General features: G+C 42.8%; 5 protein-coding genes and 2 non-coding genes across 14 annotated transcripts; 5 read left to right on the top strand and 2 right to left on the bottom strand.

Annotated features, from left to right (window-relative positions):
• The first annotated feature begins 76,492 nt into the window (after positions 1-76,492).
• LOC126424631 (serine, glycine, tyrosine and glutamine-rich protein-like) lies at positions 76,493-110,388 on the top strand. Its single transcript, XM_050087365.1, has 3 exons — positions 76,493-76,525; positions 103,122-103,173; positions 109,860-110,388. The coding sequence occupies exons 1-3, from the start codon at positions 76,493-76,495 to the stop codon at positions 110,222-110,224; spliced, it is 450 nt and encodes a 149-aa protein (XP_049943322.1). The 3' UTR covers positions 110,225-110,388.
• A 75,983-nt stretch (positions 110,389-186,371) lies between these two features.
• LOC126425077 (gamma-interferon-inducible lysosomal thiol reductase-like) lies at positions 186,372-548,512 on the top strand. 3 transcript variants are annotated; one of them, XM_050087989.1, is made up of 6 exons: positions 186,372-186,529; positions 197,778-197,927; positions 209,001-209,171; positions 221,394-221,540; positions 228,798-228,857; positions 231,457-231,599. In XM_050087989.1, exons 1-6 carry the CDS (start codon positions 186,470-186,472, stop codon positions 231,481-231,483), a joined length of 615 nt encoding a protein of 204 aa, XP_049943946.1. In that variant the 5' UTR covers positions 186,372-186,469; the 3' UTR covers positions 231,484-231,599. The 3 variants fall into 3 exon arrangements, with proteins under 3 accessions (XP_049943946.1, XP_049943947.1, XP_049943945.1); XM_050087990.1 differs by lacking the exons at positions 197,778-197,927; positions 209,001-209,171; positions 221,394-221,540; positions 228,798-228,857; positions 231,457-231,599 and adding exons at positions 514,731-514,880; positions 525,932-526,102; positions 538,326-538,472; positions 545,731-545,790; positions 548,370-548,512 and having other exon boundaries at positions 186,375-186,529; XM_050087988.1 differs by lacking the exons at positions 186,372-186,529; positions 197,778-197,927; positions 209,001-209,171; ... (1 more) ...; positions 228,798-228,857; positions 231,457-231,599 and adding exons at positions 503,321-503,477; positions 514,731-514,880; positions 525,932-526,102; ... (1 more) ...; positions 545,731-545,790; positions 548,370-548,512.
• LOC126425076 (uncharacterized) lies at positions 260,889-308,646 on the top strand. Of its 2 annotated transcripts, XR_007576260.1 has the most exons (4): positions 260,889-261,038; positions 261,119-261,496; positions 307,209-307,331; positions 307,424-308,646. XR_007576260.1 is itself a non-coding variant. In XM_050087987.1 (2 exons), the coding sequence occupies exons 1-2, from the start codon at positions 307,102-307,104 to the stop codon at positions 307,884-307,886; spliced, it is 693 nt and encodes a 230-aa protein (XP_049943944.1). In that variant the 5' UTR covers positions 306,651-307,101; the 3' UTR covers positions 307,887-308,646. The 2 variants fall into 2 exon arrangements, 1 of the variants encoding a protein (XP_049943944.1); XM_050087987.1 differs by lacking the exons at positions 260,889-261,038; positions 261,119-261,496 and having other exon boundaries at positions 306,651-307,331.
• Positions 548,513-574,782: 26,270 nt separating the features above from the next.
• Positions 574,783-1,134,241, bottom strand: LOC126425074 (organic solute transporter alpha-like protein). Of its 3 annotated transcripts, none has more exons than XR_007576259.1 (8): positions 1,134,084-1,134,241; positions 1,023,931-1,024,086; positions 1,005,574-1,005,725; positions 988,580-988,821; positions 972,308-972,404; positions 967,169-967,415; positions 942,506-943,707; positions 574,783-574,949 (listed from the first exon to the last, which is right to left on the bottom strand). XR_007576259.1 is itself a non-coding variant. In XM_050087986.1 (7 exons), the coding sequence occupies exons 2-7, from the start codon at positions 1,024,022-1,024,024 to the stop codon at positions 943,523-943,525; spliced, it is 1,017 nt and encodes a 338-aa protein (XP_049943943.1). In that variant the 5' UTR covers positions 1,024,025-1,024,086; positions 1,134,084-1,134,241; the 3' UTR covers positions 942,267-943,522. The 3 variants fall into 3 exon arrangements, 1 of the variants encoding a protein (XP_049943943.1); XR_007576258.1 differs by lacking the exon at positions 574,783-574,949 and adding an exon at positions 843,045-844,077; XM_050087986.1 differs by lacking the exon at positions 574,783-574,949 and having other exon boundaries at positions 942,267-943,707.
• Positions 795,422-920,473, top strand: LOC126425078 (gamma-interferon-inducible lysosomal thiol reductase-like). Of its 3 annotated transcripts, none has more exons than XM_050087993.1 (6): positions 795,422-795,596; positions 887,064-887,213; positions 895,621-895,791; positions 910,545-910,691; positions 917,748-917,807; positions 920,331-920,473. In XM_050087993.1, exons 1-6 carry the CDS (start codon positions 795,537-795,539, stop codon positions 920,355-920,357), a joined length of 615 nt encoding a protein of 204 aa, XP_049943950.1. In that variant the 5' UTR covers positions 795,422-795,536; the 3' UTR covers positions 920,358-920,473. The 3 variants fall into 3 exon arrangements, with proteins under 3 accessions (XP_049943950.1, XP_049943948.1, XP_049943949.1); XM_050087991.1 differs by lacking the exons at positions 887,064-887,213; positions 895,621-895,791; positions 910,545-910,691; positions 917,748-917,807; positions 920,331-920,473 and adding exons at positions 802,132-802,281; positions 808,344-808,514; positions 812,863-813,009; positions 820,202-820,261; positions 822,866-823,012 and having other exon boundaries at positions 795,441-795,596; XM_050087992.1 differs by lacking the exon at positions 795,422-795,596 and adding an exon at positions 875,341-875,493.
• Positions 849,006-849,080, bottom strand: Trnas-uga (transfer RNA serine (anticodon UGA)). The gene has a single exon. It is a non-coding gene; the product is annotated as a tRNA-Ser (tRNA).
• On the top strand, positions 1,124,397-1,124,470 carry Trnai-uau (transfer RNA isoleucine (anticodon UAU)). Its single transcript has one exon. It is a non-coding gene; the product is annotated as a tRNA-Ile (tRNA).
• Positions 1,134,242-1,153,433: the final 19,192 nt, after the last annotated feature.

Genomic DNA, 1,153,433 nt, shown 5'->3' with positions numbered 1-1,153,433 from the left:
AATAATTTAAACAGTGATAGTATAAGTAATTCTGAACAAAAAATGTTATATGAACATAGGTCCGCAAATGCTCCAGTTACACGATAAATCAGTCTAATCTAAAAGCTGTAAAGCTGTAAAGTTAACTAAATACCTAGGTATAACAATTACGAACAACTTAAATTGGTAGGAATTCATAGAAAATGTTGTGGGGAAGGCTAACCAAAGACTGAGTTTTATTGGCAGAACACTTTAGAAAATGTAACAGATTTACTAAGGAGACTGTCTACACTACGCTTGTCCGTCCTCTTTTAGAATAGTGCTGCGCAGTGTGGGGTCCTACCGGATAGGACTGACGGAGTACACCGAAAAAGTTCAAAGAAAGGCGGTTCGTTTTGTATTATCGCGAAATATGGGAGAGAGTGTCACAGAAATGATACAGGATTTGGGCTGGAAATCATTAAAAGATAGGCGTTTTACGTCGCGACGTAATCTTCTCACAAAATTCCAGTCACCGACTTTCTCCTCTGAAAGCGAAAATATTTTGTTGACACCGACCTACATAGGGAGGAACGACCACCACGATAAAATAGGGAAATCAGAGCTCGCACGGAAGCTATACGAGATTGGAATAATAGAGAATTGTGAATATGGTTCGATGAACCCTCTGCCAGGCACTTGAATGTGATTTGCAGTGTATCCATGTAGATGTAGATGCTTCCTTAGGGAGGTATGGGTATTGAAAGGAACTTTAATTTTGCAAAACTTATGTGCACAACGTGAACGTGTACGTAACACAACTGGACCTTAACGTGATTTTCTTGGAAACAATGCACGGTACATGCCATGTTTACGCTATGCAACCTACCACGTATTATGGTCATGTGACGTACGTAGTTCAATCACCCGTTGTTTGCGGAGTTGTGCCGCGTAAGCCGCGTTGTGTAGTGTACCGGCGACGCTTCGGTTAGCTATGTAGTGTATGGTGTTAACTGTGTTCGTACAAGCACTGCTAACAATGCCACACGTCTACAGTAAAGAGGAATACGCAGGTATGGTGTATGTTTATGGCTTCTGCGACGGTAGTGCTACTGCTGCAGGAGAAGAATACCACAGGCGCTTTCCGACTCGACGATACCTGGGGTTTGGTTTTTTGGGGAAGGAGACCAGACAGCGAGGTCATCGCTCTCATCCGATTAGGGAAGGAAGTCGGCCGTGCCCTTTGAAAGGAACCATTCCGGCATTTGCCTGGAGCGATTTAGGGAAATCACAGAAAACCTAAATGAGGATGGTCGGTCGCGGGATTGAACCGTCGTTCTCCCGAATGCGAGTCCAGTGTCTAAACACTGCGCCACCTCCCTCGGTCGACGATTACCTGATCCTGGGTATTTATCAAAGTGTTTCTCACTTTGAGTGCAACAGGCTCTCTTCCAAGAAGACATTTTTCGTCTGAGCGTGCACGTCAACAAACTTTGCAAGAACAGGAAAAAATTATCGCAAGTGTTGAGCGAAGTCCCGGTACGAGCACACGAAGAATATTCCTGCGTATGAATGCCGCACAGACATGTGCATGGGAAACATAACATGCGGGAAACCTGTATCGATTTCACATACAGAGTGTCTAAAATCTCCACGTTGGCGACAATACTCAACGACTTCAGTTCTGCCATTGGGTAATTGAGTATAGTCGTTTGCTTCCATACATGCTGTTCACTGACGAAGCCCAGTTTTTACGACATGGAATAAACAACACACGCAATAATCATCAATGGTCACGGGAAAATACACACGCTTCAGTGGATAGCAATTTCCAAGTTCTTTTTGGCATAAATTTTTGGAGTGGCATGATCGATAACCTTTTGATAGGTCCGGAAAATTCATTTGTGGAACTATTGGAAGACGTTCCTTTAGCCAAGCGAACTGGAATGTACTTTCAGCATGACGGTGCCCCTCCACATGTCACCTTACGTTTGAGGGACCATCTCAATCGCACCTACCCTAATCGCTGGATTGGCCGTGGCTGTGCTATTAACTGGCCTCCAAGATCACATGACCTTACCACTTTAGGTTTCTGTTTATGGGACTGGATGAACTCAGAGGTGCACAAAGTGAAGGCAAATACACGAGATGAACTGCTCCGTCGCATCATGGACGCTGCTGGATTGATTGGGAACCAACCACAGGCAACTGAACAGGCAACACAACATGTTATCGCTAGAACTCAAAAGTGCATTGACGTTCATGGTGGGATATTCGAACCTGTTCTGTGCACTGTACAACATCTGTACGATAAGTGTTACACACTTTTGTAAAAGACGTGGTACGACTTTTTCAACTGAATACATGTAACATGCATCTTGTAACGCATTATGTACTAAATGCTAAGTAAATAAACATTACGTAAAAATGTGTGACTTAACTGTACTTCTTTGTAACATTGTTTTCAAGAAAAGCCGGCCGGAGTGGCCGTGCGGTTCTAGGCGCTACAGTCTGGAGCCGCGTGACCGCTACGGTCGCAGGTTCGAATCCTGCCTCGGGCATGGATGTGTGTGATGTCCTTAGGTTAGTTAGGTTTAAGTAGTTCTACGTTCTAGGGGACTGATGACCACAGCAGTTAAGTCCCATAGTGCTCAGAGCCATTTGAACCATTTTTCAAGAAAATCACGTTATAGTCCAGTTGTACTGCGTATGCGCTTACGTTGTGCACATCAGTTTTGCAGAATTAAAGTTCTTTTCAGTACCCATACCTATCTAACGAAGCATTTGCGATCCTACGTTCAAATAACAGTTTTTGTTCAGAATTACTTATAACAACACTGTTTTAAATATTGACCTCTCCTCCCCAAACATCCTGTATAGTCGTTGTCGACGGCAGCGCCGTATTCTGGCTGTTTACATATCTCCGTATTTGAATACGCATGCCTATACCAGTTTCTTTGACGTTTTATTATATTTATACATAGACACATCAAAAAAAGTTTTGCATTACCTCGGTTCAGAAAGTTCAGAAACCTGTATAGAAAATTGGAACAGAGATCAACATAAACATGCTCTCCGCCCTTTTTATTGCTCATGAAAACCACACATTTCATGTTGTACCACCATACAGCGAGACCTTCAGAGGTCGTGGTCCAGACTGCTGTACACACCGGTACCTCTAATACCCAGTAGCACGTCCTCTTGCATCGATGCATGCCTGTATTTGTCGTGGCATACTATCCACAAGTTCATCAAGGCACTGTTGGTCCAGATTGTCCCACTCCTCAACGGCGATTCGGCGTAGGTCCCTCAGAGTGGTCGGTGGGTCACGTTGTCCATTAATGAGACTCCTCCGACCAGGCAACATGTTTCCAGTCACCAACACACCAATTTCGGTGTTGACGGCCCAGGCGAGGCGTAAAACTTTGTGTCGTGCAGTCATCAAGGGTACACGAGTGGGCCTACGGCTCTGAAAGCCCATATCGATGATGTTCCGTTGAGTGGATCACACGCTGACACTTGCTGATGGCCCTTCAAAATTGCAGCAATTTGCGGAAGCGTTGCACTTCTGTCACGTTGAAAGATTCTCTTCAGTTGTCGTTGGTCCCATTCTTGCAGGATCTTTTTCCGGCCGCAGTGATGTCGGAGATTTGATGTTTTACCGGCCTCCTGATATTCACGGCACGGTCGTGAAATGATGGTATGGAAAAATTCCCTCTTCATCACTACCTCGGAAATGCTGTGTCCCATCGCTCGTGTGCTGGCTATAAGACCACGTTCAAGCTCACTTAAATCTTGATAAACTGCCGTTGTAGCAACGGTAACCCATCGAACAACTGCGCCAGACACTTGTTGTCTTATATAGGCGCTGCCGACCTGTTTAGATATCTCTGTATGTGAACACGCATACCTATACCAGTTTCTCTTGCGCTTCAGTGTATTTATTCACCAAGAGGCATTCTATCCTATAGAACACATTGCCTAAAAACGGGATGGAATTAATTTAATTATTCTCTTGTTTACTGTATGTGGATCTGTTACATTGTAGAGCTGAACATTATTTTGGCTGTTTCAAAAACTTAAAATACTCTGCTGGCCATTGAAATTGCTACACCACGAAGATGACGTACTACAGACGCGAAATTTAACCGACAGGAAGAAGATGCTGTGATATGCAAGTGATTAGCTTTTCAGAGCATTCACACAATATTGCCGCCGGTGGCGACAGCTACAACGTGCTGACATGAGGAAATTTTCCAACCGATTTCTCATACACAAACGGCAGTTGATCGGCGTTGCCTGATGAAACGTTGTTGTGATGCCTCGTGTAAGGAGGAGAAATTAGTACAATCACGTTTCCCACTTTGATAAAGGTCGGATTGTAGCCTATCGCGATTGCGTTTTATCGTATCGCCACATTGCTGCTCGCGTTGGTCGAAACCCAATGACTGTTAGCAGAATATGGAATCGGTGGGTTAAGGAGGGTGATACGGAACGCCGTGCTTCATCCCAACGGCCTCGTATCACTAGCAGTCGAGATGACAGGTATCTTATCCGCATGGCTGTAACGGATCGTGCAGCCACGTCTCGATGCTTGAGTCTACAAATGGGGACATTTGCAAGACAACAACCATCTGCTCGAACAGTTCGACCACGTGTTCAGCAACATGGACTATCAGTTCGGTGACCATGGCTGCGGTTACCTTTGACGCTGCGTCACAGACAGGAGCGCCTGCGATGGTGTACTCAACGACGAACCTGGGTCCACGAATGGCAAAACGTCATTTTTTCGGATGAATCCAGGTTCTGTTTACAGCATCATGATGGTCGCATCCATGTTTGGCGACATCGCGGTGGACGGACTGAAAGGTGGCTACACTGAGTCACAGCACCAGAGATTGCGCTAAAGATCATTATTCTGCCGCATCCACTGGTGCAGTAGTAGTTGAGAGGATGTCGAGGGCAGTTGTTGTTCTGTTGGGCGAGAGAGTAGATGCTGTTCGGTTGGTGTTGTATAGATGAAAGAAGTTGCAATTAGAAGAGTGTATTTGAGGAGATGGGCTTTTGATTTATGATGCTGGTGTAATGGAAAATTTTCGTCAATATATAATGAGGTAAAAAGGTATAACAGTTTTCTTTAATGACAATGCCTCTTGCTCACAGGTACAGTCAACAAGGCATCTGGCTCGTGTTCATTATTAGACTTGTAATTCTGGTTTCTATGTGCAATTATAGTATTTCTGGTTGTTCAATTAGTTCGTTGTAAATGGTGTTTAAAATATTTTGTAGTATTGAGAAAGAACCGAGCCAGATACATGTACGTTGAGTTACACTACCACACACAGAACAGTTACACTTGTACTTTGATGTTTCGTAGCTTTTATAGTGGCAGGGAACTTAATTAATCAATTGTGTTAATGCACATTCCTTGTCATTCTTTATTTTTATTTTATGCAGTCAGATTGCGAGCTAATACTAGTCAGGGCCAACCGGTTACGAGACTTCGTAACCGGTCACACAGCTACTAAAATTATTGCATTTATTCATTAATATTCTTGTAATTAAGCCCCCATGCAGCACATTGGAAGCGTGTATTCGTCATCGCCATACTGGCGTATCACCTGGCGTGATGCTATGGGGTGCCATTGGTTACACGTCTCGGTCACCTCTTGTTCGCATTGACTGCACTTTGAACAGTGGACGTTACATTTCACATGTATTACGACCCGTGGCTGTACCCTTCATTCGATCCCTGCGAAACCCTACATTTCAGCAGGATAATGCACGACTGCACGTTGCAGGTCCTGTACGGGCCTTTCTGGATACAGAAAATGTTCGACGGCTGCCCTGGCCAGCACATTCTCCAGATCTGTCACCAACTGAAAACGTCTGGTCAATGGTGGCCGAGCAACTGGCTCGTCACAATACGCCCGTCACAACCCTTGATGAAACTGCATGGGCAGATGTACCTGTACACGCCATCCAAGCTCTGTTTAACTCAAGGCCCAGGCGTATCAAGACCGTTATTACTGCCAGACATGGTTGTTCTGGGTACTGATTTCTCAGGATCTATGCACCCAAATTGCGTGAAAATGTAATCACATGTCAGTTCTAGTATAACACAGGGTGTTACAAAAAGGTACGGCCAAACTTTCAGGAAACATTCCTCACACACAAAGAAAGAAAATATGTTATGTGGACATGTATCCGCAAACGCTTACTTTCCATGCTAGAGTTCATTTTATTACTTCTCTTCAAATGACATTAATCATGGAAAGGAAACACACAGCAACAGAACGTACCAACGTGACTTCAAACACTTTGTTACAGGAAATGTTGAAAATGTCCTCCGTTAGCGAGGATACATGCATCCACCCTCCGTCGCATGGAATCCCTGATGCGCTAATGCAGCCCTGGAGAATGGCGTATTGTATCACAGCCGTCCACAATACGAGCACGAAGAGTCTCTACATTTGGTACCGGGGTTGCATAGACAAGAGATTTCAAATGCCCAAATGAATGAAAGTCAAGAGTGTTGAGGTCAGGAGAGCGTGGAGGCCATGGAATTGGTCCGCCTCTACCAATCCATCGGTCACCGAATCTGTTGTTGAGAAGCGTACGAACACTTCGACTGAAACGTGCAGGAGCTCCATCGTGCATGAACCACATGTTGTGTCGTACTTGTAAAGGCACATGTTCTAGCAGCACAGGTAGAGTATCCCGTATGAAATCATGATAACGTGCTCCATTGAGCGTAGGTGGAAGAACATGGGGTCCAATCAAGACATCACCAACAATGCCTGACCAAACGTTTACAGAAAATCTGTGTTGATGACGTGATTGCACAACTGCGTGCGGATTCTCGTCAGCCGTCACATGTTGATTGTGAAAATTTACAATTTGATCACGTTGGAATGAAGCCCCATCCGTAAAGAGAACATTTGCATGGAAATGAGGATTGACAGAATGTTGGATGAACCATTCGCAGAAGTGTACCCGTGGAGGCCAATCAGCTGCTGATAGTGCCTGCACACGCTGTACATGGTACGGAAACAACTGGTTCTCCCGTAGCACTCTCCATACAGTGACGTGGTCAACGTTACCTTGTACAGCAGCAACTTCTCTGACGCTGACATTAGGGTTATCGTCAACTGCACGAAGAATTGCCTCGTCCATTGCAGGTGTCCTCGTCGTTCTAGGTCTTTCCCAGTCGCGAGTCATAGGCTGGAATATTCCGTGCTCCCTAAGACGCCGATCAATTGCTTCGAACGTCTTCCTGTCGGGACACATTCGTTCTGGACATCCGTCTCGATACATACGTACCGCGCCCCGGCTATTGCCCCGTGCTAATCCATACATCAAATGGGCATCTGCCAACTCCGCATTTGTAAACATTGAACTGACTGCAAGACCACGTTCGTGATGAACACTAACCTGTTGGTGCTACGTACTGATGTGCTTGATGCTAGTACTGTAGAGCAATGAGTCGCATGTCAACACACGCACCGAAGTCAACATTACCTTTCTTCAATTGGGCCAACTGGCGGTGTATCGAGGAAGTACGTTACATACTGACGAAACTAAAATGAGCTCTAACATGGAAATCAAGCGTTTCCGGACACATGTCCACATAACATATTTTCTTTATTTGTGTGAGGAATGTTGCCTGAAAGTTTGGCCGTACCTTTTTGTAACAGCCTGTATATTTGTCCAATGGATACCCGTTTATCATCTGCATTTGTTTTTGGTGTAGCAGTTTTAAGGGCAGTAGTGTATGTATGTTTTGGAAATAAAATGTATTAAGTCCGTAGCCGCGTTATGACGTGGCCGCACCTCGTACTCTGGCTTACTGGGTAAATTCCATCACTGCAGATATGCCTGCCTTTTCGTGCGAAAGGTGACGCTGACAAGGACGTTCTGCGGACCTTTCCAGCGGCGTTATTGATATTTAAAACGGATACGTCAACAGCAGACTCCGCTGCCGCGCGCCATTTAAGACGCGGGCAAGGCGACCCGGTGAGCTCGCTGCCGCCGCGGTGTCCTGTTCGCCGCCGCCTTTGTTCTGGGAACACGCCCGCCAAGCGGGGCAGGCGAGTGTGGCCGCCGGCGGGCGGTTTCCCACGTCTGCCGGAAAAGGTCGGCGCCGGAGCTCCTAGCCGCCGACTTCTCACTCCTGATAATGCGTCCTCCGGCGCCGAAACGCCTGACAGCGGTGGTGTAGCACTTCTCTGCATGCCTCGCAGCCGTGATTCAGCTTCCACTGTGGGAGAAATGAGATTAGCTTAATTTTATCCACTGTTTTCCAGTGTTTCGTCCGCGGTTGTTTAACTTTCGTAAAATGAAGAACATCTACATCACATCTACATCTACATTTATACTCCGCAAGCCACCCAACGGTGCGTGGCGGAGGGCACGTTACGTGCCACTGTCATTACCTCCATTTCCTGTTCCAGTCGCGTATGGTTCGCGGGAAGAACGACTGTCTGAAAGCCTCCGTGCGCGCTCTAATCTAATTTTACATTCGTGTTCTCCTCGGGAGGTATAAGTAGGGGGAAGCAATATATTCGATACCTCATCCAGAAACGCACCCTCTCGAAACCTGGCGAGCAAGCTACACCGCGATGCAGAGCGCCTCTCTTGCAGAGTCTGCCACTTGAGTTTATTAAACATCTCCGTAACGCTATCACGGTTACCAAACCGCCTTCAGTCACAAGTTGCGTTTATTTACTGCACTGTGCATTTCGAGCTCTGATTGTTGCCAGCATCATATTTCCGATTTCAGAGCTAGATCAGAAATGTAAGGACTATGGTATGAAGATTAGCATCTCCAAAACGAAAGTAATGTCAGTGGGAAAGAAATATAAACGGATTGAGTGCCAAATAGCAGGAACAAAGTTAGAACAGGTGGACGGTTTCGAGTACTTTGGATGCATATTCTCACAGGATGGCAACATTGTGAAAGAACTGGAAGCGAGGTGTAGCAAAGCTAATGCAGTGAGCGCTCAGCTACGATCTACTCTCTTCTGCAAGAAGGAAGTCAGTACCGAGACTAAGTTATCTGTGCACCGTTCAATCTTTCGACCAACTTTGTTGTATGAGAGCGAAAGCTGGATGGATTCAGGTTACTTTATCAACAAGGTTGAGGTTACGGATATGAAAGTAGCTAGGATGATTGCAGGTACTAGTAGATGGGAACAATGGCAGGAGGGTGTCCACAATGAGGAAATCCAAGAAAAACTGGGAATGAACTCTATAGATGTAGCAGTCAGGGCGAACAGGCTTAGATGGTGGGGTCATGTTACACGCATGGGAGAAGCAAGGTTGCCCAAGCGACTCATGGGTTCAGCAGTAGAGGGTAGGAGGAGTCGGGGCAGACCAAGGAGAAGGTACCTGGATTCGGTTAAGAATGATTTGGAAGTAATAGGTTTAACATCAGAGGAGGCACCAATGTTAACACTGAATAGGGGATCATGAAGGAATTTTATAAGGGGCTATGCTCCAGACTGAACGTTGAAAGGCATAATCAGTCAAGTTTCCTAGCTGACATTTTCATCAACCACATAGAGAATAAATTCTTCAAAGGAGAAATGCATAGTGCAGTAAATAAACGCAACTTGTGACTGAAGGCGGTTTGTTCGTCATTTTACGGAAATGAGATTAGAGCACACAGACAAACCACCGAAGCAAGCGTGTAGAGACAACTAGAACTCGGTACTGCAATCGGAAGCATTATCGTCCAATTTCCTTACTCAAGTCTTTTTCCAAAATACCGTCAACCGGGATGACTTTATGCCGCGAGGGTGACTTTGTGGCACCCTGAACATTTTTTCGGGCAAACGCGTCATAGCTGTTCGGAATGTCCCCATCAGAGCTAAAGTGCCTGCTGAATAGTGTTGCTGTCTGCGGATGTACGAGGGTGGTTTAAAAAGTTCTCGAAATCACCAACGAGTTGTTCACGTGATATTCATTGCACTGTTGCCTGCATAGAGGTAAAAATAAGAGTTGTCATTACGTCACAAACTTGAAGCCAACCCAAGTGAAGATCCGCCATGTTAGCTACCCCAAAACATTCGCTTCTGGTGGTTTGGTTCCGTGTAGTTGTGAAGTGTTTTGATTAAAAAAAGCCGGCTTGCGTCGATTACGGGTGTACTAATCGTTCTGATTGTAGTCTAAAGTTTAAACAAATCACATTTCATTCGTAAGTGGACTTTTTAAAGCGCTATTTCCTTATATATACTTGAAATTCTGATGCACTGTAAAGTTTTACAGTATGGTTTTATTTCTGTGATTTGACTTCAGATTTCCTATCAGTCCAACACGAAGAGCTCCCTGGAGGTGAGCAATACACTTTGTTTTCAGCTTTCGGTTATTCCCAAGTAACTGAAAAGTCCTGGCAAGAAATATCCTGGAAATGGGGATGTTGTGTACGTAGTTCCGCGTAGTCAGCGCGTACACAACTTTCCCACTAGAGCGCGCCCCGCTAAGCACAACAGCGCAGGCGCAGCGCTCGTCCGTCTCCGCACTACGAGATCGCGCTGCTTTAGAGATGGACCAAATTCTGCTTCCGCCGATCCACGTATTAATATGTAACGTAGCCAATGAGATCGCTGCTAACGTAGAACCTTTTCTACTCGCGGATCACACTCGCGCAGTGATACCTGAACGCACGAGGCATTATAACGAGTGTACAGACATCCGATTACTCAGTCTGCATTTGTCTGCACCAGTCTGTGCATTTGTCTGCACCAGTCTGTACCAGTCTGCATTAGTCTGCACCAGTCTACAGTCAAGTTTCAGTCTGCGCCTAATAAGATTACCATATTCCTGTACATAGCCATGAAGATAAATGTATAGACACTTTGTCAAGTATCAGAGATGTGAGAAAAAGATTAACGTACCCAGACCAAAGGAACTTCAGATTGTCAATTTTGGTCACCGTCAATCTGCTACTCTAAGCGTGCAAGTGACATTTCTACTGTCTGACCTAACGGCAGAAGATAAACACGCCACGATAAGACCACGAGACATATTGCTGACACTCGCCTACTTCGTTAGAGTGACAAGTCAAATAATCTGATGGTGTGTGTAGCCAAGGTCTTACAGTACGCACACCACAGGGGACTAATGTTTTAAAATGCGATAATTTAATATAAAAGTAATGTAATTACATGTAGTTCGTTAAATCTTCAGTAAAATGTGTGGAACACCTGTTACAGTGGTTAAATTATAAGTACTTAAGGGGTCACATATTCGTTAAAGCAAAGTTCCCTATCTGAGTCCAGGCTTTGTAGATCATAACATTAATGACTGTGTTGTTATGTTATCCTGTAATTTGCTGTTATTTGCCACACTGAATGTCACTTGGTAGGTGCAATTTAAAAACAGAGCAGATGTGTAAACTACAGTGGGACTGACAATCTTAAATTCCGTTCTTTTCCTTCGTAATTTAACGAATCTTTACTTTGTTGACATGACAGCTGCCTTGTTTATATCATCCCTGCATACATCTATGGGACACCGAAGGAAATAAGGTAAGTTTCTTGCAAACTTGAACATCTAAAATTTGCATTTGACTTGAAAATGCAACGAATACAAATCGGTGCCTCTAAACTATCAATCATTGCTTTTGGAGTTCTGGCTTTATCAATTATCGACACAAACACAATGAAAGTGAACAGAAATGGATTAAGAAAGCACGCTTTTCATAGCACATACTTCTTATCTCGGTTATTCGAAGTGTATAAACAAAAAGGAATTACAGTTCTGAGGCCAGAAGCGTCATATTTTGGTGTCGTATTACTGTATCGAATACGCACTTAAGACCAGAAAAACGTTTGAAGTTGCGTTCCTTATGCTGTGTTGTTCACTAAGTGTAACATTTACTATATAAAATAAATATCGCGTGCACAATACAGAAATAACGAACAAGAAACAATTGTAAACACTCGTCTGCTAATGTTTTTCGGGATCCAAGATGGCGGCAGGCCCCGCCCACTGGCTTCAAAACAACGTACAGCGTAAGCCTGTAGCGCCACCTCCCCTTATTCTACCTCCATGGTTGCCTGTAAACCCGTGCCACGTCAGTGCTCTTGGAAGAGAGCTGTGGCGGCGACTTAGCTCTGTTGTTGCTACCGCGTAGTCATTTGCGAAGATGAAAAAAACAATCGTCATTCGAGCAGTGATTAAGTACTTCGTAAAGAAAGGTATGAAAGCAAGGGACATTCGTGCCGATTTCCAGAATACACTGCAGTACTCTGCAACTGTTGCCAAGTGGGCAAATGAATTTAAATTTGGTCGGGAGAGCTTAGATGATGATCCGCGCAGTGGACGGCCATGAAATCTCCAGAAATCACTGCAAAAGTGCACAAAATGGTCGTGGAGGATCGCCGATTGAAAGTGTATGAAATTGCTCACGCTTTCCAGATGTCATCCGAAAGGATACATCACATTTTAACTGAAGAATTAGGAATGAAAAAATTATCTGCCACATGGGTGCCGAAAATCTTGACGCTCGATCAAAAACGCACAAGAGAATGTTTGGCCAGTTTTAGGAGAAACGAACAAGATTTTTTGCACCGGTTTGTGACCACACATGAAACTTGGATGCACTACTATACCTCAGAGACAAAATAAGTCAAATCAGTGGAAACTTGCTGATTCCCCGCCCCCAAAGGAAGCAAAGACAATTCCTTTGGCGGGAACAGTCATGGTATCAGTGTTCTGGGATGCGAAAGGGATTGTGTTTGTAGATTACCTTCCCATTGGACAAACAATTACTGGAGAATATACTATGCTAACCTCCTGTACAGATTGCAACAAAAGATACGTGAAAAAAGTCATCTTCCATCGAGACAACACGCGCTCTCTCACATGTGTGGTCGTCATGGCAAAATTACACGAACTAAGGTACGAATTGTTGCCACACCCGCCTTATTCAGCTGATACGGCTCTGTCACTCTCCATCTCTTACCAAAAGTGAAAATTTTTCTTGGTGGGTGAAGATTCACTTCAAATGAAGAATTGATAGCTGGAGTTGACAACTATTTTGCAGGCCTGGAGGAAACTCATTTTCGAGGTGGGATCAACGCACTGGAACATTGTTGCAAGGAGGCTACATTGAAAAATAAAAAAAGTTACAGTGATGTAAGTACTTTTTTTCTATTCCATTGCGAGAACTTTTGAAACCACCCTCGTATTCATTCTTTACGTCCTACTTGAGACGTGGAAGAGCTTTATAGCGGGCCTGTACGAGGACGATGTTCTTGAGAGCAATATTATGGGAATGGAAGAGGATGTAGATGAAGATGAAATGGCAGATATGATACAGCACGAAGAACTTGACAGAACACTGAAAGACCTAAGTCGAAACAAGGCCCCAGAGTAGACAATATTTCATTAAAACAGCTGATAGCCTTGGGAGAGCCAGCCATGACAAAAATCTTCCATCTGGTCAGCAAGACGTATGAGGAGCGAAATAACCTCAGACTTCAAGAAAGTAGGTATTGACAGGTGTGAAAATTACCGATCTATCAGTTTAGTAAGTCACGGATGCAAAATACTAACACGAATTCTTCACAGACGAATGGAAAAACATAGAAGCAGACCTCAGGGAAGACCAGTTTGGATTCCGTAGAAATGTTGGAACACGTAAGGCAATACTGACCCTACGACTTATCTTAGAAGATAGCTTAACGAAAGACAAAAATTCGTTTCTAGCATTAGTAGACTCAAAGAAAGCGTTTGACAGTGTTGACAGGATTAAACTCTTTCAAATTCTGAAGGTGGCCGGTATAAAATATAGGGAGCGAGAGGCGATTTACAATTTTTACAGAAAGCAGATGGCAGTCATAAGAGTCGAGGGGTATGAAAGGGAAGCAGTGGCTAGAAAGGGAGTGAGATAGGGTTGTAGCCTCTCCCCCATGTTATTCAATCTGTTTATTGAGCAAGCAGTAAAGGAAACAAAAGAAAAATTTGCAGTAGGAATTAAAACCAATGGAGAAGAAATAAAAACTTTGAAGTTTTCTGATTCCATTATACTTCTGTCAGAGACAGCAGAGGACCTGAGCAGCTGAAAGGAATGGAAAGTGTCCTGAAATGAGGATATAAGAAGAACAACAAAAGCAAAACGAGGATAATGGAATATAGTCGAGTTAAATCAGGTGATGCTAAAGGAATTAGATTAGGAAAAGAGCCACTTAAAGTTTTAGATGAGTTTTGCTATTTGGGGAGCAAAATAACTGATGATGGTTGAAGTAGAGAGGGTATAAAATGTAGACTGGCAATGGCAAGGAAAGCGTTTCTGAAGAAGAGAAATTTGCTAACATGGAGTTTACATTTAAGTGTCAGGAAGTTGTAAAACCTATTTTTGACCTATTTTCTATCTGTATCGATATTTCTTTGTCAATTTTTAGTATTGTTTATATATAATGTTGTATCAGTCATGGAAATTCTTTGACTGTGACCACGTCTTTCAGTTATGTGAATTTTTGAATGATGTTTAAATTAGGCTTGTGCATTTAAATAACTACTAAAATCATTGTTATGTAATGCACCGGGTGATCAAAAAGTCGGAATAAATTTGAAAACTTAATAAACCACGGAATAATGTAGATAGAGAGATAAAAATTGACACACATGCTTGGAATGATATGGGGTTTTATTAGAACCAAAGAAAAACGAAGTTCATAAAATGTTCGACAGATGGCGCTGAACAGCAAAACGTCAGTGACTGCGCATGACAATCGTGTATAAAAGGAGCTTTAATGAGAGAGAGAATCAGATGCGCCAGCAGTCGCAGCATGTTGACGTTACCTGAAAAGGCGCTTTTAGTGAAGCTGTATTATCAGAATGTGGAATGTGGTAGTTCAGCGTTAGGATCCTATCGCCATAGGAAGGGGAATCGAACGGGGAAAGATCCGTTGACAAATGCGTCTATGACGAGAATGATTTCGAAGTTCGAAGCCACAGGTTATTTAGACGATAGACCCCGTAGTGGCCGACCGAGCACAAGGCGTAATGCTGCTGAGACAGTTCAGGAAGAAATGGAGACTGTAGCGGGTTCGTTTATGCACGGGGAAGTCAGCGGTCGTGCAGTCGCACGTCCCACCTGCATTCCATACACTACTGTTTGGTTAGCACTGAGGCGTACCCTTCGATGCTATCCGTACAAAATCCATCGGCATCATGAATTGTTACCTGGCGATTTAGAGAAGCGGATGGCATTTGCGGTGTGACCATTTCAAAAGATGGTGGAAGATGACGATTGTGGACCGACGAAGCTCATTTCACGCACCGAGGGTCTGTCAACGCCCACAACTGCAGAATTTGGGCTACCGAAAATCCTAGAACTGTCGTGGAAACTCCATTGCACGACGAGAAAGTCACGGTATGGGTTGGATTTACCACACCTACCGTTATCGGGCCTTTTTTCTTCGAGGAAATGCGTGATTGTGGTTTTGTAACTGCTACCGTGACGGGTGAGAGGTACGCCGATATGTTACAGAATCGCATCAACCCAAGCCTGGCTGATAAACACCTGCTGGAACATAAGATGTTTATGCAGGATGGCGCTCCACCCCATATTGCTAGACACATGAAAGATCTCTTGCGCGCGTCGTTTGGTGATGATTGTGTGTTCAGCCGCCACTTTCGTCATGCTTGGCCTCCCAGGTCCCCAGACCTCAGTCCGTGCGTTTATTGGCTTTGGGGTTACCTAAAGTCGCAAGTGCATCGTTATCGACCGACGTCTCTAGGGATGCTGAAAGACAACATCTGACGCCAATGCCTCACCGTAACTCCAGACATGCTTTACAGTGCTGTTCACAACATTATTCCTCGAGTACAGCTACTGTTGAGGAATGATGGTTGACATATTGAGAATTTCCTGTAAAGAACATCATCTTTTCTTTGTCTTACTTTGTTATGCTAATTATTGCTAGTCTGATCAGATGAAGCACCATCTGTCGGACATTTTTTGAACTTTTGTGTGTTTTTGGTTCTAATAAAACCCCATGTCATTCCAAGCATGTGTGTCAATTTGTACCTCTCTATCTACATTATTCCGTGATTTATTCAGTTTTCAAGTTTATACTGAATTTTTGATCACCCGGTACTATAAATGACTTGGTCCATAATTAGGGAATCTAGGGTTGAATGTAAACGATGTAGGGAAGGCCCACAGCTACGGAAGTAGCCTGGCGGAGTGGAAATGGTGTTTTTGACGCGCAAGTGGCAACTCGTCCTTTGTGACGAGGAATGAGTCTCGGGTGAGCAGTGCTGTGGTTAACACCTCGGGACTTTTGAAGCCAGAAGAGCTTAAGGGCAGCATTTATGGGCCTCGGATGCTGCATTTGGTGGTACCATTATTACAGTATGGTTTTTGGCCCTACAAAAATATTATTTCGACTCCGTGAGGAACAGTAATAGGGCAAGGCCAACAGTTCTACCATGACTACATTGCCGCCAGGTTAACAGTCACTGCAAATCGCCCCACCAGTGTCACCAGCCTTCCACTAAATTGTTTTGTATTTGGCACTCTGTAAATGGATCAGGTATTTGTGATATTTACTTGATTTTAATAGTAATCGCGGTGTTACTGAAAGCTCTATCTTACACCCATGATTATCCCAAGTCACAAACCTGGACAGGATTCCTATGATAGTGAATTCCGAGTGTCCTGAGTTGTTATAAGAAAGTGGATGAACTTGAATTTAATGTTGCGTTGTCATTTTCATAGCCAATTATAATTCTGAGTAGGTCAAAAGACTGCTTATGAAAGCACATTTGTTATTTAAAGAGTTATCGTCTGTGGTGCTTTACTTAACTAATAATTAATGATAAGAATACCTAACTCTTGTCATACAAACTGGTATAGTTTTGTTAATGAGCACGGTTCTTAAAACCATGAAAGTTTAAGGGTCCTCATTGTAAGGTAACAGGGGATAATACGGAGCTCTTTCAAGTACTTCATAATTTAAATTTAAAGCGCAGCAGCAGAGATAATATGCTGGGGAAAATAGACCGGAAAATACTTGTTTTGTGTTTTGATGGGCCTTGTAGTTCCGTTGCATAGTGTTTTGGTTTTCTTTTAATTGCAACGAATTACAAAAGTGTGGTGTTAAATGTGTAAAATTATATAATGTATTTACATTTAAGTATTTAAATCTTATAAAAAAAATTGTAAATGAATTGTGGCCATGTTTAGGGATTATTTTGACTAATGTAGTGTCACAGACCCGACTCAGGACTGTGGATATGAGCGGGAAAATCGGGGTTTTTGGTCGTTGTCCGTTGGGGTGGGAAGTTGGGAGCGGCAAAGTGCCGCGAGTGCAAACATGGACGCCAGTGTATGTGAAGGAACAACGTGAAAGTGTGTAGGTGCGGGACAAACAGTGTATGAATTGCACCGATTATTATTTGTAGAGATCGGATTTATTTGTGAACATAAAAATGCATGGCCACAAAGTCAAACTGTTTATTTTGAATAAATAAGTTTCAATCTGAACGTGTATACTTCAATTCACTGCTGTTCAAAACCTATCCAATATATGACTCAATTGTAGGGGCGCAAATGCAACAGTTTACTATCAACCCCCTTTGCAGGTGAGCCACATGAAAAATAGGTAGTGAACGAGCCCGAGTTCAATTGCATCATGTAGCAGCCTAGTTATTTAATGAAGCAATGCAAAGGCTCCTTCAGAGCCAGTGTAGTTAGATCTGCATTCTATTAAGTTGCTTGAAACCGAGATTAAGAAAGAACTATTTACTGTGATCTATTCGAATGCAAGTTGATTAATGCACAGGCATAGAGACCCTGTATTAGGCAATGAAGTTATAGATTATGGTCATTAGTAGATGCCTGATTTAAATGCAGAATAATTCTGAGCTTTTCCCTGTTCAGTATTGCTACTGGTTTCATTTGTGTCGGTATTTGCTTTTATAAACTGTTGCTCCTAGTTCATTGAAGGTACATGTTTTTGAGAGGCATATACTGCTGTTTACTATCTCATTGACCATTTGCTTCTCCTTACTAGTTAGCAGCACATTTATCTGCAAGGTTAGGTTACTGTGTAATAGTCTGAACAGGTATAAGAAAAAAGTTTAGTGTGTCTGTGTGCGTGTGTGTGTGTGTGTGTGTGTGTGTGTGTGTGTGTGAAGAAAGGTTAGGTTAGCCTTAACACTGACTTCTGATTTATCATTTTGCTTGACACTTCTTCTTTTTCTTTCACTTACGCCACAGTCACGCAGCGATCGCAGGGTCAGCGCGGTTAGAACGGATTTGGCAAGTTTAGTTTTAAACGTGGCTGGATGCCATTCCTGCCACCACCTCGTACCCCTAGGGATGAAACCAGTGTACCCCAGCCGTCTGCATTTAGCGTAAATCGTGAAATAGTGTGAACGTGTTTCAGATGTCTGCGGCACGTGTAACTGAGGCGGAACGTGGGGTCCAGCCCGGTATTCACGTAGTAGGATGTGGAAAACCGCCTAAAAACCACATCCAGGCTGGTCGGCACGCCGGCCGTCGTCGTTAATCCGCCGGGTGGATTCGATCCGGGGCTGGCGCGTTAGCGCTCTCAGTTACCCTTGCGGGTATTTTTCTTTTATTTTTTTATTTTTTTTTTATTTTTCTCTTGACACAAGAACGCCTAATTAGGCTGACGACCTGTTTTAACAAGTAATATTACAACTTGCTTTTGTGGTGGAAGAACGCCAGTTCCTGGCCCACCGTTTACTGTTGGTTATACTCTGCTGGAGTATTTCGCAAACGAATCCCAGTGACTGCTCTGTTTCTATTAGGTTATCTCACGATCACATCTCAAAAATTCCTAGCACAGGTATAACGTTAGCATCGATTGCCGTTCAAGGTGATCGGTAGTAGCATTACAAAGTCCTTTGCGAAAGTATCTGTGTGGAGTGTAGCCACGTATTGAAGCGAAATATGGACGATAAACAGTTTAGATAAAAAGAGAATAGAAGCTTCCGAAATGTGGTGCTACAGAACACTGCTTAAAATTAGATGTGTAGATCACGTAACTAATGAGGAGGTAATGAACAGAATTGGGAAGAAGAGGAATTTGTGGCACAATTTGACTAGAAGAAGGGAGTGGCTGGTAGGACACGTTCTGAGGCAATGTAGTATTGGAGGGAAGTGTGTAGGGTAAAAATCGTTGAGGCAGACCAAGAGATGAATACTCTAAGCAGATTCAGAAGGATGTAGGCTGCAGGAGGTACTGGGAGATGAAGAAGCTTGCACAGGATAGAGTAGCACGCTGAGCTGCACCGACCAGTCTTTGAGAACTGAAGATCAGAACAACAACTCTTGAGACTGCCCCGCGAAACTGTCTGCAGCAGACTGAGTATATTCCGGTGCGAGGTTGGTTCTCGGAAACTTTCTGTTGTGCCGCACCAAAGCAAACTCTGTTTAACACACAGTTTCGCTACATTATTCATTAGTCTGATGCCATAATATGAATGTTCTCTCACTGATGGCTGTGGCACATTAGCGAGAGATGTCAAAACCTGAAAGGTGCAGTGGTTACTTTGTGCCACGTATTCATTAAGGATTTTCAGTGAGATAATGCGACTCATTAATAATTCTAAATTTCTGCAGACGATAATGCTTCAGATTACGCCAATATAAATATAAATGCAAAAAAATTCTCACGTTCTCGTCCTACGTCAGCTAGAATTATGATTTGTTGGAGAACGCGCTTGAAGAAATTCGTGAGGAGCAAGCAACTACACTCCTGACCATTAAAATTGCTACATCACGAAGATGACGTGCTACAGACACGAAATTTAACCGACAGGAGGAAGACGCAACGATATGGAAATCATTAGTTTTTCAGAGCATTCACACAATGTTGGCACCGGTGGCAACACCTACAACGTGCTGACCGATTTCTCATACACAAACAGCAGTTGACCGGCGAAGCCGGGTGAAACGTTGTTGTGGTGCCTCGTGTAAGGAGGAGAACTGAGTACCATCACGTTTCCGACTTTGATAAAGGTCAGATTGTAGGCTATCGCGATTGCGGTTTATCGTATCGCGACATTGACTGTTAGCAAATTATGGAATCGGTGGGTTCAGGAGGGTAATACGGAACGTCGTGCAGGATCCCAACGGCCTCGTATTACTAGCAGTCGAGATGACAGGCATCTTATCCGCATGGCTGTAACGGATCGTGCAGCCGCGTCTCGATCCCCGAGTCAACAGATGGGGATGTTTGCAAGACAACAACCATCTGCATGAACAGTTCGACGTTGTTTGCACCAGCATGGACTATCAGCTCGGAGACCGTTGCTGCGGTTACCCTTGACGCTGCATCACAGACAGGAGCGCCTGCGATGGTGTACTCGACAACGAACCTGGCTGCACGTGTGGCAAAACGTCATTTTTTCGAGTGGATCCAGGTTCTGTTTACAGGATCATGATGGTCGCATCCGTGTTTGGCGACATCGCTGTGAACGCACATTGGAAGCGTGTATTCGTCATGCCATCGCCATACTGGCGCATCACCTGGCGTGATGGTATGGCGTTCCATTGGTTACACGTCTCGGTCACCTCTTGTTCGCATTGATGGTACTTTGAACAGTGGACGTTACATTCCAGATGTGTTACAGCCCGTGGCTCTACCCTTCATTCGATCCCTGCGAAACCCTACATTTCAGCAGGATAAGGCACGACCGCATGTTGCAGGTCCTGTACGGGCCTTTCTGGATACAGAAAATGTTCGACTGCTGCACTGGCCAGCACATTCTCCAGATCTCTCAAGAATTCAAAACGTCTGGTCAATGGTGGCCGAGCAACTGGCTCGTCACAATACGCCAGTCACTACTCTTGATGAACTGTGGTATCGTGCTGAAGCTGCATGGGCAGCTGTACCTGTACACGCCATCCAAGCTCTGTTTAACTCAATGCCCTGGCGTATCAAGGCCGTTATTACGGCCAGAGGTGGTTGTTCTGGGTACTGATTTCTCAGGATCTATGCACCCAAATTGCGTGAAAATGTAATCACATGTCAGTTCTGGTATAATATATTTGTCCAATGAATACATGTTTATCATCTGCATTTCTTCTCGGTGTAGCAATTTTAATGGCCAGTAGTGTACGTTATTTACCGAAATATCCTCACGAGAAAATTGCACGGATATTATCAAGCCCCAAACTGTAGTTAGTAAAGAAAAAGAGTATGTGTTTTCTGCACATGCTGTGACAGTACGTGATCAGTTTCCCATTTTTATTGCTCGATTTGCGGTCCACTGTAAAAGCGTATGTGGTTGCAGAGTGTCATGAGTATTTTGTATTCCTGAATTTAAAAAAAAATAGGGCTAGTGTGTTTGTAAAACACCGTTAAATTTGTAATACATCCAATACTCAAGAAAATATGACTATTTTCGAGCATGTACGTTCATTTTCAAAACATTACCTTGTACGTGATTGGTGTAAGGCCACTCATTGTTGAGCATTGAAAAACCCAAGAACAAGAAAGTGGCACAGAGTCACCCCGTCCTACGGGATAACTTTGTGGCAAGTTTCTGACAATGTAAATGCCGTGTGGCTGAGGGCCCCCCGTCGGGTAGACCGTCCGCCTGGTGCAGGTCTTTCGAGTCGACGCCACTTCGGTGATTAGCGTGTCGATGGGGATGAAATGATGATGATGATGATGATAATGACAACACAACACCCAGTCCCTGAGCGGAGAAAACTTCGACCCAATTGGGAATCGATCCTGGGCCGTTAGGTATGACATTCCGTCGCACTGACCACTCAGCTACCAGGGGCGGACAGTTACTGACAGTGTTTTTTTTGGGAGACAGGTGTACTAACGAAATAAGTAATAAGTTTATTGGATGAGGCATGTGTTCAACTTAGATACACCTTCAAAATTTAGCACAAAAAAAATCCAGAATAAAGTTGTTTTTTTGTAATCAAACCTTCAAAAGTGCCACAAAATCACCCTGGTTTATGGTATTCGAAAGAGAAATGCACTCAAGAGTAGTCTCAGATTCATGCAGAAACAAGCCGGCCGGTGTGGCCGAACGGTTCTAGACGCTTCAGTCTGGAACCGCGAGACCGCTACGGTCGCAGGTTCGGACCTGCCTCGGGCATGGATGTGTGTGATGTCCTTAGGTTAGTTAGGATTAAGTAGTTCTAAGTTCCAGGGGACTGATGACCTCAGATGTTGAGTCCCAAAGTGCTCAGAGCCATTTGAACCAAGCAGAAACAGTTTACTTGGCGCATCACAGTTGGAATTTCGGAAGGTTTTCTCGACTGAAAATGCTGTTTATACATTCACTGACCAAATATTACACGCCTTAAATAACAAAATATCGCCATATGGAATTTGTTTGTCGCCTGTAGAGTAATTCCTTCTGTAGATCATGTTTGTCTTTAGAAACACAAGTTTTATCGAATTGATGGCTTTACAAACAACTGATATGAGTCTTACATAACAAACAGAATGCAATAAAGTTATTGAAAAATATAAAAAACATGCACATAATGTCATAAATCACTAATCCAGACAAAAGAATTATTAAGGCTATATGGAATGTAGTGGAACGAGAGAAAAGGCAAACAACCACAGAACAAGATAAAATCACTATTGAACTGAATGTAAGGGCTATAAGTGATGAGTCACAGGTAGCAAATATATTCAATAATAATTTCTTAAATATAGCAAAACGCATAGGGACGAACAGTTCAACAGAAAATTCACAATGCTATGTCAGAAAAGTCAGTCTTACAAAATTCAGTCTATGAATATATTACCAGCTTCTCCCTCTGAAATCACGAAAATTATGTACTCTCTCAATAATAAATGCTCATCTGGGTTTGATGATGTTTCCAATAGAGAAGATTTGTTCCCTGTCTTATCTGAAATGTGTAATGCATCACTAATTCAAGGCATTTTTTCAGAGATAATAAAATATGTCACTGTCACACCCCTCTTTAAGAAAGGTGATAAGAGAGATGTCATTAACTGCCGACCTGTTTCACCGCTGACATGATTTTCCAAAAAATTTGAGAAGGTGACATATTCTATAACAGCATCTCACATTGCCAACAAATCACAGTCCGAGTTTGAAAATAGTTCTTCCAGTGAGAATCCCATTTACATGTCCACTCAAAAATACTACAAGAGCATTATATAATAAAATAGCGCCGACTGGTACTTTCTGAGACCTATCTAAGGCATTTTATTGTGTCAGTTATAGTACTGTCGTAGATAAACTGAAGTTTTATTGTTTTGTTGTGATAGCCAACCTGTAGATAATGTCATATCTTGCAAAGAAAGCCGAAACTTATGCTTAGTAATTCAATCCATATAGCATTGGGACGTTATTCTGCCTGGGAAGAAATCATGTAAGAGGTTCTCCAAGACTCAATATGAGGTCTACTATTGTTCCTCGTACATGTTAACAGCCTTCCATCTAATATACAACAAGCAGAATTAGTTATTTTTGTTGATGACACTAGTATTGTAGTCAGTCCAAGAAGACATATAGAAATAGAAGAAATGCTAAACAGTATTTTGAAAGGTAGCATTGACTGGTTTTCTGAGAATGGTCTCTCCCTCAGTTTTAAAAAGACACGACATATTCAGTTATGCACATCTAGGGATACTACACGAATTATGAGTGTAACACGTGGTGAAGAAATAGTAAATAGGATGGAAACTTCATAATTCTTAAGTGCACATACTGATGAAAATTTAAACTAAAAAAGGCACATGTTGAAACTACTAAAACAATTTAGTTCAACCACATGTCCACTTAGAATCATGGCAAATCTTAGACAAATCTGTAGGTTGATATATTCTGCATATTTTCATTCAATAAAGTCATATGGAGAAATGTTCTAGGTTAACCCATATTCGTTGCTCATAAACTGTAATCTGTGGTGCTCACCCACGATCATCTTGTAGATGGCTGATTAAGGATTTGGCCACACTGACTACTGATTCACAGTACATTTATTCCCTCATGGAGTTTGTTGTAGATACTACACTTAAAATGGAACAATGATGTATGTAATTACAACAGCAGAAGGAAACATGACATTCATTACTCCCATTTAAGGTCGTCTTTAGCACAAAAAGAGGTGCACAAAGCTCCAACTAAAATGTTTGGCAACTTATCCAGTGATATAAAATCTCTACAGACAACAAAGTATAATTTGAAAAGAAATTGAAAAATGTTTCCCTTTGACTACTCCTGTTCCATAAAAGAATTTCTTTTACTGTAACGTGTGAAGGTGGTGGATATGAATTAGTAACTAACATATGTATATTAGAAATTGAAATGAAATAAATTAAAACAAACTTATAAATGTTTCACATGCATCCATATTTACAAATTAATTTACTATATGAATGTAAAATAACTAGTTCCTTGTCAGTGCGATTTATTATGCGAAACGGTCCATGGAACATAAAACTAATTAACTAATAAGTTACGCTGAATAATTCCAAAAAATATTTGGATGGGAGAACATTTTAGTGACTGTGGGAGAAATCACGAAAGGATTCCCACAGGGCTGAATTGTGGTTCCACTCCCATGCATTATATTTGTGGATGAGCTTCGACTTTTTGCGAATTATACTAGTGTTATAATAAATCCACTTAGGGACAAAGTAATAGAATAAATTGTTAATGATGTTTTCCATATAATTACTAAGTAGTTCTCTCCCTTACTTTTGAGAAAAACACTACATTCAATTCTTTACAGGTAAAGGGATATCAACAATTTAAATAGCAGATGAACGGGGTAGAATGTCCAAATTTAGGGGTGTATGAATTGATGAAAGGTACATGTGGAAAAAACCTGACCTACTCAAACAGTTAAGTTTAGCTGCTTTTGTCCATATAATTGCTTGTCTTGGAAACAAGCAAATCAACCTCCTAGCATATTTTGCATATTTCCTCTGAATAATATCTTATGGAATAATTTTCTGGGCTAACTCATCAGACAGAAAGTACTGAGTGCACAGAAACGACCAGTAGGGACAACAGGTGGTGTTCACCCGCAGTCATCTTGTACGTACGTCTTTAAGGATATATATTCCCTAATCAGATTCGTCCTGCATAACCCATCACAGTTTCATAAGAATTGCGAAGTGCATACCTAGAATACTAGGGGAATAAGTTGCCTTTACTGCACGTGAAAGACGGTGGTGCCTTCCGGCACGTCACTCCCATGGTAACACCTGTCAGGCACTTCACCTTTCATTTTGTGTCGTTGATTATCATACAATTTCATTCGCCTCTGGTATATCTAAATTTCCCCTGATTGATATTAATCTGATTGACTGTTAGGGTTAGGGTAAACAGCTGATTTATCTCACAGTACTTGCATGACTTGAGTAGCAGTAGTAGAATTAAACTCTGCTATATAGACAGATTTTTGGACGCTGGAGGTGACCATTGGTTTAGGGGCAACTTTAGAACTTTCCCCAAGCAGCAAGCGAGTTTAATTTTGTAGCCACCGAAACTGGCCGTGGGCCCTGCAGGGTGCTGGTTTATGGGCCGCCATAGTGAATATCATGGTCACAACACAAGGTCAAAAGAGGACTTTCATAGTAGCCAGTCAAATCTTACCCTTATACAGAATGGAGTAAATTATGCAGGTGTCATCAAAAGCCTTGCTCCTGCTTGTTCCTGAAACACCAGAGTTCAAGAGCAAACTGAAGGAATACCTAATACAAAAGTCATTCTATTCAATTAGTGAATTTTTTAGTGCATAGCAGGAAGTTTTTATTATACAACTAACTGAGTTCAATGTATGCATAAAGGTAAACTATTTATATTGTTGTTCAAATACTTTGATGTCATTAATTTGAATGTGTACACATAAGTTCTAATCCTGATGTATTTAATGTGTTTTTATTTCTTCTAGTGTTCCATGTTGTTACTATGTGTCTTGTCATGAATTAACCATGTTGTGTGCTGCTGTATTGTTAACACTGTAAAAATACTGACTCTTTCCACATCCTTGCAACTCCATTGCTATCAGGATCAATGGAACTCGCAATAAAATAAATAAATAAATAAATATTTATAAATGACATTGGAAGAGAAGTTACACATTTAGATTGAAGCAGAAACATGGAGTAAATAACAGTATTTGACAGTGTGGTGATAATGCAATGTAAAAAGTAAAGGGTTGAACAGTAAATAAATATAAACAGAGTAAACATGGAAAAAGTAGAACAGCATGCCTGCATAACAGTTTGTACAGTGTATTAATAAACAAAATCAATAAAATAAAATAAAATTACTACTTGGTAAGGTTACTTCAGGATGTATAAAACATGGAGAATGATACATAAACCAATTAAAAGAAGAAAGAATTATCAATGTAACAACATAATATATAAGGAACTTATGCAATATCAATGAGATAAACAGAAATGAATAAATGCAGGAAACTAGAGGAGTGTGAGGGAACATACAACAAATGTCATCTTTGAGAGTGTTTTGGTAATGCATTTTAAAAAGTAAAAAGCTGAACAGTATACAAATATAAATGGAGCAAACAGCAAAAACACTGAATATGCTCTAATGAAAGACACCACTGCAAAATATTTAGTTGCCAATGCACTAAAGAAGGAAACCAGATTTGAGTGTACATCCCACAGGCTATTGATTTTTCACTCCCTCAAGATCTTAAAACAGAAGTTACATCAACAAGATATCATTGTCACAAAATCTGATACAGAATAAACTGCAGTAATCTCTGTCTGCGTTATACCCTGTCTTCCACCTTTAAGCTCTCAGCTTTCCAAAACTCATCCAATGCAGTCCCCAACAATCAGTCTTTCCTTCTGACCCCATATGGTAAGCCTCCCCTGATCTACAGGTCTGGGTGACTTTCCCAAAATCTCCCCCTTTTTCTATACCTCGCGAGTCCTTTTCCTTCACCCCTCTTTCTTGTTCCGCTAGCGGCCAAGCAAGAGGGTGGGAACGCCACGGCTGAATACAAAATGACACTTCTTTAGAAACTGGCGGCGCTGTGCATACTGGCGCTGGACTAATCGCTTTATTAGCAAGTGGACGTGATGTGGGAGTCTGGTCTCCTTATTCCGTGTGCGGGTCCAGGTAAAGCGGCATCGGATGGGCGCCCGGCTAATGTGGTTGTTACAAGAACAGCGTACCTTGTGAGATGGGACGACAAATTTCTCCGGATGTCATGTTTCTTAGATGCCGCCACGCCCCACCAAAACTACGCCCACTAAATCGTTTTATGGACGAGACATAGGTATCTTCCCTCATCTTGTGAATTACGCTAGGGGGGTTTGGCTGCAGGACCTCCAGGCGTTGTGTGCTGTTTTTTCGGAGAACAGAATGTGTATTGCACTGCAGTGACTGGTTAAGGAAGACCGGGTCTCCTAGCTAGAAAACATGATTGGCTCGGTAACCACAGCTGGGCCATGATAGGTTGAGGACATCAGGGGGAACGGCTGTTTTTCGGAAGGTTTTGCGCAAAGTGGAGAGGCACGGACTTGCTTCTCGACTGTTGTGGAGTACAGTTGCTAGAGCTCGTCCTTGTCTATGGAGAGAGCAGTTATTTGTAACGACGTCCTGACAGTCAGGTGAAACTTCATATTTTCGCGGATGTGAGACTATCTACGGCGGACATGGGGGTCACCTCCCGCAGTACGAGGTTTCACCAGCGTCCGCACACAGACGACAGCATCTCATCTTTCACCAGCTATATTGGTAACATTGCGTAGCTTAGGAAAATTCAGAAGCTTATCAATCACTTTCACGACCATCTTTTTTCGTAGCAGCCTTGTATGTGCAGTAGTCGCTTCCAGTGTCCATTGCATGCTTAATTACAGTTTGATGTGAGAGGCCAATCAGTGGAACGATACAGTAGAGGGTGCTTGGCTACAATGGCATTTTTCCACTCACAGTAACCTGTCTCATCTACACATAAATTCCAGTTAGGTTCCCCAAGTCTCTGCCAACCAACCTGAGTTCGTGTTAATAAAATGTTATACACTTGAAGTTTCTGTTTACATGTTTGTTCTCTCTTGATCTCGATATTAGTTGATAAATCTCTTTGTGTACCGTAGGTCCTTGTTATCAATTTTTGAATGACACCCATTCTCATTCCCTACGATGTCAATTATTTTGTTGTGGGTTTGAAGGAATTAAATTAATTTTATGTCAAGTTAGCCAACTCAGGGGTGATGCACACTGGGGCTGTTGATAGACATGGCACGTCTTGGATGTGGTGGTTTCGACTTTTTAGTTGTTTGACAGACAGAGAACTGCCACCACCATAGGCTAGCTTGCACACATTACTAAAGTTGTCAGTGGTTAAGATAGATCAATACGCATCAACAAACATTTTTGATCAGTGGCCCAATAACACTAAATGGCTGCGAAGTAGTAAAACAAATTTTAAATGCAACATGAAACCATTTCTTGTCGACAAATCTTTTTATTCCATACACGAAATTTTATTTAAAATCTTGTTTACAGTGGTGTTGCATGTATAGGACTATGAAATAATATGTCCATTAATGTTAAATATATGCTAGTGTACCAACTAGGGACTTACACTAAAAGTAATCTTGTATACGTTTCCTCTAAAGTAATGCATTTCAAATCATTTCAATCAAAATATCATTCAAATGATATGTGTAACAGTTAACTAACTAACTAACTTTCCAATGCTCAAGACCTTGGTTGTTATCTCTTACGACGCAGGGACCACCCACACACTGATGTGAGTGACACCCAGCTCATCCTCGATACTCTAAGCTAGAAAATATAAACAAGCTTCCTTCAAGAAAATTACACAAACCGTGCTGTGGCATGGAAAATGCATAATCCCTAGGTTGCAAACATATTGTGTTTGCTCACATACAATTCATGATCGTACAGTTTTAACTAACAGTCACATCTCTAACGACCTTAATCTCTATGGGATGTTGCCTCTTTGGAAACAGTCAAGATGCGATAACGAAACTTGCTGATGGCGTCACACGTCCTGTACACACACACACACACACACACACACACACACACACACACACACACACATACACACAAAGAAAACAGCGAAGGAATTATCCGAATGGAAGGGGAATCCGTAGACGTGATGTTCATTACAGACAAACAAATAATTACGATTTCAGAAAAACTGGATCATTTATTCAAGAGAACAAGGTTGATAAATTGAGCTAGTCAGTAACTCGTTGGTCCACCACTGGCTCTTATGAATGCAGTTATACAGCTTGGTATTCATTGGATGTCCCACTGAACGATATCATGTCAGGTTCACTCTAATTGGCGTGTTAGATCGTCAAAATCCCGAGCCTAGAGGGACCTGCCCATAATACTGAAAACGTTCTCAATTGAGGAGAAATCCAGTGAACTTGTTGGCCAAGATAGGGTTTGACAAGGATGAAGACAAGCGTTAGATACAATGGCCGTGTGTGGGTGGGCATATTGTAGCTGAAATTTAAGCCCAGGATCGCTTGCCATGAAGAGATAATGGAGTGTAGAATATCGTCGACCTTCCGCTGTGCCGTTGGGGTGACCCACATGACAACCAAACGGTTGATGCTATGAGACGTCCTAGTGGTCAGGCAGTATGGGCAGGCCACAGTGATGGTGGTATCCTACCACTGTGCAGGTCATCTCCAGACTCGTCTTCGGCCTGGAATCTCAATCCTAGGATAGAATCAGTGATGAGTCCAGCTTATAAAAAAGTCCCGATGACCAGCGAAAACTTGTCTGTAGATGCAGTGTGGTATCAACCTGACTATCGTTACCCGCCATACAGCCCAACAACCAGGAGTGATAGTCTGGGGTGCCATTCATTTCATAGCAGGATTCCTTTGGTGATCATCCGAGGCACCGTTACAGCGTAACAATACGTCGACGATAATCTACGCCCAGTTTTGTTGCCTTTCACGTCATGCCGTCCTGGGCGTACATTTCAGGAAGATATGCTCGCGTTTCTACCGCTTATTTTAGTGCTTGCCAAACACTTCCTTGCCCAGCAAGGTCGCCCGATATCTCCCCAGTCGAGAACGTTTGGACAGTTATGGGCAAGCTCAGGATTTTGACTGTATAACACGCCAATTGAACAAAATCTGGCACGATATCGCTCAGGAGGACATCCAATTAATACCTAGCCGAATAACTGATTTCATAAAGGTCAGTGGCGAACCAACGCGTTATTGATTTGCTCAACGCATCAAGCTCGTTCTCTTGAATAAATGGTCCAGGTTTTTTGAAATTGTAATCGACTGATTTGCATCCCATTCGTATAAGCCCTCTCTCTCTCTCTCTCTCTCTCTCTCTCTTTCTCTCTCTCTCTCTCTCTCTCTCTCTCTCTCTTACAATGCATCCACCCTTCAATTGGAGGCATTTTTCTAAATGATGGATGACTTGCACGAGACCCTGGTTAAAAAAAGTCTGAATTTTGATGGTTCAGGACACTCAGGTACTTCTGTTGTATCACTTTGAAGTATTTCAGCCTTAACTTCACACTTAATATAATCGTCATATGCTTCGATAACCTTCATTTCATTTTCTTCCTTGCTATCATTTTCAGACAATCGTCCGAAAAACCTGACCCTTCGGCATCAGAGCCACAAAACAGCTTTCCATCAACAGTAATTTCATCTGCACTGCTTATAATGTCATGTTTACTAACGTCTTCCTCTACATCTTATTCACCTATTATTAATTGTGCACACATCTTTTGCTTGGCATATTCTACCTTCCTTTCCTCTTTATTCATCATAACCTCCCCCACATCTACATCTTTTACCTCATATACATCAGTAACAGTACAAATATTCTCCTTTTCACTCGCCTTCTCTGGCTCTCTTTTGTTCTTTAATGATGTCTTTTCGCACGATTCCGATGTTGAGTTATCCTTATCATATGACTTGTTAACTTTATTTTCAGTTCTACATCCGTCTTTTAGTGTGTAGGAAGTGTAATCTATGAGCAAATTATATGTTTTGTCTTTGTCATATGATCTCCTTGGTTACCTTTGAAATTAAATAATTTTATTAAAATAATTTTGTGTAGAACTGCCAATTTATGCTAATGTTCTGTTTTATTTAAAATGTTTGTTTGTTGTTATGTAAACTGCTGACCTTCACTTAGGATTTTTAGTTATTATGTATGGAAAAGGTAGTGTGGTTCCCCTCGGGAACGGAAGTTAGTAGCGCGCGCAAGTTGTGGTTGGCCTAGGTATAACAGGCGGAACAAGAGTCAGTCGGGGACGAGCTATCAAACTGTCAATTGCTCATGTAAAGGCTGCTTACTGTGCTGGTGGCGAGAGAGGTTTTCCTGGCGCTTTCCAATGCCTCGGATGGATGGATAAAGAACTGGAGCTATTCTGAAATTGGTATGTATCATCGCCACCAAGAAATGACAGAGTCCAGCAATTCGACCTACCAACATGCAATCGCCACCACATTGCGCAATCACTGTAACGGAACGCTATAATAATGTTCAGTGAAGGATCAGCTTATTGGATATGTTAGTGTGTTTATGTGCAACAAACATTTTTTACTGCTATTAATAAAGAGCAGCTTTAAAGTTAATAATTTAAATACAAAAGTAACTTTTTAAGGATTTTTTTAAAGAGTCAGCTGGAAAAGGTTCTCATAGCTGTTTGTTTAAATATTTGTACATATGTGGATGCAAACTGAATTTTTTTAACATTTCATTAATTACTGAACTTTGTAAAATGTACTGTGATCATCAGTATGCTTGTGTGTCTATGAATATTCACTTTCTTTGAAAATATTGAAAGACAAATTTGTGTTTTGTTATGTTAAAATGTTCTGTGCTGTTGTGTATATGTATTTTTATTTTATTTTATTTGATGCCTATACCTATTCTACTAATATGAAGATTACTTCGTGTACTTTTTGTCTTTTATTTGAACTGTATATGTATGAAATGAACATGCTTAAAGATGTCTTGTGTAATGATGAAAATTAGTTTCCTTAAACCAGTGTGAAAATGAAAATTACTGTAAATGTCTTAATTTTGAAAATGTTTTGGAAGAAATGTATGAAATTTATTATTGTATATACTGTAATATGTGTTGTTTTGTTTTTTTTCTCCCCAACTGAAGTTGGGTGGTATAATTTTTTTTGTAGCCAACACCACTTAGATGTTATGGATGTTTCCTTGAAGTATCCCGGATGGGAAACCTCAACGAAACATGGGGCATGTATAACACCATAGCTCTACTGCTCTACTGATTTATTTTGCCCTTTATTTTATTTAATGTTACATCGTTGAGCTTCTGTAAATGTGTGTGATTGAATCGATAACACAAAATTGTATACTCTTTTCTTTGTAAAAAAACTGTGATGTCTTTTAGAGTGTGGGAAATGTAATCTCTGTAATATGTACAATATGAGCAAAGGATATGTTTTGCCTTTCTTACATAATCTCTTTTGTTATCTTTGAGAGTGAATAATTTTGTTTGAATAATTTTTTGTAGAAATACCAATACGTGCAAATGTTCTGTTTTAATTAATATGTTTGGCTGTTGTTATGTAAACTGCTGACCTTCACTTAGGGTTGTTAGTTATTCTGTATGTAAGAGGTAGTGTGGTTCTCCTCGGGAACGGAACTTAGTAGCGCGCGCAAATTGTGGTCGGCTTAGGTGGAAAAGGTGGAACAAGAGTCAGTCGGGGACGAGCTACCAAACTGTGAACTGCCCATGTAAAAGTTGTATATTGTGCTGGTTCCAAGAGAGGCTTTTACTGACGTTTACCAGTGCCTCGGATAGATGGACAAAGAGCTGGAATTACTCTGAAATTGGTATCTATCATCGCCACCAAGAAATGACAGAGTCCAGCAATTCCACCTACCAACATGCAGTTGCCACTACATTGCGCAATCACTGTAACGGAACACTATAATAATGTACAGTGAAGGATCAGCTTATTGGATGTGTTAGTGTGCTCAAATATAAGGTAATTTATAACTGTAAGCAATGGTGTGTCTTGTTATCTGTTATATTTATTCAAATAGTTTGTTCTGCTCTGTGAACTCTAATCTTACTGTGAACATATGCAGGTGTCAGAGTTCATTGCACTCACGTGTAGTAAAGAATAGGTTGTGTTTGTCCGTTAAAGTTACTCATACTCAATTTCTTGAACAAGAATGTCAATCATTCGCTTGCCTAATTAGGCTGGCGACCGTTTTCCTTGTTCTTTGAACAGTGTAGATATGTAAAATATTGTTTGTACTGTTCAAATATTTACGTAATTCTGACTTTCATTTGCGATAAGCCACCTCCGTTAGGTACAACACGGCCAACATAACAAAATTCCTCTCACAGGGTAACACTGCTCTGTTGCTTTATACCATAGTTTTATTTCACGACCTGCCTCCAACTTTAACGTTATGGTATAGCAGTAGCAGACAAAGTGTTATACGTGGCTTTTCCGTGACAGGACCATTTGTTCTGTTGGGGCATCGTACGCAATAAACCAAATTTGGTATTTGATTGTATAAGCTACATAAACGTATTGCAGTGTTATATGTGGCGACCATGACAGGACTACTTTGTTCTGTTGGGGCATAGTACTTAATAAGCCAAACTTGGTAACTGGTTGCATAAGCTACATAAATGCGGTTGCAGTGTTATAGGTGCATGTCGAAAATAAACTTGTACACTTGTAACTATGGAAATCTCTGTCAAGCAATGGCTACGACATCGAAGGAAAGAGAGCAAAATCAGTGGCTTCAAGATTGGGGAGAGAGGAGGAAGTGAGGCGAAATCTGATAGCTCAGAAAATCAGCATGTGTGACTGGGTCCTGAGCAGATTGAGCTAGCAGCAAAAGCACACCCCTTCGGCTGTTTCGTGCGACGCCACGTAACGTCGTCAGGGGAATTCGGTGCTGTGCTCCTGTGACAGCTGACTCCTTGCTCCTTTCTATCGTGGCGACAGTACTAGGCCCAGCACTAATCAACGGCGATCCCTGGCTCAGAGAAGTCGTGTGGGTTGGGGCGCGGTACATGTTCGCAGTTGCCTTGCTTCGGCAGGCTTGAATGAGTGTGAGTAATGGACCCCGACGAGAGACAACATTAGTCATGTTCGAAATGTCGTGCAACCTGCCGAAAACTGATTCGTGAGTGATTTTCCCTTTGTACTCCATATTCCTAGAGTATGACACGTCGGTCTTCGAACGCCAGTGCCTCCATTTCTCTCGCTGTCATCGTTACTTCACACACAGATTGTCTGCCACTACGCTTGCTGTATTTTAGACGTACAGGTGGTTAAAAAAAACCGATAGAGACACCAAAAACAAAACACGTTAACATGCCTAGTACGGTGTAGGAAATCCGTTGTCATTCGAAATAGCTTTCATTCGTCTCGGAATGGGAAATTACAGGCCTTGTATGGTTTTTAAGAGAATCTTATACCACTCTTCCAGCAAAATATTAACTGAGATGGAGGTGGATAGCGATACTTTTATCGATCTCAGACACGTCCATCATTGCTGAAATAAATATTTTCCCTAAAAAAATCTTTTTTTGACATTTGTCTTCTGACTGGTCTGTTGCCTGCCATGAAATGCTTTCCCGTGCTAACCTCTTCATGTCAGTAGCAATTGCAGTCTACGTCCTCAATCACATCTTAGATATATCGGACGATCAAAAAGTTTGTAAAAAATTTGGAAACTTAATAAACCACGGAATAATGTAGATAGAGAGGTAAAAATTGACACACATGCTTGCAATGACATGGGATTTTATTAGAAGCAAAAAAAAAAAAAAAAAGAAACAAAGTTCACAAAATGTCCGACAGATGGCGCGTCGGTTGGTGATGATCGTGTGCTCAGCCGCCACTTTCGTCATGCTTGGCCTCCGAAGTCCCCAGACCTCAGTCCGTGCGATTATTGGCTTTGGGGTTACCTAAAGTCGCAAGTGTATCGTTATCGACCGACATCTCTAGGGATGCTGAAAGACAACATCTGACGCCAATGCCCCACCATAGCTCCGGACATGCCCTACAGTGCTGTTCACAACATTATTCCTCGACTACAGCTATTGTTGAGGAATGATGGTGGACATATTGAGCATTTCCTGTAAAGAACATCATCTTTGCTTTGTCTTACGTCGTTATGCTAATTATTGCTATTCTGATCAGATGAAACGGCATCTGTCGGACAGTTTTTGAACTTTTGTATTTTTGTGGTTCTAATAAAACCTCATGTCATTCCAAGCATGTGTGTCAATTCGTACCTCTCTATCTACATTATTCCGTGATGTATTCAGTTTTCAAATTTATACTGACTTTTTGATCACCCGGTATTTCAAGCTCTGAAATCCCCTACGCTCTATAGCTCCCTCACGTACCATGGAAGTTATTCTTTGACGCCTTAATGCATGTATCTTGTTGTTTCTTCTAATCAGTGTTCTCCCCATGATCGTCTCCTCAAAGATTTTGAGGAAATCATCCTCATTTCGTATGACGTTACCTAATTTTCAGCATCCTCCTATGACACCAAATCTCAAACGCATCCAATCTTTTCCAGTTTTCCTGCAACCTATGGTGCACTTGCAAACTAAGCTGTGATCCAAACTTCATTCACCCGGGACTACCCTTTTTGCCTCTGTTGGTCTGCTTGTCATGTTCTCCTTTCTCCGTCCGTCAAGGCTTATTTCGCTTACAAGGTAGCAGAATTCCTTTAGTTCCTCTTCTTCGTTGTGCCCGATTGTGATGTTAAGTTCCTCGCTATTCTCGTTTCTGCTGCTCTTTACTACTTTCGTTTTTCTTCCTTTCACTGCCGCTCCATATTCCTTGCTCAGTAGACTGTTCATTCCACTCAACAGATCCTGTAATTCTTCTTTAATTTCGCTGACGATGGCAATCTCATCTTATCATTGATATCCTTTCACCCTGAATTTTAATCTTACTCCTCTTTCATTTCCGTCGTTGTCTCTTCGGTATGCACGGTAGTCACAAACCGTCTGTAAGGGTCGTGAGGGTGTTTTACAGCGTAGGTTGCACTGAGAAATAACTACTAAGAAAAACAGTCGATAAGATGTCCCAGGCGGTTGTGCACGCAGATTCAAACGGCTAGCCAGACTTCTTCGTTTGTTGTTGTTGTTGTGGTCTTCAGTCCTGAGACTGATTTGATGCAGCTCTCCATGCTACTCTATCCTGTGCAAGATTCTTCATCTCCCAGTACCTACTGCAACCTACATCCTTCTGAATCTGCTTCGTGTATTCATCTCTTGGCCTCCCTCTACGATTTTTACCCTCCACGCTGCCCTCCAATACTAAATTGGTGATCCCTTGATGCCTCAGAACATGTCCTACCAACCGATCCCTTCTTCTAGTCAAGATGTGCCACAAACTTCCCTTCTCCCCAATCCTATTCAATACTTCCTCATTAGTTATGTGATCTACCCATCTAATCTTCAGCATTCTTCTGTAGCACCACATTTTGAAAGCTTCTATTCTCTTCTTGTCCAAACTATTTATCGTCCATGTTTCACTTCCATACATGGCTACACTCCATACAAATACTTTCAGAAAAGACTTCCTGACACTTGAATCTATACTCGATGTTAACAAATTTTTCTTCTTCAGAAACGCTTTCCTTGCCATTGCCAGTCTATATTTTATATTCTCTCTACTTCGACCATCATCAGTTATTTTGCTCCCCAAATAGCAAAACTCCTTTACTACTTTAAGTGTCTCATTTCCTAATCTAATTCCCTCAGCATCACCCGACTTAATTCTACCACATTCCATTATCCTCGTTTTGCTTTTGTTGATGTTTATCTTACATACTCCTCTCAAGACACTGTCCATTCCATTCAACTGCTCTTCCAAGTCCTTTGCTGTCTCTAACATAATTACAATGTCATCGGCGAACCTCAAAGTTTTTATTTCTTCTCCATGGATTTTAATACCTACTCCGAATTTTTCTTTTGTTTCCTTTACTGCTTGCTCAATATACAGATTGAATAACATCGGGGAGAGGCTACAACCCTGTCTTACTCCCTTCCCAACCACTGCTTCCCTTTCATGCCCCTCGTCTCTTATAACTGCTATCTGGTTTCTGTACAAAATGTAAATAGCCTTTCGCTCCCTGTATTTTACCCCTGCCACCTTTAGAATTTGAAAGAGAGTATTCCAGTCAACATTGTCAAAAGCTTTCTCTAAGTCTGCAAATGCTAGAAACGTAGGTTTGCCTTTTCTTAATCTTTCTTCTAAGATGAGTCGTAAGGTCAGTATTGCCTCACGTGTTCCAGTAGTTCTACGAAATCCAAACTGATCTTCCCCGAGGTCGGCTTCTCCTAGTTTTTCCATTCGTCTGTAAAGAATTCGTGTTAGTATTATGCAGCTGTGACTTATTAAACTGATAGTTCGGTAATTTTCACATCTGTCAACACCTGCTTTCTTTGGGATTGGAATTATTATATTCTTCTTGAAGTCTGAGGGTATTTCGCCTGTTTCATACATCTTCCTCACCAGATGGTAGAGTTTTGTCAGGACTGGCTCTCCCAAGGCCGTCAGTAGTTCCAATGGAATGTTGTCTACTCCGGGGGCCTTGTTTCGACTCAGGTCTTTCAGTGCTCTGTCAAACTCTTCATGCAGTATCGTATCTCCCATTTCATCTTCATCTACATCCTCTTCCATTTCCATAATATTGTCCTCAAGTACATCGCCCTTGTATAGATCCTCTATATACTCCTTCCACCTTTCTGCTTTCCCTTCTTTGCTTAGAACTGGGTTTCCATCTGAGCTCTTGATGTTCATACAAGTGGTTCTCTTGTCTCCAAAGGTCTCTTTAATTTTCCTGTAGGCGGTATCTATCTTACCCCTAGTGAGATAAGCCTCGACATCCTTACATTTGTCCTCTAGCCATCCCTGCTTAGCCATTTTGGACTTCTGTCGATCTCATTTTTGAGACGTTTGTATTCCTTTTTGCCTGCTTCATTTATTGCATTTTTATATTTTCTCCTTTCATCAATTAAATTCAATATCTCTTCTGTTACCCAAGGATTTCTACTAGCCCTCGTCTTTTTACCTACTTGGTCCTCTGCTGCCTCCACTACTTCATCCCTCAAAGCTACCCATTCTTCTTCTACTGTATTTCTTTCCCCCATTCCTGTCAATTGTTCCCTTATGCTCTCCCTGAAACTCTGTACAACCTCTGGTTCTTTCAGTTTATCCAGGTCCCATCTCCTTAAATTCCCACCTTTTTGCAGTTTCTTCAGTTTTAATCTACAGGTCATAACCAATAGATTGTGGTCAGAGTCCACATCTGCCCCTGAAAATGTCTTACAATTTAAAACCTGGTTCCTAAATCTCTGTCTTACCATTATATAATCTATCTGATACCTTTTAGTATCTCCAGGATTCTTCCATGTATACAACCTTCTTTCATGATTCTTAAACCAAGTGTTAGTTATGATTAAGTTGTGCTCTGTGCAGAATTCTACCAGGCGGCTTCCTCTTTCATTTCTTAGCCCCAATCCATATCCACCTACTACGTTTCCTTCTCTTCCTTTTCCTACACTCGCATTCCAGTCACCCATGACTATTAAATTTTCGTCTCCCTTCACTATCTGAATAATTTCTTTTATTTCATCATACATTTCTTCAATTTCTTCGTCATCTGCAGAGCTAGTTGGCACATAAACTTGTACTACTGTAGTAGGTGTGGGCTTCGTATCTATCTTGGCCACAATAATGCGTTCACTATGCTGTTTGTAGTAGCTTACCCGCAGTCCTATTTTCCTATTCATTATTAAACCTACTCCTGAATTACCCCTATTTGATTTTGTGTTTATAACCCTGTAGTCACCTGACCAGAAGTCTTGTTCCTCATGCCACCGAACTTCACTAATTCCCACTATATCTAACTTTAACCTATCCATTTCCCTTTTTAAATTTTCTAACCAACCTGCCCGATTAAGGGATCTGACATTCCACGCTCCGATCCGTAGAACGCCAGTTTTCTTTCTCCTGATAACGACATCCTCTTGAGTAGTCCCCGCCCGGAGATCCGAATGGGGGACTATTTTACCTCCGGAATATTTTACCCAAGAGGACGCCATCATCATTTAATCATACAGTAAAGCTGCATGCCCTCGGGAAAAATTATGGCCGTAGTTTCCCCTTGCTTTCAGCCGTTCGCAGTACCAGCACAGCAAGGCCGTTTTGGTTATTGTTACAAGGCCAGATCAGTCAATTATCCAGACTGTTGCCCTTGCAACTACTGTAAAGGCTGCTGCCCCTCTTCAGGAACCATATGTTTGTCTGGCCTCTCAACAGATACCCCTCCGTTGTGGTTGTACCTACGGTACGGCTATCTGTATCGCTGAGGCACGCAAGCCTCCCCACCAACGGCAAGGTCCATGGTTCATGGGGGGACTTTTTCGTTTACTTTCTAAAACCGGGCAAAAAAGCGACACAGAAATTGGACGTGGGATGCAACCCGAACCAAAGGCCGGGCAGCCTCGTGCGCTGTCGTCTAAACTATGAGAACAATTGACGCTAATTGTATATAGCGCGCCACTTGACTTCTGCGCGCTGCGGCCTGATTCGCTAACTTCATTTCTAATTAACTCGAAACGGCGCAACGTATCGAATATTTTTCCTAACAATTATTTATCGGAGTAACCTACCCAGGAACACCCTTACAAGACTCTTTCTCACCACCCTGTATAGATAGAACAGTAGCTTTAAGATTACATCCTTTCTAATCTGAACACACCGTTCTTGGTCTCCCGTGCTTGTTTTTCCGTCTTGATTCTTGTAGATGTTGCCCATTATCAGTTTTTTTTTCTAAATCTTACAAGCATTTTCCACAGCATTTATAACTTCTTGTATCATTTCACATCATCGAACGCATTTTCTTGGCCGACTAACCCTATGAATGTGTCTTGACTTTTCTTAACTCTCGCATCCATTATCAGGGGCACCATGACAATTGCCTCTGTGGTGCCTCTACCTTTCCGAAAGCTGAACTAATCTAATAGATCTTTAATTTTGATTTTCATTCTTCTGTATATACTTACATATAAAAGAAAATTTTGTGACTGTCTGACTGACTCACCACCGCCCAACACAAAACGCTAATGAAATTTTTGACAAGGTGTTGATTTTATTCTTTAGGCGTGGTTTAAGAAATGATTTTTCGAAATTAGATCCCCAAATTTTGAAATAGAGGAAGAAACCGTTTTTGAAAATATTTTACTATTAAAGCAATTTTTAAGCTAGAGCTACGAAAATTGATGTTTGGTCCCTCCGACACAAATAAAGAAATACATGGAACTTCCTGGCAGATTAAAATTGTATGCCAGACCGAGACTCGAATTCGAAATCTTTGCCTTATGCAGGCTACGATCCGAGCTATCCAATTACGCCTCACGCCCCGTCGTCACAGCTTTAATACCGCCAGCATCCCGTCTCCTACTTTTTAAACTTCAGAGAAGATCTGCTGCAGACATTGCGAAACTAGCACTGCTGGAAGAAAGGGCATTGCGGAGACATGGCTCAGCCACAGCCTGGCGGATGTCTACAGAATGAAATTTTCACTCTGCAACGGAGTGTGCGCTGATATGAAACTTCCTGGCAGATTAAAACTATGTGCCCTACCGAGACTCGGACTCTGGATGTTTGCCTTTTGCGGTAGAGCATTTGCCCGAGTCGTGGTCCGGCACACAGTTTTAATCTGCCAGGAAGTTTCATATCAGCGCACACTCCGTTGCAGAGTGAAAATTTCATTCTGGAAAGAAACACATGTTTCAGCATTTCTGGAAATTTGAGCCCTATTACGGTGAAACTATGGGAGAAAGTATTTTTTAAATAAATCATTATTAAAGAACTACTAAAGAATTTTTAAAGCTCCACCTATGAAAAATGGTATTTGACTTCTCGCTTACAAATAAAAAAATTATGTTTCACTGGTTTTGGAAATTCAGCCCCTAAGGGGGTAAAATGAGGTGAACATTTTCGTGGAAATACTTACAGAAACATCACCTCAACAACTCAAAAGACAGGATTAACGAAAATCTACGAATCCAGCCACCAGAATCGCTTCCTGGTCAGAAGTACAGGGTGGTTATGATTAAAGTTAAACTTTCAGACCGCTGTTGAAATAACACCACTGGTCAGAATGACGTCTACTTGCAACGGAATATTATCGGAGAAGGGGGAAAACGTATGGCAGAAGAAAAATAGTTACAAAATATAGCAATAGATGGCACTGTAAGCATGATAATGTAATTCTGGTCGACCACAAATGACAAGTGAATCATACAACAATGCCTAAGGCGTACGTTTGACGTTAAACAAACTGTACTACTAAGTGTGCATGGGTGTACAGGTGTGATACTGTTAGTTAGATGACCCCTTCCACCACGGCAAGGTCATATCACATTGGATGGCAAACATCGATTTTTAATTGTCCTGAGGCCAAAAACCGCGTAAAAAGGATCAACCACATCGGTTTTTAACTGTTCTGAGGCCAGAAACCCCATAAAAAGCATCACTCAAAATCAAATCGGATTATTAATTTCCATGTGACTGGTGGAGAACATGTTTTCTACAACAAGTTGAAATCGAGAAACAGCATGTTCCACTACTGATCGAAGTGCTTCCGGGGTTTCGTTCAGAATGTGTTGTGCAGTGCGCGCCTTCAATGTAGCTAAGTTTGCAATCGGAACACCGAACACAACGTCTTTCAGATAGCCCCACAGCCACAAGTCACACGGATTAAGATCAGGTGATCGGGACGGCCAGGCTGTAGGGAAATGGCGGCTGATAATTCTAGCATTTCCGATATGGCGCTTCAGCAGCTGCAATGTGGAGAGGTGCGCCATCTTGCATAGAAATGATGCCATCCACACATCCACTGTGTTGAAGAGCTGGAATGACGTGGATGCGCAAAATACACTCCTGGAAATTGAAATAAGAACACCGTGAATTCATTGTCCCAGGAAGGGGAAACTTTATTGACACATTCCTGGGGTCAGATACATCACTTGATCACACTGACGGAACCACAGGCACATAGACACAGGCAACAGAGCATGCACAATGTCGGCACTAGTACAGTGTATATCCACCTTTCGCAGCAATGCAGGCTGCTATTCTCCCATGGAGACGATCGTAGAGATGCTGGATGTAGTCCTGTGGAACGGCTTGCCATGACATTTCCACCTGGCGCCTCAGTTGGACCAGCGTTCGTGCTGGACGTGCAGACCGCGTGAGACGACGCTTCATCCAGTCCCAAACATGCTCAATGGGGGACAGATCCGGAGATCTTGCTGGCCAGGGTAGTTGACTTACACCTTCTAGAGCACGTTGGGTGGCACGGGATACATGCGGACGTGCATTGTCCTGTTGGAACAGCAAGTTCCCTTGCCGGTCTAGGAATGGTAGAACGATGGGTTCGATGACGGTTTGGATGTACCGTGCACTATTCAGTGTCCCCTCGACGATCACCAGTGGTGTACGACCAGTGTAGGAGATCGCTCCCCACACCATGATGCCGGGTGTTGGCCCTGTGTGCCTCGGTCGTATGCAGTCCTGATTGTGGCGCTCACCTGCACGGCGCCAAACACGCATACGACCATCATTGGCACCAAGGCAGAAGCGACTCTCATCGCTGAAGACGACACGTCTCCATTCGTCCCTCCATTCACGCCTGTCGCGACACCACTGGAGGCGGGCTGCACGATGTTGGGGCGTGAGCGGAAGACGGCCTAACGGTGTGCGGGACCATAGCCCAGCTTCATGGAGACGGTTGCGAATGGTCCTCGCCGATACCCCAGGAGCAACAGTGTCCCTAATTTGCTGGGAAGTGGCGGTGCGGTCCCCTACGGCACTGCGTAGGATCCTACGGTCTTGGCGTGCATCCGTGCGTCGCTGCGGTCCGGTCCCAGGTCGACGGGCACGTGCACCTTCCGCCGACCACTGGCGACAACATCGATGTACTGTGGAGACCTCACGCCCCACGTGTTGAGCAATTCGGCGGTACGTCCACCCGGCCTCCCGCATGCCCACTATACGCCCTCGCTCAAAGTCCGTCAACTGCACATACGGTTCACGTCCACGCTGTCGCGGCATGCTACCAGTGTTAAAGACTGCGATGGAGCTCCGTATGCCACGGCAAACTGGCTGACACTGACGGCGGCGGTGCACAAATGCTGCGCAGCTAGCGCCATTCGACGGCCAACACCGCGGTTCCTGGCGTGTCCGCTGTGCCGTGCGTGTGATCATTGCTTGTACAGCCCTCTCGCAGTGTCCGGAGCAAGTATGGTGGGTCTGACACACCGGTGTCAATGTGTTCTTTTTTCCATTTCCAGGAGTGTACACTCAGAGCGCTTACCAGTGACGGTACAGCTAACAGGACTGCAAGCACCTGTCTCTTCGAAAAAATATGGCCCTGTGATAAACGATGCCGCAAACCCGCACCGCACAGTGACCTTTTCAGGGTGAAGGTTCTGGTTGATTTGAGTTTGGATTTTGCGTTGCCCATATCGACAATTCTCTGTATTGACATACCCTGTCAGATGGAAGTGGGCTTCCTCTGTCCACGAATTCTTCCAAGGTCAATCATTGTCCACCTCCATGCGAGCAAGAAATTCTAAAGTAAAGGCCGCTTGCTGGCATATCAACAGGAAGCAACTCGTACACATGGGTAATTTTGAATGGATATCAAAGAAGGAAGTTTCGTAGGATTTTAAGCACCGTGCTCACGGATATGCCCAATTTTCGGGCAGTTCTCCATGCATTAGACGTTTGCACACCACCACTCGTCTCTTCCTGCACTGCTGTAGCCACTGCTTCCACTGACGTCGAATCAATTCGTTTCCTCCCTCTACCAGGTTGCACAGCAAACGAACCCATCTTTTCGAATTTCCGGATCATTTTCTCCAGACCCTCGGCTGTCATCGGACCGACGCCTTTTTTCAAACCCTTCAGTCTCCGGAACATCTGCAGAACGAATTGAACACAGTCGTCATTCTTGTAATACAGCTTCACAAGCAGAGCACTATCCTGCATTGAGACAGTCATGGCGAACGTCGCAGACGGGAAAGGAGGAAAAGCCTTTCACCCGGTGTGTTTATACCAACTAAATAGGGTCGTGGGTGTGACAGGTATTCTCATTTACGTATTCTGACAGATACAGCGCCATCTATTGATAGATTTTCACCCTTTTTGTTGTTCTTCTGCCACGCATTTCCCTCCTTCTCCGATAATATTCCGTAGCAAAAAAATGGCTCTGAGCACTTCTGAGGTCATCAGTCCCCTAGAACTTAGAACTACTTAAACCTAACTAACCTAAGGACATCATACACACCCATGCCCGAGGTAGGATTCGAACCTGCGTCCGTAGCGGTCGCGCGGCTCCAGACTGTAGCGCCTAGAACCGCTCGGCCACCCCGGCCGGCTATTCTGTTGCAATTTGACGTCATTCTGACCAGTGGTGTTATTTCTACACCGTTTAGAAAGCTTAATTTCAATTATAATCACCCTGTACATTCAGAAAACACTGTGCTTCTATGACCTTAATTAGCGTACAAAGTTTAGAAGACCTTACAATGTGCGAACAACATAGAAATTCGATTAAAGAAAAACACACAATACAATGTACATACTGACAGTTTAAGTGAGTGAAGCAGCGAGTGCTAAGCTAGTTCCGAACGACATACTTGCCAGCAACTTGGACGCAAACCATTTTACCCTAATTGTATTATTTCACGCTCTTATCTGCCCTTGAAATATGTGGTGTCACCGCCAGACACCACATTTGCTAGGTGGTAGCCTTTAAATCGGCCGCGGTCCGGTAGTATACGTCGGACCCGCGTGTCGCCACTATCAGTGATTGCAGACCGAGCGCCGCCACACGGCAGGTCTAGTCTAGAGAGACTCCCTAGCACTCGCCCCAGTTGTACAGCAGACTTTGCTAGCGATGGCTCACTGTCTACATACGCTCTCACTTGCCGAGACGACAGTTTAGCATAGCCTTCAGCTACGTCATTTGCTACGACCTAGCAAGGCGCCATATTCAGTTACTATTCTGAACAGATAATATTGTGAATCATGTAGCGTCAAGAGCGACGTTCATCATTAATGGATTAAAGTAAAGTATCAAACTACTTACGTCCGCTTTCTGAATTTTAATTCCTTGTCATGTTCCAGACCTCAAGTCAGTATAGTCCTTCCCTCCTCACGCCAGCCTGCGTGAGCTAAAACGCATGCATTTCGGCCTCCTCTCGTAACACGGTGTTGGCTCTTCTGCCAACACAGCAGAATATCTTCGGTATTGCCTGAGTTACATTTCTTCCGAAAGTCTGACGTATGTCTCCGTAGTCATTAATTCGCCAAACCAAATGGAATAGTTGCTACTTTCCCGCAATAATTTTGAGAAATTACAATGCAGTGTTACGACTGCCTCGATAGCTGCCGGCACATTAGCTTAGCATGTTCGACCAGAGTGTTAGCTGCCCTCTGTAATAAATTAACTGAGTTAATGGATCAACGATGAAGTTGAACAAGCGTTAGGGGATGTCCACCCCGAACAAATACAACGACCAATACAACAAATACAGCGAACAATAACGAAATAAATTGAGATAAAAAAAGGTAGCCGGCGTGGCTAAGGCACACGTGTGTAGTAGCACTCGTCTCGGAGATAGGCCGGTTCGATCCCTGGTTATAGGTGAAGTTTTCACAGACGTCAAGAGTCGGTGAAGTGGTGATGTTGAGTTGTTGACCACCAGTCTTTCCGCAAACGTCGTGAATTCGGTGGCGAGTGCCAATGTTGGTAGTGATCCTTACGTCATACGGGGACTTTAAGCTCGGCAGCCCCTTTGGCGCTATTCGAGAGAAACGGGCTGTGTGCCGGCGCTCCTCCATCCCTTCATCCATGTTGTTGTTATTGTTGTTGTGGTCTTCAATCCTGAGACTGGTTTGATGCAGCTCTCCATGCTACTCTATCCTGTGCAAGCTTCTTCATCTCACAGTACCTACTGCACCCTACATCCTTCTGAATCTGCATAGTGTATTCATCTCTTTGTCTCCCTCTACGATTTTTACCCTCCACGCTGCCCTCCAATACTAAATTGGTGATCCCCCGATGTCTCAGAACATGTCCTACCAACCGATCCCTTCTTCTAGTCAAGTTGTGCCACAAGTTCCTCCTCTCCCCAATTCTATTCAATACCTCCTCATTAGTTATGTGATCTACCCATCTAATCTTCAGCATTCTTCTGTAGCACCACATTTCGAAAGCTTTTATTCTCTTCTTGTCTAAGCTATTTATCGTCCACGTTTCACTTCCATACATGGCTACACTCCATACAAATACTTTCAGAAACGACTTCCTGACAGTTAAATCTATACTCGATGTTAACAAATTTTTCTTCTTCAGAAACGCTTTCCTTGCCATTGCCAGTCTACATTTTATATCCTCTCTACTTCGACCAGTTATTTTGCTCCCCAAATAGCAAAACTCCTTTACTACTTTAAGTGTCTCATTTCCTAATCTAATTCCCTCAGCATCACCCGACTTAATTCGACTACATTGCATTATTCTCGTTTTGCTTTTGTTGATGTTCATCTTATATCCTCCTTTCAAGACGCTGTCCATTCCGTTCAACTGCTCTTCCAAGTCCTTTGCTGTCTCTGACAGAATTACAATGTCATCGGCGAACCTCAAAGTTTTTATTTCTTCTCCATGGATTTTAATACCTACTCCGAATTTTTCTTTTGTTTTCTTTACTGCTTGCTCAATATACAGATTGAATAATATCGGGGAGAGGCTACAACCCTGTCTCACTCCCTTCCCAATCACCGCTTCCCTTTCATACCCCTCGACTCTTATAACTGCCATCTGCTTTCTGTACAAATTGTAAATAGCCTTTCGCTCCCTGTATTTTACCCCTGACACTTTCAGAATTTGAAAGAGAATATTCCAATCAACATTGTCGAAAGCTTTCTCTAAGTCTACAAATGCTATAAACGTAGGTTTACCTTTCCTTAATCTTTGTTCTAAGATAAGGCGTAAGGTCAGTATTGCCTCACGTGTTCCAACATTTCTACGGAATCCAAACTGATCTTCCCCGAAGTCGGCTTCTATCAGTTTTTCCATTTGTCTGTAAAGAATTCGCGTTAGTATTTTGCAGCTGTGACTTATTAAACTGATAGTTCGGTAATTTTCACATCTGTCAACTCCTGCTTTCTTTGGGATTGGAATTATTATATTCTTCGTGAAGTAAGAGGGTATTTCGCCTGTCTCATACATCTTGCTCACCAGATGGTAAAGTTTTGTCAGGACTGGCTCTCCCAAGGCTGTCAGTAGTTCTAATGGAATGTTGTCTACTCCGGGGGCCTTGTTGCGACTCAGGTCTTTCAGTGCTCTGTCAAACTCTTCACGCAGTGCCATATCTCCCATTTCATCTTCATCTACATCCTCTTTCGTTTCCATAATATTGTCCTCATGTACATGGCCCTTGTATAACAACATTACACTGTAAAAGCACTCCTCTAGGTCATCCACACGAATACGGTGCACACCTGATACGTCATAACAGGTCGGGCGGAAGCATCAGTACACCACCTCCACTTGGAGCTTGCCATGTGTGACGGTGCAGAATTCCTGCATCTGCTCATTCCCTAACTATGCGACTACTTTGGCTTTTTGAATGGAGTGTTAACCTACACCGTCTCCTTACTGTTAGCGGCAACAGAATTTCCGCCGTGCTGCTAGTTCCACGGAAGTAACAGTAAGGCAGTTTGGGAATGTACATGTACGTGCAAAATGGCAAGAAATATTTTTTGTTGCTGAATCACGCAATGTCAAATGACAGGTGTGTCGGCCGGCCACTCTGTGCAACGCGCGGTCTACTTCCTGTTGCGTTACAGTCGGCGAAAGAACTGGTACTCAGTAGGTGAACACGTGTAACAACTGCCATAAACATCACAGCAACGGCGACAGCTTTTCAGAGTAGATAAAACATGGCAAGAGTGAAAAATATTACTAAGCAGTGTAACGTGAAACTAATTGCTATTACATGTCTGTTAGGAAATCGTACAAATGCCGGGACAGATACTATCGGACAATCTGGTTTTTTATATAAGTGCTGTAATGTGCAGAAAGGAATAAGAACATTAGTAGTAGCTACGTTGAGAAATGTAACGCTAAGGCGCGGTTCTAGGCGCTAGAGTCTGGAGCCGCGCGAACGCTACGGTCGCAGGTTCGCATCCTGCCTCGGGCATGGATGTGCGTGATGTCCTTAGGTTAGTTAGGTTTAAGTAGTTCTCAGTTATAGGGGACTGATGACCTTACAAGTTAAGTCCCATAGTGCTCAGAGCCATTTGAACCACTTTTTGTGTTTGTAAGCGGTCGAATGAGTGTAGGAGTGTGGATGTGGTTCCGGTGAAGTCAGCAGCTCAGACGTGGCTGACAGCAGCATAAAAAATGTGCGGGCTGAGACTCCGGTGCCTCTCTATATAACCATTTACTAACGTTTCGTGCCCTCCTATGAGACACGTCTTCACAGATAAAACCGGCTGACAGGCTTTTATGGTTCAAATGCCTCTGAGCACTATGGGACTTAAGATCTGAGGCCATCAGTCCCCTAGAACTTAGAATTACTTAAACCCAACTAACCTAAGGACATCACACACATACATGCCCGAGGCAGGATTCGAATCCGCTACCGTAGCGGTCGCGCGATTCGAGACTGAAGCGCCTAGAACCGATCGGTCACATCGGCCGGCACGCTTTTATGAAACCAGCGTAAGGCGACAGGTCGGATGATCGCAAGCAAGACGGAGTCGAAGACTTTTTAGACCATCGCCCCTAGCCAGTCAGCCCTGCCATAAAATTTTAATATATTTCCTTATCCCATTTACAAGTGATACATTCTTGTATCTGTGCTGCAGTCTTTTTCTGAAATTACAGTAATTATCCTGGAAAAGTAAGTTTTTCCCAAACTTTAAAAACTCTTCCAAAGCACACCCTCATTCTGGAAACATCCCCCACGCTGTGGCTAAGCCATGCCTCCGCAATATCTTTTCTTTCAGGAGTGCTAGTTGTGCAAGGTTCGCAGGAGAGCTTCTGTAAAGTTTGGAAGGTAGGAGACGAGGTACTGGCAGAAGTGAAGCTGTGAGGACGGGGCGTGAGTCGTGCTTGGGTAGCTAAGTTGGTAGAGCACTTGCCCGCAAAAGGCAAAGGTCCCGAGTTCGAGTCCCGGTCCGGCACATAGTTATAATCTGCCAGGAAGTTTCACATCCTCACCTACCTGGAAATAAATATTCTATTCACATTCAAAAATTCTGCAGCCGAGAAAATCTTGAGTATTTGACATCGCAGAATTATTGAATTTGAATAGAATATTTGCTCCCAGGTAGACGAGGATACTCAAATTCAGAAATTCTGTAGTCGAGAAGATCTTGATAATACATTATTTGATAGTCCATGACTTACATTTTACTCTAATACATGCCATTCATCAGTAGATAAAATCATATTAAGAAGAATTAGTGTCAAAATCGGGTTACAACTTAAGAACGCGTTGAATTAGAAGACATTGACAACCAACAGAAATTTCTGTCTTTAAAGTCAGTGCCGCCATTAGACTGTTTTCTATTTGCAGTGTTGCATTTACACGATCATGATTTCGGCTTTACAATGCCATTATCAAGTGTTTTAATGTTATACAGTATCTAAGCAGTAGGCATTTACCAGAAATATTGACCCTTACACAATGTGTCTAATAGTCTATTTTAAATACGACAGTATGCCATCTTTGGCATCGTATAACATTAAAAAACTTGATAATGGCATTGTAAAGCCGAAATCATGATCGTGTAAATGTAACACTGCAAATAAAAAACAGTCTAATGGCGGTACTGACTTTAAAGAAATATATTATGACTTTGGCCCCAAATTATGAAAAAAACAAGAAATATCTGTGTTTGAGCCAGAGAAAATTGTTAAGACCTTAAATTCAGATCATTTGCAAATATCACGTGTTTCATGTTAAAAACACCTTCTTTGAAGAGACAGTTATGTGACGGGGTATCTAGCAGAATACTGAAGTATTGTTCTATGTACACTCCTGGAAATGGAAAAAAGAACACATTGACACCGGTGTGTCAGACCCACCATACTTGCTCCGGACACTGCGAGAGGGCTGTACAAGCAATGATCACACGCACGGCACAGCGGACACACCAGGAACCGCGGTGTTGGCCGTCGAATGGCGCTAGCTGCGCAGCATTTGTGCACCGCCGCCGTTAGTGTCAGCCAGTTTGCCGTGGCATACGGAGCTCCATCGCAGTCTTTAACACTGGTAGCATGCCGCGACAGCGTGGACGTGAACCGTATGTGCAGTTGACGGACTTTGAGCGAGGGCGTATAGTGGGCATGCGGGAGGCCGGGTGGACGTACCGCCGAATTGCTCACCACGTGGGGCGTGAGGTCTCCACAGTACATCGATGTTGTCGCCAGTGGTCGGCGGAAGGTGCACGTGCCCGTCGACCTGGGACCGGACCGCAGCGACGCACGGATGCACGCCAAGACCGTAGGATCCTACGCAGTGCCGTAGGGGACCGCACCGCCACTTCCCAGCAAATTAGGGACACTGTTGCTCCTGGGGTATCGGCGAGGACCATTCGCAACCGTCTCCATGAAGCTGGGCTACGGTCCCGCACACCGTTAGGCCGTCTTCCGCTCACGCCCCAACATCGTGCAGCCCGCCTCCAGTGGTGTCGCGACAGGCGTGAATGGAGGGACGAATGGAGACGTGTCGTCTTCAGCGATGAGAGTCGCTTCTGCCTTGGTGCCAATGATGGTCGTATGCGTGTTTGGCGCCGTGCAGGTGAGCGCCACAATCAGGACTGCATACGACCGAGGCACACAGGGCCAACACCCGGCATCATGGTGTGGGGAGCGATCTCCTACACAGGCCGTACACCACTGGTGATCGTCGAGGTGACACTGAATAGTGCACGGTACATCCAAACCGTCATCGAACCCATCGTTCTACCATTCCTAGACCGGCAAGGGAACTTGCTGTTCCAACAGGACAATGCACGTCCGCATGTATTTCGTGCCACCCAACGTGCTCTAGAAGGTGTAAGTCAACTACCCTGGCCAGCAAGATCTCCGGATCTGTCCCCCATTGAGCATGTTTGGGACTGGATGAAGCGTCGTCTCACGCGGTCTGCACGTCCACTGAGGCGCCAGGTGGAAATGGCATGGCAAGCCGCTCCACAAGACTACATCCAGCATCTCTACGATCGTCTCCATGGGAGAATAGCAGCCTGCATTGCTGCGAAAGGTGGATATACACTGTACTAGTGCCGACATTGTGCATGCTCTGTTGCCTGTGTCTATGTGCCTGTGGTTCTGTCAGTGCGATCATGTGATGTATCTGACCCCAGGAATGTGTCAATAAAGTTTCCCCTTCCTGGGACAATGAATTCACGGTGTTCTTATTTCAATTTCCAGGAGTGTATGTTAGCGCAGTACTTAGCTATATCTGTAACTTTTCCTTTAGGAGTGCTCGGTTTCCTGACCGATTAAAGTACTCGGTAGTGAAGCCACTTTATAAAAAGGGAGGCCGGCCGAAGTGGCCGTGCGGTTAAAGGCCCTGCAGTCTGGAACCGCAAGACCGCTACGGTCGCAGGTTCGAATCTTGCCTCGGGCATGGATGTTTGTGTTGTCCTTAGGTTAGTTAGGTTTAACTAGTTCTAAGTTCTAGGGGACTAATGACCTCAGCAGTTGAGTCCCATAGTGCTCAGAACCATTTGAACCATTTATAAAAAAGGGAGACAGGGGTAATGTTGACAATTATAGACCTATTTCTATACCATCGGTGTTTGCTAACGTTTTCGAGAAGGTTGTATATACAAGGTTACTGGAGCATTTAAATTCACACAAATTGCTGTCAAACGTACAGTTTGGTTTTAGAAATGGTTTAACAACTGAAAATGCTATATTCTCTTTTCTCTGTGAGGTTTTGGACGGGTTAAATAAAAGGTTCCGAACGCTAGATGTTTTCTTTGATTTACCTAAGGCTTTTGACTGTGTTGACCACAAAATATTACTGCAGAAGGTGGACCATTATGGAGTAAGGGGAGTAGCTTACCATTGGTTCGCCTCTTACTTTAAGAACAGAAAGCAGAAGGTAATTCTCCACAATATTGAGAGTGGCAGTGATGTTCAGTCCCAATGGGACACTGTTAAGTTGTTAAGGGTCGGTTCTGGGGCCGCTGCTGTTTCTTATTTATATAAATGATATGCCTTCTAGTATTACAGGTGATTCAAAAATATTTCTGTTTGCTGATGACACCAGCTTGGTAGTGAAGGATCTTGTGTGTATTACTGAAACATTATCAAATAATGTAGTTCATAAAATAAGTTCATGGCTTGTGGAAAATAATTTGATGCTAAATCACAGAAAGACTCAGTTTTTACAGTTTCTAACTCACAATTCAACAAGAACCGAAATTTCGATCAGACAGAATGGGCATATTATGAGCGAGACTGAACCGTTCAAGTTCCTAGGCGTTCGGATTGATAGTAAGCTGTTGTGGAGAGCCCATGTTGAGGATCTTGTTCAGAAACTAAATGCTGCTTTATTTACCATAAGGATAGCATCTGAAATAAGTGACAGTTCAACACGAAAAGTAGTCTACTTCGCATATTTTCATACGCTTATGTCATATGGTATTATTTTTTGGGGTAATTCTTCTGATTCAAAAAGGGTATTTTTGGCTCAAAAATGGGCTGTTCGAGCTATGTGTGGTGTAAGTTCGAGAGCCTCTTGTCGACCCCCATTCAATAGTCTAGGAATTCTGACATTGCCCTCACAGTATATATTTTCTTTAATGTCGTTTGTTGTTAGCAATATTAGCTTATTCCCAAGAGTTAGCAGCTTTCGCTCAGTTAATACTAGGCAGAAATCAAATCTGCATGTGGAATGCACTTCATTGACTCTTGTGCTTAAAGGAGTGCACTATTCTGCTGCACCCATTTTCAATAAGCTACCACAAGAACTAAAAAATCTTAGCAGTAGCCCAAACACTTTTAAGTCTAAACTGAAGAATTTCCTCATGGCTCACACCTCCTATTCTGTCGAGGAGCTCCTGGAAGAGCTGAAAAATTAAGCAAATTCCAGTGTTAAATTGTTGATTTTCTTTATTTAAACTTACGAATTGTCGCCTGAATACGTTTCTTATATTTCATTTTATCTTTTTCTACTATCGTTTTATAATTTGAAGTTTTGACTCGTTCCATGACCATGGAGACTTCTCCTTAATTGGGTCCCACGGAACAATAAATAAATAAAAAATAAACAGTTCAAATGTAGAAGTGGTGCAATCGAGAAAATCTTGTCAGTATAGTATACTTGGTTCAAATGGCTCTGAGCACTATGGGACTAAACTCCTGAGATCATCAGTCCCCTAGAACTTAGAACTACTTAAACCTAACTAACGTAAGGACATCACACACATCCCTGCGCGAGGCAGGATTCGAACCTGCGACCGTAGCGGTCGCGCTGATCCAGACTGTAGCGCCTAGAACCGCACGGCCACACCGGCCAGCTCAGTATAGTATACACTGATCATCCAGAACATTATGACCACCTCCCTGCTATCGATATAGGCCTGTCCAGGCGGTAGCAGCGTCACCTGGCGAGGAATGGCTGCTGGTCAGACTCACGCACGGTGAGTGTAGTATCAGTCAGCGTGCTGCCCGTGTGTAGGATGGGGAAAGCGCGATCTATCTGTCCCACAGCAGATTGTGATAGCCTGGAGACTCGGCACGGGCGTCTTGGAAACTGCGCGACTTGTCGGATGTTCGAGGAGTGCTGTGGTGAGTGTCTTCAACGAGTGATGAAGCCAAGGTGAAACCGTGTCCAGACGTCGAGGGAGTGGGCGGCTATCCCTCACTGCAGATGTCGGACGTCGTAGGCTGGGCAGACTGGTAAAACGGGACAGGCGGCGAACTGTGGTGGAACTAACACCGGACTTTAATTCTGGGCAGGGTACCAGTGTGACTGAACACACACTGCACCGAACACTCCTAACGATGGGCCTCCGCAGCCGACGACCCATGCGTGTGCCAATGTAAACACCACGACATTGACAGCTGCGACTGAAATAGCCACGTGACCTTCCGCATAGGACGTTGGCGCAGTGGCAGAGCGTTGCTCGGTCTGATGAAACCCGACAGATTCTTCACCGTGGGGTTGGGAGGGCGCGAATCTGCGGGAACACCTCCTTGACATCTTGAAAGGGCTCTGCTGGATTCCTTTCACGTTAATTTCTTAAATCTGTTGTCATTTATGGCATACATTCCACTTCTAAATTTACTGTGGTGTTTCTGACTCTGTCTGGGAGGAGACAAGCAGTGGAACGTGTTACTTTTACACATAATCAAGAACGATCTGTCACACTACTAAACTTTAAAACACAGCTTATATGTAATTCATGTCACACAGTCTCATACGGAACCTACACCCGCTTTCTTTTATATACTTTATATGATAAGATACTGTCATCCCCCTTCCCTTCCGTGTGAAAGAATGAATGAGCAAATATATTCCTAGTTGCATGCTTGATGGTAGCAGACAAGCCTGTCTGCTAGAGAACAGTAGGACCAACATCGGAACAGGTAGGTACGCTTTCTAAAAGCAGAGAGGTTTCTATTCTTAGTATGGTCCTGTCCATCCCTTGTCATGTTGGTATAGGAAGCTGCCTCTCTGGTCACTTCCGTTTGTGTCTGTGAAGCACACTCGGTAGGGGCCCACGCCAGTCTGTCCGCGGCGAGCGTGTGAAGTGGTAAGATCTCCAGCTAATCGCGTCTCTGCTAAGTTCGTAGGACAATGGATTTCTTAAGTTCAGCCTAACTGAAAATTTGCTTCAAATGGTTCAAATGGCTCTGAGAACTATGGGACTTAACATCTGTGGTCATCAGTCCCCTAGAATGTAGAACTACTTAAACCTAACTAACCTAAGGACATCACACACATCCACGCCCAAGGCAGGATTCGAACCTGCAACCGTAGCGGTCACGCAGTTCCAGACTGAAGCGCCTAGAACTGCATGGCCACACCGGCTGGCAACTGAAAATTTAATCAGCTTTATTTCAGGCTTGGATCTAAAATATCTTATGTTATCTTAAATTGCAACGCAGTGTAATTCGAGTGTGAAGTTCAGAATAGCTTCCAGTAGTTGCTTTGTCACTACTTTGTGAGTAAAGTGGAACCATGTGTGGATGATCCGTAACTCTAACTAAGATCATCAATCGTAAATCCGAATGTGCGTGAGATTATAACGTCTCGTCTTGACAATATTTTTCAATATAGCAACTTTTCTTTATGTTCAACTCACGTGGGGTGTACATTGTGAGACCAGTACCACGTGCTTATGCAATTGGTTGATCCACCAGGTTAATAGTAAGACGATAGTAACCAGTTCGAGTTTTTTCTTTTGTAAATTGCGTTTCGATGTAATTTATTTTAATTATCGAAGTGATTGCGGAGTTACACTCTTTTTGTAGCCCTCAGCTATTCTTTTCGGGAAGATTTCACAGAGAGTTAGTATGAATTTAGTATACCAGTGTGTGGTAATTTCATGATGGACAGGATTGCGTTACGAACGTAACTTCTTTGGGTGAAATTTGAATCGGTTGGTTGTGGTTAATTTCCTCTTGCATATGTTTCAACATTCTTCGTGTGTTATTTTATGAATTCAGTGTTGTATGCAGTGTCCCAATCTTGGCTCCATAGTTGATGAGTTCCGTAAGATCACAAACTCACATTTTCACAATCCTAAATAAGGCACCAGTTTAGTTATGAATCAAGTTTAATATGCTGAAATTTTAACGGAACAATGATCAATGTAAAAATAAACGTCCAAATATAAACTTATTTATATATATGTATATCACCGGTTGTCATAAGACGACTATTAAAAGATTATAATTAATGTTAGTCTGGTTGGGAATTTGGTAAGCTAGACTGGATATCTGGTGAAACAGTTGCTCAGTAATGCAAGGTTAACTTCCCCAGATAGCTCACAGCTTTTATGCAGCTTTCATTGTCTTGAATATCAGCACCGCTTTCAGAACAACTTACTGCATCAACATTACAATCTGCGCGACGGAGGCAAGCTGACGGCTGCTCCATTCTACTCTGAGGCATATAAGTAAGCAGACAGAATACAGCGCTGCGGCAGACAACGCCTACATAAGATAACAAGCGTCTGCAGCAGTTGTTACATTCGTTACTACTGCTACAATGGCAGGTTATCAAGATTTAAGTAAGTTTTAACGTGGTGTTGGCGTACAAGCTATCATCTCACGAGAGTACCGTGAAGATCATGAATCCGGTATAGTATCAAATCTCCGACATCGCTGCAGATGGAGATGCTGCAAGAACGGGGCCAACGACAATTGAAGAGAATCGTTCACCGTGGCAAAAGTGCAACCTTTCCGCAAATTGCTGCAGAATTCAATGCTGGGCCATCAACAAGTGTCAGCGTGCGAACCATTCAACGAAACAGCATCGATATGGACTTTCGGAGCCGAAGGCCCACTCCTGTACCCTTGATGACTGCACTACACAAGCCTTATACCTCCCTTGCGTTTGTCAACTCCGACACTGGGCCGTTGATGACCGGAAACATGTTGCCTGGTAGGACGAGTGTTGTTTCAAATTGTATTGAACAGATGGACGTGTACGGGTATGGAGACAGCCTCATGAATCCATGGACCCTTCATGTCAGCAGGGGACTGTTCAAGCTGGTGGAGGCTCTGTAATGGTGTGGGACGTGTGAAGTTGGAGTGATACGAGACCCCTGATACGTCTAGATACGACTCTGACAGGCCGGTATTACACTATCAAATTTCTTTGTCAAAGATTTGATCAAAGATGTGATTAAATATTCCGTCAAATATGTTTGACAAAGATCTTTGGCATAGCGTTAGAAGGGGTATTACACTGTCATCATATTTTTCGTCAAAGTTCAAGATGGCTGACAACAAAAACTTGTTATTAACCGCAGCAGTTGCATGTACCACAATTGCACTGTGTGCATATGTGGAAGAGAATCGGGGAAAAAAATGGAAACATACCTGGGTGAAGCCGTGGGTTTTACGACGACACGATGAAAGCATTCAACAAAACTTGTTACGTGAGATTATAGTGGAGGGCGTCAAGTCGTACATCAATTACTTAAGAATGGATGAGCATACATTTCTGTATGTGCTCGGTGAAGTGTATCCTCATACCACAAAGCACAATATTCACTTAAGATCTGCTACATCTGCAGAAGACAGGCTCACTGAAACACTCCGATTCCTTGTTACAGGAGAGAGTTAGGTTAGGTTAGGTTAGGTTAGATCAGGTCCTTAATCTACTTTTGTATTCAGAGTGCCTCAGGTTGTAAAGCGCCTCATCAGCTTAATTCATCTCTATTAATTTTGTAGTTGTCGGCACACACCAATTGGGTTCACCGACAATGTTTATAAAAACACTACAGACGACAGAATGCTGCAGCGATACTAGCGCTCCATGTGGTAACAGGTCACATTGCAGTGAACAGGAGACAAAAGACTTCTTTGATCAAATCTACAGTGAGGCCCTAGATTTGATGAAATATTGGACGACATTTCACAAAGTTCCCTATTACACCATCAAATATCTTTGACAAAGATATTGGACAAAGATATTTGACAAAGAAATTTGATAGTGTAATGCCGGCCTAAGCATCCTGTCTCACCACCTGCATCCATTCATGTCCATTGTGCATTCCGACGGAATTCGGAATTCCAGCAGGACAATGCGACAGCCCACACGTGCAGAATTTCTACAGAGTGGCTCCAGTAACACTCTTCTGAGTTTAAACACTTGTGCTGGTCAGCAAACTCTCCAGACATGAACATTATTGAGTTTGTATGGAATGCATTGCAATGAGCTTTTCAGAAGAGATCTCCACCCCTTCGTATTTATGGGCAGCCCTGCAGGATTCATGGTGTCAATTCCCTCAAGCACTAGTTCAGACATTAGTGTAGTCCATGCCACGTCGTGTTGTGGCACTTGTGCGTGCTCGCGGGAACCCTACAATAATAGCTCTAATGCTGTACGGATTTATTTTGCCTTTTGTTTTGGTTTAATGTTATAACATTGAGTTTCTATAAATGTTGTTGGATTGAATCCATACCATGGGAGTGTTTATTGTTTTCTCTGTTAAAAACTGTGATGTCTTTTAGATGAAGGAAGTGTAATCTATGAGCAAATTATATGTTTTGTCTTTGTCATATAATCTATTTGGTTATCTTTGAAATTAAATAATTTTATTAAAATAATTTTGTGTAGAACTGCCAATATATGCAAATGTTCTATTATATTTAAAATGTTTGTTTGTTGTTATGTAAACTGCTGACCTTCATTTAGGGTTCTTAGTTCTTTACTATATAAAAGGTGTTGTGGTTCCCCTCGGGAGCAGAACTGTGTAGCGTGCGCAAATTGTGGTTGGCCTAGGTAGAAAACGTGGAACCAAGAGTCAGTCAGGGATGAGCTACCAAACTGTCAATTGCTCATGTAAAGGCTGCTTACTGTGCTGGTGCCGAGAGAGGTTTTACTGGCGCTTTCCAATGCCTCGGATGGATGGATAAAGAACTGGAGCTATTCAGGAATTGATGTCTATCATCGCCACCAAGAAATGACAGAGTCCGGAAATTCTACCTGCAAATCCACCTACCAACATGCAGTTGCCACCACATTGCAAAATCACTGTAACGGAACACTATAATAATGTACAGTGAAGGATCAGCTTATTGGATGTGTTAGTGCTCTCAGATATAAGGCAATTTATAACTGAATTTATGTACCTACCTTGACTTTTTTCCTTATCATAATACCTCTCAGGTTTCTCTCCATTTGAACTAAAGTGAGAGCCGTTACTGAAAGAACATTAAAGCCCAGTGTTTTGCTAATTAATGCCTCTTGAACATAGTAAAAAGAAAGTTAAAGTTAATGTGACAAGAGCAAGAGAGTGAGTTAAAGTTAATGATGCTTGCTGAAAATAATTTTCCTGTTAAAACTACTTATTAATATGTTGTTGCCAACTTCAAAATTAAAAGTTCGTAAGACTGAGGCTCATAAAGTTTTGCTTAGTAAATGATCATATTGCTGCCTGTTGTAAATCGCAGAAGGTGAGTCAGTATCTTAAAAATATATTAATTTTGTGTCTCACTGTAGTAAAGGTGCAAAACTGAAATTGTGGATAGTTATATACTCATGCTTGCTAAGCACTTGTTTCTTTTGTGTATTAAAAGTGCATATTAATAGTGTAATAGGATCCACAGGTTATCCTTTATGCTCTTGATAAATAACCTATGAAAACAGTAATTTCCTTATTCAAAAGACAGTGAGAAGTAACTTGATAGTGAATCCCATTTTACTTTTGTTCTAATTAGAAAAGTATTTAGCTGAGAGAGGCTTAACCTGCAACCATTTCATAATTTTGCAGTGAACTACATTTACAATTTTATGTCATATAGGAAAATGTTCCCCCCCATGAACCATGGACCTTGCCGTTGGTGGGGAGGCTTGCGTGCCTCAGCGATACAGATAGCCGTACCGTAGGTACAACCACAACGGAGGGGTATCTGTTGAGAGGCCAGACAAACGTGTGGTTCCTGAAGAGGGGCAGCAGCCTTTTCAGTAGTTGCAAGGGCAACAGTCTGGATGATTGACTGATCTGGCCTTGTAACAATAACCAAAACGGCCTTGCTGTGCTGGTACTGCGAACGGCTGAAAGCAAGGGGAAACTACGGCCGTAATTTTTCCCGAGGGCATGCAGCTTTACTGTATGATTAAATGATGATGGCGTCCTCTTGGGTAAAATATTCCGGAGGTAAAATAGTCCCCCATTCGGATCTCCGGGCGGGGACTACTCAAGAGGATGTCGTTATCAGGAGAAAGAAAACTGGCGTTCTATGGATCGGAGCGTGGAATGTCAGATCCCTTAATCGGGCAGGTAGGTTAGAAAATTTAAAAAGGGAAATGGATAGGTTAAAGTTAGATATCGTGGGAATTAGTGAAGTTCGGTGGCAGGAGGAACAAGACTTTTGGTCAGGTGACTACAGGGTTATAAACACAAAGTCAAATAGGGGTAATGCAGGAGTAGGTTTAATAATGAATAGGAAAATAGGAATGCGGGTAAGCTACTACAAACAGCATAGTGAACGCATTATTGTGGCCAAGATAGATACGAAGCCCACACCTACTACAGTAGTACAAGTTTATATGCCAACTAGCTCTGCAGATGACGAAGAAATTGAAGAAATGTATGATGAAATAAAAGAAATTATTCAGATAGTGAAGGGAGACGAAAATTTAATAGTCATGGGTGACTGGAATTCGAGTGTAGGAAAAGGGAGAGAAGGAAACGTAGTAGGTGAATATGGATTGGGGCTAAGAAATGAAAGAGGAAGCCGCCTGATAGAATTTTGCACAGAGCACAACTTAATCATAGCTAACACTTGGTTTAAGAATCATGATAGAAGGTTGTATACATGGAAGAACCCTGGAGATACTAAAAGGTATCAGATAGATTATATAATGGTAAGACAGATATTTAGGAACCAGGTTTTAAATTGTAAGACATTTCCAGGGGCAGATGTGGACTCTGACCACAATCTATTGGTTATGACCTGTAGATTAAAACTGAAGAAACTGCAAAAAGGTGGGAATTTAAGGAGATGGGACCTGGATAAACTGAAAGAACCAGAGGTTGTACAGAGTTTCAGGGAGAGCATAAGGGAACAATTGAGAGGAATGGGGGAAAGAAATACAGTAGAAGAAGAATGGGTAGCTCTGAGGGATGAAGTAGTGAAGGCAGCAGACGATCAAGTAGGTAAAAAGAAGAGGGTTAGTAGAAATCCTTGGGTAACAGAAGAAATATTGAATTTAATTGATGAAAGGAGAAAATATAAAAATGCAGTAAATGAAGCAGGCAAAAAGGAATACAAACGTCTCAAAAATGAGATCGACAGGAAGTGCAAAATGGCTAAGCAGGGATGGCTAGAGGACAAATGTAAGGATGTAGAGACTTATCTCACTAGGGGTAAGATAGATACTGCCTACAGGAAAATTAAAGAGACCTTTGGAGATAAGAGAACCACATGTATGAACATCAAGAGCTCAGATGGAAACCCAGTTCTAAGCAAAGAAGGGAAAGCAGAAAGGTGGAAGGAGTATATAGAGGGTCTATACAAGGGCGATGCCCTTGAGGACAATATTATGGAAATGGAAGAGGATGTAGATGAAGATGAAATGGGAGATACGATACTGCGTGAATAGTTTGACAGAGCACTGAAGGACCTGAGTCGAAACAAGGCCCCCGGAGTAGACAAAATTCCATTGGAACTACTGACGGCCTTGGGAGAGCCAGTCCTGACAAAACTCTACCATCTGGTGAGCAAGATGTACGAAACAGGCGAAATACCCTCAGACTTCAAGAAGAATATAATAATTCCAATCCCAAAGAAAGCAGGTGTTGACAGATGTGAAAATTACCGAACCATCAGTTTAATAAGCCACAGCTGCAAAGTACTAACACGAATTCTTTACAGACGAATGGAAAAACTAGTAGAAGCCGAGCTCGGGGAAGATCTGTTTGGATTCCGTAGAAATACTGGAACACGTGAGGCAATACTGACCTTACGACTTATCTTAGAAGAAAGATTAAGGAAAGGCAAACCTACGTTTCTAGCATTTATAGACTTACAGAAAGCTTTTGACAATGTTGACTGGAATACTCTCTTTCAAATTCTAAAGGTGGCAGGGGTAAAATACAGGGAGCGAAAGGCTATTTACAACTTGTACAGAAACCAGATGGCAGGTATAAGAGTTGAGGGACATGAAAGGGAAGCAGTGGTTGGGAGGGGAGTAAGGCAGGGTTGTAGCCTCTCCCCAATGTTATTCAATCTCTATATTGAGCAAGCAGTAAAGGAAACAAAAGAAAAATTTGGAGTAGGTATTAAAATCCATGGAGAAGAAATAAAAACTTTGAGGTTCGCCGATGACATTGTAATTCTGTCAGAGACAGCAAAGGACTTGGAAGAGCAGTTGAACGGAATGGATGGTGTCTTGAAGGGAGGATATAAGATGAACATCAACAAAAGCAAAACGAGCATAATGGAATGTAGTCGAGTTAAGTCGGGTGATGCTGAGGGTATTAGATTAGGAAATGAGACACTTAAAGTAGTAAAGGAGTTTTGCTATTTGGGGAGCAAAATAACTGATGATGGACGAAGTAGAGAGGATATAAAATGTAGACTGGCAATGGCAAGGAAAGCGTTTCTGAAGAAGGGAAATTTGTTAACATCGAGTATAGATTTAAGTGTCAGGAAGTTATTTCTGAAAGTATTTGTATGGAGTGTAGCCATGTATGGAAGTGAAACATGGACGGTAAATAGTTTGGACAAGAAGAGAATAGAAGCTTTTGAAATGTGGTGCTACAGAAGAATGCTGAAGATTAGATGGGTAGATCACATAACTAATGAGGAAGTATTGAATAGGATTGGGGAGAAGAGAAGTTTGTGGCACAACTTGACCAGAAGACGGGATCGGTTGGTAGGACATGTTCTAAGGCATCAAGGGATCACCAATTTAGTATTGGAGGGCAGCGTGGAGGGTAAAAATCATAGGGGGAGACCAAGAGATGAATACACTAAGCAGATTCAGAAGGATGTAGGTTGCAGTAGGTACTGGGAGATGAAGAAGCTTGCACAGGATAGAGTAGCATGGAGAGCTGCATCAAACCAGTCTCAGGACTGAAGACCACAACAACAACAACAGGAAAATGTTTGAAAAGTAATACTGAACCTATGTCCAATTTATGATTCTACAGTGAATATTAATAGTAATATTATTGAGGCCATTCAGTTTGAACAAGCCCTGCAACTAACTGTGTGTAGCCAGCCGCGGTATCCAAGCGGTTCTAGGCGCTTTAGTACGGAACCGCGCGCCTGCTACGGTCGCAGGTTCGAGTCCTGCCTCGGGCATGGATGTGTGTGATGTCTTTAGATTAGTTAGGTTTAAGTAGTTCTACGTTCTAGCGGACTGATGACCTCCCATAATAGTGTCTATTGTTATCTGTTATATTTACGCAAATAGGTTGTTCTGCTCTGTCAGCTTCCAATCTTACCGTGAACATATGCAGGTGTCAGAGTTCATTGCACTCGCATGCGGCAAAACATAGGTTGTGTTTGTCCGTTAAAGATACACATACTTATTTTCTTGAACAAGAATGTGAACCACTCTAATTAGGCTGGCGACCGTTTTCCTTATTCTTTGAACAGTGTAGATAGGTAAAATATTGTTTGTTACTGTTTAAATATTTACGTAATTCTGACTTTCACTTCCGATAAACCATCTCCGTTAGGTACAACACGGTCAACATAACAAAATTCTACATCTACATCTACATCTACATTGATACTCCGCAAGCCACCCAACGGTGTGTGGCGGAGGGCGCTTTACGTGCCGCTATCATTACCTCCCTTTTCTGTTCCAGTCGCGTATGGTTCGCGGGAAGAACGACTGTCTGAAAGCCTCCGTGCGCGCTCTAATCTCTCTAATTTTACATTCGTGATCTCCTCGGGAGGTATAAGTAGGGGGAAATATTCGATACCTCATCCAGAAACGCACCCTCTCGAAACCTGGCGAGCAAGCTACACCGCGATGCAGAGCGCCTCTCTTGCAGAGTCTGCCACTTGAGTTTATTAAACATCTCCGTAACGCTATCACGGTTACCAAATAACCCTGTGACGAAACGCGCCGCTCTTCTTTGGATCTTTTCTATCTCCTCCGTCAGACCGATCTGGTACGGATCCCACATTGATGAGCAATACTCAAGTATAGGTCGAACGAGAGTTTTGTAAGCCACCTCCTTTGTTGATGGACTACATTTTATAAGCACTCTCCCAATGAATCTCAACCTGGTACCCGCCTTACCAACAATTAATTTTATATGATCATTCCACTTCAAATCGTTCCGCACGCATACTCCCAGATATTTTACAGAAGTTACTGCTACCAGTGTTTGTTCCGCTATCATATAATCATACAATAAAGGATCCTTCTTTCTATGTAATAAAGGATCCTTCTTTCTATGTAGAAAGAAGTTCTCAGAGGGTAACACTGCTCTGTTGCTTTATACCATAATTGCTTTAACAAGATAGTTTTATATCACGACCTGCCTCCAACTTTAAGGTTATGGTATAGCAGAAGCGGACGGTAGTGTTATACATGGCTTGTCCGTGACAGGACTAATTGTTCTGTTGGGGCATAGTACGTAATAAACCAAATTTGGTATTTGATGTAGTAGATTTACCAGTTTCTCTGGCCCTTCAGTGTATATCTCCATCTATGAGGGCCAGTGGATTGAAAACTGAACACCCGCCACAAGATGATCATGGTATGACTCCATTCAAAACTAACCACCCCACGCGTTGGGACTTTCACCCCACTGCGAGACGAGACGATCAGTTCCTCTTTCGTAGAACGCGGTCGGCCGCTGACGGATCAACAACCGCTACCACTCTTGTAGTCGCTCGTCCAGCTGAAATCGGCGTACATTCATGTCTTTCTTCAGATCTTCAGATGAAAAAATCACACGGTGAAGGATCCTGGCGCTGCAGAGGATACTGCGGTGTTTCTCAACCAAATCACTAAAGTCTAGCTTTCGTCTGGTTCACAGCGTGGGGGCTGGCGTTATGGCGCAACAGGATGATTCCGTCCGACAGTATTCGGCAGCCCGAGGGCAAACGGCAAAGCCAACGACGGAAACATCCCACATGTCCCCCCATCAACGAAATCCAAAGATGTTCACTCAAGTTCCCATACGGTCATGATGACCTTCTCTGACCTCAGGTACCATCTGCTCGTCGAGTTCCTCGAGCGTGGAACCACAAGCAGTGCGCAATGCTTTGAAGACACTTTGCAGAAACTGCGACGCGCCATAAGGTCAAAACATCCAGGAATGTTATCGGGCGGAATCATCCAGTAGCACGGTAGTGTCCGCCCAACACTGCCAATTGGACGAAGGCTACACTTCAGCGATTTGGTTGGCAGGCACTGCAACATCAATCGTACAGCCCGGATCTTTCCTCGGTGTGATTTTCACGTCTTTAGCGACCTGAAGAAAGACACGAGTGGACGCCGGTTTCAGTGTTACGAGGAAGCGCAAGAGCGGCTGAAACAGGAACCTGTAGTTTTTTCTCCCAGTGGGATAAGTGTCTTAACGGGTGTCGTGATTACTTTTGAATGGGTTGTGGCCCCTTTGAGTCTCGTGTCCGGTATCCATTTGGCTTCTCCATATACATGTGTATTCTGCACGTTACCTTTCGGCGGGTGGCGGAGGGTACTTTGCTAACCAGTGTCGTTCCACGTGCCACGTAAGGCTACAGCGGAATATCGAACATACAGGGTGGTGCATTGATGGTGAGCGGGCCAAATATCTTACGAAATAAGCACCAAACTAAGAAACTGCTAAGAACAAACTCGTCTAGCTGGAAGGGGGAAACCAGATGGCGCAATGGTTGGCCCACTACATGGCGCTGCCGTAGGTCAAACGGATATCAACTGCATTTTTTAAAATATGAACCCCCATTTTTTATTAAATATTCGTTTAGTACGTAAAGAAATATGAATGTTTTAGTTGGACCACTTTTTTCTCTATGTCATAGATGACGCTGTAATAGTCACAAGCGTATAAGTACGTGGTATCACGTAACATTCCCCCAGTGCGGGCGGTATTTGCTTCGTGATACATTACCCGTGTTAAAATGGACCGTTTACCAGTTGCGGAAAAGGTCGATATCGTTTGATGTATGGCTATTGTGATCAAAATGCCCAACAGGCGTGTGCTATGTATGCTGCTCGGTATCCTGGGCGACATCATCCAAGCGTCCGGACCGTTAGCCGGATAGTTACGTTATTTAAGGGAACAGGAAGTGTTCAGCCACAGGTGAAACGTCAACCACGACCTGCAACAAATGATTATGCCCAAGTAGGTGTTTTAGCTGCTGTCGCGGCTAATCCACACATCAGGAGCAGACAAATTGTGCGAGAATCGGGAATCCCAAAAACATCGATTCCACCCGTACCGTATTTCTATGCCCCAGGAATTGCATGGTTACGACTTTGAACGTCGTGTACAGTTCTGCCACTGGGCACAAGACAAATTACGGGACGATGACAGGTTTTTTGCACGCGTTCTATTCAGCGACGAAGCGTCATTCACCAACAGCGGTAATGTAAACCGGCATAATATGCACTATTTGGCAACGGAAAATCCACGATGGCTACGACAAGTGGAACATCGGCGACCTTGACGGGTTAATGTATGGTGTGGCATTATGGGAGGAAGGATAATTTGTCCCTATTTTATCGATGGTAATCTAAATGGTGCAGTGTATGCTGATTTCCTGCGTGATGTTCTACCGATGTTACTTCAAGATGTTTCACTGCATGACAGAATGGCGATGTACTTCGAACATGCTGGATGTCCGGCACATAGCTCACGTGCGGTTGAAGTGTTATTGAATAGCATATTTCATGACAGGTGGATTGGTCGTCGAAGCACCATACCATGGCCCGCACGTTCACCGGATCTGACGTCCCCGGATTTCTTTCTGTGAGGAAAGCTGAAGCATATTTGCTGTCGTGATCCACCGACAACGCCTGACAACATGCGTCAGCGCATTGTCAATGCATGTGCGAACATTACGGAAGGCGAACTACTCGTTGTTGAGCGGAATGTCGTTACACGTATTGCCAAATGCATTGAGGTTGACGCACATCATTTTGAGCATTTATTGCATTAATGTGGTATTTACAGGTAATCACGCTGTAACAGCATGCGTTCTCAGAAATGGTAAGTTCACGAAGGTACATGTATCACATTTGAACAACCGAAATAAAATGTTCAAACGTACCTACGTTCTGTATGTTAATTTAAAAACCCTACCTGTTACCAACTGTTCGTCTAAAATTGTGAGCCATATATTTGTGACTATTACAGCGCCATCTACCACAAAGCGAAAAAAGTGATCCAGCTGAAACATTCATATTTCTTTACTTACTGCACGAATATGTAATAACAATGGGGATTCCTATTTTTAAAAAAAAGCAGTTGATATCCGTTTGACCTATGGCAGCGCCATCTAGCGAGCCAACCATAGCGCCATCTGGTTTCTCCCTTCAAGCTAGACAAGTTTCGTTCTTTCTAGTATTTTCGTTTGTTTGACCTGGTCACGATCAATGGACCACCCTGTATACAAAGATGGGTAGCACATGTTATCATAAGTTTCTTTGACCCACGGGAGAGTGTCAGAGAGATGTTGAAGAGACTGGACTGGCAGTGGTTTGAAGATGGATGCTATGCCGCAAAAGTCTAATTATAAGTTTCGAGAGTAAGTGTTAACAAGCGATGTGTATATTACAGCTTTCTGCGTATCGAAAAAAAGGTTTAGATAGATTACAAGGCGCACAGACTCGTTCATCACAATTTCCGTGCTTCATAAGCGAGTGGAGGTGAGGAAGCACTAATACAGCTATAAAGGGAACCACCCCCAGTACCCAGCATATAAAGGTGGATGTAGGACTATGGATGGAACCAATGCTCTCGAGGTAGCATATTTGACTAATAATGAAAACACGGTGGGTCCAAGGTTCGAAGTCGACATGTGCTTCAGTTCTGAATGAAAATCATCAGCAATGGCTGCCGAAAACTTCCGGCAGGAGAAGTCACCCTCGGTCTGCCAACGGCCTTGTTGCCCCAAGAGGTGGAAGATTCGGCTATGATCAACGCCATGGGGAAGCAGAAGCTAATGGAACCCACTCAATTAAAGACACATAAGGTGTATCCACCGGCAGATAAATGCGAAAACTATCGCACAGTCGCTTAACAGCTGATGCATCCAAGGTGATGACAAGAATGATATGCAGCAGGATAGAAAAGAAAATAGAGGATATGTTACGTGACGACCACTTTGGCTTTCGGAAAGGCAAAGGCGTCAGAGAGGCATTTCTCACGCTGTTCATAATGGAAGCAAGGCTGAAGAAAAATTAAGACACTCTCATAGTGTTCATAGACCAATCAAAAGCGTTCGATAGTGTAAAATGGTGAAATATTTTCGAAATTCTGACAAGAAAAGGTATAGGGAAATACGGGTGACACACAATATGTACAAGAACCAATAGAACTGGAAGATTAGGAAAGAAGTGCTCGGAGTAATAAGGGTGTATGACAGGAATGTAATCTTTCCCCCCTAATGTTCAGTATATACATCGAAGATTCAAGTGTGGCGTTAAATTCCGGGGTGAAATGATATAAATGATGAGATTCGCTGATGAAATTGCTATCTTCTGTGAATATGGAAATGAATTACGACATCTGTTGAACGGAATGAACAGTCTAATGGAGTATATGGACTGAAAGCAAACGGCAAAAACATAGGGGTAATGAGATATAGTAAAACTGAGAACAGCGAGAAACTTAACACCAAAATTGGTGGTCACGAAATTGAAAAAGATAATGTATCCCGCTACCTTGGAACCAAAATTACCCATTGCGGACGAAGCAAGAAGGACATAAAAAGAAGTCTAGCGAGGGCAAAGAGAGGATTCCTCGCCAAGAGAAGTCTACTAGTATCCAGGAAAGGCCATGATTTTAGGAACAAATTTCTGACAATGTACCTTTGGAACACAGCATTGTATAGCAGTGAATGGTGCACTGTAGGAAAACAGAAACTAAAGAGAATCGAAGCGTTGTGGTACTACTGAAAAATGTTGAAAATTACACTACTGGCCATTAAAATTGCTACACCAAGAAGAAATCCAGATGATAAACGGGTATTCATTGGACAAATATATTATACTAGAACTAACATGTGATTACATTTTCACGCAATTTGGGTGCACAGATCCTGAGAAATCAGTACCCAGAACAACCACCTCTGGCCGTAATAACGGCCTTGATAAGCCTGGGCATTGAGTCAAACATAGCTTGGATGGCGTGTACAGGTACAGCTGCCCATGCAGCTTCAACACCATACCACAGTTCACCAAGAGAAGTGACTGGCGTATTGTGACGAGCCAGTTGCTCGTCCGCCATTGACCAGACGTTTTCAATTGGTGAGAGATCTGGAGAATGTGCTGGCCAGGCCAGCAGTCGAACATTTTCTGTATCCAGAAAGGCCCGCACAGGACCTACAACATGCGGTCGTGCATTATCCTGCTGAAATGTAGGGTTTCGCAGGGATCGAATGAAGGGTAGAACCACGGGTCGTAACACATCTGAAATACAACGTCCACTGTTCAAAGTGCCGCCAATGTGAACAAGAGGTGACCGAGACGTGTAACCAATGGCACCCCACACCATCACGCCGGGTGATACGCCAGTTTGGAGATGACGAATACACGCTTCCAATGTGCGTTCACCACGATGTCGCCAAACATGGATGCGACCAACATGATGCTGTAAACAGAACCTGGATTCATCCGAAAAAATGACGTTGTGCCATTCGTGCACCCAGGTTCGTCGCTGAGTACACCATCACAGTCGCTCCTGTCTGTGATGCAGCGTCAAGGGTAACCGCAGCCATGGTCTCCGAGCTGATAGTCCATGCTGCTGCAAACGTCATCGAACTGTTCGTGCAGATGGTTGTTGTTTTGCAAACGTGCCCATCTGTTGACTCAGGGATCGAGACGTGGCTGCACGATCCGTTACAGCCATACGGGTAAGATGCCTGTCATCTCGACTGCTAGTGATGCGAGGCCGTTGGGATCCAGCACGGCGTTCCGTATTACCTTCCTGAACCCACCGATTCCATATTCTGATAACAGTCATTGGTTCTCGACCAGTGCGAGCAGCAATATTGCGATACGATAAACCGCAATCGCGACAGGCTACAATCCGACCTTTATCAAAGTCGGAAACGTGATAGTACGCATTTCTCGTCCTTACACGAGGCATCACCACAACGTTTCACCAGGCAACGCCGGTCAACTGCTGTTTTTGTATGAGAAATCGGTTGGAAACTTTCCTCATGTCAGCACGTTGTAGGTGTCGCCACCGGCGGCAACCTTGTGTGAATGCTCTGAAAAGTTAATCATTTGTATATCACAGCATCTTTTTCATGTCGGTTAAATTTCGCGTCTGTAGCACGTCATCTTCATGGTGTAGCAATTTTAATGGCCAGTAGTGTATGTGGACTGAGAAGATAAGGAACCGTGAATTTCACCGCAGAATCGGTGAAGAGAGGAACATATGGACATATGAAATAAACTCACACGAAGAAGGGACATTATAATAATCAACATGGTAAGACACCTGCCAGCCGGCGTGGCCGAGCGGTTCTAAGAGCTACAGTCTGGAACCATGCGACCGCTATTGTTGCAGGTTCGAATCCTGCCTCAGGCATGGATGGGTTCTTTGGTTAGTTAAGTTTAAGCAGTTCTAAGTTCTCGGGGACTGATGACCTCAGCAGTTGTCCCATAGTGCTCAGAGCCATTTGAACCATTTGAACCAGCTAAGACACCAGAAAATAACTTCCTTGTTACTAGAAGGATCAGTACAGGGTAAAAATTCTGTAGGAAGACAGAGAATGGAGTACATTCCGCAAATAACTGAGGAGGCAAAGTGCAAGTGCTAATCCGAGAGGAAGAGGTTACCGAAGGACAGAAATTCGTGGTGAGCCGAATCTAACCCATCAGCAAACTGATGACTCAAAATAAAAAAGGACGAAGCGCATCAAAAAAAAATGGGCTGTGATTTAAAAGAGAGGCCGCCAAGTGGGAGGTGACCCTGTGAAAAATACTGAATATCGAACGAAAGGGCTCTACGAATAGGGAACCTAGAAAACCTGAAAACGGACGTGCTGAGTCTCAATCTCTCGGGGTCACAGAAGTGAGATGGAAAGAAGGTAAGGATTTCCAGTTGGATGAATGTACGGACATATCAACATCAGCGGAACATGGTATAACGGGAGGAGGATGGATAGGAAGTTAGGGCAGAGAATGAGCTCCTGTGAACAGTTCGGTGATAGCGCTGTTCGCTTCTATTCTATTCTAGGAGGGTTACAGAAGACGGGTAAGTGAGCAGACGTGCCCTCAGTGCGTCTGTCTCAATGTTCAAGCATGGAAGAGAGGTATTTGAATATTTGTACTAATTCTTTTATTTTCAGCTTCGGATTGTGCACGGAAATGAATGTTCTCGTTTAATTTCGGAAATTTGACCCCCTGTGTTAATGTATCTGGTCCCCAGTTTTCCCGTTATACTCCTCACATAGTGGATGTCCCATGTAAAATATTGGGTGACTTTGGTGGTATACATTTGGCCAACGCAATTCTGTCTTGCACGTAGAAATGTGCGTGCAGATTAGTATATAATGTACCCGAGCTATAAGTTGTAAAAATTGTAATATCTGTAAACTGGAGCAATTGCTGCAATCGCTGTAAAATCGAGTGATAATGTTTAAAATAAATAGGTAATCAATTGTCATCAATCCTTAACATACCTTAAAAAAATCACATAGGAGTCCAGTTAAAGGAATTCATTTAAAAGTAAAAGATAGAATGCAGGGACCCACACATCAGCGTGTGAGCCCTCCAGCCCCTTGCCTAGTATCGTACTGAAAGGACACGCTCTCTACGTAACGCTCTCAAGCTCCCCTCCCGTTATGCGTTGCGCAATTTTCATTCAGGGCTTGACGACATCAACTTTCATCTGGCGTCCCTAGGCAAGGAGGTTAGACGGTAATCTTTCAGTTTGACAAAGAAGGAATTACAAAAATGTTCGGGGAAAGATATGAATACAGCAATATAACTCAGTTAGGAATGAAAGTAACAGGAAGAGCAAGGCAGCCAAGGTGAAATGTCTAAAGGAAGATGTCCAAAAAGTCCTTTTCTACCTCTTCGATGATTTACTATTAAATGCTTTTGCTCTCTTGTTCTTTTTATTCCTCAACAGACAATTATTTCTTACTTCATTTTTGTACTTTTAATTTTTGTTACATTTTTAATCGTATCTCATATGCATTTTAACTATTTTATTCTACGCATATTTAGTTTTATGACTGATAACGACTCGGTTTATATTTGTATATTTTGATCTGATGTTTTATAACCTGTTACATTTCGGCTGGTTTTACGTCTGATTGACGCTTCTACGGCTATCTACCGACCGATGCTGCTAATTTCTACCTAGTATTTCGCTTTATACTTGATAGTACGTATATTTCTATCGTCTGTCATCATGACACTGCTAATTTCCATATCATATATAGCTTATACCTCACATTATGTGGGGATCTTCCGCCCATGACGGTTACCTCACAACATACCTCAGCGTTTTTATGCACATCAACTGTTTTTCATGCCTGCGTGCTGGCACACAACGTAGAGGCGAGTTGCTGCCGTATAATTAACATCTCTTTCCCCCAGAGGTGCATGGTGCATATCGAAACCTTTTCGAAATCTCCGTGGAAACAAACGCGTCACATAGCTCTAACTTTGCTGTGATTATTCCCTACGAATTATCTTCAAATACCCATAGAGGGCAATCAGCGTGTTTGGACTCGGCTGCAATTGGTTATTTTCCTGCACGCACTTAAATGTATTTTGACAAGTTTGTTTATACAGCAGATATTTACACTACTGGCCATTAAAATTGCTACACCAAGAAGAAATGCAGATGATAGACGGGTATTCATTGGACAAATATATTATACTAGAACTGACATGTGATTATATTTTCACGCAATTTGGGCACATAGAAATCAGTACCCAGAACACCCACCTCTGGCCGTAATAACGGCCTTGATACGCCTGGGAATTGAGTCAAACAGAGTTTGGATGGCGTGTACACGTACAGCTGCCTATGCAGCTTCAACACGATACCACAGTTCATCAAGGGTAGTGACTGGCGTATTGTGACGTGCCAGTTGCTCGGCCACCATTGACCAGGCGTTTTCAATTGGTGGGAGATCTGGAGAATGTGCTGGCCAGGCCAGCAGTCGAACATTTTCGGTATCCAGAAAGGCCCGCACAGGACCTGCAACATGCGGTCGTGCATTATCCTACTGAAATGTAGGGTTTCGCAGGGATTGAATGAAGGGTAGAGCCACGGGTCGTAAAACATCTGAAATGTAACGTCCAGTGTTCAAAGTGCCGTCAATGCGAACAAGAGGTGACCGAGACGTGTAACCAATGGCACCCCATACCATCACGCCAGGAGATACGCCAGTATGGCGATGACGAATACACGCTTCCAATGTGCGTTCACCGTGATGTCGCCAAACACGGATGCGACCATCACGATGCTGTAAACAGAACCTGGATTCATCCGAAAATATGAGGTTTTGGCATTCGTGCACCCAGGTTCGTCGTTGAGTACACCATCGCAGGCGCTCCTGTCTGTGTTGCAGCGTCAAGGGTAACCGCAGTCATGGCCTCCGAGCTGATAGTCCATGCTGTTGCAGACGTCATCGAACTGTATGTGCAAATGGTTTTTGTCTTGCAAACGTCCCCATCTGTTGACTCAGGGATCGAGACGTAGCTGCACGATCCGTTGCAGCCACGTGGATAAGATGCCTGTCATCTCGGCTGCTAGTGATACGCGGCCGTTGGGTTCCAGCACGGCGTTCCGTATTACCCTCCAGAACCCTCCGATTCCATATTCTGCTAACAGTCATCGCATCTCGACCAACGCGATCAGCAATGTCCTGATGCGATAAACCGTAATCGCGATAGGCTACAATCCTACATCATCAAAGTCGGAAACGTGATGGTACGCATTTCTCCTCCTTACACGAGGCATCACAACAACGTTTCACCAAGCAACGTCGGTCAGCTGCTGTTTGTGTATAAGAAATCGGTTGGAAACTTTCCTCATGTCAGCACGTTGCAGGTGTCGCCACCGGCGCCAAACTTGTGTGAATGCTCTGAAAAGCTAATAATTTGCATATCACAGCATCTTCTTCCTGTCGGTTAAATTTCGCGTCTGTAGCACGTCATCTTCATGGCGTAGCAATTTTAATGGCCAGTAGTGTATGTGATGTTATGTTACTTTCTTTATTAATTTTTGTAAAATTGTATTATGTGTACATAATATCATAGCGCTTCTTACGTATTGTATGCCTGATTCCCTGTTTTTGTCGTAATTCTGTAAGCTGTGAGCAAAGCTCCCAGTAGTTAGCCCGTAGCCCCTCTACTATAGTCAGTAGCTGACGTACGTTCCTGCGCCGTTCACTGCCACAACCTACCATCATGGGTACAACTTATTTTAATTTTGGTCATAACAGCTATTGTTAGAGTTCCTTCTAAATTTACAGGGTGGCAGCTTGTAAGGTTCTTGTGGGGTAGGTTGTGCTGAGAGATAATTCTGAAGAAAAAGTTTTGATTTTTGTGCCGTTTCAGAGATTTAATTAGCATTGAAGTTAGCCAATCAGGTAGTTGCGCGCCTAGATTCAAGAGGCCCGTCAGAGATGGTGTCGCCAAAAGTGGTCTTCGTTTGGTTCCGTGAAACTAAAGAAGAGAGCTATCCAAAAATAGGACATGGGTCGCTAGTAAGTGTCGAACCCAAGAAGACTGAGTAGTCTCTTGCGCTATCATCTACACTATAACAACTGTCACTAATGAAATAGCTTAGTGAAAAAAGGCTAACATTTCATTTACCAAATTTTTGAGAAAATGAAAAATCTCTTTGCTGCCCAAACGACATGTCATATTGAAAAATTCGCTGTTAAGCAAGTGTACTGCTAGTAAAAGTGGTTCTGTCTTTCATAATATTACTGTCATTAGTTAATGACAAACTAATGATTAAATGTGCTGGAGTATCATCCTTTTTCCATTCACTGTTTAAACATCTCGAGAAATAGTGATAAGAAAGGCTACTGGGCAGAAAAGAGTCCAAACCAAAATATTGAAGACAATAGCTATTATTTACAGCCGTTAATGAACAGTTTATTTACTGAAATGGAAACAAGTAAACCTATTGGAGATGACAAAATCATTTCGAGATACTTCACCCGTAAGTATCGCTGTTCACCGAACAGGAGAGAGATCCAAAAATTGAACATGGGTCGGTAGTAAGAATTGAATCCAAGCTAAAGGCTGAGTAGTCTCGTGCGATATCACCTACATTGTAAGAAGAATTGATACTTATACAATAGAAGTAGGCCATTGAAAAATCTCATCATAAGATGACCTGTGGGTTTCTAGCACGTAGTGTATCCCTTTTTTAGAAGTCCTGCAGCTTGTTAGAATTGATAGGGAATTTTCCAACATACGCTTCGTCTTTCGTGAGCATCACATCCTCTGCCTTCTTCAGCTTGAATGACCTCCCAACTAAGCTACCGATGGAGCCAAAAGCCTCCACATATCCTTTCAATTTATTACAGTACTCCACATGTCTGTATAGGCTACTATTGAACGAATAAGCATTTCTCCCAACGTCGTTGGATGTCTTCTTGTAGTAGCGAGGCCTCAAATCCTTGGAAGTTCAGCACTTGATTGGCTTGGATACTCTTAGCTACAAAAGGGAGTTTGCGTTTCCTTACAGTGCGAATGATTTCCCACACTCTTCAGGCAAAGAAATGCGACTGAATCTTCGAACGACTCTCTTGGCGACTGAGAAGTTTCTGTCACAGGCTAAGAAACTATGTCCTCGAATCGGAAGGTACCGAGAATCTGCCGTTCATGATAAATGTCAAAAATTGCATCGGTACCGTGTGGTTGCAATTCTGTCCAGCAAATGCACCGCTGAATGTATGCAGTCTGGTGGGCCGCTTGAATTTGCGAGTGCTAATTAACTCGGAACCGGCGCATCGTGTCGAATTCATTTCTGAACAATTATTTCTAAGCACGACTTGCCCTGCAACACTCTTACATGTTTCTCAGACTGGTTCTGACCAGCCTCTATATTGTAATTACATTTAAGTGCATATTGTCCAAAGATGGTTGCTGTTTGACCGAAACCGATAGAAATTTTTAATAAAAGTACTATTGCGGTCAAGACTGTTTTAATTTTAAATATTCCATTGATCTCGCTGTTTTATTCTCCATAAAAATGGTTTCAAAAATTGCGCTCGAGAAAGTATCCCGCAATTGAAGCAGCCAAAGAGGCACGATTGTAATGCAGGGTAGTAGACCCACTAGGGGCTCGACTCGTCAACCGCAAAACGCGGCAGCAATTACGTTCCCACTGACCACAACAATGTAACGCTAGGAAAAGCACTGACAACTATCTACTACAAGGTAACCCCAGTAACGGTACCTGTTTCGATGATTTTTGCAGCTGGACCGAAGACTTTTTCCGGTATTGCATTCCAACCTTCCTTTGCGGCTATCGCTCCTGTGTGACTTGGAAATGACAACAAAAACTGTTTCTATGCAGGCTACCTCAAGGACGTACCGCGTCCTGGAGCATATAAATGTGTCCGCTGGTCAATCATGGGCAACAATCTGACGAACATGAAGCTGCTGGTAAGTCATACCGTCTGTGTTTTCGTTATTTTCACCTGTCTCTTGCTTAAAATTTTCGCAACGAAGCGAGCTAGTTCGCTACATAGGGATAGCTTGGATAGGAAGCAAAAGTTATCATCTAAATCTACATCTACATCGATAATCCGCAAGCCACCTGGCGGTGTGTGTGGCGGAGGGTACTTTGAGCACCTCTATCGGTTCTCCCTTCTATTCCAGTGTCGTATTGTTAGTGGAAAGAAATTAGCCGAGCGGTCTGATGCGCTGCAGTCATGGACTGTGCGGCTGGTCCCGGCGGAGGTTCGAGTCCTCCCTCGGGCATGGGTGTGTGTGTGTTTGTCCTTAGGATAATTTAGGTTAAGTAGTGTGTACGTTTATGGCTGATGACCTTAGCAGTTAAGTCCCATAAGATTTCACACTTTTTTTTTTCGTGGAAAGGAAGATTGTCGGTATGCCTCTGTATGGGCTCTAATTTCTCTGATTTTATCCTCATGGTCTCTTCGCGAGATATACGTAGGAGGGAGCAATATACTGCTTGACTCTTCGGTGAAGGTTGTAACCTCCCCACCGAAATTTTAAAATGGACAGAAATAATAAATGAATTGGAGCCAAACGTAACCTCCCTAGCAATTGAATTTAATAATAATAAAAGTGAGAATCGCAATCTGACTGAAAGTATAAGCTGTCACGAAAATGATGAAAAACAATTCAGTGCTAATGAAACTTCACTGACAATGAAAATTCAATTAAACCGAAATATCGGTCTTTGGCCCTGTGCAAAAAATCAGAATTAAATTCTTACCTCATTGAAACTGCTTGTCAAATTTCTGCTCTTATTGTTGCGCACGGCTTGGAGGAGCTGCATTGCAAATAATATATATATATATATTTTTTTTAAATTTACTGAAACTTTTCTTTAAGGGAAATGAAGGAAATCGTAATTAAATGATTTTTTTTTTTTTTTGTAAAAATTGCTTTGAAATCAAAATTATTATTGGAGCACTTGTTGGAAATTAATTACAATAATTAAACTTTACATTATCTGATGATTACCTTAATTAACAATATACCTCATTCAGCTTCTTGACCAGAATGCCATGTCGACGCTCGCCGACTCCTCACTCACACACCTCCACTCGACTGCTATTACCGACATACTGCACGCAACAGAACTGAGCTACTACTACCGACAGAGTGCACTGGCCTACTGCTACTCGCGTACTGCTCTGCATGACGACTACTAGCGTACTACTACCGACGACTACTAGCGAACTGCTCGCAACACTCGCGCGGTCAAGCGCATACTAACCACGATAATAGGCTCTCTGGTCAAAGATTTTAACGTGCCTCACCATCGCTGCTATGTTACATACGTGTTTCATAACCCTCCACTGGGGGGGCAAAAATTTGGCAGCGATGGTGAGTCATTTGGACTTGCCATCGCAAGAAATTTTTACAATTTACAAAATACTCAAATGTAGTACATAAATTAAATGTGGTGCACACGCACCAAGTACAAAATATATCAGGCAAAGACAAAATGTGAGTACAAAACATAGTAGCAAACAGAAAAATGTATATAGAAATTATTTGACAGATAACAAAGTGCACACGCACTGAAAAAATTCTTTAGCTTTTTCAGAACAAATAAACAGAATGGCAAAAAATCATGTTGACAAGTGATATGAGTGCACATGCACTGCAGTTGAGAACATATCAGAAATGATGAAATGTATATACAAAGAGTAACAAATGACACAAGTGCATACACACTGAAGTATTGAACATACAGAATGAGTACAAATCATATTGAAAAATGAGAAAAATGCACAGGCACTGAAGTTCAGTAGAAAACATATTAACACCTAACATAAGTGCACATGCACTGTAGTTCAGAACATATCATTAAAATAAAAATGTATATACAATATAAAAGACAAGAGTGCACATATACTGTACTTCAGAACAAATCGAAAAATGTCTTTAGCATTTTCACAATAAATAAACATAATGGCAAAAAAAATCATATCGACAAGTGACATAAGTGTACTCGCACTGGAGTTCAGCAAATCTAAAATGTATAACCCATGAACATAAATGATGTTAGCAAAAAATGATTTTCACTATGTGACAAGAATTAGGATAGGAAAGGGAAGGATTGCATCATGGTTGTAGCACTTTAGATTGCACACAGCTGTTCTGAAAGTCCATATCTTTCCACAGAAGTACAACACCAAGTGACTCAATTTGAAGTTCTTTTCCCATCAGAATTTATCAGTGTAGCCAAGACACTGAACTGTCGTAGTAATGTTCCATGTTTTCATTTTGGCAGTACACTAGGTACACCAAACAGTGGGACCATAATAACGTCTTCATCGCTCACGGTGGTGGACAGCATGTCGTGTCAACACCACGCTCTTACAAGGCACACCAACGTAGAATTAGTGCAAAAACCAAAGATAGTGCTCCATGATCACTAGGATAGACAGGACAAATGGACATTGCAGTAATTCAGGGTTGTTAGCTCATAAGGTGAAGGACATTAAGTCACATAATATTGTCAATTACAGTAGTAGTTTGCGGCATTCATAGCCTAGTTATTGAACATTTCTGTACCATGTATGTAGTATTACAGAAAAATGTTCATTAATTGTTTTACATAGAATCAGTAACCTTCTTTTCCTAGTTACAAAGCATTATTAAATAATCGCATTCTTTTCCAGTTACAAAGTAAAGCATAGTTAATTAATTATGTGTCATTCCAATATAGTAATAATCATTAGCCTTCTCCTAATTACAAAGCATTATTAAACAATCACATTCCTTTCCAGTTACAAAGTATGGCATTGAAAACAGGAGCTAATTAATGGCATAATTAATAATGTAATTCATTAAGTGACACTAATTATTGGCACTCAGTGGCCATCAAGTATCGAATAGTATAAAACATTGTTCCTCATTCAGTATTGTTCAGTTCATTAAGAAGTCATTATTAAAAATCAGCTAATTACAATCATAGCATTAATAATCATGGGCATTATAAGTAGTCTCATTACAATAAACAGTGGAAGTTATTAGCCAGTTACAAATCATTATTTTATATATATATATATTTTTTAGTTTCATTAAGAAGTCATTACTCAAGTGACATACTATTCAGAGCTAATCAGTATTATTCAGAATTATCATAAACTAGTGGCATTATGTGGGAATGGTAACACCTTTTTTTTTTTTTTTTTTTTTTGTTAGCAATGCATTGCGTTGGGATCGATAATTAATTACTGAGGCATAACACTATTTGCTTTTGACCTATTGCTGCAAATGAGGATAGGTAACGTCATTCGTCATGAGTCAGCTGTAGCAAGGTTATGTAACAAGGCAGTACATGTGATCACATTTATAAATGATAAATACAAATGGGTAAAAATATAAAAATGCAAGTACTAGAACAGGTATAATAAGTAACAGGTTTAGTAAGTATCATGAAAAGCTTCTCCTGAAAAAAATACAAAATGGATTATTGACCTGAAAGAAGAAACGCACACTATGCTGAAAAGTAGTGAACTTCGAATTAACAGGTTATACATCTCATCATAACACCATTATCATCATCACCTGTAAAGAAAAACTTCATTATTCATATCAGCATATTCTTCATCATTATTCATCAGCATTCATTATCATCTGCAAAAAATCACTTCATTACTCATTACACAACTATTCCTTATCTCTAGCATATTTCATCACTAAAACTAAGATGTGTAGTTCTGTCTGACAGCCTGCATCAATCACCTTGTATTCTGAAAGAAAAATTAGTTAAGACTGCTATTCTACGATGAGTATAGTATATTCTTGTTAATGCTTGTTAATCCTGATCCATTTACTCTTCCTCATAAAGTTATTGCATCTTCTTTCGTTTATTCCGTAGGTGAAATTCCCATTTCTGTTGAATTTATTTCTTACACGCATCAGTTCTTTCTGAAATTGATGAACAGAGATTAATGCCTTGCATTTAAATCATATACCCACTAAATAATGACTGGTTTATAGTGACATAATTAACCATACAGCATAACATGACAGAAAACGTAATATGTCAAAGACATTGACAGTTCAAAGCCAAAATGTACAGAGAATATCACAATGCAGCAGCAAAAGAGAAAAATGTAAAACAGTCACGATGTTGAGATATCATAGGGCAACAAATGTCAAAGTCAACTGGTGTGTGTTATATCTTAACTATTTCACAGTGCATATAAACAAAACTGGAATACAATCAAAGACAAAATGTGACGTTCGTTGTGTTCAGCTTGTATGTAGTGTAGTTAATAGAGGCGAGAATTAAAGACTTTAATGGAGAGAGAATTTGATAAAATTACTACGTCATTACATAGAATTGCATAATTATTCATAAAATACGTAAGTTCATCTGGAAAAATATGCACGGTCTGATGTGTAGCGACAAGAAAAGCAACCTGCTAACCTTACTTTGTCGGGCACTTGCCAAGAAAAAATACGATAATCATCAGTAATTAGTCAGGTGAATATAATTGCATTAGTAAATGGCATCATAGTGTGTTGAATCATACAGTGTCTTCATTCAATAAAGGGTTTAATATTTGACCAATGGTGGTTGCCTTTCGATTTTCTGGTTCTCAAAGTTTCGACGTGTACAACATTGGGGTGAGGGATGCTGCGAATCCGATATGGTCCTGCGTATAGAAGTTCAAATTTACTGCACTTACCTTTTAATTTGCTGGATAAATAGTGTGTACGCACTAATATCTTCTGTCCAACGTGAAAGTCGCGGCGTGTACAAACCTGTTTTTGCTGTCTTCTCCGGCGCTCTGCGGCACGTTTGATGTTGTTCAGCGCAATGTCAATTATTTCGTGGTGTCTTAGTCGACGACATTTAGGGAAGTTTACTAATTCTTTAATTTTGTTTGGTGGTTCAACATTTTTCAGTATAACAGACGGAGTTAGCATAGTGGATTCATTTGGAATGGAATTAATTACATCTTGGAATGAGAGTATGTGTGTATCCCAATCAATATGTCTTTTGTGGCAGTATATGCGGCACAGCTTACCAATTTCTTTCATTAACCGTTCACAAGGGTTCGAAGAAGCATGGTACTTGGATATATAAATCGGAGAAATGTTTCTAGCTCGTAACATACGTGTCCATATAGCTTGCTGTAAAAGAATTTTGGGTAGTTGCGTGCGTTCGTCGTCTGTATTTGCACTGCTTTGTTTAACCTTATCGGAAATCATCTGTATTACGTCGTAGTCAGCTTCGTCTGGAGTATTATAGTTGTGTACGTACGTATCCGTGAACAATGTGGGATTACAGTCTATGTTACGTGTTGCGGAAATGACCTCTGTGCGGTTAATTGTTTGTTCTTCCGCAGATAAAGAGTGCTGAAATTCTAAAGCCAATTGTACATTTTCATCCTTTAACATTAAATAAGAATTTTGAAAATCGATAACTGCGTCGTGTTGTACCAGAAAATTCGTACCCAAAATTACGTCTGTTGTCAATAAAGGAACAATCCAAAAATTTGAGTGAAATGTGTGACCTGCAATACTAAATGATACATGCGTCTGCAAATTAACGTCTACCCCTTTACTCGGCACTGCTCCTTTTACTTTCATTCTGCCTAATGGTAATGTAGGATACGTATTATCTTTGTTACACTCGTTAAAAGTTTCTTCATTTATTACTGATATAGATGATCCGCACTGCTGAGAATTTCGATGAACCAATTTTAATTTCGATGACAGGATGTGAAATAGTTTTCTGAACAAATGGTCTTTCCTGTAAAAGAGTGTCTCGTATGTCATCAAAAATAATTACATTTTCATGAACAACATTCTGCGTGTCTAAAGTAGTGCTTACGTTACTGGAATATGCAATCTGTACTGTGTCTGGTCATATTCTTGTCGTACGTGCTATTATTTACGGGAGGATGCTGTGGCATTTCGACTATTTGAACTGTTCTGTTTAACCCTTCCTGACGTATTACGCTATGGATGACACCTATTGTCTGTTTCATTCATGATAATGTGTTGTTGCTGATGTTCTTGCTGCTGAAAAGATCGACTGTTATTAAATGTACGCTGAAAATTGTGCTCATTATTTTTTCTTTTTTTTTTACGTCTGTCATGATAGTAATTTCTATACGGCGCATTGCGATACGAGTTGAAATAGTGTGTTATCTGTACGTAGTTATTTCTTTGCTGCCATGCGTTACTATTTGTTGGAGCTGGGACTATACGTGCACGCGGCGAAACATTAAAGCCTGGTTGACCTTGTAGACTGCATTGTTGGTTAGGTATGCTAAGCGGTTGACTTTCATGCTATTGTGGTAAAAAAAACGTCTATTGTTACAAAATGTGGTTGCGACTGCCGAAAATTTTGTACATACAGATGATTACGATTTTATCTGTTATTAAAGTTACGGCGGTAGTTGTCATTACGGGAGTGCCTACTGAAAATTGTCACATTCGGTAAAAATTTGTCTGATCGGGTTTTCATTACTCGTTTCTTAATACTAGGTAGAGCAATAGTTAAAGAGCAGTTTCGATAGATATAAAGGATAGTAGAAGAGAAGGCAGCAGTGCAGAAAACAAAAGATGAACCAGCACTACTACAGCTCGGGGCCCTATGCTCGCTACGGCACATATTCATTAAAGCGTAATGAATCCCCTGAGGTCATTTACGCACTGCAAATAAATTTCAGCTTTTGTGTTATAGGCAATGGCGGTACAAATTCAGAAATAAATTGCTGTCTGTATGCTAATTCTAGTTTCTTCATTATAGGCAATGCTGTTGTAAATACAAAAATAAATTGTCGCATCTGGTTCAAAGCTAGCTTCTGCATTACAGGTAATAGCGGTGAAAGCATAAAAACAAATTGTCGTATACAGCGCAAATCGTGTATCTGTGTTCTGCCATTATTAAATTCCTTACATTTTCTTACAAATGCAAATTGCTTATAATCAACGTTCTCGTCACTGAATTTGATACTACGTTCAGGTTTGTGTGTGAATCTGTTCGTCTGTGTCATTTCAGATTTCAAGTTGCGTAGCTTTTCAGATTTTAAGTCGCGTAGTTGCTGTAAATTGCTCAAATTATATGCACTGCGTAAGTCTGACAAATGTTCGTAAAGTGGCGTCTGCTGTGATGTATTATTAACTGAAATATTTTTTATCTCTGTTACCTCTTGTTGTAAACTCGACAATTTTCTATGCAACATGTTATTAGACGAATCGATCTCATTAATTGTCTGCTGTAAATTTTGAAATTCAGGTGTTTGGTTAAATGAAATCGGTGCAGTATCGTCTGATTTATTATCATTATTACTTTCAATAGCATCAATACGACTGGCTAATTCATCATATTTTTCAGTCAGTATTTTTGCCTGATCATCGGTTTTAGAATCAGACGCATTAATCTGTTTTTGCAACTTACGTGTAGTTTCGCTCAGTTTTTTAACATCAGCTTTGATGACATCGCAATCCTGTATTAGTTCTAATTGTTCGAATCTGTCTGTCACTGTTTGAATATTTACTGTGTGTGTATCTGTTTTTGATTTAAGATCAGAAATTTCATCCCGTAATTCCGCGTTCAACTGTTCGATGGTGTTAATTTTGTCGGACACTGTAGTAATATTATTGTCTACATACGTTTTTGCCTTCGCAAACATTTTACGTTTGTCTTCCTGTCTCTGTGCTGTGATTTTTTCCATTACCTGTCGTTTTACTTTGTTTTGATCCTGAATAAATTTACGGAAACGCGTATCACTGTTTTGTATGTGAAGATTAAAGCGTTCGTCAATCTGAGTGTTCTGTTGGTCGAATTTCGCGTCGATCTTTTCATCCATTGTGCGCGAAAGTTCTGCTGTCATTGCTTTAAACTCGTCGCGTAATTGTGTAGCTTTTTTAGAGCATTGTTTAGCGACTCTGCTAATTTCGTCTCTGAGTGTTTCTGTTGCGGCTGTTTGCATTTCCCTTAATTCCTGAGCAACAGACCTAATTTCTTCGCTACTTTTTTTGAACAAGCCTCAATTTCCACGCGCAACTGTTCCTTAGTGTCATGACACTGCGCCGCAACGGCTCTAATTTGTTCACTAAGCTGTCTGGAATTGTCGTCTACTTTTTCATTAAACCGTTTGTTCTGCTCACTAAGTTGTCTAAAATCTTCACTCTGTTGTCTCGCCTGTTCACTAAGTTGTTGTTTGAGTTTTCCGTTATCTTGTTTGTTATCTTCCCTAAGTTGTCTGAAATCTTCACTCTGTTGTCTGAAATTTTTGTCTGTTTTCTCACTCTGTTGTTTGTTTGATTCAAGAATTTGTAGCAACAATTCCTTAAGTGGATCCGACACAAAATTAGCATTTCTATTCTCCGTGCTATTTAATGGTGGCTCTGAAATTGTCTTGTTTTGCGTGACCATTTGGTCATTCTGTAATTTACAGAAAGGTTTATCAGTCGGATGTACACTGTCAGACACTATTTCGGAATTAAATAGATCCGTCGTACTTCCAGTACACTGTTCATTTTCACTAGAAAAATTTGTCTGTACATTACTTGGATTTTCTAAATCGGGTGTGTTAAGCTCGGCAGCGCTCATTACTATAGACCGCTCCGCGTCATCAATTGTCGTCAAATTAACAGACGAGACAATTAAGTTCGTTTGTTCATCATTAAGGTAAAAGTCATCATTAGTGGTTGGAATGCACTGATTGTTAGTGGACGCAGGATTGTCATCATTACACTGCGTGTCACAATTACTATCGGTCACGCTGTTTAAGTCGGTAATTTCATTCAAAATACCTCGCGATACACTATTCATAGTCTTTCGCGGCATTTTCACAATAGTCACAATTATTCACAAAAGAAATAAGCACAAATACAAAAAGGCAACAAACAAATACAACAGAGCAACGAATTGCTGTTGACCTGTAGAAAGAAAGTCACAAGATTAATAAAAGCGTTGCACCAAATCCTAATTATATCTAAGCAAATAAGAGCAGATATCTGACTGTTTTTCAAAAGATTCTCAACGAAATTCGATCCTGGACTGGGTGTCGCCAAGTGTAACCTCCCCACAAAAATTTAAAATGGACAGAAATAATAAATGAATCGGAGCCAAACGTAACCTCCCTAGCAATTGAATTTAATGACAATAAAAGTGAGAATCGCAATGTGACTGAAAGTATAAGCTGTCACGAAAATGATGAAAAACAATTCAGTGCTAATGAAACTTCACTGACAATGAAAATTCAATTAAACCGAAATATCGGTCTTTGGCCCTGTGCAAAAAAATCAGAATTAAATTCTTACCTCATTGAAACTGCTTGTCAAATTTCTGCTCTTATTGTTGCGCACGGCTTGGAGGAACTGCATTGCAAATAATATATATATATATTTTTTTAATTTAACTGAAACTTTTCTTTAAGGGAAATGAAGGAAATCGTAATTAAATGATTTTTTTTTGTAAAAATTGCTTTGAAATCAATATTATTATTGGGGCACTTGTTGGAAATTAATTACAATAAATAAACTTTACATTATCTGATGATTACCTTAATTAACAATATACCTCATTCAGCATCTTGACCAGAATGCCATGACGACGCTCGCCGACTCCTCACTCACACACCTCCACTCGACTGCTATTACCGACATACTGCACGCAACAGAACTGAGCTACTACTACCGACAGAGTGCACTGGCCTACTGCTACTCGCGTACTGCTCTGCATGACGACTACTAGCGTACTACTACCGACGACTACTAGCGAACTGCTCGCACCACTCGCGCGGTCAAGCGCATACTAACCACGATAATAGGCTCTCTGGTCAAAGATTTTAACGTGCCTCACCATCGCTGCTATGTTACATACGTGTTTCAAGGTATGTTCTCGAAACTTTAACAAAAGCCCGTACCGAGCAACTGAGCGTCTCTCCTACAGAGTCTTCCACTGGAGTTTATCTATCATCTCCGTAACGCCTTCGCGATTTCTAAATTACCCTGTAACGAAGCGCGCTGCCCTCCGTTGGATCTTCTCTATCTTTTCTATCAACCCTATCTGGTACGGATCCCACACTGGGGAGCAATATTCAAGCAGTGGCGAACAAGTGTACTGTAACCTACTTGCTTTGTTTTCGGATTGAATTTCCTTAGGATTCTTCCAATGAATCTCAGCCTGGCATCCGCTTTACCGACGATCAACTTTATATGTTCATTCCAGTTTAAATCACTCCTAATGCCTAATTCCAGAAAATTTATGGAATTAACTGCTTCCAGTTGCTGCCCTGTTATACTGTAGCTAAATGATAAAGGATCTTTCTTTCCATGTATTCGCAGCACATTACACATGTCTACATTGAGATTCAATTGCCATTCCCTGGACCATGCGTCAATTCGTTGCAGATCCTCCTGCATTTCAGGCAACAGCGGTGAGTGGCTGCGTTTGTTTCTCTCTGGCACTGATTTTTCGGCTTGTCCTCTTCAAATGAACTACAGAGTCACCGAAAACGTGTTATTTTCAAAACGCGAACGTTGCAAATACACTGGTGTCCAAAATTAAAGCAACAAACGGAAATTTTGCATGGTTGCGTTCATTTTGCCACAGAACAGTATACACAGGTTGTAAGGTGTCAGGCAAATCCAACATCTTCCATGAAAACGCTGACATGATAGCAAATCCGGCAGTATGTCACATAGCTCCGAATAAATCCTGACATTAAATTAAGCAAAGAAATACGATCAACGAGTGAGCAAATGGAATACGACAGACTAACATAAGAACGCCTAAATGCATGTCATACCTTCCCACCGTGAAACAGACTCAGTTCCGAGGGGAGAAACGAGAACAGAAGCAGAGAGCAGAGTCGTGTAAGCTAGAAGACCCTACGATAAGTGACGGACACCCACATCGCTGGCCGATTGCCAAGAGCAGCCCCCGGCCCATGTTAAAAGATAGAGCCCTCCAGAAGAACAGTGTAGATCTTACTATAACACTAAAAGGGCCACACCAGCTGCAAGTTTTTGCGTGAGACTATACGTGTCTCTGTTACGTAGCAAACATTAAAAACATTGACCCACCGTGAAAAGTATAACGTTCCTCATTGTATAGACAGAATTTTTGTAGGCGGAGCTTAAGGTTAACATTGAGACGCTAATTGGTCAGTTGAAAACATAGCCAGATACCTTTTTCTTAAACCAACTTCGGTAAATTGTAGTAAGGAGAAGTTAGAGAGTTGCTTCCGAGACGGCAAGGTGTGTCTAGCTACGCCGCCCGCCGCCCCCTGACGCTGACTAACCACCGACAAGGTAATGAACGCACGCGATGTCGCATAAGAGCGCGTAAGGCTTCACTCAGAACTGCAGAAGTCTCATCTGTTACACCCCCTTTTTACGCAATACTAGTATCGATCGTCAATTAAATTAAATGGTATTCACATTTGCTACTAGAAGTTAAAATCTGCAATGCGATTATTTTTCTGTTATATAATTATTGAAAAGCCACATCAGCCACTGTAATTTATGACAAGTTAAATAAGTAATTAAAGATAATTGAGGGTTACTGTAGACCATTTTAGATAGTTTTCTCTTTTATGAAACTTAATTTAAACCTAGATTATTGATGTGATATGGCGTAGGTCATCCTTCGATCCATTGTAGAACTTGGAAACCCATTCAGGGAATATTTATTCACATTTTTCTTGAACATAGTTGGTTTTTATCATCCTGTTTTAAATTATTTCATTTCATCAATAGTGAAATTTATAAACAATGTTTGTGAGTAGAATAAAAATCCCAGTGGCAAACTTAACTGTTTTTTCGACGTTATTTTACCAGCTAACTAAAAATAAGAAAGCCTTGAACCCCTTCCACTAAATTTAGTTAGTATTAAGATTCTTTTGCAGGGAGTGCAATGGAGCTGACGCTGAAATCATTAAGTATTTGATTATATCATCGCTAGTCTCACTGAACTCTTCTGAACTCTACATGTCATGTGTGGTCTGGCGCCTCCTTACCAGCAACAGGTCCCAGGTTCAAACTAGTCAATTCCCTAAGAAACACACTCAGAGCGTCGTTGCGCGAAAGTGGTAGGGAGACACGACTTAGAACAAACAGACACCACGCAGGATGTTAGAAGGTGATAGTAAAGTAGAAACAATGTGAAGGAGACAGAACAAACAACTGCAACATGCATAACGGTAGACAAAAAGTTTTGTTTTTCCAAATTAACGGATTAGCACACATTTTTTGCTCAGTATGGGTGCGACCACCTCTAGCGGCAGTACAGGCATGAAAACGACAGGGCATGCTTTGAATGACGTCATCAGTCTCATTTTGAGGCAATGACGCCCATTCTTCCTGCAGATCTGCTCGCATTCTTGGAGAGTGGTTAGTGGGTGCTGACGTGGTGCAGCCTGTCTCCACAGTGCATCCCAGACACACTCTATGGATTCAAATCGGGAGAACGATCAGGCCACACCATGTGTGCAATATCTTCCGTTTCCAAGAAAATTACCACCCGTACCATATGAGGTCGACAGCACCTCTCGACAACTTCTCATGAGGTCGCAAGATCTCGTCGCGACACATGACAGCAGTTAAATCTTGCTGATTCAGCCGTACAATTTCATGAAGAGATGTTCGAGTGGCCAACATAATCCATCCCCACGCCTTAAGGTTGCAATTCTGTCCAGCAAATACGTCGCTGAATATATGCAGAGTGGCGGGCCCCTTGAATTTGCGAGTCTAATTAACTCGGAAGCGGCGCATCGTGTCGAATTTATTTCAGAACAATTATTTCTAAGCACGACTTCTAACAAACCTACCACAACAAAGGTCAAAAATTAATTATGATTGTAGTGTTGCTCACGCTGCTAAATATTGCATTTTCGGGCAACAACAAAGTTATATTATGTGGCAGGTGCCATTAGAGCACAGTTAATAAAGTCATTTCTTGAAATAATGGATAAACTAGGCACTCATCTTTTCGTGTTTCCCACGCTGGTCTCGTTGTGAACTCATGGCTCAATCATCGAAAATCTAGGTAGTGATGATTCCAAGCTCGGATGCAAAGAGGCATAGGTGTTATTCTGCGATATTCAAAAGTTTTATAGATTTGCCTCGTAATGGTACTTGAATTACGTAACCATTACGGCACCTCACCTCAACCTCTCGATACCAGCAATATTCTACTGTGTTTCTGTAAAGTAGTTAACGTATTGCTGTGACAACATTCAGATTTGATTTCATTAATGTAGAGGTACTTCGATACGTCGATATGTATATATTGCAATGATAGTATTCTTACGTGTATTCTTTCTTTTGTCACTATGATCTTTGACGTACTTGTAACTCTGATTTTTGGGCGCGTAAGCGGTTATTAGAGAGTCAAGTTTTGGTCGTCATGTTAAAAAGACGCAAATTGTAGTCAGTTTATGAAATGTGAACTTTAACAGTGAGGAAGATGTTTTCAAGTATGTTTTACATTGTGAAGTGATGTTTTGGAACGAGTTACGTGATATTGCAACAAAAGTAATAAAAAAGAAGTGTAACTTAAATTCGGAGTGCTGATTACTTTCTTACATCACCATTGCCGTTACTTACAAAAGTTTAATCTTGAAGAATCGTTTATGAAACACATCTATAAAGCTTTTGAATATCGCAGAATAACACCTAGGCCTCTTTGCATTCAAGTTTGGAATCATCACTACCTAGATTTTCGACGATTGAGCCATGAGTTCACAACGAGACCAGCGTGGGAAACACGAAAAGATGAGTGCCTAGTTTATCCATTATTTCAAGAAATGACTTTATTACCTGTGCTCTTATGACACCTGCCACATAATATAACTTTGTTGTTGCCCGAAAATGCAATATTTAGCAACGTGAGCAACACTACAATCATAATTAATTTTTGACCTTTGTTGTGGTAGGATTGTTAGAACCTGCAACACTCTGACATGTTTCTCAGACTTTTTCTGACCATTCTCTATATTGTAATCACATTTCAGCGCATATGGTCCAAAGACGGTTGCTGTTTGAACGAAACTGATTGAAATTTTTAATAAAAGTATTGCGATCAGTGGCCAACATAATCCATGCCTACACCATAAGGGATCATCCTCGATGTCAGTCTCTTTCCACAATGTTTGGGTGCCGAAACCGTGTTCCAAGTGCCCTCCAGATACGAATCACTCTCCAGACCAAATCGGAACTCATCTGTGAAAAGAACATTGGTCCGCTGTTCGACCGTCCAGGTGACATGCTGACGACTCTATTCGTAGACGTTCTCTTCTGTCGAGACCTGTCAGAGGTAGACAGCAGGTCTCCGAGAGTAAAGCCCACTCCCTTGAAGCCTTCTGTACACCGTTTGTCTCGATAAAACACGTCCAGTGGATGCTGCGAGGTGAGATGCCGCGCAATACTGAGGCGGTACCGACGTGCCTTTACAGCCGAATAGCGGTCCTCTTTTTCTGATGTCACAAAGCGTCGGCTCTGCCCTGGTCTTCGGGATACAGTTTCGGTCTCTATAAACTGCCACCATATCCGAGAAAGAACGATTCACATTTTCCCATAGAAAGACACATCAGTTTGCAACTGTCCTGCTTCCATTCTTCATATTGGCCGCCACCGCAGAGAATCTGCTAAGCGTCAAATAAATATGATCAAATCTAGGGCCTCGCCGTAGAGTTGATTATAAAAGTCGTTCGTCTATTGTTCACTGCAATGTGAAATGTAACCGCTTCGAGCGCTGGCATCACTGCAGCTATTTGACGTCACTATAGTGACTTTGTAAACATGGCTTCAGAGTTGGTTTGTTCCTTCTACTCTTTTTCTTTTAATAAACTCGCTTCGACTAGGGTGGGGGTTGAGAAAGGGGACGCAGTGCGTGCTATTAATTGTGTGTCGATGGGCAGGTGGAATATGCTGCAAGCGACTTCATGTCCACAATCACCGCTACAGCCATCCATCTCTACATCTGGAAACACCCAGGCAGCTTCTCAGCAAGCCGAAATAAAGCGTGTGGTCACACTCTAAAATCAAATGTTCTGTCTTAGCTTTCCATCCTACTTTGTCTATTTTTGAACTCTGGATGCTACATGTGAAAAAGCGCTTCATCTGTTTCATACTTTTCAATAATTTTGTAGTTGTCGGAACACTAATTCTATTAATTAAATTATTAAAAAATAAAAATTGTTCTTATTATCCATATAGTATACTGAACATTAATTTCCCTTCACATATGCCCCATTCAGTGCTTTATAAATCACTTCGCACCATTATGGAATTATTTTGGTTAGTGTGCAATGTGAAGTTCGAGTGCTGTGTTGTAAGCTAGAGTACCTCTCTCCTGTATCAAGAAATCCCTGTGTCACAATTTGCCTGTCTTTTGCACATATAGCACTTCTCAAGAGAGTATTCTGAATTGTGATATGAGCAGTCACTTTACTGAGCAAATACTGAAATCCATTCGTAAGTAATTTATATATTAAGACTTGACTTACTCCACTTGCAACTCTCGTCACAAATTTTGCTGAACGCTTTTATTATCTCGACGTAAGACCTACTGCTTCATCCAAATATGTTTCATTTTTGCCGCTGCTTTCCTTCCAAACGCGCAAACAGTGCAATTGTGGTACTAGCAACTGCAGAGCATAATAACAAGTAGTCATCTGCAATCTTGAAATGTGTCGAAAAATATGCCCACAGAGTAGTACCCCTTTTTTGCGCGGCGTCAAAGATTATCGTCAAAGACATTTGACATTTGGAAACATCTAAGCAGCTTCTTAGCAAGCCGAAATAGAGGATGCGGTCACACTCTAAAATAAAAAATTCTTTCTTATCTTTCCATCCTACTTTCTCTGTTTTTGAACTCTGGATGCCACAAGTTAAAAAGCGTTTCATGTGTTTCATACTTTTCAATAATTTTGTAGATGTTGGAAAACTAATTCCACCAATTAAATTATTTAATCAATTAATAAGTAATTAATAAATACACCCCTGGAAATGGAAAAAAGAACACTTTGACACCGGTGTGTCAGACCCACCATACTTGCTCCGGACACTGCAAGAGGGCTGTACAAGCAATGATCACACGCACGGCACAGCGGACACACCAGGAACCGCGGTGTAGGCCGTCGAATGGCGCTAGCTGCGCAGCATTTGTGCACCGCCGCCGTCAGTGTCAGCCAGTTTGCCGTGGCATACGGAGCTCCATCGCAGTCTTTAACACTGGTAGCATGCCGCGACAGCGTGGACGTGAACCGTATGTGCAGTTGACGGACTTTGAGCGAGGGCGTATAGTGGGCATGCGGGAGGCCGGGTGGACGTACCGCCGAATTGCTCAACACGTGGGGCGTGAGGTCTCCACAGTACATCGATGTTGTCGCCAGTGGTCGGCGGAAGGTGCACGTGCCCGTCGACCTGGGACCGGACCGCAGCGACGCACGGATGCACGCCAAGACCGTAGGATCCTACGCAGTGCCGTAGGGGACCGCACCGCCACTTCCCAGCAAATAGGGGACACTGTTGCTCCTGGGGTATCGGCGAGGACCATTCGCAACCGTCTCCATGAAGCTGGGCTACGGTCCCGCACACCGTTAGGCCGTCTTCCGCTCACGCCCCAACATCGTGCAGCCCGCCTCCAGTGGTGCCGCGACAGGAGTGAATGGAGGGACGAATGGAGACGTGTCGTCTTCAGCGATGAGAGTCGCTTCTGCCTTGGTGCCAATGATGGTCGTATGCGTGTTTGGCGCCGTGCAGGTGAGCGCCACAATCAGGACTGCATACGACCGAGGCACACAGGGCCAACACCCGGCATCATGGTGTGGAGAGCGATCTCCTACACTGGCCGTACACCACTGGTGATCGTCGAGGGGACACTGAATAGTGCACGGTACATCCAAACTGTCATCGAACCGATCGTTCTACCATTCCTAGACCGGCAAGGGAACTTGCTGTTCCAACAGGACAATGCATGTCCGCATGTATCCCGTGCCACCCAACGTGCTCTAGAAGGTGTAAGTCAACTACCCTGGCCAGCAAGATCTCCGGATCTGTCCCCCATTGAGCATGTTTGGGACTGGATGAAGCGTCGTCTCACGCGGTCTGCACGTCCAGCACGAACGTTCCACAGGACTACATCCAGCATCTCTACGATCGTCTCCATGGGAGAATAGCAGCCTGCATTGCTGCGAAAGGTGGATATACACTGTACTAGTGCCAACATTGTGCATGCTCTGTTGCCTGTGTCTATGTGCCTGTGGTTCTGTCTGTGTGATCATGTGATGTATCTGACCCCAGGAATGTGTCAATAAAGTTTCCCCTTCCTGGGACAATGAATTCACGGTGTTCTTATTTCAATTTCCAGGAGTGTATAAATATATATAAAATAAATAAATAAAAATAAAATAAATAAAACATAAATCAAATAATTGTTGTTGTTGTTTTGTTCTGGTCTTCAATCCCGAGACTGGTTTGATGCAGCTCTCCATGCTACTCTATCCTGTGCAAGCTTCTTCATCTCCCAGTACTTACTGCCACCTACATCCTTCTGAATCTGCTTAGTGTATTCATCTCTTGGTCTCCCTCTACGATTTTTACCCTCCACGCTGCCCTCCAATGCTAAATTTGTGATCCCTTGATGCCTCAGGACATGTCCTACCAACCGATCCCTTCTTCTAGTCAAGTTGGGCCACAAACTTCTCTTCTCCCCAATCCTATTCAATACCTCCTCATTAGTTACGTGATCTACCCACCTAATCTTCAACATTCTTCTGTAGCACCACATTTAGAAAGCTTCTATTCTCTTCTTGTCCAAACAATACTCCATACAAATACTTTCAGAAACGACTTCCTGACACCTAAATCAATACTCGATGTTAACAAATTTCTCTTCTCCAGAAACGCTTTCCTTGCCATTGTCAGTTTACGTTTTATATCTTCTCTACTTCGACCATCATCAGTTATTTTGCTCCCCAAATAGTAAAACTCCTATACTACTTTAAGTGTCTCATTTCCTAATCTAATTCCCTCAGAACCACCCGACTTAATTCGACTACATTCCATTATCTTCGTTTTGCTTTTGTTGATGTTCATCTTATACCCTCCTTTCAATACACTGTCCATTCCGTTCAACTGCTCTTCCAAGTCCTTTGCTGTCTCTGACAGAATTACAATGTCATCGGCGAACCTCAAAGTTTTTTTTTCGTCTCCATGGATTTTAATACCTACTCTGAATTTCTCTTTTGTTTCCTTTACTGCTTGCTCAGTACACAGATTGAATAACATCGGGGAGAGGCTACAACCCTGTCTCATTCCCTTCCCAACCACTGCTTCCCTTTCATGCCACTCGACTCTTATAACTGCCATCTGCTTTCTGTACAAATTGTAAATAGCCTTTCGCTCCCTGTATTTTACCTCTGCCTCCCTTAGAATTTGAAAGAGAGTATTCCAGTGAGTGTTGTCAAAAGCTAAGTCTACAAATGCTTGAAACGTAGGTTTGCCTTTCCTTAATGTTTCTTCTAAGATAAGTCGTAGGGTCAGTATTGCCTCACGTGTTCCAACATTTCTACGGAATCCAAACTGATCTTCACCGAGGTCGGCTTCTACCAGTTTTTCCATTCGTCTGTAAAGAATTCGCGTTAGTATTTTGCAGCTGTGACTTATTAAACTGATAGTTCGGTAATATTCACATCTGTCAACACCTGCCTTCTTTGGGATTGGAATTATTATATTCTTCTTGAAGTCTGAGGGTATTTTGACTGTCTCATATATCTTGCTCACCAGATGGTAGAATTTTGTCAGGACTGGCTCTCCCAGTAGTTCTAATGGGATGTTGTCTACTCCCAGGGCCTTATTACAACCGTTGTACTAAGATAAAATGTGGATACTCACCCCAATCAAGAACGCCAACGGTGCGAGATATGGGGACTCACCAGTATCAAGCAACTCAGTTAGAGACAACTATTACATTCGCTTAGTTGTTCCTGGGTCACGCTAAATGTAGTTCCTAACCAGACACAGAAGCAGCTAATCATATTGTACTGTACTATCAAATTTGCAACACTGAAGTACATGTCGAATATAAATATCAACCGTTAGAACACAAAGGTTTGTACACTGAAAAGCCAAAGAAACTGCTACACAAGCCTAATGTCATATAGACCCCCCCCCCCCCCCCCCCGCAAGCATGCAGAAGTGCCGCAACACGACGTGGCATGGACTCAATAATGTTCATATCTGAGAAGTCTTGTGGCCAGGAAAGAGTTTAAACTCAGAGGAATGTTCTTGGAGCAACTCAGTAGCGATTCTGGACGTATGGAGTATCGCAGTGCCCTGCTGGAATTGTCAGAATGCACAGTGGGCTTAAATGGATGGAGGTGATCGGACGTGTCACCTGTCAGAGACGTATCTAGACGTATCAGAGGTCCCATATCACTCCAACTGCACGCGCCCCACACCATTACAGAGCCTTCGCCAACTTGAACAATCCCCTGCTGACATGCAGTGTCCATGGATTCATGAGGTTGTCTCTGTACCCGTACATTTTCATCCGTTCGATACAATTTGCAACGAGACTCGTCCGACCAGGCAACATGTTTTTAATCATCAACAGTCCAATGTTGGTGTTGTCGGGCCCAGGCGAGGCGTAAAGCTTAGTGTCGTGGAGTCATCAAGGATACACGAGTGGGCCTTCGTCTCCGAAAGCGCATATCTATGATGTCTCGTTGAATGGTTCGCATGCTGACACTTGTTGATGGCCCAGCATTGAAATCTGCAGCAATTTACGGGAGGGTTGCACTTTTATCACGTTGAACGATTCTATTCAGTCGTCGTTTGTTCCGTTCTTTCAGAATATTTTCCGGCCGCAGCGATTCCAGAGATCTGATGTTTAACCAGATTCCTGATATTCACGGTACGCTCATGTAATGGTCGAAAGGGGAAAATCCCCAATAATCGCTACCTTGGAGATTCTGTGTCCAATCGCTCGTGCGCCAACTATAAAAACACGTTCAAACTCACGTAAATGTTGATATCCTGCCATGTTATCAGCAGTGACCGATATAACAACTGTGTCGGACAGTTGTTGTCTTACATAGACGTTGTCGACCGCCGTGCCTGTTTACATTTCTCTGTATTTGAATACTCATGCCTACTCCAGTTTCTTTGGCGCTTCATTGTATTTACATCGTAAATGAAATGTAGAAACAATTGCGTCATTTATTAATTATAAAAACAGACACACTTGATATTTGTCGATTACACTACTATCTACGACGAACGGTAAACAATGGTTTGAGTAAACTGCACGTATTTTTTGGCGTAAAATCCGAATATGCAATAAAATTGGGGGTTCCCATTTGAATATATGCAGGAGGGATGGCTAGGAGCTGACCAATTGTAGAGCAGACAGATGTCTCATTTAATAATATTTAACATTTCACCTAGAACTTTTTTCTGTCGTACGATGAGTCGTTCTTGAGATATTTAGTTTTCTGAAGTCAATATGTATATGTCTGGCGACCGCCGATCTGCCTTAATTTCCCAGTCTAAAACTACTCTGCATGTCTGCCGATCATTTCCTTCATAATATTCAAAAGCAGTACATGTGTTCAAAGTTCTACTGCAAACGGACGTCAGTGTTATGGACGTATAATTCAATGGATTAGTCCTATTTCTTTTCTGGAGTAATAGTGTGACCCGTGCAATTACGCTTTCTTCAGTTACGGATCCTTCGTCGAGTGAGCGGTTGTATATGATTGCTAAAAATAGAGCTATCTCATCAGCTCACTCTAAAAGGGACCTAGCAGGCATAGAGTCCCAGCCGGAAGACTTGCCTTTATAATGTGAATTAACTAGCTTCTAAGAAGCTTAGTTCGAAGCTGTCCTTCATTGGAATACGGGAATATTTACAGCATCTTTCGTGTTGGAGATTTGCAAAATCGTGGTCAGTAACTTCGCTTTCGGGACACTGTCACCGGTAATATTACAATTTCTGTCGCAAGTTGAAGGTATCGTCATAGGGCAATGATAAGCAGTGACAAAAGAACAAAAGACGAAATTGATGAGGAGTAGTAGAAATGAAATTAGCTATAAATGTAACATGAAAATTGCAGACAACTAAGAGACAAACTGAAGGATCTCTGATAGCCGGCCGGGGTGGCTGAGCGGTTCTAGGCGCTACAGTCTGGAACCGCGCGACCGCTACGGTCACAGGTTCGGATCCTGCCTCGGGCATGGATGTGTGTGATGTCCTTAGGTTAGTTAGGCTTAAGTAGTTCAAAGTTCTAGGGGACTGATGACCTCAGAAGTTAAATCCCATAGTGCCCAGAGCCGTTTGAATCATTTTTGATCTCTGATACTATCGAAGCAAAGTAACGTATGGGGTACGAAGCAAGGAGGGCATACAAAGCAAGCTAGCATAGAGAGAGACGGCATCTCTGGTATTCTGAGAATATGCGTTTGAAGCACATCACTGAGGTGGCAGTGGATAGTGATGTACACATATAGTGATGGCGGTAATATTGCGCACACAAGGTATAATGGGGCAGTGCATTTGTAGAACTGTCATTTGTACTCAGGTAATTCATGTAAAAAGGTTTTGTACGTTATTATGGCCGCGCGACGAGCATTGACAGGCCTTGTACGCGGAATGGTAGTGGGAGCTAGACGCACGGGACATTCCATTTCGGAAAGTGATAGAGAATTCAATATTTCGAGACCCACAGTGTCAAGAACGTGCCGAGAATACCAGATTTCAGTCATTACCTCTCACTACGGACAAGGGGCTGACGGCCTTCACTTAACGACCGAGAGCAATAGCGATTGCATTGCGTTGTCAGTGCTAACAGAGAAGCAACAATGCGTGAAATAACTGCAGAAATCAATGTGGGACCTAAGACGAACGTATCCGTTAACACAGTGCGGCGAAATTTAGCGTGAATGTGGCAGCAGACGACCGACGTGAGTGCCTTTCCTGACAGCACGACATCGCCTACGGAGCCTCTCTTGTGCTTCCTAGAGGATGGGATAACCTTGTCCTGGTCAGGTGAGTCCCGATTTCAGTTGGTAAGAGCTGATGGTAGGGTACGAGTGTGCCGCAGAGCCCCACGAAGCCGTGCACACAAGTTGTCAACAAGGCAGTGTGCAAGCTGATGGTGGCTCCATAATGGTGTGGTCTTTTGTTTCGTGGAATTGACTGGATCCTCTGATCCAACTGAACCTCTTGGAGATCATTTGCAGCCAATTATGGGGTTCACTTTCGCAAACAACGACGCAATTTTTGTGGATGAGGAAGCACCATGTCACCAGACCACGGTTGCTCCGCAATTGGTTTGAAGAACGTTCTGGACCATTCGAGAGAATGACTTGACCACCCACATCGCGCGACATGAATCCAACATTGTTGATCTTGAGGTCTTCAGTTCTGAGACTGGTATGATGCAGCTCTCCATGCTACTCTATCCTGTGCAAGCTTCTTCGTCTCCCAGTACCTACTGCAGCCTACATCCTTCTGAATCTGCTTAGTGTATTCATCTCTTGGTCTCCCTCTGCGATTTTTACCCTCCACTCTGCCCTCCAATACTAAACTGGTGTTCCCTCCATGTCTCAGAACATGTCCTACCAACCGATCCCTTCTTCTAGTCAAGTTGTGCCACAAGCTCCTCTTCTCCCCAATTCTATTCAATACCTCCTCATTAGTTATGTGATCTACCCATCTAATCTTCAGCATTCTCCTGTAGCACCACATTTCGAAAGCTTCTATTCTCTTCTTGTCCAAACTATTTATCGTCCACATTTCACTTCCATACATGGCTACACCCCATACAAATACTTTCAGAAACGACTTCCTAACACTTAAATCTATACTCGATGTTAACAAATTTCTCTTCTTCAGAAACGCTTTTCTTGCCATTGCCAGTCTACATTTTATATCCTCCCTACTTCGACCACCATCAATTATTTTGCTCCCCAAATAGCAAAACTTCTATACTACTTTAAGTGTCTCATTTCCTAATCTAATTCCCTCAGCATCACTCGACTTAATTCGACTACATTCCATTATCCTCGTTTTGCTTTTGTTGATGTTCATCTTTTACCCTCCTTTCAAGACACTGTCCATTCCGTTCAACTGATCTTCCTAGTCTTTTACTGTCTCTGACAGAATTACAATGTCATCGGCGAACCTCAAAGTTTTTATTTCTTCTCCATGGATTTTAATACCTACTCCGAACTTTTGTTTTGTTTCCTTTATTGCTTGTTCAATATACAGATCGAATAATATCGGGGATAGGCTACAACCCTGTCTCACTCCCTTCTCAACCACTGCTACCCTTTCATGTCCCTCGACTAACTGCCATCTGCTTTCTGTACAAATTGTAAATAGCCTTTCGCACCCTGTATTTTACCCCTGCCACCTTTACAATTTGAAAGAGAGTATTCCAGTCAACATTGTCAAAAGCTTTCTCTAAGTCTACAAATGCTAGAAACGTAGGTTTGCCTTTCCTGAATCTTCCTTCTAAGACAAGTCGTAAGGTCAGTATTGCCTCACGTGTTCCAATATTTCTACGAAATCCAAACTGATCTTCCCCGAAGTTGGCTTCAACCAGTTTTTCCATTCGTCTGTAAAGAATTCGCGTTAGTATTTTGCAGCCGTGACTTATTAAACTGATAGTTCGGTAATTTTCACATCTGTCAACACCTGCTTTCTTTGGGATTGGAATTATTATATTCTTCTTGAAGTCTGAGGGTATTCCGCCTGTCTCATACATCTTTCTCACCAGATGATAGAGTTTTGTCAGGACTGGCTCTCCGAAGGCTGTCAGTAGTTCTAATGGAATGTTGTCTACTCCGGGGGCCTTGTTTCCACTCAGGTCTTTCAGTACAATCTGTCAAACTCTTCACGTAGTGTCATATCTCCCATTTCATCTTCATCTACATCCTCTTCCATTTCCATAATATTGTCCTCAAATACATCGCCCTTGTATAGATCCTCTATATACTGCTTCCACCTTTCTGCTTTCCCTTCTTTGCTTAGAACTGGGTTTCCATCAAAGCTCTTGATATTCATGCAAGTGGCTCTCCTTTCTCCAAAGGTCTCTTTAATTTTCCTGTAGGCAGTATCTATCTTACCCCTAGTGAGAAAAGCCTCTACATCCTTACATTTGTCCTCTAGCCATCCCTGCTTAGCCATTTTGCACTTCCTGTCGATATCATTTTTGAGAAGTTCGTATTCTTTTTTGCCTGCTCCAACATTAATGAGACATAATCTAGAGGTCAGTCTGTACAAAAAATCCTGCACCGGCAACACCTTCGCGATTATAGACGGCCATAGAGGCAGCAGGGAACTTCCAACGACTTGTGACCATGCCACTAGTTGCTGCACTGTGTCAGGCAAAAGGAGGATCGACACGTTTTAAGAGGTGTCACATGACTATTGTCACCCTAGTCTACGTTGTAAGGAAGTGAGTCATGGGCTGTGGGAACTGTAGGAAAGAAGATAATCAAAGTGCTTGAGATGTGGTGCTACAAGAGGGTGTTGAAAATTTGATGCTTTGATACATGAGAAATGAGGAGGTACTCGAAACAATGGCCGAGGGAAGGAAGTGTGGAGCGAACGTGTGGAAAATATTGATAAGAAGGACGGCAGGGTGATAGGACATGTGTTAAGACAACAAGGAATAGCTCCCATGGTCTAGAGGGCTGCACAGGCTAAAAACCTCAAGGGAAGACAGAGATTGGACTATATCTGTCAAATAACTGAGGTCGTAGAGCGCAAGTGCTACTATGACATGAAGAGGTTGGCAGACTAGAGGAATTCGTGATGGGCCTCATCAAACCACTCAGAAGACTGATGATACAAAGAGAGATGTATCTGCTGCATCCAACATCCTCTGTAATCTGATTTTAATGTTGTAGACATTTTCACCCCCAACTCCTTCCCCACTAATCACACCTATTGCTTCTTCCGGCCCCAAGTTGACTAATCTTAGGTGCCGAAGGATGGTTCTTACAATGCTGCCCACGTGGGTGCAGTCACATCATTAGCTCACTCGCAGCTAGGCTACTAGCAGGCAGCCCTATTATAATTCTGATGAAATGAAATGTTAATATAACTGGAGTTCATTCTGTATGAAAACAATTTGTTTGTGAAAAATGAAAAAAATTATTAACGAAGGTGCTCGGCTGATGCACAGTCGTTTTAGCCACTAAACATCCCTGTCACAACAATTTGTGGAACTGATATAATCTGATACAAATGATATCACATATTAAAGAAAATGAGTTTGTCAATAAATCTCTTTAAAAATATTTGAATAACTATGTCCCTAGTATCAAATTAGAATTCATCAAATGATATTTGCATCCGAACAGTTGAGCGCCAAGAGAAGGGAGAACACAGAATAATAAATGAAAATAAATGAAACAAATGATGTGCACTAAAAAAAAGACAAATGACTTGAAAGGATGACGTACAGGATTAAATTCTTTGTATGTAATTATACAATAATAAATCTTTCCTACACAGTGATTTATTTGTACTGAATTTTCTCTTTACACACAGTCGTATGTGTATTATTTGCTTTTGGTGGAGATAATACAAAAAGCTGAAGCTCTATAATAATCCTGCTAACTAGACAGGAGAATCCTTTCAGTTAAGTCACTGGTGTGTCATTCGCAGTTTTGTTAAGCGACTTATTATTGTCGTTCCTGCTACTTTTTGTCACCCAGTAAGATTTATAGGTATGAAACTTCCTGGCAGATTTAAACTGTGTGCCGGACAGAGACTTGTCCACGAAAGGTAAAGGTCCCGAGTTCGAGTCTCGGTCCGGCACAGAGTTTTAATCTGCCAGGAAGTTTCATGTCAGCGCACACTCCGCTACAGGGTGAAAATGTCATTCAAGATATGTAGCTTAATATGGTACAGGAGAGCATATTGATTGGTGTTAACAATGTAGAAAGTATCTTGCCGTGTCAACAATGCTAGTGTAAACGGGTGGCAACTGGCCCTGTGTACTAGCATCATTCCTATTCAAGATCTCTTGTGTGAACTTTCTTGCCCTGGAACGCTCATAGTATTATATTACAATCAATCCCTGTAGTGTGTTCCCTGTAAATAATTTTCTCTTGAAGAGTTGTTTAGTGGCACACAATGTGGAATTGTATGAAGACGAAAGTATTAATAAAAATCGTAATTGCAATGCTATTGCAGTGCTTCTGTTGGTAAACAACTTACGAATTCCCAAAATTTGAATGATAGATGCTACAAATGGTCCTGCAGTAGCACCCTCTGAAACTGTTCTAGACTGTTTTGGGGGAGAACGGCTTGCTACAGCTGTTGCCTACGCTTTATTTATTACTAAATTATATTATATGTCTTTACTCTTATTAATATGAACTTGTATCCTACTTGTTTTTTTGGCATTAAATCGTACTAGGACTTTGTCGTCTTTGAGATTTCCTATATAACACCACCTTGCTCTGTAGACTAGTAGTAGCCATTACTGATACTGTGGTTTCTGGAGAGACGTGTCACTTGTGTATAATGAATCCTCTTCCCGTGTGACAGGTGTCGGTCCTGCTGGTGGCTGCTGTGGTTGTGGTGTTGGTGGACGCAGGAGGTGAGTGTTGCGTGGCGGCACGTAACAGGGACGACATGCAGTGAAATACTCAGCCATTTCGTAATTTCAAGTACTGATTGTTAGTAACCGTTTAAGTAACATTGTCATTAGTGAAAAATTTACATTTTTATTTCCTTAACGAAATAATCGAACTAAAAATCCTTACTGAAGAAAATCACAAATATAATTTTCAGTATGTTTGTTTTATAACTGTTCTTCAGACAGCTTATACAGCTTTTTATTTATACTTGGATAGTATTTATTTATACAGCCATCTTCCAACCCTGATGTCCATGATGAGATGGCAGCGTTAATACAGTAGTTCCTTACACTAAATATTAAACAATTTTGTACGATTAACAATTATTGTGGCTGCAACCTAACAATGAATATCTATGTCACAAGATGCCTGTTTAGCTAAAACAACCACCAAGTGTAAAAAATAGATTAATTGTGTTTCTAGATCATATTACACTTCGCTATGTTGTCAACTGACATCATGGTGACACTATGGACGTATATTACATATTTTCTGACTTGGTAGAGAAATATGTTCTTACGATCAAAATTATTATCGTACACAGCTTCCAATGGATTTTCAGTCTGACAGATCGTAATGCAATGCTGTAAATATCAACTACACTAAAGTTTCATATTCCATAGCTGTGACAATTCACTGACATATTTTCCACTGACCACCTATTTAGTTATTCGTTTTATAAATTGAAACGCCTTTTTCTTGCTGCAGTCTATATTTATTTATGTTCCACACATTACGCCATATACATTAAGGCATTTTCAGGGGATTTAGTCTGGAGCAATACAGATTTGTTTTACTATGAGGTATTTATAAATAGTAAAAAAGAGCTTTATTTTCATAAAAATCATGGAGTATCAGTATACTGCCCTTGCGAGCCGGCCGAAGTGGCCGTGCGGTTAAAGGCGCTGCAGTCTGGAACCGCAAGACCGCTACGGTCGCAGGTTCGAATCCTGCCTCGGGCATGGATGTTTGTGATGTCCTTAGGTTAGTTAGGTTTAACTAGTTCTAAGTTCTAGGGGACTAATGGCCTCAGCAGTTGAGTCCCATAGTGCTCAGAGCCATTTGAACCAACCTTGCGCCCTGAGACACCTTGATATACATGCAGTTCGACTGTTGCTTTGGCCATCCCATTTCGAACCGACGGGAAACATCTGCCAATAGGCTGCAAAAAGGCTGGTATGCCTCCTTTACTTACCATCCGCTATCAGTAGAAAGAAAACTTGCGTTCTACGCATCGGAGCCTGGAATGTCAAATCCCTTAATCGGACAGGTAGGTTAGAAAATTTAAAAAGGGAAATGGATAGGTTAAAATTAGATACAGTGTGCATTAGTCAAGTTCGGTGGCAGGAGGAACAGGACTTCTGGTCAGGTGAATACAGGGTTATAAATACAATATTAAATAGGGGTAATGCAGGAGTAGGTTTAATAATGAATAAAAAATAGGAGCACGGATAAGCTACTACGAACAACATAGTGAAAGCATTATTGTAGCCAAGATAGACACGAAGCCCACGCCTACAACAGTAGTACAAGTTTATATGTCTACCAGTTCCGCAGATTATGAAGAAATATATGATACGATAGAGGAAATTGTTCAGGTTGTTAAGGGAGACGCAAATTTAATAGTCATGTGTGATTGTAATTCGATAATAGGAAAAGGAAGAGAACGAAACGTAGTAGTGAATACGGAATGCCGGTAGGGAATGAAAGACGAAGCCGCCTGGTAGAATTTTGCACAGAGCATAACTTAATCATAGGTAACACTTGGTTCAAGAATCATAAAAGAAGGTTGTATACATGAAGGAGACCTGGAGACAGTGGAAGATTTCAGATAGGTTATATAATTGTAAGACAGAGATTTGGAAACCAGATTTTAAATTGTAAGACATTTCCAGGAGAACATGTGGCCTCTGACTACAATTTATTGGTTAAGAACTGTAGATTAAAACTGAAGAAAGCGCAAAAAGGTATCAATGTAAGGAGATGGGACCCGGATAAAATGAAAGAACCAGAGGTTGTAGAGAGATTCAGGGAGACCATCAGTGAACGATTGACAAATACGGAGGAAAGAAATACAATAGAAGAAGAATGGTTAGCTTAGAGATGAAATAGTGAAGGCAGCAGATGATGAAGTAGGAAAGAGGATGAGGCCTAGTAGAAATCCTTGGGTAGCAGAAGAGATATTGGATTAATGAAAGGAGAAAATATGAAATGCAGTAAACAAAGCAAGCGAAAAGGAATACAAACTCTCAAAAATGAGATCGACAGGAAGTGTAAAATGGCTAAGCAAGGATGGCTAAAGAGCAAATGTAAGCATGTGGAGGATATATTACTAGGGGTAAGATAGCTACTGCCTACAGGAAAATTAAAGGGTCCTTTGCGGAAAACAAAACCGCCTGAATGAATATCAATAGGTCAGATGGAAAAACAGTCCTAAGCAAAGAAGGGAAAGCACAAAGGCGGAAGGAGTATGTAGTGGGTCTGTACGAGGTAGATGTACTTGAGGGAAATATTATGGAAATGGAAGATGACGTAGATGAAGGTGAAATGAGAGAAATGATACTGTGTGCACAATTTGACAGAGCACTGAGAGATCTAAGCCAAAAAAGGCCCCCGGAGTAGACAACATTCCACTAGAACTATTAATCTTGGGAGTGCCACTCATGACTACCACCTGGTGAACAAGATGTATGAGACAGGAGAAATACCACCAGACTTCAAGAAGAGTATAGTAATTCCAATTCAAAACAAAGCAGGTGTCGGTAGGCGTTAAAATTACCGAACTATCACTTTAACGATTCAGGGCTGGAGAATACTAACACGAATTCTTTACAGACGAATGGAAAAACTGGTAGAAGCTGACCTCAGGGAAGATCAGTTTGGATTCCGTAGAAATGTTGGAATACGCGAGGCAATACTGACCTATGACTTATCTTAGAAGATGGATTAAAGAAAGGCAAACCTACGTTTCTAGCATATGTAGACTTAGAGAAAGCTTTTAACAATGTCGTCTGGAAAACTCTCTTTCAAATCCTGAAGGTGGCAGGGGTAAAATACAGGGAGCAAAAGGCTATTTACAACTTGTACAGAAACCAGATGGTGGTTATAAGTGTCGAGGGGCATGAAAGAGAAGCAGTGGTTGGGAAGGGAATGAGACAGGGTTGTAGCCTATCCCCAATGTTATTCAATCTGTATATTGAGCAAGTAATAAAGGAAACAAAAGAAAAATTCGGAGTAGGAATTAAAATCCATGGAGAAGAAATAAAAACTTTGAGGTTCGCCGATGACATTGGAATTCTGTCAGAGACAGCGAAGGACCTGAAGAGCAGCTGAACGGAATGGACAGAGTCTTGAGAGGAGGATAAAAGGTGAACATCAACAAAAGCAAAACGAGGATAATGGAATATGGTCGAATTAAATCTGGTGATGCTGCGGGAATTAGATTAGGAAATGAGACGCTTAATGTAGTAAATGAGGTTTGCTATTTGGGGAGCAAAATAACTGGCGATGGTCGAAGGAGAAATGACTGGCTATGGCAAGGAAAGCGTTTCTGAATACGAGAAATTTGTTAACATCGAGCATAGATTTAAGTGGCAGGAAGTCTTTTCGAAATATATTTGTGTGGAGCGTAGCCATGTATGGAAGTGAAACATGGACTGTAAATAGTTTAGACAGGAAGAGAATAGAAGCTTTCGAAATTTGGTGCTACAGAAGAATGCTGAACATTAGATAGGTAGATCACATAACTAACGAGGAGGTACTGATTAGAATTAGGGAGAAGAGAAATTTGTGGCACAGCCTGACTAAAAGAAGGGATCGATTGGTGGGACACGTTATGAGACATCAAGGGATCACCACTGTAGTATTGGAGTGAAGCGTGGAGGGTAAAAATCGTAGAGGGAGACCAAGAGATGAATACACTAAGCAGATTCAGAAGGATGAAGGTTGCAGTTGTTATTCAGAGATGAAGAGACTTGCTCAGAATAGAGTAGCATGTAGAACTACATCAGACCAGTCTCTGGACTGATGACCAGAAAAACAACAACAATGGTTCTATGAATGATGAACTCTGGCATAGAGCTGATGCAATATGTAATGGCATCTGTATATCTGTCATCAAAGAACAGTTACACCCAGATGGGTTTGGCCATGGTTGCTCTGTGCAGTAAATTTCTCACCCTGTTGTAGCAGAGCCAGCAGAATTAAGTTCCATCCACCATATTGGAGGGTGTGGCAGCAGCTGTTCGCTTGTCAGAATGGCTGTTCGAACCTCCTTGCTCCAAGACTGAAATTTACCAGTGGAGTATGGAGAAAAGTTAGCAAAGCTCACATTGCAAATCATTTGTTAGATTTGAACAGGATACAGCAATGGTTGAGTTCCACCCACAGCAGTGAGGATGGGAGTTGAATCCATTGTCCTCAGCAATGGGCAGGGTCCCAGCACAGCTGTAAAGAGAACAGTTTGGCCTGGAAGGAGCGTTCTTACCAGAAAGCCCGCCCTGCAGCAGCTTCTTACTATGCTTTATGCTCGCAGACCAGGTGGCTGGTGTAACTAGCCTGCTCAGAACTACCTTGCAGTCATCTGCTGAGTGAGCTATGTCCCTCGCCATCTGGCTGGTGGTGGCTCGGCCAAGGGGGGTGGGGGCAGGTGGTTAGCAGGATCCCAGCTCGACCCTCAGGCTCACTGTGCCAGGTTCAAATGGTTCAAATGGCTCTGACAAGGGAACCTCCCCATCGCACCGCCCTCAGATTTAGTTATAAGTTGGCACAGTGGATAGGCCTTGAAAAACTGAACACAGATCAATCGAGAAAACAGGAAGAAGTTTTTTGGAACTATGAAAAAAATTAGTAAAATATACAAACTGAGTAGTCCATGCGAAGATAGGCAACATGAAGGTCAATGGGACTCTAGGAGCGCCGTGGTCCCGTGGTTAGCGAGAGCAGCTACGGAACGAGAGGTCCTCGGTTCAAGTCTTCCCTCGAGTGAAACGTTTAATTTTTTATTTTCAGTTTATGTGACAAACCCTTATGTTTTCATCACTTTTTTGGGAGTGATTACCACATCCACATGAAAACCTAAATCGGGCAAGGTAGAAGAATCCTTTTACCCATTCGCAAAGTGTACAAGTTAGGTGGGTCGACAACATATTCCTATCATGTGACGCACATGCCGTCACCAGTGTCGTATAGAATATATCAGACGTGTTTTCCTGTGGAGGAATCGGTTGGTCTATGACCTTGCGATCAAATGTTTTCGGTTCCAATTGGAGAGGCACGTCCTTTCGTTTACTAATGGCACGGTTTTGCGGTGCGGTCGCAATACACAGACACTAAACTTATTACAGTGAACAGAGATGTCAATGAACGAACGGACAGATCATAACTTTGCGAAAATGAAGAAAGTAAAATTTTCAGTTGCGGGAAGATTTGAACCAGGTACCTCTCGTTCCGCAGTTACTCACGCTAACCACGGGACCATGGCGATCCTAGAGTCCCATTGCCCTTGACGTTGCCTACCTTCGCATGGCCGGCCGAAGTGGCCGTGCGGTTAAAGGCGCTGCAGTCTGGAACCGCAAGACCGCTACGGTCGCAGGTTCGAATCCTGCCTCGGGCATGGATGTTTGTGATGTCCTTAGGTTAGTTAGGTTTAACTAGTTCTAAGTTCTAGGGGACTAATGACCTCAGCAGTTGAGTCCCATAGTGCTCAGAGCCATTTGAACCATATCTTCGCATGGACTACTCAGTTTGTATATTTTACTAATTTTTTTCATAGTTCCACACAACTTCTTCCTGTTTTCTCGAGTGATCTGTGTTCAGTTTTTCAAGGCCTATCCACTGTGCCAACTTCCAACTAAATCTGAGGGGGGTGCGATGGGGAGGTTCCCTTGTGAGCACTATGGGACTTCTGTCATCAGGCCCCTAGAACTTAGAACTACTTAAACCTAACTAACCTAAGGACAACACACACATCCATGACCGAGGCAGGAGTCGAACCTGCGACCGTAGCGGTCGCGCGGTTCCAGACTGAAGCGACTAGAACTGCTCGGCCACTTCGGCCGGCACTGTGCTAGGTGCAGGGCCACTAAATGATACTGACTCGTGTTGTTGGCTGCATCAGCAGATGGTGATTGAAGAACAATGCTTCCCTCGGCAACACAATCGATAGTCTCCTCTACAGTATCCACTAACTTGAACCACTTTGGCTGCTCTTTATATTTGCCCTGATGTGGCACACTGTTGTGTGGACATTCCAGGTGCCAGGTAGCCACCCAGTCATAACCCTGAAGTGACATATCAGATCTTGGTAGCGCAGCTGAGCAGCACTCATGTTGTGCCATATAGTTAGTGTAATTCTGAAGTAAATGTTTGCAGAAATCTACAGTGGCTATTCATTCAATGGGCAATAACCTCCTAAATTTGGCTATCATTGTTTCACTGTGTATCCCAAATTAGCTACAACTTCACAATTTCGGCAATTTTTCCTTCCGTACTGTATAAGGACAATAAGTATAATTCAGTTATGTAGGGAGTGGACTTAAGATTTTAATGACCAACAATGTATATTAAGAAGCTGCAGTGTTCTATTGTAAACGATGTTTTATGCCAGACAAGTAATTGTGGCCTGTGTTCTTCATCATGTTTCAAGGTAAAGGCAGTGGGAAAGGAGGTGGCGGAGGTAAAGGCCAGTCAGGTGGCGGTGGCAGCAGTGGTGGTGGCAGCAGTGGTGGCGGTGGTGGTGGTGGTGGCGGTGGTGGTGGCAGCAGCAGCGGGAGTGGTGGAGGTGGCAAGAGTGGCGGAGGTGGCAGTGGAAGTGGTGGGGGTGGCAGCAGTGGTGGGGGTGGCAGTGGAAGTGGCGGGGGTGGTGGCAAGGGGAAAGGGAAACGCAGTGTGCTGCTGGAGCCCCTGCCACATGCCGTGATCCACGGCCCCGTGCCTGCCTACCCCCATCTCTATGTGCCAGTGCTGCCCTACGGCTACGTCAAGCACCATGGTCCTGTCCTCCACGGATAGAAGCAAGTCTTAAAGGCCAGCAAATGAAGAGAGAATGCCCAGTTCCTGAGTAGCAGTAATGCTCAACAATCCAAGGAGAAACAACAAGGAATTAAATACCACATTGTAAAAATCTTTATTATTGTTGAAAAGAGGATAAAAATAAACTTACAGTGTACTTTCGATTTACAGAATTACTGATTTGTGTTGGAACATTTCTGCTATAGATATATAACCCATTAGATGTAAAATGATGTAATATAAAGGAAAAAAAGTATATTAGAAGGAAATAGAAACGAGAGCCGATCTTCATTGGGTGTATTGAACTTAATTCTACAGGTTGGTGGCGAAGTGGCGTATAGTCGTCACTTTTAGTGTGGTCAGTCTTAAGCTTGTATCAAAGAACCATGTTAGCCACCATTTTTTTCAGTTACCATCCAACATTTAAGGAAAAAAACTTAACAGATTCACTGTAATTACAGTTTTTCTAAACTTTACAACAGATGATTAACATCTGTTATTTAATTTCCCTGCTGAAGTATGAATTTCAAATATGCAAGAATAAAAGCTTCAAATTCCAAATTAGTGCTTACTAGAGGAGAGGTAATTGAGGGTATAATCTTTTACTGATATTTGGGGAAAAATCTTTTTCACAGTGTGAACTAAGGACATTCGAGTTCCAGGGAATGCAGGACCCAAATACACGTTGAAAAAACTTTAGAGGAGTGCAACAGTCGCCTAACAGCACGGAGCCAACAGCCTGTGGCTATCGAGACGAATGCAGAAAATTCTGGGGAAATATATTCATTTTATAAAATACATGACACACAAATGCTGACTTAATTTATATTTTTTCCTACCAGTTTTGGTCATAAACCATGTACGTGGTCCTGTAAGAAAATTATGTCAAAATTTCGAAAAGAAATGACCGACAAGTTCACAAGATTATTTATAATATAATAGCAGAACGATTACTTACGTCGAAAATTTAATCTGCAACCAATGTACATATCAAAAATGTAAGTATTTTTCACCTCAAACATTACAAGTATGATATCTGTGTGAACAGCAACTAACAGAAGGGAACTGTCACAAGAAATACGCTGGCATTACAGGGCCAGAACACATAGTAAACATTTCCAAGATCAAGGAATTCAAAAACATTATATTCATAAGCAGGATGAACATAAAACTAATTAGACATACTGCAAATATCCAGTCCTGCTAGCATACATAAATAAAAGCTATTAAGTCAATTTACAGATTTTTTAAGCAAAAAGGATCGTGAAGTAACACTAACTATTAAACCCAGTATCTGAAATATTTTCAGCAAACGTAATCAGGAATTATCACAGTCACTGTCATTTGAAACGATAAGAACAGGTATAACCACTGTTACACTTTAGTCTTTACGATGACAAAGGATGTTGTTACCATAAAGTAATTAATTATGTAAGGCAAAAAACCCTTATGTAATGTAATTCTAAATGTTTGTTATTTGGTCTTCTTGAAATGTTTGGTAGGAGTACAATTTTGTTACGAGATGTATGATTAATGTTATCTTTATCCTGCTATGAATGTAATATCTTCATTGTCCTTGATCTTTGAATTATTTACTGTGAGTTCAGGCCCTGTAATGTCAGTCTATGTCTCGTACTGGTTCTCTTCAGTTAGCTGCTCGCCATACAAGTATCATTTGTCTAATGTTCGAAATGAATGGTACTTTTACTTTTGATATGTAGTGTTGGCTGTAGATTAATTTTTCGATGTAAGTAATAGTTCTGTTGTTACATTCAAAACGATGTCTTGTTTGTCTTACAGGACTGTGTTACATTGTTTATGACCCAAACCTGTCAGAATATTACGTAAATAAAGTCAGAATTTGCGTTCCATGCATTTTATAAAGTATTTACAAGCTGTAACTGCCTAAATACGTGGAAATATATTGAAGCAGTCATCGTTAAGATCTGTTGTGGATAGATCAACGTATATATATATATATATATATATATATATATATATATATATATATATATATATATATATATAGTGTCCCAGCTATCTTGTCCACCCAAAATATTTCTGGAACAATAACAGCTTTTTGAAAACGACTTTCACCGGTATCAATGTAGGGCTGGGGCCCATGAATGTACATATTTGGAAACATTCTAAAACGAAAGCATACGTGTTTTTTAACACAAACTTATGTTTTTTTTAAATGGACCTCCTATTTTTTTTCCAGCAATCCATAGCATGACAAAGCACATACACAATGGCGTCAATTGCATCGCAATATTCCCATTACATCCCGAGATATTGAAACGCGAAGTTTACGCTTGAAACACCCGACTTGCGCTGCTAGCGCACGTTCTGAGGCTCAGGCGTGAACCCCATACTGCCCGTAATCGCGATGTGATTGACATGTGTAATCACACCTCCATACTTATAAAGAGGGACACTTACTTGTCAATCACATCGCGATTACGGACAGCCTGAGCCTCAGAACGTGCGCTAGCAGCGCAAGTCGGGTGTTTCAAGCGTCAACTTCGCGTCTCAATATCTCGGGATGTAATGGGAATATTGCGATGCAATCAACGCCATTGTCTATGTGCTTTGTCATGCTATGGATTGCTGAAGAAAAAATATAGGAGGTCCATTCAAAAAAACATAAGTTTGTGTTAAAAAACACATGCTTTCGTTTTAGAATGTTTCCAAATATGTACATTCATGGGCCCCAGCCCTACATTGCTACCGGTGAAAGTCGTTTTCAAAAAGCTGTTATTGTTACAGATATATTTTGGGTGGACAAGATAGCTGGGACACCCTATATATATACGTTGATCTACCCACCACAGATATTAACGATGACTGCTCCAATATATTTCTACGTATTAAGGCAGTTATAAAGTATTTACAAGCTGTAACTGCCTTAATACGTAGAAATATTGAAGCAATCATCGTTAGGATCTGTTGTGGATAAATCAAAGTATAGAGGTTGCGTGAACTTATGTCCTTAATAATATTTAAATATATTTATTAATCAATTTCAACAACTGCAAATGCATGAATAAGATGACACAAGTAAGGTATTCAATGCTCAGTTTACTAAAATGCAAAATTTTGTATCCAACATAACAGAAGATATGAAAATATAATCTGTCCCTTATATTTTCACCAGTCTTAAATAAACGGAGCAAGAAATATTACACAACAAGAAATACACTCCTGGAAATGGAAAAAAGAACACATTGACACCGGTGTGTCAGACCCACCATACTTGCTCCGGACACTGCGAGAGGGCTGTACAAGCAATGATCACACGCACGGCACAGCGGACACACCAGGAACCGCGGTGTTGGCCGTCGAATGGCGCTAGCTGCGCAGCATTTGTGCACCGCCGCCGTCAGTGTCAGCCAGTTTGCCGTGGCATACGGAGCTCCATCGCAGTCTTTAACACTGGTAGCATGCCGCGACAGCGTGGACGTGAACCGTATGTGCAGTTGACGGACTTTGAGCGAGGGCGTATAGTGGGCATGCGGGAGGCCGGGTGGACGTACCGCCGATTTGCTCAACACGTGGGGCGTGAGGTCTCCACAGTACATCGATGTTGTCGCCAGTGGTCGGCGGAAGGTGCACGTGCCCGTCGACCTGGGACCGGACCACAGCGACGCACGGATGCACGCCAAGACCGTAGGATCCTACGCAGTGCCGTAGGGGACCGCACCGCCACTTCCCAGCAAATTAGGGACACTGTTGCTCCTGGAGTATCGGCGAGGACCATTCGCAACCGTCTCCATGAAGCTGGGCTACGGTCCCGCACACCGTTAGGCCGTCTTCCGCTCACGCCCCAACATCGTGCAGCCCGCCTCCAGTGGTGTCGCGACAGGCGTGAATGGAGGGACGAATGGAGACGTGTCGTCTTCAGCGATGAGAGTCGCTTCTGCCTTGGTGCCAACGATGGTCGTATGCGTGTTTGGCGCCGTGCAGGTGAGCACCACAATCAGGACTGCATACGACCGAGGCACACAGGGCCAACACCCAGCATCATGGTGTGGGGAGCGATCTCCTACACTGGCCATACACCACTGGTGATCGTCGAGGGGACACTGAATAGTGCATGCTACATCCAAACCGTCATCGAACCCATCGTTCTACCATTCCTAGACCGGCAAGGGATCTTGCTGTTCCAACAGGACAATGCACGTCCGCATGTATCCCGTGCCACCCAACGTGCTCTAGAAGGTGTAAGTCAACTACCCTGGCCAGCAAGATCTACGGATCTGTCCCCCATTGAGCATGTTTGGGACTGGATGAAGCGTCGTCTCACGCGGTCTGCACGCCCAGCACGAACGCTGGTCCAACTGAGGCGCCAGGTGGAAATGGCATGGCAAGCCGTTCCACAGGACTACATCCAGCATCTCTACGATCGTCTCCATGGGAGAATAGCAGCCTGCATTGCTGCGAAAGGTGGATATACACTGTACTAGTGCCGACATTGTGCATGCTCTGTTGCCTGTGTCTATGTGCCTGTGGTTCTGTCAGTGTGATCATGTGATGTATCTGACCCCAGGAATGTGTCAATAAAGTTTCCCCTTCCTGGGACAATGAATTCACGGTGTTCTTATTTAAATTTCCAGGAGTGTATTAAAACACAACTGCAGAAGGAGAACAAGAGAAAAGAATTATCAATTTTAGCGAATACAATAGCCTTAAATATGCCCAATGAAAAGGCAACATTCTAGCTAACACTACACAAGCAAGTACCGAGAGAGCAAGACTCAGCAGTAGAATACGCCAGTTCAACTGTTCTGGGCGCAATAAGTGAGAACAACAAACAGTGTATGATACAACAAGGGATGATAAAAATTTCACTGACTAAGACAACAATAAAATAAAATTTTCCCACTATAATACTGTAGGTCGTACAGGTCCTCACCATAGCTATAAAATTGTGATCTCTTGGTTATTTAATTTGCCCAACAAAGACACACTAAAAGACCGCACTGATCGGAACCACCGCAATTCGCTTTAACTGTCAGAGCCAAACTCACATCACAGTTAACAAAAGTAGACTCCTGGCCGCACTCCATTCCCTGGATTCATGAAGCAAAGTACTGTCTGCTACTCCAAACCTCAATAATGCCCAGTGTTGACAGCAAACCGCCCCCAGCGTTAACTGTAAGTCCAACAGCCCGCTTCCCTGTTATCCTCCACTACTTCTTCCTTCACTGTGTCCAGCTGCCTGCTGCTCTGTTCAGAGGCTGCCAGCTGCATTGTATCTCAACAGACCACCCTGACACTCTTCGTCCCCAGTGTGGCTCCCTGTGACAACAGCAGGTGCCCTGCACACACACAAGATCGGTATGAGAAACATCTCCCTAGGCCATCCATACTGGAACATAAACAAGCTCAGACAGTGCTATCTGGACAGACTGACACCACACACAGGTCTTGCCTGCGAATGGCGCTCGGCGCTGGTACAAACCTGGAATTGCGCTCTACCATAACAACTGTTCAGTAGTTTTGGGATAGTACATAAAATGGTGTAGTAAGTGGTAGGATTATGTGTAGAATTGGAAGCTGTGGTACCTTGTGTCAGTGCCACCGCCTCATGGTGTATCATGGTTGGTAACGACATGGTAAGTTTCTGTCTCATGCTGGTACTAGTTGCACAGGGTCTGGCAGACCCAGTGGTGCATGTCCACTGACCCACACTTCCAAGGGACCGATGACCGTCGCAGTCTGGTCCCTTTAATCCCACAAACCAACCAATCCACACTTCCAGCAGCTCTGAATTACGAGCGCCCTCAGCTGTTGCAATACAAGACAGCCGCCGGCAGTCGCTCAGCCCCATTAGCTCTTGGAGAATCATCGCACTGATACGATAGTTCACGCTGTAGTTGAAGGGGTCTCATCTTGGCTGATGTTGTGATAGCTGGACTCTTCTTTTCTTGCTGCTTCATTTGTAATGAGTCTCTGTATGCTTGGAGAAATACAAGTTAAGTAAGTCTTCTGTTCGTTGCATTATATTGTTTGCTAATCATTTCTGCTCCTGTCCACCATTCCTATGACGACAGTTGCCACACCACCCTGTGGTCACCCTTCCCCACTGTTGCGTACGAAGCTGTACACAACACTACCATTGGTATGGAAAGAAAAATAAATGAATGCGTGAGGGAGAAACTAGGAGCTATCGTCTTCTCTTTGTTTTTATATGTTTGTTCGTTTCTTTTGCAAATAATTAGAATCACACATCGTTCAGTGTTAGTCCATTGTATATTTTATATCTTTACAAAATATAAATTTATTTTACAAGTGGTAAAAATTTGTTGACCGTGTAACTTCTGCGCTTTTATGAAACCAAACCATTTACTTTCGATACAAGTACAGATTACGTGCAGAAACTTGAAAAACTATTTAATTGTTGTTGTTATTTTGTACTCAGTAGAACGCCCTTCATCATGATCAGAAACAAGAGTTTTCTGTTATTACTGAAAAGTCTTAAGTTGTTTATGAATAATAGAAACATATTTTATATATGTTCCATGAAGTAGTAAGGCGATATTTGGTACGTTTTTCTTTCGCTTTTTTTAATTTTACTTTTTTAGGAAATTGCGTTTACTAGCACTATGTGATAAATTTGTATTGTTTATAGGTTTCTGTGCCTTAATCTATAAAACGTGACCTTTATAGGATCGCTATGTTGTCTGTCTGTCTATCTGTCTGTTTAACTTTTAAGAACCCTTTTCCTCAGGAATAAGTAGATGTATCAATTTAAACTTTTTGTCACATACTGAGGAGTACGATCCCTTGCCGATGTACAACATTTAAGGTTCTAAGTCATTGAAATTAAACGATACACTCGTAAATTCCCTCATGAAAACCTTAGGAGTTCTTCCCATTGACCTAGAAACATGAACTTTGGGAAATCGTAAAGTTTCACAGCACAAAAACATGAAAATTGTTAGATGGTTATCATGTCACACAAAAAATAAAAAAATTCTTTTTACCATTGGAACTCACATTGCATTCATTGCCCGTCAAAAACATAATAGAATATTATTGTATGCAAACATAAAATGTAAGTTGTAGTCGTGTTTTAGTAAGTTAATAAAAAGTATTTTATTTAATCTTCCCTCTCCACGTATTTAAACTTTAGTCCCACGCTCACTTCTTTTAGTATTTCTGGGCCAGTGGGCCAGTCTGATACAATAGTTTGCATGGGATCATCAGTTCATGGCCCCTAGACCGCTACTCACACTTGGCCAAATTCTTCATTTTTTCTATATCCCCCAGATTTGCATTACTAATCGACAATATTCGAGTAAAGCCTGAGTTGAACTTTGGCAATTTCAATTTTCCTCTAAATACTGTTTATTTTTACGCTACAGCAGGAGGATAAATGCGTAGAACAAAATGTTCAAAGGGCCAAGCGTTGTGGGGCCCTTTATAGACTGAAGAGCCAAAGAAACTTCTACCCCTGCCTTATATCGTGTAGGGCTCTCGCAGGCATGCAGAAGTACCGCAACACGATGTGGCATGGACTCCACTTATGTCTGAAGTAGTGCCGCAGGGAACTGACACCATGAATCCAGTGGGGATGTCCATAAATCCGTAAGAGTACGAGGGGGTGCAGATCTCTTCTGAACAGCACTTTGGCATGGCATCACAAATATACTCAATAATGTTCATGTCTGGGGAGTTTGATAGCCAGCAGAAGTGTACAAACTCCGAATAGCGTTGCTGCAGCCACTCTGTAGCAATTCCGGATGTGTGGGGTGTCGCATCGTCCTGCTGGAATTGCCCAAGTCCGTCGGAACGCACACAATGGACATGAAATGATGCGGGTGATCAGACACGATGGTTACGTACATGCCACCTGTCAGAGTCGTATCTAAACGTACCAGGTGTCCCATACCACTCCAACTGCACACGTCCCACACCATTACAGACCTTCCACCAGCTTGAACAGTCCCCTGCACACATGCCGGGTCTTTGGATACATGAGATTGTCTCCATACCTGTACACATCCATCTGCTGAAGACAATTTGAAACGAGACTCGTCCGACCAGGCAATATGTTTCCAGTCATGAACAGTCCATGACGGTGTTGATGGGCCAAGGTGAGCCTTCAAGCTTTGTGTCGTGTAGTCACCAAGAGTACACTAGTGGGCCTTCGCCTCAGAAAGCCCATATTGATGATGTTTTGTTGAACGGTTCCCGCAGACACCTGTTAATGTCCCAGCATTAAAATCTGCAGTAACTAGCGGAAGGGTTGCACCTCTGTCACGTTGAACGATTCTTTTCAGTCGTCGTTGGTCCCGTTCTTGCAGGACCTTTTCCCGGCCGCAGCGATGTCGGAGATTTGCTGTTTTACCGGATTCCTGATATTCACGGTACACCCATGAAAAGGTCGTAGGAGAAAATTCCCATTTCATCGCTACCTCTCAGATGCTGTGTCAAGCCGCTCGTGTGCAGACTATAACACCACGTCCAAACTCACTTAAATCTTGATAACCTGTCACTATAGTTCCAGTAACCGATGTACCAACTGCGCCAGACACTTGTTGTCTTATATAGGCAGCGCCGTATTCTGCCTGTTGTATTTGAATACGCGTGCCTATATTCAGTTTATATTCGCCTATAGTCACTCAAAGACAACATTTGTCCGTACACAACAGCATCATCAGCAAACAGCCGCAAATTCCTGTTCACCCTGTCCGTCAGATTATTTATTCATATAGAGAACAAGAATTATCCAATGACACTTCCTTGGGGCTCTCCCGACGATACCCTTGTCTGTGATGAACACACGCCGTCGGATACAGTATAATGGAATCTGTTACTTCAGAAGCCTTGGAGCTACTCGCTTATCTTGGAACCTATTCTATAAGGTCAGACCCCTTGCTAACGGTCTACAGCGCCGCACTCTATCAAACGCTTTCCGAAAATCTAGGATCCTGGAATCTGCCTGTTGCTCTGTCTGTCATCATCATCATCATCATCATCAGCCAATTCAATCATTAAATGATGTGGCCTCTTCGAGCCGTGGATTCAGGTAGGCTTTCAGCAGTCTTCTCCAAGTGGGACGGTCTTGGGCAGTTCTCTGCCAGGTGTTACCAGCGATCTTCTTGATGTCTTTGTCCCATCTATCTGGTGGTCTTCATCTAGGCCTCCGGTGCTCTCTCGGACTCCACTCCAGTGCTAGCTTCGTCCATCTGTTGTCTTTTCTTCTTGCGATGTGGCCAACCCATTGCCATTTCAAGGAACCTAAAATGTCATTACCCTTCGTCGCAGACCGGATGTCATCTGCCCTTTTCCTATCCTTTCTTGTATAGCCCAGCATTGATCTCTCCATGGCTCTCTGTGCTGTCCTAAGTTTCCCTTTTGTAAATGAGTTCAGTGTCCATGTCTCGCAGCCATACGTCATCACAGGAAGAATGCATTGATCAAATATTGCTTTCTTCAGATTTACTGGCATTTTTGATCTGAATACTGTTGAATTCTTCCCAAATGCTTGCCAGCCAAGCTTGATGCGTCGATAGATTTCTGGCCTTAACTCCCTTCATATTTATAACCTGGCCAAGGTAGACACATTCACTGACCTCTTCCAGTAGACTGTCCTTGACTTTCACATCTCCAGCTGGGACCCATTTGTTGGACATTACTTTTGTCTGTATAGTCTACAAAATATCGTGCGAGAAAAGGGCAAGCCGAGTTTCGCAAGAAGGATGCTTTCTGAATCCCTTCTGATTTGTAGACAGAAGCTTTTCCGTGTCGAGGAAGTTTATTATACTCGACTGACATTACGTTGATAATTCTGCAGCAAACCGATAAGAAGGAAATTGGTCTGTAATTATGCGGGTCCGTTCCTTTACCCTTCTTGGAGCCATCCGCATTTTTTCCAGTCACTTCGGACTTGGCGCTAGGCGACTGATTAGCGTTATATGCAAGATGAATAAAGGGCAAGCCGAAAAGCACTTTCTGTAAAACCGAATTGGGATTCCATCCACTTGGAGACTTTTTTTATCAGTTCTCTCAGTTGCTTCTCAAGATCAGAGATACCTTCCTCTGTGTCTCCCATATAGGAATCCGTGCGACTATCGAACGATGGTGTGTCTGTAGGATCCTCTTGCATCAATGATTTTTAAACGCGATATTTAAAACTTCTTCGTTCCTGTTTCTTCTACTGCCACACAAGTCTGACGGACAAGCTTACTGATTTTACGTAGTTATCAGAATTATGTACGATTCTTGGCAAGATCTTCCACTAACGTACATCGGTGGAAGTAGTTTCATTCTTCACTCATCGAGCTTTTCAAAGATGCACAAATTTATACTAATGTTTGCGTATAGAGATTTCTGCTTATATTAGTATCACCACACACATCAAAAAAGGTTTCACATCACCTCGGTTCCGAGAGTTCAGGAACCTGTACACAAAATTCGAGTAGAGATCAACATAAACATCATTTCCGCCCTTTTTATTGCTCATGAAAACCACACATTGCATCTTAACCACCATACTTAACCACCATAAACACCAGACTTTCAGAGGTGATGGTTCAGACTGCTGTACACACCGGTACCTCTAATACCCAGTAGCACGTCCTCTTGCATTGATGCATGCCTGTATTCGTCGTCGCATACTATCCACAAGTTCAGAAAGGCACTGTTGGTTCAGATTGTCTCACTCTTCAACGGCGATTCGGCGTAGACCCCTCAGAGTGGTTGGTGGGTCACGTCGTACATAAACATACCTTTTCAACCTAGCCCAGACATGTTCGATAGCCGGCCCGGGAGGCCGAGCGGTTCTAGGCGCTACAATCTGGAACCTCGCGACCGCTACGGTCGCAGGTACGAATCCTGCCTCGGGCATGGGTGTGTGTAATGTCCTCAGGTTAGTTAGGTTTAAGTAGTTCTAAGTTCTAGGGGACTGATGACCTCAGATGTTAAGTCCCATAGTGCTCAGAGCCATTTGAACCATCTTCGATAGGGTTCATGTCTAGAGAACATGCTGGACACTATAGTCGAGCGATGTCGTTATCCTGATGGAAATCATTCACAAGATGTGCTCGATGGGGGCACGAATTGTCGTCCATAAAGACAAAAGCCTCGCAAATACACTGGCGATATGATTGCACTATCGGTCGGAGGATGGCATTCACGTATCGTACAGCCGTTACGGCGCCTTTCATGACCACCAGCGGCGTACGTCGCCCCCAGGTATGCCACCCCAAAACAGCGGGGAACCTTCACCTTGCTGCATTCGCTGGACGGTATGTCTAAGACGTTCAACCTGACTGGGTTTCCTCCAAACACGTCTAAGAGAACGTGATGCCAATCCTGAACGGCGTGTTGTTAGGCCCATCAGTACCGCGCTGCATTTTGTCGTGGTTGCAAAGATAGATCTCGCTACGGACGTTGGGAATGAAGTTGCGCATGATGCAGCCTATTGCGCACACTTTGAGTCCTAACAAGACGTCCTGTGTCTGCACGAAAAGCATCATTCAACATATATGAAGATACTATCTGTTCTTTCGAACATGTCCGGAAGAACAGATATCATCTTCATATAGTCAAGACTAACCGGCTAAGTTTAAAAAATTTTAAACATTTAAACATAAAAAAGGTACATACTTATAACTACCGCATTACTTGCTAGTGTCAACAATAAGATGCATGTAGTATATCGCTGTGGTCCTAAAAAATACAAGAACAGTGAGTAATACAACAACGAATCGATTAACACAATAAGAGCTTACATGTGGTTCATAGTTCCCTCACACAAGTGGTATGAAGATGCAAGTCCTTAAGTGCAGACATCATGACAGAACTGAGTTGGCGCTAATCAGCTAATGACACTAATCAGATAATGATGTATCTTGAGGTTCGTCTCTTGGTGGGGGCAAAAGTACGATAACATAATAAAATCAAATCGTAGCCAACTATATATTTCATAAGGCATAAACAAAAATTTAAGTGCGTATAAACAGCGTAATTACTTGTAATGACACATGAAATCCTAACGATAAATAAAATAATACCAGTGACAAGTGGAGATATGGATGGGAAATTTCTGAACTTATCTCCAAACAGCTCTAGTGAGGTTTGAAGGTGGTAAGCCACTCTCTCATTTTAATTACTCTGTCGTCAGATTAATATTCATATTTCAGGTCATGATCTCCGTGTTCCCCAGTACTACATCTGGTATGTGTGGCTTATGACTTTTTTACATGAGGAAATTGTGAGCACAATGTTTTTATAGCTGCATGTGTAGCACGTAGATTACTTTTGTCTGAGGAGCCATAGTGGAGGCGACGGAAAACAGGGAGAAAGATGGATTATGGGCCACAAATGTGTCCACTGACTTTATTCGGAGAAGCAGCACTCTGAGAATTGTACCTGCAGAGGGACCTCGGGCCGTGGCAAACCAGTTTTCCCACTTAATACACTCAAGGTATGAACTAAAAAACGCCTTCAGTCACAATTTTTCGTGTTTTATTCAGAACACGATGTATTTCTGACCCTGTGGGTCCATCTTCAGGTGTAATGCGTCTTAATACATGATTTATTTGTTTACTTGAAGGAGATTAAATGCATATTCCTGTCACTAAAAGGTTTGATGTTAGGTTACGAACTACGTAAGCCTCACAACTGTCTCACAGTTACTTTATATTCAATGGGAAAGTTTACCAACAGAATGAGGGTCTTGCCACGGGCAGCAGCATATCAAGTTTTCTGGCAGACACATTTCGCAATCACCTGGAAAGTAAGTTCTTTAATGAAAACAATAGATTCAAAAGTAAAATAATATATTACTGGATATATGTTGATGACACCTTGCTTCTATTTGATAGTTCTTTAATGAAAACAATATATTCAAAAGTAAAATAATACACTCCTGGAAATGGAAAAAAGAACACATTGACACCGGTGTGTCAGACCCACCATACTTGCTCCGGACACTGCGAGAGGGCTGTACAAGCAATGATCACACGCACGGCACAGCGGACACACCAGGAACCGCGGTGTTGGCCGTCGAAAGGCGCTAGCTGCGCAGCATTTGTGCACCGCCGCCGTCAGTTTCAGCCAGTTTGCCGTGGCATACGGAGCTCCATCGCAGTCTTTAACACTGGTAGCATGCCGCGACAGCGTGGACGCGAACCGTATGTGCAGTTGACGGACTTTGAGCGAGGGCGTATAGTGGGCATGCGGGAGGCCGGGTGGGCGTACCGCCGAATTGCTCAACACGTGGGGCGTGAGGTCTCCACAGTACATCGATGTTGTCGCCAGTGGTCGGCGGAAGGTGCACGTGCCCGTCGACCTGGGACCGGACCGCAGCGACGCACGGATGCACGCCAAGACCGTAGGATCCTATGCAGTGCCGTAGGGGACCGCACCGCCACTTCCCAGCAAATTAGGGACACTGTTGCTCCTGGAGTATCGGCGAGGACCATTCGCAACCGTCTCCACGAAGCTGGGCTACGGTCCCGCACACCGTTAGGCCGTCTTCCGCTCACGCCCCAACATCGTGCAGCCCGCCTCCAGTGGTGTCGCGACAGGCGTGAATGGAGGGACCAATGGAGACGTGTCGTCTTCAGCGATGAGAGTCGCTTCTGCCTTGGTGCCAATGATGGTCGTATGCGTGTTTGGCGCCGTGCAGGTGAGCGCCACAATCAGGACTGCATACGACCGAGGCACACAGGGCCAACACCCGGCATCATGGTGTGGGGAGCGATCTCCTACACTGGCCGTACACCACTGGTGATCGTCGAGGGGACACTGAATAGTGCACGGTACATCCAAACCGTCATCGAACCCATCGTTCTACCATTCCTAGACCGGCAAGGGAACTTGCTGTTCCAACAGGACAATGCACGTCCGCATGTATCCCGTGCCACCCAACGTGCTCTAGAAGGTGTAAGTCAACTACCCTGGCCAGCAAGATCTCCGGATCTGTCCCCCATTGAGCATGTTTGGGACTGGATGAAGCGTCGTCTCACGCGGTCTGCACGTCCAGCACGAACGCTGGTCCAACTGAGGCGCCAGGCGGAAATGGCATGGCAAGCCGTTCCACAGGACTACATTCAGCATCTCTACGATGGTCTCCATGGGAGAATAGCAGCCTGCATTGCTGCGAAAGGTGGATATACACTGTACTAGTGCCGACATTGTGCATGCTCTGTTGCCTGTGTCTATGTGCCTGTGGTTCTGTCAGTGTGATCATGTGATGTATCTGACCCCAGGAATGTGTCAATAAAGTTTCCCCTTCCTGGGACAATGAATTCACGGTGTTCTTATTTCAATTTCCAGGAGTGTATATTACTGGATATATGTTGATGACACCTTGCTTCTATTTGATGGAACAAAAGATGAGACTGAAGAACTACTAGCAGTATTCAATTCTTTCCACAAAAAAATAAAATTCACAATAGAACATGAGGACAACAAAAGCATAAATATTCTGGACTTAAAGATGACCAACCATCAACAAAAACATAAGTTCAGCATACACAGAAAACACACATACACAGACATAACACTGCCATCCCAACACACAGAAACATGTTGCATTTAGCTCTATGCTACACAGAGTACACTCTCTTGATCTAGAAGGAAACATCATCAAGAATGAGATAGATACAATAAAGAGCATAAACAATGGCTACACAGCCAAAACAATTCACAATTTAGACAAATACACAAAAGTAAGACAAAGAATGACAACACTATGTTCGCCAGTATCCTATACCTGGGCCCAATATCACAAAAAATAGCTAACCTTTTCTAAAAAACAACTGTGACAGTTTCATTCTCAACTAATAATAAATTAGGAAACTTACTCATCCATAACATAAAATCAAATACACAAACCTACAACAACAGTGTCATGCCCCAGTTGTCCTGCCTACTATGCAGGGAAAACAGGCAGAAACTTCAAAACCCGTTTTCAAGAACATGTAAATGCTTTCAGGCTCAACCACGTTGAAAAATCAGTCATTGCACAACATATTTTGGAAACGAAACATGTCATCAACAATTTAGAAAACAATTTGGTAGTATTACATAATGAAGCCAATGATAAAACCCTGAATCTGTCAGAACAACTGGAAATATACCTCCACAAAATCAAAAAACCAGAATCGATGTTAAATGAATAAACAGATGTCGCTAGCCATAGCTATTTCAGTAATTTTAAAGATCTATTCTAAAGTTATTTCCTGCGTATGTCAATTGTTTCCTGCATATGTCAATTGTTTAATAATTATATCTGTAGCACTACGAAAAATTCATATTTGACCACACAATGTACAAAAACGTCTGTGAAGTGTTTACAAACATGTGCTTGCGAATGTGCCACTTAATGAAGTGATATGCTTGAAAACAATGGACGAAAAAGCTTATACTTTTACTAAAACATTAAAAATGCTTTTCTTGCATTATTTGGTAAGTTTACACTATTTATCTTTTCCACTATTTCACACATATTTTCCGCGCATTATACTGCGACAGTTATAAGTATGTACCATTTTTTATGTTTAGTTTTTAAATTTTTAAATTATTAATCCTTAATTTCAGTGTTCGTATCTAACTTCTACTTATTTGTTGCATATTTTTGTCACAGCCATCTGGAGAAAGGCACTAAGTTCTTGAAACCGGTGAGGAAGTTAAATTTCTTTTATGCTGATGGTTGCTGAATATTTAGATGTATACGACTACAGTTACTGAAGATGGATGAAATATTAGCTGCTCGAAGTAATTTTCGGACAAGAGATTCAGAATACTGCCACTTCAATCTCGGTTGCTGGCACCAGTTCTGACAGCATGACTCTCCAAATCTATGCTTCGCAAGTTGATATCCCGCCCTTTTACAACCTCTAATGCCCGATGTATCACAGCTGGAGGCTGTGTAGTATGTGGGTCACAGTTCACGTGTGTCTTAATCTTTCTTGTTACTTGGGAATAATTTTCCTCCTTTCCGTTGAGTTTGCGTGAACTTGCCACCTCCTATCATTAGTCAAAAGGTCAGGTCGCTCTGTCACTTGATAAGATTCACAGTCCCGTGTTAAATTTCGGGGAATCATTAATAATTAAAATAAGTTATCGAGCTAGTGTTTTTGATACACAAATAGCTAAGACGTTGTTTTCCTCTTGGACGAAGCAAAAAATCGTTAAACGCGAAAACATTTCGCTTCTCGGGCGAACAAAGTTATTTCTTCACATGTGAGTCAGTCTGATTTACTGTCACATTTTTCGTTAGAGCTAACACGGTAAACATCGGTTGCTATATTGGTGTTGTTCACCCCCTGTCCTTGGTTGCCGCCATTGTCTGAACACTTTAATCAGGTTTCCCACTCGTTAATTCGTGTTTCGAAGACTTACGCCTATTCATTGTGCTTTCGCCATCTTAAACTCTTCTAAGGCACTTCTCGGTCGCCTGTTGCATATTGTCCGCTTCGCCGCTCTTGCGCGCGGAATTCTTTACAACCTGTATGAGAACGCCAGCCGGAGTGGCCGAGCGGTTCTAGGCGCTTCAGTCTGGAACCGCGCGACCGCTACGGTCGCAGGTTCGAATCCTCCCTCGGGCATGGATCTGTGTGATGTCCTCAGGTTAGTTAGGTTTAAGTAGTTCTAAGTTCTAGGGGACTGATGACCTCAGAAGTTAAGTCCCTTAGTGCTCAGAGCCACTTGAACCATTTGTACGAGAACGCTGCAACGACAGTGCCGGTCAACGGAAAGCTGAAACCGCCGGTTATGTCTTTGCTTGTCCCTCGTACCGCTGTCGCGACAAGCTGCTGACCGTCTGTCAGGTTCAAAACTCTCAGGGGGGAACCTCACAGATCGGGCTTCAGCCGGTAACATGGTGGTCCTTAGATTAGATTAGATTAGTTTTTCGTTCCATAGATCCGTGCTGAGGAGATCCTCGTGGATGTGGAACATGTCAATTTTTTTTTCAGCTGAAATAACAATACTAATAGTATGAATATATACAATACATCATTTGTTTCTATTAAAAAATTCATCAATGGAGTAGAAGGAGTTGGCCACTTTTAAACTGATCTTTATTTGTAACTAAATTTTTTGTGTTTGCCCGGCAAATTATTGAAGATGAGTGTTCCTGAGTAGTGGACCCCATTTTGAACTAAAGTAAGTGCTTTTAAGTCCTGGTATTGTATGTATGAACTGAGCTGTTTGTTGGAAAAAGAGGTATATTATTTAGGACAAATTTCATTAAGGAGTAAATATACTGAGAGGCAGTAGTTAGTATACCCAGTTCTTTGAACAGGTTTCTACAGGACGTCCGTGAATTTACTCCACAAATAATACGTATTACACGCTTTTGGACTCTGAAAACTTTTGTTTGACTTGAAGAGTTACCCCAAAATATTATACCATATGATATTATGGAATGAAAGTAGGCAAAGTATGCAAGCTTTTTTCATTTTTATGTCTGCTACCACACGAATTGCAAATACAGATTTATTAAGGTGTTTCTGCAGTTCTGTGGTGTGCTCCTCCCAACTGAATTTATTATCAAGTTGTAATCTCAGGAATTTAAGACTGTCGACCTCTTCTATCTGTTCTTCATATGCTGGGTGGAAACCTCTTACAGGTTCTGAATTGCATATAGTGAGTCTTTCCGAAGTTTAATGTCAGTGAGTTGGAGTGACTAAAGTGGTTCAAATGGTTCAAATGGCTCTGAGCACTATGGGACTTAATATCTGAGGTCATCAGTCCCCTAGAACTTAGAACTACTTAAACCTAACTAAGCTAAGGACATCACACACATACATGCCCGAGGCAGGATTCGAACCTGCAAACGTAGCGGTCGCGCGGTTCCATACTGAAGCGCCTAGAACCGCTTGGCCACAACGAGAAAAGTGGTGCTTGGTAACTTTCGTCGTACTTCAGATGCACGTTTGACTGATGACAAACGCAAATTCCTCAACCTACGCGGCTTACAAGGGAACCTCCCCATCGCACCCTCCTCAGATTTAGTTATAAGTTGGCACAGGGATAGGCCTTGAAAAACTGTACACAGATCAATCGAGAAAACAGGAAGAAGTTGTGTGGAACTATGAAAAAAATAAGCAAAATATACAAACTGAGTAGTCCATGCGCAAGGCAGGCAACATCAAAGGGCGTGTTAGCATACGAGCGCCGTGGTCCCGTGTTTAGCGTGAGCAGCTGCGGATCGACAATTCCTGGGTTCAAATCTTCTCTCGAGTGAAAAGTTTAATTTTTTATTTTCAGATAATTATCAAAGTTAAGGCACTCACACATAATCAACTTCGCTCTCCAAAATTCCAGGACATGTTCAGATTTGCTTGGACATATACAGGATTTGACGATCTACGCACGGAAACATTTTGAAAACGTAAAAAACATATGTTTTGACAGAGCACAGGGAAAACTGTGCGACTGTGAAACTGTTGCATTCATTTGATGCAGTTTTTGTGACAAACTCTTATGTTTTCATCACTTTTTTGGGAGTGATTATCACATCCACAAGAAAACCTGAATCGGGTAAGGTAAAAGAATCACCAAGTATACAAGTTAGGTGGGTCGACAACATATTCCTGTCATGTGACGCACATGCCGTCACCAGTGTCGTAAAGAATATATCAGACGTATTTTCCCGTGGAGGAATCGGTTGACCTATGACCTTGCGATCAAATTTTTTCGGTTCCTATTGGAGAGACACGTCCTTTCGTCTACTAATCGCACGGTTTTGCGGTGCGGTCGCAATACACAGACACTAAACTTATTACAGTGAACAGAGACGTCAATGAATGAACGGACAGATCGTAACTTTGCGAAAGTAAAGAAAGTAAAGTTTTCACTCGAGGGAGGACTCGAACCAAGGACCTTTCGATCCGCAGTTGCTCACTCTAAGCACGAGACCACGGCGCTCAACAGCGTACATTGTCCTTTTTGTTGCCTATCTTCCACATGGACTACTCAGTTTGTATATTTTGCTTATTTTTTCAAAGTTCCACACAACTTCTTCCTGTTTTCTCGGTAGATCTGTGTACAGTTTTTCAAGGCCTATCCACTGTGTCAATTTATAACTAAATCTGAGGGGGGTGCGATGGGGAGGTTCCCTTGTTAGAGCACGCTGTCCTTTCTTGGACGCGTTTTCTGGGGTTGTCGTCGATCGTGGTCACATTCAGATAGCAGCTCTGAGTTCGAAATCTGTTACTAGTAAAATTCTGCGTGTCGTACTGGAACATGAACGATCCTCACCATTTTGCAGAAAGTGCGAGTATTTGTTACCTACACATTTTGTTGATTGTAATTAAAGTTAAACTTTCAAAACGCTCTAGGAATAACACCACTCGTCAGAATGACGTCAAATTGCAACGGAATATTATCGGAGAAGAGGCAAAACGTATGGCAGACGAAAAAAAAAAAACAGAGTGACAATTGAGCAATAGCACTGTATGTGCCAGAATGTGCCAGGGACAGAGACTCTTGTGACATTATCCTGACTGCCTTGTCCGAGAATTACTTCGAGCAGATAGTTAGAGAACCAACTCGTGAAGCTAACGTTTTAGACCTCATAGCAACAAATAGACCGGAACTTTTCGACTCCGTGAATGTAGAAGAGGGTATCAGTGATCATAAGTCAGTGGTTGCATCAATGACTACAAGTGTAATAAGAAATGCCAAGAAAGGAAGGAAAATATATTTGCTTAACAAGAGTGATAGGGCACAAATCGCAGAATATCTGAGTGACCACCATCAAACGTTCATTTCTGAGGAAGAGGATGTGGAACAAAAATGGAAAAAATTCAGAAACATCGTCCAGTACGCCTTAGATAAGTTCGTACCGACTAAGGTCCAAAGCGAGGGGAAAGATCCACCGTGGTATAACAATCATGTACGAAAGGTACTACGGAAACAAAGAAAGCTTCATCATAGGTTTAAGAGTAGTCGAATCATAGCTGATAAGGAAAAGCTGAACGAAGCGAAAAAGAGCGTAAAGAGAGCAATGAGAGAAGCATTCAACGAATTCGAACATAAAACATTGGCAAACAATCTAAACAAGAACCCTAAAAAGTTTTGGTCATATGTAAAATCGGTAAGCGGATCTAAATCCCCTATTCAGTCACTCGTTGACCACGATGGAACCGAAACAGAGGACGACCGAAGAAAGGCAGAAATACTGAATTCAGTGTTCCGAAACTGTTTCACTGCGGAAAATCGTAACACGGTCCCTGACTTCAGCCGTCGCACGGACGCCAAAATGGAAAATATTGAAATAAACGATATCGGAATTGAAAAACAACTGCTATCACTTAGTAGCGGAAAAGCATCCGGACCAGACGAGATACCCTTAAGATTCTACAGTGATTATGCTAAAGAACTTGCCCCCTTTCTATCAGCAATTTATCGTAGATCGCTGGAAGAACGTAAAGTACCTAGCGACTGGAAGAAAGCGCAGGTCGTTCCCATTTTCAAGAAGGGTCATAAATCAGATGCGAATAATTATAGGCCTATTTCGCTTACGTCAATCTGTTGTAGAATAATGGAACATGTTTTGTGTTCTCGTATTATGACGTTCTTAGATAATACAAATCTCCTTCATCATAACCAACATGGATTCCGCAAACAGAGATCATGTGAAACTCAGCTCGCCCTATTTGCCCAAGAAATTCACAGTGCCGTAGACACTGGCGAGCAGATTGATGCCGTATTCCTGGACTTCAGGAAGGCATTTGATACGGTTCCGCACTTACGTTTAGTGAAAAAAATACGAGCTTACGGAATATCGGACCAGGTTTGTGATTGGATTCAGGATTTCCTAGAAGAAAGAACACAACATGTCATTCTTAACGGTTCAAAATCTGCAGATGTAGAGGTAATTTCGGGAGTACCGCAGGGAAGCGTGATAGGACCTTTATTGTTTACAATATACATAAATGACTTAGTTGACAACATCGGTAGCTCCGTGAGGCTATTTGCAGATGACACGGTTGTCTACAAGAAAGTAGCAACATCAGAAGACTCGTACGTACTCCAGGAGGACCTGCAGAGGATTAATGCATGGTGCGACAGCTGGCAGCTTTCCCTAAACGTAGATAAATGTAATATAATGCGCATACATAGGGGCAGAAATCCATTCCAGTACGATTATGCCATAGGTGGTAAATCATTGGAAGCGGTAACGACCGTAAAATACTTAGGAGTTACTATCCGGAGCGATCTGAAGTGGAATGATCACATAAAACAAATAGTGGGAAAAGCAGGCGCCAGGTTGAGATTCATAGGAAGAATTCTAAGAAAATGTGACTCATCGACGAAAGAAGTAGCTTACAAAACGCTTGTTCGTCCGATTCTTGAGTATTGCTCATCAGTATGGGACCCTTACCAGGTTGGATTAATAGAAGAGATAGACATGATCCAGCGAAAAGCAGCGCGATTCGTCATGGGGACATTTAGTCAGCGCGAGAGCGTTACGGAGATGCTGAACAAGCTCCAGTGGCGGACACTTCAAGAAAGGCGTTACGCAATACGGAGAGGTTTATTATCGAAATTACGAGAGAGCACATTCCGGGAAGAGATGGGCAACATATTACTACCGCCCACATATATCTCGCGTAATGATCACAACGAAAAGATCCGAGAAATTAGAGCAAATACGGAGACTTACAAGCAGTCGTTCTTTCCACGCACAATTCGTGAATGGAACAGGGAAGGGGGGATCAGATAGTGGTACAATAAGTACCCTCCGCCACACACCGTAAGGTGGCTCGCGGAGTATAGATGTAGATGTAGAATACGTAAATGAAAACACCTGTCAAGCGCACGATCTACTGAAGTTGGTATAAACACGCCGGGTACGCGGATTTTCCTACTTTTGCGAGTGGTTAGCGCACTGGACTCACATTCGGGAGGACGACGGTTCAATCCCACGTACGGCCATCCTGATTTAGGTTTTCCGTGATTTCTCTAAATCACTCCAGGCAAATGCCGGGATGGGTCCTTTGAAAGGGCACGGCCGACTTCCTTTCCTAATCTGATGAGACCGATGACCTCGCTGTTTGGTCTCTTCCCCCAAAACAACCCAACCCTACTTTCGCGTCTGCGACGTTCGCCATGACACTGCAGGTTCAAAAATGTCTCTGAGCACTATGGGACTTAACTTCTGGGGTCATCAGTCCCCTACAACTTAGAACTACTTAAACATAACTAACCTAAGGGCATCACACACATCTATGCCCGAGGCAGGATTCGAACCTGCGACCGTAGAGATCGCGCGGTTCCAGACTGAAGCGCCCAGAACCGCTCGGCTACAACGGCCGGCCTCAATGCAGGATCTCGCACTGCTTGTAAAGCTGTATTACAAGAATGATGACTGTGTTCAAGTCGCTCTGCAGAAGTTCCGGACACTGAAGGGTTTGAAAAAGAGGCGTCGGTCCGATGACTGCCGTGGGTCTGGAGAAAATGATTCGGAAATTCGAAAAGACGGGTTCTTTTGGTGTGCAACCTGGTAGGGGCAGGAAACGAATTTATTCGACGTCAGTGGAAGCAGCGGTCACAGCAATGCAGGAGAAGACGAGTGGTGGGGTGCGAACGTGTAGTGCGCGGAGAATTGCCCGAACATTGGACATACCCGTGAGCACGGTGGGTAAAATCCTACGAAACATCCTTCTTTGCTATACATTCGAAATTACCCACGTGCAAGAGTTGCTTCCTGTTGACCGCCAGCAAGAGAGGCCTTTGCTTTAGAAATTCTCTCTCGCATGGAAGTGGACAATGATTGACCTTGGAAGATTTAGTGGGCAGACGAAGTCCACTTCCATCTGACACAGAATTGACGAATATGGGCAACGGAAAATTCACACGCAAATCCACCCGTACCGTCTCATCCTGAAAAGGTCACTGTGTGCTGCAAGTTTTCGAAGAGACAGGTGCTTCTGGCCCTATTGCCTGTACTGTCATTAGTAAGTGCTATGAGTGTCTTCTGCGCAACCACATCGTTACCGCTCTCCACCAGCGTGGATGTGTGGATGGGTTCATTTTTATGCAAGATGGCGCACCTCCGCACATTGGAAATTCAGTTAAGCAGCTGTTGAAGCGCCATTTCGGAAATGCTAGAATTATCAGCCGCCATTTCCGTACAGCCTTCCCGTCCCGATCACCTGATCTTAATCCGTGTTACTTATGGTTGTGGGGGTTATCTGAAAAATGTGTTCAGATAAAAAAAAAAACTTCAAATGGCTCTGAGCACTATGGGCCTTAACATCTGAGGTCATCAGTCTCCTAGAACTTAGAACTACTTAAACGTAACTAACCTAAGGACAACACACACATCTATGCCCGAGGCAGGATTCGAACCTGCGACCGTAGCGGTCGCGCGGTTCCAAATTGTAGCGCCTTGAACCGCATGGCCACACCGGCCAACTCCGGTTGCAAACTTAGCTGCATTGAAGTTACGCACTGCGTAACACATTCTGAACGCGACCCCGTAAACACTGCGGTCAGTTGTGGAACATGCTGTTTCTCGATTTCAAATTGTTGCAGATAACGGTGGGCAGCATATTGGACATGTCTTGCGCCAGTCACACGGAAATTAATAATCACATCTGGTTTTCATTCATACGTTTTATGCGGTTTTGGCCTCAGGACAATTAAAAACCGATTTTTGCTACCCGATGTGATATGACCTTGCCATGGTGGACGGACTTAGGTAACTAACAGCTGTACACCCATGCACACTGAGTAGTACAGTTTGTTTAACGTCAGACGTACGCCTTAGGCATTGTTGTATGATTCACTTGTCATTTGTGGTCGACCACTATTAAATTACGATTTTTACAGCGGCATCAATTGCTATATTTTGTAACAACTTATTTTTCTTCCGTCATACGTTCTCCCCCTTCTCCGATAATATTGTGTTGCAATTTGACGTCATTCTGACCACTGGTGTTATTTCTACAGCGGTCTGAAAGTTTAACTTTGATTATAATACAACACGCACACATTTCCCCTTCTCAGAATGGTGGCGAAGATATTGCGCCAAGTATCTTGCCGATTTGTATGGAAAGGCCATATACTTAAGATACGTTACGACATTCTCATCAGTAATGGCAGCCGAAGTCAGCTAATTTCGCTAACAGTTTTGCCAAAGGGGTCAGAGGGGCGGACTGAGGTTCAGGGCGCGCTCTTGACTTTGGGGTGGAATGCTCCCTAAAGGCGGAAGATTCAGCAATGATCAACGGCATGAGGATGCAGAAATCAATGGAAACCATAGCGTTAAAGACACGTAATGTTTATCGACAGAACATGTGGCCTGTGGTTGAGAAAGTGTCATGATCTCTCCATTAGTGAAAGATTCCGGACTACTCCCCTATTCGGATTTCCGGGAGGCAACTGCCAAGGGGGAGGTCACGATGAGAAAAAGACTGAATAACCAAAGAAAGGATAACGTTCTACGAGTTGGGATATGGAATGTCAGAAGTATGAGCATTGTAGGGAAACTAGAAAATCTGAAAAGGGATGGCCGCGCGGGATTAGCAGAGCGGCCTAAGGCGCTGCAGTCGTGGACTGTGCGGCTGGCCCCGGCGGAGGTTCGAGTCCTCCCTCGGGCATGGGTGTGTGTGTTTGTCCTTATGATAATTTAGGTTAAGTAGTGTGTAAGCTTAGGGACTGATGACCTTAGCAGTTAAGTCCCATAAGATTTCACACACATTTGAACATTTTTTTGAAAAGGGATGCTAAGGCTAAATCTAGATATGGTGAAATGGAAAGAACGAAAGGATTTCTGATCTGATGAGTGAAGGGTAAAATCAACAGTGGCAGAAAATGGTACAATGTGAGTAGGATTCGTAATGAATAGGAACGAAGGGCAGAGAGTGACTTACTAATGAACAGATTACTGATACGTTTGTTCTCATCATAATCGACAGCAAACCAAAACCGACAACGGTATTTCAGGTATACAGGCCGACGGTGCAAGCCGAAGACGAAGAGATAAACTGTACGAGGAGAGTGAACCGGTAATTCAGTACGTGAGATGAAAATCTAATAACCATGAGGAATTGGAATACGGTTGTAGGGGAAGGAGAAGAAAAAAGGGGTGCGGGAGAATATGGACTTGAGACTAGGAATGGAAGAAGAGAAAGTCTAATCGAGTTGTGTAATGAATTTCAGCTAGTAATAGCCAGTACTCTGTTCAAGAATCGCAAGAGGCGCAGGAATACTTGGAAAAGGCTGGGAGTTACAGGGGTACTTTAGTTAGATTACATCACGGTCAGGCAGAGATTTCAAAGTCAGATACTTTATTGTAAGGCGTACACAGGAGCAGAGGTAGACTCAGATCACAATGTAGTAGAGATGAAGAGTAGGCTCAAGTTTAAGAGATTAGTTAAGAATAATCAATACGCAAACCAGTGGGATACGGAAATGCTAAAAAATGGAGAGATACGCGTGAAGTTCTCTGAGGCTATAACTACTGCGTTAGTCAATACCTCAGCAGACAGTTCGTTTGAGTAGGAATGGACATCTCTAAAAAGGGCACTCACAGAAACTGCGAAGAAGAACATAGGTACAAAGAAGGTAACTGGGAAGAAACGATGGGTAACACAAGAAATACTTCCGATGGTCGAGGATAGATTCAAGTAAAAAATGGTCGGGGAAATTCAGGTATATAGGGATAAGACACTTAGGAATGTCCGCCCCTGGTAGCTGAGTGGTCAGCGCGACGGAATGTCATACGTAACGGACCGGGTTCGATTTCCGGCTGGGTCGGAGATTTTCTCCGCGTAGGGACTGGGTGTTGTGTTGTCCTTATCACCATCATTTCATCCCCATAGACACGCAAGTCGCCAAAGTGGCGTCAACTCGAAAGACTTGCAATAAGCGAACGGTCTACGGGAGGCCCTAGCCACAAGGCATTGTTTTACACTTAGGAATGAAACAAATCGGAGGTACACGGAAGCTAAGGCGATCTGGCTGCAAGAAAAATGCGAAGAAATCGAACAAATGATTGTTGGAAAGACTGCCTCAGCATACAGATAAGTCAAAATTAAAAGCAAGGGTGGTGCAACGGGAATTTTTCTGTTAAATTCAGAGGAGAGAACGTACAGCTCTAAAGAGTACATTGAAGGTGTATATGAGGGGGAACATTTGTCGGATGAGCCATAGGAGAAGAAACAGTAATGCATAGAGAAGAGACAGAGGATCCAGTGTTAGAATAAAAATTTAAAAGAGCTTCAGAACACTGAAGATCAAATAAGACAAAAGGGATGGATAACATTCCATTGGAATTTCTAAAATCATTGGGTAAGTGGTAACAAAATGACTATTCATGTTGATGTGTAGAATGTGTGAGACTTTCTGAAGAATATCGTCCAAACAGTTCCGAAGACCGGAAAATCCGACAAGTCCGAGAATTATCGGGTATATAGGATCCAAGTTGCTGAAAAGAATAATATAAAGAAGAATGCAAAAGAAAATAGAGAATCTGTTAGATGACGATCAATTTGGAAAAAGCGTTCGACTGTGTAAAATGGTGCAAGAAGTTTGACATTCTGAGAAAAATAGGGATAAGCTATGGGCAAAGACTGGTAACCTGTAATATGTAATATGAACAAGGATCAAGGGTTAACACTATGAATGGAAGACCAGAAACGAAGTGCACGGACTTAAGAGGGTGTGAGATACGGGTGGGATAAGAGCACAAGATGAGTGATAAGATTCTCTGATGACATTGTTAACCTTAGTGAAAGTGTAGAAGAATTACAAGATCTGTTGAATGGAATGAACAGTCTGAGTACAGAGTACGGACAGAGTGTAAACCAAAGAAAGACGAAAGTAAAGAGAAGTAGCAGAAATGAGAATAGCGAGAAATTTATCAGGATTGATGGTCACGAAGTTGGTGAAGTTAAGGAATTCTACTACCTAAGCAGCAAAATAACCAATGACGGACGAACAAGGACATCAGAAGCAGACTAGCTCTTATAAAAAGGTCATTCCTGGCCAAGAGATGTCTGCTGGTATCAAACCTAGGCCTCAGTTTGAGAAAGAAATTTCCGAGAATGTAAGTTTGGAGCATAGCAATGTGCGGTTGTGAAACACGGACTGTGGGAAAATCGGAACGGAAGAGAACCGCAGCATTTGATAAGTGATGCTACAGAAGAATGTTGAAAATTAGGTGAACTAATAAGGTAAAGAACGAGGAGGTCTTCCGCAGAATAGACGAAGAAGGGAATGTATTGGTTAACTCCGACAAGAAGGAGGGACAGGATGGTAGTACATCTGTTAACAGAGCAGGCAATGACTTCCACGGTACTATAGGGGGCTGTAGAGGGTAATAACTGTAGAGCAAGACAGCGGTTTAGTGAGTCTGGCTTAGCCTTTTCACACATCTCGCATTCATTTTACATTGAGTCACTTTCAAGTACTTTATATTGCGGTGAGCCATCTGGAGGCGGCTTGCTCGAGATGACACCGTGGTCAGCCCATACCCATTCTACTATTATCATAGTGTGTTCGTTGGCACGTTGTCTGGACTAGAGGTGAGCAAAACCGTCGTTTTATGGGTTAGGATTAGAACCATTCACTCACTGGAATGTTCTGTTTTTCATGACTTACCATTCACCATTCGCTTGGTAAAATAAATGAAAGAGACCATCCTCTCTCTCTCATTCATGGTCATTTTTACCGTTTAACCTATTTGAAAGACTACAGAAAGAGGACTAATAATTTTCTGTTACATTTCTTGCAGTTTTAAGGCTTCTGAAAAGTTTTACATTTCTGCGCCAGAAAGAACTAAAAATACCACAAACAAATTCTGAACAAGTGTTTAGGAAATTATAAAACTAACTAATTCTTGCTATTTTTTCATACACTACTGGCCATTAAAATTGCTACACCACGAAGATGACGTGCTACAGACGCGAAATTTAACCGACAGGAAGAAGATGCTGTGATATGCAAATGATTAGCTTTTCAGAGCATTCACACAAGGTTCGCGCCGGTGGCGACACCTACAACGTGCTGATATAAGGGAAGTTTCCAACCGATTTCTCATACACAAACAGCAGTTGACGAGCGTTGCCTGATGAAACATCGTTGTGATGCCTCGTGTAAGGAGAAGAAATGCGTACCGTCACGTTTTCGACTTTGATAAAGGTCGGATTGTAGCCTATCGCGATTGCGGTTTATCGTATCGCGACCTTGCTGCTCGCGTTGGTCGAGATCCAATGACTGTTAGCAGAATATGGAATCAGTGGGTTCTGGAGGGTAATACGGAACGCCGTCCTGGATCCCAACGGCCTCGTATCAGTAGCAGTCGAGATGACAGGCATCTTATCCGCACGGCTGTAACGGATCGTGCAGCCACATCTCGAGTCAACAGATGGTGACGTTTGCAAGACAACAACCATCTGCACGAACAGTTCGACGACGTTTGCAGCAGCATGGACTATCAGATCGGAGACCATGACTGAGGTTACCCTCGACGCTGCGTCACAGACAGGAGCGCTTGCGATGGGGTACTCAACGACGAACCTGGGTGCACGAATGGCGAAATGTCATTTTTTCGGATGAATCCAGGTTCTGTTTACAGCATCATTATGGTCGCATCCGTGTTTGGCGACATCGCGGTGAACGCACAGTGGAAGCGTGTATTCGTCATCGCCATACTTGCGTATCACCCGGCGTGATGGCATGGGGTGCCATTGGTTACACGTCTCGGTCATCTCTTGTTCGCACCGATGGGAGTTTGAACAGTGGACGTTACCTTTCAGATGTGTTACGACCCGTGGCTCTACCCCTCATTCGATCCCTGCGAAACCGCACATTTCAGTAGGATAATGCACAACCGCGTGTTGCAGGTCCTGTACGGGCCTGTCTGGATACAGAAAATGTTCTACTGCTGCCCTGGCCAGCCAATTCTCCAGATCTCTTAGCAATTCATAACGTCTGGTCAATGGTGGCCGAGCAACTGGCTCGTCACAATACGCCAGTCACTACTTTTGATGAACTGGTATCGTGTTGAAGCTGCATGGGCAGCTGTACCTGTACACGCCATCCAAGCTCTGTTTGACCCAATGCCCAGGCGTATCAAGGCCGTTATTACAGCCAGAGATAATAGTTCTGGGTACTGTTGTCGCTTTTAACCGCGCTAGAGGTGAACATACGGGCTATTAGATAAGTTCTCATGATGTTCTAGCACATCAGTGAACATAACACATAATATACACCGCATTTTTAGCAGCATTTTCTGTACCATACTGTCTATTGGCATTATATTGTATTGTATGTTAACCAGGGACCTAGAAGCGACAGAGAGGCTCCGTCCCCGCCGCAGCCGCAGTGGTCCACAACCCCACGACGACTACAGCAGTCCACAGGACCCCTCTGAAGCCCCCCACCGAACCCAGGGTTACTGTGTGGTTCGGCCCCCGGTGGAGCCCCCAGGGAACTCTCTCACCAGACGAGTGTAACCCCTATGTTTGGGTGGTAGAGTAATGGTGGTGTATGGGTACGTGGAGAACTTGTTTGCGCAGCAATCGCTGACATTAACTGAGGCGGAATAAGGGGAGCCAGCCCGCATTCGCCGAGTCAGATAGAAAACCGCCTAAAACCACCCACAGACTGGCCGGCTCACTGGACCTCGACACAAATTCGCCGGGCGGATTCGTGCCGGGGACCGGCGCGTCTATTGGCATACTGGGTAGTCTTCCTTGAATATTTGTTCCACACACTGATATCAGTCTAGACGCTTTTCGGATCCAAAGAGCTACTACTACTTTTTTCCACGTCACCCATCACTCCCTTTGAAAGGATCTAACTCTTTGAATCAGTCCAGGCGAGAATCACCGTCCTCTAGTACTGACCATCATGTCTCCCCATTCACATGGTGGAAGTGGCTTTCTCTTGGTAGAAAGACATTAAGAACTTACTCTGAAGGGCTAAAACATTGTAACCAAAGGAACCGCGATTTTGGACGCCGCCTGGTGTCTTTGCGGTCACATGTCAGGAAACAAAAGTTTGTAAGTGGAGCAGACACCGACGGGAGATTTGAGCTGCGGATGGGAAAATGAAATGAGATAAGCGACTTTGACAAAGGGCAAATAATTATTATGCAGAGCCTGTGAACGATATCTCGAAATCGGCGAAGCTGGTAGAATGCTGACGTGCTACTGTAGCGAGCACCTGCGAAAAGAGGTAGGAAGACAGTGAAACTAACACTAGGTGCTACATGGTTGGTGGTCCAAAATTGTTCAAATGTGTATGAAATCTCATGGGATTTAACTGCTAAGGTCATCAGTCTCTAAGCTTACACACTACGTAATCTAAATTATCCTAGGGAGAATTACACAGGACTCGAACCTCCGCCGGGACCAGCCGCACAGTCCATGACTGCAGCCCCTTAGACCGCTCAGCTAATCCTGCGCGGCTTTGGACGTCCACGACTCCTCACAGAACGTGCGGTTCGAAGGTTTGTATGCTCTGTAAATTAGGATAGATGGTGATCTGTAGCATCTCTATCAAGAGTAGAATGCTGGTGTACGCACAAGTATTTCGGAGCACACCGTTCATCGCATATTGTTGAACATGGAGCTCCGCAGCAGACAACACCTACGTGTCCATATGGCGACCGAACAACATCGTCTATTACAATTTCAGTGGACAAAAGTCCATCGGGACTCGACCGTCGATCAATTGAAACGTGTCGGCTGTTCGGGTGAATCACAATTTTGCTACACTAGGTCGATGGTAGTCTCCACAAACGCAGTCATCGAAATGAACGGCGGTTCGAAACGTGCAGTGCACAATGCACGCAGGCTGGTTGGAGCAGTATTATGCTATGGGAGACATTCTCCTGCTCTTGCATGGGACCCGTGTAGTAATCGAAGACACACTGACAGCTGCGGACCACCTGCGTCCCTTCACGCTGGATGCCCTCCCCGACGGCTATGTCATAAAAAAATCAAATGTGTGTGAAGTCTTATCGGACGTAAGTGCTAAGGTCATTAGTCCCTAAGCTTACACACTACTTAACCTAAATTATCCTAAGGACAAACACACACACCCATGCCCCAGGGAGGACTCGAACCTCCGCCGCGACCAGCCGCACAGTCTATGACTGCAGAGCCCTAGACCGCTCGGCGCGATGTCATCTTTCAGCAGTATAACTGGCCGTGTCTCGGAGACAAATCGGTGCTACAGCGATTTGAGGGGCATTATAGCGAACTCACGATGATGTCTCGGCGACGAAATTCGCTTCTTGTAAATCCTATGGCACCTATCTGTGTCGCTGTCGGGCACCATCGATGTGTGCGCAAATCAGCGGCCCGTTATTTACGCGAATTACGTGACCTGTGCGTAGACATCTAACGCTGCATACCTACCAAAGAAGTGTCGGATACCTGGTGGGCAGTAGCAGTGATGTATTCATTCTAATGATGGACAAACAATCTATTAAGCAGGTAGCCATGACGTTTTGTCTCATCAGTGCATTACCTACTATTGAACATCTACACCGGATTGGACTTAGTGTTGTCCATGCGGTTAATTGGTCACGCTTCCGCACAAATTTTCCTTCAGTGATCATCTGGCGATCTGGCTATGGCTGAGGAATCAACTTGCTTTCATCACCATGATTTCCATGGCTGCTTACACCACCGACGTTATCCTACGGTCGGATTCCCCCTACTTTCCGAAGTCGAAGACCGATTCTGTGTTGTCATTAATTACTCATTTTGTACATTTTGTTGTTGCTGGCGTAAGGGGAGGGGCTGACTTTTGACATTTCAGCAGTACATGCTTTCTGTATACTGGAACGCCTCGCAGTTGCCCCGATATCGCGACAATTCTAGTAACACTACGTTCTTACCATCAGGAGTCAAAACGTCAAAGATTTCACTTTGCTGGACAGGTTCAAAACAAGCAGTGACCATAAATTAATAAGAACAAGATTTCAACTGAATGGAAAAGGTGAAAGACTGAAACTAATTAAAGGAAAAAGGAAAATTTTATGATTAATACTCTCGAAGTAGGGAAAGGGAAATTTCAAGAAGAAATTAAGAGAAAATTAAGAGAATGTGAAACGGGAGCAGTAACAAAGATACTAATCACAACAGATGAAGAAGTGGGTGGTGGCTTTCGCAACTCTCAAAGCCAACCAAAGAAGCTGACAAATAAAACGGTAAGTTTAGTGGACAAGGGAACAAATATGAAAGGAGAAACAGACAACGTCAAGGTGGAATATCCAGAAGTATGCAAGGCTCTGAGAAAGTGCATGATAGCTGAGATCAAGAAATATGAAGAAGGTAAGCTACAAGTCAGTCTTGAAAATAAACCTCGTTAAAGGCAGCCAAGCGGAAGCTTACGATTGGAAAGAATAAGCTAATAGCGTTAGACACAGACCAAGGCCAAATTACAGATAAGAAAGAAATACTCGAATACATTGAAAGTTTTTATAGTAAGCTGTACAGCAAATTCAGCGAGGAATTGAATGCCTCTGCTTTCCAGATCCCAGTAATACTCCCCTCAGAAGCAAAATATGCTATAGACAAGATGATAAAAGAAGCCGCTCCTTTACGACCTCTCAGTCAATACTTTAAAGCTGATGGATGTCGAATCTCTAAAACATTTAGCTAAAATATTCTTCAAATTATTTGCATAGTGCAAAATTACCAAGAGTTTGCAATAAAGCCATAATAACCCTAATGCCTAAGAAACGTAGTACTAAAGATATAAAGAACTATCGCCCTATCAGCCTCCTGTTCAAACTGAACAAAGTTTTGATGTAATTTTGACTTGACCGTGACCAACCCATTGAGCAAGCTGGGCTGTGCCCAACATTTAACACAGTCGATCATATCTTCACTTTACGCGAAACAATTAGTAGAACAAATGGGTATCACCGAGCCCTTTGCCTTGCCTCCATAGTTTTTCAAAAGGCATTCGATTCGATGTCACCAAACTGTGTTTGAGGCTCTAACAGAGGAAGGAATACAACAGGTTATATTAAAGTTTTTACGACATATACAGAACATCCGTAGCATTACTAATTGTAGTTCAAGAAAGAAGTTAATTTTCTCTCTAAAAGGAGGTAAAACGAGATGACTCCATATCTCCAAAACTATTTACAACAGTCCTCGAAAAAGCAATTTCTAAATCAGATTTGAAAACAAAGGAAATACACTACTAGCCATTAAAATTGCTACACCAAGAAGAAATGCAGATGATAAACGGGTATTTATTGGACAAATATACTAGAACTGACTTGTGATCACATTTTCACGCAATTTTGGTGCATAAATCATTAGAAATCAGTACCTAGAACAACAGCCTCTGGCCGTAATAACGGCCTCGATACGCCTGGACATTGAGTCAAACAAAGCTTGGATGGCGTGTACAGGTACAGTTGCCCATGCAGCTTCAACACGATACCACAGTTCATCAAGACTAGTGACTGGCATATTGTGACGAGCCAGTTGCTCGGCCACCATTGACCGGACGTTTTCAATTGGTGAGAGATCTGGAGAATGTGCTGGCTAGGGCAGCAGTCGAACATTTTCTGTATCCAGAAAGGCCCGTAATGGACGTGCAACGTGCGGTCGTGCATTATCCTCCTGCAATGTAGGGTTTCGCAGGGATCGAATGAAGGGTAGAGCCACGGGTCTTATCGCATCTGAAATGTAACGTCCACTGTACAAAGTGCCGTCAATGCGGACAAGAGGTGACCGAGACGAGTAACCAGTGCCACCCCATGCCATCACGCTGGGTGATACGCCAGTATGGCGATGACGAATACACTCTTCCAATGTGCGTTCACCGCGATGTCGCCAAACACGGATGCGACCGTCATGATGCTGTAAACAGAACCTGGATTCATCCGAAAAAATGACGTTTTGCCATTCGTGCACCCAGGTTCGTCGTTGAGTACACCATCGCAGGCGCTCCTGTCTGTGATGCAGCGTCAAGGGTAACCGCAGCCATGGACTCCGAGCTGATAGTCCGTGCTGCTGCAAACGTCGTCGAACTGTACGTACAGATGGTTGTTGTCTTGCAAAAGTCCCCATCTGTTGACTCAGGGATCGAGACGTGGCTGCACGATCCGTTACAGCCATGCGGATAAGATGTCTGTCATCTCGACTGCTGGTGATACTAGGCCGTTGGGATCCAGCACGGCGTTCCGTATTACCCTCCTGAACCCACCTATTCCATATTCTGCTAAAAGTCATTGGATCTCGACCAACGCGAGCAGCAATGTCGCGATACGATAAACCGCAACCGCGATAGGCTACAATCTGACCTTTAACAAAGTCAGAAACGTGATGGTACGCATTTCTCCGCCTTACACGAGGCATCGCAACAACGTTTCACCAGACAACGCCAGTCAACTGCTGTTTGTGTATGAGAAATCGGTTGGAAACTTTCCTCATGTCAGCACGTTGTAGGTGTCGCCACCGGCGCCAACCTTGTGTGAATGATCTGAAAAGCTAATAATTTTCATATCACAGCGTCTCCTTCCTGTCGGTTAAATTTCGCGTCTGTAGCACGTCATCTTCGTGGTGTAGCAATTTTAATGTACAGTAGTGTAAAAATTCTGGGAAAGAGGTTAAATAAGCTGAGGTTCGCTGATGATGTTGTACTAGTTGCATATAGAATAGAAGACCGTTAAATAACGGTTAGTGAACTTGCTTCAGTCTCCTCTGAAGTTGGCCTACAAATGAACTATGATAAAAAGAAGATAATAATGAATGAATGAACACTAGAGGGAAATGTGTCTGCTGAAAGTATGCAACAAATCACAGAATGTGTATATCTGCTAAATACGAAAGGACACCTAAAAACGAGAAACATTTCGACTTATTAAATTAGATGGGTAAGCTTATGGAAGATACTCCTTAGTTTTAAAGTCAAAGATGTCGGCCGAGCTGAAGAAAACAGTTTTATACCAATGTACTGTGGAGTAATGGGCCAGTTGTGGCACCCTGAAAATATTCTGAGTTCGAAGTTGGCGTGGCCGCATGGGATGGTCGGCAAGCCGGTGATCGTCAGCAACCATGTGGTACCGAACATTAGCTGGAGCAAGAGGGGTAGCTCCAGCACGTGGTCCAGGCCGACCGCGTGGCTGGGAATTCCATGCTGACGCTGTGTCGAGGACTGTGCTTTGTTCAAATGGTTCAAATGGCTCTGAGCGTTATGGACTTAATTTCTGAGGTCATCAGTCCCCTAGAACTTAGAACTACTTAAACCTAACTAAACTAAGGACATCACACACATCCATGCCTGAGGCAGGATTCGAACCTGCGACCGTAGCGGTTCCAGACTGTAGCGCCTAGAACCGCTCGGCCACCCCGGCCGGCGACTGTGCTTCGTATCGATGAAGGAGATTTGTATTCCGGGATTGCCAAAGATGGCGGACTTTGTGAAACCATAATGGCAGACATTTCATAGTTCATGTAGAAATTAATAATAGCCAGAGGAATCATGATACCTTAAAAAGAGACGTATATATTACCATTATTTGCACTTAGATTATGATGGTGTAATCAGATTTTCAATATCTTTATTAGTTTAAAGTTTAGTATCTGACTGTAAATTATACAAGTAACTCCCAGCAACGAATTTCCAAAATGATATGGTTCATCTGAATATGTCAATCAACGTGTCTTTAGAAAGCTATTGCCGGCCTATGTGGCCGAGAGGTTCTAGCCGCTTCAGTTCGGAACCGCGCTGCTGCTACAGTCGCAGGTTCGAATCCTGCCTCAGGCATGGATGTGTCTGATGCCCTTAGGTTACTTAGGTTTAAGTAGTTCTAGGTCTAGGGGACCTATGACCCCTAGATGTTAGGTTCCATAGTGCTCAGAGCCATTGTTTAGAAAGCTATTAGTGTAAACCTAAATTGGTATGAATTACAGGCATGTAACTTGAATAGTACATGAGTTATTGGGGGTCAAAGTGGCCGATTACTATTGATCGCGTCAGGCCATAGGTACTCCACAGTTACACGGAGAAACGGTAGCAGCATGCTTACAAATATATTTCCTCGTCTATGTGTTTGTTTATATCCGATATGTCCTATTCATGAAGAAACTGGTCAAATATTTACTGTGTTTTAGAAAATACAGAGGCATTATGACTCTGGCCTCGGAATGGACAGTGTCTCGAAAGGAGGATATAAGATGAACATCGACAAAAGCAAAACTAGGATAATGGAATGTAGTCGAATTAAGTCGGGTGATGCTGAGGGAATTAGATTAGGAAATGAGATACTTAAAGTAGTAAAGGAGTTTTGCTATTTGGGGAGCAAAATAACTGATGATGCTCGAAGTAGAGAGGATATAAAATGTAGACTGGCAATGGCAAGGAAAGCATTTCTGAAGGAGAAAAATTTATTAACATCGAGTAGATTTAAATGTCAGGAAGCCGTTTCTGAAAGTATTTGTATGGAGTGTAGCCATGTATGGAAGTGTGGAAGTGAAACATGGACGATAAATAGTTTGGACAAGAAGATAATAGTCGAAAAGTGGTGCTACAGAAGAATGCTGAAGATTAGATGGGTAGATCACATAACTAATGAGGAGGTATTGAATAGAATTGGGGAGAAGAGGAACTTGTGGCACAACTTGATTACAAGAAGGAATCGGTTAGTAGGACATGTTCTGAGACATCGAGGGATCACCAATTTAGTATTGGAGGGCAGCGTGGAGGGTAACAATCGTAGAGGGAGACCAAGAGATGGATACACTAAGCAGATTCAGAAGGATGTAGGTTGCAGTTGATAGTGGGAGATGAAGAAGCTTGCACAGGATAGAGTAGCATGGAGAGCTGCATCAAACCAGTCTCTGGACTGAAGACCACAACAACAACATGTTTATTTAATCCGTTTTTGCATTTAATAATGTGTGTTAGATCGTGTTTACAGTCCAGCCGTAGGAATATTTCTTTAGTTGCAAGTTATTTAAAAGTAAATCCAGTGTTTCGTATGTGTTTCAATATATTTGTGAGTGTACGTTGGCTTGGAGACATGGCGGGAGCGATCTAGCCAATCACAGCGCTCGTTACTACGGTAGGCGACTACCGAAGCCGATGGAGAGACTGTATGGAAGTGGGGGAGGAGCATCGGGTCGCAGAGGACGCGGGAGAGTGCTGGACGGGAAGTCGAGATGGAAGGTCGCAGGAAAGACTTGGAGAGTGTTGAGCAGTTTGCGTGTGGTCGCGGGAGTGAATATATCACGAGCTATGTTGTTGCTCATAACTAAATACGTGAAGCAGGAATCTATTGTTTCCCTGTTATCCGATTTATATTTTATTTAATTGCCGGGCCATCGACACCAATAAGTGTTTTGGAGTAAAAAATGGCGTTCTTAAAGGCACTTATGCTAGCGTACTCATCATTCAAAGTCGTTAAAATAGTACCTGCAGATTTTATTTAATTGCAATCTTTCATTTATAAATTTCTATGTTAACATTCAAAATTCGCAATTGCCGAGTGATAGCAACCTTCGACCATTCCATTCATCCGTGTATTCATATTGTGTTCTGTAGACTCAGCAGTATTTGGAATGTAATGCGCCAACTACGTATCCCAGCCCCTAGACAACGAATCAAGCCAAAACCTTTAATATTTCAACTCTGAGTCTGAGGGCACCTAGTTAAGGGCCACCAATAATTTTTTATTAGAAAGCCCACAGTATACTGCTAGTAATGGCTGTGACACACGAATATTGAATGAGTTTGTTGAAACTTCCTGGCAGATTAAAACGGTGTGACGGACCGAGACTCGAACTCGGGACCCTTGCCTTTCGCGGGCAAGTGCTCTACCAACTGAGCTACCCAAGCACGAGTCACGCCTCGTCCTCACAGCTTTAATTCCGCCAGTACCTCGTCTCCTACCTTCCAAACTTCACAGAAGCTCTCCTGCGAACCTTGCAGAACTAGCACTCCTGGAAGAAAGGATATTGCGGAGACATGGCTTAGCCACAGCCTGGGGGATTCATTCAACTGCCAGGAAGTTTCATATCAGCGCACTCTCCGCTGTAGAGTCAAAATTTCATTCTAAATGAGTTCGTTGTCAGAAAAGTAATAGCAGCCCAAGGAGAAAGGGGAAGGTCAAAGTTGGCAAATATTCAAAATGTGTGTGAAATCTTATGGGACTTAACTGCTAAGGTCATCAGTCCCTAAGCTTACACACTACTTAACGTAAATTATCGTAAGGACAATCACACACATCCATGCCCGTGGGTGGATTCGAACCTCCGCCGGGACCAGCCGCACAGTCCATGACTGTAGCGCCCTAGCCAGCCGATGTGGCCAAGCGGTTGTAGGCTCTTCAGTCTGGAACCGCGCGGCTGCTCCGGTCGCAGGTTCGAATCCTGCCTTGGGCATGGATGTGTGTGATGTCCTTAGGTTAGTTAGGTTTAAGTAGTTCTAAGTTCTAGGGGATTGATGACCTCAGATGTTAAGTCCCATAGTGCTCAGAGCCATTTTTTGCAGTGCCAAAGACCGCTCGGCTAAACCCGCGCGGCGTCAGAGTTTTCCTACACAAAGAAAACAGAGAGAAAGCAGCTGATATGAAGAAGAGAACAAAGGACAGTGACATAATAGAGGGAGTGAGTACCTTGAAATGCCAGTGTCCTGGTCATGTCGCTCGAAGAACAGATGGCAGGCGGTCAAAACAAGCACTAGATTGGAGCGCAGTTTACCAAAAATAACCAAAGGGGAGACCACCTGGCAGGTGACATAGAGATTTAAAGAAGACATCCGGATTTAACTAGCAACGTGAAGCTCAAGATCGGCAGAAACGGAAGAACCTGGCAGACTCAAAGGGGGCACTTTACCAAATGATGGAACTGGCTGACGACGTGATACTTTGATCATGGGTATCTTGAAATGGATAATAAAAAGATATATACAGGTTGTTCTGAGCAGACTAAACTGGAGATGAGAAAAAAATTCTATATTGTTTCATGGATAGCTAATATACCTGAGCCATGGCTGACTCGTGTTATGCTTTGCAATAAACCGTGGTTGCTATTCTGTGATTAGGCTCCCTCAGTTATCGCGATTATGCTGTTATTCTCTCTCTCTGCAAGTAGCAATAGCAGCGTGTATCGGTGCTCGCACCCTTGTACTATCTTTGGCCTCGCACTTATAGTTTCCAGCTGTGCCGTGTGCGGGCAGTTGGTCGGTTGGCATGGAGCAGCGAGGAAGTCTCCGTGGCGTGTGTCTGGCTGGGGCCGCTGGCGGCGTCCACATGTGGTCGGAGTGTGAGGGGCTGGCTGTTCCCACTGCTACAGGGTCCATGACTCACACATCCCGGACAAAAAAGTTGAGTCTTTACTTAATCTACCAGCCAGCCCAACTATTCACATTATGCGTCGTTTGAATTTCGTTGTGGTCTGTTGAGACATTCCCGCTAGCAACAACATGTTTTTTTTTTTTTTTTTTTTTTTTTTTTAATTGGCGAAATTCTAGCCGCCTTCCTGTGGAGTTGAACTTAACTTGATTATTTTTGAATTGAAGTGCACCAGTGGAATCTTCTGCATTGTGGCGGGTTACCTGCCCTGGACGTTGACGTAAATTCAGGCAGTATATTTTCCTCGTCGTGTTGTGGCTGTCCAGCATGGCGTGGAAGTTGACAGCTGAATGTGTAATTCGTTGTGGGCGTCGATACCTTCTCCGTTGTTCCATTGAACTCCCTGTTGTGTGCTGGTCGGGTGGAGTGGGGGGTGTGCTGTTGCTTGGTCCGTTGACTGTCTGTCGGTTGGGTTGCCGTCGGATTGAGAATTGTTGGCCCGACTGCCTGTCTCACCTAAGCGAGCATTAGTGTTTGAATTCCAGGCCGACCCTTGGAAACTTCCGAGCGCCATTTAATGTGCTGCCTTTCCTTATTTGTCCTTGTTATTTGTTTATGTATGGCTTCTAACCCATTTTTTAATTAAAGTTGTTCTGCCCTTAAGGCGTGAGATTGTTTGCACCTTCAGCCTGATTTAAAGAAATTTTAGGATAAGGCCTTCTGTCTTTTAAAATTCAAATGCCTGTTTTGAGCCAACAGGTTGTTGGCCTTCAGCCGATTTTAAGTTAAAGTTGTTTTGCCCTTAGGGCGTTAGATTTTTTGGGTCTTCAGCCTAATTTAGATAAATGTTTTAAGATGAGGCTTTCTGCCTTTTAAATTCAAATTCCTGTTCGAGTCTTAAGTTATTGGCCTTCAGCCGGTTTTAAATTAAAGTTGTTTTGCCCTTGAGCCGTGAGATTGAAAGGCGCATTTAGCCGGGAATTAAGTTCTAAAACTAATGTTTGGCTTGCTCTGTTTTTAATGTTTTCTCTATTCTTGTAATGTTTGTCAAATGAATAAAGTAGTATGTTGGAGTGTAACTGACAGCCACTCATTTTGGTCCCTTTCCACAAATTAAACTATCTATCATGTCCTGCGGGTGGATCTCAATACCTATACTGTGCTGCAATTACCACCAACGGGGGCTATAAATCCAGGCTGCACGGCCTGTACTGCAAGAATAAAGCCATACACTGCTAGAATGAAATTTATGCTGACCGAGCAAAATTAATAATCACCTATGCCGGGTGTATCTTAACATTCAACTTTCTCTCAGTATGCTAGCTCTGATCACATCAAAAAAGTTTTTTACTTGTAAAAACAGTATACACTTTTCGCAAGATAATTCACTCTTGAATCCAGACCTAGTCTCATAATTTAACATAGACACAGCTGCTACTGATGTCTGGACGTTGCACTGTCGTATTTGACCATGAAAGGCACCAGTGAAATGTCATCAACACGTTTAAGTCTCAGTCGTGATTACTGCAGTGCCCCACGTAGAAGAGAGTGTATTATGTCGGGGACAAGTGAAATCGAACGTGGGCAAATTATTGCACCATCTATGCTGGATGCTTCTGTAACAGAGGTAGCCGAAGTGTGTGAACATGACTGTATCGAAGAATTATGTTGGTTACAGAGAGAAAGCGGAAAAACGTCATCGCTGAAGTCTCGGTGCGGACGAAAGTATGTTTTGTCACGGACGGTCATTTGAAGAGGACTGTCACGAAAAATGACAACCGATGCAAAAATCACTGCACAACTGAATGTTACACTCGCGAATCGTCGACCGAGCGAGGTGGCGCAGTGGTTAGACACTGGACTCGCATTCGGGAGGACGACGGTTCAATCCCGCGTCTGGCCATCCTGATTTAGGTTTTCCGTGAATTCCCTCAATCGCTCCAGGCAAATGCCGGGATGGTTCCTTTCAAAGGGCACGGCCGACTTCCTTCCCCGTCCTTCCCTAATCCGATAAGACCGATGACCTCGCTGTCTGGTCTCCTTCCCCAAAACCAACCAACCAACTAATCAACCATCGCGAATCGTGCCAACTCGAAAACAACACGAAGGAAACTACGTAAGCTGATAATTCGAGGGTGAGCTGGAATTTCAAAACCGCACATCATTGACGCAAATGCTCGTATCAGGAAGTCACAAAACTTGGACTATGCAGAAACGGAGGAATCATTTTTTTGGATGAATCTTATTCTACACTGTTTCCAACTCCTGGCCGAGTTTACGTCTGTTTCTGAAGCCTATGTTGCAGACTCCTTACTGCCAAGAGTGAAACGTGAGGAGAGGTGCCCAGTGCAGCCATATTGTGGTGTTGGCAACGGCCTTGTCGCAGTGGATACACCGGTTCCCGTGAGATCACCGAAGTTAAGCGCTGTCGGGAGTGGTCGGCACTTGGATGGGTGCACTCAGCCTCGTGATGCCAAATGAGGAGCTACTCGACCGAATAGTAGTGGCTTCGGTCAAGAATACCATCATAACGACCGGGAGAGCGGTGTGCCGACCCCACGCCCCTCCTATCCGCATCCTCCTTGAGGATGACACGGCGGTCGGATGGTCCCGGTAGGTCACTCGTGGCCTGACGACGGAGTGCGATATATTGTGGTGTTAGTCTACAATGTTACATTACTGTCAAGGATTAAGTGACCATTTTGCCTTATCAGGCCTATCAATATTCGTCCCCCAATGGTGATGGTGTGGTCCAAGACGATAGGGTTCCATCACAGTCATCAGATTTCAATATACTACTGTCCTTTGGGGGAAGCATTCGTGGTCCCTGAGCCGTGGCGAGCTGGCGCCAGTGTTATTTTGTTCATGTATCGTTGAGATTGATTGTGGTTGAGCTAAGCTATCTTTGCTTTTCGCGTGTGTTATCTTCCGGATTGGCGGGCGAAGCGAGTTGGTTGTTAGCCTTCGACGGGTAACCCTCGAGATCTCGTGACATTCGCGGGGAGACGAGTGTCAATGGCTGCCGAAAGAGTTTGATGACCGTTATATGTCGTGGTGTGAAATTGATCGGGCGTTTGGGCGAAATGGGCAGCTTGGAGATACAAGTTCTGTGACTTCCCTGGGAACAAAATTTGAAGTGAAGCAGTGAAGCTATGGAACCCGCTGCCTCGTATTGTGTACATGATATGAAGTAAGTGGTCGTAATTCTTTTGTTGACCGACGCACTCAGAGCCATTTAAACTTTATTATTACGGTGAGACTTTCGTAGTCGAACTTTAAGATGGTGTGGAAGAGTTCAGTTGGCCTAGTTAAATAGTGGCCGTTATTTGAAAGATTTGTCAGAAGCTTAATTAGTGTTTTGTGTCCCTTGTAATCAAACGATTTTATGTTGGCGTTTTGAAAGCTAACTCTATTAATACAGTAGTCTATGGGTAAAATGCTTAAGGTCAAAGCTGCGATTTGTCAGTATTGTAATGTGTTCCTTTACACATATATGGAGTCAAAGGTTCTGCCGAATGTTTCTATGTTTCAGAGTTATTGGAAGGTCTTTGTGATTCGGGCAGGAACTTTTGATTGTTGGTTGGTTGGTTTGGGGAAGGAGACCAGACAGCGTGGTCATCGGTCTCATCGGATTAGGGAAGGATGGGGAAGGAAGTCGGCCGTGCCCTTTCAGAGGAACCATCCCGGCATTTGCCTGGAGTGATTTAGGGAAATCACGGAAAACCTAAATCAGGATGGCCGGACGCGGGATTGAACGAACTTTTGATTGTGCCAGCGCCTTGGCGGGGAGTGAAATGTCGTCCGAGGTCTAGGCCTGGCAGTGTTTAAGAACCTGGCCACTACCGGGAGTTGTTCACATATAGCCTTCCAAAGTTTAGTATTTATCTTCCATCCGCCAAGGCGGATTAAGCTGGCAGATATATAAATATATATTGTATGTAACCTGTTCCTGTATGAAACAGTTTCCTTAAATATTACGGGCTGACAGCAGGCTAAACCTTAAGCTGCATAGCATCCGCTGAGTTCCTTGTGCAGCTCTTTCTAGTAATTTTTTACTAACACGTCTCAGCACGTGAACATTTGTTTTTAAAAATCAGTATTTCTGCACTAGTTTTTATTTAAGTGGTTCTATCATGTGAAAATTACCGAACTATCAGTTAAATAAGTCACAGCTGCAAAATACTAACACGAATTCTTTACAGACGAATGGAAAAACTGATAGAAGCCAACCTCGGGGAAGATCAGTTTGGATTCCGTAGAAATGTTGGAACACGTGAGGCAATACTGACCCTACGACTTATCTCAGAAGAAAGATTAAGGAAAGGCAAACCTACGTTTGTAGCATTTGTGGACTTAGAGAGAGGTTTTGACAATATTGATTGGAATACTCTCTTTTAAATTCTGAAGGTGGCAGGGGTAAAATACAGGGAGCGAAAGGCTATTTACAATTTGTAAAGAAACCAGATGGCAGTCATAAGAGTCGAGGGGTAAGAAAGGGATGCAGTGGCTGGGATGGGAGTGAGACAGGGTTGTAGCCTATCCCCGATGTTATTCAATCTGTATATTGAGAAAGCAGTAAAGGAAACAAAAGAAATGTTCGGAGTAGGTATTAAAATCCATGGAGAAGAAATAAAAACTTTGAGATTCGCCGATGACATTGTAGTTCCGTCAGAGACAGCAAAGGACTTGCAAGAGCAGTTGAACGGAATGGACAGTGTCTTGAAAGGGGGGTATAAAATGAATATCAACAAAAGCAAAACGAGGATAATGGAATGTAGTCGAATTAAGTCGGGTGATGCTGAGGGAATTAGATTAGGAAATGAGACACTTAATAAATGAATTTTGCTATTTGGGGAGCAAAATAACTGATGATGGTCGAAGTAGAGAGGATATAAAACGTAGACTGGCAATGGCAAGGTAAGCGTTTTTGAAGAAGAAAAATTGGTTAACATCGAGTATAGATTTAAATGTCAGGAAGACGTTCCTGAAAGTATTTGTATGGAGTGTAGCCATGTATGGAAGTGAAACGTGGACGATAAACAGTTTAGAGAAAATGAGAATAGAAGCTTTCGAAAAGTGGTGCTACAGAAGAATGCTGAAGATTAGATGCGTAGATCACATAACTAATGAGGAGGTATTGAATAGCATTGGGGAGAAGAGAAGCTTGTGGCACAACTTGAAGAAGGGATCGGTTGGTTGGTAGGACATGTTCTGAGACATCGAGGGATCACCAATTTGGTATTGGAGGGCAGCGTCGAGGGTAAAAATCGAAGAGGAAGACCAAGAGATGAATACACTAAGCAGATTCAGAAGGATGTAGGTTGCAGTAGGTACTGGGAAATGAAGAAGCTTGTACAGGATAGAGTAGCACGGAGAGCTGCATCAAACCAGTCTCAGGACTGAAGACCACAACAACAACATCATGTTATATAAGTGTCATTAAGTCAACCTTTACTTGTAATTGTTTTCAATTCTATAAATGCCTGGCACATTAAGTTTTTTATAACTACACTCCTGGAAATGGAAAAAAGAACACATTGACACCGGTGTGTCAGACCCACCATACTTGCTCCGGACACTGCGAGAGGGCTGTACAAGCAATGATCACACGCACGGCACAGCGGACACACCAGGAACCGCGGTGTTGGCCGTCGAATGGCGCTAGCTGCGCAGCATTTGTGCACCGCCGCCGTCAGTGTCAGCCAGTTTGCCGTGGCATACGGAGCTCCATCGCAGTCTTTAACACTGGTAGCATGCCGCGACAGCGTGGACGTGAACCGTATGTGCAGCTGACGGACTTTGAGCGAGGGCGTATAGTGGGCATGCGGGAGGCCGGGTGGACGTACCGCCGAATTGCTCAACACGTGGGGCGTGAGGTCTCCACAGTACATCGATGTTGTCGCCAGTGGTCGGCGGAAGGTGCACGTGCCCGTCGACCTGGGACCGGACCGCAGCGACGCACAGATGCACGCCAAGACCGTAGGATCCTACGCAGTGCCGTAGGGGACCGCACCGCCACTTCCCAGCAAATTAGGGACACTGTTGCTCCTGGGGTATCGGCGAGGACCATTCGCAACCGTCTCCATGAAGCTGGGCTATGGTCCCGCACACCGTTAGGCCGTCTTCCGCTCACGCCCCAACATCGTGCAGCCCGCCTCCAGTGGTGTCGCGACAGGCGTGAATGGAGGGACGAATGGAGACGTGTCGTCTTCAGCGATGAGAGTCGCTTCTGCCTTGGTGCCAATGATGGTCGTATGCGTGTTTGGCGCCGTGCAGGTGAGCGCCACAATCAGGACTGCATACGACCGAGGCACACAGGGCCAACATTCGGCATCATGGTGTGGGGAGCGATCTCCTACACTGATCGTACACCACTGGTGATCGTCGAGGGGACACTGAATAGTGCACGGTACATCCAAACCGTCATCGAACCCATCGTTCTACCATTCCTAGACCGGCAAGGGAACTTGCTGTTCCAACAGGACAATGCACGTCCGCATGTATCCCGTGCCACCCAACGTGCTCTAGAAGGTGTAAGTCAACTACCCTGGCCAGCAAGATCTCCGGATCTGTCCCCCATTGAGCATGTTTGGGACTGGATGAAGCGTCGTCTCACGCGGTCTGCACGTCCAGCACCAACGCTGGTCCAACTGAGGCGCCAGGTGGAAATGGCATGGCAAGCCGTTCCACAGGACTACATCCAGCATCTCTACGATCGTCTCCATGGGAGAATAGCAGCCTGCATTGCTGCGAAAGGTGGATATACACTGTACTAGTGCCGACATTGTGCATGCTCTGTTGCCTGTGTCTATGTGCCTGTGGTTCTGTCAGTGTGATCATGTGATGTATCTGACCCCAGGAATGTGTCAATAAAGTTTCCCCTTCCTGGGACAATGAATTCACGGTGTTCTTATTTCAATTTCCAGGAGTGTATCTCTTAAGGGACTGTTTATTTGAGTACTGAGTACGTCGGGTTTATATTGGTATTTGCAAAGCTTTACCTAGTGGTTCGTCCACAATTTGTTATTGTCAAATTCCTTAAAAGGTGTAATGTCAATAAATTGTTTTAATTATAAATTGTGACCACCAGCCATGATTCTGGTGTGTAAGTGTGGTACGAAAAAGGCACCCACGTACCAGTCCCTATCCACTTCCATAATCGTTAGCTGAACTTGTCACTATTTCGCAAGAAGAACGGTATAAAAGTCTCGCGAAAGCCATGAAGAACCTGTATTTATCCATTCCGAGACAACTGAAAGCTGTTTTAAATGCCAACGGTTTTCCTATATCGTATTAAGCATGGCAACGTGTTGTGTTTTTTGTTGTTTCCATATTCTTTCTCGCCCGCTGTTGCGGGTCGCTGTGATCGCTATCGACAGATTGCAGTTATGTCATAATAAATGTGGCCGTCGTTATGTAACGAGGAGATTAAGAATAAAGGACTTCTAGACTGAACTATCTAGTAACACGCACCTTATGCCCAATAGCCTCGTAACGCTCGACATAAGCGGAACACAGTTGTCATCAACAGTGTTTTAATAGCAGGCAGCATAAAATGCCTACTAAAATTAATTACCTCTAGCAGTAGCGATTTATGAAGACATATGATTGGCATACAACATTTGTAATTGGAGTATGTACAGGGTGTACAGAAAAGGACTCCCTGATTTCAAAATTAAATATCTCGAAAACAAAGATCGATAGAGGAATGCAGTAGACGGTATGTTTATTGTGAAAGCTGTGAGACGTTTATACAGCAGTTTGAAATAATAGTTACAAAAGCTGCTAACAGATGGCGCTGTAATCGCCATACGTAATGCCTAGTATAAATAGTGATCCGAAGCCCAGAGCGATCAGTTCCACTATTGAAACGTGAAAGGAGGTTAGCGTACCGAAGAAGAGATTAAAGCCATGTACTCCATTGAACAACGCGTTTTTCTGGAGCTAGAATACCATAGGTTAGAAGAGAGTCATACGGCAACAGGGCGAAGTTTTCAAGCACGATTTAATGTTCCAAAAGGACCCAATGCGAAAACCATTCGTACGCTCTTCGCAAAATTTCAACGAACAGGCAGCGTAGCTGATGATCTAGTGAGACATGTTGGCCGCAAGCAAACCGCAGTTACGCCTGAAAATATCGCCACCGTTTCTGGAATTATTCAGCGAAATCCAATGTCATCCGTCCGTAGAATTGCATCTGAGACTGGTTTGAAGCGTTCCAGCACGCAGAAAATACTGAGAAAGAGCCTACATATGTTTCCATTTAAAATTTAAACGCATGAGGCCATACCCGTACGAGCTGTGTAACAAACGGTTGCCTTTGCTAATCAGATGCTCACAGTGATTGATAGTGAAGGATTTGGTGTTGGCTGCATCTGGTTTACAGATGAAGCACACTTCCACCTGAATGGGTACGTGAATAAACAGAACTGGCGATTTTGGGGTTCCGAAAAGCCATATTAGTGTGAAGCGAAACCCCTGTATTCTCCTAAAGTTACTGTGTGGGCTGTAGTATGCAGCCGAGGCATTATTGGCCCTTTTTTCATTCGAGAAACGGTCACTGGTGCACGTTACGTTGCAATTTTGGAACAATTTGTCGCCACACAGCAAGCGTTAGAGGATCGACCAGGTACTGAATGGTTTATGCAAGATGGAGCCCGACCACATCGGACCGAACAAGTGTTTCGCTTTCTTGAGGAATATTTCGGGAATCGAGTCATTGCTTTGGAATATCCTAAATTTACTGGTGCAGGCATGGATTGTCCTCCATATTCGCCGGATTTGACTCCCTGTGACCTTTTTTGTGGAGCACAGTGAAAGACATGGTCTACCCGAAGCATCCTGCCATGATGGACGAGATTGAATCGGCGATCTCTGTGGCATGTGAATCCATTTCGGTTGAGACACTACAAAATGTGATGGCGAATTTCATTCTTCGTTTGCGCCACCTCTGTAGTGCCAATGGTGAACATTTTGAATATATTGTGATGTGATTGTTTGCAAAGATTGTTTTCATACGATTATTTCACTTACTTATGCTGATATGAGCTGTACAGCGTACAGCGCCATCTGTTAGCAGCTTTTGTAACTATTATTTCAAACTGCTGTATAAACTTCTTACAGCTTTCACAATAAACATACCGTTTACTGCATTCCTCTATCGATCTTTGTTTTCGAGATATTTAATTTTGAAATCAGGGAGCCCTTTTCTGGACACCCTGTAAAATACAAAAGAGACCGAAAACATTACATGAACTTGAAATTGTTGCTTACTTTCCGCTTCGATTAGTTCAAAGATCTTTGAATTATGATACTTATAAATATATTTGTAAACTAATTAGACTTTGTGAATGCGATCTTAAATGCTACTTTGATTTTGTACCTGCTACCGAATTCGTTAGTGAATTTAAGTATTTTATAAATAAGCTTAATTTTGAATTACACAGTATACATGTTAACAAAGAGTACAAACACTAATTTAACAAATTCCCGTATGTTCACATATGGTGTAAAAAGTAACTGTAACTCAATTTTGTCTTGTGTTTCGGAATCTCGTGTTCGTCTATATGAGCCAATGCCATTTGAAATAAATAAAATTTGACTTTGTTCGTCATAAGAATAAACCTGACGTAAACAAACGCAAAATGACTGGCTAGTAGCAGTAGTATACGTACACTGGTGTTGTTACACTCTTGGAAGTGAGTCCTACTTGTATGCTGGATATCTTATTACAATGTTACGGTAAATGGAAATGGGCGTTTGACGTCATTGGCCGGGAGGCCCCTTAGGGGCAGGTCCGGCCGCCTTGGTGCTGGTCTTATTGCATTCGACGCCACATTGGGCGACCTGCGCGCCGGATGGGGATGAAATGATGATGAAGACAACACAACATCCAGTCCCTAAGAGGAGAAAATCCCCGACCCAGCCGGGAATCGAACCCGGGCCCGTAGGACGGCAATCCGTTACGCTGACCACTCAACTATCGGGGCGGAAGTTACGGTAAATGAAACTTTTACATATTCTAATATACCGGGTGATCAAAAATTCAGTATAAATTTGAAAACTGAATAAATCACGGAATAATGTAGATAGAGAGGTACAAATTGACACACATGCTTGGAATGACATGGGGTTTTATTAGAACCAAAAAAATAAAAACGTTCAAAAAATGTCCGACAGATGGCGCTGCATCTGATCAGAAAGCAATAATTAGCCTAGCAAAGTAAGAAAAAGCAAAGATGATGTTCTTTACAGGAAATGCTCAATATGTTCACCATCGTTCGTCAATAATAGCTGTAATCGAGGAATAATGTTGTGAACAGCACCGTAAAGCATGTCCGGAGTTATGATGAGGCGTTGGCGTCGGATGTTGTCTTTCAGCATCCCTTGAGATGTCGGTCGATCACGATACACTTGCGCCTTCAGGTAACCCCCAAAGCCAATAATTGCACGGACTGAGGTCTGGGGACCTGGTAGGCCAAGCGTGACGAAAGTGGCGGCTGAGCACACGATCATCACCAAATGACGCGCGCAAGAGATCTTTCACGCTTCTAGCAATGTGGGGTGGAGCGCCATCGTGCATAAACATCGTACGTTCCAGCAGGTGTTTATCAGCCAGGCTGGGGATTATGCGATTCTGTAACATATCGGCGTACTTCTCACTCGTCACGGTAGCAGTTTTGCTGTCCAGCGCCATCTGTCGGACATTCTGTGAATTTTTATTTTTTATTTACTTTTTTTTATTTTATTTTTTTGTTCTAATAGAACCCCATGTCATTCCAAGCATGTGTGTCAATTTTTACCTCTCTATCTACGTTATTCCGTGGTTTATTAAGTTTTCAAATTTATACTGACTTTTTGATCACCCTGTATTAATAGCCATCAAGGTGTTTCTTAGTCACGCTTCAGCTGTATAGTTTTTATTTCAAAAACAGTGTATAGTCACAGCCTCTGCAGCGTTGTGCTCTGATTGGCGCGCTGTTAATACTCAGTATGAAAATGGCTGAGGCTGCTTCCCGTTCCGTGGTGAAACACGTGTATGGGTTAGAAAGTGCCGAGAAACAGGTTGTTCTTAATGTTTATCACAAGCTTTCAGAGAAAAATCGGTTTTGAACTTTTCCAAGAAATTGTATTTAATTAAGGAGTCTATCAAAACGCAATGCACAGCTGTGTCGATAGCGTTGCAAAATAGTAACTGATTACAATCCACGGATCGAAGGTTAAAATTTAGCTCGCTTTGGTCGTAATTTCTTTCGTTCAATTTAAACACGTACATCTTTTAAATATAAAATTCATTAATTATATGCTACTTAACGCATACCTGATCATTATTTTTAGTGAGAATGCAGGTAAGTACGTATTGTACACAAAATTACAATTTCATTGCAGTTATAAATTCTTAACTAAATATATTTTATAAAAGATTTTTAGTAAAGGTTGTTTAAATAAAGATAACATAACAAATTAAATTTTTGAGACAAAGATGAGATACCAAATTCTCCTTATTTGGACTTTGTCCTTCGTATTATGCCAGAGTGATGCCATCGAAACATCGACAACAATTTTCACAGAATCGAGTACACCTTACAGTTGCTACATTTTTACAGTCGCCACTGTACTACTGCAATATGAACCCAACATAGCTGATCTGGAGCCAAGTTAAGGGAATTTTCGGGAGAAATGACAAGACATTTAAGCTCTCAGAAGTATTAGAACTAATGGACCGAGGTCTCCCAACATCACTGCCGAATGCTGGTGGGATACAGAACGTAACGTTGTAAAAGAAGAGGAGAAAATGTGACGTATCGAGGGCTTCGAGAATTCTGTTGATGAACTCGTTTTCAACGTAGCACATAACAGTTCCAGTACTGAAACAAGATTCCGATATGGAAGAAATTGAGAGATTACCAGACGACTGAGAGTAAGTGATACCTTTGGTGGGTTCAATATTTAACTTCACTGTGAAATTCCTGCATTTTTTTTGCGTCAAACAAATGTCGCTCAGAAAAATTACCCTTTGTTTAAGTTTGGAACTTTTATCGTTTCTAGCAGGAACGAGAGCATCTTATGGTCTCCGTCTGGTCCTCTAGGAAGCGTGCAGTATTACTGGAGTTTTGCCGAATGTTATTTCATTCTGTTTAAAAATTAAGGGGAGCCGTAGGTGCCTATGCTGCCCATGTTAAAATCACTAAGTTTGAGGAACATTTAAGAATAAACTACCAAATAGAAAAATTTGAATTTTTTTTACATATAGAGTGGTTTAGTATTGCAGTTATGACAGAGGGATTTTGGAGTATCTATTCTAGTTTCCTTCCAATTATTTTTTGTATTAATGACCCAAATTTTTTTACAAATAGTTGCTTTATAATTAAACTGAAATGAAACTACTGAACATATTGCCAAATGGCTGTGTTACAATGTAAGTTTGACCACTAGGAGTGCTGTATAAAAATTTCATCTCTCTAGCTTGAGTCGATTTTGAGAAAATGTTCCTTATATTCGAAAAATTCTAATTTACGGGAAATGGCTATCAAAGTTTCTCAATACATTCCTGCACTATAGGATGGATTATCAGGGTCTTCTTCTTCATCCTCCAAAAGCTTCTTCTGTCTTCTTTTCTGGCCTGTTGTTCCATCATACTTCATATGCCTTTCTCTTCTTTCTGCTCCTCTTATCCTTTCTCTGTCAATATTTCTTAGTGCTCGTACAGTGTTCACCCCAGCTGTAAATCCTAATGCCTTCAGAACTTCACACTTCACACTGTTCCCTTGGTTGTAGGTTGCTATTGCATCATAAATGCCAAAGTGCAGTGTTTTTATGCTTACAAACACCCTTACAGGAATCACTTTCCAAATCAAATTGTTTACGCTCTTATTAGGATTCTGCGTCTTTCCGTGTAGACATTTGTGTAACAATTCTGGCTGTGCTAAGTCATGAAAAATTAGTTTTATTGTTCCCTCCTGATTCTTGTACATACTGCATATTACCCGCTTTACACAAGAAGTATAATGCTACCAACAACAGGCGCAACACTGAACTAATTCGAAACGGTAAACAGCAAAGAGATTTTTTTTTCTTTTTCTTTATTGTAATTTGAACACCCCATACAAGGTGGGCTGGCAGCGGAAAAGTGTACTCCGCTCTTCAGCCATAAGTAGTACAATAAAAGTGAAATGGAGAAAGAAAAGTAACAGACTGGCGGCTTAAAAAACAGTAGATACAATAATTAAAAAACATGAAGCCGTTCACACTCGACGAAACAAACAAGAAAACTGGCGGCACTAAGCACAAACACTGACGAGTTAGATGACACATGTGAACGAAGGAGCGTGGACGGCGAAAAACACTGATGCACAAACACGACGGCACAGACACGAAACCGAGGGCGATGTGATCTCCGGCGCGCGAATGTTCACAATGCATGTGCAAGTCCGGGGACCTGCCAAGAGAGGAGGAGGAGGAGGAGGAGGGGCAGGGGGAGAGCGAGAGGGGAGAGCAGAGACGCTACAGGCAGGGGAGAGAGGGAGGAGAGAGGAAGGGGAGGGGAAGCCCGGGGGAAGAGGGGTGGAGGGAGGGGACGGGGGAAAAGGAAAGAGAAGGGAGGGGAAGAGAAGGGAGGGAGGGTGCCTAAGGGAAAGGACACCGGAAGTGGGGGGGGGGGGCACGGTAACAGTTGATAGGAGGGGTAGATGGAGGGGAGGAGGACATCATCAGGGAGGGGGAGCTGGCGGAAGCCACCTTGGGAGAGAGTAAGGAGGGTGGAGAGATGGAGACCGGGCGGGACGTGGGAATACAGGCGCGGCAGCGGGCGGGGATGGGAGAGGATCGGGGATACGAGCGGGTGAGGAGGATCAAGTTTACGGGAGGTGTACAGGATCTGTATCCTTTCAAGGAAAAGGAGGAGGTGGGGGAAGGGGATGAGATCATACAGGATCCGCGTGGGGGAGGGGACACGGATGCGTTAGGCAAGGCAAAGAGCATGGCGTTCAAGGATTTGGAGGGATTTATAAAAGGTAGGGGGGACGGAGATCCAGGCTGGATGGGCATAACAAAGGATAGGGCGGATGAGGGATTTATAGGTGTGGAGGATAGTGGAAGGGTCCAGACCCCACGTACGGCCGGAAAGGAGCTTGAGGAGACGGAGGCGGGAACGTGCCTTGGCTTGGATTGTCTGGAGATGGGGAGTCCAGGAGAGGCGACGGTCGAGGGTGACGCCAAGGTACTTAGGGGTGGGAGTGAGGGCGATGGGACGGCCATAGACGGTGAGATAGAAATCAAGGAGGCGGAAGGAAGGGGTGGTTTTGCCTACAATGATCGCCTGGGTTTTCGAAGGATTGACCTTGAGCAACCACTGGTTACACCAAGCGGTGAATCGGTCAAGATGGGATTGGAGAAGGCGTTGGGAGCGTTGCAGGGTGGGGGCAAGGGCAAGGAAGGTGGTGTCATCGGCAAACTGGAGAAAGTGGACGGGGGGTGACGGCGGCGGCATGTCCGCCGTGTACAAAAGATACAGGAGGGGGGAGAGGATGGAGCCTTGGGGCACACCGGCGGAGGGGAAAAAGGTGTAGGAATCCATGTTATGGATGGTGAAATAGGAAGGACGGCGGGAGAGAAAGGAGCCGATCAGACGGACGTAGTTAATGGGAAGGGCGAAGGTTTGGAGCTTGAAGAGGAGACCGGAATGCCATACGCGGTCATATGCACGTTCGAGGTCCAGGGAGAGGAAGATCACGGAGCGACGGGAATTAAGCTGTTCAGAAAGGAGATGAGTGAGGTGAAGGAGAAGGTCGTCGGAAGAGAAGGACGGCCGAAAACCACACTGGGTAACGGGAAGGAGGCGGTGCTGGCGGAGATGCTGGTGGATGCGTCGGGTGAGGATAGATTCCAGGACCTTGCTGAAGACCGAGGTAAGGCAGATGGGACGGTAGGAGGAGACGGCAGACGGCGGTTTGCCAGGTTTAAGGAACATGAGGATACGGGAGGTTTTCCACAGGTCGGGGTAGTAACCGGTGGACAGGACTACATTGTAGAGCCTGGCCAGGGTGGAGAGGAAAGAGACAGGAGCTTCACGAAGGTGACGGTAGGTGACACGATCGTGACCAGGAGCGGTGTTGCGTTTTGTGTGGAGTGTAGCAATGAGATCCTGTGTAGTGATAGGGGCATTGAGTTCCGTGTGTGCAATGTTGTCCAAGTACTGGAAACCCGGGGCGAGGGGAGGGACTGAGGTGTCAGTTCGATCACGGACATTCGGGAAGAGGGAGTAATCGAACTGGGGATCATCGGGGATGGAAAAGACATCGGAGAGGTAGGAGGCAAAGTGATTGGCCTTACTAAGGGTGTCAGGGAAAGGGTGACCATCATGGAGAAGAGGATAGTAGGGGGAGGGTTTAGTTCCAGTAAGGCGACGGAAGGCCGATCAGAACTTGGATGAGTTGATTGGCAGGGTAGCATTTAAACGGGTGCATGTCTGTCGCCAGTCCCGGTGTTTCTTAGCCGCGAGCAAATTACGAATGTGTCGCTGGAGTTGCCGGTGGCGTCGTAGTGTGTCCGGACGGGTATGCTGGGGGATGGGGACCAGGTCGCCTTGAAGGGTGGAGAGGAACCGATGCCACCGCCGTAACTGGGCAGCGGAACGACTATGGATGTTGAGGTCGGCGGCGAGCACATAGGAGGAAAAGGTATGATCAACGTGGGAGAGGAGGTCGAAGGGAACAGGAGCGTTGGGGCGGACATAGATGGTGGCGCAGGTAACGGTAAGGCCGGGGAAGAAGAGACTAAGGATCAGGTGTTCGGTGGAGTCAGGAAGGAGAGGTTGGAGCCGAACGGGGATCTGGCGGTGGTGACCAATGGCAACTCCGCCACGCGCAATTGGGAGGGGATTATCGGAGCGGTGGAGGAGGTAGGGCGAAGTGTGAATGGTGTCGTGGGGTTGGAGGAAGGTCTCATTAAGGAGGAAGGCATCCACGTGGTGGGTGGCAAGGGTGTGCAGGAAGAGGTTCCTGTTGGTGGGTAGGGAGCGGATGTTGTTGAAAAGGATACGTTGCTGTCGCGCCATGATGTCAAGGGTGTCAAGGGTGTCAAGGCGGGAGAAGGTGAAATGGGCCTGGTTGTTGGAGTAGGTGGCGTACATCTTCAGTTGGAATATGGAACGGGCGGCAAGGGAGATCTGCTGGAGGGTGTGGGGGCGCTGAAAGGGATGAACATTCTGGAGGACGATGGTAAGGAACCTGATGATGTCCTCAGCGGTGGGGGGGGGGGGACGAAGGGAATTGCCAGGAGGGGTGGGGGCGTCCAGGGGACGGACAGGGACGGTGAGTTCAGGAGTGGTTGGAGGGGGTCGGGCTTTACACTTTTGCGAGTAGGTGGGATGGGGGAGATTGCAGGTATTGCAGGAAGGAGGGGATTGGAGGTTAGGGCACTGCCTGAGGAAGTGCGCTTGCCGACAATGCGGGCAGGTGGGGGCCTCGTGGCACTCAGCTGTGGGGTGCGCGTTATAGCGCAGACACCTCTGGCAGCGCAGGGATTGAGGAGGGGAACGGGAGGGGTCGACCTTGTACCGCTGGTTAAAAAGGAGGGCACCCTCCTTCAGGAGACGGTCAATGGAGGGGGCGTGCTCAGAAAAAACCCGCATAAGGCGGGTGGGGCCGGCAGCGTTATGTATGCGGCGAACCGCACGCACCTCCAAATGGGGATGCGCCTTGAGCTCCGCCAACACCTCCTCCTCCGTGATCACTGGACTAAGCCGAGTGATCACGGTGGTGAGAGTTGGCGGGCGACGCGGAGGTTGGGGTTGGCGGGAGGGAGGTGGTGAAGGAGCAGGGGTGAGAGAGGCATGAGGGCCAAAGCGGGTGACAGGGATGCGGGAAAGGAGGTATGTGTGGAGGGTTGGGCTGGGGGAGGAGATGAGGACCGAATCACGGCGAGGAGTGAGGAGGGAGATGGGGGCACCAGGACAATGCTGGCGAAGGAAGAGGGTGAGGTTCTGGGCTTCAATGAGAGAGGGATCAGGACGGGAGAGGAGGTAGCGGTAGGAGGAGGGGGTAGAGGAGGAGGATGAGGGGGCAGGGACAGGCGGGGAGACATCCATGGCATCATGGGTGGGGGAAGGAGGACGAGGTGGAGCCTTTTTGGAAGCAGAGGAAGCAGGGGTGCCACTGGGGCGCTTGACGGCGGTGGAGGAGGTGTGGGGGATGGGAACAACGGGAATGTGGCGGGGAGGGGCAGGTCCCGGGGCCGGAGTCGGCGCCGGAGATGGTGACGGTGACGGTGAAGGCGAAGGCGACGGCGACGATGACGATGACGGTGGCAGTGGCGGTGGTGATGGCGAAGGTGACGGGGAGAGCTGGGCGTGGACAGTGGCCCGACGGGCCACCACCCGAGCCGGAGCTGCAGTGACAGGCTGGGGGAGTGGGGGAAAGGATCAGAACGAGAGGAGCGAGAGGAAGAAGCGGGAGAGGGGGCGACAAAGGTAGAGGGTGAAGGGAGAGTGAGGAGAGGTGGGATGGAAGGAGGGGGGTGGGACTGGGCACACCAAGTTATAGTGGTGGAGGCGGCAGAAGGGGAAGTATAAACTATGGCGGTGGTGGTAGCGGTGGCAGCGGTGGTGGGGGCGGACATGACGGTAGAGAGAAACAATAACGAACAGAACGAAGAGGAAAGGACAGAAACTGGGGACAGACAAAGACGAAGACGGATGAAGACGAAGACGGCCGTAGACCAGGGTCAGGACGGCGGCGACCAGGTGGCAACGGCGGCGGCGGCGGGCACCAGATGGCGGCGGCGGCGGCGGCGGCGGCGGCGGGCACCGGCTGGCGGCGGGCACCGGCTGGCGGTGGCGATGAACAGACGGACGGACGGACAGCAGACGGCGGCGAACAGGCAGACGGACGGACGGACAGCAGGCAGCAGCGGCGGCGGCGGCGGCGGACAGCGAGCAGGCAGGCGGACAGACGGACGAACAGCGACAGCAGGAAGCGACGGGCAGGCAGACAGACAGACAGACAGAACCGCCGAAGACGGAGATTACAACCTGAGAGTAGCCCAGGCGTTGCAACCTGACGTCGTCGACTGAGGGGATCCAACCCTCTGATGAGCAAAGAGACGATGTTCCGCGCTCTTATTCATTGTAGTATCGCAACTTGGTATTAGTGTTAATTTTCTTTTCCCTACGTTCTTCCTCTTCTTATATACACGGTTACTAAAACGTTGCATCGTAACCAGAACAAATATGTACGACAATATTAAATGGAGCAAGATGTTCGAAATTCTGAGGAAAATAGGAGTAAGCTGTATGCGTAACATAAGGCGCTGTATGCGTAACATAAGACTCTGTATGCGTAACAGGCCGAGAAAATCCAAAGCAGTTCGCCAGGAAGTCGCGAGAGGGTGTTAGATGCATTCAGCGGCCGCCCATTTCCTCTGCAGGCGTGGGGGAAAATGGTAATAACTCCACTTCTAGGGCGAGTAGAACAATAATTCAAAGTTTACATTAAAGAGGAATGTTCAAATTAATTTTCGGTAGCAAAAAAAAAAAAATCGTAATTTTTTGGATTTGACCACCTCTGGCTCCCCTTAAATGACATTCGACGCTATACTGTTTCTGTGCTAGTGTCTTTTTACGTCGTAACTGCAGCTGCAGGTCACGCGGACCTGTTGGCTGACCTTTGACCTCCAAGTTACAATAGCGCGTAAAGCTGCTGTCCCGTCGATGTGCGCGTAACGCACACCATAAAACTTATCCTCATTACAGTACTTGACTGTGCACTCGAGACAGCGTGGCTTCCGCTTCACGTGAAACGAAATCCAATGAGTTTCTAGATAACGCGGAAGAATACACGGTGTAATGTTTACATCAGGTCTATTCTTATGGTTAACACAATATAGAAGAAAACAGCCACAAATAGATGTTTGAACTTTCATGTCTGCAGGAAAAAATTTCAACTGGCAAAGTTTTTTCCAAAGGCAGATAACCCTGAAGATGCTAACTGAACACAGACCGGTTTTCCTCAATTATATAATGTCAGTTTAAAGTGGTGTTATCGCCAATAACCGAATGGAAGTTCCCCGCGTGATTTCTTTTTCAGAGCACAAACTTCGTTTTTCAGTTTTCTAGTTTCTCCTTTTACAATTTCCTAGAATTTAGCTGCTTACTGCCTAATTAGTTAGCTTCATATTCCATGGACCATTTGCACGTCAAATCGTAGTGAAGTGCAACGAGTCGTTCTACATTCACATCGCAATTTAGTTCTTAAATATTGCTGCATGCTGAATGGTTGGTTCAAATGGCTCTGAGCACCATGGGACTTAACATCTGAGGTCATCAGTCCCCTAGACCGCTACGGTCGCAGGTTCGAATCCTGCCTCGGGCATGGATGTGTGTGATGTCCTTAGGTTAGTTAGGTTTAAGTAGTTCTAAGTTCTAGGGGACTTATGACCACAGCAGTTGAGTCCCGTAGTGCTCAGAGCCATTTCATCAGTCCCCTAGAACTTAGAACTACTTAAACCTAACTAACCTAAGGACGACACACACATCCATGCCCGAGGCAGGATTCCAACCTGCGACCGTAGCGGTCACGCGGTTCAAAACTGAAACTCCTAGAACCGCTCGGCCGCTGCATGCTGAATATTTACAATTTTTTTAACATACAGATGTGAGGTACTGATTCCTACCAAGCACCTTCTTCTATACATTACAATAACAGAAATTCATCTGCGAAATACGAGCTGTCAAGGAGAAACATTTTCAGTTTGTTTTCAAATATTAATTTTCTGTCTGTTGTCACTGGATAAGTTACCAAAAATTTTGTTTTCAGCATTGTACATCACTTTCTGAGACAAAGACAGCATTAATGTGGAGTAATGAATGTCATTTCTCCTTCTGCTGTTGTAATTATGTACATCACTGTTTATTTTGAACTATTGTGTATTATTTATAACAAGCAGTACTCAGAATACCAACTCCTTAAAAATATGTCTACAAGATGATCCTGGGTGAGCACCTTTTTCATGATTCGAAAAGCAAATAGCGCTGAAATAAGTTGTTTTACGAGTTGCAAAATGTGCTTTTTCCAGTTTAGATTATCATCAATGTGGACACCTAAGAATTTTGAAGTTTCCATGAAATTTATTATTCGCTCGCCAACTCTTACACTTACCACTGAGTATGCAGGACTGCATATGTTGTCTTTTTAAAAATGAGACTCAGACTATTCGCAGAAAAACGATCGGTGGCGGTATTAAGAACAATGTTTACCATTTCTTTTGTTTCTGTATATATGCCTCGATTGATTACAATACTAATGTCATCTACAAAAAGAAATAATTCTGCTTTTTTCTATATATTTAACATAAGATTGCTCCCCAGTTAGAATAACGTCCCTAGATCAAACAAGTTGTATTACTAAGTACATATTTGTGGATTATCTTGGTTACATACGACATTCTCCATTGGTTAGCTGTACCATCAATCCCATAAAACCAAAATTTGTATTGATGAGCGCTGTGCTACACACAGCCCAGTGCCTTAGATAACGCCTTAGAAAATACCAACTGGCGCTATTTATTATTAAATGTTTGTAAAGTTTGGTGACTCATGTAAATGGCGTTCTCAGTAAAACAATCCTTCAGAAATCCAAACTGTGATTTGCCAAAGATATTATTGTTGCTTAGGTGAGATACTAATCTAGAGCACATCACCTCAGAAATTTTGGAAAATGTCAGTGGTGACACAGGTCGGTAGTTATTCACTTCTTTCTCATAACTTTTCTTAATGAGGGGTTTGACAAGGGTACATTTCAGTACCTCAGTGATACATTGCATATTTAAGATAAGACAGGGTTTATTGTACGGGAACAAATGTTTAGTGCCGGCCGAAGTGGCCGTGCGGTTAAAGGCGCTGCAGTCTGGAACCGCAAGACCGCTACGGTCGCAGGTTCGAATCCTGCCTCGGGCATGGATGTTTGTGATGTCCTTAGGTTAGTTAGGTTTAACTAGTTCTAAGTTCTAGGGGACTAATGACCTCAGCAGTTGAGTCCCATAGTGCTCAGAGCCATTTGAACCATTTTTGAACAAATGTTTAGTACCCTGTAGAAAACACCACCAAACCCAGATGAGACTTCATTGTTGAGCGTATATACAACGTTCTTAAATGCAGAAGGAGAAGTTGGTGATAGATTCATATTACTGAATTTTGTGAGAGTTGCTTTTACAACACAGCGATTTTTCTCTTGAACTGCGTTTCCCTATACTTTCTAATATATTTACGAAATGATAATTTGTTACATTTCCTACCTGTGACTCATCATTTATAGCCCTTCCATTCAGTCTGGTAGTGACGTTACACCATTCTGTGGCTGGTTGTCCTGTTAGTCATTTCCTTACATTCCATACAGCCTTAACTCTGTTGTCAGATTAATGATTCCTGACATTATGTGTGTATTCCTTGATTTCTTAATGACTTATCTTAGTAATTTTGATTTGTTTTCGTAGTTTGCAACTACCATAGGATCTCTACCTGTTCTTGTCAACACATACATTTCCCTTTTCCTTTCATAAGCTGCTTTAATCGCTTAAATGATCCATAGTTTTTTTATGTGGTTGTTTAATGTCTTTCCTGATCAGCTTATGTGGAAACCTAATTTCAAACTATATGTAGTTATCATTAAATAGGTTAAATTTTATGTTATTATTTGGTTAATTATAAAGATAACCTCTTGTAAAGTATTTTCAAGGACATTTGTCCTAGGGTCATTAATTATTCTGATTTCCACTGAGGAGTATCTATACTTCAAGGCACTATTTTACTTATACTAACTGTGAATCATAATCAGAGAGAGTGTTTATTACTGAATAAACAATAATTGTCTTACTTTGAGCTTTAATGAAGAGAACATAACACTTAAGGCCCTACTGTCTTTATCCATCTGTTGGAAAGTTAACTACTGAGTTTAATTTTTAGGACCCAAATAAGGTTTCCATATCACTTTTCCTATCAGAGCCCTTTAGACAGACTATTAACTTCTTGCTGTTGTCTGACAGACAGCATAGTAAAGAATCTAGATTCCTCATAAACTGTTCAAACTTTCCCAGTGGGGATCGACATGCAGTTAGAATCAAAAGTAAATTATTTTTCAGTATTAATTCAAAGGATACACTTATATGTGCTGATCACCACAAAATCTACTTTTTTCTACATTTCTGAACTTGTGTTCTATGTAAATATGTAACATCTCTTCCTTCTCCCATATTAGTTCTGCGTGAGTACACCGCTACAGTGTAATCTTTTATGTGTAAACCCATGATTATGTGTTGCTCAGATAGGCATAGGATTTCTATTTTTCAGAGATCTCTAAATTTTCCTAGTAGACAAAAAGCTCTTCTTACCCAATCTTCTAATATTTTGACGAAATAAGCTAACCTTGCTCCTCTGTACCTTCTTAAGCATTTTTGGAGTTCCCCTGCTATTTTGAATTCTTTTAAACATATGCCTAAATACTGATTCTAACCTAAAAGGTAGTTCTCTGGTCGGTTGGTTGGTTTAAGGATTAAAGGGACCAAGCTGCAGAGGACATCGGTCCTGGTAGTTCTCTGGCACCAGTCATTTTAGATTCACGTCGCAAATTAATTAGTAAATATGTCTATTTGCTGAAAATTTGAGTTTTTTAATATACAGATTTGAGTTAGTAATAGTCTCACATATTAAATTTCATGCATCACTAAAATAGAAAGTCTTTTACAAAATAGCAGTTGTCAAGGAGAAACTTAACTCCAAGTGTACCTTACTATTTACGCACTTAAACAGTAACTTATGTGTAACATATCGTCATAAAATTGGATTATTTTCATTTCTGTCCCCCTTTGACAGATAGAAAGTCAAATAATTTGAAACTTACTGAATTAAAAGGTTCCATTATTAAACTCAAAAGTAACACAAGTTTCCTTCCAGCAAGTTAATAGACAGCACATTTTTATTGAATAGGTTTGCTTCTACCTGCTTCGACTAAAAGCTTTTAGAGCACTCAGATATTATGGTGGAGGGGAATAAATTGCTTCTTCTTACACAATTTTGCACTAGAATAAGTTTCAGCAATTTATTTTCGTTATGAAAGTGTCTACATAGAACTTATTTTACAATACATTTCCCTGTTCTACAAAAAAAAAAAAAAACTTAACTTGTTTCCATTCTGTACAAAAACAGTCAACTCGAACCTCACTGAGGTGGAAGGACAAGCATCTATTGATCTATTGTTGGCTCCTGGTTGAAAGCTGTACATACAAACACATATACAGGGTGATCAAAAAGTCAGTATAAATTTGAAAACTGAATAAATCACGGAATAATGTAGATAGAGAGGTACAAATTGACACACATGCTTGGAATGACACGGAGTTTTATTAGAACCAAAAAAATACAAACGTTCAAAAAATGTCTGACAGATGGCGCTTCATCTGATCAGAATAGCAATAGTTAGCATAACAAAGTAAGACAATGCAAAGATGATGTTCTTTACAGGAAATGCTCAATATGTCCACCATCATTCCTCAACAATAGCTGTAGTCGAGGAATAACGTTGTGAACAGCACTGTAAAGCATGTCCGGAGTTATGGTGAGGCATTGGCGTCAGATGTTGTCTTTCAGCATCCCTAAGCCAATAATCGCACGGACTGAGGTCTGGGGACCTTGGAGGCCAAGCATGACGAAAGTGGCTGCTGAGCACACGATCATCGCCAAACGACGCGCACAAGAGATGTTTCACACGTCTAGAAATACTTTTTTTTTTGTTCTAATAAAACCCCATGTCATTCCAAGCACGTGTGTCAATTTTTACCTCTCTGTCTACATTATTCCGTGGTTTATTAAGTTTTCATATTTATACTGACTTTTTGATGATCCAGTATATGCACTGAGGTGACAAAAGACATGAGATAGTTATATGCACATATACAGATGGCAGTAGTATCGCGAACACAAGGTATAAAATGGCAGTGCATTGGCGGAGCTGTCATTTGGACTTGGGTGATTCATGTGAAAAGATGTCCCACGTAGTTAATGGCCTCACAGCGGGAATTAACAGACTTTGAATGCTGAATGGTGGTTGGAGCTAGACCCATGGGAATTCTAGTTCGGAAATCGTTAGGGCATTCAATATCCCAGATCCACCGTGTCAATAGTGTGTGCAGAATACCAAATTTCAGGCATTACCTCTCACCACGGAAAAGGCAGCGGCCTGAGGCCTTCACTTACCGACCGAGAGCAGCGCCATTTGTGAAGATCTGTCAGTGCTAACAGACAAGCAACACTGTGTGAAATAACAGCAGTAATCAATTTGGGTTCTACAACGACGGTATTCGCTAGGACAGTGCGGCGAAATATGGCGTTAATGGGCTACAGCAGCAGACGACCGACCGAGTGCCTTTGGTGACAGCAGAACATCGCTTGGAGCGCCTGTCCTGCGCTCGTGGTCCTATCGGTTGTACCCTAGACGACTGGAAAAATGTGGCCTGGTCAGATGAGAGCCGATTTCAGTTGGTAAGAGCTGACAGGAGGGTTCGAGTGTCGCGCAGACCTCTCAAAGCCATGGACCCGTCAAGAAGACACTGCGGTCGCTCCAAAATGGTGTGGGTTGCATGCACTGACCAGGAAAGTACTTGGGCCCGAACAAACAGATCTGTATGGACGTTTGGTTACAGGATCATTATGTACCTCTGAATGTGCTGGTGGGTGTCGTTTTTCTGCAAAACTGCAGTCGTGCTCTAGATATCACTGTAGATGTAATTGTAGACGCCATACGCAATGCAGCAATCTTAACAGTTGCATACCATTGGGTGGGGTCAGTAACTGACACCAACGAAGTTTTTAGGCTAAAACTCCTGACGTGTTCAGTAGTTTATTTAATAAATACATGACATTTATCATAATTATAATTGCTACAATCGACAATAAGAACAACTTTTGGTTTACACTCATTGTTGAGTTACAGCGATTGTTATAACTGAAGGTGTATACGGTCAACAATCACCACTTGCAGTCAACCGGTAAACAGTGTGGTGAGCGGAAGGTAATATCTTTGTGGCATTTGACAGAATGTACAAGAACATGAAATCGACAGATGACGGAATTAGGAATTTGCTTGAGAGTTCAGATAATGCATTTAGTGATGAACTATCCGAAAGCTCAATCAGTACTGGAAGAAAGAAGTACCTGAAAGATCTTGCTTGTGAACTTTGTGACCTCAACATGAAAAGACGCGCTCAAAATGCTGTAGGCCTACACTCAAAATACACTACAGCGTTATCAACTTTTGGGTATGACTGTAATCAAAATCAAGGTGCTGTGAGCAAAGGAAACAACGTTACGGAGCCGCGACGGAAAGTAACACGTGCAGCTGTGCATAATCTGCCAAAGAAAGGACGCTGTTACTTATGCGCCAGAAGCAAAGACCGTAAGCACATGAAGGGTTGCACTTCTTGCAGGAAGTATATCTGCCTTGCAGGAAGTAGTTCGTATTGTAAAGTGTTCTGAATGTGAACTGAGCAATCCTTGTAATTGTGAAATTACTACAAATAAGTGTAAAAAACTATTTATTTTTTACTAAAATGTCCCAGAAACCCTTTCCCAGTAATAATAATGAACATTTTAATCTTCTAATCTGCCAAAATTATGGAAATACATAAGTAATGTGTGATGGTTGTGGCGTCAGTCGCTGACCCCCTCCCATTGGCGTTGGCCAGTCCAACATACAGCATTGGTATGCAACTGTTAACTATAAATGTAAATGCGGAATGTCAATAAAATGCTCCGAGCAATACGAATGACTGCAAAACGCACAGTGAAGAAATGCAAGTTGATCGCATGGCGTATTTGCACATTCTATAATATCAGTGTTGAACGGCACGTCACTGACACTTTTGAAGTTGTTCACTGGTTCACCAATATAGTAGCCAGCGTTCTGCCACGCTTTTCGATGATTTGGTCTGTATACTCCCGCAGATAACTGATTGTAAATGACAGAATGCATATTCATGATAAAAAAATCTGTCGTGCAATTTCGGCTGAATATTACTGGAACGTAGTTTAATGAAGTCTGTTATTCTCTTGGCATATATTTTATATTGCCTGAAGAAATACACATTCAGAGGTTGTGCATATTTTGTAGTTTTAGGCGGAATGATTTTTAAATCTACATGTTTTCCGCCAGATGCTTCCAGTAGTACTCGTTCATCCTTATGTCCAGACCAAGAGTCACAAAGTACTAATGACTTTCTCGACAAATTTGGATTCAAAACTGACAGAAAAAACGTCTTCAGATGTTGTTTCGTCATCTTCCCACTCACACTTGGATCGACGACGAAATTTGGAGGGCACCGCGTTTCTATTTCCCTTGACACGCGGGGTCCAAACTTTCTACTGGATTCTTGGAAACAGATATAGAGTTTGTGTGCCAATCATCCGTCCATTGATATAGCAACATCGGTCGTGTAACTATGTGTTGCACAGTTAACTGATTGCAACATCGCGACAGTGTTTCTCTCCCCTTTCATGGATAGTGTTCTGTCACAGGAAAGTTCATAGTTGAACTGACTCTGATCACAGTTCCATACAGAACTAATATCGATGTTTTCTCTCATGACATGCTCATTGACGTCAGCAACAAACGTTTGAGCTCTTTCAATCAGCTCTTCTTCGTCATCGTTATCTTTTCGTGCTTGGAGCATAGTGATAAGGCGTGATGTTATCCTAAACTCCTGTTTCAAATTAGTAATAAATCCTAGTGAAGCTGTAAAGTTTGTACACCCGAGATTTCTGGCTACGTCCAATGCCCAATGTTGTAAATGCCAATAATGAACGGCGGAACCGCATTCTCGCGCTTCATCGAATTTCGCCATTACACGCTCCTTGATGGTCTTGAACAGCAGTGTACGATTTCCTTTAAAAACTGTATTTCCTTCTCTTTTCTTTGCCACGTAATCCAGTATGTTTTTAATATTGCTTTTAGACTTCACTTTAGAGTATCTTTTGTCGAAACCTCTTACGTAATAATCATCGTACATGTTCTCCAGTGTGCTGATATCAATCGCCGTGATGATACTTGCAACTTTAACCTTCTTCTTGGGAGACGGTTGGTGTTGACTGGCACTGCTTCCATCGTCTCTTCCCGCACTTGCCGTAGCACTACCGTCTGCAGTGAGCTGTTCGTCATTATCATCCCTGTCATCATCATTATGTGTTAGTGGTACAACAGTATCTGTTTCTAACTTATGCTCATATTTCTGCACTATAATAGTTACCAGAAAACATGAGAATGATTCGTCTTCTACACCAATACCATCTTCACAAAGAAGGGTTCTTCGTAACTTCATCTCAACCAATCGCAATACATTAGCAGGATTTATTACCAATCGCCGAGCCATCTGACGCTTCAATACACAAATAATGTCACAAAAGGCAACTTGAGAGGCACACTGCGCCGTCCCTACTGGTCCCGACTGGCGTACCGGCAGGTCGGTGTGCAATGCTGCATGGCATACGCAGAGGCCTCTAACGGACGACTGCAGAGTTTTGCAGAAGAGGAGTATCACTAGTACAATAAGAGACCTTTACATTATTTCTCACACGATTTTAGTGTATTTGTGTTTGTTCGAGCCCAAATACTTTCCTGGTGAGTCCTGTGGTCCGACTGAACTGATCATTGGTTGGTAGTGTTTATATCCAGTTGCTTGGAGACCATCTGCAGCCATTCATGGACTTCATGATCCCAACCGTGTCAGCAGGCCCCAATTTTTCAAGATTGTTTTGAAGAACATGTTGGAACCATGGGAATCGATTGAACTTGTCTCTTCCACAGAGCTCTGTTGAGTTTGCTTGTCGTTGGATTGAAGTGTCAATTCGGAAAAAGTACTGTGTACACCGTGCGGGCTGTGAATGTGGTATAAATAAAAGTAATTGTATTTTAGCACTTGCGCGCAAAAGGCAAAGATCCTGAGTTCGAGTCTCGGTCCGGCACACAGTTTTAATCTGCCAGAAAGTTTCATACCAGCGCAAACTCCGCTGCAGAGTGACAATTTCATTCTTGAAATTGTATTTTGCGTTTAACATGCATCTTTCTCTAATATAGCGATCAGCTTCCTCTCTAAGTATATAATTTAATAATTTATTTTAGAAATTTTTTTAGTCTGCATGAAAACTTTGCAACAAAACAGTCTCCTTCGAGTTCCATGCGTTAACGAAGCTAAGAGCGCATGCGCTGATTCGCGACAGGTATATCCCGCGCGAATCGTGTAATATAATAGACCTATCAGAACCAGTCTGAAGTCCCAAAGGCGCGCTACCGCGTAGGTGTACTCCTAAGATGCATCTTGTGATGCATATGATTAGACCATGTTAATAATGATAATGTTATTTATACTAGATTCTGCACTCACAGCAATTTCTTAGCCGACTTTGGTGCAACTCAGAGAAAGAGAGAGCAGAGTTTTGAAGTGCGTTGCGTCGATTCACGATTGTGTTCAGGAGGAATAATGTCTGATTACGCAAAGGTGGCTTGAGCCTGACATTTTACCCGGATTGCCTTCACGCAATCTGATTCTTCGATACAAATACCTAAGGGACCTAACTTTACATTTTAAAAAATGGGGGGAAATGGATACACGAAAGTGGGTTTTGGTAATGGTTATCAAATATGAGATTAAATACATCCGAGAGTCTTTGTGTAGACGCACATTACAAAAACATAACATTTTACCAACTACAACTTGATGTCTGTTCCTCTCTTTTATGACAAATATTTTATATACAGAGCATCCGAAACCCAATACTATTACAGAGGCCGTCAGCAGCGTAACGCGTAGCGCCCTGACGGCCTGTTCAAACACCAGTAAGGCTCACTTGAAAGTGACAGAAAATGAGGGTCTGGAAGGTTCGGAGATCGCCCTTCTATGGTATATATGTATTACATATCGTGAAAGTGGCTGTCCTTTAAGGTGTAGCTGCACGTAGTGCGATAATCCGTTTTATAGGCACGGGAAAAGCGAACATCCTGAGGCCGAATTTGTCCAGCGGTTCCAGGCGGTATGAACTGTTTGCTTAAAAGGTATATGATTTTTATACGTAGACCAGGAATGAAGCAAAAGCATGTTGAAACTTGCTGGCAGATTAAAACTGTGTGCCCGACCGAGACTCGAACTCGGGACCTTTGCCTTTCGCGGGCAAGTGCTCTACCATCCGAGCTACCGAAGCACGACTGACGGCCGGTACTCACAGCTTTACTTTTGCCAGTATCTCGTCTCCTATGTGAGTATATCAGCGCACACTCCGCTGCAGAGTGAAAATCTCATTTTGGAAACATCCCCCAGCCTGTGGCTAAGCCATGTCTCCGCTATATCCTTTCTTTCAGGAGTGCTAGTTCTGCAAGGTTCGCAGGAGAGCTTCTGTAAAGTTTGGAAGGTAGGAGACGAGATACTGGCAGAAGTAAAGCTGTGAGTACCGGACCTGAGTCGTGCTTCGGTAGCTCAGATGGTAGAGCAATTGCCCGCGAAAGGCAAAGATCCCGAGTTCGAGTCTCGGTCGGGCACACAGTTTTAATCTGCCAGGAAGTTTCATATCAGCGCACACTCCGCTGCAGAGTGGAAATCTCATTCCAAAAGCATGTTATTTTGACCGGCTATAGGTCAAAAGCAGTGCTCAAACCATAACTATAGTTCTCTTATGCCCATTCTGCTGGCCCTCCTTGCTGTGACCTAAACGTTCCTACTGCCCTTGAAAGATCACTCACACGAGAAAGAATCGTAGCGGGCAGGGCACCTCCAATCTCCCGCAGCGCCATAAATAATTTTCCAGTCAGTTTACAATTCAGATTTATAGTCGACATAATTGTATTTATAATGTTAACTGATGTTGAAATATTCTTTTGGTGCCTCTAATTTTCGTGGTTATTGTCACATGCATTTCCTCTTCAAATCCTGATTGGTCGGAGCTGAAAACAGATTCCTGACGGAACGCTGGAATAAGTTTGTTTATACCATTTACAAATTTTCGGGCCGATTCCGAAGGTTATGCGCATCATCAAATTGAAATTTCGTTGTCTTACGTCTTCCAATTCTGTAGTGTTGTTTGAAGTTATGTAACCATCCACAGCTTCCCTCCAAATCCCTGTAATCTATGTCGCGCGCAATTTTATGTGCATAACGTAGTGGCTTACTATTACGCACATCCGGTGAACTGTAGGAGCATCCTTCAAACGCGCAAACACCAGTTTTTGTAATAAGTAGGCCTTGTCCTGCTTTGAATATCCGTAGTTTCTCTAATGCCCTACTCGGTCATACTGCGGCGGAAGTATTCTAAATCTGTTCGTAATTGTTCTTTTACTATGCTGCGGGTCATCTTCCTAGTACGTAATTATGTTTAGTGCCCGCTCCTTGGACAAATATTGTACTTTAGTACGTTTCACTGGAGACGGGATTTGTGGCTCCCTGCCCGACAAGGATCATGAACTACGTGGCTCGATACTTATTTCTGTATCACTTTCACTTGTTAAGCACCTGACGTCATCATTCTACTCCTCATGTACATCGTCCCCACAGTCGAGCATATACGACACCACACATCCCACTGAACTCATCTGCAGAAACGCTAATAGTTCATCTACCACTGCTTTCTCATTCTTTGGATTCCTTTCTGACGAAATGTCAACTTCGACAACTGTTGTAGACATAACGCAATGTTTGCTTTGTTTGTCTCTGCCGTTGCTGTGCTTTGTATCGACATCACTAGCGCTGTATCACTTATGTGAGTTTCTTCTTGACTAAGCAGTTTAACTACCCACGTAACCTGAAGCTGTGCTCACCACTGATTACCCACAGTCCCTCCCTCTGCTACCATTAGCAGTCAATACCTGGTTGCGTTGTAGACAATATGTGGGGCGTAAACATCATTGGCCTTTAGCGACCTCCCATTCAAGGGGTTCCTTGTTAGGCAGTCATATGATGTGAGCTCCAGAAACTCGATTATGTTCCTAGGATTATGGGTTGTATGCTAAAATATATTGGTCGACTCATGTGAATAATTCGTATTCGGTCCCGATCAGTCACCGATTGGTAGTGGAGTATTGGGAAAAATAAGTAAACGCAAGTATTTGTTAATAAAAGGTATTACATTTGGATTACTAGTAAGAGATATGAGTCTCATTATAAAAAATCAGTATCATTATATACAATTTCAATGATTGTAGAACACATGAAAAGTAGATACTGTCTCTGGCAGATTAATTTCAGTTTTTAATAATTCTTCACTTTACAAAATTTCTTTGAAAACTATTTGATCTGTTAAAATGTGATCACCGTTTATTTTTTGGCTGAATGTGTCTCTAGCACAAACATAAATATCACTGCATTTGCGGACTCGTGAAAAAGCCATGTATAACGGTCGGTGCGAAATAAACAAATTCTGGTAAATACGATCCTGCTTTTTAAAGGGCCCGACCTCGTGCTTTATTAGATTTTAAAATATAGCGAAGGATACTGTTGCTGGCAATTGCTTTCTCAATATTTTGGAAAGGCATGTTTGTATCAAGAAGAGTGAGGTTAGTGCAGTGTATGGGCACACTTTTACCAGAGTCAATGAATTTAGCAATGATGATGTACCACTAATCTTACAACACTGATTAAGCGTCAACGTCTCTAATTAACATAATAATAACATTTTTCTTTAAATTCATAAATTTGTTGTACGGTTTTCACAATAAAGCCCCGAACTTCGAGAAAAAACTGCGGAAGCAAAGTTGTAGATCTAGTAGATACACTGATTTTGAAGGACAGATGGAAGCTGAATCTGGTGGTCGGTGTTCAAGCAGACAAGACGTTCGTCTCCAGAGCAACATGGAGAGTCCGGTCAAAGTGAGTACAAACAGTCTCCTCCCAGACAGTCGAGGTCCAGTGTTTTAGAAGATACTGATGACAGCGTACTAGAGAACATTCATAAAGACTGTTGAAGCGTAGATTTAAATTTCTATATCCAACTAATGAGGCACTACAAGTCCTTTAAAAGTAAATCAAATTGCAGATTATTTTTAAATTATGCGTCTAGCAAAAGGCGAGCAGGAGATCGTTTCAAAGGAAACAGACTGTCGCTATTACAAACCGTAAAATAGCATCTAATATCCAAATTTGATAGAGCAAGATGGTATGCATCTACAATATTGGCATCTGCAAATGTGGGCACTGGAAGCGTCTAAAATGATTGGCTTGGACAATTTCAAAGCTTCAGTATTGTTTCGTCGTCAGCCTTAAAGCTGAATATGGCAACTGATCAGGCATTTTACTACCTTTGGCACCCGCGAGGACATAGAACACAATGATGGCATACGTCAGAAGCCACAACAGTCTGTAGAGGCAGTGATCACGTATCTGACAGAGCAGAGTGTCGAGAAAGGAAATCTTTGGAATGATGACCCGAGTCATCATTCCAGTACGAAAGATCATCATCAGCACTGTCTCATAGAGGAGGGGAAACTGCAGCTAGTTAGTTGCAGTCTGTGCGTAACTCTGAACACAACTACACAATTGGAGTGATAGAAAAACTGACAGACAAGGCGTACATCTGCTTTCAGGAGGGATAAGGCAATTTGCCCGAATGTTTCAAACAAACTTCAAACAACCTGCCCATGAAACATTCATGTGGCGGCAGCAAAATTGGGAAAATGAATAAAGAACACAGTAAATGTTTTCTAACTTCATTCCTTGGCGACAATGCCACAAGTGAAAAGAGCCTGTTGTTGTGTGATTCCTGGTCGGATACAAGTTTTACGAACAAACTTGTTACGCTGAAGATACTGCCACCGAAAACAACAAAATATTGCCAACCCTGACGTTTACTTCTTTCGCCAATATGAGTTCTATATCAGGAGGACTGCTGATTTTGTAACGCTACAACGCGCCAAACCTCAAGTGAAAATACATGATCGTTATTTCATAATCAAACTTTACTCTCTGATTTACAGTCCATTTTTTGCAGCAAAGAATTCGCAATACGTCTGGCGAAAGGCAGGTAATGACATTGACATACCCGTATCATGATTTGAAAATGTAATTAGTGTGGCTCTTGCTATCGGACTACTTGCTTGCGAAATTGACCTCAAATGTAAAAAATATGGCTTTAGTGAGTTGTGCACATTGTTCTCTTCCACTTCATCGAAATTCCACATATGCACCACGAGGACTAATATAAGCACTATCAGATGTGTAGGATATGTGTGTTTCGTGCTATTATAATTACTTTAAGCAAAGCTCTTAAAGTCAGCGACAGTTTGTAATGGTACTTGAATTACGTAACCATTACTGCACCTCAACTCAACCTCTCGATACCAGCAATATTCTACTGTGTTTCTGTAAAATAGTTAACATATTTCTGTGACAACATTCAGATTCGATTTCATTAATGTAGAGGTACTTCAATACGTCGATATGTATATATTGCAATGATATTATTCTTACGAGTATTCTTTCTTTTGTCACTATGATCTTTGACGTACTTGTAACTCTGATTTTTGGGCGCGTAAGCGGTTATTAGAGAGTCAAGTTTTGGTCGTCATGTTAAAAAGACGCAAATTGTAGTCAGTTTATGAAATGTGAACTTTAACAGTGAGGAAGATATTTTCAATTATGTTTTATATTGTGAAGTGATATTTTGGAGCGAGTTACGTGATATTGCAACAAAAGCAATAAAAAAAGAAGTGTAACTTAAGTTCGGAGTGCTGATTACTTTTTTACATCACCATTGTCCTAACTTGCAAAAGTTTAATCTTCAAGAATGGTTTATGAAACACATCTATAAAACTTTTGAATATCGCAGAATAGCACCTAGGCCTCTTTGCATCCGAGCTTGGAATCATCACTACCTAGATTTTCAACGATTGAGCCATGAGTTCACAACGAGACCAGCGTAGGAAACACGAAAAGATGAGTGCCTACTTTATCCATTATTTCAAGAAATGACTTTATTAACTGTGCTCTAATGACACCTGCCACATAATATAACTTCGTTGTTGCCCGAAATTGCAATATTTAGCAGCGTGAGCAATACTACAATCTCAATTAATTTTTGACCTTGTAGGGTTGTTAGAAGTTGCAACGTAAAGTTAAAGCAATAAACATCCCTCTGTCGCAAAATGAAGTCTTTTTAACCTAGGTTCCGGCCACTTCTAAGAGTATCTTCATCAGAAATAAAACATTGAAACTGGCCTGTAACATAAGTACGAAGTTCTAGGGAAAAGAATGTTTTTTACAAGTGTAAATACTGACTAGCAGTATAAAAAGAAAAGGCATAGTACTTACATGTCACATATAACTATCAAGCGATAAAGCTTTAGTCACAGAATTTTAAAATAGAAAACACAGAAGGCAAGGAGCCGCAAATACAAACAGGCTACTTAACAGTCAAAATATAGACAGGCGAATATTGTGATGAACATTATCTGATACATGAAGTAAGAAGCAATACTTTATCTGTCAGCAGCACACATGGTAACAATTTGTCTACATAAGAGCTTACAAGTACTGTTCAAAGGCTGAAATCGCCATTACAGAATTACAAAGGGAGCTGAATAACTCAGCGAGTAGAAATAACGATATAATATGGAATGTAGATAAGATAAACCATTTAATGAACAAGAAATTATAAATCGACTTAGAAAAAACATTTCGGTAACTGCACAAAGGAACACGAAATCAAATATCAAGCAACGGCTTCATACCGTTGAAGAAGCTTCTATTACGTAGTTGTAGCTGCTCATTAAGAAGGAGGCCATCATTTCGAGAAAGATGTTTAAAAATTTTCATTAACTCTCTAAAAGTAAAGGTCTTCAACCGTTTCTCAGCTACAGCGATAGGCATTCTCTCTTATTTCAGATATGTCGATGATATTTTAGTCATCTACAAAGGAGTTTTTGATGGCATTAACCGTATTTTCAATCTCTTCAAAGAACTTGAATGAGAAAACATCCTTCACCAGCGAATTCGAAAACGAGGCCCTTCAATTGAATTTTCTTGACTTTACGCTTACGGTAAAAGAAAATAAAATCTCAGTTAATATTTTTCGTAAAGAAACATAAACCGATCGGATCGTACCTGCGTCTTCTATGCACCCACAATCTCATAAGAACGCTTTCTTTGACCCGGCTATTCACGGAGCTGCTTCTGTTCTATTGTCGAAAGAAAAATTCGAGGAAGGAATTAATTTAATCAAAACGATAGGAGTTAATAACGAATACGAACCTGCCATAGTGAATAGCATTCTTAAAAAGAAAACTGTTAAAAGAGTTACTACACTCGGCACCTCTATCATTGAGTCCAGTCTAAAGAAGAAGTTCTCTATTCCTTTCTTGGGGTCCATCTTCTGTCAGATACAACGCCTTCTTCGTAATAAATACAACTGTAATGTTGCCTTTTCAACCAATAATAGTTTGAAAAAAATGTGTTCATAATTTAAAATTGACCCGTTCCCCTTTGAAAGACTCTGGTGTCTATAAAATTCTTTGCGACACCTGCTCTTCTTACTACGTAGGACAAACAAGACGTGCTTTTACAGTCAGATACAAATATCTTTAAAGAAAAAATGGTACTAGCACTCAGAATTAGTCTTTTGCTGACCACCTTCTGATTACAGGTCACTCGCCTAAGCATTCTGCACACTGAGAAGAAAGGCGTAGATTAAATGTTCTCGAAGAATTATAAAGTTTTTAAACATCTTTCTCGAAATGGCCACCTTCTTAATGAGCAGCTACAGCTACGTAATAGAAGCTTCTTCAACGGTATAAAGCCGTTGCTTGATATTTGATTTCGTGTTCCTTCGTGCAGTTACCGAAATATTTTTTCTAAGTCGATTTATAATTTCTTGTTCATTAAATGGTTTATATTATCTACATTCCATATTACATCGTTATTTCTACTCGCTGAGTTATTCAGATCCCTTTGTAATTCTTATGGCGTTTTCAGGCTTTAAACTGTACTTCTAAGCTCTTATGTAGACAAATTGTTACCACGTCTGCTGCTGACAGATAAAATATTGCCTCTTACTTCATATATTAAATAATGTTCATCACAATATTCGCCTGTCTATATTTCGAATGTTACGAAGCCTGTTTGTATTTGCGGCCACTAGATGGCACTTTTGGCGCCTAAGTCTGATGCTACTGCAGCTCGATAGGTGTGAGCAGCTTACAGTGGGTTGCCTTCTGTGTTTTCTATTTTAGAATTCTGTGACTAAAGCTTTATCGCTTGATATTTACTTTATACGTGACATGTAAGTACTGTGCCTTTTCTTTTTATACTACTAGTCAGTACTTAAACTTATAAAGACATGTTTCCCTAAAACTTTGCGCTCATGTTATAGGCCAGTTTCAATGTTTTATTTCTGATGAAGGCACTCTTAGAAGTGGCCGAAACCTAGGTCAAATAATTTTGCGACCGAGCGCTGTTTATTGGTTTAATTTTAAGGAGAGGGTTTTTTGCACCGTTGATTGGAAAATGTAATGATACACTGACGTCATTGAGTAACGCATAATTTTCCTCGTCTGGTACTCATATCTTGTTACTTTGTTTCTCTCTGTTAAGATGTCACCCGTGGCAGAAACACAGACCAGTCTCTTTTTACGATCGAGTGTTATTCTGTGGTTTTTGCGAGCTTCCGTTCTGGCTTGCCTAAAGGACGGTGCGGTCTTTGATCGCGTGAGTCTGCCAGTTATCCGCTCCGCAATGAAATAAGTCTGCTGACCTCAGTAGCGGGGTGTGTTATCGCCTCGCGAGAGATTACAGGTTTTCCTGCTTGACACTGAGTCACCTCGTCGCAGCTGCGAATCGCGGGTCATGGTCTGCACCCGCGTATCTACGCAACACCCGTCGGTGACGTTTTGTTTCCTTTCCGATGCACACCAGCCGGCGGGCAGCGTATAAATGGACAGAGCTGCCGTTCCCTGGACTGTCACCGCCGCCACACCGCCAAGATGTTTCTGCCACGGGGTGTTCTCTCTGCGTTCTGTCTCGCCATCTTGTTTCACGCACAAGTAAGTACCTCCCAATGTCTTCCTTCGTTCCTTAGCAGGAAATTCGAGGATCACTGTAAGAGTGATGAGCGCTTGTTTCTCCATACAATTTTATCAAGACAATGAAAAAAAAAATTTACAAGATACTTGATGCCTAACAAACGGGTCCTCATGGATTCGCATAATCAAATTTACTTCCTATAGAATTAGATTAGTGCCCATACATCTATTTTCTAATACAGTATGCAGCAGATCTAAAATGAATAAATACACTACTGGCCATTAAAATTGCACCACCAAGAAGAAATGTAGATGATAAAGGGGTATTCACTGGACAAAAATATTATACTAGAACTGACATGTGTTAAGATTTTCACACAATTTGGGTGCGTAGATCCTGAGAAATCAGTACCCAGAACAACCACCTCTGGCCGTAATAACGGCCTTGATACGCCTGGGCATTGAGTCAAACAGAGCTCGGATGGCGTGTACAGGTACAGCTGCCCATGCATCTTCAACACGATACCACAGTTCATCCAGCACGGCGTTCCGAATTACTCTCCTGAACCCACCGATTCCATATTCTGCTAACAGTCATTGGATCTCGACCAACGCGAACAGCAATGTCGCGATACGATAAACTACAATCACGATAGGCTACAATCCGACCTTTATCAAAGTCGGAAACTTAATGGTACGCATTTGTCCTCCTTACACCAGGCATCACAACAACGTTTCACTAGGCAACGTCGGTCAACTGCTGTTTGTGTATGAGAAATCGGTTGGAAACTTTCCTCATGTCAGCACGTTGTAGGTGTCGCCACCGGATCCAACCTTGTGTGAATGCTCTGAAAAGCTTATCATTTGCATATCACATCATCTTCTTCCTGTCGGTTAAATTTCGCATCTGTAGCACGACAACTATGTGGTGTAGCAATTTTAATGGCCAGTAGTGAAAAAAAGGAAGTAAAATGAAAGTACGGAGAAGTCGGAATTGAAGATTAAAAGATTTCCTATCACTGCTAAGTATCCAGCAACCAAAATTGGCAAATGGTTTCTTGATCAGAAATAAAGAAATACGTGTTTTAGCAATTGTGGAAATTTAACTCCTATGGAGGTAAATGGAACCGTCGTGTGACTAGGGCCTCCCCTGGGGTAAACAGGTCGCCTGGTGCAAGTCTTTTGAGTTGACGCCGGTTCGGCGATTTGCGCGTCGATGGGGATTAGATGACGATGATAGAAACAACACAACACCCAGTCCCTGAGCGGACAAAATCTCCGACCCAGGCGGGAATCGAAACCAGGCCCCTTGGTATGACAGTCCGTTGCGCTGACCACCCAGCTAACTGGGCGGATGTCGTATGGAGCTCAAACAGTGAATGAAAGCTTTCTTGAAAATAAATCATTATTAAAGAAGTACTAGAGCAATTTAAATCAATGAAAATTGGAGTTTGACTTGTAAGTTAGAACTCAAAAATAAGTGTTTCTGTCTGTTTCGAAGTTCAGCCCCTAAGCTTTTATAGGAATATAGCGTGTCACTATGAAAACATTTTCAAAGCTAAAGCTGTGAAAATTTGTATTGCGCTTGTCAGTTGCAAATAAAAATATATGTGTTTCAGAGTTTTTTTTTTTTTTTTTTGGAAATACAACCTCTGACACAGGGATGTATGCACTCCGTCTTCAGGGCACAAGTGGCCCATCGGGACCATCCGACCGCCGTGTCATCCGCAGTGGAGGATGCGGATAGGAGGGGCGCGGGTCAGCACAACCCTCTCCCGGTCGTTATGATGGTTTTCTTTGACCGGAGCCGCTACTATTCCGTCGAGTAGCTCCTCAATTGGCATCACGAGGCTGAGTGCAACCCGACAAATGGCAACAGCACATGGCGGCTGGATGGTCACCCATCCAAGTGCCAGCCACGCCCGACAGCGCTTAACTTCGGTGATCTCACGGGATTTGGTGTATCCACTGCGGCAAGGCCGTTGCCGACACAGTGATATAGGGAATGAAATTTTTATGAAAGTATTTCGTAATATAAATAATTTTCTTTTAATTTAAATTTATGAAAATCGGTTTGTGACTTGTAAGAAAACGTATGTTAGGGGATGAGACTTTCTATGCAACTGCCACCACGAAAACTCATAAGGCAAGTTTAACAAGGAGCTCCGGCTCCAGCTACCAGAACCGCTTTTTGGTCAGAAGTACATCCGGAAAAGACTCTGCTTCTATGGCCTTAATTAGCGTGGAAAGTTTAGGTGATGTTGCGTTTTGTGAAAAACATAGTTCCATTAAATAAAAAAAAAAAATGTTGAGACCATACAGTCTACATAAGCAAAGCAGCGGGTGGTAAGCTAGTTTACTATAAAATAGAAATTTCAACCAAAGATATTGTGTCATAATTGTCTAAATGAAGCCGCACGGAGTTGCCGCGTGGTTTGAGGCGCCGTGTCACGGTTTACATAGCCCCTCCCGCCGGAGGTTCGAGTCCTCCACTGGGCCTGGGTGTGTGTGTGTGTGTGTGTGTGTGTGTGTTGTTCATAGCATAAGTTAGTTTAAGTAATGTGTAAGTCTAGGGACTAATGACCTCAGCAGTTTGGTCCCTTAGAAATTCACACACATTTGAACATTTTTGTCGAAATGAAAGTAAAATGTTTTTGTTTCCACTCACTAATCGCATGAAAATGAACTACATAAAGAAATAAAAAAAGAATTTTTTCTATTTGATCTTACACATTTTGGTAAGAAATTTTAATTTGTTTTAACGACTTGCATTTTCATACAATTAATAACTGAAATTGACAAAATGTTTTGTTTATTAAAAATGATTCAAGAATATGAAGAAATCGCATTACGTAACAATTTGATCTGCTTTACAGTATGGTCTATTTTGGTCGAAGATCATTTTCCAGCACAGACTCCTACGAGCAGTCTAACATTCTCCGTGGTGTCTGTTTGTTCTAAGTCACGTCTCCCTACTACTTTCGCGCAACGACGCTCTGAGCGTGTTTTTTAGGGAATTGACTAGTTTGAACATGGGACCTGTTGCTGGTAAGGAGACGCCAGACCACACATGACATGTAGAGTTCAGAAGAGTTCAGTGAGACTAGCGATGATATAATCAAATACTTAATGATTTCAGCGTCAGCTCCACTGCACTCCCTGTAAAAGAATCTTAATACTAACTAAATTTAGTGGAACGGGTTCAAGGCTTTCCTATTTTTAGTTCGCTGGTAAAATAACGTCGAAAAAGCAGTTAAGTTTACCATTGGAAATTTTATTCTACTCACAAAACATTGTTTATAAATTGCACTATTGATAAAAGGAAATATTTTAATACAGGATGATAAAAACCAACTGCATTCAACAAAAATGTGAACGAATATTCCCTGAATGGGTTTCCAAGTTCTACAATGGATCGAAGGATGACCTATGCCATATCACATCTATAATCTATGTTTAAGTTAAGTTTCATAAAAGAGAAAACTATCAAAACGGTCTACAGTGACCCTCAATTATCTTTAATTACTTATTTAACTTGTCGTAAATTACAGTGGCTGATGTGGCTTCTCAATAATTATATAACAGAAAAATCATCGGGTTTCAGATTTTAACTTCTAGTAGCAAATGTGAATACCATGAGCTTTAATTGACGATCGACACTAGTATTACGCAAAAAGGGGATGTGAGACTTCTGCAGTTCTGAGTGAAGCCTTATGACTCTTATGCGGCATCGCGTGTGTTCATTACCTTGTCGTTGGTTAGGCAGCGTCAGGGTGCGGCGGGCGGCGCAGCTCCACACACCTCGCCGTCTCGGAAGCAACTCTCTCTAACTTCTCCTTACTACAATTTACTGAAGTTGGTTTAAGAAAAGCTATCTGTCTGTGTTTTCAACTGACCAATCAGGGTCTCAATGTTAACCTTAAGCTCCGCCTACAAAGGTTCTGTCCATCCAATGAGAAACATTATACTTTTTGAGGTGGGGCAATGTTTTTAATGTTTGCAACGTAACAGAGACGCGTATAGTCTCACGCTAAAACTTTCAGCTAGTGTAGCCCTTTTAGTGTTATAGTAAGATCTATACTGTTCTTCTGGAGGGCTCTATCTTTTAACATGGGCTGGGGGTGGTCCTGGCGGTCAGCCGCGATGTGGGTGTCCGTCCCTTATCATAGGGCCTTCTAGCTTAACACGGTTCTGCTCTTGGCTTCTGTTCTCGTTTCTTCCCTCGGAAGACATGCATTTAGGCGTTCTTGTGTTAGTCTGTGGTATTCCATTTGCTCACTCGTTGATCGTATTACTTTGGTTAATTTAATGTCAGGATTTATTCGGAGCTATGTGACATACTGCCGGATTTTCTATCATGTCAGGGTTTTCATGGAAGGTGTTGGATTTGCCTGACACCTTACAACAGTTATGTTGGCGTTTTTCGCAATGTCTAGCAGGAGTCAGCCCAAACAAGTACTGCTCATCATGTTTTTCATGCTGCACCAAACTTTGGTCTGTCTCCCAGTATAAACAGAAATCATTTCTTAAAGCAGAATTTTACGTGCTCACTCGATAGGGCGGCCCAAAATTACTCTAATGCGATATTCGGTTTGGTGACATGCATTAACAGTGACAGTAAAACGAGGAGAGTAGCCGTTACTCCACGACCGACTGACCGGCGCCGCCATCTGCCAGCGACACTCAGTGCGGGCCAGGGTGGCGTGCGAAACGACCAAACTGGCCGAGGACTGGACCGCTGGAGTTGCAGATGTTCTGCGTACTTTACGGTCAACGTTAATAAGTATCGATAGAACACGTGTGACAACAGAACAATTTGGAACCGCTCTGTTGCATGACCACATAAAATTCCGCTTTAAATACAATCTTGTTTCTACTGGGAAAAACTGACGTTTTACATTCACATTCGGCATTGCATGGAATATGTGAGGAGTAGTAATTACCTGGGCGCACTCTAGCTCCACATTTCGAAAACGAAACTACAACATATAAATCTTGCTCTTGGCAAAAATCTGCGCTGGGTAATGGTTCTTCAAATGGCTGTGAGCACTATGGGACTTAACATCTAAGATCATCAGTCCCCTAGAACTTAGAACTACTTAAACCTAACTAACCTAAGGACATCACAACCATTTTTGCCCGAGGCAGGATTCGAACCTGCGACCGTAGCGGTCGCGCGGTTTCAGACTGTAACGCCTAGAACCGCTCTGCCACTCCAACCGGCCATCGTCACCAATTTAATGTGCAGCTGACCAGAAGAAGACCTCTACATTCCACGTTTCGTAAAGGAACACAGCGAATCGAGTACGTAACTGCTGTCCAGTACCCATCCAAGAGCACAAGATTTCTCCAGATGCGCGAAATTGAGGAGATTAGCACGCGTTTTCGGTGTGCAGTAGATGTGAAACTATTGTGATGATATAAGAGACGGTTAAGAACAAGAAACGGATATTCTTTATGCATGGTGGAGCTCCATACGAACGGAGTTTGCAGCCTTTTACGTAAATCATCTGCGGCATCAATTCCAAAGTATTATTCTAGTGTATGGGCTCATTGTCGAGAAGGTATTAGTAAGAGAGAACATAAACACATGCACTCCTAAGGCTATAAGGTTCTGCATTTAAAACAAGCTATAACGTCAGACCGTTGCGGTATCCGACCTATTACTCGTATGGAATGCAACGCTATTACTATCTCCTTGTAAGAAACGTATTTCCAGCGCATGACATACGTTCTCCTTGCAGGTTTCTCTACGCTAAACTACGGTGAAAAACTATGAAATGAAAAACTACTTCCTTAAAACTTCGATTCTTTGTGATACATGTACATTATAGCTTTCCATAGTGTATAGCGTCCACTGTTCTCGTCCAATCACGAATCAGAAACTGCACTACGCTCGCCAAAATGTTCAAATGTGTCTAAATTCCTAAGGGACCAAGCTGCTGAGGTCATCGGTCCCTGCACTTACACATTACTTAAACTAACTTACGCTGAGAGCAACACACACACCCATGCCCCAGGGAGCACTCGAACCTCCGGCGGGAGGTGCTGTGCAATCCGTGACAAAGCGCCTCAAACCGCGCGGCCACTCCTCGCAGCTACTGTGCTCGTATAAAATGATCGTTAGTAGCGGAGAACACCTCAAGCAAAGAATGAGATGATGCGCGTTCATGTTACGGCGCGCCAAACGGTAATTTTTTCATAATGGGGTGGTTGCGCCGGCCTGTGTTGCCGAGCGGTTCTAGGCGCTTCAGTGTGGGACCGCGCGACCGCTACTGTGGTGTGCGTACTGTAAGACCTTCGGTACACACACCAGCAGATTACTTGACTTGTTGCTCTAACGAAGTAGGCGAATGTCAGCAATATGTCTCGTGGTCTTATCGTCGCGTGTTTATCTTCCGCCGTTAGGTCAGACGATAGGAATGCCACTTGCAGCTTAGAGTAGCAGATTGACGGTAACCAACCTTAAACAGAACTTGATTAATTTTCACACACGTTTATTAAAATAATAAAAAGGCATAGATATTACGTAACTTGATTCTGGATGCTGTTTACAATGGACAATCTCAAGTTCCTTTGGTCTTGGTACGTTAATCTTATTCTCACATATATCTCTGATACTTGACTAAAGTGTCTATACATTTATCTCCATGGCTATGTGCAGGAATATGGTAATCTTATTAGGCGCAAATTGAAACTTGACTATAGACTGGTACAGACAAATGTAGAACTTGTACAGACTGGTACAGACTAATGCAGACTGGTACAGACAAATGCAGACTCACTAATCGGTGGTCTGTACACTCGTTATAATACCTCGCACGTTCATATATCACTGTGCGAGTGTGATCCGCGAGGAGAAAAGGTTCTACGTTAGCAGCAATCTCATTGGCTGCATTACATGTTAATACGCAGATCGGTGGAAGCAGAATTCGGTACAACTCTATGGCAGCGCCATCTCGTAGTGCAGAGACAGACGAGTGCTGCGCCTGCGCTGTGGTGCTTAGCGGGGCGCGCTCTAGTGGGAAAGTTGTGTACCCGCTGACTACACGGATCTATGTACACAACAGCTACGTTCGCAGGTTCGAATCCTGCTCAGAGCCATTTGAACCATTTTGGAGAGGTTGCTGACACACAATGTTACGGCTCTCTGTTGGTCAGTACCTCGTGTCCTGTGAATTCACATCACTGGAAAGATGAAACCAAGATTTGTCACTGATGTAATGAAATGAAATGAGCGTTTGGCGTCACTGGCCGGGAGGCCCCTTTTGGGGCAGGTCCAGCCGCCTTGGCGCAGGTCTTACTACATTCGACGCCACATTGGGCGACGGGAGAGCAGGATGGGGATGAAATGATGAAGACAGCACAACACTCAGTCCCTGAGTGGAGAAAATCCCTGACCCAGCCGGGAATCGGGCCCGGACCCGTAGGATAGCAATCCGTCACGCTGACCACTTGGCTATCGGAGCGGACACTGATGATGTAATAGAAAGGGTCTGACAAACCACCGTTGATGTTGTTCAAAAGCCACGTGCAGTAATCTACACTTTTCTGACTCGTCCTCCCGTAACTGCTGCACAAGCGTCACAGGAGCTGGCTTCAGATTAAGACTTTTCAACATCTGCTGGCAAACGATCCTAGTTACATGCGTAAGTTGGGCCAATTTACGTGTCGACTTCTTTGAACTCTGAACAATTCTTCTGCGAATATCGGCAATAACTTCTGGTGTGCAAACTGAAGGAATTCTTTGTCGTTTTACATTTTGCACAGATCTGTAGGTGCACCAGTTTTTACACAGACTCTGTATTGCTTTCTTTGCTGGTGGTCCTTCATCCGGATAGCATACCATGAAAATTTCGCGAGTTTCCTTAACCGAATTTGTTTTCGCACATGCTTCCATAGTTCTTCATTCTATCGAGAAAGTCATTTTGCAGACCGCAAAGAGGAATTTCCAGTGCCGCTAATGAAAAAGCTGAAATGCTGAGAGAAGAATAGTAACAGTCGATTATTGCATAAAACAGTCCATTGTTGTAGCTCTTTGCTCTGTTTCAGAATTCGAAATGCTGCATTCGCGTCTCATACCTAATGTCGCTAATGAAAAAGCTGAAATGCTGACAGAAGAATAGTATCAGTTGATTATTGCATAACACTGTCCATTGTTGTAGCTCTTTGCTCTGTTGCAAAGTCGAAATGCTGCATTCACATTCAAATGCGAGGAGGACCGCTTTTAAGTGCACTGCCCTGTAAATTGGGTGCCGTGTCTTCGGTGACACACCCGGCATGTAATATGACGAAAAATATAAGCCTCTCATCAACACTCCCTTTGTGTGTGTGTGTGTGTGTGTGTGTGTGTGTGTGTGTGTGTGTGTGTTGTGCTTGTGTGTGTACTGTGCCACGCGGGATTAGCCGAGCGGTCTAAAGCGCTGCAGTCATGGACTGTGTGGCTGGTCCCGGCGGAGGTTCGTGTCCTCCCTCGGGCATGGGTGTGTGTGTTTGTCCTTAGGAGAATATAGGTTAAGTAGTGTGTAAGCTTAGGGACTGATGACCTTAGCAGTTAAGTCCCATAAAATTTCACACACATTTGAACATTTGTGTGTATTGTGTCTGTTGAACAGGGATCTAGAAACAATGGAGAGGCTCCGTCCCACCATAACCCGCAGTGGTCCACAACCCCACAACAGTCCACCCACCCTACTGCCGCCCTTCACCAAACCGAGGGTTATTGTGTGGTTCCGCCTTCGGCCCCCATTGGACACCCCATTCCCGGGAACGTTTCATACCAGACGAGTGTAGCCCCAAATGTTTGCTTGGTAGTGTACCTATGGTGTGCGCATACGTGGAGAGAGTGTTTGCGCAACAATCGCCGACATAGTTTAACTGCGGCGGAATAACGAGAACCAGCCCGCATTCGCCGCAGATGGAAAACCGCCTTAAAAACAATCCACAGGCTGGCTGGCACGCCGGACCTCGACACAAATCCGCCGGGCGGATTCGTACCGGGGACCGGCATGCCCTCCCGCTCGGGAAGCAGCGCAATAGACCGCATGGCTAGCCGGGTGGGCTCCCTTAGGGTACTTCCACATCTAATAATTTTGCTCCGTTTAGAGCGCCGTGCAAAGTTGTATCCGCTAATAAGTGCTGAATCCATCACAAATCTGGCCGACATTCTTATTTTGTTCACTAAGCGACTGCCGTACACGGCTTTTACCTACGCCATGGAATTCACAACCAGACCCTTGCCTTTGTCCGTCTTCAGTGCGTTTTATCGTGTAAGGCACCTTCATCATCTACATCTACATCTACATCCATACTCCGTAAGCCACCTCACGGTGTGTGGCGGAGGGTACCCTGAGTACCTCTATCGGTTCTCCCTTCTATTCCAGTCTCGTATTGTTCGTGGAAAGAAGGATTGTCTGTATGCTTCTGTGTGGGCTCTGATCTCTCTGATTTTATCCTCATGGTCTCTTCACGAGATTTACGTAGGAGGGAGCAATATACTGCTGGACTCTTCGGTGAAGGTATGTTCTCGAAACTTCAACAAAAGCCCGTACAGAGCTACTGAGCGTCTCTCCTGCAGAGTCTTCCACTGGAGTTTATCTATCATCTCCGTAACGCTTTCGCGATTACTAAATGATCCTGTAATGAAGTGCGGAGCTCTCCGTTGGATCTTCTCTATGTCTTCTATCAACCCTATCTGGTACGGATCCCACACCATTGAGCAGTATTCAAGCAGTGGGCGAACAAGCGTACCGTAACCTACTTCCTTTGTTTTCGGATTGCATTTCCTTAGGATTCTTCCAATGACTCTCAGTCTGGCATGTGCTTTTTCTGACGATCAACTTTATATGATCATTCCATTTTAAATCACTCCTAATGCGTACTCCCAGATAATTTATGGAATTAACTGCTTCCAGTTGCTGACCTGCTATTTTGTAGCTAAATGATAAGGGATCTATCTTTCTATGTATTCGCAGCACATTACACTTGTCTACATTGAGATTCAATTGCCATTCCCTGCACCATGCGTCAATTCGCTGCAGATCCTCCTGCATTTCAGTACAATTTTCCATTGTTACAACCTCTCGATACATCACAGCATCATTTGCAAAAAGCCTCAATGAACTTCTGATGTCATCACCCAGGTCATTTATGTATATTGTGAACAGCAACGGTCCCATGACACTCCCCTGTGGCACACCTGAAATCACTCTTACTTCGGAAGACTTCTCTCCATTGAGAATGACATGCTGCGTTCTGTTATCTAGGAACTCCTCAATCCAGTCACAGAATTGGTCTGATAGTCCATATGCTCTTACTTTGTTCATTAAACGACAGTGGGGAACTGTATCGAACGCCTTGCGGAAGTCAACAAACACGGCATCTACCTGTGAACCCCTGTCTATGGCCCTCTGAGTCTCATGGACGAATAGCGCGAGCTGGGTTTCACACGACCGTCTTTTTCGAAACCCATGCTGATTCCTACAGAGTAGATTTCTAGTGTCCAGGAAAGTCATTATACTCTAACATAATACGTGTTCCAAAATTCTACAACTGATCGACGTTAGAGATATAGGTCTATAGTTCTGCACATCTGTTCGACGTCCCTTCTTGAAAACGGGGATGACCTGTGCCCTTTTCCAATCCTTTGGAACGCTACGCTCTTCTAGAGACCTACGGTACACCGCTGCAAGAAGGGGGGCAAGTTCCTTCGCGTACTCTGTGTAAAATAGAACTGGTATCCCATCAGGTCCAGCGGCCTTTCCTCTTTTGAGCGATTTTAATTGTTTCTCTATCCCACTGTCGTCTATTTCGATATCTACCATTTTGTCATCTGTGCGACAGTCTAGAGAAGGAACTACAGTGCAGTCTTCCTCTGTGAAACAGCTTTGGAAAAAGACCTTTAATATTTCGGCCTTTAGTCTGTCATCCTCTGTTTTAGTACCATTTTGGTCACAGAGTGTCTGGACATTTTGTTTTGACCCACCTACCGCTTTGACATAAGACCAGAATTTCTTAGGATTTTCTGCCAAGCCAGTACATAGAGCTTCTTTACTTTCGAATTCATTGAACGGCTCTCGCATAGCCCTCCTCACACTACATTTCGCTTCGCGTAATTTTTGTTTTTCTGCAATGCTTTGGCTATGTTTATGTTTGCTATGAAGTTCCCTTTGCTTCCGCAGCAGTTTTCAAACTCGGTTGTTGTACAACGGTGGCTCTTTTCCATCATGTATGTTTACTGCCAGTCGTTACGGAAGATATTATGTTACAGATATTTGCTGATAACACAGCCACAGTTGGCGTCTACTATGAAACGCTGAGCCTACCGTGCAAAGGATTCTTCATAAACCAGCTGCTTCCGGCTTACAGACAGGCTCCAGATCGTATCAACGTTGCACTGGTGCCATTTGGCAAAACTGTGGTAAGTAACATTTTCTCTCTACTTTCTACTGTTTAAGACGATTTAAACACAGTAAACTACATGTAAAGCTTTATTTCACAGCACTCATCAGTGTTACATTACACACACACACACACACACACACACACACACACACACACACACACACACACACACACACACACACACCTGCTGCAGAGGACAGCACATTCTACTCTATACATCTACATCTACATTTACATCTACATACATAGCCTGCCAACCACCCTACGGTGAATGGCGGAAGGTATCTTGTACCACTAGTACTCGTTTCCTTTGCTGTTCCACCCGCAGACAGAGCGCTAGATAGACGACTGCCTATATGCCTTATAGTATTAACAAAATGAAAAAATTCGACACATTTCAGTCTTAGCATCATAGAAAGAGCTCATTCCTTATCAAGACCAAGCTTACGCCAGAAACAGGCATCTTAAATAACACTTGCTAGGAAATCAGCTGGAACGTTTTGTATTTCGTTTTCCTTTTTTAAAAAAATGAAGGTAACATATATCTTCATATCACAGCTTAAAAGGCACTTCCTAAAATACACAGCGAACAGCGCCACAAGTAAAAGCATAAGGAATTGCAAAGCATGAAAATGGGTATTACCCACATAATCAGCCATCTTCCCAATACCAAAACACCTGACTAGTCAGTAAATAAATTACTGTCCAAGGCAAAAGTGGATCCAAACCATTTTCCACAGCACAGCGACGCTCCAGGAGGCTCTATGGTCGGACCACCACTAGCCCAGACACATCTCACTACAGCCCGGCAAATGCCAAATCCAGCTGCCCGGCTGTACGAAGAAGCACTCCCTGTGTCTAACCACTTAGCGTCGAATGGCGTTGCCACAGTGGTAACATCGGATCCCACTGGATCACCGAAGCTTAGCGCTGTCAGACTTGGCTACCACTTTGGTGGGGGTCTGCCGAACACTGTTGGCAAACAGTGTGCAATCAGCCTGTGAGGCCAGTGTGGTGTGCGTACTGTAAGACCTTCGGTACACACACCATCAGATTATTTGACTTGTCGCTCTAACGAAGTAGGCGAGTGTCAGCAATATGTCTCATGGTCTTATCGTGGCGTGTTTATCTTCTGCCGTTAGGTCAGACGATAGAAATGCCACTTGCACGCTTAGAGTAGCAGATTGACGGTGACCAACTTTAAACAGAACTTGATTAATTTTCACACACATTTATTAAAATAATAAAAAGCATAGACATTACGTAACTTGATTCTGGATGCTGTTTACAATTGACAATCTGAAGTTCCTTTGGTCTTGGTACGTTAATCTTATTCTCACATATCTTTGATACTTGACAAAAGTGTCTATTCATTTATCTTCATAGCTATGTACAGGAATATGGGTAACCTTATTAGGCACAGACTGAAACTTGACTATAGACTGGTACAGACTGGTGCAGACAAATGCAGACTGGTACAGATTGACTAATCGGAGGTCTGTACACTCGTTATAATATCTCGTGCGTTCATGTATCGCTGCGCAAGTGTGATCCGTGACGAGAAAAGGTTCTATCTTAACAGTAATCTCATTGGCTGCGTTACATATTAATACACGGATCGGCGGAAGCAGAATTAGGTCCATCTCTAAGGCAGCGCCATCTCGTAGTGCGGAGCCGGACGAGCGCTGCGCCTGCGCTGTTGTGCTTAGCGGAGCGCGCTCTAGTGGGAAAGTTGTATACGCGCTGACTACACAGAACTATGTACGCAACAGCCAGTTTAAGAGCTGCTTGACTGAGAAGTAGCGGCTCTCGTCACGAAAGCTCACAACGGTCGGGAAAGCGGTGTGCTGACCAAACGCCGCTCCACATCCGCTTCCAGTAACGCCTAACGGCAGAGGATGACACGGCGGTCGGTCGGTGCTGCTGTGCCTCGAGAGGAATGTTAATACGAAGTTAGAGGTTATTCGCACCCGCCACCCGTACTCGCCATCTTCCTGTACATCAGCAAACAGCTGTTAATTGCTGCTCACCCTGTTCGTCGGGACATTTTTGTGTGTGGAGAATAAGAGTGGTCCACCTACTCTTCCATGGAGGACTCCTGACCATACCCTAGTCTCTGACGATTCGAGAAGCTGGACGTTCTTTCTGCGATACTTCAGCCACTGTACATAATTACTGGCAGCGCTGGTCACGAGTATGTACGACCATGCTCTGGACAGCCACTTGGCACTACCGAGAGGGAAGACCATCGTGTTTGGAGTATGGCTATGGCGCATCGTACTGCATCTGCAGCAGCAACTGCTGGTTGGCACAACAGTGAGACAACAAACCGTTACAGATCGGTTACTTGAAGGACATCTCCTACCCGCACGGCCTGTAGCGTGCTTTCCAATGACCCCGAACCACCACCATTTGCGACTTCAGTGGTGCCAAGTGAGTACTCATTCGAGGGCAGGGTGGAGGTCTGTTGTGCTTTTCGATGAAAACTGGTTCTCTCTTTCGGTGCCAGCGATGGCCATTCGTTCGTTAGGAGGAGGCCAATGGAGGACTTTCAACCAGACTGTCTGCAAGCTAGGCACACTTTACACACACCTGGAGTTACGGTCTGGGGTTCGATTTCAAATGACAGCAGGAGCACTCTCGGGGTCATCCCACGCACCCTGACTGCAAATTTGTACTCAGCCTGGTGATTCGACCTGTCACGCTGTCATTAATGAACAGCATTCCAGAGAGCGTTTTCCAACAATACAACGCTCGCCCACATACCGCTCTTGTAAGCGAACATGCTGTACAAAATGTCGACATGTGCCTTGTCCTGATCGAACACCAGATCTGTCTCCAGTCCAGCACAAACGAGACATGATGGGGCAGCAACTCCAGTGTTACCCACAAATAGCATAAAGTGTTCCTATATGGAACGACCAAGTGTAAAACTGGCGTGGAACTCCATACTACAAACTGACAACCGCACCTATACAACACAATGCATGCATGTTTGCTTGCTTGCGTTGAACATTCTTGCAGTTACACCTGTTGTTCATGCACCTGCTTTCACAGTTATAATGGCTTATCTTGCGCTTATATTACCTGTGATCTAGCAATGTTAATCACTTAAATTGTTACCTATACAAATGTGTTCCCGAAATTTCATTACTCTATTTTCATCATCATCATCATCATCATCATTTAAGACTGATTATGCCTTTCAGCGTTCAGTCTGGAGCATAGCCCCCCTTATAAAATTCCTCCATGACCCCCTATTCAGTGCTAACATTGGTGCCTCTTCTGATGTTAAACCTATTAATTCAAAATCATTCTTAACCGAATCCAGGTACTTTCTCCTTGGTCTGCCCCGACTCCTCCTACCCTCTACTGCTGAACCCATGAGTCTCTTGGGTAACATTGCTTCTCCCTTCTTCCATGCGTGTAACATGACCCCACCATCTAAGCCTGTTCCCCCTGCCTGCTACATCTATAGAGTTCATTCCCAGTTTTTCTTTGATTTCCTCATTGTGGACACCCTCCTGCCATTGTTCCCATCTACTAGTACCTGCAATCATCCTAGCTACTTTCATATCCGTCACCTCAACCTTGTTGATAAGGTAACCTGAATCCACCCAGCTTTCGCTCCCATGCAACAAAGTTGGTCGAAAGATTGAACGGTGCACAGGTAACTTAGTCTTGGTACTGACTTCCTTCTTGCAGAAGAGAGTAGATCGTAGCTGAGCGCTCACTGCATTAGCTTTGCTACACCTCGCTTCCAGTTCTTTCACTATGTTGCCATCCTGTGAGAACATGCATCCTAAGTACTTGAAACCGTCCACCTGTTCTAACTTTGTTCCTCCTATTTGGCACTCAATCCGTTTATATTTCTTTCCCACTGACATTACTTTCGTTTTGGAGATGCTAATCTTCATACCATAGTCCTTACATTTCTGATCTAGCTCTGAAACATTACTCTGCAAACTTTCAATCGAATCTGCCATCACAACTAAGTCATCCACATATGCAAGACTGCTTATTTTGTGTTCACATACCTTAATCTCACCCAGCCAGTCTATTGTTTTCAACATATGATCCATAAATAATATGAACAACAGTGGAGATAGGTTGCAGCCTTGTCTTACCCCTGAAACTGCTCTGAACCATGAACTCAATTTACCGTCAACTCTAACTGCTGCCTGACTAGCCGTCTAAAGACCTTTAATTGCTTGCAAATACTCTATTTCTTGAGTTCTAATTTTTTTCCGCCAATGTATCGTCGTGGACAGTGGTAGATAAAACTTCACGATGGGTGGAGGTTTCTTCTGTCTTTAAAGTCAACTTCACCAAAGATATCCGTGCATATTGATATCCGCTCAGACATCAAATCACTTGCTTGTGACCTGGTGTCTGGTGTTAACCAAATGACATATAGGAAACTTATAACAGTTACGTAACGGCCTTGCCGCAGTGGATACACCGGTTCACGTGAGATCACCGAAGTTAAGCACTGCCGGGTGTGGCCAGAACTTGGATGGGTGACCATCCCAGCCGTCATACGCTGTTGCCATTTTTAGGATGCACTCAGCCTCGTGATGCCAATTGAGGCACTACTCGACCGAATAGTAGCAGCTCCGGTCGGAGAAAACAATCATAACGGCCGGGAGAGCGGTGTGCTGACCACACGCCCCTCCTATCTGGATCCTCACCTGAGGATGACACGGCGGTCAGATGGTCCCGATGGGCCACTTGTGACCTGAAGATGGAGTGCTATGCTATAATAATTACGACAAGCGAAAACTGTTTTCCGACCATACATTTACCAATTAATCTTATTAACTTTTTAATTAATTAAGCCGTAGGCCTGTAACTACATAACTGAGATCGTGAGTATGTATGCAGTAAGAATCCGCGACTGGGAACAAGGTGTTTATTTTCTTAAGCTCTCTTTCTTTGTTAAGTGTCCCGAGTGGAGAGAAGCTGAGGCCTTTCCACGCGGTTTATACGTCTGAGGTATGTCTGCGTTTCACACGCCGACTTCGTTTACTGCATGTAATTCATTACCACATGAGTGGACAAACGCTCTTCCTCTTTTAAAGAAAGTGGGAAATCAGCTGTCTCAATCCTCATCCCATCTTCCTGCCCAAAATTTTTGACAGATGAATGCATTCTCACTCTTTTAACAAGATCATTGTAAATCATTTAACCCAGTCTCTCTTTGTAGTTAAGCGTTCGTACAAAGCATCTCCCTCTAACTGCCACTATCCACATATGTCCCTTTCCCACTGTTTCCTTTACCTCCCATTGATTTACAGTATATCCCACTATCACTCCTATCTCTCTTTCTCTCTCTCCCTATTACAATGTCTCCTTCTGACTTTCTTTCCCACTACTATTGTCTCCACCATAAGTTGGTAGCTTAATAATTCTGAGTAATCCAGCTCCTGCACACGCATCTTTAAATTTTCGGTCCAAAATGCGCCCTCCCCTATTTTACTCCCCAATTTGCCGGTCTGGGAGCGTCCAGACCCCCAAGACTATGGATGATCGACCCATCTGTATTTTTAAGTTCCACTGTCTGTTGTCTCTTTCGGTCCCAGTGCACCTATCTCCATCTATTTCTCGTTCTCTTTCACTGACGTCTTTTTCTCCTCCACCACCACCACCACCTCCTTTCCCTTCCTCTCACACTGCCACTGCCTCCTTGCTCTGCCGCCGCCACCGTCTCTTTGCTGCTGTATTCCAGCACAAAAAGTTATGGGAGGAAGACGGAATGGGTACTGACTTCCCTGTCAGTCTTTCCGAGAGGAACATATCCGCCATATTTGTGCTCTGATAGGAGTATTTTTCTGCTACTCCCCTTCTTTTCCTTGCTATAGTAGTGTGTGCTGCTTATGTAAAACGAATTATGTACGTCACCAAAGTTTTGACTGTTTGTTTATGTGCTTGGAAATACTGTATACTTTGATACATTCAAATAACAAATAAGTTCGCATCGTAAGAGAGTAAGACAAAATAGTTTGCTTTGTATTTCTTCCGAATACTTTGCTCGCCGATCGCATTTCATCGAAAATTCGCAGTTAATGATTTGTAAAAATGTTATTAGAAATATTTCATTGAATTTTCAGTCATGCTAATTTTATAAAATCTCTGACCTTGATTTTAAGTTTAGTTTGGTATGTTAAGACCTTTTTCAGCACATTTTTTCCAGCACTACGCTCGGCATATTTGTGAAGGCATGAAGTGTCCACCTTAGAGACAGCAAGTCGCAAGGTTTTATTCGTGAGAAGATGCCGACTAAAAACTTAGTTTGGTGACGTCCGAACTATTTCGATGAGCCTACAGTCCCTGCCATGTGTTCACTACGTCAGTTAAAATTACATTTACGCCTAAGACCGAATATCAGGCGCATTTTTTATGTGTGTTAGGTCTGTAACATAGACCTCGATAACGGACCATGACTTCGAAAAAAGTTTCAAGGTCCTCAGAAAATTGTCTTAAGGATTTATGGTACAAATTTCGACGATCTGCTATGAATATAAATCATAAAAGTTGCCATTACCACAATTGGTACTTTTCGTACTCAAAAATCATGGTTTTTGTAGTAGTTTTCTCACGGACCGCTGATGAACAAATAGAGCCTAAGGTCGGTGTTAGACCGCTCCTAACGCAGGAGAATCAACTGATCTGCCCAATTTGGCTGGACCGGAGGACGTATGTAATGTTTAAATTTTGTCCCTGTAATGCAGGACACCTCCAGTATGCCCGTTCTTCCGATGTATATACAAACAGTCGTTAGGCAAAGGGTTCTCCAAAACATATGACCGCTTACCTCTGTTATGAATAGGAGCCAAGATATGAGACCCTGAAAAGTCGCATCTTCCCGCACAGACGGATAAGTACACTAGCGGGAAAAAAATTAGTACACCCTTTCAGGGATTTCCAATTCACTCAAGATTTATTGTTGCAACACTGTATATGGAGTACACGAAATGATTACATTTACACATCAATAGCACAGGCGATTCTGAGGTGTGAGGTATCGAGCCATGCTGGAACACCCATATTAGTACGTGGTGCAGTCTACACAGGCGGCAATGCAGGCGCTGAATCTGGCATCCAGTCGATCGTACAAAGGGAAACGTTATTCCACGACTGCTCGGCGTGTTCACGTAGTTCTGTAATAGTTGTTGGTTGATGAACCGCACCAGTCACTCCTCGTCCCATCGTAGCCCACACGTGCTCGTTTGGAGACAAGTCCGCAGATCGTAGTGGCCAGGGAAGCTGCGGCGCGTCTTGCACAACACGGGTAGCGTGTGGGCGGGCATATCTTGTTGGAGCAATACGTTACCTTTCTTTTTCAAAGAAGGCAGAAGAATGGGTATAACAACATACTGCAAGTACCGAGCGCTGATTAACGTCCCCTCCAAAAACAGCACATGTGAGCGACAGTTGTAGCTTAGTGCACGCCACACCATAAGGCCTGGGTTTGGGTCAGTATATCTTGGACGAATGCACTCTAAGAGACAGCACTGACCAGGTCTACGTCGTACGCGCAAGCGACCATCACTTGCGTGCAGGTAGAACCTCAACATCTACGTATATACTCTGCTAGCCACCAAGCGGTGTGTGGCAGAGGGCACAATTCGCGCCAAAGTCATATTCCGCCCCCTCTGTTCCACTCGCGGATGGCGTGAGGGAAAAACGACTGTCTGAACGCCTCAGTACGAGCTCTAGTTTTCCTTATCTTTGAATGGTGATCATTGTGCGATTTGAAAGTTGGTGGTAATAATATATGCTCTACATACTCGGTGAAGATCGGATTTCGGAATTTAGTGGGCAGCCCCTTCCGTTTAGCGCGCCTTCTATCTGCAAGTGTGTCCTACTTCAAAGTTTCTATGAGATCTGTAACGTTCTCGCGATAGATAAATGTACCAGTAACGAATCTTGCCGCTCTTCTTTGAACCTTCTCAATCTCTTGAATCAGATCCCACTGGTAAGGGTCCCATACAGACAAATAATACTCTAAGACTGGACGAACTAACGTATTGTCCTTGTTGAAGGACTGCATCGTTTCAGGATTCTACCAATAAACCGCAAACTAGAGTTCGCCTTACCCGTTACTTGTGTAATCTGATCATTCCATTTGAGATCATTTCGAATAGTCACACCCAGATACTTGACGGATGTTACCTCTTCCAAAGACTGGGCATTTATTTTGTACCCGTACATTAATGGGGATTTTCGCCTTGTTATACGCAGTAGGTTACACGTACTAATATTGAGAGATAACTGCCAGTCATTACACCACGCATTTATTTTCTGCAAATCCTCATTGATAAGTTCACAACTTTCGTTTGATACTACTTTCCTGTAGACTACAGCATCATCGGCAAACAGTCAATTCCATCAACCAGATCGTTTATGTAAACCGCGAAAAGCAGCGAACCTATTACGCTGCCCTGGGGCACACCTGAAGTTACTCTTGTTTCTGTTGAAGTCTCCCCGATCAGGACGATATACTGCTCCCTGTCTGTTAGAAAACGTTCTATCCAATCTCATATCTGATCGGATAGACCGTAAGCGCGCACTTTTTGGAGGAAGCGACAGTGCGGAACTGAGTAGAACGCCTTTCGAAAATCGAGAAATATGGCATCAACCTAGGAGTTGGTATCTAGAGCCTGTTGTATATCATGCACAAAGAGGTCCAGCTGTGTCTCGCAAGACCGCTTTTTCCTAAAACCGTGCTGGTTTCTGCAGATCAGCTTCTCAGAGTCTATAAAGGTCACTATGTCTGAACACAGCAAATCGATGTCAGTGAAATGGGCCAGTAATTATGTGCATCCGATTTTGTACCCTTTCTTATAGATTGCTATGACTGGGCCTTCTTCCAGTACCATGGAACCTTCATTGCTCAAGACCACGGCGCACAATTTCCTCTCCCGAGCGATCTTCTGACGACACCACGCGAATCGTGTACCTGTCCCCACTGCTAATAAACAGTTCGCAACAGTTCTTGTTGACACGTCTCGGCTCACAAGCTTTCTCATGAGCCACTTGGTAGCTGTACCATTCGCCTCTGCTGCCCTTGCAATACCACGATCCTGGTGGGCGTCTGTGCTGCGTCAACGTCCAGAACGTCACCTACGGTTTATGAGAACGTTCACGTGACTGCTGATCTCAGCATCGTTACACAACTGACGCAGCACGTCCAACGTGTGTGGTAATTCTCCAAAAGAACCACCCCGCCACAATCTGATCCCTGTCACTCACGCTCATTTGGCTGTAGGTGGCCCGAGTGCCTGTCCGTGGCATGGTTGCCTGCCTGCTTCACACTTTTGCACCATACTGAGCCTTCTGTGTGGGAGCATTCCCGATTAAAGTGCAGACACAGACGGCGCTCTCGTAGCTACGCCACTTGCTGTGGGATGACATTCAGTGTCGGTACATCTACACTCATGCTCCTAAATTAAGGATAACTGAAGAATGTGGTGCCACACAACGCGGCACTACGCAAAACTGGCGCTGATAGCATAGGCACATAGGGAATACACACGACACAGATCTGTAAGTCCACGGTATGATAAGTTGAGAAAACTGTCCATAAACATATGTGCTACAAAACGCCACTGTTTCCCGCCCATGTACCCCGACATCAATATGGGATATGACCACCATGCGCGCTACACAGGCCGCACAACGGATTGGCGTACTCTGGAGCGGGTGGTCGAGCAGCTGCTGGGGTGTAGCCGCCCATTCTTGCTCCAGTGCCTGTCGCGACTCCTGAAGTGTCGTAGGGGTTTGAAGACGTGCAGCGATACGTCGACCGAGAGCATCCCAGACGTACTCGATGGGGTTTAGAACAGGCAGGCCACTCCATTCGCCTAATATCTTCTGTTTCAAGGTATTCCTCCACGATGGCAGCTCCGTGGGGCCGTGCGTTATCATCCATCAGGAGGAAGGTGGGACCCACTGCACTCCTGAAAAGGCGGACATAGTGGTGCAAAATGACGTCCCTATACACCTGACCAGTCACAGCTTCTCTGTCAAAGACATGCAGGGGTGCACGTGCACCAATCATAATCCCACCCCACAGCATCAAACCACGACCTCCATAAAGGTCCCTTTCAAGGACATTAAGGGGTTGGTATTTAGTTCCTGGTTCACGCCAGATGAAAAGCCAGCGAGAATCACTGTTCAGACTATACCTGATCTCGTACGTGAACATAACCTGGGACCACTGTTCCAGTGACCTTGTACAGTGTTCTTGACACCGGGGGTCAGTGGAATGCACCTTGTAGGTCTCTGGGTGAATAAATTATGTCTGTTCAGTCTTCTGTAGACTGTGTGTCTGGAGACAACTGTTCCAGTGGCTGCGGTAAGTTTCCGAGCAAGGCTACCTGCAGTTCTCCGTGGCCGTCTGCGTGCACTGATGGTGAGATATTGGTCTTCTTGTACACTGTGGACGTCCCGTACTGTAGCGCCTGGACACGTTTCCTGCCTGCTGGAATCGTTGCCATAATCTTGACATCACACTTTGTGGCACACGGACGGTCTGTGCTACGACCTGCTGTGTTTGACCCCTCCTAACGTCATCAATATGTGCTCTTTGAGCCATTTTCAGCACACAGTCACCATTAGCACGTCTGAAAACGTCTGCACACTTATTCGCTGCACCGTACTCTGACATGCACCAAGACACCTCTGCGTATGTGGACTTCTGCCAGCGCCATCGTGCGACGACCGCAGGTCAAATGCACCGCATGGTCTTATCCGGAGGTGATTTAAACCCGCAAAGCGCCCACCGGAGCGTTGTTTAATCATGTATCAGCATTATGTTCAATTTATGAGCATGAGTGTATCCCAGGTCTCAGATGCCGTCATGGATGGAAATCGACGTCGTCTTTCCAGGTGTGTGAATTTTTTTCTTTTTTGATTTTTTAGCTGTGTACAGAAACTCAGCTACAGATTCGATGACTTGTTACTAATTAATGAAAAGCACCAAGAACTGACGGAAGATTCTCTTAACTTTGTTACTAACTTATGCAGTTTTTACTTGCTTGTGTTTATTACAGAATGTGTGTGTCAATTGCTTTTACTTTCACAGGTTAATAGCACGAATCCTTACATTTTCACATGCCAGCACGGTGAAAGGGAGTGTGAAGGACTCAAAATCCACTCGTGTGCCGTATCCCTCATCCACGACCAGACCTCGCTGCTAAACCTGACGGATTGCACGATCCGCAACCAGACAGACCCAGAAGCAATTCTGACTGAGGTAAGCCAGCCGTGAATTCGCATCGATTATCGTTCAGTCGACTCAGATTAGCTGAGCTCGGGCGGTGAGAACGACTTAACCAAGCGCTCCCCGCCTTTGTAGCCTTGCAGATATTGCTTATTATTTTTATAGTTTTTTATCTTCTTGTTAACCAGCTGTGGACACGTAATAAATTCAGACCCTCTCCTTTCCTTGTATTCTGTTATTGCAGTAGTCCTTCACCTTCTCGCTATGTTGCCTTCTCCTTTCTTCTTTCCGTGTTGTTCCGAATTTCTTATTTTATCTCCACTGAAAGTCTTCTGAATGTAGTATTTTATTGTTAAAAAGATTTCGTTCTGCTATTTCCGATTTTTTATTCTAATTTTTTTTTACTCCTTTCCTTATTTCTATAATTCATGCTGTTGTGATTTCTTCTTCCAGAAATACAGAAACATTTATTTCGCGAGCCTGTTCTCATTTATTCGGTATAGGTGTCCAAAAAAGATTAATCATCTGGTAACCATTGCTTCTGATATTTCCTTTGTATTTTTGTCGATCTCCTCACTACTTATCATTTTCCAGGTATCTGTAGTTTGTATTGCGTCCATCATTTTTTTTCAACAATGCATCTTCCAGGGACCTCTATCCTATCCAGCTTATAGTTCATTGTTAGGCATTCAGATGCATATAATATTCTGGTAATATTATTGTGGTAATGTATTTTAGTTTTGTTTTTCTAGATATGTACTTCTTGTTGTAAGTATTCTTTGTCAGATCATATGGTCCCTCCTTATCGTTACCTCTTACATATATTTAAAAATTTTCTAGTCCCTTCTGTTGTATAGCTTCTCCAAGATATTTAAATTTACTAACTCGCTCAATTTTACCTACCTGTTTTTCTAAGAAATTTGGTGCAATTTTTTTATATTTGTCATGAACTTGGTTTTTTTTCAGCTAAAATTTTGAGACCAGATTTTTCACTATTTCTTCCAGAAGATTTATTTGAATAACTGCGTCTCTTGTGTTCCAAAATCGGCTCCAAAAGCCAGGCAGTTTACCTTAATACCATTTGTCTTCCTTCGTGGAATTATTGATTCAATTTTGTGATCTTTCTAGCTCCAAATTCCAGATCCTTACTACACTACTGGTCATTAAAATGGCTACACCAAGAAGAAACGCAGATGATAAACGGGTATTCGTTGGACAAATATGTTATACTAGAACTGACATGTGATTATATTTTCACGCCATTTGGGTTCAAAGATCCTGAGAAATCAGTACCCAGGACAACCACCTCTGGCCTTAATAACGGCCTTGATACGCCTGGGCATTGAGTCAAACATAGCTTGGATGGCGTGTACAGGTACATCTGCCCATGCAGCTTCAACACGATACCACAGTTCATCAAGAGTAGTGACTGGCGTATTGTGACGAGCCAGTTGCTAGCCACCATTGACCGGACGTTTTCAATTGGTGAGAGATCTGGAGAATGTGCTGGCCAGGGCAGCAGTTGAACATTATCCAGAAAGGCGCGTACAGGAGCTGCAACATGCGGTCGTGCATTATCCTGCTGAAATGTATCGTTTTGCAGGGATCGAATTAAGGGTAGAGTCACGGGTCGTAACACATCTGAAATGTAACGTCCACTGTTCATAGTGTCGTCAGTGCGAACAAGAGGTGAGCGAGACGTGTAGCCAAAGGCACCCCATACCATCACGCCGGCTGATACGCCAGTATGGCGATAAGGAATACACGCTTCCAATGTGCGTTCAACGCGATGTCGCCAAACGCGGATGCGACCATCATGATACTGTAAACAGAACCTGGATTCATCCGAAAAAATGACGTTCAGCCATTTGTGCACCCAGGTTCGTCATTGAGTACACCATCGCAGGCGCTCCTGTTTGTGATGCAGCGTCAAGGGTAGCCACAGCCATGGTCTCCGAAGTAATGGTCCATGCTGCTGCAAACGTCGTCGAACTGTTCGTGCAGATGGTTGTTGTCTTGCAAAAGTCCCCATCCGTTGACTCAGGGATCGAGACGTGGCTGCACGATCCGTTACAGCAATGCGGATAAGATGCCTGTCATCTCGACTGCTAGTGATACGAGGCCGTTGGGATCCAGCACGGCGTTCCGAATTACTCTCCTGATCCCACCGATTCCATATTCTGCTAACAGTCATTGGATCTCGACCAACGCGAGCAGCATTGTCGCGATACGATAAACTGCAATCGCGATAGGCTACAATCCGACCTTTATCAAAGTTGGAAACGTGATGGTACGGGTTTCTCCTCCTTACACGAGGCATCACAACAGCGTTTCACCAGGCAACGCCGGTCAATTGCTGTTTGTGTATGAGAAATCGGTTGGACACTTTCCTCGTGTCAGCACGATGTAGGTGTCGCCACCGGCGCCAACCTTGTGTGCAAAACACAGCATCTCCTTCCTGTCGGTTAAATTTCGCGTCTGTAGCACGTCATCTTCATAGTGTAGCAATATTAATCGCCAGTAGTGTATTTTTCCTAGAACGCAGTGAAACAGTAAATGGGACGAACCGTCCCCTTGTCTAATAGCAACTTTTGTTTCAAATGGCCGAGGTAGTGTTCCTACAAATTTATCTTTAGGTATCGTCAGTGTTAGTGTTTCAAGAATTGTGTTTGCTGATTTTGCCTTATAGTTTGTTCACTTAATTTTTTGAAAACTAAATTTCTTGATTAATGTAATCATTTGAAGGATGGTTTGATAGTGAAAAGTTTGTATCAACAGTTGTATAACATCGTAGTTCATTGTATTTTAGTGCAATAAAAGAATCGGGGAAAAAATAACTCGCTAACGCACCCCAGTTGGGCGGCACTCCGCTCGGAAGTAAGCCGATTCAAATCCTAGAGGTGGATGAAATTTTAACTGCCAGTATCTGGTGGGCAGTAAAGGGGAGGACAGGTCGTCGCATAAATTTTCTGATCATCAGAGTTTGCGCCAATGTCCGATATTAAATTCCAAAACCGTGTGTAGTGTCTTATCAAGTGAGGGCATGTCACACTGATGATGGTCCAAAGACTTCTTTTCGTTGTGTAACCACAACTGCATATGCCCATTTTCTCAAAATGGAGTAAAATCGCAACAGTTGGTGAACCAGCAATATTTTGTTGTTTATTGTGAACAATAAAATAATAATGGGTTAGATAGAGCATCAATCAGTCGTAGAATTAAGTCGCTTTAATACGACATTTATAGTCACAACGCAGATCAGATTTCGAACTGTGTCAGGTCATTATCAATGCTAAAAACCAATACAAGAGTATATATTACAAAGTAATTTACAAAAGTTATAAGTCCATCACATCGTTGTCTTTTAATGTTAACATTACATACCAGTGCGGAATTGTAGCAGTTGTTCGAGCTCAAGTGAATGCTTACACAGTTCAACCATTACTGTCGTAAAATTATATGTTGGTTTCACAGTACAGATCGGTTTTGCGTATGGCACCCTCTACGAGCTGCGCCTGCAGTTTATAGTTTTGACGACATTTTTTGTAATATTTATATTGTATAATAACTAAGTAGTAACATGAAATTATTATGAGTAAAACTATGTAAAATTACAAATCTTACTTTTTTCTCATGTCTGTAATGTGCTAGATGTTTAAAATTACTCTATTTTACGCCTCATGGGCTAAAATTAATTATAAAACTGCTATGGCTATGTAAAGTACGTTATAGGAAGTATTGCATATTTTGCCGTGTTGGGAACTGTCTTACTTTAATTAGTTGTTACTTAACGAAAGATATAACGTGAACTTATTTACAAAATGCACTTTGTTGGCGCTAGAAGCGCTTGTAAGATTCATTTCAATACGTCGCACTTAGTGGCCGAGAAATAAAACACAAACTCATGAGGGTAACTATTAGCAACAATTAATACGTAAAACTGTCACTTTTCAGAATAAGTGTTCAAAAGATTACGTTTTATCATATTGTTTTTATTTCTCGGCCACTAAGTGCGACATATTGAAATGATGCTTACAAGCGCTTCTAGCGCCAACAAAGTACATTTTGTAAATAAGTTCACGTTATATCTTTTGTTAAGTAACACCTAATTAAGTTAAGACAGGTCCCAACACGACAAAATATGCAATACTTCCTATAACGTACTTTACGAAGCCATAGCAGTTTTATAATTAATTTTAGCCCATGAGGCGTAAAATGTCACTGTTACGTGCTACAGTAATTTTAAACATCTAGCACATTACAGACATGAGAAAAAGTAAGATTTGTAATTTTACATAGTTTTATTCATAATAATTTCATTATACAACATAAATATTACAAAAAATGTCGTCAAAACTGTTAACTTCAGGCGCAGCTCGTAGAGGGCGCCATACGCTAATCCGATGTGCACTGTGAAACCAACATATAATTTTACGACATTAATGGTTGAACTGCATAAGCATTCACTTGAGCACGAACAACTGCTACAATTCCGCACTGGTATGTAATGTTAACATTAAAAGACAACGATGTGATGGACTTGTAACTTTTGTAAATCACTTTGTAATATATGCTCTTGTATTTGTTTTTAGCATTGTTAATGACCTGACACAGGTCGAAATCTGATCTGCGTTGTGACTATAAATGTCGTATTAAAGCGACTTAATTCTACGACTGATTGATGCTCTATCTAACCCAATATAACCATAGTCGTTGCGTGCACCCACCCCATGGAGGGCAACCTGATGAAAATAATACTGGTTTAACAACTGTTATGGTTTTCGCTGTTGAATGTGATCCGCCCCTGAGATAACGACGTCAACACTTCTGCTACCGGGATTATTTTACACCATAGGGATACCAAGAGCGTAATACACTAAAGTGACAAAAGTCACACTATACCTTCTAATATTGTGTCGGACCGCTTTTGCCCGGCGTATTACAGCAACTCGATGTGATATGTACTAAACAAGTCGTTGGAAGGCACCTGCAGAAATAATGAGCAATGCTGCGTCTTTATCAGTCCATACTTCCTAAAGTGTTGCCGGTGCAGGATTTTGTGCCCGAACTGACCTCTCGATTGTGCCCCATAAATGTGCGATGGGATTCACATTGGGAGATCTAGGTGGCCAAACCGTTCGCTCGAATTTTCCAGAATTTCCTCCACACCAATTGCTAACATTTGTGGCCCAGTGACAGGGCGCATTATCACGGAAACATGAAGTCCGTGTATAGCTACAAAGGGTTTCCAAGTAGCCGAACATGCCCATTTACACTCAACGATTGGTTCAGTTGGACCGGAGGACCCAGTTCATTCTATGTAAATACAGTGCAAGACATTGTGGAGCCAACACCTGCTTGCACAGTGCCTTGTTTTGTCGAACAAAACAAGGCCCATGGCTTTGTGGGGTCTGCGCTACACTCGAACCCTGTCATCAGGTCTCAGAAACTGAAATCGGAACTTACCAGACGGGGCCACGGTTTCCTAGTCGTCTAGGATCCAACTGATATTCACAAGGCCAGGAGACGCACTGTAGGCGATGTCGTGCTGTCAGCAAAGGCACTCACGTGTGTGTGTGTGTGTGTGTGTGTGTGTGTGTGTGAGTGTGTGTGTGTGCGTGTGTGTTTGTGGTTTGAGGTTTTCGGGCGCTAAACAGCATGGTCATCAGCGCCCAAACGCATAGAAACAGGAACACATGCGGTGAAGGGACGAAGACGGACATCGGACAAAGAGAACGGCTAAAAGACACAGACCTGACGCAGTTCCAAATCCTCAGATACAGAGGCAAAACAAGAGGAGAAGAAACGCACTAAAAAAGGAAAGGAAACACAAGGAAAAGAGAACAGAAATCGAAGTGAAACAAGTAGGTAATCGTGACTGGCGGACCTCTTACCTAAAACCTGGGTGAGCCAGTCACCCAGCAGCACATTAAAATCCTCTCCCTAAAATCCGAGGCAACAAATTGGACAGGACACAAAACCGTAAGACCTTAACCACAGTCGTTGCGTCGTCTTGCAAAATAGAGGGCAAATCCGGTGGCAAGGAAACCACCATCCTTTGGTCAGAGAATAAAGGACAGTCAAGTAAAATGTGGCGGACAGTAATCTGAACGCCACAAGCACTGCAGACTGGGGGGTCCTCCCGCCGGAGTAAAAAACCATGCGTTAAGTGACTGTGCCCGATGCGGAGGCGAGTGAGGAGAACCTCATCCCGCAAGCATGACTGGTAGGACGTACGCCATGGCCGCGTGGTAGCCTTGACCAGACGCAGCTTATTTTCACCGACTGCCAGCCACTTCTCTTCCCATTCACGCATAACACGAAAACGCAAAAGGGAGGTAACAGCATGGAGGGGGATGACACATTCAACAACGTGAGGGAGGGAACATGCATCTTTGGCAGCCACATCCGCCAGTTCTTTTTCCATAATACCCACGTGCCCGGCACCCAGCAGAAGGAAACCTCCTTCCCCTGCCGTTGCAGGTGGAGTAGGGCATTATGGATGTTCTGGGCGACCGTATCCCTGGGTACAAGTGTTGCATGGTCTGAAGGGCACTCGGGGAGTCAGAACAGATGAGAAACTTAAGACTGGGAACACATCTCATCTGCTCCAGTGCCCGCAAGATCGCAAACAATTTGGCATCAAAGATGCTAAACGCCGCAGGATGCCGTAACTTGACGACTCGATCAGGGAAAACAACAGCACAACCAACAGAGTCCCCCTGTTTAGAGCCATCCGTAAATACTGATACATGGTCGGGACGCTGGTGTAAAATATCGTAAAATAAGGAGGTAAAAACAAACGCAGGAGTGCATGAGTGCAGCTCCTCCGGTACTCTGACAAGTCTAAAAGGACGCTGGGCCTCTGGAGCAACCAGGGAGGCAGGCGGGTAAAACCCTGGAGTTGGGGTGCCACACGCTCCACACCAAGGGAGTCAAGCAAATGTTTGGCACGAATCCCAAATGGTCTCGTTGCCCTGGGGCGACTGGAAAAGAGACGTTCCATAGGCGGTCGGGCAACGGTAGGGTACGCAGGGGAGGTAGGACAGGCAAGGAATTGGCACACCCGTCGCACCATGAGGAGGCTTACTCACGCAAGGCACTCACGTTCGTCGCCTGCTGCCATAGCCCATTAACGCCAAATTTCTCCAGAGACGGGATTCGTGACTCCCTGTCCGACGAGAATGATGATGGCGTAGTGGTCTGCCTAGTGAGCAGCAGACCTGGATTCGAATCCAAGTCTTGGTATAAAATTTTCATTCGTCGCTTCAGTCTGCATATCTGAGATGGATATCAAGAAGTGACCTCTTATTGGAGAAGCAAAATTCTCGGCACGAGCGAAAACGTTCTACAATGTCTAAAAAATCCGCTTCTGTAGTTTTGTGTTTTACAGTAATTCACTTCATTCTGTACATGCTCGTGTCGACTTGAATGTTGGTCGTATCCTACAGGAGTGAACAACAGCATTAAATGCAATAGATATGAATCTTCTGAAAACAGATCTTCCGTCGTTATGTGGAAATAACACCGGAAAAAGACACTTTTTTTTTTTTTTTTTTTAAATCTCGTAGCTGGGTATGTAATGCCTCACAAAGTTCCATATCCGAAATTTCAAAGGCATTTTAAGGAACTCAGAATAGCTTTGTATAAAACAGAACATTTTGTGATTACACTGGCGCCAAAGAAGACAAATAGTTCCTTGTTATACGAGAGTTATCAATGCCTGCAGATGTTGCCAGTTTATAGTTGGTCATAACACAGAATAATAACATGAAAATTTTGTCAAAAAAGGCAGCACAGCATTGACTAATTTCTCGCAATCTCGAATTAGTTTACTTGGTTTTAAATTTATGTAGAGTGTAATTTGCTATAGGTCTGAATGGGCTGACCACATAATGTGTGACTTTAACTTAAAAACTCCGTACCATTTGCCAAAGGACGTTTTAAGGGTAATATATGTGCAGAAGTTGTTTTTTAAGTATGTCAATCAATGGTAATAAAGTGATACTTTAAAACTCGTTATCTCAAAACACCTATTGCCGCAACAAACATCCAACCTGTCACAACTCACTCCATATTTCTTACAAACTGTTCAGAATTGGATTAACTTCTCACGGTTGGGATTCACAGTGATATAATAATTCTTAAAAGACATCATAGTCGCCGTTGACTGTATAAAATATTTATTGTTACTATTGCAATTTCGGCCTTATGGCCATTTTCAAGTAACACTGCAAAGTCACCTAAACTCAAAAATACAAAAGTGAAGCACAGGGTGTATATACATAATTAAGCAAACATTTCATTAATAAAGTAGCTCAATTACAAAAATTGGAGAGAGATATACATTACTTACATTCTGTCAGAATGTCGTCGTTTCCCTTCTTTATTGTGATTTCATTACCCTGCCCCATATGGGCAGGGGAGGGCTGTCAGCGGCACAATCTGCCGCTCTTCAGCCGAGTAACATGGCAACTTAAAATAAGAATAAAATGTTATGTACATAAGGCGATAAAGGGGAACTTAAAACAGAATAATGGGAGAAGATGGAGGTAAAAAATAGACTAACACGGAGACGTTCATGGGGGACAGTTAAAAAAAAGGTCACCAGAAAGTTAAAAAACACAGTTGGCGATTCTTCAAAACTCAGAGAAGTCACTGAATGGACATGCACACGTTAAAAGTCGGCCACAGTAGTAAAAACACTCCGGAATAACACACTTAAAACCCATTTGGAGCACACATGATGAAGAATAAAACTGCCAGGCGGGACCTGCCGAGGGAAAGGGCAGAGAGGATGGAAAAGGAGGGGAGAGCAAGGGGCAGCAGGGGAAGCGGCTGGGTGAAGAGAGGAGGGGCATCAGTGGGTACACGAAGAGGCAGGAGACACGTGGGGCAGGAGATGAAGAGGGAAGACAGGGCAGGAGAGAGTGCAGAGACACTGAAAGGAGGCAGAAGAGATGAAGGAGAAGTAGGAGGGGCAAGCCGCTCAGGAGGAGGGAGGGGGAGGAGAGGGAGCAGTGAGGAGGAGGCAGGAAGATGGGGTTAGTTGGTAGGAAGGGTAGATGTCAGGGTGAAGCTCATCATCCGGGAGGGGTAGATGGTGGAAGTTGCGTTGGGAAAGGAGATGAAGGGTATGGAGAGAGGGTGGGACACAATGGGAAAGGTACGGCAACTGGATGGGGGTGGAGAGGAAGGCAGACACCAGGGGGTGAGGGGGATCAAGGCGGCGAACAATATATAGTGTGCGGATGTGTTCAAGGAAAAGGAGAAAGTGGGGGAAGGGGATGAGGTCGTAGAGGATGCACGTGGGGGATGGAAGGCTGATGCAAAAGGCGAGGTGGAGCGCATGGCATTCGAGGATTTGGAGGGCTTTATAGAACCGGGGAGGGGTGGAAATCCAAGCTACGCTGGCATAACAGAGGATGGGTCGGATCAAGGATTTGTAGGTGTGAAGGATGGTGGAAGGATGCAGACCCCACATCCGGCTGGACAGGAGTTTCAGGAGGCGGAGGCGGTTGTCAGCTTTGTTTTGGATGGTAAGGAGAGTCCAGGTGAGGTGGCGGTCGAGTGTGAGGCCAAGGTATTTGAGGGTAGGAGTGAGGTGGATAGGACGGCCATAAATGGGGAGGTAGAAATCATGGAGGCGGAAGGAGCGGGTGGTGCGACCTATGATGATCGCCTGGGTCTTGGAGGGATTAACACGGACGAACCACTGGTTGCACCAAGCGGTGAATTGGTCAAAGTGGGTTTGGAGGGTACGTTGGGACCGTTGAAGGGTAGGATAAAGGGCTAGGAAGGCGGTGTCATCAGCGAACTGGAGAAGATGAACAGGAGGGGGAGATTTGGGCATATCAGCAGTGGACAAGAGATAGAGGAGAGGGGAAGGAGAGAACCTTGGGGCACGCCGGCAGAGGGAAAGAAAGTACGGGAGTTGGATTTGTGGATAGTCACATAGGAGGGACGATGGGAGAGGAAGGAAGCAACGAGAGGGACGAAGTTGATGGGGAGAGCATAGGTCTGGAGTTTGAAGAGAAGCCCGGGATGCCAGACACGGTCATAGGCGTTCTGGAGATCAAGGGAAACAAAGACAGCAGAGCGACGGGAGTTAAGTTGGAGCGAAAGACATGTCGTCAAAATGCAGCCTTTTGATTGAGAGTCCCACAAGGTCCGATGAGTACGACACTTATTACATCGTAATATGTTGTTAAATATATACTGAACTGTCGATGTTACCATCGTTCTAATAATCTATCACACATACAAGTTCAGGTGCACTGACAACATGTGGAGCTAAGTCAGTTGGCGCGAAAATACATTTACTAAAGATGCTGCCTGTGCACGTAGCAAAGACAGTGCACACTAAGGATACAACTTATAAGCTTTATATCGTAAAGTCTTTTCATCTGTCGACGTCATACAGCTTATTAAATAGTGCTATGATTGTAATGGGCAGTAGGATAGGATGGGAATATTTATTTATAACATAATAGAGGATAATACATGTTATCTGTTAATACGCTCTCACATTGACTTAAGTGCCCGTAAATGAGATGAAGACAAAGCTCTAATATACAGGGTGTTACAAAAACGTACGGCCAAACTTTCAGGAAACATTCCTCACACACAAATAAAGAAAATATGTTATGTGGACATGTGTCCGGAAACGCTTAATTTCCATGTTAGAGCTCATTTTAGTTTCGTCAGTATGTACTGCACTTCCTCGATTCACCGCCAGTTGGCCCAATTGAAGGAAGGTAATGTTGACTTCGGTGCTTGTGTTGGCATGCGACTCATTGCTGTACGTAGCATCAACAGGTTAGTGTTCATCACGAACGTGGTTTTGCAGTCAGTGCAATGTTTACAAATGCGGAGTTGGCAGATGCCCATTTGATGTATGGATTAGCACGGGTCAATAGCCGTGGCGCGGTACGTTTGTATCGAGACAGATTTCCAGAACGAAGGTGTCCCGACAGGAAGACGTTCGAAGCAATTGATCGGCGTCTTAGGGAGCACGGAACATTCCAGCCCATGACTCGCGACTGGGGAAGACCTAGAACGACGAGGACACCTGCAATGGACGAGGCAATTCTTCGTGCGGTTGACGATAACCCTAATGTCAGCGTCAGAGAAGTTGCTGCTGTACAAGGTAACGTTGACCACGTCACTCTATGGAGAGTGCTACGGGAGAACCAGTTGTTTCCGTACCATGTACAGCGTGTGCAGGCACTATCAGCAGCTGATTGGCCTCCACGGGTACACTTCTGCGAATGGTTCAGCCAACAACGTGTCAATCCTCATTTCAGTGCAAATGTTCTCTTTACGGATGAGGCTTCATTCCAACGTGATCAAATTGTAAATTTTCACAATCAACATGTGTGGGCTGACGAGAATCCGCACGCAATTGTGCAATCACGTCATCAACACAGATTTTCTGTGAACGTTTGGGCAGGCATTGTTGGTGATGTCTTGATTGGGCCCCATGTTCTTCCACCTACGCTCAATGGAGCATGTTATCGTGATTTCATACGGGATACTCTACCTGTGCTGCTAGAACATGTGCCTTTACAAGTACGACACAACATGTGGTTCATGCACGATGGAGCTCCTGCACATTTCAGTCGAAGTGTTAGTACGCTTCTCAACAACAGATTCGGTGACCGATGGATTGGTAGAGGCGAACCAACTCCATGGCCTCCACGCTCTCCTGACCTTAACCCTCTTGACTTTCATTTATGGGAGCATTTGAAAGCTCTTGTCTACGCAACCCCGGTACCAAACGTAGAGACTCATCGTGCTCGTATTGTGGACGGCTGTGATATCATACGCCATTCTCCAGGGCTGCTTCAGCGCATCAGGGATTCCGTGCGACGGAGGGTGGATGCATGTATCCTCGCTAACGGAGGACATTTTGAACATTTCCTGTAACAAAGTGTTTGAAGTCACGCTGGTACGTTGTGTTGCTGTGTGTTTCCATTCCATGATTAATGTGATTTGAAGAGAAGTAATAAAATGAGCTCTAGCATGGAAAGTAAGCATTTCCGGACACATGTCCACATAACATATTTTCTTTCTTTGTGTGTGAGCAATGTTTCCTGAAAGTTTGGCCGTACCTTTTTGTAACACCCTGTATAATACTTTGTATGCGTATAAATTCAGCACGAGTTATACTTTGTAAATCCATGTGGATTTGTACATAAACGCTTTTATCCCTCAAGAAAATTTATTGTTGTTTATTGTTGGGCTTGTTTTCAGTGTGCCACGACCCTGGGGATCGAATTGAAACCGATACAGGACTGCGCCAAGTCGACGAATGGCAGCCAACTGCTGAAACTCAACGGAGACAAAACTAAAGATCTGAATCCAGGAGTTAAGAACTTACCCACCATCACGTTGAACGGGGTGAGTGGGTGACCGACCACGACGGAAATTATCCTTTTTATTCGCCTATTTGAACGAGGTTTTACTTTCGGTGAAATTGCTTGGTTACGATGATTACAACGATCATGTGTTCAGTTAATTAGGCAGATCTATCACCGCACAACACAGCATTCTTTAAGGTTGAAACACCTGTTTGGGGAGATAATGTTGCGGAAAGAGACTTCCGCCGGGAATGGGGCTCTTGTCCCATAAGCGGCTTTTCGCAGATGGCACGTTATTGTCCGGATCTTCAGTCCCAAGAATGATTTGATGCAGCTCTCCAAGCTTCTCCATCCTATGCAAGCATCTTCATTTCCAAATAACTGCTGCAACCTACATCCTTCTGAATCGGCTTACTGCATTCACCTTTTGTCTCCCTCTACGATATTTACGCCCCCCCCCCAATCCTCCCCTCCCCCCACACACACTCCCCTCCAGTACAAAATTCGTAATCGATTAATGTCTCACAATGTTCGCTATCAATTCATCCCTTCTTCCAGTCAAGCTGTGCCAAAAATTTCTTGTCTCCCAATTCTATTCAATACCTCCACATCAGTTACATGATGTCCGCCCCGATAGCTGATTGGTCAGCGTGACGGATTGCCGTCCTACGGGCCAGGGCTCGATTCCCGGCTGGGTAGGAGATTTTCTCCGCTCAGGGACTGGGTGTTGTGTTGTCTCATCATCATTTCATCCCCATGTGAACATGTTTACTGATTCTGCTGTAACACCAAATTCGATTGTGATTTTATCTGTTGTTTCTCTATCTCTGAAATGAAATGCTTTCTAGAAGTTATTTGTTATAAAGTCATTTCTCATGCAGTGGCCTAGCCAATTTCTTTTGGTCCTCTAAACTGTTTCCAGTATTTGTCTTTTCTCGTTCAGCTTTTGTAACACAATAACACTTTTTGCTACATCTGCCCATTCCACACCGCCCATTCATCTCCACTTCTAAATCTCTAAAGGTTCTACGTATTTCTACTCTCTTCACCGTATTGTTCATTTTTCGTCACAATAGACGATAGCACTCCATCTAAAACACATATCTTTTCTTTAACTGTTTATTTAAAGGACCATGGAAAATACACCTCCTTGTGTAAGACACAATTCTGCAATAGCAATCCTTAATTTTATGTCTTGATTAAACATCATGATTCTAGCAATTTTGCAGCCTATGTACCGAAGTTATCAACTTGATCCACTACCTCATCACTAATTTTTTCTTTTAATTGATTGCCTTGTAAAAATTATTGCTTTAGTCTTCTTCACATTAATCTTCATCCATATTCCACACAGCTGGTGCCTAGCCTTTTTACTGCTCCAGAGCTGGCGCTGACTGTTGTGGACACCCTGCACATTAAAAACCGGTCATATTACTGATTTTCATAACTGTCTTAAACTCCTGTTATCTTTCTATCCACCAGTTGTGTAAATAATTAAAGTGGAATGCATTAAATTTCATATATCATCCAGTGGAGCGGTGCCTTCATTGGAAATACGGAAGCGTCCTATCCCGCCCGTCTGCTTTGATCCATGACGTCACAAATATGGCGGAAACGACCATAAACCATGAATCCAATATGGCGCATATAAAGTCGTTACGTACACATTGTGAGGACGAAAATACATCGAAAAACAAACACACACACGTTCCACAAAACGCCTAATGACACTAATGGTACAAGCGCGGGAAATAGGGGGTTTTAGGGTGGGGACATACCAAATATAAACAAATTTAGACACCCACCCCCACGCAAAACGACGAAAAAAACCGACATCACAGAACTCCCCAAATACCACTAAACACATCATCATCTGGAATCGGACACTTCCCTTGATCTATATAGCTCAACAGCAGCTCCCGATCCCATAAATTAGGACCTAACACATCCCTTGACCTATATAGCTCAAAAACATCTCCCGATACCAATACCAACACTCGCAGCCACACATTGGGATCGAAAACTTCCCTTGACCTGTTATCCTTACGACATCTCCACATACCGCGGCCCCTTGTCCGAGACGCCGGAACTTTAAGTAAGCCCCATTTCTTCACGACATACTGACGACGACTTCATCCAAAAATTCCAATAGTTGAAGAAATTTTATTAGAGACAACGTACTGTTCCCACCAGAGCCGACAACCGAAAACTGTTGACCCTGTCAGTCATATCCATACCTACCAAAGACATAAAAAGAATCAATTTACCAAAATTCACACACGACACCACACTCGCAAACTAAACCAAAAACATCACCTAACGCACCACCAGAGAGCACCACCGATCGTATCAAAACGACACCTACAAACACGCCACTCTCATAAACTAAATTCCACGCCCTCGTGACGTCACACACCACAACAGCCTTTCGTTACTGCTCAAAGCCGACGGGTGGGATCGGACGCTTCGGTCGACCCCCTTCATTTTACAGCGTCTTTAAAGTTCGATGTAACATAGCTTCTTACATGCATGCATTTCTACAGGAGCAGCCATATTAAACTATGAAATGCATTCGCCAATGGATATGAAATTTTGTACCAGACAGAACATGAACCCCGATCTCCCACTACACGCAAGCGGTCACCTTAACCACCTACGCTGTCTGAGGACATCTACAGGACCGAAATAACTTCCATGTGTCTTGGTGTCTACGTCCCTTGGTGCTCGCACACAAATCGTGTGATTGCCACACAGGGGGAGAATCTGTTTTTCGTCAGGCTGCTTGCTTTGCCATGAAATACAGTAGTTCAGTGTCTGTATTTTACATTGTCTGTATATTCTGACGCAATTTTATCAGTTCCATAGTGATATTACGAAATACAAAAATAACTCTGTCTTTTGATCTCACGACTAAACTGCTGATCCAGTTCGATGAAATTTGATATCGTGATAGCATACAACAGCCTAATCCTAAGAGGGTGAAGTAGGGAATGGAATATCTTTCTTATATTAGTGAAGCTAAACCATGTTAAAAAATTATTAAATTTGTTGTATAGTCTAAGCGCTGTGTACTCCGTAGCTACTTCAATAGCACAATGCATAGACGTGCATTCCTGCCCCTAAACCCCTGCATACACTGGTCGGCAGCGACGACGTACGTGCTACCACGCCACGTGTTAGATCAGTTGACTGGGTGGGGGTGGGGGTGGGGGGATGCACAGGACAAGCCATGCTCACTTGAGCAGGGAGACACTCGAGGACAGCTGACGTCACTGCACGTACAACTGCTCACTTACTCACCATCACTCGCCATAACGAAACTACTAATGTGGGAGTGCAGCTATAGGTGACAGTAGGTTCCAAATCTTGTTTCATTGCAGACAGCCGATGGTGTTTTACATGAATAAAACTAAATGCAAATACAAAATCAATTACACACACACAGAATTTAAACAACTTTCGTAAGGTTGTTCCCCGCCCCCCCCCCCCCGCCCCCCCATGAACCACAGACCTTGCCGTTGGTGGGGAGGCTTGTGTGCCTCCTCGATACAGATAGCCGTACCGTAGGTGCGACCACAACGGAGGGGTATCTGTTGAGAGGCCAGACAAACGTGTGGTTCCTGAAGAGGGGCAGCAGCCTTTTCAGTAGTTGCAGGGGCAACAGTCTGGATGGTTGACTGATCTGGCCTTGTAACACTAACCAAAACGGCCTTGCTGTGCTGGTACTGCGAACGGCTGAAAGCAAGGGGAAATTACAGCCATAATTTTTCCCGAGGGCATGCAGCTTTACTGTATGGCTAAATAATGATGGCGCCTCTTGGGTAAAATACTCCGGAGGTAAAATAGTCCCCCGTTGGGATCTCCGGGCGGGGACTACTCAAGAGGATGTCGTTATCAGGAGAAAGAAAACTGGCGTTCTACGGATCGGAGCGTGGAATGTCAGATCACTTAACCGGGCAAGTAGGTTAGAAAATTTAAAAAGAGAAATGGATAGGTTCAAGTTAGATATAGTTGGAATTTGCGAAGTTCAGTGTCAGGAGGAACAAGACTTTTGGTCAGATGAATACAGGGTTACAAATACAAAATCAAATAGGGGTAATGCAGTAGTAGGTTTAATAATGAATAAAAAAAACACGAGTGCAGGAAAGCTAGTACAAACAGCATAGTGAACGCATTATTGTGGCCAAGATAGACACGAAACCCACGCCTACTACAGTAGTACAAGTTTATATGCCAACTTGGTCTGCAGATGACGAACAAGTTGAAGAAATATACGATGAGATAAAAGAAATTATTCGGACGGTGAAGGGAGACGAAAATTTAATAGTCATGGGTGACTGGAATTCGATAGTAGGAAAAGGAAGAGAAGTAAATGTAGTGAGTGTATATGGATTGGGGGTAAGAAACGAAGCCGCCTGGTAGAACTTTGCACACAGCATAACTTAATCATAGCCAACACTTGGTTCAAGAATCATAAAAGAAGGTTGTATACATGGAAGAGGCCTGGAGATACTTACAGATTTCAGATAGATTACATAATGGTAAGACAGAGATTTAGGAACGAGGTTTTAAATTGTAAGACATTTCCAGGGACAGATGCCGACTCTCACCACAATCTATTGGTTATGAACTGTAGATTAAAGATGAAGAAACTGCAAAAAGGTGGGAATTTGAGGAGATTGGACCTGGATAAACTGAAAGAACCAGATGTAGAGAGCTTCAGGGAGAGCATTAAGGAACGATTGACACAAATGTGGGAAAGAAATACAGTAGAAGAAGAATGACTAGCTTTAAGAGATGACAGTGAAAGTAGCAGAGGATCAAGTAGGTAAAAAGACGAGGGCTAATAGCAATCCTTGGATAACAGAAGAGATATTGAATTTCACTGATGAAAGGAGAAATATAAAAATGCAGTAAGTGAAGCAGGCAAAAAGGAATACAAACGTCTCAAATATGAGATCGACAGGAAGTGCAAAATGGCTAAGCAGGGATGGCTAGAGGACAAATGTAAGGATGTAGAGGCGCAAATCACTAGGGGTAAGATAGAAACTGCCTACAGGAAAATTAAAGAGATCTTTGGAGAAAAGAGAACGACTTGTATGAATATCAAGAGCTCAGATGGAAACCCAGTTCTAAACAAAGAAGGGAAAGCAGAAAGGTGGAAGGAGTATATAGAGGGTCTATATAAGGGCAATGTTCTTGAGCACAATATTATAGAAGTGGAAGAGAATGTCGATGAAGATGAAATAGGAGATATGATACAGAGTGAAGAATTCGACAGAGCACTTAAAGACCTAAGTCAAAACAAGGCCCCAGGAGTAGACAACATTCCATTAGAACTATTGACAGCCTTGGGAGAGCCAGGCCAAACAGAACTCTGCCATCTAGAGAGCAAGATATACGAGACAGGCGAAATTCCCTCAGACTTCAAGAAGAATATAATAATTCCAATCCCAAAGAAGGCAGGTGTTGACAGACGTAAAAATTACCGAACTATCAGTCTAATAAGTCATGGCTGCAAAATACTAACGCGAATTCTTTACAGGCGTATGGAAAAACTGGTAGAAGCCGACCTCGGGGAAGATCAGTTCGGATTCCGTAGAAATATTGGAACACGTGACGCAATACTGACCCTACGACTTATCTTAGAAGCTAGATTAAGAAAAGGCAAACCTATGTTTCTAGCATTTTTAGACTTAGAGAAAGCTTTCTACAATGTTGACTGGAATACTCTCAAATTCTGAAGGTGGCAGGGGTAAAATACAGGTAGCGAAAGGCTATTTACAATTTGTACAGAAACCAGATGGCGGGTATAAGAGTCGAGGGACATGAATGGGAAGCAGTGGTTGGGAATGGAGTGAGACAGGGTTGTAGCCTCTCCCAGATGTTCTTCAATCTGTATATTGAGCAAGCAATAAAGGAAACAAAAGAAAAGTTCGGAGTAGGTATTAAAATCCATGGAGAAGAAATAAAAACTTTGAGGTTCGCCGATGATATTGTAATTCTGTCAGATACAGCAAAGGACTTGGAAGAGCAGTTGAACGGAATGTACAGTGTCTTGAAAGGACGATATAAGATGAACATCAACAAAAGCAAAACGAGGTTAATGGAATGTAGTCAAGTTAACTCGAGTGATGCTAACGGAATTAGATTAGGGAATGAGATATTTAAAGTAGTAACGTAGATTTCCTATTTGGGGAGCAAAATAACTGATGATGGTCGAAGTAGAGAGGATATAAAATGTAGACTGGCAATGGCAAGGAAAGCGTTTCTGAAGAAGAGAAATCTGTTAACATCGAGTATAGAATTAAGTGTCAGGAAGTCGTTACTGAGAGTATTTGTATGGAGTGTAGCCAAGTATGGAAGTGAAACATGGACGATAAATATTTCGTACAAGAAGAGAATAGAAGCTTTCGAAATGTGGTGATACAGACGAATGCTGAAGATTAGATGGGTAGATCACATAACTAATGAGGAGGTACTGAATAGAATTGGGGAGAAGAGGAGTTTGTGGCACAACTTGACTAGAAGAAGGGATCGATCGGTTGGTAGGACATGTTCTGAGGCATCAAGAGATCACCAATTTAGTATTGGAGGGCAGCGTGGAGGGTAAAATCGAAGAGGGAGACCAAGAGATTAATACACTGAGCAGATTCAGAAGGATGTAGGCTGCAGTACGTACTGGGAGATGAAGTAGTTTGCACAGGATAGAGTAGCATGGAGAGCTGCATCAAACCAGTCTCAGGACTGAAGACCACAACAACAACAATAAGGTTGTTCCACAGAGCTCATTCTACTGGTGTGTGAAATGTCATTTCTAATATTGTGGCCAGCCATTGTGGACGAGCGGTTCTAGGCGCTTCAGTCCGGACGCGCGCTGCGGCTACGGTCGCAGGTTCGAATCCTGCCTCGGGATGTCCTTAGGTTAGTTAGCTTTAAGTAGTTCTTAGTTGTAGGGGACTGATGACCTCAGTTGTTAAGTCCCATAGTGCTTGGAGCCATTTGAACCATCTAATATCGTATTTGAAGTTTCCCCTACTTCAGTATTTGTCATTCTTTCGATTTTAGCCCGACACTATGCTTTCGTGGCCAAAAGCCTGTTTCACATCTGTGAAGCATATACAGCACATATTTTCACATCATGAAAATTATTCATTCCTTTTCTTTCAATTTATTCTTCTTTAAATTAGAAATTGCTGATTTTTGACGGTCGTATATATTTAAATGTAGATTAATAGCTCGACACTAGCGGTGTTTGTAATCATCTTCAACTGACTTCCCGTTTATCTGCTTTCAGCGCCAGGACCAACAATCAGAATTACTCTCAAACCTCTGGAATGAGATTTGTAAAGTGTTGGTGAGTACTATATAAGAAATAATATTAGTGAACACTTGTTTCATAACCAAGGTAGATTTCATTTGCTTAAGTTTATATTAGATTTACGCTATATTGCTGAGAATATTTAACTGAAATAGACAAATAACTGTAATAAGTCGATTTTATTGATACTCCCATTATCAAGTGGACTTATTTCGATCAAAATACCAGTATACACACACGCACGCGCGCGCGCGCACACACACACACACACACACACACACACACACACACACACACACACACACACACACACACACACACACACACACATATCCTCTTCTTATCCTCTACTTATCTGCATTAGGGACCAGAAGGTTGTCCTCCAGCGTCAGTGTCAACAAACAGGGAGGATATTCGGATCTGCCTGGTGCAATTGGTGTCATGTAAAGTGGGGTAGGTGGGGGCTGCCACAGAGTTCTGTTCTCGGTAGCGTTTAATGTGAGCACATGGCTTTCGAAGAAAGGATCAAGTCTTAACAGCCACAAAATGTAGTGCACGCATTTTCTGGCACATAACTCCTGTAAAAGAAAAAAATTATTGTTCCAAGGTGACCAAAGAGTCAGTGAAATCTGCCATTTTAAATTCTTAGGACTGTCAATAGATCAAAAATTTACTTGGGAGCTTAGGTTCAAGACCTTGCGCAGGTGCCGAATGCTGCAATCTCCACTATGTCTCACACTGAAGCATTCGAGCTCCTTTGCTTAATTTTATTATCATACTATTATTTTCTGTGGTATCAAATGTTCGAACAACTCTGTGCACCCATCAAGACTATTCTTCGGGAAAAAAAATGGTATTCAGATTGGTCTAGTGCGTCAGTTCACGAACTTCATGTAAGACATCGTTCGGGTGCCTCTGAATTATAACTCTACCATCTCTGTACACATATTCCATCACAGGGTTTGTTGTTCACAGTACTGACTTAACTGGGTGAAACTGCAACATGCATTCAGTGAACTGCAGGCACTCAGACAACACTTGCATTTAGATACTTCTTTAAGTACTGTACAGAATGCTTTCAGTTTCAATAGCCTTCCAACACAACTGAAAAAATTGAAAAAAATTAATAGTACATCCTAAGCCTTCAGATGTAAGCTGTAAAACTTCCTTGTGAATAACTTATTGTATTCTGTACAGGAGTTCCTTCTGGTAGATATGAACTTTCCATTGTAATGTCTTGTTTATTTCTCCACTCTCACAATTTTTCTCTGTTTTTCTAATTCTTTAATTTTATGAATATTGATATTTGTAAATTTTCAAATCAATATTCTATCGTATACATACTGTTTCATTACATAACGGTGTGTCATGGCTCACATTGTCCAAGCCACTTTAAAAAAAGGGTCACAAAATAAGTACATAATGTAATATAACTAACAGACCCAGCAACACAGTTGCTACAGATGTAGGAGAATTCGATACACGTCCTATTCTCCTTCTTCTCCTCTTTCTGTACACCTCCTGCTCCCCCTCTCTCTTTACATTTCCGACTTCCTCCTATTTATGTCCATTTCCTTCCCCTGCCCTCTCTGTCCACCTCCTATTAACACCTGTCATAGACTCTGAGTCTTGTTTATTGTTATTGAAAGTTCAGATTCCGTAGTAGTATTCTAATCATATGCCGATAAGACATCAATACAAGTTTCCTGTTCTTTGTGATAACCCAATGTGAGGAGGAAAACAAAACAACAAGTTGTTGTGGGCACAATTTTTGCTTAAAATATGTATAGCGAGAAAATATATGTACGGGAGAAACATTTTGTTTGATGGTTGAAGCGCCTGCTGTTGTAGTTAAAACTAACTGCTAAAAATAAAACAAAACCACACGTTTTCACAGCAGAGCAGAACACTGCACAACATTCTCTTCCTTGCAATCGCTTTTAATAGAGTGCCTGTACACTGTTGTTTCAAAAAATGTAGTCTATGTTCGACTGAATGATTATTACAGTATCGTGTCAAAATTTTCAGTAAGTCGGTCAAGAACTTCTCGAGAATTTCGGTAGCAACACCTCTGTATAGTTGTATATATTTCACATATATATTTGTGTGCCATATACACTTAAAAATATTTAACTTATGTCTACCTGAACACTTAGACTATTGCGTTAAAATTTGAAGTAAATCGATCAAGAACTTTTCGAAATTTTTCATAAAAACATTTCCCCTTTGTGTAGTGCATTTAACTTTATACACCACATATATTTAAAAATGTGTGAACTATGTCTGTCCGAATATTTTTAAAATATCATGTAAAAATTTGATGTATATCACTCAAGAACTTTTCCAGATATTTGCTAACAACTTTAAACAACAGCTTGTCTTTACATGGTATTATACATAACAATATTAAGAAACGATTAAAAGTGTTTCATATATTTATCAGATTTCTGCCATTGTTACGGAATCGAAGGGTAGATTAGTCTGTTAACTCATTAGACTGAATGAATATGTTAACTCCATCAGAATAAGGCAATGAATCTTTATGTATGCACCAAATTTCATTATGTATTGTTATTGTTTGAGAGAACTCTAATGTGTGAAGTACGACTAATTGACTATGTGCAAATTGTTGCAGCTACCGAAGCCTTTTACTTGTCCATGACTTGAATCACGCTCCAGTGGCTAACACTAAGGAATAGAAGACGATGGCAGAGCACGGATTCTGATTGTCAACCCACATCATATTACTGTATAAAATAAAGTGTTATTATGAACATATATAGTCACTGTTTCATTCGTTGCTAAATACAGAATTATTCATAAGGCCCAAAAACATTTTGTGACCATTCAAATTTTAAATATGATACAAGTAACTGCTTACAATGATCTTAACCAGGACTGAGGAAAGATACCAAACTAAAAAAGAACGCACAGAGTATGACAAGTGAGCAGTACACCATATAATCCTTTGAAAATTTTACACTGAAATCATTATCAATAGACTAGTTCGAGTCACTGGAGCTAAGCCTTACGTCTCCCTTCACAATTATTACCCTCCCCACTTCCCCAGTGGCACCCACTACCAAACTGTCACATTTTAAAACGCTCCTTCACACCTCAGTATGTGCCCTATCTCTTTGTTTCCCCTTACATTTTAATTGAAGGCCACCCATTCATTATTTTCGAGAAGCACGTGTGAAAACTGCATGCACGCTTAATATACTGAAACTTGTTGAAAAACCTGGAGCATAATACCATGTAACATCACATCCATAACGTCTTGGGAAGTAGCGTCATAAAACTCTTTCTCACTATTTAGATCAGTAGATCTTCTATTGTTTCTCAATCTACATGTATAATCTTCAGTAGTCATATTTAAAACGCTTATGTTGTCATTTTGTTCGTCCTATTTGCTGTGCACATTTTACTTAACACATTAGACTATATTTGGTATTAAAATTACACCTTTAACAAAACATTTTTCATTTATTATTGATGTATACATGTTTGGACATCTATGTGTCATCTTCAGTGGGTCTAGATTTATTCCTCTAAAATACTTCACAAAAGATTTGACTGGTTTACTGTTTTAGACCTTAAAATATGACTTGTGCATTCCTATCCGAGCAAGATGACATAAGTCTACACACCTGTTACATACATTCAAAAGAGACTTCGTAACACATAAACCACACTGCGGTTGTAAGAGTCGAAATACCTTAATGGAAAGCATTGGCTGAGATGGGAGTGAGACACGGCTGTGGCCTACCCCTGATGTTATTCACTTTGAACACTGAGCAAGCAGTTCAGGAAACAAAGGAGAAAACTTGGAAACTGAATTAATTTTCTGACAGAAGTAACAGTGACTTGCAGATTTGCTGATGACATTGCAATTCTGCCAGAGACGCAAAAAGAATTGGAGGAGCGGTTTCACACAATGGATAGTGTGTAGCAACGGAAAGGATAGTGTGTAGCACAGAAAGTTTCCCGTTGAAACGTTTCACGTCTGCTTGAGCCATGGGCTGTTCTCACCGATACACCTGTTGGTTGATTCGGCCTTATGTCACTGCAACACGGAGGAGGACATCGACTGTTTTACTGCGACACCACGGGCAGCAGACATCATCTTCCTATCAGTGTGACGTCACTAATCGCACTGCATCGAGATAAATTTCACTTTTTGGCAGATGAACGCATCATCGTTTAATTGTTCTGATAAACCATTGTAAACATTTTGTATGAGTCTTACTACTGGCCATTAAAATTGCTACACCACGAAGATGACGTGCTACAGTCGCGAAATTTAACTGAGAGGAAGGATATGCTGTGATATGCAAATGAATAGATTTTCAGAATTCACACAAGGTTGGCGCCGGTGGCGACATCTGAAACTTGCTGACATGAGGAAAGTTTCCAACCAGTTTCTCATACACAAACAGCACTCGACCGGCGTTGCCTGGTGAAACGTTGTTGTGATGCCTCGTGTAAGGAGGAGAAATGCGTACCATCACGTTTCCGACTTTGATAGAGGTCGGATTGTAGCCTATCGCGATTGCTCGCATTGGTCGAGATACGATGACTGTTAGCAGAATATGGAATCGGTGGGTTCAGGAGGGTAATACGGAACGCCGTGTTGGATCCCAACGGCCTCGTATCACTAGCAGTCGAGATGACAGGCATCTTATCCGCAAGGCTGTAACGGATGGTGCAGGCACGTCTCGATCCCTGAGTCTATAGATGGGGACGTTTGCAAGACAACAACCATCTGCACGAACAGTTCGACGACGTTTGCAGCAGCATGGACTATCAGCTCGGAGACCATGGCTGCGGTTACCCTTGACGCTGCATCACAGACAGGAGCACCTGTGATGGTGTACTCAGCGACGAACCTGGGTCCACAAATGGCAAAACGTCATTTTTTCGGATGAATCCAGGTTCTGTTTACAGTATCATGATGGTCGCATCCGTGTTTGGCGACAACGCGGTGAACGCACATTGGAAGCGTGTATTCATCAGCGCCATACTGGCGTATCACCCGGCGTGATGGTATGGGGTGCCATTGGTTACACGTCTCGATCACCTCTTATTCGCATTGACGGCACTTTGAACAGTGGACGTTACATTTCAGATGTGTTACGACCTGTGGCTCTACCCTTCATTCGATACCAGCGAAACCCTACATTTCAGCAGGATAATGCACGACCGCATGTTGCAGGTCCTGTACGGTCCTTTCTGGATACAGAAAATTTTCGACTGCTGCCCTGGCCAGCACATTCTCCAGATCTTTCAATTGAAAACGTCTGGTCAATGGTGGCCGACCAACTGGCTCGTCACAATACGTCAGTCACTACTCTTGATGAACTGTGGTATCATGTTGAAGCTGCATGGGCAGCTCTACCTGTACACGCCATCCAAGCTCTGTTTGACTCAATGCCCAGGCGTATCAAGGCCGTTATTATGGCCAGAGGTGGTTGTTCTGGATACTGATTTCTCAGGATCTATGCACCCAAATTGCGTGAAAATGTAATCACATGTCAGTTCTAGTATAATATATTTGTCCAACGAATACCCGTTTACCATCTGCATTTCTTCTTTTATATATATATATATATATATATATATATATATATATATCTGTGTGTGTGTGTGTGTGTGTGTGTGTGTGTCTGTGTGTGTGTGTGTGTGTGTGTGAGAGAGAGAGAGAGAGAGAGAGAGAGAGTGTGTGTGTGTTCTCTGTGTGATGAATATGATTGGATGTACCTTTTAAAATCTAACATATTAAATTATAACATATCAAATATTTGAGACTGGCTAAATGAATAATGTTTGAAAATAACAATAAACAAAAAATGGGGATCGGCAAAAGTAGAACAAGGATGATGTAATGTCGGTGAATGATATTAGACAGTGCCATGAGAATTACACACACATCAAAAAAAGTTTTGCTTCACCTCGGTTCCGAGGGTGCCGGAACTTCCACAGAAAATTAGAATGGAGATCAACATAAATATCACTTCTGCCCTTTTTATTGGTCATGAAAACCACACATTGCATGTTGTACCACCATACAGCGAGATGTTCAGAGGTGGAGGTCCAGAATGCCGTACTAAAATGAGCTCTAACATGGAAAATAAGCGTTTCCGGACACATGTCCACAAACATATTTTCTTTATTTGTGTGTGAGGAATGTTTCCTGGAAGTTTGGCCGTAACGTTTTGTAACACCTTGTATAAGATACAGAATTTAATAAGTGTAATGCCCAGTGAGACGTTCTATTTCACTGATGTATGCCTGTACTCGTCGTGACGTACTATCCACAAGGCACTGTTGGTCCAGATTGTCCCACTCCTCAACGGCGAATCGACGTATATCGCTCAGAGTCGTTGGTGGGTCGCGTCGTCCATAAACAGCTCTTTTCAATGTATCCCAGGCATGTCGATAGGGTTCATGTCTGGAGAACATGCTGGCCACCCTAGTCGAGCGATGTCGTTATCCTGAAGGAAGTCATTCACAAGATGTGCACGATGGGGACGCGAATTGTCGTCCATGAAGAATGTCTCGCCAGTATGCTGCCGATATGGTTGCATCATCGGTCGGAGCATGGAATTCACGTACCGTACAAACGTTACGGCGTCTTCCAAGACCACCAACGGCGTCCATCGGCCCCTCATAATACCACCCCGAAACAGCAGGGGACCTCCAACTTGCTGCACTCGCCGGACAGTGTCTAAGGCTTTAAACCTGGCCGGGTTGCCTTCAAACACGTCTCCGACGATCGTCTGGTTAAGGGATATGCGACACTCATCGGTGAAGAGAACGTGAAGCCAGTGCTGAGCTGTCCATTCGCCATGTTGTTGATTGATCTTGTAATTTTCAATTGGAGGAGCAGTGAAATCTCTATTATTACCAGTTACCACAGATGATTAATTCTTCATGTCAAAATGTGTGTTGCTATTTTTATTTCCCAATTTATAAACTGCTTTTGTTGTTCTGGTTTCTTTGAAGCCAATAATAAAGGTCTACGCTGTCTAAGATATTACATGGTGTGTCTGTTCTATGTACGTCGCTCGGATAAATTTTAGACCATTCCAGAAAGCATTTGTTCTTTCCGAACCGCTAGGGACTAATGTGAATACTGATGAGCTTTGAATATCATGCAAGTATCCTTGGGGCTGTTCTAATGGTTTTTTATATTACCTTCTTATTGCTGCAACAACTTTTTTAAAATATTTGTAGTTGGTTTGTTAAATCTTTTGGTTAACTTATTAAAAAGCAGTTAACTTTTATGGTTTTGGGTTAGAGTTCAGAATAATTAATTCTACCCTGAGACTTACGAGGATTGTCCAGAAAGTAAGTTCCGATCTGTCGCGAAATGGAAACTACTGAGAAAATCCGGTAAAGCTTTGCACAGATGTGTTGGGCTGCGTCTCTAGTATGCCCGTCGATCGTGTCGCATCGCTCTTTTCAGTTTTGAATGAACAGTGAGCACGTAAAGACGCGTATTGAATAGCGTCTCCCGCCAAGTATGAGGGCCTGATTAGAGATTTCGCCTGTGTCATGCAGCCCACATAACACAACTGTCGAGCAGTTCCTTCGTCATGCCAATTCTGGGCCGCACACTGCAGGGGCAATGAAGACGCTCCTGCAACGTTTCCGACCAGAAGTATTTGATCACCCACAATACAGTCCGTAATTGGCTCCCCCTGAGTCTCATCTCTGCTCACAAGAACCGCTGCCTATGAAGACAAAATTTTTCCACAGACAACGAGCTGCAGACCAGTGCAGAAAGCACAGGCGGCTGCTTTCTATGACAATGATATTGGAAAGTTGATAACACACTACGACAAAACTCAAAGTTAGAAAGGCGAATATATAGAGAAGTAGGAGGAAGGTGTACCTAACTGCTCCAAATAAAACGTTTCTGGTTTTCACTGTGGTTTCCATTCCGCTACCCATCGCAACTTACTTTCTGGACAACCCTCGTATCTATTTGACGCACAGCTGTGTGTTGGAATTCCGCCTAATTAAAATTATCTGTGCTGCGTGGAGATGTCGTTAGTAAGTCTCTTGTCCCCCATTGCTCGTGCGTGCTACGCAGGGTCGGGCCCCGCTTACTTACGCCCCGTCGGCTTGCTTAGCCGGGCTCTTCACGTCATCTGGCGTGCGTATGCTCAGCAGCCCTCGCCGGTGACTGCCTTTCGCGCTGTTTCCTCCAACTGCTTACTGTCGCTGTTCAAGTGAAGTTTATACTTGGAATAATTCTCGATTTGTATCCGTTAGCTTGTGACCTTCACCTTAAGCAAATATTGACCTGTGTTGGGATGCCAACATATACCTTAATCTGTTGTAACTCAATTATTCTTGTGTTATAGAAAAAAAAGTGTTTAATCTTCAATTGATGTGTGTTCCTCAGCTTAACCCTAGCATTACCTACGTATTTTTTGTTACATGTAATACCAACGGGGGGGGGGGGGGGGGCCTCAAAGGCCCATAAAGAATACCACAATTTATTTTATCATAAATCAAGTTTATTTACTTCTGATACCTCTAATAACAATTCAAAATGCTTAGACATTGTTTTTGTATACTGGATAATAAAAGATGTTATTATAATAGGAATAAAATGAACAAATCACGAGATTCAGTTTATATATTTTTTGGAATAATGTTTCAAAATAGTGTTTTCTTATAAAAACGACTTTTTTAATTCGATACACTACATGAAGCAAACAAAATTTACTGTCTCATTCTGCAACGCATTTTTCACACAACACTGTCTTCCTGCAGTGTTTCCCACAGACGTGTTTGTGGCACTGAGAGCAGGTAACAGTTGACTTTCCCAGCTTGTTGTACTTGATCTTTTTAGATGCAGCTTCTTGGCAGCGTAGGTGTCACCGTCCACGTGTTCCTGGTTCTGCTGTTGAGGATGATGGTTCTACAGAGCAGCTGAGCTTCCGTTGTGTGATGCTTTCCATTGCCATTATTACTGGCTTCTGAAGTCCATACAAATTTTGTGCCCGTTTATCTACTTGAGATCTTATTAGTTCGAGACCTAAGTTAGTGATAAAAACTCTTCTGCGGTTTAGCAAATTCTTTTTCCAATTCGGAAAGTTGAGGAGGAAGAGTGAATATGCATTTATTGCTGCTATGTCAATGAGTGTGTAGAAGAGGGACAAAGGCCATCTTCTTGTTCCTCTCTTTGTGCTGTAGTGTCTTGCCATCTGGTCTATGGTGTCCACGCCTCCCTTTGTAGAATTATAAAAAAGATTTATGTTAATCTTTTTTGAGTCTTCATTCAACACCCCTTCTGAGTGATAAGTTGAAAGCATCAACAGCAGTCGTTTTGGCTTCTCGCGGACTAGCGTTGATGCAAGAGTAACTGGTGGCCTCTGTGTTTGAGGGTCAGTATAAGCAAAGATGGAAGAGTGTAAACTGCGGTCAGTTGTACTCTTCAGCTCTTCAGGTATGTGTCGTCTGTTAGACTGTAGGGTGCCAACAAGTGTGAGGTGAAAATCATTCCATAGTCTCAGCAAGCTCCACTGAAGTATAGTACCGATCTGTGGTAACATTACGGTCTGATTTTTCAATAGGTTTTATTAGTCTCTTTACAATTTCCATCGGTCCATTTGAATGCTGTGTATTTCCTGACTTGCCTGTATAGATGTCCATGCTGATCACATATCTAGTCTCAGAATCAGACAGCATTCGAATTAGAATGCCGTATTTTCCAGGTTTTTCTTTTAGAAACACCTTGAATGGACAGCGACCACGGAACAAAGACAACATCTCATCCACTGTTGTATGTAGACCAGGAATGAAATACAATGGAAGTGAAGAATTGAAGCTTTCGAAAATTTCCCTCATTGGAGCAAACTTGTCAGTCTGGCGACGAATTTCTCTTGTGTTCTTATCATCAAACCTCAATATTTTAGTCAATTCGAAAAATCGGGTCCGACTCATTGATCCATAGTACACTTGTCGGCCCTGAAGCAAAGACCATAAATCTTGGACAGGTATCTTATTGTCGTGATTTGAACCCATGATTAGCAACAGTCCTATATAACAAAATAACTCATCTTCATCTGTGTGCTGAATACCTAGTCGAGAAGCCTCTTCATTTGAGTGTAATTTTATTAGATTCATAATTTGAGGTGTAAAAAAGAGCTCTATAGCCTCTTTCGGAGACGCAATTCTTCCTTGTTGTCCTAGCCCCATTCTTTCTCGCACTATATTTTGTACAGAACGCCGATATTGTCGAGATGGCTTCGTAATATACTCTCGTCCACTTTTTGCAATGAATTTATCACATTCCGTATCATTATCATCTGGTGGATTGGCTTCAATCTCATCTTCATTCTCAGACGATGAATCAGTTCTAATTTCTTCCACATCATCATCCACTTCACTTTCCTCTAAATCTGATTCGTTCAAAACTTCTTCTAGCACTCTTTCAATGGAACTATCACGTAAACGATGTCTACTCATGTTGCTGGTTCAACAGCAAAAGAAACACTGAAAATAACAATGGTCCGCTTCATAATAATATGTCTGAAGGCAACAATGCCAAAATTCGTTTCATGGTAAGAATTTGAAACGAGAGACTCAACCTCGTAAATCTTTCCTTGCTATTACCAACGGGTGGGCTTCTAAGGCCCACAGACAATTAAATCAAGTAAATGAATTTTAATTACATTTTTATTCCGAAATTCTGTAATGACTCAATAGTACATTCAATAACGAACAATTACCTTTGCTTTCAAGTTCATATATCAAAGGGTGTGGATACAACATAGAAAAACTGAGTCAGTGGGCCTACGAGGCCCCCCCGTTGGTAATGCTAGGGTTAAAACTGTCATGCCTAGATACTGGAGCTAAATTGTTTTTCATTGTTTCAAGTGTGGTTCCAGCATTTTTTTTTTTAATCAATCATGTATAAATCATGTTTTATTTTCACCATTCGGTAATTAAGGCCCTTCTAATCTCTTCTCGTACTGTTGTATAAATTTACTTCTGCCTTTATTATGGCATTACAGTTATTAAATTCTGTATCTTATACAAGGTGTTACAAAAAGGTACGGCCAAACTTCCAGGAAACATTCCTCACACACAAATAAAGAAAATATGTTATGTGGACATGTGTCCGGAAACGCTTATTTTCCATGTTAGAGCTCATTTTAGTTTCGTCAGTATGTACTGTACTTCCTCGATACACAGCCAGTTGGCCCAATTGAAGGAAAGTAATGTTGACTTCGGTGCTTGTGTTGACATGCGACTCATTGCTCTACAGTGCTAGCATCAAGCACATCAGTACGTAGCATCAGCAGGTTAGTGTTCATCACGAACGTGGTTTTGTAGTCAGTGCAATGTTTACAAATGCGGAGTTGGCAGATGCTCGTTTCATGTATGGATTAGCACGGGGCAATAGCCGTGGCGCGGTACGTATGTATCGAGACAGATGTCCAGAACGAAGGTGTCTCGACGGGAAGACGTTCGAAGCAATTGATCGGCGACTTAGGGAGCACGGAACATTCCAGCCTATGACTCGCGACTGGGGAAGACCTAGAACGACGAGGACACCTGCAATGGACGAGGCAATTCTTCGTGCAGTTGACGATAACTCTAATGTCAGCGTCAGAGTATTGATAGGGATGGGCAGTACGACATAGATGGTGACCTGGAAAAAATAGCCACTCAGACTGGCAACACGAATTTGCATTTCGTGGAACTGTTTCAGCGTCTCGATCAGCCTCATCTTAATACAGCTGTCAGGCGTAATAACATGAGACTTGGGGGTGCGCTAATGACAGAAGGCATGAGTCACATTTCAGTGGTGTCGGTGGAGTCTATCAGCAGGACGGGTTTCACTAGACATGGCCTGCATCTCAACAGGTATGGAAAGGGGAGGTTGGCAAAGCTTATAGGTGACAGCATAGGTGGGGGTGGTGGGATCACTCATGGGAAAATTCCGGTAGTTGTGGGTGTTAGAGCTGTACCTTTTTTACATTGAAGTCAGCTGACCTTAAGGGAAGTCTCTCTTACAAAGACACCACTTTCGACAAAGCTTAGGTATCCGATAAATGAGGGAATTAGTATATTTCATCAAAACATACAAGGCATTAGAGATAAAGTTAGTGAACTACTTGTAGATGTTGACTCTGAAAATATTGGTATATCTGAACACTTCTTAAATAAGGAAATAATTCAGAGGCTTCCTTTGCCAGGATACAGGTTGGCTGGCAGCTTTTCTAGGAGCTCTTTGCGGTGTGGGGGAGTAGCCATGTATGTGAAAAACGGTATCCCATTTGAGTCAATTGATGTTTCAAAGTACTGCACTGAAAAGGTGTTTGAATGTTGTGCAGGTGTGGTTAAATTTAGTGGAGCTAAACTTCTTACTGTTGTTATTTATAGATCCCCAGACTCCGATTTCACAACATTTTTGCTACAGCTAGAGGAGGTTCTTGGTTCACTTTATAGGAAATACAAAAAGTTAGTTATATGTGGTGACTTCAATATAAATTGTATAAGTGATTGTGCAAGGAAAAGGATGCTGGTAGACCTCCTTAATTCATATAATCTTATGCAAACCGTATTCTTTCCAACGAGAGTGCAAGGGAACAGTAGAACAACCATACACAATATTTTCGTTCATTCGTCATTACTAGAAGGGCATTCTGTTAGCAAAATGGTGAATGGCCTTTCAGATCATGATGCATAAATTTTAAGTCTAAAAGATTTTTGTGCCGCAACACAGGTTAAATATAGTTACCAACTTTTTAGGAAAGCTGATCCAGTTGCTGTAGAGACTTTTGTAAACCTTATCAAGGAACAAGAGTGGCAAGATGTTTATAGTGCTGATACAGTAGACGATAAATATAATGCTTTCCTCAAGACTTTTCTCGTGCTCTTTGAAAGTTGCTTTCCGTTAGAACGTTCAAAACAGGGTACTAGCACAAACAGGCAGCCTGGGTGGCTGACTAAAGGTATAAGAATCTCTTGTAGAACAAAGTGGCAATTATATCAAAACGTTAGAAACAGATAGAATAGCTAAGTATTAGGATAAAATTAAAACCATATGGTCAGTCGTAAAGGAAGTGGCTGGTCTGCAGAGACAGGTCGAGGATATAGAATCAGTGCATAGTGGGAATGTCCGTGTTACTGATAAGTCACATATATGTACAGTATTTAATAATCACTTTCTGAATATAGCAGGTGAACTAAATAGAAACCTAGTCCCAACAGGGAATCATATAGCGCTCATAGAAAAAAGAGATCCGAGACTGTTACCTGAAATGCTCCTCCATGATACTGACAAGAGGGAGGTTGAGTTAATAATTAAATCACTAAAGACCAAGAACTCTCATGGATATGATGGGGTATCTAGCAGAATACTGAAGTACTGTTCCATGTATGTTAGCCCAGTACTTAGCCATATCTGTAACCTTTCCTTTAGGAGTGGTCGGTTTCCTTACCGATTAAAGTACTCGGTAGTGAAGCCACTTTATAAAAAGGGAGACAGGGATAATGTTGATAATTATAGACCTATTTCTATGCCATCGGTGTTTGCTAAAGTTATCGAGAGGGTTGTATATACAAGGTTACTGTAGCATTTAAATTCACATAATTTGCTGTCAAATGTACAGTTTAGTTTTAGAAATGGCTTAACAACTGAAAATGCTATAGTCTCTTTTCTCTGTGAGGTTTTGGACGGATTAAATAAAAGGTTGCGAACGTTAGGTGTTTTCTTTGATTTAACGAAGGCTTTTGACTGTGTTGACCACAAAATATTACTGCAGAAGTTGGAACATTATGGAGTAAGGGGAGTAGCTTACAATTGGTTCGCCTCTTACTTTAAGAACAGAAAGCAGAAGGTAATTCTCCGCAATATTGAGAGTGGTAATGATGTTCAGTCCCAATGGGGCACTGTTAAATGGGGCGTTCCCCAAGGATCGGTGCTGGGGCCACTGCTGTTTCTTATTTATATAAATGATATGCCTTCTAGTATTGCAGGTGATTCAAAAATATTTCTGTTTGCTGATGACACCAGCTTGGTAGTGAATGATCTTGTGTGTAATATTGAAACATTATCAAATAATGTAGTACATGAAATAAGTTCGTGGCTTGTGGAAAATGATCTGATGCTAAATCACAGTAAGACTCAGTTTTTACTGTTTCTAACTCACTATTCAACAAGAACTGATATTTTAATCAGACAGAATGGGCATGTTATAATCGAGACGGAACAGTTCAAGTTCCTAGGCGTACGGATAGATAGTAAGCTGTTGTGGAAAGCTCATGTTCAGGATCTTGTTCAGAAACTAAATGCCGCTTTATTTACCATTAGAACAGTATCTGAAATAAGTGACATTTCTACACGAAAAGTAGTCTACTTCGCATATTTTCATACGCTTATGTCATATGGTATAATTTTTTGGGGTAATTCTTCTGATTCAAAAAGGGTATTTTTGGCTCAAAAACGGGCTGTTCGAGCTATGTGTGGTGTAAGTTCGAGAACCTCTTGTCGACCCCTATTCAATAGTCTGGGAATTCTGACATTGCCCTCACAGTATATATTTTCTTTAATGTCGTTTGCTGTTAGCAATATTAGCTTATTCCCAAGAGTTAGCAGCTTTCACTCAGTTAATACTAGGCAGAAATCAAATCTGCGTGTGGAATGCACTTCCTTGACTCTTGTGCAGAAAGGAGTGCAGTATTCTGCTGCGTCCATTTTCAATAAGCTACCACAAGAACTCAAAAATCTTAGCAGTAGCCCAAACTCTTTTAAGTCGAAACTGAAGAGTTTCCTCATGGGTCACTCCTTCTATTCTGTCGAGGAGCTCCTGGAAGAGCTAAAAAATTAAGCAAATTCCAGTGTTACATTCTTGATTTCTTTATTTAAACTAATGATGTGTCGCCTGAATATGTTTCTTATATTTCATTTTATCTGTTTCTACAATCGTGTTATAATTTTATGTATTGACTCGTTCCATGACCATGGAGACTTCTCCTTAATGTGGTCCCACGGAACAATAAGTAAATAAATAAAAAAATAAATAAAGAGAAGTTGCAGCTGTACAAGGTAACGTTGACCACGTCACTCTATGGAGAGTGCTACTGGAGAACCAGTTGTTTCCGTACCATGTACAGCGTGTGCAGGCACTATCAGCAGCTGATTGGCCTCCACGGGTACACTTCTGCGAATGGTTCAGCCAACAATGTGTCAATCCTCATTTCAGTGCAAATGTTCTCTTTACGAATGAGGCTTCATTCCAACGTGATCAAATTGTAAATTTTCACAATCAACATGTGTGGGCTGTCGAGAATCCGCACGCAATTGTCCAATCACGTCATCAACACAGATCTTCTGTGAACGTGGGGGAGGCATTGTTGGTGATGTCTTGATTGGGCCCCATATTCTTCCACCTACGCTCAATGTAGCACGTTATAGTGATTACATACGGGATACTCTACCTGTGCTGCTAGAACATGTGCCTTTACAAGTACGACACAACATGTGGTTCATGCACGATGGAGCTCCTGCACATTTCAGTCGAAGTGTTAGTACGCTTCTCAACAACAGATTCGGTGACCGATGGATTGGTAAAGGCGGACCAATTCCATGGCCTCCACGCTCTCCTGACCTCAACCCTCTTGACTTTCATTTATGGGGGCATTTGACAGCTCTTGTCTACGCAATCCCGGTACCAAACGTAGAGACTCTTCGTGCTCATATTGTGGAAAGCTGTGATACAATACGCCACTCTGCAGGGCTGCATCAGCGCATCAGGGATTCCATGCGACGGAGGGTGGATGCATGTATCCTCGCTAACGGAGGACATTTTGAACATGTCCTGTAACAAAGTGTTTGAAGTCACGCTGGTACGTTCTGTTGCTGTGTGTTTCCATTCCATGATTAATGTGATTTGAAGAGAAGTAATAAAATGAGCTCTAACATGGGAAGTAAGCGTTTCCGGACACATGTCCACATAACATATTTTCTTTCTTTGTGTGTGAGGAATGTTTCCTGAAAGTTTGGCCGTACCTTTTTGTAACTCCCTGTATAGAGTATGTTCTGTCGTAAAGAATATTAAGTCATCTTGGATTAAAGTTTTCTATAAGTTATTTAAACTTGCATTGGATTTTAAATGACAGTCTCAGTGCTTGGCCTTTCAATTAACTAACAAAATAACTAAAAGCTTAATTTGCTGCTTTGTGATTGAAACTGTGAAATGAATTAGTGTTCTACCAGTGAATGAAGTGTGTAAATTCCCTACTGGTCCAGCCGTTACCGGTTTTCCTTCCTGACTGAATTAAGAGGCCGTAATTATCACCAATCCAACCCGTTCCTCATCGCCAGTGTCAACTGTACAAATTATCTCTTCAAAAAATAGTTAAAGGAAGCTACGTACTTTGCCCGATACATTTAGTATTTACGGACAGCTGAAATTGTTGACCAAATTAAAGGCCTTCATATACCTCCCGACATGACCTTGGATCCTTTACGTCTTCAGAATTTATATGTACCGGAGAGGCAAACTATCGTGATAAAAATATCTTATTACAGTATAAAAAAGACAGTATAGGTGAAATTACAGAAGTTGTAGAATTTCTCGACGTGGCACTTTATTTCATCCTTATCATGTGTCACGACGACACATATCTACGGGTCGGGGGTTTGTGTGGCACCACTGCAGGCATCTCTGCGAATAACATTGAAATTAACTTTTTCCAAAATAATCCGTTAGTTAAAAACATGGCTCTTTACTATAAAAGACACACCGATGACGCAATAATGTTCCACGGGGATGAAGATGACCTCATGTTACACGATACAGAAATGTGTACAGTGTACCACATACCAAAAATTCAGAATACCTCAAAAAAGCATCCTCAGTTATCTTGGTTAAACCATCTCAAAATCCAGTGGTATAAACAAATTCAGTGTATTCAGGCTACCGACATGCACCTGTAGTATAAAACTAAACTACTCCCGAACATGCAATGAAGGCCCAAAGTTACGGACCGACCGCCGTGTCATCCTCAGGCCATAGGCGTCACTGGATGTGGATATGGAGGGGCACGTGGTCAGCACACCGCTCTCCCGGCCGTATATCAGGTTCCGAGACCGGAACCGTTACTTAAGTAGCTCCTCAGTTTGCCTCACAAGGGCTGAGCGCACCCCGCTTGCCAACAGCGCTCGGCAGATTGGATGGTCACCCATCCAAGTGCTAGCCCAGCCCGTCAGAGCTTAACATCGATGATCTGACGGGAACCGCTGTTACAACTGCGGCAAGGCAGTTGGCCACCGATAACGTAATCCACGCGAAATTGTACTATTGAAAACGGTACAATGAAACAAGATTCATTCCTAGTCGTGTAGTGTGTTACGTATGCGTTCATCACAGGACGGGACTGGTAACGACATTGAGATCTGGAAGTACAGGATGACCTAAGTGTTCGTTAACTTTTGGAAATGCAGTACTTCGCGCGGAATAGCCGCGCGGTCTTAGGCGTCTTGTAACGGTCCGTGCGGTTCCCTCCGTCGGAGGTTCGAGTCCTGCCTCGGGCGTAGGTGTGTGTGTCGTCCTTAGCGTAACTTAGTTTAGGTAGTGTGTAAGCTTAGGGACCGATGATCTCAGCAGTTTCGTCCCATCAGACCTTATCACAAATTTCCGAATTTTGCACTACTTCAAGGAATAATTAAGAAAGATTAAGAATAGGCAAACCTACGTTTCTAGCATTTGTAGACTTAGAGAAAGCTTTTGACAATGTTAACTGGAATTCTCTCTTTCAAATTCTGAAGGTGGCAGGGGTAAAATACAGGGAACGAAAGGCTATTTACAATTTGTACAGAAACCAGATGGCAGTTATAAGAGTTGAGGGGCATGAAAGGGAAGCAGTGGTTGGGAATGGAGTGAGACAGGGTTGTAGCCTGTCCCCGATGTTATTCAATCTGTATATTGAGCAAGCAGTAAAGGAAACAAAAGAAAAATTCGGAGTAGGTATTTAAATTCATGGAGAAGAAGTAAAAACTTTGAGGTTCGCCGATGACATTGTAATTCTGTCAGAGACAGCAAAGGACTTGGAAGAGCAGTTGAACGGAATGGACAGTGTCTTGAAAGGAGGCTATAAGATGAACATCAACAAAAGCAAAACGAGGATAATGGAATGTAGTCAAATTAAATCGGGTGATCCTGAGGGAATTAGATTAGGAAACGAGACACTTAAAGTAGTAAAGGAGTTTTGCTCTTTGGGGAGCAAAATAACTGATGATGGTCGAAGTAGAGAGGATATAAAATGTAGACTGGCAATGAGAAGGAAATCGTTTCTGAAGAAGAGAAATTTGTTAACATCGAGTATAGATTTAAGTATCAGAAAGTCGTTTCTGAAAGTATTTGTATGGAGTGTAGCCAATGTATGGAAGTGAAACATGGACGATAACTAGTTTGGACAAGAAGAGAATAGAAGCTTTCGAAATGTGGTGCTACAGAAGAATGCTGAAGATAAGGTGGGTAGATCACGTAACTAATGAGGAGGTATTGAATAGGATTGGGGAGAAGAGAAGTTTGCGGCACAACTTGACTAGAAGAAGGGATCGGTTGGTAGGACATGTTTTGAGGCATCAAGGAATCACAAATGTAGCATTGGAGGGCAGCGTGGAGAGTAAAAATCGTAGAGGGAGACCAAGAGATGAATACACTAAGCAGATTCAGAAGGATGTAGGTTGCAGTAAGTACTGGGAGATGAAGAAGCTTGCACAGGATAGAGTAGCATGGAGAGCTGCATCAAACCAGTCTCAGGACTGAAGACCACAACAACAACAACAAGGAATAATGTAGATAGAGGTAACACCTCACACTCACGCCTGCAGTGACACGGGGTTCTATTGAAACCGAAGGCGAGAGCAAAAAATCAGCCAGCTGATAAAGCCGCATGAGAACCGAGTACGAGGTGTGTTCAAAAATTTCCGAAATTTTGTCCACACAATTTCTCTACCCTTACCTTTTTCTTATTGTGCATGATCTCTTTCGAAATACTCTCCTCCACAGTTGATACACTGCTGCTAACGCCGTTTCCACTCCCGGAAGCAGTCTTGGTACGCCTATTTCTGGATCGCGCAAACTCCGCTGCGAATCTTCTATTATCTCGTCTGTCGTCGCAAATCTTCGTCCTCTCGACGGGGTTTTCAACTTTGGAAACTAAATAAGAAGTCCGCAGGGACCAGGTCTCGAGAGTACGGATGATGAGGGAGCATGATGATTTCGTTTTTTCTGCCACATTCACTCACCAAAGGGCATGAATGTGCGCGTGCGTTGTTGTGATGCAGGGGCCATGAAGTGACTTGCCATAGTCTGCCTGCTTATCTGGGTGGTATCGTGCTCGCCTCCCCTGCAAACGGGCCCGGGTTCGATTCCCACCCGGGTAGGAGGTTTCTCTCCGCTCGGGAACGGCGTGTTGTATTGTCCTCCTCGTCATTTCATCCTCATCACCGTCGAGGACAACATACTGTGTTCTGTTATTTAAGAAGTCTTCGATCCACTCACATAGCTACGAACTTACTTCACATGCTCGTTTCCATGCCCATGTCCACCAGTGCATCCAGAACTCTTCATCCCTTGATTGTAGGTAGTGTTTGAAGGGCTTCGCTGGCTTCAAAAATAGTGTAGGCGGTCTCTCTGATACAAATGGTTCAAATGGCTCTGAGCACTATGGGACTTAACTTCTGAGGTCAACAGTCCCCTAGAACTTAGAACTACTTAAACCTAACCTAAGGACATCACACACATCCATGGGTATTAATCGAGCGGCCTAAGGCGCTGCAGTCATGGATTGTGCGGCTGGTCCCGGCGGAGGTTCGAGTCCTCCCTCGGGTATGGGTGTGTGTGTTTGTCCTTAGGATAGGTTAAGTAGTGTGTAAGCTTAGGGACTGATGACCTTAGCAGTTAAGTCCCATAAGATTTGACACACATTTGAACATTTCAACACATTCACGCCCGAGGCAGGATTCGAACCTGCGACCGTAGCGGTTCAAATGGTTGAAATGGCTCTGAGAACTATGGGACTTAACATCTGTGGCCATCAGTCCCCTAGAACTTAGAACTACTTAAACCTAACTAACCTAAGGACATCACACACATCCATGCCCGAGGCAGGATGCGAACCTGCGACCGTAGCAGTCGCGCGGTTCCGGATTCAGCGCCTAGACCGTAGCGGTCGCGCGGTTCCAGACTGTAGCGCCTAGAACCGCTCGGCCACTCCAGCCGGCCTCTCTGAAACGTGTTGCCACCATGAAATTACTGCTCTCCGTCTTCTCCATATCCGGTGCTGAAATTACGTTCCGTCTGATCTATATAAAACCTCTTGCATTCGCTACATTTAATTTTGTAGATCCCAGACCTCGAGAAGGCATTCCCTTCTTTGTTTGTGTGGCGCGTCAACTTACCCAGTGTGTGCTCAGTATTGAAGCAACTGTTTGAATCCGCTAATAATAAATGGAATTAACACAGATAAATTAAAGAAAAGTAGAGCGAGAGCTCATACTGACATTACCTTGGCTGTAGAAGATGCAGTAGTGAAGAAAACTAAACACGCCTCGGTACCGTATACTTGTTAACATCTCGGATAGAACCACTCGGGTTTTTAAAAGAAGATCAAAAGTAAATATCAGCTACCGTGCCTCTCATCCAAACTCAGTTCCACTTGAGTTCCAGCCCGATCACCGCCAGTGTTGTTGTCACAGGTGCAGCCCTGTCTACTGTACACTCGCAACTCAAATGGAAATTTATTAATGTGTTAATGCGTTTTTCGGGCATGTATTGATTGCAATTTTCCTCCCACCGCTCTTTGTCCATTTCCTTCCCCGCCTCTCTCTGTCCATGTCTTCCTCCTTCTCTTTCCCGCATCTCTCTGTTCATACCCTCCTCTTACCTCTTCCCCTCTCTCTGTCCTTCTGCTCCTTCCCCCTCTATGTACCCATCTTCTCCCCCCCTCCCACTCTGTCGGTCTGCCTCTTCTTTCCCCTTCTCTCGCCACGCTACCACACTCACCTCAATAGGAGAATGGTGGTTCTTACCCCCACAATATTTCCTCCCAGATGGGAAGTAACTTTTGTACCACATTTGGTTGAAATCGTTTTGAGAAAGGGTGACCTTCTTACCAATGGCATTGCCCACATACACACAGATCAAACATCAAAAAAAGTTTGGCGTCACCTCGGTTCCGAGAGTTCCGGAAACTGTACAGAAAACTGGAATAGAGATCAACATAAACATCATTTCCGCCCTTTCTATTTCTCATGAAAACCACACATTCCATTTGTACCACCATACAGCGGAACCTTCAGAGGTGGTGGTCGAGGTTGCTGTACGCACCAGTAGCTCCAATACCCAGTACTATGTTCTTGCACTGACGCATGCCTCTATTCGTCGTGGCATACTATCCACAAGTCCATCAGGGCACTGTTGGTCCAGAGTGTCCCACTCCTCAACAGCGATTCGGCATAGATCCCGCAAAGAGGCAGGTGGGTCACATCGTCGATAAACACCCTTTTCAATCTATCCGAGGCATGTTGGATAGGATTCGTGTATTGAGCACATGCTGGCCACTCTGGTCAAGCGACGTCGTTATCCTGAAGCAAGGCATTCACAAGATGTGCACACTGGGGGCACAAATTGTCGTCCATGAAGACGAATGCCTCGCCAATATGCTGCCGATATGGTTGCACTATCTGTCGGAGGATGGCATTCACGTATCGTATTGCCGTTACGGCGCCTTCCATTACCACCAGCGGCGTACGTCGGCCCCACATAATGCCACCCCAAAACAGCAGGGAACCTCCACCTTGCTGCACTTTCTGGACAGTGTGTCTAAGGCGTTCAACCTGACCACGCTGCCTCAAACACGTCTGCGACGATCGTCTGTTTGAAGGCATATGCGACACTCATCGGTGATGAGAACGTGACGCCAATCCTGAGCGGTCCATTCGGCATATTGTTGGGCCCATCTGTACCGCGCTATATGGTGTCGTCGTTGGAAAGATGGACCTCGCCATGGCGGTCGGAAGTGAAGTTGCACATCATGCAGCCTATTGTGCACAGTTTTAGTCGTAACACGACGTCCTGTGGCTGCATTAAAAGTATTACTCAACATGTTGGGATCCTCCATAATCCCTAGGTAGCAGTCATCCACTGCAGTAGTAAGTAGCCCTTGGGCGGCCTGAGCGAGGCATGTCATCGACAGTTCCTGTCTCTCTGTATCTCCTCCATGTCCGAACCATCGGTTTCGTTCACTCCGAGACGCCTGGACACTTCCTTTGTTGAGAGCCCTTCCTGGCACAAAGTAACAATGTGGACGCGATCGATCCGTGGTATTGACCGTCTAGTCATGGTTGAACTACAGACAACAGGAGCCGTGTACCTCCTTCCTGGTGGAATGACTGGAACTGATCGGCTGTTGGATCCCCCTGTGCTCATGCATGGTTGTTTATATCTTTGGGCGGGTTTAGTGATATATCTGGTCAAAGGGACAGTCATCGTCTATCTCCTCTGGAAACCAGGGTGATGCAAAACGTTTCCTAATGTGTGTATATGTCATACGTATTAACATATTTTACATGTTTTAGTGCACACATATGGAGGGAAAAAATCGCAGTACCAAAAACTAATTAATGTAGAGAGATGAAATTTCGCGAACGCATTTGTCTAGGTAACAAATTTAAGTGGTTCCTATTGCAAGATCACAGGTTAATGTAAGAGAGAGGTAGGCTATGCTGGTACATTAATAATCAGTGTAACCTCCAGAATGTTAAATGCAAGCATACAAACGTGCATGCATTGTCCTGTACAGGTGCCGGATGTCAGTGTCTGGGGTAGAGTTCCCTGCCCGTTGCACTTGGTCGGTCAACACAGGGACGGTTAATGATGTTAGTGGATGCAGCTGAAGTTGTCTTCCGATGATGACCCATACATGCTGGATTGGAGACAGATCTGGTGATCGAGCAGGCCAAGGCAACATGTTGTCACTCTGTAGAGCATGCTGGGTTATAACAGCGGTATGTGGGCGAGCGTTATCCTGTTAGAAAGTACTGCTAGTAACGCTTTTCTTGAATGGCAACACAACAGGTCGAATCATCAGACTGATGTACAGTTTTGCTGTCAGGGTGTTTAGGATAACCACGAGAGTGCTCCCACTGTCATACGAAGTCGAACCCCAGATGTCGGTCCAATGTGCCTAGCATGCGTACAGGTTGGTTGCAGGCCTTCAACTGACCTTCTTGTAATAAACTCACGGCAATCATCAGAAAACACAACAGACCTCCACCCTGCCCTCCAGTGAGCTCTCGCTTGACAACTCTGAAGTCCCAAATGGCGGTGGTTTCAGATCAGTGGAATGCACGCTACAGGGCATCTGGCTCCGAACTGTCCTTGAAGTAACCGCTTTGTAACAGTTCATTGTGTCACTGTGGTGCCAACTGCTGCTAATATTGCTGCTGCTGATGCAGTACGATGCGCCAGAGTCTTACCCCGAACACGATGGTCTTCCATCTCGGTAGTGCAACGTCGCCGTCTGGAGCCCGGTCTTCTGGTGACCGTTCATTCTCGTGACCACCACTGCCACCAGGCATGTACAGTGGCTACATTCCTGACAAGTCTTTCTTTCTGGAGTATCGAAGAAGGTACATCCAGCTTCTCGTAGCCCCATTACACGACCTCACACAGTGAGCGATTTTTTTTCTGTCAGTGTATTTCACCTGTCTCTATAGCGACTGTAGCCCTCGAGTTTCATTTTCATGCAGCTCAATGCCTATGACGTCGTCTATCCTGAACTATTTGTCATACAATCACATAATTTTGAGAATATCTCCAGTGGTGTATGTACACTATGTGTTCAAAAATATCTGGACGCCTGGCTGAAAATTACTTACAAGTTCGTGGCGCCCTCCATCGGTAATGCTGCAATTCAGTATGTTGTTGGCCCACCCTTAGTCTTGATGACAGCTTCCACTCTCGCAGGCATACGTTCAATCAGGTGCTGGAAGGTTTCTTGGGGAATGGCAGCCCATTCTTCACGGAGTGCTCCACTGAGGAGATGTATAGATGTCCGTCGGTGAGGCCGGGCACGAAGTCGGAGTTCCAAAACATCACAGACGTGTTCTATACGATTCAGATCAGGACTCTGTGCAGGCCAGTCCATTACAGGGATGTTATTGTCGTGTAACCACTGTAATACTCCACCCGTCACTTATCTGGTTTTGGTGTGTGTTCACCCCAGGTAGTTGGCTAACAGATCAACAGAGAGTGCATAACTACTGCAATGTCAGATAACGCAAAGAAAGTAATAATGCCCTGTGACTCCTGATTGAATGGCGGTGGCAGTGTTGACATTAATTAATTCAGAATTGATCCCTTTTAATTAAAAGGGGTGCACATTGATGTTATATTCAGCTATTGAACACCAGATGTAAATGTTGAACATAAAATTAATTAAGAAAGTGACCTGGGATTTTAACTACTTGGTTGAAAACAGATGCAGTCGACTAACTCACCACCTTCAATCATCACATTCCATGACTCTCCTAACAGGCAGTGGTAATAAATTGCATTTGCGTGGAGTAAAGCGTGATAAATCAAAAGTAATTGCTATCGACTGACCCAGGCGTAATATGAAGTGCGAGAAGAATGCTACAATACATGGCCCATGAAACCCTCGTCGAAACTTTGCCGACGTGATCCAACAAATTAATTAGTCGCTGGAGCGGGCGCAATATCACCGAATTCAGCATGGCGGAGTGGTGTCGTTGTGCGGACGACGGCCGACCTCGTGGTGGTGCAAGGCTGCGCTCGTCTATTCACTCCTAGCTATCTTGCTCAGTACGTAGCTGATCCAAAACTTCCTATCTCCAGGCTCAATCGTTCCATTTGCTAAGTCCTAAAGTGCAGAGATGCTCACTCTTTCTCAGGCAAGCTGAGTAAAGAACGCTACGTCTGCAGTCTAGGCAAGCTGGGAATGGAAGACCACTACGGAGACTTCTCCCAGTCCGCTCTTCGCCTTGGTTTCCTCTCCAGCAAAATCACTTACGCCAATTGCAGCGCAAGTCGCGTTAAATATGCGTCGCTTCCCAGCGCCGACCAATACCTGCTCTGGGAAGTGAACAAATTCCCATAAAATTTCCCTTCCTCTCAACTTCTGCTATTGACCTCCTCCCAGGCCACCCATCAAGGTTAGCGTCTGCACAAACACCAATTTTTCCGGAATTCTGACTCTTAGGAGAGTACTTCAAATTCCTTGGTCCTACGTTCCCATCAGATACCGACGTATTTCATTCTGTCGCTCTTCACCTGATTTACTTCAGACTCTGCAGACCGTGAATTCAGCATGAAGTTGCTATAGTCATGAACACACATATTTTGACCTCTGTTGACCGCTCCACTGTAGCTTTGCGCGGCTTTCTCACATGTTTCACTGAAAACTGGACGACGGACATTTATCAATAGGTGTACAAGTTCTCCGTCTGCTTACCGGTACACCAGCATGGGGTCAACCACCCACTCACTGTCACTCATCTTAAGGCAGCTGGAGGCCGCGCCCTGTTACCACTTTCTCAGAGCTTGAGCCATCCTAAGCTGCCTATTGTCGCTTCCCTTCGACACTCCCCCGCCGGCCACAGTCACTCAAATACTTCCCTGGGATAAACTGGCCTCCAGTAAATCGACGCGTTTCCACGAAGTTTTCATGTCGTGTGAATTACTTTAAAACCATCACCCGACATTAATTATTCCAATACGTCCATACTATACCGTCTACAAGATGCATTGTGCCTTGTCAGTCATTTTTGTTCAGCCCTACTTTTCGCTCAACGTGACTTAGGTGAACTTTATGACTTCATGTAAGGGGCATAGTTCTTTCAATCTCTCGCTTCCCGCGCCTGGGTTCCTGGGTTCGATTCCCGGCGGGGTTAGGGATTTTCTCTGCCTCGTGATGACTGGGTGTTGTGTGATGGCCTTAGGTTAGTTAGGTTTAAGTAGTTCTAAGTTCTAGGGGACTGATGACCATAGAGGAGGAGGAGGAGATTAGTGTTTAACGTCCCGTCGACAACGAGGTCATTAGAGACGGAGCGCAAGCTCGGGTAAGGGAAGGATGGGGAAGGAAATCGGCCGTGCCCTTTCAAAGGAACCATCCCGGCATTTGCCTGAAGCGATTTAGGGAAATCACGGAAAACCTAAATCAGGATGGCCGGAGACGGGATTGAACCGTCGTCCTCCCGAATGCCTGATGACCATAGATGTTGAGTCCCATAGTGCTCAGAGCCATTTGAACCATCTTTCCATCTTACACCACTCCGCCACAGGCCGTGCATTATGAACAGGTGCTCGATCGCGTTCAAAGATGCAAGCGCCATCCCCGAATTGTTCATCAACAGTGGGAAGCAAGAAGGTGCTTAAAACATCAGTGGAGGCCTGTGCTGTGATAGTGCCAAGCCCCCTCCATGAAAAACACGAGCACACCATAACACCACCGCCTCAGAATTTTACTGTTGGAACTACACACGCTGGCAGATGACGTTCACCGGGCATTCACCATACCCACACCATGCCATCGGATCGCCACATTGTGTGCCGTGATTCGTCATGGCACACATCGTTTTTCCACTGTTCAATCGTCCAATGTTTATGCTCCTTACACCAAGCGAGGCGACTTTTGACATTTACCGGCGTGATGTGTGGCTTATGAGCTCGAACATGAAAGTTTTCTCACCTCCCCCCTAACTGTCATCGTACTTGCAGTGGATCCTGATGCAATTTGGAATTCGTGTGTGATGGTCTGGATAGATGTCTCTATCAGTTAACAAACGAGGACGGCCTGTAGGTTTTTGTGCTGTACCTATCCCTTCACGTTTCCACTTCACTGTCACATCGGAAACAGTGGACCTAGGGATGTTTAGGAATGTGGAAACCTCGCGTACAGACGTATGACACAAGTGGCACCCAATCACCTGACCACGTTCAAAGTCCGTGAGTTCCGCGGAGCGCCCCATTGTGCTCTCTTACGATGTCTGATGACTACTGAGGTCGATGATATGGAGTACCTGGCAGCAGGTGGCAGCACAATGCACCTACTCTGAAAAACGTATGTTTTTGGGACTGTCCGGATACTTTTGATCACGTAGTGTAGCTACTGTCTGCGAAACGTGTTCTGAATAGTGTTGGTATCAAACAAGTAATAAAAATGGAATGTTACGCTTCATTCCGCAGTTCTGATTCATGAACAGCGAAAATGTATCAAGCGAGAAACCTTTAATCCATTCATCATTTGTGGGGGTTGTCAGAGAAATATCGTGAAGTCTTGATATTATGTGTAAAGCTTGTCGCAAGTCACTACGTATTCTCATTCTCAAATACTGGATGAATAAAATGTGGGTATTTGCGCATAGTGGGCTACACTGTCTTTTCATCCCATTCCCACCTCTTTCATTGGCAGGTGGTTTTTACCCCTACAGCAGTTCTTTCCAGATAGTAACTAATATATGTACCAAGTTAGTTAAAAATGGTCATGTATTTTCAGTGAAGATGTGGAAATTATATACATTTGTACATATATGCATCCATTATTATAATATGTGTGTATTCTTCGTAGCTTACGGTGTAGGCACAATAACAAAAATTTCATTATTTCCGTTCGTTTATAGAGTTGCAGTTCGAATGGCCAACAGAGCAGGTAAATCTGAATACAATTCTCTTGTCGCTTGTATTGGAGCTCCTGTATGAGAGGGATTGAACAAGAACAGCAGTAAGTGATGACACGTCTGTATCAACCTGTCTGTGTACTACCGCTCAGAAGATTGATGCTGATTGAACTGGTCTTCACGTAAGGATAGAGTTCAAGCTCAAGAAACCAGTCGCGCCACTGATATGCAAAGACAAAAAAGCGCTTTAGTAGCGCGAGTAGTCTCGATTTTTGTTGTGTGTGTGTGTGTGTGTGTGTGTGTCTGTGTGTGTGTGTTTCAGGCTAGTACTATTGTTCAAAACCAAGTCAGTCAAATTCTTTTATATACTCCTACATGAAATTCCGAGCGAACCAAAAATTGTTCTGTTACCAACTTCCAATTAAATTAGGAACGGTTCACTATTACACCAAAATATAGCAATGTGGTGGTGACTAGGTAGTTGTGGGGGCTTTATCTCCGTTTGGGATTGTCTTGCAATCCTCGAAATGGTTTATGAAGCTTCGTCTTGCTTACACAGACGTGAAAAGCTGAAAAATAAGTTTAGACATTAAAAATATAGAAAAGTAGAGGTTTGCAGACAACTATGTGTTATTTTCCACATCTTTACTACAGAAGACAAATACGATAATAAATTAAATTTGGAGCAGTATTGTAGCTTACGAGTATGTATGTATACTGGAAACACAGTCACGTATACATTTTTCACGATGATAGTTCCAGTATTTCCATATCTTAAGTCCAGCACAAACACACAGCTTGGCACTTCTTCGTCCTGAAAATGTGTGTTGAAGTGGCTCTCAGGATATGATTTCAGTAACTTCCTTATCAAGACATTTGTTTGGTGTCACGATGTGGAGTGGATGTCTCATCACGACTAGGTAGCCACTGTGCAGTAACTGCTGTCACAGGAACGATCTGTGTCGTGCGTCAGGATAGATTGTGTTATGGTATTACCAGCATCCTGGCAAGGTACTAGCTACTCCCTTCAGAGGAATAGGGGGGGGGGGGGAGGGAGCGGCGAAGGAGGGGGGATCATATCAATGTAATACAGCGACGCCATCACATTCACTCATCCCCAATGATCGCCAAGTGTGGTGACGTCTTTAGAGTAGAGCCACTATTCTGCCTGGCCACCTGCAGTGACGGAGTGCAGCTGAGTCCGGACTGGTGAAACTTTTGAAAAGCAACCAAAATTGCCAAGTGGGTGCTTGTCACGGTAGTAGCCAGCTGTGTCCATTACGGTGATAGCTTTGCAGCAGAATCAGTATCTCTACTGAGCGGTTTTTATTGTGCGGACCAAAAGCAGCTGGCATTTCCATGTCTTTGGAGGAGAGCAGCCACAAGCACTACCTATGTTTAAAGAGGCAAGTCTAGCATGGTGATAACTTTGGTATGGAGCTATAGGCCTTTCTAGGTGCCAACTATGACACAGCAAGGTAAGTTGAGTGCGCTGATGCCTGCATAGTAGAACCACTGTCCTCTGCAGGGGTGTCTGAACCTGGGGACTATCTGTGCCAAGTGTGGGGATGCTTACTCAACAGAGTCAACGTGTCCAATAGGTGGGTAGTGTAACTGGCACCTGCTAAGTCCTTCCTGGACTGTCCACACTACACAGCTTCTGTCATGGGGACCACCTGCATCTGAACTGTCAAGTTAATCACCGACCTTAGGCACCTGCACAGATGGATGTCAGTAAACTGCAACATACTATGTGTCTGCTATTACTGGGACAAGCTACATAAAGTGTTGTGATATCTTTAATATAGAGCCACAATTACGGGCAGCCACTATGATGGTGGCCGTGTTAGTCTGACTTTGCAATGCCTTCAGAACAGTCATGAACATGCTATACATCTGTTGATTCCCATCTTGCGGCAATAATTACGTCGGAAACTTTTTGACGTGATACACCTGAGTACAAATGACGGCTCCGCCTATGCACTGCCCTTTAATACATTGCATTCGCGATAATACCGCCAACTGTGTATGTGCGTATCGCTATTCCCTGACTTTTTGTCACCTCAATATACAGCACGTTAAGATAAGTCGAATCACTGGAATGAAAGACACGGCAGCGTCATACAGAAAGCTCATAGACGTAGCTGCCCCTGTGGGCGTTCTTCGCCCCACACACCGTTGGTCCTGAGTTGAGTTCGTGGCGCTGCCTAATTGCTGGCACACCCTGGCACAGCGATCCCGTGACTCTGACAACCGGCGCGGCGAGGCCTCAACATATGGCCACGAGGCATCGCATACTGTCTGTACAGCACGCGCCGCACCACCGCAGCAACAACGGCGTTAACGCTCGGAGTCGTTGGTCAGTAAAAGAAGTAGGCTACAATTTCCTCTTGCATTGCTAATTCCGCGCCAACCATAGTATCAGAGAACAAGTCGCACAAGCTCGAATCTGGGGGTTGGGGGGGGGGGGGGGAGGGGAGGCAATTTAAGGTGGCGCCACATTCATAGAATTGAAAAAAAAAAAAAAAAAACATATTCATCATTTTGACACGCATCCCACTTGGTTCTTGAAATTTTTGAACACATTCCAAATCAGTGTGCCACTGAAGCCAATATTAAATATGCTACTCTCCTATAGATAGGCCCACTTTCATACCAAATAGCAAACTTATTTAAAAACAAGAAAAATATCACAATCAGTTTTTCCACAAATAATAAATTACAACAAAAAGTAATCCATGATGTAAATACCTCCAAGAGTCCCTACTGTAAATCAGAAATATACAAACTCAAATGTGATACATGCCCAAAATTCTACATTGGACAGACAGGCAGAAGTTTTGAAATTGGATACAAAGAACATATTGATGCTCCCAGACTTGGTAACTTGAACAAATCAGCAGTTGCAGCCCATATTGCTGAAGAAAACCATTCAGTGAGAAACATTGAGGACAACTTAAAAATTTTGCATCTAGCAGAAAAAGGAGCCACTATGAATATATTAGAAGAATTAGAAATACACACACACAAAAACAGCACCCCAGACTATATCCTTAACGAACAAACAGAGTTAGCTAACACCCCTTTCATGAAAAATTTCCAAAACTTACTTTCCAGCCTCCAAAGCAAATAATATTAGTACACCTATCTGCAGATCAAGTAGCAAATTTATATGTTACTATAATTCTCATGATGCTAAATATAATTAAATAATATACTATTTTACCTATACAGTTTATATATATATACAGGGCTATTACAAATGATTGAAGCGATTTCATAAATTCACTGTAGCTCCATTCATTGACATATGGTCACGACACAGTACAGATACGTAGAAGAACTCATAAAGTTTTGTTCGGCTGAAGCCGCACTTCAGGTTTCTGCCGCCAGAGCGCTCGAGAGCGCAGTGAGACAAAATGGCGACAGGAGCCGAGAAAGCGTATGTCGTGCTTGAAATGCACTCACATCAGTCAGTCATAACAGTGCAACGACACTTCAGGACGAAGTTCAATAAAGATCCACCAACTGCTAACTCCATTCGGCGATGGTATGCGCCGTTTAAAGTTTCTGGAAGCCTCTTTAAGGCCCCTTTTTCTTCTGCGAAAGAAACGTTACAGGACACGTGTATCTGGACATGCTGGAAAATTGGCTCATACCACAACTGGAGACCGACAGCGCCGACTTCATCTTTCAACAGGATGATGCTCCACCGCACTTCCATCATGATGTTCGGCATTTCTTAAACAGGAGATTGGAAAACTGATGGATCGGTCGTGGTGGAGATCATGATCAGCAATTCATGTCATGGCCTCCACGCTCTCCCGACTTAACCCCATGCGATTTCTTTCTGTGGGGTTATGTGAAAGATTCAGTGTTTAAACCTCCTCTACCAAGAAACGTGCCAGAACTGCGAGCTCGCATCAACGATGCTTTCGAACTCATTGATGGGGACATGCTGCGCCAAGTGTGGGAGGAACTTGATTATCGGCTTGATGTCTGCCGAATCACTAAAGGGGCACATATCGAACATTTGTGAATGCCTAAAAAAACTTTTTGAGTTTTTGTATGTGTGTGCAAAGCATTGTGAAAATATCTCAAATAATAAAGTAATTGTAGAGCTGTGAAATCGCTTCAATCATTTGTAATAACCCTGTATATATATATATATATATATATATATATATATATATATATATATATATAACTTTATAATTATTTTAGCAACATCAAAAAAATCTATGTCTCTGTACTAGTGTAAAGGCATTACAGTTGTGTAAATGAATGTATGATCCTTTCCTAACATAGGACATCATTGTCAAATGTTACGATTTATCATAGCATCTGTGATACTCATATGTTTGTAAGCTCTTTGTATGTATCAAAACATGTGGTGCGTGGTAGAAATCATCTCAGTGGCAAATCTTAAGTGTTCAGTGAGAACAATTTATGTGTGCAACAATAAGAATGCAGTGGGAATGCATTTACATCTGCTGGACGAATTTTATGAAAACAATCACTCGAAATCGACGTTTCACGTAAGTCACATGCAACGAAAATCTGTAACGCAACCATCTGTATGTGGCGTGTTTATAATTATGTATTATTTATATTTTAGGACAATTAATCTATAGAAAACACACCACATGTCATAAAGAAAGCATGTAAACCGTCTGAGGATGAATCACAACGATTCGAAATCGGTAACGGTAGCCTTTGAATAAAGGAACTGAAAGTAAATTTGTGGCTGGTTGCTGACCTAACACCATCAACATTTGTCTTCAAACAACAGCCACGGTCTCCATCATGTCATCATATGACAAAATTGCATATTCTAAGTTGATTTCTGCGCGAATCGTAAGTTTATTTTCGAATGCGTGCATGGTCTACATGATTTCTCTGCCAGGGGAATCCCCGTCGCATCTAGAAATAAAAAACTTTCCAGCAGACAGAAGGGGCCGGAGCTGTACAAGCTGAGCCGAATAAACCCGAACAGGTGAATACTATTTGCTGATTGTTTATGTGGTTGATCAAATGATCAGCAGTATTATAATTATTAGCTAAACCTATAGATTCAGACTACCAGAGTCGAAATAAACGATTCACAGAAACAACAGGTAAGAAAGATTACATATTCTCGGTGTGTTCAAGAAAACGAAATTTGGACACTGTGCCATTATTCGGGTAATCGTTAGTATTGCCCTCGAAACCTTTAAGAATTAATCTTATGGGGATGTCCATTACAGTCCGATATACTTTGTGTCACGTGCGAGTGGGAAAGTCAAAGCAGGTAGTAATTCATGACGTCATCTCAAGTCCAGAATTTTTTGTTGTGAAATCTTTGTTGAGTGATTGACACAGTATACATGTAAATCATTTCCAAAAATGGTTCAAATGGCTCTGAGAAATATGAGACTTAACATGTGAGGTCATCAGTCCCCTAGAACTTAGAACTACTTAAACCTAACTAACCTAAGGACATCACACACATCCATGCCCGAGGCAGGATTCGAACCTGCGACCGTAGCGGTCGCGCGGTTCCAGACTGTAGGGCCTAGAACCGCTCAGCCACTCTGAACGACAAATGATTTCCAAATTTTATTAGTTATTTATGGAGTAAAGAATTCAATTAAGTACACTATTTTTTAGGATCGATAGGTAATGAGTCTTTATGACATGGATATAAATGTGTTTTGACAAAGCAGATCACAATGCTACGATATGCATGATATTTTTTCTCTTTGAGAAGGATGATACCTTCTGTGTTGCTCGATTGCGCTGACAAGTCATAATCGAGTGCGGGTCCTCTGCAGATTTCAGTGCTTGGCTATCAACAAGTGTCATCGTGCGAACCATTCAACAAAACATCATCGATATGGGCTTTCGGAGCCGAAGGCACATTCGTGTACCGTTGATGACTGCAGGACACAAAGCTTACTGGCACCCCTGGGCCAGTCAGTGCCGACATTGGACTGTTGATGACTGGAAACATGTTGCCTTCTCGAAAGAGTCTCGTCTCAAATTGTATCGAGCGGATGGATGTGTACAGGTATGGAGACAACATCACGAATCCATGGATCCTGGATGATGGGAGGGGACTGTTGAAGCTGGTGGAGGCTCTGTACTGGTGTGGGTCGTGTGTAATTGGAGTGATATGGGACCTCCGATATGTCTAGATACGACTCTGACTTCTGACACATACGTAAACATCCTGTCTGATCACGTGCATCCATTCGTGCCCATTGTGCATTCCGGCCGACTTGGGCAATTCCAGCAGGACAATGCGACACCCAACACATCTAGAATTGCTACAGAGTGGCTCCAGGAACACTCTTCTGAGTTTAAACACTTCCACTGGTCATCAAACTCCCCAGTCATTATCGTTATTGAGCATATCTGGGATGCCTGTTCAGAAGAAATCGCTCCCCCTCGTACTCTTACGGATTTATGGATAGCCCTCCAGGATTCATGGTGTCAGTTCCATCCAGCACTACTTCAGACATTAGTCGAGTCCATGCCACGTCACGTTCAGGCACTTCTGCGTGATCGCGGGGGCCCTAAACGATATTAGGCAGATATACCAGTTTCTTTGGCTCTTCAGTGTATACGGAAGAATATGACGATTCCAAATTTATATGAAAATTTCAGCATATGAATGAAATGTCAAAGAATTTGCTGACATGAAACTTTTTGGTTGTAGTAGGCCTAATAGACAATTGGTATGGTACTTCATTAATTATGTTCTGTCATGTTATGTACGTAAATGACGTTCATAAAAATTACAATTTGTACCAAAACAGTGTCCCTTATTTTGCGTGTGTTACAACTGCTGTCATATTAGAAAGTCCATTTTGTTTTATCCAGTAGACAGTGAGAAAACAGACGTAAGCAAATCCAGAAACTACACCAGTCTGGGGTACTATTCGTATTAACAGGTGTTTTAGTATTAGACAACGACATTTCGATTTTCCGCGTAGTGAAACGTTTGACGACCTTTGATAAGGTAATAGATTCTTTCGCAGAAAGGAAAACACGCCGTGTAAGGCTGTAGCAAGATTAGACAAACAAATGATGGGACATAAGGACTGAAGAAATGTGAACTGTGCCGCGCGGGGTAGCCGCGCGGTCTGAGGCGTGTTGTCACAGTCCGCGGGGCTCACCCCATCGGAGGTTCGAGTCGTCCCTCGGGCATGGGTGTGTGTGTTGTCCTCAGCGTAAGTTAGTTTAAGTTAGATTCAGTAGTGTGTGAGTTCAGGAACCGATGAGCCCAGAAGTTCGGTCCGATAAGACCTTCCCACAAATTTCATTTTAATGTGAACTGTCTTGCTTGTCTCTTGTATTTACTGGTTTTATGTTTCTTATATTTAATTTCATGTGACACAATAGAGAAAGTTATTAGCCAATAAGCAATTAAGAGTGCAAATTTTCTGAAGAGTTCTTACTTTACCAGTAATTAATAAGCCCTCCCAGTATTCATTGTGAGTTTTTTTAAAGGGAGAGGGGGAGGGGGTAGGATGTCAGACCGACCGACTTGGAGTAGGAAAGGCACCACAGGACATTTTAATTTCCACTGTCCTGAATATCGGTTTGATGGCTTCTATTACAAAATATACACGTTTGAATTCCACAGTCCGAAATACAGTGTTGTGAGGTATAGAATGCTGCGTGAAGAGTCTTGGCACTGCTCTTTAACTATCATGTCTTACATTTCCTCGAACAAATATCTTTTATATGTCAAACTCTTGCGCTATAAAGTGAACATAATTTTGAAAAATCGATTTTTTAGAATTTTTGAACTCTTGCTCAAACGCTCGAGGGGGGCGGAGGGGGACCTTCAAGTATTAGCCCCGGTTCGGAAATATCGTAGATCCGGGGCTGCAGTGAAGTCAGCTGTGACCACGCTTGTAACACTTGCGCCACCGAGAGGAAGAGGCTCATGGTGTAAACTGAATCTCACGAGGCAACGTCACCATGGTGATATCACACTTTAAGTAAGAAAAGTTATACGTACAAGACACCGCACCCGGCAATCGATCCCCTCGCGAATATTTGGGCCATAATTCTGGCAGTACGCACTTACGATCTTCTGAAAGTACAAATTCTAACTTGCGCATGGACCGGTTGGTTGTTACTCGCTCCGTCACACTGCTGAAGTGTAACGCTAGGAATGGCGGTTATAGCTGAAACCGGTTTTCAGTTATACCGTTTTCTTCTCCAGTTTATATTGGCTCTTAAAACCGATAAAATAAACCAGTTTCTGAAATAATCAGTCTTTTTATTGCTATTATTTCCAGCAATAAAAGTAGACTGAACAGCGATTGAAAATTTCTAATAAAGGTGAAGGATTAGGAGACATTGGTCGATGATGGGGCTGATGCTGTGGCAGAAATCAGAAATCGGTCTCAGAGTCTCCAGCAAAGATTGAGAAGGCAAAGTAAGCGGGCGGGACAACGGCGACAGCTAAAGGTCACCAGCTGACGACTTTTAGGCTATTTTGCAAGGTTGTGTTTATTTTGGCACAAAACAGTTTGCACAGTTGATGTTAAAGTAGAAACAACGTAAAGAATACAGAACGTAAACAACTGCAACATACATAACGATGGACAAAAAATATTATTATTCCACTTAACGGATTTGCGGCAACGGCCGTGCCGCAGTGGATACACCGGTTCCTGTAAGATCACCGAAGTTAAGCGCTGTCGGGCGTGGCCGGAACGTGGATGGGTGACCATCCATCCGCCATGCTCTGTTGCCATTTTTCGGGGTGCACTCAGCCTCGTGATGCCAATTGAGGAGCTACTTGACCGAATAGTAGCGGCTCCGGTCAAAGAAAACCATCATAACGACCGGGAGAGCTGTGTGCTGACCACACGCCCCTCCTATCCGAATTCTCAAATGAGGATGACACGTCGGTCGGATGGTCCTGATGGGCCATTTGTCGCCTGAAGACGGAGTGCTGCTACTTAACGGATTTGCACACAGTTTCTGACGACTGGGTAATGTGTTCAGTAAGGCTGTGACCACCTCTGGGAGCAATACAGGAATGACACCGACACAGCATGCTGTGAATGACGTCATCAGTCTCATTTTGAGGCAATAACGCCCATTCTTGCCGCAGAGCTGCTCGCATTCTTGGAGAGTGGTTGGTGGACGGTAACGTGATGCAGCCCGTCTGCCTAGTGCATCCCAGACACCCTCTACAGAATTCAAATCGGGAGAGCAAGCAGACCACAACATGAGTGCAATATCTTGCGTCTCCAAGAAAAAGCCACCCATCTCATACGGGGTCAAGCATTATCGTCCATCAGTAAGAGGTCTGGACCCACAGCACCTCGGGACAACTTCACGTGAAGTCCCAAGATCTCATCGCAATATCTGACGGAAGTTAAATCTTGCTGATTCACCCGCATAATTTCATGAAGAGGAGTTCGAGCGGTCAACATAACCGCTGCCCACACTATTAAGGATCCACTTCTACATCGATATTTTCCCGCAATGTTTGGATCGGATTTCGGAATCCACGTTCCCTCCAGATGCGAATGCGTCGAAAATTATTTACCACACCAAATCGAGACTCATCTGTGAAAATAACATTGGCCCACTGTTCGACCGTCCAGTCGGAAAGCTAACGACTCTACTCTGGACCTTCCCTTCTGTGAAGACATACAGCGGGTCTCCAACAGTAAAGGCCACTCTTCTGAAGCCTTCTGTACACCGCTTACCTCGAAAAAACACGTCCAGTGGATGCTGCGGGCTCAGATGCCAGTTGCCCTGCAGTTCAAAGGCAGTACCATCGCACCCTTACAGCAAAATAACGGTCCTCTTTCTTCGACGTCACAAATGTTCGGCCCTGCCCTGGTCTTCGGTGTTTCGGTCTCTATAAACGGTCACTATACCCCAGAAACAACGGAATGATTCACATTAAGCCACTGGTCCATATCAGTTTGCGGCTGTCCTGCTTCCGTTCTTCCTAAGGCCCTCCACCACAGACAGTCTGATAGGTATCTTCTCTGTACTATACTGCACCGTCTGTGACTGTGCACACAGCGACTGTGGATGTGGGACTACCCGGCAAACACTACCCTGTTTGATAGGTGCCCTGACATCATTGTTGTGGTAGTCCATCGAACTGGAATGCCATCTTCCGTGCAAAACACGATCATACGAACATCTGCTGACAGTTTGTATGATTGTATCGTGAATTAGACACAGGAAGGGGAAATAGCGGTTTGTTGCTTTAATTTTGCACACCAGTGTAGATAGTGTCAATTTTTCAACTTCATATTAAGTGTTCAGATATTATCGCAAGTTTACAGCATGTCAATAAAGCTGTGTGTATACCAATCAAATTTACCGACTCTTACAAGAGACGTCGTGGATGTTTTATAATTATTTGATATCGCAAGTTTGCTATGTCCCTGCCGTTTTTAATTTTTTAAATGAGGCATTATACTCAACTGCTACGGCAGTCCGTAAAATACTGCCAAACTTGGGAGGATGTCATTCTGCAATAAAACCTACATCCACTGACGACAGCGAGAAAATACCGTACAGACCAGATGGGGGCAAGTATTCCACGTACACGTACTCGTCCCGAATTAGCCATGGAGGCCCAAAGTACCGACTGGCCGCCTTGTCATCCTCAGCCCACAGGCGTCACTAGATGCGAGTATCGGGAATTTGGTCAGCAGACCACTCTCCCGGCCGTATGTCGGTTTTTGAGACTGGAGGCACTACGTCCTGATCAAGCAGCTCCTCAGTTTGCCTCACAAGGGCTGAGCTCACCCCGCTTGCCAACAGCGCTCAGCAGACTGGATGGTCACCCATCCAAGTGCTAGCCCAGCCCAACAGCGCTTATGTTTGGGGATCTGGAGGGAACCGGTGTTACCGCTGCGGCAAGGCCATCGGTGAAGCAAATCAAAGTCAGATTTGTTACTAGCAGGTTCAAACAACACACAAATTTCACAGAAATGCCTTGGAAACTCAAATGGGAATCCATGGAGGAAAGACAATATTCTTTTAGAGGAACACTAATGAGAAAATTTAGATAACTGGCATTTGAAGCTGAATTGAACAATTCTACTATCACCAACATATGTTTCGCACAAGGCAGAAGAAAAACTGGGGCTCGTACAGAAGCATATACACAGTCTGTTTTCGCTCGCTTTGTTTGCGATCGAGGTAGAAGAGGAAACGACTGGTGCTGGTACAGGGTATCCCCCAGTACACAGGTTATTGTGGCTCGGGGAGCATGTAGGTGTAGATGTAAAATGTGAAGAGGTTAGGAAATGTAGCAGAGTTGCTCGGTGTGTGCTTACTGTGGCAGTAGAGTGCCGGGGTGAGGGGTGGGTAGCAGGCCAGCGCCGCTGCTACTGGCCGGGAGACGGCCTTGAGCATCGCATTCAGGGCTACCACCACCTGCATGGCGACCAACTTGGACCTCACGCGGTGCTCGGCGAGGGCATCCCCGAGCAATGACAGAAACATGTTGGCACCCCACAGCGCCCCCATCAGTGAAACCATGGGCACCACCTGTACCCACTGGTAAACTGCCTGGTACACCGCCTGTGGAAATGTGGTTCAGATTATTTCTGACACACACACAGAATAGTGCAAGAAAGCGAATTTTTCTGAATTGGTCTTCTTAACCTAGAGTAGAATTTACAGATACTACAGTATTCCAGGGAAGATAAATCAATTAACCCAAAAGTTCCTATCATCGATTACACTATTAGCACCATCTGCATTAGCACATCATCAAGTACACTATATAACCATTTGAGAAGTTTAAAAGTAATTTATGTAATCTTAGTAAACTCACACAGTTTCAGGACATCATTTATTTTCAGTGATGCATGATTGCATTTTGTCAACACAAGCCAGTGCAATGTTTATAAAATTTTTTGAGTTTCAAGTCATACAAATAACTGTTCCCAGTTTTTTAGCATGTCACCATCACATGAAACAATAAATAACCTCTACATACAACTACAGACTGATTTTACTATTATAGGTAGAAGTGAAAGGCGTTAGCAGAAGACAACAAAACAAGCAAATACTCCTAATAAAGATAGGTCCAGGAATCAATGGTTTCCTTGACACAACATTTACACAAGTGCAGTCATGCCAGTGTTACCATACTGTTAATTATGTCTGGATGATATTCTTTACAGTGAAAATGTGTGTAGGGTGTACATGCATGATGGTGAATCAGCGCACTTTCACGTGGCTGTTTGGCAACCTGCATTCTGAATCTTCGACAATAAGTGTATTGGTGGAGGATCACCAATAACATGTCCTCTGAGGACCCCTGACTTGCACCCACCAGATTTTTGTGTGGGAATATTGAAAAGCTATAGTGTACACGTAACGTGTATCCACAGGACATGTGGCCTGTATTTGAAGAAGTGTCATGATGATCTCTCCACTGGCAAAAGATTCCGGAATAGTCTCCCATTCGGATCTCCGGGAGGGGACTGCCAAGGGGGAGGTCACCATGAGAAAAAGATTGAATAATCAACGAAAGGATAACGTTCTACGAGTCGGAGTGCGGAATGTCAGAAGCTTGATCATGGTAGGGAAACTAGAAAATCTGAAAAGGGAAATGCAAAGGCTCAATCTAGATATAGTAGGGGCCAGTGAAGTGAAGTGGAAGGAAGACAAGGATTTCTGGTCAGATGAGTATCGGGTAATATCAACAGCAGCAGAAAATGGTATAACAGGTGTAGGATTCGTTATGAATAGGAAGGTAGGGCAGAGAGTGTGTTACTGTGAACAGTTCAGTGACCGGGTTGTTCTAATCAGAATCGACAGCAGACCAACACCGACAACGATAGTTCAGGTATACACGCCGATGTCGCAAGATGAAGATGAACAGATAGAGAAAGTGTATGAGGATATTGAAAGGGTAATGCAGTATGTAAAGGGGGACGAAAGTCTAATAATCATGGGCGACTGAAATGCAGTTGTAGGGGAAGGAGTAGAAGAAAAGGTTACAGGAGAATATGGGCTTGGAATGAAAGAGGAGAAAGACTAATTGAGTTCTGTCACAAGTTTCAGCTAGTAATAGCGAATACCCTGTTCAAGAATCACAAGAGGAGGAGGTATACTTGGAAAAGGCCGGGAGATACGGGAAGATTTCAATTAGATTACATCATGGTCAGACAGAGATTCCAAAATCAGATACTGGATTTTAAGGCGTACCCAGGAGCAGATATAGACTCAGATCACAATGTAGTAGTGATGAAGAGTAGGCTGAAGTTCAAGACATTAGTCAGGAAGAATCAATACGCAAAGAAGTGGGATACGGAAGTACTAAGGAATGACGAGATACGTTTGAAGTTCTCTAACGCTATAGATACAGCAATAAGGAATAGCGCAGTAGGCAGTACAGTTGTAGAGGAATGGACATCTCTAAAAACGGCCATCACAGAAGTTGAGAAGGAAAACATAGGTACAAAGAAGGTAGCTGCGAAGAAACCGTGGGTAACAGAAGAAATACTTCAGTTGTTTGATGAAAGGAGGAAGTACAAACATGTTCCGGGAAAATCAGGAATACAGAAATACAAGTCGCTGAGGAATGAAATAAATAGGAAGTGCAGGGAAGCTAAGACTAAATGGCTGCAGGAAAAATGTGAAGACATCGAAAAAGATATGATTGTCGGAAGGACACACTCAGCATACAGGAAACTCAAAACAACCTTTGGTGACATTAAAAGCAACGGTGGTAACATTAAGAGTGCAACGGGAATTCCACTGTTAGATGCAGAGGAGAGAGCAGATAGGTGGAAAGAATACATTGAAAGCCTCTATCAGGGTAAAGATTTGTCTGATGTGATAGAAGAAGAAACAGGAGTCGATTTAGAAGAGCCAGTATTAGAATCGGAATTTAAAAGAGCTTTGGAGGACTTACGGTCAAATAAGGCACAAGGGATAGATAACATTCCACCAAAATTTCTAAAATCATTGGGGGAAGTGGCAACAAAACGACTATTCACGTTGGTGTGTAGAATATACGAGTCTGGCGATATACCATCTGACTTTCGGAAAAGCATCATCCACACAATTCTGAAGACGGCAAGAGCTGACAAGTGCGAGAATTATAGCACAATCAGCTTAACAGCTCATGCATCGAAGCTGCTTACAAGAATAATATACAGAAGAATGGAAAAGAAAATTGAGAATGCGCTAGGTGACGATCAGTTTGGCTTTAGGAAAAGTAAAGGGACGAGAGAGGCAATTCTGACGCTACGGCTAATAATGGAAGCAAGGCTAAAGAAAAATCAAGACACTTTCATAGGATTTGTTGACCTGGAAAAAGCGTTTGACAATATAAAATTGTACAAGCTGTTCGAGATTCTGAAAAAAGTAGGGGTAAGCTATAGGGAGAGACGGGTCATATACAATATGTACAACAACCAAGAGGGAATAATAAGAGTGGACGATCAAGAACGAAGTGCTCGTATTAAGAAGGGTGTAAGACAAGGCTGTAGCCTTTCGCCCCTACTCTTCAATCTGTACATCGAGGAAGCAATGATGGAAATAAAAGAAAGGTTCAGGAGTGGAATTAAAATACAAGGTGAAAGGATATCAATGATACGATTCGCTGATGACATTGCTATCCTGAGTGAAAGTGAAGAAGAATTAAATGATCTGCTGAACGGAATGAACAGTCTAATGAGTACACAGTATGGTTTGAGAGTAAATCGGAGAAAGATGAAGGTAATGAGAAGTAGTAGAAATGTGAAAAGCGAGAAACTTAACATCAGGATTGATGGTCACGAAGCCAATGAAGTTAAGGAATCCTGCTGCCTAGGCAGTAAAATAACCAATGACGGACGGAGGAAGGAGGACATCAAAAGCAGACTCGCTATGACAAAAAAGGCATTTCTGGCCAAGAGAAGTCTACTAATATCAAATACCGGCCTTAATTTGAGGAAGAAATTTCTGAGGATGTACGTCTTGAGTACAGCATTGTATGATAGTGAAACATGGACTGTGGGAAAACCGGAACAGAAGAGAATCGAAGCATTTGAGATTTGGTGCTATAGACGAATGTTGAAAATTAGGTGGACTGATAAGGTAAGGAATGAGGAGGTTCTAAACAGAATCGGAGAGGAAAGTAATATGTGGAAAACACTGATAAGGAGAAGGGACAGGATGATAGGACACCTGCTAAGACATGAGGGAATGACTTCCATGGTACTAGAGGGAGCTGTTGAGGGCAAAAACTGTAGAGGAAGACAGAGATTGGAATACGTCAAGCAAATAATTGAGGACGTAGGTTGCAAGTGCTACTCTGAGATGAAGAGGTTAGCACAGGAAAGGAATTCGTGGCAGGCCGCATGAAACCAGTCAGTAGACTGATGACAAAAAATAAAAAAATAAAAAGAAAATAGTGTACTACAGCCCGTTGATAGTGCTGATGAACTGTGGGAACACGGGGATTGTTGTCAGGGCATTCGGAACAAGTGTGGAACTTTTGGCATCGATGAAGAGACACACTGAAGCCTACCTTCACAAGAACAGTAGCCACGTGGGACAATTGTCATAATGTGTTTGTCCTCACGTGAATGTAACCAGCATGGATCTAAGGACTCAGTTATAATGTGTTCATATACTCAGATAAATATTTGCTTGTTTCATTGTCATCTACTGATGTCTTTCATTCGCACTTAAAGTAGTTACAGACCCTGTTTAGATACTTCAATAGATTACTCAGAAACTTCTCAAAGTACACCAGGGGAGGAGGTATGCTCACAAAGTGAACATATCCACTGTCTGATTATAGTAACTGATGTCTATGGCTAACCACATAATAATACAAAGATGATACAAATGGTTCAAATGGCTGTGAGCACCATGCGACTTAACTTCTGAGGTCATCAGTCGCCTAGAATTTAGAACTAATTAAACCTAACTAACCTAAGGACATCATACACATCCATGCCTGAGGCTGGATTCGAACCTGCGAAAGTAGCGGTCGCTCGGTTACAGACTGTAGCGCCTAGAACTGCACGGCCACTCCGGCCGGCAAAGATGATACATCTTAAATCGCAAATATAGAATAAAATATTTACAACATAACATTTATTTTCAGATATACCGTTCTTGTAGTGAAAATTGGTACAGCATTAGGATGCACTTATAACACTTGAAGTTTTTCTAATTAAAAAAGTATCCACATTAATTGTTCAGTGAACAAAGTGACTCCTGTAACAATGCTTCATTTCAGAGTAATTTCTGAACTGTTATGCGATTCTTCCCTCTTTTGAATAATTCAGTATGTAGTTTGGTTTGCCAAGGTGGTAACTGAAACTTTATGGTTACCCATGTATATGTGTGAAGACGTGATTAATGGAGGATGTTGGAGGAGACCTATGACCATCAGCAGATGCCAAATGGCAGACGAAGGTGACGGCTATAAGCGAGAGTGGTTATCTTTTTAGACACAGCACATGGCAATCATGCTTAAGGGAATGTGCCAGGAGACCCACCTGGTCCTCAGCCAGGAGGACGAAGAGCACCAGGTCGATGAGCCACTGCACCACTGGCAGCTGCAGGATGAGCACCCGGATCCTCGTCAGGCTGCTCCTGGGAACCACAGCCAAAGCAAACTGTCAGTCGACGTTAGGCAGCTCCCAGACACTAGGTCAGCTTACACTCTAGGATATTGTGAGTAGTGGTTCAAGGGCAGTTATTTATTATTTATTTCATTAACAGTATGGAGTAACCCACCACCTTGAAATGTAAGGTGGGTCAGATGCTACTAAACCCAATAGAAAAGACTTCTTATTGTTACAATCTTATTGATATGCAGTTTTTAACGCTATTTTAAATACTATAAATAACACAATATATAAAAATTTCTCTGAGTTACAGAGAATTTAATGGTTTTCGATTGTTAATGAGGTTCTATATAATTTGTTTCTGCCTAGTTGAGGAGAATATAATTTATATAATGTATCAAAAGAAGTGTTGAGCTGTGCTGCGGCTCGCGCTGGTGCCGTTTGTAGGTTTCCGTCCTCTGTTGGAGGCCACACCGTATCCTTTAGTTGGCATGGTTGTGGTTGTTTGTCTTCTTCTCGTTTCGCAAGTCGTGGTTCTTCCAGGTCATGTGAGTGGGCAGTTTAGTTGGGGACTCAGGAGGAGCCAGGTCCGCGCAGTGCGGGAACACGCCGGGACCGCTGGCGGCACGCATGGACTGCCGGATGGAAGGGCTGTGGTCACGAGGGTTCACGGCTTCGTCGTAAACCAGATCCAGCAAGCCTTAAGATGAGAGCATTTTAATCCAAATAGAACAGAGCCAGCCACCTGTGTGTGCCCCATAGTACGTTTGTGATGTTGTGACAGGTTACCATTGCGCCATCATGTGCAGTTCTGTGGATATGCGTACCGCTTAGACCCTACTGTGTTAAAAGCACTTGGCTCAGTAATTTGACGGTGAGGTTACTCAGCTGTGAATTAATAAAGCAGTGAAGAGATTTGTTTCATTCTGCCAACCATCGTCAGTGTTGTCACAGTGAGTTCTGCGTGCGTTTGTGTGCCTAATGAATTTGATGTCGCTCATTTGGTACTTGGCTTTGGCTCGCTTTGCGATTGTTTGTGCGATGATGTGTGGTTGCTGATTCTGGTTGGTTACATTTCGGTTTTTCCTCGCACGCAAATCGAGTGTGGCTTTAGTTACTGTTAGTTTGTCTGGTGTTCTGTACTGTGACTTGTTTGTCCAGATTTTTGGGTCTGTGGAATCGGACAGAAATCTGGTAGCGGTTCCTTTCTCGTTCCAGGCACTCTAAACACTGTATTCTGGGGGTGTAGAGCAGACCGCCAGTTCCGGCTTTAGCGTATTGTTCCATCATTGTATTTGGTTCGTCGGACATCAGGTAGCTTCAGCAAGTTATCATTAGTCATTCGTTGGACTGCGACTAGTCTGAGTTACCATCATTTGAAGTGATGCAACTCTTGGACAGCCTATCTCATAGTCCGCGAAAGTGTTTGTTGCCGGACCTTCTCAGATGTGGTTGTTGGAGCACCATCTGGATTAGTTGCTTGTGGTTTTTTTTTATTTTATTTAATTAACTTTTGCTATTGTATTTGCTATTTTACAGAAGGTTTCAAATTTTTTTTTAAATATTATTGCCGATCCTGGCGTTTAAGGCTTTCAGCTGTGATTGTGGTCATTTGCCTTAAAATTCTAATTTGTACTGGTGTTTTAGCAATAAGCCTTAAAACGTTATTTACTGCCATTCCTTTATCTGATATCTTCTGCTGTGTTTGTGGCCACTTACCTTTTAATATTTCAATACCCGGAAGTTGTAATTGCAGCGAGTTCTTAAACTATCTTAATTTATTGCCATTCTTGTCGTGTAAGGCCTTCAGCTGTGATTTTGGTCATTTGCATTAAAATTCTAATTTGTATTTGTGTTTTAGCAGCAAGCCTTAAAATGTTATTTACTGCCATTCCTGGCATGTGATGTCTAATGCTAATGCAGTGTTTATGGACAATTACCTTTTAATATATCAATACCTGTAAGTTGTAATTGCAGCGAGATCTTAAACATTCTTAATTTATTGCCATTCTAGGTGAGTAAGACCAGCTGTGATCACAGTGGCCTGCTTTTTAAACATTATCTGTACCTGTATTTTATAGTGATTTGCTAAAGTGTAACACAATTAAACCACTATTATTTACACAGTTGTTTATTGCTTCGTTAATAACATGTGGTATTTTTTATTTATTGTTGAGTTTGGAATTACTGTTTTAAAAATAAATGTGTGCAACTGAAAAAGGCAAGCAATAGTAACTGATTATGGCCCCATCCACAATCGTAACCGAATCCTGCCTTCCTTCATAAACCAGGTTTCAAGCGTGATGCAATAAGTGTGGTAAAAATAAGTTGCAATATGTAGAATAAAGTGATATGCTACCTTTGGTTGTGTAATATGGTCTAAGTAGCGCGTTGGTTGATAGCAGTCTAGTTCCACCTACTTCATATGAGAAGGTCTCAGTAGAACCTCGAGCTGTTCTCATCTCAAATAATGTGTGCTTATGTAGGTTTGCTTTTCTTGTGTGTATTGATTTATTACTTGGAATTATGCATCTTAGTCACTGTGTGATGTTCAGTAGTTGTTTGTTTGTCTAGTTGTTGGTAGTTGTGCTATTTTCTGCGAGATACATCAGATACATACACACCTGGTGTTATACAAATTATATACTGACTGAGCATTTGATAAACGGAATACATAAATTTTAGCTTTGCGTGAAGAATAAATTTACGTGAAGAATAAATTTATTAGGAGAAAGAGAATGCAGTTCATTGCTAATTGAGTGCAGTATTTCTTAAACCATACGTTACATTTTCAGTTTTATACATGGTTTATACAGAAAATATTCTATAAGTAACAACTGATTGTATCTTTGCATAAAGAAGAGAGTATACTTCTGCCTACACATAATGAGACAAATAATACATTGCTGCTTGTGTACGGTGTACTATAAACAATACACAATGTGTCATTGGGGAGATGGAGCCTCGGAATAAATGTTCTTCTAGCCTTTTCCTCCCAAGCAAGGTTACCTTATTACTAGAGTATTAGTGTGTCGTTTCACTGTTTGTGCCAGCGCTTTTCTTGTTTTATGATTGTTACTGCCTGTTATATTGTTTGTGGCTGTGTTGTGGCATGCAGTGTCATGTGATGTTGGTTTGGGTCACTTACATGTTAATCCAAACTGAGTCATGTCCACTTAGTGTGTTGGTTCCTTCTTCAGTGTGAGAATCTGTTATTATGTTTGTGTTCTCCATTGTTAAGAAACCACATCAGATGATGTCAGTGTGTTTTCAAGTTTATTTTGAATTTCTTTACAGATTAAAACTCCTTGCTTGACTGACTGCTTGAACCCAATATCTTATCTGTTGGCCTGGATTTTGTGTATTGATACACTAAACTGTGTTGATCTGTAAAAAATATTCATAACTGTATAATACATTTCAATGTTTGGTGGAAGGTGTGTGTGTGTGTGTGTGTGTGTGTGTGTGTGTGTGTGTGTGTGTGTGTGTGCGCGCGCGCGCGCGCGCGCGTGCCCTAATGCACACACGTCTGTGTGTGTACTTGGTTTATAGGCACTCAACAAAGGGGTTACTCACTAAAATAATTAGACAGATGTGGTTAAAACATGTAAAACTTTAATACAATAAAAAAATCCACAAGAGTTGCCAGTAACTTCGTTTTTATTGCACGACCGGTTTCTAACTCTAAAGCTCCATTGTCAGTTGCGATCAAATAATTTTATTATGGCACATGAAAATCTTCCTTCAGGCTTCAAAACTGATCATCCAATTACTGGCAGCTGAACCAGATTTTTTTATTTTATTAATATGTTCCTCAGTTGCGGGCATTTGCTCGATCAAATATTTGGATATAAAACTTGAACAGATGCTAAAATACATTCTTATTTAAAACTGCACTCATTTTCTCTCAGCCTCAATCATCGACACCATCATGTTTACACTTTTTCACAATTTCTAAGATTCTGCAAATCTGCTCTTATGCTCCAAAATATTTTTAAACATGGATAACACAAGAAAGACCAACAACAATGTGGCAGAGACAAACTGCTTTCAAAATATACGAAAAAGAAAGATGGATGAACCAGCCACGTTGATTCCAAGTTAAATGGTCTTCCCTCATATTTCAAAGACCAAGTAGAACACTTCAAAGAATCTTAAAACTGGTACTTTCAACAGTGCATGGTCTCAGAGCTGCTGCTGTATTTTGTCCAACTGATAAGATAGTATAGCCAGGTTATGGCAGCCAGGCTTCACGTCTGGGTGACTTTTATGGGGGCACAGTTACATGATAAGTGGTGGGGGAATAGAAACGAAAAAGATGAAAAGGGGAGATGGTAAAAGGAGACCTAAAAGTAGAAGGAGAAGCTAAACAATTGGAGTGCACTGTAAAGGGAAGAGCCTAAAGATGTAAGAAAAGAAATGGTAATTATCTTCAGAATGAACGTGCCAAGCAATAGTTCTAGGAGATATACCTTTTCGTGTTGTGTATTTTGCTGTACTCTTCATTGGTCTTTTTAATCATTTTTGCACAGCCAGCAAATACATTACAATATTGAACAACTAAATTTCTATGACATGCCATAAACATTCAAAAGTGATCATATATACTTACAACATAACATTTTCATCAGCACAGACAACAGTAATAATGCTGTTAGTCAATCAGTTCTATTTACACAGTCTGCAAGAAAATCTACCATTTTACAATTTAAAATGTCCTGACAAATTTTCTACTGTCATTGTATGCTGAGGTGATAACAGTCATGAGATACCTCTTAATATCCTGTCGGACCTCCTTTTGCCCGGCATAATGCAGCAACTCGATGTGGCATGGACTCAACAAGCCGTTGGATGTCCCCTGCAGAAATACAGAGCTATTGTGTCTCCATGGCCATCCATGATTGCACAAGTGTTGCCGTTGCTGGACTTTGTACATAAACTAACCTCTCAATTGTTGTTGTTGTTGTTGTTGTTGTTGTTGTTGTGGTCTTCAGTCCTGAGACTGGTTTGATGCAGCTCTCCGTGCTACTCTATCCTGTGCAAGCTTCTTCATCTCCCAGTACTTACTGCAGCCTACATCATTCTGAATCTGCTTAGTGTATTCATCTCTTGGTCTCCCTCTACGATTTTTACCCTCCACATTGCCCCCCAATGCTAAATTTGTGATCCCTTGATGCCTCAGAACATGTCCTACCAACCGGTCCCTTCTTCTTGTCAAGTTGTGCCACAATTTCCTCTTCTCCCCAATTGTATTCAATACCACCTCATTAGTTATGTGATCTACCCATCTAATCTTCAGCATTCTTCTGTAGCACCACATTTTTACAGCTTCTATTCTCTTCTTGTCCAAACTATTTATTGTCACAACTATGTAACATAAATGTTTGATGGGATTCATGTCGGGGATCATGGGTGGTCAACTCATTTGCTTGAGTTGTCCAGAATGTTCTTCAAACCAATTGCACACAGTTGTGGCCTGGTGATGTGGTGCAGTGTCATCCATAAAAATTCCATCACTGAATGGCCACAAATGGTCTCCAAGTAGCCGAACATAACTGTTTCCAGTCAATGATTGGTTCACTTGGACGAGAGCACCCAGCCCATTTCTTGTAAACACAGCCCGTATCATTATGGAGCCACCACCAGCTTGCAGAGTGCCTTGTTGATAATCTGGGTCCATGGTTTCATGCGCTCTGCACCACACTCAAACCCCTACCATCATCTCTTACCATCTGAAATGGGACCCATCTGACTAGGCCACAGTTTGCCAGTCATTTAGGATTGAACCAACATGGCCACAAGCCCAGAAGAAGTGCCGCAGGTCATGTCATGCTGTTAGTAAAGGAACTGGCATCGGTCATCTGCTGCCATAGCCCATTAATACCAAATTTCCCCACACTGTCCAAATAGATACATTTGTTGTATGTCCCACACTGTCTTCTATGGTTATTTCACACAGTGCTGCTTGTCTGTCACCACTGATAAGTCTATGCAAAAGCCGCTGCTGTCAGTCATTAATGCAGGTCATCAGCCAATGTATTGTCCATGATGAGAGGCAAAGATTGAAATTTAATATTCTCAGCATACTCTTGACACTGTCACTCTCTGACTATTGAATTCTCTAACAATTTCCAAAATGGAATGCCCCATGCATCCAGGTCCAACTACCATTCCACATTCAAAGTCGCCTAATTCTCACTTTGCAGCCATAATCACGTCAAACATTTTCACGAGTGTCACCCGTAATGTAATCAACTGTCAGAGATATGGTTCATCTTAAGCGAAAAGTACAATGCCCACAGTAAAGAGTTAGGTAATTTCATTATAGTATTATGTTGCCAGAAAAAGTGTTTGGTATATTTAATTATGAATATGTCTTTTATGATAAATAATGCACTTCTTTAAGAGGTTAAAGGAGTTTATAAGGTCAGTAGACCAAAGAAGATAGGAAACGGGAATGTCTGCAATTTCCAGGCAAATGTTGGCTTGCCCGCCACTTCTTTTTCAGTCTTGAAGGTAAACGGACGTGTCTTTGTGACAAGTGTAGTATAATGGATTTAGATTATCAATGTTGATAGAGAAAATGTACAAATAAATATTATTTTTAGCTGAAAGTATTTCAGATCCAGTGGAGTTTATTTTAAACAGGAGAAAACCCAAGACCATGCTTGGTACTGGAAAGATTATTTTGCAGACAAAACTATGAAAACCCCCTAGACACACAAGATCGGCAGTGTGTAATCTTTCAGCAGCTACTGAAAAAAATAATTCTTGCTGAAATTGTGCTGGAGCTGGTCATATTATTCCCATTCAGAAACATGTGGTGAGAGTGTTGTCCTACCACAATATACCGTGTAATATTCCACAAACAATTATTCAGTTTTCTAAGAAACGAGTAAGATACCAACCAGTACAATATGGTCGTGACGTAGAGGATTATTGAAAAAGTTATCAAAATAAATTACAAGTGATATTGCAAAGACAACAGAATTCGTACATCCTGGATGAAAAAGTTCAAGAAAGTCGTATGCTGATGCCTTCAAGACAATGGAGTGCAGTTACTGGAGCAATAATAATGGTGCAATAAGTCAAGAAAGAAGAAAAAAGTGTAAAGCGTTGTGCAACAAAAAAGCAATATTCATATAAGTGTAGTGTTTCAGTGTTGTGGATTCCATCAGGCACCAATCAATAAAGAAGATATTATAAGATAAGAAAACCAGTAAACTGTGAGTAAGAAAATTTAGTATCCTTTAGCAAAGATAAATTTATTGTGTTTGTTTATTTCTGTGTAAAAAGATGACAATTGTAAAAGAGGAAAGCATTGGTGATGGTATTGCCAACGCTAGTACCGATGTAAATTTATCATACGAACGTGACTGCAACGTGAATAGTCTGGATCCTGTATAGAAAGTTGAAACTCGTACTGAAAGACAGGATGAAGTTAAAGACATGTTATCAACAATGATGAATTATATGGAGGGAAAATTTAAGGCAACTGATGACACTAACAGACAAAATGGGGAATGTTTAGGAAATATTAAAGGCAGACTCGGTGCTAATGAGATACATTTGGAACAAATGGAGAAAAATAATGAGATTCATTTTAATCAAATGGAGCATCTCAGTTAGACCAGAGTCTTAAGGACATCAGTGATAGATTTGAAAAACAGTTCAAAGAATATGAAAAGAAAAATGATGATCACTTTCAAAAAGTACAAGGAAAAATTTCCAGTTTGGGTCGTAATGTGGTTAAGATCACAGGTAAGGTCAATTATGTCAGAAGAAAGGTTAAAAATGTAGATGCAAAAGAAAAAATCTGAAAACTGAAATTAGCACAGGTAGAGAGAAAATCTGTAATGCGTTTAAAGTTGTGCATGCAGATATCAGACATGTAGAAGATACAGTATCTGATCGTATTTCTATTGCAGACGATAAAATTGTTCAAGTGGAAGGCAAATTTCAACAAAAGATAGGAATCATTACTGAAAAAAATAGATGTAAATAAGCAGATAAGCAAAGACAAAGTCAAGAGTTTAGAAAATAGTATTAGTGACATCACTAAGGAACTTGAAAGTGTTAGTAGCAATATGGTCACCAATAGTTTGGCGAACAATATTGACACTATGTGGTGCAACATTCCAGTAAAAAAACTTTTCAGATGAGAGCAGTATGCATCCGGTAGATTTTCTGCAGCATTGCAAAGATAACCTTTTTTCAAATATGAGTGACAATTTGAAAATTAAATTTGTGACAAGATTTCTAGAAGGTGAAGCATTGTCATGGATTAATTTTGATTGTATTTTGCAGAGTTTGAGGAGAGGTTCTTCAAACTGATGCACTAAAAAGAAGGCTACCATATGAATGACAATGGGAGCTAACTTATGGACCTGATGACACAATAGATCAGTTTTTGAAGTATGTAGACAAACTAGACAGAATTATTGACAAGGGAACCTCCCCATCGCACCCCCCTCAGATTTAGTTATAAGTTGGCACAGTGGATAGGCCTTGAAAAACTGAGCACAGATCAATTGAGAAAACAGGAAGAAGTTGTGTGGAACTGTGAAAAAATAAGCAAAATATACAAACTGAGTAGTTCAAGGGAACATAGGCAACATTAAGGACAAACGGAACGCAGGAGCGCCGTGGTCTCGTGGTAACGTGAGCAGCTGCGGAACAAAAGGTCCTTGGTTCAAATCTTCCATCGAGTGAAAAGTTTAATTTTTTATTTTCAGTTTATGTGACAAACTCTTATGTTTTCATCACTTTTTTGGGAGTGATTATCACATCCACAAGAAAACCTAAATCGGGCAAGGTAGAAGAATCTTTTTACCCATTCGCCAAGTGTACAAGTTAGGTGGGTCGACAACATACTCCTGTCATGTGACGCACATGCCGTCAACAGTGTCGTATAGAATATATCAGATGTGTTTTCCTGTGGAGGAATCGGTTGGCCTATGACCTTGCGATCAAATGTTTTCTGTTCCCATTGGAGAGGCACGTCCTTTCGTCTACTAATCGCACGGTTTTGCAGTGCGGTCGCAAAACACAGACACTAAACTTATTACAGTGAACAGAGATGTCAATGAACAAATGGACAGATAATAACTATGCAAAAATAAAGAAAGAAAAATTTTCAGTCGAGGGAAGATTTGAACCTTGGACCTCGCGTTCTGCAGCTGCTAACGCTACCAAGAGACCACAGCGCTCCTAAGCTGGCATTGTCCATTATGTTGCTTATGTCGCCCATGGACTACTCAGTTTGTATATTTTGCTTATTTTTTCACAGTCCCACACAACTTCTTCCTATTTTCTCAATTGATCTGTGTGCAGTTTATCAAGGCCTATCCACTGTGCCAACTTATAACTAAATCTGAGGGGGGTGCGATGGGGAGGTTCCCTTGTGAGAAAACAGGTAAACCAGCACACCATAGTCAAAACCATTTCCAAAAGACAGGACTTATAAATTGTGGAAACACACAACATGATAAAAAGGAACCACACAATTTTGGAAGTAATGATTCTCATCAGAGAAATCACCAGTACAACTTCAAGGGATCACAAGGAAACAATTTCCATTAGAAGGGTCAATATGGATATAATCATAATAAATTTGGTAACAGACACTCTGGAAATAAACCAAAGGAGTGGCATAATCATAATGGTATGTGGAGAACTGAACAGGCAACTATACAGGAGTTAAAAAACTGAATAGGGCTCCATTGGCTGTCCACAAGGTATGAGCTACTTATACACAAATGGAAGGGCCAACCCAAACTGTCAAACTAAACAGAAAAATACCAGTGACATAATGAGTAATTATTTTAAAGAGAAGTGTTATCCCATTAGTGTGGTATCTGTTAGAAATAATATATGTCATACAAATAAACCAGAAACCAAAGGTAAGTTATTTAAAGACACTGATTTCTTAGAGAACTGTGAAGAAGAATTAAACTTAGATTTATTCTATGAGTGGGATGAGAAGGACACCTTGCTGGAAAATAGTTGTTCAAATGATCAGAGTGTGTTAGGAATTAGAGAACTTATGGAAGAGACTGGTGGGCCAGGAATGAAAATTGCACATAGTAAAGATGATTTAAATGTGTATCTGCATACTGAAGGTAAGGGTGCAGAGGATGTTGATTGGGTAGAAAAGGAGATTGAGGATAGTAGTGAAGAAAGATGTTTTATTGGTGCAAATGAGGAGTTGGAAGCTTTAGGGATTACTAATATAAAAGAGGATAGTAATGGCATTATCAAGGTACACAGGAACACAGTTGACAATTTGAATGATAAGGATGCCAGAATTTTAGTCAATGAGCTATTTGATCTTAATACATGTAAGAAAACCAATGAGAGGCAATTGACAGCAATTAATCTTAACAGCATTAGGGGAGTATATGATGAAATGTCAGATAGTGAGCAATTTTTGTTTAACTTATGGATTTTAACACTAGTGCCATTAAGGATGATGAAAATTTCAGAAAGGTAAGACTTGATATATATGAAACTTTGCATCCAGAATGGTGGCATAGAATTAAGTGCCAAATTGCACAAATATAAAAGAGAGACACACAATAGCACAAATTAATGTAGTTGGATTAATGAAATACTCAGAAACAGTAATCAGGCCAAAGAAAATGCAATTAGGGTAATAACAGCATATAACTCTGGTAGTAATGATACAGGTAAGGACACTAGAAAGGGATATGGATTTAGTGAAATTGAAGAGGACTTATTACATGAGAATATTAACAAAAAAATTGATTTTGTTGTAACCAGTCTGTTTACTGATGTACAGACAAGATCATGGAAAGGAAAGTGTTTAGTGGACACAGGAAGTCAAGTATCTGGGATATCAGAATCATTAAGTAAAAAACTGAAAACTAATAAGGATTGTGTTGAGTTACCTGTAGTAGGACTTAAAATGAGATGTGCTACTGGGATGCACAGTAAATCAGTAAGGAGTCAGGCTTTTATTACTTTTGAAATTGAAGGAGTATCATGGTCACATGGGTGTCACGTTATTCCTTATCTCGCAGAGGATTTTATCCTTGGCATGTCTTGGATAACAAAAGTAAGTGCAGCATTTGATTGGGTAGGACAGAAATTAATAATGACTCTACCAAGTGGTGAAGTCATTGCTACGAAACTTTTTACATCAAATGTGTCATTTATGAATAATACTGTGAACAGTATTTAATTTAAAAAAGAATGTAAGCACATTGGAAGCAATGTCTCAGATTTTGATACAGATGAGATAGTGTTTGAAAATTTGGTAAATGAAAAAGTAGCCAAAGCTACAGAACTAACTGAGAACCAAAAACAAGATTTTAAATTATTTTTGTGGGAATGTAGTGATGTATTCAGCAACATACCAGGTAAAGTACTTGGATACCAATGTACTTTGTAGTTGAAGCCCATGAACCTTTCTTTACAAAACTGTACAGTATTCCAATCTCGAAAAGGGTAGCAGTGGAGAAAGAATTACAAAAGATAGAAGTGTGTGAAATCATTGAGAGGAGTATAAGCCATAATAATAATCCCTTGGCCATTGTAAATAAACCTAATGGACAAGTCAGTTTAGTGCTAGGTCCCAGACAGTTAAACAAATGTTTATACAGAAAAACTGGCCACCCAGAGAACATCGATGAGTTGTTATATAAATTTAAAAATATCCAAATTATGTCAAGCTTTGACCTAACTTCAGGTTTTCATCAAGTACCTCTTGCCATTAGTTCTAGAAAGTACACTGCTTTCTTATACAATTGAAGATGTTGCCAATATTGTGTAGTGCCTTTTGGATTAAACTCATCAGTCGCAGAATTTATAAGAGCACTAGACTATGTACTTGGCCAAGAAGTTGTGTCAGAGTTAACCATTTATGTAGATGATATATTAGTGTCAAATCAAAGTTGGGAGGATCAATTGAAGTTATTGAAAAAGGTGTGTGAAAAACTCAGAAGAGGGGGGAATGACATTAAAACCAGAAAAATGTACATTTGGTGTGTCAGAACTCAAATTTTTAGATCATGTCATTACTAAGGAAGGAATAAGTGCAGACCCTGAGAAAATAAAATCTGTAGTAAACTTTCTATCTCCTAGAAACTGAAAACAATTTAAATCTTTCTATGGAATCTGTTGATTCTATCGAAAATATATAAATGGACAATGCCTTAATGTAACATGTTTGAGCAACTTACTTAGAAAACATGCTAGACGGAATTGGTCTGAAGAGTGTCAGAAAGCATCAAGAAAATTAAAAATGAACTTTGTAAGAACAATCTTTTACACAGACCAGATTTTAGTTTGCCATTTTGTCTTCACACCGACAGTAATGATTATGGACTAGGAGCAGAACTATTTCTGGAGAAAGCTGTGAATTAAAAAAAAATCTTCATTGTACTATTGCATTTGCCAGTAAAATGTTACTTAAACATGAGAGAACTAACACAGTCACAGAAAAAGAATTACTTGCAGTACACTGGGCATTTACAAAATTTAAAACATACCTGTTAGGACACAAGATAAAAGTGTATTCAGACCACAAAGTTTTAAGTTATTTACAGGAGTGCAGACTATATCATAATAGATTAACCAGGTGGGCAATGTTCATGCAACAGTTTGACTATGAAATTGAGTATATTAAGGGGTCAGAAAATGTAGTAGCTGATGCTTTATCCAGGTTACTAGTAGGAGGAGATGAGAAAATCTTTTATCAAGAGGAAGAAAAAGAACTGCAAATAAGATACATGAAGGGAATCCAAGATGGAAAGCTCATTGGACACTTTGCAATAAAATCAGGAGGGGACAAAATAACGATCATAATTGGAAATTAGTTAAGGACTGTTTAGGCAAAAGGGGGTATGATAAACTTCACAAATACTGCAAGGTCTTTAAGGGAACACTCTTTAGAGCAACAGATGTGGCCTCTGACAATTGGAAGCAATGTTGGCCTAAGTGTGAGGCAGACAAGTTAATAAAGTACACCCATGAAAGTTATGGTCATTGTAAAATACAGAAGTGTGTACAAAAATTATGAGAATACATCTACTTTTATAACATGGTAAAGAAGGTGAGGAATGAAACATCAACATGCAACAAATGTCAAAGAGTAAAAGTAAGTAACAGAACATGTCAGGGAGAAATGCAGAACATTATTCTGGATAAGCCATTAGATTTAGTAACTGTAGACTTTTATGGTCCTTTTCCTAAAAGCAAAGGTGGTCATTGTTTTATTTCATCATGGTTGATGTATTTTCTAGATTAATTAAACTTTATCCTGTTTGAAAAGCTACAAGTGAAGATTGAGAGAGATTACTTCAAGAGCATAGGGAAACCTAAAGCCACACTATCTGATAATGGTTCACAATTTTTTCAAAAAACTGGAAAACATTCATGGAAAAAACTAACACAAAACACATCTTGGTACCCGTGTACAACCCATCTTCAAACCCAGCAGAAGGTACATGAGAGAAATAGGTAGACTTAACAGGATATATTATAGTCACAAACACCCTAGTTGGTCCAAACATGTAAACAACTTTGAGGACATCATGAACAGCTTGCAGCATAGCTCTACTGGATTTGTACCATATGAAATTATGTTTCATCTCAGACCAGCAAATCTTATTCCTGAATTAATAGACTTTCCACAATGTGCCTTAATATCAATGAAAGAACGTGAAGAGATTGTAAAGAAAACCATGAAGAAATTAGGTGAAGCTAGGAAAAACAGACAAGATAGGAAAATAAAGGCTACCACATTCAGAGTAGGCGACCATGTCTTAGTGAAATCCCATGAACGATCGAAGTTACTAACAGCAAAACTCAAGAAGGTTTTTGATATTAACATTGGGCCATTCGAGATCAGTGAGAACTCACACCCCAAGTGCATACAGATTAGTATATCCCACATCAAGAAAGCTGTTTGGTCTTAGGAATGTTGTTTCTTTAAAGCCGTATATAGAGAAAAGGGCAAATTGAGCCTACAAACAAGCCTTTATCTGGAAAGAATTTTACTGGAAAAACGAAACGCTTTGAGATACAGTCACAGGAACAAATTGCAATCACCATACTAAGCCATGTAACATATCTCATGCAAAATAATGTTGTATCTAGACTGAATGTCACTTATTTCTGTCTTAAGACTAGATTTCATGATTCCACTATGCTTGCTTAAGTAACACTACAGTATTTAATGAAATGCAAAATATGTAAACTTGATAAATGAGGAATGTTATTTTAATGATGATGCCAGGAGAAAAGACATGTCACCCAAATCTCATAATTTTTGAAATCTTGTTCATTCACTTAAATAGACCATAATACATATAAAATATGTTCTATAGTTAATAGACTACACTTTCTTGTATATACAAGTGTGCTTTTGTTTTACAACCATTTTTATTCAGCTGTGTTGATCACACAACACCCATACTTTATGAAACTTCCTGGCAGATTAAAACTGTGGGCCCGACCGAGACTCGAACTCGGGACTCTTGCCTTTCGCGGGCAAGTGCTCTACCATCTGAGCTACCGAAGCACGACTCACGCCCGGTACTCATTCTGGAAACATCCCCTAGGCTGTGGCTAAGCCATGTCTCCACAGTATCCTTTCTTTCAGGAGTGTTAGTTCTGCAAGGTTCGAAGGAGAGCTTCTGTAAAGTTCGGAAGGTAGGAGACGAGATACTGGCAGAAGTAAAGCTGTGAGTACCGGGCGTGAGTCGTGCTTCGGTAGCTCAGATGGTAGAGCACTTGCCCGCGAAAGGCAAAGGTCCCGAGTTCGAGTTTCAGTCGGGCACACAGTTTTAATCTGCCAGGAAGTTTCATATCAGCGCACACTCCGCTGCAGAGTGAAAATCTCATTCTGGACCCATACTTTATGTTGGCTTATGTCACCCATTAATCTTGATATCCATCACATCATTTACAAGGTTCAAGAGAGAATAGTATTGTTGAACAGAAATCTTTTGGAATGAGTCGTGCTTCGGTAGCTCAGATGGTAGAGCACTTGCCCGCGAAAGGCAAAGGTCCCGAGTTCGAGTTTCAGTCGGGCACACAGTTTTAATCTGCCAGGAAGTTTCATATCAGCGCACACTCCGCTGCAGAGTGAAAATCTCATTCTGGACCCATACTTTATGTTGGCTTATGTCACCCATTAATCTTGATATCCATCACATAATCTACAAGGTTCAAGAGACAATAGTATTGTTGAACAGAAATCTTTTGGAACATCAGTGATGATATAGGAGTTAGTGCTATGTTTATTCTAATATGAGAAAATGTTTTAACTTTGGTATTATTTTATAGTAAGTTTCTGGGCAACAAACCGATATGTGTGTTTATGTAATTTATGTTGAGAGACAAAGGAGGAAGTCAATGAGTAATGTAAGAATGAACAATTTACTAGAGTTCACAGTGATGCAATTTCTGTACCACACTGACAAGTGGACCAGGATACACTTGTAAGTCCTGGTGGGCTACTGTAATGTAATCGAGCGTTGGAGATATGACTTACCTGAAACGAAAAGTGTGAGGCCCACATAAAAAGAGTTAGGTAATTTCATTATAGTATTATGTTGCTAGAAATCATGTTTCATTTATTTACTTATGAATATGTCCTTTTATGATAAATAATGAATTGTTTAAGATGTTAAAGGAGTTTATATGGTCAGCAGACCAAAGAAGCTAGGAAGCGCGAATGTCAAACTTCTGGGTACATGTTGGCTTGCCCGCCACTTTTTTTCAGTCTTGAAGGTAGATGGACATGTTTTTGTGATAAGTGTAGTATAATGGAGTTAAGTTATCAATGTTGATAGTGAAAATGGTGTAGTTCTTAACAAAAAGTACAAATAAATATTATTTTTAGCTGAAAGTGTTTCAGATCCAGTGGAGTTTATTTTAAACAGAAGAAAACCCAGGCCATGCTTGATATTGGAAAGATTATTTTGCAGACAAAACTATGAAAACCCCTAGACAAACTAGATCTGCAGTGTGTAATCTTTCAGCAGCTACCAAAAAAATAATTCTTGCTGAAATTGTGCTGGAACTGGCTGTATTATTCCCATTCAAAAACACGTCGTGAGAGTGTTGTACTACCAAAATATACCATGTAAGATTCCACAAACAATTTTTCAGTTATCTAAGAAACAAGTAAGATAACAACCAGAACACACCCAAGGACAAATGACTGCTCTGCTGATGCACTGCCCTTTTACACCTTGTGTAAGAGATGATATCACCACCCGCCATCTGTGTATGTGCACATGACTTTTGTTACTTCAGCTTATGTTTATATAATAATAAACTCATCTAGATTTTAGTTTGCTAGGTATTCAGCTACACCAGAATAACTCTTCTTAAGTAGCTAGGCATGAACAGATGTGTTAAATTCTGAAATATTAGGAGGTCGTTGGAAAAAAATGCTTACCCACGTGGATGTACTCTGAGTTATATTAGATTATAGGTGCTTTTGTCCCACAGATCCATAGTTTAGAGAGCCTCAACGATGTAGAGCATACCATAAGACATGAATACATAGTAAGAACGTATGTAAAAAAGATATGCTAATGTTTGTTTCACAGATCTCAGGTGAAATGGTCCTCAAGGATGTCGAATAAGTCATAAAATCTGAAATGTATTTTTGTTTAAGATGTAATAACAAACTGAGTTTGCCACACATCTAGAAGACAGTTAAGAGCACTTATTTTGATTAATCACACTACTACACTGAAGATGTGGAGAAGTCAGTTATTATATAACACTGACATCATTTGATATTATTAATAAATATTTACATCAATCAGCTCTACTATGATACTCATTAATGGAGTAGAAAAAGTTCGCCACACACAAATCCTTTAGTAGTTAATTTTTTATGGCTGTTGGAAACTAATTGAAAAGGTGTGTTCCTCAATAAGGCATCAAATCAAGTGACTTTAGTTCTTTGTAACACTTGGTTCAAGCATCATGAAAGAAGGTTGTATACATGGAAGTGGCCTGGAGACACTGGAAGGTTTCGGATAGGTTATGTAATGGCAATACAGAGGTTTAGGAACCAGGTTTTAAATTCTAAGACGTTTCCAGGGGCAGATGTGGACTCTGACCACAATCTATTCGTTATTAAATGTCACTTAAAGCTGAAGAAACTGGAAAAAGGTGGGAATTTAAGAAGATGGGATAAACTGACAGAAGCAGAGGTTAGAGAGAGATTCAGGGAGAGCATTAGGGAATGATCGACAGGAATGGGGAAAGAAATACTGTGGAAGAAGAATGGGTAGCTTTGAGGGATGAAATAGTGAAGGCAGCAGAAGATCAAGTAGGTAAAAATACGAGGGCTAGTAGAAATCCTTGGGTAACAGAAGATATATTGAATTTAATTGATGAAAAGAGAAAGTAGAAAAATGCAGTAAATGAAGCAGGCAAAAAGGAATACAAATCGACATAAAGTGCAAAATAGCTAAGCAGGGATGGTAGAGGACAAATTGTAAGGATGCAGAGGCATATCTCACGGGGGGTAAAATAGATACTACCTACAGGAAAATTAAAGAGACCTTTGGAGGAAAGAGAACCACTTGTATGAGTATCAAGAACTCAGATGGAAGCCCAGTCCTATGCAAAGAAGGGAAAGCAGAAAGGTGGAAGGAGTATACAGAGGGTCTATGAAAGGGTGATTTACATGAGGACAATATTATGGAAATGGAAGAGGACATAGATGAAGATGAAATGGGAGATATGATACTGCATGAAGAGTCTGACAGAGCACTGAAAGACCTAAGCCAAAACAAGGCCCTGGAAGTAGAGAACATCCCATTAGAACTACTGATAGCACTGGGAGAGCCAGCCCTGACAAAACTCTACCATCTGGCGAGCAAGATGTATAAGACAGGCAAAATACCCTCAAACTTCATGAAGAATATATAATTCCAATCCCAAAGAAAGCAGGTGTTGACAGATGTGAAAATTACAAAACTATCAGCTTAATAAGTCACGGTTGCAAAATATTAACACAAATTCTTTCCAGACAAATGGAAAAACTGGTAGAAGTTGGCCTTGGGGAAGATCAGTTTGAATTCTGTAGAAATGTTGGAACACATGAGGCAATACTGGCCCTATGACTTACCTTGGAAGATACATTAAGGAAAGGCAAACCTACATTTCTAGCATTTGTAGACGTAGAGAAAGCTTTTGAAAATGCTGACTGGAATACTCTCTTTCAAATGTTGAAGGTGGCAGGGGTCAAATACAGGTAGCAAAAGGCTATTTACAATTTGTACAGAAACAAGATGGCAGTTGTAAGAGTCAAGGGGCATGAAAGGGAAGCAGTAGTTGGAAAGGGAGTGAGACAGAGTTGTAGCCTATTCCTGATGTTACTCAATCTGTATATTGAGCAAGCAGTAAAGGAAACAAAAGAAAAATTTGGAGTAGGAATTAAAATCCATGGACAAGAAATAAAAACTTTGAGGTTCGCCGATGACATTGTAAATCTATCAGAGACAGTAAAGAACCTGGAAGAGCAGTTGAACAGAATGGACAGTGTCTTGAAAGGAGGATATAAGATGAACATCAACAAAAGGAAAACAAGGATAATGGAATGTAGTCTAATTAAATCATGTGATGTTGAGAGAATTAGATTAGGAAATGAGACACTTCCAATAGCAGATGAGTTTTGCTATTTGGGGAGCAAAATAACTGATAAGAGTCAAAGTAGAGAGGATATAAAATGTAGACTGGCAATGGCAAGGAAAGTGTTTTTGAAGAAAAGAAATTTGTTAACATTGAGTAAAGATTTAAGTGTCAGGCAGTCATTTCTGGAAGTATTTATATGGAGTGTAGCCATGTATGGAAATGAAACATGGACAACATATAGTTTGGACAAGATGAGAATAGAAGCTTTCAAAATGTGGTGTTACAGAAGAATGCTGAAGATTAGATGGGTAGATCACATAACTAACAAGGAGGTATTGAACAGAATTGGGAAGAAGAGAAATTTGTGGCACAACTTGACTAGAAGAAGGAATCGGTTGATAGGACATGTTCTGAGGCATCATGGAGGGTAAAAATCCTAGAGGGAGACCAAGAGATGAATACAGTAAGCAGATTCAGAAGGATGTAGGTTGGATTATCTACTGGGAGATGAAGAAGCTGGCACAGGATAGAGTAGCATGGACAGCTGCATCAGACCAGTCTCTGGACTCAAGACAACAACAACAGCAACATGTATTCTTACTTCTTGTATTCATTCCCTGAACTGATCTCTTGGTTTGAAAAAGCAGATATATATTATTTAGAGCAAATTTCATTAAGGAATAAATATACTGGGAAGAAGTATCTAGTATCCATATTTCTTTGAATACGTCTCTGCAGGATGTTTGTAAGTTCACACCACAAATAATTCATATTACATGCTTTTGGGATTGGAAAACTTTAGTTTCACTCAGTGACTTATCCCAAGGTTATTGCGATAGACAATAAAAAGTAATGGTCCTAAACACTAAGTCATATCTGCTAAAAGAACATGGGGCATATCTCTTTAAACACCATACATATACCGATAGGAGAAGTATATGGCACTGGCTTGTGCATCTGTTTGCTACTAAAAGCCTCTTCCCTTCTTACCACATACCTGAAGATGTCATCTAAGGGCAACGCATAACATAACAGCGTGTGCCAAGTAGAAATGGTGAAGCCTGTACGTGAGGGACGTTAATGAAAAGGCAAACTGTTACCTGAATCTAGGCACCCACTGTGAAAAATGAAGTGCATTTGTGTTGGGTTGATTGCTTGGTTTAAAAGATGAGAGGAAGGGGGGCCAAACTCAGAGGTCAACAGCCCCTTGTTCCCAGTAAAATAATTACACAGGGGAAAGAAGAAAAGAAAGGAGACATACAGCACCATATGACAGAAGGGGAACCAACATTACTATGGACAAAAACAGGAAAAGAAAACCATAGAGAGAAGCAAGAAACAGGCAGAAGGGGCAAAAACAAGAGAGCAGATGACCGTGGCTGGCCAACTATGAGAATAAAAAGAAAAAGCCAGCCAATCTGGGACACATTAAAACATCCACCCTAAAAGTATTAGAGTGGAGAACACTAAAAGGACATGCACTAAAACCTATTTAGAATGATAAAACCCACCACTGTGTATAAAATGTAAAACTAAATTAGCCAATGAGGCATTGTCAGCTAAAATTAATGGCAACAAGTCCAGTAACTGAAGAGTCCATCACAGGGCAGCCAAAGGACAGTTCACCAAGATGTGGGCCACTGTCACACGGGTGCTGCACCGACACTGAGGTGGGTCATCACGATGCAGGAGGTAGCTGTGTGTCAACCAAGCGTGGCCAATGTGGAGCCAGCAGGGAACCACAGAGTCCCTGTGAGAGGCCTGCATGGAGGACTCCCACACATTCATAGTCTCCTTAATGGCACACAGTTTGTTGTGCGGGCTGAGATTATGCCATTCCGTCTCCCAAAGCTGCAAAACCTTGTAGCATAGCACTGAACACACGTCAGTTGCAGAGAAGCCAATCTCCGTAAGGGGTTTCCACATAGCCTGTTTGGCCACCCTGTTGGCAGGCTGCTCAAGGAGACAGTACACAGAAGAAACATCTCCCCAGTGCATAAACGAATGTGCTCATGAGCACGAGATATAGCCAACAGCTCTGCAGTGAAAACACTGAAGCCATCAGGCAAGGAATGCTGTTCAATATGTCCTCCATGGACATACGCAAAGCCAATGTGAGCACCAGCCATCGAACCGTCAGTGTAAACCACTTCGTGGCCTCGGTACATTTGAAAAATCGAGAGGAAGTGGCAGCAGAGAGCCATGTGGTTAACTGAGTCCTTAGGGCCATATGAAAGGTCCATGCGAAGTTGTGGCCTAGGTGTACACCATGGAGGTGTACGTGAATGGACTTCAAGTATAGGTGGTAAAGGCAAGAATTCCAGTTCAGAAAGAAGGGATCAGACATGAATTGCAATTGGAAGCCCTGATTTGGGTCACCAATATGGGAGATGAACCACAGTGGGTGGGAAAAGGAGACAGTGATTCGGATGCACAGGGAAACTATGAATGTGTGCTACGTAACTGGCCAGCAGTTGTGCATGCGTAGCATGCAATGGAGGCACTCCGGCTTCCACAAGGACGCTGGTCACCGGACTCATCCTAAAAGCTCCTGTCACTAGGCAAATGCCACAGTGGCGCACTGGGTCAAGTAAATGCAATGCTGAGGGTGCCATCAAACCATAATCCAGACTACCATAGTCAAGGTGGGATTGAACATGGTCTCTGTAGAGCCGCAACAGCGTACAGCAATCTGCAGCCCAGTTGGTGTTGCTCAGGCAGCGGATGGCACTGAGGTGCTGCCAGCACTTCCGTTTAAGCTGACAAAGGTGAGGAAGCCAAGTCAATCAGGCATCGAAAACCAGTCCTAAGAACTGATAAGTCTCCACTACATTGAGTGGATCATCATTAAGTTAGAGTTCTGGTTCTCGATGAATGGTATGATGGTATGGAGCTGACAAAAGTGTATAACACATGACTTTGCAGCAGAAAACTAGAAACCATGGTCTAGTGCCCATGACTGTACCTTGTGGATGGCTCCCTGTAGGCACTGCTCAGCAGCACCAGTACTGGTGGAGCAGTATGAAATGCAGAAGTCGTCTGCAAACAGAGGAGAGATGGAAGGGCCTACAGCTGCTGCTAGACCATTAATGGCCACTAAAAACAGAGAGACACTCAATGCAGAGTACTGCGGGACCCCATTCTCCTGGATAATGGGAGAGGGGACTATGGGAGGCACCAACTTGGACACAGAAACTATTAAGCGACACGATATTCAGGATAAAAATTGAAGTGAGCCTCTGAGACTGCACTCGTATAACATGGCAAGGACATGATGTCGCCAGGTTGTGTCATATGTTTTTCATAAATGAAAAAAGACGGCAACCAGGTGTTGGCATCTGGAAAAGGCTGTTCAGATGGCAGACTCTAGGGACACAAGATTATCAGTGGTAGAGTAATCCTGGTGGAAGCCGCCCTGGCAAGGAGCCAGTAGGCCACGTGACTCCAGGACCCAACCCAACCACCGACACACCAAATGTTCCAGCAGCTTACAAAGAATGTTGGTGAGGCTGATGGACCGATAGCTATCCACATCAAGTGGGTTTTTACCAGGTTTAAGCACCAGAATGATGATGCTCTCCTGTCATTGTGATGGAAAGATGCCATCACACATGATCCGGTTGAAGATGATGATGAGATGTCCCTTGTAGTCAGATGAGAGATGTTTAATCATCTGACTGTGAATCTGATCTGATCCAGGAGCTGTGTCTGGGCCATATGCTAGCGCACTGAGCAGGTCCCACTCTGTAAATGGGGCGTTATAGGATTCACTGTGGTGTGTAGTAAATGAGAGGACTTTCCCTTCCAGCCACTGTTTTAGAGTGCGAAAGGCTAGGGGGATAATTCTCCACTGCAGAAGCTCTAGCATAGTGCTCAGCAAAGTACTCAGCAATCGTGTTTGTGTAAGTAGATAACACACCATTTATGTTAACACCAGGAGCACCTGTTGGGGTCTGGTACCCGAAAACATGTTTGATCTTGGCCCAGACTTGGGAAGGTGACGTATGGCACCCAATGGTTGAGACATATCTTGACCAACACTCCAGCTTCCGTCGTTTGATAAAATGGCAAACGCGAGCATGGGGCCATTTAAAGGCAATGAGGTGCTTCAGGGAAGGGCACCACTTATGATGTTCTAGAGCTCCCTGACGCTCCTTAATTCCTTCAGCAACTTTTGGCAACCACCAAGGGAATGCCTTTTGTCAGGAGCACCCTAAAGAGCAAGGGATCATGTTTTCTGCCACAGAAACGATTGTTGTAGTCACCTGCTCAACCATCACATTGATGTTTCTGTGTGGAGGAGATTCAATGGTGACATCAGAGGTGAAAGATTCCCAGTCTGTCTTGTTTAAAGCCCATCTGAGGCAGTGACAGGAAGATGGGGAGGTGGTCACTACCATACAGGTCGTCATGTGCTCTCTAATGAATAGATGGGAGTAGTCCTGAGCTGCAAATTGATAAATCAATGGCCAAGTAACTACCTTGAACCACACTGAAATGTGTGGTGGCCCCAGTATTCAAGAGGCAGAGGTCGAACTGAGACAGTAAAGTTTCGTCATCTCTGCCTCGGCCAGTAAGCACAGTGCCACCCCACAAGAGGTTATGGGCATTAAAATCTCTCAGAAGTAGGGAAGGTGTAAGGAGTTATTCAATCAGTGCAGCTAATACATTCAGGGGTACTGCACCATCTCGAGGAAGATATACATTGCAGACAGTTATTTCCTGTGCCACAGCTTCAAGAGGGGTTTGAAGGGGCACAGGTTCACTACATACTGAGTTTAGGACATAAACGCAAACGCCACCTGACACCCTATTACAGTTCCTGTAGTATCCCTAATGGCTGTGGAGGGCAGGGGCCACATTGCCGGGAACCAGATTTCCTGGAGGGCAATGCAGAAAGTGGGTGAAAAGCTTAACAGTTGCCGTAGCTCAGCCAGGTGGTGGAAAAAACCGCCTCAATTCCACCGGAGGATGATGTCATTGTGAGACTGGGAAGACATGGAACATTCAATGGGGCAATAAAATTCTTCAGGGTATCAGACCACATCGTCATAATTTTAAAATGCACCAACGTTTCGGCCAGCGTTGCAGCTAGCCTTCATCAGGGCCTTACGTTAACGTAAGGCCCTGATGAAGGCTAGCTGCAACGCTGGCCGAAACGTTGGCGCATTTTAAAATTATGACGATGCGGTCTGATACCCTGAAGAATTTTATTGAAGAAGACAACGGCCGCGGAAGCCTACGCTTACATTCAATGGGGCAGTTTACGCCTCAGGGAGAGCTTGGTTGTGGAACAGTGCTCAAGTGAGTGGGCCCCGTACCAAATAGGACTAATAGGGGATATTGAATGTATACAGAGAAGAGAAGCATGAATGGTCCCAGGTTTCTCTTTTTTTTTTTTTTTTTTTTTTTTTTTTTTTTTTTTTAGTCCATAGGAGAGTGTCTCAGAGATACTGAACTGGCAGACTCTTTAAGAGAGATGTAAACTATCCTGAGAAATTCTATTAACAAAGCTTCAAATGCAGTCTTTAAATGGTGACCCTAGGAATATACTACAATCCTCTATGTATTGCTCACGTAGGGATTCTGGGGGTAAGATTAGAATAATTACTGCATGCACAGAGGCATTCAAACAATCACTCTCCCCAAGTTCCAAATGTGAATCAAACAGGCAGAAACCATAATAACTGGCACAGTGGAATGTACCCTCTGCCATGCACCTCACAGTGATTTGTAGGTGTAGCTGAAGATGAAGGACACAATTTCTTGTCACCAGTAATGAGACAGGTTAGGAATGGTTGTCGTTATTCATGAGCCAATCGATGAGAAGCAAGCAGAGATTCACATATGGCCAACCACTAATATTTCAGATTTTGGCATAGAGCATGTGGTGTCCACATATCTTATTTTTGAACCTTCGCCATTGCATGCAAATGTTGCATGATGGTGAAATGATCACAGTTCATCACAGCTGCCAGTTCTCACGTGGGTATTGTGGAGGTATGCATTTAAATGATCTACATCAAACCCCGAAGGGCTTCCTGAATGTGGAGAGTCACTAATGTCAAACAATCCTATTTAAAAAGAGAATACCATTTTCTCATTGTGCTCTGTGCAATGGCATTCATCCCCACACATGGTGCAAATATTTCTGGCTACTGCTGTCAGTCATCTACTGAACTGAAATGAAAGATTTTGTTATAAATGTTCCAATTTCTCCACTTGCCACTCCATTTTCTAGCACCCACAACTCCGTTTACGATCTCCAAATGACAAAGTAACAGTAATCTACGGTGAAAAATGACAGTTGATAAATAAAGCCATAGCAACTGGAATATCAACATGTAAAACAAAAACATTAGGAAATTGTGCACCAACCTAATACATGAGCAGTGGAAGCTGTGAGTATTAACTAGTGATGATAAGTCAAGAGATTATGCAAAAGCTAGTTGGTGCTGAAGTGAGCATGCCTGAAGTACAAAGACAATACCACCAAACAGCCAGTTAACTTAATGTTACTGATTTTCCAATAGCACTTTATCAGTTAGGATGTTTTGTGGCCCAGCCTTCGTACTTCAGGCATAGTCACATCTGCACTATCTGGCTTTTGCAGTCATCTGTTGATTTTTCATCACTGGTCCACACTTGCAGCTTCCAGTTCTCATCTACACAGCCTCAACCTGCTACACATTCAAATGTTGGATATATCACTTTTTATGGTTCTTGTAATTCAAATACTATCCAAACTTTGGGAAACCACGTATCTTTAATGACCCAACGTTACATTAATTATACGTATACACCTCAGGATGCAATTAAATCATTGTGAAACCAGTCATACATGATCCTGTAATAAATGAAATATTAACAGCTAATGCAGCTATCAGCAGTTTTTTTAGAACATTTTTATAGTTTTCAAAGTTTTTTTAAAAATTCATATTATGTAAAACTGTGGGTGCCCAAACCATAAAATCATGTGTTCCATTCTTAACAACTAACGTGTTAATGAACTTTTTATTGTGTGATTTATTTTATTTCAAGGTTCCCTAAACTGTAAATGCAGATTGAACCTTTATTACAATTTTAGAGAGAGAGGAGACATAATATGAGGGTTCCCCAGAAAAGAATGCACCACATTTTTTTTTCTTCAAAAATTCTTTATTGAACATAATAAGAGTTACACACACGACTCTATGCCATTCTATGGCCTTCCTCTAGCGGGAAACAAGAAAGCGTATGCCCTGTTGGTTCCAGTCCTTGTCCTGGTGGCAGAGCCAGTGCTTCACTGTGTGAATTACCTTCTCATCCTCAAAATGTCTTCAACAAATGACATACTTTAATGGCCCAAACAACTGAAAGTCCGAGGGGGTTAGTTAGAGCTGTAGGATGCATGTGGTAACACTGTCCAACCCTGTTACATGATGCGTTCAGCAGTCATCAGACTTGTGTGGGGCTGAGCATTAATGTGTTGCACCAAAACATCTCCTGGGTTGCTGTGGCACTGAAGTTGCCAGAAGGGTGCCTTGAGTTTTGTTAATGAGACATATGCTTCTGAATTAATGGTATCACCTCTTGGCATCACATCAGTGAGAATCACACCTTCACAGTCCCAAAACACAGGGATAATGATATTACCAGCAGAAGCAGTTGTATGAATTTTTTCTTCTGTGGCGATTGAAAATGGTGCCATTCCATTGACAGTCATTTTGTTACGGGCTCAAAATGGTGAACAACCCAGGTTTCATCACCTGTCACAATTCGGGGCAAGAAAGCCTCCTCTCAGTTTCAAAACAGGGCAACAAATCAAGACAAATGTTTTTCCTGTGTGATTTGTGATCAGCCAGAATTGGCACACTGTTGTAGATAGTGAAGGAGGATGTATTATTGATGACTAAAGTATCTGTTATGTGTAGCAGTAGTGTTTATTAAAGTTATGGAAAAATGCTACAACTTGTGCACCAATCTAATACATTGTCTGCACCTGCTGCCCATTGGAATTTTAGATGTTTCATTTCTTAACCATCCAATTTCAGTGGTTCTGACAATTTGAACATGATCTGAATGTTGGGTGAATGTGTATGTTTAATGCCCCAGAGTTAAATTGGTTATATGAAGCAATTAAACCATCACAAAACTGGTCATGTATGATCCAGTAATAAAAAAGCTATTAGCCGCTAGTGTGGCTACCAGGAGCTTTTTTTAGATGATTTTAACAATTTTTTTAAAAATAAAATATTTCTATTCCATTAAGAATGATCCCTAAATCTGCAACACACAGAAAGAATACTAACTGTTTGGGATCTCTTTCTTAGAGACATTGCGCGAATGCACTGGCATGCATCCTGACACACTGAGAGTCTGGGTAGGGAAATCATCTTACAGGAGAACATGACTCACCTCCCCACTGTCCTTGCTCATTGCCTTCTCCTCTTCTTCCTCATCCTCTGTTTTCTCAATATTTAATGTGCTAGATGTGGGAAAATCTTCTGAAGGAGAATTTTCCTGAAAAAAGTTAATGGAGAATGCCACATAAGCCATGAGATATGCTACAACAAACTTTCAAGTACAATCACAGAAGTAATTTCCGCACTTTCATTGGTTTCCATCCACCTAACAAATGCCATTGGGGAAGTGACTACAGCTATTTACATGGAACTGTACAAGCATTGTATGGCAAATTTATAAGGTATATTTGGATAAAGAACCGTCATACTACTGTTTGGGGATGTAGTTCAGAGGCACCCTAGTTCTGTACACTTTGCGAAAATCCAGTCTGTGAAGTAAGTAATCAACCATTCTAAAAAAAGTCTTAAAAGTCCAGTAAATGTGCTAGGTTATTGTACAACATGTAACCCAGGCAAAGGTGGCTCATGCAATGCAGTAAGTCAGCAAGACGGGATAACATCCTTAAAGATGTTGCATTTTAGTGCACAATATCTCAAAAACACACTCCACCTACCAAAGTATCATGAAGGGACACTTCCCATGTAATGTAGCATATTAGGACAGCATTAAATGAATAGTACGATTCCACACATAGTGGTGGTTGAGTACTATCATGCAATATTTACATAAAGTTATATGTGTGTGTGCAGAAGGCTGAATAGTAACATCTCTTGCCAACTGTATTAATGAAAATTAGTCAATTTAATACAAATAAAATAGTATTCTGCACCAGCCACTTTTTTATTTTGCCACTATGCATTTCGATGGTTCAAACATTCATCTCCAGGTGAAGAACTGTTTATTTAAATAGCGTTAAATACAGACGTATTTGTTCAGCAGCACACAAAGGGCATTGTAGGTTATGCTGCATCTTTTGAGGGGTGTTAGAGCTGTAAAAAGTCTGATTACTGCTGCCTGTTGTACATCTTTTCCAATGTAAATTATATTCATCCTTGACAATTGAATGGTGTAAACATAATCTACAGTGGATAGGACATACAACATAACATAATATAACCTACACTGCCCTGGGCTTGCTATTGCAAAAAGAAGTGTGTACTTTGCACCAACACCAACTATGTAAACGAACATTTCTTCACCTGAAGATGATGGTGTGAACCATTGAAATGCGTAGTAGCAGAATAAACAAGTGATTGATGCAGAACACTGTTTTATTTGTATTTGTCATGAGCTGCAGACCTCATAATGCTGTCCTTTGCGGACAAAATATTCATTAGTTGACTTAGGATGAAATTAAACCAATTCTGAAAAGTTAAACAAGGTATTGTGCTACAACTCAAAAATGCATTGAACATAGTGTAAACATAAGTCCAGCTTATCCTTTGTGGAGTTAATATGCAGAAAAGTAATAGTAATTGTCACGGAGCCAGTTGTAAAGATACAGGATTCATGTTAGGAACTAAATTTATACTACAATTGTAAAGCAATAATAAAGGAGACTATGTTATTGATTTACATTTAATTAAATTTCGGTATGAAAACTGTGATATTTCAGTGTACTACCTGCATTCGAGACATTGTAATGATCTGTCAAGTTAAACTTCATAATCAGTTTTGTGAAAGTATACAAATTTCAATGGTAAAATCAATTACGTTCTATTTAAGTGTTCTACTTAAGTAATGCATAATGTGACTTTGTAATTGCTGGAACTTACATAACCAGCAATAACAGTAACCAAATTGAGTTAGTATTGCCATAGTTTTAGCACCAGTCTGGTGTCACTTTTTAGGCATGTCAGTTTTATCTATGTTGTGATGCAATAAGCATATCTTAAAAGTATTCTGTGCATTTCAACTAATTTTTGGTGAACTTGTCATATGGGCTGACATTCCATAAACCTAACCCACATTATATAAAATTGAGGAACTGCAATAAACCTAACTTACACAACCCAATAGTATCATCGACAATCAGCAAGTTAAGCCACAACAGGTGGTTAAGTTTTAACCACATGTTTGATAATAACTGAACACAGACCAAAATCCAGTGAAATAATATATTCCAGATTAGAAGGTTACTTATTAGCAAATGTTTGTTGCAGACAATGCCATGAAGGTAGTGATGTAATTTCTGTTGGTAAACACACTGCAGCAAAAAGGAATTTCTCTTCTTGAACACCACACCTCAGAAGTGTCAGTCAGAATGATGAGTGTTGTGCTCCTCAGTAATGCGATAGTCATCCACTGGAAATACAACAGCTCTATATGAAATGCAAAGTGTATCAAAACACAGGCATAAAGTCTGTTTGCACTTTTACATCATATGAGTGCCACCATTTTTACTTTTATTTATTAATATCTTTTTGGAGTGCACTAAATGATAACTCTGCATCCCAGATTAGAGCATGAGGGCTTGGTTGATGATAGAAATGTTTGCACAACAATGTGTCTGTGACCACAAAACTAGATGCAAAGAAAAAAAAATAGATAGATAAATAAAATAAAACAAAACAAAGTGTAGCTATGGAATGGTTATTTCCAAAACAAATATTCTGATTAAAGTGCATAGAGTTTGTCAAGATCCTATTTTGTCACATGTCAAGATATTTGCTGTTATCTACAATATTTGAGAGTAAGTATACGGAACTGCTTAATCACAATGACTACATTGCAGCTACCTATGATTTTGCTGAGGTAGAATTTCAGATTAATCCTTGCCTGCTGACAATGTTTTGAATAGTCTGACCATTGTGTTGTGTGTAATTACTTGGCGTAGCAGTTGAATAGAGCGAGTCAAGTCATAAAAGTTCAGTCCGAACATCTGAACTGGGCGGTCAGGTCGAGATTACCTGTGGGCAGGAACTGTTCAGTTGATGTTGCTGAGCCATTTGTAATACAATTATTTGCAAGCTGTTTGATCATTTTAGAGTTTCAGTGTGAGACGATCAATGTCGTATAATGGCATGTGAAGTCCTAATTAACAGTGAACATTTAAAAGTGTTAGCTCAGAATCATATTTTCGACAAAAAACCATACTTTTCATGATCTGCTAACAAAAACTGCTCTTCACCGTACCCATCATGGTCCATTTCCTTAATTTATCAATCTCTGGAATATCTGTCTCTTTAATTAATGGAGTTGTGGGAGGCAGCTGTATCATCAGTGTAGCACTCACCCAAAGGTCATGCTGTAAGGTCACCTCTGACTCTTTGAGATGTGTTTTGGAAGACTGCTGCTAGGCTGTGTAGCTGTTTATACAATGACAACTTTAAATAATGTTTCAGCTGTGGTGTTTAATACGAAGTCTACTTAGATTCCACTCTTCCCTTAGTGTATTCTCTGCGAACTGCTGCAATTTACATCCACTTCAACATGTCTGCTGTTGTCTCCCTCTACAATTTTCACTCCTCGCAGTCCCCTCTAGCATCAAACTGATGACTCATTGATGCCTCAGGATATGTCCTGTCAACTAATCACTTCCTTTAATGTGGTTGTGCTATTAAGCTTTTTTCTCCCCATATAGATTTAGTACCACTTCTTTATCCCATAGAGCTACACAATCTTCAGCATTCTTCTGTAGCACTAAATTTCAGAGGCTTCTATTCTCTTCCAATCTGAACTATTCATTGCCCACATTTCATTTCCATATAACACAACATTCCGCACAAACACTCTCAAAAAAGACTTCTCATCATCTTATTGGCCTTTTATTCCACCAGCATTAGTTATCTTCTTCACCAAATGTAAAAACTGTTCCACAACTCTTTAGTGTATAATTTCCTGAACTAACTTGGTCAACATCATCCCCATTACCCTAGCTTCACTATTGTTCATGATCATCTTACAGTCTCTTTTCAAAATACTTCATCTCATCTACTCTTCCAAGTTATCTCATTTTCATGTTTTTCAATGCTTAGTACTGCAATCCAGATTCTGTACAGTTTGTCAATGACTTTTTGTTCCTCAGATTTTATCCTCAGCAACTTCAGAGTTTCACAATGCATTCAAATCTACATTGTCAAAATGTTTTTCTAAACCTACAAATGTTGTAACAGTAAGATAGCTCACAAAACAATCTTATTCAGCTGGGAATCCTACAGCTGTTAACACATTCTCAGCCATTATGTTGTGGACAAACAGATTTCAGATTTTCTTGATAAATGTAATATTTTGTCCTGATTTGTGGGGAACTTCTTCAGGGGATAGTGCAAAACATGATCACCTCAGTTCAATGTACACAGTACGTTTATCAAGGAAATCCATGTGACCAGGGCATATTAGTATGGAAAACTCTAATAATTCAATTGATAGCTACTTTGTATACTGACACTAACACCAACTGCAACAATTAAGAAACCCTTGAATCAGTAGATTAAACTTTAACTGTGCTTTAAAGCTTTACATAATGGAGTAACAAAAAACAAATACTGACCAATGGAAACTACAAGCTAGAGTATCGACAATGTAAGAATAGATAGACTGCTGCTCACTGAAAAGTTGACATGTTCAGAGGCAGACAAGCACAACGAAAAGACACTTACATATTAGCACTCAGCCAAAGGCTTCCTCAGAAAAGGAAACACACACAAGCAAGCACACCTCATGCACACATCATGACTGCCATGTGGAGGTGGCAGCCGTGTGCGCATGAGTTGTGCTTGAACTTAGGCATGCCCATTTGTGTGTGTATGTGTGTGTGTGTGTGTGTGTGTGTGTGTGTGTGTGTTTGTGTGTGTGTGTGTGTGCTTGTGTTTCTGTTTGTTGCATTCGTCTGCAACTCAACATGTCATCTTTACAGTGAGTAGCAATCTCTCAATTCCTTGCATTGTTGATGAAAAAGCATAAGCTCTCATTTTTGTTTCCAACTTTCAGGAAGTAAACTACAGCAATAGGATATGTTAATTACCAATTTTTTACTATGAAGACAAGCTGATTAGCAGCATGTATTAGCACTGAATTGTGTATTTGTCAGTTTTTCATTACCTATTATGCTCCTATTATGAGGTTCGCCGATGACATTGTAATTCTCTCAGAGCCAGCAAAGGACTTGGAAGAGCAGTTGAACGGAATGGACAGTGTCTTGAAAGGAGGATATAAGATGAACATCAACAAAATCAAAACGAGGATAATGGAATGTAGTCAAATTAAATCGGATGATGCTGAGGGAATTAGATTAGGAAATGAGACACTTAAAGTAGTAAAGGAGTTTTGCTATTTAGGGAGTAAAATAACTGATGATGGTCGAAGTAGAGAGGATATAAAATGTAGACTGGCAATGGTAAGGAAATCGTTTCTGAAGAAGAGAAATTTGTTAACATCGAATATAGATTTAAGTGTCAGGAAGTCGTTTCTGAAAGTATTTGTATGGAGTGTAGCCATGTATGGAGGTGAAACATGGACGATAACTAGTGTGGACAAGAAGAGAATAGAAGCTTTCAAAATGTGGTGCTACAGAAGAATGCTGAAGATAAGGTGGGTAGATCATGTAACTAATGAGGAGGTATTGAATAGGATTGGGGAGAAGAGAAGTTTGTGGCACAACTTGACTAGAAGAAGGGATCGGTTAGTAGGACATGTTTTGAGGCATCAAGGGATCACAAATTTAGCATTGGAGGGCAGCATGGAGGGTAAAAATCGGAGTCCAAGAGATGAATACACTAAGCAGATTCAGAAGGATGTAGGTTGCAGTAGGTACTGGGAGATGAAGAAGCTTGCACAGGATAGAGTAGCATGGAGACTGCATCAAACCAGTCTCAGGACTGAAGACCACAACAACAACAATTATGCTCCTTCTTAATTACCAATACTGAATGTAAACCCTCTGTACACTATTATCTATCACACTGTCAGACCTGGTGGATTAGGTGTAAAGCACACACCTGGAAACAAAAAGGTTTTGAGACCGAACCAATGTTGGACCATGGCTTTTTTCATCCGCCTTTAACTAGTAATCATCTCTCAATGACGTACAGATTTGCCAGATATGATATGTGGTTCATTCTCTTTCCCCTGTTGGATTATTGGGCTAGGTTAGGGGGCACAAGCTGCTAAAGTGGTGTCCAATCGAAATACTTATCTTTGGTCACTGAGCCAGATGAATTTATGAGTTACATTGCAGTGAGCAACAATGAAACTGTACTAAATCAAAACAACAAGAACATAAGATTTGTACTGGGTGCATGGACACACATCTTAACCATTAACAATTACCGTGAGTGAGTGCCCCCTCCCCCATCTTGGCCCCTGCTCTCTCTCTCTCTCTCTCTCTCTCTCTCTCACACACACACACACACACACACATACACACACACACACACACACACACACACACACACAAAGTAATTTCCAATTAAATTGGAAACTGTTAACATTTATGATATATAGGACCCAGGGGGGTGAAAGCTTACAAGGTGCATCAGACCAGTGTCTGAACTGGAGATACCAATGACACATCTGGCCAGTTAACAAGGAGATTATAGCCCTCAATGAGTGGTCCAATTTTTGCAATTTTTAAAAACTAAAAACTTGCTATCTCCAAGTCACACATCTTGCAGGAAGTAACTCATTTGAAGTTCATAATTACAGTAAATTGTAAATTTGCTTAACCCTCCTAATACCGTGGGGTCTATAATGACCCCAGGCCATAATTTTCTGTAAAATATACCTTATTTCCTGTTCCTAAAAATTATGAAAAATTTGGACTTTTCCTGAATTAAGTAATGGGTTCATTATATATTAATATAACTTTTTGAAAATATTTAGTTTTGCAGAAAATCAAGAGAGAACCACTGAGTACCAATGGGGTGAAATGCGACCACATTTCTCTCTTGCAGTATTATTACCAAATAATTCTGCATTGAATCCATAACTGTTGCTGTATTTCCTTTGTTTTATTCTTGTAAATATTGTTGTAACATGTGATTGTTGCCAATACTTTATAAGCTGATAGTTATTTCTTCCATGCAAGTGGAGACTACTATTGTGTGTGTTACATTTAATGGAAAAGTTTCATCACCTTTCCGAAGACGAAGTGCTTGAAATATTACTGCAGGATAATCCTCTATCTGGAGAATCAAATAGTGATATCAGTGATGTCTCATGCAGTGATGGAGAAATCGACGTCTTAGAAGAGAATAGTCCTCAATCAGACGGAAGTTCAGAAGGAGATTTGGACAGCACATATGTCCCGCCTGAACAGGAAGTAACACATATTTCTGACTGTTATATGTAAGTACACATTGTATTTTGGTAAATGGGCATTAGGGTCTAGCGCCAAGTTATACCCTTTGTATTTTTTATTTTTTTTTTATTTTGTGTAGGTCTAAAAACAAAGAAGAATTGTGGCACAAACACAAGTTGAGAAGAGCTTGTGGAAGAGAAGAGAGATGGAACATAATGCGAGTAAAGCCAGGTCCAGCAAAATTCGCAGTGAAAAATGTAGACTCCATAGAACCAGCTTTTCAGTCGTTTCTTAGGAGAAACATTGGTGATGTAATTCTAAATTGGACTAACAAAGAGGGTAGTCTTGTTTACGGTAGTAAATGGAAACCAGTAGATTCCATTGAACTGAAGTGCTTTATCAGTGTCTTGATCCTAGCAGGTGCTTACAAGTCCTATAATGAAGCAGTTACACATCTGTGGAACAAAGGGGATGGTAGACCCATTTTTAGTGAAGCAATGATTAGAAATCACTTTACGCAAATTTCAAGGTGCATCCGATTTGATGATGCAGATGTGAGACGTCACAACCGTGCTCCTGACAAGCTGGCTCCCATTACATAAACATTTGAAATGCGGGTACACACATTTCAAAAAGCATATGTTCCTCACAGCAACGTAACAATTGATGAAAAACTTGTGGCATTTTGTGGTAGATGTCCATTTCGGCAATATATTCCTTCAAAACCAGGAAAATATGGGTTGAAATTATGGGCTGTATGTGATAGTGCAACGTCTTACGTTCTCAATCTCCAAGTTTACACTGGTTGACAAGTAAATGAACCTCGTGAAGTTGATCAAGGCAAGAGAGTTGCTTTAGATATGGTGAAAGGCTTAGGAAACAGTGGCAGAAATGTAACAACTGACAATTTTTTCACTAGCCTTAGTTTGGTGAGAGAACTTCTGAAAATCAATCTCACACTCTTAGGAACAATTAGAAAAAATAAAGGAGAGCTACCACAAGCTTTCACTCAGACCAAAGGTTGAGTCAGATATTCATCTACTTTTGGATTCCAAGAGCATGCTTCAATTGTTTCATATTGTCCAAAAAAGGGTAAAGTTGTGACTTTGCTCAGTACAATGCATTCAAGGAAGGAAGTGGAGGATCATGAAGAATGCAAGCCAGTAATGATTCTGGATTATAATAAAATAAAATCAGGAGTAGATACCATGGAGAAGCTGGTTAGAATGTAAACTACAAAGAGGATGAGCAGAATGTGGCCAATGGTATTATTTTACGACATGATTGATATCAGCGCACTGAATGCATTTATCATAGGGCTGCATCTTACACCAGACTGGGCAGAAAGGACACACTACAAGAGACAGGCATTTCTCATAGAATTAGGAAAGCAGCTCGTTGGAAGAGAGCCAGACAAAATTATTTCCCCAGTACCTCCATCAACAGTACAGACAAAAAAAAAAAAAAAAGAAAAAGAAAAAAAAAAAGGTATCCATTTTGTATAAGGTCTGAAGATAGAAAATTCACCGTTAAATGTTCAAAATGTGGATGTTCTGTGTGTAAAAATCACTTTGCAATTTATTGCTGTAAGTGTAATGCATCATAAATGTCAATTCAGAATTTAATCAAAAATGTTTGTAGTTTCATGAGAATCGTTTGTAAATTTTACAGAAATAAATAAATTTAAAAAATATGCATTTTAATTTAATGTAATGCCACCGACATCATGTTTTAGATTGCGGAAAAAATAAGGAATGTGATTTTATTCTACCATTATTAAAACTATCTTAATAAAAAATAAATTCTGTTGGGGTCACTAAAGACCCCGATGATACTTAGTGTAACAAAAACTACTTGGTAATAGAAGGATTAAATGCACGACAAGCCTAGAACAACAGAAAGAGCTCAATACTACAAGATTACAGGAGCCACAGTGAACATCTTCGGAGTGTCACATTGTTCATCAAATACCTAGGTGTAATACTACTGACCAAGGAATCACAGATTGTTGATAGTTTCAAAGGGAGCATTAGGCAACTATTGAGGGACACAGGGAAATAGAATAAAATACGAGACAAATCTGTTGCACTGAGAGATGGAATAGTGAAGGCAGAGGTTACAATATGCAAAAAGGCAAGGCCCAGTAAAACTTCTTGGATAACACATGAGATACTGAATTTTATTGATGCACAAGAAAATATAGAAATTCAAAAAATGAAATAAGCAGAATAGAAAACAAGGTACAAAAAATGAGATGACAAGATGTGGAAAATAGCAGAGGAGGGATGACTTGAGGACAAAACACATATGTCTGTGGGAGAGACAGATACCACCTGTTGGAAAATTAAAGAAACCTTTCAAGAAAAGAGAAGGAGTTGTATGAATATCAACAACTCAGATGGCAAATGAGTGCTGTGCAAAGAAGAAGGGCCTGTAAGGTGTAAGGAATATGCCACATGGAGAAAAACAGCATGATTTGCGAAGTAGGTGTAGTAGACTGCAGTAGACTGTAGCAGGTGATACCAAATTTAATAAAATTGTCCAAATAATAGGAAATAGGAAAGACACTGCTATGAAGGTGTGGTTATTGAATGACAGTTAACCACCAACAAGTTGGTGGGTGGCTCTGTGGCTCTTACACTAAAGAGTGTAATTACTAATAAAATTTGCTGAAGGTAATGATTTCAACTGATAAAATTTAAATTCCTATCAATGCTGATTACATCAGATGAGAATATTCTTTGATGTTTACTGGATAAAGCTGGACTATTAAGGTATCTCCACATGATGTCTCTTTGTATTTCTTTATTGGTCCTAAAGAAATACAAATACAAATACAAGACTCCAGCTGCCTGTTGGCTTCTAAATAGTGCACTGATTCCAAGAAGCAATGTGCTTTTATGCATGGACTCCCTTTTATATGGAATTCTGTATGCACAAATGTGCATGCGTGGATGCACTATTGGAAACTTATGTGCATGCACGAAGTTGAACAGAGAAAATGCATTGTTTGGGTGCACCTTTAAATCAACTATGTATGAAGCATCACAATGCAATTAACTTGCTGTGATAATAAACAAGCTCTTGGTGCAGGAAAGAAGCAAAGAGATTCATTTCAATTGGATTACACTACTGTGGTAGTTTTGGAACCACCAGTGCTAATGCTGACAACTTCTGCAACAGCATTACATAATTACTAACTGACAGAAGTCATTTATGGGCTATACAGGGTCATCACTGCACCTGTTAAGACAGTCAGTTGCTCCTAAAAAAGATGATACAGATAATCCTTAAAAGCTCAAGGTTTTACCCTGAATTGAAGTGGCAAGAAGTCTGAGAATGATTTGTAAAATAGTGGCCTTGCAAAAGCCTTTGTTCTCATATACATTCTTGGTTCTGCTTAGTTTTAAGGAGGACCATGGCTCAAAATCCTCAACAGGAACAGAAATGCAAAAATTTTGTATTTTCCACAAATACTGCTGTGAAGTCTTGTGACTATCTTCCCAGTGCTCTTTTAGCAAGTCATTACAAAACACCTGTCTAAGGCATTGATTATGTTTCTTTTATAAATTTTATAATCTGTACACAGTTGCTCAGCATGTCTTACTGTCAATGTTTGACAATTTGTTTCAGGTAAGTTACTTATAAGTAAACTGATAATTGTTAACTGTTATGCAAAGCATCCTACATAATGTCAGAACTTTAACTTTACAGTCAATATAGATACCACAAAGTAATAGGCAAAAAAAGATTGCCAGCCTTAGTTCTCATATATGTGTCTTTGTCAGTCATCATTCTGTGGGTGTTTTAAATTATCATAATGTTCAAATATTTACTTTATAATTGAGATAGATACTGCAAATTAATAAACAATATGGTTTTCAATCTCAGTTCTCAATATCTCTTCATCACTCTTCATTCTATGGGTGTTCATTTAAATGATCATTTTTACAGGAACAGAGAGGGTTGTTAAACACACACTGCATGCATAAGGCAAAATTCTTGGGTCAAAATCTGCTCACACATCCGAACTTGCTAGCTTTTGGACAATCACTCACTCACTCACTCACTCACTCACACACACACACACACACACACACACACACACACACACACACACACACACACACACACACACACACACACACAGGATGAACATTAATAACACTGACAAACTGCACGGACGGATTCCTAACTGGAAATGAAGGAAAAAGGTCCTATGAACATGTGCCAGGAAATGGTTCTGCCTCTCTACCATTTCCATGTGCTTGACCACACACAAACACCATCACTGCTCGTTCCCAACATGAATACCAGACCATTCTGCTGCTTACAGTATACTCCGTCAATCTCACAGCCTGCAATACACAAAGAATGCATGACGAGGTAAAAGGGGCTGTCATTTGTCAGTGCCATCTACTGTGGCAAGAATGCATTTCCAGACCCATGTTCATAATACCTTTTCCCCTCCATTTCCTCAGGAACTTCTCCCTATAGTTTGTCAGTTTTATTAATGTTAACACTGTATAGGTACATATGCCTACCTACACTGGTGCAAGCTGGGCACACAATGTTAGTGCTGCATTTTAGCAGGTGGACTAGGTTTGGATGGGGGTTGTGTTAGTTGGGAGGGAGGGAGGGATGGAGAGGGAGGGAGGGAGGGAGGGAGGGAGGGAGGGAGGGAGGGAGGGAGGGAGGGAGGGAGGAAGGGAGAGAGAGAAAGTAGTGTCTCTGAGGAAGTGCAGTTTGCCAGCCAGGAATGAAGGAAGGAAGGGTGGCAGGTGCACAGGCTAGGTATGTGATGCACAGTTATCAGGGACAGTGGGGTGTGTCATACGCTGAAGGTGATGTGGGGACTTGAATTGGGAGGGAGTGACAGGACGGAGGAAGGGGGAACTGTCAGATAGCAGGTGTGGGCACAATGAGTCACCAGAGATTGAGGCCAGGAGAATTACGGGAGTGAAGGATGTGTTGCGAGGGTAACTCCCATCTATGTAGTTGAGAGAAGCTGATGGTGAAGAGGAGGATCCAGATGGTCCAGGTAAAGAAGCCACTGAAATTGAGCATGTTATCTCCAGCCGTGTGTTGTGCCACCATGTGGTTGACTTGGTTCCTGGTGAAAGTTTGGCAGTGGCTGTTGATTCTGGTGGACAACTGGTTGGTAGTCATACCAATATAAAAAGCTGTGCAATGATAGCACCAGAGATAATACATGAAATGGCTGTTTTCACAGGTGGCCCAGCCTCTGAGGGGATAGGATTAAGGCTATGATAAGATTGGAGAGGAAGTTCTGGGTGGGAGGATTGGACAAGTCTTGCACCTGGGTCTTCCACAGGGATATGATCCATGTGGCAGGAGTTCAGAGCAGCACAGTTTGGACTAGGGTGATGTGTAGGTACCTAGTCCATCCCTGTGCCACTCTCACTCCCTCTCCAAAATGCTTGCCACTAATGGATCATCTCACTGTGGAACACCAAGGTGCAAGACCTACTGAAGTCTGGTTGCAGGCTTATCCTATCTCATCAGAGGCAAAGCCACCTGTGACGGCAGCCATGCTATACCAGCTCTACTGCAAATACTGCACTTTTTTTATGTTGGTATGACTACCAACCAGCTGTTCTCCAACAAACTGTGGCCAAGAAAAAAACTGACCACCCAGTGGCACAACACACAGCTGAGCATATGCTCAATTTCAATGGCTGCTTAACAACCCTGGGTCCTTCCCTCCACCACCAGCTTCTCTGAGCAACAGAGATGGGAGGTATCCTCACAACACATCCTTTGCTCCCGTAATCATCCTAGTCTCAGTCTCCTGTAACCCACTGTCCCCACACCTGTCACCAAACAGTTTCCTCTCCCTCCATCCAATGACATCTGCCCAATTCACGTCGCCATATCACCATCAGTGTGTGTAACTCCCCACTGGCTCTGACAACTGTGCACCATTTGACTACTTGGTGCACCTGCCATCCCTCCCTCCTACAGTCCTAACCGGCAAACCGCTCTCCCTCTGAGCTGCTAGCCACGCATTACAACCCCCCTTTCCTGCCACCCACCTGTCTCCATTTACTCCCCCAACTGGCACAGACCGACCCCCCCCCCCCCCCCCCCCAACCTAATACACCTGCCGAAATGCAGCATTAACAGTGTTCATTGAGCCAGGGCCATGTAAGTGCATGAGCACATGTGTGTGAGCGTGTGCACACTTCCATGTATACTCTAGCTAAAAAGTATTACTTCAAAACCTAACAAGTTTTCTTTCTTTTTTGTGTGTGCCTGTCGACGACTTGACACTTGTGCTTTACAGTGCTTTGTCGCCTTTATACCTGAAGTGCTTACATTTAACAAGAACTTCTCTAGACAATTACTTAATAAATAATTATGATAATGATGCAGAAAAAACTGGGTGACCCAACTGCCTGTACAATGGCTGTATGAATAGTTCTGGGCCTCGCCCAGAGATTGCAGCACTACTCACATGATAGTTTGCCCTCATGTTGGTATGCATGCTAGTAGACTCCACATAAAATTGCAAGTCATTCAAGGTGGCAGCTGACTGTAGGTACATCATTTGAAACAACTATGGTGCATGTAGTGTTAAAAAAGGGAGGGGGGAATCAAGAATTGTGCAATGACTAAATGCTTCATAAAAGAAAGTTTAACATTGACTGAAATTCATTTGCAGCTAGTAAATGTCTATGGTAGCTCTTCACCTTCAGTTTATACCATTGAGGAATGGGTAGCCACACTTAAATGTGGTCGTTAAAGTGTCCAAGATGGTTCATGCACAGGACATCAAAAAAGTGCAAGCACACTGGAAATTATCAACAAAGTGCATGATATGATTTTGGAACATCAGCATATGAAGGTGCATGAAAATGTTAATGTGCTATGAATATCAAAGAAATGGACTGGTCACATCTTGCACCAGGAACTGAACATGAGAATGCTTTGCAAAAGATGGGTGTCATGTGCTCAATTCACGTCACAAAAATATTCGCATGACACTTTCCGAAACACGCGTGGTGCATTTTAAGGAAACAGAAATGGCTTTTAGCAATGACGTGACTGTGGATGAAACACGGATTCACCACTACACACCCAAATCCAAACAGCAGTCTATCCAGTGGACAAAAGCTGCTTCTTCATCTCTAAAGAGGGCAAGGACAGTGCCTGCAGGAAAGATCATGGTGTCAGTGTTTTGGGATGTAAGAAGAATTTTGTTGCTTGATACCTTGAAAAAGGTAAAACCGTAACTGGAGAATACTGCTCTCAACTTTTAACAAAACTGGATGCAACCAGTCATGAAAATAGACCAGGTTTAAAGAAGGAAAAAAATCATCTTCCATCAGACAATGCACTCACCCACAAATGTGTCTTAGCAATTGGGAAATTGAGGGATTTACGCTATTAAGTGCTGGTACTTCCACCCTATTTCCCAGCTTTGTCTTTCTCGGACTTCGATCTATTCTCAAAACTGAAGAAATTCCTTGCTGGTCAGAGCTTTTCATTGAACCAAATAGCCACTGGGCTCTAGATGGGCACTTCGCAGCATTTCCACAGGAACACTACAGAGCAAAGATAATGGTATTGGAACACCACTGGTTGAAATTTACTTATATTAGAGGAGATTATGTTGAAAAGTAAAACATCTTTGGAAGCATGAATTTTCATTGTCACTATCAGGTCAAGAACTTTTCAGGTCATCCTCACATGTGGTGCAACATATTGACCTTTTATGCCAAACATTAGGAAACCAGTTAATACCACGAGAACAAATATCATAAGTTTTTAATTATGATCAAAAGTGAACAGTGTATCTTGCACTAGTGCATCAGTAGCTGACACTTCTTTTTTAACAAAAGATGAAAAGGAAAAAGGAAAAGGCGTTTTGATTCTGTGCAGTTCCTCTCATAATGATTCACATAAAGTGGTGTTCAAGAGTAAGAAAATACTGTAACTGCCACCAATATATAATACTAAAACTGTAAAACTAATTTTAATGCAAATGTGGCTCATTAATTTACAACAGAATGAAAATATTTTTCACATTAGGAAAGACTGTGTCTATCACCTAGCATGGCATCATACTAATGGTGCAGGTGACAGTCCCTCTGACATGGGCTCAAAATTTTTAACAAATTTCCAAAGTATCTGTAAAGGGAAGCTGCTTTGAGGGGGTATCTTATTAATCAGTGTTTTATAGTATTAAATAATACCTCTGAGAGAAGCAGAATACCTTTTATTTGTACCATATTATTTTTGAACCATATCACTCATAAGTGATCAAAAAATGGAAAATCCACTATGGAATGTAACAATATCATGAAAAGGAAAGTTGTGACTCACCATATGGTGGAGATGCTGAGTTGCAGATAGGAACAACAAAAAGACTGTCACAAATAACACTTTCAGCCAGTACGGCATTTGTCGAAAATAGACACACACACACACACACACACACACACACACACACACACACACACACACACACACACACACACACAATGCAGTCTCGGGCAACTGAAGCTACACTATGGCTTACGGGCCAAAAGCTTTAGTTCCAATAGTCATTTTGTTGTGCCTATCTGTGATTCAGCACCTCCACTATATGGTAAGTGGCAACTTGCCTTTTCATAATATTGTTACTCATAAGTAATTGAGATAGAGTGTGTTCTTGTGGCCCTTTTCAAAAAGATATCACACGATCTGCAACATTTGTTCAAAATCCAAAACAAATCTTTTATTTTTATACGAGGATAAATAAATAAATAAATAAATCACTATTCTATGCTATGCAATGTAATTATCCACAGCAACACAAGAAGAATACAAAAGCAAAGGTGAACTCACCTTTCTATTGATGCTTAAGGAATCCCGCACACTATCGTAGTCATCTGGCACCTCCCAATCCTGCAGACACTGAAAAGGGGTATACTGAGTTACTCTCATGTGAGCTACAATGTATATAAACATGCTTAACACTTTGTGGACCAAGCCCAAGCATATCGTGGCCTCAACTCTGTGTTAAATGGATCACACCCAAGTCAGGTCAGTTTCATAGTTTTCTGTAATTTTGCTACACGTTTGCTGAGTAAGAAAATTTGAAAAACCAGGAGGAAGAAATTGCTCAACAACTCACCTTGCACTTTTTTCTTGGGAGGATAACTACACTTTCTGTCATCAGTGTTTTAAAATTTGTAATGTATCTAAGAACTAAAGTAAACATGAAAAATAAATCTTGGAGCTTGCCCCGTTTGTGGTATGTGTTACCCTCAAAGATATACCAATTACAAATGTGATAGTAATGCTTTAAAAAATGGAATAAATGGCTCTTTTCCTAGGCCCATACTAATTGACTGGTCTCCTAAGTGTTAATTGATGTCATGACCACCATTCAACTTTTCTTTTGTTTCCCTTCTAGAATGTGCAGCAAACAATGTAAACAGAGCCAGATCAATGTAATTTGATGACATTTGAAATTAAAAGTCTTTTTAGGTAAGAATGGGGGCTACCAAATGAATTTGTTTATGTTAGGTTCATTATTGAACACAATAAAACAACAAGCTTGCAGTTCAGCATAAAGAAGGGAAACAACTTCCCATTACACTAAGCACTGATGATAAACCTGTAGACTCTGGAACAATCATACAGGATTCAGGGATGTATATTAACTGTTAATTAACATGGAATGAACACACAAAGATACTGGCAAAAAGAATGTCATCAGTATGTTATGCTCTCGGGCTCTGTCGACAGTTTGTAACAGCCAATGTCTTGTGTTGACATACTACTCCTACTTACAATCAATTAGTAGCTATGAGATTCTTTTCTGGGATTCATAGGCACAAAACTTGGACAACATTTTTGAACTGCAGAAAAGAATAATAACTAAAATTAGTAGTCATGCTCACTGTCAAGAACTATTTAAAAAATTGAATATGCTTGCTGCACCTCATTATGACATATAACAAACTATTTCGCATCTCAGACAAAACATTAATAATTATTCTGCTAATAGTTCTATGCATAATCATGGAACAAGTCCCAGTTTGGACTTGCACTCACAAAGGCAAAACAAACCATCAACTCAAAATAGAATATTCTATCAAGCAACACAGAAGAAAAATATCACGTAAACAAAAGGCAACTAAACCATACTTCATAAGTAATGCATACTGCACAGTTAAAGATTATTTAGAGTACCCAGAATTGGGTTAATAACAAAAGGGACAACTACAACACAATGTCACATAAAATATGTTCATAGTGCAATGATTTTACAAGAAAATCATAAGCAAAAATCCATAGCTCATAATAGTAATACATCATTCTCCTGAGCTTAACATCTCATTCATGCTGGCTCTGTTTTATAGATAGACTGAAGTGAAGGTACAGAGATGTTCATGGGTCAGAAAAGCACATCTACAAGCCAGGAGTCAAATTCCCAGACAAATAGAAGGCGGGGCAAGGTCCTAGAACCACCAATGGGTGTTTGTATTGTGTGCAGCAATGCAACGCAAAGCTATGTTTCATACACTCCTGGAAATTGAAATAAGAACACCGTGAATTCATTGTCCCAGGAAGGGGAAACTTTATTGACACATTCCTGGGGTCAGATACATCACATGATCACACTGACAGAACCACAGGCACATAGACACAGGCAACAGAGCATGCACAATGTCGGCACTAGTACAGTGTATATCCACCTTTCGCAGCAATGCAGGCTGCTATTCTCCCATGGAGACGATCATAGAGATGCTGGATGTAGTCCTGTGGAATGGCTTGCCATGCCATTTCCACCTGGCGCCTCAGTTGGACCAGCGTTCGTGCTGGACGTGCAGACCGCGTGAGACGACGCTTCATCCAGTCCCAAACATGCTCAATGGGGGACAGATCCGGAGATCTTGCTGGCCAGGGTAGTTGACTTACACCTTCTAGAGCACGTTGGGTGGCACAGGATACATGCGGACATGCATTGTCCTGTTCGAACAGCAAGTTCCCTTGCCGGTCTAGGAATGGTAGAACGATGGGTTCGATGGCGGTTTGGAGGTACCGTGCACTATTCAGTGTCCCCTCAATGATCACCAGTGGTGTACAGCCAGTGTAGGAGATCGCTCCCCACACCATGATGCCGGGTGTTGGCCCTGTGTGCCTCGGTCGTATGCAGTCCTGATTGTGGCGCTCACCTGCACGGCGCCAAACACGCATACGACCATCATTGGCACCAAGGCAGAAGCGACTCTCATCGCTGAAGACGACACGTCTCCATTCGTCCCTCCATTCACGCCTGTCGCGACACCACTGGAGGCGGGCTGCACGATGTTGGGGCGTGAGCGGAAGACGGCCTAATGGTGTGCGGGACCGTAGCCCAGCTTCATGGAGACGGTTGCGAATGGTCCTCGCCGATACCCCAGAAGCAACAGTGTCCCTAATTTGTTGGGAAGTGGCGGTGCGGTCCCCTACGGCACTGCGTAGGATCCTACGGTCTTGGCGTGCATCCGTGCGTCACCGCGGTCCGGTCCCAGGTCGACGGGCACGTGCACCTTCCGCCGACCACTGGCGACAACATCGATGTACTGTGGAGACCTCACGCCCCACGTGTTGAGCAATTTGGCGGTATGTCCACCCGGCCTCCCGCATGCCCACTATACGCCCTCGCTCAAAGTCCGTCAACTGCACATACGGTTCACGTCCACGCTGTCGCGGCATGCTACCAGTGTTAAAGACTGCGATGGAGCTCCGTATGCCATGGCAAACTGGCTGACACTGACGGCGGCGGTGCACAAATGCTGCGCAGCTAGCGCCATTCGACGGCCAACACCGCGGTTCCTGGTGTGTCCGCTGTGCCGTGCGTGTGATCATTGCTTGTACAGCCCTCTCGCAGTGTCCGGAGCAAGTATGGTGGGTCTGACACACCGGTGTCAATGTGTTCTTTTTTCCATTTCCAGGAGTGTATTATAAGTTACCTTGTGAAAACTGAGTGTGATCATAATAGCATTGTACAATAGAGATCAACTGAATGAGGCAGTCCACTTCCATATTTGGAAGAATGGAGTTAGCTCTGTCCAGCCATCATCAGTTTGGTTTTATGTGATGTTTCCAAATTGTTTCAGGCAAATACCAGGATGATTCCTTTAACAAGGCCACAGACAACCATCTGTCCTATCTTTGTAAAAACATACTTATATAATATAAAGTTGTGGGGTAACAACTCAAAAAAGATAGTTCTTCATTGCTCACAAACATGCTGTAACAACAATATGTGGTGTTGATCCATGAGCATCTTTAATACATTTGTTCAACATGTTGGTATCTCAACCATGTAGGAAAAGATAGATTGCTACTTACTGTAAAGATGACTCATTAAGTTGCAGACAGGCACAATTAAATGACACTTACACACAAGTTTTTGGTAAAAGCCTTCATCAGAACAAAATAGAGAAATGCTCATCATTCATTCACACAAGCAAGCACACCTCACACACACAACTGCCAGAGCTCGCGGTCATGTGTGCATGAGGTGCGCTTGCTTGTGTGAATGAGAGGAATGTGTTTCTCTTTATTTTTCTGATGAAGGCTTTGGCCAAAAGCCTATCTCTTAATTGCAGCTCTCTGCAACTTAACATGTCATCTTATAGGTGAGAAGCAATCTATCCTTTCCTGCACTGTTAATTTTGAAGAAAATCTTCAGACCGCAGAAAGCAGAACTCAGTAATCTGCAGTGTACATCCAAGAACATATCATTTTGGCCTTTCAGACAGTTGATACTGTGACCACAACTACTCAAAACATGTATTTTTTATGTGTTTTGTTTTAAATATTTCATCCATGAGATAAATAGTGTATATCACAACTCAAGAGCAGACAAAATCCAATATACCCACTGCGAGCTAATGTACTAGCCAGAAGCATTAAACAGGGTGAAGTGTGAAAGCACGAAAATTCTTAGTTTTCTCTAAAGCAGTACTGAATGCATGGAAGGGAACACTTTTCATTAAAATGTAACTTGAGAAAGTAACTTCTAGATGTGCCACTCTTCTCTTTGGATAAATTCTTTGCAAAATGAAAATAAAGTATAAAACTTCTGTTCATGTCTCTGCAAAAGTGATAAAAATTATTATGTAATTATTAAATGACCCAGTGTTCAGAATTTTAATTTTTTATATCTTTCCTTGTGCCATTTCACTCATTCTGCCTAGAATTTACCGTTTCATAGTAATTTCCCTCCACAATAATAGTGAAGCTGACAAAGGGAACAACTCAAGTAACATGTTAACAGCATCATCCATCGGTTCTTGGTAGAACAATGTTATAATAATTGAAAAGCACCAGTTAGCTTTTGAAGTTGAGGATGGACACCACACATTATTCCTACAGAACTCTGAGCAATGAATACATTAAGTCTGTATTGAATAATCTGAGAAAATTATTCCACATGACAACAACAATTGAAAGTATGCAGAGCTAACATTCTAATGGTTTCATCGCCAAAAGCAGCAATTAAACATAAAGAAATATTGCTGCCCTCAAGTATTTGAGAACATCTATTACATGTCATTTGCAGTTCAGGATCTGATCAACATGTGCACTCAGGAATTTTGAACAACCCATTTTACATATTTCCTTTCCCCTGTACTCCATTCTTACTGACAAAGATATGTGCTGCTGAGCACAGAATTAAATGAACTGTGGTTTTTCTATGTTTTATATGACATTCATCAAGAACAAACCAACACCATTTTTGTATACTTTTTTCCTTGCTCCTCCTGCTTCAACATGCTGGATAAAAGGAAATGATGAGATCACAAGAAGAAACACTCCTGAAAGTTGGCCTAAACAGTTTCAGGGAAACTGCAGGAAAACTAAATATAAGTGGCTACACAGAAATTTGAACTGCTGTCCTTACAAAAAAATGTGCGCAGGGGCTACTCATGTTTCCTAGTCAGATCTATGCAGTATTTCTTGACTTCTGAAAAGCATTGACTCAGTATCTTACCCAAATTTATTATCAGTAGTAAAGTCATACAGAACTTTGCATGACATTTGTGATGGTATTTAGGATTTCTCTATAGGGAGAATGCAGCAAGGCATCTTGGATCAAGAGTCATCGACAGTTGTTCAAGTAACTTCAGATGTGCTAAGGGAAGTGTTTTGGGACACTTGCTATTGATGCTACATATTAATGACCTTACAGACAATATTAACGGAGTAACCTCAGAGTTTTTGCAGATGACCGAGTTACTTATAATGAAGTACTGCCTGAAAAAAGCTACACAAATATTCAATTTCATCTTTCTAAGATTTCAAAGTGGCATACCTCTAAATATCCATAAATGTAAAATTTTACACTTCACAAAAAGAAAATATTTATTATCCAATGACTACAGTTTAATCATGTCACAGATGGAAAGGGTCAACTCATACAAATACCTGGGTGCAACACTCTTTAGGGATATCGAAGGGAACAATCACTTGCACTCAGAAAGAGGTAAAACAGGTAGCGCATATTGGTGGGCTAGAACAGAAATGCAATCAGTCTACAAAGGAGGCTGCTCGCTAAACATCCATACATCCTACCATAGAATTTTGCTAAAGTGTTGTGACCTGTACCAATTTAGACTAACAGGGGATATTTGAAGTATACAAAAAAAGACCAAGGATGTTCAGTGGGTTTATTGCACCCATGGGAGTCATGGAGGTGCTGAAGAAACTAAACTGGAAGCAAGGCAGGTGCAAACTATCATGTGACTGCCTGCTTGCAAAGTATCAAGAACCAACTTTAAGAGATGAATCTGGGGATATACAACAACCCCTAGGTGCCACTCACATAACAAATGCAAAGACAAGATTAGATTACTTAAAGCATGCACAGAGTCATTTAAGCAATCATTCTTCATGTTCTTCACATTTGAAGCCCTAATATCTGGTACAAGAGAAATGGCCTCTTCCTTGCACTGCATAGCATTTGAATGGATGTACATGTAGATGTTAAGGAGTGTTTAACAGCCATATGATGCACATTGCCTCATGCTGTGCACAGTGGTTTGCACAGAATATATTTGTATGTAAAAGCAGATGAATTTTAGTACTTACCGGAGTTTCTTCTTTAACAGATATGTACTCGATCTCTTGCTTAGGAGATGTGTGTGGTTCAATTCCACCTGAATAAAAAAAATAATTAGTTAAGTACAGGTGAAACACACATTACAAGAAGCAGAGATGAAACCAGACTACAGAATATAAATGATTACGTCACAACAACTGAAGATCTCTGACAGACTGGCACTCGAATCAAAATTTGCTGTTTACTCTGAAAACCGTAGCTTACCCTGAGACTAGGGACACACACAAAATAAATTAAATGCACTGAAATTAAATAAATTGACCAAATAGGATGAAATCAATCCACCACAATACAGGTTTGGTGGCATTCTATAAATTTTTCACTGGTCTCAATCTGTGTCTATATCACTGAAGATATACCTGCAACCTGCCACACTTTCTGAATTAATGACTTACTTCAGTGCAATAGTTTTGGGACTCGGTCCTTCTGCAGATGGCAGTGAGGATTTCTCGTACAAATTTCATATTTTTGTAGTTTGTAGGCTTAGAGATGTGGTGCTGTTCTTCATGTTCACTTTGACATATTTTGAAATCATTTTTGCTGTTAGATATTTGTTTTCCTTTTTTAAATACTACTGGAAGTCACACTTTTGAAAGCCAATGATGACATTATTTCATCCATTATGGTTTCGGAACACTGCAACTGTTTTCGTATCATTGCCAAAAAAACCGTAAATATGAGATTTGTAGGACATCCTCCTCCCACACCCTCCCTTCGTTAATAGATAAAGTGGGCACTATGTGCAGGAAACAGCTAATAGGATTGCAGAATAAATAAGGTGTGCACACATGGGTTTTTTAGGATACAGCAATCCCTCCACAAGCCACAACTCATCTCACTTGTACGCGATGACAATGCCCACATAGTACTAGGGACAGAGAGCTGGCTGAAACCTGTTAATGGCAATAAAATTCTAAATTCTATTGGGAATGTATATTGAAAATATAGGTTAAATGCTGGTGTTAGAGGAGTGTTCATAGATGTAAAAAATATGATGAAATCTAGTTATATTAGTGCAGATATCAAATGTGAAATAATTTGGGTGAAGATAAGTGTTCAAAGTGTATCAAACATCGTTATCAGATGCTTTTACATACCCCTGCTTCTACAGCAGCAGTGGTGGAACATTTGAAGGGAAATTCTGAGAACAGTTAAATATCTGGGTCATGTTATAGTATTAAAATGAAGATTCCAACTTGCCAGCTATAGACCGACAAACTAAACTGGTTAAGACAGTTAGTAAGGGCAGGGAATCTTGTAAATTTGTTCTAAATGCCTTACCCAAAAATAATTTCGAGCAGCTAATCAGACAACTGACTCTTGGCAACAATATATCAGATCTGCTGGTCACAAACAGGCCTGAAATTTTCAACTCAGCTCACCCAGAACAGGAAGTCAATGATCATAATGCCTTTACAGCATCACTTAATATGGCTGTACATAGGAATATTAAGAAGGGTAAGAAAATATTTCTGCTCAGTGATAGTGACAAGAAACAGGTTTCAGATTACCTGAGCAGTCAAGATGAAAGTTTCACCTCCAGCATTGGCACTGTTGAGCATCACTGGATAGTGTTCAAGAGTATTGTAGAATTTGCTTTAGACAGGAATATCCAAAGCAATGGTGTGATGGATGAGAAAGACATGGCGTGGCTTGACAGCCATGTGTCTGTGGTGCACACAAGAGCATTTTAGATTAGGCAGCTCTCCAACCAGTTCAGATAATGATAACTGCAGGGAACCAAGAAGTATCAGTGTAAGATCCAGACAAATGCCTCCCACAGGTAAGATTATTAAAATCCTAGTGGTTAACTTCTGAAGCATTTACAACAAACTATCAGAGTTTGGAGCACTCCTAATAAGCACACTAGGAACAGAAAGCTGATTAAAAGCTGAATTTGGCAGTAGCGAGATCTTCTGGGAAAATTTAAATGTGTACCAAAAAGCTAGGAAAATGAGAAATGGAGTCCACTGAGATAGAAACAGAAGCTGCATGGGAGACTGTTTGGGCAAAACTCAGTACCAAGGGTGAACATAAAATTATAATAGGGTCCTATCGACCACCATACTCCCCTCCTAATGTAGCTGAAAACTTTAGAGAAAACCTCATTTCACTTGTATATAAGTTCCCTAAACATAATGTAATCACTGGAGGAAACTGTGATCATCCATCATCAATTGAGATACTCTTATTTTTGTCAGTGCTGGGCATGACAACTCATATGAATAAACAGATGGTTCAGAACCTCACTTGTGATGGAAATATATTATATGTAATGTCAAACACAGGCTAAATCAAAGAAGGTGTCAGTGTTTACAATGCAGTTATAGCAACAATGAATGTGAAAACAACACACAGTACAACTAAAACAAGCAGAAAGATAAGCGTATTTTTAGTAACCCTGACAGAGAAGCAGTACCCAAGTAACACTGAAAGATGTTTCACAAACATAAAGAAATTCTAGTTGTATGTAAAGGCTGTTAGTGGCACCAAAGTTAGTGAGTGACCAGTCACACATGGACAAGGTTCAAACTGAAATTAAGATTAGCAAAGCAAAAGCAGAAATGCTTAACTCTGTTTTCAAATGTTCCTGTACAAAGAAAAATCAAGGAATATTGCCCAAATTTAATTCTTATACAACTGAAAAGATGGGTGAAATAGATATTAGAGACAGTGGCATCGAGAAAAAGCTGAAATTGTTAAATTCAGACACAAGGCCCGATGGAATCTGTATCAGACTCTATTCCCAATGTGTGGCTGAGTTAGCCTCTTTGTCAACTATAATCTATCACAGATCCTTCAAACAAAAATCTGTATCTAGTAGCTGAAAGAAAGCACAGGTCACACCTGTCTACAAGTATAGCAGATCTGATCCACAAAACTATCAACCCATAACCGTGACATCAATTTGTTATAAAATATTATAACGTATTCGGAGCTCAAATATAATGAGTTTTCTCAAAGAGAATGATGTCTTAAATGCCAATCTGCACAAATTTTGTAAACACAGATCATGTGAAACCCATCTTGCACTTTTCTCAAGGGGTATTCTGAAAGCCAGGATTGAGAAAGTCAGATTGATGCAGTATTTCTTGACTTTCAAAAACCATATGACTAAGTACCACATCTATGCTTAGTATCTAAAGTATGATCGTATGGGGTATCAGAGGAAATTTGTGACTGGATTGAGAATTTCTTGGTAGGGTAGACATAGCATGTGACCTGGGATGGAGAGTCACTGACAGGTTTACAAGAAATTTTGAGTGTACCCCAGGAAACTGACCCTTGCTGTTATGTTTTATATTCATAATGTTAAGGACAACATTAATTGTAACCTCCATCTTTTCACAGATGATGCAGTTATGTACAATGAAAGACAGTCTGAACAAAGCTGTACAAATGTTCTACAATGGAATATCCAGGATGGAATGTAACAATATTATGAAAAGGAAAGTTGCCACTCACCATACAGCGGAGAACCTGAGTCACAGATAGGCATAACAGGACTGCAGTCTCAGGCAACTCTAGCCACACTGCGAGCAGCAGCACCAGTGCATTATAGGAATAGGCAGAGAACTAGTGACACTAGAAAATTGCACCAAAATGCAGGAAAATGTACAGAGGATCGACACTTAGTGCAGCCTGGCAACTGATCTTCAACACAAACAAATTTAACATACTACACATAAATAGGCACAAATACCCATTGTTATATGAAAACATAATGGCAGAACAAGCACCAGAAGCACTCATACTGGTAAAATGTGTAAGAGTGTGCATACAGAGAGAGTTAAAGTGGATCAGCAACATGTAACCAATCACAGGTAAGGCAGATGCCAGGCAGAGGTCAATCTGAAGAATCCCCAGGAAGTGAAGTCCACCCACAAAAGAGATAGCTCACAAAACACTCATTTGGGCAGTAGTTGAATATCACTCGTCAGTCTAGAATCAGTACCAGATAGGATTGATAGAGGAAATAGATTTTTAAAAAATTAACACATTTCATTACTGGTTCATTTAATAAGCTCAAAAGCATTACAGAGATGATCAACCAAATCCAGTAGCAGACACAGCAAGAGTGTCATTCTGCATTGCGGTGTGCTTTACTACTAAAAGTTTATAGAGTGTACATTCCTGGAAGAGTCAACTAATATATTACTTCCTCCTCTGTATATCTTGCAAAGAGATCTGAGCTCACACTGTGGCTTACCAGGAATCACTCTTCCTGTGAACCATTCACGAGTGAAATAGAGAAAGGGGATAGAGACAGTGGAGCACAAAATACCCTCCATCACACACCTTAAGATGCCTTACAGAGTATATACAGTGTTTCACAGTTCATGTTACACACTTCTGGGAATTATAGGGGGGATTTAGTAGATCAAGTTTTACACAGCAACCTATGTCCAGGATCATCATCCAATGGTGCTACACAGTATCGAAGTTATAGACATGGGCGCCTGTAAGTGTTTGTATATACAGTATGAGTCTGAGATAATGTCACAACCTTTCAAGGATGATGGAGAAGAATAAATGTGTCAATATGATGCAAGGGTACCTGTACTGAAAATGGGTGAGTCAAAATTTATAAGTGAAAAACATTATGATACCTCTGACAGCAGAATACATGTACTAATATTGTTGTTGTTAAGAATGTAGTGTATGCATCTTTCAGAGGTGGTAGTATGGACCAAAACAAGAAAAAAATGTCTAGCAAACATGGGCTCTAAAATGCATATCTTAAGAGCTATGAACACTTGTCCACTAGAAGAGATGTGTTCCACACTAGCGAAAATGAACAAGAACTCATAGCTCTTAAGGTATGCATTTTAGAGCCCATGTTTACTAGACATTTTTTTCTTGTCTTGATCCATACTAACACCTCTGAAAGTTACATACCCTACAGTTTTAGCAACACCAGTTCCTGTACATGCATTCCACTCTCAGAGATATAAGAACAGTTTTTGCTTACCACTTTCGACTCTCTTGTTTCTGGTACAGGCACAGTTACCTCAAATTGACACATTTGGCAGAATCACCCTGTATATAAATACATTTAACTTAGATGTAGACGAAGATTTACAGGCACCAGAACCTAGCAATTTGATGCCCTGTAGCAGCATTGGGTGACATTTCCAGACCTGAGTTTCTACATAAAACTTGATCAACTAAGGCCCCTCTACAGCCTCTAGAAGTGTGTAATATGAATTGTGACACATCTTGCAGATTTAAAAGTAGCAGTAGTCATACATTTTTAATTAATTTTCTATTTCTCCTTAACTATCTATTTCACTGAACAAAAAGTGTCCAGCAGAAAAAGTGGAAACAAGCACAGCTATGCAGCAAACACAGGAAAAAATGTGAAAAGTGTACAGGAAATCCTCGCTGAAATCTGATGATGATCCCAGGATGGAAACTAGTTACTGTGAAATAAATCACTCATTCAAAACTTGTTGCAGATGTTGTCATTTCATGTCACACCTTTGTCAATTTCATCATCATCTATCCACTCATTCATTTGCCTGTACTTAAATCATTTCACCTACTGTAAAATGAGAATTGGATTACTCAGTATCCTGTTTGCAGCCTGCAGGGAGAGTCAGGTTACAGAGTTATTGCACTGCATTCACAGAGGCATCACAGAATACAATGCTGCCTGTCACATCTCAGTACATTTTAATGTCTCTGGAATAGGCAATACACTTTATTTGCAGTATTTTACAAACATATTGTCCTCAGCAGTCTTTATGAAGACAGTGATTTAAATTTTTACTCTGTGTGGACTTCCAGTGTCTGTGTGGGGATGCAAATAATATCAGAGATTAGTTATGGTTCAGTAGTCAAATAGACTTCTTTGTAAAGTTCCAATTTAAATATTCGGCAGCCATATTAAGAAGGTACAATCTAACAAATCATTACTGTGATGTGTGAGTTTTAAGCATATTCATATTCCTTTGTACCAAGTGCATGTCAGAAATTTAACATCTGCAGTGCTTAAAAATAATAAAAAGCAGATTTGCAGTTCTGTCTTTCATCATTTATCAAATCACTGCTAATTCCTTAGAAATTTATTTTTGGAAAGCTTGGTGTTGATCAGTGACAGAAAGTAAGAAAGAAAGTAACTGTTCTTGTGTCTCATATGTTGTGTCCAAAACAACAAAATGTTAATTACTGCAAATTTATAATGATTGAATTTCTTTTATCCAGACATGAGGAATGGTGTCGTCATGTAAAGGACATTGGAACTTTATTTCCAATGGACTTACAGTCTGTAATTTAACGTTACTGTTTATTTCATTTTTTCTCTTGTACACATCTTACTGTGGAACAAATAAATATTTTTCTTGTGAATTTTTTTACATGTGCAGTGTGATCTGGACAAGGACCTGGGATATAAATACCAAAAAGAAATAACCATACTCAGAAATATATTTCCCTGGATTCAACGTGTGAACTGAGCAAAATTTTTCTTTCTTTCCTAAATTCACATTATGAAATTCTGTGCCAAATAATATATGCAGATAACCTCTTCAAGCTACTTTAACATGTGAAGATAATTGTAGAGTGCAGACTGTTAGCCTCAGTAGTAAACTGCACCTTTTCTGTGAATTTAAGTATGCTATTTGCAGCACATAACACACACTTAGCATTGTTGCCTTTAACGCTATGAAATAGTTTCATCCATTTCCTTTTTTTTTTTTTTTTTTAATTTTATCAACATCTAGGGCCAGCCCTGTTGCATTTAGGCTCCTCAACTACTTTAAATAATGGAGAGTAATTATTTTCAATGATTTTGTGGCCTAACAAATATTTCAATTTCTACAACAGATTTACATAATTGCTTTGGGTCTAGGCCAGATGGTGTGGGTTCACAAGCTTCCAAACCTGAAGCTATGCCAGGAAATAACTGTAAGTACTACCAAACAGAAAATGACTAATATTCTAGTAAAATTAGAGTCCATATTACGTGTCTTAATCTATACAAGTGAGAAAAGATGAATACAACTGACTGCATAGCAGAGAAAGTCAATGTGATAGATTCTATCACAAAGAAACAAGCCCACATTGCAAAGAATGTTAATTTAATCGATTCTGTTGCCAAAGAACAGACTCACATTCTGACAAAAGTTAGCTCCGCAGATTCTATAGTCCAGAAGGTCCGCACAATAGAATCGAAAATGGAAAAAAATTGATCACAGCATATGTGCTTAGCTAATGGGCAGACTAAAATCAGGTCGACTGTTGAAGCTTTATCTAACCAAATGGACAATATTTCCATCAAGATAGACCAATATATCGAAGGAAAGCTTGGTGAGCAGGTTTCTTCAGTGCAGAAGCATATGTCCAATTGGATAGCTCACAAACGTAAACAGATGTAAGAAACCATTGATGAAAAATTTTCAACTCTGGAGCATGATCGAAAATATCGTATTGTGCTATAGACTGCACAACAGGGCAAATAGATCAATACTAAAGTCACAACAACAATTCAAAAGCAATTACAGAACACAGAGGTGTGTTTTTCCCATTTTTAGAAAACTGATTTCAGGAACTTAATGTTGGTCATGATGATCACCTGGACAGTTTAAATAAGGAAATGCAATCCATACATCATGAGATCACAGGCAGAAAAAAGAACTTGAAGCTGTAGGAAGCCGGTACATCCACATTCAATGCAGACGATGCAGCTAGCATAGTCACATTACGCATAACAACAATTACAGAGTGTGCACTTCTATCATATATGTCAAGTAGGATCAAACACTGTACCCCATGTTGTTGGGGCTGTGTCATGTCTCCCTACACATTTTATGAAGCAAAACATGCTCTGGCGGAGTCAATTTTGCACCTTTTTCACCAGGACACCACGATAAACATCCAGTTGTGTTCATAAAATAATTTATAATAGACATCACATTTCACAGCTGGAATGACATGCAATCAAAACCAAATTCTTGGCAGACTTTATGCACGAAGATTCTGCCTTGCAGGCAGCTGAAGCGACAGACAAATATTTGAAGTACTATGACTTTGTGAAAGCATTTTTGACTAAATATTGGTCAAGCAGGCCATCAAGAATGTTGAGAAAAAGTGTTTCACCCTACCACATACCATAGTAATAAAGACACTCTGCACAATTATTTTGAGAAGTACTTAAACAAAACAAAGTACTGGGATTAGTAAATGGTGCCCAAAGATATTTTTAAAAATCTAATGGGCAAACTATCACGGAAAAGCAAGTGACCATTCCAAATCACAATGCTATGAATTTCTACCTGCAATCCATATGATTGATTTGCTGGAAGAAGATCAGTGCAGCACCAAAATCAGGGGATCGTGTAAGACAGCAGACTGTCTCCTAGTCTTTTATTTGTGATCATTGCCATGACACCACTCGGTGTGCAATAACTATCACAGGTGCGCAAGCCAACACAACAGTAGGCACTTGCCTGGTAATTCACAAGATCACCGAACACAATTGCAGCAAGAAAACTTGCACAATGAGTGGTGTCATGGCAATGATCACAAATACAAGACCAGGAGACAAATTGCCGTCTTACTCAATCCCCTGGTTGAAATGACCTTCCATCTCCTAAAATGTTAAACCAGACGTTATGTTGGGGAACTACAAAGCTTGGTTTATGCCCTACCAGGATATGAAACCTTTCCACAAATAAACACATTAAATACTAGCCACTTCTTACATATCTACAGTTTTTCTAATATGAAGTTATATCACTTCTTGTATAGTTTAGTTTACTATACTGTTGTGTGTATTAGCAATTAAGATGTTCTGATTTTTCTTCACAGTAAGATAAGAGTGTTTCATCACTGTAGTGAGAGACACCACTTGTTATCTAGCCAGACTATGCATCTCATAGGTAACCTGTACTGTGGAGCAGGGTGCAAAATTAATGGCAGCCAGTCCACCACTGGTGACCAAAAATTGGTAACTGGTGATTCAGGCTTACATGTAAATTTTATTTTATTTTCTAAACATATTGGGGATAGGTTCATAATTGTACAGACAGCACAAACTCGTGCACAGCTTGCATACTATAATAGTGTATACATTCCACACCAAGTGTTGGCAGCAACAAGAAAGTCCTGGTTTGTGAAACAAGAGAGCAGTCTCACCTGTTAAAAAAGGTGATACATATGGCACTTTAATGCTTTGTTGATACAGCAGTGTCCTCCGGTATTCAACTTTTATGGTTGCTTACACTGTGTCATCACTAAACATATGTTATTTCCATTTTGTGATGAATTAGTTATTACCATGGCAAAGAGGCAAACAAACATACAGTCATTTTTTTTAGTGTAATACATCCAGTAAAATGTTTGCAGCTGGTGACAAAAATGTGAAAAACAATGTGAATGTTCCCCGTGCACAAGAAAAACAAATTGTGATTTTCGAGACAGAATCAGCCAGTAGTAATAGTGTTCAGCTTATATCATCTTCCTGCTCTGATAGAAGGAAAGATGATAGTGCCACACCACCATTCCCAACTAAAAATAAATTTAATAAACACCAGTTAAGCCATTTTGATTGGCTATTGTACAATAACACAACAAAGCTTACATCTTGCAAATTCTGTGAAGAGGTGCAAGCTAATAATATTGATCAGAATTGGGAGAAAGGGTTTTTTGCACCTCTGGAAAAAAAGTCCTTTGCTCTGCATACTCAGAGTAAAGTGCACTGTGAAAATATTGCTTGTGTAAAGGCAAAGGAACAGCCCACAGAAACATCACTGACTGGATGCATTAGAAATGGTCAGTCAAATGTTTTCCCAGCTTACAAAATCGTTTAATATAGTGAACTAAAAAGCTAAGCAACGGAAGTCATTTAAAGCCTCTGTACACCTGCTGTGTTTGACAGAAAAATCAAATGTGACTGTGTTATCATAGTATGACATTAAAAGCAGTGCACACAATTCATTCATTTCATAGTGGATACACTGAAGCAGGATCTCACACATAATTTAAAAAATTGAAAGTAACATCAGTCTTCTAACTGATGGTTCCACTGATCAATCTGCAATCGATTATGCAAATGTGTATGTTAGTTAAATGGATGCAAATGATGGCCACATCAAGGAGGATATTTAGGTGTAACAGAACTACCAGACTACTACTCTCCTGGTTAATTGACAGCTTTAACAGATTACTTAGATAAGACTAGACGCCCAAGTGAATACAGAGAAAATATTACACTATAGGTTTAGGTAGTGATGGTGCTGCAAATATGTTTGGTCACAAATCAAGATCAGCTGTGCAAATTAAAGCTATTTGTCCAAAACTGATATTCATTCATTGCCTAGCACACCATTTGCAGTTACCTGTGTTAGATGCCTGTAGGGAATCTGAACATCTCAAAACATTTGACTCAGTTGTTTGGAATATTTTTAAATACTGCTATATATTAATAAAGTATAAAGGTGTATATCACAGAAAAGTTGCACTCAATCTACATCTGCATCAGTATCTACATCTATACTCTACAAAGCACTGTGAGGTGCATGGCAAAGGGTCTGTCATCAGATGTTAATACCACTCTGCATGTTTATGACACCTTGGGCCGGCCTCACAAAGATAAAATTCTTCAATTGGAAATGAAGAAATAAAATAGCTGTTTATGTATTTGAATCCCACTGTCTTTGATCAGAAAGTCGATTTTATTTTAGTAGAGTGGGCAGAATAGAAACTTTTGTTTCCACTCTGACTTTGAGCCAGACACTTCAGAAGATTTACAGTGAAATTTTTCCACAAGATTCCACAGTCTGCTTCATGCTCTCACATGTTATGCTGTTCTACTAGTGAGCACAACTTCATGTAAGAGAGGTTTCAGCTATTACAACAGTCTAAAAACTGCAAACAGGATTTGGCTGAAGACAGACACACACTGGAGGATTTGTTGATGATATCTGTAAATGGACCTTCCCTGTCTGAGTCTGGCCCAAGATCTGCCATGCCATTCTTATGTGGAACTTCTCTGTAGAAACACAATGTTACACCAACACTAAGTGCTAGACCGCTAGACTATGATACTGGTATGTATTTATGTTTGAAATAGTTATGTCGAACCATAGTCCTCTATTACACAATTTAATATGGTGTTATGTACAAATATATTGTTTGACCAGTTTGTCTATCAAACAAACACCATAAAGAGAGACAGACAAGATGTATGTTTTCTTATTTAGATTAACAGATTGTGGTGACCAAAGTTGTATGATTTCCTAGTGGCTTCAGAATTGAAATTCTGCACCCTGCTGTACAGGTAGGGTACAGGGGAAGGAGGGGGAGATGAAGATAGTTTCTTTATTCATTATTCTTATGTGTGTGAAACACTGATCAACTGCAGCTGTGGTCTATTTGGAAATGGTATCCTATCTTGTCCCAACTGGATGTCACAGTGCTCTGTATTTCTTCTCCAGTGCAGAGTTCGCCTGTGAAGGAACGACAGCATTGCCACTACAAAAGTCCTGACTGTCTGAATCCAACTTGTGCACATGTAACAAGACAGTTACTGACGGTCTGCCTGTTCTCCCAGAACAATCCGTATTCTAAAAGGTATGGCCTTAAGTTACAATTTGGTTCAGTTTGACTGCTTATTTCAGACAAGTTTGATTTGCTCTGTTCAGGCTTTGTTATGTAAGTGTGCAACTCACTATGTTTGCATTAGGGCTGGAATGTTTCTATTGACAAATGTATGTCAGGGTTGTGATGTTTGCCTTCACAAGTACTTATTGCATCTCACATTACGTGGACGTGCATATGCTAATTGTACTGCCAGTGTAAGTTGTATAAAGTTTATCTTATTTGGACAACATGGTTCGCCATTTGAGGTTCGTGGATTGAAAATTCTCTGGGAGTACACTCTTGGCTATGAAATTGTGAACCTTTTCAAATATGATGTGTTAAATCACGAGCCATGTAGCTTATACGCATGACTATGTCCCACACGTACGGTTAAACTTCATTAATGTGTGTAGAAGTGCAGTGGATTGGCTGGTTCTGCAAATTGGATACAGTGTGTTTATCCGGTCATTGTTGACATTAGGTATGAAATGACTGTCAGAGGTGAACTGTTGACTCACATCCCAATGCTCTCAACTGTCTGTATTCTTGGTGGCAGTCAAACCTCCATTAATATTAATGTTCCAGATGCATGCTACAGATCCATTTGTAATGATCCAAACATTCACTGTCACAAACCTACCCCCATCTACTGACATTAGCAGTATGAATTGCATATCTTTAAACTAATCAAGTTTTTGTACAATTAATATTCTTTATTTGTGCTGCCACATCTTCTGCTTATGTTTTCTATGTAACTATGGTAGACCAGTGACTGTGTGTCCTGTAGAACTTCTTAACACCAACACATTTTTTTACGATTGAAATACTAGTAATTTTTTGTACAATGTGTTGTATGTATGAAACAATGAGCCATATCTGGTAAAGCCAAGGCACTGTCCTGCCGACAATGCCACCTACCACTCTGTGTTGCTGTTGTCGAACTATGATGCCTATCTCACATCAGACTATACCAACCACCGTGTACCCTGATGATACAGCAATGCCAGATTCTGCACCGTTGGGGGTTTCTGGAGAGCATTTCCCCACAACTATCATGCTAATGCCAAGCCAAAGAAGAATGAAAGTTAACTGAGCACTCAAATACATAGCATCATCAAGAAACCATGAATCACTATTGTAAACCTACTGTAAAAAAGGAAACGAAGACTGAGAATTTCGTGAAGCAAACTTCAAATCATAATGATAAAATAAAATGAAAATAACTATGCACAACTAAACTTCCAACAACAAAACTGAACAAAATTATAATTGAATGTCTTTCCAAACAAGCATACGTTCTAGGGAAAATGTACGTATATATGTGTATTATCTTTATGTATACTTGTGTAATGTGTATCTTTTTTTATGTATAATTCTGAAAACTTCATGACTTGTGAATTCAGTGTTACACCAATATTATACATGTATACAAGTTTACTCAAAGACACTTACTGCATAACAATATTTCAAAATCCTGAAGTCTTTGATCAAAGATACCGAAAAATGATAATTGTTGAGTGAAAAACTTTGAAACTGTTAACAGTAAGTCATGCAGTTTACAAACAAAAAGCATAATTTCTATTACTTGATGAAATGTGTCATTTCAGCTTAGCACTTAACTATCTCTGCCGAGCAAAATGAATAATGTTAACTAATGAAACTTTTATAAGAATGTGCGTCAAATTGATACTATCACTACATATGTTGTGCCCATTCTTTCAGACATTTCCAAAGGAATGGACATGATTTTGATCCTGCAGCCACTATGAATCAAGACACAAAGAGATTAGTGACATTAGCTGCCAGTGTGCATTGATTTAAATCAATGGGGAAAGTTGAAAATTTGTGCCTCACTGGGTCTGCTGCCACTGATGCACTGACCACTGTGCCATCTAGATATAGTGGTCATTGCAACTGCATGGACTATGCTAGCATACACCCCATCAGACCCAGATTCTCAGCTTATCCACAAATTGCCCACAGCATTTCACTGACGGGTGCCGCAAGTTGGTTCAAATGGCTCTGACCACTATGGGACTTAACATCTGAGGTCGTCAGTGCCCTAGAACTTAGAACTACTTAAACCTAACTAACCTAAGAACATCACACACATCCATGCCCGAGGCAGGATTCGAACCTGTGATCATAGCGGTTGTGCAGTGCTGCAAGTAATAAGGATGATGGGCAAGGAGCACTACATACATAGTGTGTGGATAAGTTAAGAATCTGAGTCAGACAGGACGCATACTCTGAGGGTAGTCCGTGCAGTTGCAATTATCACCATATATACATGGCACAGTGGTCAGTGCATCTGTCTAGCAAGCAGCAGACCCAGGTTGAAATCCCAATCAGGCACGAATTTTCAACTTTCCCCATTGACTTGAATCAATGTCCACTGGCAGCTAATGCCATTAATGCCTTTGTGCCACTATCAGTATAATTTCACCCTACACTGGAGGCACTGTAACACCTCAGTTTCATTTTAACACCTCTGGCACAGATAATACATTTTCCTTACAATATATTTCAAATAAATTGCCCTCTGTGATCTTCATCAAGACAGCAATTTACATTCATGTTAGTTAAGGTACAATGATGATACTTAGCTGCTATGGTGTTCTTTATGGGGGGCCTAAATAAATCACAACAGGTATTACATTAACAGGAGAGTTTTCCATTATATCTCCGGAATCTACATAGGACAAAAATTTGGACAGTAAAACCAGGTGATTCAGGCAGCCAAGTGATTTCTCAAACATGAGAGATGACACTACCGAACATTCCAAAAACAACAAATATGCTGTTTCGCATGGTGTGGGCTGTTCCACCATCTTCCTATAAAAGGCCTCCAGAGGTCAATGCCCAGTTGTGAGGTCAATGCCCAGTTGTCGTACGCAAGGTTGAGCAGAGTTTTCCAACATAGTGATATAATATTGTGAATGAATAATCACTGTTCCTCCAACTTCATTCTAAAAAGAATATGGATCTATACTCTCAGCATCATTGGACCCACACCAATTGTCATGTGGTGTCAATACCTCACATCGACAACACAAATTACAATCTTTGGGACATTAACTGCTCTGACGAGCTGCCATGTCTCATTCTGTCTGCCTCTGTACTTCATGCAGTGTTCATTGTATCAGTCTTTATGGTAAAATATATGTGTACATAGAAAACTTGGGAACTGTTTATTACGTATATTATGATCCATATCCAGAATCCCATATTGGTGACCCCGGACAAAAAGGTCTACGTCTTCCGTGACTTCCATGCCGGTCATATAGAATCGACAGGTTTCACATCCGACGCCATGGCTACATCAGCAAATGTTCTTTATGAAGATTTGGAGGCCCATCTCTTACAACCAGGCCAACACAGCCCTCTGCCGTCGATTATTTTGCAGTTAACGGACAATGATATATGATCTTCAACAAGGATAACATCTACTTTAGCAACTCCACAACAACCGAGTGATACGCAGTTACCTCAAACAATGGACTCGGGCTTCATTTCACAGGATTATGCACAACAATAAGTGAAATGTGAAGTGGACATCTACTAAATTGTGTTGCGATCGATCACTCATACGGAGTTCAAAGGGACCGAAATTCGCACACGTGCTTTGATCCTCTATGCACCTCGACATCGGTTACAGTAGTGCCATGTGCAATGCCACCATTTGTGCAAAACGCACATGCAGTCAACTATTACCAAGCTACGCAAGTCTCGCCTTCCTCACAAATCAGTAACAGACATTTTTTCATCCAGTTCGCCAGAGCAAACTACCAGATCGGCGGCCCGGTTTCTTGACCACATAGGTACGAGTGCACCCAATATAGCCTCTTCACCCAGCAATGTTGTACTATGACAGTGCGACTGCCAACAGTTTTCACCAGTGTTTTATGGTCAAACCACGAGGGGTGCATGGCCAGTGTGCACAGAAAACTCTCGTTGCTGCCACTTTAAGCTCCAGGCCACCCCCCATACCCCCCCCCCTCCCCCCTCCCTTTACCCATGGGTGGCCTCGATTCCGACCATACAACCGCTCGCTCTTTCCACAGTACCATTTGCATCTGCTGCACTGGCCTTCTGCATCATTTCCGAGTTGGACAATGTCAGTGTTATTCCTGCAATTTCTGGTCCAGTTTATGGGCCCTCATTACGCGCCGCTTGCCCATTTACTCCCATGGTACCGATCGTGCCTGCCGCATCATGTTTTCAGGTGTCTTCAGAGACATTACAACCAGCTGTTGTTCTGAACATTTGTGATAGTAACATTTTCACTCCAGTGATGCTGGATCCCAGCATGAACTCCTGTGCAGCAGGACCGCAGGCCTTCCGAGACACACCAAAACCACCTTCATCTGCCTACTCAAGCTACATCCTCCATACAAGGACTGTCCAGTTTCATGGTTCGCACTGGTGGAGCACTTCTTCGAGCTGCATCAAGTGACTTATGACAACTCCAAGTTCCTATGTTTGGTCACACACCTTCATGACCACTCGGATTTAATTTGTGATCACCTACTTTCGCCTACTCTCCCATACCACCACTCCTGAGTTGGCTGAAACATCATTCTCTCCTTCCTCCCTCCCCCTCCCCCCCCCCCCAAACCCCCTCCCCAGCCCCTTGCTGGTTTTCGGATTATAAGTTGGACTGGCAGCCGCCCGCCGCACCTTCGCATGCCGACCTGACGGAGAGGGAGCGTCCGGTCATGCGCCTGCCGCCTCACACCACTCACGCCAACGCTGACATGCACACGACCCCCCCTCCAGGGCTCGTAGGCCATACACCGACTTGTGGGGAGGGGTGGCTGTGTGGCGTCGATAGGTCACATCGACCACACAAATTACAATCTTTGGAATAATAACTGCTCTGACGAGCCGCCATGTTTCATTCAGTCTGCCTTTGTACTTCATGCAGTGTTCATGTGTATCAGTCTTTATGGTAAAATATATGTGTATATAGAAAACTTGGGAACTGTTTATTACGATCCGTATCCAGAATCCCATAGTCTCTTTGGGAGAATGCAACAGCTTTTCATGCACCTCCTTGGGGTCCAGTGGAGATCAGTACAACACATTCTGTTTGTCGCCACAGCTTGAAAGGGCTTTGTTGGACAATAAGGTTGGTTGGTTGATTCAGGGGATGGGATCAAACAGTGAGGCCACTGGTCCTGTAGGCTTAGGGAAGGATGGGAAGAAAGGGCGTGGTGACCTTTCAAAGAAATCATCCCAGCATTTTCCTGAAGCGTTGTTGTACACTAACAAATTATTCAATGAATCAGGGTTTTCATGCAGGAAATTGATAGTGGCAGTGCAGAAAGGAATTCCTGCTTCCTCATCTCTGGGGTTAAGTTTCAGAGCAATCTGCAATCTGATGATCTCCATAACGACTCAGCATGAATTACTAATTACATAAATTTAATCCTAAAATGTGAGACTGCTGGCATGCCAGGGGTCAAGGACAAAAACTGTTCGAGCTTCTAGGCATGCAAATTGCTCTTGCAGCAATGAGCTTGATGTCAAACATATTACCACTGTCTTCAAACTTTGTCACTTGAGCCGATATGATATAAAAAAAATTAAAAAAAAGTTGCACTTCTGTCACAGACTAAGTTTCGTAACAACAATGAACTGAAGTAACAGGATATTTTACACTCCAACACTTCACTGCTACTGGCATGTGAAATAGGTTTCTCTGATTTATCTTTCATCACCTCTCTGCTTTCCCTTACAAGCTATTGTGCATGTGAAATATTCAAAGTCATATGGTGTCAGTAGGATCCATGCCATACTGTGTAAGGCATGCTAGAACCATCCAACAAGTCTATGAGGTACAGTATTTCTCAACTTCTGGACAGTGTTTGACTCATTACCACACCCATACTACTTATTGAAAGTATGGTCAAATGGGACATCAGACAATATTTGTGTCTGGATTGAGGATTACTCTGTAAAAAGAATGTAGCATGTTATCTAGGATGGAGAGTCACTGAAAGATGTACAAGTAACTTCAGGCATGCCCCAGGGACTTGTGTTGGGACACTTGCTTTTCATGTTGTATAATAATGACCTTACAAACAATATTAATAGTAACCTCATGGTTTTTTACAGGTGACACAGATATTTATAATGAAGTACTGTCTGGAAAAAGCTGAAAAATATTCAGTCTCATCTTTCCATAAGTTCAAAGGGCTGTACCTTTAAGTATTCAGAAACATCAAATTTTGCACTTCACAAAAGGAAAATATTTATTATCCAATGACTAAAGTTTCATCATGTTACAGCTGGAATTGGTCAACTCGTAGAAATACTTGGGTGTAACATTTCATAGGGATATAAAAGTGAACAACCACTTGGAATCAGAAGCAGGTAAAACAGGTAGCACATACTGGTAGGATAGTATGGAAATGAAATCAGTCTACAAAGGAGACAGCTCACTAAATACTCGTGCATCCCACCACAGAATACTGCTAAAGTGTTGGAACCTGTACCAAATAAGACTAACAGGGGATATTGAAAACATATAAAAAAAGACAGGAAGGATGTTCAGTGGGTTTACTGCACCTTTGGAAGTGCTGAAGAAACTAAACTGGGAGGTGTTTGGAGACAGACACAAACTACCACACAAAAGCCTGCTTATAAAGTATCAAGAACCAACTTTAAGAGATGAATCTAGGGGTATACAATTACCCTCTATGCATCACTCCCACAGAAAATGCAGAGACAAGGTTAGATTAATTAAAGCATGCACAGAGGCATTTATGCAATCATTCTTTCTGTTCTCCAGTTTTGAATTGAATAAGAAAGACCCTCTTCCATGCACTCCTCAGTGGTTTGCAGAGAATGGATATACATGTAAATGTAAAGGAATATTTAACAGCCATATGAAGCAATCTTCCTCATGCTGTGCACATGGCTTACTTGGAATATATTTGAAAGTATATTTGAATGTAAAGACAGATGAATTTTAGTACTTACCAGAGTGTCCTCTTTAACAGATACGTACTCGACCTCTTGCTTAGGAGATGTGTGGGGTTCAGCTTCTACCTGAAACAAAGAAAACTAGTTAAGTACAGGTGAAACACACATTACAAGAAGCACAGATGAAACCTGTCTACAGGATATGAATGATTACTTCAAGACAATTGATAATCTCGGTCACACTGGTACTTGAATCAAAATTTCCTGTTTACTACAAGAACCGTAGCTTACCCTGACACTAGGGATGGACACAAAATGAATTCAATGCACTGATACTACTGGGTGGTTATAACTAAACTTTCCCTTTTTAACACATTATAACATGGCAACTAATTACTGTACAAGTACCCAACTCAGTAGCATTAATGTCAAGGACATGGGGAAGAGAAATAATGCAGAACCAATTCAACTGAAATACATTTAATGGGCTGCTGCGGTACATTATACCATTAAATATCAGTACCATTACTGCTACAAAAGGGGCTCACTATGGCACCCATCAGTGTCCAGAAGAATCTGAAAATGCAGGATTGTATTCTGTAAAGTAGAACGAAACATATCCATAGGTATGCTGGCTACCTCTCTTGATATGTGTATGGATGAATTCCTAAGGGACCAAACTGCTGAAGTCATTGGTCCCTAGACTTACACACTACTTAAACTAACTTATGCTAAGAACAACAGACACACACACACACACACACACACACACACACTCACTCACTCACTCTCTCTCTCTCTCCCGAGGGAGAACTCGAACCGCTGGCGGGTCTCTTGACATGCTGCGCTTCAGATCAGCACATGTGTGAATATTCCCTGGTAAACCCTGTCCTTCAGGTAGTCCCACAACCAGGAATCACAGGGAGTGAGATCAGGTGTTAATCCTGGCTAAGCATTTGGAAAGATCAGCTGATAATGAAATTGTTTCCAACTAAGTAAGGGCAAAGCAGATGAACTTCATGAGTGATGTACAGTGGCACATCATCTTACATGAAAACTGTTGAGTTCAACACGTCTATCTCCTGTAGGCTGGATATGACATGCTGGTGAAGCATTTCATAGCAATGCTGTCCAATCCCACTGCACATTTTTGGTCATTGGGTGCCAACCTGTTCAAAGAGGAATGGGCCAACGACGAACACAGCCGTGAAGCCACACCACACAATGACATGCTCACCATACAGAGCAAATTCACACAGAGTGACTGGAAGTGAAGATCTCCACACTCAACAATTCTGTGTGTTCACCTCACCCATCAGAGAAAAATGAGCATAGGGTGGTGCAGGGCCAGCCCTGGTCAACTTCAATCCTTGTGAGAAAGTGAAGAGCGAAGTCAATACATTGTTAGGCATCCTGTGGTGCAAGCTGCTGTACAATATGGATCTTGTGTGTTCAACTGTAATGACACAGCATGCGCACTGCCCGATGATCAAGAATTGCGTTCGGCATTGCCTGCCATAGCAGCAATGATTTCATCAACCAGCTGTGGTTGAACCAGTCATTGGCCTCTTCCTAGAGCGACACCCAATTTTCCAGCCGATTCGAACTAGTACTTCATGCTCCACACAGCAGGTGGAGAAAGAGGACCCCTCTGTAATCCTTTCAGCCAGCAATATTCTTTGAGTGCAGCTGCAGCATTACTGTTCTTTTCATAATTTAGCTTCACCAATAATGCCCTGCTCCTTTTGTCCTGACTGCTACTGGTCAGGTGTGTGCGACTATGAATCACGATGACTGATCATGGCATGTGGTGGCCATAGTTGGAACTGGATGTTGGTTCTGTGTCGCATGGAAATCATGCACCCCTTACTCTGTGCATTAATGTCAGAAAGTTTGGTACTCTTATGATAATTAGTTTCTATGTTATAATGTGTTAAATAGGGGAAGTTTAATTATAATAAGCTGCTACATAAATCAAAGGGGATGAAACCAACCTTTACATTGCAGATTCTGCAGCATTCTATATAGTTTTCTCTGGTCTCAATTTATGTCTATATCAGTGAAGATACATCTGCAGCTTGCCACAATTTCAGAATGAATGACACTTCAATGTAATAGTTTTGGGCCTGTGCCCTTCAGCAGCTGGCAGTGAGGATTCATTGCACAAATTTCACGTTATTGTCCTTTGTAGCCTGTGCAGCTATAGTGTTGCTCTTCATGTTCATTTTAATACATTTTGGAATCACTTTTACTGCTACACAGTTTTTGTTAAATACAATTGGAAGAGACATTTTTTTTTAAAAAACTCTCTGCCTGGTGAGGTACCGACAACATTATTTCATCAATTATGGTTTCATGACACTGCAACTATGAGAACTGGAGAGCCCCCTCCCTCCCATTAATAGATCAGATGGGCACTACCAAAACAGCTACTACAGGGTTGCAGAGTATAGGGGGCCTGCACATGACCTATTTTTTTTTAGGCTAAAGAAAGCCCTCCACAGGACCAATAAGATATACTCTGATTTCAGATGGGGAATAATATATTCACATTTATTAAAGATAGTAACATTTGTTGTGGTAGACTGAACAAAGAAAACATTAATGTAGTGTTATTTAACTGTAGGACCATCTATTGATAGGTCCTAGAACTCATCTTACTTAATGGTAACAATACTCACATAGTACTAGGGATGGAAAGCTGGCAGAAACTAAATGTCAATAGCAATAAAATTCTAAATTTCAATTGAATTGTATATTGCAAACACAGGTTGAACACCAGTGGGAGAGGAGTGTTTATAGATGTAAAAAAAAAATTATAATTTATATTCAGGTTGGTACAGATTCTGAATTCAAAATAATTTGGGTGAAGATAAGTATTAAAGGTGAATCAGACATGGTTATTGGATACTTTTACAGACTTCCCTGCTTTAGGAACATTTGAGTGGAAACTTTGAGAACAGTTGATGTAAATTCCTGGGTCAGTTTACAGTATTTGGTGGATATTTCAACTTACCAGTTATTGACTGGGAGACTCAATGAAATTGTTCTAAATGCCTTACCCAAAAATCATCTTGAGCAGCTAATCAGGCAATTAACTCTGGAAAGCAACATATTAGATCCCTAGTCACCAACAATCCCAAACCTGTCAACTCACTTTGCCTAGAACAGGGAATCTGTGTTCATAAAGCCTCACTGAATATGACTGTAAATAGTAATATCAAGAAAGGTGAGAAAATATTTCCACGCAGCAGGACTGGCAAACAAAGTTATGGTAAATGGGGAAAGAGCTGCCATGGCTTGACAGCTATGTTAGAAAGCTCCTACTAAAGCAGAGAGAGTTGCACTGCAATTTTAAGTGTAGCAAAAGTCTGACAGACAAACAAAAACAGAATGAAGCCAAAATTAGTGTAAGAAGATCATGAATGAAGTGTTCAACAAATTCGAAAGTAGAATTCTTTCTGTCAATGAGATAGAAAATCCTAAGAAGTTTTAATCTGTAAACAGATTGAAGCCATCTGTCCAGACTGTCCATTGAATACTAAATGCCTTTCTCCAAACTGCTTCACTGAGAAAAATCACGCTGTAGTTCCTCCTCCATGTTGTTGCACTCACATCAAAATGACAGATATTGAAATATGTCAGTGTGTAATGAGGTCATTTTATGCAACCCCACATGACAGAGCAACACTGTTTGCCTGTTCACTCTGGAGATGTGAAGCACATTGTCAAAATATTGGAGACTAACTGGTAACGTGTATGATGGGATCTTAGATCTATTGTACAAATTTTGTTTATCCGACTACTTTATCACACTATTGCATCAAGTAATGTAGTTTTCATTGTGTTACATACTGGAAAGTTGTTATTTCCACACTTCCCATTTTGATATCTCCTGTTAATTTAGTCATTTCTGATGGTAAAACATAGTTCACAAAGCAAAGTTTCTGGACCATTTACGAAAGAGCAAGCACTATAAACAGAATAAACTTACAGAAACATCCAAAATCTGTATGACTACACAAGTAATTACACCAAGAAATACTGGAGACAGATGGATAAGTATAGCAGAAGTAAGGTATATCTTGGCCCAAAAATAGTGTGTAACTCATGGCCAATCCTCATGTGTATTTTTTACAGTATCACTCCATCTGCTAACAGTCGCCCAAACCTCAGACAGGGAACTTACATTGGTTATGTAGCTGTCACCTGTCTGGGTATCATTCCTGGTAAAGACATAGTGCTGGTTGCATAAAATGACACTGATAGGGGCAGTTGTTATCACCCTGTGTAATGATCAACTTCGGATCTGGGTGTTCACAGTCAGTAAGTGGTTCAAATCTTTGACATAAAAGTAATCAGTAAGAAATTACAAAATAAATATTACCTAACACACTAGCATAAAACCCTCAATAACATTTTTTGCTGGTATTACTAATAATATAATATAATTGGACAGACAAAAAAAATCTTATGAGTAGGTGGTGCCAGGAGAAAACATATGAAAGTTAAGGAAATGTGCACGCTATTGGGGCCAGTGGCTCCTCCTCCTGGGAGAAGGGCTGAAGAGGCAGGAAGAGGGATTGAGAGTAAGGACTGGCAAGTCACTCAGAACCCTAGGTCAGGGAAGACTTGCCAGACAGGATGAGAAGGAAAGGCTGATGGCTGGGGACTGCACCAAATGGAATTTGAAAACCTGAGAGCTTAAAAGTGAAAGACAGGATAAGCTCTCAGGTTTTCAAATTCCATTTGGTGCAGTCCCCAGCCATCAGCCTTTCCTTCTCATCCTGTCTGGCACCTCTTTCTTCACCTTTAATCATTCTGCCAGAAGAAGGAGCAACTGGCTCCAAAGGCTTCCACATTTTCTTCAATTTTACATCTATTTTCTCCTGCTCCTTGGTAATTAGATTTTTTATCTATCCAATTGTATGACATTTTCAAAAATTGGTTATTTTCATTGGCAATATGTTATGTATCAATAAAAATGATTACCAAAGTTTTGAAGTTGGTATATTAGAATTTATTCTATTCACTTCTGGCTGATTACTTTTGCATGAAAGCTTTTGATCACTTGCCAGTTATGAACACTGATATCATTATAAATTATCAAAAGTAGCCACCAATCATTTATGTGATGCTTCTGAGACTGTAAGTGTAAATTGTTTCTATAACAAATTGTATTAAGCATTGAAACCTGAAATTAAACACATTGTCTTCAAGGGGAATCACTTCACAAACCAACTTGTGTATTTTCTATGGTTTAGGGTTCAATGTGTCAGAGTTCTCAATTCTCATAAAGATTTTTCTCAAATGTACCTTATTCTTAATTTCTTGTAGCACCTGAGGATAGTGAGGTGACAGTTCTTGCATGTTTGAATTTCTGCAGTCTTCACATTCAGTAATATGTAAAGATTTAAAATGTCTGTTCCAAGATGTAGCCATACCATCCGCTTCTAATAGCTTCTCTCACAAATTTTATATTTTCTGGTATTCATGCTCACAAAAGTAACTCCATATCACTTTTCTATTTGGGTTCATTAAGGTTAGCTTTCAAATTCAGGAGCAGCTGTTAAATTCAGACAGTCTCACACACAGTATAAGAGAGGAGCACATGAAATACTACACTTGAAGACTGCTTTTGCAGACCATCTGGGCCTCTGTCAGATGAAAGCCGCTTGTGGGGTAACTGTTACAGAAGGCTCTCACAACATTCCAATAATCCTCCCCACAGTGAACACAACTCTTGAGGGTTCTGAATTCAGCTGCATTAAATTTGGGAGTTTTCTCATAATCATTAGAGATGTGAAATTTTCTGCATCCTCATACTCTACAAATGACCGGTTGTGTGTGCAGATAATTTTATTATAGTTTTAATAATGATGCAGCACTTTCAAAATCTATGGTAACAAATGTCAGAGCCTCTTACAACCCATCTTTCAGGGCAGTGTTCACAAGAAACCACCTCAAAGTATGAAACTAAAAATATATTAAACAAAATAAACAGTTATAAAGCCCTAAGAGAAGAATCACTCAATGTAGAGCTGTTTAATTAGGCAAGGAAGTCATTTATAGACAGATTCATAAACTACTTAAGTATGACCTGGTGAGGAGATGATATACCTGTCAGCTAGACTAAATCAGTTCTCATTCCTGTCTTCAAAAAAGGAGACCTAAAGAACTGTGGTAACTACTGAGGAATAAGCTTGTTGAAATTGGCATGCAAAATTTTTGCGATCATCATCAAAATGAAATTAAATGATCATATGGCATTATTGGCTGGGAGACTCCATTTGGAGTTGTTCAGGCCCCTACTGTGGGTCTTTTTATTTGATGCCACTTTGGTGGTATGTGCGCTGATGATGACAGTGGCATGATGAGGAAAACATGATACCCCATCCTTGAGCAGATAAAATCTCTGACCCAGCCAGAAATTGATCCTAGGGCCCCATGATCTAGAGGAAGTAACTCCTACTACTGGACCAAGAGCTGTGGTCCAAAATCACCCAAAATAAATTTTGCACAGATTATGACTCCATCATGAGTTAAGAACAAAATGGCTTTTAAAAAGGAAGATCATGCTGTCATGGCTATTTTTCACTGAATTTGCTAATACAAAAAATGGAGAATTCTAGAAACACACATTATCTTTGTCATCTCTAAAAAGACTTTTGATAAAGTAACACAAACAAATTATTACATATTCTAGCAGGTTATCATATTCCCCAACAAGTTCCTTATCAGAGTAGGGCAGAATACTTGTTGGACAACAGGGATGCAGCCATTTACCACTGATCAAGAGAGGAAACAAATGTCACATGAATTCATTCAAATCAACAGGAACACAAACTTGGCTGAAACCAGACGTAAACAGTAATGAAATCCTTAACTCAGATTGGAATGTATACCACAGAGACAGGCTGGACAGTGAAGGGGGAGGCATGTTTATAGTGATAAGAAGTGCAATAGTATTGAAGGAAATTGACGGAGATCCTAAATGTGAAATGATTTGGGTGAAGGTCACAGTTAAAGCAGGCTCAGACATGGTAATTGGATGTCTCTATAGGCCCCCTGGCTCAGCAGCTGTTGTGGCTGAGCACCTGAAGGATAATTTGGAAAATATTTTGAGTAGATTTCCCCACCATGTTATAGTTCTGGGTGGAGATTTTAATTTTCTGGATATAGACTGGGAGACTCAAACGTTCATAACGGGTGGCAGGGACAAAGAATCCAGTGAAATTTTTTTAAGTGCTTTATCTGAAAACTACCTTGAGCAGTTAAACAGAGAACTGACTTGTGGCGATAACATATTAGACCTTCTGGTGACAAACAGACCCGAACTATTTGAAACAGTTAATGCAGAACAGGAAATCAGCGATCATAAAGCGGTTACTGCATCGATGATTTCAGCCATAAATAGAAATATTAAAAAAGGTAGGAAGATTTTTCTGTTTAGCAAAAGTGACAAAAAGCAGATTTCAGAGTACCTGATGACTCAACACAAAAGTTTTGTCTCCAGTACAAATAGTGTTGAGGATCAGTGGACAAAGTTCAAAACCATCGTACATTATGCGTTGAATGAGTATGTGCCAAACAAGATCGTAAGAGATGGAAAAGAGCCACCGTGGTACAACAACCGAGTTAGAAAACTGCTGTGGAAGCAAAGGGAACTTCACAGCAAACATAAACATAGCCAAAGCCTTGCCGACAAACAAAAATTACGCAAAGTGAAATGTAGTGTGAGGAGGGCTATGCGAGAGGCATTCAATGAATTCGAAAGTAAAGTTCTATGGGTTTCGAAAAAGATGGTCATGTGAAACCCAGCTCGCGCTGTTCGTCCACGAGACTCAGAGGGCCACAGACACGGGTTCACCGGTAGATGCCGTGTTTGTTGACTTCCGCAAGGCATTCGATACAGTTGCCCACAGTCATTTAATGAACAAAGTAAGAGCATATGGACTATCAGACCAATTGTGTGATTGGATTGAGGAGTTCCTAGATAACAGAACGCAGCATGTTATTCTCAATGGAAAGAAGTCTTCCGAAGTAAGAGTGATTGCAGGTGTGCCACAAGGGAGTGTCATGGGACCGTTGCTGTTCACAATATACATAAATGACCTGGTGGATGACATCGGAAGTTCACTGAGGCTTTTTGCAGATGATGCTGTGGTGTATCGAGAGGTTGTAACAATGGAAAATTGTACTGAAATGCAGGAGGATCTGCAGCGAATTGACGTATGGTGCAGGGAATGGCAATTGAATCTTAATGTAGACAAGTTTAATGTGCTGCGAATACATAGAAAGATAGATACCTTATCATTTAGCTACAAAATAGCAGGTCAGCAACTGGAAGCAGTTAATTCCATAAATTATCTGGGAGAACGCGTTAGGAGTGATTTAAAATGGAATGATCATATAAAGTTGATCGTCGGTAAAGCAGATGCCAGACTGAGATTCATTGGAAGAATCCTAAGGAAATGCAATCCGAAAACAAAGGAAGGAGGTTACGGTACACTCATTTGCCCACTGCTTTAATACTGCTCAGTGGTGTGGGATCCATACCAGATAGGGTTGATAGAAGAGATAGAGAAGACCCAACGGAGAGCAGTGCACTTCATTACAGGATCATTTAGTAATCGCGAAAGCGTTACGGAGATGATAGATAAACTCCAGTGGAAGACTCTGCTGGAGAGACGATCAGTAGCTCGGTACGGGCTTTTGTTAAAGTTTCGAGAACATACCTTCACCGAAGAGGCAAGCAGTATATTGCTCCCTCCTACGTATATCTCGCAAAGAGACCATGAGGACAAAATCAGAGAGATTAGAGCCTACACAGAGGCATACCAACAATCCTTCTTTCCACGAACAATACAAGACTGGAATAGAAGGGACAACCGATAGAGGTACTCAAGGTACCCTCCGCCACACACCGTCAGGTGGCTTGCGGAGTATAGATGTAGATGTAGATGTAGATGTAGATGTAGATGTAGATGTTTTACTTTTTGCATATGATTTGGTTCTTGTAGCACCTGAAGAGGATGATCTGCAGTGTTCTGTACACAATTTTCATACTGTATCTGAATAATACAGCATGGGACACTGACACTGGGAAACAATTTATGGCCTCTAATGGAAAATACCCAGTGCAAAGTAAGATGTGTTTGAAAAATAAAATTTTAGAAACTGAACAAATTCACATATTTTGACTACAAATTATCCTCTCTAGAGTAAACAGAGCTACACTACCAGGTGTACAAAAACAGTGGGAATCCCTGATAATGTGAGGAAACCTTCCCTTGTCCAGAAGCACACCAGAATACAACTTTATAAGACCTTAGCAAAACCTTTGCTACGCTATGGCAGTGACGCCTGGACACTAAAAGAAAATACGTGAAAAGGCTGACAGTGTGTGAAATTAAATAACTGAGACGAACAGCTAATTGCACTGAATGGGATCGCAAAAGCAACAAAGGTGGAGTGAAGGAACTTAAAATGGAACCCATGACACATTATATTCAGAACTACCAAAACAAATGGCGGAAATACCTACAAAGAAAAATCTCAAAGTGGATTTCAAAATTCATGCTACACTACCATTCCATAAATGTAAGATCATTAGGCTGATCATATGAAAAGATGTGAGAACTTCTCAATGAGGCTGTAACAGATGAAGAAGCTGAATACTTGGAAGGAAACTGACAATGATGATGATAATGATAATTATGATGATTAAATAGGACAAAAGTACTCCAAAAATTTGTTATTTATATGTAGATGATATCCAATATACCAGGGATGGCCAAGAAATTTGCACACAAGCAGTGCTCTTGCTTGCCTACCATAGTTCTCTCACCTGGCTGCACACTTCCCCACTGCCATGCCATGCTGTCTGAGCATGAGGAGGAGAAAAAAGGAAAACTGTGAAAGTGCAGCAATTTGAAGTCAATGTAGTCGCACTAAATATGATTTGATTTCTTATTTCTCAATAACACAGATCACAAGCAAAACAAATTTTCAGTAGTGCTTAATTACTTTTGGCATGCTGAAGACTTGATATAATTTTTATCTGGTAAAAATTCTTGGCATACAGACAGATGCTGGAAATTACCAGAGGGACCCTCTGTGGTGCACAGTCACTGTCAAGAAACTTCTTACAGAGATTGCTGCATAATGGGTGTAAAACAGAGGGCTATAGATAGAGAGATGCTGAATGAAACATGTTTAGCTGTCAAGAAGTTAATGTGTGAAGCCTTCAAAGACTACTGTAGCAGAATATTGTCTAATGATCCTTCACAAACCCAAAAAAAATTCTGGTCGTTAATAAAGAATGTTAGTGGCACCAAAGTTAGTGTCCAGACCTAGTGAATGAGATGGGAACTGAAATCAAGGGTAGCAAAGCAAAAGCTGAGATGTTTAACTTCACTTTCAAATATTCCTTTATGAAGGAAACACCAGGAGAACTGCCAATTTAATCCTCGTACCACTGAAAAGATGAGCAAAATCAGTATAAGTGTAAGTGGTGTTGATGAATAGCTGAAATCATTAAAATTGAACAAAGCTCCAGGTCCTGATGAAATCCCTGTCGGATTCTATACTGAATTTGCAGCTGTGTCAGCTCTTCTATCTTATATCCCTTGAAAAAAAGTATCAGTCTCATTTCTTTGCAAAGCACAGGTCACACCCACCTATAAGAAGGTTGTAGAAGGGGGTGCATAAAACTGCCATCCAATATCCCTGACATTGACTTCTTATAGAATCTTGCAACATATTCTGCACTAAAACTGATGCCCATGAGAAAGACGGGCCATGGCGCGTATGTCATGAAGGTAGGCCTGAACCTGCAACGGTCCTTTTGCGTTCTCATCAATAGGGTACCAGAACATTTAAGTTCTACCACTGTAAAGATGGAAGATCCGAGATTCGGAATGTCAGAACTGTGTAGTAAGTAGTGGCAGGAACACCACTGCAAAATTACGCAGCACTAACACTCCAAACCATCGACTCCCTGAGAGAGATTTTAACCATGTTCTACCTAATAGTAAAGTATTGAACTATTTTTCTCTGAATCATACATTTTATGGGAAAAGCAGTGAGAATAATTACTTTTGGAAACCTTTTATCAGACAAAGCCTGTTATAACGATAAACTGTTTCGTTTAATAAAACGGCTGCCAGCCCAAATCGGGCACAGGGTCTACACAAAAAGATGAAGTCAATTTTCGACACTGACTAAATAACTATTTTCACTTACTACATAATTTAAACACAACCACTTAATTTCCATTTACTATCGTCACTTGGCAGTAAGTACTATTAATTCCACTTTCTGTTACTTATGGAATTTACCACTATACTTCAGTAATTATTGAAAGAAGACACACACATGTTTCAACAAGGATACAAAAAAATATTAAACTTATAGCTATCATTCGTATGACCAAAACTATTATTTAACATGACTAAATTTCATTTCTTTAGGACCGTTATTTGTTAATATTTTACTAACACCAATATTTGTCTGGCTTTCTTTGACATGGAGAAGCAACACAAACAATTACTGTTAAGATTGTTGCAGTTAAACAATTAAGTTACTTTACTTTCAGAAATGCTATTGAAAACTTATCCACATGGTCACGCAAAGTGGTGGCCCTTAAATTGATTCATGCAAACTTTAGTATTTAATAATGATCTTCAGAATTTACTACCAAAATAGTACTATTGCCAGTAATTTACTATTATTCAAGCTTCAATAAACATCAGGATACTCAGAATAAATTTGTTTAGGTAAGGACCCTACTGAGGTAAATGAAATAGGAAAATTATGGTTAAACACAAAGGTACATTTAACACTTATATTCCACTGATTGAAGATGGATGGTTCATACTGTGATACACTTCTAAATAGAGTACTTTGCCTGTTACTGATGTTGAAGGTGGCGTGAGGCGGTGCTGCATAGTGACATTTGGTGGGTACGGCTCTTGATGTACATAGCTCTGTCTTCCTCTTGGTGGCGGTGATAAAAATTGCAAATTTCTGAGCTATTAATTTATTGCCGTACTGCACCAATCATGTAGAACATGTCCAAGGCCAAAACCCAGTCTCGCAGGAAAATTTGGGGCCTCTAGTGCTTGACCAACGTAATGCGTGTTCATCACTTGTAGGGCAGCTACCGACTGTCTGAGCCACTTGCATGCCAATTCTCACTTGTGCACCCCACCACCTTCTCCATTCCACCACAGAACGGAGTTCCGTTCTACTTATGATCCCTACACCTTTTCAATTTACACTTCTGCTTACAAAAATCCTAAGTATGAACCATCTACAATTGCATGACAGCATATACATACAAAATTGATACAATTAATTACAGTTGTACTTGAAATATTACATAATTATTTACAAAATATGTTTTAATACATTTATTCCACCTATGTCAAAGAGGTTATTTTAAAACGATAAACTACACTTAACAAAAGCTTACTCTCATTATAGTATTTGCTTAATTTTTCAAAATTATTACAGAACAAAAAATTTTAAAATATACAGATTAATGGCAGTATTATATTTACAATAGCATTACAAACTCACTCTGCTCAGCAGACAAAATGCATTCCTGAACCTGTTAACTCGCAACTGGGCATGTATGTACTAATGAGAATTGCATTTTCTACTGGAATCTGCTATTACAAAGTTTTACTGATTGGCAGTGCTACAACAAATAGTACTCAATATAAATGATATAACAGCTTGTTTATAGAATTTAGTCTCCTCTGCTTAACAGTCCTCATTTCATACAAGAAGTAGGCCATATGCAGCTGATAATCATTTTGGCATGATTTTAATTTTATTGTACACTGGTACAGCCAAAAGAAATTATAAGTAGGTCTATGGACTTCCGATCAATGTAGAACTAATAACAGTAAGATTCCATAACCATGAATCCCAGTGGAAGATGCAATTCTCATTTGTATGTACACACCTAGTTATGAGTTAACAGGTGTAGAAATGTAGTTTGTCTGCTGAGTTGAGTGAGGGAGTGCAGGCCTACCTTCATGACGTATGCACCACGGTCTGTCTTTCTCAGAAGCCTCAACTAAATCACAATGAGGTATCTTGAACACATTGAACTCCTCAGTCATGGTAAGCTCGGATTTTGAAAACACCGATTGTGTGAAACCCAACTTGGACTTTTCTGATATGATGTACTGAATGCTTTGGATCAGGACAGGCCGGTAGATCCCATATTTCCAAAAAGCATTTTAGTCATTACCACACCTGTGCTTCTTGTCAAAAGTATGTTATATGAGGTATCAACAGAAATTTGTGACTGGACCGACAACTTTTTGGTAGGAAGGACACAACATGTTATCTTGGATGGAGAGTCATCACCAGATGTAGAAATAATTTTGGGTGTGCCCCAGCAAAATTTGTTGGGACCCTTGCTGTACATTTTTTACATCAATAACATAGTAGAAAATATTAATGGTAAGCTCAGACTTTTTTCAGAGCATGGAGTTATCTATGATGGAGTAATGTATGAAAGAGGCTGCATAAATATCCAGTCAGGCCTTGATAGGATTTCAAAGTGAAGCAAAGACAGCTTTAAATGTTCAGAAATGTAAAATTGTACACTTCACAAAAAGAAAAAGAAAACATAGTATCTAAAGACTATAATATCAATGAGTCACTACTGGAATCAGCCAACTCATACAAGCACCTTAACACTTTGTAGGGATATGAAATAGAATGATCACATAGATTCAGTTGTGGCTAAAGCAGGTGGTAGACTTTGGTTTATTGGTAGAATACTGGGGAAATGCAATCTGTCTACAAAGAAGATTGCTTACAAATCACTCATACAAATGGTTCTAGAATACTGCACAAGAGTTTGGAACCCATACCAAATAGGACTAACATGATAGATTGAATGTATAAAGAGATGAGCAGTATGAATGGTCATAGGTTTGTTTGATCTGTGGGAGTGTGTCACAGAGATACTGAAGGAACTGAACTGAAAGACTCTTTAAGATAAATTTAAACTATCCCAAGAAGTTCTATTAACAAAGTTTCAAGAACCACCTTCAAATGATGACACTAGGTATATATTTCAACTGCTCACATATTGCTCACATAGGGATCGTGAGGATAAGATTGGAATAATTGCAGCACCCACAGAGGCATTCAAACAATCATTCTTCTGCACTTCATACATAAATGGAACACAGAAAGAAAAAGAAGGACCCTAATAACTGGTACAATCGGATGTACCCTCTGCCATGAACCTCATGGTGATTTACAGAGTATAGATGTAGATATGTAGACTGAAATACTTTACAACATTTGCAGTTTCACTATGGAGTTGTGGAAACTATTCACAAGGAAAACTTTGTTTGTCTGTTTGTTTCTTTGTTTGTTTAAAAGATGGGGAGAGGGACCAAACTGCTAGGCCATCAGTCCCTCCTCCTGATCAATATAATTCCACAAGGGTGGCAGTAAAGTAATCAAGACATACAAAACACAGCTGGAAGAAAGGAGAAAACCACAAGAATGACAGAAGGGCTACAAACACTAAAATGGACAAAATCGGACAAGAAAGCCACCGAGAGACGCAAGAAACATGTAGAAGAGATCAAAACAAGAGAGCAGATTACCATGGCTGGCTGACCATGAGAATAAAAAGGAGAAGCCAGTTACTCTGCAACACTCCCTAAAAGCACTAGGGCAGAGGACACAGAGAGACAAAGGACATGCGCTAAAACTAAGATCAAATGATAATACCCAACCTCACGATTAAAATGTAAAACTAAAGCTGCTATTGAGGCATTGTCACCTAACATCGAAGGTAAAGTGCTGGGAGAGTTAAAAGTCAGACGCAGAGTGCCTAAAAGTGGGCAGTCCAGCCAGAAGTGGACGACTGTTGTTTGTGAGCCATAGTGACGAGTTGAGTCCTCGTGACAGAGGAAGTAACCATGCGTCAGCCACGTATGGTCAATGCGGAGCTGTCAGAGGACAACTGATTCCCTACGAGAGGATCGCTTGGAAGACTCCCACACATTCGTAGTCTCCTTAATGACATGCAGTTTGTTGTGCATACTGTTATACCATTCCATCTCCCAAAGCTGAAAAACCGTGCTGGGTAAGACAGAACAGATCAGTTTCAGAGATGCCAATCTCCAGAAGCGGTTTCCACATAGCCTATTTGTCCAGCCTGTCGGCAAGTTTGTTGCCTGGGATTCTGAGATGTCCTGGGGTCCACACAATCACCACTGAATGACAGGGCCTACCAGGGCATAGGTGGACTCCTGAATGGATGGTGAGGGTAGCACCGGTTGATAGCTTGTAGGCTGCTCAAGGAGTACACAAGAGAAATGATTCACCAGGGCATGAGTGGACGTGCTCAAGAGCACAAGATATGGCCACCACCAGCTCTGCAGTGAAAACACTGAAGCCATCTGGCAAGGAGTGCTGGCAGTATGGCCTACATGAACATATGCAAAGCCTATGTGACCATAAGCCATCGACCCGTCTGTGTAAATGACTTCACAGCCCCGGTACATGTTGAGAATCAAGAGGAAGTGATAGTGGAGAGCCACAGGGTTAACAAAGTCCGTAGGGCCATGTGAAAGGTCTAGAGGAATCTGCAGCCTAGGTGTACACCGTGAAGGTGTACATGAATGGACCACGAGGAGAGGTGGTAACAGAAAGGATTCCACTTCAGACAGAAGGGACCAGACGTGAACAGCAATCACAAGCCCTGACCTGGGCCGCCGATGCGAGAGTTGAACTGCTGTGGTTAGGAAAAGGAGACAGTAATTTGGATGTGCAGGAGAAGTATGAATGTGTGCAACATAAGTGGCAAGTAGTTGTGCATGCCTAACCTTCAATGGAGGGACTCCAGGATCCTCCAGGACACTGGTCACCGGACTCGTACTAAAAGCTCCTGTCACTGGGCAAATGCCACAGTGGTGCACTGGGTCAAGTAAATGCAATGATGAGGGCACTGCTGAACCATAAACCAGACTCCCATAGTCAAGGCGGGATTGAACAAGCGCTCTGTAGAGCTGCAGCAGTGTAGAGCAATCTGCACACCAGTTGGTGTTGCTCAGGCAGCGGAGGGCATTGAGGTGCTGCCAGCAGCTCCACTTAAGCTGATGAAGGTGTGGTAGCCAAGTCAATTGGGTGTCAAAAACCATACCTAAGAATCGATATATCTCCACCTCAGTGAGTGGATTGTCTGTAACGTAAAGTTCTGGTTCTGTATGAATGGTGCGATGCAGACAGAAATGCATGACACATGACTTTGCGGCTGAAATTTGGAATCCGTGGGCTAGAGCCCATGACTGCGGCTTGTGAATGGCTCCGTGCTGGCGCCGCTCAGTGACACCAGTACAGGAGGAGCAGTACAAAATGCAGAAGTCATCCACATACAGAGAAGGTGAGAGAGATGGGCCTACAGCTGCTGCTAGACCATTAACAGCCACGAAAAATAGAGAAACACTCAATATGCGGCCCTGCAGAATGCCATTCTCCTGAATACGTACAGGAGGGGGGGAGGGGGGGGGGCGGGGGGGACAATGGGAGGCAATGGCTTGGGCACAGAAAGTATGGAGCAAGAGGGAGTTTTGGATAAAAATCAGGAGCGGGCCCTGGGGACCTTACTCATACAATGTGGCAATGATATGATGTCGCCAGGTCATGTCATATGCTTCACGTAAGTCAAAAACGATGGCAACCAGATGTTGGCATCTGGAAAAGGCTGTTCAGATGGCAGACTCTAGGGCCAAGATTATCAGTGGTAGAGCGACCCTGGTAGATTCTGCCCTGACATGCAGCCAATGGGCCATGTGACTCCAGGACCCAACCAAACTGCCAATACACCATATGTTCCAGCAGCTTACAAAGAATGTTGGTGAGGCTGACGGGCCAATAGCTATCCACATCAAGTGGGTTTTGACCAGGTTTGAGCACCAGAATGATGGTGCTCTCCTACAGTTGCGATGGACTGACACCATAACACCAGATCCAGTTGAATATGATGAGGAGATGTTGCTGGTAGTCAGAGGAGAGATGTTTAATCATCTGACTGTGGATCCGATCTGGCCCAGGAGCTGTGTCAGGGCAATGTACTATGGCACTGAGGAGCTCTCACTTTATAAAAGGGGTATTATAGGGTTCACTATGGCATATAGTGAATGAGAGGACTTTCCTTTCCATCTGGTGTTTGAGGGTGCAAAAGGCTGGGAGGTAGTTCTCCGACGCAGAGGCTCGAGCATAGTGCTCAGCAAAGTGCTCAGCAATTGCGTTTGCATCAGTAGATAACACACCATTGATGTCAATGCCAGGAATACCTGCTGGGTTCTGGTAACCAAAAAGACGTCTGATCTTTGTCCAGACTTGGGAAGGTGACGTATGGCACCCAATGGTCGACACGTACCTCTCCCAACACTCCTGTTTCCGTCGTTTTATAAGCTGGCGAATGCAGGCATGGAGCTTCTTTAAGGCTATTAGGTGCCCTAGCGAAGGGTACCACTTATGTCGCTGTAGAGCTCGCTGATGCTTTTTAATTGCCTCAGCAACTTCCAGCAACTACCAAGGGACTGACTTTCGCAGGAGTACCCTAAAGAACGAGGGATGACTTTTCCACTGCAAAAACAATCATTGTAGTGACCTGCTCAATGACAACATCGATGGCACCATGAAGGGGAGATTCAGTGGTGACAGCAGAGGTAAAGTCTTCCCAGCCTGCCTTGTTTCAAGCCGATCTGGGTAGGTGTCCATGGGCACAATGCCAGGGGAGTGACAGGAAGATGGGGAATTGGTCACTACCATACAGGTTATCACGTGCTCTTGAGTGGATTGATGGGAGAAGGTCAGGGCTGCAAACTGAGAGATCAATGGCTGAATATATGCCATGGGCCACACTGAACTGTGTGGGGGCACCTGTTTTTAAGAGACAGGTGTCGAGTTGTGGCAGTAAATTTTCGACCTTCCTACCTTGGCCAGTAAGCATGACACCACCCCACTAGGGATTAGGTGTGTTAAAATCTCCAAGAAGTAGGAAAGGTTTAGGGGAACAGCACCATCTGGAGGACGATCTACATTGCAGACAGTTATTTCCTGTGTCGTCCTTATCTTAACAGCCACAGCTTCAAGAGGGGTTTGAAGGGGCATAGGTTCACTACATACTGAGTTCAGGGCATAGACGCAAACTCCACCTGACACTATTACAGTCGCTACAGTTCCTGTAGTATCTCTTATAGCTGCAGAGGGCAGGGGTCTGTATTGCCAGAAACCAGGTTTTGTAAAGCTTAACAGTTGCCGTAGCTCAGTCAGGTGGTGGAAAAAACCCACTGCAATTCCACTGGAGGATTACATGATCATGTGAAGGCATGAAACACTCAATGAGGCAGTCTACACCTCAGGGTCACCTGCTGTCACCAGATGAGTACTTGTGCGATCGACATCCATTGTGTCTGAGGGCCCAGAGAGACCTAGGTCCTCAGTGGACACCAGAATCTCCACTTCATCCTCAGACACGGAGCTTGTAGGTAGTGGTGGGGTGGGTGCCACTGCAGTGCCTTGGTTCTTGGGGGTCGTTCCCTTTTTAGATTTCTCTCACTGCTCCTTAGGTTTGTCCAGCTGGAAGGGCTGCACTGATTTAGTCTCAGAGACTGAGAAGGACCGTGCAGCCCTACAACCAGCTACCTGTGGTTGCTTCAGCCACTGGCAGGTGTCAGCTTTGTCACTGGTAGGAACCTGGGAAGGGAGTGACCCAAGGGATCCCTTGTGGGTGAGAGGAGCCAAAGAAGACTTACGCTTCTCTGGCTGAGAAGTGGGGACTGACATCACCAGTGGTTTGGAGAGGGGGGGGGGGGGGGTGTGCCACTCCTGAAGTAGGTTGTGCAGGAGCAACAGGAAGGGAAGTGCTACCCCACCCCCCCATCCCCCCTGCGCCACCATCAAGGGGGCAGGTGGAGTCTGACAGCTCTGAGAGCCAACTGTACGCAGTGAAACAGAAGATGGTAGAACCATTGTCGTAGCGGTGGCATAGGTTGATGTCATATGCACTGGATGTAGCCTCTCATATTTTCTCTTAGCCTAACGAGGGGAGGCCGCCAATTGCAAAATTCAGATTTGATTAATATTGCGCATAATAAAAGCTCATGGCCAGAGGTGTAATGTGGCAAAGCACCAAGATGCACTTCTCAGGCGTTGTCAAGAAAATCGACAGTTAAAAGAAACCACTGCGGTGAAATACTCTCTATGATTAATAATTTCCTACAGCATCGTGGCGCAGCGGTAAGCGCTCGGGTTTGTAATCCGAAGGTCGCCGGATCGAATCTCGCACTATGCAACCTTTTTTTTTTAGTATTTGTTTTTTGTAATTCAAATGTGTGTGTGTGTGTGTGTGTGTGTGTGTGTGTGTGTGTGTCTATATATATATATATATATATATATATATATATATATATATATATATATATATATATATATATATAAAAAAAATTCCCGGCATTGCAACAATTATGCATATAATAAGTTGTTGAAAGTCGTTTGTCGTGGAAAAACTGGCGACTTCGAACAACATTATGTTTTCCGCAAACAAAGTTGTATTTCACAAATGTTATTAATTGTCTTCATAATGTTAACCACGTATAGTTAACGGAAGATGTAGAAACGATATTCTGAAATTAATACGTATAGCGTAAGTCAAACGTTTGAATTAGAATAGAGACCCCACGAACGCAAATTTGCTGTGGCAGGTATGAAACATAAACTCCGCTACTCGCTCATTACACTTGAAGGACAGACGTTGAATGGGCCGAAACGAGCCGCCGCATAACAGCGTAGTTGCCTGCTAACTCCGAAAGAAGGTAGATGCGGTCCCTAGCGCAACTTATAACATCGTCGAAAATCAGTGCGGACGGGAGAGCTTTGGTACACCCTGTTAAACAAACGTAAAAATGGAGGCGGTAAATTGGAGAGCAATCTGCCTCCACCAACATGCATAACCAATACTATTAATAGTATATATATATATATATATATATACTATTAATAGTATTGGTTATGCGTGAGATTCGATCTGGCGACCTTCGGATTACGAACCCGAGTGCTTACCGCTGCGCCACGATGCTCTAGAAGATTATTAATCGTAGAGAGTATTTCACCGCAACGGTTTCTTTTAACTGTCGATTTTCTCGACAACAGCTGAGAAGTGCATCTTGGTGCTTTGCCACATTACACCTCTGGCCATGAGCTTTTATTATGCGCAGTATGAATCAAATCTGAATTTCACAATTGGCGGTATCCCCTTGTAAGTGTAGGTCAGTCAGTCCACAGTCTTGTATTCAATTATTTTTCTTTCTTTCTGGAGAATCCTGCAGTCTGGCGAGCAAGGCTCTGTGCAGTTGACACAGACGGGAGGTGGGGCACAGGGAGTATTGGGATGCGAAGAACGTCCACAATTCCGAAAGGGGAAGTTGGAAGTACAGTGGGAAGAGATATGGCTGAACTTCCAGCACTTAAAGCACGACATTGGGGGAGGGATATATGGCTTTATGTCAGTACAGTAGACCATTACTTTGACCTTCTCAGGTAATGTGTCAGCCTGGAAGGCCAAGATGAAGGCACCGGTGACAACCTGATCATCCCTCGGACCCTGGTGGATGCGCCGGATGAAATGGACACCTTGCCACTCAAAACTGGTGCGCAGCTCATCGTCAGACTGCAAAAGAAGGTCCCTGTGAAATATGATAACCTGGACCATATTTAAGCTCTTATGGGGCATGATGGAACAGAAACATCCCCCAGCTTGTCACAGGCGAGTAGTGCCTGTGACTGGGCAGAGGACACTGTTTTGATCAAGACCAACATTGACCACATTTCGAACACACCCGCCACCTCCCTAAACTTGTACTCTAAATGCTCCACAAAAAACTGAGGTTTCATTGACAAGAAAGATTCCCCATCAACTGTCGTACATTCAAGGTACCTGGGTGAATAAGCTTCGCTGCCATCCTTAACCAGGCACTCCTACCATGGTGTGGACAGGGGAGTGAATGATTTGGGGTTGTATTTCTTAGCATTGAAGTTAGACCTTGATTGCTTAGAGACTGCTGCAAGGGATGACGTACTATGCTTCATGGCGTGTCATCCCCTCTGATGCCACCCACTCTGACCAGGTGCCCTCCCCATGGGCGCCACCCAGCTGCAGCAAAGGTCACCTGGCAGGATGGCCATTGCTGGGAGTCCTGATGCCCCAGGGTGACTGGCATCTACTCCTTGGCATATGTGGGGAGTTAACCAGGCAAGCATCAGCAGAGGAATCCCTGTGTGATCAGGGGTTACAACCAACAGGGTACGCAGTGGTCCCACCACAACAGACTGGCTAATGAGCTAATAAGTCCATTATTGTCAACAGCACAGAAAGTGATACTGCACAGAGAATGGAGGAAAATGCAACCAGGAGGGTGACTTCGCTCAGCAGCTGGAGAATGAGCAGAAGTGCAGATCCACGTTGACGAAGAATGTGAAAGGTCTCGGCTCATGATGGACACTGATTTGATTTGATTTGATTTGATTTATTTCGTGTTCCATAGGTCAACTGTGTTGAATACACAAGGACGTGGAATGAGTCAGTTTTTTACAAATACAGACCTGATAATCTTATAGCATATACAGAAATTTGAGTACATAATTATTTAAAAACTTATACAGTAAATTCTTTGGGCGGCAATATAGAAAAAGAAAATACATATTTTCTTAGAATTATTAAAACACTACAGAAAACAGATACGGAGCACACACAGATACAGATCTCAGGTTAAATAAAATTCGTAGTGGCATTATGTCAACTTATATTATATAATATTAAAATATTACAATTTATTTAGTTAAAAATTCATCTAGACTGTAAAAAGCTTTTTCTAGCAGAAATATTTTTAGTGCTTTCTTAAACTCGTTATTGTTATGAATCTTTGTCTTTATTTCAGGAGGAAGAGCATTGAAGAGTTTTGCTCCAGTGTAATGGACACCCTTTTGTGCCAAGCTCAAATTTCTGAGTTCACTGTGTATGTCATTCTTCCTCCGTGTGTTATGCTCATGATAATTACTATTTGGTTGAAATATATCTATATTTTTACAAACAAAACACATGAGAGAAAAAATATATTGGCATGTAGTTGTGTATATTTTAAGATTACGAAAACTATTTCTACAAGAGTCTCTTGGGCGCAATCTACATATAATTCTTAAAGCTCGCTTCTGTGCAATGAACACTTTCCTTGCTAATGGCTGGTTGCCCCAAAAAATAATTCCGTACTCAATGAGACAATGAAAATAGCCATAATAGGCCACTTTTGCAGTGTTAGGTTCAACACATGTAGTGACAACCCGTAAAGCATAGGTAGCAGAGCTAAGCCTCTTACAGAGATCAATAATATGTGAAGACCAGTTCATTTTCTTGTCAATGTGCACTCCAAGAAATTTTGTTGTTTCCATTCTGACTATTGGTTGATTACCACATGTCACACTTATCTCTCTCTCTTTTTCTGTTTTTGTACAGAATTGAATAAAGCTGGTCTTACTGGAATTTAATGAGAGACCATTCACCTTGAACCAATTAACCACATCTGAGAGTATGTGATTACTGAGTTCCTCAAGATTGTTGACTGTTCTACTGCTCATAAAAATTGTGGTATCATCAGCAAATAATGTAAATTTACACGGCAGGCTTGTACATGATGGTAGATCATTTATAAAAATCAGGAATAATAGTGGCCCAAGAATTGAGCCCTGGGGCACTCCACATGTAATGGAACTCCATTCAGAATCTGAGGAAGTGTCACATACTCCACCCGAGCTATTCAACACAACTTTTTGTTTTCTGTCTTGGAGGTACGACTGTAGCCAATTGCCTGCAACACCACTTATTCCTACTAATTTTGCTTTTTGCAAGAGAATCTGGTGATCAACACAGTCAAACGCTTTGGATAAATCGCAGAGACACCAAGTGCTAGCATTTTTTCATTAAGGGTTTCTAGAACTTCATTTGCAAGTGCGTAGACTGCATCTTCTGTTGAACGGCCCTTTTGAAAGCCAAACTGGCTTTTGCTGAGAACTCCATTCTTCATGAGATGATCAGTAATTCTTACATGTATTAGCTTTTCTAGAATTTTGGAGAAAGCTGTCAGCAAAGAGATAGGTCGATAGTTAGTTAGTTCAGCTTTATCCTCCTTTTTGTACAGGGGCTTCACAATGGCATACTTAAGTCTACTGGGAACAACACCTTTCTGAAGGGAAGCATTGAAAATATGACAGAGAATGTCCTTTATCCACACACAAGAATATTTCAATAAATTACTAGATATATTATCAACCCCTGCAGAATTCGTACTTTTTAGAGACATGATGATTTTTTGAATTTCTTCTACAGTGACAGGATTAAGGTGCATTTCTGAAATTGTGTTAGAATATACAGCTTGACAAAGAGTTACAGCTTCATCAACATCGGGCTTGCAACCAATCTGTTGAGATACTGATAGGAAGTGTTTATTAAAAATCTCAGCCACCCTTTTGGGGTTATCTATTAGGATACCTTCATATCTGATGTTATTTATATCTTCTTTACTTGTTGCATCTCTTCCTGTTTCTTTTTTTACAATGCTCCAAATTGCTTTTATTTTATTATTAGAATTATCTATTTTCTTCTCATAATAAAGGGCTTTTGATTTCTGTATTAGTTTCTTCAAAATTTTACAGTATATTCTATAGTGTTCCCATTTTTCTACATCTTTACAGAATCTTATTGCAGCATAAGTTTCCCTTTTGGTTTTACATGACTGTTTTATACCTTTTGTAATCCAAGGCTTGCTTACAGAATTGGAAGCACTGTTTCTGACCCATTTCTTGGGAAATATTTCTTCAAAAAGAGCACAGAATTCATTTATAAAACAGTTAAATTTAGTATCAACATCATCATGGCTATATACTAAAGACCAATCCATTTGCTGCAACCTGTGGTTGAAAGTTCCTTTCGCCTTTTCATTAATTACTCTTATGACTTTCCATCGAGGAAATTCTTTTTTGAACAGATTAACGTCATAAATAGTGAGAATTTGTCCATCATGATCTGAAAGCCCACTTATAACCTGCCTGACAATATAATTCTGATGTCTATTTACATCTAAAAAAACGTTGTCTATCATAGTTTGGCACTCGGATGTAATTCTAGTTGGGAAATTTATTACTGAAGTCCGATTGAGTAAGTTCATCACAATCTCAAAGTCTATTTTATTCTTATTTTCTGTCAAAAAGTTTATATTAAAATCACCTAATACTACAATATCCTTCGCTTTTGAAAGTAACCATGACAGAAGGAGTTCCATTGAATGCAGAAAAGTTTTTATGTCACCTGAAGGAGCCCTGTAGACAGCCAACACTATTATTGGATAGAATTTAGTTGTTATTTCTGTGGCACATGCCTCAAATTGTTGTTCCACACAATATTTCTTAATATCTATAGCTTTGTATGCTACACTATCCTTAACATAAATTGCTACTCCACCTTTATCTTTACTTTCCCTACAGTAGTATGTTACTAAAGTATAACTTGCTATAGATGGCAAGGCACATTTATCAGTAACATGGTGCTCAGTTAAGCACAAAATCTGGGCATTATTTATACTGTCCTTTTCACTAATGTTAATAAGGAGTTGATCTATTTTGTTTAAGAGGCCCCTTATATTTTGATGAAAGAAAGAGATGCCTTCCTCTTGCTTTTTCATTCTATTAGTGCTGTTACCTGACTGAGAATCCATTGGAGTCTGCCTTGAGACAGGAGAGAGGAGACACCTGACACTACCTACTGTTGTCCCTTCTTTTTCTTCGGGCCCACACATAAAAAATCGTTGAGATGAGAAGGAGGCTCAGCATTTCTTCTGTCCAACAGCCTTCTATTTGTTGTTGTTGATGGTGGTGCTGTTTCTGACACTTCAAATGTTGGTTCTACCACTACTGCTGTGTTTCCTTGTGAACTTGGAGTCTTCTCGTTTTTGTTATTTTTGTCTAAAATAATACTTGGCTGATGAGGAACAGTAGTTCTTTTGTTGTTGAAATCGATGTCCACTGTTCTTTCTGTTAAAATTTGGTCTTTTTTTACATGTTTTGCTGCTGCTGATGAAGTTTCTAATGAATTTTTTTGAAGTATTTTCGTAACGGAGTCAGGCGATGGCAATGCAATTATCGTTTTGGTTTTGAATTTGTTTTGGTGGTTTTTTATTACCCTGGTTATCAGGCTTGTCAGATATTTTTTCCCCAAGCCATTCAGGTGAAGTCCGTGTTGCGTGTGGAATCTACGTCCAATACTGCTTATATCAACGAATTTCACGTTTTTAAAATGTTTGCAGATTTTTGCAAACTGACTGTTGGCACTTTCTATTTCCCTGTTAACACATGACCATCTTACAAGATCATAGCGATGCGGAATATTGACAAGTATTACGTTAGTGTGAGTGAGGTTCCTCAGACACTGTTTAAGATCGCGCGTTGCACTCAATGTTTCATTTTTGTAGACATCGTTTGCGCCTCCCATAAGTACAACGAAGTCTTTATCATGCAGATTTTTTGCCTCTGCGGATTCCGTCATTTTTTTAATTTCGCTAAGTGGGGCTCCCGGTTTCACTATACCACACGAAAATGTTTCAGTTGTTTCTTTTAGTTTACTAGGAAGTCCACGACCATGGCTGTCTGAAAACACAAACAGTTTCCTGTTATTGGAGTTCACAATTTGCGAATCGTTTTGTATTGTTTTACCACACACTTCGACACAATTTTTGGTCGGCACATTTATATTGACCTCCTTCACAGTTGTTGTCGTCAGTAAATTTTCTTCTCTTACCTTATTCCCCAAATTGCCATTTTGCTTTTCCCAACGTTCATGCGAACTGTAAGTTGCATTTTCACTATCGGCGATCGAAAGTACTTGAAATGTGTTTTCGTGCACAAAGCTTGCGTAACTTTCGCAGGTTTTCCGAATTTGCACTTTGGACTTGCTGTTTTTGCACTTTACATTTGACCACTTTTCCGTAACGGACGAACTATCTCGCACAAGTTTTAGCGTGTTCAGTTCCCTATTTTCTTGTTGTATTTTCGAAATGTCCGTTTTCAAACTGCCGATTATGAACTGTAAGCTCGTTATGCGTTCATTCAGTTTCTTGATTTCGTCTTTACAATTTTCACACGATTTCTTTTTTACGGCAAAATTTAAGTTTTTCTGGAAGGACACTTGCTTAACTTTTACTACACACCATGTAAGGCCCCTTCCCATATTAGCTCACTCTTTGGGAAAATTTTGAAAAATGGAGGTCAAACCCTACAGGGGACCCTCACATAAAGGCCGAAACATGTGAGACTCCTTTTAGTTGCCTCTTACAACAGGCAGGAATACCTCAGGCCTATTCTAACCCCTGGACCTGCAGGAGCAGCAAGGAAAACATAGGCCTGGTCAGTTTTAATGTAAAGGAATGTCTTGTAAATGGGAATTAGACTGGAGATCAATGAGTTCCATCTTACATTCACAGGGGAGCTTTCAATTGAAATGGCAAATGGTCTCAAAAACAGAGTAAGATTAGCAGTGTCCTCAAAAAGTTCAGAAAATTGTTGTAATTTTTCAAACCTTCCATTTTGTTTAATGCAAGGATCCTAGGGAAATGTACGATGTATTTCTCAGAATTTGTCCAATCTGCAATGTGATTTTTTTCAAATGTATCATCATCAAATCAGAAATTAGTTGTATCTCACATTGCAATGCCTTACTGCATGCAGTGTGCAGTAAAGTGCACTTAAAATGCAAGCTCTACAATCCATTCAGGACGTTCTAATTTTCATTTCTGCTCTTGTTTTTTCTTCATAAATTCAGCAACAGTGGGTTTTAAGTAAAAAAAATCATACCAATCATCCCCCTTGGCTAAATCAATTTACTCTGCAGTAATATGTAAAGTCTCCACGCTCTTTGTTCAATTTCATCAAAAGCAGTCACAACTGACAGTGGAATATTGCATGTAACTTCAGAAAAGTTACTATTCCTACCACTAATTCGTGCTCCATGCTAGCAAATTCTTGATGTACAGAACAATGAATCCCATTTGACAATAACTGTTTTATCTTTTTTTGTTTTTTTTGCTCTTTAATCATCAACTAAATCTTTAAATTGTTTCTGTTGGATTGTGTTATCATGACGTTCCTTTGCAAATCTGCGGTACCCGTCATTTATGTAACATTATACGATATTGAAAATTCTTATCCTTCACTTCTGTCATTCCAGTTCATTTTTAAAGGCTTGTGAGGATAAATCACCAGACTGCCTCTTTTTTGTGCATGCTGCGACTGGACCTGTGAGCTTCCTTTGTACCACGAAGATCAAAAAGGTTAATTAGGAGAAATAAATCGTGTAGTTACAAGTGTTTGTATGGAACTAGGAGGGAACATCCTCAACAACATACTAAAAACCCTGACAGGTGGGTGAGAGTGTTCAGGGAGGGGTGGGTTTAAAGGTCACTTTTTTATGTTTTATCAAATAAGTCAAAATCTGTGGTTTCTAGCGAAAATGTTTTCCAGTACAAAATTAAATTACATTAAATTTCTGACAAAAAGGATTTGAAACTTCCTGGCAGATTAAAACTGTGTGCCCGACCGAGATTCGAACTCGGGACCTTTGCCTTTCACGGGCAAGTGCTCTACCATCTGAGCTACCAAAGCACAACTCACACTCGGTACTCACAGCTTTACTTCTGCCAGTATCTCGTCTCCTACCTTCCAAACTTTACAGAAGCTCAGGACAGGAGAGCGTCTGTAAAGTTTGGAAGGTAGGAGATGAGATACTGGCAGAAGTAAAGCTGTGAGTACCGGGCGTGAGTCGTGCTTCGGTAGCTCAGATGGTAGAGCACTTGCCAGCGGAAGGCAAAGGTCCCGAGTTCAAGTCTTGGTCGGGCACACAGTTTTAAGCTGCCAGGAAGTTTCATATCAGCACACACTCCGCTGCAGAGTGAAAATCTCATTCCGGAAAAAGGATTTATTCATTTCTTCTGTAGGACTAATAGTTATTGCTTTCAGGGGAATGAAAAATCCTGTATTATAAAAAATACAGGGTGAGTCAAGAGGGACTTTACAACCATGGAATTATAAAGAAATTAATTGAGATCACTTACAGAATCAGTAGATGTGTCATTTTGTAGCAAACAACCTCAAGTTTGATTTACGAAGTATATCAGTACCCCATTCCACCACAAGAAGTACCAGCATAGTTTGCACAATTAAATTGGCTACTTTTACTGGTGTAGAGTGTGCTTGCTGTGTGTGTGGGTTGGTTTCACAAAGAGACCTCTGCAACAACTGTCCAGTGTAAATTTTGTACCAAATTCACTAAAGAATCTCCAAACAGGCCAACAATTTACTCTTGGCACAAGAACTTTGTTGAGATGGGCTGTTCACAGTGACATGATAAATCACGAGGTTGCCTGTGTATATATAACTATGTAGAACAAGTTAAGGAGAGCCCTGCTCACATTCCACAAAATTTAACATTAGATGCATCTTGCAAGACTGACATCCACGAAAGACTGTTTGGTAAGTACTAATACATGGATGTTTACACTTGAAACTGTACAGAATCACAATGGCTCAGCATATTAGTGATGCAGATAAAGTTGCTTGAGGGGAATTCTGTGTGGAAATGTTACATCAGCAGAGGACGATGAAACACAATAATCTTCAATGCTGAGTCAATATTTTATATCAGTGGCATGGTGAACACCCACAACTGCAGAATACAGAGGCAACAAAAATCCAAATGTAATCCTGGAACATATTTGCGACAGCCCCAAATGTGTTTTGCGCCCTTAGTAAATTGGAAGTGTATGACCCTTTCTTCTTCATGGAGAAAACTGTTCCTGGTATTTTATGTGTCGATATACTTGGAAACTTTTTAATTCCTCAGATCGATGAATATGACCAAGTTTAGATGGTTTACTACCAGGAAGATGGTGCACCACCTAATTTCCTCACAGAAGTTTGAGGTTTCCTTGATAATTGCTTCTCAGTTCAGTGGATTGGCTGTGAAGGGCCATTCACATGGCAACCATGGTCCCCAGAAATGACTGGATTTGTTTCTCTGGGGTTTCATTATAGGCCATGTGTGTGTGTTCCTATCCTACCAAACAATGTAGCCAACCTGAAAAATCAAATCTACACTGCCACTGCTCAAGTTACACCCAATTTATTACAACAGATATGGGAAGAAACTGATTACCGGTGGGATGTTTGCCGCATCACAAGAGGTAGTTACATCAAACCAAAATGACACTTCACACTTATGCTGTGAAACTAGAGGTAGTTTGCTCCAAAATGACAAATCTACCGATTCTGTAAGTTATCTCAATGAATTTATATAGGATTCCCAAGTTGTAAAGTCCTTTTTGAGTCACCTGTATTAATCTGATGGTATAAAGTTAATGTAAATCTTAAAAAGAACTGGGCTAAAAACAAATGTTAAATGTGTGTATGACATCTGAGCGCAGTAGAGGCATATTAAGGAATAAATTGTGTCCCTGGAGTGTAACAAGATGGAGGAGGGAGATGTGTGCAATAAATGTGCAAGGAAAGCTCATTTGCCAAATTACATTAATGCACTTATTCCTTCATAGGTCTGTGAACTGGAGGTCGAGCAGATGCATCCAAAGCATCATTAGGTGGAAGGTACAGTGAATGTACTGAGATTGTAAAGGGTGCGAGAACTTTCACAGCAATTGCTAGTATGGTCATGATAAGATGGACAGGACAGGAGTGGCATCTGTCATCAATGAAAACAGCCACTCCACCTTTAGCCCTGTCTCCAGTAGCATCATCCTTCCTGCATAGGTGGTAACCCTGTAATGCAGGTGTTTTACTGACTATGATGCGTTTCTTGCAAGCAAACGCAGAATGGGTTCTCCTGAACCAGGCGCTGTAATTCTTCCAAATGTGAGCGATATCTATTTAAATTCATTATTCTACATTAACTATTTCTTGGTGTTGGTAATTTTTTTCCATTAGCGTATAATACTGACTATTTTCCAATACCACACCATGGCAACCGAGATATCTTTCTTAATTACGTATCCACTTTGCTATACCCTCTGCCAGTTTGTCAAGTTACATACGCACTGTTCCCTACATCCTGCTATCTACATTGAAATTACTGCCAACTGTTTCATTATGTAATCTTGAAGTTAACACTGCCATACATACTAATATCCCCATGTGACAATATATATTTCAATCTACATCACTAACTGAAAAATAATGGAGAATACGACAATCATTGTACAGTTTATTATTGCCATTCCACTGTTATCATTGTATGGTATCTACACACTGATATTTACAGGCTATTACAAAAGTGTCAGGTATATTGAGAAGTGGTAGTGCTCTTCAAAACACGGAAAACAATACCAATCAACATGGGTCTGATAAAAGCACTCTTTCTGAGATATGAACACGTGTTCATAAGAGTGCTGAAAGATGGTTGGTTGTGGATAGAGCACAGTCATTGCTTGGTACTCCTTCCATAGCAGCAACTGAGTTTTTGAAATCCCTTTCTTTACCATAGTTCTACAGAGACACCTTATTCTGAGCATTAAGTAGTCGGCAGTCAGTTGAATGGCCCATTTTGAGTTGTAATGTGGTTTCTGTTGTCTTAGCATGTATTATTGTATAGTAAATAATGTATCACATCATCTCTCTGCTTACACAGATTACTTCACTCCAGTGCTCACTGCTGTTGTGCTGCTTGTGCCTACACAAGTAAATGGTTCCATACATTTTCCTTATCTGTCTTCCTCCATGTGTAATCAATGGAAGTCTACTACTGTACAGGCAATAAGTTTGGACTATGCACTGAGAAGTCAGCAATCCGCAGTCAGGAAAACATTTGTTGAAATAAGTGGGGTACTTATGGTTGGTAGTTTTTGTGCACTCTGCAGTGTTGGGAATGGCAATGACATCATGTGTCCTGGTTTTCCCTCATTGTCAGTTCTCCTAATGGTTTCAGACTTTCGCAACTTCACCTTCCAGAGGTTCTTTCTGTTATAACTTCAAGTTGAACAAATATATTTCAAGGAAGACGCAATACATGAAAGTCACAGATCACGTAGACAGAGTAAGACATGTGTACACTTTAACAGTCAAATCATAACTGAGTCTGAGTCTAGCGGCCGCTGGCTGGCTGGCCACTTAAGTGGCGCTGCTGCTGCATGGCTGGCAGACAGTGCCGCATGTAGAGGACACACATAACTGCACGGCAGCACTTTGAAAGATCGGTGAGTCACAACACTTTTCCCCCATTTGAAATTTTTGCACAGGTTTGATGGAGGTGGCCTGTAGATTGCTAACGTTCATAGGTGTTGTTTGACTGGCCGTAAAGTCTCGAGGAGGAGGCTTCCCGTACGGATGGAAGTGTCCCCGATGATAACAGGTCGAGATGACAGGAGATGTGGGGGTCGAATCTGCTGGGGCCCCGTGCTCCAATCTGCCCGTTGCGGCAAGTCCGGTTGTTATAACAGGAGACATGGGCGATGTGTCCACGTCCGTAGGAGAAGGAGGCAAGTAGAGTTGCTCTGACAGATGATGGTCATCTGGTTCCTGCATGGGCACATCTCCAGGTGGTGTCAGTTCTTGTGCTGCCACTGATATGATGGTGAGAGGACGGCATTGTGAGTAATGAGAGATTCCAGTATCCCAAGCATCAGGTAGAGCCGAAGGTGGTGTAGCAGCATCCGGAACAGGCGTTGCTGGCACATGAAGCCAAAGCTGGTCCAAATAATGCACTGCAACACCTGTGTCCATCTTGATTTCATACAGGCGTTGGCCACAGTGTCTTAAGATGTGGCCAGGACTCCATTTTGGCTGCCTGCCATATCCCCGTACCCATACAAGGTCGTCAGTGGTGAACCGGCCAAGCGAATGCACCCGCGGCCGTGAGGTGGAAGGCCACAGAAGATGATGTAGCATGCGGGGCTGTTGGCCATGTAAGAGCTCAGCCGCACTGTGGTCGCCCATGGGGGTGATACGGTAAGAAGCCAGAAATTGGAGAAGCGCATCATCAGCAGCAGAAGAAGTCAGGAGTTTCCTCAGCTGAGCCTTAAATGTGCGGACCAGTCGTTGAGACTCACTGACTGTGGATGGAACAGAGGGGCCGTGACATGCATGATGCCATGATGGGCACAAAAATCTGAAAAATTGGAAGAGGCAAATTGTGGACCATTATCAGTAACAAGAGTAGAGAGAAGGCCTTCCAAAGAGAAAATGTGAGCTAGAGCATTAGTTGTTGCAATGGTGGTAGGCAACGTGCAACGGACAATGAAAGGAAAGTTAGAGTAGGCATCAATAACGAGAAGCCAATAAGTACCTAAAAAAGGTCGTGCGAAGTCAGCATGAATACGCTCCCAGAGCTTCCCAGGCAAAGGTCACGGTGACAAAGATGACTTTGGGGTGGCAGCATGTGACGCAGAAGGGCTGCAGGCAGCAACCATGTGTGCGATTTCAGAGTGGATGCCGGGCCAGTACACATGACAGTGCGCCAGAGATTTTGTGCAAGAGACCCCCCAGTGCCCTTGGTGAAGGAGGTGCAAGACTGAAGCTTGCAAAGACGCAGTTACCACAACACGCAGCAAAGCATTTTCAGTGGAAAGGAGGGTAACACCTTCCCTAGCCGTGAGGTGGCAACGCAAAATGTAGTAGTTCCGCAACAGGTCAGAATCTTAGCGGATGGACAATCTGGCCAACCCTTGTGAATAGAGTGTAAAACTCGGGATAGGGTAGGATGAGAACCCGTAGCAGCCACCATCCGGTCCCCGGTGATGGGGAACCCGTCCACAACCCACTGCTTGGAAACATCCAGGTGGAAACACAAAAGTTTGTCCATACTGAATGCCAGATCAGGACCCATGGGAACGTGCTACAGTGTATCAGCATTCACATGTTGAGCCGTCAGCAGGAAATGAATCTCATAATTGAAACAAGACAAGTAAAGAGCCCAATGCTGGAGGCGGTGTGCAGCCTTGTCGGGAAGTGACGTTGATGGATGAAACAAAGAAACAAGTGGTTTGTGATCCGTAACAAGATGAAATTTGGATCCATAGTGAAAAACACCAAACTTATTAAGAGAATAAATAATGGCCAAAGCTTCTTTTTCAATTTGAGGATACTTTTGATGGGCATCCCTGAGCGTTTTGGAGGCATAAGCAATGGGTTGTTCAGAACCGTCAGAAAAATGGTGCGCAAGGACTGCATGGACCCCGTATTGAGAGGCATCCATGGCTAGAACAAGATGTTGGCCAGGTCAATAAGTAGCCAGGCATGGGGCCTGTTTCAGCATAGTCTTCAATTTCTGGAAAGCCGCATCGCATGACACGGACCAGTAAAAGGCATGTTTTTATGCAACAGGCAATGCAACGGCTGAGCCACAGAAGCAGCAGATGGTAAAAACTTGTCATGATATGCTATTTTCCCCAAGAAGGCCTGCAGTTCCTTAAAAGAAGCAGGGTGAGGAAGGGCATCAATCACAGCGACAGTTTGCTGAAGCGGACGAATACCATCCTGAGAGAGTTGAAACCCCAAGTGTGTGATAGATGCCTGAAAAAATTGTGATTTCTGAAGATTACACGTAAGACCGGCAGTCTGTAAGACATGAAAAAGCATGCGGAGATTCTGAAGATGTTTGTTGGTGGTGGAGCCAGTCACAACAATGTTGTCCTGGTAATTTATACAACCAGGGACAGTGAGCAATAATTGTTCCAAGAATTGCTGAAAGAGAGCAGAGGTGCTGGCAACCACGAATGGCAATCGTTGGTATTGATAGAAGCCAAAAGGCATGTTAAGGACCAGAAACTGCCGAGCAGCAGCATTGAGAGGAAGTTGATGATAAGCTTCTGACAGGTCAATTTTAGAAAAATACTGGCCTCCAGCAAGTTTAGTGAACAATTCTTCAGGTCGAGGCATAGGGTAAGCATCCGTAAGGCATTAAGCATTTACAGTGGCTTTGAAATCGCCACAGAGATGAATATCACCATTTGGCTTAGCAATGACAACGACAGGAGAGGACGACTCACTGGAAGTGACAGGAAACAAGACCCCTGAAGCAGTTAGACGATCCAGCTCCCATTTGACTTGATCACGAAAGGCCACAGGAATGGGCCGAGCCCGAAAAAACTTAGGCCGAGCAGTGGGTTTGAGCATGATATGAGCTTCAAAGTCGTTTGCACGGCCTAACCCAGGAGAAAAAAAGGGAGAAATGTCATCGATAAGGAATCCAATTGAGCATAAGGAATAGCATCAGAGACGATATTGACGGAGAACCCAAAAACGTGAAAGGCATCGAAACCAGAAAGATTCTCCGCATTACAATGATCGACCACAAATATGGGAACAGTGAAAACAACATAATTGTACAATACCTCAGCATCAAATTGTCCCAAGAGAAAAATCTTCTGCTTATTGTAAGTCCGTAATTGCCTAGTGACAGGTGACAGGATTGGAGAACCCAACTGAAGATACGTTTGAGAATTGATGATAGTGGCAGCAGAACCAGTATCCACCTGCATGTGAACATCCCAACCAAGTATTTGGACAGTGAGGAATAACTTAACTTAAAGGAAAGAAGTACCATTGACAGACAACACAGAAGCATAATCAGCGTCATGTTCATGAACATCAGGTATGCAGTCGGATATGCAAAAGGATGACACATGACCCTTCTTTTTGTATTTGTGACACACGGCCCAACGTTGGGAACAATCCTCTTGTGAATGTTTCATAAAACACCACAGACATGAAGGAAGTTGCCGTGGGGTTTGTTGCGGTTTCTTAGAGGTTTGTTTACAGTTAGGCCGAGGCTGCATTTGGGAGCGTACTGCAGCCACGTCAGCCGGCAAGGACATGCCGCACGCTTCGTCAACAGTGCACAGTGGTTGTACATCCCCTACATCACCCCATGCCTCTATTTGTGCTCCAGTGGTGTGAGAAATTTCAAAAGACTGAGTGATGGATAGGACTTCATCTAGAGTCAGATTTGCCAACTGAAGGGCATGTTGCCTAATTTCTTTGTCGGGCACTAATCGGATAATAGCATCCCATACCACGGAATCGACAGAGGATTCTTTCTGAACTTCAGTAACAAATTGACACTTTCTACTGAGGCCGTGAAGTTTAGCAGCCCAAGCAAGATAGGTTTGATTCGGTTGTTTTTAACAACGATAAAATGTAACACGAGAGGCTACCACATGCGTTTGCTTTTGAAAATAGACAGACAGAAGTGAGCACATTTCAGCAAAGGACAGAGACGCAGGGTCTTTCAAAGGAGCCAATTACGACAACAACCGATACATTTGAGGTGAAATCCATGACAGGAACAGAGATTTACATGTTTGTTTGTCCGCAACATGAAATGCCAAGAAGTGCTGACAAAGACGTTTTTCGTAATCAGACCAGTCTTCCACCAGCTCGTCATATGGAGGAAAAGCAGGTAGAGACAGCAATGAGAGATGCCCTGCATTTGATGCCGCGATGAAATCATGAATCGCATTTGTGAGAAGCGTTTGCTGTTCCTCAAGACCTTGCAATAGTTGCTCTAAAGAAGCCATAGAAACATGTGGGTCAACGATGGAAAAGAAAAATCCCATCCTCATCACCAATTGTTATAACTTCAAGTTGAACAAATATACACTCCTGGAAATGGAAAAAAGAACACATTGACACCGGTGTGTCAGACCCACCATACTTGCTCCGGACACTGCGAGAGGGCTGTACAAGCAATGATCACACGCACGGCACAGCGGACACACCAGGAACCGCGGTGTTGGCCGTTGAATGGCGCTAGCTGCGCAGCATTTGTGCACCGCTGCCGTCAGTGTCAGCCAGTTTGCTGTGGCATACGGAGCTCCATCGCAGTCTTTAACACTGGTAGCATGCCGCGACAGTGTGGACGTGAACCGTATGTGCAGTTGACGGACTTTGAGTGAGGGCGTATAGTGGGCATGCGGGAGGCCGGGTGGACGTACCGCCGAATTGCTCAACACGTGGGGCGTGAGGTCTCCACAGTACATCGATGTTGTTGCCAGTGGTCGGTGGAAGGTGCACGTGCCCGTCGACCTGGGACCGGACCGCAGCGATGCACGGATGCACGCCAAGACCGTAGGATCCTACGCAGTGCCGTAGGGGACCGCACCACCACTTCCCAGCAAATTAGGGACACTGTTGCTCCTGGGGTATCGGCGAGGACCATTCGCAACCGTCTCCATGAAGCTGGGCTACGGTCCCGCACACCGTTAGGCCGTCTTCCGCTCACGCCCCAACATCGTGCAGCCCGCCTCCAGTGGTGTCGCGAGAGGCGTGAATGGAGGGACGAATGGAGACGTGTCGTCTTCAGCGATGAGAGTCGCTTCTGCCTTGGTGCCAATGATGGTCGTATGCGTGTTTGGCGCCGTGCAGGTGAGCGCCACAATCAGGACTGCATACGACCGAGGCACACAGGGCCAACACCCGGCATCATGGTGTGGGGAGCGATCTCCTACACTGGCCGTACACCACTGGTGATCGTCGAGGGGACACTGAAAAGCGCACGGTACATCCAAACCGTCATCGAACCCATCGTTCTACCATTCCTAGACCGGCAAGGGAACTTGCTGTTCCAACAGGACAATGCACGTCCGCATGTATCCCGTGCCACCCAACGTGCTCTAGAAGGTGTAAGTCAACTACCCTGGCCAGCAAGATCTCCGGATCTGTCCCCCATTGAGCATGTTTGGGACTGGATGAAGCGTCGTCTCACGCGGTCTGCACGTCCAGCACGAACGCTGTTCCAACTGAGGCGCCAGGTGGAAATGGCATGGCAAACCGTTCCACAGGACTACATCCAGCATCTCTACGATCGTCTCCATGGGAGAATAGCAGCCTGCATTGCTGCAAAAGGTGGATATACACTGTACTAGTGCCGACATTGTGCATGCTCTGTTGCCTGTGTCTATGTGCCTGTGGTTCTGTCAGTGTGATCATGTGATGTATCTGACCCCAGGAATGTGTCAATAAAGTTTCCCCTTCCTGGGACAATGAATTCACGGTGTTCTTATTTCAATTTCCAGGAGTGTATTTCAAGGAAGACGCAATACATGAAAGTCACAGATCACGTAAACAGAGTAAGACGTGTGTACACTTTAACAGTCAAATCATAACTGAGTCCGAGTCTAGCAGCCGCTGGCTGGCTGGCTGCTTAGATGGCGCTGCTGCTGCATGGCTGGCATACAGCGCCACATATAGAGGACGCACGTAATTGTGCGGTGGCACAACACTTTCCTGATGACTTTGGCACCTGGATATGTTATGTTGTGCAGTACCTAGGCCTTCCTGCTTTACCTTTAATATGACAGCTACCACGATGACATTAAGCTTCACTTTCAGACTTGGGGCACCTGGTCGTTCCCTGGTGCTACAATAGCTTCCACATTTGCACCAATGTGTTCCGCATTTCATACCACCTGGCAGTCCACTGGTCATTGACATATGCGGTGTGGCTCCCAGGAGTTGCCAAGGTATAACTTGGACAAATTTTTAATGTCCACTGCAGATATTATCCTTGGGCATAACAGGGCCATGCATGCTACCACCGAGATTAATTGAGGCTTATATTGCCAGTGACATACTTTCCTACAAAGCTCAAGTATGTGCTATCTTGACAAAGAATCCAGATAATATATATGTGGTGCCTGTTCTTTCAGACATGACTGAAAGAACACACTATGAATTTAGTGCCCCTTGCCCATCATCCCACCATTATTGGCAGCATTTTGCCAATTCCCATAAGGTAAGTGTTCAAGCCTGGTTGACCATGCAGCCACCATGAATTAAGACTCAAATGAATTACAGACATTGGCTGTTAGTGGGCATCGATGTAAACCAATGTGAAACTTGAAAATTTGTGCTGCTCAGGGATTTTAGCCAGTCTCTCCTTCTCACTAGGTAGATGTGCTGACCACTGGGACATCCAGATATGTCTGAAAGAACAGGCACCACATACATCTAATTAGGTGAAGATGGCCAACAATCTTACTAGTGCAGATGCAAACGAGGTCCAAACTCTTACCGGAAATTGATGAAATGCCATGAGTAATAAGGATAATCTGCGAGGGGCACTACATTTGTACTGCATGGACAAATTGAGAATCTGGGTCAACAGGAGGCATGCTAGGCCAGCCCATGCAGCTGCGATGCTCACTGTGTCCTGATGGTTTGGTGGTCAGAGCAGCTGCCTAGTAAGCAGGAGACCCAGGGTGCAATCCCAGTCTGGCACAAATTTTCAATATTCCCCACTGATTTTCATCAATGCCTATTCACACCCAATTTCTGTACTTAATTTGCGTCTTATTTCAGATAATGTTTACACACAGTGACACACCGGCACATTTTCGCATCAGTGTGTGTGTCCATCTGGCGCACACATTTTGGAGTACTGTGTTGGTCAAAGAGGCCCCACATACTGCCCTCCTCATTACCCAGACCACAATCCCCCAGGCTTCTGATTATTAAAGAAATTGGTCTACATCATGTTCAACATAATGCATACACCACAGGACATTTTGTATACCAGCACGTACAATGAAAGGGTCAACTTCAAAGGAAGTGTGATTCCCAGTTCCGAAGGGCAAGGGATGCATTGTCATGAATGGCCATCACACTGAGCCCCTCTTAAGAACAAATTTTCTGATCTCATGAAGTACACTACTGGCCATTAAAACTGCTACACCAAGAAGAAATGCAGATGATAAACGGGTATTCATTGGATAAATATATTGTACTAGAACTGACATGTGATTACATTTTCATGCAATTTGGGTGCATAGATCCTGAGAAATCAGTACCCAGAACAACCACCTCTGGCTGTAGTAATGGCCTTGATACGCCTCAGCATTGAGTTAAAAAGAGCTGGGATGGCGGGTACAGGAACAGCTGCCCACGCGGCTTCAACACGATACCACAGTTCATCAAGAGTAGTGACTAGCGTATTGTGACGAGCCAGTTGCTCATCCACCATTGACCAGACGTTTTCGGTTGGTGAGAGATCTGGAGAACGTGCTGGCCAGGGCAGCAGTCGAACATTTTCTGTATCCAACAAGGCTCATACAGGATCTGCTACATGCGGTCGTGCATTATCCTGCTGAAATGTAGGGTTTCGCAGGGATCGAATGAAGGGTAGAGTCATGGGTCGTAACACATCTGAAATGTAACTTCCATGGTTCAAAGTACCGTCAACGCGAACAAGAGGTGACCGAGACGTGTAACCGATGCCATCCCATACCATCACGCCAGGTGATACACCATGTACCAACTAAAATGGCTTCTGACACCTAATGTAACAGTTGTGTTACTACATGTGACACTTCTGTCACTCAATGTAACTGTGTTTTCTCTTTTGATGCTGTCAATTGTCAGGATGAGCATTCTAAAGCATTCTGTCAGGGTGAGAATATTAAATAAATTAACTTTTCTCTCTTAACAACATGTGGGCAGGGTGGGTTCTCCCTTGGCTCGGGTATGAGGTCGAATGAAACATCATTTTTATGTAAGATAACTTTTATTGAAGATTTGTACAACTGTATCTTACGGGATGTTCTGGTTCAGAGAGCGGCAGCTGTGTCGTTTGTGAAGTCTTCTGCAGCGGCGGCGGCGGCGTCTGATTACATGTAGCGGTGTGTATCTTGTGTCGCCGTCTCGCCCAGCTGACGGGAGACGCGCAGCGCGAGGTGGACGGTTTAATTATTGCGAGCGAAGTCGTGCATCAGATGATACCTTGGGTGTGGCGTCCCAGTGTTTCTCTTCTCTAAGCGGCCGCGTGTGTTGTGCGTCGGCCAGCGGAGCGGTGCGGCGGGGGAAGGCCGGTGTCGCGGACTCGAACCATGGACTCCCACTTGTGTTTCTCTTCTCTAAGCGGCCGCGTGTGTTGTGCGTCGGCCAGCGGAGCGGTGCGGCGGGGGAAGGCCGGTGTCGCGGACTCGAACCACGGACTCCCACTTGCCAGTCTTCGGCTGTCAGATCTTCATCCCAGCTCACAGGTGACTGCTGATGTGAGGCCGTCTCCTTCCCGTCCTCACGAGTCACCCGGGTACGTAAAAATCAGACTTTAAATACCTTTTAACTTCTGTCTTCTGGCGCCGCGGCTGCTGCTTGCTATTCCATTACAGCGGCGGACTTGGTGCGTCTGTGCATGATGCAGTCTCTTCTTGCATGACGGTCTTCAGCACCGAAACTGACTGAAAACTACTGCTACTCTTCTTTTCTTCCTTCGTCTCTCGTCTTTGTCTCCGTCTCCGTCTCCGTCTTCGTCCCCGTCTTCATCTGTCTTCATCCGTCTTCATTTGTCGGGCTCACCGCGTCTCGCGTATTTATTCACTTCAGTTCACTGGAGGTGAACGACTTCACGGCCATTGCCTCTTCTGTTACGTTGAGAAGCTTCTTGAAGAATCTTCTTGACCTCGGTCATTGGCTCTTGGAATGTAGGCGGGGGCCTCTGATCGCATGTGACGACTGAGAAACACGTGAGCCGGTCATTGCCTCTTCCGTCACGTTGAAAAGCTTCTCGAAGAATCTTCTTAACGTCGGTCATTGGCTCTTGGAATGTAGGCGAGGGCCTTTGCTCACATGCGACAACTGAGAAACACGTGAGCCGGTCGGGCGATGCCCTGACGGCTGAATCGACAGCGCCCGCTTATGTGGAACTCGCTGACTTCACGGTCATTGTCTCTTCTGTTCTGCTGTTCCGCCCGCTGAATGTCAATATGTAACTCTCTAAACTAAACCAAGTTTTCCATTTATATTCTAATTTCTAGTTCACTTTGATTTCACTAATTTATTTACTTAAGTACCACTCAACAGCCAGTATGGCGATGACGAATACACGCTTCCATTGTGCGTTCCCCGCGATGTTGCCAAACACGGATGCAGCCATCATGATGCTGTAAACAGAACCTGGATTCATCTGAAAAAATGACGTTTTGCCATTCGTGCATCCAGGTTCGTCGTTGAGTACACCATCGCAGGCGCTCCTGTCTGTGATGCAGCATCAAGGGTAACCGCAGCCATGGTCTCCGAGCTGATAGTCCATGCTGATGCAAACTTCGTCGAACTGTTCGTGCAGATGGTTGTTGTCTTCCAAACATCACCATCTGTTGACTCAGGGATCGAGACATGGCTGCATGATCCGTTACAGCCATGCAGATAAGATGCCTATCATCTTGACTGCTAGTGATACGGGGCCGTTGGGATCAAGCACGGCGTTCCATGTTACTCTCCTGAACCCATCAATTCCATATTCTGCTAACAGTCAATGGAACTCGACCAATGCGAGCAGCAATGTCGCTATACAATAAATGGTAATTGCAATAGGCTACAATCCGACCTTTATCATAGTCGGAAACATGATGGTACGCATTTCTTCTCCTTACACGAGGCATCACAACAACGTTTCACTAGGCAATGCCAGTCAACTGCTGTTTGTGTATGAGAAATCTGTTCATAACATTCCTCATGTTAGCACGCTGTAGGTGTCGCCACCGACGCCAACCTTGTGTGAATGCTCTGAAAAGCTATTCATTTGCATATCACAGCATCTTTTCCCTGTCGGTTAAATTTTGAGTCTGTAGCACGTCATCTTCGTGGTGTAGCAGTTTTAATGGCCAGTAGTGTATGTGAGAGGAATTCTGGTTTCTGTAACTACAAAAATAAACTAAATAAACTTGTTATTTGAACAAAAAGAAATGAAAACAGCAAAGCTTAAAAGAACTATGACAAGCTGTAGACTGCATAGCAGACTTAAAGCTACTAGCATGAACATGTAATAGCTCCATGTGAGAAAGAAAATAAACAAACTCACTGAAGATAGCACAAACATTACTGAAACATGTCTGGGTGGAAACAAATCTACAAACGTGTTTTTCATAAGGTAGAGACAGCAAAGGATCTGAAAGAGCAGTTGAACAGAGTGGGCAGTGTCTTGATAGAAGGATATAAGATGAACATCAATAAAAGCAGAACAATGATAATGGAATGTAGTCAAGTTAAATCAGGTGATGCTGAGGGAATTAGATTAGGAAATGAGGCACATATAGTTGTAGACGAGTTTTGCTATTTAGGGAGCAAATTAACTGATGATGGTTAAAGTAGAGAGGATATAAAATGTAGACTAGCAATAGCAAGGAAAGTGTTTCTGAAGAAGAGAAATTTGTTAGATAGAGTAGCATGGAGAGCTGCATCAAACCAGTCTCTGGACTGAAGACGACAACAACAACAACAACGAGTAACTTGCACACCAGTATTATCAACAAAACACTCTTTTTAACTTAAAAGAATGATAAATGTACAAACATGTGCATGCAATTAGCAGAATAACAACTGAAGATGTTTCATAAATAAAAAGTGAAAAGAGTCTGGCATAATTCTTTTTAATTAAACTGCAGTCAGCTCAAGACAGAAAACCAATAGTATCTGGTACAATTTCATATGTATACTCTGAAGCAATGGGTGAAAATCTTATCAGTGCTGGGAATCGAACCCAGATTTCCTACTTAATACGCAGGTTTGTTAGCTATTAAGTCACCTATGTACAGCCACTCACACAACTGCATAGATTACCATTTCATGCCACCTTCCTCCATCCAAATTCTCACTGCCATCCCAGTCTACTGTAAATTCCTCCTCACACATGAACAGAATTGCCGAAGCTCTCCACATTCTGGAATGGCGCCTCAGCATCAAATGTAAATCAGGGATCCAGTCTGAAACTCAGGTGCAAATACTTATACAAATTAAATGACACAATAAGTTAGTACGCGGGAGACTCTGGTTCGATTCTTGGCCTTGGTACAAATTTTAACTTGCTGCTTCAGTCCTTCCTTTTCCTTTTGGCCTTTGACGCATTCCGGTGTGGAGTCGGCCATTTACTTGTGGATTTGAGAATGTTAGTGGCAGAGGGTGGCCGGATGCCCTTCCTGATGCCACCCTGAACCCCCACCCCCCAGGACGGAATTAGTGTATTCCAGCTGTATGCATCTAGTGTAAGCCATGAAAGAGTGCGAACCCTTTCCAATGTCTGAGAGTTGTATAACTGAGGTGGAATGTGGGGACTAGCCCAGTATTCACCAAGCGGGATGTGGAAAACCACCTAAAAACCACATCCAGGCCAGCCGGCATACTGGCCCTCGTCAGTAATCCACCAGGCGGATTCGATCCAGGACCGGCACACCTACCAGAGTCCAGGAAGCAGCGCATTAGAGTTCTCAGCTACCCTGGTGGGTACTGCTTCAATCTATATATATAAAATCATATCTGTATGAGACCAGTGAAGTCTCTGAAATTGTGTCACTTCATTTGTACAAGTACATGTGCCTGGGTCCCCATTTATGTTCAATGCTGAGACATTATTGAAGAACATTAACAGCCTCAGCAATTCTGTTTGTGTGTAAGAGGAAACTTAAAATAGACTGGGGTGGCAGTCAGAATGTGGATCAAGGAGGGAGACATCCCAGTGTAATCAGTGCAGTTGTGTGAACTGCTGTTCCAGGGTGGCTTAGTGGCTAACGCACCTGCCTAGTAAGTTGGAGATCTGGGTTCAATTCCCAGCCTTCATACAAGTTTCCACTCACTGATTCAGTATATACACACCAAATGTAAAAAAAAAGTAGGCGAAAAGTTCTGGGTTTATGTAATGGAGAATTCCAATGTGTATTTCATGGAGGTTTTTTTTTTTTTTTTTAACTGAACTTTCATCCATATTATTATTGTTGGGTGGAATTTCACAAATGAAATCTAAATTGTTCTATACATACATAGACTCTGTCAGTAGGAGACTAAGTTTACTCAGGTTACTTTCTGTTTGCAAGGATCTAGATGGTTTTTTACTAAGCTGCCCTCAGTTATAGCATATCAATTTGCAAATCTTCCATATATACAAATCAAGTGAAAGGAATATCTTCCTTTTTAGCTACTCATCCTAGAAATTAATTGAACACCTAGAGTACTGATCTGCAAAGCAGCGTTAGCACTGTAGGAAAGATAGTTCAGTGAATATAATCTACCATAATACAGCGTTAAAAATGTTCTTTTCTGCAACAGTAATTAGTATAATCATGAAACCATGAATAAGCTAGTATTTGTTGAATAGTAGCTGAATTATCTGAAACAGGAGACCTTCATTAATCTAAATTTGTATGCTTAGTTTGCAAAATCACTAAGTGCAAGCCAGAGCATACTTCCCATTGTATTACCATACCAGAATATTGTCAAATGATCTTTCACAAAACACAAAGAAATTCTGGCCATATGCTGCTGGTGGCACCAAAGTTAGTGTCCAGTCCCTGGCAAATGAGGCAGGAACTGAAATTGAGGGGAGCAAATAAAAGCTGAAATGCTTAATTCTGTTTTCAAATTTTCCTTTATAAAGGACAAGCCTGGAGAATTGCAGCAAATTAATCTTCATACCATTGAAAAAGATGAGAGAAATGAATATTACTGGCATGGTGTTGAGAACCAGCTGAAATCATTAACAATGGACAAAGCTCTAGGGCCTAGTGTAGGATCCCCATCAGTTTCTATATTGAATCTGCAGCTGAGTTAGCCCCTCTTCTATCTATCATGTTTAATAGATCCCTTGAATGGGAAACTGTGCCCAACAGCCGGAAGAAAACATAGGTCACACCTGTCTACAAGAAGCGTAGTAGAAGTGATCCACAAAACTGCCATCCAATATCCCTGACATCAGTTTGTTGTAGACTCTTAGAACATATTCTGATCTCAAACATAACAGGGTGACCTCCTCAATGTCCCCTAACATGGACTCCAAAAACATCAATCATGTGAAACCCAACTTGTACTTTTCTTACATGACATACTGGAAGTATTGGATCACGACAGTCAGGTAAATGCAGTATTTCTGTATTTCTGAAAAGTATTTGATTCAGTACCACACTTATGCTTATTGTCAAAAGTAAAACCATATTGGATATCAAATGAAATTTGTGACCATATTGGGGACTTTTTGGTAGGGGGGACACAACATGGAGATGGTGGATGGATGGAGAGACAGTGTTAGCTGTAGAAGTAACTTTGGGTGTCTCCCAAGGAAGTGTGTTGAGACACTTGCAGTTCATGTAGTATATTACTGACTTTGCAGTCGATATTAATAGTAACCTCAGACCCTCTACTAATGAAGAGGGCTGCATAAATGTTCAGATACATCTTGGTAAGATTTCAAAGTAGTGCAATGATTGGCAACTTGCTTTAAATTTTCACAAATGTAAAACTGTGCACTTCACAAAAAGAGAACACAGTATCCTTTAAGTCACTGTTGGAATCTGCCAACTCATACGAATAGCTGGGTGTAACATTTTGTAGGGATATGAAATGGAATGATCACACAGATTCAGTTGTGAGTAAAGCCAGTGGTAGACTTTGGTTTATTGGTAGAATACAGGGGAAGTGCAGTCAATTTACAAAGGAGATTAGCTACAAGTTACACATGTGACCGGTTCTACAACATTTGTTTAAGTTTGTGGGATCTGTGCCATATAGGCCTAACATGGAATATTGAATGTATAGAAAGAAGGGCAGCACAAATGGTCACAGGTTTGTTTAATCCATGGGAGAGTGTCACAGAGGAACTGAAGGAACTGTACTGGCATACTCTTGAAGACAGGCGTAAACTATCTCGAGGAAGTCTATCAAAAGTTTCAAGAAGTGGCTTTCAATGATAACTGTACAATTATCCTACAACCCCTATGTGTCCCTCAAGATTAGAATAATAACAGCACACACAGAGGCATTCAAACAATTGTTCTTCCTGTGCTCCATACAAGAAGAAACATTAATGGTACAATGTAACATACCCTCTGCCATGCACTTCACAGCAGTTTGCAGAGTATAGATGTAGATGCACCAGTTATCAGGGCTTCTTCCCATTGTATTCATGTATGGAGAACAGCAAGAAAGGTTGCTTAAATGCCTCTGCACTCTCTGAATTTAGTCTAATCTTGTCCTCAGTACACCTACATGGTCAATATTCAAGACAAGGGTATCGTCAGGAGTGGTACAGGATAAGTGTGATGAGACTGCTCATTTTTTTAATATAAATAAATGATCTGTTGGAGAGGATGAGCAGCAGTCTGCAACTGTTTGCAGATGATGCTGTGGTCTATGAGAAGTTGTCACTGAGTGACTGTATTAGGATATGAGATGACTTGGGAAAAATTTCTAATTGGTTTAATGAATGGCTATTAGCTTTAAGAGCAGAAAAATGTGAGTTGATGCAGGTGAGTAGGAAAAACAATCCCATAATGTCTGACTACAGCATTAGTAGTGTGCTGCTTCACACAGTAACTACAATCAGATATCTGGATGTCATGCTGCAAAGCGACCTGACATGGAATGAGCATGTGAAGATTGTAATAGGGAAGGCAAATGGTTGGTTTTGTTGTTGTTGTTGTTGTTGTTGCTGCTGCTGCTGCTGCTGCTGCTGATCTGTTTAGTCCAAAGACTGGTATGATGCAGCTCCCCTTGCTACTATGTCGTGTGCAAGACTCATCATCTTTGAGTAAGAACTGCAACCTACATCCTTCTGAATCTGCTTAAAGTATTCATCTCTTGGTCTCCCTCTATTATTTTTACAAGCCATACTGCCCTCCAATATTAAACTGGTGACCCCCCAAAGTCTCAAAATGTATCCTATCAACCAATCTCTTCTAGTCACTTTGTGTCATGAATTCCTTTCCTCCCCACTCCTATTTAATACCTCTCAATTAGTTGTATGATCTACCCACTTAATCTTCAGCATTCTTCTTTAGAACCACATTTCAAGATCTTCTACTCTCTTCTTGTCTAAACTGTTTATTGTTCACATTTCACTTCCATACTTGGCTACACTCCACACAAATATCTTCAGAAAAGACTACGTAACAGTTAAATCTATATTCGATGTTAACAAATTTCTCTTCTTCAGAAACGCTTCCCTCGACATTGACAATTTACATTTTATCCTCTACTTCAGCTGTCTTCAGTTATTTTTCTGCCCAAATAGCAAAACTCTTCTACTATTCTCCGTTTCCTTTTTCCTAATCTCATTCTCCCAACATCACCTGAGTTAATTCGACAACATTCCACTATCTTCGTTACACTTCTGTTGATGTTCAACTTATATCCTCATTTCAGTATACTGTTCACTCTGTTCAATTGCTCTTCCAAGTCCTTTGCTGTCTCTGACACAATTACAGTGTCATCAGCAACCTCAAAGCTTTTATTTCTTCTCCCTGAACTTTAATTCCTACACCAAAATTTTCTTTGCTTTCCTTCACTGCTTGCTTAATGTACAGATTGAATAACATTGGTGATCAGCTACAGCCCTGTTACACTCCCTTCTCAACCACAACTTTCCTTTCATGCCCTTCGGATCTTCCAACTGCCATTTGATTTCTGCACAAGTTGTAAATAGCCTTTCACTCCCTGTATTTTACCCCTGCTACCTTCAGAATTTCCAAGACATTACCCCATTCAACATTGTCAAATGCTTTATCTAAGTTCACAAATGCTATAAATGTTGGTTTGCCTTTACTTAACCTATCTTCTGAGAAGTCAAAGCATCAGTATTGTCTTGCATGCTCCTACATTTCACTGGAATCCAAACTGATCTTTCCCCATGGTCAGCTTCAGTTTTTTCATTCTTCTGTAAGGAATTCTTGTTAATATTTCGCAACAAGTAGTAATTACAATTATAGACTGATAATTTTTGCATCTGTCAGCAACTGCTTTCTTTGGAATAAGAATTATTGCCTTCTTGAAGTATAAGGGTATTTTCCCTATCTCTCATACATCTTGCACACCACATGGAAGAGTTCATTCAAGAGTGGCTCTCCCAAGGTATCCATAGCTCTGACAGAATGTCATTTACTCCCAGAGCCTTGTTTTGACTTAGGTCTTTCACTGGTGTATCAAATTCTTCTCACTCCAATTTCATCTATATTGTACAGACCCTCTGTATACTCCTTCCACCTTTCAACTTTCCCTTCTTTGCTTAGGAATGGTTTTCTATCTGGGCTCTTGATATTCATACAACTGGTTCTCTTTTCTCCAAAGTTCTCTTTTGTTTTCCTGTATGTGGTATTTATCTCTCCCCTAGTAACATGCTTCTAAACCCTTATATTTGTCCTCTAGCTGTTCCTGCTTAGCCATTTTGCACTTCCTTTGCTGTAGTTTTACATTTTCTACTTTCTTCAGTTACATTCAAGATCTCTTGTGTTATCCAAGGATTTTTATTAGGACTGTCTTATGTATTTGATCCTCTGCTGCCTTTGCTGTTTCATCTCCCAAGACTACCCTTTCATCGTCTTCTGTATTCTCTTCCCCATTCTAGTCAATCTTTGCCAAATGCTTCCTCTGAAACTCTCAACAAATTCTGATTCTTTCTACTTATCTAGGCCCCATTTCCTTAATTTCCTACCTTTTTGCAATTTCTTCAGTTTCAATCTACTGTTCGTAACCAATAAATTGTGGTCAGAGTCCACATCTGTCCCTGGAAATGTCTTACAATTTAAAATCTGGTTCCAAAACCACTGTCTTACCATTATATAATCAATCTGAAACCTTCCAGTGTCTCCAGGTCTCTTCCATGTATACAACCTTCTTTCGTGAGCCTTAAACCTAGTGTTTATGGTGATTATGTTATGCTCTGTGCAAAATTGTACTAGGCAGTTTTCTTTTTCATTAGATTAGATTTACTTTCATTCAAACTGATCTGTAGTGAGGTGGTCTTCCAGGATGTAGAATATGTCAGAAAAACAATAATACATAACAAATATTTACAACTGAAACAAATAAGCTAATGTACCTTCCACAGGTCCCAAGTGGAATGATTGTCATTTTTTAAATTAATGCTATATGAAAGAATCATTTTATAAACACTCAATTCTAAGATTGCATTAATAGACTGAATTTACAGTTAATTTTTTATTTATTTATAAGGTTGTTTGTTGTTGTGGTCTTCAGTCCTGAGACTGGTTTGATGCAGCTCTCCATGCTACTCTATCCTGTGCAAGCTTTTTCATCTCCCAGTACCTACTGCAACCTACATCCTTCTGAATCTGCTTAGTGTATTCATCTCTTGGTCTCCCTCTACGATTTTTACCCTCCATGCTGCCCTCCAATACTAAATTGGTGATCCCTTGATGCCTCAGAACATGTCCTACCAACCGATCCCTTCTTCTGGTCAAGTTGTGCCATAAACTTCTCTTCTCCCCAATCCTATTCAATACTTCCTCATTAGTTATGTGATCTACCCATCTAATCTTCAGCATTCTTCTGTAGCACCACATTTTGAAAGCTTCTATTCTCTTCTTGTCCAAACTATTTATCGTCCATGTTTCACTTTCCTACATGGCTACACTCCATACAAATACTTTCAGAAATGACTTCCTGACACTTAGATCAATACTGGATGTTAACAAATTTCTCTTCTTCAGAAACGCTTTCCTTGCCATTGCCAGCCTACATTTTATATCCTCTCTACTTCGACCATCATCAGTTATTTTGCTCCCCAAATAGCAAAACTCCTTTACTACTTTAAGTGTCTCATTTCCTAATGTAATTCCCTCAGCATCACCCGATTTAATTTGACTACATTCCATTATCCTCGTTTTGCTTTTGTTGATGTTCATCTTATATCTTCCTTTCAAGACACTGTCCATTCCATTCAACTGCTCTTCCAAGTCCTTTGCTGTCTCTGACAGAAGTACAATGTCATCGGCGAACCTCAAAGTTTTTATTTCTTCTCCATGAATTTTAATACCTACTCCGATTTTTTCTTTTGTTTCCTTCACTGCTTGCTCAATATACAGATTGAACAACATCGGGGAGAGGTATAAATAAGGTAATAAACATATTCCCCAATCCACATTCACCCACAATTTTTCCCTCTCTTCCTTTTCCTACTACTGAATTCCGATCTGCCCATCACAAATTTTCATCTTCCTTAACTATCTGAATCATTTCTTTTATCTCATCACAAATTCATCAGTCTCTTCATCTGCAGAGCTAGTTAGCATACTTTTGTTTTAGGTGTAGGCTTCATGTCTATCTTGGCTATAATAAGGTGGCCACTGTTCTGTTAGTAGTAGATGATCCGCATTCGTATTTTCTTATTCATTATTTTTAAACCTACTCCTGCATTACCACTACTGATTTAGAATAATTTATAATCCTGTATTGACCAGAATTCCTGGTCCTCCTGCCACTGAACTACATCTAACTTCAACCTATCCATTTCCCTTTTTAAATTTTCTAGCCTGCCTAACTGATTGAGGGATCTAACATTCCACGCTCTGATCTGCAGAATGCCAGTTTTGTTTCTCATGATGATGACATCCTACTGAGTAGTCCCTTCCCATTTATCTGAATGTGGGCCTATTTTAACTCCAGAATATTTTGCCCAAGATGATGCCATCCTTCATCATTTAACGATACTTAGCGCTGCATGATCTCGGTAAAAATTATGGCTGTAGTCTCCCATTGCTTTGAGCAGGACCAGCACAGAAAGGATGTTTTAATTGATGTTACAAGGCTGGATCAGTCAATCATCCAGACTGTTGCCCCTGCAACTACAGAAAAGGCTGCTGCCTCTCTTCAGGAACCAAATGTTTGTCTCATCTGTTGTGGTTGCATCTGCAGTACGGCTATCTGTATCACTAAGACATGCAAGCTACCCTACTGACAATGTCCATGGTTCATAGGTGGGAGGAGAAGGTGGGAGGTTTGTTTGTTTGTTTGTTTGTTTTGTTTTAGGGTGCAAAAACAACTGGAGTCATACACACCCAAGTCAAAACTATAGAACACAAAGAGGGAGAGGAGATACAAAATGGCTATATGTCAGTCCCAACTGACATAATAGAAGACACCTAAAAACAGGTATGTGCAAAAAGGGCTAAGAAAGACACCATACAGAAACGGAGGTCCAAAACTAAAAATTAAATGGCCTTCGCCGTAAGACACGGTCGACAGCCCGCACATCATTTGCTGAAATGGCCAATAATGCAGATAGCAAACCCAAATGGGAAAGTAAATGGTTAAAAATTGGGCATTCCGTCAGGAAGTGGCAGACAGTTAAAACTTGAGTGCAATGTGTACAAAGTGGTGGGGTAGCGCCACTTAGCAAATGACTATGGCTAAAAAAGCAGTGCCCAATATGCAGCCGAGTTAAAATAACCTCCTCCCAGCAGGAGGGCCAAGAGGAGGTTGACCAAGCCGCTGGAAGAGGCTTAATAAGCCAGAGCTTATTCCTGTGGGGGGAGGACCATTGGCGATGCAAAAGGAAAACCACCTCCTGACAACCAGCAACACAGATCATTGGAGGGAACATAGGTGCTCACGGGCTGAGGTACGAGGACTGCTGCTTTGACAGCAGCGTCAGCAGCCTCATTTCCTGGCAGACTGACATGACCAGGGACCCACAGAAACATCACACTGCATCCACCAAGAGTGAGCAGTTGACAGTTTTCCTGGACTCGCTGCACTAAGGCATGGGCGGTGTACAGCGCACGTAGACTTTGAAGGGCACTGAGTGAATCTGAGCAGAAGATGCAATTGAAAAGGCTGCATTGCCAGATGTACTCCGTAGCCTGATACAGGGTGAAAAGCTCAGCTGTAAATACTGAGGGGTGTGCCAGAAGCCGATATTGAAAGACACAGGTGCCAATGACGAAGGCATACCCGACTCCCCATGATCATTCCGAGAGCAATCAGTGTAGACAAAGGTACTATCACGATGTTCCATGGAAAGGTCGTTAAACTGAAGGTGACAGATTGAGGCTGGAGTAGTGTCCTTAAGAAGCGAATGAAGGCCATGGTTAGCATGGGCTGCTTCACGAAGCCAAGGTTGTGAAGGATTCACACCCACTGTGTAAGGTCCAGGTAGTTTGAAGTTAAGCTGTCATAGCCAGTGCTGAAAGCGGACTCCAGGAGGTAACAGAAGAAGAAGGATGACCCCCATACTGACAAGAAATCATCAAAGAAGGAGGCATAGGATGGGTGGCCACACATGGCAAACAAAGGGCATGCATACCTGCTGAGGAGAAAGTCACAGCAGTAGGACAGGGGTAGTTGATCAGCTTCAGCATACAGACTCTCAACTGAGCGCCCATGGCCGAACAGATGCCACGATAGTGGATAGTGTTGAGATGGCATAAGTGGGATGGGCATGTAGATCCATGAACAAAGCACCCATAGTCTAGTTTCGAATGGACAAGGAACTGGTAGAAACTGAGGAGAATGGTTTGATTGGCGCCCCAGGAAGTACCATTGACAACATGTAGGACATTGAGGAACCACATACTGTCAGGTAAGAAACACAGAAAGACCAAGAGAGTTTCCTATCGAGCATGAGTCCCAGGAATTTCGTAGTTTCAATGAGCAGAAGGGCAACAGGCCCAACATGCAAAGGTGGTTGGAAAGACCACTTGTGTCATCATAAATTCACACAGACAGTTCTGTCGGTGGAAAAGGGAAAGCCATTGTCAATGCTCCAGCAGTAAAGACGATCAAGACACTGCTGAAGATGTCACTCAGTGAGACAGGTCCATGGAGAACTGCAATAGTGGCAAAATCGTCAACAAATATGGAACTGGAGATGCCCGGTGGGAGACAGGCCATGATAGGGTTAATGGTGATAGCAAAGAGGACGGAACTCAGGAGAGGCACATTGTTTTCCTGGAAACCTTGAATACTCGATCTTGTAAAAATGCCTGAAGGAAACAGGGTAGGCAAACACGGAAGCCCCACGTACAAAGAGTACGGAGGATACCAGTTCTCCAGCAGGTGTCACAGGCATTCTCCAAATCAAAAAACATGTCCACAGTCTGGGATTTCTGCAGAAAACAATTCATGATGGGTGGACATAGTAATGAGATGGTCAATTGTAGAACGCTGGGCTCAAAATCCACAATGTGCATTCATCAGTAAATTGTGAGATTCGAGCCACCATACCAGTGGGGCATGAATCATACATTCCATCACTTTGCAAATGCAGCTGATAAGAGAGATTGGGCAGGAACTAGAAGAACGGTTTTTCACCTTACTGGGCTTAGGTATGGGTATGATGGTGGCTTTGTGCCCGCATCTGGGAAATATGTCCTCTGCGCAGATGCGGTTCTGTGTATTAAGCAGAAAGAGCTTGCCCGCAAGTGGAAGGTGCTGTAACATTTGAAAGTGGATGGCGTCCGGCACTGGAACAGAGAAACAGGATGAACTGAGAGCAGGATTGAGCTCCCTCATAGTAAAGGCGGCATTGTAGCACTAACAATTCGGACAAGAGAAGGGTATTGCCCGAGCCGCCTCCGCTCATTTCCAATGGAGGGTGACAGTGGGAAGACCATGAAACTTCTGCAAAATGGTGGCCCAAGGTGTTGGAGATAGCAATAGGGTCCACAATAACATTGTCTGCTACTGTGAGGCTAGAAACAGGGGAATGGATCTTGATCCCAGACAGTTGTCAGAGGTTGGCCCACACAATAGAGGAAGGGGTGGAACTGTTAAAAGAAGTAGTGAATGAAATCCAGCTAGCTTGTTTGCTATCCCAAAGAATGTAATGAAACTTAGAATGCATCTGTTTATAATGAATGCAAAATGGCTCTGAGCACTATGCGACTTAACTTCTGAGGTCATCAGTCGCCTAGAACTTAGAACTAATTAAAACTAACTAACCTAAGGACATCACACACATCCATGCCCGAGGCAGGATTCAAACCTGCGACCAAAGCAGTCGGTAGGTTCCAGACTGTAGCGCCTAGAACCACACAGCCACTCTGACTGGCATAAGGAATGCAGTTTGCCATCATAGGATGATGGTTAAAAACACAGAGAGCACGTCTCCGTGCATGAATTACATCGCCCAATTCCTCCGTCCACCATGGGACTATGACATGATGTGGTAAAGAGGAAGTGCGAGGAATGGAATGTTCTGAAGCAGTAAGGATAACATTGGTGAGATAGTCCATTTAGTCATCACAATTGGGAAAATCTTGTTCTTCAAAGGTCGCCAGGGAGGAGTAAAGCTGCCAGTCAGCCTTATCAAGTTGCCATTTGGACGTGCACGCGGATGGCGTAGGAGTCAGCAAACTCAGAGCACACAGGAAATGATCACTCGAGTAGGTGTCAGAAAGAATGGACCACGCAAGACAATGGGCAAGTTAAGCACTGCAAAAGGATAGGTCCAAATGGGTATAGGTGTGCAAGGAGTTGTAAAAGAAAGTGGGTGCTCCAGTGTTAAGGCAGAAGAGGTTAAGTTGGTTAAGAAGGTCAGCCAAGAGGGCACCTCTCTGACAGGTCCTGGAGGAATCCCAAAGGGGATGATGTGTATTAAAGTCACTGAGTAGCAAAAATGAGGCAGGTAGCTGCCCAATAAGCTGAAGGCAGTCTGCCCTGGTGACATCAAATGACGGAGGTACATAAATGGTACAGACAGAAAACGTCAGGCAGGGAAGGGAAGAACTGCAACAGCTTGAAGACGGGTAGTCCAGGAGATGGGCTGACTATGAATGTCATCCTGTATGAGCAGCATGATGCCCGCATGAGATGGAATGCTGACCTCAGGGAGAAGGTCAAAACCAACAGGTATGAAATGTGAAAGTCCAAAGCAGTTGTGAGGGCGCAATTTCGTTTCCTGAAGGCAGAGTACAAGGGGATGCTGTGATGCTAAAAGCACCCGTAAATCCTCTTTGTGGGACCAAAGGACACAAACATTCCATTGGAGGACAGTCATGAGGAGAAAGAGATGTAGGGGTGTCAATTCCGTGGCCACCGAGCGACAGCCGGTGTAGAGTCACTACTACATGGCACAGGAGCAGGTGGATGCTGGGGGTCCACAGAAGCATCGGCTTGCTTATGTGGTCGGTCTGTGGAGTCCAACACTGAAAAACAGCTGGATTAAGGAACCACATGGTGACACCATTGAACAGGATCTTCAAGTTGGCAAAGGAGAAGACCGTTTGCCTTTGGTGGACTTCTTTGAGCGTTTCCGGTTAGAGAAAGACTCGGGTGTTGTTTGGCTGAAGGAATGGAAGAAGTCTTCATGGGAGTACTCCTATCCTTTCCTGCTCACTGGTTGTGTAGCTAGGGGCTTCACCCCTTGAGGTTAGAGTTTGATGGTTTGTTGCACAGCGGCATGGGGGAATGCAGTGCTACCTTGGCACTGGGCGATTTGTCACACCCTCATAACTGAATTTGAGGTCGCATGTCTGCGTGGCCATGTCCTTCATGGAGTGAGATGTAACAAGAACAGAACTATAGGTGTCAGACAGGAGAAAACAGGGTTTGCAACTAGCCAGTAACTTCCGAGCTACTGGGTAAAGCACTTTTTCCTTTACCCGGATCTGTTTGACAGCCCGCTCATCAAGATACAAAGGACAATCCAGGAGGTGGTGGCATGGCCGCCATTGCAGCTGATACAGCGGGGAGAAGGAGGTGGACAATCACTCTCGTGTGCATCCCTAACACAGGTTACACATTTGGCTGGGTGTCGACAAGACGTTCTAGTGTGGTTGAAATGATGATACTGGTAGCAGCGCACTGGGTTCGGAATGTACGGCCGGACTGTGATAATTTCATAGCCTGCTTTGATCTTGGATGGCAACACCACTCTATCAAAGGTGAGGAAAAGAGTGCGGGTGGGCAAAATCTACCTTTTTCATTACATGACAGACAGTAATGACACCCTGATCAGAGAGGTAACATCGGATTTCAGCCTGTTAGACCATCGAGCAGCCTGGTGTAAAATACACCACGGGTAGAATTCAAAGTTCTATGGGCCTCGACACAAAAAGGGTAGCCATGGAGAAGTGAGGCAGCAAGCAGTAGTTGTGCTTGAGAATCAGAGGCAGTCTCCAAAAGCATTCCTTAAACAAGAGCAGGATTTCACAGGGCCAGCAACTCCATCAACGCCTTTCTGAATAATAAACGGAGTACGTGAGACCATGAGGAACTGTAGTGCAGTGGGAAGGGTCTTCAAATCAGTAGCCTCATCACATTTACATTCTGTAAGTGTTGACTGGGAAGATGATTGACTCATTGGGAGAAAATTCCACAAGATTACCAATGTCTCCGATTGCGCGCTCCTTCCAATTGGGGGCTCCCATCACAAGGGGGCGCATACACCTTAGGTGATTGTTCACACATTAAGTGACACCTCCCAAACATCTGACAGAGGGACCAATCAGCAATTTGGGAAGGTTGCAGCTCACCACTCCTCCCTGGGCCTGGCCTGCACCAGGGGTACATGGGAACCCTACCCGTTGACCCTGGGCTGGGAATTATGCATTACCCAGTCACCTGTTACATGCCAGACATATGCGCCAGCCTTCAGGAGCACACAGGAAGGAAGAAGAAAAAGAGAAACCTCAAATGCTGGAGGAACAAGAGGAGAATGGAAACAAAGAAAGGAAAAAGGGCGTGAAAACAAAGGTGGGACTGTTCTTATGTCAATGACAGAAAATGCAGAATATTCCCAATATCATCCTAGACATGTTCGCCAATGGAGGGGAAAAAGAATAGCAAGAGGACAAATATGTAGCACAGAATGGAAAATACGCTGCAAAGGCTGGGGCCCCATGGTAACCAAGCACAAACCCACCAAAGAGTGGTGATCCCCCTGGAGGAAGGGAATTTGATTTATTGGTATAATTCTAGGAAAGTGAGATTCATCTGTAAAGGAGCATGCATATGGAACACTAGTGTGACCCATTCTTGCATACTGCTTGGGAGTTTTGGATATGCACCAGGTTGGATTGAAGGAAGAGATCAAAGCAATTCAGAGGCAGGCTGCTGGATTTGTTACCAGTAGGTTTAAATGTAGGCTGGCAATGGCAAGGAAAGCGTTTCTGAAGAAGAGAAATTTGTTAACATCCAGTATTGATTTAAGTGTCAGGAAGTCATTTCTGAAAGTATTCGTATGGAGTGTAGCCATGTATGGAAGTGAAACATGGACGATAAATAGTTTGGACAAGAAGAGAATAGAAGCTTTCAAAATGTGGTGCTACAGAAGAATGCTGAAGATTAGATGGGTAGATCACATAACTAATGAGGAAGTATTGAATAGGATTGGGGAGAAGAGAAGTTTGTGGCACAACTTGACCAGAAGAAGGGATCGGTTGGTAGGACATGTTCTGAGGCATCAAGGGATCACCAATTTAGTATTGGAGGGCAGCGTGGAGGGTAAAAATTGTAGAGGGAGACCAAGAGATGAATACACTAAGCAGATTCAGAAGGATGTAGGTTGCAGTAGGTACTGGGAGATGAAAAAGCTTGCACAGGATAGAGTAGCATGGAGAGCTGCATCGAACCAGTCTCAGGACTGAAGACCACAACAACAACAACAACAGGTTTAAACAAACACGAGTATTGTGGAAATGCTTCATGAACTCATCCTAGATGTAGGTTATATCCCATCTTTGGCAACTGTAATTTAAGTTTTGTTTAGACCATGTGTTTTGATTTATTCCAATGCATCTTAAGTGGTCACTGTAGAAATGTGACTTTTCTTACAAATCTTTTTGCCAGGATCACACGTAGTTCCCTTGTGCTGGATTACTGTTATTAAACAGTATTAAATTACTATTATTACTCATTGACTTCTTTTTAGTTCATATCTAACTTTCTTCTACACATAAGTTTTCAATTTTAGTACACTGCATTTCACTGACATGAAACATATTTTCATTTTCATGTCTCAAAACTTTAATGTCTCTGGTTTATAAAATATTGAAATATATTATGGGAATGCAGCTTGGTGACGTCTTTGACAACAGACAAAATTTCAAGAGGTGCACAACCACACAATCATGGATGACAAAGATTAGATGTTATCCAGAGTGAATATTAACAACCAATGAATGAGATAGCATTGACTCCTCCTGTCTGTCTGTCAATGAACGAGAGAGCAGGATTCCAAGCAGAATTTAAGCTAAAACTTCCATACTCAATCATTTAACCTCAATTGGTTCCTCGATAACACTATCCCAATAGCTGGAAGTGCATGCCAGAATCTCCAAGCAACAGCAGATTTGCTTGACAGTTTTAAATGTGTGCGATGCTTAGGCTCAGTACAATGACCTCCACAGCCCTAATATAATCTGATTGTGACATATAACATGCCACAGCTCCAAGAGATATGATAAATAGCCACCTTACGCAAACCGAGATCATCCTTTATAGAACCTAGAAGGGCCTTTATCTTAGATGTGATTGAGAAACACATCTCACATCATGCTTCAATAGACTAAGACCAGACACTCCAAGGTATACAGACACTTTAAAGGAATTTCTAACGAAACAGACTACTGTATAATAAGTATAAAACAAAGCATTGGGCTAAAGAGAGAGAGATGCTACATGAAACTCATTTACCTGTCCAGATCTTTCACAAAACCCAAAGAAATTCTGCTTGCATTAAAGCCTGTTAGTAGCAGTACAGTACCAAAATTAGTGCCACTGCCAAAATTTTGAGAGGCAATGAGAGACCACTGTGGAAAGAAATGTGAAAACTCAATATGCACAGTGTTAGTGGCATCAAGAAACATCTGAAATCATTAAAATTGAACAAAGCCCCACAGCCCAAATGGAATCCATATCAGATTCTATACCCAATTTTCAGCTGAGTCAGCCTCCTAGGTTAACTATAATCATGGCAAAACAGGAACTGAAATTGAGAGTAGCAAAGTAAAAGCTGAAATGGTTAACTTTAAAACATTCCTTTACAAGTTAACCCTTATTCCACTGAAAGTGGAGTAAAATAAATATTAGTGTCAGTCGCACTGACATCATTAAAACTGAACAAAGCCCCGATTGAATCCCTATCAGATTCTATACCATATATGCAACTAGGTTATCCCCGAGGTTAACTATAATCTATCATAGATCCCTCAAACAAAAACCCAGTCTGAAATGTGTAAGTTTGCTGCTAGTGACTTTTGAATAACACCAGTGATGGTTTGTTACATCCTTTCCATTAGATTACGAGTGATGATAGTTTCACCTTCCTGGTTGTGAGAGTTCACAGAACATAAGGTACTGGGCAACACAGAACCCAAACATTGTTTATCAGCAACCACTCCATGGTGAAAAAATTAATTGGTTTGGTGCAGTGTAACAGAAATGTGCATCATTGGACTGTTTTTTTTTTATGGTAACACGGTTACATACATGGAAATTTTTGATACATTTTGTGTTCAGCACATCGAATATAAAAGACAATATTGCTTCTTCCAGCAAGATGGGGTATCATGCCAGAGGTCTAAGTTATCCTTGGAAACAGTCCACGATGTCTTCACTGAGAAACGAACTGTCAGCAAAGATTTACGGCCACGAAGTTTGCTGGATCTAAAAATGTGACTTTTTCCTCTGGGGTTACTTGAAGAGCAAGCCCTATGAAACAAAGTCACAGAAAGTACAGGAACTGAAAGGTAACATCAGCCATGAAGTTGGCATCATCAAGAGCCAAACTTTACACTGGTTGTATCTGACTATGCTTAGAAGTGCACAACTGTGTATTGATTTTGCAAAGGGGACATTTTCAGCATCACCTGTAAATGTATTTTTCACTTTACTTTTCATTTTAAATAAATGTTAAGCCTATTTCAGCTCTTCGTTTCTGTAATTTTGCTGCATTTCCTTTATGTTTACATGGGCTACTTTTATCTGGGACATCCTGTATAATTTGAAACAAAATTTGTATATATAACAATGTGCTGGGTTTTGTTTTCTTTTCTTCCTCGCAGTTGATTTTAAGAGAAAACAAGGAAGTTATGTTTATGGCTAACTTTTTAATCCCACCATTCACAGATTAAAACTATGCAAAATACTGTCACTGAAGGTACTATCTTCACAGATCCAGTGGATCTCTTTCACACCCCATATATTAGTGATCCAAACTGATTTATCCATTCATTTTATGTGACTTCAATTGTCAGTCAAGGTTTTTGCTTGCACTAACAAATAAGGCTCAAGGTCAGAGGGCGTGAGGAGGGGGGGGGGGGGGCGGAGGGTTAAGGGATGGACAGAGGGTGCAGGGGGAGAGGGGGGGAAAGGAAATTGGCATAGAAAGGGGAAAGCAGGACAGAGAGAGGGGGGATGAGGAACTAAGAGAGAGAGAGAGAGAGAGAGAGAGAGAGAGAGAGAGAGAGAGAGAGAGAGAGAGAGAGAGAGAGAGAGAGAGAGAGGAGGAGATGGGCGGAGAGAAAGGAGAAGGCAATTAGGATGTATACTTGATGCCCATACAGGCTTATCAATTGCGAAGTTTACTAGTGAATGTTTAGAAGGGCTATACAGGGAAAATCAACTTGAAGGCAACATTATTGAAAAGAGAAAGCAAACAGATGATGGAGTGATGGAAAACGTGACACTGCAAGAAGAATTTGATAGAGCACTGCAAGACCGAAGTTGAAACAAAGCCCCTGAAGGTGGACAACATTCCCCCAGAGTTAATGAGATCCTTGGAAGCACCAACAGCTGCAAAAGCTTTCCACCTGGAGTGCAAGGTATATGAGACAGGGGAAATATCATCACGCTTCAACAATAAAGTAACAATCCTGATTCCCAAGAAGGCATGTGTCAACAGGTGTGAGTATTAAGGAAACATCAGTTTAATAAGTCATGGTTGTAAAATACTGACACAAACTAACTACAGAAGAATAGAGCACCTGACAGTAGCTGACCTAGAGAAAAATCAGGTTGGATTCCACAGAAATCTAGTAACTTGCAAAGCAACACTGCCACTACAACTTATCTTTGAAGATAGGGTATAAAAGGCAAACACATATTGATAGTCTTTGTTGACCTAGAACAAGTTTCAGGGAAAAAAGTAAAGATATCAAAATGTTATCAACAATTTGTACAGAAAGTAGTCCTAGGAGATGAAGGATGTGAAATGGAGGCAACAAATGTGTAGGGAATAAGACGGGATAGTAGCTTGTGTGGGTATTCAAGATTATTCAATCTGCACACTGGGCAAGCAGTAACAAAAGCCAAGGAGAAATTTTGGAAATGAAAAATTTTTTAGAAAGTAGAAATAAAAACCTTTAAGGTTTGCCACTGACACTGTAATTCTGTCACAGATGGAAAATATCAGTAGATTGGAAAATCAGGAGAATGCAATTAATTAATTAATTTATTTATTTATCAATGCAGGGATTGAGCTGTGAATGGCTCGTGTTCCCGCCATCATGTATTTTACACCCTGTTTTTAACGTACTTCCCCCTCACTACATTAACTTAAATTACTACTGTCACTGAGTTGCTGCTTTGCCTGATCATGAGTGGTGCTAGCAGCGTGTATCAATATATCCCCTCTTGTAGTATCCTTGCTCGACTGCTATGACTTCCCAGTGGTTGTCTGTCGTAAAACGAGTTCGGGCTACCAGTCAGTTGGAATGCGTCTGGAGCGCAGTCCGGACCTGCCAGTCGGGGAGTTGCACTGCGGCACTAGTGTAGTCAGGTTGAAGCAGCAATTCCCATGGTTTGAGATAGTTGATTCATTTTTAAGGAAAATTGTGTACAGGAGAAAGGGATACACAAATCTGGCTAGTCAAATTATTTACTCAATATTAATTTATTTAAAAAGTCATCAATGTTTAACATTCACAGTTTGTATTACTGCTACATATTTTCATACTCTTGAAGTTTGCCATGGTACAGCACCATCTGTAACAAAGTAGTCTGCAAACAATGTTGTTCTTAATGCAGCCTGTTTTGAATAATTATTGTTGCCGGCTTGTAGCTTTGTGTTTATCAGCCCCTGAGCATTTATACTCCTCCATGTCCCTGGCTGATAAATTCCACTTTCCACATTCTCCTTATCTATCTACTGGGGCTGTACATATTGTTGGGGAGCTGTTTTTATCTGCCAGTTATGGATAACACAAGTAGCCCTGACAATTTTGCCCAGTGTTTGTAGGTGGAGTGGTATCGGTTTTTCAAAAAGGCGAAATTTCAGCACGAGAATCCCGAACGCATTTTCTACAACATGTTGAGCTCTCAAAAGTCTGTAATTGAATATTTTTTCTTTTACACTGAGTGGGCCATGTTTTGAGAAAGGCTTCATCAAATATGAGAGTTCTGCATTCTATTGCCAATTTTAATGTGCAGCTTGCAAAAATGCCACCATCAGATGCCCTCCCTCCTTCGCCTATATCAACATAAGTAAAACAGTAGCTACTGTCTACAACAGCAAAAAGAACAATGCTGAAAGTTCCCTTATAATTGTGGAATTGAGAAACAGTTTTTGGTGGACATTTAATCATTACATGTTTCCCATCTACTGAACCAAAGCATTGGAAATTCCATGTAACCTCAAAGTTTTTCATTATGTCCCTCCATTCATTTTCAGTCTGGGGTACCTGTAAAACAGTAAAGTATTGTAGTTCATTAGAATGATACTAAATCATGATCAGGTGTATCACAAGTCTGGTTATAACGATCTCATTCTCTCCCGTCCAGGATGATAATACATAAAATGAAGAAGGTGAAAATCTGTATGCATTGGAAGACACACTAATAAATAAACCACAGTCTCCACCCATATTAAGCATGGACAAAGTCAATGACCATGTGAGTGTTCAACCTTACAACAGTAGCTTGCAGTCAGCATCAAAAGACAGCACAAAGAAAAGACATGTAGAAGATCCTTTCCAGCATCTTGAAAATGCTGTCGATGCACTAAGGTCAATTACAAATCAGCCTGATGAGGAAGATGAAATTATCAGTTTTTTGCGAGAGCATTATGAAGCAAATGCAGAAATTGCCAGAAGATGAAGGGAATCCAGTCCCTAATTACCTATAAGTGAAAGCTTTTCTTGGTCAAACGGCAAAAAAAAGAAAAGAACAGGTCCATTCGGAACAGTTAGTTGCTGCTGAGGAAATACTAGGTAGGGAAGAAGGGCTGTCACAGTTAGAAACAATCCACTTATACTATGATGCCACAATGAATTAAGTTAAATTGTAATTGTGTGGTCTTCCTGCAAATGTATTATTTTGATCTTTAATAATAATATTAAAAAAATAATTAAACAGAGTTATGCTTCAACTTCATGTATTCTGCAACTCACATTAGATGGCATCACAAACATTTGGAACAAATTTGGCAATTGTGGACTTAGGAACATGATACAGGTATTGTAGTGAATAATATGAATCTCCACTTGCCAGGAAATGCAATGTAATTTGTAACTTTAGCTCTGGTGACAATGCTTCACGTATTACAGTACCTATTTTCCTTAATGCATTGATCACTGTTTTTAAAAGATAAGTGAACTGATCTGGTGTCATTCGAAGGTGGTTAAAATAACTTCTTGGGTCTTCCATTACAATTTCTTTTAGAAATGTCGCAGAGCAACCAAGCTGATGTCTTTTCTTAATCCACTCACGACCGCAAACACGTTTCTTAATTTTTTTTATCTTTCTTCTTATGCAGCGATTTCATGCAAAGAAGCATTAACTCCACCACAACTCGTGCAGCTGCCAAAACTTTCATTTTAGACAAGAATATATGGCACTTACAAATGACAAAACTGAAGTGTACACGGATGGCAGTGTATCTACAGATATATACGAAACCATTTGCATGCAACTCGTTTCACGCAACGAGTGGTGCAAGTCAGTGTCGTCGTGTAAACTAGGCTTAAATGATCTGCCAGACATGGTGAGCAGCAATTTGCAGTTGTTAGTTGATGATACTGGTGCATGAAAAGGTGTTGTTGTGAAGCGACTGTATGAGGATGGGAGATGACTTGGACAAAATTTCTATCTGGTTTCATGAATGGCAGTTTGCTCTAAATACAGGAAAATGTAAATTTATGCATATGAATACAGCACTAGTTGTGTGTTGCTCAACACAGTCACGTCAATGAAATATGTAAATGTAATGTTGCAAAGGGATGTGAAACTGAACGAGCATGTAAAGACAGTAGAGGGGAAATCAAACGGTTCATATCAGTTTATTGGCAGAATTTCAGGAAAGTGTAGCTTATCTATACAGGAGACCTCATACAGAACACTAGTGTGACCCATTCTTGAGTACTGCTAGAGTGTTTTGGATCCCCACCAAGTCAAATTACAGGAAGACACTGAAACAAATCAGAGGCATGCTGCTAAATTTGTTAATGGTAGGTTCAATAAACACGCAAGTACTACAGAGATGCTACATGGTCTCAAATGGAAATCTCTCTCGAGAAGATGATGCTCTTTCCACAAAGCAGTGTTCAGAAAATCCCGAGAACCAGCATTTGAAATTGAATGCAGAATCATTCTGCTGCTGTCAATGTACATTTCACATAAAGACCAACAAGATAAGAGAAATTAGGACTCATGCAGAGCAATATAGACAGTATTTCCTTCACTCCGTCTTTGAGTGGAACAGGAAAGGAAATGACTAGTAGTGGTACAAGGTACCATCTGCGATACACGAGTAGTGATGGGTAATGTATCTCCTGGAAATGAGACAGCACTTAAGGGAGAAGATAGTACTTCAGGTACTTATGGTATCTTCTTGGTAGTTTGTCCAGGAAACCCACTCACAGCAGTTTCCAATCACTTAGCAATCAGGACAACTTCAGTTGCTTATGAACAGCAACTAACTTGACCTGTCACTGAGAGCAACATTCACAAAAAGACTGATTTGTTTACTCCAGTATTTACTCATTATCATACATACTATTTTGTTGAATGAATATAACAGTGACAGCCTGAGTTGTACCCTACCCTCAGGTCTTGATGAGATTGAGAAGTAATATGATTGTAAGTTGACGCAGCCAATAAATGTGGTATTCCTGATTGCATAATAAAGTAATGTATTACAAACATTTCACTACCTCTTGCAGATATAGTCAATTCATCTTCCCTGACTAGAACATTTCGAAACTGTTTAAAAAATTGCGAAAGTGGTCCCTATTCATAAGAAAGGAGACTAGTCAAGTACAGAAAATTTGAGACCAGCTGCCTTATTGTCAGGCTTTAGTGGAATCATAGAAAAACTAATGTGTAACAGTTTAATGAAATTGTTTGAGAAAAACAAAATTCTCGCTGATACTCAGCACAGATTCAGGAAAAATAATTCAACAACTACTGCCACCTATTATCTTATACACAATGCCCTCCAAATAATGGACAAAAACTGTGACACTGGCATTTTTTTAGACTTACATAAAGTTTTTGACATACTGGATCACTACATACTGTTAGACAGACTCAAAATGTGTGACATCAGAGGAGCTGTACTAAAATGATTCACATTATACTTGAGGAACAGGAAACAGAAAATACAAATAAAACATGAACTGAAGAAAAGATACATTTCTCAGACGCAGAAATTAAAAAATCAATACAAACAGGGAGTCCCTTGCAGATATATTCTTGGGCGAATCCTCTTTCTCCTGCATATAAACAAGCTGTAAATGAAACAACAGCATAGCTAAATAAATGGTTTGAGGGTAATATACAATTGACAAACACCAAAAAAACAACATTCCTAAATTTCTGTTTAAAACATGATGCATGCAACACGCGTGTGACAACTAATTCTAACAAAATTTTATCTTCTCTGGAAACAAAGTTTTTAAGTGTTATAACACAAATATATTCCAGAACGACACAACACATATAAGTCACAGAGTAAGTTGACAAGCAAGACATGTGTACACGTTAGCGTTCGAATGAGCCCCGAGTCCCAGTCTAGCGGCCGCTGCTTGGCTGTCGGCTGGCCGCTTAGGTGGTGCAGCTGCTGCATGGCTGGCAGACAGCGCCGTACGTAGAGGACGCGCATAATTGCGCGGCGGCGCTTTGAATGATCGGCGAGTCACAACACTTTTCCCCCCTTTGAAATTGTTGCACTGGTCTTGATGGAGGTGCCCTGGAGATGGCTAACGCCCATAGGCGTTGTTTGACTCACCGTAAAGTCTCGAGGAGGGGGCTTCCCGTACGGACGGAAGTGTCCCCAATGATAACGGGTCGAGATGACAGGAGACGTAGGAGTCGAATCTGCTGGGGCCCCCTGCACGAATCTGTCCATTGCGGCAAGTCCAGTTGATATCACAGGAGACATGGGCGATGTGTCGGCGTCCGTTGGAGGAGGCGAGTAGATTTGCTCTGACAGAGGATGGTCATCCGGTTCCTGCATGGGCACGTCTCCTGGTGGCGTCCGATCTTGTGCTGGCATCGCAATGACGGTGAGAAGGCTGCGTTGTGAGTATTGAGAGATGCCAAGATCCCGAGAGTCAGGTAGGGCCGAAAGTGGTGTAGCGGCATTCGGAACAGGCGTTGCTGGCACATGAGGCCGAAGCTGGTCCGAATGACGCACTGCAACACCCGTGTCCGTCTGGATTTCATACAGGCGTCTGCCACGGTGTCTTAAGAAGGGGGCCGGGCTCCATTTTTGTCGCCTGCCATATCCCCGTACCCAGACGAGGTCGGCGGTGAACCGGCCAAGTGACCTGTGGCCGTGAGGTGGAAGGCCACAGAAGATGAAGTAGCGTGCGGGGCTGTCGGCCATGTAAGAGCTCAGCCGGGCTGTGGACGCCAGAAACTGGAGAAGCGCATCATCAGCAGCAGAAGAAGTCAGAAGTTTCCGCATGTGAGCCTTAAATGCACGGACCAGTTGTTCAGCCTCACCGTTGGATTGTGGATGGAACGGCGGTGCCGTGACATGCATAACGCCGTGACGAGCACAAAAATCCGCAAATTCGGAAGAGGCAAATTGCGGACCATTATCAGTAACAGGAGGGGAGGCCTTCCAAAGAAAACATGCGGGCGAGAGCACTGATGGTTGCCGCGGTGGTAGGCGAAGTGCAACGGACAATGAAAGGAAAGTTAGAGTAGGCATCAATTACGAGGAGCCAATAAGTACCTAAAAAGGGGCCCGCAAAGCCAGCACGAATGCGCTCCCAGGGCTTCTCAGGCGAAGGCCACGGTGACAAAGACGACTTCGGGGCAGCGGCCTGTGACGCACAAGGGCCACAGGCAGCGACCGTGTGTGCTATTTCAGAGTCGATGCCAGGCCAGTACACATGACGGCGTGCCAGAGATTTTGTGTGAGACACACCCCAGTGCCCCTGGTGAAGGAGGCGCAAGGCCGAAGCACGCAAAGACGCAGGTACCACAACACGCGGCGAAGCATTGTCAGTGGAGAGGAGGATAACACCATCCCTAGCTATGAGGCGGTAGCGCAAAGTGTAATAATTCCGCAACGCATCAGAAGTCTTAGCAGACGGGCGATCTGGCCAACCCTTCTGAATACAGCGTAAAACCCAGGAGAGGGTAGGGTCAGAACCCGTAGCAGCCGCCAGCCTGTCCCCAGTGATGGGGAACCCGTCCACAACCCGCTGCTCGGCAACATCCAGGTGGAAACACAAAAGTTTGTCCATACTGAATGCCAGATCAGGACCCATGGGAAGGTGAGACAGAGCATCAGCATTTGCATGTTGAGCCGTTGGCCGGAAATGAATCTCATAATTGAAACGAGACAAGTAAAGAGCCCAACGCTGGAGGCGGTGTGCAGCCTTGTCGGGAAGTGACGTTGATGGATGAAACAAGGAAACAAGTGGTTTGTGATCCGTAACAAGATGAAATTTTGAGCCATAGAGAAAAACGCCAAACTTATGAAGAGCATAAATAAAGGCCAAAGCTTCTTTTTCAATCCGAGAATACTTTTGTTGCGCATCCGTGAGCGTTTTGGAGGCATAAGCAATGGGTTGTTCAGAACCGTCAGAAAAACGGTGCGCAAGGACGGCACCGACCCTGTATTGAGAGGCGTCTGTGGCAAGAACAAGATGTTGGCCAGGTCGATAAGTAGCCAGGCACGGGGCCTGTTTCAGCATAGTCTTCAATTTCTGGAAAACCGCATCGCATGACGCGGACCAGTGAAAAGGCACGTTTTTATGCAACAGGCGATGCAACGGCTGAGCCACCGAAGCCGCAGATGGTAAAAACTTGTCATGGTATGCTATTTTCCCCAAGAATACCTGCAGTTCCTTAACAGATGTAGGGCGAGGAAGAGCATCGATCGCAGTGACAGTTTGCTGAAGCGGACGAATACCATCCCGAGAGAGTTGAAACCCCAAGTACGTGATAGATGACTGAAAAAATTGTGATTTCTGAAGATTACACTTAAGACCGGCAGTCTGTAAGACATGAAAAAGTGTGCGGAGATTTTGAAGATGTTTTTCAGTGGTGGAGCCAGTGACAACAATGTCGTCCATGTAATTGATACACCCAGGGACAGGGAGCAATAATTGTTCCAAGAATCGCTGAAAGACAGCAGGGACGCTAGCAACCCCGAATGGCAAGCGTTGGTATTGATAGATGCCGAAAGGCGTGTTAAATACCAGAAAGTGCCGGGAAGCAGCGTCGACAGGAAGTTGATGATAAGCTTCTGACAGGTCAGTTTTAGAAAAATACTGGCCTCCAGCAAGTTTAGTGAACAATTCTTCAGGACGGGGCATAGGGTAAGTGTCGATGAGGCATTGAGCATTTACAGTGGCTTTGAAATCGCCACAGAGACGAATACCACCATTTGGCTTAGCAACGACAACGACAGGAGAGGACCACTCACTGGAAGTGACAGGAAGCAAGACCCCTGAAGTAGTGAGACGATCCAACTCCCGTTTTACCCGATCACGAAGGGCCTCAGGAATGGGCCGAGCCCGAAAAAACTTAGGCCGAGTAGTGGGTTTGAGCGTGATATGAGCTTCAAAGTCGTTTGCACGGCCTAACCCAGGAGAAAAAAGGGACGAAAATGTCGTCGACAAGGAATCCAGTTGAGCATAAGGAATAGCATCAGGGACAATATTGACAGAGTGATCTATGGAGAACCCAAAAACGCGAAAGGCATCGAAACCAATAAGATTTTCTGCGTTGCTCTGGTCGACCACAAATATGGGAACGGTGCGAACGACGGATTTCTAAGATACCTCAGCATTAAACTGTCCGTAATTGCCGAGTGACAGGTGACAGGAGTGGAGAACCCAACTGAAGATACGTCTGAGAATTAATTGTAGTGGCGGCAGAACCGGTATCCACTTGCATGCGAACATCTCGATCAAGGATTTGGACAGTGAGGAATAACTTCCCTGAAAGGGAAGAAGTGCAATTGACAGACAACACAGAATCAGAATCAGCGTCATGTTCATGAACATCATGTATGCGGTCGGATTTGCAAACGGAAGACACATGACCTTTCTTTTTGCAATTGTGACACACAGCCCAACGTTGGGGACAATCCTCGTGTGAATGTTTCGTAAAACACCGCGGACATGAAGGAAGTTGCCGGGGGTTTTGCTGCAGTTTCTTAGCGGGTTGTTTACGGCTAGGCCGAGGCTGCGCGTGGGAGCGTACTGCGTCGACGTCGGCCGGCGGGGACACGCAGCACGCGTCGTCAACAGCGCACAGAGGTTGTATTTGCCCGACATCACCCCACGCCTCTATTTGCGCCATAGCGGCGCGAGAAATTTCAAAAGACTGAGCGATGGATAGGACTTCATCTAGAGTCGGATTTGCCAACTGAAGGGCACATTGCCTAACTTCTTTGTCGGGCGCCGACCGGATAATAGCATCCCGTACCATGGAATCGGCATAGGATTCTTTGTGAACGTCAGTAACAAATTGACACTTTCTACTGAGGCCGTGAAGTTCAGCAGCCCAAACGCGATAGGATTGATGTGGCTGTTTTTAACAACGATAAAAGGCAACACGAGAGGCTACCACAGACAGAAGTGAGCACATTTCAGCAAAGGACAAAGACGCAGGATCCTTCAAAGGTGTCAATTGCGACAACAACCGATACATTTAAGGTGAAATCGAGGAAAGTAACAGAGACTTACATGGTTGTTCGTCCGTGACATGAAATGCCAAGAAGTGCTGTCGAAGACGTTTTTCGTAATCAGACCAGTCTTCCGCCGTCTCGTCGTAAGGAGGAAAAGGAGGTACAGCCAACGACGAGAAACGCCCCGCATTTGACGCCGCGACGAAATCGCGAATCGCCGCTGTTAGAAGCGTTTGCTGTTCAAGGAGATTTTGCAATAGTTGCTCGACAGTAGCCATGGAACCCTGTGGGTCAACGGTGAAAAGGAAAAATCCACTACCTCGTCGCCAATTGTTATAACGTCAAGTTTAACAAATATATTTCAGAACGACACAACACATATAGGTCACAGAGTAAGTTAACAAGCAAGACATGTGTCCACGTTAGCATTCGAATGAGCCCTGAGTCCCAGTCTAGCGGCCGCTGCTCGGCAGGTCGCTTAGGTGGCGCAGCTGCTGCCTGGCTGGCAGACAGCGCCGCACGTAGAGGACGCGCGTAATTGCGCGGCGGCGCTTTGAATGATCGGCGAGTCACAACATTAAGCATATGGCTTCAAAATAGCTTCAATTGCAATGCACATATAAACAAAATAAATGCAACACTAATCAAAATATACACTCCTGGAAATGGAAAAAAGAACACATTGACACCGATGTGTCAGACCCACCATACTTGCTCCGGACACTGCGAGAGGGCTGTACAAGCAATGATCACACGCACGGCACAGCGGACACACCAGGAACCGCGGTGTTGGCCGTCGAATGGCGCTAGCTGCGCAGCATTTGTGCACCGCCGCCGTCAGTGTCAGCCAGTTTGCCGTGGCATACGGAGCTCCATCGCAGTCTTTAACACTGGTAGCATGCCGCGACAGCGTGGACGTGAACCGTATGTGCAGTTGACGGACTTTGAGCGAGGGCGTATAGTGGGCATGCGGGAGGCCGGGTGGACGTACCACCGAATTGCTCAACACGTGGGGCGTGAGGTCTCCACAGTACATCGATGTTGTCGCCAGTGGTCGGCGGAAGGTGCACGTGCCCGTCGACCTGGGACCGGACCGCAGCGACGCACGGATGCACGCCAAGACCGTAGGATCCTACGCAGTGCCGTAGGGGACCGCACCGCCACTTCCCAGCAAATTAGGGACACTGTTGCTCCTGGGGTATCGGCGAGGACCATTCGCAACCGTCTCCATGAAGCTGGGCTACGGTCCCGCACACCGTTAGGCCGTCTTCAGCTCACGCCCCAACATCGTGCAGCCCGCCTCCAGTGGTGTCGCGACAGGCGTGAATGGAGGGACGAATGGAGACGTGTCGTCTTCAGCGATGAGAGTCGCTTCTGCCTTGGTGCCAATGATGGTCGTATGCGTGTTTGGCGCCGTGCAGGTGAGCGCCACAATCAGGACTGCATACGACCGAGGCACACAGGGCCAGCACCCGGCATCATGGTGTGGGGAGCGATCTCCTACACTGGCCGTACACCACTGGTGATCGTCGAGGGGACACTGAATAGTGCACGGTACATCCAAACCGTCATCGAACCCATCGTTCTACCATTCCTAGACCGGCAAGGGAACTTGCTGTTCCAACAGGACAATGCACATCCGCATGTATCCCGTGCCACCCAACGTGCTCTAGAAGGTGTAAGTCAACTACCCTGGCCAGCAAGATCTCCGGATCTGTCCCCCATTGAGCATGTTTGGGACTGGATGAAGCGTCGTCTCACGCGGTCTGCACGTCCAGCACGAACGCTGGTCCAACTGAGGCGCCAGGTGGAAATGGCATGGCAAGCCGTTCCACAGGACTACATCCAGCATCTCTACGATCGTCTCCATGGGAGAATAGCAGCCTGCATTGCTGCGAAAGGTGGATATACACTGTACTAGTGCCGACATTGTGCATGCTCTGTTGCCTGTGTCTATGTGCCTGTGGTTCTGTCAGTGTGATCATGTGATGTATCTGACCCCAGGAATGAGTAAATAAAGTTTCCCCTTCCTGGGACAATGAATTCACGGTGTTCTTATTTCAATTTCCAGGAGTGTATTATAGTCTACAATTATTCTCAGTGAAAGTAAGTTTTAGTACTGTCCGAACTGCCTTCTTTGCTCAATTCCATGGCTTCCTGCTGTACAGGATTATATTCTGGGATAATACACTGCCTACTTCACTCATTTTCCGAACCCAGAAAAGAACAGTAAGAGCAATGCAATGTGCCTGACAAACAGATTCTGCGTAGCAATCTTTGAAAAGTCATCAATCCTTCCACTTCCCTGCAAGTGCATACTATAAATCTGCAAGTAAGTTAGAAAGAATTTAGAAGACACAAATGAAAATTTTAATATCCATGAGCATGTTGTTGTTGTTGTTGTTGTTGTGGTCTTCAGTCCTGAGACTGGTTTGATGCAGCTCTCCATGCTACTCTATCCTGTGCAAGCTTCTTCATCTCCCAGTACCCACTGCAACCTACATCCTTCTGAATCTGCTTAGTGTATTGATCTCTTGGTCTCCCTTTACGATTTTTACCCTCCACGCTGCCCTCCAATGCTAAATTTGTGATCCCTTGATGCCTCAAAACATGTCCTACCAATCGATCCCTTCTTCTAGTCAAGTTGTGCCACAAGTCCCTCTTCTCCCCAATCCTATTCAACACCCCCTCATTAGTTATGTGATCTACCCATCTAAACTTCATCATTCTTCTGTAGCACCACATTTCGAAAGCTTCTATTCTCTTCTTGTCCAAACTGGTTATCGTCCATGTTTCACTTCCATACATGGCTACACTCCATACAAATACTTTCAGAAACGACTTCCTGACACTTAAATCTATACTCGATGTTAACAAATTTCTCTTCTTCAGAAACGATTTCCTTGCCATTGCCAGTCTACATTTTATATCCTCTCTACTTCGACCATCATCAGTTATTTTGCTCCCTAAATAGCAAAACTCCTTTACTGCTTTAAGTGTCTCATTTCCTAATCTAATCCCCTCAGCATCACCCGATTTAATTTGACTACATTCCATTATCCTCGTTTTGCTTTTGTTGATGTTCATCTTATATCCTTCTTTCAAGACACTGTCCATTCCGTTCAACCATGAGCATGATACAAGGCAAAAGAAAAAGCTTCATGTCCAGTCACTACCAACATCAGCGTACAAGACTTCCACACTAAACCCTGGTATACAAATTTACAATAAGCTTCCACATAAGTTAAAAATCATATCATCATTCACATCCTTTTGTCAAACCCTAAGGGCATTCTCATTAGATCACTGCTTCTATTGAGCAGCATAATTTTTGAAACATTTGTCAAAAAAGAAACTTGAAACAAGATAGTGCATCTGCTGCACATAGTGCAAGATCTTTTGTGGATGAAGCTAAAATTTACATATCTTCTGAAATAACACAGTATTTTTACTGTGTTGTGTTACTTTTTGTCTTGAGTTTGTTCCGTATCCCACAATCAGGAAAGATTTTTTGAATGGATCAATGAAGTAGTATACAAAGGAAAACAACTAATCTACTCCACTAAAGGAAGTTTACATATTCCTTTAGCTGATTTTTCTTTATAAAAGCTCACTATCACCATCCCTATTTACTTAAGCAATAAGTGTGCTTTGGAGATTCTGCCTTAAGCAATACAAGTTCTTGTTTTCTCTCTCTAATATCTTAATCAGTGAATAAGTGCATGTTCCCAACATAGTTCATAGAGTTTTGACATCATGAAACTCCAAGCATCAACAAACAGCACAGATAACAAAACATATTCAAATTACAACTATACAGCAGGTGACAGTAATATGAACAACTGTATGTGCTGCGAATAAAACAAATGAAATTGTGGTGGTGGTGGTGGTGTAACACAACCTAAACATGTATCAATGGAAATAAAATAAACAAGAAATTATGCTTTAATAGGCATATGATCGATCTTCCTAACATATTCAAAGTTTACAGAACTACGGTAAAACAAGGTATGTTATTTTAGTTGGCTTTTAAAGCTCCACTTCTGTAATGTAGGCTACTCATACCACTGTACAGACTGGTGTAGTGCTGATATGTTGTTAAATGATTTCCCCTCCCCCCACCCCCCTAGCAAATTACGTTAAATTTTGGATGCATTACTTTTTATGTGGCATCATATAAAACACTAGGAAAAGTGAAAGTGAGGAAAATTCCTGCCTGATTAAGTGCATGCTATGCATAAACAGAGGTTCACTTAAGACAAGATGTGATATGCTGGAGTAATTCTCCAACTGCCCTTTGCAATTCTAGAATGCAGAAAAGAGCCACAAGGATAATTAATTGAAACAAACTAAGAGACTTCTGCAAAAACCACTTTCAGAACTTTAGATTCTAACACTGTGTTGCTTAATACATCCTGAAGACTGAAGACTTAAATTACATGCAAATCTACAATTATTTCAAAAGGCAGCATACCACACTGGCCTTCAGCTCTTCAATAAGCTCTTCACAAGTGCGATATAATGTCTATTGAAGACAATTTTCAATTTTGTAAAGGCGTGAATTCTTATTTGTTGTGTCACCATTTTTATTCTATAAAAGCATACCTATTACAGTAAATGTGCTGGTTATGCTCAATTGCAACACATGAACTAATCAGTGAGACAAATGTTATATAAAGCTGTTGGAGTGTACTACAAACCATAACATATTGAGTGTAAATTTTAGCACATTTTTTCCGAAGTCTGTAGCACACTACGTAAGATGAGATCGCATGGGCTAACGAAATAAATGAGCTATTCAACATCTGTCGTCACGATAAAACTAACCATTTCCAGAGTGACTGTTCGGAGGATCAATTCAGGATCTTTCTTTCGACATGCCACTTACTTTTCACAAATGTTACGGCAAAACTAGTTACAGTTACACCCCCGCCTCATAGTAAGTCTGCCTCACTACAAACCATAAAGTTATCATACTGCTGTACTTGCACATGTCAACTAATTTAATTAAGCGTCTCCCCCCACTATGAACGTCATAAGACGCACCTATAGGCTACTCGATGTCCGTCCTGATGCAGCGCGCCTTTTGAATCAGTGGCGATGAAGTTCGTAGACACGCCCATGAGTGGCTATCTTCCGGTAACTGCGTCAACACTATACAGAATACAGAAAGTAGTAAATAGTATGCGTAGACACGCCCATGAGTGGCTATCTTCCGGTAACTGCGTCAAACACTATACAGAATACAGAAACTAGTAAATAAAGGAGCGCTGTGGTCCCGTGGTTAGCGTGAGCAGCCGCAGAACAAAAGGTCCTTCGTTCAAGTCTTCCCTCGAGAGAACACTTTAATTTTGCCGGCACGGTAGCTCAGCGTGTTCGGTCAGAGGGTTAGCCTCCCTCTGTAATAAAAAAAACTGAGTTAATCGATCAACATCGAACTTAACCGGATGTCTTACGACGCCCGCCCTGAACAAATGCAACGAACAAATACGAAAAAAATTAGATTGAAAAAAAGATAGTAGAGCACTCGTCCTCGAAAGACAAAGGTCCTGAGTTCGAGTCTCGGTCTGTCACACATTTTTAATCTGCCAGAAAGTTTCAGAAGTTATTATATTACGGAGCTGATAAATACACCAAAAGCATTGTATCGCAGCTGTAGTTATAGCAAGAATATAGTTGCAAATGGAAGATAACTAAGCTTTGTTCTCCTCATTAAGCAATGCTCACAAAAAAGTTCATCATTTTAAAACTAAACGATACGGTCAAGAAAGAAGACGTACAGCATCATGGCTATAAAAAGAAGCCGAAGAATTTGGCTCACACGCGGAAGTTAAATCATTGCGCAAGAGCTTGGTGAGAAAATACTCCGATTCCAAAAGTCACTCGGGGATCAATTTTAACAATTTTTTTAACATCCGTCTATCTTTCCGAGGTCAGCTATGCCGTTGTATATTGATAACAGACATTCACAGCAGCTTCTAATCGCTTGTCAGTATTCAGGGTGACCAGCTGCTTATCAATTGCAACTATATCATCCTCTGCTTGAAAACAGTAAACACAGTGAGTCTGCAATACGACAGGTGCAATGCTTTACAGAACAGTAAAAAAAAAGTGCCTGGTGCAAAAACATACAGAATAGTAAATAAATAATTTTACGCTAAGCTTGCTAATTCTCTTTGAGTTTATGATTCCGATACTATACAGGCATTAGTTACCAACAGCCTTTTGGAACTAAAGCGATTTACTGGCAAAAACGAGATATCTGTTGCGATAACAGTAAACTTGGTACAAGTCAAAGGGAAGTTTAAACTCCTGTTACAGGAGATAACTAGTGTGACACGACACGTTACGTAATTACAGTAACTGTAAATCACAAACACCGAATTATTATGAAATACGTCATGCAAAATACTAGAAATGTCGAAAATCTTTGCAAGCGCCCGAAACTTCCGAAAAATAAGAAACTTCCTGGCAGATTAAAACTATGTGGCCGACCGAGACTCGAACTCGGGACCTTTGCCTTTCGCGGGCAAGTGCTCTGAGCTACCGAAGCACGACTCACGCCCGGTACTCACAGCTTTATTTCTGCCAATACCTCGTCTCCTACCTTCCAAACTTTACAGAAGCTCCTACAGTTTTAATCTGCCAGGAAGTTTCATATCAGCGCACACTCCGCTGCAGAGTGAAAATCTCATTCTGGAAACTTCCGAAAAATAGTTCCTTTTTCACATAAAAATATAAGAAAAGTCCAGACATGTAAGAACGCTTATCCCTTCAACAACCACGAAGTGTGAGCAGTAGTAAACTAAAACAACAAATCATTCACGTCAGTGTTACTCATTCGCCGCAAGAAGAATGAAAATACTAAACATAGAGGTCGCACTGACATAAGCTCATTCCTTGCAGTGAGTGAACACAGTCAAAATGGCTTAACAAGGAAATATGAATACGGTGTGCCCATTATTTATTGATGCGAACCACTTCATACCCTTTAGTTCTTGTTTAAACCCAGCCCTTTCTTACTGTTTGTTATTTTGCCACCTCCGTTCATTTTGAACGTCGTGACAAGTTGAGCTGTCTATTGTTTCAGTGGCAGCAATACCAACACACTACAGTGTGCAAACTTTTAGATGGCAGACCTCTCCCTAGTCCTGAATCGGTAGAAGACGGTAAACGTAGGGAGGCTTCGGTAGGCACGCAGTTTCGACTGCTGCCAACATTACGTAGCTGACTGTGTTGCACAAGGTAGCCATTGTCGTCTGCTTCGTTATTGTTTTGCGCTGTACTGTTCTGCGTGTTTTTATTGTGCAGTTGTGCTTAACATTATCAAAATGAGTGAAGAGGCAGTTGCTGGCCCATCTCGGGAGTCGCCAACAACCCCTACCGGTAGGCCTAGGGTTAGAAGGAAACCAGTATTACGTAGCGATGCTCGCAAAATTATACTGCGTGTGATTGAATTCTGTGGAAGGGAAAGGGAGCAGAAAAAATTGCTTCACCCCATTTACAAATCGTCAGTGAGAGCTGCTACATACACAGGACAAAGCGTGCGTAGCATTGGAAGATTCAAACAGTTTTCCAAGAATCTTCCTGGCGTATCACCACAAACGCCTGGCAAGAAAAGGTGAGTTTCCATTTCAGATATTTTGTTCACGATCACTTTGAAGGAGCCCCCTATTTCGTCCGGATTACTTTATATTTCATTTTTCCTTGCTACCGGATTGCTTTGTATTGAAACACCACTGGTTACTTTATTATTTCGAAACACATTCATATTACAGTACATTTCCAGATTCAAAAAAATCTATGCAGTGCAGAAGGCATTTTCTTATAAATCTTTCTCTCACTTTGAACTAAGGAAAAGAAGTGGAGAAATCGAAGTAATGATCGATGATTTCAACCAGCGTGTCATTCGCGACACGATAGTGGAATTTTATTCAGTGCGGAAGATTGTGCCGAGTCTACCAACACTGCTTCCAGTTTTGCACGACAAAATAGGCTGGAAGTGGAGTATTGTGTCGCTGAGAAAAGTACTTTTGTCTATGGGATTAATATGGCGTAAGGTGGAAAGCAAGCGGAATGTGTTGTTAGAACGTCCAGACATTGTGCACTGGCGATCTCGTTTCATTGCAATCGGATGAATGGTTTGTGAGCGCATACTAGACATATATATATGACGATTTCAGTTTCATTTACGAACAACATTTGAAGCGAGTTTTACATCCAAGCCTTTCGTCGTCTTTCGTGTAAGCATGACGCGCAATTTGTAGTGCCAGCACTGCAACTGGTAGGCGTGCCTTGTCCTCCCCCGTCCCCCCCCCCCCCCCCCAACGCCCGGCAATGCTTGCTTCCTCCTCTCCCCGCACTCCCCTCACAACTCGGCCGTCTTAAAGTTAACACACTGTATGTTATCGAAGTGGTGCGCATCATGAGAAATTTCCTCAGGAACACTCACAAAACAATGCAAATACTTATAAAACAGTGTATTCATATGCAATATACGTTGCTTCATTTAGGTTCTGTGTATCGTTTGAACTGCCGAAATTAACAGCACGTGCAAGATGGATACGTAAGATTCGGGTCTAGTGAAGCAGGAGATACAACCCGTCGGCTTTCACCAATGACGTCATACATTAGTCATAGATAGTAATGTCTGTTCCGGATAAGCGCTATCATTGTACATTAAAATAATTATTCGTAATAATATCGAGGTAATTTGGAGTACTTGTTTGTTATTGCAGAACAATTTTAGTGTCTTATTTTCGTTTATAGAAATGGATTTGTCTGTTTGTGGGTATGTAATTTTCGTTACTCTCTGTCTAGGCGAGCTTCGGTTATTCCTCGATATTTCCATGTGGTAAACTCACTTCTCCATTTGCTTCTTGCACAGTATTTCACAATTTTGACATGTTGTTGTTGTGGTCTTCCGTCCTGAGACTGGTTTGATGCAGCTCTCCATGCTACTCTATCCTGTGCAAGCTTTTTCATCTCCCAGTACCTACTGCAACCTACATCCTTCTGAATCTGCTTAGTGTATTCATCTCTTGGTCTCCCTCTACGATTTTTACCCTCCACGCTGCCCTCCAATACTAAATTGGTGATCCCTTGATGCCTCAGAACATGTCCTACCAACCGATCCCTTCTTCTAGTCAAGTTGTGCCACAAACTTCTCTTCTCCCCAATCCTATTCAATACTTCCTCATTAGTTATGTGATCTACCCATCTAATCTTCAGCATTCTTCTGTAGCACCACATTTCGAAAGCTTCTATTCTCTTCTTGTCCAAACTATTTATCGTCCATGTTTCACTTCCATACATGGCTACACTCCATACAAATACTTTCAGAAATGACTTCCTGACAAATCTATACTCGATGTTAACAAATTTATCTTCTTTAGAAACGCTTTCCTTGCCATTGCCAGTCTACATTTTATATCCTCTCTACTTCGACCATCATCAGTTATTTTGCTCCCTAAATAGCAAAACTCCTTTACTACTTTAAGTGTCTCATTTCCTAATCTAATCCCCTCAGCATCACCCGATTTAATTTGACTACATTCCATTATCCTCGTTTTGCTTTTGTTGATGTTCATCTTATATCCTTCTTTCAAGACACTGTCCATTCCGTTCAACCATGAGCATGATACAAGGCAAAAGAAAAAGCTTCATGTCCAGTCACTACCAACATCAGCGTACAAGACTTCCACACTAAACCCTGGTATTCAAATTTACAATAAGCTTCCACATAAGTTAAAAATCATATCATCATTCACATCCTTTTGTCAAACCCTAAGGGCATTCTCATTAGATCACTGCTTCTATTGAGCAGCATAATTTTTGAAATATTTGTCAAAAAAGAGACTTGAAACAAGATAGTGCATCTGCTGCACGTAGTGCAAGATCTTTTGTGGATGAAGCTAAAATTTACATATCTTCTGAAATAACACAGTATTTTTACTGTGTTGTGTTACTTTTTGTCTTGAGTTTGTTCCGTATCCCACAATCAGGAAAGATTTTTTGAATGGATCAATGAAGTAGTATACAAAGGAAAACAACTAATCTACTCCACTAAAGGAAGTTTACATATTCCTTTAGCTGATTTTTCTTTATAAAAGCTCACTATCACCATCCCTATTTACTTAAGCAATAAGTGTGTTTTGGAGATTCTGCCTTAAGCAATACAAGTTCTTGTTTTCTCTCTCTAATATCTTAATCAGTGAATAAGTGCATGTTCCCAACATAGTTCATAGAGTTTTGACATCATGAAACTCCAAGCATCAACAAACATCACAGATAACAAAACATATTCAAATTACAACTATAAAGCAGGTGACAGTAATATGAACAACTGTATGTGCTGTGAATAAAACAAATGAAATTGTGGTGGTGGTGGTGGTGTAACACAACCTAAACATGTGTCAATGGAAATAAAATAAACAAGAAATTATGCTTTAATAGGCATATGATCGATCTTCCTAACATATTCAAAGTTTACAGAACTACGGTAAAACAAGGTATGTTATTTTAGTTGGCTTTTAAAGCTCCACTTCTGTAATGTAGGCTACTCATACCACTGTACAGACTGGTGTAGTGCTGATATGTTGTTAAATGATTTCCCCTCCCCCCACCCCCCTAGCAAATTACGTTAAATTTTGGATGCATTACATTTTATGTGGCATCATATAAAACACTAGGAAAAGTGAAAGTGAGGAAAATTCCTGCCTGATTAAGTGCATGCTATGCATAAACAGAGGTTCACTTAAGACAAGATGTGATATGCTGGAGTAATTCTCCAACTGCCCTTTGCAATTCTAGAATGCAGAAAAGAGCCACAAGGATAATTAATTGAAACAAACTAAGAGACTTCTGCAAAAACCACTTTCAGAACTTTAGATTCTAACACTGTGTTGCTTAATACATCCTGAAGACTGAAGACTTAAATTACATGCAAATCTACAATTATTTCAAAAGGCAGCATACCACACTGGCCTTCAGCTCTTCAATAAGCTCTTCACAAGTGCGATATAATGTCTATTGAAGACAATTTTCAATTTTGTAAAGGCGTGAATTCTTATTTGTTGTGTCACCATTTTTATTCTATAAAAGCATACCTATTACAGTAAATGTGCTGGTTATGCTCAATTGCAACACATGAACTAATCAGTGAGACAAATGTTATATAAAGCTGTTGGAGTGTACTACAAACCATAACATATTGAGTGTAAATTTTAGCACATTTTTTCCGAAGTCTGTAGCACACTACGTAAGATGAGATCGCATGGGCTAACGAAATAAATGAGCTATTCAACATCTGTCGTCACGATAAAACTAACCATTTCCAGAGTGACTGTTCGGAGGATCAATTCAGGATCTTTCTTTCGACATGCCACTTACTTTTCACAAATGTTACGGCAAAACTAGTTACAGTTACACCCCCGCCTCATAGTAAGTCTGCCTCACTACAAACCATAAAGTTATCATACTGCTGTACTTGCACATGTCAACTAATTTAATTAAGCGTCTCCCCCCACTATGAACGTCATAAGACGCACCTATAGGCTACTCGATGTCCGTCCTGATGCAGCGCGCCTTTTGAATCAGTGGCGATGAAGTTCGTAGACACGCCCATGAGTGGCTATCTTCCGGTAACTGCGTCAACACTATACAGAATACAGAAAGTAGTAAATAGTATGCGTAGACACGCCCATGAGTGGCTATCTTCCGGTAACTGCGTCAAACACTATACAGAATACAGAAACTAGTAAATAAAGGAGCGCTGTGGTCCCGTGGTTAGCGTGAGCAGCCGCAGAACAAAAGGTCTTTCGTTCAAGTCTTCCCTCGAGAGAACACTTTAATTTTGCCGGCACGGTAGCTCAGCGTGTTCGGTCAGAGGGTTAGCTGCCCTCTGTAATAAAAAAAACTGAGTTAATCGATCAACATCGAACTTAACCGGATGTCTTACGACGCCCGCCCTGAACAAATGCAACGAACAAATACGAAAAAAATTAGATTGAAAAAAAGATAGTAGAGCACTCGTCCTCGAAAGACAAAGGTCCTGAGTTCGAGTCTCGGTCTGTCACACATTTTTAATCTGCCAGAAAGTTTCAGAAGTTATTATATTACGGAGCTGATAAATACACCAAAAGCATTGTATCGCAGCTGTAGTTATAGCAAGAATATAGTTGCAAATGGAAGATAACTAAGCTTTGTTCTCCTCATTAAGCAATGCTCACAAAAAAGTTCATCATTTTAAAACTAAACGATACGGTCAAGAAAGAAGACGTACAGCATCATGGCTATAAAAAGAAGCCGAAGAATTTGGCTCACACGCGGAAGTTAAATCATTGCGCAAGAGCTTGGTGAGAAAATACTCCGATTCCAAAAGTCACTCGGGGATCAATTTTAACAATTTTTTTAACATCCGTCTATCTTTCCGAGGTCAGCTATGCCGTTGTATATTGATAACAGACATTCACAGCAGCTTCTAATCGCTTGTCAGTATTCAGGGTGACCAGCTGCTTATCAATTGCAACTATATCATCCTCTGCTTGAAAACAGTAAACACAGTGAGTCTGCAATACGACAGGTGCAATGCTTTACAGAACAGTAAAAAAAAAGTGCCTGGTGCAAAAACATACAGAATAGTAAATAAATAATTTTACGCTAAGCTTGCTAATTCTCTTTGAGTTTATGATTCCGATACTATACAGGCATTAGTTACCAACAGCCTTTTGGAACTAAAGCGATTTACTGGCAAAAACGAGATATCTGTTGCGATAACAGTAAACTTGGTACAAGTCAAAGGGAAGTTTAAACTCCTGTTACAGGAGATAACTAGTGTGACACGACACGTTACGTAATTACAGTAACTGTAAATCACAAACACCGAATTATTATGAAATACGTCATGCAAAATACTAGAAATGTCGAAAATCTTTGCAAGCGCCCGAAACTTCCGAAAAATAAGAAACTTCCTGGCAGATTAAAACTATGTGGCCGACCGAGACTCGAACTCGGGACCTTTGCCTTTCGCGGGCAAGTGCTCTGAGCTACCGAAGCACGACTCACGCCCGGTACTCACAGCTTTATTTCTGCCAATACCTCGTCTCCTACCTTCCAAACTTTACAGAAGCTCCTACAGTTTTAATCTGCCAGGAAGTTTCATATCAGCGCACACTCCGCTGCAGAGTGAAAATCTCATTCTGGAAACTTCCGAAAAATAGTTCCTTTTTCACATAAAAATATAAGAAAAGTCCAGACATGTAAGAACGCTTATCCCTTCAACAACCACGAAGTGTGAGCAGTAGTAAACTAAAACAACAAATCATTCACGTCAGTGTTACTCATTCGCCGCAAGAAGAATGAAAATACTAAACATAGAGGTCGCACTGACATAAGCTCATTCCTTGCAGTGAGTGAACACAGTCAAAATGGCTTAACAAGGAAATATGAATACGGTGTGCCCATTATTTATTGATGCGAACCACTTCATACCCTTTAGTTCTTGTTTAAACCCAGCCCTTTCTTACTGTTTGTTATTTTGCCACCTCCGTTCATTTTGAACGTCGTGACAAGTTGAGCTGTCTATTGTTTCAGTGGCAGCAATACCAACACACTACAGTGTGCAAACTTTTAGATGGCAGACCTCTCCCTAGTCCTGAATCGGTAGAAGACGGTAAACGTAGGGAGGCTTCGGTAGGCACGCAGTTTCGACTGCTGCCAACATTACGTAGCTGACTGTGTTGCACAAGGTAGCCATTGTCGTCTGCTTCGTTATTGTTTTGCGCTGTACTGTTCTGCGTGTTTTTATTGTGCAGTTGTGCTTAACATTATCAAAATGAGTGAAGAGGCAGTTGCTGGCCCATCTCGGGAGTCGCCAACAACCCCTACCGGTAGGCCTAGGGTTAGAAGGAAACCAGTATTACGTAGCGATGCTCGCAAAATTATACTGCGTGTGATTGAATTCTGTGGAAGGGAAAGGGAGCAGAAAAAATTGCTTCACCCCATTTACAAATCGTCAGTGAGAGCTGCTACATACACAGGACAAAGCGTGCGTAGCATTGGAAGATTCAAACAGTTTTCCAAGAATCTTCCTGGCGTATCACCACAAACGCCTGGCAAGAAAAGGTGAGTTTCCATTTCAGATATTTTGTTCACGATCACTTTGAAGGAGCCCCCTATTTCGTCCGGATTACTTTATATTTCATTTTTCCTTGCTACCGGATTGCTTTGTATTGAAACACCACTGGTTACTTTATTATTTCGAAACACATTCATATTACAGTACATTTCCAGATTCAAAAAAATCTATGCAGTGCAGAAGGCATTTTCTTATAAATCTTTCTCTCACTTTGAACTAAGGAAAAGAAGTGGAGAAATCGAAGTAATGATCGATGATTTCAACCAGCGTGTCATTCGCGACACGATAGTGGAATTTTATTCAGTGCGGAAGATTGTGCCGAGTCTACCAACACTGCTTCCAGTTTTGCACGACAAAATAGGCTGGAAGTGGAGTATTGTGTCGCTGAGAAAAGTACTTTTGTCTATGGGATTAATATGGCGTAAGGTGGAAAACAAGCGGAATGTGTTGTTAGAACGTCCAGACATTGTGCACTGGCGATCTCGTTTCATTGCAATCGGATGAATGGTTTGTGAGCGCATACTAGACATATATATATGACGATTTCAGTTTCATTTACGAACAACAATGCTTGCTTCCTCCTCTCCCCGCACTCCCCTCACAACTCGGCCGTCTTAAAGTTAACACACTGTATGTTATCAAAGTGGTGCGCATCATGAGAAATTTCCTCAGGAACACTCACAAAACAATGCAAATACTTATAAAACAATGTATTCATATGCAATATACGTTGCTTCATTTAGGTTCTGTGTATCGTTTGAACTGCCGAAATTAACAGCACGTGCAAGATGGATACGTAAGATTCGGGTCTAGTGAAGCAGGGGATACAACCCGTCGGCTTTCACCAATGACGTCATACATTAGTCATAGATAGTAATGTCTGTTCCGGATAAGCGCTATCATTGTACATTAAAATAATTATTCGTAATAATATCGAGGTAATTTGGAGTACTTGTTTGTTATTGCAGAACAATTTTAGTGTCTTATTTTCGTTTATAGAAATGGATTTGTCTGTTTGTGGGTATGTAATTTTCGTTACTCTCTGTCTAGGCGAGCTTCGGTTATTCCTCGATATTTCCATGTGGTAAGCTCACTTCTCCATTTGCTTCTTGCACAGTATTTCACAATTTTGACATGTTGTTGTTGTGGTCTTCCGTCCTGAGACTGGTTTGATGCAGCTCTCCATGCTACTCTATCCTGTGCAAGCTTTTTCATCTCCCAGTACCTACTGCAACCTACATCCTTCTGAATCTGCTTAGTGTATTCATCTCTTGGTCTCCCTCTACGATTTTTACCCTCCACGCTGCCCTCCAATACTAAATTGGTGATCCCTTGATGCCTCAGAACATGTCCTACCAACCGATCCCTTCTTCTAGTCAAGTTGTGCCACAAACTTCTCTTCTCCCCAATCCTATTCAATACTTCCTCATTAGTTATGTGATCTACCCATCTAATCTTCAGCATTCTTCTGTAGCACCACATTTCGAAAGCTTCTATTCTCTTCTTGTCCAAACTATTTATCGTCCATGTTTCACTTCCATACATGGCTACACTCCATACAAATACTTTCAGAAATGACTTCCTGACAAATCTATACTCGATGTTAACAAATTTATCTTCTTTAGAAACGCTTTCCTTGCCATTGCCAGTCTACATTTTATATCCTCTCTACTTCGACCATCATCAGTTATTTTGCTCCCTAAATAGCAAAACTCCTTTACTACTTTAAGTGTCTCATTTCCTAATCTAATTCCCTCAGCATCACCCGACTTAATTCGACTACATTCCATTATCCTTGTTTTGCTTTTGTTGATGTTCATCTTATATCCTCCTTTCAAGACACTGTCCATTCCATTCAACTGTTCTGCCAAGTCCTTTGCTGTCTCTGACAGAATTACAATGTCATCGGCAAACCTCAAAGGTTGTATTTCTTCTGCATGAATTTTAATACCTACTCCAAATTTTTCTTTTGTTTCCTTTACTGCTTGCTCAATATACAGATTGAACAACATCAGGGAGAGGCTACAACCCTGTCTTACTCCCTTCCCAACCACTGCTTCCCTTTCATGTCCCTCGACTCTTATAACTGCCATCTGGTTTCTGTACAAATTGTAAATAGCCTTTCGCTCCCGGTATTTTACCCCTGCCACCTTTAGTATTTGAAAGAGAGTATTCCAGTCAACATTGTCAAAAGCTTTCTCTAAGTCTACAAATGCTAGAAACGTAGGTTTGCCTTTCCTTAATCTTTCTTCTAAGATTAGTCGTAAGGTGAGTATTGCCTCATGTGTTCCAGTGTTTCTACGGAATCCAAACTGATCTTCCCCGAGGTCGGCTTCTACTAGTTTTTCCATTCGTCTGTAAAGAATTCGGGTTAGTATTTTGCAGCTGTGACTTATTAAACTGATAGTTCGGTAATTTTCACATCTGTCAACACCTGCTTTCTTTGGGATTGGAATTATTATATTCTTCTTGAAGTATGATGGTATGTCGCCTGTTTCATACATCTTGCTCACCAGATGGTAGAGTTTTGTCAGGACTGGCTCTCCCAAGACCGTCAGTAGTTCCAGTGGAATGTTGTCTACTCCGGGGGCCTTGTTTCGACTCAGGTCTTTCAGTGCTCTGTCAAACTCTTCACGCAGTATCATGTCTCCCATTTCATCTTCAACTACATCCTCTTCCATTTCCATAATATTGTCCTCAAGTACATCGCCCTTGTATAGACCCTCCATATACTCCTTCCACCTTTCTGCTTTCCCTTCTTTGCTTAGAACTGGGTTTCCATCTGAGCTCTTGATATTCATACAAGTCGTTCTCTTATCTCCAAAGGTCTCTCTAATTTTCCTGTAGGCAGTATCTATCTTACCCCTAGTGATTTGCGCCTCTACATCCTTACATTTGTCCTCTAGCCATCCCTGCTTAGCCGTTTTGCACTTCCTGTCGATCTCATTTTTGAGACGTTTGTATTCCTTTTTGCCTGCTTCATTTACTGCATTTTTATATTTTCTCCTTTCATCAATTAAATTCAATATTTCTTCTGTTACCCAATGATTTCTACTAGCCCTCGTCTTTTTACCTACTTGATCCTCTGCTGCCTTCGCTACTGCATCCCTCAAAGCTACCCATTCTTCTTCTTCTGTATTTCTTTCCCCCATTCCTGGCAGGTGTTCCCTTATGCTCTCCCTGAAACTCTGTACAACCTCTGGATCTTTCAGTTTATCCAGGTCCCATCTCCTTAAATTCCCACCTTTTTGCAGTTTCTTCAGTTTTAATCTACAGGTCATAACTAATAGATTGTGGTCAGAGTCCACATCTGCCGCTGGAAATGTCTTACAATTTAAAACCTGGTTCCTAAATCTCTGTCTTACCATTATATAATCTATCTGATACCTTTTAGTATCTCCAGGGTTCTTCCATGTATACAACCTTCTTTCATGGTTCTTAAACCAAGTGTTAGCTATGATTATGTTGTGCTCTGCAAAATTCTACCAGGCGGCTTCCTCTTTCATTTCTTAGCCCCAATCCATATTCACCTACTATGTTTCCTTCTCTCCCTTTTCCTACACTCGAATTCCAGTCACCCATGACTATTAAATTTTCGTCTCCCTTCACAATCTGAATAATTTCTTTTATTTCATCAGACATTTCTTCAATTTCTTCGTCATCTGCAGAGCTAGTTGGCACATAAACTTGTACTACTGTAGTAGGTGTGGGCTTCGTATCTATCTTGGCCACAATAATGCGTTCACTATGCTGTTTGTAGTAGCTTACCTGCATTCCTATTTTCCTATTCATTATTAAACCTACTCCTGCATTACCCCTATTTGTTTTTGTGTTTATAGCCCTGTAGTCACCTGACCAGAAGTCTTGTTCCTCCTGCCACCGAACTTCACTAATTCCCACTATATCTAACTTCAACCTATCCATTTCCCTTTTTAAATTTTCTAACCTACCTACCCGATTAAGGAATCTGACATTCCACGCTCTGATCCGTAGAACGCCAGTTTTCTTTCTCCTGATAACGACATCCTCTTGAGTAGTCCCCGCCCGGAGATCCGAATGGGGGACTATTTTACCTCCGGAATATTTTACCCAAGAGGACACCATCATCATTTAATCATACAGTAAAGCTGCATGCCCTCGGGAAAAATTACGGCTGTAGTTTCCCCTTGCTTTCAGCCGTTCGCAGTACCAGCACAGCAAGGCACAGCAAGGCCGTTTTGGTTATTGTTACAAGGCCAGATCAGTCAATCATCCAGACTGTTGCCCTTGCAACTACTGAAAAGGCTGTTGCCCCTCTTCAGGAACCACACGTTTGTCTGGCCTCTCAACAGATACCCCTCCGTTGTGGTTGCACCTACGGTACGGCTATCTGTATCGCTGAGGCACGGAAGCCTCCCCACCAACGGCAAGGTCCATGGTTCATGGGGGGGGGGGGGGGGGGGGAGGGGAAATTTTGACATATTTCACTGTTTTATTCCACCAATATGTATATTTTCGTGTTGTGAAGTACGTAATAGAAATTTCTCAGCTGTCGATCTTCTTTCGTTTTCCAGCACTAGTATCAGTACAACATTTTCGAATGTGTACTTGCTATATTACAGGCGAAACCCCCGACACAACTAAAATTTGTATCCCGTCCTTCACTTCGCCTTTACACTGACGACACAACTAAAATTTGTATCCCGTTCTTCACTTCGCCTTTACACTGACACTATGTATGTCAATTGGCGAGCAAGATACAAATGTTGCGCATAGCTATATAGCTCAGGTAAGGAATGGGATACTATTAGCGTCCAAGGCAACAAGAAAACTGTACCCCATAGTGAAGTACGGGATGCAAATTGTACATGTGTCGTCTTCTTTTCTCCGTGTAGTTCAATTGAGGTACGGGTTGCAAATGTAACGTACGTCTATTTCCACCTTTTCGTTACCAGCGTACATATATCGAGGTCAACGGAAGTCTGGTATACATATATTACATACGTGGGTCCTTCTGTCATCAGTAGTACTGATATGTACGTAAGAAAAGACTGTTACTAATAGCGGAGACGAAATAAACAGCACATCTACAATTTGTATCCCGTGTTCCACTTAGGGTTTACTGACGCGGAGGATACATCGTTCAAGTGAAGAACAGGACAGTAATGCTAGTGAAAACGAAGAAATCGACTTACGACAAACTCGTATTCCGTACTGTACTTAAGCAACACACTTCGAATGAGCTTTTTATTTGTATCAGGTTGTTTCATTTATGGTTTAGTGAAGCAGGGGATACATAGTTCAAGTGAACAACAGGACAGCAATGCTAGTTGAAACTAAGAAATCGACGTACGCTGAACTTGTATCCCGTACTGCACTTGAGCAATACAGTTTGAAAGAGTTTCGAGATACAACTGACATACATGTAACGTGATGTATTCTTTGCTAGTAATATATTTCATTTCTTTCCATTGTATTTTGCGGAGAAATAATAAGATACAAACACGCGATATAGTTAACGTGAAAATACTACTGGCCCTTATATACGTGAAGTACAGTTTTTCTCTCTTGCATTCCTTTGTTTCTGAACATTCTTCTCAGCTCTTTCATCTATGTAATACATGCTGTTTGGCGAATTCTGACGTCATTGGTCAAAGCCGACGGGTTGTATCCCCTGCTAAACTAGACCCCAAAAGCCGATATTCTGATCCCAGACAAACGCAACTATTGTGTAATTGCTTGTCAAAAGGCTATGATCGATAATGGACACCACTCAAAGTACAACTGTCTGTAATACAACTATATTTTTAAATTATTTCACAATGCGAACCAAACTGCGATCTCTGTTTACGTTGCTAAGCAGAGATACTACCATCTGAGCTAATGAAGCGCGACTCACGCCCGGTCCTCACAGCTTTATTTCTGCTAGTATCTCGTCTCCTACCTTCCAAACTTTCAGAAGGTAGGAGACGAGGTACAGTTTTCATCTGCCAGGAAGTTTCATATTTTATATATGTTCCATGAAGTAGTGAGGCGATATTTGGTGCGTTTTTCTTTCGCTTTTTTTTAATTTTACGTTTTTAGGAAATTGCGTTTACTAGCACTATGTGATAAACTTGTATTGTTTATAGGTTTCTGTGCCTTAATCTATAAAACGTGACCTTTATAGGATCGCTATGTTGTCTGTCTGTCTATCTGTCTGTCGAACTTTTAAGAACCCTTTTCCTCAGGAATGGGTAGATGTATTAATTTAAACTTTTTGTCACATACTGAGGAGTACGATCCCTTGCCGATGTACAACATTTAAGGCTCTAAGTCATTGAAATTAAACGATATACTCGCAAGTTAATAAAAAGTATTTTATTAAATCTTCCCTCTCTACGTATGTAAACTTTAGTCCCCCACTCACTTCTTTTAGTATTTCTGGGCCAATGGGCCAGTCTGATATAATAGTTTGCATGGGATCATCAGTTCATGACCCCTAGACCCCTACTCACACTTGACCAAATTCTTCATTTTTCTACATCCCCCAGTTTCGCATTACAAATCGACAATATCCGAGTAAAGTCTGAGTTGAACTTTGGCAGTTTCAATTTTCCTCTAAATACTGTTTACTTTTACGCTACAGGCAGGAGGATAACTACGTAGAACTAAATGTTCAAAGGGCCTAGCGTTGTGGGGCCCTTTATACACTGAAGAGCCAAAGAAACTTCTACACCTGCCTAATGTCGTGTAGGGCCCTCGCAGGCATGCAGAAGTGCCGCAACACGATGTGGCATGGACTCCACTTATGTCTGAAGTAGAGCTCCAGGGAACTGACACCATGAATCCAGCGGGGATGTCCATAAATCCGTTAGAGTACGAGGGGGTGCAGATCTCTTCTAAACAGCACTTTGGCAAGGCATCACGAATATACTCAATAATGTTCATGTCTGGGGAGTTTGATAGCCAGCAGAAGTGTACAAACTCCGAATAGTGTTGCTGCAGCCACTCTGTAGCAATTCCGGATGTGTGGGGTGTCGCATCGTCCTGCTGGAATTGCCCAAGTCCGTCGGAACGCACACAATGGACATGAATGGATGCGGGTGATCGGACACGATGGTTACGTACATGCCACCTGTCAGAGTCGTATCTAAACGTACCAGGTGTCCCATACCACTCCAACTGCACACTTTCCACACCATTACAGAGCTTCCACCAGCTTGAACAGTCCCCTGCACACATTCATGAGATTGTCTCCATCTGTACACATCCATCTGCTGAAGACAATTTGAAACGAGCCTCGTCCGACCAGGCAATATGTTTCCAGTCATGGACAGTCCATGACGGTGTTGATGGGCCAAGGTGAGCTTCAAGCTTTGTGTTGTGTAGTCGCCAAGAGTACACGAGTGGGCCTTCGGCTCAGAAAGCCCATATTGATGACGTTTTGTTGAACGTTTCCCGCAGACAATTGTTAATGTCCCAACATTAAAATCTGCAGTAATTAGCGGAAGGGTTGCACCTCTGTTACGTTGAACGATTCTTTTCAGTCGTCATTGGTCCTGTTCTTGCAGGACCTCTTCCCGGCCGCAGCGATGTCGGAGATTTGCTGTTTTACCGGATTCCTGATATTCACGGTACACCCATGAAATGGTCGTAGGAGAAAATTCCCACTTCATCGCTACCTCTCAGGTGCTGTGTCAAGCCGCTCGTGCGCAGACTGTAACACCTCTTTTTTTTCTTTATTGTTATTTTAGGCCATCAGCGGCATAGTACGCCACTCTTCGGCCACAGAGAAAACAAAAGATACAAATGAAGACAATTATAGAATAAACATGGTGGATATATAAACAGAGACATACACTTTTAAAATACATGGAGCCGTTCACGGGAGTAGAGTCCAAGATAAAATTGTTCAGACACGTGGACACAGACAGAGACGAAAATTGCCACACGCGAACATTGGAGCACGAAACGAAAAACACTGGAACACTTGAGCACGAACGACGTCACACACAGAAACACGAGGCGATGATCTCCGGCGCGCGAATGTCCACTGAGCGTGTACGAGTCCGGAGACTTGCCAAGAGAGGAGGATGGGGGTACGAGAGGGAGAGGGGAGAGCAGAGATGCCAAGGGCAGGGGAGAATAGGGGGGTGGAAGGAAGGGAGGAGGGGGGAGGGGATGCCCGGGGGAAGAGGTGTGGAAGAAGGGGGATGGAGGGAAAAGGAGAGAGAAGGGAGGGATAAAACACCACATTCAAACTCACTTAAATCTTGATAACCTGTCACTATAGTTCCAGTAACCGATGTACCAACTGCACCAGACACTTGTTGTCTTATACAGGCGCTGTTGACCGCAGCGCCGTATTCTGCCAGTTTACATATCTGTGTATTTGAATACGCGTGCCTATACCAGTTTCACTGGCGCTTCAGTTTATATTCGCCTATAGTCACTCAAAGACAACATTTGTCCGTACGCAACAGTATCATCAGCAAACAGCCGCAAATTCCTGTTCACCCTGTCCGTTAGATTATTTATTCATATAGACAACAAGAATTATCCAATGACACTTCCCTGGGGCTCTCCCGACGATACCCTTGTCTGTGATGAACACACGCTGTCGAAAACAATATACTGGATTGTGTTCCTTCAGAAGTCTTCGAGCTACTCTCTTATCTGGGAACCTATTCTATATGGTCGGACCCCTTGCTAATAGTCTACAGCGCCGCACTCTATGGAACGCTTTCCGAAAATCTAGGATCATGGAATCTGCCTGTTGCTCTGTCTGTCATCATCATCATTATCATCATCATCAGCCAATTAAATCATTAAGTGATGTGGCCTCTTCGAGTCGTGGATTCAGGTAGGCTTTCAGCAGTCTTCTCCAAGTGGGACAGTCTTGGGCAGGTGTTACCAGCGATCTTCTTGATGTCTTTGTCCCATCTGTCTGGTGGTCTTCCTCTAGGCCTCCGGTGCTCTCTCGGACTCCACTCCAGTACTAGCTTCGTCCATCTGTTGTCTTTCCTTCTAGCGACGTGGCCAGCCCACTGCCATTTCAAGGAACCTACTGTCTCTAAAATGTCATTAACCTTCGTCACAGACCGGATGTCATCTGCCCTTTTCCTATCGTTTCTTGTATAGCCCAGCATGGCTCTCTGTGCTGTCCTAAGTTTCCCTTTTGTAAATGAGTTCAGTGTCCATGTCTCGCAGCCATACGTCATCACAGGAAGAACGCATTGATCAAATACTGCTTTCTTCAGATTTACTGGCATTTTTTAACTGAATACTGTTGAATTCTTCCCAAATGAATGCCAGCCAAGCTTGATGCGTCGATAAATTTCTGGCCTCATGTCTCCCTTCATATTTATAATCTGGCCAACGTACGCATATTCACTGACCTGTTCTAGTAGACTGTCCTTGACTTTCAGACTTTCACATCTCCAGCTGGAACCCATTTGTTGGACATTACTTTTGTCTGTATAGTCTACAAAATATCGTGCGAGAAAAGGGCAAGCCGAGTTTCGCAAGAATGCTTTCTGAATCCCTTCTGATTTCTAGACAGAAACTTTTACGTGTCGAGGAAGTTTATTATATTCGAATGAGAATACGTTATTATGCGGGTCCGTTCCTTTATCCTTCTTGGAGGCATCCGCATTTTTTCCAGTCACTTGGGACTTTGCACTAGGCGAGTGATTCGTGATATAGACGAGCTAAATAACGGGTCTAGCCGCGAAGCACTTTCTGTAAAACCGAATTGGGGTTCCATCCACTTACAGACTTTTTTATCAGTTCTCTCAGTTGTTTCTCAAGACGAGATATGCCTTCATCTGTGTTCCCCATATGGGAATCCGTGCGACTATCAAACGATGGTGTGACTGTAGGACGCTCTTGCATGAATGATTTTTAAACGCGAAGTTTAAAATTTCAGTTTTAGTTTTAGTTTCTTCTACTGCCATACAAGTCTGACGGACTAGCTTACTAATTTTAGGTAGTTATCAGAATTCTGTACGGTTCTTGGGAAGGGCTCCCACTAACGTACGTCGGTGGAAGTAGTTTCATCCTTCACTCATCGATCTTTTCGTAGATGCACAAATTTATACTAACTTTTCATACAATGAAGGCTTTCACGACCGGATAGTACTGTTGTTGATAATTCTCCAGGGTATATGGCCGTGGTCCATGGAATTCTTCTATTCCTAACGTTTCGTCCAATACTACGTTGGACATCCTCAGAGGTATGGCTGGTCCTGCTGAGTCCTGCCGACTGACGAGTCGGGCGTCGGAGAGCGGCCTAAATACCGAGGAAAGTGGGTGTGGTCTAGCTTCCACATAGTAGCACAGAAAAAACTAGTCAAAGATAAAATGTAACTACTATGTCCACGGCCATATAACCCGGAGGAATTATCAACAACTATGCTAACTTTTGCCTATAGAGATTTTTGCATGCATTAGTATCACTACATAGGTTAAAAATGTTTTGCATCACCTTGGTTCCGAGAGTTTCGGAACCTGTGCAGAAAATTCGAATAGAGATCAATATAAACATAATTTTATTACTCATTAAAACCACACATTGCATGTTAACCACCATACAACGAGACTGTCAGAGGTGGTGGTCCAGATTTCTGTAGACATCGGTATCTCTAATACCCAGTAGCACATCCTCTTGCATTGATGCACGTCTCTATTTGTCGTGGCATACTATCCACACGTTCATCAAGGCACTGTTGGTCCAGACTGTCTCACTCTTGAACGGCGATTCGGCGTAGATCCTTCAGTGGTTAGTGGGTCACGTCGTCCATAAACAGCCTTTTCCAATCTACTGCTGGCATGTTCGGTAGGGTTCATGTCTAGAGAACAAGCTGGCCACTCTAGTCGAACGATGTCGTTATCCTGAAGGAAGTCATTCACAAGATGTGTACGATGGGGGCGCGAATTGTCATCCATGCCTCGCCAATATACTGCCGATATCGTTGCACTATCGGTCGGAGGATGGCATTCACGTATCCATGACCACCAACGGCGTACGTCGCCTCCACATAATGCCACCCCAAAATAGCAGGGAACCTCCACCTTACTGCACTCCCTGGACAGTGTGCCTAATGCGTTCAGCCTGACCGGGTTGCTCCCAAACACGTCTAAGAGAACATGATGCCAATCCTGAACGGTCCATTCGGCGTGTTGGGCCCATCGGTACCGCGCTGCATGGTGTCGTGGTTGCGAAGATAGATCTCGCTACGGCCGTCGGGAGTGAAGTTGCGCATGATGCAGCATATTACGCACACTTAGAGTCCTAACAAGACGTCCTGTGTCTGCACGAAAAGCATCATTCAACATATATGAAGATGCTATCTGTCCTTTTGAATATGTCTGAAAGAACAGATACCATCTTCATAAGGACTTGGAAGAACAGTTGAACGGAATGGACAGTCTCTTGAAGGGAGGATATAAGATGAACATCAACAAAAGCAAAACGAGGGTATTGGAATGTAGTCGAATTAAATCGGGTGATGTTGAGGGAATTAGATTAGGAAATGAGACACTTAAAGTAGTAAAGGGGTATCGCTATTTGGGGAGAAAAATAACCGAAGATGGTCGAAGTAGAGAGGATATAAAATGTAGACTGGCAGTGGTAAGGAAAGCGTTTCTGAAGAAGAGAAATTTGTTAACATCGAGTATAGATTTAAGTGTCAGGAAGTCGTTTCTGAAAGTATTAGCATGGAGTGTAGCCATGTATGGAAGTGAAACATGGACGATAAACAGTTTGTACAAGAAGAGAATAGAAGCTTTCGAAATGTGGTGCTACAGAAGAATGCTGAAGATTAGATGGGTAGATCACATAACTAATCAGGAGGTATTGAATAGGACTGGGGAGAAGAGGAGTTTGTGGCACAACTTGACTAGAAGAAGGGATCGGTTGGTAGGACATGTTCTGAGGCATCAAGGGATCACCAATTTAGTATTAGAGAGCAGCGTGGAGAGTAAAAATCGCAGAGGGAGACCAAGAGATGAATACACTAAGCAGATTCGGAAGGATATAGGCTGCAGTATGTACTGGGAAATGAAGAATCTTGCACAGGATAGAGTAGCATGGAGAGCTGCATCAAACCTGTCTCAGGACTGAAGACCACAACAACAAAACATGGTCGAGACTAACCGGCCAACTTTAAAAAATTTTAAACATTTATAAGTAAAAACGATACGTACTTATAACTATCGGATTATTTACTAGTGTCAACAATAAGATGCATGTAGCATATCGCTGTGGTCCTAAAAAATACAAGAACAGTGAGTAATACAACAACGAATCGATTAACACAATAAGAGCTTACATGTGGTTCATAGTTCCCGCACACAAGTGGTATGAGGAAGCAAGTCCATAAGTGTAGACATCATGCCAGAACTGAGTTGGAGCTAATCAGCTAATGACACTAATCAGATAATGATGTATCTTGAAGTTGGTCTCTTGGTGGGGGCAAAAGTACGATAACATAATAAAATCAAATTGTACCCAACTATATATTTCATAAGGCATAAACAAAAATGTAAGTGCTCCTAAACAGCGTAATTACTTGTAATAACACATGAAATCCTAACGATAAATAAAATAATACCAGTGACAAGCGGCGCTACGGATGGGAAATTTCTGAACTTATCTCCAAACAGCTCTAGTCAGGTTTGAAGGTGGTAAGCCACTGTCTCATTTTAATTACTCTGTCGTCAGATTAATATTCATATTTCAGGTCATGATCTCCGTGTTCCCCAATACTACTTTTGGTATGTGTGGCTTATGACTTTTTTACCTGAGGAAATTGTGAGCAGAATGTTTATATAGCTGCATGTGTAGCACGTATTTGTATCTGAGGGGCGATAGCGGAGGCGACGGAAAACAGGGTGAAAGATGGATTGTGGGCCACAAGTGTGTCCACTGACTTGGCTGTGCGAGTGGTTCGGAGAAGCAGCACTCTGAGAATTGTACCTGCAGAGGGACCTCGGGCCGTGTCGAACCACTTTTCCCACTTAATACACTCGAGGTGTGAACTAAAAAACGCCTTCAGTCACAATTTTTCGTGTTTTATTCAGAACACGATGTATTTCTGACCCTGTGGGTCCATCTTCAGGTGTAATTCGCCTTAATACATGATTTATTTGTTCTCTTGAATGAGATGAAATGCATATTCCTGTCACGAAAAGGTTTGATGTTAGGTTACGAACTATATAAGTCTCACAATTGTCTCACAGTTACTTTACATTCAATGGGAAAGTTTACCAACAGAATGAGGGTTTACCATGGGCAGTAGCATATCAAGTTTTCTGGAAGACATATTTCTCAATCATCTGGAAAGTAAGTTCTTTAGTCAAAACAATAGATTCAAAAGTAAAATAATATATTACTGGATATATGTTGATGATACCTTGCATTTATTTGATGGAACAAAAGATGAAACTGAAGAACTAGTAGCAGTATTCAGTTCTTTCCACAAAAACATAAAATTCACAATTGAACATGAGGACAACAAAATCATAAATTTCTTGGACTTTAAAATGACCAATCATCAACAAAAACATAGGTTCAGCATACACAGAAAACACAAATACATAGACATAACACTGCCATCTCACCACACAGAAACATGCTACATTTAGGTCTATGCTATACAGAGTACACTCTCTTGATCTAGAAGGAAACACCCTCAAGAATGAGATAGATTCAATAAAGAGCATAAGCAGTGGCTACACAGCCAAAACAATTCACAATTGAGACAAATACATAAAAGCAAGACAAGGAATGACAACACTATGAAAGAAGAGAAAATATTCGCCAGTATCCTTTACCTGGGCCCCATATCACAAAAAATAGCTAACCTTTTCAAGAAAACAACTGTAACAGTTTCATTCTCAACTAATAATAAATTAGGAAACTTACTCATTCATAACATAAAATCAAATACACAAACCTACAACAACAGTGGAGTGTACAAAGTGTCATGCCCCAGTTGTCCTGCCTACTATGTAGGGAAAACAGGCAGAAACTTCAAAACCCGTTTTCAAGAACATGTAGGGGAGAGTGGGGGAAATACACGCACCTAAGGAAAAATCGATGTGAACCATTCGTTACGTCATTAAAACATACGAAAATAGGTATATACCGTGAAATGGACATTTCTCCACATATTCCAATCGTCTGTAAATAGTTATAAACATTACCTTAATTTTGAACATTAAAATAAAAAAAGTGCAAATTCGTGGTATTCCCCACCAATGAGGGTAATGACACGCAAAGTACTGGGTAATAACACGTAAAACAAACAAACCATAAAAATGTACAATACTTGCTATTTTTATTTGCTTATTAGTTACTACAAATAGTAAACAGTATATTTAAGAACGAAATAATGTAATTCTACAAACATCTCTTATAATTTTCGTTTTTTACATTTTTATTGATGTGAATAGAGTTCATTTTCTCATACAGCCAAGATCGCACTTGTAACCTTTTGGAGTGTTCCAGTCACTACATTCTTCATGACTCCATCTGCTTCAAGAAATACATCAGTACCATAGTTTTCCATCTTTCCCAAACTCTCCACAAATTAAACAGACATCTTCTGAAATCACCACTGGATCAATATCATCCATTTCATCTTCATCACAAATGTTCTGCAAGTCCAGATTTAGGTCATCCTCGTTGCTACTTTCACTTCCTTGGTGATGTTTCTTCTTCGAGACTTTTTTAAATTGCAGATTTCTGCACTTATCTGCTTTATCCTTGAGACTTCTTTTCTTGTTTCCTTCAGCTTTCTTTTTCATGGCTTCTTTTTGTTTCTTTATTGATAACTCCGTTAGCAGTTTATTCTTCTCTGGACTTGCTGTAAGGATCACTGAGTTTCCCTTAGGCTTTCCCTTGGCTTGTTTCGTCTTAGGAAGAACTTGTTTTTGTTTTGGAACAGGAGATATGTCAAATACACTAACGTGTTTGACACGTGCACTTTTAGTTGATGTTGTTGTGACCTCTTCTAGGCCTACTAGAAGTGGAACATCTGCTGAAGATCCAGGAACCTGTTCTTGACTCCTTTTGGGAATATGTGGCTCATTTGTAGATGCAACCACTTCATTTCCATTTGTTGCATTCGGAACCTCTTCATCCTCAATGACAATATCTCTGAAGATCTCACATTGCTGTAAGTCGTCATGCTGAAATTTGTTTGGATTGAAAGGGCAAATCCCACATGCCTTAAACCCTGACTGCCCTTTGTCCATGGTAGCGACCTTAATATATGCCTTATTAAAAAGTTCTGCTAATTCATATGGTGTAATTTTTTGATACTCCTGTGACTTCACATACATGTCATATTCACGATTGAAGGCTGATTGCAAAGAAGAAAAGAATGTAGCATCTAGTGGTTGAAGCTTGTGAGAAGTAGGCCCTATGTGGAGGTATGGTTACCATGACAATAGAATGTTTTTTACAAAATTCAAAAATATCAAGTGAAATGTGGCTGCTGTGATTATCCAAAATCAGCTGCACAGGGTCATCAATAGCTGATTTTACATTGTTCTGAAAATGTTGGATCCACTCGAAAAATAGTGACTCATTGGACCAGCCATTGAGAGAACAACCATATATTGCTCCAACTGGTCCATCTTTACTTAAGAGATTTGACATCCTCTTCTTGGGGAAGATAAACATAGGGGGATGTACGTACCAGCAGCACTGAAACAACATATCACAGTCACGTTTTTCCCCCTTTCCCAAGGGGAGAGGCTACAACCCTGTCTCACTCCCTTCCCAACCACTGCTTCCCTTTCATGTCCCTCGACTCTTATAACTGCCATTTGATTTCTGTACAAATTGTAAATAGCCTTTCGCTGCCTGTATTTTACCCCTGCCACCTCCAGAATTTGAAAGAGAGTATTCCAGTCAACATTGTCAAAAGCCTTCACTAAGTCTACAAATCCTAGAAACGTAGGTTTGCCTTTCCTTAATCTTTCTTCTAAGATAAGTCGTAGGGTCTGTATTGCATCATGTGTTCCAACATTTCTACGGAATCCAAACTGATATTCCCCGAGGTCGGCTTCTACCAGTTTTTCCAATTGTCTGTAAGGAATTCGCGTTAGTATTTTGCAGCTGTGACTTATTAAACTGTTTGGTAGTATTACATAATCAAGCCAATGGTAAAACCCTGAACCTGTTTGAACAACTGGAGATATACCTCCACAAAATCAAAAAACCAGAATCGATGCTAAATGAATAAACATAATTCGCAAGCCATAGCTATTTCAGTAATTTTAAAGATCTATTCTAAAGTTATTTCCTGCGTATGTCAATTGTTTCCTGCATATGTCAATAGTTTAATAATTATATCTTTAGCACTACGAAAAAAAATTTTTTTTGACCACACAATGTACAAAAACATCTGTGAAGTTTTTACAAACATGTGCTTGCGAATGTGCCTCTTTATGAAGTCATGTGCTTGAAAACGATGGACGAAAAAACTTATACTGTTACTAAAACATTAAAAACGCTTTTCTTGGATTATTTGGTAAGTTTACATTAGTCATCTTTTCCACTATTTCACACATATTTTCCGCGCATTATATTGCGACAGTTATAAGTATGTACCATTTTTTATGTTTAGCTTTTAAATTTCCTTAATTTCAGTATTCTTATCTAACTTCTACTTATTTGTTGCATATTTTTGTGCACAGCCATCTGGAGAAAGGCACTAAGTTCTTGAAACCGGTGAGGAAGTTAAATTTCTTTTATGCTCATGGTTAGATATGTACAACTACAGTGACTGAAGATGGATGAAATATTAGCTGCTCGAAGTAATTTTCGGACAAGAGATTCAGAATACTGCCACTTCAATCTCGGTTCCTGGCACTAGTTTTGTCAGCATCACTCTCCAAATCTATGCTTCGCAAGTTGATATCCCGCCCTTTTACAACCTCTAATGCCCGATTTATCACAGCTGGCGGCTGTGTAGTATGTGGTTCACAGTTCACGTGTGTCTTAATCTTTCTTGTTACTTGGGAATAATTTTCCTCCTTTCCGCTGAGTTTGCGTGAACTTGCCACCTCCTATGATGAGTCAAGGGGTCAGGTCGCTCTGTCACTTGGTAAGATTCACAGTCCCGTGTCAAATTTCGGGGAATCATTAATAATTAAAATAAGTTATCGAGCTAGTGTTTTTGATACACAAATAGCTAAGACGTTGTTTTCCTCTTGGACGAAGCAAAATATCGTTTAACGCGAAAACATTTCGCTTCTCGGGCGAACAAAGTTATTTCTTCACATGTGAGTCAGTCTGATTTACTGTCACATTTTTCGTTAGAGCTAACACGGCAAACATCGGTTGCTATATTTGTGTTGTTCACCGCCTGTCCTTGGCTGCGGCCATTCTCTGAATACTTTAATCAGGTTTCCCATTCGATAATTCGTGTTTCGAAGACTTACGCCTATTCGTTGTGCTTTTGCCTTCTTAAACTCTTCTAAGGAACTTCTCGGTCGCCTGTTGCAGATTGTCCGCTTCGCCGCTCTTGCGCGCGGAATTCTTTACAACCTCTAGAATGAAATTTTCACTCTACGGCGGAGTGTGCGCTGATATGAAACTTCCTGGCATATTAAAACTGTGTGCCGGACCGAGACTCGAACTCGGGACCTTTGACTTTCGCGGGCAAGTGCTCTACCAACTGAGCTACCCAAGCACGACTCACGGCCCGTCCTCACAGCTTTACTTCTGCCAGTACCTCGTCTCCTACCTTCCAAACTTTACAGAAGCTCTCCTGCGAACCTTGCAGAACTAGCACTCCTGAAAGAAAGGATATTGCGGAGACATGGTTTAGCCACAGCCTGGGGGATGTTACCAGAATGAGATACTGGCAGAAGTAAAGCTTCTGTGAAGTTTGGAAGGTAGGAGACGAGGTACTGGCGGATTTAAAGCTGTGAGGACGGGGCGTGAGTCGTGCTTGGGTAGCTCAGTTGGTAGAGCACTTGCCCGCGAAAGGCAAAGGTCCCGAGTTCGAGTCGCGGTCCGGCACACAGTTTTTATCTGCCAGGAAGTTTCTTTACAACCTGTACGAGAACGCCGGCCGGGGTGGCCGAGCGGTTCTAGGCGCTTCAGTCTGGAACCGCGCGACAGCTACAGTCGCAGGTTCGAATCCTGCCTCGTGCATGGATGTGTGTGATGTCCTTAGGTTAGTTAGGTTTAAGTAATTCTAAGTCCTAGGGGACTGATGACCTCAGAAGTTAAGTCCCATAGTGCTCAGAGCCATTTGTACGAGAACGCTGCAATGGCAGTGGTGGTCAACGGACGGCTGAAACCGCCGGTTATGTCTTTTCTTGTCCCTCGTACCGCTGTCGCGACAAGCTGCTGACCGTCTGTCAGGTTCAAAACTCTCAGGGGGGAACCTCACAGATCGGGCTTCAGCCGGTAACATGGTGGTCCTTAGATTAGATTAGATTAGTTTTTCGTTCCATAGATCCGTGCTAAGGAGATCCTCGTGGATGTGGAACATCTCAATTTTTTTTTCAGCTGAAATAACAATACTAATAGTATGAATATATACAATACATCATTTGTTTCTATTAAAAAATTCATCAATGGAATATATGGAGTTGGCCACTGGTAGGTCTTTCAGGCTCCTTATAAACTGATCTTTATTTGTAACTAAATTTTTTATGTTTGCTGGCAAATTATTGAAAATGAGTGTTCCTGAGTAGTGGACCCCTTTTTGAACTAAAGTAAGTGCTTTTAAGTCCTTGTGCATATCATTTTTGTTCCTGGTATTGTATGTATGAACTGAGCTGTTTGTTGGAAAAAGAGATATATTATTTAGGACAAATTTCATTAAGGAGTAAATATACTGAGAGGCAGTAGTTAGTATACCTAGTTCTTTGAACAGGTTTCTACAGATCGTCCGTGAATTTACTCCACAAATAATACGTATTACACGCTTTTGGACTCTGAAAACTTTTGTTTGACTTGAAGAGTTACCCCAAAATATTATGCCATATGACATTATGGAATGAAAATTGGCAAAGTATGCAAGCTTTTTCTTTTTTATGTCGCGTATGTCTGCTACCACTCGAATTGCAAATACAGATTTGTTATGGCGTTTCTGCAGTTCTGTGGTGTGCTCCTCCCAACTGAATTTATTATCAAGTTGTAATCCTAGGAATTTAAGACTGTCGACCTCTTCTATCTGCTCTTCTTCATACTTTATGCATATGCTGGGTGGAAACCTCTTACAGGTTCTGAATTGCATATAGTGAGTCTTTTCGAAGTTTAATGTCAGTGAGTTGGAGTGACTAAAGTGGTTCAAATGGTTCAAATTGCTCTGAGCACTATGGGACTTAACATCTGAGGTCATCAGTCCCCTAGGACTTAGAACTACTTAAACTTAACTGACCTAAGGACATCACACACATACATGCCCGAGGCAGGATTCGAAACTGCGGCCGTAGCGCTCGCGCGTTTCCAGACTGAAGCGCCTAGAACCGCTCGGCCACAACTAGAAAAGTGGTGCTTGCTGATTTTCGTCGTACTTCAGGTGCACGTTTAACTGATGACAAACGCAAATTCCTCAACCTGCGCGGCTTCGAGCACGCTGTCCTTTCTTGGGCGCGTTTTCTGGATCACCGTACGTCTTTGGGGTTGTCGTCGATCGTGGCCAGATGCAGATGGCAGCTCCGAGTTCGAAATCTGTTACTAGTAAAATTCTGCGTGTCGTACTGGAACATGAACGACCCTCACCATTTTACAGAAAGTGCGAATATTTGTCACCTATACTTTTTGTAAAGTACAGGGTGAGTGTAATTAAAGTTAACCCTCAAAACGCTGTAGGAATAACACCACTGGTCAGAATGACGTCAAATTGCAACGGAATATTATCGGAGAAGGGGGAAAACGTATGGCAGAAGAAAATAGAGTGAAAATAGAGCAATAGCACTGTATGTGCCAGAATACGTAAATGAAAACACCTGTCATGCGCACGACCCACTGAGGTTAGTACAAACACTCCGGGTACACGGCTTTTCCTACTTCACTTCTGCTACGTTCGCCATGACTATCTGAATGCAGGTTCAAAAATGGTTCTGAGCACTATGGGACTTAACTTCTGAGGTCATCATTCCCCTAGAACTTAGAACTACTTAAACCTAACTAAGTTAAGGACATCACACACATCCATGCCCGAGACAAGATTCGGACGTGCGACCATAGCGGTCGCGCGGTTCCAGGCTGAACCGCCACAACTCAGGCAATCCCGAAGATATTCCAAGGGCAGATAAGAGCGTGAAATAATACAATTAGGGTAACATGTTTTGCGTCCAAGTTGCTGGCAAGTATGATGTGTAGAACTAGCTTAGCACTCGCTGCTTCACTCACTTAATCTGTCAGTCTGTACATTGTTTTGTGTGTTCTTCTTTAATCCAATTTCTATGTTGTTCGCACATTGTAAGGTCTTCTAAACTTTGTACGCTAATTAAGGTCATAGAATGTATAGGGTGATTATAATTAAATTTAAGCTTTCAAAACGCTGTAGAAAGAACACCACTGGTCATAATGACGTCAAATTGCAACAGAATATTATCGGAGAAGGGGGAAATGTATGGCAGAAGAAAAACAAAAAGGGTGAAAATCTATCAATAGATGGCACTATCTGTCAGAATCGTAAATGAGAATACTTGTCACACCCACAAACCAATTTAGTTGGTGTAAACACACCGGGTACACGCCTTTTCCTCCTTTTGCGTCTGCGACGTTCGCCATGACTGTCTCAATGCAGGATCGTGCTCTGCTTGTAAAGCTGTATTACAAGAATGATGACTGTGTTCAAGTCGCTCTGCAGAAGTTCCGGACACTGAAGGGTTTGAAAAAGAGGCATCGGTCCGATGACTGCCGTGGGTCTGGAGAAAATGATTCGGAAATTCGAAAAGACAGGTTCTTTTGGTGTGCAACCTGGTAGAGGCAGGAAACGAATTTATTCGACGTCAGTGGAAGCAGCGGTCACAGCAATGCAGGAGGAGACGAGTGGTGGGGTGCGAACGTGTAGTGCGCGGAGAATTGCCCGAACATTGGACATACCCGTGATTACGGTGGGTAAAATCCTACGAAACATCCTTCTTTGCTATACATTCTAAATTACCCACGTGCAAGAGTTGCTTCCTGTTGACCGCCAGCAAGAGAGGCCTTTGCTTTAGAAATTCTCTCTCGCATGGAAGTGGACAATGATTGACCTTGGAAGATTTAGTGGGCAGACGAAGTCCACTTCCATCTGACACAGAATTGACGAATATGGGCAACGGAAAATTCACACGCAAATCCACCCGTACCATCTCATCCTGAAAAGGTCACTGTGTGCTGCAAGTTTTCGAAGAGACAGGTGCTTCTGGCCCTATTGCCTGTACTGTCATTAGTAAGTGCTATGAGTGTCTTCTGCGCAACCACATCGTTACCGCTCTCCACCAGCGTGGATGTGTGGATGGGTTCATTTTTATGCAAGATGGCGCACCTCCGCACATTGGAAATTCAGTTAAGCAGCTGCTGAAGCGCCATTTTGGAAATGCTAGAATTATCAGCCGCCATTTCCGTACAGCCTTCCCGTCCCGATCACCTGATCTTAATCCGTGTTACTTATGGTTGTGGGGGTTATCTGAAAAATGTGTTCAGATAAAAAAAAAACAACTTCAAATGGCTCTGAGCACTATGGGCCTTAACATCTGAGGTCATCAGTCCCCTAGAACTTAGAACTACTTAAACCTAACTAACCTAAGGACAACACACACATCTATGCCCGAGGCAGGATTCGAACCTGCGACCGTAGTGGTCGCGCGGTTCCAAATTGTAGCGCCTTGAACCGCATGGCCACACCGGCCAACTCCGGTTGCAAACTTAGCTGCATTGAAGTTACGCACTGCGTAACACATTCTGAACGTGACCCCATAAACACTTCTGTCAGTTGTGGAACATGCTGTTTCTCGATTTCAAATTGTTGCAGATAACGGTGGGCAGCATATTGGACATGTCTTGCGCCAGTCACACGGAAATTAATAATCACATCTGGTTTTCATTCATACGTTTTATGCGGTTTTGGCCTCAGGACAATTAAAAACCGATTTTTGCCGTGGTGGACGGACTTACGTAACTAACAGTATCACACCTGTACACCCATGCACACTGAGTAGTACAGTTTGTTTAACGTCAGACGTACACCTTAGGCATTGTTGTATGATTCTCTTGTCATTTTTGGTCGACCACTATTAAATTACGATTTTTACAGCGGCATCAATTGCTACATTTTGTAACAATTTATTTTTCTTCCGTCATACGTTCTCCCCCTTCTCCGATAATATTGTGTTGCAATTTGACGTCATTCTGACCACTGGTGTTATTTCTACAGCGGTCTGAAAGTTTAACTTTGATTATAATACAACACGCAGACATTTCCCCTTCTCAGAATGGTGACGAAGAAATTGCGCCAAGTATCTTGCCGATTTGTATGGAAAGGCCATATACTTAAGATACGTTACGACATTCTCATCAGTAATGGCAGCCGAAGTCAGCTAATTTCGCTAACAGTTTTGCCAAAGGGGTCAGAGGGGCGGACTGAGGTTCAAGGCGCGCTCTTGACTTTGGGGTGGAATGCTCCCAAAAGGCGGAAGATTCAGCAATGATCAACGGCATGAGGATGCAGAAATCAATGGAAACCATAGCGTTAAAGACGCATAATGTTTATCGACAGGACATGTGGCCTGTAGTTGAGAAAGTGTCATGATCTCTCCATTAGTGAAAGATTCCGGACAACTCCCCTATTCGGATTTCCGGGAGGGAACTGCCAAGGGGGAGGTCACGATGAGAAAAAGACTGAATAACCAAAGAAAGGATAACGTTCTACGAGTTGGGATATGGAATGTCAGAAGTATGAGCGTTGTAGGGAAACTAGAAAATCTGAAAAGAGATGGCCGCGCGGGATTAGCAGAGCGGTCTGAGGCGCTGCAGTCGTGGACTGTGCGGCTGGTCCCGGCGGAGGTTCGAGTCCTCCCTCGGGCATGGGTGTCTGTGTTTGTCCTTATGATAATTTAGGTTAAGTAGTGTGTAAGCTTAGGGACTGATGACCTTAGCAATTAAGTCCAATAAGATTTCACACACATTTGAACATTTTTTTGAAGAGGGATGCTAAGGCTAAATCTAGATATGGTGTTTTCTTTTTTTTTTTTTGGTCATCAGTCTACTGACTGGTTTGATGCGGCCCGCCACGAATTCCTTTCCTGTGCTAACCTCTTCATCTCAGAGTAGCACTTGCAACCTACGTCCTCAATTATTTGCTTGACGTATTCCAAACTCTGTCTTCCTCTACAGTTTTTGCCCTCTACAGCTCCCTCTAGTACCATGGAAGTCATTCCCTCATGTCTCAGCAGATGTCCTATCATCATGTCCCTTCTCCTTATCAGTGTTTTCCACGTATTCCTTTCCTCTCCGATTCTGCGTAGAACCTCCTCATTCCTTACCTTATCAGTACACCTAATTTTCAACATACGTCTATAGCACCACATCTCAAATGCTTCGATTCTCTTCTCTTCCGGTTTTCCCACAGTCCATGTTCCACTACCATACAATGCTGTATTCCAGACGTACATCCTCAGAAATTTCTTCCTGAAATTAAGGCCGGTATTTGTTATTAGTAGACATCTCTTGGCCAGAAATGCCTTTTTTGTCATAGCGAGTCTGCTTTTGATGTCCTCCTTGCTCCGTCCGTCATCGGTTATTTTACAGCCTAGGTAGCAGAATTCCTTAACTTCATTGACTTCGTGACCATCAATCCTGATGTTAAGTTTCTCGCTGTTCTCATTTCTACTACTTCTCATTACCTTCGTCTTTCTCCGATTTACTCTCAAACCATACTCTGTACTCATTAGACTGTTCATTCCGTTTAGCAGACCATTTATTTCTTCTTCACTTTCACTCAGGATAGCAATGTCATCGGCGAATCGTATCATTGATATCCTTTCACCTTGTATTTTAATTCCACTCCTGAACCTTTCTTTTATTTCCATCATTGCTTCCTCGATGTACAGATTGAAGAGTAGGGGCGAAAGGCTACAGCCTTGTCTTACACCCTTCTTAATACGAGCACTTCGTTCTTGATCGTCCACTCTTATTATTCCCTCTTGGTTGTTGTACATATTGTATATGACCCGTCTTTCCCTATAGCTTACCCCTACTTTTTTCAGAATCTCGAACAGCTATCAATATTTTATATTGTCGAACGCTTTTTCCAGGTCGACAAATCCTATGAAACTGTCTTGATTTTTCTTTAGCCTTGCTTCCATTATTAGCCGTAGCGTCAGAATTGCCTCTCACGTCCCTTTACTTTTCCTAAATCCAAACTGATCGTCACCTAGCGCATTCTCAATTTTCTTTTCCATTCTTCTGTATATTATTCTTGTAAGCAGCTTCGATGCATGAGCTGTTAAGCTGATTGTGCGATAATTCCCGCACTTGTCAGCTCTTGCCGTCTTCGGAATTGTGTGGATGATGCTTTTCCGAAAGTCAGATGGTATATCGCCAGACTCACATATTCTACACCCCAACGTGAATAGTCGTTTTGTTGGCACTTCCCCCAGTGATTTTAGAAATTCTGATGGAATGTTATCTATCCCTTCTGCCTCATTTGACAGTAAGTCCTCCAAAGCTCTTTTAAATTCCGATTCTAACACTGGATCCACTATCTCTTCTAAATCGACTCCTGTTTCTTCTTCTATCACATCAGACAAATCTTCACCCTCATAGAGGCTTTCAATGTATTCTTTCCACCTATCTGCTCTCTCCTCTGCATTTAACAGTGGAATTCCCGTTGCACTCTTAATGTTACCACCGTTGCTTTTAATGTCACCAAAGGTTGTTTTGACTTTCCTGTGTGCTGAGTCTGTCCTTCCGACAATCATATCTTTTTCGATGTCTTCACATTTTTCCTGGAGCCATTTCGTCTTAGGTTCCCTGCACTTCCTATTTATTTCATTCCTCAGCGACTTGTATTTCTGTATTCCTGATTTTCCCGGAACGTGTTTGTACTTCCTCCTTTCATCAGTCAACTGAAGTATTTCTTCTGTTACCCATGGTTTCTTCGCAGCTACCTTCTTTGTACCTATGTTTTCCTTCCCAACTCCTGTGATGGCCCTTTTAAGAGATGTCCACTCCTCTTCAACTGTACTGCCTACTGCGCTATTCCTTATTGCTGTATCTATACCGTTAGAGAACTTCAATCGTATCTCGTCATTCCTTAGTACTTCCGTATCCCAGTTCTTTGCGTATTGATTCTTCATGACTAATGTATTGAACTTCAGGCTACTCTTCACCACTACTATATTGTGATCTGAGTCTATATCTGCTCCTGGGTACGCCTTACAATCCAGTATCTGATTTCGGAATCTCTGTCTGACCATGATGTAATCTAATTGAAATCTTCCCGTATCTTCCGGCCTTTTCCAAGTATACCTCCTCCTCTTGTGATTCTTGAACAGGGTATTCGCTATTACTAGCTGAAACTTGTTACAGAACTCAATTAGTCTTTCTCCTCTTTCATTCCTTGTCCCAAGCCCATATTCTCCTGTAACCTTTTCTTCTACTCCTTCCCCTACAGCCGGCCGCGGTGGTCTCGCGGTTAAGGCGCTCAGTCCGGAACCGCGCGACTGCTACGGTCGCAGGTTCGAATCCTGCCTCGGTCATGGATGTGTGTGATGTCCTTAGGTTAGTTAGGTTTAAGTAGTTCTAAGTTCTAGGGGACTGATGACCACAGAAGTTAAGTCTCATAGTGCTCAGAGCCATTTGAACCATTTCTTCCCCTAGAACTGCATTCCAGTCGCCCATGACTATTAGATTTTCGTCCCCCTTTGCATACTGCATTACCCTTTCAATATCCTCATACACTTTCTATATCTGTTCATCTTCAGCTTGCGACGTCGGCATGTATACCTGAACTATCGTTGTCGGTGTTGGTCTGCTGTCGATTCTGATTAGAACAACCCGGTCACTGAACTGTTCACAGTAACACACCCTCTGCCCTACCTTCATAACGAATCCTACACCTGTTATACCATTTTCTGCTGCTGTTGATATTACCCGATACTTATCTGACCAGAAATCCTTGTCTTCCTTCCACTTCACTTCACTGACGCCTACTATATCTAGATTGAGCCTTTGCATTTCCCTTTCTAGATTTTCTAGTTTCCCTACCACGTTCAAGCTTCTGACATTCCACGCCCCGACTCGTAGAACATTATCCTTTCGATGATTATTCAATCTTTTTCTCATGGTAACCTCCCCCTTGGCAGTCCCCTCCCGGAGATCCGAATGGGGGACTATTCCGGAATCTTTTGCCAATGGAGAGATCATCATGACACTTCTTCAATTACAGGCCACATGTCCTGTGGATACACGTTACGTGTCTTTAATGCAGTGGTTTCCATTGCCTTCTGCATCCTCATGTCGTTGATCATTGCTGATTCTTCCGCCTTTAGGGGCAATTTCCCACCCCTAGGACAAGAGAGTGCCCTGAACCTCTATCCGCTCCTCCGCCCTCTTTGACAAGGCCGTTGGTGGAATGAGGCTGACTTCTTGTGCCGGAAGTCTTCGGCCACCAATGCTGATTATTTATCAAAATTTAGGCAGTGGCGGGGATCGAACCCAGAGCCGAAGACGTTTATTGGTTATGATTTAAAGACGCTACCCCTAGACGACGGGTATCCCCTTTAGAAGTGAAATGGAAAGAACGAAAGGATATCTGATGATTGAAGGGTAAAATCAACAGTGGCAGGAAATGGTACAACGTGAGTAGGATTCGTAATGAATAGGAACGAAGGGCAAAGAGTGACTTACTAATGAACAAATTAGTGATACGTTTGTTCTCATCATAATCGACAGCAAACCAAAACCGACAACGGTAGTTCAGGTATACAGGTCGACGGAGCAAGCCAAAGACGAAGAGATAACATATATGTGGAGAGTGAACCGGTAATTCAGTACGTGAGATGAAAATCTAATAACCATGAGGAATTGGAATGCGGCTGTAGGGGAAGGAGAAGAAAAAAGGGGTGCGGGAGAATATGGACTTGAGACTAGGAATGGAAGAAGAGAAAGTCTAATCGAGTTGTGTAATGAATTTCAGCTAGTAATAGCTAATACTCTGTTCAAGAATTGCAAGAGGCGGAGGAATACTTGGAAAAGGCTGGGAGTTACAGGGGTACTTTAGTTAGATTACATCACGGTCAGGCAGAGATTTCAAAGTCAGATACTTGATTGTAAGGCGTACACAGGAGCAGAGGTAGACTCAGATCACAATGTAGTAGTGATGAAGAGTAGGCTCAAGTTTAAGAGATTAGTTAAGAATAATCAATACACAAACCAGTGGGATACGGAAATACTAAAAAATGGAGAGATACACGTGAAGTTCTCTGAGGCTATAACTACTGCGATGGTTAATACCTCAGCAGACAGTTCGTTTGAGTAGGAATAGACATCTCTAAAAAGGGCAATCACGAAACTGCGAAGAAAAACATAGGTACAAAGAAGGTAACTGGGAAGAAACGTTGGGTAACACAAGAAATACTTCAGATGGCCGAGGATAGACTCAAGTAAAGAAATGATCAGGGAAATTCAGGTATATAGGAATAAGGAATGTCCTCCCCTGGTAGCTGAGTGGTCAGCGTGACGGAATGTCACACCTAACGGCCCGGGTTCGACTCCCGGATGGGTCGGAGATTTTTTCCGCGGAGGGACTTATCATCTTTCATCCCCATAGACACGCAAGTCGCCGAAGTGGCGTCAACTCAAAAGGCTTGCACCAAGCGAACGGTCTACCCGACGGGAGGCCCTAGCCACACGGCATTTTTTTACACTTAGGAATGAAACAAATCGGAGGTACACGGAAGAGAAGGCGATATGGCTGCAAGAAAAATGCGAAGAAATCGAAGAACAAATGATTGTCGGAAAGACTGACTCAGCATATAGATAAGTCAAAATTAAAAGCAAGGGTGGTGCAACGGGAATTTTTCTGTTAAATTCAGAGGAGAGAGCGTACAGTTCTAAAGAGTACACTGAAGGTGTATATGAGGGGGAACACTTGTCGGATGAACTATAGGAGAAGAAACAGTAATTCATAGAGAAGCGACAGAGGATCCAGTGTTAGAATAAAAATTTAAAAGAACTTCAGAAGACTGAAGATCAAATGAGACAAAAGGGATGGATAACATTCCACTGGAATTTCTAAAATCATTGGGTAGGTGGTAACAAAATGACTATTCATGTTGTTGTGTAGAATGTGTGAGTCTGGCAAGATACCATCAGACTTTCTGAAGAATATCATCCAAACAGTTCCGAAGACTGGAAAATCCGACAAGTCCGAGAATTATCACACAATCGGTTAAATAGCTTATGGGTCCAAGTTGCTGACAAGAATAATATACAGAAGAATGTAAAAGAAAATAGAGAATCTGTTAGATGACGATCAATTTGGAAAAAGCGTTCGACTGTGTAAAATGGTGCAAGAAGTTTGAAATTCTGACAGAAATAGGGGTAAGGTATGGGCAAAGACTGGTAATCTGGTAACACGAAATATGAACAAGGATCAAGAGGTAATACTAAGAATGGAAGGCCAGAAACGAAGTGCACGGATTGAAGAGGGTGTGAGACAGGTGTGGGATAAAAACACAAGATGAGTGATAAGATTCGCTGATGACATTGCTAACCTTAGTGAAAGTGTAGAAGAATTACAAGATCTGTTGAATGGAATGAACAGTCTGAGTACAGAGTACGGACAGAGTGTAAACCAAAGAAAGAGGAAAGTAAAGAGAAGTAGCAGAAATGAGAATAGCGAGAAACTTATCAGGACTGATGGTCACGAAGTAGGTGAAGTTAAGGAATTCTACTACCTAGGCAGCAAAATAACCAATGACGGACGAACAAGGACATCAGAAGCAGACTAGCACTTGTGAAAAGAGCATTCCTGGCCAAGAGATGTCTGCTGGTATCAAACCTACGCCTCAGTTTGAGAAAGAAATTTCCGAGAATGTAAGTCTGGAGCATAGCAATGTGCGGTAGTGAAACACGGACTGTGGGAAAATCGGAACGGAAGAGAACCGCAGCATTTGATAAGTGATGCTACAGAAGAATGTTGAAAATTAGGTGAACTAATAAGGTAAAGAACGAGGAGGTCTTCCGCAGAATAGACGAAGAAGGGAATGTATTGGTTAACTCCGACAAGAAGGAGGGACAGGATGGTAGTACATCTGTTAACAGAGCAGGGAATGACTTCCACGGTACTATAGGGGGCTGTAGATGATAATAACTGTAGAGCAAGACAGCGGTTTAGTGAGTCTGGCTTAGCCTTTTGACACAGCTCGCATTCATTTAAAAAAATGGTTCAAATGGCTCTGAGCACTATGGGACTTAACATCTATGGTCATCAGTCCCCTAGAACATAGAATTACTTAAACCTAACTAACCTAAGGACATCACACAACACCCAGCCATCACGAGGCAGAGAAAATCCCTGATCGCGCCGGGAATCGAACCCGGGAACCCGGGCGTGGGAAGCGAGAACGCTACCGCACGACCACGAGATGAGGGTATTCATTTCACATTGAGTCACTTTCAAGTACGTTATATTGCGGTGAGCCATCTGGAGGCGGCAAGTGGTCAACTCCTGCTTGCTCGAGATGACACCGTGGTCTGCCCATACCCATTCTACTATTATCATAGTGTGTTCGTTGGCACGTTGTCTGAACTAGAGGTGAGCAAAACCGTTTTTTTATGGGATAGGATTAGAACCATTCACTCAATGGACTGATCTCTTTTTCATGACTTACCATTCACCATTCGTTTGGTAAAATAAATGAAAGAGACCATCTTCTCTCTCTCATTCATGGTCCTTTTTACCGCTTAACCTGTTTTGAAAGACTACAGCAAGAGGACTAATGATTTTCTGTTACATCACTTGCAGTTTTAAGGCTTCTGAAAAGTTTTACATTTCTGCGCCAGAAAGAACTAAAAATACCACAAACAAATTCTGAACAAGTGTTTAGGAAATTATAAAACTAACTCATTCTTGCTATTTTTTCATACAGTACTGGCCTTTAAATTGGTACACCACGAAGATGACGTGCTACAGACGCGAAATTTAACCGACAGGAAGAAGATGCTGTGATATGCAAATGATTAGCTTTTCAGAGCATTCGCACAAGGTTGGCGCCGGTGGCGACACCTACAACCTGCTGACATGAGGAAAGTTTCCAACCGATTTCTCATACACAAACAGCAGTTGACCGGCGTTGTCTGGTGAAACGTTGTTGTGATGCCTCGTGTAAGGAGGAGAAATGCGTACCATCACGTTTCCGACTTTGATAAAGATCGGATTGTAGCCTGTCGCGATTGCGGTTTATCGTATCGCGACATTGCTGCTCTCGTTGGTCGAGATCCAATGACTGTTAGCAGAATATGGAATCGGTGGGTTCAGGAGAGTAATACGGAACGCCGTGCTGGATCCCAACGGCCTCGTATCACTAGCAGTCGAGATGACAGGCATCTTATCCGCATGGCTGTAACGGATCGTGCAGCCACGTCTCGATCCCTGAGTCAACAGATGATGACGTTTGCAAGACAACAACCATCTGCACGAACAGTTCGACGACGTTTGCAGCAGCAAGGACTATCAGCTCGGAGTCCATGGCTGCGGTTACCCTTGACGCTGCATCACAGACAGGAGCGCTTGCGATGGTGTACTCACCGACGAACCTGGGTGCACGAATGGCAAAACGTCATTTTTCCGGATGAATCCAGGTTCTGTTTACATCATCATGATGGTCGCATCCGCGTTTGGCGACATCGCGGTGAACGCACAATGGAAGCGTGTATTCGTTATCGCCATACTGGCGTTTCTCCTGGCGTGATGGTATGGGGTGCCATTGGTTACGCGTCTCGGTCATCTCTTGTTCGCACTGATGGCAGTTTGAACGGTGGACGTTACCTTAAAGATGTGTTACGACCCGTGGCTCTACCCCTCATTCGATCCCTGCGAAACCCCACATTTCAGTAGGATAATGCACAACCGCGTATTGCATGTCCTGTACGGGCCTTTCTGGATACAGAAAATGGTCGACTGCTGCCTGGCCAGCAAATTCTCCAGATCTCTCAGCAACTGAAAACGTCTGGTCAATGGTGGCCGAGCAACTGGCTCGTCACAATACGCCAGTCACTACTTTTGATGAACTGGTATCGTGTTGAAGCTGCATGGGCAGCTGTACCTGTACACGCCATCCAAGCTCTGTTTGACGCAATGCCCAGGCGTATCAAGGCCGTTATTACAGCCAGAGGTAATAGTTCTGGGTACTGTTGTCGCTGTTAACCGCCCCAGAGGTGAACATACGGGCTATTAGTCAAGTTCTCATGATGTTCTGGCACATCAGTGAACATAACACATAATATACAGCGCATTTTTAGCAGCATTTTCTGTACCGTACTGTCTATTGGCATTGTATTGTATTGTATTGTATTGTATGTTAACCGGGGACCTAGAAGCGACAGAGAGGCTCCGTCCCCGCCGCAGCCGCAGTGGTCCACAACCCCACGACGACTACCGCAGTCCACAGGACCCCTCCGCAGCTTCCAACCGAACGCAGGGTTATTGCGCACTTCGGCCCCCGGTGGACCCCCCAGGGAACGTCTCACACCAGACGAGTGTAACCCCTATGTTTGCGTGCTAGAGTAATGGTGGTGTATGGTTACGTGGAGAACTTGTTTGCGCAGCAATCGCCGACATTAACTGAGGCGGAATAAGGGGAGCCAGCCCGCATTCGCCGAGGCAGATGGAAAACCGCCTAAAAACCACCGACAGACTGGCCGGCTCACTGGACCTCGACACAAATTCGCCGGGCGGATTCGTGCTGGGGACCGGCGCGTCTATTGGCATACTGGGTAGTCTTCTTTGAATATTTGTTCCACACACTGATATCAGTCTAGACGCTTTTCGGATCCAAAGAGCTACTGCTCCTTTTTTCCACGTCACCCATCATTCCCTTTGAAAGGATCTAACTCAGTCCAGGAGAGAATCACCGACCTCTAGTACTGACCATCATGTCTCCCCATTCACATGGTGGAAGTGGCTTTCTCTTGGTAGAAAGACATTAAGAACTTACTCTGAAGAGCTAAAACATTGTAACCAAACGAACCGCGATTTTGGACGCCGCCTGGTGTCTTTGCGGGCACATGACGAGGAAACAAAAGTTTGTAAGTGGAGCAGACACGGACGGGAGATTTGGGCTGCAGATGGGAAAATCTAATGAGATAAGCGACTTTGACAAAGGGCAAATAATTATTATGCAGAGCCTGTGAACGACTATTTCGAAATCGGCGAAGCTGGTAGAATGCTGACGTGCTACTCTAGCGAGCATCTGCGAAAAGAGGTAGGAAGACAGTGAAACTAACACTAGGTGCTACATGGTTGGACGTCGAAAAATGTTCAAATGTGTATGAAATCTCATGGGATTTAACTGCTAAGGTCATCAGTCTCTAAGCTTACACACTACGTAATCTAAATTATCCTAGGGAGAATTACACAGGACTCGAATCTCCGCCGGGACCAGCCGCACAGTCCATGACTGCAGCGCCTCAGACCGCTCAGCTAATCCTGCGCGGCTTTGGACGTCCACGACTCCTCACAGAACGTGGGGTTCGAAGGCTTAGGATAGATGGTGACATGTAGCATCTCTGATAAGAGTACAATGCTGGTGTACGCACAAGTGTTTCGGAGAACACCGTTCATCGCATATTTTTTTGAGCATGGAGCTCCGCAGCAGACAACACCTACGTGTCCATATGTCGACCGAACAACATCGTCTATTACAATTGCAGTGGACAAAAGTCCATCAGGATTCGACTGTCGATCAATTGAAACGTGTCGGCTGTTCGGGTGAATCACAATTTTGCTTCACTAGGTCGATGGTAATCTCCACAAACGCAGTCATCGAAATGAACGGTGGCTCGAAACGTGCAGCGCACAATGCACGCAGGCTGGTTGGAGCAGTATTATGCTATGGGAGACACTCTCCTGCTCTTGCATAAGATCTGTAGTAGTAGTCGTAGACACGCAGACTGCCGCGAACCACCTGCGTCCCTTCATGCTGGATGCCCTCCCCGACGGCTATGTCATAAAAAAAATCAAATGTGTGTGAAATCTTATCGGACGTAAGTGCTAAGGTCATTAGTCCCTAAGCTTACACACTACTTAACCTAAATCATCCTAAGGACAAACACACACACCCATGCCCCAGGGAGGACTCGAACCTCCGCCGCGACCAGCCGCACAGTCTATGACTGCAGCGCCTCAGACCGCTCGGCGCGATGTCATCTTTGAGGAGTATAACTGGCCGTGTCTCGGAGCCAAAACAGTGCTACAGCGATTTGAGGGGCATTATAGCGAACTCACGATGATGTCTCGGCGACGAAATTCGCTTCTTGTAAATCCTATGGCATCTATCTGTGTCGCTGTCGGGCACCATGAATGTGTGCGCAAATCAGCGGCCCGTTATTTACGCGAATTACGTGACCTGTGCGTAGACATCTAACGCTGCATACCTACCAAAGAAGTGTTGGATACCTGGTACGCTGTACCAGTGATGTATTTCATTCCAATGATGGACAAACAATCTATTAAGCAGGTTGCCATGATGTTTTGTCTCATCAGTGCATTACCTACTAATGAACATCTACACCGGATTGGACTTAGTATTGTCCATGCGGTTAATTGGTCACGCTTCCGCACAAATTTTCTTTCAGTGATCATCTGGCGAACTGGCTCTGGCTGCGGAATCAACTTGATTTCATCACCATAATTTCCATGGCTGCTTACACCACCGACGTTATCCTACGGTCGGATTCCCCCTACTTTACGAAGTCGAAGACTGATTCTGTGTTGTCATCAATTACTCATTTTGTACATTTTGCTGTTGCTGGCGTAAGGGGAGGGGCTGACTTTTTGAAAATTCAGCAGTACATGTTTTCTGTATACTGGAACGCCTCGCAGTTGCCCCGATATCGCGACAATTCTAGTAACACTACATTCTTACCATCAGGAGTCAAAACGTCAAAGATTTCACTTTGCTGGACAGGTTCAATACAAGCAGTGATCATAAATTAATAAGAACAAGATTTCAACTGAATGGAAAAGGTGAAAGACTGAAACTAATTAAAGGAAAAAGGAAAATTTTATGATTAACGCTCTCGAAAAAGGGAAAGGGAAATTTCAAGAAGAAATTAAGAGAAAATTAAGAGAATGTGAAGCGGGAGCAGTAACAAAGATACTAATCACAACAGATGAAGAAGTGGGTGGTGGCTTTCGCAACTCTCAAAGTCAACCAAAGAAGCTGACAAATAAAACGGTAAGTTTAGTGGACAAGGGAACAAAAATGAAAGGAGAAACAGACAACGTCAAGGTGGAATATCCAGAAGTATGCAAGGCTCTGAGAAAGTGCATGAAAGCTGATATCAAGATATATGAAGAAGATAAGCTACAAGTCAGTCTTGAAAATAAACCTCGTTAAAGGCAGCCAAGCGGAAGCTTACGATTGGAAAGAATCAGCTAATAGCGTTAGACACAGACCAAGGCCAAATTACAGATAAGAAAGAAATACTCGAATACATTGAAAGTTTTTATAGTAAGCTGTAAAGAAAATTCAGCGACGAATTGAATGCCTCTGCTTTCCAGATCCCAGTAATACTCCCCTCAGAAGTAAAACATGCTATAGACAAGATGATAAAAGAAGCCGCTCCTTTACGACCTCTCAGTCAATACTTTAAAGCTGATGGATGTCGAATCTCTAAAACATTTAGCTAAAATATTCTTCAAATTATTTGCATAGTGCAAAATTACCAAGAGTTTGCAATAAAGCCATAATAACCCTAATGCCTAAGAAACGTAGTACTAAAGATATAAAGAACTATCGCCCTATCAGCCTCCTGTTCAAACTGAACAAAGTTTTGATGTAATTTTGACTTGACCGTGACCAACCCATTGAGCAAGCTGGGCTGTGCCCAACATTTAACACAGTCGATCATATCTTCACTTTACGCGAAACAATTAGTAGAACAAATGGGTATCACCGAGCCCTTTGCCTTGCCTCCATAGTTTTTCAAAAGGCATTCGATTCGATGTCACCAAGCTGTGTTTGAGGCTCTAACAGAGGAAGGAATACAACAGGTTATATTAAAGTTTTTACGACATATACAGAACATCCGTAGCATTACTAATTGTAGTTCAAGAAAGAAGTTAATTTTCTCTCTAAAAGGAGGTAAAACGAGATGACTCCATATCTCCAAAACTATTTACAACAGTCCTCGAAAAAGCAATTTCTAAATCAGATTTGAAAACAAAGGAAATACACTACTAGCCATTAAAATTGCTACACCAAGAAGAAATGCAGATGATAAACGGGTATTTATTGGACAAATATACTAGAACTGACTTGTGATCACATTTTCACGCAATTTTGGTGCATAAATCATTAGAAATCAGTACCTAGAACAACAGCCTCTGGCCGTAATAACGGCCTCGATACGCCTGGACATTGAGTCAAACAAAGCTTGGATGGCGTGTACAGGTACAGTTGCCCATGCAGCTTCAACACGATACCACAGTTCATCAAGACTAGTGACTGGCATATTGTGACGAGCCAGTTGCTCGGCCACCATTGACCGGACGTTTTCAATTGGTGAGAGATCTGGAGAATGTGCTGGCTAGGGCAGCAGTCGAACATTTTCTGTATCCAGAAAGGCCCGTAATGGACGTGCAACGTGCGGTCGTGCATTATCCTCCTGCAATGTAGGGTTTCGCAGGGATCGAATGAAGGGTAGAGCCACGGGTCTTATCGCATCTGAAATGTAACGTCCACTGTACAAAGTGCCGTCAATGCGGACAAGAGGTGACCGAGACGAGTAACCAGTGCCACCCCATGCCATCACGCTGGGTGATACGCCAGTATGGCGATGACGAATACACTCTTCCAATGTGCGTTCACCGCGATGTCGCCAAACACGGATGCGACCGTCATGATGCTATAAACAGAACCTGGATTCATCCGAAAAAATGACGTTTTGCCATTCGTGCACCCAGGTTCGTCGTTGAGTACACCATCGCAGGCGCTCCTGTCTGTGATGCAGCGTCAAGGGTAACCGCAGCCATGGACTCCGAGCTGATAGTCCGTGCTGCTGCAAACGTCGTCGAACTGTACGTACAGATGGTTGTTGTCTTGCAAAAGTCCCCATCTGTTGACTCAGGGATCGAGACGTGGCTGCACGATCCGTTACAGCCATGCGGATAAGATGTCTGTCATCTCGACTGCTGGTGATACTAGGCCGTTGGGATCCAGCACGGCGTTCCGTATTACCCTCCTGAACCCACCTATTCCATATTCTGCTAAAAGTCATTGGATCTCGACCAACGCGAGCAGCAATGTCGCGATACGATAAACCGCAACCGCGATAGGCTACAATCTGACCTTTAACAAAGTCAGAAACGTGATGGTACGCATTTCTCCGCCTTACACGAGGCATCGCAACAACGTTTCACCAGACAACGCCAGTCAACTGCTGTTTGTGTATGAGAAATCGGTTGGAAACTTTCCTCATGTCAGCACGTTGTAGGTGTCGCCACCGGCGCCAACCTTGTGTGAATGATCTGAAAAGCTAATAATTTTCATATCACAGAGTCTCCTTCCTGTCGGTTAAATTTCGCGTCTGTAGCACGTCATCTTCGTGGTGTAGCAATTTTAATGTCCAGTAGTGTAAAAATTCTGGGAAAGAGGTTAAATAAGCTGAGGTTCGCTGATGATGTTGTACTAGTTGCATATAGAATAGAAGACCGTTAAATAACGGTTAGTGAACTTGCTTCAGTCTCCTCTGAAGTTGGCCTACAAATGAACTATGATAAAAAGAAGATAATAATGAATGAATGAACACTAGAGGGAAATGTGTCTGCTGAAAGTATGCAACAAATCACAGAATGTGTATATCTGCTAAATACGAAAGGACACCTAAAAACGAGAAACATTTCGACTTATTAAATTAGATGGGTAAGCTTATGGAAGATACTCCTTAGTTTTAAAGTCAAAGATGTCGGCCGAGCTGAAGAAAACAGTTTTATACCAATGTACTGTGGAGTAATGGGCCAGTTGTGGCACCCTGAAAATATTCTGAGTTCGGAGTTGGCGTGGCCGCATGGGATGTTCGGTAAGCCGGTGATCGTCAGCAACCATGTGGTACCGAACATTAGCTGGAGCAAGAGGGGTAGCTCCAGCACGTAGTCCAGGCCGACCGCGTGGCTGGGAATTCCATGCTGACGCTGTGTCGAGGACTGTGCTTTGTTCAAATGGTTCAAATGGCTCTGAGCGTTATGGACTTAATTTCTGAGGTCATCAGTCCCCTAGAACTTAGATCTACTTAAACCTAACTAAACTAAGGACATCACACACATCCATGCCTGAGGCAGGATTCGAACCTGCGACCGTAGCGGTTCCAGACTGTAGCGCCTAGAACCGCTCGGCCACCCCGGCCGGCGACTGTGCTTCGTATCGATGAAGGAGATTTGTATTCCGGGATTGCCAAAGATGGCGGACTTTGTGAAACCATAATGGCAGACATTTCATAGTTCATGTAGAAATTAATAATAGCCAGAGGAATCATGATACCTTAAAAAGAGACGTATATATTACCATTATTTGCACTTAGATTATGATGGTGTAATCAGATTTTCAATATCTTTATTAGTTTAAAGTTTAGTATCTGACTGTAAATTATACAAGTAACTCCCAGCAACGAATTTCCAAAATGATATGGTTCATCTGAATATGTCAATCAACGTGTCTTTAGAAAGCTATTGCCGGCCTATGTGGCCGAGAGGTTCTAGCCGCTTCAGTTCGGAACCGCGCTGCTGCTACAGTCGCAGGTTCGAATCCTGCCTCAGGCATGGATGTGTCTGATGCCCTTAGGTTACTTAGGTTTAAGTAGTTCTAGGTCTAGGGGACCTATGACCCCTAGATGTTAGGTTCCATAGTGCTCAGAGCCATTGTTTAGAAAGCTATTAGTGTAAACCTAAATTGGTATGAATTACAGGCATGTAACTTGAATAGTACATGAGTTATTGGGGGTCAAAGTGGCCGATTACTATTGATCGCGTCAGGCCATAGGTACTCCACAGTTACACGGAGAAACGGTAGCAGCATGCTTACAAATATATTTCCTCGTCTATGTGTTTGTTTATATCCGATATGTCCTATTCATGAAGAAACTGGTCAAATATTTACTGTGTTTTAGAAAATACAGAGGCATTATGACTCTGGCCTCGGAATGGACAGTGTCTTGAAAGGAGGATATAAGATGAACATCGACAAAAGCAAAACTAGGATAATGGAATGTAGTCGAATTAAGTCGGGTGATGCTGAGGGAATTAGATTAGGAAATGAGATACTTAAAGTAGTAAAGGAGTTTTGCTATTTGGGGAGCAAAATAACTGATGATGCTCGAAGTAGAGAGGATATAAAATGTAGACTGGCAATGGCAAGGAAAGCATTTCTGAAGGAGAAAAATTTATTAACATCGAGTATAGATTTAAATGTCAGGAAGCCGTTTCTGAAAGTATTTGTATGGAGTGTAGCCATGTATGGAAGTGTGGAAGTGAAACATGGACGATAAATAGTTTGGACAAGAAGATAATAGTCGAAAAGTGGTGCTACAGAAGAATGCTGAAGATTAGATGGGTAGATCACATAACTAATGAGGAGGTATTGAATAGAATTGGGGAGAAGAGGAACTTGTGGCACAACTTGATTACAAGAAGGAATCGGTTAGTAGGACATGTTCTGAGACATCGAGGGATCACCAATTTAGTATTGGAGGGCAGCGTGGAGGGTAACAATCGTAGAGGGAGACCAAGAGATGGATACACTAAGCAGATTCAGAAGGATGTAGGTTGCAGTTGATAGTGGGAGATGAAGAAGCTTGCACAGGATAGAGTAGCATGGAGAGCTGCATCAAACCAGTCTCTGGACTGAAGACCACAACAACAACATGTTTATTTAATCCGTTTTTGCATTTAATAATGTGTGTTAGATCGTGTTTACAGTCCAGCCGTAGGAATATTTCTTTAGTTGCAAGTTATTTAAAAGTAAATCCAGTGTTTCGTATGTGTTTCAATATATTTGTGAGTGTACGTTGGCTTGGAGACATGGCGGGAGCGATCTAGCCAATCACAGCGCTCGTTACTACGGTAGGCGACTACCGAAGCCGATGGAGAGACTGTATGGAAGTGGGGGAGGAGCATCGGGTCGCAGAGGACGCGGGAGAGTGCTGGACGGGAAGTCGAGATGGAAGGTCGCAGGAAAGACTTGGGGAGTGTTGAGCAGTTTGCGTGTGGTCGCGGGAGTGAATATATCACGAGCTATGTTGTTGCTCATAACTAAATACGTGAAGCAGGAATCTATTGTTTCCCTGTTATTCGATTTATATTTTATTTAATTGCCGGGCCATCGACACCAATAAGTGTTTTGGAGTAAAAAATGGCGTTCTTAAAGGCACTTATGCTAGCGTACTCATCATTCAAAGTCGTTAAAATAGTACCTGCAGATTTTATTTAATTGCAATCTTTCATTTATAAATTTCTATGTTAACATTCAAAATTCGCAATTGCCGAGTGATAGCAACCTTCGACCATTCCATTCATCCGTGTATTCATATTGTGTTCTGTAGACTCAGCAGTATTTGGAATGTAATGCGCCAACTACGTATCCCAGCCCCTAGACAACGAATCAAGCCAAAACCTTTAATATTTCAACTCTGAGTCTGAGGGCACCTAGTTAAGGGCCACCAATAATTTTTTATTAGAAAGCCCACAGTATACTGCTAGTAATGGCTGTGACACACGAATATTGAATGAGTTTGTTGAAACTTCCTGGCAGATTAAAACGGTGTGACGGACCGAGACTCGAACTCGGGACCCTTGCCTTTCGCGGGCAAGTGCTCTACCAACTGAGCTACCCAAGCACGAGTCACGCCTCGTCCTCACAGCTTTAATTCCGCCAGTACCTCGTCTCCTACCTTCCAAACTTCACAGAAGCTCTCCTGCGAACCTTGCAGAACTAGCACTCCTGGAAGAAAGGATATTGCGGAGACATGGCTTAGCCACAGCCTGGGGGATTCATTCAACTGCCAGGAAGTTTCATATCAGCGCACTCTCCGCTGTAGAGTCAAAATTTCATTCTAAATGAGTTCGTTGTCAGAAAAGTAATAGCAGCCCAAGGAGAAAGGGGAAGGTCAAAGTTGGCAAATATTCAAAATGTGTGTGAAATCTTATGGGACTTAACTGCTAAGGTCATCAGTCCCTAAGCTTACACACTACTTAACGTAAATTATCGTAAGGACAATCACACACATCCATGCCCGTGGGTGGATTCGAACCTCCGCCGGGACCAGCCGCACAGTCCATGACTGTAGCGCCCTAGCCGGCCGATGTGGCCAAGCGGTTGTAGGCTCTTCAGTCTGGAACCGCGCGGCTGCTCCGGTCGCAGGTTCGAATCCTGCCTTGGGCATGGATGTGTGTGATGTCCTTAGGTTAGTTAGGTTTAAGTAGTTCTAAGTTCTAGGGGATTGATGACCTCAGATGTTAAGTCCCATAGTGCTCAGAGCCATTTTTTGCAGTGCCAAAGACCGCTCGGCTAAACCCGCGCGGCGTCAGAGTTTTCCTACACAAAGAAAACAGAGAGAAAGCAGCTGATATGAAGAAGAGAACAAAGGACAGTGACATAATAGAGGGAGTGAGTACCTTGAAATGCCAGTGTCCTGGTCATGTCGCTCGAAGAACAGATGGCAGGCGGTCAAAACAAGCACTAGATTGGAGCGCAGTTTACCAAAAATAACCAAAGGGGAGACCACCTGGCAGGTGACATAGAGATTTAAAGAAGACATCCGGATTTAACTAGCAACGTGAAGCTCAAGATCAGCAGAAACGGAAGAACCTGGCAGACTCAAAGGGGGCACTTTACCAAATGATGGAACTGGCTGACGACGTGATACTTTGATCATGGGTATCTTGAAATGGATAATAAAAAGATATATACAGGTTGTTCTGAGCAGACTAAACTGGAGATGAGAAAAAAACTCTATATTGTTTCATGGATAGCTAATATACCTGAGCCATGGCTGACTCGTGTTATGCTTTGCAATAAACCGTGGTTGCTATTCTGTGATTAGGCTCCCTCAGTTATCGCGATTATGCTGTTATTCTCTCTCTCTGCAAGTAGCAATAGCAGCGTGTATCGGTGCTCGCACCCTTGTACTATCTTTGGCCTCGCACTTATAGTTTCCAGCTGTGCCGTGTGCGGGCAGTTGGTCGGTTGGCATGGAGCAGCGAGGAAGTCTCCGTGGCGTGTGTCTGGCTGGGGCCGCTGGCGGCGTCCACATGTGGTCGGAGTGTGAGGGGCTGGCTGTTCCCACTGCTACAGGGTCCATGACTCACACATCCCGGACAAAAAAGTTGAGTCTTTACTTAATCTACCAGCCAGCCCAACTATTCACATTATGCGTCGTTTGAATTTCGTTGTGGTCTGTTGAGACATTCCCGCTAGCAACAACATGTTTTTTTTTTTTTTTTTTTTTTTAATTGGCGAAATTCTAGCCGCCTTCCTGTGGAGTTGAACTTAACTTGATTATTTTTGAATTGAAGTGCACCAGTGGAATCTTCTGCATTGTGGCGGGTTACCTGCCCTGGACGTTGACGTAAATTCAGGCAGTATATTTTCCTCGTCGTGTTGTGGCTGTCCAGCATGGCGTGGAAGTTGACAGCTGAATGTGTAATTCGTTGTGGGCGTCGATACCTTCTCCGTTGTTCCATTGAACTCCCTGTTGTGTGCTGGTCGGGTGGAGTGGGGGGTGTGCTGTTGCTTGGTCCGTTGACTGTCTGTCGGTTGGGTTGCCGTCGGATTGAGAATTGTTGGCCCGACTGCCTGTCTCACCTAAGCGAGCATTAGTGTTTGAATTCCAGGCCGACCCTTGGAAACTTCCGAGCGCCATTTAATGTGCTGCCTTTCCTTATTTGTCCTTGTTATTTGTTTATGTATGGCTTCTAACCCATTTTTTAATTAAAGTTGTTCTGCCCTTAAGGCGTGAGATTGTTTGCACCTTCAGCCTGATTTAAAGAAATTTTAGGATAAGGCCTTCTGTCTTTTAAAATTCAAATGCCTGTTTTGAGCCAACAGGTTGTTGGCCTTCAGCCGATTTTAAGTTAAAGTTGTTTTGCCCTTAGGGCGTTAGATTTTTTGGGTCTTCAGCCTAATTTAGATAAATGTTTTAAGATGAGGCTTTCTGCCTTTTAAATTCAAATTCCTGTTCGAGTCTTAAGTTATTGGCCTTCAGCCGGTTTTAAATTAAAGTTGTTTTGCCCTTGAGCCGTGAGATTGAAAGGCGCATTTAGCCGGGAATTAAGTTCTAAAACTAATGTTTGGCTTGCTCTGTTTTTAATGTTTTCTCTATTCTTGTAATGTTTGTCAAATGAATAAAGTAGTATGTTGGAGTGTAACTGACAGCCACTCATTTTGGTCCCTTTCCACAAATTAAACTATCTATCATGTCCTGCGGGTGGATCTCAATACCTATACTGTGCTGCAATTACCACCAACGGGGGCTATAAATCCAGGCTGCACGGCCTGTACTGCAAGAATAAAGCCATACACTGCTAGAATGAAATTTATGCTGACCGAGCAAAATTAATAATCACCTATGCCGGGTGTATCTTAACATTCAACTTTCTCTCAGTATGCTAGCTCTGATCACATCAAAAAAGTTTTTTACTTGTAAAAACAGTATACACTTTTCGCAAGATAATTCACTCTTGAATCCAGACCTAGTCTCATAATTTAACATAGACACAGCTGCTACTGATGTCTGGACGTTGCACTGTCGTATTTGACCATGAAAGGCACCAGTGAAATGTCATCAACACGTTTAAGTCTCAGTCGTGATTACTGCAGTGCCCCACGTAGAAGAGAGTGTATTATGTCGGGGACAGGTGAAATCGAACGTGGGCAAATTATTGCACCGTCTATGCTGGATGCTTCTGTAACAGAGGTAGCCGAAGTGTGTGAACATGACTGTATCGAAGAATTATGTTGGTTACAGAGAGAAAGCGGAAAAACGTCATCGCTGAAGTCTCGGTGCGGACGAAAGTATGTTTTGTCACGGACGGTCATTTGAAGAGGACTGTCACGAAAAATGACAACCGATGCAAAAATCACTGCACAACTGAATGTTACACTCGCGAATCGTCGACCGAGCGAGGTGGCGCAGTGGTTAGACACTGGACTCGCATTCGGGAGGACGACGGTTCAATCCCGCGTCTGGCCATCCTGATTTAGGTTTTCCGTGAATTCCCTCAATCGCTCCAGGCAAATGCCGGGATGGTTCCTTTCAAAGGGCACGGCCGACTTCCTTCCCCGTCCTTCCCTAATCCGATAAGACCGATGACCTCGCTGTCTGGTCTCCTTCCCCAAAACCAACCAACCAACTAATCAACCATCGCGAATCGTGCCAACTCGAAAACAACACGAAGGAAACTACGTAAGCTGATAATTCGAGGGTGAGCTGGAATTTCAAAACCGCACATCATTGACGCAAATGCTCGTATCAGGAAGTCACAAAACTTGGACTATGCAGAAACGGAGGAATCATTTTTTTGGATGAATCTTATTCTACACTGTTTCCAACTCCTGGCCGAGTTTACGTCTGTTTCTGAAGCCTATGTTGCAGACTCCTTACTGCCAAGAGTGAAACGTGAGGAGAGGTGCCCAGTGCAGCCATATTGTGGTGTTGGCAACGGCCTTGTCGCAGTGGATACACCGGTTCCCGTGAGATCACCGAAGTTAAGCGCTGTCGGGAGTGGTCGGCACTTGGATGGGTGCACTCAGCCTCGTGATGCCAAATGAGGAGCTACTCGACCGAATAGTAGTGGCTTCGGTCAAGAATACCATCATAACGACCGGGAGAGCGGTGTGCCGACCCCACGCCCCTCCTATCCGCATCCTCCTTGAGGATGACACGGCGGTCGGATGGTCCCGGTAGGTCACTCGTGGCCTGACGACGGAGTGCGATATATTGTGGTGTTAGTCTACAATGTTACATTACTGTCAAGGATTAAGTGACCATTTTGCCTTATCAGGCCTATCAATATTCGTCCCCCAATGGTGATGGTGTGGTCCAAGACGATAGGGTTCCATCACAGTCATCAGATTTCAATATACTACTGTCCTTTGGGGGAAGCATTCGTGGTCCCTGAGCCGTGGCGAGCTGGCGCCAGTGTTATTTTGTTCATGTATCGTTGAGATTGATTGTGGTTGAGCTAAGCTATCTTTGCTTTTCGCGTGTGTTATCTTCCGGATTGGCGGGCGAAGCGAGTTGGTTGTTAGCCTTCGACGGGTAACCCTCGAGATCTCGTGACATTCGCGGGGAGACGAGTGTCAATGGCTGCCGAAAGAGTTTGATGACCGTTATATGTCGTGGTGTGAAATTGATCGGGCGTTTGGGCGAAATGGGCAGCTTGGAGATACAAGTTCTGTGACTTCGCTGGGAACAAAATTTGAAGTGAAGCAGTGAAGCTATGGAACCCGCTGCCTCGTATTGTGTACATGATATGAAGTAAGTGGTCGTAATTCTTTTGTTGACCGACGCACTCAGAGCCATTTAAACTTTATTATTACGGTGAGACTTTCGTAGTCGAACTTTAAGATGGTGTGGAAGAGTTCAGTTGGCCTAGTTAAATAGTGGCCGTTATTTGAAAGATTTGTCAGAAGCTTAATTAGTGTTTTGTGTCCCTTGTAATCAAACGATTTTATGTTGGCGTTTTGAAAGCTAACTCTATTAATACAGTAGTCTATGGGTAAAATGCTTAAGGTCAAAGCTGCGATTTGTCAGTATTGTAATGTGTTCCTTTACACATATATGGAGTCAAAGGTTCTGCCGAATGTTTCTATGTTTCAGAGTTATTGGAAGGTCTTTGTGATTCGGGCAGGAACTTTTGATTGTTGGTTGGTTGGTTTGGGGAAGGAGACCAGACAGCGTGGTCATCGGTCTCATCGGATTAGGGAAGGATGGGGAAGGAAGTCGGCCGTGCCCTTTCAGAGGAACCATCCCGGCATTTGCCTGGAGTGATTTAGGGAAATCACGGAAAACCTAAATCAGGATGGCCGGACGCGGGATTGAACGAACTTTTGATTGTGCCAGCGCCTTGGCGGGGAGTGAAATGTCGTCCGAGGTCTAGGCCTGGCAGTGTTTAAGAACCTGGCCACTACCGGGAGTTGTTCACATATAGCCTTCAAAAGTTTAGTATTTATCTTCCATCCGCCAAGGCGGATTAAGCTGGCAGATATATAAATATATATTGTATGTAACCTGTTCCTGTATGAAACAGTTTCCTTAAATATTACGGGCTGACAGCAGGCTAAACCTTAAGCTGCATAGCATCCGCTGAGTTCCTTGTGCAGCTCTTTCTAGTAATTTTTTACTAACACGTCTCAGCACCTGAACATTTGTTTTTAAAAATCAGTATTTCTGCACTAGTTTTTATTTAAGTGGTTCTATCATGTGAAAATTACCGAACTATCAGTTAAATAAGTCACAGCTGCAAAATACTAACACGAATTCTTTACAGACGAATGGAAAAACTGATAGAAGCCAACCTCGGGGAAGATCAGTTTGGATTCCGTAGAAATGTTGGAACACGTGAGGCAATACTGACCCTACGACTTATCTCAGAAGAAAGATTAAGGAAAGGCAAACCTACGTTTGTAGCATTTGTGGACTTAGAGAGATGTTTTGACAATATTGATTGGAATACTCTCTTTCAAATTCTGAAGGTGGCAGGGGTAAAATACAGGGAGCGAAAGGCTATTTACAATTTGTAAAGAAACCAGATGGCAGTCATAAGAGTCGAGGGGTAAGAAAGGGATGCAGTGGCTGGGATGGGAGTGAGACAGGGTTGTAGCCTATCCCCGATGTTATTCAATCTGTATATTGAGAAAGCAGTAAAGGAAACAAAAGAAATGTTCGGAGTAGGTATTAAAATCCATGGAGAAGAAATAAAAACTTTGAGATTCGCCGATGACATTGTAGTTCCGTCAGAGACAGCAAAGGACTTGCAAGAGCAGTTGAACGGAATGGACAGTGTCTTGAAAGGAGGGTATAAGATGAATATCAACAAAAGCAAAACCAGGATAATGGAATGTAGTCGAATTAAGTCGGGTGATGCTGAGGGAATTAGATTAGGAAATGAGACACTTAATAAATGAATTTTGCTATTTGGGGAGCAAAATAACTGATGATGGTCGAAGTAGAGAGGATATAAAACGTAGACTGGCAATGGCAAGGTAAGCGTTTTTGAAGAAGAAAAATTGGTTAACATCGAGTATAGATTTAAATGTCAGGAAGACGTTCCTGAAAGTATTTGTATGGAGTGTAGCCATGTATGGAAGTGAAACGTGGACGATAAACAGTTTAGAGAAAAAGAGAATAGAAGCTTTCGAAAAGTGGTGCTACAGAAGAATGCTGAAGATTAGATGCGTAGATCACATAACTAATGAGGAGGTATTGAATAGCATTGGGGAGAAGAGAAGCTTGTGGCACAACTTGAAGAAGGGATCGGTTGGTTGGTAGGACATGTTCTGAGACATCGAGGGATCACCAATTTGGTATTGGAGGGCAGCGTCGAGGGTAAAAATCGAAGAGGAAGACCAAGAGATGAATACACTAAGCAGATTCAGAAGGATGTAGGTTGCAGTAGGTACTGGGAAATGAAGAAGCTTGTACAGGATAGAGTAGCACGGAGAGCTGCATCAAACCAGTCTCAGGACTGAAGACCACAACAACAACATCATGTTATATAAGTGTCATTAAGTCAACCTTTACTTGTAATTGTTTTCATTTCTATAAATGCCTGGCACATTAAGTTTTTTATAACTACACTCCTGGAAATGGAAAAAAGAACACATTGACACCGGTGTGTCAGACCCACCATACTTGCTCCGGACACTGCGAGAGGGCTGTACAAGCAATGATCACACGCACGGCACAGCGGACACACCAGGAACCGCGGTGTTGGCCGTCGAATGGCGCTAGCTGCGCAGCATTTGTGCACCGCCGCCGTCAGTGTCAGCCAGTTTGCCGTGGCATACGGAGCTCCATCGCAGTCTTTAACACTGGTAGCATGACGCGACAGCGTGGACGTGAACCGTATGTGCAGTTGACGGACTTTGAGCGAGGGCGTATAGTGGGCATGCGGGAGGCCGGGTGGACGTACCGCCGAATTGCTCAACACGTGGGGCGTGAGGTCTCCACAGTACATCGATGTTGTCGCCAGTGGTCGGCGGAAGGTGCACGTGCCCGTCGACCTGGGACCGGACCGCAGCGACGCACGGATGCACGCCAAGACCGTAGGATCCTACGCAGTGCCGTAGGGGACCGCACCGCCACTTCCCAGCAAATTAGGGACACTGTTGCTCCTGGGGTATCGGCGAGGACCATTCGCAACCGTCTCCATGAAGCTGGGCTATGGTCCCGCACACCGTTAGGCCGTCTTCCGCTCACGCCCCAACATCGTGCAGCCCGCCTCCAGTGGTGTCGCGACAGGCGTGAATGGAGGGACCAATGGAGACGTGTCGTCTTCAGCGATGAGAGTCGCTTCTGCCTTGGTGCCAATGATGGTCGTATGCGTGTTTGGCGCCGTGCAGGTGAGCGCCACAATCAGGACTGCATACGACCGAGGCACACAGGGCCAACACCCGGCATCATGGTAGTGGGGAGCGATCTCCTACACTGGTCGTACACCACTGGTGATCGTCGAGGGGACACTGAATAGTGCACGGTACATCCAAACCGTCATCGAACCCATCGTTCTACCATTCCTAGACCGGCAAGGGAACTTGCTGTTCCAACAGGACAATGCACGTCCGCATGTATCCCGTGCCACCCAACGTGCTCTAGAAGGTGTAAGTCAACTACCCTGGCCAGCAAGATCTCCGGATCTGTCCCCCATTGAGCATGTTTGGGACTGGATGAAGCGTCGTCTCACGCGGTCTGCACGTCCAGCACCAACGCTGGTCCAACTGAGGCGCCAGGTGGAAATGGCATGGCAAGCCGTTCCACAGGACTACATCCAGCATCTCTACGATCGTCTCCATGGGAGAATAGCAGCCTGCATTGCTGCGAAAGGTGGATATACACTGTACTAGTGCCGACATTGTGCATGCTCTGTTGCCTGTGTCTATGTGCCTGTGGTTCTGTCAGTGTGATCATGTGATGTATCTGACCCCAGGAATGTGTCAATAAAGTTTCCCCTTCCTGGGACAATGAATTCACGGTGTTCTTATTTCAATTTCCAGGAGTGTATCTCTTAAGGGACTGTTTATTTGAGTACTGAGTACGTCGGGTTTATATTGGTATTTGCAAAGCTTTACCTAGTGGTTCGTCCACAATTTGTTATTGTCAAATTCCTTAAAAGGTGTAATGTCAATAAATTGTTTTAATTATAAATTGTGACCACCAGCCATGATTCTGGTGTGTACGTGTGGTACGAAAAAGGCACCCACGTACCAGTCCCTATCCACTTCCATAATCGTTAGCTGAACTTGTCACTATTTCGCAAGAAGAACGGTATAAAAGTCTCGCGAAAGCCATGAAGAACCTGTATTTATCCATTCCGAGACAACTGAAAGCTGTTTTAAATGCCAACGGTTTTCCTATATCGTATTAAGCATGGCAACGTGTTGTGTTTTTTGTTGTTTCCATATTCTTTCTCGCCCGCTGTTGCGGGTCGCTGTGATCGCTATCGACAGATTGCAGTTATGTCATAATAAATGTGGCCGTCGTTATGTAACGAGGAGATTAAGAATAAAGGACTTCTAGACTGAACTATCTAGTAACACGCACCTTATGCCCAATAGCCTCGTAACGCTCGACATAAGCGGAACACAGTTGTCATCAACAGTGTTTTAATAGCAGGCAGCATAAAATGCCTACTAAAATTAATTACCTCTAGCAGTAGCGATTTATGAAGAGATATGATTGGCATACAACATTTGTAATTGGAGTATGTACAGGGTGTACAGAAAAGGACTCCCTGATTTCAAAATTAAATATCTCGAAAACAAAGATCGATAGAGGAATGCAGTAGACGGTATGTTTATTGTGAAAGCTGTGAGACGTTTATACAGCAGTTTGAAATAATAGTTACAAAAGCTGCTAACAGATGGCGCTGTAATCGCCATACGTAATGCCTAGTATAAATAGTGATCCGAAGCCCAGAGCGATCAGTTCCACTATTGAAACGTGAAAGGAGGTTAGCGTACCGAAGAAGAGATTAAAGCCATGTACTCCATTGAACAACGCGTTTTTCTGGAGCTAGAATACCATAGGTTAGAAGAGAGTCATACGGCAACAGGGCGAAGTTTTCAAGCACGATTTAATGTTCCAAAAGGACCCAATGCGAAAACCATTCGTACGCTCTTCGCAAAATTTCAACGAACAGGCAGCGTAGCTGATGATCTAGTGAGACATGTTGGCCGCAAGCAAACCGCAGTTACGCCTGAAAATATCGCCACCGTTTCTGGAATTATTCAGCGAAATCCAATGTCATCCGTCCGTAGAATTGCATCTGAGACTGGTTTGAAGCGTTCCAGCACGCAGAAAATACTGAGAAAGAGCCTACATATGTTTCCATTTAAAATTTAAACGCATGAGGCCATACCCGTACGAGCTGTGTAACAAACGGTTGCCTTTGCTAATCAGATGCTCACAGTGATTGATAGTGAAGGATTTGGTGTTGGCTGCATCTGGTTTACAGATGAAGCACACTTCCACCTGAATGGGTACGTGAATAAACAGAACTGGCGATTTTGGGGTTCCGAAAAGCCATATTAGTGTGAAGCGAAACCCCTGTATTCTCCTAAAGTTACTGTGTGGGCTGTAGTATGCAGCCGAGGCATTATTGGCCCTTTTTTCATTCGAGAAACGGTCACTGGTGCACGTTACGTTGCAATTTTGGAACAATTTGTCGCCACACAGCAAGCGTTAGAGGATCGACCAGGTACTGAATGGTTTATGCAAGATGGAGCCCGACCACATCGGACCGAACAAGTGTTTCGCTTTCTTGAGGAATATTTCGGGAATCGAGTCATTGCTTTGGAATATCCTAAATTTACTGGTGCAGGCATGGATTGTCCTCCATATTCGCCGGATTTGACTCCCTGTGACCTTTTTTGTGGAGCACAGTGAAAGACATGGTCTACCCGAAGCATCCTGCCATGATGGACGAGATTGAATCGGCGATCTCTGTGGCATGTGAATCCATTTCGGTTGAGACACTACAAAATGTGATGGCGAATTTCATTCTTCGTTTGCGCCACCTCTGTAGTGCCAATGGTGAACATTTTGAATATATTGTGATGTGATTGTTTGCAAAGATTGTTTTCATACGATTATTTCACTTACTTATGCTGATATGAGCTGTACAGCGTACAGCGCCATCTGTTAGCAGCTTTTGTAACTATTATTTCAAACTGCTGTATAAGCTTCTTACAGCTTTCACAATAAACATACCGTTTACTGCATTCCTCTATCGATCTTTGTTTTCGAGATATTTAATTTTGAAATCAGGGAGCCCTTTTCTGGACACCCTGTAAAATACAAAAGAGACCGAAAACATTACATGAACTTGAAATTGTTGCTTACTTTCCGCTTCGATTAGTTCAAAGATCTTTGAATTATGATACTTATAAATATATTTGTAAACTAATTAGACTTTGTGAATGCGATCTTAAATGCTACTTTGATTTTGTACCTGCTACCGAATTCGTTAGTGAATTTAAGTATTTTATAAATAAGCTTAATTTTGAATTACACAGTATACATGTTAACAAAGAGTACAAACACTAATTTAACAAATTGCCGTATGTTCACATATGGTGTAAAAAGTAACTGTAACTCAATTTTGTCTTGTGTTTCGGAATCTCGTGTTCGTCTATATGAGCCAATGCCATTTGAAATAAATAAAATTTGACTTTGTTCGTCATAAGAATAAACCTGACGTAAACAAACGCAAAATGACTGGCTAGTAGCAGTAGTATACGTACACTGGTGTTGTTACACTCTTGGAAGTGAGTCCTACTTGTATGCTGGATATCTTATTACAATGTTACGGTAAATGGAAATGGGCGTTTGACGTCATTGGCCGGGAGGCCCCTTAGGGGACAGGTCCGGCCGCCTTGGTGCTGGTCTTATTGCATTCGACGCCACATTGGGCGACCTGCGCGCCGGATGGGGATGAAATGATGATGAAGACAACACAACATCCAGTCCCTAAGAGGAGAAAATCCCCGACCCAGCCGGGAATCGAACCCGGGCCCGTAGGACGGCAATCCGTTACGCTGACCACTCAACTATCGGGGCGGAAGTTACGGTAAATGAAACTTTTACATATTCTAATATACCGGGTGATCAAAAATTCAGTATAAATTTAAAAACTGAATAAATCACGGAATAATGTAGATAGAGAGGTACAAATTGACACACATGCTTGGAATGACATGGGGTTTTATTAGAACCAAAAAAATAAAAACGTTCAAAAAATGTCCGACAGATGGCGCTGCATCTGATCAGAAAGCAATAATTAGCCTAGCAAAGTAAGAAAAAGCAAAGATGATGTTCTTTACAGGAAATGCTCAATATGTTCACCATCGTTCGTCAATAATAGCTGTAATCGAGGAATAATGTTGTGAACAGCACCGTAAAGCATGTCCGGAGTTATGATGAGGCGTTGGCGTCGGATGTTGTCTTTCAGCATCCCTTGAGATGTCGGTCGATCACGATACACTTGCGCCTTCAGGTAACCCCCAAAGCCAATAATTGCACGGACTGAGGTCTGGGGACCTGGTAGGCCAAGCGTGACGAAAGTGGCGGCTGAGCACACGATCATCACCAAATGACGCGCGCAAGAGATCTTTCACGCTTCTAGCAATGTGGGGTGGAGCGCCATCGTGCATAAACATCGTACGTTCCAGCAGGTGTTTATCAGCCAGGCTGGGGATTATGCGATTCTGTAACATATCGGCGTACTTCTCACTCGTCACGGTAGCAGTTTTGCTGTCCAGCGCCATCTGTCGGACATTCTGTGAATTTTTATTTTTTATTTACTTTTTTTTATTTTATTTTTTTGTTCTAATAGAACCCCATGTCATTCCAAGCATGTGTGTCAATTTTTACCTCTCTATCTACGTTATTCCGTGGTTTATTAAGTTTTCAAATTTATACTGACTTTTTGATCACCCTGTATTAATAGCCATCAAGGTGTTTCTTAGTCACGCTTCAGCTGTATAGTTTTTATTTCAAAAACAGTGTATAGTCACAGCCTCTGCAGCGTTGTGCTCTGATTGGCGCGCTGTTAATACTCAGTATGAAAATGGCTGAGGCTGCTTCCCGTTCCGTGGTGAAACACGTGTATGGGTTAGAAAGTGCCGAGAAACAGGTTGTTCTTAATGTTTATCACAAGCTTTCAGAGAAAAATCGGTTTTGAACTTTTCCAAGAAATTGTATTTAATTAAGGAGTCTATCAAAACGCAATGCACAGCTGTGTCGATAGCGTTGCAAAATAGTAACTGATTACAATCCACGGATCGAAGGTTAAAATTTAGCTCGCTTTGGTCGTAATTTCTTTCGTTCAATTTAAACACGTACATCTTTTAAATATAAAATTCATTAATTATATGCTACTTAACGCATACCTGATCATTATTTTTAGTGAGAATGCAGGTAAGTACGTATTGTACACAAAATTACAATTTCATTGCAGTTATAAATTCTTAACTAAATATATTTTATAAAAGATTTTTAGTAAAGGTTGTTTAAATAAAGATAACATAACAAATTAAATTTTTGAGACAAAGATGAGATACCAAATTCTCCTTATTTGGACTTTGTCCTTCGTATTATGCCAGAGTGATGCCATCGAAACATCGACAACAATTTTCACAGAATCGAGTACACCTTACAGTTGCTACATTTTTACAGTCGCCACTGTACTACTGCAATATGAACCCAACATAGCTGATCTGGAGCCAAGTTAAGGGAATTTTCGGGAGAAATGACAAGACATTTAAGCTCTCAGAAGTATTAGAACTAATGGACCGAGGTCTCCCAACATCACTGCCGAATGCTGGTGGGATACAGAACGTAACGTTGTAAAAGAAGAGGAGAAAATGTGACGTATCGAGGGCTTCGAGAATTCTGTTGATGAACTCGTTTTCAACGTAGCACATAACAGTTCCAGTACTGAAACAAGATTCCGATATGGAAGAAATTGAGAGATTACCAGACGACTGAGAGTAAGTGATACCTTTGGTGGGTTCAATATTTAACTTCACTGTGAAATTCCTGCATTTTTTTTGCGTCAAACAAATGTCGCTCAGAAAAATTACCCTTTGTTTAAGTTTGGAACTTTTATCGTTTCTAGCAGGAACGAGAGCATCTTATGGTCTCCGTCTGGTCCTCTAGGAAGCGTGCAGTATTACTGGAGTTTTGCCGAATGTTATTTCATTCTGTTTAAAAATTAAGGGGAGCCGTAGGTGCCTATGCTGCCCATGTTAAAATCACTAAGTTTGAGGAACATTTAAGAATAAACTACCAAATAGAAAAATTTGAATTTTTTTTACATATTGAGTGGTTTAGTATTGCTGTTATGACAGAGGGATTTTGGAGTATCTATTCTAGTTTCCTTCCAATTATTTTTTGTATTAATGACCCAAATTTTTTTACAAATAGTTGCTTTATAATTAAACTGAAATGAAACTACTGAACATATTGCCAAATGGCTGTGTTACAATGTAAGTTTGACCACTAGGAGTGCTGTATAAAAATTTCATCTCTCTAGCTTGAGTCGATTTTGAGAAAATGTTCCTTATATTCGAAAAATTCTAATTTACGGGAAATGGCTATCAAAGTTTCTCAATACATTCCTGCACTATAGGATGGATTATCAGGGTCTTCTTCTTCATCCTCCAAAAGCTTCTTCTGTCTTCTTTTCTGGCCTGTTGTTCCATCATACTTCATATGCCTTTCTCTTCTTTCTGCTCCTCTTATCCTTTCTCTGTCAATATTTCTTAGTGCTCGTACAGTGTTCACCCCAGCTGTAAATCCTAATGCCTTCAGAACTTCACACTTCACACTGTTCCCTTGGTTGTAGGTTGCTATTGCATCATAAATGCCAAAGTGCAGTGTTTTTATGCTTACAAACACCCTTACAGGAATCACTTTCCAAATCAAATTGTTTACGCTCTTATTAGGATTCTGCGTCTTTCCGTGTAGACATTTGTGTAACAATTCTGGCTGTGCTAAGTCATGAAAAATTAGTTTTATTGTTCCCTCCTGATTCTTGTACATACTGCATATTACCCGCTTTACACAAGAAGTATAATGCTACCAACAACAGGCGCAACACTGAACTAATTCGAAACGGTAAACAGCAAAGAGATTTTTTTTTCTTTTTCTTTATTGTAATTTGAACACCCCATACAAGGTGGGCTGGCAGCGGAAAAGTGTACTCCGCTCTTCAGCCATAAGTAGTACAATAAAAGTGAAATGGAGAAAGAAAAGTAACAGACTGGCGGCTTAAAAAACAGTAGATACAATAATTAAAAAACATGAAGCCGTTCACACTCGACGAAACAAACAAGAAAACTGGCGGCACTAAGCACAAACACTGACGAGTTAGATGACACATGTGAACGAAGGAGCGTGGACGGCGAAAAACACTGATGCACAAACACGACGGCACAGACACGAAACCGAGGGCGATGTGATCTCCGGCGCGCGAATGTTCACAATGCATGTGCAAGTCCGGGGACCTGCCAAGAGAGGAGGAGGAGGAGGAGGAGGGGCAGGGGGAGAGCGAGAGGGGAGAGCAGAGACGCTACAGGCAGGGGAGAGAGGGAGGAGAGAGGAAGGGGAGGGGAAGCCCGGGGGAAGAGGGGTGGAGGGAGGGGACGGGGGAAAAGGAAAGAGAAGGGAGGGGAAGAGAAGGGAGGGAGGGTGCCTAAGGGAAAGGACACCGGAAGTGGGGGGGGGGCACGGTAACAGTTGATAGGAGGGGTAGATGGAGGGGAGGAGGACATCATCAGGGAGGGGGAGCTGGCGGAAGCCACCTTGGGAGAGAGTAAGGAGGGTGGAGAGATGGAGACCGGGCGGGACGTGGGAATACAGGCGCGGCAGCGGGCGGGGATGGGAGAGGATCGGGGATACGAGCGGGTGAGGAGGATCAAGTTTACGGGAGGTGTACAGGATCTGTATCCTTTCAAGGAAAAGGAGGAGGTGGGGGAAGGGGATGAGATCATACAGGATCCGCGTGGGGGAGGGGACACGGATGCGTTAGGCAAGGCAAAGAGCATGGCGTTCAAGGATTTGGAGGGATTTATAAAAGGTAGGGGGGACGGAGATCCAGGCTGGATGGGCATAACAAAGGATAGGGCGGATGAGGGATTTATAGGTGTGGAGGATAGTGGAAGGGTCCAGACCCCACGTACGGCCGGAAAGGAGCTTGAGGAGACGGAGGCGGGAACGTGCCTTGGCTTGGATTGTCTGGAGATGGGGAGTCCAGGAGAGGCGACGGTCGAGGGTGACGCCAAGGTACTTAGGGGTGGGAGTGAGGGCGATGGGACGGCCATAGACGGTGAGATAGAAATCAAGGAGGCGGAAGGAAGGGGTGGTTTTGCCTACAATGATCGCCTGGGTTTTCGAAGGATTGACCTTGAGCAACCACTGGTTACACCAAGCGGTGAATCGGTCAAGATGGGATTGGAGAAGGCGTTGGGAGCGTTGCAGGGTGGGGGCAAGGGCAAGGAAGGTGGTGTCATCGGCAAACTGGAGAAGGTGGACGGGGGGTGACGGCGGCGGCATGTCCGCCGTGTACAAAAGATACAGGAGGGGGGAGAGGATGGAGCCTTGGGGCACACCGGCGGAGGGGAAAAAGGTGTAGGAATCCATGTTATGGATGGTGAAATAGGAAGGACGGCGGGAGAGAAAGGAGCCGATCAGACGGACGTAGTTAATGGGAAGGGCGAAGGTTTGGAGCTTGAAGAGGAGACCGGAATGCCATACGCGGTCATATGCACGTTCGAGGTCCAGGGAGAGGAAGATCATGGAGCGACGGGAATTAAGCTGTTCAGAAAGGAGATGAGTGAGGTGAAGGAGAAGGTCGTCGGAAGAGAAGGACGGCCGAAAACCACACTGGGTAACGGGAAGGAGGCGGTGCTGGCGGAGATGCTGGTGGATGTGTCGGGTGAGGATAGATTCCAGGACCTTGCTGAAGACCGAGGTAAGGCAGATGGGACGGTAGGAGGAGACGGCAGACGGCGGTTTGCCAGGTTTAAGGAACATGAGGATACGGGAGGTTTTCCACAGGTCGGGGTAGTAACCGGTGGACAGGACTACATTGTAGAGCCTGGCCAGGGTGGAGAGGAAAGAGACAGGAGCTTCACGAAGGTGACGGTAGGTGACACGATCGTGACCAGGAGCGGTGTTGCGTTTTGTGTGGAGTGTAGCAATGAGATCCTGTGTAGTGATAGGGGCATTGAGTTCCGTGTGTGCAATGTTGTCCAAGTACTGGAAACCCGGGGCGAGGGGAGGGACAGAGGTGTCAGTTCGATCACGGACATTCGGGAAGAGGGAGTAATCGAACTGGGGATCATCGGGGATGGAAAAGACATCGGAGAGGTAGGAGGCAAAGTGATTGGCCTTACTAAGGGTGTCAGGGAAAGGGTGACCATCATGGAGAAGAGGATAGTAGGGGGAGGGTTTAGTTCCAGTAAGGCGACGGAAGGCCGATCAGAACTTGGATGAGTTGATTGGCAGGGTAGCATTTAAACGGGTGCATGTCTGTCGCCAGTCCCGGTGTTTCTTAGCCGCGAGCAAATTACGAATGTGTCGCTGGAGTTGCCGGTGGCGTCGTAGTGTGTCCGGACGGGTATGCTGGGGGATGGGGACCAGGTCGCCTTGAAGGGTGGAGAGGAACCGATGCCACCGCCGTAACTGGGCAGCGGAACGACTATGGATGTTGAGGTCGGCGGCGAGCACATAGGAGGAAAAGGTACGATCAACGTGGGAGAGGAAGTCGAAGGGAACAGGAGCGTTGGGGCGGACATAGATGGTGGCGCAGGTAACGGTAAGGCCGGGGAAGAAGAGACTAAGGATCAGGTGTTCGGTGGAGTCAGGAAGGAGAGGTTGGAGCCGAACGGGGATCTGGCGGTGGTGACCAATGGCAACTCCGCCACGCGCAATTGGGAGGGGACTATCGGAGCGGTGGAGGAGGTAGGGCGAAGTGTGAATGGTGTCGTGGGGTTGGAGGAAGGTCTCATTAAGGAGGAAGGCATCCACGTGGTGGGTGGCAAGGGTGTGCAGGAAGAGGTTCCTGTTGGTGGGTAGGGAGCGGATGTTGTTGAAAAGGATACGTTGCTGTCGCGCCATGATGTCAAGGGTGTCAAGGGTGTCAAGGCGGGAGAAGGTGAAATGGGCCTGGTTGTTGGAGTAGGTGGCGTACATCTTCAGTTGGAATATGGAACGGGCGGGAAGGGAGATCTGCTGGAGGGTGTGGGGGCGCTGAAAGGGATGAACATTCTGGAGGACGATGGTAAGGAACCTGATGATGTCCTCAGCGGTGGGGGGGGGGGGACGAAGGGAATTGCCAGGAGGGGTGGGGGCGTCCAGGGGACGGACAGGGACGGTGAGTTCAGGAGTGGTTGGAGGGGGTCGGGCTTTACACTTTTGGGAGTAGGTGGGATGGGGGAGATTGCAGGTATTGCAGGAAGGAGGGGATTGGAGGTTAGGGCACTGCCTGAGGAAATGCGCTTGCCGACAATGCGGGCAGGTGGGGGCCTCGCGGCACTCAGCTGTGGGGTGCGCGTTATAGCGCAGACACCTCTGGCAGCGCAGGGATTGAGGAGGGGAACGGGAGGGGTCGACCTTGTACCGCTGGTTAAAAAGGAGGGCACCCTCCTTCAGGAGACGGTCAATGGAGGGGGCGTGCTCAGAAAAAACCCGCATAAGGCGGGTGGGGCCGGCAGCGTTATGTATGCGGCGAACCGCACGCACCTCCAAATGGGGATGCGCCTTGAGCTCCGCCAACACCTCCTCCTCCGTGATCACTGGACTAAGCCGAGTGATCACGGTGGTGAGAGTTGGCGGGCGACGCGGAGGTTGGGGTTGGCGGGAGGGAGGTGGTGAAGGAGCAGGGGTGAGAGAGGCATGAGGGCCAAAGCGGGTGACAGGGATGCGGGAAAGGAGGTATGTGTGGAGGGTTGGGCTGGGGGAGGAGATGAGGACCGAATCATGGCGAGGAGTGAGGAGGGAGATGGGGGCACCAGGACAATGCTGGCGAAGGAAGAGGGTGAGGTTCTGGGCTTCAAGGAGAGAGGGATCAGGACGGGAGAGGAGGTAGCGGTAGGAGGAGGGGGTAGAGGAGGAGGATGAGGGGGCAGGGACAGGCGGGGAGACATCCATGGCATCATGGGTGGGGGAAGGAGGACGAGGTGGAGCCTTTTTGGAAGCAGAGGAAGCAGGGGTGCCACTGGGGCGCTTGACGGCGGTGGAGGAGGTGTGGGGGATGGGAACAACGGGAATGTGGCGGGGAGGGGCAGGTCCCGGGGCCGGAGTCGGCGCCGGAGATGGTGACGGTGACGGTGAAGGCGAAGGCGACGGCGACGATGACGATGACGGTGGCAGTGGCGGTGGTGATGGCGAAGGTGACGGGAGAGCTGGGCGTGGACAGTGGCCCGACGGGCCACCACCCGAGCCGGAGCTGCAGTGACAGGCTGGGGGAGTGGGGGAAAGGATCAGAACGAGAGGAGCGAGAGGAAGAAGCGGGAGAGGGGGCGACAAAGGTAGAGGGTGAAGGGAGAGTGAGGAGAGGTGGGATGGAAGGAGGGGGGTGGGACTGGGCACACCAAGTTATAGTGGTGGAGGCGGCAGAAGGGGAAGTATAAACTATGGCGGTGGTGGTAGCGGTGGCAGCGGTGGTGGGGGCGGACATGACAGTAGAGAGAAACAATAACGAACAGAACGAAGAGGAAAGGACAGAAACTGGGGACAGACAAAGACGAAGACGGATGAAGACGAAGACGGCCGTAGACCAGGGTCAGGACGGCGGCGACCAGGTGGCAACGGCGGCGGCGGCGGGCACCGGCTGGCGGCGGGCACCGGCTGGCGGTGGCGATGAACAGACGGACGGACGGACAGCAGACGGCGGCGAACAGGCAGACGGACGGACGGACAGCAGGCAGCAGCGGCGGCGGCGGACAGCGAGCAGGCAGGCGGACAGACGGACGAACAGCGACAGCAGGAAGCGACGGGCAGGCAGGCAGACAGACAGACAGACAGAACCGCCGAAGACGGAGATTACAACCTGAGAGTAGCCCAGGCGTTGCAACCTGACGTCGTCGACTGAGGGGATCCAACCCTCTGATGAGCAAAGAGACGATGTTCCGCGCTCTTATTCATTGTAGTATCGCAACTTGGTATTAGTGTTAATTTTCTTTTCCCTACGTTCTTCCTCTTCTTATATACACGGTTACTAAAACGTTGCATCGTAACCAGAACAAATATGTACGACAATATTAAATGGAGCAAGATGTTCGAAATTCTGAGGAAAATAGGAGTAAGCTGTATGCGTAACATAAGGCGCTGTATGCGTAACATAAGACTCTGTATGCGTAACAGGCCGAGAAAATCCAAAGCAGTTCGCCAGGAAGTCGCGAGAGGGTGTTAGATGCATTCAGCGGCCGCCCATTTCCTCTGCAGGCGTGGGGGAAAATGGTAATAACTCCACTTCTAGGGCGAGTAGAACAATAATTCAAACTTTACATTAAAGAGGAATGTTCAAATTAATTTTCGGTAGCAAAAAAAAAAAATCGTAATTTTTTGGATTTGACCACCTCTGGCTCCCCTTAAATGACATTCGACGCTATACTGTTTCTGTGCTAGTGTCTTTTTACGTCGTAACTGCAGCTGCAGGTCACGCGGACCTGTTGGCTGACCTTTGACCTCCAAGTTACAATAGCGCGTAAAGCTGCTGTCCCGTCGATGTGCGCGTAACGCACACCATAAAACTTATCCTCATTACAGTACTTGACTGTGCACTCGAGACAGCGTGGCTTCCGCTTCACGTGAAACGAAATCCAATGAGTTTCTAGATAACGCGGAAGAATACACGGTGTAATGTTTACATCAGGTCTATTCTTATGGTTAACACAATATAGAAGAAAACAGCCACAAATAGATGTTTGAACTTTCATGTCTGCAGGAAAAAATTTCAACTGGCAAAGTTTTTTCCAAAGGCAGATAACCCTGAAGATGCTAACTGAACACAGACCGGTTTTCCTCAATTATATAATGTCAGTTTAAAGTGGTGTTATCGCCAATAACCGAATGGAAGTTCCCCGCGTGATTTCTTTTTCAGAGCACAAACTTCGTTTTTCAGTTTTCTAGTTTCTCCTTTTACAATTTCCTAGAATTTAGCTGCTTACTGCCTAATTAGTTAGCTTCATATTCCATGGACCATTTGCACGTCAAATCGTAGTGAAGTGCAACGAGTCGTTCTACATTCACATCGCAATTTAGTTCTTAAATATTGCTGCATGCTGAATGGTTGGTTCAAATGGCTCTGAGCACCATGGGACTTAACATCTGAGGTCATCAGTCCCCTAGACCGCTACGGTCGCAGGTTCGAATCCTGCCTCGGGCATGGATGTGTGTGATGTCCTTAGGTTAGTTAGGTTTAAGTAGTTCTAAGTTCTAGGGGACTTATGACCACAGCAGTTGAGTCCCGTAGTGCTCAGAGCCATTTCATCAGTCCCCTAGAACTTAGAACTACTTAAACCTAACTAACCTAAGGACGACACACACATCCATGCCCGAGGCAGGATTCCAACCTGCGACCGTAGCGGTCACGCGGTTCAAAACTGAAACTCCTAGAACCGCTCGGCCGCTGCATGCTGAATATTTACAATTTTTTTAACATACAGATGTGAGGTACTGATTCCTACCAAGCACCTTCTTCTATACATTACAATAACAGAAATTCATCTGCGAAATACGAGCTGTCAAGGAGAAACATTTTCAGTTTGTTTTCAAATATTAATTTTCTGTCTGTTGTCACTGGATAAGTTACCAAAAATTTTGTTTTCAGCATTGTACATCCCTTTCTGAGACAAAGACAGCATTAATGTGGAGTAATGAATGTCATTTCTCCTTCTGCTGTTGTAATTATGTACATCACTGTTTATTTTGAACTATTGTGTATTATTTATAACAAGCAGTACTCAGAATACCAACTCCTTAAAAATATGTCTACAAGATGATCCTGGGTGAGCACCTTTTTCATGATTCGAAAAGCAAATAGCGCTGAAATAAGTTGTTTTACGAGTTGCAAAATGTGCTTTTTCCAGTTTAGATTATCATCAATGTGGACACCTAAGAATTTTGAAGTTTCCATGAAATTTATTATTCGCTCGCCAACTCTTACACTTACCACTGAGTATGCAGGACTGCATATGTTGTCTTTTTAAAAATGAGACTCAGACTATTCGCAGAAAAACGATCGGTGGCGGTATTAAGAACAATGTTTACCATTTCTTTTGTTTCTGTATATATGCCTCGATTGATTACAATACTAATGTCATCTACAAAAAGAAATAATTCTGCTTTTTTCTATATATTTAACATAAGATTGCTCCCCAGTTAGAATAACGTCCCTAGATCAAACAAGTTGTATTACTAAGTACATATTTGTGGATTATCTTGGTTACATACGACATTCTCCATTGGTTAGCTGTACCATCAATCCCATAAAACCAAAATTTGTATTGATGAGCGCTGTGCTACACACAGCCCAGTGCCTTAGATAACGCCTTAGAAAATACCAACTGGCGCTATTTATTATTAAATGTTTGTAAAGTTTGGTGACTCATGTAAATGGCGTTCTCAGTAAAACAATCCTTCAGAAATCCAAACTGTGATTTGCCAAAGATATTATTGTTGCTTAGGTGAGATACTAATCTAGAGCACATCACCTCAGAAATTTTGGAAAATGTCAGTGGTGACACAGGTCGGTAGTTATTCACTTCTTTCTCATAACTTTTCTTAATGAGGGGTTTGACAAGGGTACATTTCAGTACCTCAGTGATACATTGCATATTTAAGATAAGACAGGGTTTATTGTACGGGAACAAATGTTTAGTGCCGGCCGAAGTGGCCGTGCGGTTAAAGGCGCTGCAGTCTGGAACCGCAAGACCGCTACGGTCGCAGGTTCGAATCCTGCCTCGGGCATGGATGTTTGTGATGTCCTTAGGTTAGTTAGGTTTAACTAGTTCTAAGTTCTAGGGGACTAATGACCTCAGCAGTTGAGTCCCATAGTGCTCAGAGCCATTTGAACCATTTTTGAACAAATGTTTAGTACCCTGTAGAAAACACCACCAAACCCAGATGAGACTTCATTGTTGAGCGTATATACAACGTTCTTAAATGCAGAAGGAGAAGTTGGTGATAGATTCATATTACTGAATTTTGTGAGAGTTGCTTTTACAACACAGCGATTTTTCTCTTGAACTGCGTTTCCCTATACTTTCTAATATATTTACGAAATGATAATTTGTTACATTTCCTACCTGTGACTCATCATTTATAGCCCTTCCATTCAGTCTGGTAGTGACGTTACACCATTCTGTGGCTGGTTGTCCTGTTAGTCATTTCCTTACATTCCATACAGCCTTAACTCTGTTGTCAGATTAATGATTCCTGACATTATGTGTGTATTCCTTGATTTCTTAATGACTTATCTTAGTAATTTTGATTTGTTTTCGTAGTTTGCAACTACCATAGGATCTCTACCTGTTCTTGTCAACACATACATTTCCCTTTTCCTTTCATAAGCTGCTTTAATCGCTTTAATGATCCATAGTTTTTTTATGTGGTTGTTTAATGTCTTTCCTGATCAGCTTATGTGGAAAACTAATTTCAAACTATATGTAGTTATCATTAAATAGGTTAAATTTTATGTTATTATTTGGTTAATTATAAAGATAACCTCTTGTAAAGTATTTTCAAGGACATTTGTCCTAGGGTCATTAATTATTCTGATTTCCACTGAGGAGTATCTATACTTCAAGGCACTATTTTACTTATACTAACTGTGAATCATAATCAGAGAGAGTGTTTATTACTGAATAAACAATAATTGTCTTACTTTGAGCTTTAATGAAGAGAACATAACACTTAAGGCCCTACTGTCTTTATCCATCTGTTGGAAAGTTAACTACTGAGTTTAATTTTTAGGACCCAAATAAGGTTTCCATATCACTTTTCCTATCAGAGCCCTTTAGACAGACTATTAACTTCTTGCTGTTGTCTGACAGACAGCATAGTAAAGAATCTAGATTCCTCATAAACTGTTCAAACTTTCCCAGTGGGGATCGACATGCAGTTAGAATCAAAAGTAAATTATTTTTCAGTATTAATTCAAAGGATACACTTATATGTGCTGATCACCACAAAATCTACTTTTTTCTACGTTTCTGAACTTGTGTTCTATGTAAATATGTAACATCTCTTCCTTCTCCCATATTAGTTCTGCGTGAGTACACCGCTACAGTGTAATCTTTTATGTGTAAACCCATGATTATGTGTTGCTCAGATAGGCATAGGATTTCTATTTTTCAGAGATCTCTAAATTTTCCTAGTAGACAAAAAGCTCTTCTTACCCAATCTTCTAATATTTTGACGAAATAAGCTAACCTTGCTCCTCTGTACCTTCTTAAGCATTTTTGGAGTTCCCCTGCTATTTTGAATTCTTTTAAACATATGCCTAAATACTGATTCTAACCTAAAAGGTAGTTCTCTGGTCGGTTGGTTGGTTTAAGGATTAAAGGGACCAAGCTGCAGAGGACATCGGTCCTGGTAGTTCTCTGGCACCAGTCATTTTAGATTCACGTCGCAAATTAATTAGTAAATATGTCTATTTGCTGAAAATTTGAGTTTTTTAATATACAGATTTGAGTTAGTAATAGTCTCACATATTAAATTTCATGCATCACTAAAATAGAAAGTCTTTTACAAAATAGCAGTTGTCAAGGAGAAACTTAACTCCAAGTGTACCTTACTATTTACGCACTTAAACAGTAACTTATGTGTAACATATCGTCATAAAATTGGATTATTTTCATTTCTGTCCCCCTTTGACAGATAGAAAGTCAAATAATTTGAAACTTACTGAATTAAAAGGTTCCATTATTAAACTCAAAAGTAACACAAGTTTCCTTCCAGCAAGTTAATAGACAGCACATTTTTATTGAATAGGTTTGCTTCTACCTGCTTCGACTAAAAGCTTTTAGAGCACTCAGATATTATGGTGGAGGGGAATAAATTGCTTCTTCTTACACAATTTTGCACTAGAATAAGTTTCAGCAATTTATTTTCGTTATGAAAGTGTCTACATAGAACTTATTTTACAATACATTTCCCCTGTCCTTAAAAAAAAAAAAAAAAAAAAAAAAAAAACTTGTTTCCATTCAGTACAAAAACAGTCAACTCGAAACTCACTGAGGTGGAAGGACAAGCATCTATTGATCTATTTTTGGCTCTCGGCTGAAAGCTGTACATACAAACACATATACAGGGTGATCAAAAAGTCAGTATACATTTGCAAACTGAATAAATCACGGAATAATGTAGATAGAGAGGTACAAATTGACACACATGCTTGGAATGACATGGAGTTTTATTAGAACCAAAAAAATACAAACGTTCAAAAAATGTCTGACAGATGGCGCTTCATCTGATCAGAATAGCAATAGTTAGCATAACAAAGTAAGACAAAGCAAAGATGATGTTCTTTACAGGAAATGCTCAATATGTCCACCATCATTCCTCAACAATAGCTGTAGTCGAGGAATAACGTTGTGAACAGCACTGTAAAGCATGTCCGGAGTTATGGTGAGGCATTGGCGTCAGATGTTGTCTTTCAGCATCCCTAAGCCAATAATCGCACGGACTGAGGTCTGGGGACCTGGGAGGCCAAGCATGACGAAAGTGGCGGCTGAGCACACGATCATCGCCAAACGACGCGCACAAGAGATGTTTCACACATCTAGAAATACTTTTTTTTTTGTTCTAATAAAACCCCATGTCATTCCAAGCACGTGTGTCAATTTTTACCTCTCTGTCTACATTATTCCGTGGTTTATTAAGTTTTCATATTTATACTGACTTTTTGATGATCCAGTATATGCACTGAGGTGACAAAAGACATGAGATAGTTATATGCACGTATACAGATGGCAGTAGTATCGCGAACACAAGGTATAAAATGGCAGTGCATTGGCGGAGCTGTCATTTGGACTTGGGTGATTCATGTGAAAAGATGTCCCACGTAGTTAATGGCCTCACAGCGGGAATTAACAGACTTTGAATGCTGAATGGTGGTTGGAGCTAGACCCATGGGAATTCTAGTTCGGAAATCGTTAGGGCATTCAATATCCCAGATCCACCGTGTCAATAGTGTGTGCAGAATACCAAATTTCAGGCATTACCTCTCACCACGGAAAAGGCAGCGGCCTGAGGCCTTCACTTACCGACCGAGAGCAGCGCCATTTGTGAAGATCTGTCAGTGCTAACAGACAAGCAACACTGTGTGAAATAACAGCAGTAATCAATTTGGGTTCTACAACGACGGTATTCGCTAGGACAGTGCGGCGAAATATGGCGTTAATGGGCTACAGCAGCAGACGACCGACCGAGTGCCTTTGGTGACAGCAGAACATCGCTTGGAGCGCCTGTCCTGCGCTCGTGGTCCTATCGGTTGTACCCTAGACGACTGGAAAAATGTGGCCTGGTCAGATGAGAGCCGATTTCAGTTGGTAAGAGCTGACAGGAGGGTTCGAGTGTCGCGCAGACCTCTCAAAGCCATGGACCCGTCAAGAAGACACTGCGGTCGCTCCAAAATGGTGTGGGTTGCATGCACTGACCAGGAAAGTACTTGGGCCCGAACAAACAGATCTGTATGGACGTTTGGTTACAGGATCATTATGTACCTCTGAATGTGCTGGTGGGTGTCGTTTTTCTGCAAAACTGCAGTCGTGCTCTAGATATCACTGTAGATGTAATTGTAGACGCCATACGCAATGCAGCAATCTTAACAGTTGCATACCATTGGGTGGGGTCAGTAACTGACACCAACGAAGTTTTTAGGCTAAAACTCCTGACGTGTTCAGTAGTTTATTTAATAAATACATGACATTTATCATAATTATAATTGCTACAATCGACAATAAGAACAACTTTTGGTTTACACTCATTGTTGAGTTACAGCGATTGTTATAACTGAAGGTGTATACGGTCAACAATCACCACTTGCAGTCAACCGGTAAACAGTGTGGTGAGCGGAAGGTAATATCTTTGTGGCATTTGACAGAATGTACAAGAACATGAAATCGACAGATGACGGAATTACGAATTTGCTTGAGAGTTCAGACAATGAATTTAGTGGTGAACTATCCGAAAGCTCAAACAGTACTGGAAGAAAGAAGTACCTGAAAGATCTTGCTTGTGAACTTTGTGACCTCAACATGAAAAGACGCGCTCAAAATGCTGTAGGCCTACACTCAAAATACACTACAGCGTTATCAACTTTTGGGTATGACTGTAATCAAAATCAAGGTGCTGTGAGCAAAGGAAACAACGTTACGGAGCCGCGACGGAAAGTAACACGTGCAGCTGTGCATAATCTGCCAAAGAAAGGACGCTGTTACTTATGCGCCAGAAGCAAAGACCGTAAGCACATGAAGGGTTGCACTTCTTGCAGGAAGTATATCTGCCTTGCAGGAAGTAGTTCGTATTGTAAAGTGTTCTGAATGTGAACTGAGCAATCCTTGTAATTGTGAAATTACTACAAATAAGTGTAAAAAACTATTTATTTTTTACTAAAATGTCCCAGAAACCCTTTCCCAGTAATAATAATGAACATTTTAATCTTCTAATCTGCCAAAATTATGGAAATACATAAGTAATGTGTGATGGTTGTGGCGTCAGTCGCTGACCCCCTCCCATTGGCGTTGGCCAGTCCAACATACAGCATTGGTATGCAACTGTTAACTATAAATGTAAATGCGGAATGTCAATAAAATGCTCCGAGCAATACGAATGACTGCAAAACGCACAGTGAAGAAATGCAAGTTGATCGCATGGCGTATTTGCACATTCTATAATATCAGTGTTGAACGGCACGTCACTGACACTTTTGAAGTTGTTCACTGGTTCACCAATATAGTAGCCAGCGTTCTGCCACGCTTTTCGATGATTTGGTCTGTATACTCCCGCAGATAACTGATTGTAAATGACAGAATGCATATTCATGATAAAAAAATCTGTCGTGCAATTTCGGCTGAATATTACTGGAACGTAGTTTAATGAAGTCTGTTATTCTCTTGGCATATATTTTATATTGCCTGAAGAAATACACATTCAGAGGTTGTGCATATTTTGTAGTTTTAGGCGGAATGATTTTTAAATCTACATGTTTTCCGCCAGATGCTTCCAGTAGTACTCGTTCATCCTTATGTCCAGACCAAGAGTCACAAAGTACTAATGACTTTCTCGACAAATTTGGATTCAAAACTGACAGAAAAAACGTCTTCAGATGATGTTTCGTCATCTTCCCACTCACACTTGGATCGACGACGAAATTTGGAGGGCACCGCGTTTCTATTTCCCTTGACACGCGGGGTCCAAACTTTCTACTGGATTCTTGGAAACAGATATAGAGTTTGTGTGCCAATCATCCGTCCATTGATATAGCAACATCGGTCGTGTAACTATGTGTTGCACAGTTAACTGATTGCAACATCGCGACAGTGTTTCTCTCCCCTTTCATGGATAGTGTTCTGTCACAGGAAAGTTCATAGTTGAACTGACTCTGATCACAGTTCCATACAGAACTAATATCGATGTTTTCTCTCATGACATGCTCATTGACGTCAGCAACAAACGTTTGAGCTCTTTCAATCAGCTCTTCTTCGTCATCGTTATCTTTTCGTGCTTGGAGCATAGTGATAAGGCGTGATGTTATCCTAAACTCCTGTTTCAAATTAGTAATAAATCCTAGTGAAGCTGTAAAGTTTGTACACCCGAGATTTCTGGCTACGTCCAATGCCCAATGTTGTAAATGCCAATAATGAACGGCGGAACCGCATTCTCGCGCTTCATCGAATTTCGCCATTACACGCTCCTTGATGGTCTTGAACAGCAGTGTACGATTTCCTTTAAAAACTGTATTTCCTTCTCTTTTCTTTGCCACGTAATCCAGTATGTTTTTAATATTGCTTTTAGACTTCACTTTAGAGTATCTTTTGTCGAAACCTCTTACGTAATAATCATCGTACATGTTCTCCAGTGTGCTGATATCAATCGCCGTGATGATACTTGCAACTTTAACCTTCTTCTTGGGAGACGGTTGGTATTGACTGGCACTGCTTCCATCGTCTCTTCCCGCACTTGCCGTAGCACTACCGTCTGCAGTGAGCTGTTCGTCATTATCATCCCTGTCATCATCATTATGTGTTAGTGGTACAACAGTATCTGTTTCTAACTTATGCTCATATTTCTGCACTATAATAGTTACCAGAAAACATGAGAATGATTCGTCTTCTACACCAATACCATCTTCACAAAGAAGGGTTCTTCGTAACTTCATCTCAACCAATCGCAATACATTAGCAGGATTGATTACCAATCGCCGAGCCATCTGACGCTTCAATACACAAATAATGTCACAAAAGGCAACTTGAGAGGCACACTGCGCCGTCCCTACTGGTCCCGACTGGCGTACCGGCAGGTCGGTGTGCAATGCTGCATGGCATACGCAGAGGCCTCTAACGGACGACTGCAGAGTTTTGCAGAAGAGGAGTATCACTAGTACAATAAGAGACCTTTACATTATTTCTCACACGATTTTAGTGTATTTGTGTTTGTTCGAGCCCAAATACTTTCCTGGTGAGTCCTGTGGTCCGACTGAACTGATCATTGGTTGGTAGTGTTTATATCCAGTTGCTTGGAGACCATCTGCAGCCATTCATGGACTTCATGATCCCAACCGTGTCAGCAGGCCCCAATTTTTCAAGATTGTTTTGAAGAACATGTTGGAACCATGGGAATCGATTGAACTTGTCTCTTCCACAGAGCTCTGTTGAGTTTGCTTGTCGTTGGATTGAAGTGTCAATTCGGAAAAAGTACTGTGTACACCGTGCGGGCTGTGAATGTGGTATAAATAAAAGTAATTGTATTTTAGCACTTGCGCGCAAAAGGCAAAGATCCTGAGTTCGAGTCTCGGTCCGGCACACAGTTTTAATCTGCCAGAAAGTTTCATACCAGCGCATACTCCGCTGCAGAGTGACAATTTCATTCTTGAAATTGTATTTTGCGTTTAACATGCATCTTTCTCTAATATAGCGATCAGCTTCCTCTCTAAGTATATAATTTAATAATTTATTTTAGAAATTTTTTTAGTCTGCATGAAAACTTTGCAACAAAACAGTCTCCTTCGAGTTCCATGCGTTAACGAAGCTAAGAGCGCATGCGCTGATTCGCGACAGGTATATCCCGCGCGAATCGTGTAATATAATAGACCTATCAGAACCAGTCTGAAGTCCCAAAGGCGCGCTACCGCGTAGGTGTACTCCTAAGATGCATCTTGTGATGCATATGATTAGACCATGTTAATAATGATAATGTTATTTATACTAGATTCTGCACTCACAGCAATTTCTTAGCCGACTTTGGTGCAACTCAGAGAAAGAGAGAGCAGAGTTTTGAAGTGCGTTGCGTCGATTCACGATTGTGTTCAGGGGGAATAATGTCTGATTACGCAAAGGTGGCTTGAGCCTGACATTTTACCCGGATTGCCTTCACGCAATCTGATTCTTCGATACAAATACCTAAGGGACCTAACTTTACATTTTAAAAAATGGGGGGAAATGGATACACGAAAGTGGGTTTTGGTAATGGTTATCAAATATGAGATTATATACATCCGAGAGTCTTTGTGTAGACGCACATTACAAAAACATAACATTTTACCAACTACAACTTGATGTCTGTTCCTCTCTTTTATGACAAATATTTTATATACAGAGCATCCGAAACCCAATACTATTACAGAGGCCGTCAGCAGCGTAACGCGTAGCGCCCTGACGGCCTGTTCAAACACCAGTAAGGCTCACTTGAAAGTGACAGAAAATGAGGGTCTGGAAGGTTCGGAGATCGCCCTTCTATGGTATATATGTATTACATATCGTGAAAGTGGCTGTCCTTTAAGGTGTAGCTGCACGTAGTGCGATAATCCGTTTTATAGGCACGGGAAAAGCGAACATCCTGAGGCCGAATTTGTCCAGCGGTTCCAGGCGGTATGAACTGTTTGCTTAAAAGGTATATGATTTTTATACGTAGACCAGGAATGAAGCAAAAGCATGTTGAAACTTCCTGGCAGATTAAAACTGTGTGCCCGACCGAGACTCGAACTCGGGACCTTTGCCTTTCGCGGGCAAGTGCTCTACCATCCGAGCTACCGAAGCACGACTGACGGCCGGTACTCACAGCTTTACTTTTGCCAGTATCTCGTCTCCTATGAGTTTATATCAGCGCACACTCCGCTGCAGAGTGAAAATCTCATTTTGGAAACATCCCCCAGCCTGTGGCTAAGCCATGTCTCCGCTATATCCTTTCTTTCAGGAGTGCTAGTTCTGCAAGGTTCGCAGGAGAGCTTCTGTAAAGTTTGGAAGGTAGGAGACGAGATACTGGCAGAAGTAAAGCTGTGAGTACCGGACCTGAGTCGTGCTTCGGTAGCTCAGATGGTAGAGCAATTGCCCGCGAAAGGCAAAGATCCCGAGTTCGAGTCTCGGTCGGGCACACAGTTTTAATCTGCCAGGAAGTTTCATATCAGCGCACACTCCGCTGCAGAGTGGAAATCTCATTCCAAAAGCATGTTATTTTGACCGGCTATAGGTCAAAAGCAGTGCTCAAACCATAACTATAGTTCTCTTATGCCCATTCTGCTGGCCCTCCTTGCTGTGACCTAAACGTTCCTACTGCCCTTGAAAGATCACTCACACGAGAAAGAATCGTAGCGGGCAGGGCACCTCCAATCTCCCGCAGCGCCATAAATAATTTTCCAGTCAGTTTACAATTCAGATTTATAGTCGACATAATTGTATTTATAATGTTAACTGATGTTGAAATATTCTTTTGGTGCCTCTAATTTTCGTGGTTATTGTCACATGCATTTCCTCTTCAAATCCTGATTGGTCGGAGCTGAAAACAGATTCCTGACGGAACGCTGGAATAAGTTTGTTTATATCATTTACAAATTTTCGGGCCGATTCCGAAGGTTATGCGCATCATCAAATTGAAATTTCGTTGTCTTACGTCTTCCAATTCTGTAGTGTTGTTTGAAGTTATGTAACCATCCACAGCTTCCCTCCAAATCCCTGTAATCTATGTCGCGCGCAATTTTATGTGCATAACGTAGTGGCTTACTATTACGCACATCCGGTGAACTGTAGGAGCATCCTTCAAACGCGCAAACACCAGTTTTTGTAATAAGTAGGCCTTGTCCTGCTTTGAATATCCGTAGTTTCTCTAATGCCCTACTCGGTCATACTGCGGCGGAAGTATTCTAAATCTGTTCGTAATTGTTCTTTTACTATGCTGCGGGTCATCTTCCTAGTACGTAATTATGTTTAGTGCCCGCTCCTTGGACAAATATTGTACTTTAGTACGTTTCACTGGAGACGGGATTTGTGGCTCCCTGCCCGACAAGGATCATGAACTACGTGGCTCGATACTTATTTCTGTATCACTTTCACTTGTTAAGCACCTGATGTCATCATTCTACTCCTCATGTACATCGTCCCCACAGTCGAGCATATACGACACCACACATCCCACTGAACTCATCTGCAGAAACGCTAATAGTTCATCTACCACTGCTTTCTCATTCTTTGGATTCCTTTCTGACGAAATGTCAACTTCGACAACTGTTGTAGACATAACGCAATGTTTGCTTTGTTTGTCTCTGCCGTTGCTGTGCTTTGTATCGACATCACTAGCGCTGTATCACTTATGTGAGTTTCTTCTTGACTAAGCAGTTTAACTACCCACGTAACCTGAAGCTGTGCTCACCACTGATTACCCACAGTCCCTCCCTCTGCTACCATTAGCAGTCAATACCTGGTTGCGTTGTAGACAATATGTGGGGCGTAAACATCATTGGCCTTTAGCGACCTCCCATTCAAGGGGTTCCTTGTTAGGCAGTCATATGATGTGAGCTCCAGAAACTCGATTATGTTCCTAGGATTATGGGTTGTATGCTAAAATATATTGGTCGACTCATGTGAATAATTCGTATTCGGTCCCGATCAGTCACCGATTGGTAGTGGAGTATTGGGAAAAATAAGTAAACGCAAGTATTTGTTAATAAAAGGTATTACATTTGGATTACTAGTAAGAGATATGAGTCTCATTATAAAAAATCAGTATCATTATATACAATTTCAATGATTGTAGAACACATGAAAAGTAGATACTGTCTCTGGCAGATTAATTTCAGTTTTTAATAATTCTTCACTTTACAAAATTTCTTTGAAAACTATTTGATCTGTTAAAATGTGATCACCGTTTATTTTTTGGCTGAATGTGTCTCTAGCACAAACATAAATATCACTGCATTTGCGGACTCGTGAAAAAGCCATGTATAACGGTCGGTGCGAAATAAACAAATTCTGGTAAATACGATCCTGCTTTTTAAAGGGCCCGACCTCGTGCTTTATTAGATTTTAAAATATAGCGAAGGATACTGTTGCTGGCAATTGCTTTCTCAATATTTTGGAAAGGCATGTTTGTATCAAGAAGAGTGAGGTTAGTGCAGTGTATGGGCACACTTTTACCAGAGTCAATGAATTTAGCAATGATGATGTACCACTAATCTTACAACACTGATTAAGCGTCAACGTCTCTAATTAACATAATAATAACATTTTTCTTTAAATTCATAAATTTGTTGTACGGTTTTCACAATAAAGCCCCGAACTTCGAGAAAAAACTGCGGAAGCAAAGTTGTAGATCTAGTAGATACACTGATTTTGAAGGACAGATGGAAGCTGAATCTGGTGGTCGGTGTTCAAGCAGACAAGACGTTCGTCTCCAGAGCAACATGGAGAGTCGGTCAAAGTGAGTACAAACGGTCTCCTCCCAAACAGTCGAGGCCCAGCGTTTTAGAAGATACTGATGACAGCGTACTAGAGAACATTCATAAAGACTGTTGAAGCGTAGTTTTAAATTTTTATAGCCAACTAATGAAGCACTACAAGTCCTTTAAAAGTAAATCAAATTGCAGACTATTTTTAAATTATGCGTCTAGCAAAAGGCGAGCAGGAGATCGTTTCAAAGGAAACAGACTGTCGCTATTACAAACCGTAAAATAGCATCTAATATCCAAATTTGATAGAGCAAGATGGTATGCATCTACAATATTGGCATCTGCAAATGTGGGCACTGGAAGCGTCTAAAATGATTGGCTTGGACAATTTCAAAGCTTCAGTATTGTTTCGTCGTCAGCCTTAAAGCTGAATATGGCAACTGATCAGGCATTTTACTACCTTTGGCACCCGCGAGGACATAGAACACAATGATGGCATACGTCAGAAGCCACAACAGTCTGTAGAGGCAGTGATCACGTATCTGACAGAGCAGAGTGTCGAGAAAGGAAATCTTTGGAATGATGACCCGAGTCATCATTCCAGTACGAAAGATCATCATCAGCACTGTCTCATAGAGGAGGGGAAACTGCAGCTAGTTAGTTGCAGTCTGTGCGTAACTCTGAACACAACTACACAATTGGAGTGATAGAAAAACTGACAGACAAGGCGTACATCTGCTTTCAGGAGGGATAAGGCAATTTGCCCGAATGTTTCAAACAAACTTCAAACAACCTGCCCATGAAACATTCATGTGGCGGCAGCAAAATTGGGAAAATGAATAAAGAACACAGTAAATGTTTTCTAACTTCATTCCTTGGCGACAATGCCACAAGTGAAAAGAGCCTGTTGTTGTGTGATTCCTGGTCGGATACAAGTTTTACGAACAAACTTGTTACGCTGAAGATACTGCCACCGAAAACAACAAAATATTGCCAACCCTGACGTTTACTTCTTTCGCCAATATGAGTTCTATATCAGGAGGACTGCTGATTTTGTAACGCTACAACGCGCCAAACCTCAAGTGAAAATACATGATCGTTATTTCATAATCAAACTTTACTCTCTGATTTACAGTCCATTTTTTGCAGCAAAGAATTCGCAATACGTCTGGCGAAAGGCAGGTAATGACATTGACATACCCGTATCATGATTTGAAAATGTAATTAGTGTGGCTCTTGCTATCGGACTACTTGCTTGCGAAATTGACCTCAAATGTAAAAAATATGGCTTTAGTGAGTTGTGCACATTGTTCTCTTCCACTTCATCGAAATTCCACATATGCACCACGAGGACTAATATAAGCACTATCAGATGTGTAGGATATGTGTGTTTCGTGCTATTATAATTACTTTAAGCAAAGCTCTTAAAGTCAGCGACAGTTTGTAATGGTACTTGAATTACGTAACCATTACTGCACCTCAACTCAACCTCTCGATACCAGCAATATTCTACTGTGTTTCTGTAAAATAGTTAACATATTTCTGTGACAACATTCAGATTCGATTTCATTAATGTAGAGGTACTTCAATACGTCGATATGTATATATTGCAATGATATTATTCTTACGAGTATTCTTTCTTTTGTCACTATGATCTTTGACGTACTTGTAACTCTGATTTTTGGGCGCGTAAGCGGTTATTAGAGAGTCAAGTTTTGGTCGTCATGTTAAAAAGACGCAAATTGTAGTCAGTTTATGAAATGTGAACTTTAACAGTGAGGAAGATATTTTCAATTATGTTTTATATTGTGAAGTGATATTTTGGAGCGAGTTACGTGATATTGCAACAAAAGCAATAAAAAAAGAAGTGTAACTTAAGTTCGGAGTGCTGATTACTTTTTTACATCACCATTGTCCTAACTTGCAAAAGTTTAATCTTCAAGAATGGTTTATGAAACACATCTATAAAACTTTTGAATATCGCAGAATAGCACCTAGGCCTCTTTGCATCCGAGCTTGGAATCATCACTACCTAGATTTTCAACGATTGAGCCATGAGTTCACAACGAGACCAGCGTAAGGAACACGAAAAGATGAGTGCCTACTTTATCCATTATTTCAAGAAATGACTTTATTAACTGTGCTCTAATGACACCTGCCACATAATATAACTTCGTTGTTGCCCGAAATTGCAATATTTAGCAGCGTGAGCAATACTACAATCTCAATTAATTTTTGACCTTGTAGGGTTGTTAGAAGTTGCAACGTAAAGTTAAAGCAATAAACATCCCTCTGTCGCAAAATGAAGTCTTTTTAACCTAGGTTCCGGCCACTTCTAAGAGTATCTTCATCAGAAATAAAACATTGAAACTGGCCTGTAACATAAGTACGAAGTTCTAGGGAAAAGAATGTTTTTTACAAGTGTAAATACTGACTAGCAGTATAAAAAGAAAAGGCATAGTACTTACATGTCACATATAACTATCAAGCGATAAAGCTTTAGTCACAGAATTTTAAAATAGAAAACACAGAAGGCAAGGAGCCGCAAATACAAACAGGCTACTTAACAGTCAAAATATAGACAGGCGAATATTGTGATGAATATTATCTGATACATGAAGTAAGAAGCAATACTTTATCTGTCAGCAGCACACATGGTAACAATTTGTCTACATAAGAGCTTACAAGTACTGTTCAAAGGCTGAAATCGCCATTACAGAATTACAAAGGGAGCTGAATAACTCAGCGAGTAGAAATAACGATATAATATGGAATGTAGATAAGATAAACCATTTAATGAACAAGAAATTATAAATCGACTTAGAAAAAACATTTCGGTAACTGCACAAAGGAACACGAAATCAAATATCAAGCAACGGCTTCATACCGTTGAAGAAGCTTCTATTACGTAGTTGTAGCTGCTCATTAAGAAGGAGGCCATCATTTCGAGAAAGATGTTTAAAAATTTTCATTAACTCTCTAAAAGTAAAGGTCTTCAACCGTTTCTCAGCTACAGCGATAGGCATTCTCTCTTATTTCAGATATGTCGATGATATTTTAGTCATCTACAAAGGAGTTTTTGATGGCATTAACCGTATTTTCAATCTCTTCAAAGAACTTGAACCAGAAAATATCCTTCACCAGCGAATTCGAAAACGAGGCCCTTCAATTGAATTTTCTTGACTTTACGCTTACGGTAAAAGAAAATAAAATCTCAGTTAATATTTTTCGTAAAGAAACATAAACCGATCGGATCGTACCTGCGTCTTCTATGCACCCACAATCTCATAAGAACGCTTTCTTTGACCCGGCTATTCACGGAGCTGCTTCTGTTCTATTGTCGAAAGAAAAATTCGAGGAAGGAATTAATTTAATCAAAACGATAGGAGTTAATAACGAATACGAACCTGCCATAGTGAATAGCATTCTTAAAAAGAAAACTGTTAAAAGAGTTACTACACTCGGCACCTCTATCATTGAGTCCAGTCTAAAGAAGAAGTTCTCTATTCCTTTCTTGGGGTCCATCTTCTGTCAGATACAACGCCTTCTTCGTAATAAATACAACTGTAATGTTGCCTTTTCAACCAATAATAGTTTGAAAAAAAAATGTGTTCATAATTTAAAATTGACCCGTTCCCCTTTGAAAGACTCTGGTGTCTATAAAATTCTTTGCGACACCTGCTCTTCTTACTACGTAGGACAAACAAGACGTGCTTTTACAGTCAGATACAAATATCTTTAAAGAAAAAATGGTACTAGCACTCAGAATTAGTATTTTGCCGACCACCCTCTGATTACAGGTCACTCGCCTAAGCATTCTGCACACTGAGAAGAAAGGCGTAGATTAAATGTTCTCGAAGAATTATAAAGTTTTTAAACATCTTTCTCGAAATGGCCACCTTCTTAATGAGCAGCTACAGCTACGTAATAGAAGCTTCTTCAACGGTATAAAGCCGTTGCTTGATATTTGATTTCGTGTTCCTTCGTGCAGTTACCGAAATATTTTTTCTAAGTCGATTTATAATTTCTTGTTCATTAAATGGTTTATATTATCTACATTCCATATTACATCGTTATTTCTACTCGCTGAGTTATTCAGATCCCTTTGTAATTCTTATGGCGTTTTCAGGCTTTAAACTGTACTTCTAAGCTCTTATGTAGACAAATTGTTACCACGTCTGCTGCTGACAGATAAAATATTGCCTCTTACTTCATATATTAAATAATGTTCATCACAATATTCGCCTGTCTATATTTCGAATGTTACGAAGCCTGTTTGTATTTGCGGCCACTAGATGGCACTTTTGGCGCCTAAGTCTGATGCTACTGCAGCTCGATAGGTGTGAGCAGCTTACAGTGGGTTGCCTTCTATGTTTTCTATTTTAGAATTCTGTGACTAAAGCTTTATCGCTTAATATTTACTTTATACGTGACATGTAAGTACTGTGCCTTTTCTTTTTATACTACTAGTCAGTACTTAAACTTATAAAGACATGTTTCCCTAAAACTTTGCGCTCATGTTATAGGCCAGTTTCAATGTTTTATTTCTGATGAAGGCACTCTTAGAAGTGGCCGAAACCTAGGTCAAATAATTTTGCGACCGAGCGCTGTTTATTGGTTTAATTTTAAGGAGAGGGTTTTTTGCACCGTTGATTGGAAAATGTAATGATACACTGACGTCATTGAGTAACGCATAATTTTCCTCGTCTGGTACTCATATCTTGTTACTTTGTTTCTCTCTGTTAAGATGTCACCCGTGGCAGAAACACAGACCAGTCTCTTTTTACGATCGAGTGTTATTCTGTGGTTTTTGCGAGCTTCCGTTCTGGCTTGCCTAAAGGACGGTGCGGTCTTTGATCGCGTGAGTCTGCCAGTTATCCGCTCCGCAATGAAATAAGTCTGCTGACCTCAGTAGCGGGGTGTGTTATCGCCTCGCGAGAGATTACAGGTTTTCCTGCTTGACACTGAGTCACCTCGTCGCAGCTGCGAATCGCGGGTCATGGTCTGCACCCGCGTATCTACGCAACACCCGTCGGTGACGTTTTGTTTCCTTTCCGATGCACACCAGCCGGCGAGCAGCGTATAAATGGACAGAGCTGCCGTTCCCTGGACTGTCGCCGCCGCCACACCGCCAAGATGTTTCTGCCACGGGGTGTTCTCTCTGCGTTCTGTCTCGCCATCTTGTTTCACGCACAAGTAAGTACCTCCCAATGTCTTCCTTCGTTCCTTAGCAGGAAATTCGAGGATCACTGTAAGAGTGATGAGCGCTTGTTTCTCCATACAATTTTATCAAGACAATGAAAAAAAAAATTTACAAGATACTTGATGCCTAACAAACGGGTCCTCATGGATTCGCATAATCAAATTTACTTCCTATAGAATTAGATTAGTGCCCATACATCTATTTTCTAATACAGTATGCAGCAGATCTAAAATGAATAAATACACTACTGGCCATTAAAATTGCACCACCAAGAAGAAATGTAGATGATAAAGGGGTATTCACTGGACAAAAATATTATACTAGAACTGACATGTGATAAGATTTTCACACAATTTGGGTGCGTAGATCCTGAGAAATCAGTACCCAGAACAACCACCTCTGGCCGTAATAACGGCCTTGATACGCCTGGGCATTGAGTCAAACAGAGCTCGGATGGCGTGTACAGGTACAGCTGCCCATGCATCTTCAACACGATACCACAGTTCATCCAGCACGGCGTTCCGAATTACTCTCCTAACCCACCGATTCCATATTCTGCTAACAGTCATTGGATCTCGACCAACGCGAACAGCAATGTCGCGATACGATAAACTACAATCACGATAGGCTACAATCCGACCTTTATCAAAGTCGGAAACTTAATGGTACGCATTTGTCCTCCTTACACCAGGCATCACAACAACGTTTCACTAGGCAACGTCGGTCAACTGCTGTTTGTGTATGAGAAATCGGTTGGAAACTTTCCTCATGTCAGCACGTTGTAGGTGTCGCCACCGGATCCAACCTTGTGTGAATGCTCTGAAAAGCTTATCATTTGCATATCACATCATCTTCTTCCTGTCGGTTAAATTTCGCATCTGTAGCACGACAACTATGTGGTGTAGCAATTTTAATGGCCAGTAGTGAAAAAAAGGAAGTAAAATGAAAGTACGGAGAAGTCGGAATTGAAGATTAAAAGATTTCCTATCACTGCTAAGTATCCAGCAACCAAAATTGGCAAATGGTTTCTTGATCAGAAATAAAGAAATACGTGTTTTAGCAATTGTGGAAATTTAACTCCTATGGAGGTAAATGGAACCGTCGTGTGACTAGGGCCTCCCCTGGGGTAAACAGGTCGCCTGGTGCAAGTCATTTGAGTTGACGCCGGTTCGGCGATTTGCGCGTCGATGGGGATTAGATGACGATGATAGAAACAACACAACACCCAGTCCCTGAGCGGACAAAATCTCCGACCCAGGCGGGAATCGAAACCAGGCCCCTTGGTATGACAGTCCGTTGCGCTGACCACCCAGCTAACTGGGCGGATGTCGTATGGAGCTCAAACAGTGAATGAAAGCTTTCTTGAAAATAAATCATTATTAAAGAAGTACTAGAGCAATTTAAATCAATGAAAATTGGAGTTTGACTTGTAAGTTAGAACTAAAAAATAAGTGTTTCTGTCTGTTTCGAAGTTCAGCCCCGAAGCTTTTATAGGAATATAGCGTGTCACTATGAAAACATTTTCAAAGCTAAAGCTGTGAAAATTTGTATTGCGCTTGTCAGTTGCAAATAAAAATATATGTGTTTCAGAGTTTTTTTTTTTTTTTTTTGGAAATACAACCTCTGACACAGGGATGTATGCACTCCGTCTTCAGGGCACAAGTGGCCCATCGGGACCATCCGACCGCCGTGTCATCCGCAGTGGAGGATGCGGATAGGAGGGGCGCGGGTCAGCACAACCCTCTCCCGGTCGTTATGATGGTTTTCTTTGACCGGAGCCGCTACTATTCCGTCGAGTAGCTCCTCAATTGGCATCACGAGGCTGAGTGCAACCCGACAAATGGCAACAGCACATGGCGGCTGGATGGTCACCCATCCAAGTGCCAGCCACGCCCGACAGCGCTTAACTTCGGTGATCTCACGGGATTTGGTGTATCCACTGCGGCAAGGCCGTTGCCGACACAGTGATATAGGGAATGAAATTTTTATGAAAGTATTTCGTAATATAAATAATTTTCCATTAATTTAAATTTATGAAAATCGGTTTGTGACTTGTAAGAAAACGTATGTTAGGGGATGAGACTTTCTATGCAACTGCCACCACGAAAACTCATAAGGCAAGTTTAACAAGGAGCTCCGGCTCCAGCTACCAGAACCGCTTTTTGGTCAGAAGTACATCCGGAAAAGACTCTGCTTCTATGGCCTTAATTAGCGTGGAAAGTTTAGGTGATGTTGCGTTTTGTGAAAAACATAGTTCCATTAAATAAAAAAAAAAATGTTGAGACCATACAGTCTACATAAGCAAAGCAGCGGGTGGTAAGCTAGTTTACTATAAAATAGAAATTTCAACCAAAGATATTGTGTCATAATTGTCTAAATGAAGCCGCACGGAGTTGCCGCGTGGTTTGAGGCGCCGTGTCACGGTTTACATAGCCCCTCCCGCCGGAGGTTCGAGTCCTCCACTGGGCCTGGGTGTGTGTGTGTGTGTGTGTGTGTGTGTGTGTGTGTGTGTGTGTGTTGTTCATAGCAAAAGTTAGTTTAAGTAATGTGTAAGTCTAGGGACTAATGACCTCAGCAGTTTGGTCCCTTAGAAATTCACACACATTTGAACATTTTTGTCGAAATGAAAGTAAAATGTTTTTGTTTCCACTCACTAATCGCATGAAAATGAACTACATAAAGAAATAAAAAAAGAATTTTTTCTATTTGATCTTACACATTTTGGTAAGAAATTTTAATTTGTTTTAACGACTTGCATTTTCATACAATTAATAACTGAAATTGACAAAATGTTTTGTTTATTAAAAATGATTCAAGAATATGAAGAAATCGCATTACGTAACAATTTGATCTGCTTTACAGTATGGTCTATTTTGGTCGAAGATCATTTTCCAGCACAGACTCCTACGAACAGTCTAACATTCTCCGTGGTGTCTGTTTGTTCTAAGTCACGTCTCCCTACTACTTTCGCGCAACGACGCTCTGAGCGTGTTTTTTAGGGAATTGACTAGTTTGAACATGGGACCTGTTGCTGGTAAGGAGACGCCAGACCACACATGACATGTAGAGTTCAGAAGAGTTCAGTGAGACTAGCGATGATATAATCAAATACTTAATGATTTCAGCGTCAGCTCCACTGCACTCCCTGTAAAAGAATCTTAATACTAACTAAATTTAGTGGAACGGGTTCAAGGCTTTCCTATTTTTAGTTCGCTGGTAAAATAACGTCGAAAAAGCAGTTAAGTTTACCATTGGAAATTTTATTCTACTCACAAAACATTGTTTATAAATTGCACTATTGATAAAAGGAAATATTTTAATACAGGATGATAAAAACCAACTGCATTCAACAAAAATGTGAACGAATATTCCCTGAATGGGTTTCCAAGTTCTACAATGGATCGAAGGATGACCTATGCCATATCACATCTATAATCTATGTTTAAGTTAAGTTTCATAAAAGAGAAAACTATCAAAACGGTCTACAGTGACCCTCAATTATCTTTAATTACTTATTTAACTTGTCGTAAATTACAGTGGCTGATGTGGCTTCTCAATAATTATATAACAGAAAAATCATCGGGTTTCAGATTTTAACTTCTAGTAGCAAATGTGAATACCATGAGCTTTAATTGACGATCGACACTAGTATTACGCAAAAAGGGGATGTGAGACTTCTGCAGTTCTGAGTGAAGCCTTATGACTCTTATGAGGCATCGCGTGTGTTCATTACCTTGTCGTTGGTTAGGCAGCGTCAGGGTGCGGCGGGCGGCGCAGCTCCACACACCTCGCCGTCTCGGAAGCAACTCTCTCTAACTTCTCCTTACTACAATTTACTGAAGTTGGTTTAAGAAAAGCTATCTGTCTGTGTTTTCAACTGACCAATCAGGGTCTCAATGTTAACCTTAAGCTCCGCCTACAAAGGTTCTGTCCATCCAATGAGAAACATTATACTTTTTGTGGTGGGGCAATGTTTTTAATGTTTGCAACGTAACAGAGACGCGTATAGTCTCACGCTAAAACTTTCAGCTAGTGTAGCCCTTTTAGTGTTATAGTAAGATCTATACTGTTCTTCTGGAGGGCTCTATCTTTTAACATGGGCTGGGGGTGGTCCTGGCGGTCAGCCGCGATGTGGGTGTCCGTCCCTTATCATAGGGCCTTCTAGCTTAACACGGTTCTGCTCTTGGCTTCTGTTCTCGTTTCTTCCCTCGGAAGACATGCATTTAGGCGTTCTTGTGTTAGTCTGTGGTATTCCATTTGCTCACTCGTTGATCGTATTACTTTGGTTAATTTAATGTCAGGATTTATTCGGAGCTATGTGACATACTGCCGGATTTTCTATCATGTCAGGGTTTTCATGGAAGGTGTTGGATTTGCCTGACACCTTACAACAGTTATGTTGGCGTTTTTCGCAATGTCTAGCAGGAGTCAGCCCAAACAAGTACTGCTCATCATGTTTTTCATGCTGCACCAAACTTTGGTCTGTTTCCCAGTATAAACAGAAATCATTTCTTAAAGCAGAATTTTACGTGCTCACTCGATAGGGCGGCCCAAAATTACTCTAATGCGATATTCGGTTTGGTGACATGCATTAACAGTGACAGTAAAACGAGGAGAGTAGCCGTTACTCCACGACCGACTGACCGGCGCCGCCATCTGCCAGCGACACTCAGTGCGGGCCAGGGTGGCGTGCGAAACGACCAAACTGGCCGAGGACTGGACCGCTGGAGTTGCAGATGTTCTGCGTACTTTACGGTCAACGTTAATAAGTATCGATAGAACACGTGTGACAACAGAACAATTTGGAACCGCTCTGTTGCATGACCACATAAAATTCCGCTTTAAATACAATCTTGTTTCTACTGGGAAAAACTGACGTTTTACATTCACATTCGGCATTGCATGGAATATGTGAGGAGTAGTAATTACCTGGGCGCACTCTAGCTCCACATTTCGAAAACGAAACTACAACATATAAATCTTGCTCTTGGCAAAAATCTGCGCTGGGTAATGGTTCTTCAAATGGCTGTGAGCACTATGGGACTTAACATCTAAGATCATCAGTCCCCTAGAACTTAGAACTACTTAAACCTAACTAACCTAAGGACATCACACACATTTTTGCCCGAGGCAGGATTCGAACCTGCGACCGTAGCGGTCGCGCGGTTTCAGACTGTAACGCCTAGAACCGCTCTGCCACTCCAACCGGCCATCGTCACCAATTTAATGTGCAGCTGACCAGAAGAAGACCTCTACATTCCACGTTTCGTAAAGGAACACAGCGAATCGAGTATGTAACTGCTGTCCAGTACCCATCCAAGAGCACAAGATTTCTCCAGATGCGCGAAATTGAGGAGATTAGCACGCGTTTTCGGTGTGCAGTAGATGTGAAACTATTGTGATGATATAAGAGACGGTTAAGAACAAGAAACGGATATTCTTTATGCATGGTGGAGCTCCATACGAACGGAGTTTGCAGCCTTTTACGTAAATCATCTGCGGCATCAATTCTAAAGTATTATTCTAGTGTATGGGCTCATTGTCGAGAAGGTATTAGTAAGAGAGAACTTAAACACATGCACTCCTAAGGCTATAAGGTTCTGCATTTAAAACAAGCTATAACGTCAGATCGTTGCGGTATCCGACCTATTACTCGTATGGAATGCAACGCTATTACTATCTCCTTGTAAGAAACGTATTTCCAGCGCATGACATACGTTCTCCTTGCAGGTTTCTCTACGCTAAACTACGGTGAAAAACTATGAAATGAAAAACTACTTCCTTAAAACTTCGATTCTTTGTGATACATGTACAATATAGCTTTCCATAGTGTATAGCGTCCACTGTTCTCGTCCGATCACGAATCAGAAACTGCACTACGCTCGCCAAAATGTTCAAATGTGTCTAAATTCCTAAGGGACCAAGCTGCTGAGGTCATCGGTCCCTGCACTTACACATTACTTAAACTAACTTACGCTGAGAGCAACACACACACCCATGCCCCAGGGAGCACTCGAACCTCCGGCGGGAGGTGCTGTGCAATCCGTGACAAAGCGCCTCAAACCACGCGGCCACTCCTCGCAGCTACTGTGCTCGTATAAAATGATCGTTAGTAGCGGAGAACACCTCAAGCAAAGAATGAGATGATGCGCGTTCATGTTACGGCGCGCCAAACGGTAATTTTTTCATAATGGGGTGGTTGCGCCGGCCTGTGTTGCCGAGCGGTTCTAGGCGCTTCAGTGTGGGACCGCGCGACCGCTACTGTGGTGTGCGTACTGTAAGACCTTCGGTACACACACCAGCAGATTACTTGACTTGTTGCTCTAACGAAGTAGGCGAATGTCAGCAATATGTCTCGTGGTCTTATCGTCGTGTGTTTATCTTCCGCCGTTAGGTCAGACGATTGAAATGCCACTTGCAGCTTAGAGTAGCAGATTGACGGTAACCAACTTTAAACAGAACTTGATTAATTTTCACACACGTTTATTAAAATAATAAAAAGGTATAGATATTACGTAACTTGATTCTGGATGCTGTTTACAATGGACAATCTCAAGTTCCTTTGGTCTTGGTACGTTAATCTTATTCTCACATATATCTCTGATACTTGACAAAGTGTCTATACATTTATCTTCATGGCTATGTGCAGGAATATGGTAATCTTATTAGGCGCAAATTGAAACTTGACTATAGACTGGTACAGACAAATGTAGAACTTGTACAGACTGGTACAGACTAATGCAGACTGGTACAGACAAATGCAGACTCACTAATCGGTGGTCTGTACACTCGTTATAATACCTCGCACGTTCATATATCACTGTGCGAGTGTGATCCGCGAGGAGAAAAGGTTCTACGTTAGCAGCAATCTCATTGGCTGCACTACATGTTAATACGCAGATCGGTGGAAGCAGAATTCGGTACATCTCTATGGCAGCGCCATCTCGTAGTGCAGAGACAGACGAGTGCTGCGCCTGCGCTGTGGTGCTTAGCGGGGCGCGCTCTAGTGGGAAAGTTGTGTACCCGCTGACTACACGGATCTATGTACACAACAGCTACGTTCGCAGGTTCGAATCCTGCTCAGAGCCATTTGAACCATTTTGGAGAGGTTGCTGACACACAATGTTACGGCTCTCTGTTGGTCAGTACCTCGTGTCCTGTGAATTCACATCACTGGAAAGATGAAACCAAGATTTGTCACTGATGTAATGAAATGAAATGAGCGTTTGGCGTCACTGGCCGGGAGGCCCCTTTTGGGGCAGGTCCAGCCGCCTTGGCGCAGGTCTTACTACATTCGACGCCACATTGGGCGACGGGAGAGCAGGATGGGGATGAAATGATGAAGACAGCACAACACTCAGTCCCTGAGTGGAGAAAATCCCTGACCCAGCCGGGAATCGGGCCCGGACCCGTAGGATAGCAATCCGTCACGCTGACCACTTGGCTATCGGAGCGGACACTGATGATGTAATAGAAAGGGTCTGACAAACCACCGTTGATGTTGTTCAAAAGCCACGTGCAGTAATCTACACTTTTCTGACTCGTCCTCCCGTAACTGCTGCACAAGCGTCACAGGAGCTGGCTTCAGATTAAGACTTTTCAACATCTGCTGGCAAACGATCCTAGTTACATGCGTAAGTTGGGCCAATTTACGTGTCGACTTCTTTGAACTCTGAACAATTCTTCTGCGAATATCGGCAATAACTTCTGGTGTGCAAACTGAAGGAATTCTTTGTCGTTTTACATTTTGCACAGATCTGTAGGTGCACCAGTTTTTACACAGACTCTGTATTGCTTTCTTTGCTGGTGGTCCTTCATCCGGATAGCATACCATGAAAATTTCGCGAGTTTCCTTAACCGAATTTGTTTTCGCACATGCTTCCATAGTTCTTCATTCTATCGAGAAAGTCATTTTGCAGACCGCAAAGAGGAATTTCCAGTGCCGCTAATGAAAAAGCTGAAATGCTGAGAGAAGAATAGTAACAGTCGATTATTGCATAAAACAGTCCATTGTTGTAGCTCTTTGCTCTGTTTCAGAATTCGAAATGCTGCATTCGCGTCTCATACCTAATGTCGCTAATGAAAAAGCTGAAATGCTGACAGAAGAATAGTATCAGTTGATTATTGCATAACACTGTCCATTGTTGTAGCTCTTTGCTCTGTTGCAAAGTCGAAATGCTGCATTCACATTCAAATGCGAGGAGGACCGCTTTTAAGTGCACTGCCCTGTAAATTGGGTGCCGTGTCTTCGGTGACACACCCGGCATGTAATATGACGAAAAATATAAGCCTCTCATCAACACTCCCTTTGTGTGTGTGTGTGTGTGTGTGTGTGTGTGTGTGTGTGTTGTGCTTGTGTGTGTACTGTGCCACGCGGGATTAGCCGAGCGGTCTAAAGCGCTGCAGTCATGGACTGTGTGGCTGGTCCCGGCGGAGGTTCGTGTCCTCCCTCGGGCATGGATGTGTGTGTTTGTCCTTAGGAGAATATAGGTTAAGTAGTGTGTAAGCTTAGGGACTGATGACCTTAGCAGTTAAGTCCCATAAAATTTCACACACATTTGAACATTTGTGTGTATTGTGTCTGTTGAACAGGGATCTAGAAACAATGGAGAGGCTCCGTCCCACCATAACCCGCAGTGGTCCACAACCCCACAACAGTCCACCCACCCTACTGCCGCCCTTCACCAAACCGAGGGTTATTGTGTGGTTCCGCCTTCGGCCCCCATTGGACACCCCATTCCCGGGAACGTTTCATACCAGACGAGTGTAGCCCCAAATGTTTGCTTGGTAGTGTACCTATGGTGTGCGCATACGTGGAGAGAGTGTTTGCGCAACAATCGCCGACATAGTTTAACTGCGGCGGAATAACGAGAACCAGCCCGCATTCGCCGCAGATGGAAAACCGCCTTAAAAACAATCCACAGGCTGGCTGGCACGCCGGACCTCGACACAAATCCGCCGGGCGGATTCGTACCGGGGACCGGCATGCCCTCCCGCTCGGGAAGCAGCGCAATAGACCGCATGGCTAGCCGGGTGGGCTCCCTTAGGGTACTTCCACATCTAATAATTTTGCTCCGTTTAGAGCGCCGTGCAAAGTTGTATCCGCTAATAAGTGCTGAATCCATCACAAATCTGGCCGACATTCTTATTTTGTTCACTAAGCGACTGCCGTACACGGCTTTTACCTACGCCATGGAATTCACAACCAGACCCTTGCCTTTGTCCGTCTTCAGTGCGTTTTATCGTGTAAGGCACCTTCATCATCTACATCTACATCTACATCCATACTCCGTAAGCCACCTCACGGTGTGTGGCGGAGGGTACCCTGAGTACCTCTATCGGTTCTCCCTTCTATTCCAGTCTCGTATTGTTCGTGGAAAGAAGGATTGTCTGTATGCTTCTGTGTGGGCTCTGATCTCTCTGATTTTATCCTCATGGTCTCTTCACGAGATTTACGTAGGAGGGAGCAATATACTGCTGGACTCTTCGGTGAAGGTATGTTCTCGAAACTTCAACAAAAGCCCGTACAGAGCTACTGAGCGTCTCTCCTGCAGAGTCTTCCACTGGAGTTTATCTATCATCTCCGTAACGCTTTCGCGATTACTAAATGATCCTGTAACGAAGCGCGCCGCTCTCCGTTGGATCTTCTCTATGTCTTCTATCAACCCTATCTGGTACGGATCCCACACCATTGAGCAGTATTCAAGCAGTGGGCGAACAAGCGTACCGTAACCTACTTCCTTTGTTTTCGGATTGCATTTCCTTAGGATTCTTCCAATGACTCTCAGTCTGGCATGTGCTTTTTCTGACGATCAACTTTATATGATCATTCCATTTTAAATCACTCCTAATGCGTACTCCCAGATAATTTATGGAATTAACTGCTTCCAGTTGCTGACCTGCTATTTTGTAGCTAAATGATAAGGGATCTATCTTTCTATGTATTCGCAGCACATTACACTTGTCTACATTGAGATTCAATTGCCATTCCCTGCACCATGCGTCAATTCGCTGCAGATCCTCCTGCATTTCAGTACAATTTTCCATTGTTACAACCTCTCGATACATCACAGCATCATTTGCAAAAAGCCTCAATGAACTTCTGATGTCATCACCCAGGTCATTTATGTATATTGTGAACAGCAACGGTCCCATGACACTCCCCTGTGGCACACCTGAAATCACTCTTACTTCGGAAGACTTCTCTCCATTGAGAATGACATGCTGCGTTCTGTTATCTAGGAACTCCTCAATCCAGTCACAGAATTGGTCTGATAGTCCATATGCTCTTACTTTGTTCATTAAACGACAGTGGGGAACTGTATCGAACGCCTTGCGGAAGTCAACAAACACGGCATCTACCTGTGAACCCCTGTCTATGGCCCTCTGAGTCTCATCGACGAATAGCGCGAGCTGGGTTTCACACGACCGTCTTTTTCGAAACCCATGCTGATTCCTACAGAGTAGATTTCTAGTGTCCAGGAAAGTCATTATACTCTAACATAATACGTGTTCCAAAATTCTACAACTGATCGACGTTAGAGATATAGGTCTATAGTTCTGCACATCTGTTCGACGTCCCTTCTTGAAAACGGGGATGACCTGTGCCCTTTTCCAATCCTTTGGAACGCTACGCTCTTCTAGAGACCTACGGTACACCGCTGCAAGAAGGGGGGCAAGTTCCTTCGCGTACTCTGTGTAAAATAGAACTGGTATCCCATCAGGTCCAGCGGCCTTTCCTCTTTTGAGCGATTTTAATTGTTTCTCTATCCCACTGTCGTCTATTTCGATATCTACCATTTTGTCATCTGTGCGACAGTCTAGAGAAGGATCTACAGTGCAGTCTTCCTCTGTGAAACAGCTTTGGAAAAAGACCTTTAATATTTCGGCCTTTAGTCTGTCATCCTCTGTTTTAGTACCATTTTGGTCACAGAGTGTCTGGACATTTTGTTTTGACCCACCTACCGCTTTGACATAAGACCAGAATTTCTTAGGATTTTCTGCCAAGCCAGTACATAGAGCTTCTTTACTTTCGAATTCATTGAACGGCTCTCGCATAGCCCTCCTCACACTACATTTCGCTTCGCGTAATTTTTGTTTTTCTGCAATGCTTTGGCTATGTTTATGTTTGCTATGAAGTTCCCTTTGCTTCCGCAGCAGTTTTCAAACTCGGTTGTTGTACAACGGTGGCTCTTTTCCATCATGTATGTTTACTGCCAGTCGTTACGGAAGATATTATGTTACAGATATTTGCTGATAACACAGCCACAGTTGGCGTCTACTATGAAACGCTGAGCCTACCGTGCAAAGGATTCTTCATAAACCAGCTGCTTCCGGCTTACAGACAGGCTCCAGATCGTATCAACGTTGCACTGGTGCCATTTGGCAAAACTGTGGTAAGTAACATTTTCTCTCTACTTTCTACTGTTTAAGACGATTTAAACACAGTAAACTACATGTAAAGCTTTATTTCACAGCACTCATCAGTGTTACATTACACACACACACACACACACACACACACACACACACACACACACACACACACACCTGCTGCAGAGGACAGCACATTCTACTCTATACATCTACATCTACATTTACATCTACATACATAGCCTGCCAACCACCCTACGGTGAATGGCGGAAGGTATCTTGTACCACTAGTACTCGTTTCCTTTGCTGTTCCACCCGCAGACAGAGCGCTAGATAGACGACTGCCTATATGCCTTATAGTATTAACAAAATGAAAAAATTCGACACATTTCAGTCTTAGCATCATAGAAAGAGCTCATTCCTTATCAAGACCAAGCTTACGCCAGAAACAGGCATCTTAAATAACACTTGCTAGGAAATCAGCTGGAACGTTTTGTATTTCGTTTTCCTTTTTTAAAAAAATGAAGGTAACATATATCTTCATATCACAGCTTAAAAGGCACTTCCTAAAATACACAGCGAACAGCGCCACAAGTAAAAGCATAAGGAATTGCAAAGCATGAAAATGGGTATTACCCACATAATCAGCCATCTTCCCAATACCAAAACACCTGACTAGTCAATAAATAAATTACTGTCCAAGGCAAAAGTGGATCCAAACCATTTTCCACAGCACAGCGACGCTCCAGGAGGCTCTATGGTCGGACCACCACTAGCCCAGACACATCTCACTACAGCCCGGCAAATGCCAAATCCAGCTGCCCGGCTGTACGAAGAAGCACTCCCTGTGTCTAACCACTTAGCGTCGAATGGCGTTGCCACAGTGGTAACATCGGATCCCACTGGATCACCGAAGCTTAGCGCTGTCAGACTTGGCTACCACTTTGGTGGGGGTCTGCCGAACACTGTTGGCAAACAGTGTGCAATCAGCCTGTGAGGCCAGTGTGGTGTGCGTACTGTAAGACCTTCGGTACACACACCATCAGATTATTTGACTTGTCGCTCTAACGAAGTAGGCGAGTGTCAGCAATATGTCTCATGGTCTTATCGTGGCGTGTTTATCTTCTGCCGTTAGGTCAGACGATAGAAATGCCACTTGCACGCTTAGAGTAGCAGATTGACGGTGACCAACTTTAAACAGAACTTGATTAATTTTCACACACATTTATTAAAATAATAAAAAGCATAGACATTACGTAACTTGATTCTGGATGCTGTTTACAATTGACAATCTGAAGTTCCTTTGGTCTTGGTACGTTAATCTTATTCTCACATATCTTTGATACTTGACAAAAGTGTCTATTCATTTATCTTCATAGCTATGTACAGGAATATGGGTAACCTTATTAGGCACAGACTGAAACTTGACTATAGACTGGTACAGACTGGTGCAGACAAATGCAGACTGGTACAGATTGACTAATCGGAGGTCTGTACACTCGTTATAATATCTCGTGCGTTCATGTATCGCTGCGCAAGTGTGATCCGTGAGGAGAAAAGGTTCTATCTTAACAGTAATCTCATTGGCTGCGTTACATATTAATACACGGATCGGCGGAAGCAGAATTAGGTCCATCTCTAAGGCAGCGCCATCTCGTAGTGCGGAGCCGGACGAGCGCTGCGCCTGCGCTGTTGTGCTTAGCGGAGCGCGCTCTAGTGGGAAAGTTGTATACGCGCTGACTACACAGAACTATGTACGCAACAGCCAGTTTAAGAGCTGCTTGACTGAGAAGTAGCGGCTCTCGTCACGAAAGCTCACAACGGTCGGGAAAGCGGTGTGCTGACCAAACGCCGCTCCACATCCGCTTCCAGTAACGCCTAACGGCAGAGGATGACACGGCGGTCGGTCGGTGCTGCTGTGCCTCGAGAGGAATGTTAATACGAAGTTAGAGGTTATTCGCACCCGCCACCCGTACTCGCCATCTTCCTGTACATCAGCAAACAGCTGTTAATTGCTGCTCACCCTGTTCGTCGGGACATTTTTGTGTGTGGAGAATAAGAGTGGTCCACCTACTCTTCCATGGAGGACTCCTGACCATACCCTAGTCTCTGACGATTCGAGAAGCTGGACGTTCTTTCTGCGATACTTCAGCCACTGTACATAATTACTGGCAGCGCTGGTCACGAGTATGTACGACCATGCTCTGGACAGCCACTTGGCACTACCGAGAGGGAAGACCATCGTGTTTGGAGTATGGCTATGGCGCATCGTACTGCATCTGCAGCAGCAACTGCTGGTTGGCACAACAGTGAGACAACAAACCGTTACAGATCGGTTACTTGAAGGACATCTCCTACCCGCACGGCCTGTAGCGTGCTTTCCAATGACCCCGAACCACCACCATTTGCGACTTCAGTGGTGCCAAGTGAGTACTCATTCGAGGGCAGGGTGGAGGTCTGTTGTGTTTTTCGATGAAAACTGGTTCTCTCTTTCGGTGCCAGCGATGGCCATTCGTTCGTTAGGAGGAGGCCAATGGAGGACTTTCAACCAGACTGTCTGCAAGCTAGGCACACTTTACACACACCTGGAGTTACGGTCTGGGGTTCGATTTCAAATGACAGCAGGAGCACTCTCGGGGTCATCCCACGCACCCTGACTGCAAATTTGTACTCAGCCTGGTGATTCGACCTGTCACGCTGTCATTAATGAACAGCATTCCAGAGAGCGTTTTCCAACAATACAACGCTCGCCCACATACCGCTCTTGTAAGCGAACATGCTGTACAAAATGTCGACATGTGCCTTGTCCTGATCGAACACCAGATCTGTCTCCAGTCCAGCACAAACGAGACATGATGGGGCAGCAACTCCAGTGTTACCCACAAATAGCATAAAGTGTTCCTATATGGAACGACCAAGTGTAAAACTGGCGTGGAACTCCATACTACAAACTGACAACCGCACCTATACAACACAATGCATGCATGTTTGCTTGCTTGCGTTGAACATTCTTGCAGTTACACCTGTTGTTCATGCACCTGCTTTCACAGTTATAATGGCTTATCTTGCGCTTATATTACCTGTGATCTAGCAATGTTAATCACTTAAATTGTTACCTATACAAATGTGTTCCCGAAATTTCATTACTCTATTTTCATCATCATCATCATCATCATCATTTAAGACTGATTATGCCTTTCAGCGTTCAGTCTGGAGCATAGCCCCCCTTATAAAATTCCTCCATGACCCCCTATTCAGTGCTAACATTGGTGCCTCTTCTGATGTTAAACCTATTAATTCAAAATCATTCTTAACCGAATCCAGGTACTTTCTCCTTGGTCTGCCCCGACTCCTCCTACCCTCTACTGCTGAACCCATGAGTCTCTTGGGTAACCTTGCTTCTCCCATGCGTGTAACATGACCCCACCATCTAAGCCTGTTCCCCCTGCCTGCTACATCTATAGATTTCATTCCCAGTTTTTCTTTGATTTCCTCATTGTGGACACCCTCCTGCCATTGTTCCCATCTACTAGTACCTGCAATCATCCTAGCTACTTTCATATCCGTCACCTCAACCTTGTTGATAAGGTAACCTGAATCCACCCAGCTTTCGCTCCCATGCAACAAAGTTGGTCGAAAGATTGAACGGTGCACAGGTAACTTAGTCTTGGTACTGACTTCCTTCTTGCAGAAGAGAGTAGATCGTAGCTGAGCGCTCACTGCATTAGCTTTGCTACACCTCGCTTCCAGTTCTTTCACTATGTTGCCATCCTGTGAGAACATGCATCCTAAGTACTTGAAACCGTCCACCTGTTCTAACTTTGTTCCTCCTATTTGGCACTCAATCCGTTTATATTTCTTTCCCACTGACATTACTTTCGTTTTGGAGATGCTAATCTTCATACCATAGTCCTTACATTTCTGATCTAGCTCTGAAACATTACTCTGCAAACTTTCAATCGAATCTGCCATCACAACTAAGTCATCCACATATGCAAGACTGCTTATTTTGTGTTCACATACCTTAATCTCACCCAGCCAGTCTATTGTTTTCAACATATGATCCATAAATAATATGAACAACAGTGGAGATAGGTTGCAGCCTTGTCTTACCCCTGAAACTGCTCTGAACCATGAACTCAATTTACCGTCAACTCTAACTGCTGCCTGACTAGCCGTCTAAAGACCTTTAATTGCTTGCAAATACTCTATTTCTTGAGTTCTAATTTTTTTCCGCCAATGTATCGTCGTGGACAGTGGTAGATAAAACTTCACGATGGGTGGAGGTTTCTTCTGTCTTTAAAGTCAACTTCACCAAAGATATCCGTGCATATTGATATCCGCTCAGACATCAAATCACTTGCTTGTGACCTGGTGTCTGGTGTTAACCAAATGACATATAGGAAACTTATAACAGTTACGTAACGGCCTTGCCGCAGTGGATACACCGGTTCACGTGAGATCGCCGAAGTTAAGCACTGCCGGGTGTGGCCAGAACTTGGATGGGTGACCATCCCAGCCGTCATACGCTGTTGCCATTTTTAGGATGCACTCAGCCTCGTGATGCCAATTGAGGCACTACTCGACCGAATAGTAGCAGCTCCGGTCGGAGAAAACAATCATAACGGCCGGGAGAGCGGTGTGCTGACCACACGCCCCTCCTATCTGGATCCTCACCTGAGGATGACACGGCGGTCAGATGGTCCCGATGGGCCACTTGTGACCTGAAGATGGAGTGCTATGCTATAATAATTACGAGAAGCGAAAACTGTTTTCCGACCATACATTTACCAATTAATCTTATTAACTTTTTAATTAATTAAGCCGTAGGCCTGTAACTACATAACTGAGATCGTGAGTATGTATGCAGTAAGAATCCGCGACTGGGAACAAGGTGTTTATTTTCTTAAGCTCTCTTTCTTTGTTAAGTGTCCCGAGTGGAGAGAAGCTGAGGCCTTTCCACGCGGTTTATACATCTGAGGTATGTCTGCGTTTCACACGCCGACTTCGTTTACTGCATGTAATTCATTACCACATGAGTGGACAAACGCTCTTCCTCTTTTAAAGAAAGTGGGAAATCAGCTGTCTCAATCCTCATCCCATCTTCCTGCCCAAAATTTTTGACAGATGAATGCATTCTCACTCTTTTAACAAGATCATTGTAAATCATTTAACCCAGTCTCTCTTTGTAGTTAAGCGTTCGTACAAAGCATCTCCCTCTAACTGCCACTATCCACATATGTCCCTTTCCCACTGTTTCCTTTACCTCCCATTGATTTACAGTATATCCCACTATCACTCCTATCTCTCTTTCTCTCTCTCCCTATTACAATGTCTCCTTCTGACTTTCTTTCCCACTACTATTGTCTCCACCATAAGTTGGTAGCTTAATAATTCTGAGTAATCCAGCTCCTGCACACGCATCTTTAAATTTTCGGTCCAAAATGCGCCCTCCCCTATTTTACTCCCCAATTTGCCGGTCTGGGAGCGTCCAGACCCCCAAGACTATGGATGATCGACCCATCTGTATTTTTAAGTTCCACTGTCTGTTGTCTCTTTCGGTCCCAGTGCACCTATCTCCATCTATTTCTCGTTCTCTTTCACTGACGTCTTTTTCTCCTCCACCACCACCACCACCTCCTTTCCCTTCCTCTCACACTGCCACTGCCTCCTTGCTCTGCCGCCGCCACCGTCTCTTTGCTGCTGTATTCCAGCACAAAAAGTTATGGGAGGAAGACGGAATGGGTACTGACTTCCCTGTCAGTCTTTCCGAGAGGAACATATCCGCCATATTTGTGCTCTGATAGGAGTATTTTTCTGCTACTCCCCTTCTTTTCCTTGCTATAGTAGTGTGTGCTGCTTATGTAAAACGAATTATGTACGTCACCAAAGTTTTGACTGTTTGTTTATGTGCTTGGAAATACTGTATACTTTGATACATTCAAATAACAAATAAGTTCGCATCGTAAGAGAGTAAGACAAAATAGTTTGCTTTGTATTTCTTCCGAATACTTTGCTCGCCGATCGCATTTCATCGAAAATTCGCAGTTAATGATTTGTAAAAATGTTATTAGAAATATTTCATTGAATTTTCAGTCATGCTAATTTTATAAAATCTCTGACCTTGATTTTAAGTTTAGTTTGGTATGTTAAGACCTTTTTCAGCACATTTTTTCCAGCACTACGCTCGGCATATTTGTGAAGGCATGAAGTGTCCACCTTAGAGACAGCAAGTCGCAAGGTTTTATTCGTGAGAAGATGCCGACTAAAAACTTAGTTTGGTGACGTCCGAACTATTTCGATGAGCCTACAGTCCCTGCCATGTGTTCACTACGTCAGTTAAAATTACATTTACGCCTAAGACCGAATATCAGGCGCATTTTTTATGTGTGTTAGGTCTGTAACATAGACCTCGATAACGGACCATGACTTCGAAAAAAGTTTCAAGGTCCTCAGAAAATTGTCTTAAGGATTTATGGTACAAATTTCGACGATCTGCTATGAATATAAATCATAAAAGTTGCCATTACCACAATTGGTACTTTTCGTACTCAAAAATCATGGTTTTTGTAGTAGTTTTCTCACGGACCGCTGATGAACAAATAGAGCCTAAGGTCGGTGTTAGACCGCTCCTAACGCAGGAGAATCAACTGATCTGCCCAATTTGGCTGGACCGGAGGACGTATGTAATGTTTAAATTTTGTCCCTGTAATGCAGGACACCTCCAGTATGCCCGTTCTTCCGATGTATATACAAACAGTCGTTAGGCAAAGGGTTCTCCAAAACATATGACCGCTTACCTCTGTTATGAATAGGAGCCAAGATATGAGACCCTGAAAAGTCGCATCTTCCCGCACAGACGGATAAGTACACTAGCGGGAAAAAAATTAGTACACCCTTTCAGGGATTTCCAATTCACTCAAGATTTATTGTTGCAACACTGTATATGGAGTACACGAAATGATTACATTTACACATCAATAGCACAGGCGATTCTGAGGTGTGAGGTATCGAGCCATGCTGGAACACCCATATTAGTACGTGGTGCAGTCTACACAGGCGGCAATGCAGGCGCTGAATCTGGCATCCAGTCGATCGTACAAAGGGAAACGTTATTCCACGACTGCTCGGCGTGTTCACGTAGTTCTGTAATAGTTGTTGGTTGATGAACCGCACCAGTCACTCCTCGTCCCATCGTAGCCCACACGTGCTCGTTTGGAGACAAGTCCGCAGATCGTAGTGGCCAGGGAAGCTGCGGCGCGTCTTGCACAACACGGGTAGCGTGTGGGCGGGCATATCTTGTTGGAGCAATACGTTACCTTTCTTTTTCAAAGAAGGCAGAAGAATGGGTATAACAACATACTGCAAGTACCGAGCGCTGATTAACGTCCCCTCCAAAAACAGCACATGTGAGCGACAGTTGTAGCTTAGTGCACGCCACACCATAAGGCCTGGGTTTGGGTCAGTATATCTTGGACGAATGCACTCTAAGAGACAGCACTGACCAGGTCTACGTCGTACGCGCAAGCGACCATCACTTGCGTGCAGGTAGAACCTCAACATCTACGTATATACTCTGCTAGCCACCAAGCGGTGTGTGGCAGAGGGCACAATTCGCGCCAAAGTCATATTCCGCCCCCTCTGTTCCACTCGCGGATCGCGTGAGGGAAAAACGACTGTCTGAACGCCTCAGTACGAGCTCTAGTTTTCCTTATCTTTGAATGGTGATCATTGTGCGATTTGAAAGTTGGTGGTAATAATATATGCTCTACATACTCGGTGAAGATCGGATTTCGGAATTTAGTGGGCAGCCCCTTCCGTTTAGCGCGCCTTCTATCTGCAAGTGTGTCCTACTTCAAAGTTTCTATGAGATCTGTAACGTTCTCGCGATAGATAAATGTACCAGTAACGAATCTTGCCGCTCTTCTTTGAACCTTCTCAATCTCTTGAATCAGATCCCACTGGTAAGGGTCCCATACAGACAAATAATACTCTAAGACTGGACGAACTAACGTATTGTCCTTGTTGAAGGACTGCATCGTTTCAGGATTCTACCAATAAACCGCAAACTAGAGTTCGCCTTACCCGTTACTTGTGTAATCTGATCATTCCATTTGAGATCATTTCGAATAGTCACACCCAGATACTTGACGGATGTTACCGCTTCCAAAGACTGGGCATTTATTTTGTACCCGTACATTAATGGGGATTTTCGCCTTGTTATACGCAGTAGGTTACACGTACTAATATTGAGAGATAACTGCCAGTCATTACACCACGCATTTATTTTCTGCAAATCCTCATTGATAAGTTCACAACTTTCGTTTGATACTACTTTCCTGTAGACTACAGCATCATCGGCAAACAGTCAATTCCATCAACCAGATCGTTTATGTAAACCGCGAAAAGCAGCGAACCTATTACGCTGCCCTGGGGCACACCTGAAGTTACTATTGTTTCTGTTGAAGTCTCCCCGATCAGGACGATATACTGCTCCCTGTCTGTTAGAAAACGTTCTATCCAATCTCATATCTGATCGGATAGACCGTAAGCGCGCACTTTTTGGAGGAAGCGACAGTGCGGAACTGAGTAGAACGCCTTTCGAAAATCGAGAAATATGGCATCAACCTAGGAGTTGGTATCTAGAGCCTGTTGTATATCATGCACAAAGAGGTCCAGCTGTGTCTCGCAAGACCGCTTTTTCCTAAAACCGTGCTGGTTTCTGCAGATCAGCTTCTAAGAGTCTATAAAGGTCACTATGTCTGAACACAGCAAATCGATGTCAGTGAAATGGCCAGTAATTATGTGCATTCGATTTTCTACCCTTTCTTATAGATTGCTATGACTGGGCCTTCTTCCAGTACCATGGAACCTTCATTGCTCAAGACCACGGCGCACAATTTCCTCTCCCGAACGATCTTCTGACGACACCACGCGAATCGTGTACCTGTCCCCACTGCTAATAAACAGTTCGCAATAGTTCTTGTTGACACGTCTGGGCTCACAAGCTTTCTCATGAGCCACTTGGTAGCTGTACCATTCGCCTCTGCTGCCCTTGCAATACCACGATCCTGGTAGGCGTCTGTGCTGCGTCAACGTCCAGAACGTCACCTACGGTTTATGAGAACGTTCACGTGACTGCTGATCTCAGCATCGTTACACAACTGACGCAGCACGTCCAACGTGTGTGGTAATTCTCCAAAAGAACCATCCCGCCACAATCTGATCCCTGTCACTCACGCTCATTTGGCTGTAGGTGGCACGAGTGCCTGTCCGTGGCATGGTTGCCTGCCTGCTTCACACTTTTGCACCATACTGAGCCTTCTGTGTGGGAGCATTCCCGATTAAAGTGCAGACACAGACGGCGCTCTCGTAGCTACGCCACTTGCTGTGGGATGACATTCAGTGTCGGTACATCTACACTCATGCTCCTAAATTAAGGATAACTGAAGAATGTGGTGCCACACAACGCGGCACTACGCAAAACTGGCGCTGATAGCATAGGCACATAGGGAATACACACGACACAGATCTGTAAGTCCACGGTATGATAAGTTGAGAAAACTGTCCATAAACATATGTGCTACAAAACGCCACTGTTTCCCGCCCATGTACCCCGACATCAATATGGGATATGACCACCATGCGCGCTACACAGGCCGCACAACGGATTGGCGTACTCTGGAGCGGGTGGTCGAGCAGCTGCTGGGGTGTAGCCGCCCATTCTTGCTCCAGTGCCTGTCGCGACTCCTGAAGTGTCGTAGGGGTTTGAAGACGTGCAGCGATACGTCGACCGAGAGCATCCCAGACGTACTCGATGGGGTTTAGAACAGGCAGGCCACTCCATTCGCCTAATATCTTCTGTTTCAAGGTATTCCTCCACGATGGCAGCTCCGTGGGGCCGTGCGTTATCATCCATCAGGAGGAAGGTGGGACCCACTGCACTCCTGAAAAGGCGGACATAGTGGTGCAAAATGACGTCCCTATACACCTGACCAGTCACAGCTTCTCTGTCAAAGACATGCAGGGGTGCACGTGCACCAATCATAATCCCACCCCACAGCATCAAACCACGACCTCCATAAAGGTCCCTTTCAAGGACATTAAGGGGTTGGTATTTAGTTCCTGGTTCACGCCAGATGAAAAGCCAGCGAGAATCACTGTTCAGACTATACCTGATCTCGTACGTGAACATAACCTGGGACCACTGTTCCAGTGACCTTGTACAGTGTTCTTGACACCGGGGGTCAGTGGAATGCACCTTGTAGGTCTCTGGGTGAATAAATTATGTCTGTTCAGTCTTCTGTAGACTGTGTGTCTGGAGACAACTGTTCCAGTGGCTGCGGTAAGTTTCCGAGCAAGGCTACCTGCAGTTCTCCGTGGCCGTCTGCGTGCACTGATGGTGAGATATTGGTCTTCTTGTACACTGTGGACGTCCCGTACTGTAGCGCCTGGACACGTTTCCTGCCTGCTGGAATCGTTGCCATAATCTTGACATCACACTTTGTGGCACACGGACGGTCTGTGCTACGACCTGCTGTGTTTGACCCCTCCTAACGTCATCAATATGTGCTCTTTGAGCCATTTTCAGCACACAGTCACCATTAGCACGTCTGAAAACGTCTGCACACTTATTCGCTGCACCGTACTCTGACATGCACCAAGACACCTCTGCGTATGTGGACTTCTGCCAGCGCCATCGTGCGACGACCGCAGGTCAAATGCACCGCATGGTCTTATCCGGAGGTGATTTAAACCCGCAAAGCGCCCACCGGAGCGTTGTTTAATCATGTATCAGCATTATGTTCAATTTATGAGCATGAGTGTATCCCAGGTCTCAGATGCCGTCATGGATGGAAATCGACGTCGTCTTTCCAGGTGTGTGAATTTTTTTCTTTTTTGATTTTTTAGCTGTGTACAGAAACTCAGCTACAGATTCGATGACTTGTTACTAATTAATGAAAAGCACCAAGAACTGACGGAAGATTCTCTTAACTTTGTTACTAACTTATGCAGTTTTTACTTGCTTGTGTTTATTACAGAATGTCTGTGTCAATTGCTTTTACTTTCACAGGTTAATAGCACGAATCCTTACATTTTCACATGCCAGCACGGTGAAAGGGAGTGTGAAGGACTCAAAATCCACTCGTGTGCCGTATCCCTCATCCACGACCAGACCTCGCTGCTAAACCTGACGGATTGCACGATCCGCAACCAGACAGACCCAGAAGCAATTCTGACTGAGGTAAGCCAGCCGTGAATTCGCATCGATTATCGTTCAGTCGACTCAGATTAGCTGAGCTCGGGCGGTGAGAACGACTTAACCAAGCGCTCCCCGCCTTTGTAGCCTTGCAGATATTGCTTATTATTTTTATAGTTTTTTATCTTCTTGTTAACCAGCTGTGGACACGTAATAAATTCAGACCCTCTCCTTTCCTTGTATTCTGTTATTGCAGTAGTCCTTCACCTTCTCGCTATGTTGCCTTCTCCTTTCTTCTTTCCGTGTTGTTCCGAATTTCTTATTTTATCTCCACTGAAAGTCTTCTGAATGTAGTATTTTATTGTTAAAAAGATTTCGTTCTGCTATTTCCGATTTTTTATTCTAATTTTTTTTTACTCCTTTCCTTATTTCTATAATTCATGCTGTTGTGATTTCTTCTTCCAGAAATACAGAAACATTTATTTCGCGAGCCTGTTCTCATTTATTCGGTATAGGTGTCCAAAAAAGATTAATCATCCGGTAACCATTGCTTCTGATATTTCCTTTGTATTTTTGTCGATCTCCTCACTACTTATCATTTTCCAGGTATCTGTAGTTTGTATTGCGTCCATCATTTTTTTTCAACAATGCATCTTCCAGGGACCTCTATCCTATCCAGCTTATAGTTCATTGTTAGGCATTCAGATCCATATAATATTCTGGTAATATTATTGTGGTATAGTATTTTAGTTTTGTTTTTCTAGATATGTACTTCTTGTTGTAAGTATTCTTTGTCAGATCATATGCTCCCTCCTTATCGTTACCTCTTACATATATTTCAAAATTTTCTAGTCCCTTCTGTTGTATAGCTTCTCCAAGATATTTAAATTTACTAACTCGCTCAATTTTACCTACCTGTTTTTCTAAGAAATTTGGTACAATTTTTTTATATTTGTCATGAACTTGGTTTTTTTTCAGCTAAAATTTTGAGACCAGATTTTTCACTATTTCTTCCAGAAGATTTATTTGAATAACTGCGTCTCTTGTGTTCCAAAATCGGCTCCAAAAGCCAGGCAGTTTACCTTAATACCATTTGTCGTCCTTCGTGGAATTATTGATTCAATTTTGTGATCTTTCTAGCTCCAAATTCCAGATCCTTACTACACTACTGGTCATTAAAATGGCTACACCAAGAAGAAACGCAGATGATAAACGGGTATTCGTTGGACAAATATGTTATACTAGAACTGACATGTGATTATATTTTCACGCCATTTGGGTTCAAAGATCCTGAGAAATCAGTAACCAGAACAACCACCTCTGGCCTTAATAACGGCCTTGATACGCCTGGGCATTGAGTCAAACATAGCTTGGATGGCGTGTACAGGTACATCTGCCCATGCAGCTTCAACACGATACCACAGTTCATCAAGAGTAGTGACTGGCGTATTGTGACGAGCCAGTTGCTAGCCACCATTGACCGGACGTTTTCAATTGGTGAGAGATCTGGAGAATGTGCTGGCCAGGGCAGCAGTTGAACATTATCCAGAAAGGCGCGTACAGGAGCTGCAACATGCGGTCGTGCATTATCCTGCTGAAATGTATCGTTTTGCAGGGATCGAATTAAGGGTAGAGTCACGGGTCGTAACACATCTGAAATGTAACGTCCACTGTTCATAGTGTCGTCAGTGCGAACAAGAGGTGAGCGAGACGTGTAGCCAAAGGCACCCCATACCATCACGCCGGCTGATACGCCAGTATGGCGATAAGGAATACACGCTTCCAATGTGCGTTCACCGCGATGTCGCCAAACGCGGATGCGACCATCATGATACTGTAAACAGAACCTGGATTCATCCGAAAAAATGACGTTCAGCCATTTGTGCACCCAGGTTCGTCATTGAGTACACCATCGCAGGCGCTCCTGTTTGTGATGCAGCGTCAAGGGTAGCCACAGCCATGGTCTCCGAAGTAATGGTCCATGCTGCTGCAAACGTCGTCGAACTGTTCGTGCAGATGGTTGTTGTCTTGCAAAAGTCCCCATCCGTTGACTCAGGGATCGAGACGTGGCTGCACGATCCGTTACAGCAATGCGGATAAGATGCCTGTCATCTCGACTGCTAGTGATACGAGGCCGTTGGGATCCAGCACGGCGTTCCGAATTACTCTCCTGATCCCACCGATTCCATATTCTGCTAACAGTCATTGGATCTCGACCAACGCGAGCAGCATTGTCGCGATACGATAAACTGCAATCGCGATAGGCTACAATCCGACCTTTATCAAAGTTGGAAACGTGATGGTACGGGTTTCTCCTCCTTACACGAGGCATCACAACAGCGTTTCACCAGGCAACGCCGGTCAATTGCTGTTTGTGTATGAGAAATCGGTTGGACACTTTCCTCGTGTCAGCACGATGTAGGTGTCGCCACCGGCGCCAACCTTGTGTGCAAAACACAGCATCTCCTTCCTGTCGGTTAAATTTCGCGTCTGTAGCACGTCATCTTCATAGTGTAGCAATATTAATCGCCAGTAGTGTATTTTTCCTAGAACGCAGTGAAACAGTAAATGGGACGAACCGTCCCCTTGTCTAATAGCAACTTTTGTTTCAAATGGCCGAGGTAGTGTTCCTACAAATTTATCTTTAGATATCGTCAGTGTTAGTGTTTCAAGAATTGTGTTTGCTGATTTTGCCTTATAGTTTGTTCACTTAATTTTTTGAAAACTAAATTTCTTGATTAATGTAATCATTGGAAGGATGGTTTGATAGTGAAAAGTTTGTATCAACAGTTGTATAACATCGTAGTTCATTGTATTTTAGTGCAATAAAAGAATCGGGGAAAAAATAACTCGCTAACGCACCCCAGTTGGGCGGCACTCCGCTCGGAAGTAAGCCGATTCAAATCCTAGAGGTGGATGAAATTTTAACTGCCAGTATCTGGTGGGCAGTAAAGGGGAGGACAGGTCGTCGCATAAATTTTCTGATCATCAGAGTTTGCGCCAATGTCCGATATTAAATTCCAAAACCGTGTGTAGTGTCTTATCAAGTGAGGGCATGTCACACTGATGATGGTCCAAAGACTTCTTTTCGTTGTGTAACCACAACTGCATATGCCCATTTTCTCAAAATGGAGTAAAATCGCAACAGTTGGTGAACCAGCAATATTTTGTTGTTTATTGTGAACAATAAAATAATAATGGGTTAGATAGAGCATCAATCAGTCGTAGAATTAAGTCGCTTTAATACGACATTTATAGTCACAACGCAGATCAGATTTCGAACTGTGTCAGGTCATTATCAATGCTAAAAACCAATACAAGAGTATATATTACAAAGTAATTTACAAAAGTTATAAGTCCATCACATCGTTGTCTTTTAATGTTAACATTACATACCAGTGCGGAATTGTAGCAGTTGTTCGAGCTCAAGTGAATGCTTACACAGTTCAACCATTACTGTCGTAAAATTATATGTTGGTTTCACAGTACAGATCGGTTTTGCGTATGGCGCCCTCTACGAGCTGCGCCTGCAGTTTATAGTTTTGACGACATTTTTTGTAATATTTATATTGTATAATAACTAAGTAGTAACATGAAATTATTATGAGTAAAACTATGTAAAATTACAAATCTTACTTTTTCTCATGTCTGTAATGTGCTAGATGTTTAAAATTACTCTATTTTACGCCTCATGGGCTAAAATTAATTATAAAACTGCTATGGCTATGTAAAGTACGTTATAGGAAGTATTGCATATTTTGCCGTGTTGGGAACTGTCTTACTTTAATTAGTTGTTACTTAACGAAAGATATAACGTGAACTTATTTACAAAATGCACTTTGTTGGCGCTAGAAGCGCTTGTAAGATTCATTTCAATACGTCGCACTTAGTGGCCGAGAAATAAAACACAAACTCATGAGGGTAACTATTAGCAACAATTAATACGTAAAACTGTCACTTTTCAGAATAAGTGTTCAAAAGATTACGTTTTATCATATTGTTTTTATTTCTCGGCCACTAAGTGCGACATATTGAAATGATGCTTACAAGCGCTTCTAGCGCCAACAAAGTACATTTTGTAAATAAGTTCACGTTATATCTTTTGTTAAGTAACACCTAATTAAGTTAAGACAGGTCCCAACACGACAAAATATGCAATACTTCCTATAACGTACTTTACGAAGCCATAGCAGTTTTATAATTAATTTTAGCCCATGAGGCGTAAAATGTCACTGTTACGTGCTACAGTAATTTTAAACATCTAGCACATTACAGACATGAGAAAAAGTAAGATTTGTAATTTTACATAGTTTTATTCATAATAATTTCATTATACAACATAAATATTACAAAAAATGTCGTCAAAACTGTTAACTTCAGGCGCAGCTCATAGAGGGCGCCATACGCTAATCCGATGTGCACTGTGAAACCAACATATAATTTTACGACATTAATGGTTGAACTGCATAAGCATTCACTTGAGCACGAACAACTGCTACAATTCCGCACTGGTATGAATGTTAACATTAAAAGACAACTATGTGATGGACTTGTAACTTTTGTAAATCACTTTGTAATATATGCTCTTGTATTTGTTTTTAGCATTGTTAATGACCTGACACAGGTCGAAATCTGATCTGCGTTGTGACTATAAATGTCGTATTAAAGCGACTTAATTCTACGACTGATTGATGCTCTATCTAACCCAATATAACCATAGTCGTTGCGTGCACCCACCCCATGGAGGGCAACCTGATGAAAATAATACTGGTTTAACAACTGTTATGGTTTTCGCTGTTGAATGTGATCCGCCCCTGAGATAACGACGTCAACACTTCTGCTACCGGGATTATTTTACACCATAGGGATACCAAGAGCGTAATACACTAAAGTGACAAAAGTCACACTATACCTTCTAATATTGTGTCGGACCGCTTTTGTCCGGCGTATTACAGCAACTCGATGTGATATGTACTAAACAAGTCGTTGGAAGACACCTGCAGAAATAATGTGCAATGCTGCGTCTTTATCAGTCCATACTTCCTAAAGTGTTGCCGGTGCAGGATTTTGTGCCCGAACTGACCTCTCGATTGTGCCCCATAAATGTGCGATGGGATTCACATTGGGAGATCTAGGTGGCCAAACCGTTCGCTCGAATTTTCCAGAATTTCCTCCACACAAATTGCTAACATTTGTGGCCCAGTGACAGGGCGCATTATCACGGAAACATGAAGTCCGTGTATGGCTACAAAGGGTTTCCAAGTAGCCGAACATGCCCATTTACACTCAACGATTGGTTCAGTTGGACCGGAGGACCCAGTTCATTCTATGTAAATACAGTGCAGACATTGTGGAGCCAACACCTGCTTGCACAGTGCCTTGTTTTGTCGAACAAAACAAGGCCCATGGCTTTGTGGGGTCTGCGCTACACTCGAACCCTGTCATCAGGTCTCAGAAACTGAAATCGGAACTTACCAGACGGGGCCACGGTTTCCTAGTCGTCTAGGATTCAACTGATATTCACAAGGCCAGGAGACGCACTGTAGGCGATGTCGTGCTGTCAGCAAAGGCACTCACGTATGTGTGTGTGTGTGTGTGTGTGTGTGTGTGTGTGTGAGTGTGTGTGTGTGCGTGTGTGTTTGTGGTTTGAGGTTTTCGGGCGCTAAACAGCATGGTCATCAGCGCCCAAACGCATAGAAACAGGAACACATGCGGTGAAGGGACGAAGACGGACATCGGACAAAGAGAACGGCTAAAAGACACAGACCTGACGCAGTTCCAAATCCTCAGATACAGAGGCAAAACAAGAGGAGAAGAAACGCACTAAAAAAGGAAAGGAAACACAAGGAAAAGAGAACAGAAATCGAAGTGAAACAAGTAGGTAATCGTGACTGGCGGACCTCTTACCTAAAACCTGGGTGAGCCAGTCACCCAGCAGCACATTAAAATCCTCTCCCTAAAATCCGAGGCAACAAATTGGACAGGACACAAAACCGTAAGACCTTAACCACAGTCGTTGCGTCGTCTTGCAAAATAGAGGGCAAATCCGGTGGCAAGGAAACCACCATCCTTTGGTCAGAGAATAAAGGACAGTCAAGTAAAATGTGGCGGACAGTAATCTGAACGCCACAAGCACTGCAGACTGGGGGGTCCTCCCGCCGGAGTAAAAAACCATGCGTTAAGTGACTGTGCCCGATGCGGAGGCGAGTGAGGAGAACCTCATCCCGCAAGCATGACTGGTAGGACGTACGCCATGGCCGCGTGGTAGCCTTGACCAGACGCAGCTTATTTTCACCGACTGCCAGCCACTTCTCTTCCCATTCACGCATAACACGAAAACGCAAAAGGGAGGTAACAGCATGGAGGGGGATGACACATTCAACAACGTGAGGGAGGGAACATGCATCTTTGGCAGCCACATCCGCCAGTTCTTTTTCCATAATACCCACGTGCCCGGCACCCAGCAGAAGGAAACCTCCTTCCCCTGCCGTTGCAGGTGGAGTAGGGCATCATGGATGTTCTGGGCGACCGTATCCCTGGGTACAAGTGTTGCATGGGCTGAAGGGCACTCGGGGAGTCAGAACAGATGAGAAACTTAAGACTGGGAACACATCTCATCTGCTCCAGTGCCCGCAAGATCGCAAACAATTTGGCATCAAAGATGCTAAACGCCGCAGGAAGCCGTAACTTGACGACTCGATCAGGGAAAACAACAGCACAACCAACAGAGTCCCCCTGTTTAGAGCCATCCGTAAATACTGGTACATGGTCGGGACGCTGGTGTAAAATATCGTAAAATAAGGAGGTAAAAACAAACGCAGGAGTGCATGAGTGCAGCTCCTCCGGTACTCTGACAAGTCTAAAAGGACGCTGGGCCTCTGGAGCAACCAGGGAGGCAGGCGGGTAAAACCCTGGAGTTGGGGTGCCACACGCTCCACACCAAGGGAGTCAAGCAAATGTTTGGCACGAATCCCAAATGGTCTCGTTGCCCTGGGGCGACTGGAAAAGAGACGTTCCATAGGCGGTCGGGCAACGGTAGGGTACGCAGGGGAGGTAGGACAGGCAAGGAATTGGCACACCCGTCGCACCATGAGGAGGCTTACTCACGCAAGGCACTCACGTTCGTCGCCTGCTGCCATAGCCCATTAACGCCAAATTTCACCAGAGACGGGATTCGTGACTCCCTGTCCGACGAGAATGATGATGGCGTAGTGGTCTGCCTAGTGAGCAGCAGACCTGGATTCGAATCCAAGTCTTGGTATAAAATTTTCATTCGTCGCTTCAGTCTGCATATCTGAGATGGATATCAAGAAGTGACCTCTTATTGGAGAAGCAAAATTCTCGGCACGAGCGAAAACGTTCTACAATGTCTAAAAAATCCGCTTCTGTAGTTTTGTGTTTTACAGTAATTCACTTCATTCTGTACATGCTCGTGTCGACTTGAATGTTGGTCGTATCCTACAGGAGTGAACAACAGCATTAAATGCAATAGATATGAATCTTCTGAAAACAGATCTTCCGTCGTTATGTGGAAATAACACCGGAAAAAGACACTTTTTTTTTTTTTTTTTTTTAATCTCGTAGCTGGGTATGTAATGCCTCACAAAGTTCCATATCCGAAATTTCAAAGGCATTTTAAGGAACTCAGAATAGCTTTGTATAAAACAGAACATTTTGTGATTACACTGGCGCCAAAGAAGACAAATAGTTCCTTGTTATACGAGAGTTATCAATGCCTGCAGATGTTGCCAGTTTATAGTTGGTCATAACACAGAATAATAACATGAAAATTTTGTCAAAAAAGGCAGCATAGCATTGACTAATTTCTCGCAATCTCGAATTAGTTTACTTGGTTTTAAATTTATGTAGAGTGTAATTTGCTATAGGTCTGAATGGGCTGACCACATAATGTGTGACTTTAACTTAAAAACTCCGTACCATTTGCCAAAGGACGTTTTAAGGGTAATATATGTGCAGAAGTTGTTTTTTAAGTATGTCAATCAATGGTAATAAAGTGATACTTTAAAACTCGTTATCTCAAAACACCTATTGCCGCAACAAACATCCAACCTGTCACAACTCACTCCATATTTCTTACAAACTGTTCAGAATTGGATTAACTTCTCACGGTTGGGATTCACAGTGATATAATAATTCTTAAAAGACATCATAGTCGCCGTTGACTGTATAAAATATTTATTGTTACTATTGCAATTTCGGCCTTATGGCCATTTTCAAGTAACACTGCAAAGTCACCTAAACTCAAAAATACAAAAGTGAAGCACAGGGTGTATATACATAATTAAGCAAACATTTCATTAATAAAGTAGCTCAATTACAAAAATTGGAGAGAGATATACATTACTTACATTCTGTCAGAATGTCGTCGTTTCCCTTCTTTATCGTGATTTCATTACCCTGTCCCATATGGGCAGGGGAGGGCGGTCAGCGGCACAATCTGCCGCTCTTCAGCCGAGTAACATGACAACTTAAAATAAGAATAAAATGTTGTATACATAAGGCGATAAAGGGGAACTAAAAACAGAATAATGGGAGAAAATGGCGGTAAAAAATAGACTAACACGGAGACGTTCATGGAGGACAGTTAAAAAAAAGGTCACCAGAAAGTTAAAAAACACAGTTGGCGATTCTTCAAAACTCAGAGAAGTCACTGAATGGACATGCACACGTTAAAAGTCGGCCACAGTAGTAAAAACACTCCGGAATAACACACTTAAAACCCATTTGGAGCACACATGATGAAGAATAAAACTGCCAGGCGGGACCTGCCGAGGGAAAGGGCAGAGAGGATGGAAAAGGAGGGGAGAGCAAGGGGCAGCAGGGGAAGCGGCTGGGTGAAGAGAGGAGGGGCATCAGTGGGTACACGAAGAGGCAGGAGACACGTGGGGCAGGAGATGAAGAGGGAAGACAGGGCAGGAGAGAGTGCAGAGACACTGAAAGGAGGCAGAAGAGATGAAGGAGAAGTAGGAGGGGCAAGCCGCTCAGGAGGAGGGAGGGGGAGGAGAGGGAGCAGTGAGGAGGAGGCAGGAAGATGGGGTTAGTTGGTAGGAAGGGTAGATGTCAGGGTGAAGCTCATCATCCGGGAGGGGTAGATGGTGGAAGTTGCGTTGGGAAAGGAGATGAAGGGTATGGAGAGAGGGTGGGACACAATGGGAAAGGTACGGCAACTGGATGGGGGTGGAGAGGAAGGCAGACACCAGGGGGTGAGGGGGATCAAGGCGGCGAACAATATATAGTGTGCGGATGTGTTCAAGGAAAAGGAGAAAGTGGGGGAAGGGGATGAGGTCGTAGAGGATGCACGTGGGGGATGGAAGGCTGATGCAAAAGGCGAGGTGGAGCGCATGGCATTCGAGGATTTGGAGGGCTTTATAGAACCGGGGAGGGGTGGAAATCCAAGCTACGCTGGCATAACAGAGGATGGGTCGGATCAAGGATTTGTAGGTGTGAAGGATGGTGGAAGGATGCAGACCCCACATCCGGCTGGACAGGAGTTTCAGGAGGCAGAGGCGGTTGTCAGCTTTGTTTTGGATGGTAAGGAGAGTCCAGGTGAGGTGGCGGTCGAGTGTGAGGCCAAGGTATTTGAGGGTAGGAGTGAGGTGGATAGGACGGCCATAAATGGGGAGGTAGAAATCATGGAGGCGGAAGGAGCGGGTGGTGCGACCTATGATGATCGCCTGGGTCTTGGAGGGATTAACACGGACGAACCACTGGTTGCACCAAGCGGTGAATTGGTCAAAGTGGGTTTGGAGGGTACGTTGGGACCGTTGAAGGGTAGGATAAAGGGCTAGGAAGGCGGTGTCATCAGCGAACTGGAGAAGATGAACAGGAGGGGGAGATTTGGGCATATCAGCAGTGGACAAGAGATAGAGGAGAGGGGAAGGAGAGAACCTTGGGGCACGCCGGCAGAGGGAAAGAAAGTACGGGAGTTGGATTTGTGGATAGTCACATAGGAGGGACGATGGGAGAGGAAGGAAGCAACGAGAGGGACGAAGTTGATGGGGAGAGCATAGGTCTGGAGTTTGAAGAGAAGCCCGGGATGCCAGACACGGTCATAGGCGTTCTGGAGATCAAGGGAAACAAAGACAGCAGAGCGACGGGAGTTAAGTTGGAGCGAAAGACATGTCGTCAAAATGCAGCCTTTTGATTGAGAGTCCCACAAGGTCCGATGAGTACGACACTTATTACATCGTAATATGTTGTTAAATATATACTGAACTGTCGATGTTACCATCGTTCTAATAATCTATCACACATACAAGTTCAGGTGCACTGACAACATGTGGAGCTAAGTCAGTTGGCGCGAAAATACATTTACTAAAGATGCTGCCTGTGCACGTAGCAAAGACAGTGCACACTAAGGATACAACTTATAAGCTTTATATCGTAAAGTCTTTTCATCTGTCGACGTCATACAGCTTATTAAATAGTGCTATGATTGTAATGGGCAGTAGGATAGGATGGGAATATTTATTTATAACATAATAGAGGATAATACATGTTATCTGTTAATACGCTCTCACATTGACTTAAGTGCCCGTAAATGAGATGAAGACAAAGCTCTAATATACAGGGTGTTACAAAAACGTACGGCCAAACTTTCAGGAAACATTCCTCACACACAAATAAAGAAAAGATGTTATGTGGACATCTGTCCGGAAACGCTTAATTTCCATGTTAGAGCTCATTTTAGTTTCGTCAGTATGTACTGCACTTCCTCGATTCACCGCCAGTTGGCCCAATTGAAGGAAGGTAATGTTGACTTCGGTGCTTGTGTTGGCATGCGACTCATTGCTGTACGTAGCATCAACAGGTTAGTGTTCATCACGAACGTGGTTTTGCAGTCAGTGCAATGTTTACAAATGCGGAGTTGGCAGATGCCCATTTGATGTATGGATTAGCACGGGTCAATAGCCGTGGCGCGGTACGTTTGTATCGAGACAGATTTCCAGAACGAAGGTGTCCCGACAGGAAGACGTTCGAAGCAATTGATCGGCGTCTTAGGGAGCACGGAACATTCCAGCCCATGACTCGCGACTGGGGAAGACCTAGAACGACGAGGACACCTGCAATGGACGAGGCAATTCTTCGTGCGGTTGACGATAACCCTAATGTCAGCGTCAGAGAAGTTGCTGCTGTACAAGGTAACGTTGACCACGTCACTCTATGGAGAGTGCTACGGGAGAACCAGTTGTTTCCGTACCATGTACAGCGTGTGCAGGCACTATCAGCAGCTGATTGGCCTCCACGGGTACACTTCTGCGAATGGTTCAGCCAACAACGTGTCAATCCTCATTTCAGTGCAAATGTTCTCTTTACGGATGAGGCTTCATTCCAACGTGATCAAATTGTAAATTTTCACAATCAACATGTGTGGGCTGACGAGAATCCGCACGCAATTGTGCAATCACGTCATCAACACAGATTTTCTGTGAACGTTTGGGCAGGCATTGTTGGTGATGTCTTGATTGGGCCCCATGTTCTTTCACCTACGCTCAATGGAGCACGTTATCATGATTTCATACGGGATACTCTACCTGTGCTGCTAGAACACGTGGCTTTACAAGTACGACACAACATGTGGTTCATGCACGATGGAGCTCCTGCACATTTCAGTCGAAGTGTTAGTACGCTTCTCAACAATAGATTCGGTGACCGATGGATTGGTAGAGGCGGACCAATTCCATAGCCTCCACGCTCTCCTGACCTCAACCCTCTTGACTTTCATTTATGGGCGCATTTGAAAGCTCTTGTCTACGCAACCCCGGTACCAAATGTAGAGACTCTTCGTGCTCGTATTGTGGACGGCTGTGATACAATACGCCGTTCTCCAGGGCTGCATCAGCGCATCAGGGATTCCATGCGACGGAGGGTGGATGCATGTATCCTCGCTAACGGAGGACATTTTGAACATTTCCTGTAACAAAGTGTTTGAAGTCACGCTGGTACGTTGTGTTGCTGTGTGTTTCCATTCCATGATTAATGTGATTTGAAGAGAAGTAATAAAATGAGCTCTAACATGGAAAGTCAGCGTTTCCGGACACATGTCCACATAACATATTTTCTTTCTTTGTGTGTGAGGAATGTTTCCTGAAAGTTTGGCCGCACCTTTTTGTAACACCCTGTATAATACTTTGTATGCGTATAAATTCAGCACGAGTTATACTTTGTAAATCTATGTGGATTTGTACATAAACGCTTTTATCCCTCAAGAAAATTTATTGTTGTTTATTGTTGGGCTTGTTTTCAGTGTGCCACGACCCTGGGGATCGAATTGAAACCGATACAGGACTGCGCCAAGTCGACGAATGGCAGCCAACTGCTGAAACTCAACGGAGACAAAACTAAAGATCTGAATCCAGGAGTTAAGAACTTACCCACCATCACGTTGAACGGGGTGAGTGGGTGACCGACCACGACGGAAATTATCCTTTTTATTCGCCTATTTGAACGAGGTTTTACTTTCGGTGAAATTGCTTGGTTACGATGATTACAACGATCATGTGTTCAGTTAATTAGGCAGATCTATCACCGCACAACACAGCATTCTTTAAGGTTGAAACACCTGTTTGGGGAGATAATGTTGCGGAAAGAGACTTCCGCCGGGAGTGGGGCTCTTGTCCCATAAGCGGCTTTTCGCAGATGGCACGTTATTGTCCGGATCTTCAGTCCCAAGAATGATTTGATGCAGCTCTCCAAGCTTCTCCATCCTATGCAAGCATCTTCATTTCCAAATAACTGCTGCAACCTACATCCTTCTGAATCGGCTTACTGCATTCACCTTTTGTCTCCCTCTACGATATTTACGCCCCCCCCCCCAATCCTCCCCTCCCCCCACACACACACTCCCCTCCAGTACAAAATTCGTAATCGATTAATGTCTCACAATGTTCGCTATCAATTCATCCCTTCTTCCAGTCAAGCTGTGCCAAAAATTTCTTGTCTCCCAATTCTATTCAATACCTCCACATCAGTTACATGATGTCCGCCCCGATAGCTGATTGGTCAGCGTGACGGATTGCCGTCCTACGGGCCAGGGCTCGATTCCCGGCTGGGTAGGAGATTTTCTCCGCTCAGGGACTGGGTGTTGTGTTGTCTCATCATCATTTCATCCCCATGTGAACATGTTTACTGATTCTGCTGTAACACCAAATTCGATTGTGATTTTATCTGTTGTTTCTCTATCTCTGAAATGAAATGCTTTCTAGAAGTTATTTGTTATAAAGTCATTTCTCATGCAGTGGCCTAGCCAATTTCTTTTGGTCCTCTAAACTGTTTCCAGTATTTGTCTTTTCTCGTTCAGCTTTTGTAACACAATAACACTTTTTGCTACATCTGCCCATTCCACACCGCCCATTCATCTCCACTTCTAAATCTCTAAAGGTTCTACGTATTTCTACTCTCTTCACCGTATTGTTCATTTTTCGTCACAATAGACGATAGCACTCCATCTAAAACACATATCTTTTCTTTAACTGTTTATTTAAAGGACCATGGAAAATACACCTCCTTGTGTAAGACACAATTCTGCAATAGCAATCCTTAATTTTATGTCTTGATTAAACATCATGATTCCAGCAATTTTGCAGCCTATGTACCGAAGTTATCAACTTGATCCACTACCTCATCACTAATTTTTTCTTTTAATTGATTGCCTTGTAAAAATTATTGCTTTAGTCTTCTTCACATTAATCTTCATCCATATTCCACACAGCTGGTGCCTAGCCTTTTTACTGCTCCAGAGCTGGCGCTGACTGTTGTGGACACCCTGCACATTAAAAACCGGCCATATTACTGATTTTCATAACTGTCTTAAACTCCTGTTATCTTTCTATCCACCAGTTGTGTAAATAATTAAAGTGGAATGCATTAAATTTCATATATCATCCAGTGGAGCGGTGCCTTCATTGGAAATACGGAAGCGTCCTATCCCGCCCGTCTGCTTTGATCCATGACGTCACAAATATGGCGGAAACGACCATAAACCATGAATCCAATATGGCGCATATAAAGTCGTTACGTACACATTGTGAGGACGAAAATACATCGAAAAACAAACACACACACGTTCCACAAAACGCCTAATGACACTAATGGTACAAGCGCGGGAAATAGGGGGTTTTAGGGTGGGGACATACCAAATATAAACAAATTTAGACACCCACCCCCTCGCAAAACGACGAAAAAAACCGACATCACAGAACTCCCCAAATACCACTATACACATCATCATCTGGAATCGGACACTTCCCTTGATCTATATAGCTCAACAGCAGCTCCCGATCCCATAAATTAGGACCTAACACATCCCTTGACCTATATAGCTCAAAAACATCTCCCGATACCAATACCAACACTCGCAGCCACACATTGGGATCGAACACTTCCCTTGACCTGTTATCCTTACGACATCTCCACATACCGCGGCCCCTTGTCCGAGACGCCGGAACTTTAAGTAAGCCCCATTTCTTCACGACATACTGACGACGACTTCATCCAAAAATTCCAATAGTTGAAGAAATTTTATTAGAGACAACGTACTGTTCCCACCAGAGCCGACAACCGAAAACTGTTGACCCTGTCAGTCATATCCATACCTACCAAAGACATAAAAAGAATCAATTTACCAAAATTCACACACGACACCACACTCGCAAACTAAACCAAAAACATCACCTAACGCACCACCAGAGAGCACCACCGATCGTATCAAAACGACACCTACAAACACGCCACTCTCATAAACTAAATTCCACGCCCTCGTGACGTCACACACCACAACAGCCTTTCGTTACTGCTCAAAGCCGACGGGTGGGATCGGACGCTTCGGTCGACCCCCTTCATTTTACAGCGTCTTTAAAGTTCGATGTAACATAGCTTCTTACATGCATGCATTTCTACAGGAGCAGCCATATTAAACTATGAAATGCATTCGCCAATGGATATGAAATTTTGTACCAGACAGAACATGAACCCCGATCTCCCACTACACGCAAGCGGTCACCTTAACCACCTACGCTGTCTGAGGACATCTACAGGACCGAAATAACTTCCATGTGTCTTGGTGTCTACGTCCCTTGGTGCTCGCACACAAATCGTGTGATTGCCACACAGGGGGAGAATCTGTTTTTCGTCAGGCTGCTTGCTTTGCCATGAAATACAGTAGTTCAGTGTCTGTATTTTACATTGTCTGTATATTCTGACGCAATTTTATCAGTTCCATAGTGATATTACGAAATACAAAAATAACTCTGTCTTTTGATCTCACGACTAAACTGCTGATCCAGTTCGATGAAATTTGATATCGTGATAGCATACAACAGCCTAATCCTAAGAGGGTGAAGTAGGCAATGGAATATCTTTCTTATATTAGTGAAGCTAAACCATGTTAAAAAATTATTAAATTTGTTGTATAGTCTAAGCGCTGTGTACTCCGTAGCTACTTCAATAGCACAATGCATAGACGTGCATTCCTGCCCCTAAACCCCTGCATACACTGGTCGGCAGCGACGACGTACGTGCTACCACGCCACGTGTTAGATCAGTTGACTGGGTGGGGGTGGGGGTGGGGGGATGCACAGGACAAGCCATGCTCACTTGAGCAGGGAGACACTCGAGGACAGCTGACGTCACTGCACGTACAACTGCTCACTTACTCACCATCACTCGCCATAACGAAACTACTAATGTGGGAGTGCAGCTATAGGTGACAGTAGGTTCCAAATCTTGTTTCATTGCAGACAGCCGATGGTGTTTTACATGAATAAAACTAAATGCAAATACAAAATCAATTACACACACACAGAATTTAAACAACTTTCGTAAGGTTGTTCCCCGCCCCCCCCCCGCCCCCCCCATGAACCACAGACCTTGCCGTTGGTGGGGAGGCTTGTGTGCCTCCTCGATACAGATAGCCGTACCGTAGGTGCGACCACAACGGAGGGGTATCTGTTGAGAGGCCAGACAAACGTGTGGTTCCTGAAGAGGGGCAGCAGCCTTTTCAGTAGTTGCAGGGGCAACAGTCTGGATGGTTGACTGATCTGGCCTTGTAACACTAACCAAAACGGCCTTGCTGTGCTGGTACTGCGAACGGCTGAAAGCAAGGGGAAATTACAGCCATAATTTTTCCCGAGGGCATGCAGCTTTACTGTATGGCTAAATAATGATGGCGCCTCTTGGGTAAAATACTCCGGAGGTAAAATAGTCCCCCGTTGGGATCTCCGGGCGGGGACTACTCAAGAGGATGTCGTTATCAGGAGAAAGAAATCTGGCGTTCTACGGATCGGAGCGTGGAATGTCAGATCACTTAACCGGGCAAGTAGGTTAGAAAATTTAAAAAGAGAAATAGATAGGTTCAAGTTAGATATAGTTGGAATTTGCGAAGTTCAGTGTCAGGAGGAACAAGACTTTTGGTCAGGTGAATACAGGGTTACAAATACAAAATCAAATAGGGGTAATGCAGTAGTAGGTTTAATAATGAATAAAAAAAACACGAGTGCAGGAAAGCTAGTACAAACAGCATAGTGAACGCATTATTGTGGCCAAGATAGACACGAAACCCACGCCTACTACAGTAGTACAAGTTTATATGCCAACTAGGTCTGCAGATGACGAACAAGTTGAAGAAATATACGATGAGATAAAAGAAATTATTCGGACGGTGAAGGGAGACGAAAATTTAATAGTCATGGGTGACTGGAATTCGATAGTAGGAAAAGGAAGAGAAGTAAATGTAGTGAGTGTATATGGATTGGGGGTAAGAAACGAAGCCGCCTGGTAGAACTTTGCACACAGCATAACTTAATCATAGCCAACACTTGGTTCAAGAATCATAAAAGAAGGTTGTATACATGGAAGAGGCCTGGAGATACTTACAGATTTCAGATAGATTACATAATGGTAAGACAGAGATTTAGGAACGAGGTTTTAAATTGTAAGACATTTCCAGGGACAGATGCCGACTCTCACCACAATCTATTGGTTATGAACTGTAGATTAAAGATGAAGAAACTGCAAAAAGGTGGGAATTTGAGGAGATTGGACCTGGATAAACTGAAAGAACCAGATGTAGAGAGCTTCAGGGAGAGCATTAAGGAACGATTGACACAAATGTGGGAAAGAAATACAGTAGAAGAAGAATGACTAGCTTTAAGAGATGACAGTGAAAGTAGCAGAGGATCAAGTAGGTAAAAAGACGAGGGCTAATAGCAGTCCTTGGATAACAGAAGAGATATTGAATTTCACTGATGAAAGGAGAAATATAAAAATGCAGTAAGTGAAGCAGGCAAAAAGGAATACAAACGTCTCAAATATGAGATCGACAGGAAGTGCAAAATGGCTAAGCAGGGATGGCTAGAGGACAAATGTAAGGATGTAGAGGCGCAAATCACTAGGGGTAAGATAGAAACTGCCTACAGGAAAATTAAAGAGATCTTTGGAGAAAAGAGAACGACTTGTATGAATATCAAGAGCTCAGATGGAAACCCAGTTCTAAACAAAGAAGGGAAAGCAGAAAGGTGGAAGGAGTATATAGAGGGTCTATATAAGGGCAATGTTCTTGAGCACAATATTATAGAAGTGGAAGAGAATGTCGATGAAGATGAAATAGGAGATATGATACAGAGTGAAGAATTCGACAGAGCACTTAAAGACCTAAGTCAAAACAAGGCCCCAGGAGTAGACAACATTCCATTAGAACTATTGACAGCCTTGGGAGAGCCAGGCCTAACAGAACTCTGCCATCTAGAGAGCAAGATATACGAGACAGGCGAAATTCCCTCAGACTTCAAGAAGAATATAATAATTCCAATCCCAAAGAAGGCAGGTGTTGACAGACGTAAAAATTACCGAACTATCAGTCTAATAAGTCATGGCTGCAAAATACTAACGCGAATTCTTTACAGGCGTATGGAAAAACTGGTAGAAGCCGACCTCGGGGAAGATCAGTTCGGATTCCGTAGAAATATTGGAACACGTGACGCAATACTGACCCTACGACTTATCTTAGAAGCTAGATTAAGAAAAGGCAAACCTATGTTTCTAGCATTTTTAGACTTAGAGAAAGCTTTCTACAATGTTGACTGGAATACTCTCAAATTCTGAAGGTGGCAGGGGTAAAATACAGGTAGCGAAAGGCTATTTACAATTTGTACAGAAACCAGATGGCGGGTATAAGAGTCGAGGGACATGAATGGGAAGCAGTGGTTGGGAATGGAGTGAGACAGGGTTGTAGCCTCTCCCAGATGTTCTTCAATCTGTATATTGAGCAAGCAATAAAGGAAACAAAAGAAAAGTTCGGAGTAGGTATTAAAATCCATGGAGAAGAAATAAAAACTTTGAGGTTCGCCGATGATATTGTAATTCTGTCAGATACAGCAAAGGACTTGGAAGAGCAGTTGAACGGAATGGACAGTGTCTTGAAAGGACGATATAAGATGAACATCAACAAAAGCAAAACGAGGTTAATGGAATGTAGTCAAGTTAACTCGAGTGATGCTAACGGAATTAGATTAGGGAATGAGATATTTAAAGTGGTAACGTAGATTTCCTATTTGGGGAGCAAAATAACTGATGATGGTCGAAGTAGAGAGGATATAAAATGTAGACTGGCAATGGCAAGGAAAGCGTTTCTGAAGAAGAGAAATCTGTTAACATCGAGTATAGAATTAAGTGTCAGGAAGTCGTTACTGAGAGTATTTGTATGGAGTGTAGCCAAGTATGGAAGTGAAACATGGACGATAAATATTTCGTACAAGAAGAGAATAGAAGCTTTCGAAATGTGGTGATACAGACGAATGCTGAAGATTAGATGGGTAGATCACATAACTAATGAGGAGGTACTGAATAGAATTGGGGAGAAGAGGAGTTTGTGGCACAACTTGACTAGAAGAAGGGACCGATCGGTTGGTAGGACATGTTCTGAGGCATCAAGAGATCACCAATTTAGTATTGGAGGGCAGCGTGGAGGGTAAAATCGAAGAGGGAGACCAAGAGATTAATACACTGAGCAGATTCAGAAGGATGTAGGCTGCAGTACGTACTGGGAGATGAAGTAGTTTGCACAGGATAGAGTAGCATGGAGAGCTGCATCAAACCAGTCTCAGGACTGAAGACCACAACAACAACAATAAGGTTGTTCCACAGAGCTCATTCTACTGGTGTGTGAAATGTCATTTCTAATATTGTGGCCAGCCATTGTGGACGAGCGGTTCTAGGCGCTTCAGTCCGGACGCGCGCTGCGGCTACGGTCGCAGGTTCGAATCCTGCCTCGGGATGTCCTTAGGTTAGTTAGCTTTAAGTAGTTCTTAGTTGTAGGGGACTGATGACCTCAGTTGTTAAGTCCCATAGTGCTTGGAGCCATTTGAACCATCTAATATCGTATTTGAAGTTTCCCCTACTTCAGTATTTGTCATTCTTTCGATTTTAGCCCGACACTATGCTTTCGTGGCCAAAAGCCTGTTTCACATCTGTGAAGCATATACAGCACATATTTTCACATCATGAAAATTATTCATTCCTTTTCTTTCAATTTATTCTTCTTTAAATTAGAAATTGCTGATTTTTGACGGTCGTATATATTTAAATGTAGATTAATAGCTCGACACTAGCGGTGTTTGTAATCATCTTCAACTGACTTCCCGTTTATCTGCTTTCAGCGCCAGGACCAACAATCAGAATTACTCTCAAACCTCTGGAATGAGATTTGTAAAGTGTTGGTGAGTACTATATAAGAAATAATATTAGTGAACACTTGTTTCATAACCAAGGTAGATTTCATTTGCTTAAGTTTATATTAGATTTACGCTATATTGCTGAGAATATTTAACTGAAATAGACAAATAACTGTAATAAGTCGATTTTATTGATACTCCCATTATCAAGTGGACTTATTTCGATCAAAATACCAGTATACACACACGCACGCGCGCGCGCGCGCACACACACACACACACACACACACACACACACACACACACACACACACACACATATCCTCTTCTTATCCTCTACTTATCTGCATTAGGGACCAGAAGGTTGTCCTCCAGCGTCAGTGTCAACAAACAGGGAGGATATTCGGATCTGCCTGGTGCAATTGGTGTCATGTAAAGTGGGGTAGGTGGGGGCTGCCACAGAGTTCTGTTCTCGGTAGCGTTTAATGTGAGCACATGGCTTTCGAAGAAAGGATCAAGTCTTAACAGCCACAAAATGTAGTGCACGCATTTTCTGGCACATAGCTCCTGTAAAAGAAAAAAATTATTGTTCCAAGGTGACCAAAGAGTCAGTGAAATCTACCATTTTAAATTCTTAGGACTGTCAATAGATCAAAAATTTACTTGGGAGCTTAGGTTCAAGACCTTGCGCAGGTGCCGAATGCTGCAATCTCCACTATGTCTCACACTGAAGCATTCGAGCTCCTTTGCTTAATTTTATTATCATACTATTATTTTCTGTGGTATCAAATGTTCGAACAACTCTGTGCACCCATCAAGACTATTCTTCGGGGAAAAAAATGGTATTCAGATTGGTCTAGTGCGTCAGTTCACGAACTTCATGTAAGACATCGTTCGGGTGCCTCTGAATTATAACTCTACCATCTCTGTACACATATTCCATCACAGGGTTTGTTGTTCACAGTACTGACTTAACTGGGTGAAACTGCAACATGCATTCAGTGAACTGCAGGCACTCAGACAACACTTGCATTTAGATACTTCTTTAAGTACTGTACAGAATGCTTTCAGTTTCAATAGCCTTCCAACACAACTGAAAAAATTGAAAAAAATTAATAGTACATCCTAAGCCTTCAGATGTAAGCTGTAAAACTTCCTTGTGAATAACTTATTGTATTCTGTACAGGAGTTCCTTCTGGTAGATATGAACTTTCCATTGTAATGTCTTGTTTATTTCTCCACTCTCACAATTTTTCTCTGTTTTTCTAATTCTTTAATTTTATGAATATTGATATTTGTAAATTTTCAAATCAATATTCTATCGTATACATACTGTTTCATTACATAACGGTGTGTCATGGCTCACATTGTCCAAGCCACTTTAAAAAAAGGGTCACAAAATAAGTACATAATGTAATATAACTAACAGACCCAGCAACACAGTTGCTACAGATGTAGGAGAATTCGATACACGTCCTATTCTCCTTCTTCTCCTCTTTCTGTACACCTCCTGCTCCCCCTCTCTCTTTACATTTCCGACTTCCTCCTATTTATGTCCATTTCCTTCCCCTGCCCTCTCTGTCCACCTCCTATTAACACCTGTCATAGACTCTGAGTCTTGTTTATTGTTATTGAAAGTTCAGATTCCGTAGTAGTATTCTAATCATATGCCGATAAGACATCAATACAAGTTTCCTGTTCTTTGTGATAACCCAATGTGAGGAGGAAAACAAAACAACAAGTTGTTGTGGGCACAATTTTTGCTTAAAATATGTATAGCGAGAAAATATATGTACGGGAGAAACATTTTGTTTGATGGTTGAAGCGCCTGCTGTTGTAGTTAAAACTAACTGCTAAAAATAAAACAAAACCACACGTTTTCACAGCAGAGCAGAACACTGCACAACATTCTCTTCCTTGCAATCGCTTTTAATAGAGTGCCTGTACACTGTTGTTTCAAAAAATGTAGTCTATGTTCGACTGAATGATTATTACAGTATCGTGTCAAAATTTTCAGTAAGTCGGTCAAGAACTTCTCGAGAATTTCGGTAGCAACACCTCTGTATAGTTGTATATATTTCACATATATATTTGTGTGCCATATACACTTAAAAATATTTAACTTATGTCTACCTGAACACTTAGACTATTGCGTTAAAATTTGAAGTAAATCGATCAAGAACTTTTCGAAATTTTTCATAAAAACATTTCCCCTTTGTGTAGTGCATTTAACTTTATACACCACATATATTTAAAAATGTGTGAACTATGTCTGTCCGAATATTTTTAAAATATCATGTAAAAATTTGATGTATATCACTCAAGAACTTTTCCAGATATTTGCTAACAACTTTAAACAACAGCTTGTCTTTACATGGTATTATACATAACAATATTAAGAAACGATTAAAAGTGTTTCATATATTTATCAGATTTCTGCCATTGTTACGGAATCGAAGGGTAGATTAGTCTGTTAACTCATTAGACTGAATGAATATGTTAACTCCATCAGAATAAGGCAATGAATCTTTATGTATGCACCAAATTTCATTATGTATTGTTATTGTTTGAGAGAACTCTAATGTGTGAAGTACGACTAATTGACTATGTGCAAATTGTTGCAGCTACCGAAGCCTTCAACTTGTCCATGACTTGAATCACGCTCCAGTGGCTAACACTAAGGAATAGAAGACGATGGCAGAGCACGGATTCTGATTGTCAACCCACATCATATTACTGTATAAAATAAAGTGTTATTATGAACATATATAGTCACTGTTTCATTCGTTGCTAAATACAGAATTATTCATAAGGCCCAAAAACATTTTGTGACCATTCAAATTTTAAATATGATACAAGTAACTGCTTACAATGATCTTAACCAGGACTGAGGAAAGATACCAAACTAAAAAAGAACGCACAGAGTATGACAAGTGAGCAGTACACCATATAATCCTTTGAAAATTTTACACTGAAATCATTATCAATAGACTAGTTCGAGTCACTGGAGCTAAGCCTTACGTCTCCCTTCACAATTATTACCCTCCCCACTTCCCCAGTGGCACCCACTACCAAACTGTCACATTTTAAAACGCTCCTTCACACCTCAGTATGTGCCCTATCTCTTTGTTTCCCCTTACATTTTAATTGAAGGCCACCCATTCATTATTTTCGAGAAGCACGTGTGAAAACTGCATGCACGCTTAATATACTGAAACTTGTTGAAAAACCTGGAGCATAATACCATGTAACATCACATCCATAACGTCTTGGGAAGTAGCGTCATAAAACTCTTTCTCACTATTTAGATCAGTAGATCTTCTATTGTTTCTCAATCTACATGTATAATCTTCAGTAGTCATATTTAAAACGCTTATGTTGTCATTTTGTTCGTCCTATTTGCTGTGCACATTTTACTTAACACATTAGACTATATTTGGTATTAAAATTACACCTTTAACAAAACATTTTTCATTTATTATTGATGTATACATGTTTGGACATCTATGTGTCATCTTCAGTGGGTCTAGATTTATTCCTCTAAAATACTTCACAAAAGATTTGACTGGTTTACTGTTTTAGACCTTAAAATATGACTTGTGCATTCCTATCCGAGCAAGATGACATAAGTCAACACACCTGTTACATACATTCAAAAGAGACTTCGTAACACATAAACCACACTGCGGTTGTAAGAGTCGAAATACCTTAATGGAAAGCATTGGCTGAGATGGGAGTGAGACACGGCTGTGGCCTACCCCTGATGTTATTCACTTTGAACACTGAGCAAGCAGTTCAGGAAACAAAGGAGAAAACTTGGAAACTGAATTAATTTTCTGACAGAAGTAACAGTGACTTGCAGATTTGCTGATGACATTGCAATTCTGCCAGAGACGCAAAAAGAATTGGAGGAGCGGTTTCACACAATGGATAGTGTGTAGCAACGGAAAGGATAGTGTGTAGCACAGAAAGTTTCCCGTTGAAACGTTTCACGTCTGCTTGAGCCATGGGCTGTTCTCACCGATACACCTGTTGGTTGATTCGGCCTTATGTCACTGCAACACGGAGGAGGACATCGACTGTTTTACTGCGACACCACGGGCAGCAGACATCACCTTCCTATCAGTGTGACGTCACTAATCGCACTGCATCGAGATAAATTTCACTTTTTGGCAGATGAACGCATCATCGTTTAATTGTTCTGATAAACCATTGTAAACATTTTGTATGAGTCTTACTACTGGCCATTAAAATTGCTACACCACGAAGATGACGTGCTACAGTCGCGAAATTTAACTGAGAGGAAGGATATGCTGTGATATGCAAATGAATAGATTTTCAGAATTCACACAAGGTTGGCGCCGGTGGCGACATCTGAAACTTGCTGACATGAGGAAAGTTTCCAACCAGTTTCTCATACACAAACAGCACTCGACCGGCGTTGCCTGGTGAAACGTTGTTGTGATGCCTCGTGTAAGGAGGAGAAATGCGTACCATCACGTTTCCGACTTTGATAGAGGTCGGATTGTAGCCTATCGCGATTGCTCGCATTGGTCGAGATACGATGACTGTTAGCAGAATATGGAATCGGTGGGTTCAGGAGGGTAATACGGAACGCCTTGTTGGATCCCAACGGCCTCGTATCACTAGCAGTCGAGATGACAGGCATCTTATCCGCAAGGCTGTAACGGATGGTGCAGGCACGTCTCGATCCCTGAGTCTATAGATGGGGACGTTTGCAAGACAACAACCATCTGCACGAACAGTTCGACGACGTTTGCAGCAGCATGGACTATCAGCTCGGAGACCATGGCTGCGGTTACCCTTGACGCTGCATCACAGACAGGAGCACCTGTGATGGTGTACTCAGCGACGAACCTGGGTCCACAAATGGCAAAACGTCATTTTTTCGGATGAATCCAGGTTCTGTTTACAGTATCATGATGGTCGCATCCGTGTTTGGCGACAACGCGGTGAACGCACATTGGAAGCGTGTATTCATCAGCGCCATACTGGCGTATCACCCGGCGTGATGGTATGGGGTGCCATTGGTTACACGTCTCGATCACCTCTTATTCGCATTGACGGCACTTTGAACAGTGGACGTTACATTTCAGATGTGTTACGACCTGTGGCTCTACCCTTCATTCGATACCAGCGAAACCCTACATTTCAGCAGGATAATGCACGACCGCATGTTGCAGGTCCTGTACGGTCCTTTCTGGATACAGAAAATTTTCGACTGCTGCCCTGGCCAGCACATTCTCCAGATCTTTCAATTGAAAACGTCTGGTCAATGGTGGCCGACCAACTGGCTCGTCACAATACGTCAGTCACTACTCTTGATGAACTGTGGTATCATGTTGAAGCTGCATGGGCAGCTCTACCTGTACACGCCATCCAAGCTCTGTTTGACTCAATGCCCAGGCGTATCAAGGCCGTTATTATGGCCAGAGGTGGTTGTTCTGGATACTGATTTCTCAGGATCTATGCACCCAAATTGCGTGAAAATGTAATCACATGTCAGTTCTAGTATAATATATTTGTCCAACGAATACCCGTTTACCATCTGCATTTCTTCTTATATATATATATATATATATATATATATATATATATCTGTGTGTGTGTGTGTGTGTGTGTGTGTGTGTGTGTGTGTGTGTGTGTCTGTGTGTGTGTGTGTGTGTGTGTGTGTGTGTGTGTGTGTGTGTGTGAGAGAGAGAGAGAGAGAGAGAGAGAGAGTGTGTGTGTGTTCTCTGTGTGATGAATATGATTGGATGTACCTTTTAAAATCTAACATATTAAATTATAACATATCAAATATTTGAGACTGGCTAAATGAATAATGTTTGAAAATAACAATAAACAAAAAATGGGGATCGGTAAAAGTAGAACAAGGATGATGTAATGTCGGTGAATGATATTAGACAGTGCCATGAGAATTACACACACATCAAAAAAAGTTTTGCTTCACCTCGGTTCCGAGGGTGCCGGAACTTCCACAGAAAATTAGAATGGAGATCAACATAAATATCACTTCTGCCCTTTTTATTGGTCATGAAAACCACACATTGCATGTTGTACCACCATACAGCGAGATGTTCAGAGGTGGAGGTCCAGAATGCCGTACTAAAATGAGCTCTAACATGGAAAATAAGCGTTTCCGGACACATGTCCACATAACATATTTTCTTTATTTGTGTGTGAGGAATGTTTCCTGGAAGTTTGGCCGTAACGTTTTGTAACACCTTGTATAAGATACAGAATTTAATAAGTGTAATGCCCAGTGAGACGTTCTATTTCACTGATGTATGCCTGTACTCGTCGTGACGTACTATCCACAAGGCACTGTTGGTCCAGATTGTCCCACTCCTCAACGGCGAATCGACGTATATCGCTCAGAGTCGTTGGTGGGTCGCGTCGTCCATAAACAGCTCTTTTCAATGTATCCCAGGCATGTCGATAGGGTTCATGTCTGGAGAACATGCTGGCCACCCTAGTCGAGCGATGTCGTTATCCTGAAGGAAGTCATTCACAAGATGTGCACGATGGGGACGCGAATTGTCGTCCATGAAGAATGTCTCGCCAGTATGCTGCCGATATGGTTGCATCATCGGTCGGAGCATGGAATTCACGTACCGTACAAACGTTACGGCGTCTTCCAAGACCACCAACGGCGTCCATCGGCCCCTCATAATACCACCCCGAAACAGCAGGGGACCTCCAACTTGCTGCACTCGCCTGACAGTGTCTAAGGCTTTAAACCTGGCCGGGTTGCCTTCAAACACGTCTCCGACGATCGTCTGGTTAAGGGATATGCGACACTCATCGGTGAAGAGAACGTGAAGCCAGTGCTGAGCTGTCCATTCGCCATGTTGTTGATTGATCTTGTAATTTTCAATTGGAGGAGCAGTGAAATCTCTATTATTACCAGTTACCACAGATGATTAATTCTTCATGTCAAAATGTGTGTTGCTATTTTTATTTCCCAATTTATAAACTGCTTTTGTTGTTCTGGTTTCTTTGAAGCCAATAATAAAGGTCTACGCTGTCTAAGATATTACATGGTGTGTCTGTTCTATGTACGTCGTTCGGATAAATTTTAGACCATTCCAGAAAGCATTTGTTCTTTCCGAACCGCTAGGGACTAATGTGAATACTGATGAGCTTTGAATATCATGCAAGTATCCTTGGGGCTGTTCTAATGGTTTTTTATATTACCTTCTTATTGCTGCAACAACTTTTTTAAAATATTTGTAGTTGGTTTGTTAAATCTTTTGGTTAACTTATTAAAAAGCAGTTAACTTTTATGGTTTTGGGTTAGAGTTCAGAGTAATTAATTCTACCCTGAGACTTACGAGGATTGTCCAGAAAGTAAGTTCCGATCTGTCGCGAAATGGAAACTACTGAGAAAATCCGGTAAAGCTTTGCACAGATGTGTTGGGCTGCGTCTCTAGTATGCCCGTCGATCGTGTCGCATCGCTCTTTTCAGTTTTGAATGAACAGTGAGCACGTAAAGACGCGTATTGAATAGCGTCTCCCGCCAAGTATGAGGGCCTGATTAGAGATTTCGCCTGTGTCATGCAGCCCACATAACACAACTGTCGAGCAGTTCCTTCGTCATGCCAATTCTGGGCCGCACACTGCAGGGGCAATGAAGACGCTCCTGCAACGTTTCCGACCAGAAGTATTTGATCACCCACAATACAGTCCGTAATTGGCTCCCCCTGAGTCTCATCTCTGCTCACAAGAACCGCTGCCTATGAAGACAAAATTTTTCCACAGACAACGAGCTGCAGACCAGTGCAGAAAGCACAGGCGGCTGCTTTCTATGACAATGATATTGGAAAGTTGATAACACACTACGACAAAACTCAAAGTTAGAAAGGCGAATATATAGAGAAGTAGGAGGAAGGTGTACCTAACTGCTCCAAATAAAACGTTTCTGGTTTTCACTGTGGTTTCCATTCCGCTACCCATCGCAACTTACTTTCTGGACAACCCTCGTATCTATTTGACGCACAGCTGTGTGTTGGAATTCCGCCTAATTAAAATTATCTGTGCTGCGTGGAGATGTCGTTAGTAAGTCTCTTGTCCCCCATTGCTCGTGCGTGCTACGCAGGGTCGGGCCCCGCTTACTTACGCCCCGTCGGCTTGCTTAGCCGGGCTCTTCACGTCATCTGGCGTGCGTATGCTCAGCAGCCCTCGCCGGTGACTGCCTTTCGCGCTGTTTCCTCCAACTGCTTACTGTCGCTGTTCAAGTGAAGTTTATACTTGGAATAATTCTCGATTTGTATCCGTTAGCTTGTGACCTTCACCTTAAGCAAATATTGACCTGTGTTGGGATGCCAACATATACCTTAATCTGTTGTAACTCAATTATTCTTGTGTTATAGAAAAAAAAGTGTTTAATCTTCAATTGATGTGTGTTCCTCAGCTTAACCCTAGCATTACCTACGTATTTTTTGTTACATGTAATACCAACGGGGGGGGGGGGGGGGGGGCCTCAAAGGCCCATAAAGAATACCACAATTTATTTTATCATAAATCAAGTTTATTTACTTCTGATACCTCTAATAACAATTCAAAATGCTTAGACATTGTTTTTGTATACTGGATAATAAAAGATGTTATTATAATAGGAATAAAATGAACAAATCACGAGATTCAGTTTATATATTTTTTGGAATAATGTTTCAAAATAGTGTTTTCTTATAAAAACGACTTTTTTAATTCGATACACTACATGAAGCAAACAAAATTTACTGTCTCATTCTGCAACGCATTTTTCACACAACACTGTCTTCCTGCAGTGTTTCCCACAGACGTGTTTGTGGCACTGAGAGCAGGTAACAGTTGACTTTCCCAGCTTGTTGTACTTGATCTTTTTAGATGCAGCTTCTTGGCAGCGTAGGTGGCACCGTCCACGTGTTCCTGGTTCTGCTGTTGAGGATGATGGTTCTACAGAGCAGCTGAGCTTCCGTTGTGTGATGCTTTCCATTGCCATTATTACTGGCTTCTGAAGTCCATACAAATTTTGTGCCCGTTTATCTACTTGAGATCTTATTAGTTCGAGACCTAAGTTAGTGATAAAAACTCTTCTGCGGTTTAGCAAATTCTTTTTCCAATTCGGAAAGTTGAGGAGGAAGAGTGAATATGCATTTATTGCTGCTATGTCAATGAGTGTGTAGAAGAGGGACAAAGGCCATCTTCTTGTTCCTCTCTTTGTGCTGTAGTGTCTTGCCATCTGGTCTATGGTGTCCACGCCTCCCTTTGTAGAATTATAAAAAAGATTTATGTTAATCTTTTTTGAGTCTTCATTCAACACCCCTTCTGAGTGATAAGTTGAAAGCATCAACAGCAGTCGTTTTGGCTTCTCGCGGACTAGCGTTGATGCAAGAGTAACTGGTGGCCTCTGTGTTTGAGGGTCAGTATAAGCAAAGATGGAAGAGTGTAAACTGCGGTCAGTTGTACTCTTCAGCTCTTCAGGTATGTGTCGTCTGTTAGACTGTAGGGTGCCAACAAGTGTGAGGTGAAAATCATTCCATAGTCTCAGCAAGCTCCACTGAAGTATAGTACCGATCTGTGGTAACATTACGGTCTGATTTTTCAATAGGTTTTATTAGTCTCTTTACAATTTCCATCGGTCCATTTGAATGCTGTGTATTTCCTGACTTGCCTGTATAGATGTCCATGCTGATCACATATCTAGTCTCAGAATCAGACAGCATTCGAATTAGAATGCCGTATTTTCCAGGTTTTTCTTTTAGAAACACCTTGAATGGACAGCGACCACGGAACAAAGACAACATCTCATCCACTGTTGTATGTAGACCAGGAATGAAATACAATGGAAGTGAAGAATTGAAGCTTTCGAAAATTTCCCTCATTGGAGCAAACTTGTCAGTCTGGCGACGAATTTCTCTTGTGTTCTTATCATCAAACCTCAATATTTTAGTCAATTCGAAAAATCGGGTCCGACTCATTGATCCATAGTACACTTGTCGGCCCTGAAGCAAAGACCATAAATCTTGGACAGGTATCTTATTGTCGTGATTTGAACCCATGATTAGCAAGAGTCCTATATAACAAAATAACTCATCTTCATCTGTGTGCTGAATACCTAGTCGAGAAGCCTCTTCATTTGAGTGTAATTTTATTAGATTCATAATTTGAGGTGTAAAAAAGAGCTCTATAGCCTCTTTCGGAGACGCAATTCTTCCTTGTTGTCCTAGCCCCATTCTTTCTCGCACTATATTTTGTACAGAACGCCGATATTGTCGAGATGGCTTCGTAATATACTCTCGTCCACTTTTTGCAATGAATTTATCACATTCCGTATCATTATCATCTGGTGGATTGGCTTCAATCTCATCTTCATTCTCAGACGATGAATCAGTTCTAATTTCTTCCACATCATCATCCACTTCACTTTCCTCTAAATCTGATTCGTTCAAAACTTCTTCTAGCACTCTTTCAATGGAACTATCACGTAAACGATGTCTACTCATGTTGCTGGTTCAACAGCAAAAGAAACACTGAAAATAACAATGGTCCGCTTCATAATAATATGTCTGAAGGCAACAATGCCAAAATTCGTTTCATGGTAAGAATTTGAAACGAGAGACTCAACCTCGTAAATCTTTCCTTGCTATTACCAACGGGTGGGCTTCTAAGGCCCACAGAGAATTAAATCAAGTAAATGAATTTTAATTACATTTTTATTCCGAAATTCTGTAATGACTCAATAGTACATTCAATAACGAACAATTACCTTTGCTTTCAAGTTCATATATCAAAGGGTGTGGATACAACATAGAAAAACTGAGTCAGTGGGCCTACGAGGCCCCCCCGTTGGTAATGCTAGGGTTAAAACTGTCATGCCTAGATACTGGAGCTAAATTGTTTTTCATTGTTTCAAGTGTGGTTCCAGCATTTTTTTTTTTTAATCAATCATGTATAAATCATGTTTTATTTTCACCATTCGGTAATTAAGGCCCTTCTAATCTCTTCTCGTACTGTTGTATAAATTTACTTCTGCCTTTATTATGGCATTACAGTTATTAAATTCTGTATCTTATACAAGGTGTTACAAAAAGGTACGGCCAAACTTCCAGGAAACATTCCTCACACACAAATAAAGAAAATATGTTATGTGGACATGTGTCCGGAAACGCTTATTTTCCATGTTAGAGCTCATTTTAGTTTCGTCAGTATGTACTGTACTTCCTCAATACACCGCCAGTTGGCCCAATTGAAGGAAAGTAATGTTGACTTCGGTGCTTGTGTTGACATGCGACTCATTGCTCTACAGTGCTAGCATCAAGCACATCAGTACGTAGCATCAGCAGGTTAGTGTTCATCACGAACGTGGTTTTGCAGTCAGTGCAATGTTTACAAATGCGGAGTTGGCAGATGCTCGTTTCATGTATGGATTAGCACGGGGCAATAGCCGTGGCGCGGTACGTATGTATCGAGACAGATGTCCAGAACGAAGGTGTCTCGACGGGAAGACGTTCGAAGCAATTGATCGGCGACTTAGGGAGCACGGAACATTCCAGCCTATGACTCGCGACTGGGGAAGACCTAGAACGACGAGGACACCTGCAATGGACGAGGCAATTCTTCGTGCAGTTGACGATAACTCTAATGTCAGCGTCAGAGTATTGATAGGGATGGGCAGTACGACATAAATGGTGACCTGGAAAAAATAGCCACTCAGACTGGCAACACGAATTTGCATTTCGTGGAACTGTTTCAGCGTCACGATCAGCCTCATCTTAATACAGCTGTCAGGCGTAATAACATGAGACTTGGGGGTGCGCTAATGACAGAAGGCATGAGTCACATTTCAGTGGTGTCGGTGGAGTCTATCAGCAGGACGGGTTTCACTAGACATGGCCTGCATCTCAACAGGTATGGAAAGGGGAGGTTGGCAAAGCTTATAGGTGACAGCATAGGTGGGGGTGGTGGGATCACTCATGGGAAAATTCCGGTAGTTGTGGGTGTTAGAGCTGTACCTTTTTTACATTGAAGTCAGCTGACCTTAAGGGAAGTCTCTCTTACAAAGACACCACTTTCGACAAAGCTTAGGTATCCGATAAATGAGGGAATTAGTATATTTCATCAAAACATACAAGGCATTAGAGATAAAGTTAGTGAACTACTTGTAGATGTTGACTCTGAAAATATTGGTATATCTGAACACTTCTTAAATAAGGAAATAATTCAGAGGCTTCCTTTGCCAGGATACAGGTTGGCTTGCAGCTTTTCTAGGAGCTCTTTGCGGTGTGGGGGAGTAGCCATGTATGTGAAAAACGGTATCCCATTTGAGTCAATTGATGTTTCAAAGTACTGCACTGAAAAGGTGTTTGAATGTTGTGCAGGTGTGGTTAAATTTAGTGGAGCTAAACTTCTTACTGTTGTTATTTATAGATCCCCAGACTCCGATTTCACAACATTTTTGCTACAGCTAGAGGAGGTTCTTGGTTCACTTTATAGGAAATACAAAAAGTTAGTTATATGTGGTGACTTCAATATAAATTGTATAAGTGATTGTGCAAGGAAAAGGATGCTGGTAGACCTCCTTAATTCATATAATCTTATGCAAACCGTATTCTTTCCAACGAGAGTGCAAGGGAACAGTAGAACAACCATACACAATATTTTCGTTCATTCGTCATTACTAGAAGGGCATTCTGTTAGCAAAATGGTGAATGGCCTTTCAGATCATGATGCATAAATTTTAAGTCTAAAAGATTTTTGTGCCGCAACACAGGTTAAATATAGTTACCAACTTTTTAGGAAAGCTGATCCAGTTGCTGTAGAGACTTTTGTAAACCTTATCAAGGAACAAGAGTGGCAAGATGTTTATAGTGCTGATACAGTAGACGATAAATATAATGCTTTCCTCAAGACTTTTCTCGTGCTCTTTGAAAGTTGCTTTCCGTTAGAACGTTCAAAACAGGGTACTAGCACAAACAGGCAGCCTGGGTGGCTGACTAAAGGTATAAGAATATCTTGTAGAACAAAGTGGCAATTATATCAAAACGTTAGAAACAGATAGAATAGCTAAGTATTAGGATAAAATTAAAACCATATGGTCAGTCGTAAAGGAAGTGGCTGGTCTGCAGAGACAGGTCGAGGATATAGAATCAGTGCATAGTGGGAATGTCCGTGTTACTGATAAGTCACATATATGTACAGTATTTAATAATCACTTTCTGAATATAGCAGGTGAACTAAATAGAAACCTAGTCCCAACAGGGAATCATATAGCGCTCATAGAAAAAAGAGATCCGAGACTGTTACCTGAAATGCTCCTCCATGATACTGACAAGAGGGAGGTTGAGTTAATAATTAAATCACTAAAGACCAAGAACTCTCATGGATATGATGGGGTATCTAGCAGAATACTGAAGTACTGTTCCATGTATGTTAGCCCAGTACTTAGCCATATCTGTAACCTTTCCTTTAGGAGTGGTCGGTTTCCTGACCGATTAAAGTACTCGGTAGTGAAGCCACTTTATAAAAAGGGAGACAGGGATAATGTTGATAATTATAGACCTATTTCTATGCCATCGGTGTTTGCTAAAGTTATCGAGAGGGTTGTATATACAAGGTTACTGTAGCATTTAAATTCACATAATTTGCTGTCAAATGTACAGTTTAGTTTTAGAAATGGCTTAACAACTGAAAATGCTATAGTCTCTTTTCTCTGTGAGGTTTTGGACGGATTAAATAAAAGGTTGCGAACGTTAGGTGTTTTCTTTGATTTAACGAAGGCTTTTGACTGTGTTGACCACAAAATATTACTGCAGAAGTTGGAACATTATGGAGTAAGGGGAGTAGCTTACAATTGGTTCGCCTCTTACTTTAAGAACAGAAAGCAGAAGGTAATTCTCTGCAATATTGAGAGTGGTAATGATGTTCAGTCCCAATGGGGCACTGTTAAATGGGGCGTTCCCCAAGGATCGGTGCTGGGGCCACTGCTGTTTCTTATTTATATAAATGATATGCCTTCTAGTATTGCAGGTGATTCAAAAATATTTCTGTTTGCTGATGACACCAGCTTGGTAGTGAATGATCTTGTGTGTAATATTGAAACATTATCAAATAATGTAGTACATGAAATAAGTTCGTGGCTTGTGGAAAATGATCTGATGCTAAATCACAGTAAGACTCAGTTTTTACTGTTTCTAACTCACTATTCAACAAGAACTGATATTTTAATCAGACAGAATGGGCATGTTATAATCGAGACGGAACAGTTCAAGTTCCTAGGCGTACGGATAGATAGTAAGCTGTTGTGGAAAGCTCATGTTCAGGATCTTGTTCAGAAACTAAATGCCGCTTTATTTACCATTAGAACAGTATCTGAAATAAGTGACATTTCTACACGAAAAGTAGTCTACTTCGCATATTTTCATACGCTTATGTCATATGGTATAATTTTTTGGGGTAATTCTTCTGATTCAAAAAGGGTATTTTTGGCTCAAAAACGGGCTGTTCGAGCTATGTGTGGTGTAAGTTCGAGAACCTCTTGTCGACCCCTATTCAATAGTCTGGGAATTCTGACATTGCCCTCACAGTATATATTTTCTTTAATGTCGTTTGCTGTTAGCAATATTAGCTTATTCCCAAGAGTTAGCAGCTTTCACTCAGTTAATACTAGGCAGAAATCAAATCTGCGTGTGGAATGCACTTCCTTGACTCTTGTGCAGAAAGGAGTGCAGTATTCTGCTGCGTCCATTTTCAATAAGCTACCACAAGAACTCAAAAATCTTAGCAGTAGCCCAAACTCTTTTAAGTCTAAACTGAAGAGTTTCCTCATGGGTCACTCCTTCTATTCTGTCGAGGAGCTCCTGGAAGAGCTAAAAAATTAAGCAAATTCCAGTGTTACATTCTTGATTTCTTTATTTAAACTAATGATGTGTCGCCTGAATATGTTTCTTATATTTCATTTTATCTGTTTCTACAATCGTGTTATAATTTTATGTATTGACTCGTTCCATGACCATGGAGACTTCTCCTTAATGTGGTCCCACGGAACAATAAGTAAATAAATAAAAAAATAAATAAAGAGAAGTTGCAGCTGTACAAGGTAACGTTGACCACGTCACTCTATGGAGAGTGCTACGGGAGAACCAGTTGTTTCCGTACCATGTACAGCGTGTTCAGGCACTATCAGCAGCTGATTGGCCTCCACGGGTACACTTCTGCGAATGGTTCAGCCAACAATGTGTCAATCCTCATTTCAGTGCAAATGTTCTCTTTACGAATGAGGCTTCATTCCAACGTGATCAAATTGTAAATTTTCACAATCAACATGTGTGGGCTGTCGAGAATCCGCACGCAATTGTCCAATCACGTCATCAACACAGATCTTCTGTGAACGTGGGGGAGGCATTGTTGGTGATGTCTTGATTGGGCCCCATATTCTTCCACCTACGCTCAATGTAGCACGTTATAGTGATTACATACGGGATACTCTACCTGTGCTGCTAGAACATGTGCCTTTACAAGTACGACACAACATGTGGTTCATGCACGATGGAGCTCCTGCACATTTCACTCGAAGTGTTAGTACGCTTCTCAACAACAGATTCGGTGACCGATGGATTGGTAAAGGCGGACCAATTCCATGGCCTCCACGCTCTCCTGACCTCAACCCTCTTGACTTTCATTTATGGGGGCATTTGACAGCTCTTGTCTACGCAATCCCGGTACCAAACGTAGAGACTCTTCGTGCTCATATTGTGGAAAGCTGTGATACAATACGCCACTCTGCAGGGCTGCATCAGCGCATCAGGGATTCCATGCGACGGAGGGTGGATGCATGTATCCTCGCTAACGGAGGACATTTTGAACATGTCCTGTAACAAAGTGTTTGAAGTCACGCTGGTACGTTCTGTTGCTGTGTGTTTCCATTCCATGATTAATGTGATTTGAAGAGAAGTAATAAAATGAGCTCTAACATGGGAAGTAAGCGTTTCCGGACACATGTCCACATAACATATTTTCTTTCTTTGTGTGTGAGGAATGTTTCCTGAAAGTTTGGCCGTACCTTTTTGTAACTCCCTGTATAGAGTATGTTCTGTCGTAAAGAATATTAAGTCATCTTGGATTAAAGTTTTCTATAAGTTATTTAAACTTGCATTGGATTTTAAATGACAGTCTCAGTGCTTGGCCTTTCAATTAACTAACAAAATAACTAAAAGCTTAATTTTCTGCTTTGTGATTGAAACTGTGAAATGAATTAGTGTTCTACCAGTGAATGAAGTGTGTAAATTCCCTACTGGTCCAGCCGTTACCGGTTTTCCTTCCTGACTGAATTAAGAGGCCGTAATTATCACCAATCCAACCCGTTCCTCATCGCCAGTGTCAACTGTACAAATTATCTCTTCAAAAAATAGTTAAAGGAAGCTACGTACTTTGCCCGATACATTTAGTATTTACGGACAGCTGAAATTGTTGACCAAATTAAAGGCCTTCATATACCTCCCGACATGACCTTGGATCCTTTACGTCTTCAGAATTTATATGTACCGGAGAGGCAAACTATCGTGATAAAAATATCTTATTACAGTATAAAAAAGACAGTATAGGTGAAATTACAGAAGTTGTAGAATTTCTCGACGTGGCACTTTATTTCATCCTTATCATGTGTCACGACGACACATATCTACGGGTCGGGGGTTTATGTGGCACCACTGCAGGCATCTCTGCGAATAACATTGAAATTAACTTTTTCCAAAATAATCCGTTAGTTAAAAACATGGCTCTTTACTATAAAAGACACACCGATGACGCAATAATGTTCCACGGGGATGAAGATGACCTCATGTTACACGATGCAGAAATGTGTACAGTGTACCACATACCAAAAATTCAGAATACCTCAAAAAAGCATCCTCAGTTATCTTGGTTAAACCATCTCAAAATCCAGTGGTATAAACAAATTCAGTGTATTCAGGCTACCGACATGCACCTGTAGTATAAAACTAAACTACTCCCGAACATGCAATGAAGGCCCAAAGTTACGGACCGACCGCCGTGTCATCCTCAGGCCATAGGCGTCACTGGATGTGGATATGGAGGGGCACGTGGTCAGCACACCGCTCTCCCGGCCGTATATCAGGTTCCGAGACCGGAACCGTTACTTAAGTAGCTCCTCAGTTTGCCTCACAAGGGCTGAGCGCACCCCGCTTGCCAACAGCGCTCGGCAGATTGGATGGTCACCCATCCAAGTGCTAGCCCAGCCCGTCAGAGCTTAACATCGATGATCTGACGGGAACCGCTGTTACAACTGCGGCAAGGCAGTTGGCCACCGATAACGTAATCCACGCGAAATTGTACTATTGAAAACGGTACAATGAAACAAGATTCATTCCTAGTCGTGTAGTGTGTTACGTATGCGTTCATCACAGGACGGGGCTGGTAACGACATTGAGATCTGGAAGTACAGGATGACCTAAGTGTTCGTTAACTTTTGGAAATGCAGTACTTCGCGCGGAATAGCCGCGCGGTCTTAGGCGTCTTGTAACGGTCCGCGCGGTTCCCTCCGTCGGAGGTTCGAGTCCTGCCTCGGGCGTAGGTGTGTGTGTCGTCCTTAGCGTAACTTAGTTTAGGTAGTGTGTAAGCTTAGGGACCGATGATCTCAGCAGTTTCGTCCCATCAGACCTTATCACAAATTTCCGAATTTTGCACTACTTCAAGGAATAATTAAGAAAGATTAAGAATAGGCAAACCTACGTTTCTAGCATTTGTAGACTTAGAGAAAGCTTTTGACAATGTTAACTGGAATGCTCTCTTTCAAATTCTGAAGGTGGCAGGGGTAAAATACAGGGAACGAAAGGCTATTTACAATTTGTACAGAAACCAGATGGCAGTTATAAGAGTTGAGGGGCATGAAAGGGAAGCAGTGGTTGGGAATGGAGTGAGACAGGGTTGTAGCCTGTCCCCGATGTTATTCAATCTGTATATTGAGCAAGCAGTAAAGGAAACAAAAGAAAAATTCGGAGTAGGTATTTAAATTCATGGAGAAGAAGTAAAAACTTTGAGGTTCGCCGATGACATTGTAATTCTGTCAGAGACAGCAAAGGACTTGGAAGAGCAGTTGAACGGAATGGACAGTGTCTTGAAAGGAGGCTATAAGATGAACATCAACAAAAGCAAAACGAGGATAATGGAATGTAGTCAAATTAAATCGGGTGATCCTGAGGGAATTAGATTAGGAAACGAGACACTTAAAGTAGTAAAGGAGTTTTGCTCTTTGGGGAGCAAAATAACTGATGATGGTCGAAGTAGAGAGGATATAAAATGTAGACTGGCAATGAGAAGGAAATCGTTTCTGAAGAAGAGAAATTTGTTAACATCGAGTATAGATTTAAGTATCAGAAAGTCGTTTCTGAAAGTATTTGTATGGAGTGTAGCCAATGTATGGAAGTGAAACATGGACGATAACTAGTTTGGACAAGAAGAGAATAGAAGCTTTCGAAATGTGGTGCTACAGAAGAATGCTGAAGATAAGGTGGGTAGATCACGTAACTAATGAGGAGGTATTGAATAGGATTGGGGAGAAGAGAAGTTTGCGGCACAACTTGACTAGAAGAAGGGATCGGTTGGTAGGACATGTTTTGAGGCATCAAGGAATCACAAATGTAGCATTGGAGGGCAGCGTGGAGAGTAAAAATCGTAGAGGGAGACCAAGAGATGAATACACTAAGCAGATTCAGAAGGATGTAGGTTGCAGTAAGTACTGGGAGATGAAGAAGCTTGCACAGGATAGAGTAGCATGGAGAGCTGCATCAAACCAGTCTCAGGACTGAAGACCACAACAACAACAACAAGGAATAATGTAGATAGAGGTAACACCTCACACTCACGCCTGCAGTGACACGGGGTTCTATTGAAACCGAAGGCGAGAGCAAAAAATCAGCCAGCTGATAAAGCCGCATGAGAACCGAGTACGAGGTGTGTTCAAAAATTTCCGAAATTTTGTCCACACAATTTCTCTACCCTTACCTTTTTCTTATTCTGCATGATCTCTTTCGAAATACTCTCCTCCACAGTTGATACACTGCTGCTAACGCCGTTTCCACTCCCGGAAGCAGTCTTGGTACGCCTATTTCTGGATCGCGCAAACTCCACTGCGAATCTTCTATTATCTCGTCTGTCGTCGCAAATCTTCGTCCTCTCGACGGGGTTTTCAACTTTGGAAACTAAATAAGAAGTCCGCAGGGACCAGGTCTCGAGAGTACGGATGATGAGGGAGCATGATGATTTCGTTTTTTCTGCCACATTCACTCACCAAAGGGCATGAATGTGCGCGTGCGTTGTTGTGATGCAGGGGCCATGAAGTGACTTGCCATAGTCTGCCTGCTTATCTGGGTGGTATCGTGCTCGCCTCCCCTGCAAACGGGCCCGGGTTCGATTCCCACCCGGGTAGGAGGTTTCTCTCCGCTCGGGAACGGCGTGTTGTATTGTCCTCCTCGTCATTTCATCCTCATCACCATCGAGGACAACATACTGTGTTCTGTTATTTAAGAAGTCTTCGATCCACTCACATAGCTACGAACTTACTTCACATGCTCGTTTCCATGCCCATGTCCACCAGTGCATCCAGAACTCTTCATCCCTTGATTGTAGGTAGTGTTTGAAGGGCTTCGCTGGCTTCAAAAATAGTGTAGGCGGTCTCTCTGATACAAATGGTTCAAATGGCTCTGAGCACTATGGGACTTAACTTCTGAGGTCAACAGTCCCCTAGAACTTAGAACTACTTAAACCTAACCTAAGGACATCACACACATCCATGGGTATTAATCGAGCGGCCTAAGGCGCTGCAGTCATGGATTGTGTGGCTGGTCCCGGCGGAGGTTCGAGTCCTCCCTCGGGTATGGGTGTGTGTGTTTGTCCTTAGGATAGGTTAAGTAGTGTGTAAGCTTAGGGACTGATGACCTTAGCAGTTAAGTCCCATAAGATTTGACACACATTTGAACATTTCAACACATTCACGCCCGAGGCAGGATTCGAACCTGCGACCGTAGCGGTTCAAATGGTTGAAATGGCTCTGAGAACTATGGGACTTAACATCTGTGGCCATCAGTCCCCTAGAACTTAGAACTACTTAAACCTAACTAACCTAAGGACATCACACACATCCATGCCCGAGGCAGGATGCGGACCTGCGACCGTAGCAGTCGCGCGGTTCCGGATTCAGCGCCTAGACCGTAGCGGTCGCGCGGTTCCAGACTGTAGCGCCTAGAACCGCTCGGCCACTCCAGCCGGCCTCTCTGAAACGTGTTGCCACCATGAAATTACTGCTCTCCGTCTTCTCCATATCCGGTGCTGAAATTACGTTCCGTCTGATCTATATAAAACCTCTTGCATTCGCTACATTTAATTTTGTAGATCCCAGACCTCGAGAAGGCATTCCCTTCTTTGTTTGTGTGGCGCGTCAACTTACCCAGTGTGTGCTCAGTATTGAAGCAACTGTTTGAATCCGCTAATAATAAATGGAATTAACACAGATAAATTAAAGAAAAGTAGAGCGAGAGCTCATACTGACATTACCTTGGCTGTAGAAGATGCAGTAGTGAAGAAAACTAAACACGCCTCGGTACCGTATACTTGTTAACATCTCGGATAGAACCACTCGGGTTTTTAAAAGAAGATCAAAAGTAAATATCAGCTACCGTGCCTCTCATCCAAACTCAGTTCCACTTGAGTTCCAGCCCGATCACCGCCAGTGTTGTTGTCACAGGTGCAGCCCTGTCTACTGTACACTCGCAACTCAAATGGAAATTTATTAATGTGTTAATGCGTTTTTCGGGCATGTATTGATTGCAATTTTCCTCCCACCGCTCTTTGTCCATTTCCTTCCCCGCCTCTCTCTGTCCATGTCTTCCTCCTTCTCTTTCCCGCATCTCTCTGTTCATACCCTCCTCTTACCTCTTCCCCTCTCTCTGTCCTTCTGCTCCTTCCCCCTCTATGTACCCATCTTCTCCCCCCCTCCCACTCTGTCGGTCTGCCTCTTCTTTCCCCTTCTCTCGCCACGCTACCACACTCACCTCAATAGGAGAATGGTGGTTCTTACCCCCACAATATTTCCTCCCAGATGGGAAGTAACTTTTGTACCACATTTGGTTGAAATCGTTTTGAGAAAGGGTGACCTTCTTACCAATGGCATTGCCCACATACACACAGATCAAACATCAAAAAAAGTTTGGCGTCACCTCGGTTCCGAGAGTTCCGGAAACTGTACAGAAAACTGGAATAGAGATCAACATAAACATCATTTCCGCCCTTTCTATTTCTCATGAAAACCACACATTCCATTTGTACCACCATACAGCGGAACCTTCAGAGGTGGTGGTCGAGGTTGCTGTACGCACCAGTAGCTCCAATACCCAGTACTATGTTCTTGCACTGACGCATGCCTCTATTCGTCGTGGCATACTATCCACAAGTCCATCAGGGCACTGTTGGTCCAGAGTGTCCCACTCCTCAACAGCGATTCGGCATAGATCCCGCAAAGAGGCAGGTGGGTCACGTCGTCGATAAACACCCTTTTCAATCTATCCGAGGCATGTTGGATAGGATTCGTGTATTGAGCACATGCTGGCCACTCTGGTCAAGCGACGTCGTTATCCTGAAGCAAGTCATTCACAAGATGTGCACACTGGGGGCACAAATTGTCGTCCATGAAGACGAATGCCTCGCCAATATGCTGCCGATATGGTTGCACTATCTGTCGGAGGATGGCATTCACGTATCGTATTGCCGTTACGGCGCCTTCCATTACCACCAGCGGCGTACGTCGGCCCCACATAATGCCACCCCAAAACAGCAGGGAACCTCCACCTTGCTGCACTTTCTGGACAGTGTGTCTAAGGCGTTCAACCTGACCACGCTGCCTCAAACACGTCTGCGACGATCGTCTGTTTGAAGGCATATGCGACACTCATCGGTGATGAGAACGTGACGCCAATCCTGAGCGGTCCATTCGGCATATTGTTGGGCCCATCTGTACCGCGCTATATGGTGTCGTCGTTGGAAAGATGGACCTCGCCATGGCGGTCGGAAGTGAAGTTGCACATCATGCAGCCTATTTTGCACAGTTTTAGTCGTAACACGACGTCCTGTGGCTGCATTAAAAGTATTACTCAACATGTTGGGATCCTCCGAGCCATAATCCCTAGGTAGCAGTCATCCACTGCAGTAGTAAGTAGCCCTTGGGCGGCCTGAGCGAGGCATGTCATCGACAGTTCCTGTCTCTCTGTATCTCCTCCATGTCCGAACCATCGGTTTCGTTCACTCCGAGACGCCTGGACACTTCCTTTGTTGAGAGCCCTTCCTGGCACAAAGTAACAATGTGGACGCGATCGATCCGTGGTATTGACCGTCTAGTCATGGTTGAACTACAGACAACAGGAGCCGTGTACCTCCTTCCTGGTGGAATGACTGGAACTGATCGGCTGTTGGATCCCCCTGTGCTCATGCATGGTTGTTTATATCTTTGGGCGGGTTTAGTGATATATCTGGTCAAAGGGACAGTCATCGTCTATCTCCTCTGGAAACCAGGGTGATGCAAAACGTTTCCTAATGTGTGTATATGTCATACGTATTAACATATTTTACATGTTTTAGTGCACACATATGGAGGGAAAAAATCGCAGTACCAAAAACTAATTAATGTAGAGAGATGAAATTTCGCGAACGCATTTGTCTAGGTAACAAATTTAAGTGGTTCCTATTGCAAGATCACAGGTTAATGTAAGAGAGAGGTAGGCTATGCTGGTACATTAATAATCAGTGTAACCTCCAGAATGTTAAATGCAAGCATACAAACGTGCATGCATTGTCCTGTACAGGTGCCGGATGTCAGTGTCTGGGGTAGAGTTCCCTGCCCGTTGCACTTGGTCGGTCAACACAGGGACGGTTAATGATGTTAGTGGATGCAGCTGAAGTTGTCTTCCGATGATGACCCATACATGCTGGATTGGAGACAGATCTGGTGATCGAGCAGGCCAAGGCAACATGTTGTCACTCTGTAGAGCATGCTGGGTTATAACAGCGGTATGTGGGCGAGCGTTATCCTGTTAGAAAGTACAGCTAGTAACGCTTTTCTTGAATGGCAACACAACAGGTCGAATCATCAGACTGATGTACAGTTTTGCTGTCAGGGTGTTTAGGATAACCACGAGAGTGCTCCCACTGTCATACGAAGTCGAACCCCAGATGTCGGTCCAATGTGCCTAGCATGCGTACAGGTTGGTTGCAGGCCTTCAACTGACCTTCTTGTAATAAACTCACGGCAATCATCAGAAAACACAACAGACCTCCACCCTGCCCTCCAGTGAGCTCTCGCTTGACAACTCTGAAGTCCCAAATGGCGGTGGTTTCAGATCAGTGGAATGCACGCTACAGGGCATCTGGCTCCGAACTGTCCTTGAAGTAACCGCTTTGTAACAGTTCATTGTGTCACTGTGGTGCCAACTGCTGCTAATATTGCTGCTGCTGATGCAGTACGATGCGCCAGAGTCTTACCCCAAACACGATGGTCTTCCATCTCGGTAGTGCAACGTCGCCGTCTGGAGCCCGGTCTTCTGGTGACCGTTCATTCTCGTGACCACCACTGCCACCAGGCATGTACAGTGGCTACATTCCTGACAAGTCTTTCTTTCTGGAGTATCGAAGAAGGTACATCCAGCTTCTCGTAGCCCCATTACACGACCTCGCTCAGTGAGCGATTTTTTTTCTGTCAGTGTATTTCACCTGTCTCTATAGCGACTGTAGCCCTCGAGTTTCAGTTTCATGCAGCTCAATGCCTATGACGTCGTCTATCCTGAACTATTTGTCATACAATCACATAATTTTGAGAATATCTCCAGTGGTGTATGTACACTATGTGTTCAAAAATATCTGGACACCTGGCTGAAAAGGACTTACAAGTTCGTGGCGCCCTCCATCGGTAATGCTGGAATTCAGTATGTTGTTGGCCCACCCTTAGTCTTGATGACAGCTTCCACTCTCGCAGGCATACGTTCAATCAGGTGCTGGAAGGTTTCTTGGGGAATGGCAGCCCATTCTTCACGGAGTGCTCCACTGAGGAGATGTATAGATGTCCGTCGGTGAGGCCGGGCACGAAGTCGGAGTTCCAAAACATCACAGACGTGTTCTATACGATTCAGATCAGGACTCTGTGCAGGCCAGTCCATTACAGGGATGTTATTGTCGTGTAACCACTGTAATACTCCACCCGTCACTTATCTGGTTTTGGTGTGTGTTCACCCCAGGTAATTGGCTAACAGATCAACAGAGAGTGCATAACTACTGCAATGTCAGATAACGCAAAGAAAGTAATAATGCCCTGTGACTCCTGATTGAATGGCGGTGGCAGTGTTGACATTAATTAATTCAGAATTGATCCCTTTTAATTAAAAGGGGTGCACATTGATGTTATATTCAGCTATTGAACACCAGATGTAAATGTTGAACATAAAATTAATTAAGAAAGTGACCTGGGATTTTAACTACTTGGTTGAAAACAGATGCAGTCGACTAACTCACCACCTTCAATCATCACATTCCATGACTCTCCTAACAGGCAGTGGTAATAAATTGCATTTGCGTGGAGTAAAGCGTGATAAATCAAAAGTAATTGCTATCGACTGACCCAGGCGTAATATGAAGTGCGAGAAGAATGCTACAATACATGGCCCATGAAACCCTCGTCGAAACTTTGCCGACGTGATCCAACAAATTAATTAGTCGCTGGAGCGGGCGCAATATCACCGAATTCAGCATGGCGGAGTGGTGTCGTTGTGCGGACGACGGCCGACCTCGTGGTGGTGCAAGGCTGCGCTCGTCTATTCACTCCTAGCTATCTTGCTCAGTACGTAGCTGATCCAAAACTTCCTATCTCCAGGCTCAATCGTTCCATTTGCTAAGTCCTAAAGTGCAGAGATGCTCACTCTTTCTCAGGCAAGCTGAGTAAAGAACGCTACGTCTGCAGTCTAGGCAAGCTGGGAATGGAAGACCACTACGGAGACTTCTCCCAGTCCGCTCTTCGCCTTGGTTTCCTCTCCAGCAAAATCACTTACGCCAATTGCAGCGCAAGTCGCGTTAAATATGCGTCGCTTCCCAGCGCCGACCAATACCTGCTCTGGGAAGTGAACAAATTCCCATAAAATTTCCCTTCCTCTCAACTTCTGCTATTGACCTCCTCCCAGGCCACCCATCAAGGTTAGCGTCTGCACAAACACCAATTTTTCCGGAATTCTGACTCTTAGGAGAGTACTTCAAATTCCTTGGTCCTACGTTCCCATCAGATACCGACGTATTTCATTCTGTCGCTCTTCACCTGATTTACTTCAGACTCTGCAGACCGTGAATTCAGCATGTAGTTGCTATAGTCATGAACACACATATTTTGACCTCTGTTGACCGCTCCACTGTAGCTTTGCGCGGCTTTCTCACATGTTTCACTGAAAACTGGGCGACGGACATTTATCAATAGGTGTACAAGTTCTCCGTCTGCTTACCGGTACACCAGCATGGGGTCAACCACCCACTCACTGTCACTCATCTTAAGGCAGCTGGAGGCCGCGCCCTGTTACCACTTTCTCAGAGCTTGAGCCATCCTAAGCTGCCTATTGTCGCTTCCCTTCGACACACCCCCGCCGGCCACAGTCACTCAAATACTTCCCTGGGATAAACTGGCCTCCAGTAAATCGACGCGTTTCCACGAAGTTTTCATGTCGTGTGAATTACTTTAAAACCATCACCCGACATTAATTATTCCAATACGTCCATACTATACCGTCTACAAGATGCATTGTGCCTTGTCAGTCATTTTTGTTCAGCCCTACTTTTCGCTCAACGTGACTTAGGTGAACTTTATGACTTCATGTAAGGGGCATAGTTCTTTCAATCTCTCGCTTCCCGCGCCTGGGTTCCTGGGTTCGATTCCCGGCGGGGTTAGGGATTTTCTCTGCCTCGTGATGACTGGGTGTTGTGTGATGGCCTTAGGTTAGTTAGGTTTAAGTAGTTCTAAGTTCTAGGGGACTGATGACCATAGATGTTGAGTCCCATAGTGCTCAGAGCCATTTGAACCATCTTTCCATCTTACACCACTCCGCCACAGGCCGTGCATTATGAACAGGTGCTCGATCGCGTTCAAAGATGCAAGCGCCATCCCCGAATTGTTCATCAACAGTGGGAAGCAAGAAGGTGCTTAAAACATCAGTGGAGGCCTGTGCTGTGATAGTGCCAAGCCCCCTCCATGAAAAACACGAGCACACCATAACACCACCGCCTCAGAATTTTACTGTTGGAACTACACACGCTGGCAGATGACGTTCACCGGGCATTCACCATACCCACACCATGCCATCGGATCGCCACATTGTGTGCCGTGATTCGTCATGGCACACATCGTTTTTCCACTGTTCAATCGTCCAATGTTTATGCTCCTTACACCAAGCGAGGCGACTTTTGACATTTACCGGCGTGATGTGTGGCTTATGAGCTCGAACATGAAAGTTTTCTCACCTCCCCCCTAACTGTCATCGTACTTGCAGTGGATCCTGATGCAATTTGGAATTCGTGTGTGATGGTCTGGATAGATGTCTCTATCAGTTAACAAACGAGGACGGCCTGTAGGTTTTTGTGCTGTACCTATCCCTTCACGTTTCCACTTCACTGTCACATCGGAAACAGTGGACCTAGGGATGTTTAGGAATGTGGAAACCTCGCGTACAGACGTATGACACAAGTGGCACCCAATCACCTGACCACGTTCAAAGTCCGTGAGTTCCGCGGAGCGCCCCATTGTGCTCTCTTACGATGTCTGATGACTACTGAGGTCGATGATATGGAGTACCTGGCAGCAGGTGGCAGCACAATGCACCTACTCTGAAAAACGTATGTTTTTGGGACTGTCCGGATACTTTTGATCACGTAGTGTAGCTACTGTCTGCGAAACGTGTTCTGAATAGTGTTGGTATCAAACAAGTAATAAAAATGGAATGTTACGCTTCATTCCGCAGTTCTGATTCATGAACAGCGAAAATGTATCAAGCGAGAAACCTTTAATCCATTCATCATTTGTGGGGGTTGTCAGAGAAATATCGTGAAGTCTTGATATTATGTGTAAAGCTTGTCGCAAGTCACTACGTATTCTCATTCTCAAATACTGGATGAATAAAATGTGGGTATTTGCGCATAGTGGGCTACACTGTCTTTTCATCCCATTCCCACCTCTTTCATTGGCAGGTGGTTTTTACCCCTACAGCAGTTCTTTCCAGATAGTAACTAATATATGTACCAAGTTAGTTAAAAATGGTCATGTATTTTCAGTGAAGATGTGGAAATTATATACATTTGTACATATATGCATCCATTATTATAATATGTGTGTATTCTTCCTAGCTTACGGTGTAGGCACAATAACAAAAATTTCATTATTTCCGTTCGTTTATAGAGTTGCAGTTCGAATGGCCAACAGAGCAGGTAAATCTGAATACAATTCTCTTGTCGCTTGTATTGGAGCTCCTGTATGAGAGGGATTGAACAAGAACAGCAGTAAGTGATGACACGTCTGTATCAACCTGTCTGTGTACTACCGCTCAGAAGATTGATGCTGATTGAACTGGTCTTCACGTAAGGATAGAGTTCAAGCTCAAGAAACCAGTCGCGCCACTGATATGCAAAGACAAAAAAGCGCTTTAGTAGCGCGAGTAGTCTCGATTTTTGTTGTGTGTGTGTGTGTGTGTGTGTGTGTGTGTGTCTGTGTGTGTGTGTTTCAGGCTAGTACTATTGTTCAAAACCAAGTCAGTCAAATTCTTTTATATACTCCTACATGAAATTCCGAGCGAACCAAAAATTGTTCTGTTACCAACTTCCAATTAAATTAGGAACGGTTCACTATTACACCAAAATATAGCAATGTGGTGGTGACTAGGTAGTTGTGGGGGCTTTATCTCCGTTTGGGATTGTCTTGCAATCCTCGAAATGGTTTATGAAGCTTCGTCTTGCTTACACAGACGTGAAAAGCTGAAAAATAAGTTTAGACATTAAAAATATAGAAAAGTAGAGGTTTGCAGACAACTATGTGTTATTTTCCACATCTTTACTACAGAAGACAAATACGATAATAAATTAAATTTGGAGCAGTATTGTAGCTTACGAGTATGTATGTATACTGGAAACACAGTCACGTATACATTTTTCACGATGATAGTTCCAGTATTTCCATATCTTAAGTCCAGCACAAACACACAGCTTGGCACTTCTTCGTCCTGAAAATGTGTGTTGAAGTGGCTCTCAGGATATGATTTCAGTAACTTCCTTATCAAGACATTTGTTTGGTGTCACGATGTGGAGTGGATGTCTCATCACGACTAGGTAGCCACTGTGCAGTAACTGCTGTCACAGGAACGATCTGTGTCGTGCGTCAGGATAGATTGTGTTATGGTATTACCAGCATCCTGGCAAGGTACTAGCTACTCCCTTCAGAGGAATAGGGGGGGGGGGAGGGAGCGGCGAAGGAGGGGGGATCATATCAATGTAATACAGCGACGCCATCACATTCACTCATCCCCAATGATCGCCAAGTGTGGTGACGTCTTTAGAGTAGAGCCACTATTCTGCCTGGCCACCTGCAGTGACGGAGTGCAGCTGAGTCCGGACTGGTGAAACTTTTGAAAAGCAACCAAAATTGCCAAGTGGGTGCTTGTCACGGTAGTAGCCAGCTGTGTCCATTACGGTGATAGCTTTGCAGCAGAATCAGTATCTCTACTGAGCGGTTTTTATTGTGCGGACCAAAAGCAGCTGGCATTTCCATGTCTTTGGAGGAGAGCAGCCACAAGCACTACCTATGTTTAAAGAGGCAAGTCTAGCATGGTGATAACTTTGGTATGGAGCTATAGGCCTTTCTAGGTGCCAACTATGACACAGCAAGGTAAGTTGAGTGCGCTGATGCCTGCATAGTAGAACCACTGTCCTCTGCAGGGGTGTCTGAACCTGGGGACTATCTGTGCCAAGTGTGGGGATGCTTACTCAACAGAGTCAACGTGTCCAATAGGTGGGTAGTGTAACTGGCACCTGCTAAGTCCTTCCTGGACTGTCCACACTACACAGCTTCTGTCATGGGGACCACCTGCATCTGAACTGTCAAGTTAATCACCGACCTTAGGCACCTGCACAGATGGATGTCAGTAAACTGCAACATACTATGTGTCTGCTATTACTGGGACAAGCTACATAAAGTGTTGTGATATCTTTAATATAGAGCCACAATTACGGGCAGCCACTATGATGGTGGCCGTGTTAGTCTGACTTTGCAATGCCTTCAGAACAGTCATGAACATGCTATACATCTGTTGATTCCCATCTTGCGGCAATAATTACGTCGGAAACTTTTTGACGTGATACACCTGAGTACAAATGACGGCTCCGCCTATGCACTGCCCTTTAATACATTGCATTCGCGATAATACCGCCAACTGTGTATGTGCGTATCGCTATTCCCTGACTTTTTGTCACCTCAATATACAGCACGTTAAGATAAGTCGAATCACTGGAATGAAAGACACGGCAGCGTCATACAGAAAGCTCATAGACGTAGCTGCCCCTGTGGGCGTTCTTCGCCCCACACACCGTTGGTCCTGAGTTGAGTTCGTGGCGCTGCCTAATTGCTGGCACACCCTGGCACAGCGATCCCGTGACTCTGACAACCGGCGCGGCGAGGCCTCAACATATGGCCACGAGGCATCGCATACTGTCTGTACAGCACGCGCCGCACCACCGCAGCAACAACGGCGTTAACGCTCGGAGTCGTTGGTCAGTAAAAGAAGTAGGCTACAATTTCCTCTTGCATTGCTAATTCCGCGCCAACCATAGTATCAGAGAACAAGTCGCACAAGCTCGAATCTGGGGGTTGGGGGGGGGGGGGGGGAGGGGAGGCAATTTAAGGTGGCGCCACATTCATAGAATTGAAAAAAAAAAAAAAAAACATATTCATCATTTTGACACGCATCCCACTTGGTTCTTGAAATTTTTGAACACATTCCAAATCAGTGTGCCACTGAAGCCAATATTAAATATGCTACTCTCCTATAGATAGGCCCACTTTCATACCAAATAGCAAACTTATTTAAAAACAAGAAAAATATCACAATCAGTTTTTCCACAAATAATAAATTACAACAAAAAGTAATCCATGATGTAAATACCTCCAAGAGTCCCTACTGTAAATCAGAAATATACAAACTCAAATGTGATACATGCCCAAAATTCTACATTGGACAGACAGGCAGAAGTTTTGAAATTGGATACAAAGAACATATTGATGCTCTCAGACTTGGTAACTTGAACAAATCAGCAGTTGCAGCCCATATTGCTGAAGAAAACCATTCAGTGAGAAACATGGAGGACAACTTAAAAATTTTGCATCTAGCAGAAAAAGGAGCCACTATGAATATATTAGAAGAATTAGAAATACACACACACAAAAACAGCACCCCAGACTATATCCTTAACGAACAAACAGAGTTAGCTAACACCCCTTTCATGAAAAATTTCCAAAACTTACTTTCCAGCCTCCAAAGCAAATAATATTAGTACACCTATCTGCAGATCAAGTAGCAAATTTATATGTTACTATAATTCTCATGATGCTAAATATAATTAAATAATATACTATTTTACCTATACAGTTTATATATATATACAGGGCTATTACAAATGATTGAAGCGATTTCATAAATTCACTGTAGCTCCATTCATTGACATATGGTCACGACACAGTACAGATACGTAGAAGAACTCATAAAGTTTTGTTCGGCTGAAGCCGCACTTCAGGTTTCTGCCGCCAGAGCGCTCGAGAGCGCAGTGAGACAAAATGGCGACAGGAGCCGAGAAAGCGTATGTCGTGCTTGAAATGCACTCACATCAGTCAGTCATAACAGTGCAACGACACTTCAGGACGAAGTTCAATAAAGATCCACCAACTGCTAACTCCATTCGGCGATGGTATGCGCCGTTTAAAGTTTCTGGAAGCCTCTTTAAGGCCCCTTTTTCTTCTGCGAAAGAAACGTTACAGGACACGTGTATCTGGACATGCTGGAAAATTGGCTCATACCACAACTGGAGACCGACAGCGCCGACTTCATCTTTCAACAGGATGATGCTCCACCGCACTTCCATCATGATGTTCGGCATTTCTTAAACAGGAGATTGGAAAACTGATGGATCGGTCGTGGTGGAGATCATGATCAGCAATTCATGTCATGGCCTCCACGCTCTCCCGACTTAACCCCATGCGATTTCTTTCTGTGGGGTTATGTGAAAGATTCAGTGTTTAAACCTCCTCTACCAAGAAACGTGCCAGAACTGCGAGCTCGCATCAACGATGCTTTCGAACTCATTGATGGGGACATGCTGCGCCAAGTGTGGGAGGAACTTGATTATCGGCTTGATGTCTGCCGAATCACTAAAGGGGCACATATCGAACATTTGTGAATGCCTAAAAAAACTTTTTGAGTTTTTGTATGTGTGTGCAAAGCATTGTGAAAATATCTCAAATAATAAAGTAATTGTAGAGCTGTGAAATCGCTTCAATCATTTGTAATAACCCTGTATATATATATATATATATATATATATATATATATATATATATATATATATATATATATATATATATAACTTTATAATTATTTTAGCAACATCAAAAAAATCTATTTCTCTGTACTAGTGTAAAGGCATTACAGTTGTGTAAATGAATGTATGATCCTTTCCTAACATAGGACATCATCGTCAAATGTTACGATTTATCATAGCATCTGTGATACTCATATGTTTGTAAGCTCTTTGTATGTATCAAAACATGTGGTGCGTGGTAGAAATCATCTCAGTGACAAATCTTAAGTGTTCAGTGAGAACAATTTATGTGTGCAACAATAAGAATGCAGTGGGAATGCATTTACATCTGCTGGACGAATTTTATGAAAACAATCACTCGAAATCGACGTTTCACGTAAGTCACATGCAACGAAAATCTGTAACGCAACCATCTGTATGTGGCGTGTTTATAATTATGTATTATTTATATTTTAGGACAATTAATCTATAGAAAACACACCACATGTCATAAAGAAAGCATGTAAACCGTCTGAGGATGCATCACAACGATTCGAAATCGGTAACGGTAGCCTTTGAATAAAGGAACTGAAAGTAAATTTGTGGCTGGTTGCTGACCTAACACCATCAACATTTGTCTTCAAACAACAGCCACGGTCTCCATCATGTCATCATATGACAAAATTGCACATTCTAAGTTGATTTCTGCGCGAATCGTAAGTTTATTTTCGAATGCGTGCATGGTCTACATGATTTCTCTGCCAGGGGAATCCCCGTCGCATCTAGAAATAAAAAACTTTCCAGCAGACAGAAGGGGCCGGAGCTGTACAAGCTGAGCCGAATAAACCCGAACAGGTGAATACTATTTGCTGATTGTTTATGTGGTTGATCAAATGATCAGCAGTATTATAATTATTAGCTAAACCTATAGATTCAGACTACCAGAGTCGAAATAAACGATTCACAGAAACAACAGGTAAGGAAGATTACATATTCTCGGTGTGTTCAAGAAAACGAAATTTGGACACTGTGCCATTATACGGGTAATCGTTAGTATTGCCCTCGAAACCTTTAAGAATTAATCTTATGGGGATGTCCATTACAGTCCGATATACTTTGTGTCACGTGCGAGTGGGAAAGTCAAAGCAGGTAGTAATTCATGACGTCATCTCAAGTCCAGAATTTTTTGTTGTGAAATCTTTGTTGAGTGATTGACACAGTATACATGTAAATCATTTCCAAAAATGGTTCAAATGGCTCTGAGAAATGTGAGACTTAACATGTGAGGTCATCAGTCCCCTAGAACTTAGAACTACTTAAACCTAACTAACCTAAGGACATCACACACATCCATGCCCGAGGCAGGATTCGAACCTGCGACCGTAGCGGTCGCGCGGTTCCAGACTGTAGGGCCTAGAACCGCTCAGCCACTCTGAACGACAAATGATTTCCAAATTTTATTAGTTATTTATGGAGTAAAGAATTCAATTAAGTACACTATTTTTTAGGATCGATAGGTAATGAGTCTTTATGACATGGATATAAATGTGTTTTGACAAAGCAGATCACAATGCTACGATATGCATGATATTTTTTCTCTTTGAGAAGGATGATACCTTCTGTGTTGCTCGATTGCGCTGACAAGTCATAATCGAGTGCGGGTCCTCTGCAGATTTCAGTGCTTGGCTATCAACAAGTGTCATCGTGCGAACCATTCAACAAAACATCATCGATATGGGCTTTCGGAGCCGAAGGCACATTCGTGTACCGTTGATGACTGCAGGACACAAAGCTTACTGGCACCCCTGGGCCAGTCAGTGCCGACATTGGACTGTTGATGACTGGAAACATGTTGCCTTCTCGAAAGAGTCTCGTCTCAAATTGTATCGAGCGGATGGATGTGTACAGGTATGGAGACAACATCACGAATCCATGGATCCTGGATGATGGGAGGGGACTGTTGAAGCTGGTGGAGGCTCTGTACCGGTGTGGGTCGTGTGTAATTGGAGTGATATGGGACCTCCGATATGTCTAGATACGACTCTGACTTCTGACACATACGTAAACATCCTGTCTGATCACGTGCATCCATTCGTGCCCATTGTGCATTCCGGCCGACTTGGGCAATTCCAGCAGGACAATGCGACACCCAACACATCTAGAATTGCTACAGAGTGGCTCCAGGAACACTCTTCTGAGTTTAAACACTTCCACTGGTCATCAAACTCCCCAGTCATTATCGTTATTGAGCATATCTGGGATGCCTGTTCAGAAGAAATCGCTCCCCCTCGTACTCTTACGGATTTATGGATAGCCCTCCAGGATTCATGGTGTCAGTTCCATCCAGCACTACTTCAGACATTAGTCGAGTCCATGCCACGTCACGTTCCGGCACTTCTGCGTGATCGCGGGGGCCCTAAACGATATTAGGCAGATATACCAGTTTCTTTGGCTCTTCAGTGTATATGGAAGAATATGACGATTCCAAATTTATATGAAAATTTCAGCATATGAATGAAATGTCAAAGAATTTGCTGACATGAAACTTTTTGCTTGTAGTAGGCCTAATAGACAATTGGTATGGTACTTCATTAATTATGTTCTGTCATGTTATGTACGTAAATGACGTTCATAAAAATTACAATTTGTACCAAAACAGTGTCCCTTATTTTGCGTGTGTTATAATTGCTGTCATATTAGAAAGTCCATTTTGTTTTATCCAGTAGACAGTGAGAAAACAGACGTAATCAAATCCAGAAACTACACCAGTCTGGGGTACTATTCGTATTAACAGGTGTTTTAGTATTAGACAACGACATTTCGATTTTCCGCGTAGTGAAACGTTTGACGACCTTTGATAAAGTAATAGATTCATTCGCAGAACGGAATACACGCCGTGTAAGACAAAAAAATGATGGGACATAAGGACTGAAGAAATGTGAACTGTGCCGCGCGGGGTAGCCGCGCGGTCTGAGGCGTCTTGTCACAGTCCGCGGGGCTCACCCCATCGGAGGTTCGAGTCGTCCCTCGGGCATGGGTGTGTGTGTTGTCCTTAGCGTAAGTTAGTTTAAGTTAGATTAAGTAGTGTGTGAGTTCAGGAACCGATGAGCCCAGAAGTTCGGCCCGATAAGACCTTCCCACAAATTTCATTTTAATGTGAACTGTCTTGCTTGTCTCTTGTATTTACTGGTTTTATGTTTCTTATATTTAATTTCATGTGACACAATAGAGAAAGTTATTAGCCAATAAGCAATTAAGAGTGCAAATTTTCTGAAGAGTTCTTACTTTCCCAGTAATTAATAATCCCACCCAGTATTTATTGTGGGTTTTTTTAAAGGGGGAGGGGGTAGGATGTCAGACCGACCGACTTGGAGTAGGAAAGGCACCACAGGACATTTTAATTTCCACTGTCCTGAATATCGGTTTGATGGCTTCCATTACAAAATATACACGTTTGAATTCCACAGTCCGAAATACAGTGTCGTGTGGTATAGAATGCTGCGTGAAGAGTCTTGGCACTGCTCTTTAACTATCATGTCTTACATTTCCTCGAACAAATATCTTTTATATGTCAAACTCTTGCGCTATAAAGTGAACATAATTTTGAAAAATCGATTTTTTAGAATTTTTGAACTCTTGCTCAAACGCTCGAGGGGGGCGGAGGAGGACCTTCAAGTTTTAGCCCCGGTTCGGAAGTATCGTAGATCCGGGGCTGCAGTGAAGTCAGCTGTGGCCACGCTGTAACACTTGCGCCACCGAGAGGAGGAGGTTCATGGTGTAAATTGAATCTCACGAGGCAACGTCACCATGGTGATATCACACTTTAAGTAAGAAAAGTTATACGTACAAGACACCGGACCCGGCAATCGATCCCCTCGCGAATATTTGGGCCATAATTCTGGCAGTACGCACTTACGATCTTCTGAAAGTACAAATTCTAACTTGCGCATGGACCGGTTGGTTGTTACTCGCTCCGCCACACTGCTGAAGCGTAAAGCTAGGAATGGCGGCTATAGCTGAAACCGGTTTTCAGTTATACCGTTTTTCTTTTCTCCAGTTTATACTGGCTCTTAAAACCGATCAAATAAACCAGTTTTTGAAATAATCAGTCTTTTTATTGCTATTATTTCCAGCAATAAAAGTAGACTGAACAGCGATTGAAAATTTCTAATAAAAGTGAAGGATTAGGAGACATTGGTCGATGATGTGGCTGATGCTGTGGCAGAAATCGGTCTCAGAGTCTCCAGCAAAGATTGAGAAGGCAAAGTAAGCGGGCAGGACGACAGTGACAGCAAAAGGTCACGAACTGATGACTTTTAGGCTATTTTGCAAGGTTGTGTTTATTTTGGCACAAGATAGTATACACAATTGATAGTACAGTAGAAACAACGTAAAGAATACAGAACGTAAACAACTGCAACAGGCGTACCCATAGAAAAAAATGTTCTTTTTTCACTTAACGGATTTGCACACACTTTCTGACGAATGGGTAATGTGCTCAGTATGGGATGTGACCACCTCTGGCAGAAATACAGGAATGACACCGACACAGCATGCTGTGGATGACGTCATGAGTCTCATTTTGAGGCAATAACGCCCATTCTTCTCAAAGAGCTGTTCGCATTCTTGGAGAGTGGTTGGTGGACACCATGATGCAGCCTGTCTCACTAGTGCATTCCAGACACCCTCTACAGAATTCAAATCGGGAGAGCGAGCAGACCACAACATGAGTGCAATATCTTGCGTCTCCAAGAAAACATCAGCCACCCATGTCATATGGGATCAAGCATTATCGTCCATCAGTAAGAAGTCATGGGCCCACACCACCTCGCGACAGCTTCACATGAAGTCCCAAGATCTCATCGCAATACCTGACAGCAGTTAAATCTTGCTGATTCACCCGTATAATTTCATGAAGAGGAGTTCGAGCGGTCAACATAATCCCTGCCCACACCATTAAGGATCCACCTCGACATCGGTATTTTCCCGCAATGTTTGGATCGGATTTCGGAATCCACGTTTCCTCCAGATGCGAATGCGTCGAAAATTATTCACGATATCAAATCTGCGAAAAGAACATTGGCCCACTGTTCGACTGTCCAGTTGGAAAGCTGACGACTCGACTCTGGACCTTTCCTTCTGTGAAGACGTGTCGGAGGTACACATACAGCGGGTCTCCAACAGTGAAGGCCACTCTGCCGAAGCCTTCTGTACACCACTTACCTCGATAACGTCCAATGGATGCTGTGAGGTCAGATGCCAGTTGCCATGCAGTTCAAAGGCAGTACCACCGCACCCTTACAGCCAAATAACGGTCCTCTTTTTTCGATGTCACAAATGGTCGGCCCTGCCCTGGTCTTCGGTATATAGTTTCGGTCTCTATAAACGGTCACTATACCCCAGAAACAACGGAATGATTCACATTAAGCCACTGGTCCATATCAGTTTGCGGCTGTCCTGCTTCCGTTCTTTCTAAGGCCCTCCACCACAGACAGTCTGGTAGGTGTCTTCTCTGTGCCATACTGCACCGTCTGTGGAAGTGGGACTACCCGGCAAACACTACCCCGTTTGATAGGTGCCCTGACATCATTGCCGTGGTAGTCCATTGAACTGGAATGCCATCTTCCGTGCAAAACACGATCATACGAACATCTGCTGTCAGTTTGTATGATTGTATCGTGAATTAGACACAGGAAGGGGAAATAGCGGTTTGTTGCTTTAATTTTGCACACCAGTGTAGATAGTGTCAATTTTTCAACTTCATATTAAGTGTTCAGATATTATCGCAAGTTTACAGCATGTCAATAAAGCTGTGTGTATAGCAATCAAATTTACCGACTCTTACAAGAGTCGTCGTGGATGTTTTATAATTATTTGACATCGCAAGTTTGCTATGTCCCTGCCGTTTTTAATTTTTTAAATGAGGCATTATACTCAACTGCTACGGCAGTCCGTAAAATACTGCCAAACTTGGGAGGATGTCATTCTGCAATAAAACCTACATCCACTGACGACAGCGAGAAAATACCGTACAGACCAGATGGGGGCAAGTATTCCACGTACACGTACTCGTCCCGAATTAGCCATGGAGGCCCAAAGTACCGACTGGCCGCCTTGTCAACCTCAGCCCACAGGCGTCACTAGATGCGAGTATCGGGAATTTGGTCAGCAGACCACTCTCCCGGCCGTATGTCGGTTTTTGAGACTGGAGGCACTACGTCCTGATCAAGCAGCTCCTCAGTTTGCCTCACAAGGGCTGAGCTCACCCCGCTTGCCAACAGCGCTCAGCAGACTGGATGGTCACCCATCCAAGTGCTAGCCCAGCCCGACAGCGCTTATGTTTGGGGATCTGGAGGGAACCGGTGTTACCGCTGCGGCAAGGCCATCAGTGAAGCAAATCAAAGTCAGATTTGTTACTAGCAGGTTCAAACAACACACAAATTTCACAGAAATGCCTTGGAAACTCAAATGGGAATCCATGGAGGAAAGACAACATTCTTTTAGAGGAACACTAATGAGAAAATTTAGATAACTGGCATTTGAAGCTGAATTGAACAATTCTACTATCACCAACATATGTTTCGCACAAGGCAGAAGAAAAACTGGGGCTCGTACAGAAGCATATACACAGTCTGTTTTCGCTCGCTTTGTTTGCAATCGAGGTAGCAGAGGAAACGACTGGTGCTGGTACAGGGTATCCCCCAGTACACAGGTTATTGTGGCTCGGGGAGCATGTAGGTGTAGATGTAAAATGTGAAGAGGTTAGGAAATGTAGCAGAGTTGCTCGGTGTGTGCTTACTGTGGCAGTAGAGTGCCGGGGTGAGGGGTGGGTAGCAGGCCAGCGCCACTGCTATTGGCTGGGAGACGGCTTGAGCATCGAATTCAGGGCTACCACCACCTGCATGGCGACGAACTTGGACCTCACGCGGTGCTCGGCGAGGGCATCCCCGAGCAATGACAGAAACATGTTGGCACCCCACAGCGCCACCATCAGTGACACCATGGGCACCACCTGCACCCACTGGTAGCCTGGTACACCGCCTGTGGAAATGTGGTTCAGATTATTTCTGACACACACACAGAATAGTGCAAGAAAGCGAATTTTTCTGAATTGGTCTTCTTAACCTAGAGTAGACTTTACAGATACTACAGTATTCCAGGGAAGATAAATCAATTAACCCAAAAGTTCCTATTATCGATTACACTATTAGCACCATCTGCATTAGCACATCATCAAGTACACTATATAACCATTTGAGATGTTTAAAAGTAATTTATGTAATCTTAGTAAACTCACACAGTTTCAGGACATCATTTATTTTCAGTGATGCATGATTGCATTTTGTCAATACAAGCCAGTGCAATGTTTATAAAATTTTTTGAGTTTCAAGTCATACAAATAACTGTTCCCAGTTTTTTAGCATGTCACCATCACATGAAACAATAAATAACCTCTACACACAACTACAGACTGATTTTACTATTATAGGTAGAAGTGAAAGGCGTTAGCAGAAGACAACAAAACAAGCAAATACTCCCAATAAAGATAGGTCCAGGAATCAATGGTTTCCTTGACACAACATTTACACAAGTGCAGTCATGCCAGTGTTACCATACTGTTAATTATGTAAGGATGATATTCTTTACAGTGAAAATGTGTGTAGGGTGTACATGCATGATGGTGAATCAGCGCACTTTCACGTGGCTGTTTGGCAACCTGCATTCTGAATCTTCGACAATAAGTGTATTAGTGGAGGATCACCAATAACATGTCCTCTGAGGACCCCTGACTTGCACCCACCAGATTTTTGTGTGGGAATATTGAAAAGCTATAGTGTACACGTAACGTGTATCCACAGGACATGTGGCCTGTATTTGAAGAAGTGTCATGATGATCTCTCCATTGGCAAAAGATTCCGGAATAGTCTCCCATTCGGATCTCCGGGAGGGGACTGCCAAGGGGGAGGTCACCATGAGAAAAAGATTGAATAATCAACGAAAGGATAACGTTCTACGAGTCGGAGTGCGGAATGTCAGAAGCTTGATCATGGTAGGGAAACTAGAAAATCTGAAAAGGGAAATGCAAAGGCTCAATCTAGATATAGTAGGGGCCAGTGAAGTAAAGTGGAAGGAAGACAAGGATTTCTGGTCAGATGAGTATCGGGTAATATCAACAGCAGCAGAAAATGGTATAACAGGTGTAGGATTCGTTATGAATAGGAAGGTAGGGCAGAGAGTGTGTTACTGTGAACAGTTCAGTGACCGGGTTGTTCTAATCAGAATCGACAGCAGACCAACACCGACAACGATAGTTCAGGTATACACGCCGATGTCGCAAGCTGAAGATGAACAGATAGAGAAAGTGTATGAGGATATTGAAAGGGTAATGCAGTATGTAAAGGGGGACGAAAGTCTAATAATCATGGGCGACTGAAATGCAGTTGTAGGGGAAGGAGTAGAAGAAAAGGTTACAGGAGAATATGGGCTTGGAATGAAAGAGGAGAAAGACTAATTGAGTTCTGTCACAAGTTTCAGCTAGTAATAGCGAATAGCCTGTTCAAGAATCACAAGAGGAGGAGGTATACTTGGAAAAGGCCGGGAGACGGGAAGATTTCAATTAGATTACATCATGGTCAGACAGAGATTCCGAAATTAGATACTGGATTGTAAGGCGTACCCAGGAGCAGATATAGACTCAGATCACAATATAGTAGTGATGAAGAGTAGGCTGAAGTTCAAGACATTAGTCAGGAAGAATCAATACGCAAAGAAGTGGGATACAGAAGTACTAAGGAATGACGAGATACGTTTGAAGTTCTCTAACGCTGTAGATACAGCAATAAGGAGTAGCGCAGTAGGCAGTACAGTTGAAGAGGAATGGACATCTCTAAAAAGGGCCATCACAGAAGTTGAGAAGGAAAACATAGGTACAAAAAAAGTAGCTGCGAAGAAACCATGGGTAACAGAAGAAATACTTCAGTTGATTGATGAAAGGAGGAAGTAAAAACATGTTCCGGGAAAATCAGGAATACAGAAATACAAGTCGCTGAGGAATGAAATAAATAGGAAGTGCAGGGACGCTAAGACTAAATGGCTGCAGGAAAAATGTGAAGACATCGAAAAAGATATGATTGTCGGAAGGACACACTCAGCATACAGGAAACTCAAAACAACCTTTGGTGACATTAAAAGCAACGGTGGTAACATTAAGAGTGCAACGGGAATTCCACTGTTAAATGCAGAGGAGAGAGCAGATAGGTGGAAAGAATACATTGAAAGCCTCTATCAGGGTAAAGATTTGTCTGATGTGATAGAAGAAGAAACAGGAGTCGATTTAGAAGAGCCAGTATTAGAATCGGAATTTAAAAGAGCTTTGGAGGACTTACGGTCAAATAAGGCACAAGGGATAGATAACATTCCACCAAAATTTCTAAAACCATTGGGGGAAGTGGTAACAAGACGACTATTCACGTTGGTGTGTAGAATATACGAGTCTGGCGATATACCATCTGACTTTCGGAAAAGCATCATCCACACAATTCCGAAGACGGCAAGAGCTGACAAGTGCGAGAATTATAGCACAATCAGCTTAACAGCTCATGCATTGAAGCTGCTTACAAGAATAATATACAGAAGAATGGAAAAGAAAATTGAGAATGCGCTAGGTGACGATCAGTTTGGCTTTAGGAAAAGTAAAGGGACGAGAGAGGCAATTCTGACGCTACGGCTAATAATGGAAGCAAGGCTAAAGAAAAATCAAGACACTTTCATAGGATTTGTTGACCTGGAAAAAGCGTTTGACAATATAAAATTGTGCAAGCTGTTCGAGAATCTGAAAAAAGTAGGGGTAAGCTATAGGGAGAGACGGGTCATATACAATATGTACAACAACCAAGAGGGAATAATAAGAGTGGACGATCAAGAACGAAGTGCTCGTATTAAGAAGGGTGTAAGACAAGGCTGTAGCCTTTCACCCCTACTCTTCAATCTGTACATCGAGGAAGCAATGATGGAAATAAAAGAAAGGTTCAGGAGTGGAATTAAAATACAAGGTGAAAGGATATCAATGATACGATTCGCTGATGACATTGCTATCCTGAGTGAAAGTGAAGAAGAATTAAATGATCTGCTGAACGGAATGAACAGTCTAATGAGTACACAGTATGGTTTGAGAGTAAATCGGAGAAAGATGAAGGTAATGAGAAGTAGTAGAAATGTGAAAAGCGAGAAACTTAACATCAGGATTGATGGTCACGAAGCCAACGAAGTTAAGGAATCCTGCTGCCTAGGCAGTAAAATAACCAATGACGGACGGAGCAAGGAGGACATCAAAAGCAGACTCGCTATGACAAAAAAGGCATTTCTGGCCAAGAGAAGTCTACTAATATCAAATACCGGCCTTAATTTGAGGAAGAAATTTCTGAGGATGTACGTCTTGAGTACAGCATTGTATGATAGTGAAACATGGACTGTGGGAAAACCGGAACAGAAGAGAATCGAAGCATTTGAGATGTGGTGCTATAGACGAATGTTGAAAATTAGGTGGACTGATAAGGTAAGGAATGAGGAGGTTCTAAACAGAATCGGAGAGGAAAGTAATATGTGGAAAACACTGATAAGGAGAAGGGACAGGATGATAGGACATCTGCTAAGACATGAGGGAATGACTTCCATGGTACTAGAGGGAGCTGTTGAGGGCAAAAACTGTAGAGGAAGACAGAGATTGGAATACGTCAAGCAAATAATTGAGGACGTAGGTTGCCAAAAACTGTAGAGGAAGACAGAGATTGGAATACGTCAAGCAAATAATTGAGGACGTAGGTTGCAAGTGCTACTCTGAGATGAAGAGGTTAGCACAGGAAAGGAATTCGTGGTGGGCCGCATGAAACCAGTCAGTAGACTGATGACAAAAAAAAAACAAAAATAAAAAAAATAGTGTACTACAGCCCGTTGATAGTGCTGATGAACTGTGGGAACACGGGGATTGTTGTCAGGGCATTCGGAACAAGTGTGGAACTTTTGGCATCGATGAAGAGACACACTGAAGCCTACCTTCACAAGAACAGTAGCCACGTGGGACAATTGTCATAATGTGTTTGTCCTAACATGAATGTAACCAGCATGGATCTAAGGACTCAGTTATAGTGTGTTCATATACTCAGATAAATATTTGCTTGTTTCATTGTCATCTACTGATGTCTTTCATTCGCACTTAAAGTAGTTACAGACCCTGTTTAGATACTTCAATAGATTACTCAGAAACTTCTCAAAGTACACCAGGGGAGGAGGTATGCTCACAAAGTAAACATATCCACTGTCTGATTATAGTAACTGATGTCTATGGCTAACCACATAATAATACAAAGATGATACAAATGGTTCAAATGGCTGTGAGCACTATGCGACTTAACTTCTGAGGTCATCAGTCGCCTAGAATTTAGAACTAATTAAACCTAACTAAACTAAGGACATCATACACATCCATGCCTGAGGCTGGATTCGAACCTGCGAAAGTAGCGGTCGCTCGGTTACAGACTGTAGCGCCTAGAACTGCACAGCCACTCCGGCCGGCAAAGATGATGCATCTTAAATCGCAAATATAGAATAAAATATTTACAACATAAAATTTATTTTCAGATATACCGTTCTTGTAGTGAAAATTGGTACAGCATTAGGATGCACTTATAAAACTTGAAGTTTTTCTAATTAAAAAAGTATCCACATTAATTGTTCAGTGAACAAAGTGATTCCTGTAACAATGCTTCATTTCAGAGTAATTTCTGATCTGTTATGCGATTCTTCCCTCTTTTGAGTAATTCAGTATGTAGTTTGGTTTGCCAAGGTGGTAACTGAAACTTTATGGTTACCCATGTATATGTGTGAAGGCGTGATTAATGGAGGATGTTGGAGGAGACCTATGACCATCAGCAGATGCCAAATGGCAGACGAAGGTGACGGCTATAAGCAAGAGTGGTTATCTTTTTAACACAGCACATGGCAGTCATGCTTCAGGAATGTGCCAGGAGACCCACCTGGTCCTCAGCCAGGAGGACGAAGAGCACCAGGTCGATGAGCCACTGCACCACTGGCAGCTGCAGGATGAGCACCCGGATCCTTGTCAGGCTGCTACTGGGAACCACAGCCAAAGCAAACGGTCAGTCGACGTTAGGCAGCTCCCAGACACTAGGTCAGCTTACACTCTAGGATATTGTGAGTAGCGGTTCAAGGGCAGTTATTTATTATTTATTATTTATTTCATTAACAGTACGGAGTAACCCACCACCTTGAAATGTAAGGTGGGTCAGATGCTACTAAACCTTATAGAAAAGACTTCTTATTGTTACAATCTTATTGATATGCAGTTTTTAACGCTATTTTAAATACTATAAATAACACAATATATAAAAATTTCTCTGAGTTACAGATAATTTAATGGTTCTCGATTGTTAATGAGGTTCTATATAATTTGTTTCTGCCTAGTTGAGGAGAATATAATTTATATAATGTAAGTATCTAAAGAAGTGTTGAGCTGTGCTGCGGCTCGCGTTGGTGCCATTTGTAGGTTTCCGTCCTCTGTTGGAGGCCACACCGTATCCTTTAGTTGGTATGGTTGTGGTTGTTTGTCTTCTTCTCGTTTCGCAAGTCGTGGTTCTTCCAGGTCATGTGTGTGGGCAGTTTAGTTGGGGACTCAGGAGGAGCCAGGTCCGCGCAGTGTGGAAACATGCAGGGACCGCTGGCGGCACGCATGGACTGCCGGATGGAAGGGCTGTGGTCACGAGGGTTCACGGCTTCGTCGTAAACCAGATCCAGCAAGCCTTAAGATGAGAGCATTTTAATCCAAATAGAACAGAGTCAGCCACCTGTGTGTGCCCCATAGTACGTTTGTGATGTTGTGACAGGTTACCATTGCGCCATCATGTGCAGTTCTGTGGATATGCGTACTGCTTAGTACTTGAAGACCCTACTGTGTTAAAAGCACTTGGCTCAGTAATTTGACGGTGAGGTTACTCAGCTGTGAATTAATAAAGCAGTGAAGAGATTTGTTTCATTCTGCCAACCATCGTCAGTGTTGTCACAGTGAGTTCTGCGTGCGTTTGTGTGCCTAATGAATTTGATGTCGCTCATTTGGTACTTGGCTTTGGCTCGCTTTGCGATTGTTTGTGCAATGATGTGTGGTTGCTGATTCTGGTTGGTTACATTTCAGTTTTTCCTCGCACGCAAATCGAGTGTGGCTTTAGTTACTGTTAGTTTGTCTGGTGTTCTGTACTGTGACTTGTTTGTCCAGATTTTTGGGTCTGTGGAATCGGACAGAAATCTGGTAGCGGTTCCTTTCTCGTTCCAGGCACTCTAAATACTGTATTCTGGGGGCGTAGAGCAGACCGCCAGTTCCGGCTTTAGCGTATTGTTCCATCGTTGTATTTGGTTCATCGGACGTCAGGTAGCTTCAGCAAGTTATCATTAGTCATTCGTTGGACTGCGACTAGTCTGAGTTACCATCATTTGAAGTGATGCAACTCTTGGACAGCCTATCTCATAGTCCGCGAAAGTGTTTGTTGCCGGACCTTCTCAGATGTGGTTGTTGGAGCACCATCTGGATTAGTTGCTTGTGGTTTTTTTTATTTTATTTAATTAACTTTTGCTATTGTATTTGCTATTTTACAGAAGGTTTCAAATTTTTTTAAAAATATTATTGCCGATCCTGGCGTTTAAGGCTTTCAGCCATGATTGTGGTCATTTGCCTTAAAATTCTAATTTGTACTGGTGTTTTAGCTATAAGCCTTAAAACGTTATTTACTGCCATTCCTTTATCTGATATCTTCTGCTGTGTTTGTGGCCACTTACCTTTTAATATTTCAATACCCAGAAGTTGTAATTGCAGCGAGTTCTAAAACTATCTTAATTTATTGCCATTCTTGGCGTGTAAGGCCTTCAGCTGTGATTTTGGTCATTTGCAATAAAATTCTAATTTGTATTTGTGTTTTAGCAGCAAGCCTTAAAATGTTATTTACTGCCATTCCTGGCATCTGATGTCTAATGCTAATGCAGTGTTTATGGACAATTACCTTTTAATATTTCAATACCTGTAAGTTGTAATTGCAGCGAGATCTTAAACATTCTTAATTTATTGCCATTCTAGGTGAGTAAGACCAGCTGTGATCACAGTGGCCTGCTTTTTAAATATTATCTGTACCTGTATTTTATAGTGATTTGCTAAAGTGTAACACAATTAAACCACTATTATTTACACAGTTGTTTATTGCTTCATTAATAACATGTGGTATTTTTTATTTATTGTTGAGTTTGGAATTACTGTTTTAAAAATAAATGTGTGCTACTGAAAAAGGCAACCAATAGTAACTGATTATGGCCCCATCCACAATCGTAACCGAATCCTGCCTTCCTTCATAAACCAGGTTTCAAGCGTGATGCAATAAGTGTGGTAAAAATAAGTTGCAATATGTAGAATAAAGTGATATGCTACCTTTGGTTGTGTAATATGGTCTAAGTAGCATGTTGGTTGATAGCAGCCTAGTTCCACCTACTTCATATGAGAAGGTCCCAGTAGAACCTCGAGCTGTTCTCATCTCAAATAATGTGTGCTAATGTAGATTTGCTTTTCTTGTGTGTATTGATTTATTACTTGGAATTATGCATCTTAGTCACTGTGTGATGTTCAGTAGTTGTTTGTTTGTCTAGTTGTTGGTAGTTGTGCTATTTTCTGCGAGATACATCAGATACATACACACCTGGTGTTATACAAATTATATACTGACTGAGCATTTGATATACGGAATACATAAATTTTAGCTTTACGTGAAGAATAAATTTACGTGAAGAATAAATTTATTAGGAGAAAGAGAATGCAGTTCATTGCTAATTGAGTGCAGTATTTCTTAAACCATACGTTACATTTTCAGTTTTATACATGGTTTATACAGAAAATATTCTATAAGTTACAATTGATTGTATCTTTACATAAAGAAGAGGGTATACTTCTGCCTACACATAATGAGACAAATAATACATTGCTGCTTGTGTACGGTGTACTATAAACAATACACAATGTGTCATTGGGGAGATGGAGCCTCGGAATAAAAGTTCTTCTAGCCTTTTCCTCCCAAGCAAGGTTACCTTATTACTAGAGTATTAGTGTGTCGTTTCACTGTTTGTGCCAGCGCTTTTATTGTTTTATGATTGTTACTGCCTGTTGTATTGTTTGTGGCTGTGTTATGGCATGCAGTGTCATGTGATGTTGGTTTGGGTCACTTACATGTTAATCCAAACTGAGTCATGTCCACTTAGTGTGTTGGTTCCTTCCTCAGTGTGAGAATCTGTTATTACGTTTGTGTTCTCCATTGTTGAGAAACCACATCAGATGATGTCAGTGTGTTTTCAAGTTTATTTTGAATTTCTTTACAGATTAAAACTCCTTGCTTGGCTGACTGCTTGAACCCAATATCTTGTCTGTTGGCCTGGATTTTGTGTATTGATACACTAAACTGTGTTGATCTGTAAAAATATTCATAACTGTATAATACATTTCAATGTTTGGTGGAAGGTGTGTGTGTGTGTGTGTGTGTGTGTGTGTGTGTGTGTGTGTGTGTGTGTGTGTGCGCGCGCGCGCGCGTGCCCTAATGCACACACGTCTGTGTGTGTACTTGGTTTATAGGCACTCAACAAAGGGGTTACTCACTAAAATAATAAGACAGATGTGGTTAAAACATGTAAAACTTTAATACAATAAAAAAATTCGCTTCTGTTGCCAGTAACTTCGTTTTTATTGAACGACCGGTTTCTAACTCTAAAGCTCCATTGTCAGTTGGAATCAAATAATTTTATTATGGCACATGAAAATCTTCCTTCAGGCTTCAAAACTGATCATGCAATATATAATACATTACTGGCAGCTGAACCAGATTTTTTTATTTTATTAATATGTTCCTCAGTTGCGGGCATTTGCTCGATCAAATATTTGGATATAAAACTTGAACAGATGCTAAAATACATTCTTATTTAAAACTGCACTCATTTTCTCTCAGCCTCAATCATCGACACCATCATGTTTACACTTTTTCACAATTTCTAAGATTCTGCAAATCTGCTCTTATGCTCCAAAATATTTTTAAACATGGATAACACAAGAAAGACCAACAACAATGAGGCAGAGACAAACTGCTTTCAAAATATACGAAAAAGAAAGACGGATGAACCAGCCACGTTGACTCCAAGTTAAATGGTCTTCCCTCATATTTCAAAGACCAAGAATCTTAAATCTGGTACTTTCAACAGTGCATGGTCTCAGAGCTGCTGCTGTATTTTGTCCAACTGATAAGATAATATAGCCAGGTTATGGCAGCCAGGCTTCATGTCTGGGTGACTTTTATGGGGGCACAGTTACATGATAAGTGGTGGGGGAATAGAAACGAAAAAGATGAAAAGGGGAGATGGTAAAAGGAGAACTAAAAGTAGAAGGAGAAGTTAAACAATTGGAGTGCACTGTAAAGGGAAGAGCCTAAAGATGTAAGAAAAGGAATGGTAATTATCTCCAGAATGGACGTGCCAAGCAATAGTTCTAGGAGATATACCTTTTCGTGTTGTGTATTTTGCTGTACTCTTCATTGGTCTTTTTAATCATTTTTGCACAGCCAGCAAATACATTACAATATTGAACAACTAAATTTCTATGACATGCCATAAACATTCAAAAGTGATCATATATACTTACAACATAACATTTTCATCAGCACAGACAACAGTAATAATGCTGTTAGTCAATCAGTTCTATTTACACAGTCTGCAAGAAAATCTACCATTTTACAATTTAAAATGTCCTGACAAATTTTCTACTGTCATTGTATGCTGAGGTGATAACAGTCATGAGATACCTCTTAATATCCTGTCGGACCTCCTTTTGCCCGGCATAATGCAGCAACTCGATGTGGCATGGACTCAACAAGCCGTTGGATGTCCCCTGCAGAAATACAGAGCTATTGTGTCTCCATGGCCATCCATGATTGCACAAGTGTTGCCGTTGCTGGACTTTGTACATAAACTAACCTCTCAATTGTTGTTGTTCTTGTTGTTGTTGTTGTGGTCTTCAGTCCTGAGACTGGTTTGATGCAGCTCTCCGTGCTACTCTATCCTGTGCAAGCTTCTTCATCTCCCAGTACTTACTGCAGCCTACATCATTCTGAATCTGCTTAGTGTATTCATCTCTTGGTCTCCCTCTACGATTTTGACCCTCCACACTGCCCCCCAATGCTAAATTTGTGATCCCTTGATGCCTCAGAACATGTCCTACCAACCGGTCCCTTCTTCTTGTCAAGTTGTGCCACAATTTCCTCTTCTCCCCAATTGTATTCAATACCACCTCATTAGTTATGTGATCTACCCATCTAATCTTCAGCATTCTTCTGTAGCACCACATTTTGACAGCTTCTATTCTCTTCTTGTCCAAACTGTTTATTGTCACAATTATGTAACATAAATGTTTGATGGGATTCATGTTGGGGATCATGGGTGGTCAACTCATTTGCTTGAGTTGTCCAGAATGTTCTTCAAACCAATTGCACACAGTTGTTGCCTGGTGATGTGGTGCAGTGTCATCCATAAAAATTCCATCACTGAATGGCCACAAATGGTCTCCAAGTAGCCGTTATTTCACACAGTGCTGCTTGTCTGTCACCACTGATAAGTCTATGCAAAAGCCGCTGCTGTCAGTCATTAATGCAGGTCATCAGCCAATGTATTGTCCATGATGAGAGGCAAAGATTGAAATTTAATATTCTCAGCATACTCTTGACACTGTCACTCTCTGACTATTGAATTCTCTAACAATTTCCAAAATGGAATGCCGCATGCATCCAGGTCCAACTACCATTCCACATTCAAAGTCGCCTAATTCTCACTTTGCAGCCATAATCACGTCAAACATTTTCATGAGTGTCACCCGTAATGTATTCAACTGTCAGAGATATGGTTCATCTTAAGCGAAAAGTACAATGCCCACAGTAAAGAGTTAGGTAATTTCATTATAGTATTATGTTGCCAGAAAAAGTGTTTGGTATATTTAATTATGAATATGTCTTTTATGATAAATAATGCACTTCTTTAAGAGGTTAAAGGAGTTTATAAGGTCAGTAGACCAAAGAAGATAGGAAACGGGAATGTCTGCAATTTCCAGGCAAATGTTGGCTTGCCCGCCACTTCTTTTTCAGTCTTGAAGGTAAACGGACGTGTCTTTGTGACAAGTGTAGTATAATGGATTTAGATTATCAATGTTGATAGAGAAAATGTACAAATAAATATTATTTTTAGCTGAAAGTATTTCAGATCCAGTGGAGTTTATTTTAAACAGGAGAAAACCCAAGGCCATGCTTGGTACTGGAAAGATTATTTTGCAGACAAAACTATGAAAACCCCCTAGACACACAAGATCGGCAGTGTGTAATCTTTCAGCAGCTACTGAAAAAAATAATTCTTGCTGAAATTGTGCTGGAGCTGGTCGTATTATTCCCATTGAGAAACATGTGGTGAGAGTGTTGTCCTACCACAATATACCATGTAATATTCCACAAACAATTATTCAGTTTTCTAAGAAACGAGTAAGATAGCAACCAGTACAATATGGTCATGACGTAGAGGATTATTGAAAAAGTTATCGAAATAAATGACAAGTGATATTGCAAAGACAACAGAATTCGTACATCCTGTATGAAAAAGTTCAAGAAAGTCGTATGCTGATGCCTTCAAGACAACGGAGTGCAGTTACTGGAGCAATAATAATGGTGCAATAAGTCAAGAAAGAAGAAAAAAGTGTAAAGTGTTGTGCAACAAAAAAGCAATATTTATATAAGTGTAGTGTTTCACTGTTGTTAATTACATCAGGCACCAATCAATAAAGAAGATATTATAAGATAAGAAAAACAGTAAACTGTGAGTAAGAAAATATAGTATCCTTTAGCAAAGATAAATTTATTGTGTATGTTTATTTCTGTGTAAAAAGATGACAATTGTAAAAGAGGAAAGCATTTACTGATGTAAATTTATCATATGAACGTGACTGCAACGTGAATAGTCTGGATCCTGTATAGAAAGTTGAAACTCATACTGAAAGACAGGATGAAGTTAAAGACATGTTATCAACAATGATGAATTATATGGAGGGAAAATTTAAGGCAACTGATGACACTAACAGACAAAATGGGGAATGTTTAGGAAATATTAAAGGCAGACTTGGTGCTAATGAGATACATTTGGAACAAATGGAGAAAAATAATGAGATTCATTTTAATCAAATGGAGCAGCTCAGTTAGACCAGAGTCTTAAGGACATCAGTGATAGATTTGAAAAACAGTTCAAAGAATATGAAAAGAAAAATGATGATCACTTTCAAAAAGTACAAGGAAAAATTTCCAGTTTGGGTCGTAATGTGGTTAAGATCACAGGTAAGGTCAATTATGTCAGAAGAAAGGTTAAAAATGTAGATGCAAAAGAAAAAATCTGAAAACTGAAATTAGCACAGGTAGAGAGAAAATCTGTAATGTGTTTAAAGTTGTGCATGCAGATATCAGACATGTAGAAGATACAGTATCTGATCGTATTTCTATTGCAGACGATAAAATTGTTCAAGTAGGAGGCAAATTTCACCAAAAGATAGGAATCATTACTGAAAAAAATAGATGTAAATAAGCAGATAAGCAAAGACAAAGTCAAGAGTTTAGAAAATAGTATTAGTGACATCACTAAGGAACTTGAAAGTGTTAGTAGCAATATGGTCACCAATAGTTTGGCGAACAATATTGACACTATGTGATGCAACATTCCAGTAAAAAAACTTTTCAGATGAGAGCAGTATGCATCCGGTAGATTTCCTGCAGCATTGCAAAGATAACCTTTTTTCAAATATGAATGACAATTTGACAATTAAATTTGTGACAAGATTTCTAGAAGGTGAAGCATTGTCATGGATTAATCATGATTGTATTTTGCAGAGTTTGAGGAGAGGTTCTTCAAACTGATACACTAAAAAGAAGGATACCATATGAATGACAATGGGAGCTAGCTTATGGACCTGATGACACAATAGATCAGTTTTTGAAGTATGTAGACAAACTAGACAGAATTATTGACAAGGGAACCTCCCCATCGCACCCTCCTCAGATTTAGTTATAAGTTGGCACAGTGGATAGGCCTTGAAAAACTGAGCACAGATCAATTGAGAAAACAGGAAGAAGTTGTGTGGAACTGTGAAAAAATAAGCAAAATATACAAACTGAGTAGTTCAAGGGAACATAGGCAACATTAAGGACAAAGGGAACACAGGAGCGCCGTGGTCTCGTGGTAACGTGAGCAGCTGCGGAACGAAAGGTCCTTGGTTCAAATCTTCCATCGAGTGAAAAGTTTAATTTTTTATTTTCAGTTTATGTGACAAACTCTTATGTTTTCATCACTTTTTTGGGAGTCATTATCACATCCACAAGAAAACCTAAATCGGGCAAGGTAGAAGAATCTTTTTACCCATTCACCAAGTGTACAAGTTAGGTGGGTCGACAACATACTCCTGTCATGTGACGCACATGCCGTCAACAGTGTCGTATAGAATATATCAGATGTGTTTTCCTGTGGAGGAATCGGTTGGCCTATGACCTTGCGATCAAATGTTTTCTGTTCCCATTGGAGAGGCACGTCCTTTCGTCTACTAATCGCACGGTTTTGCAGTGCGGTCGCAAAACACAGACACTAAACTTATTACAGTGAACAGAGATGTCAATGAACGAATGGACAGATAATAACTATGCAAAAATAAAGAAAGTAAAATTTTCAGTCGAGGGAAGACTTGAACCTTGGACCTCGCGTTCTGCAGCTGCTAACGCTACCAAGAGACCACAGTGCTCCTAAGCTGGCATTGTCCATTATGTTGCTTATGTCGCCCATGGACTACTCAGTTTGTATATTTTGCTTATTTTTTCACAGTTCCACACAACTTCTTCCTCTTTTCTCAATTGATCTGTGTTCAGTTTATCAAGGCCTATCCACTGTGCCAACTTATAACTAAATCTGAGGGGGGTGTGATGGGGAGGTTCCCTTGTGAGAAAACAGGTAAACCAGCACACCATAGTCAAAACCATTTCCAAAAGACAGGACTTATAAATTGTGGAAACACACAACATGATAAAAGGGAACCACACAATTTTGGAAGTAATGATTCTCATCAGAGAAATCACCAGTACAACTTCAAGGGATCACAAGGAAACAATTTCCATTAGAAGGGTCAATATGGATATAATCATAATAAATTTGGTAACAGACACTCTGGAAATAAACCAAAGGAGTGGCATAATCATAATGGTATGTGGAGAACTGAACAGGCAACTATACAGGAGTTAAAAAACTGAATAGGGCTCCATTGGCTGTCCACAAGGTATGAGCTACTTATACACAAATGGAAGGGCCAACCCAAACTGTCAAACTAAACAGAAAAATACCAGTGACATAATGAGTAATTATTTTAAAGAGAAGTGTTATCCCATTAGTGTGGTATCTGTTAGAAATAATATATGTCATACAAATAAACCAGAAACCAAAGGTAAGTTATTTAAAGACACTGATTTCTTAGAGAACTGTGAAGAAGAATTAAACTTAGATTTATTCTATGAGTGGGATGAGAAGGACACCTTGCTGGAAAATAGTTGTTCAAATGATCAGAGTGTGTTAGGAATTAGAGAACTTATGGAAGAGACTGGTGGGCCAGGAATGAAAATTGCACCTAGTAAAGATGATTTAAATGTGTATCTGCATACTGAAGGTAAGGGTGCAGAGGATGTTGATTGGGAAGAAAAGGAGATTGAGGATAGTAGTGAAGAAAGATGTTTTATTGGTGCAAATGAGGAGTTGGAAGCTTTAGGGATTACTAATATAAAAGAGGATAGTAATGGCATTAGCAAGGTACACAGGAACACAGTTGACAATTTGAATGATAAGGATGCCAGAATTTTAGTCAATGAGCTATTTGATCTTAATACATGTAAGAAAACCAATGAGAGGCAATTGACAGCAATTAATCTTAACAGCATTAGGGGAGTATATGATGAAACGTCAGATAGTGAGCAATTTTTGTTTAACTTATGGATTTTAACACTAGTGCCATTAAGGATGATGAAAATTTCAGAAAGGTAAGACTTGATATATATGAAACTTTGCATCCAGAATGGTGGCATAGAATTAAGTGCCAAATTGCACAAATATAAAAGAGAGACACACAATAGCACAAATTAATGTAGTTGGATTAATGAAATACTCAGAAACAGTAATCAGGCCAAAGAGAATGCAATTAGGGTAATAACAGCATATAACTCTGGTAGTAATGATACAGGTAAGGACATTAGAAAGGGATATGGATTTAGTGAAATTGAAGAGGACTTATTACATGAGAATATTAACAAAAAAATTGATTTTGTTGTAACCAGTCTGTTTACTGATGTACAGACAAGATCATGGAAAGGAAAGTGTTTAGTGGACACAGGAAGTCAAGTACCTGAGATATCAGAATCATTAAGTAAAAAACTGAAAACTAATAAGGATTGTGTTGAGTTACCTGTAGTAGGAATTAAAATGAGATGTGCTATTGGGAGGCACAGTAAATCAGTAAGGAGTCAGGCTTTTATTACTTTTGAAATTGAAGGAGTATCATGGTCACATGGGTGTCTCGTTATTCCTTATCTCGCAGAGGATTTTATCCTTGGCATGTCTTGGATAACAAAAGTGAGTGCAGCATTTGATTGGGTAGGACAGAAATTAATAATGACTCTACCAAGTGGTGAAGTCATTGCTACAAAACTTTTTACATCAAATGTGTCATGTATGAATAATACTGTGAACAGTATTTAATTTAAAAAAGAATGTAAGCACATTGGAAGCAATGTCTCAGATTTTGATACAGATGAGATAGTGTTTGAAAATTTGGTAAATGAAAAAGTAGCCAAAGCTACAGAACTAACTGAGAACCAAAAACAAGATTTTAAATTATTTTTGTGGGAATGTAGTGATGTATTCAGCAACATACCAGGTAAAGTACTTGGATACCAATGTACTTTGTAGTTGAAGCCCATGAACCTTTCTTTACAAAACTGTACAGTATTCCAATCTCGAAAAGGGTAGCAGTGGAGAAAGAATTACAAAAGATAGAAGTGTGTGAAATCATTGAGAGGAGTATAAGCCATAATAATAATCCCTTGGCCATTGTAAATAAACCTAATGGACAAGTCAGTTTAGTGCTAGGTTCCAGACAGTTAAACAAATGTTTATACAGAAAAACTGGCCACCCAGAGAACATCAATGAGTTGTTATATAAATTTAAAAATATCCAAATTATGTCAAGCTTTGACCTAACTTCAGGTTTTCATCAAGTACCTCTTGCCATTAGTTCTAGAAAGTACACTGCTTTCTTATACAATTGAAGATGTTGCCAATATTGTGTAGTGCCTTTTGGATTAAACTCATCAGTCGCAGAATTTATAAGAGCACTAGACTATGTACTTGGCCAAGAAGTTGTGTCAGAGTTAACCATTTATGTAGATGATATATTAGTGTCAAATCAAAGTTGGGAGGATCAATTGAAGTTATTGAAAAAGGTGTGTGAAAAACTCAGAAGAGGGGGGAATGACATTAAAACCAGAAAAATGTACATTTGGTGTGTCAGAACTCAAATTTTTAGATCATGTCATTACTAAGGAAGGAATAAGTGCAGACCCTGAGAAAATAAAATCTGTAGTAAACTTTCTAACTCCTAGAAACTGAAAACAATTTAAATCTTTCTATGGAATCTGTTGATTCTATCGAAAATATATAAATGGACAATGCCTTAATGTAACATGTTTGAGCAACTTACTTAGAAAACATGCTAGACGGAATTGGTCTGAAGAGTGTCAGAAAGCATCAAGAAAATTAAAAGTGAACTTTGTAAGAACAATCTTTTACACAGACCAGATTTTAGTTTGCCATTTTGTCTTCACACCGACAGTAATGATTATGGACTAGGAGCAGAACTATTTCTGGAGAAAGCTGTGAATTGAAAAAAAATCTTCATTGTACTATTGCATTTGCCAGTAAAATGTTACTTAAACATGAGAGAACTAACACAGTCACAGAAAAAGAATTACTTGCAGTACACTGGGCATTTACAAAATTTAAAACATACCTGTTAGGACACAAGATAAAAGTGTATTCAGACCACAAAGTTTTAAGTTATTTACAGGAGTGCAGACTATATCATAATAGATTAACCAGGTGGGCAATGTTCATGCAACAGTTTGACTATGAAATTGAGTATATTAAGGGGTCAGAAAATGTAGTAGCTGATGCTTTATCCAGGTTACTAGTAGGAGGAGATGAGAAAATCTTTTATCAAGAGGAAGAAAAAGAACTGCAAATAAGATACATGAAGGGAATCCAAGATGGAAAGCTCATTGGACACTTTGCAATAAAATCAGGAGGGGACAAAATAACGATCATAATTGGAAATTAGTTAAGGACTGTTTAGGCAAAAGGGGGTATGATAAACTTCACAAATACTGCAAGGTCTTTAAGGGAACACTCTTTAGAGCAACAGATGTGGCCTCTGACAATTGGAAGCAATGTTGGCCTAAGTGTGAGGCAGCCAAGTTAATAAAGTACACCCATGAAAGTTATGGTCATTGTAAAATACAGAAGTGTGTACAAAAATTATGAGAATACATCTACTTTTATAACATGGTAAAGAAGGTGAGGAATGAAACATCAACATGCAACAAATGTCAAAGAGTAAAAGTAAGTAACAGAACATGTCAGGGAGAAATGCAGAACATTATTCTGGATAAGCCATTAGATTTAGTAACTGTAGACTTTTATGGTCCTTTTCCTAAAAGCAAAGGTGGTCATTGTTTTATTTCATCATGGTTGATGTATTTTCTAGATTAATTAAACTTTATCCTGTTTGAAAAGCTACAAGTAAAGATTGAGAGAGATTACTTCAAGAGCATAGGGAAACCTAAAGCCACACTATCTGATAATGGTTCACAATTTTTTCAAAAAACTGGAAAACATTCACGGAAAAAACTAACACAAAACACATCTTGGTACCCGTGTACAACCCATCTTCAAACCCAGCAGAAGGTACATGAGAGAAATAGGTAGACTTTGCAGGATATATTATAGTCACAAACACCCTAGTTGGTCCAAACATGTAAACAACTTTGAGGACATCATGAACAGCTTGCAGCATAGCTCTACTGGATTTGTACCATATGAAATTATGTTTCATCTCAGACCAGCAAATCTTATTCCTGAATTAATAGACTTTCCACAATGTGCCTTAATATCAATGAAAGAACGTGAAGAGATTGTAAAGAAAACCATGAAGAAATTAGGTGAAGCTAGGAAAAACAGACAAGATAGGAAAATAAAGGCTACCACATTCAGAGTAGGCGACCATGTCTTAGTGAAATCCCATGAACGATTGAAGTTACTAACAGCAAAACTCAAGAAGGTTTTTGATATTTACATTGGGCCATTCGAGATCAGTGAGAACTCCCACCCCAAGTGCATACAGATTAGTATATCCCACATCAAGAAAGCTGTTTGGTCTTAGGAATGTTGTTTCTTTAAAGCCGTATATAGAGAAAAGGACAAATTGAGCCTACAAACAAGCCTTTATCTGGAAAGAATTTTACTGGAAAAATGAAACGCTTTGAGATACAGTCACAGGAACAAATTGCAATCACCATACTAAGCCATGTAACATATCTCATGCAAAATAATGTTGTATCTAGACTGAATGTCACTTATTTCTGTCATAAGACTAGATTTCATGATTCCAGTATGCTTGCTTAAGTAACACTACAGTATTTAATGAAAAGCAAAATATGTAAACTTGATAAATGAGGAATGTTATTTTAATGATGATGCCAGGAGAAAATACATGTCACCCAAATCTCATAATTTTTGAAATCTTGTTCATTCACTTAAATAGACCATAATACATATAAAATATGTTCTATAGTTAATAGACTACACTTTCTTGTATATACAAGTGTGCTTTTGTTTTACAACCATTTTTATTCAGCTGTGTTGATCACACAACACCCATACTTTATGAAACTTCCTGGCAGATTAAAACTGTGTGCCCAACCGAGACTCGAACTCGGGACTCTTGCCTTTCGCGGGCAAGTGCTCTACCATCTGAGCTACCGAAGCATGACTCACACCCGGTACTCATTCTGGAAACATCCCCTAGGCTGTGGCTAAGCCATGTCTCCACAGTATCCTTTCTTTCAGGAGTGCTAGTTCTGCAAGGTTCGCAGGAGAGCTTCTGTAAAGTTCGGAAGGTAGGAGACGAGATACTGGCAGAAGTAAAGCTGTGAGTACCGGGCGTGAGTCGTGCTTCGGTAGCTCAGATGGTAGAGCACTTGCCCGCGAAAGGCAAAGGTCCCGAGTTCGAGTCTCAGTCGGGCACACAGTTTTAATCTGCCAGGAAGTTTCATATCAGCGCACACTCCGCTGCAGAGTGAAAATCTCATTCTGGACCCATACTTTATGTTGGCTTATGTCACCCATTAATCTTGATATCCATCACATAATCTACAAGGTTCAAGAGTGAATAGTATTGTTGAACAGAAATCTTTTGGAACATCAGTGATGATATAGGAGTTAGTGCTACGTTTATTCTAATATGAGAAAATGTTTTAACTTTGGTATTATTTTATAGTAAGTTTCTGGGCAACAAACCGATATGTGTGTTTATGTAATTTATGTTGAGAGACAAAGGAGGAAGTCAATGAGTAATGTAAGAATGAACAATTTAATAGAGTTCACAGTGATGCAATTTCTGTACCAGACTGACAAGTGGACCAGGCTACACTTGTAAGTCCTGGTGGGCTACTGTAATGTAATCGACCGTTGGAGATATGACTTACCTGAAACGAAAAGTGTGAGGCCCACATAAAAAGAGTTAGGTAATTTCATTATAGTATTATGTTGCTAGAAATCATGTTTTGTTTATTTACTTATGAATATGTCCTTTTATGATAAATAATGAATTGTTTAAGATGTTAAAGGAGTTTATATGGTCAGCAGACCAAAGAAGCTAGGAAGCGCGAATGTCAAACTTCTGGGTACATGTTGGCTTGCCCGCCACTTTTTTTCAGTCTTGAAGGTAGATGGACATGTTTTTGTGATAAGTGTAGTATAATGGAGTTAAGTTATCAATGTTGATAGTGAAAATGGTGTAGTTCTTAACAAAAAGTACAAATAAATATTATTTTTAGCTGAAAGTGTTTCAGATCCAGTGGAGTTTATTTTAAACAGAAGAAAACCCAGGCCATGCTTGATATTGGAAAGATTATTTTGCAGACAAAACTATGAAAACCCCTAGACAAACTAGATCTGCAGTGTGTAATCTTTCAGCAGCTACCAAAAAAATAATTCTTGCTGAAATTGTGCTGGAACTGGCTGTATTATTCCCATTCAAAAACACGTCGTGAGAGTGTTGTACTACCAAAATATACCATGTAAGATTCCACAAACAATTTTTCAGTTATCTAAGAAACAAGTAAGATAACAACCAGAACACACCCAAGGACAAATGACTGCTCTGCTGATACACTGCCCTTTTACACCTTGTGTAAGAGATGATATCACCACCCGCCATCTGTGTCTGTGCACATGACTTTTGTCACTTCAGCTTATGTTTATATAATAATAAACTCATCTAGATTTTAGTTTGCTAGGTATTCAGCTACACCAGAATAACTCTTCTTAAGTAGCTAGGCATGAACAGATGTGTTAAATTCTGAAATATTAGGAGGTCGTTGGAAAAAAATGCTTACCCACACAGATGTACTCTGAGTTATATTAGATTATAGGTGCTTTTGTCCCACAGATCCATAGTTTAGAGAGCCTCAACGATGTAGAGCATACAATAAGACATGAATATATAGTAAGAACGTATGTAAAAAAGATATGCTAATGTTTGTTTCACAGATCTCAGGTGAAATGGTCCTCAAGGATGTCGAATAAGTCATAAAATCTTAAATGTATTTTTGTTTAAGATGTAATAACAAACTGAGTTTGCCACACATCTAGAAGACAGTTAAGAGCACTTATTTTGATTAATCACACTACTACACTGAAGATGTGCAGAAGTCAGTTATTATATAACACTGACATCATTTGATATTATTAATAAATATTTACATCAATCAGCTCTACTATGATACTCATTAATGGAGTAGAAAAAGTTCGCCACACACAAATCCTTTAGTAGTTAATTTTTTATGGCTGTTGGAAACTAATTGAAAAGTTGTGTTCCTCAATAAGGCATCAAATCAAGTGACTTTAGTTCTTTGTAACACTTGGTTCAAGCATCATGAAAGAAGGTTGTATACATGGAAGTGGCCTGGAGACACTGGAAGGTTTCAGATAGGTTATGTAATGGCAATACAGAGGTTTAGGAACCAGGTTTTAAATTCTAAGACATTTCCAGGGGCAGATGTGGACTCTGACCACAATCTATTCGTTATTAAATGTCACTTAAAGCTGAAGAAACTGGAAAAAGGTGGGAATTTAAGAAGATGGGATAAACTGACAGAAGCAGAGGTTAGAGAGAGATTCAGGGAGAGCATTAGGGAATGATAGACAGGAATGGGGGAAAGAAATACTGTGGAAGAAGAATGGGTAGCTTTGAGGGATGAAATAGTGAAGGCAGCAGAAGATCAAGTAGGTAAAAATACGAGGGCTAGTAGAGATCCTTGGGTAACAGAAGATATATTGAATTTAATTGATGAAAAGAGAAAATAGAAAAATGCAGTAAATGAAGCAGGCAAAAAGGAATACAAATCGACATAAAGTGCAAAATAGCTAAGCAGGGATGGTAGAGGACAAATTGTAAGGATGCAGAGGCATATCTCACGGGGGGTAAAATAGATACTACCTACAGGAAAATTAAAGAGACCTTTGGAGGAAAGAGAACCACTTGTATGAGTATCAAGAACTCAGATGGAAGCCCAGTCCTATGCAAAGAAGGGAAAGCAGAAAGGTGGAAGGAGTATATAGAGGGTCTATGAAAGGGTGATTTACATGAGGACGATATTATGGAAATGGAAGAGGACATAGATGAAGATGAAATGGGAGATATGATACTGCATGAAGAGTCTGACAGAGCACTGAAAGACCTAAGCCAAACCAAGGCCCTGGGAGTAGAGAACATCCCATTAGAACTACTGATAGCACCGGGAGAGCCAGCTCTGACAAAACTCTACCATCTGGCGAGCAAGATGTATAAGACAGGCGAAATACCTTCAAACTTCATGAAGAATATATAATTCCAATCCCAAAGAAAGCAGGTGTTGACAGATGTGAAAATTACCAAACTATCAGCTTAATAAGTCACGGTTGCAAAATATTAACACAAATTCTTTCCAGACGAATGGAAAAACTGGTAGAAGTTGGCCTTGGGGAAGATCAGTTTGAATTCTGTAGAAATGTTGGAACACATGAGGCAATACTGGCACTATGACTTACCTTAGAAGATACATTAAGGAAAGGCAAACCTACATTTCTAGCATTTGTAGACATAGAGAAAGCTTTTGAAAATGCTGACTGGAATACTCTCTTTCAAATGTTGAAGGTGGCAGGGGTCAAATACAGGTAGCAAAAGGCTATTTACAATTTGTACAGAAACAAGATGGCAGTTGTAAGAGTCAAGGGGCATGAAAGGGAAGCTGTAGTTGGAAAGGGAGTGAGACAGAGTTGTAGCCTATTCCTGATGTTACTCAATCTGTATATTGAGCAAGCAGTAAAGGAAACAAAAGAAAAATTTGGAGTAGGAATTAAAATCCATGGACAAGAAATAAAAACTTTGAGGTTCGCTGATGACATTGTAAATCTATCAGAGACAGTAAAGAACCTGGAAGAGCAGTTGAACAGAATGGACAGTGTCTTGAAAGGAGGATATAAGATGAACATCAACAAAAGGAAAACAAGGATAATGGAATGTAGTCTAATTAAATCATGTGATGTTGAGAGAATTAGATTAGGAAATGAGACACTTCCAATAGCAGATGAGTTTTGCTATTTGGGGAGCAAAATAACTGATAAGAGTCAAAGTAGAGAGGATATAAAATGTAGACTGGCAATTGCAAGGAAAGTGTTTTTGAAGAAAAGAAATTTGTTAACATTGAGTAAAGATTTAAGTGTCAGGCAGTCATTTCTGGAAGTATTTATATGGAGTGTAGCCATGCATGGAAATGAAACATGGACAACATATAGTTTGGACAAGATGAGAATAGAAGCTTTCAAAATGTGGTGTTACAGAAGAATGCTGAAGATTAGATGGGTAGATGACATAACTAACAAGGAGGTATTGAATAGAATTGGGAAGAAGAGAAATTTGTGGCACAACTTGACTAGAAGAAGGAATCGGTTGATAGGACTTGTTCTGAGGCATCATGGAGGGTAAAATTCCTAGAGGGAGACCAAGAGATGAATACAGTAAGCAGATTCAGAAGGATGTAGGTTGGATTATCTACTGGGAGATGAAGAAGCTGGCACAGGATAGAGTAGCATGGACAGCTGCATCAGACCAGTCTCTGGACTCAAGACAACAACAACAACAACAACATGTATTCTTACTTCTTGTATTCATTCCCTGAAGTGATCTCTTGGTTTGAAAAAGCAGATATATATTATTTAGAGCAAATTTCATTAAGGAATAAATATACTGGGAAGAAGTAGCTAGTATCCATATTTCTTTGAATACGTCTCTGCAGGATGTTTGTAAGTTCACACCACAAATAATTCATATTACATGCTTTTGGGATTGGAAAACTTTAGTTTCACTCAGTGACTTATCCCAAGGTTATTGCCATAGACAATAAAAAGTAATGGTCCTAAACACTAAGTCATATCTGCTAAAAGAACATGGGGCATATCTCTTTAAACACCATACATATACCGATAGGAGAAGTATATGGCACTGGCTTGTGCATCTGTTTGCTACTAAAAGCCTCTTCCCTTCTTACCACATGCCTGAAGATGTCATCTCAGGGCAACGCATAACATAGCAGCGTGTGCCAAGTAAAAATGGTGAAGCCTGTACGTGAGGGACGTTAATGAAAAGGCAAACTGTTACCTGAATCTAGGCACCCACTGTGAAGAATGAAGTGCATTTGTGTTGGGTTGATTGCTTGGTTTAAAAGATGAGAGGAAGGGGGGCCAAACTCAGAGGTCAACAGCCCCTTGTTCCCAGTAAAATAATTACACAGCGGAAAGAAGAAAAGAAAGGAGACATACAGCACCATATGACAGAAGGGGAACCAACATTACTATGGACAAAAACAGGAAAAGAAAACCATAGAGAGAAGCAAGAAACAGGCAGAAGGGGCAAAAACAAGAGAGCAGATGACCGTGGCTGGCCAACTATGAGAATAAAAAGAAAAAGCCAGCCACTCTGGGACACATTAAAACATCCACCCTAAAAGTATTAGAGTGGAGAACACTAAAGGACAAAGGACATGCACTAAAACCTATTTAGAATGTTAAAACCCACCACTGTGTATAAAATGTAAAACTAAATTAGCCAATGAGGCATTGTCAGCTAAAATTAATGGCAACGAGTCCAGTAACTGAAGAGTCCATCACATGGCAGCCAAAGGACAGTTCACCAAGATGTGGGCCACTGTCACCCGGGTGCTGCACCGACACTGAGGTGGGTCATCACGATGCAGGAGGTAGCCGTGTGTCAACCAAGCGTGGCCAATGTGGAGCCAGCAGGGAACCACAGAGTCCCTGTGAGAGGCCTGCATGGAGGACTCCCACACATTCATAGTCTCCTTAATGGCACACAGTTTGTTGTGCGGGCTGAGGTTATGCCATTCCGTCCCCCAAAGCTGCAAAACCTTGCAGCATAGCACTGAACGCAGGTCAGTTGCAGAGAAGCCAATCTCCGTAAGGGGTTTCCACATAGCCTGTTTGGGCACCCTGTTGGCAGGCTGCTCAAGGAGACAGTACACAGAGGAAACATCTCCCCAGTGCATAAACGGGTGTGCTCACGAGCACGAGATATAGCCACCAGCTCTGCAGTGAAAACACTGAAGCCATCAGGCAAGGAATGCTGTTCAATATGTCCTCCATGGACATACGCAAAGCCAATGTGAGCACCAGCCATCGAACCGTCAGTGTAAACCACTTTGTGGCCTCGGTACATTTGAAAAATCGAGAGGAAGTGGCAGCAGAGAGCCATGTGGTTAACTGAGTCCTTAGGGCCATATGAAAGGTCCATGTGAAGTTGTGGCCTAGGTGTACACCATGGAGGTGTACGTGAATGGACTTCAAGTATAGGTGGTAAAGGCAAGAATTCCAGTTCAGAAAGAAGGGATCAGACATGAATTGCAATTGGAAGCCCTGATTTGGGTCACCAATATGGGAGATGAACCACAGTGGGTGGGAAAAGGAGACAGTGATTCGGATGCACAGGGAAACTATGAATGTGTGCTACGTAACTGGCCAGCAGTTGTGCATGCGTAGCATGCAATGGAGGCACTCCGGCTTCCACAAGGATGCTGGTCACCGGACTCGTCCTAAAAGCTCTTGTCACTAGGCAAATGCCACAGTGGCGCACTGGGTCAAGTAAATGCAATGCTGAGGGTGCCATCAAACCATAATCCAGACTACCATAGTCAAGGTGGGATTGAACATGGTCTCTGTAGAGCCACAACAGCGTACAGCAATCTGCAGCCCAGTTGGTGTTGCTCAGGCACTGAGTTGCTGCCAGCACTTCCGTTTAAGCTGACAAAGGTGAGGAAGCCAAGTCAATCAGGCATCGAAAACCAGTCCTAAGAACTGATAAGTCTCCACTACATTGAGTGGATCATCATTAAGATAGAGTTCTGGTTCTTGATGAATGGTATGACGGTATGGAGCTGACAAAAGTGCATAACACATGACTTTGCAGCAGAAAACTAGAAACCATGGTCTAGTGCCCATGACTGTACCTTGTGGATGGCTCCCTGTAGGCACCGCTCAGCAGCACCAGTACTGGTGGAGCAGTATGAAATGCAGAAGTCGTCTGCAAACAGAGGAGAGATGGAAGGGCCTACAGCTGCTGCTAGACCATTAATGGCCACTAAAAACAGAGAGACACTCAATGCAGAGTACTGCGGGACCCCATTCTCCTGGATAATGGGGGAGGGGACTATGGGAGGCACCAACTTGGACACAGAAACTATTAAGCGACACGATATTCAGGATAAAAATTGAAGTGAGCCTCTGAGACTGCACTCGTATAATGTGGCAAGGACATGATGTCGCCAGGTTGTGTCATATGTTTTTCATAAATGAAAAAAGACAGCAACCAGGTGTTGGCATCTGGAAAAGGCTGTTCAGATGGCAGACTCTAGGGACACAAGATTATCAGTGGTAGAGTAATCCTGGTGGAAGCCGCCCTGGCATGGAGCCAGTAGGCCACGTGACTCCAGGACCCAACCCAACCACCGACACACCAAATGTTCCAGCAGCTTACAAAAAATGTTGGTGAGGCTGATGGACCGATAGCTATCCACATCAAGTGGGTTTTTACCAGGTTTAAGCACCAGAATGATGATGCTCTCCTGTCATTGTGATGGAAAGATGCCATCACACATGATCCGGTTGAAGATGATGATGAGATGTCCCTTGTAGTCAGATGAGAGATGTTTAATCATCTGACTGTGAATCTGATCTGATCCAGGAGCTGTGTCTGGGCCATATGCTAGCGCACTGAGCAGGTCCCACTCTGTAAATGGGGCGTTATAGGATTCACTGTGGCGTGTAGTAAATGAGAGGACTTTCCCTTCCAGCCACTGTTTTAGAGTGCGAAAGGCTAGGGGGATAATTCTCCACCGCAGAAGCTCTAGCATAGTGCTCAGCAAAGTACTCAGCAATCGTGTTTGTGTCAGTAGATAACACACCATTTATGTTAACACCAGGAGCACCTGTTGGGGTCTGGTACCCGAAAACATGTTTGATCTTGGCCGAGACTTGGGAAGGTGACGTATGGCACCCAATGGTTGAGACATATCTTGACCAACACTCCAGCTTCCGTCGTTTGATAAGATGGCAAACACGAGCATGGGGCCATTTAAAGGCAATGAGGTGCTTCAGGGAAGGGCGCCACTTATGATGTTCTAGAGCTCCCTGACGCTCCTTAATTCCTTCAGCAACTTTTGGCAACCACCAAGGGAATGCCTTTTGTCAGGAGCACCCTAAAGAGCCCCCCCATGAACCATGGACCTTGCCGTTGGTGGGGAGGCTTGCGTGCCTCAGCGATACAGATAGCCGTACCGTAGGTGCAACCACAACGGAGGGGTATCTGTTGAGAGGCCAGACAAACGTGTGGTTCCTGAAGAGGGGCAGCAGCCTTTTCAGTAGTTGCAAGGGCAACAGTCTGGATGATTGACTGATCTGGCCTTGTAACAATAACCAAAACGGCCTTGCTGTGCTGGTACTGCGAACGGCTTAAAGCAAGGGGAAACTACAGCCGTAATTTTTCCCGAGGGCATGCAGCTTTACTGTATGATTACATGATGATGGCGTCCTCTTGGGTAAAATATTCCGGAGGTAAAATAGTCCCCCATTCGGATCTCCGGGCGGGGACTACTCAAGAGGATGTCGTTATCAGGAGAAAGAAAACTGGCGTTCTACGGATCGGAGCGTGGAATGTCAGATCCCTTAATCGGGCAGGTAGGTTAGAAAATTTAAAAAGGGAAATGGATAAGTTGAAGTTAGATATAGTGGGAATTAGTGAAGTTCGGTGGCAGGGCGAACAAGACTTCTGGTCAGGTGACTACAGGGTTATAAACACAAAATCAAATAGGGGTAATGCAGGAGTAGGTTTAATAATGAATAGGAAAATAGGAATGCGGGTAAGCTACTACAAACAGCATAGTGAACGCATTATTGTGGCCAAGATAGATACGAAGCCCACACCTACTACAGTAGTACAAGTTTATATGCCAACTAGCTCTGCAGATGACGAAGAAATTGAAGAAATGTATGATGAAATAAAAGAAATTATTCAGATTGTGAAGGGAGACGAAAATTTAATAGTCATGGGTGACTGGAATTCGAGTGTAGGAAAAGGGAGAGAAGGAAACATAGTAGGTGAATATGGATTGGGGGACAGAAATGAAAGAGGAAGCCGCCTGGTAGAATTTTGCACAGAGCACAACATAATCATAGCTAACACTTGGTTTAAGAATCATGAAAGAAGGTTGTATACATGGAAGAACCCTGGAGATAATAAAAGGTATCAGATAGATTATATAATGGTAAGACAGAGATTTAGGAACCAGGTTTTAAATTGTAAGAAATTTCCAGGGGCAGATGTGGACTCTGACCACAATCTATTGGTTATGACCTGTAGATTAAAACTGAAGAAACTGCAAAAAGGTGGGAATTTAAGGAGATGGGACCTGGATAAACTAAAAGAACCAGAGGTTGTACAGAGATTCAGGGAGAGCATAAGGGAGCAATTGACAGGAATGGGGGAAATAAATACAGTAGAAGAAGAATGGGTAGCTTTGAGGGATGAAGTAGTGAAGGCAGCAGAGGATCAAGTAGGTAAAAAGACGAGGGCTAGTAGAAATCCTTGGGTAACAGAAGAAATATTGAATTTAATTGATGAAAGGAGAAAATATAAAAATGCAGTAAGTGAAACAGGCAAAAAGGAATACAAACGTCTCAAAAATGAGATCGACAGGAAGTGCAAAATGGCTAAGCAGGGATGGCTAGAGGACAAATGTAAGGATGTAGAGGCCTATCTCACTAGGGGTAAGATAGATACTGCCTACAGGAAAATTAGAGAGACCTTTGGAGATAAGAGAACGACTTGTATGAATATCAAGAGCTCAGATGGAAACCCAGTTCTAAGCAAAGAAGGGAAAGCAGAAAGGTGGAAGGAGTATATGGAGGGTCTATACAAGGGCGATGTACTTGAGGACAATATTATGGAAATGGAAGAGGATGTAGTTGAAGATGAAATGGGAGACATGATACTGCGTGAAGAGTTTGACAGAGCACTGAAAGACCTGAGTCGAAATAAGGCCCCCGGAGTAGACAACATTCCACTGGAACTACTGACGGTCTTGGGAGAGCCGGTCCTGACAAAACTCTACCATCTGGTGAGCAAGATGTATGAAACAGGCGAAATACCCTCATACTTCAAGAAGAATATAATAATTCCAATCCCAAAGAAAGCAGGTGTTGACAGATGTGAAAATTACCGAACAATCAGCTTAATAAGTCACAGCTGCAAAATATTAACACAAATTCTTTACAGACGAATGGAAAAACTAGTAGAAGCCAACCTCGGGGAAGATCAGTTTGGATTCCATAGAAACACTGGAACACGTGAGGCAATACTGACCTTACGACTTATCTTAGAAGAAAGATTAAGGAAAGGCAAACCTACGTTTCTAGCATTTGTAGACTTAGAGAAAGCTTTTGACAATGTTGACTGGAATACTCTCTTTCAAATTCTAAAGGTGGCAGGGGTAAAATACAGGGAGCGAAAGGCTATTTACAATTTGTACAGAAACCAGATGGCAGTTATAAGAGTCGAGGGACATGAAAGGGAAGCAGTGGTTGGGAAGGGAGTAAGACAGGGTTGTAGCCTCTCCCCGATGTTGTTCAATCTGTATATTGAGCAAGCAGTAAAGGAAACAATAGAAAAATTCGGAGTAGGTATTAAAATTCATGGAGAAGAAATAAAAACTTTGAGGTTCGCCGATGACATTGTAATTCTGTCAGAGACAGCAAAGGACTTGGAAGAGCAGTTGAATGGAATGGACAGTGTCTTGAAAGGAGGATATAAGATGAACATCAACAAAAGCAAAACAAGGATAATGGAATGTAGTCTAATTAAGTCGGGTGATGCTGAGGGAATTAGATTAGGAAATGAGGCACTTAAAGTAGTAAAGGAGTTTTGCTATTTGGGGAGCAAAATAACTGATGATGGTTGAAGTAGAGAGGATATAAAATGTAGGCTGGCAATGGCAAGGAAAGCGTTTCTGAAGAAGAGAAATTTGTTAACATCCAGTATTGATTTAAGTGTCAGGAAGTCATTTCTGAAAGTATTCGTATGGAGTGTAGCCATGTATGGAAGTGAAACATGGACGATAAATAGTTTGGACAAGAAGAGAATAGAAGCTTTCGAAATGTGGTGCTACAGAAGAATGCTGAAGATTAGATGGGTAGATCACATAACTAATAAGGAAGTATTGAATAGGATTGGGGAGAAGAGAAGTTTGTGGCACAACTTGACCAGAAGAAGGGATCAGTTGGTAGGACATGTTCTGAGGCATCAGGGGATCACCAATTTAGTATTGGAGGGCAGCGTGGAGGGTAAAAATCGTAGAGGGAGACCAAGAGATGAATACACTAAGCAGATTCAGAAGGATGTAGGTTGCAGTAGGTACTGGGAGATGAAAAAGCTTGCACAGGATAGAGTAGCATGCAGAGCTGCATCAAACCAGTCTCAGGACTGAAGACCACAACAACAACAACAACCCTAAAGAGCAAGGGATCATGTTTTCTGCCACAGAAACGATTGTTGTAGTCACCTGCTCAACCATCACATTGATGTTTCTGTGTGGAGCAGATTCAACGGTGACATCAGAGGTGAAAGATTCCCAGTCTGTCTTGTTTAAAGCCCATCTGGGCAGGCGTGCAAGAGCCTGACACTGAGGCAGTGACAGGAAGATGGGGAGGTGGTCACTACCACACAGGTCGTCATGTGCTCTCTAATGAATAGATGGGAGTAGTCCTGAGCTGCAAATTGATAAATCAATGGCCAAGTAACCACCTTGAACCACACTGAAATGTGTGGTGGCCCCAGTATTCAAGAGGCAGAGGTCAAACTGAGACAGTAAAGTTTCGTCATCTCTGCCTCGGCCAGTAAGCACAGTGCCACCCCACAAGAGGTTATGAGCATTAAAATCTCTCAGAAGTAGGGAAGGTTTAAGGAGTTATTCAATCAGTGCAGCTAATACATTCAGGGGTACTGCACCATCTGGAGGAAGATATACATTGCAGACAGTTATTTCCTGTGCCACAGCTTCAAGAGGGGTTTGAAGGGGCACAGGTTCACTACATACTGAGTTTAGGACATAAACACAAACACCACCTGACACCCTATTACAGTTCCTGTAGTATCCCTTATGGCTGTGGAGGGCAGGGGCCCACATTGCCGGGAACCAGATTTCCTGGAGGGCAATGCAGAAAGTGGGTGAAAAGCTTAACAGTTGCCGTAGCTCAGCCAGGTGGTGGAAAAAACCGCCTCAATTCCACCGGAGGATGATGTCATTGTGAGACTGGGAAGACATGGAACATTCAATGGGGCAGTTTACGCCTCAGGGAGAGCTTGGTTGTGGAACAGTGCTCAAGTGAGTGGACCCCGTACCAAATAGGACTAATAGGGGATATTGAATGTATACAGAGAAGAGAAGCATGAATGGTCCCAGGTTTCTTTTTTTTTTTTTTTTTTATTTTAAATCCATAGGAGAGTGTCTCAGAGATACTGAACTGGCAGACTCTTTAAGATAGATGTAAACTATCCTGAGAAATTCTATTAACAAAGCTTCAAGTGCAGTCTTTAAATGGTGACCCTAGGAATATACTACAATCCTCTATGTATTGCTCACGTAGGGATTCTGGGGGTAAGATTAGAATAATTACTGCATGCACAGAGGCATTCAAACAATCACTCTCCCCAAGTTCCAAATGTGAATCAAACAGGCAGAAACCATAATAACTGGCACAGTGGAATGTACCCTCTGCCATGCACCTCACAGTGATTTGTAGGTGTAGCTGAAGATGAAGGACACAATTTCTTGTCACCAGTAATGAGAGAGGTTAGGAATGGTTGTCGTTATTCATGAGCCAATCGATGAGAAGCAAGCAGAGATTCACATATGGCCAACCACTAATATTTCAGATTTTGGCATAGAGCATGTGGTGTCCACATATCTTATTTTTGAACCTTCGCCATTGCATGCAAATGTTGCATGATGGTGAAATGATCACAGTTCATCACAGCTGCCAGTTCTCACGTGGATATTGTGGAGGTATGCATTTAAATGATCTACATCAAACCCCGAAGGGCTTCCTGAATGTGGAGAGTCACTAATGTCAAAACAATCCTCCTTAAAAAGAGAATACCATTTTCTCATTGTGCTCTGTGCAATGGCATTCATCCCCACACATGGTGCAAATATTTCTGGCTACTGCTGTCAGTCATCTACTGAACTGAAATGAAAGATTTTGTTATAAATGTTCCAATTTCTCCACTTGCCACTCCATTTTCTAGCACCCACAACTCCGTTTACGATCTCCAAATGACAAAGTAACAGTAATCTACGGTAAAAAATGACAGTTGATAAATAAAGCCATAGCAACTGGAATATCAACATGTAAAACAAAAACATTAGGAAATTGTGCACCAACCTAATACATGAGCAGTGGAAGCTGTGAGTATTAACCAGTGATGATAAGTCAAGAGATGATGCAAAAGCTAGATGGTGCTGAAGTGAGCATGCCTGAAGTACAAAGACAATACCACCAAACAGCCAGTTAACTTAATGTTACTGATTTTCCAATAGCACTTTATCAGTTAGGATGTTTTGCGGCCCAGCCTTCGTACTTCAGGCATAGTCACATCTGCACTATCTGGCTTTTGCAGTCATCTGTTGATTTTTCATCACTGGTCCACACTTGCAGCTTCCAGTTCTCATCTACACAGTCTCAACCTGCTACACATTCAAATGTTGGATATATCACTTTTTATGGTTCTTGTAATTCAAATACTATCTAAACTTTGGGAAACCATGTATCTTTAATGACCCAATGTTACATTAATTATACGTATACACCTCAGGATGCAATTTAATAATTGTGAAACCAGTCATACATGATCCTGTAATAAATGAAATATTAACAGCTAATGCAGCTATCAGCAGTTTTTTTAGAACATTTTTATAGTTTTCAAAGTTTTTTTAAAAAATTCATATTATGTAAAACTGTGGGTGCCCAAACCATAAAATCATGTGTTCCATTCTTAACAACTAACGTGTTAATGAACTTTTTATTGTGTGATTTATTTTATTTCAAGGTTCCCTAAACTGTAAATGCAGATTGAACCTTTATTACAATTTTAGAGAGAGAGGAGACATAATATGAGGGTTCCCCAGAAAATAATGCACCACATTTCTTTTTTCTTCAAAAATTCTTTATTGAACATAATAAGAGTTACACACACGACTCCATGCCATTCTATGGCCTTCCTCCAGCGCGAAACAAGAAAGCGTATGCCCTGTTGGTACCAATCCTTGTCCTGGTGGCAGAGCCAGTGCTTCACTGTGTGAATTACCTTCTCATCCTCAAAATGTCTTCAACAAATGACATACTTTAATGGCCCAAACAACTGAAAGTCCGAGGGGGCTAGTTAGAGCTGTAGGATGCATGTGGTAACACTGTCCAACCCTGTTACATGATGCGTTCAGCAGTCATCAGACTTGTGTGGGGCTGAGCATTAATGTGTTGCACCAAAACATCTCCTGGGTTGCTGTGGCACTGAAGTTGCCAGAAGGGTGCCTTGAGTTTTGTTAATGAGACATATGCTTCTGAATTAATGGTATCACCTCTTGGCATCACATCAGTGAGAATCACACCTTCACAGTCCCAAAACACAGGGATAATGACATTACCAGCAGAAGCAGTTGTATGAATTTTTTCTTCTGTGGCGATTGAAAATGGTGCCATTCCATTGACAGTCATTTTGTTACGGGCTCAAAATGGTGAACAACCCAGGTTTCATCACCTGTCACAATTCGGGGCAAGAAAGCCTCCCCTCAGTTTCAAAACAGGGCAACAAATCAAGACAAATGTTTTTCCTGTGTGATTTGTGATCAGCCAGAATTGGCACACTGTTGTAGATAGTGAAGGAGGATGTATTATTGATGACTAAAGTATCTGTTATGTGTAGCAGTAGTGTTTATTAAAGTTATGGAAAAATGCTACAACTTGTGCACCAATCTAATACATTGTCTGCACCTGCTGCCCATTGGAATTTTAGATGTTTCATTTCTTAACCATCCAATTCCAGTGGTTCTGACAATTTGAACATGATCTGAATGTTGGGTGAATGTGTATGTTTAATGCCCCAGAGTTAAATTGGTTATATGAAGCAATTAAACCATCACAAAACTGGTCATGTATGATCCAGTAATAAAAAAGCTATTAGCCGCTAGTGTGGCTACCAGGAGCTTTTTTTAGATGATTTTAACAATTTTTTTAAAAATAAAATATTTCTATTCCATTAAGAATGATCCCTAAATCTGCAACACACAGAAAGAATACTAACTGTTTGGGATCTCTTTCTTAGAGACATTGCGCGAATGCACTGGCATGCATCCTGACACACTGAGAGTCTGGGTAGGGAAATCATCTTACAGGAGAACATGACTCACCTCCCCACTGTCCTTGCTCATTGCCTTCTCCTCTTCTTCCTCATCCTCTGTTTTCTCAATATTTAATGTGCTACATTTGGGAAAATCTTCTGAAGGAGAATTTTCCTGAAGAAAGTTAATGGAGAATGCCACATAAGCCATGAGATATGCTACAACAAACTTTCAAGTACAATCACAGAAGTAATTTCCGCACTTTCATTGGTTTCCATCCACCTAACAAATGCCATTGGGGAAGTGACTACAGCTATTTACATGGAACTGTACAAGCATTGTATGGCAAATTTATAAGGTATATTTGGATAAAGAACCGTCATACTAGTGTTTGGGGATGTAGTTCAGAGGCACCCTAGTCCTGTACACTTTGCAAAAATCCAGTCTGTGAAGTAAGTAATCAACCATTCTAAAAAAAGTCTTAAAAGTCCAGTAAAAGTGCTAGGTTATTGTACAACATGTAACCCAGGCAAAGGTGGCTCATGCAATGCAGTAAGTCAGCAAGACGGGATAACATCCTTAAAGATGTTGCATTTTAGTGCACAATATCTCAAAAACACACTCCACCTACCAAAGTATCATGAAGGGACACTTCCCATGTAATGTAGCATATTAGGACAGCATTAAATGAAAAGTACGATTCCACACATAGTGGTGATTGAGTACTATCGTGCAATATTTACATAAAGTTATATGTGTGTGTGTGCAGAAGGTTGAATAGTAACATCTCTTGCCAACTGTATTAATGAAAATTAGTCAATTTAATACAAATAAAATAGTATTCTGCACCAGCCACTTTTTTATTTTGCCACTATGAATTTCGATGGTTCAAACATTCATCTCCAGGTGAAGAACTGTTTATTTAAATAGCGTTAAATACAGACGTATTTGTTCAGCAGCACACAAAGGGCATTGTAGATTATGCTGCATCTTTTGAGGGGTGTTAGAGCTGTAAAAAGTCTGATTACTGCTGCCTGTTGTACATCTTTTCCAATGTAAATTATATTCATCCTTGACAATTGAATGGTGTAAACATAATGTACAGTGGATAGGACATACAACATAACATAATATAACCTACACTGCCCTGGGCTTGCTATTGCAAAAAGAAGTGTGTACTTTGCACCAACACCAACTATGTAAACGAACATTTCTTCACCTGAAGATGATGGTGTGAACCATTGAAATGCGTAGTAGCAGAATAAACAAGTGATTGATGCAGAACACTGTTTTATTTGTATTTGTCATGAGCTGCAGACCTCATAATGCTGTCCTTTGCGGACAAAATATTCATTAGTTGACTTAGGATGAAATTAAACCAATTCTGAAAAGTTAAAGAAGGTATTGTGCTACAACTCAAAAATGCATTGAACATATTGTAAACATAAGTCCAGCTTATCCTTTGTGGAGTTAATATGCAGAAAAGTAATAGTAATTGTCACGGAGCCAGTTGTAAAGATACAGGGTTCATGTTAGGAACTAAATTTATACTACAATTGTAAAGCAATAATAAAGGAGACTATGTTATTGATTTACATTTAATTAAATTTCAGTATGAAAACTGTGATATTTCCGTGTACTACCTGCATTCGAGACATTGTAATGATCTGTCAAGTTAAACTTCATAATCAGTTTTGTGAAAGTATACAAATTTCAATGGTAAAATCAATTACGTTCTATTTAAGTGTTCTACTTAAGTAATGCATAATGTGACTTTGTAATTGCTGGAACTTACATAACCAGCAATAACAGTAACCAAATTGAGTTAGTATTGCCATAGTTTTAGCACCAGTCTGGTGTCACTTTTTAGGCATGTCAGTTTTATCAATGTTGTGATGCAATAAGCATATCTTAAAAGTATTCTGTGCATTTCAACTAATTTTTGGTGAACTTGTCATATGGGCTGACATTCCATAAACCTAACCCACATTATATAAAATTGAGGAACTGCAATAAACCTAACTTACACAACCCAATAGTATCATCGACAATCAGCAAGTTAAGCCACACCAGGTGGTTAAGTTTTAACCACATGTTTGATAATAACTGAACACAGACCAAAATCCAGTGAAATAATATATTCCAGATTAGAAGGTTACTTATTAGCAAATGTTTGTTGCAGACAATGCCATGAAGGTAGTGATGTAATTTCTGTTGGTAAACACACTGCAGCAAAAAGGAATTTCTCTTCTTGAACACCATACCTCAGAAGTGTCAGTCAGAATGATGAGTGTTGTGCTCCTCAGTAATGCGATAGTCATCCACTGGAAATACAACAGCTCTATACGAAATGCAAAGTGTATCAAAACACAGGCATAAAGTCTGTTTGCACTTTTTCATCATATGAGTGCCACCATTTTTACTTTTATTTATTAATATCTTTTTGGAGTGCACTAAATGATAACTCTGCATCCCAGATTAGAGCATGAGGGCTTGGTTGATGATAGAAATGTTTGCACAACAATGTGTCTGTGACCACAAAACTAGATGCAAAGAAAAAAAAATAGATAGATAAATAAAATAAAACAAAACAAAGTGTAGCTATGGAATGGTTATTTCCAAAACAAATATTGTGATTAAAGTGCATAGAGTTTGTGAAGATCCTATTTTGTCACATGTCAAGATATTTGCTGTTATCTACAATATTTAAGAGTAAGTATACGGAACTGCTTAATCACAATGACTACATTGCAGCTACCTATGGTTTTACTGAGGTAGAATTTCAGATTAATCCTTGCCTGCTGACAATGTTTTGAATAGTCTGACCATTGTGTTGTGTGTAATTACTTGGCGTAGCAGTTGAATAGAGCGAGTCAAGTCATAAAAGTTCAGTCCGAACATCTGAACTGGGCGGTCAGGTCGAGATTACCTGTGGGCAGGAACTGTTCAGTTGATGTTGCTGAGCCATTTGTAATACAATTATTTGCAAGCTGTTTGATCATTTTAGAGTTTCAGTGTGAGAAGATCAATGTCGTATAATGGCATGTGAAGTCCTAATTAACAGTGAACATTTAAAAGTGTTAGCTCAGAATCATATTTTCGACAAAAAACCATACTTTTCATGATCTGCTAACAAAAACTGCTCTTCACCATACCCATCATGGTCCATTTCCTTAATTTATCAATCTCTGGAATATCTGTCTCTTTAATTAATGGCGTTGTGGGAGGCTGCTGTATCATCAGTGTAGCACTCACCCAAAGGTCATGCTGTAAGGTCACCTCTGACTCTTTGAGATGTGTTTTGGAAGACTGCTGCTAGGCTGTGTAACTGTTTATACAATCACAACTTTAAATAATGTTTCAGCTGTGGTGTTTAATACGAAGTCTACTTAGATTCCACTCTTCCCTTAGTGTATTCTCTGCAAACTGCTGCAATTTACATCCACTTCAACATGTCTGCTGTTGTCTCCCTCTACAATTTTCACTCCTCGCAGTCCCCTCTAGCATCAAACTGATGACTCATTGATGCCTCAGGATATGTCCTGTCAACTAATCACTTCCTTTAATCTGGTTGTGCTATTAAGCTTTTTTCTCCCCATATAGATTTAGTACCACTTCTTTATCCCAAGGAGCTACACAATCTTCAGCATTCTTCTGTAGCACTAAATTTCAGAGGCTTCTATTCTCTTCCAATCTGAACTATTCATTGCCCACATTTCATTTCCATATAACACAACATTCCGCACAAACACTCTCAAAAAAGACTTCTCATCATCTTATAGGCCTTTTATTCCACCAGCACTCTTTAGTGTATAATTTCCTGAACTAACTCGGTCAACATCATCCCCATTACCCTAGCTTCACTATTGTTCATGATCATCTTACAGTCTCTTTTCAAAATACTTCATCTCATCTACTCTTCCAAGTTATCTAATTTTCATGTTTTTCAATGCTTAGTACTGCAATCCAGATTCTGTACAGTTTGTCAATGACTTTTTGTTCCTCAGATTATATCCTCCGCAACTTCAGAGTTTCACAATGCATTCAAATCTACATTGTCAAAATGTTTTTCTAAACCTACAAATGTTGTAACAGTAAGATAGCTCACAAAACAATCTTATTCAGCTGGGAATCCTACAGCTGTTAACACATTCTCAGCCATTATGTTGTGGACAAACAGATTTTCTTGTTAAATGTAATATTTTGTCCTGATTTGTGGGGAACTTCTTCAGGGGATAGTGCAAAACATGATCACCTCAGTTCAATGTACACAGTACGTTTATCAAGGAAATCCATGTGACCAGGGCATATTAGTATGGAAAACTCTAATAATTCAATTGATAGCTATTTTGTATACTGACACTAACACCAACTGCAACAATTAAGAAACCCTTGAATCAGTAGATTAAACTTTAACTGTGCTTTAAAGCTTTACATAATGGAGTAACAAAAAACAAATACTGACCAATGGAAACTACAAGCTAGAGTATCGACAATGTAAGAATAGATAGACTGCTGCTCACTGAAAAGTTGACATGTTCAGATGCAGACAAGCACAACGAAAAGACACTTACATATTAGCACTCAGCCAAAGGCTTCCTCAGAAAAGGAAACACACACAAGCAAGCACACCTCATGCACACATCATGACTGCCATATGGAGGTGGCAGCCGTGTGCGCATGAGTTGTGCTTGAACTTAGGCATGCCCATTTGTGTGTGTGTGTGTGTGTGTGTGTGTGTGTGTGTGTGTGTGTGTGTGTGCTTGTGTTTCTGTTTGTTGCATTCGTCTGCAACTCAACATGTCATCTTTACAGTGAGTAGCAATCTATCAATTCCTTGCATTGTTGATGAAAAAGCATAAGCTCTCATTTTTGTTTCCAACTTTCAGGAAGTAAACTACAGCAATAGGATATGTTGATTACCAATTTTTTACTATGAAGACAAGCTGATTAGCAGCATGTATTAGCACTGAATTGTGTATTTGTCAGTTTTTCATTACCTATTATGCTCCTATTATGAGGTCCGCCGATGACATTGTAATTCTCTCAGAGCCAGCAAAGGACTTGGAAGAGCAGTTGAACGGAATGGACAGTGTCTTGAAAGGAGGATATAAGATGAACATCAACAAAATCAAAACGAGGATAATGGAATGTAGTCAAATTAAATCGGGTGATGCTGAGGGAATTAGATTAGGAAATGAGACACTTAAAGTAGTAAAGGAGTTTTGCTATTTAGGGAGTAAAATAACTGATGATGGTCGAAGTAGAGAGGATATAAAATGTAGACTGGCAATGGTAAGGAAATCGTTTCTGAAGAAGAGAAATTTGTTAACATCGAGTATAGATTTAAGTGTCAGGAAGTCGTTTCTGAAAGTATTTGTATGGAGTGTAGCCATGTATGGAAGTGAAACATGGACGATAACTAGTGTGGACAAGAAGAGAATAGAAGCTTTCAAAATGTGTTGCTACAGAAGAATGCTGAAGATAAGGTGGGTAGATCATGTAACTAATGAGGAGGTATTGAATAGGATTGGGGAGAAGAGAAGTTTGTGGCACAACTTGACTAGAAGAAGGGATCGGTTAGTAGGACATGTTTTGAGGCATCAAGGGATCACAAATTTAGCATTGGAGGGCAGCATGGAGGGTAAAAATCGGAGTCCAAGAGATGAATACACTAAGCAGATTCAGAAGGATGTAGGTTGCAGTAGGTACTGGGTGATGAAGAAGCTTGCACAGGATAGAGTAGCATGGAGACTGCATCAAACCAGTCTCAGGACTGAAGACCACAACAACAACAATTATGCTCCTTCTTAATTACCAATACTGAATGTAAACCCTCTGTACACTATTATCTATCACACTGTCAGACCTGGTGGATTAGGTGTAAAGCACACACCTGGAAACAAAAAGGTTTTGAGACCGAATCAATGTTGGACCAAGGCTTTTTTCATCCGCCTTTAACTAGTAATCATCTCTCAATGACGTACAGATTTGCCAGAAATGAGATGTGGTTCATTCTCTTTCCCCTGTTGGATTATTGGGCTAGGTTAGGGGGCACAAGCTGCTAAAGTGGTGTCCAATCGAAATACTTATCTTTGGTCACTGAGCCAGATGAATTTATGAGTTACATTGCAGTGAGCAACAATGAAACTGTACTAAATCAAAACAACAAGAACATAAGATTTGTACTATGTGCATGGACACACATCTTAACCATTAACAATTACCGTGAGTGAGTGCCCCCTCCCCCATCTTGGCCCCTGCTCTCTCTCTCTCTCTCTCTCTCTCTCTCTCTCTCTCTCTCTCTCTCTCTCTCTCTCTCTCTCACACACACACACACACAAAGTAATTTCCAATTAAATTGGAAACTGTTAACATTTATGATATATAGGACCCAGAGGGGTGAAAGCTTACAAGGTGCATCAGACCAGTGTCTGAACTGGAGATACCAATGACACATCTGGCCAGTTAACAAGGAGATTATAGCCCTCAATGAGTGGTCCAATTTTTGCAATTTTTAAAAACTAAAAACTTGCTATCTCCAAGTCACACATCTTGCAGGAAGTAACTCATTTGAAGTTCATAATTACAGTAAATTGTAAATTTGCTTAACCCTCCTAATACCGTGGGGTCTATAATGACCCCAGGCCATAATTTTCTGTAAAATATACCTTATTTCCTATTCCTAAAAATTATGAAAAATTTAGACTTTTCCTGAATTAAGTAATGGGTTCATTATATATTAATATAACTTTTTGAAAATATTTAGTTTTGCAGAAAATCAAGAGAGAACCACTGAGTACCAATGGGGTGAAATGCGACCACATTTCTCTCTTGCAGTATTATTACCAAATAATTCTGCATTGAATCCATAACTGTTGCTGTATTTCCTTTGTATTATTCTTGTAAATATTGTTGTAACATGTGATTGTTGCCAATACTTTATAAGCTGACAGTTATTTCTTCCATGCAAGTGGAGACTACTATTGTGTGTGTTACATTTAATGGAAAAGTTTCATCACCTTTCCGAAGACGAAGTGCTTGAAATATTACTGCAGGATAATCCTCTATCTGGAGAATCAAATAGTGATATCAGTGATGTCTCATGCAGTGATGGAGAAATCGACGTCTTAGAAGAGAATAGTCCTCAATCAGACGGAAGTTCAGAAGGAGATTTGGACAGCACATATGTCCCGCCTGAACAGGAAGTAACAAATATTTCTGACTGTTATATGTAAGTACACATTGTATTTTGGTAAATGGGCATTAGGGTCTAGCGCCAAGTTATACCCTTTGTATTTTTTATTTTTTTTTTATTTTGTGTAGGTCTAAAAACAAAGAAGAATTGTGGCACAAACACAAGTTGAGAAGAGCTTGTGGAAGAGAAGAGAGATGGAACATAATGCGAGTAAAGCCAGGTCCAGCAAAATTCGCAGTGAAAAATGTAGACTCCATAGAACCAGCTTTTCAGTTGTTTCTTAGGAGAAACATTGGTGATGTAATTCTAAATTGGACTAACAAAGAGGGTAGTCTTGTTTACGGTAGTAAATGGAAACCAGTAGATTCCATTGAACTGAAGTGCTTTATCAGTGTCTTGATCCTAGCAGGTGCTTACAAGGCCTATAATGAAGCAGTTACACATCTGTGGAACAAAGGGGATGGTAGACCCATTTTTAGTGAAGCAATGGTTAGAAATCACTTTACGCAAATTTCAAGGTGCATCTGATTTGATGATGCAGATGTGAGACGTCACAACTGTGCTCCTGACAACCTAGCTCCCATTACATAAACATTTGAAATGTGGGTACACACATTTCAAAAAGCATATGTTCCTCACAGCAATGTAACAATTGATGAAAAACTTGTGGCATTTTGTGGTAGATGTCCATTTCGGCAATATATTCCTTCAAAACCAGGAAAATATGGGTTGAAATTATGGGCTGTATGTGATAGTGCAACGTCTTACGTTCTCAATCTCCAAGTTTACACTGGTTGACAAGTAAATGAACCTCGTGAAGTTGGTCAAGGCAAGAGAGTTGCTTTAGATATGGTGAAAGGCTTAGGAAACAGTTGCAGAAATGTAACAACTGACAATTTTTTCACTAGCCTTAGTTTGGTGAGAGAACTTCTGAAAATCAATCTCACACTCTTAGGAACAATTAGAAAAAATAAAGGAGAGCTACCACAAGCTTTCACTCAAACCAAAGGTTGAGTCAGATATTCATCTACTTTTGGATTCCAAGAGCATGCTTCAATTGTTTCATATTGTCCAAAAAAGGGTAAAGTTGTGACTTTGCTCAGTACAATGCATTCAAGGAAGGAAGTGGAGGATCATGAAGAATGCAAGCCAGTAATGATTCTGGATTATAATAAAATAAAAACAGGAGTAGATACCATGGACAAGCTGGTTAGAATGTAAACTACAAAGAGGATGAGCAGAATGTGGCCAATGGTATTATTTTACGACATGATTGATATCAGTGCACTGAATGCATTTATCATAGGGCTACATCTTACACCAGACTGGGCAGAAAGGACACACTACAAGAGACAGGCATTTCTCATAGAATTAGGAAAGCAGCTCGTTGGAAGAGAGCCAGACAAAATTATTTCCCCAGTACCTCCATCAACAGTACAGACAAAAAAAAAAAAAAGAAAAAAAAAGGTATCCATTTTGTAAAAGGTCTGAAGATAGAAAATTCACCATTAAAATGTTCAAAATGTGGATGTTCTGTGTGTAAAAATCACTTTGCAATTTATTGCTGTAAGTGTAATGCATCATAATTGTCAATTCAGAATTTAATCAAAAATGTTTGTAGTTTCATGAGAATCGTTTGTAAATTTTACAGAAATAAATAAATTAAAAAAATATGCATTTTAATTTAATGTAATGCCACCGACATCATGTTTTAGATTGCGGAAAAAATAAGGAATGTGATTTTATTCTACCATTATTAAAACTATCCTTAATAAAAAATAAATTCTGTTGGGGTCACTAAAGACCCCGATGATACTTAGTGTAACAAAAACTACTTGGTATTAGAAGGATTAAATGTATGACAAGCCTAGAACAACAGAAAGAGCTCAATACTACAAGATTACAGGAGCCACAGTGAACATCTTCGGAGTGTCACATTGTTCATCAAATACCTAGGTGTAATACTACTGACCAAGGAATCACAGATTGTTGATAGTTTCAAAGGGAGCATTAGGCAACTATTGAGGGACACAGGGAAATAGAATAAAATACGAGACAAATCTGTTGCACTGAGAGATGGAATAGTGAAGGCAGAGGTTACAATATGCAAAAAGGCAAGGCCCAGTAAAACTTCTTGGATAACACATGAGTTACTGAATTTTATTGATGCACAAGAAAATATAGAAATTCAAAAAATGAAACAAGCAGAATAGAAAACAAGGTACAAAAAATGAGATGACAAGATGTGGAAAATAGCAGAGGAGGGATGACTTGAGGACAAAACACATATGTCTGTGGGAGAGACAGATACCACCTGTTGGAAAATTAAAGAAACCTTTCAAGAAAAGAGAAGGAGTTGTATGAATATCAACAACTCAGATGGCAAATGAGTGCTGTGCAAAGAAGAAGGGCCTGTAAGGTGTAAGGAATATGCCATATGGAGAAAAACAGCATGATGTGCGTAGTAGGTGTAGTAGACTGCAGTAGACTGTAGCAGGTGATACCAAATTTAATAAAATTGTCCAAATAATAGGAAATAGGAAAGACACTGCTATGAAGGTGTGGTTATTGAATGACAGTCAACCACCAACAAGTTGGTGGGTGGCTCTGTGGCTCTTACACTAAAGAGTGTAATTACTAATAAAATTTGCTGAAGGTAATGATTTCAACTGATAAAATTTAAATTCCTATCAATGCTGGTTACATCAGATGAGAATATTGTTTTATGTTTACTGGATAAAGCTGGACTATTAAGGTATCTCCACATGATGTCTCTTTGTATTTCTTTATTGGTCCTAAAGAAATACAAATACAAATACAAGACTCCAGCTGCCTGTTGGCTTCTAAATAGTGCACTGATTCCAAGAAGCAATGTGCTTTTATGCATGGACTCCCTTTTATACGGAATTCTGTATGCACAAATGTGCATGCATGGATGCACTATTGGAAACTTATGTGCATGCACGAAGTTGAACAGAGAAAAGGCATTGTGTGGGTGCACCTTTAAATCAACTATGTATGAAGCATCCTAATGCAATTAACTTGCTGTGATAATAAACAAGCTCTTGGTGCAGGAAAGAAGCAAAGAGATTCATTTCAATTGGATTACACTACTGTGGTAGTTTTGGAACCACCAGTGCTAATGCTGACAACTTCTGCAACAGCATTACATAATTACTAACTGACAGAAGTCATTTATGGGCTATACAGGGTCATCACTGCACCAGTTAAGACAGTCAGTTGCTCCTAAAAAAGATGATACAGATAATCCTTAAAAGCTCAAGGTTTTACCCTGAATTGAAGTGGCAAGAAGTCTGAGAATGATTTGTAAAATAGTGGCCTTGCAAAAGCCTTTGTTCTCATATATATTCTTGGTTCTGCTTAGTTTTAAGGAGGACCATAGCTCAAAATCCTCAACAGGAAAAGAAATGAAAAAATTTTGTATTTTCCACAAATACTGCTGTGAAGTCTTGTGACTATCTTCCCAGTGCTCTTTTAGCAAGTCATTACAAAACACCTGTCTAAGGCATTGATTATGTTTCTTTTATAAATTTTATAATCTGTACACAGTTGCTCAGCATGTCTTACTGTCAACGTTTGACAATTTGTTTCAGGTAAGTTACTTATAAGTAAACTGATAATTGTTAACTGTTATGTAAAGCATCCTACATAATGTCAGAACTTTTACTTTACAGTCAATATAGATACCACAAAGTAATAGGCAAAAAAAGATTGCCAGCCTTAGTTCTCATATATGTGTCTTTGTCAGTCATCATTCTGTGGGTGTTTTAAATTACCATAATGTCCAAATATTTACTTTATAATTGAGATAGATACTGCAAATTAATAAACAATATGGTTTTCAATCTCAGTTCTCAATATCTCTTCATCACTCTTCATTCTATGGGTGTTCATTTAAATGATCATTTTTACAGGAACAGACAGGGTTGTTAAACACACACTGCATGCATAAGGCAAAATTCTTGGGTCAAAATCTGCTCACACATCCGATTCCATATGCCAGCAAGTATCAAATAAATTTTATCTTCAACTATTCAGTTATCCAACAAATACTTTAGGAGTAACGAATACCATACACCGAAAATCAGAAGCCTGGAGTTGTTGACAGACATACACGAGAAAGCAAAAACTTGCTAGCTTTTGGACAATCACTCACTCACTCTCTCACTCACTCACACACACACACACACACACACACACACACACACACACACACACACACACAGGATGAACATTAATAACACTGACAAACTGCACGGACGGATTCCTGACTGGAAATGAAGGAAAAAGGTCCTATGAACATGTGCCAGGAAATGGTTCTGCCTCTCTACCATTTCCATGTGCTTGACCACACACAAACACCATCACTGCTTGTTCCCAACATGAATACCAGACCATTCTGCTGCTTACAGTATACTCCGTCAATCTCACAGCCTGCAATACACAAAGAACGCATGACGAGGTAAAAGGGGCTGTCATTTGTCAGTGCCATCTACTGTGGCAAGAATGCATTTCCAGACCCATGTTCATAATACCTTTTCCCCTCCATTTCCTCAGGAACTTCTCCCTATAGTTTGTCAGTTTTATTAATGTTCACACTGTATAGGTACATATGCCTACCTACACTGGTGCAAGCTGGGCACACAATGTTAGTGCTGCATTTTAGCAGGTGGACTAGGTTTGGATGGGGGTTGTGTTAGTTGGGAGGAGGGAGGGATGGAGAGGGAGGGAGGGAGGGAGGGAGAGAGAGAAAGTAGTGTCTCTGAGGAAGCGCAGTTTGCCAGCCAGGAATGAAGGAAGGAAGGGTGGCAGGTGCACAGGCTAGGTATGTGATGCACAGTTATCAGGGACAGTGGGGTGTGTCATACGCTGAAGGTGATGTGGGGACTTGAATTGGGAGGGAGTGACAGGACGGAGGAAGGGGGAACTGTCAGATAGCAGGTGTGGGCACAATGAGTCACCAGAGATTGAGGCCAGGAGAATTACGGGAGTGAAGGATGTGTTGCGAGGGTAACTCCCATCTATGTAGTTGAGAGAAGCTGATGGTGAAGAGGAGGATCCAGATGGTCCAGGTAAAGAAGCCACTGAAATTGAGCATGTTATCTCCAGCCGTGTGTTGTGCCACCATGTGGTTGACTTGGTTCCTGGTGAAAGTTTGGCAGTGGCTGTTGATTCTGGTGGACAACTGGTTGGTAGTCATACCAATATAAAAAGCTGTGCAATGATAGCACCAGAGATAATACATGAAATGGCTGTTTTCACAGGTGGCCCAGCCTCTGAGGGGATAGGATTAAGGCTATGATAAGATTGGAGAGGAAGTTCTGTGTGGGAGGATTGGACAAGTCTTGCACCTGGGTCTTCCACAGGGATATGATCCATGTGGCAGGAGTTCAGAGCAGCACAGTTTGGACTAGGGTGATGTGTAGGTACCTAGTCCATCCCTGTGCCACTCTCACTCCCTCTCCAAAATGCCTGCCACTAATGGATCATCTCACTGTGGAACACCAAGGTGCAAGACCTACTGAAGTCTGGTTGCAGGCTTATCCTATCTCATCAGAGGCAAAGCCACCTGTGACGGCAGCCATGCTATACCAGCTCTACTGCAAATACTGCACTTTTTTTATGTTGGTATGACTACCAACCAGCTGTTCTCCAACAAACTGTGGCCAAGAAAAAAACTGACCACCCAGTGGCACAACACACAGCTGAGCATATGCTCAATTTCAATGGCTGCTTAACAACCCTGGGTCCTTCCCTCCACCACCAGCTTCTCTGAGCAACACAGATGGGAGCTATCCTCACAACACATCCTTTGCTCCCGTAATCGTCCTAGTCTCAGTCTCCTGTAACCCACTGTCCCCACATCTGTCACCAAACAGTTTCCCCTCCCTCCATCCAATGACATCTGCCCAATTCACGTCGCCATATCACCATCAGTGTGTGTAACTCCCCACTGGCTCTGACAACTGTGCACCATTTGACTACTTGGTGCACCTGCCATCCCTCCCTCCTACAGTCCTAACCGGCAAACCACTCTCCCTCTGAGCTGCTAGCCACGCATTACAACCCCCCCTTTCCTGCCACCCACCTGTCTCCATTTACTCCCCCAACTGGCACAGACCGACCCCCCCCCCCCCCCCAACCTAATACACCTGCCGAAATGCAGCATTAACAGTGTTCATTCAGCCAGGGCCATGTAAGTGCATGAGCACATGTGTGTGAGCGTGTGCACACTTCCATGTATACTCTAGCTAAAAAGTATTACTTCAAAACCTAACAAGTTTTCTTTCTTTTTTGTGTGTGCCTGTCGACGACTTGACACTTCTGCTTTACAGTGCTTTGTCGCCTTTATACCTGAAGTGCTTACATTTAACAAGAACTTCTCTAGACAATTACTTAATAATTAATTATGATAATGATGCAGAAAAAACTGGGTGACCCAACAGCCTGTACAATGGCTGTATGAATAGTTCTGGGTCTCGCCCAGAGATCGCAGCACTACTCACGTGATAGTTTGCCCTCATGTTGGTATGCATGCTAGTAGACTCCACATAAAATTGCAAGTCATTCAAGGTGGCAGCTGACTGTAGGTACATCATTTGAAACAACTATGGTGCATGTAGTGTTAAAAAAGGGAGGGGGGAATCAAGAATTGTGCAATGACTAAATGCTTCATAAAAGAAAGTTTAACATTGACTGAAATTCATTTGCAGCTAGTAAATGTCTATGGTAGCTCTTCACCTTCAGTTTATACCATTGAGGAATGGGCAGCCACACTTAAATGTGGTCGTTAAAGTGTCCAAGATGGTTCATGCACAGGACATCAAAAAAGTGCAAGCACACTGGAAATTATCAACAAAGTGCATGATATGATTTTGGTACATCAGCATATGAAGGTGCATGAAAATGTTAATGTGCTATGAATATCAAAGAAATGGACTGGTCACATCTTGCACCAGAACTGAACATGAGAATGCTTCGCAAAAGATGGGTGTCATGTGCTCAATTCACGTCACAAAAATATTCGCATGACACTTTCCGAAACACGCATGGTGCATTTTAAGGAAACAGAAATGGCTTTTAGCAATGACGTGACTGTGGATGAAACACGGATTCACCACTACACACCCAAATCCAAACAGCAGTCTATCCAGTGGACAAAAGCTGCTTCTTCATCTCTAAAGAGGGCAAGGACAGTGCCTGCAGGAAAGATCATGGTGTCAGTGTTTTGGGATGTAAGAAGAATTTTGTTGCTTGATACCTTGAAAAAGGTAAAACCGTAACTGAAGAATACTGCTCTCAACTTTTAACAAAACTGGATGCAACCAGTCATGAAAACAGACCAGGTTTAAAGAAGGAAAAAAATCATCTTCCATCAGACAATGCACCCACCCATAAATGTGTCTTAGCAATTGGGAAATTGAGGGATTTACGCTATTAAGTGCTGGTACTTCCACCCTATTTCCCAGCTTTGTCTTTCTCGGACTTCGATCTATTCTCAAAACTGAAGAAATTCCTTGCTGGTCAGAGCTTTTCATTGAACCAAATAGCCACTGGGCTCTAGATGGGTACTTCGCAGCATTTCCACAGGAACACTACAGAGCAAAGATAATGGTATTGGAACACCACTGGTTGAAATTTACGTATATTAGAGGAGATTATGTTGAAAAGTAAAACATCTTTGGAAGCATGAATTTTCATTGTCACTATCAGGTCAAGAACTTTTCAGGTCATCCTGACATGTGGTGCAACATATTGACCTTTTATGCCAAACATTAGGAAACCAGTTAATACCACGAGAACAAATATCGTAAGTTTTTAATTATGATCAAAAGTGAACAGTGTATCTTGCACTAGTGCATCAGTAGCTGACACTTCTTTTTTAACAAAAGATGAAAAGGAAAAAGGAAAAGGCGTTTTGATTCTGTGCAGTTCCTCTCATAATGATTCACATAAAGTGGTGTTCAAGAGTAAGAAAATACTATAACTGCCACCGATATATAATACTAAAACTGTAAAACTAATTTTAATGCAAATGTGGCTCATTAATTTAAAAAAGAATGAAAATATTTTTCACATTAGGAAAGACTGTGTCTATCACCTAGCATGGCATCATACTAATGGTGCAGGTGACAGTCCCTCTGACATGGGCTCAAAATTTTTAACAAATTTCCAAAGTATCTGTAAAGGGAAGCTGCTTTGAGGGGGTATCTTATTAATCAGTGTTTTATAGTATTAAATAATACCTCTGAGAGAAGCAGAATACCTTTTATTTGTACCATATTATTTTTGAACCATATCACTCATAAGTGATCAAAAAATGGAAAATCCACTATGGAATGTAACAATATCATGAAAAGGAAAGTTGTGACTCACCATATGGTGGAGATGCTGAGTTGCAGATAGGAACAACAAAAAGACTGTCACAAATAACACTTTCAGCCAGTACGGCATTTGTCGAAAATAGACACACACACACACACACACACACACACACACACACACACACACACACACACAATGCAGTCTCGGGCAACTGAAGCTACACTATGGCTTACGGGCCAAAAGCTTTAGTTCCAATAGTCATTTTGTTGTGCCTATCTGTGACTCAGCACCTCCGCTATATGGTAAGTGGCAACTTGCCTCTTCATAATATTGTTACTCATAAATAATTGAGATAGAGTGTGTTCTTGTGGCCCTTTTCAAAAAGATATGACACGATCTGCAACATTTGCTCAAAATCCAAAACAAATCTTTTATTTTTATACGAGGATAAATAAATAAATAAATAAATCACTATTCTATGCTATGTAATGTAATTATCCACAGCAACACAAGAAGAATACAAAAGCAAAGGTGAACTCACCTTTCTATTGATGCTTAAGGAATCCCGCACACTATCGTAGTCATCTGGCACCTCCCAATCCCGCAGACACTGAAAAGGGGTATACTGAGTTACTCTCATGTGAGCTACAATGTATATAAACATGCTTAACACTTTGTGGACCAAGCCCAAGCATATCTTGGCCTAAACTCTGTGTTAAATGGATCACACCCAAGTCAGGTCAGTTTCATAGTTTTCTGTAATTTTGCTACACGTTTGTTGAGTAAGAAAATTTGAAAAACCAAGAGGAAGAAATTGCTCAACAACTCACCTTGCACTTTTTTCTTGTGAGGATAACTACACTTTCTGTCATCAGTGTTTTAAAATTTGTAATGTATCTAAGAACTAAAGTAAACATGAAAAATAAATCTTGGAGCTTGCCCCGTTTGTGGTATGTGTTACCCTCGAAGATATACCAATTACAAATGTGATAGTAATGCTTTAAAAAATGGAATAAATGGCTCTTTTCCTAGGCCCATCGTAATTGACTGGTCTCCTAAGTGTTAATTGATGTCATGACCACCATTCAACTTTTCTTTTGTTTCCCTTCTAGAATGTGCAGCAAACAATGTAAACAGAGCCAGATCAATGTAATTTGATGACATTTGAAATTAAAAGTCTTTTTAGGTAAGAGTGGGGGCTACCAAATGAATTTGTTTATGTTAGGTTCATTATTGAACACAATAAAACAACAAGCTTGCAGTTCAGCATAAAGAAGGGAAACAACTTCCCATTACACTAAGCACTGATGATAAACCTGTAGACTCTGGAACAATCATACAGGATTCAGGAATGTATATTAACTGTTAATTAACATGGAATGAACACACAAAGATACTGGCAAAAAGAATGTCATCAGTATGTTATGCTCTCGGGCTCTGTCGACAGTTTGTAACAGCCAATGTCTTGTGTTGACATACTACTCCTACTTACAATCAATTGGTAGCTATGAGATTCTTTTCTGGGATTCATAGGCACAAAACTTGGACAACATTTTTGAACTGCAGAAAAGAATAATAACTAAAATTAGTAGTCATGCTCACTGTCAAGAACTATTTAAAAAATTGAATATGCTTGCTGCACCTCATTATGACATATAACAAACTATTTCGCATCTCAGACAAAACATTAATAATTATTCTGCTAATAGTACTATGCATAATCATGGAACAAGTCCCAGTTTGGACTTGCACTCACAAAGGCAAAACAAACCATCAACTCAAAATAGAATATTCTATCAAGCAACACAGAAGAAAAATATCACGTAAACAAAAGGCAACTAAACCATACTTCATAAGTAATGCATACTGCACAGTTAAAGATTATTTAGAGTACCCAGAATTGGGTTAATAACAAAAGGGACAACTACAACACAATGTCACATAAAATATGTTCATAGTGCAATGATTTTACAAGAAAATCATAAGCGAAAATCCATAGCTCATAATAGTAATACATCATTCTCCTGAGCTTAACATCTCATTCATGCTGGCTCTGTTTTATAGATAGACTGAAGTGAAGGTACAGAGATGTTCATGGGTCAGAAAAGCACATCTACAAGCCAGGAGTCAAATTCCCAGACAAATAGAAGGCGGGGCAAGGTCCTAGAACCACCAATGGGTGTTTGTATTGTGTGCAGCAATGCAACGCAAAGCTATGTTTCATACACTCCTGGAAATTGAAATAATAACACCGTGAATTCATTGTCCCAGGAAGGGGAAACTTTATTGACACATTCCTGGGGTCAGATACATCACATGATCACACTGACAGAACCACAGGCACATAGACACAGGCAACAGAGCATGCACAATGTCGGCACTAGTACAATGTATATCCACCTTTCGCAGCAATGCAGGCTGCTATTCTCCCATGGAGACGATCATAGAGATGCTGGATGTAGTCCTGTGGAACGGCTTGCCATGCCATTTCCACCTGGTGCCTCAGTTGGACCAGCGTTCGTGCTGGACGTGCAGACCGCGTAAGACGACGCTTCATCCAGTCCCAAACATGCTCAATGGGGGACAGATCCGGAGATCTTGCTGGCCAGGGTAGTTGACTTACACCTTCTAGAGCAAGTTGGGTGGCACAGGATACATGCGGACGTGCATTGTCCTGTTCGAACAGCAAGTTCCCTTGCCGGTCTAGGAATGGTAGAACGATGGGTTTGATGACGGTTTGGATGTACCGTGCACTATTCAGTGTCCCCTCAACGATCACCAGTGGTGTACGGCCAGTGTAGGAGATCGCTCCCCACACCATGATGCCAGGTGTTGGGCCTGTGTGCCTCGGTCGTATGCAGTCCTGATTGTGGCGCTCACCTGCACGGCGCAAAACACGCATACGACCATCATTGGCACCAAGGCAGAAGCGACTCTCATCGCTGAAGACGACACGTCTCCATTCGTCCCTCCATTCACGCCTGTCGCGACACCACTGGAGGCGGGCTGCACGATGTTGGGGCGTGAGCGGAAGACGGCCTAACGGTGTGTGGGACCGTAGCCCAGCTTCATGGAGACGGTTGCGAATGGTCCTCGCCGATACCCCAAGAGCAACAGTGTCCCTAATTTGCTGGGAAGTGGCGGTGCGGTCCCCTACAGCACTGCGTAGGATCCTACGGTCTTGGCGTGCATCCGTGCGTCGCTGCGGTCCGGTCCCAGGTCGACAGGCACGTGCACCTTCCGCCGACCACTGGTGACAACATCGATGTACTGTGGAGACCTCACGCCCCACGTGTTGAACAATTCGGCTGTATGTCCACCCGGCCTCCCGCATGCCCACTATACGCCCTCGCTCAAAGTCCGTCAACTGCACATACGGTTCACGTCCACTCTGTCGCGGCATGCTACCAGTGGTAAAGACTGCGATGGAGCTCCGTATGCCACGGCAAACTGGCTGACACTGATGGCGGCGGTGCACAAATACTGCGCAGCTAGCGCCATTCGACGGCCAACACCGCGGTTCGTGGTGTGTCCGCTGTGCCGTGCGTGTGATCATTGCTTGTACAGCCCTCTCGCAGTGTCCGGAGCAAGTATGGTGGGTCTGACACACCGGTGTCAATGTGTTCTTTTTTCCATTTCCAGGAGTGTATTATAAGTTACCTTGTGAAAACTGAGTGTGATCATAATAGCATTGTACAATAGAGATCAACTGAATGAGGCAGTCCAGTTCCATATTTGGAAGAATGGAGTTAGCTCTGTCCAGCCATCCTCAGTTTGGTTTTCTGTGATGTTTCCAAATTGTTTCAGGCAAATACCAGGATGATTCCTCTAACAAGGCCACAGACAACCATCTGTCCTATCTTTGTAAAAACATACTTATATAATATAAAGTTGTGGGGTAACAACTCAAAAAAGATAGTTCTTCATTGCTCACAAACATGCTGTAACAACAATATGTGGTGTTGATCCATGAGCATCTTTAATACATTCGTTCAACATGTTGGAATCTCAACCATGTAGGAAAAGATAGATTGCTACTTACTGTAAAGATGACTCATTAAGTTGCAGACAGGCACAATTAAATGACACTTACACACAAGTTTTTGGTAAAAGCCTTCATCAGAACAAAATAGAGAAATGCTCATCATTCATTCACACAAGCAAGCACACCTCACACACACAACTGCCAGAGCTCGCGGTCATGTGTGCATGAGGTGCGCTTGCTTGTGTGAATGAGAGGCATGTGTTTCTCTTTCTTTTTCTGATGAAGGCTTTGGCCAAAAGCCTATCTCTTAATTGCAGCTCTCTGCAACTTAACATGTCACCTTATATGTGAGAAGCAATCTATCCTTTCCTGCACTGTTAATTTTGAAGAAAATCTTCAGACCGCAGAAAGCAGAACTCAGTAATCTGCAGTGTACATCCACGAACATATCATTTTGGCCTTTCAGACAGTTGATACTGTGACCACAACTTCTCAAAACATGTATTTTTTATGTGTTTTGTTTTAAATATTTCATCCGTGAGATAAATAGTGTATATCACAACTCAAGAGCAGACAAAATCCAATATACCCACTGCGAGCTAATGTACTAGCCAGAAGCATTTAACAGGGTGAATTGTGAAAGCATGAAAATTCTTAGTTTTCTCTAAAGCAGTACTGAATGCATGGAAGGGAACACTTTTCATTAAAATGTAACTTGAGAAAGTAACTTCTAGATGTGCCACTCTTCTCTTTGGATAAATTCTTTGCAAAATGAAAATAAAGTATAAAACTTCTGTTCATGTCTCTGCAAAAGTGATAAAAATTATTATGTAATTATTAAATGACCCAGTGTTCAGAATTTTAATTTTTTATACCTTTCCTTGTGCCATTTCACTCATTCTGCCTAGAATTTACCGTTTCATAGTAATTTCCCTCCACAATAATAGTGAAGCTGACAAAGGGAACAACTCAAGTAACATGTTAACAGCATCATCCATCGGTTCTTGGTAGAACAATGTTATAATAATTGTAAAGCACCAGTTAGCTTTTGAAGTTGAGGATGGACACCACACATTATTCCTACAGAACTCTGAGCAATGAATACATTAAGTCTGTATTGAATAATCTGAGAAAATTATTCCACATGACAACAACAATTGAAAGTATGCAGAGCTAACATTCTAATGGTTTCATCGCCAAAAGCAGCAATTAAACATAAAGAAATATTGCTGCCCTCAAGCATTTGAGAACATCTATTACATGTCATTTGCAGTTCAGGATCTGATCAACATGTGCACTCAGGAATTTTGAACAACCCATTTTACATATTTCCTTTCCCCTGTACTCTATTCTTACTGACAAAGATATGTGCTGCTGAGCACAGAATTAAATGAACTGTGGTTTTTCTATGTTTTATATGCCATTCATCAAGAACAAACCAACACCATTTTTGTATACTTTTTCCTTGCTCCTCCTGCTTCAACATGCTGGATAAAAGGAAATGATGAGATCACAAGAAGAAACACTCCTGAAAGTTGGCCTAAACAGTTTCAGGGAAACTGCAGAAAAACTAAATATAAGTGGCTACACAGAAATTTGAACTGCTGTCCTTACAAAAAAATGTGCGCAGGGGCTACTCATGTTTCCTAGTCAGATCTATGCAGTATTTCTTGACTTCTGAAAAGCATTGACTCAGTATCTTACCCAAATTTATTATCAGTAGTAAAGTCATACAGGACTTTGCATGACATTTGTGATGGTATTTAGGATTTCTCTATAGGGAGAATGCAGCAAGGCATCTTGGATCAAGAGTCATCGACAGTTGTTCAAGTAACTTCAGATGTGCTAAGGGAAGTGTTTTGGGACACTTGCTATTGATGCTACATATCAATGACCTTACAGACAATATTAACGGAGTAACCTCAGAGTTTTTGCAGATGACCGAGTTACTTATAATGAAGTACTGCCTGAAAAAAGCTACACAAATATTCAATTTCATCTTTCTAAGATTTCAAAGTGGCATACCTCTAAATATCCATAAATGTAAAATTTTACACTTCATAAAAAGAAAATATTTATTATCCAATGACTACAGTTTAATCATGTCACAGATGGAAAGGGTCAACTCATACAAATACCTGGGTGCAACACTCTTTAGGGATATCGAAGGGAACAATCACTTGCACTCAGAAAGAGGTAAAACAGGTAGCGCATATTGGTGGGCTAGAACAGAAATGCAATCAGTCTACAAAGGAGGCTGCTCGCTAAACATCCATACATCCTACCATAGAATTTTGCTAAAGTGTTGTGACCTGTACCAATTTAGACTAACGGGGGATATTTGAAGTATACAAAAAAAGACCAAGGATGTTCAGTGGGTTTATTGCACCCATGGGAGTCATGGAGGTGCTGAAGAAACTAAACTGGAAGCAAGGCAGGTGCAAACTATCATGTGACTGCCTGCTTGCAAAGTATCAAGAACCAACTTTAAGAGATGAATCTGGGGATATACAACAACCCCTAGGTGCCACTCACATAACAAATGCAAAGACAAGATTAGATTACTTAAAGCATGCACAGAGTCATTTAAGCAATCATTCTTCATGTTCTTCACATTTGAAGCCCTAATATCTGGTACAAGAGAAATGGCCTCTTCCTTGCACTGCATAGCATTTGAATGGATGTACATGTAGATGTTAAGGAATGTTTAACAGCCATATGATGCACATTGCCTCATGCTGTGCACAGTGGTTTGCACAGAATATATTTGTATGTAAAAGCAGATGAATTTTAGTACTTACCGGAGTTTCTTCTTTAACAGATATGTACTCGATCTCTTGCTTAGGAGATGTGTGTGGTTCAATTCCACCTGAATAAAAAAAATAATTAGTTAAGTGCAGGTGAAACACATATTACAAGAAGCAGAGATGAAACCAGACTACAGAATATAAATGATTACGTCACAACAACTGAAGATCTCTGACAGACTGGCACTCGAATCAAAATTTGCTGTTTACTCTGAAAACCGTAGCTTACCCTGGGACTAGGGACACACACAAAATAAATTAAATGCTCTGAAATTAAATAAATTGACCAAATAGGATGAAATCAATCCACCACAATGCAGGTTTGGTGGCATTCTATAAATTTTTCACTGGTCTCAATCTGTGTCTATATCACTGAAGATATAACTGCAACCTGCCACACTTTCTGAATTAATGACTTACTTCAGTGCAATAGTTTTGGGACTCGGTCCTTCTGCAGATGGCAGTGAGGATTTCTTGTACAAATTTCATATTTTTGTAGTTTGTAGGCTTAGAGATGTGGTGCTGTTCTTCATGTTCACTTTGACATATTTTGAAATCATTTTTGCTGTTAGATATTTGTTTTCCTTTTTTAAATACTACTGGAAGTCACACTTTTGAAAGCCAATGATGACATTATTTCATCCATTATGGTTTCGGAACACTGCAACTGTTTTCGTATCATTGCCAAAAAAACCGTAAATATGAGATTTGTAGGACATCCTCCTCCCACACCCTCCCTTCGTTAATAGATAAAGTGGGCACGATGTGCAGGAAACAGCTAATAGGACTGCAGAATAAATAAGGTGTGCACACATGGGTTTTTTAGGATACAGCAATCCCTCCACAAGCCACAACTCATCTCACTTGTACGCGATGACAATGCCCACATAGTACTAGGGACAGAGAGCTGGCTGAAACCAGATGTTAATGGCAATAAAATTCTAAATTCTATTGGGAATGTATATTGAAAATATAGGTTAAATGCTGGTGTTAGAGGAGTGTTCATAGATGTAAAAAATATGATAAAATCTAGTGATATTAGTGCAGATATCAAATGTGAAATAATTTGGGTGAAGATAAGTGTTCAAAGTGTATCAAACATCGTTATCAGATGCTTTTACATACCCCTGCTTCTACAGCAGCAGTGGTGGAACATTTGAAGGGAAATTCTGAGAACAGTTAAATATCTGGGTCATGTTATAGTATTAAAATGAAGATTCCAACTTGCCAGCTATAGACCGACAAACTAAACTGGTTAAGACAGTTAGTAAGGGCAGGGAATCTCGTAAATTTGTTCTAAATGCCTTACCCAAAAATAATTTCGAGCAGCTAATCAGACAACTGACTCTTGGCAACAATATATCAGATCTGCTGGTCACAAACAGGCCTGAAATTTTCAACTCAGCTCACCCAGAACAGGAAGTCAATGATCATATTGCCTTTACAGCATCACTTAATATGGCTGTACATAGGAACATTAAGAAGGGTAAGAAAATATTTCTGCTCAGTGATAGTGACAAGAAACAGGTTTCAGATTACCTGAGCAGTCAAGATGAAAGTTTCACCTCCAGCATTGGCACTGTTGAGCATCACTGGATAGTGTTCAAGAGTATTGTAGAATTTGCTTTAGACAAGAATATCCAAAGCAATGGTGTGATGGATGAGAAAGACATGGCGTGGCTTGACAGCCATGTGTCTGTGGTGCACACAAGAGCATTTTAGATTAGGCAGCTCTCCAACCAGTTCAGATAATGATAACTGCAGGGAACCAAGAAGTATCAGTGTAAGATCCAGACAAACGCCTCCCACAGGTAAGATTATTAAAATCCTAGTGGTTAACTTCTGAAGCATTTGCAACAAACTATCAGAGTTTGGAGCACTCCTAATAAGCACACTAGGAACAGAAAGCTGATTAAAAGCTGAAGTTGGCAGTAGCGAGATCTTCTGGGAAAATTTAAATGTGTACCAAAAAGCTAGGAAAATGAGAAATGGAGTCCACTGAGATAGAAACAGAAGCTGCATGGGAGACTGTTTGGGCAAAACTCAGTACCAAGGGTGAACATAAAATTATAATAGGGTCCTATCGACCACCATACTCCCCTCCTAATGTAGCTGAAAACTTTAGAGAAAACCTCATTTCACTTGTATATAAGTTCCCTAACATTGGTGCCTCTTCTGATGTTAAACCTATTACTTCAAAATCATTCTTAACCGAATGTAATCACTGGAGGAAACTGTGATCATCCAACATCAATTAAGATACTCTTATTTTTGTCAGTGCTGGGCATGACAACTCATATGAATAAACAGATGGTTCAGAACCTCACTTGTGATGGAAATATATTAGATGTAATGTCAAACACAGGCCAAATCAAAGAAGGTGTCAGTGTTTACAATGCAGTTATAGCAACAATGAATGTGAAAACAACACACAGTACAACTAAAACAAGCAGAAAGATAAGCCTATTTTTAGTAACCCTGACAGAGAAGCAGTACCCAAGTAACACTGAAAGATGTTTCACAAACATAAAGAAATTCTAGTTGTATGTAAAGGCTGTTAGTGGCACCAAAGTTAGTGAGTGACCAGTCACACATGGACAAGGTTCAAACTGAAATTAAGATTAGCAAAGCAAAAGCAGAAATGCTTAACTCTGTTTTCAAATGTTCCTGTACAAAGAAAAATCAAGGAATATTGCCCAAATTTAATTCTTATACAACTGAAAAGATGGGTGAAATAGATATTAGAGACAGTGGCATCGAGAAAAAGCTGAAATTGTTAAATTCAGACACAAGGCCCGATGGAATCTGTATCAGACTCTATTCCCAATGTGTGGCTGAGTTAGCCTCTTTGTCAACTATAATCTATCACAGATCCTTCAAACAAAAAACTGTATCCAGTAGCTGAAAGAAAGCACAGGTCACACCTGTCTACAAGTATAGCAGATCTGATCCACAAAACTATCAACCCATAACCGTGACATCAATTTGTTATAAAATATTATAACGTATTCGGAGCTCAAATATAATGAGTTTTCTCAAAGAGAATGATGTCTTAAATGCCAATCTGCACAAATTTTGTAAACACAGATCATGTGAAACCCATCTTGCACTTTTCTCAAGGGGTATTCTGAAAGCCAGGATTGAGAAAGTCAGATTGATGCAGTATTTCTTGACTTTCAAAAACCATATGACTAAGTACCACATCTATGCTTAGTATCTAAAGTATGATCGTATGGGGTATCAGAGGAAATTTGTGACTGGATTGAGAATTTCTTGGTAGGGTAGACATAGCATGTTACCTGGGATGGAGAGTCACTGACAGGTTTACAAGAAATTTTGAGTGTACCCCAGGGAACTGACCCTTGCTGTTATGTTTTATATTCATAACGTTAAGGACAACATTAATTGTAACCTCCATCTGTTCACAGATGATGCAGTTATGTACAATGAAAGACAGTCTGAACAAAGCTGTACAAATGTTCTACAATGGAATATCCAGGACGGAATGTAACAATATTATGAAAAGGAAAGTTGCCACTCACCATACAGCGGAGAACCTGAGTCACAGATAGGCATAACAGGACTGTAGTCTCAGGCAACTCTAGCCACACTGCGAGCAGCAGCACCAGTGCATTATAGCAATAGGCTGGAGTGGGGAAGGGGAGTGACAGTAAGGTAGGCGTGGGGGACAGTGCAGTGCTGTTGGGAACACACAGGGATGAGGTGGAGAGAGGCTAGGGCAGCTATGTGCAGTAGGTGGGTGGTGGGGGTAAGGGGATGGGTGGGGGAGTGGTGGGGGGTTGATGGGGAAGGAGGTGTGGGTGTGGGTACGGATGGGGGATTTTCCAATACCCCTCTCCAGCCCCACCTCTCTCTCTCTCCCCTGCCCTCTGTCTAACCTCCCGACCGCATATAGCTTCCCTATCCTCTCTCCACCTCGTCCCTGCGCACTCCCCAGCAGCACTGCACTGTCCACCACCCCCCCACCCTACTATCCCTGCCCCTCCTTACCCCCACCCAGTCGCCATTTCCATCACGCAACGGTGCTGCTGCTTGCAGTGTGGTTACAGTTGCCTGAGACTGCAGTTGTGTGTGTATGTGTGTGTGTGTGTGTGTGTGTGTGTGTGTGTGTGTGTGATCTATTATTGACAAAGGCCTTAAGGTCAGAAAGCTTTGTTCCTGACAGTCTCTTTGTTGTGCCTATCTCTGACTGCGTACAAAAATTCTCTCAGACCTCGATAAGATATCAAAGTGGTGCAGGAATTAGCAACTTGCTTTAAATGTATAGAAATGTAAAATTGCACATTTCATAAAATGAACACAGTATCCTATGAATATAATATCAATGTATCACAGGTGGACTCTTTAAACTCGCACAAATACCTGGGTGTAAAACTTAGTAGGGATTAGTTAAGTTTCTCATACTGTGTAGCAAGGGGGCTATATTTGTAAATATTAATACACATGCTCTATTTGGGCTGTAAATGTACTCCACATCTTAATTAGCTGGACAGTTGGTGTAAGATGCATTGGCAGCCAAAGTCAAAACCAGTATGTACAATACGTTCAAAGTTAAAACCAACATTTATAAAATGTTTCACCAAGAGCATCCATCCCATATTATAGACTACAGTTAGAGGCACTCTCGCATCAGTGATGTACATCTGTAATGTACGATGGATGCATTTGGCACAGCATTCTGTAAATACTGGTTTTACCGATACGGGTCATCAAAAATACAGGTTTTACAAATGGATTTTGGTTGAGAAGTCGTCATTCTTCAAGTTGACTTAGTAGGGACATGAAATGGAGCAATCACATAGGCTCAGTCATGGGTAAAAGAGGTAGCAGACTTTGGTTTCTTGGTAGAATACTGGGGAAATGGATCAGTCTACTAAGGAGATTGCTTACAAATCACTAGTGTGACCTACCCAAGAATATTGCTCAAGTTTGTGGGCCATGTATCAAATAGGACTAGCTGGTAATATTGAATGTATACAGAGATGGGCAGTATGAATGGTCACAGGTTTGTCTGACCTGTGGGAGAGCGTCATGGAAATGTTGAAAGAACTGAACTGGCAGACTCTAAGACAGATGGGAACTATCTCGAGAACGTCTACTAACAAAGTTCCAAGAACCAGCTTTAAATGCCGACTCTAGGAGTATGTTACAAACCCCTACATATCGCTCCCGTTGACATTTTGAGGACAAGATTGCATTAATTACAGCACACAGACATATTTAAACAATCATTCTTGCCGCACTCCATACATGAATGGTAACAGGAAAAAGCCATAACAACTGAGACTGTGATGTACACTCTGTCATGCACTTCAGTGGTTTGCAGAGTATAAATATAGGTGTAGATCTAGATAAGATTGTTATGAAAGCAAAGAGAGGCTCTTCGCTGGGAATTTAAATGTAGCCATATCCCAATAGGAAAAACAAAAACTGAATGAAGCCAAATTTATTGCAAGGAGAGCTGTGTGTGAAGAGCTCAACAAATTTAAAAGTAAAATTCTATCTTCCAACTGCACAGAAAACCTTAAGAAGTTTCTGCCTATTCATCTGTCCTGACAGAATGACATCAAAACAGACAATGATACAGAGAAGAGCACACTACTAAATGCATTTTTTCCAAAACTGCTTCAGCGAGGAAGGTCACACTGTAATTACTCTTTTACATCATTGCATTAACATCAAAAAGACATATTGAAACAAGTCACCATGAGATAGAAAAGCAACTGGAATACCTCAAAGGAAAGACCACTGCACCTGATTGGATACCAACACAATTCTACACAGAGTATGCAAAAGAACTTGCTCCTCTTCTGGCAACAGTGAACCTCAGCTAACTGCAAAAGCGAACTGTTGCTAACAATTGAGAAAAGGCACAGATCATTCCGATTTTCAAGAAGGCTTTTAGAGCAAGTGCACAAAAATATTGATCATTATCTGTAACACTGATCTGTTGTAGAATTTCACATAGCACAACATTTCTGGAGAACAAAAGATCTCCCATGTAGGAGCCAACACGGGTTCTGAAAACAATGACCATGTGAAATGCAGTCGATTCAGTTTGTCCACGAGACCCAGATAGCAGCAGATGCCACATTCCTCGACTTCTGGAAGGTGTCCAATGCTGTTCCACAGTGCCACCCAATGAACAAAGCATGAGAGTGTGGAATACCAGACCAGCTGTCTGACTGGACCGAGGGGTTTATAGCAAACAGGAAACCGCATGTCATTCCCAATGGAGAGAATTCCTCAGATGCAAAATTAACTTTGGGTGTACTCCAAGCGAGTGTTATTGGACCATTACCTTTCACAGCATTTATAAATTATCTCTTGGATAACTGCAGAAATTCCATGAGGCCGTTTGCAGATGACACTGCACAGGCAGAGAACTAGTGACACTAGAAAATTGTACCAAAATGCAGGAAAATGTACAGACGATCGACACTTAGTGCAGCCTGGCAACTGATCTTCCACACAAACAAATTTAACATACTACACATAAATAGGCACAAATACCCATTGTTATATGAAAACATAATGGCAGAACAAGCACCAGAAGCACTCATATTGGTAAAATGTGTAAGAGTGTGCATACAGAGAGAGTTAAAGTGGATCAGCAACATGTAACCAATCACAGGTAAGGCAGATGCCAGGCAGAGATCAATCTGAAGGATCCCCAGGAAGTGAAGTCCACCCACAAGAGAGGTAGCTCACAAAACACTCATTTGGGCAGTAGTTGAATATCACTCGTCAGTTTAGAATCAGTACCAGATAGGATTGATAGAGGAAATAGATTTTTAAAAAATTAACACATTTCATTACTGGTTCATTTAATAAGCTCAAAAGCATTACAGAGATGATCAACCAAATCCAGTAGCAGACACAGCAAGAGTGTCATTCTACATTGCGGTGTGCTTTACTACTAAAAGTTTATAGAGTGTACATTCCTGGAAGAGTCAACTAATATATTACTTCCTCCTCTGTATATCTTGCAAAGAGATCTGAGCTCACACTGTGGCTTACCAGGAATCACTCTTCCTGTGAACCATTCACGAGTGAAATAGAGAAAGGGGATAGAGACAGTGGAGCACAAAATACCCTCCATCACACACCTTAAGATGCCTTACAGAGTATATACAGTGTTTCACAGTTCATGTTACACACTTCTGGGAATTATAGGGGGGATTTAGTAGATCAAGTTTTACACAGCAACCTATGTCCAGGATCATCATCCAATGGTGCTATACAGTATCGAAGTTATAGACATGGGCGCCTGTAAGTGTTTGTATATACAGTATGAGTCTGAGATAATGTCACAACCTTTCAAGGACGATGGAGAAGAAAATATGTGTCAATCTGATGCGAGGGTACCTGTACTGAAAATGGGTGAGTCAAAATTTATAAGTGAAAAACATTATGATACCTCTGACAGCAGAATACATGTACTAATATTGTTGTTGTTAAGAATGTAGTGTATGCATCTTTCAGAGGTGGTAGTATGGACCAAAACAAGAAAAAAATGTCTAGCAAACATGGGCCCTAAAATGCATATCTTAAGAGCTATGAACACTTGTCCACTAGAAGAGATGTGTTCCACACTAGCGAAAATGAACAAGAACTCATAGCTCTTAAGGTACGCATTTTAGAGCCCTTGTTTACTAGACATTTTTTTCTTATCTTGATCCATACTAACACCTCTGAAAGTTACATACCCTACAGTTTTAGCAACACCAGTTCCTATACATGCATTCCACTCTCAGAGATATAAGAACAGTTTTTGCTTACAACTTTCGACTCTCTTGTTTCTGGTACAGGCACAGTTACCTCAAATTGACACATTTAGCAGAATCACCCTGTATATAAATACATTTAACTTAGATGTAGACGAAGATTTACAGGCACCAGAACCTAGCAATTTGATGCCCTGTAGCAGCATTGGGTGACATTTCCAGACCTGAGTTTCTACATAAAACTTGATCTACTAAGGCCCCTCTACAGCCTCTAGAAGTGTGTAATATGAATTGTGACACATCTTGCAGATTTAAAAGTAGCAGTAGTCATACATTTTTAATTAATTTTCTATTTCTCCTTAACTATCTATTTCACTGAACAAAAAGTGTCCAGCAGAAAAAGTGGAAACAAGCACAGCTATGCAGCAAACACAGGAAAAAAATGTGAAAAGTGTACAGGAAATCCTCGCTGGAATCTGATGATGATCCCAGGATGGAAACTAGTTACTGTGAAATAAATCACTCATTCAAAACTTGTTGCAGATGTTGTCATTTCATGTCACACCTTTGTCAATTTCATCATCATCTATCCACTCATTCATTTGCCTGTACTTAAATCATTTCACCTACTGTAAAATGAGAACTGGATTACTCAGTATCCTGTTTGCAGCCTGCAGAGAGAGTCAGGTTACAGAGTTATTGCACTGCATTCACAGAGGCATCACAGAATACAATGCTGCCTGTCACATCTCAGTACATTTTAATGTCTCTGGAATAGGCAATACACTTTATTTGCAGTATTTTACAAACATATTGTCCTCAGCAGTCTTTATGAAGACAGTGATTTAAATTTTTACTCTGTGTGGACTTCCAGTGTCTGTGTGGGGATGCAAATAACATCAGAGATTAGTTATGGTTCAGTAGTCAAATAGACTTCTTTGTAAAGTTCCAATTTAAATATTCGGCAGCCATATTAAGAAGGTACAATCTAACAAATCATTACTGTGATGTGTGAGTTTTAAGCATATTCATATTCCTTTGTACCAAGTGCATGTCAGAAATTTAACATCTGCAGTGCTTAAAAATAATAAAAAGCAGATTTGCAGTTCTGTCTTTCATCATTTATCAAATCACTGCTAATTCCTTAGAAATTTATTTCTGGAAAGCTTGGTGTTGATCAGTGACAGAAAGTAAGAAAGAAAGTAACTGTTCTTGTGTCTCATATGTTGTGTCCAAAACAACAAAATCTTAATTACTGCAAATTTATAATGATTGAATTTCTTTTATTCAGACATGAGGAATGGTGTCGTCATGTAAAGGACATTGGAACTTTATTTCCAATGGACTTACAGTCAGTAATTTAACGTTACTGTTTATTTCATTTTTTCTCTTGTACACATCTTACTGTGGAACAAATAAATATTTTTCTTGTGAATTTTTTTACATGTGCAGTGTGATCTGGACAAGGACCTGGGATATAAATACCAAAAAGAAATAACCATACTCAGAAATATATTTCCCTGGATTCAACGTGTGAATTAAGCAAAATTTTTCTTTCTTTCCTAAATTCACATTATGAAATTCTGTGCCAAATAATATATGCAGATATCCTCTTCAAGCTACTTTAACATGTGAAGATAATTGTAGAGTGCAGACTGTTAGCCTCAGTAGTAAACTGCACCTTTTCTGTGAATTTAAGTATGCTATTTGCAGCACATAACACACACTTAGCATTGTTGCCTTTAATGCTATGAAATAGTTTCATCCATTTCCTTTTTTTTTTTTTTTTTAATTTTATCAACATCTAGGGCCAGCCCTGTTGCATTTAGGCTCCTCAATGGAGAGTAATTATTTTCAATGATTTTGTGGCCTAACAAATATTTCAATTTCTACAATAGATTTACATAATTGCTCTGGGTCTAGGCCAGATGGTGTGGGTTCACAAGCTTCCAAACCTGAAGCTATGCCAGGAAATAACTGTAAGTACTACCAAACAGAAAATGACTAATATTCTAGTAAAATTAGAGTCCATATTACGTGTCTTAATCTATACAAATGAGAAAAGATGAATACAACTGACTGCATAGCAGAGAAAGTCAATGTGATAGATTCTATCACAGAGAAACAAGCCCACATTACAAAGAATGTTAATTTAATCGATTCTATTGCCAAAGAACAGACTCACATTCTGACAAAAGTTAGCTCGGCAGATTCTATAGTCCAGAAGGTCCGCACAATAGAATCGAAAATGGAAAAAAATTGATCACAGCATATGTGCTTAGCTAATGGGCAGACTAAAATCAGGTCGACTGTTGAAGCTTTATCTAACCAAATGGACAATATTTCCATCAAGATAGACCAATATATCGAAGGAAAGCTTGGTGAGCAGGTTTCTTCAGTGCAGAAGCATATGTCCAATTGGATAGCTCACAAACGTAAACAGATGTAAGAAACCATTGAGGAAAAATTTTCAACTCTGGAGCATGATCGAAAATATCATATTGTGCTATAGACTGCACAACAGGGCAAATAGATCAATACCAAAGTCACAACAACAATTCAAAAGCAATTACAGAACACAGAGGTGTGTTTTTCCCATTTTTAGAAAACTGATTTCAGGAACTTAATGTTGGTCATGATGATCATCTGGACAGTTTAAATAAGGAAATGCAATCCATACATCATGAGATCACAGGCAAAAAAAAGAACTTGAAGCTGTAGGAAGCTGGTACATCCACATTCAATGCAGACGATGCAGCTAGCATAGTCACATTACGCATAACGACAATTACAGAGTGTGCACTTCTATCATATATGTCAAGTAGGATCAAACACTGTACCCCATGTTGTTGGGGCTGTGTCATGTCTCCCTACACATTTTATGAAGCAAAACATGCTCTGACGGAGTCAATTTTGCACCTTTTTCACCAGGACACCACGATACACATCCAGTTGTGTTCATAAAATAATTTATAATAGACATCACATTTCACAGCTGGAATGACATGCAATCAAAACCAAATTCTTGGCAGACTTTATGCACGAAGATTCTGCCTTGCAGGCAGCTGAAGCGACAGACAAATATTTGAAGTACTATGACTTTGTGAAAGCATTTTTGACTAAATATTGGTCAAGCAGGCCATCAAGAATGTTGAGAAAAAGTGTTTCACCCTACCACATACCATAGTAATAAAGACACTCTGCACAATTATTTTGAGAAGTACTTAAACAAAACAAAGTACTGGGATTAGTAAATGGTGCCCAAAGATATTTTTAAAAATCTAATGGGCAAACTATCATGGAAAAGCAAGTGACCATTCCAAATCACAATGCTATGAATTTCTACCTGCAATCCATATGATTGATTTGCTGGAAGAAGATCGGTGCAGCACCAAAATCAGGGGATTGTGTAAGACAGCTGACTGTCTCCTAGTCTTTTATTTGTGATCATTGCCATGACACCACTCGGTGTGCAATAACTATCACAGGTGCGCAAGCCAACACAACAGTAGGCACTTGCCTGGTAATTCACAAGATCACCAAACACAATTGCAGCAAGAAAACTTGCACAATGAGTGGTGTCATGGCAATGATCACAAATACAAGACCAGGAGACAAATTGCCATCTTACTCAATCCCCTGGCTGAAATGACCTTCCATCTCCTAAAATGTTAAACCAGACGTTATGTTGGGGAACTACAAAACTTGGTTTATGCCCTACCAGGATATGAAACCTTTCCACAAATAAACACATTAAATACTAGCCACTTCTTACATATCTACAGTTTTTCTAATATGAAGTTATATCACTTCTTGTATAGTTTAGTTTAGTATACTGTTGTGTGTATTAGCAATTAAGATGTTCTGATTTTTCTTCACAGTAAGATAAGAGTGTTTCATCACTGTAGTGAGAGACACCACTTGTTATCTAGCCAGACTATGCATCTCATAGGTAACCTGCACTGTGGAGCAGGGTGCAAAATTAATGGCAGCCAGTCCACCACTGGTGACCATAAATTGGTAACTGGTGATTCAGGCTTACATGTAAATTTTATTTTATTTTCTAAACACATTGGGGATAGGTTCATAATTGTACAGACAGCACAAACTCGTGCACAGCTTGCATACTATAATAGTGTATACATTCCACACCAAGTGTTGGCAGCAACAAGAAAGTCCTGGTTTGTGAAACAAGAGAGCAGTCTCACCTGTTAAAAAAGGTGATACATATGGCACTTTAATGCTTTGTTGATACAGCAGTGTCCTCCGGTATTCAACTTTTATGGTTGCTTACACTGTGTCATCACTAAACATATGTTATTTCCATTTTGTGATGAATTAGTTATTACCATGGCAAAGAGGCAAACAAACATACAGTCATTTTTTTTAGTGTAATACATCCAGTGAAATGTTTGCAGCTGGTGACAAAAATGTGAAAAACAATGTGAATGTTCCCCGTGCACAAGAAAAACAAATTGTGATTTTCGAGACAGAGTCAGCCAGTAGTAATAGTGTTCAGCTTATATCATCTTCCTGCTCTGATAGAAGGAAAGATGATAGTGCCACACCACCATTCCCAACTAAAAATAAATTTAATAAACACCAGTTTAGCCATTTTGATTGGCTATTGTACAATAACACAACAAAGCTTACATCTTGCAAATTCTGTGAAGAGGTGCAAGCTAATAATATTGATCAGAATTGGGAGAAAGGGTTTTTTGCACCTCTGGAAAAAAAGTCCTTTGCTCTGCATACTCAGAGTAAAGTGCACTGTGAAAATATTGCTTGTGTAAAGGCAAAGGAACAGCCCACAGAAACATCACTGACTGGATGCATTAGAAATGGTCAGTCAAATGTTTTCCCAGCTTACAAAATCGTTTAATATAGTGAACTAAAAAGCTAAGCAACGGAAGTCATTTAAAGCCTCTGTACACCTGCTGTGTTTGACAGAAAAATCAAATGTGACTGTGTTATCATAGTATGACATTAAAAGCAGTGCACACAATTCATTCATTTCATAGTGGATACACTGAAGCAGGATCTCACACATAATTTAAAAAATTGAAAGTAACATCAGTCTTCTAACTGATGGTTCCACTGATCAATCTGCAATCGATTATCCAAACGTGTATGTTAGTTAAATGGATGCAAATGATGGCCACATCAAGGAGGATATTTAGGTGTAACAGAACTACCAGACTACTACTCTCCTGGTTAATTGACAGCTTTAACAGATTACTTAGATAAGACTAGACGCCCAAGTGAATACAGAGAAAATATTACACTATAGGTTTAGGTAGTGATGGCGCTGCAAATATGTTTGGTCACAAATCAAGATCAGCTGTGCAAATTAAAGCGATTTGTCCAAAACTGATATTCATTCATTGCCTAGCACACCATTTGCAGTTACCTGTGTTAGATGCCTGTAGGGAATCTGAACATCTCAAAACATTTGACTCAGTTGTTTGGAATATTTTTAAATACTGCTATATATTAATAAAGTATAAAGGTGTATATCACAGAAAAGTTGCAATCAATCTACATCTACATCAGTATCTACATCTATACTCTACAAAGCACTGTGAGGTGCATGGCAAAGGGTCTGTCATCAGATGTTAATACCACTCTGCATGTTTATGACACCTTGGGCCGGCCTCACAAAGATAAAATTCTTCAATTGGAAATGAAGAAATAAAATAGCTGTTTATGTATTTGAATCCCACTGTCTTTGATCAGAAAGTCGATTTTATTTTAGTAGAGTGGGCAGAGTAGAAACTTTTGTTTCCACTCTGACATTGAGCCAGACACTTCAGAAGATTTACAGTGAAATTTTTCCACAAGATTCCACAGTCTGCTTCATGCTCTCACATGTTATGCTGTTCTACTAGTGAGCACAACTTCATGTAAGAGAGGTTTCAGCTATTACAACAGTCTAAAAACTGCAAACAGGATTTGGCTGAAGACGACACACACTGGAGGATTTGTTGATGATATCTGTAAATGGACCTTCCCTGTCTGAGTCTGGCCCAAGATCTGCCATGCCATTCTTATGTGGAACTTCTCTGTAGAAACACAATGTTACACCAACACTAAGTGCTAGACCACTAGACTATGATACTGGTATGTATTTATGTTTGAAATAGTTATGTCGAACCATAGTCCTCTATTACACAATTTAATATGGTGTTATGTACAAATATATTGTTTGACCAGTTTGTCTATCAAACAAACACCATAAAGAGAGACAGACAAGATGTATGTTTTCTTATTTAGATTAACAGATTGTGGTGACCAAAGTTGTATGATTTCCTAGTGGCTTCAGAATTGAAATTCTGCACCCTGCTGTACAAGTAGGGTACAGGGGAAGGAGGGGGAGATGAAGATAGTTTCTTTATTCATTGTTCTTATGTGTGTGCAACACTGATCAACTGCAGCTGTGGTCTATTTGGAAATGGTATGCTATCTTGTCCCAACTGGATGTCACAGTGCTCTGTATTTCTTCTCCAATTTTCAAGAATAAACTCAGTGCAGAGTTCGCCTGTGAAGGAACGACAGCATTGCCACTACAAACGTCCTGACTGTCTGAATCCAACTTGTGCACATGTAACAAGACAGTTACTGACGGTCTGCCTGTTCTCCCAGAACAATCCATATTCTAAAAGGTATGGCCTTAAGTTACAATTTGGTTCAGTTTGACTGTTTATTTCAGCCAAGTTTGATTTGCTCTGTTCAAGCTTTGTTATGTAAGTGTGCAACTCACTATGTTTGCATTAGGGCTGGAATGTTTCTATTGACAAATGTATGTCAGGGTTGTGATGTTTGCCTTCACAAGTACTTATTGCATCTCACATTACGTGGACGTGCATATGCTAATTGTACTGCCAGTGTAAGTTGTATAAAGTTTATCTTATTTGGACAACATGGTTCGCCATTTGAGGTTCGTGGATTGAAAATTCTCTGGGAGTACACTCTTGGCTATGAAATTGTGAACCTTTTCAAATATGATGTGTTAAATCACGGGCCATGTAGCTTATACGCATGACTATGTCCCACACGTACGGTTAAACTTCAACAATGTGTGTAGAAGTGCAGTGGATTGGCTGGTTCTGCAAATTGGATACAGTGTGTTTATCCAGTCATTGTTGACATTAGGTATGAAATGACTGTGAGAGGTGAACTGTTGACTCACATCCCAATGCTCTCAACTGTCTGTATTCTTGGTGGCAGTCAAACCTCCATTAATATTAATGTTCCAGATGCATGCTACAGATCCATTTGTAATGATCCAAACATTCACTGTCACAAACCTACCCCCATCTACTGACATTAGCAGTATGAATTGCATATCTTTAAACTAATCAAGTTTTTGTACAATTAATTTTCTTTATTTGTGCTGCCACATCTTCTGCTTATGTTCTCTATGTAACTATGGTAGACCAGTGACTGTGTGTCCTGTAGAACTTCTTAACACCAACACATTTTTTTATGATTGAAATACTAGTAATTTTTTGTACAATGTGTTGCATGTATGAAACAATGAGCCATATCTGGTAAAGCAAAGGCACTGTCCTGCCGACAATGCCACCTACCACTCTGTGTTGCTGTTGTCGAGCTATGCTGCCTATCTCACATCAAACTATACCAACCACCGTGTACCCTGATGATACAGCAATGCCAGATTCTGCACCGTTGGGGGTTTCTGGAGAGCATTTCCCCACAACTATCATGCTAATGCCAAGCCAAAGAAGAATGAAAGTTAACTGAGCACTCAAATACATAGCATCATCAAGAAACCATGAATCACTATTGTAAACCTACTGTAAAAAAGGAAACAAAGACTGAGAATTTCGTGAAGCAAACTTCAAATCATAATGATAAAAGAAAATGTAAATAACTATGCACAACTAAACTTCCAACAACAAAACTGAACAAAATTATAATTGAATGTCTTTCCAAACAAGCATATGTTCTAGGGAAAATGTACGTATATATGTGTATTATCTTTATGTATACTTGTGTAATGTGTATCTTTTTTTATGTATAATTCTGAAAACTTCATGACTTGTGAATTCAGTGTTACACCAATGTTATACATGTATACAAGTTTACTCAAAGACACTTACTGCATAACAATATTTCAAAATCCTGAAGTCTTTGATCAAAGATACCGAAAAATGATAATTGTTGAGTGAAAAACTTTGAAACTGTTAACAGTAAGTCATGCAGTTTACAAACAAAAAGCATAATTTCTATTACTTGATGAAATGTGTCATTTCAGCTTAGCACTTAACTATCTCTGCCGAGCAAAATGAATAATGTTAACTAATGAAACTTTTATATGAATGTGCGTCAAATTGATACTATCACTACATATGTTGTGCCCATTCTTTCAGACATGTCCAAAGGAATGGACATGATTTTGATCCTGCAGCCACTATGAATCAAGACACAAAGAGATTAGTGACATTAGCTGCCAGTGTGCATTGATTTAAATCAATGGGGAAAGTTGAAAATTTGTGCCTCACTGGGTCTGCTGCCACTGATGAACTGACCACTGTGCCATCTAGATATAGTGGTCATTGCAACTGCATGGACTATGCTAGCATACACCCCATCAGACCCAGATTCTCAGCTTATCCACAAATTGCCCACAGCATTTCACTGACGGGTGCCGCAAGTTGGTTCAAATGGCTCTGACCACTATGGGACTTAACATCTGAGGTCGTCAGTGCCCTAGAACTTAGAACTACTTAAACCTAACTAACCTAAGAACATCACACACATCCATGCCTGAGGCAGGATTCGAACCTGTGATCATAGCGGTTGTGCAGTGCTGCAAGTAATAAGGATGACGGGCAAGGAGCACTACATACATAGTGTGTGGATAAGTTAAGAATCTGAGTCAGACAGGACTCATACTCTGAGGGTAGTCCGTGCAGTTGCAATTATCACCATATATACATGGCACAGTGGTCAGTGCATCTGTCTAGCAAGCAGCAGACCCAGGTTGAAATCCCAATCAGGCACGAATTTTCAACTTTCCCCATTGACTTGAATCAATGTCCACTGGCAGCTAATGCCATTAATGCCTTTGTGCCACTATCAGTATAATTTCACCCTACACTGGAGGCACTGTAACACCTCAGTTTCATTTTAACACCTCTGGCACAGATAATACATTTTCCTTACAATATATTTCAAATAAATTGCCCTCTGTGATCTTCATCAAGACAGCAATTTACATTCATGTTAGTTAAGGTACAATGATGATACTTAGCTGCTATGGTGTTCTTTATGGGGGGCCTAAATAAATCACAACAGGTATTACATTAACAGGAGAGTTTTCCATTATATCTCCGGAATCTACATAGGACAAAAATTTGGACAGTAAAACCAGGTGATTCAGGCAGCCAAGTGATTTCTCAAACATGAGAGATGACACTACCAAACATTCCAAACACAACAAATATGCTGTTTCACATGGTGTGGGCTGTTCCACCATCTTCCTATAAAAGGCCTTCAGAGGTCAATGCACAGTTGTGAGGTCAATGCCCAGTTGTCGTACACAAGGTTGAGCAGAGTTTTCCAACATAGTGATATAATATTGTGAATGAATAATCACTGTTCCTCCAACTTCATTCTAAAAAGAATATGGATCTATACTCTCAGAATCATTGGACCCACACCAATTGTCATGTGGTGTCAATACCTCACATCGGCAACAAAAATTACAATCTTTGGGACATTAACTGCTCTGACGAGCTGCCATGTTTCATTCTGTCTGCCTCTGTACTTCATGCAGTGTTCATTGTATCAGTCTTTATGGTAAAATATATGTGTACATAGAAAACTTGGGAACTGTTTATTACGTATATTATGATCCATATCCAGAATCCCATATTGGTGACCCCGGACGTCTTCCGTGACTTCCATGCCGGTCATATAGAATCGACAGGTTTCACATCCGACGCCATGGCTACATCAGCAAATGTTCTTTATGAAGATTTGGAGGCCCATCTCTTACAACCAGGCCAACACAGCCCTCTGTCGTCGATTATTTTGCAGTTAACGGACAATGATCTATGATCTTCAACAAGGATAACATCTACTTTAGCAACTCCACAACAACCGAGTGTTACGCAGTTACCTCAAACAATGGACTCGGGCTTCATTTCACAGGATTATGCACAACAATAAGTGAAATGTGAAATGGACATCTACTAAATAGTGTTGCGATCGATCACTCATACGGAGTTCAAAGGGACCGAAATTCGCACATGTGCTTTGATCCTCTATGCACCTCGACATCGGTTACAGTAGTGCCATGTGCAATGCCACCATTTGTGCAAAACGCACATGCAGTCAACTATTACCAAGCTACGCAAGTCTCGCCTTCCTCACAAATCAGTAACAGACATTTTTTCATCCAGTTCGCCAGAGCAAACCACCAGATCGGCGGCACGGTTTCTTGACCACATAGGTACGAGTGCACCCAATATAGCCTCTTCATCCAGCAATGTTGTACTATGACAGTGCGACTGCCAACAGTTTTCACCAGTGTTTTATGGTCAAACCACGAAGGGTGCATGGCCAGTGTGCACAGAAAACTCTCGTTGCTGCCACTTTAAGCTCCAGGCCACCCCCCATACCCCCCCCTCCCCCATCCCTTTACCCATGGGTGGCCTCGATTCCAACCATACAACCGCTCGCTCTTTCCACAGTACCATTTGCATCTGCTGCACTGGCCTTCTGCATCATTTCCGAGTTGGACAATGTCAGTGCTATTCCTGCAATTTCCGGTCCAGTTTACGGGCTCTCATTACGCGCCGCTTGCCCATTTACTCCCATGGTACCGATCGTGCCTGCCGCATCATGTTTTCAGGTGTCTTCAGAGACATTACAACCAGCTGTTGTTCTGAACATCTGTGATAGTAACATTTTCACTCCAGTGATGCTGGATCCCAGCATGAACTCCTGTGCAGCAGGACCGCAGGCCTTCTGAGACACACCAAAACCACCTTCATCTGCCTACTCAAGCTACCTCCTCCAAACAAGGACTGTCCAGTTTCATGGTTCGCACTGGTGGAGCACTTCTTCGAGCTGCATCAAGTGACTTATGACAACTCCAAGTTCCTATGTTTGGTCACACACCTTCATGACCGCTCAGATTTAATTTGTGATCACCTACTTTCGCCTCCTCTCCCATACCACCACTCCTGAGTTGGCTGAAACATCATTCTCTCCTTCCTCTCTCCCCCTCCCCCCCCCAACCCCCCTCCCCAGCCCCTTGCTGGTTTTCGGATTATAAGTTGGACTGGCAGCCACCCGCCGCACCTTCGTATGCCGACCTGACGGAGAGGGAGCTTCCGGTCATGCGCCTGCCGCCTCACACCACTCACGCCAACGCTGACATGCACACGACCCCCCTCCAGGGCTCGTAGGCCATACACCGACTTTTGGGGAGGGGTGGCTGTGTGGCGTCGATAGGTCACATCGACCACACAAATTACAATCTTTGGAATAATAACTGCTCTGACGAGCCGCCATGTTTCATTCAGTCTGCCCTTGTACTTCATGCAGTGTTCATGTGTATCAGTCTTTATGGTAAAATATATGTGTATATAGAAAACTTGGGAACTGTTTATTACGATCTGTATCCAGAATCCCATAGTCTCTTTGGGAGAATGCAACAGCTTTTCATGGACCTCCTTGGGGTCCAGTGGAGATCAGTACAACACATTCTGTTTGTCGTCACAGCTTGAAAGGGCTTTGTTGGACAATAAGGTTGGTTGGTTGATTCAGGGGATGGGATCAAACAGTGAGGCCACTGGTCCTGTAGGCTTAGGGAAGGATGGGAAGAAAGGGCGTGGTGACCTTTCAAAGAAATCATCCCAGCATTTTCCTGAAGCGTTGTTGTACACTGATAAATTATTCAATGAATCAGGGTTTTCACGCAGGAAATTGATAGTGGCAGTGCAGAAAGGAATTCCTGCTTCCTCATCTCTGGGGTTAAGTTTCAGAGCAATCTGCAATCTGATGATCTCCATAACGACTCAGCATGAATTACTAATTACATAAATTTACTCCTAAAATGTGAGACTGCTGGCATGCCAGGGGTCAAGGACAAAAACTGTTCGAGCTTCTAGGCACGCAAATTGCTCTTGCAGCAATGAGCATGATGTCAAACATATTACCACTGTCTTCAAACTTTGTCATTTGAGCCGATATGATATAAAAAAAATTAAAAAAAAGTTGCACTTCTGTCACAGACTAAGTTTCGTAACAACAATGAACTGAAGTAACAGGATATTTTACACTCCAACACTTCACTGCTACTGGCATGTGAAATAGGTTTCTCTGATTTATCTTTCATCACCTCTCTGCTTTCCATTACAAGCTATTGTGCATGTGAAATATTCAAAGTCATATGGTGTCAGTAGGATCCATGCCATACTGTGTAAGGCATGCTAGAACCATCCAACAAGTCTATGAGGTACAGTATTTCTCAACTTCTGGACAGTGTTTGACTCATTACCACACCCATACTACTTATTGAAAGTATGGTCAAATGGGACATCAGACAATATTTGTGTCTGGATTGAGGATTACTCTGTAAAAAGAATGTAGCATGTTATCTAGGATGGAGAGTCACTGAAAGATGTACAAGTAACTTCAGGCATGCCCCAGGGACTGGTGTTGCGACACTTGCTTTTCATGTTGTATAATAATGACCTTACAAACAATATTAATAGTAACCTCATGGTTTTTTACAGGTGACACAGATATTTATAATGAAGTACTGTCTGGAAAAAGCTGAAAAATATTCAGTCTCATCTTTCCATAAGTTCAAAGGGCTGTACCTTTAAGTATTCAGAAACATCAAATTTTGCACTTCACAAAAGGAAAATATTTATTATCCAATGACTAAAGTTTCATCATGTTACAGCTGGAATTGGTCAACTCGTAGAAATACTTGGGTGTAACATTTCATAGGGATATAAAAGTGAACAACCACTTGGAATCAGAAGCAGGTAAAACAGGTAGCACATACTGGTAGGATAGTATGGAAATGAAATCAGTCTACAAAGGAGACAGCTCACTAAATACTCGTGCATCCCACCACAGAATACTGCTAAAGTGTTGGAACCTGTACCAAATCAGACTAACAGGGGATATTGAAAACATATAAAAAAAGACAGGAAGGATGTTCAGTGGGTTTACTGCACCTTTGGAAGTGCTGAAGAAACTAAACTGGGAGGTGTTTGGAGACAGACACAAACTACCACACAAAAGCCTGCTTATAAAGTATCAAGAACCAACTTTAAGAGATGAATCTAGGGGTATACAATTACCCTCTATGCATCACTCCCACAGAAAATGCAGAGACAAGGTTAGATTAATTAAAGCATGCACAGAGGCATTTATGCAATCATTCTTTCTGTTCTCCAGTTTTGAATTGAATAAGAAAGACCCTCTTCCATGCACTCCTCAGTGGTTTGCAGAGAATGGATATACATGTAAATGTAAAGGAATATTTAACAGCCATATGAAGCACTCTTCCTCATGCTGTGCACATGGCTTGCTTGGAATATATTTGAAAGTATATTTGAATGTAAAGACAGATGAATTTTAGTACTTACCAGAGTGTCCTCTTTAACAGATACGTACTCGACCTCTTGCTTAGGAGATGTGTGTGGTTCAGCTTCTACCTGAAACAAAGAAAACTAGTTAAGTACAGGTGAAACACACATTACAAGAAGCACAGATGAAACCTGTCTACAGGATATGAATGATTACTTCAAGACAATTGATAATCTCGGTCACACTGGTACTTGAATCAAAATTTCCTGTTTACTACAAGAACCGTAGCTTACCCTGACACTAGGGATGGACACAAAATGAATTCAATGCACTGATACTACTGGGTGGTTATAATTAAACTTTCCCTTTTTAACACATTATAACATGGCAACTAATTACTGTACAAGTACCCAACTCAGTAGCATTAATGTCAAGGACATGGGGAAGAGAAATAATGCAGAACCAATTCAACTGAAATACATTTAATGGGCTGCTGCGGTACATTATACCATTAAATATCAGTACCATTACTGCTACAAAAGGGGCTCACTATGGCACCCATCAGTGTCCAGAAGAATCTGAAAATGCAGGATTGTATTCTGTAAAGTAGAACGAAACATATCCATAGGTATGCTGGCTACCTCTCTTGATATGTGTATGGATGAATTCCTAAGGGACCAAACTGCTGAAGTCATTGGTCCCTAGACTTACACACTACTTAAACTGACTTATGCTAAGAACAACAGACACACACACACACACACACACACACACACACACACACACACACACACACACACACTCACTCACTCTCTCTCTCTCTCCCGAGGGAGAACTCGAACTGCTGGCGGGTCTCTTGACATGCTGCGCTTCAGATCAGCACATGTGTGAATATTCCCTGGTAAACCCTGTCCTTCAGGTAGTCCCACAACCAGGAATCACAGGGAGTGAGATCAGGTGTTAATCCTGGCTAAGCATTTGGAAAGATCAGCTGATAATGAAATTGTTTCCAACTAAGTAAGGGCAAAGCAGATGAACTTCATGAGTGATGTGCAGTGGCACATCATCTTACATGAAAACTGTTGAGTTCAACACGTCTATCTCCTGTAGGCTGGATATGACATGCTGGTGAAGCATTTCATAGCAATGCTGTCCAATCCCACTGCACACTTTTGGTCATTGTGTGCCAACCTGTTCAAAGAGGAATGGGCCAACGACGAACACAGCCGTGAAGCCACACCACACAATGACATGCTCACCATACAGAGCAACTTCACACAGAGTGACTGGAAGTGAAGATCTCCACACTCAACAATTCTGTGTGTTCACCTCACCCATCAGAGAAAAATGAGCATAGGGTGGTGCAGGGCCAGCCCTGGTCAACTTCAATCCATGTGAGAAAGTGAAGAGCGAAGTCAATACATTGTTAGGCATCCTGTGGTGCAAGCTGCTGTACAATATGGATCTTGTGTGTTCAACTGTAATGACACAGCATGCGCACTGCCCGATGATCAAGAATTGCGTTCGGCATTGCCTGCCATAGCAGCAATGATTTCATCAACCAGCTGTGGTTGAACCAGTCATTGGCCTCTTCCTAGAGCGACACCCAATTTTCCAGCCGATTCGAACTAGTACTTCATGCTCCACACAGCAGGTGGAGAAAGAGGACCCCTCTGTAATCCTTTCAGCCAGCAATATTCTTTGAGTGCAGCTGCAGCATTACTGTTCTTTTCATAATTTAGCTTCACCAATAATGCCCTGCTCCTTTTGTCCTGACTGCTACTGGTCAGGTGTGTGCGACTATGAATCACGATGACTGATCATGGCATGTGGTGGCCATAGTTGGAACTGGATGTTGGTTCTGTGTCGCATGGAAATCATGCACCCCTTACTCTGTGCATTAATGTCAGAAAGTTTGGTACTCTTATGATAATTAGTTTCTATGTTATAATGTGTTAAATAGGGGAAGTTTAATTATAATAAGCTGCTACATAAATCAAAGGGGATGAAACCAACCTTTACATTGCAGATTCTGCAGCATTCTATATAGTTTTCTCTGGTCTCAATTTATGTCTATATCAGTGAAGATACATCTGCAGCTTGCCACAATTTCAGAATGAATGACACTTCAATGTAATAGTTTTGGGCCTGTGCCCTTCAGCAGCTGGCAGTGAGGATTCATTGCACAAATTTCACGTTATTGTCCTTTGTAGCCTGTGCAGCTATAGTGTTGCTCTTCATGTTCATTTTAATACATTTTGGAATCACTTTTACTGCTACACAGTTTTTGTTAAATACAATTGGAAGAGACATTTTTTTTTTTTAAAAACTCTCTGCCTGGTGAGGTACCGACAACATTATTTCATCCATTATGGTTTCATAACACTGCAACTATGAGAACTGGAGAGCCCCCTCCCTCCCATTAATAGATCAGATGGGCACTACCAAAACAGCTACTACAGGGTTGCAGAGTATAGGGGGCCTGCACATGACCTATTTTTTTTAGGCTAAAGAAAGCCCTCCACAGGACCAATAAGATATACTCTGATTTCAGATGGGGAATAATATATTCACATTTATTAAAGATAGTAACATTTTTTGTGGTAGACTGAACAAAGAAAACATTAATGTAGTGTTATTTAACTGTAGGACCATCTATTGATAGGTCCTAGAACTCATCTTACTTAATGGTAACAATACTCACATAGTACTAGGGATGGAAAGCTGGCAGAAACTAAATGTCAATAGCAATAAAATTCTAAATTTCAATTGAATTGTATATTGCAAACACAGGTTGAACACCAGTGGGAGAGGAGTGTTTATAGATGTAAAAAAAAAATTATAATTTATATTCAGGTTGGTACAGATTCTGAATTCAAAATAATTTGGGTGAAGATAAGTATTAAAGGTGAATCAGACATGGTTATTGGATACTTTTACAGACTTCCCTGCTTTAGGAACATTTGAGTGGAAACTTTGAGAACAGTTGATGTAAATTCCTGGGTCAGTTTACAGTATTTGGTGGATATTTCAACTTACCAGTTATTGACTGGGAGACTCAATGAAATTGTTCTAAATGCCTTACCCAAAAATCATCTTGAGCAGCTAATCAGGCAATTAACTCTGGAAAGCAACATATTAGATCCCTAGTCACCAACAATCCCAAACCTGTCAACTCACTTTGCCTAGAACAGGGAATCTGTGTTCATAAAGCCTCACTGAATATGACTGTAAATAGTAATATCAAGAAAGGTGAGAAAATATTTCCACGCAGCAGGACTGGCAAACAAAGTTATGGTAAATGGGGAAAGAGCTGCCATGGCTTGACAGCTATGTTAGAAAGCTCCTACTAAAGCAGAGAGAGTTGCACTGCAATTTTAAGTGTAGCAAAAGTCTGACAGACAAACAAAAACAGAATGAAGCCAAAATTAGTGTAAGAAGATCATGAATGAAGTGTTCAACAAATTCGAAAGTAGAATTCTTTCTGTCAATGAGATAGAAAATCCTAAGAAGTTTTAATCTGTAAACAGATTGAAGCCATCTGTCCAGACTGTCCATTGAATACTAAATGCCTTTCTCCAAACTGCTTCACTGAGAAAAATCACACTGTAGTTCCTCCTCCATGTTGTTGCACTCACATCAAAATGACAGATATTGAAATATGTCAGTGTGTAATGAGGTCATTTTATGCAACCCCACATGACAGAGCAACACTGTTTGCCTGTTCACTCTGGAGATGTGAAGCACATTGTCAAAATATTGGAGACTAACTGGTAACGTGTATGATGGGATCTTAGATCTATTGTACAAATTTTGTTTATCCGACTACTTTATCACACTATTGCATCAAGTAATGTAGTTTTCATTGTGTTACATACTGGAAAGTTGTTATTTCCACACTTCCCATTTTGATATCTCCTGTTAATTTAGTCATTTCTGATGGTAAAACATAGTTCACAAAGCAAAGTTTCTGGACCATTTACGAAAGAGCAAGCACTATAAACAGAATAAACTTACAGAAACATCCAAAATCTGTATGACTACACAAGTAATTACACCAAGAAATATTGGAGACAGATGGATAAGTATAGCAGAAGTAAGGTATATCTTGGCCCAAAAATAGTGTGTAACTCATGGCCAATCCTCATGTGTATTTTTTACAGTATCACTCCATCTGCTAACAGTCGCCCAAACCTCAGACAGGGAACTTACATTGGTTATGTAGCTGTCACCTGTCTGGGTATCATTCCTGGTAAAGACATAGTGCTGGTTGCATAAAATGACACTGATAGGGGCAGTTGTTATCACCCTGTGTAATGATCAACTTCGGATCTGGGTGTTCACAGTCAGTAAGTGGTTCAAATCTTTGACATAAAAGTAATCAGTAAGAAATTACAAAATAAATATTACCTAACACACTAGCATAAAACCCTCAATAACATTTTTTGCTGGTATTACTAATAATATAATATAATTGGACAGACAAAAAAAATCTTATGAGTAGGTGGTGCCAGGAGAAAACATATGAAAGTTAAGGAAATGTGCATGCTATTGGGGCCAGTGGCTCCTCCTCCTGGGAGAAGGGCTGAAGAGGCAGGAAGAGGGATTGAGAGTAAGGACTGGCAAGTCACTCAGAACCATAGGTCAGGGAAGACTTGCCAGACAGGATGAGAAGGAAAGGCTGATGGCTGGGGACTGCACCAAATGGAATTTGAAAACCTGAGAGCTTAAAAGTGAAAGACAGGATAAGCTCTCAGGTTTTCAAATTCCATTTGGTGCAGTCCCCAGCCATCAGCCTTTCCTTCTCATCCTGTCTGGCACCTCTTTCTTCACCTTTAATCATTCTGCCAGAAGAAGGAGCAACTGGCTCCAAAGGCTTGCACATTTTCTTCAATTTTACATCTATTTTCTCCTGCTCCTTGGTAATTAGATTTTTTATCTATCCAATTGTATGACATTTTCAAAAATTGGTTATTTTCATTGGCAATATGTTATGTATCAATAAAAATGATTACCAAAGTTTTGAAGTTGGTATATTAGAATTTATTCTATTCACTTCTGGCTGATTACTTTTGCATGAAAGCTTTTGATCACTTGCCAGTTATGAACACTGATATCATTATAAATTATCAAAAGTAGCCACCAATCATTTATGTGATGCTTCTGAGACTGTAAGTGTAAATTGTTTCTATAACAAATTGTATTAAGCATTGAAACCTGAAATTAAACACATTGTCTTCAAGGGGAATCACTTCACAAACCAACTTGTGTATTTTCTATGATTTAGGGTTCAATGTGTCAGAGTTCTCAATTCTCATAAAGATTTTTCTCAAATGTACCTTATTCTTAATTTCTTGTAGCACCTGAGGATAGTGAGGTGACAGTTCTTGCATGTTTGAATTTCTGCAGTCTTCACATTCAGTAATATGTAAAGATTTAAAATGTCTGTTCCAAGATGTAGCCATACCATCCGCTTCTAATAGCTTCTCTCACAAATTTTATATTTTCTGGTATTCATGCTCACAAAAGTAACTCCATATCACTTTTCTATTTGGGTTCATTAAGGTTAGCTTTCAAATTCAGGAGCAGCTGTTAAATTCAGACAGTCTCACACACAGTATAAGAGAGGAGCACATGAAATACTACACTTGAAGACTGCTTTTGCAGACCATCTGGGCCTCTGTCAGATGAAAGCCGCTTGTGGGGTAACTGTTACAGAAGGCTCTCACAACATTCCACTAATCCTCCCCACAGTGAACACAACTCTTGAGGGTTCTGAATTCAGCTGCATTAAATTTGGGAGTTTTCTCATAATCATTAGAGATGTGAAATTTTCTGCATCCTCATACTCTACAAATGACCGGTTGTGTGTGCAGATAATTTTATTATAGTTTTAATAATGATGCAGCACTTTCAAAATCTATGGTAACAAATGTCAGAGCCTCTTACAACCCATCTTTCAGGGAAGTGTTCACAAGAAACCACCTCAAAGTATGAAACTAAAAATGTATTAAACAAAATAAACAGTTATAAAGCCCTAAGAGAAGAATCACTCAATGTAGAGCTGTTTAATTAGGCAAGGAAGTCATTTATAGACAGATTCATAAACTACTTAAGTATGACCTGGTGAGGAGATGATATACCTGTCAGCTAGACTAAATCAGTTCTCATTCCTGTCTTCAGAAAAGGAGACCTAAAGAACTGTGGTAACTACTGAGGAATAAGCTTGTTGAAATTGGCATGCAAAATTTTTGCGATCATCATCAAAATGAAATTAAATGATCATATGGCATTATTGGCTGGGAGACTCCATTTTGAGTTGTTCAGGCCCCTACTGTGGGTCTTTTTATTTGATGCCACTTTGGTGATATGTGCGCTGATGATGACAGTGGCATGATGAGGAAAACATGATACCCCATCCTTGAGCAGATAAAATCTCTGACCCAGCCAGAAATTGATCCTAGGGCCCCATGATCTAGAGGAAGTAACTCCTACTACTGGACCAAGAGCTGTGGTCCAAAATCACCCAAAATAAATTTTGCACAGATTATGACTCCATCATGAGTTAAGAACAAAATGGCTTTTAAAAAGGAAGATCATGCTGTCATGGCTATTTTTCACTGAATTTGCTAATACAAAAAATGGAGAATTCTAGAAACACACATTATCTTTGTCATCTCTAAAAAGACTTTTGATAAAGTAACACAAACAAATTATTACATATTCTAGCAGGTTATCATATTCCCCAACAAGTTCCTTATCAGAGTAGGGCAGAATACTTGTTGGACAACAGGGATGCAGCCATTTACCACTGATCAAGAGAGGAGACAAATGTCCCATGAATTCATTCAAATCAACAGGAACACAAACTTGGCTGAAACCAGACGTAAACAGTAATGAAATCCTTAACTCAGATTGGAATGTATACCACAGAGACAGGCTGGACAGTGAAGGGGGAGGCGTGTTTATAGTGATAAGAAGTGCAATAGTATTGAAGGAAATTGACGGAGATCCTAAATGTGAAATGATTTGGGTGAAGGTCACAGTTAAAGCAGGCTCAGACATGGTAATTGGATGTCTCTATAGGCCCCCTGGCTCAGCAGCTGTTGTGGCTGAGCACCTGAAGGATAATTTGGAAAATATTTTGAGTAGATTTCCCCACCATGTTATAGTTCTGGGTGGAGATTTTAATTTTCTGGATATAGACTGGGAGACTCAAACGTTCATAACGGGTGGCAGGGACAAAGAATCCAGTGAAATTTTTTTAAGTGCTTTATCTGAAAACTACCTTGAGCAGTTAAACAGAGAACTGACTTGTGGCGATAACATATTAGACCTTCTGGTGACAAACAGACCCGAACTATTTGAAACAGTTAATGCAGAACAGGAAATCAGCGATCATAAAGCGGTTACTGCATCGATGATTTCAGCCATAAATAGAAATATTAAAAAAGGTAGGAAGATTTTTCTGTTTAGCAAAAGTGACAAAAAGCAGATTTCAGAGTACCTGATGACTCAACACAAAAGTTTTGTCTCCAGTACAAATAGTGTTGAGGATCAGTGGACAAAGTTCAAAACCATCGTACATTATGCGTTGAATGAGTATGTGCCAAACAAGATCGTAAGAGATGGAAAAGAGCCACCGTGGTACAACAACCGAGTTAGAAAACTGCTGTGGAAGCAAAGGGAACTTCACAGCAAACATAAACATAGCCAAAGCCTTGCCGACAAACAAAAATTACGCAAAGTGAAATGTAGTGTGAGGAGGGCTATGCGAGAGGCATTCAATGAATTCGAAAGTAAAGTTCTATGGGTTTCGAAAAAGATGGTCATGTGAAACCCAGCTCGCGCTGTTCGTCCACGAGACTCAGAGGGCCACAGACACGGGTTCACCGGTAGATGCCGTGTTTGTTGACTTCCGCAAGGCATTCGATACAGTTGCCCACAGTCATTTAATGAACAAAGTAAGAGCATATGGACTATCAGACCAATTGTGTGATTGGATTGAGGAGTTCCTAGATAACAGAACGCAGCATGTTATTCTCAATGGAAAGAAGTCTTCCGAAGTAAGAGTGATTGCAGGTGTGCCACAGGGGAGTGTCATGGGACCGTTGCTGTTCACAATATACATAAATGACCTGGTGGATGACATCGGAAGTTCACTGAGGCTTTTTGCAGATGATGCTGTGGTGTATCGAGAGGTTGTAACAATGGAAAATTGTACTGAAATGCAGGAGGATCTGCAGCGAATTGACGTATGGTGCAGGGAATGGCAATTGAATCTTAATGTAGACAAGTGTAATGTGCTGCGAATACATAGAAAGATAGATACCTTATCATTTAGCTACAAAATAGCAGGTCAGCAACTGGAAGCAGTTAATTCCATAAATTATCTGGGAGAACGCGTTAGGAGTGATTTAAAATGGAATGATCATATAAAGTTGATCGTCGGTAAAGCAGATGCCAGACTGAGATTCATTGGAAGAATCCTAAGGAAATGCAATCCAAAAACAAAGGAAGGAGGTTACGGTACACTCATTTGCCCACTGCTTTAATACTGCTCAGTGGTGTGGGATCCATACCAGATAGGGTTGATAGAAGAGATAGAGAAGACCCAACGGAGAGCAGTGCACTTCATTACAGGATCATTTAGTAATCGCGAAAGCGTTACGGAGATGATAGATAAACTCCAGTGGAAGACTCTGCTGGAGAGACGATCAGTAGCTCGGTACGGGCTTTTGTTAAAGTTTCGAGAACATACCTTCACCGAAGAGTCAAGCAGTATATTGCTCCCTCCTACGTATATCTCGCAAAGAGACCATGAGGACAAAATCAGAGAGATTAGAGCCTACACAGAGGCATACCAACAATCCTTCTTTCCACGAACAATACAAGACTGGAATAGAAGGGACAACCGATAGAGGTACTCAAGGTACCCTCCGCCACACACCGTCAGGTGGCTTGCGGAGTATAGATGTAGATGTAGATGTAGATGTAGATGTTTTACTTTTTGCATATGATTTGGTTCCTGTAGCACCTGAAGAGGATGATCTGCAGTGTTCTGTACACAATTTTCATACTGTATCTGAATAATACAGCATGGGACACTGACACTGGGAAACAATTTATGGCCTCCAATGGAAAATACCCAGTGCAAAGTAAGATGTGTTTGAAAAATAAAATTTTAGAAACTGAACAAATTCACATATTTTGACTACAAATTATCCTCTCTAGAGTAAACAGAGCTACACTACCAGGTGTACAAAAACAGTGGGAATCCCTGATAATGTGAGGAAACCTTCCCTTGTCCAGAAGCACACCAGAATACAACTTTATAAGACCTTAGCAAAACCTTTGCTACGCTATGGCAGTGACGCCTGGACACTAAAAGAAAATACGTGAAAAGGCTGACAGTGTGTGAAATTAAATAACTGAGACGAACAGCTAATTGCACCGAATGGGATCGCAAAAGCAACAAAGATGGAGTGAAGGAACTTAAAATGGAACCCATGACACATTATATTCAGAACTACCAAAACAAATGGCGGAAATACCTACAAAGAAAAATCTCAAAGCGGATTTCAAAATCCATGCTACACTACCATTCCATAAATGTAAGATCATTAGGCTGATCATATGAAAAGATGTGAGAACTTCTCAATGAGGCTGTAACAGATGAAGAAGCTGAATACTTGGAAGGAAACTGACAATGATGATGATAATGATAATTATGATGATTAAATAGGACAAAAGTACTCCAAAAATTTGTTATTTATATGTAGATGATATCCAATATACCAGGGATGGCCAAGAAATTTGCACACAAGCAGTGCTCTTGCTTGCCTACCATAGTTCTCTCACCTGGCTGCACACTTCCCCACTGCCATGCCATGCTGTCTGAGCACGAGGAGGAGAAAAAAGGAAAACTGTGAAAGTGCAGCAATTTGAAGTCAATGTAGTCGCACTAAATATGATTTGATTTCTTATTTCTCAATAACACAGATCACAAGCAAAACAAATTTTCAGTAGTGCTTAATTACTTTTGGCATGCTGAAGACTTGATATAATTTTTATCTGGTAAAAATTCTTGGCATACAGACAGATGCTGGAAATTACCAGAGGGACCCTCTGTGGTGCACAGTCACTGTCAAGAAACTTCTTACAGAGATTGCTGCATAATGGGTGTAAAACAGAGGGCTATAGATAGAGAGATGCTGAATGAAACATGTTTAGCTGTCAAGAAGTTAATGTGTGAAGCCTTCAAAGACTACTGTAGCAGAATATTGTCTAATGATCCTTCACAAACCCAAAAAAAATTCTGGTCGTTAATAAAGGATGTTAGTGGCACCAAAGTTAGTGTCCAGACCTAGTGAATGAGATGGGAACTGAAATCAAGGGTAGCAAAGCAAAAGCTGAGATGTTTAACTTCACTTTCAAATATTCCTTTATGAAGGAAACACCAGGAGAACTGCCAATTTAATCCTCGTACCACTGAAAAGATGAGCAAAATCAGTATAAGTGTAAGTGGTGTTGATGAATAGCTGAAATCATTAAAATTGAACAAAGCTCCAGGTCCTGATGAAATACCTGTCGGATTCTATACTGAATTTGCAGCTGTGTCAGCTCTTCTATCTTATATCCCTTGAAAAAAAATATCAGTCTCATTTCTTTGCAAAGCACAGGTCACACCCATCTATAAGAAGGTTGTAGAAGGGGGTGCATAAAACTGCCATCCAATATCCCTGACATTGACTTCTTGTAGAATCTTGCAACATATTCTGCACTAAAACTGATGCCCGTGAGAAAGACGCGCCATGGCGCGTATGTCATGAAGGTAGGCCTGAACCTGCAACGGTACTTTTGCGTTCTCATCAATAGGGTACCAGAACGTTTAAGTTCTACCACTGTAAAGATGGAAGATCCGAGATTCGGAATGTCAGAACTGTGTAGTAAGTAGTGGCAGGAACACCACTGCAAAATTACGCAGCACTGACACTCCAAACCATCGACTCCCTGAGAGAGATTTTAACCATGTTCTACATAATAGTAAAGTATTGAATTATTTTTCTCTGAATCATACATTTTATGGGAAAAGCAGTGAGAATAATTTCTTTTGGAAACCTTTTATCAGACAAAGCCTGTTATAACAATAAACTGTTTCATTTAATAAAACGGCCGCCAGCCCAAATCGGGCACAGGGTCTACACAAAAAGATGAAGTCAATTTTCGACACTGACTAAATAACTATTTTCACTTACTACATAATTTAAACACAACCACTTAATTTCCATTTACTATGGTCACTTGGCAGTAAGTACTATTAATTCCACTTTCTGTTACTTATGGAATTTACCACTATACTTCAGTAATTATTGAAAGAAGACACACACATGTTTCAACAAGGATACAAAAAAATATTAAACTTATAGCTATCATTCGTATGACCAAAACTATTATTTAACATGACTAAATTTCATTTCTTTAGGACCGTTATTTGTTAATATTTTACTAACACCAATATTTGTCTGGCTTTCTTTGACATGGAAAAGCAACACAAACAATTACTGTTAAGATTGTTGCAGTTAAACAATTAAGTTACTTTACTTTCAGAAATGCTATTGAAAACTTATCCACATGGTCACGCAAAGTGGTGGCCCTTAAATTGATTCATGCAAACTTTAGTATTTAATAATGATCTTCAGAATTTACTACCAAAATAGTACTATTGCCAGTAATTTACTATTATTCAAGCTTCAATAAACATCAGGATACTCAGAATAAATTTGTTTAGGTAAGGACCCTACTGAGGTAAATGAAATAGGAAAATTATGGTTAAACACAAAGGTACATTTAACACTTATATTCCACTGATTGAAGATGGGTGGTTCATACTGTGATACACTTCTAAATAGAGTACTTTGCCTGTTACTGATGTTGAAGGTGGCGTGAGGCGGTGCTGCATAGTGACATTTGGTGGGTACGGCTCTTGATGTACATAGCTCTGTCTTCCTCTTGGTGGCGGTGATAAAAATTGCAAATTTCTGAGCTATTAATTTATTGCCATACTGCACCAATCATGTAGAACATGTCCAAGGCCAAAACCCAGTCTCGCAGGAAAATTTGGGGCCTCTAGTGCTTGACCAACGTAATGCGTGTTCATCACTTGTAGGGCAGCTACCGACTGTCTGAGCCACTTGCATGCCAATTCTCACTTGTGCACCCCACCACCTTTTCCATTCCACCACAGAACGGAGTTCCGTTCTACTTATGATCCCTACACCTTTTCAATTTACACTTCTGCTTACAAAAATCCTAAGTATGAACCATCTACAATTGCATGACAGCATATACATACAAAATTGATACAATTAATTACAGTTGTACTTGAAATATTACATAATTATTTACAAAATATGTTTTAATACATTTATTCCACCTATGTCAAAGAGGTTATTTTAAAACGATAAACTACACTTAACAAAAGCTTACTCTCATTATAGTATTTGCTTAATTTTGCAAAATTATTACAGAACAAAAAATCTTAAAATATACAGATTAATGGCAGTATTATATTTACAATAGCATTACAAACTCACTCTGCTCAGCAGACAAAATGCATTCCTGAACCTGTTAACTCGCAACTGGGCATGTATGTACTAATGAGAATTGCATTTTCTACTGGAATCTGCTATTACGAAGTTTTACTGATTGGCAGTGCTACAACAAATAGTACTCGATATAAATGATATAACAGCTTGTTTATAGAATTTAGTCTCTTCTGCTTAACAGTCCTCATTTCATACAAGAAGTAGGCCATATGCAGCTGATAATCATTTTGGCATGATTTTAATTTTATTGTACACTGGTACAGCCGAAAGAAATTATAAGTAGGTCTATGGACTTCCGATCAATGTAGAACTAATAACAATAATATTCCATAACCATGAATCCCAGTGGAAGATGCAATTCTCGTTTGTATGTACACACCTAGTTATGAGTTAACAGGTGTAGAAATGTAGTTTGTCTGCTGAGTTGAGTGAGGGAGTGCAGGCCTACCTTCATGACGTATGCACCACGGTCTGTCTTTCTCAGAAGCCTCAACTAAATCACAATGAGGTATCTTGAACACATTGAACTCCTCAGTCATGGTAAGCTCGGATTCTAAAAACACCGACTGTGTGAAACCCAACTTGGACTTTTCTGATATGATGTACTGAATGCTTTGGATCAGGACAGGCCGGTAGATCCCATATTTCCAAAAAGCATTTTAGTCAGTACCACACCTGTGCTTCTTGCCAAAAGTATGTTATATGAGGTATCAACAGAAATTTGTGACTGGACCAACAACTTTTTGGTAGGAAGGACACAACATGTTATCTTGGATGGAGAGTCATCACCAGATGTAGAAATAATTTTGGGTGTGCCCCAGCAAAATTTGTTGGGACCCTTGCTGTACATTTTTTACATCAATAACATTGTAGAAAATATTAATGGTAAGCTCAGACTTTTTTCAGAGCATGGAGTTATCTATGATGGAGTAATGTATGAGAGAGGCTGCATAAATATCCAGTCAGACCTTGATAGGATTTCAAAGTGAAGCAAAGACAGCTTTAAATGTTCAGAAATGTAAAATTGTACACTTCACAAAAAGAAAAAGAAAACATAGTATCTAAAGACTATAATATCAATGAGTCACTACTGGAATCAGCCAACTCATACAAGCACCTTAACACTTTGTAGGGATATGAAATAGAATGATCACATAGGTTCAGTTGTGGCTAAAGCAGGTGGTAGACTTTGGTTTATTGGTAGAATACTGGGGAAATGAAATCTGTCTACAAAGAAGATTGCTTACAAATCACTCATACAACTGGTTCTAGAATACTGCACAAGAGTTTGGGACCCATACCAAATAGGACTAACATGATAGATTGAATGTATAAAGAGATGAGCAGTATGAATGGTCATAGGTTTGTTTGATCTGTGGGAGTGTGTCACAGAGATACTGAAGGAACTGAACTGAAAGACTCTTTAAGATAAATTTAAACTATCCCAAGAAGTTCTATTAACAAAGTTTCAAGAACCACCTTCAAATGATGACACTAGGTATATATTTCAACTGCTCACATATTGCTTACATAGGGATCGTGAGGATAAGATTAGAATAATTGCAGCACCCACAGAGGCATTCAAACAATCATTCTTCTGCACTTCATACATAAATGGAATGCAGAAAAAAAAAGAAGGACCATAATAACTGGTACAATCGGATGTACCCTCTGCCATGAACCTCATGGTGATTTACAGAGTATAGATGTAGATATGTAGACTGAAATACTTTACAACATTTGCAGTTTCACTATGGAGTTGTGGAAACTATTCACAAGGAAAACTTTGTTTGTCTGTTTGTTTCTTTGTTTGTTTAAAAGATGGGGAGAGGGACCAAACTGCTAGGCCATCAGTCCCTACTCCTGATCAATATAATTCCACAAGGGTGGCAGTAAAATAATCGAGACATACAAAACACAGCTGGAAGAAAGGAGAAAACCACAAGAATGACAGAAGGGCTACAAACACTAAAATGGACAAAATCGGACAAGAAAGCCACAGAGAGACGCAAGAAACATGTAGAAGAGATCAAAACAAGAGAGCAGATTACCATGGCTGGCTGACCATGAGAATAAAAAGGAAAAGCCAGTTACACTGCAACACTCCCTAAAAGCACTAGGGCAGAGGACACAGAGGGACAAAGGACATGCGCTAAAACTAAGATCAAATGATAATACCCAACCTCACGATTAAAATGTAAAACTAAAGCTGCTATTGAGGCTTTGTCACCTAACATCGAAGGTAAAGTGCTGGGAGAGTTAAAAGTCAGACGCAGAGTACCTAAAAGTGGGCAGTCCAGCCAGAAGTGGACGACTGTTGTTTGTGAGCCATAGTGACGAGTTGAGTCCTCGTGACAGAGGAAGTAACCATGCGTCAGCCACGTATGGTCAATGCGGAGCTGTCAGAGGACAACTGATTCCCTACGAGAGGATCGCTTGGAAGACTCCCCCACATTCGTAGTCTCCTTAATGACATGCAGTTTGTTGTGCATACTGTTATACCATTCCATCTCCCAAAGCTGAAGAACCATGCTGGGTAAGACAGAACAGATCAGTTTCAGAGATGCCAATCTCCAGAAGCGGTTTCCTCATAGCCTATTTGTCCAGCCTGTCGGCAAGTTTGTTGCCTGGGATTCTGAGATGTCCTGGGGTCCACACAATCACCACTGAATGACAGGGCCTACCAGGGCATAGGTGGACTCCTGAATGGATGGTGAGGGTAGCACCGGTTGATAGCTTGTAGGCTGCTCAAGGAGTACACAAGAGAAATGATTCACCAGGGCATGAGTGGACGTGCTCAAGAGCACAAGATATGGCCACCACCAGCTCTGCAGTGAAAACACTGAAGCCATTTGGCAAGGAGTGCTGGCAGTATGGCCTACATGAACATATGCAAAGCCTATGTGACCATAAGCCATCGACCCGTCTGTGTAAATGACTTCACAGCCCCGGTACATGTTGAGAATCGAGAGGAAGTGATAGTGGAGAGCTACAGGGTTAACAGAGTCCGTAGGGCCATGTGAAAGGTCTAGAGGAATCTGCAGCCTAGGTGTACACCGTGAAGGTGTACATGAATGGACCTCGAGGAGAGGTGGTAACAGAAAGGATTCCACTTCAGACAGAAGGGACCAGACGTGAACAGCAATCACAAGCCCTGACCTGGGCCGCCGATGCAAGAGTTGAACTGCTGTGGTTAGGAAAAGGAGACAGTAATTTGGATGTGCAGGAGAAGTATGAATGTGTGCAACATAAGTGGCAAGTAGTTGTGCACGCCTAACCTTCAATGGAGGGACTCCAGGATCCTCCAGGACACTGGTCACCGGACTCGTACTAAAAGCTCCTGTCACTGGGCAAATGCCACAGTGGTGCACTGGGTCAAGTAAATGCAATGATGAGGGCACTGCTGAACCATAAACCAGACTCCCATAGTCAAGGCGGGATTGAACAAGCGCTCTGTAGAGCTGCAGCAGTGTAGAGCAATCTGCACACCAGTTGGTGTTGCTCAGGCAGCGGAGGGCATTGAGGTGCTGCCAGCAGCTCCACTTAAGCTGATGAAGGTGTGGTAGCCAAGTCAATTGGGTGTCAAAAACCATTCCTAAGAATCGATATATCTCCACCTCAGTGAGTGGATTGTCTGTAACGTAAAGTTCTGGTTCTGTATGAATGGTGCGATGCAGACAGAAATGCATGACACATGACTTTGCGGCTGAAATTTGGAATCCGTGGGCTAGAGCCCATGACTGCGGCTTGTGAATGACTCTGTGCAGGTTAGGTTAGGTTAGGTTAAGTTAGGTTAGGTTAGGTTAGGCGCCGCTCAGTGACACCAGTACTGGAGGAGCAGTACAAAATGCAGAAGTCATCCACATACAGAGAAGGTGAGAGAGATGGACCTACAGCTGCTGCTAGACCATTAACAGCCACAAAAAATAGAGAAACACTCAATATGCGGCCCTGCAGAATGCCATTCTCCTGAATACGTACAGGAGGGGGGGGAGGGGGGGCAGGGGGGACTATGGGAGGCAATGGCTTGGGCACAGAAAGTATGGAGCAAGAGGGAGTTTTGGATAAAAATCGGGAGCGGGCCCTGGGGACCTTACTCATACAATGTGGCAATGATATGATGTCGCCAGGTCATGTCATATGCTTCACGTAAGTCAAAAATGATGGCAACCAGATGTTGGCATCTGGAAAAGGCTGTTCAGATGGCAGACTCTAGGGCCAAGATTATCAGTGGTAGAGCGACCCTGGTAGATTCTGCCCTGACACGCAGCCAATGGGCCATGTGACTCCAGGACCCAACCAAACTGCCAATACACCATATGTTCCAGCAGCTTACAAAGAATGTTGGTGAGGCTGATGGGCCAATAGCTATCCACATCAAGTGGGTTTTGACCAGGTTTGAGCACCAGAATGATGGTGCTCTCCCACAGTTGCGATGGACTGACACCATAACACCAGATCCAGTTGAAGATGATGAGGAGATGTTGCTGGTAGTCAGAGGAGAGATGTTTAATCATCTGACTGTGGATCCGATCTGGCCCAGGAGCTGTGTCAGGGCAATGTACTATGGCACTGAGGAGCTCCCACTTTATAAAAGGGGTATTATAGGGTTCACTATGGCATATAGTGAATGAGAGGACTTTCCTTTCCATCTGCTGTTTGAGGGTGCAAAAGGCTGGGAGGTAGTTCTCCAACGCAGAGGCTCGAGCATAGTGCTCAGCAAAGTGCTCAGCAATTGCGTTTGCATCAGTAGATAACACACCATTGATGTCAATGCCAGGAATACCTGTTGGGTTCTGGTAACCAAAAAGACGTCTGATCTTTGTCCAGACTTGGGAAGGTGACATATGGCACCCAATGGTCGACACGTACCTCTCCCAACACTCCTGTTTCCGTCGTTTTATAAGCTGGCGAATGCAGGCATGGAGCTTCTTTAAGGCTATTAGGTGCCCTAGCGAAGGGTACCACTTATGTCACTGTAGAGCTCGCTGATGCTTTTTAATTGCCTCAGCAACTTCCAGCAACTACCAAGGGACTGACTTTCGCAGGAGTACCCTAAAGAACGAGGGATGACTTTTCCACTGCAAAAACAATCATTGTAGTGACCTGCTCAATGACAACATCGATGGCACCATGAAGGGGAGATTCAGTGGTGACAGCAGAGGTAAAGTCTTCCCAGCCTGCCTTGTTTAAAGCCGATCTGGGTAGGTGTCCATGGGCACAATGCCAGGGGAGTGACAGGAAGATGGGGAATTGGTCACTACCATACAGGTTATCACGTGCTCTTGAGTGGATTGATGGGAGAAGGTCAGGGCTGCAAACTGAGAGATCAATGGCTGAATATATGCCATGTGCCACACTGAACTGTGTGGGGGCACCTGTTTTTAAGAGACAGGTGTCGAGTTGTGGCAGTAAATTTTCGACCTTCCTGCCTTGGCCAGTAAGCATGACACCACCCCACTAGGGATTAGGTGTGTTAAAATCTCCAAGAAGTAGGAAAGGTTTAGGGGAACAGCACCATCTGGAGGACGATCTACATTGCAGACAGTTATTTCCTGTGTCGTCCTTATCTTAACAGCCACAGCTTCAAGAGGGGTTTGAAGCGGCATAGGTTCACTACATACTGAGTTCAGGGCATAGACGCAAACTCCACCTGACACTATTACAGTCGCTACAGTTCCTGTAGTATCTCTTATAGCTGCAGAGGGCAGGGGTCTGTATTGCCAGAAACCAGGTTTTGTAAAGCTTAACAGTTGCCGTAGCTCAGTCAGGTGGTGGAAAAAACCCGCTGCAATTCCACTGGAGGATTACATGATCATGTGAAGGCATGAAACACTCAATGAGGCAGTCTACACCTCAGGGTCACCTGCTGTCACCAGATGAGTACTTGTGCGATCGACATCCATTGTGTCTGAGGGCCCAGAGAGACCTAGGTCCTCAGTGGACACCAGAATCTCCACTTCATCCTCAGACACGGAGCTTGTAGGTAGTGGTGGTGTGGGTGCCACTGCAGTGCCTTGGTTCTTGGGGGTCGTTCCCTTTTTAGATTTCTCTCACTGCTCCTTAGGTTTGTCCAGCTGGAAGGGCTGCACTGATTTAGTCTCAGAGACTGAGAAGGACCGTGCAGCCCTACAACCAGCTACCTGTGGTTGCTTCAGCCACTGGCAGGTGTCAGCTTTGTCACTGGTAGGAACCTGGGAAGGGAGTGACCCAAGGGATCCCTTGTGGGTGAGAGGAGCCAAAGAAGACTTACGCTTCTCTGGCTGAGAAGTGGGGACTGACATCACCAGTGGTTTGGAGGGGGGGGGGGGGGGATGTGTCACTCCTGAAGTAGGTTGTGCAGGAGCAACAGGAAGGGAAATGCTACCCCCCCCCCCCAACCCCCCTGCGCCACCATCAAGGGGGCAGGTGGAGTCTGACAGCTCTGAGAGCCAACTGTATGCAGTGAAACAGAAGATGGTAGAACCATTGTCGTAGCGGTGGCATAGGTTCATGTCATATGCACTGGATGTAGCCTCTCATATTTTCTCTTAGCCTAACGAGGGGAGGCCGCCAATTGCAAAATTCAGATTCGATTAATATTGCGCATAATAAAAGCTCATGGCCAGAGGTGTAATGTGGCAAAGCACCAAGATGCACTTCTCAGCCATTGTCGAGAAAATTGACAGTTAAAAGAAACCACTGCGGTGAAATACTCTCTATGATTAATAATTTCCTACAGCGTCGTGGCGCAGCGGTAAGCGCTCGGGTTTGTAATCCGAAGGTCGCCAGATCGAATCTCGCGCAATGCAATCTTTTTTTTTTTAGTATTTGTTTTTTGTAATTCAAATGTATATATATATATATATATATATATATATATATATATATATATATATATATATATATATAAAATTCCCGGCATTGCAACAATTATGCATATAATCAGTTGTTGAAAATCGTTTGTCGTGGAAAAACTGGCAACTTCGAACAACATTATGTTTTCCACAAACAAAGTTGTATTTCACAAATGTTATTAATTGTCTTCATAATGTTAACCACGTATAGTTAACGGAAGATGTAGAAACGATATTCTGAAATTAATACGTATAGAGTGAGTCAAACGTTCGAATTGGAATAGAGACCCCACGAACGCAAATTTGCTGTGGCAGGTATGAAACATAAACTCTGTTACTCGCTCATTACACTTGAAGGACAGACGTTGAATGGGCCGAAACGAGCCGCCGAATAACAGCGTAGTTGCCTGCTAACTCCGAAAGAAGGTAGATGCGGTCCCTAGCGCAACTTATAACATCGTCGAAAATCAGTGCGGACGGGAGAGCTTTGGTACACCCTGTTAAATAAACGTAAAAATGGAGGCGGTAAATTGGAGAGCAATCTGCCTTCACCAACATGCATAACCAATACTATTAATAGTACACACACTCCTGGAAATTGAAATAAGAACACCGTGAATTCATTGTCCCAGGAAGGGGGGTCAGATACATCACATGATCACACTGACAGAACCACAGGCACATAGACACAGGCAACAGAGCATGCACAATGTCGGCACTAGTACAGTGTATATCCACCTTTCACAGCAATGCAGGCTGCTATTCTCCCATGGAGACGATCGTAGAGATGCTGGATGTAGTCCTGTGGAACGGCTTGCCATGCCATTACCACCTGGCGCCTCAGTTGGACCAGCGTTCGTGCTGGACGCGCAGACCGCGTGAGACGACGCTTCATCCAGTCCCAAACATGCTCAATGGGGGACAGATCCGGAGATCTTGCTGGCCAGGGTAGTTGACTTACACCTTCTAGAGCACGTTGGGTGGCACGGGATACATGCGGACGTGCATTGTCCTGTTGGAACAGCAAGTTCCCTTGCCGGTCTAGGAATGGTAGAACGATGGGTTCGATGACGGTTTGGATGTACCGTGCACTATTCAGTGTCCCCTCGACGATCACCAGTGGTGTACGGCCAGTGTAGGAGATCGCTCCCCACACCATGATGCCGGGTGTTGGCCCTGTGTGCCTCGGTCGGATGCAGTCCTGATTGTGGCGCTCACCTGCACGGCGCCAAACATGCATACGACCATCATTGGCACCAAGGCAGAAGCGACTCTCATCGCTGAAGACGACACGTCTCCATTCGTCCCTCCATTCACGCCTGTCGTGACACCACTGGAGGCGGGCTGCACGATGTTGGGGTGTGAGCGGAAGACGGCCTAATGGTGTGCGGGACCGTAGCCCAGCTTCATGGAGACGGTTGCGAATGGTCCTCGCCGATACCTCAGGAGCAACAGTGTCCCTAATTTGCTGGGAAGTGGCGGTGCAGTCCCCTACGGCACTGCGTAGGATCCTACGGTCTTGGCGTGCATCCATGCGTCGCTGCGGTCCGGTCCCAGGTCGACGGGCACGTGCACCTTCCGCCGACCACTGGCGACAACATCGATGTACTGTGGAGACCTCACGCCCCACGTGTTGAGCAATTCGGTGGTACATCCACCCGGCCTCCCGCATGCCCACTATACGCCCTCGCTCAAAGTCCGTCAACTGCACATACGGTTCACGTCCACCCTGTCGCGGCATGCTACCAGTGTTAAAGACTGCGATGGAGCTCCGTATGCCAAGGCAAACTGGCTGACACTGACGGCGGCGGTGCACAAATGCTGCGCAGCTAGCGCCATTCGACGGCCAACACCGCGGTTCCTGGTGTGTCCGCTGTGCCGTGCGTGTGATCATTGCTTGTACAGCCCTCTCGCAGTGTCCAGAGCAAGTATGGTGGGTCTGACACACCGGTGTCAATGTGTTCTTTTTTCCATTTCCAGGAGTGTGTGTGTCTATATATATATATATATATATATATATATATATATATATATATATATATATATATATAATAAAAAATTGCACGGTGTGAGATTCGATCTGGCGACCTTCGGATTACGAACCCGAGTGCTTACCACTGCGCCACGATGCTGTAGAAGATTATTAATCGTAGAGAGTATTTCACCGCAACGGTTTCTTTTAACTGTCGATTTTCTCGACAACGGCTGAGAAGTGCATCTTGGTGCTTTGCCACATTACACCTCTGGCCATGAGCTTTTATTATGCGCAGTATGAATCAAATCTGAATTTCACAATTGGCGGTATCCCCTTGTAAGTGTAGGTCAGTCGGTCCACGGTCTAGTATTCAATTATCTTTCTTTCTTTCTGGAGAATCCTGCAGTCTGGCGAGCAAGGCTCTGTGCAGTTCACACAGACGGGAGGTGGGGCACAGGGAGTATTGGGATGCGAAGAACGTCCACAATTCCGAAAGGGGAAGTTGGAAGTACAGTGGGAAGAGATATGGCTGAACTTCCAGCACTTAAAGCATGACATTGGGGGAGGGATATATGGCTTTATGTCAGTACGGTAGACCATTACTTTGACCTTCTCAGGTAATGTGTCAGCCTGGAAGGCCAAGATGAAGGCACCGGTGACAACCTGATCATCCCTCAGACCGTGGTGGATGCGCCAGATGAAATGGACACCTTGTCACTCTAAACCGGTGCGCAGCTCGTCGTCAGACTGCAAAAGAAGGTCCCTGTGAAATATGATACCCTGGACCATATTTAAGCTCTTATGGGGCATGATGGAACGGAAACATCCCCCAGCTTGTCACAGGCGAGTAGTGCCTGTGACTGGGCAGAGGACACTGTTTTGATCAAGACCAACATTGACCACATTTCGAACACATCCGCCACCTCCCTAAACTTGTACTCTAAATGCTCCACAAAAAACTGAGGTTTCATTGACAAGAAAGATTCCCCATCAACTGTCATACATTCAAGGTACCTGGGTGAATAAGCTTCGCTGCCATCCTTAACCAGGCACTCCTACCATGGTGTGGACAGGGGAGTGAATGATTTGGGGTTATATTTCTTAGCATTGAAGTTAGACCTTGATTGCTTAGAGACTGCTGCAAGGGATGACGTACTATGCTTCATGGCGTGTCATCCCCTCTGATGCCACCCACTCTGACCAGGTGCCCTCCCCATGGGCGCCACCCAGCTGCAGCAAAGGTCACCTGGCAGGATGGCCATTGCCGGGAGTCCTGATGCCCCAGGGTGACTGGCATCTACTCCTTGGCATATGTGGGGAGTTAACCGGGCAAGCATCAGCAGAGGAATCCCTGTGTGATCAGGGGGTTACAACAAACAGGGTACGCAGCGGTCCCAACACAACAGACTGGGTAATGAGCTAATAAGTCCATTATTGTCAACAGCACAGAATGTGATACTGCACAGAGAATGGAGGAAAATGCAACCAGGAGGGTGACTTTGCTCAGCAGCTGGAGAATGAGCAGAAGTGCAGATTCACGTTGACGAAGAATGTGAAAGGTCTCGGCTCATGATGGACACTACACACCATGTAAGGCCCCTTCCCATATTAGCTCACTCTTTGGGAAAATTTTGAAAAATGGAGGTCAAACCCTACAGGGGACCCTCACATAAAGGCCGAAACATGTGAGACTCCTTTTAGTTGCCTCTTACAACAGGCAGGAATACCTCAGGCCTATTCTAACCCCTGGACCTGCAGGAGCAGCAAGGAAAACATAGGGCTGGTCATTTTTAATGTAAAGGAATGTCTTGTAAATGGGAATGAGACTGGAGATCAAGGAGTTCCATCTTACATTCACAGGGGAGCTTTCAATTGAAATGGCAAATGGTCTCAAAAACAGAGTAAGATTAGCAGTGTCCTCAAAAAGTTCAGAAAATTGTTGTAATTTTTCAAACCTTCCATTTTGTTTAATGCAAGGATCCTAGGGAAATGTACGATGTATTTCTCAGAATTTGTCCAATCTGCAATGTGATTTTTTTCAAATGTATCATCATCAAATCAGAAATTAGTTGTTTCTCACATTGCAATGCCTTACTGCATGCAGTGTGCAGTAAAGTGCACTTAAAATGCAAGCTCTACAATCCATTCAGGACGTTCTAATTTTCATTTCTGCTCTTGTTTTTTCTTCAAAAATTCAGCAACAGTGGGTTTTAAATAAAAAAAATCATACCAAGCATCCCCCTTGGCTAAATCAATTTACTCTGCAGTAATATGTAAAGTCTCCACGCTCTTTGTTCAATTTCATCAAAAGCAGTCACAACTGACAGTGGAATATTGCATGTAACTTCAGAAAAGTTACTATTCCTACCACTAATTCGTGCTCCATGCCAGCAAATTCTTGATGTACAGAACAATGAATCCCATTTGACAATAACTGTTTTTTTTTTTTTTTTTTTTTTTTTTGCTCTTTAATCATCAACTAAATCTTTAAATTGTTTCTGTTGGATTGTGTTATCATGACATTCCATTGCAAATCTGCGGTACCCGTCATTTATGTGACATTATGCGATATTGAAAATTCTTATCCTTCACTTCTGTCATTCCAGTTCATTTTTAAAGGCTTGTGAGGATAAATCACCAGACTGCCTCTTTTTTGTGCACACTGCGACTGGACCTGTGAGCTTCCTTTGTACCACGAAGATCAAAAAGGTTAATCAGGAGAAAAAAATCGTGTAGTTGCAAGTGTTTGTATAGAACTAGGAGGGAACATCCTCAACAACATACTAAAAACCCTGACAGGTGGGTGAGAGTGTTCGGGGAGGGGTGGGTTTAAAGGTCACTTTTTTATGTTTTATCAAATAAGTCAAAATCTGTGGTTTCTAGCGAAAATGTTTTCCAGTACAAAATTAAATTACATTAAATTTCTGACAAAAAGGATTTGAAACTTCCTGGCAGATTAAAACTGTGTGCCCAACCGAGATTCGAACTCGGGACCTTTGCCTTTCACGGGCAAGTGCTCTACCATCTGAGCTACCAAAGCACAACTCACACCCGGTACTCACAGCTTTACTTCTGCCAGTATCTCGTCTCCTGCCTTCCAAACTTTACAGAAGCTCAGGACAGGAGAGCGTCTGTAAAGTTTGGAAGGTAGGAGATGAGATACTGGCAGAAGTAAAGCTGTGAGTACCGGGCGTGAGTCGTGCTTCGGTAGCTCAGATGGTAGCAGTCTGCCTTCGGCAGGGCAAGAGAGCGGACGCGTACGTGTTGACTTCGTGCGGCGCGCGAGCTCACCTCGTTTACTTTCTGACGGCCGTTGCTTAAGTGCCGGCTTACCTTGTACGATCCATGGCGAACCGTTACCGTAAATCAACACTCCGATTTACTTTCTGCAACGATTATGCCCGACCCAAAGCACTTGAGGTGGAGCGTTTTCTGCGAGAGGAAGTGAAGATCCCGGCGGCCGATATTATCGGCATACATTTGTCCATCGTGAGCAGCATGGTCTATGTGAAAATCATTAACGACGCGGCGTGCGAACGCATACTACGTGAGACCAAACAGGGGCTCCGCTTCTGTCACGCTGATGGCAATGTTGGGGAGGTAACCGTCGACTACGCAGACTTAGGTATGCGAACGATACGCATTTTCGAATTGCCATTCGAACTTCCAGCTGAGGAAGTCGTCGCGGCACTACGCCCATACGGCACAGTCCACGGCCACACTGCGGAGAAGTGGACACAGTTTCGGACGTATCCTGTCCTAAACGGGGTCCGACAGGTCACCATTGATCTCCGAAGCCACGTCCCGTCCTACTTACAGATCGGCAGATGCCGTGCCATAATTATATACGATGGCCAGCCTCGGACCTGTTCCGGGTGCGGCAAAGAAGGCCACATTAGATCCGAATGCCTACAACGGCGTATCACGCAACTTCCAGCTGCCGAAAAACCACCCTCGTCGCAACCTACAGTGCTACCGGTGACCTATGCCGCTGCTCTGGCTTCTCCTACCACTTTGCAACGTCGCCCGGTCACCACCAACGACGCCACCAACGTGCCCGACCAGACACCGACGGAGAGCGCCTCGGACGACCTGCCGCCTCGGCCGGCCACCGACGCCACTCCGAAGATGCCGGCGCAACCAGACGCTGACCCTGATCTCGGAAACACGATGGAGATCGACTCGCTCATCGTTCCTACAGCGGCCTTTCTGCCAGAACGACGCGACTCCCTTCCGTCGTCGGACACGGAGGGTCGCACAAGGAAACAACGTTCCCCGAAACGTCGCAAGCGAAGACATCGCACCGTTTCCGGCCAAGAGGAGACGTTACAAGTCGAGGAGGACGTACCCGTCGACCTGCACGAGGCCTCAGCACCCGCTACTGCTGACGACGACGTAATGAGCGCGGATACATCTATCGGTGTGCCTGCGCCCCGTGCTGACGCTGAACTAAATCATGAACGTCTCACAGGCGACACTACACCACGCGCAATTACAACATCTTCTGGAGACAAAATGGACGATACACCAGTTTCCGCTTCCACGGCGTGGCACGAGGAGGAGGTCACGGAGCAGGAGCCGTTACGGGACCCTGCGCCGTCACGGCCGCACCACTAATCATACTCTCCCCAGACTCCCCTGCGGCCCAGCGGGATAACGTTCCGCTGCGACGCCCACACCCTTGTGTGGACGGCGGAGTGGACCAGCCTCCAGCAATCCGACACCAGGCCTACCGGATAGCAACCATCAACACCAACAACATCCGTTCCAGGGTGAAAATCCGCCTTATGCAGGAGATGTTCTGGGCTTCGGATATTGATTTCGCCCTTCTGCAGGAAGTTCACTTGGCTAGTCTCCCGGATATTAATGGCTATACCGCCCACGCCTCCGCGAGTGATCCTATGGGCCGCGGGGTGGCCATCTACGTCCGCCACGGGATTTCTGTGACCGATGTCGCCTTCCTTCCATCAGCTCGGGGCATGGCACTCACTGCCATGGGGACACGCATCATTAATGTCTACGCTCCCTCAGGCACCGACCGACGGCATGAAAGAGCCCAGTTTTATTCCGAGGAAATCGCTCCCCTGTTCTTAGGGCGTTATGACCATTGCCTACTAGGAGGTGACTTTAACTGCGTTCTGCATCCTAAAGATCAGATTCCCCACTATACTACATGCCAGGAGCTACGTATAGTGGTGCGAGACCTTCAGCTTCACGATACCTGGGAAGTACAACACGGCGACCTTTCTGGCCATACCTTTCTTACAAGTCATTCAGCAAGCCGACTAGACAGGATATATGTCTCACAAACTCTTAGATCTGCGATACGAGACGCCGAACGCTGGCCGCTGGCCTTTTCCGACCATTGCTCTTACATCTGTACGGTCCTCCTTCCGCCGCAATCAGTATGGCGCAGCCGTGCGCCATGGAAACTCAATACCTCACACTTGCATGACCTGGCGTGTCGCCAACAAGTCACTGAAACGTGGACAGCCTGCGAACGACGCCTTCCCCGCTACCACTCGACATTGACATGGTGGTTGGACTGCGCCAAGCTGGCGATCCGGAGGACACTGATGAGATACGGGAAGGACATGGCCGACTGGCATCGCACCACTGTTGACTTCTATTACGCGATTCTCCGAGATCTGGATGCTCAACCGCCAACCATGGACAACCAGCTGGAACGGCAAAGAACTAAGGCGAAGATAATTGCGCTGGCACGCCGGAAATTGCAAGGGGTCGTGATACGGACGCGGCGCCACGATCACGCGGAATTAGAAATTCCATCCATGCATGATATAGTGTCCGACAAACGAAGGCGTCGTCGGCAGATCATCAGCACTCTGACCACGCCTCATGGCACGCAGGTGACCACTCAGAATGACATCGTCCACGCATTCGTCGAGCACTACCGTCGTACTTATCGTGATGACGACGCTGCAACTGCAGCAGACGATTCCATTTTGAATTACGTCACGCGCACCCTCCCCCACACAGAGGCGGATGCTTTGACAGTGGCGGTCACGCTAGACGAAGTCAACAACGCAATCGCCAAGGGTGCAGTCAACAGATCGCCCGGCATTGACGGCTTACCGATTGAATTTTACCGTACCTTTCGGGACCTCATGGCCCCACGGTGGACGACTATGTATCAAGAACTGATGGCATCTGACCGAGCAATCCCACCCGCCTTTGCTGAGGGCATCATTATACCAGTCCACAAACCAGCCCGTGGTTCGATGGTCACGAGTTACAGACCGCTCACCCTCCTCAATGCCGATTACAAGATTTTCGCGCGCTTACGGGCAATGCGGCTCCGAACTACACTCCCTCATATCCTCTCGCCAGAGCAAACGACGCCTGGCGGACAGATTAACATACAGACTGCCACAGGGGAATGCCGCGACTTAATTGCGATAGCGGCGGCCTGCAGGCTCCGGGCAGCGGTCGTCGCTATAGACTTCGACAGCGCCTTCGATAAAGTGCGTCATCGTTTCCTGTTTTCGGTGGCAGCCCGAATGGGCATCCCCCCTCCGTTTCTCGACGTCATCCGGCGTCTTTACGACAGTGCCAGTTCACGTGTCCAAGTCAATGGACGTATAGCAGGGACGGTACCTATCTGCCGTTCGATACGGCAGGGGTGCCCCCTCTCTACCCTCCTGTATGCTATTGCGCTTGAGCCCCTTATTGGGGGCTTGACGACCAAGCTCTCTGGCCTCACCCTACGACAACACACTTTTCGCTGTCGGGCGTATGCTGATGACCTCCTCCTCCTCATTCGCTCCGGCTCTGAGATTCGGGATGTCCTCGAATTGATTACCCGTTATGGGGCTGCCACTGGCAGTACTATGAATGTCGCCAAATCTTCTGCAATGCACATTGGACGCGGCCTCCAGGAGGGTGAAGTGGCACCACTGCCGCTTGTGCGGACTTTCCGGTACCTGGGCATTACCTTTACCCCCACGGTCACATGCACGGCGGCAACGAATTTCCGTCGCCTGTTACACGTCATCCGCAACGACGTCTGCCAGAACCTCTTGCGCCGCCAGGACACACTTCAACGGGTTGCGTTTATTAATCTTTATGTGGCATCAAAATTGGTTCACATCGCGCAAGTTCTCCCTCTGCCAACTGCAATTGGGTGCAACATTCAGGCGGCTTTTGGCTATTATCTCACGGCGGGTTCAATGTTTAAAGTTCGTTATGAGACACTTACCCTGCCCTCACGGTATGGTGGCGTCGGGCTCATCAATGTCCGTATGCGAGCTGCAGCCTTGTACATGAGTACCATGAGAAAACAGTGGATGGGCCAGGGTACATCTCTAACACGCAGCTTGCTTGAGGTCCTCCTACCTGCTTCCACCTCACCACCAGTGTCTGTCGGCCATATCGTGCCTCATATGTCCCATATTTCGACCTTTTTCGTCGACTACAGTTACATACATACCAGTCTCCCAGATACACGCCCACCTAGGACTAAGGATTTTTACAGCCTGTTGGTGCGCTGTGTTCCCTGGAATGTGATGGAGACCAAACACCCCTCCATCCAGTAGCCCATAGTGTGGACTACCGTCCACCAGCCCTTCCTCCCTACGAACGTCCGGGCACTGTGGTACCACATAGTCAACAGGAAATTTGCCACGAAGCAACGCCTGCACAACATTGGCTTGTCAGAATCCCCTCTTTGTCTCCTTTGCCAGCAACTGGATACTGATGAACACCGTCTGACATGCGCCTCATCGCAAGATGTATGGCGCTTCGTGCAGCAAATCATTGCCTGCTATCTCCGGGTGCCACCAGACACAGTCGAGCCTCGAATGTTTCTATACCCGGAGGACCGACATTTTCCCACCGCCAAATGTCATGCTATTACGTGGGTCAAAGGATGGGCGGTCGCTTATCTCTTTAATGAGGGACCTAAATCCCGGCTCGACTTCTGGACCTATTTACGAACAGCCCATGCAGCTCTCGAAAACACGCCACGTTACCAAACATTATTTGCTAATTATCTTCGAGCGGTCCTTGTTAGACCTCCACTGAGTTGGGGGGTGCCTGGCACAGAGGGCACCCACCCCTCCTCCCCCGGCAGTGTCTGATTTTCAACCGCCTATGATCTATTCTACTTCTGACCTCCGCGGATGGGAGAGCGCGTCGCAGATTGCGCGGATTTTATTTCTTTTTGCTTTTACCTTTTTCCTTTCTTTTTCTTTACCCAGAATTTATATTTCTTTTCTCTTTCGCATATGTGTTCCCATAATTTCATGCTATTAGTGAATATTACAAAAACACATGCAAATAAATAAATAACAAAGCCTTCCACTACTGTTGATTCCTGTTTCTCCCACTTCCCTAAGCACCACAGGCTCGGTGGTGGTGAGGGGGACACTGTGGCCAGGCCTCGGGTTTCGACCCCTGCCCACTTTGCCCCCCGAGCCCCCACCGGTCCATTAAAAAAAAAAAAAAAAAAAAAAAAAAAAAAAAAAAAAAAAAAAAAAAAAAAAAAAAAAAAAAAGTGGTCTGCGCGGCGGTCTGTCACGCCAAGGGGCCCGCGTTCGATTCCCGGCTGGGTCGGAGATTTTCTCCGCTCAGGGACTCTGTGTTGTGTTGCCCTCATTATTATTTCATCATCATCAGTGGAAGGCAACGGGGGGGAAAAAAAAAAAAAAAAAAAAAAAAAAAAAAAAAAAAAAAAAAAAAAAAAAATGGTAGAGCACTTGCCAGCGGAAGGCAAAGGTCCCGAGTTCAAGTCTTGGTCGGGCACACAGTTTTAATCTGCCAGGAAGTTTCATATCAGCACACACTCCGCTGCAGAGTGAAAATCTCATTCCGGAAAAAGGATTTATTCATTTCTTCTGTAGGACTAATAGTTATTGCTTTCAGGGGAATGAAAAATCCTGTATTATAAAAAATACAGGGTGAGTCAAGAGGGACTTTACAACCATGGAATTATAAAGAAATTAATTGAGATCACTTACAGAATCAGTAGATGTGTCATTTTGTAGCAAACAACCTCAAGTTTGATTTACGAAGTATATCAGTACCCCATTCCACCACAAGAAGTACCAGCATAGTTTGCACAATTAAACTGGCTACTTTCACTGGTGTAGAGTGTGCTTGCTGTGTGTGTGGGTTGGTTTCATAAAGAGACCTCTGCAACAACTGCCTAGTGTAAATTTTGTACCAAATTCGCTAAAGAATCTCCAAACAGGCCTACAATTTACTCTTGGCACAAGAACTTTGTTGAGATGGGCTGTTCACAGTGACATGATAACTCACGAGGTTGCCTGTGTGTGTATAACTATGTTGAACAAGTTAAGGAGAGCCCCGCTCACATTCCACAAAATTTAACATGAGATGCATCTTGCAAGACTGACATCCACAAAAGACTGTTTGGTAAGTTCTAATACATGGATGTTTACACTTGAAACTGTACAGAATCACAATGGCTCAGCATATTAGTGATGCAGATAAAGTTGCTTGAGGGGAATTCTGTGTGGAAATGTTACATCAGCAGAGGATGATGAAACACAATAATCTTCAATGCTGAGTCAATATTTTATGTCAGTGGCATGGTGAACACCCACAACTGCAGAATACAGAGGCAGCAAAAATCCAAATGTAATCCTGGAACATATTTGTGACAGCCCCAAATGTGTTTTGCGCCCTTAGTAAATTGGAAGTGTATGACCCTTTCTTCTTCATGGAGAAAACTGTTCCTGGTATTTTATGTGTGGATATACTTGGAAACATTTTAATTCCTCAGATCGATGAATATGACCAAGTTTAGATGGTTTACTACCAGGAAGATGGTGCACCACCTAATTTCCTCACAGAAGTTTGAGGTTTCCTTGATAATTGCTTCTCAGTTCAGTGGATTGGCTGTGAAGGGCCATTCACATGGCAACCATGGTCCCCAGAAATGACTGGATTTGTTTCTCTGGGGTTTCATTAAAGGCCATGTGTGTGTGTTCCTCTCCTACCAAACAATGTAGCCAACCTGAAAAATCAAATCTACACTGCCACTGCTCAAGTTACACCCAATTTATTACAACAGATATGGGAAGAAACTGATTACCGGTGGGATGTTTGCCGCATCACAAGAGGTAGTTACATCAAACCAAAATGACACTTCACACTTATGCTGTGAAACTAGAGGTAGTTTGCTCCAAAATGACAAATCTACCGATTCTGTAAGTTATCTCAATGAATTTATATAGGATTCCCAAGTTGTAAAGTCCTTTTTGAGTCACCTGTATTAATCTGATGGTATAAAGTTAATGTAAATCTTAAAAAGAACTGGGCTAAAAACAAATGTTAAATGTGTGTATGACATCTGAGCGCAGTAGAGGCATATTAAGGAATAAATTGTGTCCCTGGAGTGTAACAAGATGGAGGAGGGAGATGTGTGCAATAAATGTGCAAGGAAAGCTCATTTGCCAAATTACATTAATGCACTTATTCCTTCATAGGTCTGTGAACTGGAGGTCGAGCAGATGCATCCAAAGCATCATTAGGTGGAAGGTACAATGAATGTACTGAGATTGTAAAGGGTGCGAGAACTTTCACAGCAATTGCTAGTATGGTCGTGATAAGATGGACAGGACAGGAGTAGCATCTGTCATCAATGAAAACAGCCACTCCACCTTTAGCCCTGTCTCCAGTAGCATCATCCTTCCTGCATAGGTGGTAACCCTGTAATGCAGGTGTTTTAGTGACTATGATGCGTTTCTTGCAAGCAAACGCAGAATGGGTTCTCCTGAACCAGGCGCTGTAATTCTTCCAAATGTGAGCGATATCTATTTAAATTCATTATTCTACATTAACTATTTCTTGGTGTTGGTAATTTTTTTCCATTAGCGTATAATACTGACTATTTTCCAATACCACACCATGGCAACCGAGATATCTTTCTTAATTACGTATCCACTTTGCTATACCCTCTGCCAGTTTGTCAAGTTACATACGCACTGTTCCCTACATCCTGCTATCTACATTGAAATTACTGCCAACTATTTCATTATGTAATCTTGAAGTTAACACTGCCATACACACTAATATCCCCATGTGACAATATATATTTCAATCTACATCACTAACTGAAAAATAATGGTGAATACGACAATCATTGTACAGTTTATTATTGCCATTCCACTGTTATCATTGTATGGTATCTGCACACTGATATTTACAGGCTATTACAAAAGTGTCAGGTATATTGAGAGGTGGTAGTGCTCTTCAAAACACGGAAAACAATACCAATCAACATGGGTCTGATAAAAGCACTCTTTCTGAGATATGAACACGTGTTCATAAGAGTGCTGAAAGATGGTTGGTTGTGGATAGAGCACAGTCATTGCTTGGTACTCCTTCCATAGCAGCAACCGAATTTTTTAAATGCCTTTCTTTACCATAGTTCTACAGAGACACCTTATTCTGAGCATTAAGTAGTCTGCAGTCAGTTGAATGGCCCATTTTGAGTTGTAATGTGGTTTCTGTTGTCTTAGCATGTATTATTGTATAGTAAATAATGTATCACATCGTCTCTCTGCTTACACAGATTACTTCACTCCAGTGCTCACTGCTGTTGTGCTGCTTGTGCCTACACAAGTAAATGGTTCCATACATTTTCCTTATCTGTCTTCCTCCATGTGTAATCAATGGAAGTCTACTACTGTACAGGCAATAAGTTTGGACTATGCACTGAGAAGTCAGCAATCCGCAGTCAGGAAAACATTTGTTGAAATAAGTGGGGTACTTATGGTTGGTAGTTTCTGTGCACTCTGCAGTGTTGGGAATGTCAATGACATCATGTGTCCTGGTTTTCCCTCATTGTCAGTTCTCCTAATGGCTTCAGACTTTCGCAACTTCACCTTCCAGAGGTTCTTTCTGTTATAACTTCAAGTTGAACAAATATATTTCAAGGAAGACGCAATACATGAAAGTCACAGATCACGTAGACAGAGTAAGACGTGTGTACACTTTAACAGTCAAATCATAACTGAGTCCGAGTCTAGCGGCCGCTGGCTGGCTGGCTGCTTAGATGGCGCTGCTGCTGAATGGCTGGCAGACAGCGCCACATGTAGAGTACGCACGTAATTGTGCGGTGGCACTTTGAATGATCGGCGAGTCACAACACTTTCCTGATGACTTTGGCACCTGGATATGTTATGTTGTGCAGTACCTAGGCCTTCCTGCTTTACCTTTAATATGACAGCTACCACGATGACATTAAGCTTCACTTTCAGACTTGGGGCACCTGGTCGTTCCCTGGTGCTACAATAGCTTCCACATTTGCACCAATGTGTTCCGCATTTCATACCACCTGGCAGTCCACTGGTCATTGACATATGTGGTGTGGCTCCCAGGAGTTGCCAAGGTATAACTTGGACAAATTTATAATGTCCACTGCATATATTATCCTTGGGCATAACAGGGCCATGCATGCTACCACCGAGATTAATTGAGGCTTATATTCCCAGTGACATACTTTCCTACAAAGCTGAAGTATGTGCTATCTTGACAAAGAATCCAGATAATATATATGTGGTGCCTGTTCTTTCAGACATGACTGAAAGAACACACTATGAATTTAGTGCCCCTTGCCCATCATCCCACCATTATTGGCAGCATTTTGCCAATTCCCATAAGGTAAGTGTTCAAGCCTGGTTGACCATGCAGCCACCATGAATTAAGACTCAAATGAATTACAGACATTGGCTGTTAGTGGGCATCGATGTAAACCAATGTGAAACTTGAAAATTTGTGCTGCTCAGGGATTTTAGCCAGTCTCTCCTTCTCACTAGGTAGATGTGCTGACCACTGGGACATCCAGATATGTCTGAAAGAACAGGCACCGCATACATCTAATTAGGTGAAGATGGCCAACAATCTTACCAGTGCAGATGCAAATGAGGTCCAAACTCTTACCGGAAATTGATGAAATGCCATGAGTAATAAGGATAATCGGCGAGGGGCACTACATTTGTACTGCATGGACAAATTGAGAATCTGGGTCAACAGGAGGCATGCTAGGGCAGCCCATGCAGCTGCGATGCTCACTGTGTCCTGATGGTTTGGTGGTCAGAGCAGCTGCCTAGTAAGCAGGAGACCCAGGTTGCAATCCCAGTCTGGCACAAATTTTCATATTCCCCACTGATTTTCATCAATGCCTATTCACACCCAATTTCTGTAATTAATTTGCGTCTTATTTCAGATAATGTTTACACACAGTGACACACCGGCACATTTTCACATCAGTGTGTGTGACCATCTGGCGCAAACATTTTGGAGTACTGTGTTGGTCAAAGAGGCCCCACATACTGCCCTCCTCATTACCCAGACCACAATCCCCCAGGCTTCTGATTATTAAAGAAATTGGTCTACATCACTCTGTTCAACATAATGCATACACCACAGGACATTTTGTATACCAGCACGTACAATGAAAGGGTCAACTTCAAAGGGAGTGTGATTCCCAGTTCCGAAGGGCAAGGGATGCATTGTCATGAATGGCCATCACACTGAGCCCCTCTTAAGAACAAATTTTCTGATCTCATGAAGTACACTACTGGCCATTAAAACTGCTACACCAAGAAGAAATGCAGATGATAAACGGGTATTCATTGGATAAATATATTGTACTAGAACTGACATGTGATTACATTTTCATGCAATTTGGGTGCATAGATCCTGAGAAATCAGTACCCAGAACAACCACCTCTGGCTGTAGTAATGGCCTTGATACGCCTCAGCATTGAGTTAAAAAGAGCTGGGATGGCGGATACAGGAACAGCTGCCCACGCGGCTTCAACACGATACCACAGTTCATCAAGAGTAGTGACTAGCGTATTGTGACGAGCCAGTTGCTCATCCACCATTGACCAGACGTTTTCAGTTGGTGAGAGATCTGGAGAATATGCTGGCCACGGCAGCAGTCGAACATTTTCTGTATCCAACAAGGCTCGTACAGGATCTGCTACATGCGGTCGTGCATTATCCTGCTGAAATGTAGGGTTTCGCAGGGATCGAATGAAGGGTAGAGTCATGGGTCGTAACACATCTGAAATGTAACTTCCATGGTTCAAAGTACCGTCAACGCGAACAAGAGGTGACCGAGACGTGTAACCGATGGCACCCCATACCATCACGCCAGGTGATACGCCATGTACCAACTAAAACGGCTTCTGACACCTAATGTAACAGTTGTGTTACTACATGTGACACTTCTGTCACTCAATGTAACTGTGTTTTCTCTTTTGATGCTGTCAATTGTCAGGATGAGCATTCTAAAGCATTCTGTCAGGGTGAAAATATTAAATAAATTAACTTTTCTCTCTTAACAACATGTGGGCAGGGTGCTCCCTTGGCTCGGGTATGAGGTCGAATGAAACATCATTTTTACATAAGATAACTTTTATTGAAGATTTGTACAACTGTATCTTACGGGATGTTCTGGTTCGGAGAGCGGCAGCTGTGTCGTTTGTGAAGTCTTCTGCTGCGGCAGCGGCGGCGGCGTCGTCTGATTACACGTAGCGGTGTGTATCTCATGTCGCCGTCTCGCCCAGCTGACGGGAGACGCGCAGCGCGAGGTGGCCGGTTTAATTATTGCGAGCGAAGTCGTGCATCGGATGATACCTTGGGTGTGGCGTCCCAGTGTTTCTCTTCTCTAAGCGGCCGCGTGTGTTGTGCGTCGGCCAGCGGAGCGGTGCGGCTGGGGAAGGCCGGTGTCGCGGACTCGAACCACGGACTCTTACTTGCCAGTCTTCGGCTGTCAGATCTTCATCCCAGCTCACAGGTGACTGCTGATGTGAGGCCGTCTCCTTCCCGTCCTCACGAGTCACCCGGGTACGTAAAAATCAGACTTTAAATACCTTTTAACTTCTGTCTTCTGGCGCCGCGGCTGCTGCTTGCTATTCCATTACAGCGGTGGACTTGGTGCGTCTGTGCATGATGCAGTCTCTTCTTGCATGACGGTCTTCAGCACCGAAACTGACTGAAAACTACTGCTACTCTTCTTTTCTTCCTTCGTCTTCGTCTCCGTCTCCGTCTCCGTCTTCGTCTTCGTCCCCGTCTTCATCTGTCTTCATCTGTCTTCATCTGTCGGGCTCACCGCGTCTCGCGTATTTATTCACTTCAGTTCACTGGAGGTGAACGACTTCACGGCCATTGCCTCTTCTGTCACATTGAGAAGCTTCTCGAAGAATCTTCTTGACCTCGGTCATTGGCTCTTGGAACGTAGGTGGGGGCCTCTGATCGCATGTGACGACTGAGGAACACGTGAGCCGGTCATTGCCTCTTCCGTCACGTTGAAAAGCTTCTCAAAGTATCTTCTTAATGTCGGTCATTGGCTCTTGGAATGTAGGCGAGGGTCTTTGCTCACATGCGACAACTGAGAAACACGTGAGCCGGTCGGGCGATGCCCTGACGGCTGAATCGACAGCGCCCGCTTATGTGGAACTCGCTGACTTCACGGTCATTGTCTCTTCTGTTCTGCTGTTCCACCCGCTGAATGTAACTCTCTAAACTAAACCAAGTTTTCCATTTATATTCTAATTTCTAGTTTACTTTGATTTCACTGATTTATTTACTTAAGTACCACTCAACATTCCTCCACCCTTTGGAGAAATTCGCCCTCGAATTTACCACTCAACATTCCTCCACTCTTCACACTGAAAAAGCACAAGCACTGAAAACTCTCAACTTAGAAGATTACACACGCTTCACATGAAGTATGTGGAAAATACCTTATCACTTTACAAAAGCACTGTACGGTCAGGAACCACATAGTTCTTACATAAATGGTTGTAATAAGTGTAACAAATCTTGATGACAATGAATAAACAAAAAATAGATTTTGCACTTAGAAAATTTCAGAGCAACAACTGTTTAATCTACCCTATACTAATGCAAGAATATATATTCTACAGTATTGTTTATGTTAACAAGAGACTGTTTAACAAAGAATGAAGTACAATAAACAAAATTAATACATTAATGCTCAAAAGTAACTGCTGAAGTACACCAGTTAAGAGTGTGGTATCCAGTTAACAGGGATTTGATGAAGTGGTATATTGTTATTTGGCTTATTTTTTCGTCTTAAATAAAAGAAAACTGTACAAAGCAGAAACACCAACACAAAGGTTCCAGATATACCCGTTCCTAGCATTATAATTTTAGTTTTGTGTTCACCTTTTAATTTTAAGACATGTTGCATCATAACATTGGCATCAATTTTGCCTCGCTGTGAGTTTATGAACATATCTAATGACTTCAGAAGGGAACTGTCAAGGGAGTCATTGAGGTAGGACAGGTTTTGTGTAGGAAATGCTTGCATGGCGTTGTCTGAAAAAAGCAAACATGGTTATAGACCTACGAACCTAGTAAAAACAAAGAAAAGAAGGAATACATTGTTAACTACAAGATCTACATATTTCTACATCAACTTTTTTTTTTCTTAAAAAATAAACCATTATGATTTATTAATTATTTACATATGTATACTACAGTCTACTAAGATTCAACTAGGACATTCGCACTCTTGATCGAAGATTGTATGGTGCCATGTCTGTATGTTGTGCTGGCGTGGCCACTCTTTTTCCTTTTCAGGAACTTCCTCCACCCTTCGGAAAAGCAGACACTATTGTTGAAGGAATTACATCTGGAGCGCCCTTAAAAGGTTTTAAACGACTTGCATGGACAATGGTAGTTCGGGTGGGCAGTTGCAATTTAACGTTGACTGGTGACGTGATCTCAATAATTTGATAAGGACCTCTGTAGTTTGTTACAAATTTCTTCGTTTTTCCTTTCGCTATGTAAGGAGCTGAAAGCATAACCGACTGACCAATTTTGTAATTTGGATATTTAGCTTGGGTATTACCTAATCTTTCCTGTCGTTCCATAGCCTTTGTATTAGATTTTTGAACCTTTTTCCACACATCCTTCATCATTCGACTGAAATCTCTTACTGTTTCTCCGACTTTTCCGTTTTTCTGCCTGATTACATCAAAAGGGGACGGAATTTTTTTCCCATAGACCACTTCATAAGGTGACATGCCAGTTGCTTCATGCGTTTTGGCGTTGTATACCGACACGATTATTGGTAAATACACTCCTGGAAATGGAAAAAAGAACACATTGACACCGGTGTGTCAGACCCACCATACTTGCTCCGGACACTGCGAGAGGGCTGTACAAGCAATGATCACACGCACGGCACAGCGGACACACCAGGAACCGCGGTGTTGGCCGTCGAATGGCGCTAGCTGCGCAGCATTTGTGCACTGCCGCCGTCAGTGTCAGCCAGTTTGCCGTGGCATACGGAGCTCCATCGCAGTCTTTAACACTGGTAGCATGCCGCGACAGCGTGGACGTGAACCGTATGTGCAGTTGACGGACTTTGAGCGAGGGCGTATAGTGGGCATGCGGGAGGCCGGGTGGACGTACCGCCGAATTGCTCAACAAGTGGGGCGTGAGGTCTCCACAGTACATCGATGTTGTCGCCAGTGTTCGGCGGAAGGTGCACGTGCCCGTCGACCTGGGACCGGACCGCAGCGACGCACTGATGCACGCCAAGACCGTAGGATCCTACACAGTGCCGTAGGGGACCGCACCGCCACTTCCCAGCAAATTAGGGACACTGTTGCTCCTGGGGTATCGGCGAGGACCATTCGCAACCGTCTCCATGAAGCTGGGCTACGGTCCCGCACACCGTTAGGCCGTCTTCCGCTCACGCCCCAACATCGTGCAGCCCGCCTCCAGTGGTGTCGCGACAGGCGTGAATGGAGGGACGAATGGAGACGTGTCGTCTTCAGCGATGAGAGTCACTTCTGCCTTTGTGCCAATGATGGTCGTATGCGTGTTTGGCGCCGTGCAGGTGAGCGCCACAATCAGGACTGCATACGACCGAGGCACACAGGGCCAACACCCGGCATCATGGTGTGGGGAGCGATCTCCTACACTGGCCGTACACCACTGGTGATCGTCGAGGGGACACTGAATAGTGCACGGTACATCCAAACCGTCATCGAACCCATCGTTCTACCATTCCTAGACCGGCAAGGGAACGTGCTGTTCCAACAGGACAATGCACGTCCGCATGTATCCCGTGCCACCCAACGTGCTCTAGAAGGTGTAAGTCAACCACCCTGGCCAGCAAGATCTCTGGATCTGTCCCCCATTGAGCATGTTTGGGACTGGATGAAGCGTCGTCTCACGCGGTCTGCACGTCCAGCACGAACGCTGGTCCAACTGAGGCGCCAGGTGGAAATGGCATGGCAAGCCGTTCCACAGGACTACATCCAGCATCTCTACGATCGTCTCCATGGGAGAATAGCAGCCTGCATTGCTGCGAAAGGTGGATATACACTGTACTAGTGCCGACATTGTGCATGCTCTGTTGCCTGTGTCTATGTGCCTGTGGTTCTGTCAGTGTGATCATGTGATGTATCTGACCCCAGGAATGTGTCAATAAAGTTTCCCCTTCCTGGGACAATGAATTCACGGTGTTCTTATTTCAATTTCCAGGAGTGTATGTATCCCAATTAGAATGTTGTTCATTAATATAATAACTAAGCATTTTGCCAATTGTCCGATGAACTCTTTCTGTGCGCCCGTTGCACTGAGGGTGTAACGGAGTTGTGCGTAATTTGCGTATTTTTAATAAGTGGCATAGCTGTTTCATTAATTCAGACATAAAATTAGATCCCTGATCTGTGATAATAGCTTCAGGTACTCCAAATTTAAGTCTCCAGTTGTTAACTAAAGCTTGGGCAACTGTATTTGCTTGCTGATCTGGGAGACTCACCATAGCTAGATAGATTGAAAAGTGATCGATAATTGTAAGAACATACTTATTACCAGTAGGTGTTTTATGAAATGGCCCGTAGAGATCCACTCCGCAGATCTGAAATGGACATGAAGCCTCGGGGAGCCTCTGTAAGGGTATTTTTGAACGAGAAAGTTCAGCTCGTTGTGCGCACGCAATGCAATTACGAACGTACTGCGCAACATCCTGCTTTCTGGTTTGCCACCAAAATCGCTCTGCTACTCGTCTTTCGGTTGTCCGCTGTCCACCGTGTCCTGCAAGGATATGATCGTGGGCCTCTGCCATTATTTCTTGTCTAAGGTGTTGGGGAACAACAATTCACGGTTCAAGTTCTGCTTTACGGCATAATACACCATCTTCAAAGCAAAATTGTTTTTGAGTTGCGTATTTTTTACATTCTGTATCCTCATCTTGTGCGTCTCTCCAGTCCTCAGTATCTCAGCCTGTTGCTTCCAAAAGTGCTATTTTCTGACTTAGGCAATCTGCATTCGTGTGTTTTTTGCCTGGTTTATGGATAACTTCGAAATCCATTTCGGAAAGACATAGGGCCCAACGCATGAGACGACTAGATGGATCCTTTAATCCAAGCAACCATTTTAAAGCTGCGTGGTCTGTAATAACCTTGAATTTCCTACTATACAAGTAGCATTTAAAGTATTTGATACCATAAATAACACTTAACAATTCTTTCTCCGTTGTGGAATAATTTCTTTCTGCCGTTGTTAGTTGTCTCGAAGCATAGGCTATGGGGTGTTCCGTGCCATTAATATTCTGACTCAAAACAACTCCTACTGAATGACCACTTGCGTCACAGGATAAAATAAATTCTTTATTGTAATCTGGTAGGCTAATACTGGACTGTGTGTTAACTTATCTTTAAGGGTTTGAAATGCAGATTCACAATCTTCAGACCAATGAAATTTTGCACCCTTTTTCAACAATTGGGTTAAGGGTCGGGCAATTTCAGCAAAATTTTGAACATATTTCCGGTAGTACGATGCGAGACCAATGAAACTTTGTACCTCCTTAACGCGTTGTGGTGTTGGGAAGTCCTTAACTGCCGAAATTAATCGAGGATCTGTTTTAATTCCTTTTTCACTAATGACATGCCCAAGGTATGTAACCTCTGTCAATGCAAAACTACATTTTTCCATATTTAATGTTAATTTAGCTTTTCTAAGTCTCTGAAAAACATTACGCAGACGCACAGCATGTTCATTAATGTCTCTGGAGAATACAATAATATCGTCTAGATATACACAACATTGCTGAGTTTTGAGTCCTCGCAATACTCCATCGAGTAGTCTTTGAAAAGTTGCTGGTGCATTTTTCAAACCGAAAGGCATTCTTTTAAATTGCCAGTGGCCTCCAGGGGTAGAAAATGCTGTTTTATGCCTATCTTCAGGTGCAACTTCCAATTGATGATATCCGCTACGTAAATCAATTGTTGAAAAGTATTTACTGTTACCCAAACTGTCAATGATATCTGTAATGTTTGGAAGAGGATAAACATCTGAGATAGTTTGTTTGTTAAGGTGTCTGTAGTCACAACAAAATCTATATCGTTTCGTACCATCGGGAGACTTCTTTGGAATAATTACAATATTTGAATTATAAGGCGAATCAGAATATTCTATAATTCCATCTTTTAGATGCTGTTCTATAAATTCATCCAGTACTGGCTGTAAGTGATGCGGAACTCTATAAGGCTTCCTATAAACTGGGGGGCTATTTCCTGTTGGGATCCTATGCTGTGTGATGTCTGTTGCTGGCAATGGACCTTCTGCATTAAATAAATCTTGGAACTCAACTAAAACTGCTTCTATCGTGTCTCTATCCTTTCCTTTCAAATGCTCAATCTTCTGGCGCAATGCGGTTTTATAGGCGTCTGGTTTCTGACCATCATTAATATCTGACCAAATGAAATCTTCTTCTACTAATATTCCCTTATGCAACTCTTAGTCCTCCACTCCGAAATTGTCAATATGTACCGGTACTTTTCTTTCTCCCTCAACGTCTTGAACCCGTACAACACTCCTGCGTACAAAACAATGTGATACATCTAATTCCTCATTTTCCTCTAAAGGCTCTATTAGACACACTGTATCTGTAGGTACTTCGTGGTCAACGGTCATCCAGAGAAGTTTTCCTGAGCCAGATGGTATCTGATCCCGCGAATCAACCTTCAAGGACGTTGCACGCAGTATAGTTGATTTCGCCTTCCGGTTAGGGAAATCTTGCGGCAGAGGGCCCTTTGCAGCGGTGTCACCTAGCCGAAACACTATTCCGCTAAGTTCTACAGTTTGCTGTCTGAGGTCGATTTTAGCGTGATGTTTATTCAGGAAATCCAACCCTAGGATCGCGTCGTACCCGTCAGTCACCTTTGTTACCACTTCTACATCTTCCTGAAATTGTACACCGTGAATATAGAAAATCAATGATGTACATCCTAATGACTTAACTGTACCTCCTCCTACTCCATTCAATCTATACCTTGGAGGGTCATATTTCTTTTCTCCAATACATTCATTACTTACTATTGATACGTTTGCGCCTGTATCCACCAGTATCCTTGCCTCTTTATCCTGTATGGTAGCAGATAACCAGCATTCCGCCTTCACATTCGCCTTAATGGCACGAAATTTTATTGGGAACGCCTGGCGGTGGCTCCGACATTCCCGTTTGAGTTTAACTGATTTCTATTTCCAAAAACTTTCTTAGACCTGCATTCCTTGAATGTGTGACCTATTCTTTGACAATTAGTGCATTGAGGTTGTCTGCAGTTTTTTGCTATATGTCCGTATCGATCGTACCTAAAACATCGTAATCCTGCTGAAAATATATTTCGCTTCTCCTTGTATCTGGTGGCAATGTCAATTTCTTCAAAAGCTGTCGCCACAGATACAGCTTCTGCTAAATTTTTAGGAAACTCTGCCCTGACACGACGGGACGTTTCAGGAGGTAACCCACGTAAAAATGTATCCAGAGCTCTATCTTCTGCCTCTTGTAAAATAACCTTATTTGCTTCATCACTAGTTGTCAACTGATAGGTGTTAATATTAACTTTTCTAATCCTATCTACAAAGCTTTCTAACGACTCGTTTTGCCTCTGAGTGATAGTGTTTAATTTTTCCCTATAAAATCTACAGCTGTTCTGTTTTTGAAAACGTTTAAGCAATCCTTTCTTCAGTTCCTCAAATGTTGGAGCATTCCGTAATTCTTCATGGTATAAGACGTGTGCTTTAGCCTCTCCTGTCAATCTTAACTTTGTCATTTGTAAGAGCTGTTCATCTGACCATGATCCTAACTTTGCAGTTGCTACTAAATCATCAAAAAAGGCTGTTATGTCCTCGCCAGGTTTACCTGAAAAAGGAGTTACCAAGGCTGCTGCTGAGGAATCTAGGGTGGGAGGGATTGAACTGGTTTGCCTAACCTCACTCAACTGTTTAAATAATGCATTGTTATCGTTTTTAAGCTGTGCTATTTGATTAACTAAGCTCTGAATAGCTTCATCAGTAGAAACCGCTTGTGGTGCTGACTCTGACTTTGTACGATTTCGTGTCATCATTTTACAAACTGTTAGTTACACAATCTTCTTATACTGAATTTAAAAGATGTTTAAATATTTCCGACAAACTCTTAAAATCATGAGAGAAAATACACTTCTAAATAAAGAAAATATTACGACTGCTATGCAAACCTCTATCCCTTCACACATTAACAAATACTAAATGTGGACCTTTAGTGACTGTCATTCACACCTCATATTGAGCCAAGGGTTTTTTCTCTGACACCAAATGTACCAACTAAAATGGCTTCTGACACCTAACGTAACAGTTGTGTTACTACATGTGACACTTCTGTCACTCAATGTAACTGTGTTTTCTCTTTTGATGCTGTCAATTGTCAGGATGAGCATTCTAAAGCATTCTGTCAGGGTGAAAATATTAAATAAATTAACTTTTCTCTCTTAACAACATGTGGGCAGGGTGGGTTCTCCCTTGGCTCGGGTATGAGGTCGAATGAAACATCATTTTTACATAAGATAACTTTTATTGAAGATTTGTAAAACTATATCTTACGGGATGTTCTGGTTCAGAGAGCGGCAGCTGTGTCGTTTGTGAAGTCTTCTGCTGTGGCAGCGGCGGCAGCGGCGGCAGCGGCGTCTGATTACGCGTAGCGGTGTGTATCTCGTGTCGCCGTCTCGCCCACCTGACGGGAGACGCGCAGCGCGAGGTGGCCGGTTTAATTATTGCGAGCGAAGTCGTGCATCGGATGATACCTTGGGTGTGGCGTCCCAGTGTTTCTCTTCTCTAAGCGGCCGCGTGTGTTGTGCGTCGGCCAGCGGAGCGGTGCGGCTGGGGAAGGCCGGTGTCGCGGACTCAAACCACGGACTCTTACTTGCCAGTCTTCGGCTGTCAGATCTTCATCCCAGCTCACAGGTGACTGCTGATGTGAGGCCGTCTCCTTCCCGTCCTCACGAGTCACCCGGGTATGTAAAAATCAGACTTTAAATACCTTTTAACTTCTGTCTTCTGGCGCCGCGGCTGCTGCTTGCTATTCCATTACAGCGGCGGACTTGGTGCGTCTGTGCATGATGCAGTCTCTTCTTGCATGACGGTCTTCAGCACCGAAACTGACTGAAAACTACTGCTACTCTTCTTTTCTTCCTTCGTCTCTCGTCTTTGTCTCCGTCTCCGTCTTTGTCTTCGTCCCCGTCTTCATCTGTCTTCATCCGTCTTCATCTGTCGGGCTCACCGCGTCTCGCGTATTTATTCACTTCAGTTCACTGGAGGTGAAAGACTTCACGGCCATTGCCTCTTCTGTCACGTTGAGAAGCTTCTCGAAGAATCTTCTTGACCTCGGTCATTGGCTCTTGGAATGTAGGCGGGGGCCTCTGATCGCATGTGACGACTGAGAAACACGTGAGCCGGTCGGGCGATGCCCTGACGGCTGAATTGACAGCGCCCGCTTATGTGGAACTCGCTGACTTCACGGTCATTGTCTCTTCTGTTCTGCTGTTCCACCCGCTGAATGTCAGTATGTAACTCTCTAAACTAAACCAAGTTTTCCATTTATATTCTAATTTCTAGTTCACTTTGATTTCACTAATTTATTTACTTAAGTACCACTCAACAGCCAGTATGGCGATGACGAATACATGCTTCCATTGTGCGTTCACCGCGATGTTGCCAAACACGGATGCAGCCATCATGATGCTGTAAACAGAACCTGGATTCATCTGAAAAAATGACGTTTTGCCATTTGTGCATCCAGGTTCGTCGTTGAGTACACCATCGCAGGCACTCCTGTCGTGATGCAGCATCAAGGGTAACCGCAGCCATGGTCTCCGAGCTGATAGTCCATGCTGATGCAAACTTCGTCGAACTGTTCGTGCAGATGGTTGTTGTCTTCCAAACATCACCATCTGTTGACTCAGGGATCGAGACATGGCTGCATGATCCGTTACAGCCATGCAGATAAGATGCCTATCATCTTGACTGCTAGTGATACGAGGCCGTTGGGATCCAGCACGGCGTTCCATGTTACTCTCCTGAACCCACCAATTCCATATTCTGCTAACAGTCAATGGAACTCAACCAATGCGAGCAGCAATGTCGCTATACGATAAACGGTAATTGCGATAGGCTACAATCTGACCTTTATCATAGTCGGAAACGTGATGGTACGCATTTCTTCTCCTTACACGAGGCATCACAACAACGTTTCACTAGGCAACGCCAGTCAACTGCTGTTTGTGTATGAGAAATCTGTTCATAACATTCCTCATGTTAGCACACTGTAGGTGTCGCCACCGACGCCAACCTTGTGTGAATGCTCTGAAAAGCTATTCATTTGCATATCACAGCATCTTTTCCCTGTCGGTTAAATTTCGAGTCTGTAGCATGTCATCTTCGTGGTGTAGCAGTTTTAATGGCCAGTAGTGTATTTGAGAGGAATTCTGGTTTCTGTAACTACAAAAATAAACTAAATAAACTTGTTATTTGAACAAAAAGAAATGAAAACAGCAAAGCTTAAAAGAACTATGACAAGCTGTAGACTGCATAGCAGACTTAAAGCTACTAGCATGAACATGTAATAGCTCCATGTGAGAAAGAAAATAAACAAACTCACTGAAGATAGCACAAACATTACTGAAACATGTCTGGGTGGAAACAAATCTACAAACGTGTTTTTCATAAGGTAGAGACAGCAAAGGATCTGAAAGAGCAGTTGAACAGAGTGGGCAGTGTCTTGATAGAAGGATATAAGATGAACATCAATAAAAGCAGAACAATGATAATGGAATGTAGTCAAGTTAAATCAGGTGATGCTGAGGGAATTAGATTAGGAAATGAGGCACATAAAGTTGTAGACGAGTTTTGCTATTTGGGGAGCAAATTAACTGATGATGGTTAAAGTAGAGAGGATATAAAATGTAGACTAGCAATAGCAAGGAAAGTGTTTCTGAAGAAGAGAAATTTGTTAGATAGAGTAGCATGGAGAGCTGCATCAAACCAGTCTCTGGACTGAAGACGACAACAACAACAACAACAACAAGTAACTTGCACACCAGTATTATCAACAAAACACTCTTTTTAACTTAAAAGAATGATAAATGTACAAACATGTGCATGCAATTAGCAGAATAACAACTGAAGATGTTTCATAAATAAAAAGTGAAAAGAGTCTGGCATAATTCTTTTTAATTAAACTGCAGTCAGCTCAAGACAGAAAACCAATAGTATCTGGTACAATTTCATATGTATACTCTGAAGCAATGGGTGAAAATCTTATCAGTGCTGGGAATCGAACCCAGATTTCCTACTTAATACGCAGGTTTGTTAGCTATTAAGTCACCTATGTACAGCCACTCACACAACTGCATAGATTACCATTTCATGCCACCTTCCTCCATCCAAATTCTCACTGCCATCCCAGTCTACTGTAAATTCCTCCTCACACATGCACAGAATTGCCGAAGCTCTCCACATTCTGGAATGGTGCCTCAGCATCAAATGTAAATCGGGGATCCAGTCTGAAACTCAGGTGCAAATACTTATACAAATTAAATGACACAATAAGTTAGTACGCAGGAGACTCTGGTTCGATTCTTGGCCTTGGTACAAATTTTAACTTGCTGCTTCAGTCCTTCCTTTTCCTTTCGGCCTTTGACGCATTCCGGTGTGGAGTCGGCCATTTACTTGTGGATTTGAGAATGTTAGTGGCAGAGGGTGGCCGGATGCCCTTCCTGATGCCACCCTGAACCCCCACCCCCCAGGATGGAATTAGTGTATTCCAGCTGTATGCATCTAGTGTAAGCCATGAAAGAGTGCGAACCTTTTCCAATGTCTGAGAGTTGTATAACTGAGGTGGAATGTGGGGACTAGCCCAGTATTCACCAAGCGGGATGTGGAAAACCACCTAAAAACCACATCCAGGCCGGCCGGCATACTGGCCCTCGTCAGTAATCCACCAGGCGTATTCGATCCAGGACCGGCACACCTACCAGAGTCCAGGAAGCAGCGCATTAGAGTTCTCAGCTACCCTGGTGGGTACTGCTTCAATCTATATATATAAAATCATATCTGTATGAGACCAGTGAAGTCTCTGAAATTGTGTCACTTCATTTGTACAAGTACATGTGCCTGGGTTTCAAGTTGGGTCCCCATTTATGTTCAATGCTGAGACATTATTGAAGAACATTAACAGCCTCAGCAATTCTGTTTGTGTGTAAGAGGAAACTTAAAATAGACTGGGGTGGCAGTCAGAATGTGGATCAAGGAGGGAGACATCCCAGTGTAATCAGTGCAGTTGTGTGAACTGCTGTTCCAGGGTGGCTTAGTGGCTAACGCACCTGCCTAGTAAGTTGGAGATCTGGGTTCAATTCCCAGCCTTCATACAAGTTTTCACTCACTGATTCGGTCTATACACACCAAATGTAAAAAAAAAGTAGGCGAAAAGTTCTGGGTTTATGTAATGGAGAATTCCAATGTGTATTTCATGGAGGGTTTTTTTTTTTTTTTTTTTTTTTTTTTTTTTTTTTTTTTTTTTTTTTTTTTTTTTACTGAACTTCCATCCATATTATTATTGTTCGGTGGAATTTCACAAATGAAATCTAAATTGTTCTATACATACATAGACTCTGTCAGTAGGAGACTAAGTTTACTCAGGTTACTTTCTGTTTGCAAGGATCTAGATGGTTTTTTACTAAGCTGCCCTCAGTTATAGCATATGAATTTGCAAATCTTCCAGATATACAAATCAAGTGAAAGGAATTTCTTCCTTTTTAGCTACTCATCCTCGAAATTAATTGAACACCTAGAGTACTGATCTGCAAAGCAGCGTTAGCACTGTAGGAAAGATAGTTCAGTGAATATAATCTACCATAATACAGCATTAAAAATGTTCTTTTCTGCAACAGTAATTAGTATAATCATGAAACCATGAATAAGCTAGTATTTGTTGAATAGTAGCTGAATTATCTGAAACAGGAGACCTTCATTAATCTAAATTTGTATGCTTAGTTTGCAAAATCACTAAGTGCAAGCCAGAGCATACTTCCCATTGTATTACCATAGCAGAATATTGTCAAATGATCTTTCACAAAACACAAAGAAATTCTGGCCATATGCTGCTGGTGGCACCAAAGTTAGTGTCCAGTCCCTGGCAAATGAGGCAGGAACTGAAATTGAGGGGAGCAAATAAAAGCTGAAATGCTTAATTCTGTTTTCAAATTTTCCTTTATAAAGGACAAGCCTGGAGAATTGCAGCAAATTAATCTTCATACCATTGAAAAAGATGAGAGAAATGAATATTACTGTCATGGTGTTGAGAACCAGCTGAAATCGTTAACAATGGACAAAGCTCCAGGGCCTGGTGTAGGATCCCCATCAGTTTCTATATTGAATCTGCAGCTGAGTTAGCCCCTCTTCTATCTATCATGTTTAATAGATCCCTTGAATGGGAAACTGTGCCCAACAGCCGGAAGAAAACATAGGTCACACCTGTCTACAAGAAGCGTAGTAGAAGTGATCCACAAAACTGCCGTCCAATATCCCTGACATCAGTTTGTTGTAGACTCTTAGAACATATTCTGATCTCAAACATAACAAGGTGACCTCCTCAATGTCCCCTAACATGGACTCCAAAAACATCAATCATGTGAAACCCAACTTGTACTTTTCTTACATGACATAATGGAAGTATTGGATCACGACAGTCAGGTAAATGCAGTATTTCTGTATTTCTGAAAAGTATTTGATTCAGTACCACACTTATGGTTATTGTCAAAAGTACAACCATATTGGATATCAAATGAAATTTGTGACCATATTGGGGACTTTTTGGTAGGGGGGACACAACATAGAGATGGTGGATGGATGGAGAGACAGTGTTAGCTGTAGAAGTAACTTTGGGTGTCTCCCAAGGAAGTGTGTTGAGACACTTGCAGTTCATGTAGTATATTACTGACTTTGCAGTCGATATTAAATAGTAACCTCAGACCCTCTACTAATGAAGAGGGCTGCATAAATGTTCAGATACATCTTGGTAAGATTTCAAAGTAGTGCAATGATTGGCAACTTGTTTTAAATTTTCACAAATGTAAAACTGTGCACTTCACAAAAAGATAACACTGTATCCTTTAAGTCACTGTTGGAATCTGCCAACTCATACGAATAGCTGGATGTAACATTTTGTAGGGATATGAAATGGAATGATCACACAGATTCAGTTGTGAGTAAAGCCAGTGGTAGACTTTGGTTTATTGGTAGAATACAGGGGAAGTGCAGTCAATTTACAAAGGAGATTAGCTACAAGTTACACATGTGACCGGTTCTACAACATTTGTTTAAGTTTGTGGGATCTGTGCCATATAGGCCTAACATGGAATATTGAATGTATAGAAAGAAGGGCAGCACAAATGGTCACAGGTTTGTTTAATCCATGGGAGAGTGTCACAGAGGAACTGAAGGAACTGTACTGGCATACTCTTGAAGACAGGCATAATCTATCTCGAGGAAGTCTATCAAAAGTTTCAAGAAGTGGCTTTCAATGATAACTGTACAATTATCCTACAACCCCTATGTGTCCCTCAAGATTAGAATAATTACAGCACACACAGAGGCATTCAAACAATTGTTCTTCCTGTGCTCCATACAAGAAGAAACATTAATGGTACAATGTAACATACCCTCTGCCATGCACTTCACAGCAGTTTGCAGAGTATAGATGTAGATGTACCAGTTATCAGGGCTTCTTCCCATTGTATTCATGTATGGAGAACAGCAAGAAAGGTTGCTTAAATGCCTCTGCACTCTCTGAATTTAGTCTAATCTTGTCCTCAGTACACCTACATGGTCAATATTCAAGACAAGGGTATTGTCAGGAGTGGTACAGGATAAGTGTGATGAGACTGCTCATTTTTTTAATATAAATAGATGATCTGTTGGAGAGGATGAGCAGCAGTCTGCAACTGTTTGCAGATGATGCTGTGGTCTATGAGAAGTTGTCACTGAGTGACTGTATTAGGATATGAGATGACTTGGGAAAAATTTCTAATTGGTTTAATGAATGGCTATTAGCTTTAAGAGCAGAAAAATGTGAGTTGATGCAGGTGAGTAGGAAAAACAATCCCATAATGTCTGACTACAGCATTAGTAGTGTGCTGCTTCACACAGTAACTACAATCAGATATCTGGATGTCATGCTGCAAAGCGACCTGACATGGAATGAGCATGTGAAGATTGTAATTGGGAAGGCAAATGGTTGGTTTTGTTGTTGTTGTTGTTGTTGTTGTTGTTGCTGCTGCTGATCTGTTTAGTCCAAAGACTGGTATGATGCAGCTCCCCTTGCTACTATGTCGTGTGCAAGACTCATCATCTTCGAGTAAGAACTGCAACCTACATCCTTCTGAATCTGCTTAAAGTATTCATCTCTTGGTCTCCGTTTATTATTTTTACAAGCCATACTGCCCTCCAATATTAAACTGGTGACCCCCCAAAGTCTCAAAATGTATCCTATCAACCAATCTCTTCTAGTCATTTTGAGTCATGAATTCCTTTCCTCCCCACTCCTATTCAATACCTCTCAATTAGTTGTGTGATCTACCCACTTAATCTTCAGCATTGTTCTTTAGAACCACATTTCAAGATCTTCTACTCTCGTCTTGTCTAAACTGTTTATTGTTCACATTTCACTTCCATACTTGGCTGCACTCCACACAAATATCTTCAGAAAAGACTACGTAACAGTTAAATCTATATTCGATGTTAACAAATTTCTCTTCTTCAGAAACGCTTCCCTCGACATTGCCAATTTACATTTTATATCCTCTGCTTCAGCTGTCTTCAGTTATTTTTCTGCCCAAATAGCAAAACTCTTCTACTATTCTCCGTTTCCTTTTTCCTAATCTCATTCTCCCAACATCACCTGAGTTAATTCGACAGCATTCCACTATCTTCGTTACACTTCTGTTGATGTTCAACTTATATCCTCATTTCAGTATACTGTTCACTCTGTTCAATTGCTCTTCCAAGTCCTTTGCTGTCTCTGACACAATTACAGTGTCATCAGCAACCCTCAAAGCTTTTATTTCTTCTCCCTGAACTTTAATTCATACACCAAAATTTTCTTTGCTTTCCTTCACTGCTTGCTTAATGTACAGATTGAATAACATTGGGGATAGGCTACAGCCCTGTCACACTCCCTTTTCAACCACAACTTTCCTTTCATGCCCTTCGGATCTTCCAACTGCCATTTGATTTCTGCACAAGTTGTAAATAGCCTTTCACTCCCTGTATTTTACCCCTGCTACCTTCAGAATTTCCAAGACATTACCCCATTCAACATTGTCAAATGCTTTATCTAAGTTCACAAATGCTATAAATGTTGGTTTGCCTTTACTTAACCTATCTTCTGAGAAGTCAAAGCATCAGTATTGTCTTGCATGCTCCTACATTTCACTGGAATCCAAACTGATCTTCCCCCATGGTCAGCTTCAGTTTTTTCATTCTTCTGTAAGGAATTCTTGTTAATATTTCGCAACAAGTAGTAATTACAATTATAGACTGATAATTTTTGCATCTGTCAGCAACTGCTTTCTTTGGAATAAGAATTATTGCCTTCTTGAAGTATAAGGGTATTTTCCCTCTCTCTCATACATCTTGCACACCACATGGAAGAGTTCATTCAAGAGTGGCTCTCCCAAGGTATCCATAGCTCTGACAGAATGTCATTTACTCCCAGAGCCTTGTTTCGACTTAGGTCTTTCACTGATGTATCAAATTCTTCTCACTCCAATTTCATCTATATTGTACAGACCCTCTGTATACTCCTTCCACCTTTCAACTTTCCCTTCTTTGCTTAGGAATGGTTTTCTATCTGGGCTCTTGATATTCATACAACTGGTTCTCTTTTCTCCAAAGTTCTCTTTTGGTTTCCTGTATGTGGTATTTATCTCTCCCCTAGTAACATGCTTCTAAACCCTTATATTTGTCCTCTAGCTGTTCCTGCTTAGCCATTTTGCACTTCCTTTGCTGTAGTTTTACATTTTCTACTTTCTTCAGTTACATTCAAGATCTCTTGTGTTATCCAAGGATTTTTATTAGGACTGTCTTATGTATTTGATCCTCTGCTGCCTTTACTGTTTCATCTCCCAAGACTACCCTTTCGTCGTCTTCTGTATTCTCTTCCCCATTCTAGTCAATCTTTGCCAAACGCTTCCTCTGAAACTCTCAACAAATTCTGATTCTTTCTACTTATCTAGGCCCCATTTCCTTAATTTCCTACCTTTTTGCAATTTCTTCAGTTTTAATCTACTGTTCATAACCAATAAATTGTGGTCAGAGTCCACATCTGTCCCTGGAAATGTCTTACAATTTAAAATCTGTTTCCAAAACCACTGTCTTACCATTATATAATCAATCTGAAACCTTCCAGTGTCTCCAGGTCTCTTCCATGTATACAACCTTCTTTCGTGAGCCTTAAACCTAGTGTTTATGGTGATTATGTTATGCTCTGTGCAAAATTGTACTAGGCAGTTTTCTTTTTCATTAGACTAGATTTACTTTCATTCAAACTGCTGTAGTGAGGTGGTCTTCCAGGATGTAGAATATGTCAGAAAAACAATAATACATAACAAATATTTACAACTGAAACAAATAAGCTAATGTACCTTCCACAGGTCCCAAGTGGAATGATTGTCATTTTTTAAATGAATGCTATATGAAAGAATCATTTTATAAACACTCAATTCTAAGATTGCATTAATAGACTGAATTTACAGTTAATTTTTTATTTATTTATAAGGTAATAAACATATTCCCCAATCCACATTCACCCACAATTTTTCCTTCTCTTCCTTTTCCTACTACTAAATTCCTATCTCCCCATCACAAATTTTCATCTTCCTTAACTATCTGAATCATTTCTTTTATCTCATCATAAATTCATCAGTCTCTTCATCTGCAGAGCTAGTTAGCATACTTTTGTTTTAGGTGTAGGCTTCATGTCTATCTTGGCTATAATAAGGTGGCCACTGTTCTGTTAGTAGTAGATGATCCGCATTCGTATTTTCTTATTCATTATTTTTAAACCTACTGATTTAGAATAATTTATAATCCTGTATTGACCAGAATTCCTGGTCCTCCTGCCACTGAACTACATCTAACTTCAACCTATCCATTTCCCTTTTTAAATTTTCTAGCCTGCCTAACTGATTGAGGGATCTAACATTCCACGCTCTGATCTGCAGAATGCCAGTTTTGTTTCTCATGATGATGACATCCTACTGAGTAGTCCCTGCCCATTTATCTGAATGTGGGCCTATTTTAACTCCAGAATATTTTGCCCAAGATGATGCCATCCTTCATCATTTAACGATACTTAGCACTGCATGATCTCGGTAAAAATTATGGCTGTAGTCTCCCATTGCTTTGAGCAGGACCAGCACAGAAAGGATGTTTTAATTGATGTTACAAGGCTGGATCAGTCAATCATCCAGACTGTTGCCCTTGCAACTACAGAAAAGGCTGCTGCCTCTCTTCAGGAACCAAATGTTTGTCTCATCTGGCAACAGATACCCTTCAGTTGTGGTTGCATCTGCAGTACAGCTATCTGTATCACTAAGACATGCAAGCTACCCTACTGACAATGTCCATGGTTCATAGGTGGGAGGAGAAGGTGGGAGGTTTGTTTGTTTGTTTGTTTTGTTTTAGGGTGCAAAAACAACTGGAGTCATACACACCCAAGTCAAAACTATAGAACACAAAGAGGGAGAGGAGATACAAAATGGCTATATGTCAGTCCCAACTGACATAATAGAAGACACCTAAAAACAGGTATGTGCAAAAACGGCTAAGAAAGACACCATATAGAAACGGAGGTCCAAAACTAAAAATTAAATGGCCTTCGCCGTAAGACACGGTCGACAGCCCGCACATCATTTGCTGAAATGGCCGATAATGCAGATAGCGAACCCAAATGGAAAAGTAAATGGTTAAAAATTGGGCATTCCGTCAGGAAGTGGCAGACAGTTAAAACTTGAGTGCAATGTGTACAAAGTGGTGGGGTATCGCCACTTAGCAAATGACTATGGCTAAAAAAGCAGTGCCCAATATGCAGCCGAGTTAAAATAACCTCCTCCCAGCAGGAGGGCCAAGAGGAGGTTGACCAAGCCGCTGGAAGAGGCTTAATAAGCCAGAGCTTATTCCTGTGAGGGGAGGACCATTGGCGATGCAAAAGGAAAACCACCTCCTGACAACCAGCAACACAGATCATTGGAGGGAACATAGGTGCTCACAGGCTGAGGTACGAGGACTGCTGCTTTGACAGCAGCGTCAGCAGCCTCATTTCCTGGCAGACTGACATGACCAGGGACCCACAGAAACATCACACTGCATCCACCAAGAGTGAGCAGTTGACAGTTTTCCTGGACTCGCTGCACTAAGGCATGGGTGGTGTACAGCGCACGTAGACTTTGAAGGGCACTGAGTGAATCTGAGCAGAAGATGCAATTGAAAAGGCTGCATTGCCAGATGTACTCCGTAGCCTGATACAGGGTGAAAAGCTCAGCTGTAAATACTGAGGGGTGTGCCAGAAGCCGATATTGAAAGACACAGGTGCCAACGACGAAGGCATACCCGACCCCCCATGATCATTCCGAGAGCCATCAGTGTAGACAAAGGTACTATCACGATGTTCCATGGAAAGGTCGTTAAACTGAAGGTGACAGACTGAGGCTGGAGTAGTGTCCTTAAGAAGCGAATGAAGGCCATGGTTAGCATGGGCTGCTTCACGAAGCCAAGGTTGTGAAGGATTCACACCCACTGTGTAAGGTCCAGGTAGTTTGAAGTTAAGCTGCCATAGCCAGTGCCGAAAGCGGACTCCAGGAGGTAACAGAAGAAGAAGGATGACCCCCATACTGACAAAGAAATCATCAAAGAAGGAGGCATAGGATGGGTGGCCACACATGGCAAACAAAGGGCATGCATACCTGCTGAGGAGAAAGTCACAGCAGTAGGACAGGGGTAGTTGATCAGCTTCAGCATACAGACTCTCAACTGAGCGCCCATGGCCGAACAGATGCCACGATAGTGGATAGTGTTGAGATGGCATAAGTGGGATGGGCATGTAGATCCATGAACAAAGCACCCATAGTCTAGTTTCGAATGGACAAGGAACTGGTAGAAACTGAGGAGAATGGTTTGATTGGCGCCCCAGGAAGTACCATTGACAACATGTAGGACATTGAGGAACCACATACTGTCAGGTAAGAAACACAGAAAGACCAAGAGAGTTTCCTATCGAGCATGAGTCCCAGGAATTTCGTAGTTTCAATGAGCAGAAGGGCAACAGGCCCAACATGCAAAGGTGGTTGGAAAGACCACTTGTGTCATCATAATTTCACACAGACAGTTCTGTCGGTGGAAAAGGGAAAGCCATTGTCAATGCTCCAGCAGTAAAGACGATCAAGACACTGCTGAAGATGTCACTCAGTGAGACAGGTCCATGGAGAACTGCAATAGTGGCAAAATCGTCAACAAATATGGAACTGGAGATGCCCGGTGGGAGACAGGCCATGATAGGGTTAATGGTGATAGCAAAGAGGACGGAACTCAGGAGAGGCACATTGTTTTCCTGGAAACCTTGAATACTCGATCTTGTAAAAATGCCTGAAGGAAACAGGGTAGGCAAACACGGAAGCCCCACGTACAAAGAGTACGGAGGATACCAGTTCTCCAGCAGGTGTCACAGGCATTCTCCAAATCAAAAAACATGTCCACAGTCTGGGATTTCTGCAGAAAACAATTCATGATGGGTGGACATAGTAATGAGATGGTCAATTGTTGAACGCTGGGCTCAAAATCCGCAATGTGCATTCATCAGTAAATTGCGAGACTCGAGCCACCATACCAGTGGGGCATGAATCATACATTCCATCACTTTGCAAATGCAGCTGATAAGAGAGATTGGGCAGGAACTAGAAGGACGGTTTTTGACCTTACTGGGCTTAGGTATGGGTATGATGGTGGCTTTGTGCCCGCATCTGGGAAATATGTCCTCTGCGCAGATGCGGTTCTGTGTATTAAGCAGAAAGAGCTTGCCCGCAAGTGGAAGGTGCTGTAACATCTGAAAGTGGATGGCGTCCGGCACTGGAACAGAGAAACAGGATGAACTGAGAGCAGGATTGAGCTCCCTCATAGTAAAGGCGGCATTGTAGCACTAACGATTCGGACAAGAGAAGGGTATCGCCCGAGCCGCCTCCACTCATTTCCAATGGAGGGTGACAGTGGGAAGACCATGAAACTTCTGCAAAATGGTGGCCCAAGGTGTTGGAGATAGCAATAGGGTCCACAATAACATTGTCTGCTACTGTGAGGCTAGAAACAGGGGAATGGATCTTGATCCCAGACAGTTGTCAGAGGTTGGCCACACAAAAGAGGAAGGGGTGGAACTGTTAAAAGAAGTAGTGAATGAAATCCAGCTAGCTTGTTTGCTATCCCAAAGAATGTAATGAAACTTAGAATGCATCTGTTTATAATGAATGCAAAATGGCTCTGAGCACTATGCGACTTAACTTCTGAGGTCATCAGTCGCCTAGAACATAGAACTAATTAAAACTAACTAACCTAAGGACATCACACACATCCATGCCCGAGGCAGGATTCAAACCTGCGACCAAAGCAGTCGGTAGGTTCCAGACTGTAGCGCCTAGAACCACACAGCCACTCTGACTGGCATAAGGAATGCAGTTTGCCATCATAGGATGATGGTTAAAAACACAGAGAGCACGTCTCCGTGCATGAATTACATCGCCCAATTCCTCCGTCCACCATGGGAATATGACATGATGTGGTAAAGAGGAAGTGCGAGGAATGGAATGTTCTGAAGCAGTAAGGATAACATTGGTGAGATAGTCCATTTAGTCATCACAATTGGGAAAATCTTGTTCTTCAAAGGTCGCCAGGGAGGAGTAAAGCTGCCAGTCAGCCTTATCAAGTTGCTATTTGGACGTGCATGCGGATGGCGTAGGAGTCAGCAAACTCAGAGCACACAGGAAATGATCACTCGAGTAGGTGTCAGAAAGAATGGACCACGCAAGACAATGGGCAAGTTAAGCACTGCAAAAGGATAGGTCCAAATGGGTATAGGTGTGCAAGGAGTTGTAAAAGAAAGTGGGTGCTCCAGTGTTAAGGCAGAAGAGGTTAAGTTGGTTAAGAAGGTCAGCCAAGAGGGCACCTCTCTGACAGGTCCTGGAGGAATCCCAAAGGGGATGATGTGTATTAAAGTCACTGAGTAGCAAAAATGAGGCAGGTAGCTGCCCAATAAGCTGAAGGCAGTCTGCCCTGGTGACATCAAATGACGGAGGTACATAAATGGTACAGACAGAAAACGTCAGGCAGGGAAGGGAAGAACTGCAACAGCTTGAAGACGGGTAGTCCAGGAGATGGGCTGACTATGAATGTCATCCTGTATGAGCAGCATGATGCCCGCATGAGATGGAATGCTGACCTCAGGGAGAAGGTCAAAACCAACAGGTATGAAATGTGAAAGTCCAAAGCAGTTGTGAGGGCGCAATTTCGTTTCCTGAAGGCAGAGTACAAGGGGATGCTGTGATGCTAAAAGCACCCGTAAATCCTCTTTGGGGGACCAAAGGACACAAACATTCCATTGGAGGACAGTCATGAGGAGAAAGAGATGTAGGGGTGTCAATTCCGTGGCCACCGAGCGACAGCCGGTGTAGAGTCACTACTACATGGCACAGGAGCAGGTGGATGCTGGGGGTCCACAGAAGCATCGGCTTGCTTATGTGGTCGGTCTGTGGAGTCCAACACTGAAAAACAGCTGGATTAAGGAACCACATGGTGACACCATTGAACAGGATCTTCAAGTTGGCAAAGGAGAAGACCGTTTGCCTTTGGTGGACTTCTTTGAGCGTTTCCGGTTAGAGAAAGACTCGGGTGTTGTTTGGCTGAAGGAATGGAAGAAGTCTTCATGGGAGTACTCCTATCCTTTCCTGCTCAGTGGTTGTGTAGCTAGTGGCTTCACCCCTTGAGGTTAGAGTTTGATGGTTTGTTGCACAGCGGCATGGGGGAATGCAATGCTACCTTGGCGCTGGGCGATTTGTCACACCCTCATAGCTGAATTTGAGGTCGCATGTCTGCGTGGCCATGTCCTTCATGGAGTGAGATGTAACAAGAACAGAACTATAGGTGTCAGACAGGAGAAAACAGGGTTTGCAACTAGCCAGTAACTTCCGAGCTACTGGGTAAAGCACTTTTTCCTTTACCCGGATCTGTTTGACAGCCCGCTCATCAAGATACAAAGGACAATCCAGGAGGTGGCGGCATGGCCGCCATTGCAGCTGATACAGCGGGGAGAAGGAGGTGGACAATCACTCTCGTGTGCATCCCTAACACAGGTTACACATTTGGCTGGGTGTCGACAAGACGTTCTAGTGTGGTTGAAATGATGATACTGGTAGCAGCGCACTGGGTTCGGAATGTACGGCCGGACTGTGATAATTTCATAGCCTGCTTTGATCTTGGATGGCAACACCACTCTATCAAAGGTGAGGAAAAGAGTGCGGGTGGGCAAAATCTACCTTTTTCATTACATGACAGACAGTAATGACACCCTGATCAGAGAGGTAACATCGGATTTCAGCCTGTTAGACCATCGAGCAGCCTGGTGTAAAATACACCACAGGTAGAATTCAAAGGTCTATGGGCCTCGACACAAAAAGGGTAGCCATGGAGAAGTGAGGCAGCAAGCAGTAGTTGTGCTTGAGAATCAGAGGCAGTCTCCAAAAGCATTCCTTAAACAAGAGCAGGATTTCACAGGGCCAGCAACTCCATCAACGCCTTTCTGAATAATAAACGGAGTACGTGAGACCATGAGGAACTGTAGTGCAGTGGGAAGGGTCTTCAAATCAGTAGCCTCATCACATTTACATTCTGTAAGTGTTGACTGGGAAGATGATTGACTCATTGGGAGAAAATTCCACAAGATTACCAATGTCTCCGATTGCGCGCTCCTTCCAATTGGGGGCTCCCATCACAAGGGGGCGCATACACCTTAGGTGATTGTTCACACATTAAGTGACACCTCCCAAACATCTGACAGAGGGACCAATCAGCAATTTGGGAAGGTTGCAGCTCACCACTCCTCCCTGGGCCTGGCCTGCACCAGGGGTACATGGGAACCCTACCCGTTGACCCTGGGCTGGGAATTATGCATTACCCAGTCACCTGTTACATGCCAGACATATGCACCAGCCTTCAGGAGCACACAGGAAGGAAGAAGAAAAAGAGAAACCTCAAATGCTGGAGGAACAAGAGGAGAATGGAAACAAAGAAAGGAAAAAGGGCGTGAAAACAAAGGTGGGACTGTTCTTATGTCAATGACAGAAAATGCAGAATATTCCCAATATCATCCTAGACATGTTCGCCAATGGAGGGGAAAAAGAATAGCAAGAGGACAAATATGTAGCACAGAATGGAAAATACGCTGCAAAGGCTGGGGCCCCATGGTAACCAAGCACAAACCCACCAAAGAGTGGTGAGCCCCCTGGAGGAAGGGAATTTGATTTATTGGTATAATTCTAGGAAAGTGAGATTCATCTGTAAAGGAGCATGCATATGGAACACTAGTGTGACCCATTCTTGCATACTGCTTGGGAGTTTTGGATATGCACCAGGTTGGATTGAAGGAAGAGATCAAAGCAATTCAGAGGCAGGCTGCTGGATTTGTTACCAGTAGGTTTAAATGTAGGCTGGCAATGGCAAGGAAAGCGTTTCTGAAGAAGAGAAATTTGTTAACATCCAGTATTGATTTAAGTGTCAGGAAGTCATTTCTGAAAGTATTCGTATGGAGTGTAGCCATGTATGGAAGTGAAACATGGACGATAAATAGTTTGGACAAGAAGAGAATAGAAGCTTTCAAAATGTGGTGCTACAGAAGAATGCTGAAGATTAGATGGGTAGATCACATAACTAATGAGGAAGTATTGAATAGGATTGGGGAGAAGAGAAGTTTGTGGCACAACTTGACCAGAAGAAGGGATCGGTTGGTAGGACATGTTCTGAGGCATCAAGGGATCACCAATTTAGTATTGGAGGGCAGCGTGGAGGGTAAAAATTGTAGAGGGAGACCAAGAGATGAATACACTAAGCAGATTCAGAAGGATGTAGGTTGCAGTAGGTACTGGGAGATGAAAAAGCTTGCACAGGATAGAGTAGCATGGAGAGCTGCATCGAACCAGTCTCAGGACTGAAGACCACAACAACAACAACAACAGGTTTAAACAAACACGAGTATTGTGGAAATGCTTCATGAACTCATCCTAGATGTAGGTTATATCCCATCTTTGGCAACTGTAATTTAAGTTTTGTTTAGACCATGTGTTTTGATTTATTCCAATGCATCGTAAGTGGTCACTGTAGAAATGTGACTTTTCTTACAAATCTTTTTGCCAGGATCACACGTAGTTCCCTTGTGCTGGATTACTGTTATTAAACAGTATTAAATTACTATTATTACTCATTGACTTCTTTTTAGTTCATATCTAACTTTCTTCTACACATAAGTTTTCAATTTTAGTACACTGCATTTCACTGACATGAAACATATTTTCATTTTCATGTCTCAAAACTTTAATGTCTCTGGTTTATAAAATATTCAAATATATTATGGGAATGCAGCTGGGTGACGTCTTTGACAACAGACAAAATTTCAAGAGGTGCACAACCACACAATCATGGATGACAAAGATTAGATGTTATCCAGAGTGAATATTAACAACCAATGAATGAGATAGCATTGACTCCTCCTGTCTGTCTGTCAATGAACGAGAGAGCAGGATTCCAAGCAGAATTTAAGCTAAAACTTCCATACTCAATCATTTAACCTCAATTGGTTCCTCGATAACACTATCCCAATAGCTGGAAGTGCATGCCAGAATCTCCAAGCAACAGCAGATTTGCTTGACAGTTTTAAATGTGTGCGATGCTTAGGCTCAGTACAATGACCTCCACAGCCCTAATATAATCTGATTGTGACATATAACATGCCACAGCTCCAAGAGATATGATAAATAGCCACCTTACGCAAACCGAGATCATCCTTTATAGAACCTAGAAGGGCCTTTATCTTAGAAGTGATTGAGAAACACATCTCACATCATGCTTCAATAGACTAAGACCAGACACTCCAAGGTATACAGACACTTTAAAGGAATTTCTAACGAAACAGACTACTGTATAATAAGTATAAAACAAAGCATTGGGCTAAAGAGAGAGAGATGCTACATGAAACTCATTTACCTGTCCAGATCTTTCACAAAACCCAAAGAAATTCTGCTTGCATTAAAGCCTGTTAGTAGCAGCACAGTACCAAAATTAGTGCCACTGCCAAAATTTTGAGAGGCAATGAGAGACCACTGTGGAAAGAAATGTGAAAACTCAATATGCACAGTGTTAGTGGCATCAAGAAACATCTGAAATCATTAAAATTGAACAAAGCCCCACAGCCCAAATGGAATCCATATCAGATTCTATACCCAATTTGCAGCTGAGTCAGCCTCCTAGGTTAACTATAATCATGGCAAAACAGGAACTGAAATTGAGAGTAGCAAAGTAAAAGCTGAAATGGTTAACTTTAAAACATTCCTTTACAAGTTAACCCTTATTCCACTGAAAGTGGAGTAAAATAAATATTAGTGTCAGTCGCACTGACATCATTAAAACTGAACAAAGCCCCGATTGAATCCCTATCAGATTCTATACCATATATGCAACTAGGTTATCCCCCAGGTTAACTATAATCTATCATAGATCCCTCAAACAAAAACCCAGTCTGAAATGTGTAAGTTTGCTGCTAGTGACTTTTGAATAACACCAGTGATGGTTTGTTAGATCCTTTCCATTAGATTACGAGTGATGATAGTTTCACCTTCCTGGTTGTGAGAGTTCACAGAACATAAGGTACTGGGCAACACAGAACCCAAACATTGTTTATCAGCAACCACTCCATGGTGAAAAAATTAATTGGTTTGGTGCAGTGTAACAGAAATGTGCATCATTGGACTGTTTTTTTTTTTTTTATGGTAACACGGTTACATACATGGAAATTTTTGATACATTTTGTGTTCAGCACATCGAATATAAAAGACAATATTGCTTCTTCCAGCAAGATGGGGTATCATGCCAGAGGTCTAAGTTATCCTTGGAAACAGTCCACGATGTCTTCACTGAGAAACGAACTGTCAGCAAAGATTTACGGCCACGAAGTTTGCTGGATCTAAAAATGTGACTTTTTCCTCTGGGGACACTTGAAGAGCAAGCCCTATGAAACAAAGTCACAGAAAGTACAGGAACTGAAAGGTAACATCAGCCATGAAGTTGGCATCATCAAGAGCCAAACTTTACACTGGTTGTATCTGACTAAGCTTAGAAGTGCACAACTGTGTATTGATTTTGCAAAGGGGACATTTTCAGCATCACCTGTAAATGTATTTTTCACTTTACTTTTCATTTTAAATAAATGTTAAACCTATTTCAGCTCTTCGTTTCTGTAATTTTGCTGCATTTCCTTTATGTTTACATGGGCTACTTTTATCTGGGACATCCTGTATAATTTGAAACAAAATTTGTATATATAACAATGTGCTGGGTTTTGTTTTCTTTTCTTCCTCGCAGTTGATTTTAAGAGAAAACAAGGAAGTTATGTTTATGGCTAACTTTTTAATCCCACCATTCACAGATTAAAACTATGCAAAATACTATCACTGAAGGTACTATCTTCACAGATCCAGTGGATCTCTTTCACACCCCATATATTAGTGATCCAAACTGATTTATCCATTCATTTTATGTGACTTCAATTGTCAGTCAAGGTTTTTGCTTGCACTAACAAATAAGGCTCAAGGTCAGAGGGCGTGAGGAGGGGGGGGGGGGCGGAGGGTTAAGGGATGGACAGAGGGAGCAGGGGGAGAGGGGGGGAAAGGAAATTGGCATAGAAAGGGGAAAGCAGGACAGAGAGAGGGGGGATGAGGAACTAAGAGAGAGAGAGAGAGAGAGAGAGAGAGAGAGAGAGAGAGAGAGAGAGAGAGAGGAGGAGATGGGCGGAGAGAAAGGAGAAGGCAATTAGGATGTATACTTGATGCCCATACAGGCTTATCAATTGCGAAGTTTACTAGTGAATGTGTAGAAGGGCTATACAGGGAAAATCAACTTGAAGGCAACATTATTGAAAAGAGAAAGCAAACAGATGATGGAGTGATGGAAAACGTGACACTGCAAGAAGAATTTGATAGAGCACTGCAAGACCGAAGTTGAAAAAAGGTGGACAACATTCCCCCAGAGTTAATGAGATCCTTGGAAGCACCAACAGCTGCAAAAGCTTTCCACCTGGAGTGCAAGGTATATGAGACAGGGGAAATATCTTCACGCTTCAACAATAAAGTAACAATCCTGATTCCCAAGAAGGCATGTGTCAACAGGTGTGAGTATTAAGGAAACATCAGTTTAATAAGTCATGGTTGTAAAATACTGACACAAACTAACTACAGAAGAATAGAGCACCTGACAGTAGCTGAACTAGAGAAAAATCAGGTTGGATTCCACAGAAATCTAGTAACTTGCAAAGCAACACTGCCACTACAACTTATCTTTGAAGATAGGGTATAAAAGGCAAACACATATTGATAGTCTTTGTTGACCTAGAACAAGTTTCAGGGAAAAAAGTAAAGATATCAAAATGTTATCAACAATTTGTACAGAAAGTAGTCCTAGGAGATGAAGGATGTGAAATGGAGGCAACAAATGTGTAGGGAATAAGACGGGATAGTAGCTTGTGTGGGTATTCAAGATTATTCAATCTGCACACTGGGCAAGCAGTAACAAAAGCCAAGGAGAAATTTTGGAAATGAAAAATTTTTTAGAAAGTAGAAATAAAAACCTTTAAGGTTTGCCACTGACACTGTAATTCTGTCACAGATGGAAAATATCAGTAGATTGGAAAATCAGGAGAATGCAATTAATTAATTAATTTATTTATTTATTTATCAATGCAGGGATTGAGCTGTGAATGGCTCGTGTTCCCGCCATCATGTATTTTACACCCTGTTTTTAACGTACTTCCCCCTCACTACATTAACTTAAATTACTACTGTCACTGAGTTGCTGCTTTGCCTGATCATGAGTGGTGCTAGCAGCGTGTATCAATATATCCCCTCTTGTAGTATCCTTGCTCGACTGCTATGACTTCCCAGTGGTTGTCTGTCGTAAAACGAGTTCGGGCTACCAGTCAGTTGGAATGCGTCTGGAGCGCAGTCCGGACCTGCCAGTCGGGGAGTTGCACTGCGGCACTAGTGTAGTCAGGTTGAAGCAGCAATTCCCATGGTTTGAGATAGTTGATTCATTTTTAAGGAAAATTGTGTACAGGAGAAAGGGATACACAAATCTGGCTAGTCAAATTATTTACTCAATATTAATTTATTTAAAAAGTCATCAATGTTTAACATTCACAGTTTGTATTACTGCTACATATTTTCATACTCTTGAAGTTTGCCATGGTACAGCACCATCTGTAACAAAGTAGTCTGCAAACAATGTTGTTCTTAATGCAGCCTGTTTTGAATAATTATTGTTGCCGGCTTGTAGCTTTGTGTTTATCAGCCCCTGAGCATTTATACTCCTCCATGTCCCTGGCTGATAAATTCCACTTTCCACATTCTCCTTATCTATCTACTGGGGCTGTACATATTGTTGGGGAGCTGTTTTTATCTGCCAGTTATGGATAACACAAGTAGCCCTGACAATTTTGTCCAGTGTTTGTAGGTGGAGTGGTATCGGTTTTTCAAAAAGGCGAAATTTCAGCACGAGAATCCCGAATGCATTTTCTACAACATGTTGAGCTCTCAAAAGTCTGTAATTGAATATTTTTTCTTTTACACTGAGTGGGCCATGTTTTGAGAAAGGCTTCATCAAATATGAGAGTTCTGCATTCTATTGCCAATTTTAATGTGCAGCTTGCAAAAATGCCACCATCAGATGCCCTCCCTCCTTCGCCTATATCAACATAAGTAAAACAGTAGTTACTGTCTACAACAGCAAAAAGAACAGTGCTGAAATTTCCCTTATAATTGTGGAATTGAGAAACAGTTTTTGGTGGACATTTAATCATTACATGTTTCCCATCTACTGCACCAAAGCATGGGAAATTCCATGTAACCTCAAAGTTTTTCATTATGTCCCTCCATTCATTTTCAGTCTGGGGTACCTGTAAAACAGTAAAGTATTGTAGTTCATTAGAATGATACTAAATCATGATCAGGTGTATCACAAGTCTGGTTATAACGATCTCATTCTCTCCCGTCCAGGATGATAATACATAAAATGAAGAAGGTGAAAATCTGTATGCATTGGAAGACACACTAATAAATGAACCACAGTCTCCACCCATATTAAGCATGGACAAAGTCAATGACCATGTGAGTGTTCAACCTTACAACAGTAGCTTGCAGTCAGCATCAAAAGACAGCACGAAGAAAAGACATGTAGAAGATCCTTTCCAGCATCTCGAAAATGCTGTCGATGCACAAAGGTCAATTACAAATCAACCTGATGAGGAAGATGAAATTGTCAATTTTTGCGAGAGCATTATGAAGCAAATGCAGAAATTGCCAGAAGATGAAGGGAATCCAGTCCCTAATTACCTATAAGCGAAAGCTTTTCTTGGCCAAACGGCAAAAAAAAGAAAAGAACAGGTCCATTCGGAACAGTTAGTTGCTGCTGAGGAAATACTAGGTAGGGAAGAAGGGCTGTCACAGTTAGAAACAATCCACTTATACTATGATGCCACAATGAATTAAGTTAAATTGTAATGGTGTGGTCTTCCTGCAAATGTATTATTTTGATCTTTAATAATAATATTAAAAAATAATTAAACAGAGTTATGCTTCAACTTCATGTATTCTGCAACTCACATTAGATGGCATCACAAACATTTGGAACAAATTTGGCAATTGTGGACTTAGGAACATGATACAGGTATTGTAGTGAATAATATGAATCTCCACTTGCCAGGAAATGCAATGTAATTTGTAACTTTAGCTCTGGTGAGAATGCTTCACATATTACAGTACCTATTTTCCTTAATGCATTGATCACTGTTTTTAAAAGATAAGTGAACTGATCTGGTGTCATTCGAAGGTGGTTAAAATAACTTCTTGGGTCTTCCATTACAATTTCTTTTAGAAATGTCGCAGAGCAACCAAGCTGATGTCTTTTCTTAATCCACTCGCGACCGCAAACATGTTTCTTAATTTTTTTTATCTTTCTTCTTATGCAGCGATTTCATGCAAAGAAGCATTAACTCCACCACAACTCGTGCAGCTGCCAAAACTTTCATTTTAGACAAGAATATATGGCACTTACAAATGACAAAACTGAAGTGTACACAGATGGCAGTGTATCTACAGATATATACGAAACCATTTGCATGCAACTCGTTTCACGCAACGAGTGGTGCAAGTCAGTGTCGTCGTGTAAACTAGGCTTAAATGATCTGCCAGACATGGTGAGCAGCAATTTGCAGTTGTTAGTTGATGATACTGGTGCATGAAAAGGTGTTGTTGTGAAGCGACTGTATGAGGATGGGAGATGACTTGTACAAAATTTCTATCTGGTTTCATAAATGGCAGTTTGCTCTAAATACAGGAAAATGTAAATTTATGCATATGAATACAGCACTAGTTGTGTGTTGCTTAACACAGTCACGTCAATGAAATATGTAGATGTAATGTTGCAAAGGGATGTGAAACTGAACGAGCATGTAAAGACAGTAGAGGGGAATGCAAACGGTTCATATCAGTTTATTGGCAGAATTTCAGGAAAGTGTAGCTTATCTATACAGGAGACCTCATACAGAACACTAGTGTGACCCATTCTTGAGTACTGCTAGAGTGTTTTGGATCCCCACCAAGTCAAATTACAAGAAGACACTGAAACAAATCAGAGGCATGCTGCTAAATTTGTTAATGGTAGGTTCAATAAACACGCAAGTACTACAGAGATGCTACATGGTCTCAAATGGAAATCTCTCTCGAGAAGATGATGCTCTTTCCACAAAGCAGTGTTGAGAAAATCCCGAGAACCAGCATTTGAAATTGAATGCAGAATCATTCTGCTGCTGTCAATGTACATTTCACATAAAGACCAACAAGATAAGAGAAATTAGGACTCATGCAGAGGCATATAGACAGTATTTCCTTCACTCCGTCTTTGAGTGGAACAGGAAAGGAAATGACTAGTAGTGGTACAAGGTACCATCTGCGATACACGAGTAGTGATGGGTAATGTATCTCCTGGAAATGAGACAGCACTTAAGGGAGAAGATAGTACTTCAGGTACTTATGGTATCTTCTTGGTAGTTTGTCCAGGAAACCCACTCACAGCAGTTTCCAGTCACTTAGCAATCAGGACAACTTCAGCTGCTTATGAACAGCAACTAACTTGACCTGTCACTGAGAGCAACATTCACAAAAAGACTGATTTGTTTACTCCAGTATTTACTCATTATCATACGTACTATTTTGTTGAATGAGGTTGAGAAGTAATATGATTGTAAGTTGACGCAGCCAATAAATGTGGTATTCCTGATTGCATAATAAAGTAAAGTATTACAAACATTTCACTGCCTCTTGCAGATATAGTCAATTCATCTTCCCTGACTAGAACATTTCGAAACTGTTTAAAAAATTGCTAAAGTGGTCCCTATTCATAAGAAAGGAGACTAGTCAAGTACAGAAAACTTGAGACCAGCTGCCTTATTGTCAGGCTTTAGTGGAATCATAGAAAAACTAATGTGTAACAGTTTAATGAAATTTTTTGAGAAAAACAAAATTCTCGCTGATACTCAGCACAGATTCAGGAAAAATAATTCAACAACTACTGCCACCTATTATCTTATACACAATGCCCTTCAAATAATGGACAAAAACTGTGACAATGGCATTTTTTTAGACTTACATAAAGTTTTTGACATACTGGATCACAACATACTGTTAGACAGACTCAAAATGTGTGACATCAGAGGAGCTGTACTAAAATGATTCACATTATACTTGAGGAACAGGAAACAGAAAATACAAATAAAACATGAACTGAAGAAAAGATACATTTCTCAGACACAGAAATTAAAAAATCAATACAAACAGGGAGTCCCTTGCAGATATATTCTTGGGCGAATCCTCTTTCTCCTGCATATAAACAAGCTGTAAATGAAACAACAGCATAGCTAAATAAATGGTTTGAGGGTAATATACAATTGACAAACACCAAAAAAACAACATTCCTAAATTTCTGTTTAAAACATGCTGCATGCAACACGTGTGTGACAACTAATTCTAACAAAATTTTATCTTCTCTGGAAACAAAGTTTTTAAGTGTTATAACACAAATATATTCCAGAACGACACAACACATATAAGTCACAGAGTAAGTTGACAAGCAAGACATGTGTACACGTTAGCGTTCGAATGAGCCCCGAGTCCCAGTCTAGCGGCCGCTGCTCGGCTGTCGGCTGGCCACTTAGGTGGTGCAGCTGCTGCATGGCTGGCAGACAGCGCCGTACGTAGAGGACGCGCATAATTGCGCGGCGGCGCTTTGAATGATCGGCGAGTCACAACACTTTTCCCCCTTTGAAATTGTTGCACTGGTCTTGATGGAGGTGCCCTGGAGATGGCTAACGTCCATAGGCGTTGTTTGACTCACCGTAAAGTCTCGAGGAGGAGGCTTCCCGTACGGACGGAAGTGTCCCCGATGATAACAGGTCGAGATGACAGGAGACGTAGGGGTCGAATCTGCTGGGGCCCCCTGCACGAATCTGTCCATTGCGGCAAGTCCAGTTGATATCACAGGAGACATGGGCGATGTGTCGGCGTCCGTTGGAGGATGCGAGTAGATTTGCTCTGACAGAGGATGGTCATCCGGTTCCTGCATGGGCACGTCTCCTGGTGGCGTCCGTTCTTGTGCTGGCATCGCAATGACGGCGAGAAGGCTGCGTTGTGAGTATTGAGAGATGCCAAGATCCCGAGAGTCAGGTAGGGCCGAAAGTGGTGTAGCGGCATTCGGAACAGGCGTTGCTGGCACATGAGGCCGAAGCTGGTCCGAATGATGCACTGCAGCACCCGTGTCCGTCTGGATTTCATACAGGCGTCTGCCACGGTGTCTTAAGAAGGGGGCCGGGCTCCATTTTTGTCGCCTGCCATATCCCCGTACCCAGACGAGGTCGGCGGTGAACCGGCCAAGTGACCTGTGGCCGTGAGGTGGAAGGCCGCAGAAGATGAAGTAGCGTGCGGGGCTGTCGGCCATGTAAGAGCTCAGCCGGGCTGTGGACGCCAGAAACTGGAGAAGCGCATCATCAGCAGCAGAAGAAGTCAGAAGTTTCCGCATGTGAGCCTTAAATGCACGGACCAGTCGTTCAGCGCCACCGTTGGATTGTGGATGGAACGGCGGTGCCGTGACATGCATAACGCCGTGACGAGCACAAAAATCCGCAAATTCGGAAGAGGCAAATTGCGGACCATTATCAGTAACAAGAGGGGAGGCCTTCCAAAGAAAACATGCGGGCGAGAGCACTGATGGTTGCCGCGGTGGTTGGCGAAGTGCAACGGAGAATGAAAGGAAAGTTAGAGTAGGCATCAATTACGAGGAGCCAATAAGTACCTAAAAAGGGTCCCGCAAAGTCAGCACGAATGCACTCCCAGGGCTTCTCAGGCGAAGGCCACGGTGACAAAGACGACTTCGGGGCAGCGGCCTGTGACGCACAAGGGCCGCAGGCAGCGACCGTGTGTGCTATTTCAGAGTCGATGCCAGGCCAGTACACTTGACGGCGTGCCAGAGATCTTGTGCGAGACACACCCCAGTACCCTTGGTGAAGGAGGTGCAAGGCCGAAGCACGCAAAGACGCAGGTACCACAACACGCGGCGAAGCATTGTCAGTGGAGAGGAGGATAACACCATCCCTAGCTATGAGGCGGTAGCGCAAAGTGTAATAATTCCGCAACGCATCAGAAGTCTTAGCGGACGGGCGTCTGGCCAACCCTTCTGAATACAGCGTAAAACCCGGGAGAGGGTAGGGTCAGAACCCGTAGCAGCCGCCAGCCTGTCCCCAGTGATGGGGAACCCGTCCACAACCCACTGCTCGGCAACATCCAGGTGGAAACACAAAAGTTCGTCCCTATTGAATGCCAGATCAGGACCCATGGGAAGGTGAGACAGAGCATCAGCATTTGCATGTTGAGCCGTTGGCCGGAAATGAATCTCATAATTGAAACAAGACAAGTAAAGAGCTAACGCTGGAGGCGGTGTGCAGCCTTGTCGGGAAGTGACGTTGATGGATGAAACAAGGAAACAAGTGGTTTGTGATCCGTAACAAGATGAAATTTTGAGCCATAGAGAAAAACGCCAAACTTATGAAGAGCATAAATAAAGGCCAAAGCTTCTTTTTCAATCCGAGAATACTTTTGTTGCGCATCCGTGAGCGTTTTGGAGGCATAAGCAATGGGTTGTTCAGAACCGTCAGAAAAACGGTGCGCAAGGACGGCACCGACCCTGTATTGAGAGGCGTCTGTGGCAAGAACAAGATGTTGGCCAGGTCGATAAGTAGCCAGACACGGGGCCTGTTTCAGCATAGTCTTCAATTTCTGGAAAACCGCATCGCATGACGCGGACCAGTGAAAAGGCACGTTTTTATGCAACAGGCGATGCAACGGCTGAGCCACCGAAGCCGCAGATGGTAAAAACTTGTCATGATATGCTATTTTCCCCAAGAAGGCCTGCAGTTCCTTAACAGATGTAGGGCGAGGAAGGGCATCGATCGCAGTGACAGTTTGCTGAAGCGGATGAATACCATCCCGAGAGAGTTGAAACCCCAAGTACGTGATAGATGACTGAAAAAATTGTGATTTCTGAAGATTACACTTAAGACCGGCAGTCTGTAAGACATGAAAAAGTGTGCGGAGATTTTGAAGATGTTTTTCAGTGGTGGAGCCAGTGACAACAGTGTCGTCCATGTAATTGATACACCCAGGGACAGGGAGCAATAATTGTTCCAAGAATCGCTGAAAGAGAGCAGGGACGCTAGCAACCCCGAATGGCAAGCGTTGGTATTGATAGATGCCGAAAGGCGTGTTAAGGACCAGAAAGTGCCGGGAAGCAGCGTCGACAGGAAGTTGATGATAAGCTTCTGACAGGTCAGTTTTAGAAAAATACTGGCCTCCAGCAAGTTTAGTGAACAATTCTTCAGGACGGGGCATAGGGTAAGTGTCGATGAGGCATTGAGCATTTACAGTGGCTTTGAAATCGCCACAGAGACGAATACCACCATTTGGCTTAGCAACGACAACGACAGGAGAGGACCACTCACTGGAAGTGACAGGAAGCAAGACCCCTGAAGTAGTGAGACGATCCAACTCCCGTTTTACCCGATCACGAAGGGCCACAGGAATGGGCCGAGCCCGAAAAAACTTAGGCCGAGTAGTGGGTTTGAGCGTGATATGAGATTCAAAGTCGTTTGCACGGCCTAACCCAGGAGAAAAAAGGGACGAAAATGTCGTCGACAAGGAATCCAGTTGAGCATAAGGAATAGCATCAGGGACAATATTGACAGAGTGATCTATGGAGAACCCAAAAACGCGAAAGGCATCGAAACCAATAAGATTTTCTGCGTTGCTCTGGTCGACCACAAATATGGGAACGGTGCGAACGACGGATTTCTAAGATACCTCAGCATTAAACTGTCCGTAATTGCCGAGTGACAGGTGACAGGAGTGGAGAACCCAACTGAAGATACGTCTGAGAATTAATTATAGTGGCGGCAGAACCGGTATCCACTTGCATGCGAACATCCCGATCAAGGATTTGGACAGTGAGGAATAACTTCCCTGAAAGGGAAGAAGTGCAATTGACAGACAACACAGAATCAGAATCAGCGTCATGTTCATGAACATCATGTATGCGATCGGATTTGCAAACGGAAGACACATGGCCTTTCTTTTTGCAATTGTGACACACAGCCCAACGTTGGGGACAATCCTCGTGTGAATGTTTCGTAAAACACTGCGGACATGAAGGAAGTTGCCGGGGGTTTTGCTGCAGTTTCTTAGCGGGTTGTTTACGGCTAGGCCGAGGCTGCGCGTGGGAGCCTACTGCGGCCACGTCGGCCGGCGGGGACACGCAGCACGCGTCGTCAACAGCGCACAGAGGTTGTATTTGCCCGACATCACCCCACGCCTCTATTTGCGCCCTAGCGGCGCGAGAAATTTCAAAAGACTGAGCGATGGATAGGACTTCATCTAGAGTCGGATTTGCCAACTGAAGGGCACATTGCCTAACTTCTTTGTCGGGCGCCGACCGGATAATAGCATCCCGTACCATGGAATCGGCATAGGATTCTTTGTGAACGTCAGTAACAAATTGACACTTTCTACTGAGGCCGTGAAGTTCAGCAGCCCAAACGCGATAGGATTGATGTGGCTGTTTTTAACAATGATAAAAGGCAACACGAGAGGCTACCACAGACAGAAGTGAGCACATTTCAGCAAAGGACAAAGACGCAGGATCCTTCAAAGGTGTCAATAGCGACAACAACCGATACATTTGAGGTGAAATCGAGGAAAGTAACAGAGACTTACATGGTTGTTCGTCCGTGACATGAAATGCCAAGAAGTGCCGTCGAAGACGTTTTTCATAATCAGACCAGTCTTCCGCCGTCTCGTCGTAAGGAGGAAAAGGAGGTACAGCCAACGACGAGAAACGCCCCGCATTTGACGCCGCGACGAAATCGCGAATCGCCGCTGTTAGAAGCGTTTGCTGTTCAAGGAGATTTTGCAATAGTTGCTCGACAGTAGCCATGGAACCCTGTGGGTCAACGGTGAAAAGGAAAAATCCACTACCTCGTCGCCAATTGTTATAACGTCAAGTTTAACAAATATATTTCAGAACGACACAACACATATAGGTCACAGAGTAAGTTAACAAGCAAGACATGTGTCCACGTTAGCATTCGAATGAGCCCTGAGTCCCAGTCTAGCGGCCGCTGCTCGGCAGGTCGCTTAGGTAGCGCAGCTGCTGCCTGGCTGGCAGACAGCGCCGCACGTAGAGGACGCGCGTAATTGCGCGGCGGCGCTTTGAATGATCGGCGAGTCACAACATTAAGCATATGGCTTCAAAATAGCTTCAATTGCAATGCACATATAAACAAAATAAATGCAACACTAATCAAAATATATTATAGTCTACAATTATTCTCAGTGAAAGTAAGTTTTAGTACTGTCCGAACTGCCTTCTTTGCTCAATTCCATGGCTTCCTGCTGTACAGGATTATATTCTGGGATAATACACTGCCTACTTCACTCATTTTCCGAACCCAGAAAAGAACAGTAAGAGCAATGCAATGTGCCTGACAAACAGATTCTGCTTAGCAATCTTTGAAAAGTCATCAATCCTTCCACTTCCCTGCAAGTGCATACTATAAATCTGCAAGTAAGTTAGAAAGAATTTAGAAGACACAAATGAAAATTTTAATATCCATGAGCATGTTGTTGTTGTTGTTGTTGTTGTTGTTGTTGTTGTGGTCTTCAGTCCTGAGACTGGTTTGATGCAGCTCTCCATGCTACTCTATCCTGTGCAATCTCCCAGTACCCACTGCAACCTACATCCTTCTGAATCTGCTTAGTGTATTCATCTCTTGGTCTCCCTTTACGATTTTTACTCTCCACGCTGCCCTCCAATGCTAAATTTGTGATCCCTTGATGCCTCAAATCATGTCCTACCAATCGATCCCTTCTTCTAGTCAAGTTGTGCCACAAGTTCCTCTTCTCCCCAATCCTATTCAACACCTCCTCATTAGTTATGTGATCTACCCATCTAAACTTCAGCATTCTTCTGTAGCACCACATTTCGAAAGCTTCTATTCTCTTCTTGTCCAAACTGGTTATCGTCCATGTTTCACTTCCATACATGGCTACACTCCATACAAATACTTTCAGAAACGACTTCCTGACACTTAAATCTATACTCGATGTTAACAAATTTCTCTTCTTCAGAAACGATTTCCTTGCCATTGCCAGTCTACATTTTATATCCTCTCTACTTCGACCATCATCAGTTATTTTGCTCCCTAAATAGCAAAACTCCTTTACTGCTTTAAGTGTCTCATTTCCTAATCTAATCCCCTCAGCATCACCCGATTTAATTTGACTACATTCCATTATCCTCGTTTTGCTTTTGTTGATGTTCATCTTATATCCTTCTTTCAAGACACTGTCCATTCCGTTCAACCATGAGCATGATACAAGGCAAAAGAAAAAGCTTCATGTCCAGTCACTACCAACATCAGCGTACAAGACTTCCACACTAAACCCTGGTATACAAATTTACAATAAGCTTCCACATAAGTTAAAAATCATATCATCATTCACATCCTTTTGTCAAACCCTAAGGGCATTCTCATTAGATCACTGCTTCTATTGAGCAGCATAATTTTTGAAACATTTGTCAAAAAAGAGACTTGAAACAAGATAGTGCATCTGCTGCACATAGTGCAAGATCTTTTGTGGATGAAGCTAAAATTTACATATCTTCTGAAATAACACAGTATTTTTACTGTGTTGTGTTACTTTTTGTCTTGAGTTTGTTGTGTATCCCACAATCAGGAAAGATTTTTTGAATGGATCAATGAAGTAGTATACAAAGGAAAACAACTAATCTACTCCACTAAAGGAAGTTTACATATTCCTTTAGCTGATTTTTCTTTATAAAAGCTCACTATCAGCATCCCTATTTACTTAAGCAATAAGTGTGTTTTGGAGATTCTGCCTTAAGCAATACAAGTTCTTGTTTTCTCTCTCTAATATCTTAATCAGTGAATAAGTGCATGTTCCCAACATAGTTCATAGAGTTTTGACATCATGAAACTCCAAGCATCAACAAACATCACAGATAACAAAACATATTCAAATTACAACTATACAGCAGGTGACAGTAATATGAACAACTGTATGTGCTGTGAATGAAACAAATGAAATTGTGGTGGTGGTGGTGGTGTAACACAACCTAAACATGTATCAATGGAAATAAAATAAACAAGAAATTATGCTTTAATAGGCATATGATCGATCTTCCTAACATATTCAAAGTTTACAGAACTACGGTAAAACAAGGTATGTTATTTTAGTTGGCTTTTAAAGCTCCACTTCTGTAATGTAGGCTACTCATACCACTGTACAGACTGGTGTAGTGCTGATATGTTGTTAAATGATTTCCCCTCCCCCCACCCCCCTAGCAAATTACGTTAAATTTTGGATGCATTACATTTTATGTGGCATCATATAAAACACTAGGAAAAGTGAAAGTGAGGAAAATTCCTGCCTGATTAAGTGCATGCTATGCATAAACAGAGGTTCACTTAAGACAAGATGTGATATGCTGGAGTAATTCTCCAACTGCCCTTTGCAATTCTAGAATGCAGAAAAGAGCCACAAGGATAATTAATTGAAACAAACTAAGAGACTTCTGCCAAAACCACTTTCAGAACTTTAGATTCTAACACTGTGTTGCTTAATACATCCTGAAGACTGAAGACTTGAATTACATGCAAATCTACAATTATTTCAAAAGGCAGCATACCACACTGGCCTTCAGCTCTTCAATAAGCTCTTCACAAGTGCGATATAATGTCTATTGAAGACAATTTTCAATTTTGTAAAGGCGTGAATTCTTATTTGCTGTGTCACTATTTTTATTCTATAAAAGCATACCTATTACAGTAAATGTGCTGGTTATGCTCAATTGCAACACATGAACTAATCAGTGAGACAAATGTTATATAAAGCTGTTGGAGTGTACTACAAACCATAACATATTGAGTGTAAATTTTAGCACATTTTTTCCGAAGTCTGTAGCACACTACGTAAGATGAGATCGCATGGGCTAACGAAATAAATGAGCTATTCAACATCTGTCGTCACGATAAAACTAACCATTTCCAGAGTGACTGTTCGGAGGATCAATTCAGGATCTTCCTTTCGACATGCCACTTACTTTTCACAAATGTTACGGCAAAACTAGTTACAGTTACACCCCCGCCTCATAGTAAGTCTGCCTCACTACAAACCCTAAAGTTATTATACTGCTGTACTTGCACATGTCAACTAATTTAATTAAGCGTCTCCCCCCACTATGAACGTCATAAGACGCACCTATAGGCTACTCGATGTCGGCCCTGATGCAGCGCGCCTTTTGAATCGGTGGCGATGAAGTTCGTAGACACGCCCATGAGTGGCTACTTTTCGCTAACTGCGTCAACACTATACAGAATACAGAAAGTAGTACATAGTATGCGTAGACACGCCCATGAGTGGCTATCGTCCGGTAACTGCGTCAAACACTATACAGAATACAGAAACTAGTAAATAAAGGAGCGCTGTGGTCCCGTGGTTAGCGTGAGCAGCCGCAGAACAAAAGCTCCTTCGTTCAAGTCTTCCCTCGAGAGAAAACTTTAATTTTGCCTGCACGGTAGCTCAGCGTGTTCGGTCAGAGGGTTAGATGCCCTCTGTAATAAAAAAAACTGAGTTAATCGATCAACATCGAACTTAACCGGATGTCTTACGACGCCCCGAACAAATGCAACGAACAAATACGAAAAAAATGAGATTGAAAAAAAAAAAGATGGTAGAGCACTCGTCCTCGAAAGGCAAAGGTCCTGAGTTCGAGTCTCTGTCTGTCACACATTTTTAATCTGCCAGAAAGTTTCAGAAGTTATTATATTATGGAGCTGATAAATACACCAAAAGCATTGTATCGCAGCTGTAGTTATAGCAAGAATATAGTTGCAAATGGAAGATAACTAAGCTTCGTTCTCCTCATTAAGCAATGCTCACAAAAAAGTTCATCATTTTAAAACTAAACGATACGGTCAAGAAAGAAGACGTACAGCATCATGGCTATAAAAAGAAGCCGAAGAATTTGGCTCGCACGCGGAAGTAAAATCATTGCGCAAGAGCTTGGTGAGAAAATACTCCGATTCCAAAAGTCACTCGGGGATCAATTTTAACAATTTTTTTAACATCCGTCTATCTTTCCGAGGTCAGCTATGCCATTGTATATTGATAATTGACATTCACAGCAGCTTCTAATCGCTTGTCAGTATTCAGGGTGACCAGCTGCTTATCAATTGCAACTATATCATCCTCTGCTTGAAAACAGTAAACACAGTGAGTCTGCAATACGACAGGTGCAATGCTTTACAGAACAGTAAAAAAAAAGTGCCTGGTGCAAAAACATACAGAATAGTAAATAAATAATTTTACGCTAAGCTTGCTAATTCTCTTTGAGTTTATGATTCCGATACTATACAGGCATTAGTTACCAACAGCCTTTTGGAACTAAAGCGATTTACTGGCAAAAACGAGATATCTGTTGCGATAACAGTAAACTTGGTACAAGTCAAAGGGAAGTTTAAACTCCTGTTACAGGAGATAACTAGTGTGACACGACACGTTACGTAATTACAGTAACTGTAAATCACAAACACCGAATTATTATGAAATACGTCATGCAAAATACTAGAAATGTCGAAAATCTTTGCAAGCGCCCGAAACTTCCGAAAAATAAGAAACTTCCTGGCAGATTAAAACTATGTGGCCGACCGAGACTCGAACTCGGGACCTTTGCCTTTCGCGGGCAAGTGCTCTGAGCTACCGAAGCACGACTCACGCCCGGTACTCACAGCTTTATTTCTGCCAATACCTCGTCTCCTACCTTCCAAACTTTACAGAAGCTTCTACAGTTTTAATCTGCCAGGAAGTTTCATATCAGCGCACACTCCGCTGCAGAGTGAAAATCTCATTCTGGAAACTTCCGAAAAATAGTTCCTTTTTCACATAAAAATATAAGAAAAGTCCAGACATGTAAGAACGCTTATCCCTTCAACAACCACGAAGTGTGAGCAGTAGTAAACTAAAACAACAAATCATTCACGTCAGTGTTACTCATTCGCCGCAAGAAGAATGAAAATACTAAACATAGAGGTCGCACTGACATAAGCTCATTCCTTGCAGTGAGTGAACACAGTCAAAATGGCTTAACAAGGAAATATGAATACGGTGTGCCCATTATTTATTGATGCGAACCACTTCATACCCTTTAGTTCTTGTTTAAACCCAGCCCTTTCTTACTGTTTGTTATTTTGCCACCTCCGTTCATTTTGAACGTCGTGACAAGTTGAGCTGTCTATTGTTTCAGTGGCAGCAATACCAACACACTACAGTGTGCGAACTTTTAGATGGCAGACCTCTCCCTAGTCCTGAATCGGTAGAAGACGGTAAACGTAGGGAGGCTTCGGTAGGCACGCAGTTTCGACTGCTGCCAACATTACGTAGCTGACTGTGTTGTACAAGGTAACCATTGTCGTCTGCTTCGTTATTGTTTTGCGCTGTACTGTTTTGCGTGTTTTTATTGTGCTGTTGTGCTTAACATTATCAAACTGAGTGAAGAGGCAGTTGCTGGCCCATCTCGGGAGTCGCCAACAACCCCTACCGGTAGGCCTAGGGTTAGAAGGAAACCAGTATTACGTAGCGATGCTCGCAGAATTATACTGCGTGTGATTGAATTCTGCGGAAGGGAAAGGGAGCAGAAAAAATTGCTTCACCACATTTACAAATCGTCAGTGAGAGCTGCTACATACACAGGACAAAGCGTGCGTAGCATTGGAAGATTCAAACAGTTTTCCAAGAATCTTCCTGGCGTATCACCACAAACGCCTGGCAAGAAAAGGTGAGTTTCCATTTCAGATATTTTGTTCACGATCACTTTGAAGGAGCCCCCTATTTCGTCCGGATTACTTTATATTTCATTTTTCCTTGCTACCGTATTGCTTTGTATTGAAACACCACTGGTTACTTTATTATTTCGAAACACATTCATATTACAGTACATTTCCAGATTCAAAAAAATCTATGCAGTGCAGAAGGCATTTTCTTATAAATCTTTCTCTCACTTTGAACTAAGGAAAAGAAGTGGAGAAATCGAAGTAATGATCGATGATTTCAACCAGCGTGTCATTCGCGACACGATAGTGGAATTTTATTCAGTGCGGAAGATTGTGCCGAGTCTACCAACACTGCTTCCAGTTTTGCACGACAAAATAGGCTGGAAGTGGAGTATTGTGTCGCAGAGAAAAGTACTTTTGTCTATGGGATTCATATGGCGTAAGGTGGAAAACAAGCGGAATGTGTTGTTAGAACGTCCAGACATTGTGCATTGGCGATCTCGTTTCATTGCAATCGGATGAATGGTTTGTGAGCGCATACTAGACATATATATATATATATATATATATATATATATATATATATATATATATATATATATATATATGACGATTTCAGTTTCATTTACGAACAACATTTAAAGCGAGTTTTACTTCCAAGCCTTTCGTCGTCTTTCGTGTAAGCATGACGCGCAATTTGTAGTGCCAGCACTGCAACTGGTAGGCGTGCCTTGTCCTCCCCCCCCCCCCCCCTCGCCCGGCAATGCTGGCTTCCTCCTCTCCCCGCACTCCCCTCACAACTCTGCCGTCTTAAAGTTAACACACTGTATGTTATCGAAGTGGTGCGCATCATGAGAAATTTCCTCAGGAACACTCACAAAACAATGCAAATACTTACAAAACAATGTATTCATATGCAATATACGTTGCTTCATTTAGCTTCTGTGTATCGTTTGAACTGCCGAAATTAACAGCACATGCAAGATGGATACGTAAGATTCGGGTCTAGTGAAGCAGGGGATACAACCCGTCGGCTTTCACCAATGACGTCATACATTAGTCATAGATAGTAATGTCTGTTCCAGATAAGCGCTATCATTGTACATTAAAATAATTATTCGTAATAATATCGAGGTAATTTGGAGTACTTGTTTGTTATTGCAGAGCAATTTTTAGTGTCTTATTTTCGTTTATAGAAATGGATTTGTCTGTTTGTGGGTATGTAATATTCGTTACTGTCTGTCTAGGCGAGCTTCGGTTATTCCTCGATATTTCCATGTGGTAAGCTCACTTCTCCATTTGCTTCTTGCACAGTATTTCACAATTTTGACATGTTGTTGTTGTGGTCTTCAGTCCTGAGACTGGTTTGATGCAGCTCTCCATGCTACTCTATCCTGTGCAAGCTTTTTCATCTCCCAGTACCTACTGCAACCTACATCCTTCTGAATCTGCTTAGTGTATTCATCTCTTGGTCTCCCTCTACGATTTTTACCCTCCACGCTGCCCTCCAATACTAAATTGGTGATCCCTTGATGCCTCAGAACATGTCCTACCAACCGATCCCTTCTTCTAGTCAAGTTGTGCCACAAACTTCTCTTCTCCCCAATCCTATTCAATACTTCCTCATTAGTTATGTGATCTACCCATCTAATCTTCAGCATTCTTCTGTAGCACCACATTTCGATAGCTTCTATTCTCTTCTTGTCCAAACTATTTATCGTCCATGTTTCACTTCCATACATGGCTACACTCCATACAAATACTTTCAGAAATGACTTCCTGACACTTAAATCAATACTGGATTTTAACAAATTTCTCTTCTTCAGAAACGCTTTCCTTGCCATTGCCAGCCTACATTTTATATCCTCTCTACTTCGACCATCATCAGTTATTTTGCTCCCCAAATAGCAAAACTCCTTTACTACTTTAAGTGCCTCATTTCCTAATCTAATTCCCTCAGCATCACCCGACTTAATTAGACTACATTCCATTATCCTTGTTTTGCTTTTGTTGATGTTCATCTTATATCCTCCTTTCAAGACACTGTCCATTCCATTCAACTGCTCTTCCAAGTCCTTTGCTGTCTCTGACAGAATTACAATGTCATTGGCGAACCTCAAATTTTTTATTTCTTCTCCATGGATTTTAATACCTACTCCAAATTTTTCTTTTGTTTCCTTTACTGCTTGCTCAATATACAGATTGAACAACATCAGGGAGAGGCTACAACCCTGTCTTACTCCCTTCCCAACCACTGCTTCCCTTTCATGTCCCTCGACTCTTATAATTGCCATCTGGTTTCTGTACAAATTGTAAATAGCCTTTCGCTCCCGGTATTTTACCCCTGCCACCTTTAGAATTTGAAAGAGAGTATTCCAGTCAACATTGTCAAAAACTTTCTCTAAGTCTACAAATGCTAGAAACGTAGGTTTGCCTTTCCTTAATCTTTCTTCAAAGATTAGTCGTAAGGTGAGTATTGCCTCACGTGTTCCAGTGTTTCTACGGAATCCAAACTGATCTTCCCCGAGGTCGGCTTCTACTAGTTTTTCTATTCGTCTGTAAAGAATTCGCGTTAGTATTTTGCAGCTGTGACTTATTAAACTGATAGTTCGGTAATTTTCACATCTGTCAACACCTGCTTTCTTTGGAATTGGAATTATTATATTCTTCTTGAAGTCTGAGGGTATTTCGCCTGTTTCGTACATCTTGCTCACCAGATGGTAGAGTTTTGTCATGACTGGCTCTCCCACGGCCGTCAGTAGTTCCAGTGGAATGTTCTCTACTCCCGGGGCCTTGTTTTGACTTAGGTCTTTCAGTGCTCTGTCAAACTCTTCACGCAGTATCGTATCTCCCATTTCATCTTCATCTACATCCTCTTCCATTTCCATAATATTGTCCTCAAGTACATTGCCCTTGTATAGACCCTCTATATACTCCTTCCACCTTTCTGCTTTCCCTTCTTTGCTTAGAACTGGGTTTCCATCTCAGCTCTTGATACTCATACAAGTCGTTCTCATATCTCCAAAGGTCTCTCTAATTTTCCTGTAGGCTGTATCTATCTTACCCCTAGTGAGATAGGCCTCTACATCCTTACATTTGTCCTCTAGCCATCCCTGCTTAGCCATTTTGCACTTCCTGTCGATCTCATTTTTGAGACGTTTGTATTCCTTTTTGCCTGCTTCATTTACTGCATTTTTATATTTTCTCCTTTCATCAATTAAATTCAATATTCCTTCTGTTACCCAAGGATTTCTACTAGCCCTCGTCTTTTTACATACTTGATCCTCTGCTGCCTTCGCTACTTCATCCCTCAAAGCTACCCATTCTTCTTCTTCTGTATTTCTTTCCCCCATTCCTGTCAGGTGTTCCCTTATGCTCTCCCTGAAACTCTGTACAACCTCTGGTTCTTTCAGTTTATCCAGGTCCCATCTCCTTAAATTCCCACCTTTTTGCAGTTTCTTCAGTTTTAATCTACAGGTCATAACCAATAGATTGTGGTCAGAGTCCACATCTGCCGCTGGAAGTGTCTTACAATTTAAAACCTGGTCCTAAATCTTACCATTATATAATCTATCTGATACCTTTTAGTATATCCAGGGTTCTTCCATGTATACAACCTTCTTTCATGATTCTTAAACCAAGTGTTAGCTATGATTATGTTGTGCTCTGTGCAAAATTCTACCAGGCGGCTTCCTCTTTCATTTCTTAGCCCCAATCCATATTCACCTACTATGTTTCCTTCTCTCCCTTTTCCTACACTCGAATTCCAGTCACCCATGACTATTAAATTTTCGTCTCCCTTCACAATCTGAATAATTTCTTTTATTTCATCAGACATTTCTTCAATTTCTTCGTCATCTGCAGAGCTAGTTGGCATATAAACTTGTACTACTGTAGTAGGTGTGGGCTTCGTATCTATCTTGGCCACAATAATGCGTTCACTATGCTGTTTGTAGTAGCTTACCCGCATTCCTATTTTCCTATTCATTATTAAACCTACTCCTGCATTACCCCTATTTGATTTTGTGTTTATAACCCTGTAGTCACCTGACCAGAAGTCTTGTTCCTCCTGCCACCGAACTTCACTAATTCCCACTATATCTAACTTCAACCTATCCATTTCCCTTTTTAAATTTTCTAACCTACCTGCCTCATTAAGGAATCTGACATTCCACGCTCCGATCCGTAGAACGCCAGTTTTCTTTCTCCTGATAACGACATCCTCAGTCCCCGCCTGGAGATCCGAATGGGGGACTATTTTACCTCTGGAATATTTTACCAAGAGGACGCTATCATCATTTAATCATACAGTAAAGCTGCATGCCCTCGGGAAAAATTACTGCTGTAGTTTCCCCATGCTTTCAGCCGTTCGCAGTACCAGCGCAGCAAGGCACAGCAAGGCCGTTTTGGTTATTGTTACAAGGCCAGATCAGTCAATCATCCAGACTGTTGCCCTTGCAACTACTGAAAAGGCTGTTGCCCCCCTTCAGGAACCACACGTTTTTCTGGCCTCTCAACAGATACCCCTCCCCCCTCCGTTGTGGTTGCACCTACGGTACGGCTATCTGTATCGCTGAGGCACGCAAGCCTCCCCAGCAACGACAAGGTCCATGGTTCATGGGGGGGGGGGGGGGGGAATTTTAGACATATTTCACTGTTTTATTCCACCAATATGTATATTTTCGTGTTGTGAAGTACGTAATAGAAATTTCTCAGCTGTCGATCTTCTTTCGTTTCCCAGCACTAGTATCAGTACAACATTTTCGAATGTGTACTTGCTATATTACAGGCGAAACCCCCGACACAACTAAAATTTGTATCCCGTCCTTCACTTCGCCTTTACACTGACGACACAACTAAAATTTGTATCCCGTTCTTCACTTCGCCTTTACACTGACACTATGTACACTCCTGGAAATTGAAATAAGAACACCGTGAATTCATTGTCCCAGGAAGGGGAAACTTTATTGACACATTCCTGGGGTCAGATACATCACATGATCACACTGACAGAACCACAGGCACATAGACACAGGCAACAGAGCATGCACAATGTCGGCACTAGTACAGTGTATATCCACCTTTCGCAGCAATGCAGGCTGCTATTCTCCCATGGAGACGATCGTAGAGATGCTGGATGTAGTCCTGTGGAACGGCTTGCCATGCCATTTCCACCTGGCGCCTCAGTTGGACCAGCGTTCGTGCTGGACGTGCAGACCGCGTGAGACGACGCTTCATCCAGTCCCAAACATGCTCAATGGGGGACAGATCCGGAGATCTTGCTGGCCAGGGTAGTTGACTTACACCTTCTAGAGCACGTTGGGTGGCACGGGATACATGCGGACGTGCATTGTCCTGTTGGAACAGCAAGTTCCCTTGCCGGTCTAGGAATGATAGAACGATGGGTTCGATGACGGTTTTGATGTACCGTGCACTATTCAGTGTCCCCTCGACGATCACCAGTGGTGTACGGCCAGTGTAGGAGATCGCTCCCCACACCATGATGCTGGGTGTTGGCCCTGTGTGCCTCGGTCGTATGCAGTCCTGATTGTGGCGCTCACCTGCACGGCGCCAAACACGCATACGACCATCATTGGCACCAAGGCAGAAGCGACTCTCATCGCTGAAGACGACACGTCTCCATTCGTCCCTCCATTCACGCCTGTCGCGACACCACTGGAGGTGGGCTGCACGATGTTGGGGCGTGAGCGGAAGACGGCCTAATGTGCGGGACCGTAGCCCAGCTTCATGGAGACGGTTGCGAATGGTCCTCGCCGATACCCCAGGAGCAACAGTGTCCCTAATTTGCTGGGAAGTGGCGGTGCGGTCCCCTACGGCACTGCGTAGGAACCTACGGTCTTGGCGTGCATCCGTGCGTCGCTGCGGTCCGGTCCCAGGTCGACGGGCACGTGCACCTTCCGCCGACCACTGGCGACAACATCGATGTACTGTGGAGACCTCACGCCCCACGTGTTGAACAATTCGGCGGTACGTCCACCCGGCCTCCCGCATGCCCACTATACGCCCTCGCTCAAAGTCCGTCAACTGCACATACGGTTCACGTCCACGCTGTCGCGGCATGCTACCAGTGTTAAAGACTGCGATGGAGCTCCGTATGCCACGGCAAACTGGCTAACACTGACGGCGGCGGTGCACAAATGCTGCGCAGCTAGCGCCATTCGACGGCCAACACCGCGGTTCGTGGTGTGTCCGCTGTGCCGTGCGTGTGATCATTGCTTGTACAGCCCTCTCGCAGTGTCCGGAGCAAGTATGGTGGGTCTGACACACCGGTGTCAATGTGTTCTTTTTTCCATTTCCAGGAGTGTATGTCAATTGGCGAGCAAGATACAAATGTTGCGTATAGCTATATAGCTCAGGTAAGGAATGGGATACTATTAGCGTCCAAGGCAACAAGAAAACTGTACCCCATAGTGAAGTACGGGATGCAAATTGTACATGTGTCGTCTTCTTTTCTCCGTGTAGTTCAATTGAGGTACGGGTTGCAAATGTAACGTACGTCTATTTCCACCTTTTCGTTACCAGCGTACATATATCGAGGTCAACGGAAGTCTGGTATACATATATTACATACGTGGGTCCTTCTGTCATCAGTAGTACTGATATGTACGTAAGAAAAGACTGTTACTAATAGCGGAGACGAAATAAACAACACATCTACAATTTGTATCCCGTGATCCACTTAGGTTTTACTGACGCGGAGGATACATCGTTCAAGTGAAGAACAGGACAGTAATGCTAGTGAAAACGAAGAAATCGACTTACGACAAACTCGTATTCCGTACTGTACTTAAGCAACACACTTCGAATGAGCTTTTTATTTGTATCAGGTTGTTTAATTTTGGTTTATTGAAGCAGGGGATACATAGTTCAAGTGAACAACAGGACAGCAATGCTAGTTGAAACTAAGAAATCGACGTACGCTGAACTTGTATCCCGTACTGCACTTGAGCAATACAGTTTGAAAGAGTTTCGAGATACAACTGACATACATGTAACGTGATGTATTCTTTGCTAGTAATATATTTCATTTCTTTCCATTGTATTTTGCGGAGAAATAATAAGATACAAACACGCGATATAGTTAACGTGAAAATACTACTGGCCCTTATATACGTGAAGTACAGTTTTTCTCTCTTGCATTCCTTTGTTTCTGAACATTCTTCTCAGCTCTTTCATCTATGTAATACATGCTGTTTGGCGAATTCTGACGTCATTGGTCAAAGCCGACGGGTTGTATCCCCTGCTAAACTAGACCCCAAAAGCCGATATTCTGATCCCAGACAAACGCAACTATTGTGTAATTGCTTGTCAAAAGGCTATGATCGATAATGGACACCACTCAAAGTACAACTGTCTGTAATACAACTATATTTTTAAATTATTTCACAATGCAAACCAAACTGCGATCTCTGTTTACGTTGCTAAGCAGAGATACTACCATCTGAGCTAATGAAGCGCGACTCACGCTCGGTCCTCACAGCTTTATTTCTGCTAGTATCTCGTCTCCTACCTTCCGAACTTTACAGAAGGTAGGAGACGAGATACAGTTTTCATCTGCCAGGAAGTTTCATATTTTATATATGTTCCATGAAGTAGTGAGGCGATATTTGGTGCGTTTTTCTTTCGCTTTTTTTTAAGTTTACGTTTTTAGGAAATTGCGTTTACTAGCACTATGTGATAAACTTGTATTGTTTATAGGTTTCTGTGCCTTAATCTATAAAACGTGACCTTTATAGGATCGCTATTTTGTCTGTCTGTCTATCTGTCTGTCGAACTTTTAAGAACCCTTTTCCTCAGGAATGGGTAGATGTATTAATTTAAACTTTTTGTCACATACTGAGGAGTACGATCCCTTGCCGATGTACAACATTTAAGGCTCTATGTCATTGAAATTAAACGATATACTCGCAAGTTAATAAAAAGTATTTTATTAAATCTTCCCTCTCTACGTATGTAAACTTTAGTCCCCCACTCACTTCTTTTAGTATTTCTGGGCCAATGGGCCAGTCTGATATAATAGTTTGCATGGGATCATCAGTTCATGACCCCTAGACCCCTACTCACACTTGACCAAATTCTTCATTTTTCTACATCCCCCATTTTCGCATTACAAATCGACAATATCCGAGTAAAGTCTGAGTTGAACTTTGGCAGTTTCAATTTTCCTCTAAATACTGTTTACTTTTACGCTACAGGCAGGAGGATAACTACATAGAACTAAATGTTCAAAGGGCCTAGCGTTGTGGGGCCCTTTATACACTGAAGAGCCAAAGAAACTTCTACACCTGCCTAATGTCGTGTAGGGCCCTCGCAGGCATGCAGAAGTGCCGCAACACGATGTGGCATGGACTCCACTTATGTCTGAAGTAGAGCTCCAGGGAACTGACACCATGAATCCAGCGGGGATGTCCATAAATCCGTTAGAGTACGAGGGGGTGCAGATCTCTTCTGAACAGCACTTTGGCAAGGCATCACGAATATACTCAATAATGTTCATGTCTGGGGAGTTTGATAGCCAGCAGAAGTGTACAAACTCCGAATAGTGTTGCTGCAACCACTCTGTAGCAATTCCGGATGTGTGGGGTGTCGCATCGTCCTGCTGGAATTGCCCAAGTCCGTCGGAATGCACACAATGCACATGAAATGATGCGGGTGATCAGACACGATGGTTACGTACATGCCACCTGTCAGAGTCGTATCTAAACGTACCAGGTGTCCCATACCACTCCAACTGCACACGTCCCACACCATTACAGACCTTCCACCAGCTTGAACAGTCCCCTGCACACATACAGGGTCTTTGGATACATGAGATTGTCTCCATACCTGTACACATCCATCTGCTGAAGACAATTTGAAACGAGACTCGTCCGACCAGGCAATATGTTTCCAGTCATGAACAGTCCATGACGGTGTTGATGGGCCAAGGTGAGCTTCAAGCTTTGTGTTGTGTAGTCGCCAAGAGTACACGAGTGGGCCTTCGGCTCAGAAAGCCCATATTGATGATGTTTTGTTGAACGTTTCCCGCAGACAATTGTTAATGTCCCAACATTAAAATCTGCAGTAATTAGCGGAAGGGTTGCACCTCTGTTACGTTGAACGATTCTTTTCAGTCGTCATTGGTCCTGTTCTTGCAGGACCTTTTCCCGGCTGCAGCGATGTCGGAGATTTGCTGTTTTACCGGATTCCTGATATTCACGGTACACCCATGAAATGGTCGTAGGAGAAAATTCCCACTTCATCGCTACCTCTCAGGTGCTGTGTCAAGCCGCTCGTGCGCAGACTGTAACACCTCTTTTTTTTCTTTATTGTTATTTTAGGCCATCAGCAGCATAGTACGCCACTCTTCGGCCACAGAGAAAACAAAAGATACAAATGGAGACAATTATAGAATAAACATGGTGGATATATAAACAGAGACATACACTTTTAAAATACATGGAGCTGTTCACGGGAGTAGAGTCCAAGATAAAATTGTTCAGACACGTGGACACAGACAGAGACGAAAATTGCCACACGCGAACATTGGAGCACGAAACGAAAAACACTGGAACACTTGAGCACGAACGACGTCACACACAGAAACACGAGGCGATGATCTCCGGCGCGCGAATGTCCACTGAGCGTGTACGAGTCCGGAGACTTGCCAAGAGAGGAGGATGGGGGTACGAGAGGGAGAGGGGAGAGCAGAGATGCCAAGGGCAGGGGAGAATAGGGGGGTGGAAGGAAGGGAGGAGGGGGGAGGGGATGCCCGGGGGAAGAGGTGTGGAGGAAGGGGGGATGGAGGGAAAAGGAGAGAGAAGGGAGGGATATAACACCACGTTCAAACTCACTTAAATCTTGATAACCTGCCACTGTAGCTTCAGTAACCGATGCACCAACTGCACCAGACACTTGTTGTCTTATACAGGCGCTGTCGACTGCAGCGCCGTATTCTGCCTGTTTACATATCTGTGTATTTGAATACGCGTGCCTATACCAGTTTCACTGGCGCTTCAGTTTATATTCACCTATAGTCACTCAAAGACAACATTTGTCCGTACACAACAGTATCATCAGCAAACAGCCGCAAATTCCTGGTCACCCTGTCCGTTAGATTATTTATTCATATAGAGAACAAGAATTATCCAATGACACTTCCCTGGGGCTCTCCCAATGATACCCTTGTCTGTGATGAACACACGACATCGAATACAATATACTGGATTGTGTTCCTTCAGAAGTCTTCGAGCTACTCTCTTATCTGGAAACCTATTCTATATGGACGGACCCCTTGCTAATAGTCTACAGCGCCGCACTCTATGGAACGCTTTCCGAAAATCTAGGATCATGGAATCTGCCTGTTGCTCTGTCTGTCATCATCATCATCATCATCATCATCATCATCATCATCATCAGCCAATTAAATCATTAAGTGATGTGGCCTCTTCAAGTCGTGGATTCAGGTAGGCTTTCAGCAGTCTTCTCCAAGTGGGACAGTCTTGGGCAGGTGTTACCAGCGATCTTCTTGATGTCTTTGTCCCATCTGTCTGGTGGTCTTCCTCCAGGCCTCCGGTGCTCTCTCAGACTCCACTCCAGTACTAGCTTCGTCCATCTGTTGTCTTTCCTTCTAGCGACGTGGCCAGCCCACTGCCATTTCAAGGAACCTACTGTCTCTAAAATGTCATTAACCTTCGTCACAGACCGGATGTCATCTGCCCTTTTCCTATCGTTTCTTGTATAGCCCAGCATGGCTCTCTGTGCTGTCCTAAGTTTCCCTTTTGTAAATGAGTTCAGTGTCCATGTCTCGCAGCCATACGTCATCACAGGAAGAACGCATTGATCAAATACTGCTTTCTTCAGATTTACTGGCATTTTTTATCTGAATACTGTTGAATTCTTCCCAAATGATTGCCAGCCAAGCTTGATGCGTCGATAAATTTCTGGCCTCATGTCTCCCTTCATATTTATAATCTGGCCAACGTACGCATATTCACTGACCTGTTCTAGTAGACTGTCCTTGACTTTCAGACTTTCACATCTCCAGCTGGAACCCATTTGTTGGACATTACTTTTGTCTGTATAGTCTACAAAATATCGTGCGAGAAAAGGGCAAGCCGAGTTTCGCAAGAATGCTTTCTGAATCCCTTCTGATTTCTAGACAGAAACTTTTACGTGTCGAGGAAGTTTATTATATTCGAATGAGAATACGTTATTATGCGGGTCCGTTCCTTTATCCTTCTTGGAGGCATCCGCATTTTTTCCAGTCACTTGGGACTTTGCACTAGGCGAGTGATTCGTGATATAGACGAGCTAAATAACGGGTCCAGCCGCGAAGCACTTTCTGTAAAACCGAATTGGGGTTCCATCCACTTGCAGACTTTTTTATCAGTTCTCTCAGTTGTTTCTCAAGACGAGATATGCCTTCCTCTGTGTTCCCCATATGGGAATCCGTGCGACTATCAAACGATGGTGTGACTGTAGGACGCTCTTGCATGAATGATTTTTAAACGCGAAGTTTAAAATTTCAGTATTAGTTTTAGTTTCTTCTACTGCCATACAAGTCTGACGGACTAGCTTACTAATTTTAGGTAGTTATCAGAATTCTGTACGGTTCTTGGCAAGGGCTCCCACTAACGTACGTCGGTGGAAGTAGTTTCATCCTTCACTCATCGATCTTTTCGTAGATGCACAAATTTATACTAACTTTTCATACAATGAAGGCTTTCACGACTGTTGTTGATAATTCTCCAGGGTATATGGCCGTGGTCCATGGAATTCTTCTATTCCTAACGTTTCGTCCAATACTACGTTGGACATCCTCAGAGGTATGGCTGGTCCTGCTGAGTCCTGCCGACTGACGAGTCGGGCGTCGGAGAGCGGCCTAAATACCGAGGAAAGTGGGCGTGGTCTAGCTTCCACATAGTAGCACAGAAAAAACTAGTCAAAGATAAAATGTAACTACTATGTCCACGGCCATATAACCCGGAGGAATTATCAACAACTATGCTAACTTTTGCCTATAGAGATTTTTGCATGCATTAGTATCACTACATAGGTTAAAAATGTTTTGCATCACCTTGGTTCCGAGAGTTTCGGAACCTGTGCAGAAAATTCGAATAGAGATCAATATAAACATAATTTTATTACTCATTAAAACCACACATTGCATGTTAACCACCATACAACGAGACTGTCAGAGGTGGTGGTCCAGATTTCTGTAGACACCGGTATCTCTAATACCCAGTAGCACATCCTCTTGCATTGATGCACGCCTCTATTTGTCGTGGCATACTATCCACATGTTCATCAAGGCACTGTTGGTCCAGACTGTCTCACTCTTGAACGGCGATTCGGCGTAGATCCTTCAGTGGTTAGTGGGTCACGTCGTCCATAAACAGCCTTTTTCAATCTACTGCTGGCATGTTCGGTAGGGTTCATGTCTAGAGAACAAGCTGGCCACTCTAGTCGAACGATGTCGTTATCCTGAAGGAAGTCATTCACAAGATGTGTACGATGGGGGCGCGAATTGTCATCCATGCCTCGCCAATATACTGCCGATATCGTTGCACTATCGGTCGGAGGTTGGCATTCACGTATCCATGACCACCAACGGCGTACGTCGCCTCCACATAATGCCACCCCAAAATAGCAGGGAACCTCCACCTTACTGCACTCCCTGGACAGTGTGCCTAATGCGTTCAGCCTGACCGGGTTGCTCCCAAACACGTCTAAGAGAACATGATGCCAATCCTGAACGGTCCATTCGGCGTGTTGGGCCCATCGGTACCGCGCTGCATGGTGTCGTGGTTGCGAAGATAGATCTCGCTACGGCCGTCGGGAGTGAAGTTGCGCATGATGCAGCATATTGCGCACACTTAGAGTCCTAACAAGACGTCCTGTGTCTGCACGAAAAGCATCATTCAACATATATGAAGATGCTATCTGTCCTTTTGAACATGTCTGAAAGAACAGATACCATCTTCATAAGGACTTGGAAGAACAGTTGAATGGAATGGACAGTCTCTTCAAGGGAGGATATAAGATGAACATCAACAAAAGCAAAACGAGGGTATTGGAATGTAGTCGAATTAAATCGGGTGATGTTGAGGGAATTAGAATAGGAAATGAGACACTTAAAGTAGTAAAGGGGTATCGCTATTTGGGGAGTAAAATAACCGAAGATGGTCGAAGTAGAGAGGATATAAAATGTAGACTGGCAGTGGTAAGGAAAGCGTTTCTGAAGAAGAGAAATTTGTTAACATCGAGTATAGATTTAAGTGTCAGGAAGTCGTTTCTGAAAGTATTAGCATGGAGTGTAGCCATGTATGGAAGTGAAACATGGACGATAAACAGTTTGTACAAGAAGAGAATAGAAGCTTTCGAAATGTGGTGCTACAGAAGAATGCTGAAGATTAGATGGGTAGATCACATAACTAATCAGGAGGTATTGAATGGGACTGGGGAGAAGAGGAGTTTGTGGCACAACTTGACTAGAAGAAGGGATCGGTTGGTAGGACATGTTCTGAGGCATCAAGGGATCACCAATTCAGTATTAGAGAGCAGCGTGGAGAGTAAAAATCGCAGAGGGAGACCAAGAGATGAACACACTAAGCAGATTCGGAAGGATGTAGGCTGCAATACGTACTGGGAAATGAAGAATCTTGCACAAGATAGAGTAGCATGGAGAGCTGCATCAAACCAGTCTCAGGACTGAAGACCACAACAACAAAACATGGTCGAGACTAACCGGCCAACTTTAAAAAATTTTAAACATTTATAAGTAAAAGAGGTACATACTTATAACTATCGGATTATTTACTAGTGTCAACAATAAGATGCATGTAGCATATCGCTGTGGTCCTAAAAAATACAAGAACAGTGAGTAATACAACAACGAATCGATTAACACAATAAGAGCTTACATGTGGTTCATAGTTCCCGCACACAAGTGGTATGAGGAAGCAAGTCCATAAGTGTAGACATCATGCCAGAACTGAGTTGGAGCTAATCAGCTAATGACACTAATCAGATAATGATTTATCTTGAAGTTGGTCTCTTGGTGGGGGCAAAAGTACGATAACATAATAAAATCAAATCGTACCCAACTATATATTTCATAAGGCATAAACAAAAATGTAAGTGCTCCTAAACAGCGTAATTACTTGTAATAACACATGAAATCCTAACGATAAATAAAATAATACCAGTGACAAGCGGCGCTACGGATGGAAATTTCTGAACTTATCTCCAAACAGCTCTAGTCAGGTTTGAAGGTGGTAAGCCACTGTCTCATTTTAATTACTCTGTCGTCAGATTAATATTCATATTTCAGGTCATGATCTCCGTGTTCCCCAATACTACATCTGGTATGTATGGCTTATGACTTTTTTACATGAGGAAATTGTGAGCAGAATGTTTTTATAGCTGCATGTGTAGCACGTATTTGTATCTGAGGGGCGATAGCGGAGGCGACGGAAAACAGTTTGAAAGATGGATTGTGGGCCACAAGTGTGTCCACTGACTTGGCTGTGCGAGTGGTTCAGAGAAGCAGCACTCTGAGAATTGTACCTGCAGAGGGACCTCGGGCCGTGTCGAACCACTTTTCCCACTTAATACACTCGAGGTGTGAACTAAAAAACGCCTTCAGTCACAATTTTTCGTGTTTTATTCAGAACACGATGTATTTCTGACCCTGTGGGTCCATCTTCAGGTGTAATTCGCCTTAATACATGATTTATTTGTTCTCTTGAATGAGATGAAATGCATATTCCTGTCACGAAAAGGTTTGATGTTAGGTTACGAACTATATAAGTCTCACAATTGTCTCACAGTTACTTTACATTCAATGGGAAAGTTTACCAACAGAATGAGGGTTTACCATGGGCAGTAGCATATCAAGTTTTCTGGCAGACATATTTCTCAATCATCTGGAAAGTAAGTTCTTTAGTCAAAACAATAGATTCAAAAGTAAAATAATATATTACTGGATATATGTTGATGATACCTTGCATTTATTTGATGGAACAAAAGATGAAACTGAAGAACTAGTACACTATTCAGTTCTTTCCACAAAAACATAAAATTCACAATTGAACATGAGGACAACAAAATCATAAATTTCTTGGACTTTAAAATGATCAATCATCAACAAAAACATAGGTTCAGCATACACAGAAAACACAAATACATAGACATAACACTGCCATCTCACCACACAGAAACATGCTACATTTAGGTCTATGCTATACAGAGTACTCTCTCTTGATCTAGAAGGAAACACCCTCAAGAATGAGATAGATTCAATAAAGAGCATAAGCAGTGGCTACACAGCCAAAACAATTCACAATTGAGACAAATACATAAAAGCAAGACAAGGAATGACAACACTATGAAAGAAGAGAAAATATTCGCCAGTATCCTTTACCTGGGCCCCATATCACAAAAAATAGCTAACCTTTTCAAGAAAACAACTGTAACAGTTTCATTCTCAACTAATAATAAATTAGGAAACTTACTCATTCATAACATAAAATCAAATACACAAACCTACAACAACAGTGGAGTGTACAAAGTGTCATGCCCCAGTTGTCCTGCCTACTATGTAGGGAAAACAGGCAGAAACTTCAAAACCCGTTTTCAAGAACATGTAGGGGAGAGTGGGGGAAATACACGCACCTAAGGAAAAATCGATGTGAACCATTCGTTACGTCATTAAAACATACGAAAATAGGTATATACCGTGAAATGGACGTTTCTCCACATATTCCAATCGTCTGAAAATAGTTATAAACATTACCTTAATTTTGAACATTAAAATAAAAAAAGTGCAAATTCGTGGTATTCCCCACCAATGAGGGTAATGACACGCAAAGTACTGGGTAATAACACGTAAAACAAACAAACCATAAAAATGTACAATACTTGCTATTTTTATTTGCTTATTAGTTACTACAAATAGTAAACAGTATATTTAAGAACGAAATAATGTAATTCTACAAACATCTCTTATAATTTTCGTTTTTTACATTTCTATTGATGTGAATAGAGTTCATTTTCTCATACAGCCAAGATCGCACTTGTAACCTTTTGGAGTGTTCCAGCCACTATATTCTTCATGACTCCATCTGCTTCAAGAAATACATCAGTACCATAGTTTTCCATCTTTCCCAAACTCTCCACAAATTAAACAGACATCTTCTGAAATCACCACTGGATCAATATCATCCATTTCATCTTCATCACAAATGTTCTGCAAGTCCAGATTTAGGTCATCCTCGTTGCTACTTTCACTTTCTTGGTGATGTTTCTTCTTCGAGACTTTTTTAAATTGCAGATTTATGCACTTATCTGCTTTATCCTTGAGATTTCTTTTCTTGTTTCCTTCAGCTTTCTTTTTCATGGCTTCTTTTTGTTTCTTTATTGATAACTGCGTTAGCAGTTTATTCTTCTCTGGACTTGCTGTAAGGATCACTGAGTTTCCCTTAGGCTTTCCCTTGGCTTGTTTCGTCTTAGGAAGAACTTGTTTTTGTTTTGGAACAGGAGATATGTCAAATACACTAACGTGTTTGACACGTGCACTTTTAGTTGATGTTGTTGTGACCTCTTCTGGGCCTACTAGAAGTGGAACATCTGCTGAAGATCCAGGAACCTGTTCTTGACTCCTTTTGGGAATATGTGGCTCATTTGTAGATGCAACCACTTCATTTCCATTTGTTGCATTCGGAACCTCTTCATCCTCAATGACAATATCTCTGAAGATCTCACATTGCTGTAAGTCGTCATGCTGAAATTTGTTTGGATTGAAAGGGCAAATCCCACATGCCTTAAACCCTGACTGCCCTTTGTCCATGGTAGCGACCTTAATATATGCCTTATTAAAAAGTTCTGCTAATTCATATGGTGTAATTTTTTGATACTCCTGTGACTTCACATACATGTCATATTCACGATTGAAGGCTGATTGCAAAGAAGAAAAGAATGTAGCATCTAGTGGTTGAAGCTTGTGAGAAGTAGGCCCTATGTGGAGGTATGGTTACCATGACAATAGAATGTTTTTTACAAAATTCAAAAATATCAAGTGAAATGTGGCTGCTGTGATTATCCAAAATCAGCTGCACAGGGTCATCAATAGTTGATTTTACATTGTTCTGAAAATGTTGGATCCATTCGAAAAACAGTGACTCATTGGACCAGCCATTGAGAGAACAACCATATATTGCTCCAACTGGTCCATCTTTACTTAAGAGATTTGACATCCTCTTCTTGGGGAAGTTAAACATAGGGGGATGTACGTACCAGCAGCACTGAAACAACATATCACAGTCACGTTTTTCCCCCTTTCCCAAGGGGAGAGGCTACAACCCTGTCTCACTCCCTTCCCAACCACTGCTTCCCTTTCATGTCCCTCGACTCTTATAACTGCCATTTGATTTCTGTACAAATTGTAAATAGCCTTTCGCTGCCTGTATTTTACCCCTGCCACCTCCAGAATTTGAAAGAGAGTATTCCAGTCAACATTGTCAAAAGCCTTCACTAAGTCTACAAATCCTAGAAACGTAGGTTTGCCTTTCCTTAATCTTTCTTCTAAGATAAGTCGTAGGGTCTGTATTGCATCATGTGTTCCAACATTTCTACGGAATCCAAACTGACATTCCCCGAGGTCGGCTTCTACCAGTTTTTCCAATTGTCTGTAAGGAATTCGCGTTAGTATTTTGCAGCTGTGACTTATTAAACTGTTTGGTAGTATTACATAATCAAGCCAATGGTAAAACCCTGAACCTGTTTGAACAACTGGAGATATACCTCCACAAAATCAAAAAACCAGAATCGATGATAAATGAATAAACATAATTCGCAAGCCATAGCTATTTCAGTAATTTTAAAGATCTATTCTAAAGTTATTTGCTGCGTATGTCAATTGTTTCCTGCATATGTCAATAGTTTAATCATTATATCTTTAGCACTACGAAAAAAATTTTTTTTGACCACACAATGTACAAAAACATCTGTAAAGTTTTTACAAATATGTGCTTGCGAATGTGTCTCTTTATGAAGTCATGTGCTTGAAAACGATGGACGAAAAAACTTATACTGTTACTAAAACATTAAAAACGCTTTTCTTGGATTATTTGGTAAGTTTACATTAGTCATCTTTTCCACTATTTCACACATATTTTCCGCGCATTATATTGCGACAGTTATAAGTATGTACCATTTTTTATGTTTAGCTTTTAAATTTCCTTAATTTCAGTATTCTTATCTAACTTCTACTTATTTGTTGCATATTCTTGTGCACAGCCATCTGGAGAAAGGCACTAAGTTCTTGAAACCGGTGAGGAAGTTAAATTTCTTTTATGCTCATGGTAAGATATGTACAACTACAGTTACTGAAGATGGATGAAATATTAGCTGCTCGAAGTAATTTTCGGACAAGAGATTCAGAATACTGTCACTTCAATCTCGGTTGCTGGCACCAGTTCTGACAGCATCACTCTCCAAATCTATGCTTCGCAAGTTGATATCCCGCCCTTTTACAACCTCTAATGCCCGATTTATCACAGCTGGCGGCTGTGTAGTATGTGGTTCACAGTTCACGTGTGTCTTAATCTTTCTTGTTACTTGGGAATAATTTTCCTCCTTTCCGCTGAGTTTGCGTGAACTTGCCACCTCCTATGATGAGTCAAGGGGTCAGGTCGCTCTGTCACTTGGTAAGATTCACAGTCCGGTGTCAAATTTCGGGGAATCATTAATAATTAAAATAAGTTATCGAGCTAGTGTTTTTGATACACAAATAGCTAAGACGTTGTTTTCCTCTTGGACGAAGCAAAATATCGTTTAACGCGAAAACATTTCGCTTCTCGGGCGAACAAAGTTATTTCTTCACATGTGAGTCAGTCTGATTTACTGTCACATTTTTCGTTAGAGCTAACACGGTAAACATCGGTTGCTATATTTGTGTTGTTCACCGCCTGTCCTTGGCTGCGGCCATTCTCTGAATACTTTAATCAGGTTTCCCATTCGATAATTCGTGTTTCGAAGACTTACGCCTATTCGTTGTGCTTTTGCCTTCTTAAACTCTTCTAAGGAACTTCTCGGTCGCCTGTTGCAGATTGTCCGCTTCGCCGCTTCATGTATCGTTGAGATTGATTGTGGTTGAGCTAAGCTATCTTTGCTTTTCGCGTGTGTTATCTTCCGGATTGGTGGGCGAAGCGAGTTGGTTGTTAGCCTTCGACGGGTAACCCTCGAGATCTCGTGATCTCGTGCTTCCCTGAGCCGTGGCGAGCTGGCGCCAGTGTTATTTTGTTCATGTATCGTTGAGATTGATTGTGGTTGAGCTGAACTATCTTTGCTTTTCGCGTGTGTTATCTTCCGGATTGGTGGGCGAAGCGAGTTGGTTGTTAGCCTTCGACGGATAACCCTCGAGATCTCGTGACATTCGCGGGGAGACGAGTTTCAACGGCTGCCGAAAGAGTTTGATGGCCGTTATATGTCGTGGTGTGAAATTGATCGGGCATTTGGGCGACATGGGCAACTTGGAGATACAAGCTCTGTGACTTCGCTGGGAACAAAATTTGAAGTGAAGCAGTGAAGCTGTGGAACCCGCTGCCTCGTATTGTGTACACGATATGAAGTAAGTGGTCGTAATTGTTTTGTTGACCGACGCACTCAGAGCCATTTAAACTTTATTATTACGGTGAGGCTTTCGTAGTCGAACTTCAAGATGGTGCGGAAGAGTTCAGTTGGCATAGTTAAATGGTGGCCGTTATTTGAAAGATTTGTCAGAAGTTTAACTAGTGTTTTGTGTCCCTTGTAATCAAACGATTTTATGTTGGCGTTTTCAAAGCTAACTCTATTAATACAGTAGTCTATGGGTAAAATGCTTAAGGTCAAAGCTGCGATTTGTCAGTAGTGTAATGTGTTCCTTTACACGCTTACCCATATATGGAGTCAAAGGTTCTACCAAATGTTTCTATGTTTCAGAGTTATTGGAATATCTTTGTGATTCGGACAGGAACTTTTGATTGTGCCAGCGCCTTGGCGGGGAGTGAAATGTCGTCCGAGGTCTAGGCCTGGCCGTGTTTAAGAACCTCGCCACTACCGGGAGTTGTTCACAAACCGCCTTTCAAAATTTGTTATTTATCTTCCTTCCAAGGTGTTTTATCTTGTAGACGTGTATAAATATATATTGTATGTTATCTGTTCCTATATGAAACTGTTTCATTAAATATTACGGATTGACAGCAGGCTAAACCTTAAGCTGCATAACATCCGCTGAGTTCCTTGTGCAGCTCTTTCTAGTAATTTTTTATTAACACGTCTCAGCACGTGAACATTTGTTTTTAAAGATCTGTATTTCTGCACTAGGTTTTATTTAAGTGGTTCTATCATGTGAAAATTACCGGACTGTCGGTTTAATAAGTCACAGCTGCAAAATACTCACACGAATTCTTTACAGACGAATGGAACAACTGATAGAAGCCAACCTCGGGGAAGATCAGTTTGGATTCCGTAGAAATGTTGGAACACGTGGAGCAATACTGACCCTACGACTTATCTTAGAAGAAAGATTAAGGACAGGCAAACCTACGTTTCTAGCATTTGTGGACTTAGAGAAAGCTTTTGACATTGTTGACTGGGATACTCTCTTTCAAATTCTGAAGGTGGCAGGGGTAAAATACAGGGAGCGAAAGGCTATTTACAATTTGTACAGAAACCAGATGGCAGTTATAAGAGTCGAGGGGCATGAAAAGGAAGCAGTGGTTGGGAAGGGAGTGAGACAGGGTTGTAGCCTATCCCCGATGTTATTCAATCTGTATATTGAGCAAGCAGTAAAGGAAACAAAAGAAAAGTTCGGAGTAGGTTTTGAAATCCATGGAGAAGAAAAAAAAACTTTGAGGTTCGCTGATGACATTGTAATTCTGTCAGAGACAGCGAAGGACTTGCAAGAGCAGTTGAACGGAATGGACAGTGTCTTGAAACGGGGTATAAGATGAACATCAACAAAAGCAAAACGAGGGTAATGGAATGTAGTCGAATTAAGTCGGGTGATGCTGAGGGAATTAGATTACGAAATGAGACACTTAAAGTAGTAAAGGAGTTTTGTTATTTGGGGGGCAAAATATCTGATGATGGTCGAAGTAGAGAGGATATAAAATGTAGACTGGCAATGGCAAGGAAAGCGTTTCTGAAGAAGAAAAATTTGTTAACATCGAGTATAGATATAAATGTCAGGAAGTCGTTTCTGAAAGTTTTTGTATGGAGTGTAGCCATGTATGGAAGTGAAACATGGACGATAAATAGTTTAGACAAGAAGAGAATAGAAGCTTTCGAAATGTTGTGCTACAGAAGAATGCTGAAGATTAGATGGGTAGATCACTTAACTAATGAGGAGGTATTGAATAGCATTGGGGAGAAGAGGAGCTTGTGGCACAACTTGAGTAGAAGAAGGGATCGGTTGGTAGGACATGTTCTGAGGCATCAAGGGATCACCAATTTGGCATTGGAGGGCAGCGTGGAGGGTGAAAATCGCACAGGGAGACCAAGAGATGAATACACTAAGCAGATTCAGAAGGATGTAGGCTGCAGTAGGTACTGGGAGATGAAGAAGCTTGCACAGGATAGAGCAGCATGGAGAGCTGCATCAAACCAGTCTCAGGACTGAAGACCACAACAACAATATCATGTTATATAAGTGTCATTAAGTCAACCTTTACTTGTAATTGTTTTCATTTCTATAAATGCCTGGCACATTAAGTTTTTTATAACTATCTCTTAAGGGACTGTTTATTTGAGTACTGAGTACGTTGGGTTTATAATTGTATTTGCAAAGCTTTATCTAGTGGTTCGTCCACAATTTGTTATTGTAAAATTCCTTAAAAGGTGTAATGTCAATAAATTGTTTTAATTATAAATTGTGACCACCAGCCATGATTCTGGTGTGTAGGTGTGGTACGAAAAGGCACCCACGTTCCAGTCCCTATCCACTTCCATAATCGTTAGCTGAACTTGTCACTATTTCGCAAGAAGAGTGGTATAAAAGTCTTGCAAAAACCATGAAGAACCTGTATTTATCCATTCTGACACAACTGAAAGCTGTTTTAAATGCCAACGGTTTTCCTATATCGTATTAAGCATGGCAACGTGTTGTGTTTTTTGTTGTTTCCATATTCTTTCTCGCCCGCTGTAGCTCCGTCGCTGTGACTGCTATCGACAGTTTGCAGTTATGTCATAAGAAATGTGGCCGTCGTTATGTAACGAGGAGATTAAGAATAAAGGACTTCTAGACTGAACACACACCTTATGCCCAATAGCCTCTTCACGCTCGTCATAAGTGGAACACAGTTGTCATCAATAATGTTTTAATTTTTTTTTTTCTTTATTGTGATTTCATGCCCCTGCCCCATATGGGCAGGGGAGGGCTGTCAGCAGCACAATCCGCCGCTCTTCAGCCGAGTGACATGACAACTAAAACAAGAATAAAATAATACATACATATGGAGGTAAAAAAGGGGAACATAAAACAGAGTAAGGGGAGAAAATGGAGTTAAAAATACACTGACATGTAGACGTTCATTGGGGACAGTTAAAAAAAGTCACCAGAAAGTTAAAAAACACAGTTGGCGATTCTTAAAACACAGAGAAGACACTGGATGCGCATGCACAGGTTAAAAGTTGGCCACAGTATTAAAAACACTCCGAAACAACACACTTAAAACCCACTTGGAGCACAGACGACGAAGAATAAAACTACCAAGCGGGACCTGCTGAGGGAAAGGTCAGAGAGGATGGAAAAGGAGGGGAGAGCATGGGGCAGCTGGGGAAGCGGCGGGATGAAGAGAGGAGGGGCAACCGTGGGTTCACGAAGAGGCAGGAGACACACGGGGCGGGAGAGGAAAAGGGAAGACAGGGCAGGAGGGAGCGCAGAGACACTGAAAGAAGGCACAAGAGATGGAGGGGGAGTAGGAGGGGAAATCCGCTCAGAAGGAGGGAGGGGGAGGAGAGGGAGCCCTGAGGAGGAGGCAGGAAGAGGGGGTTAGAGTTGCTAGGAAGGGTAGATGTCAGGGCGAAGCTCATCATCCGGGAGTGGTAGACGGTGGAAGTTGTGTTGGGAAAGGAGATGGAGGGTGTGGAGATGGAGAGAGGGAGGGACACAACGGTAAAGGCGCGGCAACTGGGTGGGAGTGGAGAGGAAGGGAGACACCAGGGGGTGAGGGGGATCAAGGCGGCGGATAATATATAGTGTGCGGATGTGTTAATAATGTTTTAATAGCAGGCAGCATAAAATACCTACTAAAATTAATTACCTCTAGCAGTAGCGATTTATGAAGAGATATGATTGGCATACAAAATTGGTAATTGGAGTATGTACATGGTGTACAGAAAAGGACTCCCTGATTTCAAAATTAAATATCTCGAAAACAAAGATCGATAGAGGAATGCAGTAAACGGTATGTTTATTGTGAAAGCTGTAAGAAGTTTATACAGCAGTTTGAAATAATAGTTACAAAAGCTGCTAAAGGATGGCGCTGTAATCCTCATACGTAATGCCTAGTATAAATAGTGATCTGAAGCCCAGAGCGATCAGTTCCACTATTGAAACGTGAAAGGAGGTTAGCGTACCGAAGGAAGAGATTAAAACCATGTGCTCCATTGAACAACGCGTTTTTCTGGTGCTAGAGTACCACAGGTTAGAAGAGAGTCATACGGCAACAAGGCGAAGTTTTCAAGCACAATTTAATGTTCCAAAAGGACCCAATGCGAAAGCCATTCGTACGCTCTTCGCAAAATTTCAACAAACAGGCAGCGTAACTGATGATCTAGTGAGGCATGTTGGCCGCAAGCAAACCGCAGTTACGCCTGAAAATATCGCCACAGTTTCTGGAATTATTCAGCGAAATCCAATGTCATCCGTCCGTAGTATTGCATCTGAGACTGGTTTGAAGCGCTCCAGCACGCAGAAAATACTGAGAAAGAGCCTACACATGTTTCCATTCAAAATTCAAACGCATCAGGCCATACCCGTACGAGCTGTGCAACAAAGGGTTGCCTTTGCTAATCAGATGCTCACAATGATTGATGGTGAAGGATTTGATGTTGGTTGCATCTGGTTTACAGATGAAGCACACTTCCACCTGAATGGATACGTAAATAAGCAGAACTGGCGATTTTGGGGTTCCGAAAAGCCATATCGGTGTGAAGCAAAACCCCTGTATTCTCCTAAAGTTACTGTGTGGGCTGCAGTACGCAGCAGAGGCATTATTGGCCCTTTTTTCATTCGAGAAACGGTCACTGGTGCACGTTACGTTGCAATTTTGGAACAATTTGTCGCCACACAGCAAGCGTTAGAGGATCGACCAGGTACTGAATGGTTTATGCAAGATGGAGCCTGACCACATCGGACCTAACAAGTGTTTCGCTTTCTTGAGGAATATTTCGTGAATCGAGTCATTGCTTTGGAATATCCCAAATTTACTGGTGCAGGCATGGATTGTCCTCCATATTCGCCGAATTTGTCTCCCTGTGACTTTTTTTTTTGTGGAGCACAGTGAAAGACATAGTCTACCCGAAGCATCCCGCCACGCTGGACGAGATTGAATCGGCGATCTCTGTGGCATGTGAATCCATTTCGTTTGAGACACTACGAAATGTGATGGCGAATTTCATTCTTTCTTTGCGCCACCTCTGTAGTGCCAATGGTGAACATTTTGAAAATATTGTGATGTGATTGTTTGCAAAGACTGTTTTCATTCGATTATTTCACTTATGTATGCTGATATGAGCTGTACAGCGTACAGCGCCATCTCTTAGCAGCTTTTGTAACTATTATTTCAAACTGCTGTATAAACTTTTTACAGCTTTCGCAGTAAATATACCTTTTACTGCATTCCTCTATCGATCTTTGTTTTCGAGATATTTAATTTTGAAATCAGGGAGCCCTTTTCTGGACACCCTGCAAAATACAAAAGAGACCGAAAACATTACATGAACTTGAAATTGTTGCTTACTTTCCGCTTCGATTAATTCAAAGATCTTTGAATTATAATACCTATAAATGTATTTGTAAATTAATTAGACTTTTGGGGTCTGGACCCCTCCACCATCCTCCATACCTATAAATCCCTCATCCGCCCTATCCTTTGTTATGCCCATCCAGCATGGATCTCCGCTCCCCCTACCTTTTATAAATCCCTCCAAATCCTGGAACGCCATGCTCTCCGCCTCGCCTACCGCATCCGTCTCCCCTCCCCCACACGGATCCTGTATGATCTCATCCCCTTCCCCCACCTCCTCCTTTTCCTTGAAAGGATACGGATCCTGTACACCTCCCGTAAACTTGATCCTCCTCACCTGCTCGTCTCCCCGCTCATCTCCCACCCCCGCCTGCTGCCGCGCCTGTATTCCCACGTCCCGCCCGGTCTCCATCTCTCCACCCTCCTTACCCTCTCCCAAGGTGGCTTCCGCCAGCTCCCTCTCCCTGATGATGCCCTCCTCCCCTCCATCTACCCCTCCTACCAACTTTGATCCTCCCAACCTCCTCCTGTACTTACTCCTCTGGGCACCCTCCCTCCCTTCTCTCCCTTTTCCCTCCCTCCTCCTTTTCTCGTCCCTCGTCCCCCGGGCCTCCCCTTCCCTGTCCCTATCCTCCTGTCCCCGTCTCCTAAGCCGTGGCATCCTCTTTTCCTCCCCTCTCCCCCTCCTCACCCCTGTTCCCCTCTTGGCAGGTCCCCGGACTCGCACATGCTCAGTGGACATTCGCGCGCCGGAGATCACCGCCATCAGTGTATTGTGTGTGCCGTCATGTTTAGTGTTCAGTTTCGCCGTCACGTTCCATTGTTCACGAGTGACATCGTCTTCTCCAGTGTTTGTGCGTCGGGTCTCCAGTTCATAGTGTGGATTGTCATCAAGTGTGAACGGCTTCTTGTGCTTTTATATTCTTGTGTCTCCTATTTTTTCCCGCCGTTTTTCTCTGTGATGTCTCTTCTTTGTTTATCTCCATGTACTCTCTTCGGCTGAAGAGTGGCGTATTGTGCTGCTGCCAGCCTACCTGGTTGTTCAGGTATCAAAATTAAAATAAAGTAAAAAAAAAAAAAAAAAAAAAATTAGACTTTGTGAATGCGATCTTAAATTCTACTTTGATTTTGTACCTGCTACCGAATTCGTTAGTGAATTTAAGTATTTTACGGATAAGCTTAATTTTGAATGACACAGTATACATGTTAACAAAGAGTACAAACACTAATTTAACAAATTCCCGTATATTCACATATGATGTAAAAAAGTAACTATAACTCAATTTTGTCTTGTGTTTCGGAATTTCGTGTTCGTCTATATGAGCCAATGCCATTTGAAATAAATAAAATTGTACTTTGTTCTTCATAAGAATAAACCTGACGTAAACAAACGCAAAATGACTGGCTAGTAGCTGTAGTATACGTACACTGGTGTTGTTACACTATTGGAAGTGAGTCCTACTTGTATGCTGGATATCTTATTACAATGTTACGGTAAATGGAAATGGGCGTTTGGCGTCATTGGCCGGGAGGCCCCTTACGGGATAGGTCCGGCCGCCTTGGTGCAGGTCTTATTACATTCGCTGCCACATTGGGCGACCTGGGGGCCGGATGGGGATGAAATGATGATGAAGACAACACAACATCCAGTCCCTAAGAGGAGAAAATCCCCGATCCAGCAGGGAATCGAACCCGGGCCCGTAGGACGGCAATCCGTTACGCTGACCACTCAACTATCGGGGTGGACGTTACGGTAAATGAAACTTTTACATATTCTAATATACCGGGTGATCAAAAATTCAGTATAAATTTGAAAACTGAATAAATCACGGAATAATGTAGATAGAGAGGTACAAATTGACACACATGTGTGGAATGACATGGGGTTTTATTAGAACCAAACAAATACAAACGTTCAAAATATGTCTGACAGATGGCGCTGCATCTGATCAGAAAGCAATAATTAACCTAGCAAAGTAAGACAAAGCAAAGATGATGTTCTTTACAGTAAATGCTCAATATGTTCACCATCGTTCGTCAACAATAGCTGTAGTCGAGGAATAATGTTGTGAACAGCACTGTAAAGCATGTCCGGAGTTATGATGAGGCGTCGGCGTCGGATGTTGTCTTTCAGGATCCCTGGAGATGTTGGTCGATCACGATACACTTGCGACTTCAGGTAACCCCCAAAGCCAATAATCGCACGGACTGAGGTCTGGGGACCTGGGAGGCCAAGCATGACGAAAGTGGCGGCTGAGCACACGATCATCACCAAACGACGCGCGCAAGAGATCTTTCACGCTTCTAGCAATATGGGGTGGAGCGCCATCTTGCATGAACATCGTACGTTCCAGCAGGTGTTTATAAGCCAGGCTGGGGATGATGCGATTCTGTAACATATCGGCGTACCTTTCACTCGTCACGGTAGCAGTTTTGCTGTCCAGCGCCATCTGTCGGACATTCTGTTAATTTTTTTTTTTTTTTTTTTTGTTCTAATAGAACCCCATGTCATTCCAAGCATGTGTGTCAATTTTTACCTCTCTATCTACATTATTCCGTGGTTTATTAAGTTTTCAAATTTATACTGACTTTTTGATCGCCCTGTATTAATAGCCATCAAGGTGTTTCTTAGTCACGCTTCAGCTGTGTAGTTTTTATTTCAAAAACAGTGTATAGTCACAGCCTCTGCACTGTTGTGCTCTGATTGTCGCGCTGTTAATACTCACTATGAAAATGACTGAGGCTGCTTCGTGTTCCGTGGTGAAACACGTGTATGGGTTAGAAAGTGCCGAGAAATAGATTGTTCTTAATATCTGTCACAAGCTTTCAGAGAAAAATCAGCTTTGAACTTTTCCAAGAAATTGTATTTAATTAAGGAGATATACACGATCGAACAGCGGAGGAGTGGTACTCAAGCGTCAACTTTAGGTTACAATATCTCCGGATGTAATTAACATTTTACAATGCAACAAACGGCACTGATTACGTATATGTTTATATGTTCAGATGTGCTAAAAAAACTAACGGGGATCCATTTAAAAAAACGTAGGTTTGTGTTAAAAAACATACTTCCGTGCATTTTTGTACGGTTTGTATTAAACAATTACACTAGCCCCTCTCCTCACGTTAGGTCTGTGGAATCGATTCGTCAGTATTTGATGTGGTTTACGAAATATATCCAGCGGTAACGTTAGGTGACTCACCCTGTATATATATTTTATAAAAGATTTTTAGTGAAGGTTGTTTAAATAAAGAAAACATAACAAATTAAATTTTTGAGACAAAGATGAGAAACCAAATTCTCCTTATTTGCACTTTGTCCTTCGTATTATACTACAGATGTGGTCTCGCACGAGCCAGAGTGATGTCATCGGAACATGGACAACAATTTTCACAGCATCCGAGTACACCACACAGTTGCTTAATTTTTACAGTCGCCACTGTACTACTGCAATATGAACCCAACATAGCTGATCTGGAGCCAAGTTAAGGGAATTTTCGGGAGAAATGACAAGACATTTAAGCTCTCAGAAGTACTAGAACTAATGGACCAAGGTCTGCCAAAATCACTGCCGAATGCTGGTGGGATAGAGAACGTAACGTCATAAAAGAAGAGGAGAAAATGTGACGCATCGAGGGCTTCGAGAATTCTGTTGATGAACTCGTTTTCAACGTAGCACATAACGGTTCTAGTACTGAAACAAGATTCCGATATGGAAGAAATTGAGAGATTACCGGACGACTGAGAGTAAGTGACACCTTTGGTGGGTTCAATATTTAACTTCACTGTGAAATTCCTGCATTTTTTTTTCTTTGCGTCAAACAAATCTCGCGCAGAAAAATTACCCTTTGTTTAAGTTTGGAACTTTTATCGTTTCTAGCAGGAACGAGAGCATCTTATGGTCTCCGTCTGGTCCTCTAGGAAGCGTGCAGTATTACTGGAGTTTTGCCGAATGTTATTTCATTCTGTTTAAAAATTAAGGGGAGCCGGCGGTGGCTATGCTGCCCATGTTAAAATCACTAAGTTTGAGGAACATTTAAGAATAAACTACCAAATAGAAAAATTTGAATTTTTTTTACATATAGAGTGGTTTAGTATTGCAGTCATGACAGAGGGATTTTGGAGTATCTTTTCTAGTTTCCTTCCAATTATTTTTTTATTAATGACCCAAATTTTTTTACAAATAATTGCTTTATAATTAAACTGAAATGAAACTACTGAACATATTGCCAAATGGCTGTGTTAAAATGTAAGTTTGACCACTAGGAGTGCTGTATAAAAATTTCATCTCTCTAGCTTGAGTGGATTTTGAGAAAATGTTCCTTATATTCGAAAAATTCTAATTTAAGGGAAATGGCTGTCAAAGTTTCTCAATACATTCGTGCACTATAGGATGGATTATCAGGGTCTTCTTCTTCATCCTCCAAAAGCTTCCTCTTCTGTCTTCTTTTCTGGCCTGTTGTTCCATCATACTTCATATGCCTTTCTCTTCTTTCTGCTCCTCTTATCCTTTCTCTGTCAATATTTCTTAGTGCTCGTACAGTATTGACCCCAGCTGTAAATCCTAATGCCTTCAGAACTTCACACTGTTCTCTTGGTTGTAGGTTGTTATTGCATCATAAATGCCAAAGTGCAGTGTTTTTATGCTTACAAACACCCTTTTAGGAATCACTTTCCAAATCAAATTGTTTACGCTCTCATTAGGATTCTGCGTCTTTCCGTGTAGACATTTGTGTAATAATTCTGGCTGTGCTAAGTCATGAAAAATTAGTTTTATTGTTCCCTCCTGATTCTTGTACATACTGCATATTACCCGCTTTACACAAGAAGTATAATACTACCAACAACAGGCGCAACACTGAACTAATTCGAAACGGTAAACAGTAAAGAGACGATGTTCCGCGCACTTATTCATTGTAGTATCGCAACTTGGTATTAGTGTTAATTTTCTTTTCCATACGTTCTTCCTCTTCTTATATACACGGTTACTAAAACGTGGCATCGTAACCAGAACAAAAGTGTACGACAATATTAAATGGAGCAAGATGTTCGAAATTCTGAGGAAAATAGGAGTAAGCTGTATGCGTAACATAAGGCGCTGTATGCGTAACATAAGACTCTGTATGCGTAACTGCCGAGAAAATCCAAAGCAGTTCGCCAGGAAGTCGGGAGAGGGTGTTAGATGCATTCAGCGGCCGCCCATTTCCTCTGCAGGCGTGGGGGAAAATAACTTCACTTCTAGGGCGAGTATAACAATAATTCAAAGTTTACATTAAAGAGGAATGTTCCAATTAATTTTCGATAGCAAAAAAAAAATCGTAATTTTTTGGATTTGACCACCTCCGGTTCCCCTTAAATGACATTCGAAGCTATACTGTTTCTGTGCTAGTGTCTTTTTACGTCGTAACTGCAGCTGCAGGTCACGTGGACCTGTTAGCTGATCTTTGCTCTCCAAGTTACATACGCCCGTAAAACTGTTGTCCCGTCGATGTGCGCATAACGTACACCATAAAACTTATCCTCATTATAGTACTTGACTGTGTACGCGAGACAGCGTGGCTTCCGCTTCACGAGAAACGAAATCCAATGAGTTTCTAGATAACGCGGAAGAATACACGCTGTAATGTTTACATCAGGTCTATTCTTATGGTTAACACAATATAGAAGAAAACAGCCATATAGTCACAAATAGACCTTTGAACTTTCATGTCTGCAGGAAAAAATTTCAACTGGCAAAGTTTTTTCCAGAGGCAGATAACCCTGAAGATGCTTACTGAAGACAGACCGGTTTTCCTCAATTATATAATGTCAGTTTAAAGTGGTGTTATTGCCAATAACCGAATGGAAGTTCCCCGCGTGATTTCTTTTTCAGGGCACAAAAAAATGGGCATTATCCTTTCCAGGTGAAAGAAAAAATTTTCACTTCGTTTTTCAGTTTTCTAGTTTTTCCTTTTACAATTTGCTAGAATTTAGCTGCTTACTGGCTAATTAGTTAGCTTCATATTCCATGGACCATTTGCACGTTAAATCGTAATGAAGTGCAACGAGACGTTCTACATTCACATCGCAACTTAGTTCTTAAATATTGCTGCATGCTGAATGGTTGGTTCAAATGGCTCTGAGCACTATGGGACTTAACATCTGAGGTCATCAGTCCCCTAGAACTTAGAACTACTTAAACCTAACTAACCTAAGGACGACACACACATCCATGCACGAGGCAGGATTCGAACCTGCGACCGTAGCGGTCACGCGGTTCCAAACTGAAGAGCCTAGAACCGCTCGGCCGCTGCATGTTAAATATTTACAATTTTTTTAACATACAGATGTGAGGTACTGATTCCTACCAAGCACCTTCTTCTATACATTACAATAACAGAAATTCATCTGCGAAATACGAGCTGTCAAGGAGAAACATTTTCAGTTTGTTTTCAAATTTTAATTTGCTGTCTGTTGTCACTGGATAAGTTACCAAAAATTTTGTTTTCAGCATTGTACATCCCTTTCTGAGACAAAGACAGCATTAATGTGGAGTAATGAATGTCATTTCTCCTTCTGATGTTGTAATTATCTACATCACTGTTTATTTTGAACTATTGTGTATTATTTATTACAAGCAGTACTCAGAATACCAACTCCTTAAAAAGATGTCTACAAGATGATCCTGGGTGAGCACGTTTTTCATGATTCGAAAAGCAAATGGCGCTGAACTAAGTTGTTTTACAAGTTGCAAAATGTGCTTTTTCCAGTTTAGATTATCATCAATGTGGACATCTAAGAATTTTGAAGTTTCCATGAAATTTATTACTCGCTCGCCAACTCTTACACTTACGACTGAGTATGTAGGAGTGCATATGTTGTCTTTTTAAAAATGAGACTAAGACTATTCGCAGAAAAACGATCGGTGGCGGTATTAAGAACAATGTTTACCATTTATTTTGTTTCTGTATCTATGCCTCGATTGATTGCAATACTAATGTCATCTACAAAAAGAAATAATTCTGCTTTTTTCTATATATTTGACTTAAGATCGTTGAATCCATATGTGATTGCTCCCCAGACAGAATAACGTCCCTAGATCACACAAGTTGTATTACTAAGTACATATTTGTGCATTATCTTGGTTACATATGACATTATCCATTGGTTAGCTGTACCATCAATCCCATAAAACCAAAATTTGTATTGATGAGCGCTGTGCTACACACAGCCCAGTGCCTTAGATAACGCCTTAGAAAATACCAACTGGCGCTATTTATTATTAAATGTTTGTAAAATTTGGTGACTCATGTAAATGGCGTTCTCAGTAAAACAATCCTTCAGAAATCCAAACTGTGATTTGCCAAAGATGTTATTGTTGCTTAGGTGAGATACTAATCTAGAGCACATCACCTCAGAAATTTTGGAAAATGTCAGTGGTGACACAGGTCGGTAGTAATTCACTTCTTTCTCATAACTTTTGTTAATGAGAGGTTTGACAAGGGTATATTTCAGCACCTCTTGAAAAATGCCTTAAGTTAGTGATACATTGCATGTTTAAGATAAGACAGGGTTTATTGTACGGGAACAAATGTTTAGTACCCTATAGAAAACACCACCAAACCAAGATGAGACTTCATTATTGAGCGTATATACAATGTTCTTAAATGCAGAAGGAGAAGTTGGTGATAGATTCACATTACTGAATTTTGTGAGAGTTGCTTTTACAACACAGCGATTTTTCTCTTGAACTGCGTTTCCCTATACTTTCTAATATATTTACGAAATGATAATTAGTTACATTTCCTACCTGTGACTCATCATTTATAGCCCTTCCATTCAGTCTGGTAGTGACGTTACACCATTCTGTGGCTGGTTGTCCTGTTAGTCATTTCCTTACATTCCATACAGCCTTAACTCTGTTGTCAGATTAATGATTCCTGACATTATGTATATATTCCTTGATTTCTTAATGACTTATCTTAGTAATTTTGATTTGTTTTCGTAGTTAGCAACTACCATAGGATCTCTACCTGTTCTTGTCAACACATACATTTCCCTTTTCCTTTCATAAGCTGCTTTAATCGCTTTAATGATCCATAGTTTTTTATGTGGTTGTTTAATGTCTTTCCTCATCAGCTTATGTGGAAAACTAATTTCAAACTATATGTAGTTATCATTAAATAGGTTAAATTTTATGTTATTATTTGGTTAATTATAAAGATAACCTCTTGTAAAGTATTTTCAAGGACATTTGTCCTAGGGTCATTAATCATTCTGATTTGCACTAAGGAGTACCTATACTTCAAAGCACTATCTTACTTATACTAACTGTGAATCATAATCAGAGAGAGTGTTTATTACTGAATAAACAATAATTTTCTTACTTTGAGCTTTAATGAAGAGAACATAACACTTAAGGCCCTACTGTCTTTATCCATCTGTTGGAAGTTAATTACTGAGATTATTTTTTAGGACCCAAATAAGGTTTCCATATCACTTTTCCTATCAGAGCCCTTTAGAAGATCTACACTGAAGTCAACACAGACTATTAACTTCTTGCTGTTGTCTGACAGACAGCATAGTAAAGAATCTAGATTCCTCATAAACTGTTCAAAATTTCCCAGTGGGGATCTACATGCAGTTACAATCAAAGGTGAATTATTTTTCAGTATTAATTCACAAGTATACACTTATATGTGCTGATCACCACAAAATCTACTTTTCTCTACGTTTCTGAACTTGTGTTCTATGTAAATATGTAACTACTCATCCTTCTCCCATATTAGTTCTGTGTGAGTACACTGCTACAATGTAATCTTTTATGTGTAAACCCATGATTATGTGTTGCTCAGATAGGCATAGGATGTCTATTTTTCAGAGCTCTCTAAATTTTCCTAGTAGACAAAAAGCTCTTCTTACCCAATCTTCTAATATTTTGACGAAATAAGATAACCTTACTCCTCTGTACATTCTTAAGTATTTTTGGAGCTCCCCTTCTATTTTGAATTCTTTTAAAACATAATGCCTAAATACTGATTCTAACCTAAAAGGTAGCTCTCTGGCACCAGTCATTTTAGATTCACGTCGCAAATTAATTCGTAAATACGGCTATTTGCTCAAAATTTGAGTTTTTTAATATACAGATTTGAGTTAGTAATAGTCTCCCATATTAAATTTCACGCTTCACTAAAATAGAAAGTCTTTTACAAAATAGCAGTTGTCAAGGAGAAACCTAACTCCAAGTGTACCTTACTATTTAGGCACTTAAACAGTAACTTATGTGTAACATACCGTCATAAAATTGGATTATTTTCATTTCTGTCCCCCTTTGTCAGATAGAAAGTCAAATAATTTGAAACTTACTGGATTAAAAGGTTCCATTATTAAACTCAAAAGTAACACAAGTTTCCTTCCAGCAAGTTTAATAGACAGCACACTTTTATTGAATAGGTCTGCTTCTACCTGCTTCGACTAAAAGCTTTTAGAGCACTCAGATATTATGGTGGAGGGGAATAAATTGCTTCTTCTTACACTATTTTGCACTAGAATAAGTTTCAGCAATTTATTTTCGTTATGAAAGTGTCTACATAGAACTTATTTTACAATACATTTCCCCTGTCCTTAAAAAAAAAAAAAAAAAAAAAAAAAAACTTGTTTCCATTCAGTACAAAAACAGTCAACTCGAAACTCACTGAGGTGGAAGGACAAGCATCTATTGATCTATTTTTGGCTCTCGGCTGAAAGCTGTACATACAAACACATATACAGGGTGATCAAAAAGTCAGTATACATTTGCAAACTGAATAAATCACGGAATAATGTAGATAGAGAGGTACAAATTGACACACATGCTTGGAATGACATGGGGTTTTATTAGAACCAAACAAATACTAAAGTTCAAAAAATGTCTGAGAGATGGCCCTACATCTGATCAGAATAGTAATAATTAGCATAACAAAGTAAGACAAAGCAAAGATGATGTTCTTTACAGGAAATGCTCAATATGTCCACCATCATTCCTCAACAATAGCTGTAGTTGAGGAATAACGTTGTGAACAACACTGTAAAGCATGTCCGGAGTTATGGTGCGGCATTGGCGTCGGATGTTGTCTTTCAGCATCCCTAGAGATGTCGGTCGATAACGATACACTTACGACTTCAGGTAACCCCTAAGCCAATAATCGCATGGACTGAGGTCTGGGGACCTGGGAGGCCAAGCATGAGGAAAGTGGCGGCTGAGCACACGATCATCGCCAAACGACGCGCGAAAGAGATCTTTCACATGTCTAGCAATACTTTTTTTTTGTTCTAATAAAACCCCATGTCATTCCAAGCACGTGTGTCAATTTTTACCTCTCTGTCTACATTATTCCGTGGTTTATTAAGTTTTCAAATTTATACTGACTTTTTGATCACCCAGTATATCCACTGAGGTGACAAAAGACATGAGATAGCTGTATGCACGTATACAGATGGCAGTAGTATCGCGAACACAAGGTATATAATGGCAGTGCACTGGTAGAGCTGTCATTTGGACTTGGGTGATTCATGTGAAAAGATGTCCCATGTAGTTAATGGCCACTCAGCGGAAATTAACAGACTTTGAATGCTGAATGGTGGTTGGAGCTAGACCCATGGGAATTCTAGTTCGGAAATCGTTAGGGAATTCAATATCCCAGATCCACAGTGTCAATAGTGTGTGCAGAATACCAAATTTCAGGCATTACCTCTCACCACGGAAAAGGCAGCGGCCAGCGGCCTTCGCTTACCGACCGAGAGCAGCGCCATTTGCGAAGATCTGTCAGTGCTAACAGACAAGCAACACTGTGGGAAATAACAGCAGTAGTCAATTTGGGTGCAACAACGACGGTATTCGCTTGGACAGCGCGGCGAAATATGGCGTTAATGGGCTACGGCAGCAGACGAACGACCGAGTGCCTTTGGTGACAGCAGATCATCGCTTGGAGCGCCTGTCCTGCGCTCGTGATCCTATCGGTTGTACCCTAGACGACTGGAAAAATGTGGCCTGGTCAGATGAGAGCCGATTTCAGTTGGTAAGAGCTGACAGGAGGGTTCGAGTGTCGCGCAGACCTCTCGAAGCCATGGACCCGTCAAGAAGACACTGCGGTCGCTCCAAAATGGTGTGGGTTGCATGCACTGACCAGGAAAGTACTTGGGCCCGAACAAACAGATCTGTATGGACGTTTGGTTACAGGATCATTATGTACCTCTGAATGTGCTGGTGGGTGTCGTTTTTCTGCAAAACTCTGCAGTCGTGCTCTAGATATCACTGTAGATGTAATGCAGCAATGCAGCAATCTTAACAGTTGCATACCAATGGGTGGGGTCAGTAACTGACACCAACGAAGTTTTTAGGCTAAAACTCCTGACGTGTTCAGTAGTTTATTTAATAAATACATGACATTTATCATAATTATAATTGCTACAATCGACAATAAGAACAACTTTTGGTTTACACTCATTGTTGAGTTACAGCGATTGTTATAACTGAAGGTGTATACGGTCAACAATCACCACTCGCAGTCAACCGGTAAACAGTGTGGTGAGCGGAAGGTAATATCTTTGTAGCATTTGACAGAATGTACAAGAACATGAAATCGACAGATGACGGAATTACGAATTTGCTTGAGAGTTCAGACAATGAATTTAGTGGTGAACTATCCGAAAGCTCAAACAGTACTGGAAGAAAGAAGTACCTGAAAGATCTTGCTTGTGAACTTTGTGACCTCAAGATGAAAATACGCGCTCAAAATGCTGTAGGCCTACGCTCAAAATACACTACAGCGTTATCAACTTTTGGGTATGACTATAATCAAAATCAAGGTGCTGTGAGCAAAGGAAACAACGTTACGGAGCCGCGACGGAAAGTAACACTTGCAGCTGTGCATAATCTGCCAAAGAAAGGACGCTGTTACTTATGCGCCAGAAGCAAAGACCGTAAGCACATGAAGGGTTGCACTTCTTGCAGGAAGTATATCTGCCTTGCAGGAAGTAGTTCGTATTGTAAAGTGTTCTGAATGTGAACTGAGCAATCCTTGTAATTGTGAAATTACTACAAATAAGTGTAAAAAACTATTTATTTTTTACTAAAAATGTCCCAGAAACCTTTTCCCAGTAATAATAATGAACATTTTAATCTTCTAATCTGCCAAAATTATGGAAATACATAAGTAATGTGTGATGGTTGTGGCGTCAGTCGCTGACCCCCTCCCATTGGCGTTGGCCAGTCCAACATACAGCATTGGTATGCAACTGTTAACTATAAATGTAAATGCGGAATGTCAATAAAATGCTCCGAGCAATACGAATGACTGCAAAACGCACAGTGAAGAAATGCAAGTTGATCGCATGGCGTATTTGCACATTCTATAATATCAGTGTTGAACGCCACGTCACTGACACTTTTGAAGTTGTTCACTGGTTCACCAATATAGTAGCCAGCGTTCTGCCACGCTTTTCGATGATTTGGTCTGTATACTCCCGCAGATAACTGATTGTAAATGACAGAATGCATATTCATGATAAAAAAATCTGTCGTGCAATTTCGGCTGAATATTACTGGAACGTAGTTTAATGAAGTCTGTTATTCTCTTGGCATATATTTTATATTGCCTGAAGAAATACACATTCAGAGGTTGTGCATATTTTGTAGTTTTAGGCGGAATGATTTTTAAATCTACATGTTTTCCGCCAGATGGTTCCAGTAGTACTCGTTCATCGTTATGTCCAGACAAAGAGTCACAAAGTACTAATGACTTTTTCGACAAATTTGGATTCAAAACTGACAGAAAAAACGTCTTCAGATGTTGTTTCGTCATCTTCCCACTCACATTTGCATCGACGACGACATTTGGAGGGCACCGCCTTTCTACTTCCCTTGACACGCGGGGTCCAAACTTTCTACTGGATTCTTGAAAGCAGATATAGAGTTTGTGTGCCAATCGTCCGTCCATTGATACAGCAACATCGCTCGTGTTAACTATGTGTTGCACAGTTAACTGATTGCAACATCGCGACAGTGTTTCTCTCCCTTTTCATGGATAGTGTTCTGTGACAAGAAAGTTCATAGTTGAACTGATTCTGATCACAGTTCCATACAGAACTAATATCGATGTTTTCTCTCATGATATGCTCATTGACGTCAGCAACAAACGTTTGAGTTCCTTCAATCAGCTCTTCTTCGTCATCGTTATCTTTTCGCGCTTGGAGCATAGTGATAAGGCGTGATGTTATCCTAAACTCCTTTTTCAAATTAGTAATAAATCCTAGTGAAGCTGTAAAGTTTGTACACCCGAGATTTCTGGCTACGTCCAATGCCCAATGTTGTAAATGCCAATAATGAACGGCGGAACCGCATTCTCGCGCTTCCTCGAATTTCGCCATTACACGCTCCTTTATGGTCTTGAACAGCAGTGTACGATTTCCTTTGAAAACTGTATTTCCTTCTCTTTTCTTTGCCACGTAATCCAGTATGTTTTTAATATTGTTTTTAGACTTCACTTTAGAGTATCTTTTCAGAAGCTTGTCGTATGTGTCGAAACCTCTTACGTAATAATCATCGTACATGTTCTCCAGTGTGTTGTTATCAATCGCCGTGATGATACTTGCAACTTGAACCTTCTTCTTGGGAGACGGTTGGTATTCACTGTCACTGCTTCCATCGCCTCTTCCCGCACTTGCCGTAGCACTACCGTCTGCAATGAGTTGTTCGTCATTATCATCCCTGTCATCATCATTATGTGTTAGTGGTACAACAGTATCTGTTTCTAACTTATGCTCATATTTCTGCACTATAATAGATACCAGAAAACATGAGAATGATTCGTCTTCTACACCAATACCATCTTCACGAAGAAGGGTTCTTCGTAACTTCATCTCAACCAATCCCAATATATTAGCAGGATTGATTACCAATCGCCGAGCCACCTGACGCTTCAATACACAAATAATGTCACAAAACGCAACTTCAGAGGCACACTGCACCGTCCCTACTGGTCCCGACTGGCGTACCGGCAGGTCAGTGTGCAATGCGGCATGGCATACGAAGAGGCCTCTAACGGACGACTGCAGAGTTTTGCAGAAGAGGAGTATAGTGCAATAAGAGACCTTTACATTATTTCTCACACGATTTTAGTGTATTTGTGTTTGTTCGAGCCCAAGTACTTTCCTGGTGAGTCCTGTGGTCCGACTGAACTGATCATTGGTTGGTAGTGTTTATATCCAGTTGCTTGGAGACCACCTGCAGCCATTCATGGACTTCATGATCCCAACCGTGTCAGCAGGCCCCAATTTTTCAAGATTGTTTTGAAGAACATGTTGGAACCATGGGAATCGATTGAACTTGTCTCTTCCACAGAGCTCTGTTGAGTTTGCTTGTCGTTGGATTGAAGTGTCAATTCGGAAAAAGTACTGTGTACACCGTGCGGGATGTGAATGTGGTATAAATAAAAGTAATTGTATTTTAGCACTTAGGCAAGGGTCCTGAGTTCGAGTCTCGGTCCGGCACACAGTTTTAATCTGCCAGGAAGTTTCATACCAGCGCTGCAGAGTGACAGTTTCATTCTTGAAATTGTATTTTGCGTTTAACATGCATCTTTCTCTAATATAGCGATCAGCTTCCTCTCTAAGTATATAATTTAATAATTTGTTTTAGAAATTTTTTTAGTCCGTCTGAAAACTTTGCAACAAAACAGTCTCCTTCGAGTTCCATGCGTTAATGAAGACAAGAGCGCATGCGCTGATTCGCGACAGGTATATCCCGCGCGAATCGTGTAATATAATAGACCTATCAGAACCAGTCTGAAGTCCCAAAGGCACGCTACCGCGTAGGTGTACTCCTTAGATGCATCTTGTAACGGGGCTTAACTGTCATAATGTTGCCAGACGATCCTAGATTAATACTAATACATTCGTGCGGAAACAAAGACGGACAACCAAGTAGTTAATACTTTAATAGCTTCACCAACTCCTTTGCGAGGCCCCCCACAGGCACGAGGTCTAGTATAAATCGCGCAAAAAAGGAGGTAAACTAGCGGTAACGTGATGTATTGATAGTAATGTGATAAGGCCATATTAATAATGATAATGCTATTTGTACTAGATTCTGCAATCACAGCAATTTCTTAGCCGACTTTGGTGCAATTCGGAGAAAGAGAGAGCAGAGTTTTGAAGTGCGTTGCGTCGATTCACGATTGTGTTCAGGAGGAATAATGTCTGATTACGCGAAGGTGGCTTAAGCCTGACATTTTACCCAGATTGCCTTCACGCAATCTGATTCTTCGATACAAATACCTAAGGGACCTAACTTTACATTTTAAAAAATGGGGGGAAATGGATACACGAAAGTGGGTTTTGGTAATGGTTATCAAATCTGAGATTGAATACATCCGCGAGTCTTTGTGTAGACGCACATTACAAAAACATAACATTTTACCAACTACAACTTGATGTCTGTTCCTCTCTTTTAGCCCGCAGCTCGTGGTCATGCGGTAGCGTTCTCGCTTCCCGCGCCCGGGTTCCCGGGTTCGATTCCCGACGGGGTCAGGGATTTCCTCTGCCTCTTGATGGCTGGGTGTTGTGTGATGTCCTTAGGTTAGTTAGGTTTAAGTAGTTCTAAGTTCTAGGGGACTGATGACCATAGCTGTTAAGTCCCATAGTGCTCAGAGCCATTTTTTTTCCTCTCTTTTATGACAAATATTTTATATACAGAGCATCCGAAACAGTATTACAGAGGCCGTCAGCAGCGTAACGCGTAGCGCCAACACGGCCTGTTCAAACACCAGTAAGGCTCACTTGAAAGTGACAGAAAATGAGGGTCTGGGAGGTTCAGAGATCGCCCTTCTAAGGGATATATGTATTACATATGGTGAAAATGGCTGTCCTTTAAGGTGTAGCTGCACGTAGTGCGATAATCCGTTTTATAGGCACGGTAAAAGCGAACATCCTGAGGCCGAATTTGTCCAGCGGTTCCAGGCGGTATGAACTGTTTGCTTAAAAGGTATATGATTTTTATACGTAGACCAGGAACGAAGCAAAAGCATGTTGAAACTTCCTGGCATATTAAAACTGTGTGCCCGACCGAGACTCGAACTCGGGACCTTTGCCTTTCGCGGGTAAGTGCTCTACCATCTGAGCAACCGAAGCACGACTCACGCCCGGTACTCACAGCTTTACTTCGGGCAGTATCTCACCTTCCAAACTTTACAGAAGCTCTCCTGCGAGCCTTGCCGAACTAGCACTCCTGAAAGAAAGGATACTGAGGAGACATGGCTTAGCCACAGGCTGGGGGATGTTTCCAGAATGAGATTTTCACTCTGCAGCGTAGTAGGAAACGAGATACTGCCAGAAGTAAAGCTGTGAGTACCGGCCGTGATTCGTGCTTCGGTAGCTCAGATGGTAGAGCACTTGCCCGCGAAAGGCAAAGGTCCCGAATTCGAGTCTCGGTCGGGTACACAGTTTTAATCTGCCAGGAAGTTTCATATCAGCGCACACTCCGCTGCAGAGTGAAAATCTCATTCCAAAAGCATGTTATTTTGACCGGCTATAGGTCAAAAGCAGTGCTCAAACCATAACTATAGTTCTCTTATGCCCATTCTGCTGGCCCTCCTTGCTGTGACCTAAACGTTCCTACTGCCCTTGCAAGATCACTCACACGAGAAAGAATCGTAGCGGACAGAGCACCTCCAATCTCTCGCAGCACCATAAATAATTTTCCAGTCAGTTTACAATTCAGATTTATAGTCGACATAATTGTATTTATAATGTTAACTGATGTTGAAATATTCTTTTGGTGCCTCTAATTTTCGGGGTTCTTGTCACATGCATTTCCTCTTCAAATCCTGATTGGTCGGAGCTGAAAACAAATTCCTGACGGAACGCTGGAATAAGTTTGTTTATACCATTTACAAATTTTCTGGCCGATTCCGAAGGTATGCGCATCATCAAATTGAAATTTCGTTGTCTTACGTCTTCCAATTCTGTAGTGTTGTTTGAAGTTATGTAACCATCCACAGCTTCCCTCCAAATCACTGTAATCTATGTCGCGCGCAATTTTATGTGCATAACGTAGTGGCTTACTATTACGCACATCCGGTGAACTGTAGGAGCATCCTTCAAACGCGCAAACACCAGTTTTTGTAATAAGTAGGCCTTGTCCGGCTTTGAATATCCGTAGTTTCTCTAATGCCCTACACGGTCATACTGCGGCGGAAGTATTCTAAATCTGTTCGTAATTGTTTTTTTACTATGTTGCGGGTGATCTTCCTAGTACGTAATTATGTTTAGTGCCCGCTCCTTGGACAAATATTGTCCTTTACTAAGTTTCACTGGAGACGGGATTTGTGGCTCCCTGCCCGACAAGGATCATGAACTACATGGTTCGATGCTTGTTTCAGTATCACTTTCACTTGTTAAGCACCTAACGTCATCATTCTACTCCTCATGTACATCGTCCCCACAGTCGAGCATATACGACACCACACATCCCACTGAACTCATCTTGCAGAAACGCTAATAGTTCATCTACCACTGCTTTCTCATTCCTTGGATTCCTTTCTGAGGAAATGTCAACTTCGACAACTGTTGTAGACATAACGCAATGTTTGCCTTGTTTGTCTATGCCGTTGCTGTGCTTTGTATCGACATCACTAGCGCTGTATCACTTATGTGAGTTTCTTCTTGACTAAGCAGTTTAACTACCCACGTAACCTGAAGCTGTGCTCACAACTGATTACCCACAGTCCCTCCCTCTGCTACCATTAGCAGTCAATACCTTGGTTGCGTTGTAGACAATATGTGGGGCGTAAACATAATTGGCCTTTAGCGGCCTCCCATTCAAGGGGTTCCTTGTTAGACAGTCATACGATGTGAGCTCCAGAAACTCGTTTCAGTGGATTATGTTCCTAGGATTATGGGTTGTATGCTAAAACATACTGGTCGACTCATGTGAATAATTCGTATTCGGTCCTGATCGGTCACCGATTGGTAGTGGAGTATTGGGAAAAATAAGTAAACGCATGTATTTGTTAATAAAAGGTATTATATTTGGATTACTAGTAAGAGATATGAGACTCATTATAAAAAATCAGTATCACGATATACAATTTCAATGATTGTAGAACACATGAAAAGTAGATACTGTCTCTGGCAGATTAATTTCAGTTTTTAATAATTCTTCACTTTACAAAATTTCTTTGAAAACTATTTGTTCTGTTAAAATGTGATCACCGTTTATTTTTTGGCTGAATGTGTCTCTAGCACGAACATAAATATCACTGTATTTGCGGACTCGTGAAAAACCCACGTATAACGGTCGGTGCGAAATAAACAAATTCTGGTAAATACAATCCTGCTTTTTAAAGGGCCCGACCTCGTGCTTTATTAGTTTTTAAAATATAGCGAAGGCTACTCTTGCTGGCAATTGCTTTCTCAATATTTGGAAAGGCATGTTTGTATCAGGAAGAGTGAGATTAGTGCAGTGTATGGGCACACTTATACCAGAGTCAATGAATTTAGCAATGATGATGTACCACTAATCTTACAACACTGATTAAGCGTCAAGGTCTCTAATTAACATAATAATAGCATTTTGCTTGAAAAACAATTGATGACGCAGTAAATCGGATGGATTTAAAGAGTGTGAAAATACTGTGGGGGTACAACTGAACGTATTTATTCAAGTTGGGCGGAATCAGAACTGAGGTTAACTTTAGCCTCTCCACGCAAGAAATTGGAAATTACAATAAATAAATAAATAAATAAATGGTTCAAATGGCTCTGAGCGCTATGGGACTTGACATCTGAGGTCACCAGACTACTAGAACTTAGAACTACTGAAGCCTATCTAACCCAAGGACGTCACACACATCCATGCCCGAGGCAGGATTCGAACCTGTGACCGTAGCAGTTGCGCGGCTCCGGACTGAAAAGCCTAGAACCGCTCGGCCACCGCGGCCGGCTGGAAATTACATATTCATTAATTCCTGTACGTATAATCTTAAATGGAACTGAATATGGTGGTAATAAAACTGTCATAGCTATAATAACAATTTTTAGAAATTAATTTTGTTCGCTTCACTGAAGTAATCAGATTTTCTAAATCACCATTACCCAATTAAGATAACCATTCAGTGAAAACGGGGTCACCAATTGCCCTCATATTTTGAGTCAACTTCTGAATTTTAAAAAAAGACCTTTAGGGTGATTGTTCAACTTTAGTTTCGGAAATGGCTGTTGTATTGGCGTGTCTAACGATTGGCAATACTTGATAAAAATCTCCAACAACAGGATTATTTTGTCTCCGCAAGGGAGATTGTTGTTAATGATGTCCCTTAAAGCCGGCCGCGGTGGTCTCGCGGTTCTAGGCGCGCAGTCCGGAACCGTGCGACTGCTACGGTCGCAGGTTCGAATCCTGCCTCGAGCATGCATGTGTGTGATGTCCTTAGGTTAGTTAGGTTTAAGTAGTTCTAAGTTCTAGGGGACTGATGACCACAGCAGTTAAGTCCCATAGTGCTCAGAGCCATTTGAACCATTTTGTCCCTTAAAAGTTGATCGACAACGCTTAATGCGTCTTTGGGAACGAGTGGACGTCGTCCCAAACGATGAGATCAGACTCACGGAAAAATTGTGGAACCTCAGTATGAGTGCCAACTGCTGAAGCCGATGTGTTCAAGATGGGTACAGGCAATTTGAAATTCGACTATGACGTGCCTTCCCCTGGCAGGAGATTGGCAGCAATGCCTGTCCATGCAGGTGTTAAAAAACAACCTTGTCTTCACCTCGTAAAATGTGACAAAGTTCTGTAAGACAAATGTTTCATCAGAGCTTCCCGATCCGTCAGTGAAGTAACGATTGGGAACCTCATTCCTTACTCAACGTAAAACTTCCTCAACTTCTGCCTTCTTCGATGAACTTCTCGTGATTTGTATTGGTGTACATACGTTTTTCTACATTGTAGGCTTCTGTTGTGTATTGTGGGACAGTCACAGCAGGGGTCTCCAGGTTGAATTGTTGGCAAGCTTTCCGATGATTTTAATGACATTGTCGAATTCTAGCTAATAGTGTGAGGTTCTAGGCTTCAGGTGGCGTGTGCTGCCTCTGAAAATCTTCTGAAAGTAGGTCCTGAAATGCTATTCACAACTGAGGTATATAGGCAGGTGAACAGAATATAGAGACGATGGTGAAAAATCATTATGCTGTCAAAATGAAGTTTTTTTTTAGAAAAACAACAACTTTAAACAGTTCGTGTATTTTTCGTCGTTAGTGGTGAACGAAATATTGAAAATGATGTATGAAACAGTAAATTAGATTAAGGAGGGACCTCTTTGCCCTCGAACGCTAGGAACAACACGAAACCACGCTCAAGACTAACACCCGATCATAGAGACAACAGTGTGGTCTGTGTCATTTCCATGCAAAACTCCGAACTTCTCGGCTAAGCCATCAGACGGTGGTATGTTGTAACTGCACTAACAAGTCCTCGATTTGCGTATATAGTATAGCTGCAGAACGAGCGCCTCTCTTGAAGCGTTCGCATGCGGGCTGCCTGTAAATTGTGTACAGTGACACCATGAAGAGAGTAATCCTAGGAACGTGGTCCAAACGTTAGGGAAAAAGTTGCGACCTGCTGAATATGGAAATGAAATTGGGCTCGACGATAAAGAGTTCGCGCATGTACACTGAAGCGACAAAGCAACTGGTATAGGCATGCGTATTTAAATACAGAGATAACGGTATGTAAGCAGGCAGAAACGGCGCTGCCGTCGACAACGCCTATATAAGTCAACAAATGTCTGGCGCAGTTGTTAGATCGGTCACTGCTGCTACAATGGCAGGTTATCAAGATTTAAGTGAGTTTGAACGTGGTGTTACAGCCGGCGCACGAGCGATGGGACACGGCATCTCCGAGGTAGCGATGGAGTGGACATTTTCCCGAACGATCATTTCGCGAGTGTACCATGAATATCAGGAATCCGGTAAAACACCAAATCTCCAACTTCGCTGCTGCCGGAAACAGATCCTGCAAGAACGGGATCAACGACGACTGAAGATAATCGTTCAACATCGCAGAAGTGCAACCCTTCCGCGAATTACTGCAGATTTCAATGCTGCGCCATCCACAGGCGTCGGCGTGCGAACCATTCAACGAAACATGATCTATATAGGCTTTTGGAGTCGAAGGCCCACTCGTGTACCCTTGATGACTGCACGACACAAAGCTTTACGCCTCGCCTGGGTTCGTCAACACCGGCATTGGACAGTTGATGACTGAAAATATGCTGCCTGGTCGAATGAGTCTCGTTTCAAATTGTATCGAGCAGATGGACGTGTACGGGTATGGAGACAACTTCATGAATCCATGGACACCGCAGATCAGCGGGGGACTGTACAAGCTGGTGGGGGCTCTGTAATGGTGTGGGGCGTGTGGTTCAAATGGCTCTGAGCACTATGGGACTTAACATCTATGGTCATCAGTCCCCTAGAACTTAGAACTACTTAAACCTAAGGACATCACACAACACCCAGCCATCACGAGGCAGAGAAAATCTCTGACCCCGCCCGGGAACCCGGGCGTGGGAAGCGAGAACGCTACTGCACGACCACGAGATGCGGGCTGGGGCGTGTGTATTTGGAGTGATGTGAGACCCTTGATACGTCTAGATACGTCTCTGAGAGGTGACACGTACGTAAGCATGTCTGATCATCTGTATCCCTTTGTGTCCATTGTGCTTTCTGACGGACTTGGACAATTCCAACAGGACAATGCGACATCACACACGTCCAGAATTGCTACACAGTGGCTCCAGGAACATTCTTCCGAGTTTAAACACTTCCGCTGGCCAGCAAACTCGCCAGACATGAACACTATTGAGCATATCTGGGATGCCTGGCAACGTGCTGTTCACGAGAGATGTCCACCCACTTGTTCTCTTACGAAGGACAGCCCTTTAGGATTCATGGTGTCAGTTCTCTCCAGCATTACTCCAGAGATTTGTCGAGTCCATGCCACGCCGCGTTGTAGCACTTCTGTGTGCTCTCGGGGGCGCTATACGATATTAGGTAGATGTACCACTTTCTTTCGCTCTTGAGTGTATTATGTAACATAATAATTCAGAAATATAATGGGGATGACACAGAAAACTATGATGTTACGTTAGGACGCCGGCCGTTGTGGCCGAGCGGTTCTAGGCGCTTCAGTCCAGAACCGCGCTGCTGCTACAATCGCAGGTTCGAATCCTGCCTCGGGCATGGATGTGTGCGATGTCCTTAGGTTAAGTTAGGTTCTAAGTCTAGGGGACTGATGACCTCAGATGTTAAGTCCCGTAGTGCTTAGAGCCATTTGAACCATTTGATGTTACGCTAGGTATTAGGTCTGCAACTTCGCTTCCACCGTTTTGCAATAGACGGCAGTGGCGGCAAGTTGGGTTCGGGTGGTTGGTCATAGGTGTAATACAATAAGCTTAGGCATCTGCAAACATAATGCCATAAAACATCAGTCGATTTGTGATTGCATCGTAAGGTTATTCTCAATTAAGTACGTAAATTTACGTGCCAGTTTCTCGCCATTTGCGGGAAGTTTTAATTTTCTGCTTTAACATGAAGAAATATGCGGCTGTGGGTCGTAAAATGCCGGGTTAGACCAATGATGATGGAACTATCAGTGGAAGAACGTGCAGAGAATGTTTTCAACGCCTTAATAACGGTGATTTTGATGTCCAGAACGTTTTCGTAGCTACTGAAACAGACGAAGACAGTTACAGGACATCATTATCGAGAGCAATTGATGCGTTCGAGCCCAGACCTGAAACACAAACGGCCACAATACAGCGATAGACACGTAAAGGTAATTTTTCAGTAGGTCGTGCACGACCCCACGTCGCAAAACCCGTCACAATACACATGCAAACGTTGAAATGAGAAGTCCTATCCCTCCCGCCGTATTCTCCATTCGTTGCTGTCTAAGACCTTTTTCGGTCAGTGGCTTACAGTCTGGCTGACCAGCACTTTCGATCATATGAACAAGTGCAAAATTGAATCGATTCATGGATCCCTACAAAACACGCCCAGTTCTTCCGCCACGGGATTCGTATGCTATCCGAAAGATGGGAGAATGTAGTGGCCAGCGATGGGCAATAACATGAATCATAAATTTGTTGTACGGTTTTCACAATAAAGTCCCGAACTTCGAGAAAAAACTGCGGAAGCAAAGTTGTAGATCTAGTAGATACACTGATTTTGAAGGACAGATGGAAGCTGAATCTGGTGGTCGGTGTTCGAGCGGACAAGACGTTAGTCTCCAGAGCAACATGGAGAGTCCGGTCAAAGTGAGTGCAAACAGTCTCCTCCCAAACAGTCGAGGCCCAGTGTTTTAGAAGATACTGATGACAGCGTACTAGAGAACATTCATAAAGACTGTTGAAGCGTAGTTTTAAATTTCTATAGCCAACTAATGAAGCACTACAAGTCCTTTAAAAGTAAATCAAATTGCAGATTATTTTTAAATTATGCGTCTAGCAAAAGGCGAGCAGGAGATCGTGTCAAAGGAAACTAACTGTCACTATTACAAACCGTAAAAATAGCGTGTAATATCCAAATTTGATAGAGCAAGATGGTATGCATCTACAATATTGGCACCTGCAAATGTGAGCACTAGAAGCGTCTAAAATGATTGGCTTGGATAATTTCAAAGCTTCAGTATTGTTTTGTCGTCAGCCTTAAAGCTGAATATGGCAATTGATCAGGCATTTTACTACCTTTGGCACCCGCTAGGACATAGAACACAATGATAGCATACGTCAGAAGCCACAACAGTCTGTAGAGGCAGTCATCACGTATCTGACAGAGCAGAGTGTCGAGAAAGGAAATCTTTGGAATGATGGCCCGAGTCATCATTCCAGTACGAAAGATCATCATCAGCACTGTCTCATAGAGGAGGGGAAACTGCAGCTAGTTAGTTGCAGTCTGTGCGTAACTCTGAACACAACTACACAATTGGAGTGATAGAAAAACTGACAGACAAGGCGTATATCTGCTTTCAGGAGGGATAAGGCAATTTGCCCGAATGTTTCAAACAAACTTCAAACAACCTGCCTATGAAACATTCATGTGGCGGCAGGCAAAATTGGGAAAATGAATAAAGTACACAATAAATGTTTTCTAACTTCATTCCTTGGCGACCATGCCACAAGTGAAAAGAGCCTGTTGTTGTGTGATTCCTGGTCGGATACAAGTTTTACGAACAAACGTGTTACGCTGAAGATACTGCCACTGAAAACAACAAAATATTGCCAACCCTGACGTTTACTTCTTTCGCCAATATAAGTTCTATATCAGGAGGACTGCTGATTTTGTAACGCTACAACGCGCCAAACCTCAAGTGAAAATACATGATCGTTATTTCATAATCAAACTTTACTCTCTGATTTACAGTCCATTTTTTGCAGCAAAGAATTCGCAATACGTCTGGCGAAAGGCAGGTAATGACATTGACATACCCGTATCATGATTTGAAAATGTAATTAGTGTGGCTCTTGCTATCGGACTACTTGCTTGCGAAATTGACCTCAAATGTAAAAAATATGGCTTTAGTGAGTTGTGCACATTGTTCTCTTCCACTTCATCGAATTTCCACATATGCACCACGAGGACTAATATAAGCACTATCAGATGTGTAGGAGATGTGTGTTTCGTGCTATTATAATTACTTTAAGCAAAGCTCTTAAAGTCAGCGACAGTTTGTAATGGTACTTGAATTACGTAACCATTACTGCACCTCAACTCAACCTCTCGATACCAGCAATATTCTACTGTGTTTCTGTAAAATAGTTAACATATTTCTGTGACAACATTCAGATTCGATTTCATTAATGTAGAGGTACTTCAATACGTCGATATGTATATATTGCAATGATATTATTCTTACGAGTATTCTTTCTTTTGTCACTATGATCTTTGACGTACTTGTAACTTTGATTTTTGGGCGCGTAAGCGGTTATTAGAGAGTCAAGTTTTGGTCGTCATGTTAAAAAGACGCAAATTGTAATCAGTTTATGAAATGTGAACTTTAACAGTGAGGAAGATATTTTCAATTATGTTTTATATTGTGAAGTGATATTTTGGAGCGAGTTACGTGATATTGCAACAAAAGTAATAAAAAAAGAAGTGTAACTTAAGTTTGGAGTGTTGATTACTTTTTTACATCACCATTGTCCTAACTTGCAAAAGTTTAATCTTCAAGAATGGTTTATGAAACACATCTATAAAACTTTTAAAAGTCGCAGAATAGCACCTAGGCCTCTTTGCATCCGAGCTTGGAATCATCACTACCTAGATTTTCGACGATTGAGCCATGAGCTCACAACGAGACCAGCGTGGGAAACACGAAAAGATGAGGGCCTAGTTTATCCATTATTTCAAGAAATGATTTTATTAACTGTGCTCTAATGACACCTGCCACATAATATAACTTTGTTGATGCCCGAAAATGCAATATTTAGCAGCGTGAGCAACACTACAATCACAATTAATTTTTGACCTTTGTTATGGTAGGGTTGTTAGAAGTTGCAACGTAAAGTTAAAGCAATAAACATCCCTCGGTCGCAAAATGAAGTCTTTTTAACCTAGGTTTCGGCCACTTCTAAGAGTGCCTTCATCAGAAATAAAACATTGAAACTGGCCTGTAACATAAGTACAAAGTTCTAGGGAAAAAAATGTTTTTTACAAGTGCAAATACTGACTAGCAGTATAAAAAGAAAAGGCATGCCGCAAATACAAACAGGCTACTTAACAGTCAAAATATAGACAGGCGAATATTGTGATGAACATTATCTGATAGATGAAGTAAGAGGCAATACTTTATCTGTCAGCAGCAGACATGGTAACAGTTTGTCTACATAAGAGCTTACAAGTACTGTTCAAAGGCTGAAATCGCCATTACAGAATTACAAAGGGAGCTGAATAACTCAGCGAGTAGAAATAACGATATAATATGGAATGTAGATAATATAAACCATTTAATGAACAAGAAATTATAAATCGACTTAGAAAAATCATTTCGGTAACTGCACGAAGGAACACGAAATCAAATATCAAGCAACGGCTTCATACCGTTGAAGGAGCTTCTGTTACGTAGTTGCAGCTGCTCATTAAGAAGGAGGCCATCATTTCGAGAAAGATGTTTAAAAATTTTCATTCACTCTCTAAAAGTAAAGCTCTTCAACCGTTTCTCAACTACAGCGATAGGCATTCTCTCTTATTTCAGATATGTCGATGATATTTTAGTCATCTACAAAGGATTTTTTGATGGCATTAACCGTATTTTCAATCTCTTCAAAGAACTTGAATGAGAAAACATCCTTCACCAGCGAATTCGAAAACGAGGCCCTTCAATTGAATTTTCTTGACTTGACGCTTACGGTAGAAGAAAGTAAAATCTCAGTTAATATTTTTCGTATAGAAACCAAAACCGATCGGATCGTACCTGCGTCTTCTATGCACCCACAATCTCGTAAGAACGCTTTCTTTGACTCGGCTATTCACGGAGCTGCTTCTGTTCTATTGTCGAAAGAAAAATTCGAGGAAGAAATTAATTTAATCAAAACGATAGCAGTTAATGACGAATTCGAACCTGCCTTAGTGAATAGCATTGTTAAAAAAAACTGTTAAAAGAGTTACTACACTCGGCACTTCTATCATTGAGTCCAGTCTAAAGAAGAAGTTTTTCTCTATTCCTTTCTTGGGGTCCATCTTCTGTCAGATACAACGCCTTCTTCATAATAAATACAACTGTAATTTTGCCTTTTCAACCAATACTAGTTTGAAAAAAATGTGTTCATAATTTAAAATCGACCTGTTCCCCTTTGAAAGAGTCTGGTGTATATAAAATTCTTTACGACACCTGCTCTTCTTACTACGTAGGACAAACAAGACGTGCTTTTACAGTCTGATACAAATATCTTTAAAGAAAAAATGGTACTAGCACTCAGAATTAGTCTTTTGCTGACCACCTTCTGATTACAGGTCACTCGCCTAAGCTGTTCACGATATCAACATTCTGCACACTGAGAAGAAAGGCGTAGATTAAATGTTCTCGAAGAATTAGAAAGTTTTTAAACATCTTTCTCGAAATGCCTTCCTTCTTAATGAGCAGCTACAACTACGTAATAGAAGCTTCTTCAACGGTATAAAGCCGTTGCTTGATATTTGATTTCGTGTTCCTTCGTGCAGTTACCGAAATATTTTTTCTAAGTCGATTTATAATTTCTTGTTCATTAAATGGTTTATATTATCTACATTCCATATTACATCGTTATTTCTACTCGCTGAGTTATTCAGAACCCTTTGTAATTCTTTAATGGCGTTTTCAGCCTTTAAACTGTACTTCTAAGCTCTTATGTAGACAAATTGTTACCACGTCTGCTGCTGACAGATAAAATATTGCCTCTTACTTGATATGTTAAACAATGCTCATCACAATATTCGCCTGTCTATGTTTCGAATGTTAAGAAGCCTGTTTGTATTTGCGGCTACTAGATGGCACTTTTGGCGTAATGTTCACCTGCCGGGCGCCTAAGTCTGATGCTACTGCAGCTCGATAGGTGTGAGCAGCTTACAGTGGGTTGCCTTCTATGTTTTCTATTTTAGAATTCTGTGACTAAAGCTTTATCGCTTAATATTTACTTTATGCGTGACATGTAAGTACTGTGCCTTTTCTTTTTATACTGCTAGTCAGTATTTAAACTTATAAAAACATGTTTTCCCTAAAACTTTTCACTCATGTTATAGGCCAGTTTCAATGTTTTATTTCTGATGAAGGCACTCCTAGAAGTAACCGAAGCCTAGGTCAAATAATTTTGCGACCGAGCGCTGTTTATTGGTTTAATTTTAAGGAAAGGGTTTTTTGGCACCATTGTTTGGAAAATGTAATGATACATTGACCTCATTGAGTTATGCATAATTTTCCTCGTCTGGTACTGATATCTTGTTACTTTGTTTCTCTCTGTTAAGATGTCACCCGTGACAGAATGCAAACTCTTCTATAGAAATGACACAGACCAGTGTCTTTTTATGACTGAGTGTTATTCTGTGGTTTTTGCGAGCTTCCGTTCTGGTTTGCATAAAGGACGGTGCGGTCATGGACCGCGTGAGTCTGCCAGTTATCCGCTCCGCAATGAAATAAGTCTGCTGACCTCAGTAGCGGGGTGTGTTATCGCCTCGCGAGAGATTACAGGTTTTCCTGCTTGACACGGAGTAACCTCGACGCAGCTGCGAGTCGCGGGTCAGGGTCTGCATCCGCGTTTCTACGCAACACCCGTCGGTGAGGTTTTGTTTACTTTCCGACGCACACCAGCCGGCGGGCAGCGTATAAATGGACAGAGCTGCCGTTCCCTGGACTGTCGCCGCCGCCACACCGCCAAGATGTTTCTCCCACGGGGTGTTCTCTCTGCGTTCGGTCTCGCCATCTTGTTTCACGCACAAGTAAGTACCTCCCAATGTCTTCCTTCGTTCCTTAGCAGGAAATTCGAGGATCACTGTAAAAGTGATGAGCGCATGTTTCTCCATACAATTTTATCAAGACAATGAAAAAAAAATTATCAGATACTTGATGCCTAACAAACGGGTCCTCATGGAATCGCATAATCAAATTTACTTCCTATAGAATTAGATTAGTGCTCATACATCTATTTTCTAATGCAGTATACAGCAGATCTCAAACGAATAAATACACTACTGGCCATTAAAATTGCTACACCAAGAAGAAATGCAGATGATAAAGGGGTATTCATTGGACAAAAATATTATACTAGAACTGACATGTGATTACATTTTCATGCAATTTGGGTTCATAGATCCTGAGAAATCAGTACTCAGAACAACCACCTCTGGCCGTAATAACGTCATTGATACGCCTGGGCATTTAGTCAAACAGAGCTTGGATGGAGTGTACATGTACAGCTGCCCAGGCAGCTTCAACACGATACCACAGTTCATCAAGAGTAGTGACTGGCGTATTGTGAAGAGCCAGTTCCTCGGCCACCATTGACCAGACGTTTTCAGTTGGTGAGAGATCTGGAGAATGTGCTGGCCGGGGCAGCAGTCAAACATTTTCTGTATCCAGAAAGGCCCGTACAGGACCTGCAACATGAGGTCGTGCATTATCCTGCCGAAATGTAGGGTTTCGCAGGGATCGAATGAAGGATAGAGCCACGGGTCATAACACATCTGAAATCTGACGAACACTGTTCAAAGTGCCGTCACTGCAAACAAGAGGTGACCGAGACGTGTAACCAATGGCACTCCATACCATCACGCCAAGTGATATGCCAGTATGGCGATGACGAATACACGCTTCCAATGTGCATTCACTGCGATGTCGCCAAACACGGATGCGACCATCGTGATGCTGTAAACAGAACCTGGATTCATTCGAAAAAATGACGTTTTGCCATTTGTGCACCCTCGTTCGTCGTTGAGTGCACCACCGCAGGCGCTCCTGTCTGTGATGCAGCGTCACGGGTAACCGCAGCCGTGGTCTCCGAGCTGATAGTCCATGCTGCTGCAAACGTTGTCGAACTGTTCGTGCAGATGGTTGTTGTCTTGCAAAAGTCCCCATCTGTTGACTCTGGGATCGAGAGGTGGCTGCACGATCCGTTACAGGCATGCGGATAAGATGCCTGTCATCTCGACTGCTAGTGATACGAGGCCGTTGGGATCCAGCACGGCGTTCCGTATTACCCTCCTGAAGCCACCGATTCCATATTCTGCTAACAGTCATTGGATCCCGACCAACGCGAGCAGCAATGTCGCGATACGATAAACCGCAATCGCGATAGGCTACAATCCGACCTTTATCAAAGTCGGAAACGTGATGGTACGCATTTCTCCTCCTTACACCAGGCATCACAACAACGTTTCATCAGGCAACGCCGGTCAACTGGTGTTTGTGTATGAGAAATCGGTTGGAAACTTTCCTCATGTCAGCACGTTGTAGGTGTCGCCACCGGCTCCAACCTTGTGTGAATGCTCTGAAAAGCTAATCATTTGCATCTCACAGCATCTTCTTCCTGTCGGTTAAATTTCGCGTCTGTAGCACGTCATCTACGTAGTGTAGCAATTTTAATTGCCAGTAGTGTAAATAAAATGAAGTAAAATGAAAGTATGGAAAAGTCAGAACTGAAGATTAAAAGATTTCCTATCACTGCTAAGTATCCAGCAACCAAAATTGGCGATTGGTTTCTTGATCAGAAATAAAGAAATACGTGTTTTAGCAATTGTGGAAATTTAACTCCTATGGAGGTTAATGGAACCGTCGTGTTGCTAGCGCCTCCCGTGGGGTAGAAAGGTCGCCTGGTGCAAGTCTTTTGAGTTGACGCCGGTTCGGCGATTTGATCGTCGATGGGGATTAGATGACGATGATAGAGACAACACAACATCTAGTCCCTGATCGGACAAAATCTCCGACCCAGGCGGGAATCGAACCCAGGCCCCTTGGTATGACAGTCCGTTGCGCCGACCACCCAGCTAACGGGGCGGATTTCGTATGGAGCTCAAACAGTGAATGAAAGCTTTCTTGAAAATAAATCATTATTAAAGAAATACTAGAGCAATTTAAATCAATGAAAATTGGAGTTTGACTTGTAAGTTAGAACTAAAAAATAAGTGTTTCTGTCTATTTCGAAATTCAAACTCAAAGGTTTTATGGAAATAAAGCTTGTCATTATGAAAACATTTTCAAACCTAAAGCTGTGAAAATTTGTATTGCGCTTGTCAGTTACAAATAAAAAAATATGTGTTTCAGAGTTTGTTTTTTTTTTTTTTTGGAAATACAGCCTCTGACACAGTGAAATATGCACTCCGTCTTCAGGCCACAAGTGGCCCATCGGGACCATCCTACCGCCGTGTCATCCTCAGTGGAGGATGCGGATAGGAGGGGCGTGTGGTCAGCACACCGCTCTCCCGGTCGTTATGATGGTTTTCTTTGACCGGAGCCGCTACTATTCGGTCGAGTAGCTCCTCAATTGGCATCACGAGGCTGAGTGCAACCCGACAAATGGCAACAGCACATGGCGGCTGGATGGTCACCCATCCAAGTGCCAGCCACGCCCGACAGCGGATAACTTCGGTGATCTCACGGGATTTGGTGTATCCACTGCGGCAAGGCCGTTGCCGACACAGTGATATAGGGAATGAAATTTTTATGAAAGTATTTCGTCATATAAAAAATTTTCTTTTAATTTAAATTTATGAAAATCGGTTTGTGACTTGTAAGAAAACGTATGTTAGGACATGAGACTTTCTGTGCAACCGCCACCACGAGAACTCATAAGGCAAGTTTAACAAGGAGCTCCGGCTCCAGCTACCAGAACCGCATTTTGGTCAGAAGTACATCCGGAAAAGACTCTGCTTCAATGGCCTTAATTAGCGTGGAAAGTTTAGGTGATGTTGCGTTTTGTGAAAAACATAATTCCATGAAATAAAAAAAAACTGTTGAGACCATAAGCAAAGCAGCGGGTGGTAGGCTAGTTTACTATGAAATGGAAATTTCAACCAAAGATATTGTGTCATAAATGTCTAAATGAAGCCGCACGGAGTGGCCGCTTGGTTTGAGGCGCCATGCACTGTTTACACAGCCCCTCCCGCCGGAGGTTCGAGTTCTCCATCGGGCATGTGTGTGTGTGTGTGTGTGTGTGTGTGTGTGTGTGTGTGTGTGTGTGTGTGTGTGTGTGTGTTGTTCATAGCATAAGTTAGTTTAAGTAGTGTTTAAGTCTAGGGACCAATGACCTCAGCAGTTTGGTCCCTTAGAAATTCACACACATTTGACCATTTTTGTCTAAATGAAAATAAAATGTTTTTGTTTCCACTCACTAATCGCATGAAAATGAACTACAATTTGCAGAGAGATAAGAAACGATATATCCTGAAAAACGTAGGTACATAAAAAAAGAAAAAAAGTATTTTTTTCTATTTGGTCTTACACATTTTGGTAAGGAATTTTAATTTGTTTTAACGACTTGCACTTTCATACAGTTAATAACTGAAATTGACAAAATGTTTTGTTTATTAAAAATGATTCAAGAATATGAAGAAATCACATTATGTAACAATTTGATCTCCTTTACAGTATGGTCTATTTTGGTCGAAGATCATTTTCCAGCACGGGCTCCTACGAACAGTCTAACATTCTCCGTGGTGTCTGTTTGTTCTAAGTCATGTCTGCCTACCACTTTCACGCAACGACGCTCTGAGCGTGTTTTTTAGGGAATTGAATAGTTTGAACCTGGGACCTGTTGCTGGTAAGGAGACGCCAGACCACACATGACATGTAGATTTCAGAAGAGTTCAGTGAGACTAGCGATGATATAATCAAATACTTAATGATTTCAGCGTCAGCTCCACTGCACTCCCTGTAAAATAATCTTAATACTAACTAAATTTAGTGGAAGGGGTTCAAGGCTTTCCTATTTTTAGTTAGCTGGTAAAATAACGTCGAAAAAGCAGTTAAGTTTACCATTGGAAATTTTATTCTACTCACAAAACATTGTTTGTAAATTGCACTACTGATAAAAGGAAATATTTTAATACAAGATGATAAAAACCAACTGCATTCAACAAAAATGTGAACGAATATTCCCTGAATGAGTTTCCAAGTTCTACAATGGATCAAAGGATGACCTATGCCATATCACATCTATAATCTAGGTTTAAGTTAAGTTTCATAAAAGAGAAAACTATCAAAACGGTCTACAGTGATCCTTAATTATCTTTAATTACTTATTTAACTTGTCGTAAATTACAGTGGCTGATGTGGCTTCTCAATAATTATATAACAGAATAATCATCAGGTTTCAGATTTTCACTTTTAGTAGCAAATGTGAATACCATGAGCTTTAATTGACGATCGACACTAGTATTACGCAAAAAGGGGATGTAACAGATGAGACTTCTGCAGTTCTGAGTGAATCCTTACGACTCTTATGCGGCATCGCGTGTGTTCATTACCTTGTCGTTGGTTAGGCAGCGTCAGGGTGCGGCGGGCAGCGCAGCTCCACACACCTCGCCGTCTCGGAAGCAACTCTCTCTAACTTCTCCTTACTACAATTTACTGAAGTTGGTTTAAGAAAAGCTATCTGGCTGTGTTTTCAACTGACCAATCAGGGTCTCAATGTTAACCTTAAGCTCCGCTCTACAAAAGTTCTGTCTATCCAATGAGAAACACTATACTTTTCGTGGTGGGGCAATGTTTTTAATGTTTGCTACGTAACAGAGACGCGTATAGTCTCACGCTAAAGCTTTCAGCTGATGTAGCCCTTTTAGTGTTACAGTAAGTTCTATACTGTTCTTCTGGAGGGCTCTATCTTTTAACATGGGCTGGGGGGTGGTCCTGGCGGTCAGCCGCGATGTGGATGTCCGTCCCTTATCATAGGGTCTTCTAGCTTAACACGGTTCTGCTCTTGGCTTCTGTTCTCGTTTCTTCCCTCGGAACTGAGTCTGTTTCACAGTGGGAAGGTATCACATGCATTTAGGCGTTCTTGTGTTAGTCTGTGGTATTCCATTTGCTCACTCGCTGATCGTATTACTTTGGTTAATTTAATGTCAGGATTTATTCGGAGCTATGTGACATACTGCCGGATTATCGATCATGTCAGGGTTTTCATGGAAGGTGTTGGATTTGCCTGACACCTTACAACAGTTATGTTGGCGTTTTTCGCAATGTCTAGCAGGAGTCAGCCCAAACAATTACTGCTCATCATGTTTTCCATGCCGCACCAAACTTTGGTCTGTTTCCCAGTATAAACAGAAATCATTTCTTAAAGCAGAATTTTTCGTGCTCACTCGATAGGGCAGCCCAAAATTACTCTAATGCGATATTCGGTTTCGTGACATGCATTAACAGTGACAGTAAAACGAGGAGAGTAGCCGTTACTCCACGACCGACTGAGCAACCGCGCCATCTACCAGCGACACTCAGTGCGGGCCAGAGTGGCGTGCGAAACGACTAAACTGGCCGAGGACTGGACCGCTGGAGTTGCAGATGTTCTGCGTACTTTACAGTCAGCGTTAATAAGTATCGATAGAACACGTGTAACAACAGAACAATTTGGAATCGCTCTGTTGCATGACCACATAAAATTCCGCTTTAAATACAATCTTGTTTCTACCGGGAAACAACTGACGTTTTACATTCACATTGGGCATTGCATGGAATATGTGAGGAGTAGTAATTACCTGGGCGCACTCTAGCTCCACATTTCGAAAACGAAACTACAACACATAAATCTTGCTCTTGGCAAAAATCTGCACTGGGTAATGGTTCTTCAAAAATGGTTCAAATGGCTCTGAGCACTATGGGACTTAACACCTAAAGTCATCAGTCCCCTAGAACTTAGAACTGTTTAAACCTAACTAACCTAAGGACATCACACACATGTTTGCCCGAGGCAGGATTCAAACCTGCGACCGTAGCGGTCGCGCGGTTCCAGACTGTAACGCCTAGAACCGCTCTGCCATTCCGGCCGGCCACCGTCACCAATGTAATCTGCAGCTGGCCAGAAGAATATCTCTACATTCGACGTTTCGTAAAGGAACACAGCGAATCGAGTACGTAACTGCTGTCCAGTAGCCATCCAAGAGCACAAGATTTCTCCAGATGCACGAAATTGAGGAGATCAGCACGCCTGTACCGAGGACCGGCATGCCTTCCCGTTCGGGAAGCAGCGCAACGGACCGCGTGGCTAGCCGGGTGGGCTCTCTTAGGGTACTTCCACATCTAATAATTCTGCTCCGTTCAGAGCGCCGTGCAAAGTTGTATCCGCTAATAAGTCCTGAATCCATCACAAATCTGGTCGACATTATTGTTTTGTTCACTAAGCGACTGCCGTACACGACTTTTACCTACGCCAGGGAATTCACAACCAGACCCTTGCCTTTGTCCGTCTTCAGTGCGTTTTATCGTGTAAGGCAGCTTCATCATGTATGTGTACTGCCAGTCGTTACGGAAGATATTATGTTACAGGTGTTTGCTGATAACACAGCGACAGTTGGCGTCTACTATGAAACGCTAAGCCCACAGTGCAGAGAATTCTTCATAAACCAGCTGCTTCCGACTTATAAACATGCTCCAGATCGTATCACCGTTACACTGGTCCCATTTGGCAACACTGTGGTAAGTAACAGATTCTCTCTACTTTCTACTGTTTAAGACGATTGAAACACAGTAAACTACACATAAAGCTTTATTTCACACCACTCGTTAGTGTTACATTACACACACACACACACACACACACACACACACACACACACACACACACACACCTGCTGCAGAGGACAGCACATTCTACTCTATACATCTACATCTACATTTACATCTACATACATAGCCTGCCAACCACCCTATGGTGCATGGCGGAAGGTATCTTGTACCACTGGTACTCTTTTCCTTTGCTGTTCCACCCACAGACAGAGCGCTAGAAAAACGACTGCCTATATGCCTTATAGTATTCTCAAAATGAAAAAATTCGACACATTTCAGTCTTAGCATCATAGAAAGAGCTCATTCCTTATCAAGATCAAGCTGATGCCAGAAACAGACACCTTAAATAACACTTGATAGGAAATCAGCTGGAACGTTTTGTATTTCCTTTTCCTTCCTTAAAAAAATGAAGGTAACATATATCTTCATATCACAGCTTAAAAGGCACTTCCTAAAATATACAGCGAACAGCGCCACAAGTAAAAGCATAAGGATTTGCAAAGCATGAAAATGGGTGTTACCCACATAATCAGCCATCTTCCCAATACCAAAACACCTGACTAGTCAAGAAATAAATTACTGTCCAAGGCAAAAGTGGATCCAAACCATTTTCCACAGCACAGCGACGCTCCAGGCGGCTCTACGGTGAGACGACCACTAGCCCAGACACAACTCACTTCAGCCTGGCGAATGCCAAATCCAGCTGCCCGGCTGTACGAAGAAGCACTCCCTCTGTCTAACCACTTAGCGTCGAATGGCGTTGCCACAGTGGTAACATCGGTTCCCACTGGATCACCGAAGCTTAGCGCTGTCGGACTTGGCTACCGCTCGGGTGGGTGACCATTTGGGGTCTGCCGAACACTGTTGGCAAACAGTGTGCAATCAGCCTGTGAGGCCAGTGTGGTGTGCGTACTGTAAGACCTTCGGTACACACACCATCAGATTATTTGACTCGTCGCTCTAACGAAGCAGGCGAGTGTCAGCAATATGTCTTGTGGTCTTATCGTGGCACGTTTATCTTCTGCCGTTAGGTCAGACGATAGAAATGCCACTTGCAAGCTTAGCAGATTGACGGTGACCAACTTTAAACAGAACTTGATTACCAGAATGAGATTTTCACTCTGCAGCGGAGTGTGCGCTGATATGAAACTTCCTGGCAGATTAAAACTGTGTGCCCGACCGAGACTCGAACTCGGGACCTTTGCCTTTCGCTGCAGAGTGAAAATCTCATTCTGGAAACATCCCCCAGGCTGTGGCTAAGCCATGTCTCCGCAATATCCTTTCTTTCAGGAGTGCTGGTTCTGCTAGATTCGCAGGAGAGCTTCTGTAAAGTTTGGAAGGTAGGAAACGAGGTACTGCCAGAAGTAAAGCTGTGAGTACCGGGTGTGAGTCGTGCTTCGGTAGCTCAGTTGGTAGAGCACTTGCCCACGAAAGGCAAAGGTCCCGAGTTCGAGTCTCAGTCGAGCACACAGTTTTAATCTGCCAGGAAGTTTCAGAACTTGATTAATTTTCACACACATTTATTAAAATAATAAAAAGCATACACATTACGTAACTTGATTCTGGATGATGTTTACAATTGACAATCTGAAGTTCCTTTGGTCTTGGTACGTTAATCTTATTCTCATATATATCTGATACTTGACAAAAGTGTGTATTCATTTATCTTCATAGCTATGTACAGGAATATGGTAATCTTATTAGGCGCAGACTGAAACTTGACTATAGACTGGTACAGATTGGTGCAGACAAATGCAGACTGGTACAGACTGACTAATCGGAGGTCTGTACACTCGTTATAATACCTCGCGCGTTCAGGTACCACTGCGCGAGTGTGATCCGCGAGGAGAAAAGGTTCTACGTTAGCAGCAATCTCATTGGCTGCGTTACATATTAATACATGGATCGGCAGAAGCAGAATTTGGTACATCTCTAAGGCAGCGCCATCTCGTAGTGTGGAGACGGACGAGCGCTGCGCCTGCGCTGTTGTGCTTAGCGGGGCGCGCTCTAGTGAGAAAGTTGTGTACGCGCTGACTACGCGGAACTATGTACACAACAGCCAGTTTAAGAGCTTCTTGACTGAGCAGTAGCGGCTCTGGTCACCAAAGCTCACAACGGCCGGGAGAGTGGTGTGCTGACCAAATGCCATTCCACATCCGCTTCCAGTAACACCTAACGGCTGAGGATGACACGGTGGTCGGTCGGTGCCGCTGTGCCTTGAGAGGCATGTTCATACGGAGTTAGAGGCTATTCGCACCCGCCACCCGTACTCACCATCTTCCTGTACATCAGCAAACAGCTGTTAATTGCTGCTCACCCTGTTCGTCGGGACGTTTTTGTGTGTGGAGAGTAAGAGTGGTCCACCTACTCTTCCATGGGGGACTCGTCTCTGACGATTCGAGAAGCTGGACGTTCCTTCTGCGATATTTCAGCCACTGTACATAATTACTGGCAGCGCTGGTCACGAGAATGTACGACCATGCTCTGGACAGCCACTTGGCACTGCCGAGAGGGAAGACCATCGTGTTTGGAGTATGGCTATGGCGCATTGCATCTGCAGCAGAAATCTGAGCAGCAGTTGGCACAACAATGGCACAACTGTTACAGATCGGTTACTTGAAGGACATCTCCGACCCGCACGGCCTGTAGCGTGCATTCCAATGACCCCGAACCACCACCATTTGCGACTTCAGTGGTGCCAAGTGAGTACTCATTCGAGGGCAGGGTGGAGGTCTGTTGTGTTTTTCGATGAAAGCTGGTTCTCTCTCTCGGTGCCAGCGATGGCCATTCGTTCGTTAGGAGGAGGCCAATGGAGGACTTTCAACCAGATTGTCTGCGAGCTACACACACTTTACATACACCTGGAGTTACGGTCTAAGGTTCGAATTCAAATGACAGCAGGAGCACTCTCGGGGTCATCCCATGCACCCTGACTGCAAATTTGTACGCAGCCTGGTGAAAAGGCTTGTCATGCTGTCATTAATGAACAGCATTCCAGAGAGCGTTTTCCAACAGGACAACGCTCGTCCACATACCGCTGTTGTAAACGAACATGCTGTACAAAATGTCGACATGTGCCTTGACCTGCTCGAACACCAGATCTGTCTCCAGTCGAGCACAAATGAGACATGATGGGGCAGCAACTATCCAGTCATTACACCACGCATTTATTTTCTGCAAATCCTCATTGATATGTTCACAACTTTCGTTTGATACTACTTTCCTGTAGACTACAGCATCATCGGCAAACAGTCAATACCATCAACCATATCTTTCATGTAAATCGCAAAAAGCAGCGAACCTATTACGCAGCCCTGGGGCACAATTGAAGTTACCCTTGTTTCTGTTGAAGTCTCCGCCATCAGGACGATATAGTGCTCCCTGTCTGTTAGAAAACGTTCTATCCAATCGCATATATCATCGGATAAACCGTAAGAGCGCGCTTTTTGGAGCAAGCGACAGTGCGAAACTGAGTCGAACGCCTTTCGAAAGTCGAGAAATATGGTATCAACCTAGGAGTTGGTATCTAGAGCCTGTTGTATATCATGCACAAAGAGGGCCAGCTGTGTCTCGCATGACCGCTGTTTCCTAAAACAGTCCTGGTTTTTGCAGATCAGCTTCTCAGAGTCTAGAAAGGTCATTATGTCTGAACACAAAAAATCGATGTCAGTGAAACGGGCCAGTAATTATGTGCATCCGATTTTCTACACTTTCTTATAGATTGCTATGACTGGGCCTTCTTCCAGTCCCATGGAACTTTCATTGCTCAAGACCACGGCGCACAATTTCCTCTCCCGAGCGATCTTCTGACGACACCACGCGAATCGTGTACCTGTCCCCACTGCTAATAAACAGTTCGCAACAGTTCTTGTTGACACGTCTGGGCGCACAAGCTTTCTCATGAGCCACTTGGTAGCTGTACCATTCGCCTCTGCTGCCCTTGCAATACCAAGATCCTGGTGGGCGTCTGTGCTGCGTCAACGTCCAGGACGTCACCTACGGTTCATGAGAACGTTCACGTGACTGAAACGTCCTGGCAGATTAAAACTGTGTGCCCGACCGAGACTCGAACTCGGGACCTTTGCCTTTCACGGGCAAGTGCTCTACCATCTGAGCTACCGAAGCACACGCCCGGAGTGAAAATCTCATTCTGTTCACGTGACTGCTGATCTCAGCATCGTTACACAACTGACGCAGCACGTCCAACTTGTGTGGTAATTCTCCAAAAGAACCATCCCGCCACAATCTGATCCCTGTCACTCACACTCATTTGGCTGTAGGTGGCCCGAGTGCCTGTCCGTGGCATGGTTGCCTGCCTGCTTCACACTTTTGCACCATACTGAGCCTTCTGTGTGGGAGCATTCCCGATTAGAGTGTAGACACAGACGGCGCTCTCGTAGCTACGCCACTTGCTGTGGGATGACATTCAGTGTCAGTACATCTACACTCACGCTCATAAATTAAGGATAACTGAAGAATGTGGTGCCACACAATGTGTCACTACGCAAAACTGGCGCTGATAGCATAGGCACATAGGGAATACGCACGACACAGATCTGTAAGTCCACGGTATGATAAGTTGAGAAAACTGTCCATAAACATATGTGCTACAAAACGCCACTGTTTCCCGCGCATGTACCCCGGCATCAATATGGGATATGACCACCATGCATACTACACAGGCCGCACAACGGATTGGCGTACTCTGGAGCGGGTGGTCGAGCAGCTGCTGGGATGTAGCCGCCCATTCTTGCACCAGTGCACGTCGGGACTCCTGAAGTGTCGTAGGGGTTTGAAGACGTGCAGCGATACGTCGACCGAGAGCATCCCAGACGTGCTCGATGGGGTTTAGAACAGGCAGGCCACTCCATTCGCCTGATATCTTCTGTTTCAAGGTATTCCTCCACGATGGCAGCTCCGTGGGGCCGTGCGTTATCATCCATTAGGAGGAAGGTGGGACCCACTGCACTGCTGAAGAGGCGGACATACTGGAGCAAAATGACGCCCCGATTCACCTCACCTGTCACAGCTCCCCTGTCAAAGACATGCAGGGGTGTACTGTTCAGACTATACCTGAACTCGTCCGTGAACATAACCTAGGACCACTGTTCCAGTGACCTTGTACTGTGTTCCTGATACCAGGGGTCAGTGGAATCCACCTTGTAGGTCTCTGGGCGAATAAATTATGTCTGTTCAGTCTTCTGTAGACTGTGTGTCTGGAGACAACTATTCCTGTGGCTGCGGTAAGGTCCCGAGCAAGGCTACCTGCAGTTCTCCGTGGCCGTCTGCGTGCACTGATGGTGAGATATTGGTCTTCTTGTACACTGTGGCCGTCCCGTACTGTAGCGCCTGGACATGTTTCCTGTCTGCTGGAATCGTTGCCATAATCTTGACATCACACTTTGTGGCACACGGACGGCCTGTGCTACGACCTGCTGTGTTTGACCCCTCCTAACGTCATCAATATGTGCTCTTTGAGCCATTTTCAGCACACAGTCACCATTAGCACGTTTGAAAACGTCTGGACACTTATTCGCTGCACCGTACTCTGGCATGCACCAACACACCTCTGCGTATGTGGACTTCTGCCAGCGCCACCGTGCGACGACCGCAGGTCAAATGCACCGCAATGTCTTATCCGGAGGTGATTTAAACCCGCAAAGCGCCCACCAGAGCGTTGTTTCATCATGTATCAGCATTATCTTCAATTTATGAGCATGAGTGTATCCCAGGTCTCATATGCCGTCATGGATGGAAATCGACGTCGTCTTTCCAGGTGTGTGAATTTTTTTCTTTTTTGATTTTTTAGCAGTGTACAGAAACTCAGCTACAGATTCGATGACTTGTTACTAATTAATGAAAAGCACCAAGAACTGACGGAAGATTCTCTTAACTTAGTTACTAACTTATGCAGTTTTTACTTGCTCGCGTTTATTACAGACTGTGTGTGTCAATTGCTTTTACTTTCACAGGTTAATAGCACGAATCCTATCACTTTCATATGCGACCACGGTGAAACGGAGTGTGAAGGACTCAAAATCCACTCGTGTGCCATAGCCCTCGTCCAAGACCAGACCACGCTGCTAAGGCTGGCGGAGTGCACGATCCGCAACCAGACAGACCCAGAAGCAATTCTGACTGAGGTAAGCCAGCCGTGAATTCGCATCGATTATCGTTCAGTCGACTCAGATTAGCTGAGCTCGGGCGGTGAGAACGACTTAACCAAGCGCTCCCCGCCTTTGTAGCCTTGCAGATATTGCTTCTTATTTTTATAGTTTTTTATCTTCTTATTAACCAGCTGCGGGCACGTAATAAATTCAGGCCCTCTCCTTTCCTTGTATTCTGTTATTGCAGTACTCCTTCACCTTCTCCCTATGTTGCCTTCTCCTTTCTTCTTTCCATGTTGTTCCGAATTTCTTATTTTATCTCCACTGAAAGCCTTCTGAATGTAGTATTTTATTGTTAAAAAGATTTGGTTCTGCTATTTCCGATTTTTTATTCTAATTTTTTTTTCTACTCCTTTCCTTATTTCTATCATTCATGCTGTTGTGATTTCTTCTTCCAGAAATACAGAAACATTTATTTCGCGAGCCTGTTCTCATTTATTCGGTAGAGGTGTCCAAAAAAGATTAATCTTCTTGTAACCATTGCTTCTGATATTTCCTTTGTATTTTTGTCGACCTCCACCCTACTTATCATTTTCCAGGTATCTGTAGTTTGTATTGCGTCCATCATTTTTTTCAACAATGCATCTTCCAGGGACCTCTCTCCTATCCAGCTTATAGTTCATTGTTAGGCATTCAGATCCATATAATATTCTCGTAGTATTATTGTGGTAATGTATTTTAGTTTTGATTTTCTAGATATGAATTTCTTGTAAGTATCCTTTGTCAGATCATTTGCTCCCTCCTTATCGTTACCTCTTACATATATTCCAAAATTTTCTAGTTTCTTCTATTGTATAGCTTCTCCCAGATATTTAAATTTACTTACTCGCTCTATTTTACCTACCTGTTTTTCTATGAATTTTGGTGCATTTTTTTATATTTGGTATGAATTTGGTTTTTTTTCAGCTTAAATTTTGAGACCAGATTTTTCACTATTTCTTCCAGAAGATTTATTTGAATAACTGTGTCTGTTGTGTTCCAAAATCGACTCCAAAAGCCAGGCAGTTTACCTTAATTCCATTTGTCTTCCTTCGTGGAATTATTGATTCAATTTTGCGATCTTTCTAGCTCCAAATTCTAGATCCTTACTACACTACTGGCCATTAAAATGGCTACACCAAGAAGAAATGCAGATGATGAACGGGTATTCGTTGGACAAATATGTTATACTAGAACTGACATGTGATTATATTTTCACGCAATTTGGGTTCATAGATCCTGAGAAATCAGTACCCAGAACAATCACCTCTGACCGTAATAACGGCCTTGATATGCCTGGGCATTGAATCGAACAGAGCTTGGATGGCGTGTAGAGGTACAGTTGCCCATGCAGCTTCAACACGATACCACAGTTCATCAACAGTAGTGACTGGCGTATTGAGCCAGTTGCTCGACCACCATTGACCAGACGTTTTCAATTGGTGGGAGATCTGGAGAATGTGCTGGCCAGGGCAGCAGTCGAACATTTTCTGCATCGAGAAAGGCCCGTACAGGACCTGCAACATGCGGTCGTGCATTATCCTACTGAAATGTAGGGTTTCGCAGGGATCGAATTAAGGGTAGAGTCACGGGTCGTAACACATCTGAAATGTAACGTCTACTGTTCAAAGTGCCGTCAATGCGAACAAGAGGTGAGCGAGACGTGTAACCAACGGTACCCCATACCATCACACCGGCTGATACGCCAGTATGGCGATGACGAATACACGCTTCCAATGTGCGTTCACCGCGATGTCGCCAAACGCGGATGCGACCATCATGATATTGTAAACAGAACCTAGATTCATCCGAAAAAATGACGTTTTGCCATTCGTGCACCCATGTTCGTCGTTGAGTACACCATCGCAGGCGCTCCTATTTGTGATGCAGCGTCAAGGGTAGCCGCAGCCATGGTCTCCGAGGTAATGGTCCACGCTGCTGCAAACGTCGTCGAATTGTTCGTGCAGATGGTTGTTGTCTTGCAAAAGTCCCCATCTGTTGACTCAGGGATCGAGACGTGGCTGCACGATCCGTTACAGCCATGCAGATAAGAGACCTGTCATCTCGACTGCTAGTGATACGAGGCCGTTGGGATCCAGCACGGCGTTTCGTATTACCCTCCTGAACCCACCGATTCCATATTCTGCTAACAGTCATTGGATCTCGACCAACGCGAACAGCAATGTCGCGATACGATAAACCGCCATCGCGATAGGCTACAATCCGACCTTTATCACAGTTGGAAACGTGATGGTACGCGTTTCTCCTCCTTACACGAGGCATCACGACAACGTTTCACCAGGCAACGCTGGTCAATTGCTGTTTGTGTATGAGAAATCGGTTGGAAACTTTCCTCATGTGAGCACGTTATAGGTGTCGCCACCGGCGGCAACCTTGTGTGAATGCTCTGAAAAGCTAATCATTTGCAAATCACAGCATCTCCTTCCTGTCGGTTAAATTTCGCGTCTGTAGCACGTCATCTTAATGGTGTAGCAATATTAATCGCCAGTAGTGTATTTTTCCTAGAACGCAGTGAAACAGTAAACGGGATGATCCGTCCCCTTGTCTAATAGCAATTTTTATTTCAAATGGCCGAGATAGTGCTCCTACAAATTTATCTTTAGATATCGTCAGTGTTAGTGTTTCAAGAATTGTGTTCGCTGATTTTGCCTCATAGTTTGTTCACTTGACAAATAAACAAAAGAAGTTATGTGGACATGTGTCCGGAAACGCTTAATTTCCATGTTACAGCTCATTTTAGTTTCGTCAGTATGTACTGTACTTCCTCGATTCACCGCCAGTTGGCCCAATTGAAGGAAGGTAATGTTGACTTCGGTGCTTGTGTTGACACGCGACTCACTGCTCTACAGTACTAGCATCAAGCACATCAGTACGTAGCATCAGCAGGTTAGTGTTCATCACGAACGTGGTTTTGCAGTCAGTGCAATGTTTACAAATGCGGAGTTGGCAGATGCCCATTTGATGTATGGATTAGCACGGGGCCAATAGCCGTGGCGCGGTACGTTTGTATCGAGACAGATTTCCAGAACGAAGGTGTCCCGACAGGAAGACGTTCGAAGCAATTGATCGGCGTCTTAGGGAGCACGGAACATTCCAGCCTATGACTCGCGACTGGGGAAGACCTAGAACGACGAGGACACCTGCAATGGACGAGGCAATTCTTCGTGCAGTTGACGATAACCCTAATGTCAGCGTCAGAGAAGTTGCTGCTGTACAAGGTAACGTTGACCACGTCACTGTATGGAGAGTGCTACGGGAGAACCAGTTGTTTCCGTACCATGTACAGCGTGTGCAGGCACTATCAGCAGCTGATTGGCCTCCACGGGTACACTTCTGCAAATGTTTCAGCCAACAATGTGTCAATCCTCATTTCAGTGCAAATGTTTTCTTTACGGATGAGGCTTCATTCTAACGTGATCAAATCGTAAATTTTCACAATCAACATGTGTGGGCTGATGAGAACCCGCACGCAATTGTGCAATCACGTCATCAACACAGATTTTCTGTGAACGTTTGGGCAGGCATTGTTGGTGATGTCTTGATTGGGCCCCATGTTCTTCCACCTACGCTCAATGGAGCATGTTATCGTGATTTCATACGGGATACTCTACCTGTGCTGCTAGAACATGTGCCTTTACAAGTACGACACAACATGTGGTTCATGCACGATGGAGCTCCTGCACATTTCAGTCGAAGTGTTAGTACGCTTCTCAACAACAGATTCGGTGACCGATGGATTGGTAGAGGCGAACCAACTCCATGGCCTCCACGCTCTCCTGACCTTAACCCTCTTGACTTTCATTTATGGGAGCATTTGAAAGCTCTTGTCTACGCAACCCCGGTACCAAATGTAGAGACTCTTCGTGCTCGTATTGTGGACGGCTGTGATACAATACGCCATTCTCCAGGGCTGCATCAGCGCATCAGGGATTCCATGCGACGGATGGTGGATGCATTTATCCTCGCTAACGGAGGGCATTTTGAACATTTCCTGTAACAAAGTGTTTGAAGTCACGCTGGTACGTTCTGTTGCTGTGTGTTTCCATTCCATGATTAATGTGATTTGAAGAGAAGTAATAAAATGAGCTCTAGCATGGAAAGTAAGCATTTCCGGACACATGTCCACATAACATATTTTCTTTCTTTGTGTGTGAGCAATGTTTCCTGAAAGTTTGGCCGTACCTTTTTGTAACACCCTGTATAATACTTTGTATGCGTATAAATTCAGCACGAGTTATACTTTGTAAATCCATGTGGATTTGTACATAAACGCTTTTATCCCTCAAGAAAATTTATTGTTGTTTATTGTTGGGTTTGTTTTCAGTGTGCCACGACCCTGGGGATCGAATGGAGGCCGATAGCGGACTGCGCCAAGTCGGCGAGGGGCAGCCAACTGCTTAAACTCAACGGAGACAAAACTAAAGAGCTGGATCCGGGAGTTGAGGAACTACCCACCATCACATTGAACGGGGTGAGTGGGTGACAGACCACGACGGAAATTCTCCTATTTATTCGCCTATTTGAACGAGGTTTTATTTTCGGTGAAATTGCTTGGTTACGATGATTACAACGATCATGTGTTCTGCTAATTAGGCAGGTCTATCACCGCACAACACAGCATTCTTTAAGATTGAAGCACCTGTTTGGGGAGATAATGCTGCGGAAAGAGACTTCCGCCGAGAATGGGGCTCTCGTCCCATAAGCGGCTTTTCGCAGATGGCAGGTTATTGTCAGCATCTTCAGTCCCAAGAATGATTTGATGAAGCTCTCCAAGCTACTCCATCCTATGCAAGCATCTTCATTTCCAAATAACTGCTGCAACCTACATCCTTCTGAATCTGCTTACTGCATTCACCTTTTGTCTCCGTCTACGATACTTACGCCCCCCCCCCCCCCCCCACACACACACACTCACACTCCCCTCCAGTACAAAATTCGTAATCGATTAATGTCTCACAATGTTCCCTATCAATTCATCCCTTCTTCCAGTCAAGCTGTGCCAAAAATTTCTTGTCTCTACAGTTCTATTCAATACCTCCACATCAGTTACATGATGTCAGCCCCGATAGGTGATTGGTCAGCGTGACGGATTGCCGTCCTACGGGCCAGGGCTCGATTCCCGGCTGGGTAGGAGATTTTCTCCGCTCAGGGACTGGGTGTTGTGTTGTCTCATCATCATTTCATCCCCATGCGAACATGTTTACTGATTCTGCTGTAACACCAAATTCGATTGTGATTTTATCTGTTGTTTCTCTATCTCTGAAATGAAATTCTTTCTAGAAGTTATTTGTTATAAAGTCATTTCTCATGCAGTGGCCTAGCCAATTTCTTTTGGTCCTCTAAACTGTTTCCAGTATTTGTCTTTTCTCGTTCAGCTTTTGTAACACAATAACACTCTTTGCTACATCTGCCCATTGCACACCGCCCATTCATCTCCAGTTCTACATCTCAAAAGCTTCTACGTATTTCTACTCTCTTCACCGTATTGTTCATTTTTCGTCACAATAGACGATAGCACTCCATCTAAACCACATATCTTTTCTTTAACTGTTTATTTAAAAGACCATGGAAAATACACCTCCTTGTGTAAGACACAATTCTGCAATAGCAATCCTTAATTTTATTTCTTGATTAAACATCATGTTTCTAGCAATTTTGCAACCTATGTACCGAAGTTATCAACTTGTTCCACTACCTCATCACTAATTTTTACTTTTAATTTTCGTTGATTGCCTTGTAGAAATCATTGGCTTAGTCTTCTTCACATTAATCTTCATCCATATTCCACACAGCTGGTGCCTAGCCTTTTTTCTACTCCAGAGCTGGCGCTGACTGTTGTGGACACCCTGCACATTAAAAACCGGTCGTATTACTGATTTTCATAACTGTCTTAAACTCCTGTTATCTTTCTATCCACCAGCTGTGTAAATAATTAAAGTGGAATGCATTAAATTTCATATATCATCCAGTGGAGCGGTGCCTTCATTGGAAATACGGAAGCGTCCGATCCCGCCCGTCTGCTTTGACCCATGACGTCACAAATATGGCGGAAACGACCATAAACCATGAGTCCAATATGGCACATATAAAGTCGTTACGTACACATTATGAGGACGAAAATACATCGAAAAACAAACACACACAAGTTCCACAAAACGCCCAATGACACTAACGGTACAAACGCGGGAAATAGGGGGTTTTAGGGTGGGGACATACTAAATATAAACAAATTTAGACACCCACTCCCACGCAAAACGACGAAAAAAACCGACATCACAAAACTCCCCAAATAACACATCATCATCTGGAATCGGACACTTCCCTTGACCTAGAGGTCGAGCGAAGCGTGCCATCCCACCCGACGGCTTTGAGCAGTAACGTAAGGCTGTTGAGGTGTGTGACGTCACGACGGCGTGGGAAAATAGTTTGTGAGAGTGGCGTGTTTGTAGGTGTCGTTTTGATACGATCGGTGGTGCTCTCTGGTGGTGCGTTAGGTGATGTTTTTGGTTTAGTTTACGAGTTTGGTGTCGTGTGTGAATTTTGGTAAATTGATTTTTTTTATGTCTTTGGTAGGTATGGATATGACTGACAGGGTCAACAGTTTTCGGTTGTCGGCTATGATGGGGGACAGTGCGTTGTCTCTAATAAAATTTCTTCAACTATTCGAATTTTTGGATGAAGTCGTGTTCAGTATGTCGTGAAGAAATGGGGCTTACTTAAAGTTCCGGCGTCTCGGACAAGGGGCGGCGGTATGTGGAGCGACAACCGAAAACTTTTGACCCTGTCAGTCATATCCATACCTACCAAAGACATAAAAAAAATCAATTTACCAAAATTCACACACGACACCGCACTCGCAAACTAAACCAAAAACATCACCTAACGCACCACCAGAGAGCACCACCGATCGTATCAAAACGACACCTACAAACACGCCACTCTCACAAACTAAATTCCACGCCGTCGTGACGTCACACACCACAACAGCCTTAGGTTACTGCTCAAAGCCGACGGGTGGGATCGGAAGCTTCGGTCGACCCCCTTCTTCATTTCACAGCGTCTTTAAAGTTCGATGTAACATACCTTCTTACATGCACACATTCCTGGAGGAGCAGCCATATTAAACTATGAAATGCATTCGCCAATGGAGAACACGTTTGTACAATGGCTATTCGATTTACTAGTAAAATACGAAATTTTGTACCAGACAGAAACATGAACCCCGATGTCCCACTAGACGCAAGCGGTCACCTTAACCACCTACGCTGTCTGAGGACATCTACAGGACCGAAATAACTTCCATGTGTCTTGGTGTCTACGTCCCTTGGTGCTCGCACACAAATCGTGTGATTCCCACACAGGGAGAGAATCTGTTTTTCGTCAGTCTGCTTGCTTTGCCATGAAATACAGTAGGTCAGTGTCTGTATTTTACATTTTCTGTATATTTTGACGCAATTTTATCAGTTCCATAGTGATATTACGAAAAACAAAAATAACTCTGTCTTTTGTTTTCACGACTAAACTGCTGATCCAGTTCGATGAAATTTGATATCGTGATAGCATACAACAGTCTAATCCTAAGAGGGTGAAGTAGGCAATGGAATATCTTTCTTATACTAGTGAAGGTAAACCATGTTAAAAAATTATTACATTTGTTGTATAGTCTAAGCGCTGTGTACTCCGTAGCTACTTCAATAGCACAATGCATAGACGTGCATTCCTGCCCCTAACCCCCTGCATACACTGGTCGGCAGCGACGACGTACGTGCTACCACGCCACGTGTTAGATCAGTTGACTGGGTGGGGGTGGGGGGATGCACAGGACAAGCCATGCTCACCTGAGCAGGGAGACACTCGAGGACAGCTGACGTCATTGCATGTACAACTGCCCACTTACTCACCATCACTCGACATAACAAAACTACTAATGTGGGAGTGTAGCTATAGGTGACAGCTGGTTCCAAATTTGTTTCATTGCAGACAGCTGATGGTGTTTTATATGAATAAAACTAAATGCAAATTTTGTTTTAATTACACACACAGAATTTAAACAACTTTAATAATGTTGTTCCCCTCGCCCCTATGAACCACAGACCTTGCCGTTGGTGGGGAGGCTTGCGTGCCTCTTCGATACAGATAGTCGCACCGTAGGCGCTACCACAACGGAGGGGTATCTGTTGAGAGGCCAGACAAACGTGTGGTTCCTGAAGAGGGCAGCAGCCTTTACAGTAGTTGCAGGGGCAACAGTCTGGATGATTGACTGGCCTTGTAACACTAACCAAATCGGCACTTGCTGTGCTGGTACTGCGAACGGCTGAAAGCAAGGGGAAACTACAGCCGTAATTTTTCCCAAGGCCATGCAGCTTTACTGTATGGTATTAGCGAAGTTCGGTGGCAGGAGGCACAAGACTTTTGGTCAGGTGAATACAGGGTTACAAATACAAAATCAAATAGGGGTAATGCGGTAGTAGGTTTAATAATGAATAAAAAAAACAGGAGTGCGGGAAGGCTACTACAAACAGCATAGTGAACGCATTATTGTGGCCAAGATAGACACGAAACCCACGCCTACTACAGTAGTACAAGTTTATATGCCAGCTAGGTCTGCAGATGACGAAGAAGTTGAAGAAATATATAATGAGATAAAAGAAATTATTCGGACGGTGAAGGGAGACGAAAATTTAATAGTCATGGGTGACTGGAATTCGATAGTAGGAAAAGGAAGAGAAGTAAATGTAGTGGGTGAATATGGATTGGGGGTAAGAAACGTAAGAGGAAGCCGCCTGGTAGAACTTTGCACAGAGCATAACTTATTCATAGCCAACACTTGGTTCAAGAATCATAAAAGAAGATTGTAGACATGGAAGAAGCCTGCAAATATTGACAGGTTTCAGATACATTACACAATGGTAAGACAGAGATTTAGGAACCAGGTTTTAAATTGTAAGACATTTCCAGGGGCAGATGTCGACTCTCACCACAATCTATTGGTTATGAACTGTAGATTAAAACTGAAGAAACTGCAAAAAGGTGGGAATTTGAGGAGATTGGACCTGAATAAACTGAAAGAACCGGATGTTGTAGACAGCTTCAGGGAGAGCATTAAGGAACGATTGAGACGACTGTGGGAAAGAAATACAGTAGAAGAAGAATGGCTAGCTTTAAGCGATGACATAGTGAAGGTAGCAGAGGATCAAGTAGGTAAGAAGACGAGAGCTATTAGCAATCCTTGGGTAACAGAAGAGATATTGAATTTAACTGATGAAAGGAGAAAATATAAAAATGCAGTAAATGAAGCAGGCAAAAAGGAATACAAACGACTCAAATATGAGATCGACAGGAAGTGCAAAATGGCTAAGCAGGGATGGCTAGAGGACAAATGTAAGGATGTAGAGGCGCAAATCACTAGGGGTAAGATAGATACTGCCTACAGGAAATTTAAAGAGAACTTTGGAAAAAAGAGAACCACTTGCATGAATATCAAGAGCTCAGATGGAAACCCAGTTCTAAGCAAAGAAGGGAAAGCAGAAAGATGGAAGGAGTATATAGAGGGTCAATACAAGGGCAATGTTCTTTAGGACAATATTATAGAAGTGGAACAGAATGTAGATGAAGATGAAATAGGAGATATGATACAGCGTGAAGAATTCGACAGAGCACTGAAAGACCTAAGTCAAAACAAGGCCCCGGGAGTAGACAACATTCCATTAGAACTATTGACAGCTTTGGGAGAGCCAGGCCTAACAAAACTTTGCCATCTAGTGAGCAAGATATACGAGACAGGCGAAATACCCTCAGACTTCAAGTAGAATATAATAATTCCAATCCCAAAGAAAGCAGGTGTTGACAGATGTGAAAATTACCGAACTATCAGTCTAATAAGTCACGGCTGCAAAATACTAACGCGAATTCTTTACAGACGAATGGAAAAACTGGTAGAAGCCGACCTCGGGGAAGATCAGTTTGTATTCCGTAGAAATATTGGAACACTTGAGGCAATACTGACCCTACGACTTATCTTAGAAGAAAGATTAAGAAAAGGCAAACCTATGTTTCTAGCATTTGTAGACTTAGAGAAAGCTTTTTACAATGTTCACTGGAATACTCTCAAATTCTGAAAGTGGCAGGGGTAAAATACAGGGAGCGAAAGGCTATTTACAATTTGTACAGAAACCAGATGGCAGTTATAAGAGTCGACATGAATGGGAAGCAGTGGTTGGGAAGGGAGTAAGACAGGGTTGTAGCCACTCCCTGATGTTCTTCAATCTGTGTATTGAGCAAGCAATAAAGGAAACAAAAGAAGTTCGGAGTAGGTATTAAAATCCATGGAGAAGAAATAAAAGCTTTGAGGTTCGCCGATGACATTGTAATTCTGTCAGAGACAGCAAAGGACTTGGAAGAGCAGTTGAACGGAATGGACAGTGTCTTGAAAGGAGGATATAAGATGAACATCAACAAAAGCAAAGCGAGGACATGGGAATGTAGTCGAATTAAGTCGGGTGATGCTGAGGGAATTAGATTACGAAATGAGACACTTAAAGTAATAAATGAATTTTGCTATTTGGGGAGCAAAATAACTGATGTTGGTAGATGTAGAGAGGATATAAAATGTAGACTGGCAATGGCAAGGAAAGCGTTTCTGAAGAAGAGAAACCTGTTAACATCGAGTATAGATTTAAGTGTCAGGAAGTCGTTTCTGAGAGTATTTGTGTGGAGTGTAGCCATGTATGGAAGTGAAACATGGACGATAAATAGTTCGTACAAAAAGAGAATACAAGCTTTCGAAATGTGGTGCTACGGACGAATGCTGAAGATTAGATGGGTAGATCACATAACTAATGAGGAGGTATTGAATAGAATTGGGGAGAAGAGGAGTTTGTGGCACAACTTGACTAGAAGAAGAGATCGGTTGGTAGGACATGTTCTGAGGCATCAAGGTATCACCAATTTAGTATTGGAGGGCAGCGTGGATGGTAAAATCGAAGAGGGAGACCAAGAGATGAATACCCTGAGCAGATTCAGAAGGATGTAGGCTGCAGTACGTACTGGGAGATGAAGTAGCTTGCACAGGATAGAGTAGCATGGAGTGCTGCATCAAAACAGTCTCAGGACTGAAGACCACAACAACAACAATAAGGTTGTCCCGCACAGCTCATTCTACTGGTGTGTGAAACGTCATTTCTAATATCGTGGCCGGCCGTTGTGGACGAGCGGTTCTAGGCGCTTCAGTCCAGACGCGCGCTGCTGCTACGGTCGCAGGTTCGAATCCTGCCTCGGGATGTCCTTAGGTTAGTTAGCTTTTGAGTAGTTCTTAGTTTTAGGGGACTGATGAGCTCAGATGTTAAGTCCCATAGTGCTTGGAGCCATTTGAACCATCTAATATCGTTTTTGAAGTTTCCCCTACTTCAGTATTTGTCATTCTTTCGATTTTAGCCCGACACTATGCTTTCGTGGCCAAAACCCTGTTTCACTTCTGTGAAGCATATACAGCACATATTTTCACATTATGAAAATTATTCATTCCTTTTCTTTCAATTTATTCTTTTTTTAAATTAGAAATTGCTGATTTTTGACGGTGGTATATATTTAAATGTAGATTATTAGCTCGACACTAGCGGTGTTTGTAATCATCTTCAACTGACTTCCTGTTTATCTGCTTTCAGAGCCAGAACGATGAAACACAATTACGCACAAACCTCTGGAATGAGATTTGTAAAGTGTTGGTAAGTACTATATAAGAAATAATATTAGTGAACACTTGTTTCGTAATCAAGGTAGATTTCATTTGCTTAAGTTTATATTAGACTTACGTTATATTGCTGAGAATATTTAACTGAAATAGACAAATAACTGTAATAAGTCGATTTTATTGATATTCCCATTATCAAGTGGACTTATTTCGATCAAAATACCAGTATACACACACGCACGCACACACACACACACACACACACACACACACACACACACACACACACACACACACACATCCTCTTCTTATCCTCTTCTTATCTGCATTAGGGAACAGAAGGTTGCCCTCCAGCGTCAGTGTCAACAAACAGGGAGGATATTCGGATCTGCCTGGTGCAATTGGTGTCATGTAAAGTGGGGTAGGTGGGTGCTGCCACAGAGCTCTGTTCTCGTTAGCGTTTAATGTGAGCACATGGCTTTCGAAGAAAGAATCAAGTCTTAACAGCCACAAAATGCAGTGCACGGATTTTCTGGCACATAGCTCCTGTAAAAGAAAAAAATTATTGTTCCAAGGTGACCAAAGAGTCAGTGAAATCTACCATTTTAAATTCTTAGGACTGTGAATAGTCAAAAATTTACTTGGGATCTTAGGTTCAAGACCTTGCGCAGGTGCCGAATGCTGCAATCTCCACTATGTCTCACACTGAAGCATTCTAGCTCCTTTGCTTAATTTTATCATCATACTATTATTTTCTGTGGTATCAAATGTTCGAACAACTCTGTGCACCCATCAAGACTATTCTTCGGGCAAAAAAATGGTATTCAGATTGGTCTAGTGCGTCAGTTCACGAACTTCATGTAAGACATCGTTCGGGTGCCTCTGAATTATAACTCTACCATCGCTGTACACATATTCCATCACAGGGTTTGTTGTTCACAGTACTGACTTAACTGGGTGAAACTGCAACACGCATTCAGTGAATTCTAGGCACTCAGACAACACTTGCATTTAGATACTTCTTTAAGTACTGGGCACTCAGACAACACTTGCATTTAGATACTTCTTTAAGTACTGCTTTCAGTTTCAATAGCCTTCCAACACAACTGAAAAAATTGAAAAAATTTAATAGTACATCCTAAGCCTTCAGATGTAAGCTGTAAAACTTCCTTGTGAATAACTTCTTCTATTCTGTACAGGAGTTGCTTCTGGTAGATATGAACTTTCCTTTGTAATGTCTTGTTTACTTCTCTACTCTCACAATTTTTCTCTGTTTTTCTAATTCTTTAATTTTATGAATATTGATATTTGTAAATTTTCAAATCAATATTTTATCGTATGCATACTGTTTCACTCCATAACGGTGTGTCATGGCTCACATTGTCCAAGCCACTTTAAAGAAAGGGTCACAAAATAAGTACATAATGTAATATAACTAACAGACCCAGTAACGCAGTTGCTAAAGATGTAGGAGAATTCGATACACGTCCTATTCTCCTTCTTCTCCTCTTTCTGTACACCTCCTGCTCCCCCTCTCTCTTTACATTTCCGACTTTCTCCTATTTATGTCCATTTCCTTCCCCTGCCCTCTCTGTCCACCTCCTATTAACACCTGTCCTAGACTCTGAGTCTTGTTTATTGTTATTGAAAGTTCAGATTCTGTAGTAGTATTCTAATCATATGCCGATAAGACATCAACACAAGTTTCCTGTTCTTTGTGAAAACCGAATGTGAGGAGGAAAGCAAAACAACAAGTTGTTGTGGGCACAATTTTTGCTTAAAATATGTATAGCGAGAAAATATATGTACGGGAGAAACATTTTGTTTGATGGTTGAAGCGCCTGCTTTTATAGTTAAAACTAACTGCTAAAAATAAAACAAAACCACACGTTTTCACAGCAGAGCAGAACACTGCACAACATTCTCTTTCTTGCAGTCGCTTTTAATAGAGTGCCTGTACACTGTTGTTTCAAAAAATGTAGTCTATGTTCGACTGAATGATTATTACAGTATCGTGTCAAAATTTTCAGTAAATCGGTCAAGAACTTCTCGAGAATTTCGGTAGCAACACCTCTGTATAGTTGTATATATTTCATATATATATTTGTATGCCATATACATTTAAAAATATTTAGCTTATGTCTACCTGAACACTTATTAGACTATTGCGTTAAAATTTGAAGTAAATCGGTCAAGAACTTTTCGAAATTTTTCATAGAAACTTTTCCCCTTTGTGTAGTGCATTTAACTTTAAACACCACATATATTTAAAAATGTGTGAGCTATGTCTGTCCGAATATTTATTAAAATATGTAAAAACTTGATGTATATCACTCAAGAACTTTTCCAGATATTTGCTAACACCTTTAAACAACAACTTGTCTTTACATGGTATTATACGTAACAATATTAAGAAACGATTAAAAGTGTTTCATATATTTATTAGATTTCTGCCATTGTTACGGAATCGAAGGGTAGATTAGTCTGTTAACTCATTAGACTGAATGAATATGTTAACTCCATCAGAATCAGGCAAAGAATCTTGATGTATACACCAAATTTCATTATGTATTGTTATTGTTTGAGAGAACTCTAATGTGTGAAGTACGACTAATTGACAATGTACAAATTGTTCCAGCAACCGAAGCCTTCAACTTGTCCATGACTTGAATCACGCTCCAGTGGCTAACACTAAGGCATAGAAGACGATGGCAGAGCACGGATTCTGATTGTCAGCCCACATTATATTACTGTATAAAATAAAATGTTATTATGAACAAATATAGTCACTGTTTCATTCGTTGCTAAATACAGAATTATTCATAAGACCCAAAACCATTTTGTGACCATTCAAATTTTAAATATGATACAAGTAACTGCTTACAATGATCTTAACCAGGACTGAGGAAAGATACCAAACTAAAAAAGAACACACAGAGTATGACAAGTGAGCAGTACACCATATAATCCTTTGAAAATGTTACACTGAAATCATTATTAATAGACTAGTTCGAGTCACTGGAGCTAAGCCTTAAGTCTCCCTTCATAATTATTACCCACCCCACTTGCCCAGTGGCACCCACTACCAAACTGTCACATTTTAAAACACTCCTTCACACCTCAGTATGTGCCCTATCTCTTTGTTTCCCCTTACATTTTAATTTAAGGCCACCCATTCATTATTTTCGAGAAGCACGTGTGAAAACTGCATGCACGCTTAATATACTGAAACTTGTTGAAAAACTTTGAGCATAATACCATGTAACATCACATTCATAACATCTTGGGAAGTAGCATCATAAAACTCTTTCTCACTATTTAGATCAGTAGATCTTCTATTGTTTCTCAATCTACATGTATAATCTTCAGTAGTCATGTGTAGCATCATATTTAAAACGCTTATGTTGTCATTTTGTTCGTCCTATTTGCTGTCCACATTTTACTTAACACATTAGACTACATTCGGTATTAAAATTACACCTTTAACAAAACATTTTTCATTTATTATTGATGTATACATGTTTGGACACCTATGTGTCATCTTCAGTGGGTCTATCTTTATTCCTCTAAAATACTTCACAAAAGATTTGACTGGTTTACTGTTTTAGACCTTAAAATATGAATTGTGCATTCCTATCCGAGCAAGATGACGTAAGTCTACACACCTGTTACATACATTCAAAAGAGACTTCGTAGCACATAAACCACACTGCAGTTGTAAGAGTCGAAATACCTTAATGGAAAGCATTGGCTGAGATGGGAGTGAGTCAGGGCTGTGGCCTACCCCTGATGTTATTCACTTTGAACACTGAGCAAGCAGTTCAGGAAACAAAGGAGAAAACTTGGAAACCGAATTAATTTTCTGACAGAAGTAACAGTGACTTGCAGATTTGCAGATGACATTGCAATTCTGCCAGAGACACAAAAAGAATTGGAGGAGCGGTTTCACGGAATGGATAGTGTGTAGCGACGGAATGGATAGTGTGTAGCACAGAAAGTGTCCCGCTGCCACGTTTCACGTCCGCTTGAGCCATGGGCTGTTCTCACCGATACACCTGTTGGTTGATTCGGCATTATGTCACTGCAACACGGAGGAGGACATCGAAGGTGTTACTGTGACACCACGGGCAGCAGACATCATCTTCCTATCAGTGTGACGTCACTAATCGCACTGCATCGAGATAAATTTCACTTTTTGGCAGATGAACGCATCATCGTTTAATTGTTCTGATAAACCATTGTAAACATTTTGTATGAGTCTTACTACTGGCCATTAAAATTGCTACACCACGAAGATGACGTGCTACAGATGCGAAATTTAACCGACAGGAAGGAGATGCTGTGATATGCAAATGATCAGATTTTTAGAATTCACACAAGGTTGGCGCCGGTGGCGACACCTAAAACTTGCTGACATGAGGAAAGTTTCCAACCAGTTTCTCATACACAAACAGCAGTTGACCGGCGTTGCCTGGTGAAACGTTGTCGTGATGCCTCGTGTAAGGAGGAGAAATGCGTTCCATCACGTTTCCCACTTTGATACAGGTCGGATTGTAGCCTATCGCGATTGCTCGCATAGGCCGAGATACGATGACTGTTAGCAGAATAGGGAATCGGTGGGTTCAGGAGGGTAAAACGGAACGCCGTACTGGATCCCAACGGCCTCTTATCACTAGCAGTGGAGATGACAGGCATCTTATCCGCATGGCTGTAACGGATCGTGCAGCCACGTCTCGATCCCTGAGTCTACAGATGGGGACGTTTGCAAGACAACAACCATCTGCACGAACAGTTCGACGACGTTTGCAGCGGCATGGACTATCAGCTCGGAGACCATGGCTGCGGTTACCATTGACGCTGCATCACAGACACGAGCGCCTGTGATGGTGTACTCAGCGACGAACCTGGGTCCACAAATGGCAAAACGTCATTTTTTCGGATGAATCCAGGTTCTGTTTACAGTATCATGATGGTCGCATCCGTGTTTGGCGACAACGCGGTGAACGGACATTGGAAGCGTGTATTAGTCATCGCCATACTGGCGTGTCATCCGGCGTGATGGTATGGGGTGCCATTGGTTACACGTCTCGATCACCTCTTATTCGCATTGACGGCACTTTGAACAGTGGACGTTATATTTCAGATGTGTTACGAGCCGTGGCTCTACCCTTCATTCGATCCCTGTGAAACCCTACATTTGAGCAGGATAATGCACGACCGCATGTTGCAGGTCCTGTACGGGCCTTTCTGGATACAGAAAATGTTCGACTGCTGCCCTGGGCAGCACATTCTACAGATCTTTCAATTGAAAACGTCTGGTCAATGGTGGCCGACCAACTGGCTCGTCACAATACGTCAGTCACTACTCTTGATGAACTGTGGTATCATGTTGAAGCTGCATGGGCAGCTGTACCTGTACACGCCATCCAAGCTCTGTTTGACTCAATGCCCAGGCGTATCAAGTCCATTATTATGGCCAGAGGTGGTTATTCTGGGTACTGATTTCTCAGGATCTATGCACCCAAACTGCGCGAAAATGTAATCACATGTCAGTTCTAGTATAATATATTTGTCCAACGAATACCCGTTTATCATCTGCATTTCTTCTTATATATATATATATATATATATATATATATATATATATATATATATATATATATATATATGTGTGTGTGTGTGTGTGTGTGTGTGTGTGTGTGTGTGTGTGTGTGTGTGAGAGAGAGAGGGAGAGAGAGAGAGAGAGAGAGAGAGAGAGAGTGAGTGTGTGTTCTCTGTGTGATGAATATGATTGGATGTACCTTTTAAAATCTAACATACTTAAATTATAACATATCAAATATTTGAGACTGGCTAAATGAATAATGTCTGAAAATAACAATAAACAAAAAATGGGGATCGGTAAAAGTAGAACAAGGATGATGTAATGTCGGTGAATGATATTAGACAGTGCCATGAGAATTACACACACATCAAAAAAAGTTTTGCTTCACCTCGGTTCCGAGGGTGCCGGAACTTCCACAGAAAATTAGAATGGAGATCAACATAAACATCACTTTGCCCTTTTTTTTGGTCATGAAAACCACACATTGCATGTTGTACCACCATACAGCGAGACGTTCAGAGGTGGAGGTCCAGAATGCCGTACACACCGGTACCTCTAATACCCAGAGAGACGTTCTATTTCACTGATGTGTGCCTGTACTCGTCGTGACATACTATCCACAAGGCACTGTTGGTCCAGATTGTCCCACTCCTCAACAGCGAATCGACGTAGATCGCTCAGAGTCGTTGGTGGGTCACGTCGTCCATAAACAGCTCTTTTCAATGTATCCCAGGCATGTCGATAGGGTTCATGTCTGGAGAACATGCTGGCCACCCTACTCGAGCGATGTCGTTATCCTGAAGGAAGTCATTCACAAGATGTGCACGATGGGGACGCGAATTGTCCTCCATTAAGACGAATGTCTCGCCAGTATCCTGCCGATATGGTTGCATCATCGGTCGGAGGATGGAATTCACGTACCGTACAAACGTTACGGCGTCTTCCAAGACCACCAACGGCGTCCTTCGGCCCCTCATAATACCACCCCGAAACAGCAGGGGACGTCCAACTTGCTGCACTCGCCGTACAGTGTCTAAGGCTTTAAACCTGACCGGGTTGCCTTCAAACACTTCTCCGACGATCGTCTGGTTAAGGGATATGCGACACTCATCGGTGAAGAGAACGTGAAGCCAGTGCTGAGCGGTCCATTCGCCATGTTGTTGATTGATCTTGTAATTTTCAATTGGAGGCGCAGTGAAATCTCTATTATTACCAGTTACCACAGATGATTAATTCTTCATGTCAGAATGTGTGTCTGTTTTGCTATTTTTATTTCCCAATTTATAAATTGCTTTTGTTGTTCTGGTTTCTTTGAAGCCAATAATAAAGGTCTACGCTGTCTAAGATATTACATGGTGTGTCTGTTCTATGTACGTCGCTCGGATAAATTTTAGACCATTCCAGAAAGCATTTATTCTTTCCGAACCGCTTGGGACTAATGTGAATACTGATGAGCTTTGAATACCATGCAAGTATCCTTGGGGCTGTTCTAATGGTTTTTTATATTACCTTCTTATTGCTGCAACAACTTTTTTAAAATATTTGTAGTTGGTTTGTTAAATCTTTTGGTTAACTTATTAAAAAGCAGTTAACTTTTATGGTGTTGGGTTAGAGTTCAGAGTAATTAATTCTACCCTGAGACTTACGAGGGTTGTCCACGAGGGTTGTCCAGAAAGTAAGTTCCGATCTGTCGTGAAATGGAAACCACTGGGCAAATCCGGTAAAGCTTTGCACAGATGTGTTGGGCAGTGTCTCTAGTACGCCCGTCGATCGTGTGGCGTCGCTCTTTTCAGTTTTGAATGAACAGTGAGCACGTAAAGACGCGTATTGAATAGCGTCTCCCGCCAAGTATGAGGGCCTGGTTAGAGATTTCGCCTGTGTCATGCAGCCCACATAACACAACTGTCGAGCAGTTCCTTCTCATGCCAATTCTGGGCCGCACACTGCAGGGGCAATGAAGACGCTCCTGCAACGTTTCCGACCAGAAGTATTTGATCACCCACAATACAGTCCGCAGTTGGCTCCCCCTGAGTCTCATCTCTGCTCATAAGAACCGCTGGCTATGAAGACAAAATTTTTCCACAGACAACGAGCTGCAGACCAGTGCAGAAAGCACAGGCAGCTGTTTTCTATGACGATGATATTGGAAAGTTGATAACACACTACGACAAAATTCAAAGTTGAAAAGGCGAATATATAGAGAAGTAGGAGGAAGGTGTACCTAACTGCTCCAAATAAAACGTTTCTGGTTTTCACTGTGGTTTCCATTCCGCGACCCACCGCAACTCACTTTCTGGACAACCCTCGTATCTATTTTATGCACAGCTGTGTGTTGAAATTCCGCCTAATTAAAATTATCTGTGCTGCGTGGAGATGTCGCTAGTAAGTCTCTTGTCCCCCATTGCTCGTGCGTGCTACGCAGGGTCGGGCCCCGCTTACTTACGCCCCGTCGGCTTGCTTAGCCGGGGTCTTCCCGTCATCTGGCGTGCGTATGCTCAGCAGCCCTCGCCGGTGACTGCCTTTCGCGCTGTTTCCTGCAACTGCTTACTGTCGCTGTTCAAGTGAAGTTTATACTCGGAATAATTCTCGATTTGTATCCGTTAGCTTGTGACCTTCACCTTAAGCAAATATTGACCTGTGTTGGGATGATAACATATACCTTATTCTTGTGTTATAGAAAAAAAAGTGTTTAATCTTCAATTGATGTGTGTTCCTCAGCTTAAAACTGTCATGCCTAGATACTGGAGCTAAATTGTTTTTCATTGTTTCAAGTGTGGTTCCATCGTTTTTTTTTAATCAGTTATGTATAAATCATGTTTTATTTTCACCATTCGGTAATTAAGGCCCTTCTAATCTCTTCTCGTACTGTTGTATAAATTTACTTCTGCCTTTATTACGGCTTTACACTTATTAAATTCTGTATCTTATACAAGGTGTTACAAAAAGGTACGGCCAAACTTTCAGGAAACAGTCCTCACACACAAATAAAGAAAAGATGTTATGTGGACATGTGCCCGGAAACGCTATTTTCCATGTTACAGCTCATTTTAATTTCGTCAGTATGTACTGTACTTCTTCGATTCACCGCCAGTTGGCCCAATTGAAGGAAGGTAATGTTGACTGCGGTGCTTGTGTTGACATGCGACTCATTGCTCTACAGTGCTAGCATCAAGCACATCAGTACGTAACATCAGCAGGTTAGTGTTCATCACGAACGTGGTTTTGCAGTCAGTGCAATGTTTACAAATGCGGATTTGGCAGATGCTCATTTGATGTATGGATTAGCACGGGACAATAGCCGTGGCGCGGTACGTGTGGATCGAGACAGATGTCCAGAACGAAGGTGTCCCGACAGGAAGACGTTCGAAGCAATTGATCGGCGTCTTAGGGAGCACGGAACATTCCAGCCTACGACCCGCGACTGGGGAAGACCTAGAACGACGAGCACAGCTGCAATGGACGAGGCAATTCTTCGTGCAGTTGACGATAACCCTAATGTCAGCGTCAGAGAAGTTGCTGCAGTACAAGGTAACGTTGACCACGGCACTGTATGGAGAGTGCTACGGGAGAACCAGTTGTTTCCGTACCATGTACAGCGTGTGCAGGCACTATCAGCAGCTGATTGGCCTCCACGGGTACACTTCTGCGAATGATTCAGCCAACAATGTGTCAATCCTCATTTCAGTGCAAATGTTCTCTTTACAGATGAGGCTTCATTCCAACGTGATCAAATTGTAAATTTTCACAATCAACATGTGTGGGCTGTCGAGAATCCGCACGCAATTGTGCAATCACCTCATCAACACAGATCTTCTGTGAACGTTTGGGCAGGTATTGTTGGTGATGTCTTGATTGGGCCCCATGTTCTTCCACCTCCGCTCAATGGAGCACGTTATAGTGATTTCATACGGGATACTCTACCTGTGCTGCTAGAACATGTGACTTTACAAGTACGACACAACATGTGGTTCATGCACGATGGAGCTCCTGCACATTTCAGTCGAAGTGTTCGTACGCTTCTCAACAACAGATTCGGTGACCGATGGACTGGTAAAGGCGGACCAATTCCATGGCCTCCACGCTCTCCTGACCTCAACCCTCTTGACTTTCATTTATGGGGGCATTTGAAAGCTCTTGTCTACGCAATCCCGGTACCAAACGTAGAGACTCTTCGTGCTCGTATTGTGGAAAGCTGTGATACAATACGCCACTCTGCAGGGCTGCATCAGCGCATCAGGGATTCCATGCGACGGAGGGTGGATGCATGTATCCTCGCTAAGAGAGGGCATTTTGAACATGTCCTGTAACAAAGTGTTTGAAGTCACGCTGGTACGTTCTGTTGCTGTGTGTTTCCATTCCATAATTTGAAGAGAAGTAATAAAATGAGCTCTAACATGGAAAGTAAGCGTTTCCGGACACATGTCCACATAACATATTTTCTTTCTTTGTGTGTGAGGAATGTTTCCTGAAAGTTTGGCCGTACCTTTTTGTAACACCCTGTATAGAGTATGTTCTGTCGTAAAGAATATTAGGTCATCTTGGGTTAAAATTTTCTGTAAATTATTAAACTTGCACTGGATTTTAAATGACAGTCTCAGTGCTTGGCCTTTCAATTAACTAACAAAATAACTAAAAGCTTAATTTGCTGCTATGTGTTTGAAACTGTGAAATAAATTAGTGTTCTACCAGTGAATGAAGTGTGTAAATTCCCTACTGGTCCAGCCGTTACCGGTTTTCCTTCCTGACTGAATTAAGAGGCCGTAATCATCACCACTCCAACCCGTTCCTCATCGCCACTGTCAACTGTCCAAGTTATCTCTTCAAAAAATAGTTAAAGAAAACTATGTACTTTGCCCGATGCATTTAGCATTTACGGACAGCTGAAATTGTTGACCAAATTAAAGGTCTTCATATACCTCCCGACACGACGTCTTCAGAATTTATATGTACCGGAGAGGCAAACTATCGTGATAAAAATATCTTATTACAGTATAAAAAAGACAGTATAGGTGAAATTACAGAAGTTGTAGAATTTCTCGACGTGGCACTTTATTTCATCCTTTTCATGTGTCACGACGACACATATCTACGGGTCGGAGGTTGTGTGGCACCACTGCAGGCATCTCTGCGAATAACTTTGAAATTAACTTTTTCCAAAATAATCCGTTAGTTAAAAACATGGCTCTTTACTATAAAAGACACACCGATGACGCAGTAATGTTCCACGGGGATGAAGATGACCTCATGTTACACGATGCAGAAATGTGTACAGTGTACCACACACCAAAAATGCAGACTACCTCAGAAAAGCATCCTCAGTTATCTTGGTTAAACCATCTCAGAATCCAGTGGTATAAACAAATCAGTGTATTCAGGCTACCGACATGCACCTGTAGTATAAAACTAAACTTCTCCCGAACATGCAATGAAGGCCCAAAGTTGCGGACCGGCCGCCGTGTCATCCTCAGACCATAGGCGTCACTGGATGTGGATATGGAGGGGCACGTAGTCAGCACACCACTCTCCCGGCCGTATATCAGGTTCCTAGACGGAACAGTTACTTAAGCAGCTCCTCAGTTTTCCTCACAAGGGCTGAGCGCACCCCGCTTGCCAACAGTGCTCGGCAGATTGGATGGTCACCCATCCAAGTGCTAGCCCAGCCCGACAGAGCTTAACATCGATGATCTGACGGGAACCGCTGTTACAACTGCGGCAAGGCAGTTGGCCACCGATAACGTAATCCACACGAAATCGTACTATTGAAAACGGTACAATGAAACAAGATTCATTCCTAGTCGTGTAGGGTGTTACGTATGCGTTCATCACACGACGGGACTGGTAACGACATTGAGATCTGGAAGTACAGGATGACCTAAGTGTTCGGTAACTTTTGGAAATGCAGTACTTCGCGCGGAATAGCTGCGCGGACTTAGGCGTCTTGTAACGGTCCGCGCGGTTCCCTCCGTCGGAGGTTCGAGTCCTGCCTCGGGCGTAGGTGTGTGTGTCGTCCTTAGCGTAACTTAGTTTAGGTAGTGTGTAAGCTTAGGGACCGATGATCTCAGCAGTTTCGTCCCATCAGACCTTACCACAAATTTCCGAATTTTGTACTACTTCAAGGAATAGTTAAGAAAGATTAAGAAAAGGCAAACCTACGTTTCTAGCATTTGTAGACTTAGAGAAAGCTTTTGACAATGTTAACTGGAATGCTCTCTTTCAAATTCTGAAGGTGGCAGGGGTAAAATACAGGGAACGAAAGGCTATTTACAATTTGTACAGAAACCAGATGGCAGTTATAAGAGTTGAGGGGCATGAAAGGGAAGCAGTGGTTGGAATGGAGTGAGACAGGGTTGTAGCCTGTCCCCGATGTTATTCAATCTGTATATTGAGCAAGCAGTAAAGGAAACAAAAGAAAAATTCGGAGTAGGTATTAAAATTCATGGAGAAGAAGTAAAAACTTTGAGGTTTGCCGATGACATTGTAATTCTGTCAGAGACAGCAAAGGACTTGGAAGAGCAGTTGAACGGAATGGACAGTGTCTTGAAAGGAGGATATAAGATGAACATCAACAAAAGCAAAACGAGGATAATGGAATGTAGTCAAATTAAATCGGGTGATCCTGAGGGAATTAGATTAGGAAATGAGACACTTAAAGTAGTAAAGGAGTTTGGCTATTTAGGGAGTAAAATAACTGATGATGGCCGAAGTAGAGAGGATATAAAATGTAGACTGGCAACGGCAAGGAAATCGTTTCTGAAGAAGAGAAATTTGTCAACATCGGGTATAGATTTAAGTGTCAGAAAGTCGTTTCTGAAAGTGTTTGTATGGAGTGTAGCCAATGTATGGAAGTGAAACATGGACGATAACTAGTTTGGACAAGAAGAGAATAGAAGCTTTCGAAATGTGGTGCTACAGAAGAATGCTGAAGATAAGGTGGGTAGATCACGTAACTAATGAGGAGGTATTGAATAGGATTGGGGAGAAGAGAAGTTTGCGGCACAACTTGACTAGAAGAAGGGATCGGTTGGTAGGACATGTTTTGAGGCATCAAGGAATCACAAATGTAGCATTGGAGGGCAGCGTGGAGAGTAAAAATCGTAGAGGGAGACCAAGAGATGAATACCCTGAGCAGATTCAGAAGGATGTAGGTTGCAGTAAGTACTGGGAGATGAAGAAGCTTGCACAGGATAGAGTAGCATGGAGAGCTGCATCAAATCAGTCTCAGGACTGAAGACCACAACAACAACAACAAGGAATAATGTAGATAGAGGTAACACCTGACACTCACGCCTGCAGTGACACGGGGTTCTATTGAAACCGAAGGCGAGGGCAAAAAATCAGCCGGCAGATGACGCTGGACAGCGGCACGTCAGTAAGGCCCCATGAGAACCGAGTACAAGGTGTGTTCAAAAATTTCCGAAATTTTGTCCACACAATTTCTCTACCCTTACGTTTTTCTTATTGTGCATGATCTCTTTCGAAATACTCTCCTCCACAATTGATACACTGCTGCTAACGCCGTTTCCACTCCCGGAAGCAGTCTTGGCACGCCTATTTCTGGATCGCGCGAAACTCCGTCTGCGAATCTTCTATTATCTCGTCTGTCGTTGCAAATCTTCGTCCTCTCGACGGGGTTTTCAACTTTGGAAACTAAATAAGAAGTCCGCAGGGACCAGGTCTCGAGAGTACGGATGATGAGGGAGCATGATGATTTCGTTTTTTCTGCCACATTCTCTCACCAACAGGCATGAATGTGCGCGTGCGTTGTTGTGATGCAGGGGCCATGAAGTGACTTGCCATAGTCTGCCTGCTTATCTGGGTGGTAACGTGCTCGCCTCCCCTGCAAACGGGCCCGGGTTCGATTTCCACCCGGGTAGGAGGTTTTTCTCCGCTCGGGAACGGAGTGTTGTATTGTCCTCCTCGTCATTTCATCCTCATCACCGTCGAGGACAACATACTGTGTTCTGTTATTTAAGAAGTCTTCGATCCACTCACATATCTACGAACTTACTTCACATGCTCGTTTCCATGCCCATGTCCACGAGTGCATCCAGAACTCTTCATCCCTTGATTGTAGGTAGTGTCTGAAGGGCTTCGCTGGCTTCAAAAATAGTGTAGGCGGTCTCTCTGATACAAATGGTTCAAATGGCTCTGAGCACTATGGGACTTAACTTCTGAGGTCAACAGTCCCCTAGAACTTAGAACTACTTAAACCTAACCTAAGGACATCACACACATCCATGGGTATTAATCGAGCGGCCTAAGGCGCTGCAGTCATGGATTGTGCGGCTGGTCCCGGCGGAGGTTCGAGTCCTCCCTCGGGTATGGGTGTGTGTGTTTGTCCTTAGGATAGGTTAAGTAGTGTGTAAGCTTAGGGACTGATGACCTTAGCAGTTAAGTCCCACAAGATTTCACACACATTTGAACATTTCAACACATTCACGCCTGAGGCAGGATTCGAACCTGCGACCGTAGCGCTTCAAATGGTTGAATTGGCTCTGAGAACTATGGGACTTAACATCTGTGGTCATCAGTCCCCTAGAACTACTTAAACCTAACTAACCTAAGGACATCACACACATCCATGCCCGAGGCAGGATTCGAACCTGCGACCGTAGCAGTCGCGCGGTTCCGGACTCAGTGCCTAGACCGTAGCGGTCGCGCGGTTCCAGACTGTAGCGCCTAGAACCGCTCGGCCACTCCGGCTGGCCTCTTTGAAACGTGTTTCCATCATGAAATTACTGCTCTCCGTCAACCTAGGGTGTTCTTCATATCCTGTGCTGAAATTACGTTCCGTCTGATCTATATAAAACCTCTTGCATTAGCTACAGTTAATTTTGTAGATCCCAGACCTCGAGAAGGTATTCTCTTCTTTGTTTGTGTGGCGCGTCAACTTACCCAGTGTGTGCTCAGTATGGAAGCAACTGTTTGAATCCACTAATAATAAATGGAATTAACACAGATAAATTAAAGAAAAGTAGAGCGAGAGCTCATACTGACATTACCTTGGCCGTAAGAGATGCAGTAGTGAAGAAAACTAAACATGCCTCGGTACCGTATACTTGTTAACATCTCGGATAGAACCACTCGGGTTTTTAAAAGAAGATCAAAAGTAAATATCAGCTACCGTGCCTCTCATCCAAACTCAGTCCCACTTGAGTTCCAGCCCGATCAGCGCCAGTGTTGTTGTCACGGGTGCCGCCCTGTCTACTGAATTTAGCAAGCTGTACACCCGCAACTCAAATGGAAATTTATTAATGTGTTAATGCGTTTTCCGGGCATGTATTGATTGTAATTTTCCTCCCACCGCTCTTTGTCCATTTCCTTCCCCTCCTCTGTCTGTTCATGTCCTCCTCCTCCTCTCCCGCTCATCTCTACCTCCCGCCTCTCTCTGTTCATATCCTCCTCTTTCCTCTCCCCCTCTCTCTGTCCTCCTTCCCCCACTATGTGCCCATCTTCTCCCCCCTCCCCCTTCCCTCGCCACGCTACCACACTCACCCCAATAGTAGAATTGTGGTTCTTACCCCCACAATACTTCCTCCCAGATGGGAAGTAACTTTTGTACCACATTTGGTTTTTGAGAAAGGGTGACCTTCTTACCAATGGCATTGCCCACATACACACAGATCAAAGACAAACATCAAAAAAAGTTTTGCATCACCTCGGTTCCCAGAGTTCATATCCTGTACAGAAAATTGGAATAATCAACATAAACATCATTTCCGCCCTTTCTATTGCTCATGAAAACCACACATTCCATTTGTACCACCATACAGCGGAACCTTCAGAGGTGGGGGTCGAGGTTGCTGTACACACCAGTAGCTCCAATACCCAGTACTATGTTCTCTTGCACTGATGCACGCCTCTATTCTTCGTGGCATACTATCCGCAAGTTCACCAAGGCACTGTTTGTCAAGAGTGTCCCACTCCTCAACGGCGATTCGGCGTAGATGCCTCGGAGTGATTCGTGGCTCACGTGGTCGATAAACAGCGATCTATCCCAGGCATGTTGGATAGGATTCACGTATTGAGAATATGCTGGCCACTCTGGTCGAGCGATGTTGTTATCCCGAAGGAAGTAATTCACTAGATGTGCATGACGGGGGCGCAAATTGTCGTCCATGAAGACGAATGACTCGCCAATATGCTGCCGATATGGTTGCACTATCTGTCGGAGGATGGCATTCACGTATCGTATTGCCGTTATGGCGCCTTCCACGCCCACCAGCGGCGTACTTCAGCCCCACATAATGCCACCCCAAAGCAGCAGGGAACCTCCACCTTGCTGCACTTTCTCGACAGTGTGTCTAAGGCGTTCAAACTGACCAGGTTGCCTCCGAACGCGTCTGCGACGATTGTCTGTTTGAAGGCATATGCGACAGTCATCGGTGATGAGAACGTGACGCCAATCCTGAGCGGTCCATTCGGCATATTGTTGGGCCCACCTGTACCGCGCTGCATGGTGTCGTGCTTGCAAAGATGGACCTCGCCATGGCCGTCGGGAGTGAAGTCAGCCTATTGCACACAGTTTGAGTCGTAACACGACGTCCTGTGTCTGCACGAAAAACATTATTCAACACGGTGGTGTTGCTCTCAGGTTTCCTCCGAGTCTTAATCTGTAGGAAGCGGTCATCCACTGCAGTAGTAGCTCTTTGGTGGCCTGAGCGAGTCACGTCATCGACAGTTCCTGTCTCTCTGTATCTCCTCCACGTCCGAAAAATATCGCTTTGGTTCACTCGAAGACACCTGGAGACCTCCACGAAAAGCATTATTTAACATGTTGGGATCCTCTGAGCCATAATCCGTAGGTAGCGGTCATCCACTGCAGTAGTAGCCCTTGGGCAGCCTGAGCGAGGCGTGTCATCGACAGTTCCTGTCTGTCTGTATCTCCTCCATGTCCGAACAACATCGTTTTCCTTCACTCCGAGACCCCTGGACACTTCCCTTGTTGAGAGCCCTTCCTGGCACAAGGTAACAATGTGAACGCGATCGATCCGCGGTATTGACCGTCCAAGCATAGTTGACTTAACACAACACGAGCCGTGTACCTCCTTCCTGGTGGAATGACTGGAACTGATCGGCTGTTGGATCCCCCTGTGCTCATGCATGGTTGTTTATATCTTTGTGCGGGTTTAGTGATACATCTGAACTGTCAAAGAGACAGTCATCGTCTATCTTCAGGAGTTCTGGAAACCAGGGTGATGCAAAACGTTTCCTAATGTGAGTATATGTCACACATATTAACATATGTTACATGTTTTAGTACACACATATGGAGGGAAAAAATCGCAGTACCAAAAACTTATTAATGTAGAGAGATGAAATTTCGAGGAGACATTTGTCTAGGTAACAAATGTAAGTGGTTCCTATTGCAAGATCACAGGTTAATGTAAGAGGTAGGTAGGCCATGCTGGTACATTAATAAACAGTGTAACCTCCAGAATGTTAAATGCAAGCATGCAATCGTGCATACATTGTGCTGAACAGGTGCCGGATGTCAGTGTGTGGGGTAGAGTTCCGTGCCTGTTGCACTTGGTCGGTCAACACATGATCGGTTAATGCTGTTAGTGGAGGAGGCTGAAGTTGTCATCCGATGATGACCCATACATGCTGGATTGGAGACAGATCTGGTGATCGAGCAGGCCAAGGCAACATGTTGTCACTCTGTAGAGCATGCTGGGTTATAATAGCGGTATGTGGGCGAGCATTATCCTGTTAGAAAGCACCGCTTGTCACGCTGTTCACGAATGACAACTGGTCGAATCACCAGACTGACGTACAATTTTGCTGTCAGGGAGCTTAGGATAACCACGAGAGTGCTCCCGCTGTCATATGAAGTCGAACCCCAGATCTTAACTCCAGGTGTAGGTCCAATACGCCTAGCATGCGTACAGGTTGGTTGCAGGCCTTCAACTGACCTTCTTGTAATAAACTCACGGCGATCACTGGCACCGAGGCAGAATCAGCTTTCATCGGAAAACACAACAGACCTCCACCCTGCCCTCCAGTGAGCTCTCGCTTGACAACTCTGAAGTCCCAAATGGCGGTGGTTTCAGATCAGTGGAATGCACGCTACAGGGCGTCTGGCTCCGAGCTGTCCTTGAAGTAACTGCTTTGTAACAGTTCGTTCTGTCACTGGTGCCAACTGCTGCTCACATTAGTGCTGCTGATGCGCCATACCCCAAACACGATGGTCTTCCATCTAACAAGGGAACCTCCTCATCGCACCCCCCTCAGATTTAGTTATAAGTTGGCACAGTGAGGCCTTGAAAAACTGAACACACATCAATCGAGAAAACAGGAAGAAGTTGTGTGGAACTATGAAAAAAATAAGCAAAATATATAAATTGAATAGACCACGTGCAACATAGGCAACATCAAGGTTAATACGAGCTGAGGAGCACCGTGGTCCCCTGGTTAGCGTGAGCAACTGCGGAACGAGAGGGCCTTGGTTCAAGTCATCTCTCGAGTGTAAATTTTACTTTCTTCATTTTCGCAAAGGTATGCTCTGTCGTTCGTTCATTGACGTCTCTGTTCACTGTAATGAGTTCAGTGTCTGTGTTTTGCGACCGCACCGCAGAACCGTGCTATTAGTAAACGAAAGGGAACCGAAAACATTTGATCGCAAGGTCATAGGTCAACCGATTCCTCCACAGGAAAACACGTCTGATATATTCTATACGACACTGGTGACGGCATGTGCGTCACATGAAAGGAATATGTTGTCGACCCACCTACCTAGTACACTTGGCGAATGGGTAAAAAGATTCTTCTACCTTGCCCGATTTAGGTTTTCTCGTGGATGTGATAAGCACTCCCAAAAAAGTGATGAAAACATAAGAGTTTGTCACATAAACTGCAACAAATGAATGCAACAGTTTCACAGTCGCACAGTTTTCTCTGTGCTCTGTCAAAACATGTTTTTAACATTTTCAAATTTTTCCGTGTGTAGACCGTCAAATCCTGCATATGTCCAAGCAAATCTGAACATGTCCTGGAATTTTGGATAGCGAAGTTGATTATGAGTGAGTGCTTGTCTCTCGTTCCGGAGTTGCTCACGCCAACCATGGGACCACGGTGCTCCTCAGCTCGCACTGTACTTGATGTTGCCTATGTTGCACGTGGACTACTCAGTTCGTATATTTTGCTTATTTTTTTCATAGGTCCACACAACTTCTTCCTGTTTTCTCGATTGATGTGTGTTCAGTTTTTCAAGGCCTATCCACTGTGCCACTTATAACTAAATATGAGGGGGTTGCGATGGGGAGGTTCCCTTGTAAGTAGTGCCACGTCGCCGTCTGGAGCCCGGTCTTCTAGTGACCGTACATTCTCGTGATCGCCGCTGCCAGCAGTCATGTACAGTGGCTACATTCCTGTCAAGTCTTTCTGCACTATGGCAGAAGGTACATCCAGCTTCTCGTAGCCCCATTACACGACCTCGTTCAAACTCAGTGAGATGTTGATAATGGCCACACTGTCGCCTTAAAGGTATTCCTGGCTAACATCAACTCACGCCGTCCGTTCTCAAACCAACGCTCACGACCGACACAGCGTGCATTTAAACCAAACGTCATTTGCATCCTCACAGAGGCGCTACTAGCGCCAGTCTTATGCGGCTGGCTCGAAATTTGAGTAGACATCAGCTTTCAGATCCAGAAACACGCCTACCAACTTTCCTTAATGTCGCGCAACTCGCTTGATGCAGCGATTTTTTTTCCGTCAGTGTATTTCACCTGTCTTTCTAGCGACTGTAGCCCTCGAGTTTCATTTTCATGCAGCTCAATGCCTATGACGTTGTCTGTCCTGAACTATTTGTCATACAATCACATAATTTTGAAAATATCTTCAGTGGTGTATGTACACTATGTGATCAAAAATATCCGGACACCTGGCTGAAAATGACTTACAAGTTCGTGGCGCCCTCCATCGGTAATGCTGGAATTCAATATGTTGTTGGCTCACCCTTAGTCTTGATGACAGCTTCCCCTCTTGCAGGCGTACGTTCAATCAGGTTCAAATGGTTCAAATGGCTCTGATCACTATGTGACAACTTCTGAGGTCATCAGTCCCATAGAACTTACAACTACTTAAATCTAACATCCATGTGGATTAGTCGAGCGGTCTAAGGCGCTGCAGTCATGGACTGTGCGTCTGGACCCGGCGGAGGTTCGAGTCCTCCCTCGGGCATGGGTGTGCGTGTTTGTCCTTAGGATAATGTAGGTTAAGTAGTGTGTAAGCTTAGGGACTGATGACCTTAGCAGTTAAATCCCATACGATTTCACACACATTTGAACATTTCAACACATCCATGCCCGAGGCAGGATTCGAATTTGCGACCGTATCGGTCGCTCGGTTCCAGACTGTAGCGCCTAGAACCGCACTGCCACTCCGGCCGGCGTTCAATCAGGTGCTGGAAGGTTTGTTGGGGAATGGCAGCCCATTCTTCACTGAGTGCTCCACTGAGGAGATGTATAGATGTCGTTCGGCGAGGCCGGGCACGAAGTCGGCGTTCCAAAACATCCCATAGGTTTATATGGTAACAAATAAGCCCTCGGTCACAAATATTAAGTCCAAATTGACCTGGTTTCGACGCTACTATGAGCGTCGTCTTCAGAATTAGACTAACTGTACTAAAACATTAGGTATATAGTAGATTAATAAAATTAAAGTTTGTACTGACTCGAAAAGATGCAGTACTTACAAGCCACGTATTAAAAAAGACCTAAGCTGGAAAGGCGACGCCATGAACACTTGTGAGATGGCGAGCCGCTAAGGGCTGCTCGTACTGCGAACAAGGGTTGCCCTTAGCGGCTCGCCATCTCACAAGTGTTCATGACGTCGCCTTTCCGGCTTAGATCTTTTTTAATATGTGACTGTTAAGTACTGCATCTTTTCGAGTCAGTACAAACTTTAATTTTATTAATGTTTTAGTACAATTAGTTTAATTCTGAAGGCGACTCTCATAGTAGCGTCGAAACCTGGTCAATTTGGACTTAATATTTGTGACCGAGGGCTTATTTGTTACAATATAATTCTGACACGGTCACTGAACCTTAGCAGCTATGTTCGAAGTTTTACATCCCAAAGGTGTTCTATAGGATTCAGATCATGACTCTGTGCAGGCCAGTCCATTACAGGGATTTTATTGTCGTGTAACCACTCCGCCACAGGCCGTGCATTATGAACAGGTGCTCGATCGCGTTCAAAGATGCAAGCGCCATCCCCGAACTGTTCTTCAACAGTGGGAAGCAAGAAGGTGCTTAAAACATCAATGTAGGCCTGTGCTGTGATAGTGGCAAGCCCCTCCATGTAAAACACGACCACACCATAACACCACCGCCTCAAAATTTTACTGTTGGAACTACACACGCTGGCAGATGACGTTCACCGAGCATTCGCCATACCTACACCATGCCATCGGATCGCCACATTGTATGCCGTGATTCGTCATTCCACACCGTTTTTCCACTGTTCAATCGTCCAATGTTTACGCTCCTTACACCAAGCGAGGCGACTTTTGACATTTACCGGCGTGATGTGTGGCTTTTGAGCAGCCGGTCGAACATGAAAGTTTTCTCACCTCCTCCCCTAACTGTCATCGTACATGCAGTGGATCCTGATGCAATTTGCAATTCCTGTGTGATGGTGTGGATAGATGTCTGCCTATTACACATTACGACCCTCTTCAACTGTTGACGGTCTCTGTCAGTTAACAGACGAGGACGGCCTGTAGGCTTTTGTGCTGTACCTATCCCTTCACGTTTCCACTTCACTATCACACCGGAAACAGCGGACCTAGGGATGTCTAGAAATGCGGAAACCTCGCGTACAGACGTATGACACAAGCGACACCCAATCACCTGGCCACGTTCGAAGTCCGTGAGTTCCGCGGAGCGCCCCATTGTGCTCTCTTACGATGTCTGATGACTACTGAGGTCGCTGGTATGGAGTACCTGGCAGCAGGTGGCAGCACAATGCACCTAAAATGAAAAACGTATGTTTTTGGGACTGCCCGGATACTTTTGATCACGTAGTGTAGCAACTGTCTGCGAAACGTGTTCTGAATAGTGTTGGTATCAAACAAGTAATAAAATGGAACGTTACGCTTCATGCCGCAGTTCTGATTCATGAACAGCGAAAATGTATCAAGCGATAAACTTTTATCCATTGATCATTTGTGGGGGTTGTCAGAGAAATATCGCAAAGTCTTGATATTATGTGTAAAGCTTGTCGCAAGTCACTACGTATTCTCATTCTCAAATACTGGATGAATAAAATGTGGGTATTTGCGCATAATGGGCTAAACTGTCTTTTCATCCCACTCCCTCCTCTTTCATAGGCAGGTGGTTTTTACTTCTACAGCAGTTCTTTCCAGATAGTAACTGATATATGTACCAAGTTAGTTAAAAATGGTCATGTATTTTCAGTGAGGATGTGGAATTTATATACATTTGTACATGTATGCATCCATTATTATAATATGTGTGTATTCTTCCTTGCTTACGGTGTAGGCACAATAACAAAAATTTCATTATTTCCGTTCGTTTCTAGAGTTGCAGTTCGAATGGCCAACAGAGCAGGTAAATCTGAATACTATTCTCTTGTCGCTTGTATTGGAGGTCCTACACGAGAGGGATTGAACAAGAACAGCAGTGAGTGATAAGTCTGCATCAACCTGTCTGTGTACTACCGCTCAGAAGATTGATGGTGATTGAAGTGGTCTTCACGTAAGGATAGAGTTCAAGCTCAAGAAACTAGTCGCGCCACTGATACGCAAAGACAAAAAAGTGCTTTAGTAGCGCTAGAAGTCTCGATTTTTGTTCTGTGTGTGTGTGTGTATGTGTGTTTCAGGCTAGTACTATTGTTCAGAACAAAGGCAGTCAAATACTTTTATATACTTCTAAATGGAATTCCGAGCGAACCAAAAATTGTTCTGTTACCAACTTCCAACTAAAGTAGGAACGTTTCTCTATTACATCAAAATATAGCAATGTGGTGGTGACTAGGTAGTTGTGGGGGCTTTATCACCGTTTTGGATTGTCTTGCAATCCTCGAAATGGTTTATGAAGCTTTGTCTTGCTTACATAGACGTGAAAAGCTGAAAAATAAGTTTAATTAAAAATATAGAAAAGTAGAGGTTTGCAGACAACTATGTGTTATTTTCCACATCTTTACTACAGAAGACAAATACGATAATAAATTAAATTTAGAGCAGTATTGTAGCTTACAAGTATGTATGTATACAGGAAACATAGTCACATGCACATTTTTCACGATGATAGTCCCAGTATCTCCATATCCTAAGTCCAGCACAAACACACAGTTTGGCACTTCTTCGTCCGGAAAATGTGTGTTGAAGTGGCTCTCAAGATATGATTTCAGTAACTTCCTTATCAACGCAGACATTTGTTTGGTGTCACGATGTCCCTGGAGTGGATGTATCATCACAATTAGGTAGCCACTGTGTAGTAACTGCTGTCACAGCAACCATCTGTGTCCTGCATCAGGACAGATTGTGTTATGGTATTACCAGCATCCTGGCAAGGTACTAGCTACTTCCTTGAGAGGAATGGGGGGGGGGGGGGGGAGTGGGCGACAAAGGACGGGGGATCATGTCAATGCGGCGCCACCACTTCCCCTTGTCATCCCCAATGATCGCCAAGTGTGACGATGTCTTTGGAGGAGAGCCACCATTCCGCCTGGGCACTTGCACTGATGGAGTACAGCTGAGTCCGGACTGGTGAAACTTTTGAAAAGTTAACCAAAATTGCCAAGTGGGTGCTTGTCACGGTAGTAGCCAGCTGTGTCCATTACAGTGATAGCTTTGCAGTAGAATCAGTATCTCTACTGAGCGGTTTTTATTGTGGGGACCAAAAGCAGCTGGCATTTCCATGTCTTTGGAGGAGAGCAGCCACAAGCACTACCTATGTTTAATGAGGCAAGTCTAGCATGGTGATAACTTTGGTATGGAGCTATAGGCCTTTCTAGGTGCCAACTATGACACAGCAAGGTAAGTTGAGTGCGCTGATGCCTGCATAGTAGAACCACTGTCCTCTGCAGGGGTGTCTGAACCTGGGGACTATCTGTGCCAAGTGTGGGGATGCTTACTCAACAGAGTCAACGTGTCCAATAGGTGGGTAGTGTAACTGGCACCTGCTAAGTCCTTCCTGGACTGTCCACACTACACAGCTTCTGTCATGGGGACCACCTGCATCTGAACTGTCAAGTTAATCACCGACCTTAGGCACCTGCACAGATGGATGTCAGTAAACTGCAACATGATGATTAGAGTGGAGCTTTCGCCCTTACTATGTGTCTGCTATTACTGGGACAAGATACATAAAGTGTTGTGATATCTTTAATATAGAGCCACAATTATGGGCAGCAACTATGATGGTGGCCGTGTTAGTCTGACTTTGCAATGCCTTCAGAACAGTCATGAACATGCTAGAACACAGCTCAGCCTGTTCATAGTATTCATAGAGTCAACTAATAACCACCACTACGTGGCTACCATGACTGATGTTGATTGAGGGTGTAATGTCTGTGCAGTAGAGCGATCCTCCCTCTCTAGAAAATACAATAACGGAGAAGTTGACAGTCCCATGTATGTCCATGTTGCTTGGCAGGGGTGGTGGTATTGGGCAGTAGAGAATACCTGGTGATATGTGGACAAGACCTGTCATCCACGTAGGCAGTTGCCTAATAATAGCGCATTGGTATTAGCGAAGTAGAGGATCACTCCTACTATGAAGCTACTATGAGAGACAATAGCGAAGACTGGTGTCATGATGCCTTTGTGGTGGTTCTTCATTCCCTCTACGCCATTGTGGTTGCTGGTTTTGGGTGAGAGTAACTTACAGAAAACCAGTTGGATGCTGATATGGAAGTTGCAGCTTTGCCCACTACCAAAACTCATGTAGACTAGTTTACCACAAACTCTACTGACCAGTTGCAATGTCTGGGTGGGCTAAGTGAGTTTTGTCGACGACTGAAAAAGATATGAAGTGGTTGGACACCTTTTCTACTGGCTAATTATAATGCCTGGGTTAGATTCAGTGAACATTGTTGTCATCTCCCCTATAGTGAGGTCAGGTGGTTATCGTGATCTTTTCTGTCAAGTAGAGGTCCTGCAGACAGCTATGGTGGCAGGTAGTCATTTAAGCCCAATATGGAACAATCTTGCGTGTAGAGGCACCATTGCCAGTTTATATCTGTCACGACAGAGGCTTGCTGGACCTGGTGTGGTGTCTTGCGAGGAGCAGAGCTAGGCGGCTACTATGGCGGGCGCATGTCGGGTGTGGCGTGGTGAAGTCTGCGGCGAAGTGGTGGCGTCCCCACTCAGTCGGCGGATGCTCGTGAGGACGATCTTGGGCAGATCGCGACGCCCCCACGCAGCAATCGCCAGGTTGATCACCAGCAGAGCCATGTCCACCACCACTGAAACAGCAAAGTCATCACCTGCACTGACGGAAATGGAAAGCGTTACGCTGTGAACGCCATTACCGAACACTACCGACTGAAACTCCAATATTTACATGCTTTTTGGATATGTTGATTAAAGTTTCATGCTTATGTGAACTTCAGTACTTACAGTACAGACAAAAAGGCCATCCTACATCAACATGCATAGTGCAGTGCATGTTGGAGGGCATGACATACCATTACTAGTCATTTCGTTACCTGTTGGACTCGCAAATGGAGTTTGGGAGAAGCGACTAAACGACTGTTTGAAGCACCCGCAAGTGTCCTAATTTCTCGCAGCTTATCTTCATCATCTCTACGGGAAATGTGCGTTGTCGGCAGTAGAACGTTCTGCAGACGGCCTCAAATGCCGTTTTTGTCAATTTCCACAGTAGTTCTTTGCGAGAAGAGCGTCATCTTCCCTTGTTCCTTTCATCCCATTTGAGTTCAAGAAGCGTCTCTGTAATGCACGTATGTATGTAGAATGAAATTTTCACTCTACAGCGGAATGTGCACTGATATGATAGTTCCTGGCAGATTAAAACTGTGTGCCGGACCGAGACTCGAACTCGCGACCTTTGCCTTTCGCGCGCAAGTGCTCTACCAACTGAGCTATCCAAACACGACTCACGCCCCGTCCTCACAGCTCTACTTCTGCCAGTACTTCGTCTCCTACCTTCCAAACTACAGAAGCTCTCCTGCGAACCTTGCAGAACTAGCACTCCTGAAAGAAAGGATATTGCGGAGACATGGCTTAGCCACAGCCTGGGGGATGTTTCTAGAATGAAATTTTCACTCTACAGCGGAGTGTGCGCTGATATGGTAGAGCATTTGCCCGCGAAAGGCAAAGGTCCCGACTTCGAGTCTCGGTCCGGCACACAGTTTTAATCTGCCAGAAAGTTATGTATGTATGTATGAAACTGGGGACCTAGAAACGACGGAGAGGCTTCGTCCCACCGTAGCCCTCAGTGGTTCACAACAGGCCACAGCAGTCTACCCCCCCCCCCTCCCCCCCCTCCCCACCACCACCCCAAACCGATCCAAGGATTACTGTGCGGCTTGGCCCCCAGTGGACTCCCTGAGGAACATCCCATACCAGACGAGTGTAACCCCGAATGTTTGCGTGGGAGAGTAAGTGTGGTGTACGCGTTTGTGGAAATGGTGTTTGCGCAGCAATCGCCGACACAGTGTAACTGAGGCGGAATAAGGAGAACCAACCCGCCTTAAAAACCATCCACAGGCTAGCCGGCACACTGGACCTCGACACTAATCCGCCGCGTGGTTTCCTGCCGGAGACCAGCTCGCCTTACCACTCGGTGAGCAGCTCGTTAGACTGCACGGTTAGCCAGGAGGGCTATCTCCATGATACTTGCGTGCTGGTCGAATCTACTGGCAACGAACCTAGCTGCACGCTCATGAATTTTTTCGATGTGTTCCTAAAATTCAGCCTGGTGAGATCCCAAACACTCGAGCAGTACTCAACAATTGGTGGCACTAGTATTCCACATGCTGTTTCCTTTGTAGATGAGCTGTACTTTTCCAAAATTCTTGAAGAAAACTGAATTCGAAATTTCGCCTTCTGTCCCACTATTCTTACATGCTCTTTCCGTTTCATATTCCTTTGCAACGTTACGGCAATGTATCTAATCGACGTGACTGTGTAAAGCAGCACACCTCTAATGCTGTATTCGAACACTGCAGGCTTCTTCCTATTCATCCGCATTAACTTTCATTTCTCTACATTTAGAATAAGTAAATCATACCAACTAGAATTTTTTTCTAACTCATCTTGCATATTCCTACAATCACTCAACGACGACACATTTCCGTACGTCAGAGCGTCATGAGACACAGCTGCATATTGCTGTCCACCTCGTCCGTCACATCATATATATATATATATATATATATATATATATATATATATATATATATATATATAGAGAGAGAGAGAGAGAGAGAGAGAGAGAGAGAGAGAGAATTATTGTTATTTTCGTATCAGGAGGAAGGTCATCTGCTGTGCAGGTGGCTGGACAGCGTCGATATTGAAGCATATGTTGAACAGTCTGTTCTTCCCCACAGTCACATTGGGTTTTGTTTTCTTCAATGTATCCCCATTTCGCCGGGTTAACCCGCTTTCTGCCCACTCCTGACCTCAGACTATTCAAGGACTTCCACATTGGCCAATTCTCACCTTCACCTGGCGGTAAAAACCCTGAAAATCTTTTATAACCAGGAGGGCTGAATGTCTCGGTCCTCCACAGTTGCAGCCTGGCTTTTTCATCAGTGGATGTTGGTTTCTCCGATGCACTGAAGAAACTTTACCTCGATCTTAGTCATTGTGGGTAGTTGTCCATTCATAGGGTGCGTTTTTCCTACTCCAGTTTTGTCCTTTCTCTGTTTGCTGCTGTTTCTCTTTGAACAGGTGGTGCAGTTCCTGCAAGGTGGTAGAGCCATTCGACAGGAGTTGACTTCAAGCAGCCTGTTATAATCCTGCATCTGTCGTTTACTGCGATGTCCACCCGTTTGGCATGTGCTGACTTACAGCAAACAGGACAGGCATACTCCGCAGCGGAGTAGCATAATGCCACTGCAGAAGTTCGCATGGTTTCAGCTTGACTGCCCCACTGTGATCCGGGCAGTTTTCTCTGTAGGTTGTTCCTGGTGGAGACTTTTGGTTTGAAATTCATGCAGTGTTTTTAAATGTTAGAGACCTGTGAAGTGTATTCCCATCTATTCTGAAGTGTCACAGTCTTCCAATTTAACCCCAGACCATTCTACCTTTAACTTGCAAAAAAAAAAAAATAAAATAAAATAAAATAAATATATAGAGAATAAGAGTAGTCTTATCACATTTCCCTAGGGCACTCCTGATGATACCCTTGTTTCTGATGACATTCACCATTGACAACGACGTACTGGGTTCTGTTACTTAAGAAGTCTTCGAGCCACTCACAAACCGTATGCTCGGATCTTCATCAAAAGTCTGCAGTGGGATGCCGTCTCAAATGCTTTCCCGAAATCTAGAAATATGGAATCTGCCTGTTGCTCTCCACTATGATTTGTAGGTTTGCTTTCTAAATCCGTTCTCGTTTATGGGAAAAAGCTTTTTCCTCTTAAGGAAGTTTAATTTATTCGAACTCAGAATGTTTCTTGGACTATGCAACAAACCAGTGTTAATGATATTGATCTGAAAGACACATTGCGCTTTTACCCGGTTGGTATGAACTTTTCGCAATAAACACACGCTCAAAAATGGATCAATGGCGCTGAGTACTCTCTGCAATATCGAACTGGTATTTCATCTGGACCTGGCGCCTTATCTGATTTCAAGTCTGTCCGCTGCTGTGAAAGACGTGAGGACATAGCCTTACCTAATGTTTCTGGATCGTTTCATATGGAGATCGCAACGCAGTGTGCCCAGAAGCTGTTCAAACGGTTCAAATGGCTCTGAGCACTATGGGACTTAACATCTGAGGTCACCAGACTCCTAGACTTAGAACTACTTAAACCTAACCAACCTAAGGACAGCACACATCCATGCCCTAGGCAAGATTCGAACCTGCGACCGTAGGGGTCGCGCGGTTCCAGACTGTAGCGCCTAGAAAAGCTCGGCCAACCCGGCCGGTTTCGAAGTCTGTTTCTAGAATGAAATTTTCACTCTACAGCGGAGTGTGCGCTGATATGAAACTTCCTGGCATATTAAAACTGTGTGCCGGACCGAGACTCGAACTCGGGACCTTTGCCTTTCACGGGCAAGTGCTCTACCAACTGAGCTACCCAAGCATGACTCACGCCCCGTCCTCAGAGCTTTAAATCCGCCAGTACCTCGTCTCCTACCTTCCAAACTTTACAGAAGCTCTCCTGCGAACCTTGCAGAACCAGCACTCCTGGAAGAAAGGATATTGCAGAGACATGGCTTAGCCACAGCCTGGGGGTTGTTTCTAGAATGAAATTTTCGCAGCTACCCAAACACGAGTTCGAGTCTCGGTCCGGCACACAGTTTTAATCTGCCAGGAAGTTTCGATATCTGTTGATTCCCATCTTGCGGCAATAATTACGTCGGAAACTTTTTGACGTGATACACCTGAGTACAAATGACGGCTCCGCCTATGCACTGCCCTTTAATATGTTGCGTTCGCGATAATACCGCCAACTGTATATGTGCGTATCACTATTCCGTGACTTTTTGTCACCTCAGTATACAGCACGTTGAGATGAGTCGAATCACTGGAATGAAAGACACGGCAGCGTCATAGAGAAAGCTCATAGACGTAGCTGCCCCTGTGGGCGTTCTTCGCCCCACACACCGTTGGTCCTGAGTTGAGTTCGTGGCGCTGCCTAATTGCTGGCACACCCTGCCTCAGCGATCCCGTGACTCTGACAACCGGCGCGGCGAGGCCTCAACATATGGCCACGAGGCATCGCATACTGTCTGTAGAGCATGCGCCGCACCACCGCAGCAACAACGGCGTTAACGCTCGGATTCGTTGGTCAGTAAAAGAAGTGGGCTACAATTTCCTCTTGCATTGCTAATTCCGCGCCAACCATAGTATCAGAGAACAAGTCGCACAAGCTCGAATCTGGTGGTGGGGGATGGGGGGGGGGGGAGGGGAGGCAATTTAAGGTGGCGCCACATTCATAGATTTGAAAAAAAAAAAGAAACATATTCATCATTTTGACACGCATCCCACTTGGTTCTTGAAATTTTTGAACACATTCCAAATCAGTGTGCCACTGAAGCCAAAACTAAATATGCTACTCTCCCATAGATAGGCCCACTTTCATACCAAATAGCAAACTTATTTAAAAAGAAGAAAAATATCACAATCAGTTTTTCCACAAATAATAAATTACAACAAAAAGTAATCCATTATGTAAATACCTCCAAGAGTCCCTACTGTGAATCAGAAATATACAAACTCAAATGTGATACATGCCCAAAATTCTACATTGGACAGAAAGGCAGAAGTTTTGAAATTGAATACAAAGAACATATTGATGCTCTCAGACTTGGTAACTTGAACAAATCAGCATTTGCAGCCCATATTGCTGAAGAAAACCATTCAGTGGGAAACATTGAGGACAACTTAAAAATTTTGCATCTAGCAGAAAAAGGAGCCACTATGAATATATTAGAAGAATTAGAAACACACACACACAAAAACAGCACCCCAGACTATATCCTTAACGAACAAACAGAGTTAGCTAACACCCCTTTCATGAAAAATTTCCAAAACTTACTTTCCAGCCTCCAAAGCAAATAATATTAGTACACCTATCTGCAGATCAAGTAGCAAATTTATATGTTACTATAATTCTCATGATGCTAAATATAATTAAATAATATACTATTTTACCTATACAGTTATATATATATATATATATATATATATATATATATATATATATATATATATATATATATATAACTTTACAATTATTTTAGCATCATCAAAAAAAGCATCAATGTCTCTGTACTAGTGTAAAGGCATTACAATTGTGTAAATGAATATATGATCCTTTCCAAACATAGGACATCATCGTCAAATGTTACGATTTATCATACTGTGATACTCATATGTTTGTAAGCTCTTTGTATGTATCAAAACATGTGGTGCGTGGTAGAAATCATCTCAGTGACAAATCTTAAGTGTTCAGTGAGAACAATTTACGTGTGCAACAATAAGAATGCAGTGGGAATGCATTTACATCTGCTGGACGAATTTTATGAAAACAATCACTCGAAACCGACGTTTCACGTAAGTCACATGCAACGAAAATCTGTAACGCAACCATCTGTATGTGGCGTGTTTATAATTATGCATTATTTATATTTTAGGACAATTAATCTATACAAAACACACCACATCTCATAAAGAAAGCATGTAAACCGTCTGAGGATGAATCACAACGATTCGAAACCGGTAACAGTAGCCTTTGAATAAAGGAACTGAAAGTAAATTTGTGGCTGGTTGCTGTCCTAACACCATCAACATTTGTCTTCAAACAACAGCCACGGTCTCCATCATGTCATCACATGACAAAATTGCACATTCTAAGTTGATTTCTGCGCGAATCGTAAGTTTATTTTTGAATGTGTGCATAGTCTACATGATTTCTCTGCCAGGGGAATCCCCGTCGCATCTAGAAATAAAAAACTTTCCCGCAGACAGAAGGGGACGGGGCTATACAAGCTGAGGCATATAAACCCGAACAGGTGAATACTATTTGCTGATTGTTTATGTGGTTGATTGGGTGATCAAATGATCAGCAGTGATATAATTATTAGCTAAACCTATAGATTCAGACTACCGGAGTCGAAATAAACGATTCACAGAAACAACAGGTAAGAAAGATGACATATTCTCGGTGTGTGCAAGAAAACGAAATTTTGACACTGTGCCATTACACGGGTAATCGTTAGTATAGCCCTCGAAAACTTTAAGAATTAATCTTGTGGGGATGCCCATTACAGTCGGATATACTTTGTGTCACGTGAGAGTGGGAAAGTCAAAGCAGATAGTAATTCATGACCTCATCTCAAGTCCAGAATTTATTGTTGTGAAATCTTTGCTGAGTTATTGACACAGTATACATGTAAATCATTTCCAAAAATGGTTCAAATGGCTCTGAGCAATATGGGACTTAACATCTGAGGTCATCAGTCCCCTAGAACTTAGAACTACTGAAACCTAACTAACCTAAGGACATCACACACATCCATGCCTGAGGCAGGATTCGAACCTGCGACCGTAGCGGTCGCGCGGTTCCAGACTGTAGGGCCTAGAACCGCTCAGCCAATCTGGCCAGCAAATCATTTCCAAATTTTATTAGTTATTTATGGAATAAAGAATTCATTTAAGTACACTATTTTTTAGGATCAATAGGTAATGGGTCTTTATGACATGGATATAAATGTGTTTTGACAAAGCAGATCACAATGCTACGATATGCGTGATATTTTTTCTCTTTGAGAAGGATGATACCTTCTGAGTTGCTCGAGTGCGCGGACAAGTCGTAATCGAGTGCGGGTCCTCTGTAGTGTTTATTAATGGACATAGAACTGATTATTCACATCCCGGAGTTGGTTTAGAATATATTCTAGGGAACGACGGCCAAACTTTGTTACAAAAAAATCGTGCGCGGACTTTGAAATATCGGCGCGAAGTGTGAGACATGCGGTAGGCTATCGCACTTTATAGTCGCATGAAGGATTAAGTGACACTCACCATGATTTATTGGCTTTAACTAAATAAGAATCATCAAAAACTTATCGGAAGGGATACTAAGTGTTCTTGATGCTTAAAGCAAGTGTGAGGTGACAGATATTAATCACGGAATAGTCAGTTGGTTGATATGTTGCTTGACAACCCATAAACAGATTGTGACAGAATTATCGGAACGATCATTTCAGTCATTAGTGACTGTTGTCTACACAGTTTTGCGTAGTCAGCGCGTACACAACTTTCCCACTAGAGCGCGCCCCGCTAAGCAAAACAGCACAGGCGCAGCGCTCGTCCGTCTCTGCACTACGAGATGGCGCTGCCATAGAGACGGACCAAATTCTGCTTCCGCCAATCCGTGTATTAATATGTAACGCAGCCAATGAGATTGCTGCTTACGTAGAACCTTTTCTCCTCGCAGATCACACTCGCGCACTCATACCTGAATGCTCGAGGTATTATAACAAGTGTACAGACCTACGATTAGTGAGTCTGCATTTGTCTGCACCACTCTGTACCAGTCTGCATTAGTATGTACCAGTCTGTACTAGTTCTACATTTGTCTGTACCAGTCTAGAGTCAAGTTTCAGTCTGCGCCTAATAAGATTACCATATTGCTGTACATAGCCATGAAGATAAATGTATAGACACTTTTGTCAAGAATCAGAGATATATTTGAGAATAAGATTAACGTACCACCAAAGGAAGTTCAGATTGTCAATTGTAAATAGTATCCAGAACCAAGTTAAGTAATTTTTATGCTTGTTATTTTAATAAATGTGTGTGAAAATTAATCAAGTTCTGTTTAAAGTCGGTCACCGTCAATCTGCTACTCTAAGCATGCAAGTGGCATTTCTATCGTCTGACCTAACGGCAGAAGATAAACACGCTACGATAAGACCACGAGACATATTGCTGACACTCTCCTACTTCGTTAGAGCGACAGGTCGAATAATCTGATGGTGTGTGTACTGAAGGTCTTACAGTACACACACCACAGTGACCATTAAACACACACCAGAAAACTAACAACTCTCGTTGTGAATGACATTTGGATTGGATGAGATTCTGAAACTTCACAAACTGTGTCGTGTTCCTTCAGTTTGGTAGAACGAATGACATTATAGTCTACACTACTGTTTATTTATTTTTTTAAACAGAGCACTTACCTTTTTCCTTTAGAGGAATGTTTCTGCTCCAGTCATCAATCTTCTCAAAACGGAGATAAGGGTGACACTCACACATAGCACTACGTTATCGTGATCAACCGCACACATGTGCCCCCTTTCTCCCTCCCTTTTTTGTGTTAAAAACCTGTGATATAGCCGCGGTACGACGAAGGAAGAAGGAAGAGGAAGAGAGAGAGGGAAGGGAAAGGAAGAGAGGGCCAAAAAGGCGAGGTCACAACACAAAATTTTTGCCAGATCGCTACATTACTAAGGGGCAGTTTTACAGTCCCCTGCTAGCAGCCGCATTAATTTCTACTCATAGAATAGCTTGGAAAGCGTCCTACGAACACCTAATAACGCCTAACCGGAGAATAAACGAGGGATAACTGTACCTGTGATTCTGGCAGGGTTAGTGAAGTTAACCTGAGAACAAGTTTCGCCAGTGGCAGGAATAGTTACAGAACTATTGATGACGGGATTGTTTGTTTCAAAGAGGAAGGAGAAAAAGGGGGTCGTCACACAAATTACACAGAATCGCCAAAGGAAGTGATACATCCATGCGTATTCAAATAGATATCTAAACAGGCAGAATACGGCGCTGCGGTCGGTAATTTCCATAAAAGACAACAAGTGTCTGATGCAGTAGTTAGATCGGTTATTGTTGCTACAATGGCAGGTTATCAAGATTTAAGTGAGTTTCAACGTAGCGTTATAGTCGGCGCACGAGCGATGGTACATAGAATCTGCGAGGTAACGATGAAGTGGGGATTTTTCCATATGACCATTTCACGAGTGTACCGTGAATATCAGGAATCCGGTAAAACATGATCACTGCGGCCGGCTAAAGATCCTGCAAGAACGGGATCAATGACGACTGAAGAGAATCGTTCAACATGACAGAAGTGCAACTCTTCCGCAAATTTCTGCAGATTTCAGTGCTTGGCCATCAGCAAGTGTCATCGTGCGAACCATTCAACAAAACATCATCGATATGGGCTTTCGGAGCCGAAGGCACATTCGTGTACCGTTGATGACTGCACGAAACAAAGCTTACCGCCATCCCTGGGCCCGTCAGAGCCGACATTGGACTGTTGATGACTGGAAACATGTTGCCTTGTCGAAAGAGTCTCGTCTCAACTTGTATCGAGCGGATGGATGTGTACAGGTATGGAGACAACATCACGAATCCATGGATCCTGGATGACGGGAGGGGACTGTTGAAGCTGGTGGAGGCTCTGTACTGCTGTGGGGCGTGTGTAATTGGAGTGATATGGGACCTCCGATATGTCTAGATACGACTCTGACTTTTGACACATACCTAAACATCCTGTCTGATCACGTGCATCCATTCATGTCCATTGTGCACTCCGACGGACTTGGGCAATTCCAGCAGGACAATGCGATACCCAACACATCTAGAATTGCTACAGAGTGGCTCCAGGAACACTCTTCTGAGTTTAAACACTTCCGATGGTCATCAAACTCCCCAGTCATCATCATTATTGAGCATATCTGGGACGCCTGTTCAGAAGAAATCGCATTTACGGACAGCCCTGCAGGATTCATGGTGTCAGTTCCCTCCAGCACTACTTCAGACATTAGTCGAGTCCATGCCACGTCATGTTGCCGCACTTCTGCGTGATCGCGGGGGCCCTTCACTATATTAGGCAGATATACCAGTTTCTTTGGCTCTTCAGTGTATATGGAAGAATATGACGATTTTAAATTTATATGAAAATTTCAGCATATGATTGAAATGTCAAAGAATTTCCTGACATGAAACTTTTTGCTTGTAGTAGGCCTAACAGACAATTGGTATGGTACTTCATTAATTATGTTCTGTCATGTTATGTATGTAAATGACGTACATAAAAATTACAATTTGTACCAAAACAGTGTCCCTTATTTTGCGTGTGTTACAACTGCTGCGATATTAGAAAGTCCATTTTGTTTTATCCAGTAGACAGTGAGAAAACAGACGTAATCAAATCCAGAAACTACACCAGTCTGGGGTACTATTCGTATTAACAGATTTTTTAGTATTAGACAACGACATTTCGATTTTCCACGTAGCGTAACGTTTGACGACCTTTGATAAGGTAATAGATTCTTTCGCACAACGGAATACACGCTGTGTAAGACAAAAAAATGATGGGACATAAGGACTGAAGAAATATGAACTGTGCCGCGCGGGGTAGCCGCGCGGTCTGAGGCGTCTTGTCACAGTCCGCGGGGCTCCCCCCATCGGAGGTTCGAGTCGTCCCTCTGGCATGGGTGTGTGTGTTGTCCTTAGCGTAAGTTAGTTTAAGTTAGATTAAGTAGTGTGTAAGTTCAGGAACCGATGAGCCCAGAAGTTTGGCCTGATAAGACCTTCCCACAAATTTCATTTTAATGTGAACTGTCTTGCTTGTCTCTTGTATTTACTGGTTTTATGTTTCTTATATTTAATTTCATGTGACACAAAAGTTACTAGCCGATAAACAATTAAGAGTGCAAATTTTCTGAACAGTTCTGATTTTCCCAGTCATTAATAATTCCACCCAGTATTCATTGTGAGTTTTTTTAAAGGGGGGAAGGGGGGGGGGGGGTAGGATGTCAGACCGACCGACTTGGAGTAGCAAAGGCACCACAGGACATTTTAATTTCCACTGTCCTGAATATCGGTTTGATGGCTTCCATTACAAAATATACACGTTTGAATTCCACAGTCCGAAATACAGTGTCGTGAGGTATAGAATGCTGCGTGAAGAGTCTTGGCACTGCACTTTAACTATCATGTCTTACATTTCCTCGAACACATATCTTTTATATGTCAAACTCTTGCGCTATAAAGCGAACATATTTTTGAAAAATCGATTTTTTAGAATTTTTGAACTCTTGCTCAAACGCTCGAGGGGGCCGGAGGAGGACCTTCAAGTTTTAGCCCCGGTTCGGAAATATCGTAGATCCGGGGCTGCAGTGAAGTCAGCTGTGACCACGCTTGTAACACTTGCGCCACCGAGAGGAGGAGGCTCATGGTGTAAATTGAATCTCACGAGGCAACGTCACCATAGTGATATCACACTTTAAGTAAGAAAAGTTATACGTACAAGACACCGGACCCGGCAATCGATCCCCTTGCGAATACTTGGGCCATAATTCTGGCAGTACGCACTTACGATCTTCTGAAAGTACAAATTCTAACTTCCGCATGGACCGGTTGGTTGTTACTCGCTCCGCCACACTGCTGAAGCGTAAAGCTAGGAATGGCGGTTATAGCTGAAACCGGTTTTCAGTTATACCGTTTTTTTTTCTCCAGTTTATACTGGCTCTTAAAACCGATCAAATAAACCAGTTTTTGAAATAATCAGTCTTTTTATTGCTATTATTTCCAGCAATAAAAGTAGACTGAACAGCGATTGAAAATTATGCAAAAATCACTGCACAACTGAATGTTACACTCGCGAATCGTGTCAACTCGAAAACAACACGCAGGAAACTACGTAAGCTGGTAATTCGAGGGTGAACTGGAATTTCAAAACCGCACATCATTGACGCAAATGCTCGTATCAGGAAAATATAGTCCCGAAGCCACAAAACTTGGACTATGCAGAAACGGAAGAATCATTTTCTTGGATGAATCTTATTCTACACTGTTTCCAACTCCTGGCTGAGTTTACGTCTGTTTCTGAAGCCTATGTTGCAGACTCCTTACTGCCCAGAGTGAAACGTGAGGAGAGGTGTTCGGTGATTATTTGTGCAGCCATATTGTGGTGTTGGCAGCGGCCTTGTCACGGTGGATACACCGGTTCCCGTGAGATCACCGAAGTTAAACGCTGTTGGGAGTGGTCGGCACTTGGATGAGTGACCATCCAGCCGCGCTGTTGCCATTTTTCGAGGTGCACTCAGCCTCGTGATGCCAAATGAGGAGCTACTCGACCGAATACTAGTGGCTTTGGTCAAGAATACCATCATAACGACCGGGAGAGCGGTGTGCCGACCCCACGCCCCTCCTATCCGCATCCTCCTTGAGGATGACACGGCGGTCGGATGGTCCCGGTAGGTCACTCGTGGCCTGACAACGGAGTGCGATATATTGTGGTGTTAGTGTACAATGTCACATTACTGTCAAGGATTAAGTGACCATTTTGCCTTATCAGGCCTATCAATATTCGTCCCCCAATGGTGATGGTGTGGTCCAAGACGATAGGGTTCCATCACAGTCATCAGATTTCAATATACTACTGTTTGGGGGAAGCATTCGTGGTCCCTGAGCCGTGGCGAGCTGGCGCCAGTGTTATTTTGTTCATGTATCGTTGAGATTGATTGTGGTTGAGCTAAGCTATCTTTGCTTTTCGCGTGTGTTATCTTCCGGATTGGCGGGCGAAGCGAGTTGGTTGTTATCCTTCGACGGGTAACCCTCGAGATCTCGTGACATTTACGGGGAGACGAGTGTCAACGGCTGCCGAAAGAGTTTGGTGACCGTCATATGCCGTGGTGTGAAATTGATCGGGCGTTTGGGCGACATGGGCAGCTTGGAGATACAAGCTCTGTGACTTCGCTGGGAACAAAATTTGAAGTGAAGCAGTGAAGCTGTGGAACCCGCTGCGTCGTATTGTGTACATGATATGAAGTAAGTGGTCGTAATTGTTTTGTTGACCGACGCACTCAGAGCAATTTAAACTTTATTATTACGGTGAGACTTTCGTAGTCGAACTTTAAGATGGTGCGGAAGAGTTCAGTTGGCCTAGTTAAATGGTGGCCGTTATTTGAAAGATTTTTCAGAAGTTTAACTAGTGTTTTGTGTCCCTTGTAATCAAACGATTTTATGTTGGCGTTTTCAAAGCTAACTCTATTAATACAGTAGTCTATGGGTAAAATGCTTAAGGTCAAAGCTGCGATTTGTCAGTAGTGTAATGTGTTCCTTTACACGCTTACCCATATATGGAGTCAAAGGTTCTGCTGAATGTTTCTATGTTTCAGAGTTATTGGAATGTCTTTGTCATTCGGGCAGGAACTTTTGATTGCGCCAGCGCCTTGGCGGGGAGTGAAACGTCGTCCGAGGTCTAGGCCTGGCAGTGTTTAAGAACCTGGCCACTACCGGGAGTTGTTCACATATAGCCTTCCAACGTTTAGTATTTATCTTCCTTCCGCCAAGGTGGATTAAGCTGGCAGATATATAAATATATATTGTATGTAACCTGTTCCTGTATGAAGCTGTTTCCTTAAATATTACATATTGACAGCAGGCTAAATCTTAAGCTGCACAGCATCCGCTGAGTTCTTTGTGCAGCTCTTTCTAGTAATTTTTTATGAACACGTCTCAGCGCATGAACATTTGTTTTTAAAGATCAGTATTTCTGCACTAGTTTTAATTTAAGTGGTTCTATCATGTGAAAATTACCGAACTATCAATTTAATAAGACACAGCTGCAAAATACTAACACGAATTCTTTACAGACGAATGGAAAAACTGATAGAAGCCAACCTCGGGGAAGATCGGTTTGGATTCCGTAGAAATGTTGGAACACGTGAGGCAATACTGACCATACGACTTATCTTAGAAGAAAAATGAAGGAAAGGCAAACTTACCTTTCTAGCATTTGTGGACTTAGAGAAAGCTTTCGACAATGTTGATTGGAATACTCTCTTCCAAATTCTGAAGGTGGCAGGGGTAAAATACAGGGAGCGAAAGGCTATTTACAATTTGTACAGAAACCAAATGGCAGTCATAAGAGTCGAGGGATATGAAAGGGAAGCAGTGGCTGGGAAGGGAGTGAGACAGGGTTGTAGCCTCTCCCCGATGTTATTCAATCTGTATATTGAGCAAACAGTAGAGGAAACAAAAGAAAAGTTCGGAATAGGTATTAAAATCCATGGAGAAGAAATAAAAACTTTGAGGCTCGTCGATGACATTGTAAAATGGTTTAAATGGTTCTGAGCACTATGGGACTTAACATCTGTGATCAGCAGTCCCCTAGAACATAGAATTACTTAAACCTAACTAACCTAAGGACATCATACACAACCATGCCCGAGGCAGGATTCGAACCTGCGACCGTAGCAGTCGCGCGGTTCCGGACTGCGCGCCTAGAACCGCTAGACCACCGCGGCCGGCGATGACATTGTAATTCTGTCAGAGACACCAAAGGACTTGGAAGAGCAGTTGAACGGAATGGACAGTGTCTTGAAAGGGGGTATAAGATGAACATCAACAAAAGCAAAACGAGGATAATGGAACGTAGTCGAATTAAGTCGGGTGATGCTGAGGAATTAGATTAGGAAATGAGACAATGAAAATAGTAAAGGAGTTTTGCTATTTGGGGAGCAAAATAACTGATGATGCTCGAAGTAGAGAGGATATAAAATGTAGACTGGCAATGGCAAGGAAAGCGTTTCTGAAGAAGAAAAATTTATTAACATCGATTATAGACATAAATGTCAGGAAGTCGTTTCTGAAAGTAGTTGTATGGAGTGTAGCCATGTATGGAAGTGAAACATGGACGATAAATAGTTTAGACAAGAAGATAATAGAAGCTTTCGAAATGTGGTGCTACAGAAGAATGCTGAAGATTAGATGGGTAGATCACATAACTAATGAGGAGGTATTGAATAGCATTGGGGAGAAGAGGAGCTTGTGGCACGACTTGACTACAAGAAGGGATCATTGGTAGGACATGTTCTGAGACATCGAGGGATCACCAATTTATTATTGGAGGGCAGCGTGGAGGGTAAAAATCGAAGAGGAAGACCAAGAGGTGAATACACTAAGCAGATTCAGAAGGATGTAGGTTGCAGTAGGTACTGGGAGATGAAGAAGCTTGTACAGGATAGAGTAGCATGGAGAGCTGCATCAAACCAGTCTCAGGACTGAAGACCACAACAACAACATCATGTTATATGTCATTAAGTCAACCGTTACTTGTAATTGTTTTCATTTCTATAAATACCTGGCACATTAAGGGGATACGGAATCGGATTTTGGGTTAAAAAATCGAATTTTTTTTATTGGCGTATTATATTCTGCCATGTTTCCTCTTTAAAATGACGTATCATACATAGCTCTACTACAATTATAACTATTTTATTTTTATATATTTGTGAGATCGGGTATTGCGCTTTAGTTATACACGTCTCTCGTGGCTGACCATGAACTTTTTGGCAGTACCTTTAAAGTGACATGAATTCAAATATCCCGGTTTCCAGCGACTATTTATACACTAGTTGCCCGAAAATGTTTCTCTCTGGTTTCCTCAAGTTACTCTTTGACTTTGTGGCGGGACTGTTTTGTGAACAGTGTGATATAAGAAAGTAGTTGTTGTTGAGTTATTTCGTATTTAGTCCTTCATTTTTCGCAGTGAAAATGCCTAGAGGTAAAGCAAAAGTATTTAAAAGGCGTGTGAACTGGCAAAAGAAAAGAAATAATGATTCATTAGCAAAGCAAAGCAGTTCATCATCATCACTGTTGGAAAATGTGAATCCACTTATTACCGATTTGCCGAACGAACTTACACCAAATGAAAACAGTGCTTCTCATAAAAAACTAAGAGATTTGGAAGAGAAATATAATTTACTTGATAGAGGGAATGAAGTTTTTGAACTCATTGATACGAATATATTGTGTGAAGCTCTTGAAAACAGTTTGTGCTGCAAAAAATGTCATGGAAACGTTTCTCTGAAAGTAGAATCCCATGTTGGCCTGGCTGCCCAGTTTAATTTAATATGCAGTGTTTGTAAATACAGCTGTAAGTTTCCAAGTTCGGTTTCAGTAACTGTAAATAATGGATACAAGAAAACTGAACTTTATAGTGTAAATATTAGGTTAGTTTATGGATTGCGAGCAATTGGTAAGGGCAAAGCAGCTGGTGATATGCTATGTGGTGTTCTAAATCTTCCAAGTGCACCTTCAAAGTTTGAAGCTTACAATTATGTACTAGGATCTGCAGTTGAAGATGTAGCACAGAAGTCAATGCAGGTTGCTGTGGAAGAAGCAGTGGAAGAAAATGACGGCAGTCGTGACCTCACAGTGGCGTTTGATGGCACGTGGCAGAAAAGGGGCCACACCTCCAACAATGGTGTTGTAACAGCAACTAGTGTTGATACTGGCAAGGTTATTGATGTTGCAATAATGTCTAAATACTGTAGGTGCACAGGCAGGCTGAAAAATGAACACAGTGATGACTGTATTGCTAATTATTATGGTAGTTGTGGTGGCATGGAGGTTGCTGGGGTGAAGAAAATTTTTCATCGCTCTTCACAGTGGTATAATGTTCGCTATGTCAAATATCTGGGAGATGGTGACTCTAAAGCATTCAAAGAAGTTTTGGAAAGCAAACCATATGGGAACAGTGTAAATATAAGCAAACTTGAATGTATAGGACATGTGCAGAAGAGAATGGGTGCCAGGCTGAGAAGGTTAAAATCAGTTATGAAAGGGAAAAAACTAGATGATGGAAAAACCTTGGATGGCAGAGGAAGATTGACTGATTCCATAATAGACCACATTCAGAACTGCTATGGCCTTGCAATCAGGCAAAATACAGGCAATCTTGAAGAAATGAGGAGAGCTATATGGGCTTTATATTTCCACACCGCATCCACGGATGAGCATCCACAACATGGTTTGTGCCCCAAAGGTGAAAACAGCTGGTGTAAATACAATAGGGGACTAACAACAGGAGAGAAATACATTCACCACCACAGTCTACCATCAGCCATCATGGCAGAAATAAAGCCCATTTTCAGAGATCTGGCTGACAGAAGTCTTCTGATGAAATGTCTTCACGGAAAAACGCAGAACCCCAACGAGTGCTTGAATAGTGTGATATGGCATCGTCTCCCAAAAACAGTGTTTGTCGGAATTAATACACTACATTTTGGTGTGTATGATGCTGTGGCAACCTTCAATCTTGGAAATATAACTAAATGCCAGGTCCTTCAAAAGTTGGGTATGTGTGTTGGTTCCCGTACGGTACGTGCTATGTTCTTTTTAGATCAGCACAGACTAAGGCATGCTGATAATATAATCAAGACATTAGTGAAAAAAGCAAGACAGGTGCAGAGGGGTGCCAAAAGAAGACTTGAAGATGATTATGAAGACTGTGAAGGGGGTATTAGCTACGGATCAGGAATGTTTTAATCTTCTTTCTCCGTTTCCCGTAAGTTTACTTTTTACTTCATCTAGGAACATTATCTCAGGTACTGGTCAACCTAGAAGTCTGAAATTTTTATGACGTAGTGACATAGGTCCCTATTACATACTGAAACAACGATTTTTTAATTACTTGATTTACAAAAGACTTAGGGGTGATAGTCTAGTAAAAAGCGATGGAAAAAATTTACTTAAAAATAAATGTACAATATCTCTGTAAGAAAATACTTTGACAATAAACTGTTCTTTCAGTATTGTTGTAACATATGAATGCACATACAGTAAAATTTTTACCTCTCTGTCTCCAGTAGTTTGTGAGAAACTGTTCCCTATAGTAGGCATATATTAACATTGCGGGGATAGGTGATTCCGTATCCCCTTAAGTTTTTTATAACTATCTTTTAAGGGACTGTTTATTCGTGTACTGAGTACGTTGGGTTTGCAAAGCTTTATCTAGTGGTTCGTCCACAATTTGTTATTGTCAAATTCCTTAAAAGGTGTAATGTCAATAAATGGTTTTAATTATAAATTGTGACCACCCGCCATGATTCTGGTGTGTAAGTGTGGTACGAAAAGGCACCCACGTACCAGTCCCCATCCACTTCCATTATCGTTAGCTGAACTTGTCACTATTTCGCAAGAAGAGTGGTATAAAAGTCTTGCGAAAACCATGAAGAACCTGTATTTATCCATTCTGACACAACTGAAAGCTGTTTTGAATGCCAACGGTTTTCCTATATCGTATTAAGCATGGCAACGTGTTGTGTTTTTTGTTGTTTCCATATTCTTTCTCGCCCGCTGTAGCTCCGTCACTGTGACTGCTATCGACAGTTTGCAGTTATGTCATAAGAAATGTGGCCGTCGTTATGTAACGAGGAGATTAAGAATAAAGGACTTCTAGACTGAACACACACCTTATGCCCAATAGCCTCGTAACGCTCGACATAAGCGGAACACAGTTGTCATCAATAGTGTTTTAATAGCAGGCAGCATAAAATACCTACTAAAATTAATTACCTCTAGCAGTAGCGATTTATGAAGAGATATGATTGGCATACAACATTTGCAATTGGAGTATGTACATGGTGTACAGAAAAGGACTCCCTGATTTCAAAATTAAATATCTCGAAAACAAAGATCGACAGAGGAATGCAGTAAACGGTATGTTTATTGTGAAAGCTGTAAGAAGTTTATACAGCAGTTTGAAATAATAGTTAAAAAAGCTGCTAACAGATGGCGCTGTAATTGCCATACGTAATGCCTAGTATAAATAGTGATCCGAAGCCCAGAGCGATCAGTTACACTATTGAAACGTGAAAGGAGGTTAGCGAATCGAAGGAAGAGATTAAAACCATGTACTCCATTGAACAACGCTTTTTGCTGGTGCTAGAGTACCACAGGTTAGAAGAGAGTCATACGGCAACAAGGCGAAGTTTTCAAGCACGATTTAATGTTCCAAAAGGACCCGATGCGAAAACCATTCGTACGCTCTTCGCAAAATTTCAACGAACAGGCAGCGTAACTGATGATCTAGTGAGACATGTTGGCCGCAAGCAAACCGCAGTTACGCCTGAAAATATTGCCACAGTTTCTGGAATTATTCAGCGAAATCCAATGTCATCCGTCCGTAGAATTGCATCTGAGACTGGTTTGAAGCGTTCCAGCACGCATAAAATGCTGAGAAAGAGCCTACACATGTTTCCATTCGAAATTCAAACGCATCAGGCCATACCCGTACGAGCTGTGCAACAAAGGGTTGCCTTTGCTAATCAGATGCTCACAATGATTGATAGTGAAGGATTTGCTGCATCTGGTTTACAGATGAAGCACACTTCCACCTGAACGGATACGTGAAAAAGCAGAACTGGCGATTTTGGGGTTCCGAAAAGCCATATTGGTGTGAAGCGAAACCCCTGTATTCTCCTAAAGTTACTGTGTGGGCTGCAGTATGCAGCAGAGGTATTATTGGCCCTTTTTTCATTCGAGAAACGGTCACTGGTGCACGTTACGTTGCAATTTAGAAACAATTTACGTGCCAATTTCTCGCCACTTGCGGGAAGTTTTAATTTTCTGCTTTAACATGAAGAAATATGCGGCTGTGGGTCGTAAAATGCTGGGTAAGACCAATGGTGATGGAACTATCAGTGGAAGAACGTGCAGAGAATGTTTTCAAAGCCTTAATAACGGTGATTTTGATGTCCAGAACGTTTTCGTAGCTACTGAAACAGACGAAGACAGTTACAGGACATCATTATCGAGAGCAATTGATGCGTTCGAGCCCAGAACTGAAACACAAACGGCCACAATACAGCGATAGACACGTAAAGGTAATTTTTCAGTAGGTCGTGCACGACCCCATGTCGCAAAACCCGTCAAAATATACACGGAAACGTTGAAATGAGGAGTCCTATCCCTCCCGCCGTATTCTCCATTCGTTGCTGTCTCAGACCTTTTTCGGTCAGTGACATACAGTCTGGCTGACCAGCACTTCCGATCATATGAACAAGTGCAAAATTGAATCGATTCATGGATCCCTACAAAACACGCCCAGTTCTTCCGCCACGGGATTCGTATGCTATCCGAAAGACGGGAGAATGTAGTGGCCAGCGATGGGCAATAACATGAATCATAAATTTGTTGTACGGTTTTCACAATAAAGCCCCGAACTTCGAGAAAAAACTGCGGAAGCAAAGTTGTAGATCTAGTAGATACACTGATTTTGAAGGACAGATGGAAGCTGAATCTGGTGGTCGGTGTTCGAGCGGACAAGACGTTCGTCTCCAGAGCAACATGGAGAGTCGGTCAAAGTGAGTACAAACAGTCTCCTCCCAAACAGTCGAGGCCCAGCGTTTTAGAAGATACTGATGATAGCGTACTAGAGAACATTCATAAAGACTGTTGAAGCGTAGTTTTAAATTCCTATAGCCAACTAATGAAGCACTACAAGTCCTTTAAAAGTAAATCAAATTGCAGATTAATTTTAAATTATGCGTCTAGCAAAAGGCGAGCAGGAGATCGTGTCAAAGGAAACTAACTGTCACTATTACAAACCGTAAAATAGCGTGTAATATCCAAATTTGATAGAGCAAGATGGTATGCATCTACAATATTGGCACCTACAAATGTGAGCACTAGAAGCGCTAAAATGATTGGCTTGGATAATTTCAAAGCTTCAGTATTGTTTTGTCGTCAGCCTTAAAGCTGAATATGGCAATTGATCAGGCATTTTACTACCTTTGGCACCCGCGAGGACATAGAACACAATGATAGCATACTTCAGAAATCACAACAGTCTGTAGAGGCAGTCATCACGTATCTGACAGAGCAGAGTGTCGAGAAAGGAAATGTTTGGAATGATGGCCCGAGTCATCATTCCAGTACGAAAGATCATCATCAGCACTGTCTCATAGAGGAGGGGAAACTGCAGCTAGTTAGTTGCAGTCTGTGCGTAACTCTGAACACAACTACACAATTGGGGTGATAGAAAAACTGACAGACAAGGCGTACATCTGCTTTCAGGAGGGATAACGCACTTTGCCCGAATGTTTCAAACAAACTTCAAACAACCTGCCTATGAAACATTCATGTGGCGGCAGGCAAAATTGGGAAAATGAATAAAGAACACAATAAATGTTTTCTAACTTCATTCCTTGGCGACCATGCCACAAGTGAAAAGAGCCTGTTGTTGTGTGATTCCTGGTCGGATACAAGTTTTACGAACAAACTTGTTACACTGAAGATATTGCCACCGAAAACAACAAAATATTGCCAACCCTGACGTTTACTTCATTCGCCAAAATAAGTTCTATATCAGGAGGACTGCTGATTTTGTAACGCTACAACGCGCCAAACCACATGTGAAAATACATGATCGTTATTTCATAATGAAACTTTACTCTCTGATTTACATTCCATTTTTTGCAGCAAAGAATTCGCAATACGTCTGGCGAAAACCGGGTAATGACATTGACATACCCGTATCATGATTTGAAAATGTACTTAGTGTGGCTCTTGCTATCGGACTACTTGCTTGCGAAATTGACCTCAAATGTAAAAAATATGGCTTTAGTGAGTTGTGGACATTGTTCTCTTCCACTTCATCGAAATTCCACATATGCACCACGAGGACTAATATAAGCACTATCAGATGTGTAGGATATGTGTGTTTCGTGCTATTATAATTACTTTAAGCAAAGCTCTTAAAGTCAGCGACAGTTTGTAATGGTACTTGAATTACGTAACCATTACTGCACCTCAACTCAACCTCTCGATACCAGCAATATTCTACTGTGTTTCTGTAAAATAGTTAACATATTTCTGTGACAACATTCAGATTCGATTACATTAATGTAGAGGTACTTCCATACATCGATATGTATATATTGCAATGGTATTATTCTTATGTGTATTCTTTCTTTTGTCACCTCGATCACTGACGTACTTGTAAATCTGATTTTTGGGCGCGTAAGCTGTTATTAGAGAGTCAGGTTTTGGTCGTCATGTTAAAAAGACGCAAATTGTAGTCAGTTTATGAAATGTGAACTTTAACAGTGAGGAAGATATTTTCAGTTATGTTTTATATTGTGAAGTGATATTTTGGAGCGAGTTACGTGATATTGCAACAAAAGTAATAAAAAAAGAAGTATAACTTAATTTCGGAGTGCTGATTACTTTTTTACATCACCATTGTCCTAACTTGCAAAAGTTTAATCTTCAAGCGCGTGACTGCGTGTGAGATCGCTCTCTAAGTTTTCATCTATTTTTAGGTTTCAGATATATATTTTAACTGTTTTTGTGATAATATTTACTATATAAGTGACTTATTAGTGGTTTCTTCATTTACCTCTGCATTTTGTGTGTTGTGGCCGGACATTTGTGAGTGTTTCGTATCGAGCAACTTAACCTCTTACCCGTGTTCACATTCCGCGCTGACCAGTTGCAGCTGTAGCGGCGCATCGAAAGCTAAGTACTAATTAATTGTTTGTGTATAGTAGTTTATTTAGGAACTTTAGTAGCTTCAACCGGTGTTCTTGGTGTTTTCCGGTGAAATAACTTCAGAAGAAATTTTTGCGAACTGCTTTCAGTTTCGTTACTGTCATTAGACGTTTGATTTTCTTTCTGTGTTAGTATTTTGTTATATTCTCATTTGTTGTTGATTAATACTGTCAATAATAGTAGTTACTTCCCTTGTAGAGCAAGTTTGTGATAATTGTAGTCAGTTTTTAACATCTTCTTATTGTAGTAGCGGAACTTAGATAAAGTTGTTTTCTTGTTTCAATAATTGTAAAATTTTACCATGAGTGAGAAGTGTGGGCTTTGCCGTAGGTTCGTGAGTAGTGGATTGCGATGTGAGACTTGTTCGAAGTATTTTCACTGGGGGGAATGCAGTGGGGAAGCCAGTGGGCATTCTGGTGAGATCCTCTCCTGGAACTGCAGGTTATGTAGCAAGAGTAAGTTGATAGAGGAGCAGGAGCGTAAGATCTGTGCCCTTCAGGTGCAGTTGAAAAACGCACAGGAGGAGCTAGATAGGATGAGGAGGGAGAAGGGGGTTGGGGAATGGGAGCTGGCTGTTGGCAAGAGATCTGCTAGGAGAAGGAGATTTTCAGATAGTTTTACTATTGGTGTTTGTAATAGATATGACCAACTGTCAGAGTCTAGTGGAGAGGAATCTCTAGTAGCTGTAGATGTGGGAAGTATGCAGCAGACCTCAGCAGTTACGGTGGCTAGGACAGTTGCAAAGTCTAAGAGAAAGAAGAAGGTTCTGCTGTTAGGTAGTTCTCATAGTAGAGGTGTAGGCCAGCAGTTGCAGGAAGTTTTGGGGAGTGAGTACCAGGTCACCAGCATTGTGAAGCCTAATGTAGGATTGGCTCAGGTGACTTTTAACATAGGGGGATTATGTAGGGATTTTACTAAAGAGGATCAGGTAGTGATTGTGGGTGGGGCTGGTAATAGTATTGATAGGGATGGGGAGTATGACATAGATGGTGACCTGGAAAAGATAGCCACTCAGACTGGCAACACGAATGTGCATTTCGTGGAACTGTTTCAGCGTCACGATCGGCCTCATCTTAATATAGCCGTCAGGCGTAATAACATGAGGCTTGGGGGTGCGCTGATGACAGAAGGCATGAGTCACATTTCAGTGGTGTCGGTGGAGTCCATCAGTAGGACGGGTTTCACTAGACATGGCCTGCACCTCAACAGGTATGGGAAGGGGAGGTTGGCAAAACTTATAGGTGACAGCATAGTTGGGGGTGGTGGGATCACTCATGGGAAAATTCCGGTAGTTGTGGGTGTTAGAGCTGTACCTTTTTTAAATTGAAGTCAGCTGATAGGTATTCCTGCTTAAGGGAAGTCTCTCTAACAAAGAAACCACTTTCTACAAAGCTTGGGTATCCGATTAATGAGGGAATTAGTATATTTCATCAAAATATACAAGGTATTAGAGATAAAGTTAGTGAACTGCTTATAGATGTTGACTCTGAAAATATTGGTATATCTGAACACTTCTTAAATAAGGAGATAATTCAGAGGCTTCCTTTACCAGGATACAGGTTGGCTGGCAGCTTTTCTAGGAGCTCTTTGCGGTGTGGGGGAGTAGCCATGTATGTATCCCATTTGAGTCAATTGATGTTTCAAAGTACTGCACTGAAAAGGTGTTTGAATGTTGTGCAGGTGTGGTTAAATTTAGTGGAGCTAAACTTCTTACTGTTGTTATTTATAGATCCCCAGACTCCGATTTCACAACATTTTTGCTACAGCTAGAGGAGGTTCTTGGTTCACTTTATAGGAAATACAAAAAGTTAGTTATATGTGGTGACTTCAATATAAATTGTATAAGTGATTGTGCAAGGAAAAGGATGCTGGTAGACCTCCTTAATTCATATAATCTTATGCAAACCGTATTCTTTCCAACGAGAGTGCAAGGGAACAGTAGAACAACCATACACAATATTTTCGTTCATTCGTCATTACTAGAAGGGCATTCTGTTAGCAAAAAGGTGAATGGCCTTTCAGATCATGATGCACAAATTTTAAGTCTAAAAGATTTTTGTGCTGCAACACATGTTAAATATAGTTACCAACTTTTTAGGAAAGCTGATCCAGTTGCTGTAGAGACTTTTGTAAACCTTATCAAGGAACAAGAGTGGCAAGATGTTTATAGTGCTGATACAGTAGATGATAAATATAATGCTTTCCTCAAGACTTTTCTCGCGCTCTTTGAAAGTTGCTTTCCGTTAGAACGTTCAAAACAGGGTACTAGCACAAACAGGCAGCCTCGGTGGCTGACTAAAGGAATAAGAATATCTTGTAGAACAAAGTGGCAATTATATCAAAACGTTAGAAACAGTCAAAATCTAAATGCAGCAGCCCATTACAAACAGTATTGTAAGGTGCTTAAAAAGTTATTAGGAAGGCAAAAAGTATGTGGTATGCAGATAGAATAGCTAAGTCTCAGGATAAAATTAAAACCATATGGTCAGTCGTAAAGGAAGTGGCTGGTCTGCAGAGACAGGTCGAGAATATAGAATCAGTGCGTAGTGGGGATGTCCGTGTTACTGATAAGTCGCATATATGTACAGTACTTAATAATCACTTTCTGAATATAGCAGGTGAACTAAATAGAAACCTAGTCCCAACAGGGAATCATATAGCGCTCTTAGAAAAAAGTGTTCCGAGACTGTTACCTGAAATGCTCCTCCATGATACTGACAAGAGGGAGATTGAGTTAATAATTAAATCACTAAAGACCAAGAACTCTCGTGGATATGACGGGGTATCTAGCAGAATACTGAAGTATTGTTCCACGTATGTTAGCTCAGTACTTAGCCATATCTGTAACTTTTCCTTTAGGAGTGGTTGGTTTCCTGACCAATTAAAGTACTCGGTAGTGAAGCCACTTTATAAAAAGGGAGACAGGGATAATGTTGACAATTATAGACCTATTTCTATGCCATCGGTGTTTGCTAAAGTTATCGAGAGGGTTGTATATACAAGGTTACTGCAGCATTTAAATTCACATAATTTGCTGTCAAATGTACAGTTTGGTTTTAGAAATGGCTTAACAACTGAAAATGCTGTAGTCTCTTTTCTCTGTGAGGTTTTGGACGGATTAAATAAAAGGTTGTGAACGTTAGGTGTTTTCTTTGATTTAACGAAGGCTTTTGACTGTGTTGACCACAAAATATTACTGCAGAAGTTGGAACATTATGGAGTAAGGGGAGTAGCTTACAATTGGTTCGCCTCCTACTTTAAGAACAGAAAGCAGAAGGTAATCCTCCGCAATATTGAGAGTGGTAATGATGTTCAGTCCCAACGGGGCACTGTTAAATGGGGCGTTCCCCAAGGGTCGGTGCTGGGGCCACTGCTGTTCCTTATTTATGTAAATGATATGCCTTCTAGTATTACAGGTGATTCAAAAATATTTCTGTTTGCTGATGACACCACCTTGGTAGTGAAGGATCTTGTGTGTAATATTGAAACATTATCAAATAATGTAGTTCATGATATAAGTTCGTGGCTTGTGGAAAATAATTTGATGCTAAATCACAGTAAGACTGAGTTTTTACAGTTTCTAACCCACAATTCAACAAGAACTGACATTTTAATCAGACATAATGGGCATTTTATAAGCGAGACGGAACAGTTCAAGTTCCTAGGCGTACGGATAGATAGTAAGCTGTTGTGGAAAGCCCATGTTCAGGATCTTGTTCAGAAACTAAATGCCGCTTTATTTACCATTAGAACAGTATCTGAAATAAGTGACATTTCAACACGAAAAGTAGTATACTTCGCATATTTTCATACGCTTATGTCATATGGTATTATTTTTTGGGGTAATTCTTCTCATTCAAAAAGGGTATTTTTGGCTCAAAAATGGGCTGTTCGAGCTATGTATGGTGTAAGTTCGAAAACCTCTTTTCGACCCCTATTCAATAGTCTGGGAATTTTGACATTGCCCTCACAGTATGTATTTTCTTTAATGTCGTTTGTTGTTAGCAATATTAGCTTATTCCCAAGAGTTAGCAGCTTTCACTCAGTTAATATTAGGCAGAAATCAAATCTGCATGTGGAATGCACTTCCTTGACTCTTGTGCAGAAAGGAGTGCAGTATTCTGCTGCATCCATTTTCAATAAGCTACACAAGAACTCAAAAATCTTAGCAGTAGCCCAAATACTTTTAAGTCTAAACTGAAGAGTTTCCTCATGGCTCACTCCTTCTATTCTGTCGAGGAGCTCCTGGAAGAGATAAAAAATTAAGCAAATTCCAGTGTTACATTCTTGATTTTCTTTATTTAAACTAACGACTTGTTTCATTTTATCTGTTTCTACAATCGTGTTATAATTTCATGTATTGACTCGTTCCATGACCATGGAGACATGTCCTAAATGTGGTCCCACGGAACAATAAATAAATAAATCAAGAATGGTTTATGAAACACATCTATAAAACTTTTGAAAGTCGCAGAATAGCACCTAGGCATACGAGCTTGGAATCATCACTACCTAGATTTTCGACGATTGAGCCATGAGTTCACAACGAGACCAGCGTGGGAAACACGGAAAGATGACTGCCTACTTTATCCATTATTTCAAGAAATGACTTTATTAATTGTGCTCTAATGACACCTGCCACATAATATAACTTTGTTGTTGCCCGAAAATGCAGTATTTAGCAGCGTGAGCAACAGTACAATCATAATAAATTTTGACCTTTGTTATGGTAGGGTTGTTAGAAGTTGCAACGTAAATTTAAAGCAATAAACATTCCTCGGTCGCAAAATGAAGTCTTTTTAACCTAGGTTTCGGCCACTTCTAAGAGTGCCTTCATCAGAAATAAAACATTGAAACTGGCCTGTAACATAAGTACAAAGTTCTAAGGAAAAAAATGTTTTTTACAAGTGTAAATACTGACTAGCAGTATAAAAAGAAAAGGCATGCCGCAAATACAAACAGGCTACTTAACAGTCAAAATATAGACAGGCGAATATTGTGATGAACATTACCTGATAGATGAAGTAAGAGGCAATACTTTATCTGTCAGCAGCAGACATGGTAACAATTTGTCTACATAATAGCTTACAAGTACTGTTCAAAGGCTGAAACCGCCATTACAGAATTACAAAGGGATCTGAATAACTCATCGAGTAGAAATAACGATATAATATGGAATGTAGATAATATAAACCATTTAATGAACAAGAAATTATAAATCGACTTAGAAAAAACATTTCGGTAACTGCACGAAGGAACACGAAATCAAATATCAAGCAACGGCTTCATACCGTTGAAGAAGCTTCTATTACGTAGTTGCAGCTGCTCATTAAGGAGGAGGCCATCATTTCGAGAAAGATGTTTAAAAATTTTCATTAACTCTCTAAAAGTAAAGCTCTTCAACCGTTTCTCAGCTACAGCGATAGGCATTCTCTCTTATTTCAGATATGTCGATGATATTTTAGTCATCTACAAAGGAGTTTTTGATGGCATTAACCGTATTTTCAATCTCTTCAAAGAACTTGAACTAGAAAATATCCTTCACCAGCGAATTCGAAAACGAGGCCCTTCAGTTGAATTTTCTTGACTTTACGCTTACGGTAGAAGAAAGTATAATCTCAGTTAATATTTTCCGTAAAGAAACATAAACCGATCGGATCGTACCTGCGTCTTCTATGCACCCACAATCTCGTAAGAACGCTTTCTTTGACTCGGCTATTCACGGAGCTGCTTCTGTTCTATTGTCGAAAGAAAAATTCGAGGAAGAAATTAATTTAATCAAAACGATAGCAGTTAATAACGAATACGAACCTGCCGTAGTGAATAGCATTCTTAAAAAAAAAAACTGTTAAGAGTTACTACACTCGGCACCTCTATCATTGAGTCCAGTCTAAAGAAGAAGTTTTTCTCTATTCCTTTCTTGGGGTCCATCTTCTGTCAGATACAACGCCTTCGTAATAAATACAACTGTAATGTTGCCTTTTCTACCAATAATAGTTTGAAAAAAATGTGTTCATAATTTAAAATCGACACGTTCCCCTTTGAAAGACTCTGGTGTCTATAAAATTCTTTGCGACACCCGCTCTTCTTACTACGTAGGACAAACAAGACGTGCTTTTACAGTCAGATACAAATATCTTTAAAGAAAAAATGGTACTAGCACTCTGAATTAGTCTTTTTCCGACCACCTTCTGATTACAGGTCACCCGCCTAAGCTGTTCGCGATATCAACATTCTGCACACTGAGAAGAAAGGCGTAGATTAAATGTTCTCGAAGAATTAGAAAGTTTTTAAACATCTTTCTCGAAATTGCTTCCTTCTTAATGAGCAGCTACAACTACGTAATAGAAGCTTCTTCAACGGTATAAAGCCGTTGCTTGATATTTGATTTCGTGTTCCTTCGTGCAGTTACCGAAATATTTTTTCTAAGTCGATTTATAATTTCTTGTTCATTAAATGGTTTATATTATCTACATTCCATATTACATCGTTATTTCTACTCGCTGAGTTATTCAGATCCCTTTGTAATTCTTTAATGGCGTTTTCAGCCTTTAAACTGTACTTCTAAGCTCTTATGTAGACAAATTGTTACCACGTCTGCTGCTGACAGATAAAATATTGCCTCTTACTTCATATGTTAAATAATGTTCATCACAATATTCGCCTGTCTATATTTCGAATGTTAAGAAGCCTGTTTGTATTTGCGGCTACTAGATGGCACTTTTGGTGTAATGTTCACCTGCCGGGCGCCTAAGTCTGATGCTACTGCAGCTCGACAGCTGGGACCAGCGCACAGTGGGTTGCCTTCTATGTTTTCTATTTTAGAATTCTGTGACTAAAGTTTTATCGCTTAATATTTACTTTATGCGTGACATGTAAGTACTGTGCCTTTTCTTTTTATACTTCTAGTCAGTACTTAAACTTATAAAAACATGTTTTCCCTAAAACTTTTCACTCATGTTATAGGCCAGTTTCAATGTTTTATTTCTGATGAAGGCACTCCTAGAAGTGACCGAAGCCTAGGTCAAATAATTTTGCGACCGAGCGCTGTTTATTGGTTTAATTTTAAGGAAAGGGTTTTTTGGCACCATTGTTTGGAAAATGTAATGATACATTGACCTCATTGAGTTATGCATAATTTTCCTCGTCTGGTTCTGATATCTTGTTACTTTGTTTGTCTCTGTTAAGATGTTACCCGTGGCAGAACGCAAACTTTTCTATGGAAGTGACACAGACCAGTGTCTATCTATGATCGAGTGTTATTCTGTGGTTTTTACGAGCTTCCGTTCTGGCTTGCCGAGCTTCCGTTCTGGCTTGCCTAAAGGACGGTGAGGTCTTTGATCGCGTGAGTCTGCCAGTTATCCGCTCCGCAATGAAATAAGTCTGCTGACCTCAGTAGCGGGGTGTGTTATCGCCTCGCGAGAGATTACAGGTCTTCCTGCTTGAGACGGAGTCACCTCGTCGCAGCTGCGAGTCGCGGGTCAGGGTCTGCACCCGCGTTCCTACGCAACACCCGTCGGTGAGATTTTGTTTACTTTCCGACGCACACCAGCCGGCGGGCAGCGTATAAATGGACAGAGCTGCCGTTCCCTGGACAGTCGTCACCGCCACACCGCCAAGATGTTTCTGCCACGGGGTGTTCTGTCTGCGTTCGGTCTCGCCATCTTGTTTCACGCACAAGTAAGTACCTCCCAATGTCTTCCTTCGTTCCTTAGCAGGAAATTCGAGGATCACTGTAAAAGTGATGGGCGCTTGTTTCTCCATACAATTTTATCAAGAAAATGAAAAAAAACATTACAAGATACTTGATGCCTAACAAACGGGTCCTCATGAAAACGCATAATCAAATTTACTTCCTATAGAATTAGATTAGTGCCCATACATCTATTTTCTAATGCAGTATGCAACAGATCTCAAATGAATAAATACACTACTGGCCATTAAAATTGCTACTCCAAGAAGAAATGCAGATGATAAACGAGTAATCATTAGACAAAAATATTATACTAGAACTGACATGTGATTACATTTTCACACAATTTGGGTGCATTGATCCTGAGAAATCAGTACCCACAACAACCACCTCTGGCCGTAATAACGGCCTTGATACGCCTGGGCATTGAGTCCAACAGAGCTTGGACGGTGTGTACAGGTACAGCTGCCCATGCAGCTTCAACACGATACCACAGTTCATCAAGAGTAGCGACTGGCGTATTGTGACGAGCCAGTTGCACGGCCACCATTGACCAGACGTTTTCAGTTGGTGAGAGATCTGGAGAATGTGCTGGCCAGGGCAGCAGTTGAACATTTTCTGTATCCAGGAAGTCCCATACAGGACCTGCAACATGAGGTCGTGTATTATCCTGCAGAAATGTTGGGTTTCGCAGGGATCGAATGAAGGATAGAGCCACGGGTCATAACACATCTGAAATCTGACGAACACTGTTCAAAGTGCCGTCACTGCGAACAAGAGGTGACCGAGACGTGTAGCCAATGGCACCCCATATCGTTACGCCGGGTGATACCCAGTATGGCGATGACGAATACACGCTCTCAATGTGCGTTCACTGCGATGTCACCAAACACGGATGCGACCATCGTGATGCTGTAAACAGAACCTGGATTCATCCGTAAAAATGACGTTTTGCCATTCGTGCACCCTGGTTCGTCATTGAGTACACCACCGCAGGCGCTCCTGTCTGTGATGCAGCGTCAAGGGTAACCGCAGCCATGGTCTCCGAGCTGATAGCCCATGCTGCTGCAAACGTCGTCGAACTGTTCGTGCAGATGGCTGTTGTCTTGCAAACGTCCCCATCTGTTGACTCAGGGATCGAGACGTGGCTGCACGATCCGTTACAGCCATGCGAATAAGATGCCTATCATCTCTACTGCTAGTGATACGAGGCCGTTGGGATCCAGTACGGCGTTCCGTATTATCCTCCTGAACCCACCGATTCCATCTTCACAGTCATTGGATCCCGACCAACGCGAGTAGCAATGTGGCGATACGATAAACCGCAATCGCGATAGGCTACAATCTGACCTTTATCAAAGTTGGAAACGTGACGGTACGCATTTCTGCTCCTTAGACCAGGCAACGCCGGTCAACTGCCGTTTGTGTATGAGAAATCGGTTGAAAACTTTCCTCGTGGCAGCACGTTGTAGGTGTCGCTACCGGCGCTAACCTTGTGTGAATGCTCTGAAAAGCTAATTATTTGCATATCACAGCATCTTCTTCCTGTCGGTTAAATCTCGCCTCTGTAGCACGTCATCTTCGTGATGTAGCAATTTTAATGGCCAGTAGTGTAAATAAAATGAAGTAAAATGAAAGTATGAAAAAGTGGGATTTGAAGATTAAAAGATTTCCTTTCGCTGCTAAGTATCCAGCAACCAAAATTGGCGATTGGTTTCTTGATCAGAAATAAAGAATACGTGTTTTAGCAATTGTGGAAATTTACCTCCTATGGAGGTAAATGGAACTATCGTGTTGCTAGGGCCTCCCGTGGGTAGACCGGTCGCCTGGTCAAAGTCTTTTGAGTTGACGCCGGTTCGGCGATTTGCGCGTCGATGGGGATTAGATGACGATGATAGAGACAACACAACACCCAGTCCCTGAGTGGACAAAATCTCCGACCCAGGCGGGAATCGAACCCAAGCCCCTTGGTATGACAGTCCGTTGCGCTGACCACCCAGCTAACGGGGGCGGATTTCGTATGGAGGTCTAACAGTGAATGAAAGTTTTCTTGAAAATAAATCATTATTAAAGAAATACTAGAGCAATTTAAATCAATGAAAATTGGAGTTTGACTTGTAAGTTAGAAATAAAAAATAAGTGTTTCTGTCTGTTTCGAAGTTCAACCCCTAAGCTTTTATGGAAATAAAGCGTGTCACTATGAAAACATTTTCAAAGCTAAAGCTGTAAAAATTTGTATTGCGCTTGTCAGTTACAAATAAAAAAATATGTGTTTCAGAGGTTTTTTTTGGAAATACAACCTCTGACACAGTGATATATGCACTCCGTCTTCAGGCCAGAAGTGGCCCATCGGGACCATCCGACCGCCGTGTCATCCTCAGTGGAGGATGCGGATAGGAGGGACATGTGCTCAGCACACCGCTCTCCCGGTCGTTATGATCGTTTTCTCCGACTGGATCCGCTACTATTCGGTCGAGTAGCTCCTCAATTGGCATCACGAGGCTGAGTGCACCCCGAAAATTGGCAACAGCGCATGGCGGCTGTGTGGTCACCGATCCAAGTGCCTGCCACGCCCGACAGCGGATAACTTCGGTGATCTCACGGGAACCGGTGTATCCACTGCGGCAAGGCCGTTGCCGACACAGTGATATAGGGAATGAAATTTTTATGAAAGTATTTCGTCATATAAAAAATTTTCTTTTAATTTAAATTTATGAAAATCGGTTTGTGGCTTGTAAGAAAACTTATGTTAGGGGATGAGACACTCTATGCAACTGCCACCACGAGAACTCATAAGGCAAGTTTAACAAGGAGCTCCGGCTCCAGCTACCAGAACCGCTTTTTGGTCAGAAGTGCATCCGGAAAAGACTCTGCTTCTATGGCTGAAATTAGCGTGGAAAGTTTAGGTGATGTTGCGTTTTGTGAAAAACATAATTCCATTAAATAAAACAAACTGTTGAGACCATACAGTCTACATAAGCAAAGCAGCGGGTGGTAAGCTAGTTTACTATGAAATGGAAATTTCAACCAAAGATATTGTGTCATAATTGTGTAAATGAGGCCGCCCGGAGTGGCCGCGTGGTTTGAGGCACCGTGCACGGTTTACACAGCCCCTCCCGCCGGAGGTTCGAGTCCTCCATCGGGCATGTGTGTGTGTGTGTGTGTGTGTGTGTTGGTCATAGCATAAGTTAGTTTAAGTAGTGTGTAAGTCTAGGGACCAATGACCTCAGCAGTTTGGTCCCTTAGGAATTCACACACATTTGAACATTTTTGTCTAAATGAAAATAAAATGTTTTGTTTCCACTCACTAATCGCATGAAAATGAACTACAATTTGCAGAGAGATAAGAAACGATATATCCTGAAAAACGTAGGTACATAGAGAAATAAAAAAAGTATTTTTGCTATTTGAACTTACACATTTTGGTAAGGAATTTTAATTTGTTTTAACGACTTGCATTTTCATACAGTTAATAACTGAAATTGGCAAAATATTTTGTTTATTAAATATGATTTAAGAATATGAAGAAATTACATTACGTAACAATTTGATCTGCTTTACAGTATGGTCTATTTTGGTCGAAGATCATTTTCCAGCACAGACTCCTACGAACAGTCTAACATTCTGCGTGGTGTCTGTTTGTTCTAAGTCACGTCTCCCTACCACTTTCGCGCAAACGACGCTCTGAGCGTGTTTTTTAGGGAATTGACTAGTTTGAACCTGGGACTTGCTGCTGGTAAGGAGACGCCAGACCACACATGACATGTAGAGTTGAGAAGAGTTCAGTGTGACCAGCGATGATATAATCAAATACCTAATGATTTCAGCGTCAGCTCCACTACACTCCCTGTAAAAGAATCTTAATACTAACTAAATTTAGTGGAAGGGGTTCAAGACTTCCCTATTTTTAGTTATCTGGTAAAATAACGTCGAAAAACCAGTTAAGTTTACCATTGGAATTTTTATTCTACTCACAAAACATTGTTTATAAATTGCACTATTGATAAAAGGAAATATTTTAATACAGGATGATAAAAACCAACTGCATTCAACAAAAATGTGAACGAATATTCCCTGAATGGGTTTCCAATTTCTACAACGGATCGAAGGATGACCTATGCCATATCACATCTACAATCTAGGTTTAAGTTACCAGAATGAGATTTTCACTCTGCAGCGGAGTGTGCGCTGATATGAAACTTCCTGGCAGATTAAAACTGTGTGCCCGACCGAGACTCGAACTCGGGACCTTTGCCTTTCGCGGGCAAGTGCTCTACCAACTGAGCTACCGAAGCACGACTCACGTCCGGTACTCACAGCTTTACTTCTGCCAGTACCTCGTCTCCTACCTTCCAAACTTTACAGAAGCTCTCCTGCGAAACATGCAGGCAAAGGTCCCGAGTTCGAGTCTCGGTCGGGCACACAGTTTTAATCTGCCTGGAAGTTTCATAGGTTTAAGTTAAGTTTCATAAAAGAGAAAACTATCAAAACGGTCTACAGTGACCCTCAACTATCTGTAATTACTTATTTAATTTGTCATAAATTACAATGACTGATGTGGCTTCTCAATAATTATATAACAGAAAAATCGTCAGGTTTCAGATTTTAACTTTTAGTAGCAAATGTGAATACCATGAGCTTTAATTGACGATCGACACTAGTATTACGCAAAAAGGGGATGTAACAGATGAGACTTCTGCAGTTCTGAGTGAATCCTTACGACTCTTATGCGGCATCGCGTGTGTTCATTACCTTGTCGGTGGTTAGGCAGTGTCAGGGTCGGCGGGCGGCGCAGCTCCACACACCTCGCCGTCTCGGAAGCAACTCTCTCTAACTTCTCCTTACTACAATTTACTGAAGTTGGTTTAAGAAAAGCTATCTGGCTGTGTCTTCAACTGACCAATCAGGGTCTCAATGTTAACCTTAAGCTCCGCTCTACAAAAGTTCTGTCCATCCAATGAGAAACATTATACTTTTCGTGGTGGGGCAATGTTTTTAATGTTTGCAACATAACAGAGATGCGTATAGTCTCACGCTAAAACTATCAGCTGGTGTAGCCCTTTTAGTGTTATAGTAAGATCTATACTGTTCTTCTGGAGGGCTCTATCTTTTAACATGGGCTGGGGGGTGGTCCTGGCGGTCAGCCGCGACGTGGGTGTCCGTCCCTTATCGTAGGGCCTTCTAGCTTAACACGGTTCTGCTCTTGGCATCTGTTCTCGTTTCTTCCCTCGGAACTGCGTCTGTTTCACGGTGGGAGGGTATCACATGCATTTAGGCGTTCTTGTGTTAGTCTGTGGTATTCCATTTCCTCACTCGTTGATCGTATTACTTTGGTTAATTTAATGTCAGGATCTATTCGGAGCTATGTGACATACTGCCGGATTTTCTATCATGTCAGGATTTTCATGGAAGGTGCTGGATTTGCCTGACACCTTACAACAGTTATGTTGGCGTTTTTCGCAATGTCTAGCTGGAGTCAGCCCAAACAATTACTGCTCATCATGTTTTCCATGCCGCACTAAACTTTGGTCTGTTTCCCAGTATAAACAGAAATCATTTCTTAAAGCAGAATTTTACGTGCTCACTCCATAGGGCGGCCCAAAATTACTCTAATGCGATATTCGGTTTGGTGACATGCATTAACAGTGACAGTAAAACGAGGAGAGTAGCCGTTACTCCACGACCGACTGAGCAACCGCGCCATCTACCAGCGACACTCAGTGCGGGCCAGAGTGGCGTGCGAAACGACTAAACTGGCCGAGGACTGGACCGCTGGAGTTGCAGATGTTCTGCGTACTTTACAGTCAGCGTTAATAAGTATCGATAGAACACGTGTAACAACAGAACAATTTGGAACCGCTCTGTTGCATGATCACATAAAATTCCGCTTTAAATACAATCTTGTTTCTACCGGGAAACAACTGACGTTTTACATTCACATTGGGCATTGCATGGAATATGTGAGGAGTAGTAATTACCTGGGCGCACTCTAGCTCCACATTTCGAAAACGAAAATACAACATATAAATCTTGCTCTTGGCAAAAATCTGCGCTGGGTAATGGTTCTTCAAAAATGGTTCAAATGGCTCTGAGCACTATGGGACTTAACATCTAAGGTCATCAGTCCCCTAGAACTTAGAACTACTTAAACCTAACTAACCTAAGGACATCACACACATTTTTGCCCGAGGCAGGATTCGAACCTGCGGCCGTAGCGGTCGCGCGGTTCCAGATTGTTACGCCCAGAACCGCTCTGCCACTACGGCCGGCCACCGTCACCAATTTAATCTGCAGCTGACCAGAAGAAGACCGCTACATTCCTCGTTTCGTAAAGGAACACAGCGAATCGAGTACGTAACTGCTGTCCAGTACCCATCCAAGAGCACAAGATTTCTCCAGATGCGCGAAATTGAGGAGATTAGCACGCGTTTTTGGTGTGCAGTAGATGTGAAACTGTTGTGATGATATAAGAGACAGTTAAGAACAAGAAACGGATATTCTTTATGCATGGTGGAGCTCCATACGAACGGAGTTTGCAGCCTTTTACGTAAATCATCTGCGGCATCAATTCTAAAGTATTATTCTAGTGTATGGGGTCATTGTCGAGAAGGTATTAGTAAGAGAGAACTTAAACACATGCACTCCTAAGGCTATAAGGTTCTGCATTTAAAACAAGCTATAACGTCAGATCGTTGCGGTATCCGACCTATTACTCGTATGGAATGCAACGCTATTACTATCTCCTTGTAAGAAACGTATATCCAGCGCATGACATACGTTCTCCTTGCATGTTTCTCTGCGCTAAACTACGGTGAAAAACTATGAAATGAAAAACTGCTTCCTTAAAACTTCGATTCTTTATGATACATGTACAATATAGCTTTCCATAGTGTATAGCGTCCACTGTTCTCGTCCGATCACGAATCAGAAACTGCACTACGCTCGCCAAAATGTTCAAATGTGTCTAAATTCCTAAGGGACCAAGCTGCTGAGGTCATCGGTCCCTACACTTACACATTACTTAAACTAACTTACGTTAAGAGCAACACACTCACCCATGCCCCAGGGAGGACTCGAAACTCCGGCGGGAGGTGCCGTGCAATCCGTGACAAAGCGCCTCAAACCGCATAACCACTCCTCGCGGCTACTGTGCTCGTATAAAATGATCGTTAGTAACGGAGAACACCTCATACAAAGAATGAGATGATGCGCGTTCATGTTACGGCGGGCCAAACGGCAATTTTTTCATAATGGATTGGCTGCGCCGGCCGGTGTTGCCGAGCGGTTCTAGGCGCTTCAGTGTGGGACCGCGCGACCGCTACTGTGGTGTGCGTACTGTAAGACCTTCAGTACACACACCAGCAGATTATTTGACTTGTTGCTCTAACGAAGTAGGCGAATGTCAGTAATATGTCTCGTGGTCTTATCCAGGCGTGTTTATCTTCCGCCGTTCGGTCAGACGATAGGAATGCCACTTGCACACTTAGAGTAGCAGATTGACGGTGACCAACTTTAAACAGAACTTGATTAATTTTCACACACATTTATTAAAATAATAAAAAGGCATAGATATTACGTAACTTGATTCTGGATGCTGTTTACAATGGACAATCTGAAGTTCCTTTGGTCTTGGTACGTTAATCTTATTCTCACATATATCTCTGATACTTGACTAAAGTGTCTATACATTTATCTTCATGGCTATGTGCAGGAATATGGTAATCTTATTAGGCGCAGACTGAAACTTGACTATAGACTGGTACAGACAAATGTAGAACTCGTACAGACTGGTACAGACTAATGCAGATTGGTACAGACAAATGCAGACTCACTAATCGGAGGTCTGTACACTCGTTATAATACCTCGCGCATTCATGTATCACTGCGCGAGTGTGATCTGCGAGGAGAAAAGGTTCTACGTTAGCAGCAATTTCATTGGTTTTTTTTTTTCTTTATTGTGATTTTAACACCTTATACAAAGGCGGGCTGGCAGCAGCACAATACGCCGCTCTTCAGCCTTGAGTGTTACAACAAGTAGTACAGAAAGGTGGCACAGAGTAGACAGTAAAAACGGTGGGCAAAAAATGTAGACACTAAAAATCGATAAAACATGTAGCCGTTCACGCTAGACGAGAAGCATCACTAACACTGGGCGACACGATGCACAGAACATGGATGATGGCGACGGCACGTGAACGGTGGGGGCGTGACGGCGAACAACACTACACACAAACGAAGGCACACACACGAAACACTGACGGCGATGATCTCCGGCGCGCGAATGTTCACTGAGCGTGTACGAGTCCGGGGACCTGCCAAGAGAGGGAGGAGGAGGAATGGGAAGGGGAATGGGAGAGGGGGGAGCAGAGATGCCATGGGCAAAGGAGAGAGGGGGAGGGAGGAAGGGGGAGGGAAGCCCGGTGGAGAGGGGAGGAGGGAGGGGGAAAGGAAAGAGGAGGGAAGGGAAGGGAGGGAGGGAGGGTGCCTAAAGGAGAGGACATAGGAGGTGGGGGGGAGGATCAAAGTTGATAAGAGGGGTAGATGGAGGGGACGAGGACATCATCAGGGAGGGAGCTGGCGGAAGCCACCTTGGGAGAGGGTAAGGAGGGTGGAGAGATGGAGACCAGGTGGGACGTGAGAATACAGGTGCGGCAGCGGGCGGGGGTGGGAGAGGATCGGGGAAACGAGCGGGTGAGGAGGATCAAGTTTACGTGAGGTGTACAGGATACGTATCCTTTCAAGGAAAAGGAGGAGGTGGGGGAAGGGGATGAGATCATACAGGATCCGCGTGGGGGAGGGGAGACGGATGCGATAGGCAAGGCGGAGAGCATGGCGTTCAAGGATTTGGAGGGATTTATAGAAGGTAGGGGGGGCGGAGATCCACGCTGGATGGGCATAACAAAGGATAGGGCGGATGAGGGATTTATAGGTGTGGAGGATTGTGGAGGGGTCCAGACCCCACGTGCGGCCGGAAAGGAGCTTGAGGAGACGGAGTCGGGAACGTGCCTTGGCTTGGATCGTCAATTTCATTGGCTGCGTTACATATTAATATGTGCACCGGCAGAAGCAGAATTGGATCCGTCTCTGTGGCAGCGCCATCTCGTAGTGCGGAGACAGACGAGCGCTGCGCCTGCGCTGTTGTGCTTAGCGGGGCGCACTCTAGTAGGAAAGTTGCGTACGCGCTGACTACGTGGAACTATTTACACAACAGCTACGTTCACTGGTTCGAATCCTGCTCAGAGCCATTTGAACCATTTTGGAGAGGTTGCTAATACACAATGTTACGGCTCTCTGTGGGTCAGTACCTCATGTCCTGTGAATTCACATCACTGGAAAGATGGAACAACGATTTGTCGCTGATGAGGTAATGAAATGAAATGAGCGTTTGGCGTCACTGGCTGGGAGGCCCCTTTTGGGGCAGGTCCAGCCGCCTTGGCGCAGGTCTTACTGCATTCGACGCCACATTGGGCAACGGGAGAGCAGGATGGGGATGAAATGATGAAGACAGCACAGACGGAGAAAATCCCCGACCCAGCCGGGAATCGGGTCCGGACCCGTAGGATGGCGATCCATCATGCTGACCACTCAGCTATCGGAGTGGACACTGATGACGTAATAGAAAGGGTCTGACAAACCATCGTTGATGTTGCTCAAAAGCCATGTGCAGTAATCTACACGTTTCTGCCACGACCTCCCGTAACTGCTGCACAAGCGTCACAGGAGCTGGCTTCAGATTAAGACTTTTCAACATCTGCTGGCAAACGATCCAAGTTATATGCATCAGTTGGGCCAATTTACGTGTCGACTGCTTTGGACTCTGAACAATTCTTCTGCGAATATCTGCAATAACTTTTAGTGTGCAAACCTGATGGAATTCTTTGTCGTTTTACATTTTGCACAGATCTGTAGGTGCACCAGTTTTTACACAGACTCTGTATTGCTCTCTTTGCTGGTGGTCCTTCATCTGGATAACATACCATGAAAATTTCGCTAGTTTCCTTAACCAAATTTGTTTTCGCACATGCTTCCACAGTTTCATTTCTTCATTCTATCGAGAAAGTCATTTTGCAGACCGCAAAGAGGAATTTCCAGTGTCGCTAATGAAACAGCTGAAATGCTGACAGAAGAATAGTAACAGTCGATTATTGCATAAAACAGTCCATTGTTGTAGCTCTTTGCTCTGTTTCAGAATTCGAAATGCTGCATTTGCGTCTCATACCTAATGTCGCTAATGAAAAAGCTGAAATGCTGACAGAAGCATAGTAAATGTCGATTCTTGCATAAAACTGTCCATTGTTGTAGATCTTTGCTCTGTTTCAGAATTCGAAATGCTGCATTCGCGTCTCATATCTAATGTCGCTAATGGAAAAGTTAAAATGCAGACAGAAGAATAGTATCAGTCGATTATTGCATAACACTGTCCATTGTTGTAGCTGCTCTGTTTCAGAAGTCGAAATGCTGCATTCACATTCAAACGCGAGGAGGACCGCTTTTAACTGCACTGCCCTGTAAATTGGGTGCCGTGTCTTCGGTGACACACCCGGCATGTAATATCACGAAAAATATAAGCCTCTCATCAACACTCCCTTAGGGTGTGTGTGTGTGTGTGTGTGTACTGTTCCGCGCAGGATTAGCCGAGCGGTCTAAGGCGCTGCAGTCATGGACTGTGGGGCTGGTCCTGGTGGAGGTTCGAGTCCTCCCTTGGGCATGGGTGTGTGTGTTTGTCCTTAGGATAATTTAGGTTAAGTAGTGTGTAAGCTTAGGGACTGATGGCCTTAGCAGTTAAGTCCCTTAAAATTTCACACACATTTGAACATGTGTGTGTATTGTGACTGTTGAACAGGGACCTAGAAACAACGGAGAGGCTCCGTCCCACCATAACCCGCAGTGGTCCACAACCCCACAACAGTCCACCCACCCTACTGCCGCCCTACACCAAACCGAGGGTTATTGTGTCGTTCCGCCTTCGGCCCCCAGTGGACACCCCAGTCCCAGGAATGTTTCATACCAGACGAGTGTAGCCCCATATGTTTGCCTGGTGGTGTACTTATGGTGTGCGCATACGTGGAGAGAGTGTTTGCGCAACAATTGCTGACATAGTTTAACTGTGACGAAATAACAGGAACCAGCCCGCATTCGCCGCAGATGGAAAACCGACTTAAAAACCATCCACAGGCTGGCCGGCACGCCGGACCTCGACACAAATCCGCCGGGCGGATTCGTACTGGGGACTGGCATGCCCTCCCGCTCGGGAAGCAGCGCAATAGACCGTGTGGCTAGCCGGGCGGGCTCCCTTAGGGTACTTCCACATCTAATAATTTTGCTCCGTTTAGATCGCTGGGCAAAGTTGTATCCACTAATAAGTCCTGAATCCATCACAAATCTGGCCGACATTCTTATTTTGTTCACTAAGCGACTGCCGTACACGGCTTTTACCTATGCCAGGGAATTCACAACCAGACCCTTGCCTTTGTCCGTCTTCAGTGCGTTTTATCGTGTAAGGCAGCTTCATCATGTATGTGTACTGCCAGTCGTTACGGAAGATATTATGTTACAGGTGTTTGCTGATAACACAGCGAGAGTTGGCGTCTACTATGAAACGCTAAGCCCAGCGTGCAGAGAATTCTTCATAAACCAGCTGATTCCGACTTATAAACATGCTCCAGAACGTATCACCGTTACACTGGTCCCATTTGGCAACACTGTGGTAAGTAACAGTTTCTCTCTACTTTCTACTGTTTAAGACGATTGAAACACAGTAAACTACACATAAAACTTTATTTCACACCACTCATCGGTGTTATATTACATACACACACACAGACACACACACACACACACACACACACACACACACACACACACACACACACACACACACACCTGCTGCAGAGCACATTCTACTCTATACATCTACATCTACATTTACATCTACATACATAGCCCGCCAACCACCCTATGGTGCATGGCGGAAGGTATCTTGAACCACTAGCACTCGTTTCCTTTGCTGTTCCACCCGCATACAGAGTACTAGAAAAGCGACTGCCTATATGCCTTATAGTATTCTCAAAATGAAAAAAATTCGACACATTTCAGTCTTAACATCATAGAAAGAGCTCATTCCTTATCAAGATCAAGCTTACGCCAGAAACAGACATCTTAAATAACACTTGCTAGGAAATCAGCTGGAACGTTTTGTATTTCCTATTCCTTTCTTAAAAAATGAACGTAACATATACCTTCATGTCACAGCTTAAAAGGCACTTCCTAAAATACACAGCGAACAGCGCCACAAGTAAAAGCATAAGGAATTGCAGAGCATGAAAATGGGTATTACCCACATAATCTGCCATCTTCCCAATACCAAAACACCGGACTTGTCAATAAATAAATTATTGTCCAAGGCAAAAGTGGATCCAAACCATTTTCCACAGCATAGCGACGCTCCAGGAGGCTCTAGGAGGGAAGACCACTAGCCCGGACAACTACAGCCCGCAAATGCCAAATCCAGCTGCCCGGCTGTACGAAGAAGCACTCCCTGTGTCTAACCATTTAGCGTCGAATGGCGTTGCCACAGTGGTAACATCGGTTCCCACTGGATAACCAAAGCTTAGCGCTGTCGGACTTGGCTACCACTTGGGTGGGTGACCATTTGGGGTCTGTCGAACACTGTTGGTAAAACAGTGTGCAATCAGCCTGTGAGGCCAGTGTGGTGTGCGTACTGTGAGACCTTCGGTACACACACCAGCAGATTATTTTACTTGTCGCTCTAACGAAGTAGGCGAGTGTCAGCAATATGTCTCGTGGTCTTATCGCGGCGTGTTTATCTTCTGCCGTTAGGTCAGACGATAGAAATGCCACTTGCACGCTTAGAGTAGCAGATTGATGGTGACCAACTTTAAACAGAACTTGATTACTTTTCACACCCATTTATTAAAACAATAAAAAGCATAGACATTACGTAACTTGATTCTGGATGCTGTTTACAATTGACAATCTGAAGTTCCTTTGGTCTTGGTACGTTAATCTTATTCTCACGTATATCTGATACTTGACAGAAGTGTCTATTCATTTATCTTCATAACTATGTACAGGAATATGGTAATCTTATTAGGCACAGACTGAAACTTGACTATATACTGCTACAGACTGACTTTATCGGAGGTCTGTACACTCATTATAATACCTCACGTGTTCACGTATCATTGCGCGAGTGTGATCCGCAAGGAGAAAAGGTTCTATGTTAGCAGCAATCTCATTGGCTGCACTACATGTTAATACATGGATCGGCGGAAGAAAATTTGGTCCATCTCTAAGGCAGCGCCATCTCGTAGTGCGGAGACAGACGAGCGCTGTGCCTGTGCTGTTGTGCTTAGCGGGGCGCGCTCTAGTGGGAAAGTTGTATACGCACTGACTACACAGAACTATGTACACAACAGCCAGTTTAAGAGCTGCTTGACTGAGAAGTAGCGGCTCTCGTCACGAAAGCTCACAACGGCGGGGAGATCGGTGTGCTTACCAAATGCCGCTCCACATCCGCGTCCACTAACGCCTGACGTCTGAGGATGACACGGTGGTCGGTCGGGCCGCTGTGCCTTGAGAGGCATGTTCATACGGAGTTTGAGACTATTCACACCCGCCACCCGTACTCGCCATCTTCCTGTACATCAGCAAACAGCTGTTAATTGCTGCTCACCCTGTTAGTTGGTATATTTTTGTGTGTGGAGAATAAGAGTGGTCCACCTACTCTTCCATGGGGGACTCCTAACCACACCCTCGTCTCTGACGATTCGAGAAGCTGGACGTTCCTTCTGCGATAGTTCAGCCACTGTACATAATTACTGGCAGCGCTGGTCACGAGAATGTACGACCATGCTCTGGACAGCCACGTGGCACTACCGAGAGGGAAGACCATCGTGTTTGGAGTATGGCTCTGGCGCATCGTACTGCATCTGCAGCAGCAACTGCTGGTTGGCACAACGGTGAGACAACAAACCGTTACAGATCGGTTACTTGAAGGACAGTTCCGACCCCGACGCCCTGTAGCGTGCATTCCACTGAAAACCACCGCCACGACTTCAGTGGTGCCAAGTGAGTACTCATTCGAGGTCTGTTGTGTTTTTCGGTGAAAGCTGGTTCTCTCTCTCGGTGCGCGACAGCCATTCGTTCGTTTGGAGGCGGCCAATGGAGGACTTTCAACCAGATTGTCTGCGAGCTAGACACACTTTACGAACACCTGGAGTTACGGTCTGGGGTTCGAATACAAATGACAGCAGGAGCACTTCGTGGTCATCCCACGCATCCTGACTGCAAATTTGTACTCAGCCTGGTGATTCGACCTGTCACGCTCATTAATGAACAGCATTCCAGAGAGCGTTTTCCAACAAGACAACGCTCGCTGTTGTAAACCAACATGCTGTACAAAATGTCGACATGTGCCTTTACCTGCTCGAATACCAGGTCTGTCTCCAATCGAACACAAATGAGACACGATGGGGCAGCAACTCCAGTGTTACCCACTAATAGCATTAAGCGTTCCTATATGGAACCGTCTCTTTGCTACTGTGTTCCAGCACAAAAAGTTTTGGGAGGAAGACGGAATGGGTACTGACTCCCCTGTCAGTCTTTCCGAGAGGAACATATCCGCCATATTTGTGCTCTGACAGGAGTGTTTTTATGCTATTCCCCCTCTTTTCCTTGCTATAGTAGTGTGTGCTGCTTATATAAAACGAATTATGTACGTCACCAAAGTTTTGACTGTTTGTTTATGTGCTTGGAAATACTGTATACTTTGATACATACAAATAACAAATAAGTTCGCATCGTAAGAGATTAAAACAAAATAGTTTGCTTTGTATTTCTTCTGAATACTTTGCTCGCCGATCGCATTTCATCGAAAATTCGCAGTTAATGATTTGTAAAAATGTTATTAGAAATATTTCACTGAATTTTCAGTCATGCCAATTTTATAAAATCTCTGACATTGATTTTAAGTTCTGTTTGGTATGTTAAGACCTTTTTCAGCACATTTTTTCCAGCACTACGCTCGGCATATTTGTGAAGGCATGAAGTGTCCACCTTAGAGAAAGCAAGTCACAATGTTTTATTCGTGAGAAGATGCCGACTAAAAACTTAGTTTGGTGACGTCCGAACTATTTCGATGAGCCTATAGTCCTTGCCATGTGTTCACTGCGTCAGTTAAAATTACATTTACGCCTAAGACCGAATATCAGGCGCATTTTTTATGTGTGTAAGGTCTGTAACATAGACCTCGGTAACGGATAATGATTTCGAAAAAAGTTTCAAGGTCCTCAAAAAATTGTCTTAAGGATTTGTGGTACAAATTTCGACGATCTGCTATGAATATAAATCATAAAAGTTGCCATTCCCACAATTGGTACTTTTCGTACTCAAAAATCATGTTTTTTTAGTGGTTTTCTCACGGACCGCTGATGAACAAATAGAGCCTAAGGTCGGTGTTAGACCGCTCCTAACGCAGAAGAATCAACTGGTCTGTCCAATTTGGCTAGACCGGAGGACGTATGTAATATTTAAATTTTGACCCTGTAATGCAGGACACCTGCAGTATGCCCGTTCTTCAGATATAGATACAAACGGTCGTTAGGCAAAGGGTTCTCCAAAACATATGACCGCTTACCTCTGTTATGAATAGGAGCCAAGATATGAGACCTTGAAAAGTCGCATCTTCCCGCACAGACGGATAAGTACACTAGCGGAAAAAAAAATTAGTACACACTTTCAGGGATTTCCAATTGACTCAAGATTTATTGTTGCAACACTGTATATGGAGTACACGAAATGATTACATTTACACATCAATAGCACAGGCGGTTCTGAGGTGTGAGGTATCGAGCCATGCTGAAACACCCATATTAGTACGTGGTGTAGCGTCCACAGGCGGCTATGCAGGCTCTGAATCTGGCATCCAGTCGATCGTACAAAGGGAAACGTTATGCCACGACTGCTCGGCGTGTTCACGTAGTTCTGTAATAGTTGTTGGTTGATGAGCCGCACCAGTCACTCCTCGTCCCATCGTAGCCCACACGTGCTCGTTTGGAGACAAGTCCGCAGATCGTAGTGGCCAGGGAAGCTGCGGCGCGTCTTGCACAACACGGGCAGCGTGTGGGCGGGCACTATCTTGTTGGAGCAATACGTTACCTTTCTTTTTCAAAGAAGGCAGAAGAATGGGTATAACAACATACTGCAAGTACCGAGCGCTGATTAACGTCCCCTCCAAAAACACCACATGTGGGCGACAGTTGTAGCTTAGTGCACCCCACACCATAAGGCCTGGGTTTGGGTCAGTATATCTTGGACGAATGCACTCTAAGAGACAGCACTGACCAGGTCTACGTCGTACGCGCAAGCGACCATCACTTGCGTGCAGGTAGAACCTCAACATCTACGTATATACTCCGCTAGCCACCAAGCGGTGTGTGGCAGAGGGCACAATTCGCGCCAAAGTCATATTCCGCCCCCTCTGTTGCACTCGCGGATCGCGCGAGAGAAAAACGACTGTCTGAACGCCTCAGTACGAGCTCTTTGAATGGTGATCATTGTGCTATTTGAAAGTTGGTGGTAATAATATATGCTCTACATACTCGGTGAAGATCGGATTTCGGAATTTAGTGGGCAGCCCCTTCCGTTTAGCGCGCCTTCTATCTGCAAGTGTGTCCTACTTCAAACTTTCTATGAGATTTGTAACGTCCTCGCGATGGATAAATGTACCAGTCACGAATCTTGCGGCTTTTCTTTGGACCTTATCAATCGCCCGCATCTCGTGGTCGTGCGGTAGCGTTCTCGCTTCCCACGCCCGGGTTCCCGGGTTCGATTCCCGGCGGGGTCAGAGATTTTCTCTGCCTCGTGATGGCTGGGTGTTGTGTGATGTCCTTAGGTTAGTTAGGATTAAGTAGTCCTAAGTTCTAGGGGACTGATGACCATAGATGTTAAGTCCCATAGTGCTCAGAGAGCCTTATCAATCCCTTGAATCAGATCCCACTGGTAAGGGTCCCATACAGACAAATAATACTCTAAGACTGGACGAACTAACGTATTGTCCTTGTTGAAGGAGTTCGTCGCTTCAAGATTTTACTAATACAACGCAATCTAGAGTTCGCCTTACCCGTTACTTCTGTAATCTGATTATTCCATTTGAGATCATTTCGAATAGTCACACCCAGATACTTGACGGATGTTACTGCTTCCAAAGACTGGGCATTTATTTTGTACTCGTACATTAATGGGGATTTTCGCCTTGTTATACGCAGTAGGTTACACGTACTAATATTGAGAGATAACTGCGTCATTACACCACGCATTTATTTTCTGCAAATCCTCATCGATATGTTCACAACTTTCGTTTGATACTACTTTCCTGTAGACTACAGCATCATCGGCAAACAGTCAATACTATCAACCAGATCGTTTATATAAATCGCAAAAAGCAGCGAACCTATTACGCTGCCCTGGGGCACAGTTGTAGTTATCCTTGTTTCTGTTGAAGTCTCCCCGATCAGGACGATATACTGCTCTGTGTCTGTTAGAAAACATTCTATCCAGTCGCATATCTCATCGGATAAACCGTAAGCGCGCACTTTTTGGAGCAAGCGACAATGCGGAACTGAGTCGAACGCCTTTTGAAAGTCGAGAAATATGGCATCAGCCTAGGAGTTGGTATCTAGAGCCTGTTGTATATCATGCACAAAGAGGCCCAGCTGTGTCTCGCATGACCGCTTTTTCCTAAAACCGTGCTGGTTTCTGCAGATCAGCTTCTCAGAGTCTATAAAGGTCACTATGTCTGAACACAACAAATCGATGTCAGTGAAATGGGCCAGTAATTATGTGCATTCGATTTTCTACCCTTTCTTATAGATTGCTATGACTGGGCCTTCTTCCAGTACCATGGAACCTTCATTGCTCAAGACCACGGCGCACAATTTCCTCTCCCGAGCGATCTTCTGACGACACCATGCGAATCGTGTACCTGTCCCCACTGCTAATAAACAGTTCGCAATAGTTCTTGTTGACACGTCTGGGCTCACAAGCTTTCTCATGAGCCACTTGGTAGCTGTACCATTTGCCTCTGCTGCCCTTGCAATACCACGATCCTGGTGGGCGTCTGTGCTGCGTCAACGTCCAGAACGTCACCTACGGTTCATGAGAACGTTCCCGTGACTGCTGATCTCAGCATCGTTACACAACTGACGCAGCACGTCCAACGTGTGTGGTAATTCTCCAAAAGAACCATCCCGCCACAATCTGAACCCTGTCACTCACGCTCATTTGGCTGTAGGTGGCCCGAGTGCCTGTCCGTGGCATGGTTGCCTGCCTGCTTCACACTTTTGCACTGTACTGAGCCTTCTGGTTGGGAGCATTCCCGATTAAAGTGCAGACAAAGACGGCGCTCTTGTAGCTACGCCACTTGCTGTGGAATGACATTCAGTGTCGGTACATCTACACTCACGCTCATAAATTAAGGATAACTGAATTATGTGGTGCCACACAACGTGGCATTAACGCAAAACTGGTGCTGATAGCATAGGCACATAGGGAATACACACCACACAGATCTGTAAGTCCACGGTATGATAAGTTGAGAAAACTGTCCAGAAACACATGTGCTACAAAACGCCACTGTTTCCTGCGCATGTACCCCGACATCAATATGGTATATAACCAACATGCACACTACACAGGTCGCACAACGGGTTGGCGTACTCTGGATCGGGTGGTCGAGCAGCTGCTGGGGTGTAGCATCTCATTCTTGCACCAGTGCCTGCCGGAGCTCCGGAAGCGTCGTAGGGGTTTGAAGACGTGCAGCGATACGTCGACCGAGAGCATCCCAGACGTGCTCGATGGGGTTTACGTCTGGAGAATAGGCAGGCTACTTCATTCGCCTGATATCTTCTGTTTCAAGGCAATCCTCCACGATGGCAGCTCGGTGGGGCCGTGCGTTATCATCCATCAGGAGGAAGGTGGGATCCACTGAACTCCTGGAAATGCGGACATACTGGTGCAAAATGACGTCCCGGTGCACCTGACCTGTCACAGTTCCTCTGTCAAAGACATGCAGGGGTGCACGTGCACCAATCATAATCCCACCCCACATCATCAAACCACGACCTCCATAAAGGACGGTTTCAAGGACATTAAGGGGTTGGTATTTAGTTCCTGGTTCACGCCAGATGAAAAGCCAGCGAGAATCACTGTTCAGACTGTACCTGAACTCGTCCGTGAACATAACCTAGGACCACTGTTCCAGTGACCTTGTACTGTGCTCCTGACACCAGGGGTCAGTGGAATGCACCTTGTAGGTCTCTGGGCGAATAAATTATGTCTGTTCTGTCACTGTTCCAGTGGCTGCGGTAAGGTCCCGAGCAAGGCTACCTGCAGTTCTCCGTGGCCGTCTGCATGCGCTGATGGTGAGATATTGGTCTTCTTGTATACTGTGGACGTCCCGTACTGTAGCGCCTGGACATGTTTCCTGCCTGCTGGCATCGTTGCCATAATCTTGACATTACACTTTGTGGCACACGGACGGCCTGTGCTACGACCTGCTGTGTTTGACCCCTCCTAATGTCATCAATATGTGCTCTTTGAGCCATTTTCAGCACACAGTCACCATTAGCACGTCTGAAAACGTCTGCACACTTATTCGCTGCACCGTACTCTGACATGCACCAAGACACCTCTGCGTATGTGGACTTCTGCCAGCGCCATCGTGCGACGACCGCAGCTCAAATGCACCGCATGGTCATACCCCGAAGTGATTTAAACCCGCAAAGCGCCCACCAGAGCGTTGTTTCATCATGTATCAGCATTATCTTCAATTTATGAGCATGAGTGTATCCCAGGTCTCATATGCCGTCATGGATAGAAATCGACGTCGTCTTTCCAGGTGTGTGAATTTTTTTCTTTTTTGTTTTTCTAGCAGTGTACAGAAACTCAGCTACAGATTCGATGACTTGTTACTAATTAATGAAAAGCACCAAGAACTGACGGAAGATTCTCTTAGCTTAGTTACTAACTTATGCAGTTTTTACTTGCTTGTGTTTATTACAGAATGTGTGTGTCAATTTCTTTTACTTTCACAGGTTAATAGCACGAATCCTCCCACTTTCACATGCGAGCACGGTGAAACGGAGTGTGAAGGACTCAAAATCCACTCGTGTGCCATAGCCCTCGTCCAAGACCAGACCACGCTGCTAAACCTGGCGGATTGCACGATCCGCAACCAGACAGACCCGGAAGCAATTCTGACTGAGGTAAGCCAGCCGTGAATTCGCATCGATTATCGTTCAGTCGACTCAGATTAGCTGAGCTCGGGCGATGAGAACGACTTAACCAAGCGCTCCCCGCCTTTGTAGCCTTGCAGATATTGCTTCTTATTTTTATAGTTTTTTATCTTCTTATTAACCAGCTGCGGGCACGTAATAAATTCAGACCCTCTCCTTTCCTTGTATTCTGTTATTGCAGTAGTCCTTCACCTTCTCCCTATGTTGCCTTCTCCTTTCTTCTTTCCATGTTGTTCCGAATTTCGTATTTTATCTCCACTGAAAGCCTTCTGAATGTAGTATTTTATTGTTAAAAAGATTTCGTTCTGCTATTTCCGATTTTTTATTCTAATTTTTTTCTACTCCTTTCCTTGTTTCTATAATTCATGCTGTTATTATTTCTTCTTCCGGAAATACAGAAACATTTATTTCGCGTGCCTTTTCTCATTTATTCGGTAGAGGTGTTCAAAAAAGATTAATCTTCTTGTAACCATTGCTTCTGATATTTCCTTTGTACACTCCTGGAAATTGAAATAAGAACACCGTGAATTCATTGTCCCAGGAAGGGGAAACTTTATTGACACATTCCTGGGGTCAGATACATCACATGATCACACTGACAGAACCACAGGCACATAGACACAGGCAACAGAGCATGCACAATGTCGGCACTAGTACAGTGTATATCCACCTTTCGCAGCAATGCAGGCTGCTATTCTCCCATGGAGACGATCGTAGAGATGCTGGATGTAGTCCTGTGGAACGGCTTGCCATGCCATTTCCACCTGGCGCCTCAGTTGGACCAGCGTTCGTGCTGGACGTGCAGACCGCGTGAGACGACGCTTCATCCAGTCCCAAACATGCTCAATGGGGGACAGATCCGGAGATCTTGCTGGCCAGGGTAGTTGACTTACACCTTCTAGAGCACGTTGGGTGGCACGGGATACATGCGGACGTGCATTGTCCTGTTGGAACAGCAAGTTCCCTTGCCGGTCTAGGAATGGTAGAACGATGGGTTCGATGACGGTTTGGATGTACCGTGCACTATTCAGTGTCCCCTCGACGATCAGCAGTGGTGTACGGCCAGTGTAGGAGATCGCTCCCCACACCATGATGCCGGGTGTTGGCCCTGTGTGCCTCGGTCGTATGCAGTCCTGATTGTGGCGCTCACCTGCACGGCGCCAAACACGCATACGACCATCATTGGCACCAAGGCAGAAGCGACTCTCATCGCTGAAGACGACACGTCTCCATTCGTCTCTCCATTCACGCCTGTCGCGACACCACTGGAGGCGGGCTGCACGATGTTGGGGCGTGAGCGGAAGACGGCCTAACGGTGTGCGGGACCGTAGCCCAGCTTCATGGAGACGGTTGCGAATGGTCCTCGCCGATACCCCAGGAGCAACAGTGTCCCTAATTTGCTGGGAAGTGGCGGTGCGGTCCCCTACGGCACTGCGTAGGATCCTACGGTCTTGGCGTGCATCCGTGCGTCGCTGCGGTCCGGTCCCAGGTCGACGGGCACGTGCACCTTCCGCCGACCACTGGCGACAACATCGATGTACTGTGGAGACCTCACGCCCCACGTGTTGAGCAATTCGGCGGTACGTCCACCCGGCCTCCCGCATGCCCACTATACGCCCTCGCTCAAAGTCCGTCAACTTCACATACGGTTCACGTCCACGCTGTCACGGCATGCTACCAGTGTTAAAGACTGCGATGGAGCTCCGTATGCCACGGCAAACTGGCTGACACTGACGGCGGCGGTGCATAAATGCTGCGCAGCTAGCGCCATTCGACGGCCAACACCGCGGTTCCTGGTGTGTCCGCTGTGCCGTGCGTGTGATCATTGCTTGTAGAGCCCTCTCGCAGTGTCCGGAGCAAGTATGGTGGGTCTGACACACCGGTGTCAATGTGTTCTTTTTTCCATTTGCAGGAGTGTATTTTTGTCGATCTCCTCACTATTTATCATTTTCCAGATATCTGTAGTTTGTATTGCGTCCATCATTTTTTTCAACAATGCGTCTTCCAGGAACCTCTATCCTATCCAGCTTATAGTTCATTGTTAGGCATTCAGATCCATATAATATTCTGGTAGTATTATTGTGGTAATGTGTTTTAGTTTTGTTTTCCTAGATATGTATTTCTTTTTGTAAGTATTCTTTGTCAGATCATATGCTCCCTCCTAATCGTTACCTCTTACATCTATTTCAAAATATTCTAGTACCTTCTGTTGTATAGCTTCTCCAAGATATTTAAATTTACTTAGTCGCTCTATTTTACCTACCTGTTTTTCTATGAATTTTTGTGCATTTTTTTATATTTGTCATGAATTTGTTTTTGTTTTTTTTTCAACAAAAATTTTGAGACCAGATTTTTCACTATTTCTTCCAGAAGATTTATTTGAATAACTGCGTCTCTTGTGTTCCAAAATCGGCTCCAAAAGCCAGGCAGTTTACCTTAATTCCATTTGTCTTCCTTCGTGGCATTATTGATTCAATTATGTGATTTTTGTAGCTCCAAATTCCAGATCCTTACTACACTACTGGCCATTAAAATGGCTAGACCAAGAAGAAATGCAGATGATTCGTTGGACAAATATGTTATACTAGAACTGACATGTGATTATATTTTCACGCAATTTGGGTTCATAGATCCTGAGAAATCAGTACCCAGAACAACCACCTCTGGCCGTAATAACGGCCTTGATACGCCTGGGCATTGAGTCAAACAGAGCTTGGATGGCGTGTACAGGTACAGCTGCCCATGCAGCTTCACACGATACCACAGTTCATCAAGAGTAGTGACTGGCGTATTGTGACGAGCCAGATGCTCGGCCACCATTGACCGGACGTTTTCAATTGAGAGATCTGGAGAATGTGCTGGCTAGGGCAGCAGTCGAACATTTTCTGTATCCAGAAAGGCCCGTACAAGACCTGCAACATGCGGTCGTGCATTATCCTGCTGAAATGTAGGGTTTCGCAGGGATCGAATGAAGGGTAGAGTCACGGGTCGTAACACATGTGAAATGTAACGTCCACTGTTCAAAGTGCCGTCAATGCGAACAAGAAGTGACCGAGACGAGTAACCAATGGCACCCCATACCATCACGCCGGGTAATACGCCAGTATGGCGATGAGGAATACGCGCTTCCAATGTGCGTTCACCGCGATGTCGCCAAACGCGAATGCGACCATCATGATACTGTAAACAGAACCTAGATTCATCCGGAAAAATAACGTTTTGCCATTCGTGCACCCAGGTTCGTCTTCGAGTACACCATCGCAGGCGCTCCTGTCTGTGATGCAGCGTCAATGGTAACCGCAGCCATGGTCTCCGAGGTAATGGTCCACGCTGCTACAAACGTCGTCGAACTGTTCGTGCAGATGGTTGTTGTCTTACAAAAGTCCCCATCTGTTGACTCAGGGATCGAGACGTGGTTGGACGATCCGTTACAGCCATGCGGATAAGATGCCTGTCATCTCGACTGCTAGTGACGCGAGGCCGTTGGGATCCAGCAAGGCGTTCCGTATTAATCTGCTGATCCCACCGATTCCATATTCTGCTAACAGTCATTGGATCTCGACCAACGCGAGCAGCATTGTCGCGATACGATAAACTGCAATCGCGATAGGCTACAATCCGACCTTTATCAAAGTTGGAAACGTGATGGTACGGGTTTCTCCTCCTTACACGAGGCATCACAACAGCGTTTCACCAGGCAACGCCGGTCAATTGCTGTTTGTGTATGAGAAATCGGTTGGACACTTTCCTCGTGTCAGCACGATGTAGGTGTCGCCACCGGCGCCAACCTTGTGTGCAAAACACAGCATCTCCTTCCTGTCGGTTAAATTTCGCGTCTGTAGCACGTCATCTTCATAGTGTAGCAATATTAATCGCCAGTAGTGTATTTTTCCTAGAACGTAGTGAAACAGTAAACGAGATGAACCGTCCCCTTGTCTAACAGCAACTTTTATTTCAAATGGCCGAGGTAGTGCTCCTACAAATTTATCTTTAGATATCGTCAGTGTTAGTGTTTTGAAGAATTGTGTTTGCTGATTTTGCCTTATAGTTTGTTCACTTAATTTTTTGAAAATTCAATTTCTTGATTAATGTAATCATTTGAAGGATGGTTTGATAGTGAAAAGTTTGTATCAACAGTTGTATAACATCGTAGTTCATTGTATTTTAGTACAATAAAAGAATCGGGGAAAAAATAACTCGCTAACGCACACCAGTTGGGCGGCACTCCGCTCGGAAGTAAGCCGATTCAAATCCTAGAGGTGGATGAAATTTTAACTGCCAGTATCTGGTGGGCAGTAAAGGGGAGGACAGGTCGTCGCATAAATTTTCTGATCATCAGAGTTTGCGCGCCAATGTCCGATATTAAATTCCAAAACCGTGTGTAGTGTCTTATCAAGTGAGGGCATGTCACACTGTTGACGGTACAAAGACTTCTTTTCGTTGTGTAACCACAACTGTATATGCCCATTTTCTCACAATGGAGTAAAATCGCAACAGTTGGTGAACCAGTAATATTTTGTTGTTTATTGTGAACAATAAAATAATACTGGGTTAGATAGAGCAGCAATCAGTCGTAGAATTATGTCGCTTTAATACGACATTTATAGTCACAACGCAGATCAGATTTCGAACTGTGTCACCGTCATTATCAATGCTAAAAACCAATACAAGAGTATATATTACAAAGTAATTTACAAAAGTTATAAGTCCATCACATCGTTGTCTTTTAATGTTAACATTACATACCAGTGCGGAATTGTAGCAGTTGTTCGAGCTCAAGTGAATGCTTACACAGTTCAACCATTACTGTCGTAAAATTATATGTTGGTTTCACAGTACACATCGGTTTTGCGTATGGCGCCCTCTATGAGCTGCGCCTCAAGTTTACAGTTTTGACGACATTTTTTGTAATATTTATATTGTATAATAACTAAGTAGTAACATGAAATTATTATGAGTAAAACTATGTAAAATTTCAATTCTTACTTTTTCTCACGTCTGTAATGTGCTGGATGTTTAAAATTACTACAGCACGTAACAGTGACATTTTACGCCTCATGGGCTAAAATTAATTATAAAACTGCTATGGCTACGTAAAGTACGTTATAGGAAGTATTGCATATTTTGTCGTGTTGGGACCTGTCTTAATTTAATTAGGTGTTACTTAACGAAAGATATAAAGTGAACCTATTTACAAAATGCACTTTGTTGGCGCTAGAAGCGCTTGTAAGCTTCATTTCAATACGTCGCACTTAGTGGCCGAGAAATAAAACACAAACTCATGAGGGTAACTATTAGCAACAATTAATACGTAAAACTGTCACTTTTCAGAATAAGTGTTCAAAAGATTACGCTTTATCATATTGTTTTTATTTCTCGGCCACTAAGTGCGACATATTGAAATGATGCTTACAAGCGCTCCTAGCGCCAACAAAGTACATTTTGTAAATATGTTCACGTTATATCTTTCGTTAAGTAACACCTAATTAAATTAAGACAGGTCCCAACACGACAAAATATGCAATACTTCTTATAACGTACTTTACGTAGCCATAGCAGTTTTATAATTAATTTTAGCCCATGAGGCGTAAAATGTCACTGTTACGTGCTATAGTAATTTTAAAAATCTAGCACATTACAGACGTGAGAAAAAGTAAGAATTGTAATTTTACGTAGTTTTACTCATAATAATTTCATTATACAACATAAATATTACAAAAAACGTCGTCAAAACTGTAAACTTGAATCGCAGCTCGTAGAGGGCGCCATACGCAAAACCGATGTGCACTGTGAAACCAACATATAATTTTACGACATTAATGGTTGAACTACGTAAGAATTCACTTGAGCACGAACAACTGCTACAATTCCGCACTGGTATGTAACGTTAACATTAAAAGACAACGATGTGATGGACTTGTAACTTCTGTAAATCACTTTGTAATATATACTGTTGTATTTGTTTTTAGCATTGATAATGACCTGACACAGGTCGAAATCTGATCTGCGTTGTGACTATAAATGTCATATTAAAGCGACTTAATTCTACGACTGATTGCTGCTCCATCTAACCCAATATAACCACAGTCGTCGCGTGCACCCACCCCATGGAGGGCAACCTGATGAAAATAATACTGGTTTAACACCTGTTATGGTTTTCGCTGTTGAATGTGATCCGCCCCTGAGATAACGACGTCAACACTTCCGCTACCGGGATTATTTTACACCATAGGGATACCAAGGGGGCAATACACTAAAGTGAAAAAAGTCACACTATACCTCCTAATATTGTGTCGGACCTCTTTCGCCCGGCGTATTACAGCAACTCGATGTGGTATGTACTAAACAAGTCGTTGGAAGACACCTGCAGAAATAATGAGCAATGCTGCGTCTTTATCAGTCCATACTTCCTAAAGTGTTGCCGGTGCAGGATTTTGTGCACGAACTGACCTCTCGATTGTGCCCCATAAATGTGCGATGGGATTCACGTTGGGAGATATAGGTGGCCAAACCGTTCGCTCGAATTTTCCAGAATTTCCTCCACACCAATTGCCAACAATTGTGGCCCAGTGACAGGGCGCATTATCACGGAAACATGAAGTCCGTGTATGGCTACAAAGGGTTTCCAAGTAGCCGAACATGCCCATTTACACTCAACGATTGGTTCAGTTGGACCGGGGGACCCAGTTCATTCTATGTAAATACAGTGCAAGACATTGTGGAGCCAACACCAGCTTGCACAGTGCCTTATTTTGTCGAACAAAACAAGGCCCATGGCTTTGTGGGGTCTGCGCTACACTCGAACCCTGTCATCAGCTCTCAGAAACTGAAATCGGAACTTACCAGACAGGACCACGGTTTCCTAGTCGTCTAGGATCCAACTGATATTATCACAAGGCCAGGAGAGACACTGTAGGCCACGTCGTGCTGTCAGCAAAGGCACTTGCGCATGTGTGTGTGTGTGTGTGTGTGTGTGTGTGTGTGTGTGTGTGTGTGTGTGTGTGTCTGTGTGTGTGTGTGTGTGTGTATGGTTTGAGGTTTTCGGGCGCTAAACAGCATGGTCATCAGCGCCCAAGCGCATAGAAACAGGAACACATGCGGTGAAGGGACGAAGACGGACATCGAACAAGCAGATCGGCTAAAAGACACAGACCTGACGCAGTTCCAAATCCTCACATACAGAGGCAAAACAAGAGGAGAAGAAACGTCCTTAACCACAGTCGTTGCGTCATCTTGCAAAATAGAGGGCAAATCCGGTGGCAAGGAAACCACCGCCCTCTGGTCAGAGAATAAAGGACAGTCAAGTAAAATGTGGCGGACAGTAATCTGGACGCCTCAAGCACTGCAGATTGGGGGGTCCTCCCGCTGGAGTAAAAAACCGTGCGTTAAGGGACTGTGCCCAATGCGGAGGCGAGTGAGGAGAACCTCATCCCGCCTGCATGACTGGTAGGACGTACGCCATGGCCGCGTGGTAGCTTTGACCAGACGCAGCTTATTTTCACCGACTGCCAGCCACTTCTCTTCCCATTGACGCATAACACGAAAAAGGGAGGTAACAGCATGGAGGGGGACGGCACATTCAACAACGTCCACATCCGCCAGTTCGTTTCCACCAATACCCACGTGCCCCGGCACCCAGCAGAAGGAAACCTCCTTCCCCTGCCGTTGCAGGTGGAGTAGGGCATCATGGATGTTCTGGACGACCGTATCCGCTGGGTACAAGTGTTGCATGGTCTGAAGGGCACTCGGGGAGTCAGAACAGATGAGAAACTTAAGACTGGGAACACATCTCATCTGCTCCAATACCCGCAAGATCGCAAACAATTTGGCATCAAAGATGGTAAACGCCGCAGGAAGCAGTAACTTGACGACTCGATCAGGGAAAACAACAGCACAACCAACAGAGGCCCCCTGTTTAGAGCCATCCGTTAATACTGGTACATGGTCGGGATGCTGGTGTAAAATATCGTAAAATAAGGAGGTAAAAATAAACGCACGAGTGCAGCTCCTCCGGAACTCTGACAAGTCTAAAAGGACGCTGGGCCTCTGGAGCAACCAGGGAGGCAGGCGGGTAAAACCCTGGAGTTGGGGTGCCACACGCTCCACACCAAGGGAGTCAAGCAAATGGCACTCACGTTCGTCGCCTGCTGCCATAGCCCATTAACGCCAAATTTCACCAGAGACGGGATTCGTGACTCCCTGTCCGACGAGAATGATGATGGCGTAGTGGTCTGCCTGGTGAGCAGCAGACCTGGATTCGAATCCAAGTCTTGGTATAAAATTTTCATTCGTCGCTTCAGTCTGCATATCTGAGATGGATATCAAGAAGGGACCTCTTACCGGAGATGCAAAATTCTCGGCGCAAGCGAAAACATTCTACAATGTCTAAAAAATCCGCTTCTGTAGTTTTGTGTTTTACAATAATTCACCTCATTCTGTACATGCTAGTGTCGACATGAATGTTGTTCGTGTCCGACAGGAGTGAACAACAGCATAGATTGCAATAGATTTGAATCATCTGAAAACAGATCTTCCGTCGTTATGTGGAAATAACACTGACCGGAAAAAGACACTTTTTTTTTTTTAAATCTCGTAGCTGGGTATGTAATGCCTCACAAAGTTCCATATCAGAAATTTCAAAGGCATTTTAAGGAACTCAGAGTAGCTATGTATAAAACAGAACATTTTGTGATTACACCGGCGCCAAAGAAGACAAATAGTTCCTTGTTACATGAGAGTTATCAATGCCTACAGGTGTTGCCAGTTTATAGTTGGTCATAACACAGAATAATAACATGAAGATTTTGTCAAAAAAGGCAGCACAGCATTCACTAATTTCTCGCAATCTGGAACCAGTTTACTTGGTTTTAAATTTATGTATAGTGTAATTTGCTATAGGTCTGAATGGGCTGACCACATAATGTGTAACGTTATCTTAAAAACTCCGTACCATCTACCAAAGGACGTTTTAAGGGTAATATACGTGCAGAAGTTGTTTCTTAAGTATGTCAAACAATGGTATTAAAGTAATATTTTAAAACTCGTTATCTCAAAACACCTATTGCCTCAACAAACATCCAACCTGTCACAACTCACTCCATATTTCTTACAAACTGTTCAGGATTTGATTAACTTCTTATGGTTGGGATTCACAGTCATATAATATTTCTTAAAAGACATCACAGTCGCCGTTGACTGTATAAAATATTTATTGTGACTATTGCAATTTCGGCCTTATGGCCATTTTCAAGTAACACTGCAAAGTCACCTAAACACAAAAATACAAAAGTGAAGCACAGGGTGTATATACATAATTAAGCAAAAATTTCATTAAGAAAGTAGCTCAATTACAAAAATTCGAGAGAGATATACATTACTTACATTCTGTCAGAATGTCGTCGTTTTTTTCCTTCTTTATTGTGATTTCAGTACCCTGCCCCATATGGGCAGGGGAGGGCTGTCAGTGGCACAATCCGCCGCTCTTCAGCTGAGTAACATGACAACTTAAAATAAGAATAAAATTTTATGTACATAAAGAGGAACTTAAAATAGAATAATGGGAGAAAATGGAGGTAAAAAATAAACACGGAGATGTTCATGGAGGACAGTTAAAAAAAAGTCACCAGAAAGTTAAAAAACACAATTGGCGATTCTTCAAAACTCAGAGAAGACACTGAATGGACAGGCACACGTTAAAAGTCGGCCACAGTAGTAAAAACACTCAGGAACGACACACTTAAAACCCATTTGGAGCACACACGATGAAGAATAAAACTGCCAGGCAGGACCTGCCGAGGGAAAGGGCAGAGAGAAAGGAAAAGGAGGGGAGAGCAAGGGGCAGCTGGGGAAGCGGCGGGATGAAGAGAGGAGGGGCATCAGTGGGTTCACGAAGAGGCAGGAGACACATGGGGTGGGAGATGAAGAGGGAAGACAGAGCAGGAGAGAGTGCAAAGACACTGAAAGGAGGCACAAGAGATGGAGGGGGAGTAGGAGGGGGAGTAGGAGGGGGAAGCCGCTCAGGAGGAGGGAGGGGGAGGAGAGGGAGTCCTGAGGAGGAGGCAGGAAGATAGAGTTGGTAGGAACAGTAGATGTCAGGGCGAAGCTTATCATCTGGGAGGGGTAGATGGTGGAAGTTGCGTTGGGAAAGTAGATGAAGGGCGTGGAGATGGAGAGAGGGTGGGACACAATGGGAAAGGTGTGGAGTGGAGAGGAAGGGTGACACCAGGGGGTGAGGGGGATCAAGTCGGCAGACAATATATAGTGTGCGGATGTGTTCAAGGAAAAGGAGAAGGTGGGGGAAGGGGATGAGGTTGTAGAGGATATGTGTGGGGGACGGAAGGTGGATGCGGAAGGCGAGGTGGAGCACATGGTGTTCGAGGATTTAGAGGGCTTTATAGAACCGGGGAGGGGCGGAAATCCAAGCTACGCTGGCATAACAGAGGATGGGGCGGATCAAGGATTTGTAGGTGTGGAGGATGGTGGAAGGATGCAGACCCCACGTCCGGCTGGACAGGAGTTTCAGGAGGCAGAGGCGGTTGTCAGCTTTGTTTTGGATGGTAAGGACATGGGGAGTCCAGGTGAGGAGACAGTTGAGTGTAAGGCCAAGGTATTTGAGGGTAGGAGTGAGGTGGATAGGATGGCCATAAATGGTGAGGCAGAAATCATGGAGGCGGAAGGAGTGGGTGGTGCGACCTATGATGATCGCCTGGGTCTCGGAGGGATTAACACGAAGGAACCACTGGTTGCACCAAGTGGTGAATTGGTCAAGGTGGGTTTGCAGGGTACGTTGGGACCGTTGAAGGGTAGGATAAAGGGCTAGGAAGGCGGTGTCATCAGCGAACTGGAGAAGATGAACAGGAGGTGGAGGTTTGGGCGTATCAGCAGTGTACAGGAGATAGAGGAGAGGGGAAAGGACAGAACCTTGGGGCACGCCGGCAGAGGGAAATGAAGTACGGGAGTTGGAATTGTGGATAGTCACATAGGAGGGACGATGGGAGAGGAAGGAAGCAAGCAACAAGACAGACGAAGTTGATGGGGAGAGCATAGGTCTGGAGTCTGAAGAGGAGCCCGGAATGCCAGACACAGTCATAGGCTTTCTGGAGATAAAGGGAAACAAAGACAGTAGAGCGATGGGAGTTAAGGTGGAGGGAAAGACATGACGTCAAAATGCAGCCTTTTGACTGTGAGAGTCCCACAAGATCCGATGAGTACAACGCTTATTACATCGTAATATGTTGTTAAATATATACTGAACTGTCGATGTTACCATTGTTCTAATAATCTATCACACATACAAGTTCAGGTGCACTGACAACATGCGGAGCTAAGTCAGTTGGGGCGAAAATACATTTACTAAAGATACTGCCTGTGCATGTAGAAAAGATAGTGCACACCAAGGATACAACTTATAAGCTTTATATCGTAAAGTCTTTTCATCTGTCGACATCATACAGCTTACTAAATAGTGCTATGATTGTAACGGGCAGTAGGATAGGATGGGAATACTTATTTATAACATAATAGAGGAAAATATATGTGTTATCTGTTTACGCTCTCACATTGACTTAAGTGCCCGTAAATGAGATGAAGACAGAGCTCTGATATACAGGGTGTTATAAAAAGGTACAGCAACTTTATCCTACCCTTCAACGGTCCCAACGTACCCTCCAAACCCACCTTGACCACTTCACCACTTGGTACAACCAGTGGTTCCTCCGTGTTAATCCCTCCAAGACCCAGGCGATCATCATTGGCCGCACCACCCGCTCCTTCCGCCTCCATGATTTCTACCTCACCATTTATGGCTGCCCTATCCACCTCACTCCTACCCTCAAATACCTTGGCCTCACCCTCGACCGCCACCTCACCTGGACTCCCCATCTCCTTACCATCCAAAACAAAGCTCACAACCGCCTCCGCTGCCTGAAACTCCTGTCCGGCCAGACATGGGTCTGCATCCTTCCACCATCCTCCACACCTACAAATCCGTGATCTGCCCATCCTTTGTTATGCCATCATCGCTTGGATTTCCGCCCCTCCCCGGTTCTATAACGCCCTCCAAATCCTCGAACGCCATGCACTCCGCCTCGCCTTCCGCATCCGCCTTCCGTCCCCCACACACATCCTCTATGACCTCATTCCCTTCCCCCACCTTCTCCTTTTCCTTGAACACATCCGCACACTATATATTGTCCGCCGCCTTGATCCCCCTCACCCCCTGGTGTCTCCCTTCCTCTCCATTCCCAACCAGTTGCCGCGACTTTACCGTTGTGTCCCTCCCTCTCTCCATCTCCACACCCTCCATCTCCTTTCCCAGCACAACTTCCACCGTCTACCACTCCCGGATGATGATCTTCGCCCTGACATCTACCTTGCCTACCAACTCTAACCCCCTCTTCCTGCCTCCTCCTCCTCAGGGCTCCCTCTCCTCCCCCTCCCTCCTTCTGAGCGGATTTCCCCTCCTACTCCCCCTCCATCTCTTGTGCCTTCTTTCAGTGTCTCTGCGCTCCCTCCTGCCCTGTCTTCCCTTTCCCTCTCCCGCCCCATGTGTCTCCTGCCTCTTCGTGAACCCACAGTTGCCCCTCCTCTCTTCATCCCGCCGCTTCCCAAGCTGCCCCATGCTCTCCCCTCCTTTTCCATCCTCTCTGACCTTTCCCTCGGCAGGTCCCACCTGGTAGTTTTATTCTTCGTCGTGTGTGCTCCAAGTGGGTTTTAAGTGTGTTGTTTCGAAGTGTTTTTAATACTGTGGCCAACTTTTAACCTGTGCATGCGCGTCTAGTGTCTTCTCTGTGTTTTAAGAATCGCCAACTGCGTTTTTTAACTTTCTGGTGACTTTTTTAACTGTCCCCAACGAACGTCTCCATGTCAGTGTATTTTTCCCTCCATTTTCTCCCCTTACTCTGTTTTATGTTCCCCTTTTTTACATCCTTATGTATGTATTATTTTATTCTTGTTTTAGTTGTCATGTCACTCGGCTGAAGAGCGGCGGATTGTGCTGCTGACAGCCCTCCCCTGCCCATATGGGGCAGGGGAATGAAATCACAATAAAGAAAAAAAAAAAGGTACGGCAAAACTTTCAGGAAACATTCCTCACACACAAATAAACAAAAGATGTTATGTGGACATGTGTCCAGAAACGCTTAATTTAAATGTTAGAGCTCATTTTAGTTTCGTCAGTATGTACTGTACTTCCTCGATTCACCGCCAGTTGGCCCCATTGAGGGAAGGTAATGTTCACTTCGGTGCTTGTGTTGACATGCGACTCATTGCTCTACAGTACTAGCATCAAGCACATCGGTACGTAGCATCAACAGGTTAGTGTTCATCACGAACGTGGTTTTGCAGTCAGTGCAATGTTTACAAATGCGGAATTGGCAGATGCCCATTTGATGTATGGATTAGCACGCCGTGGCGCAGTACGTTTGTATCGAGACAAATTTCCAGAACGAAGGTGTCCCGACAGGAAGACGTTCGCAGCAATTGATCGGCGTCTTAAGGAGCACGGAACATTCCAGCCTATGACCCGCGACTGGGGAAGACCTAGAACGACGAGGACACCTGCAATGGACGAGGCAATTCTTCGTGCAGTTGACGATAACCCTAATGTCAGCGTCAGAGTAGTTGCTGCTGTACAAGGTAACGTTGACCACGTCACTGTATGGAGAGTGCTACGGGAAAACCAGTTGTTTCCGTACCATGTACAGCGTGTGCAGCTGATTGGCCTCCACGGGTACACTTCTGCGAATGGTTCATCCAACAATGTGTCAATCCTCATTTCAGTGCAAATGTTCTCTTTACGGATGAGGCTTCATTCTAACGTGATCAAATTGTAAATTTTCACAATCAACATGCGTGGGCTGACGAGAATCCGCACGCAATTGTGCAATCACGTCATCAACACAGATTTTCTGTGAACGTTTGGGCAGGCATTGTTGGTGATCTCTTGATTGAGCCCCATGTTCTTCCACCTACGCTCAATGGAGCACTTTATCATGATTTCATACGGGATGCTCTACCTGTGCTGCTAGAACATGTGCCTTTACAAGTACGACACAACATGTGGTTCATGCACGATGGAGCTCCTGCACATTTCAGTCGAAGTGTTCGTACGCTTCTCAACAACAGATTCGGTGACCGATGGATTGGTAGAGGCGAACCAATTCCATAGCCTCCACGCTCTCCTGACTTCAACCCTCTTGACTTTCATTTATGGGGGCATTTGAAAGCTCTTGTCTACGCATCCCCGGTACCAAACGTAGAGACTCTTCGTGCTCGTATTGTGGACGGGTGTAATACCATACTCCATTCTGCAGGGTTGCATCAGCGCATCAGGGATTCCATGCGACGGAGGGTGGATGCATGTATTCTCGCTAACGGAGGACATTTTGGACATGTCCTGTAACAAAGTGTTTGAAGTCACGCTGGTACGTTCTGTTGCTGTGTGTTTCCATTCCATGATTAATGTGATTTGAAGACAAGTAATAAAATGAGCTCTAACATGGAAAGTAAGCGTTTTCGGACACATATCCACATAACATATTTTCTTTCTTTGTGTGAGGAATGTTTCCTGAAAGTTTGGCCGTACCTTTCTGTAACACCCTGTATAATACTTTGTATGCGAATAAATTCAACACGAGTTATACTTTGTAAATCCATGTGGATTTGGACATAAACGCTTTTATCCCTCAAGAAAATTTACTGTTGTTTGTTGGGTTTGTTTTCAGTGTGCCACGACCCTGGGGATCGAATGGAGGCCGATAGCGGACTGCGCCAAGTCGACGAATGGCAGCCAACTGCTGAAAGTCAACGGAGACAAAACTAACGCGCTGAATCCAGGAGTTAAGGAACTACCCATCATCACGTTGTACGGGGTAAGTGGGTGACCGACCACGACGGAAATTATCCTTTTTATTCGACTATTTCAACGAGGTTTTATTTTCGGTGAAATTGCTTGGTTACGATGATTACAACGATCATGTGTTCTGCTAATTAGGCAGGTCTATCACCGCACAACACAGCATTCTTTAAGGTTGAAGCACCTGTTTGGGGAGATAATGCTGCGGAAAGGGACTTCCGCCGGGAATGGGGCTCTTGTCCCATAAGCGGCTTTTCGCAGATGGCAGGTTATTGTCAGGATCTTCAGTCCCAAGAATGATTTGATGCAGCTCTCCAAGCTTCTACATCCTATGCAAGCATCTTCATTTCCAAATAACTGCTGCAACCTACATCCTTCTGAATCTGCTTACTGTATTCACCTTTTGTCTCTCTCTACGATATTTACGCCCCCTCCACAATCCCCCCCCCCCCCCCCACACACACACACACGCACACTCCCCTCCAGTACAAAATTCGTAATCGATTAATGTCTAACAATGTTCCCTATCAGTTCATCCCTTCTTCCAGTGAATACCTCCACATCAGTTACATGATGTCCGCCCCGCTAGCTGATTGGTCAGCGTGACGGATTGCCGTCCTACGGGCCAGGGCTCGATTCCCGGCTGGGTAGGAGATTTTCTCCATGTGAACATGTTCACTGATTCTGATGTAACACCAAATTCGATTGTGATTTTATCTGTTGTTTCTCTATCTTTGAAATGAAATGCATTCTAGAAGTTTTTTGTTATAAAGTCATTTCTCATGCAGTGGCCTAGCCAATTTCTTTTGGTCCTCTAAACTGTTTCCAGTATTTGTCTTTTCTCGTTCAGCTTTTGTAACACAATAACACTCTTTGCTACATCTGCCCATTGCACACCCCCCATTCATCTCCACTTCTACATCTCAAAAGCTTCTACGTATTTCTACTCTCTTCACCGTATTGTTCATTTTTCGTCACAATAGACGATAGCACTCCATCTAAACCACATATCTTTTCTTTAACTGTTTATTTAAAGGACCATGGAAAATACACCTCCTTGTGTAAGACACAATTCTGCAATAGCAATCCTTAATTTTATTTCTTGATTAAACATCATGTTTCTAGCAATTTTGCAACCTATGAACCGAAGTTATCAACTTGTTTCTCTACCTCATCACTAATTTTTACTTTTAATTTTCGTTGATTGCCTTGTACAAATCATTGCCTTAGTCTTCTTCACATTAATCTTCATCCATATTCCACACAGCTGGTACCTAGCCTTTTTACTGCTCCAGAGCTGGCGCTGACTGTTGTGAACACCCTGCACATTAAAAACCGGTCATATTACTGATTTTCATAACTGTCTTAAACTCCTGCTATCTTACTATCCACCAGCTGTGTAAATAACTAAAGTGGAATGCATTAAATTTCATATATCATCCAGTGGAGCGGTGCCTTCATTGGAAATACGGAAGCGTCCGATCCCGCCCGCTTGCTTTGACCCATGACGTCACAAATATGGCGGAAACGACCATAAACCATGAGTCCAATATGGCGCATATAAAGACGTTACGTACACATTATGAGGACGAAAATACATCGAAAAACAAACACACACAAGTTCCACAAAACTCCTAATGACACTAACGGTACAAGCGCGGGAAATAGGGGGTTTTAGGGTGGGGACATACTAAATATAAACAAATTTAAACACCCACCCCCACGAAAAACGACGAAAAAAACCGACATCACAGAACTCCCCAAATACAACTAAACACATCATCATCTGGAATCGGACTGATGACCATAGATGTTAAGTCCCATAGTGCTCAGAGCCATTTGAGTCATCTGGAATCGGACACTTCCCTTGACCTATATAGCTCCCGATCCCATAAATTAGGACCTAACACATCCCTTGACCTATATAGCTCAAAAACATCTCCCGATACCAATACCAACATTCGCAGCCACACATTTGGATCGAACACTTCCCTTGACCTGTTATCCTTACGACATCTCCACATACCGCCGGCCCTTGTCCGAGACGCCGGAACTTTAAGTAAGCCCCATTTCTTCACGACATACTGAACACGACTTCATCCAAAAATTCGAGTAGTTGAAGAAATTTTATTAGAGACAACGCACTGTCCCCCATCATAGCCGACAACCGAAAACTGTTGACCCTGTCAGTCATATCCATACCTAGCAAAGACGTAAAAAAAATCTATTTACCAAAATTCACACACAACACCACACTCGCAAACTAAACCAAAAACATCACCTAACGCACCACCAGAGAGCACCACCGATCGTATCAAAACGACACCTACAAACACGCCACTCTCATAAATTAAATTCCACGCCCTCGTGACGTCACACACCACAACAGCCTTTCGTTACTGCTCAAAGCCGACGGGTGGGATAGGACGCTTCGGTCGACCCCCTTCATTTTACAGCGTCTTTAAAGTTCGATGTAACATACGTTCTTACATGCATGCATTTCTGGAGGAGCAGCCATATTAAACTATGAAATGCATTCACCAATGGAGAACACGATTGTACAATGGCTATACGATTTTCTAGTAACATATGAAATTTTGTACCAGACAGAAACATGAACCCCGATCTCCCACTACACGCAAGCGGTCACCTTAACCACCCACGCTGTATGAGGACATCTACAGGACCGAAATAACTTTCATGTGTCTTGGTGTCTACGTCCCTTGGTGCTCGCACACAAATCGTATGATTCCCACACAGGGAGAGAATTTGTTTTTCGTCAGACTGCTTGCTTTGCCATGAAATACAGTAGGTCAGTGTCTGTATTTTACATTGTCTGTATATTTTGACGCAATTTTACCAGTTCCATAGTGATATTACGAAATACAAAAATAACTCTGTCTTTTGTTTTCGCGACTAAACTGCTGATCCAGTTGATGAATTTTGATATCGTGATAGCATACGACAGTCTAATCCTAAGAGGGTGAAGTAGGCAATGGAATATCTTTCTTATACTAGTGAAGGTAAACCATGTTAAAAAATTATTACATTTGTTGTATAGTCTACGCGCTGTGTACTACGTAGTTACTTCAACAGCACAATGCATAGACGTGCATTCCTGCCCCTAACCCCCTGCGTACACTGGTCGGCAGCGACGAAGTACGTGCTACCACGCCACGTGTTAGATCAGTTGACTGGGTGGGGGTGGGGGTGGGGGTGGGGGGGGGATGCACAGGACAAGCCATGCTCACCTGAGCAGGGAGACACTCGAGGACAGCTGACGTCATTGCATGTACAACTGCTCACTTACTCACCATCACTCGACATAACGAAACTACTAATGTGGGAGTGCAGCTATAGGTGACAGCTGGTTCCAAATTTGTTTCATTGTAGACAGTTGATGGTGTTTTATATGAATAAAACTAAATGCAAATTTTGTTTTAATTACACACACAGAATTTAAACAACTTTAATAATGTTGTTCCCCCCGCCCCTATGAACCACAGACCTTGCCGTTGGTGGGGAGGCTTGCGTGCCTCTTCGATACAGATAGTCGCACCGTAGGCGCTACCACAACGGAGGGGTATCTGTTGAGAGGCCAGACAAACGTGTGGTTCCTGAAGAGGGCAGCAGCCTTTACAGTAGTTGCAGGGGCAACTGTCTGGATGATTGACTGATCTGGCCTTGTAACACTAACCAAATCGGCACTTGCTGTGCTGGTACTGGGAACGGCTGAAAGCAAGGGGAAACTACAGCCGTAATTTTTCCCAAGGCCATTCAGCTTTACTGTATGGTATTAGCGAAGTTCGGTGGCACGAAGCACAAGACTTTTGGTCAGGTGAATACAGGGTTACAAATACAAAATCAAATAGGGGTAATGCAGTAGTAGGTTTAATAATGAATAAAAAAACACGAGTGCGGGAAGGCTAGTACAAACAGCATAGTGAACGCATTATTGTGGCCAAGATAGACACGAAACCCACGCCTACTACAGTAGTACAAGTTTATATGCCAACTAGGTCTGCAGATGACGAAGAAGTTGAAGAAATATACGATGAGATAAAAGAAATTATTCGGACGGTGAAGGGAGACGAAAATTTAATAGTCATGGGTGACTGGAATTCGTTAGTAGGAAAAGGAAGAGAAGTAAATGTAGTGGGTGAATATGGATTGGGGGTAAGAAACGAAAGAGGAAGCCGCCTGGTAGAACTTTGCACAGAGCATAACTTAATCATAGCCAACACTTGGTTCAAGAATCGTAAAAGAAGGTTGTATACATGGAAGAAGCTTGGAGATATTGACAGGTTTCAGATAGATTACATAATGGTAAGACAGAGATTTAGGATCCAGGTTTTAAATTGTAAGACATTTCCAGGGGCAGATGTCGACTCTCACCACAATCTATTGGTTATGAACTGTAGATTAAAACTGAAGAAACTGCAAAAAGGTGGGAATTTGAGGAGATTGGACCTGAATAAACTGAAAGAACCAGATGTAGAGAGCTTCAGGGAGAGTATTAAGGAACGATTGACACGAATGTGGGAAAGAAATACAGTAGAAGAAGAATGGCTAGCTTTAAGAGATGACAGTGAAGGTAGCAGAGGATCAAGTAGGTAAAAAGACGAGGGCTAATAGCAATCCTTGGGTAACAGAAGAGATATTGAATTTAACTGATGAAAGGAGAAAATATAAAAATGCAGTAAATGAAGCAGGCAAAAAGGAATACAAACGTCTCAAAAATGATATCGACAGGAAGTGCAAAATGGCTAAGAAGGGATGGCTAGAGGACAACTGTAAGGATGTAGAGGCGCAAATCACTAGGGGTAAGATAGATACTGCCTAAAGGAAAATTAAAGAGAACTTTGGAGAAAAGAGAAACACTTGCAAGAATATCAAGAGCTCAGATGGAAACCCAGTTCTAAGCAAAGAAGGGAAGGCAGAAAGGTGGAAGGAGTATATGGAGGGTCTATACAAGGGCAATGTTCTTGAGGACAATTTTATAGATGTGGAAGACAATGTAGATGAAGATGAAATAGGAGATATGATACAGAGTGAAGAATTCGACAGAGCACTGAAAGACCTAAGTCAAAACAAGGCCCCGGGAGTAGACAACATTCCATTAGAACTATTGGCAGCCTTGGGAGAGCCAGGCCTAACAAAACATTGCCATCTAGTGAGCAAGATATACGAGACAGGCGAAATACCCTCAGACTTCAAGTAGAATGTAATAATTCCAATCCCAAAGAAAGCAGCTGTTGACAGATGTGAAAATTACCGAACTATCAGTCTAATAAGTCACGGCTGCAAAATACTAACGCGAATTCTTTACAGACGAATAGAAAAACTGGTAGAAGCCGACCTCGGGGAAGATCAGTTTGGATTCCGTAGAAATGTTGGAACACGTGAGGCAATACTGACCCTACGACTTACCTTAGAAGCTAGGTTAAGGAAAAGCAAACCTACGTTTCTAGCATTTGTAGACTTAGAGAAAGCTTTTTACAATGTTGACTGGAATACTCTCAAATTCTGAAGGTGGCAGGGGTAAAATACAGGTAGCGAAAGGCTATTTACAATTTGTACGGAAACCAGATGGCAGTTATAAGAGTCGAGGGGCATGAAAGGGAAGCAGTGGCTGGGAAGGGAGTGAGACAGGGTTGTAGCCTCTCCCAGATGTTCTTCAATCTGTATATTGAGCAAGCAATAAAGGAAACAAAAGTAGTTCGTAGTAGGTATTAAAATCCATGGAGAATAAATAAAAGCTTTGAGGTTCGCCGATGATATTGTAATTCTGTCAGAGACAGCAAAGGACTTGGAAGAGCAGTTGAACGGAATGGACAGTCTCTTGAAGGGAGGATATAAGATGAACATCAACAAAAGCAAAACGAGGATAATGGAATGTAGTCGAGTTAACTCTGGTGATGCTAAGGGAATTAGATTAGAGAATGAGATATTTAAAGTAGTAACGGAGAATTCCTGTTTGGGGAGCAAAATAACTGATGATGGTTGAAGTAGAGAGGATATAAAATGTAGACTGGCAATGGCAAGGAAAGCGTTTCTGAAGAAGAGAAACCTGTTAACATCGAGTATAGATTTAAGCGTCAGGAAGTCGTTTCTGAGAGTATTTGTATGGAGTGTAGTCATGTATGGAAGTGAAACATGGACGATAAATAGTTCGTGCAAGAAGAGAACAGAAGCTTTCGAAATGTGGTGCTACAGACGAATGCTGAAGATGGGTAGATCACATAACTAATGAGGAGGTACTGAATAGAATTGGGGAGAAGAGGAGTTTGTGGCACAACTTGACTAGAAGAAGGGATCGGTTGGTAGGACATGTTCTGAGGCATCAAGGTATCACCAATTTAGTATTGGAGGGCAGCGTGGATGGTAAAATCGTAGAGGGAGACCAAGAGATGAATACCCTGAGCAGATTCAGAAGGATGTAGGCTGCAGTACGTACTGGGAGATGAAGTAGCTTGCACAGGATAGAGTAGCATGGAGAGCTGCATCAAACCAGTCTCAGGACTGAAGACCACAACAACAACAATAAGGTTGTTCCGCACAGCTCATTCTACTGGTGTGTGAACCGTCATTTCTAATATCGTGGCCGGCCGTTGTGGACGAACGGTTCTAGGCGCTTCAGTCCGGACGCGCGCTGCGGCTACGGTCGCAGGTTCGAATCCTGCCTCGGGATGTCCTTAGGTTAGTTAGCTTTAAGTAGTTGTTAGTTGTAGGGGACTGATGACCTCAGATGTTAAGTCTCATAATGCTTGGAGCCATTTGAACCATCTAATATCGTATTTGATGTATCCCCTTCTCCAGTATTTGTCATTCTTTCGATTTTAGCCCGACACTATGCTTTCGTGGCCAAAACCCTGTTTCACTTCCTTGACGCATATACAGCACATATTTTCACATTATGAAAATTATTTACTCCTTTTCTTACAATTTATTCTTTTTTAAATTAGAAATTGCTGTTTTTTGACGGTCGTATATATTTAAACGCAGATTATTAGCTCGAGACTAGCGGTGTTTGTTATCATCTTCAACTGACTTCCTGTTTATCTGCTTTCAGAGCCAGAGCGAAGAATCACAATTACGCACAAACCTCTGGAATGGGATTTGTAAAGTGTTGGTAAGTACTATATAAGAAATAATATTAGTGAACACTTGTTTCATAATGAAGGTAGATTTCATTTGCTTAAGTTTATATTAGACTTACGTGATATTGCTGAGAATATTTAACTGAAATAGACAAATAACTGTAATAAGTCGATTTATTGATATTCCCATTATCAAGTGGACTTATTTCGATCAAAATACCACTATACACACACGCACGCGCGCACACACACACACACACACACACACACACACACACACACACATCCTCTTCTTATCCTCCTCTTCTTATCTGCATTAGGGACCAGAAGGTTGTCCTCCAGCGCTAGTGTCAACAAACAGGGAGGATATTCGGATCTGCCTGGTGCAATTGGTGTCATGTAAAGTGGGGTAGGTGGGGGCTGCCACAGAGCTCTGTTCTCGGTACCGTTTAATGTGAGCACATGGCTTTCGAAGAAAGGATCAAGTCTTAACAGCCACAAAATGCAGTGCACGCATTTTCTGGCACATAGATCTTGTAAAAGAAATAAATTATTGTTCCAAGGTGACCAAAGAGTCAGTGAAATCTACCATTTTAAATTCTTAGGACTGTGAATAGATCAAAAATTTACTTGGGAGCTTAGGTTCAAGACCTTGCGCAGGTGCCGAATGCTACAATCTCCACTATGTCTCACACTGAAGCATTCGAGCTCCTTTTCTTAATTTTATTATCATACTATTATTTTCTGTGGTATCAAATGTTCGAACAACTCTGTGCACCCATCAAGACTATTATTCGGGTAAAGAAATGGTATTCAGATTGGTCTAGTGCGTCAGTTCACGAACTTCATGTAAGACATCGTTCGGGTGCCTCTGAATTATAGCTCTACCATCTCTGTACACATATTCCATCACGGGCTTTGTTGTTCACAGTACTCTATGCACTCAGACAACACTTGCATTTAGATACTTCTTTAAGTACAGTACAGAATGCTTTCAGTTTCAATAGCCTTCCAACACAACTGAAAAAATTGATGAATTTTAATAGTACATCCTAAGCCTTCAGATGTAAGCTGTAAAACTTCCTTGTGAATAACTTCTTCTATTCTGTACAGGAGTTCCTTCTGGTAGATATGAACTTTCCTTTGTAATGTCTTGTTTATTTCTCCACTCTCACAATTTTTCTCTGTTTTTCTAATTCTTTAATTTTATGAATATTGATATTTGTAAATTTTCAAATCAATATTCCATCGTATACATACTGTTTCATACCATAACGGTGTGCCATGGCTCACATTGTCCAAGCCACTTTAAAAAAAGGGTCACAAAATAAGTACACAATGTAATATAACTAACAGACCCAGTAACGCAGTTGCTAAAGATGTAGGAGAATTCGATACACGTCCTATTCTCCTTCTTCTCCTCTTTCTGTACACCTCCTGCTCCCCCTCTCTCTTTACGTTTCCGTTTTCCTCCTATTTATGTCCATTTCCTCCCTCTGCTCTCTCTGTCCACCTCCTATTAACACCTGTCCTAGACTCTGAGTCTTGTTTATTGTTGTTGAAAGTTCAGATTCCGTAGTAGTATCCTAATCATATGCCGATAAGACATCAATACAAGTTTCCTGTTCTATGTGAAAACCGAATGTGAGGAGGAAAACAAAACAACAAGTTGTTGTGTGCACAATTTTTGCTTAAAATATGTATAGCGAGAAAATATATGTACGGGAGAAACATTTTGTTTGATGGTTGAAGCGCCTGTTTTTGTAGTTAAAACTAACTGCTAAAAATAAAACAAAACCACACGTTTCCACAGCAGAGCAGAACACTGCACAACATTCTCTTTCTTGCAGTCGCTTTTAATAGAGTGCCTGTACACTGTTGTTTCAAAAAATGTAGTCTATGTTCGACTGAATGATTATTACAGTATCGTGTCAAAATTTTCAGTAAATCGGTCAAGAACTGCTCGAGAATTTCGGTAGCAACACCTCTGTATAGTTGTATATATTTCATATATATATTTGTATGCCATATACATTTAAAAATATTTAGCTTAGGTCTACCTGAACACTTATTAGACTATTGCGTTAAAATTTGAAGTAAATCGGTCAAGAACTTTTCGAAATTTTTCATAAAAACATTTCCCCTTTGTGTAGTGCATTTAACTTTATACACCACATATATTTAAAAATGTGTGAGCTATGTCTGTCCAAATATTTATTAAAATATCATGTAAAAATTTGATGTATATCACTCAAGAACTTTTCCAGATGTTTGCTAACAACTTTAAACAACATCTTGTCTTTACATGGTATTATACATAACAATATTAAGAAACGAGTAAAAGTGTTTCATATATTTATCAGATTTTTGCCATTGTTACGGAATCGAAGGGTAGATTAGTCTGTTAACTCATTAGACTCAATGAATATGTTAACTCCATCAGAATCAGGCAATGAATCTTTATGTATACACAAAATTTCATTATGTGTTGTTACTGTTTGAGAAAACTCTAATGTGTGAAGTACGACTAATTGACAATGTGCAAATTGTTCCAGCAACCGAAGCCTTCAACTTGTCAATGACTTGAATCACGCTCCAGTGGCTAACACTAAGGCATAGAAGACGATGGCAGAGCACGGATTCTGATTGTCAGCCCACATTATATTACTGTATAAAATAAAATGTTATTATGAACATATATAGTCACTGTTTCATTCGTTGCTAAATACAGAATTATTCATAAGACCCAAAAACATTTTGTGACCATTCAAATTTTAAATATGATACAAGTAACTGCTTACAATGATCTTAACCAGGACTGAGGAAAGATACCAAACTAAAAAAGAACACACAGAGTATGACAAGTGAGCAGCACACCATACAATCCTTTGAAAATATTACACTGAAATCATTATCAATAGACTAGTTCGACTCACTGGAGCTAAGCCTTAAGTCTCCCTTCACAATTATTACCCTCCCCACTTGCCCAGTGGCACCCACTACCAAACTGTCACATTTTAAAACGCTCCTCACACCTCAGTATGTGCCCTATCTCTTTGTTTCCCCTTACATTTTAATTTAAGGCCACCCATTCATTATTTTCGAGAAGCACGTGTGAAAACTGCATGCACGCTTAATATACTGAAACTCGTTGAAAAACCTTGAGCATAATACCATGTAACATCACATCCATAACGTCTTGGGAAGTAGCGTCATAAAATTCTTTCTCACTATTTAGATCAGTAGATCTTCTATTGTTTCTCAATGTACATGTATAATCTTCAGTAGCCATATTTAAAACGCTTATGTTGTCATTTTGTTCGTCCTATTTGCTGTCCACATTTTACTTAACACGTTAGACTACATTTGGTATTAAAATTACACCTTTAACAAAACATTTTTCATTTATTATTGATGTATACATGTTTGGACACCTATGTGTCATCTTCAGTGGATCTAGCTTTATTCCTCTAAAATACTTCACAAAAGATTTGACCTTAAAATATGACTTGTGCATTCCTATCCGAGCAAGATGACATAAGTCTACACACCTGTTACATACATTCAAAAGAGACTTCGTAACACATAAACCACACTGCAGTTGTAAGAGTCAAAATACCTTAATGGAAAGCAGTGGCTGAGATGGGAGTGAGTCACGGCTGTGGCCTACCCCTGATGTTATTCACTTTGAACACTGAGCAAGCTGTTCAGGAAACAAAGGAGAAAACTTGGAAACCGAATTAATTTTCTGGCAGAAGTAACAGTGACTTGCAGATTTGCTGATGACATTGCAATTCTGCCAGAGACGCAAAAAGAATTGGAGGAGCGGTTTCACGCAATGGATAGTGTGTAGCAACGGAATGGATAGTGTGTAGCACAGAAAGTTTCCGGCTGCCACGTTTCACGTCCGCTTGAGCCATGGGCTGTTCTCACCGATACACCTGTTGGTTGATTCGGCCTTATGTCACTGCAACACGGAGGAGGACATCGACTGTGTTACTGCGACACCACGGGCAGCAGACATCATCTTCCTATCAGTGTGACGTCACTAATCGCACTGCATCGAGATAAATTTCACTTTTTGGCAGATGAACGCATCATCGTTTAATTGTTCTGATAAACCATTGTAAACATTTTGTATGAGTCTTACTACTGGCCATTAAAATTGCTACACCACGAAGATGACGTGCTACAGACGCGAAATTTAACCGACAAGAAGGAGATGCTGTGATATGCAAATGATTAGATTTTCAGAATTCACACAAGGTTGGCGCCGGTGGCGACACCTAAAACTTGCTGGCATGAGGAAAGTTTCCAACCAGTTTCTCATACACAAACAGCAGTTGACCGGCGTTGCCTGGTGAAACGTTGTTGTGATGCCTCGTGTAAGGAGGGGAAATGCTTACCATCACGTTTCCGACTTTGATACAGGTCGGATTGTAGCCTATCGCGATTGCTCGCATAGGTCGAGATCCGATGACTGTTAGCAGAATATAGAATCGGTGGGTTCAGGAGGGTAAAACGGAACGCCGTACTGGATCCCAACGGCCTCGTATCACTAGCAGTCGAGATGACAGGCAACTTATCCGCATGGCTGTAACGGATCGTGCAGTCACGTCTCGATCCCTGAGTCTACAGATGGGGACGTTTGCAAGACAACAACCATCTGCACGAACAGTTCGGCGACGTTTGCAGCAGCGTGGACTATCAGCTCGGAGACCATGGCTGCGGTTACCCTTGACGCTGCATCACAGACAGGAGCGCCTGTGATGGTGTACTCAGCGACGAACCTGGGTCCACAAATGGCAAAACGTCATTTTTTCGGATGAATCCAGGTTCTGTTTACAGTATCATGATGGTCGCATCCGTGTTTGGCGACAACGCGGTGAACGCACATTGGAAGCGTGTATTCATTAGCGCCATACTGGCGTATCACCCGGCGTGATGGTTTGGGGTGCCATTGGTTACACGTCTCGGTCACCTCTTATTCGCATTGACGGCACTTTGAACAGTGGACGTTACATTTCAGATGTGTTACGAGCCGTGGCTCTACCCTTCATTCGATCCCTGCGAAACCCTACATTTCAGCAGGATAATGCACGACCGCATGTTGCAGGTCCTGTACGGGCCTTTCGGGATACAGAAAATGTTCGACTGCTGCCCTGGCCAGCACATTCTCCAGATCTCTCAATTGAAAACGTCTGGTCAATGGTGGCCGACCAACTGGCTCGTCACAATACGTCAGTCACTACTCTTGATGAACTGTGGTATCATGTTGAAGCTGCATGGGAAGCTGTACCTGTACACGCCATCCAAGCTCTGTTTGACTCAATGCCCAGGCGTATCAAGGCCGTTATTACGGCCAGACGTGGTTGTTCTGGGTACTGATTTCTCAGGATCTATGCACCCAAATTGCGTGAAAATGTAATCACATGTCAGTTCTAGTATAATATATTTGTCCAACGAATACCCGTTTATCATCTGCATTTCTTCTTATATATATATATATATATATATATATATATATATATATATATATCCCTCTCTGTGTGTGTGTGTGTGTGTGTGTGTGTGTGTGTGTGTGAGAGAGAGAGAGAGAGAGAGAGAGAGAGAGAGAGAGAGAGAGAGAGTGTTCTCTGTGTGATGAATATGATTGGATGTACCTTTTAAAATCTAACATACTTAAATTATAACATATCAAATATTTGAGACTGGCTAAATGAATAATGTCTGAAAATAACAATAAACAAAAAATGGGGATCGGTAAAAGTAGAACAAGGATGATGTAATGTCGGTGAATGATATTAGACAGTGCCATGAGAATTACACACACATCAAAAAAAGTTGTGCTTCACCTCGGTTCCGAGAGTGCCGGAACTTCCACAGAAAATTAGAATGGAGATCAACATAAACATCACTTCTGCCCTTTTTATTGGTCATGAAAACCACACATTGCATGTTGTACCACCATACAGCGAGACGTTCAGAGGTGGAGGTCCAGAATGCCGTACACACCGGTACCTCTAATACCCAGTGAAACGTTCTATTTCACCGACGTATGCCTGTACTCGTCGTGACGTACTATCCACAAGGCACTGTTGGTCCAGATTGTCCCACTCCTCAACAGCGAATCGACGTAGATCGCTCAGAGTCGTTGGTGGGTCACGTCGTCCATAAACAGCTCTTTTCAATGTATCCCAGGCATGTCGATAGGGTTCATGTCTGGAGAACATGCTGGCCACCCTAGTCGAGCGATGTCGTTATCCTGAAGGAAGTCATTCACAAGATGTGCACGATGGGGACGCGAATTGTCGTCCATGAAGACGAATGTCTCGCCAGTATGCTGCCGATATGGTTGCAATCATCGGTCGGAGGATGGAATTCACGTACCGTACAGACGTTACGGCGTCTTTCAAGACCACCAAAGGCGTCCATCGGCTCCTCATAATACCACCCCGAAACAGCAGGGGACCTCCAACCTGCTGCACTCGCCGGACAGTGTCTAAGGCTTTAAACGTGACCGGGTTGCCTTCAAACACGTCTCCGACGATCGTCTGGTTAAGGGATATGCGACACTCATCGGTGAAGAGAACGTGAAGCCAGTGCTGAGCGGTCCATTCGCCATGTTGTTGATTGATCTTGTAATTTTCAATTGGAGGCGCAGTGAAATCTCTATTATTACCAGTTACCACAGATGATTAATTCTTCATGTCAGAATGTGTGTCTGTTTTGCTATTTTTATTTCCCAATTTATAAATTGCTTTTGTTGCTCTGGTTTCTTTGAAGCCAATAACAAAGGTTACGCTGTCTAAGATATTACATGGTATGTCTGTTCTCTGTACGTCGCTCGGATACATTTTAGACCATTCCAGAAAGCATTTGTTCTTTCCGAACCGCTATCGACTAATGTGAATACTGATGAGCTTTGAATATCATGCAAGTATCCTTGGGGCTGTTCTAATGGTTTTTTATATTACCTTCTTATTGCTGCAACAACTTTTTTTAATTATTTGTAGTTGGTTTGTTAAATCTTTTGGTTAACTTATTATGGTGTTGGGTTAGAGTTCAGAGTAATTAATTCTACCCTGAGACTTACGAGGGTTGTCCAGAAAGTAAGTTCCGATCAGTCGCAAATTCGAAACCACTGGGAAAATCCGGTAAAGCTTTGCACAGATGTGTTGGGCAGTGTCTCTAGTATGCTCGTCGATCGTGTCGCGTCGCTCTTTTCAGTTTAGAGTGAATAGTGAGCACGTAAAGACGCGTATTGAATAGCGTCTCCCGCCAAGTATGAGGGCCTGGTTAGAGATTTCGCCTGTGTCATGCAGCCCACATAACTATCGAGCAGTTCCTTCGTCGTGCCAATTCTCGGCCGCACACTGCAGGGGCAATGAACGCTCCTGCAACGTTTCCGACCAGAAGTGTTTGACCACCCACAATACAGTCCGTAATTGGCTCCCCCTGATTCTCATCTCTGCTCACAAGAACCGCTGGCTATGAAGACCAAATTTTTCCACAGACAACGAGCTGCAGACCAGTGCAGATAACTGGTCGAAAGCACAGGCGGCTGCTTTCTATGACGAGGATATTGGAAAGTAGATACAACATTACGACAAAACTCAAAGTTGGAGAGGCGACTATGTAGAGAAGTAGTAGGAAGGTGTACCTAACTGCTCGAAATAAAACGTTTCTGGTTTTCACTGTGATTTCCATTTCGCGACCGATCGGAACTTACTTTCTGGACAACCATCGTATCTATTTGATGCACAGCTGTGTGTTGGAATTCCGTCTAATTAAAATAATCTGTGCTGCGTGGAGATGTCGTTAGTAAGTCTCTTGTCCCCCATTGCTCGTGCGTGCTACGCACGGTCGGGACCCGCTTACTTACGCCCCGTCGGCTTGCTCAGCCGGGCTCTTCACGTCATCTGGTGTGCGTACGCTCGGCAGCCCTCGCCGCTGTCTGTCTTTCTACATCTACATCCATACTCCGCAAGCCACCTGACGGTGTGTGGCGGAGGGTACCTTGAGTACCTCCATCTGTTCTCACTTCTATTCCAGTCTCGTATTGTTCGTGGAAAAAAGGATTGTCGGTATGCCTCTGGGCTCTAATCTCTCTGGTTTTATCCTCATGGTCTCTTCGCGAGATATACGTAGGACGGAGCAGTATACTGCTTGACTCCTCGGTGAAGGTATGTTCTCGAAACTTCAACAAAAGCTCGTACCGAGCTACTGAGCGTCTCTCCCGCAGAGTCTTCCACTGTATCTATCCTCTCCGTAACGCTTTCGTGATTATTAAATGATCCTGTAACGAAGCGCGCTGCTCTCCGTTGGATCGTCTCTATCTCTTCTATCAACCCCACTTGGTACGGATCCCACACTGCTGAGCAGTATTCAAGCAGTGGGCGAACAAGCGTACTGTAACCTACTTCCTTTGTTTTCGGATTGCATTCCTTATGATTCTTCCAATGAATCTCAGTCTGGCATCTGATTTACCGACGATCAACTTTATATGATCATTTCATTTTAAATCACTCCTAATGCGTACTCCCAGATAATTTATGGAATTAACTGCTTCCAGTTGCGGACCTGCTATATTGTAGCTAACTGATAAGGGATCTTTCTTTCTATGTATTCACAGCACATTACACTTGTCTACATTGAGGTTCAATTGCCATTCCCTGCACCATGCGTCAACTTGTTGCAGATCAACCTGCATTTCAGTACAATTTTCTATTGTTACAGCCTCTCGATATACCACAGCATCATACGCAAAAAGCCTCAGTGAACTTCCGATGTCATCCACAAGGTCATTTATGTATATTGTGAACAGCAACGGTCCTACGACACTCCCCTGCGGCACACCTGAAATCACTCTTACTTCGGAAGACTTCTCTCCATTGAGAATGACACACTGCGTTCTGCTATCTAGGAACTCTTCAATCCAATCACACAATTGGTCTGATAGTCCATATGCTCTTACTTTCTTCATTAAACGACTGTAGGGAACTGTATCGAACGCCTTGCGGAAGTCAAGAAACACGGCATCTACCTGGGAACCCGTGTCTATGGCCCTCTGAGTCTCGTGGACGAATAGCGCGAGCTGGGTTTCACACAATCGTCTTTTTCGAAACCCATGCTGATTCCTACAGAGTAGATTTCTAGTCTGCACAAAAGTCATTATACTCGATCATAAAACGTGTTCCAAAATTCTACAACTGATCGACGTTAGAGATATAGGTCTATAGTTCTGCACATCTGTTCGACGTCCCTTCTTGAAAACGGGGACGATGCGTGCCCCTTTCCATTCCTTTTGAACGCTACGCTCTTCTAGACACCTACGGTACACCGCTACAAGAAGGGGGGCAAGTTCCTTCGCGTACTCTGTGTAAAATCGAACTGGTATACCATCAGGTCCAGCGGCCTTTCCTCTTTTGAGCGATTTTAATTGTTTCTCTATCCCTCTGTCGTCTATTTCGATATCTACCATTTTATCATCAGCGCGACAATCTAGAGAAGGAACTACAGTGCAGTCTTCCTCTGTGAAACAGTTTTGGAAAAAGTCGTTTAGTATTTCGGCCTTTAGTCTGTCATCCTCTGTTTCAGTACCATTTTGGTCACAGAGTGTCTGGACATTTTGTTTTGATCCACCTACCGCTTTGACATAAGACCAGAATTTCTTAGGATTTTTTGCCAAGTCAGTACATAGAACTTTACTTTCGAATTCATTGAACGCCTCTCGCATGGCCCTCCTCACATTACGTCTTTCGCGCTGTTTCCTCCAACTGCTTACTGTCGCTGTTCAAGTGAAGTTTATACTTGGAACAATTCTCGATTTGTATCCGTTAGCTTGTGACCTTCACCTTAAGCAAATTTTGACCTGTGTTGGGATGCCAACATATACCTCAATCTGTTGTAACTTAATTTTTCTTGTGTTATAGAAAAAAAAGTGTTTAATCTTCAATTGATGTGTGTTCCTCAGCTTAAAACTGTCATGCCTAGATACGGGAGCAAAATTGTTTTTCATTGTTTCAAGTGTGGTTCCAGCGTTATTTTTCTAATCAGTCATGTATAAATCATGTTTTATTTTCACCATTCGGTAATTAAGGTCCTTCTAATCTGTTCTCGTACTGTTGTATAAATTTACGTCTACCTTTATTACGGCTTTACACTTATTAAATTCTGTATCTTATACAGGGTGTTACAAAAACGTACGGCCAAACTTCCAGGAAACATTCCTCACACACAAATAAAGAAAAATGTTGACATGTGTCCGGAAACGCTTAATTTCCATGTTAGAGCTTATTTTAGTTTCGTCGGTATGTACTGTACTTCCTCGATTCACCGCCAGTTGGCCCAATTGAAGGAAGGTAATGTTCACTGCGGTGCTTGTGTTGACATGCGACTCATTGCTCTACAGTACTAGCATCAAGCACATCAGTACGTAGCATCAACAGGTTAGTGTTCATCGCGAACGTGGTTTTGCAGTCAGTGCAATGTTTACAAATGCGGAGTTGGCAGATGCTCATTTGATGTATGGATTAGCACGGGGCAATAGCCGTGGCGCGGTACGTATGTATCGAGACAGATGTCCAGAACGAAGGTGTCCCGACAGGAAGACGTTCGAAGCAACTGATCGGCGTCTTAGAGAGCACGGAACATTCCAGCCTATGACTCGCGACTGGGGAAGACGTAGAACGACGAGGACACCTGCAATGGACGAGCCAATTCTTCGTGCGGTTGACGATAACCCTAATGTCAGCGTCAGAGAAGTTGCTGCTGTACAAGGTAACGTTGACCACGTCACTGTATGGAGAGTGCTACGGGAGAACCAGTTGTTTCCGTACCATGTACAGCTTGTGCAGGCACTATCAGCAGCTGATTGGCCTCCACGGGTACACTTCTGCGAATGGTTCATCCAACAACGTGTCAATCGTCATTTCAGTGCAAATTTTCTCTTTACAGATGAGGCTTCATTCCAACGTGATCAAATTGTAAATTTTCACAATCAACATGTGTGGGCTGACGAGAATCCGCACGCAATTGTGCAATCACGTCATCAACACAGATTTTCTGTGAACGTTTGGGCAGGCATTGTTGGTGATGTCTTGATTTGGCCCCATGTTCTTCCACCTACGCTCAATGGAGCACGCTATCGTGATTTCATACGGGATACACTACCTGTGCTGCTAGAACATGTGCCTTTACAAGTACGAGACAACATGTGGTTCATGCACGATGGAGCTCCTGCACATTTCATTCGGATTGTTCGTACGCTTCTCAACAACAGATTCGGTGACCGATGGATTGGTAGAGGTGGACCAATTCCATAGCCTCCACGCTCTCCTGACCTCAACCCTCTTGACTTTCATTTATGGGGGCATTTGAAAGCTCTTGTCTACCAACCCCGGTACCAAATGTAGAGACTCTTCGTGCTCGTATTGTGGACGGCTGCGATACAATACGCCTTTCTCCAGGGCTGCATCAGCGCATCAGGGATTCCATGCGACGGAGGGTGGATGCATGTATCCTCGCTAACGGAGGACATTTTGAAAATTTCCTGTAACAAAGTGTTTGAAGTCACGCTGGTACGTTCTGTTGCTGTGTGTTTCCATTCCATAATTTGAAGAGAAGTAATAAAATGAGCTCTAACATGGAAAGTAAGCGTTTCCAGACACATGTCCACATAACATATTTTCTTTCTTTGTGTGTGAGGAATGTTTCCTGAAAGTTTGGCCGTACCTTTTTATAACACCCTGTATAGAGAATGTTCTGTCGTAAAGAATATTAAGTCATCTTGGGTTAAAATTTTCTGTAAGTTATTTAAACTTGCATTGGAATTTAAATGACAGTCTCAGTGCTTGGCCTTTTAATTAACTAACAAAATAAATAAAAGCTTAATTTGCGGCTATGTGATTGAAACTGTGAAATAAATTAGTGTTCTACCAGTGAATAAAGTGTGTAAAATCCCTACTGGTCCGGCCGTTACCGGTTTTCCTTTCTGACTGAATTAAGAGGCCGTAATCATCACCACTCCAACCCGTTCCTCATTTCCAGTGTCAACTGTCCAAGTTATCTCTTCAAAAAATAGTTAAAGAAAACTATGTTGTTTGCCCGATACATTTTGTATTTACGGACAGCTATTAAATTGGTGACCAAATTAAAGGCCTTCATATACCTCCCGACACGACAATGGAACCGTTGCGTCTTAAGAATTTATATGTACCGACGAAGCAAACTATCGTGATAAAAATATCTTATTACAGTATAAAAAAGACAGTATAGGTGAAATTACAGAAGTAGTAGAATTTCTCGACTTGGCACTTTATTTCCTCCTTTTCATGTGTCACGACAACACATACTTACGAGTGGGGGTTTTGCTGTACGTAACGGTTTGTTTGGCACCACTGCAGGCATCTCTTCGAATAACGTTGAAATTAACTTTTTCCAAAATAATCCGTTAGTTAAAAACATGGCTCTTTACTATAAGAGACTCACCGATGACGCATTAATGTTCCACGGGGATGAAGAAGACATCATGTTACACGATGCAGAAATGTGTACAGTGTACCACACACCAAAAATGCGGACTACCTCAAAAAAGCATCCTCAGTTATCTTGGTTAAACCATCTCAGAATCCAGTGGTATAAACAAATTCAGTGTATTCTGGCTACCGACATGCACCTGTAGTATAAAACTAAACTCCTCCCGAACATGCAATGAAGGCCCAAAGTTACGGACCGGCCGCCGTGTCATCCTCAGACCATAGGCGTCACTGGATGTGGATATGGAGGGGCACGTGGTCAGCACACCACTCTCCCGGCGTATATCAGGTTCCGAGACCGGAACCGTTACTTAAGTAGCTCCTCAGTTTGCCTCACAAGGGCTGAGTGCACGCCGCTGGCCAACAGAGCTCGGCAGATTGGATGGTCACCCATCCAAGTGCTAGCCCAGCCCGACAGAGCTTAACTTCGATGATCTGACGGGAACCGCTGTTACAACTGCGGCAAGGCAGTTGGCCACCGATAACGTAATCCACGCGAAATCGTACTATTGAAAACGGTACAATGAAACAAGATTCATTCCTAGTCGTGTAGGGTGTTACGTATGCGTTCACCACAGGACGGGACCGGTAACGACATTGAGATCTGGAAGTACAGGATGACCTGTCGTTGTTGTTGTGGTCTTCAGTCCTGAGACTGGTTTGATGCAGCTCTCCATGCTACTCTACCCTGTGCAAGATTCTCCAACTCCCAGTGCCTATTGCAGCCTTCATCCTTCTGAATCTGCTTAGTGTATTCATCTCTTGGTCACCCTCTACGATTTTTACCCTCCACGCTTCACTCCAGTACTACATTGGTCATCCCTTGATGTCTCAGAACGTGTCCCACTAATCGATCCGTTCTTTTAGTCAGGTTGTGCCACAAATTTCTCTTCTCCCCAATTCTATTTAATACCTCCTCATTAGTGATCTACCCATCTAATCTTCAACATTTTTCTGTAGCACCACATTTCGAAAGCTTCTATTCTCTTCTTACCTAAACTATGCATCGTCCATGTTTCACTTCCATACATGGCTACACTCCATACAAATACTTTCAGAAACGACGTCCTGACACTTAAATCAATACCTGATGTTAACAAATTTCTTTTCTTCAGAAACGCTTTCCTTGCCATTGCCAGTCTACATTTTATATCCTCTCTACTTCGACCATCATAAGTTATTTTGCTCCCCAAATAAACTCCTTTACTACTTTAAGTGTCTCATTTCGTAATCTAATTCCCTTAGCATCACCCGATTTAAGTCGACTACATTCCATTATCCTCGTTATGCTTTTGTTGATGTTTAACTTATATCCTCCTTTCAAGACACTGTCAATTCCGTTCAACTGCTCTTCCAAGTCCTTTGCTGTCTCTGACAGAATTACAATGTCATCGGCAAACCTCAAAGTTTTTATTTCTTCTCCATGGATTTTAATACCTAGTCCGAACTTTTCTTCTTGTTTCTTTTACTGCTTGCTCAATATACAGATTGAATAGCATCGGGGAGAGGCTACAACCCTGTCTCACTCCCTTCCCAACCACTGCTTCCCTTTCATGTCCCTCGACTCTTATAAGTGCCATCTGCTCTCTGTACAAATTGTAAATAGCCTTTCGCTACCTGTATTTTACCCCTGCCACCTTCAGAATTTGAAAGAGAGTAATCCAGTCAACATTGTCAAAAGCTTTCTCTAAGTCTAAAAATGCTAGAAACGTAGGTTGCCTTTCCTTAATCTTTCTTCTAAGATAAGTCGTAGGGTCAGTATTGCCTCACATGTTCCAACATTTCTACGGAAGAATTCGCGTTAGTATTTTGCAGCGGTGACTTATTCAATTGATAGTTCGGTAATTTTCACATCTGTCAACACCTGCTTTCTTTGGGATTGGAATTATTATATTCTTCTTGAAGTCTGTGGGAATTTCGCCTGTCTCATACATCTCGCTCACCAGATGGTAAAGTTTTGTTAGACCTGGCTCTCCCAAGGCTGTCAGTAGTTCTAATGGAATGTTGTCTACTCCCGGGGCCTTGTTTCGACTCAGGTCTTTCAGTGCTCTGTCAAACTCTTCACGTAGTATCTTATCTCCCATTTCGTCATCTACATCCTCTTCCATTTCCATAATATTGTCCTCACGTACATCGCCCCTGTATAGACCCTCTATATACTCCTTCCACCTTTCTGCTTTCCCTTCTTTGCTTAGAACTGGGTTTCCATCTGAGCTCTTGATATTCATACAAGTGGTTCTCTTTTCTCCAAAGGTCTCTTTAATTTTCCTGTAGGCAGTATCTATCTTAACCCTAGTGAGATAAGCCTCTACACCCTTACATTTGTCCTCTAGCCATACCTGCTTAGCCACTTTGCACTTCCTGTCGATCTCATTTTTGAGACGTTTGTATTCCTTTTTGCCTGCTTCACTTACTGCATTTTTGTATTTTCTCCTTTCATCAATTAAATTCAGTATCTCTTCTGTTACCCAAGGATCTCTACTAGCCCTCGTTTTTTTACCTACTTGATCCTCTGCTGCCTTCACTATTTCATTCCTCAAAGCTACCCATTCTTCTTCTACTGTATTTCTTTCCCCGTTCCTGTCAATTGTTCCCTTATGCTCTCCCTGAAACTCTGTACAACCTCTGGTTCTTTCAGTTTATCCAGGTCCCATCTCCTTAAATTCCCACCTTTTTGCAGTTTCTTCAGTTTTATTCTACAGTTCATAACCAATAGCTTGTGGTCAGAGTCCACATCTGCCCCAGGATGACCTAAGTGTTCGTTAACATTTGAAAATGCACTACTTCGCGCGGAGTAGCCGCGCGGTCTTAGGCGTCTTGTTATGGTCCGCGCGGCTCCCTCCGCCGGAGGTTCGAGTCCTCCCTCGGGCATGGGTGTGTGTGTCGTCCTTAGCGTGTTAGTATAGGTAGTGTGTAAGCTTAGGGACCGATGACCTCAGCAGTTTCGTCCTATCATACCTTATCACAAATTTTCAAATTTTGCACTACTTCAAGGAATAATGTAGATAGAGGCAACACCTGACACTCACGCCTGCAGTGATACATGGTTCTATTGAAAGCGAAGACGAGTGCAAAAAATCAGCCGGCAGATGACGCTGGACAGCGGCACGTCAGTAAGGCCCCATGAGAATCGTGTACGAGGTGTGTTCAAAAATTTCCGAAATTTTTTCCACAAAATTTTTCTGCACTTTTACTTTTTGTGCATGATCTCTTTCGAAATACTCTCCTCCACAATTGATACACTGCTGCTAACGCCGTTTCCACTCCCGGAAGCAGTCTTGGTACGCCTATTTCTGGATCGCGCGAAACTCCGTCGGCGACTCTTCTATTATCTCGTCTTTCGTTGCAAATCTTCGTCTTCTCGACGGGGTTTTCAATTTTGGAAACTAAAAAAGAAGTCCGCAGGGATCAGGTCTCGAGAGTACGGATGATGAGGCAGCGTGGTGATTTCTTTTTTTGTGCCATAGTCACTTACCAACAGGCATGAATGTGCGCGTGCGTTGTCGTGATGCAAGAGCCATGAAGAGCCTGCCTGTTTAGCTGGGTGGTAACGTGTTCGCCTCCCCTGCAAACGGGCCCGGGTTCGATTCCCACCCGGGTAGGAGGTTTTTCTCCGCTCGCGAACGGGATGTTGTGTTGTCCTCATCATCATTTCATCCTCGTCACCGTCGAGGACAACATACTGTGTTCTGTTATTTAAGAAGTCTTCGATCCACTCACATATCTACAAACTTACTTCATATGCTCGTTTCCATGCCCATGTCCACGAGTGCATCCAGAACTCTTCATCCCTCGCTTGTAGGTAGTGTTTATAGGGCTTCGATGGCTTCAAAAATAATGTAGGCGGTCTCTCTGAAACAAATGGTTCAAATGGCTCTGAGCACTATGGGACTTAACTTCTGAGGTCTTCTAGAACTTAGAACTACTTAAACCTAAATAACCTAAGGACAACACACACATCCATGGGGATTAGTCGAGTGGTCTAAGGCGCTGCAGTCATGGACTGTGCGGCTGGTCCCGAAGGAGGTTCGAGTCCTCCCTCGTGCATGGGTGTGTGTGTTTGTCCTTAGGATAATTTAGGTTAAGTAATGTGTAAGCTTAGGGACTGATGACCTTAGCAGTTAAGTCCCATAAGATTTCGCACACATTTGAACATTTCAACACATCCATGCCCGAGGCAGGATTCGAACCTGCGACCGTAGCGGTCGCGCGGTTCCAGACTGTAGCGCCTAGAACCGCTCGACCACTCCGGCCGGCCTCTCTGAAACGTGTTGCCACCATGGAATTACTGCTCTCCGTCAACCTAGGGTGTTCTTCATATCAGGTGCTGAAATTACGTTCCGTCTGATCTATATATAACCTCTTGCATTCGCTACAGTTAATTTTGTAGATCCCAAACCTCGAGAATTCCCTTCTTTGTTTGTGTGGCGCGTCAACTTACCCAGTGTGTGCTCAGTCTGGAAGCAACTGTTTGAATCCACTAATAATAAATGGAATTTACACAGATAACTAAAAGAAAAGTAGAGCGAGAGCTCATACTGGCATTACCTTGGCTGTAGAAGATGCAGTAATGAAGAAAACTAAACATGCCTCGGTACCGTATACTTGTTAACGTCTCGGATAGAATCACTCGGGTTTTTAAAAGAAGATCAACAGTAAATATCAGCTACCGTGCCTCTCATCCAAACTCAGTTCCACTTGAGTTCCAGCCCGATCAGCGCCAGTGTTGTTGTTACGGGCAACTCAAATGGAAATTTATTAATGTGTTTATGCGTTTTTCGGGTATGTATTGATTGCAATTTTCCTCCCACCTCTCTTTGTCCATTTCCTTCCCCTCCTCTCTCTGTTCATGTCCTCCTCTTTCTCTCCTGCTCATCTCTACCTCCCGCCTCTCTCTGTTCATATCCTCCTCTTACCTCTTCCCCTCTCTCTGTCCTTCTGCTCCTTCCCCCTCTATGTGCCCATCGTCTCCCCCCTCTCACTCTGTCTGTCTGCCTCTTCTTTCCCCTTCTCTCGCCACGCTACCACACTCCGCCCAATAGGAGAATGGTTGTTCTTACCCCCACAATATTTCCTCCCAGATGGGAAGTAACTTTTGTACTACATTTGGTTGAAATCGTTTTGAGAAAGGGTGACCTTCTTGCCAGTGGATTTCCCCGCACACGCACAGATCAAAGACAAACATCAAAAAAAGTTTTGCGTCACCACGGTTCCGAGAGTTCCGAAACCTGTACAGAATATTGGAATAGAGACCAACATAAACATCATTTCCGCCCTTTCTATTCCTCATGAAAACCACACATTCCATTTGTACCACTATACAGCGGAACCTTCAGAGGTGGTGGTCGAGGTTGCTGTACACACCAGTAGCTCCAATACCCAGTACTATGTTCTCTTGCACTGAAGCATGCCTCTATTCGTCGTGGCATACTATCCACAAGTCCATCAAGGCACTGTTGGTCCAGAGTGTCCAACTCCTCAACAGCGATTCGGCATAGGTCCCTCAGAGAGGCAGGTGGGTCACGTCGTCCATAAACACCCTTTTCAATCTACCCGAGGCATGTTGGATAGGATTCGTGTATTGAGAACATGCTGGCCACTCTGGTCAAGCGACGTCGTTATCCTGAAGCAAGTCATTCAGAAGATGTGCACACTGGGGGCACAAATTGTCGTCCATGATGACGAATGCCTCGCCAATATGCTGCCGATATGGTTGCACTATCTGTCGGAGGATGGCATTCACGTATCGTATTGCCGTTACGGCGCCTTCCATGACCACCAGCGGCGTACGTCGGCCCCACATAATGCCACCCCAAAACAGCAGGGAACCTCCACCTTGCTGCACTTTCTGGACAGTGTGTCTAAGGCTGCCTCAAACACGTCTGCGACGATGGTCTGTTTGAAGGCATATGCGACACTCATCGGTGATGAGAATGTGACGCCAATCCTGATCGGTCCATTCGGCATATTGTTGGGCCCATCTGTACCGCGCTATATGGTGTCGTCGTTGCAAAGATGGACATCGCCATGGCCGTCGGGAGTGAAGTCAGCCTATTGCACACAGTTTGAGTCGTAACACGACGTCCTGTGTCTGCACGAAAAACATTATTCAACACGGTGGTGTTGCTCTCAGGTTTCCTCCGAGTCTTAATCTGTAGGAAGCGGTCATCCACTGCAGTAGTAGCTCTTGGGTGGCCTGAGCGAGTCACGTCATCGACAGTTCCTGTCTCTCTGTATCTCCTCCACGTCCGAAAAATATCGCTTTGGTTCACTCGAAGACACCTGGAGACCTCCACGAAAAGCATTATTTAACATGTTGGGATCCTCTGAGCCATAATCCGTAGGTAGCGGTCATCCACTGCAGTAGTAGCCCTTGGGCAGCCTGAGCGAGGCGTGTCATCGACAGTTCCTGTCTCTCTGTATCTCCTCCATGTCCGAACAACATCGTTTTCCTTCACTCCGAGACCCCTGGACACTTCCCTTGTTGAGAGCCCTTCCTGGCACAAGGGAACAATGTGGACGCGATCGATCCGCGGTATTGACCGTCTAGTCATGGTTGAACTACAGACAACAGGAGCCGTGTACCTCCTTCCTGGTGGAATGACTGGAACTGATCGACTGTTGGACCCCCCCCCCCCCCTTGTGCTCATGCATGGTTGTTTATATCTTTGTGCGGGTTTAGTGATACATCTGAACTGTCAAAGAGACAGTCATTGTCTATCTTCAGGAGTTCTGGAAACCAGGGTGATGCAAAACGTTTCCTAATGTGAGTGTATGTCACACATATTAACATATGTTACATGTTTTAGTACACACATATGGAGGGAAAAAATCGCAGTACCAAAAACTTATTAATGTAGAGAGATGAAATTTCGGGGAGACATTTGTCTAGGTAACAAATGTAAGTGGTTCCTATTGCAAGATCACAGGTTAATGTAAGAGGTAGGTAGGCCATGCTGGTACATCAATAACCAGTGTAACCTCCAGAATGTTAAATGCAAGCATACAAACGTGCATGCATTGTCCTGTACAGGTGACGGATGTCAGTGTCTGGGGTAGAGTTCCATGCCTGTTGCACTTGGTTGGTCAATGCAGGGACGGTTAATGATGTTAGTGGATGAGGCTGAATTTGTCATCCGATGATGACCCATACGTGCTGGATTGGAGACAGATCTGGTGATCGAGCAGGCCAAGGCAACATGTTGTGACTCTGTAGAGCATGCTGGGTTATAACAGCGGTATGTGGGCGAGCGTTATCCTGTTAGAAAGTACTGCTAGTAACGCTTTTCTTGAATGGCAACACAACAGGTCGAATCACCAGACTGATGTACAGTTTTGCTGTCAGGGTGCTTAGGATAACCACGAGAGTGCTCCCACTGTCATACGAAGTCGAACCCCAGATGTCGGTCCAATGTGCCTAGCATGCGTACAGGTTGGTTGCAGACCTTCAACTGACCTTCTTGTAATAAACTCACGGAAATCACTGGCACCGAGGCAGAATCAGCTTTCATCGGAAAACACAACAGACCTCCACCCTGCCCTCCAGTGAACTCTCGCTTGACATCTCTGAAGTCCCAAATGGCGGTGGTTTCAGATCAGTGGAATGCACGCTACAGGGCATCTGGCTCCGAACTGTCCTTGAAGTAACCGCTTTGTAACAGTTCATTGTGTCACTGTGGTGCCAACTGCTGCTAATATTGCTGCTGCTGAAGCAGTACAATGCACCAGAGTCTTACCCCAAACACGATGGTTTTCCATCTCGGTAGTGCCACGTCGCCGTCTGGAGCCCGGTCTTCTGGTGACCGTTCATTCTCGTGACCACCACTGCCAGCAGGCATGTACAGCGGCTACATTCCTGCCAAGTCTTTCTTTCTGGAGTATCGAAGAAGGTACATCCAGCTTCTCGTAGCCCCATTACGCGACCTCGCTCAGTGAGCGATTTTTTTTCTGTCAATGTGTTTCACCTGTCTCTATAACGACTGTAGCCCTCGAGTTTCATTTTCATGCAGCTGAATGCCTATGACGTCGTTTATCCTGAACTATTAGTCATACAATCACATAATTTTGAGAATATCTCAAGTGGTGTATGTACACTATGTGTTCAAAAATATCCGGACACCTGGCTGAAAAGGACTTACAAGTTCGTGGCGCCCTCCATTGGTAATGCTGGAATTCAGTATGTAATTGGCCCACCATTAGTCTTGATGACAGCTTCCACTCTCACAGGCATACGTTCAATCAGGTGCTGGAAGGTTTCTTGGGGAATCTGACTCCCAGGAGAGTACTTCAAATTCCTTGGTCCTACGTTCCCATCAGAGACCGACGTATTTCATTCTGTCGCTCTTCACCTGATTTACTTCAGACTCTGCAGACCGTGAATTCAGCATGAAGTTGCTATAGTCATGAACACGCATATTTTGACCTCTGTTGACCGCTCCACTGTAGCTTAGCGCGGCTTTCTCACATGTTTCACTGAAAACGGGACGACGGACATTTATCAATAGGTGTACAAGTTCTCCGTCTGCTTACCGGTACACCAGCATGGTGTCAACCACCCACTCACTGTCACTCATCTTAAGGCAGCTGGAGGCCGCGCCCTGTTACCACTTTCTCAGAGCTTGAGCCATCCTAAGCTGCCTATTGTCGCTTCCCTTCGACACTCCCCCGCCGGCCACAGTCACTCAAATACTTCCCTGGGATAAACTAGCCTCCATTAAATCGACGCGTTTCCATGAAGTTTTCATGTTGTGTGAATTACTTTAAAACCATCACCCGACATTAATTATTCCAATACGACCATACTATACCGTCTACAAGATGCATTGTGCCTTGTCAGTCATTTTTGTTCAGCTCTACTGTTCGATCAACGCGAGTTACGTGATCTTTATGACTTCATGTAAGGAACATAGTTCTTTCCATCTCTCGCTTCCCGCACCCGGGTTCCTGGGTTCGATTCCCGGCGGGGTTAGGGATTTTCTCTGCCTCGTGATGAATGGGTGTTGTGTGATGTCCTTAGGTTAGTTAGGTTTAAGTAGTTCTAAGTTCTAGGGGACTGATGACCATAGATGTTAAGTCCCATAGTGCTCAGAGCCATTTGAACCATCTTTCCATCTTACACCACTCCACCACAGGTCGTGCATTATGAACAGGTGCTCGATCGCGTTCAAAGATGCAAGCGCCATCCCCAAATTGTTCTTCAACAGTGGAAAGCAAGAAGGTGCTTAAAATATTAGTGGAGGCCTGTGCTGTGATAGTGCCAAGCCCTCTCCATGAAAAACACGAGCACACCATAACACCACCGCCTCAGAATTTTACTGTTGGAACTACACACGCTGGCAGATGACGTTCACCAGGCATTCGCCATACCCACACCATGCCATCGGATCGCCACATTGTGTGCCGTGATTCGTCATTGCACACATCGTTTTTCCACTGTTCAATCGTCCAATGTTTATGCTCCTTACACCAAGCGAGGCGACTTTTGACATTTACCGGCGTGATGTGTAGCTTATGAGCTCGAACATGAAAGTTTTCTCACCTCCCCCCTAACTGTCATCGTACTTGCAGTAGATCCTGATGCAATTTGGAATTCGTGTGTGATGGTCTGGATAGATGTCTCTGTCAGTTAATAGACGAGGACGGCCTGTAGGTTTTTGCGCTGTACCTATCCCTTCACGTTTCCACTTCACTGTCACATCGGAAACAGTGGACCTAGGGATGTTTAGGAATGTGGAAACCTCACGTACAGACGTATGACACAAGTGGCACCCAATCACCTGACCACGTTCAAAGTCCGTGACTTCCGCAGAGCGCCCCATTGTGCTCTCTTACGATGTCTGATGACTACTGAGGTCAATGATATGGAGTACCTGGCAGCACAATGCACCTACTCTGAAAAACGTATGTTTTTGGGACTGCCCGGATACTTTTGATCACGCAGTGTAGTTACTGTCTGCGAAACGTGTTCTGAATAGTGTTGGTATCAAACAAGTAATAAAAATGGAATGTTACGCTTCATTCCGCAGTTCTGATTCATGAACAGCGAAAATGTGTCAAGCGAGAAACCTTTAATCCATTCATCATTTGTGGGGGTTGTCAGAGAAATATCGTAAAGTCTTGATATTATGTGTAAAGCTTGTCGCAAATCACTACATATTCTCATTCTCAAATACTGGATGAATAAAATGTGGGTATTTGCGCATAGTGGGCTACACTGTCTTTTCATCCCATTCCCACCTCTTTCATAGGCAGGTGGTTTTTAGCCCTACAGCAGCTCTTTCCAGATAGTAACTGATATATGTACCAAGTTAGTTAAAAATGTTCATGTATTTTCAGTGAAGATGTGGAATTTATATACATTTGTACATATATGCATCCATTATTATAATATGTGTGTATTCTTCCTAGCTTACGGTGTAGGCACAATAACAAAAATTTCGTTATTTCCGTTCGTTTATAGAGTTGCAGTTCGAATGGCCAACAGAGCAGGTAAATCTGAATACTATTCTCTTGTCGCTTGTATTGGAGCTCCTGCATGAGAGGGATTGAACAAGAACAGCAGTGAGTGATGACAAGTCTGTATCAACCTGTCTGTGTACTACCGCTCAGAAGATTGATGCTGATTGAACTGGTCTTCAAGTAAGGATAGTGTTCAAGCTCAAGAAACCAGTCGCGCCACTGATATGCAAAGACAAAAAAGCGCTTTAGTAGCGCGAGTAGTCTCGATTTTTGTTGTTGTTGTTGTTGTGTGTGTGTGTGTGTGTGTGTGTGTGTGTGTGTGTGTGTGTGTGTGTGTTCAGGCTAGTACTATTGTTCAGAACCAAGTCAGTCAAATTCTTTTATATACTCCTAAATGAAATTCCGAGCGAACCAAAAATTGTTCTGTTACCAACTTCCAATTAAATTAGGAACAGTTCACTATTACACCAAAATATAGCAATGTGGTGGTGACTAGGTAGTTGTGGGGGCTTTATCACCGTTTGGGATTGTCTTGCAATCCTCGAAATGGTTTATGAAGCTTTGTCTTGCTTACACAGACGTGAAAAGCTGAAAAATAACTTTAGACATTAAAAATATAGAAAAGTAGAGGTTTGCAGACAACTATGTGTTATTTTCCACATCTTTACTACAGAAGTCAAATACGATAATAAATTAAATTTGGAGCAGTATTGTAGCTTACGAGTATGTATGTATACCGGAAACACAGTCACGTATACATTTTTCACGATGATAGTTCCAGTATTTCCATATCTTAAGTCCAGCACAAACACACAGTTTGGCACTTCTTCGTCCTGAAAATGTGTGTTGAAGTGGCTATCAGGATATAATTTCAGTAACTTCCTTATCAAGACATTTGTTTGGTGTCACGATGTGGAGTGGATGTCTCATCACGACTAGATAGCCACTGTGCAGTAACTGCTGTCACAGGAACAATCTGTGTCGTGCGTCAGGATAGATTGTGTTATGGTATTACCAGCATCCTGGCAAGGTACTAGCTACTCCCTTCAGAGGAATGGGGGGGGGGGGAGGAGGGAGCGGCGAAGGAGGGGGGATCATGTCAATGTAATACAGCGACGCCATCACATTCATCCCCAATGATCGCCAAGTGTGGTGACGTCTTTAGAGTAGAGGCACTATTCTGCCTGGGCACCTGCAGTGACGGAGTTAAGCTGAGTCCGGACTGGTGAAACTTTTGAAAAGCAACCAAAATTGCCAAGTGGGTGCTTGTCACGTTAGTAGCCAGCTGTGTCCATTACGGTGATAGCTTTGCAGCAAAATCAGTATCTCTACTGAGCGGTTTTTATTGTGGGGACCAAAAGCAGCTGGCATTTCCATGTCTTTGGAGGAGAGCAGCCACAAGCACTTCCTATGTTTAATGAGGCAAGTCTAGCATGGTGATAACTTTGGTATGGAGCTATAGGCCTTTCTAGGTGCCAACTATGACACAGCGAGCTTAAGTTGAGTGCGCTGATGCCTGCATAGTAGAACCACTGTCCTCTGCAGGGGTGTCTGAACCTGGGGACTAGCTGTGCCAAGTGTGGGGATGCTTACTCAACAGAGTCAACGTGTCCAATAGGTGGCTAGTGTAACTGGCACCTGCTAAGTCCATCCTGGACTGTCCACACTAGACAGCTCCTGTCATGGGGACCACCTGCATCTGAACTGTCAAGTTAATCACCGACCTTAGGCACCTGCACAGATGGATGTCAGTTAACTGCAACATGATTAGAGTGGAGCTTTCGCCCTTACTATGTGTCTGCTATTACTGGGAAAAGCTACATAAAGTGTTGTGATATCTTTAATATAGAGCCACAATTATGGGCAGCCACTATGATGGTGGCCATGTTAGTCTGACTTTGCAATGCCTTCAGAACAGTCATGAACATGCTAGAACACAGCTCAGCCTGTTCATAGTATTCATAGAGTCAACTAATAACCACCACTACGTGGCTACCATGACTGATGTTGATTGAGGGTGTAATGTCTGTGCAGTAGAGCGATCCTCCCTCTCTAGAAAATACAATAACGGAGAAGTTGACAGTCCCATGTATGTCCATGTTGCTTGGCAGGGGTGGTGGTATTGGGCAGTAGAGAATACCTGGTGATATGTGGACAAGACCTGTCATCCACGTAGGCAGTTGCCTAATAATAGCGCATTGGTATTAGCGAAGTAGAGGATCATTCCTACTATGAAGCTACTATGAGAGACAATAGCGAAGACTGGTGTCACGATGCCTTTGTGGTGGTTCTTCATTCCCTCTACGCGATTGTGGTTGCTGGTTTTGAGTGAGAGTAACTTACAGAAAACCAGTTGGATGCTGATATGGAAGTATGCAGCTTTGCCCACTACCAAAACTCATGTAGACTAGTTTACCACAAACTCTACTGACCAGTTGCAATGTCTGGGTGGGCTAAGTGAGTTTTGTCGACGACTGAAAAAGATATGAAGTGGTTGGACACCTTTTCTACTGGCTAATTATAATGCCTGGGCTAGATTCAGTGAACATTGTTGTCATCTCCCCTATAGTGAGGTCAGGTGGTTATCGTGATCTTTTCTGTCAAGTAGAGGTCCTGCAGACAGCTATGGTGGCAGGTAGTCATTTAAGCCCAATATGGAACAATCTTGCGTGTAGAGGCACCATTGCCAGTTTATATCTGTCACGACAGAGGCTTGCTGGACCTGGTGTGGTGTCTTGCGAGGAGCAGAGCTAGGCGGCTACTATGGCGGGCGCATGTCGGGTGTGGCGTGGTGAAGTCTGCGGCGAAGTGGTGGCGTCCCCACTCAGTCGCCGGATGCTCGTGAGGACGATCTTGGGCAGATCGCGACGGTACAGATCTCGCCCCCACGCAGCCATCGCCAGGTTGATCACCAGCAGAGCCATGTCCACCACCACTGAAACAGCAAAGTCATCACCTACACTGACGGAAATGGAAAGCGTTACGCTGTGAACGCCATTACGGAACACTACCGACTGAAACTCCAATATTTACGGGCTTTTTGGATATTTTGATTAAAATTTCATGCTTATGTGAACTTCAGTACTTACAGTACAGACAAAGAGGCCATCCTACATCAACATGCATAGTGCAGTGCATGTTAGACGGCATGACATATCATTACTAGTCATTTCATTTCCGGTTGCCTCGCAAATGGAGTTTGGGAAAAGCGACTAAACGACTGTTTGAAGCACGCGCAAGTGCCCTAATTTCTCGCAGCTTATCTTCGTCATCCCTACGGGAAATGTGCGTTGGCGGCAGTAGAAACATTCTGCAGACGTCCTCAAATGCCGTTTCTGTCAATTTCCACAGTAGTTCCTTGCGAGAAGAGTGTTATCTTCCTTTGTTCCTTTCTTCCCATTTGAGTTCAAGAAGCATCTCTGTAATGTGTGTATGTATGTATTAAACTGGGGACCTAGAAACGACGGAGAGGCTTCGTCCCACCGTAGCCCTCAGTGGTTCACAACCTCACAACAGGCCACAGCAGTCTACCCCCCCCCTCCCCCCCCTCCCCACCACCACCCCAAACCGATCCAAGGATTACTGTGCGGCTTGGCCCCCAGTGGACTCCCTGAGGAACATCCCATACCAGACGAGTGTAGCCCCGAATGTTTGCATGGCAGAGTAAGTGTGGTGTACGCATATGTGGAAATGGTTTTTGCGCAGCAATGGTTCAGATGCTTCAAATGGCTCTGAGCTCTATGGGACTTAACATCTTAGGTCATCGTCTCCTAGAACTTAGAACTACTTTAACCTAACTAATCTAAGGACATCACACACATCCATGCCTGAGGCAGGATTCGAACCTGCGCAGCAATCGCCGACACAGTGTAACTGAGGCGGAATAAGGGGAACCAGTCCGCATTCGCCGAGGCAGATGGAAAACCGCCTTAAAAACCATCCACAGGCTGGCCGGCACACTGGACCTCGACACTAATCTGCCGGGTGGTTTCCTGCCGGAGACCAGCTCGCCTTCCCACTCGGTGAGCAGCTCGTTAGACTGCACGGTTAGCCAGGAGGGCTATCTCCATGATACTTGCGTGCTGGCAACGAACCTAGCAGCACGCTCCTGAATTTTTTCGATGTGTTCCTTAAATTCAGCCTGGTGAGATCCCAAACACTCGACCGGTACTCAACAATTGGTGGCACTAGTATTCCACATGGGCTTTCCTTTGTAGATGAGCTGTAGTTTTCCAAAATTCTTGAAGTAAACTGAAGTCGAACTTTCGCCTTCTGTCCTATTATTGTTACATGCTCTTTCCGTTTCATATTCATTTCCAACGTTACGGCAATGTATCTAATCGACGTGACTGTGTAAAGCAGCACACCTCTAATGCTGTATTCGAACACTGCAGGTTTCTTCCTATTCATTCGCATTAACTTTCATTTCTCTATATTTAGAACGAGTAAATCACACGAACTAGAATTTTTTTCTAACTCATCTTGCATATTCCTACAATCACTCAACGACGACACATTGCCATATATATATATATATATATATATATATATATATATATATATATATATATATATATATACACTCCTGGAAATTGAAATAAGAACACCGTGAATTCATTGTCCCAGGAAGGGGAAACTTTATTGACACATTCCTGGGGTCAGATACATCACATGATCACACTGACAGAACCACAGGCACATAGACACAGGCAACAGAGCATGCACAATGTCGGCACTAGTACAGTGTATATCCATCTTTCGCAGCAATGCAGGCTGCTATTCTCCCATGGAGACGATCGTAGAGATGCTGGATGTAGTCCTGTGGAACGGCTTGCCATGCCATTTCCACCTGGCGCATCAGTTGGACCAGCGTTCGTGCTGGACGTGCAGACCGCGTGAGACGACGTTTCATCCAGTCCCAAACATGCTCAATGGGGGACAGATCCGAAGATCTTGCTGGCCAGGGTACTTGACTTACACCTTCTAGAGCACGTTGGGTGGCACGGGATACATGCGGACGTGCATTGTCCTGTTGGAACAGCAAGTTCCCTTGCCGGTCTAGGAATGGTAGAACGATGGGTTCGATGACGGTTTGGATGTACCGTGCACTATTCAGTGTCCCCTCGACGATCACCAGTGGTGTACGGCCAGTGTAGGAGATCGCTCCCCACACCATGATGCCGGGTGTTGGCCCTGTGTGCCTCGGTCGTATGCAGTCCTGATTGTGGCGCTCACCTGCACGGCGCCAAACACGCATACGACCATCATTGGCACCAAGGCAGAAGCGACTCTCATCGCTGAAGACGACACGTCTCCATTCGTCCCTCCATTCACGCCTGTCGCGACACCACTGGAGGCGGGCTGCACGATGTTGGGGCGTGAGCGGAAGACGGCCTAACGGTGTGCGGGACCGTAGCCCAGCTTCATGGAGACGGTTGCGAATGGTCCTCGCCGATACCCCAGGAGCGACAGTGTCCCTAATTTGCTGGGAAGTGGCGGTGCGGTCCCGTACGGCACTGCGTAGGATCCTACGGTCTTGGCGTGCATCCGTGCGTCGCTGCGGTCCGGTCCCAGGTCGACGGGCACGTGCACCTTCCGCCGACCACTGGCGACAACATCGATGTACTGTGGAGACCTCACGCCCCACGTGTTGAGCAATTCGGCAGTACGTCCACCCGGCCTCCCGCATGCCCACTATACGCCCTCGCTCAAAGTCCGTCAACTGCACATACGGTTCATGTCCACGCTGTCGCGGCATGCTACCAGTGTTAAAGACTGCGATGGAGCTCCGTATGCCACGGCAAACTGGCTGACACTGACGGCGGCGGTGCACAAATGCTGCGCAGCTAGCGCCATTCGACGGCCAACACTGCGGTTCCTGGTGTGTCCGCTGTGCCGTGCGTGTGATCATTGCTTGTACAGTCCTCTCGCAGTGTCCGGAGCAAGTATGGTGGGTCTGACACACCGGTGTCAATGTGTTCTTTTTTCCGTTTCCAGGAGTGTATAGAGAGAGAGAGAGAGAGAGAGAGAGAGAGAGAGAGAGAGAGAGAGAGAGAGAGAATTATTGTTATTTTAGTATCAGGAGGAAGGTCATCTGCTGTGCAGGTGGCTGGACACTGTAGATATTGAAGCATATGTTGAACAGTCTGTTCTTCCCCACAGTCACATTGGGTTTTGTTTTCTTCAATCCATCCCCATTTCGCCGGGTTAACTCGCGTTCTGCCCACTCCTGACCTCAGACTATTCAAGGACTTCCACATTGGCCAATTCTCACCTTCACCAGGCGGTAAAAACCCTGAAAATCTTTTATAACCAGGAGGGCTGAATGTCTCGGTCCTCCACAGTTGCAGCCTGGCTTTTTCATCAGTGGATGTTGGTTTCTCCGATGCACTGAAGAAACTTTACCTCGATCTTAGTCATTGTGGGTAGTTGCCCATTCATAGGGTGCGTTTTTCCTGCTCCAGTTTTGTCCTTTCTCTGTTTGCTGCTGTTTCTCTTTGAACAGGTGGTGCAGTTCCTGCAAGGTGGTAGAGCCATTCGACAGGAGTTGACTTCAAGCAGCCTGTTATAATCCTGCATCTGTCGTTTACTGCGATGTCCACCCGTTTGGCATGTGCTGACTTATAGCAAACAGGACAGGCATACTCCGCAGCGGAGTAGCATAATGCCACTGCAGAAGTTCGCATGGTTTCAGCTTGACTGCCCCACTGTGATCCGGGCAGTTTTCTCTGTAGGTTGTTCCTGGTGGAGACTTTTGGTTTGAAATTCATGCAGTGTTTTTAAACGTTAGAGACCTGTGAAGTGTATTCCCATCTATTCTGAAGTGTCACAGTCTTCCAATTTAACCCCAGACCATTCTACCTTTAACTTGCAAAAAAAATAAAATAAAATAAAATAAAATAAATATATAGAGAATAAGAGTAGTCTTATCACATTTCCCTAGGGCACTCCTGACGATACCCTTGTTTCTGATGACATTCACCATTGACAACGACGTACTGGGTTCTGTTACTTAAGAAGTCTTCGAGCCACTCACAAACCGTATGCTCGGATCTTCATCAAAAGTCTGCAGTGGGATGCCATCTCAAATGCTTTCCGGAAATCTATGGTTTGTAGGTTTGCTTTCTAAATCCGTTTTCATTTGTGGGAAAAAGCTATGCAACAAACCAGTGTTAATGATATTGATCTGAAAGACACACTGCGCTTTTATCCGGTTGGTATGAACTTTTCGCAATAAACACACGCTCAAAAATGGGTCAATGGCGCTGAGTACTCTCTGCAATATCGAACTGGTATTTCATCTGGACCTGGCGCCTTATCTGATTTCAACTCTGTCCGCTGCTGTGAAAGACGTGAGGACATAGCCTTACCTAATGTTACTGGATCGTTTCATATGGAGATCGCAACGCAGTGTGCCCAGAAGCTGTTCAAATGGTTCAAATGGCTCTGAGCACTATGGGACAACATCTGAGGTCATCGGTCCCCTAGACTTAGAACTACTTAAACCTAACCAACCTAAGGACAGCACACACATCCATTCCCGAGGCAGGATTCGAACCTGCGACCGTAGCAGCAGCGCGGTTCCGGACTGACGCGCCTAGAACCGCTCGGTCACAGCGGCCGGCCGAGAAGCTGTGCACGAGAGATAATCACCGTCTACGCTAAAGTGACAGGTCATTGGATACATCCTGACATCGTGTCGAACCTTCTGTGGCCCGTTGTAGTGCAGCATCTCGCTATATGATGGTCTCAACAAGTCGTTGGATGTCACCTGAAGAAATACTGAAATATATGATGATCAACTGAAACCTCAGCTTCCGACATGTGTTGTTGATATACCTCGATGTGGAAAGCTGAAAATGTGTGCCCCGACCGGGACTCGAACCCTGGATCTCCTGCTTACATGGCAAACGCTCTGTCCATCTGAGCCACCGAGGACACAGATGAATGGCGCGACTGCTGGGACTTATACCTTGCACGCTTCCCGTGGGACTCATATTCCCAACTGTCCACAATTCTACGTATGTATTGTACCTTATACACATTTGCCCATATACTCATTACTCGCCCACACTTTGGCGATTCCCGTAAGAGTTTGGGCAACCTGTGCGCATTCGCACAGACGAAGGTCAATGGCTGGGTAGCCTATAAATATATATATGAAGACAGTAACTGTTCTCGAAAGCGAGCTCTTACGGGAATCGCCAAAGTGTGCGCGAGAAATGAGTGGATGGGCAAATGTCTATAAGGTACAGTACATATGTAGAATTGTGGAATGTGAGTCTCAAGGGAAGCGTGCAAGGGATAAGTCCCTGCAGTCGCGCTATTCATCTGTGTCCTCGGTGGCTCAGATGGACAGACCGTCTGCCATGTAAGCAGGAGATCCCGGGTTCGAGTCCCGGTCGGGGCACACATTTTCAGCTGTCCACATCGAGGTATATCAGCAACACCTGTCGGCAGCTGAGGTTTCAGTTAATCATCATTTATTCCAGGGAAAACCTGGACGGTCATCAACAGTATCTCGCCTTTCGAGAACAGTTACTGTCGTCATATATACTGAAATATACCGTCCGTAACTGCGAAAGTGTTGCAGTGCAGGATTTTGTGCACAAACTGACCTTTCGATTATGTCTCATAATGTTCGAAGAGATTAGTGTCGAGCTCTCTGAGTGGCAAATCATTCGCTCGAATTGTCCAGTCACCAACAATTGTGGGCTGGTGACATGACACATTGTCATCCATAAAAGTTCTATTGTTGTTTGGGAACATGAAGTACATGAATGGCTGCAAATAGTCTCCAAGAAGACCAACATAAAACGCTTCCAGTCCATGATCGGTTCACTGGGACCAGAGGACCCAGTCCGTTCCATGTAAACACAGCCCACACCATTTTGGAGCCACCATCAGCTTGCACAGTGCCTTATTGGTAAGTTGGGTCCATGGCTTCGTGGGATCTTCGCCACACTCGAACCCTACTATCAGCTTTTACCAACTGAAATCGGGACTCATCTGACCAGGCCACGGTTTTCCAGTCGCCGGGGTCCAACCGATGTGGTCACAAGGCGAAGAGGCGCTGCAGGCGATGTCGTGCTGTTAGGAAAGGCACTTGGATTGGTCGTCTGCTGCCAAAGCCCATCAACGCCACTTTTCGCCGCACTGTCCTATCGGATTCGTTTGGTTTACGTCTCTCGTCGATATGTGCTGTTATTTGACGCAGTGTTGCTTGCCTGTTAGCACTGACAACTCTACGCAAACGCCGCTGCTTTCGGTCGTTCAGTGAAGGCCGTCAGCCACTGCGATGGCCGTGGTGATAAGTGATGCCTGAATAGTGGTATTCTCGGTACACGCTTAACACTGTGGATGTCACAGTATTGAATTCGCTAAAGATTTTGGAAATGGAATGCCCCATGCGTCTAGCTGCAACTACCATTCCGTGTTCCAAGTCTCTTCAAAAAATGGCTCTGAGCACTATGGGACTTAACTTCTGAGGTCATCAGTCCTCTAGAACATAGAACTATTTAAACCTAACTAATCTAAGGACAGCACACACATCCATGCCCTAGGCAAGATTCGAACCTGCGACCGTAGGGGTCGCGCGGTTCCAGACTGTAGCGCCTAGAACCGCTCGGCCAACCCGGCCGGCTTCGAAATCTGTTTCTAGAATGAAATTTTCACTCTACAGCGGAGTGTGCGCTGATATGAAACTTCCTGGCATATTAAAACTGTGTGCCGGACCGAGACTCGAACTTGGGACCTTTGCCTTTCACGGGCAAGTGCTCTACCAACTGAGCTACCCAAGCACGACTCACGCCCCGTCCCCAGAGCTTTCAATCTGCCAGTACCTCGTCTCCTACCTTCCAAACTTTACAGAAGCTGTCCTGCGAACCTTGCAGAACCAGCACTCCTGGAAGAAAGGATATTGCAGAGACATGGCTTAGCCACAGCCTGGGGGTTGTTTCTAGAATGAAATTTTCGCAGCTACCCAAACACGAGTTCGAGTCTCGGTTCAGCACACAGTTTTTAACTGCCAGGAAGTTTCAGATTAGCGCACACTCCGCTATAGAGTGAACATATCATTCGAGAAACAATCCCCAGGCTGTGGCTAAGGCATGTCTCCGCAATATCCTTTCTTCCAGGAGTGCTAGTTCTGCAAGGTTCGCAGGAGAGCTTCTGTGAAGTTTGGAAGGTAGAAGACGAGGTACTGGCGGATTTAAAGCTGTGAGGACGGGGCGTGAGTCGTGCTTGGGTAGCTCAGTTCGTAGAGCACTTGCCCGCAAAAGGCAAAGGTCCCGAGTTCGAGTCTCGGTCCGGCACACAGTTTTAATCTGCCAGGAAGTTTCGATATCTGTTGATTCCCATCTTGCGGCAATAATTACACGGAAACTTTTTGACGTGATACACCTGAGTACAAATGACGGCTCCGTTGCGTTCGCGATAATACCGCCAACTGTATATGTGCGTATCACTATTCCGTGACTTTTTGTCACCTCAGTATACAGCACGTTGAGATAAGTCGAATCACTGGAATGAAAGACACGGCAGCGTCATAGAGAAAGCTCATAGACGTAGCTGCCCCTGTGGGCGTTCTTCGCCCCACACACTGTTGGTCCTGAGTTGAGTTCGTGGCGCTGCCTAATTGCTGGCACACCCTGGCTCAGCGATCCCGTGACTCTGACAACCGGCGCGGCGAGGCCTCAACATATGGCCACGAGGCATCGCATACTGTCTGTAGAGCATGCGCCGCACCACCGCAGCAACGACGGCGTTAACGCTTGGAGTCGTTGGTCAGTAAAAGAAGTGGGCTACAATTTCCTCTTGCATTGCTAATTCCGCGCCAACCATAGTATCAGAGAACAAGTCGCACAAGCTCGAATCTGGGGGTTGGGGGGGGGGGGGGGAGGGGAGGCAATTTAAGGTGGCGCCACATTCATAGAATTGAAAAAAAAAAGAAACATATTCATCATTTTGACACGCATCCCACTTGGTTCTTGAAATTTTTGAACACATTCCAAATCAGTGTGCCACTGAAGCCAAAACTAAATATGCTACTCTCCCATAGATAGGCCCACTTTCATACCAAATAGCAAACTTATTTAAAAAGAAGAAAAATATCACAATGAGTTTTTCCACAAATAATAAATTACAACAAAAAGTAATCCATTATGTAAATACCTCCAAGAGTCCCTACTGTGAATCAGAAATATACAAACTCAAATGTGATACATGCCAAAAATTCTACATTGGACAGACAGGCAGAAGTTTTGAAATTGAATACAAAGAACATATTGATGCTCTCAGACTTGGTAACTTGAACAAATCAGCATTTGCAACCCATATTGCTGAAGAAAACCATTCAGTGGGAAACATTGAGGACAACTTAAAAATTTTGCATCTAGCAGAAAAAGGAGCCACTATGAATATATTAGAAGAATTAGAAACACACACACACAAAAACAGCACCCCAGACTATATCCTTAACGAACAAACAGAGTTAGCTAACACCCCTTTCCTGAAAAATTTCCAAAACTTACTTTCCAGCCTCCAAAGCAAATAATATTCGTACACCTATCTGCAGATCAAGTAGCAAATTTATATGTTAGTATAATTCTCATGATGCTAAATATAATTAAATAATATACTGTTTTACCTATACAGTTATATATATATATATATATATATATATATATATATATATATATATATATATATATATATATAACTTTACAATTATTTTAGCATCATCAAAAAAACATCAATGTCTCTGTACTAGTGTAAAGGCATTACAATTGTGTAAATGAATATGATCCTTTCCAAACATAGGACATCATCGTCAAATGTTACGATTTATCATACTGTGATACTCATATGTTTGTAAGCTCTCTGTATGTATCAAAACATGTGGTGCGTGGTAGAAATCATCTCAGTGACAAATCTTAAGTGTTCAGTGAGAACAATTTATGCGTGCAACAATAAGAATGCAGTGGGAATGCATTTACATCTGCTGGACGAATTTTATGAAACCGACGTTTCACGTAAGTCACATGCAATGAAAATCTGTAACGCAACCATCTGTATGTGGCGTGTTTATAATTATGCATTATTTATATTTTAGGACAATTAATCTGTAGAAAACACACCACATCTCATAAAGAAAGCATGTAAACCGTCTGAGGATGAATCACAACGATTCGAAACCGGTAACGGTAGCCTTTGACTAAAGGAACTGAAAGTAAATTTGTGGCTGGTTGCTGTCCTAACACCATCAACATTTGTCTTCAAACAACAGCCACGGTCTCCATCATGTCATCACATGACAAAATTGCACATTCTAAGTTGATTTCTGCGCGAATCGTAAGTTTATTTTTGAATGTGTGCATAGTCTACATGATTTCTCTGCCAGGGGAATCCCCGTCGCATCTAGAAATAAAAAACTTTCCCGCAGACAGAAGGGGACGGGGCTATACAAGCTGAGCCATATAAACCCGAACAGGTGAATACTATTTGCTGATTGTTTATGTGGTTGACTGGGTGATCAAATGATCAGCAGTGATATAATTATTAGCTAAACCTATAGATTCAGACTACCGGAGTCGAAATAAACGATTCACAGAAACAACAGGTAAGAAAGATTACATATTCTCGGTGTGTGCAAGAAAACGAAATTTTGACACTGTGCCATTACACGGGTAATCGTTAGTATAGCCCTCGAAAACTTTAAGAATTAATCTTGTGGGGATGTCCATTACAGTCGGATATACTTTGTGTCACGTGAGAGTGGGAAAGTCAAAGCAGATAGTAATTCATGACCTCATCTCAAGTCCAGAATTTTTTGTTGTGAAATCTTTGCTGAGTGATTGACACAGTATACATGTAAATCATTTCCAAAAATGGTTCAAATGGCTCTGAGCAATATGGGACTTAACATCTGAGGTCATCAGTCCCCTAGAACTTAGAACTACTGAAACCTAACTAACCTAAGGACATCACACACATCCATGCCTGAGGCAGGATTCGAACCTGCGACCGTAGCAGTCGCGCGGTTCCAGACTGTAGGGCCTAGAACCGCTCAGCCAATCTGGCCAGCAAATCATTTCCAAATTTTATTAGTTATTTATGGAATAAAGAATTCAATTAAGTACACTATTTTTTTAGGATCAATAGGTAATGAGTCTTTATGACATGCATATAAATGTGTTTTGACAAAGCAGATCACAATGCTACGATATGCGTGATATTTTTTCTCTTTGAGAAGGATGATACCTTCTGAGTTGCTCGAGTGCGCGGACAAGTCGTAATCGAGTGCGGGTCCTCTGTAGTGTTTATGAATGGACATAGAACTGATTATTCACATCCCGGAGTTGGTTTAGAATATATTCTAGGGAAACACGGCCAAACTTTGTAACAAAAAAATCGCGCGCGGACTTTGAAATATCGGCGCGAAGTGAGAGACATGCGGTAGGCTATCGCACTTTATAGTCACATGAAGGATTAAGTGACACTCACCACGATTTATTGGCTTTAACTAAATAAGAATCATCAAAAACTTATCGGAAGGGATACTAAGTGTTCTTGATGCTTAAAGCAAGTGTGAGGTGACAGATATTAATCACGGAATAGTCAGTTGGTTGATATGTTGCTTGACAACCCATAAACAGATTGTGACAGAATTATCGGAACGATCATTTCAGTCATTAGTGACTGTTGTCTACACAGTTTTGCGTAGTCAGCGCGTACACAACTTTCCCACTAGAGCGCGCCCCGCTAAGCAAAACAGCACAGGCGCAGCGCTCGTCCGTCTCCGCACTACGAGATGGCGCTGCCATAGAGACGGACCAAATTCTGCTTCCGCCAATCCGTGTATTAATATGTAACGCAGCCAATGAGATTGCTGCTTACGTAGAACCTTTTCTCCTCGCAGATCACACTCGCGCACTCATACCTGAATGCTCGAGGTATTATAACAAGTGTACAGACCTACGATTAGTGAGTCTGCATTTGTCTGCACCACTCTGTACGAGTCTGCATTAGTATGTACCAGTCTGTACGAGTTCTACATTTGTCTGTACCAGTCTAGAGTCAAGTTTCAGTCTGCGCCTAATAAGATTACCATATTGCTGTACATAGCCATGAAGATAAATGTATAGACACTTTTGTCAAGAATCAGAGATACATGTGAGAATAAGATTAACGTACCACCAAAGGAAGTTCAGATTGTCAATTGTAAATAGTATCCAGAACCAAGTTAAGTAATTTTTATGCTTGTTATTTTAATAAATGTGTGTGATAATTAATCAAGTTCTGTTTAAAGTTGGTCACCGTCAATCTGCTACTCTAAGCGTGCAAGTGGCATTTCTATCGTCTGACCTAACGGCAGAAGATAAACACGCTACGATAAGACCACGAGACATATTGCTGACACTCACCTACTTCGTTAGAGCGACAGGTCGAATAACCTGATGGTGTGTGTACTGAAGGTCTTACAGTACGCACACCACAGTGACCATTACACACACACCAGAAAACTAACAACTCTCGTTGTGAATGACATTTGGAACGGATGAGATTCTGGAACTTCACAAACTGTGTCGTGTTCCTTCAGTTTGTGTAGAACGATAGACATTATAGTCTACACTACTGTTTATTTATTTTTTTAAACAGAGCACTTACCTTTTTCTTTTAGAGGAATGTTTCTGCTTCAGTCATCAATCTTCTCAAAACGGAGATAAGGGTGACACTCACACATAGCACTACGTTATCGTGATCAACCGCACACATGTGCCCCCTTTCTCCCTCCCTTTTTTGTGTTGAAAACATGAGATATAGCCGCGGTACGACGAAGGAAGAAGGAAGAGGAGGAGAGAGAGGGAAGGGAAAGGAAGAGAGGGCCAAAAAGGCGAGGTCACAACACAAAATTTTTGCCAGATCGCTACATTACTAAGGGGCAGTTTTACAGCCCCTGCTAGCAGCCGCATTAATTTCTACTCTTAGAATAGCTTGTAAAGCGTCCTACGAACACATAATAACGCCTAACCGGAGAATAAACGAGGGATAACTGTACCTGTAATTCTGGTAGGGTTAGTGAAGTTAACTGGAGAACAAGTTTCGCCAGTGGCAGGAATAGTTACAGAACTGTTGATGACGGGATTGTTTGTTTCAACGAGGAAGGAGAAAAAGCGGGGACGTCACACAAATTACACACAAGCGCCAAAGAAAGTGATACATCCATGCGTATTCAAATAGAGAGATATCTAAACAGACAGAATACGGCGCTGCGGTCGGTAATTTCTACAAAAAACAACAAGTGTCTGATGATGTAGTCAGATCGGTTATTGCTGCTACAGTTGCAGGTTATCAAGATTTAAGTGAGTTTCAACGTAGCGTTATAGTCGGCTCACGAGCGATGGGACATAGCATCTGCGAGCTAACGATGAAGTGGGGATTTTTCCATACGACCATTTCACGAGTGTACCGTGAATATCAGGAATCCGGTAAAACATCATCACTACGGCCGGCTAAAGATCCTGCAAGAAAGGGATCAATGACGACTGAAGAGAATCGTTTAACATGACAGAAGTGCAACCCTTCCGCAAATTTCTGCAGATTTCAGTGCTTGGCCATCAGCAAGTGTCATCGTGCGAACCATTCAACAAAACATCATCGATATGGGCTTTCGGAGCCGAAGGCACATTCGTGTACCGTTGATGACTGCACGACACAAAGCTTACCACCACCCCTAGGCCCGTCAGTGCCGACATTGGACTGTTGATGGCTGAAAACATGTTGCCTTGTCGAAAGAGTCTCGTCTCAAATTGTATCGAGCGGATGGATGTGTACAGGTATGGAGACAACATCACGAATCCATGGATCCTAGATGACGGGAGGGGACTGTTGAAGCTGGTGGAGGCTCTGTACTAGTGTGGGTCGTGTGTAATGGGAGTGATATGGGACCTCAGATATGTCTAGATACGACTCTGACTTCTGACACATACGTAAACATCCTGTCTGATCACGTGCATCCATTCATGTCCATTGTGCATTCCTGCGGACTTGGGCAATTACAGCAGGACAATGCGACACCCAACACATCTAGAATTGCTACAGAGTGGCTCCAGGAACACTCTTCTGAGTTTAAACACTTCCGCCGGTCATCAAACTCCCCAGTCATCATCATTATTGAGCATATCTGGGATGCCTGTTCAGAAGAAATCGCTCCCCCTCGTACTCTTACGGATTTATGGATAGCCCTCCAGGATTCATGGTGTCAATTCCATCCAGCACTACTTCAGACATTAGTCGAGTCCATGCCACGTCACGTTCCGGCACTTCTTCGTGATCGCGGGGGCCCCAAACGATATTAGGCAGATATACCAGTTTCTTTGGCTCTTCAGTGTATATGGAAGAATATGACGATTCCAAATTTATATGAAAATTTCAGCATATGAATGAAATGTCAAAGAATTTCCTGACATGAAACTTTTTGCTTGTAGTAGACCTAACAGACAATTGGTATGGTACTTCATTAATTATGTTCTGTCATGTTATGAACGTAAATGACGTACATAAAAATTACAATTTGTACCAAAACAGTGTCCCTTATTTTGCGTGTGTTATAATTGCTGTCAGATTAGAAAGTCCATTTTGTTTTATCCAGTAGACAGTGAGAAAACAGACGTAATCAAATCCAGAAACTACACCAGTCTGGGGTACTATTCGTATTAACAGGTTTTTTAGTATTACACAACGACATTTCGATTTTCCGCGTAGCGAAACGTTTGACGACCTTTGATAAGGTAATAGATTCTTTCGCAGAACGGAATACACGCCGTGTAAGGCTGTAGCAAGATTAGACAAAAAAAAATGATGGGACATAAGGACTGAAGAAATGTGAACTGTGCCGCGCGGGGTAGCCGCGCGGTCTAAGGCGTCTTGTCACAGTCCGCGGGGCTCACCCCATCGGAGGTTCGAGTCATCCCTCTGGCATGGGTGTGTGTGTTGTCCTTAGCGTAAGTTAGTTTAAGTTAGATTAAGTAGTGTGTAAGTTCAGGAACCGATGAGCCCAGAAGTTCGGTCCGATAAGACCTTCCCACAAATTTCATTTTAATGTGAACTGTCTTGCTTGTCTCTTGTATTTACTGGTTTTATGTTTCTTATATTTAATTTCATGTGACACAATAGAGAAAGTTATTAGCCAATAAGCAATTAAGAGTGCAAATTTTCTGAAGAGTTCTTACTTTACCAGTAATTAATAAGCCCTCCCAGTATTCATTGTGAGTTTTTTTTAAAGGGGGGAGGGGGGGGGGGGGGGTAGGATGTCAGACCGACCGACTTGGAGTAGGAAAGGCACCACAGGACATTTTAATTTCCACTGTCCTGAATATCGGTTTGATGGCTTCCATTACAAAATATACACGTTTGAATTCCACAGTCCGAAATATAGTGTCGTGAAGTATAGAATGCTGCGTGAAGAGTCTTGGCACTGCACTTTAACTATCATGTCTTACATTTCCTCGAACAAATATCTTTTTATGTCAAACTCTTGCGCTATAAAGTGAACATATTTTTGAAAAACCGATTTTTTAGAATTTTTGAACTCTTGTCTCAAACGCTCGAGGGGGGGGGGGGGGGGGGGGGGAGACCTTCAAGTTTTAGCCCCGGTTCGGAAATATCGTAGATCCGGGGCTGCAGTGAAGTCAGCTGTGACCACGCTTGTAACACTTTCGCCACCGAGAGGAGGAGGCTCATGGTGTAAATTGAATCTCACGAGGCAACGTCATCATGGTGACAATACATTTTAAGTAAGAAAAGTTATACGTACAAGACATCGGACCCGGCAATCGATCTCCTCGCGAATACTTGGGCCATAATTCTGGCAGTACGCACTTACGATCTACTGAAAGTACAAATTCTAACTTGCGCATGGACCGGTTGGTTGTTACTCGCTCCGCCACACTGCTGAAGCGTAAAGCTAGGAATGGCGGTTATAGCTGAAACCGGTTTTCAGTTGTACCGTTTTTTTTTCTCCAGTTTATACTGGCTCTTAAAACCGATAAAATAAACCAGTTTTTGAAATAATCAGTCTTTTTATTGCTATTATTTCCAGCAATAAAAGTAGACTGAACAGCGATTGAAAATTTCTAATAAAGGTGAAGGATTAGGAGACATTGGTCGATGATGAGGCTGATGCTGTGGCAGAAATCGGTCTCAGAGTCTCCAGCAAAGATTGAGAAGGCAAAGTAAGCGGGCGGGACGACAGTGACAGCAAAAGGTCACGAACTGATCACTTTTAGGCTATTTTGCAAGGTTGTGTTTATGTTGGCACAAAACAGTTTGCACAGTTGATATTAAAGTAGAAACAACGTAAAGAATACAGAACGTAAACAACTGCAACAGGCGTACCCATAGACAAAAATGTTCTTTTTTCACTTAACGGATTTGCACACACTTTCTGACGAATGGGTAATGTGCTCAGTATGGGATGTGACCACCTCTGACAGAAATACAGGAATGACACCGACACGGCATGCTGCGAATGACGTCATCAGTCTCATTTTGAGGCAATAACGCCCATTCTTGTCGCAGAGCTGCTCGCATTCTTGGTTGGTGGACGGTAACGTGATGCAGCCCGTCTGCCTAGTGCATCCCAGACACCCTCTACAGAATTCAAATCGGGAGAGCGAGCAGACCACAACATGAGTGCAATATCTTGCGTCTCCAAGAAAACATCAGCCACCCGTCTCATACGGGGTCAAGCATTATCGTCCATCAGTAAGAGGTCTGCACCCACAGCACCTCGGGACAACTTCACGTGAAGTCCCAAGATCTCATCGCAATATCTGACGGAAGTTAAATCTTGCTGATCCACCCGCATAATTTCATGAAGAGGAGTTCGAGCGGTCAACATAACCCCTGCCCACACTATTAAGGATCCACTTCTACATCGATATTTTCCCGCAATGTTTGGATCGGATTTCGGAATCCACGTTCCCTCCAGATGCGAATGCGTCGAAAATTATTTACCACACCAAATCGAGACTCATCTGTGAAAATAACATTGACCCACTGTTCGACCGTCCAGTCGGAAAGCTAACGACTCGACTCTGGACCTTCCCTTCTTTGAAGACATACAGCGGGTCTCCAACAGTAAAGGCCACTCTTCTGAAGCCTTCTGTACACCGCTTACCTCGAAAAAACACGTCCAGTGGATGCTGCGGGCTCAGATGCCAGTTGCCCTGCAGTTCAAAGGCAGTACCATCGCACCCTTACAGCCAAATAACGGTCCTCTTTCTTCGACGTCACAAATGTTCGGCCCTGCCCTGGTCTTCGGTGTTTCGGTCTCTATAAACGGTCACTATACCCCAGAAACAACGGAATGATTCACATTAAGCCACTGGTCCATATCAGTTTGCGGCTGTCCTGCTTCCGTTCTTCCTAAGGCCCTCCACCACAGACAGTCTGATAGGTATCTTCTCTGTGCTATACTGCACCGTCTGTGACTGTGCACACAGCGACTGTGGATGTGGGACTACCCGGCAAACACTACCCTGTTTGATAGGTGCCCTGACATCATAGCCGTGGTTGTCCATCTTCCGTGCAAAACACGATCGTACGAACATCTGCTGACAGTTTGCATGATTGTATCGTGAATTAGACACAGGAAGGGCAAATAGCGGTTTGTTGCTTTAATTTTGCACACCAGTGTAGATAGTATCAATTTTTCAACTTCATATTAAGTGTTCAGATATTATCGCAAGTTTACAGCATGTCAATAAAGCTGTGTGTATACCAATCAAATTTACCGACTCTTACAAGAGACGTCGTGGATGTTTTATAATTATTTGATATCGCAAGTTTGCTATGCCCCTGCCGTTTTTAATTTTTTAAATGAGGCATTATACTCAACTGCTACGGCAGTCCGTAAAATACTGCCAAACTTGGGAGGATGTCATTCTGCAATAAAACCTACATCCACTGACGACAGCGAGAAAATACCGTACAGACCAGATGGGGGCAAGTATTCCACGTACACGTACTCGTCCCGAATTAGCCATGGAGGCCCAAAGTACCGACTGGCCGCCTTGTCAACCTCAGCCCACAGGCGTCACTAGATGCGAGTATTGGGAATTTGGTCAGCACACCGCTCTCTCGGCCGTATGTCGGTTTATGAGACTGGAGGCACTACGTCCCGATTGTGGTGTCACCGCCAGACACCACACTTGTTAGGTGGTAGCTTTAAATCGGCCGCGGTCCATTAGTACATGTCAGACCCGCGTGTCGCCACTGTCAGGGATCGCAGACCGAGCGCCATCACAAGGCTGGTCTCGAGAGACTGACTAGCACTCGCCCCAGTTGTACGGACGACGTAGCTAGCGATGCACACTGACGAAGCCTCGCTCATTTGCAGAGCAGATGGTTAGAATAGCCTTCAACTAAGTCAATGGCTACGACCTAGCAAGGTGCCATTAGTAACATTGCATGTATCTAAAGAGTCTCACTTGTATCGCCACAATCTCCAGATGTACCAAAAAGGATGGATTAAAGTTAAGTATTCCAGAAGCTACGTACTTTTCTTTATAGCATTCATTCTGTTTCAGACCTCACGCCATCCTGCTTTAGCTTAGCGCGTGCCTTTCGGCTTCCTCTCATTGTGTCTAGGCTGCCTTGTCTAGACACAACATTTTTGGCGACGAGTCCAAAAAGGGTCTTGTTCTTTCTACTTGCTTCCATTTACTTGTGTCATGGCTTCGCCAGATGTACTGTCCGAATTTTATCGCTTGCAGAATCAGCAGACGTAGGCGTTATTGGATGCCCTTGGACAGCTCGTCCAGGGTCAACGTGCACTGCAAAACGATGCGGCCGCCGCCGCTTCATCGCTACCACAGCCACAACATGCAGTTGCACCACCATTCCGTAATTTTCAAGCAGACGTGGAAACATGGACGGAGTGGTCACGCCAGTTTGGATTTCATCTCGCCGCCTACAGAATTCAAGGTAACGAGCGGCAGCCTCATTTATTGGCGTGTGTAGGGGTGCAAACGTACCGTGTGATAGTGAAATTATTTCCCCGACGCGACGTAGCGACTCTGTCCTACGAAGAAATTTTGTCGGCATTGGACGCCTATTTCAAAGAAACAGTCAATGTCGTTGCAAAAAGGTATACTTTCTTTCATACAAAACGTACGGCCGGTCAAACTAATTGGGAGTGGGTTGCAACGTTGCAAGGCCTTACACGGGATTGTGCTTTTGAGTGTGAATGTGGACTCCCTTATTCAGATACTATGGTACGTGATGCAATAGCACAGAACGTTTCTGATGTTCGCATACGGGAACAGATTTTGAAACTCGTCAATCCCTCCCTTCAACGAGTGGTAGACATATTGGATAGACAAGACACGTTTGACTTTGCTCAGGAATCATTTGCAACTTCGCCAGCCATGTGTAACATTAACCGGCCCGCCGGGCGCGCTGCACGGCCCGGTAAACTGCCCTCGCACACGTCCGCGCAGCTGCCGCCATGCTCTAAACCAGGTGTGCCGCGCCAGCATACAAATGCAGTGAAATCATGCCCGCGGTGTGCTACTAGACATTTGCGTGACACTTGCCCATCATGCCAAGCTATTTGTTTTTACTGTAATAAAAAAAGGACATGTTCAAAGTGTTTGCCAGAAAAAGCTCCGATCAGACAATCACAACCATTCCAGGCCCTTTGCTTCGCGCCGGAATCGAACCACGAATACTCAGGCTCGTGAACCTTCGCCCATGGACACTCATGTAGTTAATTCCACTTCATCCAGTGCCACTGTCTCTAACAGTGACTGTGTTCGTCCCACAAATACTGTGCGTCGACGTCGCCGGAACTCGCGTCAAGTCGCAAGTGCTTCTGTACCAGTGTCAGTTCAAATTGCACAAGACAGTCGCTCTTGTCCTCAGCAGGACAATAAACTTTTTGTAGATTTGGACTTTAATGGCAAGGTCATACCATTCCAGCTCGATACCGGAGCTGCAGTTTCATTGCTCAATCACGACACGTACAAACAACTGGGCAAACCTCCGTTGCGTGCCGCAAATGTTAAGTTAAATAGTTATTCAGATCAGAATATCCCTGTGCTAGGACAGTGCAGCCTTCTTGCAACATATAAGGGACAAACAAAACTTGTGTCATTTTACGTTCTTCGTTCTTCTACTGCAGTGAACTTGTTTGGTTTTTATTTCTTTCAATTGTTTAACATGTCTATAGTAAATCAGGTCCTATCAGTGAATCAGACTGTGCCTTCAGACAGTGTTTCTCGTCTGTGTGAAGAATTTGCAGACTTTTTGCACCGGGCTTAGGTTGTGCTCAAAACTATGAAGCACATTTGGAACTGAAAGTCAACGCGCAACCGAAATTTTTCAGAGCGCACAATGTTCCTCATGCATTGCGTGATGAGGTTGCCAGAATATTACACGATTTAGAATCATAAGGTGTAATTGAACGTGTGCAAGCTTCTCTCTGGGCCTCACCCTTAGTAATTTTGTCAAAACCTTCCGGAAAACTGAGACTTTGTGTGGACTTCAAGGCAACAGTGAATCCACAACTCGTGATTGAAACTTTTCCCTTACCCCGCCCGGAAGATCTTTTTGGATAAACTGTGCCGGGTAAATACTTTTCGAAGTTGGACCTAGCAGATGCGTACTTGCAAATCCCAGTGGACGCCGAATCCCAGCGCGTCTTGGTGGTTAACATGCATCTTGGTTTGTACCGATTCAAAAGACTGCCATTCGGGTGTGCATCCGCCCCTGCATTGTTTCAGCAATATTTACAAACTGTTTGTGCGTCGGTCCCTACTGATGCGAACTATCTGGACGATATTGTGATCTCCGGAAAGACAGCAGACGAGCATTTAGCACACCTACAAACATTATTTCAGGTATTGCGACAAAATGGTCTTCGCTTGCGGAAGGACAAATGTGTGTTTTTTGCTCGTGACTTACCATACCTGGGACATGTAATCAATGCCCAAGGCATACATCCTAGTCCAGAGCACCTCCGTGCCATACAAGACTTGCCTTCGCCGCAGAATTTGAAGCAGCTACAGAGTGTGTTGGGTAAAATTAACTATTATCATCGCTTTCTGCGCAATGACTCTTCCATTTCAGCTCCGCGTCATCGCTTACGCCGTACAAGTGTTCCGTTCGTCTGGACGACGAAATGCGAACGCGCTTTTCGCCAGTTAAAATCGGCGTTGCTTTCAAATACTTGCCTTACGTCATTCGATCCCCAGAAACCCCTTTTGTTGATGGTAGATGCATCGGATTTCGGGATCGGTGCTGTGCTTGCGCACAAAGATGGGTCGCATGATCGCCCTATTGCCTTTGCGTCCAAATTGCTCTCGTCTGCACAAAGAAATTATTCACAGATAGAGAAAGAAGCTTTGGCTCTCGTGTTTGGTGTTACTAAATTCCATGATTTCTTGTATGGTCGTCACTTTACCATCATCACAGACCACAAACCTTTGACATCGCTTTTTCATCCGAACAAGCCTGTACCTCCGCGTACAGAGCAGAAATTCATTCGCTGGTCTATTTTCCTCTCGCAGTACCGCTACGATATCTTGTATCGGTCCACTGCTAAGCACGGAAACGACGATGCGTTGTCCCGTTTGCCTGTTGCTGAGGATAGAGCATTCGATTCTTCCGAACTTGCTTGCATGTTCATTGATTTAGAAACCAATGAAGTGGTCGAATCGTTTCCGATTGATTTTCGTCGTGTAGCTACAGCCACAGCTGCTGACCCGGTCCTTGCTACCGTTTTGCGTTTTGTTGCTATGCAATGGCCTTTGTCAAAGTCTCGGGTCGAGGATCCGTTGGTTCGCCGATTTTTTGCTCACAAGGAGAGACTTTTTGTTCGACGTGGTGTTTTGTTGTTGCGTTCTGATAATGATCAGTCCAGAGTCGTGGTCCCACGTTCGTTATAGTCCTCTGTTTTACGGCTTCTTCACCAAGGACATTGGGGTATAGTGCGAACGAAACAACTTGCTCGTCAGCACTGTACTTGGTTCGGAATCGATGCTGCGATTACGAATATGTGTTCTTCTTGCATGGCGTGTGCCGAACAACAATCCGCACCGCCGCGGAAAGTCTTTGCATGGCCAAAAGCCACTTCCCCTTGGCAACGCTTGCACATCGATTCTGCTGGTCCATTCTGGAATGCTCGATGGTTGGTTCTGGTAGATGCCTTCAGTAATTTTCCTTTTGTTGTCCGGATGTCTTCCACGACGTCAACTGCCACCATCCAAGCGTTGTCTGCTATCTTTTGCATTGAAGGTCTTCCGCAGACTATTGTCTCTGACAATGGCCCACAATTCATGTCCGCAGAATTTCAGTCATTCTGCCAGGCCAATGGTATTCAACATCTGACATACGCGCCGTTTTCGCCTCAGTCAAATGGTGCCGCTGAACGATTGGTCCGGACATTCAAGTCACAGATGTTGAAGTTGAAAGAGTCGCATTCTCGGGAGGACGCCTTGTTGCTCTTTTTGTCATCGTATCGCTCTCAGCCCCGAGATGGTCGCTCGCCAGCTGAGTTGCTCCACGGTCGTCCGCATCGAACCTTGATGTCTTTGCTGCACCCGCCGCATCAGGTTCCTGTGCAGCGGCAGACTTCTGCTTTTGCTCCAGGCGACGTTGTAATCTATCGCAACTATCGAGGTTCAAGGCGTTGGCTCGAAGGCGCATTCTTCGCTGCCTCGGCCGCGCGATTCATTTGGTTTTGGGGGCCTCTGGTGAGGTGCGTCGGCCTCTCAATCAGCTGCGCCTCTGTCGTCGCACGAGTTCTGCCGCTCCCCGTCTGCTTTCAGCGACGGTGCCGTCCTTTCTGCGCCCTGGGGACCCATGTACTGGCTCGCCTCATTCCCAGGTGTTACCGACGATGCCTTCCATTTTGCCCCATGGTGACGCGCCGCTGCCGCCTCCGCCGCCGCCGCCTGTCCTCCAGCCGGCGCCGCCCGCAGTGGACACTTCGCTGCAGCCGCCAAGCGCCTCCCTGGGTCACGCGCCGCCGATCGCTTCCCGTGACCAGCTGTCCTCCGCCATGGAACTCTTGCCCGCTCCGGACCACATGACGCATCGCGCGTCGGGTACCCCGACGCAATGGAGGTCGACCCTTCGGCCCCTCCTGTCTCTTTACGGGCGCATACACCGCATGTTGACGTGCACCCTGGACTAGGTTTTCAGGCGTTTCCTAGATCCCCTCGAACCGAATGGCCAGGTGCGGGTGGCACAGCCTCGATGTTGTTAGGCTCCCCACCTCATCGCATACGTCAACATGAGGTACTCCCCACGGCGGGCGGAAGCCTTATAACACGACCGTTCGCCGATTTGCGGGGGAGGAATATGGTGTCACCACCAGACACCACACTTGTTAGGTGGTAGCTTTAAATCGGCCGCGGTCCATTAGTACATGTCGGACCCGCGTGTCGCCACTGTCAGGGATTGCAGACCGAGCGCCACCACAAGGCAGGTCTCGAGAGACTGTCTAGCACTCGCCCCAGTTGTATGGACGACGTAGCTAGCGATGCACACTGACGAAGCCTCGCTCATTTGCAGAGCAGATAGTTAGAATAGCCTTCAGCTAAGTCAAAGGTTACGACCTAGCAAGGCGCCATTAGTAACATTGCATGTATCTAAAGAGTCTCACTTGTATCGCCACAATCTCCAGATGTACCAAAAAGGATGGATTAAAGTTTTCCAGAAGCTACATACTTTTCTTTATAGCATTCATTACGTATCCTGTTTCATACCTCACGCCATCCTGCTTTAGCGTAGCGCGTGCCTTTCGGCTTCCTCTCATTGTGTCTAGGCTGTCTTGTCTAGACACAACTCCGATCAAGCAGCTCCTGTTTGCCTCACAAGGGCTGAGCTCACCCCACTTGCCAACAGCGCTCAGCAGACTGGATGGTCACCCATCCAAGTGCTAGCCCAGCCCGACAGCGCTTATGTTTGGGGATAGCAATTCAAAGTCAGATTTGTTACTAGCAGGTTCAAACAACACACAAATTTCACAGAAATGCCTTGGAAACTCAAATGGGAATCCATGGAGGAAAGACGACATTCTTTTAGAGGAACACCAATGAGAAAATTTAGATAACTGGCATTTGAAGCTGAATTGAACAATTCTACTATCACCAACATACGTTTCGCACAAGGCAGTAGAAGATAAGACAAACTGGGGTCATACAGAAGCATATACACAGTCTGTTTTCGCTCGCTTTGTTTGCGATCGAGGTAGAAGAGGAAACGACTGGTGCTGGTACAGGGTATCCTCCAGTACACAGGTTATTGTGGCTCGGGGAGCATGTAGGTGTAGATGTAAAATGTGAAGAGGTTAGGAAATGTAGCAGAGTTGCTCGGTGTGTGCTTACTGTGGCAGTAGAGTGCCGGGGTGAGGGGTGGGTAGCAGGCCAGCGCCGCTGCTATTGGCCGGGAGACGGCCTTGAGCATCGCATTCAGGGCTACCACCACCTGCATGGCGACGAATTTGGACCTCACGCGGTGCTCGGCGAGGGCATCCCCGAGCAACGACAGAAACATGTTGGCACCCCACAGCGCCACCATCAGCGAAACCATGGGCACCACCTGCACCCACTGGTAAACTGCCTGGTACACCGCCTGTGGAAATGTGTTTCAGATTATTTCTGACACACACACAGAATAGTGCAAGAAAGCGAATTTTTCTGAATTGGTCTTCTTAACCTAGAGTAGACTTTACAGATACTACAGTATTCCAGAAGATAAATCAATTAACACAAAAGTTCCTATTATCGATTACACTATTAGCACCATCTGCATCCATTAGCACATCATCAAGTACACTATATAACCATTTGAGAAGTTTAAAAGTAATTTATGTAATCTTAGTAAACTCACACAGTTTCAGGTCATCATTTATCTTCAGTGATGCATGATTGCATTTTGTCAATACAAGCCAGAGCAATGTTTATAAAATTTTTTGAGTTTCAAGTCATACAAATAACTGTTCCCAGTTTTTTAGCATGTCACCATCAGATGGAAAAATAAATAACCTCTATATACAACTACAGACTGATTTTAATATTATAGGTAGAAGTGAAAGGCGTTAGCAGAAGACAACAAAACAAGCAAATACTCCTAATAAAGATAGGTCCAGGAATCAATGGTTTCCTTGACACAACATTTACACAAGTCCAGTCATGCCCGTGTTACCATATGTTAATGATGTCTGGATGATATTCATTACAGTGAAAATGTGTGTAGGGTGTACATGCATGGTGGTGAATCAGCGCACTTTCATGTGGCTGTTTGGCAACCTGCATTCTGAATCTTCGACAATAAGTGTATTGGTGGAGGATCACCAATAACATGTCCTCTGAGGACCCCCGACTTGCACCCACTGGATTTTTGTGTGGGAATATTGAAAAGCTATAGTGTACACGTAACGTGTATCCACAGGACATGTGGCCTGTATTTGAAGAAGTGTCATAATGATCTCTCCATTGGCAAAAGATTCCGGAATAGTCTCCCATTCGGATCTCCGGGAGGGGACTGCCAAGGGGGAGGTCACCACGAGAAAAAGATTGAATAATCAACGAGAGGATAACGTCCTACGAGTCGGAGCGTGGAATGTCAGAAGCTTGATCGTCGTAGAGAAACTAGAAAATCTGAAAAGGGAAATGCAAAGGCTCAATCTAGATACAGCAGGGGCCAGTGAAGTGAAGTGGAAGGAAGACAATGATTTCTGGTCAGATAAGTATCGGGTAATATCAACAGCAGCAGAAAATGGTATAACAGGTGTAGGATTCGTTATGAATAGGAAGGTGGGGCAGAGGGTGTGTTACTGTGAACAGTTCAGTGACCGGGTTGTTCTAATCAGAATCGACAGCAGACCAACACCGACAACGATAGTTCAGGTATACATGCCGACGTCGCAAGCTGAATATGAACAGATAGAGAAAGTGTATGAGGATATTGAAAGGGTAATGCAGTATGCAAAGGGGGACGAAAATCTAATAGTCATGGGCGACTGGAATGCCGTTGTAGGGGAAGGAGTAGAAGAAAAGGTTACAGGAGAATATGGGCTTGGGACAAGGAATGAAAGAGGAGAAAGACTAATTGAGTTCTGTCACAAGTTTCAGCTAGTAATAGCGAATACCCTGTTCAAGAATCACAAGAGGAGGAGGTATACTTGGAAAAGGCCGGGAGATACGGGAAGATTTTAATTAGATTACATCATGGTCAGACAGAGATTCCAAAATCAGATACTGGATTGTAAGGCGTACCCAGGAGCAGATATAGACTCAGATCACAATGTAGTAGTGATGAAGAGTAGGCTGAAGTTCAAGACATTAGTCAGGAAGAATCAATACGCAAAGAAGTGGGATACGGAAGTACTAAGGAATGACGAGATACGTTTGAAGTTCTCTAACGCTATAGATACAGCAATAAGGAATAGCGCAGTAGGCAGTACAGTTGTAGAGGAATGGACATCTCTAAAAAGGGCCATCACAGAAGTTGAGAAGGAAAACATAGGTACAAAAAAGGTAGCTGCGAAGAAACCATGGGTAACAGAAGAAAAACTTCAGTTGATTGATGAAAGGAGGAAGTACAAACATGTTCCGGGAAAATCAGGAATACAGAAATACAAGTCGCTGAGGAATGAAATAAATAGGAAGTGCAGGGAAGCTAAGACTAAATGGCTGCAGGAAAAATGTGAAGACATCGAAAAAGATATGATTGTCGGAAGGACAGACTCAGCATACAGGAAACTCAAAACAACCTTTGGTGACATTAAAAGCAACGTTGATAACATTAAGAGTGCAAGGGGAATTCCACTGTTAAATGCAGAGGAGAGAGCAGATAGGTGGGAAGCATACACTGAAAGCCGCTATCAGGGTAAAGATTTGTCTGATGTGATAGAAGAAGAAACAGGAGTCGATTTAGAAGAGATAGGGGATCCAGTATTGGAATTTAAAAGAGCTTTGGAGGACTTACGGTCAAATAAGGCACAAGGGATAGATAACATTCCACCAGAATTTATAAAATCATTAGGGGAAGTGGCAACAAAACGACTATTCACGTTGGTGTGTAGAATATACGTGTCTGGCGATATACCATCTGACTTTCGGAAAAGCATCATCCACACAATTCCGAAGACGGCAAGAGCTGACAAGTGCGAGAATTATCGCACAATCAGCTTAACAGCTCATGCATCGGAGCTGCTTACAAGAATAATATACAGAAGAATGGAAATGAAAATTGAGAATGCGCTAGGTGACCATCAGTTTGGCTTTAGGAAAAGTAAAGGGACGAGAGAGGCAATTCTGACGCTACGGCTAATAATGGAAGCAAGGCTAAAGAAAAATCAAGACACTTTCATAGGATTTGTTGACCTGGAAAAAGCGCTTGACAATATAAAATGGTGCAAGCTGTTCGAGATTCTGAAAAAAGTAGGGGTAAGCTATAGGGAGAGACGGGTCATATACAATATGTACAACAACCAAGAGGGAATAATAAGAGTGGACGATCAAGAACGAAGTGCTCGTATTAAGAAGGGTGTAAGACAAGGCTGTAGCCTTTCGTCCCTACTCTTCAATCTGTACATCGAGGAAGCAATGATGGAAATAAAAGAAAGGTTCAGGAGTGGAATTAAAATACAAGGTGAAGGGATATCAATGATACGATTCGCTGATGATATTGCTATCCTGAGTGAAAGTGAAGAAGAATTAAATGATCTGCTGAACGGAATGAACAGTCTAATGAGTACAGAGTATGGTTTGAGAATAAATCGGAGAAAGACGAGAAACTTAACGTCAGGATTGATGGTCACGAAGTCAATGAAGTTAAAGAATTCTGCTACCTAGGCAGTAAAATAACCAATGACGGACGGAGCAAGGAGGACATCAAAAGCAGACTCGCTATGGCAGAAAAGGCATTTCTGGCCAAGAGAAGTCTACTAATATCAAATACCGGCCTTAATTTGAGGAAGAAATTTCTGAGGATGTACGTCTTTAGTACAGCATTGTATGGTAGTGAAACATGGACTGTCGGAAAACCGGAACAGAAGAGAAACGAAGCATTTGAGATGTGGTGCTATAGACGAATGTTGAAAATTAGGTGGACTGATAAGGTAAGGAATGAGGAGGTTCTAAGCAGAATCGGAGAGGAAAGGAATATGTGGAAAACATGGATAAGGAGAAGGGACAGGATGATAGGACATCTGCTAAGACATGAGGGAATGACTTCCATGGTACTAGAGGGAGCTGTTGAGGGCAAAAACTGTAGAGGAAGACAGAGATTGGAATACGTCAAGCAAATAATTGAGGACATAGGTTGCAAGTGCTACTCTGAGATGAAGAGGTTAGCACAGGAAAGGAATTCGTGGCGGGCCGCATGAAACCAGTCAGTAGACTGATGACCAAAAAAAATAGTGTACTACAGCCCATTGATAGTGCTGATGAACTGTGGGAACACGGGGATTGTTGTCAGGGCATTCGGAACAAGTGTGGAACTTTTGGCATCGATGAAGAGACGCACTGAAGCCTACCTTCACAAGAAGAGTAGCCATGTGGGACAATTGTCATAATGTGTTTGTCCTCACGTGAATGTAACCAGCATGGATCCTAAGGACTCAGTTATAATGTGTTCATATACTCAGATAAATATTTGCTTGTTTCATTGTCATCTACTGATGTCTTTCATTCACACCTAAAGTAGTTACAGACTCTGTTTAGATACTTCAACAGATTACTCAGAAACTTGTCAAAGTACACCAGGGGAGGAGGTATGCTCACAAAGTAAACATATCCACTGTCTGATTGTAGTAACTGATGTCTATGGCTAACCACATAATAATACAAAGATGATACAAATGGTTCAAATGGCTCTGAGCACTATGCGACTAAATGTCTGAGGTTATCAGTCGCCTAGAACTTAGAACTAATTAAACCTAACTAACCTAAGGACATCATACACATCCATGCCTGAGGCTGGATTCGAACCTGCGACCGTAGCGGTAGCTCGGTTCGAGACTGTAGAACCTAGAACCGCACGGCCACTCCGGCCGGCAAAGATGATACATCTTAAATCGCAAATATAGAATAAAATATTTACAACATAAAATTTATTTTCAGATATACCGTTCTTGTAGTGATAATTGGTACAGCATTAGGATGCACTTATAAAACTTGAAGTTTTTCTAATTAAAAAAGTATCCACATTAATTGTTCAGTGAACAAAGTGACTCCTGTAACAATGCTTCATTTCAGAGTAATTTCTGATCTGTTATGCGATTCTTCCCTCTTTTGAGTAATTCAGTATGTAGTTTGGTTTGCCAAGGTGGTAACTGAAACTTTATGGTTACCCATGTATATGTGTGAAGACGTGATTAATGGAGGATGTTAGAGGAGACCTATGACCATCAGCAGATGCCAAATGGCAGACGAAGGTGATGGCTATAAGCGAAAGTGGTTATCTTTTTAGACACAGCACATGGCAATCATGCTTCAGGAATGTGCCAGGAGACCCACCTGGTCCTCAGCCAGGAGGACGAAGAGCACCAGGTCGATGAGCCACTGCACCACTGGCAGCTGCAGGATGAGCACCCGGATCCTCGTCAGGCTGCTCCTGGGAACCACAGCCAAAGCAAACTGTCAGTCGACGTTAGGCAGCTCCCAGACACTAGGTCAGCTTACACTCTAGGATATTGTGAGTAGTGGTTCAAGGGCAGTTATTTATTATTTATTTCATTAACAGTACGGAGTAACCCACCACCTTGAAATGTAAGGTGGGTCACATGCTACTAAACCTAATAGAAAAGACTTCTTATTGTTACAATCTTATTGATATGCAGTTTTTAACGCTATTTTAAATACTATAAATAACACAATATATAAAAATTTCTCTGAGTTAACAGAGAAGTTAATGGTTCACGATTGTTAATGAGGTTCTATATAATTTGTTTCTGCCTAGTTGAGGAGAATATAATTTATATAATGTAAGTGTAGTGACTTCGCCAGACAGCCAAGCCACTATAAGGTAGCCGAAAGGCACGCAATTAAGCTCACGCAGGCTGGCGTGATGTCTGGAACATTACAAGGAAATGAGAACTTAGAAAACAGACGCAGTTGCTGTAATACTTAACTTTAATCCACAATTGGTGAACATCTCTCGTTACTGTACATGCTTCACACTATTAATTATCAAAGGCTATGGCGCCTTGCTAGGTCGTAGCAAATGACGTAGCTTAAGGCTATGCTAACTATCGTCTCGGCAAATGAGAGCGTAATTTGTCAGTGAACCATGGCTAGCAACATCGGCTGTACAACTGGGGCGAGTGCTAGGACGTCTCTCTAGACCTGCCGTGTGGTGGCGCTCGGTCTGCTATCACTGACAGTGGCGACACGCGGGTCCGACGTATACTAATGGACCGCGGCCGAATTAAAGGCTACCACCTAGCAAGTGTGGTGTCTGGCGATGACACCACAAAAAGTATCAAAAGAAGTGTTGAGCCGTGCTGCGGCTCGCGTTGGTGCCGTTTGTAGGTTTCCGCCCTCTGTTGGAGGCCACCCCATATCCTTTAGTTGGCATGGTTAGGTTGTTTGTCTTCTTCTCGTCTTGACTGGCGCCACTCGTTTCGCAAGTGTCGCCTGTCCGTTACTGGCAGCAGCGGCGGTTATCGATATCCAGTAACTGTTGCCCTATCTTTGGTGTGACGTCGTGATTCTTACGGGTGGTGTGAGTGGGCAGTTTGGTTGGGGACTCAGGAGGAGCCAGGTCCGCGCAGTGTGGGAACACGCCGGGACTGCTGGTGACACACGTGGACTGCTGGATGGAAGGGCTGTGGTCACGAGGATGCACGGTCACGTCGTAAACCAGATCCAGCAAGCCGTAAGATGAGAGCATTTTAATCCAAGTAGAGCAGAGTCAATCACCCGTGTGTGCCCCGTAGTACGTTTGTGATGTTGTGACAGATTACTATCGTGCCATCATGTGCAGTTTTATGGATCTGCATACCGCTTAGTACTTGAAGACCCTACTGTGTTAAAAGCACTTGGCTCAGTAATTAGACGGTGTGGTTACTCAGCTGTGAATTAATAAAACAGTAAAGAGATTTGTTTCATTCTGCCAACGATCGTCAGTGTTGTCACAGTGAGTTCAGCGTGCGTTTGTGTGCCTAATGAATTTGATGTCGCTCATTTGGTACTTGGCTTTGGCTCGCTTTGCGATTGTTTGTGCAATGACGTGTGGTTTCTGATTCTGGTTGGTTACATTTCGGTTTTTCTTCGCACGCAAATCGAGTGTGGCTTTAGTTACTGTTAGTTTTTCTGGTGTTCTGTACTGTGACTGGTTTGTTCAGATTTTCGGTTCTGTGGAATCGGACGGAAATATGGAAGAGGTTCCTTTCTCGTCCCAGGCACTCTAAACATTGTATTCTAGGGGCGTAGTGCAGACCGCCAGTTCCGGCTTTGGCGTGTTGTACCATCGTTGTCTTTGGTTTGTCAGACGTCAGGTAGCTTCAGCAAGTTATCACTAGTCATTCGTTGGACTGCCACTAGTCTGAGTCACCATCTGGCAAAGTGAATGCAACTCTTGGGCAGCCTATCTCATCGTTTGCGAAAGTGTTTGTTGCCGGACCTCCTCAGAGGTCGTTATTGGAGCACCGTCTGAATTAGTTGCTTGTTTTATTTAAATTAACTTTTGCTATTGTATTTGCTGTTTTATAGAAGGTTTCAAATTTTTTTTATAATTTTGTTGCCGATCCTGACGTTTAAGGCCTTCAGCCGTGATTGTGGCCATTTGCCTTAAAATTCTAATTTGTACTGGTGGTTTAGCAATAAGCCTTAAAAATTTATTTACTGCCATTCCTGTGTCTGATATCTTCTGCTGTGTTTGTGGCTACATACCTTTTAATATGTCAATACTTGTAAGTTGTTATTGCAGCGAGTTCTTAAACATTCTTAATTTTTGCCATTCTTGGTGAGTAAGACCAGCTGTGATCACAGTGGCCTGTTTTCTAACATTATCTGTATCTGTATTTTATAGTGATTTGCAAAACTGTAACTCAATTAAACCACTATTATTTACACAGTTGTTTATTTCTTCGTTAATAACGTGTGGTATTTTTCATTTATTGTTGAGTCTGGAATTACAGTTTTAAAAATAAATGTGTGTAACTGTAAAAGGCAAGCAATAGTAACTGATTATGGCCCCATCCACAATCGTAACCGAATCCAGCCTTCCTTCATAAACCAGGTTTCAAGCGTGATGCAATAAGTGTGGTAAAAATAAGTTGCAATATGTAGAATAAAGTGATATGCTATCTTTGGTTGTGTAATATGGTCTAAGTAGCGCATTGGTTGATAGCAGCCTAGTTTACCTACTTCATATGAGAAGGCCTCAGTAGAACCTCGAGCTGTTCTCATCTCAAATAATGTGTGCTTATGTAGGTTTGCTATTCTTGTGTGTATTGATTTATTACTTGGAATTATGCATCTTAGTCACTGTGTGATATTCAGTAGTTGTTTGTTTGTCTGGTTGTTGGTAGTTGTGCTATATTCTGTGTGATTCATCAGATACATACACACCTGGTGTTATACAAATTATATACTGACTGAGCATTTGAAACATGGAATAAATAAATTTTAGCTTTACGTGAAGAATAAACTTATGGTTGTAAATTTATTAGTAGAAAGAGAATGTAGTTCATTGCTAATTGAGTGCAGTATTTCTTAAACGACATGTTACATTTTCAGTTTTATGCATGATTTATACAGAAAATATTTGGTAAGTAACATAAATTGATTGTAGCTTTACATAAAGAAGAGGGTATACTTCTGCCAACAGATAATGAGACGAATAATACAGTATTGCTTGTGTACAGTGTACTATAAACAATACACAATGTGTCATTGGGGAGATGGAGCCTCGAAATAAAAGTTCTTCTAGCCTTTTCCTCCCAAGCATGGTTACCTTATTACTAGAGTATTAGTATGTGGTGTCACTGTTTGTGTCAGCGCTTTTCTTGTTTTATGATTGTTACTCCCTGTTGTATTGTTTGTGGCTGTGTTATGGCATACAGTGTCATGTGTTGTTGGTTTGGGTCACTTAAATGTTGATCCCAACTGAGTCATGTTCACTTAGTGTGCTGTTTCCTTCCTCAGTGTGAGAATCTGTTATTATGCTTGTGTTCTCCATGTTAAGAAACAATATCAGATGACGTCAGTGTGTTTCCAAGTTTATTCTGAATTTATTTACATATTAAAACTCCTTGCTTGCCTGACTGCTTGAACCCAATATCTCGTCTGTTGGCCTGGATTTTGTGTATTGATACACTAAACTGTTTTGATCTGTAAAAAATATTCATAACTGTATAATACTTTCCACTGTTCGGTGGAAGATGTGTGTGTGTGTGTGTGTGTGTGTGTGTGTGTGTGTGTGTGTGTGTGTGTGTGTGTGTGTGTGTGTGTGTGTGTGTGCGTGTGTGTGCGTGTGCGCGCGCACCCTAATGCACACACATGCCTGTGTGTGTACTTGGTTTATAGGCTCTCAACAAAGGGGTTACTCACTAAAATAATTAGACACATGTGGTTAAAACATGTAAAACTTTAATACAATAAAAAAAATCCGCTTCAGTTGCAAGTAATTTCGTTTTATTGCACGACCGGTTTCTAACTCTAAAGCTCCATCGTCAGCTACGATCAAATAATTTTATTATGGCACCTGAAAATCTTCCTTCAGGCTTCAAAACTGGTCATGCAATAAATAATACATTACTGGCAGGTGAACCAGATTATTTTATTTTATTAATATGTTCCTCAGTTGCGGGCATTTGCTCCATCAAGTATTTGGATATAAAACTTGAACACATGCTAAAATACATTCTTATTTAAAATTGCAATCATTTTCTTCCAGCCTCAATCATCAACACCATCATGTTTACACTTTTTCGCAACTTCTAAGATTCTGCAAATCTGCTCTTATGTTCCAAAATATTTTTAAACATGGATAACACAAGATAAAATCAACAACAATGAGACAGAGACATATTGCTTGAAAAATATACGTAAAAGAAAGATGGATGAACCAACCACCTTGATTCCAAGTTACATGGTCTACCCTCATATTTCAAAGACCAAGTAGAACACTTCAAAGAATCTTAAAACTGGTACCAAATTCGTCTCACTGTGAGCTAATACAGACAGCGAATCTGCAAGTAAATGAGTCCCTGCCGTCTTGTTTGACAATGAGAAATGGTCGACTAAAATGTGGCGAACTGTGACTGCATGCCACGTGCCTAACACTGGAGGGACCTCTTGCAGGATAAAGAAGACATGCATCAGATTGTTGTGTACTAAACATTGGCAAGTGAAAGAATCCTACCTTGTCTGTGTGTTTGTGAGGGGATGTGCCATTGCTGCATTTTTGAGTTCATTACCCTTAGCTTGTCGTCCACCACGTCCACCCATCCTTCTTCCCAGCTATGCATGGCCCTGTATCTCGGCAGTGAGGTAACAGAACGTGGGATGGCAGGCACAGATCAGAAGTGGGGTCTAAATGCTTTAAACTTGTCAACAGTCCTATGATGTTATGTTCATAGTGTCTCTTTCCGTCCACTTGGAGACTCACCATACTCCGCTGCTGTCCATTTAACTGAAAACTTGTTGCTTGAGTATGTTGTTGACTACAGGAGGACTATATCAGTGTAGAAATGATAATGAATACATGACTTCACAAGTATATCCGAGAATTCCCAACATTGCCACTAGATAGAGAACTGATGGGCATGACGATTATTTTACCAATGCATTGACCAACAAGCTAGCAGAGAATATTATAGAATACTGTTATTCATGTGTATATACTTGCTTTTTCCCTTCAGCTTTGCTTGTTTAAGCATTTGACACCTATATTTCACACATCTCCTCCCCACTCTCTCTGTCCACATCTTCCTCCCTCTTTCCATCTCTCTATGCATCTCATCTTCTGACCTCCAACTGTCCATCTCCTCATCCCTACTCTCCCTGTCTCTCCATATCCTTCTCGATCTATACCATCCCCTCTCCCTGCCCATATTTTGTACACATCATCCCCACCCTCTCTTGGAACATCCCCCTCTTCCTTCTCCACATGCCCATTATCCCACCTTATCTTTCAACTGCCTTAAGCCTCCTCTCTCCTCTCTCTGTCCATCTCCTCATCCCATTCTCTATCTACCTCCTCCAATATCTCTCTGTGTCCATCTCATCCACCCTCACACTCCTTCTGTCCTCTACATCCTCCCACCTCTGTCACTACCCATTATTTCCTGCCCAGCTCTATCTGCATAGCAATGCCCATTCACATGCATAGCTCCTGTACGACGTACCAATACATCATGTACAACACACATCCTTTCCCTCTGTGTGATCATCTCATTCTCTGTCCACCAATCTCCTGTGCCATCTGTCTTTCCATCTCCTCTTGCCTCCTCTCAGTATACATCTCCTCCTCTTCCTCCCTCCCTCTCTTCGTCTCCCACCTCATCTCTCCTTATTCATCTCCACATTCTACCTGTACTATCCATTCCTCCTGTGCCCATCCCCTACCTATCTCCTCCTCCCCCTCTCCTTATCCATGTCTTCCTACTCTCCCTCTGTGTACATACCCTGTTCTACCCATGTCAAACGTTTCCATTCCCTGTCCATGTGCATGTGTAGCACCTGAAAAATCGGTCCATGAAGCAGCCTAATACTACTGCCACAACAAGCACATTGTGCCTACACATTATTGGCCCAAAAATTTGTTTTCCTTTTTTGCTGCAGCATATACACTACTGGCCATTAAAATTGCTACACCACGAAGATAACGAGCTACAGATGCGAAATTTAACCGACAGGAAGAAGATGCTGTGATATGCAAATGATTATCTTTTCAGAGCATTCACACAAGGTTGGCGCTGATGGCGATACCTACAACGTGCTGACATCAGGAAAGTTTCCAACCGATTTCTCATACACAAACAGCAGTTGACCGGCGTTGCCTGGTGAAACGTTGTTGTAATGCATCGTGTAAGGCGGAGAAATCTGTACCACCACTTTTTCGACTTTGATAAAGGTCGGATTGTAGCCTATCGCGATTTTGGTTTATCGTATCGCAACATTGCTGCTCGCGTTGGCCGAGATCCAATGACAGTTAGCAGAATATGGAATCGGTGGGTTCAGGATGGTAATACGGAACGCCGTGCTGGATCCCAACGGCCTCGTATCACTAGCAGTCGAGATGACAGGCGTCTTGGTTGTAACGGATTGTGCAGCCACGTCTCAATCCCTGAGTCAACAGATGGGGACGTTTGCAAGACAACAACCATCTGTAGGAACAGTTCGATGACATTTGCAGCAGCATGAACTATCAGCTCGGAGACCATGGCTGCGGTTAACCTTGACGCTGCATCACAGACAGGAGCGCCTATGATGGTGTACTCAAAGACGAACCTGGTTGCACGAATTGCAAAACGTCATTTTTTCGGATGAATCCAGGTTCTGTTTACAGCATCATAATGGTCGCATCCGTATTTGGTGACATCGCGGTGAACGCACGTTGGAAGCGCGTATTCGTCATCGCCATACTGGCGTACCACCCGGCGTGATGGTATGGGGTGTCATTGGTTACACGTCTCGATCACCTCTTGTTCGCATTGAGGGCAGTTTGAACAGTGGACGTTACATTTCAGATGTGTTACGACCCGTGGCTCTACCCTTCATTCGATCCCTGCGAAACCCTACATTTCAGCAGGATAATGCACGATTGCATGTTGCAGGTCCTGTACGGGCCTTTCTGGATACAGAAAATGTTCGACTGCTACCCTGGCCAGCACATTCTCCAGATCTATCACCAACTGAAAACGTCTGGTCAATGGTGGCCGAGCAACTGGCTCGTCACAATACGTCAGTCACTACTCTTGATGAACTGTGGTATCGTGTTGTTGCTGCATGGGCAGCTGTACCTGTACACGCCATCCAAGCTCTGTTTGACTCAATGCCCAGGCGTATCAAGGCCGTTATTGCGGCCAGAGGTGGTTGTTCTGGGTACTGATTTCTCAGGATCTATGCACCTAAATTGCGTGAAAATGTAATCACATGTCAGTACTAGTATAATATATTTGTCTAATGAATACCCGTTTATCATCTGCATTTCTTCTTGGTGTAGCAATTTTAATGGCCAGTAGTGTATCGCCGCATTGGATTAGCCGAGCGGTCTGAGGCGCTGCAGTCATGGACTGTGCGGGTGGTCCCGGCGGAGGTTCAAGTCCTCCCTCGGGCATTCGGGCATGGGTGTGTGTGTTTGTCCGTAGGAATTTTATTTCATGATCAGCTTCCTGGTAAACATGTTCCGCTACGGCCGATTTATCCGTGTGACCCAGGCGGCAATTCCTCTTATGTTCAACAAGACGGGTGTTCACACTTCTCTTTGTGGTACTGATGTAAACCTGCCCACAACTACAAGGAATTTTACATACCCCCGGTGTAGCCCAAGGGTGTCGTGCATCTTTCGCCGACCTTAAAAATTCTTTTATTTTCCTGGTGGGTCTGAAAATAGTTTCCACCCCATACTTGCCTAAAACTTTCCAAATGTGGTCTGTGACCTTACTAATGATCGGAAGAAAAACTTTGCCCTTGGACGACTGCTGTTCGTCGTTACTCCTGATTCTCTGCCTAGAGCAAAGTGCTCGATCTATATCCTTGCTAGAATAGCAATTCTTCACGAAAGTTGACAGTAGATGTTCAATCTCATCTTTTAAATAAACAGGTTCACAAAGTTTATACGCCCTGTCTACCAAAGTTTTCATTACACCTCTTTTTTGTCTAGGGTGGTGGTTTGAATCTTTGTGTAGATAACGATCAGTATCTATACACCTTATGGCCCAACGTTCCGTCCCGTCAGCTTTAAATCCGCGGATATCTCCCGCAGTCGGAGATGAAACGTCAGGACAGAGTGTTGTACTTCGACGACGGCCTATCAGCTCGGAAGTTTTAAGTGAAGGCAATACCGGCCGTGAAAGCTTACATTGTATGATCATAACCTAAGGACATCACACACATCCATGCCCGAGGCAGGATTCGAACCTGAGACCGCAGCCTTAGCGCTGTTCGAGACTGAAGCGCCTAGAACCGCTCAGCCACACCGGCCGGCTGCATCGTTTTACTTTCTCAGGATCAGGCATCTTGTCTGTTTGGCTAAAATTGTGGACGTCGTGCTGAGGAGGTTTCTGCATTGGGCAGTTGCTTATTTAACTGTTATTTGCTGGGTGCGCTGTAGCCTCCTACTATAAGATGGGTTGGACGGCGGGTTAATTTTAAATAATTTTGCGGTCAGCCAGGAAACGATGGAGGACAAGTCCACATTCCTCTTATGCTCAATGAAATTAATGTTTCTACACTCTGTTTAGTCATTGGTATCAGGAACTATTATTATAGATAAAAGTTTTGACTTCTGTCTGATTAGTATATGCAGTAAAAGTTCACACGCACAAACACAGTAACATTCCTCATAATAATAATAATGTCCGTATCATAGAAGCGCTATGAGCAGTTCAGAGGTGACCTCTACGGTAAATTGCTCGCCTTAAAAGTGGAAAATAATCTCGCCACTTGCCCCGCAGTTTGGTCAACATTACTGGCGGCACGCGAACAGTTACTTGCGTGAAATCTGAGCGAGCCAGGACGGTGTGTAGTCCTCGCGAGTTCACTTCCTATTTGTATCGAAAATACGCATTTGGTAGCAGCCTGGCTGTGACTTCATTGATAGCTGGGTGCGAAGCGTGTCTGTTATTGCCTCGCAGGCCTTACTTATATAAGGGCGCAGCGGACGGCCGAAGGGGACACCTGCCTTCATCCGCTCTATCCTCGGGCAGCGGCTTCTAAATGGCCGCTTTCACGGACAAGTATTATTTAATAACTCGGTCATGAATCAATTTAATATCTTCATAATGTTTATATCAATGGAGTTAAGTTGCCTTTAATTACAGAAAGTTTTAGATCGACTGCCGGCAATAATTTTTAGAATGGAATCTATGGTAGAACGTGACCTCTGAACTACCACTTTAAGAGCCTTGTATTGATTGGTATCTACGCCAAAGTCTTGAATCTTGTTGTACCTTTATTACTTAATCGATGTAACGTGCTGTATCTAGAATTAATATACACTGAAGAGCCAAAGAAACTAGCATAGCCATCCATATTCAAATACAGAGATATGTAAACAGGCAGAATACGGCACTGCGGTCGGAAACTCCCATATAAGACAACAAGTGTCTACCGTAATTTACCATCCTCCACACCTACAAATCCGTCCCATCCTCTGTTATGCCAGTCCCACCAGGATATCTGCCCACCGCCCCCCAAATTCTATAAGTCCCTCCAGATCCTCGAGCACCATGCACTCCGCCTCGCCTTCTGTATACGCCTCCTGTCCCCCACGCGCATCCTATTCCTGCTCCTATTCCTCGAACATATCTGCATACTTTACACCTCCCACCGCCTTGATCCCCCTCACCTCCTGGTTGCTCCTCTCCAACCCCCGCCCCCTGCCATGCCTTCACTGTTGTGTCCCCCCTACACTCCATATCTACACCCTTCATCTCCTTTCCCAAGGTGGCTTCCATCAACTCCCCCTCCCAGACGATGCCATCTCTCCCTCCATTTATCCCTCCTATCAACTCTGATCCTCACCCCCCCTGCTTTCCTCCATCCTTTCCCTGGGCTCCCTCTTCCCCTCTTCCATTCTGTGTTTCTCCCTGCCTAACCTCTCCATACCACCCTTCTCCCCCCCCCCCCTGAGTCCTTTTGCCTTCCCGTTCTCTGCCTTCCCCACTCCCTGTCGTGTCTGCCCAGCACCCCCCACCCCTCTTATGGGTCCTCATCCTCCATTGGCTCCTTTTCCCCTCCCCCTTCGCTTTTCCTCACCTTCCCCCCTTTATATTTTCCCATCATCTGACCAGTTTCCCCCCACCTGCTCTCGGCTGTGGTATGTCATATTTTGGTGCAGTGTTCCAGTGACTGTTCAGTGTTGTTTCGTCTTTTCCCGTGTTGTGAACAGAAACTGTGCTGTTGCAGGGTGTGAATTTTGTCTTTTGCGATCAGAAACCAGATTGTCGCTATGTTTTCTTAATTGTCTGTCTATTATTTTACCTGTCTGCTTCGTATGTATTTTATTAGCATCATCATCCCTTTGTTCTCTGTTTTAAATTCCACGATTTTTTCGCCATTTTACCCTTTGTCTCCGATTTTCTCGCCTGTTTTTTTTAATTATATATTATTTTCTCCTTTTTAAAAACAAAGTCTGTAGGCTGTAGAGCGGTATACTGCCAGCCCTCCCTCTTCGGGGGTATTCGAAATTCAATAAAGAAAAAAAAATTGGCATAGTTGTTAGATCGGTTACTGCTGCTACAGTGGCAGGTTATCAAGATTTAAGTGAGTCTGAATGTGGTCGACGCATGAGTAATGGGACACAGCATCTACAAGTTAGCGATGAGATGAGGGTTTTTCCGTATGATCATTTCACGTGTGTACTGTGTATATCAGGAATCCGGCAAAGCATCAAATCTCTGATATCGCTGCGGCCGGAAAAAGATCCTGGAACAACGGGATCAACAACGACTGAAGAGAATCTTTCAATGTGACAGAAGTGCAACCCTTCACAAATTGCTGCAGATTTCAATGCTTGGCCATCAAAAGGTATCAGCGTGCGAACCATTCAACGAAAATTAATTGATATGGGCTTTCGGAGCCTTAGGCCTACTCGTGTACGCTTGATGACTGCATGACACAATGCTTTACGCCTCGCCTGCGACCGTCGAGATCGACGTTGGACAGTTTATGGCTGGAAACATGTTGCATGGTCGGACGAGACTCGTTTCAACGGGTAAGGAGACAACCTCATGAATCCAGGGACCATGCAAGTCAGCAGAGGATTGTTCAAGCTGGTGGAGGCTCTGTAATGGTGTGGCGCGTGTGCAGTTGGAGTAATGTGGGACCCCTGATATATCTAGATACGACTCCGACAGGTGACAAGCACGTAAGCAGCCTATCTGATTACCTGCATCCATTCATGTCCGTTGTGCATTCCGACGGACTTTGGCAATGCCAGCAGGACAATGCGACACCCCACATGTCCAGAATTGCCACAGAGTGGCTCCAAACACTCTTCTAAGCTTAAACATTTCCGCTGGCTAACAAACTCCCCAGACATGAACATTATTGAGCATATCTGGAATTCCTTGCAATGTGCTGTTCAGAAGAGATCTCCACCTGCTCGTACTCTTACGGATTTATGGACAATCCTGCAGGATTCAATGTTCATTTCCCTCCAGCACTACATCGCACATTAATCGAGTCGTGTTGCGACACATCTGCGTGCTCACGGGGGCCCTACACAATATTAAGCAGATGTACCAGTTTCTTTGGCTCTTCAGTGTATTTCGTTGAGATATAACGAGTCAGAAGCTACCGGTACCTAGCCCTCAATGTTCTCCATGATGTTGGACCCAAAGATGATCCATCAACCCCAGTGTTTATCCATTACACCAATCAAAAATTCAGGCTGTCAGACGGCTGAAGCTCTACTAGTCTGAAAATACCGTATTTGTCCACTCATTACGACATACTCGTTTTCATGCATCCTCAGCAGTTTGCCAACATCATTCGGCACTGGACTGTCGACGTCGTCAGGTCCACAAGAACTTCAGTGCTCCAGTGTCGGGACAGAACAGCTTTCTGCTACAGATGGACAGATAAGATGTGGAAAGCCCGATGCTCTGCTGTACTAGCTCGTAACTGTGGGCGATTCTTTCCAAGCAAGCAACACAGCTTCAGCGGCATGCTCGTATAAGCATAGCAGACCTGTGTGGTTCAGACTTATCATTCTGTTTTGTTCGAACTCACTTGTGTCATAATACCGCGTCCTTTAATGTCAGCAGTACATCTCATGTTTTCACCTCCACTCATTCTGAAAGCATAGTGTCTCAGTACTGCAGCTAAACCTTATGAGTAATTATTAATATCGTGTCAGAAACATAGATATAAACACAGTTTACGCAATTTTTGACAGATCTACACAGTTCATACAATCTTTGACCAAAATTGGCCACTTTCAAGGCAATTTTCAACACCTGGTGGAGGTCAACCTACGTTCAGGTAGCTGCACACAGTTGACACTGAATCATATGTTGAAGAGTCTGTTCTTCCCCGCAGTCACATTGGATTTTGTTTTCTTCAATGTAGCAGGTGTTGACAGATGTGAAAATTACCGAACTATCAGTTTAGTAAGTCACAGCTACAAAATACTAACGCGAATTCTTTACAGACGAATGGAAAAACTGGTAGAAGCCGACCTCGGGGAAGATCAGTTTGGATTCCGTAGACATGTTGGAACATGTGAGGCAATACTGACTCTACGACTTATCTTAGAAGAAAGATTAAGGAAAGGCAAACCTACGTTCCTAGCATTTGTAGACTTAGAGAAAGCTTTTGACAATGTTGACTGGAATGCTCTCTTTCAAATTCTGAAGGTGATAGGGGTAAAATACAGGGAGAGAAAGGCTATTTACAATTTGTACAGAGAGCAGATGGCAGTTATAAAGAGTCGAGGGACATGAAAGGGACGCAGTGGTTGGGAAGGGAGTGAGACAGGGTTGTAGCCTCTCCCCGATGCTATTCAATCTGTATATTGAGCAAGCAGTAAAGGAAACGAAAGAAAAGTTCGGAGTAGGTATTAAAATCCATGGAGAAGAAATAAAAACTTTGAGGTTTGCCGATGACATTGTCATTCTCTCAGAGACAGCAAAGGACTTGGAAGAGAAGTTGAACGGAATGGACAGTGTCTTGAAAGGAAGATATAAAATGAACATCAACAAAAGCAAAACGAGGATAATTGAATGTAGTCGAATTTAATCGGGTGATGCTGTGGGAATTAGATTAGGAAATGAGACACTTAAAGTAGTAAAGGAGTTTTGCTATTTGGGGAGCAAAATAACTGATGATGGTCGAAGTAGAGAGGATATAATATGTAGACTGGCAATGGCAAGGAAAGCGTTTCTGAAGAAGAGAAATTTGTTAACATCGAGTATTGATTTAAGTATCACGAAGTCGTTTCTGAAAGTATTTGTATGGAGTGTAGCCATGTATGGAAGTGAAACATGGACGATAAATAGTTTTGACAAGAAGAGAATAGAAGCTTTCGAAATGTGGTGCTACAGAAAAATGCTGAAGATTAGATGGGTAGATCACATAACTAATGAGGAGGTATTAAATAGAACTGGGGAGAAGAGAAATTTGTGACACAAACTGTCTAAAAGAAGGGATCGATTTAGTGGGACACGTTATGAGACATCAAGAGATCACCAATGTAGTACTGGAGTGAAGTGTGGAGGGTAAAAATCGTAGAGCGAGACCAAGAGATGAATACACTAAGCAGATTCAGAAGGATGTAGGTTGCAGTAGGTACTGGGAGATGAAGAGGCTTGCACAGGATAGAGTAGCATGGAGAGCTGCATCAAACCAGTCTCAGGACTGAAGACCACAACAACAACAACCCCCATTCTGCCAGGTTAACCCGTGATCTGCCTACTTCTGACCTCGGCCTATCCAACGACGTCCAGATTGGCCAATTATCATCATGACCTGGAGTTAAAGATTCAGAAAATCTTTTCCTACCAGGAGAGTGGGATGTCTCGGCCCTCCACAGTTGCAGCATGGCATCTTCATTGGTAGTGGTTAGTTCTTCCGATGTTCTGAGGAAACTTTTCCTTGACAGTAGTTGGGGGTAGGGTAGTTGCCCATGTGTGTGATGCGTTTTTTCTTGCCCCGTTTCGTTCTTTCTGTGATTTCTAATTTCTCTTCGAACAGCAGGTGGTGCAGTTCCTCCAAGTAACCTGTTATAATTCGGTATGTGTTGTTTAGGGCAATATCCATCTGTCTGAAATGTGCTGACTTATACCAAACGGGAGAGGCATACTCTGCAGAGAGTAGCATAATACCGTTGCTGCACTGTGATCTGGCCAGTTTTCTCAGTAGGTTGTTCCTGGTAGAGACTTTTGATTTGAAATTCATGCAGTCTTTTTTGAACTTTAGAGACGTCGAGTGTTATTCCTCGGGATTTTGGAGAGTCACAGTGTTCAAATTTAATCCCCGTCCATTCTATCTTTAACTTATGGGTGTTTTCCCAATTTCTCACATGGAAAGCACACACTTGTGTCTTTGATGAAATTGACTTAAGCTGGTTTATTCTGTAGTATTTTGACTTATCTTCAAGAGCACTCTTTATAAATGACTGTGGGGTGTTGTGGAGGGTGAAAAAGGGCAGAACAATTTGTAAGCATACTGTTTATTCCTCTAGTAATGCTCTTAGTGGAACACTCTGCTTGAGGACCACACTTTACAGAGAAATCGCCATTAAAAGTCTCACATGGCCTCGCACTATGACAGGCTACTTGAAAGCTTAGGATATAAGACAGAAGGCATGTTTGATCAGGAATGAAGTACCGATATATCTCTATCATATCTGGACCAAGTTTCAGAGACTATATCATTCCCAGCACTAGCTTAAGGGGAGGTGTCTATCTCTTGGTTCAAAAAATCGATTTTTTTAAATCGCACTTTTGGATCCATAAAAGTGTTTGGAATCCACCCCGGAAACGGTCTTTCCGAATACGGAACGGAAATGTTTGTTTTTCGCGGTTGAACAAAAAAATGCACCTGCCTAAAATCGGCCTTTTTCACGCACCAGTTTTTTTCCTTCGGAGGACGATTTATTGTACATGTGCTTGGGAGGAATCACACAAAATTCAAATGAAAGTTTGAAAGAGTGTGTTCGGAAGTTATCCCCCAAGCATTTGCATTCTGTTGCGAAGATTGTGGAGACTGCAAATTCTGAATACCGTGACAACGACGGACGTCACCCTGGGACTCTATTCGATGCAGTTCGCCAAGCATTCGGACGACCACTGAATTCAACCGGCCGAGAACCGCTTGTCACCGGCCGTACGAGCGGCTCTGGAGCAGCGCAGAATGGCGGCTAAGATCGAGCAGAACGCCCTCTGTGAGGAAGAGGAAGGACTAGTTTATGGACGCAGAATAGCAGATTAAACGTAAGTTGCACAATATTGCATTTATATGTAGTCAAAACTTCAAACGCGTTTTTCTCGCAATGACGTTTTTTATCGCGTGGTATGGTAACTTCAAATCTACTGAACTGATTGGTGTGATTATTTGTTTCCGACGAAGCTAATTAAATTGTCTAGAAGTTGTACAACTTTTATTCCGATCCATCACCTATAAATATCTTTACTTGGTCGATGAAATCGAAAAATGGATGAAAAATTGTTTTTTTTTTTTTCAAATCATTGCCATTTTTTTCCTATGGTCCAAATAACTTAAGCGAGGTACAACTCCTAAAGAATCTTATATACTTCGCTAACGTCAACTCAATTTTGATTTCAGACGAGCCGGCTGACCTGTGACATACCGCGCTTGGAGGTCTACATCGAAATTTTGTTTCGTTCCGACGGCACTTCCGCCTTTGCTCTTCGACATTTCCGGTCGAAAAAATTCCAGTTTGTAGAGGAAATATCGATAAACATTTTGACCAAATTCAACATTGATATCTCTAAGACATCCCGAGAAAAAAATTCTTAAGGAACGTGCTTTTTTCGAGCCAAAGATAGTAAACCTCTCCTTAATGCTACGTGATTCAGCGCGATTGTAGAAACACATGTTACGACCTGAGGCAAGGTACGAGTCTTGCGTTGAGGTTGAGGCGGTACGCACTTGGAGACCTCTAGCGGCGAGCAGCAGAGACGGCAGCACGGACAGCAGCAGCAGGGCCCCGTGATTGGCTGGAAGGCGGCTGGACGCAGCTTGAGGGTCAGCTCCTCCTCACCGCCGCCGTACGCCACCAGTAAGCAGAAGAATTTGTACAGGCACACCACGAAGGTGCCCTGCAGCACCACCTCCACCAGGAAGTCGGCACGTGGCACCAGCAGCGACAGGAACACGATCACTGCACCCACCTACGGCATCATCACACGTCTTATTCAATGACTGGACAGCAGACATCATGGGCACTATGTGCATCGCCTTCTCCAGGAAGTTCACAGGCGACAGCAATACTGACTGTAATATGGTCGGGACACCTGTCATCGGCTCCAGGCGCCAAATTTGGAGATTGTACATTATGAGGAGCGTCACTTCCACCAACAAGTTAGCTTGTGACTTTACCAACATGAGAACTGTTCCTCGGCACCAACTCTGCAAATCACCCTTGGTACTCTCCACACAGAAAACATCGTAGAGCATTTTCAGCAGAATACCATCCTCCAAGAAGTTGGCATGAGGCCTCAGCACTGATAGGAACACAAACACCACACCTCTCTCTGGCCTAACAATCCACATTTGGTGACTTGACAGCAGAAACTTGCAAGTAACCAAAACTAATTACATCTCACAAAGATGCTGGCAATTGGCATAAGCGCTGAGGGGAGCTTGCTCACCACTCCTACTTGTGCTACCAAACACCATGTTTGGTAACTGAACAGTTGACAACATGGACATTACCAGCAGCATCAAGTCTGATACGCCCTGCTAAATCCGCGGGACAGGACAGGACAGATACAATAAATTGTGGAAAAGTACCAAAATAATGGGCTGTCAATTACACTGGGAGATATGATACTGCGTGAAGAGTTTGACAGAGCACTGAAGGACCTGAGTCGAAACAAGGCCCCCGGAGTAGACAACATTCCATTAGAACTACTGAAAGCATTGGGAGAGCCAGTCCTGACAAAACTCTACCATCTGATGAGCAAGATTTATGAGACAGGCGAAATACCCTCAGACTTCAAGAAGAATATAATAATTCCAATCCCAAAGAAAGCAGGTGTTTACAGATGTGAAAATTACCGAACTATCAGTTTAATAAGTCACAGCTGCAAAATACTAACGCGAATTCTTTACAGACGAATGGAAAAACTGGTAGAAGCCGACCTCGGGGAAGATCAGTTTGGATTCCGTAGAAATGTTGGAACACGTAAGGCAATACTGACTCTACGACATATCTTAGTAGAAAGATTAAGGAAAGGCAAACCTACGTTTCTAGCATTTGTAGACTTAGAGAAAGCTTTTGACAATGTTGACAGGAATGCTCTCTTTCAAATTCTGAAGGTGATAGGGGTAAAATACAGGGAGAGAAAGGCTATTTACAATTTGTACAGAGAGCAGATGGCAGTTATAAAGAGTCGAGGGACATGAAAGGGACGCAGTGGTTGGGAAGGGAGTGAGACAGGGTTGTAGCCTCTCCCCGATGCTATTCAATCTGTATATTGAGCAAGCAGTAAAGGAAACGAAAGAAAAGTTCGGAGTAGGTATTAAAATCCATGGAGAAGAAATAAAAACTTTGAGGTTTGCCGATGACATTGTCATTCTCTCAGAGACAGCAAAGGACTTGGAAGAGAAGTTGAACGGAATGGACAGTGTCTTGAAAGGAAGATATAAAATGAACATCAACAAAAGCAAAACGAGGATAATTGAATGTAGTCGAATTTAATCGGGTGATGCTGTGGGAATTAGATTAGGAAATGAGACACTTAAAGTAGTAAAGGAGTTTTGCTATTTGGGGAGCAAAATAACTGATGATGGTCGAAGTAGAGAGGATATAATATGTAGACTGGCAATGGCAAGGAAAGCGTTTCTGAAGAAGAGAAATTTGTTAACATCGAGTATTGATTTAAGTATCACGAAGTCGTTTCTGAAAGTATTTGTATGGAGTGTAGCCATGTATGGAAGTGAAACATGGACGATAAATAGTTTTGACAAGAAGAGAATAGAAGCTTTCGAAATGTGGTGCTACAGAAAAATGCTGAAGATTAGATGGGTAGATCACATAACTAATGAGGAGGTATTAAATAGAACTGGGGAGAAGAGAAATTTGTGACACAAACTGTCTAAAAGAAGGGATCGATTTAGTGGGACACGTTATGAGACATCAAGAGATCACCAATGTAGTACTGGAGTGAAGTGTGGAGGGTAAAAATCGTAGAGGGAGACCAAAAGATGAATACACTAAGCAGATTCAGAAGGATGTAGGTTGCAGTAGGTACTGGGAGATGAAGAGGCTTGCACAGGATAGAGTAGCATGGAGAGCTGCATCAAACCAGTCTCAGGACTGAAGACCACAACAACAACAGCTCCACTCAGACATACAACTTTATTATTTGATCAAACAAGAGCCCAAAAAAATTTTTAATCGTACAACTTTAGTCTTTGGGACTTAATTACTGGCTGAAAGCCACTTTAATTTAAAAATGGCTAAAGGCCAATAACTTAAAACGGAAGCACAATCAGAAATTTAAAAGGCAAGCCTTATCTTAAAACAGTTCTTTAGTTAGGTTGAAGTGAACAAGCTCAATTCAAATTGGGGGAAGGCCGAAGACTTAAAAATTCAAAAATTTCTAAAATGCCAATGAAACATTAGTTTAAACTAGGCTGAAGGCCTTAAGAGTAAAACAACTTTAATTTAAAACAAAAATCTAGAAGCCTTACAAGTACAAACAACAAGAACAAATTTTTAAAAAAATAAGGCAGTACACACAAGGGCACCCAGATGTTCGAGGGTCGGCCTGTAATTCAATCACTAATGCTCGTTTAGGTGAGGCAGGCAGTCGGGCCAACCATTCATGATCCGACGACAACCCAACCGGCCGACAGTCATCGGACCGACCGACAAAATAACTTCACCTGACCAGGGCACAACAGGGAGTTCAACGGAACAACGTAGAAGATATTGGCGCCCACAACCAATCATACACAGATCTGTCAAACTACACACCATGCTGGACAGCAAAAACGCAGTGAAGAAACTATACTGCCTGAAATTTACGTCAATGGCCAGGGCAGGTAACCAGAACAAAAAAAATGTGTGTAAAATCTTATGGGACTTAACTGCTAAGGTCATCAGTCCCTAAGCTTACACACTACTTAAGCTAAATAATCCTAAGGACAAACACACATACCCATGCCCGAGGACTCAAACCTCCGCCGGGACCAGCCGCACAGTCCATGACTGCAGCACCTTAGACCGCTCCGCTAATCCCGTGCAGCAACCGGAACATTAACGGCGACAAGGCAGAAGATTCCACTGGTGCACTTCAATTCAAATAACCAGATACAGTGAAACTCCACCAGAGGGTGGCTAGAATTTTCCAATTTCAAAACCACGTTGTTGCTCTCAGGAATACCCCAACAGCCGACAGCGAACTCCAAACGACGCAATGTGAACAGTCTTGACTTGCTGGTAGAGTAAATCAAAACTCAGCTTTCATGTCCAGGGTCGGTGAGCCACGGACCTGGTAGCAATGGGAACAGCGCCACACACTGACACAACGTAGAGACCGCCAGTGGGCCCGGCCATACTATGCCCCACCGAGAATTCCTCACTGCTCCACACCAACCGACCGACTCCTCAGAGCCAGTATGCCAACAACATTTAAAGTAACTTGTCAATCAAAATCAGGCAGTTTCACGAACACTTGCACGAAGAATCAGACAATGCCAACTGCAGTTACTGTACAATAACAGGGACGAATCATGAGTCGGCACACATATCCAACCCATAAGCGATCGCCAGCCAAATACACGTCATCCGGCAAGACGACCGACCGACGACCAACCAAAGTCGTCGCCACTCCAATCATGTGTGTCGGCAACCGTCGGGCGAGCCATGGCGGTCCGGACCTCACTGCTGCTGCGCCCTGACTGAACTTGTGCCATGTGCCAACTCAGACACTGCCAGGTCCGAACTAACTGGTGGCATGTTCCAACTGACTTCGACACACGACGACCGCGAAGTCTAGCAGTCCCGCAAAGATAATACAGCAGAGCTTATATCGATAAGTGCTGCTGCTGCCGCTCACGGGCAGGCAAAGAAGCAACTCAGTGACACAAGTAATTGAAACTAACATAACGAGATGGCAGTACGGCAAAAACAGGATGTTAAATAAGAGATGGCAAGAACACGAGCACGCACTGCTCACCGTCCTCCAAGAAGTTGACAGACACAACCAGCAAACAATCAGTACTCCTATACCGTTGGACCCAAGCACCACGTTTGCTGAGTGGACAGTGAACATCGTGGTCATTACAGCTAGCACTACCAGGAAGTCGCTGCAAAGCACCACCACTGACATTACTGTACACGACACTCTCACCTCCAGCTCCACACATGTTCTTTGACTAGACAGAACACATCACTGACTTTACCCACAAACTGGGCTGATTATCAGTTTGACCTGTAGCACCAACAGCAACAAGAAGATGATCACCGAATCCACCTGTAGCATTAAGCACCTTGCTTGACAGCCATTTGGACAGTACACTCACTGAACACTGCATGCGTCACTATGCCCACCTAGGAGGTCTTGTGTTGGTAGACGCAAGATGGAACTTGTCAGGCGACAGTGCCAAATCCATGTATTGCTTGATCTTTACCTTTTGGACATGCACATGGACATCCAAACGAATGAGGACATGATAAACAATGCTGTACAAAAATATTACCAAAGATACGATCCGAAATTATACCACTTAATTCTTAGGCCATCTGCTATAATTGCTGTAACACGAGGAAGTTATGAAATACTGTTTGTTGTCCACGTACGGTGCACTAGGAGTCGAGGTGATTTTTGGTGCGCAAGATGCAAAATTTAAGTATGAAGAGTTGCCACCTTTGACAGTAATAACGGAGGATGACGGTTTAAATCTCAGTCCAATCATCCAGGCCGCGTAGGATTAGCCGGGCTGTCTAGGGGCTGCAGTCATGGACTGTGCGGCTGGTCACGGCGGAGGTTCGAGTCCTCCCTCGGGCTTGGGTGTGTGTGTTTGTCCTTAGGATAATTTAGGTTAAGTAGTGTGTAAGCTTAGGGACTGATGACCTTAGCAGTTAAGTCCCATAAGATTTCACACTAAAAAAACAATCATCTAGATTTAGGTTTTCCGTTATTTCCCAAGTTTTCTCCGGAATGGTTCCTTTGAAAATGCCAAGGCCGATTTCCTTCCACATTCTTTGGTAATCCGAGCTTGTGCTCAGTCCCTAATGATCGTTGTGTCGACAGGATTTTAAACTCTTACATACTCCTTCTTTCCTTGTAGCAATAAAGGATCTCACCTAGTTGTGCATACACTCAAACTGAATCTGTACAACTGATACAAATATGTCGTCCTGCGCTGCCTCGTTTCAGTGCCAGAGTTCATCAGTCATAAGTGGCTTGTGAGTCCTGACACGCCAGTCTCTTGGTGGCGCATTGGCAAGGCTATCGGACTTGATTAATATAAGAGATCAAGTTTTTATTGGAAGAGGTGATATGGCTGCTAAATTTTATTAATGTAACAAGTGTCTTGGACACTACGAAAAGAAAGGAAATGTGATTAAGTAATAATGTTTAACACGAAATACAGACAGACACAGTGCTGGGAAGAAACAATGAGTGAGACCAAAAAAGTATGGCAAACATAGCTGTTACTACACGCGTAAGAGAAAGAAGTAAGGGACGGCCAAGCCCAATGACCTAGGATAGCAGACCCATACGTAATAGCAGCCAAAGCAAGGAAGGGCTAGCCCAGGTGGGGCGTTTCCAGACTGTTCGACAAGCTTCGAGTAACTTCTGGATAGATTTCGACGATTAAACAGACTTTCAGTAACAGCTGGGGAAAGCAACACAGCTAGAGAAACTCCCCCAGGCCCCTGGAAAACCGCTTTATAAATGGCCAGTCGGGGTCAGTCACAGTAAGACACAGTAAGAGTCACTGTTATCAGGGAGGTACCGAGTCACTGGGATTCATCACTACGGAGCTACGGAGCGATGGTTCTGCAGACTGTAAACATATACATAGAAATAAGCATACCTGGAGTAGAGAAACAACTGAAAGATTTCAAAACAAATAATAAAATCACCAGATCCGAACGAAATCCCAGTTCGATTTTGCAAAGAGTTCAAATGGTTCAAATGACTCTCAGCACTATGGGACTTAACTTTTAAGGTCATCAGTCCCCTAGAACTTACAACTACTTAAACCTAACTAACCTAAGGACATCACACACATCCATGCCCAAGGTAGGATTCGAACCTGCGACCGTAGCGGTCACGCGGTTCCAGACTGTAGCGCCTAGAACCGCACGGCCACCCCAGCTTACAAAGAGTACTCCAGGCATTGGCTCCTTTCGTAGCTTGCATTTTTCGTGGATCTCTCGTCCAGCACAAAGTTACAAGCGACTGAAAAAAAGCGCAGGTGACTCCAGTACATAAGAAAAGAAAAAGAATGGATCCGCAAAATTACAGACCAATATCGCTAACCTCTGTTTGATGAGGAATCCTTGAACATATTCTCAGTTGGAACGCAATACACCTTCTTGAGACTAAGCTTATCTTTACGAATCAGCATGGTTCTAGAAAGCTTCGCTCGTGCGAAACTCAGCTTGCCCTTTTCTCACATTTTATGGATGAAGGATGAAGGGCAACAGGGAGATTCCAAATATCTACATTTCAGGAAAGCATTTGACACGGTGCCCAATTGCAGGCTGTTAACGAACGTACGAGCAAATGGAATAAGGCCAGAATGAGATTTTCACTCGGCAGCGGTGCGCTGATATGAACCTTCCTGGCAGATTAAAACTGTGTGCCGGACCGAGATTCGAACTCGGGGCCTTTGCCTTTCGCGGGCAAGTGCTCTACCAACTGAGCTACCGAAGCACGACTCACGCCTCCTACCTTCCAAACTTAACAGAAGCTCTCCTGCGATCCCTGTAGAACTAGCACTCCTGAAAGAAAGGATATTGCGGAGACATGGCTTAGCCACAGCCTGGGGGATGTTTCAAGAATGAGATTTTCACTCTGCAGCGGAGTGTGCACTGATATGAAACTTGCCCGCGAAAGGCAAAGGTCCCGAGTTCGAGTCTCGGTCCGGCACACAGTTTCAATCTGCCAGGAAGTTTCATATCAGAGCACATTCCGCTGCAGAGTGAAAATCTCATTCTGGAAACATCCCGCAGGCTGTGGCTAAGCCATTTCTCCGCAGCATCCTTTCTTTCAGGACTGCTAGTTCTACAGGGATCGCAGGAGAGCTTCTGTAAAGTTTGGAAGGTAGGAGACGAGGTACTGGCAGAAGTAAAGCTGTGGGGACGGGGCGTGAGTCGTGCTTGGGTAGCTCAGTTGGTAAGAGCACTTGCACGCGAAAGGCAAAGGTCCCGAGTTCGAGTCTCGGTCCGGCACACAGTTTTAATCTGCCAGGAAGTTTCATATCATTGCACACTCCGCTACAGAGTGAAAATCTCGTTCAGTAATAGAATGTCTGTGCGTTAGAATATACAGGGAACAAGAGACGTCTTACATTTGTCTCCTAATGCGATTAAGGTGTCTAGCTGCATGAAGTGCAACGAGGGATAATTAGTATTTCTCTGTGGTTCAGAATATAGGAAGCAATGAGCGCTGTCTCGCACTTGTTTCTTATCTCGGTTCGAGTATTTGGTTGTGCATCATCGAACTGAGTCACAGCCAGAGCACTTGTCTCTGACAGTGAAAGGGAGACCTGAGGAAATGGGACATACTCGAAACGAATAACATACAGAATTGTAGAGATTAATCATTGACATGACAATTATTGAACGACATGAAATAAAATCGTCATAACTTCTAAACGGTTTGCGTTAGGACGTTCAAACTGCACGGTGAAAGGCCGGCCGGGGTGGCCGAGCGATTCTAAGCGCTACAGTCTGGAACCGCGCGACCGCTACGGTCGCAGGTTCGAATCCTGCCTCGGGCATGGATGTGTGCTATGTCCGTAGGTTAGTTAGGTTTAAGTAGTTCTAAGTTCTAGGGGACTGATGACCTCAGAAGTAAAGTCCCATAGTGCTCAGAGCCATTTGAACCATTTTGATGTCCTGGAGGAGCAGTCTGGGGACCGCATTCTGGCTCTGGGGTACCCAAAGGCCACGACTAGCCGCCATAATCTCCGGATCTGAACACATGTTGACATAACAGTTTTCTGGGTTTGGTACCGCGTCATAATGTAAAAACTACTGCTGCTATAGAAAAACCAACGTTTCGGCCACGATTGCAGCGGCCTTCTTCTGGGTCTAATGGTGCGTTCTAGCTATGCAGTGTCCTTTATATTTTGTTAGTGTTCACTGCGCATGCCATTACGTCATAATTTTAAAAAGATAGTTAGTTTCATTGGTCACTTAAGGAAGAAGGAGAGGGAACTTTATTTCAGTAGGTTATTGCGGTGGAAGGAGACCGTGACCTCCGTTGTCTATTGGTTCTTGTGTTATGTGCCATGATTGGTGGTCACCGTCGAATGAGAGGTTTGCTGCTGTTCACCAACTGCTGGACGTCGGCCGTGCGGCGGCAGTCACTCGCCGGTGGTGCTCGTGCCTCGTGTTGGCAGTGCGGTCTGTTGGGCTCTGATTGCTGGCAGACAAGATGGGGCAAGCCTGAGTCCATCCTCTCTGCTCATGCTCTTAGGGTGTTTAAGTATTTCGATGGCCTCTCTGATTTTGCGTTTCGTCGTAATTGGCTGCTTGGCCAACACACAGGCTTCGCTGTATTTTATTTGTTTTCCGCAGTCATGGTGATGTTCTGCCACTGTGGATTTATTGTGTTGCCCTAGACGAATATAACGCTCGTGCTCCCGAATGCGCGTTACTATTGCCCTACCAGTCTTGCCGATGTATGCCTCTCCACATTCGCATTCCACCTTGTAAACACCTGCAGTGTGTAATGCATCCACCTTGTCCTTGGTGGAACCTAGCACGTCCTGGATCCTACGACCAGACCACATGCTGGTCTATATTAAAGACATGATGTATAACACCAACCCGAAAATCACTGCTGAGCTGAAAACAGCCGTTCAGGACAGCATCGATGTTCCGACACTTCAACTGGTCATGCAGAATTTCGCTATTCGTCTGCGCCACATCATAGCCAATGGTGCCAGGCACATCGAACATGTCATTACCTGAATCCGAATATCTGTAGTAACGTTTACATACTGAATAAAGTGTGTGCACGCCGTAGTTTATAACTAATTTATTTTTCATATAGTTCAATAATAGTCACCCTGTAAAAAGCCACGGTACGACAGCTGTCTGAGCAGGAGTCAGATATTGAGTAAAAAAGTGTTCTTACCCATATTGTACCAGGAGGCGTATGCACCGTTATTCACTTCCTAGATAGGCAGATAACTTCTCCTCCCCTTTCCAATGTCGGCTCTGCTGAGTATCCTGGGAGACATTCCTTTCCTACTCTGTCACAGGTAATTTAGCAGATCTCAGTCCACAGTGTTGTCAAACGTCGTGACTGCGCCACATAGCCCACACCTTCATCCACAGCTGGTGGGACGCGACACCCCTTGACCGAGTGTTTCCAGCAGGTGAGGGGCGTGACGCGGAGAACGTGCTCGCCACGGCAACAGCCGACAGCCGCGAGAAATTATTTAAATAGTTTGGTCAACTTATTCCATGCGGCGGCGCGGTTCTTTTCGTCTCTTTACGACGAACCTGCACCTACCTGTGAACATTGTCTCAGTAGGTCATCAGTAGGAAAGCCGAGTGAAACCTACTGTAGCCGGCCGAAGTGGCCGTGCGGTTAAAGGCGCTGCAGTCTGGAACCGCAAGACCGCTACGGTCGCAGGTTCGAATCCTGCCTCGGGCATGGATGTTTGTGATGTCCTTAGGTTAGTTAGGTTTAACTAGTTCTAAGTTCTAGGGGACTAATGACCTCAGCAGTTGAGTCCCATAGTGCTCAGAGCCATTTGAACCATTTGAAACCTACTGTACTTCGACGTGAACCAGGCTGCAATTACAGTCACTAATCTATGTATCGGGAGAAACACGAAATGAAACGTTGGAAATTTAGTCCTCAATTAATATATTCTGAAACTTATGTGAACAAGTATCACTGCCAAGCCCGTGCTAGTCTTAACACAGTCACTCACAATCCCTTTCACTCACGTTAGCAAGTTTATGCTGTTGCATTTCCCGAAAACGTAATAGCTACAAAAATACTGATTGTTTTTGTTGAGAATGCTCGCCAAATATTAATTCTGTCGGTACCTAATGCAGTCACAGTTTTTAGCCACCGACCTGCTCAATACGCCACGCGGTATTTATATCTTTTCTCGTCACAAAATTCAGTAAAAAATTCATAGATTTCTACACACCCATCGGAATAATTATGCCGTCACTTTACCACACTTTTGATGCATGAAACACTGCTAGATCGGGCAACTTATCGTTTCCATCGGAACTACTACTACACACGTCCGAACTGTTTATGGCTAGGCTCCGACTCCTCTCTAGAATACTCTAAGTCTTCTCTACCAGCAGAGAAAGGCGAGCGAAGAATATTGCTTTACCATTGGTCAGTTTACTCAACAGCCAATAGCAAAACAACATTCTACCGCGTCAGTCCGTGCTTTTCATCAATAACCAATCGCAAAATAGTAAACCTAACGACTGCACTTTTTACCGACGTAATTTTCTAATATGCATAAGTTTTGTTTATGCATAAAGTTATTTACTATTGTTATTTATACCTGAATTAACTGTCCCTTTACCATAAACTTACTTTACAAATCTATTCTACAAAAATCCCCTTTGTCCATATCCATACTTCTTCGAAATGTTCCCACACTAAATCCTACTACATAACTCGTTAAACAATTATATTAATATTAACCTTAAACCACACTCACGCATCATTCATACTGCTAAAACACATTTATAACATTTTATCTACACAAAAAAGACATAATAACACTTTATGAAAATACTAGAACAGTTTATCAAAAACATTCTATTATTTTAGTGCACTCCAGTGGACGCAATCGAAACTAAAATCACAGTCTCCCTTTCCAATACTGTCCTCTATCGACTGGTACATAAACTACGTGCGCGTCCAGTCTCGCGTCACCATCTGTCACTATCCAGCGCTGAGACACATCTCCCACTTAACCGCTTCCAAGACAGGATCGTTATACGGCGCTACGCCTCAACCAGACTTGGAGGAAAATGTGATGAGCACTGCGGAAGGCGGCCGCCATGTCAGTACCAGGCAGTCGGCCCACCCGTACAGGGTAAGCCACACGACCGTGTGGAACATTCTCCATGACAATTGTTACTACCGTTATCACTTAAAACGTGTGCAGGACTTACTAGCGATAGACTTTCCACAGACGGAGCAGTTTTGTCACTGGTTTCTTCACCAAGCAACCACGATTCTGGGATTTTTCACCTATGAGGCCACCTTTATGCAGAGTGGTATCGTCATCTTTCATGACAGTCATCTGTGGGACAGTATGCTCAACTCTCATGGTATGGTGACAGCGAATCATCATGCAGCCAGAATGTGGGACGGCTTTTTTTTTGGTTTTAGGACGCGCAACTACAGTGGTCATTAGCGCGCAGACTAAATTATGAATTCACTGCGAGGCACAATGTTAAAACAGCAACAAAAAAGGACAACACTATAAAAGCCACATTAACAGGAAAGGGGTTAAAAGAAAACAGCATAATCAAATGTCCTTAGACAGGTTTGTCAAGTGGATAAAACGAAGAAAGCGAGCAGCTGCTCCTGGGTCATCCGCTAAAATGGCATCCAGAGTACATGGCAGGCCAAGATCAACGCGCAGTGTATTAAAATTCGGACAGGACGTTAAAATGTGGCGTACCGTCAGCAATTGCCCACATGGGCAGAACGGCGCCGGCGCAGCCGTGAGCAGATGGCGGTGGCTGAACCGGCAGTGTCCAATCCCTAACCGGACCAAAAGGACCTCCTCCCGCCGAGAAGGGCGTGAAGAGGTCGTCCAAACCGCGGGGAGAGGTTTCAAGGCCCGAAGCTTGTTTTCAGTAAGTGTAGACCAATCGGCATGCCACAGGGGAACCGACATGGCCAGGAACCCACAGAAACGTAACCGGAGAACCGTCGTCTGCCAGCTGCTGAAGAGAGCGTTGGATCCAGTGCACGAAAGGGTTAACCGGATACGGATCACTGAGGCTCTGGGTGGCGCTCAGGGAATCAGCGGCGGCGGATATAAAGAACAGCCTGATAGAGGGCAAAGAGCTCAGCTGTGAAGACCAAACAACGGCCATGGAGCCGGTATTTGAAACTGTGTGCCCCAACAATAAAAGAGCAGCCGTCATTTGTCTTAGAGCCATCTGTATAAATGTGGGACAGAATAATTGGCGACCGCATTTTGGGATGTCACCTAACAGGCCGGAATTTTCGACCTTTCTTGCAGGTGACTTTGCCTTCCCCGTTGGGAGAAGTGCCATTGATGATTCGAAGGGTTGTGTGACTGCTACATGATGGTGCTACAGCCCACTTCGTCGTTAACGTCCAGACGCATCTGAATCATGTCTTCCCTGGTCGATGTATCAGACGATGCGGTCCAGTTGCATGACCTGCTCATGCATCGGATCTCAACCCGTGCAATAACTGGTTACGGAGCTATTTCAGAAGTAACATGTATGCAGAGCGCATTTCAGATGTGGAGACAGTGGAGCACCATATTCATGCTGCCTTTGACACTGTTTGAATGCAGCCTGGTTGATGTGAACGTGTGAGACAGGACATGCTATGGCACATACACGCATGCATTGAGGCACGTAGAAACCATTTTCAACACGTACTGTAATGGTGGCTGCATGGTACAGCACGTATTAGACCACAGTCTCTGAACAATGTATAGTTGAATAAATGATCTCTATTGGGGAAACTACGCATTTCCGGACATAAGTTCATTAGACCTTTCTTGTTCCGTATCGTCTCATCTATTAGTCCCTAGAGTTTGTACACTGAAAAAATCACCCTGTATAAGAACTGTAGTGACCTTCACGCAACATCTAACCACTTGAAAATGGCGATGGCAGAGGAAAGCTAGTGGGGAGTTAATCACTTGATGAGGCGTGAAACCCGAGATTACTTTATTGTTCTGAAAAAGTTACGCTTTAACTGGGACTCAGTGCATATCGTATGCGAAGCTGATGAATAACGCTGTCATAGTACTAATCGCACACTTTAAACTCAATGCCCTGGAAGCAGCAGCCAGTGCACTATGACCCAATCATAAACTTTCGCTCCCAGCGTCCACCACATAGGGTCCAAGTTAAAATGAGCAATTAGGTGAGCACAGAATTGTACGAGGGTTGATCCAGAAGTAAGGTTTCCAAAGAGCTCCAGCCACACTGGAAGGTGTTACGTGAAATCTGTCAACACCGCTCTGTGCGGCTGTTCCCCCACTCTCGATTCCACCCAGCCGCGCTTCACTGCACCCACTCAGTATTGGCTCAGCAGCCACCCATGATGGAGGTTCCCATTGTTGGTCTCTCCAAGTACGAGATTCGTTCTGTAATTCGGTTTTTTCACTCCACTTGGGGACATTCGTCATGAGCTGACACAAGTGTATATTCGTTCGATACGTCCGAAAATGGTGCAGGAAGTTTAGTGTCAGTTGGAAGAAGGTCCACGATGAAGAGTGGAGTGGAAGATCTTCAGTGTTGGTGGCGGTTATCGAAATGGTCCAATGCAAAGTGTTTCAAAACAGGAGGATCACCGTCTGTGAACTTGTTGCTCAGATTATTGGGAGATCTTACACTACAGCTGAAAGAACCTTAACAGAAAAATTCACTGTGCTCGCCAGTTTCTTCAAAAGTGTCAAGAAGATAAGGAAGGATTATTGGACTCCATTGTTACGGGAGATGAAAGAAAAATCCAAATGATGGCGTAAGTCAAAAATGGTTCAAATATCTCTAAGTACTATGGGAGTTAACATCTGAGGTCATCAGTCTCATAGACTTAGAAGTACTTAAACCTTAGAACCTAACGACATCACACACATCCATGTCCGAGGCAGGATTCGAGCCTGCGACCGTAGCAGCAGCTTGGTTTTAGACTGAAGGCCCTAGAACAGCTCGGCCACAGCGGCCGGCTATGGCGTCAGTCGTGTTCACCACTGGCAAAGCAATTCAAGCAAAGTCTCGTTGGTAAAACCATGGCCACTGTTTTGGAGGCGTACAGGGATACTGGTGATGTATTTCAGGGAACCTGGAACGATAATCAACTCAGGCAGTTGGTGTGAAACACTACAGAAACTCAGGCGAGGTATCCAGAAACGTCGGAGGGGATGACTGACAGAAGGTGCAATGCTGCTTGACGATAACATCCGACCTCACATCTCCCCCAAAGCTAGAAACTTTTGACAAACTTTGCTTGGACTGTCATGTCCAACCTACCTTACAGTCCACACCCCACTTGCTCCCCAAGTTAACCCTTTCATGGGCAAAATTATTGAGCAGTTTTTTAATGAATGGAGAGCAGATAGTAGTTAACAGATAGGTATATTTATCATACAAAATATGAAATTTGCTCCAACTGTGAAAGTGAGGTCACACAACAAGGTGGGAAGTATTCTTCCCACTGCCCTTCCTTGGAGTTAAATAACAAAAACAACTTTTTTTTATTTATGTCATATTTATTTGATAAATTTACTTCTCTTGTTACAATGATTGTTCACAATTACTTGCCTTGAAATTTTCTGAAACATGGGTCTTTGCAAAGTGGTATTTGACAACATGTACAAACACAGTGAGTGCTCTTTTCTGCAGCTTTGGTACTACAATGACGGCACGTCCAGTAGGTTTCTCCTAAAATGGGTTGATGCTTCCCTACAGCCACATGACAAAAATCTTCAGGTACTTTACCCTTTTTTGCCAGAAAGACAGGTTTTTGTCCACGCCTTTTTTGGGATGAGAATCCAGCAATCAATTGTCTGGCTAGATGGATCCTGTATGTGAGCTGATCATGCTGTCCACTTTCTCTTTTGCTTATTTTCCACAGGATAAAACTGTTCACTGCAGCAACGTCCACCAGGAAATAAAATATTCTGTGCCACCATTTTACAGAACGTCTGACAATAGCATACTTTTCTCGTAATTGATCAAACTTATAGACACCACCGATTATTTTGTTGTATTTTGCCACAACTTCAGGACAAGAAATCTCTGCACTAGTACCATCCTTGTTTTTCCTTTTCACTGTGGCTGTTTCTCATGGGTCATGAACTGAGGACAGGAAGGTGACTGGACGTTTATCCATCCATTTTACAGCAGAAATGGTTCCTTTTGTTTCAAACTGGTATTCTCCTCGTTCCGGTTTTACGTGTCCCTTCATAAATTTGGGTATATCAAAAGTATTTACCTTATACTACAGCTTTGAGGAAAAAAATCACAAAATGTCACGCAAACAGCACTGAAAGGCTCCTCTACAGAGCAACACTCAGTTATACAATGGCTCTGCGCGAAGGTACAGCAAAAACGGCGGGAACTTCCGACTGGAAGTAGTATCACTAGGTGGTAGCACCGTACAGAGGTGGGAACTGTGAATCCCACGGGACTAGGAGCGAGTTCATTGTAGTGGGAAGCATGTTTCCCACGGCTCATGAAAGGGTTAAAGGAACACATGGATGGCCAACACTCCTGGAGCGACGATGAAGACAAAGAAGAGGTAAAATGCTTCCTCACCAGGGTGGATGTGGAATTCTACATGGAGATACAGAAATTGGAGACACATCTATAAAAATGCATAGAAAAAGATGGGGATTATGTATACAAATAGAGCTAAATTTATTCTTTCCAACGATGTAAATTTCCATGAGAATAAAGGATGCTGTGTATTTGTCAAAATGAGGGAACCTTACATCTGGATTTTTTTTTCAGCATGTTGATGCAGTATAAATTTGAAAACTGAATAAATCACGGAATAATGTAGATAGAGAGATACAAATTGACACACATGCTTGGAATGACATGGAGTTTTATTAGAACCAAAAAAACCACAAACGTACAAAAAATGTCCGACAGATGGCGCTTCATCTGATCAGAATAGCAATAATTAGCATAACAAAGTAAGACAAGCAAAGATGATGTTCTTTACAGAAAATGCTCAATATGTCCACCATCATTCCTCAACAATAGCTGTCGTCGAGGAATAATGTTGTGAACAGCACTGTAAAGCATGTCCGGAGTTATGGTGAGGCATTGGCGTCGGATGTTGTCTTTCGGCATCCCTAGAGATGTCGGTCAATCACGATACACTTGTGACTTCAGGTAGCCCCAAACCCAATAATCGCACGGACTGAGGTCTGGGGACCTGGGAGGCCAAGCACGGCGAAAGTGGCGGCTGAGCGCACGATCATCACCAAACGACGCGCGCAAGAGTTCTTCAACGCGTCTAGCAATATGGGGTGGAGCCCATCCTGCATAAACATCGTACGTTCCAGCAGGTATCAGCCAGGCTGGGAATGATGCGATTCTGTAACATATGGGCGTACCTCCCACCCGTCACGGTAGCAGTTTTTCTGTCCAGCGCCATCTGTCGGACATTTTGTGAACTTTGTTTTTCTTTGGTTATAATAAAGCCCCATGTCATTCTAAGCATGTGTGTCAATTTTTACCTCTCTATCTATATTATTCCGTGGTTTATTAAGTTTTCAAATTTATACTGACTTTTTGATCACCCTGTACTTTTGGGTTCAGATATATATATATATATATATATATATATATATATATATATATATATATATATATATATATATTTTTTTTTTTTTTTTTTTTTTTTCCTAAGTTCATTAGGCCTCGGATAGACAGCAATAGTCACAAATGTCCTTACAGTTATCATCGCAGAGTATGGCTGCCGGAGTGGAGTTTGACTACTCACCGGGTGTATGGCGAGCACGGCGGCAGTGTCGCCCTTGACCTCGCGAGGCGCCCGCTGGACGATGTCCCTCATGGTGGTGGAGTACAGGGCTATAGTGACGGCCACCACAGCCAGGGCGGTGCACACCAGCACGATGATGAGCGGGTCCACAGCTGCGGGCACACACACCACATACCGCCGTTTGAGTCTCGTACAGATCCCCGTATGGAGGACATAGTGATAGACATCCCTGGGGTATTGAAGTAGCAGAATGGGTTGAAAATAAATAAATCGCCAGGTCCTAATGGGATTCCAATTCGGTTTTACAGAGAGTACACTACTGCATTGGCTCCTTACTTAGCTTGCATTTATCGCAAATCTCTTGCCCAATGTAAAGTCCCGAGCGCCTGGAAAAAAGCGCAGGCGACGCCTGTATACAGGGTGTTACAAAAAGGTACGGCCAAACTTTCAGGAAACATTCCTCACACACAAGTAAAGAAAATATGTTATGTGGACATGTGTCCGGAAACGCTTAATTTCCATGTCAGAGCTCATTTTAGTTTCGTCAGTAAGTACTGTACTTCCTCGATTCACCGCCAGTTGGCCCAATGGTAATTGGGTAATGTTGACTTCGGTGCTTGTGTTGACATGCGACTCATTGCTCTACAGTACTAGCATCAAGCACATCAGCACGTAGCATCAACGGGTTAGTGTTCATCACGAACGTGGTTTTGCAGTCAGTGCAATGTTTACAAATGCGGAGTTGGCAGATGCCCATTTGATGCATGGATTAGCACGGGGCAATAGCCGTGGCGCGGTACGTTTGTATCGAGACAGATTTCCAGAACGAAGGTGTCCCGACAGGAAGACGTTCGAAGCAATTGATCGGCGTCTTAGGGAGCACGGAGCATTCCAGCCTATGACTCGCGACTGGAGAAGACCTAGAACGACGAGGACACCTGCAATGGACGAGGCAATTCTTCGTGCAGTTTACGATAACCATAATGTCAGCGTCAGAGATGTTGCTGCTGTACAAGGTAACGTTGACCACGTCACTGTATGGAGAGTGCTACGGGAGAACCAGTTGTTTCCGTACCATGTACAGCGTGTGCAGGCACTATCAGCAGCTGATTGGCCTCCATTCTGCGAATGGTTCATCCAACAATGTGTCAATCCTCATATCAGTGCAAATGTTCTCTTTACGGATGAGGCTTCATTCCAACGTGATCAAATTGTAAATTTTCACAATCAACATGTGTGGGCTGACGAGAATCCGCGCGCAATTGTGCAATCACGTCATCGACACAGATTTTCTGTGAACGTTTGGGCAGGCATTGTTGGTGATGTCTTGATTGGCCCCCATGTTCTTCCACCTACGCTCAATGGAGCACGTTATCATGATTTCATACGGGATACTCTACCTGTGCTGCTAGAACATGTGCCTTTACAAGTATCACACATCATGTGGTTCATGCACGATGGAGCTGCTGCACATTTCAGTCGAAGTGTTCGTACGCTTCTCAACAACAGATTCAGTGACAGATGTATTGGTAGAGGCGGACCAATTCCATGGCCTCCACGCTCTCCTGACCTCAATCCTCTTGACTTTCATTTATGGGGGCATTTGAAAGCTCTTGTCTACGCAACCCCGGTACCAAATGTAGAGACTCTTCGTGCTCGTATTGCGTACGGCTGTGATACAATACGCCATTCTCCAGGGCTGCATCAGCGCATCAGGGATTCCATGCGACGGAGGGTGGATGCATGTATCCTCGCTAACAGAGGAGTTTCTGTTGATCTATCGGTAAGTCGTTCTCAGTTTATTATTGAGAAACATGTTTCAAATAGGCAGCTTTCGTGGAAAGTGAATCAGGGTAGCGTAACTGTATAGGGAACATATCACCTTTAGAAGGCGTGTTGAGAAAGTAAGTGTACTGTGGCCAAAACACTGCGTGGTGTTAGCGGGGGACCCTGTGACCACAGCAAGCATCGCAGGGACACGGTAGTAGTTAAGGGTGGGGCGGGGGGAGGGGGGGGGGGTATGACGTCAAACAGGCACCACAGGACATTTTAATTTCCACTGTCTATACTTTTACAAATAAATTCATAAAACTTTGCCAGCGTGACCAGGAAGGATTCGGGATTCACACTCATAGCAGTGGAAGTTCAAAAACACGAAAAATAATATTTTTTAAATGTGAAATTTCATAATTTTTTCACTTACTGTTGGCTGCATTTGTTGCTATAGGCACAGTTTTCTTCATAAGTAAGAGAGGTTCTTCGATGAATTTTGCACGGCTTACAAACCATACTTACAGGTGTATGAAACTCTAGAATATTAAAAAACTAGAAACCCGCCTCGATTGCGAGAAAAGCACCTAGTGTTAACCTAAGTTTCGGCGTAGATAACTACACCTTCTTCAGAACAATAAAATCCACAAGTGCCTAAGAAGACCTTTGTCAATGATCAAAAGAACACCATAGCTGTACATTTATGAACGAAAAAAAGGAAAACACAAACAGTACATATGTACAAAGTAAAAACCACTACTTAACTTAATGGTGTATGCTCCACCTCACACCAGCCGATGGGCCATGACCCGCCATGAAGTGAGCGACCGTTTGTAGCTGCAGTTTAAGAAGAAGGTGTAGTTATCTACGCCGAAACCTAGGTTAACACTAGGTGCTTTTTTCGCAATCGAGGCGGGTTTCTAGTTTTTGATATATTAACCAACGATTGCTGACGCGCTGCGATGCTGAAGGTTCTTAACCCAACTCTAGAATAAACTTAATCTATGGAAAAATGAATGGGCTGTTACGTTTTAAACTTCGTGTTTAGGGAAAACTCGAATTTTATAGTTAATTATCTCAATTTTTACAACAGTTTTTAACAGATTTGGGAAATTCTAGAGTTTCATACACCTATAAGTATGGCTTTTATGCTATGCAAAATTCATCGAAGAATCTATCTTACTTATGAAGAAAAGTGTACCTACAGCAACAAATGCAGCCAATACCAAGTGAAAAAATGATGAAATTTCACATGTAAAAAAAATTTGTTTTGTTATGTTTTTGAACTTCCTCTGCTATGAGTGTGAATCCTGAATCCTTCATGGTCATGCTGACAAAGTTTTATGAATTTATTTGTAAAAGTATAGACAGTGCAAATTAAAATGTTCTGTGGTGCCTCGCCTGCTCCAAGTCGGCCCGTTTCACGTCCTACCCCCCCTTAACCGAAGTAGTGGCATCCAGCTGCGTGAAAGATGTCGGTAAGAAATCTTGCCAAGTGCGAGCCACGTGCTGTGGTTCGCTTTATATTCGCGGAAAGAATAGCACAACGAGTGTGTTTAAGTGGTGGAGGGAGTTAAGTGAGGCAGAAATAATGTTCATGACAAACAGGGGAGTGAGAGAACCTACAGTTTGACTGTTGAGTTGGCAAATAAATAGAGCAAACTGTCCGTGAAAACCGCCCCTTGACAGTGGATGAAATTTCTGCCATGTTTCCGCAACTCTCCAGAACTGTCTTATACGAGACACTCACCGAAGCGCTGATTTATCGAAAACTGTGCACAATATGGGTCCCAAAACACTTGACAGAGCAGCACAGGAAAAATCGGGTGAGTAGCGCCCGCGAGGCTCTTGAACGACTCGAATTGGAAGCTGAGGAAATTCTGAGCTCTGTTGTGACTGGAGGTAACACATAAGTGGCTCACTACACTCCCGAGACAAAAAGACAGCGGCACAATGGCGTCACAGCAGCTCTCCGTCCGCCAAAGAATTCAAAACCACAATTTCTGGCACAAAAATCGTAGCCACTGTTTTGGGACCGGAAAGGCATCATTTAGGTCGAATTTCTGTCTCGGAGAGAGATCATCAACGCACAACGATATTGTGAGACCCGAAAAATCTCAAAAGCAGCATTCGAAACAAAAGGAGGGGGATGTTGACGAGAAGAGTGTCCTTGTTGCACGACAACGCCGGTCCTCACACTGCCTTTGCAGCCAAGGCGCTCTTGGATTCATTTTGTTCGGCACTTTTCGACCCGTCCCACCTCCCCGTATTCTCCTGACTTGGCGCCTTCGGATTATCATGTATCCACCTACCTGAAGGCGCACGTGAGTGGAATTATCAACCTACGAGCATGTGCGGAAAGAAACGGTTGTGAAGTTCTCGAAGGAGCTAGCGGGAGAGTTCCTCGAGGAGGGTTTAAAGAAGCTTTCAAGGGGATGCTGATTATGTGGAAAAATAGTTAACAAGAGAATCAACAATATCCTGTATTTTTTTTCAAATACGCTTCTTCTAAAATATAAAAATGTAGAACACTTATTTTCTGTTATACCGGAGACAAAGTAGCCCCTGACGGCCGGCAACCCACATAACACCACAGAGGACGAGGTTGCCTATGTTCAAAGGCGTACCCAAAAGAACTATGATAAACACCGGCTATTTACACACAAGATAATGCAAGCAGACATTCCGAGAACTACTTCCTGCAGGGGGAGCCACGGCCTGCAGGAAGTATCACTACGACGAAATCTGATTGGCTGGAGACAGTTATTTAGGGGCTAGAACCAGGCCCGAAGTTCAGTTCACGCCGGATGCCGACCTCGTGTAATGCAACCATCGAAAATTACGTCTTCGTCTCGGAATTGGACTGTTACTAGTGTGTGAGTGTGTTACCACGAACTTTTGTTTTCCTCAACTAGGAGACTTTTTTCGTTATTGTTACTTTTCGTTTGTGTATTAAGTTATCTACCTTGCGGAACTTCCATCAATAAAAGTTGTGTTATGAAAGACTGCGAATTGTCAGTCACAACACTTTCTGAACATGTCTCGTATATTGTAAACGCCGACGAAAGAGACCATCCAAAGCTTCGAGTGTCTTGCGCGTTTTCCTGAAAGAAGACCTAGGGCTCGTTCATTTCTGCGAAAACAACTATCTGTGTCACGTACTTGGATAAGTTGGAGACCTGGCTTTTCACAACAGGGCGAAAGGCCATTACAATGTCTCCCGCACGTAAGAGCATTTCCTAACAGTGAGCTGCCTCAGCGATGGATCCAAAGGAGTGTGCAGGTCTAGCTTTGCACCACTGGCCCTTTTAGGCCGCTTCCTCACACGACATCTGATCTTTTCCTTTTCTTTTCTGACTCTTAAAGAATCTCTGTGTGTGGTTTCCCTTCCAACAACTTTCGGTGAAGTACGACGCCACAGAGCGACGTCAATGAGACATGCTCACCAAAGTATGGGACGAGTTTGACCATCTCTGGATGTTTGTCGCACCTGGTGAAAGGCACGTTGGACATTGCAACGACTGAGTTACATTCGATCTTTCATCTCCTCATCAAATATTAATTCCAAACGTAAGATACGACAGTGACTTGCAAGCGTTTACCGAGTGAAGTTAGCAAAATGTTTTTGTTAAAATATGTTTCATGTTATCTTCAACTAACAGCTTCAGAGCTGCAGGTTCGAATCCTGCCTCGGGCATTGATGTGTGTGATGTCCTTAGATTAGTTAGGTTTAATCAATTCTAAGTTCTAGGCGACTAATGACCTCAGAAGCTAAGTCGCATAGTGCTCAGAGCCATTTGAACCAAGCTTCAGAGCCGCCAATCAGCCTCGAGGTCTAGGAAAAGAAGTACCTCGATGAAGGAACGAAACCGTTGGAAGCGTCGAACAGTCGCCTAACGGCACGGAGACTACACCTGGCTCTTGCCGTGCCCAGGAAAAGGAAAAATGAATTGTATTCCTGCAGGACAAAAGTGTAGAAATCTAAAAAGACATGACTATCGGAAGGACTGATTCAGCAGAATGAAAAATCAAAACAATCGTCGGTGAAATTAAAAGCAACGGCAATAACATTAAGAGCGTATGGGAATTCCACTACTAATGCGGAGGAGATAGGTGGAAATACGCTGAAGAGCCAAAGAAACTGGTACACCTACCGAATATCGTGTACGGCTGCCGAGAGCACGCAGAAGAGCCGCAGCACGACGTGATATGGACTCGACTAATGTCTGAAGTAGTGCTGGAGGGTCTTCACACCACGAGTCCTGTAGGGCTGTCCATAAATCTGTAAGAGTACGAGATCTCTTTTGAACAGCACATTGCAAGACGTGGCAGATATATTCAATAATGCTCATGTCTGGGTAATTTGGTGGCCAGCGAAAGTCTCTAAGCTCCGAAGAGTATTCCTGTAGCTACTCTGTAGCAATTCTGAACATGTGGGGTGTCGCATTGTTCTGCTGGAATTGCCCAAGTCCGTCGGAATGCACAATGGACCTGAATGGATGCAGGTCATCAGAAAGGATACTTACGTCTATCTAGACGTATCAGGGGTCCCCTATCACTCCAGCTGTACACGTCCCACACCATTACAGAGCCTCCATCAGCTTTAACAGCCCCCTGCTGACATGAAGGATCCACGACTTCATGAGGTGGTCTCCATACCCGTAGAAGTCCATCCGCTCGAGTCAATTTGAAACGAGACTCGTCCGACCAGGCAACATGTTTCCAGTCACCAACAGTCCAATATCGGTGTTGACGGGCCCAGGAGAGGCGTAAAGCTTTGTGTCGTCCAATCATGAATGGTACACGAGTGGGCCTTCGGTAACGAAAGCCCATATCGATGATGTTTCGTTGAACGGTTCGCAAGCTGACAATCGTTGATGGCCCAGCAGCAATTTTCGGAAGGGTTGCACTTCTGTCACGTTCAATCATTCTCTTCAGTCATCGTTGGTCCCGTTCTGGCAGGCACACACATCCATGCCCGAGGCAGGATTCGAACCTGCGACCGTAGTGGTCGCGCGGCTCCAGTCTGAAGCACCTAGAACCGCTGGGGCACAGCAGCCGGCGGGAAAACATCGTCTACATAATTCCGTAGATAGCCGGAGCCAACAAGAGCGAGAATTATTGTACCATCGGCTTAGGCATCCCAATAATATACAGAATAATGGTAAAGAAAATTGAGGATGATTCAGATGACGTTCAATTTGGCTTTAGGAACGGTTAAGTCACCAGAGAGGCACCTCTGAGGTTGTGATTGATAATGGAAGTAAGACTGAAGAAAAGTCAAGATACATTCATAGAATTTGTTATCATGGAAAAAAGCATTCGACAATGTAAAATCGTGCAAGATGTCGTAATTCTGAGAAAAATAGTGGTAAGTTATAAGGAAAGACGGGTAGCACACAATATGTAGAAGAACTAAGAGGGAACAAAACGACTTGAAGAGCAAGAACGAAATGCTCTGATTAGAAAGGATGTCAGGCCAAGATATAGTCTTTCGCCCCTCCTGTCGGATCTACAAATCGAAGTAGCAACGACGGAAAGTGAAAATGAAGAAGAATTACTCGAATTGTTGAACTGACTGACCTGTCTAATGAGTTCACAATGTGATTTGAGAGGAAATCGAAGAAAGTCGAAAGTAGCAGAAATGAGAACAGCGAGAAGCTTAAATTCTGTATTGGGGACCACAGGGTTGATGAAATTAAGGTTCAAATGGTTCAAATGGCTCTGAGCACTATGGGACTTAACAGCTGTGGTCATCAGTCCCCTAGAACTTAGAACTACTTAAACCTAACTAACCTAAGGACATCACACACATCCATGCCCGATGCAGGATTCGAACCTGCGACCGTAGCAGTCGCGCGGCTCCGGACTGCGCGAGACCACCGCGGCCGGCGATGAAATTAAGGCATTCTGCTTCCTATGCATCAACATAACCCGTGATGGACGGAGGAAGGAGGACACCGGAAAGAAGGGTATTCCTGGCCAAGAGAAGTCTGCTAATATCAAAAGTAGGCTTTAATTTGAGGGAGAAATTTCTGAGAATGTACGTTTGGAGCACAGCACTGTATGGCAGTGAAGCATGGACTGTGGGAAAGCAGGAACGGAAGAGAATCGAAGTGTTTGAGATGTTATGCTTCAGTTAAATGTTGAATATTAGGTGGACTCATAAGGCAAGTACTCAGGAAGTTCTCTGCGCAATTGGCGAGGAATATATGAAAAACACTGACAAGAAGAAGAGACAGGACCATAGGACATACGTTAAGACACCAGGGTACTAAAGGGTGCTGTGTAGGGTAAAAGCTGTAGAGGAAGATAGAGACGGGAATTCGAGAAATAATTAAGGACGTAACGTACTGTACGTTCAGAGCAGTGGAAAGGTCTCTGTTGGATTCCTTTCATGTTAATTTCTTAAATCTGTTGTCTTTTACGGCATACATTCCACTTCTAAATTTACTGTGGTGTTTCTGACTCTATCTGGGAGGAGACTGAGCAGTGGAACGCGTTACTTTTACACATAATCAAGAACGATCTGTCACACTACTACACTTTAAAACACAGCTTATATGTAATTCATGTCACACAGTCTCACACAGAACTTACACCGGCTTTCTTTTATATACTGTATATGATAAGATACTGTCATCCCCCTTCCCTTCCGTGTGAAAGGATGAATGAGCAAATGTATTTCTAGTTGCATGCTTGATGGTAGCACACAAGCCTGTCTGCTAGAGAACACTAGGACCAACGTCGGAACAGGTAGCTACGCTTTCTAAAAGCAAAGAGGTTTCTATTCTTGGTATGGTCCTGTCCGTCCCTTGTCATGTTGGTATAGGAAGCTGCCTCTCTGGTCACTTCCGTTTGTATCTGTGAGGCACCCTCAGGAGTGGCAGTCTGTCCGTGGCGAGCGTCTGAAGTGGTAAGATCTCCGGCTAAGCGCGTCTCTGCTAAGTCTGTAGGACAATCGATTTCTTAAGTTCAGCCTAACTGAAAATTTAATGACCTTTATTTCAGGTTAAATATGTTATCTTAAAGTGCAACGCAGTGTAATTCGAGTGTGAAGTTCAGAATATCTTCTAGTAGTTGCTTCGTCACTACTTTGTGAGTAAAGTGGAACCACGTGTTGATGATTCGTAACTCTAACTAAGATCATCAATCGTAAATGCGAACGTCTCATCTTGACAATATTTTTCAATTTAGCAACTTTTTTTTATGTTCAACCCACGTGGGGTGTACTTTGTGAGACCAGTACCACGTACTTATACAATTGTTTGGCCCATCAGGTTAATAGTAAGACGATAGTAATCAGTTCGAGGTTTTTCTTTTGTAAATTGCGTTTCGACGTAATTTATTTTAATTATCAAAATTATTGTGGAATTACACTCTTTGTGTAAACCAAGTTGATCACGTGAAGCATGTGATGTAATCATCAAAGTAGCCCTCAGCTATTCTTTTCGGGAAGATTTCACAAAGAGTTAGTATGAATTTAGTATACTAGTGTGTGGTAATTTCATGACGGACAGGATTGCAGTACGAACGTAACTTCTTTGGGCGGAAATTGAATCGGTTGGTTGTGGTTAATTTCCTCTTGCATATGTCTCAACGTTCTTCGTGTGTTATTTTATGAATGCAGTGTTGTATGCAGTCTCCCAATCTTGGCTCCGTATTTGATGTGTTCCGTAAGATTACAAATTCACATATTCAAAATCATAAATAAGACACCATTTTTGTTATGAATCAAGTTTAATATGCTGAAAGTTTAACGGAACAATGATCAATGTTAAAATAAATGTCCAAATATAAACTGATTTATTTCTTTTTATTTAAATTCTCTTTAGATGACTATTAAAAGATTATAATTAATGTTAGTTTGGTTGGGAATTTGGTAAGCTAGACTGGATACCTGGTGAAACACTTGCTCATTAATGCAACGTTGACTTCCCCAGGTAGTTCACAGCTTTTAACCCGCTTTTATTGTCTTGAATATCAGCACCGCTTTCAGAACAACTTAATGCATCAACAATACACAGTACTGATGCATTACAACAGCGGCTCGATGTGGCGACCACCAAGGTTGTTACAGACGTACCTACGAAGCATGTTCTGGTACACACTCTCCATCCCACCTGATACCTCTTCGGTTTCTAGTGCAGCGGCCAGAACCCGTGCCAGCACATCTTCCTCTGTCCCTACAATTAGGTAGACGTCAGATGAGGTGAGGAGACCGTCTGATTTAGTGCACGTCATCCTGTCTACCCTATTGCATACCAGGAGAAGCAACTCTGAGACTTTTCCCTCTCCCTCAGCAGACGTGTACGCGTTACACATCTCAACTGAAGCCGTCGTTAAACGAAAGGGGTGCGTCTCCGGACATGGGTTTCTATTCAGAATCTTACGTATTCACTCTCTTCTACAAGTCCAAGAAGTTTGACACGGGAATTTCCGAACACCCTGTATAAGTCTCCACACATTTCGTTCGCAAAAACTGTTGCAACTGACAGAGGAATAACGCGTGCGACTTCAGAATTTTACTGTCCATACAACCACTTCCATGGCAGCACATTTAGCAGAAAGCGCTTCTTGATAAATGGATTTTAAAAGGCTTGCGACGATAGATCGCTGGACTGCCTCTTTTTGTGCAGACTGTAACACCACAGTAAGATATTATGTAATTTTTCTTTCTTTCTTCTTCTGATTAATTATGCTTCGCATAAAGTGTATTTTCTTTAATATGTGCTCTTTGATATGTTGTACTATGTTTTCTTTTTACTGACTAATTCCTTTGGTTGTATTTAGAAATGGACGATTTTTGGTTAAATGATTTTGTAATGTGCTTTTTTTTATTCCAGTCTATGATCACAAATGAATTCTTTAGACGATGACCGGTTTCAGTCTGTAATGACCATCCTCAGATCTATTTTACACCATATCCTAAAGTGATACGGCCATAATGGCATCGTCAAAACATATAAATATAATCAGCATAGCATCGTCACATAGATTTAAAATATGGTGTAGAATAGGCTACATCGTCCACATAGTGATTATTGCCGACTAGCTACTCAGACTGAAACCGGTCATCGTCTAAAGAATTCATTTGTGATCATAGACGGGAATAAAAAAAGCATTTTACAGTATTGGATCACTGTTTGTACACGCGATTCTGTCGAAGTTCGTGATTTTGTATTGGTTTGTTAATATGGGTAACTGCAATGTTTGCTTAAAAATGTTTACTTGCTACTTTCTAACCGCTGATCCACACTTAGGGCTCTTGGTTCATGTTATGGTAAAAACATGGAGTGGTTCCCCTCTACAACGGAAGCTATTTAGCGCGCGCAAATTGCAGTTGGTGCGACTGAAAAGGTGTGCATGAGTGTCAGTCGGAGGCTAGCTACCGTACAGTTGGCAACTAGTGATTGGAAAGTGCATTGTGCAGGTGCCGAGAGAGGCTTCTAATGCTTGGATTTATTACGCCAAAGACTCGGGTGGATAAATGGATTTAATACAGTGCTCTGTGGCCTGAATTTATTATGAAATCTGATGATCGTCGCCATAAAAAAAATAACAGAGCATATCAATTACAACTCCAAGTCCATCTTCCATCATATACTCGCCACCAGTATTGCGCAATCACTGTGACAAAGAGGAGCAATGATATATTTGTAAAGTGATGGATCAGCACACTTAGTATGTGCAAATACAAGGTAACTCATACTAAATTGTATGTACCTACCTTGATTTTTTCCCTATCAGAAAACCTATCAGGATCCTCTCCTTTTGAACTATGATTTGCGGGTGTTCAGATTGCGAGAAATGATTATCAAAAAAAAAAAGGAAAGACAATTATTTGATTAAATTTGTTCGAAATTGAGTGCAATAGGTTATTTAAAATTATTGTGGACTGAACTTCTTCATTTTAAAGTTTTGTGATCTCTTAAAATTACTTGCTTAAACCCTGGTTTCAAAAGTAAACAACAGATATGATAACAAACAGACAACAAACCATTTTGAGGTCAGTTTAAAGTAAATGTCCTTAATGACTGGTTTGAAAAGCAATACCTAATGAATATATTGACTGTAGAATCTGTTAAAAAATGCACACAAGGTGAGTCAATTTACAAAGAACTGTTTTCCTAAGCTGGCATTCTTTATATTGTTCAAGAAAGTGTGTTTAGTTTGCTTTACCATAGTAGTCAAGATTAGGGGGCCTCCCATTGAAAGTTGCTCAAAATGCACAAAGTACTTGATTATAGAAAGCTCCAACTACTCTTGAAATTTACGTTGAGTTTTGTGCACATTGTATGCTGAAAGGTGTAATATCAGTTTATGAGCACCCACTTACTGTTTTATCCTCACTGACGGTTAAGTTACTGTGAATGTCATTATCCATGAAAATAGCTACTTCTTTGCTTTTAAAGAATAGTATGGATCTTACTGCATCTGAATTTTATTTAAATCTGTATTGTGTAGAAAATATCTGATGAAATAAGACTAGGCCCATGCCCAAATTCCAATTCAGCAGTGATTTGCTTTTGTAGTGTTGATGAAGTTGTTCAGTTCTGGCAAAGTATTTAATATAGATGAGTGTGACTGCGTCTTTTGTGATTGTGAGAACGTGAACATCTTTCTGCTACTGCTTTTATCCATAACAACTTTTTTTCTCTCTGCCAGCAACGCAGTTCCGTTACAGACGCCATCTTGAAAGTGACGTGTAGCACTGACAGCTATCGAAACTTAATGAAACGATAGGGGCTAAGGCGGGGATGACCCATGACCTCTCACAACAAATTCCACACTTTTTCAACCGAAACTGGCCAAGAAAAATATGTCTTTCTCTGCTTATTGAACGCCCCGCGTACCTTCTGATACGCTCTGAATGCATGCAAGTAAACGAATAACTTTGCAGTATTGGATGGTTGTTTTGAAAAGAAAGGTTTTGCAGTTCTGCGGATAACTTAACAAACCGTCCCCAGAAGCTGTCTTCACTCGTGTAGAGGATATAGTCTTGCGAAATCTGATAAATCTTGTAACGTTACGCATATGTAAGCGATGTAATCGGCTGAGGGCTGGCGGGCCCAGGGCATGGGGCATAGGGCGTAGCGCCCAGGGCATAGGGAGCTCTGCGGCCGCGCTGGCTGGATGGCGGTTTGTGCGCACCCCCGTACACAGACAACGAGAGCGCCGCCGGAAACGCGTAGATTCCAGAGCTGGAAATTTGGACGGCCGATGCTCGCACTGCCTTCGTGCAGGAAATGGTGGAGTGTCAGACTATCTTACGGATGGATGGAGAACAGCTCTTCGAGACTCTATCACAATTCACAATCAAATATTAATGCAAAACTGAAAACATTAGTGATCCGAGAAAAATGAGACGCATCCAGTGACACTACAATTTCTCAATATCTTTCAAAACTACACAAGCTAATGTCTCACAGTGAACAAACATTTATTAATGGTTCAAATGGCTCTGACCACTATGGGACTCAACTTCTGAGGTCATCAGTCCCCTAGAACTTAGAACTACTTAAACCTAACTACCCTAAGGACACCACACACATCCATGCCCGAGGCAGGATTCGAACCTGCGACCGTGGCGGTCGCGCGTCCCCAGACTGTAGTGCCTAGAACCGATCGGCCACTCCGGCCGGCCAAACATTTATAAAATCAACCTCTGAATTAACAGCCTTTAATCGCTTCATGCGGTTTCAAGATACGATATCTCAGATGACAGCATTGCACTATAACTGTCATCCTTGAAAGTTACGACGTCCTTTATAACTTTTACGTTATGCAAATATTATCAGAACATCGTATTCGCCGGCCGGGGTGGCCGAGCTGTTCTAGGCGCTACAGTCTGGAATCGAGCGACCGCTACGGTCGCAGGTTCGAATCTTGCCTCGGGCATGGATGTGTGTGATGTCCTAAGGTTAGTTAGGTTTAAGTAGTTCTAAGTTCTAGGGGACTGATGACCTTAGAAGTTAAGGCCCATAGCGCTCAGAGCCATTCGAACCATTTTTTTAACACCGTATACTCCACATTACACTTTTTTTACTAATAGTTTACTACTTGGCAGGTAACTTTATTTAAATGTTGATCGCAGGTCCTATTAAATAGCTTTGTTAATTTAAAAGAGGTCAATCGCATGTGTCAGCGGACAGCAACTTTGTAAAAGAATGCCAAAAGACACTTCTCACAAACAGGCCTAAATAATTGTTTAAATTGCACTATGTGATCAAAAGTATCCGGACACCCCCAGAAACATACGTTTTTAATATTAGGTGCATTGTGCTGCCATCTACTGCCAGGTACTCCATATCAGCGATCTCAGTAGTCATTAGACAACGTGAGAGGGCAGAATGGGGCGCCCCGCGGAATTCACGGACTTCAAACGTGGTCAGGTGATTGGGTGTCGCTTGTGTCATACGTCAGTACGGGAGATTTTCACACCCCTAAACATCCCTAGGTCTACTATTTCCGATGTGATAGTGAAGGGACACGTACAGCACAAAAGCGTACAGGTCGACCTCGTCAGTTCACTGACAGAGACCGCCGACAGTTGAAGAAGGTCGAAATGTGTAATAGGCAGACATCTCTCCAGACCATCACACAGGAATGCCAAACTCCATCAGGATCCACTGCAAGTACTATGACAGTTAGGCGGGAGGTGAGAAAACTTGGATTTCATACTCGAGCGGCTGCTCGCAAGCCACACATCACGACAGTAAATGCCAAACGACGCCTCTCTTGGTGTAAGGAGCCCCAACATTGGACGATTGAACAGTGGAAAAAAATTATGTGGAGTGAAGAATGTAGCGATCCGATGGCAGAGTATGGGTATGGCGAATGCCCGGTGAACGTCATCTGCCAGCGTGTGTATTGCCGACAGTAAAATTCGGAGGCGGTGGTGTTATGGTGTGGTCGTGTTTTTCATCGAGGGGCTTGCACCCATTGTTTTCCATGGCACTATCAAATGGTTCAAATGGCTCTGAGCACTATGGGGCTTAACTTCTGAGGTCATCAGTCCCCTAGAACTTAGAACTACTTAAACCTAACTAACCTAAGGACATCACACACAACCATGCCCGAGGCAGGATTCGAACCTGCGACCGTAGCGGTCTCGCGGTTCCAAACTGAAGCGCTTAGAACCGCACGGCCACACCGGCCAGCTTCACTATCACAGTACAGGCCTACATTGATGTTTTAAGCACTTTCTTGCTTCCTATTGTTGAACAGCAATTCGGGGATGGCGATTGAATCTTTCAACACGGTCGAGCACCTGTTCATAATACACGGCCTGTGGCGGAGTGGTTACACGACAATAACATCCCCCTAATGGACTGGCCTGCACAGAGTCTTGACTTGAATCCTACAGAACAACTCTGTGATGTAATGGAACGCCGACTTCCTGCCAGGCCTCACCGACCGACATCTGTGAAGAATTGGCTGCCATTCGCCAAGAAAGCTTCCAGCACCTCATTGAACGTATGCCTGCGAGAGTGAAAGCTGTCATCAAGACTAAGGGTGGGCCAACACCATACTGAAATCCAGCATTACCGATGGAGGGCGCCACGAACTTGTAGGTCTTTTCAGCCGGGTGTTCGCATACTTTTGATCACATAGTGTATATTTAACGACAATTCGTTATCATTTAACTTGAGGGAACTTGCCTTAGAATGCTGGGTTATTTATTTATGAACGAACTATTACCCAAGCAATATATACGAAACAGGAGATCCCGGTTTCGAGTCCCGGTCGGGGCACACATTTTCAACTGTCCCCGTTGACTTACATCAACGCCAGTATGCAGCTAAGGGTATTTATTTCATTTCATTGTAATTCCAAAGAAAATGGTAAACCTGCCGAATATCGAGTAGGGCCCGGCGAGCGCACAGAACGGCCGCAACACGACGTGTCATTGATTCGACTAATGTTTGCAATGGTCATGGAGGGAACTCACACCATGAGTCCTGCAGGGCTGTCCATAAATCCGTAAGACTACTACGGGGTGGGTATCTCTTCTGAACAGCACGTTGCAAGGTATCCCAGATTTGCTCAATTAACTTCGTGTCAGGGGAGTTAGGTGGCCAGTGGAAGTGTTTAAAACCAGAAGAGTGTTCCTAGAGCCACTCTGTAGCAGTTCTGGGCGTGTGGGGTGTCGCATTGTCCTGCTGGAATTGCCCAAGTCCGTCGGAATGCACTATGGACATGAATGGATTCAGGTGATCAGACAGGATGCTTACGTATGTGTCACCTGTGAGAGTCGTTTCTAGACGTATCTGGGTTCCCACATCGCTCCAACACACACGCCCCAAACCGTTACAGAGGGTCCAGCAGCTTGAACAGTCCCCCGCTGATATTCAGTGTCCGTGGATTCATGAGGTTGTCACCATGCCCGTACACGTCCATCCGCTTCGTACAATTTGAAAAGAGACTCGTCCGACCATGGAATATGTTTCCAGTCATCAACAGTCCAATGTCGGTGTTAACAGGCCAAGGGGAGGCGTAAAGCACTGTGTCGTGCAGTCATCAAGCATACACGAGTGGGTCTTCCTCCGAAAACCCGTATCGATGATGTTTCGTTGAACGGTTCGCATGCTGATACTTGTTGACGGCCCAGCATTGAAATCTGCAGCAATTTGCTGAAGGATTGCACTTCTGCCCCGTTGGACGATGCTCTTCAGTCGTCGTTGGTCTCGTTCTCGGCAGGATCGTTTCCCACCGACAGTGATGTCCGACACTTGATGTTTTACCGGATTCCTGATATTCATGGTACACTCGTGGTCTTACGGAAAATCCCTACTTCATCGCTCCATCGGAGATACTGTGTCCCATCGCTCGAGCGCCGACTATATCACCACGTTCAGTCTCACTTAACTCCTGATAACCTCCATTTGTAGCAGCAGTAGCAGATCTAGCAATTGCGCCAGACACTTGTTGCCTTATACAGGCGTTGGCTATTGCATCGCCGTTTTCTGCCTGTTTACATATCTCTGTATTTGAATACGCATGCCTATACCAGATTCTTTGGCGCTTCAGTGTATATTGTAAATGGTCTGAATGTGACACAATGCTTATAACATTTCTTTATTTAACAATTGTTGTAATATTTTGGTCCGGGAAATGGCCAAGTGAGTCAAATCATGTCTATAGAGCTTGAGAACGATGTATTTTTGGTGGAGATTGGCTTCAGCTGGATAGAGGCGGAACGTTGCTGGAGTCAAGCGAAGACCGGAACTTCTCGAGTGAAGAATTCAAGGCTTCTGGACACTTTATGCCGAGTTTTGAAGAATGCAGACCAGCCTGTGAAACAGTGTTTTAGTCGGTCGTGTGGCTGATAGATTCTAGGCGGTGAAGGTCCGCTACCAACTTCTGAAGGTCCGAATGTGCTCCAGAGTTGGACTCTAATTATTTCCACTTGATTTACGGATTTGAGAATAGACAGAGTATGTGTTACTATTCTTTGTATCGCGTGTGTTAATCCGTGAATCGTTCAGCTGAGCTCTTAACAGTTTTTAGCTGGTGAATATTTCGTGTACTGTGATCACGAAATAGATTTAGTTTTCGCGACTCTTTGATGAATATTTGGTTTTGGATTTTGCTGCCATTCTGGTAACAGTCTCAGCGAAGCTTTACTGCATTCGATAAGGGCACTTACTGTCTGAGTTTTACTGAATATTATATTTCCACTTCCCCTTTATCTGAGATGTCTTTTCCTGAATAAATATTATTCAACCTAATCGTCTGTCGTCTACATCAATTACAGTCGTTAGAACAGAACCCTTGTTATACAGTTATTCATTTTACTTTTATGTCGTATCTCTGCATTTTATTAGCTCGCATTTCTAGCCAATGTATAGACTATTTGGATATTTGTGGTAAGGTCGTAAGGGATCAAACTGCTAAGGTCATCGGTCCCTGGCCAGCCGCTGTGGCCGAGCAGTTCTAGGAGCTTCAGCCCGGAACAGCGCGACTGCTACGGTCGCAGGTTCGAATCCTGCCTCGGGCACAGATGCGTGTGATGTCCTTAGGTTAGTTAGGTTTAAGTTCAAAACTGGCTCTGAGCACTATGGGACTCAACTGCTGAGGTCATTAGTCCCCTAGAACTTAGAACTAGTTAAACCCAACTAACCTAAGGACATCACAAACAGCCATACCCAAGGCAGGATTCGAACCTGCGACCGTAGCGGTCTTGCGGATCCAGACTGCAGCGCCTTTAACCGCACGGCTACTTCGGCCGGCATAGGTTTAAGTAGTTCTAAGTTCTACGGGACTGATGACCTCAGATGTTTAGTTATACTACAATGACTACATCGAGCTATTCTATTTAAACAGAGTTGTGCATAGCCCCAGTACCTAAAGTGCGTGTAACCGCAGGTTAAAAAAAAAAAAAGAAAGACGCAACACTTTTGCTCGTATAGACTGCTGTTTAGGAAGAGCAACTACATTAGCAGTAACAGTTAGGTACCCTCGCAGTGTTTTTTGAAACACTCTAAAGTTGAAGATGTCGGTGGCGACTCATCGTGAAGTCCAGCTCCTTCTCATCGGAATACGCACACACACACACACACACACACACACACACATACTCACCTCCATAGTATTCACGCAGTGAAGGCAGAGTGTCGGGGTTGCAGTATGTAGTATTCCCCACACTCCACGAGTCTGCCGCCATGTCTGAAGCCATGACGGAGTCCGTTCACACGCCGAGGGGTGGCCGACTGCGCTGCATCTCCTCCACACTCCGGCCTGGGAAAGGTAAACAACTTTTACACGCATACACTATTGGCCCTTGGAACAGAAGCACAATGAAAGTTGTATGTAACAAGCGTTAAACTGGCATGGCGAGTACTACATGCTTCGGTATGTAAGTGATTATCACTTCAGAGCAAAATTTGGAAATTTGTGGTAAGGTCGTATGGGACCAAACTGCCGAGGTCATCGGCCCCTGGCCGGCCACGGTGGCCGAGCAGTTCTAGGTCCTTCAGTCCGGAACCGCGCGACTGCTACGGTCGCAGGTTCGAATCCTGCCTCGGGCATGGATGCGTGTGATGGCCTTAGTTAGACTTGGAGCAGGAGAGGCACCACAGGACATTTTAATTTCCACTGTCTATTCTTGTACGAAGCTCAAAAACGTAACAAAACACATTTTTTTACATGTGAAATTTCATCATTTTTTCACTTACTACTGGCTGCATTTGTTGCTATAGGTACACTTTTCTTCCTAAGTAAGAGAAATTCTTCGATGACTTTTCCACAGCATACAAACCATAGTTAAAGGTATATGAAACTCTAAAAGTTATTTAATTTATGAAAAAATGAATGAACTGTTACATTTTCAACTTCATGTTTAGAAAAAACTCAAGTTTTATAGTTAGTCTTCTCAATTTTTTCCACAGTTTTAATAGATTTGGAAATTTTAGAGTTTCATTCACCTGCAAGTACTGTTTGTATGCTATGAAAAATTCATTGAAGAATCTCTCTTACTTAGGAAGGAAAGTGTACCTATAGCAACAAATGCAGCCAGTAATAAGTGAAAAAATGATGAAATTTTACATGTAAAAAAAAAGGTGTTTTCCTACGTTTTTGAACTTCCACTGCGATGAGTGTGAGTCCTCAATCCTTCGTGGTCATGGTGACAAAGTTTTATGAATTTATTTGTAAAAGTATAGACAGTAGAAATTAAAATGTCCTGTGTTGACTCTCCTGCTCCAAATCGGCCCGTTTGACGTCCTACCCCCGTTAAGTAGTTCTAAGTTCTAGGGGGCTGATGACCTCAGATGTTAGGTCTCATAGTACTCAGAACCATTTGAACCGTTTTTCATCGGTCCCTAAGCTTACGCACTAACTTAAACTAACTTACGCTAAGGACAACACACACACACCCATGTCCGAGGGAGGACTCGAACCTCGACGGGGGAAGCCGCCCGGACCGTGACAAGACGCCTGAGACGGCGCTGCTAGACCGAACCGGTATTTCAGCGCAATCTCACAAAATAGTTAAGAGTGGCGCTATTAACGGGGGTTGGACAAAAAGGTAGGACCACAAACACAACGCATTACCGTGAACAATATTGTGAAGGAAACAAAATAGACTCCACTCGTCTCGGAATGGGTAAATACAGGCCCTCTACAGTTTTCAAGGGAACCTTATACCATTTTTCCTGAAAAATAGTGGCAAGTTCCGATAACGATGACGGTGGTGCATAGCAATGCAATAAGTAGACCATAAAGGCTCAATAATACTGAGATCTGGTGACTGCAGCGGCAAGAGGAGATACGAAAGCTCACTTTCGTGCTCACAAAACCAGTCCCGCACCATGCTGCCCGTGTGAATAGGGGCTGTGTCGTCGTAGAGCAGAGCGTCAGCATTGGGGAACAAACAAACGGGATGGGCCTGACAAAAAAACCGTCACATAATCCTTGGCAGTAAGTAATGCGACTTTGGGGAACAACCATGGGTCAGATGGAACACCACAGTGCTGCCCAAATCATCACCGAACTCCTCTGTCGAAACGTAACCTCGGACAGAAGTCCGAAATGGCGAGGAAAATTTGAAAATTTGTGGTAAGTTGTTATGGGACCAAACTGCTGAGGTCATCGGTCCCTAGTCTTACACACTACTTAATCCAACTTAAACTACGAGGTTAGTTTGAAAAGTTCTCGAAACGGAATAGGAAAAAAGTACTTACACCACTGAAACTTTTTTATTTCTCAATGTAGTCTCCTTGCAGATTAATGCACTTCGTCTAACGAAGTTTCCTCCAGGCCTGCAAAATAATTGTCAACTTCGGCTATCAATTCTTAGTTTAAAGTGAATTTTCGTCCACCAAGAAAAATTTTCAGTGTGGAGAAGAGATGGAAGTCTGACGGAGACATATCAGGTGAATGAGGCGCGTGTGGCAACAATGCATACCTTAGTTCGTGTAATTTTGCCATGGCGACGGCACATGTGTGCGGGCGCGCGTCAAGAGTCGCAACACCCATCTTGCAGATAATTTTTTCATTTCTAATTCTTCAGTTAAATGTGATATTGAAACGTACCTTTAGAAAAATTTATGAATTACTGTGCTGATAAATCTCTTACATCATTTGATTTTCCACTGATGGTGGCTAACCTCAAACTGCACAACGCTACGGGCTGTTCACATGCAACTGCCAAATACTACAATGGCGAATATTCCAACAATGCCAACCAGCCACAGACTGCACACAGCACAGCCAGTGATTTTCATACAGAGCGCTAGCCGAGCAAAACTGAACGTACTCAGACATTTGTCTCTTAACTTATTCTGATCATCACTAAACTGACACAATATTTTTAGAGCAACGCAATCTTTCAAAAATCCCTACAAAAGAATGGCCCTGATTAACAATAACCTATACCTTTCCTCAATCACTTACCTCACAAAAATCTTCATTACCCGAACTACTGCAATACAGCGAGCGCCAATACTGCCAGCTAAATAAAAGATTCTAACTACTGAAGGCACTAACTACTGATAGGCATAGTTAGCAAATGAAAGATTTTTGATAGAGAACAAACAATGTATTTACCTTAATAGTGTGCAAAAGTCATAATTTATATATATATATCAGTTCTTGACATCCAGTCTTACAAATTTACTCTCTTTGATGGACACACGTCCAGATCATCCGCTCTCAAAATTGTGCCATCTCTCTCCCCACATCCACTACTGCTGGCGGCTCACCTCCAACTGCGCAACGCTACGCGCTGTTCACCCAGTCTTACAAATTTACTCTCTCTGATGGACACACGTCCAGATCATCCGCTCTCAAAACTCCGCCATCTCTCTTCCCACATCCACCACTGCTGCCGGCTCACCTCCAACTGCCCAACGCTACGGGCTGTTCACATGCAACTGCCCAACACTACAATGACGAATATTCCAACCAGCCACAGACTGCACACAGCACAGCCAGTGACTTTCATACAGAGCACTATGTGACGTTACCAACATAAAAACCTAAACAGCCTACTTACAATATATCCTTTCAGACGACAGCTGGCAAGCGTGAGCAATTTCACGAACTTTCAATTGGCGATCCTCCGTAACCATTTTGTGCACTTTTGCAATGTTTCTGGAGTAGTGACACATCTTGACCGACCACTGCGCGGATCATCATCTAAGTCCTCCCGGCACAATTTAAATTCATTTGTGCACTTGGCAACAGTTGAATATGAAGGAGCAGAGTCCCCCCACTGTACTCTGGAGATCGGTATGAATGTCTTTTGCTTTCATATCTTTTTTTACGAAGTACTTAATCACTGCTCGAATGTCGATTTTTTCCATCATCACCGATCACTACCCGGGAACAACAAGAGCCACATCATCTCCACAGCGCTCTTCCAAGAGCACTGACGTGGCACGTGTTTACAGGCAACAGTCCAATGAATATCACGTGAAAAACTCGTTGCGATAGCGCTGACCTCTTGTGGTTATTCCGAGAACTTTTCAAACCACCCTCGTAACTTACGCTAAGGACAACACTCGCACCCATGCCCAAGGGAGGACTCTTAACTTCCGACCGGGGGAACCGCACGAGACCTCTGCGTGGTCTAGGGCGCCTTACCACGGTTAGCGCGAAACGGCGTGAAACAAGACCTGCCCGACTACATGAGTTTCTTCCATTACTCCAAGTTTTATGGCTTCCGCACCACTTTTTCCTGTTACAGGCATTTGCATCACTGATGTGCTGTTTTGGAATTCCAATTCCCCATGCAATTCCTTGCTCATGGCGCTCCCTCCGCGCGGGATTAGCCGAGCGGTCTTGGGCGCTGCAGTCATGGACTGTGCGGCTGGTACCGGGGGACGCTCGAGTCCTCCCTCCGGTATGGGTGTGTGTGTTTGTCCTTAGGATAATTTAGGTTAAGTAGTGTGTAAGCTTAGGGACTGATGACCTTAGCAATTAAATCCCATAAGATTTCACACACATTTGTTTTTGACACCTTTCGCAAGTGCGACATTCAGTACTGCACCGACTCTCACTGCTGCCGCCCCTTTATTTTTCGTCACAATCGTCTTCAAGGACCGCCCATCACGATCACTCAACACATACTCCCGTCCGCATTATGTTTTTCCGCTTTCCCTAACTGCGGTATAAATCTTCTACACAGTGTCTCTCGAAACATCTCGTGTCCGTTGGTTATGGAAGCACCCACCGTACGTGCAGAGGCCGACAATTTTCCCACGTTAGAATTCAGGTAGGTCCGGCATAATGCACTCGCAACTACCCAGAACACAGCCTGCCCGGCTAGCCGGGCGTTCTCCCGGGTTAGATTCCCGGCGGGGTCAGGGATTTTCTCTGCCTCGTGATGACTGGGTGTTGTGTGATGTCCTTAGGTTAGTTAGGTTTAAGTAGTTCTAAGTTCTAGGGGACTGCTGACCATAGATGTTAAGTCCCATAGTGCTCAGAGCCATTTGAACCATTTTTTAGCCGCGCGTTCTAACGCACTGTTACCTGAGCGGGAAGGCGTGCGGGTTCCCGGCACGAAACTGCCCGGAGGATGAGTGTCGAGGTCCGGTGTGCCAGGCAGCCTGTGGATGGTTTTTAAGGCTATTTACCATCTGCCTTGGCGAATGCGGGGTGGTTCCCCTTATTCCGCCTCAGTTACACTATGTCGGCGATTGCTGCGCAAACACTGTCTTCATGTATGCATACACCGTAATTACTCTACCACTCAAATATTTGGGGTTACATATCATTGACGTCGGTTTGCAGTAGGGTTTTGGAGCATATACTGTATTCAAACATTATGAATCACCTCGAAGGGAACGATCTATTGATACGTAATCAGCATGGTTTCAGAAAACGTCGTTCTTGTGCAACGCAGGTACCTCTTCATTCGCACAAAGTAATGGCCGCTATCGACAGGGGACCTCAAGTTGATTCCGTATTTCTAGATTTCCGGATAGCTTTTGACACCGTTCCTCACAAGCGACTTCTAATCAAGCTTCGCGCCTATGGGGTATCGTCTCAGTTGTGCGACTGGATTCATGATTTCCTGTCAGGAAGGTCGCAGTTCGTAGTAATACACGGCAAATCATCGATTAAAACTGAAGTGATATGAGGTGTTCCCCAGGGAAGCGTCCTGGGACATCTGCTGTTCCTGATCTATATAAATGACCTGGGTGACAATCTGAGCAGTTCTCTTAGGTTGTTCGCAGATGATGCTGTAATTTACCGTCCAGTATGGTCATCCGAAGACCAGTATCAGTTGCAAAGCGATTTAGAAAAGATTGCTGTATGGTGTGGCAGATGGCAGTTGACGCTAAATAACGAAAAGTGTGAGGTGATCCACGTGATTTCCAAAAGAAATCCGTTGGAATTCGATTACTAGATAAATAGTACAATTCTCAAGGTTCTCAATTCAACTAAGTACGTGGGTGTTAAAATTACGAACAACTTCAGTTGGAAAGACCACATAGATAATATTGTGGGGAAGGCGAGCCAAAGGTTGCGTTTCATTGGCAGGACACTTAGAAGATGCAACAAGTCCACTAAAGAGACAGCTTACACTACACTCGTTCGTCCTCTGTTAGAATACTGCTGCGTGGTGTGGGATCCTTACCAGGTGGGATTGACGGAGGACATCGAAAGGGCGCAAAAAAGGGCAGGTCGTTTTGTATTATCACGTAATAGGGGAGAGAGTGTGGCAGATATGATACGCGAGTTGGGATGGAAGTCATTAAAGCAAAGACGTTTTTCGTCGCGGCGGGGTCTATTTACGAAATTTCAGTCACCAACTTTCTCTTCCGAATGCGAAAATATTTTGTTGAGACCAATCTACATAGGTAGGAATCATCATCAAAATAAAATAAATCAGAGCTCGAACAGAAAGGTTTAGGTGTTCGTTTTTCCCGTGCGCTGTTCGGGAGTGGAATGGTAGAGAGATAGTATGGTTGTGGTTCGATGAACCCTCTGCCAAGCACTTAAATGTGAATTGCAGAGTAATCATGTAGATTCCGCCTCAGTTACACTATGTCGGCGATTGCTGCGCAAACACTGTCTCCATGTATTACTCTACCACTCAAACATTTGGGGTTACACTCGTCTGGTATGAGACGGAAGGGACGGAGGGAGGGGGTATGGGTCCACTAGGGGCCGAACCACACAGTAACCCTGGGTTCGGTGTGGGGCGGCGGTGGGGTGGGTGGACTGCTGTGGCCTGTTGTGGGGCTGTGACCCACTGAGGGCTACGGCCAGACGAAGTCTCCCCATCGTTTCTATGTCCCCAGTTTAATACACAATACACCTAGAACATTGCGCTGTGCAGGGTAGCCACGAAGTCTAGAGTGCCTTGCCACGGTACGCGTGGCTCCCCCATTGGAGGTTCGAGTCCTCCCTCGGGCATGGGTCTGCGTGTTGTCGTTAAAGTTAGATTAAGTAGTGTGTAAGCCTAGGGACCGATGATCTCAGCAGTTTGGTCCCATAGGAACTTACCACAAATTTCCAAATTTCTACCACCTAGAAAACGGTAGCGACCACGACTGACACGTGGAACGTATTGAGGACATTTCACAGGTGCCGTCCATGGTCAAATACAACAGTGCGACGTACAGACTTGGCTGTCACGTGCATTTATGTTCTAGTATGCATTTCTAGCGGTGTTTCCATATATTCGTCCAGTCCTTGTGGATCCATATGCATTATAAATTAGTCCCCCACTGTCCTTTTCTGTCTATATGTTCAGACCGATGTCAGGAACTACCAAATGGTTACAATTAAATTGCAGCTACTCACAGAGGTCCAGTGGGGGATGTAATTATCGTATGGCACCAATCTCGGTAGACATTCTAACGCATCAGTGTGGAAACAATTTACACTGGCAAAAATTAGTTCCGATTTTGGCCATCAGGTGTAAGCCTGCCGCAGTAGAGTACCTCGCTGACACCAGCAGTACTTACATTGAACAAACTGTGTAGGTGGCGGTAAATAGCAACTTCAACGTCATTCATTTTTCACTTGCTTGACCTTTTCTGCCATCGCCTCGTTCCTAATTCATTACATATGGAAACATTGCTATATGTATTTCTTACATTCACAGTGCTGTATTTGCACCTATTGGCCAAAACGGGAACTAATTTTTCCCATCGTAAATTGGTTCCACATTAACGCATTAGAACGATAATTACAGCCCACACTATACATCTGTGAGTAGTTGCACTTTAACCACCCTATACTAAGGGAGTCTGCTGTTTTGCTGTGGTTTTCACTAAAAGATATACAAATTTACGACGTAGATTTGTATACATCATTTACTAGCGAACCTGGCAATGCTTCGCAATTGCTAAACTTGTGCAGGAATTTGATATATTTCCTAAACTCCTTCGCCCTCTCTCTGCCAACCTGCTCCAATCTCCTCTCTTTGTCAGTCTTCTACACCACTCATTCACCTTTCTGTGCATCGACTCCTCCCTACCCCTACCCCCCTCCATCACTCTTCTCTATGCATGCTCTCCTTCCCTAGTTAGTTAGTTAGTTACGTGTCCATTGATCAATGTCACAGGAACCATTATGATTGTCAAGTGCATGAGAAATGCACACATGAATTAAGGTCTTTTTTAAAATTTTTATTACCCACTCCATTCCCTCAAATGGCACAAAATGCATGTATTATACCTACAGATATATTTATTCCTATTTTGAATTAATCTTTGGTATAGAAGGAGTTGTCAAGGAGATGTGGTTGCAATTTATTTTTGAAACTATTACTGCTGTCTACCCGACATTTTATTTAATCTAGTAATTTATAGAAAAGTTTCATAGAAGTATATTTTACCCCCTTTCTGCGCCAACGATAGGTTAAATAGAGTATATTGTAAATCCTCCTTCCATCTGGTATTGTAATCATGAATGACACTGTTGTTTTTAAACTGGTCCATGTTGTTTACTGAGTAAATGTACTGTGAGGCTGTTGTAAGAATTCCTAACCTTTAAACAGATGCCTACAAATGTACGATTATGAGCCCCACACATTATACTAACCACTTTCTTTTGAGCAGTGAATACCTTTTGCCTAAGTGTTGAGTTACCCCAAAATATTATTCCATATGATATCAGAGAGTGAAAGTATGCAAAGTATGATAGCTTGCTAATTTCTATATCCTCACAATTATCAATTATTCTGATTGCAAAAGTTTCTGAACCTAGTCACTTTAGGAGATCCAGAATACTAATTTTCCAATTAAGATTCTCATCTATATGTACATTCAAAAACCTAATACGCGCTACCCTGGCTACTAAGTTCTGTAGATGTGTTAAATTTATTCAAGGTACTGTACTCCTTGCAGTAGATAATTGGATGTACTTTGTTTTTTCAAAGTTCAGAGCAAGCACATTTGCAGAAAACCAATCAGTAACTTTTCTAATGACATTATTTTTCTATTGGAGTTTCTTTTACTGAATTAATAATGATGCTTGTATCATCAGCAAACAGTTTCAGTTTATCTTCTTGTTTCAGATAAGAAGCGATGTGATTAACATATATCAAGAACAGAAGTGGAGCCTGGAGCGAACCCTCTGGAACACCTAATGTAATTTCACCCCAATTGGATGAAGTGGGAAACTTCCTTAAATCACTTAAACCATATAAAGAAAGTTTTCGCTTCCTGTTCTGTAGATATGATTTAAACCACTCATACACTGTTCCATTTATACCATAGAATTGTAATTTCTGTAACATAATGCCACGGTTCACACAAACAACTGCTTTGCATAAGTCACATTTTACTATTTAAAAACTCTGTTACGTGGGCAATGAAATTGTATATTGCTGTTTCAGTAGAACAGCAGTTTTGAAATTCAAACTCTGATTTACTAAGCATCCCATTACTGTTGAGATGGCTAACCACTCTTGAGTACATTACTTACTTGGTGATTTTTGAAAACGCTGTAAGCTAGGATACTGGGCAGTAATTATTGACATCTATGGTGTCCCCTTTTTTGTAGAGAGGCTTGAAAATAGCATATTTTAACCTGTCAGGGTGAGTACCTTGAGTTAGTTATGCATTACAGATGTGACTCTGAACATCAGCTGTAACTGCTTCATATTGCTTTAATATCTTGTTAGAGATATCATCTACTCCAACAGAACATTTATTTTTCAAAGATTTAATGATTTTCCTTATTTCACAAGACACTGTTAAATGAAAATTAATCTGACAAGAATTAGTCAAAACTGACTCTTCCATGTATTGTTTGGCTTTTTCTTTTGAACTATTCTGACCAATTTTTTCACCTACACTAAAGAAATTATTGTTAAATACAGTAGCTACTTGTGTACTGCTGGTTAAGATGGTCTCATTCTCTTTAACAGTAATACTACCTACACCAGCGGTTACTTTTTCCGTCTCTCTTCTAATAACATTCCATATTAATTTGATTTTCTTGTCCGAGTTGTTAATTTCATCTCTAATATACATATTTTTTGATTTTCTGACAACTTTTTTCAGCATGTTACAATAATTTTTATAGTGTAAAATTACTTCTGGGTCTTCACTAATTTTTTGTGTCTCATACAATTTTCTTCTTCTTTCTCCAATACCAGTAGTGAACCAAGGTTTCTTCGAAAACTGTTTGGTGTTACCTTCAGTAATATTTTTGGGGAAATAATGTTCGAAATGGTAATTAGATTTATCAAGAATTATGTTGCATTTATCATTAGCATTTGGCTCATTATATACATCTCCCCAACTAACATTTCTTAAACTTTCTATAGATTCTGGACTGACCAGCCTTACACTTTTACTTAATGGTTTCTGAACTGTACACCCTACTAGATTTTGTAGGTTAATCAATTGTGCATCATGGCATGATAATCCATTTATCACAGGGAAAGCAAGTGTTAGTTTTACATCCTCTTGCTGTAAATATACATTATCTTTTATAGTGCTACTGTCTTGAGCTATACATGTAGGGAAGTTGATAATTGATTCTAAGTTATATGTCATTAATAACACATCTAATTCACTTTTCCTGTCAGAATTGCTTAGAAAGTTTACATTGAACTCACCACAGATTAATAACTTCTTCTTTTTGTCTGACAGACAGCATAATAGGGAGTCAGACTTTTTATGAATAGCTCCCAAACTCCCAATGGGGCCTGCACACTCTTGCTAATATCAACACTACATTATCTAGCTGTAGTTCATATGCACAGATTTCAAACTGCTGATTGACACGAAATTTATTTACTTCTACAGTTTTGTACTTATACCCTTGTTTTGTGTAAATGGCAACTCCTTTTTTATCCATGACAGATCTACAAGTGTAAGTGCTAAATTGTACCCATTTATACTGACACTTTCCATCCCCATAGTTACATGGTGTTCAGACAGACAAAGTATATCAATCTCATTCTTATTTTTGAAATCATCTAAACACACTAACAGCTCATCTACTTTATTTTTTATTCCCTTGATATTTTGATGAAGTAGTATCAATTTACTTCATCAAAATTGATACTACCCTTAGCTTTATCCCTATTTAGTGCACATGAAGCTTCTTTTATTCTATTTTGTTTGGTTGTTGTCTGTCTGGACTTTTGCTTTAACCTAAGAAACCTGTTTTCCTGGTACCATCAACCACAGGGATCATCCCTTGTTTGACTGTGGCCTCCATCACAGTATATGCTAGTAGAGAAGCTAACTTGTCTTTCCCCTATTTAGGTGCAGGCCATGTGAGTGTAACCCCACCTACCGATATCATCAACTGGAACAACACTTATGTGAGATTTTGCCAGAGTCTGGAGCATCCCGTTCAGCTCAGTGTTAACATGCCTTACAGCAGTGTTTGCCCAGGCCCGATCATGGTGCTGAAAGACCTCCACAAACCACACATTTGTGTGCCCAATTTCTGCTCCTATTGTGTCCAGGTCACTTCTCATACTATATCTTGGATTGAAAGCCAGGCTGTTTCCTCTTCCACCAACTATAATTACCTGATCTTCCTTCTCAAAGTCCCTACATAGCTGACCTAAGTTTTCCGTCACCTGGCTAGCACTTGGTTTCAAAAAACTTGTGACCTGGTATTCTGCGCCTAATTTCTCCTTAAGCTGCTGGCCTACACCCCTCCCATGACTGCTACCTAGAATCAGAATTCTTCTTTTCCTATTCTGATTTGATCTCGATGTCTTTTTTCTTTAAGCTAATATTCTGCTTCAACATACATTCAACTACATCTGGATGAAGCTCTTCCTACACTACTTCAGATAGCAAGCCAAACTGATTTACTAACTTAATTTCTGAAGGTTTTTCAACATTTTCCCTTTTTCGCCCTTTGGTTGCAGTCTTTTCCCAGCACCCCGTTTCTTTTTCTTCCTTCCAAATTCGCGTTTTCTAATTCAGCCTTAAGGGCACAAATTTTTGCCTCTTATTCAGCGATTTTTCTGACCTTTCTACATAACGTACATTGCCATGGATGAGCCTCATTATCTGCCATCGTTCCCTCGCCGCTACATTCGCCCCAATGAAACCATAACAGCGCCTGCTTCAGATTTCTAGGCAAACACCACATTTGTCGCACATTGATAGAAAAATTTACGCAAAATTTACCCAAAAGCAGAGAGTAACTTGGCAAAAGAGCACTGAAGTTTCGTAGCCTGTATCAATACGTAACTAAACGCTAATATAAACAAACAACTTACTTCCGAAAGCTTTAATCAACATCGTAAACTCTATATGAGAGACACGAGTTAATGTAACTTTGAAGCGCTACGTCTAGTCAAAAAAATAAAGATCTACAGTCGCCCGAAATTTACGCCTAAAATGTAAACAAAATTAACGACTATCGACCTTCACAAAATACTTTCTTTTCGATCAAAATACGCTCAGAAAAGCAAACCTTCAATAGATAGCGTAGCAAAGAAGTAATTGCACCAGTCTAAAATGTAATATTAATTAAATTAGAAGAAGTAATTGCACCAGTCTAAAATGTAATATTAACTAAATTAGCTCTTATTTCAATGTTAATCACTTAACTCAGAGAGAGTTCTGTGGACGTGTGTCTGTCAGATTGTGAACTAACCTTGATTGGGAATGGACGTCGCTTAAGATGATGGCTACATCGACAGGGATCATTGCTATACAAGACTTTCAACTGATGGATCTGTGAGGAAAGTAGCTTAAATGACGTACTTCACATAGATTTAATCTGTGAACGGGTAGGGCTACAGAATTTCGGACAATTCAGATGTCGAATTAGTGTTCTAATCATAAGCCGATAAGCGGTAAGTACACATTTCTTGTTTTCTGTGGAAACGACGCCGAGGAAGAAAACAAAACAGTACGTTGTTTCGTATACAATTTTTGATTGAAATTGTATGCAAACAGCAAGGATATACACGTGAGAAACAACTTATCTAATGGTTTACACACCTTCCTATCGTAGCTGAAACTGACTGCAAGAAAGGAAACGAAATAGCACATTTTCACACCACAGCACAACATGTTATTTCTCACAGCCAGTTTTAACAGAATAGCTGTATATTATCGTTTGAAAAAATATATATCTAATGTTTATCTAAATGTTTATCAGTGCATCGTGTCAAATTTTAAGTAAATCGGTCGAGAACCTGTTGAGAGTTTTGTGAACGTTTTCAGTGTATATAATGCATATATTATTTACATGTATTAAAAATAGAGGGTGACAATTATTGAATTATATGAAAAAAGACGTAAATCATTTACAAACAACGGGGTGCACACACTTTATTCAACATGTAAACGTCGCTACAGATATTCGGATTTAGGTTATGACATGATCGATATACTTGCCATCATTCGCGATGATGTGGCCCAGACAAATAGCGAAATTCTGCATAACCCGTTGAACTGTCGGAACATTGATGAAGTCGATGACCTCCTGAATGGCTGTTTTCAGCTCAGCAATGGTTTTGGGGTTATTGCTGTACATCTTGTCTTTAATATATCCCCACAAAAAGGAGACGATTGTGTTCAGATCCGGAGAATATGGCGACCAATCGAGGCCTGTGGTGTCACCGCCAGACACCACACTTGCTAGGTGGTAGCTTAAATCGGCCGCGGTCCATTTAGTACATGTCGGACCCGCGTGTCGCCACTGTGTGATCGCAGACCTAGCGCCACCACCAAGGCAGGTCTCGTGATACGAGAGAGCACTCGACCCCAGTTGTACGAGAACCTAGCTACCGACCAGATGTACGAAGCCTTTCTCTCTCATTAGCCGAGAGACAGAATAGCCATCAGCTAAGTTAATGGCTACGAACTAGCAAGGCGCCATTTGTATCAGTGCCTATAGCTTACGAGTATTCAAGAGAGATGTATTCCAAGGACTAATTAAAAGATAAGTAATAAGCATCTACATACTTTTCTTCTTATTCATTTATAAGTTCTCATGTTCCAGACTTCACGCCCGTCTGCGTTAGCCTTGCGTGCCCTATCGGCTACAGCGTTAGTCTAGCTTGCCTTTTCAGCCATCTCAACTTCACGGTGTCGGCCCAGCTACCGACACAACATTGGCGACGATTTAAAGTGTTTTCTGATTGCTTACATTTAATTGTGTAATGGCTTCGCCACATTCTCCAGATGTACTGTCCGAGTTTTATCGCTTGCAGAATCAGCAGACGCAGGCGTTACTGGATGCCCTTGGACAGCTCGTCCAGGGTCAACGTACCATTCAAACCGATGCGGCCGCCGCCGCTTCTTCGCTACCGCTGCCACTACACGCTGTTGCACCTCCCTTTCGACCATACGTGGCAGTCGATGAGACCTGGCACGAGTGGTCTCGCCAGTTCAACTTTCACCTCGCTGCCTACAGAATTCCAGGTAATGAGCGGCAGCCGTTTTTGCTTTCTTGTGTCGGTGTGTCCACATACCGTGTGATAGTGAAATTGTTTCCCCGACGAGACGTAGCAACTCTGTCCTACGAGGAAATTTTGTCTGCATTAGATGCCTATTTCAAAGAAACAGTTAATGTGGTTGCAAAACGGTATACGTTCTTTCGTACAAAACGTACGGCCGGTCAAACTAATAGGGAGTGGGTAGCAACATTGCAAGGACTTACTAGGGACTGTGCCTTTGAATGTGACTGTGGTCTTTCTTATTCAGATACAATGGTGCGTGATGCAATTGCACAGAACGTTTCTGATGTTCGCATACGGGAGCAAATTTTGAAACTAGTTAATCCCTCCCTTCAACAAGTGATAGACATATTGGATAGACAGGACACACTTGACTGTGCTCAGGAATCTTTTGGAACTTCGCCAGCCGTGTGTAACATTAACCGGCCCGCTGGACGCGCTGCGCGGCCCGGTCACCGGGCCTCGCGCACGTCCGCACAACTGCCATCGCACAAACAAACGCAGCTGCCGCCGCGCGCTAAGCCACGTGTGCCGCGCCAGCCCACAAATGTAGTGAAATCGTGCCCGCGGTGTGCTACTAGACATTCGCGTGAACATTGCCCGTCACGCCAAGCTATTTGCTTTTTCTGCAATAAGAAAGGACATGTTCAAAGTGTTTGCCGGAAAAAGCTCAGATCAGACAATCACAATCATTCCAGGCCCTTTGCTTCGCGCCGGAATCGAACCCAGGACACTCAGGCTCGTGGACCTTCGCTTATGGACATTCATGTCGTTAATTCCACTTCGTCCAGTGACACTTTCTCTAACAGTAACTGTGATCGTCCCACAAAAACTGTGCGTCGACGTCGCCGGAAATCACGTCCATTAGCAAGTGATTCTGTACCAGTGTCTGTTCCAATTGCACAAAACAGTCGCTTTTGTCGTCAGCAGGACAATAAACTTTTTGTGGACTTAGACTTTGAAGGCAACGTGATGCCATTCCAGCTCGATACCGGAGCTGCAGTTTCATTGCTCAATCACGACACGTACAAACAACTGGGCAAACCTCCGTTGCGTTCCGCAAATGTTAAGCTAACTACATATTCCGGACAGACAATTCCTGTGTTAGGACAGTGCAGCCTTCTTGCAACATACAAGGGACAAACAAAACTTGTGTCATATTACGTTCTTCGTTCTTCTTCTGCAGTGAACTTGTTTGGTCTAGACTTGTTTCAGTTGTTTAACATGTCTATTGTAAATCAGGTCCTATCAGTGAATCAGACTGTGCCTACAGACAGTGTTTCTCGGCTGTGTGACGAATTTGCAGACATTTTTGCACCGGGCTTGGGTTGCGCTAAAAACTATGAAGCACATTTAGAACTGAAGGTAAACGCGCAACCGAAATTTTTCAGGGCGCGCAATGTTCCCCACGCATTGCGTGATGAGGTCGCAAGAACGTTACACGATCTCGAATCACAGGGTGTAATTGAACGTGTGCAAGCTTCTCTCTGGGCCTCACCCTTAGTAATTTTGCCAAAACCTTCCGGAAAATTGAGACTTTGCGTGGACTTCAAGGCCACAGTGAATCCACAGCTAGTGACTGCTACTTTTCCTTTGCCCCGCCCGGAAGATCTTTTTGCTAAACTGTGCCCGGGAAAATATTTTTCAAAGTTGGACTTCGCCAATGCGTACTTGCAAATACCGGTGGACGACGAATCCCAGCGCGTATTGGTGGTTAACACGCATCTTGGATTGTACCGCTTCAAAAGACTGCCATTCGGGTGTGCATCCGCCCCTGCCTTGTTTCAGCAATATTTACAAACTATTTGTGCGTCGGTCCCTACTGCAGCAAACTATCTGGACGATATAGTGATCTCCGGACAGACAGAAGAAGATCATCTTGCGAACTTACGAACATTATTTCAGGTCTTGCGGCAAAATGGTCTTCGCTTGAGGAAGGACAAATGTGTGTTTTTTGCTCGTGACTTACCATACCTGGGACATGTCATTAATGCCCAAGGCATACATCCGAGTCCAGAGCACCTCCGTGCCATACAAGAATTGCCTTCCCCTCAAAATGTGAAACAGCTACAGAGTGTGTTGGGTAAAATTAATTATTACAATAAATTTCTGCGCAATGCCTCTTCTATTTCAGCTCCGCTTCATCGCTTACGGCGTAAAAGTGTTCCGTTCGTCTGGACGACGGAATGTGAACGCGCCTTTCGCCAGTTGAAATCGGCGTTGCTTTCTAATACTTGCCTTACGCCATTCGATCCCCAGAAACCCCTTTTGTTGATGGTAGATGCATCGGATTTCGGGATCGGTGCTGTGCTTGCGCACAAAGTTGGCTCGCATGATCGCCCTATTGCCTTTGCGTCCAAATTGCTCTCGTCTGCGCAAAGAAATTATTCACAGATAGAGAAAGAAGCTTTGGCTCTCGTGTTTGGTGTTACTAAGTTCCATGATTTCTTGTATGGTCGTCACTTTACCATCATCACAGACCACAAACCTTTGACATCGCTTTTTCATCCGACCAAGCCTGTACCTCCACGTACAGCGCAGAAATTCATTCGCTGGTCCATTCTGGAATGCTCGATGGTTGGTTCTGGTCGACGCCTTCAGTAATTTTCCTTTTGTTGTCCGGATGTCTTCCACGACGTCCTCCGCCACCATCCAAGCGTTGTCTGCTATCTTTTGCATTGAAGGTCTTCCGCAGACTATTGTTTCCGACAATGGCCCACAATTCATGTCCGCAGAATTTCAGTCATTCTGCCAGGCCAATGGTATTCAACATCTGACATCCGCGCCGTTTTCGCCTCAGTCCAACGGTGCCGCTGAACGATTGGTCCGGACTTTCAAGTCACAGATGTTGAAATTGAAAGAGTCGCATTCTCGGGAGGACGCATTGTTGCTCTTTTTGTCTTCGTATCGCTCTCAGCCCCGAGATGGTCGCTCGCCAGCTGAGTTGCTCCACGGTCGTCCTCATCGCACCTTGATGTCTTTGCTGCATCCGCCGCATCAGGTTCCTGTGCAGCGGCAGACTCCTGCTTTTGCTCCAGGCGACGTTGTATTTTATCGCAACTATCGAGGTTCACGGCGTTGGCTCGCAGGGCGCATTCTTCGCTGCCTCGGCCGCGCGATGTATTTGGTTTTGGGGGCCTCTGGTGAGGTGCGTCGGCATCTCAATCAGCTGCGCCTCTGTCGTCGCTCGGGTTCTGCCGCTCCCCGTCTGCTTTCAGCGACGGTGCCGTCCGGTCAGCGCCCTGGGGACCCATCTACTGGCTCGCCTCATCCCCAGGTGTTACCGACGATGCCTTCCATTTTGCCCCATGGCGACGCGCCACCGCCGCCGCAGCAGCAGCAGCCGCCGCCGCCGCCGCTTGTTCTCCCGCCGGCGCCGCCCGCGTTCGACGCTTCGTTGCAGCCGCCAAGCGCCTCCCAGGGTCACGCGCCGCCGATCGCTTCCCGTGACCAGCTGTCCTGCGCCATGGAACTCCCGCCCGCTCCGGACCACATGACGTCATCGCGCGTCGGCTACCCCGACGCTATGGAGGTTGACCCTTCGGTCCCTCCTGTCTCTTTACGGGCGCCTACACCGCATGTTGACGTGCACCCTGGGCTAGTTTTTCAGGCGTTTCCTAGCTCCCCTCGGACCGTATGGCCGGGTGCGGGTGGCACAGCCTCGCCTGTTGTTAGGCTCCCCACCTCATCGCATACGTCAACATGTGGTCCTCCCCACGGCGGGCGGAAGCCTTATCACACGACCGTTCGCCGATTTGCGGGGGAGGCATGTGGTGTCATCGCCAGACACCACACTTGCTAGGTGGTAGCTTAAATCGGCCGCGGTCCATTTAGTACATGTCAGACCCGCGTGTCGCCACTGTGTGATCGCAGACCTAGCGCCACCACCAAGGCAGGTCTCGTGATACGAGAGAGCACTCGACCCCAGTTGTACGAGAACCTAGCTACCGACCAGATGTACGAAGCCTTTCTCTCTCATTAGCCGAGAGACAGAATAGCCATCAGCTAAGTTAATGGCTACGAACTAGCAAGGCGCCATTTGTATCAGTGCCTATAGCTTACGAGTATTCAAGAGAGATGTATTCCAAGGACTAATTAAAAGATAAGTAATAAGCATCTACATACTTTTCTTCTTATTCATTTATAAGTTCTCATGTTCCAGACTTCACGCCCGTCTGCGTTAGCCTTGCGTGCCCTATTGGCTACAGCGTTAGTCTAGCTTGCCTTTTCAGCCATCTCAACTTCACGGTGTCGGCCCAGCTACCGACACAACAAGGCCCATGCTAGTGGCCTCTGGGTACCCCAGAACCATAATGCGGTCCCCAAAGTGCTTCGCAGGACATCAGACATTTCCCTGCTTCGATGGGGTCGAGCTCCGTCTTGCATGAACCATATCTTGTCGAAATCAGGGTCACTTTGGATAATGAGGATGAAATCATCGTCCAAAGCCTTCACGTACTGTTTGGTAGTCACCGTATCGCATCGATTATTCCATGCCTGGACACTGCACACTACACAGTCAGCTGTTGAGGGTGAAGAGACTCCTCGATCGCGAAATGCGGATTCTCAGTTCCCCAAATGCGCCAAATTTTTTTCGGTGATTATTGATGAACCCATTCAAATGAAAGTGGGCTTCATCGCTAAACCAAACCATGCAGTGCATACTAATTCCCATCATGCCCCGCGGCCAACCTTGTACTTTGAATGTCCTAACGCAAACCGTTCAAAAGTTACGACGATTTTATTTCATACAGTTCAATAATGGCCAACTGTACGTAGCCTATGTCCGTCCGAAAATTTATTAGAGTATCGTTTCAAATTTGAAGTAAATCTGTCAAGAACATGTTGAGAGTTTTTCTAACAATGTTTTCCCTTTACGCAGTGTATATATACTATATATATATTAAAGACATATATAGCCTATGTCAATCCACAGGTTTATTAGGGTATCATTTAAAAATATAAAGTAAATTGGTCAACTATTTTCTGAGTGTCTTCATGTAGCAGTATAGATTACTGCTGCGCCAGACTAGCTGTACAGCCGTAAATACGAGGGTCGGTCAAAAAGTAATGCCTCCCATTTTTTTTCTACTTAAAGAAATTAAGTTAAGTGAAAAATTTGAATTTGGCGCCATTCCTCAAACCTTCTTCTGCAATCCACTGCAGTAGTAACTTTCTGTGTCAACAGGTGGCAGCACAGCAGAAGTGTGTAAGATGGCCGACATCGATGTTCGTTTGAGACAGCGTTGTGTGATTGAATTCTTGAAAGCAGAAGGTGAAACGCCCATACGCATTCATGAAAGACTGAATAAGGTGTATGGTGTTGTGACAGTGGATGTCAGCACTGTTAGACGATGGGTTCGTCGTTGTAAGGAAGCTGAAGGGCAAACACCGTTGACTGACGAAAAGCGGAGCGGCAGGCCGGTGAGTGCAGTGACTCCACACAACATTCAGCAAGTTGATGACATCATTCGTGGTGACCGTCGGGTGACTGCAGATGAAGTGTGTCGCATTATTTCTCTTAGTAAAGGCAGTGTGATCACGATTATTAAACAATTGGGGTACTCAAAAGTTTGTGCACGGTGGGTTCCAAGAATGTTAACCGATCAGAATAAAGAGGCAAGGAAAACAATAGCCTCCCAACACTTGCAGCGCTTCCGTTTGGAGGGAGATGAGTTTCTGAAAAAAATTGTGACCGAGGACGAAACATGGGTGCATTTTTTTGAACCCGAATCAAAGAGGCAGTCAATGGAGTGGCGTCACACAAGCTCGCCGAGGAAGAAAAAATTCAAAACTGTGCGATCGGCAGGGAAAGTTATGGCAACAGTTTTCTGGGATACAGAGGGTGTGATTCTGGTTGATTTTTTGGAGCAGGGATGCACAATAAATTCTGTTCAATACGTCACAACCCTCAACAAACTTAAAGCACGTCTTCAGCGAGTTCGCCCAACAAAATCAATGGCAGATGTTCTTCTTTTGCATGACAATGCAAGACCACACACCAGTCGTCACACCTCTGACGAGATTGTCAAAATTGGATGGGAAGTTTTGCCTCATCCCCCATACAGCCCTGACCTGGCACCATCAGACTTCCATCTGTTCGGGCCACTAAAAGAAGCTCATCGTGGGATTCATTTTGAAGATGAGGAGGCCGTCAAAACATCCGTGCGTCAATGGCTTAGGAAGCAGAGCTGTGATTTTTACCGTGCTGGGATACATGCCCTTGTTCAAAGATGGACCAAAACTGTAGAGATGGGCGGAGATTACATTGAAAAATGACAAAATGATCCTCAATGTTGTGGTTTTCAACCTATGTAATTGCATTTAAATTTCCTGACAATTAAACGTAGAAAAAAAATAGGAGGCATTACTTTTTGACTGACCCTCGTACTTGGTGCTACTCGTGCGAAGCCGAGACGGGTGGATAGTTCCGTATATAAAGACAGTTGACACTAATGGGCACTAGACTATCTGTGCGTTGGCTGTTTGTGAGAACACCGTGTTACACAGTGTGTGAAAGGAGAGGAATCCGCTATAAAACTTGATTTTTTCACAATCAATCGCCTTGCAGAGATCACAAAAAATACCAGCTGGTGATATAGTACTATTTGAGGCTTGTGCTACCTGATGATGCCAATGGCCTTGCCGCAGTGGTAACACCGGTTCCCGTCAGATCACCGAAGTTAAGTACTGTCGTGCTGAGCTAGTACTTGGATGGGTGACCATCCAGTCTGCCGAGCGCTGTTGGCATGCAGGGTGCACTCAGCCCTTGTGCGGCAAACTGAGGAGCTACTTGATTGAAAAGTAGCGGCACCTGTCTCGGAAACTGACGTACGGCCGGGAGAGCGGTGTGTTGACCACATGCCACTCCTCGGTGCCCTTGTCCTTCATGTCCTGTTCGGGCGGAGTTTAGTTTAGTTTTACTATTAGATGAGTTAATGTATTGGTAGTATAATCAGACACTGCTAGTATTATAACAAATCGCATTAGAGAGGAAGCGACAGAAGAGCTGGTAAATGATACTTCCAAAGAATTATTAAATGGTTCTCTGAAAATGGACGCGTCTTAAATTTTGAAAAAACACACTACATTCAGTTCTGTATAACAAATTAAGTCATACCAACAATTGATGTAGCACATGAATAGGAGTCCGCGTAAAGGGTAGGGTGCTCCAAGTGTGTCGGTATACATATTAACGAAAACTTCCTCGAAGAAGCACATTACTGAGCTTCTCAAACGATTAAGTTTAGCTACTTTCGTTCTCCGCATAATTACTAATTTTGGAAACAAACATAACAACCTCTTGACATGTTTAGCATATTTCCTTTCAGTAATATCGTACGGAATAATTTTCCGTGCTGAGTAGTGAGAAAGTATTAACTTGCACAAAAGCGATCAGAAAGAAAAATATGTGTTGTTTACCCACTGACGTAATGTATGCACGTCTTCAAACCATCGTCACAGTACATGTGTCCGTTAATGAAATTCGTCGTAAGTAATCCATCTCAACTTCAGAAGAATAGTGATGTTCATGCACACAACACTAAGGGGGGGGGGGAGGGGGGGAATGACTTTTATTACCCATTGTTAAAGCTGTCAGGGGCTCAGAAAGGAGTTCACAATGCAGCTACAAAAATTTTTACTGATTTGCCAAGTAACATAAATGACTGACAGGTAGCGAAACAAGTATGAAATTTAATTTTAAATCATTTCTCCTGGAGAAGACCATCTATACCGAACAGCGAAAAACCGTTCGGAAGTTGCACATTTCACTTTTTTTATTCGCTCGATGACTAGTTTCGGGCCGGGACCCATTTACAAATCATCGTACCATGGTTAAGAATGGTATTTCTGAAAATGCAAAAATGTGCAAACGAACAGTTACAGCACATACAGATACTGTACCTCTGTAACAAAGTTATCTGTATGTGCTGTAACTGTTCGTTTGCTCACTTTTGACATGGTTTTTGCATTTTCGGAAATACCATTTCTGACTATGTGATGATGATTTGAAACTGGGTTCCGGGCCGAAATTAGTCCTCGAGTGAATAAAAAGCGAAATTTTCAGCTTGGTACTGGTTTTTCGTTGTACTTTTTATCAGAAGTTGCTGACCTGCAGCTATTCCAGCGTGCTGAATGTTCGTCCTTCCATTCCGTTGATGAATTTTTGCTTAAAAACTGGCAGCCAGTAATTCAGTTAAGTGTAGTTGCACGTGTTGGACTAAAATAACAATATGTTGACTAATGGTAACACTAAACATCTATACGTACCCTGTAAAGTGACTCGTTCCACACCATTTCGATAAATGAATCGTCCCTCCACATCACATCTATAGATGAATCGTTAAAATGATCTATGGAACGCATAATTAACTAACTAACTAATTAACTATCAGGATCCTGACCTATCGAGACGGTGGTTCACCGTTATGCAATTCCACCACTCACGCTGGAATCACCCAACTGGAATCGATGGTTGCAGGAGGGCCCTACTTAGGGTCAACGTATTGCAGGATCGTAGCGTCCCTACTAGACTAGCGCCCGAAAGGACAGATATATTGGTCACTCGACAGTCAATTTGTTTTTACATTATATTGTGTGGACTGAAGTACAATTTATTATTGTGAGCATCGTAAATATTAGTTTAAACCATACTCTATAGTTAGTCGGGTCAAATTTTTTAACAAACTTTGTATTCACAATAAAGGATGACAGCCAAAACAGTTGCGGTCATCCTTTATTGTGAAGAATTTCAACAGTTGCTGTTTCAGCCATGTTTAAAATCTTGATAACTTTGTATGGTACCACTCACTATTTTTCGTTTCCTGTGCTAACAGTGGCAGTATTATCTTTTCCATTTTGTAATTAAATTACCATCAAACCATACTATTAGCTCTTCCGACTTATTATTTTTTTTCGAATGGATTGAAACTAAGTAACAAAAATGTAAAAAGGAGACAAAGACAAAATTTCAAAAATGAATGAAATAAACTGAATGGTTAAGTCGAGTTCCTGCAACATTTCCATTACGACCAATATTCTCCTTCTTGTTGCATCTCTTCCTTCGGAAGGAATTCTGTACAGTTTTCCTCCCTTTTCGCCTCGAAGCGGAGAGCTAAAAGCAGTGCATTGAGGCATTATTCGACTTCGAAGATACACGCCACATCCTATGCTCATAACGCTTGGGCCCACAATGGCTGCTATTGCCAGGTGACGCGATTTCAGGTAATCCTGAACTGCGGATGTCGGCAAAGGCAGGGGAGAAGCATAGCCATATTTTCCTTTATACAGAGCTTTAGATGCTATTGCAGAGACATCTAGTGGTACACTGAGGTACTCTCACGAATGTAGTGCATTGCATGTCACTTATGACGTTCACAGCAACAGCCAGCGTAGAGATTGTGCTACGTGATTGTGGCGGATTGTGACAGGTTTCTTTTTTTTCTAGTAATCATATTGAGGCGATCACTAACAGTGGAAGTAACTATATCTGAATGTACTGTGACGTAAATTTGAGCCTGTACAATTCCTTTTGTGAGTGCTTTCGAAATGAAACATGGAGCAGTATGTGCTTTTCTTATAAATTTATTAAATTTTAGGTCCACTTTTGCTTCTTATTTAGGATGATAATTTGGTTTAGGTTATATTAGTCCATCGAAGTTTCGAGATGTTGTATTGTGTCAAGAAAAGTGTGACATTCCTTTCAGGTGTATCTTATGAAATGATGGGTAGTTGAAAACTTTATGTCCCAGTGGTTCGAAAGTTAAACTTCCTCATGAAAACAACTGAATGTTTCCAATTTGCCATTTTCTTGCGTTTGTTGCTTACTGTGACAATAAAGGTTAATTTAGAGAAAATTTTTAAAATCATATTCCAGACTGAAACCACCAACTTAAAATAATTGTTTCTTTTCTTTTGACATATACGGGGGATAGGCAAAAAAATGTGACCAGTGGTAGTAATAGTATGGTTGTGTTTGACGGTCAACAACGCATGTAAGGCACGTGTCGCGCTGGACTGTGCGTGTTCAGTAGGACCAGGCATCAGTGCAGGCTGTTTACGAGTAGTGCACACTTCGTATCTGCATCCAGAGGCGAAGGTCGACGGGTAAGGAAAGACCTAACAGAGTTCCAAAGAGGGCAGATTGTGGGGGCTCGATTAGCTGGAGCATCAGTAGCAACCAACTTACTGAATGTTTCAAGAACAAATGTTTCAACAGTCATGACAATCTACACAAAACATGGATAGACATCATCGAGTAAACGTAATAGTGGACCCAAATCAAAACTAAATGACATAGATCGTCGTACGCTAACACGAATTGGGTCAAAACAACACAAAATTACGGCGGCTAAAGTGACTTCAGAGAACAATAGCCGACTTCGACACTGTCCGCCGAGAGCTCTATAAAGCGAATATTGCTGTACCGAAAACACCAGTGACGACAACAAACGCAAAGAAGAGTAAAACATGGTGTTAGGAGAATAAATCCTGGACGGCTGATCAGTGGAAACACGTCATATGGTCCGACCAGTTTTCGTAATTTCCAACATAGGACTAGGTTTACGTCTCGAGAACACCAAAAGAAGACTACAGTCCTAATTGCTTGATTCCAACGGTTAAGCGTGGAGGCGGAAGTGTGATGGTGTGGGCAGCCATATCAAGGTATTCTGCTGGCCCCAACATTACTCTCAAAGGCCGTGTTACAGCTAACGATTATGTGAACATTTTAGGTGATCAGGTGCACCCCATGATTCAAATGCTGTTCCCCAACAATGATGCCATATTTCAGGACGATAATGCACCCATTCACACAGCCAGGAGAGTACAATCGTGGTATGAGGAGCACGCAACTGAACTGCAGCGTCTTCCCTGGCCACCACAGTCCCTGGACTCGAACATTCGCGAACCCTTGTGGTTGGTATTGGAGGGCAGACTCCGGAGCAGATTTCCGCCACCCGTGTCACTACAGGAGTTAGAAGGGGTTCTGAATGAAGAGTGAAATAACATTCCACTGGAGACTATACAATCATTACATGCCAGTATTCCAATAAGAATCACAGCTGTATTACGAGCAACTGGGGTCCAAGCCCGTATTAATTGAAAGCACCACTTCCCCTGCTCGCCAGACTGCACAGTACTCCAAAAGGAGCGAAAAATTATGGGGTACAAGACCCTGGACCGGCTGACTTTCCAAGAGGCTAAACGTAAATTTGAACGATTGCATCCCATGCGGTTGACATCCACATATGCTGCACCAATGTCTACATCACCCTCTCATGTGCCGGTAGTTCCACACTCCCTGCCACATACAGTGGGCTGTCCGGGCCACTTGAATACATCTACCCCCTTGGTGATAGGGGGCACGTCTTCTTCTGTATGCTCCTAAAGCACCTACTTTGGAAGCAATACCACCCAAACGCTTGGGGCATCGGTCCTCTCCCCCCAGCTGGAGACATTACAGCCTCATCCGGCTCCTCTCGTGCACAAGGGGTCCCTTCGGACTCTCCATTCCAAGATCTCTCCAAATGCCACATTGGACACTCAGCTGTGGCAAAACGAGCCACATGCTGCTGGTCGAAGGGCTTCACGATCTTCCTCCATTCCTGAAGCTACTTCGGAGATGACAGAAGCCCTCCCAGCAATCCCCTACAGAGAAGTGAGGGAGCAAGCAACTGAAGAAGTCTACTAAGAAACAGGACACTCCGGTGTCCCCAACACCCCCACTCCCTGCCAGTTCTGCATCTGAGGACAAGGTGGAGATTTTAGTGTCCCCTGGGGATGTGGCTCTCACCGACTTCTCATCCGCAATGGCGACAGATCTCAACTGGTGGCGGCAGGTGTATCTATGACACTACATATCTTCCCCAATTCCTGAAAGCTTCATCCTTCAGTGGAACTGCATCTACCGCCCAGCTGAGTTACGTCAACTTTTAAGTGTTACATCTGCTTTTTGCATCGACCTTCAGGAAACCTGGTTTCCTGCAATGCAGACCCCCTGCCCTGCGTGGCAATCAGGGCTATTACAAAACCGTCCTGTATGTGACAGACTGCCAAGTGGCATTTGCATCTTTGTCCTTAACCTCTGTCTGTAGCGAACCTGTGCTCCTTCAAACGCCTTTCAAAGCTGTGGCTGTCAGGGTGAGGACAATGCAGAAAAGTACCATATGTAATATCTTCCTCCCTCCAAATGGTGACACACTGCCCCACGTATTGGCTGCACCCATTTCGCAACTGCCCCCACCTTTTCTCCTTCTGGGTGATTTTAACGCCCATAAACCTTTGTGGGGTAGAACCAAGGTTACTAGCCATAGCAAAGATGTTGAGGATCTACTAAATCGACCTTTGCCTCCTAAATACAGATGCCCCCGTACATTTCAGTGTGGCAGATGACACATATTCAGCTATTGATCTCTCAGTTTGCGGTCCTGGCCTTCTCCCATCTATCCACCAGAAGCACTTGACGATTTGTGTGGTAGTGACCCCTTTCCATGCTCCCTGTCCCTACCCCAGCGTCCCTCATCTCACTGCTTGCGAAGGTGGGCTCCTCCCAAGGCTGACTGGGTACTTTTACATCCACTACCACCACTGAATCGCTGTTGCATGCCGCCATCGATGAGGTGATTCACACCAATACGATTATTGCCACAGCTGAATGGGCAATCCCTTGTTTCTCCAGTTGCTGCCAGCGGAAGTCAGTGGCTTGGTGTTCGCCTGAAATCGCTGCGGCCATTAGAGACTGCAGGCTCTACAATGTCAAATCCCTAGAGAACCTCATTGCCTTCAAACGGCTTCATGCCCAGGTTCGCTTCCTCATCAAACGAAAGAAGCAGGAGCGTTGAGAACGCTATGCCTCCACCATTGGAATACGAACCTCCCCTTCCCAGGTTTGGGCAAAGCTCTGCCGGCTTTATGGCTATCAGACCCCTGCAAGTGTCCCTGGAACTTTCATAAATGGAGCTGTTATCTGCCGATCCAGCTGTAATCACAGAGCGTCTTCCTGAGCATTATGCTTGCATCTCTGCATCTGAGAATTATCACCCCACCTTTCGTCTCCTCAAACAGAGGGTGGAACGACAACACGTCTCTTTTGCTCCACGCCACCCTGAGCCATATAATGCTCTCTTCAGTTCGTGGGAATTTCTCTGTGCTCTTGCTGACTGTGCTGACACATCCCCTGGCCGAGACCGCATCCATTCGCAAATGTTGAAACATCTGTCACAGGATTCCCAGCGCCACCTCCTTGCCGTCTTCAACCTTATCTAGAGCGATGGTGGGAAAGTCATCCACATCCCAGTGCTAAAACCTGGCAAGAATCCACTAGATGTTGATAGCTATCATCAGCCTAGCCAACGTTCTGTGCAAGCTACTCGAATGTATGGTGAGCCAGCAGTTGTGTTGTCTCGAGGCCTTTTGGCTCCGTGTCAGCGCGGTTTTCGCCAAGGACGCTCCGCCATCGACAACTTAGTGCACCTGCAGTCTGCCATCCGATCGGCCTTTTCCCGGCAGACAATACCTTATTGCCGTCTTTTTCGACCTGACGTAGGCCCATGATACCACCTGGTGACAGCTCATCCTCGCCACTCTGCATGAGCAGGGTCTCCGGGGCCCGCTCCCGATTTTTATGCAGAACTTTTTGTCGCGCCGCACTTTCAGAATTCGTCTTCATGCATCCCACAGTGCACCAAATATACAAGAGAATGGGATCCCGTAGGGCTCTGTCCTGAATTCCCACTTTTTGAAATTGCCGTCAATGGTCTCGCATTTGCAGTAAGATCATCAGTTTGTCCCCTTCCGTATCCTGACGACTTTTATATTTCCTTCGGCCCGTCTCCTATTGTTGTGGCCGAACGCCGGCTGCAGGGGGCTATACAGCAGGCACAGTCGCGGGCCGTTTCTCTCGCCGCTTTCAGTTTTCGGCCGCCAAAACTTGCATCATGCACTTCTGTCGTCGTCGTATTATCCATCCCTATCCAGATGTGGTGGAGACTTACCGCCTTTTGGGACTGGTATTCGACTACCATTTAACTTGGCTTCCCCATCTTAGTCAGCTTAAGGACAAGTGCTGGCGGCACCTTAATATTATTCGATGCCTGAGCCACACCGACTGGGGTGCTAATCGTCCTACACTGCTGCAGCTGTACAAAGCCCTTGTACAGTCCCGTATTGACTATGGAAGCGTGGTGCAAGGTGCAGCATCGACTTCCTAACTCCATCTGCTGGACCATATCCACCACTGTGGAGTTTGGCTCGCGACAGGAACCTTCCGAAAGAGCCCCGTGAACAGCCTCCTTGTGGAAACTGGCGTTCCTCCATTGTGGCTCTGGTGGCAACTATTGCTTGCAAATTATGCTGCCCACATTCGCAGTTCACCTCGCCATCCAAATTACCATCTACTTTTTCCTAACACGGCGATCCATCTCCCACAACAGAGGCCCAGCGTGTCCGACCCCTTCTGAATGAAATTGACGCTTTCCCACAACCACCTTTCCTGTGGGTCCACTTATCTCCATGCTCCATACTTCAGCCACGGCTTTGCCTGGACCTGTCAGAAGGCCCAAAAGGCTCTGTTCCACCAGAGGCCCTCCACCAACAATTTCTCTCTTTTCTCAGTGAGTTCCAGGGTTTAGAAATAGTCTCCATCACAGACGACGGTCTTGTTGGCTTTCCTGACACTCACGCTGGATATACTGAACAGCACTGCTTGCCGGATGGCTGCAGTGTTTTCACTGCAGAGGTAGTAGCCATTAATCGCGCACTTGAGCATATCCGCTCCTGCGCCGGTGAGTTCTTCATCATCTGCAGTGACTCCTTAAGCAGTTTACAAGCTCTCGACCAGTGCTTCCCTCGACATCCTTTGGTAATGACCATCCATGAGTCTCTTTATGACCTCTGCAACACTGGACATTCCGTGAACTTCATTTGGACCCCAGGACATTTGGGGATACCGGACAGTGAACCTGCTGACCGCCTGGCCTAACAGGCTACCAGTAGACCATCTCTGGAGATTGTCCTTCCAGAGACCGATTTGCGATCGCAGCAATGTTTTTGCGATCTGGGATACTGAGTGATGCACCCTCAGTACACAAAATAAACTCCGTGTTATCAAGGATATAACAAATGTGTGGCGGTCATCCACGCGGGCCACTCGCACGGAGTCGGTTGTCCTTTGCCGGCTTCGCATCGGCCGTACGTGGCTAACACATGGTCACCTCCTCCATCGCGAGGACACACCTCGGTGTCACTGTGGCTCCCACATGACTGTCGTCCACATCTTGTTCGACTGCCCACTTTTAGCCGGTCTGCGGCGGACTTTTACCCTTCCCAGAGTCCTAACTCCGTTGTTGGACGACAATGCCTCAACAGCAGATTTAGTTTTACGTTTTATTCGTGAGGGGTGGTTTTATCGTACCATCTAAGGTTGGGTGTCTGCCCTTCTTCCCGAGACCTCCACCCCTCCATTTTAACTGTCACCATTTTTTTGCATTTATTTGTCTTGGCGTTCGTCTTTTCCCTATGTGTGTTCATCTCGCCTTGTCTTTTTGGGGGTGGACATTTTAGAGTGCTGCAGAATGGCTGGCTCATGATCTTTTATTCTTGTGATAGAGCATCTGCTCTTTGGTTTTCGTACTTTCTTCTACTTTTCGCTGTGGTATACGTTTTCCCCCTTTCTTGTTCGTTTCTTTCGTTTTCCCTTTCGTTGTGGTTTCCTATTCCTTTTAACCCCGTTTACTTTCTCACACTAAATTTGGGTGTTGTCTTACCTCGCGGCTTGTTTTCGTCCGAAAAAAGGGGCTGATGACCCTGTAGTTTGGTCCCTTCATACCCCAAACCAACCAACTAACCTTTTGCAAGTATAAAACTTTTGTTTTGTTTAATCTCCAAGGCCGGCCGATGGTGGCCGAGCGGTTCTAGGTGCTTCAGTCTGGAACCGCGCGACCGCTACGGTCGCACGTTCGAATCCTGCCTCGGACATGGATGTGTGTGATGTCCTTAGGTTAGTTAGGTTTAAGTAGCTCTAAGTTCTAGGGGACTGATGACCTGAGATGTTAAGTCCCATAGTGCTCAGAGTCATTTTTTAATGTCCTAATATGTTTCACGACGGTTTTTGCATCTTCGTTGCTCTTTCTCTTTGATAATTGCTGAAATATACATATATCAGCGAAAAAATTCTCAAATCAGAGCACAAAAAAACTTGAAAATTTTTCCGTTTATTTAACAGATTATAAGATTCTGAATAAAAAATGGAGTACCAGTTTATTCCACCCTCTTCAGCACCTTTAAAAAATTTCCGAAAAATTTTTCATGCGAACAAACTCGCGTCTTTTTTTCTAACGTGCAACTCACTCAGACTGCCATAAGGTCCCCTAATTGTTACTCACTCACACCGTCTGGTCCATCGCCGTGAAGCTCTCAATGAACATCCACGCCCATATGCCCCTTCCCACTCACTAGTTCTACCAAATTCATTATCACTATTTTTTTGTGTCTCTGTCACTGTCTCCTATGTCACAACCTCAATCCCCTTTGTTCTCTCCTGCTACTGCTGTCTCCTATCTCTGTCACTGTCTCCCTCTTAATGCTACTACCTCATTCACACCTACCTAGTGCTCTCGCTTCCTCATTGTCTTTATCACATATCCTGTCTCTCATTATTGACGTTCTCGTCCACTTCCACGTTTTTCTGTGTATTCCTATCGCACTGGGATTGATTTCTCCCCTCTTTTCCTATGACTGCTCTGTCACATTCAACCATGTTCCACTGCGACTGTGTCCATCTCTATCATACTGCCACTGCCTCCTTCGCACTTTCTATACCCCTACCACATCTACACCTACATCTACATGGATACTATGCAAACCACACTTAAGTGCCTGGCAGAGGGTTCACGGGAGCAACATCAAAACAATTCTCTATTATTCCACTCTCGAACAGCGCGCAGAAAAAAACGAACACCGGCATGCGAACTCTGATTTCCCTTATTTCATTATAATTACAGTTTTTCCCTATGTAGGTCGGTGTCAGCAAAATGTCTTCACATTCGGAGAAGAAAGTTGGTAATTGAAATTTCGTGAGAAGATTCCGCCGCAACGAAAAACGCTTTTTTTAATGATGTCCATCCCAAATGCTGTATCATTTCAGTGACACTCTCTCCCCTATTTCGCGGTAATACAAAACGTGCTGCCCTTCTTTAAATTTTCTCGATGCACTCCGTTAATCCTATCTAGTAAGGATCTCCCACCACTCAGCAGTACTCTAAAAGAGGACGGACAAGCGTAGTGTAGGCAGTCTCTTTAGTATATCTGCTACATTTTCTAAGTGTCCTGCAACTACAACGCAGTTTTTGTTTGCCTTCCCCACGACATTTTCTATGTGTTCTTTCCACTTTAAAGTTGTTCGTAACTCCTATTCCTATTCAAATGAGTTGCAAACACAGTTCCCAAATCGTTGGATTGGACGGGTAGAAGATGTGTCGCGGCCGGCTCTTTCGCCAGACTTGACGCCCCTGAATTTTTTCTTGTGGGGATTCGTAGAAGACTTTGTTTATAAAGACGTTCCAACTACACCTGAAGATATGCGAGAGAGAATTTTCAGAGCGTGTGCTTCGGTAAGTGCCGAAGTGATAGGGAATACCACTCAATCCATGATAAGAAGATTGCAGCACTCCATTGATACCAACGGTCATCACTTCGAACACCATCTGAGAATGGACGTTCATTCCACATTTTTGTCCTTACACATCATTGGATTCGTCTCTATAGCCTCTATCAGAAAATAAGTACCAAATTATAGCATCCCATTTTTAAAAAAAAGCACAAAGTTGACCATATCTGTGACGTGCACACGGGAGTACGACGGTTCAAACCCACGTCCGGCCATCCCGATTTAGGTTTTGCGTAATTTCCCTAAATCGCTTCAGGCAAATGCCGGAATGGTCCTTTGAAAGGGCACGGCCTATTTCCTTCCCCATCCTTTCTTAATTCGAGCTTGTGCTCCGTCTCTAATGACCTCCTTGTCAATGGGACGTTAAACACAAATCTCCTCCGTCCCCTTTATATCTCTGACGCGACCCCATGTAGCAACAAAAAACCAACGTCATATTATGGCCCCCGTTGTCTCATGCGACATTTGTCCCACAAACTTTTCGGCTACTATCATGCTCTCGGAGTTATTCTAGGTGGCAATGGTTCCTGTATATAAGAAACAGCAGAGGGCCTAGAACACTACCTTGGGGAACGCCAGAAATCATTTCTGTTTTATTCGATGACTTTCCGTCAGTTACTACGAACTGTGACCTCGACGTTATTCCATAAGTACGCAAGCTTACTATGAGCCGCTTGCGTGGTTAGTATCAAAAGCCATTTGGAAATCTGTAAATACGAAATCAACTTGAAATCCCTTGTCAGTAGCAATCAGCTCTTCGTCTGAGTAAAGAGCTAGTTGTTTTTCACAAGAACGATGTTTTCTAAATCCATGTTGACTGTGTGCCAATAGACCGTTCTCTTCGAGGTAATTCATAGTGTTCGACACAATATATGTTCCAAAACCGTGTTGCATATCGATGTTTATGGTATGGATTACCCCCTCTACCTTCCTTGAATATTGGCGTGACCTGTGCAACTTTCCAGTCTTTGGATACGGATCTTTCGTCGAGCGAGTGATTGTATATGATAATTAAGTATGGAGCTATTTCATCACCATATTCTGAAAGGAACACTTGCTTCTGTTAAGTAATTTAAGTTGCTTCATTACTCCCAGGACATTTACTTCTACTTTACTCATGTTCTGTTCTTGATTCGAATTCTGGAATATTTACTTCCTTTTCTTTGGGTAAAGAAATTTCGAAAGGCTGTGTTTAGTAACTCAATTTTAACAGCACTGTCATAGATAGTATTTTCATTGCTATCGCGCATAGAAGGCATTGGTTCAAAAAATGGCTCTGAGTACTATGGGACTTAACATCTGAGGTCATCAGTCCCCTAGAACTTAGAACTAATTAAACCTAACTAACCTAAGGACATCACACACATCCAAGCCCGAGGCAGGATTCGAACCTGCGACCGTAGCGGTCGCGCGGTTCCAGACTGAAGCGCCTAGAACCGCTCGGCTACAACAGCCGGCGGCATTGATAGTGTCTTGCCGCTAGCATACTTTACATACGACCAGAGTCTCTTTGGATTTTCTACCAAGTTTCGAGACAACGTTTCACTGTGAAAACTATTATAAGCATCTCGCACTGATGTTCGCGCTAAATTTCGAGCTTCTGCGAAAGATCGCCAGTCTTGGAGATTTTTCGTTCATTTAAATTTGACATACATTTTTCGTTGTTTCTGTAACAGTGTTCTGACGTGTTTTGTCTGCAAAGGAGGATCAGCTCCTTCGCTTGTTAATTTATTTGGTATAAATCTCTTAATTTCTGTCGATACTATTTCTTTGAATTGAAGTCTCATTTGGTCTACACTTACATTGTTAATTTGAAAGGCGTGGAGATTGTCTCTCAGAAGGCGTCAAGTGAATTTTTATCTGCTTTTTTGAATAGATACATATTTCGTTTATTTTTAGAGGATTTGTCTACTATCTTCCAGTATTTATTACTTTTCAGACTCTTTCCCTCTCCCACTGTCTCCTTCGCCTTTAGCGTAAAAAGCGCCAAAATGTTCGCATGCCAAAGTTGTCGGGAACATTTTTATTGGTGCTGAGGAAGGTAGATTGAAGCATGTTTCCACTGGTTCCCTGCTGCAGCACGGCATGGGACTCGTATGACAACAAATGCATTGGCCAGTAAAATTTACTTAGGTGAAATTGAAATAACGCAATACTAATTTAACACCCCAGATCGAATTTTATGTGCAAAAAAATTTTGTATGTGCTTCAGTACTACAACATGGGGTTCCCAGATGATAACGGACAAACTTTACAGCATATTTCTCCGTGCTACGTCACTTTGTAAACTACGTTTTCGTCTCACATCAAATTCTGCGTGCGTATTTTACGTGTACTAGTTGGGTAACTTCGAACCGCTGTATCGCGGAAACGGATATAGATATGAAGAAAACTTGCAACGATGTTCGAGTCCGGGATCTTAGAAATATATCGTAGCCGGCCGGGGTGGCCGAGCGGTTCTAGGCGCTACAGTCTGGAACCGCGCGACCGCTACGGTCGCAGGTTCGAATCCTACCTCGGGCATGAATGTGTGTGATTCCTTAGGTTAGTTAGGTTTACGGAGTTCTAAGTTCTAGGGGACTGATGACCTTAGAAGTTAAGTCCCATAGTGCTCAGAGCCATTTTTTAAATATATCGTAAACATTTCACCCATTCGCTGGGCTTAAGCTTCTTGGAATCGTCGAATGTGTTTCGGTCCACTGGCAACGGCGAAAATATGGTAAAAAACCATCTTTTTGCTGTTTTCCGAGGAACCGCCTAACAACTAAAGGTGCCTCCACAAGTGCCATCAAGCCCACCGTAGGACACATCAAAAAGCAAAAGAACCAAACGATTTTCTACAGTTGCCTAAGCGGGAGGAAGTGTGTAATACTCGTACTTTGACCTTGTACTGTAGGATAGTGACATTTGGACGATTCTTCTATTGGCTACAAATGGTCCCCAGTCCAAGGAAAATCCAATACACTTGACCCTATGTTCTTATCAGCTATAAAAACCGAAGTATGGCCACCGGAAAATCCATTTTTATGCCGCGATGTTGTGAAACACATTAGGCACGCATGCTGTTGCAAGCATATCGACGAGGAACGAGTTGATAGATTTTGTTGTTGTCTAGATTACATATGTACTTTGTCTCACTTTTACATGATATGTGCCCTGTGGGTGCTAACGGAAATCAGTTGCAGTGGCCAAGCAGCCAAGTATGTTGATACTAATACAGCATGTCATTTGCTACATAAGGATATTACAGGAACGTTTGAATTTCAGACCACCTCAGTGGAAATAACCACCACCCCAGTGACATAGACGTCCAGATCTTAAAACGCATCATCATCTGCAACGCTTATTAACATTAACAGAATTTTTGCTACCAGTCTTCTGACTGGTTTGATGCGGTCCACCACGAATTTCTCTCCTGTGCCAGCATCTTCATCTCAGAGTAGCACTTGCAACCTACACCCTCTATTATTTGTTGGATGTATTTCTCAGTCTTCTTCCACAGTTTTTGCCCTCTACAGCACGCTCTAGTACCATGGGAGTCATTCCCTGACGTCTTAAAGATATCCTACCATACTGTCTCTCCTTATCCTCAGTGTTTTCCATACATTCCTTTCCTCTCCGATTCTGCTCAGAACCTCCTCTTCTCAGAACCGTATGAGTCCACCTAATTGATAACATTCCTCTCTTGCACCACGTCTCAAATTTATGCATTCCCTTCTGTTCCGGTTTTCCCACAGTCCATGTTTCACTACCATACAATGCAGTGTTCGAACCGTACATTCTCAGAAATTTCTTCGTCAAAGTAAGGCCTAAGTTTGATACTCGTAGACTTTTCTTACCCAGAATACCCATTTTCCAGCTCTAGTCTGCTTTTAATGTCCTCCTTGCTCCGTCCGTCATTGGTTATCTTGCTGCCTAAGTAGCAGAATTCCTTCGTTTACATCTTGATCATTAGCCCTGATGTCCTCCCCGATAGTTGAGTGGTCAGCGTGACGGATTGCCGTCCTAAGAGCCCGGGTTCGATTCCCGGCTGGGTCGGGGATTTTCTCCGCTCAGGGACTGGATGTTGTGTTGTCTTCATCATCACTTCATCCCCATCCGGCGCGCAGGTCGCCCAATGTGGCGTCGAACGTAATAAGACCTGCACCAAGGCGGTCGGACCTGTTGCGTAAGGGGCCTCCCGGCCAATGACACCAAATGCTCATTTCCATTTACCGTAACATTGTAATAAGATATCCAATATACAAGTAGGACTCACTTCCAAGAGAGTTACTTTCGTCTTTCTTCGATTTGCTCTGAATCCATATTCTACACTCATTAGAGCGTTCATCCCATTCAGCAGGCACTATAATTCTTCTTCACTTTCACTCAGTATTAACCCGTCATCACCGAATATTACCGTTGATATCCTTCCACTTTGAACTTTAATTCCACTCTTGAACCTTTCTTTTATTTCCTTCATTGCTTCTTCGATGTATATGTTGAACAGTAGGAGCGAAAGATTACATTCCTGTCTTGCACTTTTTAAGGGAGATATAATGGATTTTGGTCCAAAAAATCGATTTTTCAAAAATAATATTTTCTTGATCTACACAGTTTATTCTATGTTGTGTGTAAATTTTATCGTGATGGCAGCTTTAGAAATGCCTTTAAATTGTTAAACTGATTAACTCTGCAGTGGTGGCCACTCCCACCTTTTCCGACATTTAGGAAACTGCGTGCTCCAGCGGAATTTTTTGTCAGTGTTAGGCTGTTTTCTTTCGATATTTTTGGATGACATCTATATCTCTGACTGACATCTATACCTTTGCCTGAAATTTTCCTTGCATGTGGTTTATTTACGCTTTGACAATACTAATACATTAGTAGGTGGAAGGTTGAATTCGCAAACCTTTACGTGGAAGTCAAGATTTATGTATAATGGGTGGTGGAAAAACTGTCTTTAGGAAACGGAAGTTTTCGTTAAAATAAAGGAAATAATGGCAGAACTGAAGTGCTGAAGACAGTTGGTATAGATCCTGGTCTGCTTATTACAAAAGCGTTTTACACCATCGACGAGAGCAGGGTCAAGAAAGCTAGCAGATCAGTGTCTTACCTGCAAATACGGGCCAGGCGGATTCAAAGAGGAGAGAAGAGAAACGTCGAGGATGAGGAGTATCAGTATGGGACCTGAATCTCCGTTTAGATTTACCAACCAAAAATAAGAAGCAATTCGAAATGAACAACATAAGCTCTCAGCTTCAGCATCGAAACTCGGAACTTGAGAATTGTGCAGGTGCATGAATGATGTTGATATGGATTTCACTGGATTCAGACTTATTGATTTAGAGCTTCTCTGCCAGGCTATAAAGTTTTCATGTTCATGTGTTAGCTGTGCAAATACGGAACGCATGATTGTTGTTGAAGGAAGAAGAGTGGGAAAGGCTTGTGATTTTAAATTAATTTTTAATTAGTGAGGCTATGAATATTCATTTTCCTCCTCCAAAAAAACTGACTCTGTTACCTATGAAAGCAATTTTAGGTTAGCATATGCCCTGAGATGCCTTGGGCAGGTAGGGTAGGAGGTAATTTATTGTGTGGTTTTTTGAACATGCCTCCACCTTGAGGAAGGTTTGAAAAAATAAATAAAGAAATGTCTGATGCTGTATGCGATACTGCCAAAGTTTCCATGGCGAAAGCAGTGGAGCAATTGGTGGAAATAAACCAAAAATAAATAGATCCTGGGCAGATATTCATGACAGTGAATCTCTTACAAATGTTACTGACCTGTGTGTGTGTGTGTGTGTGTGTGTGTGTGTGTGTGTGTGTGTGTGTGTGTGTGTGTGTAGATGGGACCTGAATGAAAAGGGGTCAAACATCTCCGTATGGAATTGCATCCGTTATTGGTATTGACTAAGGTAAAGTTCTAGATGTAAAAATTATGTCTAAATACTGCCACCAATGCGCAACAAAGAAAATGTCCAAAAATGAAGATTGTGAGAAACTATGACAAGAAAAGCATGCAGTAGCTTGCTCTAAAAATTATAGTGGGTCAAGTGACGGTATGGAAGCTGCTGTAGTCGTGAGGATGTTCTCCAAACCTGAGGACCAGTATAGTGTTAGATATACTAAACACTTTCGTGATGGGTACTCCTCTACGTTCAAAGCTCTGACAGGTAAAAATCCATACAATACAATAGAAAAGTTAGAATGTGTTGGCCACATCTGAAAAAGGCTTGGTGGTCGGCTTCGTCGCTTGCTCAAAGACAAAAAAGGTGAAGTACTTGAGGGTGAAAACCACTAGGAGGTAAAAGTAGGATTACTCTGAAAGGGAGAGCTATCTGGAAAAACACACATGATTTAGAGGCAATGAGGCGTGCTGTATGGGCAGTTTTTTCCACAAACTATCCACTGACCAAACATCAATGCACAGTCTGTATCCGAAAGACGATTGGTGTAAGTTCAACAACAGAAATCAGACGTATTCAATAAATATTACCAGAACCTGTTATGAATGCAATTAACCCCACATTCAGGTTTCTTGCGAGCCCTGATTTACTCAGGAAGTGTCTTCATGGAAAGACTCAAAATGCAAATGAAAGCCTCAATAATTTAATTTGGATTGTTGTTGTTGGTGTTGTTGTTGTGGTCTTCAGTCCTGAGACTGGTTTCATGCAGCTCTCCATGCTACTCTATCCTGTGCAAGCTTCTTCATCTCCCAGTACTTACTGCAGCCTACATCCTTCTGAATCTGCTTAGTGTATCCATCTCTTGGTCTCCCATTACGATTTTTACCCTCCACGCTCCCCTCCAATACTAAACTGGTGATCCCTCGATGTCTCAGAACATGTACCACCAACCGATCCCTTCTCCTAGTCAAGTTGTGCCGCAAGCTCCTCTTCTCCCCAATTCAATACCTCCTCATTAGTTATGCGACCTACCCATCTAATCTTCAACTATTTATCGTCCACGTTTCACTTCCATACATGGCTACACACCATACAAATACTTTCAGAAACGACTTCCTGACATTTAAATCTATACTCGAAGTTAACAAATTTTTCTTCTTCAGAAACGCTTTCCTTCCCATTGCCAGTCTACATTTTATATCCTCTCTACTTCGACCATCATCAGTTGTTTCCTCCCCAAATAGCAAAACTCCTTTACTACTTTAAGTGTCTCATTTCCTAATCTAATTCCCTCAGCACCACCCTACTTAATTCGACTACATTCCATTATCCACATTTTCCTTTTGTTGATGTTCATCTTATACCCTCCTTTCAAGACACTGTCCATTCCGTTCGACAGCTCTTCCAAGTCCTTTGCTGTCTCTGACAGAATTACAATGTCATCGGCGAACCTCAAAGTTTTTATTTCTTCTCCATGGATTTTAATACCTACTCCGAACTTTTCTTTTGATTCCTTTATTGCTTGCTCAATATACAGATTGAATAACATCGGGGATAGGCTACAACCCTGTCTTACTCCCTTCCCAACCACTGCTTCCCTTTCATACCCCTCGACTCTAATAACTGCCATCTGCTTTCTGTACAAATTGTAAACAGCCTTTCGCTCCCTGTATTTTACCCCTGCCACCTTCAGAATTTGAAAGAGAGTATTCCATCAACATTGTCAAAAGCTTTCTCTAAGCCTACAAATGCAAAAAACGTAGGTTTGCCTGTTCTTAATCTTTCTTCTAAGATAAGTCGTAGGGTCAGTATTGCCTCACGTGTTCCAACATTTCTACGGAATCCAAACTGATCTTCCCCGAGATCGGCTTCTATCAAATTTTCCATTCGTATGTAAAGATTTCGCGTTAGTATTTTGCAGCTGTGACTTATTAAACTGATAGTTCGGAAATTTTCACATTGTCAACACCTGATTTCTTTGGGATTGGAATTATTATATTCTTCTTGAAGTCTGAGGGTATTTCGCCTGTCTCATAAATCATGCTCACCAGATGGTAGAGTTTTGTCAGGACTGGCTCCCCAAAGGCTCTCAGTAGTTCTAATGGAATGTTGTCTACTCTGGGAGCCTTGCTTCGACTCAGGTCCTTCAGTGTCAAACTCTTCACGCAGTATCATATCTCCCATTTCATCTTCATCTACGTCCTCTTCCATTTCCATAATATTGTCCTCAAGTACATCGCCCTTGTATAGACCCTCTATATACTACTATCACCTTTCTGTTTTCCCTTCTTTGCTTAGAACTGGGTTTCCATCAAAGCTCTTGATATTCATGCATGTGGTTCTCCTTTTTCCAAAGGTCTTTTCAATTTTCCTGTAGGCAGTATCTATCTTACCCCTAGTGAGACAAGCCTCTACATCCTTACATTTGTCCTCTAGCTGTCTCTGCTTAGCCATTTTGCTCTTCCTGTCGATATCATTTTTGAGACGTTTGTATTCCTTTTTGCCTGCTTTATTTACTGAATTTTTATATTCTCTCCTTTCATCAGTTAAATTCAATATTTTCTCTGTTACTCAAGGGTTTCTACTAGCCCTCGTCTTTTTACCTATTTGATCCTCTGCTGCCTTCACTATTTCATCCCTCAAAGCTAACCTTTCTTCTTCTACTGTATTTCTTTCCCCCATTCCTGTCAGTTATTCCCTTATGCTCTCTCTGAAACTCTGTACAACCTCTGGTTCTTTCAGTTTATCCAGGTCCCATCTCCTTAAATTCCCACTTTTTTGTAGTTTCTTCAGTTTTAATCTACAGTTCATAACCAATAGATTGTGGTCAGAGTCCACATCTGCCCCTGGAAATGTCTTACAATTTAAAGCCTGGTTCCTAAATCCCTGTCTTACCATTATATAATCTATCTGATACCTTTTAGTATCTCCAGGGTTCTTCCACGTATTCAACCTTCTTTCATGATTCTTGAACCAAGTGTTAGCTATGATAAGTTATGCTCTGCGCCAAATTCTACCAGGCGGCTTCCTCTTTCATTTCTTAGCCCCAATCCATATGTTTCCTTCTCTACCTTTTCCTACTCTCGCATTCCAGTCACCCATGACTACTAAATTTTCGTCTCCCTTCACTACCTGAACAATATCTTTTATCTCATCATACATTTCATCAATTTCTTCGTCATCTGCAGATCTAGTTGGCATATAAACTTGTACTACTGTAATAGGTGTGGGCTTGGTGTTTATCTTGGCCACAATAATGCGTTCACTATGCTGTTTGTAGTAGCTTACCCGTACTCCTATTTTTTATTCATTATTAAACCTACTCCTGCATTACCCCTATTTGATTTTGTATTTATAACCCTGTATTCACCTGACAAAAAGTCTTATTCCTCCTGCCACCGAACATCACTAATTCTCACTATATCTAACCTATCCATTTCCCTTTTTAAATTTTCTAACCTACCTGCCCGATTAAGAGATCTGACATTCCACTCTCCGATCCATAGAACACCAGTTTTCTTTCTCCTGATAACGTCCTCTTGAGTAGTCCCCGCCCGGAGATCCGAATAGGGGACTATTTTACATCCGGAATATTTTACCCAAGAGGACGCCATCATCATTTAATCATACAGTAAAGCTGCATGCACTCGGGAAAAATTTCCCCTTGATTTCAGCCGTTCGCAGTACCAGAACCGCAAGGCCATTTTGGTTAGTGTTACAAGGCCAGATCAGCCAATCATCCAGACTGTTGCCCCTGCAACTACTGAAAAGGCTGCTGCCCTCTTCAGGAACCACACGTTTGTCTGGCCTCTCAACAGATACCCCTCCGTTGTGGTAGCACCTACAGTACGGCTATTTGTATCGTTGAGGCACGCAAGCCTCCCCACCAACGTCAAGGTCCACGGTTCGTGGGGGGGAATTCGGATTAGATGCATTCTGTGGACTTGAAATACCCAAAATAGGTGTCTATGATGAAGTTTTTGTTAAAATAAAGGAAATAATGGCAGAACTGAAGTGCTGAAGAGAGTTGGTATAGATCCTGGTCTGCTTACAGCAAAAGCATTTCACACCGTCGACGAGGGCAGGGTCAAGAAAGTGTCTTACCTGCAAATACAGGCCAGGCGGATTCGAAGAGGACAGAAGAGAAACCTGGAGGATGAGGAGTATCAGTATGGAGGATTTTGAAATTGAGGTAAGCTTAGTACATGTAGGACTATGAGAGGAAAATCTTTGAGCCTCATTTTCTCTGTATTAAATTTTTTACGGTATTAGAAGACTTTCCTCAAAAAGTATATCCGCTAATGCTGCGAAATTTTCAGGAACTGTTCGCAACGTGTTTCTGTCTCCCTGGAACTGAAATATACGAGATCCTACAATTACATTCTGATTTTTAGATGATTGTATGTAGCAAAAAAGGAAATTTTGAATGTGCAAAATTAAAAGCTCTGTTAATGATACAATTTATACCATAAACTAACAACTGTAGTTCAGTGGTGTTATAACCTTCTCAGGACACTACAATAAAATTTTCAGTTTAATTGCATGATTAGAATCTGAGTTACGGCTTTTTATAGAAAATACAATAAAAAATTGAAAATTCAAATTTCTGGCAAAATATTTATCCTGCATATTTTATTATATTTTTTCGTTAAAACACAGCTCTTTTTCTTTACATGTACAAAATTTTAGATTTGTACATTAATAAATATGGCTCTAATGATTTTTTTAAAAAATGTTTACATTTTCTGTTACATCCCCCTTTAATTCGAACTCTTCGTTCGTAGTTTTTTATTCTTATTATTGCCTCTTCGATCTCGCGCATGTTGTATATTACCCGTCTATCCCTATGGCTTACCCCTATTTTTCTCCGAATTGTGACGGCGTGGTTAAATGCCTAACTCCTTGAAGAGATACCTACATCACATCCGTGGGTGAAAACCCACGTACTGTTCTAACTGCATGCTTTTGTGTATTCAACACTTTCTTTCTGAGTGATGAGTTTCCCCAGAAAATTATTCCGTACGGTCTTATTGTGTGGAAATATGCAAAATATGGCAGGAGGTTGTTACATTTATTTCCAAGATTAGCTATTATACAAAGAGCAAAAGCCAGTTGTTTTAGAAGCTCGTAACATGCCTCTTTCAGTTCAAATTTTCTTCAAAACGTAGACCCAAAAATCTACAGAATTCTACCCAGTTTACTGACTCGTGCTCAAGTGTTTCATTGTTGGTATGACTCTATTTGTTGTACGTAAATGAATGTAGTTTTTTTTTTTCAAAATTTAGGGAAAGTGCATTTTCAAAGAATGTCCTAATAAATCTTTGGAAAATATAATTTAGCAAGTCTTTTCCTGCTTTATCTCTATTTGAATTTATTATAACACTAGTATCGTCTGCAAAAATTACCAACTTTCCTTTCCTGTGGCACCCCTTTTTTGATTTTTTTTTCCATGGTCAAAGAAGTTTTTTTCGTTTCCGACGTTGCCTGAATAATTCAGCACAACATTTTTCATTCTGTCTGGCAAGTATGGTTTAAATCAGCTGTGTGTAATGCCATCAGAAGTTGATTCTTTTCTTACGGATTACCAAGATCTACGCAATCAAAACGCCTTGGAACGATGGAACGATCACAAAAAATACCAACGTCCCATATATTATTATGTAAAGCTTGCACTGTTTGATGGGTGAATGTATAAATAGCATTGTCAGTCGAGCAGTCTTTCTGGAATCCAAACTGTGATATGCATTGTAAGTTGTTTCCACTTCAGTATATGACTACTCTTGAGTGCATTACTTTTTCGAATATTATGGAGAAATATGACTTTTGTATCACGCCTGGAAGGCGGCGCGTGGGTGCAGGAGCAGGAAACGGTAAAATACGTCGGTACTGCACGTAAGTAAAAGTGCTTTACTTGAGCCTGAATATATACAGTGGCATACATAACTTTGTACAGATGAGCACAGTCTCAAGCTGACGCGAAGTGTCCCGGCCGTCTGCTCTTCATCAAATGCGTTGAATCTGCAGTGGTGCTCGTAGAGCTGAACAGCGCCTGCTAGAGGGCGTTGTCGTCGTTGTCTGTCGTAGTGCCAACTTAACTGGCAGCTACGCCGTGGCATCCTAGCCTATCGATACCACAATGACAGTAAGAAAACTGGACGATAATTTTTTAAGTCTGTCTTGTCACATTTCTTATGAAGTGGTTTAATAATAGCATATTTTTACTTGTCTGTAAAAATTCCCTGTGCCATTGACGCATTGCATGTATCATTAAACACATTACTTATTAAGTTGAACACTATTATGTTCGAAATTCCATCAGCCCCACTTCTATACTTGTATGAATTTCAGAGAACGACGTGGCTTCAACTTGCAGTTGCTTGAAGTTTCGTGGTATGACAATTTTAACACATTACCTTGTTTCTTCAATTGAATCATTTAATCCTATATTTACTACTACATTTAGAAAGCCATTGTTAAAAGTACTTGTAACTTGTGGATTAGCAATCACAACATTTAGTTTAATTGTTATAGAATCTTCTTCACTGACGCCTGTCCTATCTCCCATGTTATTTAATGTTATTACTCTGAGATGACGAAAGTCATGAATACCTGCTAATGTCGTGTCGGAGCTCCTTTTTCCCGGCGAAGTGGAGCAGCTGGACATGGCATAAACTCAACAAGTCGTTGGAAGTCCCTGCTGAAATACTGAGCCATGCCGTCTCTCTAACCGTCCATAATTGCGACAGTGTTCCCGGTGGAGTATTTTGTGCACGAGATAACATCTTGATTACATCCTATGAATGTTCGATGAGATGCATGTTGGGTGCAATCTAGGTGTCCATGTCATTCGTTCGAACTGTCTAAAATGTTCTTGAAACCAATCGCGAACAGTTGTGGCCTAGTGAGATGGCGCATTGTCATCCATAAAAGTTCCATCATTGTTTGGGAACATGAAGTCCGTGAATGGTGCAAGCGGTCTCCGAGTAGCCGAATACCACCATTTCCAGCCAATGATTGGTTCATTTGGGCCAGAGGACCCATTCCATTCCATGTAAACACAGCTAACACAATTATGGAGCCATCACCGTATTGTACAGTACCTTGTTGACAAGTTGGGTCCATCGCTTCGTGAGGGTCTGCGTCACACTCGAACCGTATCATCAGCTCTTGCCAACTGAAATCTGGACTGATCTGACCAAGTCAAGGCTTTTCAGTCGGCTACGGTCCAACCAATATGGTCACGAGCCCAGGAGAGACACTGTGGGGATGTGGCGCTGTTAACAAAGGCACTCGCGTCGGTCGTCTGCTGCCATAGCCCATTAACGTCAAATTTCGCCGCACCGTCCTAACACATACGTTGGCCGTACGTCCCACATTGACTTTTCAGATCATTTCGTGCAGTGTCGCTTGTCTGTTAGCACTGACAACTCTACGCAAACGCCGCCGCTCTCGGTCGTTAAGTGAAGGCCTTCAGCCCGGTCAGAGGTAATGCGAGAAATCTGGTATTCTCGGCACACTCTTGACACTGTTGATCTCGGAATATTGAATTACGTAACGATTTCAGAAACTGAATGTCCTGTGCATCTAGCTCCAACTACCATTCCGCGTTGATAGTCAGTTAATTCCCATGGTGCCGGCATAATCACTTCAGAAATCTTTTCATGTGCATCGCCTGAGTATAAATGACAGCTCCGCCAATGCACTGCCTTTTTATACCTTGTGTACGCGATACTACCGCCATCTCTATACGTGCACATCACTATCCCATGACTTTTGCCATCTCAGTGCTTCTGCATTATTTATTTATCTCGTGACATCTAGTAGTCACTTGCGCATTACATCGGGGTGTCAGCATACTTTTCATCAGATTATAAAAATTTCTTCTGAAATGTCCCCGCTTCCCTCCCCCCCCCCCCCCCCCACACCCCCTGCCGGCTCCAAAGCTGCCCTCTGACCTGCCACTGCCACGCCTTTGAGGCTCAGCTCATACTAACAGCATGCTTTCGCAGCTCACGGAGATCTCAGGGAGGTAAAAACACACACTACACTGTGTAGACCACATTTTCACATTACGACAGATTTTGGAGACACATTGGGAAAAATCAAAAAATATAGGATTAATTTTCATAGATCTAGAAAATTCGTATGATACTGTTCCAAGAAAATTACTTTGGAGAGCATTACATATGGCAAACATAAAATACAACAGATGAATAAAGATAACGTTTGCCAAGTGAAAGTTGGTAATAAACTTTCACAGAAGTTCAGAAAAAGAAAAGGCCTTTTACAGGACTGTCCCATGTCACCATTATTATTTAAAACCTATATAGATATTAGCCTCAAAACATGGTCTCGTAAATGTAATGGTATGGGATTAGAAATAAGAGATGGAGTTTACCTACATCATTTATTGTTTTTTGATAATCAAGTAGTCGTAGCACAAGATGGGGAGGATGCTAACTGTGTGTGCAATCAACTAGCAGTAGCATACAAAATTTGGGGTTTGAAGATTAATAACCGAAAAACAGAATACTTGACTAATGATTCAGATGAGCTATACATTGAAGCAAAGAAAATCAAAAAGCTAAACATGGGACCGAGTTCGAGTCTCGCTCCGGCACACTGTTTTAATCTGCCAGGAAGTTTCATATCAGCGCACACTCCGCTGCAGAGTGAAAATCTAGTTCTAAAAAGCTAAATACTTAGTTATTTGGGATCCATCTTAGAAATCGAGGGAAAATCAGAGTCAGAAATCAATAAAAGAATTAGTAGCGGACGGAACGTCATTGGGATGCTTAACTCAGTCTTATGGAGCAGGAATGTAATGAGCAGAACTAAAAAATTAATATACAAATCTATATTAGAGAGTGTGGTTCTGTATGGAACGGAGACCTGGACAATTGGCCTGAAGCACATTAAAAAATTACAAGCGCTAGAGATGGACTTCTGCAGAAGATCGGCAAGACTCTCCAGGAAATATAAGATAAGGAACACCTAAATAATAAAGAGAATGGAAATAATAGAAAGAATATATGACGTAATGGATAGGAAGAAATTACAGTGGTACAGGCATGTACGACGAATGGAGGAAGCCAGAACACCAAAATTGATACTGGAGTGGGAACCGGAGGGGAGAAGAAGAAGAGGACGACCTATGACCACCTGGCTCCAAAATGTGCAGCACACAATGAGGAGAATTGGCGCTGAGGAAGAGGACACACAAGATCGAAACACCTGGAGGAATATTTTGAAATTATAGTTTAAGAACGTTTATTCTTTATATAGTAATTTCCGAGTAAATTATTATGTTGGAGATAAGCCTTTATAATGAGGAAAAGCACAAAATAATAAAAAAATAAAATACTCTGAACTGGAGCGTGTCTGCACCACAGTCACGGGACAAAGTCAGGTCGAGTAATATACTCCGTTAGTCACAAGAATAAACCTTACATTACACTATGTATTCTTCCGCGTCTGCTGGAACCTCATTGGATTTCGGTTCACGTGGAGCAGAACCCAAGCTGTCCCGAGCAAAGTTCGATAATGAGGATACATTTTATGCTGTGCGTTACGCGTACATCGCGTATAAAGATAATATTTGCCAAGTGAAAGTTGGTAATTAACTTCCACAGAATAATACGGGACAACACCATTTAACTAGGACAGCTCTCGCCAGCCACCTGGTCCAACTAACTTGCAGTGATGTGAACAGTTGTGTGATAAAAACCGAAACACTCCCTTATTGGAACTCACCGTTATTGACTAGTCGATTATAGCCTAACAGTTTAGAATAGTCTGACCGTGTGCAACTGATAAAGGCTGATCGGTTAATATTTACACGGGAGTTTTTTCGTATAAAATCCAACAACGCTAATCAGGGTGTCAGGTAGCAACAATCGGTACGTACATTGTTGTTAATGAACTTTACATTTTGTCTAAACACCTCGAATGAGGCAGTTACTCCCTTCGTCTGACAAAATAATAACGGTTCACTCGTTACAGGTGCCTTATTAATGTCGTCACACGCCAACGTTCTTCATGCAGCACTGAATGCAGAATCCTCACTGCAATCCAAATCGTGGGTGTCCGGCCAACACCACCTAGACTACAGGCCTGCGCGCACACCTGTGACGTCACGTAATGATGGCCAGGTCTGTATCGGAACGCTCCTGTCAAGCACTCTGCAGCTACACGAACTTTATACGAGTTCCAGAGCTGAGACCGCATAGGGATTCTCGTGCTTTCCTCTTCTACATGGCCTTGTAATGAAAGTATGGAAATTTATATCATTGCGTAAAGTAACTGAACAAAACTGCCTTATGATTTTTCTAGATGTAAAATTATTTTGACGATATGCCTTAAATACGCGTTTCTGTCTTTTACCTCCGGAGCTGTTTTCTTGCAGTAAAAAATCGGCAATATGCAATAACAGGCAGACGATTTCGGTTTTAAATAAAGCAGCTGGAGCTCCTACAGAATTTAAGAATTTGTTTCCCTGGTTATTTTCGTAAATTTTCCTCTCCACTTCAAAATTTGCTGACTTCACACGAAACTCAAATCATTCGACGAAATGGAGCACCTCCTGACGTAATGTTTAATAAATCAAGAAACCCGAAAAAATATTTTATTTCCCTGTTTCTCCAGAACTTTAGAACCTTAAACATGAAAAGATTATTTCTCCTATATCCTTGACTGAAATTCTTGTCACAGAGTGCTCTTAATTTAATCACAATGCACTTACATCGAAATTCTGCATTCTATACTGCTTAATCTGTCGAACACTGAATTCATTAAAGCCATTTTCTAAGGTAGTTTACTCAAATTGAAATTACACTCCTGGAAATTGAAATAAGAACACAGTGAATTCATTGTCCCAGGAAGGGGAAACTTTATTGACACATTCCTGGGGTCAGATACATCACATGATCACACTGACAGAACCACAGGCACATAGACACAGGCAACAGAGCATGCACAATGTCGGCACTAGTACAGTGTATATCCACCTTTCGCAGCAATGCAGGCTGCTATTCTCCCATGGAGACGATCGTAGAGATGCTGGATGTAGTCCTGTGGAACGGCTTGCCATGCCATTTCCACCTGGCGCCTCAGTTGGACCAGCGTTCGTGCTGGACGTGCAGACCGCGTGAGACGACGCTTCATCCAGTCCCAAACATGCTCAATGGGGGACAGATCCGGAGATCTTGCTGGCCAGGGTAGTTGATTTACACCTTCTAGAGCACATTGGGTGGCACGGGATACATGCGGACGTGCATTGTCCTGTTGGAACAGCAAGTTCCCTTGCCGGTCTAGGAATGGTAGAACGATGGGTTCGATGACGGTTTGGATGTACCGTGCACTATTCAGTGTCCCCTCGACGATCACCAGTGGTGTACGGCCAGTGTAGGAGATCGCTCCCCACACCATGATGCCGGGTGTTGGCCCTGTGTGCCTCGGTCGTATGCAGTCCTGATTGTGGCGCTCACCTGCACGGCACCAAACACGCATACGACCATCATTGGCACCAAGGCAGAAGCGACTCTCATCGCTGAAGACGACACGTCTCCATTCGTCCCTCCATTCACGCCTGTCGCGACACCACTGGAGGCGGGCTGCACGATGTTGGGGCGTGAGCGGAAGACGGCCTAACGGTGTGCGGGACCGTAGCCCAGCTTCATGGAGACGGTTGCGAATGGTCCTCGCCGATACCCCAGGAGCAACAGTGTCCCTAATTTGCTGGGAAGTGGCGGTGCGGTCCCCTACGGCACTGCGTAGGATCCTACGGTCTTGGCGTGCATCCGTGCGTCGCTGCGGTCCGGTCCCAGGTCGACGGGCACGTGCACCTTCCGCCGACCACTGGCGACAACATCGATGTACTGTGGAGACCTCACGCCCCACGTGTTGAGCAATTCGGCGGTACGTCCAACCGGCCTCCCGCATGCCCACTATACGCCCTCGCTCAAAGTCCGTCAACTGCACATACGGTTCACGTCCACGCTGTCGCGGCATGCTACCAGTGTTAAAGACTGCGATGGAGCTCCGTATGCCACGGCAAACTGTGTTAAAGACTGCGATGGAGCTCCGTATGCCACGGCAAACTGGCTGACACTGACGGCGGCGGTGCACAAATGCTGCGCAGCTAGCGCCATTCGACGGCCAACACCGCTGTTCCTGGTGTGTCCGCTGTGCCGTGCGTGTGATCATTGCTTGTACAGCCCTGTCGCAGTGTCCGGAGCAAGTATGGTGGGTCTGACACACCGGTGTCAATGTGTTCTTTTTTCCATTTCCAGGAGTGTATTTCCGAACAGCTGTGTATGTACAACTGAACAAAATCATTCTGTAGCTCTTCCAAATAAAAGTACTGGAAACTCAATAATCTGGTAGGAACGATAAGCAATACTAAACATTTTCGAGCCACACTAATTAATGTAACTATTCTGTGTGCAATAGTTGCTTCGTATTACCCTCGCAGCAATGGTCCAGAATTAAGAAACAAATTATACTGGCACATGATACATGTTGTTGTTGTTGTGGTCTTCAGTCGTGAGACTGCTTTGATGCAGCTCTCCATCCGACTCTATCCTGTGCAAGCTTCTTCATCTCCCAGCACCTACTGCAACCTACATCCTTCTGAATCTGCTTAGTGTATTGATCTCTTAGTCTCCCTCTACGATTTTTACCCTCCACGCTGCCCTCCAATGCTAAATTTGTGATCCCTTGATGCCTCAAAACATGTCCTACCAACCGATCCCTTCTTCTAATCAAGTTGTGCCACAAACTTCTCTTCTCCCCAATCCTATTCAATACCTCCTCATTAATTACGTGATCTACCCACCTTATCTTCAGCATTCTTCTGTAGCACCACATTTCGAAAGCTTCTATTCTCTTCTTGTCCAAACTAGTTATCGTCCATATTTCACTTCCATACATGGCTACACTCCATACAAATACTTTCAGAAACGACTTCCTGACACTTAAATCTATACTCGATGTTAACAAATTTCTCTTCTTCAGAAACGATTTCCTTGCCACTGCCAGTCTACATTTTATATCCTCTCTACTTCGTCTATCATCAGTTATTTTGCTCCCCAAATAGCAAAACTCCTTTACTACTTTAAGTGCCTCATTTCTTAATCTAATTCCCTCAGCATCACCCGACTTAATTAGACTACATTCCATTATCCTTGTTTTGCTTTTGTTGATGTTCATCTTATATCCTCCTTTCAAGACACTGTCCATTCCATTCAACTGCTCTTCCAAGTCCTTTGCTGTCTCTGACAGAATTACAATGTCATCGGCGAACCTCAAAGTTTTTATTTCTTCTCCATGGATTTTAATACCTACTCCGAATTTTTCTTTTGTTTCCTTTACTGCTTGCTCAATATACGGATTGAATAACATCGGGGAGAGGCTACAACCCTGTCTTACTCCCTTCCCAACCACTGCTTCCCTTTCATGTCCCTCGACTCTTATAACTGCCATCTGGTTTCTGTACAAATTGTAAATAGCATTTCGCTCCCAGTATTTTACCCCTGCCACCTTCAGAATTTGAAAGAGAGTATTCCAGTTAACGTTGTCAAAAGCTTTCTCTAAGTCTACAAATGCTAGAAACGTAGGTTTGCCTTTCCTTAATCTTTCTTCTAAGATAAGGCGTAAGGTTAGTATTGCCTCACGTGTTCCAATATTTCTACGGAATCCAAACTGATCTTCCCCGAGGTCTGCTTCTACCAGTTTTTCCATTCGTCTGTAAAGAATTCGCGTTAGTATTTTGCAGCTGTGACTTATTAAACTGATAGTTCGGTAATTTTCACATCTGTCAACACGTGCTTTCTTTAGGATTGGAATTATTATATTCTTCTTGAAGTCTGAGGGTATTTTGCCTCTCTCATACATCTTGCTCACCAGATGGTAGAGTTTTGTCGTGACTGGCTCTCCCAAGGCCATCAGTAGTTCTAATGGAATGTTGTCTACTCCCGGGGCCTTGTTTCGACTCAGGTCTTTCAGTGCTCTGTCAAACTCTTCACGCAGTATCTCCCATTTCATCTTCATCTACATCATCTTCCATTTCCATAATATTGTCCTCAAGTACATTGCCCTTGTATAAACCCTCTGTATACTCCTTCCACCTTTCTGCCTTCCCTTCTTTGCTTAGAACTGGGTTGCCATCTGAGCTCTTGATATTCATACGTTCTCTTCTCTCCAAAGGTGTCTTTAATTTTCCTGTAGGCAGTATCTATCTTACCCCTAGTGAGACAAGCCTCTACATCCTTACATTTGTCCTCTAGCCATCCCTGCTTAGCCATTTTGCACTTCCTGTCGATCTCATTTTTGAGACGTTTGTATTCCTTTTTGCCTGCTTTATTTACTGCATATTTATATTTTCTCCTTTCATCAATTAAATTCAATATTTCTCCTGTTACCCAAGGATTTCTATTAGCCCTCGTCTTTTTACCTACTTGATCCTCTGCTGCCTTCACTACTTCATCCCTCAGAGCTACCCATTCTTCTTCTACTGTATTTCTTTCCCCCATTCCTGTCAATTGTTCCCTTATGCTCTCCTTGAAACTCTGTACAACCTCTGGTTCTTTCAGTTTATCCAGGTCCCATCTCCTTAAATTCACGCCTTTTTGCAGTTTCTTCAGTTTCAATCTGCAGTTCATAACCAATAGATTGTGGTCAGAATCCACATCTGCCCCTGGAGATGTCTTACAATTTAAAACCTGGTCCCTAAATCTCTGTCTTACCATTATGTAATCAATCTGATACCTTTTAGTTCACATGGCTCTGAGCACTATGGGAACTGCTGAGGTCATTAGTCCCCTAGAACTTAGAATTAGTTAAACCTAACTAACCTAAGGACATCACAAACATCCATGCCCGAGGCAGGATTCGAACCTGCGACCGTAGCGGTCTTGCGGTTCCAGACTGCAGCGCCTTTAACCGCACGGCCACTTCGGCCGGCGATACCTTTTAGTATCTCCAGGATTCTTCCAGGTATACAACCTTCTTTCATGATTCTTGAACCAAGTGTTAGCTATGATTAAGTTATACTCTGTGCAAAATTCTACAAGGCGGCTTTCTCTTTCATTTCTTCCCCCCAATCCATATTCACCTACTATGTTTCCTTCTCTCCCTTTTCGTACTGACGAATTCCAGTCACCCATGACTATTAAATTTTCGTCTCCCTTCACTACCTGAATAATTTCTTTTATCTCGTCATACATTTCATCAATTTCTTCATAACTGCTTTTAAAAACAACTGGCAAATGTGGTGCAATGAAAACAAATAACACGCTATAAATTTTTTGTCATTTGCTTAACCGTGAATGATGCGTAGACACAAATTCCTGTCTGGAAATAGCTGCAATCCAGCGATTTCACAACTTCACACATTTGGGAAATCGAAACATGTGCACTTTCATGCCTTTTTGGGATTTATAATTTCCCTGGCAAAAGGGAATGTAACACTTGTATCCCATACTTCGAAGAACTGTAGGCGAATACTTTATGAAATATATATCAATTTCACGTGGCACACACTTTCAACACAACATACACGCTAACATGTCTGCTGACTACAGATAAGATGGCCAACAGTTTGTGACGTCACGAGCAAATATGGCCGATGTGCGTAGGCCTTGTATCTAGAAGGCTTTGGTCCGGCGCGGTTGTCGCGTAATCACGGTGCATAAACGAACACTTAAACGCATCAACAAATCAATGCCATTTCCGTATTTGCTGGAGATCAGGCCCTCGGCGTTGGGTGACACACGCAGGCGTTAAACACTTGCAAGCGCGGTCGGCCGTCGTGCCGAAATCCGCCCTGCACGTATAGCAGTCAACAACTCACTTGCTCAGAGTCTCAACACTGGCTACTTGGCGCACCGGGCGCTCGACTATCGATAGTACGTACTGCGACCTGCGTGAGGCAAAGATATATTGTTCTCAATGTGTAAGGGGCTGTTGACCCCTTACAAAAAAAAAAAAAAAAAAAAAAAAATGGCTCTGAGCACTATGGGACTTAACATCTGTGGTAATCAGTCCCCTAGAACTTAGAACTACTTAAACCTAACTAACCTAAGGACATCACACACATCCATGCCCGAGGCAGGATTCGAACCTGTGACCCCTTACAAGACGTAAAAAGAGACGAGCAGAGAACCATGTGGCCTTGGATATCATTTAATTTTTGAACGGAAGCAAATAATGGCAACATTCGGAAGATACGCTTCTTAGGTGATCTGCTGGAAAACATAACATGCTCTCGACCTTAACTAGCATAGTACTGTAATTAACAGTCTGCTGTCTGGCGACACCACAGCGGTGTCCTGCGCGAAATACCGGTCAACACCCGGCGACACCACAGTGGTGTCGTGTGCATGGTATCGCTCAGTGGCCGGCGACACCACAGTCGTGTCGTGAGCACAGTATCTCTCAGTGGCCGGTGACAGTAGTTTGGTATCTTTTGCATCCAATTGGTGTCTTGTTTAGGTACCAATAAGTTACACACGTCAACAAGTTTTATTTTTGTTTTTCTAAGTACTTGTACACTTTCATCGTGGCAGACGAAAGAGACGATACGATTATTTACGATGAATGCGTGGACGTCTTGTCTGACGTTCCGGACGACTTGGCCGATTGGGAAGAAGACATTGGATAAAAAAAAATGACAGTAAAGCAGAATCCTTGGAAGATAGTGAAATGCGTCCAAGAAGAATTAGTTGCCAACTGATTCGGATGAATCAGACGAAGAAGACAGTGCATAGTAGTCAGACATTGATTTACTGAGGACCGATGATAAACTTGAATGATCTCCAGGTCCAAACATATTTCCCAAAGATATACAGAGCGTCGAGGATTCATAGAATTATATATTGGGAACGATCTATTTGAGTATATTAGCAACGAAACCAGCAAGTACCACAGCCAAAATTGCAATAGAAGGAAACTGGATTTTAAAAATGCCAAATTTGTCGACGTTACTGGACCCGAACTCAGAAAATTTTTTTGCGCTTGCTATCCTTATGGGAACTGTAAAAAAAGTAAGGATCGATGGTTATTGGTCAACGTACACGTTGATAGACGCGCCGATATTTCGCAAAACGATGTCCCGCAACAGATTCAGACAAATATCATCATTTTCACTTTTTTCCGACAGCAACAATAAACCGCATAATGCTGACCAGCTTTTCAAAGTGCAATTCGTAATTGATTATTTTTCCAAAAAGTATAAAGAAACGTGTAATCCAAGTCAAAACATCTCATTTGATTAAGGAATGATACCGTTGCTTGGACAATTAAATTTTAAAGTTTAGAATTCGTCGAAAATTACGAATTATGGGATACTCATTCGGATGCTGTGTGATTCGAGTACGGGATACATTTCCTCATTCACGATATATTCCGGGGATGGACAGCCTTTAGCAAAAACAGTGATGGAACTATTGACACCTTTTGATGGAAAGTGGCATCACCTCTGTATGGATAACTATTATAACAGTGTAGAACTTGCAGAGAAGTTATTTGAGAAGAAAATTCGAGATTGTGGAACGATACGGCAAAATAGAGGATTTTCGGAAAAATTAAAGCGCGCAAAAGTCAATGTGGTTGAAGCTTGTCATCAACGGAAAGTTGACAAGCGGTCGGCGACAAGCCAAGTAGTCCGAATTGGCGCTGCCGGCGCCAAGCGAATTAGTTTGTACGAGACGTGCGGACGGCAAAGTGTTAAAAACGAGAGTGACGAAAATTCCTGACTGGTATTTCTTCTGCATGAGCTATGTGCGGCGTAAAAGCGAACTGTTGGGATTTCACCATGTAGTTGAATACTGAAGCCACTGAAAGTATTAAGAGTCAGTCGTCTGTTAATATTTGAAATCCTTCCATATCGGACTCCGAGGAACAGGGGTACATTTCAGCGCTGCCACGTTGATAACGACGCGATCAGGAATAGGATCTCAAGCTACCAAATATCCACATTTCCTCCTCTTTTATGACTTGCTGTTCTGCATTTAGCCATCGCCCTCCAGTGAGGAGTCACAAAGCTTCGTGCATTAGTTGCAGTAAGTTTGCCAGTTTGAATGTCTTGTTATTTCTCGTGATATATCCCTTAACGTGGCTCCAGATCAATTCTGTTGGGTTCAGATAACAGTGCTACGATGACAACTGTAAAAATGGAGCATTTGTACAGTACGCTCGACTCCGTGAAAATTATTGTTCCCCTGTTTCTACGACGCTTATCATTTGGCTCGTGTGATACCACATCTTTTCTATAAAATAATGGTCGTATTCAGGCAAAGAATATTTGATTTTTAATTTTTCGCCAAAAAATTAAATTGTGTTATGTTTCCTTAACTTCAAAATCTTTAACGATCTTTTATAATATATCGATAATTAAGAATGTGTATTTGCAATGAAAACCGAAATCCTGCGTGTGCTATGTAATTAGAAACTAGAAGACGCCCATTCTTATGAAAAAATGATGGTTAAATATAAGTTATTTACCACATACACAAATCAAAGAAAGTTTTGCATCACCCCAGAGCCTGCCCCCCCCCCCCCTCCCCCCCCCAATTGTAAGTTGTCCAAAATGTATGAAGTTACTTGATTAATAAATATACCAACTGCTTTTAAAGTTTATGTTGAGTTTTGTGCACATTGTGTGATAAAAAGTGTAATATCAGATTGGGAGCCCCCTACTTACTGTTTTTATTACTCAGTATTACTGAAGGTAAAGCTACTATGAGTGCCCTTATTCACAAATACAATTACAACATTGCTTAATAAGGAACATGTGAATCTTAATGCAAGTGAATTTTAATTAAATTTGTGCTGTGTAGAAATTATCTAATGAAATAAGACTAGCCCATGTCTATTACTAGTTAAGTAATAAATTACAATTGCTGTGATGATGAAATAATTCAGGTTTGGCAAAGTATTTACTGTTGATGACTTGTAAACTATCATTTTTGTTTGTGAGAACTTGAATATCTCACAATAACTGCTTTTATCCACTATAACATTTTTCTGCTTGTAATACGGTTCATTACACTTTCGTAAGAAAGGAGTATAGATGGTGTTTTTCCACCATAACTATTTACTTTCTCATCAAAAGAGATGTTTCTCATTTCTATGCCTAATTTCCTTATCTTTTAAATAAATTTGAATAGTTAAAAAAATTATCTAAATTGGACATGACACTTTCTTTGTTTTACATAACTTTAATTTCAAGTCTTATACGCAAAAACCCTTTAGGCATTTTACGTTTAAATCTGTGGATATTGTATCACAGACACAATCCCTTTGACTGTTCAGACATGTCACTAAACACGCACCAGCCGGCCGCGGTGGTCGAGCGGGTCTAGGTGACTGCTGCAGTCGCAGGTTAGAATCCTGCCTCGGGCACGGATGTGTGTTATGTCCTTAGGTTAGTTAGGTTTAAGTAGTTCTAAGTTCTAGGGGACTGATGACCTCAGATGTTAAGTCCCATTGTGCTCAGAACCATTTGAACCAAACCCGCCAAAAGATGTAAACAACCATGAATAAGCAGCACCTATAAGACGGAGGGGGTCCGAGAGGGGGTCCGACAGCCCATCAGTTCCAGTCATTCCACCAGGAAGGAGGTACATGGCTCGTGTTGTCTGTAGTTCAACCATGCCTTAGTGGTCAATACCGCCGTCGCATTGTTACTTTCTGCGAGGAAGGGCTCTCAATAAGGGAAGTGTCCAGACGTCTTCGAGTGAACCAAAGCGATGTTGTTCGGGCATGGAGGAGATACAGAGAGACAGGAACTGTCGATGACATGCCTCACTCAGGCCGCCGAAGGGCTACTACTGCAGCGGATGACCGCTACCGACGGATTATGGCTCGGAGGAACCCTGATAGTAACGCCACCATGTTGAATAATACTTTCCGTGCAGCCACGGGACGTCGTGTTACGACTCAAACTGTGCGCAATAGGCTGCTTGATGCGCAACTCCACTCCCGACATGCATGGCGAGGTCCATCGTTGCAACCACGACACCATGCAGCGCGGTACTGATGGGCCCAACAACATACCTAATGGACCGCTCAGGATTGGCATCCCGTTCTCTTCACCAATGTCACATATGCCTTCCACCAGATAATCGTCGGAGACGCGTTTGGAGGCAAACTGGTCAATCTGAACGCCTTAGACACACTGCCCAGCGAGTGCAGCAAGGTGGAGGTTCCCCGACGTTTTGTGGTGGCATTATGTGGGGCCAACGTATGCCGCTGGTGGTCATGCAAGGCGCCGTAACGGCTGTACGATACGTGAATGCCATCCGACGATAGTGCAACCATATCGGCAGCATATTGGCGAGGCATTCGTCTTCATGGACGACGCCATCATCGTGCACATCTTGTGAATGACTTCCTACAGGACAACGACATCGCTCGACCAGACAGGCCAGCGTGTTCTCCAGACATGAAGCCTATCGAACGTGCCTGGGATAGATTGAAAAGGGCTGTTTATGGACGACGTGACCCGCCATACACGCTGAGGGATCTACGCCGCTGAGGAGTTGGACAATCTGGACCAACTGTGCCTTGATGAACTTGTGGATAGTATGCCACGACGAATACAGGCATGCATCAATGCAAGAGGACGTGCTACTGGGTACTAGAAGTACCGGGGTTTACAGCAATCTGGACCACCACCTCTGAAGGTCTCGCTGTATGGTGGTACAACATGCAATGTGTGGTTTTCTTGAGCAATAAAAAGTGCGGAAATGTTGTTTATGTCGATTTCTATTCCAATTTTCTGTACAGGTTCCGGAACTCTCTGAACCGAGGTGATGCAAAAACTTTTTTCGATGTGTGTATTTGATAAGATAAATTTCATATTTAAATGATTTAGGCGTTCAAACACAACAAAAAGGTATAGATCATAACAGTCGCCGCTCATGTGTCCATTCCAACGACACTACCCATCACGCTACAAGTGTACGTCAGATACTGTCCCGTATTTTTAGTATATCGTGTCTCTCGAAAAACATCGAAGCTGATTTTTCTTTGTAATGTTGTGAAAAACATTAAGGACACCTTGTTTCTAGCCATTAACGGTGTTTCGCGCGCGTGTTTCACTATCTAGCAGGAAGCAATGTCATCCATTTTCGCGCTACATATGAACAGCGAGACAATCAGAACACATGTAGCGCTTACAGAGACTGTGACTGTTCACTATTTTTGAAATAAGAATTACGTAGCTAAAGAATGATTGAGAAACACGTTGTCGGCTGTAATGTCTTAAGGTTTCATTTACAGTAATAATATATCTAATCCATAAGTTGGACCTACTTCCAAGAGCGGAACAACACTAGTGTGCGAGAGTTATGGATGCTGACCAATCATCGCGTTGGTGTTTGTTTACATCTGGTTTATTCTTATGATGAACGGAGTATAGTGTGGGACACCTGGCATTTCATGTACCCCAGCTCCTACTCTGAAGGAAGACTACACACGCGGATGACAGTTTAGCACCACGGCTCAAAAACAATTTTGCACAACTCGGGCGTGCGCCATACGTGTCCTCGTTTCTGCACCTGTGACACTGCAAGTGGATTCCTAGAAGTCGTTACGCTGCTGTGTACCGAGCCTACGGTAGGAAAAATCTTCAGACGTGACGTCACACTGCGAGCTGCTCAGCGCGTCACCAGATAACGACCTGCGTCTCTGCCTTCCGCGCATACGGAACGGAGCGAAACTTTCTTTTTCTGTACCGTTTTGAGGACTTACGTCTTACAGCATTCAGCGTCTCAAATGGTTCAAATGGCTCTGAGCACTATGGGACTTAACTTCTGAGGTCATCATTCCCCTAGAACTTAGAACTACTTAAACCTAACTAACCTAAGGACATCACACACATCCATGCCCGAGGCAGGATTCGAACCTGCGAACGTAGCGGTCCTGCGGTTCCAGACTGTAGCGCCTAGAACCGCACGGTCACCCCGGCCGGCTTTCAGCGTCTCCTCCACAGCAAATACGGCTACAAAGTATCATTTTCTACAAATAATAGCCTGAAAAATAATCTTATTCGTAACGTGAAACCGTTATTCTCCCTTGTCTATAAAATTAGCTGTGACACATGCCCAGTCTATTATATAGAACAAACAGGATGTGCTGTTAGATATAAAGAATTTCGCCGCGCGGGATTAGCCGAGCGGTCTCAGGCGCTGCAATCATCGACTGTGCGGCTGGTCCCGGCGGAGTTTCGAGTCATCCCTCGGGCATGGGTGTGTGTGTTTGTCCATAGGATAATTTAGGTGAAGTAGTGTGTAAGCTTAGGGACTGATGACCTAAGCAGTTAAGTCCCATAAGATTTCACACACAAAGAATTTCTCGACTCGTACTTTGCTGATCATTTAATGATTACAGGTCACAAGCCTAAAGGAGTTCAAAACTTCAGAGAAGAAAGGCTTCAGACTTGATGCCCTTGAAGAATTAGATATTTTCGAACACCCTTCTCTTAATGGCGGTCTCATTCTGAGTGAACACTTGCCGCTACATAACAAAAACTACCTCGATGATGTATGTAAAGATCTTACTTCGAAACGCCTAAAATCGACTCCTCTTTTTTTGTCAGAGCAGACTCTAAAACATCGCCTTCCTCTCTCTTCTTTTCATTCATTACACTGTCATCATTTTCATTCAAAATGTATAGAATAACTGCTCTTGCACTGTCTGTATAAATCTGACTTTGCATCATAAGGGCTGTTGGCTTGTGAGATGATACTTAAAATATTTTTCTTAATGTAAGCAGCTGGTTGCTTTGATTGTCAGTAGATGGCGCCACTTGTTCCGTGTCCACGTTGTGGCAACTTCCGCTTGTGGGCCACTTAGTCCGATGCCACCAACAGTTCCTGTTTCCTCCCTTAGCAGCATACAGAGTGCTACGTCATATAGCTACAATTTTTACTGACAGGTACCACTGTTACGTCAATTGCAATGTCTACAATTTTTATACGGTTTAAATATTTCTTCTTATAGAGTATTTTATATGACAAGAGCATTTTACTCATAATCTATTCATTTGTTACTACGTGTGAGTATAGTCTCCTCATATACACTATGTGATCGTAAGTACCCGGACACTCCCAAAACCATACGTTTTTCGTATTAGGTGCATTGTGCTGCCACCTACTGCCAGGTACACCATATCAGCGACCTTAGTACTTATTAGACATCGTGAGAGAGCAGAATGGGGCTCTCCGCGGAACTCACAGACTTCGAACGTGGTCAGGTGATTGGGAGTCACTTGTGTCATACGTCTGTACGCGAGATTCCCATACTCCTAAACATCCCTAGGTCCACTGTTTCCCATGTGATAGTGAAATGGAAACGCGAAGGGACACGTACAGCACAAAAGCGTACAGGCCGACCTCATCTGTTGACTGACAGAGACCGCCGACAGTTGAAGAGGGTCGTAATGCGTAATACGCAGACATCTATCCAGACCACCACACAGGAATTGCAAACTGCATCAGGATCCACTGGAAGTACTATGACAGTTGGGCGGTAGGTGAGAAAACATGGATTTCATGGTCGAGCGGCTGCTCAATAAGCCACACATCACGCCAGTAAATGCCATACGACGCCTCGCTTGGTGTAAGGAGCGTAAACATTGGACGAGTGAACAGAGGAAAAACGTTGTGTGGAGTGACGAACCACGGTACACAATGTGGAGATCCGATGGCAGGGTGTGGGTATGGTGAATGACCGGTGAACGTCATCTGCCAGCGTGTGTAATGCCAAAAGTAAAATTCGGAGGCGGTTGCGTTACGGTGTGGTCGTGTTTGTTGTTTTGTGTAGCACTATCACAGAACAGGCCTACATTGATGTTTTAAGAACCTTCTTTCCCCACTGTTGAAGAGCAGTTCGGGGATGGTGATTGCATCTTTTAACACGATCGGGCAACTGTTCATAATGCACGGCCTGTGTCCGAGTGGTTACACGACAGTAACATCCCTGTAATGGATTGGCCTGCACAGAGTCCTGACCTGACTCCTATAGAACATCTTCGGGATGTTTTGGAACGTCGACTTCGTGCCAGGCCTCACCGACCGACATCGATACCTCTTCTCAGCGCAGCACTCCGTGAAGAATGGGTTGCCATTCTCTAGGAAACCATCCAGCACTTGATTGAACGTATGCCTGCGAGAGTGGAAGCTGTCATCAAGGCTAAGGGTGGGCCAAAACCATATTGAATTCCAGCATTACCGATGGAGGGCACCACGAACTTGTAAGTCATTTTCAGCAAGATGTCCGGATACCTTTGATCACACAGTGTATCAGTTTGGTGTAATAAACATGTACTCTTCGTTTTTCTCAATCTTAATGGTTCTACAATCTTCTTGGATAATTGATTGGATTTGCTGGTCAAGACACCCATAGTCGTGGTCGAAACCAAGTCCAGGTAAAATCTTGTTTGCAACCTGTTGGCTGTGCTGTACAAATCATATCTTGTACGGTTGCTGCCTCACCGCCATGTTAAAAATTAAAATATTTTTATCGCGCATCTAGCAGCCACGGCATTTTGTGCGCACTATACATTCAGCGGCATATGTAAATACTGTCTGCGGAATGTGTTGAATAATAAATTTAAATGTCATTCATGACATGGCAGTTTTTCATGCGTGTCCGTGTTTATGACGTGTCGCACAATGACATAATCTTGTAGGTACATTTAGCGGCATGTGTGGATACTGTATGCGAAATGTGTTGCGAATACAGTAAGGATCAAAGAAGTAATAAATTTAAACGTCATGCATCATTCAACTCTTTTTTATGTATTTCTGCGTTTATAAGGTTGTATCACTTGAACTGTGTGTTGGACAATGATATAATTTTCCACGTACGTTAAGAGATATATGTAAATGCCGTCTGCAGAGTGTATTGCAAGAATTAGTAATGAAGAAGTAAGAAATTGAAACGTCATGCCTGAGAAGGCATTTTTCTGCATCAAGAGCGAAAATGTAATAAGCGATCAACTTTTATTCTTACATCACTTCGTAGGGGTTGTTAGCGAGAGCTGTCCTTCTGAAATACCGGGTAAGTAAAGTCGTGATGCTGTTGTAAAATTATGAAACACGTTTTCTGCTCGCTTATTATGAGCTGTGTAGGGATCGACACAGCATCTGTAAACAACGACTGTGTGAAATCCACCTTTCTGTGTTCGTCCACGAGGTCCAGGAAGCAGTTTGGTGCGACTTCCCGAAAGCTGCAGTTCTGTAGTGCCGCATAGTGAACAAAGCACCAGCGTACTGAATATCGGACCAGCTGTGTGACTGAACAGAACGCAGCACATCTTCCTCAATTCCTGTTTGCAATAAACGTAAATAACCTAGCATGGGTAAAGGTCCGCCTATGCCTATTGTTCATACACGTGCTCCCTGCGATAAGCTGAAAATTATGCTCCATTTTGTCGTATTTAATTTTAACTTTGTTGTATTTATTGGCTGATTTTGTGCTTACGTAATTTGAATGTTCCTACACGGATTGTAAGACACATTGACATGAACAGTGACACAATTAACAGAAAAGAGATCGAAATAAGGTTCAACAGTTTGTGCACCGAACACTTCTGCAATAGACACAAGTGAGCCTGTGTCACTCGTTAACACTTCTCCGTAGCATATAATTTTCGAAACTACAAACAATGGAAACTGGTCATAATGAACAAACATCCTAGAAATGGCGCTGATTTATTACTAGCAGCGAGACCCGGCATTGTCCTGGTATTGATTTACAGCTGTGCGCCCACGCCTGTACCATGCATGACGTCATGTCTCCTCAACTATATCTTGTACAATGACATATTTTTGTAAGTATATTCAGCGACATATCTGGATACGGTTTGCGAAATTTGTCGTCAATAGACTCACTAACAAAAATGTAACAAATTTAAACGTCAAATATGATGCAGATTTTCACAAATGTCAGTATTTGACGTCATATCTCATAAATTACGTGTCGGGCAATTACATAATTTTGTAGGTACAATCAGCGGTACGTGTTGGGAATAGAATTAGTGGCAAAAAAGTAATAAATTTAAAGATCAAGCATGATGTGGCAGATTTTTCCGCATGTCGTGTTTATTATGTCATATCTCCTGAACCATATGTCGCACAATGATATAATTGTCTAGCTACATTCAGTGTCATTTGTGGATACTCTATGTAAAATATGTTTGGAATACAGTAAGGATCAAATAAGCAATAAATTTAAACGTGATCCATGGGGCGACAATTTTTCACGCACCTCAGTGTTTTAAGTCGTATCTATTGAATTACGTGTTATACAGCGATCTAATTTTCCAGGTATATTAAGTCGTATGCGTGGATATTGTCTGCAAAATGTGTTGCGAGAGGAGCTGGTAGTAAAGAAGTAATAACCCGAAACGTCATCCTTCATGTGGCAGTTTTACTGCATGAACAGCGAAAATACAGTAAGCGAAAAACTTTTTCTCCTTTCATCATTTTGTGGGAGTTGTCAGCGAGAAAAAATTTCTTAACGGTTTGAAATTATGTGTGAAGTCTGTTTCGTTCGTGCTCTCATTCTCAAAAGCTGGATGACTGAAAGCTGGGAATTTACGAGTCGCAGCAGGCTATGCTTCCTTTTCGCCTCCCCCCTCCCCCGCACTGACGTATAAGTGTACCAAGTGGGGTTGAAATCGGTCCAGTGGATGTGGAAAAAACACACACACACACACACACACAGATTTTTATAATATGTATGAATTTAAGGGTCGACTGACCATAGGGAAGTTAAGACAGACACGTGGTATGTAATGTAAGGTTGAAAGTACAATACTTTTAGTTAATCTAATGAAGTGAAAAATTAACAGTGAATACAGTAATGTAGATCACTATTCCGAAAATTCTTGCAAACTATAACAAAATGAGTCTAAACTCTGGTAGACCAACATTCAATTGGAGGACTGCAGGAAGCGAAAAAGATTTCCACATCTGGGCAGTTCGCAAAAGCAAGATAAATGATAAATGTGACAAATATTCAACATAGGTAACTGAGAATGAGATTTTCACTCTGCAGCGGAGTGTGCGCTGATATGAAACTTCCTGGCAGATTAAAACTGTATGCCCGACCGAGACTCGAACTCGGGACCTTCGCCTTTCGCGGGCAAGTGCTCTACCAACTGAGCTACCGAAGCACGACTCACGCCCGGTACTCACAGCTTTACTTCTGCCAGTATCTCGTCTCCTACCTTCCAAACTTTACAGAAGCTCTCCTGCGAACCTTGCAGAATTAGCACTCCTGGAAGAAAGGATACTGCCAGGAAGTTTCATATCAGCACACACTCCGCTGCAGAGTGAAAATCTCATTCTGGAAACATCCCCCAGGCTGTGGCTAAGCCATGTCTCCGCAGTATCCTTTCTTTCAGGAGTGCTAGTTCTGCAAGGTTCGCAGTAGAGCTTCTGTAAAGTTTGGAAGGTAGGAGACGAGATACTGGCAGAAGTAAAGCTGTGAGTACCGGGCGTGAGACGTGCTTCGGTAGCTCAGATGGTAGAGCACTTGCCCGCGTAAGGCAAAGGTCCCGAGTTCGAGTCTCGGTCGGGCACATAGTTTTAATCTGCCAAGAAATTTTATAGGTAACTGAGCATAAAAGATGCATAGCCAAAGGAGTTAAATGCGTGCTGCTCGCAAGATGGACCGAGCTGCTGTCTAATCTAAGCTTACATTCGTGAAGTACAGCGAAGTGGCATTCGCGAACAGAGGAGAGCAGGGAACCGGATATAATCTTAACAGACATGCTGCCTCCAGAACACCCACAATGCCTCAGCTCCATTTGGTGGTGGTGGTGGGGGGGACTGAATTGAATGCTGAAATATTTCCTCTTTTCTATGTGGAAACAGAGAAAAGCCCAGAAACTCCGCTCTCAGACCTTGCAAAAAGCATCTTTACGTTTCATGAGGTCGGTACTGGTTTCGAACAGTCACTTTCAATTGTAATTTTTGGTGGCATTGTCAACGTTGAAAATAACTGATCTGTCGTAATTTTTATATTAAGGTTGAAAATCTGGCAAGTCAAGATCGCAAATAAAGTTTTATTTTGATTACTAGTTTAGCTATCTGCAGATCATAAAAGCATTCTTGATTAGTGCAATCACCATGACGGCACAACACGTCGCTAAAATCTTCTTTTTTATTTTTAAACTGATAGCATCCTTACAGAACAATTAGGTAAAATAACTTTCCATCGTTGTTTTTTCAGTAATTAGGTTTTCATAAATGCAGAGAAAAAAATTTTTTCCTCGTAGACTTTCTTTTATTCTGTTTGTGAAAACATTATTTCTATGGTTACTTCATATTTTAGAAATAAAATGGAGCAAAGAGGCGTTAAGCATCTTAATTCAGGCATACATTGAGGCAAGGTGTACGTGTGACTTCCTGTATCTCAATACGATGTGTCAGAAATCGATCTTTGTGAGTAATATGCATATACAGCCACACGGTGATTTTCGATTTGTATCGTAATGCCTTACCTTACGAAAGTTCACGTTTGTTTTGATTGCATCTCTTGTTTATTTCAGCATGCCAGAAAAGAGAAACTGGCAGTGATTGGTGACAAAGTCCATGCAGTTTCGCCCAGTGCGATAGACGAGGACTGCGAAACTCTTGAGTAGCACATATATACCATATATTCAAAGTTTGGAAAAATAACACAAGTACAAAATGGTTCAAATGGCTCTGAGCACTATGGGACTTAACATCTATGGTCATCAGTCCCCTAGAATTTAGAACTACTTAAACCTAACTAACCTAAGTACATCACACAACACCCTGTCATCTAACACAAGTACACCTTTAAGTACGAGGTGCATTCAAGTTCTAAGGCCTCCGATTTTTTTTCTCCGGACTGGAAAGAGATAGAAACATGCGCATTGTTTTAAAATGAGGCCACGTTCATTGCCAATACGTCCCAGAGATGGCAGCACCGTACGGCAGATGGAATTTTACCGCCAGTGGCGAGAATGAGAACTGTTTTAAATACTTAAAATGGCGACGTTTTTCTTACTTGAACAGCATGCAATCATTCGTTTTCTGAATTTGCGTGGTGTGAAACCAATTGAAATTCATCAACAGTTGAAGGAGACATGTGGTGATGTTATGGATGTGTCGAAAGTGCATTCGTGGGTGCGACAGTTTAATGAAGGCAGAACATCGTGTGACAACAAACCGAAACAACCTCGGGCTCGCACAAGTTGGTCTGACGACATGATCGAGAAAGTGGAGAGAATTGTTTTGGGGGATCGCCGAATGACTGTTGAACAGATCGCCTTCAGAGTTGGCATTTCTGTGGGTTCTGTGCACACAATCCTGCATGACGACCTGAAAATGCGAAAAGTGTCATCCAGGAGGGTGCCACGAATGCTGACGGACGACCACACGGCTGCCCGTGTGGCATGTTGCCGAGCAATGTTGACATGCAATGACAGCATGAATGGGACTTTCTTTTCGTCGGTTGTGACAATGGATGAGACATGGATGCCATTTTTCAATCCAGAAACAAAGCGCCAGTCAGTTCAATGGAAGCACACAGATTCACCGCCACCAAAAAAATTTCTGGTTACCGCCAGTGCTGAAAAAATGATGGTGTCCATATTCTGGGACAGCGAGGGCGTAATCCTTACCCATTGCTTTCCAAAGGGCACTACGGTAACAGGTGCATCCTACGAAAATGTTTTGAAGAACAAATTCCTTCCTGCACTGCAACAAAAACGTCCGGGGAGGCGTGCGCGTGTACTGTTTCACCAAGACAACGCACCCGCACATCGAGCTAACGTTACGCAACAGTTTCTTCGTGATAACAACTTTGAAGTGATTCCTCATGCTCCCAACTCACCTGACCTGGCTCCTAATGACTTTTAGCTTTTTCCAACAATGAAAGACACTCTCTGTGGCTGCACATTCACCAGCCGTGCTGCTATTGCCTCAGCGATTTTCCAGTGGTCAAAACAGACTCCTAAAGAAGCCTTCGCCGCTACCATGGAATCATGGCGTCAGCGTTGCGAAAAATGTGTACGTCTGCAGGGCGATTACGTCGAGAAGTAACACCAGTTTCATAGATTTCGGGTGAGTAGTTAATTAGAAAAAAATCGGAGGCCTTAGAACTTGAATGCACCTCGTACTGGTCCATTCAAGTATTGCAAATTGCAGTTCATATCCACAACAAATTTTGAAATTGTGGGCTGTGGTATTCTGTGGCTGAAAGCCAGACTTTTACAAGATTGCCCATTCGCCAGTAAACGTAATGTTACAACCAGCCTGCACCATAACGGCGTTTACCGGTATGTTATCAGTGATCTAGGCAGGTATGATCACAAAACATATAAACATATGATTTAATTCTTACTTACAAGAATGTGAGAGAGCCTAAAAAAAATGGTTCAAATGGCTCTGAGTACTATGGGACTTAACTTCTGAGGTCATCAGTCCCCTAGAACTTAGAACTACTTAAACCTAACTAACCTAAGGACATCACACACATCCATGTCCGAGGCAGGATTCGAATCTGCGACCGTAGCGGTCGCGCGGTTCCAGACTGTAGCGCCTAGCACTGCTCGGCCACCCCGGCGGGCTGAGATAGCCTCCCTCATGACGGTGTCTCACTTGCTAAATCTGTCTTCTATCATAAACAGCAGCTTCTCGAAAAAGGCCATGTCCATCCTGACGTGTCCGAAAGCGCGCACGGACGTGTCTCGCGCGCGCTCCCGCAACTACGGTCTTTTTGTCGGTTCTTTCGGGAACAATCACGCCAGTGAACGAAAAAAACAGTGATCAGTGATGGATAATAATGAAGTGAAGCAGTCCTACAAAATTTTCTCGTGTTTAGACTAGAGGAATAGTGCATTAGTGACTTCGCGGGCACATTTACAGAATGTCGGACCTCATCAAAGGTATTTTACTACAACTAATATCCAAAAACACTACTAATACGATTAGGAACGCTTGACATTACTAACATTACTAACCGCAGTGCTGTGAAAGTGTTAAAAACAATATGAAAGGAAAGTTACTGTGTGACGAATCATCAAAGTAACGTATGGTAGGATTTTTCTCCGTAATTAGACGTTAAATATCCACCAAACTCACGATAACATGTTAGAACAGTGAAGGGTAGCTTCCAAAAGTGTCCCGAATAAAAAACTGATAATAACGGACTTAGACTAAAAACGAAAACTAACATATGGTAGCAAATCTCGCAGAAAAGACTAGCTTAATATGAAGGAAACCAGTGTGAACAATACCCATACAATGAAGGGAAACGATCATAATTCTGAATTATAGACATATTATAGGTAAAAGTCATAAACTGTCGATAGTGAAGAAAATCGACTACGAGTAACGTAAAGCGATACGCCGAACGACGGAACGCAAAGTCCCGAGAGTAGGTCGCAGTGCGCCAGCTGACACGCACTACGCGTGAGTTTCGCAAGTAGGCCAAACTGCGCTGGCCACAGCAAACCTGTGTCGCTAAGCACGGCTCGTGTTTCCGCGCCCAACCGCGGGAGTCAGCAGCTTACGCGAGCTCACAGTCCCCACCTGGTCCCGCGAACCACGTGGCCGGCTGACGTGCGGAGCTGACCGCGGCGCTCGGTGTCGATCGGACATCGCCGGCGAAGCCACCCAGCCCACGTTCGACCTCGTTCTGTGACGTATCGCTTTTGGGACTTACGTGTGGTGCCGCACACGCAATACACACTAAATAAAGGTCACTCTTTAAGAACTATTACACAGATTCGCAATCCTGGATCGAGCACGCCAACTAAGTGGTGCTAACACCACACCCAAGACCACGAAAGGGACGCTTAGTAGAGCGCAGAGCAGCACCAGTTGCAAAGTATCGCCTATAGGCATGGCGTCTGGTGCCCACGAATATGCCGTCATGTCATCGAGCCAGAAGATCGCTGCAATTGACGAGCTATTAAATGACATTGGGGCGGAATTAAAGGCCAAACACGTATCGAGTAGCGTACTGAATACGATAAGGAATAAAATATTCCCTTTGGTTTTCCAACTCACGTCAGCAGAAGCAAAGGTCGAGCTGCTGCAAGAGCAGAACAAAGATCTACTGCGCGAACTTCAGCACTCAGCTGACCCAGTTAAGGACCTTAGAATTGAGTCTCTCACAGAACAGGTCAACAAACTCGAGGAAGACAATACAAAACTCGCTGAAATAAACCAAGAGCTCAGGGACCAAATTAGGGATCTGACAGCGCCTGAGACCGCTCGGCTAATCCCGCGCGGCGAAATTCTTTATATCTAACAGCACATCCTGTTTGTTCTATATAATAGACTGGGCATGTGTCACAGGTTACTGAACAGGCACAGCAACAGGCCAAGACACTAACATACGCTACGGCACTCTCCACCGCACCCAAAGAACATAAACGCATTGAGGTGGCAAAAGCCAAGCAGGCAACCACTCTCTTCATAAAGTCTACCAACAACCAAGACACGAAAACAATAAAACAAACGCTGACAAAAAACATCAACCCAAGACGAGACAACCTACACATTAAGTCAATAAGAAACACGAAGACAGCTGTGATTGTCGAAGCAGCAACACAGGAGGACTGTAGGAAAATAATAGAAAAGACGAAAGATATTGAGAATATCGCGTGTGAGGGGCCCAGAAAGCGGCAACCTTTGGTGATAGTCTATCGAGTGACAGACACTATCTCGGATAGAGAATTTCTTGAGTGTTTATACGACCAAAATCTCAGTGACGATTTCACAAAAGACGAATTCGACAAAGACGTGAAAATCAGATTCCGCACAGGGCCCAAAGGAAAGGGATACAACCACCAAGTGTTGGAAGTCACACCAAGAATTTATTGGTACCTCACCAAAAAAGGAAGGGTGTACATAGACTTCCAATCCCTATCTGTCAAAGACTATACGTCAGTGAGCCAGTGTTACAACTGTTGTGACCTTGGCCATACAACCAAAGCCTGCGCAGACACAGGTACGACTTGTTCAAGGTGTGGCAAAAAGGGCCACAAACGCGCGGACTGTCGAGCATCAGAGCCCATCGATTGCACCCCTTGCAGGAACAGAAACCGAATTTGCAATAAGAGCAGGGGTGGCGTCTGCCAGACCTACAAACAGCTGCTTGATAGACTAATTGACAGTACTGACTATGGCAACTGAACACCCCCCTGAGTCAAACAACATGCTCCATAAATCAACCCCTGAAAAAATAAGATCATACAAGTCACCATCCACCAGGCACAGAAACCATCTACGTGCAATACTCTGGCGTAAGAGGCAAAAACTATTACCTGACGACTATCCCAACAATGGTCACATTCCAGGCTTGATACACAATACAAACCTGGAGGACAGCCATCATGCAATCACTGAATACATAGACGACCTAACACTCACAGGACAAATGTCACCAGAAGCCGCCAAACTAATCAAAAGACAAATAATGTACTGGATGACATTCCAGACGACCCTTATGAACAGGATAGACGAACTCGAAGACGAACTACTGAGAATAGACATGATAACCCCAAATCCTGATACCGACAGACCAGAAAACCATACCACACATGACCAACCAAAGCAACTGCACAAAACAGCGTTGCTAACGACTCAAGATCACCCATCCACTCCAGCACAACGACGCACATACGACACTACAAAATGCGAAGGACGCATCAAACCAATCAAATTCATACAAGGCGAGACCTTGAACCCAACGGTGCTAAACACAACCGTAAGGCAAGCAAGCGCAACTGGAGTCCAAACGGAAAACATGAACAAATCAGACACCTCAGACTGTAATCAAATCAAACGCAAAATAACTCTCTCTGTCTCACTGACAGAGGAAGAAGACGACGTCTATTATTGCCCTTACGCCAGAGATTGTAGTGTTCATAATAATGATATTCGAAACAGTAATACCGACCTTGAACAGGCCACAGCGCCGGCAGACATCACGAATGCCACACAAAAAGCCGCAGCAACAACCGCAACAAAAGTCTGCGGAGGGTCTGGCAACAGAGGCGACAGTGCGCATATCATACCAAAAGCTGTTATGTCTGTCACAGGTAGCGCAGACGAGCAGTCAAGTGGGAACCAAATCACGTCAAATCAATGCAGAATGGAGACACAAACAACCAACACATCTGATACACATCAAGACTGCACAAACGAAACACACACAAAAAACAAACGAATCATCGCAGCCTTTAGGAAACTAAAACCGCATAGGAAACCCAAACAGCCTAAGAGAGTCCCGAAAGTGAAAGCGTGTGACGACCAATCGCGGCAATCGCAGGCTGCCTCAAAATCTAGTGATACGAAGGTGCATAGCCCTGATGATACCAACACCTTCGCAGCCTCCCAACTAACAACCTCAATGCCGACGCCCAAGGAAACCCCCACAACAACCAACGGGGAAGTCAATCCAGCGCCCCCCGCAGAGGTGCACAACAACGCCACTACACCATCACGACACGTCACGGCTGCAGAGACGCCAACACACGCCATCGACACCGATAGTTTTAGTTACGACAAGCTAGATATAAATGTAAAATTAAGTAGGCTAGAAAAAAGAGACATCTTGGCACAGCGGATGCTCATCCGCACCCTACACCCGTACGGCCAATCTGTTTGTTTCCGTACATCAGAGCAAACCGATCGACTGATTCTCAAAACGGAGAATATTCCAACAGATCCAGACAGCCTACTAGACCTGCTCATGCAGGTGTGCGCCCGCAGGGAGGAACCATTCGATATGGACAAGCTTTACAAGCATCACGTAAGGGCTCATGGGAGAACATACTTCGATTACAGTCAAACTGGCAGCAAGTGCTACGCCACAGTTAAACACCCAAACTGCTAATAGCACAGCTTAATGCTATGCGGAGTATACTTATAAATTCGGAGCTCCCACGGGTCCTACGTGAACTAAAAAGTGACATTCTGTGCATACAGGAGCCCTACACTAGACAAGGGCATATCCCCAACTTTCCTCCAAGTGCGGTGACAGTTGCGGAGGGTACAGGCTGCATGGCATCTGTCATAATTCTAAATAAAGAAATACATCCAGTCAAAATTACAGAACTCTGTTCCGAGCACCTAGTTACAGTTGAAGTCACACACAAGGGGGATACTTGGATCATCGCGTCGCTGTACGCCCAATTCTGTCATTGCATCAAACCATACGCAGACCTCATCAGAGATGTTGCGCAATACGCTGGCAACAAAAAACTTCTCATCTGTGCAGACATAAATGCCAGATCAACCCTGTGGCATTCAGACAGAACTGACGACAGAGGTAGAATAATAAATGACATCATCCAAGAAAACAGACTACACGTACTCAACAAGGAAGGACATCACTCGACTCACATCGGACACAACGGTCATTCATCAAACATAGACATCACCCTCATTAATAATGCCGCCATCAACCACGTACGAGACTGGACCGTACATGACCAGATTACTGCTAGCGACCACAACATCATCACACTAACCTTAAGTGGGACACCAAACGTCAACACAGAAACACTACCAAAAAGACTATTATTTGACAAAACAGACTGGGACAGGGTCAGACAAAAAATACATGAGCACATACCGCAAGACATCACCGGCAGTGTTGATTACAGAGCACACATGCTGACAGATATCATTACACACACACAGAACACCTGCATACCCACACAAAGAATGACAAAACACCAAAATATTCCCTGGACTACACAATTAACACGACTCAAACAAGACTCAAAACGTAAACGTAAACTTTACCTACGAGCAATTTCAGATAGAGAAAGACAATTACGACTACACGACTACCGGCTTGCCAAGGATAAATATAAACTTGAGCTGAATAAGACCAGAAAAGACCATTGGAACAGCCATGTAGCAGCACAAACACAACTAAACATTTGGGGGGAACCATACAAAATCGTGACAGAGAAAATTAAGAGCCCACTGGTTCTGGGAACGCTGCGACAGGAGGATGGTGAGACAACTAAGGGCTGGAGACGCACAGCGGAGTTCCTGCTGAGCAAACTCCTGCCCGTCGACATCGCAGACACAGACACACCACAACATGCAGCACTGAGACGCGAAGTAGACACAGTATACACCACACCAACCGTCACCTGTCCATTTGCGCAGGAAGAAGTGGCGACAGCGATCTCAGAACTCAAAAACAAAAAGGCGCCTGGACCGGATGGTATCCACTCTGAGGTACTGAAACAAATTGCACCGCAGATCACCCCGTTTCTCACAACGTTGTTAAACGATGCATTAAGGCTGGGCCGTGTGCCTGCAGTGTGGAAGACCTCGAAGGCGGTTATCATCAAAAAGGCTCCAGACAAAGACCCATCAGACCCCAAGTCATACAGACCAATTTGCCTTATCAATACACTCGGTAAAGTACAAGAAAAACTACTCTGCAAAAGACTACAAGCACACCGAACACTACGGGGACTGACACCACACCAATACAGCTACAGCTTCAGGGAAGGGAAATCTATAGACGACGCAATTAACAGAGCACTCCAAATAGTACACGACACACCCTCCAAATACACACTTGCAATTATGATAGACATCTCAGGTGCCTTCGACAACCTCTGGTGGCCGGCCTTGTTCAAGAGGCTCAGACACCTGCAGGTACCGGAGTCTCTGTATAATAGTTTCATGGACTACTGCAGAGACAGAACGGTCGTTTGGCAAATGGACAACCAGAAAGTGATTAAACGAATTACAAAAGGCTGTCCACAAGGGTCGATCTGCGGCCCCATCTTCTGGGACATAGTTATAGAACCGCTCCTACAGTTACTAGAGCAGGACATCTTGACAGATGGAGCTGTCGCTTATGCTGATGATCTACTCGTCGTAGTTTCAGCAAATAACCGTGCCCAGCTAGAAGAAAGAGCCAATGGAACACTTAGGACAATAACCCAATGGTGCACAGATAATAAATTAAAGATAGCAGGAAACAAAACAACTTATACATTGCTAAAGGGTATCCTGCGCAGGAACCCAATAGTCAAAATCGGGGACACAAACATAAAAAGACTAGCAGTCACACGCTATCTAGGAGTATACAATGATGAACGATTGAACTTCCACGAACACATGCGAATATGCACAAACAAAGCAGAAAAGATACTACACAAACTGGCTAGGCTAAATTCGGAACAATTCAGACTACCCCTGTCAGTGACACGAACATACCATTGCGCTCTCTTCGAGTCAGTACTATGCTTTGCTGCCAGTACGTGGGCCCACAGGTTAAATCTCTCAACCAACAGAACCATTGTACGTCGAGGCCAAAGAAGTGTTCTACTTCGACTAACAGGGGCATTCAACACAACATCAAATGACGCACTATGTGTCGTCATGGGAATTTTCCCCATAGATATCACCATCAGGTACCGCGCAGCAATGTACTGGCTTAGGATGGGGAGAATAGACCAGGTTCGGCAGATCACTGGTGTACCGATTGAGACAACACGCCAACTCAGAGCATGGCGAGTGGATACCTGGCAGAGCGAGTTGGCCAACAGCGATAAGGGCCGCCGTGTCTACAACTTCTTCCCTGACATCCGGGAAAGACTAAAACTAAAACATATGGATCGCAGCCGCGGTATGGTACATTTCATCACAGGACATGGCCCTTATCCAACGCACCTGTACCGCGTGAGTCTGCAGCAGACTAATAGATGCTCATGCAGGGAAGAAGGTTCCCCTGAACATACTGTCTTCTTCTGCGGACAACGCACGAACATAAGACACACAGTACACATAAATCGCCTGAACACACAGAACGAACTACATGCAATAATACGCGACCCGGAAAGGTGGACTGAACTCAACAAACTAACGGCCGAAATCTCGAAGATCCAACAAATAGAATACTTGCGCAACAGACCCTACCGAAGGCAAGTCGGTCCAAACAGACGTCACGATGCCCAGGGGGATACAGATATTATTAGCACCACGAATGATGAAGAAGAAACAGATACAGACCAGGGCACCAACACAGATATTAAAGCGTCCAGCGCGGATGATCCATAGTGTCAACCAAGTCAAATTCAAAGAACCGATTGGAACAACCGACAAGAGGTGTACAAGTCACACACAATCCTAAAAACAGATTGCACCGTATATATAAATAGTTAACAGCATCTCCATGTCCAATAAGAGCTTAAAGCTAGGTACCTCTTCAAGGGACCTACACCTTCCGTTAAGAGGCAGCGCACAGTCTGTATGGAAGGATCTTAATTGTGGTCCCTCTCTTTTGAGCCCAACCCGACGGATACCTATGATAGATCGGGGAAAACCACCGCTCAGGCTGTGTTGCTGGCGGGGCCGGAAGGTGCTAACTGCCACACCACGTATCATTGTAAGTCTCATTGGCTCAGTGCGAACTGTTTGTACAACCAACCTACACAGCCTATACCTCAACCTCCACTATACTAAGAACTTCTCATCTGAAGCTTAAAGTTGGGCACCTCTTCAAGGGACCTACGCCCCCCTGGTAAGAGGCGGCGCACGTCCTGGATGGAAGGATCTTAATTGTGGTTCCTCTCTTTTGAGCCCAACCCGACGGATACCTATGGTAGATCGGGGAAAACCACCGTTCAGGTCGTGTTGTCGGCGGGGCCGGGAGGTGCTTGCGCCTGATGTACTCTACTAGGAGCCTTGCAGGCTCAGCACAAACCGTTAGCGTCATTACCTTATTACTTTTACCACGAGTACCCTTTCATTAGCAACTGAGCCAAGCACAAAATCAGTTACTTCTCTATTGTATATCGTAAATAGTTTAGCAGGCTGGACATGGAGGTCTTAGTCTTAGTTTCTAGCTTTAACGTACCCTAATCTCTTTTAGTTAAGGTAGTTTTTAGGATGGTAGATGTTAAAGGCATGGTGAGCAACGGCCAGCGTCTTGAGGGTCATTCCAAGACCCGGGCCGCCGCCCACAACCAGGTGACGGGCCATATTATACCTATAACTTCTCTATTCAGTTCTCTTCTTTCCTTCTTTCTAAATATTTAATTTCGTTTTGTTTATTAATATCTTACTTGATTTTGTATTAGTTATAAGTTTTTCTAATGCTGCACAAAAAAAAAGATATCAAATGGATCTAAACAGAGCCCGCCTCCACGTGGCGGGACACGGGCAACGGTGTGAGTGGGGACGGGAGCCGGTGTGGTGTTACTTTCAGTCACTGCGGACCCCGGACCCAGTCACAGCGGCTAAGTGGCGATATACGACCCACCATAAGAAATTAGACGGTGGGTCATAAAATATAAGCAGCTAGTGAAAAAAAAAAAAAGTGTCCATCCTCACCAAGTTCCGAAATTCTTGCGGATCTTCTGGCCTCAGTTCTTTCATAAGCAGTGAATGTAGTCCCATCCCATCATCCCTTCTTTTCAGCCAGGGTCTAACTCAACAACGTGTGGCTTTTCGTTTTCGTCGTCATTGTGCCCTAATCCGAAGATTTACTATCTCTGCCAGGGCAGTAGCTCCAAAAACAAGTGGGTCCTCCATGTGCAAACTTGTGTATAAATGTAAATTTATATATACTTATTCCTGTGTAACAAAGTGTCATAATATAAAACTAACGGTTGAGTCTGTAATTCAGGACGGTAGTAACCTACATAAGAGAATAACAATCACTTAATAAATAATGATAAAAACAATTTCTTACTAAATAAGAATCGTAAGCTAACATAAATATTTTGAACTCATAACGTTCCAATATGTCACATGGAGCCCCTTGCTTTTCGCGCGGTAGAACTTTACAAGATATCAGACAGTTCCGTTTGCGTTTCGCGCGTTATTACCGTGTACTGCGCATGTCCACCAGGTATATCCCGCGTGGATAGAGTAATAGGTGTACTTGAACCAGTACGTAGTTACAGATATGCCCGCTTGGGGCACTGATGCATAGGTGTGCTGATTAGGCGCATCGTGTAACAGAGGCTTAAGACCGAGATCAGCGGCGTTTGCGTAGAGTTGTCAGTGCTAAAAGACAAAGAACACTGCGTGAAATAGCCGCAGAAATCAATGTGGGACGTACGACGAACGTATCCGTTAGGAACATGCGGCAAAATTTGGCGTTAGGCCAGGCGCAAATTGAGACGCGTATAGGACGTGTGACGTGACACGACACTACAGCGCGACACGCACGTGCCGCACGGGTCGCGCGGGTGCAGCGCATATTGCGACGCGTACACCATACGTCGCACGCGCCGACTGGCGGCGCTCTGCGCTGACACAACTGAAGTGCGCGCAACCTGTTATCTTTCTCAAACGATTTTACAGAAACTAATCACTGAAAATATTTGATTTTTGCCTTAGTTGTAGCGTTATATGTCAGCTTCGTGGCGAAGTGTCCCTGAAATACTGAACACCTTTTTCCAAAGTTGATTCACGGAGGAAGACCGCACTGCAGTTCCTTCTATAAATCCTCGCACAAACGAAAAAATGGCTGACATCGAAGTAAGTGTCCAAGGAATAGAAAAGCAACTGGAATCACTCAACAGAGGAAAGTCCACTGGACCTGACGGGATACCAATTCGATTCTACACAGAGTACGCGAAAGAACTTGCCCCCCTTCTAACATTCGTGTACCGAAAGTCTCTAGAGGAACGGAAGGTTCCAAATGATTGGAAAAGAGCACAGGTAGTTCCAGTCTTCAAGAATGGTCGTCGAGCGGATGCGCAAAGCTATAGACCTATATCTCTGACGTCTATCTGTTGTAGAATTTTAGAACATGTTTTTTGCTCGCGTATCATGTCGTTTCTGGAAACCCAGAATCTACTCTGTAGGAATCAACATGGATTCCGGAAACAGCGATCGTGTGAGACCCAACTCGCTTTATTTGTTCATGAGACCCAGAAAATATTAGATACAGGCTCCCAGGTAGAAGCCATTTTCCTTGACTGGACTCGCATCCGGGAGGACGACGGTTCAATCCCGTCTCCGGCCATCCTGATTTAGGTTTTCCATGATTTCCCTAAATCGCTTCAGGCAAATGCCGAGATGGTTCCTTCCCCATCCTTCCCTCACCCGAGCTTGCGCTCCGTCTCTAATGACCTCGTTGTCGACGGGACGTTAAACACTAATCTCCTCCTCCTTGACTTCCGGAAGGCGTTCGATACAGTTCCGCACTGTCGCCTGATAAACAAAGTAAGAGCCTACGGAATATCAGATCAGCCGTGTGACTGGATTGAAGAGTTTTTAGCAAACAGAACACAGCATGTTGTTCTCAATGGAGAGACGTCTGCAGACGTTAAAGTAACCTCTGGCGTGTCACAGGGGAGTGCTATGGGACCATTGCTTTTCACAATATATATAAATGACCTAGTAGATAGTGTCGGAAGTTCCATGCGGCTTTTCGCGGATGATGCTGTAGTATACAGAGAAGTTGCAGCAGTAGAAAATTGCAGCGAAATGCAGGAAGATCTGCAGCGAATAGGCACTTGGTGCAGGGAGTGGCAACTGACCCTTAACATAGACAAATGTAATGTATTGCGAATACATAGAAAGAAGGATCCTTTATTGTATGATTATATGATAACGTAACAAACACCGGTAGTAGTTACTTCTGTAAAATATCTGGGAGTATGCATGCGGAACGATTTGAAGTGGAATGATCATATAAAATTAATTGTTGGTAAGGCGGGTACCAGGTTGAGATTCATTGGGAGAGTGCTTAGAAAATGTAGTCCATCAACAAAGGAGGTGGCTTGCAAAACACTCGTTCGATCTATACTCGAGTATTGCTCAGCAGTGTGGGATCCGTACCAAGTCGGGTTGACGGAGGAGGTAGAGAAGATCCAAAGAAGAGCGGCGCGTTTTGTCACAGAGTTATTTGGTAAGTGTGATAGTGTCACGGAGATGTTTAGGAAACTCAAGTGGCAGACTCTGCAAGAGAGGCGCTCTGCATCGCGGTGTAGCTTGCTCGCCAGGTTTCGAGAGGGTGCGTTTCTGGATGAGGTTTCGAATATATTGCTTCCCCCTACTTATACCTCCCGAGGAGATCACGAATGTAAAATTAGAGAGATTCGAGCGCGCACGGAGGGTTTTCGGCAGTCGTTCTTCCCGCGAACCATACGCGACTGGAACAGGAAAGGGAGGTAATGACAGTGGCACGTGAAGTGCCCTCCGCCACACACCGCTGGGTGGCTTGCGGAGTATAAATGTAGATGTAGAAGTAGATCTCGCTAATGACCATTTTCATTGTGATGTACACATTTCAGTGCGCGCATCGCTTCTGTCATGCAAAGCGTCGGCAGTCAGCGCGTGCGAAGTATGGTGTACGCGTCGCAATATGCGCTGCACCCGCGCGACTCGTGCGGCACATGCGTGTCGCGCTGTAGTTTCGTGTAACGTCACACGTGCTATACGCGTCTCAATTTGCGCCTCACCTAAGGCTAGGCGCCTAAGAATCTAAAATAAACTGTATTAAATATTATTCAATTTAGTTAACAGTCAATATACTGCCCTTTTCTATTAAAAAGGAGATTGTGTTAAAATCTCAGCTTCCTAGCTGACATACTTTCGTAGTTAGAGAAAACCACCTAAAACACCCCAAACCGACAATTGTAAGATTAAAGTCAGTTAGGATCGATAACATTTTGTCTTTTAGTATCATTTGGAATCATTACTGAAGTTCACAAAATATTGTTGTTGTTGTTGTTGTTGTTGTTGTTGTGGTCTTCAGTCCTGAGACTGATTTGATGCAGCTCTCCATGCTACCCTATCCTGTGCAAGCTTCTTCATCTCCCAGTACCTACTGCAACCTACATCCTTCTGAATCTGCTTAATGTATTCATCTCTTGGTCTCCCTCTACGATTTTTACCCTCCGCACTGCCCTCCAATGCTAAATTTGTGATCCCTTGATGCCTCACAACATGTCCTACTAACCGGTCCCTTCTTCTAGTCAAGTTTTGCCACAAACTCCACTTCTCCCCAATTCTATTCAATACTTCCTCATTAGTTATTTGATCTACCCATCTAATCTTCAGCATTCTTCTGTAGCACCACATTTCTAAAGCTTCTATTCTCTTCTTGTCCAAACTATTTATCGTCCATGTTTCACTTCCATACATGGCTACACTCCATACAAATACTTTCAGTAACGACTTCCTGACACTTAAATGTATACTCGATGTTAACAAATTTCTCTTCTTCAGAAACGCTTCTCTTGCCGTTACCAGTCTACATTTTATATTTTTCTACTTCGACCATCATCAGTTATTTTGCTCCCCAAATAGCAAAACTCCTTTACTACTATAAGTGTCTCATTTCCTAATCTAATTCCCTCAGCATCACCCAACTTAATTCGACTACATTCCATTATACATTAGGTCAATTTATTTGAAATTTCATAATTATAAACTTTAACTATTTTTCATTTTCGTAATATAAAATTCAGAAAAGGTCAGTATTTATTAAATGTGTTGCTGTGTGACTACATGAGTATGAGTGAGAGTGTGTATGTGGGACATATGAAAAATTTCAACATTACCTCGTGTTAAGCATTATGTAACTATGTCATGGGAAAGTGTTAAGCAAGCAAGTTGCAATGAAAAATGTAATTTCCCCACCGTGCTGATGACGTATGTCCAAGGGTACTTACTTTTATAAGAAGACAGCCAGAATAGCCATTTGCAGAGTAATGATTTTCTAAAGTGATTTCAACATTAGTTTTCCTTTCGTTTGGCTTTGTTAAACATTTTATTAATATTTCCATGATGAAGTGACGTAAATGCATCTTGAGCCGTCGCGCTCGTTACTGGCGCGCCAGTCTCTTGGATGTCCATTATCGATCCTTCGTGGTTTCTTATCTTTGCTTCTTTGTTGTTTTCCGCATTCGCGGGCGAGGGGCAGTTGACGTTTGCTCGGGCTACCTGCTGAGACGCCGCGAGGTACGAGGTGGAAGCAACCACGTATGTGTTGAGTTGGTTGTACGCGGTCTGCCGGTTCAGCATGGAGGATATGTGTTGGCTGCCTGCCTGTCTGCTCTCCTGATTTTGCTCGCCGTGCCTTGCGACCGCCTAGCTTGGGTTGCTGTTTCCTACACGAGTCATACCGGACGTCCAGCAGAAGTTAAGCAGCCTTGTGTTTCTTTTAAAGAAAAGGAGCAAATGTATAAGACTTTTGTAAGCAATTTTGGTGGCCTCTTAAGTGTGGCCTTCGCGTTTACACTGCCTTTGGGGAGAGCTAATTCTTTTAAATTTAAATAGTTGGAGTTCCCAATCCTTTATAATCTTTTGGGGGTTTATTTGAATTTTCTCTTTGGGGTTCCTTACTTGTGCTTGGTTAAATGTTTACTTGTATAGCGGGAAGTGACTCCTGGTTAAAACTAGGAGAAGGTGTTTGATGTTACTGCCGCTTCCGGCATTTGTCTTTTCAATTAAGTGTTGTCATCCCTTCGAGCGACTTGGTGTCACTCCTCGTTAATTAATGCTGGTTTATGTGTACTTAATTTTGAATTGGCCATTTGAATTAATATTTTGGAGCGCAGTATAGCACTAAGGCAACCTCATTGTATACCACCTTGTGCCTCGGTCTAGTACCTTAATTTTCAGTGGCACGAGTTAGCTCCACTACTGGTGTTACTGATGTGCTCCCTTCAAAATCTTGTCTTGTATAAGTTTGCCGCATGTGTGTCTGGGAACACAGAGAGGAGCTTTAGTGTGACTTCATTGGTAGTCAGTTAATGGAATCTTCATTTCAGCTTGGCTTCCACTGAAGAGTTTGAGTGGAGATAAACTGACATAAACCTTACACTGCCATTTGTTGCCAGCAGAAACCCTTAAGAGAACAAAGTTTTGTCACTGCTTATGTTAACCTTTACTGGGAGCAATATTTCATGTAGTTAAATTTTGTCTTAAAATGTGTATTTCTCTGATGTGATAAACGAGTGATAAAAGAAAAAAGGAAAGGGGCCTGGTCCTTCCCATTGTGTCCGGTTTGTAACACGTATCACATCTGTGAATGCTGATTCGCGTAAGACAGTTTTAACGCGAAAAAGTTTTAAAGCGATTGGCTGTTCATTTTGAACAACCAATCAGAGTTAAGCATTACAAGTAGTTATAGGCCCTGGAAGGAATGGCAGTGCGTGGGTCGCTGACTAGCTATCGAACGTGCAGGCCATGTTGGACGTGACCGTCTACATTATGAATAAAATGAAGAAGTTATTGGTTTCTCGCGTCTGGATTGTATTGCCGTCAAAACAGTTGCATTTTACGGACAGATTGTGAAAATTTTAGCTTGGTGAAGTGATTTGTTAGAGAGATAAAGGCTTGTGAAGTTTCGGGTTTTGTAAAATTCCGCGTGGCATGTTTCATATTTGTCTATGGAATATTTGGCGAGCAATTTCTGTATTACAAATCCACTGAAAAAGGACCGAACTTGGCAGAAAATCCTAAGAAATTTTTGTCTTATGACAAAGCAGTAGATGGATCAAAACAAAATGTCCAGACACACTGTGACCAAAATGGTACTGAAACAGAGGATGACAGATTAAAGGCCGAAGTACTAAATGTCTTTTTCCAAAGCTGTTTCACAGAGCAAGACGGCACTGTAGTTCCTTCTCTAGATTGCCGCACTGATGACAAAATGGTAGATATATAATAGACGACAGAGGGATAGAGAAACAATTAAAATCGCTCAAAAGAGGAAAGGCCGCTGGACCTGATGGGATACCAGTTCGATTTTACACAGAGTACGCGAAGGAATTTGCCCCCCTTCTTGCAGCGGTGTACCGTAGGTCTCTAGAAGAGCGTAGCGTTCCAAAGGATTGGCAAAGGGCACAGGTCATCCCCGTTTTCAAGAAGGGACGTCGAACAGACGTGCAGAACTATAGACCTATATCTCTAACGTCGATCAGTTGTAGAATTTTGGAACATGTATTATGTTCGAGTATAATGACTTTTCTGGAGACTAGAAATCTATTCTGTAGGAATCAGCATTGGTTTAGAAAAAGACGATCGTGTGAAACCCAGCTCGTGCTATTCGTCCACGGGACTCAGGGGGCCATAGACACGGGTTCCCAGGTAGATGCCGTGTTTTTTGACTTCCGCAAGGCGTTCGATACAGTTCCCCACAGTCGTTTAATGAACAAAGAGCATATGGACTATCAGACCAATTGTGTGATTGGATTGAAGAGTTCCTAGATAACAGAACGCAGCGTGTCATTCTCAATGGAGAGAAGTCTTCCGAAGTAAGAGTGATTTCAGGTGTGCCGCAGGGGAGTGTCGTAGGACCGTTGCTACTCACAATAAACGTAAATGACCTTGTGGATGACATCGGAAGTTCACTGAGGCTTTTTGCGGATGATGCTGTGGTATTTCGAGAGGTTGTAACAATGGAAAATTTTACTGAAATGCAGGTGGATCTCCACTGAATTGACGCATGGTGCAAGGAATGGCAATTGAATCTCAATGTAAACAAGTGTAATGTGCTGCGAATACATAGAAAGAAAGATCCCTTATCATTTAGCTACTATATAGCAAGTCAGCAACTGGAAGCAGTTAATTCCATAAATTATCTGGGAGTATGCATTAGGAGTGATTTAAAATGGAATGATCATATAAAGTTGATCGTCGGTAAAGCAGGTGCCAGACTGAGATTCATTGGAAGAATCCTAAGGAAATGCAATCCGAAAACAAAGGAAGTAGGTTACAGTAAGCTTGTTCGCCCACTGCTTGAATACTGCTCAGCAGTGTGGGATCCGTACCAGATAGGGTTGATAGAAGAGATAGAGAAGATCCAACGGAGAGCAGCGCGCTTCGTTACAGGATCATTTGGTAATCGCGAAAGCGTTACGGAGATGATAAACTCCAGTGGAAGACTCTGCAGGAGAGACGCTCAGTAGTTCGGTACGGGGTTTTGTTGAAGTTTCGAGAGCATACCTTCACCTAGGAGTCAAGCAGTATATTGCTCCCTCCTACGTATATCTCGCGAAGAGATCATGAGGATAAAATCAGAGAGATTAGGGCCCACACAGAGGCATACCGACAATCCTTCTTTCCACGAACACTACGAGACTGGAATAGAAGGGAGAACCGATAGAGGTACTCAAGATACCCTCCGCCACACACCGTCAGGTGGCTTGCGGAGTATGGATGTAGATGTAGATGTAGAATGTGAAACTCGTTTATTGTAGCAGAGTAATGACTGTAAATCGCGTACGGTAATAATTCGGGTCGAACTTCAGAACATTCCTGCTGCCTTGTGTGTGTATAGGGTTGTATGAACTGTGAGCTAAGGACAGTGATAGTATTCGTTAATTAAATACCGGCTGATGGCAAGTGTTTAATTTTGAACCCAAAGAAATAAAAGAACTCATAGCAGAATTTTCCATTTTTGTTATAAGATATTACAGGATAGCTTGCTACCAGAGTTTACGCAGACTTGCAAACGTAAGTATTGTCGGTGTTTTTCTTCAACGCTGCTGTTAACATCGTCTGGACAGTATCTACGTATGTAGAGAAAAGAGCTGGTGATCAGACGCCGTACTGAGGTAGGTGGAACTTTTGTAGTGCACTGTATGGCGAGAGACAGTGATCATTTATGCCACAATGCCGCCCCGCCGCAGCATGGCTCAATATTTCTGCAGGGGACCTCCAACGATTTGCTGAGTCCATGCAACGTCGAGTTGCAGCACCATGCCTGGCAAAAGGTAGTTCCATACCATGGTATTAGGAGGTATCCCATCACGTATGTACGTTTGTGCTCCACACTCCTGCTAAACCACTGCACCGATTTCAACCAAACTGGGTACATGTGTCGCCCACTTCAGGTAACAATCACTGTGGGGATAAGGACCACATACTTATCCCCGAACTCGGGGAAGATCAGTTTGGATTCCGTAGAAATGTTGGAACACGTGAGGCAATACTGACCCTACGACTTATCTTAGAAGAAAGACTAAGGAAAGGCAAACCTACGTTTCTAGCATTTGTAGACTTAGAGAAAGCTTTTGACAATGTTGACTGGAATACTCTCTTTCAAATTCTGAAGGTGGCAGGGGTAAAATACAGGGAGCGAAAGGCTATTTGCAATTTGCACAGAAACCAGATGGCAGTTATAAGTGTCGAGGGGCATGAAACGGAAGCAGTGGTTGGGAAGGGAATGTAGCCTATCCCCGATGTTATTCAATCTGTATTTTGAGCAAGCAGTAAAGGAAACAAAAGAAAAATTCGGAGTAGGTAGAGCAGTTGAACGGAATGGACAGGAGGATATAAGATGAACATCAACAAAAGCAAAACGAGGATCATGGAATGTAGTCGAATTAAATCGGGTGATGCTGAGGGAATTATATTAGGAAACGAGATTCTTAAAGTAATAAATGAATTTTGCTGTTTGGGGAGCAAAATAACTGATGATGGTTGAAGCAGAGAGGACATAAAATGTAGACTGGCGATGGCAAAGAAAGCGTTTCTGAAGAAGAGAAACTTGTTAACATCGAGTATAGATTTAAGTGTCAGGAAGTCGTTTGTGAAAGTATTTGTATTTAGTGTAGCCATGTATGGAAGTGGAACGTGGACGCTAAATAGTTTAGACAAGAATAGAAGCTTTCGAAATGTGGTGCTACAGAAGAATGCAGAAGATTAGATGGGTAGATCACATAACTAATGAGGAGATATTGAATAGAATTGGGGAAAAGAGAAATTTGTTGCATAACTTGACTAGAAGAAGGGATCGGTTGGTAGGACATCTTCTGAGGCATCAAGGGAACACCAGTTTAGTATTGGAGGGCAGCGTGGAGGGTAAAAGTCGTAGAGACCAAGAGATGAATACACTAAACAGATTCGGAAGGATGTAGGTTGCAGTAGGTACTGGGAGATGAAAAAGCTTGCACGGGATAGAGTAGCATGGAGAGCTGCATCAAACCAGTCTCTGGACTGAAGACTACAACAACAACAACTTATCATAGTTCAGGAGAATGACGTCATAAACAATGCATGAGAAACTGCCACATCATGCAAGACGTTTAAGTTTATTACTTCTTTGCTACTTACTGTATTCGCGACAAGTTTTGCTGGCAGTATCCACATATGCCGCTGAATGTACCTACATAAGTGTATCATTGTATGCCAAATAGTTGAAGTGATATGGCGTCATGAACACACAGATAGTGAAAACCTACCGCTTCATATACAAACTTTTAGTGCATTATTTTCTATACTACCATGACATTCCTACAGTCGAGTGAACTTGAGGAAATCCTTGATACCTGGCAGCCCTTTTGCCAGCTTTCAAGTGCGAAGCGCAAACGTCTGTAAGCGAAAATGATATACGTCTAGAAACGTTCACAAATCACGTTGTAGATACGCGAAGCAGCTGTACCAAGCGTGTACAGAAACTGTACGGGATCACGTTTCTTAATTTGGATACTGTACTTAACACGTTTCTACATTATGCTAATTACTTCGTCCGATTGATCCATAACTTTAAAGGTATTTTCATGAATACAGGCAAATGAATGTTTTTTATACTTCACTATAAATACAGTCCATATTTTGTTTTCGTTTCTAATAAAAAATTGGCAAAATAAATATTCGAGCAACGCCGAGTAGGTCAGCTAGTCTTTACTGAAAGAAACTTGCTTTTGTTGCTTTTGTTGGGGGAGGGGGGAGTGAAAGCACTATCTGAGATGTGTACCCAGTACCGGCCACTAACGTGTGTCGAACAAAGACCATACGTCGGACGCCCGCTCCTAATTTCCCTCCAGCTTTTCGAATTGTTTTACAGAATGTGAGGCTTCTAAGATTCCGCATAATAAGAATAAAAGGAAGGCACGATCCTCATCAAATGTTCCAGCTGCATGTTTCCAGGGCATATTTTCTCGTGACGTACCTGGACCCGACCGATTTTTTTTTTTTTTCGTCGTATTTGGTAACGTATAGGAACGACTTACGAATGAATATCCTCAAAATCATTTTTACTGCTTGCTACGAAGGTCACTCCAAAAGAAATGCACACTATTTTTGTAAAAATACAGTTTTCATTCTGCATGTGTGAAAGTTTTACAGTGTGTAGATACATCCTTCCCAATTGTTTTCAAACTTAGTTCAACCTGTTCCCGTGAGTGGCGCCGTCACAGCATGTCTTCAAGATGGCTGCTACACTTGACGTTCGACAGAAGCAACATGCTGTCATAGAATTCCTGTGATGTGGAAACGAGACAGTGGAAAACATCCATAAGAGGTTGAAAAAGGTGTATGGAGATGCTGCTGTCGATCGCAGTACAGTTAGTCGGTGAGCAAGCAGGTTACGTGACGAAAGCGGACACGGCAATATTGAGGATTGTCCGCGAAGCGGCATGCCTCGTACTGCACACACTCCAGACAATGTGCAGAGAATTAACGAATTGGTGACTGCTGACAGACGCATCACCACACTGAACGAATTGTCACGCTACGTTGGCATAGGGGAAGGAAGTGTTTGCAGAATACTGAAAGTGTTGGCGTTAAAAAAGGTTTGTGCCAGGTCGGTACCCAGGATGTTGACAGTGACTCGCAAAGAAACAAGTAAAACGGTATGCAGCGAACTATTGGAACAGTACGAGAATGGTGGAGATGAATTTCTTGGAAGAATTGTGACAGGCGATGAAACATGGCTCCATCATTTTTCACCAGAGATGAAGAGGTAATCAATGGAGTGGCATCATGCAAATTCACCCAACAAAAAAAAAATTAAAAACCACACCTTCTGCTGGAAGAGTTATGGCTAAGGTGTTTTTCGATTCCGAAGGACTCTTGCTTGTGGACATCATGCCAAGTGGAACCACCATAAATTCTGATGCATATGTGACGACACTGAAGAAACTTCAAGCTCGACTGAGTCGTGTTCGACCACATCGGCAAAAGCAGGATGTTTTTTGTTGCGCGACAATGCACGGCCACATGTTAGTCAAAAAACCATGTAAACGATTATAAAACTCGGATGGACAACACTGAAACACCCGCCTTGCAGTCCTGACCTGGCTCCATGTGACTATCATCTCTTTGAAAGACTCTCTTCGTGGAACAAGGTTTGAAGATGATGACTCCCTTGTGCACGCTGACAAACAGTGGCTCCAACAGGTTGGTCCAGAATTTTACCGTGCGGGTATACAGGCGCTGCTTCCAAGATGGCGTAAGGCAGTTGAGAGGGATGGAAATTATATGGAGAAATGAAAATATTGTTCCTAAACGATGTATCTACACAATGTAAAACTTTCAAACATGTAGAATAAAAGATGGATTTAAAAAAAAATAGAGTGCATTTCTTTTGAAGTGACCCTCGTATATAACTTCGCGGTCTTGGATGTCGGTATAAGATGTTACTAGATGACAAACTCGCGCTGTGAGAAATGAGAAGAAACTACCCAAGCAAGAAGTTATCATTAGAGTTGCGTCCTACCAAAACTATTGTCCGATAGTTCTGGTACACTACATAAACGACGTAGTATATGGTAGGAATACCGGTAGTACTGGTACCATTAGTAAGGAAAGAAACATAAACGATTTTTTTTTTTGCACTTAATTAGAACCGTACATCCTTCATTGTCATTTCATTGTGCATTTTATAACCTTACAGAATATAAACTACATTTCATAAGTAATAAAAATTATTGTGCGTAACTTCTGCCTCTTACGTAACCAAAGGCAGGTATGTAATTATTGTTATTATTTTGTACGTTCTTCATCCTGATCAGAGGCAAGAGTTATCTGTTCGCATTGATAAATGTAAAAGTTGTTTGTCAATAACAGTAATGTGTTTTATATTATTTCTGCGAAGCATTTAAGCGCGTTTGATACATTTTTGTTTTACGTTGTTCTTTTTACCTTTATCGTGAGAAAATTACGTTCCGTAGCGCTAAATGCTTTGCTTTTACTACAACATCCCTCTGTCTCACATTAAAAATCAAGAATTTTCGAATAAAACCTGAATTAAACATTGACAATTTCAATTCTGTTATAAACACTGTTTACTTTTAAGTAACGGGCACGGTGACAACAATGAGGAATTGAAATGTTCTTTAGGCGACCCAGCCCTTTATAGGGCTAAACAAGAACCCTAAAAAGTTTGGTCATATGTAAAATCGGTAAGCGGATCTAAATCCCCTATTCAGTCACTCGTTGACCACGATGGCACCGAAACAGAGGACGACCGAAGAAAGGCAGAAATACTGAATTCAGTGTTCCGAAACTGTTTCACTGCGGAAAACCGTAACACGGTCCCTGACTTCAGCCGTCGCACGGACGCCAAAATGGAAAATATTGAAATAAACGATATCGGAATTGAAAAACAACTGCTATCACTTAGTAGCGGAAAAGCATCCGGACCAGACGAGATACCCTTAAGATTCTACAGTGATTATGCTAAAGAACTTGCCCCCTTTCTATCAGCAATTTATCGTAGATCGCTGGAAGAACGTAAAGTACCTAGCGACTGGAAGAAAGCGCAGGTCGTTCCCATTTTCAAGAAGGGTCATAAATCAGATGCGAATAATTATAGGCCTATTTCGCTTACTTCAATCTGTTGTAGAATAATGGAACATGTTTTGTGTTCTCGTATTATGACGTTCTTAGATAATACAAATCTCCTTCATCATAACCAACATGGATTCCGCAAACAGAGATCATGTGAAACTCAGCTCGCCCTATTTGCCCAAGAAATTCACAGTGCCGTAGACACTGGCGAGCAGATTGATGCCGTATTCCTGGACTTCAGGAAGGCATTTGATACGGTTCCGCACTTACGTTTAGTGAAAAAAATACGAGCTTACGGAATATCGGACCAGGTTTGTGATTGGATTCAGGATTTCCTAGAAGAAAGAACACAACATGTCATTCTTAACGGTTCAAAATCTGCAGATGTAGAGGTAATTTCGGGAGTACCGCAGGGAAGCGTGATAGGACCTTTATTGTTTACAATATACATAAATGACTTAGTTGACAACATCGGTAGCTCCGTGAGGCTATTTGCAGATGACACGGTTGTCTACAAGAAAGTAGCAACATCAGAAGACTCGTACGTACTCCAGGAGGACCTGCAGAGGATTAATGCATGGTGCGACAGCTGGCAGCTTTCCCTAAACGTAGATAAATGTAATATAATGCGCATACATAGGGGCAGAAATCCATTCCAGTACGATTATGCCATAGGTGGTAAATCATTGGAAGCGGTAACGACCGTAAAATACTTAGGAGTTACTATCCGGAGCGATCTGAAGTGGAATGATCACATAAAACAAATAGTGGGAAAAGCAGGCGCCAGGTTGAGATTCATAGGAAGAATTCTAAGAAAATGTGACTCATCGACGAAAGAAGTAGCTTACAAAACGCTTGTTCGTCCGATTCTTGAGTATTGCTCATCAGTATGGGACCCTTACCAGGTTGGATTAATAGAAGAGATAGACATGATCCAGCGAAAAGCAGCGCGATTCGTCATGGGGACATTTAGTCAGCGCGAGAGCGTTACGGAGATGCTGAACAAGCTCCAGTGGCGGACACTTCAAGAAAGGCGTTACGCAATATGGAGAGGTTTATTATCGAAATTACGAGAGAGCACATTCCGGGAAGAGATGGGCAACATATTACTACCGCCCACAAATATCTCGCGTAATGATCACAACGAAAAGATCCGAGAAATTAGAGCAAATACGGAGACTTACAAGCAGTCGTTCTTCCCACGCACAATTCGTGAATGGAACAGGGAAGGGGGGATCAGATAGTGGTACAATAAGTACCCTCCGCCACACACCGTAAGGTGGCTCGCGGAGTATAGATGTAGATGTAGATGTAGATAGAGCCTCATTCAGTCCCTAGAGGGTTCCCTGCTTCTTGTTTTTAAGGGAATCTAAAAAGACACTGATAGCATACGTAAAGAAAGTAATCGTTATGAGATGACGCCCAATCGGTATGTAATACACCTAATGTAGTGATAATGCAGGTGTGACTTTAACTGGCCGGCCGCTGTGGCCGAGCGGTTCTAGGCGCTTCCCATAGTGCTTAGAGCCATTTGAACCATGTTAAAGTCAAGGCTACAAGGAAGGCTACCGTAGTGAACGCCTAATTATGATAGGCTACGGTCACCTACGATTGTTTTACAACTCTATTTCATAACTGCCAGCACAGAGCAGCAGTGGAACAGGGACAAAAAATCTGGAGAGCTGAATTTTACGTAAAACAATGAAGGTTCTACGAATTTTTGCAAAAGGAGAAGCTGTTGAATTGTTCTACGGCAGACTCACGCTTTTACAAACATAAGTATTGTAAAAAGACTGAAAAAACGTGGAATGGGAACAAGGAGATAACGAGGAATGTCTTGTGAAATGTGAAAATTGTTTTCTAGACTAATTCTATTTTCTTGTAAGCAAAAGTTTTTAAAGCGCTATATTTCTTTCTAGTAATAAATGTCAAACGACATGCAGTCGTTTTCGCTTTTGTACTGATCTATCAAATAAACTGACATTTTATACTTTTTTATGCCTGGGAACTTTGAAGCACTTCTCGACCCAACACAATTTGAGTCCGATGAGTAGCGGCACGAAATATGACGTCACCCTGAGCTATGAGTAAAGTACGCCCACAACGCATCCTAGTGACGGAAAGTTGCAGCTGTGGTTTTATACCTATCACGCGTATTTCCAGGTTTACGTCTTACAGCGATAGACCAGGGCCCACAGAAACTTGGTAAGAGCGTTGCTCTCTAGGTAACAGCTAGAACTGTTACAAATTTTATCGTGTTTTCAGCAGACTTGACAATGTCGCGCGGTTCCGAATAAAGAAACTGGAATGCTGAATGTTGAGGAAGCGTTTGGTCTACCAAAGTCAACAATTACTGACCAACTTAGAAAAAGCAGAGTATATGAAAATGAAGTAACTGCAGTAGAAAAAAGGAACGTCGGGAGAAAACCTGTGCTGACACTACAGGGTGTCTCACTCAAACCTCCCTGATTTCAAGGACCCAGGGGAGGAAAACCACAGTGGATACGAAAATGATAACTGCACCACATAGTAGAGCATCTCAAAGAATTTATATTCCCACGTGAGATGTGCCAAGTATCGTCGCCAGAGTGCAGCATGGTCGCATGAAGTTAAAATGGCGACTCCACAGCTGTGCGCACAAGCAGTAGTGTGGTTTGCAGAAACAAAATCACCAATTACTGTGCAAAGAAATTATCGTCGCGTGTATGAATGTGATCCACCTGGTGTGAAAACAGTTAAGGAATGGTATAAGAAGTTTCTGGCTATAGGAAGTGTTCTGAAATATCCTGGCAGTGCACATTACGGTCTTTCAGAAGAGACAGTGGAGGACATCAGACAAACGTTTCTCAGAAGCCATCGTAAGTCGTCATGGATTTAGTCAACTTGATATACCTCGATCAACACTGCATCGTGTAGTTCACCAGCGTCTTCGTATGTGTGCTTACAAAGTGCAAATTCTGCAACATCTGACGCCGAACGACAAACCACGCCGACTACAGTTTCTTGCAGATACGAGGTGTGGCTAGAAAAAAACCGGACTAGTACTGGTGAAACAATAAAACGAATGCAATAAGGCTGAAAGTCGCGTGGCCTGTCACGTGACTCTCGCTCCGCCTACTGCTCGAGTTTCATCTGCCTCCTGCACTCAGTCTGCCCATGGCGTCTGTTTTAAGTAGTTGACGTTTTCTCTGTGCGTCGGAAAATGTTGAGTGTACAGAAAGAACAGCGTGTTAACATCAAATTTTGTTTCAAACTAGGAAAATCTGCAAGTGAAACGTTTGTAATGTTACAACAAGTGTACGGCGATGATTGTTTATCGCGAACACAAGTGTTTGAGTGGTTTAAACGATTTAAAGATGGCCGCGAAGACACCAGTGATGACACTCGCACTGGCAGACCATTGTCAGCAAAAACTGATGCAAACATTGAAAAAATCGGTAAACTTGTTCGACAAGATCGCCGTTTAACAATCAGAGCAGTGTCTGAGTTAACAGGAGTTGACAAGGAAAGTGTTAGGCAGATTCTTCATGAAAGTTTCAACATGAACAAAGTGTGTTCAAAAATGGTTCCAAAGTGTCTCACAATTGAACATTGAACAGAAGGAACGCCGAAGAATGATTTGTTCTGACATCCTGAAAAACATTGAAAGTGATCCCACCTTCTTACAAAATGTTATAACTTGCGATGAGTCGTGGTTTTTTACTTACGATCCCGAAACTAAACGCCAATCGATGCATTGGAAAACTCCTGGTTCTCCACGACAAAAAAAAGCATGAATGTCAAAATCGAAATTCAAGGCAATGATGATTGTTTTTTTTTGACATCAAAGGGATTGTGCACATTGATTGGGTACCAGAGGGACAAACAGTGAATCAGCATTACTACATTAGCGTCCTGGCTACCCTACGTGAGCGAGTACGGAGAAAACGGAACGATTTGTGGAGAAAAAAAGTCATGGATCCTTCACCACACAGTGCGTTGTCAGTGAAGACGTTTTTGGCAAAACACAACATTCCCTACTCACCTGATTTGGCCCCCTTTGACTTTTTCTTTTCCGTAAAGTCAAGTCAGCTTTGAAAGGAACTAGATTTGAGACTGTTGAAGCAGTAAAAGAAAAAGCGACGGAAGTACTGTATGGACTTACCGAAAATGATCTGCAGCATTGCTATGAACAGTGGAAAATTTCGTATGGAGCGGTGTAGAGACCGAGGAGGAGAGTACATTGAAGGAGATAACGTGAAATTGTAAATAAATGTTTTTTCCAGCATCAGTCCGGTTTTTTTCTAGCCGGACCTCGTATGCTGCAGCGTATTGATATGGATGCCAGCTTCCTGGAAAGATGTTTATTCTCAGATGAGGCAACCTTTCATCTATCAGAAAGGGTTAATAGGCACAAAGGATTTGGGGTTCGCAAAATTCGCACATTGTCATTGAACATGTTCGTGATAGCCCTAAACTAAACGTCTGGTATGGGCTAATGCACGACAGGATTGTTGGACCGTTCTTCCTTGCAATGAGGTCAGTGTATATTGGCATGTTGGAGCAGTTTCTGTATCCACAGATGCAAGACTTGCAACCCAACATAACCTTTCAACAAGATGGAGCTTCGACGCATTGGTCAATGCCATTCCTGGATACGAAATTTCACAATCGTTCGATCGGATGCGGAGAACCCATTGCCTGGCCAGCACGTTCACCCTACATTATGCCACTTGAATTCTTCATGTGGAGATTCGTGAAGGACCGCGTGAATGCGACCAAAGTGGACGATATTCCTAAGTTGCGACATCGGATCACTAATGTGATTACAACAATAACAGAGGAAATGTTACAAAGAACTTGGCAAGAAATTGAATATAGACTCGATATTCTTCGTGCTACAAATGGTTCACATGTAGAGGTGTATTGATGATAAATAAATAAATTCTTTGAGATGCTCTACAATGTGGTGCATTTTTCGTTGTCGTATCTACTGTGGCTTTTTTTCCTCGGTCTTTGAAATCAGGGAGGTTTGAGTGAGACACCGTGTAGATTTAGAAATGGGAGAATGTCATTTACTGTACTGAAACGGCAAAAAAAAAAAAATTTTCAGGACTTGGAATGACAAAAACATGATGGGTTTTCCAACTACGGTTTTTTTAATTAAGAAAAATCCTAGTCGAAATCAGTTGTTTTTATTTTCCTACAGGGACACAGTAACTAATACAATGAATAAAACTGATGCAAGAATTTCAGCTGCGGTACATGTGAAACAGGGTGGCGCACGAAGGTGCTCTTTATGACCGACATTATTTCATATACGTGGTGATACGGATGCCCCTGACGATGTACACTCCTGGAAATGGAAAAAAGAACACATTGACACCGGTGTGTCAGACCCACCATACTTGCTCCGGACACTGCGAGAGGGCTGTACAACCAATGATCACACGCACGGCACAGCGGACATACCAGGAACCGCGGTGTTGGCCGTCGAATGGCGCTAGCTGCGCAGCATTTGTGCACCGCCGCCGTCAGTGTCAGCCAGTTTGCCGTGGCATACGGAGCTCCATCGCAGTCTTTAACACTGGTAGCATGCCGCGACAGCGTGGACGTGAACCGTATGTGCAGTTGACGGACTTTGAGCGAGGGCGTATAGTGGGCATGCGGGAGGCCGGGTGGACGTACCGCCGAATTGCTCAACACGTGGGGCGTGAGGTCTCCACAGTACATCGATGTTGTCGCCAGTGGTCGGCGGAAGGTGCACGTGCCCGTCGACCTGGGACTGGACCGCAGCGACGCACGGATGCACGCCAAGACCGTAGGATCCTATGCAGTGCCGTAGGGGACCGCACCGCCACTTCCCAGCAAATTAGGGACGCTGTTGCTCCTGGGGTATCGGCGAGGACCATTCGCAACCGTCTCCATGAAGCTGGGCTACGGTCCCGCACACCGTTAGGCCGTCTTCCGCTCACGCCCCAACATCGTGCAGCCCGCCTCCAGTGGTGTCGCGACAGGCGTGAATGGAGGGACGAATGGAGACGTGTCGTCTTCAGCGATGAGAGTCGCTTCTGCCTTGGTGCCAATGATGGTCGTATGCGTGTTTGGCGCCGTGCAGGTGAGCGCCACAATCAGGACTGCATATGACCGAGGCACACAGGGCCAACACCTGGCATCATGGTGTGGGGAGCGATCTCCTACACTGGCCGTACACCACTGGTGATCGTCGAGGGGACACTGAATAGTGCACGGTACATCCAAACCGTCATCGAACCCATCGTTCTACCATTCCTAGACCGGCAAGGGACCTTGCTGTTCCAACAGGACAATGCACGTCCGCATGTATCCCGTGCCATCCAACGTGCTCTAGAAGGTGTAAGTCAACTACCCTGGCCAGCAAGATCTCTGGACCTGTCCCCCATTGAGAATGTTTGGGACTGGATGAAGCGTCGTCTCACGCGGTCTGCGCGTCGAGCACGAACGCTGGTCCAACTGAGGCGCCAGGTGGAAATGGCATGGCAAGCCGTTCCACAGGACTACATCCAGCATCTCTACGATCGTCTCCATGGGAGAATAGCAGCCTGCATTGCTGCGAAAGGTGGATATACACTGTACTAGTGCCGACATTGTGCATGCTCTGTTGCCTGTGTCTATGTGCCTGTGGTTCTGTCAGTGTGATCATGTGATGTATCTGACCCCAGGAATGTGTCAATAAAGTTTCCCCTTCCTGAGACAATGAATTCACGGTGTTCTTATTTCAATTTCCAGGAGTGTAGTTCTAACCAACCTGCAATGTCACATCCGGCAATGAAAAACCACTCGCTACACGCAAACTGTTACTATCACAGAAAAAATGAACAGGACCTTTCTGCAGGAAATTTAACGTAGTAACATTTCGTACTGGGATACGTTTTCGCTATAAAAATGTACAAAGGTGACGTTCAGACGCACCCCACTCCCACACTCAGCGACCGCCGGTTATGATTCCTAGTATGTTGTTCATGGCACTCTCTCCTACCACTGAACAAAAAGGTACGACTGCCCGAATTATTTCCCACATTCCACCTTTTCTGGTCTTCGTTGACCGGCCTTATAATGCTACCAGCTTAATCGAGCACTTACATATTGTAAAACTGATGTTTGTGAATGATGACTAACTGAAACCCTCAGCTGCCAACAGGTGTTGTTGATATACCTCGATGTGGGCAGCTGAAAATGTGTGCCCCGACCGGGACTCGAACCGGGATCTCCTGCTTACATGGCAGACGCTCTATCCCTTTTTTTTTTTCGACCTAACGTCTACTTGGTAGAGAAGGAATATCATTTTTAATGTGAATCTCAGACCACAATGCCATTATATCTTCTTCACTTTGTGTAGCCAGAAGAGAATGGAATCTGTCTCTCCGTATCTAAAATCATTGACCGAAGCTGGAAAAAATGTAGCAGCGAATGCACCCAAACTCGCGACGTCCCACCAACAGGGCGCAACGCCCACCGCCACGATACCAGCTGACACTTTTTTTTTTCTGGACCTCTTCCACTTCAGGCATTGGCCCCTATCACCCATCACCCCCAAAATCCTGTCTAACCTAAATATTAAAAAAATAAATAAATAAAAAATAAAAATAAAACAGAACAATCTGTTGCCGCCGCCACTTTCACCCTAACTTAACCTACTTTCTTAAATTTTTTTTAAGTAATAGGCCTATATAAAGAAACTGAATAAATCTTCTTTCCGTGACAAACTGTCCAATACCCGTCAAACAGAAGAACACGAAATCAATCACGCACTTCTGATTTGTTTTATGTTGCGGCTTCTGGCAAAATTAGTTTTCCTGAGGCACTTTGCCTTGCCGTACTATAAAAATAAATAAATATATGCCAACTTAATTATAATGAAGCAAAATTAGTATCGACTCGCTGTAGTGTTGTGCACCAACCAAAAAAAATTACCGCTTCATTATGGCAAAGTGTGAAGTAAGAAATTTTGAAACAAAGCTTTGTATTTCCGACTCGTTTTAAGGTTGTGGTGCTCTTCCATTATATACTGTATGTACTCGTCTATACTCGAATGTGTATTCGTAACTGCAAAATATGCAAACTGGCTGATAATCCAAGTGTAGCTATTGTGCTTTGTGGCAGGAAAGAAATGCCAGTCTGGTTGAAGTACATCTTTAAGTGTTATAGCAGAGTCTGTGGTTCTAGTAATTATTGCGAGTTTTTTTCTAGTCCAGTTCCATATGTGGTATTGGTCTCGGCAGATGAGAATGTGTGCCAAGGTATCTGCAGTATGGTAATGATCGCAGTACGGACTCTGCTTCATTTTGATATTGTGCAGCTTTTCACCTGTGGGGACCTTCTCGTTTACAATGTCATATCACGTGGACACTACTTTGGAGTGGAGGATGGGGTTGTTAATGTTTTTCCAGACGTTACTCCAGTTGACCGCTGGATATTTCGCTTCCATTGGGTTTTGCATATGGTGTCTCGTGAGGTGGTAATAGGTCCTTCTGGTGTTAAGGAGCTGTGAAGTATCTTGAATATAGTTCATTTCCAGGTAGTAAGTCCGGAAGTGATCGAGTTGAGCGCTGATGCTACCAATATCGACTGGGGCCTTTTTGCTCGTTGGGGCTAACCTGTTGAATAACGTTTTCGTAATTGTCGGATGGGGTGACTGCAGTATTTTGCAGATTCGGTCCATATATACGGCAGTGCATTGGTTCTTGATGTCTTTGACGCCCAAACCACCAGCGGCGCGGGTTAACACTATGGTTGGCATGGTGACTTTACAGATGTTTCCGCTCCATATGAACCAATACGCTGCAGCTAAAAGCTTTTGCGCTGTATCCTTGGGTACTGGTAACACTGCTGCGATGTGATATATTTTGCTTAGCGCATAGCTATTAATCAATAGAGCTCTCTGTATTCGATTGAGCGCTCTAGTTTTGTGTTCACGGAGAGTAGCCCTGAATATATGTAGTTTATGGTCCCAGTTGGCTACTGTCATCTCTCTTGGGTTGGCCATTAGAATCATACCTAAGTGGTTCGTCTTCCCTGTCCTTTGTAGCCATGTTCTTTGAATGGTCTCCATATGGGGTCCGACAGGTGAAATTTTTGATTTTTGTTCATTGAGTTTGGCTCCGGAAGAAGTGGCGTAAGCGTGGATTATTTGTTGAACGACTTCCATTTCTGAGTGCGTGTTAACTACTACACTGACGTCATCAGCATAAGTGTGACACACGGTTTTTGTACCCAACACCTGTAGACCTTGTAACCTGTGATGCAGGTTTAACAGTAACGGTTCTACGGCGATTGCGTATAGTGCCATAGAAAGGGGGCAGCCTTGTCTCACTGATTGCTTGATCGGGACTGGTGAACTTAGCTGACCATTAATTTTGATTCGAGAGGAAGTTCCGACTATACATTTGCGTATGATCTGAATAAAATGAGCACTGAATCCCATCCGTTGCATTACAGTTAGTAGAAAGTGATGGTTGATGCGGTCAAAAGCCTTATCGAAGTCTAAAAACATGAGACCAACATTGCATTTACATAGCCACGACAAATATATTATGTCTCCATATTCTCATAATGCATTCGACATTGATCTCCCTGGACAGCACTCTTTTGATAAGGGCCAAGTACTTTCGGCAGTACCGTCTTCAGTCTACAGTTTATGAGTCGGGTGAAGATTTTATAGTCGGAATTGAGCAGTGTTAGTGGTCGAAAATCCTTCAGCGTAGTGCTACGTGGTTTTTTAGGGATCAGTACAATCATTCCTTCGGAGATGGCATCTGCACGTCTCCCAGCTGTCGGCAGCTGTCGGCAGCTGAGGGTTTCAGTTAGTCATCATTTATTCCAGGGAAAAGCTGCACGGTCAACAACAGTAATCTATTCTTTCGAGAACAGTTACTGTCTTCATATATATATAGTTAAAGGCTACCCAGCCATTGACCTTCGTCTGTGCGAATGCGCACAGGTTGCCCAAACTCTTACGGGAATCGCCAAAGCGTGCGCGAGTAATGAGTGAATGGGCAAATGTCTATAAGGTACATTACATTCGTAGAATTGTGGACAGTTGGGAATGTGAGTCTCACGGGAAGCGTGCAAGGGATAAGTCCCTGCAGTCGCACTATTCATCTGTGTCCTCGGTGGCTCAGATGGATAGAGCGTCTGCCATATAAGCAGGAGATCCCGGGTTCGAGTCCCGGTCGGGGCACACATTTTCAGCAGCCCACATCGATGTATATTAACAACACCTGTCGGCAGCTGAGGGTTTCAGTTAGTCATCATTTGTTCCAGGGAAAAGCTGCACTATCAACAACAGTAATCTGTTCTTTCGAGAACAGTTACTGTCTTCATATATATATACTGATGTTTGTGTAAATTTTACCTAACAGTTTTGTGTATTTTAACAGCATAATATAAACAGTTACGTCGTTGTATTGTCCAGGCGTTCTGACTACGAAACTGCTGTCCTCGTAAGGGTTAAGTCTGGATCGAACTCTCAGTGTAACTAGTTTTAGCGTAACGTTCGCAAAAATCGTTTTTTTTCGTTACCCTTACGGCCCCGTTTAAATTGATAATATTAACGAAATAGCCGACTATGCTGGTGGTGTAATAGCCCAATCACCAAAAAAGGTCGAATATCACGAATAGTTCGTGTAGTCGGAAATGTTTGAACAGTGGTAGGAGTGAGTGCAACGAACAACATACTAGAAGTGCTGACTAGTGAGGGATGAGTGTAGGTTGGAGATGCGTTTTATAACGGATCTTTAACGTTGGGATAAATTTATTTTATTTTTTGTTAGATGTTTTCGTTAAATAGCTGAATAAATTGCAATTAGGAATAATTTAATTAAGCAGAGTAGAGAAGATAAAGTCAAAGAGATGTTCATTCGGCGGACATTGTCGTAATGTAACGTCATTGCGTTGTTCGGTTGTTAAAACAAGTCGTTTGTGTTCCGTTCTGCTGTTCGGTCGTGCGAGTATCTGAAAGGAATTAATTCGGGGACTAGAATAAACTTTCACATAATAGTTACGATTTGATGTTTCGACAAAAGGGGTTAACGTCAGTGTTAATTTGAATTGTGGGTGACAGGATTAGTTTTGACAGATACGTGAAAACGGATGCAACGAAAGTTGTTCGCATATCATCCTTGAACGTGACTTTTTATTTAATTAACGATTGCGGGCTGATTAAAAGCTATTATCTCATGATTAGGATCAATCCCTCTTTCCTCCTAGATGGTGATCATTCATTAACATTTACGTCATAAGAAAAAGGATTATTAATAAAAGTGATCTTAAATAACAATTACGTGTTATTCCGTTAGTGTGGAACCGACGTAATATCTCTGAAATGACATTGGCATATAATTTGTGTTAAATACTGAGAGATAGGAAGTAAATTGAAATTAGTGAACATTTGATACTGAGACTATAGAAGCAGAAGCGCTTAAGGTTTCTCGTCTCTAAAATGGCAAAATAGGTACGAACTTTAACTCAATAGTCGACATTATGTATTGCAAAGACATTAGCATTTCATACTTATTTTGACGACGCGCTGTTAAACAAAGGAACGTTGAGTCTCTGTACGAGTAATAAAATTAAATCTAAAAACATAATTAATAACGGCGAACTCCGCTTAAACAAACTTTATTGCGTGTCGTCATCGGGCAATATCTGCTCAACCCTGGAGACGTGTGGTGAAATTAGAAGTCGGGCATATAAAACAAACTTAAAAATCCATTCAAGCTACAGTGGAGTTGACAACACGACGTGGGCAGTTATAGTTTGAAGACCACTTTTGAACGTTTTTCTTGAATAATTCGGAACCTGTGACTTCCAGTATACCGATACAAAATTTAACTACATTAAATTTCATACAAAAAGGTCCTCCTCATTTTTTTTTTTTTTTTTTTTTTTTTTTTTTGTAGCGAGAGAGAGGTTGTGAAAATTTCGCATGGTTTCTAAAGGCCAGATATAACACTATGGATTGCATAAAACTATATCGGTAAGGGCAGCTGCATAGCCCTGTACATATAGATAATTTTTTAGACCTCTTAAGAAGTTGGAAATAAGAAGTACAACCTGGATTACGTATATCAGAATACGAAACCATAAACACCTGCCATTTTTCAGACGATCAGTTATTGTATTTGACGATGAAAATAATTACAATACGCCATTCATAAATTGCTCCTGCTGGGCAAAGAACGCAATATCGAAGTCTCGAGTAATAAAACGTAGATACCGGTAATGACATTTAAAGCGGCTGACGCAATCATATCTAAAACTGTTTTCAATAACAGAAAAACTGAACAAGTTAAGACTTTTAATTATTTAGGAAACCAAATAAGTAACTACCATAATCTAGATACTGAACAAGCTTCATCAGTCCCAGTGTATAAGTGGTACTATTAGAAGAATCTTAAATAACGACGACGATTCTACATTATCGATTAGAGCTATTTGGCGACATTGAAGTGCTACAACCTTATTTCCTCTGGGTTCAATTAATCTTTGGTTAAAGGGACAGGTTCGTGAATAAATCTTGAAATACTTGTCAGTTTTACAACTAGTATAGCTCAAAGAATAAGGGTTGCAAGCCCATGTAATGTTTGTAATCTTTTAACAAATCTTTTGGGAACATTTTGATGTATGAACCACAGCTTCCGGTTGCACAATTTTTCCTGAATTGTATTTTGTGTTACAAGTAAAATACAGCATGTTAATTATTTATGTACAGCACAGATGAACATATTCCGAAATAAAAACAAAATAGGAGTTTGACTTTTTTCTGGAAGTTATTTCCTCGAAGTAAAATTTCTCTTGATCAGAAAACTACGGAGAATTTTTTGAGACAAAAATATAAAAAATCGATTTTTGACACTTATCGATGTATTTGTTTGCGAAACATTCCTCCTTCTTGAGAGAGGTGCAAACTCAGTACCGTCACGAGCAAGCCGTCTGCATCTACATCTACAGACACGCACCGCAAGCCATCGTTCTGTGTGTGGCGGGGAGTACGCTGTACCACTATTAGTTGTCTGCTCTCCTGTTGTACTCGCAGACAGAGCGAGGGAAAAATTGTTCTTTAAATGCCTCTGTATGAGCCCTAATTTCTCGTATCTTTCAGTATCTTCGTGGTTCCTACACGAAATGTACGTTGGCAGCAGTGGGATCGTTCTGCAGTCACTTCAAATGCCGGTTCTCTAAACTTTCTCAGTAGTGTTCTTCGAAATGAACGTCTTCTTCCCTCCAGGGATTCGCACTTGAGCTCTCGAAGCATATTCCACTTGCATCCTGATCGATCGTACCGGTAACAAATCTATCAGCTCGCCCCTGAATTGGTTAACACGCAGTTACGTGGCACCTGCATCAACTAACACATAAGAAAACGACACCAATTTTATAAAAGACATCATATTTACGGCAGGGACTGTAACTCTTTCTTTATTTCACGATTGCAATTTCGGCCTTAGGCCATTATCAAGTGCAGATTTTATCAAGTGCAGATGGCTTTACGCCATGTAAACTTAAAATGAGCTGACACATTTATATGTCGTTGCCATTACTATTAAATACATTCGTCTTTCTACGTATCGGTATCATCCCATACAATACAGACGTAATTACCGATGATTCACGCATTTCAGCGATACGCCCGGTACACGCGGTCTTTCCATAACTGCTGAGGCGCCAACTGACTTTGACTCGACCCTCAGTCCAAAGCATTGGTAGCTCTCGACTCGCAGGGGAGCAGCCTTCTAACAACAGTGAATCTTACCGAACGATCATTCAGATAAGTCATAGTCATATGAAAGGTTGGTTGGTTGGTATGGGGAAGGAGACCAGACAGCGTGGTCATCGGTCTCATCGGATTAGAGAAGGATGGGGAAGGAAGTCGGCCGTGTCCTTTCAGAGGAACCATCTCGGCATTTGCCTGGAGTGATTTAGGAAAATCACGGAAAACCTAAATCAGGATGGCCGGACGCGGGATTGAACCGTCGTCCTCCCGAATGCGAGTCCAGTGCCTAACCACTGCGCCACCTCGCTCGGTCATATGAAAGAAACTGCCGTGAATTACGATGGGCGTTAAATAAGTATTGCAACAGATTTGTTCTCTCAAAGGAGGTTAGTTTCATTCTTCCAACATACCATACTACTCCGCATTCTTTTGGCTACAAAACTCAATTTTTCAGCAATCTTTCTCCAATGCGACGGCCTTCCGCCACCTTACTGGCAGGGCCTAAATAGCTGCATAGTAGCACTCTACTGGTCGACGTCGCAACCAACGTCTTGCTGCATCGGAAACCTTTCCATTATCCACCTACTGCTTCCCATGGAGTGCATCCTCCATTGCGCCAAACGGATGGAACTCGGGAGGTGCGAGATCCAAACTGCAGGGTGAATGTGGAAGAACAGTCCAATGAAGTTTTGTGGGCACCCCTTGGCTGTGCAGACGTGCCTGAGGCCTTCAATTTACGTGAAGAATGAGAAATCCGTTAGCATTTTTGTGGCGACGAACACGCTAAACTCGTTTCTTCAGTTTCCTGAGGGTAGCACAATACGCTTCAGAGTTGATCGTTGTGCCGTGAGGAAGGACATCGAACAGAATAACCCGTTCAGAGTCACAGAAGACCATCACGCGCCAGGGTAGCCAAGAGCACTAACGCGCTGCTTCCTGGACTCGGGTAGGCGCGCCGGCCCCGGATCGAATCCGCCTGGCGGATTAACGACGAGGGCCGGTGTGCCGGTCAGCCTGGATGTGGTTTTTAGGCAGTTTTCCACATCCCGCTAGGTGAATACCAGGCTGGTCCCCACGTTCCGCCTCAGTTACACGCGTCGCAGACATTTGACACACGACCGCACCATTTCCCGATTTACCTTAGACGCAGACAGTTGGGATACACTGATTCCATCCTGGGGGGTAGGGGGTGGCAGCAGGAAGGGCATCCGGCCATCCCTAAAACTAACATTGCTAAATCCATTGTAACCACGCTGACCCTGCGATTGCTGAGGGACTATGGCGTAAGCGAAAGAAAGAAGAAAGTCACAGAGGACCATCGCCATGATTTTCCCAGCTGCAGGTGCGTCTTTGAACTTTCTTCGGAGGAGAGGTGGTGCGACGCCACTGCGTGGATTGACGTATTACTCTGGATCAAAGTGATGATCACATGTTTCATCACCTGTGGTGTTCGACAAAAAATAGTCACGATTAGTGTCGTAACGCATAAGCAATTCAGATGGTCTTTCGTTGGTCTTCATGGTCTTCCATTATGTGGCGAAGAACACAGCGGGCACACACCTTCGAGTACTCCATGAGTGTGTCAACACTACCAGCAGAGACGTCGAGTTGTGCAGGGCGGTGTTTGTGATCCGTCGATCACCTCGAATGAGAGTGTCCGCACGTTCCAACACTGAAGGAGTCTGCGTGAGGTCGACCAGCACGCACCGGCCGTTGTGGCCAAGCGGTTCTAGGCGCTTCAGTCTGGAACCATGTGAGCGCCAACGGTCGCAGGTTCGAATCCTGCCTCGGGCATGGATGTGTGTGTCGTCCTTAGGTTAGTTAGGTTTAAGTAGTTCTAAGTCTACGGGACTGATCACCTCAGATGTTAAGTCCCATAGTGCTCAGAGCCATTTCAACCTTTTTTTTTCCGACCGGCACGTGGGAGATCCGACAGATTTGCGCGACCTTGTTGCGATGATGACAGAGGCTTCGCCCACCAACTTAACGTGCTTTTGTTCACTGCCGGGTCTCCGTAGACATTCTACAAGCGCCTGTGACTACCTGCTGCGCTCCGGTTTTGCGCCAAAAGACAATGACAGCTCTCTCCTTGAAACGCACCACCGTTACAGACACAGACTTCCTATTGCGCTGACACCTGTCGGAACTTCATTAAACTGTGTTGGCTAAAGCGAGAGCATTCCACGGTGCCCTACAACAAATTCCATTTCTTTTTCTATCGATCTTGACCGCAAAAAAAATGTGTTGCATCACTGACTGAACGCCCTCGTACTTACACTAGTACGAGAGACGCCAGGCTCACGTGGGATCTGTTTGGGTTCTGGAGAAATCTAGGGCCACACCAGCCAATGGTGACCTTACGACTTGTCTCAGAAGTCAGGTAAATATATATTCATAGCGAAATTACAATGAAATGAATATCCCTAGCTGCATACAGGCGTTGACATTAGTCAACGGGGACAGTTGAAAATGTGTGCCCCGACTGGGACTCGAACCCGGCATCTCCTGCTTACATGGCAGACGCTCTATCCATCTGAGCCACCGAGGATACAGACGATGATGTGACAGCAGGAGGGACTAATCTACTAATCTCTGGCACGCCTCCCGTGAGACCCACATTCCCAGATTATTGTCCCGCACTATATTCATAGTGCCCCTACCCATGTAAGCAGGAGATCCCGGTTTCGAGTCCCGGTCGAGGCAAACATTTACAACTGTCCACCTTGACTTCTTCAACGACTGTATGCAGCTAGGGGTATTCATTTCATTGTAATTTCATTCTAACGACCTGCATAGTCACCGATGGAATCTGTTCTTTCGGACATGTCCGAAAGAACATATACCACCTTCATATACACGGTGGTCCATTGATAGGTGACTGGGCCTAATATCTCACGAAATAAGCATCAAACGAAAAAACTACAAAGAACAAAACTCGTCTAGCTTGAAGGGGGAAAGCAGATGGCGCTATGGTTGGCCCGCTAGATGGCGCTGCCGTAGGTCAAACGGATATCAACCCCCATCTTTTATCACATATTCGTGTAGTACGTAAATAAATATGAATTTTTTAGTTGGACCACTTTTTTTCGCTTTGTGATAGATGGCGCTGTAATAGCCACAAACCTATAAGTGCGGACGGTATTTTCTTCGTGATAAATTACCCGTGTTAAAATGGACCGTTTACAAATAGCGGAAAAGGTCGATATCGTGTTGATGTATGGCTATTGTGATCTAAATGTCCAACGGGCATGTGCTATGTATGCTGCTCGGTATCCTGGACGACATCATCCAAGTGCCGGACCGTTCGCGGGATAGTTACGTTATTTAAGGAAACAGGAAGTGTTCAGCCATATGTGAAACGTCAACTACAACCTGCAACAAATTATGATGCCCAAGTAGGTGTTTTAGCTGCTGTCGCGGCTAATCCGCACATCAGTAGAAGACGAACTGCCCGAGAATCGGAAATCTCAAAAACTTCAGTGTTGAGAATGCTACATCAACATCGATTACACCCGTACCATATTTCTATGCACCAGAAATTGCATGGCGACGTCTCTGAACGTCGTGTACAGTTCTGCCACTGGGCACAAGAGAAATTACAGGACGATGACAGATTTTTTGCACGCGTTCTATTTAGCGACGAACCGTCATTCACCAACAGCGGTAGCGTAAACCAGCATAATATGCACTATTGGGCAACATAAAAATCCACGATGGCTGCGACAAGTGGAACATCAGCGACCTTGGCGGGTTAATGTATGGTGTAGCATTATGGGACGAAGGATAATTGGCCCCCATTTTACCGATGGCGATCTAAATGTTGCAATGTATGCTGATTTCCTACGTAATGTTCTACCGATGTTACTACAAGATGTTTCACTGCATGACAGAAAGGCGATGTACATACAACATGATGGATTCCCGGTACATACCGGTTGAAGCGGTACTGAATAGCATATTTCATGACAGGTAGATTGGTCGTCGAAGCACCATACCATGGCCCGCACGTTCACCGGATATGATGTCCCCGGATTTATCTCTGTGGGGAAAGTTGAAGGATATTTGCTATCGTGATCCACCGGCAACGCCTGACAACATGCGTCAGCGCATTGTCAATGCATGTGCGAATATTATGGAAGGCGTACTACTCGCTGTTGAGAGGAATGTCGTTACACGTATTGCCAAATGCATTGAGGTTGACGGACAATGCATTTTGAGCATTTATTACATTAATGTGGTATTTACAGGTAATCACGTTGTAACAGCATGCGTTCTCAGAAATGATAAGTTCATAAAGGTACATGTATCACATTGGAACAACCGAAATAAAATGTTCAAACGTATCTACGTTCTGTATTTTAATTAAAAAAAAAACCCACCTGTTACCAACTGTTCGTCTAAAATTGTGAGCCATATGTTTGTGAGTATTACAGCGCCATCTATAACGAAGCGAAAAAAGTGGTCCAACTAAAACATTCATGTTTCTTTACGTAATACACGATTATGCAATAATAAATGGGGGTTCCTATTTTAAAAAAAAAACCGCAGTTGATACCCGTTTGACCTATGGCAGCGCCATCTAGCGGGCCAACCATAGCACCATCTGGTACATCCCACTTCAAGCTAGACAAGTTTCGTTCTTTGTAGTTTTTTGTTTGGCGCTTATTTCGTGAGATATTTGGCCCGGTCACGATCAATGGACCACCCTATATATTCGTAGCATTTGTAGATTTAGAGAAAGTTGGTTTCAACAGGCAATTAAGTTATGTGTGTCTAGGGAGGGGGGGGGGGGGGGAAGAGGCTAAGAGTCGTTGAGGTAAAACAAGGTTTGATTTTCAGTAAGCTGCTTCTAATGGACGTAGGTTGCATTAATTATGCGGAGATGAAGAGGCTTGCACAGGGTACGTTAGCGTGGAGGATTGCATCAAAGAGGATTGCATCAAACCAGTCTTCAGAGTGAGACCTGAGTTCCTCCTGGCGTACACAGCTTTCAGATAACTTCCTCGAATTCAGCCAGGTAACACTTTCAGCGACCGCCGATATTTCGGCGGGAGAACACCCCGCCATTTTCAAGGCAAACTGCAACGGACAGCCGGCGTACATGCAAATTTAAAACCTCGGTTCTCGGGCTGAAGCAGGAAAGATAACACACACACACACACACACACACACACACACACACACACACACACAACACTAGTGCCACCAAAGATGACCAAAGTCAGAGCTATCGATAGTGAGACTATGAATTCGCAGGTGAGGCAGCATTGACTCTGTTCCTCTGTTTTTTGACAAGGGAGAGAGCCGGATTCCAAACAGAGTTTAAACAGAAACCTCCATCTCTGTTAACGAGGTTGCTCGCTAATTTAATCGCAACTGCCTCCCTAATAACACTGTCCTAATAGCTGGACGTGCATGCCTATATCTCGGTGTTATTATATAACATGGGGTGACCAGTATCCAAGCAATGTTCGGCAATAGCAGATCTATTTGGCTGCTGTAATCGTGCGTGCCGTTTATGCGCAGTACATCGGTCCTCCACGGTCCTGATAGTTTGACCAATATATGCCATGCCGCAGCTACAAGGAATACGATATACACCCGCCTTACGCAGCCCAAGATCATCCTCTAATTTTAGATGGAGGTCGGAAAACACATGTCACATCGTATTTCCGTAAAATGCGACCGATCTTGTTGGGTGTGTTTCCTACGTATGGCAAAAAGGCGGTAGACTTAGGTGTTGACTCAGAATTATCATCAATCACCCGATGTACAGTTGGTCGATAGCGCAACGCACGTTAATTCTGTCTATCACTATAACCATTTTGACGAAATGTAACTTCAAAATGGGACAGCTCAGCTGCCGGCTACTGCATTCTAGCGTAGCACGGCAAACTAAAGTAGGGCAGCTACTTGTAATGGTTATCGATTTCTCAACTGCGTCCGTCGTCACAGGAGAGAGAAATACCATACCATACACGGTACTTGGGACACTCGCGTTACTAACCGTGCTAGAGAGAGTACTGACAAGTGAAAGAGATCGTAAGCTTTGGGTTCTGAAGTCGATGCGTTCACTTACCGAGAACCGTGGAAATAATGAAGTCCGGAGTTCTAATTCCAGCAAGGCAAAAGAAGTCACTCTTGAGCCACAGTGATGAAACTGTGGTGGAAGGCGGGAGCCGCGCGGGCAGCGGCCGTGTGTACAAAGGTGGCGGTTTTACTGCACGCTAGTTACCGCTGCGATGGCCCGCGAGATAGAAGCCCAGGGCTTTGTTCGTGTCGTCCCCAAGTAAGGCTGGCGAGTCGGCGCTTACGTAAGACACTGGTGGAGATAGTTCGCGGAAAAACCTGCACTGTACGTCCCTGCGGCAAAATTACACGTCGTATGGAGACTTCAAACGTAACTTCTCAGAATAGAATGACCTCATACAAGACAACTTGGGAAGATGTTATTGAACTTCTCGTACTGTCAACTTCAGCAGTAGATTTCATCTTCTAGTCTTCTCATCTTTCGGAAACATAAATCGACCATCTTATATAGGGTGGTACAAAAAGGTACGGCCAAACTTTCAGGAAACATTCCTCACACACAAAGAAAGAAAATATGTTATGTGGACATGTGTCGGGAAACGCTTACTTTCCATGCTAGAGCTCATTCTATTACTTCTCTTCAAATCACATTAATCATGGAATGGAAATACACAGCAACAGAACGTACCAGCGTGACTTCAAACACTTTGTTACAGGAAATGTCCTCCGTTAGCGAGGATACATGCATCCACCCTCCGTCGCACGGAATCCCTGATGCGCTGATGCAGCCCTGGAGAATGGCGTATTGTGTCACAGCCGTCCACAATACGAGCACGACGAGTCTAATTTGGTACCGGGGTTGCGTAGACAAGAGCTTTCAAATGCTCCCATAAATGAAAGTCGAGGATGAGGTCAGGAGAGCGTGGAGGCCATGGAATTGGTCCGCCTCTACCAATCCATCGGTCACCGAATCTGCTGTTGAGAAGCGTACGAACGCTTCGACTGATATGTGCAGGAGCTCCATCGTGCATGAACCACATGTTGTGTCGTACTTGTAAAGGCACATGTTCTAGCTGCACAGGTAGAGTACCCCGTATGAAATCATGGCGGTGAATCGAGGAAGTACAGTACATACTGACGAAACTAAAATGAGCTCTAACATGGAAATTAAGCGTTTCCGGACACATGTCCACATAACATCTTTTCTTCTTTTGTGTGTGAGTAATGTTTCCTGAAAGTTTGGCCGTACCTTTTTGTAACACCCTGTATACAGCGATTTTTCCACTCTGAAATAGGGTGCCCGCTGCAACTTCCTGGCAGTTTAAAGCAGTGCACCGCCCGCGGATCGCGGAAGCTAGTCTTTCCCCAGGCTGTTCTGTTCCCTACTGAGCTATCTGGGAACGTCTCAGGATCCACACCTACAGTAACACTCTCCCAAATTTCATAGATGCTCTTCACAATACTGGTACGCAGTACCTGTGTCAAGGTGTGTGTGGTAGGAAGGACAGGGCCTAATGGAGACTGAACGTCATTCGTGTTGTGAACTTTCTCTTTATTTTAACAGAACATACTAAGCTAGATTCATTAAACAATTATTGGAAAAACACCTCCAGTTGTACTGACTACTAAGAAACAGAATAATTTACAATCATAAAACTGTACCAAATTGATTAATAGCAGACAGATGAAATAAATGAATAAAAACTATATCAGTACAATAAAGGAGCTAAAAATTCTTTCTATAAAGAAACTTTAAGATTTACAATCCAAAATGGAAGTATACTCCGCAAATAATCACCACATAAGAAAATAAATGATAGACGTTGTAATGGTACTTGAATTACGTAACCATTACGGCACCTCACCTCAACCTCTCGATACCAGCAATATTCTACTGTGTTTCTGTAAAGTAGTTAACATATTTCTGTGACAACATTCAGATTTGATTTCATTAATGTAGAGGTACTTCGATACATCGATATGTATATATTGCAATGATATTATTCTTATGTGTATTCTTTCTTTTGTCACTATGGTCTTTGGCGTACTTGAAACTCTGATTTTTGAGCGCGTAAGCGGTTATTAGAGAGTCAAACTTTGGTCGTCATGCTAAAAAGACGCAAATTGTAGTCAGTTTATGAAATGTGAACTTTAATAGTGAGGAAGATATTTTCAAGTATGTCTTACATTGTGAAGTGATGTTTTGGAACGAGTTACGTGATATTGCAACAAAAGTAATAAAAAAGAAGTGTAGCTTAAATTCGGAATGCTGATTACTTTTCTTTTACATCACCATTCTCCTAACTTGCAAAAGTTTAGTCTTCAAGAATGGTTTATGAAACACATCTATAAAACTTTTGAATATCGCAGAATAACACCTAGGCCTCTTTGCATCCGAGCTTGGAATCATCACTACCTAGATTTTCAACGATTGAGTCACGTGTTCACAACGAGACCAGCGTGGGAAACACGAAAAGGTGAGTGCCTAGTTTATCCATTATTTCAAGAAATGACTTTACTAACTGTGTTCTAATGACACCTGCCACATAATATAATTTTGTTGTTGCCAGAAAATGCAATATTTAGCAGCGTGAGCAACACTACAATCATAATTAATTTTTGACCTTTGTTGTGGTAGGGTCGTTAGAACGTGTTACGTTACGCAGATGATACTGCTATAGTCACGGAGACAAAAGAAGATCTAGAGGAAGTTCTCAGAACAATGGAAAGGATTCTATGCAATCAGTATGGAATGAGAATAGACAACAAAAAGACTAAAGTGATGGTACGCAGTACAGAAGCAGAATATTAACATCTGGGAATGAGAATTGGAAGAAAGGAGCTGGAAATGATAGAGGAATTTACATACCTGGGAAGCAAAATCACAAGGGATGGTAAAGTCGGAAAGAAATTGTGAGCAGAATACAAGAGGTCAAAATTGCGTTTCATCTGAGGAGAAACTTACTCACCAGCAATAAAATCAGTCTGAAAATAAGGAAACGTATTATGAAAGCTTTCGTTTGGAGTGTGGACCTATACGGATGTGAAACTTGGTCAATAGGAAGAGAAGAGAGAAGACGGCTAGAGGCCCTGGAGATTTCTTGCTATAGAAGGATGATGAAGATCAATTGGAGAGACAAATGAACAGATGCTTAGAAGAGTTCAGGAAACCAGAGCTCTGTGGAGGCACATCCAAACATAAAGGGACAAACTTGTAGGACACATCCTAAGACGCAACAACATCAGTGGAACAACCAATGAAATTCAGTTCAAGAGAAGCCTAAAGGATTTATTGGTGGCCAACTCCTTCTACTCCATTGATGAATTTCCAGGAGAACCAAATGATTTGTGTATACATATAACTTTTGCACAATTTCAGTGCAGTAATGTGTTCACTGTAAATAAGTAGTTCTATTACATGTTTATTACCGTATCAATAAAAAACTTTTTTATTTTAAATTCAGTGCATTAGTGTTTCGAAAACGATTCTTCCGTACAGTCCAGAATGAGATTTTCACTCTGCAGCGGAGTGTGCGCTGATATGAAACTTCCTGGCAGATTAAAACTATGTGCCCGACCGTTTTAATCTGCCAGGAAGTTTCTTCCATACAGTGTTCATTAAAAAAATGACGATCATTCCACTTTTTACCTGTGGAATGGCACATTAGCTTATTTGTTTGAGTTGTAAATATTTGTCGTGTATGATTGTTTTTCTGACCTCCTCACTACGGATCAATTGGAATGAAAGTAAATTTAATCTAATCTAGCGGAAGGAGCTACTGAGGGAAGGAATCGACGGGGCCGACCAAGGATATCATACATGCAAAAGATCATGAATGAAGTTGGATGTAACACAAACATGGAAATGAAGAGGAAAGCAGACAGAAGAGAGGAATGGCGCTCTGTTGCAAACCAACCGCAGGTTTGAACACTAAAAGAAGAAGAACAAGAACAAGAAGAAGAAAATTACTGTACCACCGGATAGCTCAGGTTGAAACGTCCCCTTTGAAAAATTATACACGACTGTGCTTAAGCTGACATACAATATTATGTTAGCGCAACGCAATCTGACTTTCAATAATCCCTACAAAAGAATGGGCCCTGACTAACATTAAACTATACCTTTCACAAATCACTTACCTCACAAAAATCTTCGCTACTCAAGCTACTGCAATACAGCGAGTGCCACTACTGCCAGCTGAATAAAAGATTCAAAGTACTGAAGGCACTAACTACTGATAGGCATAGTTAGCAAATGAAAGATTTTGATAGAGAACAAACAATGTATTTACCTCAATAGTCATAATATATATAGCAGTTCATGACAAATTTCAAAACTCCGCCATCTCTCTCCCCACATCCACCACTGCTGGCGGCTCACCTCCAACTGCGCAACGCTACGCGCTGTTCACAGCCAGCTGCCTAACACTACAATGGCGAGTATTACAACAATGCAAAGCAGCCACAGACTGCACACAGCACAGCCAGTGATTTTCATACGGAGGTGGCGTTACCAATAAAAAACCTAAACAGCCTACTTACATAGCCCCCATGCTCCCCACAAAAAATTTTACAAATTGTTTTGGACAGTGGCCAATAATGATTTGATAAAAATTTTTTATAACTACAATAACAAAGATATCAAATGCACACACTTATTGATACAATGTTGGTCAAAAGCTAAAATTTTCTCACAGTCTATAAAGACAGTTCTGATTCATCACAGTAAAATTACAGTGTTTTCTTTTTTTTTTCAAAGTCTGAACAGTAAAAGAGAATGCACACAGAAGTAGTGGATTTCCATGCAGTTTTGAAGAAGTAGTGTCCTTCCAACGGAAAGACAGTGCTGACTCTTGACATGCAGACAAGTAATGGGCCACAACAGAGCAAACCCACAGCAGAGTCATTGATAAACAATTTTAATACTTTGACATGTCCTATATTACATGTACATTTACTGTACACGATGTAATCTTACAGGATCAAATAAAATTCAATTCAATTCAATTCAACGTTTTGAAGAATATTGGTAGGTACATCATCACAGAGTAGACCCACTGTAGTCCTGGTAGAGAGTATGGTATTGGTGGGTCACCAGAGGTGCAGACCCACTGCAGTCCTTGTAGAAATAATGGTTTTTGTGGGCCATCAAAGATGCAGACCCACTGCAGTCCTTGTAAAAATAATGGTATTGGTGGGTCATCAAAGATGCAGACCCACTGTAGTCCTTGTAGAGATGGCCAGCAGCCATCTGTTGCAATCTGTTGCGACTGTGCAGGTGCACAATCACCATCAAAGAGTCTTGCAGATAATATAGCAGTCCCTACTTCGCACATATTGCCCATATACTATGACCAACAGAAATGTGTGCAGTGAAATAAAACTTACAAGTTACTTAATTTGATGACCTGGTGTCAATTACAATTTTATAACATAAGAAAACAATAACAAAGGTACAAAATACATCTTTAAAGAACATAACAATACAGATAACATTTGTAGTACAGGCTGTACAACAGAATAGAAATAAACATATACATCAATGTTACAGGAATTATGAGATAAGTAGATACATAAAAGATCAGAATAAATTTTGAAACATCAACTTCACACATGAGCATTAAAACAGAATAAATAATGTCTAAATATCTTTACAAAGTAAATAACATAGTGTTTGAAAAATTCTACAACATAAATCTTATTAGCTAAACACATAAAGACAGGAAAAACACAAATAGACAAGGGAACACAAACATATAGCGGAACAATACAAAAGGAAAGGACAGGGTTTGTTGTACTGCAGTATTTTGCAAACAAAAGTTTCTTTACTTCTTGGAGATCTCCCTTCATTCATCATTATTCCCTAAAAGTTCTATCTATACCTGCTTTCTGTATTCTATTCATATTTCTTTCAAAATAATTATTTCTCAGTGTACAATACTCATTTTGGCCCAAATCTTTTTCATATAACTTCTCAATGCATTCTTTCCCTATTGTCCATAGTTTCTTATATAGTCTACCCCCTCTTAAGCTAATTTAAATCTACTGAGCTCAGATGCTAAACTAAGGAACGAGGCAATGCAGCAGCACAAAACAATTAGCACAAACAGAAATGATAAAAAATACAAAAGGCAAAGCAAGCAGCATAAATTACAACTAATATAAGGCAATGAGCAGCAAATAAGAAAAATAAATCAGTAGTAAAACTGGCTTAACAGAGTAATGTAAAGTGAAATTTAGTAGCACTATGCCTGGCAAACAGCAGAAGCAAAACCATATCTAAACATGACAAAGCTCAAGCAGAAAAAATATTACACTAAAGATGGCCACGTCTAATACCTATGTCACATCTTAATACTAAAGTGATGCATCACAATTTATTCTAGAAAAGAAATTACCAAGTCATTAAAAAAAGTATTTATGCAATTCCTGTGAAGCGAAACGTCTATTTGTGCTCTCTTTTCTAAGAAAGTTTATCAGAAACGTATTCTTTACTGGGTCTGTAGATAGAAAATAGTGATATTAGTACATCTATTAAATTTTATAATAACCAATGCTGCAGTGCAGCTAGAAACTAGATATTAAAGAAAATGAGCAAATATGTACAAAGGAAGGCATAAGAACATTGTTCAGTAGCCATGTGGCATTTCATAAGTAGTAAAAAAAATCTCTCATCTAGAAAGACAGTAGTCATAATCAGGTGTGTAGACAAACTATTTCTTGTCATTTCATTACGCATTTCAGTAAATATCAGAAAGTACGACATGTTTCCAAGTAATGAGCATGTCGTATTTGCGATGCTTTCTACAAAGGAATGTCAGAAGCGAGGTTAATGGCCTCTTTTTTCCTCCACCTAATGGCTTTTTCTCCAGCGGCTGGCCCAGCTGGGCGCCACAACGCATTACATCAAGGTCACTTAGCTTTCTTACCGAAATATTTACGACAGCAGTTTCCGCTACAGTGACAGTCTCATATAAAAATTTCAGAGGTCGAGAATTTGCGTTACAAGTGTGTAGAAACAAAATCCTATTGATATAACAGAGTCCAAAAAATTTTCGTTGGCACTGTAATACATTCACGCATTTACATACATTTCATAACTCTTAAAGTACAATTCTTGGTTTCCAACAACCTTTTTCACAAACCAGAGTCCCTAACCACTACTCATTATTCCTTACCTTATTCGTCGACACTTCTACAATATTTCATGATAGCAGATACGTAGCATACTCAAATTCCTCATATAGCATCAGCTTATTGATCATAAACATACCTCAACAGCATAATACACATAGTCATCGTAATAATAACATCATAACACCTCAGTCAACTCTCAAAATCGTCGTAGCTTCCTCCAATAATTTCAAAACCTAAAGAAAATTCTCTGCTCATGTCAAAAGTGTCATCTGCCTGAAACGTACTTTAAAAATTGTGATCCCATACCAAATATATCATTCAAAGCTCTCATAATATCACAATGGTTCCAAAAAAATATGAACAGTTCACAAAGTACAGACAAAATACAATTTCATGAGTGTGAAGTTATCCAACTGTGTAATTACGTAAACACCTGTCACTGACGTAGTAAAAAAAATGTTTATCTCTCAGTTACATGATCAGATAGCTGTGTAATTTGTGTGTTAGAGAAATATGGTACCGATGTGTAAAATTGTATAAGCAAATACCACATTAGTTAGGGCTCCTTGTGCTTGCCAAACACATGGTACACAAAGTAAGCGTGTACCCCCCTGAGGATTAATGTAATTATACCCTCAGGTGTTACAGATTACAGCAATGGAATGAAATGTATCACGGAAAACCTCAGTTCAAAAATCTTGAAAAATAAATGGCTTAAGTACAAAATTAATCTCTCAAATGCGTGTCCTATAGCGCTAAATGTGCGTCTTGTTGCAAGATAATCTCTGTGGAAGTCTCGTAGTTATCGTCCTCCGAAAGCTGTTCTGCAGGTCAATGTACTTACCTCATGATAAACCAAATTTCAAGTAAACCAAAATGTTGCATTAAAATCTCATTAGCAGTACTGGTAAATGTTCTAAGTATGTGAGCCTTATAGTCGTTACGTAATCGTGCAACAAACAAGCAAGAATGTACACACACAATAACACTGTGTCGTTTGTTCACAATAACAATGCATTCGTAATTTCTGTTTAAATAAGTTCTCTTGGTTCTTGATTGGATATTTAACTTCAAACATTGTTGCATGGTAACAGTTTCTAAGTCTGACAATGCATACTAGAAATGTGAAGTGAAAAGTTTTATGGCAATGACAAAGTTAAAAAAAAAAAGATTATCTCTCAATAAAGGGTTTTACATGTGAAATGTGGTGTAAAACTTTACTCTTCCTAGTACGCAGAGTTTCAACTTCAAAGCAATTATCATGTTGTATACATCGGTAAAGAATGCTAAAATTTTTCTCAAGGCTAGCGTCTTATGTTATTTTTCTCAGAGCCAGCGGGCGCACACGGCTGCCTGTTGTGCGAGTCATTGTCTGTCTCTTTGTTGGCGCGCGCCGTTATTGGGATTAGGAGACCGAACTTCTACAAATTCACCTTGCCGAGAGGGCCCTGCTCTGTTTGAATCCCGCCAGTTCTGATGGAATTCAGGTCTGTCGTTTTGTTGATAGTTTACATAGTTTCTTGTTTGTCGGTCATGTGGTGGAGAATTTCTCCCGGAATCGTAACTGTGCGCCGAATTGTTGCGTCTGAAGTTATTCTGTCTCCCGTAATAATAATTGTTTTGGTTCCCATATTGTCTGTTTCTCTGATTGTCTCTGTGATAGCCATTACTGCGGAGAGGTGATCTTTCCCTGTAATTATTACTACTCTGCCAACAGTTGTTATACAGGTGGTGTCTGTTTTGGTCACGATTTATGTTGTGAGAATAGCCTTGTAGCGTCCAGTTATTATTTCTTTCATCGCGGAAATGTGACGGATGTGACCTGTAATTGTTGTGCTCCTGTTTTCGCGTTCCGCGACTGTCAGTGTCAATTTCCAGTTCTTGTAAGAGCCCCTGAAAAGCTTCAATGTCGTCTTTGCAACGTCCTGCCAAAATAATATGTCGTAAATGTTCAGGTAATTTGATTAAGCAAATGCGGATGAGTTCTGAGGGGCTGTATGGGTTTGACAGGTACTGATTCTTGTGCAACATGTCTTCAAAATATTTCATAAGACTGGAAAATTCAGATTGTTCGAAACGTTTCATCATTATAATGCTATGTTTTACTCGGTCTTGTGTAGCTTGAGACAAATATGCTAAGAGGAACGCATGGTAAAATTCTCCTTCACTGTGACAATCGTGAATGACCGATCGCATTCTTTCAGCTGGTTCATTCTCTAAATAGCCACACATAAATTCTAATCTGTGCTCTAATGACCAGTTGGGAGGAAAACAATGAGAGAATTGATGGATCCACGCTTGTGGATGAATGTCGTTGCCAGAATTCTTAAACGTTTTGAATTTACGTGTAGTAATGAACAGCTTATAGTCAAAATCATCATGTCGGCGAGTCGCATGTCGGTCATTGTTACGTCGTGTCGGCGGTTCCATTTCAAAATTCAGTTCACCTTGTCGATTTCTTTCATAATTTCCGAAATGCCCTGTGTTATTATTTTGTGGTTGTTCCGTATTTCTAAGTCCCTCTTCCTGTGTTGGAGCGCGAGTGTCCTCTGAAATATGTAATTTTTGTATTACTTGTGCCAACTGATCTTGTACTTCCCGGATTTCTCTTTTGTGCTGCGTATTAATTTGATTCTGATTTTGTTTGAATTTCTTAATTTGTTCATACTCTTCTGTGTCAGTGATGGCTACAGGTCTTGTGTCATTCAGATCATCATCTACCTTTGTGGATATGTTAGTGAACTGATCTGAAAGTTCGGCTACTTTATCCGTTAGTGAAATTATTTCCTCTGTGTGTTTTTCTGAACCAAGTTTCAGAGTGTCCATTTGTGTTGAAATCGTATCTACTGTGTCCTTTAAGTTTTCCTGAGTTTTTGCAAGTTGCATAACCGAATCGGTAGATGCAACTGAGTCAATTTTAGCTTGCAGGGTGTCGTGATTTTCATGAACAATAGTTTGCAGTTCTTTTATGGCTGCTTCGTGATTCTGTAATGCATTTTCATGACACGAAAAAATAGGTTGAAAATGCTCACAAATTTGTGTTTTTACATCATTACAGACTTTTTGACATTTCGATTCAATGTTATGTAACTCAGTAGTTAAATCTTCACGTGTTTGTTCAAGCATGGTGTCTAACTTTTGAAGATTTTGTTCCATTGTGTCTAACTGTTGCTGTGTTTGTCTCTGGTGTTGTTCCATTGTGTCTAACTTTTGAAGCTTTTGCTGTGTTTGTCTCTGATTTTGTTCCATTGTGTCTAACTGTTGTTGTGTTTGTCTCTGATTTTGTTCCATTGTGTCTAATTTTTCAAGCTTTTGTCCCATTTGTTGTATTAATTGTAATAACAATGCACTGGTGTCTGAAACATGTTCCTCAGTGCTTTTCGGCAGTGAATTTGCACCGGCAATATTCACATTTTGACAAGCGGAAAATGTGTCTTGACGATATTTGAGAAAACGGTGAGAACCCAAATCCTGAGTCTACAATATTTGCAAAATTGTGGCCTGTCATTCCCGATTCCTGGGGCGAGCTGTTACCGACCGATCGATCGATAATGCTTCCCTATTCACTAATTGTTTCACTGTCTACGCCATTGTTTGCCGCCCGCTCCATTTCCCTATGCACAATTACCAAATTACTACTTTGATTATTAGTTAATTCATTACTCGGTGGCGCTAACACACTGCTTTCGTTTTCACTGTCATTTCTCAGTTTACTTTGGAGCCTAGTATTACGTTTTTCACACGCCATTATTGTCACAATATTTCACACGACAACACATAAAAGCACAATTTGAAGAGCAAAAATAAGAGAACACATTAACATAACACTGAAAATAATATCTAGTTAATTGCAGCTGCAAAATACTTGGTGCAAATCTACATGCATGCCACAACTGTTTTACTGTACAACAATGAATGACTGCAACTACAAAGGAGATTTTCTCTACGATTACGCACTAGCAATAAACAAAAGCTACACTAATTACACAAACTACAAGAAAAAATCAGAAGATTCCAGTGAGGTATCCTCGGCTAAGGGTCGACATATGAAATGTCCCCTTAGAACACTTATACCGGACTGTGCTTAACCTGACACACAATATTATGTTAGCGCAACGCAATCTGACTTTCAATAATCCCTACAAAAGAATGGGCCCTGACTAACATTAAACTATACCTTTCACAAATCACTTACCTCACAAAAATCTTCGCTACTCAAGCTACTGCAATACAGCGAGCGCCACTACTGCCAGCTGAATAAAAGATTCAAAGTACTGAAGGCACTAACTACTGATAGGCATAGTTAGCAAATGAAAGATTTTGATAGAGAACAAACAATGTATTTACCTCAATAGTCATAATATATATAGCAGTTCATGACAAATTTCAAAACTCCGCCATCTCTCTCCCCACATCCACCACTGCTGGCGGCTCACCTCCAACTGCGCAACGCTACGCGCTGTTCACAGCCAGCTGCCTAACACTACAATGGCGAGTATTACAACAATGCAAAGCAGCCACAGACTGCACACAGCACAGCCAGTGATTTTCATACAGAGGTGGCGTTACCAATGAAAAAACCTAAACAGCCTACTTACAAGGTGCACAATGACACGCAAGAGAAACAACCAGACAAAATTCGTGTTAAATGTTGCGTCCTGAATGGTGCAAACAATGAGTGAGAACCCTCATGAAATTAAAACTTTTGTCCATTATGGATGAGGAACACAGCGACTGTGATAAATAAAGATTTATGGAAATTAATGTAGGCAGTCGCCTTTTGTTTTGTTCTTCAATTTTTTCTATTATTCCATTTGCGGTTTCGAACTATGTTTAAAAAAATTATGTAAATCTAGTTATGTAGCCCACTTAGCACAAAACAGTCATTCAGTTACAAACATCAAGACAAACCTCCATATCCTACACTATGCAGCTAATGGAATAAAACTGGATCTTGTGGAAAAATAAGAAATTTTCGCTCGTAAAAATAAGTCTTCCCACACCATCTTGAATGAACAAACAGATTTAGTAAATAAGCCATTCTTCCAAAATTTCAAAGAATCATTACACTCGATAAACTAAATAACTCAAACAAAAACCTTCCACCCCCCCCCCTCTCTCTCTCTCTCTCTCTCTCTCTCTCTCTCTCTCTCTCTCACTCATTCTCCCACATTGGCACACCTACTCAACATTATCTTTCTCCTTCTCCTCCTCCTCCTCCCACATACCACCCAGCTTAATAGGTCATCATTTTTGTTAAAAAAAGGTAATGCTGTGATCTTCATTGTTAATTTCATATGTGTTGATCAATGTTAGTTAAAGAAAAGACAGCCGGCCGCTGTGACCGAGCGATTCTGCGTGCTTCATTCCGGAACCATGCGGCTGCTACGGTCGCAGGTTCGAATACTGCCTCGGGCATGGATGTGTGTGATGTCCATAGGGTAGTTAGGTTTAATTAGTTCTATGTTTAGGTGACTGATGACCTCCGATGTTAAGTCCAATAGTGCTTAGAGCCATTTGAACAATTTTTTAAACAAAAGACTAATGAAATGTCAATCGAAATTTCAGTGCTGAAATGTAGTTGTATCTTCTTTAATAGATTTTATAAATAGCACATGTCAATTTTGCCGTATTACTGTTTTACAGTAGAGAAAAAGATACATATTCACTGTCGCCTGTGTGTATTACAGGAGCTGAAGAAGGAGACTCTCTGCCCTATCACAAACTCTTTGACATAACTTTGGCCATACTTTGTACAGCATGTGGAACGTGTTACATGTGGCTAAGCGTGTAAAGTGCAGTGCAGTTAACGTCACTGGGAAACATTCATTATGTTTTGCACAATACTGTGTACACCAACATCCAACGAACGCCTACTGTATGCAAAGCAACAAAATCTATATTTCACAATGCGAATGATTCTCGCCGCACTCAGTGCTTACATGTTTGGTTTTGTACATCTTGCCACAGCTACACGACACCCAAACTGCTGCAGGCAATTAATAACTACGTACTACCTGATGGTGAATCGCTAGGCGGTTCGAAACCGGTAATGGAATAATAAAAAAGTTGAAGAACAAAACAAAATGTGAGTGGTTGCAGTGATCTCAAGGAACCGTCATGAAATTAACAGATCTTAAATCTCCGAACTGCAAAAAGGTGGGAATTTAAGGAGATGAGACCTGGATAAACTGATTAAACCAGAGGTTGTACAGAATTTCAGGGAGAGCATAAGGGAACAATTGACAGGAATGGGGGAAAGAAATACAGTAGAAGAAGAATGGGTAGCTTTGAAGGATGAAATAGTGAAGGCAGCAGAGGATCAGGTAGGTAAAAAGACGAGGGCTAGTAGAAATCCTTGTGTAACAGAAGAGATAATGAATTTAATTGATGAAAGGAGAAAATACAAAAATGCAGTAAATGAAGCAGGCAAAAAAGAATACAAACGTCTCAAAAATGAGATCGACAGGAAGTGCAAAATGGCTAAGCCAGAGGACAAATTTAAGGATGTAGAGGCTTTTCTCACTAGGGGTAAGATAGATACTGCCTACAGGAAACTTAAAGAGACCTTTGGAGAGAAGAGAACCACTTGTATGACTATCAAGAGCTCAGATGGAAACCAAGTTCTAAGCAAAGAATGGAAAGCAGAAAGGTGGAAGGAGTATATAGACGGCCTATACATGGGCGATGTACTTGAGGACAATTTTATAGAAAAGGAAGAGGATGTAGATGAAGATGAAACGGGAGATATGATACCGCATGAAGAGTTTGACAGAGCACTGAAAGACCTAAGTCGAAACAAGGACCCAGTGGTAGACAACATACCATTAGAACTACTGAAAGCCTTGGGAGAGCCAGTCCTGACAAAACTCTACCATCTGGTGAGCAAGATGTATGAGACAGGCGAAATACCCTCAGACTTCAAGAAGAATATAATAATTACAATCCCAAAGAAAGCAGGTGTTGACAGATGTGAAAATTACCGAACTATCAGTTTAATAAGTCACAGCTGCAAAAACCTAACGCGAATTATTTACAGGCGGATGGAAAAACCGGTAGAAGCCGACCTCGGGGAAGATCAGTTTGGAATCCGTAGAATATCGAAACACGTGAGGCAATACTGACCATAAGACTTGTCTTAGAAGAAAGATTAAGGAAAGACAAACATACGTCTCTAGCATTTGTAGAGTTAGTGAAAGATTTGACAATGTTGACTGGAATACTCTCTTTCAAATTCTGAAGGTGGCAGGAGGAAAATACAGGGAGCGAAAGGCTATTTACAATTTGTACAGAAACCAGATGGCAGTTATAAGAGTCGAGGGGCATAAAAGGGAAGCAGTGGTTGGGAAAGGAGGGAGAGAGGGTTGTAGCTTGTCCCCGATGTTATTCAATCTGTATATTGAGCAAGCAGTAAAGGAAACAAAAGATAAATTCGGAGTAGGTATTAAAATCCATGGAGAAGAAATAAAAATGTTGAGGTTCGCCGATGACATTGTAATTCTGTCAGAGACAGCAAAGGACTTGGAAGAGCTGTTGAACGGAATGGACAGTGTCTTGATAGGAGGGTATAAGATGCACATCAACAAAAGCAAAAGTATGATAATGGAATGTAGTCGAATTAAGTCGGGTGATGCCGAGGGAATTAGATTAGGAAATGAGACACTTAAAGTAGTAAAGGAGCTTTGCTATTTGGGGAGGAAAATAATTGATGATGATCGAAGCAGAGAGGATATAAAATGTAGACTGGCAATGGCAAGGAAAGCGTTTCTGAAGAAGAAAAATTTGTTACCATCGAGTATAGATTTAAATGTCAGGAAGTCTTTTCTGAAAGTATTTGTATGGAGTGTAGCCATGTATGGAAGTGAAACATGGACGATAAATAGTTTGGACAAGGAGAGGGTACAAGCTTTCGAAATGTGGTGCTACAGAAGAATGCTGAAGATTAGATGGGTAAATCACATAACTAATGAGCAGGTATTGAATAGAATTGGCGAGAAGAGGAGTTTGTGGCACAACTTGACTAGAAGAAGGGATCGGTTGGTAGGACATGTTCTGAGGCATCAAGGGATCACAAATTTAGCATTGGAGGGCATCGTGGAGGGAAAAAATCGCAGAGGGAGACCAAAAGATGAATACACTAAGCAGATTCAGAAGGATGTAGGCTGCAGTAGGTACTGGGAGATGAAGAAGCTTGCACAGGATAGAGTAGCATGAAGAGCCGCATCAAACCAGTCTCAGGTCTGCAGACCACAACAACAACACAACTACCTGATGGTGAATCGCTAGGCGGTTCGAAACTGGTAATGGAATAATAAAGTTGAAGAACAAAACAAAATGCGAGTGGTTGCAGCGATTTCAAGAAACCTTCATGAAATTAACAGATCTTAAATCTCCCAATGTTCCGCGAGCTGAAAAACCAACAGTGCATACAAGGAGTAAGTTCAAGAACGATTCAGTTGGCCGAACGACACTTACATAAACACATTTAAGTAATCTAGTAATTACTTAACTGACAAATTAGCCAGTTAACACTTCAACATCTTACATGAGCTAGAAACAAAAAAAAATTAATAGGAGAACTGCAGTATGCGCACAATTACGGAGACCAGCTATACAACCCCGTCCTGGCAGGGCGTAGTGACCTCGGATAGATTAAGTGGTACAGGACCACCTGCACACGCCTGGCCGTTGGGCCGGGAGCCGAGTAGGCTGCGCTTTCGGACGTTGCGCCTGCTCTATCAGACAGGCTGATTTCACCCAGGCCCTGCCAAAAGAAACACAGATGCTAGCCTAACTAACAGAGCAATACAGAATTTAGTACAGGAATTGGGGCAGCAAATCGACAGTAAAAGTTATAGCAACAAGAGAAACAAGTAAATAATTTCCCAGTGAGTTAACGGAGTCAAATAGAGATGATTGAAGGAGAAGAATTAAAATACGTGTTGCGGCCGGGACTCGAACCGGGGTCTTCTTGCTTGCTGCGCAGAAATACTAACAATGACGCCACCGCAGTACAATGGTCAATCTACATCTACATCCATACTCCGCAAGCCACCTGACGGTGTGTGGCGGAGGGTACCTTGAGTGCCTCTATCGGTTCTCCCTTCTATTCCAGTCTCGTATTGTTCGTGGAAAGAAGGATGTCGGTATGCCTCTGTGTGGGCTCTAGTCTCTCTGATTTTATCCTCATGGTCTCTTCGCGAGATATACGTAGGAGGGAGCAATATACTGCTTGACTCCTCGGTGAAGGTATGTTCTCGAAACTTCAACAAAAGCCCGTACCGAGCTACTGAGCTTCTCTCCTGCAGAGTCTTCCACTGGAGTTTATCTATCATCTCCATAACGCTTTCGCGATTACAAAATGATCCTACAACGAAGCGGGCTGCTCTCTGTCGGATCTTCTCTATCTCTTCTATCAACCCTATCTGGTACGGATCCCACACTGCTGAGCAGTATTCAAGCAGAGGGCGAACAAGTGTACTGTAACCTACTTCCTTTGTTTTTGCATTTCCTTAGGATTCTTCCAATGAATCTCAGTCTGACATCTGCTTTACCGACGATCAACTTTATATGATCGTTCCATTTTAAATCACTCCTAATGCGTACTCCCAGATAATTTATGAAATTAACTGCTTCCAGTTGCTGACCTATTTTGTAGCTAAATGATAAGGGATCTTTTTTTCTATGTATTCGCAGCACATTACACTTGTCTACATTGAGATTCAATTGCCATTCCCTGCACCGTGCGTCAATTCGCTGCAGATCCTCCTGCATTTCAGTACAATTTTCCATTGTTACAACCTCTCGATATACCACCGCATCATCCGCAAAAAGCCTCAGTGAACTTCCGATGTCATCCACAAGGTCATTTATGTATATTGTGAATAGCAACGGTCCCTGCGGCACACCTAAAATCACTCTTACTTCGGAAGACGTCTCTCCATTGAGAATGACATGCTGCGATCTGTTATCTAGGAACTCTTCAATCCAATCACACATTTGATCTGATAGTCCATATGCTCTTACTTTGTTCATTAAACGACTGTGGGGAACTGTATCGAGCGCCTTGCGGAAGTCAAGAAACACGGCATCTACCTGGGAACCCGTGTCTATGGCCCTCTGAGTCTCGTGGACGAATAGCGCGAGCTGTGTTTCACACGATCTTCTTTTTCGATACCCATGCTGATTCCTACAGAGTAGATTTCTAGTCTCCAGAAAAGTCATTATACTCGAACATAATACGTGTTCCACAATTCTACAACTGATCGACGTTAGAGATACAGGTCTATAGTTCTGCACATCTGTTCGACGTCCCTTCTTGAAAACGGGGATGACCTGTGCCCTTTTCCAATCCTTTGGAACGCTACGCTCTTCTAGAGACCTACGGTACACCGCTGCAAGAAGGGGGTTAAGTTCCTTCGCGTACTCTGTGTAAAATCGAACTGATATCCCATTTCTTCCTAGTAGGCAAAAAGATCCTGGTTCGAGTCCTGACTGCAGCAGAAATTTTAATTCATTTCTTCTGCGTCGATCATTATCGTAGATAATGAAGAGATTTAAATGTCTTAGGGAAACATTTGATTATGAGATCTCCTATGGTATAGGACTTTTCCATTACGTCCAACGCTGGGTTGCTAGTCCAATGTCAGAGAGCCCTGGCAGTAGTGACAATGTGAAACGTCCCCTTTGAACAATTATACACGACTGTGCTTAAACTGACACACAATATTTTGTTAGCGCAACGCAATCTGACTTTCAAAATTCCCTACAAAAGAATGGCCCTGACTAACATTAAACTATACCTTTCACAAATCACTTACCTCACAAAAATCTTCGCTGCTCAAGCTACTGCAATACAGCGAGCGCCACTACTGCCAGCTAAATAAAAGATTCAAACTATGGAAGGCACTAACTACTGATAGGGATAGTTAGCAAATGAAAGATATTAATAGAGAACAAACAATGTATTTACCTTGATATCATCATATATAAATATAGCAGTTCATGACAAATTTCAAAACTCCGCCATCTCTCTCCCCACATCCACCACTGCTGGCGGCTCACCTCCAACTGCGCAACGCTACGCGCTGTTCACATCCAGCTGCCGCTGCCCAACACTACAATGGCAGACAACAATGCAAACTAGCCACAGACTGCACACAGCACAGCCAGTGATTTTCATACAGAGGTGGCGTTACCAATAAAAAAACGTAAACAGCCTACTTACAAATGTAAGGAAAATAAGCAGAAGATATGAACTGAAGTTTGCGTTGGGGAGGGCACTCAACTTTGGTAGTTCGTGCAGCAATGTTGACAATTGTACTGCAGTGGTGTAATGGTTAGCATTTCTGCCTAACAAGCAAGAAGATCCGGATTCGAGTCCCGGCCGCAGCATTTCTTCTGCTTCGTTCATTATCTACGACAGCAATTGAGCGGCGAATACAGAACTGTCCTAGCGCTCGCGACTCCAGCGCTTAAGACACCAGAAGCCAGCGGTGGCGCGCGCAGACTTGCGGCGATTTCCTGTCTCGCTGGCGCTGCTTATGCGGACGGCGTCCGGACTTTGATGCTGCCAACCTTTTGGCAGCGGGCTCGGGTGGCATTACTGGCTAGGATATAACAGTTTGAACACAATATGTTCCAAAATCGTGGTGTATATCGACGTTAACGATATGGGCCTGTAATTTAGTGGATTACTCCTACTACCTTTCTTGAACATTGTTGTGAGCTGTGCAACTTTCCAGTCTATGGGTATGGACCTTTTGTCGAGCGAACGGCTGTATATGATTGTTAAGTGTAGAGCTAACGCATCAGCATACTCGAAAAGAACCTAATTGGTATACACTCTGGACCAGAGGACTTGCTTTTATTGATTTAAGTTGCTCCGACGATATTTGCTTCTACATTACTCGTGTTGGCAGCTGTTCTCGATTCGAATTCTGGAATATTTACTTCGTCTTCTTTTCTGAAGGCATTTCGGAAGGCTGTGTTTAGTAATTCTGCTGTGGCAGCACTATCTTCGATAGTATCTCCACTGCTACTGCGCAGAGAAGGCATTGATTGTTTCTTGCCATTACATATTTCACATACGACCTGAATCTCTCTGGATTTTTTGCCAGGTTTCGAGACAAAGTTTTGTTGTGAAAACTGTTATAAGCATGTCGGATTGAAGTCTGCGCTAAATTTCGGGCTTCTGTGAAAGATCGCCAATCATGGGGATTTTGCTTGTGTTTAAATTTGGCATGTATGTTTCGTTGTTTCT

Source organism: Schistocerca serialis, chromosome 10 (assembly GCF_023864345.2).
Source record: "Schistocerca serialis cubense isolate TAMUIC-IGC-003099 chromosome 10, iqSchSeri2.2, whole genome shotgun sequence".
Taxonomy (NCBI): domain Eukaryota; kingdom Metazoa; phylum Arthropoda; class Insecta; order Orthoptera; family Acrididae; genus Schistocerca; species Schistocerca serialis.
This window is presented reverse-complemented; position numbering and strand designations above follow the sequence as displayed.

What these genes read in the sequence shown, in the direction of transcription:
- LOC126424631 (XM_050087365.1), top strand. Translation starts at nt 76,493, where the DNA reads ATGGGCAACAATCTGACGAACATGAAGCTGCTG. An exon ending in TGACGAACATGAAGCTGCTG is followed by an intron (nt 76,526 to 103,121) that starts GTAAGTCATACC and finishes CCCGTGTGACAG; the next exon opens with GTGTCGGTCCTGCTGGTGGC. An exon ending in GGTGTTGGTGGACGCAGGAG is followed by an intron (nt 103,174 to 109,859) that starts GTGAGTGTTGCG and finishes TCATGTTTCAAG; the next exon opens with GTAAAGGCAGTGGGAAAGGA.
- LOC126425077 (XM_050087990.1), top strand. Translation starts at nt 186,470, where the DNA reads ATGTTTCTGCCACGGGGTGTTCTCTCTGCGTTCTGTCTCGCCATCTTG. An exon ending in TGCCATTTGGCAAAACTGTG is followed by an intron (nt 514,881 to 525,931) that starts GTAAGTAACATT and finishes TTACTTTCACAG; the next exon opens with GTTAATAGCACGAATCCTTA. An exon ending in CCACCATCACGTTGAACGGG is followed by an intron (nt 538,473 to 545,730) that starts GTGAGTGGGTGA and finishes ATCTGCTTTCAG; the next exon opens with CGCCAGGACCAACAATCAGA.
- LOC126425076 (XM_050087987.1), top strand. Translation starts at nt 307,102, where the DNA reads ATGGAAAAGTTTCATCACCTTTCCGAAGACGAAGTGCTTGAAATATTA. An exon ending in CATATTTCTGACTGTTATAT is followed by an intron (nt 307,332 to 307,423) that starts GTAAGTACACAT and finishes TATTTTGTGTAG; the next exon opens with GTCTAAAAACAAAGAAGAAT.
- LOC126425078 (XM_050087993.1), top strand. Translation starts at nt 795,537, where the DNA reads ATGTTTCTCCCACGGGGTGTTCTCTCTGCGTTCGGTCTCGCCATCTTG. An exon ending in TCCCATTTGGCAACACTGTG is followed by an intron (nt 887,214 to 895,620) that starts GTAAGTAACAGT and finishes TTACTTTCACAG; the next exon opens with GTTAATAGCACGAATCCTCC. An exon ending in CCATCATCACGTTGTACGGG is followed by an intron (nt 910,692 to 917,747) that starts GTAAGTGGGTGA and finishes ATCTGCTTTCAG; the next exon opens with AGCCAGAGCGAAGAATCACA.
- LOC126425074 (XM_050087986.1), bottom strand. Translation starts at nt 1,024,024, where the DNA reads ATGGCTTCAGACATGGCGGCAGACTCGTGGAGTGTGGGGAATACTACA. An exon ending in TCGCCGCTAGAGGTCTCCAA is followed by an intron (nt 972,405 to 988,579) that starts GTGCGTACCGCC and finishes TGTGGTTCCCAG; the next exon opens with GAGCAGCCTGACGAGGATCC. An exon ending in CCCGGCACTCTACTGCCACA is followed by an intron (nt 943,708 to 967,168) that starts GTAAGCACACAC and finishes TTGCTGTTTCAG; the next exon opens with TGGTGGTGGACATGGCTCTG.